Source organism: Eubalaena glacialis, chromosome 3 (assembly GCF_028564815.1).
Source record: "Eubalaena glacialis isolate mEubGla1 chromosome 3, mEubGla1.1.hap2.+ XY, whole genome shotgun sequence".
Lineage (NCBI taxonomy): Eukaryota > Metazoa > Chordata > Mammalia > Artiodactyla > Balaenidae > Eubalaena > Eubalaena glacialis.
The window spans coordinates 47406841-48560273 of NC_083718.1; the positions used below are offsets into that span (position 1 = coordinate 47406841).

Genomic DNA, 1153433 nt, shown 5'->3' on the forward strand with positions numbered 1-1153433 from the left:
AACAATGAACAAGTAGAATTTGAGATTAAAAAATACAATACCATTTACATTAGCATCCTCCCAAATATAATGCTTAAGTATGTCTAACGAAAATGTACAAGGTCTATATTAGGGAAACCAAAAAAACTCTCATGAATGAAATCAGAGAAGAACTAAATAAGTGGAGAAATATTCCAAAGTTATGGATAGGAAGACTCAATATTCAGTAGTGTCAAGATGTGAGTACTTCCCAAGTGTGCTTTAGATTCAGTGCAATCCAAATAAAAGTCTCAGCAAGATATTTTATACATATATTGACAAACTGATTGTACAGTTTATATGAAGAGACAAAAGACCCAGAATAGCCAACAATATTGAAGAAGAGCAAATTTGGAAGACTGATGCTGCTTGACTTCAAGACTTAGTTTAAAGCTACACTAGGAGGAGCTTCAAGATGGCGGAAGAGTAAGATGCGGAGATCACCTTCCTCCCCACAAATACATCAGAAATACATCTACATGTGGAACAACTCCTACAGAACACCTACTGAACGCTGGCAGAAGACCTCAGACCTCCCAAAAGGCAAGAAACTCCCCACTTACCTGGGTAGGGCAAAAGAAAAAAGGAAAAACAGAGACAAAAGAATAGGGACGGGACCTGCACCAGTGGGAGGGAGCTGTGAAGGAGGAAAGGTTTCCACACACTAGGAAGGCCCTTCGCGGGCAGAGACGAGACTGTGGGTAGCAGAGGGGGGAAGCTTCAGAGCCACGGAGGAGAGCGCAGCCACAGGGGTGCGGAGGGCAAAGCGGAGAGATTCCCGCACAGAGGCTCAGCGCCGAGCAGCACTCACCAGCCCGAGAGGCTTGTCTGCTCAGCCGCCGGGGCGGGCAGGGGCTGGGAGCTGAGGCTCGGGCTTCGGAGGTCAGATCCCAGGGAGAGGACTGGGGTTGGCTGCGTGAACACAGCCTGAAGGGGGCGAGAGCGCCACAGCTAGCTGGGAGGAAGTCTGGGAAAAAGTCTGGAGCTGCCAAAGAGGCAAGAGACTTTTTCTTGCCTGTTTCTTTCCTGGTGCGCGAGGAGAGGGGATTCAGAGCGCCACCTAAGTGAGCTCCAGAGACGGGCGCGAGCTGCGGCTATCAGCGCGGACCCCAGAGATAGGCATGAGACACTAAGGCTGCTGCTGCCGCCACCAAGAAGCCTGTGTGTGAGCACAGGTCACTATCCCCACCTCCCCTCCCAGGAGCCTGTGCAGCCCGCCACTGCCAGGGTCCCGTGATACAGGGACAACTTCCCCGGGAGAGCGCACGGCGCACCTCAGGCTGGTGCAACGTCACACCGGCCTCTGCCGCCGCAGACTCGCCCTCCATCCGTACCCCTCCCTCCCCCCCGCCTGAGTGAGCCAGAGCCCCCGAAGCAGCTGCTCCTTTAACCCCGTCCTGTCTGAGCGGGAACAGACGCCCTCAGGCGACCTACATGCAGAGGCGGGGCCAAATCCAAAGCTGAACCCCGGGAGCTGTGTGAACAAAGAAGAGAAAGGGAAATCTCTCTCAGCAGCCTCAGGGGCAGCGGATTAAAACTCCACAAACAACTTGATGTACCCTGCATCTGTGGAATACCTGAACAAATCATCCCAAATTGAGGAGGTGGACTTTGGGAGCAACGATATATTTTTTTTTTTCCCTTTTTCTCTTTTTGTGAGTGTGTATATGTATGCTTCTGTGTGTTATTTTGTCTGTATAGCTTTGCTTTTACCATTTGTCCTAGGGTTCTCTCTGTCCATTTTTATTATTTTTTTTATTACTTAAAATTTTTTTCTTAATAATTTTTAGTTTTTATTTTAATAACTTTATTTTATTTTATTTTACTTTATTTTATTTTATTTTATCTTCTTTCTTTCTTTCTTTCCTCCCATTTGTTCTGAGCCGTGTGGAGGACAGGCTCTTGGTGCTCCAGCCAGGCATCAGGGCTGTGCCTCTGAGGTGGGAGAGCCAAGTTCAGGACACTGGTCCACAAGAGACCTCCCAGCTCCACGTAATATCAAACGGCAAAAATCTACCAGAGATGTCCATCTCAACGCCAAGACCCAGCTCCACTCAATGACCAGCAAGCTATAGTGCTGGACACCCTATGCCAAACAACTAGCAAAACAGGAACACAACCCCATCCATTAGCACAGAGGCTGCCTAAAATCATAATAAGGCCACAGACACCCGAAAACACACCACCAGACGTGTACCTGCCCACCAGAAAGACAAGATCCAGCCTCATCCACCAGAACAGAGACAATAGTCCCCTCCACCAGGAAGCCTATTCAACCCACTGAACCAACCTTAGCCACTGGGGACAGACACCAAAAACAATGGGAACTACGAACCTGCAGCCTGCAAAAAGGAGACCCCAAACACAGTAAGTTAAGCAAAATGAGAAGACAGACAAACACACAGCAGATGAAGGAGCAAGGCAAAAACCCACCAGACCTAACAAATGAAGAGGAAGTAGACAGTCTACCTGAAAAAGAACTCAGAATAATGATAGTAAATATGATCCAAAATCTTGGAAATAAAATGGAGAAAATGCAAGAAAGTTTCAACAAGGACCTAGAAGAACTAAAGAGCAAACAATAATGAACAACACAATAAATGAAATTAAAAATTCTCTAGAAGGGATCAGTAGCAGAATAACTGAGGCAGAAGAACAGATAAGTGACCTGGAAGATAAAATAGTGGAAATAACTACTGAAGAGCACAATAAAGATAAAAGAATGAAAAGAATTGAGGACAGTCTCAGAGACCTCTGGGACAACATTAAACGCACCAACATTCGAATTATAGGGGTCCCAGAAGAAGAAGAGAAAAAGAAAGGGACTGAGAAAATATGTGAAGAGATTATAGTTGAAAACTTCCCTAAATGGGAAAGGAAATAGTTAATTGAGTCCAGGAAGAACAGAGAGTCCCATACAGAATAAATCCAAGGAGAAACACGCCAACACATATTAATCAAACTATCAAAAAATAAATACAAAGAACAAATATTAAAAGCAGCAAGGGAAAAACAACAAATAACACATAAGGGAATCCCCATAAGGTTAACAGCTGATCTTTCAGCAGAAACTCTGCAAGTCAGAAGGGAGTGGCAGGACATATTTAACGTAATGAAGGAGAAAAACCTACAACCAAGATTACTCTACACAGCAAGGATCTCATTCAGATATGATGGAGAAATTAAAGCCTTTACAGACAGGCAAAAACTAAGAGAATTCAGCACCACCAAACCAGCTTTACAACAAATGCTAAAGGAACTTCTCTAGGCAGGAAACACAAGAGAAGGAAAAGACCTACCATAATAAACCTAAAACAATTAAGAAAATGGTAATAGGAACATACATATCGATAATTACCTTAAATGTAAATAGATTAAATGTTCCAACCAAAAGACATAGACTGGCTGAATGGATACAAAAACAAGACCCATATATATGCTGTCTACAAGAGACCCACTTCAGACCTAGGGACACATACAGACTGAAAGTGAGGGGATGGAAAAAGATATTCCATGCAAATGGAAATCAAAAGAAAGCTGGAGTAGCAATTCTCATATCAGACAAAATAGACTTTAAAATAAAGACTATTACAAGAGACAAAGAAGGACACTATATAATGATCAAGGGATCGATCCAAGAGGAAGGTATAACAATTGTAAATATTTATGCACCCAACATAGGAGCACCTCAATACATAAGGCAAATACTAACAGCCATAAAAGGGGAAAAAGACAGTAACACATCCATAGTAGGGGACATTAACACCCCACTTTCACCAATGGACAGATCATCCAAAATGAAAATAAATAAGGAAACACAAGCTTTAAATGATACATTAAAAAGGTTGGACTTAATTGATATTTATAGGACATTCCATCCCAAAACAACAGAATACACATTCTTCTCAAGTGCTCATGGAACATTCTCCAGGATAGATCATATCTTTGATCACAAATCAAGCCTTGATAAATTTAAGAAAATTGAAATCGTATCAAGTATCTTTTCCGACAACAACGCTATGAGACTAGATATCAATTACAGGAAAAAATCTGTAAAAAATACAAACACATGGAGGCTAAACAATACACTGCTTAATAACCAAGAGATCACTGAAGAAATCAAAGAGGAAATCAAAAAATACCTAGAAACTAATGACAATGAAAACACGACTATGGGATGCAGCAAAAGCAGTTCTAAGAGGGAAGTTTATAGCAATACAATCCTACCTTAAGAAACAAGAAACATCTCAAATAAACAACCTAACCTTACACCTAAAGCAATTAGAGAAAGAAGAACAAAAAAAAAAACCCCCAAAATATGCAGAAAGAAAGAAATTATACAAATCAGATCAGAAATAAATGAAAAAGAAATGAAGGAAACGAGAGCAAAGATCAATAAAACAAAAGCTGATTCTTTGAGAAGATAAACAAAATTGATAAACCATTACCCAGACTTATCAAGAAAAAAAGGGAGAAGATTCAAATCAATAGAATTAGAAATGAAAAAGGAGAAGTAACAACTGACACTGAAGAAATACAAAGGATCATGAGAGATTACTACAAGCAACTATATGCCAATAAAATGGACAATCTGGAAGAAATGGACAAATTCTTAAAAATGCACAACCTTCTGAGACTGAACCAGGAAGAAATAGAAAATATGAACAGACCAATCACAAGCACTGAAATTGAAACTGTGATTAAAAATCTTCCAACAAACAAAAGCCCAGGACCAGATGGCTTCACAGGCAAATTCTATCAAACATTTAGAGAAGAGCTAACATCTATCCTTCTCAAACTCTTCCAAAATATAGCAGAGGGAGGAACACTCCCAAACTCATTCTACGAGGCCACCATCACTCTGATACCAAAACCAGATACAGATGTCACAAAGTAAGAAAACTACAGGCCAATATCATTGATGAACATAGATGCAAAAATCCTCAACAAAATACTAGCAAACAGAATCCAATAACACATTAAAGAGGATCATATACTATGATCAAGTGGGGTTTATCCCAGGAATGCAAGGATTCTTCAATATACGCAAATCAATCAACATGATACACCATATTAACAAATTGAAGAAGAAAAACCATATGATCCTGTCAATAGATGCAGAGAAAGCTTTTGACAAAATTCAACACCCATTTATGATAAAAACCTTCCAGAAAGTAAGCATAGAGGGAAATTTCCTCAACATAATAAAGGCCATATATGACAAACCCACAGCCAACATTGTCCTCAATGGTGAAAAACTGAAACCATTTCCACTAAGATCAGGAGCAAGACAAGGTTGCCCACTCTCACCACTATTATTCAACATAGTTTTGGAAGTTTTAGCCACAGCAATCAGAGAAGAAAAAGAAATAAAAGGAATCCAAATTGGAAAAGAAGAAGTAAAGCTGTCACTGTTTGCAGATGACATGATACTATATATAGAGAATCCTAAAGATGCTACCAGAAAACTACTAGAGCTAAGCAATGACTTTGGTAAAGTAGCAGGATACAAAATTAATGCACAGGAATCTCTTGCATTCCTATACACTAATGATGAAAAATCTGAAAGTGAAATTAAGAAAACACTCTCATTTACCATTGCAACAAAAAGAATAAAATATCTAGGAATAAACCTACCTAAGGAGACAAAAGACCTGTATGCAGAAAATTATAAGACACTGATGAAAGAAATTAAAGATGATACAAATAGATGGAGAGATATACCATATTCTTGTATTGGAAGAATCAACATTGTGAAAATGACTCTAGTACCCAAAGCAATCTACAGATTCAGTGCAATCCCTATCAAACTACCACTGGCTTTTTTCACAGAACTAGAACAAAAAATTTGTATGGAAACACAAAAGACCCCGAATAGCCAAAGCAATCTTGAGAACGAAAAATGGAGCTGGAGGAATCAGGCTCCCTGACTTCAGATTATACTACAAATCTATAGTAATCAAGACAGTATGGTACTGGCACAGAAACAGAAATATAGATCAGTGGAACAGGATAGAAAGCCCAGAGATAGACCCACGCACATATGGGCACCTTATCTTTGATAAAGGAGGCAAGAATATACAATGGAGAACAGACAGCCTCTTCAATAAGTGGTGCTGGGAAGACTGGACAGCTACATGTAAAAGAATGAAATTAGAACACTCCCTGACACCATACACAAAAATAAACTCAAAATGGATTAACGACCTAAATGTAAGGCCAGACACCATCAAACTCTTAGAGGAAAACATAGGCAGAACACTCTATGACATAAATCACAGCAAGATCCTTTTTGATCCACCTCCTAGAGAAATGGAAATAAAAACAAAAATAAACAAATGCGACCTAATGAACCTAAAAAGCTTTTGCACAGTGAAGGAAACCATAAACAAGATGAAAAGACAACCCTCAGAATGGGAGAAAATATTTGCAAATGAAGCAACTGACAAAGGATTAATCTCCGAAATTTCCAAGCAGCTCATGCAGCTCAATATTAAAAAAACAAACAACCCAATCCATAAATGGGCAGAAAACCTAAATAGACATTTCTCCAAAGAAGATACACAGATTGCCAACAGACACATGAAAGAATGCTCAACATCATTAATCATTAGAGAAATGCAAATTAAAACTACAATGAGATATCATCTCACACTGGTCAGAATGGCCATCATCAAAAAATCTACAAACAATAAATGCTGGAGAGGGTATGGAGAAAAGGGAACCCTCTTGCACTGTTGGTGGGAATGTAAATTGATACAGCCACTATGGAGAACAGTATGTCCTTCCTTAAAAAACTAATAATAGAACTACCATACTAGCCAGCAATCCCACTACTGGGCATATGCCCTGAGAAAACCATAATTCAAAAAGAGTCATGTACCAAAATGTTCATTGCAGCTCTATTTACAATAGCCAGGATATGGAAGCAATCGAAGTGTCCATCAACAGATGAATGGATAAAGATGTGGCACATATATACAATGGACTATTACTCAGCCATAAAAAGGAACAAAACTGAGTTATTTGTAGTGAGGTGGATGGACCTAGAGACTGTCATACAGAGTGAAGTAAGTCAGAAAGAGAAAAACAAATACCATATGCTAACACATATATATGGAATCTAAAAAAAGAAAAAAAATGGTCATGAAGAACCTAGGGGCAAGATGGGAATAAAGATGCAGACCTACTAGAGAATGGACTTCAGGATACAGGGAGGGGGAAGGGTAAATTGGGACAAAGTGAGAGAGTGGCATGGACATATATACACTACCAAACTTAAGATAGAAAGCTAGTGGGAAGCAGCTGCATAGCACAGGGAGATCAGCTCGTTGCTTTGTGACCATCTAGAGGGGTGGGATAGGGAGGTTGGGAGGGAGGGAGATGCAAGAGGGAAGAGCTATGGGGACATATGTATATGTATAACTGATTCACTTTGTTATAAAGCAGAAACTAACACACCATTATAAAGCAATCATTCTCCAATAAAGATGTTAACAACAACAACAAAAAGCTACAGTAATCAAGACAGTGTGATGTTGGCAAAAAAAAAAAAAAATAGACAAATATATCAGTAGAACAGACTAGAGAGCCCAGAATAGACCCACATAAATATAGTCAACTGATCTTTGACAAAGGAGCAAAGGCAACACAATGAAGCAAAGACAGTCTCTTCCACAAATGGTGCTGGAACAACTGGACATCCACATGCAAAAAAAAAAAAGAATCTAGACAGACATTATGCCCTTCCCAAAATTAACTCAAAATGAATCATATCTAAATGTAAAACACAAAACTATAAAACTCCTAGAAAATAACATAGGAGAAAACCTGAATGACCTTTGGTATTTTGTTGCCTTTTTAGATGCAATACCAAACACATGATCTGTTGCAGAAATAATTGATAAACTGGACTTCATTAAAATTAAAAACTCCTGTGCTTTGAAAGACAATATCAAGAAGACAAGCCACAGCCTGGGAGAAAATACTTGCAAAAGACACGTCTTATAAAGGACTGTTATCCAAAATATACGAAGAACATTTAAAACTCAAGAATAAGAAAACAAACAACCTGATTAAGGTTGTTTGAATGATTAAGTGTTCTCTAATATATAAAGAATTCAGAGATGGTGCAAAATGAATGCACCTGATTATGATCTGACACAATAATCTGTAGTTCTTATCTTTATGTCCAAAGCATGTTTGTATTTCTACCAAATCACTACTTGAATACATCATTTTGATAAATGTGAAAATTAATTATTGTAGGTGAAATATATAACTTATAAACATACATTCTGACTCTCTTTTCCCCTATTAGGTTGATGCAAACACAATGTTTGCCTTTGAACCTAGATGTAGATTAGAGATGTAGAAAATATTAATTTTCATATATATGTTTATTTAAAAGTTTATAAGACCTCAATTGAAAGTCTTAATTCCATGCACAAGGAAACAAATGAAAACCAAAAAATTATATATAATATTAATAATAAGGTCATCGCTGTACTTAAGAATGATAGTAATGTATGTTATGGTTCATTCCCCAGATATTCCAAGAAACAATATAATTTTGGCAATTGATCTAACCATGGATGGAGCTTCTTTCTGTAGAGCAGAGATTTTACATTGAAAAAATTAGGTCACAACCATAAAATAATTTCCCTGGAACCTGAAATGGAAGACTGTAATGGGCATTTTTATGGTTTGCTTTGTAGAAGACAAAATTCTTTAGAATTAGCTTGGGGGTAGATGTCTAGTCTAGATTTTTTTTACTGTCCTAGAAACCTATGAATATTTTGAATAGTTAACAGTGACAAAATATTAACTGATATAATAACTTCTCACTATTTTATTATGATTCTATATCCTGATTCATGTGAAGGCACTTTTCTCTATCTTTATATCCTGTCTAATAATAACCATCCTATCTATTAAATTCTTATAATATACCAAGAATGCATATATTATGTCAATCAATTACTTTCCCCCAAAATAATTCTGAGGTTGTACTATTATTTCTATTTTACAGATGAGAAAACTGAGTTTAGAGAAGTCAATAACTTTCCCAAAATCATAGAGCTTGCAAGAAACAACAACAAAAAAGAAAGGCAATCAGTATCTTGTCCATCAGATAGACTCATAAGCCAAAAGGGATCATATGAGTCCTTGTGTTCCACTAAAAGAGGAGTCTTACTTATCAGATATGTAGGTGACATAAAGCCGGAAGTGAAATCTAATAAAAGTTACAATGAACATAGCAAGCTAAAAAAGCAGATCCAAAGTCAGCAAGATGAAATTATTATAAAGATGGATGTAGTGGCTTAGATTTACCTCTAGAAAACATCCACAAAGAAGTGAAGAATGAATGATTGATTTGGGGTGAAGCCCCATCTTTTAATGCTCATTGGTTATGGGTAGCTTACCACTATCGCTTTGTCAAGTGTCTTAGGTCATTGGAGTCACATGGTGTATACAGCAATCCCCTCATCTGTCAACCTAGTAACCCTAGCAGAAATAAAATTTATTTGTTTAGTAAGACTTGTTCTTTTGGAACTCATGCTGGATTCTCACTGGAAATTACATTACTTAAGTTTTCCTAAGCTATCCATTTAATAATATATTCTAGAAAGTTTTCCTAAGGATTGATGTGAAGTTGACTAGCTAGAAATCTCCTAGCTCTATCATCTTCCTCTTAAAAAAATCAGAACTCTTCTTCTCTAGACTTTGGCTATTCCTACACAATATTTTAATGACAATCAATAGAGAGCTTTATGGTCACATCTCTAGTACTTTCAGACACCAGGATATTATTCAACTGGTCCTGTATGTTGAACAGAGGCTAAAGTTATTAGTTATTAGTTACTAGGTTAGGAAATGAAGGAGAAAATTTAAGCATCCAGTAAGTTTCACGTATTATTTCATTTGATCCTACCTTACTAATCCTCAAGTAGGTGTTATTTCCACCTTAAAAATGAAGAAAATGGGGCTTCCCTGGTGGCGCAGTGGTTGAGAGTCTGCCTGCCAATGCAGGGGACACGGGTTCGAGCCCTGGTCTGGGAAGATCCCACATGCCACAGAGCAGCTAGGCCCGTGAGCCACAATTACTGAGCCTGCGCATCTGGAGCCTGTGCTCCACAACAAGAGAGGCCGCGACAGTGAGAGGCCCGCGCACCGCGATGAAGAGTGGCCCCCACTGGCCACAACTAGAGAAAGCCCACGCACAGAAACGAAGACCCAACACAGCCATAAATTAAAAAAAAAAAAAAAAAAAAATATATATATATATATATATATATATCAGATCCTGCCACTGTTCTACTAAAACCCTTTGTAGCCTCCATAAGATTTAAAAAAAAAAGAAAATGAAGAAAATGAAACTTTAGATACCACTCAGCTTGAACAGATCAAATAGCTTGCCTAGTCATGTACCTAGTAAGGCATAAATTCAAACCCTACTTTAACACCAGACCCTATATTTTGCCATTATTATATACTGGCATTGTTCCTCTTAGTCCCTTTCCTCAAATTTCAATTTTCTCCTTATAATCACCAATTAACATATGTCAGCATGTCAGTTTAAATATCATTTTCTTAGAAGAAGATGAATGCAAAATAGTAATGGAGTGGCTGTGTTTTCTTTCTGTGATCTGTTAAATTTAGTTCCCATCCCGAAATAGTAGACCGATCTCTGTATTACTCTTCTTATCCTGAACAGAGAGAGAGAGAGAGAGAGAGAGAGAAGAGAAGGAAGGGAGAGAGGAGAGAAGGAGGGAGGGAGAGAAGAGAGGGAGGAAGGGAGAGAAGAGGAAAAAAACAGGGAGAGAGAGAGAGAAAGGGAGAGAGAAGAGAAAGAAAGAGAAGAAACATAAAGAAATTTTTATTTATCATCATTTTGCAGTTCTCCATTGACAAAGACATATTCCCCCAAGTTCCATGTTATTCATATACTTCTCAACCAGTTCTTCCTCATCATTATTAAGTCCAGAGAGGTTCTCTTATCAATTCCATGTAAGACATGTACTTACTTTTTCAAAAAAAAGTCAAGAATTTTTATAAACTACTTTAATCATAATGACATAAGATACCTGATTTAGTGGACATTGCCCATAAACACTATATCTTGTTTATATATAATAGTGTGTAGCAGTTAGAGTACCTCAATGCAGCGATTCTGTTTCAAAGTCATCTTAAAAATAGTCAGCTCACTCAAATACAGCTCACTCAAATACAGCTCACTCAAATTTACTTCCAATAACCCAGGCACAGAACCAAGAAACCAAGAAATTCTGGTGCTAATAGGAAAGTTAAACAGACCATTCACCAAGAAAACATTTGTGATTGGTTAGTTAGTACAAGTTTTCCCTCAAAATGTATGTTTTTGTTTACACTTGTAAGGAAGAATTTTCCCATCTTTGTCACAAGATTATTTTAAAACATCTGTTTTAGAGGCAACATTGATTTAACACATCATCTGGGAATGGCTAATATTTGATGTATGAATATGCTGGAATAGCTGGCCATTTAAAAATACAGTCACTGTTTAATAAATTCTGAAATATAATTTGAAGGCAGTGTTTGGGAAAAAAAAACAGTGATGTTTCTTCCTTTCCTGTGTATCCACTCTAATTTACTAGATTCTTTCCTGCCCCCAGCCACCTCTCACATTAGAACAAATACCTCTTCCTCACTCCATTCTTCCAACAACCAAGAAACAAGGAAAAAATGGTCTTTAGTTGGACTCCTACTTAACAGTATTTGTCCATTGCTGTCCAACATCTACACTGCCATATCTGATAACTTTCTTATTTTAATCCTCCACTGGATCCCTGTTGCCTTCAAAATAAACTGGTGTTGGAGTTCATAACTGGCTCCCAACAATATCTTGAGCCACATATGACCCCACCTCTACTCTCCTACCCCTGGATAAAAAGCAGATAAAATTCTCAGGAGCTGTGAATGCATCCTCCCCTGAATATGTCATGTTCTTTCACAGCCAGCTACTTTTTTTTTTTTAACATCTTTATTGGAGTATAATTGCTTTACAATGTTGTGTTAGTTTCTGCTGTATAACAAAGTGAATCAGCTATATGTATACATATATCCTCATATCCCCTCCCTCTTGCGCCTCCCTCCCACCTTCCCTATCCTACCCCCCTAGGTGGTCACAAAGCACTGAGCTGATCTCACTGTGCAGTGCGGCCACTTCCCACTAGCTATCTGTTCTACATTTGCTGGTGTATATATGTCAGTGCTACTCTCTTACTTCGTCCCAGCTTACCCTTCCCCGTACCCCCCGTGTCCTCAAGTTCATTCTCTACGTCTACATCTTTATTCCTGTCCTACCCCTAGGTTCATCAGAACCATTTTTTTTTAGATTCCATATATATAGGTTAGGTGGGAATGTAAATTGATACAGCCAGCTACTTTTAATTAATTTCACTCAGCCTAGAAATTTGTTCTTCTTCTCTTCTCTACTTATATCTTCTGATTCTTCAAGCCCACTATAAATGTCCCTTCCTATATGATTTGACTTTCTTCCTCAGTAAAATATAACCATACTCTCCTCTTAGCCCATAGCACTCTATGCATAGCACTCATATAATATTAATTTCAACAAATATTAATTTCAAAATGATGAGAAAATCACTCTGATAGAGATAGATAAATCATATAGACTGGCAAGGAGAAAGGAAAAATTAGCACTTGGTCTCCTGAGTCCTGTGAGCTACGATGAGTTCACTGAAGACAGCAACTTGGATTTATTCATTATCCATTCACTTGGATGCATTATTGACACATTGTGAGTGTTCAATATATTTTTCTTAAATAGTCTCCTTCCAAAAAAAGTTAATTATTAATCTTTACCATTGTTTTAACTTTGGATTCATGTACTTATATATTTTTTCAAACTGTTTAATGTGTACAAGCTTAGTCTACCCAATAGGAAGCCTGTAAGGTCCTAGAGGTGAGGCATCTAAAAGATTCATACTGAATTAAATAATAATATTAACAAACTACCTTTACCTCAAAATTAGCTTCCTGAATTATGGTTTCTATCATTTCTGTATAAAAATACCAAAATTTGATGTCATCTGTTATGTGGCCATTACTCAGTCTACTTGGAATATGATTTGAATATATTAATAATTTGGGGAATTTTTTCCACACAGATGATACATGAGGTGGATGAGTATCACGGAGTTGACACAACAAATCGGAATCGCATTTAAAGGTACAGTGGAACTACCTTTAGTTATTTGAATCTCATTAGTTATATGATAATCTAGAATAGAGCAGAAAAAGTAGCCAATAAACCTCACCATTTTAGAGTTTCCAATGTTACCATTATTTATACCAATTTTAAAACCTTAATAATATCCTAACACTCTGTGTATGCTTTTTGTTCATTTTTATAATATAAAACTAGGTAAATTCTATTCTTTTATGAAATTTATCTAAAGTTGACAGACTTTAATCTTTTTAAAAATCACTGGAAATAATTTTAAATGACTCCCAAGGTGGCTTGGGCAGTTTTCAGTTTCTTTGATGTAAATCTATGAGAAATTTTATTTCAATAATTTAGAATTTTTGATTATTTAACTTTGGCTGAAGAATAACTTAGTTTCCTTGACACCTAACACTCCTAATTAGAGTCATTTGTAATGTGAAGTATCTGATTATATAATTACATTGTCCAACATCTAAAAAATAAAGTCTGCGATCTATCCTAAGGAAACAATTCCAACTATAAAAAAATATGCAAAGTTGTTTATCACATCATGATGTGTACTAGAAAGTTAATACAACTTCAATTTCTAAAAATAATGTACATTTTATAAATATTAGACTGGATGTAATATTACAGAGTTTAAAAGGCTCTGTAGCAATGTGAAAAATGATTGTGTGAATTAAAAATTTTTTAAGCAGAATATAAAATTGTATGTTTATTATGATTAAAAATATGTAAAAATATTTACATATTTGTAATGAATGGTTGGGGAACCTTCAGGAAGAGACTTCAAAATGTCAGTGATGTTCATTGTATGATTTGAAGGAGATGATTTTTCTCCCTTTATTTCCCAGACTCTCTCTAAGGTAGTTTCATTATTTTTTAAAATTTATAATTTAAAATATTATTTGAAATATTATATTCTCAGTAAACAATTTTAGCAAGAAATGTATTTGGCACCTGAATTTACCAATTAGTTTATCACTTTTAGGTACTTAAAGTAACCTAAAATTGTGTTATCTGTATAATATTTATTAAGATACAGATACTGTCCACTCACACATGTCCTTATTTTATTTACAAAAAAGAGTACACCACCACCATGCCTATTTTGCTTGTTCTCACCCTTCCTATTCTACTTTTTCTCCAATTTCAGTGTATTTCCTTAGGTTCACCTTCAATTCACTGTGGACATGACTGGGTCAAGGCCTGACAAAGGGAGAGGATCCAGCCTACCTCAAGATTCTCTCTCAATGCATAGCTATACTGATTATTTTTAAAAGTTATGTTTTGGGGACCTTATATGTGTTCCAGACATAGTGCGAAACATTTAAATTCATTACGCTCCAAAATGAAATGAGTTTTTTTGCCCCTATTTTATATATGAGAAAGCTGAGTGTCACAACATGCAGTATGTAACATTGATGTAAACCTCTCACTTTCATTAGGCACTGGTGCCATCAGCTGTAGCTGTTGTCCACTAGCCCACAGGCCCTCATTCTACCCTCTCTATATAAGTCTCTACCCTCTGCCAAGGCTCAGCTGCAGAAAGTGAGAAAGGTATCTGACTACTTCTCTTTTTTTTTTAATTAATTTTTATTGGAGTATAGTTGATTTACAAATGTTGTGTTAGTTTCTGCTGTACAGCAAAGTGAATCAGTTATACATATACATATATTCACTCTTTTTTAGATTCTATTCTCATATAGGCCATTACAGAGTATTGAGTAGAGTTCCCTGTGCTATACAGAGGTTTTTTTTTTTTTTTTAATACAACAGGTTCTTATTAGTTATCTATTTTATACATATTAGTGTATATATGTCAATCCCAATCTCCCCTGACTACTTCTTAGCAGTGTCAACCAGTCTTCCTGTTTTCAGCTTCACCTTCACCCCCACTTTCACAGGTACCTGGTGCCAATAATTTCTGAGCCTTTGGGGATCTATAGTAAAAAAGAAAAAAAGGTTTCTTCTTGGATTTCCTCACTGCTAGTTTAGGATTCAGGTTTCTTGGGTCTATTAAGTGAGTTACAACTCATAATATGTTTCATTATTTCAACTTTTAAAATATTGCACTCCTGCCGCCACTTCCTTCTCCTTCTTCTTCTTCTTTCCCGCTCCCTTTCTGCATTCCCCCCACAATATCTTGTTGTGAAATATAATAAGCACGCCTAAAGTGAACATGTATCTGTGGTAGGCAAAATAATGACCCCAACACATCCATGACCTAGTCACCAAGACCTGCGAATATGTTACTTTATATGGAAAAAAGGACCTTATAGATATGATTAAGAATCTCGATATGGGGGGAATTCCCTGGCAGTCCAGTGGTTAGGACTCTGTGCTTTCACTGCCGAGGGCCTAGGTTCAATCCCAGGTTGAGGAACTAAGATCCTGCAAGCTGCGTCGTGTGGCCAAAAAAAAAACCAATTCTTGATATGGGGAGTTTATTCTGGATTATCTAATATTGGCCCAATTATAATCACAAGGGTGCTTAATGTGGAAGAGGGAGGAAGAAGAGGAGGTAGGAATGATGTTGTGTGAGAAGCTGTTGCTGGCACTGAAGATGGAGTAAGGGGACCAGAAGCCAAGGAATGCCAGTGGTCTATAGAAGCTGGAAAACGGAAGGAAATCCTCCCCAAGAGTCTCCAAAAAGTAACACAGCCCTGTTGATTCCTTGATTTTTGCTTAGTGAGGCCTATGTTGGACTTCTAATTCACAGAACTATAAGAAAATAAATTTGTGTTACTTTAAGTCACTGCATTTCTGGTAATTTGTTAAGGAAGTGTTAAGAAATGAGTACAGCACAATATAAAAATAATCAAAAGTTAATAACCATGCAACCATCATCCAAGCCAAAAAATAAAACATTGCCAGGCCCTTAGCAGCAACCTTCCTGCTATATATCCCTTCTCCAATATATCTTCTTTGTACTAGATGTAACCACTGTCTTGATATTTGTTATACTCTTCCTTGCTTTTCTTTATATTTTTACAACCCATGTATGCATGCAAAAAATATAGTTAAGTTTTGCCTGTATTTTTAGCCTAACAAAGGTAGGATCACACTATATGCATTCTTTTGTGTTTTACTCCTTTAGCTTAATATTTAATACTAAATACTAAAACATATATTCAGAATTAGTTTTAAACAATTTATAGTGGTTAAAGCTTTCAGACTTGCAATATTATGAAAATCTAAGGATTACTAAGAAAAGTAACATGGTCCAGTGACAAGAGCTATGACCTCTGACTCAGAAGCTGGATTACTAAGGGCTAAGTGACCACAAAAAGGTCACTTTAAGTCCACAGTATTATAATTTCTCATTCTATAAAATGGGGGTAATATAGAATATATATACCTAACATTAATATAAGTAGGATAATGTTGTAATCCACTTCAATTAGATTCACAGATATTTTTGAGCTGCCTTTTATATCCCAACCATTGTTCTAGATACAATAAAAAAGATGTGTATGGACTCTAACCTCACGGAATTCATACGAGTCTGATGGGCATGATGAGTCAAAAAAAAGTATGATGAATGCTATCAAAGGAATGGTAAGAGCTGTAGAGCAAGGGAATTTATTTATTTATTTTTAAGAAAGCACTATTTTTTTCTATTTTTCTATTTTTCTATTTTTATTTTTGGCTGCGTTGGGTCGTCATTGCTCTACGTGGGCTTTCTCTAGTTGTGGTGAGCGGGGGCTACTCTTCTTTGTGGTACGCGGGCTTCTCATTGCAGTGGCTTCTCTTGTTGCAGACCACAGGCTCTAGGCACGCGGGCTTCAGTAGTTCTGGCACGTGGGCTTCAGTAGTTGTGGCTCGTGGGCTCTAGAGTGCATGCTCAGTAGTTGTGGCACACGGGCTTAGTTGCTCTGAGGCATGTGGGATCTTCCCCGACCAGGGCTCGAACCTGTGTCCCCTGCATTGGCAGGTGGATTCTTAACCACTGTGCCACCAAGGAAGTCCTGAGCAAGGGAATTTAACTATGAAGGGAGTCTCCTGAAGAGATTAGAGGCTAGGGCCTAGGGAGAGGTGGGTAATGAAAAGAAGGACTAGAGTCTTTAAGAATGAACAATCTGGCTGCCTACAGGAATAATAATAGTAAGCAGAACTTGATTTATTGACTTTTGGAGTGCTTAAAAAAACTTGCTGCCAACATTTAAGAACTTGGAGATTACCAGAAAAAGAAATCAGATTTCTTGAAAAATGAGATCTAACACATGGCAACTTTCAGCTGAACCAAGGAGCAGCTGCTTCCATGAGAGTATGTGTGATCCAATTTGCCACAGATACCACCACTCTACACTTGACTTGTTTCACTTTACATTACTCTGCTTCTGTCTGTATTTGGGTTTTAAACATCTGATCTAGAAAGAAGACTGCACACTGAAGAACAGAAGTAAGTCCTTTGTGGCTGATGCACAGAGATAAAAAAAAAAATCAGATTGGAAGTCCAAGCTGGAGTGGTAAGTATGTGCCAGATTGGGGCAAACCTGGTAGGTTTTGGGTCAATGGAAGAGCCACTAAGGAGTCTTAAGCTGGAAAATTACATGCTCATATTTGAGTTTTAAAAATACTTTTCTGGATGCAAAGTGAAAAGGAGATTGCAAAATATATTTTAAAAGCTGAAGACTGGGGGACTTCCCTGGTGGTCCAGTGGCTAAGACTCTGCACTCCCAATGAAGGGAGGCTGGGTTCGATCCCTGGTCAGGGAACTAGATCCCGCATGCCGCAACTAAGACCTGATGCAACGAAGACCTGATACAGCCAAATAAATAAATATTTTTTTAAAAAAGCTGAAGACTATAAAGTATCAATCTGGCTTATCTTGTCAAGTTTCATATGGAAACCAAGAATGAATTTTAAGTTTTGTGCAGAATAAGTTCCATTCTGATAGAAGAAAACCATCGTGACTCTTTTAACTTTTCCTAAAGACAATAAAATAAAAGTTACTCATACCTTGAAAAAAAACATTGACCAAAATTATTCTAACATGAAGGGGGAAAAAAACTTGCATAAAAAGTGAAAAACCAGACGATAAAACCTGAGTGATAAAAGAAAACTTTCCCGTATGTTACAGAAAAGTCTTCCCCTTGCTCAATACAGTACATCCTACTATTCTACAAATAAACATAAACTCATACAGACACACTGAAAGAGTTATAACTCAGAATGACCCATGGGGCTTATTTCCTGTTAGATTCTGTCCCTGGTTCTGCTCTCTAATTCTCTTTGAATACATTTCAGCAATGATTCATTTTGTCAGTCTGCCAATAGTCTTTCCTACTGAGTGAGTAGCATGTACTTCACGTACGTTAGCAGAAACACAATTGAGAAGTTTGCTCGGATTGCCCACGATTACCCTATTTGCTATTCAAAAATGTCATGCTTTTTTTTTAATCAGTAATATGCCTAAGACTACATATCATATGACAAACAGTGAAAGTTAATTTAAAACACCAAGGGAACATTTATCTAGGAATGACTTTGACCTGCATTTGGGGGACCTGGCCTCCTTCAGTGAGGCCCACTGCCTGGGATCTGCATGGAGCCTGCCTCTGGTGCCCAGGGTGAGTCACTACTTTCCAAATCCAGCCTGCCCCACTGGGCACCATGGTGTGTCTGACAGCACACACACACTCCTGTTTTGGTGACTCTTGTGCCCTAATATATTTGTGAGATTTTAGTCAAGACCATTATTTCATTATTGTTTTCTCACCTACTCCTTGCCACCCCCATCTCCTCCTCAAGGCTCAAGTCTGAAGTCTGTGAAGAGCTGAGCTAAAGAAATAATAATATTAGCTAATATTTATTGACTCATTGTGTGTCAGAAACTGTTCAAAGTGCTTTGTATGGATTAATTCATTTAATCCTCACAACCACCTAATCAGACAAGTAGGAAAGTTATCCTTTTTATAAATAAGGAAACTGGACCATACAGTGGTGAAGCTGGAATATGAACTCTTGCTATTAACCATCTACAACTATAGCTCTACAACCCATATTTTTAACCTCTACGCTAGAAACATTTTACTGTACTCAAATTCACCTTTTTTTCTATAATATTTAAGACTGTATTAAATGTGCTCTTTTCTAGGAGGCTTCTAGGCTCCTGGTAGACACATCCTATCAGTCTACGAGTCCTACCAGACATAGCTGGGTAGAAGTGGCCCCAACTTAGGCTCAAGCTGGGATCCCGACTCTCCCCAACTCCTGGGTAACACCAACCCACAGATCTTTCTTTGTCATCCCTCCATCTCCATCAAGTCAGACTGACAGCTTGAATTTTTTGCTTCTACTTAATGCCCATGTTGGAGATAGCATTCCCTCTTCAATTGGGGATGAGCAAATAAAGAATCCTCTCTCTTTACTGAGTCAGAAACAAGAAACAGAAGGAAACCCTATTATCCATACCAGTGTCTTATGGAAGCTTAGTTGTCATCAAGGACCAACTGTTCCTAAGATCAAATTTTCCAGCAGCAACTATTTCCCTCTAGAGAGAGCTGATTAAGCCAAATCCAGAGTCATCTCTTGATCCACCCTTTTCCTAAACCTTCTCACTTCCTTACAAGCAGCACTATTAAATTGTTGAATTCATCCGTTTCCCTCAATACTCTCTCACTTAAATTGCTGAAAATACGTTACCTGGTTTCCCAGACTTCTCTATCCCTGACAGTCCCTTTCATTTCTCACACTCTAGCCAAAGAATCTTTGCAAATTGCAGACCTAGTCAAGTTACTTCCATGCATAAAATCCTTCAATGACTCTCCATTGCTCTTAGGATAAATTTAAAAGTTTCAACATTGCATTAAGTTACCTGGCCTTAGTTTATCTTTCCAGATTCATCTTTCATTATCTTTCCCAAAAGTGACGCTACATTCTCTTCCATCCCATCATTCATAATTTCTCTTCATTTCACTGAGGTGATATATTTCTTGCCTACTGGTGTTTACACACTTTTTCTCCAATTCCTCTCATTGTTCCTTCTCCTTTGTCAGGCTAACCTCTTCATGTTTTTTGTGCCTCCATATCTCCCTGTATTTCTTCATTGTTTTCATGGCTGGTTGAATTTTCATTGCTATTGCTTGTATAGTTTGTATCTCTAGCTAAACAGTAAGCTATGCAAGAACAGGAACCACTTTATTTTGATTATTATTGTGTCCCCAGCAACATTTTACAGTGCCTGGCAAATAATAGGCACTTGGTAATCATTTATTGAATAAATGAGCATATGAGTAACCTGCTACATTATGAGTTAAATAGGTTCCCATGTTCCCATCAGTCTATTTGAAACCTAAACTTTCAAATTAACTTCTGGAACAGTTTGTTAATAATTTGGGATTTAGCTCCATTTTGTCCATTTGTTTATTTAGAAAAGGAATGTATTTTACACAATCATCTCTCCCCTTCCTCTCTAATGATTGTTTCTAAATTCCATATATTTGTTATTCAATCAGACAGGAATATAGAGTAAAACGATGATCCGAGGTAGAGAAGTGAAATGGCAATAAGAGAACTAGAAAGATTGGAAAATAAAAAAATTAAATGTTATTTATAAAGTCGTGTCTAATTACATAGTGTTGATTGAGTGCCTAACAAGCACAGTGCCTGGCACTTAGTAGGCACCCCAAAAATATATGTTGACTTTCTTAATGAATGAAGCAACTTTTCAGAGTTTTATCCCAATGTCCTTGATAGAGGTACCAGCAATGCATATACCTACAGAATCAAGTCTAAGCATTGACTTTAAGAGTTTTATTTCTAGCACTCTTGTGAAATAAGTTCTTTTTTGTGGGATCTCCCCCTACAAAATTACAAGCTATGTGTAGGACAGAGTGAGGCATTGTGAGTCTTAACAAAGGTTTTGGAAATTCTCTTGTCATCTTTCTGGGAGGAGGAGTGGTTGTGGGAAGAGTTAGGTGTGGCCAGAGCTGGGAGCTAGAAGTAGTAGACAGCCAAGAGGGGTCGGGTTACCCTGAGAATATGAGGGCAGATGCTGGTAGTAGCACTGCTATTGGGACACTGAGCCCTAGGCCAGCACTGAAATATTGAGTTGAGCCTAAACTCTCAGTGATCCAGGATCGTTAAAGGTAACCATAGTTGTCCTTAGCTGTTGGAACTTCTTGGGTATCAGCAGAAGCACAGGTGAATCCTCTCCACTCAAACAGTTGTCTAATTTAGACTCACTGGAATGTCACATAGTTAAGATTAGGCAATGAATCACAATCAAAGGTTACAAAGAAAACAGCAGTTAATATTAGTCAGTAAAAACAATAAACAACAGATTTAGACTCCCAAGATTTTTGTATATATTTATAAGATAAAGAATTTTGAGCAAATATGTATGAAATATTTAGAGAAATAAAAGATTCCATTACAAAGATAACCAATTAAAAGTTATGAACCCATATATTTGAGGGGAGAGTGAAACATCTAAAAATGAAAATATAACTGTTGAAATAAAAAACTCAATCAATGGTTAAGCAGTAAACATATCTAAAGAGAGAATTAATGATGATATTTCTTGAGAAATTACACAGAATGCATCACAAACAGACAAGGATATGAGAAATATGAAAGAGATATGGAGGACAGAAAGAAAAGATTAACATAGACCTAGACAGAATTCCAGAATAAGAAAATAGAAAGGAGGAATAACAAAATTTAGAGACATCATGGCTGTAATTATTGAGATTTAATAAAAGCACAAATCTCTACTGATTCAGGAATCACAATATGTTCGAAGTAGGCTAAATTGTTTTTTAAATCCTGGAAACATGAGACAACATAGAAAGAAATGACAGTTGGAATGACAGCAACAGCATTAATAGAGAGAGTGGGATAATGTCTTTAAATTGTTGAGAGACAAGACTATCAACGTAGAATTATGTATCCAGCAGAACTATCTTTCAAGAATGTCTAAAATAAAGACATGCTTAGATTAACTCAAACTGACAAGCTTTATTATTAAGAAATCTACATTATAGGAATGTCTAAGAAGAAGGAAAATTAACCCAGAAGCATGGTCTGAAATGCAAGAAGAAATGATGAGTAAATAGAGTAGTAAATGTGCCTGTGTGTGTGTGTGTGTGTGCGTGTGTAAAACAAAGCATATATTGACTATATAATTTAGAAATAACAATGTTAAAAAAAAAGAAATAGCAATGTTGAATATATGGGGCTAAAGAAAGGACAGGATTAAAATCCTGGACAAAATTAGCATATAAGTGCAGGGAGGAATAAAGTGTTCTAAGGTTTTTATATTTTAGGGGTTAAGATATTGATTAAATCTGATTTCTGATAATGATATGCTAGGTTATTCATATAAAATCCTTGCTAAAAATAATGAAAAGTGTTCAATAAATTATAAATAAAACAACACATTTTAAGCATTGAATATCTTAGAGACAGTGGCTAATTTTGGGAAGAAAATCTCTAATTGGAGAGGTTTAAAAAACAACATTAGATCATGAAAGCTGTAAACGCCATAACCAGTATGTGGTAAAAAATATCCAAGTGGGCTAGACAAAAAACAAACAACAACAACAACAACCCAAGATACAGAGGCAAGAAAAGGGCATGAATTTGCTCAGTCAACAAATATTTACCACGCAGTTACCATCAGGAAGCACTCTTTTCGGTGTTAGGGACTGTTCTAGGAGTTGCAGAAACAAGACAACAACAGCAACAACAACAAAATAGACATGCAAAGCCTTCAGATGTTGGAACAATAAGTCAGTTTTTAAAACAATCGCACTTGGCATATTTAAGGAAATAACTCACAAAGTTACAAACACCTATGGGAATCAGGAAATCATGAAAAGTGACCTATCAGATGTGAGAAAAAACCAAACAGAATGTCTAACTGAAAAATAAAATAAGAGAAATTTTTAAAAGCAGTGGAGATGGCAAATCAGCATATGAAAAGCCACATCATACTCATCAGGGAAACATAAATTAAAACAACGAGATACTACTACATACCTATGAGAATGGCCAAAATCTGAAACACTGACAATACCAAATGCTGGTGAGGATGTGAACCAACAAGAACTCTCATACATTGCTAGTGGAAATGCAAAATTGTACAGCCACTTTCAAAGACAGTTTGGCAGTTTCTTATAAAACTAAACATACTTTCACAATATGATCCAGCAAAACGTGTTCCTTGGTACTTCCCCAAAGGAAATGAAAACTTATGCCCACATAAAAACCTGCACATGGATATTTATAGCAGCTTTTTTCATATTTGCCAGAACTTGGAAGCAAGCAAGATGTACTTCAGTAGATGAGTGGATAAATAAACTGTGGCCCATGCAGACAGTGGACTGTTATTCAGCATTAAAAAGAAATGAGCTGGGGCTTCCCTGGTGGCGCAGTGGTTGAGAATCCGCCTGCCAGTGCAGGGGACACAGGTTCGATCCCTGGTCCAGGAAGATCCCACATGCCGTGGAGCAACTGAGCCCGTGCGTCACAACTACTGAGCCTGCGCTCTAGAGCCCATGAGCCACAACTACTGAGCTCGCGCACCGCAACTACTGAAGCCCACGTGCCTAGAGCCCGTGCTCCGCAGTGAGAAGCCACCGCAATGAGAAGCCCGCGCACTGCAACAAAGAGTAGCCCCTGCTCGCCGCAACTAGAGAAAGCCCACGTGCAGCAACGAAGACCCAACACAGCCAAAAATAAATAAATAAAATAAATAAATTTATTTAAAAAAAAAAAGAAATGAGCTATTACACCATGAAAAGACAAGGAGGAAACTTAAAAATGCATACTACAAGGTGAAAGAAACCAATCTGACTACATACTGTATGAATCCAACTATATGACATTCTGGAAAATGCAAAATTATGGACACAGTAAAAAGATCAATGGTTGCCAGGGGTTGTGGCCAAGGAGATGAGGAGAGAGAGATGAATAGGCAGAGCACAGAGGATTTTTAGGGCAGTTGAAAATAATCTGCATAAAATTATAATGATGAATATATGCCATTACACATCTGCCCAAACCCACAGATTGTACAACACTAAGAGTGAACCCTAAGGTAAACTATAGACTTTGGGTGACTGTGATGTGTCAATGTAGGTTCATCCTTGGTAAAAAATGTATGATTCTGGTAGGTGATGCTGATAAAGGGGGAGGCAGTTTATGTGTGTGGGCAGGGATTATATGGGAAATTTCTGTATCATCCTCTCAATTTTATTGTAAACTTAAAACTGGTCTAAAAAATAAAGTCTTTATTAAATAAAAGTGACCCTATGTATCCATATGTATTTGCCTGGCACAGAAAAAGAGATGAAAAATACACACCAAACTCTTAATGTTGGTTCCCTGAGTGCGGTTTTAGAGAAAGGAGAGAGATGAAGAGAAACTAAACTTTTTCATTATATAGAAAAAAAAAGCATAGCTGGCAGTGATTGGATACAATAGAAGAAATAACAGTTGGTGAAGTAAAAGAGAAATTTGAAGAGATCAAGAACACAGGATGAAGAGACAAAGATAGAATAAAGCAAAAGTGAATAGGAGGTGTGAAGGAGACAATGAAAATGTCTATCATATGTTTGATTGGAGAACCACTAGAAGAGGAAAGCAAAAGTGCCGCAGATTCATGGTTTGAAAAGATAAAGGATGAGAATTTTACAGATCTAAAGAAAGATAATATACCACAAATTCAAGAAGCCCAGTAAATCCCAGAAGACAATTATTTTAAAATACACACTTAAAAGCATCATAACAAACTATCAAAACTCAAAAACCATAAAAAGTTTTCAAAACCAGTCCCGAAAAATAAACAGTTACCTTCAAGGAGCCACAGGTCCCCTGAAGCTGACTTATCATCAACAGTAATGAAAGGAAGAAGACAGTATCATTTATCTCCAAAATGATGGGGAAAAAATTATCAATCAGGACTTCTACAGGAAAAATAAAAGTGAGAGTGTTGTTGCCAGCAGGCTTGCACCACATGAAATTCTAAAAGATGAAATTCAGACACAAAGAAAGTGATCCCAGATGGAATGTCTGAGATGCAGGAAGTAATGAAGGGCAAAGAAATTGGTAAGTATATGAACAAATTTAAATGTACATCAATTGTATTTTAAAAAGTAATAATAATATCTTGTCACTTTTGAAAAAATATTAAAATACCAGACAGTAATGTATTAAGTGGAAGGTAGGGGTGCTAAATGGCATTAAAGTGTTAATTAAGGAGTTTGACTTCTATGTTAACCAGTTCTAAACTAGTGGAGATAAAAAAAATAAAAGTATAAAAACCAATTTGACAAATTAAAAAAATAAGAAAAAGAAATATAAACACTTGGGACAAATAAAAGGTAGAACATACAATGGCAAAAATGAATTCAATTATATCAATAATTATCTTCAGTGTACATAAACTAATATCTTAGTTAAAATGAAGTTTGACAATTGAATAACAAAAAAAATTATATGCTGTTTATAGAAAGATTAAAAGTTGCAGGATTGAACAAGATACACCATGCAAATTCTAATTAAAAGAAAGCTAGTTTAACCACATAAATATGAAAAAAAAACTAACTTTAAGTCAAAACATTAGTACAGAAAAAGAAAGTCAAAATGATAAGAAGGTTTAATTCATAAGGAAAATACAACAAGTCTAATTTTGTATGCTCAAATGCTATGGTCTCAAAATATATCATCTATGAATAATAGCACTTTTATTTTTCCTTCCGAATCCTTACTTCTTTTGTTTGTTTTCATGTCTATTTGCACTAACTAAACTATCTAGTAGAGGGTTTATAGAAATAGTGAAAACAAACATCCTTGTCTGATCCTGGGTCAAAAACAGGAAGTCTTTAAAAATGTCTTTATCAACTATGAGATTTACTGTATGTTTTCATAAATACCCTTTATTTAATTAGGAAAGTTTCCCTCTCCTCATAGTTTAATTGAATTTTAATCATGACTGGATGTCGAATTTTAACAAATACTTTTTATCTGCTTATATTGTGAAACTCATGTGATATTTTGCCTTTAATCTGTTAATGTGGTGAATTATAGCAACTCATTTTCCAATATAGCATTCCTGGAATATAACCAATTGACCATAATGTTTGATTCTTTCTGTATACTACTGAATATGGTTTGTTAAAATTTTTGGAATTCTTGTCTCTATGTATGTGAGTGTGATTAGCCCGTAATTTTCCTTTCCTTTCTATTACTGTTTCTGTCAGGTTTTAAAAACAATGTTACATTAACCTCTGACCAAGATGGTCTTAATGTTCCCCTCAGCTTGACAAAACTTCAGACAGGCTTCTTCCTAACTATAGACTTCTGACCTCTTTTTCCTTTTTTCGTTTTTGTTTTTCTTTTACTAATTTATTTTTTATTTTTAATACAATTTTTAAAGATCATACTCCATTTACAGTTATTATAAAATATTGGCTATATTCCCCATGTTGTACAATATATCCTTGTAGCCTATCTTATACCCAATAGTTTTTACCTCCCACTCCCTGACCCCTATATTGCCCCACCCACCTTCCCCTCTGGTAACTACTAATTTGTTCTCTATATCTGAAAGTCTGCTTCTTTTTTTGCGATATTCACTAGTTTGTTGTATTTTTTTATATTCCACATTAAGTTATATCATACAGTATTTGTCTTTCTCTGTCTGACTTATTTCATTAAGCATAATGCTCTCCATGTCCATCCACGTTGCTGCAAATGGAAAAATTTCATTCTTTTTTAATGTCTGAGTAGTACTCCATTGTATATATATACCACATCTTCTTTATCCACTCATCTGTTGATGGACACTTAGGCTGCTTCCCTATCTTGGCAATTGTAAATAATGCTGCTAGGAACATAGGGGTGAATATATCTTTTCGAATCAGTGTTTTTGTTTTTTTCAGCTATGTACCTAATTGCTGGATCTTATGGAGTTGCTGGATCATATGGTCGTTCTATTTTTAGTTTTTTGAGAAAGCTTCATATTGTTTTCCATGGTGGCTGCACCAACTTACATTCCCACCAATAGTGTACGAAGGTTCCCTTTTCTCCACATCCTCACCAGCAATTGTTATTTGTGGTCTTTTTGATGATAGCCATTCTGACAGGTGTGAAGTGATATCTCGTTGTTTTGACAGGTGTGAAGTGATATCTCACTGTGGTTTTGATTTGCATTTCCCTGATGATTAGCAATGTTGAGCATCTTTTCATGTGCCTATTGGCCATCTGCATTTCCTCTTTGGAAAAATGTCTATTCAGTTCTTCTGCACATTTTTTAATCTGGTTGTCTGTTTTTTTAATGTTGAGTTGTATATATATGTTTATATATGCTGTTTATATATGTTGGATATTAATCCCTTATCAGTCATATCATTTGCAAATATTTTCTCCCATTCAATAGGTTGGCTTTTTGTTTTGTCTATGGTTTCCCTTGCTGTGCAGAAGCTTTTAAGTTTAATTAGGTCCCATTTGTTTATTTTTGTTTTTATTTTCTTTACTGTAGGAGACAGATTCAAAAAAATTATTGCTGCGATTTATGTCAAAGAGTGTTCTGCCTATGTTTTCCTCTAGAAGTTTTATAGTATTTAGTCTTACAATTACACTATAATCCATTTTGAGTTTTATTTTTGAATATGGTGTTAGAGAATGTTCTTTTTTTTTTTTGTGGCTGTGTTTGGTATTCGTTTCTGTGCGAGGGCTCTCTCCAGCCACGGCGAGTGGGGGCCACTCTTCATCACAGTGTGCGGGCCTCTCACTGCTGCGGCCCCTCTTGTTGCGGAGCACAGGCTCCAGATGCGCAGGGTCAGTAGTTGTGACTCACGGGCCTAGCTGCTCCGCGGCATGTGAGATCTTCCCAGACCAGGGCTCGAACCCGTGTCCCCTGCATTGGCAGGCAGATTCTCAACCACTGCGCCACCAGGGAAGCCCCCAGACAATGTTCTAAGTTCATTCTTTTACATGTAGCTGTCCAGTTTTCCCAGGACCACTTATTTAAGAGGCTGTTTTTTCTCCATTGTATATTTTTGCCTCCTTTGTTGTAGATTAATTTACCATAAGTGTGTGGGTATATTTCTGGGCTCTCTATCCTGTTCCACTGATCTATGTGTCTGTTTTCTGACCTCTCTTTTCTTAAAGCATTTATTTTAGAAAACCTGCAATCATGAATGTTTTCTTTGCCACTTGGAGATGTAAATCTTCTACTACAACCCAGAAATGTCTTTGTCTAGAACCAGGGAGTTGTCCCTTTGAAATGTAATCATCAAGAAAGATGGGGCCATAGAAACTAACACACCATTGTAAAGCAATTATACTCCAATAAAGATGTTAAAAAAAAGACAAAAGAAGAAAGATGGGGCCCTTGTCTCCCAGTCTTTGTGAGAGGTTAGCAAAAACTGATAGCCTAATCACATTAATCTACCTCTCCACTAACATCCTCCAGTATTTTCCCATTAGCTCTCCCTAGCTATTAAAAATCCTCCCACCTGTCATTTTCAGTGGAGTTGAGTTCAGTCTCTCTCTTCTATTGCAGTAGTCTTGAATAAAGTCTTCCTTGCCTGTTTAACTGGTTTGGTGCAATTTTTCTGTTACATCTCCTTACATGAATTGGAAAATAGACCCACTTTTTGTATTTTCTGGAAGAGGTTGTGTAAGATTGGCATTATTTCTTCCTTGAATGTTTAGTAGAAGAACTCAGAAAAAAAGAAAAACCATATGGAACTAGAATTTTCTTTGTGCCAAGTGTTTTAACTAATGATACAATTTCTTCATAATATAATTTTATTATCTGTTGATACCTGAAACATTAATAGTGATGACCTCTTTCTCACTCTTGACAATTTCCTTTTTGTGCCTTTACCTTTTTTTTAAATTGGGGTATATTTGCTTTACAATGTTGTGTTAGTTTCTACTGTACAGCTAAGTGAATCAGCTATATGTATACATACATCCCCTCTTTTTTGGATTTCCTTCCCATTTAGGTCAGCACAGGGCATTGAATAGAGTTCCCTGTCCTATACACCAGGTTCTCATTAGTTATCTATTTTATACATAGTAGTGTATATATGTCAATACCAATTTTCCAGTTCATTCCACCCTCCCCTTTCCCCACTTGGTATCCATATGTTTGTTCTCTACATCTGTTTCTCTATTTCAGCTTTGCAAATTGGTTCATCTGTACCTTTTTCTAGATTCCACATATATGTGTTAATATATGATATTTGTTTTTCTCTTTCTGACTTGCTTCACTCTGTATGACAGTCTCTAGGTGCATCCATGTCTCTACAGATGACCAATTTTGTTCCTTTTAATGGCTGAATAATATTCCATTGTATATATGTACCACATCTTCTTTATCCATTCATCTGTCAATGGACATTTAGGTTGCTTCTATGTCCTGGCTATTGTAAATAGTGCTGCAATGAACATTGGGGTTCATGTATCTTTTTGAATTATGGTTTTCTCAGGGTATATGTCAATTCCAGGACTTCCCTGGAGATCCAGTGGCTAAGATTCCATGCTTCCACTGCAGGGGTCACGGGTTCAATCCCTGGTTGGGGAGCTAAGATCCCACATGCCACTTGGTGTGGCCTAAAAAATAAATAAATAAATAAATAAATAAAATCAATTCCGAGAGATGTTTTTGACAATTGTATTACTCTTTTCAAGAAATTATTGCTGTGATTAATTATAACTGTATATTTGTTTTCTATTTCATTTATTTTTTCTGACATTTATTTTTTCTTACTTTTACCAACTTAGAGTTTAATTAGCTATTCTTTTCCAAATTGTTAGCATTCTTGGTTCCATGACTGGTGAAAACAATATATAACAAATTTTAAAAGTTTAAAGGCTTATTCATGTAATCTTGAACAAGACAAAGATAACCATTACCACCACTTCTATTCAACATTGTACTGCAAGTCATAATCAGTGTAATAGACATGAAAAAGAAATGAAGTTATAAGGATTGGAAAGGAAAAAGTAAAACATTATTCACAGATATTATTGTTGCTTCTGTAGAAAATCTAAAAGAACTTATAGAAAAACCATTAGAAGTAATAAGAGAATCTAGCAAGGCAACTGGATACAAATCTATACACAAAATCAATTAAGCTTTTGTGTAACAGGAACCAACCATTACAAAATTATATTTTAAAAAGATACAACATTTTAATGCTTTTAATTAAGCATTAAAACACTTAATTATCAAAAGACTTAATAACAGAATATATAAAAACTGCTCCTACAAACCAATGAGAACAAGATAGACAACCTAATAGTAAAGTAGGGAAAAGAATAGAATATAAGTACTTACCTAAAGAGGAAATTTAAGAGGCCAGCAATTATTCCATTCTTAGACAGAAATTCAAGCATATGGTGCATCAGGATAGACATGTGATAATGGTCTTAGTCATATTAGCCAGAGTTTTCAGAAGCTGGAACTATCACAAATGTCCATCAATAGTTGAGTGGTTAAATAAATTGTGGTATAATCATACATGGAGTACTATACAGGAATGAAAATGAACCAACCAATCATGTAGTTCTGTATGTAGTCAAGATACATACAAAAATATGGATGAATTTTAGAAATAAATTTGAGGGAACGAAGCAAGCCATAAAAGAACAATAATGTTATATATGTTGTATATAAGAAAGAAGCTGAATGTAAAAGGATAGATAAAGATGTAGAAGGCAAATGCCAATCACAAGAAAACTGATATAACCACATTAATAAAAAACAAAATAGGCTGTAAAACAAGAAATGTTATCAGGGACAATCAGAGTAGCAATGAAACTTCATGCTGGGCCAAAAAGTTTCTTTCTTTGGCAAATCAATATAACAGGACCAATATCTTCAGACGCTCCCTCTTTTTCAGTTAAGATGACTACCCTAATGAAAAAGTATTGAGATTACATCTCCTCGCTTCCCACTTTGCTTGCTCACTCTTTTGATGAGCCTAGTATGATAGTTCTCAATCCTTCCTGAATTAGAGTCTCATGGAGAGCTTTCATAGAGTTTCAGGATTATTATTCAGTGGTTCCTGGGATAGGATGCAGTCATCAGTAGTTTCATAAAGGTCCCCAGGGAATTCTAACGTGCATACAAGATTGAAAACCACTGGTCTGGAGTAACTGAGGAGGAAGAACTGTAGTCTTCTGCTCCTCTGAGCCTCAAGCACTTTACTTCTTGAAGCCCTTCAAGTCATTGAGTTTTGCTGCCTCCCAGTTTCTCATGATCAATTTAAAATGTCACTCAGATTGGAGGAGATACGCTTTCTGAAAAAAAAAAAAAAAAGACACTTGAGAAATGCTTACAAGAAGTCAAATAATGTTGATTGTCTTAGATGTTCTGATCTGAGGCCAACCCATACTGAGGGCTCCTGTCCCTCTCCTACCCTGAGGATTCAAAGCCCTACACCCCACTATTAGCAATTGTTCTCATATTCCACCTAGATATATTCTCACTTTAATTCTGTAAATCCTTCCTCCTTGTGCCTTCCATGGCATTTTATATACTGCAAGTAAACCTTTGCTGATAACACTACCTGCTGTCCATTTCACATGGCAAACCTGGTCATTTGTCTAGAATGAAAAGTTTTGTCTTTATAAGCTTATATGTCAAGCTTGTCAAGCTGCCTTTGATTCATTCCACACTCATTCATAGCTCTTTTCAAAATAGCTCTCAGAAATTCATTCTTCTCATAAGTGAACAGGAGAATTCCAAGAAGTGAAGTGAAACACAGAGGAGAGAATCCAAGTGAAGCATGTTCACAAAACACTCAAACATCAGCAACAGACTATTATTCCCTCAGATACATATAATCATTGTCTCTTGAAAGTAAAACAAAACAAAAAATTCAGATTAACTTTTCTTGAAATAATGTCTTAGAAATCCTATCACTTTTTTCCCAGAAGTATTTCTATCATAGAGCCTGATAAAATTCCATGTTCTCTTTCATAGTAAATACAGTAAAAATAGCATCAGTATGCATTGAAACAAAAAAAATCTTTATTATGTCTCTTTTAATGTAAGCATAATGAATATTTTGTAAGAAAAACATTTCATAATTACCACAGGTGATAGGATATCATAAATAACTTTTTGAAATATAAAAGTAATAATTCAATTAAAAAAGCATTAAGACAAAAAATAGGTATAAAAGTAGATGTCTAATGAGCCAAAGCTATATTCTATGACTCAATAAACAATATTTTTAAAAACCCTGAATTAATAATGATACATCAGAAAAATACAAATAAGCTCAGTAGAGTCTCAAATATACCTAAAACAATAACTAAAATGGACAGTCAAGAATAGTGAAACATTAAGCTAAAGGCATTTATATGTACCCACATTGGTGATCTAACCTGATGTTTAGACTATAACCCCCAAGACATAGGAATTTCTGTTCTTGAAACTTCACATTTTAGTAATAAAATTTTGTAGCTGAAAAGAGACTAGATGCCAAGCTAAAACAATTCTGTGTCCTCAATCTCTATGTGAAAGTTCCATGCAACTGTGGGTCTACCAAAGAGTTCAAACCAGGATATTCAGCCTGTGCTTTTTTTTTTTTTAACATCTTTATTGGAGTATAATTGCTTTACAATGGTGTGTTAGTTTCTGCAGTGTAACAAAGTGAATCAGCTATACGTATACATATATCCCCATATCCCCTCCCTCTTGCGTCTCCCTCCCACCCTCCCTATCCCACCCCTCTAGGTGGTCACAAAGCACCGAGCTGATCTCCCTGTGATATGTGTCAGCCTGTGCTTTCAATGGACATTTCTATTTTGTAGAATAGACAAATGGTTCTAATTCTCCATTCATCAGGGAAATTTCAGGAATTAAAGTCACTATGAATTCCCAAATTAGAGAACATGTGCTTCCAATATAGGGAGGCTTCTGCCAATGTTCCCAGAAGAATTATATGCACATGTAATTGCTTATACTGTCTCACACTGTTTATAACCCATTCATTCCTTCCTTTCACTCACAGCTCTGTTCCAGCCATGAGCATTAGTAATAGTTCAGTAGCATTTTACACTTTTTTCCTAGGGCATTTTCTCCTGCTGTGGGCCTCAATCAAAGTTGGCAGCTTTTCGGGTTACCTGGTAAATGGCTAAATCAGGATACACTAAGTGGGTATTGGGCCAAGGTGTGCCAAGAATTGGGTGTCTTTCTTAATGGTACAGGGCCAAAAAGCACAGCAAGTTGTTTGTCCCTTTGGTGGGGCTATCTTGATATCTCCCAAATGCACTTTTAGTGTTACCACAGGATCTGACATCAAGGTTGTCTGGTCTTCCCTTCATTCAAGGGGATCTGATAGTGTAAACAATTAGGTTAAGGAACTGGCTAAAGGATTTGATCTTGAATTCTTCTTTTCATGGCTTAAGTCAGATCTCTGTTTACTTGACTTGGTGTTTTTGTTTGGTTTTATATTATGTGGTTGCTCCACTCCCAATTTTTTTCTAAGGAACTCATTCATAAACAAGGAGGCATAGCCAGATAGCTCTTGCAGATAGTTCAGTCTGAAGATCATACCAGTCTCACTGCCTATTATGGTCTTGCCTCATCTCGGCCACCCCCATGCCGCTGCTCATTTCCAATGCAGTATTTCATACCAGCATTTCTGGCCTAGAGAGAATAGCTATTTTAAGTAGATGTTTTAAAACTGATGCTGTTAAAGATACTGGTGATTCCTTCAATACATATTTCAGGTGTTTGTTGAAGAGACTATCATCTAAGACCCCCTAGATTTGTCTATTTTTATAATTTCTAAAATAAGATATTTCTAAAATTCTAGTATCCAACTTTCATTAACTACTGAATGCATTTTTAAGTGTGTGTTTGTGTACATGTGTTAACCAATTAAAAAAAAAAAACTGTTAGTTTTCTCAACCCAGCTAGTCTAGTTCATATAGAATCTCTGATACATGAACCACATTGACAAATTCAGGAAAACTAAAATCATGTTGTACTCTGCTTAGTCAAGTATCCACAAAATCATTTCCCACATGTACTTCCCACTTTAGGGTTAATATACACTGGCATGTTCCTGCCTGCTATTCTTTTGTTATGTAAAATTTTACTTTTCCAAGATTGATTTTAGATTGATCTGAGGCATGCCAGGGTATAATTCTGATTAATGGTCTATGGATGAAAAGATATGGGGCATGAGGAAGATTGCCGACTACTTTCTCAATGTGAATTGCCTCAGATGAAGGTATACAGGCATCTACAAGCATGACAGGAAATAGCTTTTCAGACAACAGGGAAGAGTTGCTCTTCTGTCAAGAAAAGTTCAGGGGGGATTTACAGGGGCTTGGAGGTTCAAATTACTCTGATGCCTCTAGTTCACATTTTCCTAATGGATGTCTGAACTTTTGTGTAAGAAATCTAGCAAAGTTTTGATAGTGATTATTAGTGCTGTCCACCAATTACTTCCAGTTCTCATACTGGGCAAAACTGTACCTCCTTGTCCCTTTGAAGTTATGAAAGGCCATATGACTTGCTTTGGCCAAATATATATGAGAAGTGATGTTTTTCATTTCCCTTCAGAAGCTTTAAGAGCTAGCTCGCAATTCATCACACTTTCTTTTTTTCCTTCTGCCACCATCACCAGCAATGGTCCAGATAGCAGAGGCTATATCAGCCTGAGTTGTGGAGTGAAGGTTATGCAGAGCAGAACTGCCAACCAACCTGCAATGAATATGTAGTATGAATGAGAAACACACCCTTATTGCTTTAAATCACTGAGATTATAGGGTTGTTTTGTTACCAAAGCATAACCCAGGTAGCCTGTCCTGACTGATACAACTCTGAATTCAACTAGTGGTTAAACACTGAGTTTGATTCTTGGCTATCTCAATCCAATATGTACAAGATATAGGAGATTCTTTCAATATATTCATATAAAGTCCCTGAATTTATATCCATTTTTTTTAAAACTGATACTTTAATATTTTGAGTCTATAATTCCTTTGTTACCATGCATCCAATGCCATCAGGAGCCTCCCTACCCTACCATCCTTGAATTCCTCACACTCTTTATATTGTTCCATGATAGAAACTATTCTAAGCCCCCACACTGTATTGTTTATTGAGAATTTGTTTTTCCAGATAACTTGCTTAGCTGCTTCATCAAAGGGCACAGTACTTGATATCTCCCCTTCCCTGAGGATCTGTATCTTGAGATTCATCATCACTTATGTTCCTTGGTTGAAAGTAGCAGACACTGACTCTGTCTGACTTTCAAAAGGGGATTTTATGGGAAGGATATTAGGGTCTTAAAGAGAAGACAGGAAGTTAGAGGACAAAACTTGGCAAGGGAAAGAAACTGGGGCAGCTCCAGAAAACAAAAACTGAAGAATCAGGAGGAAATAACTACCATAATGCTGGAATAGCTGTTGCTGCCGTAAAAGATCTCTGGCTGTTCTTTCTGACCTTGCACCACTCGCTCAGACTTCAAAATCTTCCAATTAGAAGGTCTTAGATCATAATCTCACCCACCAGCAGTTCTAGGGAGTGGGAGAGGAATGGTCTGGCCTTTCAAAGTTTCATTGTTAGAGGCATAAGCTTGAAATTCCCTCCCAACACGATTATACACAGTGGGAGAGAGGTAAATCCTCAAAGAAATCAGGTTCTACCAGGGAGAAGAATTGATGCCAGTCAACAACACCACCAAAAAAGATAGTCGTCTAATAGGGAAGTGAGAAAAGGAGAGAATAATATAGTACTTTTTTTTTTGGCCACGCCATGCAGCTTGCGGGATCTTAGTTCCCCAACCAGGGATCAAACTTGTGCTCCCTGTAATGGAAGCATAGAGTCCTAACCACTGCACAGCCAGGGAATTCCCTAACATGGTCCTTAATAAAAGAAAGGTTTATGGCTATGTTATCTTTTTAGGTTACTGTAGGAACTCAGGAAATATTCACTTATGAAATTCTTTTTTTTTTCTTGCAGTGTCATTAGTTGAAGGCACTTTGGAATGATAAAAATCCTAATTCAAACGAGGGTCTGTCATTTACTAGATATTTTGGGGCAAGTTCCTTAATTTCTTTGAATCTCCATTACCTCCTAGAGTTATCTGAGGATTCTGAGTTAATATCTAGAGAAGGCCTGACACACACCCTGCACTAAATAAACATTAGCTTCTATCTCCTGTGTATCAGAGTTCTCCAGAGAAAAGAACCAATAGGATGTGCTTATATGTAGAAGGAGACTTATTTTAAGGAATTGGTGATTATTCTAAGGATCACACAATTATGGAGGCTGGCAAATCCAAAATCTGCAGAGTGGGCCAGCATGTTGGAGACCCAGAGAAGAGACAATGCTGAAGTTCAAGTTTGAAGGCCATCAGGCTAAAGACTCAGGAAAAATCCAATGTGTTGCAGTTCAAGTGCAAAGGCTGCCTGCTACAGAATTTCTTCTTGCGCAGAGGATGTCATTCTCTTGTTCTATTCAGGCCTTCAGCTGATTGGATGAGGCCCACCCACATTATGGAGAACAATCTGCTCTACCCAAAGTTCACCAATTTAAATGTTAATGTCATCCAAAAACATTCCCACATAAACATCCAGAATAATGTATGACTACATATCTGGGCATTGTGGTCCAGCCAAGTTGACACATAAAATTAAAAGTGGTCAAATAATAGCAATTTCAGGGATGAGATCACACCCTGAGAGATGCTATTTTTCAGGAAAACAGTTTTCCTTCTTTCTCTGCATTCACTAAAGCACTTTATAAGGCTGTTAAAACCAGCTGGGGAAGGGCTGCCTGTGATTGGGCCTATGGGAATGATAGGGATAGCAGGTGTGAGACATGAAAATGTAGGTCCCAGAGGTTAGGTGCTCAAGCTTTAGAAGAGGCTCACCCCCAGGGAGTCCTCTGCTGTGGCAAGAAAAAGATATGGTTAGACCCCCAAAGAAAATAATAATGTTCATCAATACCAATTCCTATCAGCAAATCTTGAACCTGATCAAAAATGAGCTGATCATCTGCAAGCTTGTGACTATCTACTCTTAGAACAATGCAGAATAGCACTTTGGCGCACTGTAGGGCAGACACGTGGACACATATAAGCAAAATATTTGTGGCCAATATTCAAATCCTCATGATGACATAGGTGAGAAAGATAAGATTTCTGCAAGGACTTCTCAGAAGATAGATTAAATACAGAGACTAATGGCTATATGTAACATGGCACATACCTGGAGATGAATGAATGTTCAAAATTAAGATTCTCATGAAACACATGCCCAGGCTAAACACAGACAGGGTCCACAAGAGACTGTTGGATGACCATGCTGAGGCTACCTGTGCTATGAGGAGCAGCTACAGGCCAAGAATGAAAAGATCATCCAGACTGTCCAAGAAGGAAGAAACTAAGAAATAAATCTCCTCTTATCTGTACATAGTAGCCTCAACAATAGATGATCCAAAAAACTCAAGCCTTTACCTGGGGAATAAATGGTTAAAGGAAAGAGACAGAACATCTGAGGAATGTAATAAGTGATCAGAATAATATCACTAAATAAAAATTAATTTAATATTTAGGTTTAACCATATGAAATTGCTATTTTTTAATTTAATTTTTTTTGGCCATGCTGCATGCGGGATCTTAGTTCCCTGACCAGGGATCGAACCCGTACCCCTGCATTGGGAGTGCAAAGTCTTAACCACTGGACTGCCAGAGAAGTCCCTGAAATTGCTATTATTTGACCACTTTTAACCTACAACAATGGCTGTTTCTTATGGTTCTATTTAATATGTGTAAGAGTCATGCTGAAGTCAAGATACAATCAGCAAACAGGCAAACTCTGCCCTATAAGTTATTATATCCTCATTCTAAGTCTAAGGAGATATAGCTGCTAATTGTGAAAGGGAAGCAGAATTGAAAATTTTGGTTTTATTGGTTTTTTTTGTTTTTGGCCGCAACCGCGCGGCTTGCAGGATCTTAATTCCCTGACCGGGGATTGAACCCTCACCCTCAGCAGTGAAAGCATGGAGTCCTAACCACTGGAACGCCAGGGATTTTCTGAAAATTTAATACTGACAATTCAACATTATAAAATCAGGGCCTTGAGATCAGTAGAACAGCTATTAAAGACTATGTTGGTGCAAAGTGTAATATGTATCATACATAATTATACAATGAAAAGAACTCTCTTTTCTCTTGCACATAGGACAAGTGGTTTGGCTAAACAAAGATAAGATTCTTTGAGGGCAAGGGTTGGGGGTTGGGGGAGAAAAATACTTATGCATGTATATGTATATGTAGGTGTACGGGTGTTTGTGTGTATAAATATAGGAGTGTGTGTGTTTATGTGTGTAAGTGTATTATGCGTGTGCATACTTGTGTACATGGGTAGCTATGTATGTGTGTGTAAGTGTAGATGTAGGTATAGGTATATGTGAGGTAAAATTTTCCAGTCATGACATTTACAATATTACAAAGAAGAGAAAACTTAGTCCTCGTCATCTTATTACTGTAGGTCTAGGTGCTGTACTAACTAGGTGTATGTGAGGTAATCTTTTCCAGTCATGATATAAATGAGATGCCAAAGAGAAAGGTTATGCCTCATTACCTCATTACCGTTGGTCTAGGTGCTGTCCTAAGGTCTCCCCTGGACATCCAAGACATTGCAGAATTGAGAATGATGGGAAATAGACTGAAGACTGAAATAAGTCCATCTTCCTCCTTTCACCTTCCCCTTGCCATTTCTTCACTCTCTCTTTTCCTCCTCTCCTTTCCAGAAGTATGGGAGTAGGGAAAACCTTTCATATGGGAGATGCTGGCTGCCCTAAGGGAGAAGCTGCTCCTGCTCTAGTTAACTCACAATTTTTGCATCTTCTCCCTTGGCCTGTGACTTCTTCTGGAAACTGATGCACTAGCTCCTCCTGGTATATGAAACCTGATGAGATTTACCAGGATAACTGCTTTACCAGGTTTTGTGTGTGTGTGTGTGCTTTGTCACAAAGCTTTCAATTTTTCTCAGTTGTGTATATTCCTTTCAAATAGGGAGGCTTAATTTGTAAATTGTTAATTAACTAAGTTGAGAAAAGAATAATTAATTCTACAAAGCCTAAAGGCTTGAATCTAAGGTATTCTTCAGAACTGTATCATATGTTTCTCCGAAGCACTTATCATCTAAGCTTATTACTTCACAAAGATCTTTTAAGCTTTGCAAATATCATTCACAAACTGAAAGATTAGATTCAGGGAAGTAGAGAATGGCCAAAGTCCAAGAAAATATCCTTGATCTGGATAACTCTACAATGTTTTGGAAGCAGTACAAAGAAAAATGCATAATACTAGTGTTGGCCTACAATGCCCAGATTATGAGTCTGATTACTGCCTTAATCACCTCACTTTCTATTCATACTATTAGGGGGTATTTGACAGAAATGAATTTGAATTAATACAAGGTGTAACAAATTCAAAAGAGGCAAACTTCTCTTTAACTTAACAAGTATTTAGCATCTAATATACACCAAGTAATGCAGGAGAAATAAAATTAATATAAAAGAGTAAAGCTTTAAGGAGTTCAAAATGTTTTCTGGGAAGTGGAAATTCCAATTTTGGTAGCATCCCTATGAAGTCTTGGTTCAAAAAGTTCCACCAAAGCCAGACATTCCAACATACTTAACTCATGGCTTTTGAGACTGCTTTAAAAACACCTATGCCAGGAACATGAACACACCTACGAAAGAAACAAGGGAAGTAACCATCAAAGAAACCTTGTGGACCCCTGCTTGGGTTCTGCAAATATTGAAAAAACAACCACCTTGAGTTCAAGGAGGACAGAAATGAGTACTCTCTGAACCAGTCTGTCTCAACACGTAGGCGTTCCAACCCCAACCTGCTCTTGCAGCTCTCCTTCCTTCCATCATGATCCTGGATCCTAGATCACTCAGCCAACACTGCTTCCCTGGAAATCAGTCCTCTTTGGCATAATAGGCTGACAGGACTTGATTTTGCTATTACAGGTTTCCTTTCCCTTTTGATTCCACAGATTCCCATCACAGCATCTGATTCTACTTGAATGGGCATGCATTGTCGGAAATTTGACACTGGAGGCAAATAAATAGAGATGGCCTGGTGCCTGGTCAACAAAACTATATTGTTGTCCCTGAATAGATAGAGCAAAAGAAACTAAAGATTTGGCTTTCATCCTTGAGGAGCCTACATATAGAGGAGAAAAAATATGTGTACATGTATTATTTTACATTATATATAAATATGAAAGAACTCAAGTATAATTAAAGGAACAAGAAATAACACTGTATCAAATAAAAATTGCCATGGAAAAGGGGGTAAAAGAATGATCAAAATGATGTGAAATAAATATGAGGAGGCTTCCTGAAGGAAGAGAAGTACATTTAAGAAAAAGAAAATGGAATGGGCAAGAAGGCATGAAAACATAGTTCATTAAGTTTTAGGCAATCATAATTTTTATATTCTTAAAATGCATATAGCAGTTCTAGAATAAAACAAATTCTGGAGAAGGATGTTTATTTATTTATTTATTTATATTTCTCTTTGATTTGATGGAGAAGGAAAACAGGAATAATACAGATATAGAAGAGAATTTTAATTCTGAGTAGTAGTTTTGATTAGGAATCCTAGATTTTAAATGAAATCAATATTGGCATTATCTAAGTCTAAACTCATGAATGTTACTAAACCTGTAGCACTGGCACAACCTTAATTTGGGAAGAATGCTTAGAGTATTTTACTCCTCTCCCTTGTTTTTTAATAGTATCTTAAAAATCTAATAAATATTTATGTTGTACATTTTATAAAAATAGATGGTTATGTGAAGAGCACAAATTTCATCTCATTACATGGACGAACCTGTAATGCTTAGAACAGTCCAAAGTGAGGACTGCCACAGGATTGAATAAATTTCAATCCACAGGATTGAATAAATTTCTCAGCCACAGGATTGAATAAATTTCTCAGCCACAGGATTGAATAAATTCACAGCCACAGGATTGAATAAATCTCACAGCCACAGGATTGAATAAATTTCCATTAATGGAAATATTCAAAAATGACTATTAAAGTCTTTATTGAGTTTGTTACAATATTGCTTCTTTTTTTTTATGTTTTGGTTTTCTGGCTGCAAGGCATGTGGGATCTTAAGTCCCCGACCAGGGATCGAATCTGCACCCCCTGCACCGCAAGGCAAAGTCTTAACCACTGGACCGCCAGGGAAGTCCCATTAAGGGCACTTCTAACTTTGATCCTGTGATTTCATGGCTCTAGCTGAGAGATTTCCATATGAGCAATCATATTTATTCATGCAGAGTCTTCAACAGAGGTAAAAATTCCACTTTATTCTAGCAATGAGCTACATAACCGTCTATATCCTTCCCAAGACCACCACCAGGGATTCTCGGCATTGCCTAGCATTTCACAAAATTTGGCTCTGGAAGCATCTATGTCACAGTTGCTGGAATGATTACTAAACTTTTAGATTCCCAGGCCCCACCTCAGACCTACAAAAGAAGAATCTTTTTGGGTGAATCCCAGAAATCTACATGTTTAACAAGCTTTCCAAGTGACTGATGTAACACTATAATTTGTGAACCACTGCTCTAATCTTTGACATTCCTGCTGTAAAGGGAGACCAGTGAGGACTATTTGCAGTTATGATGGCAGTTGTAGAGTCATCCGTTCCTTAAGGAGTGAGTTAAGCTTGCAATTATCTCAAGCATTATTTAAGCATTCAACCACCTTTGGAGAGTAAACTTACAGCATATAAAATGTTCCATGATCTTTTCCTTACAAGAGACAATTTTCTATTTTCATGGACATTACAATTACTAACAGTAATCTTTCTCAAAATTCTTTTTCTCACCAAAGAACATTGAGTGAATAAGGCCTCAGTTATCAGCAGTGTCTGGTCAAGATTTGAATCTATAAATATTTTAGCCTTTTTCATTTCTATTTGATATCAGAAAAGAACACAGTATTCAGATCATATTTGCAACCTAAACCACAGAACATGAGTTAAGAAATCCAAGGAAATCGCCTCACTTATCTCTGTTTTACTGTAAAAATAATTAGCTATTCGGTTGTATTACCAAACCATAACTGCTTTATCATCCGTCCTATAGTTTATAATGGCATTAGCAAAATTGAAGATCCTGGACTCTCACCTACTATTTTTTCCATTACAGTTTTTTAAACTATATGGCAAAGATTTAGCTATTAGTAGTAAAAATATGGCTAAACTGGGCTAATTGAGAGAAAGCTAGTCCAAATTAATTTAAAAATTGATCATTAAGGCTTTTATAAAATATTATTTTCAATAATATATAAGATATCAAATTTCAAATATGAAATGCTAATAGTGAGCATAAATAATCTTTTTAGGCACATGAAAGTAAAGAAAAATAATTAATATTACTTAAGTTTTTGCAGATTTATTCTATAAATAGACCAGGTCCAAATCCTGTCTAAATTATCACAAATTCCAAATAAAAGGTTTTGAATTTGTACTATGTATCTGTCTTTTGGCTATATATATATATAAATTTATTTATTTATTTATTAATGGCTGTGTTGGGTCTTCATTTCTGTGCGAGGGCTTTCTCTAGTTGCGGCGAGTGGGGGCCACTCTTCATCGCGGTGCGCGGGCCTCTCATTGTCGCTGCCTCTCCTGTTGCGGAGCACAGGCTCCAGACACGCAGGCTCGGTAGTTGTGGCTCACGGGCCTAGTTGCTCCGCGGCATGTGGGATCTTCCCAGACCAGGGCTCGAACCCATGTCTCCTGCATTGGCAGGCAGATTCTCAACCACTGCGCCACCAGGGAAGCCCTGTCTTTTGGATATTAATCGTCAAATTATTGTATAGATTAGTTACCTTTCATGCCTACCTCAACTTATCATCTAAGGATATTTTTTATTAGACTAAGAGTTAAAAATACTCTTTAGACAGAAAATGTATTTTTATTCTTTAAGTAATTCCTATAATACCCCTTAGGTACAAATTAAACATAAAGAAAATGTTAACATTTAAAGGTTACAAAATTTTCCCACAGGAAATATTTGAAAAGATCACTTCAATTTATAAGAATACATTTTGCCAAAGTTAGAAACATCTTATAATTTACAAATTCTAAATTTTAATTGGCTGCTGAAACCTAAGCTTCACTTATTCTAGAAAAGGAGTAGTTTTGGTTTGGGAGGCTAAACAAGTTCAGAAAAGAAAATAATTATTCATAGGAAATACTCTATTAGAACCCCATTTTAGGGGACCAGCAAAGTAAAATATTCTGAAAAGAATATATGTTTTGTTAGAAGTGTGTTAAAATATGTCCTAAGTGAATAACTAGTGTTTCTTTGGTTATATAACTTGATTTAACCACTCAGATAATGACAGAACTAAAATGGAGCAGAGACTTAGTAAGGTAGTGGAGTATGATATTGGTGGACAAAATCATACAAATCTTGGAGGCAGAAAGCCCTTGTTTGGGCATGGACATATATACACTACCAAATGTAAAATAGATAGCTAGTGGGAAGCAGCCGCATAGCACAGGGAGATCAGCTCGGTGCTTTGTGACCACCTAGAGGGGTGGGATAGAGAGGGTGGGAGGGAGACGCAAGAGGGAGGAGATATGGGGACATATGTATATGTATAGCTGATTCACTTTGTTATACAGCAGAAACTAACACACCATTGTAAAGCAATTATACTCCAATAAAGATGTTAAAAAAAAAAAAAGAAAGCCCTTGTTTGTAACCCTACTCTGTCACATGGCAGCTCTATCACTTTGGACAATTTACATCATCTCTCTAAGCCTAGGTTTCCCCCTTTGTAAATAAGGATAAACAGTATCTACTTTCTAGGGTTTTTATGGAGACTAAATGAAGTAACAACCTCAATGCACTAAGACCAGAATTACTGTATGTGAAGCCTTCAATATATATTAACCATTATACACACACACACACACACACAAATATATATGCCTGTGCATGAAAACTCCAGAAAAAAATATAAAGGTATACACAATAAATTGTTACTAAGTTCTGAGAAATAAAAAATGGATTCTAAATAAATCCATGTAATAGAATATTATGGACATTACATGGTCATTAAAAATCATATTTTGAAAAAATAATAAGTAACATAGGGAAATGGTAATGTTATAATGTTAAGTTAAAAAGCAATACATAAAACCATAGACTCTGTGAAAAAACGTATACATAAGAAAAAGTATTGGAAGGAAATTCCTCAAAATGTCCAGGGATACTCTCTGTTTGGGGCATTACAGACAGTATTATACATGGTTGGATTTCCATCATCGCGGTCAATGTCCTTCTGACATACTCCTGTTCATTCAAGTCCTTTTAAAAGTATTGATTTTTGAAGCCCCTAATTGACCATAATAGTCCACATGTGTTTTAATACAGTAGGATGATTACTTACTGTGATCTCAATACTCTTTAGACAACCAAAAGCATATATATTTATTGTGCATTTATCAAGCACATACGCTGTGCCCAGCACTGGGGACACAAAGATGAGATACAGAGTCTGCCTTAAAAAACTTAGAGAGAAAAAGAAATATAAAGGTATACACAATAAATAGCATTATTCTAGTAAAGGACAGAGGAAAGGTGAACAAAAGAAAAAGTATGATGAATATTCTGATAAAGAGTATTCAAACTTTACTATAGTAGAGGCACAGACGAGAACTGTCAATTATTTTTCTTTGATTTGGGGTAATTCACCCAAGTTTTGACACATGAGTAAGAATGGCTTTGATTTCACACCTGCTAAGTTAAGAATGCATGTGACATATCCTTATGGAATGATCCAGTAATCAGTGGGATACATGAGAGTAGAAATCAAGAAAAAGTTCTGGAATGGAGGTGAGAATTTGAAAGCCACCAACACATGGGTTGAAGCCATGAGAATGCACGAAGTTGGTAAAAGCGAGTATGAAGAAAGAAGCAGGACTCTGATCCACAAACAGAAAAAGGACAAAGACCTCAAAAATATGCGTTAGGGATGTGAAAAGCAAGAGGGGCACACGAATAAAGGCTGAAAAGAAATGATTGAAGATGTAAAATAAAAACCAAAATAGAGCTGATGAAGAAGCCCTGCATGGAGTTTTTAAAGAAGGAAGGGGGTCGACGGTACGAGAAGTCTAGTAAGGTAAGACATGCAACGAATTCAAGGCAAGGATACAAGGACACAGCACACACTGCTGATAGGAATATGATATAATTCTCCATTTTTTTCCTATCAACCTGGAATAACTGATCTCCCCTTCCTTTACGGCCCCATTTTATAAAAACTATAACATTTAATTGCATTTTATACTCTTCATGTATAAACTCTCCCTCTATTTGGTGTACAAGGTTTCTGAGGATAGGGACCCAGTCTGACTAATCTCTATTCTCATTAGTCTCTAGCTTCCATCACAGGACCTGACTCATGGTAAGTACTTAACAGATGTTTGTTAAATGAATGCATAAGGACCAGACTTCCTGTTTCAATACATGTTATTCTAGCTAAAATTCACAAAATTCACCCCAAATTTGAATGTTATAATGCAAAGAAATTAAGCCAGAAGAAATTATTTCCTTTATGAAGTTCTGATAATGTCTGTGTAATCAGATATAAAGGTGGGTACATATGCTATGCATATCATGCATATCCACAAATATTTATGCTGTCCAGACGTTCCTTCTATTTTGTTATTATAATTCTCTCAGTGTATTTTCCTTTTTTCAAGTCTGTATTTATCACTTCATCATTCTTTGAATATAAATTTTAAAAAGCTATCCAAAGCTGCCTAGTCAGTTTAAGACAGTCACACCCTCTGCAGTTCAGCTGGACATATGACTAAAACTATGTCTAACAAGTTGATTGAAATTGATGAAAGTGGAAAAAGTATAAATTCAGTTGGTATTTGAAGAAGTGGGAAAGTAAAACATGAGTAGGCTTTAAAGTGTATTTTTAATGTGCTTCATATTTCCTAAACTGTAATTTTAATGAATCATCAGAAATTATTGTGTCTGTATGTACTATTCAGGGAATCTGGGGAAAAGTACAGTCATCACTGGGCAGTCAGGAAAACAGGTATAAGATTTTATGATACCTCTTCCATGAGAGCCAACGTACCCCCAGTGTCAGCATTATGTGGTGTTATTCTTCCAGGACTGAACACCACCTGAAGAGTGAACCAAGCCAGCTCCTTCAAAAAACTTGACAAGTTTCTTCAAATATGCAAAATTGCACCATTATTCTTTTGTTTGCTCCTGAAAATACTGAAATGAAGACCATTTCTCTTATTACGCATTACTACCCTTTATGTGCTAAATCAGTGGTACTCAACCAGGGCAATTTTGCCCCCCAGAGGACATTGGCAATATCTGGCGACATTTTTGATGATCACAACTCAGGGTGGTGAGGAGGGCTGCCACCAGCATCTAGTTGATAAGGGCCAGGGATGTTGCTAAACATCCTGTAACGCACAGGATGCCCCCACCCCAACAAAGAATTATCCAGTTCAAAATGTCAATAGTGCTAAGGTTAAAACACCCTGTGCTAAAAGATAGAATGTGTACAACTTTCTGAGAACTCTATCCATCTTTTGAGGCTCAATTAAGCTACCAGCCCTGTCATGAGGCTTTCTCAGATCAACTCACAATGACACCTTCACAGCTTAGACTTTCCATAATTTAGGTTTCATTTGATGATGATCCATCTCAAAGAGTTTTCTGAGAGATCAAATGTTCAGTATTCACTGCTGTTACATCTTACTCACCTTTTCGTAATTTGCCTGTGTTCTATGACAATAGTACTAGATAGTTTTATAAATCAAGAGACTCACTATTATGTTACTTTCTCTTTCCAAATTGTCTGTTTTGTTTGCTTGTTTTACTTTTCCAGGATCTTTACTGTAATACTGGTTTCAGAGATAATAAGTTTTGAAGTGGGAAAGAGTAACTAATTATCCCATTGTTTTTCCAGCTAAAATGTTTGGGTAATATTTCTAGTAACCCATATTGTTAATGTCTATTGTTTGGTGATTCTAATAAGAATAAAAACAAACAAAAAGGCTATGATTTTTGGCCTCTGATCAATCATGTAATTCTCCTCCAATTTAAAGTTTGAAGATTTGGTTTGTTATTTCAAATACCAGGAATTCACACCCCCATGGGCCAGTAGTGGTAGGAATGGGAGACATGAAAAAAAAAGTTCTGAATTAAAGTCAACAGTTAAATAGAATTCATTAGCAATACTCTTATGAAACATGTGATTTTCTTGAAAAAGAAAGGTATTTTAATAAGCCACTGCCATATTGGTCTTTTCTTCCCCCTGATTCTTGAAAGTCCTTTAATGTGTTGGTCATGTACAACCATAGAACCTATAAGTGCACATGGAAGTTTGTCAAGGATATAAATTGTTATGCAAGGTGATAGTAAGACTTACAATAATTATTCTCAATTGACTTACCCTTTTTTTTTTTTTTTTAAGCTAGCTAGATAGCCAGTTTACTTGGTTGTACATTTCTAAGAAAGGAAAGGCCAGGATGAAAAGATCTCAATTTTGCCTAAGACTGAAGGGGATGGTGGTAGAGTCACTACCAGAGGCCAGCTAGAAGATTTCAGTTTTCATACTGAACTGAAACCTGCTTTCCTGTTACTGCCATACTGCTCTCTTTCTGAAGCAACCCAAACCAAGTCCAATCTGTCGTCCACAGAAAATTCCTTCAGATACTTAAAGACAGCTGCCTTATTCTTCCCAAGTCTTCTCTTTGAACTCATTTTGATACATGAAATGTCTATTCTAACAAAAGACAGAACAAATTCAGAGAGCCAGTGCTCTGTGGTGCTGACATCTGAGTGTAACCCAAGAGTGAGCAGTCTATCTTTCAAGATTTAAATGCGATTTGACTTGAACTACAATCCCCATATGTTGGAGGGTGTCACCTACAGCTGTCTTCAGGGATTCTTAGATGGGGAGGGGAATTGAAGATTCACTTTTCTCCTGGTTACCCCTGGCTCAGAGTTTATGTTTTCAGTGAGTATTCAGTCTTACTTGATTATCACCTTCTGTGAATGTTCTCTTTCTCTTCTGTCTTTAGCACTAATTCTAAAATTAAATAGTAGACACCCTTGTTCTTAAAAGTCCTTTCACCCTCCTGTTTCATCCTCTGCCCTTTGAAATGCTCTCCCATAGATTTCACCCATTCTTTTAGCTCCAGCATCAACACATGACATTCGTAGCCTTGAACTCCAGCCTGTCTCATTACCTCCTATGAGACAGGGTCCGGTTTCAGCACATTTGCATTATCAACGGTACCACTATCACACTCGTCAACTTGGCTCAAAACCACTTTAGTGCATTCAGGTGTCCCTTTCTTTGCCATCAAGTATTGTCCGTTCTTACTTTAAATCATAACTTACATATAACCTGACTTCTTCATTTGCAAAAGCTGGTTCTCTTTCACCACATAGGTGGCTTCTGCTTTCAGTCTCTGTCTGATGGAAGCCCTCACACCAGTGCCGGATTCAGCTTCCAAAGACAGGGCATTCATGGTCCACCTCTGTTCCAAACCTCTGACCAGATCCTGCTGGTTTAACTCCCACCTTTTTCAGGACAGTATCATATCAGCTTGCTTCTCCAAGAAGCCAACTCAACATTTCCCAATACCAAACCACTATTTTCTTATTAGTCCTCCTCCAAGGAAACACATATTTCTGCTTCCACACTTGGTTCATAATTTCCCCCCCTGTGTTAGCTTGCTAGCACTACCACAACAAAGGACCATGAAATGGGTGACTTAAACAACAGAAATGTATTTTCTCATGATTCTGGAGGCTACAATTTCCTCTTCTTATAAGGATAGCAGTCATATTGAAGTAGGCCCCACCCTAATGACCTCATTTTAACATTATCTCATTAAAATCCCTATCTCCAAATGTAGTCACATTCTGAGGTTTTGGGGGTTAGGAGTTTAACATATGAATTGGAGGGGGATACAATTCAGTCCATAACAGCCACCTAAGTTTTCTTCTTCCTCCTTCTCCTTTCCAAATCCCAACCAATACTTAAGGCCACATTAAAATCCCACTTCCAGTTCTTTACCACTTAATCATTCTAACTCAACTTTCTTTTTCCTCTAAGTTCCAACCTCATTCACTCTGGAACTTGTGTAGCTTCACCTTCCTGAATCAGTTCTTCGATTTAAGGTCAAACCAGACAGCAGGCCTGTACGTATGTGATTATGCTGCCCTCAAGTGACAAACATTGTGAACTGCAAGCAGGGTGGACTGCTAGCTGAGACTATGAAGCTCAACGCAGAGGAGCTGAGAGTAGCTACCCCACAACTGTTCACTGACCACTTTCAAACCCACTTTTACCTGTGACCTCAAAAAACCAATGCAGTTTTCACATGTAGTTAACTTACTTCACAGGAGAAACAAAGTGGGAGACCATTCAATCAGTGCAGGTATTTACAGTACTGTGCATTTACAGGTTTCATATGCATTTTCAATTCAGTAGTAGGAAATATCAGAAATGCTCTCTCACAGTCCTGCAACCTGTGGAACAAAAACCACATTCACAGAAAGATAGACAAGATGAAAAGGCAGAGGGCTATGTACCAGATGAAGAAACAAGATAAAACCCCAGAAAAACAACTAAATGAAGTGGAGATAGGCAACCTTCCAGAAAAAGAATTTAGAATAATGAAAGGGAAGATGATCCAAGACCTCGGAAAAAGAATGGAGGCAAAGATCAAGAAGATGCAAGAAATGTTTAACAAAGACCAGAAGAATTAAAGAACAAACAAACAGAGATGAACAATACAATAACTGAAATGAAAACTACACTAGAAGGAATCAATAGCAGAATAACTGAGGCAGAAGAACGGATAAGTGACCTGGAAGACAGAATGGTGGAATTCACTGCTGCGGAACAGAATAAAGAAAAAGAATGAAAAGAAATGAAGACAGCCTAAGAGACCTCTGGGACAACATTAAACGCAACAACATTCGCATTATAGGAGTCCCAGAAGGAGAAGAGAGAGAGAAAGGACCAGAGAAAATATTTGAAGAGATTATAGTTGAAAACTTCCTTAACATGGGAAAGGAAATAGCCACGCAAGTCCAGGAAGCACAGAGAATCCCATACAGGATAAACCCAAGGAGAAACAAGCCAAGACACATAGTAATAAAATTGGCAAAAATTAAAGACAAAGAAAAATTATTGAAAGCAGCAAAGGAAAAACAACAAATAACATACAAGGCAACTCCCATAAGGTTAACAGCTGATTTCTCAGCAGAAACTCTACAAGCCAGAAGGGAATGGCATGATATACTTAAAGTGATGAAAGGGAAGAACCTACAACCAATATTACTCTACCCAGCAAGGATCTCATTCAGATTCGATGGAGAAATCAAAAGCTTTACAGACATGCAAAAGCTAAGAGAATTCAGCACCACCAAACCAGCTCTACAACAAATGCTAAAGGAACTTCTCTAAGTGGGAAACACAAGAGAAGAAGAGGACCTGCAAAAACAAACCCAAAACAATTAAGAAAATGGTCATAGGAGCATACATATCGATAATAACCTTAAACGTGAATGGATTAAATGCTCCAACCAAAAGACACAGGCTTGCTGAATGGATACAAAAACAAGACCCATATATATGCTGTCTACAAGACACCCACTTCAGACCTAGGGACACATACAGACTGAGTGTGAGGGGATGGAAAAAGATATTCCATGCAAATGGAAATCAGAAAAAAGCTGGAGTAGCAATACTCATATCAGATAAAATAGACTTTAAAATAAAGAATGTTACAAGAGACAAGGAAGGACACTACATAATGGTCAAGGGATCAGTCCAAGAAGAAGGTATGACAATTATAAATATATATGCACCCAACATAGGAGCACCTCAATACATAAGGCAACTGCTAACAGCTATAAAAGAGGAAATCAACAGTAACACAGTAATAGTGGGGGAATTTAACACCTCACTTACACCAATGGACAGATCATCCAAAATGAAAATAAATAAGGAAACAGACGCTTTAAATGACAAAATTGACCAGATAGATTTAATTGATATTTATAGGACATTCCATCCAAAAACTGCAGATTACACTTTCTTCTCAAGTGCGCACGGAACAGTCTCCAGGATAGATCACATCTTGGGTCACAAATCAAGCCTCAGTAAATTTAAGAAAATTGAAATCATACCCAGCATCTCTTCTGACCACAATGCTATGAGACTAGAAATCAATTACAGGGAAAAACATGTAAAAAACACAAACACATGGAGGCTAAACAATACGTTACTAAATAACCAAGAGATCACTGAAGAAATCAAAGAGAAAATCAAAAAATAGCTACAGACAAATGACAATGAAAACACGACGACCCAAAACCTATGGGATGCAACAAAAGCAGTTCTAAGGGGGAAGTTTATAGCTATACAAGCTTACCTCAAGAAACAAGAAAAATCTCACATAAACAATCTAACCTTACACTTAAAGGAACTAGAGAAAGAAGAATAAACAAAACCCAAAGTTAGCAGAAGGAAAGAAATCATAAAGATCAGAGCAGAAATAAATGAAATAGAAACAAAGAAAACAATAGCAAAGATCAATAAAACTAAAAGCTGGTTCTTTGAGAAGATAAACAAAATTGATAAACCATGAGCCAGATTCATCAAGAAAAAGAGGGAGAGGACTCAAATCAATAAAATTAGAAGTGAAAAAGGAGAAGTTACAACAGACACCACAGAAATACAAAGCATCCTAAGAGACTACTACAAGCAACTCTATGCCAATAAAATGGACAACCTGGAAGAAACGGACAAATTCTTAGAAAGGTATAACCTTCCAAGACTGAACCAGGAAGAAATAGAAAATATGAACAGCCCTATCACAAGTAATGAAATTGAAACTGTGATTAAAAATCTTCCAACAAACAAAAGTCCAGGACCAGATGGCTTCACAGGTGAATTCTATCAAACATTTAGAGAAGAGCTAACACCCATCCTTCTCAAACTCTTCCAAAAAATTGCAGAGGAAAGAACACTCCCAAACTCATTCTATGAGGCCACCATCACCCTGATACCAAAACCAGACAAAGATACTACAAAAAAAGAAAATTACAGACCAATATCACTGATGAATATAGATGCAAAAATCCTCAAGAAACTACTAGCAAACAGAATCCAACAACACATTAAAAGGATCATACACCATGATCAAGTGGGATTTATCCCAGGGATGCAAGGATTCTTCAATATATGCAAATCAATCAATGTGATACACCATATTAACAAATTGAAGAAGAAAAACCATATGATCATCTCAATAGATGCAGAAAAAGCTTTTGACAATATTCAACACCCATTTCTGATAAAAACTCTCCAGAAAGTGGGCATAGAGGGAACCTACCTCAACATAATAAAGGCCATATATGACAAACCCACAGCAAACATCATTCTCAATGGTGAAAAACTGAAAGCATTTCCTCTACGATCAGGAACAAGACAAGGATGTCTACTCTCACCACTATTATTCAACATAGTTTTGGAAGTCCTAGCCATGGCAATCAGAGAAGAAAAAGAAATAAAAGGAATACAAATTGGAAAAGAAGAGGTAAAAGTGTCACTGTTTGCAGATGACATGATACTATACATAGAGAATCCTAAAGATGCCACCAGGAAACTACTAGAGCTAATCAATGAATTTGGTAAAGTTGCAGGATAAAAATTAATGCACAGAAATCTCTTGCATTCCTATACACTAATGATGAAAAATCTGAAAGAGAAGTTAAGGAAATACTCCCATTTACCATTGCAACAAAAAGAATAAAATACCTAGGAATAAACCTACCTAGGGAGACAAAAACCTGTATGCAGAAAACTATAAGACACTGATGAAAGAAATTAAAGATGATACCAACAGATGGAGAGATATACCATGTTCTTACATTGGAAGAATCAATATTGTGAAAATGACAATACTACCCAAAGCAATCTACAGATTCAATGCAATCCCTATCAAATTACCAACGGCATTTTTTATGGAACTAGAACAAAAAATCTTAAAATTTGTATGGAGACACAAAAGACCCCGAATAGCCAAAGCAGTCTTGGGGGAAAAAAACGGAGCTGGAGGAATCAGACTCCCTGACTTCAGACTATACAACAAAGCTACAGTAATCAAGACAATATGGTACTGACACAAAAACAGAAATACAGATCAATGGAACAGGATAGAAAGCCCAGAGGTAAACCCACCTACCTATAGTCAACAAATCTATGGCAAAGGAGGCAAGGATATACAATGGAGAAAAGACAGTCTCTTCAATAAGTGATGCTGGGAAAACTGGACAGCTACATGTAAAAGAATGAAATTAGATCACTCCCTAACACCATACACAAAAATAAACTCAAAATGGATTAGAGACCTAAACGTAAGACTGGACACTATAAAACTCTTAGAGGAAAACATAGGAAGAACACTCTTTGACATAAATCACAGCAAGATCTTTTTTGACCCACTTCCTAGAGTATTGGAAATAAAAACAAAAATAAACAAATGGGACCTAATGAAACTTAAAAGCTTTTGCAGAGCAAAGGAAGCCAAAAACAAGATGAAAAGACAACCCTCAGAATGGGAGAAAATATTTGCAAATGAATCAACGGACAAAGAATTAATCTCCAAAATATATAAACAGCTCATGCAGCTCAATATTAAAAAAACAAACAATCCAATCCAAAAGTGGGCAGAAGACCTAAATAGGTCTTCTTCTTCTGCAAAGAAGACATACAGATGGCCGAGAAGCACATGAAAAGCTCCTCAACATCACTAAATATTAGAGAAATGCAAATCAAAACTACAATGAGGTATCACCTCACACCAGTTAGAATGGGCATCATCAGAAAATCTACAAACAACAAATGCTGGAGAGGGTGTGGAGAAAAGGGAACCCTCTTGCACTGTTGGTGGGAATGTAAATTGATATAGCCACTATGGAGAACAGTATGGGGGTTCCTTAAAAATCTAAAAATAGAATTACCATATGATCCAGCAGTCCCACTACTGGGCGTATGCCCAGAGAAAACCATAATTCAAAAAGACACATGCACCCCAATGTTCATTGCAGCACTATTTACAATAGCCAGGTCATGGAAGCAACCTAAATGCCCATCAACAGACGAATTGATAAGGAAGATGTGGTACATATATACAATGCAATATTACTCAGCCATAAAAAGCAATGAAATTGGGTCATTTGTTGAGACGTGGATGAATCTAGAGACTGTCATACTGAGTGAAGTAAGCCAGAAAGAGAAAAACAAATATCGTATATTAACGCATATATGTGGAGCCTAGAAAAATGGTACAGATGAACCGGTTTGCAGGGCAGAAATAGAGACACTGATGTAGAGAACAAACGTATGGACAACAAGGGGGGAAAGCCGCGGCAGGGTGGGAGTGGTGGTGTGATGAATTGGGCGATTGGGATTGACACGTATACACTGATGTGTATAAAATTGATGACTAATAAGAACCTGCTGTATAAAAAAAAAATTAAATTAAATTAAAAAATTTAAAAAAAAAGAAATGCTCTCCCTGTGAATGCAATATGTTAACAGAGAAAGTGGGTATATGAAATTGAAAATTATATTTTAAAATACTGGAAAATTTTTGAAATTTCTCCAGGGGTATATATAATTTACGTATTTGATTAGACATCCTGAAAAGGCTTGCCATTTTTCAATCTTTTTAATATTAATCTTAGAAACATGGAATTTAAAACATTAAACTTAAATCCTCTATTCATAATTATGAGTATAGAAACAGCCTATGTTGATTAAATAAAACAGCAGAAAAATAATAAAAAATAAAATAAAACAGCAGAGACTGTGCCCTACAACAAAACCCAAGACAGATCTGAAAAATGTCCTCTTTACCCTTTGATAAACTGCCTATTGGCTTGCAAAGGCAGTGGCTAAATTCCCCCTTGGTAATAATTTCACATGACAGTCTCACTGAGTGTGGAGTTAAAAACCAGACACAGAGCATCAAAATTCCACCTCAGATGATGTAGGGAGCTGCCTAGAAAATGTGAATCTGAGGCTAGCAAAAGGCCTCCAAATTCCCTCTCAAACTGGCCTGCACCCAAGCCTAGGATTCCTGCCACTAATACACTTTTTCCTACTTACATGATGTTTCTTGGAGTTTCTCTGGCAGTTGCATTTTGAAATATCACAACACAACATTATCTGGAGAAATAAGACATTATAAATCACAAATTCTTTAGAATAGATTAATCTATCAGAATACTTACTGTCAAAAGGGAAGCAGCAAATAATGAGGGAAGAGGTGAAGCTGCAGGGAGTGTTGAATGGCCAGGAGGCTGGAGGAATGGTACATACAGCATACAGCACTGCTAGAAGAACAGCCAGTGTGTGCTGTAGGAGTGGGAACAAGGCAAGATCAGCTAAGCAAGGAAGCCAAACATCGAAAGGGAAAGGGATCAGAGGTTAAACACAAAACTCGGACACCTTGGGAATTCTACGTGGGACTGGCCTCGTTGACCAAAACTAAAATATGGAAATTATCCAATAAGGAGGGAAATTTCATCAGAGTCTACAAATTAAATTAAGCAAATAAAGGGTAGAATGACCAAATTTGTTTTAAAGAATTTTAAAATTGACAACTTTACTACAAATAAATTCTCACAGAGATACTGAAATGCACACAGAGATACTGAAATGCACACAGAGCTACTGAAATGCACACAGAGATACTGAAATGCACACAGAGCTACTGAAATGCACACAGAGATACTGAAATGCACACAGAGCTACTGAAATGCACACAGAGCTACTGAAATGCACACAGAGATACTGAAATGCACACAGAGCTACTGAAATGCACACAGAGCTACTGAAATGCACACAGAGATACTGAAATGCACACAGAGATACTGAAATGCACACAGAGATACTGAAATGCTAACTCCTCCGCTCAGTATTGAACAGGTTGTTCCACCTCTTCTCAGCCAGGATTAGGAAAGGCCCTTATTGTGTTGCTAAAGATTCTATTCACTTTATATCTTGAAATGTTTCAAAAAAACTAAATAAATGTAAAAAAAGGGGTGGGGGAGGAAACGTAACTAAAATAACGTTCTGCCAAATAAGGAAAAGAGGTTGCTGACTCTTTTAAAAGCTAAATAGAATCCTCCCAAACTGTAAAAAATGAGCACTAGAAAGTTAGCCACGTTAAGTGATAATGTAATTAAGTTTGTTTTGTTTTGTTTCTGTACATCTGACAAAGAAATTGTTAGTTGGTCCTTTTCTGGTGATATCCTCTTCCAGGTTACACACTGATTTGCATCATAATAGTTCTTTCCAAGGAAATACTGATACAGTGATACTCATCACCCAGTGAAACTTATGTTTCTCTCAGTGATTATGATAGCTCTTTAACATACAAAGACAATATTTTGAGATCCCTTCTGCCTAACTCCTTCTCTTCCGTGACTAGGAAAGACCTCAAGAAACAGTGGGAATACAAACTTAAACAAGGGGAAAATAGCATCAGACTCCTTGAATGACTCTAGCATCTGAACCAGGGCAAAGAGAGCTGGCAGCACTGCTCCTTCCAATAAAGGGTAGTGCGGTGTCCTAAGCTGGGTTCTCTTTTATCTCTGCCCTTTTCCCCAGTTAAAAGACAATACACTTTAGGTAAAGGATCCATTTTTTATTTACAGTCCCTAAAGATGATATTCAAAATATTTTCTTTAAAAAAGGAAAGGCAGAACAGATTCTGGATATAAACAGGTATTTGGCTACCTTATTGTTTCCTATACATTTCGCTCAACCTCAATTCCATATTTCATTCTTATTAGTTTTCAATTTTCATAAAACGTAAATACCATGATTTAAATAACACCTATTTTGAAAATAAAGCCAAAATATGTGTTGCTTAAAATTACAGCCAAAATCTACTAGTAACTTAGTTAAGCTTAACATAGTCATGCAGCTACAGACAGACAGACAGAAAGAAAGAAAGAAAGAAAGAAAGAAAGAAAGAAAGAAAGAAAGAAAGAAAGAAAGAAAGAAAGAAAGAAAGAGAAAGAAAGAAGGAAGGAAGGAAGGAAGGAAGGAAGGAAGGAAAGAAAGAAAGAAAGAAAAAGAAAGAGAAAAGGAAAGAGAAAATCAAACAAGAATCAACAACCTTGACACTATCAATATGATGAGTTAACACACAGACTTTTTCCTAAGGTGTTGATCATATTTTAATAGCACATTTACCATATCAAAAGATATGTCAAGAATTTTGAAGGTGGAAAACAAGAATATATATAGTCTATTCATTTGAGACCATACAAGGAAGAATATTAAATATCAGATGTAGAAATATTACTAGAAAAAGTAGAGACGTGTAATAGGAATAAAAAAGCCCATCTGGAGCCAAGTTAATGTCAAAGCCCCGGTTCCACCTCTTATTGGCTCTGGGATCTTGAGCAAGTTACTCAACCTCTCTCAGTCTGTTTCTTCACCTGTTAAATGTAACAACTCTGCCTCCACTTGAGTTATTGTGAAGATCAAGGTGAAACCATGTCAGTGAAAGTGTTTTGTAAATTATTAAAATTTATTCAATGTAATAATAAGGTAATATCTTTGTATGGTGACACATGGTAACTACACTTATCACGGTGATCATTTTGAAATGTATAGAAATATCAACTCACTATGTTGGTAACAGGAACCAACTAGTGTCATAGGTTAATTATACTTCAAAAACAAGTAAACAAACTCATAAAAAAAAAGAGATCAGATCTGCGGTTACAGGTGGGGAGTGTGAGGTGGATTGGATGAAGGTGATCAAAAGATACAGACTTCCAGTTATAAGATAAATAAGCACTAGGAATGTAATGTGCAACATGATTAATATAACTAACATTACTGAATGTTCTATATGAAAGTTGTTAAAAGAGTAAATCCTAAGGGTTCTCATCACAAGGAAAAAATATTTCCTTCTTTTTCCTTCATTTTTATTTACCTGAAATGATAGACATTCACCAAACTTACTGTGATAATCACTTCATGATGTATGTAGGTCAAATCATTATGCTGCACACCTTAAACTTATACAGTGCTGTTATGTCAACGATATCTCAAAACTGGAAGAAAAAAAGTGGTTCAATGTTACCCAATTAAGCATTAGAATAATAACAATACTAATAATAAGCTAAATCCTAAAACAGGTTCATATTTCCTCCAAGAAAAGTTGTTTTCTTCACAAACTATGCCCTAAGATATTAGAAATGTGACAAGAATGTAAAAGCTTGACAAATGCGTTAGGAACTAACTCTGAATTTTAAAAGGTGGTAGGCTAGACAATCTCTCATCACCATAACTACACCTTTGTATCTCACACTTGAAAGTGAATGTTATTTATAGACAAAGCCATTCAGTTAATTCTCACAAGAGGATTACCAGATTGCCAATCAAGCAAAGGCCCCAGCAGGTGGGGTTTATGTGAGGTAATAAGAAAGGTTCTGTCAAAGCACTTGTGGAGTGTATTCCAGAATCATTGACCCTCCCGCACCCTATTCTTAATCCAAAAAATTATATCCTCTGGCCAAGAACAAAAAATAAGGGCCGGGTATTAAATAGATGTATTCCACCTAAAATACACTGTAGGTTATACAGAGATTGTGTGTGTTCCATACACCTAGATTTTAGAAACTGTACTAAGAATTCAAAAGGCCACCTGGTGTTTTCAAGGGTGTCTCAAAATAAATTATATTTCTCTGTCAACTATAAGAATCATATTCTACATCCAAACTTGGACTCTTTACTTAAGCTCCAGGCTCAAATTTCCATGTGTATTTAGGACAAATCTACTTGGACTACCAAATACTCTATATTCACACTAGACTGGACTATTTCATACTCATTATGTCCAGAAACATACTGCCCCCAAACCTCCTTCATGAGGGTTTGGTCTCAGTGAATAGTATCACTATTGTTCTAGCCACCTGGTGAAAACGTTACATCATATTTGACCCCTTCCTCAGCCCTACTCCCACCACAGCCATTAATAAATGAATGTCTCTGGCTGATATCTCCAAAATGTCTTTTGTATTTATTCAGTCCTATGTTCTATTCCTATTGTCACTACCCTTGTCTAAGTATTCATCGATTTCCACTAAATCATCTGGACAATGTCTTAACTGTTCTCACTGACTGCCTCACCTTTCCAAATATATTTTCCACATTCCTAATGGAGGAGTCTTCTAAACAGTAAGATTAAAAGTTCTTAGCGAGGCATTTAACAATCTAGGCTATACCTGTCTTTCAGACTTATTTCTAAATTGATGTCTCCACAAACTCCATTCTCCAATCATACCACACACCATAATAGTTACTATTCCATGGGTACTGTACTCTATAGTTCAGGGCATTTACTCATGCTATTTCCTGCATCAAGAAAGCTCTTTTCTCCCTTCTCCAAAAATTAACATATTATTTATATTTCCAAACCCAGTTCAGGTACTATTTTCTCCACCTCCTCTCATTTGAGCTATACCCCAACACTCAGAATTTATTTCTATCTCCTACAACCTTATAAAGCCCTGTTTGTATTTCTTAAAAAGTATTTCTTTCATACATGCATGTTGCTTTCTCATTAAATTATAAATCCAAATACTGTAAGCATACTATTTTTAGCTTAGCATTTCCTATGGTCTCTAGCTGTGTGTGTGTGTGTGTGTGTGTGTTTTATCCATCAGTAACTCGTTGCATGTTTGTCAAAAATAATGAACACCATTAAATGAGTGCTTATTATGTGCCAGGCTCTATCGCCAACATTTTACACTATATTAATTGAGTCACTTAATCCTTAAAATAAATCTATGAAGTAGTTAACATTAGCCCCGTTCAATATGTAAAGTAATAACTGTCCCCAAAAGTTAAGCAGTTTACCCAAGGTCAACACTAGTCTAGAGTCAGAATTGGAACCAAGATCTTTCATAATTCACAGCTTGTGCCCTCAACCAATTCACTACACAGCCTTTAATGCATAGCTCTGAACACTTAACCATTAAAAACCTATAGTAGATAAAAAGGCTACTATATGTATACTGACTAAAAACATTGAAAACATTGGTGCCTAAAAGGTAATATGATTAGAATCCATAAATTAAAACTCTCTCTTTAAAGAATAATATTTCCTACCTCATAAGACTATTTTGAAGATTAAATGAAATGAAGTATGTAACATGCTTAGAACAGTACTTGGAACACAGTAAGAGTTCAAACAAGTTTGTATTATTTTTTCATTTGTGAATAATATGGAAAGTACACTCAAACTTATTTCCTGAATCATAAAATACTAGGGCAAGGAGACATGCTTTAAATTCATAGTGGCCTGAATGTCAGATAAAAGGGAATGTTTCAAATTTAAACCTAAATTTATAAAACATTTCCCAGTGTATCTGCTATATATAGAAAATATAAATATATTAACAATTGTTTGGAAAAAGTTATGAAAAATGTTCTCACAGATGAGATCACAAAGAGATTTACTAAACTTTCAAGGCTGATGGCATCTTCCACATTTCTACATTCCTCTCCTCCTTTGCTGGGAATAGGGCACTGGAGTCTGTGAAATTTGGACCATGAAGTTCACCCAGCAACAATAATCATACCAATGACTATTAATTCAGCAATTATGCAGTTCATATGTATCGACATTTTACTTTTCGCAAAACACCGATGAAGCTGGTGCTGCTATTATTATTGCTGTTGTTGCTAGTATTATTATTCAGATGAGGAAACCAGGGATGGAAGAATCTAGGTAATTTGCCCAAAATTACACTACTGTAAGTGACATAGCCAGAATTTAAGTATGTGTCTGTCTGACTCTGAAGCCCAACCTCTTAATCACTCTATTTTCACTCAATCTCTAATCTACAATTGCTTTGGATTTTTTCTTTTATAAAGAGAAGTTTTTAGTGTGATTCATGACATTATAAATACTAGCTTTTAAAAAAAAAACAACTCATTCAAGCAAAACACTCAGTGTCTAGGCAATCCAACTTCTTTTAGTTTAACACAAAGAGTAGGCGTAAACAACTTATAATCTATGTAGTCTGAATTCAAATACCATAAAACCAGAAGGCATGATGTACATTTATCTGTCCACAGAATCTTTTCCTAGAATGGTCTAAAACCAGCAATGACATCACTGGGGGGTAGACTTACTTCATTACCATATGACTGTATGGTGATGCGTTCTGAGTATGTTTTTATCTTGCTTTTTTAAAATATCATATGGGTAATACATCAAATAAGGTATTTTTAAAACTTCAGCTTTTCCCAGCTGTTGTCCAGTCTTTATATCTATATATTTGCATTGCTGTTTTCATGGTGATTCTCTTTTTCTAATTTGATACCTACCACTGCTTTCTTTATGGCCTGGGCCCTCACTTTAAAAAATGCCCCTGTATATAATGGTTCACTTGAAAATTCCATCCCCTATATGAGAATTTAAGTTTTGAATATTTATATTGGACCTGCTCACTAAAATAAAAAAGGGAAGCACTCAGACTTTACCATAACTATTTCTGAACTCTCCTTTCTCCACCACATAAAGAAGCAGAAAGATAAACACAGAATTCAGAGGGTTTAATTTAACATGGTGCTGGTTGGGGGCCCCAGCATCTGATGACAGTAATTATAGACTTCTCTTGCAAAATTCAGTATTTTGAAGTTGAGACAAGCTTTCATTTAAACCTAACTTTCAACTATTCAAAAAGTTTAAGTTATTTTCATTGTTTTGTCAGACATCTCAAATGCTGTTTCTCAGTGATTATCCTGAAACTCCACAGATACCCACTAAAAGATTCTTTTTTCCTTAAATAATTTGAAGTGTTATGCTTTTGTGCCACTACCCTTTCATCATTTCCAGCTTCGTGTTTCTGATTCTTTGATCAGACCTAGAGTCATTAAGATCTAAAGCTATTCCAAAGGAAGTTAAGATTCTGGGAAAATTACATTGCATGCTCTTTTCATGCATTCTGTCCTAAAATACTTTATTTGGATGAAATATTTAAATTAAAGTTTAAATTGGAAAATTGCGAAATGGCAAGACAGTCCAGAAGGGCATACATGGAAGGAAAGAGGGGCAATACTCTTGCTGAAAATAGGACATGTGGAGATAAAATACTGCCCGCCATATCAGTAAACAAAGGATGTTGCAGCCATCAGTGATTTTAGCCACCCCCCCGTGGTGAGCCTTGAGAGAACTGAGGATGAAAGCAAGGAATGCCTGCCATCTAGCAGTCACCAGACTGCAGTCACCCCTGATGGTGCAGTCTGAGGAAACTCAGGATGAGAAAACACAGGATAACTGGTCCCAGACAGCTGAGGTGAATATCAAAGGAATGATTTCAGCGAGCCCAGAATCTTGCATCTTCCCAAACATAGAAGAGCACTAAATTCCTTAATTTGAGATATCTAGTTTTCTTTTGTTAACAGTAATCTTTTGTTTCAGCTACCTGGTGCTGTTGCAAAAACTCTTATATATTCTGGCTTCCCCCTCCTCCTCTTCGGAACAGTTTTCTCAGCGTTATCTGAGAGGCTGTCTCCTGGGCTTGAAGTCCTAAGAATGTCCGCCAAATAAAACATAACTCTCAAATTTTAGGTTGTGCATTTTTTTTTTCAGTCGATGTGTTATATTCTGGTTGTATGTATAGGAGCTCTCTACCATTTTTTTTTTAACCAGCTGGAGAAATACAAATTTCTCCTAACCAAACATCTATAAAAATCTGTGCATATCAGTTTATTTTGTTGTTGCTATTAGAATTGAGACTTTAGTTTAATTTAAACCACCATCTTGGTCAGTCAAAAAATGACAAGGTATTTCCTCCTGCTACCTATGTAGCACTTGCAAAGTTATTGTGCAAATTCTTGCACAATCCTTCAATAATATTTATTCTGTCCTGCAATGAAACCTAGTGCGATCAATTCATAAAAATTTCTCAAGGTACATTTAATAATCGGAAGAGGAAATGATACTTTTCTAAGCACATTGGTGGTAGACTGAATAATGGCCTCCAAAGATATCCAGGTTCTAATCCCTGGAACCTGTGAATGTTACCTTATGTGGTAAAAGGAATTTTGCAGATATGATTGAGAATTTTGAGATGGGGAGATTTTCCTGGATTATCCAGGTGGGTCCTAAATGCAATTGCAAGTATCCTTTTAAGAGAAAGGTAGAGGAAGACTTGACTACAGAAAGGAAGAAGACCATGTGATTACTGAAGCAGAGATTGGAGTGATGTGGCCAGAAACAAAGGAACACCAGCAGCCTCTAGAAACTGGAAGAGGCAAGGAATGTATTCTTCCCTGGAGCCCTCAGAAGAAACCAATCTTGCTGACACCTTGATTTTAGCCCCAAAAGACTCATTTCAGACTTTTGGTCTCCACATCTGTAAAAGAATACATTTCTGTTAGTTTAAGTCAGGAAGTTTGTGGTAATTTGTTACAGCAGCAATAGGAAACTAAAACAACATTCTACATACCTGACTGTATTTTATAAACAGGAAAATGGCTAAATATGTTCAAGTTAATTTACTGACCTTTCAAAACCAATATTCTCAAAGGTAAGAAATAAACCAAGGGAACTTCCAGTTTCTAGTCCAGCTTGTAAGATGCTTGGAAGTTGCCACTCTGTCCTAACAACAAGTAGAAATCTGAACAAACTGAAAAATCAACAGCTCTTCTTAGATCTGTCAGAGAAGTGAGATCACAGGCAAGCCATTGCCCCCCAAACTGGAGAGACAGGCAGATAGAATCACAACTTACCAGAGCAGAAGCCCACCAGCAGAAACCTCCAGAAATAGTAGCAGCATAGGAAAATTTGAACTGCAATAGACAAATTGCTGAAGGCTCAATGTAGACAAGTCTGAGAGTTAAAAACTCCAGGGCATTGGATCACTCAACCAGGAAACTATTCTCTTATCAAATAAATAGTCACTCATCAAGATCCTTTCAAAACCCTCATCACTCTCTGTCTACCAATTCTCAATTATCATATCATGAATTCTGAATTGCTGCACTGAAAAATCCACCCTAAAAAAAGAAAAAAATTTTGAGGCATTTTACCTCCTGGAGCTCAACCAAGTTCTCACAGTGAATATCAAAGAAAAATCTCCTTGGGCTTCCTACCGGGAAGGGAGAAAACTAACCATTTTGGAATATGCAGAGCATTCTGTTCTTTTAACAAGTCTGTGCTCAAGAGAAACTATTTTACCAGCACCTAACCTATTTGGGTTTTATTAAAGCCTAACTGACCCCCTCTAGCCTTCCATGAGGGGCAAGGAAAATATTCAACTCCACCCCCCTCCAGCCAGCTCTCCCACCTAAAGTGTGGGAGTAGGGGACTGAGAGGCACTTGTGAAGTTCACAGTTCAGACACAGGCTCACTAAAAGACTAAGACCTAATCATAGGCCCCTAGGACAGTGGTCCCCAATATTTTTGGCACCAGGGACCATTTTCGTGGAAGACAATTTTTCTATGGACCAGTGGTGGGGCGGTGGGATGGTTCAGGTGGTAATGCAAACGATGGGGAGCGGCAGATGAAGCTTTGCTTGCTTCCTGCTTGCCTCCTGCTGTGCAGCCCGGTTCCTAACAGGCTGCAGCCCAGTACCGGTCTGTGGCCCGGGGATTGGGGACCACTGCTCTAGAACATTTCTGCTCTCCCACACCTTACCAGCATATCAATAAAGGCCTATTTCTGGGAGTTCCTTTCACCCAGTACACCATGTCTAGCTTTTAGCAAAAAATTACAAGGCATACTAAAAGGCAAAAATCACAGTTTAAAGAGACAGAGCAAGCGTCAGAACCAGCTTCAGAATGTAAATTTAAAACAACTATGATTAATATGCTAAGGGCTCTAAAGAAAAAAGTAAACATGCAAGAATAAATGGATAGTGTAAGTAGAGAGACGGAAATTCTAAGAAAGAATCAAAAAATATGCTAGAGATCAAAAACACTGTAACAGAAATGAACAATGTCTTTGATGGGCTCATTAGTAGACTGGACATGGCTGAGGAAAGAATCTGAGAATATTCAATATGCTCTGGATATTGAGAATATGTCAAAAGAAACTTTCAAAACTGAAAAGCAGGGCTTCCCTGGTGGCGCAGTGGTTGAGAATCTGCCTGCTAATGCAGGGGACACGGGTTCGAGCCCTGGTCTGGGAAGATCCCACATGCCGCGGAGCAACTAAGCCCGTGAGCCACAACTACTGAGCCTGCGTGTCTGGAGCCTGTGCTCCGCAACGAGAGAGGCCGCGATAGTGAGAGGCCCGCGCACCGTGATGAAGAGTGACCCCCGCTTGCCTCAATTAGAGAAAGCCCTCGCACAGAAACGAAGACCCAACACAGCCAAAAATAAATAAATAAGTAAATAAATAAATTTAAAAAAAAAAAGAAAAAAGAAAACTTCTGATTGGAAGTTCTTTAAAAGAAAAAACAAAACTGAAAAGCAAAGAGAAAAGAGACTTGGCGGGGGGTGGGGGGGTGGGGGGGTGGGGGGGTGGGAAACAAAACAAAACAAAAAAACCAGAACAGAATATCTAAAACAGTGGGACAAATACAGGATAAGTGCCAAAAAAGCTATACCTAGTCATATCATATTTAAACTGTAGAAAACCAAAGATTAAAAAAAAATCCTGAACGAAGCCAGAGGGAAAAACACCTAATGTATAGAGGAGCAAAGATAAGATTTATATCTAATTTCTCAGAAACCATGAAGACAAGAAGAAAGTGGAGTGAAATATTTAAATTGTCAAGAGAAGAAATGAAGCCAAAACATTCAGTAAAATTAAAACAATACTTATTCTATATCAGACATAAAGGTAAATATATTTGTCAAACAAAACTATATGAATGAAATCAAATATAAACAAAATATGAGAAAAGAATACTTAAGAACCATGAACCATTTATATTTCAATCTTTAAGATCATTTCTTGAATTAGAAGCCACAAAATAACATTACAGTTGCTTAACTGGCAACTACGACTACAACTCAGCGGGTAATGAGAGATGCTCATTGTGGAAAAGAATCTACACCTACACAGAAAAACTGGTTCCCCTCAGTAACACAATGCATAAATGTAAGAGAAAATAGCAATACCTAAGGTTTATTGCCCACTTACCAAATGTAAATTTGGTTACATGTATTTACTCATTTAAGTGGATTAACACAACTATGCCCATTTTAGAGACACAGAAATGTTAAGAAACTTGACCAAGGCCACACAAGTGGTGAACCCAGACAGCCTGGCTCCAGAGTCTACACCCCTAAACACTAGACTGTCCTCAGTGAATTCTAAAAAGGAACTGCATTGTTTTCCTCCCTAGGACATGTAAACTCTATCCATGTAAGTTAGCTATTTTTTGAGGTACCAGTCTGAGGTATCAATTCAAAGAACTATCATTATTTAGGTTCACAAAAGATAAAATTATAATTTTAAACACCTTTAATCCAAATTTGTTATGATTTTTTCAAATAAAAGTAATTTTATTTGAAATTCTTCAAAAATTATTTTCAACTTCTAGCATCTCCTGAGGTTGAATCCCATAAAATTTCTAACTTCTGTGTGAAGATAATTTCTTGCATCAATTTGCTTAAATTTATTTCTTTGAAACTTAAGATGGTGTTTCTTATGTTGAATAAGTCCACATTCATAAGGCCCACAGCTTTTAAGATTTTATGAATTACAAGTATATCTATTCTAAGGCAATGTTTTCTCAATTCTTTTTTTTGTACAAATTTTTTTTAATTGATGTATAGTTAATTTACAATGTTGTGTTAGTTTCAAGAGTACAGCAAAGTGATATATATATATATATATATATATATATACTTTTTCAGATTCTTTTCCATTATAGGTTATTATAAGATATTGAGTATAGTTCCCTGTGCTATACAGTAGGTCCTTGTTGTTTTATCTATTTTGTATATAGTAGTGTATATTGATATATGTTAATCCCAAGCTCCTAATTTATCTCCCCTCCCCTCCCCACTATCCCCTTTGGTAACCTCAAGTCTGTTTTCTATGTCTGTGTGTCTATTTCTGTTTTGTAAATAAGTTCGTTCGTAACATTTTTTTAGATTCCACAAATAAGTGATAGCAATACTTTCCCAATTCCTAAGATTTGATTAAAAATATACTTTATATGAGTGCTTCCAATCATTTTGATATTAATTATCATTTTTCTGGAAGCTTTCCAGCTTTATTATTTCTTTTTTAAATGAATCCAATGTTTCCAATATGGGTATACTATGGTTTTATACAAGAGCAAAGTCATTGGCCAATAATTTATGTAATAGTCATCAATTCCAAGTTCTCCATTATTGTGAAATATAATTGAGATGACATTTTCTAAAATGTATTGATTTGCCAAATACATATGAAGATCCTGCTGTGTATTAGGCGCCACTGAAGTACAGAGTTGGCCATGGAGGACCTAATAATGTAGTGAAGAAACACCATGAATAAGTATAGCAAAGAGAATGTCAGATAAATCATTTCCAAGTAAATGCTTCCTTTATTCATTGAGTTTAGATATTTTAAAACAACATCAAATGTATTTGTTTCCCTAAGTTTTATCTTTCTTGATTGGGGTCAGAACTTAACCTCTATTTTCTTATCTAATATTTTCTTTATCAATTGCCCACTACCAATGACTGTCTCAATTAAACAACTGTTATATAATTTAGCTTAAAAGAAGGAAGGGGAGGAGAACGGAGGGGAGGAGGGAAAGGTATCATGAAGGACAAAAACCACTGAACAATTTGATCTAAAGGCTATTAATGGTTTTATTATTTTTAGCTCAATGAATAAATTACTGTGGTAAAAGTAGCTGAATTATAGACTCACAATTATATTTAATGTCTGCTCAGTTCCAGGAAGTTAAACCGCAAAGTACTTCCTACTTTATGAGTAATATTTTTACTAATACATAGAATTTACCTTTTCCAGGTGAAGTATTTCATGTAATACAATATCTGTAATAGCACAACTTTTCCCAGCAGCAATTCAAGGCTCAATTAATTGTAAATCTTGATAAGTCAACAATGTATTACAATGGTAATAACAAGTAAATATTCACCTAGTTCAAAAAAAAATAACTCTTCAATGTTATATTTATATTGGTCACATATTTAAGCCAGAATGAGAATAAACAAATAGCTAAAAGAAACATAATCCAACCCAATAAAACAAAGAGTATATTTCCTACTTATTTTTCAATATTTGACTTGTAACAATGTGCAGATCCTATTAATAAGTTTCAAACTCTAGACTCAAAATGTGAAGTTGATAAAACCGCCAAAGAGAAATAATATGAATACTTTCATTAGAAAGTTTTGTATTTCTAGTCCTCAAAGGCCAGATATATAGATGTCTGAGAGTGCTGAATTAGTTTCCTACCAAAAAAAATGAGTCTTAAACATCCTGGAGTAAAAGGAAAGGGTAAAGTTTTTAAAGTAAGCACTGAAATTATTTGAATTACATCAGGAGAAGAGAAAGGATACACAGAAATGAGAGCCATAGAAGAAAAATAATAATAATAGATTACTGTCTGCTCATTGTGTGTCAGTTTATGGTGTTAACTAATTAACAAACATTAGATTCTCACACTGATGCTCTAAGGTCAGTATTCCTATTTTACACGTTAGAAAACTGAAGTCAGAGAAGACTGTCGCAACAGTAAACAAAAGAGCTAGGAACTGAACATGGGCATCTCTTATTCTAAAAACAATGTTATTAACCACTACCTGATGCTACCTACCTAGCAAGTAAAAAGCAGTAGAAAGAAAGTACTCACTCTTTTAATTTTTTGTGGTTTTCTATTTTGAAATAATTTTAAGCATACCTAGGAGTTGCAAGAATAAGACATGAGAAACAATGCTTAAACAAATGTAAAACGTTAACAATTGGGGAATATGGAAGATGAATATACTAGAAGTCTTGTACTAATCTTGCAACTTTTAGGTATGTTTAAGATGATTTCAAATTTAAAAGTAAAAAATAAATTAAGAAAGTATGCATTTTTATACATTTTTCCCTTAATCAGAATTATTGGAGTAAATTTGCAGACATGATGCACAATTTCCTCAAAATACTTCTATGTGTATTTCCCAAGAACATTCTCTTTCATAACCACAGTATAGTTGTCAAAATCAGAGAATATTGATAGAATACTATTATCAAATCTATAGACCTTATTCAGACTTCACCAATTACCTTAATGATGTCCAAGTGTAGAACAAAGAAGTACTGCAATCTGGGACCCTGTAATCCAGGATCACATATTGCATTTAGCTGCAATATTTCTTTAATCTTCTAAAATCTGAAATGGTTCTTTATTCTTTATCTTTTACAACATTTTCATGGCAAGTCAGTTACTTTGTAGAATGTCCCTCAATTTTGTTTTTGTCTGATTTTTCCTCGTGATTAGATTCAGACTATGAATTTTTGATTAGAACTCCACAAGAGTGATGTTGTGTCTTTCTCAGCATCAAAAAGCACGTAATGTCAGTTTGTCTCATTGCTGGTGTTGACCTAAACAATAAAACAGCCAGTTATTTTGTCGGCAAAATGGGTTTATTCAAGAACAACAAAGAATTGCAATTTGGGACATGCAACCTATGGAAAATCACAGACAAGTCCAGAGAACAAAGGTGAGGAACATTCTTTTATAGAGAAGGGAGAGTTAGGAGGGGCTGTTATAAACAAAGGTTCCACGGGAGGAAACTGGGAGTTCAAAGTGTTGTGGGTTTTTTATTGGCTGAGTTGTGACAGTCTCTCATTGGCCGGGCTGTTGCTAGGCCAGGAGAAATTCTTCCCTCCTCCTGCTGGGTAGTAAAGTAGTAACTTCCTGTTGGAGATGCAAAGGCACATCTCTCTCTGTTGGATCTGCAATTGACATCCAGTGGTAGGGCATGAGAGCTTCTGACTCCATTGTAAATGAGATTTCTGTTTGTTAATTTTCACATTGATGATGGTAACTGATCACTTCATTAGGTAGTTTCTCTCAGGTTTCTCCATTGTAATTTGTTATTTTTTTCTCTTTGTAATTAATACATAATTTGTGGGGAGATAATGTGAGACTGTGTAGATATCTTGCTCCTTACCAAACTGTCACACAATCGTTTTAGCATTCACTGGTAACTCTACCTGAATGAAATATTACCCATGATGGTTCTGAAAACATACTAGTTTGATGCTATAAAAAAAATACAAGTATTTATTTATTTTTAACATCTTTATTGTAGTATAATTGCTTTACAATGGTGTGTTAGTTTCTGCTGTATAACAAAGTGAATCAGCTATACAGATACATACATCCCCATACCTCCTCCCTCTTGTGTCTCCCTCACACCCTCCCTATCCCACCTCTCTAGGTGGACACAAAACACCAAGCTGATCTCCCTGTGCTGTGCGGCTGCTTCCCACTAGCTATCTATTTTACATTTGGTAGTGTATATATGTCCATGCCACTCTCTCACTTCATCCCAGCTTACCTTTCCCCCTCCCCATGTCCTCAAGTCCATTCTCTATGTCTGCGTCTTTATTCCTGTCCTGCCCCTAGGTTCATCAGAACCTTTTTTTTTTTAGATTCCATATATATGTGTTAGCATATGGTATTTGTTTTTCTCTTTCTGACTTACTTCACTCTGTATGACAGTCTCTAGGTCCACCCACCTCGCTACAAATAACTCAGTTTCATTTCTTTTTATGGCTGAGTAATATTCCATTGTGTATATGTGCCACATCTTCTTTATCCATTCATCTGTCGATGGACACTTAGGTTGCTTCCACGTCCTGGCTATTGTAAATAGAGCTGCAATGAACACTGTGGTACATGATTCTTTTTGAATTATGGTTTTCTCAGGGTATACGCCCAGTAGTGGGGTTGCTGGGTCGTATGGTAGTTCTATTTTTAGTTTTTTAAGGAACCCCCATACGTTCTCCATAGTGGCTGTATCAATTTACATTCCCACCAACAGTGCAAGAGGGTTCCTTTTTCTCCACACCCTCTCCAGCATTTATTGTTTGTAGATTTTTTGATGAGGGCCATTCTGATCGGTGTGAAGTGATACCTCACTGTAGTTTTGATTTGCATTTCTCTAATGATTTGTGATGTTGAGCATCCTTTTATGTGTTTGTTGCAATCTGTATATCTTCTTTGGAGAAATGTCTATTTAGGTCTTCTGCCCATTTTTGGATTGGGTTGTTTGTTTTTTTGATATCGAGCTGCATGAGCTGCTTGTAAATTTTGGAGATCAATCCTTTGTCAGTTGTTTCATTTGCAAATATTTTCTCCCATTCTGAGGGTTGTCGTTTCATCTTGTTTATGGTTTCCTTTGCTGTGCAAAAGCTTTTAAGTTTCATTAGGTCCCATTTGTTTATTGTTGTTTTTATTTCCATTTCTCTAGGAGGTGGGTCAAAAAGGATCTTGCTGTGATTTATGTCATAGAGTGTTCTGCCTGTGTTTTCCTCTAAGAGTTTAATAGTGTCTGGCCTTATATTTAGGTCTTTAATCCATTTTGAGTTTATTTTTGTGTATGGTGTTAGGAAGTGTTCTAATTTCATTCTTTTACATGTAGCTCTCTAGTTTTCCCAGCACCACTTACTGAAGAGGCTGTCTTTTCTCCATTGTATATTCTTGCCTCCTTTATCAAAGATAAGGTGACCATATGTGCATGGGTTTATCTCTGGGCTTTCTATCCTGTTCCATTGATCTATATTTCTGTTTCTGTGCCAGTACCATACTGTCTTGATTACTGTAGCTTTGTAGTATAGTCTGAAGTCAGGGAGCCTGATTCCTCCAGCTCCATTTTTCTTTCTCAAGATTGCTTTGGCTATTCAGGGTCTTTTGTGTTTCCATACAAATTGTGCAATTTTTGTTCTAGTTCTGTGAAAAATGCCATTGGTGTTTTGATAGGGATTGCATTGAATCTGTAGATTGCTTTGGGTAGTAGAGTCATTTTCACAATGCTGATTCTTCCAATCCAAGAACATGGTATATCTCTCCATCTGTTTGTATCATCTTTAATTTCTTTCATCAGTGTCTTATAGTTTTCTGCATACAGGTCTTTTGTCTCCTTAGGTAGGTTTATTCCTAGGTATTTTATTCTTTTTGTTGCAATGGTAAATAGGAGTGTTTCCTTAATTTCTCTTTCAGATTTTTCATCATTTGTAATACAAGTATTTAGGTCCTGATATTTAGGTCCTGATTGGTTACTCATTAGAGATGTGTAATGATTGGTTTTGAAAATCACTTGAGGAAAAAATAGATAATGGAAAGAGCTTTATGTGTAATTATAGCTGTGCTTCCTGTCAGTAATACTGTTATAGTCAGAGGTCTGGAAGCTTTTCACTTTTAGTTCTTATAGAAATACAGACATTAAATACAGAATTTATTTTTAGAAAGGAACATTTACTAATATTAGGAAAACGCTTTATTCTCAAAGTTAGTATTTCCAGCATTAACACTTTCCAGCCAAAATCAGCCCTTCTAGAAGAACTGTTAAATAATAGAGAGAACATTGAACATCTGATCAGGACAGGTAAGTTCTTGGCCACTAGAATTTGTGAGACCTTAGACACCTAATGTAAACTCATGTGGCCTGAGTTTCCTTTTTTATAAAGTAAAAGGCTTGATTTAGGCCAATGGTTTCTTGACTCTGGGTGCATGAGTTACAACATAGCTTTTTACAAATGCTTATATCTGACGAGCCTCCAGAGATTCTGACCTAATTGGCCTGGATAAATCTCTCCAGGTGATGCTGATGCCAATTATGTTTAAGAGCCACTAGGTTAGGTGATCTCTGAGATGAGCCTAGCTCTGATTCTATGATTATGTGGTTCTATTTCTCCTTCCCATAGCAAACCAGAGAGGTGGTACACTTCTCTTTCTCCTCCAGTCTTAATGTAAGTTTCTGGCCCATGCTCAGGGTAGTGATTTTCAAACTTTAGTGGTTAGTAGTAAATAGCTAGTTAAAAATGCAGATTTCTAGGACCCACCCCACAAAATTCTGATGTAGTAGGCCTGAGACATTGTCCAGCAACCTGTATTTTTTACAAGCACCCAGGTTCTGAGGCTACTAGTTGAGAACCACACTTTTAGAAACACCTTCAAGCGTATAATATGTAATCTCAAGGATGGGGTTCTATCTGAGGAAGCTTCAGGAATCTGGTTCACTCTGGAATACAATTTTTGGCTAAATTATGAAGTTGATGCAGTAATTCCAGACCCTGAGTTTCATAGCTCTGAGCCTTCTTCTTCATTTGAACTCCAGTCATATAGCCAGGATCCTGGCTTTCATCAAAACCTGCTCTAAATAGGTCAGAGAAAGAGAATTAGAATCTAGAATAGACAAACAATTTCTACAAATAAATAGAAACATTACAAAGTTACAGTGGAAAAATGGGCAAAGGACATGAACAGGCAATTCACAAAAGAATGAATCCAATAGTAAATAAGCTTTAATAGTATCAGTGAAATAAAAATTAATAAAAGAGTGAGACACCATCTTTCATGAATCAAATTGGCACACATTTAAAAGTTTGATAGTATCAAGTGATTATTAGGGAAACTGGTACCATCGTGCATTCATAGGGAAATACAAACTAGATGAGCCAGTTGAGAGGGCATGTTGATAGTATCTATTGAATATGTTCATATCCTATGATGCTAAAAATGTAATTTCACTTCTCAGTATTAACCTTAGGAGTACTGGAACATAAACAAGAAAAAACATATTCAATAACGACTTTTAAAAAAGAAAAATGGAAACCACCTATATGTCCCTAAAGGAGCAAATGTCTAAATATGTGGTATAGTCTTGGTAGATATTATGCAACAATGAGAATAAATGGAAAGGATCTATATGAACTAACTTGGGTAGCTCTCCAAGACTGAGAGCTGAGTGAAAAATCTAGTTAAAGAAGGCTATTCACTGTGGTACCTTGTCTCCAAGGTAACGCCACCAATTCCTTCCTTTTGTACATACATGCCATTCCCCCATCAAGAAGCTAAGTCTGTTCTTGCCCTCTCCTTGAATCTGAGCTGATTTTAATGACTTTCTTGACCAATAGAATGTCACAGAAGTGATTTTGGACTTTTGAGGCTAAGCTGTAAGAAGCTTTGCAGCTTCCTTGGAACTTGTTATTACTTCTCGCTATGTAAAGAAGTCCGATGGTCCTGAGAACAGCATGTAGAGAGGAGATGTCAGCAAACCCTGGCTATTCTAGCCCAGGCAACATGTGACATGTGAGTGAAGCTACCATCTTGGGCATTATAGTCCTAGCAGATGCCATGTATTAGAAGATCCCAGACATAGGGTCCCAGTCAAGCCATTCCAGACATCCCCTTTTGAGCCACCTCAGCTGAGACTCCAGACTTGGTGGAGTAGGGGTGAACCATCCTTACTATGCTCTGCTTAAATTCCCAACTCATAGATTGGATGTTCGTTGTTTTACACCAGTAAAAAAAAAATATTACTATGATAGTTACCAAATAGTGATTTTTTAAAACTCCTTCATTCCTACTATATGTTGATTGGCATTTTATTCTAAAGAAGAAGATTTTCCTTCTCCTCTATTTATTTCTAATTCATTCATTTATGTATATCAGAACATAGTCATAGAACCTTATTTTATTCTATAGATTATAATCCATTATTATCTTTATTTATTTCGATGTTTAAATTGTCCCAAATTTGACCAGTGGGGCTCTTTCAAGTGAGTTCCAGTATCATTTGAACATTTCCCCAGATTTTTTTTTTTTAATTAATAGCTACTTTATTTATTTATTTATTTATTCATTTATTTTTGGCTGTGTTGGGTCTTCGTTTCTGTGCGAGGGCTTTCTCTAGTTGTGGCAAGCGGGGGCCACTCTTCATCGCGGTGAGCGGGCCTTTCACTATCGCGGCCCCTCCTGTTGCGGGGCACAGGCTCCAGACGCGCAGGCTCAGCAGCTGTGGCTCACGGGCCCAGTTGCTCCGCGGCATGGGGGATCTTCCCAGACCAGGGCTCGAACCCGTGTCCCCTGCATTAGCAGGCAGATTCTCAACCACTGCGCCACCAGGGAAGCCCCGAGATTTTTTTTTAATATTGATTTATTTGGCTGTGCTGGGTCTTGGTTGTGGAACACGGGATCTTCATTGCGGCATGCAATGGTTCCCTGGTTCCCTGACCAGGGATCGAACCCAGGCCCCCTGAATGGGGAGCACAGAGTCTTAACCACAGGACCACCAGGAATGTCCCTTCCCTGATTTTTGAACATTCATTAATATTTGGCATAAGATGATATCCCAGGCTCATTTTATGCAATAGTTTCTCTGATCCAGCTCTTATTTCTTTTTCAGGGAGCCCTGGCTCCTTTTAGTGAAGATGTTATTTAGAAACCAGGATTTGGGTAGTCCTCATTGATACAGGAGTGTTGTTTCTATGCCCTCAGTACACAGAGCTAGAAAATGTATGTATGTGTGTTTGTATATATACACTTGCACACTGCTAGGTAGGTGGGAAGATGATAGATAGTAGATGGATAGATAGATAGATAGATAGATAGATAGATAGATAGATAGATAGATAGATAATAGATAGATAGGTAGATAGATAGATAGATAGATAGATAGATAGATAGATAGATAGATAGATATGGAACAAACCATGAATTCATACCGATACCTCAAATCCCAATGCAAAATCACTGGCTTCATGCTAATCTTCCCCCAGTGCATAGTTGTATTCCTGTCAACCATGGTGATAAGTTAGACTTCTTTTACCCTCAATGTATATACCTGTTTGCATAAAGTAGTAATAGATTGCTTACCCACAACACTGCAAAAAACAGTCCTACTGACTAGAGTTCAATATTTGTGTACAGTCCTTTTGGCATTTATTCTAAGGTTAAGTTTTCAAAATACTGTATCCAAAATTTACCTGGCCTCATTGCCTCTCACCTTCAATGTTGTTCTACTTCTCATTTGAAACTGCTTAATTCCACTTTTTTCTGTTTGTATTCCATTTTAGATTCCCCTCATTCTTACTGGCCTTACTTTACTTTGTGGGTTTCGTTTGAGTATGTAAAATATTAGTGTGATTATGAAAGTCAAAACTGTATGAAATATTATACTTGGAGATAAGTCACTCTCTCATCCCCAAACCTTCATTCCTGCTCATTCCCAGTAGATAGCCAATCTTTTTAGTTTCTTAGCTTTTCCTTCTTGTGTTTATTTTTTGGAAAAATAAACAGATGCATGTATAGTTTCTTATATCTCCTTTCTTACACAAAAGATAGCATACAATGTACTACTTACATTTTTTTAAGGATTATTTTTATGATGAATTTATTGGCTTAGCATAGGTTTCTCTTTTTTTATTTAATTTATTTATTTTATTTTTGGCTGCGTTGGGTCTTCGTTGCTGCGTGCGGGCTTTCTGTGGGCTTTCTCTAGTTGCAGCGAGCGGGGACTACTCTTCATTGTGGTGTGCGGGCTTCTCATTGCGGTGGCTTCTCTTGTGGCGCACGGGCTTCAGTAGTTGTGGCACGCAGGCTGTAGAGCGCAAGCTCAGTAGTTGTGGTGCACGGGCTTAGTTGCTCTGCAGCATGTGGGATCTTCCAGACCTGCATTGGCAGGCAGATTCTTAACCACTGCGCCACCAGGGAAGCCCTACTTACAATTTTTACTCTTCTTCTCTCACTAAACAATAAATCCTGCAAATCACTCCATATCAACCTTAGAGAGCTTTCTCTTTTAAACTTCCAAAGTACTTCATGATATGAATGTACCATTGTTTATTTAAACAATCTCCTATAGATGAACATTTATATTGTTTCTAATATTGTGCAATTAATAGCAATGCCACAATGAATAATTTTCTGCATATTAATTTTCTTATAGTTGGAGATAATTTTCAGGATAAATGCCTAGAAATGGAATTTTTAAGTTGAAAGGTAAGAGCATATGAAGTTTTATTAGGTATTACCAAACATCCCTCCATAAATTTTGTACCAATTTGCATTCCTGCCAGTAATGTATAAAAGTGACTGTTATCCACAGGTGCCAAGCTTTAAAATTTTTGCTTATCAGATAAGTGAGAAATGGTATCTTAGTGTAATTTTAATTTTTCATGTTTCTTATTTCTCATATTATGCATAAAGTTGAACATATTTTCTTATGCTTAAGAGCCATTTATGTATGTAAATATTTTATACATAATATACATTATAAATATAAAATCTATGGTTTAGGATAATGGTTGCTCTTGGAGAAGGACAAGTGGAGACTGGTAGTAAAACATGGAAATTCATTGAGCTTTTGGTATGTGCACCTTTTGAGTAAATTTCAGAAAAAGATATTTTTTAAAATGAGTGTCTTATATATGCCTTCTAAATTAGAGGAAGAAATTAAAAGGTATTAAAGAATATAATCAACTCAAAGAAAGTTTGGATATGAGAGAGAAGGGCAAAAATAAAATCAAGAAAATATCATCAAAAAGCAGAACACATGGAGAGCACAAAATAAGATAAGCATTAAATATATGAGTAGTCACAATAACTGTACATGGACTAAGTGCTCTAATTAAAAAAGAGACATTAGTAAACTGGATAAAAGACAGTATATACCTATATGTTATTTAAAAGAGACATGCATGAAACATAAGGATAGTAAAAGTAAAAATATGAGAAAAGCCATCTCAGGCAAAAACTACCAATAGGCACTAAGACAGAAAAGAATTGTTATATATAGAGATGGTTAATACATATGATAAACAATAATTAAATAGGAAGCTTTAACAATTTTAAATTTATGTACACCTAAAAAATGGAGCCTCAAAATAATATTGACCAAAGTGTAAAGATCAGATGTTAAATTCATAACCATAGTTGTGATAATAACAGATCAAACTAATAAAAAGTAGTAAGTATATAAGAAATATGAACAACTAGCAAACAAGAAGCAAACTTGATCTCATGGTCGTATACAGAAGTAGAACTCAACAGTTACAGAAAATTGTTTTTTCAAGAATGGAAAAATATTTACTAGGTCATAAATGAAGCCTTGGTTTCAATAAATTTCAGATTTTGTCATACAAACCACATCCTCTGACTGAAAGCAACCCAAAGCAACACTTAAAAAAGAGATAACTTTTTAAAAATCCCCATGTTTGAACATGAAAATGATTGATTTACAGATATCATAAAACTGTAATTTCTCAGTACAAATTGAAACATGGCCCAAGGGGTTAAGCAGATAGCATCATTAAGAGAACTGAGATGCAGATTCAGATGATCAGACTGACAGTCTCATGTTCTGTCAAACTGATCAAATAAAGAAAAAACTCTGAAAGAGTTAGAACCTCTCTGGCAAGAGCTTTTTTTTTTGGAAATAAATTAATTTCAATACATTTTGGCTAAAATAATGTGGAAAATATACATCCCATATAGTCTGGGCAGGAATAAGGCAAGAGACTGTCATTGGCTTTCCGCATTAACATCTCTGTTGGCCAGTTCAACAAACTTTCTATTTTGCTATTACCTGAGGTGAAGGGATGCAAAAATAGCCTCTATCGGATATTAGAATGGTGGTTCTTAAATTTGGAAGTATATGAGAAACACCTAGGAAATTCTTTTAAAAATGTAGGACCTACCCAGGACTCATTGAATCATAATCACCAGGGGCCAGAAATGTGTATTTCCAAAGTCTCCAAGGACAATTCTGATGCACAACCAGGATTCAGAACCACCAAAAAGACATTTTACAATAATTTTACAGAAAATTATTGAGAATGTTATATAAGTTTAGATAAAAGAAACATTTTAAAGTTGTCATTAAAAATATTGTGACCTATTTCAGGAATGAGACCAAAAAGAAATGGCTCATTCCAAGTTGCTCTTTAAAAAAATTGGTTTTACTGGTACCATCTAAGAGAATTAATTTAAGATTTTGCTCCCAAACAAGCAAACAAACAAAATGAAGCCAGAACAACAGATGAGAAAGAATAGTAAAAAAAGTTTGTCATCAATTTTGCTCTCCTTTGTTCCTAGTTTTTATTTTTAGTACCTTGGAAGACCAACAGGTGACTTCCCTTAACATGACTGACTACAAAGCTTTAGGAGAAAAAAGAGTCCTCAGGTGATTATGTCTTGTCCTTTGATTTGCTGCCATTGTATTATTATTATTATTATTATTATTATTATTGTAAGAACATTTAACATGAGATCTATCCTCTTAACAAATTTTTAAGTGTACAATACAGTACTGTAAACTATAGACACAACGTTGTACAGCGGATTTCTAGAAGTTAATTATCTCGCATAACTGAAATTTTATACCATTTTAATAGCGACTCCCTATTTCCCCCTTCTCCCAGCCCCTGGCAGTCACCGTTCTAGTCTCTGCTTCTATGTGTTTGACTATTTTGATGCCTTATGTAAGTGGAATTATGAAGTATTTGTCCTTCTGTGACTAGATAATTTCACTTAGCATAATGTCCTCAAGGTTCATCCATGTTGTCACATATGACAGGATTTCCTTCTTTTTTGTAAGGCTGAATAATATTTTATTGTATGTGTATACCACATTTTCTTTATCCATTCATCCATTGATGGCCATTTAGGTTGTTTCCACATTTCAGCCATTGTGAATAATGCTGCAATGAACATGGGAGTACAAATAGTTCTTCAATATTCTGACTTCAATTCTTTTGGCTAAATACACAGAAGCAGGATTGCTGAATCATAGTATATTTCAATTTTTAATATTTTAAGGAACCTCCATACTGTCTTTCATAGTGGCTGCACCATTCAACATTCCCACCAACAGTGTGCAGGTGTTCCAATTTCTCTACATGTTCAATTACACTTGTTATCTTTTGTTTTTTTTGATAATAGCCATCCTAACAAGTGTGAGGTGATATCTCATTGTGATTTTTATTCGCATTTCCCTGATGATTGGTGATGTTGAGCAACTTTGCACATACCTATTGACCATTTGTATATCTTCTTTAGAAAAGTGTCTATTGACATCATGTCTTTTTCCTATTGAGTTGAAGGAATTCCTTGTATGTTTTAGATATTAACCCCTTATCAGATACATGGATTGCAAATATTTTTCTCCATTCTATAGGTTGTCTTTTAGTTCTGTTAATTGTTTCCTTTGCTGTGCAGAAATGTTTTAGTTTGATGTAGTCCCACTTGTCTATTTTTGCTTTTTTGCCTATGCTTTTGATGTTATAGCCCTGAAATCACTGCCAGGATCAATGTCATGAAGTTTTTCCCTTATGTTTTCTTATAGGAGTTCAACAGTTTCAGGCCTAACATTTAAGTCTTTAATCAATTTTGAGTTGATTTTTGTGTATGGTATAAGATAAGAGTCTAATATCATTCTTTTCCATGTGGATATTCAGTTTTTCCAGTAATGATTTGTTGAAGAGACTATCCTTCCCCTATTACGTATTCGTGGAACCCTTGTTGAAGATCACTTGAGAATATATGCATGGGTTTATTTCTAGGCCTTCTATTGCTTTTCCATTGGTCTATAGGTCTGTATTTTGCCAGCACCATACTGCTTTTTTAAAATTAATTAATTAATTAGTTTATTTATTTATTTATTTTTGGCTGTGTTGGGTCTTCATTGCTGCATGCAGGCTTTCTCTAGTTGCGGCAAGCGGGGACTACTCTTCATTGCAGTGCGAGGGCTTCTCATTGCAGTGGCTTCTCTTGTTGTGGAGCATGGGCTGTAGGCTGTAGGTTGTATTTCTTGAAAGCCATCAGGAATATAACCAAAAGAAGAGGAGTGGTAAAGATTCATAGGAATTCAAAGAAAATTCAAAATAATTGGAAACGAATTGTAAATAATGATAGCATATTTACATGGGACTTTAGAAATTGTGACACTATACTATTATATCATTTAATCCTCACAACAATATGTGAAAGCTACTATTCCCTCCATTTTACTGAGGATGCTGTTTTAGAGAGGTTTACTAGCTAATTAATGGTCACACAGCCAAGAAATGACAATTAGCATTCTAACTTAGATTCCAAGTCCACTATTTCTCCACTGTATCACACATAATCTATTTCTATACACTGATATATATGGACCATAAGTAATAAATTTAAAATTTCAATAAAAACAAGTAAACATGTCTTGGCATTTTCCACCAACATTTGGTGTAACAGAACTCAGGAAAAAAACCCAATAAAGCATGTTTAAAAACATAAGTTAATCTGAAGGTGAGGAAGATTATTCCATATGTCCCCCAGAAAGGAAACATTTGGAAATCTATGTGCCTGAGAAGGTAAATATCTTAAGGTATGAGGAAAAAAAGCAACAGAAATAAGATGATAGTGATGTTGACATGTACAGCACAGATAAAATGAGAGACTGGAATGTTCCCTATACAGATTATAAAACTAATGGAGAGTCCACTTTTTAGTTGCTTCCTTCAGTGCAAATGAAAATGTCTTGATTACTTTTGTTGACAATATTTTTCAGAAGATAGAGGATTGAAACTAAGTAAATTGCTACCCCAGAGTTAATTCTGACCAGCAAAGAAAAACCATCAAGTAACAAGGAAATGTTGGAAACCTTCAAAAGGAAATAACTAAGGGACTTCAGAACTTACCAGGGAAAAGAAAGGAAAGGCTGGGTACAGGAGAATACATAACTGCAGACTCATAGAAAAGAGTCAGATATAATTCTATGGCCCAAGACTCTAACAGGAAAAGTAATCTGGAGATGATAAACTAAAATTCTGACAATAACCATCTCCACTTATCCCTAGGAAAGGTGAAAGATAAAGTGGGTGATTGTGTAGCATCACAGGGAGTGTCCAAATGAACTCAGATTTGTTAAAGGGTATCTTTGGAAAGAGGGCATGCAATTAAGTATGATAAAATAATCTTAGAAACACTACAGTCCAAAATAGACTAGGTTTCATTAAAATGCTAAGAACAACAGGAGATTTAGAATTATGTCCAGAGCAAGACAATGAAGGAAGATGTCAGTCTCTTCTTTAGAAGAATAGTAAATTGCAAAGAGAAAGAGAACCATGAAATTCTTACTTTTCTTTCATTTCCTCAATCAAGGAGAATAAAAGTTAAATAAGAAAGAGATGAACACGTATTGGAAAGGGAAATAAAATACTAAACAAAAGAGATAACAGCACTATTTCATTCTGGTAAGTCACTTCAGCATTTTGGTCTAGTTTCCAAAATTTCCTCCCAGCTGTAAATTTTATTCTGCTATTTGAAGAGTGAGAGAGATGTTTTCGAGCTCAAAATAAGGAAGGATTTATTTTTAGTAAAAATGATGTCACTCACCTATGGTCTTTATAACCAAAAGTGCCCCAGCCCCTTCTGAAGAGGTAGCCCTATGTAGATCACATAACCTTGCCTTCTGGCTAAAGCTGATTAAACCAAGGGTGTGACCTTTGCCAAATTATGCCAATCCATTGGGTGAAGTGACTTGAAGCAAAATGGTTTGAGCTAAACCAATCAGATTATCTCATAATATTATTTTGGAACATGGAAATAACCAAGCAGTTATCATAGGTGTTAAAGCTTGAAGAATTCCCATAGATAGGAACTCAGAAATAGAATCAAGGCCATGAGGGGGTCATGAGAAACTGAACATATAAAGAAATATAAACTATGAGTAAGCAGAGACTGTAAAGTAGAGAAAAGATACACGAACCTGAAGAAACATGTAAGTGTCATTACTGACAGCAAGGATCAGCCATGGGGAGATGACCACAACCTTGGTGGTGGAGCCCTACTGGGAATATCAGTAGACCTCTGTTGCTGAGATGCTTAGAGAAGCATTGTATCCTCCAAGCTTCTGAACGACCATTCCATTCTCCTAGGGCCAGAGTGTGTACTGTCCTTGAGTTCCTAAGGAATCCATTCTTTTTCATCAATTCTACCTTACAATAAACCTTCTCATACTTGAAAAAATGGGGAAGGTAGACACGTGATAGCTCTGGAACCAGAAAACCTGCACTGTAGACTGTTTAAAGAAGATTCTATAATTTCATCTTTTTAAAGGATGTTTAATCTGCCGTAGGCAGGACAGATTACTGGTTAATAGAGTGGGCACTGGAATTAAATCAGACATGAATTCCAGACCTGTATTCTTCATAGACATAATGTCAATGTTTGAACACAAAACCTTTGTTTTGTCTGCTACCATATACCTTGTCCACAGAATAGTGCTTATCATGTAGCAGGCATTCCACAAACATTTGGGAATAAATGAATGAAATTGAATAAGTTACAAGACCTATTTAAACCTGTTTCCTTATCTGTAAAATTATACTTGACTTACATTAGAGGACTGTTATGAAGATTAAATGATGCAAACATATAGTACCTCACCTGGCATGGTGAGTACTCAGAAAGTGTGCTAATTATTAATACTTTTCTTGTTTTGTAAGACATTTTCAGGTAGTTTATAATGTTTTTGATTTGTAAAGTGACAGTATTCCAGTCTCCTTAAAATCAGATATAAAATCTCAACATATAATTCTACTACTCTTAAATATTTTTACATCAGTCAGGAATCATATAAGTGAAATAATGGACCTTGTGGGCTTTGACTCTTTTTGGTAAGTTTTTATGATTTACAAAAATTGTTCAATTCATGACTGCAGCAACTGGATCAAACGTACTCTTACATACTCCCAATTTTGTAGTAATTAAACACTTCATTGTGCACCTCATGACATAGGGAATAGGGTCTAATTTTCTTTGCATCCTCAGTGCCTAGGTAGTGCTTGCTTGACACAACATAGGTGCTCAATACATGTTTATGGGACTAATGAATACATATTCATTTTATTGTAATAAATAAATATTCATGTACTTGTTGTCTCTCGGCCATCTGGTGCATCTTGTAAACTATAAATAAGCTGACTACTCTTAGATCAAAGAATATACATTCTATGGGGTAGCCTTGAACCAATGAGCTCATTGCAAAAGTCTAATTTCCAAAGACTGCAATAACACTTTTGGTAAGCATCCCTTAGCAAAGAGGCAGTCAATAAATTGTTTTTGAATAAAAGTTCATTGTTTTGAATGGCACATGGAAGAACAGTGAAATGACTAACATGATGAAACAAACAAGAACTAGGAAAGATACAATAAAGCAGATGGAAGATATAAGGCAAAAGTCATTAACATTACTGAAAACTGTATTTGAACTTTTCCAGGATTTTTTTTTCCAAAACAAAAGAATAAAGATTACCAGAGATTTTAATACACAAGATATTTCAGGGCACTAAAAAGGGAGAAGAAAATAGTTGTTTGACCAATTTAAGAGGAAAAGATGGACCATGCCAGAAGAAGTTGTTGAGAAGGATAGTTATTACTGTTGGATCAAGACAAATTTCTTGATCAGAAAAACTAATTTTTTCTTTCAGAAGATGACAAGTGAATTTCTGAGAATTGTTATCAGTCTATGCTAAAAAGAGATAATATCAATTTTTTTCTCAAATAATGTAAAATTGGTGAGGCAAAGATTGTATTTACCACAGGACTTGAAGCTCTTTGGTTTTTTTCCATTTATTTTTTTTTGTTTTTGCCTTACTGTTAATAAATAGGCTTTGTTAATTCTCTTACCTCAATCCTATTACTTGTTCAGAGCTATTTCTGTAAAGGTCATCAATATTCAGGGATCTTAAATCTGAGCTTAAACCTGTTCCACTTCGAGAGGAGTTCAGCAGACAGTAATTCTTATCCACTGAACACAATCGAGGACACCAGGCACTAAACTGTGAGTCTACAGGTAGTCTTGATAATATAATTTTTAAAATTTTACCTTAGGGGAAAAATAATGATTTAACTGTTTATATATTATTGTGTGTTCTTTTAAAATATTGCAAAGTAACATTAAGTAATATTTATCTACTATGAAGATAATTAAATACTGTGTATCTTTCCATTTTAAAGTAATTTGCACCAGTCATCTTCACTAATGTAAGTTCAGAGTAAACACACAATCTTGAGTCTGATATTCTAGAAAGTTAAAACCATGAATAGAGTATTAATTTTGAAATTTACAATTCTTCAGTCCTTCCTTTGAGTGAAGGGAGAACTGAAAGAAAGAAGTGATGATCTCTTGAACTTTGTATTTGAAGAGTTGACTCCCAAGCTGTGAGAGGGAGTATTAACGTTCAGCACTAAAGCACTCTCAGACCTCTGAACCAAATATTTAACAAGTTGTGTGTTCTTGGGCTTTCTTCTTGATATTATATTTTTTGTTTTGTGTTTTGTTTTTTAATTTTTAAAGTGGGAAAATGATGTCTGTTTCAAGAAGTTTACTTCAAAAATTTAATGAGACAGAAATGATGATTTTAAAAGAAAACACATGGAGTTTGTTGATATTTGTTAAATTAGGTAAAATTTTTCTTTCAGTTTTTTTCTTTTGGCATTTTGCTCCTGTGGAGGTGATTATTATTACTAATAAACCTTACAGTTTGCATCATGAAAATGAATGAAGTAAGGTTTTCCCATTCTTTTGCCATGGAATATTTTTATTAACTGCAAAAATAGCTCTTAATTATAGCATCCATTTTAAATATATATATTTTTTGACGATTATGCATGTTACTTAGAATTACCTAATGTTAAAGCTAGAAAAAATTTTAGAGATCACTTAATTCTCCACAGCAATTTTTTGCCTAAATATTATGTTTGTAAACTGGATTTAATATTACATAAGTTATTGTCAAATATATATATAAACCATCTGTGATGTCTATAATGGAATTCAAATAGTATGTCCTGGTATAGTGTTTTTACAAGATACAGAGATTATTCAAAACCAGATATATATGCTCTGAATTTCCCACCAGATTCTGACATTTCTATTTTCTTCAGAACAAGTAAGAGAATATCTGTATGTAGTAAGAGCAAACCTGGATAAGTTAATGTCTTCTTCATTTGTTAGGAGCAATAATTCAGTTATAATTTGAAAGCTCCTATTTTCCCAGAATATTTTTTACTGATGATACTGGTTGACAAATATGATTGTTATTTGTTATACATTCCTGACATACAAATTGTTCAAAAGCCTCCCTACATCTCTCACTTGCCTGTCTCATTTGTTGACAAATCAAAACTATTTGAGAAAGGTAGAAGCTAAGAAAGCATTCTATCTGCTCTGCAGTGTCTTACATGAAAGTTTCTATCACAGTTCTTCTATCAATGTTATTATAAACTTTAGACACTAGGGAGGAAAAAAGTAAAAAATAAAGTAAGGGATGTTTTCAATAGCATCAATATGTGAGTTTTATATGTAAAGAAAAGAAAAGGAACATTTGCTTAGAGCCAACCATTTGCTCAGCATTATTTGTTACAGCCATTTTGAGGATGGTGTGTCCTATGTTCCATTCATGCTTCTGGGGATTTATTTCTAAAGAAAACTCTCCTTATGATATAAAAATGTAAGTTGACCTACCCCCAAATTAACAACTAGAGTGACTAAAGGTGGCAGCAGAAATCTTGAGTGTTGTTACTGTCTCTTTAAAGTCCTACTCTACTAGACAACTGAAATTCAGAAAATATATATGAATCACTATGACATAAATGCTGAAAGGAAATTCAAACAGAAAATCACTTACAAGCTGAAAAATCAGAGTTAGAGAGATAATTCATTGGAAAACAAATATGTCACATTCGAATTAATACCTCCCATTTTCCACATATGTACACATTTACAGAAAACCTTTTTACTATTGTTTTCAAGGCAATTTCATGTACATTTTATTAGCCTGTATTTCATGACTTCAAATTAATCTCCTTTTCAGGTTTCACATTCTTAAATGCCTTGTGGCAAACAGACCTTACTAGAAGTAAATCAAAGTATGATGGTAAAGGACCTTAGTCAGTAATGAGACAGGAGAATGTAAAACAGCTTTGAGATAAATGTACAGAATGAATGTGGATATGTACATACACACACACAACACACACACATACACACATATATTTGAGTGAGGGAGATAATTAGACATAAGCAGTGCATATACATATTGATTCCAAAATGAAATTTATATTAGTTTGACAATGTCTGTTATTAATTTTAAATATTTGGTTCTAGTATCTAAAATTTTAAATTATTTATTAATTATCATTCTACTCAATACTTATTAAGTTCCTACTATTAAATACTATATATTTTATATAATACATTTTATATCATTTAATCCTTACACAGTCATTTGAGGTAGACACTATTATCACCCCAATTTTACAGATAAGAAAACTAAAGTACAGAGAATTTTAGTGATTTGTTCAAGGTCACACAGCCAATAACTGGCAGAGCTAGATTTGAACCCAAGTGTTTATGTGTTGTTAATCGTTATGCTATACTGTCACTTGGAGACATTGCAATGCATGGTTCCTGCCCACAAGAAGCTAATTCCTCACTGGGTAGAAGACATATATAAATAAACCAATTTGAGAGTAATTCAAGAAATTAACTGATATATTATGAGGCATAAAATCCCCTCTATATTAATATTAAACCTAAGACCACATCACTCTTACTAAAAATCTCTAGTTCTCAAAGTCAGTAAATAAAATAGTGGGGTGGGGTAGAGAAAGAGGAAATTATGGCTTGGGTGAAATCATCAGAGTTACTTTTGTGATTTGAGAGATAATGCAGTCTTCACAAGCCCAGTAATAGCCCCCATGATCTGAGGTGGTGCTGTCAGACCTATCTGATGTGAAATTCCCACCACTGATGACTTTTTTTTTAATAAGAAAGAAAAAGCAGAACTGTTTTCTACAGGAGCCCAATATGACATTGGGGAAGACAGTCGTAGCAGGGCTTAAGGCATCTGACATTAATATATTAGCACTGGTGAGAACATTAACCCGGCTTAGTTGATCAGATTAGCTCACAGTCACCTTGAAAAACAAAGGAAGGCACAGATCTATAAAGATGTATGGTTAGAGGTGGAAAAGGGTAGAACATGAAGCCCTGCGTGGGTGAGCAGCACAGTGTATTACCCTTATGGAGCATAGACCAAGACACAGAATCTAGGTTTCTATCAAAAGTGAAGGTGAAGCAGAATTTCTATAGATTTTTCTCACCTAGCAGTTTTGCTTGGTTTCAGCCACCTAATAACACAGTATGTTCCAAGTATGCCTTAAAGATAGATAATTTGCTACATTCCACTTCAGTTAAGTTAAAGAATTATTTTAATCAAGCACTTCAGTACTTTACTCCCAGTTGGTTATTTACATCCCATGACTAATCATGTTCAGACAAAATAATGTCATTTTTAGTATAGCACCTTCTCTAAAACAGCTTTTTATTCCATGTTTCCAGAAGGGAACATATGCATTCATGTATAAGAGAGAGGGAAGGTTATTTGTTTTAAATTGCACGACAACAAAAAAATATTTTGAAAATTTCACATTGAAGATACTTTAATGCTCTGTTTTTTACATTTTTTATGTCCATGGAAAGATGTCATGTATGTCATAGGAAATTCATTTTAATCTTTGGTTGTTTAACCTCTTTACTTTGTACTTAAGGAAACCAGTATCAGAATACAGAATCTAAAACCTTAAACTACAATTAAAAAAAGAAAAAGAATGAAAACACATTTACCTGAACCTCAGCCCTACTAAATAAAATGGAATACTTCTATTGCGCCTTTTCTTCCCCCTGGCATTTATAGCTTTTATTTCTCAACAGAAAATAATAGTTATTGTAATGCTTAAAACAGTTTTTTTCCCTCTATATGGAAAATACTGATACACAGTGTATTCTTAGATCTACAACTAGTTATTTGATCTGACCTAGATCAAGGTGAATCCATACATTCTAACCAAAGTCTATGTATCACTCTTCTGATTTACTTTTACACAACACTCTAGATTGTATTGCAATTAGTATAGAACACCAATATTTTCCTAAGGACATCAGAACAACCCAGAGACTGGCCAAGAAAATAACTGGCATTTGTATTATTTGATATGTAGGGGTTTCCTGGCCTATATTTTTATAGGACCTTCTGTGGCATCCCAGGAATGCGGGTCCAGAAGCAAGGAAAGAACTAATAAGCAATCCAAAAATTGGACAACATAATCCTAGGTATGCCTCATTTCCCTACCTGCAATTCTTAAAGGATAGATGGGGAACCCTGAGACATACAGAGGCCCCAAAGCTTTAGAAATTAGGGAAAAGATGGGCTATTCAGGCCCAAAGCACAGAAATAGTGGCCACCATCTATTACATAATGTAGATAATTCTTTACAAAAGTAAGAACCAGGTGCTATGAACTGAACTGTGTCCCCCCAAATTCATATGTTGATGACCTAACCCCAGATGTGATGGTATCTTGAGATAGTAATTAATAAGGAAGTAATTAATGTTTAAATGAGGTTATGAGGGTAAGACCCTGATCCATAGGATTAGTGTCCTAACAAGAAGGGACACCAGAGCTCCTTCTCTCTCTGTCATATAAGACACAAGAAGGTAGCTGTCTGTAAGCCAGGAAGAGAGGCTTCACCAGAACCCAACCCTGTCAGACCTTGATCTGAGACTTATAGCCTACAGAACTGTAAGAAAATAAATTTCTGTTGTTTAAGGCTCAAAGTCTGTAATATTTTGTTATAGCAGCCCAAGAAGACTCAGTTACCAGGAAACTATGTTTACATGTGAGTTTTGACAAATAGAAAAGTGGCATAAAGTTTGAAAGACTAAAGTGTTAGTTTCCAAAGATATGCCACACATTGAGAAGATTTTTATATAAAAGTTGAGCTACATAAAAACAGGACTAAGAAACAGGCTTAATTTTAGAAATTGATCTTAAAGATTGCTGAAGCCATAGAATTGTTACTTCAATTACATTTAAAAATTCAAATGTCATTCTTTGGAGTACAGAATTAATTCTTTTAAAAAGGTTGAGGTGAGTCCTTGAGTGAAGTACCTCACTTAGTTGCACAAATCTCCACACAAAGCTCAGTGTAACATTTCCTTAATTTTGGTACACAAGCAAGAGTAGTTCTATAAAGAGAGTTTTGTAGTTTTATTTTGATACATAATTGTTGTATATTGCCTATTACACTTGCTTTTATGAGTGATCCAGAGACATAGGATTGATGATAAATTCTCAATCAGTATGTATGATTGTCAAGAACCAACAGCAGGCAAAGCCATTTTGTCTTCTGTATTAACTTTCCAGTCATTATCAGTCATTTAGAATTAATTCAGATAACTTGAAATAAATAGACTCTTCTATTACATTTAGTATAACTGAATGAGGTTTAATCCAAAACAGACATATATAATTCATATAAGTACTATCTCAAGAAAAACATAATTTAAGTAAATACTATCTCAAGAAATATATCATTAGAATAAACACTATCTCAAAGAACAAGGACATGGTGACTTATTGATCTGTTATTTTTCATATTCTCATCTTGGTTTTAATGCTTATACAAAAATTAGGTTGATTTGTTTCATTCATTCATTCATTAAGCATGCTATTAAATAGGTGATGGCATAGTGGAAAAAATAAGTATTTTAGAGATTTGAAAGTCAGAGAAACCTGGATTTGAAATTTAGCTCTATCTACTCCATACTACCTCTCTGAACTTTGGCAAGTCACTGAAACTCCCAGAGCCTGAGAATTCACATCTGAAAAATGAGGAAAATTGTTCTGTGAAAATTTAAAACAGTGTGTATAAAGTACCTAGCACTTAGATTCTTTCAAAATTGCTGCTGTCATTTATGGATTTTTTATAACATGTGAAACAGTTATAAGAAGTAAGGCAATGACAAGTGAAGACTAGTCTCTGTCCTGGAAGAACTTACAGTAGTAAAGCATGTAAAAATAAGTTCTATAAATTGCTGTGGATGCTAGGAGAAAAATCAGTTTAAGGTACAGTGATGAGATGAGCCCACTATTTGAAAACCTACCAGTAAATTACAACAGTTAGTATTGAAAGCAAAGCTCTTCTGCAACACTGAGAATCTACAGTAAATTCTAAACTAGATGTTCTGATTAGATTAGATCAACATATATGAAATGATAACCAAATGTCATCATCACGGTATCATGTGAACAAGAATAATGATGATAATGAAATATTTTAGGGGTGGATTTGGGGATTTTAGAGAGTTTTTTAAAACAAATACTTAAGAATTTTACTTACTTCCTTTCTATTCTAGATTATCACTATTATGTGCAAAACAGGAACTAAAAGAAAAATTGTTTTAAATTGTGTCATTTTATTTCTTAATAATTACTAAACCATGGATGGGAGGTGTTAGAGTTTTGAGGACAAAGTTCAAAAAATCTTATCCCACATAAGCTATTATTTTAAACTACTATTAAAATCCTAAACTAAGAGGAAAATAAACACTAACTTGGTAGAATTATGCTTTTAAACTATATTTCTCACCAATATTAACTTTACTTTTACTTTTGAAGAGTTTGGTATGTAAAATTTATGGCTAGTGGGAAGCTGCTGCATAGCACAGGGAGATCAGCTCAATGTTTTGTGACGACCTAGAGGAGTGGGATAGGGATGGTGGGAGGGAGGTGCAAGAGCGAGGGGATATGGGGATATATGTATACGTATAGCTGATTCACTTTGTTGTACAGCAGAAACTAACACAACATTGTAAAGCAATTATATATACTGCAATAAAGATATTTTTAAAAAAAAGAGTTTGGTAGTACCCATTTGAGTGAGTGACATTCTGTCAAAGGTCATCCAAACACAATTTTTACTTAACACAGATTTCATTAATTGAAACAGTATTATAACTGTCTAAAATCAAAAAGGAACAACATCACAGATTTTTATAATATATCATATGGAAAATACAGTAACTCTTGAACCACAGTAAATCTTGGGGAAGGTGGCAGATTATTTTGTCTTCTTGCCCTACTTTATCACTAATTTTCAATCACACAGCATGTGTTTACAATAACCCAAAGTCTTGTAATAATCCTATTGTTACTTTAAATCCTTTAACCTAAAGCAGACATGGAATTTTTTAGCCACTAATAATACCATTGCAAGCCAAATATTGATCATATTTTTTAAATGACTGTTACATTATATATAGAAACATAAAAGATAGAAATGTAAAAGATGTATTTTTATTTTATTTTACAGACTTATATAGCACTTACTATGTGTAAGCATCTGAGCACCTTCCAAATACTAACTGGATTAATTTTAGGATATTAAAGCAAATTTTGAAGAAGATAAATTATTTGAGATAATCAGAAAGCTCCATAGTAAGTTAATGACAGGGGATATTAACAGGTGGGCAGGTCAAATATATCAATAACTAATTACAATAGACTTGTGTCTTCCTCTACAGTGTCTTCAAGCAGTGCAAGCAAATATGCCTCATATTTTAATATTTTTCTTCAAATTTCTGTCTCTGTTGACTGGTTCCCTTAGTAGTAAATTTCACCAATCTTTGTACTCTTACTCAAATGGAGGTATTAGGTAAGGAACAGACTCTGTCTTTTACTACATAGGTAACCCAGCTGACTTCAGTCTTAGTATTTGTGAATGCCATACTAGAAGAGTTTTGTTCTTCATGTAATTCAGAGCCCAGGGGAATGCCTGGCCCATAGTCTATTCTTAACATATGCTAATCCAATCAATGAAACAGGTTTTCCCCCATGTAACTGGATTATCTCTTCAGTAAAGGGATTCCTTGAAATTGGTGAAAGTCTTTTTGAAAAGTGAAATTTCTTTTTTTCTCCACTAGATTGCCAACTAGGTTGGCAAGAAACAGGTCAAGAAATAAGCTATGCTTCTGTCTCTTCACCATTTGAAATAAAATTATTTTTAGGTTTTCTTAAACTTATTTATATTTATTGTGAATAGTAGCTACCACAAATTATTAATCTACTTTTGCAAAATAAAAGAGACTGTCTTGAGTCTCTACTTTTCTGGGGACTAAATAGCTATTGAAGTTATGAAATAGTTTCCATTACTTTGTTCTGTAGTGGTCTTTTGAAGCAAACTTATAATACTCATTTTTCTTAGATGTAAAAATTATTTTTAAATAATTGCATTAAGTAATTAAGTAGCCTCTTTTGTCCAACATTTATTTATTTCCATTTTCTCTTATTTTCATTTTCTTTTATTCTTTTTCACTACTAAATCCATTCAGATTTAAAATTCTCTATTACATTTATAGCTACATAAATACTGTGGAATGGACTGGCATTCCCTTGACAGCCTTCTCTTAAAAGTCTTTTCTTGTTCAAATTGGCAAATCAAATTGGCAAAGACCTTTGACCTCCAGTGATTCTGGGTAGGAACTGTAATGAGGGAAACAATAAAATTAAGATACCAGTCCAAATGTTGGGGGCAGAAGTCCCAGCCAAAAAGGAATCAAGACAAAGAGCTCTGTTTTACCATTCTGTGCCTTGGGAAATCACCAAACAGGCCAAGCTCAGTGTTTATCAACAAAAAACTAAGATGGGATCAAAGCATAAGCTGGGTGATATCATTGTTTAAAACTGACTTTGAGGACTTCCCTGGCGGCACAGTGGTTAAGAATCCACCTGCCAATGCAGGGGACAGGGGTTCGAGCCCTGGTCCGGGAAGATCCCACATGCCATGGAGCAACTAAGCCTGTGTGACACAACTACTGAGCCTGTGTGCCACAACTACTGACACCTGCACACCTAGAGCCCATGCTCCGCAACAACAGAAGCCACTGCAATGAGAAGCCTGAGCACCGCAGCGAAGAGTAGCCCCCGCTCGCCACAACTAGGGAGAGCCCATGAGCAGCAATGAAGACCCAACACAGCCAAAAATTAATTAATTAATTAATTAATTTAAAAATAACTGACTTTGAAAGAAAGAGGCAAAGGGGAAAGGGTAGAAGAAGGAGAAAGAGTAAAAAGATAGCATATCCCCTGTCAGTATACCCTCCTTGACTTGAAAATTTCAAGAAAGTCACAACTATATGGACCTTCTTGGGGAATGTGTTAGTATGTATAATAGAGTTTTCCAGATAAAGGAAAAATAAATAGGCAAATAAGTTGGATTTGAATGTGAACTAAGAATAAATAGGTTCTACATGAAGGCATCAGGGAGTTTCCTAAGAATAAAACTCCATGTGCTTTTGATAGATTTTGTGACAAATTTTAGCTTCTCAAAATTCTGTAGGCATAGTTACTGGCTGTTTTCATTTGCTTGGTGGGTAACGTCACCAAAATGTGCTTTATGGTATGGAGAGAAGTTATAGTGTTAGGCTTCGAATCACACTGTTCCTTAGATCATAGTTCTTTAATGCCAGTTCAGAAGCTGGATTTGTCAAATCACACTGAGAAAAAATGATACAGTATCTTAACTTCCATTAATAGTGTAATGCTTTAAGACAGCTCTAAAATCAAATGTAGATTCAAATCCTTGCTCCACCACTTACTATGTAATCTTAGGCAAGTAAAACTTAAACTCCCTGTCCTTCACCTTCCTCACTTGGCATTAACAATTGTCCCTGCTACACATGGTTGTGTGAGAATTAAGTGACTTTTGACACAATAAAATGATTGGTACAATGCCTGGCACATACAAGTGTTCATAGTAAGTATATAATTATTATTAATTAAAACATTATTTTTATATAAAATGATTAGAATGTAATTTTATGAAATTTAGTAACAAACAGTAATAATAAAGAAAATCAGTAATAAATAATGTTTACTAAGTACAAAGACCCAAGCTGAAGGCTTTTTAAGTAAAAAAAGACAAACTATAAATTATGTAAAATTCTTAGGTCCAAATATCTTTAAGGACACAAATATTAAATTAATGTGCTTTTACAAGGTAGATAGAAAACTAAACACTGCATCACTTAGTGATGACCCTTAACTTACATGGAACCTGGCAGCAGAATATATACATATATTTCTCCTAGAATTCATCTGTCGTCATTACTTCTTTGTTTATCCTATAGATTATATCAAATCTGAATCTCTAAAATGGAAGGGGCCAAAAGGCAAAGTTTGGAGGAAGACTCTGAAGGACAGGCCACACACACAGGTAAGCAAAGTTAAAAGAAAAAAATAATTATAAAATTAAGATTAGATCTGGAGATCTCTAATGTTCTTATTGCCACTATTCAGTATGAAATTTAAGTAGTACCTTTGAATGGGTTGATGGAATCATCTAAAAAATATTTGACTGGATAAATTAATGTGAAATCAAATACTTTTAGAACAGTTTTAATTAGATGTCAATTTGAGTTTGAATGAATTCATATGAGTACTAAACAAAAATGCATGAAAACTAATTTCATAGTGGCAGTGTTTAGAATACCTTCTAAGTATGACACAAAACCAAGAAACCATAAAGGAAGATTGATAAATTCAGCTATAGAAATGAGGAAAGGAAGGAAGAAAGGAAGGAAGGAAGGAAGGAAGAAAGGGAGGGAGGAAGGGAGGAAGGAAGGGGGGGAAGCAAATGTCTGCTGTCTGGTAAATGTCACCAGGAGCAAAATCCAAAAAAAATTTAACAAATTGAGGAAAAACATTTGCAACTAACTGACAAAGGGTGAATTTCCTAATATATACTAAAATTTCTACAAATCAATAAGAATAAAACCAACAACCAAACGGAGAAATGGGCAAAATATAGACTAGACTATTTAGAAAAAAAATTTTATAGGCACTTACAAAGTTAGAACTATACAGTGAAATACATTTTTTTCACATGGCTTGTAAAAGTAAAAAAGTTTAATATCACACTTTGGAAAGAGGCATACTCATACATTACTGCTGGCAGTGTAAATTGGTACAACCTCTTTAAAGGTAGTTTAGCAATATTAAAATTAGAAATATACATGCTTTTTGACCAAGCAATTTTACTACCATTACCTATATGTAGACCTGCACAGAGAGGAAAAAAGATGTATGTGCAGGATTCTTCACTCAGAATCATATGTCAGAGAAAAAATGTGGAGCAACCATTTACATCAATAAGAAACTAAGTAAATTAATATCTATGCAGTAGAATACCATGCCGCCATTTTTTAAAAAGGATGTTTATGTATATATGTGAAAAAAATCTCTAAGATATATTATGAAGTAAAAAAAGAAAAGTGAACAGAAGTGTGAATAATATACTACCATTTGTAAAAAAAGAGGAAAAAAAGGGATTCTCTTTTCTTCACACATAAACGCATGCTATACACATGCATATTTTGTATATGCAGAAGACACATCTGGAAAATGAAGACTACGCAAATAAGTAAAAAAACATCGATTGTCTGAACATAATTAATATAAATAAATTTATATTAAAATTGTATATTATTATTATATAAATAAAAATTATTAGAAATATGTGGGAGAGAGAATACATCTACATACATAATACAATATTAAAGTATGGATATGGCTAAGTTTTAGTGAAGGATATTTAAAACTCCATATTTTCAAGAATTTAGACCTTCTTCCAAACACTGTTATTATTTATCAGGGCAACTGAACATCAGAACTTCAGTTGGATCATCCTTGATTTAATTAATATTCTTAAATCTGAAAATTCCATCTTTTCTATATTTGTAAAAAGATTCTTAGGATCTTAGAAAGAATTGAATGGTTATATAATAAATTTCTTAAAGCCATTTTAGTTTTAATTGAAGTCAGGCTTCCCTCTTACTGGTTGTCTTTTAAGTGCTATTGTCATTATTGTTCTCTGGATCTTGATAACATTTCAATCTGTTTCCCCCCATATCCTAGTTTCCTTTGTTAATAGTGTGCTTCCAATTTTAGTTTATTGCTGAAGTTTCTTTCTTATTTAATGATAGTACTATTTTTCTAAAATTCTAGTTTCCTCTCTATACTCTAATTTTTTAACACCTTTACCCACAGTATTTTCCAAGAGCTCAAAGTGCATAATTTGTATTTTCATTAACACAGATGTTATAGAAAGATTCTTAGTCAAAACCCACTTAACAAGATTAATGTGGGAGAACATTTCTATGAGCAAGGCAGTCAGAAATTTCTAGCCCAAATAAGATAATTTTTCTGATATAGAAGATAGCAAGTCTATTCCCATGGCAATACTTATACAAATATCAATTGTGTAAATAGTCCTTTTGAAAGTAAAAAGGAAAACAATTTGTTTTAAATTTTACTCCAGGACCCAAAGGAGTAATAAATGATTGGAGAAAGTTTAAATTGGAGAGTGAAGATAGTAATTCATTCCCACCCAGCAAGAAGGAGATTCTCAGACAAATGTCTTCTCCTCAGAGTAGAGATGACAAAGACTCAAAAGAAAGATTCAGCAGAAAGGTAAGATAAGAAGAAATCAAAAATAAATAATCTACAGGGTGTTTTTATTCTAGTATTGTTTGTATTAGCAAAAAAAAAAAGGAAATGCAGTAAACGCCTATGCCTATAAAGTCATCCCATACTAAGAAATACATGGCAACTGTTAAAAGAATGAGTTACAAATACATGAGTTGACTTAGAGGTAGTTCCACAACATGAGAAAGCAAGATACAGAGAATTTAAAGTTATATGATCCCATTCTCTAGAGCAATGGAAAACAAACACTGTATATGTGTTTATGCTTCTATGATTATATGAGCATGTATGTAGAAAAGTATGGAAAGACACTCACCAAATTGACAATATTGGTTAACAGGAAGGGTGAGATTGGTTGACAGTTCTCAACCTCCTTTCCAAGGAGGAGGAAAAAGGTAAGCAGAATAAGCCACACTATGAAAAAAATATATCCATGATTTTTTTAAGAGCAGCATTTTAAAAAATTCTCACTTATTTCTTATTATATAATGTGTATGTCATACATACATTAAAAAGCAAAACATGAAAAGATGATCTCTAAAATCTTGATGGAGATTATCTTAGAGTATCAGAGTGGTAAAATTTCAGTATTTATTACTTCCTTCCTTTAGCTTTTAGTTCAGTTTTGAATCTTTATAATTAGCACATATTATTTACATAAAAACAACAGCAATACTAAAGAAATACTAAAAGAAACCATAAGGTGATTTTCATTGTGGGGAAAAATCACTTTAGTGGTTTATTTATCTCCAAACCAGCATATATGAGTTGTATATTGATTGTTGTATATTGATTGTCAACAGACAGTCTGTGCATCAGAAATATTCTTGGTTCTAGGCTTCTGGCCATTGTAAAAAATCTTCAAATCTAAGATCTCATTTTCAGGGACTTCCCTGGTGGTCCAGTGGGTAAGACTGTGCTCCCAATGCAGGGGGCCTGGGTTCAGGGAACTAGATCCCGCATGCATGCTGCAACTAAGAGTCTGCATGCTGCAACTAAGAAGTGCTCATGCTGCATCTAAAACCTGGAGCAGCCAAAAAAAAAAAAATTAATGCAATAAAATGTTTGTGAGGGAAGTGGAAAAAAAAAAAAGATCTCGTTTTCAGATTTTGGTTCCTTCACTGAGTCACTATGTGATGTGGATGAGACAATTAAATTTTCCTATCTGAGGAACTATAACAATACCTCCTCCACTTGTGTTAAAGGGATGTGAAGAGAAAATAAATGAGAACGTATTTTGAAACATGTAAAATGCTATACAAATGTGAGACATTATAATGATTAAAAATATTGTGTTAAGGTTAAGCTTTAGAAATGTATCTGAATGCCTAAATATCTATTTGCCTGAAGATGTGAATGGAACAAGTTCTCATAAGAATGCTCAAACGCATATGTAAATCAGTATTTTGTGGTTCAGCCTGTTAAATTAGCAGAACTATGGTAGCAACTTAAAAATTATATAAAACATTTAACAATGTTTAGGATTAAAACAAATTAAGTTGGAACGATAATTTTAAAGCAGAAAACAATAATAAGAATGAGGACATTAGAAAAACAAATATAGGAGGAAGAAACAAGAGAAGGAAATAATGAGAGCACCAAATACTTCTACTTAATCTCAGTATCTTCTGTAAAAAAACTAACTGATAGGTTTATTGTGAAGATTAAGAAAAATAATCTATGTAAATTGTCTAAGACATAGTAGATTTTCCATAAATTTGGGAGTCGTCCAACTTCCCTGGCTCTGGGCTGCTCCACATCTCTTAGTCACACTATGTCCCATCATCACTCCTTTATATCTTCTGTGTGTGTGTGTGTGTGTGTGTGTGTGTGTGTGTGTGTGTGTGTGAAGGGAAAGGGTGTTTAACATTCTATTGACTAAGTTAATAATGACATAGCTATTAAGAAACGCTCTGCAGGTAATTTTATATTCCAGCTTCAGTGAAAAGTAGCTGTCTTGGAAGATGGAAGTTAGGTCTTTTCTCATTTTAGCCTAAACCAGTGCATATGAATCACCTAGAGGGCTTGTTTAAACATGTCTCACTCAGCCTCACACTTACAGAGTCTGATTCAGTAGATCTGGGGTGGCGTCCCCAAATTTGCACTTCCCAGAACTTCTCAGGTAATGGTGATGCTGCTGGTCTTTTGGCTAATCTGGTGAGCTCCAAATAGTAGTAAAAGCTGTCTTTCTTAAATTCCATCCTACATGTTCCAAAAAAATTAGTAAGTGATAAGAAAAAATCTTTTTCACAACTTTTGTGGAGGAGACAATAATGTCCAAAGGCATTTGTTGGAAACACATTTAAGTGCGTGTACAGGCACTTGTGCATGCATGTGCATGTGTATACACTTTTATGAAAGTCACCCTAGAGTAGACCTTGCTGGATTTTTTTCACCCAAAGTGGCACATTTCATGACCATCTCATAGCTCAACTATATTTAGCAATACTTATGCATGTATTTAATCATGAAATAATTACTGAACCCCTATTATGTGCCAGACACTAAATTCTGCCCCAAAACGGCATAAAAGTTAGAAAAACTAATATTAAACAATGAAACAAATAAACATATACTATAATATCAAGTAATGTTTATTGCTACGAAGAAAAATAAACCAGCATAAAGAACAGAAACCATGGGGCAGGGACACTTTTAGGTAGAATAATCAAAGAAGGTGACATTTGAACAAATGAGGTGAAGGAGAAGGCCATCTCAGGAGGTAGGGGGGACAGCCAACGCAAACTCTTTAAGTTGAGAATGGGTTTGGTATTATAAGGAATATAAATTTCTGACTGAATGATCTCTATCATTTCTTTCATCTACTTCCAGATGAGCGTTCAAGAATATGAGCTAATCCACAGAGAAAAAGAAGATGAAAATTGCCTTCGTAAATACCGTAGGCAGTGTATGCAGGATATGCACCAGAAGCTGAGTTTTGGGCCTAGATATGGGTTTGTCTATGAGCTGGAATCTGGGGAGCAATTCCTGGAAACCATTGAAAAGGAGCAGAAAATAATCACAATCATTGTTCACATTTATGAAGATGGTATTAAGGGTTGTGATGCTCTAAACAGTAGCTTAATACGCCTTGCAGCCGAATACCCTACGGTCAAGTTTTGTAAAATAAAAGCTTCTAATACAGGCGCTGGGGACCGCTTTTCCTCAGATGTACTCCCCACACTGCTCGTCTACAAAGGTGGGGAACTCATAAGCAATTTCATTAGTGTTGCTGAACAGTTTGCCAAAGAATTTTTTACTGGGGATGTGGAATCTTTCCTGAATGAATATGGGTTATTACCTGAAACAGAAATGCATGTCCTGGAGCAGAGCAACATGGAAGAAGATATGGAATAAAGATTCACTATGTCAGTGTCTCATATTTCTCCTTTAAGCATTGAACATTGATTTTGGTAGTATTTATATTCCTTTAGAGAACACCAAGTGTAGCAATGGCTGTTCTAATTTGGGAAAAAAAAAAAACCCAGACTGACACTAAAATTATATGATTAGCATTTCTTAGTATTAGTTACTCAAATTGATATAATGCTTTACTTCAAAACATTGTAGTCTTCAGTAATATTTTAGTAGACAAAGAGGATATGGATAATATTGTGACAGTTTTCAAAAATCCCTTTCAAGTTATATGTTGGCTTTTTTACTCCATGTTTTTTCCTCATTGTTATTACTGGGTTTTTCAAATTATATTTTTAATGTAATTTTTTTGCTTGTGTAATAATAAAGTCTCATAAGAAAATACATTTCCTATTTAAAGTCTATTCTTTCTCAAATATTACATTATCAAGGCCCTAAAACATTATATAACTCAAAATACAAAAAATTATCATTCAGTAAGATATCTTATATTCCAACCAAACTAATATATTAGAAACTTAGAAACATTGTGGCACATTAAAATTGTTTAAAAAGTAATTGTTTAAAAATACAGTTTCAGAGTTTCAGAAGCTAACTTTATCTAGGAAAAAAAGCAGGGTAGAAGCAAGGTCTTTTTATTCTTTAGACAAAATAATATTTAGTGGTAATAATAATTACAACTATTATTTATTGATTGTCTTTTATGGGCCAATATTTTATACATATCATTTCTAATACTTAACCACAATTCTGCAAGTAGATATTACTCCCATTTCATAAATGATGAAACAAATTCAGAGAAGTAGAAGTTCTACTTCCATATCTCTTGAAAACATTTGGAAAACTCTCCTCCTACAAAAAACACATGGAAATGCAAAATAAAATATAATTTGAAAAATGTTTTTAAACGCACGAATGAGCTGAAGCGCAAGATAAAAGAAATTTCTAGGTGTCTGAATCAGAGTGGAAAATGACAGTGAGTGAGAGCCAAAGTGATATAGCTTATCTTTGAAGACATGGTGCTTGATAAGTAACCAAGTGTGGGTTCTCAGAGACAAGTGTGCTTAAAACAGGTTTGCACATTTTCCTCTGGTGAACCAATGTTGAAACCAGACATTTGTCACAAATTCTAGTCTCCATTCTCCTAAACGACTATTTTATGGCTTCTCTTCTTTCCTTAAAACATTTTTACCCCATGCCAAACACTTCACCTTGCCCATATTTCATTGAGAAAACAGAAATTATCAGATGAGCCCTACCTCACCTTTCCATTACCAATCTAAAATATGCACCTGCATGTAAACACTGTTTCCATTAATGTTAAAATGAAAGAAGCTCATGCAGCTCAGCCCGACTGATCAAACTGTGCTATGGATCCTATGCTCACCCACACAGTAATTTTATTCCTGAAATTATTTCACCTCTATCTGCATCATCTATTTCTCACTTTCTCTATGCTGTATTATTCATATTGGCTTACAAATGAGTTTTTAAATTGTCCACTATTTAAAATATGCCCCTTATAATTTAAAATTTCCAGCTATTCTTCACTTCTCTGCTTCCCTTTAAAATCACATCTCTTGGGGGACTTCCTGGTGGTCCAGTGGTAAAGAATCCGCCTCCCAATGCAGGGGACGAGGGTTCGATCCCTGGTTGGGGAACTAAGATCCCACATGCCACGGGGCAACTAAGCCCACGCGCCACAACTACTGAGCTCTCGCGCCTCAACGAGAGAGCCCACGTGCCACAAACTACAGAGCTCATGCACTCTGGAGTCCACGCCACAAGAGAAGGGAAAACCCGCACGCCACAACTAGACAGAAGCCCACGCACCACAACAAAGAGCCCACGCGCTGCAACGAAGATCCTGTGTGTCGCGACTAAGACCCAACACAGCCAAAAATAATAAATAAGTGAATAAAATAAATATTTTTTAAAAATTTTAAAATAAAGTCACGTCTCTTGATAAAAGTGTCTAAAGTCATCATCTTTATTCCTCATTTCTAATTTTTTTCATCCCACTCCAATCAGGTCTTTGTCCCAAGCACTCTAATTACAGTTGTAATCACCTTGTCAAACTTAAGTTTATTCCTTATAAGTCTTATTGTAACAGGGAAGGACAAATCTGACTCCATATTGGATCTATTTCTTTTACTTTAACCTTTGTATTATACTGTTTTTGTTGCAAGTTAATCACTAAAATAATGTTGCTTATAGCCTGAAATACACAGGATAGCCCATTCTCAAGGTGTTGACCTTTAAAGGTATAACACTTTTCCATTCATCTAGAGATATAAAGTTGCAGAATTGAGTATAACATTTGTCTTGTTGGAGGTTTATAGGAACACTGTGACCAGATTTACATGGACAGATGCAAGAACAAAGGATTATGGCACCAAGAAGTTTGCAACAATCTACCACATCTCTTCCCCTTTTAGTATAAAACAAACCTGAATTCTAACTCAGGTGAGATGGTTCTTTGGGACATTAGTCCACCATCTTGGTCTGCTGGCTTTCTGAATAAAGTTGCTATTCCTTGCCCCAACAACTCATCTCTCGATTTATTGGCCTGTTGTACAGTGAAGAGTATGAGTTTAGACTCAGCATTATTCCTTATTTTATTCTATCTCCTATAAGCATGTGTCAGAGCTGACCACCTCCCCTATTTTTAAGTCACTTTTTTGGCTTCTTTGAACACATCCTGCTTCTATCCTACTGACTATTCTTCTAAGTCTCCTTCTCTAACTTCTCTAAACATTCACCCTAGGTAACTCCCTCCTGTCTATAGTCTTAAATACCATTTATATTCAGACTGCTTTCAAACTCACATTTCCAGCTCTACCTCTCTCCTAGACCCCAAAATCCTATGTCTCAACTGGAGGAAGGGAAGAAAAAAGGAAAAGAAGAATGTGAAACAAAAAGAAGGTCTGCAATTATACTAGATATTGGTGATTCAAATATGGGTGAGATAGAATTCCTAACTGTGACCAGCTTACATTGACCAGTCCTTAACATGTAGTTACTGCTTATGAAATAGGTAGTTTCTGCTTATGAATCCAAAATTCCACCTTCTATTCCTCTTTATCAATTGGGAAAGGCATTTTAAATACCCTATGGCCTATTTCTAAATTGATGAATGCTAGGAGGGAGACTGAAGGGTAATTATATATAAAATGAGGCGATTTTAAAAAGAGTTCCACATGTTTTCTCCTATTGAGTAACTGCTAATGAATTTATTAATCCCTTACAGTGTTCTCTGTTAGGGAATTACTGGACTTAAAAACCATAGCAAAGAACAGGATCCTTATATGTGATATTTATCATTTAAAAACTCCTTAGTGGAACTGGTCTTTTAGGGTGATATTAATTCCACGGACTGGAAGTAAATACTTAAAAAGATGATCACAAGGCAGTGGGGAAGGATAGTCAAACATGTATCTCCAAAGAGAACAATATTTTAAGATTAAAGTATAAGTTCTTTTCAATCACCAGTCATTATTAACTGCAGTGTAGTGTAGCTTTGTAGGGCAGAGGGAGAAAAGCATCACTTAATGGTGAAAGAAGTCTCTCATCTATAGAAAAGAATAAAAATGAGTGCTTTGAAAGATTCCTGTTTAATGAAAGCTTTACTCTTGTAAGAAATGACCCACTGTGCATTAATTTAAAATAGAGAGCTAGCAAGCTTAAGCAGGACTAAACCCTGGAATGTATTTAACCCATAATTGCCAAAACAAAAGTAACTAGGTGGCACCTATGTAAAGGGAGTAGTGATGATAGCAACCATTCTCAAAATAAGCACTCAGTGACTAATAGATGCCAGAGTGAAGCTTTGATGGTAACACTCACCAGGAAGAGTCAGAAAAAGGCAGGATCTGACTAGAATATTTGAAGCCCGCTGCTGCAGAAATCCTGGACTACAAACTCCCCTCATGTAAACACTTAATCTGCTGTGATATTTGGCAGGAGGAGAGGAAGAGATAATTTTTGTCTCAGCAAAAGAATGAAGTTTTAGATGTAGAGATTTAAAATGTCATAACATGTCTCATAACAAACCACCCAAATAATAACTGGAATAGACTTGAAAGAAAAGCCAAGAGTGTTAGTTGAAAAGTAATATAAATATAATAGGAAAATCTGTAGGAAACAGCAAAATTATCTTGGAAAGTGAGAAGATTTTTCATTAGTTTACAATATTTATTGATAAGCTGCAATGTGCCATGCAATGTCCTTGACCTTAGGGAGCTCAAGGTAAAGAAAACAGACATTTAAGCAAGCAGATGATAAATGCATCTACATTTGTATCTAAATCTATGTCTATATTAGTAGTGGTAGTTAATATCCTGAGCACCAGTGCCAGACTTCCTAGGTTTGAATCTACTCACTAATTTTGTGATCTTAGGCAAGTTAGTTAACCTCTCTATACCTGTTTCTTCATCTGTAAAATAAGAATAATAATAGCACATTTTGGAAAAAATGAGTAAATCATGTAAACTACTTAGAACAGCACCTGTCACATAATAAACAATACCCAATGTTATTATTACTGTTATAATTACTAACAGTTATATATGAAGTAAAATGGTAATATAGTACATAAATATAAGATCTTAAAGATATGCTTACATAAATAGAGGCTCATTTATGAAGAAGTTTGAATGCGATTATCTATCCCAAACACATCACTCACATTTCTCTATATAAGGAACTTATTTTTAAAATCTATATATTTGAATTGAAAGAGAAAGATCCTTAAAAAAACCTGCCATTTCAAATTGACTGTAGATACCACAATAAATATAAATTAAATTAGTTCAGAAAACAGAAGTGCCAAACAACCATTAACATACAAATAAGAAAGAAATCTACAGAATTTTGAGGAGTTTTATACTGAATTTATTGCAGAATATAATTACGATCATATACCTAGCTGCTCAAATATATCTAGTAAGCTATTATCTTATAATGAAAATTTGATGTGTTTTTCTTTGTTCTTTTTTTCAAATACTCTACAAATATTTGAGTATCTAATACATGCATGGAATTATGTTAGATAATAGAGGGTGGTAATTAAAATGGGTAAGATATAGTCATATCGGGACTTGCAATTAGGAGCACACATTTCTGAAATTTAAAAAGATGGGGATTTATTTTTATTTTGTTTATTACTGTCTAAGGTCTTATATTCTGGAATCCAGCTGATATAGAATTTCAGTGAAGAAATTGTCATCCACTCATGCCTCTCTGATTAGCTAACACACTGTCATATCTATTCAGTTCCTCCCTTACTTTCACTACTCTTTTAAAAATCTTCAATTTCAATATACCATTCTCTGATGATAGGCATCTACCCCTCAAGCTCTCTCAGCCCTTTACTCCCAATGCACATTCTTTAAGAACTCCAATTTCTCAACCTTGTCTTTTTAACACTATCTCCATTTTCATGGTTTCTGTCCTTCCCATGTAGCTTAGACACTTGGCAGATGACATCAACCACCTTCCTGTTAGCACACTCCATATTTCATCCTCTTATTCTTCCAAAGCACTTCTCTTTTAAATCCCCAAATTTCTGGACATTTCAACTAGAGTCCATAGCTTATCCAGCAAACAATTCCCTCTTCCATTTCCCACAGCCACCATTTCATCCTTTATCATTCCCTGTCAGTCTTCCTCTCACAAATCCTTCCCCCTCTGAAAAAAATGACATTGCCTTCAACATCACAGAAGAAACTGAGCCTCCTCAGCAAGAAGTTCCCTAATTATTTACCCCACATATATTAATCCTCTATTCACCATTTCATTGTTCTCAAAGATGTCTCTCTGTACAAGGCTAATCCTGCCATCTGTGATTTTAATCAGATTATATCACATTCAAATTTCACAACTTTTTTGCTTATATTATACAATTTTTCTTCTCCTTCTATATTAACTTCTTATTCACAACCTAAAATTAAGTCTACATCTCTCATTAAAATTTTTTTCTCTAGTTCTTCAGAATTCTCACTAGCTATGATGCTCTCTAGCATTCTCCTTCCCTTCACTGCCACACTCTTGAAAAAAAAATTCATGTCCTTAATCTTTTTCTTTCTTTCTTTCCATTTACTTCACCTCTCTTCCTCAACCACTCCACTAAAAGTGATTCTAACAAAGATCAACAATGACCTCTGTGTCAGGCAGGTTTCTGGCAAGAAACAGCACAAACAGAAAAGGTATGATTGAAGGGAGTATAATGAAGAGACTGTGTATACAAGAATGTGGGCAGGAAACTAACAGGGGATGGTAAAGCACCACAGGGCTAGCAACAGGTGAAAGTGACTACTACCCCCAGGCCTTGAGGAAACCAGAGAGACATAGTTATAGGAAAGTGCTGCCCAACAGGAGCTTTAGTTGTTGGGAGAGAACACTGCCCCTGCCAATCTATGACCTAGGAGGGAGAGAGATATCAAAATAAATAACAGGAGTTATCTCTCTTTCTGTTCTCTTATCTCTCCTCAGTGCCTCCCATTGTCCAAACCCAACCAGAAGCCAGAGGGCAAAAGAACATTGTTGATGTGTATTAGGTCAACTTTCCCTGGGCACAAAGCAGGTTGGAGAAGGATAGAAAGTCGTTCTTAAGGGGCAAATGGGGGGTATAAAACACAGCCACCTAGCACCAAACACACTAGACTCTATAATCCTCATCTTGATTTTTGGCTTCATTGAATGCTGGTGACCACTCTCAAATTCAAATCCTTTCCTCTCAGGTTAACACCCCTCTTACAACAATGGACAAATCATCCAGCCAGAAAATCAATTAGAGAACACTGGCCTTAAATGACACATTAGACTAATGGACTTAATAGATATATATAGAACATGCCATTCAAAGCAGCAGAATACACATTCTCTTCAAGTACACATGGGATATTCTCCAGGATATATCACATGCTAGGCCACAAAACAAGTCATGGTAAATTTAAAAAACGTGAAATCATATCAAGTATCTTTTCTGACCATATATCTATGAGACTAGAAATCAACTACAAGAAAAAAACTTCAAAAACCACAAACACACGGAGGCTAAATAATATGCTACTAAACAATCAATAGATTGTTGAAGAAATCAAAGAAGAATTTTTAAAATACCTGGAGACAAATGAAAACGTAAATACAACAATCAAAAATCTATGGGACAAAGCAAAAGCAGTTCTAAGAGGGAAGTTTATGGTGACACCTGCTTACCTCAGGAAACAAGAAAAATCTCAAATAAACAACCTAACCTTACATCTAAAGGAACTAGCAAAAGAAAAACAAACAAAACCCTAAGTTGGTAGAAGGCAAGAAATAATAAAGAATCAGAACAGGAATAAATAAAATAGAGACTAAAAGAACAATAGAAAAGATCAGTGAAACTAAGACCTGGCTCTTATAATAAACAAAATTGATAAACCCCTAGCCAGACTCATCAAGGAAAAAACAGAGAGGACCAAAATCAGTAAAATCAGAAATGAAAAAGGAGAAGTTAGAATGGAAACCACAGAAATACAAAGGATCATAGGAGACTACTATGAGCAACTATATGCCAATAAAATGGACATCCTAGAAGAAATGGAAAAATTCCTAGAAATGTACAATCTCCCAAGACTGAACCAGGAAGAAATAGAAGATATGAACAGAACAATTACCAGTAATGAAATTGAATCAGTAACTTAAAAACTCCCAACAAACAAAAGTCTAGGACCATATGGCTTCACAGATGAATTCTACCAAACTGTTCTAAAAAATTGCAGGGGAAGGAACACTTCTGAACTCACCCTATGAAGCTATCACCCTAATACCAAAACCAAACAAAGATATCACAAAGAAAATTACAGGCCAATATCACTGATGAACATAGATGCAAAACTCCTCAACAAAATATTACAAACTGAATCCAATAAGACATTAAAAGGATCATAAAACTTGACGAAGTGGGATTTACTCCAATGATGAAAGGATGCTTCAGGGCTTCCCTGGCAGCACAGTGGTTAAGAATCTGCCTGTCAATGCAGGGGACACAGGTTCGAGCCCTGGTCTGGGAAGATCCCACATGCCGTGGAGCAACTAAGCCCGTGTGCCACAACTACTGAGCCTGCACTCTAGAGCCTGTGAGCCACAACTACTGAGCCCATGTGCCACAACTACTGAAGCCTGCGCACCTAGAGCCTGTGCTCTGCAATGAGAAGCTACTGCAATGAGAAGTCTGCACATCTCAACAAAGAGTAGCCCCCACCCGCCAAAACTAGAGAAAGCCTGCGTGCAACAATGAAGACCCAACACAGCCAAAAATAAATAACTAAAATAAATAAATTTTTAAAAAAATCTTTTTTAAAAAGAAAGGATGCTTCAATATCCACAAATTAATCAATGTGATACACCACAATAACAAATTGAAGAATAAAAACCATATAATCATTTGAATAAATGCAGAAAAAGCTTTTGGTAAAATTCAAGATCCATTTCCAGAAAGTGGGCATAGAGGGAACATACCTCAACATAATAAAAGCCATATATGATAAGCCCACAACTAACCTCATACTTAATGGTGAAAAGCTGACAGCATTTCCTCTAAGATCAGGAACAAGACAAGTGTGCTCATTCTAGTCAATTTTATTCAACATAGTATTGGAAGACCTAGCCACAACAATCAGACCAGAAAAAGAAATAAAATGAATCCAGATTGGAAAGGAAGAAGTAAAACTGTCACTGTTTGCAGATGACATGATACTGTACTTAGAAAATCCTAAAGACACCACCAAAAAACTACTAAAGCTCATCAATTGGTAAAGTTGCAGGACACAAAATTAATATACAGAAATCTGTTGCATTTCTATACACAAACAACAAAAAAAGAGAAACAACTAACAACTATCAAAAAGAGAAATTAAGGAAACAATCCCATTTGCGATCACATCAAAAGAAACAAAATACCTAGGAATAAACCTACCTAAGGATGTAAAAGACCAATACTAAAAAATTAAGACACTGATGAAAGAGATTGAAGATGACACAAACAGATGTCCCATTAAAGGGGTTACTATCCAAAATATATAAACAGTCCACACAACTCAATATCCAAAAACAGAGACAAACAACCTGATTAAAAAATGGGCAGAAGACCTGAATACATATTTTTCCAAAAGAGATATAAAGATGGCCAACAGGCACATGAAAAGATGCTCAGTATCACTAATCATCAGACAAATGCAAGTCAAAACCATAATGAGATGTTACCGCACACCTGGCAGAATGGTTATCATCAAAAAGACCACAAATAATAAATGTTGGCAATGACATGGAGAAAAGGGAACCTGCTACACTGTACACTGTTGATGGGAATGTAAATTGGTATAGTCACTGTGGAAAACAGTATGGAGGTTCCTCAAAAATAGAACTACCATATGATTCAATAATTCCACTCCTGGTGTATACAGCCAAAGAAAATGAAAACACTAATTTGAAAAGTTATGGGCACCCCAGTGTTCATAGAAGCATTATTTACAATTACCAAGATATGGAAGGAACCTAAGTACCCATCAACGTATGAATAGATAAAGAAGATTTAGATATATACAGTGAAATACTACTCAGCCATAAAAGAGAATGAAGTTTTGCCATTTGCAACAACATGGATGAACCTGCAGGATATTATGCTTAGTGAAATAAGTCAGACAGAGAAAGACAAATACTACATGATATCGCTTATATGTGGAATCTAAAAAATAAAACAAATGAATATAACAAAAAAGAAACAAACTCACAGATACAGAGAACAAATTAGTGGTTACCAGTGCGGAAAGGGAAGAGGGGAGGAGCAAGATAGGGATATGGGATTAAGAGATATAAACCATTATGTAAAAATAGATAAGGAACAAGAATATATTGTACAGCACTGGGAATTTTAGCCATTATTTTCTGATAACTTTTAATGGAGTATATTCTATAAAAAGTGTGAAACACTATGTTGTATACCTGAAACTAATGTAATATTTTAAATCAACTATACCTCAATTTAAAATTTTTTTTAATTAAAAAAATACTTAACAGCAATGATTTAGTCAACTTTCAAGCGTTTGATCCCTAACTGAATGTTTGAAGCCTAAAAAGATTATAAAGACTACTATGGTATTGACACAAATTTAGATAAAGACCTGCAGGTTTTATGACAAAAGTTATTATTTTTTACAGCAATTTTACTTGAAAAAATTTGGTATATATATGCTGTTTCAATAACCCTTGTGCCTTTAGCAAGAAAATTTGAGAGGTTATTTAAGAACAACTACATTTGTCATGGGAAGCTGTTTGTATATCTTGTTATGAAAGTAAAGCACCTCACAAACAAATTAAATATTAAATTACTGAAACAAATATAAAGGCAAAAACACCATGTAAGTTGTGATTACTAAAGAATTCATGTGAAGGCAATACTATCCATGCTATGCAATAGTAGCTTTGGAGATTCCAAATAACATAGCTAACATTTTTATAATGTGTTATAATATCTATAAGAATTTCACATACATTACCTCATTTGATTCTCACAATTCCTCTATGAGATAGGCAGAGCAATGTTTTTAATACATCCTGCTCAAGGACAGAGACAATTTTTTTCAGCTTATTTGGGGTATAATTGACAAAATTGTAAGACATCTAAAGTATACAACATGATGATTTGATATACATATACACTGTGAGAGGATCTCCCCCACCACCAATCAAGTTAACTAACACAGAGGATGGAGGAATTGAAGTGCGTGTTGTTAGTTCATTTGTCCAGGTTTATAAAGCTACTAAGATGTAGAGTTTGAACTTAATGCCTAGTGCCTACACTATTCACATTACATCATACTCCTCACAAAGCAGTCACCAGTACAAAGAATACAGGAACAACCAAAATTGGGATTCTGTAAGATTAGAAAATATGTTTTAATATATTCAAGTCCATATGGCAATTCTACAGAAAACAAAACAAAACAAAAGTTACCTGGAATCCAGACAAAGCTTCAGTAAGTCTCACAACTCCAACAAGAATGCAGTGGCCATGGCCCTGGGCAGAGAGAACAAGGTTAAGTATACACTAATCTCAGTTTTCAATTATAGGTTTTCCTTATTTGGGCAATAGCATTTAGAGAAAACATTGCATTTTATCTTTACTTGAGGTTCTCAGTTATAACGAGTGTCAAAGTCCTTATATCTTTCAGGGCTCTTTTATTTTGCCATAGTATGTAAGACAATGCTTCAAAAATTAGTTTTCACAAAACCAGGTGTTTCACCCTAGGCTATTTTATTTCTCAGAGTGTCCATCCCCACTCCCAATCCCTGAACACATACTAGTTTGATTTAATCATGGTATCTCAAAAATAATAATTCATTTTTAAACGTTGACATTTATTCATTGCTGACAACATATAATTAACTCCCCTACACTGTTCCTGTTCTAACAAATTAATGCACTTTCAACAGGCAATGATAATCACACATGAAATTCAACTGGCTAGGCAACTTGAATTACAGAGGCTTACATAATAAGCTACATAAGTCCCAAGAAGTTTAGAAGAATAAAACCATGGCTTTACACTATATTTATCTTTTATTAAAAATACAGATGCCATTTTTGCCCATCATTTTCCTACTTTGAGTGTTTAAGGAGAAGAGGGATTTATAAATAATTTTGTTGTAGCTTTTGTTTTGGTGGGGGAATGGGAAGGAATTTTAAACCTGATTTGACTTTTCCTGAGGTGAATAGTAGTGAATTGCTATCCATTTGAAACGAGCATTATCTTCTAAGTGGCAAAGTGAACATTTAAAGTAGAAAGAGTTCCGAACATAACAATAGTAACAAAAACATAAATGATTTAAACTCACTAGTTAAAAGGCACATATTCTCAAATTAGACTTTAAAAATCAAGGTACTTGCTGTTCAAAAGAAATACATTTAAAACATAATGACACAGAAGCAAGAAGAACTACAATCCTGCAGCCTGTGGAAAGAAAACCACATTCACAAAAAGATAGACAAAATGAAAGGCAGAGGACTCTGTACCAGGTGAAGGAACAAGATAAAACCCCAGAAAAACAACTAAATGAAGTGGAGATAGGCAACCTTCCAGAAAAAGAATTCAGAATAATTATAGTGACGATAATCCAGGACCTCAGAAAAAGAATGGAGGCAAAGATAGAGAAGAGGCAAGAAATGTTTAACAAAGACCTAGAAGAATTGAAGAACAAACACCTAGAAGAATTAAGGAACAAACAAACAGAGATGAACAATACAACAACTGAAATGAAAAATACACTAGAAGGAATCAATAGCAGAATAACGGAGGCAGAAGAATGGATAAGCGACCTGGAAGACAGAATGGTGGGATTCACTGCTGTGGAACAGAATAAAGAAAAAAGAATGAAAAGAAATGAAGACAGCCTAAGAGACCTCTGGGACAACATTAAATGCAACGACATTCGCATTATAGGGGTCCCAGAAGGAGAAGAGAGAGAGAAAGGACCCGAGAAAATATTTGAAGAGATTATAGTCGAAAACTTCTCTAACATGGGAAAGGAATAGCCACCCAAGTCCAGGAAGCACAGAGAGTCACAGGCAGGATAAACCCAAGGAGAAACAGGCAGAGACACATAGTAATCAAATAGGCAAAAATTAAAGACAAAGAAAAATTATTAAAGTCAACAAGGGAAAAACAACAAATAACATAGAAGGGAACTCCCATAAGGTTAACAGCTGATTTCTCAGCAGAAACTCTGCAAGCCAGAAGGGAGTGGCATGATATATTTAATCTTCCTGGGCAAGATTACTCTACCCAGCAAGGATCTCATTCAGATTTGATGGAGAAATCAAAAGCATTAGAGGCAAGCAAAAGCAAAGAGAATTCAGCACCACCAAACAAGCTCTACAACAAATGCTGAAGGAATTTCTCCAAGTGGGAAACATAAGAGAAGAAAAGGACCTACAAGAACAAACCCAAAACAATTAAATAAATGGTGATAGGAACATACATATTGATAATCACTGTAAATGTGAATGGATTAAATGCTCCAACCAAAAGACACAGGCTTGCTGAATGGATACAAAAACGAGACCCATATATATGCTGTCTATAAGAAAGTGAGGGGATGGAAAAAGATATTCCATGCAAATGGAAATCAAAAGAAAGCTGGAGTAGCAATACTCATATCAGATAAAATAGACATTAAAATAAAGAATGTTACAAGAGACAAGGAAGGACACTACATAATGATCAAGGGATCAATCCAAGAAGAACATATAACAATTATAAATATATATGCACCCAACGTAGGAGCACCTCAATACATAAGGCAACTGCTAACAGCTGTAAGAGAGGAAATCGACAGTAACACAATAATAGTGGGGGAATTTAACACCTCACTTACACCAATGGACAGATCATGTAAACAGAAAATTAATAACAAAACACAAGCTTTAAATGACACAATAGAACAGATAGATTTAATTGATATTTATAGGACAGTCCATCCAAAAACAGCAGATTACACTTTCTTCTCAAGTGTGCACGGAACATTCTCCAGGATAGATCACATCTTGGGTCACAAATCAAGCCTCAGTAAATTTAAGAAAATTGAAATCATACCCAGCATCTCTTCTGACCACAACGTTATGAGACTAGAAATCAATTACAGGGAAAAACATGTAAAAAACACAAACACATGGAGGCTAAACAATACGTTACTAAATAACCAAGAGATCACTGAAGAAATCAAAGAGAAAATCAAAAAATAGCTACAGACAAATGACAATGAAAACACGATGATCCAAAAGCTATGGGATGCAACAAAAGCAGTTCTAAGAGGGAAGTTTATAGCTATACAAGCTTACCTCCAGAAACAAGAAAAATCTCAAATAAACAATCTAACCTTACACCTAAAGGAACTAGAGAAAGAAGAACAAACAAAACCGAAAGTTAGCAGAAGGAAAGAAATCATAAAGATCAGAGCAGAAATAAATGAAATAGAAACAAAGAAAACAATAGCAAAGACCAATAAAACTAAAAGCTGGTTCTTTGAGAAGATAAACAAAATTGATAAACCATTAGCCAGACTCATCAAGAAAAAGAGGGAGAGGACTCAAATCAATAAAAGTAGAAATGAAAAAGGAGAAGTTACAATGGACACCACAGAAATACAAAGCATCCTAAGAGACTATTACAAGCAACTCTATGCCAATAAAATGGACAACCTGGAAGAAACGGACAAATTCTTTGAAAGGTATAACCTTCCAAGACTGAACCAGGAAGAAACAGAAAATATGAACAGACTAATCACAAGTAATGAAATTGAAACTGTGATTAAAAATCTTCCAACAAACAAAAGTCCAGGACCAGATGGCTTCACAGGGGAATTCTATCAAACATTTAGAGAAGAGCTAACACCCATCCTTCTCAAACTCTTCCAAAAAATTGCAGAGGAAGGAACTCTCCCAAACCCATTCTACAAGACCACCATCACCCCGATACCAAAAACAGACAAAGATATTACAAAACAAGAAATTTACAGACCAATATCACTCATGAATATACATGCAAAAATCCTCAACAAAATACTAGCAAACAGATTCCAACAGCAGATTAAAAGGATCATACACCATGATCAAGTGTAATTTATCCTAGGGATGCAAGGATTCTTCAATATACACAAATCAATCAATGTGATTCACCATATTAAAACACTGAAGAATAAAAACCATAAGATCATCTCAATAGATGCAGAAAAAGCTTTTGACAAAATTCAACACTGATTTATGATAAAATCTCTCCAGAAAGTGGGCATAGAGGGAACCTACCTCAACATAATAAAGGCTGTATATGACAAAACCCACAGCAAACATCATTCTCAATAGTGAAAAACTGAAAGCATTTCCTCTAAGATCAGGAACAAAACAAGGATGTCCACTCTCGCCACTCTTATTTCAACATAGTTTTGGAAGTCCTAGCCACGGCAATTAGAGAAGCAAAAGAAATAAAAGAAATACAAATTGGAAAAGAAGAAGTGAAAGTGTCACTCTTTACAGATGACATGGTACTATACATAGAGAATCCTAAAGATGCCACCAGAAAACTACTAGAGCAAATGAATGAATTTGGTAAAGTGGCAGAATACAAAATTAATGAACAGAAATCTCTTGCATTCCTATACATTAACAACTAAAGACCAGAAAGAGAGATTAAGGAAACAATCCCATTCACCACTGCAACAAAAAGAATAAAGTACCTAGGGATAAACCTACCTAAGGAGACAAAAGACCTGTACTCAGAAAACTATAAGACACTGATGAAAGAAATCAAAGATGACACAAACAGATGGAGAGATGTACCATGTTCTTGGATTGGAAGAATCAATATTGTGAAAATGACTATACTATCCAAAGCAATCTACAGATTCAATGCAATCTCTATCAAATTAGCAATGGCATTTTTTACAGAACTAAAACAAAAAATCTTAAAATTTGTATGGAGACACAAAAGACCCTGAATAGCCAAAGCAATATTGAGGGGGAAAAATGGAGCTGAAAGAATCAGATTCCCTAACTTCAGACTTACTACAAATCTACAGTAATCAAGACAGTATGGTACTGGCACAAAAACAGAAATATAGATAAATGGAAATCCCATTGGATTAGGATAGAGATCCCAGAGATAAACCCACGCACCTATGGTCAACTAATCTATGACAAAGGAGGCAAAGATATACAATGGAGAAAAGACAATCTCTTCAATAAGTGGTGCTGGGAAAACTAGACAGCTACATGTAAAGAATGAAATTAGAACACTCCCTAAACCATACACAAAAATAAACTCAAAATGGATTAAAGACCTAAATGTAAGACCGGACACTATAAAACTCTTAGAGGAAAACATAGGAAGAACACTCTTTGACATAAATCACAGCAAGATCCTTTTTGACCCACCTCCTAGAGTAATGGAAATAAAAACAAAAATAAACAAATGGGACCTAATGAGACTTAAAAGCTTTTGCACAGCAAAGGAAACTATAAACAAGAGGAAAAGACTACCCTCAGAATGGGAGAAAATATTTGCAAATGAATCAGTGAACAGAGGATTAATCTCCAAAATATATAAACAGCTCATGCAGCTCAATATTAAAAAAAACAAACAACCCAATCAAAAACTGGGCAGAAGACCTAAACAGACATTTCTCCAAAGAAGATATACAGATGGCCAAGAGGCACATGAAAAGCTGCTCAACATCACTAATTATTAGAGAAATGCAAATCAAAACTACAATGAGGGATCACCTCACACCAGTTAGAATGGGCATCATCAGAAAATTTACAAACAACAAATGCTGGAGAGGGTGTGGAGAAAAGGGAACCCTCTTGCACTGTTGGTGGGAATGTAAATTGATACAGCCACTATGGAGAACAGTATGGAGGTTCCTTAAAAAACTAATAATAGAATTACCATATGACCCAGCAATCCCACTACTGGGCATATACCCAGAGAAAACCGAAATTCAAAAAAACCCATGCACCCCAATGTTCATTGCAGCACTATTTACAATAGCCAGGTCATGGTAGCAACCTAAATGCCCATCAGCAGACGAATGGATAAAGATGTGGTACATATATACAATGGAATATTACTCAGCCATAAAAAGGAACAAAACTGGGTCTTTTATAGAGACGTGGATGGACCTAGACAGTGTCATACAGAGTGAAGTAAGTCAGAAAGGGAAAACAAATATCGAATATTAATGCATATATGAGGAATCTAGAAAAATGGTACCAATGAACCGGTTTGCAAGGCAGAAATGGATACATAGATGTAGAGAACAAACGTATGGACACCAAGGGGGATAGTGGGGCAGGGTGGGGTGGTGGTGGGATGAACTGGGAGATTGGGATTGACATATATACACTAATATGTATAAAATGGATAACTAATAAGAACCTGCTGTATAAAAAAATAAAATAAAATTCAACAAAATGGAAAAAAACATCAGGACCCAAAAGTTGGAAGTAAAATAATGGAAAAGTTATAACAAGAAAATAATTTTTTAAAGCATGAATCACTAAATTAATATCAGACAAAATAAGCTTAAAGAGAAAAAGCATTATTATAGAAATGGTCATCACATAATGATAATATGGTACATTTCACCAGGAAAATCTAACAATTTTAAACTTACACGTACCTAATAAAATGTCATAAAATATACACAGTACAAATTAATAAAATACAGGGAGAGGAACTTCCTTGATGGTCTAGTGGCTAAGACTCCATGCTTCCAGTGCAGCGGGTGTGGGTTCAATCCCTGGCTTGGGAACTAAGATGCCATATGGTGCAGCCAAAAAAAATTTTTTTAATTAAAAATTTTTAATAAAATAAAATGCAGGGAGAAAGTGACTAATCCACCATCAGAGATTTCAGTTCAGTTCTTTCAATCTTTAATAGATCAAATAACAAAAAATTATTATCGATGTAGATATTTACCACATAATTAACAAGCTTGATCTAAGGGACATATAAAACACTGCAACCAAGAATTAGTGAATTAACCATTTTTTCCCAGCTAGCACACAAAGAAGATTTTCAAAAGTTAATAAATTATGTCACTATTAGACAGATTACATTTTAGGAAACTGAGATTAAATCTGCCATGATTCTCAACCTTGCATTCAACACAGTCAACATCCAAAGTGAAAGCTCCCCAACCTCTTCCCATTCACTACTGCTTGCCCACTCCCAACTTGCTGTTTGCCATAATACTCTACTGTACCATTATCCCCATTCGCTTACACTTCCCCTCTAAAAGCAGCACACTTCTCTTTATTTTCAACCTTTTCTTTAAGCATTCCTTCTACATCTTTGCCATAAGTAAAACCTAGTTCTTAAAAGAAAGTACCTATTCCCTTTATTGCTTTCAAGTGGTGATTGTTTATTCTTTCAAAATCCAAACAGCATTTACACTGTAGATCATTGTTCCCACTTGCTTCTGTAAAAAATCTTATGTGCTTTTTAAAAGGCTCATGCTGTTTGTCTGTATCACTTTTCCTCCATCCTTGGAACTGTCAATTAGTGATATTCTAATCACTCTTCCTCATTTATCAAAATTTTGATACTCAATTCACACAGTCTTCTCTTATGCTTCAAGTTCTATTATCATGTTGGGTATTATCATTATTCTAACAGATCACCCTTCCATAATCTGGACTCTGTTCCTTGACCTCCTCATCTCTTGACCTCCAATAACCTACTTTACATCAGCCACTCACTTCGTTTGCTATCATCTATGTGTTTCTTCCCAAATCACTATTCCAAGCATTCTTGTTTATGATCACAATCATGTCTCCATATTTACCTGTCAACTACATGCGGGATCTTAGTTCCCCAACCAGGGATTGAACCTGTCTGTGCCCCCTGCAGTGGAAGTGTGGAGTCTTAACCACTGGACTGCCAGGGATGTCCCTCAACTATCAAAATTTTAAGTCTTTTATTTTTTCTCGATCTCCATGGCACTGATGCACTTACAATTCACCAGAACATTCTCTTTCTTTCTCTCTCACGGTGTTCTCTCCCCTTTCTCTCTCTTCAATTTTTTATTCAGTTTAGATTTCATAGTTCATCCTTTAAATAATATCCTTTAAATAACAGTATTGGCAATATCTTACATTTCTTAGCCTTTCTTCGCTTTCAGCTTATCTGTTGGACGAGACCCTCAAATGCTGCTATTTACTTTTTCTATTCTTAAATCTGAGAAGTCAAAGACTACTGGGGGCAAAATAATATAAGTTCATTCATTTATTATTACTAAACTCAAATGGGGCTTTACCACTGTCTGGTAATCCTGCTATGTTTGTTTGTTCGAATTGACCTCCCATTATTTGCAACAAGTCTTTGAAGTCTTCTTTATGCTCCTCTTTCTTCACTCACAGTAGATGACCTTGCCAACTTCATAGAGATCTGAAGCCATCAGATAAAATTATCTTTAACTTTCCACTACTGAACCTATAAGTCCATATACACATGCACTAATTTTCTTCTCTCTCTGAGCTATTATATTATAGATGTTCCTTCTCTCAAGGCCAATGCTTTAGAGACTATCCCCTTCCACCTTTTCAGGAATCTTACTTTCATGTTTTCTTCTGTATAGTCATCCCTCTTGCTTCTTCATATTCAATCCCTCCCTTTCATCAGTATCTTTCCCCTGAATATGTATATGCCCCACTACTATGTTTAGCAAATTACTTTCCTGAACCTCAATTTCTGAATTGTTAAAGTATGATAAAAATGAAAATACTTTGTAAACTGTAAAGCACTACATAATGAGAGTTAGTTTAATGTTAGAATTTGTTTCAACCTAAAGATTAAAGGAATTAAGTGATTTCCCTAGGTTTTGTTTCCTAATTGAAAGACCTAGGGATACAACTCAACTCTCCATTATCAACAGCTATTATTTCATTTATAATTAAAATCTAGAAAATTATTTTCAGTAGTACTAACTTGAAAGCACAGAAATATTTTTTAAATGACATAACTTTTGTTTAGATATAGATATTGCAGTCAGCATCTTAGTTTATTGACATTCAGAATTTTAATCATGGGGACAGGCATCAGGCGTATCTACAACTAAATTGGATTTGACTAAAATAGAATCTGAGCTGATTAAAGTACCTTCATCCCTATCATCAAGTTTCCCTTCACAATTCCGTAAACATAAGATCTCCTTAACAAACTGAACAAATGGATTGAAAAATCTTTTTCTAAAAAGAATATATATATATATACGGGTAGGAATAAGTTAGGAGTATGGGATTAACAGATATGCACCACTATATATGAAATAGATAAACAAAAAGGATTTACTGTATATAGCACAGGAAACTATATTCAATATCTTGTAATAACCTGGAAAATGTTCTGAAAAAGAACTATGTGTGTGTGTGTGTGTGTGTGTGTGTGTGTGCATGCACGTATAACTGAATCACTTTGCTGTATAGCTGAAACTAAAATGACATTGTAAATCAACTATACTTCAATAAGAATTTTTAAAAAACACAAATTCACATACACACACATATGCACACACAAAAGAAAAATCTTTTCCTAAAAGGTAAGCCTTTCTAATTAAAAATTTTTGTACAGGGTTATTTTGGGATCAGAATTTAAGTAGTTCCACAGTACAGTATAAACTCTACTTTTATTTGATGGGGCTAATTATGTAAAATATTTACAAAATATGTTTACAAAGATGAAAAAATAAGGAATAATCTGATTATTGAGATAGGTAATAGTTACCCAAATGTCTACTCTTCCTAACTATATGTCCTTGGATACAACATATAATAATCAATGTGTGGGGACCTTCAAGATGGCGGAGGAGTAAGAAATGGAGATCACCTTCCTCCCCACAAATACATCAAAAATACATCTACATGTGGAACAACTCCTACAGAACACCTACTGAATGCTGGCAGAAGACCTCAGACTTCCCAAAAGGCAAGAAACTCCCCACGTACCTGGGTAGGGCAAAAAAAAAAAAAAAAAAACCAGACAAAAGAATAGGGATGGGACCTGCACCTCTGGGAGGGAGCTGTGAAGGAGGAAAAGTTTCCACACACTAGGAAGCCCCTTCACTGGCAGAGACGGGGTGTGGGCAGGGGGGAAGCTTCAGAGCCATGGAGGAGAGCACAGCAACAGGGGTGCAGAGGGCAAAGCGGAGAGATTCCCGCAGAGAGGATCAGTGCTGACCAGCACTCACTGGCCTGAGAGGCTTGTCTGCTCACCCTCTGGGGCAGGTGGGGGCTGGGAGCTGAGGCTCGGGCTTCAGATGTTGGATCCCAGGGAGAGGACTGGGGTTGGCTGTGTGAACACAGCCTGAAGAGGGCTAGTGCGCCACAGCTAGCCAGGAGGGAGTCCGGGGAAAAGTCTGGACCTGCCTCAGAGGCAAGAGACCATTGTTTCAGGGTGTGTGAGGAGAGGGGATTCCTTTCCCGTCTGACCACAGAAGGCACAGCACCACCTAAACGAGCTCCAGAGACACGGCTTTCAGCTTGGACACCAGAGACAGGAATGAAACGCTAACGCTGCTGCTGCAGCCACCAAGAAGTCTGTGTGCAAGCACAGGTCACGATCCACATGCCCCACCCCTCCCCCCACCACAGGAGCCTGTGCAGCCCACCACTGCCAGGGTCCTGTGATCCATGGACAACTTCCCCGGGAGAACACACAGCATGACTCAGGCTGTTGTAACGTCATGCTGGCCTCTGCTGCTGCAGGCTCGCCCTGCATTCCAATTATAACTACTGTACCCCTCCCTCCCCCCAGCATGAGTGAGCCAGAGCCCCCTAATCAGCCGCTGCTTTACCCTGTCCTGTCTGGGCAGGAACAGAAGCCTGAGGACAACCTACATGAGGAGGTGGGGCCAAAACCAAAGCTGAACGCCAGGAGCTGTGAGAACAAAGAAGAAAATGGGAAATTTCTCCATGCAGCCTCAGGAGCAGCGGATTAAATCGCCACAATCAACCTGAGGTACCCTGCATCTGTGGAATACCTGAATAGACAACAAATCATCACAAAATTGAGGCGGTAGACTTTGGGAGCAACTGTAGACTTGGGATTTGCTGTCTGCGACTGACTTGTTTCTGATTTTTATGTTTATCTTAGTATAGTTTTTAGCGCTTGTTATCATAGGTGGATTTGTTTATTGGTTTGGTTGCTCTCTTTTTTTAAATTACTTTTTTGTTTTTTATTTTAATAAATTTTTTATTTTAATAAATTTTTTATTTTAATTATTTTATTTTATTCAAAAAAATTTTTTTCCTTTCTTTTTTTCTCACTTTTCTTCTGAGCTGTGTGGTTGACAGGGTCTTGGTGCTCCAGCCTGATGTCAGGCCTGAGCCTCTGAGGTGGGAGAGCTGAGTTCAGGACATTGGACCACCAAACACCTCCTAGCCCCACATAATATCAATCGGTGAGAGCTCTCCCAGAGATCTCTGTCTCAATGCTAAGACCCAGCTCCACTCAACAACCAGCAAGCTCCAGTGCTGGATGCCCCATGCCAAACAACTAGCAGGACAGGAACACAAACCCATCCATTAGCAGAGAGGCTGCCTAAAATAATACTAAGCTCACAGACACCCCAAAACACACCACTGGGCGCAGCCCTGCCCACCAGAAAGACAAGATCCAGCCTCATCCACCAGAACACAGGCACCAGTCCCCTCCACCAGGAAGCATACACAACCCACTGACCTAAACTTACCCACTGGGGGCAGACACCAAAAACAATGAAAACTACGAACTTTCAGCCTGCAAAAAGGAGACCCAAAACACAGTAAGTTAAGCAAAATGAGAAGACAGAGAAATATGCAGCAGATGAAGGAGCAAGGTAAAAACCCACCAAACCAAACAAATGAAGAGGAAAGAGGCAGTCTACCTGAAAAAGAATTCAGAGTAATGATAGTAAAGATGATCCAAAATCTTGGAAGGAGAATGGAGAAAACACAAGAAAGGTTTAACAAGGACCTAGAAGAACTAAAGAGCAAACGAACAATGATGAACAACACAACAAATGAAATTAAAAATTCTCTAGAAGGAATCAATAGCAGAATAACTGAGGCAGAATAATGGATAAAGTGACCTGGAAGATAAAATAGTGGAAATAACTACAGCAGAGCAGAATAAAGAAAAAAGAATGAAAAGAATTGAGGACAGTCTCAGAGACATCAGGGACAAGATTAAACACACCAGCATTCAAATTTTAAGGGTCCCAGAAGAAGAAGAGAAAAAGAAATGGTCTGAGAAAATATTTGAAGGGATTATAGTTGAAAACTGCCCTATTATGGGAAAGGAAATATTCAATCAAGTCCAGGAAGCGCAGAGTCCCATACAGGATCAATCCAAGGAGAAACATGCCAACACATACTAATCAAACTATCAAAAATTAAATACAAAGAAAAAATATTAAAAGCAGCAAGGGAAAAGCAACAAATAACATACAAGGGAATCCCGATAAGGTTAACAGCTGAGCATTCAGAAGAAATTCTGCAAGCCAGAAGGGAGTGGCAGGACATATTCAGAGTGATGAAAGGGAAAAACCTACAACCAAGATTACTCTACTCAACAAGGATCTCATTCAGATTCAATGGAGAAATTAAAACCGTTACAGACAAGCAAAAGTTAAGAGAATTTAGCACCACCAAACCCACTTTACAACAAATGCTAAAGGAACTTCTCTAGGCAGGAAACAAGAGAAGGAAAAGACCTACAAAAACAAACTCAAAACAATTTAGAAAATGGTAATAGGACCATACATGTCAGTAATTACCTTAAATGTAAATGGATTAAATACTCCAACCAAAAGACATAAACTGGCTGAATGGATAAAAAAAAAAAAGACCCGTACATATGCTGTCTACAAGATACCCAATTCAGACCTAGAGACACATACAGACTGAAAGTGAGGGGATGGAAAAAGATATTCTATGCAAATGGAAATCAAAAGAAAGCTGGAGTAGCAATTCTCATATCAGACAAAATAGACTTTAAAATAAAGACTATTACAAGAGACAAAGAGGGACACTACATAATGATCAAGGGATCAAACCAAGAAGAAGATATAACAATTGTAAATATTTATGCACCCAACATAGGAGCACCTCCATACATAAGGCAAATGCTAACAGCCATAAAAGGGGAAATCGACAGTAAGACAATCATAGTAGGGGATTTAACACCCCACTTTCACCAATGGACAGATCATCCAAAATGAAAATAAATAAGGAAACACAAGCTTTAAATGACATATTAAACAAGATGGACTTAATTGATATTTATAGGACATTCCATCCAAAAACAACAGAATACACTTTCTTCGCAAGTGCTCATGGAACATTCTCCAGGATAGATCATATCTTGGGTCACAAATCAAGTCTTGGTAAATTTAAGAAAACTGAAATCATATCAAGTATCTTTTTTGACCACAATGCTATGAGACTAGATATCAATTACAGGAAAAAAAACTGTAAAAAATACAAACACAAGGAGGCTAAACAATACACTACTAAATAGCCAAGAGATCACTGAATAAATCAAATAGGAAATCAAAATATACCTAGAAACAAATGACAATGAAAACACGACGAACCAAAACCTATGGGATGCAGCAAAAGCAGTTCTAACAGGGAAGTTTATAGCAATACAATCCTACCTCAAGAAACAAGAAAAACCTCAAATAAACAACCTAACTTTACACCTAAAGCAATTAGAGAAAGAAGAACAAAAACACCCTAAAGTTAGCAGAAGGAAAGAAATCATAAAGATCAGATCAGAAATAAAAGAAAAAGAAATGAAGGAATAAATAGCAAAGATCAATAAAAATAAAAATTGGTTCTTTGAGAAAATAAACAAAATTGATAAACCACTAGCCAGACTCATCAAGAAAAAAAGGGAGAAGACTCAAATCAACATAATTAGAAATTAAAAAGGAGAAGTAAAAACTGATCCTGCAGAAATACAAAGAATCATGAGGGATTACTACAAGCAACTATATGTCAATTAAATGGACAACCTAGAAGAAATGGACAAATTCTTAGAAAAGCACAACCTTCCGAGACTGAACCAGGAAGAAATAGAAAATATAAACAGACTAATCACAAGCACTGAAATTGAGACTGTGATTAAAAATTTTCCAACAAACAAAAGCTCAGGACCAGATGGCTTCACAGGCAAATTCTATCAAATATTTAGAGATGAGCTAACACCTATCCTTCTCAAACTCTTCCAAAATATAGCAGAGGGAGGAACACTCCCAAATTTATTCTACAAGGCCACCAACACCCTGCTACCAAAATCAAAGATGTCACAAAAAAAGAAAACTACAGACCAAAAACCATATGATAATCTCAATAGATGCAGGAAAACGTTTTGACAAAATTCAACACCCATCTATGATAAAAACTCTCCAGAAAGTAGGCATAGCGGGAACTTACCTCAACATAATAAAGGCCATACATGACAAACTCACAGCCAACATTGTTCTCAATGGTGAAAAACTGAAACCATTTCCTCTAAAATCAGCAACAAGACAAGGATGCCCACTCTCACCAGTATTATTCATCATAGTTTTGAAAGTTTTAGCCACAGCAATCAGAGAAGAAACAGAAAAGGAATCCAAAACGGAAAAGAAGAAGTAAAGCTATCACTGTTTGCAGATGACATGATACTATACATAGAGAATCCTAAAGATGCCACCAGAAAACTACTAGAGCTAGTCAATGAATTTGGTAAAGTAGCAGGATACAAAACTAATGCACAGAAATCTCTTGCATTCCTATACACTAATGATGAAAAATCTGAAAGAGATATTAAGGAAACACTCCTATTTACCATTGCAACAAAAATGATAAAATATCTAGGAATAAACCTACCTAAAGAGACAAAAGACCTGTATGCAGAAAACTATAAGACACTGATGAAAGTAATTAAAGATGATACAAACAGATGGAGAGATATACCATGTTCTTGGATTGGAAGAATCAACATTGTGAAAATGACTATACTACCCAAAGCAATCTACAGATTCAATGCAATCCCTATCAAAATACCAATGGCATTTTTCACAGAAGTAGAACAAAAAATTTCACAATTTGCATGAAATGTAAGACCCCAAATTGCTTTGCTTTCTCAAAGCAATCTTGAGAAAGAAAAACAGAGCTGGAGGAAACAGGCTCTGTGACTTCAGACCATACTACAAAGCTACAGTAATCAATACAGTATGGTAGTGGCACAAAAACAGAAATGTAGATCAATGGAACAGGATAGAAAGCCCAGCGCTAAACCCACACACATATGGTCATCTTATCTTTGATAATGGATGCAAGAATATACAATGGAGAAAATACAGCCTCTTCTGTAAGTGGTGCTGGGAAAACTAGACAGCTACATGTAAAAGAATGAAATTAGAACACTCCCTAACACCATACACAAAAATAAACTCAAAATGGATTAAAGACCTAAATGTAAGGCCAGACACTATAAAACTCTTAGAGGAAAACATAGGAAGAACACTCTTTGACATAAATCACAGCAAGATACTTTTTGACCCACCTCCTAGAGAAATGGAAATAAAAACAAAAATAAACAAATGGGACCTAATGAAACTTAAAAGCTTTTGCACAGCAAAGGAAACCATAAACAAGATGAAAAGACAACCCTCAAAATTGGAGAAAATATTTGCAAATGAAGAAATGGACAAAGGATTAATCTCCAAAATATACAAGCAGCTCATGCAGCTGAAAAATAATTTAAAAAAAGCCCAATCCAAAAATGGGCAGAAGATCTAAATAGACCTTTCTCCAAAGAAGATATACAGATTGCCAACAAACACATGAAAGAATGCTCAACATCACTAATCATTAGAGAGATGCAAATCAAAACTACAATGAGGTATCACCTCACACCAGTCAGAATGGCGATCATCAAAAAAATCTACAAAAAATAAATGCTGGGGAGGGTGTGGAGAAAAAGGAACCCTCTTGCACTGTTGGTGGGATGTAAACTGATACAGACACTATGGAGAACAGTATGGAGGTTCCTTAAAAAACTAAAAATAGAACTACCATATGACCCAGCAACCCCACTACTGGGCATATACCCTGAGAAAACCATAATTCAAAAATAGTCATGTACCACAATGTTCATTGCAGCACTATTTACAATAGCCAGGACATGGAAGCAACCTAGGTGTCCATCAACAGATGAATGGATAAAGAAGATGTGGCACATATATACAATGGAATATTACTCAGCCATAAACAGAAACAAAATTGAGTTATTTGTAGTGAGGTGGATGGACCTAGAGTCTGTCATACAGAGTGAAGTAAGTCAGAAAGACAAAAACAAATACAGTATGCTAACACATATATATGGAATCTGAAAAAAAAAAAAAAAAGGTTCTGATGAACCTAGGGGCAGGACAGGAATAAAGACGCAGACATAGAGAATGGACTTGAGGACACGGGGAGAGGGAAGGGTAAGCTGGGACGAAGTGAGAGAGTGGCATGGACATATATACACTACCAAATGTAAAATAGACAGCTAGTAGGAAGCAGCTGCATAGCACAGAGAGATCAGCTCGGTGCTTTGTGACCACCTAGAGGGGAATAGGGAGGGTGCGAGAGAGAGGCAAGAGGGAGGGCATATGGGGATATATGTATACATATAGCTTATTCACTTTGTTATACAGCAGCAACTAACACAACATTGTAAAGCAATTATACTCCAATAAAGGTGTTTAAAAAAAAAATCAATGTGTACTTCGATTGTATCCATCAAATTTGGATCCATTCAACAAATTCTTGCTCTGCTTACAACAGAAGAGTGTTGTAAAAAATCCAGTGAGATAATGTATGTGAAAACACTTTAGAAATGGCAAAAGCCAAGAAAAATAACTGTCATTTCTAACTCCAGTTTTTTCTCCTGTCTTTAATCAATAATCAAAACCCATTAAAATATTAAATTACCTTTTAAGAGGTTATGAATTATATGAGAACTCATTGACTACCTTTAGTGAATATTTAATACCATATTTGATATTCCCAATATAATTACTTATTAGGTTAAAATGAGAAATCAAGAAAAATTTACTAGATATTTTGGCTAATTTATATTTAGACAAATCCTTTAGATAATAGTCAACAAACATAACAAGCATTTTAATAGAGCTTGATGATCCCCAACAATTATGGTAATACGGTTTTGAACCAGTTGGCATTTGAGCATTATAGGAATAAGTAAAAGAGAAAGATATTTTATATTTTCACCGAAATGTCACAACAGAAAGAAGACAGAGGCATTTTAGTAAAAGGCAGACTATGGTAAATATAATATTTGGATTATGCTTTTAGGTAATAGTAATTATTTCTCTGGGAACTTCTTTAATAGTCTCCTGTTTCTCCTGCATTTTTGATCATTTTTATTATTTTATTTATTTATTTATTTATTTTTATATATTTATTTTTGGCTGAGTTGGGTCTTCGTTGCTGCGCGTGGGCCTTCTCTAGTTGTGGTGAGCGGGGTTTACTCTTTGTTGCGGTGAGCGGGCTTCTCATTGAGGTGGCTTTTCTTGTTGTGGAGCATGGGCTCTAGGCACGTGGGCTTCAGTAGTTGCGGCATGCAGGCTCTGTAGTTGTGGTGTATGGGTTTAGTTGCTCCATGGCATGTGGGATCTTCCCGGATCAGGGATCAAACCCGTGTCCCCTGCATTGGCAGGCGGATTCTCAACCACTGCACCACGAGCAAAGCCCCTTGATCATTTTTAAAGTTTGACATATACTAAAGTATATATATGTGTAGTTAGTCTTCAGTGATGAATGCCATCAACTCTTTCCCTCTCTGTATGCATGTGCTACTCCTCCCCTGAGAAATGTGCTTTTTCCCCTCCCATGGAAACTAGGCTGGTCCTGTTTGCTCTGACCAATAGAATACGGAGGAATGACATTCCAGGACTTTTGAACGCTGACCTTAAGAAGTTAACAATTTCTACCTACTTCCTCTTTGAACATTGATTTTTGGGGCTCTTTTTTTGGAATTCAACCACCATGCTGTGAGAAGCCTAAGACCTATGGAGAGGTCATGTGGAGGAGAAACAGATAAACTGCCAACCATGTGGATCAGGTATTTTGGATGTCACAGTTCTTAGGTAATTGAAGCCCTGGCCAACATCATGTGGAGCAGAAGAACCTTTCAGCTTAGCCAGTCTACTCACAAAAACATGGTAGTTTAATGCCAACAATTTTGAGGTTGTTATGAAGCCAGAGATAACCAATAGATGTTGATTGGTACCTAGAAATAGGATTCTATTGGGCCAAAACCAAAACATGTAGCTTTAACTTTGGAACTGAGAAGGAGATGGCTGTACAACCTTCAGGAAACAGTGGTGGTAGAATAACAATGAGGAAATTGTCATTAAAAGGCAACTGTTGGGCTTCCCTGGTGGCGCAGTGGTTGAGAATCTGCCTGCCAATGCAGGGGACATGGGTTCGAGCCCTGGTCTGGGAACATTCCACGTGCCGCAGAGCGGCTGGGCCCGTGAGCCACAATAGCTGAGCCTGCGCGTCTGGAGCCTGTGCTCCGCAACGGGAGAGGCCGCGATGGTGAGAGGCCCGCGCTCCGCGATGAAGAGTAGTCCCCGCTTGCTGCAACTGGAGAAAGCCCTCGCACAGAAACGAAGACCTAACACAGCCATAAATAAATAAATAAATAAATAAAAATTAAAAAAAAAAAGAAACTTGCTTTTAAAAAAAAAGGCAACTGTTGTTGTGAAAGGCAACACTTTCACCTACAGTAATGCGAAAGGTAGAATAAACTTGTGGAAATTGCTAAGGGGAAGAAGTAACCTAATAAACTTGTGGATCTGGCTGAGGAGACTTCCAGGCAGAATACTGAAAATGCCAACTGACTTCTTCTAGCTGGCTAAGATCAAATATGAGAAGAGAGAGATGAACTAAATCAGAAACAGTTGGGTTTTGGAGAAAAATTTATAAAAAATATAAAGGACCCAGAACACCTTTTCCAGACAGCAAAAGGTTCTCAAGAAGGAAATGCCCTATGGGCAGAGATCAAATCCAGGGAATTGCTAGTGAAACAGAGCATCAGGGTAAGTTAGGATCAAGGGTGCAGCTGTAATAATCTTTAAGACTTCAGAAATATTTAAGCCAGTGCCTCATAGATCTCTTAGCTACACAAAAAGACTTAGAATCTTATGAGCAAAGACTGTACTCCTCTTAGCTAGACAATGGGTATCTAAGATTTTTAAGGGTATTGTCCTTCAGCACCTTGACTCTCAAAGTAGAAAGAGAGAGGTCCGTCTTGAACATTTGTGGGTGTGCCTTTTGTCTAATGGAATGGATAATTTGATTCATAGTAAATACATGATATTTTAAAAGGAATTACATCAGTTTAGTCTAAAAGGGAGAGACAGCTCAAAATAAAAAGATGCTTCTGGGTCTTGAACCTTTCTCAACCTGCTTCAATAGAAAGCAGGTTGAGAAAGCTACTCAGCTTCAAATATAAGCCATTTCTCATGGAAAATGACTCAGAGTAGAGCCAAAATCTTGTATGGAAGAGCCAAGAGATGAGGACCACTCTCAAGAAGAATTAGGTTCTAATTGACATACATTCTCTGCTCGTAGAATCACGACGAATTAGACATGTGTCTCACTGGAGTTCAGAATTGCTATGGAGCATTCACTGCATTGTACCTCCAATTTTCCCTCTTTTTGAACAACAGTGGCTATTACCTGTCTTGCCATTGTATGCTGGATGAGTATGGGGAAGAAAACTTGGTTCTTTAGTTCATGCATCATTAGATTGAGAGCAACTGCAGTAAAGGTTGCCCATGTGTACCTGAAACCAATTTAGATGACAAAATTATGAGCCTTGAGCCTGAATCTGATGACACGAGATGAGACTTTAAGGTGTCTAGGGAGGTGGTGAATGCATTTTCCACATGTCAGGAACATGAACTGCTATAACTCGGGGTATATTATGGTAACTAATTTCCAAAGATGGCTTCCATCAAGCCCTTTTCTTCTTGCATACGCATAACCATTGAGAGGTAAAGGTTCTCCTTCCCTGTCCCCTTTGATCTAGGCTGGTCCTGTAGATTAGTTTGACCAATACAATGTAGTGAAAATGATGTTCTGAGACTTCCAAGCCAGGGCTTCAAGAGAACCCACAGCCTCTACTTTTCTCTTCTTGGAACTCTCACATTTGGGATGCTACTTCTTGGCTCCCAGCCATCATGACAGGAAGAAGTCCAGCCACCATGATAGAAGAACCACAAGACACATGGAGAGAACTGAGGTGTGATAGCTGAGTTCCCAAAAAACAGCCAGCATCAACTGCCAACCATGTGAATGAGCTGTCTTGGATGTTTCAAGCCCAATCAAGTTCCTAGAAAACTGTAGCTCTAGACAACACCATGTAGAGCAGAATCAGCCAACTGATTCCTGTCAACTCAGAATTATTAGAAAAATGAAATGGTTGTTGTTTCAATTAAGTTTGGGGGTAGCTTTTTAGTAACAGACAACCAAAATAACACATACATAAATGTCATGAAGTAAATAATATGATCAAGAAACTCATTTCAAAAAAGAAACAAATGGAACCTAATCAAACTTACAAGCTTTTGCACAGCAAAGGAAACCATTAAAATGAAAAGACAACCTACAGAATGGGAGAAGATATTTGCAAATGATGCAACCGACAAGGGCTTAATCTCCAAAATATACAAACAGCTCATACAACTCAACAAAAAAACAAACAACCCAATCAAAAAATGGGCAGCCCTTAATAGTCATTTCTCCAAAGAAGACATACAGATGGCCAGTAGGCACATGAAAAGATGCTCAACATCCCTATTAGAGAAATGCACATCAAAACTACAACGAGGTACTACCTCACACTGATTAGAAGGGCCATCATTAAAAATTCTACAAATAACAAATGCTGGAGAGACTGTGGAGAAAAGGGAACCCTCCAACACTGTTGGTGGGAATGTAAGTTGGTGCAGCCACTATGGAAAACAGTATGAAGTTCCTCAGAAAGCTAAAAATAGAGTTACCATATGATCCAGCAATCCCAATTCTGGGCATATACCTAGACAAAACAATAATTCAAAAAGATAGATGCACCCCTATGTTCAAAGCAGCACTAGTCACAATAGCCAAGACATGGAAACAACCTAAATGTCCATCGACAGATGAATGGATAAAGAAGATGTGGTACATATATACAATGGAATAATACTCAGCCATAAAAAGGAATGAAATAATGCCACTTGCAGCAACATGGATGCAACTAGAGATTATCATACTAAGTGCAGTCAGTCAGAAAGAGAAAGACAAATACCACATGATATCACTTATATATGGAGTCTAAAATATGGCACAAATAAACTTATCTACAAAACATAAGCAGATTCACAGATACAGAGAACAGATGTGGTTGCCAAGGGGCGGGGGAGAGAGAGGGATGGACTGGGAGTTTGGGATTAGCAGAGGCAAACTATTATATTTAGAATGGATAAACAACAAGGTCCTACTGTATAGCACAGGGAACTATATCCAATCTCCTGGGATAAACCATAATGGAAAAGAATATAAAAAAAGAATGTATATATGTGTATAACTGAGTCACTCTGCTTTACAGCAGAAATTAGCACAGCACTGCAAATCAACTATACATCAATTTTAAAAAAACTCATTTCAACTCAAGAACTAAAACATCACCAATACTGTTTCATTTGTTCATTTGTTCCTTCTTGCCTTCCTATCCTGCCATCACTCTCACTCTGAAATCGTAATCATGAATTTTTACATGATCCTTTACTTAAAAAAAAAAAGTTTACACAAATATATGTATTCCAACATAATATAGTTTAGATTTGCTTGTTTTTAAGCTTTATAAAACTGCAGGTAGGCTTCTAAGACTTGCTTTATTTAATCATCACTTTATTCTCAGGTCATTCTCACTGCCAAATAAAATTACAAAACCCACAATTTATTTTTTATTCTCTTGTCAGTGAACATTTGGGTGGTTACAAACAGGGCTGCCTTGAACATTCCCACACATGTACTCTTGTGCATGAATTTCTCTAAGGTATGTATGTAGAAGTAGAATGGTTAGGTTTTAGAGTACATGGATGCTTAACCTTACAAGATAATGCCAAATTGCTTTCCAAAGTTTATTAGTTTACAACTCCACCTTTAGATATCTTCTTGATGTACATCTTCTTCTTGGTATTGCCTATTTCTTAATTTTTCAATCTGTCAGATGAAATATTATTCATTGTGGTCTTAGTTGATCACTTGAAATTAAACACCTTTTCATGTGTTTCATGTGTTTAAGGGGGTGTTTAAGTCACACCCTCTTAAAATACCTGGTTTCTTTTGCTCATTTTTTTACAGGACAATGATGAATAGAAGTAGTGATAATAGGTATCCTTGTCATGTTCCTGATTTTTAATGTATGCAACTTCATCATGATACATTATCCTTTTTTACATAATGTTGAATTCAGTTTATCAATGCTTTTGACTTTCAGATCTGTGTTAATAAGTGCTATTAGTCTGTAATTTTCTTTTCTCCTACCAAATGTGTCTGGTTTTAGTATCAATAAAAGTTATACAGGCCTCATAAAATGAGCTGAAGAGTATTCCCTCATTATATATTCTTTGGAAAAGTTTGTATAATATGTTGAAATAGTATGGTCCTTGAAAGAGTAAAACATCTGTAAACATGAGCTAGATGTTCTTTATCAAAAATTTTAAAAGTATTTTCTATTCAATACTATTAAGTCCATGTAGCTTGTCCATTTCTTCTTCAGCCAATTTAAGGAAATGGCACTTTTCTAGACCTTGGTCTATTTTGTCTGTTTTCAACTACATTAAGATGCTCCTGGTAGTCTCATCATTTTCATCTCTGCTGTGGGTTAGGACCCCTTTTTCAATCTTTATATTGTTTACTTTAGCCCTGTTTTCTTCTTGTTCAAATATGCCAATTTGTTTTGTCATGAAAACAACTTTGACATTGTGATTCTATATGTTTTCTAATTCATTGATTTCTTCCCTTTCCTCTGCCTCCTTGCTTCTATACTGTGTTTATTCTGTTGTTCTTTTCCTAAGTTATACACTTAGCCTTTAATTTAAGCATTTAAAACCATTTCCCTCTAAGCGCTCTTTCTGCTGCATCACCCAATTTTTCCAAATGTAGTATTTATAATTAGGTTCTAAGTATGTTTTTTTTTAATCTATTTTTTTAAACTTGTAAAACCATGATTTAAAAAAATTAACCTAAGTTATTTCTGATTATTCATTTAATACTAATTTTTTGAAATTTATTGTAACTTACTTCATGCCTAATATATGGTCAATTTTTGCTAATACACAATGCTTAAGAATATTCTGTTGATTATTCTAAATATGTTCATCGAATCAACATTGTTAATTGCATTATTCAAAATTGTGTTTTCATTCATTTTTTGTCTGGTTGATTTATTAGTAATTGAGAGCTGTTAAAATCACCCACTGCTGTTCAATTTGTTGGTTCAGCCCTAGAGTTTATACATTTTGAGGCCATTTTATAAAGCATATACAAATCTAAAATTGTATATATTCCTAATAAATTGATCCTTTTACCATTTAGTGGCCTTCTCCATCTTTAATAATACTATCATAAAGTCTAATTTTGAGTTGATAGCACCAAAGCTACATAAGTTTTCTTTTGCTATTTGCCTAGTGCATTTTTTTCATCCTTTAAAAAATCCAGTATCAGCCTATAGCTGATTGTTTAAAAACTGAATCAATGTTAACTGGGTTTTAACTGGGTTTAGCCTATTCATAGTTATTTTAATTATTTGACTTGTTACTATTTATCTTACTAATTTTGTACTTCCCCCACCCTAATTTCTTTCCATTTTTTTGTATTGAGGTATTGTCTTATTCCATATTTTTAACTTTTTTCTTTGGAATGATTCATCTCATATCTATTATTTAGCAGTTACACTTGAAATTTTACTACACATATTTAACATAATTTCAAAGTTAAACAGTACCTTAACCCATTTTCTGAAAAATAAAATACTTCAGAACACTTTAATTCTAATCACCCCCCCCTTATAAACTACTGTCCAGTTTTTCAATTATATCCTATTTTAAAAGTCCACATTAATGTTGCATAAAATGTTTATTTAGTTTTATTTAGTTACAATCTTGCTTCTTATAAACACTTCTTTCATTACGATTGTTTTATACAAACAACACTTTTGATTTACATGTTTTTAATTTATTTGCTTACTAGTTCTTCAATTTCAGATCATCCTTTTGGAATCATTTTCCTTCTTGAAGATAATCCTTTTGCAATTTCTTTAAAGAAGTTCCACTGATGGTAAAATCTGTTTTTCACTTGAATATGTCTTTATTTCAGTTTTCCTTCATACAAATTCCAAGGTGATCATTTGTTTTTCTCAGAATTTTGAAGGCACTATTCTACCACCTTTGGAGTACATTGTTGCTATTGAGAAGCTTTCTGAAGTATCTGTCTTGCCTTCACTGATAATCTTTTTCCTCCTTTGATTGCTTTAAGAATCCTCTGTTTGGTATCTCACAGTTATACTACATTGGGTTTAGGCTTGGATTTTATCTATATATGCTTGGGATACATTGTGCTTCCTGAACTTATGAATACGTGTTTTTCCAACAAATGTGGAAAATTCTGTTATCTCTTCAAATATTGCCACTCCTCCATCCTCTCTATTCTCTTCTGCTGGTACTTCTAGTATTCATAATTCTTCCTTCTGTATCTCTTATCTTTTCCTTAATATTTATATTTTCTAGCACCTTGTTTCTCCTTGCTGCACAGTGGATAATTTCTTTATATCTAGCTTCCAGTTTATGTATTGTCTCTTCAGCTGAGTCTAATATGATATTCAACATGTCTAAGGGATTTTTTTTTTTAATTGCAAGTAACATATTTCTCATCAAGCAGTTCCACTTGTTTCTTTTTCAGATATGTCTGTGGTTCCATCCTTCATGTATGTTGATGATAAGACCTTGGAAAATTGAGTCCAAAGTTTATATCTACAGGTTCTTTCTTAAGCTAGATAGTTTCAACTTGCACCTGGTGATCTCCAGCCATGAATAATATTGCTCATCTTAATCTATGGGAATCTGGGGCCTATATCTTGTTTCTGCCAGGAACTATAGGGTATTACAAACTGAGGCCCACTTCAACTGTCCTGGATGGGACATCTCAGATTCAGATTTATCTCCTTGTTTCTGGTCTAAGGAAAATTGCATATGGCAGTGCTGCAATTGGTATTTGTCACCCAGGCAACCACTGTCAACCTTATGCTTAATATAGTTTTCACAATTTCCAGATCAAAATGTGTTCATTTTGTCAGGGAGAAAAAATAGAGGTGTAGTTCTTGGAGATTTCCCCTACTTTCTTTGAGCCTATTAATGTATTCAAAAGGAGATTTTATTCAGGATCTAGTTGTTTTGCAGTACCTAATATAGTACTAGAAGCAAAACTCTTATTTAATGTTAGGTTATGATATACTAACCAGAAAAAGCTCATGATTTATGACAATCCTTGCTGATTCAAGAGGTCTGGAGAGGTTTCCTACCCCTCAATTGGGACTCAATCAGTATTTTGGAACTGAGTATAGAGAGGTCCTAAACTATGAACTTATCCAGTAAGTTTTTGCCCCACTTTGTAGAAATTTCTCCTATTGTTCTATTACTAAGATATTCAGTCAACCCTGACTATTCAAATTTCCAATGTCCTGATCAATATGTGGTTCAGGTCAACAGGACTAAAATCTATGAAAATAAACCATCATTTTGAACATTTTAAAAAATAGATAATAACGATTTGTTACATGCAACTTCCATCTAGATTCATAACTTTATTCTTGGAAGCCTGAGCCACCTATAATATAAGCAGGGCTAAACAAGGCAGCTGGTGATTTCATTCTAGTCAGAAACACACCTAATAGGCATTATGGCAGCAGATCTGACTGCTACTGTCTTAGACGCAGATGGATTGTTTGCATCATTATTATTCATAATTGTTGGTCAGTGTTCTCTGGATGATCAGGAAGCTCTTTGTGCCTCACCCTAATCACTGAAGTAATGAAAGGAGATACCCGCAGCAAGGGCTGCAACTGCAAATGCTGCAATCACACCTAAAAGTAAAACAAACACAAAACAAATGGAAATGGAATGAGCAAAAGAAAGGCTTAAGTGATCCTAGGCTTTGAAATGCTGGTAACTGATGGGCCTAAACAACAATAACAACACACACACACAAATACATATACTTACACACACACATATACAGGCATGAAAAGCCAGCAAAGTCTTAGAGGAAAATATAGCAATAGGTTGAAAATTATATTTTACAAAGTTGGACTGGTAATCATATACTTCACCACCTTCGTAACACCTTAAAATAAAAACGTATCTTTCTTATACACATGAGTGCACTCACACACATCTAAGAGACAAACTAATACATACTTAAAAAGGCTTCTATAAATATTTATACTGACATTTCAGCTGTCTCATGCTACTTAGCTTAATCCAAAAAAACATCTCCAATGGGCAGGAGTCCTCAATAATTACCATGTGAAGTCATTTATATAGCTATTGAAAACTACAGAAACTAAAATCTAAGAATTATTAAGCTTGGGTTGGTAACATTTACCTTTTTTTCCTGAGTATTTTAAGTTAAAAACCAACAACAAAAACAAAACTGACCATAGTAGTCCAGACATACACACACACACACTTAGGTACAAAGAATTTAGGTAATTAACTTAACTTATGAGTAAGTGACATGAAAAATAACCAAAGTTTCTGGCTTCTCTCAGTCAGTCAAAAATCTTAATGCTTATAAAGCATTTCTCAAATTGGCATTCAACTAAACAACAGTCTACATGTTCTTTGATCAATAAGTCTGAAAAATGTTAAAGTGACTGTCACACTTCTTGGAGCCTTTAAAATACTAAAATGCATTAGAATTTCCAGACTTGAATTTGACTTTTTTCATAGAGCACCTATCAAAATCTTCCACAATAGCAATCCTGGGAACACCAGTTTGGAAAACACTGGCCCTACGATACTAATTGATTCCCAAAACTCAATATGTTTTTCTTCTAAAAACACCAAAACATTTAATAGGAAGTGTCATCTTTTAGGGCACTTGAGACAATGCTTTATTTGTAAATCTTTCTGTCTCTTAGGGTGTACCACTTTCCATAATACTGAATAAATACTAGCTTAATCTAGCTCTTTTAAGAAATGAAATGAAAATAATTTTAAAGTAAGAAGAAAACTCAAATCCAAAATACCATCTTTTCAATGTTATGGAAGAAATATAATACCTATGTTTTGCTGAATTTTCAACACTATTGTAGTTTTAATTGGCTGTTTTGGTGGTTCATCATCTGTGTTGTCCAATGAAGCTTCAGTATTCATAGAGGAACTTACACAGGCTGCAAGAGGATAATAAAAATAAATCCTAAATAAAATGAGAATAATTACCCCTTAAAAATGAGTTTTAAAGAACATTATAAAAAACATACAGTGAGCTCCATTTTCCTTCAACTTGACTTTTTTTTTTTTTTTTCAACTTGACTTTTTAAACTTGCTCTTTATCAAGTGCAGGCGAATTAAATTTCATGGACTATATATCAAACTGATGTACTTTTTAAAATACTTTATGGGGACTTCCCTGGTGGCACAGTGGTTAAGAATCCACCTGACAATGCAGAGGACACGGGTTCGAGCCCTGGGCCAGGAAGCTCCCACATGCCGCACAGCAACTAGCCCTGTGTGTCACAACTACTGAGCCTGCACTCTAGAGCCCGTGAGCCACAACTACTGAGCCCACGTGCCACAACTACTGAGGCAGCTAGAGCCCGTGCTCTGCATCAAGAGAAGCCACCGTAATGAGAAGCCTGCGCATCACAACGAAGAGTAGCCCCCACTCTCCACAACTAGAGAAAGCCTGCGCCCAGCAATGAAGACCCAACATAGCCAAAAATAAATAAAATTTTAAAAAAAGAAAAGAACGATTCAATTCAATGACCTCAGCTTCTATCTTAAAAAAAAATACTTTATGTACTTTTATAACTGATCAAAACCAAGGAGCCACAGAGCCAGTTCTGAATGACTCCCACAAATTATAATCTGATTACTATATGGTAGTAGAGATAAATGATACCAAAAATCAAACTAGATAGAACAGGGTAAATTTTGCTCTTAATTGGGATTAATTTATAATATTCTTATTGATGGTTTTGGCAATTAATAATTTTAAGTAATCAGTAATAATAAAAGTAGGGATCAGCAAACTGTAGCCATGGGCCAAAGTGCAGCCCATGGGCCAGACCTTACATGCCCTGCAAAGCCTAAAATATTTACTATTTAGCCCTATACAGAAAAAGTTTGCTGACTCTTGATCTAACCTGAATTACATAAGCAAATTGGGACCATAAGTTTGACCTTAAAACAATTCAATGTTAAGCAAAGTAAGTACATTATCTCATTTATAGTTGGAAAATAAAACCTGGGACATTAAGTGCATATTTGAGGGTCATAGGCAACAGAATGAGGATTCAAATATAAGTTCTCTTTCTACTTCATTATGGTGACAATAATTTGTGTAGGTTAGCCAAGCTGAATTTATTTAACACTGACTAAAAGTGTCTGAACTGAAAACATCTTGAGGGATCACATAGACCAATGGTTTTCTTTTTTTTAATTAGTGTTAGAAAATCTGACAGAAAATCCCAGTATGTAAAATAGATGAAAGCAGAATTACTCTGGTTGAAGCAGGGATGAAGGGCTCCTGGAGCCAGACTCCCTCCTTCCCCTAAGAGGTGACAGCAGAGTGCTGTTCTACAGAACTCGAGGGAACTATGTTTGAAAACAACTGCAGTTGATCCTTAAACAACATGGGTTTGAGCTGCGTGGATCCACTTACTTATACGCAAATTGTTTTTCACTAAATACATACTATATGATCCATGGTTAGCTGAATCCATGGATGGGGAACTGCCCATATGGAGAGCCAACTGAAGTTGTATGTGGATTTTCGACTGCGCGAGGGTCAGTGCCCCTAACCCCCATGTTGTTCAAGGGTCAACTGAACTTCACGTTGATCCCTTTATTTACAAAGAAGAGAAGAGAACCACAGAGTGACACAGTAAATACTACTGTTTAAATTCAAAGTCAAATAGCTTATTGCTTGGATTTAAAATATCTTTTATAGACATCTTTGTATCCCAACATACTGGCACATGCGGATGTGCTCACAAGGATGACACATAACTTACTGAAATAATTATCTGTGGTACCGAAATGGATGAAAAAAATTTGCCTGCTTCTCATCAACTTCCCCTGAAGAAAAGTTTGTCATTTTGAGAAATAATCCTTAGTAGCCACCTCATTGGAATCAAGGGCAAAACTGTTCTTTTTTTCCCTCTTTGAGCATATGACTAAAGTACTTTAAAAACAAACACAAAACGTTTTTCTCTTTTGTTCTACTCCCGTATCAAACTAGTCACAAAGGCCAACAAATTCTCATGAACTGTCTCCAGAATTATTCAGTCTTCCATATTTCTACAGCATCCAGTTTTCTCGGGGGCCGTAACACTTTACTTCTAGACTACATTAGCCCACCAGCTTAAAATTTCCCCTAACTTCATCCATATGTCTAAAAGTTGAATGGAGAGTACAATTTTATTCATTTTAAAAACATACACTCACACACACACAGAACTTTGGCTTTTTCTTTTAGCAAATATCACTGCTAAAAAGCTTTTTCTTTGGGCCACTAAAATCCTTATCTCAGATAAAAACAAAAATAATGGATGAAGCATGAATTATACCTATTTGCTACAGGAAATTTTTTACTTTTTTACTTGAGTACCTATAGATAAAGAGCACAAAAATGGTTTTATTTGTCATGACATATTACTCACACATTTAATACTGATTTGTTATTTGTGAAGAAGAGCATGCTCTAAGAGGTCAAGTCCTCTGTATAAACAGTTTACTTCTATTAAAAAAAGACATTCTATTGCTCTGCTATTTCCATTTTAAAATCTGTCATTCAAAATCATATTGACTTGATACAAAGCTGAGACAATTTTACTGAAGCAGAGCATTTTTCAAGGATGAATAAATCCTACCATAACAATTTGTTTGTGTCTGTTTTTGGTGGGGCCATGTAGAACTTAATTCAAATCTCAGATACTGTCATTTTTACCAATACCTTAACGTCATCTGAACTTTAAATGCAAATAACATGTGATTCAATAGGAAATTAGATCTTAACCATTCCTTAAAACCAGGTAATTTTAACTGCAGACAAATCTCAAATTATTCATGTAAGAAAGCAACCTTTCTTAAGCAACTGTCAACAAAGGAGAAGACAAGGGCCATGATGAATGCACGCTAAGTTGTATATATATTCAATTTCATTCCAAGCTGCTGATAGGTAGGACTATTTAGAAGCTTAAAATGAAATATTAGCACTTGAACTCCTTAGTTAGGTGTCATCTTCCAGATCCCTAAATCCTAAGTTAATGAGGTTTCACTAGACAGCGATTTAGCCATTAAAATACATCTTCAGCATTACTTTTTTTTCTTTATAATTAAATTATCAATGTTTAACCAAGCAATGAAAATTAATTTCACCTCTGATATCAAGACAGAATTGGCAAAGATGGGTTTCACCAGATTTTAAAGGTGTGTCTCCAAATTTGCTGATACTGTGGATAAAGTACATCTGAATTATTAAGTTAATATCTACCAGGAGATGACTAATACATTTAAGAAATTTTAAAGCCATAGTTATCCCTCACCTTAAGTGAGTCATTTTGACAAACAAATTGTTCTTCATCCCTTAAGTCACTTTGAAGTATGTTATTTTAAAATACTTACTTGGCAAAATACGTATTTTAAACATAGCAACTACTTGGCAACTACATTACAGAACAGAAATAATTAAATAATCAAGCAAATAATAACATCAAATACTTGGAAAATAAAGCTAGATACTTATAACAAGTTTAACAATCCTAAATGTACAGTAATTGATTTCAAGTTTGAATTTGAACATTTGAACTCCACTTTTCATGGTTTATTTTACCTGGAAACCCTAATTTCAAATAATTAGCAAAATCTATGCACACTACATAGCATTACTCTTATACTTTAAAGTTTTTCATTATAATTCAGAAGGTCCATTATTTAAAAGTTTTATAATAATCCTAGTAAATATCACCTTACATTTCTATATCTCTTTCTGTTTAGAAAGTATTTTCCCTAACATTTTTACTAAATTCTAGTACCAACACCAAAAGAATTTGGGGTTCAGAGAGGACTTGTTCAAGGTTACACAGCTGTAAGTGGAAGACCTGGACTCAGCTAAAACATCGTGGTAAAATTATGCATCTAATATTTTTGAATAAATTAATAAATGAAAGAATAAATGCAAAAGTGAACATAATTCTAAACCAACAGAATGTATATGTAAAAGCACTTAATTTTTCTATTAAAATGTTTATGTTTTTACCCTATCCCATAATTTGGAATGTGTTATTTTGCTACTAAATAACTATATCATTCCTTCTAATTCAACAAATACTTGATGAAGCAAAAATAATGTAATTCTAGACAAGTCTTATTCTTGGCCACAATAAATCTGATGCCAATGTTCAATTCCTAAACAGCTTAGAGTTACTTTTACTGTATTCATCCTTGAAAATGAACTCAAATGTTACCTGCTCTGAGAAGCTTTCTCTGAATCACCTACAGGGATAATGCCTGTGCTAAATGTTCTGATAATTCTCTGTTCATTCCCCTATTATGGAACTAACCTCTAGTTAAAGTGAAATATAATAGTAATAATAAAGAAAGAAAAAATGGAAAGAATTTACTAAAATTTGAAAATACTAATGTCAAACCTTTCTTACTATAGATTACAGGTTATTGCTAACCTACCATCAAAATATTTTTTCTGATTGAATTATTAGCCAAATCACTAGAGACCCTAAAATTATGATCATTAATCTTGATGTTCTTGAGTTCTTAGTTACTCTTTGGAACTTACTACATGCCCTGCAATAATTAATAATGCATACAATTCTATCTTCCAAGTCAGATTATAGGCTTCTTGAGGAAAGGAATCTGGCCATTGACTTGTCATCTATAACACTACCTTGAACAGAGCAAATGCTTAATAAACATCTAACAAATAGACATATTAAATGCTATAAACTGGAATATTTACGGGGCAACAATTAGTGTTACATGTTGTCATATGTTTTTAATGTTCTATATCCCTTAAAATGTTCTGAACCATTGAGCCATAGAGCTATGACCATTATATCCTTTTAAAATCTTCATCATGTTCAGTGTAGTGCACTACACAAACCTTAAAAACCTTATATCTCGCTAGGCATAAGCTTACAATTTTTCAAGCATAAAATAAGTGTTAAAAAAAGCTGTGCTAAAAAAAAAAAAAAAAAAAAGCTGTGCTATAGTTTCCTAAAAATGACCAATTCAGTATATGTCAAGTCAGTTAGGAACAAATATTTATGAATGCCTATCATGTTTTAGGCATGGAATTCAGACAGAGAAATAAATACTCTCGAGAAACTTGCAGTCTAATATGAAAGATTAATATTAAACATGCAACTGATGAGTTCAATAATTACAAGAATGGAAACTAATGCAAAAAAGCAGCAAAAAACTATGATTAAGTATAATGGAGGAACTCACCTAGTCTGAGCACATAAAAGTATCTACACAGGTTAAAAAAAAATTCTATTTAGCTCCTTGAAGACAGGATCAGTATCTTATTGAATTTTGGTCCCCAAACCCTAGGACTGACAAAATCAATAATTTGTTCAGTCAACAAATATTTACTGATTACCTACAATGTGTTAAGGCTAGGTTCTTAGGAAAGTGCTAGAAATGACAGCAGTGAGCAAGAAAGGAAAAGTCCCTTTCCTTGTGACTCTTATGGAAAAATCAATAAATGTTTGCTGAAATGCAATATAAAATTGTTTCATACGGGTTTTAATTTATTAGGTTTCAGTTTTATTTGGGGGAGGCTGTCAAGCAAGGCTGCCATAGTTGCCTCCTTAGGAATGTATTACAGTGGTGAAAGCTACTTGGATTTTTATTTTAACCTGTCTTAGCAATTTAAACAATGGATATTAATCTGTTATTAATTGAGATTAATAACTATAACTATTTTTAAAGTATAACTTATAAAGTATTGAATAAAATACAAACTAGTCTATAAATGCTTATGTTTAAAATAGGACATAAAATTAAACAAGATAAAAATATTTTAGACAGATGGTAGTCTTAAAAAAATCTAAATGAAATCTCTCTCTTCCTATTCTTCTATATCTGATTTTTAAAGTAAGTTGTGAATGGGCCAAGTTTTGCATACAGTGCTTCCCTTAGTCATACTTAATTCAGCAATGTAATATGCACTAAAAGTGTGACAAATAATTCAAAAGAATATGAAAACTATATATGATAACAGATCCAAGCTTCTAGCCAACAAGTGAGAAATTACACTGACATAAGATGAAATTAAATGAGGATGATGTAACATCATTTATTTAAGTTAAAAAAATTGTTTTAAATGATGGAATTAAGAGGGCTAGGCTAAAATAAGTACCTAGATCATGGAAAGTAATAACCCTATAGTCTGACCTGGTTAAGTGTCACAGAAAGGCAGTAAAACAAAACTGTCGGAAAAAAAGCACAGACTCTAAAACCAAACTGCCTATGTTTAAATTCCAGCTCCACCATTTATTAGCTATGTAACCCTGAAAAAATTACTTGACCTTTCTGAGCCTCAATTCTCTTATTGGGAAAACTGAGCTAACAATAGTATAATAATCATTATAGGGTTCTTATAAGGACTAAATGATTTAGCATCTGTAAGGCTCTTAAAACGGTGCCTGGCACATAGCAGGTTCGATAAAAACAATAGCTAATATTATTAGAGTATTAGGTTCAATTCAGGGTAACATATTTCAAGAAAGGCAAGCCAGACTATACTGATATTTTAAAAAGCAGTTTTTAATCCTTCTTAGGTCATCAACCCTTTGAAAGCTATAGATCTTTCCCCCAGAAAAAAATTATACAATTATGTTCAAGCGGTTTAGGGCTCTCCTGATAGCCAACTATGACCCCAAAATTTTGGACACCACAGGTTAAAAATTCCTAACCTAAAGGAAGGTAAACAAGGTGGTAAGGAAAAATGAGGTCTAGAAACTGTGATAATGAGAACAGTTAAAGGTATATGGGAGTATTTGGCTTTGAAATATTTAGAACATGACAACTGCCCTCAATTTAAACTTAAAGCAAGGCCTCAATAAAGGAGCAGTACAGTTGACACTTGAACAACATGGGTTTGAAATGCACAGGTCTACTTATACTTGGATTTTTTTCAATAAATACATACTACAGTACTACACAATCCACGGTTGGCTGAATTTGTGGATGTAGAACTGCGGATATGGAGGGCCAACTGCAAAATTATACATGAATTTTCGACATGGAAGTCAGTGCCCCTAGCTCCTGTACTGTTCAAGTGTCAACTGTACTCATGTTTAATTGCTCCAGATTACTGAAAAAGTAGAGGTTTCAGGAAGGCAGACTGGAATTCAGAATAAGGAAGAAAAAAGTCTAAATACCCATAGATTTCAGTATTATATGAAAGAGGATGAACCAGGTCAACTCTAATGATCCCACGTAAAACTAATTCAAGTTATCAACAATAGAGTTGGTCAAGAACTACTGTTAGGCACTAGTGACAGAAGTAAACAAAAGCAAACAAAAATCTCTGCCCTCATGACTCTAAGATTGGTTGGCAGAAATAGCATAGTCGCTAATCTGGAAAAACATATTTCACAAAGTAGCAAACATTTCTACCAGTCTACTCCAAAATCTATCACTTAGAGAATATGCTATAGCTATACCTTTAAAAATATTAGTTTTCAGAGGACTGAAACATAGTTGCAGCTTTAACATCTTTTACTGAGCAATTTTGAGGGTTTTTTTTTCCCCTTTAAAACAAACTTACTATTCCACATGATTAATATGAACTTGGAGTTGTTGGAAAAACAAGCCTGGTGATCTCCAACTAACCTGAGGCTTTACTGACAGATTTGAAATTCACCAACCAAATACTTACTTGATTCACCATAGAAACAACAGGACTCAATCACTCTACTCTTGTGGGGAATGGGAATTAGTTAAGCAACAGAAGAATAACTAAGAAATTAGAATTAGAAAAAGGACTTAAAAATGGTTATATTCAAATTTCATAAACATTTATATTCAGAAGTAACCTAAAGACTTTCTACTATGATATCAGAAATTTCAAGACTGATAAATGGCTAGATACTCAATATTTATGGATACTTGCAAATAACTACCTTTACCACATTATTTTTAAAATGTTTCAGGAAGACTGTCATACACATTTATAGACATGTTTTCATATCCCACTCTCACTGGAAACAAAAACAAAGCAAAGCAAAGCAAAACAAAAAAAACCTTTTAAAATGTAAGATGAAATATGAAAATAATGGTTAGGGGAAGAATATGTGTTACACAATTACATAGTATGGCAAATCTATGCTCTGTAAAAATAATCTTGATCTAATTTTTGGAACTGCCCATTTTAGCTTAGTATCCCACTTATAATGAAGGGGATAGGAAAATAACAGCAAATAGTATGGAGATGTTTAATAGAGTGTTTAAAAAAACTTCTGTAACTTGATGCTTAACCAAATAATTAAAATAACAGATTTTGAGAAAACTTCTCTTATAATAAAAGAAATCCCTTAAAGCTATATATTTCTACCTGTTTAAGACTGAACTTGTTTTATGAAGATCTACTTGCTAGGCTTGGAAAAATCTAAAGCATCTTAAATTTTGATACAATTTTCCAGGAAAACACTGCATGTTTATATACTGTGTAGAAAAAAAGACACACTTTTAAATGCCTCGAAAGTATCAAACAGAACTAGCTTTAAGGAAATCTAAAGACATGATACTTAAACTAGATGTCCCATAGGTAACCTCAGCTATAGTCTAATCTGGTTCTTAAATAACCTCATATAATTACCTGTGTTTATTTCCTCTGCAATTTCCAAATCTTCTATTTGAATCATCTGATCTAACATCTCTATAAAATGGTCTCTTATTTCTTCAGCTGACTCATCACCAAATTTATAATCACATAACATTACAGTGGATCCCGGAATGGGGACAAAAACTCGGTGAGGGAGGATGTGGAACTCTTTTTCAGAATCTAAAAGGAGAAGAAACAATATCAATATTTAGACAGGTCTGTCACTCGTATCAGTGATAAATACTGTATAAGTATATGAAAGCATATGCCAAAAGAAATAAAACCTTAAAAGGTCTTTTCATTTTCTAATTGATCTCGCACAAAATTGCTTACTGAATTCTTTAACTCAATACCTAAGGCCTCTGCAAGGGACATAAATGATACTCCCATGAAATATAAACTCACCACTGCCTTCAATGTGAAGACATTGTTGATTATACATTCTTATATTATCCACTGTCCTATGAAGGAATACCTAGGAGATAATTTTGTCCCTGGTCTCAGAAGTTGTTTTTCTTGTTTGTTTTAACCTTACAAGTACTGAATTTTCTGAACAATTTTTCCTTTTTTCATGCAAGTTTATAGAGCCAAATTAGTGGCTCACCTACATCAAGTGTATAGGTCATGATAGCATTCATTTCTGTACTGATCTCACCACTAACTTCATCTTACATGATGTAGCCCCCTAAATCAAGCATGTGTAGGACATTAAGATACACATTTTCTGTACTAATCTCACCACCAACTCCATCTTGCTTTCTTTTTCATTTTCCCTTTGCCTTGTTCTCATTATTAATACCTACTTTACCTTCTTAACTTGTAATGCCTTTTTGTAAATAGCCTTAAATCATTTTTAGAAAAAATAATCTGGACCTAAGTAAATAATGAATATTTCATTCTTCTTTCAACAAACACATTTCGCTCAATTTCTAACATAAACACATAATTATTGTTTGGCTCAAAACTGTGACTCTGATGCAAGTAACAAGATATGGGAGAATTTTACTCTTTGACCAGACTGCCTCCTAGCTGTAAAATTATATTACTGCAATTGGTCTTAGAGCATGTAAACTGTCCACACATTGATATTAGGAATACAGTATTTTATTTTGGGCCATAGTTTCTTAAAACAGGTTAAGTTCAAAACTTTCAAAGGTGGCCTAAGTGTAATTGGCATGCAAAATTTTAAAACAATTTCAAACTGCATTAATTCTAGGTTTGCCTGAAAAAGAGACAAATATGCTTGCTTATAAAATCAAATGTTAAAGAACTGGTTGCAATGAACTTATATTACTCATTAAAAAAAAGTGCTTACAATTTTCAAGTTAAAGTTAAATTAAACATTTATTTTCTAAATAAGACCAAGTTTTCTAGCTGCTCTGAGGTTTAAAATGGGAGAGGAAAGCTTTAAAAAAAACCATACATCTTAAAAAGTACTCAAAAAAACAATCCTTTAGGCGTATTCCCATAGCAGAGTATTTAGTTCAAAATTGTTTAAATAAGTTCAAAACAGAGAAAAAAATTTAAAGTTAAGGCAATATGATAAGAATTGAGATTTTGCTGGTTAAGTATAGAATCCTAACTCATACTGGAATATTATAGAAAATTTTGTAGAATAGGCAATATCTGAGCTGACTCTTGAAAGATAAACAGACATTTGCATGAAGGGATGAGAAGCGCGATCCAGACAGTGGAACCATGACTACAGGCAAAGAGGAATATAAATGTTCTGAGAGGACAGGCAGTATGGATGGATGTGGATGTAGGGATGGAAGAAGGTAAGAGATTTCATAGTTGATGACCTCAGTTTTCACAATGAGTATGTCATCTACTGAGAGTAAGTTGGGCAGGACTGAATGCAGGCTGATAGAGAATAATGAAGAAAGTCTGGAATACTTCTTAAGGGAAAGAAAAGGGGAAGACCAGAATAAGTAAAAGAACTGACTGGAGTTCTTATTTTATTTATTTAATTTTTTTACTGTCACCTGAAGTATTAAGTTCTTTCATCTGGATAGCCAGAATTAAAAAACTATGTTTACTTTAAAGATTAAGAATGTAATGTTAATATGCCCTTTGCAGACTTCCTTATGCATGCAAAAAATATTCTAGTTCAGGTTAATTTCATGGCATACATTCTAGATTTTACCATATTACAAACCTACAAGATTTTACCAGTGTATAAGAAGCATAAGCAAAACAAATATCGTATATTAACGCATATATGTGGAACCTAGAAAAATGGTACAGATGAACCGGTTTGCAGGGCAGAAATTGAGACACAGATGTAGAGAACAAACGTATGGACATCAAGGGGGGAAAGTGGCGGGGGACGGGTGGTGGTAGTGGGATGAATTGGGAGATTGGGATTGACATATACACATTAATATGTACAAAATAGATAACTAATAAGAACCTGCTGTATAAAAACATAAATAAAATAAAATTCAAAAATTCAAAAAAAATAATAATATTGTGTTAGCTATTCTAGGTCTTGTGCCCCTTCATACAAACTTTAGAATCATTTAGTTGATATCCATAAAGTAACTTGCTGAGATTTCGATAGGAATTTCATTGAATCTATAGATCAAGTAGGAAAGAACTGACATCTTAACTATATTGAGTCTCTCAATCCATGAACAAGAAATATCTATCCATTCATTTAGATCTTTGATTTCTTACATCAGAGTTTTATAGTTTTCCATATACAGTTTCTATGTATATTTATTAGATTTATACATAAGTGTTTCATTTTCGGGGTCCTATTGTATTGTATATGTTATTTTTTCATTGCAAATTCCAATTGTTCATTTCCATATATAGGAAAACACTGACTTTTATAAATTACCTTGTACGCTGTGAACTTGCCAGATCATTTATTAGTTAAAGAGTTTTTCGTATCCTTTTTGTGACTTTTCTAGATAGACAATCATATTATCTGAAAAGTTTTATTTTTTCCTTCCCTATCTGTATATATTTTGTTTCCTTATTGCACTACCAAGGACTTCCAATAAAATGATGAATAGGGAATAAAAAAAAAAAATGTCCTGCTGGGATTTTGACCTGCATTATGTTGAATCTATAGATCAATTTGGAAAAAGTTGACGTCTTAATAACATTGAGTCTTCCAATCCATGAGCATGGCATCTTTCTCCAATTATTAGGTCTTTTCTAATTTGTCTTGGCAGTGTTTTGTAGTTTTCAGTACATAGATCTTATATATATCTTGTTAGATTTATCTCTAAGTATTTTATGGTTATTTGAATGCTATTATAAATGGTATTTAATTTTTAAAAAATTTCCAGTTTTTTCTTACTATAGAGAAATATAATTGAGTTATGTATATTGACCTTATATTCTGGGACCTTGGTAAATTCACTTATTAGTTCTAGTAGTTTTACTTTTAAAGATTCTTTTGGATTTTGTGTGTACACAATCATGTCACCTGAGAATAAAGACAGTCATTTCTTCCTTTAAAAAAAAAAAAAAAAAAAAGAAAGATAAGCTAAGTAAAACGAGGACTAAATTTAAGATCTAACAATTGGGTGTATATATACTCAACTTCAAAATTTACATGTTCGTATTATTATACTTGCAATATATTTTTTTATCTTGATATCTTAAAATCTACTAACATGTTGCTGGAATAATTATCCTCTTACTACAGTTCAAAAAATGTATACTTATACTTGGTTCATTTTTGAAATATAAGGCTACATTGCACAAAACTTAAAGTTAAGAAAGTTTAAATACAACCATCATTAAATAATTCTCTTCCTTCAGTACCTCCAACTTAATAGTCACTACTACTTGATGAGGGCTTGGCCTACCAACCTGTATTAGGGACTTTAAAAACATCATCTTCTTTCATCTCACAGGCTCGAAAAATAGCTACTATAATCCCTGTTTTTCACATAAGACAGTGGATGCTTAGACAGGCTAAATTATTCGCCTGAAGTCACTCCAGTAGTGTTAGAGTAGACACAGAACCCAAGAACTTCAGTCTTTGCTCTTTCCACCAAACTACACTGCCTATTCTCTCTCCCCACAAGCTCAAAGGCCACTCAATTATCAGTGAAAATATTCTTTCATTTTGTAAAAATATAAGATTGGATGATAACATTACCTTCTAATATATCAAATTTAATGTATAAACAACTGCTATTAGAAGTAATTAATTTTACTGATTGGACATCAGCAAAAATTTCAAAATACTAACTCACTTAATAGAATACTAGGGCAGTCATTTGATACCCTTTTATGAAGCATTTGTAATGGAAAGGAATATTTAACTAATGTGTGTGATAAGGCAGATCTTTGGCATTATTGGTGGATACATCCCCATGTCCCAGAAAATCCCCAAATTCACAGTTCAGTTGTAACACATACTGTTACTCAGAAAGTGAAGTAGTGTTTAATACCATGAGTTATCACACACACAAAGTCAAGTAGCAAAAACAAAGCCACAGAGATGAGACTGCTAGACTAATTGGGTGGCTAAGTGACCAGGTTTTACATACTTCCCAAACCAAAACTCTCAACCCAATTGCTGCATGTAAAATTCAAATTCATGTCTCAGCAAAACTATACATTATTAGTGGATGGGTTATTCCACTAATAATACCTTCAGGGTTATTTGTGAAGTACATGAAGGACAGATGTTAAATCTGGAAATTCCAGGTATCTATCATACTAGGAATAGAAAAAAGATTATCATCAGTCCACCAAACCTGATATACTGGCTATTATAACTAAAAGAAGTTAGTTATACACAGGAGCTATGCTTTTCTCCTATAAAAATAAACATATTCCCTTAACAAGCTAATATGTATGTTTCAATTATGTACATATTCAACCGTGAATTGCAAATCCACCTGAATAGTAGAAAGGCAGATAAATGTGTAGCTTCAAAAAGCATACTCAGGGCTTCCCTGGTGGCGCAGTGGTTGACAGTCTGCCTGCCAATGCAGGGGACACGGGTTCGAGCCCTGGTCTGGGAAGATCCCACATGCCGTGGAGCAAATGGGCCCGTGAGCCACAACTGCTGAGCTTGCGCGTCTGGAGCCTGTGCTCCGCAACAAGAGAGGCCGCGATAGTGAGAGGCCCGCGCACCATGATGAAGAGTGGGCCCCACTTGCCACAACTAGAGAAAGCCCTCACACAGAAACGAAGACCCAACACAGCCAAAAAAAAAAAAAATAATAAATAAATATAAATAAATTTTAAAAAAAAGCATACTCAATATTATAATTTTCTTTTTGAGTAAAAAAAATTTTTTCTAATACAAATTACTGAAAAGGTATAAATTGTTCATGTTTCTCAAAAGATGGAATAGTTATAAAAGGTTAAGACACCATGACTCAGCCTTTTTTAAATCTAGTAAAGTCTGTTAGAAATAGATGAGAAGTATATAAACTAGTACACACACAAAAAAAAAATTGGAAAGAAAAAGAAAATCAATTGCATATACACCTATTAAAGACTCTATTATATATAATGGTCAACACTAATAAATTAATGGCTTTAAAATGGTAACACAGACAGTCTCTTCAATAAGTGGTGCTGGGAAAACTGGACAGCTACATGTAAAAGAATGAAATTAGAACACTCCCTAACACCATACACAAAAATAAACTCAAAATGGATTCGAGACCTAAATGTAAGACCGGACACTATAAAACTCTTAGAGGAAAACATAGGAAGAACACTCTTTGACATAAATCACAGCAAGATCTTTTTTGATCCACCTCCTAGAGTAATGGAAATAAAAACAAAAATAAACAAATGGGACCTAATGAAATTTAAAAGCTTTTGCACAGCAAAGGAAACCATAAACAAGATGAAAAGACAACCCTCAGAATGGGAAAAAATATTTGCAAACAAATCAATGGACAAAGGATTAATCTCCAAAATATATAAACAGCTCATGCAGCTCAATATTAAAGAAACAAACAACCCAATCCAAAAATGGGCAGAAGACCTAAACAGACATTTCTCCAAAGAAGACATACAGATGGCCAAGAAGCACATGAAAAGCTGCTCAACATCACTAAATATTAGAGAAATGCAAATCAAAACTACAATGAGGTATCACCTCACACCAGTTAGAATGGGCATCATCAGAAAATCTACAAACAACAAATGCTGGAGAGGGTGTGGAGAAAAGGGAACCCTCTTGCACTGTTGGTGGGAATGTAAATTGATACAGCCACTATGGAGAACAGTACGGAGGTTCCTTAAAAAACTAAAAATAGAATTACCATATGATCCAGCAATCCCACTACTGGGCATATACCCAGAGAAAACCATAATTCAAAAAGACACATGCACCCCAATGTTCACTGCAGCACTATTTACAATAGCCAGGTCATGGAAGCAACCTAAATGCCCATCGACAGACGAATGGATAAAGAAGTTGTGGTACATATATAAAATGGAATATTACTCAGCCATAAAAAGGAACGAAATTGAGTCATTTGTTGAGACGTGGATGGATCTAGAGACTGTCATACAGAGTGAAGTAAGTCAGAAAGAGAAAAACAAATATCGTATATTAACGCATGTATGTGGAACCTAGAAAAATGGTACAGATGAACCAGTTTGCAGGGCAGAAGTTGAGACACAGATGTAGAGAACAAACGTATGGACACCAAGGGGTGAAAACCGCGGTGGGGTGGGGATGGTGGTGTGCTGAATTGGGCAATTGAGATTGACATGTATACACTGATGTGTATAAAATTGATGACTAATAAGAACCTGCAGTATAAAAAACCAAACAAACAAACAAACAAAAAAACTAATACTAAACTTTCTTTGGGTTATTTGTATGGAAATATGTTAATATAAATGTTTCAGACGTTACATGAAATTTCTAAAAATCTTATATGTTCCGGTATAATGTTATAAGTCATAATTCTAGTTATTTCTTTAAAATGTATATCTCAGAAATAACTAAAAAAAAAAAAAAAAAAAAAAAGGTAACACAGGTTACCTATTCTGGCAAAAATTCACACAAAATTTTTCTTTTTAAATCCTCCCTGAAATTATTAAATGTTGATAGATTTACTATTACAAGGTGTTCAAAACCTTTTTTTTAGGTGGCAACTGAAAATTTTCATTCAATAAGAAAAGTAAATGATGACATATTGTTTTAAAAAAGATATATGCAGTTAAAAAGATGATATTATCTATTATATCTTGACATCCTAATATATCAATTAAACACATGCAAGAAAAGTACTAAATATTATACTCATAACTTTTTTTTCTGGAATTTCATTCAAAAGCAGATCCTCAAATAGTATTTCACAACGATCAGCAACTGTATTCAATATATCTCTTTTCATGGCCTATGGAAAACCAAAACAAACCACAATAAGAAATAAAATCCATTTCTTTAAATTTGCATTATTTTATTACCAAAACCCCCCACATAAATGACTTCCCTGTATAATCATGTCCACTAAAATAACTAGTACGTCATTCCATTTGTCCATTTATGTAACAGGCTTATCTATACATTAATAGTTTAACAGCAAATTTACCCAGACTTCATCTAAACAGTAAATTTAAACCAAATAAATGAACAAAATTTTGCATCTGAACAAATAATGCTAGTGGTCCAAATTAGAAAATGCATAACTATGACAAAAGTGCCAGTCATCATTTTTTAAATTTCTAAATTATATTGATTATAGAACAATACCTAATAATTTTTTGCAGGTGTACTTTTCCTGTTATTTAAAAAGTTCAATTTCCCTCAGAAGAAATGATTTCAAATATTCTAATATGTTACAACTGTGGAACACTTAATACACTTGTATAATCACTTCAAAAAGGTATAAAAATAGACATTCTACATATGAAAATCTTGGGACCAATTACCTGGTATATTTGGACTGCCCAACAGACTGGACTTTTATCAGTTAAAATCAAATGAATAATTATGAAATTTGCGATTGAAAAAAGGTAAAATTTTAAGATTTTTGAATAATTATGTTAACATGTTTCAGTTTTTCATATACCAGTTATTCCTTTTTTTTTTTTTTTACCTGTACAGCATCTTTAACCTTGGGTTTATTGCTATGAATATAAGCTCTGCATTTCACAGCACCCTTAAGGTTTACAGAGCCACTGCAGATCTGGACTGTGGCTGTGGATCTGTGGTCTGAATTCAGAAGCTGAAAGACAAAATCTGTTTAAATTCTAATAGCCAATGACTATTAATTATGTGAAACATTTAAACATTATATATGTGAGTCATTTCATGAAGCAAGAAGGAATTTTTAACTGAACCAGGTGTCTGAAAATATTCCCCATAAATTTTTAAAAGGCCTTCATATTTCTCCTTATAAGTTACATGTTATTTTCTGAGTATTTTGAACATACTCTGAAATTAAATACACTACATCTAATTTTTTTCTTACTAATATAACCATCTAAAATACCAATATTCATTCAATATGTTCATTAAACATACATTATTTGCAGATTACGCAGATAAGTACTATTAAGACGAAAAGATGTAAAAAGAAGATACGATCTAGTAAGAGAAGGTACGCTATGCAAGATTTGCACAAAAATAACTGGAATATAAAGCAGGATATGATAAATATGATAAAATTACAAGCAACATATAGACACTCATTTATTTATACATTTTTAACTCATAACTTTTATAGACTGAAAGTAATGTTATAGGCTTCACAGCAGAAAAAAAGGAAGTCAACTATGCCTGTCACCAGAAAATGATACCAGTGATTGTCATTTTCACCTCACAGACCCATTCTTATTTAATCTAAGTAGGGTTAGTTTATGCATGGTTTTGAGCTTTTTCACAGACATTTTTAACCTTATCATTTCAATAAGTGCCAAAACAAGGAGAGGATCGAAACTTTGAAAGTACTACTAGAGGCCCATAAAATCACACTGGAACCAAAAATTATGATTAAAAGAAAAATAGACATGGTAAAAATATATGCTCTAAGTGTACCTGAAATAAATATTCAACAATAGGGTCGATTCTGAAGAACAGAAACAAATCATACAACTCGTGACCAGTGCTAACTAACCATGTGCCTAGGCAGTAAGAAACAGTCAGGAAGTGACGAGGACAAAAGGTGAAGAAATCAAAAGACTTGAATATGTAGCCACTGAAAGAGCATGAATAGTCAACGTCTAATGTAATTCAGGCAAAGGCTAAATTTTTTTTTAAGAATTTAAACTTAAACACAGTCAAGGTCTTGGTAAAAAATTTGTCACAGACCAAATAAATAGTCCAGAAGATTCCAGGTCCATGCAAAAATGTCAATCATCAAACCAAGCAAAAGGGTGACGATGCTGATACTCTATTTGGAATAAGCTTCTTATGATACTTGTGGAGATCACTGATATATCAATAAGTGGAGTAGAGGAGGAGTAATGGGTTTCCCTCATCCACTCAACAGAACTTTACTATAGAAAAATAATGCTCTATTTTACATACTTAATATCTAATTTACAATACATATTATATAACACATTTATAGCATATATATTATATATGCATAAATTAGAACATTATTTTCCAAATGGACTAGACTATATATATAAAAGACTACACACACACACACACACACACACACACACACACACCAAGGAGAAGACCTTTTAAAGAATAAAAGGACTGCTTCACTCCTTTTCAGTGGAAATGTATCTGGGCTCTATACAGGTCAACTCGCCTTGGTTTCTTTGGACTTAGGAACAAACTAGCTACTTTGGGAATCTAACCTATTCATAAGTGGAGGAACTTCTGTGATGCTGACATGATATTTTGGAAAAGGAAAGACCCCTCTGGTTATGGCGACCAAATGAAACCTTACTGAAATGGTAACATTTGGGCTAGATCTTCATGTACAGAATAGGAGTTTGACAGTCTGGATGATAAGGGAAAAAAATGGCACTGGTAAGACAGACGGCTCGGGAAACACACAGAACTTTGAAGGCATAGAAAGCATACCTCTAGAATAGTAAGTTAGAAAATAACGGAAAGGCATGTTGAGGCCATGAAAAGCCTTGAATTAGACTTTTCTAACTAGTCAATATAGAGCAATTAAGGAATTTTAAGCAAGGAAAGTAACACAATCGGTGTCTAACCCTTATACACACTTAATAAATACTAACTGAAAAAAAAAACTAGTAAGTAAATGAACAGTGAATGAATGCAAACTGTGATTCAGAAAGGATAATCTGAGGTAATATACAGGATAGATCAGAAATACGGAAGATATTCCAAGAGATATACAAACAAAGGTATCAGGATTTTGGAGAATGAATCACTTTGGACAAGAATGAATAGACGGAGAGAAACTAGTTAAGAGTTACTTGTGATAAACTAGGTAAAATAATTATGTTGTAAGGCTAATGGCACTGGGACTATAAGGAAAATAAAAGAGGAGCTATGCTGCAAAGAAAAAATCAACAAGACTTGATGAAGGGTGACTGGGAGGAAAGTGGCATCAAATACTTATTGACTACTTATTATATATTGGTCATTTTAAAGTTTCCAGCTGGCTGACCAGTGGAATTATTGACAAAAATATATGATACCATATACTATTAATTATAATAAATTATCTCATGATATTATTTTCTACTCTTCTCTCTATATTCCCACCCTCTACACATCTTCTAACTGCAATTTTATAACTAAAATAATTTTAACTGAATTGTTTAATAAACCGAGAGGTCACATAAGCATAACTAGTAAAAAGCGTATAGGTAGAGGAATAGCCTTAAAATAAAGAACACTTCTAAAATCAAAAAGGAGGAGGAAAACTAAAGACTGAAAGTACTTTTAAGATACTGAGAAGAGAAACTGAGAAATGTTTAGTGGCGTTAAGTCCAACAACAATTTAGTAATGTTCTATTGCTAAACGCAGAAAAGGAAAAGAAGAAATTAAAGCATCCTCATATGACAAACTGCTTTTGAGTCTATTTTATTCAGTTAAAAAAATATATAAGTCCTGGTAGTATTTCCCTGTTTCAACATTTTCAGTATAATATTGAAATGAAAAGTTTTCTAAAAACATGGATGTACTTTATACCCTATCTGGCCTCTAGGATAATTTCCAGCAGGATTAAAATCAAAAGTATGCGTACTTTTAGGAATAATTATGCAACTTTAAATTCCTGAAAAGAGATGTGTAATTTAAAACAACCATATAAAAACATAAACCTTGCTAATACTGTGTGGGTTTTGTCAAATCAGAGGTATAAATCTGCTTCAAATTAGGTATATAACAACTCTTGGCACATCTGTGCACACGTTTTATTTTTAAGTTAAGAATTGCAACTTTGCTCATAAAACTTACAACACTAAATATCATACACATGTATATGTGTGTACATATACATGTGTATGTATGCATATATACATTTTTTCCTAATTGCTATCTACTTGATGTTAAAATTTTAATAGGCTTGAGACAATAGACCTAAATAGATTTTATTAAAATAATGTTTCTTGGGAATAACTTTCTTAGAACTGAACATTTTTTATAGTCCTTTACGTCTCTAAAATTCTTTGACTCTCTAACAATAACCATAAAAACAGAAACAATTTCATTAAGCTTATTCTAAGAAATACTGTATTTTAATTTTAGATAAGGAGTATGTTAAAATATTTACCAACTGTGTTAGCACTCTGACATCAAAAGAATGATTAGTTGCTTGAGTATTTCCTCTAGAAGATTTTTTCTGAAACAACACAAAAATTCAAAAAATTAGATTGTTGAGGTTGGAGTGGAACATAAAAGACAATTTAGGGACTATCCGACATACACTAAGTAACTCAGAGGGAAAAAAGGTCTTATTATTTGTTTTATTTTAGCTTTTTCTATAGATGTGTAACTTTGTGTAGTCTACATCAATTAATGTGCACTCTTAAAAACCATTAATCTCCTACTTTTATTCCCCTAAAGCAAGGATTGGCAAACCATGGCCTATGGGTCAAATCCAGACTGCCACCAGTCTTCGTAAATAAGGTTTTACTGGAACACAACCAAGATCAGTCATTTACATATTGTCTATGGCTGCTTTCATGCTACAACAGCAGAGCTGAATAGTTGTAAGAGAGAACACATGGCCTGCAAAGCCTAAAATATTTACTGTTTGGTTTTTTACATTAAGTTCACTGATCCCTGCTCTAAAGGGAGAGATCACCAATGTTCCTCTTCAAATCAAAGATATTTTAGAAGCCCATAGAGACCCCTCCTATAAAATGGCCAAACTTAGTTTTTAAACTGTTATCAGGGCAGAACATGACTTCAGTTTTAAGCAAGCAGTTTACACTGTAGAAATTAGATGTTATTTAGATGACACTCTCTCCTTTAGGTTTCAAAATTCCTATGATTTCAGAAATAATCTCGTATCATTTTCTGAGAAAAACATTTGCGCTTTAGTTTAAAAGACCTTAGAAATGAAAAGTAGATGAATTGTTTTCATGAAGGCAAGGCCTAAAGAACTAAAGATAAGTCATCTTTTATTTTTCCTTAAGCACAAATAATTTCATAAGTAAGATGATTTTCTCTTAACTCACCTGTCCTTCTAATAGGTCACAATCTTCATCCTTAACTTGTCCATTAATCAAATAAATACTATTTTCTATTTGCTTGGCCCAATGTATAAGTCCATTCTTAAAAGAAACACAACATGGATATCATTCAAATATAATGCCATCTTAAACTCCCTCAAGTCGACTTTTTTCTACCTAGTATACTGAAATATTAAAAATCCCTAAGTATCAGCAATGTGGCATTTAAATTCAATATCATAAACAACAAAAAAGTATATCCCCAATTTTTGGCACTTTACCCATATTTAATAATAGTTTTTCTAATCTTTTTCCCAAACTAACATTTATGTCACAGACCTAGGAGACTTAATAACCACAGTCAAATAAAATTCAATAATTCCTGTTATCTTAAAAAAAGTGAGAAAAGAGAAAGAGCCTCAAACAAATATATAAAGCAGTATTAAAGAGGAAAATATAAGCAAGCTCCATTTACCTCCTTCAATAGGAAAAAAGAAGAGAAATAAGTTATGAACAAAAGAATGGTATAGAAATACAAAAAAGAACTGGAAGATGGAAAGCAAAACTAAAGATGAAGATAGTTCCCTGTACTATACAGTAGGACCTTGTTGTTTATCCATTCTATATGTAACAGTTTGCATATGTTAATCCCAAACTCTCAATCTATATTCAATATCCTGTGATAACCCATAATCGAAAAGAATACGAAAAAGAATATATGAATCACTTTGCTGTACAGTAGAAATTAACACAACATGGTAAATCAACTATATTTCAATAAAATAAATTTTTTAAAAAACTAAAGATGAAGAGAAAGCAAAAAGACCAAAGAGTACATCTTCTTACATAATTATATTTTACGATGTACATAATTACATGTTAATTAACAAATATTTTTGGTGCACTTATTATGCTAAATACATTAGTATGATAACAATGTCCCACCTCTAATTTTTTAATCTGGGCAGAGTAACAAATTAGTTACCCATAACAATATTATTATAATTAGAATGCAATTTTTGAGGATTATAAAATGAATGGCATAGACAACCAGAATAAAGGCAGATCATCTATTCAGCAATCACTAAAGAAAATTCATTTTACCCTGATACCTTTGTATTTTTCTCCAGAGTATAGCTGACAGAAGTAGTAGACAGTGGGACATGAATATTAATATATACTGTACACTCTAAAGAAAGCCATGAAGCTGATAGTCCATTTTGATACTTCCAATCTGCTGGTTTTGCAGAACTCTTTAGCAAAGGGGGAAAAACATAAAATATGTGATTTACGTCAAACACACGGAGCAATAAAACATCATAAAATGTACAACCCAGTAACTTATACAAGCTGTTATCTAATATATTTGGCCAAATTCCTTCATCAAAGGGTAATAGGTTAGAACTAAATAAAAACAAAGCATGCATTAAAAGTTCAGTATTCTTCAGCACATCCCAGGCAATCTTGGTAACTCCCTCGCCCAGTGAAAGGCTTGCTTAAAATTCTGACAAGTCCTCTGGTCCTGTAGTTCCCATCTGTAGCTTCAACAGTGTCAATTCTGAAGCTTCTGATGGACAGTAAATAATCACTGAGCAAATACTAGGTGCCAGACATTTTCCTTTCTGTCCTATCCTTGCTAACAGAATACTGCATTACTTTTTCACACTGCTTCCTTTTTTTTTTTTTTTTTTTTTTTGGCCACACTGCATGGCCTGTGGGATCTTAGTTCCCCCACCAGGGATCGAACCCGTGCCCCCCTGCAGTAGAAGCATAGAGTCTTAACCACTGGACCACCAGGGAACTCCCTCACATTGCTTTTTAGACACCTTGGCAAAATGTCAGTCTGGATTCTGCTGAGTACAGACAGCTTGTTTACTGGGCACTGTGGCTCCCACAAGCCTAGACACTTTTACTGCTAGCCTCTCAAATATAATACCAGACACATAAACAAGGTAGGGACAGCTTAACAAAAATATTTTAACAATAAAAAAAAAAACATAAATTGTCCTTGTCTGTAGTGAAATTAATCATATTTCAAAATAAAAAACTACAGGTGGTTGTGGACATTAATAGTAAGAGATAGCACTGAAAATTATTAAAACTAAAAATTGAATTTTATTTAAAAATAGTTTGCAACACAGAAAAATCTTTAAGGAGCAGTTTTTCTTACCTTTGGATTGTGGATATCATAAGTTCGACAAAATATTCTTTATTAATTAAGGATAGAAATAACCAAAAAATAAAAAATAAGAAAGCAATTCTTGATAATCAAAAGAAAATAAACCGTCAAAAAATAAAAATAAAGTATATGCATCCAAGAGTTTTTACAAAATCATACCACTTCATGGCATGACACTTAAAGATATGTATACACATATATATGTATGTATATGTTTGTGTAAATACATATACTTATATATATATAAATTCCTCTGACTATAATACTTGTGGTACTTTAAACTATTTCCTACTGCTTATAAATCCTGCTAATCACAATGAACAGAATGATAGCTCTTACAAAACTGTCCTCAAATACAGACCCTTTTTAACAAATAGGAGTGCTGTTTTGAATGAAGTCAAGCCTGGGAATGTTTATTGGGTCAAAGGGTCTGTACATGAAACTTTCTAGTTAAATACCAAAGGAGTTAACAGCCCACCTTCTACAGGAATGATCCCTTTTTGAATTTTGTCTTTTTGCAGGTCCTAATTTATTGGGCCCTTGCATTGCTTCACTCCCTTGGTGAGGCTGCCTCATGCTTGGGAGGTACTTGCCCTGGTAATATGTAAAGGAAAGAAGCTAAGAAGGCCCTATAATTGGCTTTTAGTGTCACTTGATCTTGGCCAAAGATATAAGAATTGCCAGCTCGGTGCACCTGTGCTTTGCATTGAACATTTTATCTATAGGAACTGGAGGTAAACAAAATAAAAGCATTACTTTGCCTAAGCTGTGCCTTTCTGTAGGGGCCCTAGTGTATTTTAATGTACAGGGGTGGAGAGCTGGGAAAGAGTTCAGAATGCCCAGTCCTTGCCACCTCTCTCAAACTCTTTACAACCCTGACACATGATTAACAACCATTCTTGCCATTATTATTGGCAGTCCGAATTATGTGTTATTTACAGAAAAATGTACAAACTAAGCCTATTTTTTAAATGATGACTTAAATAAATGTTTGGGGAAAAAACCTGCAGGAACATTATTTTGGTATCATATACTTTAGAACATAAACACCTAAATAAAAGATACTTTTTTGTAGAAGAGCAAAAGTGAAGTGTCACTCGTTCCGAGACCTCCTCGTCTGTGAAATTCCACAGTCTCTTTTTACTCATAGATTTTTCCACGGCAAATACTAGCTGAAAGAGAGGAAAACACATCAACTGAATGCAAAATAAAATAAGAGAGTGCAGAAAAAGACAATTATAATATCCTTAAGCACCTATCTAGCTTTAAAATTCCACGATGCTATCGTTAAATTTCCTTTTTCTCAAAAGAAAGAGTGAAACTGATTATTAACCATTTAGATACCATTTTTAGGGATATACAAAAATTAGGTATTAAATAAAAAAATATAATTCACTGTCATTAACGATCAACTGAACATGATTTTGGGCAACTAACATTTAAGTGAAGTACAGAATAAAGACTTCAAGTAGAATGAGAAGTGACAAGTGATTTTTAACCTATAAAAATGGAGCGTGTCACCCATTTGGCATTTCTTATTTAAATGTCACAAAAGATGTAAGGTAATACATAAGGGCACATAAAATATAGTAATAACATAAATTCTAAGTGAAAAAAAATCAGAAATAGTGACAAAAATCTATGCCACATGTAAGAATTATAAAAATGCATACTTGATATGGGGAGAGGGTTCATAAATTTGGCTCTAAGCTTTCTAAAAATAATGTGCACAGAGAAACCCAATCAGTTCCCTAATTCGCACGGTCCAGAAGCTAAACAATTGATCAGAAGAGGCATAACTTTCTTAATAATTGTATCAAAAGAAATGTCTTCAAAGACAATATTATGTAATATAACAAACAAAGTTCTTAGCAATGACCTTATGGGAGACAGTGACAAGTTTTATAAGGTTACTTCATATATTGTCTCTCAATGCAGGTCAACGGAAACAAAGTTAGATCATTAAAACGCTACAATTTCTGAAATAGGGCATTTCTAAAATCTTACATGCTTCTTAGAAACAAAAGAGATACAAAAAGCAAGAGGAAGGAGGATCTACTGTATCTCTCTAGCGCTGAGCCCACATTTAACCCAACCACAAGAGGATGCACAGCCAATGCTATCAAATACGCATGGATATAGATTACATTTCAAAATGCCAAATAGGATGAACGATTGTGAAAGAGGTACATTTATTTAAAATGGTAAAAATGGCAGAAGGTTGAATAACTTGCCAGGGGAGGGATTATCACCATTTTCTTCCTTTACCTCCACATAAGTACAAATATCAAAGGTTTGAAGGTGGGATATTTGATGGGAGAGAATGTTACAAAACTGGAAGAATCTGTAGCACCTGGATTCTTAGCTGTACACTTTTTTACTAGAAAAAGGTTTGGGGGGATTCTGTGGGGTTTTGCACTTCTCAAGATAATGAGGTCTCCTTCTCTCTTGGGGTGGAAAATACCTTTTGAAGGCTTATTTGGATCTTGAGTACTAAAAGAGATGAAAACTGGCTGCACAGAGTTTGCTTTAGGGTTGGGCTTAAGGGGAAACAGCTTGTGGACCCTCACATTTACTTGTAAACCATGTTACCCAAATGACTGACATAGGAATTAAACAAAAAGCAGGGGATTCATAATAGATACTTGGTCCAGAAATAAAGAATAAGTATCCGACTGTTGTTATTTTATATTTTACTCTCAGGATCCTGAGAGAATTGAAGAGGTGAAGAATTGCAAAACCTATTAATTTCACATTACAGCAATCACTTGGAACCAAACGGAAGGTCTAGCAGAATACTGCTACTGCACAAGAAAAATCGTTAAACCATCATAACTTGTTTCACAATAGTAAAAAATTATCTTTAAAATAACGACTATTTTAAAAATATGTAGCTTTGGTTGAAAATATAAATACTGACATGTATTACACTCAAGATACCAAGCAATCGGGTGGAAAAAGCTGTTTCAACATAATCCCAGCATAGAGAATTAATCTAAATATGCCTAGGATCACTGTATACAAGTATAATCAATTAAGATATAACTTTAAGAATTTTTGATATTTCAGACTTACTCTATGTAGGATATTTTGAAATTCATTTCCCATTTCTAAAGTTGTAATAATAAATACTCCAAGAACTAAAAGTCCCCCTGGTAGCATTCTGGATACCTAAAAACAGAAATATAGTATTAGCTAACAAAAGCATTTGACATCATATGCAATCTTTTGTGTTTGAGAAGCTAAATATTAAATCAGCAAATGCCTACCTAGTACCAACTATATGCAAAGCATTGAGGTAGGGGCTTTGAAAAAACTGGTTAAAATATTAAGAAATGGGGACTTCCCCGGTGGCACAATGGTTAAGAATCCGCCTGCCAATTCAGGGGACACGGGTTCGAGCCCTGGTCTGGGAAGATCCCACATGCCACGGAGCTACTAAGCCTGTGCGCCACTACTACTGAGCCTGCGCTCTAGAGCCTACAAGCCACAACTACTGAGCCCGCGTGCCACAACTACTGAAGCCCGCGCGCCTAGAGCCCGTGCTCCGCAACAAGAGAAGCCACCGCAATGAGACGCCTGCGCACCACAACGAAGTGTAGCCCCCGCTCGCCGCAACTAGAGAAAGCCCGTGCACAGCAACAAAGACCCAATGCAGCCAAAATGGATGAAAACCAAGATGAATGGGGTGTTATTACGCACACAATCTTCCTAGAGTGTTCTTAACTTTTTACCTTAAAACGACTTTATAAATAAAACCATTTAATAATGACACTCTTTAGCTACATCAATAAGTAAACTCCTTTCTCCTAAGATCGAAAACTAAAATATCTCCTAAATTTTTCAATGGCTTCCACTATCAGCTAAATAAAATACAAATTTTTACCTTAGACTGGTATTGCAGACTCTCTAAAATCTGGCTGATCTGATATTCAGAGCCTCATTTGATACTACTGCCCATGAAATATTCAAGCATCAATCACAAACTTCTCACTGTTCTCCACATATATGGCTAGGCTTTCTAACTCTATACCTTTACTCAGGCTGCTCACTCAGCCTGAAAAGACTTTCTCTTACACGTCTACATGTCTGAACTCTACTGAATACCTCGAAGTCAGCTTGAGGAAGCTGCCTTCCCTGATCCTTTGATCTCCAAACTCCTGCAGGACCTCAGTGTAGTTTTCCCATGGAGCTTATCACGTGAACGTGTACTACTGTTATGTCTGAACCTTACTAGTTGATCTGGGAGCTCCTTAATGGAAGAAGTTAATTCTCAACCACCTTTGTATCCCTATAATATTCAGCAGAGTCTGGGATTTGGGCAGAGGGAGTCCACCTGGAGACTCCATTGTTTCCTATTGTTTAGATTTACCTCAATTTTTAAAGCCTTCTTATTGATATTGGGCATTTATATTATTTCCAACTTTTCTGTACCTTAACATAATATTGGTTAAAAATCCTAGCAAGTTTCTGTGTTCACAGGATTATTTGCTTATAATAAATCTCCTGAGGTGGATAACTAGGTTAAAGGGTCATACATATTTTTAAGGATTTTGACACATCCTACCAGTTTGTCCTGCATAATACCTGTGATTTTCCTTCCACATCATTGTGGCTAGTTCTTAGTGCCACATGTATTCCTTTCTACCATCTATACTCATAGTGCTCTGGTTACCTTTTATGTACTTAATGTATGAGCAAACTGATCACAAAGTTAAGTCTTCAGAAAATTAGATACCATGGTCTAACCCCTAATATATCAACATTATGTCTGGTGGTGGTTCCCTCTGATTTCATAAATTCTTATTACTACAGTGACACAAGCTTGACATACATAAATAAGGAATAAAGTTTTCATACTTAGCATGGGGAACTTGCACATCTTTTCAAAATCATCAACAAATAAAATTAACCATTTCTTTCTAGAGGCAACAAGATTATCTATTTTACTACATAAATTTTATGTTTGTGTGTATAGATGTATATAGACTAGACACAGATATAGATATAGGTATGTAATTTTACAGAAGGCCAAAAGCAAAATTAGAATAGAAAGTTATTTACAAACCATTGGAAATTTAAGTTTAAAATATTTAATATTTCATTAGAAGTTGGTATTAAATATTTATTGCATTTTTCAAAAATATAATTACATACTACCCCCCATCACAAATGCAGATAAACATGTGTGTGTGTTTGAAGGTTTAAATATAATTGGAGAAGGAAATAATTTTATTTTTACCTTACTTTAACATACTTTATTGGATGATATAATCCATTCAATAACTACTTTTAAGTGAATTTACTCATCATTCCCTCTGACTCACCCCAAATCTGTTTCCTCTTCGTGTAATGGCAACGCCATCTTCCTAGACCCAGGCTAAAAAAAAAATCTCAATAATCTTTAGCAACTCTCTCACAATCTCTTTTTACTGCCAATCTACTTGGTCACTGAATCATCTTAATACTAGCTCTTTCTCTGAAATGTTTTGGCAATGAAGTTTTAGCCCACTGCTTTAGTTTGCTTATTTATCCATTCACTTATCCAATATTTTGGAGTTCTCATCATAAACCATGGGAACACTATGCTTGGCACTAAGGATACGGCCATAAACAAAACAGCCGTGACTCTGTCCTCAGGAAGCTTAGAGTCTAGTCACTAGCTCACGTCACCTTTTTTTGAACTATTACTGTAACTGTATATTTTCTGCTCTCTCTCTCTCCAATCCCTCTACTCTCCATTTACACTGTACCAAGGCACTGCAATTACTTCCTCAATTATTGGCAGGATTATTTCTCAATCCTTCTCAAAATAGGGAGCTCTGAAAGTCTACCATAGAGCTACTGGCTCCAAAAGAACTCCTTCCTTCCTATAATGACACTTCAAAACCATCCATAAACTGGCCCCATACAGTCTTATGTCTAAAAGCATTCTTTTATATACACCATGCTTCAATTATACCCAATTGCGTGCTCTTCTAACATACCTTTAAATTTCATGCCTTTGGGTCATTTATCCACTGTCCTTTGTGCATTCAATGTGCTCCCTGACTTCTACTAGCAAAGTCCTATTCATCTTTCAAGTTCAGAGCCTTCTGTGAAGCTGTTTGAATCCAACTTTTGACAGATATTTAATCATTCCCCACTCTATATTCCTATAGTACTGTCCTATTTTTATTCACTTCCCTTACAATTTGTTTTGGTAATAATGTCTTTCACTTTGCTTAAAATATAAATTCTAAGGACATTAAAGAAAAATTTAACCATCATTTTATTTCCTCAGTACCTGGTTTAAGTCTTTAAAACAATCTGACCAGCAACAATGTTACCAATAACTAGTATTATTTTAAAATAAGGAAAAATTGGAAATAAGGTAAATGACCAATAACAGGATATAGGTTAAAAAACACAACAGATAAAAGTTAACAATGGAAAAGCATAGTGTACAAGATCAAAGGCTTTCAAGTCACACCGCCTGGGTTCAAATCCCAGTTTCACTACCTATTACACTAATCTTGGGTGGATTACTTAACTTCAAGTAAGAAAATGCTTTTTTAAAAACTAGATGCAAGTAATCAATAAATAAAAAATATAATCATGGATGAAACATAGCGGAAAATACTTCTATTTTTGATATACTACCCAAGTTTTGAAAACTTAAGAATGAGTACTCTGAAATCCTAGTCTAGTAACCTGAGGATAAGGTACTTTTATTTTGTTAGTCAATAAACACAAACTTAACTATATAAAGAAACAAACATGATGACCTGGTTGGCATGTTCTGTGGCCCATTCTTCATCCAAGTTATCCAACTTAGCTTTGGAATGTTTGGAGCTCTCATCTTGTTCCTCTTTGGGTGGCGTTCTAGTGGCAAGAATCACGTAATCCTTTTGTGAAGAACACTTAAAAACAAATTAGAAAAGCTTATTAGGGTGATAACTGACTGAGGAATGCAAAGCCCTTATGACATGCAAAAACTGAGCAATATTTATAGCAGCTTAAATTGTTAATACCTGTATTATACCAGAATCTACAGAGAAAACAATTTTCATGGATACCCTTACAACATTTTCCTCACATGTTATTTATCTTTTAATATATTTAATACCAGCTCCTTATTTATTTGGGCAACCTGAATGTGAATCATGCAGTGGTCCTTAAAAATGGCTTACTGGAACAGATTAGACAGTTCAACAAATATAAAAACCCAATAAAATAAAGCAACAAATGACCTTGTGCATCTTACTTTCATAAAAACAATGATAGTGGGGAACTTGTTCATGTGTGTCCACAGAAAAACAAAGGTGAAGTGATATTAGATTTATGTTCCTCAGTTTTAATAGCAATTAAATGCTAACCATAAGTGGGAAACCTAAAGATAAATTTAGGGAAAACTTAATAGCTCAGTCTCATTACAGTGAAAATTTCCTATAAAGAAAGAGTAAAAATACAAGTTAGCATGATGTTATCCTCACACATGACCTGAAATTCTAATTGTTAGTGTCATCCTGGAACAGAAAATAAAGGAAGAGAAATTATTTCAATAAAAGTTATTTCCAGAAAGTTACGTTGAAATGCACACAAGGAAAAGGTAGGTGCTGATTAAGAAAGCTCTTTCTTTTCATAAAATCTATGATTTTGAAAAGAAAAAGAAACTGACCCTGGGAGTAGGAGACAGGCAAGCCTGAAAGCTTGAGCGGAAGGAAAGAAAAGTGATGAATCCTGGAACAAAGAGAAAGAAGAAGCATGTAGAATACTGAAAGGAATGAAAAGGCAGCATGAAGAGAGATTGGAATTCTCCCTAAATTGTGGGAGACTTATACGTAAGATGGTGGTTTTGCTGAGCTCTAGAAACAGCCTATGTGCTGTAAGGCAAGTTTGGAAGAGGGTATTTCTCCCTGACCTTTCACCTTTACTGATCACTTCTGTTCCTAGCAAAAAGAACCCCATACTAGATGTTAAGTAACCTGAATCTAAAAGAAGTTCAGATTGTTGCCAGGAGAGGTCATCTGGCTGTCTAATGAGAAGCCTCAGAGGGTGGTATTACCTGGGTGAACAGTGCAGGGTCTGCCCTCTGTCTTACAAGTTAAGAAATTGGATTTGTGAAAACTCTGAGAATGTACCTGTCTCTCAGGGCTACGCTGACATTACCTAAGATCATTCAGAATGATGCTAAAACTAGAATACCATGAAGGGATGTGAACATGCAAGTCCTCTGCATGGTGCATTCTTTATAAGTAGGCAACATAGGGCATCAAATTATAAGAGAAAGTAGCTTGGGAATGTGGATAGAATCAGAACAAGTTAATTATCCAATTTGAAGGTTCTAAGGCATCATGTTAAAATATCCAGAAAGAAAACTGCCCCCAGTAGGGTTTTATTTGCTATTAGGCCTCAAAATTAATCTTTGGACCAGAGTATACTCTCCCCCAAATAGTGTTTAGATGTATGTAGCCAGTTTGTGTAACTCTCCTTTTTTCATTTCTGTGTACTGCTGACAAGTCCTCCCTGCTGATTAACACATTCTTTTTTTTTTTTTAATATATTTTTCTTAACCATATTTGCTTATTTATTTATTTTTATTTTATGGCTGTGTTGGGTCTTCGTTTCTGTGCGAGGGCTTTCTCCAGCTGTGGCAAGTGGGGGCCACTCTTCATCGCGGTGCGCGGGCCTCTCACTATCGTGGCCTCTCTTGTTGCGGAACACAGGCTCCAGGCGCGCAGGCTCAGTAGTTGTGGCTCACGGGCCTAGTTGCTCTGCGGCATGTGGGATCCTCCCAGACCAGGGCTCGATCCCGTGTCCCCTGCATTGGCAGGCAGATTCTCAAACACTGCGCCACCAGGGAAGCCCCTGATTAACACATTCTTCCTTCAATTATAATAAATCAGTGGGTGCTTATGCTTTTTAAAGTAACTCTCCAAATATCCGTTCCATTTTGGTTTGATTTTTGAGCCTTAACTCTAAGAGGGAAATAAAATTTGTGTAATTTCCAAATTTCTCCCAGTCCCTTTCCCTCAATCTCCACTGAATCAATATTAAAAAAAAAATCAATAAATGGGTATGATAATATACAATAAAATATATGACCTATATTTGCCACAAGTCTGAAATAAGACAAACTAGAAATAAAATTGTAAAAAGCTACCTTTGTAAAGAATTGGACAAACCGGAATTAAAGATTAAAGGGGTGCAAAAATCACTTTGGAAAGACAATAAAACGTGAATAATCTGGTCAGTAGAATTCTAATTTTGCAGTTTCTACCTTATAAGTTACTTTTACATTGTCAAAAGGGAATGTGTTCTGACTTGGGCAAACCTGGGCTACATTCTTCTTCTGCATTCCATCCCTCCATCCCCTAACTTGAATTTATTGTTAAATAGCATATTTTAACTTTAAATCAACAAATTTGCTTTATCAGTAAATGCATAGGAAAAGATACATACCTGTCCTATTAAAAGACCAGAGACAAAAGCTTTTCCTTGGAGACTGATGTTTGAAAGATACTGGCCGACAGTCTCTTCTACAATGTAGGTTCTTCCCATTATTAAGAACTAATTCAACCTCCTAAATTACAAGAAAAAATAGAGAGCATTTTTAGGCAAAAAATATAATTTGCAATGTTTTCCTCATGGGGGTAGTATAAAGAGAGAAGTTGTACTACCCTGATACTACCCCATACCTTACAGTGATTGCTTATTCAATAGGGTATTCTTTCTTGCAAAGTTTGAATGTAGCTTCAGAACTCTCAACAGAGTGTTACAGGAAATGACTACCAATCAACCAGAGTTGACATGAGCGATAAAACCTACTCCCATACCTCAGATAAAGAAGAGAACACGAAACTACCAGTAGCCAACACACCTGATTTCTCATTCAGATCTATTACTCCTTAGTTGTATCATCTTTGGTAATTTACTGCTGAGCCTCACTGTACTCATTTCTAAAACAGAAAAGATGATAATTTCTGAGTTGCTCAATGGGAGGTAAAGGGAATCAAATTCATGTATTCAGTAAGCACACTATAAAGAACCACTATGTACAAGAAATTGTGCCAAGTGGGATGGCACGAAGATGAATAATACTTGGCCTCTGCCCTTGAGGAACTCAGAGTACAACTGGAATGATGGAAGTAGACAAATAGCAATACAGTAATAACAAACATTTGTAGCGCTTCCATTTTGTGTAAGGCATTGTTCTAAGTACTTAACATATGGTAACATTTAATATTCAGAAAAACCCCCATGAGGTAGGGGATATATATACACCCTTGTTTTATAGATTTAGAAACTGAAACGAAAAAAGGTAACATAACTTGCCCAAGTGACAAAGCTGGTAAGTGGCAAAGGTAGGATTTAACTTCAGGCAGTCTGGCTCTAAAATCCATTTCTTAAATAGTATTCTTAAATACTGTGCTCATACTAAGGAGTCATACCCAGTCTCTCAATTAAACTTTCACTAAGGGGGACTCCTGTTCTGCCCTCTCGCCAGTTTGGGGATGAAAATCAGCATATTCCTCTTACTGGCTCATGCTCCTTTGATTTGAGTTTCTGTAGCTTAAAATCAAAGATGCTGAATAAAAGAGGTAGGAAATAATAAATGATGATCTCAAGGAGTTCACATTCAGTGTGGGAGAAACAAATGTAAAGACATGATTCCAAAAAGCTATAAAATAGCCACAGAGAGACTGAAGAAACACAGTTGCAGCATTCTGAATAGCAGTAATAGTCACTTAGGTCCTGCAAAAAAATTCCAATCTTATTCAGGACAACAAAGTCCAGGCAACTCTAGATGTGCTGGGGTGGCTTATCTGACATCAGTAAAATAAACTGCCAGTCACAATGATTTACATTACTCTAAAACTAAAGCCCAGAGAATTGCTTCCAGTTTGAAATGGCCTATTAGATGGTCTTTTTTCAAAGTTCCTGTTTGGTTTTGTCTCAAAATGCATTAAATTTCTTCTTAGCTCTCAGGTTTGCACTTTTTTTTTTTTGGTGAAGTCTAGGACTGCCTGTCTATATCATTAATGCCTCTATAAAGTTAAGGGCCTTCCACTTTTACCACCTTAAGGTATGCATTTCTGTGTATTAAACTTTCTTCTACTTCATCATGCTATTCTACTCCTTTTCCTTCTGCCCTAAATAATTCTTAATTCTTACAAGAAATAGCAGTTAACAGTGACTCCAAGGTTATGATATGTAACTTTCTAATCTTACTTTTTCCAAGGTGTCATCTACTAGTCACATTAATGTGTAAGAAACTGAATGCAATAGAAAGATGAAAATCTTTGGGTTATGAAATCTGGTTGACTGTCGTATATGTTTTTTCTTTAGTGCTCCTTCAAAAGTTTGAAATGTAGCTAACCATACTTTATAAAGGACACTAATAAAAATGTAGATCTTCTCTTACACAGTTCAATTTTTCCTGAAATGCTGTGTATCAGCAGAAGCTTTGCAAGTTGTCCAAACGCTGACTTGAGACCACTCAACTTCCCTGGACTTTGGTTTCCTAGTCTACAAAATAAAGAATTTGGATCATAGCAGGTCGGAAAACCTAATTTTAGGATTCTCGAAGTCCAAGTACAGAACATCTGCGTTTTCCAAATGGTAGATCAATAATGATAATATTGTGGCCCTAGGACATAATACAGTACTGCACATACAAGCAACCTTAATTAAAGTGCTTATATAAAATATTTTGGGGGAAAGAAACAACCTTAAGCTCCTTACTGCTAGTCTCAAAGGTCCGCTACTGTGGGAACTGTAGGGAGGATGACATTAGGAATGCTTTATTTTCAATAAAGAATTTAACAAATTCTTTTAGAAGAGTAATCAAACATGAAATAATCTACGGATTCAGCTTAGAAGTCACAGAACTACAATTTGGAAACAAGTAGTTCTGTTATGGCGGCAGGATGAGAAGTGGTTTTTAAGAAGGAACGTGTTAAACAACTTCTGTTCCAACAGTTTTTCAATTTTAACAATATAAACACAAGGCAACATTTTCTGTAACGTTACCTTAAAACATACAAATAAAAGCTACACTCAAACCCCTCTTGGTTTTTTAAAATCCTCTTCCTGGAAAATAAACCGAGCTCCTTAAATTCCTATCAAATCACTGTTACCAACTCCGCCACCAAAAAACCAAAAAATCTAAGTAAGATAAGTCTCACAACTGGACTTGAGTGTGTCGTACAGGAGTGACCGTCCATATGTTTCCTACTCTATCCCTTTCTGTCCTCCTTGAAAAGGCAGTTCTCTGTGCCCGAGTGCACACACATCACACACACACACACACACACACACACACACGGATTCCACCCTCAGGCTGACTCACCTGTACTCAGACTGTGCACGCGTGGCCGACAACTCTGTCGAACTGTCAGACCACCTGAGAAAGGTGTTTAGAGCGCAAGTACCAGCCTCCAGGGACCAGATTCCTCTCCGGTCCCAATTCCACAGTCAATGAATTCATCAGAAAGCGACGAACTTCCCGCACCTCACTTCCTACTCCACACTCGGGGTCTCTGAAGTCAGGTGGCTCAGATTGATGACGCACGCTGCCCCCTGCTTTCACCGCAGCGCCTCAGCCAAAGCGACTGCGGTCGCTACCCCGCCCCCTTCCGGGCGCCATTAAGAGCGTGGCGGTAGCCCGGCGTCTGCCGGCCGGCCCTGCCGGGACCGATGCCCTCTAGCGGCCCAGTGTCTAAAAGCCGCCAAAGAGGACGACCCATGGCATCCCGGAGCTATGACGGTAAGGTCGCCCTCCTCTTCAGGGAGGAACGTAGGTTAACGGGTATTATGTGGCGCCACCTCGCGGATAAGTGATCGCGCGACAGGCAAGGAGAGCCGGGGGCGGGGAGAAAGGAGGAAGCGGGTTTGGTGGTGCGGAATTGGGCTCACGGAAGGGATTGGGAAAAACTACGTTTCCCAGAAGCCTAGGCGGCTAGAAGCGGGTGGAAAAGGGGGCCGGAAAGCGGAGTGCACGACAGGGGTCAGAGGCTGCCTCTGAACTCGTATTCCCAGGGTGCACAGCTTCCGGTGGTTGCGCGCGCACTGCGGACGCGGGCGCTGCGGCGCGTCCGGTGCAGCGGTTAACGCGGGACTCGATTTCCCAGGGTCCCGCCGTGGGAGTCTCCGTCGGGCGGGCGCGCGCGAGCCACCGAGCGAGGTGGCGGAGGCAGCAGCCCAGGCTTCTGGGTCCTCTTGGTCTTCGCCTTTCTTCTCCGTTTCTGCTCCGTCGGCCGCTGCCGCCGCGGTCCCCGGCCCGATCGACATGGCGGCGGTGTTGCAGCAAGTCTTGGAGCGCACGGAATTGAACAAGCTGCCTAAGTCGGTCCAGAACAAACTTGAGAAGTTCCTTGCTGACCAGCAGTCCGAGATCGATGGCCTCAAGGGGCGGCACGAGAAATTTAAGGTGGAGAGCGGTAAGTGCGACGCTCTTCCCGCCCTTGTTTCTGGGCGCGACCCCAGCGATGGCTGGTCTCCTCCCCTTGCAAGCTCGCCCAGTCCACGGCTTCACTGCTAGCATCGCTTCTCCGGCTCCGTGGGCACCATAGGCCTTCTCGTAACTGCTTCCTTCACAGTTTGATACGAAGGAGCCTGTTTGTTTGTTTTTAAAATGTGAATCCACATTGAGTTCCTGTTTTCTTTGTAATTAGGGTGGTCTCATTTAGGGACGCCTAACGTCCGGCAAACAGAAATTGTGAAGATTTGGGTCTGTTTACACCGGGCTAGGGGTCTGCGACTCCTAACTCTTCTAAGCCTAGAGTACCCTGTCTGTATGTTGCACGTTAAATGATAGTAATTTCTGCTCTGTTTTCTAGTCATCTGCCTTCAAAGGCCTATGTCTTTAATGATAACTTCCTGCACTTGTTCTGAGTCTGTCTCGCTCTGGTGCGTTTTGTGTTCACAAAAACGAGTAGGTGCATAAGACAGCGCTGGAAACACAGTGCACGTGCAGTAAATGTTTAATGTATCCGACTTCTTTCTAAAAGTTGGAGTTTGATAGAAAATATATTAAGACCTTATAAATACCTGTAGTAGACCCTCAAATAAGAAAGTTCCTCACAGGGCTTCCCTAGTGGTGCAGTGGTTGAGAATCTGCCTGCCAATGCAGGGGACACGGGTTCGAGCCCTGGTCTGAGAAGATCCCACATGCCACGGAGCAACTAGACCCGTGCGCCACGGAGCAACTAGACCCGTGCGCCACGGCTGCTGAGCCTGCGCGTCTGGAGCCTGTGCTCCGCAACAATAGAGGCCGCGATAGTGAGAGGCCCGCGCACCGCGATTAAGAGTGGCCCCCGCTTGCCGCAACTAGAGAAAGCCCTCGCACAGAAACGAAGACCCAACACAGCCAAAAATAAATAATAAATAAATAAATAAATTTAAATTTAAAAAAAAAAAAAGAGAGTTCCTCACAATGGTGACTTGAATATCGTTGAAGAAAGATTAAGAGCATAGTAATTACCATTAGTAAAAAACAAACCGTCTGTTGTGTGTCTTGGTTTACCAGGTTGTGTGTCTTGGTTTACCAGGTTTTTTTGGTGGGGGGGGGCGGTGCGGGATTGGTAACTGGTTTTTGCTAAGTGGATTGAAAATTCTGAAGAAGTTTTCATTTTAAAAAAATAAATAAAATTACCAAGCAGAATTGATGTTGAAAATTAATTCTCTGAATCCCAACACTGAATATAGTGCACTGCATTCTATGTGTTAATTTACACAATAAATATTGAGCGTCTTCTATGTGCTTCTAATGTGCTGAACAGTACACTATCAGTCGCTTCCTTTGGAAAGTTAACATGTTTAGTTTTACATAAATTTAGTAATTTTATATGTTCAGGCATTATTTTGGCTATCTTAAGACAAACCTTTTTAAAGCAAAGTAGTTTTTAACCTAAATAATTTTTTCTCCGTTTAATAAATATATTTTTTTGGTCTGCTTTATGCTAAGAAGTCTACTGATGTGTGGGGAAAATACTATGATAAATGAGACATGTTGCCTGCCTTGAAGAATCTCATAATCTTGTGGAATAGGCAGAAAAATAATTCGTTAAAACCCTCTCAGGCCTTATTTTCTTTTGTCATTTTACATATGTCAGTTGGAAATGTTGGATTAAAGTCCTTTTCTGTACTCAATCTATTTATCTTTATTCAAATTCTCTCTTATTTGGAGTGTGGGTTCCAATACTATGTCTTAAATTTTAAAATCAAGGGTATCAAAAATAAGTAGCAGTATCGACAGTGTGTACATGTATGTTTGATTTTTTTTTTTTTTTTTTTCCTCTGATCATCTGTAGAACAACAGTACTTTGAGATAGAGAAGAGGCTGTCCCACAGTCAGGAGAGACTTGTGAATGAAACCCGAGAGTGCCAAAGCTTGCGGCTTGAGCTGGAGAAGCTCAGTAAGTATTTAATTATATCTTTCTAATATTGGAGTATTGAGATCTTCAGATACTCCTTTGTATGCTTTGGAAACATTTATTTACTATATATGAAAATACTGATTGTCCTTGTTTTCATTTCTGGTAATATTATGTTTTTTTCTTTCAGTGTGATTTTTTTTCATTCAGTGGTAAAGACTTTGAAAGAGTACAGGGCTTAATGGTCAGGAGGCATGGGTTCTAATTCTGACTGCTATTAAAAACTCTTATGTCGGGCTTCCCTGGTGGCGCAGTGGTTGAGAATCTGCCTGCCAATGCAGGGGACACGGGTTCGAGCCCGGGTCTGGGAAGATCCCACATGCCGCGGAGCAACTGGGCCCGTGAGCCACAATTACTGAGCCTGGGCGTCTGGAGCCTGTGCTCCGCAACAAGAGAGGCCGTGATAGTGAGAGGCCTGCGTGCCGCGATGAAGAGTGGTCCCCGCTTGCCACAACTAGAGAAAGCCCTAGCACAGAAACGAAGACCCAACACAGCCATAAATAAATAAATTAATAATTGGGGGGAAAAAAAAGTTAAAAAAAAAAACAAACTCTTATGTCATATGTAAATCATAACAGTGTTTGATTATTGTTTATAAAATGGCTAGAACCACTTGTCTATCTACTTAAACAGCTGTACAGGTCAAATGAGGTATATATGAAAGCATTTTGAAAAAGCTAAAGCATTATCCAACTGAAAAAGTAAAGAGAGTGACTTAATTATTTTTATGTTGTTGAAAAATTAAAGCTTATTAGTTCCATTATTATATTCATGTTTTAACTCTTGTTATGATATTTATAACTACTTATGAACCTCAGGATGTAATTTCCTCTTTAAGGCCTAATTCCGTTGAAAGATGAACAGCTATTTTTCTTCTTAATTAATTTTCTTACATCATTAAGTCCTAGAAAGTACACAAGATCTTAAAGGTCCTGACATTTCTTGGGAGGATAATGTGTTTTTATGTGCCTTGTTTACAGAGAAAAAAGCGAATGTCAGGAAGATCTTTATAGAGTAGGGACATAACATTTGTTATTAGGTATAGCTGGATTTTAATTTCATTGGGAATGCAAGAAGCTAATAATCAAGAGAATGGCTGAAACATTAGTCTTCTTTCTTAACCAAGTCCATGCCCATCGGCTGTATGTTTGAGTCAAAACCCTTTTCAACTAATTTTGGCACATCTCATTTTTAAAACATGTGACGTGTACATATGATGGTATGTATACATGTGTAATGAGGGTATGAATACTTGAGTAGCTACATCTGTTTTATCACCTGTACATAGTTTTGTCTTGGCATTAAAAAAAAAGGTTTGTACAGCAATAGTGCTAAAAAATTTCAAGAAAATGACTGTGATCCCAGCTTCTTTTATGAGATCTGGAAAAGGGAGAGGGAGGAGAAGATGGGGATAAACCTAGATGGACATGCCTTCCTGGGGTGTACAGTTTATATTTTTATATTTTTTTAGTTTGGAAGCAGTAAATAACATTAAAACGACATAGAAAATTTGGACAAATTTAGCAGGTTTTTTGTTTTTCTTTTAATAAACGAATTGTTTAACTTGGAAGTAATAATAATGTATTTGTTCATTAAATTACCAGCACATAACATAGACGTGTTTCAGTGGAAGAAAGTTTCAGAAAGTATACTCTTCCTAATTATTGGGATATGTTTAGAAGAGGAACTATAGGGGAGATAGCCCATTATGAGTGGAGATTGTGGGACTGAAAATTCCGTATCAAGCATAGCTCTTTTTAACGTGGTAAACCAGCTGAATTACAGTTATCCATTATTGTGATTTACTCTGCATACATTTCATGTAGTTTAAATGTTATTATTTATTCTCTTGATTTTGTCTTTTTTCACTTAATTTTTAAATTTGCAAATACAATTAATTCACTTTTTTATGATTGACTTAGAAGATGTCATTGAAAAATAAGGAAATTGGTAATTGCAAATACTTTTTCCTAAAAATGTTGGCTAAAATGATCACAAATATGATTTTGAAGACAGGATAGCATATTTAAAAATTTGTACTAGAAATACAGTAAATTTGGGTTGTACTCACGAATTTGGAACGCAGTGTTGGGCAGCTCAACCTTTCTGAAACTCAGTTTCTTAATTTCAAAATGTGTATGGGTGGCCGTTGAATACAAACTGTCATCGCAAATTTTAAGCTTATGTACGTGTGTTCATAAAATTCCTTTTATCCAGACAGTCAACTGAAGGCGCTAACTGAGAAAAACAAAGAACTTGAAGTGGCTCAGGATCGCAATATTGCCATTCAGGTAAAAGTTATTCCTGTGAATAAAGCTAATTGTAAACATGATACTTGAGGAAGTTTTCTGTTCTGATTGTGCTTATAGGTTATTTAGTCAGTGGGAAGATGAAATATGTTCAGTTAGGAGAAGCTACTAACAAAAATGTATATACATAAATTCCTTAATAGGATTTTATGTTTTAATGATTGATTGGATATTCCTTTTACTTATTAGAATATGTAAGTTCTTGATATAAAAAAACACTTGCTTTTAGCTGTGTAGCTCTTAAGTCATGATTAAAAAAAATTTTTTTTTGCATTATAAGTAAAGTGCCATAAATCTGTAAGTAGGGTAGATATTCATAGATCCATCTGTCTGTCTATCCACCCACTCACCCACTGACCTACCTATCTTCCTTCCATTCTTTTAGAAATTATCTATTTAATGCTTACTATTGCCTAGGCATTATTTCAAGTATTGTGGTACAGTTGGGGATATGTGTGAATCCACATTGGTAATCATTTCCTTAGTGTAGTGATTAAGAATAACAGATTGAATATGATTACAAGAATTGCGGGCCAGTTTGTTTAATAAAGTGGTCATACCCAGTGATTCTTTGATCAGATAGACCTTTAGACTCTTGCCATTGCTTTTTAAAAATTTGTGTTTGATTTGAGGTTAAAAGATATTTAATATATGGAAGACACTTACAGTGGGAAAGAGTGATAGACTTGATCCAATAGAAATTTAAAATTTTCTACATAAAAAGAATTAAAAAGCAAATAAATCATAGAAAGTATTTTCTCAATAAAAATATGACTATATATATTCTTAATACATGACTGCTTTTCAAATTATAAGAAAAATTATTCAAAGGGGGAAATGGGCAAAGGTTTTTAAAACCAGACAGGAAGCTGTACAAGTAGCCAATAGCAATATGAAATATTATTCTACATCACTTGTAATCAGAAAAATGCAGATAATGCAACAACGTAATTATTTTTCACCTCCCCATGTTAACACTGATTTTTTTTTTCTCCTTTTTTTTTTTTTTTTAAGCATAATCTTCACTTCTGGCATAAGTGGCTTGAGATTGGCAATTATGACTTAAAGAAAAGCCTATAAATTGCCGTTGTCTTGCTGCAAAGCAATTTGACAAAATATATTAAGAGTTTTAAATAATTCTGTTTCTGGGGATCTTTCTTGAGAAATAATTTGAACCAAGATGCAGTGATATTCATTAAAGTTTTATTTTATAACAGCAAAAATTAGAAGTAAGTTAAGTTTCTTATAAAGGCTTGTTGAAGTAATTATATAATTATATGACACTTCCAAGTGATTAAAAAGTGACATGGGAAATTTTTTTGTGAGTCTAGGAAGAATAATTTTTAAAAACCCAAAATATGAACAGAAGTGTTGAGATTATGGGTAGTTTTTAAACATTTTGATGTATAAGCCATAAGTAAGAAAACCAACCATTTTTAAACCACTGCTAATGTTAACTAAGGTGCCAATTCCATGTTCATTTCTATATATTTGATCAACTTGATTTTCTTATTTAAGTGTTTTATGCTTACCCCTTTATATGACAGAGCCAATTTACAAGGACAAAGGAAGAATTAGAAGCTGAGAAAAGAGACTTAATTAGAACCAATGAGAGACTATCTCAAGAACTTGAATATTTAACAGGTATGAACAAGGACCTTAGTCTCTAACTTCACTCTTTCCTTTCTCTTCTAACAGTGCTAAGATTTAATCCCCAGTCCATTTCTATTAGCTGGTGTTTGTCATAGCTCAGAATACAGTTCAGAGTAATATCCTGTTGTTTCTCCTACTCATTTATCTCTAGATCATTCTGAGCACTTAAAGAGGTGTCTATAGACAAGTACACAAATGAAAAACATCTGAAAGAATTTGGACCAAGGTTTATGTATTATTTATAGTATCAGATTGGAAACTGTTTAGATGTTCAGTTGTAGAGGCTTGAACTCCTTCGTTTTATACAGACACCTTTGCTGCTATAAGCTGTCCACAAGCACTCAATATAAGAACCTAAAAGGAGAGCCCATATTTAAAAGCACAGGCTGAAAGAATTAGGAAGCAAGAATATAAGATATTTAGACATAGAATATAATATGTAATACAGTTGATGTATTCAAGTGAATGTGACTCTTAAGCAGTTTAATGGTATCCAGTTCCCTTTGGTTCCTTTTTGTAAGATTTTTCAGAATTTTTATTTCTACTGAAGGAAGAATTTTCAAATACTTACGTTACTGTACAATAATAGTCAATTAGTAACTATTCTATTCTCAGAAAAATTAATTCAAAGTATTTGTTGATGATTTTGAGCAGCTAATGGGTAGGTAAAATTAAATTTTTTCATAAAAACCTTCATGTAAGGAATACAAAAAAAATTAAGCATGTATATTCCTGCTGTTTTGAATGTAAGGTTTTGATGTGTATCATTGCTTTTTAACTTAAGAAATGGCTAATTTGTGAAATTTTAATAGACCTTTGGTTAATATGAGGAAAATTAATGTTAATGTTGTATGTTTAGCTTTAGATACTGCATTTAAAATAAGATAGCCAGTATAATTTACATGTTTGGTTGGATGCATGAATTTGGCTTCATCATCTATTTGTTTAAATTTGTGATTAAGTGTGGTAGAAACAAGTTAAAGTAGAAGAGTTGAGAACTACTTATATAAATATTTGTATTCCTAGAGATGCATTTTTGATGTTTGGTTCCTCTGACCATTCATTAGTCATTTTCACATTCTCTTCTGACCCTTCTAGAGGATGTTAAACGTCTAAATGAAAAACTTAAAGAAAGCAATGCAACAAAGGGTGAGCTTCAGTTAAAATTGGATGAACTTCAAGCTTCTGAGGTTTCTGTTAAGGTGAGAAACAAACAATTTCTAATGCACAAAATACAACTTTTGATTAAGACTCACCTAAATTAAATTTTAAGTATAAGCAAGTTATCTATAAAGGAATTAAAAGCTACATTTTTTTAATATCAGGGAATTAAGTTTTAAGACAGTTTTAATTGAACTGTTTTGCTTGTATGATGTTTGTTTCATATTGTTCTTACCTGATTCTCTTTTCTGTTAAGAGTCCATGCAAATACTTATTTCTGTTGTAAAAGTTCTGCTTGTGTACCTTAGCTACACACAAAATCTTTTGAATAACCATATATTATATTTAACTGTAAACCTTTTTTTCTTGGATTTCCTTAGTATCGAGAAAAACGCTTGGAGCAAGAAAAAGAGTTGTTACATAATCAGAATACTTGGCTGAATACAGAGTTGAAGACCAAAACTGATGAACTTCTGGCTCTTGGCAGGGATAAAGGAAATGAAATTCTCGAGCTTAAATGTAATCTTGAAAACAAAAAAGAGGAGGTAACTTAGTAAAATTGTATCTTTATGTTACTTACAATTTACATTTGTGTGCCAGCTTATACAAATTTATTCAGTGGAGTACCAAATTAAATATATTGTAAGATTAGGGGTCAATGTGGAGGACATAACTCATGAACATTTGGCCTAGGAAATTAACCAATTACATTTCTTTAATCGGATTATAATTGATTTACCATGCTGTGTTAGTTTCTACTGTACAATGAAGTGAATCAGCTATATGTATACATATATCCCCTTCCTCTTGGACCTCCCTCCCACCCCCCATCCCACCCATCTAGATTATCACAGAGCACCAAGCTGAGCTCCCTGAGCTCTACAACAGGTTCCCACTAGCTGTCTTTTTTACACATGGTAGTGTATTTATGTCAAACCTAATCTCCCAGTTCATCCACCCTCCCCTTCCCCCACCCCCGCTGTGTCCACACATCCGTTCTCTACGTCTGCGTCTTTATTCCTGCCCTACAAATAGGTTCATCTGTACCATTTTTCTAGATTCCACATGTATGCATTAATATACGATATTTGTTTTCTCTTTCTGACTTGCATTTAAATAAAGAACTTACATATCCTTGGATGAATTTTCATACTATCTACTGTCTTATGATGTGTCTTTTCTAAGATACATGTTTAAGAAGTGGTGGTGAGTTTCTCTGAGCTAAATCTAAACATGTTGTTCTGTGAGCTATTATTTTTCATTTTCTTAAACATTCATATTTTATGTAAAATGCTTTTTTGGGTGTGGGGGATTATTTTGCTTTTACTTAGCAGCTAAACTTTATTTATTTATTTATTCTTAACATCTTTATTGGACTATAATTGCTTTATAATGGTGTGTTAGTTTCTGCTGTATAACAAAGTGAATCAGCTATACTTATACACATATCCCCATATCTCCTCCCTCTTGCGTCTCCCTCCCACCCTCCCTATCCCACCCCTCTAGGTGGTCACAAAGCACCGAGCTGATCTCCCTGTGTTATGCGCCTGCTTCCCACTAGCTATCTGTTTTACATTTGGTAGTGTATATATGTCCATGCCACTCTCTCACTTTGTCCCAGCTTACCCTTCCCCCTCCCCATGTCCTCAAGTCCATTCTCTACGTCTGCATCTTTATTCCTGTCCTGCCCCTAGGTTCTTCAGAACCATATTTTCTTTTTTTTTTTAGATTCCATATATATGTGTTAGCATACGGTATTTGTTTTTCTCTTTCTCACTTGCTTCACTCTGTATGACTGACTCTAGGTCCATCCACCTCACTACAAATAACTCAATTTCATTTCTTTATATGGCTGAGTAATAGTCCATTGTATATATGTGCCACATCTTCTTTATCCATTCATCTGTCAATGGACACTTAGGTTGCTTCCATGTCCTGGCTACTGTAAATAGAGCTGCAATGAACACTGTAGTACATGACTCTTTTTGAATTATGGTTTTCTCAAGGTATATGCCCAGTAGTGGGACTGCAGGGTCGTATGTTAGTTCTATTTTTAGTTTTTTCAGGAACCTCCATACTGTTCTCCATAGTGGCTGTATCAGTTTACATTCCCACCAACAGTGCAAGAGGGTTCCCTTTTCTCCACACCCTCTCCAGCATTTATTGTTTGTGGATTTTTTGATGATGGCCATTCTGACTGGTGTGAGGTGATAACTCATTGTAGTTTTGATTTGCATTTCTCTAATGATTAAAGATGTTGAGCATCCTTTCATGTGTTTGTTGGCAATCTGTATATCTTCTTTGGAGAAATGTCTATTTAGGTCTTCTGCCTATTTTTGGATTGGGTTGTTTGTTTTTTTAGTATTGAGCTGCATGAGCTGCTTGTGTATTTTGGAGATGAATCATTTGTCCATTTCTTCATTTGCAGATATTTTCTCCCATTTTGAGGGTTGTCTTTTCGTCTTGTTTATGGTTTCCTTTGCTGTGCAAAAGCTTTTAAGTTTCATTAGGTCCCATTTGTTTATTTTTGTTTTTATTTCCATTTCTCTAGGAGCTGGGTCAAAAAGGATCTTGCTGTGATTTATCTCATAGAGTGTTCTGCCTATGTTTTCCTCTAAGAGTTTAATAATGTCTGGCCTTACATTTAGGTCTTTAATCCATTTTGAGTTTATTTTTGTGTATGGTGTTAGGGAGTGTTCTAATTTCATTCCTTTACATGTAGCTGTCCAGTTTTCCCAGCACCACTTATTGAAGGGGCCGTCTTTTCTCCATTATATTCTTGCCTCCTTTATCAAAGATAAGGTGACCATACATGCATGGGTTTATCTCTGGGCTTTCTATCCTGTTCCGTTGATCTGTATTTCTCTTTTTGTGCCACTACCATACTGTCTTGATTACTGTAGCTTTGTAGTATAGTCTGAAGTCACAGAGCCTGATTCCTCTAGCTCCGTTTTTCTTTCACAAGATTGCTTTGGCTAGTCAGGGTCTTTTGTGTTTCCATACAAATTGTGAAATTTTTTGTTCTAGTCTGTGAAAAATGCCATTGGTAGTTTGATAGGGATTGCATTGAATCTGTAGATTGCTTTGGGTAGTATTGTCATTTTCACAATGTTGATTCTTCCAGTCCAAGAACATGGTATATCTCTCCATCTGTTTGTATCATCTTTAATTTCTTTCATCGGTGTCTTATAGTTTTCTGCATACAGGTCTTTTGTCTCCTTAGGTAGGTTTATTCCTAGGTATTTTATTGTTTTTGTTGCAGTGGTAAATGGGAATGTTTCCTGAATTTCTCTTTCAGATTTTTCATCATTAGTGTATAGGAATGCAAGAGATTTCTGTGCAGTAATTTTGTATTCTGCAACTTTACCAAATTCATTGATTAGCTCTAGTAGTTTTCTGGTGGCAGTTTTAGGATTCTCTATGTATAGTATCATGTCATCTGCAAACAATGACAGCTTTACTTCTTCTTTTCCGATTTGGATTCCTTTTATTTCTTTTTCTTCTCTGATTGCTGTGGCTAACACTTCCAAAACTATGTTGAATAATAGTGGTGAGAGTGGGCAACCTTGCTTGTTCCTGATCTTACTGGAAATGGTTTCAGTTTTTCACCATTGAGGATGATGTTGGCTGTGGGTTTGTCATATATGGCCTTTATTTTATTGAGGTAAGTTCCCTCTATGCCTGCTTTTTGGAGGGTTTTTATCATAAATGGGTGTTAATTTTGTTGAAAGCTTTTTCTGCATCTAGTGAGATGATCATATGTTTTTTCTCCTTCAGTTTGTTAATATGGTGTATCATATCGATTGATTTACTTATATTGAAGAATCCTTGCATTCCTGGGATAAACCCGACTTGATCATGGTGTATGATCCTTTTAATGTGCTGTTGCATTCTGTTTGCTAGTATTTTGTTGAGGATTTTTACATCTATGTTCATCAGTGATGTTGGCCTGTAATTTTCTTTTTTTGTGACATCTTTTGACATCAGGGCGATGACGGCCTCATAGAATAAGTTTGGTAGTGTTCCTCCCACTGCTATATTTTGGAAGAGTTTGAGAAGGATAGGTGTTAGCTCTTCTCTAAATGTTTGATAGAATTCACCTGTGAAGCCATCTGGTCCTGGGCTTTTGTTTGCTGGAAGATTTTTAATCACAGTTTCAATTCCAGTGCTTGTGATTGGTCTGTTTATATTTTCTATTTCTTCCTGGTTCAGGCTCAGAAGGTTGTGCTTTTCTAAGAATTTTTCCATTTCTTCCAGATTGTCCATTTTATTGGCATATAGTTGCTTGTAGTAATCTCTCATGATCCATTGTATTTCTGCAGTGTCAGTTGTTACTTCTCCTTTTTCATTTCTAATTCTATTGATTTGAGTTTTCTCGCTTTTTATCTTGATGAGTCTGGCTAATGGTTTGTCAATTTTCTTTATCTTCTCAAAGAACCAGCTTTTAGTTTTATTGATCTTTGCTATCGTTTTCTTCATTTCTTTTTCATTATTTCTAATCTGATCTTTATGATTTCTTTCCTTCTGCCAACTTTGGCATTATTTTGTTCTTCTTTCTCGAATTGCTTTAGTTGTAAGGTTAGGTTGTTTATTTGAGGTGTTTCTTGTTTCTTGAGGTAGGATTGTATTGCTATAAACTTCCCTCTTACAACTGCTTTTGCTGCATGCCATAGGTTTTGGGTTGCCATGTTTTCATTGTCATTTGTTTCTAGGTATTTTTTGATTTCCTCTTTCATTTCTTCAGTGATCTCTTGGTTATTTAGCAGTGTATTGTTTAGCCTCCATGTTTTTGTATTTTTAACAGATTTTTTTCTGTAATTGATACCTAGTCTCATAGCGTGTGGTCGGAAAAGATACTTGATATGATTTCAGTTTTCTTAAATTTACCAAGGCTTGATTTGTGACCCAATATATGATCTATCCTGGAGAATGTTCCATGAGGACTTGAGAAGAAAGTGTATTCTGTTGTTTTTGGATGGAATGTCCTATAAATATCAATTAAGTCCATCTTGTTTAATGTATCATTTAAAGCTTGTGTTTCCTTATTTATTTTCATCTTAGATGATCTGTCCATTGGTGAAAGTGGGGTGTTAACGTCCCCTACTATGATTGTGTTACTGTCAATTTCCCCTTTTATGGCTGTTAGTATTTGCCTTATGTATGTAGGTGTTCCTGTGTTGGGTGCATAAATATTTACAATTGTTATATCTTCTTCTTGGGTTGATCCCTTGATCATTATGTAGTGCCCTTCGATGTCTCTTATAATAGACTTTATTTTAAAGTTTATTTTGTCTGATATGAGAATTGTTACTCCAGCTTTCTTTTGATTTACATTTGCATGGAATATCTTTTTCCATCCCCTAACTTTCAGTCTGTATGTGTCCCTAGGTCTGAAGTGGGTCTCTTGTAGACAGCGTATATATGGGTCTTGTTTCTGTATTCATTCAGCCAGTCTATGTCTTTTGGTTGGAGCATTTAATCCATTTACATTTAAGGTAATTACCGATATGTATGTTCCTATTCCCATTTTCTTAAATGTTTTGGGTTTGTTATTGTAGGTCTTTTCCTTCCTTTGTGTTTCCTGCCCATAGAAGTTCCTTTAGCATTTGTTGTAAAGCTGGTTTGGTGGTGCTGAATTCTCTTAGCTTTTGCTTGTGTGTAAAGGTTTTAATTTCTCCGCTGAATCTGAATGAGATCCTTGCTGGGTAGGGTAATCTTGGTTGTAGGTTTTTCCCTTTCATCACTTAGATAGGTCCTGCCACACCCTTTGGTTTGCAGAGTTTCTGCTGAGAAATCAGCTGTTAACCTTATGGGGATTCCCTTGTATGTTATTTGTTGCTTTTCTCTTGCTGCTTTTAATATTTTTTCTTTGTATTTAGTTTTTGATAGTTTGATTAGTATGTGTCTTGGCGTGGTTCTCTTTGAATTTATCCTGTATGGGACTCTCTGTGCTTCCTGGAGTTTATTCAATATTTCCTTTCCCATGTTAAGGCAGTTTTCAATTACCATCTCTTTAAATATTTTCTCAGTCCCTTTCTTTATCTCTTCTTCTTCTGGGACCCCTATAATTTGAATGTTGGTGCATTTAATGTTGTCCCATACGTCTCTGAGACTGTCCTCAATTCTTTTCCTTCTTTTTTCTTTTTTCTGCTCTGTGGTAGTTATTTCCACTATTTTATCTTCCAGGTCACTTATCCGTTCTTTTGCCTCAGTTATTCTGCTATTGATTCCTTACAGAGAATTTTAAATTTCATTTATTGTGTTGTTCATCATTGTTTGCTCTTTAGTTCTTCTTGGTCCTTGTGAAACGTTTCTTGTATTTTCTCCATTCTATTTCCAAGATTTTGGATCATCTTTACTATCATTACTCTGAATTCGTTTTCAGGTAGACTGCCTATTTCCTCTTCATTTGTTTGGTCTGGTGGGTTTTTACCTTGCTCCTTCATCTACTCTGTGTTTCTCTGTGTTCTTGTTTTGCTTAACTTACTGTGTTTGTGGTATCCTTTTCGCAGGCTGCAGGTTTGTAATTCCTGTTGTTTTTGGTGTCTGCCCCTAGTGTGTAATGTTGGTTCTGTAGGTTGTGTGGGCTTCCTGGTGGAGTGGACTGGTGTCTGTGTTCTGGTGGATGAGGCTGGATCTTGTCTTTCTGGTGGGCAGGACCGCATCTGGTGGTATGTTTTGGGGTGTCTGTGAGCTTATTATGATTTTAGGCAGCCTCTCTGCTAACGGGTGGGGTTGTGTTCCTGCCTTACTAGTTGTTTGGCATGGGGTGTCCAGCACTGGAGCTTGCTGGCCATTGAGTGGAGCTGGGTCTTAGCATTGAGATGGAGATCTCTGGGAGAGCTTTCACCGTTTGATATTATGTGGGGCCGGGAGGTCTCTGGTGGACCAATGTCCTGAACTCGGTTCTCCCACCTCAGAGGCTCACGCCTGACACCTGGCCGGAGCGCCAAGACCCTGTCATCCACACGGTTCAGAACAAAAGGGAGAAAAAAAAAGAAAGGAAGAAAGAAAGAAAATTTAATTAATTAATTAAATTAAATAAAGTTATTAAAATAAATAATAAAAAATATATTAAAAATTAAAAAGTAAAGAAAGAAGAGAGCAACAAAACCAATAAGCAATTCCACCAATGATAACAAGTGCTAAAAACTATACAAAAAAAAAAGAAAGAAAATAGACAGAACCCTAGGATAACTGGCAAAAGCAAAGCTATACAGACAAAATCACAAAAGAAGCATACACACACACTCACAAAAAGAGAAAAAGGGAAAAAATACACATATATATAAAAAAAAAAGGGAGAGAGCAACCAAATCAGTAAACAAATCTACCAATGATAATAAGCTCTAAATACTAAACTAAGATAAACATAAAACCAGAAACAAATTAGATGCAGAAATCAAACCCCAAGTCTACAATTACTCCCAAAGTCCACTGCCTCAATTTTAGGATGATTCGTTGTCTATTCAGGTATTCCAGAGATGCAGGGTACATCAAGTTGACTGTGGAGATTTAATCTGCTGCTCCTGAGGCTCCTGGGAGAAATTTCCCTTTCTCTTCTTTGTTCGCACAGCTCCTGGGGTTCAGTTTTGGATTTGGACACGCCTCTGCGTGTAGGTCGCCTGAGGGCGTCTGTTCCCCACCCAGACAGGACAGGGTTAAGGTAGCAGCTGATTAGGGGGCTCTGGCTCACTCAGGCCTGGTACTTGGCAGCTAAACTTTATACCAAATTAATTTCAGTTAATACAACATCCTTCCCCCCACCCAACTCTACTTTTTTGTTTCTAGGTTTCTAGAATGGAAGAACAGATGAATGGCTTGAAAACATCAAATGAGAATCTTCAAAAGCATGTAGAGGATCTGTTGACCAAACTGAAAGAGGTGTAGTTGACCAGTTTAAAATGTCTCTTTTACAAAAATATTGTAACACTTAGGAAGCTATTGATTTATAAAATGATTTCATGTTTTGAACCATTCCTGGCACCACAAAATGGCCAGGGCACTTTCATATGATATAACTAGGCTAAAATTGCTAGAATCAGTTACATACTATATCCAAGGTACTGTCTAAAAATGAGTATGGTTAATTTTAATGACATTTAAATATTCTACTTTAAGATGAAAATATCATTAACATTTTATCCTTAAGATAATTTATCTCTATAATGACAACTGATTTTAATTTTAGTGCTTTAATCTTCATCTCTTTACTTTCAAAACTGAATTTTTTATCTTGGCATTTGATAAGCATTCTAAATTCAGTTCAAATCAGACTGTTGTAATTGGGTTTTTGGTGTTGGCTTTTTTTTTTCCCCCTCAGGCCAAGGAACAGCAGGCCAGTATGGAAGAGAAATTCCACAATGAATTAAATGCTCACATAAAACTCTCTAACCTTTACAAGGTAGGTACCATACCATATGTTGTAGTGTTCTAATGTTGCATTATTGGATGTTGGGTAACTATTTTAAGATTAAATTTTAGAGTGCTGCTGATGATTCAGAGGCAAAGAGCAATGAACTGACCCGAGCAGTGGATGAATTACACAAACTTTTGAAGGAAGCTGGAGAAGGTAAGACTTTCCAATTATGAGAAGATTATTTTGTATTTAGATAGAAGGTACTGTTTTCTTTACCCTTCTGTAGATTTTTGGATTTAGAGGTCAGATACCTTATTAGGGACAAAATTGGATGTAGAAGAAAGATCCTTAGGTCAAGAAATTTTAAATTCTATTTTCAGCAAATATTTGAAAATATAAGTAGCTAATATTTTTCTGTTTCTTTCATTTGATAACCTTATATATATTCTGATTTGTAATAGGAAATTTTTCTTCCATTTTTGAAACATTTCCTTTGATAAATACATATAGGTTTATAGTTTGGGTACTCTCTTAATCCATAAATAAGCCTTTTTAAGTTATAATGTATTTTAAAGTCTTTGATTTCATATATTCCTGCTTTTTTTTAATGTAAGTTATTTATGTATGATCTTTTCCAGGCATTTCCTATGTTCTAGACATCTAAGATCAGATAAAAACAAAAGAAACACTTAGGGCCACTTTTTTATAATTTGAGTTCCCCTATTTTCCCCTCTTATAAAAGGGACATCAAAAGGAGAAATAGATTCACTAGGCCAGGACACCTCAGGAATTATACGTACATCAAGAGCTTCCAGTGGGTAATAACTGTCAACCACAGCCTCTGTAGAATTTAATATTGTCTGCTGACTATTCTGTTACATTCTGTAACTCAAAGATTTTAATTATGTGCTTGATTATTCTGTCTCTAAAAATGTTTTTAGCCAATAAAGCAATACAAGATCATCTTCTAGAAGTAGAGGAATCTAAAGATCAAATGGAAAAAGAAATGCTTGAGAAAATAGGGAAATTAGAGAAGGAATTAGAGAATGCAAATGACCTGCTTTCTGCCACAAAACGTAAAGGTATGGATTAATAGATGCTTATTAAAGGTTTGAAATACTAGAACTTCCCTACATAGTCCTCACTTAACTTCACTAATAGTGTTTGTCATGTTGTGATGTAGGAAACTCATTAAGTTATAGCATTACAGTTTATTTATTTTTAGTTCAGCATTACTTTATCTGTATCTTTATTGTATTGTCAGGTGTAAGTACCATTTGATCACATAATTGTGTGTCAATTTCCAGAATAGTTTTAACTATAATTACTGCATGATTTTTAGAATTGTGTTACATGACTACTTGTCGTACTTTATAGTCTTCATAGGAACTTATATGTAATGTACAGTAGGTATCACTTTTACTTGTAAGAAATATTAGTGGCTTTACTTTGAAATTTTACAAAAATATACTCGATTCCTGTGTGTTGGCACAGGGGCCATCTTGTCTGAAGAAGAGCTTGCAGCCATGTCTCCTACTGCAGCAGCCGTAGCTAAGATAGTGAAACCTGGCATGAAGCTAACTGAGGTAAAAATGGTATTAAATCTTGTTATTTTCCTTCAGCAAAGGTGTTCACATCTCTCTGACACTTATGCCCCAGAGAAATTATTCTTAAAGTTGTCTAGATTAACGGATCATTTTAGGAAAGGCTTTCTTACTTTTTTTGTTTGTTTGTTTGTTTGTTTTTAGTTGTGCCTCGCAGGCTCCTTAGTTGTGGCATGCAAACTCTTGGTCCCCTGACCAGGGATCAGATCTGGGCCCCCTGTATTGAGAGTGTGGAGTCCTAACCACTGTGCCACCAGGGAAGTCCCCAGGAAAGGCTTTCTTGGTTCCTGGTTCTTTGTAGCATACAGTAAACATTTCCATCTTGTGTGATTGCTAATGAATGTTTATAAAGAAGCTAGACAGACTGTATATATCTGTTATGCTTAGATTTGAATTGACCCCTCTTCTTCTTTCAGCTGTATAATGCTTATGTGGAAACTCAGGATCAGCTGCTTTTGGAGAAACTAGAGAACAAAAGAATTAATAAGTATCTAGATGAAATAGTGAAAGAAGTTGAAGCCAAAGCACCAATTTTGAAACGCCAACGTGAGGAGTATGAACGTGCACAGAAAGCTGTGGCAAGTTTATCTGTTAAGCTTGAACAAGCTATGAAGGTTGGTTCCATTCCTAAACTTTAATTGTAGAAAAAATACATATGAGAAATCATTTACTAGATAGGGTAGTTCTTTCTTAGAATTAAAGAATTTAAGTTAAAAGGCTAACCGCTTTTTCAGTGATAGGGTAATTATATATTTTAAAACTTGTCATTACATTATTAAACATCTGTAATTGCAAAATGTTTTATCTTTATTCAGCTAACATTGAAAACCTTTAGCATTTTTTAAGACATTTGGGATGATTTCTGTAGGGTTCTCTAGTGGATGATAAATAGCCAGATCTCCCTGGGCTACTCTTCAGATTAAAATAACAATCTCTCTTTGTTAATAGAACCTTTCTAAATTTAGCAATAGTCATTTTTTGTCAGGCAATTCTGATATTCTGTCTAGAAATGCTATTGTTTGACTTACCATTGAAAAGAATTCCTTTTTTTAAATATCGTTTCACAGTTTGGCAAATCTTTATATACATTATTTTGTTACTGTTCCTTTGCATATTAGAAGTACCAAGGAAGCTTGTAAATATTCTTTACCTCTTAAGAGTCCTTTTTAATAGATAATGGTTTAAAAAGAGTATTTATATGCTGATAATGTTGTTTTTAGGATACAACTATTATTACTGAGAAATCTTCAAGATTTATTAAGCAAGTTTTATTGGGGAAAATCAGTTAAATCAACTTGTATCTAAACTGATAAATTTCTTTTTCCTTTTTTTTTTTTTTTGAGAGTATAAATATATTGTATAAATAAATTGTATCCTTAATTCAACTTAAACTTTTGTTGCTGTTGTTATTACAATTTAGATATCAGTTTAAATCAGGGTGTATTGTGTCTAATGGTCTCTTTCTCCTGAATCAAATGATGTCTAGCAGTCTTGCCTTGACAGGATATTGGGTTTTAGACACACCCCTGCCCCTTTGATGTGGTTTAAAAAGAGGTCCTTTGGATCTACTTGACTTTCTCACTGTTGAGAGTGAGCATTTTGCCTGGAGCTTATTGTCTGAATCAGGTAGTAAAGTAGAGAGGCTTAAAAATCAGATAATAGCAACTGTTCATTGTGGGAAAAACCTATTTGTTAATTCATCACTAATGTACAGGTACAGTAATAAATACAGACTTTTTTCATAACTGCCAAAGACTTTAAAGATAATTTCTGTATGTTTTTCATAGTTGAATCTTCTGTCCATAACATACATCATGTCCAGTCTAGATTCTGTGGTGCTTATTTGTTAGATTCTTAGAGTTTTATAACCAAATTACTTCCTTCCTTGGCATCTTAATTTATCCCAGTTTGAACTCAGTAGATTTGTGTCGTTACCATCTTTCATGAATATTTGCCTGCTTCATTTTGTCAACTGAAATGGGTTTATCCATGTTCCCTGTGGGCACTGTGCTCAGAGGTACTTTAAACACCAGGAAAAATATGAGCCCTCTTTCACTGGAATAGTGTGTAAAACATTATTATGTGAAAACAATACATTAAGAAGCAAAGTTTGTATGAATTTGAGATAAAACGTAAGATTTCAAAGATATTTTGTGCTTACATCAAGCTCCTTAAAACTGTGCCCCTAAATCCCTAATGATATTGTGATGCTAAACTTTACAGAGCACTGCAATATGCTGTAATTTCTTTCCTTTTTTTAACAGCCTTGTGACATTGGCTGCTGCTTCTTTAGAATTAATTCCTGATGCATTTTTAATAGAACCAAGTCTTTTGTGCATCTTACCCAACATTTTTTACTTTTAACATTTATTTCCAGATAGTATAATAATGATTATTGTTGTAATGCAGTCCTTTGTTTTTGTCTTAGTAACGAAGCTTTTTGAGAGTATTTCTCTGATATCATTTGATAATACACTATGAATTTGCTGTGGCTGTAACATTGTAGTTCACAGTTAACTTGGGAATTCCTCATCGTTATCATACAGTGATGAACGTTATAATGAGCAATATTTGAGATATTAATAAATACATGTATTCATATTTTTAAGAAATTTCTCTTTAGAGGCTAGTATATTATATAGAATATTTTTTATTTATAAGTTGATTACTGTGGTATTTGAGCACTGTATATTTTTGTTGTTTGTGTAACTGCTATTTATATAGATCTTAGAAGGAAATACAGAATTTTCATTTGACTTTTCATTTTAAAGGAGATTCAGCGATTGCAGGAGGACACAGATAAAGCCAATAAACATTCATCTGTGCTTGAAAGAGACAATCAAAGAATGGAAGTACAAATAAAAGATCTTTCACAACAGGTTAGAATTTTTTGTTTCTTTTCCTACATTTTTTCCCTGAACTGACTGCCTAGTAGTGTTTGAATCTGTTTGCAGGTATGTAAGATAGAACTAGCACATATGAAATTCTCATCAACTAAGAAAACCACTCTAGCAGAATTGCAGCCTAGTCATTGTTTTCCCGTAGCTGCTCCCCCTTTTCTTTTCTTTACGTGTTTGATAAATTTTCAAATTGAAGGTACTGGTTGTAATAAATGAAGTAACTCAAAGATAAATAAAAGTTTTCTTCCCCTGCCCAAGTCCCAGAGTTAACAGAATGGTGTTATTCTTTCACGCCTTCTTACACGTACAGATACACAGGAGCATATGTAAACATATGTAAACATTCTTTGTTTTTACTAAAATAAAATCATGCATTTTGTATATGCATCTATAAATGCTTTACCCTACCACTTTTTTTTTTTTAACTGAACAGGTTTGGAAATGTAGGTCTGTTTTGTTCATATATTTTACCCTAGTTTTTGTGTGTGGGTATACACACATACACACAAACATAGATAAAAATTTCACATGAATGAAATTAACATCTATTTTCCATGCTTCTCTTCTGCCGCACCACATAATACATACATAAGCATGCAAGTGCAAGCATACACACACACACACACACACACACACACACACACAATGGGTATATATTTCTGTGTGTTTTATTTGGTCGTTGTTTTAGAAAAATGGAACCATGCTATTGGAATCTGACTGTTTTTTTAAAATAGTGGTTTTCATTATGTACGTCCATAGAAATGAAAAACAAATTTTTTCAATTAAGGTTTTCTTTATTTAGGCCTTAATATCTAAAATGATAAGCTTGATGTTTTGTTTTTTCAAGATAATTTAATACTAAGTTGACAGTGTTGATAAAGTAACATTGTCATTTGAAAATTTTTACTTTTCTTCTAAACATTTCCGGAATCAAAGCCAATACTATTTGATAACATATTAAAACCCTTTTTTAGATTAGAGTGCTTCTGATGGAACTTGAAGAAGCGAGGGGTAACCATGTAATCCGTGATGAGGAAGTAAGCTCTGCTGATATAAGTAGTTCATCTGAAGTAATATCACAGCACCTAGTATCTTACAGAAACATTGAAGAGCTTCAACAGCAAAATCAACGTCTCTTAGTGGCCCTTCGGGAACTTGGGGAAACCAGAGAAAGAGAAGAACAAGAAGCAACTTCATCCAAGTAAGCAATAGACTACTTTCGTTTATTCAGCAAACATTTATTGAAACCTTTTATGTGCCCCTAACAGTGCTGGATATTGGGAATATAGTGATTTAGGAGAAAAAAAAAAACAACTGAGCAACAATACCAAAAAAAAAAAATTCTACTCTCAGGGACCTCAGTTTGTGGATGAGACTGATAATAGATAAGATAGATAATAAGATCAATAAATAGATAATTTTAGTTCAGTGTGATTAGTGCTGTAATAGATAAGCCTATCCATGGGAGCATAGGGTATGAGACCCAGCCTAGATTTTAGGGAACAGGCCAGTCTTCAGTAAAGAATTTTTTTTGAAAAAATGGTTTTGGTACTAGAGGAGGAAGAATGGCTATGAAAGCAAGAAGACTGGAGTTTGGACTCAGTGGAATTGGTTTAATTTTTGCAAACAAATTTTTCAGATGACGTTGGTGAGTGTCTGTGTCCTATATGGTGGGGGTTTTAAAAGTGATTCTTAAAATAGCAGCAGAAGAAAGAAAGGATAAGAGAGATGAAAATACTGTGCTTAACGATAGGCGATAAAATGCTTAGTCAATTTGCAATAGAAATTATAACTGCCTCTCAATCTCAGTCCTGTGAAATAGACTGATTTCTTTTCCTGCAGAATAACTGAGATTCACCTCAAACTTGAGAGCGCCCTCGCTGAAGTGGAACAACTCCGTGAATCACGGCGACATCAAATGCAGCTTGTCGATTCCATAGTTCGTCAGCGTGATATGTACCGTATTTTGTTGTCACAGACAACAGGAGTTACCATTCCTTTACAAGGTAGGTTTTTATACGTTATCTTAAAAGTTTCCAAGTATTTTTGGGAAATATTTCTGAAATGTATATTAGGGAATGGATTTTGCAATATAACTAGTATCTACTTTAATAGTGATAACTTCAAATTTGACTACCACGTATGAGTGATCATAACACGTCATCAATTCTAAAATACATTATTTTAGGTAAGAAAAATGCTGATCATTGTTGAAAAATATGCATCTGAGAGGCAATGAATTACAGTGTTTATTCTGGTTATGTTTTAACATTTAATCTGCAAAAATTACCTTTATTTAACTAGAAGTCATAAATAACTTTAATTAAAGTTGTTCAGTAGGTTCTTTGTTTCATAATTTCTATAATCTTATGATTTCATTTAAATGAGTCGGCTTGTTGATTTTTGGTAATGACGTATTTTGTGAAGAAATGTTACATCATTCTTTTTACGTTTCTGAAGCTTCAAGCTTAGATGATAGTTCTCTTGTGTCAACTCCAAAACGTTCAAGTACATCACAGGCTGTTTCCACTCCTACTCCAGTACCTGTAATTGAGTCAGCAGAGGCTATAGAAGCCAAGGCTGCCCTTAAACAGGTAAAGACCCCACCTTTACAGCTTTATCTTGGGTCAGGTTTCTTGAGAACATGGACTAACATCTTCTAATAATTTCTCCAATATGTAGTTGCAGGAAATTTTTGAGAACTACAGAAAAGAAAAGGCAGATAATGAAAAAATGCAGAGTGAGCAGCTTGAGAAGCTTCAGGAGCAAGTCACAGATTTGCGATCACAAAATACCAAAATTTCTACCCAGCTAGATTTTGCTTCTAAACGGTAAATTTTCTTTTCAAAACTTAAGTCTAAACAGTATACTTAGTTTTCAGTTGAATCAAATTCAAGTGTTAATTTGCGATAGTGTTACCTTTTTTGGTGGATTCTGATCCAGGATGAGATGTACAGGGGTTCATTTTTTATTTTTGGTTAATGATTATCCTGGATATTGCTAAGGAGTCCAGGTAGTTATTTAGTTAAGTTGAAGTTCATGTAAGGAATGTTGCTATTTTTCCTTCCTGAGATTAAAGAAGATACTGTTTCCATAGGACTTAATTACTTTAAGTAAGGAGGATAAGAGAACTGTGAGCAAATTTCATTCAGCCTTTTCTAGTCTAGGTAGAAGAGAAGCAGGCTCTAGAGAGTTAATTTGGGAAAATTCACTTTCTTGGTCACTTACAAAGGAATAATGGTAAATTTCATTCCATAGTTATTACCAGAGCCATTGAATACTTGTTAGTTTATCAAGTTAGGAAAAAACTTATTTCTTTGTATACTACATGGTCAAACTGTTTTTGTAAGTATGTGACAAGCAGTTGTCTCTGTACTTTCCAACAGTTTGATATCCCAATAAAAGCACCTTTTTTTTCCTATGTTGATAGCTCTAGCCAGCCATTTTCTAAGCTTTCAAGCACATAAGAAAATAACATGAAGAATTTTAGAGAGAAAAAAAAGGATTGGCAAAAATCCATCACTAACCATGAGTGAATATCTTAAATTGCATACTGTATTGTGGTGGGTGTCTCGTGTATCAACATTATATGGCATTATTTTGAATATGATTAAAATACATGTAAATGAGTAAGATTAAAAAATTAATTCAGCATGAAATACTGTGCTTAATTAGAATTTGAATTTGACTGCTAAATGTGGAATTTAGAAAAAAGAATGAAGATTTTTACATTATTACACAAGCCACTGTTTTCATATTATTAATCATGTAAAATTAAGTTCTCGTGAAAATCAAGGAACTAAGCTAGGATATAGTACTTCAGTTGCTTATGGAATTTTTTTTTTTTTCATATAAGTTATGAAATGCTACAAGATAATGTTGAGGGATATCGTCGAGAAATAACATCCCTGCATGAGAGAAATCAGAAACTCACTGCAGCAACTCAAAAGCAGGAACAGATCATCAACACAATGACACAAGATTTGAGAGGAGCTAATGAAAAGCTAGCTGTTGCAGAAGTGAGACCAATTTCCGGCATGTCACTTGCGTTATAAGTTGCATTTGACACTTGTTTTTTAATTATTACTTTGCTTTTATTGGTTGGTGTAATGTAGATATTTGAGGTTTGTGAATTACATGTCCTTATCAGATAGTTTCCAGGCATCCACTTGTCCATCAGATCAGTTGGGTGATTGTTTCCAATAAAACTGGAGAGGGAAAGAAGTTTGTTTGGACTAAGATTGTCTTACAGATTTTCCATTTCAAAATAAATTTGTAAGTCACTGTTGCTCTAGTTACAACAAAGGCAGTGGGTGAATATTTTATCCATTCTTATTTCTAATAAAGGACAGTATAAAAATTTCATTAGCATTGAATTATATTTCTGAATTTCAGTGAATGAAATATAATTGATGAAATGAATGATGAATATAAATGTCAATCAGAAATTGACAGTACTTTCAACTAAATTCTAAATTCTTTGAAGATAAGTTTTCATACAATGTTTTACTTTTTATAAAGTTGTCTCTCACAGCATTTTAATCATTACTTATGAACTAGGTACAGTTGTCCCCCATTTGGCCTATCGAGAAACAGACTCAGAAGCTAAGTAGTTTGCCTGTTTTGGGGCCATCATGAGAGATGGGTTGGTTGGGACTTAAAACCTAGCTTTTCTAATTCTGTTGGCTGTATTCTTTCATTTTTGTCTTGTACCCACTCCTTTGTGGAGACTAGACAGCAGCACTTTTTCAAACTGATGGAGTAAGCTTTATGATTGATAGTTTTTGACTCATCCTGAAAATATGAATATTTGAGGATATTGATTTTCAGCGAACCCTCCTATATCCCCTGAAACTCAGAGTGTACTCTTTATGGGGAAAAAAAGTTTAAATAGATCAGTCAGCACTTTCAAACAGATACTTAGAAACGAAGCTTAGATTCCAAAACTTGCATAATTTAATAGTATGCAGATATGACTATAGCACAATTTTTCAGTTTTGCCTCTTACGCTCTGGCATTTTAGATTTTTTTATTGTTTGTTTTAAAGTCTGATTTGTTAGAGCAAAGATAGTGTAAGTATTTGTGGTAATTGCAAGATTTTTTTCCTTTGATCCATTAGTATTTCCAATATTTGCTTCATATTTCAATACGTGAAACTAAGAGTTGTATTTCCTTATATAGTGAAGAGATGTAGTCTCTACTGTTAGTTTCTAACATTAAGAAATATGTAGTAATGAAGAATCATTTTAATTTTATAACTGTGTTATTACATTTGACACATTGTTTTTCAACATTTTTTCTTTAACTTGTATTTGCCTCAAGGTAAGAGCAGAAAATTTGAAAAAGGAAAAGGAAATGCTTAAACTGTCAGAAGTTCGTCTTTCTCAGCAAAGAGAATCTTTGTTGGCTGAACAAAGAGGGCAAAACTTGCTGCTAACTAATCTGCAAACAATTCAGGTAACCAAATAAAAAAGAACATGTAGAAAAATTAAGTTAAATTTGAACAATTTTGACATTGTATTTTCTCAGGTTTCTTAATGAGAAAATTCACGTCATTTTCGTCATGCATTATGATCATTGAATTTGAAGTTTATTAAGACATCAGTATTCTAAATAAAACGTTTAAAGAGAACTGACTGAAGCCATGCAATTGGCAGTTTTAATCCTCAGGTCTATATAGAGTCCTGTACAGTTTAATTGTTTACAAGATTAAATCTTTGGTTTATATTCTTTAAAACTTCAAGAAATCTGAATGGCCATTGGTAATATGGTTTTTATTTTCCCTATTAAATAGATGTTTTAGTATGGAAAATGTCGAAATACCTTCTTGGTAAATGTTTTAGATCTTAACCTCTTCATGTAGAAATGAGTTGTATTCCCATAATTTTCTATTGCCTTTGGGTTTTTTTTTTTTGGTGGGGGGGTTTACTTTTTTCTTAAGTATAACCAAAATCTTTTTTTACCTTAGGGAATATTGGAACGATCTGAAACAGAAACCAAACAAAGGCTTAGTAGCCAGATAGAAAAACTGGAACATGAGATATCCCATCTAAAGAAGAAGTTGGAAAATGAGGTGGAACTACGGCATACACTTACTAGAAATCTAGATGTGAGTCTGTGTTCTGAATTTCTATAGAATGTTTATGTTTAAAAATTAAGCTGGTGTGTAGATAAACTGTCATCTCATGTTGAAACATAGTTTTGAAGAGATCTCTTACAGACTCTTAAGTTTTTCTTGCCTTTTTGTATGCTTAGTAATTTTTGATTGGGTTTTATCCTATTGGGTGCTGGATATTTCTGTATTTCTATAAATCTTGAGCTTTGTTCTGGAATGCAGTTAAAGTTCATTGAAAATAGTTTGATTCTATTGAATATATTTTTTACGATTTATTAGGCAGGCCCAAAGCAGTGCTCAGTTTAGAACTAATTATTCACTGCTACCAAGGCAGTATCTTCCTGACTACTAGTCCCAGTGTCCAGTGAATTAAGAGCTTTTTCAGTCAGGCTGCTGGAAACAGGCATTATTTATTCCTAATAACTGTCTCTGAGCACCAGAGAGTCTTCATTCCAGTCTCTTTGGGTGATTCTTTACCCTGTCTAGGGTAATTTCATAGGCATGCACTGATCACAATTTTGCTGAATATTCAAGAGGGATCCTGTGCAAATCACAGTACTCTGTGCAGCTCTCTTCTCTCTGATAGTCTGTCTTATGAATTCAAACTAGCCGCCTTCTACTCTCAGTTCTATGTTCTCAATTCAGGAATCCTGTGGGCCTCATTTCCCTTTCCCTATGCCTTAGCCTGGACACTCTTAAATCAATAAGCTGGGAAATTGTAGGGTTCACCTCTTTTGTTTCCTGACTCAGGTATCACAGTTGTTTTAATGTGTTTTGTCTGGGGTTTTTTGGTTGGTGTTTGTTTTTTTGATTTTGGTTGTTTCAGATGGGGAGGTAAATCTCATCTCTGTTACCCTGTTTTAGCCAGAGTTTTAAAGTTCTGTAAAAAGATAACTTGAACCTCTAGTTACTTAAGAACTTAAAGGTAAGTGTTTGTAGGGTTAATGTATTTTTTCTTATAGGTTCAACTTTTAGATACAAAGAGACAGCTGGATACTGAGACTAATCTTCATCTTAACACAAAAGAACTGTTAAAAAATGCTCAAAAGGAAATTGCTACATTGAAACAGCACCTCAGCAATGTGGAAGTCCAGCTTGCTTCTCAGTCCTCACAGAGAACTGGTAAAGGTAAATAATTAAGCAGGCTGATAAGAAGTACCTCTTTAGGTTTATAACGTGTCCTGTAGATAAATAGCCTATTCTTTGTGGATACTAGCAAAAGATTTAAAAAACAAAAAACCTTTACTGTTCATATAGTAAAGCTCAGTTTTACACTTAAATTAATAAATTTGCAAACTTGGAAGATTCAGAATAGTTGTACATATGGCAGCTGACCAAGATATGCTCTTAGTTTTCCAATTATTGAAACCATTTTACTGATACTTTAAGAATGTTTCTCTTGTGGAGGGTTAATATTTGAATTTTTAACTCTCCCTTTCGAGATGAGGTTACTTGTTGAATTTGTAATGATATGGCTCACTTACAGAAATAATTGATTGGCTTGGTCTCTTTTAGAGCAATATTTCTAATCTTTGCTCATTGATAGCCGCAGGTAAAAGATTTGTCTCATTAGGTTTTGCTTCTCTTTGTCAATACATTATTTCAAATGCAAAGCCATTGTGTCCAGATAATCTTTCTACATGGTTTTGTTTCTTAATAGAAGAGAAATTTAAAACATAAGTATATATGTGTATATGTGATATATATAGTATATATATAATTATCCAATACTTCTTTCTTGTTATCATATGATATGAAAACATTCTTTCTAATCTGCAATTTCTTCCTTTTCCATGAATTTTAGAATGAAAATTGTGCTAAATGATTAAGGTGTAGTGTTTTGGAATAAACAACGTTTAAATAACTTAAGAATGGTAATTTCTGCAAGTAGGTGTCTCAGTTTAGTGGAAATATTTTGTATTCTCTTTTTAAGTATCTTTTTTAAAAAAAATATTTGTAACAGCAGAGTTCTTTTGAAGAAATAACATACTGACAGTAACCTGTTTTTATTTTGGTATTCAGTATGGGTTGAAATATACTTTCTAGATAGTTAATTACTTATTTCAGCCTTAATCCTAACTTCACAGTCAGGATTGATAACAGTCATCTCTAATATCTTTTAAAATGTTAATTTTAAGAAAGCTGTTAAATCTTTTAGGTCAGCCTAGCAACAAAGAAGATGTGGATGACCTTCTGAGTCAGCTAAGGCAGGCAGAAGAGCAGGTGAATGACTTGAAGGAAAGACTCAAAACAAGCACTAATAATGTGGAACAGTATCGTGCAATGGTTACTAGTTTGGAAGAGTCCCTCAACAAGGAAAAACAGGTATATACAATTTTGAAATCGGTTTGCATGCACTTATTAACTTTTTTTTTTAAGTTAGGTTGTTGCTATGTGTAAGGCACTGTGTAAAAGTATGGATTCGACTGACATCATTGCACTTAACCTCTTAAGAGTGCTTGAGTCTGATAAGCCAAATAAAACAAACAAAAACATCACACAAAATTTGTGAAACATGGAAAGTGTATTGCTGTAGAAAAGGTATAGATAAGATGTTGATGTGAGTGGGAGGTAGGTGAGATTATTTGTCTTTTGAGTATGCATAACTTCACAGGAGAGAAGGCATTTGTGTCCAGCCTTGAAAGAAAGCATCATTTGGATAGTTAAAGGTAGGAAGTTATTCCACGTAGAAGGCACCATCAGCCAAGATAAAAAAGCTAGTTAGTGTATTGCGTTTATGAAGTGAAATAGTGAGGAATATAATTATAAACGTAGTCAAGAGCCAAATGTGAAAGGTTTTCAAGTCATACTAAATTATATGTTGTAAGATTATTGAGACATTGATTTTTTCCCAACATGTCATAACCAGAATTTGCTTTAATTAGAAAGATTAACGTAATAGATTGGAGGGTACGAAGTTTGTTTTGGAGGCTATAGCAATAGACTAGGGCCACAGTTTTAAAAGATCCTTTCGTGGCTGGCATCATGGAAATCAAAATATGTGGGGAGGAAAACCCCTTTCAGTGGTAGAATGGACAGATTTGGCAAGTGGATATGAAGATTGAGGGGAAAATGAAAATTGGAAATTTCACTTCAAAAGAGAAAAATGACCAGTAAACAGGTAGAGAGGTAAATTATGCATAGTTTTAAGTGATGTTTTTGAACTCTTTAATCAGCATTTGATGGATTTTTTAAAAAAATACAAGGCAAACATTAATTTTAGTATTTTTAAAATTTAGTTTAGATTTGGGGAAAGTAACTGTATAATTTTAAATGTGTATATTCTTTGTATCCTACTGTTTGGTTGATGGCGAAGGTGACAGAAGAAGTACATAAGAATATTGAAGTTCGCTTAAAAGAGTCAGCTGAGTTTCAGACACAGCTGGAAAAGAAGTTAATGGAAGTAGAGAAGGAAAAACAGGAACTTCAGGATGACAAGAGAAAAGCCATAGAGAGCATGGAACAACAGGTAAATTAAGTTATTACCATATCAATCACTTTTTCTATGGTAAGAATTTAAATTCTTTTAACTAGCTCATTAGTTACTATTCAGTTCATCTCAACAGATATTGAATGAACACATACCCAACAATTTTAGTTTTATGTTTTACTCTGCTCTGTACATCTGTACATGTTTCCTTTCGGATATTTAAGACTACTTTATGGTACTAGGTATCAGTGCTGCTTTTTAGAAGCCTCTGCCTAAAAATTGACTTTTGCACATAGTAATATGGGGTCAACATAGACCTGCAAAATTTGTCCAGTAGATTATATCAGGTTATGACTATTTTAAATTTAGTAAGAAGTCTTTCGGCTACTTGTATTTTGAAAGATCTATCTTCAGTATTTTTAAAGTAAGTTTGCAATTAACTCTGGTTTTAATCTTGTTCTTCTGATTTAGTTATCTGAGTTAAAGAAAACACTCAGTAGTGTTCAGAGTGAAGTACAAGAAGCTCTTCAGAGAGCGAGCACAGCTTTGAGTAATGAACAGCAAGCCAGACGGGACTGTCAGGAACAAGTAAGTGTCACTCTTAGAGCCAGTTATTGAGAAGTGAGCTTTGATCTTAGGGAACAGTTCTTGGAGTATATTAATGCATTTTGGGGATTGGTGAATCTTAAAAAAATGCAGGTTATTTCCACTCTTGTGGAACTTGGAATAACATCAGTTGAAAAGTATAGATGAAGGCTAAAAGTAAACACAGGTTTCCCCTGCTGTCCAAAAGTAGAAAGTTCCTATGAAGCCGTGTGTAAACTGAAATGGCATAAAGTGAAGAAACAATTATCTTAGGACACATCTTGCTAGTGGAAGCACAAAATAAGTTGAGATAAAGCACAGATGCTCACAGACACAGTTCAAAGCTATGACAGCTTGATGTTGAGATGCTGAGTGTAGTTCTCAGGGAGGGAGCTTGGCGGTGCCTCTCTTGCTATTCCGGGTGCGCACAGCCTCTATCATGGCTCCTGCAAAACAAACGCTGAACACTGTTTTCACTTTTCTCCTTTTTTGTAAAAGCAAAAATGCTCTTTGGATTTCTTTTGGTTAGCAAAAACAGATGCTAATGTAGGTTTTTCATAAAAGCAAAGTGGCATAAAGCAAACTTTCAACAAGTAGGAGATACCTGTAGAGCAATATCCATTAACAAAACAATGCTGATAAATGGGAAAAATATAGAAAAATAGGAGTAGGAGATTAAATGTGTACTTCCTTTCACTTGAAAACATTCTTTCACTATTGTAGTCCTTCACTAATTCTGGTTGTAAAGCTGTACTACAGGCAAGATAGAGATACTTTTCTCAACAAAACAATTTTAATACCTTTTTAATGCATTACTGAGCTTACACAGATTTCTATACACCACTGTTTATAAGCTTTAAAAGTACAAAACCACATTATTTAAGTATACATACAACATGCACACACATATATGTGATACTGCTTTTTATAATTTTTTATGAACAAGAAATGGTAAAACAATTCAGGAAAATGGGGATTATTGAAATGGTAGAATGGGAAAGAAAGACATGTAAGGATATTGGAAACGTTCTCATTTTTATGTTTGGTGGTATATTAATAGCTATTCATTGGGTTACTATTGTTTATTGGTTACATAGTGCTTATATACATAACATGTATATATATCAGGATTACTTTAAAAATGGAATACAGGGGAAAGTGCTTCAAATTGAAGGTAAATTAGACAAAAATGAATTGTCTTTGGCTTATTGCCAAACAGCATAACATTGGAAATTAGAATCAAAGAATGTATCCATAATTCAGTATTCAAATAGATTATTTTCATTTCCCTTCATTCACTTTGTGTGTATATATGTATTTTATGTAACTCAGTTATATTTAGTCTTTTTTTCATAAAGACTGTTCCGAGTTACTATATCATCTTCTTAAGTTTCATTTTGAACAGATGTTTAACATTTCATTAAATAGATACAGTGTGATTTTTTTTTTTAATTTTTTAACATCTTTATTGGAGTATAATTGCTTTACAATGGTGTGTTAGTTTCTGCTTTATAACAAAGTGAATCAGTTATACATATACATATGTCCCCATATCTCTTCCCTCTTGCGTCTCCCTCCCTCCCACCCACCCTCCCTATCCCACCCCTCTAAGTGGTCACAAAGCACCGAGCTGATCTCCCTGTGCTGTGCTGCTGCTTCCCACTACAGTGTGATTTTTAATCATTCTCCTATTTTGGTACATTTAGAGATTGTCTTCACTTTTATTACTTTAAATAATACAATTGTGCGTCTTTTCAAAGACTAGCTTTATGGGTTTTTAATCATCTATGTCGATGGGGAAATAATTCCTTTCAGGCTAAAATAGCTGTGGAAGCTCAGAATAAGTATGAGAGAGAATTGATGCTACATGCTGCTGATGTTGAAGCTCTACAAGCTGCCAAGGAACAGGTTTCCAAAATGATGTCAGTGCGTCAGCACTTGGAAGAAACAGCCCAGAAAGCCGAATCACAGTTGTTGGAGTGTAAAGCATCTTGGGAGGAAAGAGAGAGAATGTTAAAGGTATTATTGTACATCATAATCGAATGTTTGGAGAATTGAAAGTTTTGTTTTTTTTTAATGTACATTGGAAAATCTATTATGATAGACTCTTGGCTTATAGGATGAAGTTTCCAAGAGTGTGTCTCGCTGTGAAGATCTAGAAAAACAAAACAGATTACTTCATGATCAGATTGAAAAATTAAGTGACAAAGTCATTGCCTCTATGAAGGAAGGTGTACAAGGTCCATTGAATGTATCTCTCAGTGAAGAAGGAAAATCTCAAGAACAAATTTTAGAAATTCTCAGGTAAATCCAATATATTCTTAATGCTTTACTTCTGTAGTTAACAACAATTATGAAGTGACACTATAAATGTATAAATTAGACAAGTGGGAGTTATATGATATTTAGGTATAAAGCTCATTTTGTCTCTTATTAGTCAACAAACCCACTATCACCCAATTAGTGATCACTTTTGACATTTAGACATATGCCAATTTAAATAAATTAGTTCAAGTTGAATCTAATAGTAAGAACTTGAGTGGGTTCTTTAGAAAATTAAATGCCTTTCGGATTATTTTAAAGATAGAAGCCACTGTCTGAAATAAAATATATCTCCCATTATTTTTTAATGAAAACATTGTATAAAAATAGTTTTTAAAGTGAATGATTTTTGTCATCTTAAAAATTATCCAAGTTTTGAAATGTCATGTTGTTGGCATTTTTCTATTCAAATAAAATCTTACATATTCTTGTAGATTTATACGACGAGAAAAAGAAATTGCTGAAACTAGGTTTGAAGTGGCTCAGGTTGAGAGTCTGCGCTATCGGCAAAGGGTTGAACTTTTAGAAAGAGAGCTGCAGGAACTGCAGGATAGTCTAAATGCTGAAAGGGAGAAAGTTCAGGTATGTATCCTAAGCTTTAAGAAAGCACTTGTTAAATCAAGAGATGAGCTCATTTCAGTTTCTAATAACATAAAATTTAGTTTGAAATAAGCATTCTTTTTAAATGCGTAAATTCATTAAACATTATTAAACACTGGCACAATACAGTGGTGAGAGACTAATGGTAACCAGACTGACTGGTTTCAAATTCTAGCTTCACACCATGAGATGTGTGCCTTGGCTACATTGTTTAACTTCCTTGCTCTTAAACTTCCTTGTCTGTAATATTGGGGTGATAATAATAGTGAGGATTGAGTTAGTGCACATGAAGCATTTAGAATCATGTCTGGTGCACAGTGAGTGCTTAATAAATTTCAGTTATCTTAATTTATTACTGTAGTTTTCATTATAGATTGATAGTCATTCTAGAAAAAAAGGTAGGTTGAAACTGCTACAGAATATTCCTTTCTCATCAGAGGTGCAAAATGTAGTCAAAACAATTGACCAAAGGAGAAGAAAAGATGCTTAGTGAATATGGGATCACAGCATAAGCTTATTAACTCCTTAGTCCACACTACCACCCAAAGGCTTACTATTGCATAACCTCATTCTGAGAATATGCAGTAGTATAACTCCACATCTGGAAGGAAGGAAATTAAGACCTTGAATCATTGATCTTCTTTTAACTGATAGTTGGAGTGGCTGCTAGAGAGAAACCATTGAAACAAGGGAAAGTGAATAATTGAACAATTAGATGTATGGGATTTACATTTTCAGACAGAAATTTAAAATTCCAGAGTTATATCCTATTGAGAAAACAACCCAAATTCAAACATATCTCATTATGGAAATAATAAACAGACCCTCTAATTCAATGGAGTTAACACTTGGAGGAAAAGAGCAGAATCGGGGTTTCTAACAAAGATTGTATATTCTCTCAGTCTCTTCTGCTTTCTTTGCTGTTCCTTTGGGCTGTAGAAAGGCAAATAATACTAGAAAATGCCCAGCTCAACCAACTCTTACATACAGTCAGAGGAGAGTCAAGAAGTAACATACATTATATCAAAAATAATAGAATGCCTACCAAAGATGAACAGTGTAGCATGGCAGTCATGAACCATAGATTTAAAAATGGTGAAGGAATAAAGTAACGTGTGCAAAAGATGGATAATTATACTCAATGAGAACAGAAGAAAAGTTCTTCACAAATGAACAAATATTCAGTAAAATTGCTCAGAACCAAAGTGATGAAACAACTGAGTGAAATGAAAAAGAGTTTCTGAAAAAGGGGGAAAAAACTGAGGATCAAAATAACATTGTTTTAGAACTATTTAATTCAGTGTAGCAAGAAAAAGAATAGATACAGAAAGAGATCTGGATTGATGTTCTTACCTAATGTAAAAACTATTTGTCAGCAGGATTTGTAGTATCTTTTTACTTTCATCTTTTAATTTCTAGTATTTGTTTAAACTCTGTAATTAGCATGAATCACAGAAAAACATGTAAGACTTCTAAGAATTTGTTTTAAAAGTTGACATTTAAATCCTTTTTACTTTTGTAGGAAAGATTAGAACTGGTAGGAAAAGGTAGGTCTTAATCTATTGTTATATGTTGCTGTATACATGTTTGAAATCTATAGGTAACTGCAAAAACAATGGCCCAGCATGAGGAACTGATGAAGAAAACCGAAACAATGAATGTAGTTATGGAGACCAATAAGATTCTGAGGGAAGAAAAGGAAAGGCTAGAACAGGATCTACAACAGATGCAAGCCAAGGTTTGTAACTTACTAATGAAGAGTAGAGGCACATTATTTTTAATAGTATTTTAAATAAATTCTCACATCAGGTATTAAAAAAAAATACTGGAACTATTTTCAGGTGAGGAAACTGGAGTTAGATATTTTACCCTTACAAGAAGCAAATGCTGAGCTGAGTGAGAAAAGCGGTATGTTGCAAGCAGAGAAGAAGTTATTAGAAGAAGATGTCAAACGTTGGAAAGCACGTAACCAGGTAAGTGCAGTTAAACCCATTCCAAAATATGGAAACATGTTGATTTAAAATAATAGGGTAAAATTTAAGGGGATAAAAATGTTTGATGAGCTAGTGGAAAGTATTATGTGTTTATCAGTAAAAGTCTAACGTGTAATCTGTACATATGTGACAGGCATTAAACTTATAACTCAGTTTTTAAAGTTTTGGTTACGTTTTGTATATTTTTAAAAACAGCTAATTTATTTACTTGGATTCCAAATTTCGGCTTTTGCTTTATCTCTAAAATGCTTTGGTACGTGAAAAATGGATTTATGTAGTTTACTGAATCACTTTAAGAAGACTTGTTCACTGACTGCTACCTTTTTAGGAGGGACAAAACTATATAGCATAGTATGGTTAGAAACGCCAGCTCTAATCAATGAATTTAGTAAAGTAGCAGGATGCAAAATTAATGCACAGAAATCTCTTGCATTCCTGTACACTAATGATGAAAAATCTGAAACAGAAATTAAGGAAACACTCCCATATACCACTGCAACAAAAAGACTAAAATACCTAGGAATAAACCTACCTAAGGAGATAAAAGATCTGTATGCAGAAAACTATAAGACACTGATGAAAGAAATTAAAGATGTTACAAACAGATAGAGAGATATACCATGTTCTTAGACTGGAAGAGTCAGCATTGTGAAAATGACTGTACTACTCAAAGCAATCTACAGATTCAATGCAATCCCTATCAAACTACCACTGGCATTTTTCACAGAAGTAGAACAAAAAATTTCACAATTTTTATGGAAACACAAAACGCCCGGAATAGCCAAAGAAATCTTGAGAGAGAAAAATGGAGCTGGAGGAATCAGGCTCCCGGACTTCAGACTATACTACAAAGCTACAGTAATCAAGACAGTATAGTACTGGCACAAAAACAGAAATATAGATCAATGGAACAGGATAGAAAGCCCAGAGATAAACCCACGCACATATGGTCACCTTATCTTTGATAAAGGAGGCAAGAATATACAATGGAGAAAAGACAGTCTCTTCGATAAGTGGTGCTGGGAAAACTGGACAGCTACATGTAAAAGAATGAAATTAGAACACTCCCTAACACCTTACACAAAAACTCAAAATGGATTAAAGACCATTGGATTATATTTAATTGGATTATATATAATTATATAATCCATTGGATAAAGACCGATGGTTTATATTTAATCCATTAAATTTAATGGATTAAATATAAGGCCAGACACTATAAAACTCTTAGAGGAAAATACAGGCAGAACACTCTATGACATAAATCACAGCAAGATCCTTTTTGACCCACCTCCTAGAGAAATGGAAATAAAAACAAAAATAAACAAATGGGACCTAATGAAACTTAAAAGCTTTTGCACAGCAAAGGAAACCATAAACAAGACAAAAAGACAACCCTCAAAATGGGAGAAAATATTTGCAAACGAAGCAACTGACAAAGGATTAATCTCCAAAATATACAAGCAGCTCACGCAGCTCAATTATCAAAAAATAACAACCTAATCCAAAAATGGGCAGAAGACCTAAATAGACATTTCTCCAAAGAAGATATACAGATTGCCAACAAACACATGAAAGGATGCTCAACATCTCTAATGATTAGAGAAATGCAAATCAAAACTACAGTGAGGTATCACCTCACACCAGTCAGAATGGCCCTCATCAAAAAGTCTACAAACAATAAATGCTGGAGAGGGTGTGGAGAAAAGGGAACCCTCTCGCACTGTTGGTGGGAATGTAAATTGATACAGCCACTATGGAAAACAGTATGGAGATTCCTTAAGAAACTAAAAATAGAACTACCATATGACCCAGCAATCCCACTACTGGGCATATACCCTGAGAAAACCATAATTCAAAAAGAGTCATGTACCACAATGTTCATTGCAGCTCTATTTACAATAGCCAGGACATGGAAGCAACCTAAGTGTCCATCAACAGATGAATGGATAAAGAAGATGTGGCACATATATACAATGGAATATTACTCAGCCATAAAAAGAAACGAAATTGAGTTATTTGTAGTGAGGTGGATGGACCTAGAGTCTGTAATACAGAGTGAAGTAAGTCAGAAAGAGAAAAACAAATACTGTATGCTAACACATATAAATGGTTCTGAAGAACCTAGGGGCAGGACAGAAATAAAGACGCAGACGTAGAGAATGGACTTGAGGAAACAAGGAGAGGGAAGGGTAAGCTGGGATGAAGTGAGAGAGTGGCATGGACATATATACACTACTAAATGTAAAATCAATAGCTAGTGGGAAGCAGCTGTATAGCACAGGGAGATCAGCTCGGTGCTTTGTGATCACCTAGAGGGGTGGGATAGGGAGGGTGGGAGGGAGATGCAAGAGGGAGGAGATATGCGGATGTATGTATATGTATAGCTGATTCACTTTGTTTTAAAGCAGAAACTAACACACTATTGTAAAGCAATTATACTTCAATAAAGATGTTAAAAAAAAAAAGAAAGAAATGCTAGCTCTATATTCAAACAAAAGGTTGGGAATTGGCCTTACCACATACTAGTTATGTGATTTGTGAAAATGAGGACATTAACCTTTCTGAGCCATTTTCCTTATTTGTGAAAATGAGGACATAATACCCCTCTTCATGTTACAAAAATTAAACAATAAATGAAGCAGTTCGCACAGCACCTAGCACCTGGAAAATGCTCTAGGGAACCACTCATATCTGAAGAGGACTATAGAATTTTAGAGCACATTTATTCTTTTTTTTTAATCAAACAAGCAATCTGAAAAACCAAGAAAGGAGGATAATCTTCCCAAATCTGGATACATTCCTGTTAAATTATGATGCCTTCTTTCCTAGTTAATGGAATCAATTACATTTAGGATTATTTTCATATTTTTGTTTAGATTGTAATGCATTATGACATTTTCTTCCCTTGTATATGTCACTTTAATGAAATTAGGTATTTAATATTAATATTAAAAGCTTGTAGATTCTTTGGATTCCTTTTTTGGCTCCATTGTAATGATTCTGAAATGTTCCTTTGCAGCTATGAAAAATAATAGTGAATGACATTTTATTTTCCCCTTCCATTTTGGCTAAACATCTTAGCTAAACAAAGGAACTAAAGCTTTGATCTTATTTTCTTGTAGTTTGGTGCTTGATCATTATGTATGCAAGTAGCAAATGTAAACACAATTAGATACTCTGATATTTTATTATAGCACATTAGTTTCATAAAACCTATAAAACCATATTATACATTTTTGCTGTTCTAGCATCTAGTGAGTCAACAGAAAGATCCAGATACAGAAGAATATCGAAAGCTCCTTTCTGAAAAGGAAGTTCATGCTAAGCGTATTCAACAATTGACTGAAGAAATTGGAAGGCTTAAAGCTGAAATTGCAAGGTATGTGGAAGAAACCTTAAGTTGTATACAATTCTTGAAATCTTAAAGAAGTTTGTTTCTATTCTTTATATGACCCCCTAGGTGCTTCCTGATTTTAGAAAGAATGGAAAGTGCTGGAGCCCTTACATGTGGCTTTCCTTTTATTACTTTATAGAGCCAAGCAAGCAGTAATTTAGTTTTATGCCTTCATATATGCATTATTTCTCAATATTTTATTACTTTTTAAAAAACTACATAGTTGGTATGAATCTAAAGCAAACTTTTTTAAATAGTCAAAATGACTTTTGCAAGTAGATTTTTCTTTTTTTTTTTTTGGTTAACATATATTCATGAATCTATTTTGAAAGTTTTTAATAAAGAAAGTTTTTAAATGAACTTATAGTGAAGTATTGCCTTTTAAAGATAAATGTAATATTAAAATTAATGTTTCTGGTTTACCTCTTTTAAGCTTCAGTGTCCTTTGTCCCTGTCATAGCCCCTATTTATGTGATACTTGATAGCTTACAAATTTTTGTCATATTTATTCTCTTATTTTTTTCATAACAGTAGTCTGGCATTTTAAGTAGGAGAGATATTACTTAATTTTAAAATGAGGAAGCTAAGATTCAGAAAGGTACCCAAGCTTACAAGGTTAGTAGCAGTTAAACCCATGTTCTGAATTCAGGTCATCTGATTTCAAGTTCGGTTCATGATAAAAGTACAGGGGTTGGCAGACTATAATCCACAGGTCTTTTTTTGTACAGCTGGAAGCTAAGAATGATTTTTACATTTTTTAAGTGTTGTAGAAAAGGAGGAAGAGGAACATGTAACAAACACTGTATGTGGCCTATAAAGCCTAATGTACTTACTCAGCACCCAGTAGAGTGGAAAGAGTGTAGATTTTGCTATCAGGCAGATGTGGATTAAACTCTGTGTACCAATGCAGAGTAAAAGTGTGCATGTTACTTGACCATTTGTAGCTCAGTTTTTCTCATCTCTAAAATGGGCACGTATGACATAATAAGTAAATCAGATCTTTCTAAAGGACCACAGGTTCATAAGTTAAGCAATTATCTTTTGAAGTGTGTGTATGGTTTTCTTAGAATTTTCTAAATAAAAAACAGACTAAAGCAACACAATAAAAATGTAACTTAAAGGATTTTAAAATTTGGAAAGTTCCAAATATTTAGTCTTTCTCCTTTACCCCATTTTTTTTGCTTAGATCAAATGCATCTTTGACTAACAACCAGAACTTAATCCAGAGTCTAAAGGAAGATTTAAATAAAGTAAGAACTGAAAAGGAAAGCATCCAGAAGGACTTAGATGCCAAAATAATTGATATTCAAGAAAAAGTTAAAACTATTACTCAAGTCAAGAAAATTGGGCGTAGGTACAAGACTCAATATGAAGAACTTAAAGCACAACAAGATAAGGTATTTTGAAGCAGTTTTCTTTTTATGTATTCTTCATATATATATTATCATTTTTTGATATACACAGTTTTGATCTACACAATTTACACAGTTTTATATATATATTTGGATATATGGGTGGATATATGGATATATATTTGGATATATATATAAATATTTGGATGACTTACAAAAACCTTATTCATATTTTTTAATTATCGGTTTTTAGATTCTAAACAAGGGTAAGCTTACATGTGATATCTTTATTTGGTTTAAGATTTGCTCTTTAGTATGTCCCAAAATGAACTATAAATTCATATAGAAATAGTAGTAAATGCTAGGTATTTTAATTCAGTTTCCCAGTTTCAAATATTGCTCCTTTTCAAAACTATGTTCTTGTAACTCATTGCTGATTGAAATTGTATATATCAAAAAATGCTAGTTCTTTATAATTGATCAGGTTGTGTTATAGTTTTAAATAAGTAGTCTGTGTTAACCACCTACCAAAAAGAATTTTTAAATCCTTGTTTTACTTTGGATCTGAATTTTGTTTTTAATTCCCAGTGGTAAAGAACTTGTATATTGACTTTATTGTGTATTTAGCACGTTAGATGAAAAAACATATAAAGAAAAAATTTCAAAATTCTTACCTCTCAGTTAACCATTGTTAGCACTTTAGTATGCTTTCGTTTACATATGAGTGATTTGTTTTTCCAAATAATTCTATGTCAAATAATGCATCATCATTTTGATTAGCTGGTTAATACCTGGTGGTATGGAAAGCCCTAACCTGTTTAACTAATAGCTTACTTTTGGACATTAAAGTTGTTCCATAGAAGATTTATTTATGAATACCCTTAAAAATTCTTTACATACTTATGATTACTTTCTTAGATGAATTTGCAGAATTATTGAATATAAATGTGCAAGTATATTATTACTCTTTGTCATCTTAGGTCATGGAGACCTCAGCTCAGTCTTCTGGAGACCATCAGGAACAGCATGTCTCAGTCCAGGAAATGCAGGAGCTCAAAGAAACCCTTAATCAAGCTGAAACAAAGTCAAAATCACTTGAGAGTCAGGTGGAGAATCTGCAGAAGGTATGAGCGGAAGAGTAGTGGAAGGTGTTGAAGGAATTGTTTTCTTGTTGAAAAGCTAAAGAAGTACAATGGAATTTTACTCAGTCATAAAAAGGGATTTTGAAAAGAGAAAAATGTGTTAAACACTGGTACTTTCTCTTATATGGAAAGGTATATATTTTATCCTTTTACTTTGAATGACTTATGTATGTAAATAATACCTAATCATCTTTAAGTATTCACTTGCTTGGTTTGACCACCATTTTATATTTATACTTCCATTTAATCTAAATAAGCAAATTAATAAGTTTTACATTTTAAGTCTGTAGGGCATACAGTTATATTGATTTTGTTGAATTACATAGTGAATACTTTGTCTTCCTTTAAAAGGCATTATCTGAAAAAGAGGTGGAAGCAAGAAATCTCCAGGAACAGGCTGTGCAGCTTCAATCTGAACTTTCACGACTTCGTCAGGACCTTCAAGATAGAACCACACAGGAGGAGCAGCTCCGACAGCAGATAACTGAAAAGGAAGAAAAAACAAGAAAGGCTATTGTAGCAGCAAAATCAAAAATTGCACATTTAGCTGGTAAGTTTCTGTATACTTTAAGATTTAAACTTGATGGTGAAAGTTGGTTACTTGATACAGGCTTAAAATTAAATAGGAAAGAAAAGTAAATACTATAAAGTGATTTCTGTGTATGTGCGTGTGTGCTTTAGATATTTAGGTTTATTTAATTAGACACAAATTACAGCAATTTTAATTTTCAAGTGATGAGGATGTCCTTAATTTATTTATGAAATCTTTCTTAATTGTTAACTGGTAGTAGATAGTAGATAGGGAGTACAGCCATCCTTCTGCTTTACTGTGTAACTGTTACTACCTTTTGATGGTGATCCTTTGGGTCCACAGTATACTGTCCAGAAGCCTTCTGTAAATTCCTAGACAACATTCGATCTTACCAGCCAAGTGAGTTTTCTGTGCCTCACTTCACGGAGGGCCCCTTTAGCCCTTCAGGGAGAATATCATGTCAAATTTATGAGGAGCTCAGTGCTACAACGCTCAGGGCCTTACTGCACCTTGCTTACCAGTCTGCTTGTAGGTAAATAAAATGCCAAATCAGTTGAGTTTTATTATATGCAGCTTTTTAAACGATCTCTAAGATAGTGCCCCTGGCAACTTATTTCATAAAAGAAGTTACTTAATTATTCTTGAGTATATGCTGTACGTTATATGAAATGAAAATTTTATAATTCCTAATATATTAAAATATTAAAGGCCATATAAAAGGGCTCCTGCTGACTAGTTTATGGTAGATCCTTTGTCTTTTTGAGATCTTAGGAAAAGTAAAATGTTTTATTTTGGAGTATACTTTATATTGGAGTAATAAAGCAAATACAGATAGGTTTAGAACTTTACTTATTGAGATGTATATCAGAATTATTGTGGATGTTAAAGTTCAGGAATAGAATCTGATACGACTTTTGAGTACTTATTACGCACATAAATGCATTTTATTTCCAGTGTTTGATTATGATATTAATAGAATCATGTGGTTACTTCTGTAGGTGTAAAAGATCAGCTAACTAAAGAAAATGAGGAGCTTAAACAAAGGAATGGAGCCTTAGATCAGCAGAAAGATGAACTGGATGTTCGTATGACTGCTCTTAAGTCCCAGTATGAAGGTCGAATTAGTCGCTTGGAAAGAGAACTCAGGGAGCATCAAGAGAGACACCTTGAGCAGAGAGATGAGCCTCAAGAACCTACTAATAAGGTAATTAGCTAATTTGGTTTAAGTGACAAATCATTTTTGCCCTGTGCATTTTACTTGAAGATGTCTGGTGATTTAGGAGCCTTTGTCAGACTGAATTTTGACTAAACCAGGTATATAGAGAGAATTAACAAGTAAAATATTTTGATGGCATTGTTTAGTGGACTCTTGTGGGATAGGTACAGTAATCCATAGTTTTCTTTTTATAGGTCCCAGAACAGCAGAGACAGATCACGTTGAAAACAGCTCCAACTTCTGGTGAAAGAGGAATGTGAGTTTTGTTCTTTGACAGTCTGTTTACAGTCTGTTCCCTGTTTTTCTTTTAAAATACAGGAAGGATCTAGTGATCTTTGGGGAGAAAAAAATCTGTATTATAAAAATATGTAACTAAAGAGCCATTTATCCTGTGCAAAACTGCATCATGTAGTTGCTGAGATTTTTTCTTCCAGAACTCTTGTTTTCAGTATACTTTCAGTCCTATCAGATAGGTAGAGCTTTGTGACAGAGAAAGTGTCTTTCATCTTTTAGTTTGTGATTGACTTCTAAGATAGGCTACTGATGTTCCCTGTGATGTTATATGATACAAGGATAAAAGGCTGAGCACAGTTGAATACTTTCTACATTGTCAGGATGCACCACTGCAGAACATTTCCTGCACAGTTTTTAATGCTTAAGTTCAAAACCTCTTCAATAAGAGTTTTGTAATATTTAGTGAACAAAAAATGTAGAACTATACTCAACTGTCTCTTTAATTTTTTTTCTAATCTGCCAAAAGTCTACCCAAAGCAGTGTTAGGAAAACAGAGTTAATAAGGTCTGAATGCATATTAAGGTCATAATTTTTAGACATTCACTTGAGGAAGCATATGTGCTTTGCTTTTGATAGAGTATATGTACTTTATAAGGAATATTTGTAGTAATCTTTTATGATTTATTATTCTTGCATTTTCCCCTCTGTAAGTGCCAGCACATCAGACCCACCAACAGCCAATATCAAGCCAACTCCTGTTGTGTCTACTCCAAGTAAAGTGACAGCTGCAGCTATGGCTGGGAATAAGTCAACACCCAGGGCTAGTATCCGCCCAATGGTTACACCTGCAACTGTTACAAATCCTACTACTACCCCAACAGCTACAGTGATGCCCACTACACAAGTGGAATCACAAGAAGGTAAGTAAAATAATAACAGGTCTGATTGAACTGTTTACTTAGATTTATTACAAGAAGATGACAGTAACTTCAAGGATAAATGAGGCTTCCACTAAAGCTAAAGTCAGACATCATGTAAAAGTGGGCATTTAATATTTTCAGGTGTATGCCTCCTGGGATACTTGTTAATGTAGCATATTTCCTCCCTCCCTTCCTTTTTGCTTTTTGTGTTTTGAAGCTAAAGAAGGAGGGAAATACACCCCTATAAGTATATGGCATGCTTTTCCAGGACCAAATTTTTTTACCTCTATTAGCTAAGAAAGATGATATGAAATCCACTTTAGAAAACCATATTAAATCACTGGTTCAACCCAAGCATCAACTTCTTCCCTGATAAACTGTCTGACCTTGTAATTGCTTCCTGCACTTTCTTCCCATGTCACTTTCTTACTCATTACAGCAATTACAACCACATTTTATTCAGTTGAATACATGTTTTTTTATTCCGCTAGATTGAGCTCCTCAAGGGTGGGAATTTGTTTCTCATTGTTTAATCCCTTTACCCAACCCCAAGATAGGTGTCAGTAAAAGTTACTAAATACAATTTTCTTAGATTCTTGTCTTAACAAATGTTAGAATTCAGTAAATTAAGTGTTTAGAAATATATAAAATACATATATGCTATGAAAGGACAGAATATTTTATTTGAACTACATTCAGTAAAATAATTATGAGATATATTACCAATTAAATTTAACAGTCATTTTATATTAGTTGAAAACAAAATGATACTTAATAAAAACTTATAATTTGACTTTGAGTTTCTTAATATCATTTTATTTGGTCATCATTTACATAGAATAATAGATGCAAAAACAGTTTATTTATTTAATTCAGCCAACAGTTTACTGCACACTCTATGTCTGTCACATAGGCAATACAAAAATGCATAATACATTACTTTTACCCTCAGTGTTTTTTGTCTAGTGAGTGGAAGAGGTATGTACATAAATAACTATGCAAAATGTCACCTGTAAGAGAATAGGGAAGGACAATTCCAGCTTTGGTAAGAATAGAAAACTTAATATATTAAATGTTTTAATTATTTTTCAGCCATGCAATCAGAAGGGCCTGTGGAACATGTTCCAGTTTTCGGAAGCACAAGTGGATCTGTTCGTTCTACTAGTCCTAACGTCCAGCCTTCTATCCCTCAACCCATTTTAACTGTTCAGCAACAAACACAGGCTACAGCTTTTGTGCAACCCACTCAACAGAGTCATCCTCAGATTGAGCCTACAAATCAAGAGCTTTCCCCAAACATAGTGGAGGTGGTTCAGAGTTCACCAGTTGAGCGACCTTCTACTTCCACAGCAGTGTTTGGCACTGGTACGATTGATTTTAAAATGAGGTTAGAGTAGACCTGTGCATTTATAGTTTCTTGAGTATAATACATATTTTGAATGTTCTTTGTACCTACTTGTTTTCTAGCAGGTATTAAAATGGATGACGATATTCCTAACATCTTATTTTATGTTTACTGCTGAATTCTATTTTAGGTCACTCGTTTTTGTCATTAAGATCTTTCTTCCTTTCCAGTTATTTTTTGACTAATTTTAAAGGTGATACAACCTGAAACTTATTTTAGGTACAGTTGACCCTTGAACAACACAGGTTTGAACTTCGTGGTCCACTTAAATGTGGATGTTTTTCAATAGTAAACACTACAGTACTATACATCCTCAGTTGGTTGAATCTGCAGACACGAAGGAATGGCTGATATGGAGGGCCAGCACCCCTAACCCCTGAGTTGTTCAAGGGTCAGCTGTAACTTAATACAAGTCCTGAGAACTAAGAGATATCTAAAAGAAGATCAAGTAAGAATTTTCAAGTCTAAACATATAAGGAAAATTTTTTTATCCAAGGAGTCCTGGGTTTTATAAATTATAAGATGGCCCTATATAAGCTTTGTGAGTAGCAATTCTATATCAGTACAGTCACAGTGAGTCAGATGTATTGTTGTAGAAGTTAATTGGCTTTATTCACCAAAGGTTAAGACCATTGATTCAGAGCGTAAATTGCTCTTTGTTTACGCATAGATTAGCAGGAACAAATTATGTTGTTCTGTCCAAATTTTTACGTGTTTTTTTTTAGTTAAATGACCAAGATATTTTTTAAATTAACTTTGTCTAAATTGAGTGATTATCACGCTCTGATTCGAGATTTAAATTATGTAATTTCAAAGTTTCAGCTACCCCAAGTTCTTCTTTGCCAAAGCGTACACGTGAAGAGGAAGAAGATAGCACCATAGAAGCATCAGACCAGATCTCTGACGATACAGTGGAAATGCCTCTTCCAAAGAAGTTGAAAAGTGTTACACCTGTAGGAACTGAGGTGTGTAAAGATCTTTCTGTTTACTTTTACTTCTACCAATAGAACCAAGATATTCTTTAAGTTACAGCATTATTAAGAGAATGGACCTTTTGGGGTCTAAATCCAGAAAACTCTCTTGTTGAACTTACTGTAAAATTTCCACTGAAAACCCAGGTATTGTTGCTGTTGCCAACACTGTTTTATATTCCTTGAGTATGTTGAATTGAATTAGTTCCCATTTCAATTTTAAGAACACAGTTACAAAAACGTAGGATGAATTCCATTTCAATTTTGTTTTTAATTTAAAGAATAAGGAAGTTATAGTCTCATGGGAATTTTAAACTGGTACCTGCCAGCTTTTTCCCTGATTGACCAAAATGGTGTTCCTTTATTTTCTTTTGTTGAAGATAAGTTGTAATGAATTGTTTTATTATCAAGCATTGAGACTACTAAATTAATTTCACTTGCATGTATTTAATTAATGTTCATAAACCTTATTTTGTATATACCAAAGAGGAATGTGATTGTTTATATTTTATAAGTAAATATAAGTGAACATTTCTGATGTACAGCTTCATAAAATTACAGCTTTGAGTTTTGTTTTATTGGGAGAACTCACTGAACAGGTGATGCTTCATCTAGTGAACTGATATGGTTACCACACTTGTATGTCATGATTCAGGAAGAAGTTATTGCAGAAGAAAGTACTGATGGAGAGGTAGAGACTCAAGTATACAACCAAGATTCTCAAGATTCCATTGGAGAAGTAAGTAAAACATACTTAAAGTAAACAAATTATTGCTTTTAGTGAATGAAATGAGCTTTGACAAATTGAAATATTTGGACTTCTGTTTTCAATTTGCTGCTTTTATATTTAATGAAATATTGTTAGAATTACCAGTGCAATTTCTGCTTTACTTCTAATTAGTATCCTGCCTTCTAAACTTTATTAAAGAAATGTTTTTGTTGATAGTTAGCACAGATTTTCCAAGCTAAGGTTGTCATGAGTAAAGATTACCCACTCTGTTTTATTTGGAAGGATGAGCTGGTTGAGGCTGGAGTTCATCCGGAAGTGCCCCACTTGGTATCCTTTGTTGCTCCCCTCTATTGCTTCCCTTACTGAATTAAAATAATCTGTGAAAGGAAACGCATTTGTATACCTCTTCATCTTTTGAACTCTCATTGAGGCTTCTCCAGAGGCAGCCTAACTAATGGGAATGCATAGACTCTGAAGTTACAAAGCTCTGGCTTCTGTCCTTAACTCCACCACTTAGAAGCTGTGTGACTGTAAGCAAGACATTAATTCTCTCTAAGCCTCAATTTTCTCATAAGATAACATAATTTTTAGTTTTGTAGAGTACCTAAAATAGTACCTGCCACATATTAGGCACTCAAATTATTACTTTTCTTCCATTCCTCCGCCCTACAAATTGAGAGTTCATAATTTATAGTAGTTCATATTTATAGTAATATTATAATATTAGTTAACACAACTCATTATTATATGCCAAGTGTGGTTCTAAAATATTTGCATTTATTAACTGACTTAATCCTCATAAGAAATCTTGCAACAACCCTGTTTTACAGGTGAAGAAACCAGTGCCCAGCTAAGTCATGCACCCAGGTTTTCATAGCATTGGAGCTAGGGTTTGAACTCAGGCTGTCTGGTTTCCATTTGTCTTGTTAAGCTTGAAACAGTACTTTCTGTCTGGATATATTTTTAGGATCATTTTATTCTAAAATTATTTTATCTATATAAAATAAAGGAATTGTTTCAGGCTAATCGTAAGTAACCATAGATTGCAAGTAAATTTTAGTTTCTTAGATGCATTAATTTTGTAAGTTAATTTTTTCAGTTTTCCTTGGCTAAGAACAGAAAACTAAACCTCCAAGATGAATATGTAATACTCTAAATGACATCGATTTTGTGTATATTTCAGAGCGGGTCATACCTGAAGAGCATAATAACAATTTTGAAATAAGATGTGAATTTCTGCGTTATTGCCAGACTTGGTTAAATTATACTGAAATCTTTTGTGCAAAGCTTTTTCTTGAGATTGGCAAAATTGTCTGTGACTCAAAAGTGCCATTGGGCTTTCCATTTTGTCTTCTAGCACTGTCTACTTAGTGTGTGAAAGTGTAACAGTTCATTTTTCTAAGTTTCTGACAATGAAGCAGATGTTCTAAGTGTTGCTTTTCTTGAAATAAGCGTGTTAGTTTGTTACGTTTTTAATTATACCATGACTTACTCATTTTTTCCATTACAGTAAACATCTTTATGAATGATTTAGTTCGTAAGACATTGTTTCTGGCTTGTATAAAAAAACAGATTTTGGAATTCCCTGGCAGTCCAGTGGTTAGGGCTCCTTGCTCCCACTGCAGGGGGCATAGGTTTGATCCCTGGTCACGGAACTAAGATCCCACATGCTGCGTGGCATGGCCAAAAAAAAAACAGATTTTGCTGAGTGCTGAACTAAAATAAAAAGTAAACATTTAACTTTTTATAGTAAATATCAAAAATAAAGTTAAATTGCAGTTTATTTCAGTAGCTTAAAAAAATGGAATTGTGAGGAAATAGATTAAGGGAAGAATTATTTTTACGTCTAGTATATCTTTAATGCAGTTTAAAGGCTTAAGATAGAGTTTTGAGAGGGGGAGAAGTATTTTTGTAAAAAGACAATTATAATAGTTTGTTTTAGTGTGTTTTACACAGTATTTCTGATTTGGGGAAAATTTTTTGTCTTTTTTAAAATTATATGTTGCAGTTCCATGGATAGTCTTTTTTCTGCCTTTGGTCCGCACTGTTAACTAACCACGTTGGCTGTTGAGTGCTTGAAATATGGCTAGTCCAAACTGACATGTTCTTAAGTGTGAAATATACATTGGATTTTGAAGACTTATTACAAATTTTAAAATGTAGGATTAGTAATTTTTATATAGGTTACATGTTGAAATAATTTTTGGCTATATTAAGATTATTGTTAAAATTGATCTCACCTGCTTTTTTTTTTTTTTTAATTATTATTTATTTATTTATTTATTTTTGGCTGTGTTGGGTCTTTGTTTCTGTGCGAGGGCTTTCTCCAGTTGCGGCAGGCGGGGGCCACTCTTCATTGCGGTGCGCGGGCCTCTCACTATCGCGGCCTCTCTCGTTGCGGAGCACAGGCTCCAGACGCGCAGGCTCAGTAGTTGTGGCTCACGGGCCCAGTTGCTCCGCGGCATGTGGGATCTTCCCAGACCAGGGCACGAACCCGTGTCCCCTGCATCGGCAGGCAGATTCTCAACCACTGCGCCACCAGGGAAGCCCTGCTTTTTTTTTTTTTTATGTGACAGCTAAAAAATTTTAAATTCCATATGGGAAATGTATTGTGGCTTACATTATACTTCTGATGGACAACACTCATCTATAGTACCACACTGGTAGATTTGACACATATATACCTGTGTGTCTATATAAAGTATTTTCTCTCTTTTTTATTGGAGTATTACCCAGTGGGATTTATAATAATTCTTCTATAGGAAGACTGTAAAGAAACCCAAAGCATTTATTTTAAATTAATTCTGCTTTCAAAACTGTATTTTTAAAAATAAAATTCTGGTAGTCCATAAGTATTCTTTAGCCTTTACTTATATCTACAGTATGTCACTGATAGTTTTAAGTATACTTGACTTTATTTATTTGTTTGTTTATTCATTTATCTTTTGCTTTTAAAGGGAGTCACCCAGGGAGATTATACACCAATGGAAGACAGTGAAGAAACCTCTCAGTCTCTACAAATAGACCTTGGACCTCTTCAATCAGATCAACAAACAACATCATCACAAGATGGTCAAGGCAAAGGAGATGATGTCATCGTAATTGACAGTGATGATGAAGAGGAGGATGATGATGAAAATGATGGGGAACATGAGGTAAATTTGGATTTGAAATCATTTATTGTTTTAAACTGCTGGATGAAATGCTGAAATCCTTGGGAATTCTAATGCATCAACCAGTAAATTCTGATTCCCTGTCACTTTAAATAGATTATTATGCTTTTCTTTTATCCTGATTAGTTATGAACTTAACATTTTGCATAGAACAAGTGATGGAAAATCTCATTTTTTTTTTAATGATTACTGAGTCCTTTAGGATTTGGTAAATTTGTTAGATTAACTAAACTTAAATCTCACTGATAAGTGACTATAGATTTAATTGTAAGCACTGTGGTTTCTTGTGGATCCCTTATAGTTCTTTTCAAAAGAAATTGAGGTGTCATGATAATTAAAACATACTCTAAGTGAAACTTTGCATTTTATTTTGGGAGTTAATCCTATATTGACAGCTTCTCATTTTTAATTCTTTTATTAATGTTTTTTAAAAGCTTATAGCATAGTATAATTTCACCATTTTCTTATTCAATGCCACATTTTAAATTTAGAATTAAAGTGGACCACTTGACATTCTGTGGACATCTGGGAGCTTTAATCTTTGAATTGATCTCATACGAATAGTTAGAATTCAGAGTTGATTATTACTGTACTAATTCCAGTAAGCTTCACAGTTTTGATACTTGTTGCCACTGAAGTAATCCCATACAACTCTCAGGACAACTCCTGTATCCTGGTCAATAATGAGTCACTTAAATTTCTAACCATGGTATCAAGATATGCAGAACATGTGTACCATGTCCTAGATCTTTATTTATACTTGGGGAGTTTTTAACTAGGATTATGAAGAAGATGAAGAAGAAGACGATGATGATGAAGATGACACAGGGATGGGAGACGAGGGTGAAGATAGTAATGAAGGCACTGGTAGTGCAGATGGCAACGATGGGTATGAAGCTGATGATGCTGAGGTAACTGGCTAGAATTTTGACCATCAGTTTTCTTTAAGAACTTGCTTAGTATTGTTTTTCAAGAATATAAAAAGGCTTGTATTCTCAGAATGCTACAGCTTTTCTTATCTTTGGGTTTTTGTCTGTTTCTACTGTGGTTTGGTTTGGTTAATTATTTTTTAAGATAACTACTTGATTTATTTGCATTTAGTATTCATATTTTGTTTTTAGGGTGGTGATGGGACTGATCCAGGTACAGAAACAGAAGAAAGTATGGGTGGAGGTGAAAGTAATCAGAGAGCAGCTGATTCTCAAAACAGTGGTGAGATTTGGTTTTGTTTTTCTTTCATTATGTTTTGTTTTGTTTTTTTAGTCTCTTTTTAATTGAACACTTTTAATATTTTGATTTAATTAATTTAATATTTTAACCTGACGTTTTCTAAACTAAGACTGCACTTAATTATCACATAGGTAATAAAACTTGGTTAGTAAACTGGCAAGCAAAAGATAGGCTCTTGTTCTTGCTTTGTCATTATTATTCTCATAAAGTCTACTATGTTTATATCTAAAATGTAGTCATTATACTATTTTTTCTACCTCATTGGTCTGCTGTAAGATTCAAAAATTTTTAATCTATAAAACATTATAAATGCCGTGTGTTGCTGCTGCTCTTAAGTGGAAAATTAAGTCAGGGACTTCTAATAGTAATGGCAGTTCACAACCAGAAGAGGTCAGTCTAATCAAGCTACATGTTTCAAGATTTGTGGGTGTAGGAGTTTTGCAGTGTTGTCCAGTTTTCCAATGAATAAAAGATTTTTTCATCAATATAGCATACCTTTTGTTAATTCTTGAAAGGATGAGTCCTGGAGGTCAGCTGAACTGTTGTAGGCAGTAAAGAATTATGGAATTCATAGAAAATAATTTTATTTTAGAATTGTTTTAAAATGTTTTTTAAAGAATTGGTGATCATCTGGTATACCATTCTGGTTTTAACAAATACTGAGCCAGAATCATTAATAGTAATATAATAAAAACTTTATATATGTAGACTAGTGGGAAAACAGTATATCTGAGTTTCTGTGTAGGCCTGTGTATTTAAAAGTGCAAATTTTATGCTCATTTGAATTAAAGCAAAGGCAGGCAATCTTTTCAACTTTTAATTGTTTAAGAGAAAAATAAACTAATGAATACTGAACCATATAATGAAGATAGTGTTGCTTTTTAAGGGAGATGAGCTAAGGAGAGAGATTAATTATAATAATTTACACTTTCTAAAACATTTTATGGATTTAAGAAACACCTTTTTTGTGTCACATAACTGGGTTATAGAGGGAAATTTTTTGCCTCTTTAGGTAATATCACTAAAAGCTAAGTCTTGTGAGGGTGGGTGTTCATAGCCATTTTTCCTAGATACAAAACATATAACAGATGTTCATTGAATACTTGTTGGAGACTTTCTTTTCTTTTTTACAATCAAGGAAAAATATGCCCAGTAGTCTAGATAATTTTAAGTTAGTGGATGGATTTGGTACATTGCTAGTAATTACAAAATAAGTGCTTTTTCTGAGCAACTATACTTGTACTGAATTATTTAATTCTTAAAATAAGCCTATCAGATTCAGGTACCAGTGAAGAATCTGAGAAGCAGAAGCAAAGTGATATAACCAAGATCACATAGCTATTAAGTGTTAGAGCTGGCTATTTACAATAGGCAGGACATGGAAGCAACCTAAGTGTCCATCGACAGATGAATGGATAAAGAAGATGTGGCACATATATACAATGGAACATTACTCAGCCATAAAAAGAAACGAAATTGAGTTATTTGTAGTGAAGTGGATGGACCTAGAGTCTGTCATACAGAGTGAAGCAAGTCAGAAAGAGAAAAACAAATACCATATGCTAACACATATATATGGAATTTAAAAAAAAAAAAAGGTCATGAAGAACCTAGGGGCAAGACTGGAATAGACTCAGACCTACTAGAGAATGGACTTGAGGACACGGGGAGGGGAAAGGGTAAGCTGGGACAAAGTGAGAGAGTGGTAGTGTATATATGGACATATATACACTACCAAATGTAAAATAGATAGCTAGTGGGAAGCAGTCGCATAGCACAGGGAGATCAGCTCGGTGCTTTGTGACCAGCTAGAAGGGTGGGATAGGGAGGGTGGGAGGGAGGGAGATGCAAGAGGGAAGAGATGTGGGGATATATGTATATGTATAACTGATTGACTTTGTTGTAAAGCAGAAACTAACACACCATTGTAAAGCAATTCTACTCCAAAAAAGATGTTTAAAAAAAAAAAGTGTTAGAGCTGGAATCTGATTCTAGACCTCAGACTTTTAAACTACTAAACTGATATCCTATTCAGCTTTTCACTTTAGTTGTTTTACTCTGTATGTAGAAGACCTAGACATCTGAAGGGCCATTGAAATTCAAAATTTAGGAAAACCAGAATATCAAAGTTATTGTAAGGCTTTTTACCAATCTCCTTCACCCTGTTTGAGTGTAATACTAATAACTGTAGTGGTCTGATCTTTAGGTAATTTGCCTATTTTAATAATATGAGCCAAAATTTATTAAATGTTTATTTTATCATGTGTTAAGCTAGGTGCTTTATGTCCATTATCTTCAGAAAAATGTTTCTTGTACATTACATTTTTGTTCCATTAACCAACCAAGTGAATAGAAGGGAGTTGCTAAGGCCATACCACTGTTAACTGCACACCCAATATCTCTGGGTCTACCACACCTCACTACTTTTTTTCTGAAAATATTAGGTGAACATTCCTAGTGGTAAGATTTATACTTCTAGGGATTGTCCAGGTTACTTTGTGGTAAACATAATAGTTCAAAATAAGCTTCTCTCTTCCTATAGGTGAAGGAAATACAGGTACTGCAGAGTCCTCTTTTTCCCAGGAGATTTCTAGAGAACCACAGCCATCATCAGCATCTGAAAGACAGACCCCTCGAGCACCTCAGTCACCAAGACGCCCACCACACCCACTTCCCCCAAGACTGACCATTCATGCTCCACCTCAAGAGCTAGGACCACCAGTTCAGGTATTAAAAATACTAGTCATTCTGAAAATTTTACTTGAAAAAAATGTTGGTTTTTTCTCCCTTTCTTTCCATTAGCAATTACTTTGTTTTTCCCCAGAAATTAAGTGAACTTTCTAATGTTTGGTATATTTTTGTAAAGTTTTTGAGCTGAAACTAATCTCTGAATTCTTTTCCCTGAAATATGGCAGTAATTTACTTCATAGAGGAAGTGAACTTTGGAAAGGCAAGGCTTATTAAAGTTGTGTATAAAGTGAGATGATTATATTCATAGAAAATAAAAGTCTCCTTGCTGTTTTTACAGGTTAAAGAAAATTTTCTTGGATTTTAATTAAAATAAAATGTATTTCAGCAGCTGACTACCATTTGTTTTGAAGGTTTCTTTCTCTAAGGTGCACTTTTTTTTTTTAAAAAAAAGGAAATTTCTGTTCTGCTTAACAGAACTTCTTTTCCTCTTATTTTTTTGTAATCACATATATTAATATCCACTTTTAAAGTTCATGAAAGTGTGCATAACCTTTTACATGTAACACTCTTTGTAGTAGGATTGGACATCTCTTATCAGAAGCTCTTGAAGAAATAGCAGGAAAAGTACAAAGGCTCTATTAATCATGTAGCTTGAGTCTTACTCTGTAGTGTACTAAACACTGTCAAGTGTAGATTCTACTAAAATACCACTGATGAAGATAACCTCATCTTCTGAAAATATAAAGTCTTACAGGATTGTTTATGGATCCTGCAAAATATACCGATTCTATCAATTTAGAATTGTCTAAATTGGGAAACAGTTTACAAGTAGTCAGTACTGCTCTTTGAACTCCAAAGGATAATTAAACTTTAAGATCAAAGGATACTTACTAACACTTAAATTAAGGAGATAGGAACTAAATTAGATAGGAACCTACAAATAAGATAGGATGAGAGTTTGGTTTTACATATTGGTTAATATTATCTACTGGCTAATAAAATATTTGTCTATTGGTTAATATTATGGTCTACGTAATTAAAAACATGTCGTTGTTTACAAAATGGATTTCTTTAGTACTGGTACAAGATTAGTAGCAGTTTTTCCTAAGAAAAATCCCGGTGATTACATTATCTGCTAACATTTCAGTTATTTTATTACCAGCGTATAATAAGCCGTATCTTTTAATATTTGGTGTTTCTTTCATTGCCTAGTTCCTTAAAACAAATGAAATTCCTTTCTTGACATAGAGAATCCAGATGACCCGGAGGCAGTCTGTAGGACGTGGGCTTCAGTTGACTCCAGGAATAGGTGGCATGGTTAGTACCTACCTGTCGTGTAAAAGTGATTCATTTGTTCAGCAGTTATTTGTATAGTCCATACGTATGCTCCTGTCAAGCCTGTTTAGTACTTGTTTTCTGTCTTTTTAGCAGCAGCATTTTTTTGATGATGAAGATAGAACAGTTCCAAGTACCCCAACTCTTGTTGTGCCACATCGTACTGATGGATTTGCTGAAGCAATTCAGTAAGTCAGTGAGAGGGAAACATACTTTGTGACTAATCAAATTCTTCCTGTTTCCCTGTTAACTTGATTACATTTGATTGATTCATTATTTGTTAAGTCCTATGCTATGTACTAAGCAGTTGAGGGTAGGAGGGTTGAGGGTGTAGTGTTGGGGAAAATCACATAGAGGTGAATGAAGTACAGTTGCTTCCATCAGGAATTTGAATTTTAAAGGCAGTATAACAATGGTTAAGAGCATGGACTTTAGAGTTAGAATGCCTGGGTTGGAACCTAGCTGTACTGCTTACTAGCTATGTCAAGTTACTGGGTTCTTTGTTCCTGAGTATCTTCATTTTATTAATGAGAATAATAATACAATAGTTCTTACCTCATAAGTTGTGAGAATTAAATGAATTTATGTTAACATGTTTACAATATCACCAGGCACATAATAAATGCTTTATAGATGTTGGTGAAGGTATTGGTAATTACAGTGATCATGATGGAAAATATTGTTGTGAAAGCTAAGCATATGCACAACTAACGATAACCTAAACAATCTAGGAGAATAGAGGCATAAGCAATAGGCTTTGTTCATATAAACGAAGGAGTGATTTATTCTAACACTTAGGGGAAGAGAATCTGAGAGGACTTAATGGGGACAACATTAAATTGAGTCTTGGAAAAAAATACCTAAAACTTACTGAGCATTCCCATGAATCAGTTTATTTAATCTTCGTAACTATGAGGATAGATACTATTATTTCATTTACAGATAAGGAAGCACAGAGATGCTAACAAATTTGCCAGAGGTCAGACAGCTAGGAAGTGACAGTTTTTTTTATTTCAAACCAGCCTGGCTCTAGAACCTATTTTAACGCTTGTGCTATACCACTCCTTTCAGAAAATAAAAAGGCTTTCCACATGGAAGTGCACATGTTTAATTGTGGCTGAAGTATCAGTTGCATGACAGGATGTACCTGAAGGATACAATAAAAATGTTTCTACAAATTTGGGGAATGATTGATTTTTCTGTAGTATGTGGTAACATATGGCCATCAGAACCAGTTTTAAACTTGCTCAGTTAACCACAACTCACCTCAGCTAACACAATTTTACAAGCCAACTGATCAGTGTCAGCCCCACCCTTCCAAAAGTCAGCCAGTCAGAAACAGACTCACTCCTAAAGAACTGCTGAGTGCCAGCCAATCAACAACATTCTCACATAGCTCAGAAGAATTTAAGGTCCTTCTAATAGAAGAATAACTTATGGAGACAGGTTTAAAAATTCACCTGAAAGAAACTGTCCTTAACTAAAGCAATAGTGTGAAACAGAAAAGAAAATAGATTCAAGAGTTACTACTGAGGTAGAATCCATAAACATCAGTAGCTGACTAACCAAGAAAGGTTAGGGTAAGGAGTGGGCAAAGAGTGAGATAATGCTATTTTATATCCTGGATTATGGGCAGAAAGACGGATGGTAGTGTTATTAGGGCAGCGAGAAAACAAATTTCTAGCCATCTAATACTAAAGTTTTTTTCTAGACCTTGGGAGCCACCTAGTGAATTCTTTCAGATAAGAAATGGGCTCGAGAGGTGACCTGATTTATCTATGACTAAGCATTGAAAACTGAGACAAAACTTTTTTCATGACTTTATTCTTTTTTTGTTACATTTCATGTTCAGTTTATGTTGCTTTCAATATATCTACATAGAGATTTCTAGCAGATTCAAGAAATGTGAGGTGTAGTTCAGGACAGCTGAAAGCTATTTGTGTATAAATCATGTATGTATAAATCATGTATATATAGATCACATAATACGAATCACATGATTTATATTATTGCTAAATTCTTGACAACTGATATTTTGAAAATATTTTCATAAGTGAGAATTCCTTTATCAACTTTATTTTCAAACTGTTTTCTTCCTTCTTTGTTTATGCTTATTCTTCCTTCTTCCTATAGTCTTTCCATCATTGCAGTTTAAACAAGGTAACTTTAAGTGTCATCTTAAATGAATTTTTGTCTGTTTAGTTCCCCACAGGTTGCTGGTGTTCCCAGATTCCGTTTTGGGCCGCCTGAAGATATGCCACAGACGAGCTCTAGTCACTCTGATCTTGGCCAGCTTGCTTCTCAAGGGGGTAAATGGCTAAATAAAAGCTTAGCTCTCCTGGATTTGCATGTATTTTGCTAATAAGCTGTTCTGACATGATTTTTTTTTTAAGTGAGCAAATATTAATATAAAAAAGTTTATCTCTAAATAATCCTAATTTATGGAAAAAGCTATAATATATGTACTACTTATTAAGCACTGCCTTACATATTAGTCTTTCCAACAAAATTTTCAGTTCTTTGGGCATAATGACTAGCTTTTACATTTGTATCTCTTTTGGCTTTTAGTATAGTATCAGGAATATCTGTTGTGCTAATAAATATACCTAGGTACTACCAGCCATTTTAAAGTTGTTGGAAGGAATACAGCATATTTTTTGTTTAGTTTGACATTTGACATTCCTAGTTAAGTGTATAAAACTAGTTAGATATTTTCCATTAACATTAAAAATAAGAAAAATAAAATGTTAAAAATACGTGGAATAAAATGACCCCTAACTTAAGTAATAGCAGTTGGTTATTTGGACATGAATTGTGCTATTTCTGGAATTAATTACCTTTTAATCATTAGTTGGCATTCATACAACCCGCTATATTTCTGGGAAGCTATTATGGCATTTTGTAAGTGAATAGGGAATGCATACGGTTTTAATAATAAGCCCAAAACAAAGATTAATCTGCAGCCCTCGTGTAAGTCATGCAATACATCTTAGTCCCTGGTGGTTTAGGATGTGAGGTCTAACACTGCTTCCCTCTACCAATATGAAATTGTGAGTTGACTTCAGAGGAATTCACAATTTTATGTGGCTTTATTATAGGACACTTGCAAGACTTGGAAGTCAGATCTAGGCTTAAATTGGAATGCTACCACTTTACTAGTAACTTTGGGAAAGTTAATTAACCTTTTTGAAATTCAGTTTTCTTTAGCGAAAAGGAGACTAATAATACCTTGCTGTTTTGGTGTAGAGTAGATTCAAACACAGTACCTAGTTCATAGTTGGGCACTCAGTAAAGTTAGCTTGCACGAAACTTATAAGAGCACTTTAGCTGTTTTTTATTTAGGGTTACTTAAATTAGTGTTAGGGAGCTTAAAGGATACATTTAAATTGTATTTACATTTTTGAGGGACTGATTTTTGCTTGATGGGCTAATTGTGGGCTTCAACAAAGTTGTGTGTCTCCAATGATTAGTTTTTTTCTTTTAGATGTCTGGGATATTGACAATATTTTGTTCTTTCAATCATTAATATTCAGAATTGTCTTTAGGTTTGGGAATGTATGAAACACCCCTCTTCCTAGCTCACGAAGAGGAGTCGGGTGGCCGAAGTGTTCCCACTACTCCTCTGCAAGTAGCAGCCCCAGGTAGGTATCAAAGGCAGATCAATAGATTATGTGTTATAATGGTAAAATGGAAACCTGTGATATATCTTCTAGCTAAAAATTAGAGAAACCACAAAGTTGTTAAAGTTTTCATTGCTTTTCTGGCCTTTCATTTTTTCAAGTGACTGTATTTACTGAGAGTACCACCTCTGATGCCTCAGAGCATGCTTCTCAGTCTGTTCCAATGGTGACAACATCCACTGGCACTTTATCCACAACGAATGAAACAGCAACAGGTGATGATGGAGATGAAGTATTTGTGGAGGCAGAATCTGAAGGGTAAATGTTTACCGTGTCATTTTTGCTTGCTTAAACTTGTCAGACTTTTACATTTTTTTTTTTTTAAGCCAGGAAGCAACAGTCCCTTGAGCCGTATTTTCAATAGCATCCTGTTACAGAAGTAAACCAAGCCATATATTTTGGAAAACTAATTTTTGCACAAAATAACATCTTTTAAGACTTGAGACATTGTTATTACAGAAGACAAATAATTTTTTAAAAGGTTATCTCCTTGAAAATTGCATGATGCATTCTAGAACAAAGTATTCTTTAGAATCACCCTTCCATTAATGTCGCTGCTTGAACTTTTCCCCAAGAAAGAAGGCTTTCTGTGAAAATTAGGAAATATTAGGAAATGACTCAATTTTCCATTTAGTAGTGGGCTCTCAAGCAAACCTCACCTATTTTTTATTTACGTGCATTTAGAACTTGGTCTGAAACACTAACTTGTTAAAAATCAGAAATCTTCAAGACCTGACTGTTTTTAGCACATCAGTTATAAACAAAGGTTAACAAAAGAAGTATTTCATAACAAATCATCTGGGCTTTTTTAAACCAAAGGAGGTGGAGTAATTTAATGGAAAGAACCATTGGCCAGTGGTCTTGGAGAAGTTTAACTTTCAAGGTGGAACCTGATTCTTCATAAAATAAAAAAAGTTGGACTGCTTCATAGTCAGAAGCATAGCTAGAAGTAGAACCCAGATTTCCTCGGTAGAGCTCAGAGGTTTTGTTTTATTTAGCAACATTTTCTTAGTGTAATTACAGGCCAACTCTAGTATATAAGAAAAAAGGCAGGTCTATTATTATGCCTCTAACACAGTGCTGCTTAATTTGGGGAAAGTTACAGATCCTGCTGAAAATACTAGCTGCCTTTAATTCCATACCATGTATGCAGGTCCCTTTATATATGTCATTTCTAAACCACACAGTATCTCTGCAAAAGTATTATCTCCATTTTACAAATGAGAAAGCTCAGACTCTGAACATGTTAAAATAACTTGCATAGGCTGCACTTCACCAGTTCTTCTCAACTTTAGCAGAGTCATGAGAGGTATCTTTCAGGTACATTGTTATTAATAAGTGCACTAAAGTTTGCATATGATAAAAACTGGAACTGATTCAAGTTATTCTTGTACTCTTATCTCCCTCACTTGCTTTTGGTGTACTTTCTTGAATGGGAGAGAGAGAGAGAGAGATGGAGTTATAGCTTGGAGCCAGGAATTCACCTACCCTAGCCTGTCTCATCTGGGCTAGAGCCCATGGTGAAATAGTGGTATATTATTAACAGTTGTAACTGTTGTGAATTATTTTAGTACTCTGCTTTCCTAGAAGGTTGTTTTGCGATATATCAAAATCTGGATAATATATCTCTTGTGAATATCAAGAATGTGAACATCTTTTGTCAAAAAGAAAAAACAACAACAGCAAAAAAGAGGAAAAAACAAAAATTCAAATTGGAACACGTCCTAGTGAGAAAAGGAGTGAGGAAAAAGGAGCTTGAGCTCTCTTTTTCCCTGCCTTTTAAAAAAATGTATGGTTACCAATATCAGAGACTGCAGTTTTGAGTTGGAGGGGAGCTCTGGGTTATTTAAATGGTAGACTATCGAAAAAAAAAAAGTTTGGGAAAAATTTAGGATACATTCTAGGATCAGTTTTGTATTTTCTAATCAATTTTTGTTTTCCTTTCTTAGTATTAGTTCAGAAGCAGGCCTCGAAATTGATAGCCAGCAGGAAGAAGAGCCGGTTCAGGCGTCTGATGAGTCAGATCTTCCTTCCACCAGCCAGGACCCTCCTTCCAGTTCTTCTGCAGGTAAGTTCCTGCTCTTGACTACAGTACAGCTTTTATACATCAAACTTGTTTGCAAAAGATCCTGCTCTGTTAGTTACAATTGATAATTCTTTTTTCCTTGACTTTTAAAATGCTTCATTTAAAAGGGAAATTTTATTTTATTAAAAGGAACTTGGTTTATATTAAAGGGAATTGGTTACATTAGAGGTGCTATAGGGGCTGTGAGGGATGGGTTATTAGGAGAGAAGCTAAGGAGTAGTAGTACTCCAGGCCTCCTGCCTGTGTTTAAACCAGAGCAGCTCCTTTTTTATTTCTTCTGCATATTAGGTTCTACGTGAGATTTGGTATGGAGGGTTGTTGAGGGTTGGGAGGCCTGTTGCTTCAACAACAACAACAACAAAAATTGAAATTTACTGATATAAATGGTTTTAAAGTTTGGTTTTTCACGTTTTTGAAGTTAACTTTGAAAAGGGCTATTTTATGTATCTTTCTTGCAATAAAAATCAATTCTGCAGGACTTTTTAAAAAATAATTAACATTCATTGAGCACTTACTGTATATCAGACAGTATTCTAAGCCCTTTACCTGTATTTACTTATTTAATTCTCACACCAACCCAATGTGGTAAGCACGCATACCCATTTCATAGTAATGGAAACTGAGTCACAAAAGGTTGAAAAATTCCTTCCAAGTCACATAGTGAGTAAATAATGGGCAAGCCAGGATGCAAACTCAAGAAGTTCAACTCCAGAGACTTCACTCTTAAACAGTATACTACACTAGCTTATCTATCTCAAAGTTTTTAGGTAGGGAATTACTTTTATTATTGAAGAAATATATACTCAGTCATCCTCTCTGATTGTTTTCATTTTAAATTGTTTATAGCAGTAATCCTCAAACTCTGTCATGGAACCTTCAGGTTTTACGGAAGACCTGCTTATTTACTACTTTTTTCAATCATGGAACTTTCCTATCTCAAGATCTCTTCTCCCTTTCAGCCGCTTTTCTGTGACACATCAACCTATAGCCAACATCCCCAGGTTCAGATCCTGTATCTGCCTTTTAACAGCTAGTAACTTTAAATCTCTGCTCATTTCATTGTGAAATACGGGCATTCATAACTCATCTTGCCATCAAGATTAAAAATAATGTATGTAAATTATATAACTCAATGCTTTACACACAGTAAGAAGGCCCCAAAAAATTGTAGCTGTCATAGTTACTAGTAAAACAGTCATATTATTAATAATACAATACAATAACTGAAGTTCTGTGCCCCCAGTTATATCCTGATATCCCATGAGAATTGTCTTTCCTCAACAGGAGAATTGGTAGTAGCTATATCTTACCAGAGCTTGCATAAGAAAATATGGTTCTTGTTCCCTTTTACAGTATAATATGAAATTAGGGTGTTTTTAAATTTATTTGATAACATAAAACACTAAACCTCCCCATCTAAGCAATTATCCATTTGGTCAGCAAATACTTAAGTGCCCACCGAGTGCCAGGCAATTTCACAAAAATGTTACTAAGAAAATGGTATTTAAGGAAAGACCTGAAAGAGGTGAGGGAGCGAGGCTGTGCAGCTCTTCAGGGGAAGGTGTTCCAGGATGAGAGAAATAGTAGATGCAAAGTCCATAAGGCAGCAGTGTGATGTGTTCAGGGTCAGCAAGGAGGCCTGTGTGGCTGGAGCACAGTAAGGACAGAGAGAGACTAGCAGGAGGTAACAGGGTGAGGGAGGAAAGATCTAGTAGACCATTGTAATTTCTTTGGCTTTCATGGATGTAGCAGGTTTTTGGAGGGCTTCAAACAGAGTGGTAACATGATCTGCTTTAAAGACTTAACAGTATCAGTTTTGCTGCTGTGTAGAGAAGAGACTGAAAGTGAGTAATGGACAGAAACAAAGAGAAAGTTTGGAGGATATTGCAATAATTCAAGGTAAAGATGATGATGTTTTAGACCGGATGGTAGAGTCAAGGTTGTGAGAAGTAGTCAGATTTGGGATATATATTTAAATTAGAGCTTGCTAGATTTGCTAATGATTGGATTGGGGGCATCTGGAAAAGAGAAGGGTCAGATATGACTCATGTTATATTGTAATGGACTGCTGTTTCCTGAGGGATGTGGTATTTTGTTTCCCATTGTATTCCCCAACCCCTAGCACAGTGTCTGATAAATGGATAGGCACCAAGTACATATTTATTATTAAATTAGTAGAGTGAATGAATGAAAAAAGTCAAAAAGAACATTTTTTTTTAACTTTTTACCTTTTCTGTTTGTTAAATGTCCCTTGTTAAAAAAACATTTAAATATTGAAAGCAGTGGACACCTCTGCATTTTATCCATGCATTCATTTAGTAATTAGTTTTTGTCACTATAACTGCTTTCTTGTTTATTAACTTGCTTTCTTGTATATTAATGCTTTTCTTAGATACCAGCAGTAGTCAGCCAAAGCCTTTCAGACGAGTAAGACTTCAGACAACATTGAGACAAGGTGTCCGTGGTCGTCAATTTAACAGACAGAGAGGTAAATTTCTAACATATTGATCACGTGATAGGATGTGGGATAGTAATAAATGGAATGAGTTTTCTAATCCTTAAGCCTCCAATGTGTATCTAGTTTTTTTAAGACGTTCCAAGGGTTGATTAAATAAGTACACATTGAGCATGTGATGTTTACTACTCTGTAAACATCTTGCAGACAAGTTTGTATGCCATAGGTATATCATGAATATGTGCTTACATTTTATTTTTATTCATTTCTTCCTTAAATTCATGGTGTAATCTGGAAAAGCTAAAATGTTATAGTGCTATGTAGATGTAACTACTTGTTACATCTCTGCCTATTGTTGTTTTACTTTTTATACAGCAGAATAAAGCTTTGTGACTTGTTTAGCTAGTAAAAAAAAATGTAAAATTTCAATATCTCTGTTTTCCAATGTAACTGTTAGTGATTGCATTCATGTAATAAAACATTAATCTGATTGTTGTAAGTTCCATTGAAGATGTGACATATCTAACAGTTTTTTGTCTACATGCCTACACACTTGATCTTGAAAATTTTTATAATGAACTAGGGTAAGTGAATACTCTAGTTTTGAGCTAACTTTTTAAAAGATGCATTCAGTTTAATTCTTTTTTTCTCTTATAGGTGTGAGCCATGCAATGGGAGGGAGAGGAGGAATAAATAGAGGAAATATTAATTAAATGTTCTATAAACTATAATAACTGTGAATAAGATAGTCAGATCTGTTTTAGTGTAATGATTGTTGAGTTGAAAAACATTTTTGTATTTAAATTGGTATGCTTATATCAACATTCTTTATTAATAAAATGTATTTCAGTGTCAAAATTTATCATTCTTTTCTTCATTTTAATTAGTCAATTCTTCCTTTGCCCATCAGTCTAAGGACAGTTGTACCAGACGTTAGATAAGGTCCGTCCAGAACGAGTAATAATGGCTCTTGCTGTTCTAGTTGGCACATCGATGTTATAGTATTGATCTAAACAGAAGAGAAGTCATTTTTTCAATTAAAAAGAAAACAAAACACTTGAACTTAAAAATAGTTTATATTTATTATTATACTCGAAGACAGCATTTATCATTTTAATATCAGAAATGTATTAATTAATTTGAACTTTCTGACAAAGAGAAAAACAATTGCCTTGACTGATCTTTCACCATCTTTCAATAAAATTAAGTTTAACTCTGCTTTTTCAAAGTAAGAATTTGAGAAAACCGAGTTAGTTTAAAAAATAATTCATTTGGGTTTTATTCTTTAAAAAAATACATTCTGATGTCATTTATATAGGCAGAATAACTTACATTTTTATGGATTTTTCAAGGAGAAAAATATCCCAGGTAATATAATTTCGTTAATAAAATTAGTTTCTCAGCAACTTCTTTCTGATCTTACACACTGTGTAATGAGGTAAATCAGTACAACTTCGTGGCAAACAAGACCTCTGTTAAATGCCACAGATAATAGAAGTAAAATATTGTTTTCAGTAGCAGTTTTACTCAATTAATTGGACGTTTCGTCGTAATAGGCTTTAATCTCATGAATGATAGGGCAGAAATGAATTGCAATCCATTCAATTTAATTGAAAGTAAAGCAAAAATCTAAACTTTCTCTTCTTCAGAATAATTAGAATAAGTGATATAATTTAATTTCTCACCTTTAGTCACCATTGAACACTTGTTTTTGCTTTGAATTTATTCATGTTTCAGAGATTAGATCCCATCTTCAGAAAGCTATTAAGACTTTACTTAATAACTTACCTTTAGAAAAGGCATAGTAATCGTAGCCATCAGGTTTTCTGATGTTGGGCAGTGATACAGCTGAAGTAACCACATTTGGAAGTCCTCTCCACAGTGTACTCACTTTAACTTCATTATGGAGGAAACCTGCAGATGACACTTTAAAGGTATCAGATTGAAAGGCAATGTACTGTATTGGAAAGAGCAGCTGTTCGAGTCAGACAGACCTGGGTTTTAATCCCAGTTTGGTCACTCAGTAGCTCTGTTACCTTGGGTGAGTTAACTTCAATGCCTCAGCTTTTGCCATCTCTGATGTGGTACAAATATCTACCTTTTAGGACTGTTTTGAGGGTTACAGATTTGGATTTAATGTTCTTGGTTAATGGTATTATAATTAACAAGCCTGAATAAATTGCCTTTCTTAGCCACAAAGAAAAAAGTATTGATCTTTGGTCATTCATTGAAACAAATTGATGTTTTGCATTAATAAGTATTAGGGTTATATGGTCAGTATTTATATTTAATAAGCCATACTCTATAAGAAACTATTACATCTACTTCATGTGTAAGAATTTTTAACACAGTAAAAAATATTACCTTTGTCTTGATAAGTGACTCTGATGGGTGAATAGTGAATTCTGATGGTGTGTGTTTGAGAAGGTTCTATAGCACGTTCAAATCGACGTCTCCTAACCTGTGTCGTTTCTCCATACACTGAATAATTTATCGCAAGCTTTCTTCTAGTACACTTTTGGGTGGGTTCCTGTTTATAAGTATACTGCTGAATGCTGCCACCTATGATGAATTAGAAAATCACATACAATATGAAAATTAATTTTAATTCCCAAAAGAGATGGAAAAGAGCTTTTACAAGGTAGAGGAAACAATGTTTTTCATAAAGTATGTCCAGACATTAATAATGGTTATTAGTCAAGGTATTATAAAAATAATTACTAAATCTCAAAGTACTTGTGAATAAAGCCAACAGATTGCAGTTATATATTTAACTTTGAAAATAAATGACATTCTATATATCAATGTCCTGAAAACTCATGAAATTGTGATTTGCATGTTAAGAGAGCTAAATACTTCTTACTGCCCTTAATTTTTATTTTTTAATTGAAAATACTTGATTCTAGCCATTAAAGATATCTTTTGACAGTAAACCCTATAATAAATGGAAATATTGAATAAAATTTTCCTGGCAGATCACTTCTTAAAAGTTTTTTAATTTTGTCAATTATGTAACACATACCTCTCTTGAAAAAATACACAGATTCAGGTCTGTTCTTGTATTTAGCTATTGAGAGAGCTGCCACTATTTTTCCATTTAGTCCTCCAAATCCTTTGGGAATCAGTTTGGGATACCCTGCATCTTTTATATCATTGGTGAAACGCCAGTACTGAGAATCCTGGTAATTAAAAAGAGGAAATGATGTGAACAGCTTTTTTAAAAGGTTAAAAAGGAAAAAATAAGGTTAGGAACTCATTCTTAGATTTAAGTATAGGGAGAAAGTTTTAACTTAGTTAAGTATTTGAATAAGTTGACAATGTTACCAAATTGAGTGTTAACTATTTATTAAATTTTAATGATAGTTTATTAAAATATGGAGACCCTTCTGAACTGGAGGTTAAATTGTCATAATAAAGAATAACTATTTGCTGATTCCTCTCACAAAGATATTTTTCTTACCTTAAAGAAGAAAGTTTTTCCTTCACAGTTGCATCTAGTAAAAACAGTATCAATGGGGGAGGGAATGCCCCAAACTTCAGTAATTCTGCGAGGTGGAGATGGTGGACTGAATGCATTTAGCATCCAGAAATAATGGCCTAAAATTGAAAGTGATGATCAGCCTACAAGCTGAATGAAGACTAAAACCTATCCCAGAAGAAATTAAAATGAAATCTTTTAAAAACAGTTTATCGTAAAGAAGCAGATTGAATGTGTTAACAAGCATTCTATGATGTTTAGTCAGAATTTTGAGTACTAATACAGAAGGTAGTATTTGAACATTTCTGAGAGTAGATATTTCTCAAGTCTGAAATTTAGCATAACTTAAAATATTTTAGTTTCCCAGCTTCTCTAGAAAGAGCCTTCTGACTTTGTGATTTACAGAAAATCACTTATCTCTCAATTTCTTTACCTGTTAGAATTAAGGAGTTATAATTAAATAACTTTATTTTGTTTGTTACTTTACTATGTCTAATTTTGTTAATCCAATATTTTGGTATTTACCCTCAGGTCCTTATAATATTGTGTGAGGTAAGTTCATCAATCAGATTTCCCTCCAGGAAGCTCAGCCCAAACTTGTACTCTCCTATGGCTCTCGCTTTCATAAACACCAAGAAAAAAACAAGGGGCAGAAAAACAAATGTGTGCAAAACTCACCTCGAAATGCAACTAGTGTCCCATTGCGCAAAGCAGTCAGTCCATCTACTGGCCTACCGTTGCATAAATTAGTCTCATCTAAAACAAATTAACACAAATTAAGCCAAGATAAAAATGAGAAAAGTGTTCCCGTTCTTTTCAAATCCTCCCACTGGGTTCTGTGTCCTCTGTTCGCCCTTTCCTAAGCTCTTGAAGAGTATAGTTTGAAGTACATGCATTTCAGAGGTGAAAAAGAAGTGACGTATTTCACAGTTGTTTTACTTAAAGGTGATGTTATTCAAAAAGTGTTATATAAAAAATTATGAACTGGAATGGGTCAGGGTACCTGATCTTCATGTAAATTAGACAAGTATTGGATATTCGATCTCAATGTGAAATTCTGTTTCTCAATTCTGATTGCCCTGTGGAATTGGTTTGGAAAAGAATATTGCAGATTTTTGCAATCCTAGGTTATTACTTGATTTTCCAAATAACGAAATAAACTTACTGTGATTACCCCTCTGCTTACCTGTAGAGACGATGTAAAACTTCACAAGTTCAGGGTTCTAAATAATATATATCAATAGAATAATACTAAATCAGGGCATCCTGGTTCAGAAAGATTTAAGTTAACATTGCCAATTTTAAACATGAAAGTAACTGATTCATATTACCTGAAAACATGGGGTTGATGCCAATGCCTTGACTGGGTCCTCTCCCTATGAAATCAGTGCCTGGAATAACTATAGGAGTTAACACAGGGGGCCTAGGAATCATGTGAGGTTTTTCTCCTTCAGTAGCATCTGCGTCTTCATTCTTTGTATTTACTTCGATTATTTCTGAGTTGGGAGTTTGGTTAGGGCTGGTGGTGGTTTGGAGCTTGGCTTCTGCTAAAGAGGTAGGGTTTGCTGATGTCATCTTTGGGGGAGTTGGTGTAGTCTTTGGTTTTCTCACTTTAGGTGTTTTTGGCTTTTTGGTACAAGTGAGCTTTTTGGGTGCTTTGGTTGGCTTTTGGGGTTTAGGAGTTGTCACTTGAGAGTTAGTAGCTGTACCTTTTGGTATAGCTGTTGTTGGTTCAGGTTTGCTTGTAGTCTCTTCAGTTGTCTTTTTTGTTGCTGTCATTACTTTGGGTGCAAGAGTTGTTGCTTTAAGAGTAATTTTGGATGATGCCATGGTATCAGTTGTGTCTTTTTCTGTGGCCTTGTCTTTAGCTGTTGTAGTCATTTCAGGTTTGGTCACTTCAGGAGCCTTGGTTGTAGGTACAGCAGGCTCCTTGGGACTGTTTTCAAGAGTCTTTGGTGTGGGTTCTACAGGAAACTCAGGAGGTGATTCAGCAGGGCCCTTGGGAGTAGTGGGAGGCTCCATGGCGGTAGTTGAAGTAGAGGCCTCTGAGGTGGTTGGAGCAGGTGTATTAGGAGAACTTGGGGTAGGTTCCTTGGGGGTGGCAGAAGCTGGCTCCTTGGGGGCGGTGGGAGCAGGCACCTTGGTGGTGGTGGGAGCTGGCTCTTTGGGGGTGGTGGGAGCTTGCTCCTTGGTGGTGGTGGGTGTAGATTCCTTGGTGGTGGGAGCTTGCTCCTTGGGGGTGGTGGGAGCTGGCTCTTTGGTGGTGATGGGTGTAGATTCCTTGGTGGTGGGAGCTGGCTCCTTGGTGGTGGTGGGAGCTGGCTCCTTGGTGGTGGTGGGAGCTGGCTCTTTGGTGGTGATGGGTGTAGATTCCTTGGTGGTGGGAGCTGGCTCCTTGGTGGTGGTGGGAGCTGGCTCTTTGGTGGTGATGGGTGTAGATTCCTTGGTGGTGGTGGGAGCTGGCTCCTTGGTGGTGGTGGGAGCTGGCTCTTTGGTGGTGGTGGGTGTAGATTCCTTGGTGGTGGGAGCTGGCTCCTTGGTGGTGATGGGTGTAGATTCCTTGGTGGTGGGAGCTGGCTCCTTGGTGGTGGTGGGAGCTGGCTCTTTGGTGGTGATGGGTGTAGATTCCTTGGTGGTGGGAGCTGGCTCCTTGGTGGTGGTGGGAGCTGGCTCCTTGGTGGTGGTGGGAGCTGGCTCCTTGGTGGTGGTGGGAGCTGGCTCCTTGGTGGTGGTGGGAGCTGGCTCTTTGGTGGTGGTGGGTGTAGATTCCTTGGTGGTGGGAGCTGGCTCCTTGGTGGTGGTGGGAGCTGGCTCTTTGGTGGTGGTGGGTGTAGATTCCTTGGTGGTGGGAGCTGGCTCCTTGGTGGTGGTGGGTGTAGATTCCTTGGTGGTGGGAGCTGGCTCCTTGGGAGAGGTGAGAGCAGGGGATTTGCTTATAGTTTCAGCTTTGAGTGTAGATGTAGCAGGAACTTCAGATGTGGGTGCAAAATCTTTAGTAGATGTTTTCTCTGCATTTTGTGTCTCTTTAGCTGAAGTAGTCTTCTCTTTTGCAGTAGTTGAAGTCTGTTTATTTGTTGTAGAAGTCTCTTTAGTTTCATCTATTGTCTCCTTATTGGCTGTCAAAGGCGTCTCTTTAGTTGTGTCAGAATTAGGTGGAATACTGGGTTTAGATAGTATCGGTTTTACTATTGTAATCTTGGGAGTTGTGGTAACTTTATTACGTTGAGTGGTGGGAATGTCAGGAGTTGGGGTGAGCTTGAAATCACCATTGTCTGGTCCATTTCCAGCTTCATCTATTACTGGTGGTTCTGGGGTAGGTTTCTTTTTAGGGGTTCTTTTCTTCTTCTTGTCTTTTACTAGTGAAAAAAAATATACATCTTTTATTTTTGTATAGTTTTTTTTTCTTTAATAGTGACATAAAGATGCCATCCTTATCATTGACTAGCTGTGTTGTCTCTAGGCAAATTGCTCATTTCTAACATGTCTATTAACTTACTGTAAAATGATAAATACTCAACCTATCTTATTGGGCTATTTTAGGGAATGAATGGGATAAGGGGTGAAAAACACAAGTAAAACTCAATAGAATTAATACATGGAAGCAAGTGGCAACTTTGAAATGATCAATATGATCAATAACACTAATTCTACTCTTTATGTCAATGTTCTTTGCCCATCACTTTCTCAACTCTTCTTATTCCTTATTGCTCAGTGCCACTTCCTTCCTACTGGAAACCTAGTTCCAACATCTTTTAGACTCACTGTGCCAGTTCCCTCAGAGGCCTCTATAACTACATCCAAGGAATCTGTTCCAATCACCCCCATGGTTCTTGCTTAGTCCTGCTTCTGTGCACATGGCTTTTAACTGCTTTCTTTCCTTTGCCTGTATAAACTCAGCAGTCTCGGGATACAGAGAGGAGATTAGGATGCCATGGCAGCAAAAGGACCCTGTTTAACAGGATTTCCCATAGCAGCTACCCCATAGGTGACATACAGAGCCCAAGAGTCACATCACTGAGATGAACTCCATTTAGCAAACACTTCTATTGTGTGCAAGACTCTCTGGATGACTCAAAGGTTAAATATCTGGCTATTCAGCTGGAAAGAAGGCTTTGGGGAAATAACCACTCAGGAAATGAGTTCTTCAAAACTCCAGTATCCAAAATCCAGTATTTCCTGGAGAATGAGAATGTATTTTAGAAATTCAGGAAATAATAAAAAAGCAGAACAAAGGGAATCTCTTTTCAGGAGGTAATAGCCAATTCTGTAGTTTCTCTACTACAGAAAAATCAGCCAGATATGATGGATAATTTATTAGGAAAATAATAAAGAGGATCTGTAAAATGTGGGTAATAATATTGCCTTTCTCAGAAATGTATGAGAATTTAATGGATTAACATTTTAAAACACTTAAGGAAGTATATAAAAGTTAAATAATAAAATAAATCTGGGGAAGGGGAAATGAAAACACAAGATAGAGGAAAGAGAAGAAAGAGAAATGATATCAGGTAGACAGGACTTGAAATAGAAAACTATTAATAGTCATCTCTGGTGCCATCCTGTGGTTCTACAGTTGCTTCTATAGTATCTTCTTCCTTTGCTTTATAGAGTGGTTTCCTAGCTGCTTGGCACTAATTTCCTATAGGAAATTTTCACTGGTATCTTATAAAGTAATTTTTATGAAGTTACATACCCCCCCAAATATTGAAATGTCCTCAAATCATTCTACCCACATGCCTTACTTTTAGGTCATTATTGTTAAGATGGCATTGATATAGTCACTGATCTTTATCAATGCTCAAACCTTTGGGTTTCTTCTTTAATTCTCTATTAAGCAGCTGAATTTTTGGAAAACTTGATTTTCTGAAAAGTTGAAGAGGAAGAGGAGGAGGAAGACTCTTGATTTTCAGAAACAGAATGTTCTATAAATCAAATAAAAAAGTTGATCACACCAACTGTGATTTAAAGCAAAAAAGAACTGCCAGTTCAAATACAACAAGAAATGCTGTTTATTGATCTACAAATGTCTGTGTTCTGCTTTTGTTTTATCAGTACTATGAGCAATGGCTCTTGTAAATGTCAGTTAAAAGCAAGGCACCTGAGCTTGTCACAGATAACTAGCAGTATAACTATATAACTTTCTCTCAGCTTCCCCATATCTTACAGAATCAAATTGTTCTGCAAAGAAAATCATGGCTTTTTTTTTTTTTTTTTAAACAGTAAGACTTGTTTCTTCTGATTATTTTAACCTAGTCCCATGGTGAGTTTGGTAAATAAGGAAAATAAATAACTGAGCATTTATACTTTGGCTTAAACTCTGCCCTAAAACAAGCAGTGTGATGAGCCTTTAATGACTCAGAAGATCACCCTGTACTATGAGGAGTCTCATAAAAGTCCACCTACAGATTATTTCATCTCAGAAACCTCCTTTTGTTACATCTGTCATCTTCCTACCTTCTGTTATTTCCTCTGATTCTATAACTTTCTTAGTCTTCTTGCTTGATGATTTGGGTGAAGGTTTGGTTGTTGATTTGATGGTCTGAGATGCTCCTGGAGGTGGAGGTGCAGACTTTGAAGGTGGTGGTGATGCAGGACTGTGCACTGAGACCAAGCAAGATGGGTCGGTTAACTTCTTGTTCATATTCATCAGCAACTCTGTGAAAGGCACTGATGCATCTGGCTTCAAGAGTAAATGCTGGTGAAAACCTGTATAGGCAGGCTCTTAGCCCAACACCAACTACTCCAAGCTATCTGAAGATGCATTGCTACAAAAAAAAAATTGGTTCTCAAATTGTAAATTATGATGGGGAGCAAAGGCTCAGGAGTCAGAAGACTTCCAATTCTAGACCTACAAGGGTCTATTGTTGTGACCTTGGGCAAATGGGCAAACCCTCTTGAACCCCTCTTGCCTGCAAACTGAGATGTTTCTTCTAGATGATTTCTGAAGGTATTTGCCTGCCTAAAAAATACTTTATGAGCTCTATACTTTGTGCCAGCCTTCTGTGATATCAAAATAATCACTGCATGTGGTTGACAGATGTTTGTGCTCTCGAGAAGCTAAATATAAAAATTACGTTTTCCTGTTTTCATATTCATTTAAATCAAATGATACCAATTTACCTTTCTTTTTTTCTTTTTTTTAATTACAAAAGTTCTACATAAATATTAACTCGTGGAAGAATTTCACACCTTCACGTTATGGTTTCCTCAAAATGTATTGCCCTTCTCCAAGATAGTGGCTTAGTGGTTTCATGTGTATCTTTTTAACCTACATGGAACATGTTTTGACCATTAGGAACCAGAAGAAAAGAAGAGGGACTTCTGAAAGATAAGAAAGCAGAGAACAGGGTGGGGGGAAGCACTCTGGGTAGAGGACAGTGGTGATAAATCCTCCTGCTCTTACCAAACTTCTCCTCAGAACTCTGTTTTTGCAATCTGCATGAACTGACCACCATACCTTTCCCTCTTTCTCCTCCCACCACACAAAAACACCAGGTACCTCAACTCAAGAAACAGTTTTACAACATTCTAGCTAGTGATCTTGAGCAAACTATTTAACTTCTTGGATTGTTTCCTCACCCACATTCAGAGGCGCTTGACTGCTTCAATTCTTGAAATGTTATGACTTTGAGATATATAGATGCCTACAAGAGGTATCTATAGCAATCTTAAAACAAGTAAGTGTTCCCTGGTGGCGCAGTGGTAAAGAATCCGCCTGCCAATGTAGGAGACACGGGTTCGAGCCCTGGTCCGGGAATATCCCACATGCTGTGGAGCAACTAAGCCCATGCGCCACAACTACTGAGCCCGTGTGCCACAACGACTGAAGCCCGCACACCTAGAGCCTGTGCTCTGCAACAAGAGAAGCCACTGCAATGAGAAGCCCATGCACTGCAACAAAGAGTAGCCCCTGCTCACCACAACTAGAGAAAGCCCGCATGCAGCAATGAAGACCCAACGCAGCCAAAAATTAATTAATTGATTAAAAAAAAAGACTAAGTGGTGAGTCGCAAGATAGTTTGATTGTTATTTTTTAAAAATGAAGTACTAAGAACTACAATCCTGCAGCCTGTGGAACAAAAACCACATTCACAAAAAGACAAGATGAAAAGTCAGAGGGCTATGTACCAGATGAAGGAACAAGATAAAACCCCAGAAAAACAACTAAATGAAGTGGAGATACGCAACCTTCCAGAAAAAGAATTCAGAATAATGACAGTGAAGATGATCCAGGACCTCGGAATAAGAATGGAGGCAAAGATCGAGAAGATGCAAGAAATGTTTAACAAAGACCTAGAAGAATTAAAGAACAAACAAACAGAGATGAACAATACAATAACTGAAATGAAAACTACACTAGAAGGAATCAATAGCAGAATAACTGAGGCAGAAGAACGGATAAGTGACCTGGAAGACAGAATGGTGGAATTCACTGCTGCGGAACAGACTGAAGAAAAAAGAATGAAATGAAGACAGCCTAAGAGACCTCTGGGACAACATTAAATGCAACAACATTCGCATTATAGGGGTCCCAGAAGGAGAAGAGAGAGAGAAAGGACCGGAGAAAATATTTGAAGAGATTATAGTCGAAAACTTCCCTAACATGGGAAAGGAAATAGCCACCCAAGTCCCGGAAGCGCAGTGAGTCCCATACAGGAGAAACACGCTGAAACACATCGTAATCAAACTGGCAAAAATTAAAGACAAAGAAAAAGTATTGAAAGCAGCAAGGGAAAAACAACAAATAACATACAAGGTAACTCCCATAAGGTTAACAGCTGATTTCTCAGCAGAAACTCTACAAGCCAGAAGGGAGTGGCATGATATACTTAAAGTGGTGAAAGGGAAGAACCTACAACCAAGATTACTGTACCCGACAAGGATCTCATTCAGATTCGATGGAGAAATCAAAAGCTTTACAGACATGCAAAAGCTAAGAGAATTCAGCACCACCAAACCAGCTCTACAACAAATGCTAAAGGAAATTCTCTAAGTGGGAAACACAAGAGAAGAAAAGGACCTACAAAAACAAACCCAAAACAATTAAGAAAATGGTCATAGGAGCGTACATATCGATAATTACCTTAAACGTGAATGGATTAAATGCTCCAACCAAAAGACACAGGCTTGCTGAATGGATACAAAAACAAGACCCATATATATGCTGTCTACAAGAGACCCACTTCAGACCTAGGGACACATACAGACTGAGTGTGAGGGGATGGAAAAAGATATTCCATGCAAATGGAAATCAAAAGAAAGCTGGAGTAGCAATTCTCATATCAGATAAAATAGACTTTAAAATGAATGTTACAAGAGACAAGGAAGGACACTACATAATGATCAAGGGATCAATCCAAGAAGAAGATATAACAATTATAAATATATATGCACCCAATATAGGAGCACCTCAATACATAAGGAAACTGCTAACAGCTATAAAAGAGGAAATCGACAGTAACACAATAACAGTGGGGGACTTTAACACCTCACTTACACCAATGGCCAGATCATCCAAAATGACAATGAATAAGGAAACATAAGCTTTAAATGACACAATAGACCAGATGGATTTAATTGATATTTATAGGACATTCCATCCAAAAACAGCAGATTACACTTTCTTCTCAAGTGTGCATGGAACATCCTCCAGGGTAGATCACATCTTGGGTCACAAAGCAAGCCTCAGTAAATTTAAGAAAATTGAAATCATATCAAGCATCTTTTCTGACCACAACGCTACGAGATTAGAAATCAATTACAGGGAAAAAAACGTAAAAAACACAAACACATGGAGGCTAAACAATACGTTACTAAATAACCGAGAGATCACTGAAGAAATCAAAGAGGATATCAAAAAATACCTAGAGACAAATGACAATGAAAACACGACGATCCAAAACCTATGGGATGCAGCAAAAGCAGTTCTAAGAGGGAAGATTGTAGCAATACAAGCCTACCTCAAGAAACAAGAAAAATCTCAAATAAACAATCTAACTTTACACCTAAAGGAACTAGAGAAAGAAGAACAAACAAAACCCAAAGTTAGCAGAAGGAAAGAAATCATAAAGATCAGAGCAGAAATAAATGAAATAGAAACAAAGAAAACAATAACAAAGATCAAAAAACTAAAAGCTGGTTCTTTGAAAAGATAAACAAAATTGATAAACCATTAGCCAGACTCATCAAGAAAAAGAGGGAGAGGACTCAAATCAATAAAATTAGAAGTGAAAAAGGAGAAGTTACAACAGACACCACAGAAATACAAAGCATCCTAAGAGACTACTACAAGCAACTCTATGCCAATAAAATGGACAACCTGGAAGAAACGGACAAATTCTTTGAAAGGTATAACCTTCCAAGACTGAACCAGGAAGAAATAGAAAATATGAACAGCCCTATCACAAGTAATGAAATTGAAACTGTGATTAAAAATCTTCCAACAAACAAAAGTCCAGGACCAGATTGCTTCACAGGTGAATTCTATCAAACATTCAGAGAAGAGCTAACATCCATCCTTCTCAAACTCTTCCAAAAACTTGCAGAGGAAGGAACAGTCCCAAACTCATTCTATGAGGCCACCATCACCCTGATACCAAAACTAGACAAAGATACTACAAAAGAAGAAAATTACAGACCAATATCACTCATGAATATACATGCAAAAATCCTCAACAAAATTCTAGCAAACAGAATCCAACAACACATTAAAAGGATCATACACCATGATCAAGTGGGATTTATCCCAGGGATGCAAGGATTCCTCAATATATGCAAATCAATCAATGTGATACACCATATTAAGAAATTGAAGAATAAAAAGCATATGATCATCTCCATAGATGCAGAAAAAGCTTTTGACAAAATTCAACACCGATTTATGATAAAAACTCTCCAGAAAGCGGGCATAGAGGGAACCTACCTCAACATAATAAAGGCCATGTACGACAAAGCCACAGCAAACATCATTCTCAATGGTGAAAAACTAAAAGCATTTCCTCTAAGGTCAGGAACATGACAAGGATGTCCACTCTCACCACTATTATTCAACATAGTTTTGGAAGTCCTAGCCACGGCAATCAGAGAAGAAAAAGAAATAAAAGGAATCCAAATTGGAAAAGAAGAAGTAAAACTGTCACTGTTTGCAGATGACATGATACTATACATAGAGAACCCTAAAAATGCCACCAGAAAACTATTAGAGCTAATCAAGAATAAGGTAAAGTTGCAGGATACAAAATTAATGCACAGAAATCTCTTGCTATCCTATACACTAATGATGAAAAATCTGAAAGAGAAATTAAGGAAACACTCCCATTTACCACTGCAACAAAAAGAATAAAATACCTGGGAATAAACCTACCTAGGGAGACAAAGGTCCTGTATGCAGAAAACTATAAGACACTGAGGTAAGAAATTAAAGATGATACCAACAGATGGAGAGATATACCATGTTCTTGGATTGGAAGAATCAATATTATGAAAATGACTATATTACCCAAAGCAATCTACAGATTCAATGCAATCCCTATCAAATTACCAATGGCATTTTTTACGGAACTAGAACAAAAAATCTTAAAATTTGTATGGAGACACAAAAGACCCTGAATAGCCAAAGCAGTCTTGAGGGAAAAAAACAGAGCTGGAAGAATCAGAATCCCTGACTTCAGACTATACTACAAAGCTACAGTAATCAAGACAATATGGTACTGGCACAAAAACAGAAACATAGATCAATGGAACAAGATAGAAAGCCCAGAGGTAAACCCATGTACCTATGGTCCACTAATCTATGACAAAGGAGGCAAGGATATACAATGGAGAAAAGACAGTCTCTTCAATAAGTGGTGCTGGGAAAACTGGACAGCTACATGTAAAAGAATGAAATTAGAACACTCCCTAACACCATACACAAAAATAAACTCAAAATGGATTCGAGACCTAAATGTAAGACCAGACACTATAAAACTCTTAGAGGAAAACATAGTAAGAACACCCTTTGACATAAATCACAGCAAGATCTTTTTTGATCCACCTCCTAGAGTAATGGAAATAAAAAAAAGATAAACACATGGGACCTAATGAAACTTCAAAGCTTTTGCACAGCAAAGGAAACCATAAACAAGACGAAAAGACAACCCTCAGAATGGGAGAAAATATTGGCAAACGAATCAATGGACAAAGGATTAATCTCCAAAATATATAAACAGCTCATGCAGCTCAATATTAAAAAAACAAACAACCCAATCCAAAAGTGGGCAGAAGACCTAAATAGACACTTCTCCAAAGAAGACATACAGATGTCCAAGAAGCACATGAAAAGCTGCTCAACATCACTAATAATTAGAGAAATGCAAATCAAAACTACAGTGAGGTATCACCTCACACCAGTTAGAATGGGCATCATCAGAAAATCTACAAAAAACAAATGCTGGAGAGAGTGTGGAGAAAAGGGAACCCTCTTGCACTGTTGGTGGGAATGTAAATTGATACAGCCACTATGGAGAACAGTATGGAGGTTCCTTAAAAAACTAAAAATAGAATTACCATATGATCCAGCAATCCCACTACTGGGCATATACCCAGAGAAAACCATAATTCAAAAAGACACATGCACCCCAATGTTCATTGCAGCACCTTTTACAATAGCCAGGTCATGGAAGCAACCTAAATGCCCATTGACAGATGAATGGATAACGAATTTACCGCACATATATACAATGGAATATTTCTCAGCCATAAAAAGGATCAAAATTGGGTCATTTGTAGAGACGTGGATGGATCTAGAGACTGTCATACAGAGTGAAGTAAGTCAGAAAGAGAAAAACAAATATCGTATATTAACACATATATGTGGAACCTAGAAAAATGGTACAAATAAACTGGTTTTCAGGGCAGTAATTGAGACACAGATGTAGAGAACAAATGTATGGACACCAAGGTGGGGAAGCTGTGGGGGGGGATGGTGGTGTGATGAATTGAGAGATTGGGATTGACATGTATACACTAATACGTATAAAATGGATGACTAATATGAACCTGCTATATAAAAAAATAAGTAAAAGAAAATTGAAAAGAAAATAAATAAAAATGAAGTACTGAAGATCTAGTTGATGCCTTCATTTTCAGTTGGACCCTGACTATCTCTGTGAATTCTGTAAATGATGCACTACCTTCATCAGTTTTTTATCCTTGAGTTTTACAAAAACCTCACGTAATCTGACCCACCACTTGGTAGCATAAACTATTGTCTTTATTAACATGTTCTCTCAATGCTTTGTCATTCTCTAACCATCTTCCCTCCCCATCCATCCTCTGCCCAAAATAGATTCTTAGTTTTTTGTCTCACAGCCAAAACAATTATCAGAGTGATGAGTAGATATGGAGCACTCATATGTCCTTCTGAAAGCTGCAGGAACTCTGAACTCTGCGATTTTGATTACAGGGGGCGTGTCTCCATTATTTTTGGAATGCTTTCCAATGAAAACATTGAAGAGTTAAGAAATATTCCTTAACTATGCTGATTAATAGTTTTCCACCTTATTTCTCCACTGTTTGAAAGAAGCAGAAGGCGCAGCCTTGTTTAAATAAAATAAGATTATGCAAGCAATGCTTATTTTCACTTTTACCCCATAGATATTCTTGTTTTAACAGAGTAGGATTTAAGAACAAACATTTGGTAAAAGAAAGGAATTCATTATTTAAGTACATTGTTTAAAGTCTTTTTTTTTTTTTTTTTTTGGTAAATCTGGAGGGTTTTATTATGCTCTCAGAGTACTCCTTCAGGACCTATAACCAGAGAAGAGGATTTTAAAATGGAACTACCTCTTTTTATTGACTCCTTCACACACAGGCATTTAGATAGAGACTATTGAGGGGACTGTAGAGATCAGAAGAGAAATACAACGGACAGTTAGCTTCTTGGTTTGCCTATCAACTTAGTGCTTTAAACTGACTCAAATTTACTAGTTCAGAGAAGCTGGATGTATTGATTCTATGCTCAAATATACACTCAAAAACATTGAGAGCAAAAGCACAGATAGCTCAAAGGACAGTTGACTTTGTGGGGTCAGCACCATAGGATTAGACAAGAAATCATCAAATGAGCTGCTTACTGTTGATTTAACCTGAAATTGAACCACACCTGGAGGAGAAAAGCATGTATGCCCAGCCCCTATCCTCTCCGTTACTCAACCTGCAATCACTTGCACTCCTGGAGCCTGGCTGAGCCAGGGAGTGCTTTACAAGAAACATTCCTTCTCTAATTCATCTTGGTGAAACAAAATTAATATGAAATAGCATAAATGTTAGTAAAATCAAGACCTGAGTTGGACCGCATGTTAAGACATTATCAGTGAAGCTAAGATAGGTGCACAGATCTGGCTGTACTGAGAGGCACTGATTGGTACTGGGATGCTTACCTTTTTCACAAAAACTGTCATAATCGGAGCAACACTTGCCGTACTTCTTACATTCTGAGTCACAGTCACACGCCCTCCCTCTTGTAAAGGACTCGAAGCAGCGGCCTTTACAGGAAAACTCTACCCAGAGCAAAACAAAACATTATGGATTATTGGTTACACAATCAGTCACGCCCATGTATTGATAGCCATTTCCCACCTTATAGCTGACTAGAGTTCCAAAAGTGCATAGCTTAGTCTTTTATTTGGAATTTGGAAGATAGATGGTTTCCCAAGTGGAGACAGCCCTGGTCAAGAAAGAAATATGGTGACTAAGGAAAACTTTCTTGCCCTTCAAGGCTCCAAGAGACACCCCAATGCTGTCTGAGTCATTTCATGTATGGACAGTGGAAAATTGGGAAATGTCTAAAGAGGTAAGTACACTTCATATGAATTCCCACTATTCTCTCCTTTTGATACTGCTACTTTTTAAGTAGATTTTTGTCAATTGAGCATGCATATTCTACAACAATATATTCTAAAGAGCTGGCTTAATATAACTAGGTCACTGTTTAGGCTCAAAAATCATTTATAATACAGAAACCTTTGTTATGACAAACTGGGCATGGTGTAGAGTTGAAAGATTTCAGCCTAATCCCATGATATGGACTATATAAGAAGCCTACTCATTTCCAAAAAAGCCTTGGTTAAAGCCACGATGATTTACCCAGGCCTGTCTGAAATAATTACCTTACACAACAAACAAATTGTACAACAATATATTTATCAACTTCACATGCAAATTCTGAAGCAAATATAACTTTGAGCCACTTTTAATTATAACTTTCATAAATTAAATATGAAATATTTGCACACTAACAAGAAAACGGTCCAAAGTATGTTTAAATGAAGTATCATAATTTAAAATTCATACCCTTTGGGATGTAACTGAAATTCATCATTATACACTCATTATTAAACACTTTTAAAGTGCCTTTTTCAGGTAATTTAGAAACATATTAATACCAAAAAGTTAAACAGTAAGCAAGATTATCTTATGTCCATGAATTTTTTGATGAAGCTATTGAAGGGCTCCATCCCTAAGCAATTACCTCTCTGGTTAATAGCAAAGAATTACTCATTACTATTTACTTAATGATTCCTGAGTCATAGTATTGTCTCTATTTAAAACAAGACATGATACTTGGCACTAGTCAATAACCTTGTGCAAGTGACAGACTTCCAGGCTCCCCTTAACCTCCCCCAGTGATCACAAGCTTTGACACCACCCTCAAGCACAGCACACTGCAGCATTTACACGAGGGAAGGGAAAGGCACTTCAGCACAGAGAAGTGAAATAGTGTGACAACAGCACTGCAAGGGGTACAAGGGGACTCTCACAGGACATGTGCTTGACAGAGGAGACACCAGCTCTCAGGACTTACCTACAGTGCAGACTTTCTTGAAGTCAGGGCAGCACTCCATGTAGTGTTGACAGTTATAGTCACAGTTGCAGGTGGCATCTCTAGAATACCCTTCCCCACATCTCCCTGCACAGCTTGATAAATCTAAAATTATACAATACTAGTGTAAACAGGGCCAAACCACTTTGTAAAAAGGAAGAAATCTAGGGAGGAGGACAAAGCTGCTTGGTGAGGCAGAATTTTATCAATTGGAAAGATTGGGAATGATGGTTAGCAATGGGTCCAGGTGACCTTTGCCTGGTCTCCTAGGTGACCTTGATCATGCCATTTTATTCGTTACTAGACTGAGAAGATAAATGCACTTTTGAAAATCAGGGTGAGTAATGGCTTTGCACAAAAGAGCGTGGTATTCCTGGAGGAGGGCTGGCAGCTACAGCTCTACTGATACTGCTACTAGGATGATGACTAGTTGCCATTTACTGAGCATCTCTGTGCTGGGCACTGAGTCATACATTATCTCCAATGCTTATGAAACGTTGCCAGGAGAGTATTAGTAGTCTCTTTTTTAGAGATAAGAAAGCTGAAACACAGAAATTTTAATAACTTGCTCAAGGGCACCCAGCTACTTAATAACTCCAGTATATATGTATTACAGGTCAATTAACACCTATTAATCATTCATAGTGGACTTCCCTGGTGGCGCAGTGGTTAAGAATCCTCCTGCCAATGCAGGGGACACGGGTTCGAGCCCTGGTCTGGGAAGATTCCACATGCCGTGGAGCAACTAAGCCCGTGCGCCACAACTACTGAAGCCTGCGTGCCTAGAGCCCGTGCTCCGCAACAAGAAAAGCCACTGCAATGAGAAGCCCGAGCACCGCAACCAAGAGTAGCCCCCGCTCACTGCAACTAGAGAAAGCCCGCGCGCAGCAACAAAGACCCAACACAGCCAAAAGTAAAATAAGAAAATTTTTAAAAAATCATTCATAGTGACCTCTTTCACTCTTAGAAGTGTCCTGAGTTGCATAGTAAATTATCTGGTCATCCTAAGTGAACAGCCCACCTAGAATTTGAACTCATATATCTGATTCTGATGCCCAAACTTTTCCTAATCACATTGCCTCTCATTCCTGATCATACGTTTACAGCAAACTAGTCATGCCAGCACAAATTTTCCTAGGCTCCTGCTTCTTTCACGGGTGGGGATAACTGGGTGCTATCAATGTTGGGGAAGTCAGATGCTTACGACCACCACTAAAGAGAGTACCAAATAGGTGACTCTTGAAAAGCATCTGGACTTGAATAAAGGTCATGAACAGAGTTATTTTGGGTAAAACAAAACAAAAACAAAAGCATAGTTATCCTTAAATATATTTTTTAAGTCATTTAGAAAACACCTTGAAAACCTCCCTGAGAGATAACCTCAGAAATGTAACAACTGAATCCATCTCTGGAATAGAAACTGGCAGGTGCAGTGTCCTAAATCCATAGAGGGACGCTGAAGCACACTGAAAAATTACTCAAAATAATGAGTCCAGGAAAGTTAAAGTCTTAATATGCAAATAAAACAGTAAACATTAGGACAACTTTCAGAACTTTTTACATACACATGTGCACAATACATACAAAAATGCATATCATATATAGTGTATGTATATAAATACATATATATAAAGAAAAAAGAATGGGAAGAGGCTGAGAAGGCAAGAAAAGCAGACAAGACAACATCAAAAGGTTATTCTTTTATAACTAGCAGATTTCTGAAATAGGAAGTCAATCATCGTTACAGGAAAATTTATTTCCATAGATTTAATGGCTGTCCTACTTTTATTGATGTTGATTTTAACAACTAATTTTAATTTCATTTATTTAAAGGAGAGTAAAACTGTTCTATTGAACAGCCAATTGTATCACAGAGGAGAGGTAGCTTAGGAAATGCACCCAGTGTTATGAACCTTGTAATATTATTCTGAGAGAGCAGAGGGTTTGGATACACCCTGGTATTCATCATTCCTGATTAAATATTTATATTTGCTTTCATACGTTTTTCCACCTTATCTAAGTGATTCTGAAACTATGTCCATGGCAGGCAGCTATCTCCCATGCTCAGGCTTATTTAAGTATTTTACTGGAAATGTAAACAATGCCATAACAATCATGCACCTTGATTTTTCTTCTCTCAGATTTCGCTTATCAAAGAAAAAAAAAAAAGAAAAGGACATTGTAAAGCAACCATACTCCAATAAAAATTAATTTAAAAAAAAAACAATAACTTGAACCAAAAAAAAAAAACGAAAAGGAAACAAAAATCCAAAGCTTGGTGTTATTGTTAAGTAATTTACCTTGTGATGCTAGAGACTTCTATTAAGGTGATTACACTGAATGTACCTTAACATTCTCTAAAAATGAATAACAAGAACTGTTCATCCAGGACTAACTCTGTTTTTGGAGGGCTGTGAATGGTTCAATATTATAATATAAAATGACATTCATACCTGTGTAAATTTATATCTGGATGAACAGTCCTTATAAGAAAGAAGGCACATTTTCAAGATTAATAAAATATCATTTGAAACATTGTAAATGTTCATTGTAATATAGCTGTATCGACATGATGCCATAATTCATTTGATGTAAAAGATTAAATTTCTTTGTAAACATGTAGGAAAAAAATTATATGCTATATACATATTGTTCATTTCAGTTAATCTGATATTGTATCATTTTAGCATAGTTTTATTGTGTAAGTGTCTATATTTTTTTAAACCTTTGGGAGAACTATAGGAATAATGAGTACAAAAATTATTCTATAGAAAAACTCAAAACTTCTTGAAAAACTTCATAATACAAAATGCTTATAAATATGCTATATATTCTATACATAATTTTAAGGTTTTATTATGTATTAAACTCAAACAAATATACATTTTTAGAAATCTATTTCTTTTGTTGTCATAAAAGTCAAAACTGAATGATTAGCAATAGCTGTTAAATAAAAGTATTTTTGATGGTTAAGGTACCTTGAGAAGAAACTTGCTGAATCAAGAAAACAGAAAGCAGCAACAACAAGTAAATGGGAAGTATTTTCCTCTCCATAGTTGTTTCGGGTACTGAGCCCTCGCTGAAAAGAAAAAAGCATCAGAAAACTGCTCCTGAATCTCACCACTAATTTATGCCTGTGTTACATACAGTGTTTCAGTAATTTTTAAAATGCAATTTAATGATAAAAACCATCTGATTCTTGAAACAAGACTTTTAAAAGTAACCAGCCTTAATTCATTGTAAATATTTGACCATTAGATTTCATCTTATACAGAAAAAAAAAATCAAATCACCATCTCAGTCATGTTACTGACCATTTTAATACTTTAGAATCTCCCCAAATAGAAAACAGACTTATCTTAAAACTCTATTCAAATTACAGCATGTACGTACAGTGCAGGGTTTAAATCCTATCTTGGGAAAAAAAAAAAATAACCAGCTTCAGTAAAATTTAATTTAACAAACAAGAGTTATCGTTCCAACTTTCCCTTAACTCTCAAAATAAATTTATAAGCTTCCAGCAGGTGTATTGCATAAATGTGACCCTTTTCAAAACTTTCCAACCACTATCCTTATAAATCTTTTCAAACACCTTTAATAAGGTATATCCCTATTGAACTGAAAACACATTTAGTTCCATGAAGCAAGTTAACTTTGACACTTACCCGTAAAAGGAGAGATGAATTTCTCCAATGTCCTGGAAGTCTTATATATCAGGGCAAATATATTGGGATGAACAAATTAGTCCAAAGGTTAGACAAAATCAACAGTGACAACCTATGAAATCAAACTTTCCTCATTTATTGGAAGAGATCCCAGACGACTAGACTTAGGCAACATCTGGAAAACACTTCCATTAAGAAAAATGACTACTACAAGTAAATTTAGATTTATTGGCCCAAACACACTTCTGATTTCTAAGTGAAGTGAACAAATTGTTCTGAGATGGTAAATTGCTCTGGCAGACTTTGACTAGTGCAGCAACTTTAAAATAGTCAAATGCTGGTATCATTTCTTTCTTTCTTTTTCTTTTCCCCCAGTTAATCCAGCGAAGAGTGATTTTGAAACTTATCTAGTGTCAGTTTGTGGCATAAATTTTCTGAACTTATACTATTAATTCTAATGTGCGTTTCTTGAGTATTTTCATTCTCACTGAGCGCAGAAAATATGCTTTTGATTCTACCTAGTGGTAGATGATGTACACTGTGGATTTTATAACTTCCTTTACTATGTAAAAACCTGCTTAAAAATTGCATTGATATCTCCCTTAGCCCCTTTATTTAAGCCCAGCATTGTTTGGAAAAGGTCTTTTTACTTACTAATTAACTTCCTTGCCACAGAGAAAATGTGAACTGTCAACCTTGCCGAGCTGGGTCAACTAGCTCAAGGTTTTACCCAGTTTGATACGCAGCGTTCTTGTTCAAGTCCTATCTACCTCCATGAGACCCAGTTTATGTCCTAGCACCCCCCAAAACCTTGTCAGATCAATCCAAAGCACATCCAGAATCATTATTGAATTAACTGTTCATCTGTCTCCTCTCCACCCCCCCCACCCCTCCTCCAACAGTCTGTGAATTTCCCAAGGACAACAAACACCTATGTTTAATTCTTTTGCCAGCATCTAGTCCAGTGCTTCACCAAGGATGTGTTTAATACAAGCTTGTTGAACCAAACTGTTTTAACCTGGATTCTGCTGTTTACTATGTGTTTGGTAGGTGTCGCACTTAATTATCACCAAAAAAATGCCTTTAAGTTAAATGTAATCATCCATATTTTACAGATAAGATGAAGAGCCACAAATCAAGAATCTGTGACCCATCTAAGGATACATAAAGGAGGTTTCATCATGTTTCCACTATATTCAGCTCCCTTTCGATCAAAGCCATCACTTCAGTACTTAAACACAGTACTAAATTTTACTCCTTCATGATTACATGTGGGCTTATGAGATTGTAACCTTTGTAAAGACAGGGATTATAATATAAACATCTCTTTTGTTCCCAAAATTCTTATTCCAGGCTAAATATATAATATATAAGGACAATTTAGAGACTGTCTGATCACCTCTAAATAATCTCCTTTCTCTGGGAACTACCTCCCTAACTTTAGGGATATTTCCCTTTTAGCTGCTTTCGTATATGCGATCTTGCCACATCAGCCTCAGCTGGCAGGGTTGGCAGTAGAAACCTGAAATAAACTGGGCTAATATGTTTCCCTGTCCTGGAAATTTGGAATTGCAATCCAGAGATTACCAGTTTGTCTATGGTCGAAAGAAGCAGAGAAAGTCCTTCAGAATAAAGACATGCAAATAAACGAAGCAGTCACGCAGAGAGAGGCAGAGAGTGTTCTGAGAGCTTTCTAGGTCTTGGTTACTCCTTGTTCCTGAGACCCAGATGACTTCTTGCTCTGTATCTTTATGGCAGACTCTCCGTTTGGGGGTGAAGCCAGCTAAAGAGTATGAGTTATCTTACTTAAAATCACTAATCAATACTTAGTAGATGTACAGAAGATCCTGTTGGATGGAATTGAATTCTCTTAATTCTTAGCTTTCCTGAGGTCCAGAAGGGGATGCTAGAAGCTTAGTAATTTGTTCAAGTCAGACACAGTGTTTTCTTATTATTTGTTTGAAATGCTGGGAATACCAAGAATATCAGATACAGATATACACACAGACACATATTCTTAAAACATAAATTGATTTCTGATTATTGTTTTTAGAGCTATCTGTAATGTCATTTTCCTTCTTTGGACAAATTCATTAGAATGACGGCAAGTGACATTTTTAAAGTGATTGAAAAATCTGCTCTAGTAACTCTTGTTAAGTTCACCTTCTAGGCTTGGAAAACTGACAAGTAAAACAACACCCACACACACAATTATGACCAATAATAATTTTAAACATATCCATTGAGACATTCTCATTGTCATCAAACGTGTTTTCTCTGCATACTAAAGTATGAAAAAAATGAGAAACTTTATTAAATATCAAGTTCATGAGGTTTAACCTGATTTGCATAATTCTATTGGGTAATGAGGCTACCTGGGTAAGTAAAGTTTGCCTTTAAAGCATGGCAGCATTTTAATTTTATCTACTAAATATATCTTTATGAATTGTACTAAATGCTTGATTCTGTGAATATTGGGCCATCTAACCTTCCTTGTTGACCACACAGAAATTGTTCCATTAGATTACAGGTTCCACCTTTGAGATTTCTTTTCTCATTAAATGTATTTTCTTAATGTTCACTTAAATCTCATTTAATTGGGATAGAAATTATCTCAGGATTGGTTTTTTGTGCAGGAGAGATAGGGAGGAGGATAAAGAGAGGTGGAGAAAATGTAAATAATATTGGATCCTATACCCATCTTCTAGGGGTGTTCTTCACCCAGTTCACCCTCATGAACATCAGTTTCTGTGCTTGGCAGCAGCACAGTGATGCTTTCAGAGAACATTCAAGTGTGTTTAGGGATACTTTCACTGTATTAAATTATCCCAGACCCACGTACCCTTCTGCTTGGCGTGCCCTGTCTCCATCCCCGCTGTGAGCTGTCACTTTGCCCTGTAGCCAGTGTGTCTGTACCGATTGGCTTCTCTCTGCCTTTCCACACCTTTGATATGTTTCATTTTCTTCCAACAGCAGCCTAGGGAAAACTGAAGGCTACCATGGGAAAACCACAGCTGCAAGCTTCCTCTCTATTGCCCTAATTTTGCTCACAATGTCAAATTAGTGTACTCTAGAAGTGCAACATCTCTCCTCTCCTATGGAATAGAGATGAGGATTTGGTTCTCACCTGCTCTGTATGCTCTGTTCATGGCATTTTCACAGAGCTGCAGCTTTTTTTCTGGATGTGGATCAAAAGTCTGACCATTAGATAAGAATTATTGCATTTGCTTTTGGAGATCGTGGCCATCTGATAATTGCTCCGGATCTTTTCTAACTTTTTCTAGCTATCCAACTAGAGATTCCATTGCCCAGCTCCCCCTTCAGTTGTGTGTGACCAAGTGACTACATTTTCTCCAGTGAAATGTCAGTAGATGGATATGTACAACTTCCACTCTGCTTTCCTAACAGGAAATTGCTTGACCTAAAAGTCCTCTTTTCCCCCTTCTTGCAGAAGGCTACGTGGCACATATGCATGGCTTAATTGAGCTTCCCAGTGATCTGATGAGATAATTATTATAATTAAACCCATTTTATCTTTGAGATAGTTGAGACACAGAAGATTAAGTAATCTGCTTAAGATCGAAAAACTAGAAAGCCAGTAAATGGTAAAGTTACTATTTTAACCCAGGCCTGTCTGGCTACAAAGCCCAAGATGTTAACGAATTCTATGACCCATATGCTGTCAAATCCAGGGTTAATAACTGCTTACTTGGCACTCTTATATAACTTTATTTGTAATCTATAAGGCATTTCATACTTGTCAATATCCATTTTCCCACTAAATCATAAGCTTCTGAAGGTTCCAGAGTGATTACATCTTGCTCATTTTGTAGCCTTTTTCGCAGCTAGCTAGATTCTTTTCGTACCTGATTGATACTCTATATCTGCTTGTTGAATTTAACTCAAGTTTATTGTCTTTCTTCTAATGGCTACTTTGCCATCATATCTCTGTTTTCTAACTGTTACCACTATAGCATTGTGATCACTCCACTCTACCGCACTTGGATTCCAGATGTCAAGGAAGCATATTATATGACAGCTCAGAAAAAATCATTACAAATTTATTTTCCAGGAGCCAACAACATGAGTAATTTCCACATAACTATTTAAGTGAGTGAAAGTGAATCAGGGTGCTTTAATAACTCAGTGTGACAAATACTTGAGATTGGGAAATTCAGAGACTGGGAGCAAAGTTTGGGTGTGGTTGAAGGACCACACATACGTGGGACAGGAGGTAAGTCTCCCAAGAGACACCGTGGAGGACATTTCATTGAGTCATTCCAAAGCAGGAACGCCAGGCTCTTCAAAGATATTGAGCATAATGCAGTTTTGGCTGATTGTACGACATTGCATAATAATCCTTGCAAAATCCCTTTGTCTGCCATGGTAGCTAGTTTCTGTCAAAAGAATTAAGAAGCAGGACATTTGCGATGAATTGCCCCAATGAGGCTTTTATTAAGCTTGATATGGAAAACACAATCAGAAGCTTAAAATAAAGCTCAGCATTTTTTCTCTCTTGACCCTTTTTGCTGATCCCTTATGAAACCCAGCACCAGAGGATCTTTACGTCTCTGGTGGCTCCATAGATGTTGGTTGAATGAATTTATGAATAAATGTTACAGCTAATATTAGCACCTGTCCTACCTCTCCCTTGGACTGGGAAGGAGAGTCTTGGCTTCTTTGTATGTGTCAACTAGTCTGCAAGAGTGAAGGGATGGAGAGGGAGAGGAGAAGAATGGTTATTTATTTATCCTTCTATTCGTACTCTGCTCTTTCCGCAAAGGAAACATTTATGGCAGGGATGTTGGTGGAGGCCAGATCTTTTTGTTCCCTCAAGCCCTCCTTGAAGTAGTATCAGGAGGAGCTGTGCCCTTTATGGAGGTGAACTCGAGGTCAATGTCCCCCAGAGTGCGGTCAGGCTTTGGCCAACACTCCCACCAACTCCCACCCACGTTTACTGAGTACCAAATAGATACCAGGCACTTATTCTTCTTAAAGCAAAACAAACATAAACAAAAACAAAACAAGACAAATAAAAAAGTCGGTTTTATTATTCTCTTTACAAGTAAGGAAATCGAGTACTAGCATTTCAGGAGCTTTTCCTGTGATTGGAAGTAGCAGGGTTCCAGCCTACATTTGTCTAAAAATTATAGAAGTAGATTTCTTTTAATATTACATTCCAAGTTCTAACACTGAACTACTGTAAGGACCCAAAGAAGCTTTGGGTCTTTAAAAAATTATTCCAGTTTCAAAGATAGATGTGGCTTCCTCCTTCCTAGGTGGGCTGTCATCATAGATGACATCATAGGTGATGAATTCAGTAGAAAATGACAACTAAGTCTCAGCTTTTGATTTACTTTTTTATTTAATTATAAAAATATTTTAATTAATAAAAGAAAAAACATTCACGTACAATTTTACCACCCGTAATACAACTATTTACATGCTTACATATGCTCTGCAAGAATTTGTCCCTATGCCATTAAAATTTTACAAATGTATTTAAAATCAATAATAATTTTTATTCTTATGTTCTAACTTATTGAATTGGCAAACACATTTATATTTTCTTCATAATTGTCATGTTAATTCTTCTATAACACTCCAGGTACTTGAGGTATCATAATTTAATTTTACTGAACTATTCCTCTGTTATAAGACTTTTAGGCTATTTTGTAATAAAAATGTATATTTAGCTTTTTTCTTCTATTAAAGACAACTTGGGGGCTCTATATAGAAAATATAGATAACTTGAATGTTTTTGTATTTTTGGAGGTTAGAAGAAGCAGTCATAGAAACAGCCTAAGCTTCAGCTGCGTAAACTTAAACTTTGGATCCCAAAGAAAAATTTTATATCATGCAGCCTATAGTTAACTGTTCCCCCAAAACTTTTTTGTAATATATTATGGAGTCTCCTCTCTCAGTGGCCAGTGTACAATTCTAGTCTGTTTAAAAGAGATAGCCTCTCCTTGTCCTAATTTCTATAAACTCCCTGACCCTATATATTGATACCATACTTCTTAGGGTGTATTTATCCTTAAATCTGTCTGATTAACTATAAAAATGAAATTGAGCATGCCTCCATAATGACATTGAACTTAGTAAATGTCAGTGGTATATCCTTATGGTTAATCTTCCTATTTCGTCTTCACAATTATTATTTTAAATGACAATATTTTATTTTAATCTTTACTTAACTATACTTTGTTACTGACCTCTATACAAGTTGTTTCCAGTTCCTTTGGTTATGATTCATGCTGCAATAAACTCCTTTTTTCATGTAGTTTATATTGAATCTTACCTTTAAAATAAATTGTTGGGAGTAGTAACATCTTTATGACTCTTGATAACTATTGTCAAATTATCTTGCCATCTATTGTAAATTCATCAAAGAAAGGAAATTGTCTCATACACATTTGTATCCCCAGCACCAGCAAAGGAGTTGCACATAAGATGTGTTTCATGAAATATCAAGTTGAGTTTCGTGAAACTGTAGAAGTATCATCAGTATAACAGGCATTTTAAAAATTCTTTTTTCCCATCCCAACAAGGCAAATGAGTTGGTACTTAGATACACTCCTGTTTATTCTTCCATATGACAGCAGGCATTTGTAGAAATGAGACAAATGATGGATGTGACCCAGTAAGGTAAGGAACAGTGCTGGGAAACAAGTGACTTCTGAAGGAAACTTCCATTGAATGACCCCAGAACTCAGAAAACTTAACAATCAGCCCTCCACAGCACTGAAAACAGAAACTGCTCTCTCCTTTGGTTCTTTTCCTTTCTTTCCTTTTTTTTCTCATCTTAAAGTATATGGCTAGACATGAAAGTTAGCTGATGAATGCTGAAGGTCAAAATTGAGGTGAGCAGCCAAAAACTAGTATCTTTCCCGTCACCTTTTATCTCTTCCATGCTTCCTGTAGAAAAGGAATGTGGGAGACTTAAGGAGAAAAGAAGTAAAGGGCCAAAAAAGATAAACTTAGACGTAAATAGTTGACGCAGTCTTGCACAGAACCATCTATCCTGATATAGTAGAAGGCAGGTAGGAATACCAGAAGGGGAAAAAAACAGAGCAATTTATCTGAATGCCAGTAAAACTAAAATTGGGATTGTTTAAACTTTTGAGAAACCAGTTGAACTATTTTGTGGCTCTGTTTTTGGATCTAAAAAATTAGTTTGACACGGGAAAGTCAAGAAACTACAGACTGTGTAATGCAATGATCTGGAAAATCACATTTTAAAGCAACAACTCAAATTGTACTCCGATGTTGCTTTCCTGAGAGAGACTGGTTGGTTGAAATAAGATTTTTTTAAAAATATTTATTTATTTAGGCTGCACCAGGTCTTAGCTGCGGCACATGGGATCTTCATTGCTCATGCAAGATCTTTAGTTGCAGCATGTGGGATCTAGTTCCCTGACCAGGGATTGAACCCAGGCCCCCTGCATTGGGAGAACATAGTCTTAGCCACTGGACTACCAGGGAAGTCCTGAAATAAGATTTTAAAAAACACTTAGCAAAGTAAAAGCTGGCCAGCACCCAGGAACTCTGCATAGTAAAGAAACGTAGAAGGAAGCAGAGGGAGTGAGTGCTGGGTTGGAGGGAAAAGGGAGAGAGAGGAAAGTATCTCCAATGGGAAATTTAAAAAAACAGCAACCGACTAATGAAGATTTATTGTCATGTGCTGTGTGGTGTGCAATGTCACTCCTCCTTTCCCTGTTCCTTATACAATCTTTAACAAATCCCACAATGTTCACAAAAACTTTTGATATCAGTGGATTTGTTGACCATAGTCATGGTTGGCACTGGGTAAAACCAGAAGCTACATGTGGACTACTCTCACACTTGACCTCTAAAAAAACTGAATAATGAGATGATGTCTAATACGTAAAATATTAGGAAAAGGCACCTCCTCATCAGAGTTGCTTTCAGAGGCTTCAGAGGCTGAGAGTCACGAGGAGGGGTATGGGTTGACAGCATGAATAGTTCCAATGAATTAAGGAATAGTTAGAGCTAATCAAAGTGTTTGAGAGAACATATCTGACCTGAAGACTGACATGGAGCACAGTGGGGCAGATCCCTGCCACTGGGGCCTCCTTGGGGCCCAGGGAGCCTGGGGCTCACTGAGGCTTCCCTGGGGCTCACTGGGGCCTTCCCTGGGGCCTCTGTCAGACACAGAGTCCTGGTGGGGCTAATTCTTGGTCTGTTTCATGTGGCAATTCCAGAGTCCTGGGCTGAGGTGTCTAGGACAGGAAAGATAACAGTGTGGTTTTTTTGTTCATATTTTATCATTGAACAATAGGGAATCATGATATAAAGAAAACATTTCAAAAACAAGTGAAAGTTTTCAAATATAGAACGGAAAAGATAAGAGTAGCTCTTTGCTCTTTATGGATTATGGCCAGTTCCTTCTTCCTTGATGGTAATTCTTATAAGTGATGCACTGTTATGAACCGGAATGAAGTCTGACAGCCAGAGTGACTCACTGACGGGATCATGGGAAATTAGTCAACAAACTACAGCAACTTTTGGGTAATGGGTCACATTATATCTTCTGGTTTGAGCTGCTATTTCTCTCCCTTTGCTCTTGGAATTTCACCTGATTATCCTTTTCTCTTTCATTGCATCAAGGAAACTTGGGTTCAACAATAATTTTGTAAAGCGTCTTACAGGAAGCAAACCTATGAATCAAAGACTCAATGGGAGTGACCTAATCGCTAGTCCAAGCGTCCTGCCATTGGCAACGCTCCCAACCATTCACTCCTTCAGAAGATTTCTCTTTAGAAGCTGCTAGTGCTAATTATTTTCAGCTGTTGCTGAGCTTTCTGTGACAACCAATGTGTTCACCCTAGGAGTCCGACAGACTGACCGGCATATGTGGGGTTATTGACTGAATCTCATGAAAACTAAAGGAAGGGGGAGTATAAAAGTTATATAGGAAAAATCTTAAAAGAATTCTTAGAAAAATCTCAGTAGAAAAGTATGTTTTCCCTAAAAGCAGTCAATTTCAGAACTGCTAGTGTTAGTGAAGATGTATCAACAGAGAATTGTAGAACATAATAAAAAGGAATGATCGGTGAGGGGGTTTAAAGAAGGAAAGAATGAGTCATTACTTGAGACTTGGATCTGGGAAGATAATTGCTCTCCAGGGGGGCAGGTTGGAGGTGGGTTGACAACCCAGCCCCTCTGAACATCCAGGAACAACAGCAGTCAGGGGATATTTTAGATGTGGTGGCAACCTGGGGATAAGCATGGGACAGAGCTGACCAGGAAAGGAGGTGAGGACACACTGAGGCCTGATGAGGTGGAGTGCCATTGGGTGGACACCCGACCAGACGCCCTGGAATACTTATCACTTACAGCCTTCCTCAACAGACAAAAGTGCTCTGTTTGGAGAACTGGGAAGTCAGGAGTGGTATCTTTTTTTTCTCCTCGATACTTTGTGAGGCTGGTGCCTCAAAATATCATGTTTTAATTAATACATTTTCCATTATTCATAATGGCAACGGCAATAGCGACAGAATTATTGCAGGTGCGGTGAATGCGCAGCCCCAGAAAAATCCAGATGTGCTGGAGTTGAGTGTTTGAACAAAGACACTTTGGTTTAACATTCAGGCAGAGGGGCAGGGTTCCCTGAGGCAGTACAAGAGGTGTGGTACCACTAAAAGTCATCTAATGAAAAACATATAAAGAAAGAAATTTTTATAACATTGATGAGTTATCTTATATTTTTAAAAATCTATGTATTTTCAAAAATGTACATTTTATAGTTCACGTCAAGATAGCCGAGGCAAGTCTATTCCATTTAGAGAGCAGATGTTTTAGAGTTAAATCATTCTTCCTAGTCAGTCCTTGTACGGTCTATAGGGAATTAGCAAATAATATCCTGAAATAACTGATGCACAGAGAAATTTACATTTTTTCCCCCAAAAGTTAAGTTGCGTTAAATAAGTAGCCTTCTATAAAATGGAGAGACAATATACTATCTCATCCTTGGCTTTTAGAGTTTAGAGTCAGAGAGCTGGAGGGCAACTGTTTTATACCACACATCAGTTTGCGTCCTGGGTCTCTCTTGGCTTTCTAATTATGTTACTGAGTCCAACCTCACCCTGCTCACCCCATGGCAGGCCAATGAATCGGAGACGAGGTGCTGAGGCAAGGAATATAACTTTATTGGGAAAGCCAGCAGACCGAGAAGATGGCAGACTAGTGTCTCCGAAAAACCATCTTATCGGGGTCTGGATGCCAGTTTCTTTTATAGAACAGAGAGGGGGAGGAGGTGAGGAAGTAAAGTAAAATGGCCATAAATTTTGCAAATATCCCCTGGAATGGCCAGCCTCGGGCAGGGGATGTGTAAATTTCTTCTTTCTTGCAGCCATCCACAGATGGACAGGGTCCGGATGTTTCCTTGAACAAAGGCATTCTGGTTTAACATTCAGGCAGAGGGGCAGGGTTCCCCGAGGCAGGCCATTACGTATATACAGTATCCTTTTAGTGAACAAAAGCAACGGGAAGCAAAAGTTAAAGAAATAGATCCAACATGTAGTCAGATTTGGCTCTTCCCTGTTATAATTATGCTAACTTTTGAATCTAATATTTTCTCCCATTAAGAGATGTCCCCCTCTCCTCCCCTCAGGCATCAATGTCCTGAGGCTATGGCTTCCTATCAAAGCCATCCTATCAAAAGCAAGCCTTTGGAAAGGAAATGAATAAATTCAACAATGAAGCTGATGAAGATTTAAGTGTTACCTCTCTCAGTTGAATTTGAATTTTTTAAAAAATCACAAAATCCCCTGAAAAATATCTGTAAAGAAATTTCTCAGATGAAATCATTATAAGGAGTCAAAATTTTATTGCAAGCCTGCGACAAGGGAAAAGTTCTCTGAGAAAACCAAGTGAATGATTTATCGCCTGGTAGAGACATTTAATAGTAAACTAGAGAGCTTAAACTCTTATACTTAGATAAGAAAATGAACGACTATAGTCTAAGATCATTTGACTCTTTGAGAGTTTCTCCCAGGGCTGAGAGACAAAGGGTGGGGTTCACAGAAGTGGCTTTTAAACTCATTAAAATCTACCAAGTAGAATTCTAATTTCTTCTCAGAAGGAGTAGCTAATTACATCAGATACGTCAATAAAATCTGCCCCAGCTCAGGACTGGGACTATTTTCTCTCTTATATGTGACCTGGATATTTTTTCATACTTTTCCTTGACTTGCTTTTTTAGACATTAACAAATGTTTAATTAAAGAAAACTGTATTTTTCTAAAAAGAATGGAAACTCAGAACTGCAATTACAGTGTCAAGCTTTATCAAAGCTGCTTTGAGTGATTTAATAAGCAAAGTTCATACCTTGATTTTTTTTTTTTTTTTTTTGGCCACACTGCGCAACCTGCAGGGTCTTAGTTCCCTGACCAGGGATTGAACCCTCAGAAGTGAAAGGGTGGAGTCCTAACCACTGAACTGCCAGGGAATTCCCTACACCTTGATTTTAAACTTTGGGAAAAGGAACTATGTCTAGCTTCTAACCAATTTATCATTAAGCAGAGAGCTAGGAGCCCACTTGAGTAGGTTTCTGATTATTAGGGCTGTTAACTTATATAATCATAAAACAAGGCACAGGAATATAAAGTTTGGAGGCAAATCCAGATATAATAGAAAACTTTATAAATTTAAATAAATGTAAGTATACTACGTGGTACCTAATATGTAAGCATATTTAGCAAAAATAGAATAAATAAAATGTTAACACAAGATGAGATACAATAGATAAGATATTTGTTTTGTTCCACATAAGCTTTCAAAAGGTATTCTGCTATACTGTGAACTAACAGGGAAGCATGAACTCATAATCTAATTGTTGAGCTTCAAAAACTTTTGAAAAGCTGTTGAAAACTGCCCCTGTTGATAGGACAATACTATATGAAAATTCCTATAAAAAATGTAACTCAAATCTAGGCTCTACCAATCACTAGTTGTGTAAACTTGAGTGCCAATGCTGCCTAATTTGGAGGGATGTTGTAATGCTCCACATGAGTTAATGCATGAGTTAATGCACTTAGAATAATACTAACTACATAGTGAACACTCAATGAAAGTTACCTTTCAATATCACTGCTGTTTTTATTTCATCAGTTTTAAGAATTACTTGATGTGATACCAAATTCCATGGTAAAAAAGGCTGTCTTCTGAGATTTAACAGATTATCCTATGAAAAAGTATGGGATTTTCCGATAGAAAGTGGGTTTACAGTAGAGAAGGAAAAATATATGTTGGAATCAGAAGAGTTCACGGGTACATTGTACAGTTTTGTCACAGAATCTCATCTAGACTCTCCCTATTCTTGAACCCCATCCAAACCCCCAACCCCCATCAACTGCCTGGGTCAAATATGAAGCTCTATTCCTTCAATGTTTTATTCACAAAAAATACAATCTATGCGTAGAGCATTTTTATAAATTTGTGAACTTCCATGACAATTTCACAGGAAGTCAAAAAGGGATTTGTGTTCAGTAACTCCTACCAACTCACTGGTTCTCTTCTCCATTCTGCCTACATTCCAAAGTATTTTATGAAATGATTATGATGATAAATTATTAGGATCCGTGTAAGATCAAATAACCCTTTACTATTCATACTGATAACTAGAAAGTTTAAGGCTAAATTTATGGTTTATTATAACAAGAGTCTCTTGAGTCACATAATTGTTTCTGTAAAGTAGCATGTAATTCCACTGCTTCAGTAAATTCTCTGCTACAAAATTTTTAAAAAGACATAGGAGATTATGTTAAAATAGGCTTTGTAAACACCACTCATTTTCTTGTCTGCCATATTAAATTAATATGAACAATAAACAATTTATGAGAAAGCAAATATATTCAGGTGTTTATGATATGTATCTAAAAGTCATGACGATATCCAGTTAATATCCAAATGACCGCCTACAACCAGAGCTGGGAAGGGAAAACTATGGCAACGACTGTCACAAAAAAAATACTGGAATAAATCAGAAATATAGAGCCAGTTAATTTTAGTCTTCACATGGAAATTAAGGAAGAGAAACTGGGCACAGAGCTGGATTGCATTTATCTGCATCATTTACAGTTAGGTGGAGCCACGTGGCTGTAATGGATCATGGGCAGAAGTGAAATATATCTTTCATTTGGCCCAACGCTGAAGACTCAAGGCTCTCGATGATGGTAAGCTACCACGTGGAAGAAGACTGGATCCTTGAATGACGACTGTGGATTGGAGGTCCCCCTCTCCTATTCCCTACCTTAGATTGTGCCATGAAGAAGAAATAAACTTAATTGTGTTACAGAGACTTGGGAGGTTGGGTTTTTGTTTTGTTTGTTGTATAACACTTAGCATAGACTGACTAATACAGAAATCTTAAAAAAACGGTAAAATGTAAACTGATTTTTCTTCCAGTGAAGTAGAACACACCCTTCAGATGAAACTGAAAGACCTTCCCATATCTGGTGAGTAATTTTATGAAGTGCCCCTGGCAACTGATAAAAAGAGACCAAATGGAAAAATCCCTTGTATCAAATTGTGAGGCGTGTCAGGCCTTTCCAGCTTGGCCCCTCACATCAATCCTGAACTTCTCCAGTTTGGAAACCTCAAAATATTGTGGTGAGCCATTTAAATTACACCATTCCTAACTTTTTTTTTTTTTTTAGATTCCATATATATGCGTTAGCATACGGTATTTATTTTTCTCTTTCTGACTTACTTCACTCTGTATGACAGTCTCTAGGTCCATCCACCTCACTACAAATAACTCAGTTTTGTTTCTTTTTATGGCTAATATTCCATTGTATATATGTGCCACATCTTCTTTGTCCATTCCTCTGTCGATGGACACTTAGGCTGATTCACTTTTTTATAAAGCAGAAACTAACACACCATTGTAAAGCAATTATACTCCAATAAAGATGTTGAAAAAAATAAAATAAAATAAAAAATAAATTACACCATTCCACAGTGCATTACATTTTTTTCCTCTTGACACTTTAAAACACTCTGCTATGTTGTTTGGATGGTTTCTGAGGAGGAGTCAGCTATAATTCTTATCTTTTTTCATCTATAGGTAAGGTTTCCCCACCCTCCCTGCTTCTTTCAGGATTAAAAAAAAAATACAATATGCCTAGGAGTAGTTAGCAGGGGTACTTATCCTGCTTGGCATTCTATGAGCTTTCTGAATCTTCAGTTTGGTGTCTGAAATTAAGTTGGGAAAATTCTTGAAACTGAGCAGAACCCTGTGGGGTCCTTCTAGACACAAAAGCCTTTCTGCATACCCTGCTGTTTGTAGGAAAACAGCTTCATCCTCCTAGACCTTTTCTGGGTTTCAAAGAACAGATTCAAACAAATACTAATTAGGGAAGTGATGGGATACAGAAAAGAAACAAAGGGAAGGCAGTCAAGAAACAGCAGGGCAGAGATGGGGCAGCACCCCGATTCCTCCTCGGGGGTGTGCACAGTCATCTGATATATATCTCAGAGCTCTTCTACAGGTGCTGGGGCCCCCACCCAGGTGGAGGATGGTAACTTCAGGCTGAGCATAAGCACATGGACTCCAGACTGGTCGGAACCAAAAGGCTGCTGACTGAGATTCCTGGGACACCACCCTGTTACCTCACCACCAATCAATCAGAAGAAAGCCACACACCCTGCAGCCCTACCCCCCAATTTGCCTTGAAAAATTCTTCCCTCAAACCCATCAGAGAGTTTGGGCTTGTTTTTGAGCATGAGCTGCTCGTGCTCCTTGCTTGGCCCTTGCAATAAACCTTTTTCTGCTCCAAACTCTGACATTTCGGTTTGTTTGGCCTCACTGTGCATCGGGCACACCAAGTTGGGTTCAACAACATTCTCAGTCACTATTGTTTCAAATTTTTCTTCTGTTCCTTTCTCTCTTTCTTCTCCTCCTGGTATTCCCACTATATATATGTTACATCTTTTGTAGTTATTTTACAGTCCTATTCTATTTTTCTCAGTCTTTATTCTTTTTCCTTTTCGGTTTTTTGAGGATTCCATTGATACATCCTTGAGCTCAGAGATTCTTTCTTTTTTTTTTTTTTTTTTAATAAATTTATTTATTTATTTTTGGCTGAGTTGGGTCTTTGCTGCTGTGCGCGGGCTTTCTCTAGTTGCCGTGAGCGGGGGCTACTTTTTGTTGTGGAGCACAGGCTCTAGGCACGCAGGCTTCAGTAGTTGTGGCACATGGGCTCAGTAGTTGTGGCTCACGGGCTGTAGAGCGCAGACTCAGTAGTTGTGGCGCACGGGCTTAGTTGCTCCGCGGTATGTGGGACCTTCCTGGACCAGGGCTAGAACCCGTGTCCCCTGCATTGGCAGGTGGATTCTTAACCACTGCGCCACCAGGGAAGTCCCAGAGATTCTTTCTTTAGCCATATCCAGGCTACTAATAAGCCCATCAAAGGCATTCTTCATGTTTGTTACAGTATTTTTAAATCTCTAACACTTCTTTTTGGTTCTTTCTTAGGATTTCCTTTTCTCTGCTTAAATTGCACAACTATTTTTGCCTGCTGCCTGCTTTATGTGCTTAGTATATTAATCATAGCTGTCTTAAATCCCTGGTCTGATATTCCAACCATATCTGGTTCTGCTTGCTCTGTATCTTCAAACTGTGTTTTTTGCTTTTTTACTATATCTTGCAATTTTTGCTTATACCCAGACATGATGTACTTGGTAAAAGAAACTGCTGTAAATAAACCTTTACTAATGTGATGGTGAGGTATGGGGGCAGGGGAAGCATTCTGTAGTCCTATGATTAGGTCTCAGTGTTTCAGTGAGCCTACACCTCTTGACTGTGAACTTCACAAGTGTTACTCTGATTCACCTCCTCTCCTGCACCCTCCATCACCTCCCCTCCCCCACACTTACGTGAAACCGGAAGGCTAGAGTGGGCTGGAGTTGGGTATTTCCCTTCCCCTGGCTCAATTAGCCTCTGATAAAACCCCAGCAGGTTAAGTATGGTTAATTAGTTTCTCCTAAGGGCAGACCTTGTTAAGAAGAATTAGAGTGCTCTAGTGTTTTTCAAAATGGTTCCTTTTCCCTTCCCACTGCTGGAAGCAAGAGGATATTTTTCTCCAGTACTCACTGTGAGAACCTGGTCAAGCTCCTGGAGGTGAAAGTCCCCAAACTGTGGTGGTGGCCCCCTATAATTGGATCCCCCTGGAGTTTTTCACTCTCAGACTTATCAAATCTGAGCCTCCAGCAATTTATCAATTACTGTTCTGGTTTTCCTAGCAGGGTATTTGTTCCCACGGAGGTTTCAGTTTGCAGGTTTCTGCTCTGGTAAGTTGTGATTCTCTGTGTTCCCCAAATTTAGGGGTAGCCTTTGCCCTGTGGCCTCACTTCCCTTATGGATCTAAGAAGAGTTGTTGATTTTTCAGTCTCTTTAGCTTTTTACTTGTTAGGGTGACTCCAAGCTCCTTACACACAGACCTCGAAACCAGAAATCCCATTACATTTTTTTAAAAAGTATTAATCACCATTATTTTTGTGAGGATATGGAGGATATTTACTTGCCATAAATCCCTGGATTCAGAGGCAAAGCCAGTTTCTAACAGGAAGGGAAAGAATCCTGGGGACAGAGTTGGATACTAGTGTTCTAAGCAGAAAAATCTTCCCAAAGACAATCTCCTTTGGTCTCCATCTTTGAATATATCATGTAACCAAAAGAGCTTTCCATAGGACCCAGCAAGTTGGGATGATCTCTGTTCTCTTTGGGACAGTATAGTCAGAAGGACCCTCTGACAGAGGTTCCAAAAACAGAACCATGCCTCTTTGTCCTCAGGATAATGTACAAAAACGCAGTATAGAATATGAGTCCTTCATGTGCTGGCTTTTGTTTACCTTCCAGCCTGACCTCTGTCGACTCCCCGCATCATTCTACATGGACCATACTGAACATTTTATAGTTTCTTCATTTACCCATGTTATTTCTCAATTCCATTTTTCTTTGTACATGTTGTTTTCCTTCTCAGAGCTGGTAAAAAAAAGATCTTTCTAACTTTCCCCATGACTGCTGAGTTGGACAGAGATTCAAGGAGGCAACTGGTTGTAATGAAAGAAGTGGCAATCTGAGGGGATTCAAAGAAATATGGTTAGAAATTCTAACCTTTTTAGTCTCCACTTAGATGTTCTTTCTATGTGGAAGATGTTAGGGAGGAAGAACCTCTAGGTTTCTCTGACTGGTCTAAGAATTAAATTGACATGAGATAAATTAACAGGAGAAAGTAAAACAAAAGTTTAATAACATGTGTACATGGGAGGGACCCAGGAGAACTGAGTAACTTGTCAAAAAATACTATCCCCAGCTAAAGATAAAAGAGGATGTTGACGTCTTTTTAAATTCCATATATATGCATTAGCATATGATATTTGTTTTTCTCTTTCTGACTTACTTCACTCTGTGTGACAGATTCTAGGTCCATCCACCACACTACAAATAACTCAATTTCGTTTCTTTTTATGGCTGAGTAATATTCCATTGTGTATATGTGCCACATCTTCTTTATCCATTCATCTGTCAATGGACACTTAGGTTGCTTCCATGTCCTGGCTATTGTAAATAGAGCTGCAATGAACATTGTGGTACATGACTCTGTTTGAATTATGGTTTTCTCTGGGTATATGCCCAGTAGTGGTGTTGCTGGGTTGTATGGTAGTTCTATTTTTAGTTTCTTTTTTTTTTTAATTATTTATTTATTTATTTATTTATTTATTTATGGCTGTGTTGGGTCTTCGTTTCTGTGTGAGGGCTTTCTCTAGCTGCAGCAAGTGGGGGCCACACTTCATCGCGGTGCGCGGGCCTCTCTTGTTGCGGAGCACAGGCTCCAGATGTGCAGGCTCAGTAATTGTGGCTCACGGGCCTAGTTGCTCCGCGGCATGTGGGATCTTCCCAGACCAGGGCTCGAACCCGTGTCCCCTGCATTGGCAGGCAGATTCTCAACCACTGCGCCACCAGAGAAGCCTCGATTTTTAGTTTCTTAAGGAACATCCATACTGTTCTCCATAGTGGCTGTATCAATTTACATTCCCACCAACAGTGCAGGAGGGTTCGCTTTACACCACACCCTCTCCAGCATTTACTGTTTCTAGATTTTTTGATGATGGCCATTCTGACTGGTGTGAGGTGATACCTCATTGTAGTTTTGATTTGCATTTCTCTAATAATTAGTGATGTTGAGCATCTTTTCATGTGCCTCTTGGCCATCTGTATATCTTCTTTGGTGAAATGTCTATTTAGGTCTTCCACCCATTTTCTAAGACGCAGACATAGAGAATGGACTTGAGGACACGGGGAGGGGGAAGGGTAAGCTGGGGCGAAGTGAGAGAGTGGCATGGACATATATACACTACCGAATGTCAAATAGCTAGCTAGTGGGAAGCAGCCGCATAGCACAGGGAGATCAGCTGGGTGTTTTGCAATGACTTAGAGGGGTGGAATAGGGAAGGTGGGAGGGAGGTTCAAGAGGGAGGGGATATGGGGATATATGTATGCATATGGCTGATTCACTTTGTTGTACAACAGAAACTAACATAGCATTGTGAAGCAATTATACTCCAATAAAGACGTATAAAAAAACAAGAAGTAGAGATTTAGGTATCCTGAAGGGTTCATCAGATTCCATCAATTGCCTTTTGAAAACTTCAACATGAATAAAGTTGCAAATTCTTGCCCTGATTTTGAAGGTCTTCTAATTTCTGACCACAAAGTAGTATCTAGAAGTTACCGTATCAAAACAGGGCCCACACCCAAAAAAAAAAAAAAAAAAAGGATGTTGGAGTTAGTGGTTTAGGACTTTAAAGCAGAGGAAAGCAATTCACATAGAGATGGAAAAGGAAATGTTTGGTAAGCAAATGTTTGCTGGGCAAGGCAGAGACAATGGGACACAGAGTGGACTCTGTCCTCTAGGCCCTGCTGAGTTTCCCCCACCACACCTAGCCCATGTTCTTTACAGATATTTCTGATGATAACTCTATTCCAGGAACAGGCTCTTTATCTAAATTCTTTTAGGCAGTTAAGGAGGAGGTCACAAGAAAATCTTCCTGAGTCTTCTGTTTCTTAAAAGTAATCAGCCTAAATTAATCCTCATGCTAAAGAGACTCATTTTAGGGTGGGAAATTTTGCCTCCCTACAGAGACATCTGGTAAGTTGCTTCCTCTATGGCCTGTAATAGACCTGTGTGTTCCAATGTTATTCAGTGACTGCACTTTACTCCTCAGTGTACCCTCTCCTGCAACACCCCAACACACACACACACACACACAGAGATACACACACACCCCCCACTGTGAGCTTCTTGAGAACAGTACTTATGTCTTCTTTATTCCTGTTCTCTTTCAGGCCTCAGTGCCTAGAAATTAGTTGAATGATTAAATGAATGCATCTACCACTATCATCAAAATAAATAGCTGAAATGGCCCCACCCTTCTATTTTTCCTGCTTCAGGCTACATGTTATTTTAATTTTCACTTATTTTCTCTTTGAGGCTGCCATTGATATTAACTTAAAATTTACAACTTCTGTATTATAATGCATAAGGAAAAGAAATATATGCTGTATTTTATCTGCAGAATTCTGTTCTGGCCTATGGACAGCTATACTTATTACTCATTGACTTTAACAATGGCATTTTTGGGGGCTTCCCTGGTGGTGCAGTGGTTAAGAATCTGCCTGCCAATGCAGGGGACACGGGTTTAAGCCCTGGTCCAGGAAGATCCCACATGTTGTGGAGCAACTAAACCCATGCGCCACAACTACTGAGCCTGCCCTCTAGAGCCCGTGTGTCACAACTACTGAGCCTGTGCTCCACAACAAGAGAAGCCACTGCAATGAGAAGCCCGCGCACCGCAACAAAGAGTAGCCCCCACTCACTGCAACTAGAGAAAGCCCGCGCGCAGCAATGAAGACCCAACACAGCCAAAAATAAATAAATAAAATAAATCTATAAAAAAAAAAAAGGTATGTTTTTTCTTTTCTTTGGTTCTCTTTTCATGAAGGCAACTCAGAAAAAAATTAAAATAGTTGTAACTTGCATCTTTGAATTGAAAATAAAAAGCTCTATTGAGGGAAAAATATATATTTACATAACAAAACATACTATTGAAAGAACTATCAATAAAAAGGGTACCACTTTAAAACTACTATTTTTAACTTTTCACTTTAAATAATTTCAGACACAAAAAAATTGCAAAATGACATAAAGATTTCTCATATATATTTCACCTAGATTTCCTTAATGTAAACATCTTACACCACCACAATTTCAAAATCAAGAAATATTATGACAATACTATATCTAATTTATACTTTACACACTTTATTTCATTGTTCCACTAATGTCCTTTCCTAGCCCAGGGTCCAATCCAACATCGTACATTGCATTTAGATATCATGTATCCTCATTCTCCCATATTTTGGAAGATTTCATCAATTTTTTTTTTTTAGTGATGTTACTGAGCATCACTTGGGTCTGCTTGCCCGCCGTGCAGCAAAGCCAATCTACTGCCACTGGGCTGTGGTGAAGGAAAGTTCAGCATTAATTTGTGGGGTGCCAAACAAGGAGAATGAGCAGCTCATGCTCAAAAGACCCAAACTCCCCAGTGGCTTTCAGGGAAGGGTTTTTAAAGGCAACATTTGGGATAAGAATTGCAGCTCACAGGTTTTCTTCTAATTGGTTGGTGGTGAGGTAATAGGATAATGTTTCAGGAATCTTACTCATCAATCTTCTGGTTCCACCCAGTCTGGGGTCTACTTACTTGTGGTCAGCAGTTAGTCACCATCCTCCACTTGGTCTTAGTTTCTGCAGAACAGCTCAAAAATATATGTCACATTTTTATACATATCTCTTGAGAAGGAACTTGGACTGTTTTATTGCTGAACTATTGTTCAAGTTATCTTGTTTAATTGCTCCCTTTGTTTCTGCATTCCATTACTTCCCTAATTAGTAACTGCTTGACTCTTCTCTCTGGAACTCAGGGAAGGCCTAGGAGACTAAAGCCTTTTTCTACAAATAAGAAACAGGGGACATGGAAGGGTCTTTGTACCCAGGAGGACCCCTCAGTGTTCTGCTCAGTTTCAATCCTCCATTTTCTTGATACTCCTCAATCTTGAACAAGTATGAAACAAAAAATGGAATAAAGTTTTGGATAGAGAGGTTAATCATAAACTTGGCAGGGGAATTTGATTTTAAGGGTACTAGGTTTCAGTGACATTGACAATTTTGAAGAGTACTGGCCTGTTATCGTGTCAAATTCCCCTAAATTTGGGTTAGTCTGATTTTTCTTCATGATTAAGTTCAGGTTATGCATTTTTATCAAGAATACTACAGAAGTGATGTTGTCTTCCCTATATATCTTATCAAGAGGCAGATTTTATCTATTTGGTAACTTGGCACAGGTGGTATCTACCAGATTTTCCACTGTAAAGTTACTTTTTTTTAACCTTTGTAATTAATAAATATCTTGTGAGGAGATAATTTAAGACTACATATTCTGTTTCTCATTATACTCTCATCCACTCATGTTAGCATCCCTTGGTGACTTCTGCCTAAAACAATTATTAAGGTGGTATTGGCAAACAATAATTTTCAATTTCTTCATTTCTTCTACATTTATTAGTTGGAATCCTACTAAAAGGAAGAGTTTTCCTATTTATTTATTCAGAATGGACTTATGGATTGTTATTTTATTGAATGGGTTATAATCTATTGCATCATTATTTATTTTATTGTTTAAAGTGTCCCAGATTTGGCCATCGGGAGTCTTACCAAGTCCCATGTCCATTAGACATATCCCCATCATTTCTTAGAGCGCTTCCTACTTTCTGGCACTACAAGATGTTTCCTGCAGCCCTGGAATCAGCCACTTCTCCAAGGAGCCTTAGTTCCTCCCCCCCACCCCCCCCAGCAGGTGGATGTTATTTAGAAATCAAATCTGAGCACTAGGTGTGCTCCTTGTTGCTGGGATATTCTTGCTTCTAGGTCCTCTCAGAGGACAGAGCCATAAAAAAGGAAATACACCCTCATACACTCTATATCTATTTTTATGTCTATCCATCTGCATGCATATTAAAACCTTGAGTTCATACTGTGATACCTCTAATTCCAGTCCAACAACACAGTATTCACCCTTTTTAAATTTGTAACAGCTTACTCCAACAGTGAGAAACCTGGCTCTCATTATCCACAATATATTTACTTATTTGCTTAGTCCTAGAATATGCATAAAGTAGTTTCATGTGCTAACAAATATCCCTATGAAAAACAAATCTACTGAGTAGTATATTTATGCATAGCTCTTCTTGTCTTTAACCTTGGAGTATATAGTGTAAATAGACTATTATCCAAAGTTACTTAGTATAGTTTGGTTTGTTCCCCATCCAGCTTCACTGGGATTATATTATTCATTATGTAATTTCCCTCAGCCTATTCCCTTTTCCCCATCATGTTTACCCTCATTCCTCTTAGGTAAACAATCTTATGAGTTTCTGATTTATCTCTCCTGTGTTTCTTGTTTGCTTATTTGTTTGTTTTGCACAATGTAGCAGATACATATATTTTCTTATGTCCCCCTCCTTCATAGCATAGATACTCATTTGCACTTTGATTTTTTATTTAACAGTTATTTTGGAAAATATTCCATATCAATTTATAGAGATCATACTTATTCTTTTCCTACAGTTGTGTAGTACTCCACTGTATAGATGTACCATTGTTTATTCAACTACTCTTCTCTGTATAAGCATTTAGGGAGCTTTAAGTATTTTATTTTATTTTATTTTTTATAAATTTATTTATTTCTTTTTGGCTGATTTGGGTCTTCATTGCTGTGCACAGGCTTTCTCTAGTTGCGGCGAGTGGGGGCTACTCTTCATTGCGGTGTGTGGGCTTCTCATTGCAGTGGATTCTCTTGCTGTGGAGCACAGGCTCTAGGCATGTGGGCTCCAGTAGTTGTGGCTCACAGGCTCTAGAGTGCAGGCTCAGTAGTTGTGGCTCACGGGTTTAGTTGCTCCACAGCACATGGGATCTTCCCAGACCAGGGCTCAAACCCGTGCCCCCTGCATTGGCAAGCAGATTCTTAACCACTTTGCCACCAGGGAAGTCCAGGGAGCTTTAAGTATTTTAAAATTATGGGTAACACTGCAATGAATAACCTTGTGTCTAATACTTTTGTATAATTGGAGGTACATCTTCAGGCTAAATTGCCAGAGTGGGATTACCAGGTCAAAAATTAAGTGCATATGTTGTTTTGTTAGAATTTGCCAAATTTCCCCTAAAACATTCCACCAGTGATGTATGAGAGTGTCTATTTCCCCACAGCCTACCACCAAAATGCATTGCCATACTTTTAATTTTTTTTTTTGCCAGTACATAGAAGACAAGTAGTATTTAAGCGTAGTTTTAATTTGCATTTCTCCCAATTACAAGTGAGGATGAACGTCATTCCCTATGTTTAAGAGCCATTATTACATCTTTGTGTGTATGTGTGTGTGAATTGTGTGTTCATATATTTTTAAAAAACCCTTCAACTGGATTTTTTACTCTTTTCTCCTGGATTTTTAAAGAGCTATTTATATATTATAGATATTGGGCCTTTATTTGGATGGCACTAATTTTGAGCCAGTAAAATAGTAAACTTAAACAAAGTACCCTGAATAGCCAAAGCAATCTTGAGAAAGAAAAACGGAGCTGGAGGACTCAGGCTCCCTGACTTCAGACTATACTACAAAGCTACAGTAATCAAGACAGTATGGTACTGGCACAAAAACAGAAATACAGATTGGAACAGGATAGAAAGCCCAGAGATAAACCCACACACATATGGTCACCTTATCTTTGATAAAGGAGGCAAGAATATACAATGGAGAAAAGACAGCCTCTTCAATAAGTGGTGCTGGGAAAACTGGACAGCTACATGTAAAAGAATGAAATTAGAACACTTCCTAACACAAAAATACATACACAAAAATAAACTCAAAATGGATTAAAGACCTAAATGTAAGGCCAGACACTATAAAACTCTTAGAGGAAAACATAGGAAGAACACTCTATGACATAAATCACAGCAAGATCCTTTTTGATCCACCTCCTAGAGAAATGGAAATAAAAACAAAAATAAACAAATGGGACCTAATGAAACTTCAAAGCTTTTGCACAGCAAAGGAAACCATAAACAAGATGAAAAGACAACCCTCAGAATGGGAGAAAATATTTGCAAATGAAGCAACTGATAAAGGATTAATCTCCAATATATAGAAGCAGCTCATGCAGCTCAATGTCAAAAAAACAAACAACCCAATCCAAAAATAGGCAGAAGACCTAAATAGACATTTCTCCAAAGAAGATATACAGATTGCCAACAAACGCATGAATGGATGCTCAACATCACTAATCATTAGAGAAATGCAAATCAAAACTATAATGAGGTACCATCTCACACCAGTCAGAATCGCCATCATTAAAATCTACAAACAATAAATGCTGGAGAGGGTGTGGAGAAAAGGGAGCCCTCTTGCACTATTGGTGGGAATGTAAATTGATACAGCCACTATGGAGAACAGTGTGGAGGTTCCTTAAAAAACTAAAAATAGAACTACCATATGACCCAGCATCCCACTGCTGGGCATATACCCTGAGAAAACCATAATTGAAAAAGAGACATGTACCACAGTGTTCATTGCAGCACTATTTATAATAGCCAGGACATGGAAGCAACCTAAGTGTCCATTGACAGATGAAAGGATAAAGAAGATGTGGCACATATACACAATGGAATATTACTCAGCCATAAAAAGAAACAAAACTGAGTTATTTGTAGTGAGGTGGATGGACCTAGAATCTGTCATACAGAGTGAAGTAAGTCAGAAAGGGAAAAACAAATACCGTATGCTAACACATATATATGGAATCTGAAAAAAAAATGATTCTGATGAACCTAGGGGCAGGACAGGAATAAAGACACAGACGTAGATAATGGACTTGAGGACACAGGGAGGGGGAAGAGTAAGCTGGGATGAAGTGAGAGAGTAGCATTGACATATGTACACTACCAAATGTAAAATAGGTAGGTAGTGAGAAGCCGCTGCATAGCACAGGGAGATCAGCTCGGTTCTTTGTTACCATCTAGAGGGGTGGGATAGGGAGAGTGGGAAGGAGACATAAGAGGGAGGGGATATGGGGATATATGTATACATATAGCTGATTCACTTTGTTATACAGCAGGAACTAACACAACATTGTAAAGCAATTATACTCCAATAAAGATGTTTAAAATAAATAAATAAAAGCAAGTAAAAGAAAATGATTGTTAATAGAAAAAAAACCAAAGTATCTCTCAATTTTTCATCTTATTTCCAATTTATATCGTAAATAGAGAAGAAAAAAATGTAGGCAGCTTTCTAAATTTGTCTATGCAATCTGGTTGCAAGTCATTTTGATAATGTTGTTCATCACATTCCTTTCTTCACTTCACCACTGTCTGGGACTGTTATTTGAACTGTTCCATAATTGCATGGTGTTTCTGCCTAATTGTTTTACTAGTACTTTGGGGATAAAAGGGATTTAATTTTGTATACCTATGGTTCCTGCCACAGGGCAGACACAGTGGATGCTCAAAAAATATTTGTTAAGGTGTAAAGAATGCTAAAGGAAAAAACAGAACTTGTTTATTCTTTACACATAAGAATGAAAGAGAGAATATAAATTCACTTTTATTTATAGATTACTTCTAGAAAAAGTAAAGCAGCTTGGTAAAAACACATGATAAAAAATATAATGTAAAGTAGAAGTAAGAGAGAAGGTTGATGCAAAGAAAAAACTAAGGTAGAGAAGAATAAGGCTAATGCACAAAATATATATCTTGGTGATCTATACTTTTGCTGAGAACAGAAAGTAGAATTTTTTGTTTAATAGAGCTCAAATGTAATGCCAATAATGAAAGCAGAATTGCTTATTTCTTCCAGATCATTTTGAGACTGAGGTTTCAAGCCTAGAGGTGAAAGAGTATGTGTTTTTTTTAAAAGGCAGTATGGCTATCATATTCTTCAATAGTAAATTGCTTTCTTAATTTTAAACAGATGTTTAAAGGCAAAGGGTGAATTTGATGTACAAAAATAAATAAATAAAAGAATATCATACAAAGAATGAGAGAGAATGTTCTACTCTTGACTTCCTTTGGCCTTTTTAGAGTATTGCTAAGAAATTCCCATCTGTGCCAGCGTCTGAGTCTTTGCAACTTGACTCGCATCCCTGCTTTTCTTTTATGGAAAAAACAGTCTAAAACCAAACCCTCCTACAGGGAGAGGTTGACAAGCCATGTGGGGTCCCTCTGGGAACCAGAGCAATTTACCATAGCCCATTACAGGCAGGCAGATGTGCTTACATAAAGACCAATAGCAGCTGAGCAAGGCAAAAAAAGAGCGCAAATAAAAATAAAAATAATTAAAAATAGTTTTTATTGCAGTGCTTAAAGGAAAAACGTATTTGGTCTCTGCACACTGAAGTTATACCTCCAGGAAAGCAACAAACTTCCCCCAAAGGCACTGTAATGCCCTGCATTAGTCCCCTGGGTTCCTGTGCTTTCATGTTTCCCTTACTATAGGCTACTCCAAGCCTTTAATATGCAGTTAATGTGCAGCATGACTTTCTAAAAGGGGAATGTTATATAAAGCACTTTCCAAAATATCTTGGAATATGTGGGGACATTCCATATTCCACATGGACATTTTGTAGTTCTCAAATTTCAGCATGTATCAGAATCACCTGGAAGGCTTGTGAATCCAAAATACTGCCCACCCTGACTGGAGTTCCTGATTCAGTCAGTCTGTGGTGGGGCCCAAGAATCTGTATATCTAACAAGTGTGCAGGTGATACTGATGCTGTAGTGCTCGTCCAGGGACCACTTCGGGGACCACTGGCCTAGGTATATGGTACTCGAACCATTTTGGTTTAAATATATTTTCAGGGGTCCTTTGTATCTTTCAACTCCCAGCAAGAGGCAAACTAAAAATTAGCTCTTACTTTGTTGGAATTTTTGTTGTTGTCATTAAACACAGTCAAGTATTTTCAAAAGTTTAGACCGAGAACTACTAATAATCCACCGAGGTTCTCCAGGGACACACAGGTTGTTTTATTGCAGCATTGACGTGTATAGTACTCACGATCTGTGCTTCTAACAGGAAAGAAACATTGACTTATGGTAATCCATTGATTCATGTTTCATCCCACGGGTGATTCACTAAGAGAAACCTTAGCCTTCTTACAGATGATGGTGGAGATCTTTGTATCAGAAAGTATACATTGTACAGGCGTGTGTTTATTTGGCTTTGTTGTTTATTTTTGTTTTGCTTTTAAGCTTTTGGTCCCATTAAAAAAGTGTTTAGGAAAAAGAAAAAAACACTTCTAAGCACTTCCTGGAGGTGCTAAAGTTTCTTTGTGGCTGTGATAGAAGATGGGAGATGGTAGATATATCAACAAAAACCTCTGAGAGCTGTGAATTAAGAACCGAACATAGTTTACAAACCAACTTCAGGTCAGAGGTATCTGCATAGATCATAGATAGTCCCTTTTTGTTCTAAGTGTCTAGGAATGCTTTCAGGCCAAGTAACCCCATAGTAGCCTTTTAATTAAACATGTATCTGTTCACTGTAGTCTTGGGCTACAAGAGGGAAACCAAAATTGAAGTTCAGTATTTGTCATTATGCAAGTGGTTATGAATAATAAACTAGGTTCATGGTTGTTATTCAAAAATCCCTGGAACCTGTCCTTAAGTATTCAGAATTGCTATCACTTTAGAATGGTAAAGAGCAAACACATTTCATAATATGTAACACCTGTAGCAGGGCCCAGGACAGCAGTTGATAAAGAAATGCAGTAATATTTCTGCAGGAAAATGTATGAATAGTTACACTAAGTGGCATAAAGACAATGAACAATTTTATAGTAGTTAGATTTTGCTATCAGATGAGTTTGTCATATTTTTACTTTTAAAAACAACTTTACTGAGATATAATTCACATACCATAAAATCCATCATTTTAAAGTGTACAGTTCAGAGGTTTCCAATATATTCATAGAGTTGTGCAACCATCATCACTCTCTAATTTTAGAATATATTCATCACTTCCCATTTCTCCCTCCTCTTTCCCCTGGCAACCACTAATCTACATTCTGTCCCTATGGATTTGCCTATTCTGGACACTTCATATAATCAGAATTATACAATATGTGGCCTTTTGTGTCTGCCTTCTTTAACTTAGCATAATGTTTTTAAGGTTTATCCATGTTATAGCATATATCAGTACTTCACTCCTTTTCATTGCTGCATAGTATTCCATTGTATGGATATATCACATTTTGTTTATCCATTCATCAGTTGATGGATATTTGGGTTCTTTACTTTTTGGTTATAATGAGTAATACTCTTATGAACAATCAGGCACAGGTTTTTTTGTGTGAAAATATGGTATATACCTATGAGTGGAACTGCTGGGTCATATGATAATTGTTTAAATTTTTGAGGAACTGAAAAACTTTTTTCCAAAATGGCTGCACCATTTTACATTCTCATCAGCAATGTATAATGATTCCAATTTCTCCTCAACCTTGCCTTGTCCGTCTTTTTGATTACTATCCCAGTGGCTGTGAAGTGGTTTTCATTGCAGTCTTGATTTTTATTTCCCTGATGGCTAATGATGTCAAACACTTTTTCATGTACTTATTGGTAATTTCTACAATCTTCTTTGGAGAGATATTTATTCAAATCTTTTGCCCATTTTAAATTGGGTTATTTGTCTTTTAAATATTGAGTTGTAACAGTTCTTCATAAATGCTCCTTGTATTATTATGAGTTTTGGCTATTTCTCAGAATTCTGAAAAAGTTGATTTGACACTTTTTGCCAATATTCTCATTGCCTTTATGGAGGAGCTGATTTTCAGAATTTCTTATTCTGCTATACCAAATATGCTTCTCAGGTCATATTTTATAGACTATATAAAACTTTAAATTTTTCAGAACTTTTTTGAATTGTAGAATTCTGAACAGGTTTTGTTTGAATATGAATCACGTTCTCTTTTATTTTTAGCTAGTTCACCTTTTCAGAGAACATATGACCTGAATAAAGGAGATAAAAAAGTCATATGATTGAAATTACAACTTTCTCAACATACAGTAAAAAACTACTGATGAGGAGGTAGTAGTTAAGCATGAGTACTAATTTTTTATGTTGATATTATGGAGTATCATTTTATAATGCTACCTCTGTGAGAAGAAAAAATAATATTACTGCTGATTTATACTTATTTTATATTAAGAAACACTTGTTAGTTTTTCATAAGAACAAGCCAAAGCCACATGTTTTAGTTTTTACTGGCAGAAAGTAAAACCAATATGAAATTTAATTAAAGTTGTAATTTTTTATAAATTTACATGTATTGGCTGACAACTAATTACTCTGTTTTATGATATTTTCTGCCCTTTAAAAATATGGTTTTTAGAAAATATGGCTTAATTTTAAAAATTCATTGGAAAGCCATCAGATTTTAATTACTGAACTGTTAAGAGCTTCAAACAGCCATGTTTTGCTTGTAGATTTTTAGATGTCAGAAGAGGATACCAGGAACAGGCCTGGCTAGCAAAGTAGAAGACTCAGGAACCCTAGAAACCAGTATTTATTGTGTGTGCTCTATAGCTCTGCTATATATCTCTCTTAATTGTTCATTTATCTCACAAACATGTGTTTGAACTGATCTAGGTAGACAGGAGTATTGAATAAAATGGACTTAAGTTCCTACCTTGGGAAAAAATATGCCACAATGTCAGATAGGTGCTAGGAAGAATAAAAGAAATCAGATGGCATGGCTAAAGAAATACGGTGTATGTGGCAGGGGGCAGTTTGCTAAATATGATAGGTGCTCAGGGAAGACATCTCTGAGTAAGTGACATTTTAGAGACATGTGTAAAGGGAGGGAGTGGGCCATATAGACATCTGAAAAAGGATTATTCCAGGAAAAGGTAACAACAAGAACAAAGGTTCTGAGGTTGAAATGTTTTTGTCACCTCACATGACCCCTCTTGCACTCCAAGACCAGGCAAAACAGGTTCACCTTCAAAAAAAATATGGGTGTGGGTTTGCTTGGCTTGAAAGCCCTCCTAGACACTTAGAGAACTGGGGAGACCCATGTAGATACCTTTTGATCTGAAGTTGGTTTGTAGCTTAGCTCACAGATTTGGTACCTAACTCACAGGATTTACATATCTCAGAGTTCTTTAGTGATATTTCCACCATCTCTACTCTTCAATCATGGTCACAAAATAACTTTAGTGCTTCCAAGGAAGTACCTAGAAATTTGTTTGTTTTTAATAAAAGCTTTTTTTAGTTGAACCAAAACTTTAAAAACAAAAACCATCTATAAGGTTTAAGACATAAAGAAAGATCTAAGATCAACAGAAAGTAATGTTTTGTCTGATTGTAAATTCCATCTTTTATATGCTTACAAGTCCATGTTTTTAAAAACAGTAGAGGCTTAAATAAATTTCAAACTCTTAGGGAATATTCTGATGGTTTGGTTGTGCAATCTATGGTGTCATCTAGTGGTAATTCCTTTAAATTTCTACCAAATGTCCCAGAGGGTCATGGTAAATCATTAGAAAACACGACTAAAGCAAAATTCCTCTAAATTAAAAGCTGTCAAATTATAGTCACCAGTTTTTAAAAATAATTATAGATCAGAGGAAGTTATAAAGACTATACAGGGAAGACCATGTACCCTATATCCAGTTTCCCCTATGGGTTATAATTTATGTAATTATAGTACAATAGTACTATTATAATAGTATTATATTATAAATACAACAATACCCAAACCAGGAAATTGATATTGGTACAATGAACATTCATGTCATTTTATCACATGTGTAGATTTGTGTAACCACCAACACGATCAAGATACAGAATAATTCTGTCACCCCAAATGTCTCTTTTGTGCTTCCCTTTCATTGTCACATCCCTCATTCCCCACTATCTCTAACCTCTGACAAATACTAATCTGTTTTCCATCTCTATAATTTTATATAATACATATAATATTTCAAGAATATTATATAAATGAAGTCATGTGGCATATGCCTCTTTAAGATGGACTTATTTTTCCCACTCAGCATAATTCCCTGGAGATTCATAGAAGTTGTGTATATCAATAGTCATTTCTTTTTCTTGCTGAAAAAAGGAATATGGAATATTCCATGGTATGATGTACTACAGTTTGATTATCCACCTGTTGCAGTGCATCTGGGTTGTTTCAGTTTTGGGATATTACAAATAAAGATTCAATTAACAATAGTGTGAAAGATTTTTGTGATCATTTTTCCATTTTTTTAGAGCAAATGTCCAGAAACATGATTGATGGGTCATATGGTGGGTGTATGTTTAGTTTTTTAAGGAACCACCAAACTATTTTCCAAAGTAGTTGTACCATTTAAATTCCCACCAGCAACGTATGAGTGATCCAGTTTTTCTTCATTTTCATCAGCATTTGGTATTGTCACTATTTAAAATCTTTTGCTATTATAATAAAATTATGTGTATATAATAATATCTCTCTGTAGTTATAATTTGTATTTCTCTAATATCTAATGATTTTGAGCAGCTTTTCATGTGCTTACTTGCCATATGTATATCCTCTTCAATGAAATATCTCTTCATGTCTTTGGCCCATTTTCTAATGGATTGTTTATTTTTTGCTGTTGGATTGTAAGAGTTCTTTATATATTCTAAATATGTCATTTGTAGTATAAATGGTTTGCAAATATTTTCTCCCAGTCTTTAGCTTGTCTTTTTATCCCCTTAACAGAAGTTTTTCACAGAGCAAATATTTAAAATTTTGGTAAAATCCAATATGTCAATAATGTCTTTTATGGATCATGTTTTTGGTGTCATGTCTAATAACTCTTTACCAAGCCCTATGTCCTGAAGATATTATACTATGTTGGGTTTTTTTGGGGTGGGGATTTATCTTGTCTGAGGTTCATTTAGTTTCTTGAAGCTGTATGTTTATGTCTTTTGTGGAATTTAAGAAATTTTCAGTTATTATTTTTTCAAATATCTTCAATCCTCTTCTTTCTCCTCTCCTTCTGGACTTTTATTACACAAATGTTAGATCTTTTGTTATAGTTTATTGTCCCACAGGTCCCTAAGGCTGTGTTCACTTTTTGTCAGTCTGTTTACTCTGTTGTTCAGATTGGGTAATTTCTATTGTTCTATCTTCAGGTTTTCTGATTCTTTCCTCTACCCCCTCCATTCTGTTGTTGAGCTTATTCATTTGGTTTTTTATTAAGGTTATTATATTTTTCAGTTCTAAAGTTTCCATTTGGTTCTTCATTTGGCTGTTTTAAAATCTTTGTCAGATGATACTAGCATCTATCCACATCATCTTGGTTTTGGTGTCTGTTGATTCAAGTTGAGATTTTCCTAGTTCTTAGTATGACAAGGGATTTTTGTTTGAACCTGGAATTTTTATATTCTGTCATGAGACTCGGAATCATACTTAAATGTTTTGCTTTAGTAGCCTTCTTCTTTTTATTGAGTTCTACTTGATGTATGATATTATATAAGTTGCAATTGTACAATATAGTGATTCATAATCTTTCAAGGTCATACTCCATTTATAGTTATTATAAAATATTGGCTATATTTCCTGTGTTGTACAATATATTCTTGTAGCTTATTTTATACATAATAGTTTGTACCTCTTAATCCCCTCTCTCCACTGGTAACCATTAGTTTGTTTAGCAGGTTTCTTTGACATCATTCTAGTGGGGGAAGTGGGATGCTGCTTTATTACTACTAAATGGAGGTGGAAGTTCAGTTTCCATTGACATGCAGGGTGGGGGAAGTGCTCCTCTTTACAGTTGGGTGAGAATGAGCATTCCAGCCACACTAAGCTTCCATTGATATCACCTTGGCTGAGAAGGGCAGAGGTGTCTCATTCCTGTTCCCCACATGGCCTCCATTGGCACTGCTTGGGGTGGCCTTGTTACTACCACATAGTAGTGAAAGCCCTGACTCTCCATTAGGCCTTCTCTGACACCACCTCAACAGGGAGGGGAGGGACCCCTCTTTACCTCTGGTTGGATGGGAATCTAGGCTCCCCACTCAGCCTTTGTTGATGGGGGTCAGTGTGGAAGCTGCATTTTTTTTCTGTGCTGTATCGCTAGTTTAGGGCAATTATTGTTGAAAAGCTTTTGTCTTGCCAGGCTGTTTCTTTCTTGGTCCTTGGGATGGAGAGAGAAGTCTTTTCTTTGGGCTTTTTCTTTTTTTTTCTTTTGGTCTGTACTACTGGGGTTTCCAAGTTTCTGGCTTCTCCATTACCCAGTTTAAGATATATCAAGCAAAAAGAAAACCCAAGGAATATATCACCATGTTGCTTCTCAGATCCCAAGGTCCCTAGACAGTGTGACTTTTTCTCTCTACGTTTCAGAGTCTCATCATGTTTGTTTTTTGTTTTTTTTTTTAATTGGAGTATAATTGCTTTACAATGTTGTGTTAGTTTCTGCTGTACAATGAAGTGAGTCAGCCAAATGTATACATATATCCCTTCCCTCTTGGACCTCCCTCCCACCCCCCACCCATCCCACCCATCTAGGTCATCACAGAGCACCGAGCTGAGCTTCCTGTGTTTTATAGCATGTTCCCATTAGCTATCTATTTTATGCATGGTAGTGTATATATGTCATTCCTAATTTGTTTTATATCTAATATCCATGGGAGGAATTTATTTAGTAGAAGGAATGGGGAAAGTGTGTCTACTCCATCTAGTCCGGAAATGGAAGTGGAAGTCTGTCACCACGTAAAAAAATTATTTATTGAGGTGAAGTTAACATAACATGCAATTAACCATCTCAAAGTGAAAAATTCAGCGACATTTAGTTCATTCAAAATGTACAACCATCACTTCTATCTAGTTCCAAAGAATTTCCATTAGTCTAAAGTAAAACCCTTTACCTACTAAGCAGTTCCTCCTTTCTCCCCCCTGTCCCCAGCCCCTGGCAACTACCAATCTTCATTCTCTCTATGGATTTATCTGTTCTGTGTATCTCATATAAATGAAATCACACAATATGTGATCTTTTACACAATATGTATATCAGGCTTCTTTCACATAGCATAATGTTTTTGAAGTTCATCCATGTTGTAGCATGTATCAGTACTTCATTCCTGAATAATATTCCATTGTATGTGTATATCTCAACTTGTTTTTCTGTTGATGGACCTTTGGGTTGTTTCTACTTTTTGGCTATTATGCATAGTGCTGCTATGAACATGTGTGTGCATGTACTTTTTTGAGTACCTGTTTTGAATACTTTTAGATATACAGCTAGGAATAGAATTTCAGGGTCAGGTAGAAATTATATGTTTAATTTTTTGAAGAATCAACCGTTTTCCAGAGGCTAAACAATTTTACATTCCTGGCAGCAATGTATGAGGGTTCCAATCTCTCCATATTCTCACCAACGAATCTAGCTTCTGGTGTTTGCTGGCAATCCTTGGTGCCCCTTGGTTTGTAGATACATCACTCCAATCTCTGTCTCTGTCTTCACACGTCATCTTCCCTGTGTAACTGTGTCCAAATTTCCATCTTATATGGACACTCTAATCCAGTATGAACACATCTTAAATTGATTACATTTACAAAGACTCTATTTACAAATAAGGTCACATTTACAGGTACTAAGGATTAAGACTTCAACATATCTTTTTGAGGGACACGATTCACACCGTAACAGTCCATTCCAGTTTCAAAGCACTCTAACTGTTAAAAATTTCTTACTTACGGACACTAGGTCAGCCTTCCTATAGCTATAAATAACATGACTAGCTTGAATCAGAAGCTCAGTATTGTATCTTCAACTCAGCAATAACTGCCCTGTGACTTTAAGTCAGGGTTTTCATCTCCCTGAGCTAACTGTTCTGGTCTGCAGAATGAAGAACTTGGACAAGGAGAATAACTCTTCTAGTTCTCAAATTCCAGGTTCCAATAACATATTCACAGGACCTTGTGATATGTCAAGGCAACTATTATCTTCCCTGTAGGTTTTCTTTTTGTGCACTACAGTTATAAGCTTATTCATGCACTATGGTTTCCAGATCCTTCACAATCCTTATTGTCCTTCCCTAGATATTCCTCAAATTATCCATGTGCTAAGATGTGGTAATCAGAAATGAACAAATAAATGTTCCAAGTGTAGCCTGGCTCCTTAAGAAAAATAACCTTAAAAGGTTGAAAAAAGAGAGACAGAGAGAGAGAGAGAGTAATGAGGGAGTGAGGAGAGAATACCAGGCAAATAACAGTCACAAGATGACAGGTTAAGGATTATAAACAAAACATTATTTAATGCAAAAAAAAAGGAACAAGGAGAGAGACTCTTAATGGGAAACAGAATAATCTACCAAGAAGGCCATGAATTGTTATACAGCAATATCACAGTATCACCTCAAAATATGTTAAGTAGTAACTAATAGAAATATAACAATGCATCATCAAGTCACAGAGGGAGCATTCATACACTTTTCACAGGAATCACAAATCAGGTAGATAAAGCATATGAAACATACTGTGATAGAAAATAGAGTCTATTTGCTAAATGGCTTTAAAGTTGAAATACAATCCAAAGTGTAAATTAAAAACACCTCAGGACTGAAAAACTCTTGTTCACTATAATCCATTATCCATACTTTATTTATTATGATGTATGTAAGTATGTATTTATTTATTTTGCTCTTTAAAAAATTTTTTTATTTTTATTTTTAATTAATTAATATATTTTTTATTGAAGTGTAGTTGATTTATAATGTATTAATTTCAGGTGTACAGCAAAATGATTCAGTTTATATATATATATTCTTTTTCAGAATATTTTCCCTTATAGGTTATTACAAAATATTGAGTATAGTTCCCTGTACTATAAGTAGGTTCTTGTTACCTATTTTATATACAGTAGTGTGTATATGTTAATCCCAAACTCCTAATTTATCCTTCCTCCCCACATTTCCCCTTTGGTAACCATATGTTTGTTTTCTTTGTCTGTGAGTATGTTTCTGTTTTGTAAACAAGTTCATTTGTGTTATTTTTTAGATTCCACATATAAGTGATATCATATGATACTTGTCTTTTGCTGTCTGACTTACTTCACTTTTATGATAATCTATAGGTCAACACATGTTGCTGCAAATGGCATTATTTCATTCTTTTTTATGGCTGAGTAGTATTCCATTATCTATATATACCACATCTTCTTTATCCATTTATCTGTCAATCGACATTTAGGTTGCTTCATGTCTTGGCTATTGTAAATAGTGCTGCAATGAACAATGGGGCGCATGTATTTTTTCGAATTATGGTTTTCTCTGGATATATGCCCAGGAGTGGGATTGCAGGATCATATGGTAGCTCTATTTTTAGTGGGGTTTTTTTTCAGTTTTAATATTTTTTTAATTGCAGTATAGTTGATTTACAATGCTGTGTTAATTTCTGCTGTAAAGCAAAGCAATTCAGTTATACATATACATACATTCTTTTTTTAATGTTCTTTCCATTATAGTTTACCATAGGATACTGAATATAGTTCTCTGTTCTATACAGTAGGACCTTGTTGTCTACGCATTCTATGTATAAAAGCTTACAGCTGCTAACACCAACCTTCCACTTAATCCCTCCCCCAACCCCCTTCCCCTTGGCAACCACCAGTCTGTATTCTATGTCCATGATTCTGTTTCTGTTTCATAGATAAGTTCATTTGTGTCATATCTTAGATTCCACATATAAGTGATATCATATGGTATTTGTCTTTCTCTTTCTGACTTATTTCACTTAGTATGGTAATCTCTAGTTGTATCCATGTTGCTGCAAATGGCATTATTTCATTCTTTTTTATGACTGAGTAGTATTCCATTGTATATAGGTACCACATCTTCTTTATCTATTCATATGTTGATGGACATTTAGGTTGTTTCCATGTCTTGGCTATTGTGAATAGTGCTGCTATGAACATAGGGATGCATGTATGTTTCTGATTTATAGTTTTGTCCAGATATATGCCCTGGAATGGGATTGCTGAATCATATGGCAACTCTATTTTTCATTTTCTGAGGAACCTCCATACTGTTTTCCATAGTGGCTGCACCAATTTACATTTCCACCAACAGTGTAGGAGGGCTCCCTTTTCTCCACACCCTCTCCAGCATTTGCTGTTTGTAGATTTTTGGATGATGTCTATTCTAACAGGTGTGAGGTGATACCTCATTGTAGTTTTGATTTGCATTTCTCTAATAATCAGTGATGTGGAGCATCTTTTCATGTGCCTTTTGGCCATCTGTATGTCTTCTTTGGAGAAATGTCTATTTAGATCTTCTGCCCAGTTTTAGCTTGGGTTGTTTGTTCAATGTTGAGCTGTATGAGATGTTTGTATATTTTGGAGATTAATCCCTTGTCAGTCATATTGTTTGGAAATATTTTCTCCCTTTCTGTGGGTTGTCTTTTCATTTTGTTTATGGTTTCCTTCGATGTGCAAAAGCTTTTGAATTTAATTATGTCCCATTTGTTTATTTTTGCTTTTATTTCCTTTACTTTAGGAGATGGATCCAAATAGATATTGCTGCAGTTTATGTCAAAGAGTGTCCTGCCTGTGTTTTCCTCTAGGAGTTTTATAGTATCCAGTCTTACATTTAGGTCTTTAATCCATTTTGAGTTTATTTTTGTGTATGGTGTTAGAGATTGTTCTAATTGCATGTGGCTGTTCGGTTTTCCCAGTACCACTTACTGAAGAGACTGTCTTTTCTACCAGGAAGATACTTTTAAAACTTGAGTCAGATCATGTCACTTCCTTGCTCAAAACTTTCCATTGGTTTCACAATTATAATAAAACCTAGAAATATTAACCATGGCCTTGCAGGTCCCATCTGGTTTCCTGTCCTTCAACTTTCCTCCTTACTCTCTGTGCTGTTTCCACACCCACTTCCTTCTTCTGCAGCAAGTTACTTACTGTTGTGCTTACTGTTTTTACTTACTGTTTATGCCTATTCTGATTTCCTTTTGGATACTTGTTTGGATTTTTTCTCATTCTTGTTCAACTTTACCTCGTGAGAGGGGCATTTTCTGTTCAATCCATCTAAAATAAGAGTTGAATGTAAGTTTCATGAGGGGAAGAACTATCTAGTTCATTCACTGTTGTATTTTTAGCAATTAGAACAGTTTTTGGAACTCTGTAAGTGCTCAGTAAGTATTCACTAAGTCAGTAAGTGAAAGAATGCACTATATAATAAGACCTGTAGAATGTGGCTAAAGTAGTATTTATAGGAGATATTTAGTGTAATGAAACCAAACTAACTGTTATTTGAAAACAGTGAAGCTCAAAATTAAACTAAGTAATCTTTCAATTCAAGAAACCAGATAAAGTAAAAAAAAAATAATCCAAAGAGAGAATAAACAAAGAAATGAAAAAGAAGAAATTGATGAAATAAGCAACAGAACTAAAGAAATAAGAAAAGTTCCTCCATAAAACCAAGCCTAATATTAACACTAAAAAGGTAGAAAAGAGTATCAAAATAACCAAGTAAGAAGGAGAATCCACAAATAAGCAACATCAAGGAAGAAAAATGAGACTGACCTCAGATACTGAAGAGATGCTTTAAAATTATGAGAATACTACCTACAACATTATGCCAACAGTTTATAAAATATAATTTAATTTATATTTTATTTAATGTTTAATTCCTAACATCAACTCATCAAATAGTAAAAAAGAAAAAAAACCCGAATAGACCAAGATTCATATAAGAAACTTATATAATAGTAAGATGTATCTCTAAAAGGCCCTAGATTCCTACAGAATTTGGGCAAGCTTTGCTTATCTTCAAGAAACAACTTTCATTTATACCAATGTCCCAGAATCTTGGTAAAGATAGGAAGCTATTCAGTTCATTTTATGAAGCTAGGATAAACACTGTACCAAAATTGGACAGAAACTGCAAAAGAAAACTTGAAGCCAATTTTGTTTATGAATACAAATGTAAGTGAAACAGTAATAAATTGAATACTGCAATGAGTTAAAAGAAAAATACTTTATGGCTTAGATTTTTATGTTAGATTTTTCTTAGAAATGTAAGGATGGTTCTACATTAGAAAATTATTATTATAATTTACTAAGTTAGATTAAATGGGGAAGACCATTTGATATCTTAATAGATGTTGAAAGTCGTTTGATAAAATCCAACACCTATTCACAAGTAAAGACACACACTCACACTTAACAAACAAGGAATAAAGGAAATTTTCCTTGGCTGGAAAAAGCATATGCAAGAAAGACTAAAACAAATATACATATTGGTGAAACTTTAGAAGCATCCCCATTAAAGTCAGGGAGAAGAAAAAATGGCACTCTCTTCTCGACTATTCAACATTGTATTGGAGGTTGTAAGAAATGCAATGAGTTATACAGATTGGAAAAAAAGGAAAATAAACTGCTAATTTTAGATGATAATGCTCATCAATCCAGCAAAACAAAGTGAATCGAGTGGCAGACTGTTAGCACTCAATGACATTTTTGACCCTACAGTGTAATGTGTCTCCTGCCTCATTTCTCCCTGACTCTCTGTGGTCCAGACACACTAAAAGTCATTCAGTTTCTTGACTGTTCTTCTCTTGATACTCAAAATGTGATCTGAGGACCAAAAGTATCACCTGGGAACTTGTTAGCAATGAAAATGCCAGGTTCAACTTTGGATCTATTGCTTTTTAATAAGACTCCCCCCCAAAATTCTTTTTCAATTCAACTTTAGAAACATTGCCCTACATCACTTCTCTTCTTAGAGACATTGCACATGCTTTTTCTTTTTTTCTGGGATATACTTGCCCTTCTTTTTAATTTCCCAACTCAAACATTTCAACTCAAACTCAAACTTCCCTAATATTTCAGACTGAGACGGGAGCCTCCCATGTGTTCTCTCGGAGCACTCTGTACTGTTTCTTCATAGCATAGCATTTGTCACAGATCATTCTTAAATACTTATTTATATGACTGTTTAGTTAATGTCTGGCTCTTTCTCTAGACCATAGGTCCTTGAGGGACCATGTCTCTTTGGTTCACTCTTGCTTCCAGTGCCTAAGGCTTGGCTTACAGTAGTCATTCAATAAATCTTTGTAGAATGAAAAAATATAGTGGAAAGTCTGAACTACATGGCACCTTCCTCTTGGTTATGAAAAGAACTTTTATTATCATTGCAACTTAAACCTTGTTTCAATTATTTAGTTAATTTACACAACAGTATAATTTAACCTGAAAAAATGTCCTTCGTTATCTTAAACAAGGTGTTCTTTTTATATTTGTTTTAAGATATAGAGGTGTAAACTTGTGATTCTCAATACTGGATGAACTTCAGATCACCTGGAGGTTAAAAATGTTCCAATACCTGGGTTCCGTCCCAGAGACTTTGATTTCATTGGCCCAGACACTGAGGAAAATGTTGTCTCTGACACTCAAGTGGATAAACGTTCAAAAGTAAAGTCAAAGAAAATCAAATAATATTACCTTTCAGTATTCATATAAGTAAATTATGAACTAGTTACCAAGGCAAAGCTTATCATAAACAAAAGCTGCTAAATTACAACTTTTAAAAAGTGAAGTAAAATAAAATTATATAAAACTTGAAGGATTATATCATCTGGTGTTAGGTGATCTAAACCATGTTGTCTATGTCATTTTTTTTGGTTCCTTCTAGGAACTGATTGGTATTACAGCTTTAAGAATCTTTGAATTATATTGTTATTAACTTCTTCAGATATGTGATTAGTAGGCACTAAATGTCTAAGGCTTTTCTCCATCATTTATTTATTTTTTTATTTTTTATTAATTTGTATTGGAGTATAGTTGCTTTACAATGTTGTGTTAGTTTCTGCTGTACAGCAAATGGAATCAGCTATACATATACATATATCCCTTAGTTTTTGGATTTTCTTCCCATTTAGGTCACCACAGAGCACTGAGTAGAGTTCCCTGTGCTATACAGTATGTTCTCTTTAGTTATCTATTTTATTCATAGTATCAATAGTGTATATATGTCAATCCCAATCTCCCAATTCATCCCACCCCCCCTCCCCTTGGTATCCATACGTTTGTTCTGTTTGTTCTCTATGTCTGTGTCTCTATTTCTGCTTTGCAAATAAAATCATCTATACCATTTTTCTAGATTCCACATATATGCGTTAATATACGATATTTGTTTTTCCCTTTCTGACTTACTTCACTCTATATGACAGTCTCTCGGTCCATCCACGTTTCTGTAAATGACCCAATTTCGTTCCTTTTTATGGCTGAGCAATATTGCATTATATATATGTACCACGTCTTCTTTATCCATCCCTCTGTTGATGGACATTCAGGTTGCTTCCATGTCCTGGCTATTGTAAATGGTGCTGCAATGAACATTGAGGTGCATGTATCTTTTTGAATTATGGTTTTCTCTGGGTTCCTCCATCATTTAGATGGCTCACACTACTCAAGAAAATTCATATTTCACACTCTTACTCTTAGGTTATTATGTCTACAATTGCTAGAACGTCATATCAGAGCTTTCCTATCCCTCACGGAGGGAAATGGTACTAAATCTTTGGCTGAATTGTGTCAAAGCCACCAGGCAAAGACTACAGGAAATATACTTGTAGTTAAAATTAGGGTTTTTATTCCTTTGGCTACAGCAAAGAGAATGCACTTGGAAGGAACCATGGGGTGTGTCAGAAAGGGGGAGTGGGGAAGAGCTTCCCATAAGGTCTGGGCTTGTGTTGAGTGGTTCTAAGGAGAGATTAGGGTAGAGGGAACACAGTCTGGATTGGCTAGTCTGGAAACAGAGATGCTTCAGCAACTTGATATTTCAGAATCCTTTCCCTTTCTCACCTGAATAAGCCAGAGAGCAAACTTCTTTTCTTTTTCAACAATTAGGAGTCCGTGTCTGTTAACTTCACTATCTGAAGCTTCCGCAGGTCTGGTTTTTCTTCTTCATGTTATGTGTTTTTATTTTTGTTATGTGTTTTTATTCATGTTATGTGTTTCCTTTATGTGCCTGGTTATTTTTGATTATGCCAGATTGAAATTGGAATCCTAGGAAGATGTAAACTTCCTCCAGGGTGGATTTAAATTTGCTTCTATTTGGGTCCTTCATATTATTCCAGCTCTAGGCATTGAGATAATTGAAGCTGAGATACATTTTCTTCATTTTCTGGGCCATCAACTTCTAGTTCACCCCTGCTCCTAGAGTGCAATTCTCTTTTCTTGAAATTAAAGAAAGAAGGCTCAACAGACACACTTTTGGTAGGTTCTGGACCTCATTTTCTGTTTCCTTGTGAGGCTGTTAAAGCACCATTCAACCTCAGCCTCTGACTCGGGGGTTGGTAAAGGAGTCCTCCAGGATTGGCAAACATCCCCAGGGGAAAAGTGACCCCAAACTCCAGACTTCCTTCCCAGGCCTATGTCCTCCACTGGCTTCTGGCTCAGTAATTCTTCCCCATTTTATTAGCTCTAACATTCCATCAAGTCATTAAAAAAGCTTTTTTTGTCTAGATTTTCTAGCTGTCTTCAATGGAAGCCTTGGTCTGCCATTCCCAGAAGCGCAAATCTATACCATATAATTATTGAAAATTAATTACATTTTATTATACTTAAAGTCCTTGCATAAAATTGTCAAGCTAGGTATGGCATAGTCATAATTCTTTCTTAGTGATAATAAGTTGTTATCCAGTGCCTCACTCTCCCAAACCATGATAGATAACCAAATTAATTTGACTCTCTAGAAGATCAGTTTGCATTTCTTCAAAGAAAGAGTCATATGAAATTTAACTTCTAGAGACTTGTTGTTACATCCCAAGGCTCCACAAATTAAGTCAGCTAGCTCTGCATTTCTCCTACTGGGTCCTCTTTAATTAATTTAGAATGCAGCTCTCAATTTATGAAACATTAAGGCCCTCATGAGTAGAAATACCTGTTATAATCCTCCACAAATTGAAGTAACACATTTATTCATTTAGCTGTTGCTTTTGCAAAACTTGCCACCAAAGAAGGTAGAATGTCAATGGTAATTTTAGAGACATTACTTCATTATAAATGGATCTCAGGCCATAATTGGTTTCTTTTTTCTCAACCATGTGTATCATGCACATGTGTTAAAAGAAGGGTTGTTTGCATCAATGCAGTTTTGCCATTACAAAGGGGCACAGCAACAGAGTCCCTTCCAAACTTACAGTTGAAACATAATATTTTTCTTTACCTACTTTCCTGATGAAGTTAATTTAAATTTAAACTAAGCTGAAGGAAGTTTATGGTTTGAAGGAAAATCCCCAGTTGGAGCCACAGGGTTGATGGAGCAGAGATGGAACCTTTCCAAACTGAAACTGTTTCATAGAATGATTTAATGGTGACAAAACAGGAGTTCCCAGAAAAATATAATTTCCATTTCCCTTGCTGCAAGTGTTCATCCAGTTTGAATTGTTAATATCCCTGAACCTAGATGAACATCAGAAAGAGTCCTGAAAATAAGTCACTTTCCAGTTATTTTCCCCAGATATGGTAGGCAAAAATGCAGCAGAATAGAAATGGGCACAATTATTTGTATTACATGTATCTTGAAGAAATTGATTGAGGCCAGAAGTATTGAAAGATTATAAAGTATACATTTAAGAGTATTAGAGATATGTGAGATAAATGGGAATATTAACGGCCATCTTCACGACTGGGCAAACTTGGACTAGATGCTTATTCTGAATAATATTAACTAAGAAAGACATTAACAATAGAAACTTAACAAATCAGTAAGTTAGAAAACATGAAAGGAACTGATGGTGGCATTGGTTATATTTTTGCCTCTCAGGATTGCAAACAAATGAACAAGAACAAAAACACCTTGAAATACAAATATCTTTAATCACTCTAAACTCAAGAGAGGGAAAATAAATGACCAAATAAAAATCACATCTGACCTCCAGCATAGAGACTACATGTAGTTGCTGATCGTTGCCTGCCTGGTCTTTCTATGTGGTTTCTGGAAAAATAGTCCATCATTCTTTCCCTCCTGTAAGCAAGCTTACCAAGAAAACAGAAGCAACCCTTTAAAGGTTTTGTAAGAAGCTGGTATTGGGTCTAGAGTATATCATTTTATTATATTGCCCCTATGAGCAGAGCTAATTAAGAGTGCATTATCATATAAGTCAGAAAGTTCCCTTAGAAATTGTGAAATAAATCAGTTTCAGTAAAGATGAATCAGCCTTGTTAAAAGTGTTGAGGAAAATGATCATGATTTAACCCTTAAATATTTGGCAAGAAGATCTACTCAGTCTTTTGTAAAGCCTCTGGTATTCAGCCTGTATTGCACTTTCCCAAAGAAAGATATTTGATTTTTTCTTTTGGCCACACAGTGAAGCTTTTGGGATCTTAGTTCCCTGACCAAGGACTGAACCTGTGTCCTCAGCAGTGAAAGCACTGAGTCTTAACCACTGGACCGCCAGGGAACTCCCAAAGATATTTGATTTTGAATCATGGACCTATTTGAAGATATATTCCTTAAAACTGTGTTGATTGTCAGTTTGCTATAAGTTCTTGATCTTCTGTGGTCAACAAAGTCCATACAGATGATTGATTTAATACTCTCTCATGTGGTCTGATGACATTAACACACTCTTGTTGGGCTGATCATGTAACATGGATGGTATATGAGTTTCCTATTGCTGTTTTAACAAGTTACCACAAACTTTGTGGATTAAAATAACACAAATTTATTATCTTACAGTTTTGAAGGTCAGAGGTCTTATAGTTTCAAAGGGGACTAAAATCAAGGTGTCAGCAGGATTGCATTCCTTCTGAAGGAAGAATCCTTTCCTTGCCTTTTCCAGTTTTTAGAGGCTGCCCACATTCCTTGGCTCTTGGCTGCATCAGTACCCCTGCTTCTGTTGTCACATCTCCTTCTCTCTCTCTGACGGTCCGGCCTCCTTCTTATAAGGACCCTTGTGATTTTATATTGGCTCACCGTCAAAGATAAATGCAGTCAGGCATTAGTTAAAGTGATAAAAACAGATTTTATTCAGCGACTACTGAGAATAGGGGAAAAAGCTGAGCTCAATTCTAATTTGTGCAGAGGTGATTGGGTATTTTAAAGGGAGAATGAGAGAGTAGGGAGTGGCAATGGCTTGAGCAGAGTCAGGAAAATGAAAAACTATAAAAAGCAGGAAGTGAGGATTGGTTCATGTAAAACCCACCTGGGTGTGCTAGCTGGTGTTCATCATAGTTAGGCTCTTACTTTCCCACAGAGATTGGGAGACAGGGGCCCTACCTTCAGAGGTCGGCTGGAACAAACAGTAAATTCTTTTGGCAGCCTTGAGTTTTCTCTGGCAGGCACTTTAAGGAGGGGCTAGTATCTTCCCTAGATGCACACTTGAGCTGTTAGAAACTATGTTAGTGTTTGTTCAAGTCTTCACAGGCCATGGTTGAGGCCTAGTCGAGGAGAGGGCTCAGAGGAGCCTGACCAGAGTTTGATCAAGGAGAGTCTCTTTCACCACCTGGATCATTTCTCCATCTCAAGATTCTTAACCCAATCACATCTGCAAAGTTCCTTTTGCCATATAAGGTAACATAGTCACAGGTTCTGAGGATTAGGACTTCTACATCTTTTGAAGGGCGCATTAGTCTGCCTACCGTAGATAGCAATGACAGAACTCCACCCCCAACAAAGTACATTTCTCTTATCATTTTTAAGTTTTGATAAACTTCCAATCTATGATCACTCAACTGAATCTCATAACAGTCTTTTGAGACAAAAGGACAAATATCTTTGACCCATTTGCACATGCGGGAGCTTAAACTAAGAGATACTAAGAACCTCCCCCAAAGGTGTGATGATGATGATTGCATTAAAACCTAAGTTTCTGATTTCTTAATTACAAGTTTTTTACACAATATGTCACTGAGTTTTTAAAAAATTTTTAATTTTATTTAATTTTATTTATTTTTGGTTGCATTGGGTCTTTGTTGTTGCGCACGGACTTTCTCTAGTTGCGTCGTGCGGGGGCTACTCTTTCGTTGTGGTGTGCGGGCTTCTCATTGTGGTGGCTTCTCTTGTTGTGGAGCATGAGCTCTAGGCGTGCGGGCTTCAGTATTTGTGGCACATGGGCTCCGTAGTTGTGGCTCGCAGACTCTAGAGTGCAGGCTCAGTAGTCGTGGCACACGGGCTTGGTTGCTCCGCGGCATGTGGGATCTTCCCGGACTAGGACTCTAACCCATGTCCCCTGCATTGGCAGGCGGATTCTTAACCACTGCGCCAGCAGGGAAGTCCCAATATGTCACTGATTTTAAAAGCATTGCACACATACAAAAATGTGAAAACAAAACAAAACAAAACAAAACATATTTATGGCCTGAAAAAAAGGACCGCTTCAGTGCTTTAAAAGCATTTTCAACTTTTATCAAAAGCTCATATCTTTATATTCTGACTGCTTTTCATTTCTCTTAATTAAAAGTGCTGTTTTAATTCCTTCAAGATTTTAGGTCAATGGACCCAAGGAAATGTTCTCAACTTTTGAAATCTACTTTATGCTCTGTTGACCTAATCACAGAGGATATTATAACCACCAAGGTTATTTTTTTATGGCTAACTCTGATAATACTGAGTCTATCTAGCTTCCAAATTAATTTATTTATTCATATGATTAAAAAATAGTGAGCATGAACTATAAAGTTTCTGTTTCTTCAAGGGATTTTCAGATAGGGATTATTTTCTTTACCTCCATATCCCTAGTCCTTAGCACAGTGTCTTGGACTTTGATAATCAATAATTGATGAAAATAAGTAAACAAATTCTATGCAGCTATGAGAGAGGTGAGCACAAGGAGATCTCCTATGGATATGGCAGCACTTAACACAGTCAGGGGGGAACAGGGGGTCAGTTAGACCCATTAGATGAAGGGATCTCCTAAAGTGTACTGTGGAAGAGGAGTAACAATAGAAAGAATAATAACAATAGTTCAGATGGGGATGGGGAAGGGCATTCTAGGAAAAGAAGGGAGAAGATTGTAGGGATGAAATTGTAGAGACCCTCTTATGACTTTTGTTGTCACATAATATGATATTGAAATTTTTCTCTATTTTAATTTAAGAAGTGAAGGTTATTTTCTCAGGTGTGTGAGTGTGTAAAATAATTTGACTATTTGATGCTTGATAAGCCACAATTACCTAAGTTGCCATATAGTAATATCATATGAATCTACTTGTAACTGTTAAAGTATGAGGTGTGTGTGACATTAAGACATTTGGAGATGACATCATTGTTCTTAAATTTTTTTTAATAAATTTATTTGTTTTATTATTTTATTTTATTTTTTTGGCTGCATTGGGTCTTCATTGCTGCATGCGGGCTTTTCTCTGGTTGCAGCGAGCGAGGGCTACTCTTTGTTGCAGTGCTCGGGCTTCTCATTGCGGTGGCTTCTCTTGTTGCAGAGCATGGGTTCTAGGCACTGGGCTTCAGTAGTTGTGGCACGCGGGCTCAGTAGTTGTGGCTCGCAGACTCTAGAGTGCAGGCTCAGTAGTCGTGGCACACGGGCTTAGTTGCTCCACGGCATGTGGGATCTTCCTGGACCAGGGCTCGAAGCCCTGTCCCCTGCCTTGGCAGGCAGATTCTTAACCACTGCACCACCAGGGAAACCCCCATAGTTCTTAAATTGAAGTGATCTTGTGAAAATCACTAGAAGTGAAAATCATAGAAGCAAAAAAGAGATTGATTAGTCTTCACCATTGAAGTATAGATAATGGTTATAATTAGAGAATGCTTGGACCCTCATAAAAATTTAGGCAAATAGTAAAAAATGTATCTGGTGACGGGATCTTATAAAATGCCTCTCAAAAGCTTCCACCCCGAATTCTCTTGGCATCTCAGGCAAATTAAGAAATTCAAACCTGAAGCTGCAAAGAGCTATAGAATCTGGAAATCCCTTAATTTTCTATTTTTTTTCCTCTGATAAAAAGTGCTTAACTCATTACACTGAAATTTTCATAATAAAAACAAAGTTTTTTTTATGACTTGGAGAGAAATGGGGAGTTAGCTTTCCAGTGTATTCAACCAAGTGTCAATCCCGCTGACACTTGTTCTTTATATGTGTATTTCACATGTATTTCTTGATCAGTAACCTCTCAATGCACTTGACAAACTTGGAACACTTTCTCCCTGTCTCAGTAAATGACACCATATTCTCAGCTGCTCAGACCATCTTAAGTCCGCTCTTCCTGTCTCACCCCACATCCAAAGCAGCAGGGCTTTTTTTTTCTTGTTTATTTTCTGTCTCCTCTCCTTGAATGTAAGGTCTGAGGGAGAAGGGATGGTGTCAGTCCTGTTCACAAACAAATCCTCACTGTCTAGACGAGCAGATATTAAATACATATTTATTGAATGAATTAAAAAAATATTAATGACGTCTTTTTGTATAAAATGTGCATTCTCGTGAGATTTTTGAAAGGCAAAGAAAAGTGTAGAGCATAAAAAAATGTGTAAGAAAACTCCCAGGAGCCCCTATAATTTTTGTTTCCAGAGATAATCACTATTAATATTCTAAAATATTCCCTCCAAAGATGAGTTAATATTTTCAGACACTTTGTAATAGATGCCTAAAAGATGAATTAAAGCATCAAAGAAAATTAACTTTAAGGCTTTTAAGACGTACCTGGATATTGTATAAGCTGTTTAGAATCTTGATTTTTCCTCTCATAACTTCATATAAGCATTTTCTCACATTATTAGAATTCAAAGATATATTTTTAATGTTTGCATATTTCACTTCATGAGTGTACTATAATTTATTTTTTTATATTTAATTAAGACATTAAGTTGTTTACATTTTTTGAATTTATAAGAGACATCATGATGAACATCAATACATAGTCTTTCTGGATATTTCTTTGAAAAGTAGATGAATTACACCAAATGATAAAAACATTTTTAAGGCTGTTGATGTATGCTGCCAAATTATTTCCTAGAAAAATAATGGTTAGTACCTAATAAACTGAACATGGGTACCTGATTTATTATCCCTTTGTTTTGTATGTAAAAATATGTATATTTAATTGTTTATTTGTGAATTCAATAGACAAACTTTTTTTTCATTGCTTTAATTTTCAGTGATTTGATCACTAGTGTGGCTGAATATTCATTCAAAGGTTTTTCCTCATTGATTTACATGTGCATCTAACTAAAATATTATTAAACATAATGCACCCAAAAAAATATATGTAATTTAAATGTGCACTCTTAAGAAAATCATAAATAGTAATAATAAACTAGACCCCTGTGTAGCCATAATTCAGTTTATGGAATAGAACTCCTAAGATTTTTAAGATTCCTGTATATCCCACCCCAACCTATCTACTTTCCTCCCTACAGAGATAACCACTATCTTGAATTTCTTTATTTTCTTTGTAGTGTTACCAAAATAAATTTTTCCCTAAAAATATTTTGCTTAATTTATCTTTTTAAGACTATTTAATAAAATTATGTTTTATGTATGCTCCTGTCACTTATTTTCATAATTTAACAATCTCTTTGGAGAGTCATCTGTGTTGCTATATGTAGCTACTATTTACTTATTTTTTTCAATTCTACATAACATTCCATCATAGCAATATCTCACAATTAATTTATTCATTATAATTTAGATGGAAAATTGAATTATTTCCATTATTTAGTTATTTTAATTGATGAAATTTTATATGTATTCTTATAATTATAATGTGTATGTGTATTCTTTTATAGGAGCAAGAGTGAGTATGTGTTTAGGATGAAAGAGCTGGGTGTAGGATTTATGCGTATTTAGCTTTATAGAGGAATCCCCAATTGTTTTCCAAAGTGATTGTACAATGTACATGTGGAACAGCATGAAAATTCTCATTGCTTCCCAACTTTGCCAGTACTTGGCATTGTCAAACTTTTTATTTTTTGCCGATCTGTGGGTAGGAAATGACAAATTATGGTAATTTTACTTTTCATTTCCCTGAGTACAAATGAAGTTGATTATCTTTTCATACTTTTCCTCTACTGCAAACATTTTTTTGGTCCATTTGACTATTGGTCTGTTTCTATTTTTCTTGTTGATATAAATGTATTCTGAATACTAATCCTATGTTTGTTCTGTCTACTGTGTATATCTTTTCTCTGTTTATGGATTAACTTTTCAGTCTATTTATGGTATCTCTGAATGAATAGAAGTTTCTAACTTTAGTGAATTAGAATATATAAATGTTTTCTTATTTTGGGTTGTGCTTTTGTGTGCATTTTAGAAATCTTTCCCTTTCTTAAGGTCTTAAAGGTATTAAGTTTTCTTCCAAATAAGTTAAAGTTTTGACTTTTCACATTGAAATCCTTAACGCATTTGGCATTTATTTTTGTGTGTGGTGTGAAGCATGGATTGAACTTTATTTTTTCCTGTATGAATAACAAGTTATCTCAGCACCAGTTATTGATCAATCTGTCTTTTTCTGTCTAACCTACAGAGCTAACTCTATCATACCTTGTTTCCATAATTTATGACTCTTTCCTATCTCTGTAGTAACACCATACCATCTTAATTACTATGAAGCTTTAACATAAAGTTTTGCTATTTGTCCTACTGCCTTCTTTTTCTTCATAAGTGTTTTGAAAATTATTCATAAATACTTTGTTCTTTTACTTACATTTTGATATCAGCTTGAAGAGTTTCATGAAAAACTACATTAATAACATATTTTAAAGTTTTACTTTAATAATATTCTAACTAGACTTTTAAATTTAGAATAATTTTAAGCTTATAGAAAAGTTAATATAAAAGGGAGTATGGAAAAGTTCCCACATATCCTACACCTAGTTTCCTTTATTATTAACATTTTGAATTACTACATCATAACTAATGAATCAATATTGATACATTGTTATTATTGTTAAGTAAACTTTATATTTTATTCAGATTTTATTAGTTTTTTTTCTAATGTCCTTTTTCTGGTCTAGAATTCCTTCTAGGATACCACATTACATTTAGTAATCATGTCTTATTTAATCAGCTCTGTGAGTTTAAATGTGACAGTTTCTCAGATCTTACTTGTTTTAATGACCTTGATAGTTTTGGAGAGCACTGTTCAGGTATTTTTGTAGAATGTCCTCAAATTAGTTTGGTTTGATGTTTTTCTCATGATTTAACTGAGAGGTTATTAGTTTTGGGAGGAAGATCATAGAGGTGAAGTGCCATTCTTCACACATCGTATCAAGAGTATATGGTATCAACATGACATGTCCTTAGAGTTAACCTTGACCACCTGGCTAAGGTAGTGTTTGCCAGGTTTCTCCTTTGTAAACTTACTTTCCCCCCATTTTTCACACTCTTTGGAAATAAGTCCCTAAGTAGAACCTGCCCTAAAGGAGTGAGAAGTTATACTTCACTTTCTTGAGGAGGGAATATCTACCTAAGTTATTTTGAAATATTCTGCATGGAAAATTTGTCTCTGTTCCCTCATTTATCTACAGTTGGCCTTTGAACATCACAGGGCTCAGAAGCACCAAACCCCACACAGTCAAAAATCCATGAATAACTTTTGACTTCCCCCAAACTTAACTACTGATAGCCTACTGTTGACTAGAAGTCTTACCAATAACATAAACAGTCAATTAACCCATATTTTGTATGCTATATGTATTATATACTATTTTCTTACAATAAAGCAAGCTAGAGAAAAGAAAATGTTAAGAAAATCATAAAGAAAATATATTTATAGCACTGTATTGTTTTTATCGATACCGTAAGTTTACATGATCTATTTACAAGATGAACTATCTCTCCCCCAGTACCTACATCAATATTGTCTTATGTGATACAAATACTATAGATGTTTTATGTGTTACTAATACTAGATATCGGAATTGAAAAGATAGTGTGAAAAAGAAATTCATATTTATTTACAGGTATAACCAATATACGCATTGATAACAAAGAAGCAGCAATACAATTGCTTTATTGTAGCCTAGTATAATTAATATGATTGCTTCCTGGTAGCCTAGCCTATATACTAGTGAAAGAATCATTGTAAAATTTTTATAAAACTGTAAAAAACTGTCCCTTACTGGCAAGGTACCTTCTGACTTCAAGTACAAAGCATCAATGCAACCAATCCAGAAAAAGTGTTCTCATTGTCCAAATCTTCTTGTACAATCAAAAAACTGGCAGCTGGTGTTTATCTTTTCCCTTCAAGGCTCAGGATTAACAGCTTTATAGGTGAGGGAAGTCCTAACCATAAACCTTGACTGCATTTGCACAAAACAGTAGAGTTAGCCTATCCCTTCCTGCCTTTAAATCCTGATGCTTGCTTCTCTTCTTTAGTGATAAAATATCCTTTGTGGCTTCCCCCCACTTCCCCAGAATACGGCAATTTCCTCTGATTAAAAACCTGTTCAGGCAGATAATCTTTCTCCTCCATGATTTTTTTAGTGACATCTGGGAACTCGTCTGCTGTCTCTTGGTTGGCAGAATCTGCTTCTCCTGATATCGTGACATTTTAAAGCCAAATCTCTCTCTAAAATTATCAAACCTTCCTTTGCTGGCATTAAATTCTCCAGCTTTAGACCTTTCACTTTCCTTTTGCTTTAAGTTATCATGTAATGACTTCGCTTTTTCTGAAATCACAGTAGAGTCTATAGATACGCCTTTCTTATAGCAATCCTGCACCTATATAAAAGCTGCATTTTCATCGATGATCTGGTAAAGAAATGCAAAGTGCTCTCAGATGAGCTGAAAACATTCCCAGGAAGGTAAGCGTGGCTAGCACTTTCCCAATATGATTGGCAGACTAGAAAAAAAGTCCCTTTCCTTGGAGACTGATGTCCTGTGTGCAATAGAGAAGGGATGGGGGGAGTGGGGAGAGAGGAATGAGGCCATGAGCTCAGCTGGCAATAATCACAGGAAGATCGTGGCAGGAAAAGAGCCAGCACTGACAAGCCCGTCCCCAGTGGTTTCTACGGCCTTCTGATTGTACTTTGCTAGGTACAGGTAACCGCTCTTCACTTTTCTTCTTTCTGCAGGAAGATTTGGCTATTCCTTGCAATATATTAGAAAAATACTCTTTTCCCGCTAATTAGAAGCCTCCTACATGGAAAGGCGACAGGTGGACCCAGCCTGCTGACCTAACCATCCGTGCACCCAAAGTAGCAAGTTTGGGTTTGGAGTTGCAGGAGAAAGACACTTAGGCATCGGAAGGGTTTTTACATATGGCTTTGTTTTTTTCCCCAAGTATAAACGAAGAATTTGGTGACGTGAAATTGAGTCCAAAATGAAAACAAAAACACAAACCCATGAACAAAATGCAACCCACCACTCTTCAAGTTGATGACATTTAAAAATTCCCCCAATTAATAAAAAATAATCACTGGGGGGAAAAAAGCTCCTGTAAGTTTTGTTTACTACAACCAGACTTCCCTGGTGGCGCAGTGGTTAAGAATCCTCCTGCCAATGCAGGGGACACGGGTTCGAGTCCTGGCCTGGGAAGATCCCACATGTTGCGGAGCAACTAAACCCGTGCACCACAACTACTGAGCCTGAGCTCTAGAGCCCGTGAGCCACAACTACTGAGCCCGCACCACAACTACTGAGCCCATGCGCCTAGAGCTCTGCTCCGCAAAAAGAGAAGCCACCGCAATGAGAAGCCCGCGCACCACAATGAAGAGTAGCCCCTGCTCGCTGCAACTAGAGAAAGCCCGGGGCACAGCAACAATGACCCAATACAGCCAAAAATAAATAAATAAATTTTTAAAGTTTTATTTACCACAACCTTATCGTTTCTCAACTGGACCGTGTTCGGGAGAACACTGGTTTGTTTTGAAGAGGCTATTTGGTTTGCAAAATAATGAGCAAAATTTCTTCATTAGCATTTTCTTCGGATATTGCTAAATTTTTACAAGTGGTGGTGACACAGTTTTAAGAAGTTCTACTTTAGGGGTAACTGGGGAGGCTCAGAGAAACCTGAAATCCCCTTTCTAGCCCTGGTCTGAGAGGATGTGATGCAGTTTAAAGAATTTTCCTGATTCTCACAAATTAATCTGAAGTTAAGGCTCAATTTTCAGTCATCCCCAAACCACCAAGCTATTTGCTCACATTAACAAATTAAAGTGCCTGAAGCATAATTCATTCTTTACCTGTATACTAAAAACCCCGTTGCATTGATTTTTTAATAAGCCTTTTAACCTCTGTGTAAAAAATATGTATATACAAGTGTATGATGTATATTTTAGTTCTTAACTTTTTTTTATGGTTTCTAATATGTATGACCAACGGAGCCATTGCTTTAAATGTGCCATGTAAATATAAACACGTCTTATCAGATAAAAAAAAAAAAGCTGCATTTTCAGTATGTGATAAAAAGGTATTTTGGAAAACGTGCAAGGTTTTCATGCCTGCTGGCATAGCTGCAGTAATGGTTTCACAAATTTCCTTTTCTTTTTTTACAGTCGTCCTTAGGCTGGATTCACTTACCTTGAAGTGGAGGGCAACCACAGCTGCAGACCTCAATTACGGTACATATCAAGCAGTTCAACTTCTTTTTTGTAATGTCATGACTTTTTTCTGCTTCTTAGAAGGAGCACTTCCAGCATCCCTAGTGGCATTTTGTATTAGTCCCATGGTGTTATTCAAGGTCTATGGTATTGCACTAAACACAATGAAAAAATACATACAAACCCTGAGAGATCACTTTTTATTGTGATATGCAATTTACTGGAGAGACGAACTGCTCACACAGAGATGAATAATGACACATGGCATTTTAAGCAGATACAACACTTAAGCTCACTGCAACAGCAACAGGAGGTGGCCATGAAATTATTACAGTAGCACAATATGTACAACAGTTAATTTTATGCAGTTATGATTTAGTACTGCATCTTTAAGTTTGTTAAGATTTCTCTGGACTTTGAATGGAGACATCTATGGTTTGTGCTTGTGTGCATAAGTTTTGATACATTTTAGCTTTTTGTAATAGTTTTGTGTACATTTTATGGTAGTAAATAATAGATTAGTATCTACATATATTTTATACATTTATGACATATGTAGCTTTTTCTTAATTTTTTAAAATTCACAATTCATCTGTGTGTTACTTCAAATTGTCACAAATTTCCAAAATATTTATTGAAAAAATCCATGTATAAATGGACCCATGCAGTTCAAACCCAAATTATTCAAGTATCATCTATCCTCATTTGATCATGTATTTATAGATAGTATGTATTTATGAATATTTATTTTATATACATTTGTGTGCCTATTTAAATGGCATTTATTTATTTTACTTAATTGTATCTAATATATTTATATACATTGATATTTTGCCTATAATTATATTAAATCCATAGATTATTTGGGGGGAAACTGATGAGATATTGAAACTGTCTATCCATGAGCATGGTATGTCTCTCTTCATTTACTTAAATTTTTATTTTTTGCTTTTATTTTATTGAAGTATAGTTGATTTACAATTTGTGTTAGTTTCAGATGTACAACACAGTGATTCAGTTATATATATTCTTATTCAGATTCTCTTCCCTTATAGATTATTACAAAATATTGAGTATAGTTCCCTGTGCTATACAGTGGGTACTCTATTTAAAAATTTAAAATTATCTTTGAATAAAATTTTTCTTTCTCTTCCAGAAAGATCTTAACACATTTTAAGATCTTAATTAATTACTGGATTTTATTTTATTTTTGTTGCAACCCATCAGGCATGATTCATGTAAAAGAAATCATACCTGTAATTTAATCAAAGAAAATTTAAAGAATTACTAACTAGAAGAAGGTGATTAGCTTCTAAAAAGAGAACTCTAAATAATACCAAAATAGCAAATGTAGGCAGTAGTTACTGCTTCTAGGACTGAAGGAAAATTTCTAAGGAAGAATACATTTGGAAAAGCTCTCCTCCTGTGGCTGAGATTCAGATCTCATTGAAGACAGAGTGTCTGTGGCTCACTGGATGCTGGAGAAGTTCAAAAAGAAGCTAAAGCCTGAACTGGTGAGCAGGCTATTAGGGTGCCAGTACTTGGCAACAGGAATCTATCTGCTGAGGTGTCAGATAAATTTGTTTGTGGGTGTGCAACACTGCGTCTCCCATACATCACTGAAAGAAAGTCACTCCCTGGGATATCAGCAAAATGTGGGCACTACTGAGTCTTTTGCACACCACTGACAGCCAGACTGTAGGGATAGAAAGAAGGTACACCAAAACCAGGAAGAGAAGCTCTTTCCTGTTACACCTTGCAGTGTCCCAGTAGTGTCCTCTACTGACAAATCCTAACATTGTGCCAGCAGGCAAAGGAGAAATGTTTACAGGATCCAGATGCAGCATTACAAAGCAAGATAAAGAAGGGTAGATCCCGCATGCTATCAAATATAGTATTTTTTAAAAAATAGTATATTCTCATTATTACTGTTATACGGAATTATCTTTAATTTTTATCTATTGATATTATATTTGCCAACTTTTATATAGAGTATTCTAATTATTATTAGTGCATAGAATTACCACGAATTTTTGCCTATTGATATTTGGAAACTTTGATAAACTCTCTTATTAACTCTAATTTATCTGTGTATTCTTCTGGTTTTATATGTTGACTATTATCTGTGAATAATGACTCCTTTGTTTCCTTCTTTATAATCCTTACACAGGTTTTTTCCCCTTTCTCTTGTCTTATTGAGCTAATAGGACTTACAGAACAATGTTAAAAATAATCGGTGATAGTGGCATTCTTAACTTGTTTCTGAGTTTTAAGGGAATGCTTTTAATATTTCACCACTGAATATAATATCTAATGTAGGGTTTCTTTTGGTAGATTATAGGTTTAAGAAAGTTCCTCTGTTTTCCAAAATTTAGGAAAGTCTCATCATTGGAGTGATTTTTCTTTAAAGGCATACTTTCAGGAAGACTTTTATTAAAATTACAGAAAGTTGGGAAACCTAAAATTAAATTTATTAGTTGATTAGAAGCAGAGTATAGTTAATAATATTAAGAACATTTCACATTTAGTATTTTATAGTTTATGAAAATCCTTCATATTTGCTGCTTATTTGAGCCACAAAACAACCATTTGATGTAGGAGGAGAAGGTGTAGCAGAAATTGCTACTTGCTTTCTAAAATCCCATCTCCCCATTTTCCTTTTTCTTAGCTGCAGCACATGGCCATTCAAAATAAATATGCATTTCTCTTTGCAGTGGGGGTGGCTATGTTATTTTGTTCTGGCCAGTGGGTTGTAAGTTGAAGTGTCCTGTAGCACTTTCACAGGAATCTTTTTAAAGAGATAGTTGATGTGCAATCTTTGCCTCTTTTCTTCACCCTTCTTACACCTTCCTGCTTGGAACATGGATAACACCATCCTGGGCTGTGAGCATGAAGACTGCCCCCTTATGACATCAGAGCAGAGAGCTAGCGTCCAGGAGCTGGATCCCTGAGGGTTCTGTGGAGCAGAGCGACTGTGCCAAGTCATTTATGTGCTTTTAAATGAGAGAGAGAAACCAACTTTGTATCTTAATATCTGTCTACCTATCTATCTATCTATCTACCTACCTACCTACCTACTTACCTATCTATCTATTTATTTATGGCTGCATGGGTCTTAGTTGCGGCACTCGGGATCTTGCATTGTGGTGCATGAACTTCTTTCTAGTTGTGGCGTGCAGGCTCGGTAGTTGTGGCGCACGGGCTTAGTTGCTCTGCGGCATGTGGGATCTTTGTTCCCTGACCGGCTATCAAACCCACGTCCCCTGCATTGTAAGGTGGATTCTTAATCACTGAACCACCAGGGAAGTCCCTGTATCTTATTTAAGCTACTTCTCCTTGCACTTTCTCATATTTGATCCATTTATTTAAGAAAGAGAAGAAATATGATTATATGTAAATATAGGTGCTAACGTTAAGTATATGATAGGGTAAACCATTAAATTTAAAAAATATATTTACCAATAGGGAGTTTGAGGGAATAGGGTAGATGGAACAGGAATACAATCTAGACTTATGTGACAATAAGGGAAGATTTGCCCTTGGATCATGTAAATATATCATATACTTATAAGCATAAATTAAAATATCAATCACTTAATATAAAAAATAAGTGAAAACAATTGAGTGTCGTGTATTGAGTTAGTGACATAACCAAACAGGGAAAGACTATTTCAAATGACTTTGTCACACAGTAATTTGTCCATGGATCCCTAGTATGATATACTTTAAGAACAAAAAAAATTGCAGAAATATCTTAAAACAATAATCATACTATTGTTGGTAGTGTTGATATTTCTATACATACAGTTGTGAGATAAATTTAATGGGTTATTTATGTTGGTGTTGTTTAGAATAAGGATATTTTTATGGGAGAAAGAAGATATAAATTAAAATTAATGATGTTAAATAAATATCCCATAGTCTAATTTAAACTGGAATTGAAAGTATGTATTCATGATGAATTTCATCTTAAAAATATGTGTTATCTAGTTCTGTTCACTGAAAAGTCCTGAAACAAAGGCCAACCCAGTAATACTGAACACCATTAGTGCTAAAAGGCTTCTAAATACCCCTTCCCTTTAATAGTCACCAGGACTTCTTGAAAAAAATGGCCGATTCTAGCTCTGGGGCAAAAAATGTACAAAATGAGACTGGAACTTTTTTTTTTTAACAAGTGTTTTTTACTATTGTTTTTGATAAACACTCTTAATTAAGGCTGAAGATTTAAGTATATTTTCATTCTTCTAATTTAATTTTTTTATTTTTGTGTTTATTTTTTATTGGAATATAGTTGATTTACAATGTTGTGTTAATTTCTGCTGGACAGCAAAGTGATTAATATATATTATGTTACATATACATTATATGTATTATATATATATACATTCTTTTTTATATTCTTTTCCATTATGGTTTATCACAGGATATTGAATATAGTTCTCTGTGCTATATGGTAGGACCTTGTTATTTATCTATTCTATATATAATAGTTTGCATCTGCTAACCCCAAACTCCCAATCCACCCCTCCCCCCCACCCTTGGCGACCGCAGATCTGTTCTCTATGTCTGTGGGTCTGTTTGTGTTTCATAGATAAGTTCATTTGTGTCATATTTTAGATTCCACATATAAGTGATATCATATGGTATTTGTCTTTCTCTTTCTGACTTACTTCAGTTAGTATGATAAACTCTAGGTTCATTCATGTTGCTGCAAGTGGCATTATTTCATTCTTTTTTAATGGCTGAGTAGTATTGAATTGTATATATATACCACATCTTCTTTATCCATTCATCTGTTGATGAACATTTAGGTTGTTTCCATGTCTTGGCTATTGTGAATAGTGCTGCTATGAACATTGGGGTGCATGTATCTATTTGAATTATAGTTTTGTCTGGATATATGACCAGGAGTGGGATTGCTGGATCATATGGCAACTCTATTTTTTGTTTTCTGAAGACCCTCCATACAGTTTTCCATAGTGGCTGCACCAATTTATATTTCCACCAACAGTGTAAGAGGGTTCCCTTTTCTCCACACCCTCTCCAGCATTTATTATTTGTAGACTTTTTAATGATGGCTATTCTGACCAGTGTGAAGTGGTACCTCATTGTAGTTTTGATTTGCATTTCTCTAATAATTAGCAATGTGGAGTAACTTTTCACGTGCCTTTGGCCATCTGTGTGTATTCTTTGGAGAAATGTCTGTTTATGTCTTCTGCCCATTTTTCAATTGGATTTTGTGTTGTTGAGCTGTGTGAGCTGTTTGTATATTTTGGAAATTAAGCCCTTGTCAGTCACATTGTTTGCAAATATTTTCTCCCAGTCTGTAGGTTGTCTTTTCATTTTGTTTATGGTTTCCTTTGTGCAAAAACTTATAAGTTTGATTAGGTTCCATTTGTTTCTTTTTGCTTTTATTTCTATTGCCTTGGGAGACTGACCTAAGAAAACATTGGCACGATTTATGTTAGAGAATGTTTTGCCTACATTCTCTTCTAGGAGTTTTATGGTGTCGTGTCTATTTAAGTCTTTAATCCATTTTAAGTTTATTTTTGTGTATGGTGTGAGGGTGTGTTCTAACTTCATTGATTTACATGTGGCTGTTAGACTGGAACATCTTATCATTCTGGAAAGCAAGACAGTACTACTATCAAATACCACTATGGTCATATCAAAAAGAAGCATGAACTAACCTAAAGATGGTATAATAAGGATACTAGTTGCAATTAATGCACATCAAATATGTTTACATCCACAAGTTAATAATGATGCCAAAAGATGAAATAAAACAAAAACTCTTAATTGTCACCTTTGGAAGTTGTTAGTAAAACAACTTTTTATTTGGAAAGAAGTAAATAAAGGGAAAGAAGCACTTTCTTCCTTCTCCTATATGAAATATTCCTCAAAGTAACTACACAATTGATAAGAAAAAAATTCTCTTTATAAGAGTATTCCAGCTAATGATCGCGGAAGGAATGGTAAAACTAGCATTTCCCATTTTGCAACCTGAGTGAATTAGTGGATCTAGGCAATGATTGTTAGTAGCCAGCATCACAAAAAGAGACATCCGAACACTATATATGCACCACTACTTATGAAGTATTCTTGCAAAGAATTGAAGCTGAAGCCAAATAAATTTATTTATCTAATTTCTGATAAATTGGAAACACAGGGGGCAGAGAAACACAGTAAAGAACATTACAGGGATATAATCAGCAAAATACAGACTATGGGAAACTTTACAGAAAACAAACTTTTTTCTTCAAAGAAAGATTTAAAAGAAAAGGAGAGAGGATGATGGAAGGAGCACCCGTAAATTAGGAGTGACTAAGAAACTATATCCTCTGAATGCAAGGTATAGATCTTTGGATTCTGTTTAAAACATTAGTGAAATAATAATCATTAGATAACACTGTCTGGATATCTGTCAATATGAAGGAATTAGGATTAATATTTTAAGGTGCAATAATGATATTGTGGTTTAGTTTTTAAAGAGTCCTTATTTTTTAGAGATACATATCAAAATATTTATAGATAAAATAACATGATGTATGGAATTTGCTTTACAATCACCTGGAGGTGGGGGGAAAAGCCATGATGAAGCAATACTGATAATTGATGAGTTGATAGTTGATGAAACAGAGTGATTCTTGGCTATTAAACTATACTTGTATATGCTTGAAATTTTTTTTAATGTAAAAAAATATTGATGCCTTGATTCCACCCCAGATTCCAATTTAAATAGATGATCTGGGTGGCAGTAAGTCCTTGAGACAATGAATTCTTATTTAATCTGAGTTAAACAAGAAACCAGGAGCTGAAACTGCAGTTTCAGGTAAACAGAGCAGATTGAAGAGTAGCTGTGTGATATAATAGAAAGAGCACTGGAGGGAGGTCGGGGGAATTTGATTGACTTGGTTTTACCTCTAGCCAGTCAAGTGGAACTAGACAAGTCAGTTTACCTCTTTGGGCCTAAGTTTCTTCATTTGTAAAAGGCAAGGTTAGGTTATTTAATTTCTAACTTTCTTTCCAGCTTTTGCTGTGCATGAGAGGAGTGAATGATCTTGAGTGTATTGAGGTGCCCAGTCTTACACCATTATTTTCTTAACTATTTTTTTTTCCAACCAAATGATCCCTTTGGCCTTTGGGATAAATGTGTTTGCTTCTCCTTGGAACCTAACTGAACTCTCTTATACTCTTAGGATTGTTCACATTTAGCTGCTCACCTCACTGTGGGGCTCAGCTAGCAATAGCTGCCTGGTCCCCACGTGCAGTCCTTTTCTTTCACTGTACATACATTTAACAAGTCCTATAGAGTTAAGGAAGGGTGTTAGAGACTGAGGCAAAAAAAAATTTTAAACCAAACAGACAGTAATAAACCATCATTTTTGTCCTTGTAGAATTTATGATTCTTGTGTGGAGAGTTATATAAACGTTAACACACAATGAGTTGAATGTGTAAAAAGTATAATACATGGACAGCTGGATCAGTGGGAAAGTATCAGAAGTTTGTCAACAGGGGAATGACAAGTGCATATTTGTATATTTGATATATCTTTGTGGCGATGGTGTAAAGCGATCTCCATTCAGCAAGGCAGCTCAGCTTGGTGGTTAAGAAAATGGATCTCTCAATGTGAGACTTGTTTGTGCTTGAAAACCGGCTCTGCTGCTTATTAGCTGGTGACTGGGGCAGGTTATTAACTTCTCTTTGTTTCATATCCCTCATCTGTACAGTGGAGATCATTATCCGTATGGTTTCCACTGAATGCATATCACTTTCACACTATCATAAAGTTGAAAAATCGTGAGTCAAACCATCGTAAGTCAGAGACCACTGTAGTATCTTTTTTCACGGGGCTGGTTTAAGGATTAAATGAATTAATAAATGTTAAGCACTTAGAATAATACCTATCTCAGAGTAAGTACTATATAACAATGTGCAATACGAATAAACATTATATTTTATATAATATAAAATAATACTTTGCTATTATTATTCATTTACTTTATGGCATAAAAAATACTTCTACTAGTACCAATTCTGAAGAGAGTCATCCCTGGAGAAGGTATTTGGTTGTCATAATTCTGCTACATATAACACAAAAGGGGGCATAAAATATACCTCCATCACTTATGAAGAAGTATAAAATAGAAGTATAAAGTAAAATAGTATAAAATAGAATGTGCAAAGCAAAGAAAATAATTCTGAGAAGAAATGAAACAAATGTAGACAGTTATAAAAATGTGTCTGGAGGGAATTCTCATTAGGTTGAAAATTATGGTGAGCAATTTATTTGACATATTTTAATCAAATGTCCTGAATTAGGAGTCACAGCTAAATATACCCATGATGAAATCTTGTCAGCTGGAAACACACAGACATATAATAGAGAAACACGCATTTTTCCTTATTTTCAAAAACAGATGTTCTGAGGTTTTGAAATGTGTATTTGTGCCCACATATCACTAGGGAATATTAAAATTACTCCCTCCTTACAAGACTGGAAATCTGTTTCACTAAAAGAATCATGGCTTCCTTGGCTTATGTTTGGGAGGGCATTCTCAAGTTGGTCAGTTCTTGAAAACATGAGCCACATCTTCTTTTAGGAGGTTAAATCTTGCCCTAATTAAATAGTAGTCACCACATACTTAGCCAATCATAACAAAAACATGTGGCGAAATATTTGAGCTGGAGAGAAAATGTATTCCTTGGGGGCCCAGTGGATCTGTTGAGGTGACAGAAGAGGCCATGTAGAGGAAAGCAAATATTCTTTGGCTCTTATGGGATAATTGAAGCCTTAACTATATTAAATAAATCAGTTGTTGGGTTGGTGATAGTGGTAAAAACTGTTAGTGTCTTTGGCCTTACACTTAGAGGATGCTTTTCAGGGCAACATCTCAGAGACATATACAAGTAACTTCTTAAAGGATGATGATAAAACACGTAGCCACATATTCATGGCGATGAAGTGAATGTAAACGAAAGGCCATTCCCTGGGTCCATATAAAGCCAAGATTGGAAAAAGGATTTCGATCAAGAAGGCTTCCTTTATTCATATACGGTTTCTTCGTTTAAAGACTTGAATTTTAGAGGCTCATTTTGTGAAAATTCAAGCTCCTTCCCTCCCTAATCTCTATTGTCATCTAGCAGATTTCAGCACATTGAGGAACATTTTTTACTTTAAGATGGATGAGGAAGATGATTTTAAAATTACACATGAGCTTGTACCCTGTGATGATTTTTGCCAAACAGCAAGACTTCTACAGGAGCCCACAGGATGCGGTGTGACTGAGGGGTCCTGGGGAAAGCTCCTGGGTCATGAAGGAGGTCATGAAGGAGGTTTATTCCTTTAACTATTTAAATACATACATTGCACAAGGAATGGTTAGAGTTATTGACTAGCCCTGTATTTGGGATCAGTCTACAACAAAGTAGTTCTTGTGAAAACAGGACCCTGGGAAGGGCTCTGGAGAGGACAGGTATTAGAAATCAAGGTATGAGGGCTTCAAAAATATAAGTGGAATGTCACAATGTAATCAAGAGCCTGACTGATTTTCTACGTGTATTTTTTCTACTTCTTGCCTGCCTCCTTTTCATCTTCTCCATGTGCATGGCAACTCACTCATTTTGTTCAGATCTATTACACACATTTACTCACCCTTGCCTTTCAATGGGAATGAGTATTGTGCTGTAGCTGCTAACTAAGTGTCCACATCTTCATTAGGCTGCGATTGTACCGTCCCATGCTAAGGATGCCTGAGTGTATGAGCTATCTTCCAGGTATTAATTTGTTCATGTTGTTTCCTCTTAAGCCATGTGGACTCCCTGACCTAGAAACCTGGGAAATAGATATCATTGCACATAGATGTCTAATCATGATGATGATGATGATGATGATGGTGATAATGATAGCTGATTAGGAACTATTATTATTCCCTTTTTACAGTTGAGGGAATTGAGACCCTTGGAGCTCAAGTATCCTATCCAGCTCCACACCAGAGGTAACCCAAGCTGTGTCTTTCTGGAGCTCATGCTTTTAATTCATTACCTGTACTCGACTTTTACTTCCAGATACTCAGCTCAAATAACTAAAGAATATTTATATCAAAATTTACAGATTGTTTTGTGCAACTTAGTTGAAAATAGTCTGTTTCTGCCTTTTCTTCTGTCTGCCCTTGGGGAAACCTCAAGGTCACTTGCAGATCACCAGGGCCCATTGCTTTCTGTTGGCAACAGCCACTCATGCTCTGCTGCTCCTGCGTGTACCTGTAACCTGAGGGGTCATTTCACTGAGGCCCTCTTGGGAGTTGCTTGCACATCTCCTCATTGGGAACGGCCCCCCCAACCCTAGGGTGAGAAGGTGTCAGGGATCAGACGTGTGATGCCTCTCCAGTGAGTCACACACCCCTCTCCTCCTGAGATCCTCTTGTCCTGCTTCTGCCTGGATATCACCAGCTCTGCTTCTCCACTTGAAATTACTCATCCCTGCTGTCCTTTCAGTCCTGCTCAAAAGTGTGTGGCTGTCTTGACCCGATGGAACAGTTTAACTGTCTTGAATTTTCTTTTCTTTAAAATGCTGAGGTACTTCAGGCAAACCAAGTACCTATGTAAACAACAAACAGTGCCCTTCCAAATAATCGCCATGGATAATCCATATACTTACCATACACTTTCAGCCCATACAGATCTTTGTACATGTTTTTATTTCTCTAAGTGTAGTGGCAGGCGGTAGGCACCAGAGAGGTCTTCACCACTAAACTAAGGCAAGACAGAAGTCACCTTGGAACAGCTAAGGATAGCCCTCTTAGTTCTAGGAAGAGAGTGAAATTAAACCTATTGTATTTTGAGAGTTTTTAAAAACTGAGATTCAACTCTGAGAGGAAGAAACTTTAGATCTAAGGCTGACTAATTCTCTTGGGGTGACTTGTTCAGTTTCAGGGAAGTGTCTGTGTAGGTGAACTAAGTGAACTTATTGACAGAGGATACATCAAGTGTTAGTATTCAGATGCAGTATGGACAGAGGGTCCATGGTGCTAGAGATTTTCTTTCGCCAAGGCATTGTTGGGAAAGAGCCCTATCTTGGCACCCATAGGAGCAGCTCTAGCAGAGGATTCTATCTTTACCCCTGGCTTTAGATCCAACATGTGTGAAAGGCCTTGTTGGTACAAAGAATATTTTTCTTCCCAGCATCTTCCATCCTAAGACTCATTCTGGATTGCCTTGTGTCTTCTGCCAAAGTGACTCCACTATTGTCATGTAGCTTGGTTCTATCACAGGCCAAATTTCTACAACTTCACACCTGCAGGAATACTGGAAACTAAAAGAACTTCCATCAATAGGACCCTGGGCATCTTGTCTAGGAGCTTTTCACTGAGCATAACACTGAGGTATGAATAGACTGCCATAAAGCAATTGGCTTCTGTGGGGAACTATGCTGCCCCACTGGCTGTGGCTTTTATTTAAGATTGGGGCTTTGCATTACTTTATGAACTTCAAGGCATGATTCACCAAGGCTAATTTCTCATCAGAATCAGTGACTGTCTACCATAATTGCATACATCAAGAGAGGTCTGAGATGGATTGGTCTCTCTCTCCAGACCCTTAAACATGAGGGGAATCTCTGGAGGTAGGAGTCTGGAGGATGATAGTTTTGATTTCTAGATAATCTGCTATTGCCACAAGTGTAGGCTCAAGCATTTGCATTTTGGAAATAGATAGGGAGAAGCCAGTGTGAACAGATACCCCAGATATCATATGTTTACAGCCGTATGTATGCATGCGGCTGTATATATATTTATGCATGTGAGGGGTGATGGGAAGGAAAAGTTTACTTTGAATAGTAACATATTATCACTGGGAAAACAGAGTAGATATCAGACTGAGGTTCAAAAGTATGGAGTTGATTCATTTTCTATAAATATAGAATGTCTATTCGTTCTTCCAATAAATTCAAACTACTAGTTACACCTATAAATCATGACTCACCCAGTACAGATACAACATCAGAACCACGATTTAATAAAAATCAAGTTAAAAAGTTGGGCAAAATTTCAGACATGCTAAGTAGTTATAAGGATTTTACATGTCTCTGTCCTTACTTTCTTCCAAATTACTAAATGTGAAACACCACCATGCATGTTGACATGTTGGTCTCAGTAACACTAGCTGCTGTAACAAATAAATTCCCACATTTCAGTGGATTATCACAATAAAAGCTTGTCTCTAGCTTAGGTAACATGCCAGTGAAGAGGGTCCTGGTTGGTAAAGTGACCAACTCTCCTGGTTTACCTATGATGGAGGGGAATCCAGAGATGAGAGATTGTCAGTGTTAAAACTGGGAATGTTCTGGGCAAACTAGAACAGTTGGTTACCCTACTGATCAAACAACTCTTCTAAAAGGGGTGATCAGGGTACACGGGTTTCTTCCACTTTATGGATTCAACATCTTTACCATTTGACCTCCAAGGTTGTCCTGAGGGCTATATTCATTCCCATCTAGCCATAAAAGGAAAAGAATATGGAAACTCTCATGGGAGTTACACGTAAAAAATGCAATATCTGTGAGGTGCAATAAAGCAAAGTGCAATAAAATGAGGTCTGCCCATATATCACTTCCACTTGGCTGGAATTTGGTTACATAGCTACATGTAATTTTAACAGAGTCTGGAGGAAAATAACCTATTTGTGCTCCCAGGAGGAAAAGGAGAATATCGTCAATCTCTACCATACCTAAGGAGGTTGGACCCCAGGAGTCAGGGTTTCAACCTTGATAAAGATCCTAGCCCATAAATAAGGCATTGGACCAGTGAAGTCACCCACCTTTGAGGGACCATGCTTTCATAGACAATTGTTTACTAGCAGTGACTTATGTGGACTAATAATCAGAGTCCCTAATGCTCTGTACCTTATGTAAGACCCCTGAGATCTTTGTGAAGGTGACATCAGTATTGACTCAATTTGACATTTTCTCCATTCAGGGAAAAGGAAGACGTTAATCTGATTCAGAGGATGTTTTAGCTATAGCTTCACAACAAACCACCACAAAATGTCAATGGCTTAACACACGAGCTTTTCTCTATTATGTGTTGGCGGCTGGGCTGACCTTATCTGACCTAGGCTAGGCTTGGCTCTATTCTGTGGGTTGGTTACAGGTCTGTTGCATGTGTCCGTCATCCTTCTTTGGGCCAGCAATATGTTCTCCTCATGGAGAAAGGCAGAAATGCACAAGGAGTGAACAGAAACATATGATTTTTCTTAAGGCCTAGATTCAAACCTGGCCCAGTTTCACTTCCCTCATATTTCATTGGTCAAAACAAGTCATATTACCAATCCCAACATCTATGGAGTAAGGAAGTGTACTCCTCTCATGGAGATGGGGAGAAGAGAGAGCAAACATATGCTTGTTAATAATTTAATCTACAACAGAAAAATGAAGTAAAGATTATATATTACCTGAAGTTAGAATTATGTTTACTTCTTAAAGATAGAAGACCAAATAAGGAAGACCGGAAACTCTCAGAAACAGCACAGACTTTTGGTGTGTCTCTCTGTGACAGGATGGAATATACAGCAGGACTCCTAAAGAACTGGAATGATGGTCCATCACCATTGAAGATAAAATGGCATGTCTACTGATCCAGCCATCTTCTGTTCCCCTGATGAGTGGAAGTCTATCATTCCCACTGCTTTTTCTGAATGCACTGAAGAAAGGGTCTCACTGAGTCATCAATACTTGTTCCCACCCAGTATTGGGCTATGTTTCCTTCTCTGTTACCTCATGGCTTATTGAACTTCCTTGGGTGTTAGCACCAATCATTAACCCTACCAGTTAGCAGAGCACAAGACCATCTGTATAAAAAATTGCCTCTCAATGATTTCCTCAAAGGGAAGTACTGGGTATAGCAGAGATTTAAATGTTATAGATTTCCTGAACATTGTCATTCATTCATTCATTTGTTCATTTTCAATATTCATCAAATACCTGAGGATATGAGGATAAAGACACAAAACATATAAATAGGAAAACATAGTTTAATGGGAAAGAAAGAAATACAAATAAAACTGTGTTCCTTGAGTCTATAACGTGTATCTCTTTTTACATTTTAATGTTTCTAAAATATAAAAGTATCTTATAATTGATATCAGTGAAACTTTCTAGGCATTAGGCAGCGAATAAGGTGTGATATAGTTCTGAGTGTACAAACAGCTTCTTATCAAATCTATCAGTTTACTGCATTGTAATCTTGCATAAATTGTTTATACTGGTAGCACAATCTCTGGTTTGAATTTTAATTTAAATCCTGATTTTTACTTGAACTTAAAACAAAAACTAACTTATGATGCAATATTAAAATGAGAAAGTATTGTATATCCAGAAGGTTGCCCACTGAAGCCAAAATATTTAATTACTGAAAGTGTGAACTGCTAAATATCCTAGAATAGATTATAGATTATGCAAAATTGGGAAGATTTGGTGTGATTGATTAATGTATAGTGAAGAAGTATTAATCAGGTGCTCATATTTGTCAAAACCTTCTGACTTTCAATAAGAGCTTTTAAATTCCATGATATTTAATTCATTAAAGAAGAGAAAATTATGAATTTAGTCCATAGGAAATGCAGAAGAAATTATGTTCTTTGATAAACCTCAAATTTATAATGTGATCCCTAAATACACTGTTGAAGTAGAGGTCATGAACACAAACTATGGAAGCAGTGTTACTGTGATGAGATGACTGACTACCAATTACCAAAGTTGATTTAAAAGATCTTAGATTTTTTTTTGAATTTATTTGATCCTTTATTTTATTTCATATGGAAAAGCTAATTTCTTCTTAAATTTACATTGCTTATGTTCTCACTAGCTACGTTCTACAATCCAAATACTGCCTTTTAGTGTAATATCACCTAAACAAATGAAGACAAATAGAACGTTCTCTATCAAGTTACAATTACGCTTGAAATATGAAAGAGCCTGATAAAGTTTTCTATTCAAAATGTGTTTCTTTCAACATTGTTTTGCTCAAAAACATAAGTGAAGGCCCAATCAACCACTTTTTTCCCCTTGAAACTTCAAGATAATTCTGTGTTAACTTTTCTAGATTTAGCTCCAGTTTAGAATTCACTGTTATAAAATCAATTATTGCAATTTTCTAAGAAAATAGTCCTTTCATTAACAACAACAACAAAACTATTCAAGTTTACAACAAATAAGCTAAATTCAATCCATAAATTCTTTTTTTAGAACTGAAGTTTAATATATCTTCATATAAAAACTAATTATTCTCAAAAAAACTTCCATTAAATATTATCTATCACTTTGACCAATTATCTATTCCCAATAGTCTTATTTATTTATTTATTTATTTATTCCCCCCAATAGTCTTTATTTATTTATTTATTTTTAACATCTTTATTGGAGTATAATTGCTTTACAATGGTGTGTTAGTTTCTGCTGTATCACAAAGTGAATCAGCTCTACGTATCCATACATCCCCATATACCCTCCGTCTTGCATCTCCCTCCCACCCTCCCTATCCCACCCCTCTAGGTGGTCACAAAGCACCAAACTGATCTCCCTGTGCTATGCGGCTGCTTCCCACTAGCTATCTATTTTACATTTGGTAGTATATATATGTCCATGCCACTCTCTCACTTCATCCCAACTTACGCTTCCCCCTCCCCGTGTCCTCAAGTCCATTCGCTACGTGTACGTCTTTATTCCTGTCCTGACCCTAGGTTCTTCAGAACCATTTTTTTCTTTTCCTTTTTTTTATATTCCACATATATATGTGTTAGCATATGGTATTTGTTTTTCTCTTTCTGACTTGCTTCACTCTGTATGACTGACTCTAAGTCCATCCACCTCAATACAAATAACTCAATTTTGTTTCTTTTTATGGCTGAGTAATATTCCATTGTATATATGTGTCACATCTTCTTTATCCATTCATCTGTCGATGGACACTTAGGTTGCTTCCATGTCATGGCTATTGTAAATAGTGCTGCAATGAACATTGTGGTACAGAACTCTTTATGAATTATGGTATTCTCAGGGCATATGCCCACTAGTGGGATTGCTGGGTCATATGGTAGTTCTATTTTTAGTTTTTTAAGGAACCTCCATACTGTTCTCCATAGTGGCTGTATCAATTTACATTCCCACCAACAGTACAAGAGGGTCCCCTTTTCTCCACACCCTCTCCAGCATTTACTGTTTGTAGACTTTTTGATGATGGCCATTTTGACCAGTGTGAGGTGATACCTCACTGTAGTTTTGATTTGCATTGCTCTAATGATTAGTGATGTTGAGCATCCTTTCATGTGTTTGTTGGCAATCTGTATATCTTCTTTGGAGAAATGTCTATTTAGATCTTCTGCCCATTTTTGGATTGAGTTGTTTGTTTTTTTGATATTGAACTGCATGAGCTGCTTGTATATTTTGGAGATTAATCCTTTGTCAGTTTCTTCGTTTGCCAATATTTTCTCCCATTCTGAGGGTTGTCTTTTCATCTTGTTTATGGTTTCCTTTGCTGTGCAAAAGCTTTTAAGTTTCATTAGGTCCCATGTGTTTACTTTTGTTTTTATTTCCATTACTCTAGGAGGTGGGTCAAAAAGGATCTTGCTGTGATTTATGTCATAGAGTGTTCCGCCTATGTTTTCCTCTAAGAGTTTTATAGTGTCAGACCTTACATTTAGGTCTTTAATCCGTTTTGAGTCTATTTTTGTGTATGGTGTTAGGAAGTGTTCTAATTTCATTCTTTTACATGTAGTTGTCCAGTTTTCCCAGCACCACTTATCGAAGAGGTTGTCTTTACTACATTGTATATTCTTGCCTCCTTTATCAAACACAAGATTACCATATGTGCGTGGGTTTATCTCTGGGCTTTCTATCTTGTTCCATTGACCTATGTTTCTGTTTTTCTGCCAGTGCCATACTGTCTTGATTACTGTAGCTTTGTAGTATAGTCTGAAGTCAGGGCGTCTGATTCCTCCAGCTCCGTTTTCTTTCTCAAGATTGCTTTGGCTATGCGGGGTCTTTTATGTTTCCATACAAATTGTGAAATTTTTTTTGTTCTAGTTCTGTGAAAAATGCCATTGGTAGTTTGATAGGGATTGCATTGAATCTGTAGGTTGCTTTGGATAGTATAGTCATTTACACAATGTTGATTCTTCCAATCCAAGAACATGGTATGTCTCTCCATCTGTTGGTATCATCTTTAATTTCTTTCATCAGTGTCTTATAGTTTTCTGCATACAGGTCTTTTTTTTCCTTAAGTACGTTTATTCCTAGGTATTTTATTCTTTTTGTTGCAGTGGTAAATGGGAGTGTTTCCTTAATATCTTTTTCAGATTTTTCATCATTAGTGTATAGGAATGCAAGAGATTTCTGTGCATTAATTTTGTATGCTGCTACTTTACCAAATTCATTGATTAGCTCTAGTAGTTTTCTGGTAGTGTCTCTAGGATTCTCTATGTATAGTGTCATGTCATCTGCAAACAGTGACAATTTTACTTCTTCTTTTCCTATTTGGATTCCTTTTATTTCTTTTTCTTCTCTGATTCCTGTGGCTAACACTTCCAAAACTATGTTGAATGATAGTGCTGAGAGTGGGCAACCTTGTCTTGTTCCTGATCTTGGTGGAAATGGTTTCAATTTTTCACCATTGAGAATGATGTTGGCTGTGGGTTTGTCATATATGGCCTTTATTATGTTGAGGTAAGTTCCCTCTATGCCTACTTTCTGGAGGGTTTTTATCATAAATGGGTGTTGAATTTTGTCAAAAGCTTTTCTGCATCTATTGAGATGATCATATGGATTTTCTCCAATTTGTTAATATGGTGTATCACATTGATTGATTTGCGTATATTGAAGAATCCTTGCATTCCTGCAATAAACCCCACTTGATCATGGTGTATGATCCTTTTAATGTGCTGTTGGATTCTGTTTGCTAGTATTTTGTTGAGTATTTTTGCATCAGTGTTCATCAGTGATATTGGCCTGTAGTTTTCTTTCTTTGTGACATCTTTGTCTGGTTTTGGTATCAGGGTGATGGTGACCTCATAGAATGAGTTTGGGAGTGTTCTTCCCTCTGTTATATTTTGGAAGAGTTTGAGAAGGATAGGTGTTAGCTCTTCTCTAAATGTTTGATAGAATTCCCCTGTGAAGCCATCTGGTCCTGGGTTTTTGTTTGTTAGAAGATTTGTAACCACAGTTTCAATTTCAGTTCTTGTGATTGGTTTGTTTATATTTTCTATTTCTTCCTGGTTCAGTCTCAAAAGGTTGTGCTTTTCTAAGAATTTGTCCATTTCTTCCAGGTTGTCCATTTTATTCGCATATAGTTGCTTGTAGTAATCTCTCATGTTCATTTGTATTTCTGCAGTGTCAGTTGTTACTTCTCCTTTTTCATTTCTAATTCTGTTGATTTGAGTGTTTCCCTTTTTTTCTTGATGAGTCTGGCTAATGATTTATCAATTTTGTTTATCTTCTCAAAGAACAAGCTTTTAGTTTTATTGATCTTTGCTATTGTTTCCTTCATTTCTTTTTCATTTATTTCTGATCTGATTTTTATGATTTCTTTCCTTCTGCTAACTTTGAGGGTTTTTTGTTCTTTCTCTAATTGCTTTAGGTGTAAGGTTAGGTTGTTTATTTGAGATTTTTCTTGTTTCTTGAGGTAGGATTGTATTGCTATAAACTTCCCACTTAGAACTGCTTTTGCTGAAACCTGTAGGTTTTGGGTCATCGTGTTTTCGTTGTCCTTTGTTTCTAGGTATTTTTTTATTTCCTCTTTGATTTCTTCAGTGATCTCTTGGTTATTTAGTAGTGTATTGTTTAGCCTCCATGTATTTGTATTTTTTACAGTTTTTTTCCTGTAATTGATATCTAGTCTTATAACGTTATGGTCAGAAAAGTTATTTGATATGATTTCAATTTTCTTAAATTTACCAAGGCTTGATTTGTGACCCAAGATATGATCCACCCTGGAGAATGTTTCATGAGCACTTGAGAAGAAAGTGTATTCTGTTGTTTTTGGATGGAATGTCCTATAAATATCAATTAAGTCCATCTTGTTTAATGTGTCATTTAAAGCTTGTGTTTCCTTATTTATTTTCATTTTTGATGATCTGTCCATTGGTGAAAGTGGGGTGTTAAGGTCCCCTACTATGATTGTGTTACTGTCGATTTCCCCTTTTATGGGTGTTAGCATTTGCCTATGTATTGAGGTGCTCCTATGTTGGGTGCATAAATATTTACAATTGTTATATCTTCTTTTTGGATTGATCCCTTGATCATTATGTAGTGTCCTTTTTTGTCTTTTGTAATTGTCTTTATTTTAAAGTCTATTCTGTCTGATATGAGAATTGCTACTCCAGCTTTCTTTTGATTTCCATTTGCATGGAATATCTTTTTCCATCCCCTCACTTTCAGTCTGTACGTGTCCCTTGGTCTGACGTGGGTCTCTTGTAGGCAGCATATATATGGGTCTTGTTTTTGTATCCATTCAACCAGTCTATGTCTTTTGGTTGGAGCAGTTAATGCATTTACATTTAAGGTAGTTATCAATATGTATGTTCCTATTACCATTTTCTTAATTGTTTTGGGTTTGTTATTGTAGGCCTTTTCCTTCTCTTGTGTTTTCTGCCTAGAGAAGTTCCTTTAGCGTTTGTTGTAAAGCTGGTTTGGTGGTGCTGAATTCTCTTAGCTTTTGCTTGTCTGTAAAGGTTTTAATTTCTCTGTCCAATCTGAATGAGATCCTTGCTGGGTAGAGTAATCTTGGTTGTAGGTTTTTCCCTTTCATCACTTTATATATGTCCTGCCACACCCTTCTGGCTTGCAGAGTTTCTGCTGAAAGATCAGCTGTAAACCATATGGGGATTCCCTTGTATGTGATTTGTTGCTTTTCCCTTGCTGCTTTTAATATTTTTTCTTTGCATTTGTTTTTGATAGTTTGATTAATATGTGTCTTGGTGTGTTTCTCCTTGGATTTATCCTGTATGGGACTGTCTGCACTTCCTAGACTTGATTGACTATTTCCTTTCCCATACTAGGGAAGTTTTCAAATATAATCTCTTCAAATATTTTCTCAGTCCCTTTCTTTTTCTCTTCTTCTTCTGGGACCGCTCTAATTCTAATGTTGGTGCGTTTAATGTTGTCTCAGACGTCTCTGAGACTGTCCTCAATTCTTTTCATTCTTTTTTCTTTATTCTGCTCTGCAGTAGTTATCTCCACTATTTTATCTTCCAGGTCACTTATCCGTTCTTCTGCCTCAGTTATTCTGCTATTGATCCCGTCTAGAGAATACTTAATTTCATTTATTATATTGTTCATCATTGTTTGTTTGCTCTTTAGTTCTTCTAGGTCCTTTTAAAACGTTTCTTGTATTTTCTCCATTCTATTTCCAAGATTTTGGATCATCTTTACTATCATTACTCTGAATTCTTTTTCAGGTAGACTGCCTATTTCCTCTTCATTTGTTTGGTCTGGTGGGTTTTTACCTTTCTTCTTCATCTGCTGTGTATTTCTTTGTCTTCTCATTTTGCTTAATTTACTGTGTTTGCGGTCTCCTTTTCACAGGCTGCAAGTTCATAGTTCCCATTTTTTATGGTGTCTGCCCCCAGTGGGTAAGGTCGGTTCAGTGGGTTTTGTAGGCTTCCTGGTGGAGGGAACTGATGCCTGTCTTCTGATGGATGAGGCTGGATCTTGTCTTTCTGGTGGGCAGGACCACATCCTGTGGTGTGTTTTGGGGTGTCTGTGAACTTATTATGATTTTAGTCAGCCTCTCTGCTAATGGGTGGGGTTGTGTTCCTGTCTTGCTATTTGTTTGGCATGGGGTGTCTAGCACTGGAGCTTGCTGGCTGTTGAGTGGAGCTGGGTCTTAATGTTAAGATGGAGATATCTGGGAGAGCTCTCGCTGATTGATATTACGAGGGGCTGGGAGGTGTCTGGTGGACCAATGTTCTGAAATCGGCTCTCCCACCTCAGAGGCTCAGGCCTGACACCTGGCCGGAGCACCAAGACCCTGTCATCCACACGGCTCAGAAGAAAAGGGAGAAAAGAAAAATATAAAATAAAGTTATTAAAATTAAAAATTAAAAAATTATTAAAATAAAATATTAAAAAATAATTAAAAGATAAAAAAGAAGGGAGCGACCAAACCAATAAACAAATCCACCAATGATAACAAGTGCTAAAAAGTATGCTAAAAAAAACCCGGACAGATGGGACCCTAGGACAAATGGTAAAAGCAAACCTATACAGACAGAATCACACAAAGACGCATACACATACACACTGCAAAAAAGAGAGAAGGAAAAAAAAGTGTGTATATATATATATATATATATATATATATATATATATATATATATATATATATATATATATAAAGGAAGAGAGCAACCAATTCAATAAACAAATCTACCAATGACAATAAACTCTAAATACTAAACTAAGATAAATATATAAATCAGAAACTAGTCAGTCACATACAGCAAACCCCAAGTCTACAGTTGCTCCCAAAGTCCACTGCCTCAATTTTGGGATGATTCATTGTCTATTCAGGTGTTCCACAGATGCAGGGTACATCAAGTTGACTGTGGAGATTTAATCCGCTGCTCCTGAGGGTGCTGGGAGAGATTTCCCTTTCTCTTCTTTGTTCGCACAGCTCCCAGGGTTCAGCTTTGGATTTGGACCCGCCTCTGCATGTAGGTCGCCTGAGGGCATCTGTTCTTCGCTCAGACAGGACGGGGTTAAAGGAGCAGCTGCTTTGGGGGCTCTGGCTCACTCAGGCTGGGGGGAGGGAGGGGTACGGATGCGGGGCGAGCCTGCGGCGGCAGAGGCTGGCATGACGTTGCAGCAGCCTGAGGCGCGCCGTGCGTTCTCCCGGGGAAGTTGTCCCTGGATCACGGGAGCCTGGCCGTGGCGGGCTGCACAGGCTCTCGGGAGGGGAGGTGTGGAGAGTGACCTGTGCTCGCATACAGGCTTCTTGGTGGCAGCAGCAGCAGCCTTAGCGTCCCATGCCTGTCTCTGGGGTCCGCGCTGATAGCCACGGCTCGCACCCGCCTCTGGAGCTCCTTTAAGCGGCGCTCTTAATCCCCTCTCCTCGCGCACCAGGAAACAAAGAGGCAAGAAAAAGTCTGTTGCCTCTACAGCAGCTCCAGACTTTTTCCCAGACTCCCTCCCGGCTAGCTGTGGCGCACTAGCCCCCTTCAGGCCGTGTTCACGCAGCCAACCCCAGTCTTCTCCCTGCGATCCGACCAAAGCCCGAGCCTCAGCTCCCAGCCCCCGCCCGCCCCGGCGGCTGAGCAGACAAGCCTCTCGGGCTGGTGAGTGCTGGTCGGCACCGATCCTCTGTGCGGGAATCTCTCTGCTTTGCCCTCCGCACCCCTGTGGCTGCGCTCTCCTCCGTGGCTCCGAAGCTTCCCCCCCCACCCCACCCCCGTCCCTGCCAGTGAAGGGGCTTCCTAGTGTGTGGAAACTTTTCCTCCTTCACAGCTCCCTCCCAGACGTGCAGGTCCTGTCCCTATTCTTTTGTCTCTTTTTTCCTTTTTTCTTTTGCCCTACCCAGGTACATGGGGAGTTTCTTGCCTTTTGGGAGGTCTGTGGTCTTCTGCCAGCGTTCAGTAGGTGTTCCGTAGGAGTTGTTCCACATGTATTTCTGATGTATTTGTGGGGAGGAAGGTGATCTCCACGTCTTAGTCCTCCACCATGTTGAAGATCCTCTTGATCTTAGATTTTTGAGTGAAGAAGATTTAAACTCAAATTTCAGAGGGGAATCAGGGAAGGCTACCGGGAAAGAGAAAAAACCTGAATTAAATTTTGAGTATGAATAGCAGTTAGCTAAATAAATAAGTGAAGCAAGGACATTTCTGCAGTGGTAATAGAATATGCAAAGGAATGGAGATGTGATGAAGGGAGTGGGGTTCAGTGAAGTATTTCTACTTAACCACAACCTGTGATACGAATGCAGTGGTGCAGAGAGACAAACAGAGAGAAACAGGACAAGAGTTGGGACAAGAAACATCTTTTGTCCCATAACTAGGGTTTGGAATGTATAATGAAGGCACTGGGGAGCCATTTCAAGCTTTACATCAGGCTAGTGAAATGATCAGATCTGTTTCAGAAAGGTCACTCAGGAAAGAGTGTGGATGTGGTTAATGGATCAGCCTAGATGTCTCACCCCAGAGGGAGACTGGAGGCAAAAAGCCCAGGTAGGAAATGATAAACACAAGTCTAACCCAGGGCAATGGTGGTGGGGATGGAATGGAAGGTATGTATTTGAGAAATATTAAGAATATAGTGTTACAAAGTGTGCTGGTGAGATAGTAAGACAGGTAAGGCTCCAGAATAACTTGGGTAAATGGGTGGATGGTGATGCCATTCCCTCAAAATAGGGAAAAAAGGAGGTAGATCTGGGAGAGGTGGGAAGCAGAGACAATGAGCTTAATTGTGCACTTGTTCGAGGTGTCTATGAGACATCTAAGGAGAGACATCACATGTACTAAAAACATAAGAGAGTGCATTATTCTTGTCTGTCATGAAACCACAGTTCACACTTAGCATATTTCAATTCTAGTTGCCCTCTTCCATAGGCACCTCACACTAAAAAAAAAAAAAATGTTTTTCTGATGAGGTCTAGATTCCAGGTGTTAGGCACCAAGAATTTTCCATGTGAATATAATTGGAATTTCTTTATAAAAATATGGAAAAAACATATAGCCCTAACCTGTAATATTTTAATGAAACTAGATGAGATAAATTTTAACTTAATCAAATCTAGGTGAACTGAGACCTCAAAACATGGAAGTAGGCTTAAGATGAAAACAGTAAAGTATTCTTACCCTAGAGGACAGTTAACTTATAGACCTAGGGTTACAAAGGTAAAATACAGGATGCTCAACTAAACAAATTTCAGATAAAAAAAAAAAAGAATGTTTTTAGTATGTCCCAAATATTGAATGGGACATATTTATACTAAAATATTACATGTTGTTTATCTGAAATTTAAATTTAACAGTGTAGGGGCTTCCCCAGTAGCATAGTGGTTAAGAATCTGCCTGCCAATGCAGGGGACATGGGTTCGAGCCCTGGTCCGGGAAGATCCCACATGCCGCGGAGCAACTAAGCCTGTGTGCCACAACTACTGAGCCTGCGCTCTAGAGCCCACAAGCCCCAACTACTGAAGCTCACGCACCTGGAGCCCGTGCTCTGCAACAAGAGAAGCCACCGCAATGAGAGGCCTGCGCACTGCAACAAAGTGTAGCCCCCGCTCGCTGCAACTAAAAAGAAAGCCCGCGCGCAGCAACGAAGACCCAACGCAGCCATAAATAAATAAATTAATTAATTAATTAAAAAAAAATTTAACGGTGTACTCTGTATTTTTATGTGCTAAATTTGACACCCCTATAGAGGCATTCATTTTATGCTGAAAATATGAAATCTAGTAGCTGTATTAGTTTCCTAGTGTTTCTATAACAAATTACTGTAAATTGAGTGGCTTAAAATAACACAAATTTATTATCTGACAGTTTTGGAGGTCAGAAATCTGAAGTGGATTTCACTAGGCTAAAATTCAGGCATTTTCAGGCCTGCATTCATTCTGGAGGCTCTAGGGGAAAAATCGTTCCCTTGCCTTTTCCAGCTTCTAGAAGCTTCCTACTTTCCTTGGCTCTTGGCCTCTTCTTCCATCTTCAAAGTCATCAGCATTGTATGTTTCTATCTCCAACTGTTTCTGCCTCCCTGTTTTAAAGATTTTGTGTTTATAGTGAGCCTACCTGGATAATCCAGGATAATCTCCCTATCTCATGATTCTTAATCACATCTGTAAAGTTTCTTACATAAGGTATATTCACAGGTAAGGTTAAATATTCACAAGTTCCAGGGGATTAAGACATGGGCATTTTGGGGGTCATTTTTCCACCTACCACAGCAGCTTTTCAAAAACATTAGACTCATGGATGTCAAGTCTATAATGGACTTTTTTATCCTGTGTGATATGTCACCTCCAGTTTTCTGCAATTTTTCATGAGTTTTGTCTGCCAGTCTTAGGACAGAATCCTGTAAAGTAGCCGGTTTACTAGCATGGCAGTAATATCTTTCAAATCCTCCTGAGCTGAGTGTGAGGAAATCCAACTATACTAGGGTACAAGACTATCTTGAGTTATAACAGAGCAATGGAGGGGATGGGCTGGGGGATGAGGCTGAGGGAGAGTACATTATTTTAAAGATGCCCTGAAGCTCCTCCTGGATGCTGCCAAAGCTATGGATATTAGAAGGCAGAGGGATGTGACTGGAAGGAATTGTAAAGAGTATTTCTCTTATTTTTACCTAAACTTTTTTTAAATTAAAAAAAAAAAAGCATCAAGGAAGAATGCAGACAAAGTAACTAAAAGGCTGGTGTCTTATTCCATTTGGGCTGCTATAACAAAATGCCACAGACTAGATAGTTGATAGACAACAGAAATTGATTTCTCACAGTTCTGGAGGCTGGAAGTCTGAGATCAGGGTGCCAGCATGATTGGATATGGATCGTCTGTCCAGTCTCAGACTTCTCATTGTATCCTCACATAGCAGAAGGGTCTTGAGAGCTCTGTGGGTCTCTTTTATAAGAGTACTCGTCCCTTTCATGAGGGCTCCACTCTCATGACCTAATCACCTTTCAAAGGCCCTACCTCTTAATACCAGCATATTGGGTATTAAGATTTCAACATATAAATTTGGGGTGGGGATGGACACAAACATTCAAACCATAACAGCTGGGTCAGAATAGCAAAGCAGGGCTTCCCTGGTGGCGCAGTGGTTGAGAATCTGCCTGCCAATGCAGGGGACACGGGTTCGAGACCTGGTCTGGGAAGATCCCACATGCTGCGGAGCGACTAGGCCCGTGAGCCACAATTGCTGAGCCTGTGCTGCGCAACAAGAGAGGCCGCGATAGTGAGAGGCCCGCGCACCGCGATGAAGAGTGGCCCCCACTTGCCGCAACTAGAGAAAGCCCTAGCACAGAAATGAAGACCCAACACAGTGATAAATAAATAAATAAATAAATAAATAAATAAATAAATAAATAAAAGAATAGCAAAGCAACTGATGAATTTGATCATTTCAATCAATTGGACAATTTCCCAAGTTCGTTGAAAATACATCAGACTTATCATTTGGTGTCAGATAGAAAAAAAATTGTTATTTGCTTTTACTTCATCATTGATTATGACCATATAAAAGTTCTATTAAATACCTATTCTGTTATAGGTACTGTGCCAGAACATTTTACTACATTGTTTTCTTTACTCCTCATAATAATCCTTCAAGCTAGGTATTATATTCACCATTTTACACCAGCAGAACCTGAGCATCAGAGAGATTAGCTTGCCTGTCCAAGGACAAACTTAATGTCAAAGTCAGATTTAGTTGCTGGTTTGTCTTTACCCCAAGTCACTTTTCTCCACCGTGTTATGTTTCTGGGATGTTGTCATATTTGTTTTAAGAGCTGCAAAAAGGAGTAATGAAACTGCAGTTAGGGACATTTTTAATTGTTCTTTGTTCCTCCCGAGGAGAAAGCCCTGTTGGTCACGTATAAATATCCTTCAGCTGCATGAGAGCAGCCATGTAGCATTTACTTTACAAGGATAACCATGTCCCTTTATAGAAGAGCACAGACCCTTGCTTTCCATTCTCTTTGTAGCCCATCCCTTCCTTCCCCCACGTAGCTCAGTATTTGCTTCATGAGATGATTAGACTGAGGTGATACATTCTGAATGTTGAGGCATATTTTGGTTTTCTCTGGATGAGACATGGATTTCTGGCTCTCCTTCACGTCCCTGTTTTGTTCTTTGTACAGTGAAGCTCCAGGGAGCTTTCTCTTTTTTTCCACCAGGATTTCACTGTCCTGAGACATTCAGGGATTGGAAACCCAACACACTAGTGAGCCAGTGAAAGGCGATGGCCCACAGTCAGACCCAACCCAATGACATAAACTGAGACAATCTCAGTCTGCTGCAAATGTGTTTTTCTGAACACACCCAAATCCCAAAGATTTTCATCTTCTCTTGGCTCCCCAACATCTGCTTTGTCAAATCACCGGCTATTAGAGAGAAGCAAAACCAGTCTAGATTCCCAGAGGCAATGGGTTTCAGAATCGTCTTTGAACATTTTATTGGTCAAAGATTTTCAAAATCATTTGTTTTGATTGAAGAATCCAGAGAAAGGGAACCAGGTACAAAGCTGTCTGAGTTTGGCAAATGCGAGGATCCTTTAGCAGCAAATGACTTAACAGAAGTACATGGAATGTTTTGAATTGAACTTGGTGATTTCTTTTCCATTCTTGACTTTCAGTTTTCTTTTATAAGTACCTGCATAATTTGCTGGCAGGGAGGAGCAAGTTGGTACTTAAGCATCTATCAACATGGAAAGCAGCACAGCATGGGCAAGTGAGGCAAACCTGGGCTTCAGTCCCAGCTCTGTCACTTACTGACAGTATCACCCTGGATAAATGTTTGAACTTTTCATATCTTTAGCTTTCTCAGTTGTGACTTAATAATGCTCTTCTTGGGATGCTAACATGAAGATCTATGTAAGTTGCTTGGTATACAAGATGTAACTCAATAAGCAGTAGCTAATATTCTTCCTTTTTTAAAAGTAAATTTATTTATTTTTGGCTGAGTTGGGTTTTCATTGCTGCACACGGGCTTTCTCTAGTTGCAGCGAGTGGGGCTACTCTTCGTTGTGGTGCGCGGGCTTCTCATTGCGGTGGCTTCTCTTGTTGCGGAGCACGGGCTCTAGGCGCGCGGGCTTCAGTAGGTGTGGCACGCGGGCTCTAGAGTGCAGGCTCAGTAGTTGTGGCACACGGCCTTAGTTGCTCCACGGCATGTGGGATCTTCCAGGACCAGGGCTCAAACCCATGTCCCCTGCATTGGCAGGCACATTCTTAACCATTGAGCCACCAGGGAAGCCCTATTCTTCCTTTTTTCGTCCTCAGCACCTGGAACATAGTTGGACTTTAATCCATTTTGGAGGAAAGGAAGGAAAGAGGACGATGCGTAAAGTCACAAAAGCTTCTCTTCTTCCAAATGCCATTTCCCTTTCCCAAGCAATCATTGAACTTCTCCCTTGCTGCTCCTTGCTTTGTTCATGCTGATCCTGTGTGCTATTGCCCTCCGTCAACATTTTTTTACCTCTTGATTACAATGATTCAACATTCCTTGAACTTCTATGAAATAATTACTCCGGCATCACTGAGAAAATAAAAATAAATAAGACAAAAATCCTTCCTTCAAAGCACTTACTGGTTATACTGTTCAACAAAAGGTATAAGACATAAAACTGTAATATAAAGGAGGGGAAAAGCATGTAATATAAGTCTACTAACGTGCTTTGGGATAAAGATGGGGAAGGCCTTCCTATAGGCAGCAGCATTTGTGCTGGACTTAAGCAGGATTTGGACTTGCAGAAAAGGAGCCAAATGACATCCCAAAAAGGAGCCAGCAAAAGCCAATGGATGCTGCAGAAAAAGGGTAACACAACTCATCATAATAACTACAAGGAACCAAGTACCTACAATGCATCAGGTGCTATTCTAAATGCTTTACATGTATGATTTCGTTTAATTATGAAAACAGACTATGAAGATAAATTATGATAGGCCCAAAATATCTGTTTCTGTCTTGATTAAAATTAATATGTACCCAGAGGGCCCAGGCTCCAACAGAAGGAACTTTAAGGGAGTTAGAACAGTTGAGCTATTAACACAGTGCTTTCAGAATATAGAACACTAAGTAACCTTAACTTCCTTTTTATACTAAATATAAGAAAGAAGATGAGACTATTCACCAGTCTGGTAGTTTGAATATATAAACACAGGGCCTGAAGGGGTGAAGAAACTTTCTTATCATATCTATACTTATCCTGTACCTTGTCATTATAAAATTGTGTGGTTTGTTTATAAGAAGATCCCTGTGGGAATCATCTACTCTAACTACAATAATCCTTAACTTAGAGTCTATGATACTTGTTTTAATTACGAAATTATATTCATTGTTTGAGAAGATTGCATTTACTTATGAATCCTATCATAATAATTGATTTTCTTATACTTGACCTTATAAAAGGCCATCATATTCTCTTGGAGTTAGAAAAAGTTTGTTTCTTTCCTTGCAAAATTATGTAAGGAAAAATTAAATAGTGATGTTAAAAATTAAATTAAAAATTAAATAGTAGAGTTATCTTTAACAGACAATGCAGATATCTTGACATTTCACTGCCATGTGATTTTGGTACCACCCCATTCGAAAGACGAGGAAGCTGATTCAGAGAAGTTCAGTGTGGAAGCCACAAGAATGCACCTTGTAGAACTCCAACTAACTCCAGCTTTGTTGTAAAAAAACTGCTTTTGCATTTGCTTCCACCAGAGCCCTGCTTCTCACTGGCCAGTGGCCAGTTCATCAGGGATACTGGCAGATCCATTCCTGAGAGACACAGGACTCCTCTGACAGCTGACTTTGACTTGAGGATGTCTGACGGCCTTGCTGAGCTCTCCTTAGACTGCCAATCACTTCCTTCCCTCCTTCTATCTGTCACTAAGGGTCAGGTTTGCACCGTGGTCTGACAGCTCTTCCAGCCTTCCCCATTCCCCCTGTTTTCTCTCACAGATGTTTCCCTGACACAATCCTTGCTCATTTAATCCTGTGTGGACATCTGCTTCTGGGGGTCCTGAACTAACATAACCAGTGACTGACCCAAGGTCACACGGTGATAAAGTGTCAAAGCTAGGTCTCATGCCCAGCTTTTGCACCAGAACAGGGGGGTGAGTGGTAGGAAATATGGCTGGAAGAGTGGTTGCTAAAAATAATAATAATAATAAACTTCTGTCTAAATCTCCTTGGTGAAGAGGTTGGTCAAATTACAGCCAATAATTCCCCAAGACCTTATTTTAGAGATAAGGTAGTCAAACACAATTTGGGTTTCTGTCTCAGTGAGTTCCCTTTTGGAAGGTAAATGACTGCTGGGTTGGTATTTCTTAAATCTTCTTATACAATTTAGCTAACACTTTAGTTGACACATAGGTGTGAGTAAACCTCTACTATAATTGACAAGAGGACTGACATGCTGGGTTTGGAAGTTGAGTACCCAGAGGGAAAGGATCAGGCTTGCTAGGGGTGGGAAGAACTTCTCAAAAAAAGGGGAGATATTCTTTATTTTACAACTGTGCCTCAAGCCAACCTGAGGAGCCTTTATAATAGCCAAACCGAATCTTGCAGAAGCCCTAAAGGATTATGAGTGAGAAGTTCTACTATAAACTATTAAGCCCTGCTCCTGAAAATTGGCCTAGAGTCTAAAAAAATGAGTTCAAGAGCCCAAGTCATAGTTAAATCACAATGCATGTTGATGACCCTGAGACTGATAGGACAGGGACCTTTAGGCAAGCTGTAGGCAGGAATGTGAAGTTGGCCAAGTGGACTCTACTTACCTTTTCGTGTTCCTTCTAATTGGCAATGATAGACTGACCAATCAGATTGCAGTTCTGCCCTTATTTGCTGTATGACTGTAGGAAATACACTGAACCTTTCAGAATCTCAGATTTTTCCACTACATGTAGAGTGAGTAATTGTGAGGATTAGAAGAAAAAAAGAAAGAAAGGCTCTTGATCTACTTCTACCTACCGCTCTTTCCCCATTTCCCTATCTTGCTCTGCTCCCCACACGTGTGTTCCTGCTTTTCATCAAATTGCTCAGCCCCTTGGTGCCTCAAGGCCCTTACACATGTCTATGACTTTTAATAGGGAAGACTCTTTGTATTCTATTACAAGTTAATCACTAAGGGGATGTTGCCTATGAGCTTAAATTATACATAATGGCCCATCTCTGGGAACCCTGCCACCCAGGTAATGAGCATTAAGTTAAAATACCTTTGTTTAGCTCACAGGAAACATCCTGACCAGGTCCACCTGTGCATGACTGCAGGAAGGCTGAAATGAACACATCCCCTCTGGAGGCTGACCGGAACCAGGAAATGTTTGGTTTTACTCCCTCCCCTTTTAGTATAAAAGAAGCCTGAATTCTCACTCAGGCAGGATGGTTTTTTCGGACACTAGTTCACCATCTTCTTGGTCTGCTGGCTTTCTGAATAAAGTCAATATTCTTTGCCCCAATAACTCTTCTCTTGATTTATTGACCTGTATTGCAGCAAGCAGTACAAGCTTGGACTTGGTAACAAATTTTGAGGAGCCAGCTAGGAGCCTTACTGCTCATGGCCAGCCAGCACCACTTGGGAATTTTTGGGCTAGGCCCTAGCAGCTGCTGGGACCACTTATTCTGAGGACCTGCCCTTCAAAATACCCTGAAGCAACACTTGTTGCCCCAGTGCTTGGCAGTTGGATCAAGGAATCGACATTCGGGAGCCAATGGGCTCCATATAGTAGGGTAAGTCACTCTGGTGTGTACAGCCAGAACTTTATTTCCTCTCCATTTGGGGCTTTTTCTCTGGAATAAGCCAATTTGTTTTGTATTTGAGTGGGGTACCCTGTTGGAGAGAGGAAAGAGTTGTTAGACTTTAGCCGATTTGTGAACTGGTTAGTTTGTTTCTTTGGATGCTAGCATTTGTGTGTTCCATTTGTGTTTTGTCTTGAATTTGTCTTTAAAAATGGGGAATATTTCAACTATCCCTAAAGAAAGTCCTCTGAGTTGCATTTTGGGTAAGTGATCTGATTATAGCCGTGAACCCATGAGTGAGAAGATGTTATTTTATTGTAAAAATGTGTGGTCCAGCACCTATCAGGATCTCCACAAGGGGTTTATGCAGGGTTATTTTGGGACCCTGTACACCATGTACTGCTACCCTTGCTGTGTCAGTTACGTTGTTTGCGGTCTCCTGTGTTGTTGGCATATGTAAAACCCTGATACCAAACTTGGGGGTTTATTTAGGATTTTGGTTGTCCCTTGGGTTTTTTGTTTCATTTTGTTGTGTACTGTTTCTCCATTTACAGCCAAATAAATTTTGTGATATTTAAAACATTTACTGATGTCAAATGAAGGAAAGGAATAGAAAAAAAAAAAAAAAAAAAAAAACCTGTCTGTGGGATATTTACAGGGAGAAGAGAAAGGTTCCACTCGAGTCCTAAAATCACCAAAAGCCCCAGCCCAGAATTCAGCCCAGTTGGTAGATGTCAAGGCAAAAAGGCATCCTTTTAATGGTTGGACGTGATCAATTGCTATCTATGGTTTTATGGTGGCTAGTCTGTGAAGAAGAGGGGAAGAATGATGGAATTCTTTATGTATAAGCATTTGTGCTATTACATCAGGGAAAATAAGAAAAGGGGGTGAGAGTGAGGATATGTTACTTCAAACTTTAACTCCTCCACCTGAACTAGCTGTTCCAGTCACTCCGATATATCCACCCCTTCCTCCACCTTTCATTCTTATCCATCCCCAGTCCCGACACTGAGGCTCAGGACTGCCCTTCCTTACAGGGACCACTTAGAAAACCTGTGTTAGTTCTTGGGCACAGGGTCTTGGTCTGATATCACCATCTAAGATCTGACAGGCACTCAGTTTGGGCCAGGAGTCACTCCCAGGGCAGGGAAATTTCCCTTATGCCCTTATCTCATAGGGGGCTTAAATGCAGATGACCAACCAGTTGGGTTTCTCAGACTTAATTGGAAAGATCGCAACCCTCCTTTACAGGGAGGATCCTCTACACTGGAAGCCTACTTAGCAGTACCCACAGCTGAACCAAATTGGGACCCCAATGAGGGAGGAACACACTTATTAGGGCACTGCTTTTTGGTGCATCTTGGCAGGGCTTTGAAAGGAGAACCAAAGCAATAGAGTTTGAACAAAATTCAAGAAATTCAGCAAAAAAAGCAAATGAAGACACTTCCAAATTTTTGGAAGAGATTTATCAGGCCTACAGACATTATACTAATGCAGATTCCAGGGCCCCTGAAAACATTAGAATGGTAAATTTGATCATTTTTGGGCAAAGTGCCTCAGGTATCGGGAGAAAATTGCAAAGATTAGATGATGCATTTGGAATGAACCCTTCTCAATGGGCAGATTTGCTTTTAAAGTGTTGAGCAGGGAACAACAACAGAAGAAAGAAGATGCAAAATGAAATGAAATGCCGCTTTTTTGGCAGTGACATTGGATTCCCAGTGACCTGAAGAGAGGGAAGCCACCACGGAAGAGGAACAATGCACTTACTGTAAGGAAGAAGAACATTGGAAAACAGATTGCCCTAGTCTAAATCATAGGAAGAAAAACAATAAAACATGAGAGCCTCTCATATGGTAGAAAGATAGAAACACTCTGAATGAAGAGGCCCAGGGGCTCCCTTGGACTTGAGGTGCCTATTCCCTACAGGAGCCCTGGGTGAAATTGAGTGAGGAATGAGCTGATGAACAGTTTGATGGACCTCACCCTGAAGTTTTTCACTAGAACAGCTTGACATCAGAGTCTCACCAGAACACACTTTAAGCCTACAGGTGATGCTCATGAAAACCCCAGGAAAAGAGACAGAGCTCTTTCCCCCAGAGGTCTAGGAAAAGGTAAGACCAGAGTATGTGCTAACTGCACCCCAGGGAAGGCCAAAAACACATGGCCAATAGGAATCCCATTAAAAGAGAATGCTGGGACACCTAATCTAAAACCATACGCTCTGAGGCAAGAGGATCACTTCTCCCACAGATTGATTTGTCTAAATACCAGCCAGTGTATTCAGAAAGGACAAAGAAGGCCAAGAGCTGATTTCACTTAGATCACACCTTGCCAGGCTGGGAATGTAGTGCACAGTTGGTTTGATCCCTGAGGTGATCTGGGACACTGTGCTGCAGCACATTCATAATAGTACCCATTATGGGAGAGATGCCACCTTACAGTGGACTCAAACATATCATGGGGCCTAACCTACAAAAGACTATCCAGCGAGTCACTCAGAATTGCATGATTTGTGCTAAAAATAATGCAAAGGCTGCTGTTGAACCTCCCCAGATGGGGACCCAATACAGAGAAACTTGCACCACTGAGGACTGGATGCAAATGTCTTGAGCTGTAGGAAATTTCAGATACCTGTTAATGATTGTGGACACTTTTTTCAGGATGTGTGGAAGCATATCCCACCGGGGCAGAAAGACTCTGAAGAGTATGCCTGGGTCTTGGACGAACTGAAAGCTGAACATGAGTATGGTTTCACCATTGACATCTCCCTGTGGAAATTGGAGACCAGCAAGTACTATGTGACCATCATTGATGCCCCAGGACACAGAGACTTGATCAAAAACATGATTATAGGTACATCTCAGGCTGACTGTGCTGTCCTGATTGTTGCTACTGGTGTTGATGAATTTGAAGTAGGTATCTCCAAGAATGGGCAAATCCATGAGCGTGCCCTTCTGGCTAACACTCTGGGTGTGAAACAACTAATTGATGGAGTTAACAACAAAATGGGTTCCACTGAGCCACTCTACAGCCGGAAGAGATATCAGGGAATTGTTAAGGAAGTCAGCACCTACATTAAGAAAATTGGTTACAACCCTGACACAGCATTTGTGCCAATTTCTGGCTGGAATGGTGACGACATGCTGGAGCCAAGTGCTAACATGCCTTATTCAAGGGATGGAAAGCCACCCATAAAGATGACAATGCCAGTGGAATTATGCTGCTTGAAGTTCTTTATTGCATCTTGCCACCAACTCGTCCAACTGACCAGCCCTTGCGTCTGCCCCTCCAGGGTGTCTACATAATTGGTGGTATTGGTACTATCCCTGTGGGTCTACTGGAGTCTGGTGTTCTCAAAACCTGGCATGGTGGTCACCTTTGTACCAGTCAACTTTACAACTGAAGTAAAGTCTGTTGAAATGCACCATGAAGCTTTGAGTAAAGCCCTTCCTGGGGACAATGTGGGCTTCAGTGTCAAGAAGGTGCCTGTCAAAATGTTCATCATGGCAACATGGCTGGTGACAGCAAAAATGACCCACCGTTGGAAGCAGCTGGCTTCACAGCTCAGGTGACTATCTTGAACCATCCAGGCCAAATCGGTGCTGGATATGTCCCTGTGCTGGATTGTCACACAGCTCACATTGCTTGCAAGTTTGCTGAGCTGAAGGAGAAGATTGATCGTCATCCTGGGATAAAGCTGAAAGATGACCCCAAATTCTTGAAATCTGGTGATGCTGCCATTGTTGGTATGGTTCCTGGAAAGCCCATGTATGTTGAGAGCTTCTGACTATTTTCTTCTGGGTCGTTTTTCTGTTCTTGACATGACTGACTGTTGCTGTGGGTGTCTTCAAAGCAGTAGACAAGAAGGCAGCTGGAGCTGGCAAAGTCACCAAGTTTGCCCAGAAAGCTCAGAAGGCTAAATGAATATTATCCCCAATACCTGCCACTCCAGTCTTAATCAGTTGTGGAGTAACGGTCTCAGAACTGTTTGTCTCAATTGGTCATTTAAGTTTAATAGTAAGACTGGTTAATGATAACAATGCATCGTAAAGCCTTCAGAAGGAAAGGAGAACGTTTTGTGGACCATTTGTTTTGTGTGTGCCAGTTTTAAGTTTTTAACATCAGTACCTTTTAATTGGTTAAAGCCCATCTTAAGGAAATTATCCCCTGATTTGGATTAAGGCATTGGAATTACATTCATCCTGGAGACCACAATCAACAGAAAAACTGAGAAAATAAATACTAATTTAACTTGGGATAAGGCCTTGTCAGTTGTTCTGTTACAGATCCATGGTTCCCAGAGCAGGCTTAAATTAAGCCCCTTTGAAATATTGTATGATAGGCCATTCCAGGTGTCTGCCCAGGCAAGAGAATCTATAAATTCTCTAAAAGACCTAGCAGTTGACAATTATGTTAAAACTTGGGGCACTATACTAACATATATACATACATATATATATTATAACATATATAACGTATATATACACATGAGTTTGCCTCCAACAGGTCTGCCTATCTGACTGAAGTAAATGGTGATTTCATTATAGCTGGAGAAGGGTCAGATCAACCTATTTCCTTAATTTTGTCCAAATACTAACATCCTGTGCCACTTATATGTATTGGGAACTGGAACTAAAACCCCAAGTTCAGTTACAAATTAGACAACAAAGTGCTAAGGGTTTTTATCAGGTTCAAATAGCTGTAGATAGAAAAGGAAAGCGGATTTTACTACTGACTAAAGTCTCTAAGGCAGCAGTCCTCAACCTTTTCGGTACCAGGGACTGGTTTCGTGGAAGACAATTTTTCCACAGACTGGGGAGGAGGATGGTTTCGGAATGATTCTAACACATTACATTTATTGTGCACTTTATTTCTATTGTTATTACATTGTAATATATAATGAAATAATTATACAACTCACCATAATGCAGAATCGGTGGGAGCCCCAAGCTTGTTTTCCTGCAACTAGATGGTCCCATCTGGGGGTGATGGGAGACTGACACCCGAAGTGTTTTGTTTGTCTAGTCTACTCTGTAATCTTTTGGTTGCTGTCACTTCAGAAGACGCTACTTCACAAAGATAGGATGTTGGAAATGGAAACAGGCTTTTCAGGGCTTTTGTGGCAATCTCAGGATATCCTGCCTTGACTTTAATCCAGAACGTATGGAGATTTGAAGTTATCTCAAATATACTTTTAAGGGCACCGTCATTTGCAATCTCAAGCAGTTGATCCTTTTCTAGCACGGACAAAGTCAATTCACCTGGCTTATTCGCAAATGGGTCGTGGATCCATTCCTTCCCAGTTTGGGGGTCTTACTTCTTGGGAAGTAGTGCTCAAACTCTTTTGAAAGCTGAAATAGGTGATCATGCATCAGCTGGGAGAAAGAAGGCCCTGGCTCAGTCTCTTTCAAAATCTCTGCTAATGTTTGAAACATGTCAAAAATCCCAATGTTCACCTGTCGTCCCCATAATTCTAGTTTGGCTTTGAATGCAGCCACTTTATCTGCCAACTTGAACACAGTTGTCGTTTTCCCCTGAAGTGACAGATAGAGCTCATTGAGCAGGTTGAATATGTCACACAAGTAAGCAAGTTTTGCAACCCATTCTGTGTCACTGAAATGTGCTGCCAGTGGTGACTCTTTCTAAAAGAAGTCTCTAGAGCAGCTCTCATAACTCAAAAACTCTGACCAGTGATCTACCTTTAGAAAGCCATCTCACTTCTGTGTGTAAGAGAAGACGTGTGTGCTCTATGTCCATCTCCTCACAGAGCTGTGCAAACAGATGTGAGTTAAGGGCAAGTACTTTAATGTGGTTGATAATTTTAATCACATCCTGCAAAATGCTGTTAAGTTCAGGTGACATTTTTCGGCTAGCCAGCATTTCTCTATGGATGACACAGTGCATAGACTCACATTCAGAAGCGACCTCTTTGACCCGAGTAGTGAAACCAGAAAGCTGTCCGCTCATGGCAGCTGCTCCGTCCATGCATATACTGACACAAAATGACCAATTCAGTTTTCCTGATATGTAATCATTCAAGGACTTGAATAGTTCTACAGCTGTGGTGTTGGTTGGCAACAAAAGTGCGCATAACATATCCTCATGCATATCGTCCTGAAAAATATATTGCACAAAAACAAGCATTGTTGCCTTGTTGTCAACATCGGTAGACTTGTCAACCTGGATTGTGTACCACAGTGACTCATTAATCCTCTCTAACAATTGTGCCTCAATATCCTCTGGTATTTCATCAATTCCTCTAGTTATGGTGCTAGCTGAAGGAGGAACACGTACTACCTTTTGAACTGCAGCCTCTCCTAAAAGTTCACGACAAATGTCCTTAGCAGCAGGCAGGATCAACTCTTCACCAATAGTAAACGGCTTCTTAGCTTTAGCAATGCAGTTAGCCACTAAGAATCATGCTCTCAGTGCAGTCACATTTGATGAAGTGGTAGCCTTTAATAATTGCTTCTGTTCTTCATGTTAACATTTTTTTCTTTTGAAAAATTCCAGAGGCTTGTCTTTTAATGCAGGGTGCTTGGTCTCCATGTGGCGAAGCAGTTTTGAAGGTTTCATGGCTTCATTGGATAGCCAGTTGCCACATATTATTCAAAGTGGGCTTGGAGAATGTGAATCACCTGTTGCAATGAACCCGTAATTTAGGTAGGACTCTTGGTATTTTCTTTTTCTTTTTTTAAAATATTTATTTATTTTCCTTATTTTTTCTGGCTGTGTCAGGTCTTAGTTGCGGCACACAGGATCTTTGTTGAGGCATGTGGGACCTTTTTTTTTCATCACGGCGTGCAGTCTGCTTGGTTTTCTCTCTAGTTGTGGTGCTTGGGCTTCTCTCTAGTTGCGGCGCATAGGCTTCTCCCTAGTTGTGGCATGCAGGTTTTCTCTCTCTAGTTGTGGCACGCAGGCTCCAGGGCACGTAGGCTCTGTAGCTGTGGTGTGGAGCTTCCAGAGCACGTGGGCTCTGTAGTTTGTGGCACACAGGCTCTCTAGTTGGTGTGCGTGAGCTCAGTAGTTGGGGTGCATGGAGTTTTTGCCCCATAGCATGTGGGATCTTAGTTCCCCAACCAGGATTGAACCCACATCCCTTGCATTGGAATGTAGATTCTTTATCACTGGACCAACAGGGAAGTCCCTTGGTATTTTCTTTCTTTTTATTGGGGGGGGGGGTTAAACTTTTTTTTTTAAGTTTTTATTTTTTTGGTATTTTCTTTAAATGCAGCTTTATTTTTGTTGGCAGTCTTAGAGTCTTCTGCTGTCTCATCATTGAGTCTTTCCCTGTTTTCAAAGAAGCTCTCCAGCACCTTTTGTTTTTTTACTCATTTTGGCTAGGATTAGCTTGTGGACTTACCAAAACTGTGACTGAGACAGTGCACAGGGCAGGAAAGAGGTGCAGACGGAAATGGTAAATAAAATAATGGGCAGGCCATGTGTGGACTAAAATAAGTGTCAGATTCTGACTTAAAGGCTGCCACCAGATGCAGCTGTACAATTGAAGTACATCAACTCACTCGCCACTATAAAGCCTGCCACCAGATGCAGCTTAATTGTCACTTGCCACTCACTGATAGGGTTTTGATATGAATCTGCAAGCAATTGATTTATTATGGTCTCTGTGCAGTCAAACCTCTCTGCTAATGACAATCTGTAATTGTAACTGCTCCCCTGTGCTAGCATCACTGCCTCGGCTCCACCTCAGATCATCAGGCATTACATTCTCATAAGGAGCGCGCAACCTAGATTCCTTGCATGTGCAGTTCACAGTAGGGTTCGCACTCCTATGAGAACCTAATGGCACCGCTGACCTGACAGGAAGCAGAGCTCAGGCAGTAATGCGAGCGATGGGGAGCAGCTGTAAATACAGATGAACTTTGCTTGCTTGCCTGCCACTCACATCCTGCTGTGTGGCCCGGTTCCTAACAGGCCACGGACTGGTACTGGTCTGTGACCTGGGGGTTGGGGACCCCTGCTCTAAGGAATAATTATCACCCCTGTTCAGTAGGAAGTAGCTAGAGCAGTCTTCATCCCTTTCCCCACAAGATTATGGAATGGACATTGACAGTGGGGATTTGTAATAGAGAAGAATCTTTGTACTCTATTACAAGTTAATCACTAAAGGGATGTTGCCTATAAGTTTAACTATACATAATGGCCCATCTCTGGGAACCCTGTCTCCCAGGTAATGAGCATTAAGCTAAAATACCATTCTTTAGCACACAGGAAACATCCTGACTAGGCCCACATGTGAATGACTGCAGGAAGAATGAAATTAAGACATTCCCTCTGGAAGGTGACCAGAACCAGGAAATGTTTGGCTTTACTCCCTCCCCTTTTATATAAAAGAAACTTGAATTCTAACTGAGACAAGATGGTTCTTTGAGACATGAGTCTACCATCTTCTTGGTCTGCTGGCTTTCTGAATAAAGTCGCTATTCCTTGCCCCAACAACTTGTTTCTCAATTTATTGGCCTCTCGTGTGGCAAGCAGTCTGAACTTGGTCTTGGCAACACTTTACTTGGATATTCTTCTACATATCTTTGCATGACTTCCTCTTTCCTACCATTCAGATTTTTGTTTAAAATTTCTCTTCTGAGTGGCCTTCTTAGACTTTTTAAAAAAATTAATTAATTTTATTTTATTTATTTTTGGCTGCATTGGGTCTCTGTTGCTGCACATGGGCTTTATCTAGTTGCAACGAGTGAGGGCTATTCTTCGCTGCGGTGTGCGGGCTTCTCATTGTGGTGACTTCTGTTGTGGAGCACAGGCTCTAGGCTTGTGGGCTTCAGTAGTTGTGGCACGTGGGCTCAGTAGTTGTGGCTCATGGGCTCTAGAGTGCAGGCTCAGTAGTTGTGGCGCACGAGCTTAGTTGCTCTGCGGCATGTGGGATCTTCCCGGACCAGGGCTCGAACCCGTGTCCCCTGCATTGGCAGGCAGATTCTTAACCACTGTACCACCAGGGAAGCCCCTTGGACTTTTCTATACAAAATAGGAATCATTCACCCATCATTGTCTATTTCTTTAGCATTATTTTATTGTCTTCATAACTCTCATCATGAAAAGAAATTATGTAATTCATGTATTTATACTTACTTGACTAGCTCTCCCACTAGCTGAAGGCTCCAAGGGAGCAGGGTGTTTTTTTCATTGTTGCATTGTTTTTCATGGCTGAATCCCTGTGGTGTAGGAAAGCACCTGGCATGTGGTAGAGGGTCATTAAATATTGTTGCATGAATGAACAAATAAATGAATAAAATGAATGTGCTCAGCTCCAAGTAGATCTTGTGAAAATCTTTGCTTCTTTCCCTTCTGGCAACCCATTAAAGACAATCAAGAGTTTTAAGTTCAATAGTTTTCCAAGAATATGTGCATTTAAAAAGGATTGTCTAAGAGGCAATGTCAAACCATAACCTAGTCGAATGACTGTCTAATGCGGGCATTCAGAGCCTGTGCCTAATTGATATTTTTTTTAATATAAAAGAATTTTTTTAATGTGGATCAAATTTGTCTATCTACTTCTATTTTTATGGTTTTCATATGTACAGACAACAACTAGATAGAAACTATTTTAAAAACCTTAAAGTTTCTTTAATAATAGCAAAAGACATAAAATATATACAGAAAACTTAACTAGAAATGTAGATAAACTATACCAAGAGAACTGTAAAACTCACTTGATAAACACACAGTGTAAACTTTTCTAATTGATAGTTTTGAGCAGAGGTATTAACCCTTGTCTTCACACACCAGCTAACTGCTAAGCTGTGTCAACACTAAGAGTCATAAAGGATGACAATGTTAAATTTTAACTGATCCTGGAAAACGGTGAAGGTTAAGAAATCCCCTCTACATTTGTCTTCTGGAAATTGGCTTACTGCAAAATATCACCTTTCTTCTTATGACTTAGATAAGACTCATGGATTCCCCGTTTGTTTACCTATGACAAGGCCAGACACAGTCCCTTCAAATTCCCATTCTTTGTCTCATAAGTATTTAGCTGAACTACTTGTCCCTATTGATCAATGGGAACAAAATACTTGTTAGCAAATGATTTTGCACTTCTCTCCTTCCCCTAAGTGCCTGCCTGAACCTTGCCCCTCACTCAAGTCGGCACACAGCCTCTTCTGAGAATGCACCAGGCTCAGGGTGAAACATTCTCTAATCTACTATCTGATCATGCCACCCTTTCACCCTGCCTCCGCACACTTGGTTCTTCCCAACCCTGTTTATGACTATCACTTTGCCTAACTCTTGAGACTTTTGCAGATCTTAGGGTCACAGTGCTCTCACTACAACAATCCCTCCCCCTCCCACCTTGCAATAATCTCTTTCATAATAAAGTCTCTCCTTAATAGGTCTGAATTTGTTGTTATCTAACAAAGACTAAGAATATTGCTTTTTGATGATGGGTTATGGAGGGAAGTGCTTTGGTCAAACACTCATAGCTGAGACAATATAGTGCTTTATTACAACACCACTCTTACACATTCTCTAGATTCTTTAGTTACTTTAATAGTATCTCTATATCAGGGTTGCTGTGAGGACTAAAGATCTAAACACACATACATAGAAAGAGTGTTGTTGTTGACACCTTCCTTCTCTGACGCCCACCATTCCATAATGATGTCTTTGGGTTTTACCTTTCAAATATGTTTGCTATTTCTCCATCTCCACTGCCATTGCTCTTTATAACTGCTTGCCATCTATCTACTCTTGTCAAGATTACTGCAGTGATCTGCTCACCGATCTCTTCATATTCCTTTTTATCCCACCCTAGTCTCTTCACCACAGCTAAAGCAATGGTACTAAAAAGCAAATCTGAGCAGGTCACTGAACTATGTTCAGCACTTTTGTAGGTGGCAGTATAAATTTTTGGAAGTATAATTTAGATTTATTTTTCCTCTTAGTTTTCTCCCTTTCCGTTTTTTTTTTCCCCCTGTTGAAAAGGGAGCTAATTCTGGGCTTTTTTTCTTCAGAGGAGGTTTGTGGCATGGCTCCCTGTATTTTTGTTTTTGTTTCCCCAAAAGTCCCATTGAAGAGACTCTAAGAGGAATTCTGGCAGCTTTGAGAAGAGAGGGAGTGTCTATGAGAGAAACTTGGTGAAGAATTCCTACTCCCCCCACACTCGCCCTCCTGCCCTGGACAAAATAAAATACAATAAAAGACCTGGGGAGGGGAGAGTTGACAGAGGTCTAGGGATTCCAAAATCTCTAGGGCAGTTGAGCTGGGCTCTATAGCAGAGAGCTGGTATCAAAGGGCTGAGGCCAAGGAAGTACCTGGGCAAAGCCAGTGCTGGTGGGCAGCGTGCGGCTGTTGTCAGAAGCAAAATGGTGTCCTGCATGTGGATCTGGAGTCGGAACAACTTGGATTCCCATCCAGCTTTTGCACTAACCAACTCTAAAAGTTATTTCACCTCTTTTGTTTTATAACCTTGAATTAATTTAATTTTTTAATTTTTTTAATGTTTAAATTTTTATATGATTTTTAAAGCTTACTTTCCATTCACAGTTATTACAGAATATTGGCTATATTCTCCATGGTTTTTTGTTCTTTTAAAAATAAATTTATTTATTTATTTATTTTTGGCTGCATTGGATCTTTGTTGCTGTGCACGGGCTTTCTCTAGTTGTGGCGAGCGGGGCTACTCTTTCGTTGCAGTGCACAGGCTTCTCATTACGGTGGCTTCTCGTTGCGGAGCATGGGCTCTAGGCGTGCGGGCTTCAGTAGCTGTGGCACATGGGCTCAGTAGTTGTGGCTCACGGGCTCTAGAGCGCAGGCTCAGTAGTTGTTGCACATGGGCTTAGTTGCTCCGCGGCATGTGGGATCTTCCCGGACCAGGGCTCGAACCCATGTCCCCTGCATTGGCAGGCGGATTCTTAACCACTGTGCCACCAGGGAAGCCCTTCATGGTTTTTTAATTTAATTTTTATTTTATATTGGAATACAGTTGAGTTACAGTATTGTATTAGTTTCAGGTGTACAGCAAAGTGATTCAGTTACACATATACATATATCTATTTTTTTTCAGATTCTTTTCCCATATAGGTTATTACAGAATATTGAGTAGGGTTCCTTGTGCTATACAGTAGGTCCTTGTTGATTATCTATTTTATATATAGTAGGGTATATATCTTAATCCCAAACTCCTAATTTATCCCTCCTACCCCAACCTTTCCACTTCGGTGACCATAAATTTGTTTTCGAAGTCTTTGAATCTGTTTCTGTTTTGTAAATAAGTTCATTTGTATCATTTTTTTAGATGCCACAGATAAGTGATATCATATGATATTTGCCTTTCTCTTTCTTACTTCACTTAGTATGATAATCTCTAGATCCATCCATATTGCTGCAAATGGCATTATTTCATTCTTTTTTACGGCTGAGTAATATTTCATTGTATATATGTACCACGTCTTCTTTATCCATTCCTCTGTCGATAGACATTTAGGTTGTTTCCATGGCTTGGCTATTGTGAATAGTGCTGCAGTGAACATTGGGGTGCATGTTCATTTCTTGAAAGAAATCTTTTTGAATTATGGTTTTCTCTGGATATATGCCCAGGAATGGGATTGCTGGACCATATGGTAGCTCTATTTTTAGTTTTTTAAGGAACCTCCATACTGTTCTGCATAGTGGCTGTACCAATTTACATTCCCACCAACAGTGTAGGAGGGTTCCCTTTTCTCCACACCCTGTCCAGCATTTATTGCTTGTAGATTTTTAATGATGGCCATTCTGACTGGTGTGAAGTGATACCTCATTGTAGTTTTGATTTGCATTTCTCTAGTAATTAGTGATGTTGAGCAGCTTTTCATGTGCTTTTTGGCCATCTGCATGTTTTCTTTGGAGAAATGTCTATTTAGATCTTCTGCACATTTTTTGATTGGGTTGTTTTTGTGATAATGAGCTGCATGAGCTCTTTGCAAATTTTGGAGATTAATCCCTTGTCGGTCGCATGGTTTGCAAATATTTTCTCCCATTCTGTGGGTTGTCTTTTTGTTTATGGTTTCCTTTGCTGTGCAAAAGCTTTTAAGTTTAATTAGGTCCCATTTGTTTCTTTTTGGTTTTATTTCCACTACTCCAGGAGGTGGATACAAAAAGATATTGCTGTGATTTATGTCAAAGTGTGTTCTACCTATGTTTTCCTCTAAGAGTTTTATTACCATCTGGTCTTACATTGAGGTCTTTAATTCATTTTGAGTTTTTGTATAAGGTGTTAGAGAATGTTCTAATTTCATTTTTTTAAAAAATAAATTTATTTATTTATTTATTTTTTCTGTGTTGGGTCTTCGTTTCTGTGCAAGGGCTTTCTCTAGTTGTGACGAGCGGGGGCCACTCTTCATCACGGTGCGCGGGCCTCTCACTATCGCGGCCTCTGTTGTTGTGGAGAACAGGCTCCAGACGCGCAGGCTCAGTAGTTGTGGCTCACGGGCCCAGTTGCTCCGCGGCATGTGGGATCTTCCCAGACCAGGGCTCGAACCCGTGTCCCCTGCATTGGCAGGCAGATTCTCAACCACTGCGCCACCAGGGAAGCTCTAATTTCATTTTTTACATGTGGTTTTCCAGTTTTCCCAGCACCACTTATTGAAGACTGCCTTTTCTCTCTTATATATTCTTGCCTCCTTTGTTGTAGATTAATTGACCCTAGTTGTATGGCTTTATTTCTTGGCTTTCTATCCTATTCCATTAATTTATATTTCTGTTTTTGTGCCAGTACCATACTGTGTTGATTATTGTAGCTTTGTAGTATAGTCTGAAGGCAGGGAGCCTGATTCCTCTGGCTCCATTTTTCTTTCTCAGGATTGTTTTGGCTATTCGGGTCTTTTGTGTTTCTATACAAATTTAAAGATTTCTTTGTTCTATTTCTGTGAAAAGTGCCATTGGTAGTTTCATAGGGATTGCATTGAATCTGTAGATTGTCTTGGGTAGTATGGTCATTCTGACAATATTGATTCTTCCAATCCAAGAACATGGTATATCTTTCTGTTTGTGTCTTCTTCAATTTCTTTCATCAGCATCTTATACTTTTCAGAGTGCAGGTCTTTTGCCTCTTTAGGTAGGATTATTCCTAGGTATTTTATTCTTTTTGATGTGATGGTACATGGGCTTGTTTCCTTAATTTCTCTTTCTGATCTTTCACTGCTAGTGTATAGGCATGCAAGAGATTTCTTTGTATTAATTTTGTATCCTTCAACTTTACCGAATTCATTGATGAGCTCTAGTAGTTTTCTGGTAGCATCTTTACTTTCCATTTACAGTTATTACAGAATATTTACTACATTCTGCACATTATACAATACACCCTTGAGCTTATCTTACACCCAATAGATTATACCTGTCACTCTCACCCTTCTATTCCCCACTTCCACTCCCCATTTGTAACCATGTGTTTGTTCTTTATATCTATGAGTCGGCTTCTTTTTTGTTTTATTCACTAGTCTGTTGTATTTTTTAGATTCCATGTATAAGTGATATCATACAGTATTTGTCTTTCTCTTTCTGACTAATTTCACTTAGCATAATGCCTTCCAAGTGCATCCATGTTGTTGCAAATGGCAAAATTTAGTTCTTTTTTATGGCTGAGTAGTATTCCATTATATATATATATATATATATATATATCACAACTTCTTCATCCATTCATCCATTTTTCTTGTGTGCTTTTTTTTCTGGAGTAATTTAAAGTTTTTATTTTCACAATCCACAAGTGCCATTTAGAAGTAACATGAGTATCTTAAATACACATCACACATATAAACATTTTAAGAAAGATCATTAATTTTTCTTCAGTAGCATTGTTTAATCAAAATAATAAAATAAATATACAATCAAATCTACATGAGTAATTATGCAAATATCACCCCACCTACACCAGTGAATACTTTTCCTTTCTTTTTTTTTTTCACAATTCACACACACACACTGTATTTTATTTTTACAAGAGATAAATAAACTGACATCAAGAATTGTAAATGGATGACCACAACAAAAGCAACAATGATTGCAATTACCAAACACAAAACACACTCATACTATGTCATAATATTGACATTCAGTCCAGTAATCCTCCACTGTAACAGCTCCTTTACTTTGCAGTGAAAACTGATTTGTATATTTTTTGCCTCTGAGTCCTTGTGGGATTTTTTTTTTTATTCAAACAGAAAGTCACAAAAATTATAATCATCCTCATCAGTTCACTCAGTCCCATGTAATTAATTTTTTTTTATCCTGATCTTTTGTTAGTACTTTTATGAATTCATCAGTTTTCCATTAGAGTTCTGAAAATGCTTATTCATTCAGTTCAGCAGTATAGTCAGTTACCAGAAACCTGTACTTGTCAGAGTCTTTTCCTTGAATTCCTTGAAGATGAAACACTTTTATAGGAAAATTTTTGCAAAAGCATCAGAATACACCTAGAACTGTCTGTAAATGAAAGAAGACTTTAAAATGACCATGGTTAAAGATTTGATGAAAGTTCATAATAATGTAATTGACAAGGAAATTTAGTTATGTCTGAGATATACATTTTAAAGTAATAGCTAGAATTATGACTTATAACATTATACCAGAACATATAAGATTTTTAGAAACTACATGTAATGCCTGAAACATTTATATTAACATATTTCCATACAAATCACCCAAAAAAAGTTTAGTATTACTTGTTTTCTTGGTTTGTTTGTTTGTTTGTTTATACTGCAGGTTCTTATTAATCATCAGTTTTATGCACAACAGTGTATACATGTCAATACCAATCGCCCAATTCAGCACACCACCATCCCCACCCCACCACGGTTTTCCCACCTTGGTGTCCATACGTTTGTTCTCTACATCTGTGTCTCAACTTCTGCCTTGGAAACCGGTTCATCTGTACCATTTTTCTAGGTTCCACATACATGCGTTAATATACGATATTTGTTTTTCTCTTTCTGACTTACTTCACTCTGTATGACAGTCTCTAGATCCATCCACATCTCAACAAATGACTCAATTTCGTTCCTTTTTATGGCTGAGTAATATTCCATTGTATACATGTACTACAACTTCTTTATCCATTCGTCTGTCGATGGGCATTTAGGTTGCTTCCATGACCTGGCTATTGTAAATAGTGCTGCAATGAACATTGGGGTGCATGTGTCTTTTTGAATTATGGTGTTCTCTGGGTATATGCCCAGTAGTGGGATTGCTGGATCATATGGTAATTCTATTTTTAGTTTTTTAAGGAACCTCCATACTGTTCTCCATAGTGGCTGTATCAATTTACATTCCCACTAACAGTGCAAGAGGGTTCCCTTTTCTCCACACCCTCTCCAGCATTTGTTGTTTGTAGATTTTCTGATGATGCCCATACTAACTGGTGTGAGGTGATCCCTCATTGTAGTTTTGATGTGCATTTCTCTGATAATGAGTGATGTTGAGCAGCTTTTCATCTGCTTCTAGGCCATCTGTATGTCTTCTTTGGAGAAATGTCTATTTAGGTCTTCTGCCCATTTTTGGATTGGGTTGTTTGTTTTTTTAATATTGAGCTGCATGAGCTGTTTATATATTTGGGAGATTAAACCTTTGTCTGTTGATTCATTTGTGAATATTTTCTCCCATTCTGAGGGTTGTCTTTTCATCTTGTTTATGGTTTCCTTTGCTGTGCAAAAGCTTTTAAGTTTCATTAGGTCCCATTTGTTTATTTTTGTTTTTATTTCCATTACTCTAGGAGGTGGATCAAAAAAGATCTTGCTGTGATTTATGTCAAAGAGTGTTCTTCCTATGTTTTCCTCTAAGAGTTTGATAGTGTCCGGTCTTACATTTAGGTCTCGAATCCATTTTGAGTTCATTTTTGTGTATGGTGTTAGGGAGTGTTCTAATTTCATTCTTTTACATGTAGCTGTCCAGTTTTCCCAGCACCACTTATTGAAGAGACTGTCTTTTCTCCATTGTATATCCTTGCCTCCTTTGTCATAGATTAGTTGACCATAGGTGCGTGGGTTTATCTCTGGGTTTTCTATCTTGTTCCATTGATCTATGTTTCTGTTTTTGTGCCACTACCATATTGTCTTGATTACTGTAGCTTTATAGTATAGTCTGAAGTCAGGGAGTCTGATTCCTCAAGCTCCATTTTTTCCCCTCAAGACTGCTTTGGCTACTCAGGGTCTTTTGTGTCTCCATACAAATTTTAAGGTGATTTGTTCTAGTTCTGTAAAATTACCATTGGTAATTTGATAGGGATTGCATTGAATCTGTAGATTGCTTTGGGTAGTATAGTCATTTTCACAATATTGATTCTTCCAATCCAAGAACATGGTACATCTCTCTATCTGTTGGTATCATCTTTAATTTCTTTCATCAATGTCTTATAGTTTTCTGCATACAGGTCTTTTGTTTCCCTAGGTAGGTTTATTCCTAGGTATTTTATTCTTTGTGTTGCAATGGTGAATGGGATTGTTTCCTTAATTTCTCTTTCTGATCTTTCATTGTTAGTGCATAAGAATGCAAGAGATTTCTGTGCATTAATTTTGTATCCTGCAACTCTACCAAATTCATTGGTTAGCTCTAGTAGTGTTCTGGTGGCATGTTTAGGATTCTCTATGTATAGTATCATGTCATCTGCAAACAGTGACAGTTTTACTTCTTCTTTTCCAATTTGTATTCCTTTTATTTCTTTTTCTTCTCTGATTGCTGTGGCTAGGACTTCCAAAACTATGTTGAATAATACTGGTGAGAGTGGACATCCTTGTCTCGTCCCTGATCTTAGAGGAAATGCTTTCAGTGTTTCACCATTGAGAATGATGTTTGCTGTGGGTTTGTCGTATATGGCCCTTATTATGTTGAGGTAGGTTCCCTCTATGCCCACTTTCTGGAGAGTTTTTATCATAAATGGGTGTTGAATTTTGTCAAAAGCTTTTTCTGCATCTATTGAGATTATCATATGGTTTTTCTTCTTCAATTTGTTAATATGGTGTATCACATTGATTGATTTGTGTATATTGCAGAATCCTTGCATCCCTGGGATTAACCCCACTTGATCATGGTGTATGATCCTTTTAATGTGTTGTTGGATTCTGTTTGCTAGTATTTTGTTGAGGATTTTTGCGTCTATATTCATCAGTGATATTGGTCTGTAATTTTCTTTTTTTGTAGTATCTTTGTCTGGTTTTGGTATCAGGGTGGTGGTGGCCTCATAGAATGAGTTTGGGAGTGTTCCTTCCTCTGCAATTTTTTGGAAGAGTTTGAGAAGGATGGGTGTAAGCTCTTCTCTAAATGTTTGATAGAATTCACCTGTGAAGCCATCTGGTCCTGGACTTTTGTTTGTTGGAAGATTTTTAATCACAGTTTCAATTTCATTACTTGTGATTGGTCTGTTCATATTTTCTGTTTCTTCCTGGTTCAGTCTTGGAAGGTTATACCTTTCTAAGAATTTGTCCATTTCTTCCAGGTTGTCCATTTTACTGGCATAGAGTTGGTTGTAGTGGTCTCCTATGATGCTTTGTATTTCTGTGCTGTCTGTTGTAACTTCTCTTTTTTCATTTCTAATTTTATTGTTTTGAGTCCTCTCCCTCTTTTTCTTGATGAGTCTGGCTAATGGTTTATCAATTTTGTTTATCTTCTCAAAGAACCAGCTTTTAGTTTTATTGATCTTTGCTATTGTTTCTTTGTTTCTATTTCATTTATTTCTGCTCTGATCTCTATGATTACTTTCCTTCTGCTAACTTTGGGTTTTGTTTGTTCTTCTTTCTCTAGTTCCTTTAGGTGTAAGGTTAGATTGTTTATTTGAGATTTTTCTTGTTTCTTGAGGTAGGCTTGTATAGCTATAAACTTCCCTCTTAGAACTGCTTTTGCTGCATCCCATAGGTTTTGGATCATCGTGTTTTCATTGTCATTTGTCTCTAGGTATTTTTTGATTTCCTCTTTGATTTCTAGAGTGATCTCATGGTTATTTAGTAATGTATTGTTTAGCCTCCATGTGTTTGTGTTTTTTACGTTTTTTTCCCTGTAATTGATTTCTAATCTCATAGCGTTGTGGTCAGAAAAGATGCTTGATATGATTTCAATTTTCTTAAATATACTGAGGCTTGATTTGTGACTCAAGATGTGATCTATCCTGGGGAATGTTCCATGCACACTTGAGAAGAAAGTGTAATCTGCTGTTTTTGGATGGAATGTCTTATAACTATCAATTAAATCTATCTGGTCTATTGTGTCATTTAAAGCTTCTGTTTCCTTATTTATTTTCATTTTGGATGATCTGTCCATTGGTGTAAGTGAGGTGTTAAAGTCCCCACTATTACTGTGTTACTGTCGATTTCCTCTTTTATAGTTGTTAGCAGTTGCCTTCTGTATTGAGGTGCTCCTATGTTGGGTGCATATATATTTATAATTGTTATATCTTCTTGTATTGATCCCTTGATCATTATGTAGTGTCCTTCCTTGTCTCTTGTAACATTCTTTATTTTAAAGTCTATTTTATCTGATATGAGAATTGCTACTCCAGCTTTCTTTTGATTTCCATTTGCATGGAGTATCTTTTTCCATTCCCTCACTTTCAGTCTGTATGTGTCCCTAGGTCTGAAGTGGTTCTCTTGTAGACAGCATATATATGGATCTTGTTTTTGTATCCATTCAGCAAGCCTGTGTCTTTTGGTTGGAGCATTTAATCCATTCACGATTAAGGTAATTATCGATATGTATGTTCCTATGACCATTTTCTTAATTGTTTTGGGTTTGTTTTTGTAGATCCTTTTCTTCGCTTTTGCTTCCCACTTAGAGAAGTTCCTTTAGCATTTATTGTAGAGCTGGTTTGGTGGAGCTGAATTCTCTTAGCTTTTGCTTGTCTGTAAATCTTTTGATTTCTGCATCAAATCTGAATTAGATCCTTGCCAGGTAGAGTAATCTTCATTGTAGGTTCTTCCCTTTCATCACTTTAAGTATATCAGACCACTCCCTTCTGGCTTGCAGAGTTTCTGCTGAGAAATCAGCTGTTAACCTTATGGGAGTTCCCTCGTATATTATTTGTCATTTTTCCCTTGCTGCTTTCAATAATTTTTCTTTGTCTTTATTTTTTGCCAATTTGATTACTATGTGTCTCGGCATGTTTCTCCTTGGGTTTATCCTGTATGGGACTCACTGCGCTTCCTGGACTTGGGTGGCTATTTCCTTTCCCATGTTAGGGAAGTTTTTGACTATAATCTCTTCAAATATTTTCTCTGGTCCTTTGTCTCTGTCTTCTCCTTCTGGGACCCCTATAATGTGAATGTTGTTGCATTTAATGTTGTCCCAGAGGTCTCTTAGGCTGTCTTCAATTCTTTTCATTCTTTTTTCTTTATTCTGTTCCGCAGCAGTGAATTCCACCATTCTGTCTTCCAGGTCACTTATCCGTTCTTCTGCCTCAGGTATTCTGCTATTGATTCCTTCTAGTATAGTTTTTATTTCAGTTATTGTGTTGTTCATCTCTGTTTGTTTGTTGTTTAATTCTTCTAGGTCTTTGTTAACCATTTCTTGTATCTTCTTGATCTTTGCCTCCATTGTTTTTCCGAGGTCCTGGATCATCTTCACTATCATTATTCTGAATTTTTTTTCTGGAAGGTTGCCTATCTCCACTGCATTTAGTTGTTTTTCTGGGGTTTTATCTTGTTCCTTCATCTGGTATATAGCCCTCTGACTTTCCATCTTGTCTGTCCTTTTGTGAATGTGGTTTTTGTTCCACAGGCTTCAGGATTGTAGTTCTTCTTGCTTCTGCTCTCTACCCTCTCCATTCATCTGTTGATGGACACTTAGGTTGCTGTTATTTCCCCTCTTTGAGCTTCAACTTCCTCACAGGTAAATAGAGATAATTATTATAAAAAAAGTAAATAACTTTTTTATAAGAAAGCTATGAGACAAATACATAACTTGGTGCTGGCATAGACTAAGCACTTCATAAATATGAGTTTCACTTCCTCTAGCAAAACTACAAAGTGTGGTTTAAATAAACATGAACACGGGGGCTTCCCTGGTGGTGCAGTGGTTAAGAATCCACCTGTCAATGCAGGGGACACGGGTTCAAGCCCTGGTCTGGGAAGATCCCACATGTGGCGGAGCAACTAAGCCCATGTGCCACAACTACTGAGCCTGAGCTCTAGAGCCCACAAACCACAACTACTGAAGCCTGCATGCCTAGAGCCTGTGCTCCACAACAAGAGAAGCCACCGCAATGAGAAGCCTGCACACCACAACGAAGAGTAGCCCCCACTTCTGCAACTAGAGAAAGCCTGCTCGCAGCAGCAAAGACCCAACTCAGCCAAAAATAAATAAATAAATAAATTTATAAAGTAAAAAACAAACATGAACACGGCTATGTCCCACTGAGCCGGTCAGAGGAAAGTCTTGTTCGTACAGCTCTTTCTCAGCAGAGATAAGCAGCAAGGCTCTACTTAGATCTGTGCTATTTGTGAAGAATTTTGTATTCACCTCCCAAGGGGAAACTAAGCCACCCACCATTAAACGAATCTACAAGGACACCTACAGCATACATGCTTTGACTCTTCTTCATATGGAATCTCCCATAATATTATTTTTCTGGGCTCCTCTCTTAGATTTTCCGATGTTTTGGATTGGGTGGTCATTTATTTTAGGGCTTTCTTATTCTGAGTCCCCATATTTTTAATGCCTTTTAGGCATGAAGGCATGAGTTTTGATCAATGCTGTAGCATTATTCATGCAATATGGTTTCTTTTTACTATAATTTCACTGGAAGACTGCTCTTTTTGTCTGTCACGAAAGCACAGACTTGCTGCGAAGAAATTTCTGTTGACCAAATACAGCAACACATTGTATTTTCATGATCAGCATTCTGGTATTTAATAATCCCTTCATACCAAACTGCTTATGCTAAATAATACTTTTATTTTTAAGAATTTATTTTCCCTGGTAATAGTTTTCAATATGGAATGTAAAATACTGATTTATTTAGTCTCATATATTGTGCATATACTGTATACTTGAATTCTAAAAATAACTCAATACTCTGATCAGATTCCAAAGCAATTATAATTAGCTCATAAGGGTCAAATATCCAGAGTGTCTCAACTTGGAGTATTCAAAAGGCAATTATTGCCATCAGCCTAATTAAATCATGATAATTCACAACCTATGGCAGGTTTCAATGTATCTTAATGAGATTTAACGGAGATTTTCCTTTGCTACTTTTAGGTCTCCTACTCACTTAAGCATACAGTACTTAAAAGTATGATATCTGGGGACTTCCCTGGTGGCCCAGGGTTAAGAATCCGCCTGCCAATGCAGGGGACATGGGTTCGAGCCCTAGTCCGGGAAGATCTCACATGCCACAGAGCAACTAAGCCCGTGTGCCACAACTACTGAGCCTGTGCTCTAGAGCCTGCGAGCCACAACTACTGAGCCTGCGTGCCACAACTACTGAAGCCCATGCCCCTAGAGCCCATGCTCCACAACAAGAGAAGCCACTGCAATGAGAAGCCCGTGCACCACAATGAAGACCCAACACAGCCAAAAATAAATTGAAAAAAACAAGTATGATATCTGGATCACTTATATGTGGAATATAAAATATGACACAAATGAACCTATCTACAAAACAGAAACAGACTCATAGGCATAGAGGACAGACTTGTGGTTACCAAGGGGTGGTGGGGGAGGGAAGGATTGGGAGTTTGGGGTTGGTAGATGCAAACTATTACATTTAGAATGGATAAACAACAAGGTCCCAATGTATAGCACAGGGAACTATATTCAATATCCTGTGATAAGCCATAATGGAAAAGAATATGAAAAAACATATATATGTGTATAACTCAGTCACTTTGCTGTACAGCAGAGATTGGCACAGTATTGAAAATCAGCTATACATCAATAAAAAAATATGATATCTGGTTACCTTAAATAGTCACCTATTTGCAAGCGGAGACTATTTTTTGATCTGTCATGTACTTTATTCTGAAAGCTGACATTATAAATCAAATATAATAAGAATTCAGTAAACTCACGATTTTAATTGTCTATTAGGAGAGAAGACTGTAGCTAGCATTTAATTCCATGCTAAACTGCATTAATCCATTGTGTGTGGATTAATGTTATCTTTATCAGAATTAAGCTGCTTTTGGTTAATCAATTAAGCATTGCTGTTGGATCCATCAAGTCTGGAGAGATTTTTGGAAATGGTCGAACGTGAGACTGCATTGTAAGGACCAGAGACACATTCCACTGCTGTTAGAGCCTGTCCTAAATGCAACCCTGTTGAGCAGCATCCCCTTGAAGAACTTCTGAAGCCTCCAGGATCATAAGCTTTGGTTGTTATTTCAGTAATGCCAAAGGGGCGTGGGTGGGAAGCTCTGCGGGCAGCCGTCATGTATACAGAATCACACTATGTGTAACTGGAGGGTGTAGTCTCAGATTCCAGCTGCATAAAGTCATGAGCAGACTGAATCTCATGTCGTCAATGGTTGTATTAAAAAGTCTAGGTCTCTGACTCCTACCGCTTTCACCAAAGTGATACTTGCTTCCTGGGGATGATGACATAGAAGGAATTCAAGTGGATATTGAGATTGTTTAAGAATGTTGGTTTTTCTCAGAATGCATATGGCTTTTTAAAATTTTATTGAAGTATAGTTGGTTTTCAATGTTGTGTTAATTTCTGCTGTATAGCAAAGTGATTCAGTTATACATACATATACATTATTTTTCATATTCTTTTCCATTATGGTTTATCACAGGATAACTGTGCTATACAGTAGGACTTTGTTGTTTATAGCTTTTATGTCCATTTTCCATTTTCTTGATTGCTACAAGCTACTTTCATTAGGTCAAACACAGTATTTATGCTGTTATTCCTCATGACTGGGAGCCTATTTTCTTGGTTATTATCTGGCCATCAGATTGGAATTGACATATAATTTAGTTAAGTAAGCCAAAGATCAGCCTTAGTAATGCTTTAGAGACAGAAATAACTCATATTTATGTACAACATTGTGCAAAATAATTGTGTATTGTGCTTTGCATTGTCTTGTGTCAACTTATCTAAGTTGGAACTAGGTTTCCCAGTATTTTCCATAGTTTTAGGCTAGTGTGGGTCATAAGAAACACCTTGCACATGATTTGCAAGGTGTAAATAAGCAGCAGCCATATTATTTTTACACTCAGACAGTTGGTGCAGCTTTGCACACATAGTTCTGGATCTGTTGGCTTGTCTTGTCGACATGGGACAACAGCTCAACACCTCCAGCTCCCATCACTCATCCTTCAGCTCCTACTCCTGGGAAAATGCATGTCTAGCTCCATTATGAAGAGTGCCAACTCCTTTTGTAGGTTACTCGCATCATTGAAGTTGGAGACTTGGAGCCAATAAGAGACCAACATGGTTTCCAGCTTGTCCTATGTGTTCCAATTTGTCATTGCTCTCCATCATTTCACAACCACCTTTCTTCCTTCCTGATTTCTTGCCCTGCTGCCCTCAGGCCCAGCAAGAGATATAGAAACAACAGCAGAAAGTAAACTACTTAACCAGCTCCCATCATTTTGTGAGATCAAATCTCTACAATATAATCTCCTATTACATGCATAACTTTCTAGTGATTTTGCTTCTCTGATCAAACCATGACTGATGCAACTGGGATTTGTTTTGGCACCCAAGAGTATATAAGCCAGAATTTCTTTCCCTAGAAAAATGTAGCTCACAAGGAGTTACAAACTAAGGACCCATATTGATGCAACTAGTCTGCTAATAGGTGAGCTGGAAGGAAATTTAACAAGAATCTGAACATAAAGAAGAAAATGGCTTACAAATTTTGATGACTTTCAAGATTTCTTTTCCTATATATTTATAATCTTACTATGTCTGATAATAGTTTTATGGAGGGATAATTTTATAGGAATAGAAATTCTCTACTGAATCTATGATAGATACATCCTTTTATAACATAAAATAAGAGACAGGCTAGAAAGCCTGGAATAAGCAGTATGCTTTGTCTTTGATTTATGAGCTAAGCTGATGGATTGCATTTGGTGGTAGTCAAAGCTTGGGTTTTGGAATCAAGCCAAACTGGATTCAGACTTTTATGGTTGTGCAACTGCAGGCAGGTCACTTAACCTCTCTGAGCCTTGGGTTTCCCATACATAAAATTCTGCTTATTCTAGAATTGTTGTGAGGGCTAAGTTAAAATAATATATCAAGACCAAACAAGGTCACAGATGAATGCATGACTTGCCATGTATTTCCATGTCCAGTTGTTATCTGTGCATCTTTTTTTTCCAATTTGAAGATGCCCTTGAGGATGTGGTTGCGTCTTTTTCATCATTGTTCCTAGCACTGTGTGACATTCAGTTACAGGCATGTAGTTCATGTTCAGTATTATATGTGAGACAAATGAATGAATGTCCAGAAGCACATCTTTGTTGTTGATGCAGCACATCTAGACCTGGTGGTTATTATATCTTCTCTTCTGAGATTCAAAGTAAGTAAAGCTGGTTGCTATGTTTGGAAACTTAGGAGAATTCCATGGATGGATGTCTGAGAAGCACCATGTCTGATATAATGTTTAAGTTAAGGATTTCCTGTTTGCAGATCTTCGAAGCCCTGGCACATGCAGTTATGATTATACACCAGTGGATGTCACTCTCAGAACACACATATGTGCTCAGACCCTCTTTGGGAAGGCAAGGCAGACACTCCACAGATGTTTGCTTATTTTCCCAGGGTCATGTGAGAAGTAATGTTGGTCTCCAGATGTCACTCATCATAACACAGCCCTCCACACTGTGTCTTCGTCCAAGGGTAAAAACAAAAATTGTGGAATGCTTTGCAAAGCATGCTTTTATCTATAGGAATGGTGTCCATTGATGGATGGAATTTGGGGAATGCCTCTTAGTTAATTAATAGCATTTAAAAATGTTGTTTGGCTGTAATCATAGTTGCCTCTGGGAAGGAAAGTAGGAGATTCAGGCATAGACATGGGAAGAAAACTTACTTTTCACTGTATCTGTTGTTTGTGGTTTTGTTTGTACTTTGTTAATAATGCTAACAAATCACTCATTCAAAAGTAAGGATTAAAGAATAATAATATTTGGCAAAATTTTCATAGTGTACTCTTTCTTCTTTTGAATTGTTTGTCCTATTACTTACTAAGGACATTTCTGTTGTGAAAAAAAAAACCACTGATAATGTTCTCTGCAATGTTTCTTATTTCTTCTCCTCAAACTGGTCTCTCATTCAGACGTTAATTCATATTCATTTATTTAAATTTTTATTATGCACGAAACTATGTGTTACCTGTTGGACAAATGCTAAGGTACACTGGCAAATAGAAAAAACCACAAGATCTTAAAAGAGAACTCTAATAAGAATTAGAGTTGAAGAAACACATCGGCTGTAAAATTATCCTTGTCTGGTTTATAGTTTATAGGTAGATTTACAAATAGGTAAGTTTACCATAAAATGTACAGCTTATAATTTTATAAGAGTAAAAATGTATTTCAAAGTTGACAAAATCAAATGTTTTCCACCTGGGAGTGTAAATTGATATAATGTTTTCTCAGAACAATTTGGAAATTTTCTCCGTAACCTCAGGTGTTATCATGATTTTTGACACAGCAATTCCACTTATAGAAATCATTCTTAGGTGACAAAGATATACTTTAAAAGTATGTAAAAGAAACAACTATTTATGATGAAGAAAAATCAGAAGTAAGAAGGAAGAAGTATTAGTAATCACACCTTAGCAGAAAAAAGCAGCAGGATGTAGCAGTTGACAAAGCATAAATGCAAAGTTGCCTCGAAAAATCCAACCATCCCTTCCCCACTGGGTTGCTTTGTGTCACTTGTGCCCTATGTAAAGTCCCAGATAGGAGGATGGCAAGAGGTGAGTCCTTTTTACTTTGACTTTTGGGGGAAGGACTGAATAAGGTACTGTGTATACCAGCAGTACTACACACAATGCAAAATACCCCACCAGATAGGCAGAGGTGTGTTTTCGGCAAAAAAATGACACAAGTCCACATGGTTAGCTTGGGGAAATGGAACTTCTCCAGATCTAATTGGTTTCGGTTCTGTCTATTGATAAGATTAAACTTCAGGTTGAAGAAGATAGAACAACGTCAGGATGACACTACAGTGTAAGCATGGGTTGAGATTCACCTGGCTGCCTTCAATGAGTTCCAGTCTCTAGAACTGGAAGATTAAATCCTAGGCTACTGACACAACTGGCAAATGAAATCATCAAGTTGGCTTCAGAGATCTCTGTCCCACTGTGAAGAAGTAGAGAGATGCTGAAAAGCTGAACATAAGCAAAGATTGTTTTGATTTTCCAAAGGGTAAATATACTGACCATGTTAGGCCTTTGAGCTGAGGGGTGAAGCCCCTTAATTCTACTTCACATCAGGGTACAGTTGGATGACGTCAGGTGCAGGCTTCTCCTCGTGTGCCCCGTATTAGTCTCCCAGGGCTGCTATAAGAAAGGACCACAAACTGGGTGACACAACAACAGGAATTCATTCTTTCACAGTTCTGGAGGCTTGCAGTCTCAAATCCAGGTGTCAAAGGGCTCTAAAACCTGTAGGGGAGGACATTTCCTTGCCTCTTCCTGGCTACTGTTGGTGGTTGTCAATCCTTTTTGTTCATTGACTTGCAGCTGTATCACTCCAATCTCTGCCTCTGTCATCCTTTGACATTCTCCCTGTGTGTCTGTCTCTTCACATGGCACTTTCCTCTTCTTATAAAAACACCAGTCACCAGATTAGAGCCCACCCTAATGACCTCATTTTAACTTGATTGCATCTGTAAAACCCCTATTTTCAAATAAGGTCACTTTCACAGGTACAAAGAGTTAGGACTTCAACATTATATTTTTGAGGGACAAAATTCAATCTGCAACAAGCACCCTATTTCTTCTTTATCTCTTTCTTACTTTATTCTGCTCCATATTTTATAGTCTATTTCTTATTCTATTCTATATTATATGTCCACACCCACAACTCCTACTACCTCCAAACTCTTTCCCATATTTATTTTTATTAGAATTATTTCCATTTTCCATACTCAGGTGACTAAGGCAAATTTTGATTTATAAGTGTAACCAAAAATGAAAAGGTTGGGAAATGCCCTATTGAGTGGCATCCAGCTTAAGGTAGGACCTAAACAACTTGACCTTACCCATAGCAGTCATCCTTTCTGCCCTCAGCTTTCTCACGTGTAAAATGACCTCTAAACTTGCCAGCTTGAAAAGTAATAGTATGTGTGAACAAACTGTGGTAGCCAACATTTCTGAAACAGAGGTCTTTGATTAGGGACAGAGATTAGGACAGCCTGAAACAAGCCCTACTCTTTGGCATACTGGGATCTGCAGATAAACTGCTTCCTTATTTGGTACATCCTCATTTCTCTATTGGAGCAGATGTATCAACAATCGTTCTCTTGTTGTTTTTGGCTCACACCTCAAGGTTTCCTCAAAACCAACATCTGAAGCAACCTGCAACAGAATGGAAGAACTGCGGAACCAGCAGTTTGAAAGAGCCTACCAGGCCAACAGTCAAGTTCAGTCTGTAGGTCTGGTCATTGTTTCTGTTGCATATCAAAGATGCCTATTTTTCATCTCCATACCATGTTGCCAAAGAGGTAATAATAACGAAGTGTGATGCTGTGAAGCAACAGCCCTATATCAAATGCGTGTCCTTCTTTGATCCAACTGAGCCAGATGATAGTGATTTTGCTGTCAAGAGAGCAATGACAAAAGGCCAGCCAGTGCTGCAACATTTTAGCTGAGTGTGTGTCAATTGAGGACAGATGCGTGTGCCTGTTCTAACTGGAGGCTAAGGAAGCTCAGCTTCATTTGCTCAGAAACCAGATGTAGCCATTGGTACTCAAAAGTCAGTGTATAGAAATGAAGCTCCTGAGGTGTGAGAAAGATTAAAGTGTCTCCATTTTTTTACCTTTTGTCTGTGGAATAATACCCTGAAGGCAGGAAGCTGAGTGGATCGATAGAAGCATTACTTCTTTTTCATTCTCATCTGTTTTGAATGATAGTTTTTGTGCTATGAGGCAATAAAGCATTCTCTCTGTCTCTCAATATATTCTCTCTCTCTCTCTCTCTCTCTCTCTCTCTCCTTCCCCCCGCTCCATGTATACTTCTACTTTTTTGGAGAACCATTTTCCTAGAGTGCAATCAGATATTTTGAGTTGTGGTTTATTTCACAATTAAAAACTGCAAACAGGATGGAACACTACTTAGCTTGATAATGTCAATTTAATAAATTGTATCCTTGCTTTTAATCTTACTTGATAACAAGTACTTAGGAATTTTGCCTGCCTATTGTAATGGCTTTCCAAATGCTGCCGTAGTGCTCTATTTCCTTCTATAATTTTCCACAGTTGTTGGTACCTTTGACCTCACACCAGGGATAAGAATTATCATGAAGACAAACACCCCATGTATCAGCTGCAGCAAGGACGCTGTTTACCTTTTAATGACCAGATTCAGGCTTTTCCAGGGAAGCAGTGGTTGGGCAACCTCAAAATTTTGAGGGAACCCCATTTCTAAGACAGAGAGTACTGGTCTTCTGGTGCCAGTAATTCCACCTTTGGCTTCCCGGCCTCCTTGCTACGTATCTGGTACATCTCATTTAAGAAAGACGAGACGAAAACTCGTTCGACTTCACCACCTAGAATAAGGGCATTCACTCTTGCTTTATGGAAAATAAATGAACTTTAGCAAAGGATGAAACAATGCATTCCTAAATTTCCTCTTGTTAACATGCCTCAGTTTGGGACAAGGACCAACTTCCCAGGGTGGGTTTCATTGAGTCTAGCCTTTCTGGGTCTCTCAAAACATTCTGTTTAACATTACTCTGGAAATAAAGTCAAAACTCCTTAAAAGGCTTTATGGGACCATTCATATTTTGGCATCTGCTTAATTCTCCAGCCTTTTAGCCACACTAAACTACTCACTCACCTCTGAGCCTCTACAAAACCGATGATCTCTTTAGAAAATGGCCTTTATCCACTGACTCACTATAATCTAGGAATAAATTACTGTCCCAACCTCAAGGGATTATTAAAGTATTCATTAACCAATTTAGGTAATATATGTAACTCATGTAGAACTGTGTCTGGCTTAATAAGGGTTAGCTAACGTTACTGTGATTCAGATTTTCGCCTAGCTGTTACATTCTTCGGGGACCACTTCATCCTGGTTTAATGACCCTGCATGTGCCCTAATTGTTTTCTGTGATTATCAATTTCATATCACTTATCATGCAGTATTTTAATGTGGGAAAGACATCTATGCTGAGATGAGGTAGCACAGTCCTATGTGTGGTATTTAATACTGTCACCACAGAGTAATTATACTTCATCTCTTTTTACTCTCTCCTGTATTCAATAGTCAAGTCACTTAAAGAATGCCCCTTAAATTCCCAAACCAGTAATCTTCAAAGATACCACATAAAAAGTTTTACTTTCAAAGGAGGACAAGATGAAAGCCATATCTGTGAAATATCCTGTTGCTTTCCTACTGGGTCCACAGAACTTCTTTCACATGCTCATTCTCTACAGTGAGTCCAGGAAGCTGTTTTATTTCCTTGGAACGTGACATACTCTCTTTTACCAAGCTTCTCTATCCCAAAAGGATAGGCTGCTTTGCGGAGTTCAACCTCTGTCATGGATCTATTTCCAGTCCTACATCACACTTGATGATACATATTCTGATGTATGTAGTACACAGGCAGGCACATATGTCTCATCACACATCTTTTACTACTGCTTCTAAGGCTATTGTCCATATCCTGGAAATGCCATAGGATATACACAAAACCTTGCCCTGTTGGCAGCTGTGATCATTTGGCATTAGGAAATCACTGTTTTTCCAGCCCTGTGCTTACTGGGAGTCTGAGCCTTGACTGTGCCTCATCACACAAGAGAAACCCAGGAGAAAGATGAAGCATTCATCCACCCTTCTGAATGCTTTCAGATATTGGGGAGTGAGGTTTTGTGTAGACCAAACATCTGGGAAAATGACTGATTTTTCATTTGCCATCCAGATGGTTCTATGTTCTGGCCAATTTCTTTCATCTCATTTGGTCTCCTTGACATCAAGACAACTGATCCATTTAGTAACCACTCTTCTCCACCTCTCACTAAATACTTCATTTGGTCTTACTCTGTACTCCCAAGCTCCTGCCTGTTCCACTTAATTGTTAACTCTTTAAACAGTTCTGATACTGTAATCTACATGGAAGTGAGTGTGAAGCATGAAGTGAATATAATATGGCATGGCAGAAAATTGGCAGCTTTAATCCCATTAGCCATAACTTCAGGGACCTTTGATTTTGGAGACAAAGATGCCATCCTAAAGAGTTTCTGAGCAACTTTCAAGGATCTTTAAGTTAATGCTTAAATAGTTTTTTTCCTTCCACCTAAAACCAGGCAAATCAGTAAACTTTCCTTACTGGGCTTCCCTGGTGCCGCAGTGGTTAAGAATCCACCTGCCAGTGCAGGGGACACGGGTTCGAGCCCTGGTCCAGGAAGATCCCACATGCTGCAGAGCAACGAAGCATGTGTGCCACAACTACTGAGCCCGCATGCCACAACTACTGAAGTCCGTGCACCTAGAGCCTGTGCTCCACAACAAGAGAAGCCACCACAGTGAGAAGCCCGTGCACTGCAACAAAGAGTAGCCCCTGCTCGCTGCATCTAGAGAAAACCTGCACACCCCAACAAAGACCCAATGCAGCCAAAAATAAACAAATAAAATTAAAAAAACAAAACAAAAACTTTCCTTACTGACCACAATGGGGTTAGGCATATGTACATTCACCCATACATTTATCAAAAGTTTATCAATCCTACTATATGCTGTGCTGAGTGCAGGAGATACATTTATTTAAAAATGCATTAGTATACACTTACAAGAATTGTGTAAACAGATAATTACCATATAGTATCATTATGGACTGAATTATGTCCCCTCATATTCATTTATCAAAGTCCTAACCCCCAATACCTCAGAGTGTGACTGTACTTGGAGAGAGGGCCTTTATTTTTTTATTTTATTTTATTTTATTTATTTATTTATTTTTGGCTGCATTGGGTGTTCATTGTTGCACGCTGGCTTTCTTTAGTTGTGGTGAGCCGGGGCTACTCTTCGTTGTGGTGCACAGGCTTCTAACTGCGGTGGCTTCTCTTGTTGTGGAACACGGGCTCAAGGCGCATGGGCTTCAGTAGTTGTGGCACGTGGGCTCAGTAGCTGTGGCGCACGGGCTTAGTTGCTCCATGGCATGTGGGATCTTCCTGGACCAGGGCTCGAATCCGTGTCCCCTGCATTGTCAGGTGGATTCTTAACCACTGTGCCACAAGGGAAGTCCTGAGAGGGCCTTTGAAAAGGTGATTGAGTTAAAATGAGGCCAGTAGAGCAGACCTTAATCCAATCTGACTGGTGTCCTTATAACATGCATTTTGAACACACAGAAACACCAGGGCATGTGTGCACAGAACAATAACCATGTGAAGAAGCCAAGATGTCAATGATTTTTTTCACATTTAAAAATGTATACTATAAGAAGTATAATGTATATAAATAATTAGGTAAACTCGTGGAGAAGCTGACCAAGATACATGAATTAAGAGATACAAGTGGCCATCCAAATTTTCTATATTTCTTTTTTTTTCTTTTACAGAATATTTGTTAAACTTGCTTCATGTACAATTTCTCATTTATCACTTTGGAAGTTCTTTATTGTAAAGACAATTCTTTTGTCTGATGACAAAAAACAGCCACCTTGTCAGTGATTATGCTGGACCTCTATGATGGAGTTAAGGAGTGACACATTTAATGGAAGGAACAGAAGGGTTAAAAGCTTGGGCTTCTATTTGGTGTGTTCTCTTTCTTTCTTTGAACTTTCTCCCTTGGAATTCACAGTCTCTCTTGAATTCTATAGTCTATCTCCCATGCATCTATGGGAGCTACCCCTTTCCTGGAAATGCCCAGGAAAAAGAAGCCCAAAATATCCCTTGGTCTGATTTTGGTGAGGTCCTTGGACCTACTGATAGTGTAAACAAATGTTCCAGTTCAAGAAGGGCCTATAGTGTCATCTTAACTTTGTATATCTCTCCATGTAAACTGACTGTAATTGGGTGGCAAATGGTTGAGAATCATGGTTGTTGGCTTAATACCAACTCTACATCACGAGCAAGTATTACTGCAGGTTCCAAGGTGGGAGACAAATCCTAGTAGAGGTGATTCTGCTACTGAGTGCAGACTGATGTGAAAGGAGGGAGAACCTACAAAGATGGAAGTAAGCTGATGCAACTAAGATGTCTCATGCCCAGCATGAGGCTTGAGGTGGTAGAAATGAGGAGGGAGGAGCTCATCCAGAAACTTCTGTGAAGAACTTCCAAATTCCCAGGCTGTTCCTCTGAGAATAGAGAATTTGAAACAGAATCTTGGCAGAGGACTGTGATTGGGAAACTACATTTGTTCTGACCAGTTACATGTTCTACTGCTGCCCCAGTTTGTCAGTGAGCTTTCTGACTCAGTGGAGAGGTGAATACACACTGAAAACTTGGCTTCAGCTTCTCCCCTTCAAGGACCCGTGGGACGCTGCAGTTAATCAGCAGACTGGTCATCAAGGGTCACTTGACATTTTGCAAATGTGTTTTACATACCTGGGCAAGTCTGTTGATACATTCTTTCAGTGTCCCTACAGAGTTGGAACAACCTGCAGCCAAAGGAGCATGTCAGGCATTGTCTCCACACATGGAACCGCTTTACTGGGTAGCCTGGGCCAGAGCACGATGAGCTCCATTCTGCTGTCTGTCTCGGAGGTGGAGGAAACTGGGAACATCAGGATAGTGTGGATTACAAGCTTGAAATCAGGCTGTCTGGGAGCTGAAAATGAATAGGATAGAACAAAGTGGCTCAGGGTGCAAGGGTAGCCTCCTAGCACCAGAAAAATCATGTAGACTTTGTCCCATTGGATCAAAGTCCATTATTATCATTGGGAACATTCTTAGAGTGGCAAAAACACAAGGCTTCTCCTTGGGCTTAAGCGAAATAACACCCCTCCTCTAACACACACACATCCACCTATGCGCACATTATTACTTTGTGAAATCGAGTAAGAATGGTCATTAGTCATGATGAGAAAAACAAGTCTCAACAGGAGAGGGAGATAAAACAAAATGCCTTCTTGACCAATTTTTCCTTGAGAATAGTGAGTAGGTAGTTTGTGTGTTAGTTGAATGAATGTAAAATCATGGGAAGTCTTTAACTTTTTAAAGGCAGCTGGTGGAGTCAATACTTCTTCCTTTTCACAGTCTTCCTACTATGCTTCATCCTCCTTGTTCCCCATCAACACCCATGCTACCTTATTATTCTCTACCCACTCAAAGCAACAAAAGCGGAGGATCCCAGGCAATCTCATTCTCTTGCAGAAAGACTTCTTCAACCTGTAACTCTTTATATATTTAGTTGCCTACATAGTTCCTGGCATAGAATAATAAATGCCAATATGATAATCATAGCTAACAAGAAACACTGTGCTATGGGCTTAATAGGAAATGTATCTTTTGATTCTGAAAAAGTAGAAGCAGGTATTATTATTATTTTTGAATTTTTAAATTTAATTTTATTTATTTTTCATATGGCAGGTTCTTATTAGGCATCAATTTTATACACATCAGTGTATACATGTCAATCCCAATTGTCCAATTCAGCACACCACCATCCCCACCCCCCTGTGGTTTTCCCCCCTTGGTGTCCATACGTTTATTCTCTACATCTGTGTCTCAACATCTGCCCTGGGAACCGGTTCATCTGTACCATTTTTCTAGGTTCCACATACATGCGATAATATACGATATATGTTTTTCTCTTTCTGACTTACTTCACTCTGTATGACGGTCTCTAGATCCATCCACGTCTCAAAAAATGACCCAATTTCGTTCCTTTTTATGGCTGAGTAACATTCCATTGTATATATGTACCACATCTTCTTTATCCATTCATCTGTCAATGGGTATTTAGGTTGCTTCCATGACCTGGCTATTGTAAATAGTGCTGCAATGAACACTGGGGTGCATGTGTCTTTTTGAATTATGGTTTTCTCTGGGTATATGCCCAGTGGTGGGATTGCTAGATCATATGGTAATTCTATTTTTAGTTTTTTAAGGAACCTCTATACTGTTCTCCATAGTGGTTGTATCAATTTACATTCCCACCAACAGTGCAAGAGGGTTCCCTTTTCTCCACACCCTCTCCAGCATTTGTTGTTTGTAGATTTTTCTGATGATGCCCATTCTAACTGGTGTGAGGTGATACCTCATTGTAGTTTTGATTTGCATTTCTCTAATAATGAGTGATGTTGAGCAGCTTTTCATCTGCTTCTAGGCCATCTGTATGTCTTCTTTGTAGAAATGTCTATTTAGGTCTTCTGCTCATTTTTGGATTGGGTTGTTTGTTTTTTTAATATTGAGCTGCATGAGCTGTTTATATATTTTGGAGATTAATCCTTTGTCTGTTGATTCATTTGCAAATATTTTCTCCCATTCTGAGGGTTGTCTTTTCGTCTTATTTATGGTTTCCTTTGCTGTGCAAAAGCTTTTAAGTTTCATTAGGTCCCATTTGTTTATTTTTGTTTTTATTTCCATTACTCTAGGAGGTGGATCAAAAAAGATCTTGCTGTGATTTATGTCAAAGAGTGCTCTTCCTATGTTTCCCTCTAAGAGTTTATAGTGTCTGGTCTTACATTTAGGTCTTTAATCCATTTTGAGTTTATTTTTGTGTATGGTGTTAGGGAGTGTTCTAATTTCATTCTTTTACATGTAGCTGTCCAGTTTTCCCAGCACCACTTATTGAAGAGACTGTCTTTTCTCCATTGTATATCCTTGCCTCCTTTGTCATAGATTAGTTGACCATAGGTGCGTGGGTTTATCTCTGGGCTTTCTATCTTGTTCCATTGATCTATGTTTCTGTTTTTGTGCCAGTACCATATTGTCTTGATTACTGTAGCTTTGTAGTATAGTCTGAAGTCAGGGAGTCTGATTCCTCCAGCTCCATTTTTTTCCCTCAAGACTGCTTTGGCTATTCGGGGTCTTTTGTGTCTCCATACAAATTTTAAGATTTTTTTGTTCTAGTTCCTTAAAAAATGCCATTGGAAATTTGATAAGTATTGCATTGAATCTGTAGATTGCTTTGGGTAGTATAGTCATTTTCACAATATTGATTCTTCCAGTCCAAGAACATAGTATATCTCTCCATCTGTTGGTATCATCTTTAATTTCTTATATCAGTGTCTTAAAGTTTTCTGCATACAGGTCTTTTTTCTCCCTAGGTAGGTTTATTCCTAGGTATTATATTCTTTTTGTTGCAATGGTAAATGAGAGTGTTTCTTTAATTTCTCTTTCAGATTTTTCATCATTAGTGTATAGGAGTGCAAGAGATTTCTGTGCATTAATTTTGTATCCTGCAATTTTACCAAATTCATTGATTAGCTCTAGTAGTTTTCTGGTGACATTTTTAGGATTCTCTCTATATAGTATCATGTCATCTGCAAACAGTGACAGTTTTACTTCTTCTTTTCCAATTTGGATTCCTTTTATTTCTTTTTCTTCTCTGATTGCCATGACTAGGACTTCCAAAACTATGTTGAATGATACTGGTGCGAGTGAATATCCTTGTCTTGTTCCTGATCTTTGAGGAAATGCTTTCAGTTTTTCACCATTGAGAATGATGTTTGCTGTGGCTTTGTCATATATGGCCTTTATTATCTTGAGGTAGGTTCCCTCTATGCCCACTTTCCGGAGAGTTTTTATCATAAATGGGTGTTGAATTTTGTCAAAAGCTTTTTCTACATCTATTGAGATGATCATATGGTTTTTATTCTTCGATTTGTTACTATTGTGTATCACATTGATTGATTTGCGTATATTGAAAAATTCTTGCATCCCTGGGATAAATCCCACTTGATCGTGGTGTATGATCCTTTTAATGTGTTGTTGGATTCTGTTTGCTAGTATTTTGTTGAGGATTTTTGCATCTATATTCGTAAGTGATAGTGGTCTGTGATTTTCTTTTTTTATAGTAAGTTTGTCTGGTTTTGGTGGCAGGGTGATGGTGGTCTCATAAAATGAGTTTGGGTGTGTTCCTTCCTCTGCAATTTTGTGGAAGTGTTTGAGAAGGATGAGTGTTAGCTCTTCTCTAAATGTTTGATAGAATTTGCCTGTGAAGCCATCTGGTCCTGGACTTTTGTTTGTTGGAAGATTTTTAATCACAGTTTCAATTTCATTACTTGTGATTGGGCTGTTCATATTTTCTATTTCTTCCTGGTTCAGTCTTGGAAGGTTATACCTTTCTAAGAATTTGTCCATTTCTTCCAGGTTGTCCATTTTATTGGCATAGAGTTGCTTGTAGTAGTCTCCTATGATGCTTTGTATTTCTACGGTGTCTGTTGTAACTTCTCCTTTTTCATTTCTAATTTTATTGATTTGAGTCCTCTCCCTCTTTTTCTTCATAAGTCTGGCTAATGGTTTATCAATTTTGTTTATCTTCTCAAAGAACCAGCTTTTAGTTTTATTGATCTTTGCTATTGTTTTCTTTGTTTCTATTTCATTTATTTCTGCTCTGATCTTTATGATTTCTTTCCTTCTGCTAACTTTGGGTTTTGTTTGTTCTTCTTTCTCTAGTTCCTTTAGGTGTAAGGTTAGATTGTTTACTTGAGGTTTTTCTTGTTTCTTGAGGTAGGCTTGTATAGCTATAAACTTCCCTCTTAGAACTGCTTTTGCTGCATCCCATAAGTTTTCGACCATCGTGTTTTCATTGTCATTTGTCTCTAGGTATTTTTTGATTTCCTCTTTGATTTCTAGAGTGATCTCATGGTTATTTAGTAACGTATTGTTTAGCCTCCATGTGTTTGTGTTTTTTACGTTTTTTTCCCTGTAATTGATTTCTAATCTCATAGTGTTGTGGTCAGAAAAGATGCTTGATATGATTTCAATTTTCTTAAATATACTGAGGCTTGATTTGTGACTCAAGATGTGATCTATCCTGGGGAATGTTCCATGCACACTTGAGAAGAAAGTGTAATCTGCTGTTTTTGGATGGAATGTCTTATAACTATCAATTAAATCTATCTGGTCTATTGTGTCATTTAAAGCTTCTGTTTCCTTATTTATTTTCATTTTGGATGATCTGTGCATTGGTGTAAGTGAGGTGTTAAAGTCTCCCACTGTTACTGTGTTACTCTCAATTTCCTCTTTCATAGCTCTTAGCAGTTGCCTTATGTATTGAGGTGCTCCTATGTTGGGTGCATATATATTTATAACTGTTATATCTTCTTCTAGGATTGATCCCTTGATCATTATGTAGTGTCCTTCCTTGTCTCTTGTAACATTCTTTATTTTAAAGTCTATTTTATCTGATGATATGAGTATAGCTACTCCAGCTTTCTTTTGATTTCCATTTGCATGGAATATCTTTTTCCATCCCCTCACTTTCAGTCTGTATGTGTCCCTAGGTCTGAAGTGGGTCTCTTGTAGACAACATATATATGGGTCTTGTTTTTGTATCCATTCAGCAAGCCTGTGTCTTTTGGTTGGAGCATTTAATCCATTCACGATTAAGGTAATTATCGATATGTATGTTCCTATGACCATTTTCTTAATTGTTTTAGGTTTGTTTTTGCAGGTCCTTTTCTTCGCTTTTGTTTCCCACTTAGAGAAGTTCCTTTAGCATTTGTTGTAGAGCTGGTTTGGTGGTGATGAATTCTCTTAGCTTTTGCTTGTCTGTAAAGCTTTTGATTTCTCCTTCAAATCTGAATGAGATCCTTGCTGGGTAGAGTAATCTTGGTTGTAGGTTCTTCTCTTTCATCACTTTAAGTATATCATGCCACTCCATTCTGGCTTGGAGAGTTTCTGCTGAGAAATCAGCTGTTAACCTTATGAGAGTTCCCTTGTATATTATTTGTCATTTTTCCCTTGCTGCTTTCAATAATTTTTCTTTGTCTTTAATTTTTGCCAATTTGATTACTATGTGTCTCAGAGTGTTTCTCCTTGGGTTTATCCTGTATGGGACTCTCTGCGCTTCCTGGACTTGGGTGGGTATTTCCTTTCCCATGTTAGGGAAGTTTTCAGTAATCTCTTCAAATATTTGCTCGGGTCCTTTCTCTCTCTCTTCTCCTTCTGGGACCCCTATAATGCAAATGTTGTTGCGTTTAATGTTGTCCCAGAGGTCTCTTAGGCTGTCTTCATTTCTTTTCATTCTTTTTTCTTTATTCTTTTCAGCAGCAGTGAATTCCACCATTCTGTCTTGCAGGTCACTTATCTGTTCTTCTGCCTCAGTTATTCTGCTATTGATTCCTTCTAGTGTAGTTTTCATTTCAGTTATTGTGTTGTTCATCACTCTTTGTTTGTTCTTTAATTCTTCTAGGTCTTTGTTAAACATTTCTTGCATCTTCTCGATCTTTGCCTCCATTCTTTTCCGAGGTCCTGGATCGTTTTCACTATCATTATTCTGAATTCTTTTTCTGGAAGGTTGCCTATCTCCACTTCATTTAGCTGTTTTTCTGGGGTTTTATCTTGTTCCTTCATCTGGTACCTAGCCCTCTGCCTTTTCATCTTGTCTATCTTTCTGTGAATGTGATTTTTGTTCCACAGGCTGCAGGATTGTCGTTCTTCTTGCTTCTGCTGTCTGCCCTCTGGTGGATGAGGCTATCTTGAAGCAAGTATTATTAATACCCCTATTTTAAAGATGAGGAAATTGAAGTTTAGAGACATAAACTTGTCCAAGATTATGCTGTGGGAAATAGAACTAGAGGTGAATTCAGGTCATCTGACTCCAATATCTATTTTGCAAGCATTTTTCTATGATACAGGAATAGTTTTAATCTCCCAAATTTATCTATAGCTTTAATATATTCTCTACCAAAATCTCACAGGCTCTTTTGAAGAAATTGACAAGCTGATCCTAAAATTTATGTGCAAATGCAAGGGACCCAATATAGCTAAAATATTCTTGAAAAGGAACAAAAAATTAGAGGACTTGCACTTCCTGTTTACAAAACTTACTATAAATTGACAGTAATCAATTTTTGGTCAATTAATTTTTGACAATAATACCAGGGCAATTCAATGGGAAAGAGTAGCTTATTCAAAAATGGTGCTGGGACAACTGGATAGCCTTAGACAACAAGATGAATTTAGATCTTTACCTCATAGCATACACAAAATTAAATCACTGTATCATAAACCTAAATGTAAGATCTAAAAACCTAAAGTTTCAGAGGAAAACATAGGAGAAAATTTTTGATACCTTAGTTTAGACAAAGATTTCTCAGCTACAGCACTAAATGCATGATCCATTAAGAAAAAAATTAATAAATTGAACTTCACAAAAAATAACATTTTTGCACTTCAAAAGACACTATTTAAAAAATGAAAAGATAAGCGACAGACTGGGAAAAATATTTCCAAATCCGATATCTAACATATATAAAGAACTCCTACAATACATTAATTAGACAACCCAATTTAAAATGGGCAAAATATTTGAATAGATATCTTGCCAAAGAAGATATCCAAGTAACAAATAAGCACATGAAAAAAAATGTTCATAATTCGTAGGGAAAGGCAAATTAAAATGAGATACTACAAAAGGATTTCTGGACCCATCTCCAAGGTATGTTCATGGAGGCATCCCTACACCAACAAGCAATACTTGGACTCCAGCAGGGTGTCTGAGAATTCAATTCAATTCTATATACCTGGGAGATTGATTCAAGATGGTGGAGTAGAAGGATGTGTGCTCACTCCCTCTTGTGAGAGCAACAGAATCACAACTAACTGCTGAACAATCATTGACAGGAAGACACTGAAACTCACCAAAAATAAACCCAATATCCAAAGACAAAGGAGAAGCCACATTGAAACTGTAGGAGAGGTGCAATCTCAATAAAATCAAATCCCATAACTGCTGAGTGGGTGACTCACAAACTGGAGAACACTTATACCACAGAAGTCCACCCAATGGAGTGAAGGTTCTGAGCCCCAAATCAGGCTTCCCAACCTGGGGGTCTGGCAACAGGAGGAAGAATTCCCAGAGAATCAAACTTTGAAGGCTAGTGGGATTTGATTGCAGGACTTCGACAGGACTGGTGGAAACAGAGACTCTGCTCCTGGAGGGCACACACAAAGTAGTGTGTGCACCAGGACCCCAGGGCAGGGAGCAGTGACCCCATAGGAAACTGCACAAGACCTACTTGCTAGTGGTGGAAGGTCTCCTGCAGAGGCAGGGGGAAGCTGTGGCTCACTGCGGGGACAAGGACACTGGCAGCAGAAGTTCTCAGAAGTACTCTTTGGCTTGAGCGCTCCTGGAGTCCACCATTAGCCCCACCAAAGAGTCTCTAGGCTCCAGTGCTGGGTTGCCTCAGACCAAACAACCAACAGGGTGGGAACTCAGTCCCACCCATCAGCAGATGAGCTATTAAAGTTTTACTGAGGTCTGCCCACCAGAGCAACACCCAGCTCTAGCCACCACCAGTCCCTCCCTTCAGGAAGCTTGCACAAACCTCTGAGATAGCCTCATCCACCAGAGGACAGACAGCAGAAGCAAAAAGAACTACAATCCTGCAGCCTGTGGAATGAAAATCACATTCACGGAAAGATAGACAAAATGAAAAGACACAGGACTATATACCAGATGAAGGAACAAGACAAAACCCCAGAAAAACAACTAAATGAAGTGGAGATAGGCAACCTTCCAGAAAAAGAATTCAGAATAATGATAGTAAAGATGAACCAGGACCTCAGAAAAAAAATTCAGAATAATGATAGTGAAGATGATCCAGGACGTCAGAAAAAGAATGGGGACAAAGACTGAGAAGATACAAGAAACGTTTAAAAAAGACCCAGAAGAATTAAAGAACAAACACCTAGAAGAATTATAGAACAAACAAACAAAGATGAACAATACAATAACTGAAATGAAAAATACACTAGAAGAAATCAATAGCAGGATAACTGAGGCAGAAGAACGGTAAGTGACCTGGAAGACAGAATGGTGGAAATCACTGGCATGGAACAGAATAAAGAAAAAAGAATGAAAAGAAGTGAAGACAGCCTAAGAGACCTCTGGGACAACATTAAATGCACCAACATTCGCATTAGAGTGGTCCCAGAAGGAGTAGAGAGAGAGAAATTACCCGAGAAAATATTTGAAGAGATTTTAGTTGAAAACTTCCCTAACATGGGAAAGGAAATAGTCACCCAAGTCCAGGAAGCGCAGAGAGTGCCATACAGGATAAACCCAAGGAGAAACACTCTGAGACACATAGTAATCAAATTGACAAGAATTAAAGACAAAGAAAAATTATTAAAAGCAACAAGGGAAAAACAACAAACAACATACAAGGGAACTCCCATAAGGTTAACAGCTTATTTCTCAGCAGAACTCTACAAGCCAGAAGGGAGTGGCACATTTTATTTAAAGTGATGAAAGGGAAGAAACTACAACCGAGATTGCTCTACCCAGCAATGATAATCACATTCGATGGAGAAATCAAAAGCTTTACAGACAAGCGGAAGCTAAGAGAATACAGCACCACCAAACCAGCTCTAGAACAAATGCTAAAGGAACTTCTCTAAGTGGGAAACACAAGAGAAGAAAAGGACCTACAAAAACAAACCTAAAACAATTAAGAAAATGGTCATAGGAACATACATATCAATAATCACCTTAAATGTGAATGGATTAAATGCTCCAACCAAAAGACACAGTCTCACTGAATGGATACAAAAACAAGACCCATATATATGCTGTCTACAAGAGACCCACTTCAGATCTAGGGACACATACAGACTGAAAGTGAGGATATGGAAAAAGATAGTCCATGCAAATGGAAATCAAAAGAAACCTGGAGTAACAATACTCATGTCAGATAAAATAGACTTTAAAATAAAGAATGTTACAAGAGACAAGGAAGGACACTATATAATGATCAAGGGATCAATCCAAGAAGAATATATAACAATTATAAATATATATGCACCCACCATAGGAGCACCTCAATACATAAGGTGAATGCTAATAGCGATGAAAGAGGAAATTGACAGTAACAAAATAAAAATGGGGGAGTTTAACAGCTCACTTACAACAATGGACAGATCATCCAAACAGAAAATTAATAAGGAAACAGAAGCTTTAAATGACACAATAGACCAGATAGATTTAATTGATATTTATAGGACATTCCATCCAAAAACAGCAGATTACACTTTCTCCTCAAGTGCGCATGGAACATTCTCCAGGATAGATCACATCTTGGGTCACAAATCAAGCCTCAGTAAATTTAAGAAAATTGAAATCATATCAAGCATCTTTTCTGACCACAATGCTATGAGATTAGAAATCAATTACAGGGAAAAAAATGTAAAAAACAAAAACACATGGAGGCTAAACAATATGTTACTAAATAACCAAGAGATCACTGAAGAAATCAAAGAGGAAATCAAAAAATACCTAGAGACAAATGACAATGAAAACACAATGATCCAAAACCTATGGGATGAAGAAAAAGCATTTCTAAGAGGGAAGGTTACAGCAATACAATCCTACCTCAAGAAACAAGAAAAATCTCGAATAAACAATCTAACCTTACACCTGAAGGAACTAGAGAAAGAAGAACAAAGAAAACCCAAAGTTAGCAGAAGGAAAGAAATCATAAAGATCAGAGCAGAAATAAATGAAATAGAAACAAAGAGAACAAAGCAAAGGTCAATAAATCTAAAAGCTGGTTCTTTGAGAAGATAAACAAAATTGATAAACCTTTAGCCAGACTCATCAAGAAAAAGAGTGAGAGGACTCAAATCAATAAAACCCTGATGGCACCGTGGTTAAGAATCTGCCTGCCAATGCCGGGGACATGGGTTTGATCCCTGGTCCAGGAAGATCCCACATGCCACAGAGCAACTAAGCCCGTGTGCCATAACTAATGAGCCTGTGCTCTATAGCCCATGAGCCACAACTATTGAGCCTGTGTGCCACAACTACCGAAGCCCACATGCCTAGAGCCCGTGCTCTGAAACAAGAGAAACCACCACAATGAGAAGCCCACGCACCACAACAAAGATTAGCCCTTGAATGCTGCAACTAGAGAAAGCCTGCACACAGCAATGAAGACCACTGCAGCCAAAAAAAAATTATTTTTAATTAAAAAAATAAAAAAATAAAAAGGAGAAGTTACAACGGACACCAAAGAAATACAAAGCATCATAAGAGACTACTACAAGCAACTCTATGCCAATAAAATGGACAATCTGGACGAAATGGACAAATTCTTAGATAGGTATAACCTTCCAAGACTGAACCAGGAAGAAACAGAAAATATGAACAGACCCATCACAAGTAATGAAATTGAAACTGTGATTTAAAATGTTGCAACAAACAAAAATCCAGGACCAGATGGCTTCACAAGCGAATTCTATCAAACATTTAGAGAAGAGCTAACACCCATCCTTCTCAAACTCTTCCAAAAAATTGCAGAGGAAGGAACACTTCCAAACTCATGCTACAAGGCCACCATCACCCTGATACCAAAACCAGACAAAGATACTACAAAAAAAGAAAATTATAGAGCAATATCTCTGATGAAGAAGATGCAAAAATCCTCAACAAAATACTAGCAAACAGAATCCAGCAGCACATTAAAAGGATCATACACCATGATCAAGTGGGATTTATCCCAGGAATGCAAGGATTCTTCAGTATACGCAAATCAATCAACGGGATACACCATATTAACAAACTGAAGAATAAAAACCATATGATCATCTCAATAGATGTAGAAAAACCTTTTGACAAAATTCAACACTCATTTATGATAAAAACTCTCCAGAAAGTGGGCATAGAGGGAACCTACCTCAACATAAAAAAGGCCATATATGACAAACCCACAGCAAACATCATTCTCAATGGTGAAAAACTGAAAGCATTTCCTCTGAGATCAGGAATAAGGCAAGTATGTCCACTCTCACCACTATTATTCAACATAGTTTTGGAAGTCCTAGCCACAGCAATCAGAGAAGAAAAAGAAATAAGAGGAATACAAATTGGAATAGAAGAAGTAAAACTGTCACTGTCTGCAGGTGACATGATACTATACATAGATAATCCTAAAGATGCCACCTGAAAACTAATAGAGCTAATCAATGAGTGTGGTAAAGTTGCAGGATACAAAATTAATGCACAGAAATCTCTTGCATTCCTATGCACTAACAATGAAAGATCAGAAAGAGAAATTAAGGAAACAATTCCATTCACCATTGCAACAAAAAGAATAAAATACCTAGGAATAAACCTACCTAAGGAGGTAAAAGTCTTGTACTCAGAAAAGTATAAGACACTGATGAAAGAAATCAAAGATGACACAAACAGATGGAGAGATATACCATGCTCTTGGATTGGAAGAATCAATATTGTGAAAATGACTATACTACCCAAAGCAATCTACATATTCAATGCAATCCCTATCAAATTACCAATGGCATTTTTTTACAGTACTGGAACAAAAAAATCTTAAAATTTGTATGGAGACACAAAAGACCCTGAATAGCCAAAGCAGTCTTGAGGGAAATAAACAGAGCTGGAGGAATCAGACTCCCTTACTTCAGACTATACTACAAAGCTACAGTAATTAAGACAATATGGTACTGGCACAAAAACAGAAATATAGATCAGTGGAACAAGATAGAAAGCCCAGAGATAAACCCACGCACCTATGGTCAACTAATCTATGACAAAGGAGGCAAGGATATACAATGGAGAGAAGACAGCCTCTTCAGTAAGTGGTGCTGGGAAAACTGGACAGCTACATGTAAAAGAATGAAATTAGAACACTCCCTGGCATCATACACAAAAATAAACTCAAAATGGATTAAAGACTTGAATGTAAGACCGGACACTATAAAACTCTTAGAGGAAAACATAGGAAGAACACTTTTTGACATAAATCACAGCAAGATCTTTTTTGACCCACTTCCTAGAGTAATGGAAATAATAACAAAAATAAACAAATGGGACCTAATGAAACTTCAAAGCTTTTGCACAGCAAAGGAAACTATAAACAAGATGAAAAGACAACCCTCAGAATGGGAGAAAATATTTGCCAATGAATCAACAGACAAAGGATTAATCTCCAAAATATATAAACAGCTCATGCAGCTCCATTTTAAAAAAACAAACAACCCAATCCAAAAATGGGCAGAAGACCTAAATAGACATTTCTACAAAGAAGACATACAGATGGCCAAGAAGCAGATGAAAAGCTGCTCAACATCACTCATTATTAGAGAAATGCAAATCAAAACTACAAAGAGGTATCACCTCACACCAGTTAGAATGGGCATCATCAGAAAATCTACAAACCAAAAATGCTGGAGAGGGTGTGGAGAAAAGGGAACCCTCTTGCCCTGTTTGGTGGGAATGTAAATTGATACAGCCACTATGGAGAACAGTATGGATTGTCCTTAAAAATCTAAAAACAGAATTACCATATGACCCAGCAACACCACTACTGGGCATATACCCAGAGAAAACCATAGTTCAAAAAGACACACGCACTCCAATGTTCATTGCAGCACTATTTACAATAACCAGGTCATGGAAGCAAGTTCAATGCCCAATGACAGATGAATGGATAAAGAAGATGTGATACATATATACAATGGAATATTTCTCAGCCATAAAAAGGAATGAAATTGGGTCATTTGTAGAGACGTGGATGGATCTAGAGACTGTCACACAGAGTGAAGTAAGTCAGAAAGAGAAAAACAAATATTGTATATTAATGCATATATGTGGAATCTAGAAAAATATTACAGATGAACCAGTGTGCAAGGCAGATACAGAGACACAGATGTAGAGAACAAACGTATGGACACCAAGTGAAGAAAGTGGGAGGGTGTGGTGGTGGGATGAATTGGGAGATTGGGATTGACATATATACACTAATATGTGTAAAATAGACAACTAAAAAAAGTTCTATATACCTGCAGATAGAATTAGATTCCACAGTTAAAGGGCTCAGTCCCACAAGACCACCCTCCACTTCAGATGCCAGTTGCAAGCCCAGGTTGTTACCCGTGCTTCTGAGAATTTGGATATCAGATGTTCCCACAACCCCATCCTTGGGTTCAATTAATTTGTTATAGTGTCTCACAGAACTCAGAAAAACTCATTTACTCACTAGATTATGAATTTATTATAAAAGAATAATAAAGAATGCAAAACAACAGCCAGATGAAGAGATACACAGAGCAAGGTTCTGAACAAAGGAGCTCTGTTCCTCATAGAATGTAGTGGCATGCGGAGGCTTTCTGGTTCCCCAACGTGAAAACTCTCCAAAAGAGGCCGAGAAGCTGTCTTTTGGGGGTTTTTATGGAGGCCTCATTTAGTCTTAGTTGAGCAAATCATTGACCAATGGTGATTAATTCAACCTCAAGCTTCTCTCCCCTCCCTGGAAATCAGGGAGTGGGACTGAAAGTTCCAACCTTCTAATCACAAGGTTAATGCTCCTGGCAAACAGCCTCCATCCTTAGGTGCTTCCAAAAGTCACCTCATTCACATAACAAAAGACACTTTTATGACTCTCAGCACTTAGGAAATTCCAAGGGTGTGGGAAGCTTTGAGCCAGGAACTGTGGACAAAGACCAAATATATATGAGAATGACCTGAATGATCAAATATATATTTCTTATAAATCACACTATTGGAGATACCACTCCATACCCACTAGAATAGATAATAACTAGTGTTGGTGTGGATGTGGAGAAACTAGAATCTTCATATATTACTGATCAGAATATAAGCGTTGCAGCCACTTTGAAAAACAGGTTGACAATTTCTTAGAAACTTAAACATAAATTTATGTGTAAGTCTTTGTGTAGACATCTCTTGCATAGATACCCAAGAGTAAAATTGTTAGGTTCTTGGGTATTCAAGGTATCTATGCAAGAGAAATGAAAATATATGTCTGCACAAAGACTTACGTGTGAATTTTCATGGCAGTATTATTCATAATAGCCAAAATCAGGAAACTGAGTCACAGATAAATAAAAGTGGCATATTCACACAATGGAATACTATTCAACAATAAAAAGGAATGAAATACTGACAGTATGGATGAACCTCAGGAATGCTGTGCTAAGTAGAATGAGCCAGGTGCCAAAAGACAACATACTGTATAATTCCATTCATATGAAATGTCTAGAAAAGGCAAATTTATAGAGACAGAAAATTAATTACTGGTTGTATAGTGTTAGAGGTAAAATTAGGGAATATCTGCAAATGGATATGAGGGATCTTTTTGGAGTGATGGAAACATTCTAAAATTAGATCGTCATGATAGTTGCACAACTTTGTAAATTTATTAAACATGATTAAATTTTACAGTTACAATGGGTAAAATTTATGGTTTATAAATTATACTTCCAATAAAGCTGTTGAAAAGAGAAATAGTTTTCAAATGAGCAAATTAATCTTCATGCCTTTAAATTTTCCTTGCTTTTTTGGTCTATTATTCATTTCTTGGTTCCACTTTTTTTTTCTCTCTGGCCTACAATCCATCATCCATTTCTTTAGACATCGCTCTCAGTAGCACCATCAACTCCATTGCCCCAACTTTCCAGTACTTTACCTGCTCAGAAAAGCTCGGATTGTGGACAAATTGAATCATCTACATTCTCCACTCCATTTCAGCTGCTGACACAGCGTTATCTGTACTGTTGTCCATAAATATTCAAGTTTTCTGATGATCTCTATTATGCTCTTAACAACATTTGCCAATTTTAGTGCAGGTCCCTGTGATTCTGATTCTTCTTGGCTGCTATTCCACTACTTGACTCTTCTTCTCAAACCCCCAATTCCACTGTTTTAACATCTATTTCACAGAAAAAGCAGAGGCTGTCTAGTATGAACTCTTAACTTCTTGTCTTCATAATGACAATGATGTATCCATTTGTAATGCCAATTATCACCCCACACATCAAACATTCGTTGAGTTTGACAATGTTTCTCCTCTCTTCAAAGCCCGTAAACCCTTAACTCTGCATCAAAATATCTGAGGAGGCTCAGAGTCTCTTGTAAGGGCTTTAGGAGAGACCATTACGGGCTATTTAGACAAAGAAGACTAATTTCCTCAGAGGAAGCACTGTCTCTATTGGTGGAAAAGCACATCAGATTTGGGGTTCGAGTTTTCTAGCTTCATCAAAATCTGCTCATATGCTTCCATCCCAAGTTTTAGGATCACACTTCTTTTTCAATCAGTGCTCTAACTTTAACATAAGAGATTGGGAGTTAAGTTTGTACTGTAATCTAAGCACTCTCAGAGCTAGACCTTTGTTTTGGTTTTTGGAGACATTGGCTCTGCAGTTATAGGAGATAAAGGTTTCTTTTTGGTCATCATTCAATTTTTTTTTTTAATAAAGTCTTTTTTAAATTTGTATTTGTTTTATTTTTGGCTGCGTTGGGTCTTCGTTGCTGTGCGCGGGCTTTCTCTAGTTGTGGCGAGTGGGAGCTACTCTTCGTTGTGGTGCGCGGGCTTCTCATTGTGGTGGCTATTCTTGTTGTGGAGCACAGGCTCTAGGCACGTGGACTTCAGCAGTTGTGGCACACGGGCTCAGTTGTTGTGGCTCATGGGCTTAGAGCGCAGGCTCAGTAGTTGTGGTGCACAGGCTTAGTTGCTCCGCGGCATGTGGGATCTTCCCGGACCAGGGCTCGAACCTGTGTTCCCTGCATTGGCAGGCAGATTCTCAACCACTGCACCACCAGGGAAGCCCTCATCATTCAATTTTATATCATTTTGCAGAACTTTAGTCGGGAATTTAAAGCCCTGAACTCATTATTTTCTTTCACCTCATTCTCCAGTGCACTGAGAAGCAAGCAAGCAACATACTTTCCGTTTTCACCAAAATGATCTGTGGGAGTAAATACTTGACTGTTCAAAGCCTTGCCTTCCATAAACACTTGTAGAAATGTCTATTGGAGACAATTTGAGTACCGTTTTGGCACTGCCTCCCATGAACTATCAGTGTCCACTGTACCACTTGAGGCAGCTTATTAATGCTAGTAAATCTGACTAGATCACACACCAATTCAAGTTAACTCAGAACCAATTCAGAGAATCCATTTAAAGTCTGTATCATCTTTATCCATTCATCTGTCGATGGACACTTAGGTTGCTTCCATGTCCTGGCTATTGTAAATAGTGCTGCAATGAATATTGTGGTACATGTCTCTTTTTGAATTATGGTTTTCTCAAGGTATATGCCCAGTAATGGGATTGCTGGGTCATATGGTAGTTCTATTTTTAGTTTTTTAAGGAACCTCCATACTGTTCTTCATAGTGGTTGTATCAATTTACATTCCCACCAACAGGGCAGGAAGGTTCGACAGATGAATGGATGAAGAAGATGTGGCACATATACACAATGGAATATTACTCAGCCATAAAAAGGAATGAAATCGAGTTATTTGTTATGAGGTGGATGGACCTCGAGTCTGTCATACAGAGTTAAGTAAATCAGAAAGAGAAAAACAAATTCCGTATGCTAATGCATACATATGGAATCTAAAAAAACAGTACTGATGAACCTAGTGGCAGGGCAGGAATAAAGATGCAGATGTAGAGAACAGACTTGAGGACATGGGGTGGGGAAGGGGAAGCTGGGACAAAGTGAGAATAGCACTGACGTATATACACTACCAAATGTAAAGTGGACGGCTAGTGGGAAGCAGCTGCATAGCACAGGAAGATCAGCTCAATGCTTTGTGATGACCTAGAGGGGTGGGATAGGGAGGGTGGGAGGGAGGCTCAAGAGGGAAGGGATATATGTATACATATAGCTGATTCACTTTGTTCTACAGCAGAAACTAACACAACATTGTAAAGTAATTATACTCCAATAAAGATATTAAGAAAAAAATTCTGTATCAGTCAGGTTCTATCACAGAGACTTAATCACTAGGAGATTGTGTGTGTGTGTGTGTGTGTGTGTGTGTGTGTGTGTGTGTGTGTGTGTTTGAGCTTTTGCAATTGGAGTGTGAATTAATATCACTATAAAGTCTCTATAAAACATTGCCTCTGGGGTGGGAGTTTGATGTCAGCAGAGCAGGGACTTGGGAAGATGGATGTGCAAGGGAGAGCAAGGCAAAACTGAAATCCATGAATATGAGTTGGAACCCATGAGGACAGACTGGAAGCGGTGTTAGTCTCTCATTTCCAATCTTCTGGCTTTGATGGTGTGGGTCTCTTGCAGGAAGAGATGGGGCTCTTTGACGCAGAGATAAATACTTATGTGACCCAGAGGTTGTAGAAGGAGATCCATTGAGAGGTAGAATAGCTGACCTGCACCAATGACTATCTCACATCAGCAAGGGAAGCCAGACTATAGTGACAATGTACATGAGTTGCCACAGTACCTGGGACCCCTGCACTGACCTTCAAAGTGTAAAAGCAGTTGACTGTATCTTCACTTCTGCCTCCCAAGTCTTGTGAGAAATGTCTCTTATGGACACACTCTGAACTGTGCAGAGAAAGGGTATGTAGGTCCATCTTACCTAAGCTGACACAGTAGGGAGGAACCAGATCATATAAGAGTTTTAGCCATGAAAGAAAAGAATGGAAAGTCATTGATGGAATGACACGGTCTGATGTTTTTAAAAGATCCGTCTGGTAGAAAATGGAGTATAGCAGAGAAGTGGAGAATGAACCAGTAAGGAGTGTATTGTGTGAGATGATGGTGGTCTTGCTTAGTGTCTTAGTCAGTTCTGGCTGCTTTAACAGAATATCATAACCTGGGTGGCTTATAAACAACAGAACTTTATTTCTCACAGTTCTAGAGTCTGGGAAGTCCGAGGTCAAGGCATTGGCAGATTAGGTGTCTGCTGAGGGCCTGCTTTCTGGCTTAGAGATGGCTGTGATTTTGCTGTGTCCTCACATGGTAGAAGGGGCTAGGGATCTCCCTGGGGTCTCTTTTATAAGGGCACAAATTCTATTCATGAGGTGGAGTTCTCAGAACCTAATCACCTCCCAAAGTCCCCACCTGCAAATACCATCACATTGGGGGTTAGGTTTCAACATATGAATTTGGGGGAGATACAAACATTCAGTCTATAGCACCTAGGGTAATAGCAGTAGAGGTGGAGAGTTATCATTTCATGAATTGAATTTGGGGAGTTTGGGTGAGTGAGACATTATGAGTGAATCCCAGGGTTTCAGCTGGAGTAACTGGTTGAATTGTAGTACCATTAACTTAGTTGGGAAAGACTAGGGAAGGATAAGATTTGGAGGGTCATGCCCTAGGCATGAATGTATAGACAATGCAACAAACAAGGGATTGAATAAGCAAGGGGTTTATTGCCCTCATACAACCAGAAGTTATTCCAGTGCTTATAGGGTGGTTCAACAATGTCACATAAGGTCTCAGCTCTTTCCTTCTTTCTCTGCCCTTAGTATGTAGGTCTTCATCCTCAGAGTTGTTGCCTCATTGTTGCAAATTGGCTGCTACATTTCTCTCCATGTTCTGAGCATGGAAAGATGGAAAACGGCAAAAAGCCAAACTAGCATGCCACCAAAATTTTCCTTTTATTTGTTTTGTTTTGGAGGAGTAGAGATGTCTCTTTTTAGGTGTGCCTGGCTTCTTTTGCTTCTTTTTTTCTTTTTAATTAATTAATTATTTAAATTGAAGTATGATTGATTTACAATGTTGTGTTAGTTTCAGGTACAGCAAAGTGATTCAGTTATATATATTTTTTCAGACTCTTTTCCCTTATAGATTATGACAAAATATTGAGTATAGTTCCCTGTGCTATACAGTAGGTCCTTGTTGGTTATCAATTTTATATATAGTAGTGTGTTTATGTTAACTCCTAATTTATCCTAAATTAGGAGTTTGTGATTAACAAGACCCTCCCTTTTAAAGCAATTTCCCCAAAATCCCACCAAGTGACTTCTGCTTACACTTTATTGGACAGAATGGAGTCACATGACCACTGTAGTAACTCGAATGTTGCTAGGGAACAGGGATTATGTGGACAGGGTTTGGGTTAACCATATGTTGGATTATAAGTTTGAGTTGATCATGAGACAATAGCAAGTAGTCAGTTTGACAAAGGGTCTTGGAAGGGAGTGTCATATCTCCTCCCTACCTTGCTCACCCAGACGGACTGAAATGTAAAATAAGTTCTGGCGAGTGTGCTGTTATCTAGCCCTGCAAAGCATGTTCCTCTGGGCATGGCTGTGTTTATGAAGGGAGTGTGAGGCTTGAACGTGATTGCTAACTTAACAGCTAAGTCCACGGGCTGGGATAATGTAAAGATTGAGAATGGGTTAGAGAGATGCGGTAGGATTGCACATGCGGACTCCTGTTACAAAACTTGATCAGAGCCATTGCCTAGTGTCTGTACTTTGAGCTTGGATTAGGCTGAATGATAAAAAGAATTATACTCATTGTGTAGAGCATAGGTTCAACTATGTCCCACAGGCCAAACCCAGCCTGATTTTGTAAATAAAGTGATAGTGGAACACATGTATACATACTATCTGTGGCTGCTTTTGTGACAAAACAGCAGAGTTGACTAGTAGCAAGAGAAACCATATGGCCTATAGAGCCTAAAATATTAACTACTTTTCCCTTTACAGAAGAAGTTTGCTGACCACTGGTGTAGATCATACTTCTTTCTATGTTAACATCAGATTACTTAATTATATCATAGGTAGACTTCCTATGACACATAAGGAATTGTAAATATGTGAGTCTACTATTACCTATTAGATTTCTCACTTGCCCCTTGGTTTCCTGCCCTTGGAGACCTTCCCTTTTATGCTATTATGACTGTAATAGCAACATACAAGATGTGGACTTGCTCCTTACAGCTTTGCTAGATGCCATGGAGGGCTTCAACACCCTGTCTTGTCATCCTAAGGAAATATTCAAGCTTGATAATTGATACCACTGTCAAACTCTGCTCAACCACTAGGGTTGTAAGAGGGAAGAAACTATGTACTCTATTACAAGTTAATCACTAAAGGGATGTTGCCTATAAGCTTAAATTATACATAATGGCCCATCTCTGAGGACCCTGCCTCCCAGGTAATGAGCATTAAGCTAAAATACCTTTGTTTAGCTCACAGGAAACATCCTGACCAGGCCCACCTGTGAATGACTGCAGGAAGGACAAAATCAGCACATCCCCTCCAGAGGCTGACCGGAAACAGAAAATGTTTGGCTTTACTCCCTCCCCTTTTAGTATAAAAGAAGCCTGAATTGTCACTCAGGCAAGATGGTTATATGGGACACTAGTCTACCACCTTCTTGGTCTGCTGGCTTTCTGAATAAAGTCGCTATTCCTTGTCCCAGAAACTCATCTTTCAACTTTTTGGCCTGTTGTGCATCAAGCAGTATGAGCTTGGACTTGGTAACAAATTGTGAGGAGCCAGCCAGGAACCTTGCTGCTCGTGGCCAGCCAGCCTGTTGGGGAATTTTCAGGTCAGGCCCCAGCAGTTGCCAGGACCACTTGTCCTGAGGACCTACCTGCCCTTCAAAATTCCCCAAAGGGGCACCAGCTGCCCCAGTGCTTGGAAATTGGATCAAGGAATCAATATTTGGGATCCAACGGGCTCCATACATTAGGGTAAGTCACTCGGGTGTGTACAGCCAGAAACTTTATTTCTTCTCTGTCTGGGGCTTTTTTTCCCCTGGAATAAGCCAATTTGTTTTGTATTTGAGTGGGGTATCCCGCTGGAGAGAGAAAAGAGTTGTTGGACTTTTACCTGATTTGTGACCTGGGTCATGTTTCTATGGATGCTACATTTGTGTGTGCCATATTTGTGTTTTGTTTGTCTTGAATTTCTGTCTATAAAAATGGGGAATGTCTCCACTATTGCTAAAGAAAGTTCTCTGAGGTGAATTTTGGATAAGTGATTTGATTCCAGCCATGAACTCATGAGTGAGAAGAAGATGCTCTTTTATTGTAACAATGTGCGGTCACAGTGCCTGTCAGGATCTCCACAAGGGGTTTAGGCAGGGTTATCTTGGGACCCTGTGCACCATGTAATGCTACCCTTGCTGTGTTAATTATATCCTTTGTGGTCTCCTGTGTCATTGGTATGTGTAAAACCCCAAGACCAAACTTGAGGGTTTATTTAGGATTTTCTGTTTGACCTTTGGGTTTTTCATTTCATTTTGTTGGGTACTCTTTCTCCATTTACAGCCAAATCAGTTTTCTGATATTTAAAACTTTTACAGGTGTCAAATAGAGGAAAGGAATTAAAAAAAAAAAAAAAAAAGACCTGTCTGTGGGATATTTACAGGGAGAAGAGAAAGGTTTCACTTGGTTCCTAAAATCACCAAAAGCCCCAGCCCAGAATTCAGCTCAGTTGGTTGATGTCAAGGCAAAAAGGCATCCTTTTAATGGCTGGATGTGATCAATTGCTATCTATGGTTTTATGGTGGCCCTTCTTGAAGAAGCAGAGAAGAATGATGGGATTCTTTAATATGCAAGCATTTGTGCTATTACATCAGGGAAAATAAGGAAGAGAATGAGAGTGAGAATAGATTGCTTCAAACCTTAACTCCTCCACCTGGGCTAGCTGTCTCAGCTGCTCCAATATATCCACCCCTCCCCCACCATCTGCTTCTATTCAACCCCAGTTCCCAACACTGGGGCTCAGGACTGCCCCTCCTTATAGGGACCACTTAGAAAATCCTGTGTTAGTTCCTGGGGCACAGAGACGTGGTCTGGTATTGCCATTCTAAGACCTGACAAGGCACCCATTTTGGGCCAGGAGTCACTCCCAGGGCAGGGCAATTTCCCTTATGCCCTTATCTCATAGTGGGGCTAAATGCAAATGACCAGCCAGCTGGGTTTCTCAGACTTGTTTAACTGGAAAGCTTGCAACCCTCCTTTATAAGGAGGATCCTCTACACATGAAGCCCACTAGGCAGTACCCACAGCTGAACCAAACTGGGACCCCAATGAGGGAGGAACACCCTTATTAGGGCACTGCTTATTGGTGCATCTTGGCAGGGCTTTCCCTGAAAAAGTTCCCCTGAAAAGGGGAACCAAAGCAAAGAGTTTGAGCAAAATTCAAGAAAATCAGCAAAAAGCCAAACGAAGACCCTTCCAAAAATTCGGAGAAAATTTTTGGAAAAGATTGATCAGGCCTACAGACATTATACTAATGCAGATCCCGAGGCCCCTGAAAATATTAGAATGGTAAGCTTGAACTTTTGGGGGGCAAAGTGCCTCAGATATCAGGAGAAAGTTGCAAAGATTAGATGATGCATTTGGAATGAACCCTTCTCAATGGGTAGATGTTGCTTTTAAAGTGTTCAACAGGGAACAACAACAGAAGAAGATGCAAAACGAAATGAAATGCCACTTTTTTGGCATTGGCATTGTCCCAAGAGAGGAAAGCCACTACCGGGAAAGGTACAATGTGCTACCGTAAGGAGGAAGAACATTGGAAAACATTGCCCTAGAGTAAAACATGAGAAAAAAAAACGAGATGAGAGCCTCTCATATGGTGGAAAGAGAGGGTCACTCTGATAAATGAAGTGGCCCAGGGGCTCCCTTGGACTTGAGGCACCTAATTCCCCACAGGAGCCCCAGGTGAAACTGACAGTGAGGAATGAGCTGATGAACAGTCTGATGGACCTCACCCTGAAGTTGTTCACCAGAAGAGCTTGACATCAGAGTCCCACCAGAACATGCTTTAAGCCTACAGATGGCGCTAATGAAAACCCCAGGAAAGGAGACAGAGCTCTTTCCCCCAGAGGTCTAGGAAAAGGTAAGACCAGAGTGTGTGCTCACTGCACCCCAGGGAAGGCCAAAAACACATGGCCAATAGGAATCCCATTAAAAAGGGATGCTGGGGCACCTAATCTAAAACTATATCCTCTGAGTCAAGACGAACACTTCTCCGACAGATTGACTTGTGAGAATACCAGCCAGTGTATTCAGCAAAGGCCAGAGAGAGGGCCAGAGTGGGGTCTGACTTGGATCACACCTCGCCGGGCTGGAAATGTAGTGCACTATTGTTTTGATTCCTAAGGCATTCTCAGACACCGTGCTGCAGCACATTCATAGTAATACCCATTACGGGAGAGATGCTGTTGCAGGAGAGGGAAATGTCACATCCTGGGACCTGCAGGAGTCCTTAGGACGGACCACCAAGTGAGGGTTCTTGGATCTGAGCAGGAAGGAATTCAAGAGCAAGCCAGAGTAAAGGGAAAGCAAGTTTATTTAGAGAGATACACATTTCATAGGCAGAATGCAGGCTGTCTCAAAGTGAGAGCGACCCCAGGGTATGGGGTCATAGGTGTTTATAGGCTAAGTAATTTCACAGTGGGAGGAATATTCTTGCTATTTTGGGGTAGGGTGGGGATTTCCCAGGAATTGGGCCACTGCCCACTTTTTGGCCTTTTTTGGTCTTCCTCGGAACTGTCATTGTGTAAGGGGTAGTGATTTTTATTATTACAATGAAGGTTATAATGAGCTAAATGTCAATGCCTGGACTATTCTCAAAGCCCCCTTGGTTTCAGCTGGTTCCAGCCAGTCTTTACTGCTTCCCAATGGCTGCACCCCTTCTTCAATACCTAGTGTTTGTGTCCTGCCCCTTTCCCTCCTAACTCATTCCTCCCTTGAAGATTTTACTCCTATTCTTATGGGAAGCAGAGAGGCAATGGTCCATCTTCAGTAGTTGCTTCAGGGCTGGGCAGTGGTGTTGACCCTGCCTATCAGGGAGTGAAAATCTCTGGATGCCTGGTCTGGGGTCCCAAGGGTAGGACAGTTTCTTGCTTTAAGTCAGGATTTTAGGGGTTGGAGTCCTCACATAGCCATCGTTTTGAGGTGGAACTGTTGTAAACTGGAAGACACGAACTTAACCAAGAGGTTAAAGACGAAGGGTCCAAAGAGGAGGAGGAGGAGTATGACCCTTATTGGGTCCAGGAGGGGCAGGAACCAAGTAAGCCTAGGGAGGGTGCTCTTAATCATGGACCACATGGCGTTAGGGCCTGACCCCTGGTTGTAGTGGTGTAACCATGACGCTTGTTCATAAATCTTTTTGATGTCGTCTCAATCTGGACCAAATTATTAACATGGGTACAGCAGGTTTTGTTTATGACCGCACAAACACCACCCTGCTCAGTCAGCAAGTAATCCAAGGCCAATCTATTCTCCTAACTACATTGGCCAGTGAGCTTAAAGAAGTTGAAAGTCTATTTAGGGCATTTTCAGTGGTCAGGGCTAGGATCTCCAAAGTGTTGGTTAGATTTCCTAGGGTTACCTCATAGTAGGCAAAGCCTCCCTGTGGAGCTGCCAATTCCCCTGCCATTCCTATTCCTGCCGATATTAATCTGATGGCCCCCCTAGGATGGTGTTGAGTATTACATATTGTGACTGTGAGTGGGACCAAATGTCCTAACGTACAAGCTTCCTTGTGCCACACATTATTATTATAAGGATAAGCAGTTACATAGGGGCTAAATATTCACTGGCGTGCCCTTGTCTTTGGGCCCTCATTCTAGGGAGTGCTACATAACCAGATATATCCTGAAGGTTAAGTAAGAGATATGGGAGTAGAAAAATTTAACAAGGAAGCAGCCGTTCAGATCCATGGAAGGGACAAGTTATGAACACAATGCGGAGACAAGGGCCCATTAGTATATTCAAAATCATGAAGTCTGGGAGTACTCCATGCCCTCGGCTTAGATGAGATGGTGAAGTAAGAGGATTTCAATTGTTGCCATAGAGCCTGACAATTTCTAGCCCAACTTTTAGTCCATTCCATCCCTATCCAGTAGGCACCTTGGGTCTGGTCTTCATTATAAGCACACAGAGTAGAGGCATTTGTGGGAATGCAGTTTCGGTCTGGGTTCCAAAACACTGGTGATATTAGCATCTGGTGGCCAGGGGTTGTTCCAGAGAGGCTCACCATACCCAAGAGAACCATTAGAGGTGTAGTGGCATTGGAAGCATGACTGGTTTTCTGAATAACAAAAGTAGCCATGATTAATGGAAAAGGTATGTAACCCTTTTAAAAGGAGTCAAACAAAGGCAAGGTATTGGACCTGACGGGGGTATTGCCCATTGTGCTCGAATTGGCGGAGGGGGGGATTTTCCCTTTGTTTGAATTGATAAAACTCGTTGTATGAACATATTTGTACCTGTAAAGCTTGTTGTAAGCCAGGAATTTTATGGCAGACCCGACAATTAACTAGTTTTTCTCCCTGGGGCACTATTTTAGATGTTTACTGAAGCATGATTTTCCATTCTTTCTGAACTGCAAGTATCACGAGTATCATGGCTTTTGACATCATATTACATATTTTTTTTCAGACCCAGCAGGGGCAAATGTTTATCAAGGGGAGGGGTTTCTGAAAAGCAACAGAATAAGTGCATGATAGTGAGGAACACAAGGAATACTAGGCCTGCCCACCACCACGGCCACATGGAGTCACTTAACTGTTTGTTTTGTTTTGTTTTTTGGGGCTCGCTGCACTATTTATTTGTTAATTGAAGTATAGTTGATTTACAATGCATTAGTTTCAGGTGTACGACAAAGTGGTTCAGTTACACATATACATATATCCATTCTTTTTCAGATTCTTTTCCCCTATAGGTTATTACAGAGTATTGAGTAGAGTTCCCTGTGCTCTACAGTTAGGTCCTTGTCAATTATCTATTTTATATATAGTGGTGTGTATATGTTAATCCCAACCTCCTAATTTATTCCTCCTCCCTTTCCCCTTTGGTAGCCATAAGTTTTTCTATGTCTGTGGGTCTATTTGTATATAAGTTCATTTGTATCATTTTTTTAGATGCCACATGTAAGCGATCTCATATGATATTTGACTTTCTCTCTCTGGCTTATTTAGTATGATAATCTCTAGGTTCATTCATGTTGCTGCAAATGGCATTATTTTATTCTATTTTAAGGCTGATTAATATTCCACTTTATATATATATATACACACACACACACACACACACACACACACACCACATCCTTTTTATCCATTCATCTGTTGATGGACATTTAGGTTGCTTCCATGTCTTGACTATGGGAAACAGTGCTGCAATGAACATTGGGGTGCATGAGTCTTTTAGAATTATGGTTTTCTCTGGATATATGTCCAGGAGTGGGATTGGTGAATCATATGGCAGCTCTATTTTTAGTTTTTTAAGGAACCTCCACACTGTTTTCCATAGTGGCTGCACCAATTTACATGCCCACCAACAGTGTAGGAGGGTTCCTTTTTCTCCACACCCTCTCCAGCTTCTATTATTTGTAGATTTGTTGAAGATGGCCATTCTGACTGGTGTGAGGTGATACGTCATTGGAGTTTTGGTTTGCGTTACTCTAATAATTAGTGATATTTAGCATCTTTTCATGTGCTTTTTGGCCATCTGTATGTCTTCTTTAGAGAAATGTATATTTAGATCTTCTGCCCATTTTTTGATTGGGTTTTTCCCATACTGAGCTGTATGAGCTGTCTGTATATTTTGGAGATTAATCCCTTGTTGGTCGCAGCATTTGCAAATATTTTCTCCCATTCTGTAAGTTGTCTTTTCATTTTGTTTGCTTTCTTTGCTGTGCAATAGCTTTTAAGTTTAGCTAGGTCCCTTTGTTTACTTTTGTTTTTATTTACATTACTCTAGGAGATGGATCCAAAACGATATTGCTGCGATTTATATCAAAGTGTGTTCTGCCTATGTTTTCCTCTAGGAGTTTTATATTATCCAGTTTCACATTTAGGTCTTTATTCCATTTTGAGTTTATTTTTGAGTATGGTGTTAGAGAATATTCTAATTTCATTCTTTTACATGTGGCTGTCCAGTATTTCCAGCACCACTTATTGAAGAGACTGTCTTTTCTCCACTGAATATTCTTGCCTCCTTTGTCATAGATTAACTATAGGTGCATGGGTTTATTTCTGGGCTTTCCATCCTGTTCCATGAATTTATATTTCTGTTTTTGTGCCAGTACCATACTGTTTGATGACTGTAGCTTTGTAGTATAGTCTAAAGTAAGGGACCCTGATTCCTCCAGCTGTTTATCTGTCTCAAGATTGCTTTGGCTATTTGGGGTCTTTTGTGTTTCCATACAAATTTTAGAATTATTTGTTCTAGTTCTGTGATAAATGCCATTGGTAATTTGATAGGGATTGCTTTGAATCTGTAGATTATTTTGGGTAGTATAGTCATCTTGACAGTAGTGATCCAATCTGAGAACACAGCATATCTTTTGATTTGTTTGTATCATCTTTGATTTCTTTCATCAACATCTTATAGTTTTTGGAGTATAGGTCTTTTGCCTCCTTAGGTAGGTTTATTCCTAGGTATTTTATTTTTTTTTGATGCGATGGTAAATGGGACTGTTTCCTTAATTTCTCTTTCTGATCTTTCATTGTTAGTGTATAGAAATGCAACAGATTTCTGTGTATTAATTTTGTATCCTGCAATTTTACCAAATTCATTGAAGAGCTCCAGTAGTTTTTTGGTAGCATCTTTAGGATTTTCTATGTATAGTATCATGTCATCTGCAAACAGTGACAGTTTTACTTCTTCTTTTCCAATTTGAATTCCTTTTATTTCTTTTTCTTCTCTGATTCCTGTGGCTAGGATTTCCAAAACTATGTTGAATAAAAGTGGTGAGAGTGGACATCCTTGTCTTGTTCCTGACCTTAGAGGAAATGTTTTCAGCTTTTCACCATTGCATATGATGTTAGCTGTGGGTTTGTCATATATGGTCTTTATGTTGAGGTAGGTTTCCTCTATGCTCACTTTCTGGAGAGTTTTTTTAATCATAAGTGGATGTTGAATTTTATCAAAAGCTTTTTCTGCATCATATGGCTTTTATTCTTCAATTTATTAATGTGGTATATCACACTGATTTACAGATATTAAAAAATCCTTGCATCCCTGGGATAAATCCCACTTGATCATGGTGTATGATTCTTTTAATGTATTGTTGGATTTGGCTTGCTAGTATCATGTTGAGGATTTTTGCATCTATGTTCATCAGTGATGTTGGCCTGTAATTTTCTTTTTTGTGGTATCTTTGTCTGGTTATCAGGGTGATGGTGGCCTCATAGAATGAATTTGGAGATGTTCTTTCCTCTGCAAGTTTTTGTAATAGTTTGAGAAGGTTGGGTGTCAACTCTCATCTAATTGTTTATAGAATTCACCTGTGAAGCCATCTGGTCCTGAACTTCTGTTTGTTGGAAGTTTTTATTTTATTTTTTAAATTATTTTTGTTTATTTATTTGGCTGCATTGGGTCTTTGTTGCTCTGCGCGGGCTTTCTCTAGTTGTGGCGAGCGGGGGCTACTATTCGTTGTGGTGCGCGGGCTTCTCATTTTGGTGGCTTCTCTTGTTGAGCACAGGCTCCAGGTGCACAGGCTCAGTAGTTGTGGCTTGCGGGCTCTAGAGTGCAGGCTCAGTAGTTGTGGTGCACGGGCTTAGTTGCTCCGCGGCATGTGGGATCTTCCTGGACCAGGGCTTGAACCCGTGTCCCCTGCATTGGCAGGCGGATTCTTAACGACTACGCCACTAGGGAAGCCCCAGTTGTTGGAAGTTTTTAAATCACAGTTTCAACTTCAGTACTTGTGATTGGTCTGTTCATATTTACTATTTCTTCCTAATTCAGTCTTGGGAGATTGTACCTTCCTAAGAATTTGTCCATTTCTTCTAGGTTGTCCATTTTATTGGCATATAGTTGCTTGCAGTAGTCTCTTATGGTCCTTTGTATTTCTGTGGTGTTGGTTCTAACTTCTCCTTTTTCAATTCTGATTTTACTGATTTAGACCGTCTCCTTTTTTTTGATGAGTCTGGCTAAAGGTTTATCAATTTTGTTTATCTTTTCAAAGAACCTGCTTTTAGTTTCATTGCTCTTTTCCATTGTTTTTTAGTCTCTATTTCACTTATTTCTGCTCTGATCTTTATGATTTCTTTCCTTCTACTAACTTTGGGTTTTGTTTGTTCTTCTTTCTCTAGTTGATTTAGGTGGAAGGTTAGGTTGTTTGAGATTTTTCTTGTTTCCTGGGGTAAGCTTGTGTCACTATAGACCTCCCTCTTAGAACCACTTTTGCTGTGTCCCATGGGATTTTGGATCCTTGTCTTTTTCATTTGTCTCTAGGTATCTTTTTTTTTTTTTTTAAACATCTTTATTGAAGTATAATTGCTTTACAATGGTGTGTTAGTTTCTGCTTTATAACAAAGTGAATCAGTTATACATATACATATGTTCCCATATCTCTTCCCTCTTGCATCTCCCTCCCTCCCACCCTCCCCATCCCAGCCCTCTAGGTGGTCACAAAGCACCGAGCTGATCTCCCTGTGCTATGCGGCTGCTTCCCACTAGCTATCTATTGTACATCTGGTAGTATATATATGTCCATGACACTCTCTCACCCTGTCACATCTCACCCTTCCCCCTCCCCATATCCTCAAGTCCATTCTCTAGTAGGTCTGTGTCTTTATTCCCGTCTTGCCACTAGGTTCTTCATGGCCTTTTTTTTTTTTTTTTTCCGTAGATTCCATATATATGTGTTAGCATACTGTATTTGTTTTTCTCTTTCTGACTTACTTCACTCTGTGTGACAGACTCTAACTCCATCCACCTCATTACAAATACCTCCATTTCATTTCTTTTTATGGCTGAGTAATATTCCATTGTATATATGTGCCACATCTTCTTTATCCATTCATCCAACGATGGACACTTAGGTTGCTTCCAGGTCCTGGCTATTGTAAATAGAGCTGCAATGAACATTTTGGTACATGACTCTTTTTGAACTATGGTTTTCTCAGGGTATATGCCCAGTAGTGGGATTGCTGGGTCGTATGGTAGTTCTATTTGTAGTTTTTTAAGGAACTTCCATACTGTTCTCCATAGTGGCTGTATCAATTTACATTGCCACCAACAGTGCAAGAGTGTTCCCTTTTCTCCACACCCTCTCCAGCATTTATTGTTTCTAGATTTTTTGATGATGGCCAATCTGACTGGTGTGAGATGATATCTCATTGTAGTTTTGATTTGCATTTCTCTAATGATTAATGATGTTGAGCATTCTTTCATGTGTCTGTTGGCAATCTGTATATCTTCTTTGGAGAAATGTCTATTTAGGTCTTCTGCCCATTTTTGGATTGGGTTGTTTGTTTTTTTGTTATTGAGCTGCATGAGCTGCCTGTAAATCTTGGAGATTAATCCTTTGTCAGTTGCTTCATTTGCAAATATTTTCTCCCATTCTGAGGGTTGTCTTTTGGTCTTGTTTATGGTTTCCTTTGCTGTGCAAAAGCTTTGAAGTTTCATTAGGTCCCATTTGTTTATTTTTGTTTTTATTTCCATTTCTCTAGGAGCTGGGTCAAAAAGAATCTTACTGTGATTTATGTCATAGAGTGTTCTGCCTATGTTTTCCTCTAAGAGTTTGATAGTGTCTGGCCTTACACTTAGGTCTTTAATCCATTTTGAGTTTATTTTTGTGTATGGTGTCAGGGAGTGTTCTAATTTCATACTTTTACATGTACCTGTCCAATTTTCCCAGCACCACTTATTGAAGAGGCTGTCTTTTCTCCATTGTATATCTTTGCCTCCTTTGTCATAGATTAGGTGACCGTAGGTGCGTGGGTTTATCTCTGGGCTTTCTATCCTGTTCCATTGATCTATGTTTCTGTTTTTGTGCCAGTACCAAACTGTCTTGATTACTGTAGCTTTGTAATATAGTCTGAAGTCAGGGAGCCTGATTCCTCCAGCTCCATTTTTCGTTCTCAAGATTGCTTTGGCTATTCGGGGTCTTTTGTGTTTCCATACAAATTGTGAAATTTTTTGTTCTAGTTCTGTGAAAAATGCCAGTGGTAGTTTGATAGGGATTGCATTGAATCTGTAGATTGCTTTGGGTAGTAGAGTCATTTTCACAATGTTGATTCTTCCAATCCAAGAACATGGTATATCTCTCCATCTATTTGTATCATCTTTAATTTCTTTCATCAGTGTCTTATAATTTTCTGCATACAGGTCTTTTGTCTCCTTAGGTAGGTGTATTCCTAGATATTTTATTCTTTTTGTTGCAATGGTAAATGGGAGTGTTTTCTTAATTTCACTTTCAGATTTTTCGTCATTAGTGTATAGAAATGCAAGAGATTTCTGTGCATTAATTTTGTATCCTGCTACTTTACCAAATTCATTGATTAGCTCTAGTAGTTTTCTGGTAGCATCTTTAGGATTCTCTATGTATAGTATCATGTCATCTGCAAACAGTGACAGCTTTACTTCTTCTTTTCCGATTTGGATTCCTTTTATTTCTTTTTCTTCTCTGATTGCTGTGGCTAACACTTCCAAAACTATGTTGAATAATATTGGTGAGAGTGGGCAACCTTGTCTTGTTCCTGATCTTAGTGGAAATGGTTCCAGTTTTTCACCATTGAGGACAATGTTGGCTGTGGGTTTGTCATATATGGCCTTTATTATGTTGAGGAAAGTTCCCTCTATGCCTACTTTCTGCAGGGCTTTTATCATAAATGGGTGTTGAATTTTGTCGAAAGCTTTCTCTGCATCTATTGAGATGATCATATGGTTTTTCTTTTTCAATTTGTTAATATGGTGTATCACATTGATTGATTTGCATATATTGAAGAATCCTTGCATTCCTGGAATAAACCCCACTTGATCATGGTGTATGATCCTTTTAATGTGCTGTTGGATTCTGTTTGCTAGTATTTTGTTGAGGATTTTTGCATCTATGTTCATCAGTGATATGGGCCTGTAGTTTTCTTTCTTTGTGACATCTTTGTCTGGTTTTGGTATCGGGGTGATGGTGGCCTCGTAGAATGAGTTTGGGAGTGTTCCACCCTCTGCAATATTTTGGAAGAGTTTGAGAAGGATAGGTGTTAGCTCTTCTGTAAATGTTTGATAGAATTCGCCTGTGAAGCCATCTGGTCCTGGGCTTTTGTGTGTTGGAAGATTTTTAATTACAGTTTCAATTTCAGTGCTTGTGATTGGTCTGTTCATATTTTCTATTTCTTCCTGGTTCAGTCTCGGCAGGTTGTGCATTTCTAAGAATCTGTCCATTTCTTCCAGGTTGTCCATTTTATTGGCATAGAGTTGCTTGTAGTAATCTCTCATGATCGTTTGTATTTCTGCGGTGTCAGTGGTTACTTCTCCTTTTTCATTTCTAATTCTATTGATTTGAGTCTTCTCCCTTTTTCTCTTGATGAGTCTGGCTAATGGTTTATCAATTTTGTTTATCTTCTCAAAGAACCAGCTTTTAGTTTCATTGATTTTTGCTATTGTTTCCTTCATTTCTTTTTCATTTATTTCTGACCTGATCTTTATGATTTCTTTCCTTCTGCTAGCTTTGGGGTTTTTTTGTTCTTCTTTCTCTAATTGCTTCAGGTGCAAGGTTAGGTTGTTTATTCGAGATGTTTCCTGTTTCTTGAGGTAGGCTTGTATTGCTATAAACTTCCCTCTTAGCACTGCTTTTGCTGCGTCCCATAGGTTTTGGGTCGTCGTGTCTCCATTGTCATTTGTTTCTGGGTATTTTTTGATTTCCCCTTTGATTTCTTCAGTGATCACTTCGTTATTAAGTAGTGTATTGTGTAACCTCCATGTGTTTGTATTTTTTACAGATTTTTTCCTGTAATTGATATCTAGTCTCATAGCGTTGTTGTCGGAAAAGATACTTGATACGATTTCAATTTTCCTAAATTTACCAAGGCTTGATTTGTGATCCAAGATATGATCTATCCTGGAGAATGTTCCATGAGCACTTGAGCAGAATGTGTATTCTGTTGTTTTGGGGTGGAATGTCCTATAAATATCAATTAAGTCCATCTTGTTTAATGTATCATTTAAAGCTTGTGTTTCCTTATTTATTTTCATTTTGGATGATCTGTCCATTGGTGAAAGTGGGGTGTTAAAGTCCCCTACCATGATTGTGTTGCTGTCAATTTCCCCTTTTATGGCTGTTAGTATTTGCCTTATGTATTGAGGTGCTCCTATGTTGGGTGCATAAATATTTACAATTGTTATACCTTCCTCTTGGATCGATCCCTTGATCATTATATAGTGTCCTTCTTTGTCTCTTGTAATAGTCTTTATTTTAAAGTCTATTTTGTCTGATATGAGAATTGCTACTCCAGCTTTCTTTTGATTTCCATTTGCATGGAATATCTTCTTCCATCCCCTCACTTTCAGTCTGTATGTGTCTCTAGGTCTGAAGTGGGTCTCTTGTAGACAGCATATATACGGGTCTTGTTTTTGTATCCATTCAGCCAGTCTGTGTCTTTTGGTGGGAGCATTTAATCCATTTACATTTAAGGTAATTATCGATATGTATGTTCCTATTCCCATTTTCTTAAATGTTTTGGGTTTGTTATTGTAGGTCTTTTCCTTCTCTTGTGTTTCTTGCCTAGAGAAGTTCCTTTAGCATTTGTTGTAAAGCTGGTTTGGTGGTGCTGAACTCTCTCAGCTTTTGCTTGTCTGTAAAGGTTTTAATTTCTCCATCAAATCTGAATGAGATCCTTGCTGGGTAGATTAATCTTGGTTGTAGGTTTTTCTCCTTCATCACTTTAAGTATATCCTGCCACTCCCTTCTGGCTTGCAGAGTTTCTGCTGAAAGATCAGCTGTTAACCTGATGGGGATTCCCTTGTGTGTTATTTGTTGTTTTTCCCTTGCTGCTTTTAATATGTTTTCTTTATATTTAATTTTTGACAGTTTGATTAATATGTGTCTTGTCGTGTTTCTCCTTGGATTTATCCTGTATGGGACTCTCTGTGCTTCCAGGACTTGATTAACTATTTCCTTTCCCATATTAGGGAAGTTTTCAACTATAATCTCTTCAAATATTTTCTCAGTCCCTTTCTTTTTCTCTTCTTCTTCTGGGACCCCTATAATTCGAATGTTGGTGCGTTTAATGTTGTCCCAGAGGTCTCTGAGACTGTCCTCAGTTCTTTTCATTCTTTTTTCTTTATCCTGCTCTGCAGTAGTTATTTCCAACATTTTATCTTCCAGGTCACTTATCCGTTCTTCTGCCTCAGTTATTCTGCTATTGATCCCATCTAGAGTATTTTTAATTTCATTTATTGTGTTTTTCATCATTGCTTGGTTCCTCTTTAGTTCTTCTACGTCCTTGTTAAATGATTCTTGCATTTTGTCTATTCTATTTCCAAGATTTTGGATCATCCTTACTATCATTATTCTGAATTCTTTTTCAGGTAGACTACCTATTTCCTCTTCATTTGTTAGGTCTGGTGTGTTTTGACCCTGCTCCTTCATCTGCTGTGTGTTTTTCTGTCTTCTCATTTTGCTTATCTTACTGTGTTTGGGGTCTCCTTTTCACAGGCTGCAGGTTCGTAGTTCCCGTTGTTTTTGGTATCTGTCTCCAGTGGCTAAGGTTGGTTCAGTGGGTTGTGTAGGCTTCCTGGTGGAGGGAACTAGTGCCTGTGTTCTGGTGGATGAGGCTGGATCTTGTCTTTCTGGTGGGCACGTCCACGTCTGGTGGTGTATTTTGGGGTGTCTGTGACCTTATTATGATTTTAGGCAGCCTCTCTGCTAATGGATGGGGCTGTTTTCCTGTTTTGCTAGTTGTTTGGCATAGGGTGTCCAGCACTGTAGCTTGCTGGTCGTTGAGTGAAGCTGGGTCTTGATGTTGAGATGGAGATCTCTGAGAGATTTTCGCCATTTGGTATTACGTGGAGCTGGGAGGTCTCTTGTGGACTAGTGTCCTGAAGTTGGCTCTCCCACCTCAGAGGCACAGCCCTGATGCCTGGCTGGAGCACCAAGAGTCTTTCATCCACACGGCTCAGAGTAAAAGGGAGAAAAAATAGAAAGAAAGAAAGAGGATAAAATATAGTGAAGTAAAATAAAGCTATTATAAAGCAAAGCTATACAGACAAAATCTCACCCAGAAGCATATACATATACACTCAAAAAAAAAGGAAAAGGGGAAAAATTAATATATCCTGCTCCCAAAGTCCACCTCCTGAATTTGGGATGATTCGTTGTCTATTCAGGTATTCAACAGATGCAGGCACATCAAGTTGTTTGTAAAGTTTTAATCCGCTGCTTCTGAGGTTACTGGGAGAGATTTCCCTTTCTCTTTTTTGTTCGCACAGCTCCCGGGGTTCAGCTTTCGATTTGGAGCCGCCTCTGCGTGTAGGTCGACTGAGGGCGTCTGTTCCCCGCCCAGACAGAACGGGGTTAAAGGAGCAGCTGCTTTGGGGGCTCTGGCTCACTCAGGCCGGGGGGAGGGAGGGATACGGATGCGGGGCGAGCCTGCGGCGGCAGAGGCCGGCGTGACGTTGCACCAGCCTGAGGCGCGCCGTGCGTTCTCCTGGGGAAGTTGTCCCCGGATCACGGGAGCCTGGCCGTGACGGGCTGCACCGGCTCCCGGGAGGGGCGGTGTGGAGAGTGACCTGTGCTCGCACACAGGCTTCTTGGTGGCGGCAGCAGCAGCCTTAGCGTCTCATGCCCGCCTCTGAGGTCCGCGCTGATAGCCGCGGCTCGCGCCTGTCTCTGGAACTTGTTTAGGCGGCGCTCTGAATACCCTCTCCTTGCGCGCCGCGAAACAAAGAGGCAAGAAAAAGTCTCTTGCCTCTTCGGCAGCTGCAGACTTTTTCCCGGACTCCCTCCCGGCTAGCTGTGGTGCGCTAACCCCTTCAGGCTGTGTTCACGCAGCCAACCTCAGTCCTCTCCCTGCGATCCGACCGAAGCCCGAGCCTCAGCTCCCAGCCCCCGCCCGCCCCGGCGGCTGAGCAGACAAGCCTCTCGGGCTGGTGAGTGCTGGTCGGCACCGATCCTCTGTGCGGGAATCTCTCCGCTTTGCCCTCCGCACGCCTGTGGCTGCGCTCTCCTCCGTGGCTCCGAAGCTTCCCCCCTCTGCCACCCGCAGTCTCCGCCCGCGAAGGGGCTTCCTAGTGTGTGGAAACCTTTCCTCCTTCACAGCTCCCTCCCACTGGTGCAGGTCTCGTCCCTATTCTTTTGTCTCTGTTATTTCTTTTTTCTTTTGCCCTACCCAAGTACGTGGGGATTTTCTTGCCTTTTGGGAGGTCTGACGTCTTCTGCCAGCGTTCAGTGGGTGTTCTGTAGGAGCAGTTCCACGTGTAGATGTATTTCTACTGTATCTGTGGGAAGGAAGGTGATCTCCGCGTCTTACTCTTCCGCCATCTTCTTCTCCCCCCTCTAGGTATCTTTTGATTTCCTTTTTGATTTATTCAGTGATCAATTGGTTGTTCAGTAGCACATTGTTTAGCCTCCATGTGTTTGTGTTTTTTGCAATTTTTTCTCTTGTACAGTAAGTCCCCTATATATGAACCTTCAAGTTGTGAACTTTCAAAGATGTGAACGTGCATTTGTATGTCCAATCATGTAAGTTAGTTCACATGTCTGGTGTACATTGTCATGTGTGTGCTTCCTCTACAAGTGGTTGTGTTTTTGTGTACTTTACTGTACAGTGCTGTATAGAGTACAGTAGTACAGTATCTTTATTTCAAGCTTGGGATGTCCAGAAGCAAGCGTAAAAGCAGCAGTGATGTAGCTGGTCCTGCTAAGAAGTGCCAGGAATTGGAGGCCCAGAGAAAGGATGAAGAGAGACAAGAGGAAGAAGTAACTGAAGAACCGAAGAGATTCACAATGCAGGAAATGGCAAGGGAATTTTCTTTATTTGAGGAGGCACTGTTAGTTTTTGAGGCACAGGACCCTAATGTAGAACAGTACATGAAGGTTGCAGCAGCCATCCAGAATGCAAACCAGGGCTACCATGTCATCTGTGATGAGAAAAAAAGAGCTACTACCCAGACATCACTGGATGGTTTTTTTCAAGAGGGTAGATAAATTGAATCCAGCAAGGAACCATAACCTGTACCATCGATGTCAGGTTTGAGTGAAATTGCCCTTGCTCTCTGTCTCCTATTGCTGATGATCCTTCAGCTCTACCATCTCCCACCTCCTCTCCTGCCTCCAGTCAGTAACTCTTCTTGCCTGTTCACTGGATGCTGGCCCCTGTATGCCATCTGTTGTACTGTATTACTGTACTTTCAAAGGTACTGTAAGATTAAAAGTGTTTTGTTTTTTGTTTTTTAATGTATTATTTGTAAGAAAAGTATTATAAACCTGTTACAGTACAGTACTATATAGCTGATTGTGTTAGTTGGGTACCTAGGCTAACTTTGTTGGACTTACAAACAAATTGGACTTATGGACGCGCTCTTGGAATGGAACTCATTTGCATGTAGGGGACTTACTGTAGTTGATGTCTAATAGCGTTGTGGTCGGAAAAGATGCTTGATAAGATATCAATTTTCTTAACTTTACCGAGGTTTGCTTTCTGGCCCAGTATGTGATCTATCCTGGAGAATGTTCCATGTGCACTTGAAAAAAATGTGTATTCTGCTTTTCCATGGAATGCTCTATAAATATCAAGTCTATCTGGTCTAACGTGTCATTTAAGGCCTGTGTTTCCTTATTGATTTTCTGTCTGGATGATCTCTCCATTGATGTAAGTGGGGTGTTAAAGTCAGCGTGGTTTAATTAAGAAGAAGCTCAATGGTCAAGGTCATGTGCTGGAATTGTTTACCAAAGTAGGCTGTAAAGTATCCTTTCTAAGGACTAAGGAGTTGAGCAGATATCTTGATTATATTAAACCAGCATTCTCCAAATGTTCAGTGATATATTACAATATATTGGGGGCAAATGTTTGTGATTAAATATTTTGGTAATTGTGGACTTGAACAATTTAAATTTGTTTACTACTGAATTTCTAAGATTATTTAAGTATCAGTACTCATAGTAAATATTTAATAGGAGGACATGATATATAGTGTTTCACAAACTTCTTGATATTGGAACTCAGTTGACTCAAAGTACCTTACCTGGGCTATTGTTCTGTAGAATATTCTTTGGCAAACATTGATTTAGATAATCACCCTCCTGACTGCCTGGCTGTGGACTAGATGATTTTTCCAGGTTTCTTTGAATAATGTGAGCTAGGTAAACATTCTTCAATCATAGGCCATGATCAGACCTTTGCTAGCTTATTACCTATCAATCACAGGTAGATGAAGTCACTTCATGTGATATAAAACTGTTTAGCTAGGTGAGAAAACTGTCATGAAATGGAGATACTGTTTAACTTGGAGTCATGGGAGGTAGAAGGTATGACATTTTTGTGACTAATTAGCTGTGTTGTCTTATGGAAGTTACATAAGTTATCTGAATCCTAGGATCCTGACATATAAAATGTGAATAATACTATCTCAAGAGTTGTGATGATTAAATTATGATATGTATGACATACACATATATGTATGTGTGTCTATAAACTTTAATACTTTAGCTATAAGGAAACAAATTTTAGGTTTTCAAAAAAGTTAAGAAAAAGGATGTGAAAATTTTATTTAGGCAGGTTTTACTGTAACAATGTTATTTTTTTATAAAATAACTTTATAAAAGAGTCCATCAAGATATTATATAGAAAATACACACTAAGGAAATATATGTACACTTCATAAAAATAGAATACATCCTGGCAATTGCTTCCAGAGTCTGTTACCACAATTTACAGTGTATTGACGTTTAACGTTTATGCTAATTTGAACATAAAAGATTTTCAAGAGAAACAAAACTGTCCCACTGGTATTTAAAAAAAATTGTTTCCAATTGACAGGAAAATTTAAAAAGTCTAGAACGTAAAAGTTATGGAGATGGGACTTCCCTGGCAGTCCAGTGGTTAGGACTTCGCCTTCCAATGCAGGGGGTGTGGGTTCAATCCCTGGTCGGGGAGCTAAGATCCCACATGTCTCATGGCCAAAAAACCAAGACATAAAACAGAAGCAGTATTGTAACAAATTCAATAAAGACTTAAAAAAAAAAAAAGTTATGGCGCTAACTGAATGGAAGGCCATGTCAAAAATGTTAGAGCAAAGATCCATGCCATAAATAATCATTGAGGACAAAAATACTTTTTTCCTATTATCCTAACTGGTTCAGCTGGTTCCAGAAAGTCACTGAAAATAATCTTCTTATTTTGGATGTTCAATCAAGGTGAGCATCATTTGGTATCAAAACTTTCTAGAAGCTGTACTATATTTCTACAATGAGTGGTATTTCTTTCTTTCCTAAGTGAACATAAGTATGTAAGTCCTATTATAAAGCATTAATACATAAAAAAGCATCTTCATAAGTTACTTGGTAAGCTTTGATCAAAACACATAGCAACCAGTTTTATTATTCTAAAAATGGTTAAATGCTCAAATCCACTTGGCTTTTTTTTTTTTCTTTTTTTACAGGAAATTATCTTAGCTACTATGTTACTATAAACACATCACTGATGGGTCCTGTTAGATGTTCAGAATAATCTTTGCGAAGTAATTGCTCCAGTGTAATAAATAAAGAAAATACTAAGGGACTTTTCTAGACCTTACCAAAAGATATGACCATGGTGGGATCATGAAAATACCTCAGCAGTACCAAGGAAGGCACACAAAAGAGCATAGCACCATTTTCAAGTTGCCAAGATTGCAACTGTTCAGGAGACAGTAATCTGGAAGAGAACTTGATTCCCATGATATATGCAGTTTAATTATGTGGATTAGGCTTTGGAGAGCTGCTTAGTATGGATAGGCAGACACAGCTATATAAACTATGAATGTGGTCTGATATTCAATGGTCCCGTTGGCACTGTAGGATAAGGCTTGAACCCTCATGCGGTAGGTCTCTGGTTCTCGTAGTGGTCGGGTTGTGTACACCACTCCTTTAAGGTTTTCATCCCTTAAGGCAAAAGGAACAGTCTGTTCCTCATCTATCATGAGGAAAGTTGTCCTGGGATGCATCACTCCATCCTGTGTGTATGCAACCAGCCGGATCAAATCCTGATTGGCGTCTATTCCAAATGGGAGCGAGACAAGTTTGTATTCCAAGGCATACGGGCTCAAGGCACATTCCAAATCATTGGGTGGACAGTTCTTGAGGCAGAACCTAAGGACAACAAACACATGAAATGTATACAGTTATCTTGTCTTGGAAGCAGGAGAAAGCATGATGCAGGTGATCGTGATGCATGACAACTTCTGGGTATTAAAGGCAGGAGACAGTCTGACTGCAAAGCACTAAGGCTCACCCCATGTTCTGTGTCATTAACGGAAACCAGATGCCAGATGGTGATGAGAATGTGCTGGTCTAGAGTCATATATCTCTCTCTCAGCTCTATTAAAATCAGAAGCTTTTGAACCACTGAAGAAAGTATGAGTACCACAAGATTGTCTTTAAAATGAAAAGTCAGTTTTGGAAAGAGAAGCATCTGCACATATATTGGAAACAAGGACTTCTTAAAGAGAGGAATGTAAATGATTTAAAAAATTTAACATCTACCCTAAGACTATTTGAAAGCAGAAATAGAATATATTGATATTTGATTTACTTTTCTAAAAATAATAAAAGGTCAATTAGGACTCCTGAAAAAAAACTTCCCTCTGTATTTGCCTTCCACATGATTTTAGATTAAAAATACTATATTTTCTTTTTCCAGGGCCCACAGTGGTTGTTTTTGAGTCGTCATGACTTTTAAACTGTCTGCCAGAAATCACTGGTAATAAAGAGTAAAACTAAAAAAAAAAAAAGTACAAAGGACTATGTTCTGAAGATAGGGATTCTTCAGTCATAGTATTTTTAAAAGTATCCTAAGTCTGCACTTTTAATTTTTTCCCTTTCCTTCCTATTACCCTCAGACAGATTACAAATAGGTTTTTGATGGATCCTGGCCAGTCCGCACTTGACCATGTTACAGTAACATGGTAGTCACCGCTGAGAGGAAAACAAAGTGTGAGATCCAACCAGCATTTGGTTTCAGAACCACCTTATTAGTGGATCCTATTCATGATGGCCATTATCTCATTTTCCAAGCACCCCACTAACTTGGTACCTAAACAGAATACAACATTTCTGTAAGGGGAGGGAGAAAATAGAAGAGTGGTTTATTCAGAACCCAGAAAAGACAGTGTTTCAGACAGCAGGATACGTAAGCAAGATGAGTTGTGAATGGACAGACCACTGACTCATCTTTGCTCTCCTCCACGCTCTCATGGAGTCATGTTGACTCATCACCATAACAGCCATGATACTTCTTGGAGCGCTCTAACGGCTGAGAGCCCTGAAAACCCTGCGGCAACAGCAACGGAAATGAGACAATTTCAAAGAAAAGCAGGCTCTATCACCCTATAAAATGCTTCCTGCTGAGGCGGAATTCTAGATGTTGCCTGGCGGATTACATGCTGGGGAGACTTGCTCCAAAAAACCCTGCAGCTCAAAGTGATGGTTTCAGCTGCAGTGGCTGCTGCCGGATGAGCTCATTTTTGGCCAGTTCACTGAAGAAGGAACACACCGTAACTCTCTGTCCCCTGGGGGGGCTATTGACTTCCTGTGAGTGAAACATGACTGCAGACAGGGATTGTTGGCCAAGGAGAGAGAGGAAGAAGGATTTTCAAAAGCATGTCCGGGAAGAGAAGGCAAGACATACCCTGACACAGGATCCCGTTGGTAGTTGGGCGGACAGGGCGTCTGGATGCACTGGTAACTTCCCCTCATATTGAAGCACATGCGGTTCGGCCCACAGTGCACATTCTCCTCCAGACACTCATCAACATCTACAACAGCACAAGGAACATGCAGCATCAGCAACTCGGGTCAGAACACACCATCAGGGCAGGCATTGTGGATACCGGACTGGAACGTTGAGGGCTAGCTTTCTCCTCGCCATGAATGAACTTGGTAGCTGCACTTAAGCTTCTTCACCCACCAAGTTGGGATCCTGATTCCTGGTGTGCTATTTCCCAGACTGCTCTAAGTTTTTTTTAGACATATGTGAAAAGACATTGAAAAATAAGAGCTATAAAAGTAGAAGGGAAGCTACTAAGAAACCTGTTCTTTATATTTAGGAAACAGAATGCATTTGAGTTTTGTAAAGCCAGTAATACTTTAAGTTCACTAAAAACAAGCTAAAAATTTAAAGGACACTTGTGAACCTTTCTGTAAAGTGAAGAATCTCTTTAAAACATGAGTGATCCTTGATCCTTCCCTAGTATTTTCTTTTGTAAGTTCAAATTGTTGAGTGGGAAGCAGGGTAGTGGAAATTAAAGAAGTTATAAATTTAGGGGAGACTGTACAGGTCATTCAGATCTTGTGGAGAGAGATGGAATAAAGAAAAAAAAAAAACAGGATCAAGACCATAATCCAAGTTTGATCAAATCTGAACTGTGTAGAAGCCAGCCTCAGTTGTTATAGGTGGGATGCTCTCCCTAAAGTATCTCTCCCTAGGATATTGGGGGGACATGCAAATGAAATGCTCTTTATTTTGTTGTTTTCTATACAAAGTTGTTAAATAAAAACACTCTTAAATCACCAAAATTAAGAAGCATCAAGATGAAGCTAAAAGAAACTTATTTTTGAGCTTTCTGAAAATCAGTGTTTTTAAGTCATGATTCTTAACTTGAGGTCCATATTTGAGCATCAGGAGATCTGTGAATGAAAATGTTTCTGTGCGCGAGTGTGTAGGTACACATGCGTGAGTAAGCAAGAGAGATAAAGCAAGGCTGAGATTGGACCCTCCTTCCAGAAAATTTATCAGTCATAGAGTTCAACACAATTTAAAGGATTGAGACCCCAAAGTTAAGAATCATATTTTAGAGCAATAGTTTCAAACTGTGCTATCTGTATTCCCCTGGTAGTGCATGAAAATTCCCAGCAGTATGAGAGCAGGCAAATATTTTGGGAATCAATTTCCATTCAGATTTAAAAAAAATTTTTTAGTAAAGTACAGTTGATTTACAATGTTGTGTTAGTTTCAGATGTACAGCAAAGTGATTCAGTTATACATACATATATATATATGTATATATAGTCTTTTTCAGATTCTTCTCCCTTATAGGTTATTACAAAATATTGAGTATAATTCCCTGTGCTATATAGTAGGTCCTTGTTGGTTATCTATTTTATATATAGTAGTGTGTATATGTTAATCCCAAACTCCTAATTTGGCCCTCCCCCCTTTTCCCCTTTGGTAACCATAAGTTTGTTTTCTATGTCTATTAGTCTATTTCTGTTTTGTATAGAAGTTCAATTTTTTTTTTTAGATTCCACATATAAGTGATATCATAGATATTTGTCATTCTCTGACTTCATTTAGTATGATAATCTCTAGGTCCATCTATGTTGCTGCAAATGGCATCATTTCATTCTTTTTATGGCTGAGTAACATTCCATTGTATATATATACCACATTGTCCTTATCCATTCCTCTGTCGATGGACATTTAGATTGCTTCCATGTCTTGGCTATTGTAAATAGTGCTGCAATGAACATTGGGGTGCATGTATATTTTCGAATTATGGTTTCCTCTGGATATATGCCCAGGAGTAAAGTAGCAGGATCATACGGTAGCTCTACTTTTAGCTTCTTAAGGTACCTCCGTGCTGTTCTCCATAGTGGCTGTATCAATTTACATTCCAACCAACAGTGTAGAAGGGTTCTGTTTTATCCACACCCTCTCCAGCATTTATTATTTCTAGACTTTTTGATGAGGTCCATTCTGATCAGTGTGAGATGATACCTCATTGTAGTTTTGATTTGCATTTCTCTAATCATTAGGCATGAGCATCTTTTCATGTGCCTTTTGGTCATCTGTATGTCTTCTTTGGAAAAATGTCTATTTAGAGCTTCTGCCCATTTTTTGATTGGGTTGTTTTTTTTGGTCATGAGCTGTTTGTATGTTTTGGAGATTAATCCCTGTCAGTAGCAGCATTCACCAATACTTTCTCCCATTTTGTAGGTTGTCTTTTCATTTTGTTTATGGTTTCCTTTGCTCTGCAAAAGCTTTTAAGTTTTTTTTTTTTAATCAGTCATCAATTTTATACACATCAGTGTATACATGTCAATCCCAATCGCCCAATTCAACACACCACCATCCCCACCCCACCGTGGTTTCCCCCCTTGGTGTCCATACGTTTGTTCTCTACATCTGTGTCTCAACTTCTGCCCTGCAAACTGGTTCATCTGTACCATTTTTCTAGGTTCCACATACATGCGTTAATATACGATATTTGTTTTTCTCTTTCTGACTTACTTCACTCTGTATGACAGTCTCTAGATCCATCCACGTCTCAACAAATGACTCAATTTCGTTCCTTTTTATGGCTGAGTAATATTCCATTGTATATATGTACTACAACTTCTTTATCCATTCGTCTGTCGATGGGCATTTAGGTTGCTTCCATGACCTGGCTATTATAAAGAGTGTTGCAATGAACATTGGGGTGCATGTGTCTTTTTGAATTATGGTTTTCTCTGGGTATATGCCCAGTAGTGGGATTGCTGGATCATATGGTAATTCTATTTTTAGTTTTTTAAGGAACCTCCATATTGTTCTCCATAGTGGCTGTATCAATTTACATTCCCACCAACAGTGCAAGAGGGTTCCCTTTTCTCCACACCCTCTCCAGCACTTGTTGTTTGTAGATTTTCTGATGATGCCCATTCTAACTGGTGTGAGGTGATACCTCATTGTAGTTTTGATGTGCATTTCTCTAATATTTAGTGATGTTGAGCATCTTTTCATGTGCTTCTTGGCCATCTGTATGTCTTCTTTGGAGAAATGTATATTTAGGTCTTCTGCCCATTTTTGGATTGGGTTGTTTGTTTCTTTAATATTGAGCTGAATGAGCTGTTTATATATTTTGGAGATTAATCCTTTGTCCGTTGATTCGTTTGCAAATATTTTCTCCCATTCTGATGGTTGTCTTTTCATCTTATTTATGGTTTCCTTTGCTGTGCAAAAGCTTTGAAGTTTCATTAGGTCCCATTTGTTTATTTTTGTTTTTATTTCCATTACTCTAGGAGGTGGATCAAAAAAGATCTTGCTGTGATTTATGTCAAAGAGTGTTCTTCCTATGTTTTCCTCTAAGAGTTTGATAGTGTCCGGTCTTACATTTAGGTCTTGAATCCATTTTGAGTTTATTTTTGTGTATGGTGTTAGGGAGTATTCTAATTTCATTCTTTTACATGTAGCTGTCATTTTCCCAGCACCACTTATCGAAGAGACTGTCTTTTCTCCATTGTATATCTTTGCCTCTTTTGTCATAGATTAGTTGACCATAGGTGCGTGGGTTTATCTCTGGGCTTTCTATCTTGTTCCATTGATCTATGTTTCTGTTTTTGTGCCAGTACCATATTGTCTTGATTACTGTAGCTTTGTAGTATAGTCTGAAGTCAGGGAGTCTGATTCCTCCAGCTCTGTTTTTTCCCCTCAAGACTGCTTTGGCTCTTCGGGGTCTTTTGTGTCTCCATACAAATTTTAAGATGATTTGTTCTAGTTCCGTAAAAAATGCCATTGGTAATTTGATAGGGATTGCATTGAATCTGTAGATTGCTTTGGGTAGTAGAGTCATTTTCACAATATTGATTCTTCCAATCCAAGAACATGGTATATCTCTCCATCTGTTGGTATCATCTCTAATTTCTTTCATCAGTGTGTTATAGTCTTCTGCATAGAGGTCTTTTGTCTCCCTAGGTAGGTTTATTCCTAGGTATTTTATTCTTTTTGTTGCAATGGTAAATGGGAGTGTTCCCTTAATTTCTCTTTCAGATTTTTCATCATTAGTGTATAGGAATGCAAGAGATTTCTGTGCATTAATTTTGTATCCTGCAATTTTACCAAATCCATTGATTAGCTCTAGTAGTTTTCTGGTGGCATTTTTAGGATTCTCTATGTATAGTATCATGTCATCTGCAAACAGTGACAGTTTTACTTCTTCTTTTCCAATTTGTATTCCTTTTATTTCTTTTTCTTCTCTGATTGCCGTGGCTAGGACTTCCCAAACTGTGTTGAATAATGGTGGTGAGAGTGGACATCCTTGTCTCGTTCCTGATCTTAGAGGAAATGCTTTCAGTGTTTCACCATTGAGAATGATGTTTGCTGTGGGTTTGTCGTATATGGCCTTTATTATGTTGAGGTAGGTTCCCTCTATGCCCACTTTCTGGAGAGTTTTTTATCATAAATGGGTGTTGAATTTTGTCAAAAGCTTTTTCTGCATCTATTGAGATGATCATATGGTTTTTCTCCTTCAATTTGTTAGTATGGTGTATCACATTGATTGATTTGCACATATTGAAGAATCCTTGCATTCCTGGGATAAACCCCACTTGATCATGGTGTATGATCCTTTTAATGTGTTGTTGGATTCTGTTTGCTAGTATTTTGTTGAGGATTTTTGCGTCTATATTCATCAGTGATATTGGTCTGTAATTTTCTTTTTTTGTAGTATCTTTGTCTGGTTTTGGTATCAGGGTGATGGTGGCCTCATAGAATGAGTTTGTGAGTGTTCCTTCCTCTGCAATTGTTTGGAAGAGTTTGAGAAGGATGGGTGTAAGCTCTTCTCTAAATGTTTGGTAGAATTCACCTGTGAAGCCATCTGGTCCTGGGCTTTTGTTTGTTGGAAGATTTTTTTTTTTTTTGGAAGATTTTTAATCACAGTTTCAATTTCATTACTTGTGATTGGTCTGTTCATATTTTCTGTTTCTTCCTGGTTCAGTCTTGGAAGGTTATACCTTTCTAAGAATTTGTCCATTTCTTCCAGGTTGTCCATTTTATTGGCATAGAGTTGCTTGTAGTAGTCTCTTAGGATGCTTTGTCTTTCTGCCGTGTCTGTTTTAACTTCTCCTTTTTCATTTCTAATTTTATTGATTTGAGTCCTCTCCCTCTTTTTCTTGATGAGTCTGGCTAATGGCTTATCAATTTTGTTTATCTTCTCAAAGAACCAGCTTTTAGTTTTATTGATCTTTGGTATTGTTTTCTTTGTTTCTATTTCATTTATTTCCACTCTGATCTTGATGATTTCTTTCTTTCTGCTAACTTTGGGTTTTGTTTGTTCTTCTTTCTCTAGTTCCTTTAGGTGTAAGGTTAGATTGTTTACTAGAGATTTTTCTTGTTTCTTTAGGTAGGCTTGTATAGCTATAAACTTCCCTCTTAGAACTGCTTTTGCTGCAACCCATAGGTTTTGGATCGTTGTGTTTTCATTGTCATTTGTCTCTAGGTATTTTTTGATTTCCTCTTTGATTTCTTCAGTGATCTCTTGGTTTTTTAGTAACGTATTGTTTAGCCTCCAAGTATTTGTGCTTTTCACTTTTTTTTCCCTGTAATTGATTTCTAATCTCATAGCGTTGTGGTCAGAAAAGATGCCTTGATATGAGGTCAGTTTTCTTAAATTTACTGAGGCTTGATTTGTGACCCAAGATGTGATCTATCCTGGAGAATGTTCCATGCACACTTGAGAGGAAAGTGTAATCTGCTGTTTTTGGATGGAATGTCCTATAAATATCAATTAAATCTATCTGGTCTATTGAGTCATTTAAAGCTTCTGTTTCCTTATTTATTTTCATTTTGGATGATCTGTCCATTGGTGTAAGTGAGGTGTTAAAGTCCCCCACTATTATTGTGTTACTGTCGATTTCCTCTTTTATAGCTGTTAGCAGTTGCCTTCTGTATTGAGGTGCTCCTATGTTGGGTGCCTATATATTTATAATTGTTATATCTTCTTGGATTGATCCCTTGAGCATTATGTAGTGTCCTTCCTTGTCTCTTGTAACATTCTTTATTTTAAAGTCTATTTTATCTGATATGAGTATAGCTACTCCAGCTTTCTTTTGATTTCCATTTGCATGGAATATCTTTTTCCATCCCCTCACTTTCAGTCTGTATGTGCCCCTAGGTCTGAAGTGGGTCTCTTGTAGACAGCATATATATGGCTCTTGTTTCTGTATCCATTCAGCAAGCCTGTGTCTTTTGGTTGGAGCATTTAATCCATTCACGATTAAGGTAATTATCGATATGTATGTTCCTATGACCATTTTCTTAATTGTTTTGGGTTTGTTTTTGTAGGTCCTTTTCTTCTCTTGTGTTTCCCACTTAGAGAAGTTCCTTTAGCATTTGTTGTAGAGCTGGTTTGGTGGTGCTGAATTCTCTTAGCTTTTGCTTGTCTGTAAAGCTTTTGATTTCTCCACCAAATGTAAATGAGATCCTTACCGGGTAGAGTAATCTTGGCTGTAGGTTCTTCCCTTTCATCACTTTAAGTATATCATGCCACTCCCTTCTGGCTTGTAGTGTTTCTGCTGAAAAATCAGCTGTTAACCTTATGGGAGTTACCTTGTATGTTATTTGTTGTTTTTCCCTTGCTGCTTTCACTAATTTTCCTTTGTCTTTAATTTTTGCCAATTTGATTACTATGTGTCTCGGAGTGTTTCTCCTTGGGTTTATCCTGTATGGGACTCTCTGTGCTTCCTGGACTTTGGTGGCTATTTCCATTCCCATGTTAGGGAAATTTTCGACTATAATCTCTTCAAATATTTTCTCTGGTCCTTTCTCTCTCTCTTCTCCTTCTGGGGCCACTATAATGCGAATGTTGTTGCATTTAATTTGTCCCAGAGGTCTCTTAGGCTGTCTTCACTTCTTTTCATTCTTTTCTCTTTAGTCTGTTCCGCAGCAGTGAATTCCACCATTCTGTCTTCCAGGTCACTTATCCATTCTTCTGCCTCAGTTTTTCTGCTATTGATTCCTTCTAGTGTAGTTTTCATTTCAGTTATTGTATTGTTCATCTCTGTTTGTTTGTTCTTTAATTCTTCTAGGTCTTTGTTAAACATTTCTTGCATCTTCTTGATCTTGTCCTCCATTCTTATTCTGAGGTCCTGGATCATCTTCACTATCATTATTCTGAATTGTTTTTCTGGAAGGTTGCCTATCTCCACTTCATTTAGTTGTTTTTCTGGGGTTTTATCTTGTTCCTTCATCTGGTATATAGCCCTCTGCCTTTTCATCTTGTCTATATTTCTGTGAATGTGGTTTTTGTTCCACAGGCTGCAGGACTGTAGTTTTTCTTACTTCTGCTCTCTGTCCTCTGGTGGTTGAAGTTATCTAAGAAGCTTGATGGGAGGCTCTGGTGGTGGGTAGAGCTGACTGTTTCTAAAAGCTTTTAAGTTTAATGAGGTCCCATTTGTTTCTACTTTATTTTATTTATTTTATTTTATTTTTATTTCCATTACTCAGGAGACAGATTCAAAAAGATATTGCTATGATGTATGTCAAAGAGTATCCTGCCTATGTTTTCCTTTAGGAGTCTTATAGTATCTGGGTTTATATTTAGGTCTTTAACCCATTCTGAGTTTATTTTTGTGCATGGTGTTAGAGAATGTTCTAATTTCATTCTCTTACACGTAGCTGTCCAGTTTTCCCAGCATCACTTATTGAACAGGCTGTCTTTTCTCTATTGTATAGTCTTGCCTCCTTTGTTGTAGATTACTTGACCATAGGTGTGTGGGTTTATTTCTTGGCTTTCTATCCTGTTCCATTGATCTATGTTTGTTTTTGTGCCAGTACCATACTGTTTTGATTACTGTAGCTTCGTAGTATAGTCTGAAGTAGGGGAGTCTGATTCCTCCAGCTGTTTTTCTGTCTCAAGATTGCTTTGGCTATTTGCGGTCTTCTGTGTTTCCATACAAATTTTAGAATTATTTGTTCTGGTTCTGTGAAAAATGCCATTGGTAATTTGATAGGGACTGCATTAAATCTGCAGTTTGCCTCGGGTAGTATAGTCATGTTGACAGTATTGATTGTTCCAATCCAAGAACATGGTATATCTTTCCATCTGTTTGTTATCTTTGATTTCTTTCATCAGCATCTTATAATTTTCAGAGTATAGGTCTTTTGTCTCCTTAGGTAAGTTTTTTTTTTTTTTTTTCCTTAGGTAGGTTTATTCCTAGGTATTTTATTCTTTTTGATGCAATGGTAAATGGGGTTGTTTCCTTAATTTCTCTTTCTGATCTTTCATTGTTAGTGTATAGAAATGCAAAAGATTTCAGTGTATTAATTTTGTATCCAGCAACTTTACTGAATTTATTAAGGTCTAGTAGTTTTTTCGTTGCATCTTTAGGATTTTCTATGTATAGTATCATGTCGTCTGCAAATAGTAACAGTTTTACTTCTTCTTTGTCAATCTGGCTTCCTTTTATTTCTTTTTCTTCTCTGAATGATATGGCTAGGACTTCCAAAATAATGTTGAATAAAAGTGGAGTGTGGATATCCTTGTCTTGTTCCTGATCTTAGAGGAAATGCTTTTAGCTTTTTGCCATTGAATATAATTTTAGTTGTGGGTTTGTCATATATGGCCTTTATGATGTTGAGTTAGGTTCCCTCTATGACCACTGTCTGGAGAGGTTTTTTTTTTTTTTTATCATAAATGGATGTTGAATTTTATCAAAAGCTTTTTCAGCATCTATTGAGATGATCATATGGTTTTTATTCTTCAATTTGTTACTGTGGTATATCACACTGATTGATTTGTGGATATTGAAAAATCCTTGCATCCCTGGGGTAAATCCCACTTGATCATGGTGTATGATACTTTTAATGTATTGTTGGATTTAGCTTGCTAGTATTTTGAGGAGTTTTGCACCTATGTTCATCAGTGATATTGGCCTGTGTTTTTTCTCTTTTTGTGGTATCTTTGTCTGGTTTTGGTATCAGAGTGATGGTGGCCTCATAGAATGAGTTTGGAAGTGTTCCTTCCTCTGCAATTTTTTGGAACAGCTTCAGAAGGATAGGTGTTAACTCTTTTCTAAATGTTTGATAGAACTTGCCTGTGAAGCCATCTGGTCCTGGACTTTTGTTTGTTTGAAATTTTTTAAGCAGTTTCAATTTCAGTACTTGTGATTATTCTGTTCATATTTCCTATTTCTTCCTGATTCAGTCTTGGGAAATTGTACCTTCCTAAGAATTTGTCCATTTTTTTCTAGGCTGTCCATGTTATTGGCATATAGTTGCTTTTAGTATGGTCCTTTGTATTTCTGTGGTTTCAGTTGTAACACCTCCTTTTTCTTTTCTGATTTTATTGATTTGGGCCCTCTCACTTTTTTTCTTGATGAGTCTAAAGGTTTATCAATTTTGTTTATCTTTTCAAAGAACCGGCTTTTATTTTTTATTTTCACTTTAATACTTTGACTTATTTTTATTTTATTTAAAAAATTTTATTGGAGTATAATTGATTTACAATGTTATGTTAGTTTCAGGTGTATAGCACAGAAATTCAGTTATACATATACATAGGTTCATTCTTTTTTAAAGAACCAGATTTTAGTTTTACTGATATTTTTACTGTTTTCTTCATCTCTATTTCATTTATTTCTACTCGATCTTTATGATTTCTTTACTTCTACTAACTTTGGGTTTTGTTTGTTCTTCTTTCTGTAATTGCTTAGGTGTAAGGTTAGGTTGTTTGAGACTTTTCTTATTTCCTGAGGTAAGCTTGTACAGCTATAAACTTCTCCCTTAGAACTGCTTTTTCTGTGTCCCATAGGTTTTGGATCATCATGTTTTTGTTTTCATTTGTATCTAGGTATTTTCTGATTTCCTCTTTGATTTCTTCAGTGGTCCATTTGTTTAGTAGCATACTGTTTAGCCTCCATGTGTTTGTGTTTTTTGCAGTTTTTTTCTTGTAGTTGATTCCTAATCTCATAGCATTGTGGTCAGAAAAGATGCTTGATTATGATTTCAATTTTCTTAAGTTTACTGAGGCTTGCTTTGTGGCCCAGAATGTGATCAGTCCTGGAGTATATTCCATGTGAACTTGAATGTGTATTCTGCTGCTTTTGGATGGAATGCTCTATAAACATCAATTAAGTCCATCTGGTCTAATGTGTCACTTTAGCGCTGTGCTTCCTTACTGATTTTCTGTCTGGATGATCTGTCCATTGATATAAATGGGGTGTTAAAGTCCCCCGCTATTACTATGCTACTGTCAATTTCTCCTTTTATGTCCGTTAATAATTGCCTCACATATTATGGTGCTCCTATGTTGGGTGCATATATTGGGTTGGCCAAAAAGTTCGTTCGGGTTTTTCTGTAACATCTTAAGGAAAAACCTGAAAGAACTTTTTGGCCAACCCAATATAGTTACAATTGTTATCTCTTCTTCTTAGATTGATCCCTTGATCATTATGTGGTGTTCTTCTTTGTCTCTTGTAGCAGTCTTTATTTTAAAGTCTCTTTTGTCTGATATGAGTATTGCTATTGCAGCTTTCTTTTGATTTCCATTTGCATGGAATACCTTTTTCCATTCTCTCACTTTCAGTCTGTATGTGTCCCTATATCTGAAGTGGTCTCTTGTAGACTCTATATATACCAGTCTTGTTTTTCTATCAATTCATCCATTTGTAAACATGTCTTTTGGTTAGAGCATTTAATCCATTTACATTTAAGGTAATTATTTATATGTATGTTCTGACTGCCATTTTGTTAATTCTTTTGGATTTGTTTTTGTAGGTGTTTTTTCTTCCCTTCCTCTTTTGTTCTCTTCTCTTGTGATTTGATGACTATCTTCAAAGTTGTGTTTGGATTCCATTTTTTTGTTTGTTTGTGTGTGTGTGTATCTATTATAGATTTTTGGTTTGCATTTGCCATTAGGTTTTCATATAGCTGTCTATATATATACATGATTGTTTTAAGTTGTTGATCTCTTAATTTCAAGTGCACTTCAAGTATCCTGCATTTTTACTCTCCTCTCACAGTTACTGGGTTAGATATCATATTTGAATATGGATGATTTCCCACCTTTACTGTAGGTGTGCCTTTACCAGTGAGCTTTCCCATTTTGTAATCTTCTTGTTTCTAATTGTGGCCTTTTCTTTTCCACCTAGAGACGTTCCCTAAGCATTTGTTGTAAAGCTGGTTTGGTGGTACTGAATTCTTTTGGCTTTTGCTTGTCTGTAAAGCTTTTGATTTCTCCATCAAAATCTGAATGAGAGCCTTGCTGGGTAGAGAATCTTAGGTTGTGGGTTTTTCCCTTTCATCACCTTATTTATATTGTACCACTCTATTCTGGCCAGATTTTCTGCTGAAAAATCAGCTGATAACATACAAGGGAACCCCCATGAGGTTATTTGTTGCTTTTCCCTTGTTGCTTTTAATATTTTCTCTTTGTCAGTTTGATTACTATGTGCCTTGGCATGTTCCTCCTTTGGTTGATCCTATATGGTACTCTCTCCACTTCCTGGACATGGGTTTCTGTTTCCTTTCCCATGTTAGGGAATTTTTGGCTATTATCTCTTTATATCTCCTGAGGCCCTTTCCCCCTCTCTCCTCCTTCTGGGACCTCTACAATGTGAATGTTGGTACGTTTGATGTTGTCCCAGAGGTCTCTTAAACTATCCTCATTTGTTTTCATTTTTTTCTTTATTCTGTTATGTGGCAGTGATTTCCACCACTCTGTCTTGCAGCTCACTTATCCATTCTCTGCCTCACTTATTCTGTTACTGATTCCTTCTAGTGTGTTTTTCACCTCAGTTATTGTATTCAAGTCTGTTTGGCTGTTCTTTATATTTTCTAGCTCTTAGTTAAAAACTTCTTGTAACTTCTTGCTCTGTGCATCCATTGTTTTCCTGAGTTCTTGGATCATCTTTATGATCATTACTCTGAACTCTTTCTCAGGTACATTGTCTATCTCCACGTCACTTAGTTGTTCTTCTGGGGTTTTGTCTTGTTCCTTGGTCTGGAACATGCTCCTCTCCCCCTCATTTTGTCTAGATTTCTATTTGTATTTTTATGTATGTGGAAGGTTAGTTATGTTTCTTGACCTTGGAGAAGTGGCTCCCTGTAGGGGTTGTCCTATGTGTCCCAGAAGTACATTCCCTTCTTGTCACCAAGGGCCAGAGACCAGCTAGTCCCGGGGTAGGTTCTTATCTGTGTTTGTGGACTCAGTTCTGCAGGCTGCCAGACTGTAGTTTTCTTGCTTCTGGTGGGTGGAGCTGGGTCTTGACCCTCTGGTGGGTAGGGCCATGTCAAAGGGCATGTCTAGAGGTGGCTGTGGGCTCAGGAAGTCCTTATGCAGCCTGCCTGCTGATGTGTGGGGCTGTGTTCCTGCCCTGTTGCTTGTTTGGCCCGAGGAGTCCAGCACTGGGGCCTACAGGCTGTTGGGTGGGGCCAGATCATGGTACCAAGATGGCAGCCTCTAGGGGAGCTCATGCTAATAAATAACCCCCGGTACCTCTGCCACTGGTGTCCTTGTCCCCACAGTGAGCCACAGCTGCTCCCCCACCTCCCCAGGAAATCCTCCAGGACCAGCAGGTAGGTCTGGCCCAGGCTCCTAATGAAGTCACTGCTTTTGCCCTGGGTCATGGTGTACACAAGACCTTGTATGCACCCTCCAAGAGTGGGTCTCTGTTTCCCCTACTCCTGTGGAGCTCCTGGACTCAAGCCCCGCTGGCCTTCAACATCAAGTGCTCTGGGGGCTCCTTCTCCCAATGCCAGACCCCCAGGCTGGGAGCCTGACATGGGGTTCAGAACTCACTCCTGTGGGAGAACTTCTGTGATATAACTGTTCTCCAGTTTGTCGGTTGCCCACCCGGGGGTCATGGGGTTTGATTATATTGCGAGTGAGCCCCTTGTACCGTCTCATTGGGGTTCTTCTTAATGTCTTTGGATGTAGACTATCTTTTTTGGTAGGTTCCAGTCTTTTTTTAAATCAATGGTTGTTGAGCAGTTAGTTGTGATTTTGTTGTGCTTGTGAGAGGATGTGAGCTCAAGATCCATCTACTCCACCATCTTGTCCTGCTTTCCATTCAGATTTTGATTTTCCCTAAGTAAGTTCTCCTTCCTAAAATCAATCTGCTTGAGAATTTCCTATGGCCTGGAGTTCTCCTTTCCCAAACTCTTCCCTCTTACATCTTTCTTCTGCTTTACAGAAAAATGTTTCCACTAATTGCAAATCTCTTTATGATACAGGGTATACAATGCTTCCAGGCACATAGGAAGCGTAAGAGAATTGGTGGCATATATTGATAGTGGCAGGCCTTATTTCATCATGGCTACAAACCAATGGTCTTAGCTCTCCATTTTAAATTAGATTTCAGAAGTGAGCTGGCTGTCATAGGAACACCTACTAACACTTTTACTTGAACAGAAAAATGACTTTAGACATTTTTCTGACAGTCTGGTTGCCTTTACAATGAGTACACACTTTTAAATTATATGGTGGTCATCCTCCAGTAACTGAGTTAAGTGTGCAGTTCCAAAGTTTTGATGAAAATACATTGAAAGCACGTAAACACCAAATAACAATGCCAGAACTCACATTCTCTGTAACTATTTAAACATGGTAAGAAATTTGGAGGTTGATTTTTACAAGTATGAGTGAAGTATAAGGTTTTCAAATTTCTTTTTGGAGTAGGTAAACAAAAAATATGAAGACTAATTTTAGAGAAAGTTTAAGTCAATGGGCTGCACAGAGCCACTTGTAACATTTTCTTCTTTAGTATTTGAATAAACATAGATTCTGATGTATAATTGGACCCAAATCAGTTTTTTGGACAGGTAGGTTCTAAAGGTCAAATGTACTGCAGTCATGGAATTGGTGCCACAACCAATGGGTATGTGTAACTATTATGTCATTTCATAGTAGTGACTTGGTATCTGCATGATGGTATTTATACTGATCTTGGGTTAAATTTGTGAAGTTCTTTCATGAACTTGTAAATAACTTGGAATATTACTATAGAAAAAAAGGCGAGAAGATATTCCAAGAGACAGTATATAAATCATGGAGAATAAATGTTAAATTTTTTAATTATTTGCCATTTGCATTTCTATGTCAAAAATGAGCATTTTTAGATTTGGTTCCAAATATATTCCATTTCTTAAGGAAATGACATACAATGTAATTAGTTACTTTAAACTTAACAATAGTCTGCACAATGTCAAAAGATATTAAGCTAGAATGATATGGAGTAAATCACTTACTTGACTTTTTAGTTACTTAGATGTGCTGATAATGACATAATGTGCTTTCTATTACTCATTTTATATTAGGACTAGTTTTCCTCCAGGAATGGAACAGAGTGAAACATGTTTTATTTCAGTTAAATCTCGCCTTTTGTCTCTGCAAACCAATTTCTAATTATGATTTTATCTGCCAGAAGTGCTCCATCTCCTTGACAAAATGAGATTGTCTCAGAATGAAGTAAAAAGCCCTTTAGGAAAATGTGAAAGAAATTCAATTAATCTTATCTTCTTTTCTCTCCATAAAAAAAAATTCCCTTCCCATCCATACTCCAAATTTCATTTTAGCTTTAATTTTTAGAGTGAACTCATGCAGAAACATGGAGGCCAGTGGGCTGCTAGGGTCCATGAAAATGGTGATTGGAGGTCAGAATCTGGACACACATCCAGGCATAAAAAACAGCTACTTTATCACAGATTTTCATTGGCTGCAAATAAATCTATCAGAGATATGAGAATCTAATATACAAAGTGTTTGTCTCTAGCTCCATAATAATGTACACTTCCTATAGAAGAGCTTTCATAAAGTATTTGAGCTTTGGGGAAGGTAGTAGCTCTCCTTTGTCTTCTGTCTACTGCTATCTCCTCAGGAGTAAGTATCCTGTAGGCATTCACTCTAGTCACTCTGTTCATTCACTTTACTCATTGGTCTTAAAAAAAGAAGCTAGAAAAGATGGAGAAATAAGACTGTCTTCTGTTAACTGACAGTGTGGTGATGTCTGGGTTTTATAAAATATTATGAGAAAATTATTATGATAAAAATTAAAGTATAGGGATTTCATAACATAAGTATTATTGCTACATGAAAAGAATACCAAGATGAGCTGGAAAACTTTCACAATAATAGCTTTAGAACATATGAATGCATTTAACCAAGTGCTCTGGATACATTAAAAAAGTAATTTAGGATAAGCATACTTGAAACATTTGTCTTATAGAGGGTGTAGAGTAATTCAGATTCTTGACAAACATTATGAATTGCTTCTTAAAAACTTGGATAGATTAGAACACTCATTTCGAATGCAATGCCAACATGTAGTGTTCTTACAGTTTTAGAATTAGATTAATGGTGCTTAAAATTAGCATATGGATTTTTCAGTTTCTCCTCTCTGCTTCTGGGGCAAATTATGATTGGCATGTTTTTTGTTTTTCATTTTGCAGTCTGGTGACTTCCACTTTAGACTAGTCTTTGTCCTCATTCAATGTCAAATTCACTTTAATATCCCTTTTATTACTGACGTTTCTATCACTAATATATAAAGCTTCAAAAATTTATCTGTGAATGAAAAGTAGCATTTTGTTCCTCATAAATGCCTCAAACACTTTCTAAAGCTATAAAGACTCCAAGTTATTCTTTAAAGACTTCTTTAAAGGTCATAATTGTTGTCTCTCATGTCTTTTCTTAGACAACTTTTAAAATAATTAATTAATTAATTAATTAATTTTTGGCTGCTTTGGGTCTTCGTTTCTCCACACAGGCTTTCTCTAGTTGTGTCGAGTGGGGGCTACTCTTTGTTGAGGTGCGCAGGCTTCTCATTGAGGTGGCTTCTCTTGTCACAGAGCACGGGCTCTAGGTGAGTGGGCTTCAGTAGTTGTGGCACGTGGGCTCAGCAGCTGTGGCTCTCGGGCTCTAGAGCGCAGGCTCTGGCAGGCGGATTCTTAACCACTGTGCCACCAGGGAAGTCCCTCATGTCTTTTTTTAAAACCACAAAAATATGTAACTCATTTAAATTGCAAACATTTTAAATGACACCTGTTTCTGATTTGTGCACATTATTTTCCAGTCTCTGGAGTACAACTGAAAGCTGAAAAATGTTTTGAACTGAATGAGTGACAAGGGCAACTAAAAAAAACAAACTGGAATAATTTAGAGAGGAAAAAATCCTCTAATGAGAATATGACATAATATAACCCTTAAAAATCTGGCTAAAGGGGCTTCCCTGGTGGCGCAGTGGTTAGGAATCCACCTGCCAATGCAGGGGACACGGGTTTGAGTCCCAGTCCGGGAAGATCCCACATGCCGTGGAGCATATAAGCCCGTGTGCCACAACTACTGAGCCTGTGTTCTAGAGCCTGCAAGCCACAACTACTGAGCCCGCATGCTACAACTACTGAAGCCCACGTGCCAAGAGCCCGTGCTCCGTAACAAGAGAAGCCACTGCAATGAGAAGCCCGTGCACCACAACGAAGAGTAGCCCCCACTCGCTGCAACTAGAGAAAGCCCGTGTGCAGCAACGAAGACCCATTGCAGCCAAAAATAAATAAAGTAAATAAATTTATAAAAAAAAAAATCTGGCTAAGGAGTTTGCAGTCTGGCTGGTTATTCCAAATGCTTCAGTATCTACCCCCTTCCTTCCTTGGTGCCTGGTGCACCTGTAGGGAGTGTAATGTTAGTGTTGTGCACTGCCACCTCTTCAGAAGGATTCTTGGATTGAAGAGCTGGAGAAGTTATAAAATATGGACAACGTAAGTGCTCTAACCTCTGTCTGCTCCCACAATACAATGACCCTGGTGTTCACAGCATCACAGGAGAGACAAAGGACCATTCCTGACATTGTGAGATCTGTGATCAAGTCCTACCCTTGCTCTTGATGGTTCTAGGACATTGAGACTCACATAATCACTCTGAGAATTAGTTTTATCATCTGTAGAATGGGTACACATTATTGTTCTTGACAAAACTATACTGCTGATTAAAATGAGGTAATAGTTGTTTTGGAAAAACATAAAACTATAATGTAAATATGTTCTTCCAGTATTTCAAAACTTAGTAAGATGTTCCTCACAGGGTAAGTTCTTCATAAATGTTTGAGTGATGGCTGGGAGTAAAGGTTATTATTGAGTTCATTTTCCTTCTTCAGCCCACATGATCAGTGGGGGCTCTCAGGGAGTGTGATGGGTGAATGGGCTGAGTAAGCGTGTGGAAGCTCATGGTAACTCAGGTGAAGCCATTGTGCATCCTGGTCTTGGTTTCTGGAACACATTTCCATGAGCTGCATCCTAGCAAGTTTTTTGTGAAGGGAAGTCTTTTATACATGACAGAAACTAATAAAATTCAGAGGCTTATTAATATTCTTAGATTTTGTCCATGGAATTGAGGTGGTTTCTTAGAAGATTTTAACGATTTATACAAGTTCATATTCTTTTGATCAAGGACATGTTACAACATACTACACCTCATCAATATACAATGCTCCTTTCACATTTTTGTGTAACAATTTTGCTACTGAAATTGATTTTCTTTCTACCATCACTACACATTATCTAAAACAGTTATAACACCTACAACCTTGTATGTTGATTATGCACTTATTTGCATGTCTGTCTCCACTAGACTCTGAGATCATAAAGGGAAGAGAGTGTACATTATTCATCTGTTTTAACCTCCTGTATCCTGCAACTCTGTCACATGATTGTTACTCATCATTTGACTCAAAGAATGAGTGGATTAATCAATTACCTACTGATCACTAAGACAAAGTATAAAATAATGCCTAATACTGAGGTACGTTTACTGAGAACTCTTCTCATTTCTCCTTTCTTCTTAGCTGAACTGTGAAAACATGTTTGAAGAGGTCTATTTCCATTTAGTTTTAAATATATATATATATGCTATGAAGTGGCTTAGGCATTCTTGCTCCTTCTAGTAAGACCATACCAAAAGTGTTTCTCAACTCTTCCTTTGCTTAATTGCTTTCTCCTGCTTGCAAAAGCAAGGATTATAGATAAGTCTGACCCATGGGAATGTGAGAGGAGAAGAAGCAACTAGAAGAAAAATTATTCAAAAAAAAGACATTTCTCACCCTATCCTATACTGGTTTTAGGTTAAGTTGTAGCAATAAATGTCCCAACGTTTTCTCACCTTGACATGTCTTTCCATTGAGCATGAGTTGGTAGCCAGGTGGGCAGATACACTGATAGCTCCCAAAGGTATTTTTACACTCATGCTGGCAGGTGTCTCTATTTTCACATTCATCAATATCTGTGCAGAAAAAAAAGCAGTGTGTGTAACCATGCAAAACAAAGGCAGAAACTGTGACAGAATCAACTATAAACAAGTTGTTGACATACAACAGAAAACTTGATTTTATACTTGTGCTTAAAAATGTTCAAAGCTGTTTCATATCAGTATGTTTTTAATGGAGTACAATATAAACTGTCCTGTATTATAAAATATGAACATCTCTTCTGTGTATAAGCATATATGAGCTGAAGCCCCAAACTGGCCAATTGCAATATTAGTTAAGTAATTAAGATTGGAATGACAGATGAAACAGACCTGTACAGGATCCTAAACCACCAAGGTACTAAACACTTGACAGAACACAGTAGAATTTACCTAAAAGATAAAGTTTCTATTGAGATTAATTGGGAAAAGAAATACTCGTTTCTATTTTATTTAAAGTTTAGCGGCCCCTCTCTCTCCAACAGCCATGCTTGTAGCTTTCCCATATGCAGATATCATTAAGTGGAGGCGGTTTTATCTTTGCGATAGGAATATTCATCCAACGTCATACAATTGTAAAGTACTAATGGCAACTAGATATACATATAGTTGCTGTGTTACTTTGGGCCAGCCACCTAACTTCTCAGGATCTCAGTTGATTCTTCTACCAACAGGAGTCACTGATACAATCTCCCTACTTCACAGGCTTGTTGGAAGGTTCGAACACGTAATATATGAAAAACATTTTATAAATTATAAAGAGCTAAGCTACCTGCTATTACTAAACAAAGTCAAGAAAACAGCAATAAAAGGAGTGGGAATAGATAGTAAAAAATTAATTGATATTTGCTTTCAGAATGAGAGATGGGATTTGAGAGGCCTCAGATTTCTTGTCTCAGTTGTGTTTTGCCTAATATTAAAATGTGCCAACCAGTGTTAGAAGGAAGAGAACGTGGTATGAAATGGGAGCAGGAGTGCTGAGGGCTGGAAGTAAAGGGAAGACAAAGTGAAATCCTGGAGATGACTCAGCAAAAGGACCTGTTCATTGTGCATATGCTCAGATGATAATTGCAATGACTCAAAATCTGTTAATGACAAACGCTCATCAAATATTTGTCACTGTTTTTGCCCCAGTTTGGTTAACCAAAGCACTCATTGCAGAACTTTTGATATATTTTTACTTTTTCCCTTTATAATCGGCTTTAACCTAAGATAACAACAGAAATGTAAATGACGTTGAACTCCAAGTAGTCGACATCACACTTTCCAGAGTATGAATTTTAAAGTGGCCCCAAGTGTGATTTTGGTGTTCAGAAGCAATGCAACATTCGTTTTCCCTATTAAGCTTTGGAATCAATTCCCTAAAAAGCTAAATCTTAGCCCAAGTCTAACAAAATTCCATGGTGTTAATCTGAATCTTTTGTAAGCTGTCTATCCTAGATGGTTAATTAAAGGCATTTGGTGTTTACTGCAGGTTGCTTGTTACATAATTCCAAAGCTGTCTGCAATCTTAGTGTAAATTTCTTTATTAGTACCAACGCCAGAAAATACTCACCATATTTTAAGAAATATTTCTAAATGTCTAAGCCTATTTATTGCCCCCAAATAAAACTTAAATATCCAGTCATAGACTAGTTATAGAAATTTACTTTAGAGTCTCCAAGATTAGTCCTCACTCTGAAATAGTAGCTGCCTCACATAGTAGATGGTTTCGGGAAGGTGATTCATATAAACATATTAGTGTAATATAAACACAAAGACACAGAAAACATTCATAAGACTCTACTGTGATGAAACTACAGGGCACAGATTGTGATAAAGAAATGGAGAACTGGTTATTAATCAGGGACTCTTTCTTCAAATGACTTGGACCTTCAGATGATCTAGAAGAAATTGACTAGATGGTATATGGTGTGGGAAATACCATTTCACTCATTTATCAGAGCATAAACAAGGATTTTTGGAGCAGGAGAGTAAAGGTAGAAGAGAAGAGTTGTCTAAGACGAAGGCAGAGAATGGAATGTTAATAGGATATGAAAACCCTTCAGTGGGAATGACTATTCAGAAGAAACATTGAAAGACAAAATGTCAGATGTTAATTCTGTCAATAAAATAGTGAAAAGTTTCACTAACAAAGAGGTAAAAATTGTGGGCATGAAAAATTACCAAAATTACCAATGGAAAAAAACCAATAAGAATGGTTTGGAGCAGGCTGAGAGCAATGTTTGACATACTCCCAAGGACAGTGGAGTCCACAGGTTTAGTAATTAAGTAGTGTTTGACCATATGGGGCAAAATGTTGAGAGTTGTTAATGAACCCATGAATGTTTCAAGTTCAAGGAGTAAAAGAAACTAGCACTGTCCACAGTTCTAGGAAGCTGATCACAGGGAGGAGATTCCATGTGCATCATATTATGCTTTAGGTACTTCAAGACAGCCAGACAGAAAAGTTCTGGGAACACCTGGGCCTAGAGAATAAAGGTTAAAGAGTAAGGATCCAGAGGGTTTGAAGGTCCAGCTGAGTGGAGATAATGTGAGAAGCTGAGTCTGCCTAAGAGTGACTAAGGAAGCATGTCTAAGAAGATAATGATGCAGGAACAGGGCTTGGAGAAGGGTAGAAAAAGAAATGACAAAAACTGAAGTCAGAAGATATTTCTTTTAAATATCTAAAAAATGTTTAACAGAGAGCATATCTGGGCGAGAATAAGCAACGTGTGGAATGCTTACGAAAAATTCAAGAACATGAGGTTAGCATAGGGGTCTTCAAATTTATACAGAATTTCTTTCTTCCCTCCCCTCTTGCCTCCCTCCTCCCTTTCTTCTTTGCTTTCTCATTTCTTCTGACAAACTGTGGGGCTAATTTGTGTTTGCTAATTCCCCTTGGTGCATAGCTCAGTGACATGCAAACTGTGGATACTCACAGAAAATTGAATTAAATGAATGACAGATGGAATTGTTTGCAACTTAACTGAAGACAAGGTCTCAATTTTTGAGTTGGAAATTACACTTCACTTTTGCAAACAAATTAAATTACAGACTTGAGTTTAGGTAAAGATACTGAAAGCACATATGTTAGAACAGTGGAAACAAGTTAGTTTTGTCCTGGCTTACATTATCTTTTCAGTGACTTACATATATACAAAATAATTGAACTGAGAGGTTCCATGGGGAGTGTGTAACAACAGTCACGGCAGTGCTGGTTGCAGACAGAACAAGCAGTCCACACAGTAGCTGAGAGTTTCACTTTTAACCCACTGCTTTGGCCCCCATCAGATAAAGCCATAATCTGATAGTATTATATTATGGTGGCAAGATGCATATTCTTTTTTTAAACACCATATTCTGGATGCCACTGAATTTTATTTCTATATAGCATTAAATTTAGTAACACTTTCAGGGGTGATCAAAAAAGAGAAACTGCCAATACAAAACAATACATTATCAGAATGTACACATGTAAATACATCATTTGATAAAACTGGTAATAGTTTTAGGTGCCAGAGTAAATGTCTTGAAACTTAGGTCATCCCAGATTTGAGATCAGCTGTAGTTCACTACACACAAACTCTCACAGGTGCTGTATATATGCTTAGACTCTGGTCCATGAAGTGAGCCCACAGAAAGGAAATGGAATATGGCTGACATTTACCTACACATGTGTCATGGCTCGCCTCAGAGCCTGCAGGGCAAGTTTTTCTAATAGTCCTTCTAGTCTTGGAGAGAGACGTTCTGCTGTTCCTATACTCTGAGTAGGAGCTGTAGAGATGTGAGTACTGTCTGTAATGCTGTTGAGGTTGATAGTTGTTTCTCACGGGGGAGAACCGTGCAAGGTTATAGCTATTGTACTGAGTGCCATAATTTGGCAGCCTCTCCAATCCAGCGCAAGATTTCCCGTCCCCTAATAAATGTTGTCCTGGTGGACACATACACTTGAAGCTGCCGGGGGTGTTGGAGCACTGATATGCACAAGGCTTAGGCACTTGTTCACATTCATTAATGTCTGCTCGTGTGCCATGATACATAAAAAAGAGAAAAAAAAACAAAACATACACACATATACACACAGAAAACACAGGAATAAAGAATCAGTCTGTGAAACAAACTGAAGACATTATGTTACCCTCCAAAGCAGGGAATACAGTAATTTCTCAGCTGTTGTGAACTTTTGAAAAAGCTTTCATCATTCAGCTATGAATATATAGATTCTATGACTCTCCCTGAAGATTGTTTTACATGTACAGTAGAATCATATAGGGTCATAATGGAAAATGTGGTCTTGAATCCAGAAAAACTAGAGTTCAAAGCTAACATATAGATCTTAATTTTGTTGGTGGAGTGAAGAATGCAGTCAGATCTCTAGTTTGCATTTAATTACAATATTGATCACTAGTGCTTCTAATCTTTCATATAATTACAAGTTTCAGATGCAAGAATGTACAATGTACACCTACAAATAGTTTTATTTTCCTTTGTTTCTTTTGCATCAATAATTATTAATGAATAATCATGTCAAGCACATTTTCTTAAAAAAATTAAAAAGAAGGAAATGAAGATACAGAATCATTCTTCCTAAGATAAACTCAAAGTTCAAAAATTAAAGTTATTTTTCTTTCTATTCCTAGGTCAACACAGAGTATGTACTCCTAACTCTTCTTGTAAATTGAAAAAGTGAATAAAGACCAGAGATCAAAAGCAAATTCTTTAATTCATTACCACAGTGGCATGAAAGAAAACAACATGAATAAGTAGAATAAAAGTAGTAAATTGTGCTTTAAAAATTATTTTAGTAGGCAAAAGTTAAAATTAACATTTTAAATCTCTTTAAGGCAATGGCCCTACCTTCTTCACTGACTTATCCCCCAGCCCAATTTCTGACATTCAGCTTCAAGTCAAATTAGTGAACAAATAAACACATTTCATTCTGCTAGGTCACTGTAATGACTGATCAAAATGTTAAATTATATACAAATTACAATATCTAAATAGAAGACTAAAATGATATTCCTGCTATTAAAAAGTATTTATTTTAAAAGCATTCATAATAATGATACTACATTAAACATTTTCTATGTGCAAAGTACTATGCTAGGGACTACATAAGGACAGAACTAAGTCTTTATGGAAGAATTTGCTATAAAGAATTAAATAGACAACCAAGGCATCCAATTTTAAAAGTATTGATATAATAGCATGCAAACCAAAGGCCAGTATTTAAAAGCTCACACAATTTTTTTTTCTGCATGTAAATGTAAATATTCTGAGGTGAAATATAATTTTATAGGTCAGTTTCTTGATTGTAAATGTATTAATTTAAAAAAAAGCATATGGTTACCTTCTTATAGACGTCTTCTACTATCGTTACCTGCCTTACTTTACATTCAACTATAACTAAGATGGAAACAAATAGGCAATTGGGAGAATTAAATGAGATTCTTAGCACAGGGAATGGCATATAGTATGCACAAAACATATGGTAGATAAAGTAATAATTATCAATTCACTTAAATTGTGTGTTGACATTTTAATCCTTCATAACTAAACATTCATAGTACATACAGATATACTTCATATTCAAATAAAATGTATCTATGCAAACATTTACATCACATGCATAGAGAGATAATCAATGAGCTAATCTTCATAATTAAGTCGTCATGGTAATTATACCACAGCCTCACTTTGATATGTATAGTGCATAGTAAGCACTCCGTAAGTAGTTATTATTATCACTTGAAAGTCAGTGTAAATTGAATTCAATATGAAGTCTCTAAGAAGTAATTCAACTTATGTAATGGACTACTTAAACCAACTTACAAATCTAATTGTAGCAAGAAAGTATTTGAGGATAGAGTGGTCCTAACCAAGCTGGTAAAATAGTTACCCAGCCTTTATTACTCAATAAGAGTTCCTGTTAACTTACCCATACAGGGTCTTCCAATTCCTTGAGACCGGTAACCTCTTGGACATACACAACGATAGCTGCCTCTCATATTCTCACATATCTGGTTATATCTGCACTGATGGGTCCCATCTCTACACTCATCAATATCTAGAGACATGGAGGGCAATAAAAAGCAATAACATTTCCTATTTCAAAACCTAAAGTCATTATATTTATTTATTTTTTAACATCTTTATTGGAGTATAATTGCTTTACAATGTTGTTAGTTTCTGCTTTATAACAAAGTGAATCAGCTATACATATACCTATATCCCCATATCCCCTCCCTCTTGCATCTTCCTCCCACCCTCCCTATCCCACCCCTCCAGGTGGTCACAAAGCACTGAGCTGATCTCCCTGTGCTATGCGGCAAGTCATTATATTTAAAATGAACATTTTAATTGCTTAGAACGTTGCATTTCTCACCACGTGGTTGAGACCTGGAGTCAGAAAACCTGGGTTCAAGTCCCAGCTCTGCCACTTGTTAACGGGTCCCTTTTCCTCTTCTTGCTCCCTACTACGGGAAGAGTTTTCTTCTCAGCTTTCCCCCCTTTACTATATCCCTCCTTTTATGGCCATCCTATTTATACTAGTGACTCTAGTGAGCTTGCTGATGTGGACTTAACAGCAACATTTCCACATTGCTACTTATCCACAGTCCCAAATTTCTAGCTGCTGGCTGCTCATCTCCATTGCCATGTTTTACTAGTACTTCAAACTCAGCATGTATCCAGTATCTTATCACTACTCCCTTATTTATAATAACAGTATTCTTTTATTCCCCAGTCAACCTGGCTGCAAACCTCAGAGTTATCTTTAAACCTATTCTCTGTTTCCAAGATTGGGTAATTCTACTTCCTTCAAACAAACCCATATATCCCCACTTTCCATTTCCTCATTTAGCTATATTTTTGCTGTAGTTTCTTAAACATCTTCTGATATTTCAGCTTCTCTCATTTCTAATTAATCTTATACATAATTACAGAATCAAGATTCTTAAAAATACTTAGTTACACATAACTGCATATGATGCTGTGAGTTGGCTACTATTCTTAGGAATTAAGAAAAATATTTACCTATATCCATATTGCTGAGGAGTCTTTGAAATCTGATAGTCCACCCCCCTTACTTTTTTTTTTAAGTATACTAAACTTCCATTTACCTCAACTAGTATCAACAAGTGGTCAATACTCCCTCATTTATATCTACACCCTCCCCTCACTCTTATATTATTTTGAAACAAATCCAAGATAGATTGTAACTTTATTAATAAATACTTCAGTATGAAATTCTTAAAATGTCCCATTTTTTAAAATGAGAAACTTAAACTCAAATTTCTGTGTCATCTTAAGACTTGTTTGAGGTCAAATAGCTGTCAAGAAAGGAGGATGGGTGGAGAAACCACTGTGTAACAATCTGGAATAGGGTATGTTGCAGGCAAAATAAAGACTCCCTGAAGATATCCATGTCCTAATCCTTGGAACATGTGAATATGTTCCCTTAAATGGCAAAATGGACTCTGCAGATGTGATTACATTGAGGTGGGAAGAGTATCCTAGTTCATAAATCCAATCTAATCACAGGGGCCCTTAAAAAAAGTAGAAGAGGGAGGCAGCAAAGTGGAAACCCAGACATACGGCAACACAAGAAGAATTCAGCCCAAAATTTCTGGCTTTGAAAATGTAGTAAGAGGACCACAAGCAAAGGAGAGTGGGTGGCCTTGAGAAGCTGGAGAAGGCAAGAGAACATTTTCTCTCCTAGTGAACCCAGAAGGAACACAGCCATGTCAACAGCATGATTTTATCGCAGTGAGACCCGTTTTGGACTTCTGACCTCAAGAATTGTAAGAATGTAAATTTGTGTTGCTTTAAACTGTCAGTATTGTGGTAATTTGTTATAGTAGCAATAGAAAACTGATAAAACAAGGTTAAAAAAAAAAAAAAAGAAAGGAGGATGAAGTTTAACATGTTTTCTCTAAGTCCAGCTCTTGCCCCCTCATACAGGGCTATTTTTCTTTCCTTTTTCTACCACCTCCATCTATTAACATTCCATTCAAGACTATATTTAAATGTGATCACTTCTATGACACTGCTGATAGTCACTCCTATTAGATATGATCATTCTTCCGAGTACACTGGTACAATTTTATTTGTACCTCTTTTATGATATTTCATCCCAACTTGCATAATAGTTTTTTTTTTTTTTTTTTCTTTTGGTGAGGGGAGTGGAGTTGGCCGATCTACCCCAGTTGATTGTAAGTACATGAGAGCAGGCATGCTATCAGTTTCAGTTTTGTACATTGTGCACCTCATAGTTCTGCTAACTATGGCAGACTGGTACAGAATAGGCACACAAAGAACAAACTTAGGGAGAAATATAATTTACTTTATTGCCTGGTTATTGATTTGACATTTAAAGAATATTTAGTTTTAAAATAATTATATTTTGAACTTTTAATAAATCTCTACAAACATAATTTTTTTCTTAACCCTTCCAATGAAATTCTTAATATATATGCTAAATTTCATATTAGAAATTATATGACATAATATTAATGTATGTGGATATTAAACTATATAAACCAATTGTGTAACTGATGGGAGCTCAAAATGGGCTATGTCTCCCTGGTGAGCTTTCATTTCCTGGTATAGCCATGACCCTGGGACCCCAGAGCTCAACAATACTAGAAGTTGGGAGTAAAAAACCTATAGAAAAAGATATTTCCTTGTTAGATTAAATTTATTCTAATCATTAGTTTTAAGAATGGATGCCTTATTTGGCTTGTTGATGGTAAACGAATCTCAGTCACTGAGATAGCCAGACACTCACCAATGCAGGTTCCGTTTTCTGCCTTGGTCATTCCGTTTGGACAAAGATCAATGCACTTATAGCCACCGCGGGTGTTCTTGCAGTGCTGATCTGGTCTGCATACATTCTGTCTACACTCATTTACATCTTGATAGAAGGACAAAGGTAATGCAGATTGAGAAAGTGATTTCTTCCGACTTTACATAAAAATTATACCTTCAGATTTTAAGGATATCATAAACTAATATAGATGATTATATAATCATGGTGTAAGGTTAAAGTGTTTAAATCAATCAAGTTATGTAACGTACTTTATTTTAAGACGTTATGATAAAAATAAAAAACAAAATATTACTTCACATAGCTGGTAGCCATACCAACCACTTCCTCCTCCTAGAAAAAGAAAAATTACATATTTATACATTATATATAAGTATATATATATACATATAAATTATGATTTTGTGAAAAAAATTCATAATATAATAGGGGAAATGTTAAAAAACATGGTTATGTAATTAGAAGATGAAACCTGTAATGTATAGCATTTGCTTCCATTTCATTTTTGCATGGATCACATACATGATGCATGGTATTACAATCCAGCCCAGGACACGGCACATGGATTAGATAAGGCACCATTAAGAAGTTACAAAGGGAGATTGGAAGCAAGATGGCAGAGTAGAAGGACGTGCTATCACTCCCTCTTGCGAGAACACCAGAATCACAACTAGCTGCTGGACAATCATCAAGAGGAAGACACTGGAACTCACCAAAAAAGATACCCCACATCCAAAGACAAAGGAGAAGCCACAATGAGTGGGTAGGAGGGGCGCAATCACAGTAAAATCAAATCCCATAACTGCTGGGTGGGTGACTCACAGACTGGAGAACACTTATACCACAGAAGTCCACCCACTGGAGTGAAGGTTCTGAGCCCCACGTCAGGATTCCCAACCTGGGGGTCTGGTAACGGGAGGAGGAATTCCTAGAGAATCAGACTTTGAAGGCTACTGGGATTTGATTGCAGGACTTTGACAGAACTGGGGGAAACACAGACTCCACACTTGGAGGGCACACATAAAGTAGTGTGTGCATCGGGACCCAGGGGAAGGAGCAGTGACCACAGGGGAGACTGAACCAGACCTACCTGTTAGTGTTGGGGGGTATTCTGCAGAGGCGGGGTGTGGCTGTGGCTCACCGTGGGGACAAGGACACTGGCAGCAGAAGTTCTGGGAAGTACTCCTTGGCGTGAGCCCTCCCAGAGGCTGCCATTAGCCCCACCAAAGAGCCCAGGTAGGCTCCAGTGTTGGGTTGCCTCAGGCCAAACAACCAACAGAGAGGGAACCCAGCCCCACCCATCAGCAGTCAAACGGATTAAAGTTTTACTGAGCTCTGCCCACCAGAGCAACAGTCAGCTCTACCCGCCACCAGTCCCTCCCATCAGGAAACTTGCATAAGCCTCTTAATAGCCTCATCCACCAGAAGCAAGAAGAACTACAATCCTGCAGCCTGTGGAACAAAAACCACATTCACAGAAAGAGAGACAAGATGAAAAGGCAGAGGGCTATGTACCAGATAAAGGAACAAGATAAAACCCAAGAAACACAACTAAATGAAGTGGAGATAGGCAACCTTCCAGAAAAAGAATTCAGAATACTGATAGTGAAGATGATCCAGGACCTCGGAATAAGAATGGAGGCAAAGATTGAGAAGATGCAAGAAATGTTTAACAAAGACCTAGAAGAATTAAAGAACAAACAAACAGAGATGAACAACACAATAACTGAAATGAAAACTACACTAGAAGGAATCAATAGCAGAATAACTGAGGCAGAAGAACGGATAAGTGACCTGGAAGACAGAATGGTGGAATTCACTGCTGTGGAACAGAATAAAGAAAAAAGAATGAAAAGAAACGAAGACAGCCTAAGAGACCTCTGTGACAACATTAAACGCAACAACATTCGCATTATAGGGGACCCAGAAGGAGAAGAGAGAGAGAAAGGACTTGAGAAAATATTTGAAGACGTTATAGACGAAAACTTCCCTAACATGGGAAAGGAAATAGCCACCCAAGTCCAGGAAGTGCAGCAAGTCCCATACAGGATAAACCCAAGGAGGAACGCTCCGAGACACATAGTAATCAAATTGGCAAAAATTAAAGACAAAGGAAAATTATTGAAAGCAGCAAGGGAAAAACGACAAATAACATACAAGGGAACTCCCATGAAGTTAACAGCTGATTTCTCAGCAGAAACTCTACAAGCCAGAAGGGAGTGGCATGATATACTTAAAGTGATGAAAGGGAAGAACCTACAACCAAGATTACTCTACCCGGCAAGGATCTCATTCAGATTCGATGGAGAAATCAAAAGCTTTACAGACAAGCAAAAGCTAAGAGAATTCAGCACCACCATACCAGCTCAACAACAAATGCTAAAGGAACTTCTCTAAGTGGGAAACACAAGCGAAGAAAAGGACCTACAAAAACAAACCCAAAACAATTAAGAAAATGGTCATAGGAACATACATATTGATAATTACCTTAAATGTGAATGGATTAAATGCTCCAACCAAAAGACACAGGCTAGCTGAATGGATGCAAAAACAAGATGCATATATATGCTGTCTACAAAAGACCCACTTCAGACTTAGGGACACAATTAGACTGAAAGTGAGGGGATGGAAAAAGATATTCCATGCAAATGGAAATCAAAAGAAAGCTGGAGTAGCAATACTCATATCAGATAAAATAGACTTTAAAATAAAGAATGTTACAAGAGACAAGGAAGGACACTACATAACGATCAAGGGATCAATCCAAGAAGAACATATAACAATTATAAATATATATACACCCAACATAGGAGCACCTCAATACATAAGGCAACTGCTAACAGCTATAAAAGAGGAAATCGACAGTAACACAATAATAGTGGGGGACTTTAACACCTCATTTACACGAATGGACAGATCATCCAAAATGAAAATAAATAAGGAAACAGAAGCTTTAAATGACACAATAGACCAAATAGATTTAATTGATATTTATAAGACATTCCATCCAAAAACAGCAGATTACACTTTCTTCTCAAGTGCACATGGAACATTCTCCAGGATAGATCACATCTTGGGTCATAAACCAAGCTTCAGTAAATTTAAGAAAATTGAAATCATATCAAGCATCTTTTCTGACCACAACGCTAGAAATCAATTACAAGGAAAAAAATGTAAAAAACACTAACACGTGGAGGCTAAACAATACGTTACTAAATAACCAAGAGATCACTGAAGAAATCAAAGAGGAAATCAGAAAATACCTAGAGACAAATGACAATGAAAACACGATGATCCAAAACCTATGGGATGCAGCAAAAGCAGTTCTAAGTGGGAAGTTTATAGCTACATAATCCTACCTCAAGAAACAAGAATAATCTCAAATAAACAATCTAACCTTACACCTAAAGGAACTAGAGAAAGAAGAACAAACAAAACCCATTGTTAGCAGAAGGAAAGAAATCATAAAGATCTGAGCAGAAATAAATGAAATAGAAACAAAGAAAACAATAACAAAGATCAAAAAACTAAAAGCTGGTTCTTTGAAAAGATAAACAAAATTGATGAACCATTAGCCAGACTCATCAAGAAAAAGACGGACAGGAATCAAACCAATAAAATTAGAAATGAAAAAGGAGAAGTTACGACAGACACTGCAGAAATACAAAGCATCCTAAGAGACTACTACAAGCAACTCTATGCCAATAAAAAGGACAACCTGGAAGAAATGGACAAATTCTTAGAAAGGTATAACCTTCCAAGGCTGAACCTGGAAGAAATAGAAAATATGAACAGAACAATAACAAGTAATGAAATTGAAACTGTGGTTAAAAATCTTCCAACAAACAAAAGTCCAGGACCAGATAGCTTCACAGGTGAATTCTATCAAACATTTAGAGAAGAGCTAACACCCAATCCTTCTCAAACTCTTCCAAAAATTTGCAGAGGAAGGAACACACCCAAACTCATTCTATGAGGCCACCATCACCCTGATACCAAAACCAGACAAAGATAATAAAAAAAAGAAAATTACAGACCAATATCACTGATGAATATAGACGCAAAAATCCTCAACAAAATACTAGCAAACAGAATCCAACAACACATGAAAAGGATCATACACCATGACCAAGTGGGATTTATCCCAGGGATGCAAGGATTCTTCAATATATGCAAATCAATCAATGTGATACACCATATTAACAAATTGAAGAAGACAAACCGTATGATCATCTCAATAGATGCAGAAAAAGCTTTTGACAAAATTCAACACCAATTTATGATAAAAACTCTCCAGAGTGGGCATAGAGAGAACCTACCTCAACATAATAAAGGTCATATATGACAAAGCCACAGCAAACATCATTCTCAATGGTGAAAAACTGAAAGCATTTCCTCTAAGATCAGGAATGAGACAAGGATGTCCACTCTCACCACTATTATTCAACATAGTTTTGGAAGTCCTAGCCATGGCAATGAGAGAAGAAAAAGAAATAAAAGGAATACATATTGGAAAAGAAGAAGTAAAACTGTCACTGTTTGCAGATGACATGATACTATACATAGAGAATCCTAAAGATGCCACCAGAAAACTACTAGAGCTAATCAATGAATTTGGTAAAGTTGCAGGATACTAAATTAATGCACAGAAATCTCTTGCATTCTTATACACTAATGATGAAAAATCTGAAAGAGGAATTAAGGAAACACTCCCATTTATCATTGCAACAAAAAGAATAAAATACCTAGGAATAAACCTACCTAGGGAGACAAAAGACCTGTATGCAGAAAACTATAAGACATTGATGAAAGAAATTAAAGATGATACCAACAGATGGAGAGATATACCATGTTCTTTGTTTGGAAGAATCAATATTGTGAAAATGACTATATTACCCAAAGCAATCTACAGATTCAGTGCAATCCCTATCAAATTACCAATGGCATTTTTTACAGAACTAGAACAAAATATGTTAAAATTTGTATGGAGACACAAAAGACCCCGAATAGCCAAAACAGTCTTGAGGGCAAAAAACGGAGCTTGAGGAATCAGACTCCATGACTTCAGACTATAGTATAAAGCTACAGTAATGAAGACAATATGGTAGTGGCACAAAAACAGAAACATAGATCAATGGAACAAGATAGAAAACCCAGAGATAAACCCACGCACCTATGGTCAACTAATCTATGAAAAGGAGGCAAGGATATACAATGGAGAAAAGACAGTCTCTTCAATAAGTGGTGCTGGGAAAACTGGACAGCTACATGTAAAAGAATGAAATTAGAACACTCCCTAACACCATACACAAAAATGAACTCAAAATGGATTCGAGACCTAAATGTAAGACCGGACACTATCAAACTCTTAGAGGAAAACATAGGAAGAACACTCTTTGACATAAATCACAGCAAGATCTTTTTTGATCCACCTCCTACAGTAATGGAAATAAAAACAAAAATAAACAAATGGGACCTAATGAAACTTAAAAGCTTTTGCACAGAAAAGGAAACCATAAACAAGATGAAAAGAGAACCTTCAGAATGGGAGAAAATATTTATAAACAAATCAACGGACAAAGGATTAATCTGTAAAATGTATAAACAGCTCATGCAAGTCAATATTAAAAAAAGAAACAACCCAATCCAAAAATGGGCAGAAGACCTAAACAGACATTTCTCCAAAGAAGACATACAGATGGCCAAGAAGCACATGAAAAGCTGCTCAACATCACTAATTATTAGAGAAATGCAAATCAAAACTACAGTGAGGTATTCCCTCACACCAGTTAGAATGGGCATCAGAAAATCTACAAACAACAAATGCTGGAGAGGGTGTGGAGAAAAAGGGACCCTCTTGCACTGTTGGTGGGAATGTAAATTGATACAGCCACTATGGAGGACAGTATGGAGGTTCCTTAAAAAACTAAAAATAGAATTACCATATGATTCAGCAATCGCACTACTGGGCATATACCCAGAGAAAAACATAGTTCAAAAAGACACATGCAGCCCAATGTTCATTGCAGCACTATTTACAATAGCCAGGTCATGGAAGCAACCTAAATGCCCATCAACAGACGAATGGATAAAGAAGTTGTGGTATATATATACAATGGAATATTACTCAGCCATAAAAAGGGATGAAATTGAGTCATTTGTTGAGACGTGGATGGATGTAGAGACTGTCATACAGAGTGAAGTAAGTCAGAAAGAGAAAAACAAATATCGTATATTAACGCATATGTGTGGAACCTAGAAACATGGTACAGGTGAACCAGTTTGCAGGGCAGAAATAGAGACGCAGATGTAGAGAACAAATGTATGGACAGCAAGTGGGGAAAGCAGTGGGGTGGTGGTGGTAGTGGTGTAATGAATTGGGAGATTGGAATTGACATGTATACACTGATGTGTATAAAACTGATGACTAATAAGAACCTGCTGTATAAAAAAATAAATAAAATAAAATTCAAAAATTAAAAAAAAAAAAAAAGAAGTTACAAAGTTGTCACTGCTTTGAATTCATAGTCCTCTCCTTACCCACGCATTTTCTGCCTTTGAGGTGATACCCAGGTTCACATCCACAGTGAAAACTTCCTATGGCATTGAAACAGCGGTGGTGACAGGGGCTGGATTCTTGACATTCATTAATATCTGGTAAGGAAAACAAAACTTGCTTTACATGCTGTTAGAAAACTTGGGTTAATTTACCCCAAATGTTAAATATTTTAGTGATCATTATGTTTAAGATCTTCCCTAAAAAGAATCCAATTGAAGTGCTCTCAAAGGATCTGCTAGATAATTGATAGAATTAACTGCTGGAGAGGGTTATTCTCTTCAACACTACTCCAAGGTAGAAGTTTGCTAATGATTCAGAACTATGTTGATGCAAAACTTCTCTATTTTAACTATTTTATTTACCATATGGCTCCCATTCCAGTTTCTAGGAACTTTTATCCCTGGAATGTTGCTGACAGACTGGAGTACTGAAGGTAGAAGAATAATAATAATAATAAAAAAGTTAAGTCTTCTGCAACAACTTTTGCAATTTGACCCTTCTTCTCAATTTTTGCTGCTATTAGTCTGATGTGGGTGTTTATCACCTTGCACTCAAATGACTGCAGCAACTTTAACTTTTCTCCTCATCTGTAGTCACTGCCAAATTAATCTTCCCGAACACCATCTGTGTCATAGTGCAATGGAAAAAAAAACTGCAGGCATGAATTCCCCAAACTTGTGTGCAGTTGCCTGTATTTTGTAACTTCTCCCCTTTCCTTTCTTTCATTCCAGAGAAAGGGAGACCATTCCTTCCATTTAAGAAGAGTTCCTCTATTTGAGTTTTTGATCTCTGCAGCCCATCTCCTCCTTCCTCATCACGATGACTGTGGTCCACTGATCATTCCCTCCTCTTCTGTATTTTTAACGCCCTTCTCCTTACTGTCATCTTTCCCACAACCCTGTAGACATAATCAAATCTTTCCTATCCCAACAAAATCCCTCTCTCAGGTCTCTACTCACCTCAAGCTCCTGCCACTTTTCTATTGTTCTATTACAAACCCTCAAAAGAACAATCTCACCATACTTTAGGCTCTTCATGTTCTAATCTTACATTCCCAAGTTCGAGATTTCCAATGTCTTATTTTGTTCTTGTTTTCTATTTCAGATCTTCTAATTTAATCTTTCAAAATCTGTACATGTCACATAAATGCACAAATGTGATAACATATTTTTTAAATTTAATTTTTATTTTATATTGGGCTACAGTTGATTTACAATGTTGTGTTAGTTTCAGGTGTACAGCCAAGTGGTTCAGTTGCACATATATATATATCCATTCTTTTTCAGATTCTTTTCCCATATAGGTTATTACAGAATATTGAGTAGAGTTCCCTGTGCTATACAGTAGGGCTTTGTCAATTACCTATTTTATATATATTAGTGTGTATATGTTAATCCCAAACTCCTAATATATCCCTCTCCCCCCACCTCTCCCCTTTGGTAACCATAAGTTTGTTTTCGAAGTCTGTGAGTCTGTTTGTTCTGCAAATAAGTTCATTTGTATCATGTTTTTAGATTTCACATATAAGTGATATCATATACTATTTATCTTTCTCTTTCTGACTTACTTCACTTAGTATGATAATCTCTAGGTCTATCCATGTTGCTGCAAATGGCATTATTACATTCTTTTTTATGGCTGAGTAATATTCCATTGTATATACGTGCCACATCTTCTTTATCCATTCCTCTGTCAATGGACATTTAGCCATTCCATATCTTGGCTATTGTAAATAGTGCTGCAATGAACATTGGGGTGCATGCATCTTTTTGAAGTACAGTTTTCTTTGGATATATGTATGGTTTTTCCATACATACTGTTTTCCATAGTGGTTGTACCAGTTTACATTCCTACCAACAGTGTAGGAGGGTTCCCTTTTCTCCACATCCTCTCTAGCATTTATTATTTGTAGACTTTTTAATGATGGCCATTCTGACTGGCGTGAGGTGATACCTCACTGGAGTTTTGGTTTGCATTACTCTAATAATTAGCGATATTTAGCATCTTTTCATGTGCTTTCTGGCCATCTGTATGTCTTCTTTAGAGAAATGTATATTTAGATCTTCTGCCCATTTTTTGATTAGGTTGTTTGTTTTTTCATATTGAGCTGCATGAGCTGTTTGTATATTTTGAGGTTTATCCCTTGTCGGTCACTTTGTTTGCAAATATTTTCTCCCATTCTGTGGGTTGTGTTTTCATTTTGTTTATGATTTCCTTTGCTGTGCAAAACTTTTAAGTTTAATTAGGTCCTATTTGTTTATTTTTGCTTTTATTTTCATTACTCTAGGAGGTGGATCCAAAGATGTTGCTGCGATCTATGTCAAAGAGTGTTCTTCCTATGTTTTCCTCTTAAGAGTTTTATAGTATCTGGTCCTACATTTAGGTCTTGAATCCATTTTGAGTTCATTTTTGTGTATGGTGTTAGAGAATGTTTTAATTTCATTCTTTTACATGTAGCTGTCCAGTTTTCCCAGCACCACTTATTGAAGAGACTGTCTTTTTTCCATTGCATAGTCTTGCCTCCTTTGTCATAGATTAATTGACCATAGGTTGTGTGGGTTTATTTCTGGGCTTTCTATCCTGTTCCATTGACCTATATTTCTGTTTTTGTGCCAGTACTATACTGTTTTGATTACTGTAGCTTTGTAGTATAGTTTGAAGTTAGGGAGCCTGATTCCTCCAGCTCTGTTTTTCTTTCTCAGGATTGCTTTGGCTATTCAGGGACTTTTGTGTTTCCATACAAATTAAAAAAATTTTTTGCTCTACTTCTGGGAAAAATGCCATTGGTAATTTGATAGGGATTGCATTGAGTCTGTAGATAGCTCTGAGTAGTATAGTCATTTTGACAGTATTGATTCTTCCAATCCAAGACCACAGTATATCTTTCCATCTGTTTGTGCCATCTTCAATTTCTTTCATCAGCATTTTATAGTTTTCAGAGTACAGGTGTTTTGCCTCCTTAGGTATGCTTATTCATAGGTATTTAATTCTTTTTGATGCGATGGTAAATGAGACTATTTCCTTAATTTCTTTTTCTGATCTTTCATTGTTAGTGTATAGAAATGCAACAGATTTCTGTGTATTAATTTTGTATCCTGCAACTTTACCAAATTCATTAAGCTCTAGTAGTTTTCTGGTAGCAAAATCTTTAGGATTTTCTATGTATAGTATCACGTTACCTGCAAACAGTAACAGTTTTACTTTTCCTTTTCCAATTTGGATTCCTTTTATTTCTTTTTCTTCTCTGATTGCCATGGCTAGGACTTCTAAAAGTATATTGGATAAAAGTGGCGAGAGTGGACATCCTTGTCTTGTTCCTGACCTTAGAGGAATGCTTTCAGTTCACCACTGAGTACGATGTTAGCTGTGGGTTTCTCATATATGGCCTTTTTATGTTGAGGTAGGTTCTCTCTATGTCCCCTTTCTGGAGCATTTTTATCATAAAGGGGTGTTGAATTTTCTCAAAAGTTTTTCTGCATCAATGGAGATGATCATATGGCTTTTATTCTTCAATTTGTTACTGTGGTGTATCATAGTGATTGATTTGTGCATATTGAAAAATCCTTGTATCCCTGGGATAAATCCCAGTTGATCGTGGTGTATGATCTTTTTAATGTATTGTTGAATTCAGTCTGCTAGTGTTTTGTTGAGGATTTTTGCATCTATGTACATCAGTGATATTGGCCTGTAATTTTCTTTTTTTGTAGTATCTTTATTTGGTTTTGGTATCACGGTGATGCTGGCCTTGTAGAATGAGTTTGGGAGTGTTCCTTCCTCTGCAATTTTTTGAAACAGTTTCCAAAGGATAGGTGTTAACTCTTCTCTAAATGTTTGATAGAATTTGCTTCTGAAGCCATCTGGTTCTGGACTTCTGTTTGTTGGAAGTTTTAAAATCACAGTTTCAACTTCAGTACTTGGGATTGGCCTGTTCATATTTCCTATTTCTTCCTGATTCAGTCTTGGGAGATGGTACCTTCCTACGAATTTGTCTGTTTCTTGTAGGTTGTCCATTTTATTGGCATATAGTTGCTTGTAGTAGTCTCTTAGGATCCTTTGTATTTCTGTGGTGCCCATTGTAACTTCTCCTTTTTCATTTCTAATCTTATTGATTTGGGCCCTTTCCCTTTGTTTTCTTGATGAGTCTGTCTAAAGGTTTATCAATTTTGTTCATCTTTTCAAAGAACCAGCTTTTAGTTTCTTTGATCTTTTCTATTGTTTTCTTCATCTCTATTTCATATATTTCTGCTCTGATCTTTATGATTTCTTTCCTTCTACTAACTTTGGCTTTTGTTTGTTCTTCTTTTTCTAGATGCTTTAGGTGTAAGGTTAGGTTGTTTATTTGAGATTTTTCTTGTTTCCTGAGGTAACATTGTATTGCTATAAACTTCCCTCGTAAACTGCTTTTGCTGCATCCCAAAGTTGTTGGATTGTTGTGTTTTTGTTTTCATTTGTCTCTAGGTATTTTTTGATTTCCTCTTTGATTTCTTCAGTGATCCATTGGTTGTTTAGTAACATATTATCTAGCCTCCAGGTGTTTCTGTGTTTTGCAGTTTTTTTTTCTTGTAGTTGATGTCTAATCTCATAGCGTTGTGGTTGTAAAAGATGCTTAATTTCAGTTTTCTTAAATTTACTGAGGTTTGCTTTCTGGCCCAGCATGTGATCTATTGTGGAGTATGTTCCATGTGAGCTTGAAAAGAATGTGTAATCTGCTGCTTTTGGATGGAGTGCTTAAATATTAATTAAGTCTATCTTGTCTAATGTGTCATTTAAGGGCTGTGTTTCCTTATTGATTTTCTGTCTGAATGATCTGTCCATTGAGGCAAGGGGGGTGTTAGAGTCCCCCACTATTATTGTGCTACTGTCAATTTCTCCATTTATAGCTGTTAGCATTTGTCTTATATATTGAGGTGCTCCTATGTTGGGTGCATATATATTTACAATTGTTATATCTTCTTGTATTGATCCCTTGATCATTATGTAGTGTCCTTCTTTGTCTCTTATAACAGTCTTTATTTTAAAGTCTATTTTGTCTGATATGAGTTTTGCTGCTCTAGTTTTCTTTTGATTTCTACTTTCCTGCAATACCTTTTTCCAACCTCTCACTTTCAGTCTGTACGTGTTCCTAGGTCTGAAGTGGGTCTCTTGTAGACAGCATATGTACAGGTCTTGCTTTTGTACCCATTAAGCCAATCTATGTGTTTTGGTTGGAGCATTTAATACATTTACATTTAAGGTAATTATCGATATTAATGTTCTTATTGCCATTTTGTTAATTGTTTTGGATTTGTTTTTGTACGTCTTTTTCCTTCATTTCTCTTTTGTTCTCTTCTGTTGTGATTTGATGACTATCTTAGAGTTGTGTTTGGATTGCTTTTTCTTTTTTGTGTGTGTATCTATTGTAGGTTTTTGGTTTGTGATTACCATGAGGTTTTGATATAGCAATCTATATATATACAAGATTATTTTAAGTTGCTGGTCTCTGAATTTCAAATGCATTTCTAATGTACTGCATTTGTACTCTCCTCACGATTGCTGGTTTTGATGTCATATTTGTGTGTAGATGATTTGCTACCTTTACAGAATGTTTGCCTTTACTGGTGAGCTTTCCCATTCATAATTTTTTTGTTTCTAGTTGTGGCCTTTTCTTTTCTGCCTAAAGAAGTTCCTTTAGCATTTGTTGTAAAGCTGGTTTGGTGGTGCTAAATTCTCTTAACTTTTGCTTGTCTGTAAAGTTTTTGATTTCTCCATTGAATCTGAACAAGAGCCTTGCTGGGTAGAGTATTCTTGGCTGTAGGTTTTTCCCTTTCATCACTTTAAATATATCATGCCACTCCCTTCTGGCTTGCAGAGTTTCTGCTAAAACATCAGCTGATAACTGTATGGGGATTCCCTTGTATGTTCTTTGTTGCTTTTAATATTTTCTCTTTGTCTTTAATTTTTGTCAAGTTGATTAATATGTGTCTTGGTGTGTTCCTCCTTGGGTTTATCTTGTATGGGACTCTGTGTTTCCTGGACTTGAGTGAGTGTTTCCTTTCCCATGTTAGGGAAGTTTTTGGCTATTATTTCTTCAAATATTTTCTCAGGCCCTTTCTCTCTCTTCTCCTTCTGGGACCCCTTTAATGCGAATGTTGGTGTGTTTAAGGTTGTCCCAGAGGTCTCTTAAACTGTCCTCATTTCTTTTCATTCTTTTTTCTTTATTCTGTTCTGCAGCAGTGATTTCCACTCATCTCTCTTCCAGCTCACTTATTCGTTCTTCTGCCTCATTTATTCTGCTATTGATTCCTTCCAGTGTATTTTTCATTTCAGTTATTGTATTGTTCAACTCTGTTCGTTTGTTCTTTAAATCTTCTAGCTCTTTGCTAAACATTTCTTTTATCTCAGTCTGTGCCTCCATTGTTCTTCTGAGATCTTGGATCATCTTTACTCTCATTACTCAGAAGTCTTTTTCAGGCAGATTGCCTATCTCCACTTCACTTAGTTGTCCTTCTGGGGTTTTATCTTGCTCCTTTGTCTGGAATATATTTCTCTTCCACCTCATTTTGTCTAACTTTCTGAGTTTGTGGTCTCCTTTTCTCAGGCTTCAGTACTGTAGTTCTTCTTGCTTCTGGTGTCTGCTCCTTGATGGGTGAGGTTGGTCCAGAGGCTTGTGCAGGCTTCCTAATGGGAGGGACTGGTGCCTGCCCACTGGTGGTGGAGCTGGGTCTTGTCCCTCTGGGCAGGGCCATGTCAAGGGGTGTGTTTAAAGGTGGCTGTGGATTCAGGATGACTTTAGGCAGCCTGTCTGCTGATGGGTGGGGCTGTGTTCCCGTCTTGCTGGTTGTTTGGCCTGAGGTGTCCCAGCACTGGAGCCTCCAGGCTGTTAGGTGGGGCCAGTTCTTGCTGCCAAGTCCTCTGGGAGAGCTCACATTGATGAATATTCCCTGTGGTCTTTGCCTCCAGTGTGGGACACCTTTGCCCCCACAGTGAGCCACAGCTGACCCCCACCTCCCTGGGAGATCCTCCAAGACCTGCAGGTAGGTCTGGCTCAGGGTCCTATGTAGTCACTGCTTTTCCCTGGGTCCCAGTGCATGTGAAAACTTATGTGCACCTTTCAAGAGTGGAATCTCTGTTTCCCTCAGTCCTGTGGAGCTCCTGCACTCAAGCCCCAAAGGCCTTCAAAGCCAAATGTTCTGGGGGCTACTCCTCCCAATGCCAGACCCCCAGGCTGGGGAGCCTGATGTGGAGCCCAGAACTCTCACTCCTGTGGGAGAACCTCTGTAATATAATTATTTTCCAGTTTGTGAGTCACCCACTCAGTGGGCATGGGGTTTGATTATATCACGGAAGCACCCCTTCTATCATCCTGTTGTGGCTTCTTCTTTGTCTTTGGATGCAGAATATCTTTTTTGGTAGGTTCTTTTGGTAGGTCATTTTTGTTGATGTTTCTTCAGCAGTTAGTCATGATTTTGGTGTTTTCATGAGAGGAGGTGAGCTCAAGTCCTTTCACTCCGCCATCTTGTCTCCTTCCTGATCTGTGATCATATACTTTTAAAAGATTTTCTTAGTGCAGTTTTTTCTTCTTCTTTCACTTGGCTTCCCTTGTCCTCCCCTTGTCCACCAAAGCTAACTTACATTAACAATCTAATATAAATAATAACATATCTCTTTTATGTAAACCTATATCTCTCCCTAAATATATAAATCCATTTCCTTTTTCTTTGGTTATTGTTTGTTTTCCAGTCACATAATCTTTTCTACACAAGTTGCATACACTCTTTTATATCTTTGTGTTCTCACTCAACAACGTCTCATGGAAATTCTAAGCCAAACAGTTGTTGGCTGTTTGTCTAAGCCAAACAGTTGAGCTTCATTCCATTCTTTATAATGGCAGCATAGTGGTTCATGGTATAGATGTACCATAATTCATTCATTCTACTATTGATAAGAATTTCATTTTGTATCCAGTGTTTCTTCCTCTGGAAAATCCTGATAGCAGCTTTATTCATAATTGCTAAAATTTGTAAGTGCCAAGATGTCCTTCAGTAGAATGGATATATAAACTGTGGTACATTCATACAATGGATTATTTTTCAGCACTAAAAAGAAATAAGCTATCAAGCCATGAAAAGACATAGAAGAATCTTAAATGTATATTACTAAGTGAAAGAAGCCAATCTGAAAAGGCTACATACTGCATCATTCCAACTACGTGACATTCTGGAAAAGGTAAAGCTAGAGAGACAATAAAAAGATAAGGGGCTTCCCTGGTGGCGCAGTTGTTAAGAATCCACCTGCCAGCGCAGGGGACACGGGTGCAAGCCCTGGTCCAGGAAGATCCCACATGCCGCGGAGCAACTAAGCCCGTGCGCCACAACTACTGAGCCTGCGTGCTACAACTACTGAAGCCTGCGTGCCTGGAGCCCAAGCTCTGAAACAAACAGAAGCCACCGCACTGCAACAAAGAGTAGCCTCCACTTGCCGCAACTAGAGAAAGCCTGGCGCAGCCAAAAAATAAATAAATTTATATATATATAAAAAAAAAGATGAGTGGTTTCTGGAGGTTGGGGGAGGAAAGGATGACTAGGTGGAACACAGAAGATTTTTAGGGCAAGGAAACTATTGTGTATGATACTATAATGGAGGATATATGATGTTATTCATTTGTCTAAACCCATAGAATATACAACACCAGGAATGAATCCTAATGTAAACAATGGACTTTGGGTGGTAATTATGTGTTAATGTAGGTTTATCCTTGGTTAAAAAAAAAAAAAAAAAATGTCTGGTGCAGGATGTTGGTAGCAGGGGAGGCTGTGCATGAGTTGGGGCAGGGAGAATATGGAAAATCTCTTTATGTTCTACTCAAATTTGCCGTGAATCTAAAACTGCTCTAAAATAATAAGTTCTATTAAAAAAGTCCTGCAATAAATATTCATAGTCTTATGAAATAGAGTTTTGTTAAATAGATTCTATTAAGATCATGCTGTATGATCTCTTCTCTCAAATATTATAGGCAAGTTTTATTCAAAACCACTTTGTTACAAATACTTAAAATAGCCAGGGCATATTACATTTAAACATTTTACTAAGAAGCTCAATCTATTAAAGAGAGTTTACTCTAAGCGATTCAACAGGCAGGGGTTTTAATTTGTAATACAATGAAGATAAAGCAAGGGCCTCCATTTGTATACCTTGACAACTCAGGCCATCACTGGTTCTTCGAAAGCCAATTCCACAGCGGACCACACAGTGATAGGATCCAATGGTATTGTCACAATCCTGACCAGCATGGCAAGTGTGTCCACTCAAAGCACACTCATCAATATCTGCAACAAAGTGAGTCATTCAACTAGGGGGAACTGAAGAAAACCAACCAAAGAACCTGTTGTGAAACGGGGATAAGAAAAGCAATGAATGACACTTGAAATATACAAAAGCAAAAATGGTGAATTTTGGGGGTGTGTCATTTCAGGTGGGTTGAGTAGCTGACAAGCTCATAGCAGGACAGTGTGATGTCTTCACAGACCAAGCCATCCAACAGACCACTTATAAATTAGGTGGCTGAAAAACGGTACTTCTCCTTTCTGACATCTCAGTTTTTTCATCTGTAAAATGAGGATAATAATATCCACCTCTCAGCATTGCTTTGAAAATTAAATAATGTTTATGAGGTGCCCAATCCATACTGGACATTCCATAAAAGTTACTTCTATGCCCTCCTATGCCCCTGCTCTCTCTCTCTTTTACATTTAGAAGGGGGTCTCCTTGGGCATAGAGGGATAAATCCTTTCTTCTTTTCATCATTTTTAATTTATTATACAGCTAGGCTCTTATACAAGTTCTAACTTTGAAGCATACCTAGAATCTGATAGAAAAGTGTGTTTTTCTTTAACGTTCCCAAAGTGCTACCTCGATTGTGCAATTTACTAAATTTCTTTATAACCTCTTCCTTCCTACTTTTATCCCTGTAAAAGGAGTATGGTAATAGTCCTGCCTGCCTCTTCTCATTGTGTTGTGGGGATTGAGTGAGTCACTACAGGCATTCCTGCCCACAGAGCACACCATGTGAAGGCAGTGTGTGAGCAGTATTCCCTCTTCCTTACTTTTTCAACTTAATGAAGGTGGGGGCAGAAAGAGTAGGAAAGAAGAGCACTGGTCTACCACGCTTTTCCTAGGTCAGAGACTGCCATGTCCACTGCTTAAATGTGTTGATTAGACTTAGCTTTGTGACTACCTTGACAAGTTCTTCCATCCACAGCTATAGTGAGGCCTTTTGGGCAGGAGCAATAATAAGTTCCCATGGCATTGTGACAGATATGGGAGCAGGGATTCCCTGCTGCACATTCATCTTCATCTGAAAGAAGAAACAAAAAGACCCAATTAGTATGAAGAAGGCCTACTTTCAAGGAGTTATTAAAGTTGGTGAAAAGAGTTGCTTACAGAGGCCAATGAATGAATCAAATGTAACAGGAAATGCTCTAAGTGCCACAGGATGGAAACACGAAATAAAAATTAATTTGGGGTCCTCAAATTATCTCTGAGAGTGAATAAATGGTTAGATTAATTCTAAAACAATAATGATGACAGCTAAGATATAATGACAATTTATTGTGATCTAAATGCTTTTTACCTACGTTAACTCACTCCTCAACATTCCTAGGAGATAAGTATTTTTATTCCTATCCTCATTTGCATGATAAAACTGAGGAACAAAGAGGTTAAGCAAATTGCTCAAGGTCACATAGGTCATTATTCGCAGAGCTGGGCTCTGAACCTGGGCAGTGTAGTTTCTAAAGACCACATTTTTACCACTATACTACACTACATTGCCTACCGGCAAAAAGAAAGGCACTGTGGGGCTTCCCTGGTGGCTCAGTGGTTAAGAATCCACCTGCCAATGCAGGGGACAGGGGTTTGAGCCCTGGTCCAGGAAGATCCCACATGCTGCGGAGCAACTAAGCCCGTGCGCCACAACTACTGAGCCTGCGCTCTAAAGCCCGCGCGCCACAACTACTGAAGCCCGCATGCCTAGAGCCCGTGCTCCGCAACAAGAGAAGCCACCGCAATGAGAAGCCCGCGCACCGCAACGAAGAGTAGCCCCCACTCGCTGCAACTAGAGAAAGCCCGCGTGCAGCAACAAAGACCCAACGCAGGCAAAAATAAAATAAATAAATAAATAAATTTATTAAAAAAAAAAAAAGAAAAGCAAGGCACTATGTACGCTAACTTGAGCTCCTCAAGTCATTTACTTAGCTATTTACTTATCTGTGACCCTCTTGCACTGGTACTTGGATGGCACAAGGCTGGTTTGGTCATTAGTCCTCCACCCACAATCCAGCCCTATCCTACGATTAAGCAATTCTCAGGTTAGGTGACTTAGAGTTGAATTACTGCTGTTCCACATTCATGGCAATCAGGTGGCCAGACGAAGTCCAGTGTTTTGTCCCTGTGTTCCCTCTACCCCTTTACTTGATCATGATCCTTGACACACTTGATTGTGGACTAATCGGAAGAGCACGGGCTTTGTATCTATCTTAAATTCAAATCTAGCTCTGCCACTAGATAGCTGAGTGATCTTAGGCAGTCAACTTCTTCACATCTCAATTTCTTCACCTGTAAAATGGGACATTTATAGGACTGTTGTGATTCTTAAATATCTAGCAAAATGACAGTAAATGTCCATTAAATGGTAGCATTAACAGCTTAATAAAAATAAAAATGAATAATTTATTCCCGTCCTTACCAGCACAAAAGGGTCCAACTGAATCTAAGGCAAACCCAGAGGGGCACTGATTACTGCGATCTCCTACCATAGAGAGAAAAGCAAAATTAACTGGCTTGTTAGAACATTAGGATCTTGTTTCTCCCTAGGACCATCTTCTCTGGGAACATATGCCAAGGAGGGAACACATGACACAGCAAATGCAATAGGTGAAAACAAGCAGAATGGAAAAGTTTTACTGTTTCTCAACCAAGAACTAAATGAATCATAATACAGAGATTGTTGGCAAGCAGCCACTGGAAGCAGATTTTCTGTTTAAGTTGTTTACATTAATCAAAAGAAAATTAATTACTCTTTGATAATGAAAAAGGATCCAAATCAATATGAATGCCAGGCATAGCCACAGGCAAAGTCCTATTCTTCCAGCCATTTACTTATTCTGTTTGTTCTAGAAGTAGGATTGCTATTTTGAAGCCACGTAAAATAACTTATGCCAGTGAAAAACAAACTCTAGTGAAGAAACCCTCTCCTTTTGCAGATCTCCTCCATTTGTACTGTGAAGAATCTGGGTCTAAGTCCTCCTAGGTGTAACCAAGTGTTTTCCTTCCTGGTAGTCAAAGCAAGAAGAAACAGGCATATCATTATAGCAATAGAATAGATTTAAGTTAGATGTCAGAAAAAAAAATATTAACAAGAATAAATAGGTTAGGGAATCTCCTTGGAAAGTAACTCTGTTTTGACTGGTGTAAGTAGTTTAGCAAATATTTTTCAAACATTATTGAGATGCAAAAACTTAAATGAAACATTTTTCAAGTTAACAAAGTAATCTCACACACACACACACATATACACACACCTTAAAAGACAATCATTGATATAACAGGTATAGTAGATTTCTCTCAAGGGAAATTTTATGTTCAGTTCATAGTCAATCTCTTAGAAATTATCTTAGATTTTCCTTCGATTCTAAATGCATGAAACTGTTTATTTTTATTATTGTTTTAGGTGCTCTTCATAGAGGGAGTCTGGGCATTCATTAATTTTTCAGATTCATTCTACTTTGGAGAGTCTCAATTACAATATTATTTAAGCCCTGCTGAGAACACGAAACTGTTCAAAACTCTTCTGTACATTTATATATTTGGAGGGTGGAAGAAACACACTCCAATGAAAATATTTCCTCGACTAGAAAGCTAGAGCCCTACTTGCTATTTCTAGGCAATCAAATTGCTTTAAACCATGAAGCGAAAGCAGAGAGGTTCATGATCCATTTCCACCCTGAGTGTAAAAATGACCCTGAGAGCATCCAAGCCTTCCTGCACCTTCAAGGGAATGGGGACAGCATGGATGGGATAGAAACGTCCAGAGCATGTTGCTAAATGATTGTTGAGTGTCATACAGTACTGTGAGCTTCATGTGCTGTATTTCATTTAAACCTCAGAACTGCCCTACTCCCATCATAACCAATTTTCAGATGAAGAATCTGAGACTGAGGACATGTAAACTGCTTAAAGTCAAAGTGCTAATATAATCTGGAGCAAGGATTTAGATGCAAGGCTGTGTGACTTTCAACCACTGAACTCAAGAATACAATTCAGGTGGTGATTATAATTCATGCTTCATTTTTATTTACTATTCAAACATTCCTTAATGCAGCCAGTATGTTGTGTACAGCACTGTGTTGGGGACATAGTTGTGGAAAAATGTGCAACATAAATGTAAATTATTATCTGATAGAAGCTTTAGATTTCTGGTTCTAAATGGGGAGATATCTTCCATGGGGTGGCATCTGGGAAGGTTTTTGGGAGAGACTTTGTTTGTCATGATGATGACATGATTTAATAGGGAAGCCTATTTAAATTTAGGGGTGGGGAAGACCCTGGGGAAGGTTTTAAATATTGCAATGTGTGGGATAACAATGCAAGATGAAGATGTGTCCCTTGCCCTGAAAGATTGTCGTGGAAGCGAGAAAGCTGTTTGTAATTATCTAAGGCTAGAACCCATCTTCCATATATTAAACGGTTTTTTTGTGTGATTAAAATATACAATGAACTTTCCAGAAATGCAACTGTCATATAAATGGATGGTTGATTGTACATTGTTTTATTCAGAACATTACCAAGAATTACTCAATGTTTTTTAAAAAAATCACACTGGGGCTCTAAATATTGGTTCAGCCATGTAAATACTTCTCTCTTAACTTCCAGTGTAGTAATGTCTAAAGATTTTCATATTGAAATACATAATATTTTGTTAACAACTATTTTCCTTTTATTTATTCTTTCTGTTGTAATTAAATCATGTTATTTTGAATTTTATTATGATTTAGTTTTTGACATAGTAGGGAGACAATACAAAATATTTGTTTGTGTTACAGTAATGTATAATTGTAGAAACTTTAAAAAGTATAAAATTCCCTGTAACCTTGTCACTTGGAACAAACTACTGCCAGGATTTTGGTGCTTTTCCTTGCAGTCACTTTTATCAGTATATACTTCAAAAAATTAAGTTAGTATCCTTTACAGACTAATAGTTGCCAAACTTTACTGATCGTAAAATCTCTTGGAGAGCTTATTAAAAATATAGATCCCTTTGGTCCTACCCCAGTCAGAATTGCCAAGGAAGAAGCCTGGGAATCTGTGTTTTTAACCAGTATAAAGGTTTCCTTACAATCACTGTGATGTGGGCAACCCAGGTTTGGATCATATTGTGTACTATTTTTCAATGATTGTTATGTCATGTACATTCTCCTTTGTCACTTGTTTATAGCTATATTGTCAATACCTAGAGCAGTATGTGGTATACAGTAGGTACTCAATAAATATTTTTAAATGAATAAATAAGCAATCATTAGAGTACTTTTGAAGGAATATTTAGTTTAAGAGTTTATCATACATCTGTGCCATCATTTACATATTTACCTCTTTCAGGACATTTATTCTTGGCCATTTCTGTGCTTTTCTTAGGGCAGACTCCTAGAATGAGATAACTAAAAAGATGTGAACATTTGAGAGGCTACTGATACATACTGTTTTCCAGAAATGTCAAATAAATCTACAATCTCTGCTGGCAGTGTAGGAGGGTATTTGTTTCCTATACCCCTCCAATACTGAGTGGTTATCCTATATTTTAATCTCTGACAATGATAACTGGAAAACGGAACGTCATTGTTTTAATTTACATTTCTTTGCTTATTAATGAGGTACAGTTTTTCACATTCATTTTGTCATTATTATTTCTTCCTTTGTGAATTTCCTGTTCACAGACTACATATTTTTCTATTGGGGTATTTGCCTTTTTCTTATTGATTTTTAAGGTTCTTATATATATTAAGGGTAATCATAGTTGTCCATAATATGTAATGCAAGTAAGTTTAAATATACACAAAGAAAAACTATATATTTTGTTTTTCTCCCATGAGGAAGCTTTAAAAATTTTATTTGTAGTTAAATTTCTTTTCCTTTATTGTTTCTGATATCTTCTTCTGATTAATTTGTAAAAATAATATAAATATGTTTTATAACTGTATTTTGAAAATCATTTAATTTTAAAGATATAAATTCATATAATTTTTTAAAATTTCTATATTTGTGAATTGTCTTGACTAGTAGTTTCCAAATGCCAGAGTAAAGACCGGTTACTATAGAATCATTTAGTGGCTGTGTTAAAAATACAGACTCCAAGGCCCTACCTTAGACTAGCTAAACTAAAATCTTTGTACCTAGAAATCTGAACTTTCATCAAGCTCTCTGCAATTCTAATTGCACTGTAACCATAGGTCTAGTTTAGACCCAACAAAGAGAAAGAACATGCTGGTCAAGCAACTAAGAATGCAAGCTTGCTCCCTGGTGGTCAAAGAAATTGCAGGTACAAAATTCTTGCAACTCACAGGAACAATACCAACAACCAGTGGACACCTACATCAGATGTAATTCATAGAATCATAGCATCCAAGGATAGTAAGGGGTTTTAAATGTCCTATAGTGTTTCCTTCTATTGTGGGACCCAAGTCCCCCAACACCCTTAAACCATAAAGACCTTCAAGCAGTTTCAGGTTTAGAGGACTTACATGACTGGGTAGAGAGTGTACATGACTTTTCAAAAATCACTTTAATGTCTCTGGTCCCAGATGATATAGATTCATTTTTAACTAAAGTCTTGTGCTAAGTTATCTTTTTAAAAATTATATGGAGTACTGGAAAAAGTAGAAACAGAGGTTAAATTTGAAAAGTAAGTATTATTGGGGAAAAGAAAACATAATTCTTCATTCCAGTGGCTCTTTTCTTTTGTCCAAGTTACCTTAACATGCATGACAACAGTAAAATGAGGTGGTGGTGACAACATGTGGATGGAGAAGGTGTAGGGCTACGGGCTCTACTGGCTATGAGGCTTCATGAATCTGTGATTAGCTCAAAAAAATGTGAATATACTCCTACATTACTATGACCTCAAATTTGATGAAGCAGTTCTGATTGATAGATGTTGAAGAAGAAAACAGTCACATGCACAACTGATGAAAGCAAGAGTAAACAGTGAAAATGAATTTTAAGTGTATGTGCTGAGCATGATAAGCAAAATGATGGTTAAAATCTACTTGCATCTATTTTAGGAAAGCCAGCACAAAGCAAAACACATACATTCACCAGGCCACTCTGAATCATTTGAAGTGTCTCATGGGAGCCTAAAGTTCAAAGCTAAAGTCATTCAAACAGTTAGTGCCTATAACATAACCACATGCAAGTATCTCCTAGCATCAAAACCCCGTGGGATGTGGAATGCTAATTGTCGTGTTGCCTCTTACAACTGAAAAGGAAATCTCAGCGTATAGACACATCAAAGCACCACACAGCATAGGGAGACTGCTGAGATCAAGGGAAAGCAGTTCAAAAGTTATAATTTCCAAGAACAATAAATGACAGCTGAAATGATTGCCTCCTGGTTTTTAAAAGCTGCTTTTAAAATATGGAAACTTTTTTGGCTAGTTTAGGTTAAGATACACCTTTACATCATGCTTCAGGAATTAAAAAAATTCTTGTCAAATATAAGATTCAGAACAAGAACAAATGGACTTTATTACCCAAAGAAAAATCGTTGACAGAGGATATATTTTTAAACCTCTCTGTGTACATAGGCTAGAACGGTACCAACTCCACTATGCCATATGAAGATGCCTATTAGTAAACTAAATGTACTAGAATGCCAGTGGGATTGGCCTTACCACAGGACTTTACCTACAAAACATGGGCAACACACATGCAAAACATGTTATCGTGTTAAGTCTATACCTTAATATCCTTATTGTGAATGGCATCAATGCGATTCCTTTACCCATTTAGAAAGGACTGCATAGCTTAAAGAGCTGTGCTTTCCCTGAACCAAATTACCTTTGGAAATTGAAGCATGGATTTTAAAACCCAATGTCTCTTCTAAGTGGTCGTAGTCAGATTCCACAGAGGATGCATGAAGTGTTTCTACCAAGAAAGGCATTCTTCCCTGTGCCTCATCATAGAAAACAGTGTGGTTCCATGTGTATGGGACGCTGATGCCATCAACGGTGAACAGCCGGGTTGAGTAGGCATACAGCTGCCCAGGACCTGTTTGAATGTAGTCCTCTGTGTAATCCTAAGAAGGACAGTATAGATTTGAGGATTAGCATGGCTCATCCTATTTTTTTTCTTGAGGGTACTATGAGATGTAGAATGAGATTTAAAAAAAAAAAAAAAGGCTTAGGGGATAAAAATATATAATTCTAAATAAAATTGTAATTGTACAGTAGTGTTCAGGAACTAAAATTTGAACCTTTTAATTGTAAATACCTTAGTTTCATAATTTTAGTGTCATAAGTTATAGTTTAATAAGGGACTCAGTTGTAGGTCAAAAAAAAGGAAAAATGTGAAAGGGTGATTGTTACCATTCTTTAATTTCTGGAATACTTCTAGGGATGGTCTACAAAAACTTTTATGCAAGAATTACTATTCTCTTTGTCTACAGAAAGTTAAACAAATGGCTTAAATCAACAAAGCTGTGATCTTGGTCCTGATAAGCAGGGTAATAAAACTACTAAGAGCTTATAAAGACTTGTCCCTAAAGATTTTTAAACAAAGACCAGATAGCCATTCCTAACTTCAGTGGTTTAGACATTTACTCCCCAAAGTGAACAAGGGAAACTACACAAGTTTTCTGCACTCTTGTTATGATCTTTAACTCCTACTCTTATTGTTACTCCAATAAACAGCGAAGGCAAGTTATCCTAGCATTTTACCTTCACAGTGACTTCAGCAGGTGATTGCAGCTGCAGGACATAGCCACTCACAACGATATCTACCAGCAAAGCTCCATCGGGATCCAAGCCCCGGGCAACGTGAGTCATCCGCAAGATTTCTCCTAGGAATTAGAATTCGTTCATTTCAATAGCAATATATATATATATATATATATATATGGTTTGTGTAAGCACAGAGCAGATTTACTTTATATACCAGTTCAGCTATGTTATTGTACTTCAAACTTGATTAAACACAGATCATAAGAGAATTAAATTAGCACTTAGTCCCCAAATTAAAGACTTAGGTTGATTGAATTAAGTTGATTCTAAAATCTCTTTTTATGTGGCAAAAATGTAGCCTATGATTAGGTGAAGGATTCCACACTTTTAACTCACAAGCAAGAGAAAGGCAGTTCTACAAAAATGGATCGCTTGCCTGTGAGAAGGGACAGAAAGCTTGACCAGGCAGACTGGCAATAGCCACAAGTCTGGCCCCAGGGCTTCGTTCTTTCGGATGCTTTAAGAAGTTGCAAAGGGGATCTTCATTGCCACGTGCGGGATATCCCATGTGCCACAACTAAGACCTGGCGCAGCCAAATAAATAAATATTTCAAAAATGCTTAAAGAAAAGTGGCAAAGGGGCATCTTCGTAAGTGGATTGCCATACAGAGACCCACATGTCTTCTGGGCTGATTAAAGCTATGCCCTCCCTCAGCCCTTCTTTCTTAAAGATCACTGCTGCTGAGCTGACCACCTTCAAAGATGCTAGAAATGGAGGTCTATAAAAAGCTGTAGACCCTTGGAAAGGGCCATGAATTGCTAATACGTATCCATTAAGACTAAGGATAAAGCGAAAAGTGTTTAGATTTGCTTGTTTTTATTTCCGTTTTTTTGATTAAAGAATCCCTATAAGATATCCTAATTGACTCTCAGGTTCATAGACAAAAGCCTTTAATTAATATTAGCAATGGCTCATCTTCCTGCTCTGTTTGGCCTTCAAAACCCTCTCTAAGGATTTAAAGAGAACAGATACAGGAAAGATGAGGAAAAAAAAGCTTTTAGACTATAAAAATCACTATACTATTTGAAAACACATGGCCTCTTATAGACCCACGTCAGTAAAAGTTTATAGGAAAATATAAACTTGCTTTTATATCATTTATGCTAAGATGGCAACAAAACTTTGAAATTATTCTCTGTGGGAACATATAATGTATTTTTCTTAACCATCAACATTTAAAGCAATCATATTCTTAAATAGTAATAGAATAGTAAGTTCAGCTGGTACTAACCAGTTGCAAATTCCACTTGGGTTTCTCTCTTGAAGACCGCATTGGTGAGGGTAAAGCCATTGACTGCTTCTCCTATTTCCTTTGCTGTTGTCCAATAAATGGGATTTAGAATGGAAATTATCTTTCTCATTGCTGGACCTAGAGAAAAAGGGATAAATGAGATATCAGAGCAAAATATTTACAGTCCATTATTATTATTCATAGCATGTTATTCAAAAGGATGAATCCTAAATAAACTTGAATAACAACAAAATAAATATCAGTATCTCATGTGTCTTTAAGTGTTTACCACTGGTAAAAAACTAAGGACTATTATACTGATCATGTAGTAGTAGCATCCTCTAGAAATTTTAATAATAGATGAAAAAGAAAAATATATGTTTTTAAAAAGAGGCTTATTAACAACTTTTGTAAGCAAAGAGACTTACCGAGACTGCGAGGTACATTGGTAATTCTGGCATGTATTATTCTGGTATCAGAGTTTGGGCTATCTGTTACCGTGGCGTTAAGGAAAGCAATTCCAAATTCGACATCATTAATACTTCCAATAACACTTCCTCTGGCTCGCTGGGGCCCACCTATTGCAGGAAGAAAAAACATTCTTGGATAAGGAAACAATTTCATCAACATTACATGGGAGAAAAGAAAGCCAGTATTCAAAGATGCTCCAAGTCTTCTCTCAAACATTTAAAAGATCATATGACATCTGAATTTAAGAGTGAAATAAATAAGCTTTCAAAACATTCTACTCTCATGTAACACTCATCAACCCATATAAATCTAGGATCCTTCCAATCTACGCACATCATAGTATTATTTCACAATCCAAAGAATTCATTCGGCACCCGGTCCCAAAGCCAAAATAAAGTATGTGTTTGGTGATGGTGATGAAATGATGATAATAATGAGAGTTTATTGAGCATGTCATGCGTGCTACAGTAAGCACTTAATACACATTAACTCTTTAAATTCCAGCAAACATCCTATAAGGTAGTTTTAAATAGCCACAGTTTGCAGACTAGGAAAATGAATTTCAGAGAAATCAAGTGACTCTTCCCACGATTACCCAGCTAAGAGGCAGTAGAGTGAGGATATGAACACAGATCTGCTTGTCATCAAAACACATATTCTTTCATCTATCGCTTCCTTCAAGAGAACACGGAGGGGAAAGGAGGGATCGCCAACAAAACAGCTCCAAAGTCTTGTGACAGGTCACTGTCAACATAAATGTGAAGTATCTAAGGGTTATTGTTCAGTCTTGAGTTTCAGATCAAGGGCTTACCAAGCTCTTCATATTACAAATATATTGGAAAATGTTTAACTTGAGAAAAATTTGAGAAGAATATTGTACTTTTAACATTGTTGCAAAATCCATACCAAGACAATTATGTTGAAAAACAATCATACAATCTTTTAAAAGTAACTCTACAGTAATTTTATGCCTTCTTTCCATTGTTCAACAAAATTATTAGTTACTAACACAGAACTGGTGGTTAAGGAGTACATGCTTTGACAAGAGAGGGAAACGTACTGGGAAGAGGCTAACAGTTAAATTTAAAAATATTCATTATTTAATGCCTTTTAATTGAATATATTTTAAAACAATCGCTAGGTGGTTCAGGTATTGTTATCATGTATTATATACTGGGGAGAAATACAATTGTATTCAGTCTGAGAAAAGTCAATAGGTAAAGTGTTTCACCATTTTAATTTGCATTATTTTACTAGTGAGAGGAAACATTTTTTTCACATTGATTCACCCTTCATGTTCTGCATTATATTCATTTGTTCATCAAGTACTGAGGATACAATGGTAAGAAAGAAAATAAAAAAGACATGAAGCCTGCCTTCATAGCACTTATGTCTGAATAGGGGAGATAAACATTAATTAGAATTCCACAAATAAATGTAAAAATGAAATGTATATCTTAATGAATAGGATATCTACTACTCAGGGAAGTCTGAGAAGGAGGTAAAAATAGATTGAAGATCTGAAGAAAGTTAAGGTCTTAGCTAAGTCAAGGAAGGCAGGAACAGGGCTTTCCGTGCAGAGGAAACAGCATGTGTCACCCTTTTGGGAGGTGGTGGCTTGTCACATCTGAGAAGCCAAGAGTAGCGAGCTTAGTGAGTGATGGGAACCATGCAGCAAGATGATGCAGGAAAGTACACAGGAAGGCCAGTCAGGACCTGGTCGGCTACATTTGTTCTTATCCTTAGTCCTAAGCAGGGCGAGAGAAGGGTAGAAGGATCACTAATTTACTTAGTTCTCTGGATCATCACTAAGGAGCATGGCCTCCCATTTTGACCTTGATTCTCTAGTCTCACAGAGGAACTTGAATCCCAGTGCTTGACAGACATCTCCTAGTTCTGTCTACCTAGTTGGGATCCTTCAAACTCTCTGCCAGACCCTGTAATCCAAATTGTCTGCCTATTTGGACTTCCTTCTGTCACCGGGGCCCTGATACCAAGAGAGGTTGAGCTACAAAATGTCTCAGCTGAAATGAGACCTATCACCATGCCTACACATTAGAGCCTCAACATCCTTGGTAATCAGTGACATGTTAAGAAGATATGGTGAACATCTGACTGATAGATATTTGCCCTTTCAGCATGCCTACATCCTATAAATCTTTTCATGTAACTCCTTTCTCTCACTCTGCCAAATGGGCCTTCTGGATTTTCAGGGATATTTTATTTCTAAGGCAACCTGAAACCTTTGGAAAGTCCAACGGTATCTCAATATTTCAACAATGTGAAAATATTCTTTTTGGTCTTATAGCACTTAGGAAGCCTGTCCTTTGAGATAAGTACCGTTAGTATTATCTACCATTTCTTGGGACTCCAGTAAACTCTTTTTAAGGTCCATGAGTTCTAGAATTCTGACTTTGTTCCTTCTGAATTTTTGCATCACTTACAATATCTAGCCATGTTGCATGACTCACTTGAATTATGGTAGTTGAACTCCCCCTAATCTTTTTCCTTGAGCTGAATTTGCCCTATTTTACTGTCTACACTCATGTTCTCCATATTTCCATCTGTGAAAGAACAGCCTCCAATTGTGTATTTCTATTAGATATTCAGTTTCTACCCCACCCTCATTTTTCCGCCTGGAATCTCAGCCTGGCTTTCCCACTCTTCCACGTCCTTTTACCTCTCAAGCCCAGGACTACTATACGGCTGTGCAGATTATTTCCTTTTACAAGGGAGCCTGGAAGAGGGCAATCAGAGACTAAAACCCAGCATGAGCTTTGGTGTAGAGCTGCACCAATGAGGGGGAAAAAAGTGCACTTTTCCTATTTCTTCCTCCCAGAGTTGGCACTGTTTTGTAATTTGAGGGCTCAGAGTGACACCTTTCTTTAATTTGTGGAAAGTCTGTAAATGTGGTCCTGCCAAAGTCTAACTTAGTTGCTTACCTGGGCATGCTTGTATATTGCATCTGGATACCTGAGTAGCATCTCCTAGGCAGGGGCGACCACTTTTGGATGGTACCGGATTGTTACACTGCCGTTTTCGAGTCTTTTCACCTCCTCCACAAGAGGCAGAACACCAGCTCCAACTATGCCAGTTTCCCCAACTTCCATCCACTGTGAACAAGAATGGAATGGTTGATATTAACAAATAGGTTTTAAAACCTACACTTAGGGTAACTCTGCCTATACAACTTCCATTTTAAGATCTGAAATGATGGGCTACTACAATGAGCACTAATGAAATGCTTTACTTGTTCTACTGCCAGGAGTCGGGAAGCTCACCAGGACATATGTCAGTGTTGCATCTCTGGATCTGGGAGTCTGGGCCCCCACAAGCTCTTCCTCCATTGGAGGGACGAGGGTTATCACATGTGCGGTACCGCCGCATCTGCCCCCCATTACACGTCCGGCTGCACATTCCCCAGCCACTCCAAGGACTCCAGTTACCATGAGCTACAACACAGAACCATTGGAGAAGTGCTAAAGAATGACATTCATCCAAAAAATATGGAAAGACTCTCTCCAGGAACTGAAAAGAAACACACAAATCTATAAATAAGCAAATTCCAAAGGCAGGTGGTTTGGTTGTTGGTTTGACTAGAAACAGAATACATTCCAGTGACTGTGCAATTCCATTTAACCTACATTTACTGAGCCTTAGAGTTTTCCAGGAGCTGGAGGATAGGAATGAGAAAAGATCTCTGAGGAGTCAAGCTATAACATTCAGGATACAGTGAATTCAAATACTGCTATGGTCTAAAATTCTAGCTTGGTGACTAAATTAAGGCAGAGAGCCACCTGCCTGCCTCCATAAAAGAATCAACATCATTACCAGTTAGCGTGGAAGGGTGACCTAGCCCCTGCCCATATAAATCAGCGGCATCTATGGTATTAGACAAAACAGAAACCATGCAACATTTGATATCCTAAACCAGAGGTAGACAAATCAAGTAACAGACTATATTATAACTTTACGGACTTTAGTCCATAATGAAACTTAAGAAAGTATAATGTTGACTCACTATTTCCAACACTCACTTGGACAAGAGTCACTATTGCAAAAATCACTCTGCACATCACTCCCTTCACATTTGTTGCCTCCATACTGGGGAACAGGATCAGAGCAGTCCCTTGTTCGTTGTCTGGCGCCTCCTCCACAGGACACAGTGCAGGTACTCCAACTGGTCCAAGTGGCCCACTTGCCATCAACTGGGTTAAAGAAAAACATATGTGCTCTGTTAATACTTAAAAATGATCAAGTTAAACTCTGGGCATTGATAGGTTGAGTGGTGTTCTTATTGACACTGATTCTTATTGAAATGTTCCCTAGAACAGAGATAGATGTTAATTTATTAAGGGTACAAACATTGTATTTATCTTACCTGGACAGTGTCTTTCATGGCAAACTTGCATCTGTGTTTCTGCTCCATCACAGTAGGATCCATCAAACGATGGTGGTGGGTTATTGCACAGTCTTGTTCTTGTTTGGGTACCCTTCCCACAACTTATGCTGCATGTACCCCAAGGCTGCCAAGTACTCCATGCTCCATGAACTGCAAACATCCCAAGAGACAGAGTTTCAAGTCACAGAACCATGTTTGTTAAAAACCAAAATTATACAAATAAATAACTCAGTAATGAGTTAAATTAGCCCAGAATCTAAAATAATTGAAATTGAACCAAAGGAAACATAACAAATGATGTTCTTCCTTTCCCATCCTGGTTAGATTTTCATGAGAATTAGTGTCTATCAGAAAATTCAGAAGGCTACCTAATGCCAAAATAAATACTTTAAATTATTCAAAGGGGTTATTTTATTAAAATTAAATTTAAGCAAACTACTATATGCAAATAAAATCTGAGCTTTTAACCCTAGCTAAGTATTTGTACTCTAAGCTCTGGGGAAAGTGGAAGGGACCAGAAGCGAAGAAGCAAAGCTGTATAACAAATCTAGATGCGGTTATGGGCAATACAAATGTCTCCATAATGATAACTTGGACCCCAGACTGCAAGGCCACATCTTTAAGCCTGATTCAGCTTCACACTTAAAAGGTACTTGGACCTTTCAACAACATGATGATTTACACAGTTGTAACTCTTTGAAAATTTTTCCCCATTACGTAATATTCATGAATTAAGAGTTCTAAATAACACACTCACCTGCTTCCTAAACAACAGTAAAAATTGACCAGTAGCTTCCAAGGAATGATATTAAGGCCTTCCTTTTAGTAACTAACATATTACACCATCTGACCACAAGACTGGAACAACATTATGTTTCCTGCCAGCTGCAGGGGCTGAGAATCAACATTATGGTTTCTCTTATGTATAAGTCAGTATCAGGTCATAGTTTTGTTGAGGGGTATTTTCTAGATGTAGGGCTCAAAAAGTTTGTTGTTGTGGTCACCCAGTTTAACCAAGATATGAACCATAGGGCCATAAGGTCTTGTCTAAATATGCTCTTAACACAATCTATAAGAATAAGTTGAAAAACAAGGAATGGAATTATCATTTGGTTGCTTTGTTTAGAAAATATTTTAAAACACATCTTGAATTTTCTTTTAATTAACTGTTTTCTAGTTGAATTGACTACATATTCTTATACTTTTTAGACACAGTCACACAAATTTATTTCAGCTGACAAGAATCTGTAATAAAAATTATTTGACTAAACATAAAAGGAAAGAAGAAAGCCTTTAATTAAATGGCAAGTATTACTCAAGACTACTTCTTTATTAATTCAGATTACTGATGCTCATGGTTCTTATATATGGACTATGGGATTTCAAAATTCTGCCATTCCAATTATTTTAATATGTTCTATTTTCAAGGCTGTTGGTTAACAAAAGTCTTTATCTCTTACAATATAAAGACTTATGATACATGCAATTTTTGGAGGACTACAATTAGGTGACATTTATTCATTTATTATCTGTGTAGTTTCTATTATATATGAATAGAGGTTTCCAGCTTAAGATCCTTTTAATTTTTTTAAATCAATACAGAAAACCCTAACCAAAATTAAATTTCATGGCATAAAATGTGGTAGAGTTGAAATGTTTCTTTTATGTGAGTGGAACGATAGCAAGAAAAAAGAGGAAAGACAATATAAACCAGAGAAGGCATAAAACATCATGGTATCTAAATAATATAATACAAAAGAAAACAGCTATGGAGGAATTAGTACATTGAAAAAAAAAGTAAAATATAATAGATGAGTTGGTTGTTATACTATGTTGCAGTTCTGATTCTGGAAAGGTAGGAGAGCACGGTGCTTATGAGCAGGGATTCTGGAGCAGATGCCCTGGGTCTGAATAACCACTCTGCCCTTACTAGCTGTACGATCCTTGACAAGTTACTTGGCTTCTGTGCGCCTAGTTTCACCATCTGCCATATGTGGATAAGCAAAGAACCTACCTTATTAGGATGGGCATGAGGAATAATGAGTTGATAGATGAAAAGTCCTTGAGCAGTGTAAGACACACAGTATTACATGAGTGTGAGCTCTGAGCTAGTACTGCTATTCTTCACTCAAAGTTCTCAACGATTTTCAGAATAACACTTAAAAAAAGCTCATTCTTTAAGTAATCTGTAACAATATATTTTTTATGATTGACTCAAATGGCAGCAGGATGGCCTACCCCAGAAGATACCCATCTTTTTTAGAGGGAGGATTGTCAGTTTAGAAATATCTTCTAACTGGGGGAGGACAAGATAGGCCTAAAATATCAAGTCATACCAGAAAGTCGAAGCGTTCATGAAATCATGGGGACATATCAAGAGGACACTGAAGCTAGGATTCCTCAAGGGATCTCCACTAACCAAATCTAGGACAATTTGTGCATCACAATAAATGAAGACAGTAGTGCATTATAAACCACTGAATGAAATGATATTTGAGTTCTTACTGATATAACTGAAAAAAAAGGAGAAAGAGAAAGAAAATTCTTTCTTACAATAGAAAGCCAGTAGGGGACTTCCCTGGCTTTCTAGTGGTTAAGATTCTGTGCTTCCAATGCAGAGGGTGTGGGTTGGATCCCTGATGGGGTACTATGATCCCACATGGCGCATGGCATGGCCAAAGAGCAAAAAAAAAAAAAAAAAAAAAAAAGGAATAAAAAAAAAAAAGAAAGCCAATAATAGATGTAGACGATATGATGGAGTTATAAATGTTTTGTAAGATCATAGCAATAACTGATTTAAAACAAAAATAAATCATAAGTAGATGCTAAAACTAGTAGATAAAAGATTGATAAGAAACAAGATGTTTATGAAGTCTTAAAGTTTCCCTACAAAATACTTATTAGTTACAAAGGTAAAAATAGTAACTACACAGTGGAAGACACCACCTTAAACAAGTGAAAAAAGTTAACATCATCAGCTTGGGACAAATTCTGACATCATGCGCTATCTCATATGATGCACTGAGAAGGACACAAAACCATTTCTGTGATGTTTCTGCCAAAATGCAAAACCTGAATCTAATCAAGAAGAAATATCAGACACATCTAAATGGAAACTCTTTTACAAAATGATTAACCTGTATACTTAAAAAATAGCAAGGCCATAAAAGGTAAAAAGTGACTAAGGAATTGTTCCAGTTGAAAGGGACTAAAGAGACTTGATGCATAAACGCAAGTGTGATCCTGGACTAGATCTTGCAGTGGGAAAAAGAGTTATGAGGCATATACGACTGGGACAACTAATAAAATTTGAATGTGAACGGTGGATTAGGTAATAAGACTTAATTAGTATTGTATGAATGTTAAATTTCTTGATTTTGATAACTGTTTATAAAAGAGAATGTTCTTGTTTTAGGAAATATACACAATAGGTGAATCTGGGTAGGGGTATACAGAAGTTCCTTGTACTATTCTTGCAACTTTTCTATAAGTTTGATTAAGCACAAATTTTTACTAAAAGAAAATCTCATTAAATGATGTGAGGCAAAAACTAACAGAACTGCAAAGAGAAATGGATGAATCCACCATAATAGACGGAGACTCCAATACTCCTCTATCAGAAATGGACAGATCCAGCAGGTAGGAAATCAGTAAGGAAATGATTGAACTCAAGAACAACATCAATCAACTGGATGTAGTTGACATCTATATACTATTTCATCCAACAACTGCAGAATAAACATTCTTCTCAGGCTCACATGGAACATTCGCCAAGGTAGAACACATTCTGAGCCATAAAATACACTTTAACAAATTTAAAAGAATAGAAATCATATAACGTCTGCTCTCAGATCACGATGGAATCAAGCTAGAAATCAATAACAGAAAGATAGCTGCAAAATCCCCAAATATGTGGAGACTAAACAACACTCCAAACTCCTAAATAATACCTAGGTCAAAGAAGAAATCTCAAGAGATATTAAAAATATTTTGAATTAAATGAAAATGAAAACACAAGTTATCAAAATTTGTGGGATGCAGCAAAAGTAATGTTTAGAGGGAAGTTCATAGCATTGAATGCATATATTAGAAAAGAAGATCAAAATAAATTATCTACATTTCTATGTTAGGAAACTAAAAAAGAAGAGCAAATTAAATCCAAAGTAAAAGAAATAGTAACAATTAGAGTAGAAATCAGTGAAAATGAAAATAGGAAATCAATAGATAAAAATCAATGAAACCCAAAGCCAGTTCTTTGAAAAGATCAATAAAATCAATAAGCCTCTAGCCAGGCTAACCAAGAAAAAAAGAGAGAGAGAATACAAATTATTAATATCAGAAATAAAAGAGGGGGCATCTATTAAAGAAATTGAACTAATAATTAATAACCTTCCAAAACAGAAAATACCAGTACCAGATGGGTTCACTGTTGAATTTTACCAAATGTTTGTGGAAAAAATTATACCAATTCTCTACCTTTCTTTCAGAGGATAGAAGCAGAGAGACTACTTCCTAACTCATTCTATGAGACCAGCGTTACCCTAATACCAAAACCAGACAAAGACATTATAAGAAAAGGAAATTACAGGCCAATATCTCTCATGAACGTAGATGTAAAAATTCTCAACAAAATATTAGCAAGTTGGATCCAACAATGTATAAAAAGAAAATCTCTTCAGTCCCTAAGATGCTGACATACCCCCCTGGATGAAAAAGACTATCTTTAGCTATTTGCCCATTTTGCAGTGGTATACTGATAAATGTTTAACAACCAGCTCTCTGGGAGTAGGGAGGGAAACTCTGATTTATAGCATCTGCAATATTTGTGGTGCGAAACACTCCCACTATGGTCAATATGTACCTACTAATATGATGTCACTAAACTCTCAGTGGGAAGAGATACATGCTCTCAGTGGCAAGATCCAGAACACCACTGACAATATACCAAAATTACAGCTAAATTCAATCAATATAGAGGCTGGGAGATAACCAAAGAAAGTCTGAAGAACAGTAAGCCAGTAGAAAAGTGAGCAAAACAGCAGTAAGCCAATAGTTACTCAACATGAAGAGAAAAAAATCCTGACTTTTGTTTTATGACATTTACTAATATCATTTAGCTTTTCATTATATAGACATTAGATATCATAGCTGACAAACTGTACAAAGATTGCTCTAATCCAGTATTTCTGGTTCTTTTTGCTTTGATATATTATTCTATTATAATTAGATTTCTAATTTTTCAAGATTAAAAAAACTTGGCTTTTGGTTTATTTTAAGATTTCATAACAGTTATTTAATTTTTGTAATGTAATAGAAGTTCTGAACTGCAAATCAAGATAGCCAGGATCTAAGCAAATTGGCTTGGGAATCAGACAGACCTGGGTTCAAATCCTTAATTCACTTTTTAGTAGGTATGTAATCTCAATGAATTAATTATCATATATTTTCTGAATCTTAGTTTCCTTTTCTGTACAATAGAATGCAATATCCAATGCAGAGGGTAACTATCTCATTTTTGTTTGTCAATATCCCTCTTTTAGACCATCTCAGCTAAGGTGGCTCTCCCAATTATGCTCTATCACTTCAACTCTTTGAGTTTGTCCTGTATGCTTATCAATATCTGAATGATATTCTAATTCCAGCAGTTAGAATGGTGCTCAATAAGTATCTGTTGGATGAATGAATGATTAAAAGAATGAATTAATGAATGATTAAAAGAATGAATTAATGAATGAACAGCCACTCTTCTATTCCATATGATTTCTTTCAGGCTGTCAAACAAGAAACCCTGCCCCTCTTGATACATGGTGGGCAAGTAGCCCAAGCTGGCTCTGAGCAGTATCCTTCTCCTGGACTCCCTGAGTTCAGAGGTGAGCCTGGGACCCAAACAAAATCAAACAGGGTTCTTTCTCAGAGGCTGATACAAATGAGAGAGAGAGAGGAACTTTTTTCCTCTGAGGCCTTAGATTATAAGGCCGCTGTGAGCCAGCTGCCGGAAGTCATATTTCCCACCACATGGAAAGAGTTTAATGGAGAATAAAGCCAAAGAAAAGAAAGCAGAGATGAGAGATGGAAAACATGTTAGTAAAAACATTAGCCAAATCCCTGGATTCCATCATACCTGAAAGTAGAATTTTCTATGTAAGCTTAGTATTTAAGTTTGATTTCTGTCACTTTAACCTGAAAGAGCCCTAATATACCACACCCAGTATATTCACTGTAAGAATATTTGCCCCAAACATTTTTGCCACCAACTAATTGGCTGTAAGGCAATTTTGCTGTGAAAGATAAAACAATGATCGACAGGTTTGACAGTTTGGTTTCAACTAGTTGACAGTGGTTTCATTTCTCCATTGACTCAGTGCTCCCATTTTTATATTATATACATCTTAGGCCTCGTAATGGTCACTACAGTGACGAGCAGATGTGAGGGTCTTAAAATAGTGGATGATAACAGCTATGTATAATGACTTGATAGAAAATACGGTGATAAGAAAACTTACTGGAAATGTGAAACAAGAGAGTGTAAAGCCAGATCGCATACTATACTAAAATGATAATATATCAGTTTGCAAATCCTTTGGTAAGCACAATCATCCCTCTCACCTGTCAAACGCAAAAGTTTACCAAGCTATGGCAAATATAAAAGTGGCGGCTAGTAATTCATAACGGTCTTCAAGAGCATTAATTATCGATTCTTTAGCTAATTCAGATACTACAGATTGCTCTCTAAGCTGTCTTTATCAAATCTATCCCACAATATTAGAAGTTGGAGGCAAAAGAATCAAGCTCCTCTTATCCCCGCAAAAGGAAACGGTTATATGCTTCCTGGTAAGTTTCCTGAAAATGGTGAAAATTTTTGCTATTTGATAGTGGAGAACATTATGTAGCCAGAATTTTGGTATCTGGGACAAAATCTGGCTTAGATGATTTGGTGAAATATAAGGACTGAGAATGTGATGGAACATTTAAATGTAGTCCAGATATGTATGACCAGTTATGTATGTTACATATATTGATAAGAAATAGCAGCGTCCCTTGTCTGTTCATTTTAAGTTCAGGGATATCTGAAAAGACTTACAGCAGATTTTTTGTATATCAAAAAGAATTTATGTCCAACATAAGATCCTGAATCCTTAATGATAAACTTTGAGAAAGGAAGTATCATCGTTTTCTAAGACATACCCCAATACAACTATAACATGAATTTACACACATTTTAAATGTATTCAAATATTTTCTGTATTTTCATTTTTCATGACAAAATGTTTTAAAAATTTTGTTTTTAATTTTTCATCTTAATTATATCCTTTTAAATGTCCCTCTTTTATTTTATCTTTATTATTTTATCTTTTACAGCAAAATTGTCTTATGGTCTGTTTAGTTGTGCAGCAAAACTGCCTGCAGCAAAGATTCTTAACAGTGAAGATACCTAGGACCCTAGAATACCTATGTTGTAGCGTTGTTTCACAAAGTCAAAAACAACATGTAGATAAAGTACTGAGCATGGTTCCTAGCACATGACAGGTATTTAGTGAATGGTAGCTAATATTATTTTACTCCTCACCAGCTGTGTGTTTCTGGGCAGGTCTTTAACCTCTCTAGGCTTCATTTATTTCATGTGAAAATGAATGACTGGATTAGCTGTTATCTAAGGTCCTCATAATCTCTAAAATTCCATTAATTTGATTAAATCTACATGATTAAAAATATACCACAGTTTAGAGCCTTTTATCATGTTCAGTTATATCAGGTATTTGATGTAACACTGATTAATGTCATACCTTCACAAGTTCATCCATGAGACAGGACTAAGAACACAGAAAATGAATATGTTCAAGGGTTGAGGCCATAACATCTCTTCACAATAAAGAAGAAAAGGTAATTATAACTCCTCTGTAGGAGTTAGAAAGATGCAAGTTTTGCTTATTGGTGGATTCTCACCTGGGCAAGGTCTAATGTTGCACATGATTATTTCCACAGCATTCCCTTCACATGGTTGCCCACCATGTTGAGCTGATGGATTATTGCAAGTTCTGGTCCTGGTTCGGTTGCCATGTCCGCAGCTCCTTGTGCATTCTTCCCAAGGGCTCCACTCTGACCAGTTACCATCCACTATCCAAAGGTGACACATTACACCATTAGATATATTTCAGTTGAAAGAACTAATAGTGAGACAAGCCATAGTTAGGGAACAGAAATGAGTATCTACTGAACACGTGCCTGTCCGGTGAATAAAGAGGTTTACCTGGACACAGCTTATGTTGACAGTTCCGCATTTCTGAATCCAATCCCTGGCAAGGCTTCCCACCATTGGCTGGAGAGGGGTTGTTGCACACACGACTCCTCTTTTGGATGCCTTTTCCACAGGTGACACTGCAGGATCTCCAGGTTGACCACTGGGAAAAGCCACCATGAACTGCAAGTAAAACATTGTACTTGGTCTCTGTTTTTGTAAGTAAAAAAATTGTAAGTCAGATTTCATTTAAGATATGCACTGCGTCTAGCGCTGAACCTATGAAGGCTGAGAGATTGTTTATGGAAGCTCTTCTTTACTGTAAAATTAAAACCTAAGCATGAGAGAAGAACTTCAAACTGTTAACTAGAGTTTCTTCCCAGCTCCAGTCCTGACTCATCTGGACATGGCTGTTGAAAGAGTCAGCGACCAAGAAATTTATATGCTATTTACCTTTTGGAAAGAAGTCATTCTTTAAAGCAAAAATATGCATTGAGTTTTGAGAATAAATTTAACCTAGTTTTGAATACAAAATTCAGTTCTGGATTTTGAATTATTAACTTGGTATTTTGCAACTCTCATCTGTATTGTTTCAGTCCTTTCAGTCTGTGATGTGATTTTTGTCCTAGCCCTATAATCTAGAAGTATCTTTTTTTTTAAAAAAAAGTTACTATTTTTAAAAAAAATTAATTAATTAATTAATTAATTAATTTTATTTATGGCTGTGTTGGGTCTTCGTTTCTGCACGAGGGCTTTCTCCAGTTGCGGCAAGCGGGGGCCACTCTTCATCGCGGTGCGCGGGCCTCTCACTATCGCGGCCTCTCTTGTTGCGGAGCACAGGCTCCAGACGCGCAGGCTCCGTAGTTGTGGCTCACGGGCCCAGTTGCTCGGCGGCATGTGGGATCTTCCCAGACCAGGGCTCGAACCCGTGTCCCCTGCATTGGCAGGCGGACTCTCAACCACTGCGCAACCAGGGAAGCCCTAGGAGTATCTTAAAGGTAGAGGAAACTTGGACTAAGATGCTTAATGATTTTTATGATTTGGATCACTCCAGGTGCTGTTTAACATGAATATCCCAGGGTGAACGAATCACACTCACCCTGGACGATGACAGGCACTCGGACAAGGACAGAACCCATCAAGTTTCGAGCAACACATTCATATTCGGATGTATCTTCTTTCCGAGCAGCGGTGATATATAATGAGTTGTTGGACAACACATTAATTCGCTCATCCCAGGGGATAGAGTGCCCTTGACGGGACCATGTAATGGTTGGATGAGGCTCTCCAGTTGCCTGACAATTCAAGACGACTTTGCCACCAGCATTAATAATAGTTTCTATTGGCTCAAGAGTGATAACAGGAGGACCTATGGAAAAAAGCACATAGTATTTCTTAGCTTTTGGGGAATTATATGAACATTTTAAGCCATATTATATAGTAACATTATTTTGAAAAAAAGTTAGGCTGATTTTTTAATACACTGTAGCTTCTCAACTATTAAGGTTGTAATGGCTATTGATAGAATGTTTTATTTAGTAAATGGCAAAAATTTAAAATCCCCAAGCAGTCTAGCCTAGAGCATGGGCCCTGCAGTCATGCTTTTCTGGATTCAAATTTTGTCTCTGCTCTTTACTACCTTTTTGAATCACTGTGTCCTTAAAAATGGTCCCTAGTTCACAGGATTTTGTTTGACTCGACTAAGATGATGTAAGCACAGCTCTTCAACAAAGTAAGCACACAATATTATTAGTACTATTGTTATTGTTAACAAGGTAAGCACACAATATTATTAGTACTGTTGTTGTTATTATCGTTGCTTTTGTCTGTGTTTTACATGGTGAACATTCAATTCTTTCCCTTACATTATTTTTGAGGTAGGGAGTCATTGTCAACTTATTCTTTCACCAGTGGTCATCATTCTTTAATAAACATATATTAAGAACCTACTTTTTGCCAGGCATTGTGCTAGATGCTGGGGGCACAGATATAATTTCTAGTCTCAAGGAGCTAACAGTCCACTTATAAGACAGACAAATAACCCATTATTGAGCTGTGCTATAATATACCTGTAGAATTTGTTAATAGAATAGGTAGAATAGAATTTAGTATACAATAGGTAAATGTGTGGTAATCTGGGAGCATAAACAATAGTGACTCAATAGATCATACAAAAGCATGTCACTGGAAATGAAGAGGAAAAGGAAAATATTCAAGAATTATTAAGAAGGTGGGAGTGATAGAACTTAGCCATTGAATGGTATGGCATAAAGGGAGGAATTGATGACTACAGGGTTTTGATTTGGGCAATATAGTATATCTTTGGGCAATCCAGTAGAACATAGGAGAAAGAACAGATTTGTTGGGAGGGAGTAAGGAATGATAATTTGCATCCATGTAGAACTGCTGAGCTTGAGATATCTGTAGGACATTCAAATGGAGATGTCTAGACCACAGTTGGATATTCATATCCAGAGCTCAGAACAGAGATATGGGCTAGAAATATAGATTTGTGAGTCTTTCATGAGTGGATAAGATTGCTTCAGAAGTGACTCTAAAATCAGAGGAAGAGATCCAAAGACATAAACTATTACAACATCATTATTTAAGAAATGGACAGAAAATGAGCCTGTAATTGAGTTTCTTCCTTGAAGAAACTCAGGAGAAAATGGTATCCTGGCAACCAAAGGGAGTTTCAAGAAGGAGGAAGAGGTTAACAGTATCTATACTGGATGATAGCTGTTCAAATAAAGTTGTTGGAAAGAATGTAAAAGGAACTGCAAAAAGCTGCTGACAGAATGTTTATCTTTATACTGGTCTACAGTGTCAGGATAGAATATGAAAGACTTCATGGAGAAGAAGCTTGGACTGGATTTTTAAAAATGAGTAAGATTACAGATAGCAGAAAGGAGGCTCCCTGGAGAGAAGGAAATAGCATAGAGATGGGTTTAGTTTTGAAAGGATGATTCACCCAGGAGAGCAGTAGCATGCAGGTTTTAAACATTTGGTTAAAATCTTATAAGAAAATCAGAAGGGTTTATGTTTGAATAGGTAAGCAAAGGGGAGTGTGTTTATTCTTGATATAGTATGTCGGGATGACAGTGGTGTTTTAGTGAGACTGAATTGAATGGTGGAATGATTTGCTCAGTGAGAGTTAATGCAATCATATAATTCAAGGCAGTGGCTGCACATTATAGACCAGGAAATGTATCTGGAATGATGGAACATAAAACAAACATAGAAGTAAAATGTGTTTTATTGTGATATTACTATGCTAGTATTTTATGTAAAGGTACCACTGACATGTTGTCTTTTACAAAAGTAATTATTTCATATGAGGTTTGAATCCCTCAGTGAGTGTTATTAATGTATTATTCATATATATGCCCACATCATCCTATACAATTGCCTTCTTACTTGATGTTTACATTAACATCACTCCAGGAACTTTCAGGGCTGGTGCTTTTCCTTCTCTCCCAGTGTTCAGATTACATTATGTATTCAATAAACTGTTGCTGAATAAAGTAAATGCCTCAGACTAATCACGCAACACTAAATAACAACATAATACTATGAACAGACAAGTTCATTTATTCATTATGGCCAAAGAAAGTGTTAAATAAAACTTAGAATCTTAATTTAGATTCCCCATTGGAACATTTCCAACTGCACATAAGGCTATAAATTAATTCAACAATAAGATCCCATATGAACATCTTTCAAAGTTGAATTAATTCTATCAGTCACATAATGATCAGTTAAATACGAGCATTTTATCTAAATGAAGACATTTCTTCTGGTGCTTTAATCTTAATTTTAAACAAATTATATTTTTGGCTTTTTTATATCCCTCATTTATTACAATGAATTTATTGTCAGTATGTAGATGAGCTAATCTAATCTAATGCAGCTTTTCTTAAACTGTCAGTCAGTGGAACACTCTTCTAGGAGAGATTAATCATGAGATGACCTACCTACACTCACCCAACAAAGGTTTCATGGAAATAACATTTTTTGGGGGAAATGTAGAATATTATATTTTCCTCTTGTTGAGTTATAACTAACTCACATCTGCATATTAACATTTCTGGAAATATCTGCAGTAAAGAAATTGGTGCACCTAAGCAGGGCTTGGCATATAGTAGGTGCTCTTTATATATTTAATAAATGAATAAACTTTGTTTAATCTATTTTTTTCTCAGACTTATTTGATCATGGCACTCTTTTTTCCTAATGACATCCCACAAAGTTATCATTTGGTAGATATGTATTTTAATAAAACATTGTCTTAGCAAGACATACAAACAACCTGAGTGTCTCTCAATGGATGAATGGATAAAGAAAATATGGTATATATATATATTACATATATGGTATATATAATATATTCTATTCTATTTTGTATACACACACAAACATACACACACACACACACACACACACACACACACACACACACACACACACACACACACACACGAATATTATTCAGCCATGAAAAGAAGGGAATCCTGCCGTTTGTGACAACATGGATGGACCTGGACAGCATTATGTTAAGTGAAATAAGCCAGACAAAAAAGAGACAATTCATGTGTGGTAAATCACTTACATGTAGAATCTTAAAAAAAAAAAAAAAAAAAAAAAAAAAGTCAAACTCAGAAACAGAGAATAGGGGCTGAAGGGTGGGGGATATGGGGAGATACTGGTCAAAACATACAAACTTTCGATTATAAGACGAATAAATTCTGAGGATCTAATATACAGCATGGTGACTACAGTTAGTAGTACCATACTGAAATACTTGAAATTTGCTAAGTGAATGGATCTTAAATATTCTCACCAAAAAACCCACAAAAAACAAACCAAAAACAATGACTGTGTGAGGTGACGAATGTGTTAATTAACTTGATTGTGGTAATCATCTTATAATGTACATGTATATCAAATCATCACTGTACACTTTAAATATACGTAGTGTTTTTTTTTAACATCTTTATTGGAGTATCATTGCTTTACAATGGTGTGTTAGTTTCTGCTTTAGAACAAAGTGAATCAGTTATACATATACATATGTTCCCATATCTCTTCCCTCTTGCGTCTCCCTCCCTCCCACCGTCCCTATCCCACCCCTCTAGGTGGTCACAAAGCACAGAGCTGATCTCCCTGTGCTATGCGGCTGCTTCCCACTAGCTATCTATTTTACGTTTGGTAGTATATATAAGAAGTCCATGCCACTCTCTCACTTCGTCCCAGCTTACCCTTCCCCCTCCCCGTGTCCTCAAGTCCATTCTCTACATCTGTGTCTTTTAAATATACGTAGTTTTATTTGTCAATTATACCTCAATAAAGCTGGTGGGGGGGGGGAACCACTGTCTTAAATATCTGTTAAATATCTATTCAGTGTTAAAGTTTTAGAGAATAGTAGTTTGGCAAACAGCTGTTAGTAAATGCTCGTCTACAGCATCTCTCAATAGTGAATAAAGAAAATGTAAATAAATTCATCCCATTCATTACTGAGGCTATTCGCAAAATAAGCTGATTTCCTTAAATTCTCAACCTAATGACATTGTTCTCGGGTCAGCCCCTGAAGTGGTTCTGGGGACTGTCCAGGGAGCCACTGGAGTTTTTCATGTTTTTCTAATTATGAAAACCTGTCTTCCAGTGGTTTATACTGAGGGCTTTCATCACGAGCATGATAATCCTGCCCAGAACACATAGTTATTTCACGGCAGATTGACAGCAATCGAGCCGGAGCACTCTTGAGTTCATTTAAATTAGTCTTTATTTTCAACACTTATTTTTCAAGTGCCAGAAAACGACATCTTTGTAAGTTCATTACAGCAGCTGTGAGGAGCTATACGAAGGGTACTCGATTGAATATATTGCAAACAACACAAAAAGCTCTGCTACCAAGCAACTGCAAGCGTGAGCTGCATGTGTTACATAAAATATATTGCAACATTGTATCAGTCTTATGCTTGGTAACAGCTGCTCCGTCAGCAGCAGAAAAGTAAGTTAGACAGACTCTGAAAGCTACCATTAATGTACTTGCTAGAAAGTTAAATGAACAATTAAATGGACATTTCTTAAAACAAGTGTTTAATTAGAGTTTGATTAAGCAGCTTACTCTGCAGAGTCAGACTCATGCTGCGCTCCACCACCCCAGCTTCATTGGTAGCTACACATGTATAGTCACCGGCATCTTCATTCTATGGAAATAAGCAGTGTTTTATAAAAATATGTGCCTATAGAACAGCGCAAATCACTTTTTATTACCATGATGCTTGTTTATATGCAATTTTGTTTTTGAGATGGTATTTCAATGGAAATAGAAAAACTTACATATATTTAACCACATAAATAGATTTTTTTTTTAAAGAAAAGAAGAGAAAGAAATTCCTAGCTTAAATTTTTTCTGAACAACCTATCATTGCTCTCAGGGGACGATAACTGGCAGGAAACCTAAGCAGAAAATCACATTTTTTACGATCATTTATCCAAAATTATCTTATTAAAGAAAAATGCCAACACTATTCTTATAGATATCTTAAAAAGCATTAAATAATCAGAACAAATCAACGAATATCTAGTTCTTTCTTACGGGGGTTATTAAAAAAAAAAACATTAAGCTTAGCCTCCATTTAGAAAGCTTGAAATGCAGGAAAGAAAGCGAGAAACTAATTTACTAATGATGACAAATCACAGAATGTAAGTCACAAATTTATACATATATGGTTGGTATAGAAAATAAGGACCACATGAGTTTAGATTTGATGATTAATTAGAGACACAGATTTTGCTAAGGTCTTGTGAACAGAAGAATTCTGGTCTTGTTAATAGAAAGAGTAAGTCAGTTAAGGGGAACTGAATTGAAGGAAGTGGAGGAGGGTGGGAGGAGAGAGACAGATGTTGATTTAGATGTTTAATCGGGGTATCAATGCATTATCCAAATAGAGATTTCTAGTAGGAAACTGTAAACGGAACTTGAGTTTCAAGTTGAAGGTATAGGGTTAGGAATCTGAAATTGTATGGTGGAAAATAATTAGTATTAGTATTAATATTGATATTAGGAGAAGTACCAAGGACTTCAGAAGTAGTAATGTTTGTGTAGAGGAAAAGGAGGGTAAAGCAGTAATGAAGAAGCCTGAGACTCATTAGTGTAGCTAGAGGTAGAAATCATCTCAAAATTGAAGGGACAATCAATAACATCTAAGGTTGAAATAAAGCCAAGGAGAAGAAAAGACTGAGAGTGGCCCATTGGAGCAGGTGATAGGATAGTATATACTAATTAATTAATTCAACAGTAGGTTAACAAATTACCCTCATTTAGTCTAGTTAAGAATTTTTCAGATAAAATATCTCATTCACTTGACCCCCAAATTAGAATAACTTAAAGTACTAATCACTGTCTGAATTACTGAAGCTTTTGGAAAGCCTAATATAGGTATCGACTTGGTGATGAAATCTAACATTTATTTGTAATTTACAATGTTGTAATTCTTCAATTTCTGCATTCTAAAACAGATTTGAGGAAGTTATCTACTGGTGTTGAACAGTAGGTCAATGATGGAGAACAAAGCAGCAAAATTATTTTATTGCTTGTACTTCTTTGAAGGGCTAAAAATCATCAATTTGAACCATTGTTTCAGTTTTTTAAAAGAACCCATTGATTCAGATTTTATGATTAAAATAGGAATGCATGAGAAACTTTTCCCATCCATGGCACCTGTAGAGAGGCATTGATTGTGACAGTTAAAGTGCATACTGACAATTCCAGTGTGACTTACTATAGTGCCATAAATGGCCAGGGAGCCGTTTCCAAGTTGCCGAATTCTGTGGCTAATTTCAATATCCATCCCCCTTCTGCTCCACTGGATAGTTGGGGCGGGATCACCTTTCACCTCACAATTCAGGATTGCATTACCACCAAGTGGTTCAATCCAGTTAGAAGGGTAATCACCTTTGAAGACTGGAGGTTCTGGGGAAATAACAAAAGATGAGTATAAGAAAAGGAAGCTCCAATAATTTCTTTGTGATTTTGATCTATTTAAAAGATAATTTAGTGAAGAGGGGAAAAGCCACTTTTGAGCCCCATGAATCTTCCAGAATTAATTGCTCATGCTAATCAATGAGATAATTTTGTCCATTTCAATAACCTAAGTGGATGATTCCATTTTGTGCCAAATGATCTCTTTACATACTGCTTACCTACTTTTGAGTTGAATGTTCATAATTTTTTTTACATCATGAATTTGCATATCTGTGAAATAAGACTAAATGGACTAATAAACTGAAGTTGTATTACTACACAATAAGGAGGCAAAACACAAACCATTCATCATAAATAAATTACAAATTAAAAATAGAACACTTTTATCTACCTTTCACATAAACAAATCCAATTGCCTTCACAAAACCAACGCTGTTCTCTGCAGTGCACACATAAGTACCCGAATCTTCTTTTGACATCCTTTCAATAACAAGTTCACTGTGTCCATTTACACTGTCAAAGTGGGCTGAAGGAAACAAGGTAGAAAGCAACATAAATGCCTCTCAGTAACCTAGGAAAATAATCACTACAGCTCAATATTTTGCAGGTTAGATTTATGAATTGGTCAGCAATTGAACCAAAGAGATCTCATTATGACATTGGAGGAGAGAGCCTTTTCCAGGGATTTCTTCCTGAGCTATTTGCTGTGTCTCTAGACACTTGTTTGAAGAATGAAAAACAGAAGGAACAGGAGAAGAGAATGAAAACAAACATCTTTTAAAATTAATTTTCAATTTGAAGTACACCTTTCATCTCAAAGGGTTGCCTAAAGCTGGCTCACAGTCTCTCTGGGTTTCAAAAAATCTTTCAGAAATATGACATTTTCCATTTCATTTCTCTCACACCACTTTTCCTCCAAAACAATTTACATCAAAATATAATTCAACTGACCTGGCAGCTCAGAGGGGAAATCATGAAAGTATACGCTAGTTAGGTAATAAATAATGACAACAAGATTAAATTTGTAATAATTTGAACTTCTCCATAAGTGATGATGATATATTTACAACGGTATTTACAATACTTGGAATAGAGTATAAGATAAACATGCTAATCCTAAAATAATCAATACTAAATAAGGTTTTGATTAGACCAGCCAATATCTAATTATGTTAAGTATGTTTACCTTGCATGTTCTCTCTCATTCAAATTATCTTTTAAAGTTTCAAAGTGCTGAATATTATGTGGAAAATTAAGCTTTAAAAATTTAAATAGGGGCTTCCCTGGTGGTGCAGTGGTTGAGAATCTGCCTGCCAGTGCAGGGGACACGGGTTCGAGCCCTGGTCTGGGAGGATCCCACATGCCGCGGAGCAGCTGGGCCCGTGGGCCACAATTGCTGAGCCTGCGCGTCTGGAGCCTGCGCTCCGCAACGAGAGAGGCCGCGATAGTGAGAGGCCCGCGCACCGCGATGAAGAGTGGCCCCCACTTGCCGCAACTGGAGAAAGCCCTCGCACAGAAACGAAGACCCAACACAGCCATAAATAAATAAATAAATAAATAAAATTAAAAAAAAAAAAAATTTAAATAGCTAAGTTAGTACTACACCTTCAGAAAAGAGTACTGATTAAGTTTTTTAGAGTTTATTTTTCCATAGTAAGGTATACTATTATTGTTAAGGTGATACAGTTGGTGAATTCTAGTGATTAACATAAATCTTTATAGCAGAGAAAACTCAAGCTTATTACTAATTTTCCAGCAAGGCATTTGTAAATGCAGTACTTCAGAACTCAATTTTGGGATGCAACAATTTCTCTTTACAGACAATATCTTTATGCTGGTCATAAAGTCTAACAAATAGAGACACTTGTCCTCCCAGGGGTGAGGGCTCCTGGGCTTTAAAACAAAAAAGGAGATTGGTTTTGAGTTCTCTATGGTTGTACTATTCACTTCTTAAGAATTAAATTACCAACCTGGGATAATATTGTTATTGAAGGTCCATGTTAACTTGGGCAAAGGAATACCAGTTGCTTTACAGTTTAATCGTAGCTGTTCTCCTTTATTTAATGACACATCTCCAGGAAGTTCAGTAAAAGTGGGGAGAACATGCACAGTCAGGCTGACGGTGTGTGTGTCTTCACCTGCAGCATTGTTAGCAATGCAGGTATAGGTGCCAGAATCCTCTGGCTTAAAGAAAGAAAAATCATAGGGCTTAAAATTACATAATCTTACATTATACTACATATAATACATAAAATTGCATACCTTGGTCCCCAAAGGAGCACTCTTCTTTAAAGACAGTTTAAATTTCCATTTTGTAGTCTGAACCATCTGGCTAGCTTTTAAATAACATAATTTAAAATGTATAAGAATTTAAACAAAAGCCCATACCTTATAGAACTATAGAATTTATAATAATAAGATCTCAGAAAACTTCAGATTATAAAGTTCATTAAACATCAACTGCTGTACTGCAATGTACAAATAAAGAGCAAATAGTCCCAAAGGCTGTTAGAATCTTGACAGCATAGTTGGCTCTCTGGGTAATGTGGCACCAAAGTCCACCAAAATTATCAAAGGAAATGGCAAGAGTAAGGGCAGTTACACCTGCAATTCCAAAATTTCACTTGCTAAATCCAGCTCTTGGCACTCACTTTATTAGATGTATTGGCAGCATTTGACACAATTTTGGCTTCCTTCTTTTTAAAACCATGTCTTCACTTGGCTTCCAGGGCACCCCATTCCTCTAGTTTCCTTCTTACTTCACTGGTTGCTCCTTTTCCATCTCCTTTTGCTGGCTTCCCCTCCACATTAATGTCTTTATGTTGGTATGTGAGAGGGCTCAGTCTTAGTCCTCTTTTCTTCTGTATCTGCACTCACCTCTTTGGTGATCTCATCCAGTCTTATGGCTTTAAATATCATCTATCTATTGATGAGTACCAGGATCTCCAGCCCAGATCTTTCTTCCAAATCCCAACTACATTGAATTTTTCATTCCAACTCTCTGCTTAGATGTCTAAAAGACATCTCAAACTCATGTCCAAAACTGAACTCCCCATTTCCCCTTCCTGTTCTATCTGCAGCCTTCACACCATCTGTTGATGGCTACTTTGTTCTTCCAGTTGTTCATGCCTTTGTTCTCAGACATTTGAGTTATCCTTTATTCTTTTCTTTTTCAGACTCTACTTGCAATCTAGCTAGGAAATCCTAGCTTCAAAGTATGTGCAAAATCCAATCACTTCTCACCCCTTCTCTGCTAATGTTCAGCTTTTTAAAATTAATTTTTATTGGAGTATGGTTGCTTTACAATTCTGTGTTAGCCTCAACTGCACAACAAAATGAATCTGCCATATGCATACAGATATCCCTTCCCTTTTGGACTTCCCTCCCATTTAGGTTACCACAGTGCACTAGGTGAGTTCCCTGTGCTGTACAGCATGTTCCCATCAGTTGTCCATTTTACACATAGTATCTGGATAAAGAAGGTGTGGTACATATATACAATGGAATATTACTCAGCCATAAAAAGGAATGAAATTGGGTCAGAGATGTGGATTGACCTAATGTTCAGCTTTGAGTCCTATAATCTCTACTCTGCCTCCAGACCATCTTCCCAACTGGTCTTTTCTGTTTCTATCCTTGCCTCCTTACCATGTATTCTCATGGACTAGGAGGAGGAGGAAGAGGAGGGGGGGGAAGGGGGAGGAGGAGCCAATGCAATATTGCAAAAACATAAGGCAGACAACATTGTTCCCCTGCTCAAAACCTGTAATGGATTCTGATTTTACTCAGAGTAAAATGCAAAATTGTTATGACCTACAAGACACTACATGTATCTGGCCTTCATTTTTCTCTGACTTCTTTCTCCCTCTTTTCATTCTTTTTCTTCTTTGCTTTCACTGGCCTCCTGTTTCTCAAATACATCAGACATGTTCCTACCTTACATTCTTGCATTCTTTGCACCCACCTTAATTTCTTTGCCCCCAAAATCTGGGGAAGGAGCATCCCCGTTTTCTCTGCCTGGGATGCTCCTCTTCCAGATATTTGCTTAGCTAACTCACTTCCTTCAAATTTTGCTCAAAATGTCTCCTTCCCAAAGGACATTTACTCTGACTATGCTATTTAAAAATGTAACCTGTACTCCTCCGAATTCTGATCCCCTTTACCCTGCTCTTCTTTTATTTTTCATACCAGTTGTTTTCTTTTGGCAACTGGTATGGAACAATACATTGTTTATTTTTATTTGTTATTGTCTATCTCCCTCCTCTAGAAATAAACTCCACGAGCGCAAGGATCTTTGATTCTTTTGTTCCCTGATGTATTTATTCCCAGTGCCTAAATCAGTGTTGATCACAGAGAAGGTACTCAATAAATATTTGTTGAATTAATGACTGAATGCTTCTGACTGTGTTAAGGTACAGACTTTTTCTTCTTTTTAAAAAGTTTAAGAATATATATATATATTTTTTGCATTGAAGCATCAAAAAACTGATTGGAAATGCAGCATGAAAATTGTAATTACTCATTATAGGTATAATCTAAATTTGGTTGGTTGTATACTAATTTTTATAAGGGCAAACAGGAATAAATCATATTCCATGGAAAGGTCTCCCCACTCTGACACCACTTAGCTATTCTTAAAATTCCCAGGTTATAACAACTTAAGTTTAAAATCAAGGATTTTATGGAAGTAAAGCTTTTGAAAATCTGGATTGTACATATTATTCACAAATAGACTTCTTATCATTTGTGTCCTTTATCTAGTTTTTATAAGCTACCTTATTGTTGATATATTTCTTAATGTATCTGAGTCACTGTCTCACTAAAAGTCTAAACTTTTCTTATTTAATTTCTTCAGGTCTAAGAGTGATTAAGGGGCCTAATTCAACATTCTTGAACCTGGGAGTAATCCCTACCGGAGATGTTTACCAGCTTAAACAAACAAACAAGCAAACAAATTTATCCTTATTTTATCAATTCTAAAATTCATAGTTTTAACTTTTAATATCTCTGAATTTGGGATACAACTTAAAAATTGATGATCTTCTCTAGTTTACTTGACTATATATTTTTTTCTTAGTGGCACATAAAATATTGGTGCATCTTACAATTGATGGAAACTTAGATTTGAATAAATACAATTTCTACTAGCACATGAGACAGAGTTAGCCTATCACTAGAGCTATTTATCTGGTAATTCCAGGAGTCTGGCTAAAGGCTGAAATTATACTGTGAAGTGAACGTGATCAATTTTATCATTTTAATTTGTTCAAATTTAATTCTATGAAGACTTTGTAATGAAATTTAGGCACTTTGAAGGGTAATGAAAAGGAATAAGATAGGCACAAAAGCTCTGAATATGATTGACATTTTAATCATGTTTAATATTTAGTACCAAGCACTGATACTCTCAAACTACATGATAATTTTTTAAAAAGTCATGTGGTATACATAGATACAGATTCCTCTTCAAGTGGGCTCATACTGAAAAACTAAGATGCTTCCCATAGCTACAATTTTGCAAACTGGCGAAGTACCACCTAACAATATTCAAAAACCCCAGCTTGCCCTGATCCCTAAGACTAAGAGTTATTTAAAAACCTGAAAAGAGCAAAAAGCCTGCTTTTTGTATTTGCTTAATAATACATCAGACATTCTTACATCTCTACTCTTCTAACCATCCTCATGCATTGTTACAAACATGGAATATAAGAGAGGCTTAGAATTTTTCCTGATAAACACAGATTTCCACAAAAATAAAATAATTTTAGAAGGAGGCCACTTATGAGTTCTCACGATCTGCTAAATACTGTTCTCGGGGACATAAAATGAAATATGTGTAAAATTAATTTTTTGACCTGAATTTATAAGAGTACCTTCTTTCCTTTCATTATTAAAAAATACATTTCTGAGCTAAGTCACTAAATGTAAAAAGGTGAATTAATAATCTGGCTTAATGTATCTATTCATGTCTATTAAACTTACCACAACATTTTCCAGAATGAGCTCCCCATAGGGTTCGACAGTGTGTTTTCCTAACAAGTTAGCCAAAAGAACATTGTCTTTTTTCCAGTTAATTGCTGGTGTGGGGATTCCATCAGCCACGCATGGAAGAACGGCTTGTGAATTCTCATTGACCGTGTAATGTACTTCTGTACTTTGAATTCTAGGTGGTACTATGAAGAGTTTAAAAATGATAGGTATTCAGGATGTTGAGTTCAATAATATCTTTATTCACACTGAAAATTAACACACAATAGACTTTCTTGAGGGTAACTTGCTAGAAATACTAACAAAATTTATCAAGCCATTTACTTGTTTGTTACTATGAAAGCAATCCATATTTTTGATGCTAGCAAGAATTCTAATGCATCTGGACTTGCTGAATATCAATTTCTGAAAAAATGACATAGAACTGGTGAGAAATATTTAGATTTTATTTGACTTCCTGACTTTTCCTTACTTGAGTTTCTTTTGCTTATTGCACTGAAGTAAAATAAACAAGAGCAACTAAAACCAAAAATGCTTCTATAGTTGTAGAATTGCTAGATTTGTATCACACAGATATTGTGAGGATAGACTAATAAAAGTCCCTAGTTAAAAACACTGTAAAATACTCACCCCATATTAAATATCACAAAGTGCTAAAGAAAAAAATATTTATTGCAGTATTTCACATGTGTTACAACAAATGCAAGTAAAACCAGTGAAGACATTTAATTTAGTTTTTATACTGTCACAGAGAAATTTTTACAGTGATTTCATAATTCTGTGCAAATACTACCATTGCCTCAAATTTTTTTGAAATGGAATTTAGGCAATATAGAAAGGTCAATTGACTATTTCAGGGTACTAAGAAATACTTTAGTGAACTTGGAACTAAGATATTCACTTCTAAAAGAAAGGCTTAAAAAATATTAAGAATACTTGGCTCAAAAAGTAAAAATAGAGATTGGTTCAAGATGGTGGAGTAGAAGGACATGCTCTCACTCCCTCTTGCAAGAACACCAGAATCACAACTAACTGCTGAACAATCATCGAAAGGAAGACACTGGAACTCACCAAAAAAGATACCCCACATCCAAAGACAAAGGAGAAGCCTCAATGAGATGGCAGGCAGGGTGCTATCACAATAAAATCAAATGCCATAACCACTGGGTGGGTGACTCACAAACTGGAGAACAACTTTACCACAGAAGTCCACCCACTAGAGTGAAGGTCCTGAGCCCCATGTCAGGCTTCCCAACCTGGGGGTCCGGCAACGGGAGGAGGAATTCCCAGAGAATCAGACTGTGAAGGCTAGCGAGATTTGATTGCAGGACTTCGACAGGACAGGGGGAAACAGAGACTCCACTCTTGGAGGGCACACACAAAGTAGTGTGTGCATCGGGATCCAGGGGAAGGAGCAGTGACCCCATAGGAGACTGAACCAGACCTACCTGCTAGTGTTGGAGGGTCTCCTGCAGAGGCGGGGGGCAGCTGTGGCTCACCAAGGGACAAGGACACTGGCAGCAGAAGTTCTGGGAAGTACTCCTTGGCGTGAGCCCTCCCAGAGTCCGCCATTAGCCCCACCAAAGAGCCCAGTAAGGCTCCAGTGGGTCATCACAGACCAAACAACCAACAGGGAGGGAACCCAGCCTCACCCATCAGCAGACAAACAGATTAAAGTTTTATTGAGCTCTACCCACCACCAGTCCCTCCCATCAGGAAACTTCCACAAGCCTCTTAGATAGCCTCATCCACCAGAGGGCAGACAGCAGAGGCAAGAAGAATTATAATCCTGCAGCCTGTGGAACAAAAACCACATTCACAGAAAGATAGACAAGATGAAAAGGCAGAGGGCTATGTACCAGATGAAGGAACAAGATAAAACCCCAGAAAAACAACTAAATGAAGTGGAGATAGGCAACCTTCCAGAAAAAGAATTCAGAATAATGATAGTGAAGATGATCCAGGACCTCGGAAAAACAATGGAGGCAAAGATCGAGAAGATGCAAGAAATGTTTAACAAAGACCTAGAAGAATTAAAGAACAAACAAACAGAGATGAACAACACAATAACTGAAATGAAAACTACACTAGAAGGAATGAATAGGAGAATAACTGAGGCAGAAGAACGGATAAGTGACCTGGAAGGCAGAATGGTGGACAGACTATAGAAAAAAGAATGAAAAGAAATGAAGACAGCCTAAGGAACCTCTGGGACAACATGAAATGCAAAACATTCGCATTATAAGGGTCCCAAAAGGAGAAGAGAGAGAGAAAGGACCCGAGAAAATATTTGAAGAGATTATAGTTGAAAACTTCCCTAACATGGGAAAGGAAATAGCCACCCAAGTCCAGGAAGTGCAGCAAGTCCCATACAGGATAAACCCAAGGAGAAACGTGCTGACACACATAGTAATCAAATTGGCAAAAATTAAAGACAAAGAAGAATTATTGAAAGCAGCAAGGGAAAAATGACAAATAACATACAAGGGAAATCCCATAAGGTTAACAGCTGATTTCTCAGGAGAAGCTCTACAAGCCAGAAGGGAGTGGCATGATATACTTAAAGTGATGAAAGGGAAGAACCTACAACCAAGATTACTCTACCCAGGAAGGATCTCATTCAGATTCGATGGAGAAATCAAAAGCTTTACAGACAAGCAAAAGCTAAGAGAATTCAGCACCACCAAACCAGCTCTACAACAAATGCTAAAGGAACTTCTCTAAGTGGGAAACACAAGAGAAGAAAAGGACCTACAAAACCAAATGGAAAACAATTAAGAAAATGGTAATAGGAATATACATATTGATAATTTCCTTAAATGTGAATGGATTAAATGCTCCAACCAAAAGACACAGGCTTGCTGAATGGATACAGAAACAAGACCCATATATATGCTGTCTACAAGAGACCCACTTCAGACCTAGGGACATATACAGACTGAAAGTGAGGGGATGGAAAAAGATATTCCATGCAACTGGAAATGAAAAGAAAGCTGGAGTAGCAATACTCATATCAGATAAAATAGACTTTAACCTAAAGAACGTTACAAGACACAAGGAAGGACACTATGTAAAGATCAAGGGATCAATCCAAGAAGAAGATATAACAATTATAAATATATATACACCCAACATAGGAGCACCTCAATACATAAGGCAACTGCAAACAGCTCTAAAAGAGGAAATCAACAGTAACACAATAATCGTGGGGGGCTTTAACACCTCATTTACACCAATGGACAGATCATCCAAACAGAAAATTAATAAGGAAACACAAGCTTTAAATGACACAATAGACCAGATAGATTTAATTGATATTCATAGGACTTTCCATCCAAAAACAGTAGATTACACTTTCTTCTCAAGTGCACATGGAATATTCTCCAGGATAGATCACATCTTGGGTCACAAATAAAGCCTCAGTAAATTTAAGAAAACTGAACTCATATCAAGCATCTTTTCTGACCACAACGCTATGAGATTAGAAATCACTTACAGGGAAAAAAACGTAAAAAACACAAACACATGGAGGCTAAACAATACGTTACTAAATAACCAAGAGATCACGGAAGAAATCAAAGAGGAAATCAAAAAATACCTAGAGACAAATGACAATGAAAGCACAATGATCCAAAACCTATGGGATGCAGCAAAAGCAGTTCTAAGAGGGAAGTTTATAGCTATACAAGCCTACCTCAAGAAACAAGAAACATCTCAAATAAATAATCTAACCTTACACCTAAAGGAACTAGAGAAAGAAGAACAAACAAAACCCAAAGTTAGCAGAAGGAAAGAAATCATAAAGATCAGAGCAGAAATAAATGAAATAGAAACAAAGAAAACAATAGCAAAGATCAATAAAACTAAAAGCTGGTTCTTTGAGAAGATAAACAAAATTGATAAACCATTAGCCAGACTCATCGAGAAAAAGAGGGAGAGGACTCAAATCAATAAAATTAGAAATGAAAAAGGAGAAGTTACAACAGACACCGCAGAAATACAAAGCATCCTAAGAGACTACTACAAGCAACTCTATGCCAATAAAATGGACAACCTGGAAGAAATGGACAAATTCTTAGAAAGGTATAACCTTCCAAGACTGAACCAGGAAGAAATAGAAAATATGAACAGAAAAATGACAAGTAAGAAATTGAAACTGTGATTAAAAATCTTCCAACACACAAAAGTCCAGGACCAGATGGCTTCACAGGTGAATTCTATCAAACATTTAGAGAAGAGCTAACACCCATCCTTCTCAAACTCTTCCAAAAAATTGCAGAGGAAGGAACACTCCCAAACTCATTCTATGAGGCCACATTCACCCTGATACCAAAACTAGACAAAGATACTACAAAAAAAGAATATTACAGACTAATATCACTGATGAATATAGATGCAAAAATCCTCAACAGAATACTAGCAAACAGAATCCAACAACACATTAAAAGGATCATACACCATGATCAAGTGAGATTATCCAAGAGATGCAGGGATTCTTCAATATATGCAAATCAATCAATGTGATACACCATATTAACAAATTGAAGAATAAAAACCATATGATCATCTCAATAGATGCAGAAAAAGCTTTTGATAAAATTCAACACCCATTTATGATAAAAACTCTCCAGAAAGTGGGCATAGAGGGAACCTACTTCAACATAATAAAGGCCATATACGACAAACCCAAAGCAAACATCATTCTCAATGGTGAAAAACTGAAAACATTTTATCTAAGATCAGGAACAAGACAAGGATGTCCACTCTCACCACTTTTATTCAACATAGTTTTGGATAGCCACAGCAATCAGAGAAGAAAAAGAAATAAAAGGAATACAAATTGGAAAAGAAGTAAAACTGTCACTGTTTGCAGATGACGTAATACTATACATAGAGAATCCTAAAGATGCCACCAGAAATCTACTAGAGCTAATCAATGAATTTGGTAAACTTGCAGGATACAAAATTAATGCACAGAAATCTATTGCATTCCTATTCACTAAGAGAAATTAAGGAAACACTCCCATTTACCATTGCAACAAAAAGAATAAAAGACCTAGGAATAAACCTACCTAGGGAGACATAAGACCTGTATGCAGAAAACGATAAGACACTGATGAAAAAAATTAAAGATGATACCAACAGATGGAGAGATATACCATGTTCTTGGATTGGAAGAATCAATATTGTGAAAATGACTTTATTACCCAAAGCAATCTACAGATTCAATGCAATCCCTATCAAATTACCAATGACATTTTTTACAGAACTAGAACAAAAAATCTTAAAATTTGTATGGAGACACAAAAGATCCCGAATAGCCAAAGCTGTCTTGAGGGAAAAAAATGGAGCTTGAGGAATTAGACTCCTTGACTTCAGACTATACTACAAAGCTACAGTAATCAAGGCAGTATGGTACTGGCACAAAAACAGAAATATAGATCAATGGAACAGGATAGAAAGCCCAGAAATAAACCCACGCACCTATGGTCAACTAACCTATCCCAAAGGAGGCAAGGAGATACAATGGAGAAGAGACAGTCCCTTTAATAAGTGATGCTGGGAAAACTGGACAGCTACATGTAAAAGAATGAAATTAGAACACTCCTTAACACCATACACAAAAATAAACTCAAAATGGATTAGAGACTTAATTGTAACACCGGACAGTATAAAACTCTTAGAGGAAAACATAGGAAGAACACTCTTTGACATAAATCACAGCAAGATCTTTTTTGATCCACCTCCTAGAGTAATGGAAATAAAAACAAAAATAAACAAATGGGACCTAATGAAACTTAAAAGCTTTTGCACAGCAACGGAACCCATAAACAAGACGAAAAGACAACCCTCAGAATGGGAAAAATATTTGTAAATGAATCTTCAGACAAAGGATTAATCTCCAAAATATATAAACAGCTTATGCAGCTCAATATTAAAAAAACAAACAACCCAATCCAAAAATGGGCAGACGACCTAAATAGACATTTCTCCGAAGACATACAGATGGCCAAGAAGCACATGAAAAGCTGCTCAACATCACTAATTATTAGAGAAATGCAAATTAAAACTACAATGAGGCCATGGCTTGGAGTTAAAGAGCAGAACTCCTGACTACCATTCTGTGACCGATCAAGAGACTAACAGTTAAAAACCTCAGCAGGCCTTGTTCACGACATGCAGAAAAAAAAGTGCTGCAGTTCAGATACCTCTGGAATTTTTCCACAGTGTCACAGGTTTGTAATACTTGAAGCCCTACATTTCTAAGAATATATTTCTTGCTCAGTTGTTTCAGGCAAGCCCAAGACTTTGTAATTTTTAAAGGGCCCAAGATTTTTTTTTTTCAATAACAGACCAGCTTCTTTTTCCTGCAGTTACAGATGTAATTTCCTTTTTGTTGTCAAACATAAGGTACCAAATATGATGCAATACATTGTTTTGAAAAAAAAAAAAAAAAAAACTACCATGAGGGATCACCTCACACCAGTTAGAATGGGCATCATCAGAAAATCTACAAACAACAAATGCTGGAGAGGGTGTGGAGAAAAGGGAACCCTCTTGCACTGTTGGTGGGAATGTAAATTGATACAGCCACTATGGAGAACAGTATGGAGGTTCCTTAAAGAACTAAAAATAGAATTACCGTATGACCCAGCAATCCCACTACTGGGCATATACCCAGAGAAAACCATAATTCAAAAAGACACATGCACCCCAATGTTCACTGCAGCACTATTTACAATAGCCAGGTCATGGAAGCAACCTAAGTGCCCATCGACAGATGAATGGATAAAGAAGATGTGGTATATATATACAATGGACTATTACTCAGCCATAAAAAGGAACAAAATTGGGTCATTTGTAGAGACATGGATGCATCTAGAGACTGTCATACAGAATGAAGTAAGAAAGAGAAAAACAAATATCGTATATTGACACATATATGTGGAACCTAGAAAATGGTACTGATGAACCAGTTTGCAGAGCAGAAACTGAGACACAGAAGTAGAGCAAAAACATATGGACACCAAGGGGGAAAGCCGCAGGGGTGTGGGGGTGGTGGTGTTATGAATTGGGAGATTGGGATTGACATGTATACACTGATGTGTATAAAATGGATGACTAATAAGAAAAAAAAAAAAGTAAAAATACACTCCCCTCCCAAAACAATAAATTTTGGAATTTTTCAAATACATTGCTGAGAAATGGATCAATCTTAATGACATTTTTTAGAACAAACGGTTTCAGCAAAAATTATTTTTTTATGATTATAAGAGTAAATATACAAAGACTATGTGAATGATTATATGCATAAACAATAGATAATATGGAAAAGCCAAAAATCTATTTTGCTGAATGGTATGTCATAAATATTCATTTTTCATTAATGTATGCTGTATTTTTATTATCTCCTTTATCCTGGTTTCCTTGGGGTTTATATTTCAACTTTTCTAATGGTTACAAAGTTGCAGCATTAGTACATTTACTTAAATTCATTCTTTTTCAAAACGAAAATTTTAAGGCTGTGACTTTATATTTGATTATAGTTTTGGCCACACACCATACATTTTGATATGTGGTGTCCTTATTTTTATTATTTTCTAAATAATCTGAAAATAAAACCATATTCTTTGACGTACTTGTTGACTAGAATGGTATTTTTTAATTTGGCTGGGGTTGGGATTTTGGCATTATAAGTTCATTACACATTTCTAGCTTTATTGTGTTGTGGGCAGGAACTGTGGCCTATACTTTTAAATTATTATTAACAATTTCTTTGTTGTTTAGTATATGGTCAATTTTCATAAATTTTCTACAAACACTTGAAAGAAGAAATATTATTTACTTGAAACTAAAGGACTAATGTGTATTAATTAGTTCAATTATATTAACTGAAAGCAGGTATAAAACTGTAGAAAATTCAAATACACCTGAAAGATAAAAAACAGCTTTCACAAATTTTTTAAAAAGGAAAAAGTAGAAACTCATCATTACAACAAGAGTTACCTCTGAAAATAGTAGTTGGAAACAGTTTAATTTACTTATTGTTTCTTACCACTGATATTAATAGGTATTCTACCTTTAGTCTTAAAAGTATACAATTAAAAACAATAACAAAGTAACAACTAAAATATTTCAATGCTGATCTTTAGATATTTTGTTAGTTGTCTGAATGCAAAGGAAAAATGGTATTTTTTTCTATTATTCAAATATACCCGTAAATATTTTGCTACATACTTTAAAATAATGAATCAAATAGATCTCCAATTCTCATTAGAGTCACATTACATTTATAATGTAGGTCACATGGTGATTAGTTTTGAGGCAAGATGACTTGCAACTTGAAAAGTAAAGCAGAAGAGTAACAAAACAAATGGACTCCTCATAAGCCAAATTAAAGATCCCAGTAATCACAATATGAGGGGATTGGCAACACATTAATTATCCTGGCTTTATTAATAAAATCTCTCTTTCTCACACACATATGTGCACACACAAATAAACATAGCTTACCAAAAACATATTTGAGGGGCAAGTGTACCTACATACCACATGCACACATACACTCCACTCTGGATTACTGTTTTACATTGTTTGGATTTTCATTGTATTTTTTTCCTGGTGGTTTTCTTTCTTTGCCATGGTAATGTAGCACACTGAAATGATTTATGCTAAACAACCTACCATGGACAGTGAGCTTGGTGCTCGTGCTGCTTGATCCGGCCACGTTAGCTGCTGTGCATGTGTACTGGCCAGCGTCACCAGGCTGAGCAAATGCTATTTGCAGAGCTCCAGAGCTGAGGATGCGCTGGCGGATTGATTCCATAATTACATGCCCATCTTTATGCCACGTAATGTCAGGTGGTGGGAGGCCATCTGCCTCACAGGGTAGCATGATGGGCTTATCCACAGCAATGATATATTCCTTAGGATGAGGGCTAATGACTGGAGGAACTAAAAGATACAAGGTTTGAACGTTATCTTAAAAGCAGGAATGTACCATTTACACACTACAGTATCACTCTAGCAAAGTGAAGTCACATTGACAAGAAACAAAGCCCTGACTTTACCATATCATCACCAAAGGATTGTTATAGCTTGTTTGCGTTGGAAAAGAAAATTCATTGAACCCACTGTAGAAAATTATTCTCTATCTAGTTAACAAATATAAATGATAATCAATTTTAAATAAGGATATAAGCATGTACTCATGAGGGATTTCATGTCTAGAAAACTTAGACTGTGTTGACAGAGGTATTTTCTTTAACATACATGTATTGTGATTCATCAGCTACTTAAAACTTCCAAAATAGACCTTTTCAAGGTTTGGAAATTGTTCACCTGCTCAAAGATCTTTTTATTCATGCATTTCCTACAGTGCTTATGATCTCATATACAGTGGCCATATTTAACAAGGTATTTTGTTAATGAATAAAGGAATAAAGAAGTAGAATATGGAAAAGAATTACAATTAACCCTTGAACAACGCAGGGGTTAGGGATGACGACCCTGTGTGCTACCGAAAATCTGAATATAACTTATAGTTGGCCCTCTGTATCCTTGTCTCCTCTGTATCTGTGGTTTTGCACCTGCAGATTCAACCAACCTTGGATTGTACAGTAATGTAGTATTTACTACTGAAAAAAAATCCACGTATAAGTGGACCTGCACGGTTCAAACCGTGTTGGTCAAGGGTTGACGGTATATAGATAGAACTCTTTCCACTTCTTCAGAAAATGGTGGAAGGACTTATGATTAGGATTTCTCTTCCTAGTGTTTACAATAGATTACACTAAGGATATTCTACTGAGCTTTTCTTACCCTTTCCTGCCTTGGGGCCATTGCACAGGCTGCCCTCTCTTCCTTGGACACTCTGCTACTTTTACATGGCTCATCCTAGCTCATCATTCAGGTCTCAGCTCCAGTGGTACCTGCCTCAGCTCCAATAGTATCCCCCCCCAAGTAGTTGTTAAAGCTTACTTTAACCACTAGTGTAAAGTGGTCCCCACATTTTCCCATTTTGGAATATTGAAATGCTGTTAGTTGTTCAAAGTGTTTCTTTTTCTTTTTTGAAAAAAAGTGTTTCTTTTTTTCATATCAATAGTTTTAATCAATTAGTGAAGGAAAAAACCCTCACTACTTCTTTTCTATGACCTCAGTGTTGCCAAAACCAGTGAATATTTCTTGGTCATCATCTTAACTGACCTCTCGCTTGCATTCAAAAAGCTGTCTACTCCCTTCTTGAAACACTGTCCTCTCCTAGCCTCCATCTAGTTTTCCTCTGTCATCTCTTTCCTCTCCTTTGTATTCTTTTCCAGTGTTCTCTCTTTTCTCAGACCTCTTAACAATGCAGAGTCCTGGGGCTTTGTCCTTAAGCGCTTTTCGGTCCAAATTCTCATCCAGTCTTGTAGACTGAAATACCCTGATTACTTCCAAATTTATATCTTAGACTATACTTCTCCCTTGAGTTCTGAATTCATAAATATTCAACGCTTTTTGACATCTCTGCTAGATTTCTAATAGTTTCCCACATCTAACATGATTAAACAGAAATCACGCTTTCCTTCCTCCCAAACCAGTTCCTCCCCTTGCATCCCTCACAGCACTATCTCCATCACTAGCTCAGGCCCAAAGCCCAGGAAACAGCGTTAACTCTTCCCTTTTCCTAACCTCCCAATCTGATTAATCAGCAATCCTGGCAATTACATCTCCAAAGAGTTCTTGAATCCACCACTTCTTTTTCATTTTCCCCTGCAACTCACACACCCACTCGCACTCCCAGCCAGACTGTATCACATGATGCTTAGAGCACTTTACTAGTTCTTCCAGCTCTAGACTTGTGCTTTCTCGAAATCATTATCTACATACCAGCAAAAGAGGTCTTCCTAAAACCAAACAACAGTCTTGGTTAAATCATTAAAAGGCTTCAACATTGCACACAGAAGGAAATCTTACCCCTCCTCTGGTCCTTCGGGCACTCCGTGCGCTGGTCCCACTTTCTCTTCTGACCTCCTTCACATTTTGCCAGCCTTCCCAGGTTCATTACTGTCAGCCACACTGGCACGCTTCTTTTCTTACCCTTTCCTGCCTTGGGGCCATTGCACATGCTGCCCGCTCTTCCTTGGACACCCTGCTACCTTTACATGGCTCATCCTAGCTCATCATTCAGGTCTCAGCTCCAATGGTAACCCCCCTCAGCTCCAATGGTACCCCCATCAGTAGGTTAAAGCCTACTTTAACCACTAGTGTAAAGTGGTCCCCACATTTTCCCATTATTCTCCATCTCAGCCTTTTGTTTTCCCTCTGCATAGCATATGTCAGAATTTATCATAATTTCATTTATTTGGTAGTTTCATTTTTTTCCTTCTCCAAACTATAAGGAAAGGATCATATCTATGATGGTCAATGTATTTCTACTCATTATCCCAATAAACACTTGTTAAAGAAGTGTTGAAAAATACAAATAAATTAGATTTACAATCTGCAGGTAAGTGAGCTTTACTACAGTTATTAATTCACCATAAGAAAATCACACTACAAGGAAATTCAAATCAGCAATGCAAACTGAGCAGCTCGGAACCCGTTTCTAGGTCATGTCTTGATCCACAAAAACAATGCATGTAAGATATGAACATTACATCAAGAAAATATAAGTTAAATGTGAAAAAAACCCCACTGTCTTCAGAATATTTTTTTCCATCAAGCTGGTTTAATTGCAATTATGATTTATTTTTTTGTTTCATGACTCTTATTGGTGATTCTTTAAAATTTAAAACATTTATGATTTGTTTTTTAAGTGGATATCACAATCCAGTATTTTGTAATGTATACAAAGTAGTATTACAGAGAGAATAGTTTTAAAAATCACCTTAAATATATGCTACAATGAAAGTACCAAATAGAGGTTCACAGAAATTCAAAGTATCATGAGATGCCTCAGTTTTCTTATACAAATAATGCCGCAAAACACCCAAGCACTAAATTTTTTCCTTCATAAGATTAATAGAAAAACATATAGGATAATATAAACTGTTAATTAAGAACTATGGCGGCATCATTACTTTAGATATATGAATTTTGATATACATTATTATAAGCATCTTTGCAATGAAGACATAGAGATTTATTATTTAGGTACCTTGGACATTTAGCTTGATTTTGCCCAAGGCTGTGCCAGCTGGATTCTGAGCCACACACATGTAAGTACCAGCATCCTCTCTGACAGCTCTGGAGATCTGCAAGCCACCACGAGGAAGAATTGCATGGCTTCTACCTACATCATAGTTACAAAAGCAGAGTGAGAAGAATTTTTATTTTCATTAAAAAATCATACCGACTTCTGAATTATAAAACTGAGTTGCCATTATTTTCTTGATTGAAACGGTACCTGAAGTGATGACATTGATACCTTCCTTTTGCCAAGTGATGAAAGGACTGGGAGTCCCTGTTGCTTCACATGGTAATAAAATGGGATTGTTTAGAATGACGGCTAGTTCACTTGGCTGAGGCTGAATGATTGGAGGCTCTATAAGAACCAATCAACAGAAATAAGCAAAGGCTCTAGTTAGTAGCATAAATGTCTACAGTAGCCATGAAGTTAAACATGCCTGAATTCAAAATTCCAAAATATTAGTGATTTCATTGTCCCAGGGAAAAGCAAATAGCGGCCATATCACATTTTTTGAGTCTTGTTACTATAGCCAGTTTCCATTAGAAGAACTCCATAGAAAAGACTAAAATCAGAAACAGATCATAAAAATTCAAGAAGACAAATAATTTAGGGGTTGTTTTATGTGGTTTGTCATCTGTATGTTTTCTTTAGTCTATTGAAGAACATCTATCAGGCTTTCATATCCCCAAAATATTACTGTGGTTTATGACTCTAGACGGTACAACCTGTCAAGAATAAACATGACTTAAAAAAGTACAACAGCAAAATTTTAATGAATAAATAACCTTTTATACCTTGGACATAAAGGCTCACATGTCGATGTGCAGAACCAGCTGCATTCCTGGCAACACAAGTATATCTTCCAGCATGGCTTAATTGAGCGGCAAATATTTCAATTGCTCCTAAAAAGGAAAAATTTTTCATGCACAGTGCATCCCTGTTTTTCTGGTTTGATAAACCACGTCTCTTTGATTTTGTGTGAGTCTGTCCCCCTAGCACAGTAGTGCGTGGCTTGTACCCATACTTGTACTCCCTGTGCTTACCTACCACAGTATTTTTTAAAAAATCACTATTAACAGCTGTATTTAGGCAAAACTTACAGACCATCAAATTCACTGATTTAAATGTACAATACAATGATTTTTAGTATATTTACAGAGTTGTGCAATTATCACAATTTAATTTTAGAAAATTTCCATTATGCCAAAAGAAATCTCACCCCACTTATAGTCCTGCCTCACTCTCAACCCCAGGTGTAAGCAATCAGTAATCTAATTTCTATATATATTGGCCTTTTCTGGAAATTTCATATAGATGGGATCATACAGAAGGCTTTTGTGTCTGACGTCTACTGTGAGCATAGTTTTTGAGTTTCATCTGTTGCAGCAGGTGTCAATATTTTTGTTCCATTTTATTGCTAAATAGAATTCCATCCTGTGAATTATCCACATTTTGTTTATCCATTCACCAGTTGATGGACATTTACATTGTTTCTATGTTTTTGGCTATTGTGAATGATGCTGTATGAACATTTGCATATAAGTCTTTGGGTGGACATATGCTTTCATTTCTCTGGGTAGAGACCTAGGAATGGAGTTGCTGGGTCATATGGTAACTGTTTAACATTTTGAGAAAAGTTCTAAACTGTTTTCTTAGCACAGTACTTTGTGCTGAAGAGTAGTTAATTTATATTTTATGATTTTACTTGCTACCCGTTTATGCAGATTTCTGAGATAGCCAAAATACTATGCTTTGAAAGCCAAGTTCCATCCTGAGAACAAATCTTTCATTATTTCCCTTCTACTGAAGAAATAAACAAATTCTCTTAGAATAATATGTCCCCACTCATAAAGCCTCAGGATGTTAGCTGCTACTTTAGCTTATCTCCAGTGTACCTCCCCAATGCAGGATGAATTTCCAGAAACACAAATGTGAATCACTTATACTTTCATTTAGGTGAATTTTTTTCTCTTTAATATTATAAAATTTTCAATACTTAAATTCTATAAATGATGGTTACTACCACCCTCAAAAATTATCCATATCATAGCACTTAACACCCAGCCCTACTTGCTAAATTATTGAAACCTTAAAAGCAAGAACCCTGTCTTAGTTTTATATCCTCAGAAACTCAGTGGAGTATTTAGCTTATTTTAGGTACTAAATGTTTGTTGAATGAACGGACATTCTATTTGGCCAATAAAAGAAGTGTGGTTCACTCAAAGGCAACCAGTAAATTTGTTAAACCTTAGGTTTAGTAAATATGCACATAAAATCCCAGTGGTCATGCTTAATATATTCATATCAGTCCTAGATATTATTTGTTATTTTGTTTTTAGACTTTTTTCCTATCCCTTTCCCAAGTTCCCCCTCCCCACTCTTAAGTGCATTTTTTCCCAGATGCCTAAGCCCAGGAATGCAGATGTACTTTATTCTTTTATTTTGGTGCAACAGAAGTCCAAGTAAGGCCATCCAGTAAAAACGAATCCAATCAATAGCTGTGTAATCACTGAGCTGGGTCTTACCTGAGGACAGAATTCTATAGCCCTCTCCTCTGGGAAGCAGTCTTATACCATTTTTTGCCCAGTGAATTGAGGGAAATGGAACTCCTGAAGCCGTGCAGGTGATCACGGTGGGGGCGTGTGTGGTTACTAGGAAGTCAGTAGGCTCATCAGCTATGGAAGGTGGAACTAAAACGAAAACAACAAAAAGAAAGAAAACTACATGTTCCCAACCCTTACAGATTTCCAAAGCCTCCTCATATATCTTTCTCTTTCTACACTGAAAGTGAATGCTTGGTCAGTGGAAAAGGAAGCTCTCTTGTGAAGTAGAGGAATGATGGAATGATATCATTGTAATAACTTTCAGTCCACATACTAAGCCAGTTCTACCTTGGACAGTGAGATCCACAGTTCTCTTATCCTCTCCGGCATCACTTGTCACAGTGCACTCATAGGTCGCAGTGTCATCCACAGAGGGGGAAATAATTACTAGTGAACCTGAAGAAAGGAGCCTAGAAGAGAGATTTCAAAGTAACGAGATGCTTTATATCAATTTTCATAAATGTTTCTAGTTGGTTCAACATGGTACTATCTTGTGAATTGAGGGAAATGGAACTCTTTCCTCATGTTAAAATGAGCATCATTTTATGCATCAGACTTTAAGTTTATATGGCAGTGGGTTAATAGGACCTCAACCTTGACTTCTGCAGGAAGCAGTGGTGTGGAATGATTGTGTGAAGAGGGAATCTTGAATTTTCTGAATGCTTATAACATAATCAACCATGTTCTCCCAGGTGAAATACACTGAAATGAGCACACTGATGATAGCCATTGTTTGTTGACCATTGAACACATTCCCGGCACCATCTCAAATGCTTCACATTAATCATCTCTAAATTTCACAATAACTTTGCAGATTGGTATTTGATTATTTCTACTGACAGATGGGTAACTACAAGTCTGTCTGTCTTGCACCTTTCCCTACTTCACACGTCTCCTTACATGTGGTGGATACCTTGGAGATGCATAGTACATAAATCAAAGAGTCTCTTCCTTAACTTTGAATCAACTTAAAACTAAAGCAATCTGAATCACTTCAAATGTTCAGAAGGTTGAGTAAATACACATACATTATTTAAAGTAATCTAATGAATCACTTTGCTGTACAGCTGAAACTAATGTAACATTGTTAATCAACTATGCTCCAATATAAAATAAAAATTAAAGAAAATATGTATCAAAATGAAAAATCAATAAATCTTTTAAATTTCCAGTGGTTGAACACACTAAAAAAATTAAAGTAATCTAAATAAGAATATCTGTATTCTTACTTCAAACTGTGCAATGATGAATGGAAATGATTTGATTCAACGGAAACATACTTGACCTGCTTTTTTACTCAAGGGCATTGTACATTTTCCCCATAGTATATGCTTTCAAGTCACTAAACTCCCAATGCCAAAAGATTAAAAGGGTGAGAAAGAGGGAGAAGCAACAGAATTTCAAGTGAAACACTCCTAGTTTCATATTTCCTGATGTATCGGAACTGATTTTTGTTAAGGTAGGTCTATGAGAACATTTGCTTTCAGTACTATGGCAAATCTTTTGCAAGATATCTATTAACTTGAGATACAAGAAATGATGCTTATCTAAAGCATCAGAAATTCCTAGTTTTTTTTTAAAGGTTAGTCTTTAAAAAATATGATGTCATATTAAGAGCAATGGTAGTCAAGAATACAAAAAAACTGGGAGAAAATGCTGTTCTTCCTCCCTCCACATGCTGCCAAATACCTATGCTGTATTTCAAGGTATAAAATTTGATTTTTATTCTGCAACTAAAACTTGTATTATTTCTACAGACTAGTTTTTCTTTTATACCAAATGATGTTTTATCTTTTGTCTTTATAAAATTCCAAAAGATACTAAAAAAAAAAGCAGAATGGAAATCTAATCTTTTAGAGCTCAGACAGTTATCCACAGGACTTATGGATAGAGAAGTTGCACCTATAATTCAGAAATAAGATTTTAGGTTGAAAAACTAATTCTATAGTAAGAAAAAATAATATGCTCTCTACGTACTAGCTAATTCTTCATACTTTATATATTTGCTGTCCCCATTGATAGAGTTTAAATGTTAATTCTTTTAAAAAATATGTTTCTAAATAACAGGTGGGATTTTCCAGTTAAATTATTCCTTACCGGTATGAATTCTGATTTTGATCCACATTAAGAAGATGCCCATTTTTTCTCCAGTTGACTGATGGTTTTGGTATCCCAGTAGCCTCACAAGCCAGAGTGGTTTGAACATTTACTGTTACAGTTATGTTGGTAGGACCCAGAGCAATAGACGGAGGAACTAAAACGAAGTCACCAAGTAAGAAACACGTTCAGCAAATAGTATGCCATTTGAAGTATCTCTGCCAAACTGAAATTAATCATTGCTAACTTGCTTTATAGTTATGAACACAATAAGGTTCTGTGAATTTACACAGTGTTGTAATGATACTCTTCATAATGGGTCTTCACTGCTCATAATACAGTGTAATACATTTAAATAGCACTAGATATGAAGGTCTTTATGTTATGACCTCACTGGTTTTAGGCTACCAAAGAACATCTGACCCAAAGATTGGATGTTGCTCATAAAAGTACATTTACCATGGACTTGTAAATCTATTCGCCTGCGATCTGTTCCAGCAGCATTGGTAGCCATACACAAATATCTCCCACTATCAGTCACATGTGCTGACTGGATGTGAAGGAATCCATTTTCCAAGATGGAGTATCTATAAGAAAGATCACAAGTGAGGTCCTCCGGATCAGCCTTTCTGATTATGCACATTTTGACTGAGAGCATTATAAAATACCCAGTTAAATCCATTTTTAGTCCTTTTCCTACTTCAGAAATTTATAATACCCTTGGTGGAAAAAAAAAAGGATATTCTGCAAAGGTGCACAGCAGATGGGCTTGTGATCTTGGATAGATTATAGTCATTACATTTTGAACATAAGCCTTAAGAATTATGCTTTTAAAATACTATATTTTGATCCTCATTTAAGATGAAGAGACTCATTTTAGAATGAAAAGACCCCAATAATGCATTGGATCAAAGATTTAAAAACTTATATTTCAGTTCTTACAGTATTTTTTATCCTTTTCCAGAATTGTTACCTTGCATGATTCTCAGATAGAACAGCTCCATCCTTTCTCCATGTTATCCTTGGGGTTGGCACACCTTCCGCAAAGCATTCCAATACAGTTGACTTATTTAAGTGAATGACAAGACTCTGGGGGCCACTCTTTATGCTTGGAGGAACTGCACAAGAGATGCATGTGGAAAACTTCCTTTATATCAATAACATAGCCTGAACTAAGAATCTTAAGAGGTAATACAAAGTGAGATTTGAGTCAAATGTATGGCTTTGCCTACAGCTAATTCAGGTTAGTATAAATAGAATTGGGGTTTAATTCCTAAAGTCTAATTCAAGATAAGATTTTATTTAAAAATTTACTTAAAAATGAAGAGTAAATGGGTGGGGAAGCTTTAAATCCCTGATATGGTATATGAAATCTGGCTTTCTAATGAAAGAGGCTTGAATAGAATAAAAGTCAGCTCTGGTATGATACAAATTAAAGATGATATTTCTTATTTCTCTTTGGCCAAATAATGGTCAGAGAATGTTAATACTGGAACAACTTCACTTTAAATAAAGGATAGAAAGTTGGCTGTTATAACAAAGCACATCTGTGATTAATCATGCAAGTCTCAGAGTGTGTATTTTATTAATCATTGAATTCATATGGGAATAGAAAACTTGAATTTTAATTTTAGTGTTAGAGATATTATCTGCCTGGGTCACTCAACTTGTAAAGTTTCGTATATTAAAAATCCAAACAGACGGTTTTGAAAAAGTCTGTATCATATTCTTGAAATTTGGCAGATTTTAGTGTTTAGATTTTATATTTGAGAAAATTACAGTCCCATGACAGTCTCTGTCTAGCACATATATAATCAAACATCAACATCAACAAAGGTGACTAAATAATTGGCTACTTGTCATCCAGAGATTTAGTGTATTAACTTCTCCAATGGCTCTGATCTGAATGACGCAAAACATCAGGATATGCTGATAACAATTGGACATATATTGTCCTCTAAGAGAAATGTATCTTTTTTTTTGAAATTGAGTTAGTTTGAATATAGTGATAGTACAAATATCACATGTTGTCTTTATGAAAAGAAATAAGATAAGCACAAGAATTTGTTTAGTATGCTCATAAAAAATAAAAATGTTATCATCTCTTTAAATGCCCTTATCTAAATTTTTAAATTGTGTAACAGTGATTAATTTTTCTTACCATTTACAGTGAGAATAAATTCTCTTGTAGTCTTTCCTGCAATGTTGCTGGCAACACAGGTATAATTGGCTGTATCACCTAGATCTGCATTATTAATTTGCAAGTATCTCCCTCCAGATAGGATTCTTACTCGAGGTGTTGCCTGGATTCAGCAAGTAAAGTTTACCATTAAAATGTCGGACAAATAAAATAAAATAAAATATTAATCATCAAAAGTAACTATAGTGAACTGTAGTGCACCTGTCTCCCAGTATCTCTGCTCCCCCCACTGCTATCCTGGTATCAAAAACTCTTGGGAAATATTTCTATGAGTGTAGTTAAGGCAAGAGCACAATCAATGTCTCCAGTTCTTCACAGTGATGGCCACAATGAACCTCTCAAGGATGAAAAGTTGTCTCGAGTTGGGCCCATTCGAGCTCCCCAGAAAGACACTGCTGGAAGTGTTGGAATAAGGCATATTTTTACTGGAATCACTGGTAGTGAGGATGACATAGCTTGGTGGCAGTCTTACCACCGTGTGGGGACATCTTGCTCTGAATCTAAGACATAAGCAGAGTTGGGATTCAGAGAAAGGACCGAGATGCTTGACTACATGGTTAGAGCCTCTGGATCTAGTAATGCCTAAAGCTTACGTTCACCAATTACTATAGCTAATAAATATCTTTTTTTTTTTCCACTTAAATTATTTTGAGTTTGAATTCTGTCACTTAAAGCTGAAAGTTTCCTGACTAATAAATTAACTTTGGTTAACTTACAGGAAATAATTATCCTTCAACATTTTTAACATAAGTAAATAAATGACTTTAGTCTACAAATATTTATTAAGCACTTATTTTGCATCCAGGCATGGGACCAAGAATTATGAAAATGCAGAGACCTATACTGAAATGAAATACTGAAATATAATGAAATCTAATCTCTGCTATAATGTCCAATTGGGGATTGTTCATAAACTTTAAAAAATGCCAGGTAACATCAAAGATTGATATTTTCTGATTGTGCCTAAGTGGAACTACTTCAGGAAGAGCCCAAATAAGATTTTTCTACCATATGGGTTCTGTCCCAGATAAACATATATTTCTAATGAAAAATGTTGTTCACACCAACATAGACAGTTCAGGTCAATTTATCTTGAAAGTCCACACATTTTCTCTAGGCCTTTCCTTGTTACAGGGGCTATTAATGGTAAACTTTTATTACTTCTGATGAGAATAAGTGATTTCTTAAACGTACATGGTAAGTTCTACAAAACATATTTTAATTTTGATATGGGTATAGCAGGATTTTAGGCTAATAAAAAAATTCTGAGTTGATTCTCATGTCTTTCTTCCATGAACATCAGTAAGTTCTGCTAACTTATTCAGTCTCACTACAATTTTCTCTGGTTCTCTTCTCATTTACAGCCAGTGATTCTTCCAAATTTGATTTCTTTCCTCAGATAGGACATCATTCTCAGCTGATGACCTTAATTCCTACTTCATTGAGAAAATCAAAGCCAGGTGTCCGCAATTTCTCCCTCTCATCTCTTGCATATGAATGCAACCTTCCTTCCTATTTTTCCATCTCTGTGGAAAAAGGTCAACGCTTCTGTCCAAGGCTAATCTCTTCACCTGTCACCACGGTTCCAACCCTTCCCCACTCGACACACTTAGTCCTGTATCTTCCATCTCTTTCAGTAAATAAGCATATACAAATCTCTTTTGTATTTAAGTAACAGTCCACAATCATTTCCACTTCCTCTTCTTTAACTCCCCCAGACAGCTGTAACCTGTCTTCTACTTTGATCACTCTATTGAAGAACCGTTGTTCAGATCTTTAATCAAGTCTATGTATTGCCAAAGCCAGTGAATACAACTTAATTTGTATCTTAACATGGACTCTGTTAACCGCTCCCTCTCTCTTCCTTGGCTTTCAGTACACCAATGTCTCCTATATTTAATCTTATTTCTCTGAGTCCTCATTCTCAGTCCCATTCTTCTCTTCTTCCTTTGCTCACCTTTTAATTGTCAATGTTGCCTTAGGCTTTAGTCTCATTTACAGGTCTTCTCACACTGTGTGCTTTCTGGTTGACCTCATACAAACCGATGGCTTCAGCAACAGGTTACACCATTGAGGACCACAAAATCAAAGATGTTTTTGATGAAATATGGACCCATATTTCTTAGTGCTTCTTAGAAGCTCCACTTGGATAATATGTAGGTAATTCAAACTCAAAATATCTAAAACTGGACTCATTTTTTCCCCCATAACTGTTGAAATCAGTCTGTCCCAGTACTGACATCACTTGGTCGTATCTGAGATTAGCCTGAATTTCTGTATCATCAACATTCACTCAGTCGCTATCTGAACACCTAATGGTCTAGAGTGAAATGCACACATGGGAGATAAGACTATGGAGGAACAGTCAGAGCATGAAGGGCTTTGTGAGCTAAGCTGGGGAGTTTAACCCGAATCCTGAAATCTATGGAGAATCATCAAAGGATTTTAATCAAGGTCTACTTCAACCATACCAAGCTACCTGCAGTTCCTGGGACAGCAGCATTCCTTTTCCTGTAATGTCTTTGCACATGCTATCACCTATGTTTGGAATCCCCTTCTTCTTTCTCACCCAACATCTACCCAACATTTAAACTGAACTCACCCTTTCCAAGAGGCTCCCCTGGGCTATTCCTTACCCTTCAGTCTGGATTACTTGCTTCTTCCCTCTGTTTCCATAAAATGCTGTATATCCCTCTAAGATATTGTTTATTGAATATCAGCAGTATCAATTTTCTACAATCTTTGATATATTTCTGTATATTTTCAGATAGTCTGTGAGCTCCTTGAGGATCAAGATTATTCTCAGGGGCAATCATAGTTCCTAGCATTACAATAGGCACACAATAAATAGAGAAACTGAGGCACAGGACTGTTAAGTGATATGCATGATGATTTAACAAGGAAGTAACTCTCAGAACCCAGTCTCTCTGTGTTTGGCACTTGTGTGATTTGATGATGGCGAAAGTCTTTCTGCCTTATGTATTAGGGACACAATTTCCTTTTATTTAGGCACAGTGTGCCACAATAGGTTATACTAACAGGATGAGGAAGAACAAAGGAGAAACAAAAGGATAAGTAAGTACTAGGATGAGGACAATCAGAGCATTCAAAGTCAAGGCTTTGAGCCAACTCTAGAAGTCTATTTAGGATCCTGGGCTGTGACACTATAGGGCAGCAGACAGGTATCACCTGAGCATGGGAACCTTTAAAGAGCCAGTAACTGTGTTTTCAAAGATTCCAGTCCATATTCCTGGTGTTGCACAGATCCTTGGGGTCACTCCTGAGGACCAAGTTTAGACTAGGGAAATTCAGTAATAGGTTCGCCCTAGGGAGTTGGCAGGACAGGTCAGGTCTTTTGAGACTCTGATGGTTTCTTCCCTCTCAAGTAAAGACACAAATGGTACAGATGAACCTATTTGCAGAGCAGGAATAGAAAGGCAGATGTAGAGAACGGACATGTGGACACAGTCGGGGAAGGGGAGGGTGGGATGAACTGGGAGATTAGGTTTGACATAAATACACTACCATGTGTAAAATAGATAGCTAGTGGGAACCTGCTGTATAGCACAGGGAGATCAGCTCAGTGCTCTGTGATGACCTAGATGGGTGGGATGTGGGGGGAGGGAGGTCCAAGAGGGAGGGGATATATGTATATATGGCTGATTCACTGTACAGCAGAAACTAACACAACATTGTAAAGCAATCATACTCCAATAAAAAAAAAAAGACATAGCTGAGTGTTTTAATTCAACTTTAATCTACGGTCTCCAGGAGATATATACTTGGGCCAATTTACAGAGTATATGAATCAAAATACCTGTCTTTTGCCTCATAACTAGCTACTAACTACTCCAAGAAGGCTGAGAAAAAGGTTGATTAAAGGACCCTGTGCCCACCCCTGTAATGTTGAATAACTAGTAATCTGACATTGGTTTTATCTCCCTAGCAAGGACTCTATTGCTGATTTTTTTTTCTCACAATGAATTTGTGGAATTTAGCAAGATTTACCTGTAACCGTTCTCCATTTTTAAGCCAAGTGATTACAGGTGGGGGCACTGCATCCGATTTGCATTCCAATGTCACTTGTCTGTTCCGTAACACAGTGAAATCCTGGGGCTCATCAGTTCCAGCAATATTAGGGGGGACTGGGCATGAGAACAAATACACCAAAGGCTTTTAATAAACAGGATATAAAATGATCTGGATTATCTGAGGTGTTCAATGAATGTTGCTTCTGCTGTATGAAATAAAAAGCATAAACTTAAAACATTACTCATTCAATTTATAGTACAATGATTACAAATAATGAAAAACTTTTTACCTTCCTCAGTACTTTCACATACATCAAGTAATGAAATTCTTCCAATGGCCACGTAAATGACAGGATAAGTAATATAATCACATTTTATCACCTTTTAACAGATAAAGAAACTAAGTACAAAGAAGGGATTCCTTGTCTAGCTCTACACTTGGTAATAATTTTCTCTGAACATCATATTTTAAAACTTCTAAATTAGGGTCTGCCCATTATAATATACAGAAATATATACATTTTTCTTAATATGCAGAAAGGGGGAGGGGCAAAATAGGGATAAGGAATTAAGAGGTACAAACTACTATGTATAAAATAAATAAGCTACAAGGATATATTGTAAAGGGAATACAGTCAATATTTTATAATAACTTTAAATGGACTATAATTTATACAAATTTTCAATCACTATGGTTTACACCTGAAGTTAATATAATATTGTAAATCAACTATATCACAATTTTAAAATGTACCTTTTTTATGTGACTTTTATATACACAATTTACGTGTCAGTTAGTGGCAGGTCTAATTTTTGTGTAGGACTGGCGGGGTGAGGGAAACACTCCTATATTACGCCAGCCCTACAGTTTCTGTTGCCTAGTCATTTAGGCTATGAGGAGATAAAGATCTTCCGTTAAGTTCTTTTAATGTTCCTCTCCATGAAGAGTAATTCGCATTTCTATGTCAAAATAGTATCGGCCACAGTCTAATTGGCCCAACTTCTCTAGAAGGTAATTTGGCCTTAAATGTGTGTGTGTGTGTGTGTACATGCATGCGCGTGTACTTGCATATAATCAAGTAAATATACCTACAGAAATTTATCAAAACAAAATAATTAAAGGAAGAGGCCAACACACATGTACCAAGATGTCTATAATAGTGTGGCTTATATTGGTAAAAATACAGAACAGTCTAAATATCCAAAAATAAGGAATGTATTAAATAAATAATGGCATATTCATAAAATGGGACATCATGGAATCACTAAAAAGTAATGTTATGAAAATACATTTTTTGACATGAAAACATGTTCACCATACCACTAAGTAAGATAAAAATAGTTAAATACTACATGCTGTATGATCACATTTCTGTGACAATATTTATATGTAAAAAGGTCTTATCTTTGTGTGATGAGATTATGATTGATTTATATTTTTATTTTTATAATTTATATTCTATGATTTAAAACCAATGAATATGAATTATTTGTGCAGGAACAAAACAAATAACTCAAAAAATCCATTAAACTATTCCCAACAATAGTTTAATGGACTACTGTGATCAAATATAAAAATCAGATTTGCAAAATACATTTTTCCTAATATATAAACATAGTTTTATGATATGTTAGATAGTTGCTCTATGTTCCGTAAATTATGCCTTTTAATTAGGTATTAATGTATGATGGACTGCAGGACATTTTGCCAACTTTACCATGCACTCTCACTAAATATTCTTTATCATCATCTCCTGCAGGACTGGATGCCAGACACGTATATCTTCCTGTATCTTCCACCTATAAAATTCGAATAAGTGAATGACACAATGTTAACATGCTGGTTTTGGTGATGAGAATAAATATCTATTAGAATGAATATAGAAGTCTCACACAAAGCAAGATATCATTAAGAGTACAGTAATAAAATTTAATAAATGGTTTTAACATTTGTGATTAAATGTAACTTATACATTTAATCAGTTAAGTGTATCAGTTACATTTGATACTGATACTGAGCATGGCTTGACATCTCTGTTACATGTAAATCTATGTATTTGACACAGATTTAACAGGGTTTTGGTATTTGATCTCAGAATGTTTGCATATTAGGTATATTTAATGATCTCAGAAAGGGCAGATACATATAAGGCCTACCACCATACATGACAGACTAGATACTACTCAGTATTTATTGAAGAAATAAGTATTTATGAATTTAAATTGCAGACTGAAAATTCTACCGGAGTCTTCCTGAAGAAAATAAAATACATTAACCAACCAATCAACTAACCAACCAAAAAAGTAAATAAAATATCAGGTTATTTTAATAAAGCACATTAATACCACATTTTTAATCTACCTTTGATATACATGGTGAAACAAAATAGCTATATTATGTAATTTGGCTGTAAATAGGTCAGGCTGACAGCAAAATCTACTATTTGCTGATGAAAACCAGAAACATTTCTTTAAAAATCTCCATACATAGTTTCCACTGGAAGTGTTAGTCTTCATTCATATTTGACATTGTGTAGAGGATGTCTTATGTATGTGTAAAGGATACACTGAAAAACAGATGATCTTACTACTGTGAAAAATATATTTTGGAAAAGTAGAAAATCCTGTTTTCATTTATTTTGTTACTTGAATACTCCTAGAACACTGGGAATTTTAAACTTCTTACATTCAAAACTGACTTTATAGATTATGGGAAAATGTTTTGGTAGGCTGCAAAAACGTCCACTGAAAAAATTTAAGACTAGTATGTTTGGAAAATTACTAAATATGACTTTAGAAGAATGACTGTCTCATCGTCCTTCACCTAAGAATTGGAAGTGATGCACTACTGCCTAGAGAATAATTTCTAAATTTCTCATCATATCTTTCAAACCTCTAAAAGTCAACTCTTACTTCACCAATTCAGTTTATTCCCAAATCATATTGCCCCCTCCACTTGCTGTGACTTAGCCAAACTTGCACCGTCATTCATGACTGTTTTGAGATCTTGCCTTCTCCAAGAAACATTTCCTGACAACTTATACCCGTCTGAATATTGACAGTTACTATTAGTAGCTACATTTCCCAAAGTGTGTTCTGTTAATAGGGTGTTTGAAAAATTATAGTTAGTCAGGTTTCTTTGGAGTAAGATTTTGCAGAGTTGTTGACATGCATTATGGCTCACAAAGGAGAGGAAGGTACAGTATATAAAGTTTTTCAGATCTACTTGGTCACAGACTTTTTCTCCCTTTGGAATAAATGACAGAATGAGGGTTTGATGGAAAATGTCTTAGCAAACTCTTGTCTTTACCACACAATTTGGAATTTGCAAAGCATCCATTAGGTAGCAGGCATAACTACATGCTATAGATACATACACCAAAAAGACACAGGTAACTAAGATATAATTTAGTAATAAGTGCTTTAACAGAGATATGTACCAAATGTTGTGAAAACACAGAGGACCAGAGGAATCAAGAGCAATCTTGGGACTTGACAATATTTAATTTTTCAATTCTATAATGTTTTTAATGGTTTTCTTATTGTTTTCCTAATTTTGGCATATGTAGTTTTATTTTTCTTAGAAAACTGGAAATTTCTTGAAGGCTGAGAAACATCTTATGTATTACATTTGTATTCTCCACAAAAGCTAGAATGTGTGGATCACCATTTAACACTCTATGGAAACTTTGTCTTGTTTTGTTATAACATAACTTTTCCTTCTTACGTTTAAGACCTAGTGTAATGCGGCCTTAATTTCCCTCTAAAGCTTTATTTACCATGATTCCTGTATACTTATGGTTCTAGTGCACACACTTCCCTGTCTCCATGGTATTCCCTATGTTACAAAATTCTTTTGCTTCCTTTTTGGTCTGTTGAAATTATAACATTCAAGAGTTTTGATTCAGTATGTGGTTTGACAGTTGGACCTGAGTTTTCTCTGGGTTACTGAAGTGCTTGATAGAGGGAAGAGGGGAATGGAAGGTGTGTTCTCCTTGATGTTAGAAACAAGAACTGGGCTGAGTTCCACTGGCTACGCTTTTTTTTTTTTTCATTCTCCAAAAATTTATTGAGCACCTGATATAAACCAGACAATGTGCTTGAAATATACTGTTAACAAGACGAAGAAGCTCCTTAACCCAAGGAACTCACAGTCTAGCCTAAAGGTAAATATTAATCAAATAATCCCACAAATAAATCATCATAGATCATGATAAATGCTGTTTATTGTAAAAAGTCATGACAAGTTGTGACAGGATATCACCCGAGGGCTTGATGTTCTCAGACAGTAGTAGGTGAGGTTTCTCCATGGAAGAGACATTTACGTTCTGAAGGATGAACAGGAGTCACCTAGGACAGGGGTAGGAGTATGGGGAAGACGGCATGGAGCTGTCCAAGCAGAGGAACAGCGTGTGCAAAGACCCCAGGGTGGGAGAGGGCACAGAGCACCTGAGGGCCTGACCTAGATCAGAGTGGCTGACAGCAGAGAGCAAACAGGAGAGTGGCCCGAGATGAGAAGGGAGCAGGGTAAGGACCTTGGCCTTTATCCCAAGAGAAATGGGGGCCACTGAGGTTTTTAAGCAGGGGACCTACATGATAAGATGTGTACTTCATGATCACTCAGCCACCCTGTGGAGAATGAACTGGAGAGGGCCAGAGGGGAAGTGCAGAGGCCAACATGGGAGATAAATAGAAGGAAAAGAGAAAATGAGAGGGTGTGAGCAACCCCATGTCAGTTGGGAGGCAAACCGGCAGAGATTAAGACCATGGGCTCGGAATCAAGCTGCCCAGTTTGTGTCCTGACTTTGTTACTTACTCTATGATCTTGAGCAAATTACCTAAGCTCATCTCTAAAACAGGGATAGTATCTGTCTATGTCCTAGATTGTATGAGGATTAAATGACAAATACACCTCAAGAACTCAGAATGGTAACTGGCACACAGGAACCTGCTGTGGCCCAAGGCCACACAGCTACTACTAGAAACAGAGAAATCCTGGACTGCTCTGATTAAAGTAGGGGGTGGGCGGGCCGGGCCCCGAGCCTCGTCCACTTGTTCACCCCTAACCACCACCTTGTCCTAGTCACACCCATGCAGCCCTAAATGCCTGGGACTTCACAGACTCCCTCTCTGCCAAAGAAGGTTGGCCTCAGAGTGGCCTGTTGGGAGCCTGTCTCCTGGGCACTGTGTGAAAAAATGGGGTGACAGCAGCTGACCCGTTTAAGAGTTCTGGCACTCAGGGCCACGCTCAACTTTATAACATAACTAGACTAGAACCTGAGAAGGCTTTTGCTTCCCATACTTCATCTACCAAAAGGAAAAAAAAGTCTAAATACTCTTCTGCTTGCTAATGTCTATATAAACTGTTTTATTTTTTAAATAACGATGAAGGGGAAAAAGGCCACAAAACAGACAAAAATAGCCTCGAAGGAACTCGAAGGAAATGTAGATCTCAGAAGGGTACGGTTAACAGAAATGCCTTTGAAGGAACTCCTGAGAAGTTTATGGTGGCCCTCACTGCCTGCCTGCTTTATTCATTCTGTCTCCCCTCTCTGCCCCTCCTAAGCCATGGTTCTGATTCGGTTTCGAGCAGAGACTTAGTCAACTCTGGGTTCTAACCTCCTAGAGATTTGCTTGGGGACAAGGAAGTCCATGTATCAACCACAGGCCCCACTGCAGGAATGGCCCCCTGAGACCTCACAGCCTGTGGCTGGTCAGGGTCACTGGGGGGATGAAGTCAGGGTCTATGAACCCACAACCCAGCCAGCTGTTCCAGAATTAGGTCACAATGAGAGGTACTTGGACTCCCTGTGTGCCCAACACCTGTCCTGAGCCATTCCCGACATTCCTGAGCAGACGCAGCCTCCTGATGATTCTGGTTTGCACAGATGGGACTATGGGATCATGATGGCAAAACAGCCTCACTTATCTGAAGACCAGGATAGTTGATAAACCCGGAACTACCCCAGGACAAATGAGAGCTCTCACCAGCCCAAAGAAAGCACCCAAAGGTCAGAAAAGCTGGGAAGACTTGGGCAGGGGAGGCCCTCTCCAGACAAGGTGGGCTGCTGGACAGCACAGATATACAGAGACAGAACGAGAAACTGACAGGAGCGCTAAAGATTGTACAGACAATACTTGTTCATTGGCTGGGGGGAGGGGGAGTTGGAGATAAGGGGAGGAAAACTGGCAATCAGCCAGTTGTCCCCAGCTGCCCCGGGGAAAGCACATAATTTCTGTTCCAGAGAGACCAGAGCTGGTGGAGCTGTTCTTCAGGGCAGCACAGCCTTCTCCGGCTCACCTCAGTCAGCCGGGGCCAAGTCTGTGGACTGCCGTCGCCCCGTCTCCTGGGATGCTCTGCTCCACTGCGCCACACTCGGCTGGGAACGCCTGAATCCTTTTCACCAAACCCTTCCTTTTCATTCTACTGTCTTTGCAATTTTCTGGCAGAATTAGTGTGTCAATCTCTCCCAAGATCTCCATAAACTGCTCGACTGTCGCTTTCACTCTCCTATCGAGTTTGCAGAGAGCTTCAGCTTGCAAATCCTTGGCTAGAAAACCCTGCAGGATTCCGGAAAGCTCTTTATTCCACTCTTCCAGTTGGTCAGCTATCGTCTCCACAGACTTCTCCAAATCTTTCAACTTCTTTAGTTCAACTTCTTCCTCTGGACTGTTCTTTTTCCCAAGTAACACGACCCGGCAACCATTTCGTATTCCAAGTGCTGACACCGGCCTCTCCATTTCCTTCAGAGATTTTCCCTTAAATATGGGTTTCTGAAAAGGCAGTGGGACCCCTGTGGCCTCTGCCAAAACCTGGGCCGGGTCTTGGACCACTGATTGGTTCACTACAGCCCTCTTGCGGGATAACTTGAAGATCGTGCTTCTCATTAATGTGGGTGATGGTCCCGCTGAGCTCGGCAGCCGCCATTTCCTCGCTCCGGGCTGAGCGAGGCCGCGCTTTCTTCTACACCCGCGACCTGCGAGCGCAGGCGGCGGCGTCCCTGGTGGATCCGGCATGCCCTCTGGTCGCACTCCGGATGGCTGATCGCTGGGAGGGAGGCGGACCGGCCTCGGCTGGGGGCACCGACTGGGGTGGCTCTCGGGGGGGGGTGGGGTCGCCTCGCGGTCTCCGCGCGCCGCCGCGCTCCGCCGCGCTCCGCCGGACCCGTGCTTTGGCTACGCTTTTGAACCAGACCCAGGATTGAGACCAGCTCCATCACCGAGCAGTGGCTAAGTACTTGGCAGGTGAATACTTAATCTTTCTGTGTCTGTTTCTGGAGTTGTAGAAAGGGGATAAAGACGCTGCCTCACAGAGTTGTCATGATGGTCACGGGTGTGATAGAGCCCATAGCTGAACATAAGACTGACACGATTTACAACCCTTAGCTCTCTTTTCCGGCTCCCTTTCTTTTCTGTTTCCTCAGTGAAAATGTACATGAAATATGATTAAATAATGTATTATTCTACTTTTAAAGAAATGATGATTATAATAACAATAAAATCAGCAACAACAGCAATCATTCTAACTCCGTTTTAGCATCACTTCATGCCCGTGGCACCAGTCTAAGCACATCAAGTTAGACTGTCTCTAAAACCCCAAGTATATACGTTCAGTATTATTACGTTTTCATGCCCAGTTTACAGATGAGGGCGTTAAGGAACACATGGATATTTGTAATATAAGGTTTGCCTTTGTTTGTAGAACAGTATATTGTTACAATAAGACATCCCAGACATACTTCTCTTTAATATATTTACATTTCAGATTAATTTCCTTAAACACAAACTAAAAGAACAATTTTATTGAATTGATCATTTTTTGAAAAATTGTGTCTCTTCAGATTTTCATGTCTGAGATTTCTTTCTAGAGATCAAAAGTGCTCTCTGAAGCCTCACATATACGTACGTTGGATTGCTTTTTGCCATTTCTGTAAAGGGCTACATGGCACAAATTAAGGGCTTTGGGAAATATGTTATCACTTATAGAACTGTGAAAACTTGCAAAATTAATGTGAAGGTAACTTGCTTTCTTCTGTGTTTAATATGATAATTTCACTTCTTCCTTCTAGGCATGTTACTTTGTAAGTGTCTACCCAATCATGCATGTCATAGAACCAATCTACCCTTGCTAAAGTTACAGAGATCTGTGATATATTCAGACTCCAAGACAACTTCTCCAACATTTCTCATAGATAAGCAAGTAAGAAGTTTAACCCGGAAAATAATTGTATGAACTCTGAACTTACCTGAGCACTAGATATTCGAAGAACCTCTCCTCCTCCAAGAGTTTGCATCTGATCCACCTGTGGAAGGGGCCGTCCGTCTTTCATCCAGGTAATTTTAGGAGCTGGGATTCCAGAAGCAGTGCAGGTAAGTTCAAGTGGATTATTAACAATTACTGACATCTCTACAGGTTCTTCAGATCCATTGATATGAGGTGGTTCTATTTAAAAGGAATGAAAAACAACAACAAAATAAACTTGCTGTTTGATAGCAGATTAGAAAAACTTTAAAATTCAACTCAAATTTATGTTCGTACAATGCAAATTGATTTGAACAAGGATACCAAAATAATTCCTAGATGTTATTATCATTTGTCACTGGAACTATTTTATTTTTTTTGCAATTTATTGAGGGACAATTTATTAAACGCCAGCACTATGTAAGTCTTTGTGCATTATCTTTTCACTGGCACTATTTTTTTTTTTTAATAGGTTTATTTATTTATTTTTGGCTGCCTTGGGTCATCGTTGCTGCGTGCGGGTTTTCTCTAGTTGTGGTGAGCAGAGGCTACTCTTCGTTGCGGTGCGCGGTCTTCTCATTGTGGTGGCTTCTCTTGTTGCGGAGCACGGGCTCTAGGCGCATGGGCTTCAGTAGTTGTGGCCCGTGGGCTCCGTAGTTGTGGCTCACAGGCTCAGTAGTTGTGGTACATGGGCTTAGTTGCTCCATGGCATGTGGGATCTTCCCAGACCAGGGCTCGAACCCGGGCTCCCTGCACTGGCAGGCGGATTCTTAACCACTGCGCCACCAGGGAAGTCCCTACTGGCACTATTTTAAAAGAGATGGATCATGCCTGTAATAGATCATGAAGTAAATGGCAAGCCATTAAAGGTAATTATAGCTCAGCAATTGGGATTCAGATAATTAGAGCAGTCTTACTTAACTGTAAAGATTTGAAAACTATAAAAACTAAACTAATCTTGTACTATTTTTAAAAGAGAGTTACTTAAATATAGTAGTGTATTTTTGCACCTTTTAAATATCTATTGGTTCTACAAAAGCAATGGGCAAATGCTATGGAATTTTGCAATCATTTTTTCCGTGCAGAACTTTAAGAGGAAACAATGACTAAGCAGAAGAAAAAACAGTTATATTTGGAGACCATTTCTGTATAAACCACATTTGTTATGTCTGGGCAGAAATAACTTCCTTTTTTGTTATTTATACTTCTAAATTACCTTTCTCAAGAGGATGTTAAGGAATCTAAACACTTGGAGGAAACAGTAAAGTTTCTTAGTCCAACTATTCCTAAGTTTAGGAATCACTTTAAAACAGATTTCCCTTACATAGATCATTCAAATTTTCTATTAACGTTTCCAGCTTACTATTTCACGAGGCAGCAAAAATAGCTGTTGGACAGCTCCAAGGATTAGCTGTGTGTGTGTGTGTGTGTGTGTGTGTGTGTGTGTGTGTGTGTGTGTGTGTTTAAAGTCAGGCGCATAGTTTAGAGCAGAGGTTCACAGCAGAGGATCTGGAATCAAATAGCCTGAATTTGGATCTTAGCTCCAACAATTATTAGGTTAGTAGATTTGGGCAAATCTCTAAAATAAGTATAGTACTATTATTTAACTAACAGAATTGTGAGGATTCAATGAAATAATCTATAAACTACATTTCTTTTGTGTTTCTGAATCTGTTTTATTTTATAATTAAAGGTTTTAAGAAAGTTATAACTACTACTAAGTCTACTACATCTGTTGGCGTTATTATTAAAAACTGCCTCCTAAAAATTTGTATCTTTGGTCCTCGTTCTCCTTTCTGGAAAGGAAAATTTAATACATTATAATTTATATTATATTTAATTTACATTATAATTAATTAATTTACATTATATTTATATTTAATTTACATTATAATTAAGAAGTCAGAGTTTCTTAACTATGGTCCCACATGACTACTCTTCTTCACTTTCATGCATCTTATTACATTTTGCTGTCAAAATACATTTTCTTAAGTGCATTTTAGATCAGTCCAAGATTTCTTGGTTAAAAGATGTCAGTGTCTCCATGTTGCTCATTGAATTAAATACAAACTCCTCATCATGGCTTCCAAGCCTTCCACAACATAGCCTCAATCTCTCTTTATAATATTATTTACTTTTAATACACTTTATGTAACCTAGACTTCAAACTAGACTACTTTTCTCCCTCAACAAGTTCAGTCCCTTCTTGCTCTGTGACTTTACTAATGCTATTCCTTCTACTGGAATATCTCCAATAGTCCCACCATCCCCTAACTGAGCATGTTCAAGTACTCTCAAGGTCACTTTAGTATCATTATGTTCATTTGTAAAAACCATAAGTCCTTTCTTGATTCTCTCAACAAACTATAAAATTTCTATCCCTTTTAATTTCCATAGCACGCTGGATGGAAAAGCACTTATCTGATGCTCCATTTGACTACAGTCAATTCTTTATTCCTCTCACTTATTGGTTATTTACTATGTGTCTGTCACTGTGGATACAAAGATTATTTAAGCACGGCCTTAATCTCAAAAGCTTACAGTACTAGATTTAAAATAACAACATGTTCCCAACTGGTTCAAATACCAGTCATCAGATCTCACATGTGTTAAGTGATTGCGAACCATTTTACTCTGTATCTTGTCCATATGTCTTGTACTTTGAGCAGAATAGGAGTTGTCCATACTCTGATGACTCCAAAACTTATATTTCTAGCCTAGATCTCTCTCCTGGGCTCTAGATCTATATATATAATTATCACATAAGCATCTTCAGTGGGTTGTTTGAAAACAACTTCAAACTCATCATATATTCAGACTGAACCTGTTACCTTTTCCCTCAAAACCTGGTCTTTTTCCAGCATTCCCTGCATTTACGTGATGAACCCACCAATTGTTCAGTCACATAAACCAGAAGCTGGGAGTCATCCTCGATATCTTCTTCCTTGTCATCACTGTCATATGGCCAAATCCACCACCAAGTCTTAATACTTCTACCTGCAACTAGTTCTAGAATACATCTTTTCCTCTCACCTGCATCACTAATCTGAGCTATAATACCGTTTACTTGGACTAATATCTCCTCCTTCCTGGCTGTAGCTGCCTACCCAATATCATTTACTTGTTTCTTTCTTATAAACAGACTTCAATTTTGTTAGGGCTGTCAATGTGCTAAAAACTACATTTCCTAGCCTCTTTAGTAGATAGTAGATGGAGTGGCATGTGAAGATTCTGACCAATGAGATATAAGTAGAGGTAGTTTTGTGGGGATTCTAAGAAAATCCTGAAAGGGGCAGTTCTTTGCCTTTCCTATTTTTTCTGCTCTATTCTTGCCTATAGTGATGCTGAGGGTGAGCAGCCAATGCATGATCACGGTCTGACTATGATATAAAGGTCAAAGGCCAGGAGAACTGTTAAGATCTGAACTGCAGAACCAATGCAACTACTGCCCACCTCCAGACACCTCATTCAGTGAGAAAAACAAAAGTTCTTTAAGTCACCATGTTTAGACTCTCTGTTAATCACAGCCAGACACAATTCCTAATAACACACTGTCTCTCAGAACCCACTCCAAGCCACTCTCCACTTTGCAATCAGAGTGGTCATTTCAAACTGCAACTCTACTCATGGCATTCCACTTGTTAGAACTTTTAATGGTTTCCCATTGTTCCAGGACAAAACACAAAATGCTTAATGTGGTCAACAATCCCTTCATAGCCTGAACCCTGTCAACTCCTGTACCCACCAGCTTTATTTTGCATGATCTTCTCCCTTGTTTTTAGTATTTTACCCATAGTGGACTTTCAGAACCCCTAATACACCATGACACCTCCCACCAGGTGGACAGAATTAAGTTGAGGTTAGTGGTTCACCAAATTAGGACACTTAAATTCACATTTCTATTGTAATGTAGATCAGAGTGAAGTTTTTCCGGTTTTAATGGAATTAGCTTTCAACAGATGCTGAAATGCTAAAACTGCTCTTTCTTCTGTTAAGCCAGTTTTCAAATCTGTTTTAAGAGAATATCCTTATAAACCCTGCAGGTGGGAAGGTTGTTCTTTGTACGTGACTCTAACAACATTGGTGTTATTTTTCTTTTTGTGTGTTCTACATCCAGAAAGGTACTGGGCCCTGATTCTGCTCCTGGGTTCTAGAATTCCTGCAGAAGTCTTCCTTCTCTTTGTCTCCACTGCCACATGCTACACCAGGCCCCTGTATTTTTAGGCCTGTGTGAGTTTAACAGACTCTCCGATTCATTCTTCACTCTGTCATCAGAGGGATTTTTTGGGAAGTGAAATCTGACTGTAGCATATTCCTGCTTGAGCTTCTTCTACTGCCGTCGTAATGAGGCCCAAATTCTCTAACTGAGGCTCTTCACAGTATGGCTTCTGTCCAGGTATATTTCCAGTCTTGTCTTCTACTCTTGCTGTTACACTCAGCTTCAGTAAGCACGGATAGACAACTCAAGGTTTATCATTTCTAGGTAAAAGATGTAGGCATCTCCTCACTCATCTCTATAGTCTTACTTTTTAAGGCTTAGATGTATCCTTGAAGAGACCTTCTTTGAACCTTCCCACAGAATTTAATTTTCGCCATGTCATCCTCATCACACTCATAAGTAATTACTTTTTCAATATCTGTATTCCCCGCCAATGCAGGAACTTGAGGGCTGAGACCACATCCTTCCTATTCAGTGATGCAGTCAAGTACTTGTCATACCATATGTCACATAGTAGGTGTCCAATAATTATTTGTTACATGTTGACTAGAAACATGACTGGCACATAATATATAGTCAATAATTAACAATTAATAGGTAATTAATGTACAAGATGTCATCTCTTGATATTCCTCATATTCTGTGAATTGCTATATGGGAATTTGTTATTCCATCCTTCCTTACAAACACATGCTTTCTTCTGCCTTTTGTCTCTAAATATTCTGGTGTACTGCCTCCACTCTACTACCTTTCATTCTATGGAATACTCATCTACACCACAGTATTTCTGTTTGTTTATTTAGATATTGTTCTGTCTCCTGCTACAGTTAAAACTCACTTTAATCCACCTGATAAGTACCTAGTTCCATTCAGTTCAAGCCAACAGATAAATATTATGTGTCAAATGCCATGCTAAGCCCTTTTTACAGTAAGTAAAAAGGGTACTGATCATCACAGAGTTTAACTAAGGATGAAACAGACTTTTAAAGTTACACAAATAATTAAAATTGTAATAGGTACTACGAGAAAGATTATAGGATGTCCTGAAAACATTTGGCTAGACTCTTGCCAAAATTCTTATTTTTCCTTGTGGGGTGCATTTTGTTAGAAAAAATGTAAAGAGCCTGAGGTTTTACCTCAATCATCGTGAAAAAAAAAAAAAACTCCAAAAAATTATTGATTATTGAAATAATTCATTTCATTCATTTTCATTTCTCTTCCAAAGTCAAATTTTTTTACTTCAAGGAAAAGAGATGTTTTCACTTTATACTATTTATTTGCATGTAGAACACTGGAATACCTATTTAAAATACTTACTTTAATGCACAAAAGAGTAAATAGAACTAGACTATTTGAAATGATCATTACAACTATAATCTACAGACTGGATCATTTAAAGATTGTTTGGAATAACATAATAGTATAAATATCATGCTTTTCCATTAAATTACTAGCATCAGAAGTGATTTCAGTTCTTCGAAAAAGTTAAAAAGCTACTTATCAATTGGTTGTATGACATTGTCAATGAATAATGTTTTACAAGTGGGAGTGTTCATCCTTTTACACAGATAAGAAACACAATAATTTAACATGCTTCAGATACTAAAAGTAAACCTAGGTGAATTACAGAACAGAAATATGAAGTACAATGAAGTTTTTACAAATTTTGTCCTATAGCCAATGATTCTAAGAATTATACTTACTTATTGTCTTTATTATCACTTATTTTCCAATTATTTTACTTACCTAGGACCTTCAGGATAAAGTGTTTACTGACTTCTCCTGCTTCATTTGAGGCAATGCAGGTGTACCTTCCTGAATCTTCAGTTTCTGCTTTGATGAGCTGAAGGACCATTTCTTGAGAGCTTATTGACAGATGGGCGTCAAGCCCCAGAGGCTGGCCATCTCTAAGCCAGGACATCCTGGGAGTTGGGGTTCCATCGGTAAAACATGTCATGGAGGTGGAACTACCCTTGACAATTGTGATTTCCTCTGTTCCCATCCCATTGTCCAGTTTTGGTGGTACTGTACAGAAAACAAAATAAAATTATATATCTATTACAATTTGAGATCAATTTAGATTAAAAAATTTAAATGGTTCAATTAGTTCCATAGTGTTTCTATGATCTATAAAAATATAGAATTTAAAATAGCATATAATTAGTTGATGACTTTACTATAAAAGCATGTGTTATGTAGGCTAATTTTTAACCTTCCAAAATATTAGCAATAAGACCTCAATACTGTTTCCTTGTAGAACATACAAACTAAATGTGTTTTAAAATTTGGCCATTTTTTAACATCTTAGTTTTTCCTTTTAAATTGTTATAATGTATATTATTACAGAAGTATACTTCCAGCTACTTTATGTGGAATAAATAAAATAATAATAAGTTCCAGAGTAAATTGTATATAATCCAACATAAATCATTTGTAGGCTATAGTAAATAGTTACTTAACTGTTCCGAGAAATTCTTGGGGATTGTGAACTCTGGTCTAGCAAATCTTAATAATTCAGAAATTGAATGTTTTGAGTTCTATCTCTACCTAACATACACACAGAGATATTTAGTATATATGCACACATCCCTTCATACTTTAAATACTCTCAGTGAGACACTAACCTTATTAGAAAACAGTCTTAACTTTCTCTTTGTATGAAAAGACTGGTCTTGTGTCTGGATTGAAATACTATTTTAAAAAATTTAGATTTCATTGAATGCAAAATTCCAGGTTAGAAAAGTATTTTGACAGACAGTATGCTCCAATATATATGGACCCCTTGGGAGAGCAGGCATTCTAGAAACCCTAGTTAAGATCCTATTTTACCACTCCTTCCTGATACGTCAATATTTAAATTAAGGCTGTTGTTTAATATTGGACACAGTATAGTACTAGGATTGTTTCTGGTGACATACCAAAAACTTGAAGACTGTAATGTTTATTATCCACCCCGGCTCTGTTGGAGGCCACACAAGTATACACAGCATCATGAGACACCTGAGCTCTCACAATCCTGAAAAACAGTTTGACCCAACACTTCGTAATTTGATCCCATTCAACATATACAAATAAAACATTTGTGATAATACAAAGATTAAAGAAGGTGATTTATTTTGGGAAATTTTAGTTATAAAGCTTATAACCATCCATCACAAAATATAGATGCCTCCAGTGCCACTTATTCGACAGAGCCACTGAAAATATAACACAATATGAGAGTTGAATATTTTTCAAATATATGTTAATAGAGAATGATGAAAATCATGAAAATCACATGATTGTAGTAAGCATCTTCCTATCATTTTGCCATATGAAGTTTTAGCTATAATAGTAGTTCTTGAAAAAAATACATGATACATATATGTCTATGAAAGACCTATTTTATACAAACTTACTAAAACATGAGCATTTAAATAAGAATAATAAACCATGCCAAACTTATATTTGCTATCCCCCCTCTTCCAAAAAAATACTGAAAGGGAAACAAAAGTAAAAGCTTAGGGAAAGACATTTTTAAAACATTATTTAGATGAAGTTAAAGTTTACAATCACAGTAACTTTGTCTAGCAAATCATACACAATGAAAGCTGACCTGACAACTTGTCCTCCAGACAGCAACCGGACATGGGAGGAGAGAGGCAGAGGAAGTCCATTCTTCAGCCAGTTTATCTGTGGTGGAGGCATCCCTGTGGCTCTGCATTCAATATTTATTGAAGTATCCACCAAAGCCATTAGTTTCTCTGCTTCTTCTTTATTACCCCTAATTGCAGGTGGAACTACGTCATGTAGAAAATGAGAGAGAAGGGGGTGGGGTGGGGTGTGTATTACCAGTTCCAATCATTTCAACTACATTTACCCATATTTCTGCCTTGTATCCCAAAAGGAAACAACAAGGACATCGCATTTTAGAACTAAATGCTTCAGACACCTACTGCTGGACCTTCATTTCTTCTGATCGATTCCTAAGGCAGCATAGTCAAAAGAGGGTGAAATTTCGTATTTACCATAGACGTTCAAGTTAAAAATTCGGTCTTCTTCTCCAGCAGGATTAGTAGCAACACACGTGTATTTCCCCATGTCAGATGGGAGGGCTTCATAAATGTTTAATGTGCTGCCATCTGCAGTCACCCTATAGAAAAGATTATATCAGAGGCACTGAGATGATATATATGGAGCTATTTCTGGAAAACTCATTCCAGATTATTATATTCTTTAAAAAAAGTCACCCTAAAATGCATCTTCATCTTGGATATAATGGTTCAAATCTTTTCCACTAAGTACATGGAAGCCTGTTAAAGTCAGAGCTAGTGAAACTGGTAGAGATTTCAGGCAACCAGCTAAACTGCCACAGTAATGGATCTCATATATCCACTGCCTCCTTATGAGAAAAAAGGAAGTGAACAAAATCAGGTTAGGAACTTTTCTACCCAAATCATGGGCAAAGACATGTTCTTCTCAGAGATAGAATGTTTTGCCCTTAGTTATCAATATAAGGCTGGAATTAAATGAAAATTATAAAAACTCTGGTATAAAAATTGAAGAATGTTACAGTAAAAAATTAAAGTGAAAAATCTAGGTATAAACAACTTACTAATACTCTTAATGAGAAGGAGCAGGATAGGATAATTTATTTAAACACTGACAACAACTTAGTATTTATGTATGGGTATAGTTTGCAAAAATTTTTCTACAAATTGCTAAAGCTTTTCCTTTGATTTACATAATAGTGAATACTAACTATACAACTAGGTTATAATGATATCTAAATTAAGATTATTGCATTATTGATTCTCTTCACACACCATTAATTATCAAATAAAACTTCCTGTGTTTTACAGAGAGATTAAATTGCTATCTACAGTCATTCTTACAATAGTGATTTTATTAGATTCTCCCACTGTCAAAAGTAAATACTCCATTTCTACTATATCATGTTATTAAATATAATTATTGAGAATTACAATTTTATTATCTGGGTCTATTTTATTTTTTCTTTTTCAGAATATGAATTTTAAAATTCCATGAGTTTAACCATATGAATAAACAAAAAGCAAGTTGCCATGACCAAAGGAAAGTAGTAAGTTGACTTTGGAAAAATTACTGTATTTGACTGACAAATTGGCCCATTTACAAACCTACACATATTGTGGAGCTGGGAACAAATAATAAAGTGGATATAAGAATAAGTATATTTGGGATCTTAATGTGAGAGGAGAAGTAATAGATCCTAAATTCCTCGGTACAAATATTATCTTATAGATCTTGAGGTCCCACTGACTATCTAGTACTTGGTTTAGAATAGGGTTGATATCAGCTGATTTAATAAATAACTAAATATTTAACTATTCAGAAATGTCCACACCAGAGAATTGAAACTCAAAATGTACCTCTAAACTAAAACATTGTTTGGCAATTTACCTAATCTTGTAAAGGGGACAAATGTGTAAATTTTAACGTGAAATGATTTCAAAGAAAATAACATTTATTTTTCTTTAAATTATGTATATTCAATTCATTGATTAGAAAATATACTGCAAACCCTTAAATTTAAAATACTGGTTCAAAATGATAAAGTTTGCAATACATTTAATTAATGCCTTCTGAGGTATATATAATTCTTCGAGTAATTATAATTATTCTGGTATGTGTATATTATGGGGCTTTGTGATGAAATAATACAGTAGAGTGTAGAATTCTGCAGTGTCCTTCAAAAGGCATTTGTTGTTGAAAGTAGCAGGAATCCCTTACCACATTATCATTCCATCTCTATGTGGTTTGTGGTGTGAAGTGTCAGCTGAAAACGGGATTTGGACAAATCACTATAGGAGATGAAGAGGTTATGATGATAGCATCTTTTCTCAAAATGAGCCAAGCACTATGGCATGTCTGGTGGTTTGGTGATTTCAGGACACAAAATCATATCTAAGAGATGACTGACGAATCTTTTGTAGGATGAAATTGGTTTGATGTTAGCAAGAAAGAACGAATTATTTTATGATGTGGACTTTGGTATACATGTTCTGAAATTAGAGGAATAAAATCTACAACAGTTAACTAACACTTGCAGGAATGAACATGTGAGGAGATTTTATAACACAGAGTTGATAAATAAGGAACACATACACACACAGACAAATACTTTTGAGTGATTCTCCAAGGAGAATATCTGTGTCCAACTCTCTAAAACTGTAGAACACATTACAATTAATGATGCAAAAATTCTTTTCACACATACCGAATTCTTTCTGTTTCACTGTTAGTTATGGGCTTTCCATCTCTAAGCCACTGAATAAGTGGGGTAGGAATGCCATTTGCATTGCAGACCAGCTCAACATTTTCCCCAAGAAGGACACTGACTTCACTTGGAATCTCAGCACCAGCAACATTTGGAGGAACTTTGGAGAAATAATTGACTTTCATTAACAAGGCACAAGAATATAAATTCTAATGAATGCAACAGAATCATAGAAAAATATGCCATTTTTATTTCATATTCTTTCTAGATTGTGGTTCAAGATCAAACTCTTGTTATTGCCATAAATTATTTTTAAATGAGGAATAGGTAGAGGAATCACTTCAATATTACTGTTATATTGTAAGTTGGTATAATTATTTGCTCATGGTGGTTGGTGACATATCTACCTCATGGGCACCCCTCCTGGCCAAACGGAATCGCTCTTAGATTAAATCCTCAATAGATAGCTCAGAATTAATACAGTTCACGAGAATCTGTTTTATAAAATTTTGGCATAAACATCTAAGGAAAGTATCTAAGTTGGTTAATTCTTTCTCTATTTAAATATTATTTATTCTGAACAATAGATAGGTTTATTATTGGTTTCAAGATTTAATCATTTCTATTCCCTTTTTCTAGCCATCTTTGTTTTTCACCTTAATGATACATTTAAGAAATAGTGTGTACTTAAAAGCTTTTGCACAGAAAAGGAAACCATAAACAAGATGAAAAGACAACCCTCAGAATAAGAGAAAATATTTGCAAACAAAGCAACTGACAAAGGATTAATCTCCAAAATACACAAACAGCTCAGGCAGCTCAATATCAAAAAAAACAAAATAAAACAATCCAATCAAAAAATGGGCAGAAGATCTAAATAGACATCTCTCCAAAGAAGACATACAGATGGCCAACAAACACATGAAAAGATGCTCAACATCACTAATTATTAGAGAAATGCAAATCAAAACTACAGTGACGTATTACCTCACACCAGTCAGAATGGCCATCGTTAAAAAATCTACAACTTTGTTATAGAGCAGAAAGTAGCACACCATTGTAAAGCAATTATACTCCAATAAAGATGTTTAAAAAAAAAATCTACAAACAATAAATGCTGAAAAGGGCATGGAGAAAAGGGAACCCCCTTGCACTGTTGGTAGAAATGTAAATTGGTGCAGCCACTATGGAGAACAGTATGGAGGTTCCTTAAAAAACTGAAAATAGAACTACCATATGACCCAGCAATCCCACTACTGGGCATATACCCAGAGAAAACCATAATTCAAAAAGACATGCAGGGCTTCCCTGGTGGTGCAGTGGTTGAGAATCCGCCTGCCAATGCAGGGGACACGGGTTCGAGCCCTGGTCTGGGAAGATCCCACATGCCGCGGAGCAACTGGGGCCATGAGCCACAACTACTGAGCCTGCGCGTCCGGAGCCTGTGCTCCACAACAAGAGAGGCCGCGATAGTGAGAGGCCCGTGCACCGCGATGAACAGTGGCCCCCGCTTGCTGCAACTAGAGAAAGCCCTCGCACAGAAACGAAGACCCAACACTGCCAAAAATAAATAAATAAATAAATAAATTTATTAAAAAAAAAAAAAAAAAAGACATGCACCCCAGTGTTCATTGTAGCACTCTTTACAATAGCCAGGACATGGAAGCAACTAAATGTCCATCAACAGAGGAATGGATAAAGAAGATGTGGCACATATATACAATGGAATACTACTCAGCCATGAAAAGGAATGAAATTGGGTCATTTATAGAGACGTGGATGGACCTAGAGACTATCATACAGAGTGAAGTAAGTCAGAAAGAGAAAAAACAAATATTGTATATTAACGCATATATGTGGAATCTAGAAAAATGGTATAGATTATCTTACTTGCAAAGCAGAAATAGAGACACAGACATAGAGAATGTATGGACACCAAGGGGGGCAAGAGGGGGGGTGGGATGAATTGGGAGATTGGGATTGACATATATACACTACTGATACTATGTATAAAATAGATAACTAATGAGAACCTACTGTATAGCTCAGGGAACTCTACTCAGTGCTCTGTGGTGACCTAAATGGGAAGGAAATCCAAAAAAGGGGATATTTGTATACGTATAGCTGATTTACTTTGCTGTACAGTAGAAACTAACACAGTACTGTAAAGCAACTATACTCCAATAAAAATTAATTAAAAAAAAAGAAATAACATGTATATACAACTCAACAGCAAAAAAACAAACAACCCAATTGAAAAATGGGCAGAAGACCTAAACAGACATTTCTCCAAAGAAGACATACAGATGGCCAACAGGCATATGAACCAGATATTCAACATCACTAATTATTAGAGAAATGCAAATCAAAACTACAATGAGGTATCACCTCACACCAGTCAGAATGGCCATCATCAAAAAATCTACAAACAATAAATGCTAGAGATGGTGTGGAGAAAAGGGAACCCTCCTGCACTGTTGGCGGGAATGTAAATTGGTGAAGCCACTATGGAGAACAGTATGGAGGTTCCTCAGAAAACTAAAAATAGAATTACCATATGATCCAGAAATCCCACTACTGGGCATATATCTAGACAAAACTATAATTCAGAAAGATACATGCAGGACTTCCCTGGTGGCGCAGTGGTTAAGAATCTGTCTGCCAATGCAGGGGACATGGGTTCGATTCCTGGTCTGGGAAGATCCCACATGCCACAGAGCACCTAAGCCCGTGTGCCACAACTACTGAGCCTGCGCTCTAGAGCCCGCAAGCCATGACTGTTGAGCTTGTGCGCCACAACCACTGAGCCTGCATGCTGCAACTACTGAAGCCCACGCGCCTAGAGCCCATGCTCTGCAACAAGAGAAGCCACTGCAATGAGAAGCCTGAGCACCACAACGAAGAGTGGCCCGTGCTCATCACAAGTTGAGAAAGCCCGCGTGCAGCAACGAAGACACAATGCAACCAAAAATTAAAAAAAAAAAATTATATTAAAAAAAAAAGATACATGCACCCCTATGTTCATAGCAGCACAATTCACAATAGCCAAGACATGGAAACAACCTAAAGAAGATGTGGTACATATATACAATGGAATACTACTCAGCCATAAAAAAGAATGAATTAATGCCATTTGCAGCAACATGGATGCAACCAGAGATTATCATACTAAGTGAAGTAAGTCAGAAAGACAAATACCATATGATATCACTTATATGTGGAATCTAAAATATGACACAAGTGAACCTATCTATGAAACAGAAACAGAATCACAGACATAGAGAAGAGACTGGTGGTTGCCAAGGAGGAGGGGGTTGGGGGAGGGATGGAGTGGCATGCTGGGGTTAGCAGATGTAAGCTTTTATATATATTATAGAATAGATAAACAACAAGGGCCTACTGTATAGCACAGAGAACTATATTCAATATCCTATGATAAACCATAATGGAAAAGAATATTTTAAAAAAATGAATGTATATAGATGTATACCTGAATCACTTTGCTGTAGAGCAGAAATTAACACAACATTGTAAATCAACTATACTTCAACAAAAAGAAATATTGATTTAAAAAAAGAAATAATGTGTAATAAAAATATTGACAGTAGTATAAGACAGAAACACATTTTAATTCTTTCTAAATAATTATAGTGGTGTGCTGGAGGCAGCTCACACCAGCTTGCAAGAGCCAATTTTGCACATCTTTCCTACTCCATGTTCGGTGCCATCATATTCGTACCTTGAAATGGGCCACTGTGGGAATACTTACACCATAGAAACTGACAAATGATTGGTTACAAATCAAGACCTTTTTGTCTGCAGAGTCAACTGTTAAACATTTACCAGCACATTGCTATATAATATCTCCAAATCTCATTTTAGTCGTCCAGAAGATGATAATAATTATATCAAATTTGTACAATTTAGAAGTTGAATCAAGAATGTAAATGAGACATCCTATAACAAGTATATAATATAGGAAAAGCACAGACTAGGCCCTATGTGTATACACAATTTCTAGTCCTAAGACATAATAGCATATATAAAAAGTCTGGCAAAATGTTTGGTCACACCACATACCCCATGATTGGCATCTATTATTATTAGTGCATTAAACATAATTAAACATGCAATTTCTGACACTGAATCTCTGAATAGCAGTTTTTCCCTTTTTACTTCTGAAATCTTAAAGCATCACTAATAGGAGAAACCACTGTTACTCATCAACATCTTAATTTTTCTTTAATTTCAGTTTTTAGGTGGTGGGTTTTAACTAATCTTATTGTGATCACTTTGCAATATATACATATATCAAATCATTATGTTGCACACCTTAAACTAATACAGTGTTATATGTCAATTACATCTCAATAAAACTTGAAAAAAAATTTCAATTTTCTGGAGTTAGCTTTAACAGAGCATGCAACAGGTAGATAATACATATTCACAATTGCATTTATAACTGACGAGAAATTCTTTTCAGTAACTATAATAAAATTGGAAAAAGCAAGCATTTCAACTTAGTTTCAAGTTAGACTTCCATTTCAATTTAAACATTAGGCCAAAAGTAATACCCCAAAGGTTTGCTGAAAATCAAAAGGATGCAAGTTCTCCCTGCAGTGCTCAATTCTATGCTGGAACATAGTAGATGTTAATTAAATATTTCTTGGATGAATCAATGCTCCTTATTCTCAAACCAAAATAGTATAAGATTCATGATTATTTAAGCTCATCTAATCCTTGGCCAGTAATTAGAACATATTTAATCTCTTCATGAGATAAATCTTACTTATCTATATAAATAGGAAGAGACCTATAGGCTTAGCATCAAAATAAGTTATTCCAGTTTTAAATAAACAAGTAATTCAATAGAATATATACTATAGGAAGGTAAACATTTCAGGAAACATGAAAAAAAATAGATTTTGAAATTTCTACTATTCTTTTCTCCACATTTATGTCTATTTTCATGAAAATACTATCTACTGGCAAATGTAGGACAGAAAATTGACAGTATTTTTTATCTAATGATGTTTTGTAAGTCAAATCATTATGCTGCGCACCCTAAAATTATATGGTTCTTTATATTACTTATATCTCAATAAATTGGAAAAGAAATAAAATATCCAAAACATGCAAAAAAGAGATATTTTGAATCCATTATAAATGATCTATTTAGATGTACACTTATTTTGTACTATAGATAGAATGTAATAAAGAAACTGAAGACAGATCAGAGTGTACCACACATACCTTGAATTGAAAGAATGTAATTTTTCTGTGCTTTTCCCTCCATATTTGATGCAATACATGTATAGTTTCCACTGTCTGAATGCTGAGACCGGGCAATTTGGAGTTTGCTACCTCCCGACAAAATATGAACTTCAAGTGAGTCAGAATTTTCTAGAGGTAGAAACAAAGCAAAACAAAACATAAAAAAGCTTTTATTTTAACATCTCTACAAGTCACTGTAAAAATGTCTTACTTTATGTGACAAATGTATTTTTTTAAGTTTTTCCCTTGTACTTTGATTTTAAAGGACAGCCTTTTTTTGAAAATGGAAAGGAGAAAAATCTCTGTAAAATGAAGAATCCTTTTGTAGGGCTTCCCTAGTGGTGCAGTGGTTAAGAATCTGCCTGCCAATGCAGGGGACACGGGTTCGAGCCCTGGTCCGGGAAGATCACACAGGCCGCGGAGCAACCAAGCCCGTGCTCCACAACTACTGAGCCTGCGCTCTAGAGCCCGCGAGCCACAACTACTGAAGCCCGCGAGCCTAGAGCCCGTGCTCCGCAACAAGAGAAGCCAGCACACTGAGAAGCCCGCGCACCGCAACAAAGAGTAGCCCCCGCTCACCGCAACTAGAGAAAAGCCCGCGTGCAGCAACAAAGACCCAACGCAGCCAAAAATAAAAATTAAAAAAAAAAAAGAATCCTTTTGTAAGTTTATATTACAGTACATTAGGCTTTATGAACTAAACACAGCTATGTGCATAATACTGAAAATGTGCTAGTTTATTAACCTAGTGAATCAAGAGCAAAAGAAAACAGTCATAAAAAAATGCACAGCTACATTACCTATGGGTTTGTGGTTCTTTAACCATGCTATCATGGGAGGTGGGATTCCAGTGGCATCACATGTTAAAGTCACAGGATTGCTGATTGTCTCCACAATGACTTCTTTTTCAGGCCCTTCAATACTGGGTGGCACTGTAAAAAGACAGAAGAAAATCATGTGTCCTCATTAAGTTAATTCAGGATACTTTCTTTCATTTGCATATCTGGGGGAAAAAGACTTATATTAGAGGCAGATGCTCACCATATACATTGAGGTGGAAATTTTTATCATCCCGTCCTGCTACATTTATAGCTCTACATACATACTGGCCTGTGTCAGATACCTAAAAGAAAAAGATACTATTGTATGTGCTCCATTAAGTTATAGATGACCAATCACACCATTCGAGTGTAGATTAAATCATCAGTCATCTTTATGCTTAAATGCCCCAGTCCTAATTGCCTTCTACAATCCTGCTTTTTTTTAAATGAAAAATGAGGATAATGGCATTGATGATGTTATTTTTTAAATGAAAATAATTTTTCACTGTAGTAAGGGGAATATGCAACTTCCAATTCTCCCTTCCATAATCCCACCAAGGAGTCATGGCACACAAACAAGAATAAAAGATGCACCTCAGCTTTCGTGATGTGCAGCATTTGTCCATCGGCCAAAATCTCCAGCTGAGTAGACTCTGTTAGCATCCGCCCATTCTTATACCAGGTGATGACTGGAGGTGGGACAGCATTCGATTCACACTCCAATGACACTGAGGTGCCCTCTCTTACATGAACTACAGAAAGAGATTCGCTGCCATGATCTTTAATGCTTGGGGGCACTGAAGGAAGAAAATAAGAACAGAGAATTTTTTTTTCATAGAATGCTCAGATAGAAAATATCTAATACCAGTTTAAAAATGAAAAAATCTTATGAAAAAAGTATAAGCAAACCATAAACAGTCAGGGAAACTTTTTTCTTGCTTTCACCAGCTTGGTTGATAGCTATACAAGTGTATTCACCACCATCAGATACCTTGGCCCGGATAATTTGTAAAGTTCGACCACCTGTGGGCAAATATAATGCAAACTGAAGTTTGGTACAGAGGTTGTTGTAATAACTACCTTATCAATAAGATAAATAGCAAAATATATCCTTACCCTTAGAGGAAAATCTAAGCATAGATAGAAACATATAGAAGCATTTCATATATAAAATGAAAGAATTTAATCAGTTTCCTTTGATCCTTTTATTACTATTTATTCTACTTCCTTATAAAAGAAGAAATTAATAAAATTTTCTCTCCAGTAACCAAACATGGATAATAGAACTGTTTCATATAGATTCTAGTGAGCAAACCATAATTGTACTATAGTCAGTATATGTCAACAAGTATTTCTGGGTTTAAATCCCCCACAGTGCAGAAGTGGCTGTCCGTCTGTTAGTCTATCTACTGATATTAATCTATCCTCAAGGAGCTTTAGGATCAATTGAAAACAACCAGTGATTTTATCCAATGAAAGTCTTTACTAGTCTATCACCCCCAAGTAATTGCTAAGCAGTTCTGTTCCTAAATTTCATAATTTCTTGAAGTAGACCTTGTTACTGTACATTCCCACTGAAATCATAAAGTCTTTACAGTCTTATCCTAATGGCCCCAAATGGCCAAAGAGAGGCATTTAATGTGAACAAATAAATGCAGCAAGACAAAAGTTTGGAAAGAAGACTAAGTTGAAATGCCATTTGTATTAAAAATAAAGAAAAATGAGAAAGTGTTGCCCACTTCATAAAGAGTTCTAAGTTCCTTACCGGGCACAATGAGAGCATTTGTGTTTAGCTTGATAGGCTGTTCATTCTTGAGCCAGCTGAGATCAGGAGGTGGAAAACCGGAGACCTCACAGGTCAAAGAGATGAAATTGTTCACCACAACAGTGAGATTTTCAGGGTTAGGACCAATGACACTTGGAGGAACTATAACAGTAAATATATTAAGAGTGAAATATATTGGTATTAATAGTAAACATATTAAAAGTGAAAAGTGATATTATCAGTAATACATATTCCAATTTATGAATACAAGCCCAACCACTGTACTCTGCTAAAGCACTGAGTTAATGATACTGTTAATTATTTACCTTTCTCCTTAGAATTCCCTAATGCCTTCATCAAACTCAGGTCCATCAGTTTTGTTTTTCCCAATTGAAACAGAATACTAGAATTTTCAGACAGAATTATTCTGCATTTTATTTGTAAAATGTAGTTGCCAGTTCCTAAGATGGTTTTGTCAATGTACACAGACCTAATACTGCTTTTTATTAAATACATTTGAATATTCTTGTTTTTAATATTATATCCTTAAAGTTTTTATTTTCTTGCTTATAGAAATAATAGAGTAGACCTGTTATTTTAGGGTATCTATCAATAAATTATACAAATTATTTCAACAGTGTAAATCACTGACTTTCAAGATAAGCAGAAAATTTAAGAAATAAGCAACACAATGGCTTATTGTTCAAAACCAGAAAAGAACTCCAAAAGCAAAAGCAGTACAGAGAAAAAGTGGAGTAAAAAAAGCATAAGATTAATAATGCAATGCCAATTATGCATGTCAAAACACATGCAGATGGAATAATAGATTTTTTACAAGAACACACGCACGTGGAAGGAATAACATTATACATATTTGAATGGTTTCTATGTGGGGGGTGGGAATAGGAGTGAGGAATGAGCATAAAAATGAATGAATACATTAATGAATGAATACATTAATGAATGAATACCTTAATAAATAAAGGCAGAGGTGGGTTTTGCTCAGGCCAATGAAGATAGTAAGACATGAAATAAAGAACACAACTAATGTAACACTCTATTATTATATTATACTCTATATTATACTCTCTATGCTATATTATACTCTTCTATATTAAGACTGAGGTCTTAAAATAGCATCAAAAACAAAAGCAAAAGATCAAAAGGCAAAACTGCTTTTTAAATTTTACTCTACATGGTTTTTTTATCCACCAATTTTCATATTCATTCATTCACTCATTTATCAAATATTTATTAAATACCTACTGTATTTCAGATGTGCTAAGTGCTGATACAGTATGAAAAATGTAATAGATAATATCTATAAAGAATTAATAATTTGGTGATAGTGACAGACATTGAACAAAAAATAACAGCTAACATTGTTTTGAGTGGTTATGCTGTGCCAGGCACTGAACTAAACACTTCATGTATACCATTTCATTGGAGGCTCAGAAACCTTATGTGTTAGATACAGTTCTTATCCTCTTATTTATTATAGATGAGCAAGCTGAGGCAGAGAGAGGTTAGCATCTTGCCTAAGGTTTCACAGTTAGATACTGGAAGAAACTGGAAGACTGCTGTCTGGCTCTAGAGTCCTGTTCTTAGCCACTGTCCGATACTGCCTAGTAATTACAAGTGTGATGAGTGTGAGTGTCAATCAGAAGAGTAGGGTGACAACAAGGAAATAACCTAGTTTGGGGGTCAGGAGGAAGAAGTGACATTAAAAAAGATGCTGAAGTATGACCAGGAATAAGATAAGCGGAAGACAGATAATGGATGTGTCTTTCAGAAAGAAGGCATGGCACATACAAATGCCCAAATGGGGAAAAGAACATGGCACCAGAAGGCTGACATGACCAGAGTCTGAAGAGCAAGGCTGCTGGGGAGTAAGGTGGAGAAGGCAAAGATTAAAGGACTAAATAGTATAAAATCCTGGAGGGTCTCCTGGGCATCATTAGAATGCTGAAATAACAGCCTAAGGAAAGGAAAGCAGAAGAGTGGTTTACTCAAAAATTAGCTTAAAAGGTATCAATCTGGCCACAGTGGAGGAAACTGGAGAGAAGGCTAGAAGGGACTCAGAAAGACCAGTTAGGAGACTATTGCTGTAATAAGTGCAAAAGATGATAGTGCTATGCCTAGGATGGTGTCAGAAAGGACAGGAAAGTGAGTGGATCCAGAATATTATGTAGGTAGAATATTTAGGACTCAATGCTTTGGGGGTGAGGTTTAAGGAGGAGGAGGAATCAAGGATGACATTCATTTTACTGGCTCAAACAATGCGAAGATGGTGATGCCGTTTACTGAGACAGAGATCCCTGGAGGAGGAACACATTTTTGGGAAAAGGTAATGAGCTCAGTTATATACACATGGTCTTAGAGTGACTATTAGGCATTTGTGTCAATAAGAAGTAGATATTTGAACAGAAGAGTCTAGAGTTCCTGAGGCGGCCCTGGCTGGAAATAAAAATTTGGAAACTATTTTGCACATAGATGGTATCTGAAATTTGGGAATTCATGAGATCACATAGGAAAAGAGTGGGAAGAATAAAGTCTAGAGCTTGGAAAACTAAAGTGTAATAGTCAAGGAGAGAAGGAGGAACTGGCAAAGACAACTGGGAATGCGAGACTGGAAAGGCAAGATTATCAGTAAGGGGTGTGGGCATCACAAAAGCCAAAGGAAGAGAATTTTTGAAAAAGATAGTCAAATGCTCAAGAACGTTGAATGCTCAGAAGTAAGAAAGATAAAGCCTGAAAATGCCTGTTGGACTTCTGATGTCATTTCATGAATTCAGTGAGCAGTTTCATTGGAGTTGGGGTGAAATCCGGTGAGCAGTGGTGGGAGGAGTGAGGTAAAGGAGACAGTAAATACATTCGGCTGTTAGAGAAGGTTGCTTTGAAATGGGGGAAAAAGAGGAGGCCGCTGAAGAGAAAGACTAGGTCTAAGGGAGAGTTGTTTTGGGTTTTTTTTGTTTGTGTTTTTGGTATTGTTTTAAGAGGCAAGAGACGAGTAAATTTAAGTGCTCTTGGGAAGGAGTCAGTAAAAGTGTGGATTTCAATACTGGAGAGGAAGAGAGGAGATTGTGAGATTTTTGAGGAGGCGGTCGCCAGGGATGTAGAGTCAAGTCAGTCTTTAGAAGTTAGAGGAACGCTCCCATCTTGTGTTGTAACGGAAGGAAGACATGGCAGCATCACATGCAGCTAATATTCTCATTTTGATGGTAGGAATTTGAAGTGGTTTCAGCCATATGCCTTCTCTTTTCCCTGTAAAACAGGAGGTAAGGGCACTGACTGAGTGAAAGTGAGAGGCGACTGTGATTGACTGAATGTTTGTGTCCCCCCAAAATTCATATACTAAAGCCCTCTCAGTGTGGCTGTATTTGAAGATGGGGCCTTTACGGAAGTAACGAAAGATAAATGAGGTCATAAAGATGGGGCCCTGATCCTACAGGATTATTGTCTTTATAAAAAGAGACACCTGAGAGCTTCCTTGCTTTCTCTGTCCAGGCGTGCTCAGTGGAAAGGCCTTGTGAGGACAAAGTGGCCGTCTGCAAGCGAGAAAGAGCCTTCACCAGAAATTGAACCCTGCTGGAACCTTGATCTTGGACTTTCCAGCCTCCAGAATGGTGAGAAAATAAACTCCTATTGTTTAAGCCCTGCAGTCTCTGGTATTTTGTTAATGGCTGCCTGAGCTAAGACAGGGGCCATCTGACATTCAAGAAGGTATGAGTCACTATGGAGTAGAGCCATGAAGAGGCAGTATAACGGGCTCATTTCAAGCGGTATCTATGAATTTATCATAACACCAATATTCCTGACACCAAGAGTTCCTCTAGCCGTAGTTAGCTACCTAGGTGCAGGTATGGAATTCAGTGAGAGGTAATACAGAAAAGCAGCTAAGTTTAAAGCCTCTGGAATCAGACTACCTGAGCTAAAATCCTGGTTCTGTATTTGCCAGCTGTGTAACTTTGGGCGTGTTACTGAATCTCACTGAGCCTCAGCTTTTTGATCTGTAAAAGAGGTATAAAATAGTACCAACCACCTGGGGTTACTGAGATAATTAAGTAAAATAACATATATAAAACACCTGGCACAGCACCTGGTCGGTATCAAGCAGTCAGTGTGTTGTGTTGTTATATGCAGAGTTGAGCCTTTATTGAACAAGAGTGCTGAGAAGGCATGGGCTAAGAGAAGTGATTGATATGCTGGTCCATGAAAGTTAAACTGGATGTGAAGGCAAGTAAAGACACAGAGGGTTGAAAAAAAACTGGGAGGTCAACAGACTGAAGGTCAGAGTCCAAAAGAAGCAAGCGATATTGTACAGGGAGATAACAAATGGTGTGGTTTTAAGTGAAAACAATTTAAATTGTTTCTTCCCCACATGAATTTTCCAATATTTAAGTATGGGTTCCTGGCTGCAGGCAGGAGCTCAAGACACTGTTAACTGGTAAAAGAGGAAACCCCCCCCCTCCTGAACTCCAATTCTCAATAGTAAACCCGAGTGGCTTCTGCCTCTCAAGTCACGCAAGGCTGCTACTTCAGGTGTTTTTCCTATGCATTACAAAGAGGAAATGAATATGAAGGAAATATAATAAAGGAACAACAAATATTTATTTAGCAACTACCATGACTCTAGGCTAGGTTTAGGAAGACCAAGGTCCGTATGAAATGACCATTTGCCTACAGCATTTATAATAAAGTTATGGGATAGAGGTGAAGATACAGACGTATAAAGATAACAAGGTAGCATATGTAACTGCTAAAACTGGGGTATTTACAAGATGCTTTTGATCACATAAAGGAGGAAAAATTAATTCTGCCTTGTGGAATCAGGAAAAATGATCAACATTTTTATTTTTCAACATTTATTCTACTGTACTTTACAGATTAGATTACAAATTAGATTACAGATTACTTTAGATTACTTAGATTAGTACAGTATACTTTCACAATGATTATATTTGTTTATTCTTCCAGGGAATTCATAACACATTTCTTCTATTTTGGTCAGATTTACTCAAAAAAAACTTGCTAAGCACTGGGAATAAAAAAAGATAAGAGTGCTTCAAATATCTGTTACACAAACACCAAACATTGCTAGACATCAATACTCCCTACATATCGCACCAAAAAAAGAATATCCATTATGCTAAATAAAAGTCTTTTGAAGGAAGAAATTTTTCACTAATGTCAAATTTCAGCTATTTCCAAAATGAGCTAGAATTTTGTATATGAATCACATGTTTAAAGAAAATCTTTTATAATAATTGTTCACCATTTCCAATTTAATATTCTGGAAGCAGCTGTGCATGATGAAAATAAAACTAATTATTTATGGCTGACATCTAACTGCTTTTTTAGCAAAAAGTTAGTATTTATGGAGTGTCTAGCATTTATTGAGAACTTAGAATCTAATAAATAAATTAGGTGTACTGATGGTTTTCAGGAATTATTTAACTCTATAAAGTTACTTTTTCTTCTTCAGGAAGTATATTATGTACTGGAGGGTGTAACTCAACATGAATTCTACAATTGAGGACAGAAAGTGGTTCCAAGCAGGCCCAGTGGGTAAATTTTTATGGGTAGAAGAGCTATATTTGGTTCTAACTTCATATAAACTTGTAATCTTTGGGATTTCAAATTGTGATTTTTTTTTTTTTTTTTACTTTCAAATATGTAGGAGTAACTATTTTTTCTTAAGGGACTGAAATAATATAAAAACAGACTCCCTAAAAGATTTGTACTTTATAAATCGCACAAGCTGTGGTAGAAAGAAAGAAGGGGAAAGGTTGAATGAATGCAGGCTCCACACATTGTTCAAGTTAAAAAATGCAAAATAAGCCTACATAATCTAAAATACAGTTTTCCTGCTTTTCCAAGCATACTCTAACAGATGTTTTTGGAACTGAGCTCTTACCATGAACATTGAGGTTAAAATATTTTTTGGCACTTCCAGCTGTGTTCTCAGCAATACACACATACCTGCCGATATCTGTTATTTGAGTGTTTAGAATCTAAGGAAAAAAATGAAGAAATTCCAACTGAAATTTTTTTATAAAGCAACTTGTCAATTTTTGAGAATAAACAATACATACTCTTTCTAGCTAATGCCAGATAAGCATAGGAAAAAAGTTTTGTACATAATAGTGCTGATGCTGGTTTTTATTAGGTCAATCAAATAAATATTTATAAAGATTCCTAATCAGAAAAGGCAAATTTATACATACTTGTATATTGGCTATGAAAAGTCCCAAATCATTCTCCCACTTTCCTATCTACATCCCTGGCAGTGTGACTGTGAAGCTTCTCCCATCAGGGAGTGGAGTAAAGATGTAGAATTTGTGTTGGCCTTGTGACTGGCTTTGACCAATAGAGCATGATGGATGTGACAGTCTTCCATTTCAAACTTAGACCATGTGCACCCTGCCACCACCACTGTGTGAGGAAACCAGGACTAACCTGCTGGAGGGTGAGAGGTTATGTCGGAAGAGTCAGCCTCGTTATTGCAGCTGAGGTCCCAGATACGTACAAGAGCCCAGCCAAGATCAGCAGAGCCACGGATTCAATCCACAGCATGCAGACACTTGAGTAAGCCTTGCCGAGACCAGAAGAATCACCCAGCCAACCAGAAAGCTTGTGAGCTAAATAAATGCTTACTGTTTTAAGTTGTTTGGAGTGGTTTGTTTTATGTAGCAAGAGTTAGTTAATATAGCAGTTATATTTTCTTTTTTTCATTATACAGAAATTTCTATCCATCTATATATCTTTTGGCCCTAGCCAACAGAAATATTTAAGTATTTAGATAGAGGTTGTATAAGCATCAAAAAGAAATAGTCATGGTGTTCAGAAGATACTTTGAGAATTAAAGGTTATTTACAAGCAGTGAAACTCATACTTTTTTTTTTTTTTTTTTTAATAAAGAACCCCATGGAATAGGTCCTGTGTTGGATACACTGATGCTTAGATTCTTGGGCCTATACAACATCATTCATGTTTGGGAAATAATTTCTTAAGCTGCATCCTAACAAAAGAGTGGGTGTTATTTCTACAAATGCCTATCTTCCTTTTAAGACCCTTGAAAAGAAAAATATAGACATGCCCATTAGTGAACAACAACTCAGGATATTTATGTGGTTTCCATTATTATTTATTATCAATTCTTTGCCAATAGAGGACAAATTATAATCTACAGGGAATCTTAAACCATCTAGAATTTAATCATCAGAAATCTGCAATGGAAAGAATTGTAATAATTTGGTTTTTATCACAGAGGCCATATTGTAGTAAATTTAGGGGGGAGTGTGTGTGTGGGTGTGTGTGTGTGTGTGTGTGTGTGGTGTGCTGAATGTACAGATAACCTCTGGAAGAATTCACACAAAACTGTTAACGGTGGTTACCTTTGATAGTGAGAAAAGAATGAGTAAGAAGAATTTTATTTTATATATCCTTTTTATGATTAGTTATTTTTGCCAATATTTATAAACCAAGACAAATTATTTTTAAAAGCAAAAAAGACAATTATTATAAAATACAAAGTCAAATAGCTATTTTTAAATTAGATTTTTTACTTTTACCTGCAGAATTCTTCCATTAGATAGAAATTTATGATGCTCATCTTCTAGCAAGAACTGCCCATCTTTTTGCCAGGAATTTCTCGGTGTGGGGCTGCCACTGGATAAACACTCCACCAGCATGCTCTTGTTCACCAGCACGGTGACCTCTTCAGGGAGATCACTGTCTGCTCCCTGGATAACTGGCGGCACTAATAAGTGATTGCAACAGAGAGATAACGACAGGAAACAGGGTCTTTTCTAAATTATTCTAGTTTTCTGACACTTTTAAAAAGTTTGGGATAATAGAGGAACAAAAGTTGAAGAGGAATTCATGATTCTGAAGTAACACTTTACACTAATAAATTAGGGGGGGTGATAAATCTATGTGAATTTGGGTTTATTCTCTTCCCTTTCTTTACCTATCCTGGGCTAACCCCTCCCATAGTTTCCTTCGCATTTAGGTTAATCCCAATTCTTCCCCAATATATCTTGTCTAGTTTCTCTCTCAGCCCCTTCCATGGTGCCCTCTGGGTTTGCAAGCACACATGCAAGTGGCATCTGCACAAATTAACAGTTAAGTCTACTTGGTCATCTAGACAAGCCAGGTAAATCTTTAAAGTGTATTTGAAATGTACAGGTTTGGTCTCATTTGCAAGGGAATTGTCTGGGCTACTCAAAGTGTGTTTCCCCAGCCTCGGTATCAGTGGTATCATGATAAGCATCACCTGGGAGCTTGGCTAGAAATGCAGATTTTGGGGTCTGACTGAGCCTTCTTTAGTTGGCATCCCTAGGAGAGCCAAAGAAGTTTGTGTTTTAACAAACTCTCCACGTGATTGTTATGCATGCTAGAGTTTGGGAAGCCATGCTCTAGATCTTTCTACATATATTCATTCTCATTTAAAACAATAATACAGAATCAATCCAGGTTCATGCCCACCTGATGTTAGACTAGTCAGTTATTAAAACACACATACTATCTGTAGAATTTTTAAAAAAATGGAAATGTTAAACCAGGAATGCATGTGTTGGCTGGTTTTGTAAATGTAGAAATTCATTTTCAAAACAAATAATCACTTTGTTTTGTTTTGAAAGCTTAGGTATTTTGTTTTACTCTCTTAAAATGTACCATATCTTTATCAATCAGTAAAGAATGTATGTTTAATGCAGATGCCTTCTTGTAGTATTTGGGTCTCTCCAAAACTAAATTGAAAGTCTATAAAGCAAATAATCAAGGCTACAAGGCCCCATAATAAATTTCAGTGTTATTTTGAATGTAAACTTTCACATTCAAAATTAGATGATTTTTGCTGTACTTTAGATAACATAGAATATATAGCTTGAACTGCAGATTAGTAAATAATAAACTTGAATTTCAGATTAAATGAGGCTATCAGTACCTCCACACCATGAAAACTGATCAAATGAAATGTTGGGACATAAAGATTCAATGTTTTCTTCAACTTTTACCTGGAGCTGAATCGTTAGGAGCTACCAGGAGATGCACTACAGGCCCAAGGTCTGACCTGTAGAGGCCTCCACCAAAGCTCTTTGCTCTGACCTGCCCTCCAGCTGGATTACACCTCTCAGAATTGTTCTTAGTGGCACTTAGGAGGTGAGCATCAAACATTGTGAAGTATTCCTAATTTAGACAGACTTTGTGGGCTGTTTTTCTTGCTTTGTTCGTACTTCTCTAAACTCATCTCCAACATGCTTTCCAACTTCCTCCTAATTAAAAATAACAGACTGAAGACATGAACATCTCCCTATGACAACCAATCCCTAAATTCCATTTCAATTTAACCAAATTCCAGTTCTTCCCAACCTATAATATCTTGCTACTTTATCAGATCCTTCCACTCAGTCCTAAACTAAATTCCTTCCAAACTTAGGTCAAATTAAGCCAGGTGGTCTAAGATATTCCTTCACTGCTCTTGATGATGTTAGCACTGATTTTAATTGTCTTCTTATCACTACCTGGTAGACTTTAAAATCTATGTTGATGACCCATCCCACCCTAGTTTCACCTCTACCCCACTTCAGCCAGCCACAGACTGTCATACCTTGGACCATTCAACATAAACACTTCTGCCCTTTGCAAGTTCATAAGCTCCCTGAAGAAGGTCTGATGTCTACGGTATTCACTGCTGTATCCTCAGTGCCTGGCACAGTGCCTGGCACACAGTGAGTGATCAATAGATATTTGTCAAATAAATGAATTTTGAATTCTTGTGTTTTCTCTATTTCACGTCTTTTCAGGCTTCCTTCATAAGCTGGTTTTTTGTTTGCGCTGAAAACTCTAGCCCTTCCACTCCTCCCCCTTACAATCAATCAGCCTTCCTGCAAGCTCATTTTTCCTCTTCTTCTGCCTAGGTCTCAGAGTGGGTCATTTCAGCGATGCTCTGTCTCACTGCACATGCTATGTCCCTTACCCTCCAGTGCTTCCACAAAGTGTACCTTTGTTACCTTGTAGCACTGCCTCCATGGCTCCCCTCTCCCCACCCTTAGGTCACATCATCTGTTTTTTCTACCTCTGATCCCGGGCTAATGAGGGTGGGTGCAGAAAGCTATGACTAAGCCAAATAGCTCCAACTTCAGTGTTTGACTGTCTATCACACCCCCCATAGTGGCAATCTCTAAGGTTCTCTGTTTTCCACAGGCCCAAATACCAGCCCTGCCCCTGTCTTTCTTCTTCTCATACTTAAGGACTAAATACATTTGATACACATTCCCACATATCCCTTCTTACCATTCCAAGGTATGGCAATTCACTACCATGAAAGGCTAGTTGACCCCTCTCGGTTTCTTGATTGCATTTTTCCCCTGTTCTAGAACTTGCTCCATCAATCCTTGCCCCCTCCTCCCATCAACACACATACTTGAAACTTTAACTTGTCTCTTTCTGTTGGATCATTTTCCTTGGTCTATAAGCAAGTTCAAATCTCTCTTAAATATGTTTTTTCAAACAAGCTCTTTTCTTAAAACTCTATTTCACCTCTTCCTGCCTCTTCAAAATGTCTTAAGAGTACTCTATATTTGTTTCCTTTTCTTTCTGATTATTTGCTCCTTATTTATCCTTTTGTTCTGTGGCTTTGTATCACACCATACTATACATAAATTGATCTTCGGAATTTCACTAATGATTTCTTAGTTTCAAATGGCCTTTTCCCCCAGTTTTTATTTTCTTAAACTTACTTTAGCATTCCATACTAAACCCACTTCTTGATAACCTTTTCTATGCCTTGAATAGGTGATATGGTAGTTTACTACTTTTCATTAACTCCTCAGATTGTTTCTCCTCTATTTTCTTTTTCCTGTCTCCTACTTGTAAATGATCCCACAATGATTTTTTTTTTTTATCTTCTCCTAAGCTATCTATGACCCTTTCTGTTGGAAATCTCATGCCTTTGAATATCACCTGTTCGTGGATAACTCTCAACTCTATATTCTTAGTTCAATTCTCTCTCCTGTGTTGTAGTTCCATATTTCCAATGTCTCATTCAACATCCTCCTAAGTATCTTGGTATCATGCCAAATTCAATACGTCCAAAACAAAATTGACTTCCTTCTTCCCAAGTTATGTTGTTTTCCCAAATCTTCTATTTTTATTGCTCTTGCTATAATTTTCTTAATCACCCAGGATAAAAATCTCAGTGTCATCTGATACTCTCAGATAAGTGCCTAATGCTTCATATCACTTAATCACTTTCTCTGTAAAATCTTTCATACCAACTGCTTCCTATACATTCCTACTGCTACTTCTCTAGCTCAACTGCTTCTCATGGAAGCATCTATTTGTTCCTGCTTCTAGTAGCATCACCTTTCTTTTCCCTTAAAGGTGCAATACTTCTTCTACTCTCAGTCCCTGCATTCATAACATGACTGTGATCCAAGGGTGGACATATGTATTACGCCTTATCAATTAGGCCTCTTGGCCTCTGTAATTGGTTCAGAAATGGATATGTGAGTCATGCTTGGCCAGTTAAAGCCATGGAAATCCAATTCTGGGACTTCAGTTGTAAATACTGGATAAGAAAAGCTTTCACTTTGGATGTGAAACTAAGAAGATGTAAGATTATAGAGTTTCCAGGGGCCCACTTGCTATCCAAAGGGATTCCCCACCTGAGAGTGATGCTAACAGAGAAAAACAAAGCCAAGAGAAAGAGAAAGGTAAAGTTTGGTGGACCTCTTTTGAGCCATAGAAGTCAGATATGACTATAGCCAGCTCTACTCTGGGACTTTTCAGGTTCATGAATCAGTGATTCTCTCTCTCTCTCTCTCTTTTTTTTTTAAGCTAGTTTGTTATTTGATACTTCAGGAGTCCTAACTAATGTGCTTTCAATTTGTATAAGGCAGCTCCCTGGGAAAGCTCTCAGTTTCTGATTATGTCTCTAAAATGCTTAGTGCAACATCATGCAAACATGAGTTCCTCAAAAAAACTTTTGAGGGAAAGAATGCATAATAAACAAAAAAACGAACAAAAAACTCACAGAGTACATGGACATCATACTGAAGGGAATCTTCTCCAGCCTCATTCACAGCCACACACATATATCTCCCAGCATCTTCTACTTTAGCCCGGGGAATCTGTAACACTCGCCCTCCTGAAAATATATCCCAATACATATTTTTACTTCCCTAAATCTTAGAGTGAAAGTGATCATAAACAGAGATATAATTTTTCAGGAATGCTGCTATGTGGTGACTTCTTGCTTTTACAGTTTTGAACACATGTAAAAGAAGTTTACACTGTTGGAGGCAAGTACTGATTTGAGAAAATAATAGCCAAGGATATAAAAGGTATAAAGTATACCTTTATATATATGATCTTGAAAGAATAACTGTGTACTTTTAAACTTTTCATGTTGATGTAATATCAAACTTAGAGAAAAGTCGCAATAATTATATTAAAAATTTTACCTGTGTTTATCAATAATTTGTATTTCAATCCAATTGTTTGATCTCTGTCATAAAAATGTACATATTAACTTTATTTATATATATAAATGAGTAATACTCTCAAATGATTCAGAAAAAGATTGAGAGTATATTGGAGACATGATGCCCCTTCATCCCTAAATATTCATAAATATGTATTTCATTAAAACAAGGTATAATGATCAAAATCAGACAATGTAAAATCTGTGAAAAAAGTACTATTGAACCATAGTCCATATTCAAATTTCACTATTATTACAATATTGTCTTTAATAGCTATTTTTCCCCAAGCCCAGATCCAATTTAGGATCACATGTAGTTGTCATTTCTATCTAGTCTCTTTTCTTTTTTTGCCAAGATATTTTTTTATTTAATTGAGATGAAATTTACATACATTGGAAGGCACTGGGCTTTAAGTGTACAATCTGATACATTTTGACAAGCCTATTTGAATGTTTGCTAAAAGTAAATAGAAGCCTTGAAAATATGGTTTTTCCACAATTTAAAGATCTCCTTTTCCATCAATAAACATGTAATAAATAAAATATTTGAAACTAAAATCTTTACTATTGATTTATGAGAAATGCATTTAATAAACTAAGTAATAACTATTTGCAAATATATTCTAGAATTTATCATTAATAATGTACAGAAACAAAACTGATTATTTCATCACACTAGTTAGAAAAATGGAGGCACAAGGGAGCCAAAGGACTGTCTTAAGTTGATAGAATGATCCCATAGTAGATATGAAAATTAACTAGGTATTCTATCCTATGTCAGATTCTCAGCCTAGACTCTCCTAGCTTGAAGCTACATAGATACCAGTGGCATTCAGTATCCTGTGTCAGTTAAATTACAAGGCCAGAAAGTCAATCAATTTGACTGGTCTAATAAATGAGAAGAAACACATTTGACAGAGATTCAGATTTTCACCCTGTTCCTAGCAATCTTTACCTGGTAAAATCAATACTCTATCACTTGAGGTCAGAGGGTGGCCATCTTTATACCATGTCAGTGTAGGAGGAGGAGCAGCGTTTGTCTCACAGTAAAGAGAGATGGGATTGTTGATGATCACATCCTTGGCTTCACCACTCCTGCCAGTATCCAGCATGTTTCCTATTTCCCAGAGCTTGTGAAAACTTGGAGGAACTATGGAGAAAAGACATGAAATTTTGGACTCATGTAAATGACAGTGTCAATCCATTAAAGAAAGATCTTGGCAGTATTTTCACAAGAGTGATTTGTACATGTAATAAATTAGACAATGTGAAAATATTTTCAAGTACTTATACACCTACCAACTTAGTCCTTGGCTAAAAAAAGTAGTAGACAGAAGTCAGAGCTGGTTCTCCAGTGGAAGAGCAAGAAGTATGGAGCTCAGAATGCTGTGCTCATGCTTTGCTCTCCATTCCTGTTCAAAGGCTCTAGCATTTAGAAGATAAAATGTCCTGCTCTCAGGAAGGACCTACTATAATAAACATGGCTAAAGAATATGATCATAGCAGGGAAAACTAATTTTGAGAAATCATTAAAAAATACTGGCTCAATAGAGCATTTCCCAATGATTTGTCTTATTCAGAAAACTAAAGAAGTTATGCAGCCAAGATTAATAAGTCTATTAAAAAATATAATGGGACATTCTCAAAGTTTTCTGGGTGACAAGTATGAACTTTCTAGAAGGTAATTTGCCTGTACATCAAAAGCACTGCAAAAGTGTATAACACTTGACCTAAAATTTCCATCATTAAGAACTTATGAAAAATAAAAAATGTGCAAAAGTTTTAGGTATAAAGATGTTCAATGAAGCATTATATATGAGTAGTAAAAGCTTGGACACACCCAGACATTCAACAATAGGAGTCTGGTTAAATAAATATTTGGATACTCAACTGATAAAACAGGTATAGTTATTAAAAATCATGTTGAGAGTAATAATATCAACAATAATAGCAAATATCATTTCTTAAGCATTTTGCTAAGAGTTTTATATACTTTATCTTATTTAGTACTCACCACAATTCTACAAGGCATTAATTCTAAAAGTGAGAAAATGGGGTTTAAAATATTTAGGTAACTTGCCCAAGTCACAAAGCTTGAAGGAGCCTAAATCATCATTCAATTCCAAGTGTGACTACTTTAAATTCTGATATAATGTTACATTAGCTTTCTGATAAACTTCATGATATAATGTTAGGGGAAAGCTAACGTAACAGAGAAGTATGTATTGTGTGATCCCAATTTATAAATGACCTATACATTTACAAAAATATATCAGAAGGAAACACATACAAATAACTGAGGTAATCCTGAATGATGGGATTATTTTCTTCTTTGTTAATTTCTTGAGTCCAAGTTTTCAATAATGAATTTATATTATTGTCAACAGAAAAAAAACACTATTTAAAATAAACCAAGTCAAATCTCTTTTTCATTGCTTTGCCAGATCATATAAATTAAATTACATACAATAAACATATTAGTATTACCTTGTATATTCACATCAAAATCCAGCTCATCTTCACCTGCGATATTAGACGCTATACACGTATATCGTCCAGTGTCTGATATTTGAGCCTCCCTGATTTGAAGTGTGTGTCCATTGGCAGCAATAGTAACATGATCATCTGCTTTAAGGGGCTGTGATTCAATTATAATAATGTTATCATTAAGTACTCCAGTAAATCCTCTAGGGCACCATGCAGTTGAGAGTTTTATTATTCTTTAATAAGTAAAAATAAAAATTTAGGTGAAATACTCAAGACAACAATAACAATTTACTTTGAATAAGCTGACTGTTTTTGAGTAATCATGTCTTTATTTATTGAAAATTGTAATTCTTATAGTTTACATGTGTGCCAGGTGTTTCTGGGTGGTGCATTTATAAATTATTTATGATGAAAAATGTTCTTAGATGCCATATCCATTTATCCATGTTGGAGAAAAAGAACTTCAGCTGATCCCACATTGTAGTAAAAAAGTGTATCTTTTCTTACTATTTTGTAGCAAATGCTAGAGTTTTATAATGAAAGACTGAAGGCATTAGCATAGTCTGATTTGATTTAAAAATCACTATTGCTCATTCAGAAACATCATTACTTCATAAATGAGAAAATTTAACCTAGATATATTTATATTATGATGTTTTCTTGAAAACATTACCGACATTTAATAGGACATTTCTCATCTTCTAAACACTTCCGAATATACTAAATTCCCTCTTATTCCTTGAAAATTTTAGTTCCTGGCTCACTGTTACTCCTTCCAATGATACTCTTCTCATAATTCTTGGTGATTTCATTACCCACATAGACAGTCATCCAATGCTTTGTGCTCTCAGCTCCTTGACCTCCTCTCTATTTTTTTTTGCCCCAACACTCTCTCAGCCACTCAATAGGAGAGTCATACCTAGAACTTATAATTACCAATAATCACATCTCTTCAGAATCTCAGTTTCAAGTTCTCACCTTCTGACCACCACCTCTTAACTTACTAACTCTTTTCCTCTAGAATCCCAACTCCCATAATTTTTTGATCCCATGGGAGGACCCAAAATTCACTGAACTTGCAATCTTTTCCCTATCACTCACTCTCCTCCTGACCCAGAGAAGGTCTATTATGGCAATCACTCCTTGTATAAACTACTATAAAAAAATCAACTCCTTTGCCCCCTCTCCCTTTATCTTATTCCCCTGGCAAAACTGGTTAATACCAGTTTCTGTCCATTCTGAACATCCCCTGATCTACTCAAGAACATTCCTCCAGCAACTGTGTCCTCTCTCATGTGAGTCATCATCAATTGCTTTCTTTCCACTGGATGATTTCTATGTGTATACAGCAGTATAATTTCCGCATTAAAAAAAATCTCATTAGACTGCAGCCTAACTCCACATTTTTCTATTCTGCTTTAGAGCCAGTGACTTTAAAAAGTTTTCTACTTTTGCTGTCTCCATTTCCTTCCATCTTTTCTTGAATCCTCCAATAAGACTTTCACCATCTCTACTTGACCAAAATGATGTTGTCAAGGTCACATGACAAGTGACATCCATGTTGCTAAATTTACTGGTCAATTCTCAGTCTTTATTTTACCTGATCAGTGGGATTTAACACAGTTTAACTGGTCTTTATTTTGAAAACTTTTTTTCCATATCTTTAAGGACACATCACTCTCTGCCCCACAACCTCTAAATGTAGGAGTACCCCAGGGCTTGATCCTTGGACCTCTTCTCTTTCTACCTAAACTCACTCTCCTAGTGGTCTCATGCAAAACCTTGGACTCATCTTTGACTCATCTCTTTCCCTCACATCCTGCTACCACCTTCATCCAAGCAATCACCATCTATCTCCTGGATCATGGCAATAAATTCATTTCTGGACTCCATTCTTCTTCAACTAGTAAAGAAGCCAATGTAATCTTTTTAAAGCCTTAAGTCAGATCACATCACTCCTGTGTTCAAAATTTTCCAGAAGCTTTCCATCAGAATAAGGGAATAAGGCCAACTGATGTACAAGCAGTATGATTTAACCCTATCTCTCACCTTTCTCTGTGTTCCCACTAATCACTGCACTCCAGCCAAATGCCTCAGGGCCTTTGCCCCTTGCTAGTCTCTCTAGAATATTTTTCTCTCAGATATCTTATGTCTGCTTCCTTCAGTTTCTGTAAGTTTCTGCTCAAATATCACCTTATCAGTGAGGCCTTCCCTAGTGTAAGAGATCACACCTCTCACACTCGCTATTCTTCCTGACTGAATTTTCTTCATAACATTTACCTTATCTGGCACTGTATGCTTTACTTGTTTGTTTAGTTTCCCCCTCCCCCCCAAACTCCATATGAGCAGAGATTTTTGTCTGTTTCCTTCACAGCTGTATCACCTGCACCTAAAATAGTGTTTGGCAAATACTATGTGCTCAGTAAATAATTTGGGATGCAATGTATCATTATTAACATTATATCACTTATATAAAAATAGTATAATTTAAACTTTCCATGTCAAAGAAAAACTTCAGAGCATGAATATACAAAACACATAGATTCTATCAAAATTTACTGTGGTTAATGCTGCCAATATTTTTGGTGGCTTTTCTCAAAAACACTGTTTCACTCAAGTAGTGTTGCTTATCTGAGAAATGAACTAGAACTCATTTCTCTTATCTGAGAAATGAGAAGAAAGGATATGGAAAATAAACAAAAACCAGTATTTTTTGTCACATTTTAGGGGACCAATCCCAAATCTTGAAAAATTCAGCAATTTAACTAAAGCATCATAATTGGATCAATTTCAGTCTGGATGTGAAACTAATTTAACTATTCATTATGAAACTTAAAAAAAAAACAGCCCTAATTCCTAGTACAAATCTAGACTTTATCCTATTTTTATGTGTGTATGTGCCTGTGTATATGTGTGCATGGGTATAAAATGCAAGGAAAGAAAAGGTTTTAGGTAAAATTAAAAATAAAATATTAAAATTTGAAAGGTGAAAGGAATTGTTTCCATGCAAACTCATATAGAGTTGATATTGTACCATGAAGTGTGCTTGTAGTCAGAAAAGAAACTGTAAACAGAACATGGTGGGAGTTCCATATTTTTCCTTTTGCAATGGCTTCCAGATGAAACTTGCTTATAAGAGATATTTTTTTTCCTGGCTGCCAGGATTGCAAAATCCATCTGTGATCTGAAATAATGAAGTTATATCTTTCTGCATCTTAAATCATGATTCTGACCTGAACATCTACAACTGGAATTTGACTGACCATTTGGTTGATTATGTGTAAAACAGGACAAACATCAGCTTAGCTATGTCACATCTGTATTAAGCAGAGTGTTAACAGCAGCTAAAAAAAAATCTATTTTGGTCTTAAAACACCAGCACATATGTTTTTAAAACATGCATGTTAGAAAATAAGTTGAATGAGAAATAAAGGCGTGTGGTCTGAAAGCCAGATTACATAATTGAAGGATGTGTCTTTTACTGAAAGTTCTTCATTGCCCCCAATTAATTGTATTGAGCACTTAATCATCACATTTAGCTTATTTTTTTCATCTTGGAACATTAAAAATGTTACCCTTTGTAAAAGAGTTAAAGGTGTTTAGAGAAAGTTCTGAATAAACTTAGCACCTGTGTTATGCCTATCATTCTAATCTGGCTCAGCACTGTCTTTGCATTTCTTCTCCACAAAGTTTACTTACTCTGAAAAACCACAGAGAACAAAAACCATTCCCCAGTGGGAAGGTGGCTGGATTTTCAAAGACAATTGCTAACGTGTATTAAAACAGTCCTTCAAACTTTAGAGTGATGAAATAATACTAAAATTGTTGAACATGGTTCAATTTTTTTGCAGTTTTATACTCTAGGAGCATGGGATTGTGCTAGTTTTAAGGTCACATTGATTCTCTGAGTTATCTGTGTCTGGGTGTTTTGTTTTTTAACTTAACTGACCATTTTAGTCTATAAAAAACCATCAGCAAATGAAAAAACTTGACTGGCCTGTCCATCCTTGTACCAGCTGAGAGAGGCAGAAGGAACTGCATAGACTTCACATTCCAAGGTCAGGGTGTTGTTTACTTTGATCTTCACTTCTCTGGGGGAAAGACCTGGCCCCAGGAGGTCGCTTTTACTGATTATGGGTGGAACTGCATAAACACGAATATTAAAGTATTAAACATTAGTTCTTTTAAATGGAATGACATGGAACACAGTGAGGATCACTTAATAAGAAAACAAGGAAATAACTTAGGCATTTTCTATGCTCTCCTATCATCAAGGACCCAAGTTAGCATCTTATGAAATGGCAATGTTCATATACAGAATGTGAAGAAAACTACCTTTCTCCCCTCATCATTATAATACTGCCAATGAGGTTAATGTCCTTCACAGAACAGTTAGTTTAGGTTGTTCCGGGTCCCCAGACACAGTCTGAGTATGACCCATAGAATGCATTTTATTAGTCACTAAGGGGAATGATTCAAAGAATAAAAGACAATCAAAAAGATGCTCTTCCTTTTTAAAAACAAAATTCTGAAATTTATTGCCTATCAGTGGTAGCATTAGTTTTTTTTTAATAGGTCAATGTACAGTGGATTAGCCCAAAGTCACTGACAAACTCATCGTAGGCTGTTGAATAGAGCATATATATTTAAGGAAGAGTTTTGTGCATGCAAGTACTTATACGCAGCAGAATTCAGAAGAGGGTAATTCACAAGAAAAAAATAGAGAAACTTAAGGAAGTGCCACTGACAAGTTCTCCAAAAAGTTGAAGAGAGCAGATTCAGTGGGCTTTCACATCTTTAAGCAATTGAAGTCATGGACACATTGCTTAATTCAACTTCCATCTTAATGGAGCAAGCTGGATAAACGATAAACTTTAATGATGAATATAAATAATTATGAACGCATAATGAAAAACAGAATTGAAAAAGTTAGAAAACCTGGAGAAAACTAGGAACATAGTGTTCTTTCGGAACTTACTGTAGACCTTCACTTCATACTGCTTTATCATCTCTCCTGCCTCATTAGTGGCTACACAAGAGTATCTCCCAGCACTGTCCTTCTGTGCATTTAGGATCTGCAGAGTCCTACCTCCTGAAAAACAATGGAATACCAAAGAATCTCTGAAGTCACAGTGGCAGCAGGGTTTGCACAAACCACCAGGTTTAGTTCTTACTATTAACACATTTCTTCTTCTCTATGCCAATTCTGTAAGAGACTTTTGACATAGACAAACTACAATACAGATGGGCATTACTCGGTGGATGGAGACATTCACTAAGTCCACGATGGTCCTCCGTGGTAATGACTCTCATGCTCATTCTGACCCTCCCCCACCTCTCTGCACACACTGTAGTTAAGGTTCTTATTTTACTCTCTTCACAAATAGGTCTTCTGCCTTTGTCATCTTCTTCCTCTCATCTACCTGGCCTATCAGTAGAGATTGATCTTGCTAAAACACAATTTTTATTATGGTATCTTTCTTCCTAAAAATCTTCAGTGGTTCTCAATTGACTAAAGTATAAAGTCAAAACTCTCAAATCCAGGTATTTAAAACATGACTCCAACATTCCTTCCTGATCTTATCTCCTACCTGCCCCCTTCCCTGCCATACAAACATGTACACACAATGTCTCCACTCAAGAAGGAGGCGAGGAATCTGTTTATTATTACTTGCACATAGATATGCTATTTTCCTTCGTACTTTCCCATACTAGACATCCTGAAGGATCTGAAATCTCTCCTAACTCATTTCCAACTAACAAAATTCTATAACTTTCTTTAAGGTTTGGTTCAAGTTCTGTCTATGACAAAGCATTTCCTGACTGCTTCAGCCCACGGTGGCCATTCCTTCTTTTGAATTCTTCTAAAACTGGTCACTATCCCATTTATCATAACCTATGACTATTCAGAACCCATGATTATTCATGGATTCCTGTTGTTAATTAACTTTCACATGTATTATCTCTATAAATTTCCTACAGCCAGTGATCATACTTTAAAATTCTTCCTGTTTTCATATATATTATCAGGTATTAAAGAGGAATAAATAAACTCTGTCAATCTAAATACTAACCTTCAAGGGTCAATTCAACAAAAAGTGAATTTCTACTCTTTTTGGCATTCTACATTATATTTGAGCAATTAATTACACTGTAGTATTTATTTACTTGCCTTTTATTTACTTTATTGGTCTTTCAAAAAGTTATTTTAGATAACTTAGATTACAACATACATACAAAATATTAAAAAATAAGATAGCAATAGTACAATACCACCAACAACATAAGTATTTTTATAAAAATAGTCAATGATTCTGTCCTTCTGTAAAAGTAGATGGCACAAATGCAACTTGGGCATCTGAAGTAAGCTAATTACCTGGAAGAATACGGATATTTCGGTTGGATTCTAAAGGAGTTCCATTCTTAAACCAGGTGATGGTGGCCGGGGGATATGAATAAGCTTCACAGACCAAAGATGTGGGGCTGTTAAGGATAACAGTGACATCTTCAGGGATGCCATCGCTATCAACACCAGCAATTGTAGGAGATACTGAAAAAGATTTAAAACTTGATCAAAGAAATATATTCAGAAATTTCTTTATTTGTACATTTCTAAGTTTCCATAGTACTTATTTGTGTAATTCCATTCCCTAACAATTACAGAAACAATTGATTTGTGTTCTCATTCTACACAAAAGCAGTGAGAACCTCAAAAAGCTCACAGGCTAATGGAGGAGATGACACATAAAAAGGAATCATAACACAATGTAGTATGGGCAATACTGGGAATTTTGGTGCAGGATATATGGAGGCATGGCATCCAGTCCCATCTGAGGTGTGGGGTGGTGTGTGGACTCTCATCAGGGAAGATCTCCTAACGGAGCAGATTTCAAACTGAGCCTCAAAGGACTGGTGGTGGTCAGAAGGTGAAAGAAGGGAGACTACTAGGAGGAGGGAGCATATTGGGAGCAGAGTAGTGTAAACAATGAGGGGCAAGCAGGAAATATATAGAGGATGGATTCAAGGGGGTCAATGTTGGAAGCAGGGGAAAGACAGACAAAGTACATTTGTTCCATAAAAGATAGTGAGGGCCTGAACTAGAGCATTGAAGAAAGGCATAAAGAGGAGGGAGCAACTAAAGAAAAATTTAGGAAATCAATTGGCAGGATTTGATGATAGAATTTAAGGGGTAAAGAAACCAACGTCAAAGATAACTTCCAATTTTATTGCTTGGGAATGAACCTAGGTAAACTTCAATGAAGCAAAATAAATAGAAAATATGGAAAGATTTGCTCACTTAGGAGGGGAAGATGATTTGTTCAGTCTGAATATCTTGAATTTTAAGTGCTTGTGAGAATTCCAGGTAGAAATGTCCAACAAGCAACTGTATAGAGAAATCTGAACCTTGGGAGAAGGATCAGGGTTGCAGGTATGGATTTTAAAAAGTCTCCAGTTGATAAGAGATGATTATTAAACCTCTGGGAATTAAGTTTTTGTTACTTGATGAGAATATCTAGAGTAAAATGAACACTGAAGTAAGGACAAAATGTGAGGGGACTTAACGTTTAAGAGACAGATTAAGTAAGAGTCCATAAAGGAGGGAGAAAGGGAGCAACCAAAGGGGTGCAAGGATAACTGGGGAAGAGCAGTGTCCAGGAGAAAGTGATACATAATATCCAAACATTAAGATAAGGACTGAACAATGTTTGTTGGATCTAACCACAGGGTAGTCTTCACCACAGCAGTGTCAAGAATGGTGTGGGCAGAAGCCCATATTTAGTGGGACAAGAAGTATAGACAGGGAGTGGTGACTATATGAAGTGATGGAGACAGTAGAAGGTAAAGCTGAAGGTAAGGCAGATGGTGGGCATGACTGGCAGACCAAAGAAGGGGGAAAGATACAGGATCAAGGGCATAAGCAGAAGCAGTAACTGTGAACACAAAGGATAACACTCCCTGGGAAAAGAAAGGGTAAAGACACTGAATTATGGCTGGGTAGATTGGAAATTGCCAGTGCACACACTTGAATAGCCTCAACTTTATATGAAGTTGGTGAAAAGAAGACTTGAATTCAGATCCCTCATCTTCAATGAATGAGGGAAAATGATAAGAAATAAGTAACTAGGAAGGGGGTAGGAGGCAGAGGAAGGAATATAGTCAGAGAGCATGACTTGAGATGCCTGGGGTAAAGAATAAGTGATCTCCACTGGAGAGAGTCCCCAGGGAGCTAATGTCTCTTGGGAAGTCAGATTTCAGTTACTGAAAGGAGCCAGAAAGAGTTTTAAATCAGGTTTCCAGATGACAGGGATAGGATGTGGACATGAGCCAGTATTGGGAGGTGAGTCAGTGGTAGGAGGAAGGAGGCATGAGGAACATAGAGCTCTAAGAGAATCAATGGGCTACAGGAGAGGAGAGGAAATCCAGGGCGGGACATTTGCCTTTCATACGCTGATGGGCATACAGGGAAGACAGGTGTGTTAGGAGACAACTGGCTCATGAACTCTCATTCTTACTTATCCATGCATCTGTTATTCACTGCTATGTTAGGTGCTGGGGCTATATCCTTTTCAAGATAAAAAGGGTTCTGTCCTAGGGAGTTTATAGTTTTATGTAATTATTACTTATATATACTATTTATTTGACACTTATTAATACATTATCCAGTATTCTGACTTAACATTTCTGGCCTATATATCTCTTCTACTCAATTAGACTGTAAGCTGCCTGAGGGCTGTGTCCTGTATGGGAGTTTCTATGTATGGGACTACATATTCCCCCAGTCTAGCCAATAACTATCAAAACATACAAACAAATAAAAAATTGCAAAAGTTTACATCCTCAATTATAGGTCAGTTTATTTAAGTAGAATGAAACGTGTTTTGATATTAGTAATCAAATACAATACATTTAGGTGGTGCATTTTAAATTTCTAACGTGAGCAGAAATTAGGAATCTATTTTAATATCATTTCCAAGACATAAGTATAATTTTAATGCTGCAGAAACTGAATGTGTAGTTATTTCATCATTCCTACTCTATATTTTTTCATGGTGTAGTTTTTATTGCTCTCAAAGGGCTTGATATTCAAATGTACAAGCTAATCTGTATTAAATCAGAAGGAAACCATGTGAGATTTAAAACCTACACTTGAGGTTGCAGTCTACATTTTAACCTAGGAATCTTCACAGCTTATCATTGACAAAATAGAATTTACACATTATATATTAATTTCAAGGGGAGGGGATTTATCTGGGAAAAAATAACTATTAATTAAATGTCAAAATATCTAAATTTGCAATGTCCAGGTAATTTACTGCACAGCAATACCTGTCAACTGTCTTCCTTTAAGATTTTTTAGGGATTAGTGAGTTAGCAAATGACACAGATAAACACACATAAAGACAGATGAGCAGCATATTACGTTAAGAAAAAGAAAATCTACGGTAGTTGCTCACCCCAGCGGGAGCAGATGTTCTGCTCACAATACTTCTATGTAAGTTGGCAAAGGGAAGGAGGGGAAATGTGTTTTAAGACAGAGGAAAGCACACTTCTAAAATAAAATCATTTTAATGATGTTTTGTTTTGTTTGAACCCTTCAGCCTCGCAAGGGACTGTGTTAATTCACTATCGCTCATGAGCAAGCATACAATTTTGGTGTGCTTGTGTGCATCTCCTCTCCTTCATCATAGTTACCAACAGAGATTTCAGTATGGGCAATTACCAGTAATGGCAGAGTCCCACAAAGAAATGATAAAACATCTCACAGTGATCCTCTTTCACTGATGACCTGCTTCTTTTTGACCAGTATTTATTTTTCCTTTACTATTGCTTATTTAATGTCTATCTTGTTTATAGTTGTACTTCGCACAAAACACAGTACCTGGAATATAGTAGGTATGCCAAACCTAATGAATGAATGTATGAATTAATAAAAGAAAACCAGCAAATGTACACAAGCACTGGTCCTTCTTAAATAATGAAATTCTATGGTAGAAATATTAAGTAAACAGAAAAAGAAGAGAATTTAGCCTATTGCCATGGCTGATTCTTCAAGATTTGCAGCAATGCTTATACCTACCCAACACATTAAGACTGAAACTTCTGCTCTTGTCACCAGCTGTATTAGAAGCCAAACATGTATATCTTCCAGTGTGTGACACTTGGGCATTGGTAATCTGAAGAAAACGGCCACCAGACATAAGATGATGGGTGTCATCTTCTTTGAGGAACTGCCCATCTTTCTGCCATGTAATTTCTGGCACTGGATTCCCTATAACAAAAAGCCATTTCTGAGAGTTGGCTAATAATCACATGTCTACAGTTGGTAACTAAAAGGATGCATTTTCATTCATTTCCCTTTAAAAATATTCTACTTCTGAAACAATGTAGTAGCCATTCATTTTAAAATGAATTTGCAAACATAACTGAATTTATAATAATAATCATGCTATGATTTAAAAAATCTATAAGTGAAATAGTTATGTTAGTCTCTGTGTTTAACTAAATTTATACCATACCTTAGGCTATTACAATAAAATATTTTCATAGTAAAATACACTTAAAAAATAATGGAGCATGCATGTTTACTAAAATTACTACTCATGAATACCTTTGCATTCATATTAAATTTTTAAAGAAGATTTTTATTTTTGAGGAAAAGCTGTAAAAAAGGAAAAAAAAAACTTTAATTAAACAATTCAACAAGCAGATATGTATACCAGGATTCTAGCACAGATATATAGATAGGTAGAAAGATAGAAATATATAGTAATTATTCCTTTAATATTTATAGCCTAGAGAAAAAAGATCTTTCACATTTTTCATGGGATTTTTGTTAAATATTAAGTTTTAAACTGCTCAAACATTTTTTTTTTTGAAAATTTAAAACTATAAAAACAAGCTCTGTTAGGAAAGAGGATTAGGATGATATCATATTAAGGCACAACTGTATTGGCCATGGAGCTTGTTCTATGGCCCTGCCTGGGCAGGAAAGCAAATTCACAGGCCCACCCAACTGCTGAGTATAGCACACAGTCTTATCCAACTAGGAAGTATGACCAGAGAATCCAGGTAACCACAGGCCTGTTCTACAGTTGCACTTGGGCAGGAAACCAAACCATCAGTCCTATTCAACTGTTCCCAGACAATGGAACCCCCTGCCCCAACCTCACATCTCAGGCAGAGGCAGTGGCCTCACCCAAATAGAGACCCTGAGAGAAAACCCCACCTGCCCAACGATGCTACCAGCTGACCCATCCAGAATCCCAAGTTGAGTTGAACGGTGAAGGACAATCTCTGCTGAAGCAAACCTGTAAAGTCTGGAATCAGAGACCCTTTACTCAAGTGTGCAGATACCAATATAAGGAATCAGGTAAACATGACACCTCACAGGAAACTAATATGGCTCCAATAACTCAATAACTGACCCTAAAAAATGGAGATCTATTAACTGTGAATTCAGAATAATACTCTTAATCAAGTTTAGTAAACAAAATGAAGAAAACAATGCATGAACAAAATGAGAAGTTCAACAAAGAAATAGAAATCATAAAAGAACCACAATCAAACAAATGAATCCTAGAGCTAAAGAATAGAATGACTGAACTAAAGAATTCAAAAGAGAGCTTCAACTTCAGACCTGACGAAACAAAAGAAAGAATCAGTAAACTAGAAGATAGTTTGTTTGAAATTATCCAGTCAGAGGATCAAAATGAAAAAAGAATGAAAAGTGAAGAAAGCCTACAGGAGTTATGAGACACCATTACAAAAACAATATACACATTATGGAAATCCCAGAAGGAGAGGAGAATGAGAAAGGAACAGAAAGTATATTTAAAGTGATAATGTCTGAAAACTCCCCAAACTCCAGACTCATGAGGCACAAAAGATCCCAAATAGATTGAACTAAAAAAGGGCTACACTGAAACACATTATACCTAAATTTTGAATGTAGTAAGAAGAAAGCAACACATCACATACAAGGGAACCCCCCATAAGAGTATAGGCAGATTTCTCATAAGAAACTTAGAAGGCTAGGAGAGAATGGCATAAAACATTCTAAATATTGAAAAAAAAGCCTGTCCACCAAGAATACTATAGCTGGCAAAATATGAATGACAAAGATTTTCCCAGACAAACAAAAGCTGAGGGAAACAAACAAAAACAAAAAAACACACCAGACCTGTCTTACAAGAGATTCAAAATGGCATTCTCAAGTAGAAATAAAAGGATGTTAATTATCATCGTAAAATCACATAAATATATGTGCAAAACTCACTGCTAATGGTAAATATGTAGTCAAAGTCATATTCTCTAACACTGTAATGGTGATACGTAACTCACTTTTAAAATTTAAAAAACAAACATTTAAAAAATAACTGTATCTACAATAATTTGTTATTAGATACACAAAATAACAAAACATATAAATTGTAACATTAATAACCTAAGATGTGAGAGGAAGAGAAGTAAAAGTAAAGTTTATGTATGCTATCAAAGTTAAGTTATTATTAGTTTAAAATAGGATGTTATATATATAAGATATTTTATGTAAGCCTCTGGTAACCACAAAGGAAAAAAATCTTTAATAGCTACACAAAAAGTTATGATAAAGCAATCAAAGCATATTGCTAAGAAAGTCATCAAATGACAAAAGAAGAGAAGGATAAGAAGCAAGGAAGAAAGGATCTACAAAACAATTAAAAAACCCCAACAAAATGGAGATAGTAAGTCCTTACCTATCAATAATTACTTTAGATGTAATGGATTAAATTCTCCAATCAAAAGACATAGAATAGCTAAATGAAGAAAAAAAAAAAGCAAGATCCAAAAGTATGTTGCCTACAAGAGACTCACTTTAGCTTTAGAGGTACATGTGAACTGAGACTAGAGGGATATAAAAAGATATTTCAAGAACATGGTAACCAAAAGAAAGCTGGGGCAGCTATACTTATATCAGCCTAGACTTTAAGCTAAAATTGGTCAAAAGAGGCAAGAGACAATGAAAAAGGGGTCAATCCATCAGAAAGACATAATAACTGTAAATATTTATGCACCCAATATTGGAGCACCTAAATATATAAAGCAAATACTAACAGAGCTAAAAGGAGAAATAAGCAGCAATAAAATAATAGTTGGGGACTTTAATACCCCACTCTCAACAATGGATAGCTCATCCAGTCAGAGAATCAATAACAAATCAGAGATTTGAAAATTACCGTAGACCCAATATACCTAACAGACGCATACAGAGCATTCTATCCAACAAAAGTAGAATACACATTCTTCTCAAGCACACATAGAACATTTTCTAGGATAGCTCATATGTTAGACCACAAAACAAATCTCAGTAAATCTAAAATGATTGAAATCATACCAAATGTCTTTTATGACCACAATGATATGAAACTAGAAATCAATAACAGGAAGAAAGCTGGAAAATACACAAATGAATGGAAATTAAATGACATACTCTTGAACAACCAATGTATGAAAGAAGATATCAAAAGGGAAAAAAAATTTCTTGAGACAAATGAAAATGGAAACACAACACACCAAAACTTAAGGGATAGAGCATAGGCAGTTTTAAGAGGGACATTTATACTGATAAATGCATACATCACAGAAGAAATAAGATCTCTAAAAAAAATCTAACAGTACACCTCAAGGAACTAGGAAAAAAACAGACTAAGTCCAAAATTAGCAGAAGGAAGAGAATAATAAAAATTAGAGCAGAAATAAATGAAATAGAGTACAAGGAAACAATAGAAAAGATTAATAAAACTAAGAATTTGTTCTTTGAAAAGATAAAATTGACAAAACATTAGTTAGACTAAGAAAAAAAAAAAGACAGGACCCAAATAAATAAGATTATAAATGAAAGAGGAGACATTACAACTGATACCACAGAAATACAAAGAATCATAAGAGACTACGCTCAACAACTATAGCCAACAAACTGGACAACCTAGGAGAAATGAGTAAATTCCTAGAAATATACAACCTGTCAAGACTAAATCATGAAGAAACAGAAAATCTGAACAGACCAATTACTAGTAAGGAGATTAAACCAGAAGTCAAAACCTCCCAACAAGGAAAATCTAGGACCAGATGGTTTCAGTGATAAATTTTACCAAATGTTTAAAAAAGAATTAATATCAAGTCTTCTCACTCTTTCAAAAAACTGACAAGGGAACATTCCCAAACTCATTTTACAAGGCCAGCATTACCCTGACACCCAAGTCAGGTAAGGACACCACAAGAAAAGAAAACTACAGGCCAACAACCCTGATGAATATAAATACAAAATTCTCAGAAAATACTAGAAAACTGAATTCAGCATCAAATTGAAAGGATCATACACCATGATCAAATGGTATTCATCTCTGGGATGCAAGGATGGTTCAAGATACACAAATCAATATAATACATTATATCAATAGAATGAAAGATAAAAATCATATGCTCATCTCAATAGATGCAGAGAAGCACTTGACCAAATTCAACATCTATTCATGATAAAAAAATCTCAACAAATTGTATATAGAAGGAACATTCCTCAACATAATAAAGGCCATATGACAAATCTGCAGCTAACATCATACTGAGTACTGAAAGATTGAAAGTTTTTTAAGATCAAGAACAAGATGAGGGTGCCCACTCTCATCATTCCTATTCAACACATTATTGGAAGTCCTAGCCAGACAATCAGGCAAGAAAAAGAAATAAAAGGCATCAGAATTGGAAAGGAAGAAGTAAAGTTCTCTCTATTTGTAGATGATATGATTATTTATATAGAAAGTCCTAAAGACTCCACCCAAAAACTGTTTGCTTTAATCAACAAATTCAATAAAGTTTCAGATACAAAATCAACATAAAAAAATCACTAAATTTTTATACACTATAACAACAAATGATCTGAAAAAGAAATTTAAAAAAAAATCTCATTAACGATAGCATCAAAAAAAAACATACTTAGGAATAAATCTAACCAAGGAGGTGAAAGATCTCTACATTGAAAACTATAAGACGTTGATGAAATAAATAAGACACAAATAAACGGAAAGATATCTTGTGTTCATGGATTGAAAGAATTAATATTGTTAAAATGTCCATATTACCCAAAGCTATTTATAGGTTCAGTGCAATCTCTATGAAGATTCCAATGGCATTTTTTACAGAAATGGAAAAAAAAATCTTAAAATTTGTTTGGAATCACAAAAGCCACTGAATAGCCAAGGCAATCCTGAGAAAGAAGAGCTGGAGGCATCACACGTCCTGACTTCAAACTACATTACAAAGCTACAGTAATCAAAACAGTAAGGTACTGCCATAAAAAAGACACATATACCAATGGAACAGAATCATAAGCATAGAAATAAACCCATGCATATATGATCAACTAATATTAGTCAAGAGGGTCAAGAATACTCAATGGAAAAAGACAGTCTCTTCAATAAATGGCAGTGGGAAAATTGGATATTCACATGCAAAAGAAGGAAACTAGACCCCTGTCTTACACCACTCACAGAAATTAACTTGAAATGTATCAAAGGCTTAAATGTAAGACCTGAAACCATAAAACTCCTGAAAGAAAACAGAGGGACAGGGACTTCCCTGGTGATGCAGTGGTTGAGCATCCGCCTGCCAATGGAGGGGACATGGGTTCGATCCCTGGTCTGTGAAGATCCCACATGCTGCGGAGCTGCTAAGCTTGTGAGCCACAACTACTGAGCCCGCGTGCTGCAACTAGTGAAGCCTGAGCACCTAGAGCCTGTGCTCCACAACAAGAGAAGACCCCACTCAACACAACTAGAGAAAGCCTGCGCGCAGAAACGAAGACCCAATGCAACTAAAAATAAAATAAATAAATAAAAATAAAAATGAATTAAAAATAAACATTAAAAAATAAATAAAATAATAAAAAATTTTTTAAAAGCAGCTGAAATTAAAAAAAAAAAAAGAAAACATAGGGACAAAGCTCCTTGACATTGGTCTTGGCAATGATTTCTGTGATATGACACCAAAAGCATAAGCAACAAAAGCAAAAACAAATGGGCCTACATCAACTAAAAAGCTCTATACAGCAAAAGAAAACATCAACAAAATTAAATGGCAACCTACAAAATGGGAAAAAATATTTGCAAACCACTATCTGATAAGGGGGTTAATATCCAAAATATGTAAGGGACTCATATAACTCAACAGCAAACACACACACACACACACACACACACACACAAAGGATTCAATTAAAAAAATGGCAAAGGACCTGAATAGACATTTTTCCAAAGAAGATATTCAAATGGCTGACAGGTACAAGACAAGCTGTTCAGCATCACTAATCATCCAGGAAATGCAAATCAAAACCACAATGAGATATCACCTCACACCTGTTAGAATAGCTATTATCAAAAATACAGGAGATGACAAGTGTTGATGAGGATGTGGAAAAAAGGGAACCTCTGTGCACCTTTGGAGGGAATGTAAATTGGTATAGCCCCTATGGAAAACAGTATCAAGGTTGCTCAAAAAACTAAAAATAGAACTACCATATGTGCAGCAATTCTACTTCTAGGCATATATCCGAAGAAAATGAAATCACTATCTCAAAGAGACATCTGCACTCCCATGTTCATTGTGGCATTATTCACAATAGCCAAGACATGGAAACAGCCTAAGTGTCCATAGATAGATGACTGGATAAAGAAAATGTGACATATATAAAACTATACATATAATTTAATATTATTATTAAATACTAAATATATACATATTTACTATATTTACTATATATATATAATTCAATATTATCTAGCCATGAAAAAAGAAGACAATCCTATCATTTGTGACAACACAGATAAACCTCGAGGATATTATACTAAGTGAAATAAGTCAGACAGAGAAAGACATACTGTATGTTCTCACTTATACATCAAATCTAATAAAACCAAACTCATAGAAACTGAGAACCCATTAGTGGTTATAGAGGTAGGAGGTTAGAGGTGGGGCAATGAGTGAAGGTGGTCGGAAGGCACAAAGTTCCAGTTATAAGATGATAATTGTGATTACAGTTAACAATACCATATTGTATAATTGAAAGCTGCTAAGAGAGAAGATTTTAAAATTTTTTTCTAATTACAAGAAAAAAAGTTGTGTAGCTATGTGCAGTGATGGATATTAGCTAAACATTGTGGTGATCATTTTGTGTGTGTGTGTGTGTGTATAATCACCTTAAACTTATGCAATATTATATGTCAATTATATCTCAATGAAACTGAAAGAAAGAATAAAAAAGAAATATCTTAAAAAACCAAATGTCAATGTTAAAAAAAAAACTGGAAGGCTCAAGATGGGATGCTACAAAATTTAGGCAGCTGTTCTCTATGCAATAGTTGTTACCACATCATTGCAAGAAAAAAAAGAAAACAGGTTAATTAATAGTATATGTGACACTTTTTATAACTGTCTTTCTTAAAATGAAAGTATTTCCTTGCTTACTTAAATGTATTGCTCATGCAAGGCATGTAAACAACGAAATAAGAAATTAATTGAATCTTCCTTAAAATGCTTGCTTTCTATAAAATGTATGGACTGTTCTAGTCGTTCCATTAAAACTGCAAGGCTGTGCCTTTACTAAAAAGACAATCTTGAACACATTCTCTTAGAGATTTGTTTATTTTTATTACATGCAACACAATGATTCACTGGTAAAGCCGGTGAAATTGGTTTTAGAATTTTCATTTTTATTTTTACTCTTCTCTATTTCCTTTGTAATATGCAAACATGTTTACAAAAGGTGACAATTTTGATCTTGGGTAATTCCCACTATCAGTGATGCTATACTTTCACCAAAATTCCTATTTCTTTGAAATAAAATTTAAGAAAACAGTAAAAAGGAAAGGAAGGTACAAACATAGGGAAGGAAAGAAAAAATAAGAGGAGGTGGGACAGGAAATCTTACCCACAAGTAGGAACAGGATTAAAAAAAAGAAAGAATAATTTACAGAGTTGAAAGAAAAGACTAATGTGTCTTTTTCTGTCTCTCTCTCTTCATTGCTTTCCTTCCTCCCCTACTCCCTCTCTCCTTCCTTCCTTCCTTTTTTCAGTGTAGGAATTTCCTTTTTATCTCCACAGAATCTGAAAGGTTTCCTTCTATACTTCTACCATCTATACTGGGCTAGAATTCAATGTCAAATGCTTGATTTTTCTCAACTAAGAGATAAGTGGAGGCAGTGAATAACCAGTGAGTTGAGCAGAAATGCAAGAGCTGAGCCCCTTACCTGTCACTTCACAAGTCAATGCAACACTCTGCTTCTCTTTTACCTTCACATCTTCAAATGTATTTTCACCCACAATGTGAGGTGGTACTAAAAAAAAAAAAAAAAAAAAGACAGAAAAAGTAACAGTTCTAACAGCAGAATGGTTATTTATAGGCATCTATTTTCATATTTTTTATTAGGTTGTACCCTTTAAAACAATCCCTCCAAATGTTGATTATTATTTGTTTACTAGAATAATGTTACCATATTGCTTGATCAATTCTAAGATATACTATAAAGTTATATGTCATAAATTCAATTATAATGAATTTTATTGTATGTAAATCATAAAATCTGGATAAATATGTCAACAAGTCAATGAGTAACAAAATCTATTAGACACTTATTTCTCCCTCTATAACTCTGATAAGCACTCACATTAAACAAGTTATCAGAGTCTTAGAACATTGTTGAACAATTGTGAACTGATAAGACATGGCATTTCAGCCATTTTAATCGAACTGATTACGTACAAACCATTCTAACATTGAATTCTTGCCAAGAGTGACAGTCCAGGGGCCAAAGAATACATAAATGTAAGTTCAAGCTGCAGATAAATTTTAACTCTGCTTCCAGAATGTATTTAAGACAATTTTATTTTGTCTAGATATTGTAAGTTATATAAATACCTAATACTGAAAGTCCAAAGGTTTTTCTTTCTTCACCAGCTGCATTCTTTACAACACAAGTATACTGGCCAGCATCTTCCATTCTGGTCTGCATCAACCGCAGAGTCCTTCCTCCTGGAGAAGCAAACCACCAGATGACGCAAAAAGAAATCTGTAACTTTACAAGTTTGCCGTGTAGTGCTGAATTTCAGGAAAATTTAATCAATTCACTTCAAAGGCCTTTAAAATGCATTTATGTCAAGCTTTTTACAAATATCACATGTTTTACGGCTATATGAAGCAGAATAGACAATTCAGAAGAAATTTCTGATTTAATGGATAAAAAAAGTTAATACAAACCTAGGTGACAGCAAGTAAGAAATGGAGTTTCACAGAGGTACTGTTTGAACATAATCTCGAAAGGTAAGTATTCTTTAACACAGAGAGGAGTTAAGAGACACCGCTGTAGGTAGAGTATGAATGAGGATCTAGAGGTAGAAAGCAGATGTGAGGTGTGGCACCTAAAACAGAACAGGCGGAGAAGACAGTGAGAGATGAGACTAGTTGGAGTATGACCAGATTCTGTGGGCCTTCGAATGCTACGCTAAGGAATTTAGACTTTATTGTGTTCACTAAAGGCTATGGAAGTACGTAAACAAAAAAGTCATGATCTGATTCGTGCTTTAGAAAAACAACTGTGACAGGATGTTTACGAAAAGATTCCCAGTTTGCCGTGGAACACATGAAATGGGAACGTTAGAAAGAGGACCACGCCAACTACCCAGATTGGGATGACGTCAATATACAAGGGATGAATGAAACCATGAAGACTGACTACCAGTTTTCAATTGAGTTTCATGGAATTCTAGAACTATTTATATCAAAGTTTATGACGGTCACTTTGTTCATTAGCATGACTCTGATTTTGTTCCTCTTTATATTTTGAACTTCTATGTAATGAAGAAAGATTCTGGTAGACTGGGAATGAAACTCTGATATGCTGAAGGATGTAATTTGGAGGAAAACTCCTCTTAAGGACCAAGGAAGAGGAGCCAGCAGATGAGACTGAAACAAACCTGGCAGAGAACAAAGAGACACACTGAGAGAGTAGAGTCCTTGAGGACACGGGGAGGGGGAAGGGTAAGCTGGGACGAAGTGAGAGAGTGGCATGGACATATATACACTACCAAACGTAAAATAGCTAGCTAGTGGGAAGCAACCGCATAGCACAGGGAGATCAGCTCAGTGCTTTGTGTCCACCTAGAGGGGTGGGATAGAGACGGTGGGAGGGAGACACAAGAGGGAGGAGATATGGGGATATATGTATATGTATAGCTGATTCACTTTGTTATACAGCAGAAACTAACACACCATTGTAAAGCAATTACACACCAATAAAGATGTTAAAAAAAAGTGTAAGTCATTTCTTAGGTTTTGTAATAATTTTCCACTCCGTATATTTTTGCTTAGTACCCTGAATTTGAACTAAAAAAATTGAAATGGTTAAACATAAAATTTTCATGTAAATTATTCACCTGGATCTGAATTTATCAGGAGTTTCCATTTGCTTTATGTTTTTATAAACACAAGCCCTCATTGAGCTTTACCTATAAGCAACCTACTCATCCTTAAACCAATAAAAGGTGAACTTAGTAGTATCTTATTTAGACAGACAAAACTGATTACCCAAATTCAGTCTTTTTCCCCAGTTGAATTTAAGTAAGCAAAGTTGAATACAGAAATTCCCTAAACATGTCAAAAAACTTATGTGAATTAGGAAAGGATTCAAAAGCACCCGCTGCTACTTCAGATTAGTGAGACCATAATATGATTCCAGTTGAGAGATATTAAAAAAATACAAAGTTTATGAGTCATTGCTGGCTCTGCAAACCTCAACCTCATAAATCTCATGATCTTTCCTTTCTCTTTGTTTCCTGGTCCTCTCCCTTATTTCAGTGAAAGACAAAAAAGGGTTGGACAGTAAATTATACTTAGATGGAGACATTTCTCGTACCTATTAAATTTTTATAGCAGCTATCTGTTCTTGGCAGATAACTTCATAACAATGATAGGGACTTCAACAAAGTACTTCCTTCAGAAAAGCTTGACTTAACGTCTCAGGAGGACTAATCTTAATGAAACAGAAATGTGCAGCCGATCAAGGAACAAGCGAGTCATACGCCATTCATCTGATTCTCAGTCATCGATTGCACAACACACATGTTCAGACTGTAAAACTGAATGACTCTTCTGGCAGCGCCACAAGGTGAAGTACATTTAATGTGTTCACTCAGGGATCTCCAGCTGCTAGTCAAGCAAAACAAAACTATGCAATAAAACCAAAACACTACTCCTGTGGATCTATAATAAGCCAGAGTACCTCATTTTATCTTGCCTTTTTCATTTCCAGGAGCCCTGATGTAGTTATTATATTTAAAAAGAGTTCCTACTTTTTCAGCAATTGAGAATTAAAAAAAAAAAAAAAATAATATGAGGATGATTATAAGAGAAGAAGATAATGTGTTCAGGTTTTTGGCAACCAAAGTGCAATGAAATCTTTGACATCAGTATGCATTCCTTAAGATCAACAGAGGCAGGCAGTCCTTCAAAAATGAGAGCATTATAGGACATAGGAAAGCCTCCTAGGAGAGGGAGACCCAAATCTTTTACCAGGTTGTCTATGGCAAATAACAACAAACATGTATTGGATGCTTAGGATATAAGCAGGCACTGTGTTAGCTGCTTTACACATATTAACTCATCTTTACAAAACCCCCTAAGAGGCAAATACCACTAGTATCCTCACTTTACAAGTGAAGAACTGAAGTTAGCAAAGTTAAGAAACTTGCCTGAGGTTATAAATCTAGTATTATAGGCAATAGATATAATAATTATAGCCATGTATATTCCTCATTAAGCCCCTATCATTTATAGACCAAGATCTTGAAGAAACAGAGGGACCTTAGGCTATTTAGACCTAATTCAAATACTAGCAAAGTATCTTTTCTGAAAAAGTCTTCAAAAGTGAGAATTTAAACTTTGAACAAATTTAGGGGCAGGGAGCTTGTTACCTCTTAAAATAGCTCATCTTGACTTTCAACAATACAAATATTTTTTAAAGTTGTTTGTATTCAGACCCAAATCTGTCCCTAGAATTTTCCATACACTGGTATTACTTTTAACCTCTTGAACTAGACGGAACCAACATAATCTTTTCTACACCATGGCTCTGCAAGTATTTAAATGTAATTTTCACTATGTTGTCATGAGTTACACAGGGTTTATTTTTTCAGGTTAAATAGAATCGGACGTATAGTTTACTTTGCAATCATTTGCCACCATGGTTATCCGCCTTCGAAAACACTGTCAATAAATCCTTCTTCTAGTCTTCCTAATGAGTAAGTTAAATCCACAATACAACTGGTGTTTTACTTGTTTTATTGGTGAAAATATATTTTATTCATGTGGCAAAACATTGCATCTGTTTTTATGATAAACACATTATACTGTTAATGCATACTCAATAACCAAACCAATTCAGAGATCTTTTCATATAAAGAATTCTGAAGCTATATCTCACCCTAATTTTCACCATTGGTTTCTGAATGTGAGTGCAGGAGTTTACTTAACTTTCATTTTGTTAGGTTTAATTCAAAAGTTCCAGAGTGAGGTGTGTTTGAATTCGGATGCCTTCATTCAACACATTAGGTATTCTTCTAAATATCCAAGCTTTATATTACCCATAAACTTGGCGAGATTATTTTCTTAGTCTGTACCCAAATTATTACTGAAAGGGGCCAAGTGCAGATTCCTGTGGCATGCCCCAAGACACCTCTCGCGACACTTACACTGATCCATAAAGAATAAGCTAATAGATTTTCCTACATAATTAGATAAGGAATAAGAGGAATATCTTTTTTACAATAATGATAAGATCTTAGCTCACTTGAAACTATTCCATCTTGGAAATATAAATCTCACTCAGATTACAGTTGTGAAAAAATTCAAACTTGTGGTTATAGAGATATGTTATATAACATTATTCACTCTAGGCTCTGGCTTCAAGTATTTCTTTTCATTCTTCACTTTTCACATTGGTTGGTACTCATTCCAGCATGAATGCTCTGACATCCCCATGATTTAAGTAATAAGCGAGTGCCAAGATTTCTTTGTCAAAAGGATATAGAGATATTTAGAGATTGTCCCCATTGTCATATAGCTTCTGATGTTCTAAAATTTTTTCTTAATATGATCAGTGGGTATTACAGTAAGCAGCTAGATCATAAAGAAAAAATTAAGACATGGAGTTATGAGAAATTAAGGAGAAACTGTGGCCACAGGAAGCTAATCAGATTACCAGGCTACAAGAATTTCTAATACCTGAGAGAATTCTCAGAGAACTGCTAAAGTTGACAGGCCACCCATCTTTAAGCCAGGCAATTGAAGGCAGGGGAATTCCTGAAGCTTCACAAGTTAGGGACACTGAGTTTTTTTCCACCACACTGATATTTTCAGGTGTCCTGTGGTTTCCTATGATGCTTGGAGGGGCTGTAAGACAAAACAAAACAAACAAGAAATGGAAAGGAGGGTGGCTAGTATGTAACAAACACCAAATTCTAAACAGCTTATTCTTAAAAATAAGGCCTCCATTTTCTAGTCAACAGTAAGCAAAATAAGCAATCACAACAATAAGATGATGATGATGACGACGACGACGACAACACTCCTGGAAGTAAAAATGTCGCTTCTTCCTCACTAATAGCAACATGTGACTTTAAAAAAAAAAAAAAAATTATTTATTTTATTTATTTTTTTTTGGCTGCGTTGGGTCTTAGTTGCAGCACTCGGGCTCTTCGTTGCAGCATGCGAGCTTCTCTCTAGTTGTGGCGTGTGGGATTTCTCTCTCTAGTTGTGGTGTGCGGGCTCCAGGGTATGTGGGCTCTGTAGTTGTGGTGCGCGGGCTTAGTTGCCCCACGGCATGTGGGATCTTAGTTCCCTGACCAGGGATCAAACCTGCATCTGCTGCATTGTAAGGTGGATTCTTTACCACTGGACCACCAGGGAAGTCCCCAAATGACTTTGATATTGTTATTCTAATAGTGGTGAATGATTTTCTGTGAGTCACTCATCTTTTCTGGTAATATGGATTCATGACTTTCTTATAGGCAGAATTTTCTAACAGATAATTCTAGTATTAAAAATTAAAAATAATCAAACAAATTAGAAGCTCAAAACCTCGTGAAACACACCAGCTTTCATGTTATCTATACTAACCATATTTTTGTTCCTTGGGCTAGTTGTTTCCTTGCTGGTTTTTTCCTTATTTTCACCCCAATCCAGCTCATGGAGACAAATGTGGTTTCAACTAGAATAGGAGCAGTAGAGATGATGGGACTTAGTGACACCGGATATGAGAAAAAGAGGAGTCAAGGATGATTCCTGGGTGTTTTCCTTGCTCAATCACATTAGGGGATGGGATTGGCACAATCACCCATGAGAGAGTGTGGATAGAGAAGCAGGTATTGCCCATTTCAGAGCCTTGGGGCATTCTAACACTACAGGCTGGAAGAGTAGGGGGAAACAATAAGAGAGGTTGAGAGGAAGGGGTTGCCTGAGAGTTAGAGACCAACCAAGAGGGGCAGGGGTGGGGCAGTTCCAGAAGCCTAGAAAAGACATGAGTGACCAGCTCCTCGGGGTCAAATATGCCTTGTGAATGCAAAAATGTGAGACATACAAAGTGGGTTGAGAAGACGGGTTTGGGCAATGAGCAGAGTAGAATCAGGATAGTCTGAGGATAGAGTGACAAGTCACATTGACCCAACAGGCCTGGACAAGTGCAAGGGCTGGGTCAGAGGAGAACCAGTGTTAAAACACAATTAAGCCAGCACTGGAACATAGATAAAACAAGGCTACACAGAGGCCTTGAGTGCCTCTATGTCCCTCCTTAGCTCCATGGAAAGTTACCCCTCCATCATGTTTTCCTTCTGCACAGAGAAGGGCCAGTGACACCCTCCACTTTCAATGGTCTTGCAGAATTGAAGTACATGGAAGATTGAGCCAACTGGAATTTAGCATAATCTGAGACCTTGATTTCTCAACATCAGTCTTGCCTAGGAAATTTAATGACAGAAATTCTTGTTAATACAACTGACCTAAATGTCCCTCCCTAGAGAATTGATCAAATAAAGTATGAAACATTCAAATAATGAAATAGTAAGCACCTGTTAAAAAGAATGAAAAAACCACAATCTAACAAAACGATACATAGGACTGATTCCTTTTCAGTCTTTAGCTTTGGTTTACACATTGGCTGCAAACTACAAGATATTAATACTGGACTTTGTGCATGTTCTAACTGGATTTAAGTTACAAGACCATGTCTATTAGATTTACCATTGTTTCTATAGATTTTAAAAATGCAATTCAAATTGTATGCATACAAATAGGTGTCCCTGAGTACATGTATGTTTGGTCCATTCCTATGGACATTTACTGCTCATTACTTAGAATTTTAAAGCTGACTTCAGTACAACTTATGCACATCTGATGTTCAGTCAGTAAGCTCTAAGGAACCTGGACTTACACTAGCCAAGTCAGCTAATGTGGAAAACATAGAATCATGGAATATTACTTGGGATAGCACTGGATCAAAAGTACTTGAAGAAGATAATTACCTACTTTACTATGTGCTTTCCTAAAAGAATATCCAATATATGCTTATTTCAGCAAGGTAAGATATGGAAGGTCAGGCATAGTAGGATGAGTGATGAGACTGATCTAAAGAAGTGGTGCAAATGTAGGAAATAATCGACTATAAATAAAAGACTCAACACTTGAGGCCTATATCTCCCATCCAGGAGGCTATAGATTATATCAGCCAGTGAATAGACCTATTGAGCCTGTTTATACTTACTGTGTACACTTAAGTCATATTTTCTGTCAGTCATTCCTGCTATATTCGCAGCAACACACACATAACGGCCTGTGTCAGACACATGGACATTCTTCAGCTGAAGGATATGACCTTCATCCGTTACTTCCATTCCCCTTCCCTTCGTCAAAGGGCGGCCCTCTTTCATCCAGGTCACTGTCGGTTGAGGAATACCCTCCACCTCACACTCTAAGGAAATGCTTTTCCCTCGAGTTACGATGATTTCAGTAGGGCGGCTGCCACTGTTGGCTATAGTTGGTCGAACTGGGAAAAAAAGGAAAAGAATAGGAAATGTTTGCCTTAAGTCTTATATAAGAATTTTCATCAGGCAAAGTTAAAGTCTTTTTTTGAAAGAAAATGCTTTATTGTTTCTTGTGGTCATACAAGCAGTACAAATTTACAGCAAAACAAAAATCACAAAATTCAGAAAAGTATAAAGCTCACTCACCATGCTATAATCGAATATACCCACTGAAAACATTTAGGTCTTCATGAAACCAACCATTACAAAATGAAATTAAAGAAAACCTACTAAGCACAATAACATAAAAACAAATATCTAGGAATAATATGACAAAACACACTAAATTCATTTTTGATGTCAAAAAATTAGCTACTAAAGAAAAGACCCAGGACTAATAGACATGGCATTGCTGTACTGAGAGGTAGAATTCTTCTCCAATGTACCTAAATGGGTTCATAACTAAAATAAAGCTATCAATATAGTAAGGAAAGAATACTGCATTAGCTACTTTCCCTGCTTTTCAGAAGTTATACAGCTATTTGAATTATCATTTGTAGCTCTAACCCAGGGAAGTCTTCTAGTACTAATTTTAAAGTAGATATGATAGCCTAGCTCATGACCTAACGTCTGTTACCAATTCCTTTCTTCCTTTCACTAGAGGAGTTGGAAAAGCTAAGACTTTCTCAGTCTTCTTTGGAAACTGAGGTGACCTCACGAATCACTGTAGACCTAAAAAGTCTAAATGGAGGTCTGCTGGCAGGGGTGAGGTGAGGGGGCGGGTTTGGGAAATTTTTTGCTCTCCTGCTAAAAGAGAAAGAGACCATTCCTTCCCCTTCCCACACTGCCTTCAATGTGGACTTGATACTACAAATGCAGCAACCATCTTGAGATAACAAAGGAAGGACCAGGAGGATCCTAGATCTCCTGTCCCGATAAGAGTAAGGTGCTGACCAACTCCAGTGACTGCCAGCCTCAGGCTTCTCATTATGTGAGAAAATAAACCTCTATTTGTTTAAGCCACTGATGGCCAGTGATTCTGTAAATTTATAGCTAAAGTCACCTAGTGGATACTGATTCCAAGAAAGATTAAACCAACTCAAATACACATGTGTGTGGGAAAGAAAATGGACCAGTGTTAGTAATCCTGTGTTCCAGGGCCAATCCTGTCACATACAAGCCGTGTGACCTCAGCTGGTCATGGAAACTTCTCTGGGCTTAAGTTTCCACATACATTTTTGAGGCAATATTTTTGTCTCATACCACAGCTATGTAAAGGTTAAATGAGGTAATGTAAATATTTTAAATACTTTAAAATCTTATATAAATTAAATATTCTTTACGATGAGATATTTTTACATATTGTAAATATACCCTATGGTACAATGCCATCTTCTCCATTCCGCACATACACTATCCTGCCCCCCAAAAATTACAGGCACATTGATATATGTGCCAGCAGCAAGCTGATGCAGATGTTCAGCTGTATTACTGAATAAATAACAGCTAGAAATAAGTAATTACTCTCTATTATGTCAGCACAATTAAAATTTATGGGTCTTATGAAAGGTATAGTTGTCCCTGGGTAGCCATAGGGGACTGGTTCCAGGACGCCCTCAGATACCAAAATGCTCAAGTACATTCTATATAAAATGGCATAGTATTTGCATATAACCTATGTACATCCTCCCTTATACTTTAAATCATCACTAGATTAGTTATAATACTTAATACAATGTAAATACTGTGTAAATAGTTGTAAAGACAATGTAAATGCTATGTAAACAGTTGTCTGGTGCGTGGAAATTCAATTTTTGCTTTTTGTAACTTTTTGGATTTTTTAAAAATATTTTTCAATCTGCAGTTGGTTGAATCCATGGATGCAGAATCTGTGGATATGGAGGGACAATTGCATACTATAACCATACTACTTTGAATGACTCTTAAAGATATGAAGAAAAAGTAAAAGGGAAGGATGGAGAGGTTTTTTTAAAAAAATTGTGCCAAAGCCTGGCTAACTAATAACTTACTGTAAACTTGCAGATTGTAGTCTTTCTTTGCTGTTCCAGCAACATTTGATGCCACACATGTATAGAGCCCTGCATCAGATTCTTCTGCAATTGAAATCTGCAACTGCCTGCCTCCAGATAAAGTTCTGACTCGCCCTGCAGAATCAGCCAGCACTGGGGAGCCTGCAAAGAAAACCAAGTGGCAGAATGTGAAGCATAAATGTAAGGCATTTTGTGTATATATACTAATGAGTATATATACATATTTATTTACTTCCTAGTTCACATACTTAAAAGGCAGAGGACACTGTATAATAATCTATGCAAAAAGGAGGAGGAGGAAGATGAAGAGAAGACTATCTTCTGCAAATTTTTCTTTCAATCAATATTGCATTTAAAAGAAAACATACTTAGTAAAACAAACAAAATAAAATCTTTAAGTAAAACAAAAATTATTTTTTAGATCAGCTAAAAATTTAGATGATCTGATACTTAATGGAAACAGATATTTGTTGATGAATAACTAAAAATCTGTTCAACTGCAGAATTCAATCTTAACGTACATTACAAAACTGTCACAAATACAGCAAAAATGTTTGCTTTAAAAAAAGAGAAAAATTTTATACCTATTTTAAAGAAGAAAGAAATAGTTCACTGAATGGTGGATTCTTGATCATTATAGCTGCCCTACAATACATCTGATTAAAAAAGAATTAATGGAGAAAATTAATTTCTTCTTGGGAGCAGTGAGTCTCAAAACTGACAATTTTCAGGTTGATACTGTAGAAGTATCGCATATGGCACATTTAACACAAAGCAATTCTGTTGTCTAGTATTTTCGTGTGCAAACCTTAAGAAAGTTTGTTGGCATGTTTCTCAAACAAAATATAAATTCACTTAATATTTATATTTAATTTTATAAATGTCAAAGGATGAAAACTGACCTTTCTTCTTCCAAATGAGATTTGGGGGTGGAATACCACTTGATTCACACAATAGACTAATAAGATGCCCTTCAATGACTGTAAGTTGAGCAAGTTCATCAGAACCATAAATATTCGGTGGTACTGAAAGATTAAAAAAAGGAAAAATACTATTTTACACTCAAATATAAAATTTCCCTAACACTTTGCATGTGAAAATAAAAAAGGTTCCCACTCAAATGGTACAAGTAAATAATTTAGCACTTGAGGTTGATATATCAACACCACATTAAAAGTCAACTGTAAGACCTAGAATAAATACCTAATAGCAGACTTCCCATTTTCACAGATAGAAACTTAATTATCAAAATACTCAGAGTGATATAAAAAGGAGATACAGTCTAGATATTTAGACATCTTGCACCAAAAGAAATGAAGACACTTACCAAATTTAAATTTAACCCAGTCATTTGTGCCTCTCCAGCTTTGATATCTCAGATGTTGAACAGAATAGAAAGACATCAGGCATATAACATATAGTAAAGAACAGAGGTAAGGAATTTGATCTGAGAAACAGACATGCTACCTATCCTAGACTGCACAGTCTGCATCCCCCCATTGATCTCCAGCTTCTCCTTGGAACCCTCAAAGTGAATTCTGACTACCCACACTTTACTCAAAGAGGCTGAGTCTGCATTTGCTGGTTGAACTCTCCCTTGGGACACTTTTCTGGCTGCAGTATTATCACGTGATAGATGCTTATTCTCCCAGGCTCCTGGGAGTTGAGGAGTGGGAGAATCCTCCCCACCTCCAATGCTGCTTCCAGCCACTGTTCAAGCACCCCCATGAAAGTCTCAATTCTTTTGAGGCTCATGTCACCCATTTACTTCTTTTTTTCTTATCACCATCTGTGAACCTGTCATTCTTTTTCCATTCACTGAACAATTTGGTACTTGTTTTTATCCTTTCTCTTTACATGAAGACCTGCCACATTCTGTATGAACTCAATATCCACACGTCTAAACACCTGGCTACTCAGTTCCTTGATATGCTCATCCTGTTCTCCATCAGAGGCCATACCCTTTTCACCATCTAGAACATTTCTCCTATTAATTTATAAATTTAGGCCACTTTCTGACAACTGCTCTATCCGTATAGCTCTTTCACTCAACTATTCCCAATTCTCAATTCAATGACCTAATTGAATCTCAAGTCCTTAAATCTCTCAGAAGCCTCCCAACCTAGCTGCTTACTCTTTTATTTGCCAACTTCACTATCCAACTTAGATTTCATGATCAGTAATTTCAGCTAGTCCTCTGCCAATATTTTCAACTGCCTGGCACCATTGCTCTTCCTATTTGGCAACACCCTTACTTGGGATGAATCCTATAGTTTACTCTGTCATCACCTATCCCACAGATGAAAATTCTACAGAAGAAAATGACAACTACACAAATTGCCACCACTATAAATTCAACCCAAACTCCACCTCCTCTACTCCCATGGCTTCCATTAATACAAATACTTGCAAATCTGTACCTGTAATGCAGATACTCTCTGGGATCTGGACTTTTATATCTGACTACTTAACATCTCATCTTGGATGCCTTAGAGGCACTGTCAAACTCAACTTGCCCCAAACTGAACTCAGTAAGCAGTGTCATTGTCTTTCTTCTTAAGCTCTCTATGCCTACATGTGGCATAGTACCTAGAACACAGCGTCACACTATAAATAATTTTTGAGGTCTCAACTTTCTCTCCCCTATCATTCATTCTTACATTGACTGCGACCTGCTTTCCTCTTTAAGAGGCATTGGTCTACTCAGTTGTAAAGTACACTTTGTATTTTATGTCTCATTTGGCTTCTCTGCAATGTGTGCCATTATTCATTCATTCATTCACTCATCTATCTAACCACGTCCAACTTATTTGTTGTCCATGTTCTTCTTCTGGGAACACCATTGTCCTTAGTTTCCATGACACAAGCTTTACCCAGTTTTCCTCCTCCCCCTTTGACTGTTCCTTCTCAGTTTCCCATTTGGGGGTCTCTTTTTCTGTCTCCCTTCTTATGTGATATGTGAGGGTCATTCTATACAGTACTCTTTTGTACACATTCTTCTTATTCTCGCTAAGGGATCTCAACTACTACGTATACACTCATGTCTCTAACCTCACATTTTTAACTGTTATCTCTTTCTCCTGAGCTATAGGCTCATAATTCTGATGGCATAGAGGACAGCTTCACATGGACAGTCTACAGGTATCGCTAATACAGTATTTTAAAAATGAATTCTTCACCTCACTTTTTAATTGATCATCACTCCAAATTTTTCTTTTTCTTTTCTTTTTGTTTTCAACCTTTACTTGATAAGACTCAGCTCAGTGTTGCCCATATTGTGAGTTATATGAATATTTTCCCCATTTGAAAGAAATGAGAAGAGAAGGGAAAGAAAGGAAATATGAAGGGAGAAAAAGGATGGAAGGAGGTAGGAACAGAAGTGAATGATACATAACAAATATGTAGTAAATATAAATGTACTGCATAGTAAATTTTGTTGTTTAAAAGTAAATCCTTTTACAGGTGAATGATAATACTTCTTACAATTTTCCTCAAGATTTTTTAAATGATAATAATGATTTATAATTAACAAGTCATTTTATACATAAAATATTTATTCTCTATTGGAATTAGATTACTTCCTCTACCTATTTTTATTTTAAAATGTGTTTTTGAATTAACTTTTATAATCAAAGGTAAATTTCAGGTTATTATCTCAAAAATTAAAAAGTTTAAACAAATACAATCAAAATTAAGAGAGCTTAATATGTTATAAATGGATTTAAAGAAGTACTTAAAATAAAGGTGAATATGTAGGAAATGGGAACACTTTTAAGCACAGTGTAACAGACAACTACAGTGATATAAAAGTTGTGACTATTCCTAAGAATTATCTTAATTAGTAACAGTAAAACGTCAAGCGAGAATAGCTTTGCACATTCGTCAGCGGAGTAATCCCATCTCCCACCCACAAGTGCATGTGTTCTCTTTCTCTCACACAAATATAATTCACACACACAATTTAGACTTTTGACTTATTTTCAATTGACCAACACACTCTCTGTTCATGGAGAACACTCAATCATTAGAGGATCTCAGTTGTAGAAGCTAAAAGGCATATTAATCAGGCAGGAGAGCAGAACTGTTCTACATCAAAGTTACAGTGACCAACATGTTTAGGTTCAGGAAATCTGTCTAGTTGCTCTTGAATTAATTATATAAGCTGATATTCAGGACAGTTCAGCATCATTTAAACATATTAATTAGTGTCCATGTCTGTATTATGATCAATTTTAGTTAGGTGGTTGGTTATTTTAAGAACTGACACAAAGAATCAAAGATTAAACCACAAGCTGTTTCATTTGCTTTACAGGGGCTGATCCCACTTACCCCAAATGTTGACATTATAGTTTTTCTCAGTTTTTCCAGCAACATTTGTTGCCTCACAAGTGTAACGACCACTGTCTTGAACCTGAGCGTCTTCAATCTGAAAACAAAATCATGCTTTGAAACCACAGTTTCTATTTCGTAAGTAATTGGGGCTTTTCTATTAATGTTATTTGTGATCTCTGATTTTTCATTTGTGTTCTGAAGGTTTTCAAACATATAAAAAATAGAGGGAACAGTAAAATGGATGGCTATATGCCCATCACCCACATTCAACGCTTATCAAGATTCAGCAATTCTCATTTATGTCATACCTTATTTGAATCTCATTAGTTTTACTGGTTGAAGGTCTAGAAAGGCCTTTTAAATATGATTCAGATAAAATAACAAAAAAATCACAACTAATTTCTGAATATGTTAGTCAGGGCTTTAAATATACAATCTTTCCATGCCCAGGTCCTTGTTCAGTAAAATAATACCCATACTATTAATTTATTATGTCTTCTCCCATATTGGGTTTGTAAGCTTCTTCAAGCCAGGTATTATACTCAATTAGTCTCAATCTCCTAATACCCAGTTTGGTGCTTGGTAGATAACTGAATACCAGTAAATACTTTCCATATATTTATCTGCAACATACATTAATACTCATTTATCATTTATTCATAGACCTTTCAGCAGTTATTGAGAATCTTGTACCAGGTACTATAGGTAGAAGATACAAAGAAGTATGGTGTAATATATTATTTCTGACTTGAGTTTTCAATCTAGTTGAGAATATAATGTATGTGAACATAAAAAAAGAGTTTAATAATAAACAAGGTATAAATAAGAATATAAGATAATCTAAGAGGTACAACAAACAGTATGGAATTGCTAAAAGCTTTGAAATCAATCGCTAAAACATTCAAAAGAGAATCATTGGAGTTGGAGTTATCATTAAAAGTATTTAGTACAGCAGGGGTACACTAGAAGTTTTCATTTCCATGAGGTCTTCTCCCTATGTTCCTTCCTATGGACCCAAACATTCCAGGGTGCTTGGCTAGCCTCAGTGGTGGAGACTCAGTGGATCCTAGGATTTCTTCACCATCACCTCTCTCCTGGCTTCCTAACTCTACTGGGATCTGTGCTCTGAAGAAATGAACTTCTCTACTCACTAAAATTTGCTAGGAGAGTTCTAATCATGTATAGCTCTCCCCTAGCAGTGCTGGGACCTGTGGTTTATACAATCGTCTCCCTATATCATTCAGTCAGAGCTGAGGTTTGAGAATTCTACCAGCTGCTTTCTTGAACTCTGGGGTCTGCCTCTGAGAAGGGGCAGTGCTTTTTGCTTTTTTGTTGCTTTTTTTCCCCCTATATAGCTCAATTGACTTATCCTACTTTCCTCCATCAGTGACTCCGGCCTTTCCTTCCTCACCAGCTCCATCGTTACAGGATCATAATTCCGAACGACTCCATCCTCTTGCCTCCAATATACACTTTCACCCTCCCTCTCACTCTCTCCTGTACTTCTATCCTCCTTGTGTAAGCGTCTTAGCTTCCTTTGTGTTGACAATCATTATCCATTTCCCAAGACTCTCCTTGTTTGACAGTAATAATATTCCTTTACCAGGAAACTATGTGGTGTAGTGGTTAGCAGCATGGATTCTGAAGCTGTACTCCTGTATTCAAATCCCATTTCTGCCGCTTAGTAACCGTGGGTAGATTATGTAGCCATTCTTTCAATTCTAAATACGGTTATTATGAGGATTTTATAAATATTCCAATCGCCTGTTGGCTTCCTGAATCCTAATTCCTTAAGTTGGCTTTCAATGTTAGCTCTTATTTCACTTAAGTCAACGTAGTCAACCTTATTTCCAAAATTCACTTTGTTAAATTGTTTCAGTCACACTTGCTTACTTGCTTCCCGTAATCAGGCCTTTTGTCCTATCTACCCATAAAAAGCCAAGTAGCTTTCCAAGACTATTCTGGACAACCACAGCCTCACTTTTTGCTATCTTTCCCAAATGTACTGTCTGTACCATCCACTTGGTAATTAACTTAGAGACTTAGAGCACTCATTGCATTTTTCATGAGCTGTTAAATTCTCATATATTTATGCAGAATTGGAAGACATTTTGCATAAATGTATCATACTTTTTTGCATTCCTATGCAGAGCACCTAGAATGGGTATTTGCTGATTGGCTGAATGACTGAAGATGATGCACTCCTTAGAATATTTCTATAATATTTTCCTAGAAGTATTGTTGAATGGCTTCTGGCTACAAACATGAATTGACAGTTAAGTATAATATTTAAACCTTACTAAGCATAAAACTGAAAAATATTACAAACCTCATTAATAAAAGGGTTCCTAGAATTTTATAAGATGAAATTAGTAGAATACTTGTAAAGTTTAATAGGGGTACTATTTTGATAGTGGTAATACCAAAGCCATGAGCTTAGGAATAATATAAGAAGCAATAAATGAATCTACAGGCTTACCTTTAACACACTTCCATTTTCAGTGACACTGAGGCCTGGTTTCTTCAGCAAGGGGTGGCCGTCTTTTAACCAGGTCAGAGTCGGTGGGGGAATAGCATCACTTTGACATAGTAACTCCACAGCTTGGCTAATGAGGACAGAGACGTTCTGTTCTTCTCCCATGATATTTGGTGCAACTAAGTGAAAGATGGGTTTTCCCTCAGGATGAAAGAGGCCAGCATACTGCTTATCTTTATTAATCATCAGGACATATATTGAATAACTTTATTAGTTCTTTTAAGATGTAGGATCACAGTGATTCTAACATACCCTCTGCACATCATTTGGTTCAGAATCAAGTGTTCATAAATCACTGATTAATGTGTTCCTGTTGAACAGAAATAGTTTTTTTACTAACTTTTCACGTAAAAAAGTTTTAGAACTGGAAGTTCTCACCAAGTGCCCACTTAAGAAACTTCTTGAACTAGATGTCACCACTTAAGATTTTCAAAGTATTAAACCACTCATGAAATATTTGGGAAATAACAATGAATTAAAAGCAAACACATTTTTGATGTTTATTTATATTTTTTGTAAAAGAAAATAAATTTCATAAACACAGAGGCAAAATAAAAAAATAGAGTTGAAAGAGATCATCCTGTCCCACCTCACAGTTTGCAAAACATAAGATGGGTGACAGATAAGAGCTTATTTGAAATAACGTGACTAATTGGTGGCAAAACTAGGAGTCTTCTGACTTGCAGTTTAGAGCTCAATTTGGTTTTCCACGGTGCCTTGTCAGCTTTCTATGGAATAAAGACCATGTGGGATAAATGATACATTAAAGACCAAACTAAAACAGTGACCAGCTGTACAGCATACAACTACATAAAAAGAAGAAATGAGTTGAAATTTTAATGAGATTAAAATTAGAATTCCCTGGCTATAAGGCTTGTCAGATCCTGAAATATGTTCTTGGAGAAGTTTAAGGAACTGCATTCTCTTGGGTGTATTAAAAAATAGAGTAAACAATCATTTGTCTCAGATGGTCGAGGTACAGCCCTGCCAAGAATTAGACGGTGGGCTCCATAAGCTCTCAAGGATTCTTTCAGGCTTATATTTATAATAATTCAAAATCATGAACTAATGATAAAATCAGGCCTGTTATAAAAGGGCCACTCCAAAAAAGCACAGAGGGGAATTTCCTCAGCCATTTCTCACTAAATCCCATAACGATTTAGGATTGTAGGAAACATACCATATTTGTAGTTTTTTTGGTTTTGTTTTTTTTTACAAGAAAGGTTAAGTTTCATTGAAATGAATCCTAAAGGATTTTCCAAATGCTTTGGTAGAAATAAGATTTTTGTGGTAAGGAACATTATGATAGTCCATTGGCCATTGTTTCCAGCTTGATACTGTTGCATGTGGCAAAATGACAATGAACGCAGGGGACTTAAGCTAGTCCCTGTAGCTTAAGGGACTTTAACCAGGAAGTTATATAACCGTGTTCTATAACCAGGAGGTTTCTCTGCTACCATGTCTTTTACACAGGGAAAGGCATTTGAACTAGAGGGTATTTCTTATGCTGTTTCTGGATGCAGGACTTGTGCTAAACCCAAAGGAAATGAGGCTAACAAAAGAAACTCCATGCACAATGGTTGGAACAGATCAGTGGAACTTTTGGGCAGAGATCTATGATGCCCGTCCTGCTAAATTTAATAGCACAACAGACATCTGGCTTTCCAAAAGCTTAAAGTAATCTACGGGTGACAGAAAAGAGTGGGATTGTTTTTAACGTGTGAGACAACAGATAAAAGATATACAACTAGTCTGTTTGAGATTAAAACTTCTATAATCTCAGCAAAATCAGCACAATGAATGCCATCTTCTAAGATATTATGAAAAAAAGATATATTCACCAGTCTTAGCATAGAGAGTCCTAAATAGAACTTCACAGGTTGGAAATAATTTCAGGTTAAGTCTGTCCTCCGTGGATAAAAATGTACCACAACTATATATAAATATGTTTATCTTAGATTATTTGTAGAATTTACAAAAGAGCATAGATTCTTTATGACTGCTTGTAGATGTAAAAGTCAGAAACAATTCAAGAAAGCAGGATGCTAATTTATTTCCAAATATTTTTCCTTCAATTACTTTTCTTTACAGCTAAATGAGTTGAATCGAGCTCAAATTTTCTCAGTTGAGAGGAAAAATACAAAAACAGTAGAGTATTTGTTTCTTAAAGAACATAAATTAAAGCAAATCTAATTACAGTCAAGGATATATATTACCGCAGCACAACTATTTTTTTCTGCCCTGTCTTTCATTTCCAACTTTTTGTTTAGTCTGAGAAGAGAACAAGCTTCTACCCTTTAGATCCTCAGCTTCCTTAGATGTTATCCCTATCCTGCTTTGCGGTCATGTTGCTTAGGAAGGGGTGTGTTGTGTCTGTTTCTCATCCTACGCATTATACTTGTGAAATGTAATTACACAAGCCAGAATTGCCACAGGGTTATGCTTGTTGAGACACTGGGGAGTGTGTGATCTCTAAGAAAGTTCTCAGAGCTTCAGTTTAAAGATAAGGTACTACAGGAATCCAAATCATTTAAAAACTCTATTCTCATGTTTCAGCACCTAAGAGTATGGTGATGCATACTCCGAATTTATACCAGGGAGAAACAGTTTTAATGAACTACTCTTGTAATTGTAGGGAAAGCTATTTTACACAGTGTCTGCTCCTCCTACACCACCACACTCTACAATGTAAATCTGATGGGGACTTACCTCTGAGGCTGCAGACTCATTATGCCCCAAATAGATCCAAGATTGCCAAGGTTACTACCACAAATTTAGGAATATAATAGAGGGATATAATACTAATAGTAGAGCATAGATTGGAAGCTAATTTCACATGAAAAACCTGTTTTAATCTGGCACTTCTTTAACATTTAAAATATATACATACAGCAAGCTACTAAACACATATGCACATTCTAAAACATACGTATGGGCTGGCTAGCCACTTGACTTTTATAACAGAGGGAAGATTCTGGTTTTCAGACTAAAAAGGTAGTATGCGAGTATCTTAACAAATGATAAAAAATAGTCATGCACATCTTCATAACCCCTGAAAAATATCAACTCTCTATCACCTTCCAGGTCCACTTTTGACACTAACCAGTGCAGAAATGGAAAGAGCCAATCCCAGATTTTCAGTGCTGACTAAAACCCAGTGAATACCGATGTCAGTCCTCTGCTTGCTTGCTCATGATTGAAGGAGCTATTGTGTCACATACTTAGATTGATGTATCATTCTCTAAGGATAGTTTAGATTGGAAACATTCCAGTTCTTCATAAAGCATAAAAGTGACCCATTAAGGGAAGGAGTTAGATTCCTTGCAGTTGGGCATTTTAGACCCTCTGTTATCTCAGACACAGAACACCAGCTGGAGGCTAGATACAGACCTATGCCAACTGCAGAAGCAACAAAAAAGAGGGATGCATAACGAGCCTTGGGTAATTTATTGATGCCAACTGGGATTTTTTAGCTTAATTAGAGATGCATGGCATCCATGTTGAAACAAGGGGCCTTTTTATTAAAAAATTAGGACTTATTATATAAGTTATTTGTGATGATTACATTTGTTTTGGCAAACTCAAAAACGGAAGTCAATCCGCATGTCCTGGAGGTAAAAAAAAAAAAAAAAAGTAATATATTTTGAACAGGAGTAAATTATTTGGAAGTGAGGTAGGACTTAGAAGAGAAGGCCTGCATTAAACAGATACTCTTTGAGGACTACAGAACAAATCTATTACTCCAGGAACCAAGAATATAATGCAAATAAAACCATGAAAAATTTCTAAACACAAAGGTATACTAAAATGTGGAATGACAAGTGTAATCTACGCATGGAGGCCATTGAGGCCCCAACTTTGTTCCAGGGGCCTCTTGGTGTGATGGAATCAGACCTTTCCTTTTGTACCTTACAGCTGCATCACAGGTAGGAAGAAAAAATAATTGAATTTTGCCTAAGTTTATGTTTAGTTTAACTTTTGCTTCTCAAATATCCTTTAATTCATAGACATAGTACTGACTATAAAATATGCTGATTGTACATATAATTAAAAAGTAAGAAAATCCAGGCTTCAAGTAGAACAGATCAAGAGAGCTACTTGAACAGAGCCTTGCTTTAGGGAGAAGAATATGTCTTCCAAATTGCAAAGATCTCTCCATAGTCACGTTCTTCAGAGGGCTCCATAAAACCAACACCCTACATGCTGGATGTATGCATTTTTAGTTCTCAGAACTTCAATAAAGGAAAACTAAAGTCAAATATAAGGCAGAAAGGGTGAATCTGATTTAACTAACCTTGCAATATTTTGATAATTTCTATTGTTCATAGCTCTTTATTGTCAAAAACTTTCTTAACTTCCTCAATGACATTAGACTTAAACACAGCTGTATCAGAGCAGAAATAATTATTAAAATGTCTTACCATATACTCTGAGGTCAATGTCCCTTTGTTTCTCCCCAGCAGCATTTACTGCCACGCAGGTATATCTCCCCGTATCACTGATTTGCGCGCTGGTCAAGGCTAGGATGCGGCCCCCAGACAGAACCTGTTGATGAATAGAAAGCTAAATAACCAATATATCTCCTGAGAACTGTAGGTGTAAACATACTTTTTCAATTATTTTCTGACATTGATCAATTGAACATTTGCCTCTAGAAGCATTTCTACTTGGATGTTTTAAAGAGGGCAAGCATCATTTAATCCCCTTCTCATCTTATCTGTGGAGGACGACAGAGGCTAGAACCAAACTTGGTAATAACCACTGAACACAACTCTCTACATACAGGATCAAGTGAAGATCCAACTTTATCAACACTTACTACAGAAAGAGAAAAAGCCACCAGGGGAGAAAGATAAGAAGTGGTAATAAGAGGAGCTAATCCTCCTCTTAATTTTTCTTTGAGAGAACAAGTAAGAAGGTAAAATTAACAGCACAGTAGCAGTCAAATAAATTAATTAGTCACATTCATTGTCCTTTTATCCCATTGATGTAGTTGTACCTTTAATATTGACACGGACTCTGGATAGTCTATGATCCCAAATTCTGCAAGCAATGGATTTTCAAGAAAATTTCAAGAAGTAGAATGGTGGAATAACTATGCTCTCTGCTAAGCAAAGCAAAATTGAAGTACACTTTCAATGAGATAATGTGTTTCTGTATTTTAAATTTTGAGTCAGTGCAATGTACTTAAATTTTTTTGTCAGACTCAAATTTCACTTCTCATAATGTTGCCTTTATAATTTTTCTTTATATGATGTTTTAGTAGAAATAAATATACTCTGTGTGGTTCTCTGATTATTTCCAGACATTTAAATATAACGTCTACCAAAAAATTCCTGTTTTTATTGTTGATGAACATTTCTTTGCATAGGGTATCTTTTATGGTGGTGGCAGAGAGTGGGGGGGGGAAGTAGAAAGTATCTAAAACAATGGTCAAAATACAGCACTACATATGAGATAAGGGAACTCTTGGATATACTGAGCTTTTAATGAATTGTTTAGCAATCACAATTGTGTGCCCATGGTATTTATGGATGTATATGTGTACATGTTTGGATAACATTTGTGAATCCTTGCTCTCCAAATCCCTTTAATAGTTTTACTTGTTTATACTTCCTGTATTGAATAATTAGATGGTAGATTTCACTTAAGGAATGACAGAGAGTACCTGTATCCCATTAGTGAAACTAGCGACAGGGCTCCCATCTTTCAACCAGGTCAGACTTGGGGCAGGGATACCTCTGGCTTCACATTCTAACCTCACCAGGTTATTAACTACCACTGACACCATGTTATTGCTGCCAGAAATTGATGGGGGCACTGAAAAGGAATAAAAAAAATAAATAAAATTAAGATATGTTAACATCATGGAATATTACATCTCAAAATAATAAAACTATATGTTGTGTCCACAGTAATATGTTTTACATTTTCATTTCTTGATTTCCAGGCTTTGTGTGTATCTGTGTGTTTCCTTACACTATATCTACTCTAGTATGTTAACTATGAACTACTCTTAAAAGCATTATTAGAGATAATAACTTGGAAACATTTCTTGAACTAAAACCTATGATTCTGACAGACAATATTTACAAACAGGGCCATTGTCATTAGCTGATAAGACTGTTGATGACTATTTGCAACAATTCATCTAAAGAAAACTTAAGTTCAATAGCATGTGAAAATAGAGCATTTAATGGGAATCAGAAAATATAAACGCTTATCAGTTTTAGAACACTGCATTCTTAAGTAAAGATGACAGTAATACATTCTGTTAAATATTTACACTAGAATTTTATAGATGCACTTAATCATTTTGAATGCTTCTTCACCCCAGGATGAATCTAGGAGAAGTAGCACTAACCATGGACCTGTAGACTATAAAATAACTCTGTAGCTCCAGCTGAGTTGATGGCCACACATTTATATATGCCAGCATCTGTGATCTGGGTGCTTTCGATATTGATGATCTGTCCTCTGTTCAAGAAAGTCATGCTACTGGAACCTAATAGTGGACGATTATCTTTGTACCATGTAATAGCTGCAAGGGGAAGAGGACAGAAACCCATCTTTTTAAAACTTTTCATTTAAAAGCTCAATACACACACTAAATCGAAGCTTAACTACAACAGTAACAATTGCTTTATTCTTATGCTTATCATCTTAGTTTAATCTGTTTAATTATCTCTTTAGGGTTGATTTTTAGGAGGAGGTAAACTTTAGAAAAACATGAATAGCCAATCCAATATAAGAGTCCTGAAGTGAACTTATAAAAATAATATTCTTTACATTATCTCTAATGTATTGGGTTGGCCAAAAAGTTCATTTGGGTTTTGCCATACAATCTTACAGAAAAACCTGAACGAACTTTTTGGCCAATCCGATATCAGTATTTGTTTGATAGCAAACTTTTAACCGATTCTATTTCTTTTGGTGTAGTATATATTCCTCTCATCTATAAAATTTTGTTTATGCATCTAATCAAAACCAAACACTATACATACTGTTAGCCTCAAAATTTTTATATTATTATTGATTCGTATGAATAACTTACTGGTGATGAAAATCAACAAAATAATAGTCTCATCAAATGAATGATTTATAAAGATAATCAATTGAGACTAGATAAAAATATATTTTTCAACAAAAATTTATATGCAATACCATTGTGGGTTTTGTGGCCATAGTAAGGACAATAAGATAATTATTCACATATTTCTACATTGTTTAAATGGGTAAATTATTTCACGTAGTTAAAAGCAATGAAAATTCAAAAATATCATCCACCTAATGATATCCTTATCAATGTTTTACCCTTGAAATATATTCTATAATATTTCCCTTATTAGTAATTACTATATTATGCTTATAAACAGATTTAGCAATTCGCAGAAATCTTAAAATGTTAATAAGTTACAGAGTCCACAAACAAACCTACCAGGAGAGGGATTTCCAGTTGCCTTACACTCCAGCTGTATGGGGTTGTTCACTACCACGGTCTCATTCAGCATCTTCCCTGCATCCTCCAGACTGGGTGGTTCTGTAAGAAGCCCAAACAGATAATTAGCAAACACAAATAGGATATTTAAACTGAAATTGTTTGCTCACTGGGAATTGTCATTTCTTTCTTTCTTTCTTTCACTTACATACAATGATATATTTGGAATAAAACTAAAGTATACTATTAAGTAGTACTGAAGAACAGGATGGAAAAAGATGTTAATAGGTTTTCGGATCATCCATTTCTCTATGCCTAGACAGGAAAAGCCTTAGAATTGTAGATTAGTAGAGCAGTAAAAGAAAGTTAAAGGAGTATTTTTTTTTAATTCCAATAAATCTGACTGGTCTGATGATGAATTGCCTTTACCAAGAAGTAATCTAACACATTTGAACTTTTTCAGGGAAGGACATGGGTATTCCTCAAAATATCTGACTTTACCTTAGTACAGTACTATCTTAAACCATTTCAGAGGGATTAAAATCATTTTTTGTTTGTTTATTAGGGTTTTTTCTTTTGATATGAAAGTTACAATTAAATTGTTAGTAAAATAAAACAGAAAACTACATTTTCAACTTTAAATAATGACAACTTCGAACAGCAATGCCCTACATCTTCTTCTATCTCAAGGAGTGTAGGAGGGATGCCAGGAGAAAAACAAAATTACAAGTAAACTAGAGATCTTATCTTACTTGGAAAAGATACTACAGATATGTTAGCTTTAAGGTTTATATAAAAATACATTTTAAAGATTTGCTAAATTTAACTTATCCAATGCATGAGAGCCCCTGACCTCTGCCTCATATACAATTAAACAACTGATCCATTAATCTAGCAAAAACAGAGAAAGGGGAAAGGAGAAAAGGGAACAAGAAAAATGATGAGAACTAAATAAGATGGCAGAAATAAAATCAAATATATAAATCAAGAGCATAAATGTGAATCAGTTCATTTTCTTGGTCAATAGAGAAAGACTTAACACTACTTGAGGGTTAACAGTATTTTTTAAAATTAAAAAGCAAAAGTAAAACAATTGCAAAAATGTTGACAATAAAGAGCTGGACAAAGGTATACCAGAACAAGTGTGATATCAATTTCTGACAAACTGCTATACAAGGCAAAAATAATGCTTTCTATTGACTGAACTGTTACAATTCAGAAAGAATCCACTATAATGATAATGCTTTATGCACTGAATAAAAAAGCAAAAATTGTTAAATAGCAGAGAAAATTTGAAAAACCGAAAAGTACTATATTTTAATACACCTTTCTTAGAAATTGACTATGCAGTGAAACAAAAAATAAAGTTACAAAGAATTTGAGAACTAAAATTACCCATCCATACTGTATGTGTGTATATATATTACATATAATATACACATACACATATGTATTAGTGTATTTATGGTTAACAAAGAATATGTATTATTTTCAAAGGCCAACAGAATATTTTCAAAACAGACTATATATTAGGCCATAAAAAATGTCAATAAAGCATTTATAACCACAATTTAATAAAACCATAATAAAAAGAAAAGAGAACTCAGTAATAAAATATAAAGTTCTCTACATGGAGAAAAAATTTATTAAAAAGGAAATCAAGACAAAAGTATAGAAGTAGAAAAAATAAATTAGAATGAGATTGATTAAAAACTAAAACCTACAGAATGTCACTAAACAGTACATTACTCAAGGAAAATCTTAAAGCCCTAATTAATATATTAAAAACTAAGAAATAATGAAAATAAATGTTCCAATCATTCAACTCAGATTCCATAAAAAGACCAATAAAATAAGCCAAAGAAGTCAGGAATAAAGAAATAATAAAAATAAAAGCAGAAGACTACACCAAAGAAAACAAACAAGCAAAAGAAATAACAAAAGAAGACAATAAAACTCAAAGCTGGTTTTTGACAAGTTTAAAATAAAGTCTGTCCTCAAAAGTAGATGTTCTTGTGAGTCATACTTGTTTTCTTGGAAGTTGTTCCTAAAGACAAAGCCTAGACTCCACTCCTCCTTCATACCTGTAGTTCCTTTGTATCCATCTAATGAAATGTATTAACCCCTCCTGCTTGAAATGCCTAAAATGTTTCTGTTTTCTGCACTAAATTCTGATTTATGATATGGTATTTAAGGACAAAAGACCTTTAAATATGGCTATCTGACTTTTCCAACTGGAAAGGAAAAATAATTAGTCCATGGCGCATTCTTTCAAAACAGTTATTTAAATACTAACTTGAAGCCTTCTGGACTAAAGTGATCACTGAAGGCTTTGACAGACTATGCAGCAACTGCAATAAAACAACATGGTAAGAATAAGAAATAAAAGAGCTGTGGAGTGGGCTGGCTATTTTTCATTCCACTAAAGGACTGAAAGAAAAAAAGATTAGATGTCAGCAAGAATGGCAGAGTAAAGACTGAAAATCCATGCCTCCATTAGAAAACAAAAAAGAACACTGGAAAAATTATCAAAACCAACTTTTTCACAACTCTGGAAATTAACCAAAGGCTTGCAATAATTAAAGAAGTGCTTATTCAAGAAAAACAGCAAAATCTAATTAAGAACAACAAGGTTTATGACATTTTATCTCACTCTATTCCCATCATTCTCTCCCTACCTCAGCAGTAAGCTTGAAAGCAAAGAGCTCTGCAACCACAGTTAAAAGAAGCAGCCAAGTAGAAACTGGATAGTAGAATGCGTTTGGTGCTACCTAAAAGGTTCCTGGAAGGACCTTCAAGAGGGCAGAGGAGTAGGATGATGGAGATCAACTTCCTCCCCACAAATACATCAAAAATACACCTACATGTGGACCAACTCCTACAGAACACCTACTGAACGGTGGCAGAAGACCTCAGACTTCCCAAAAGGCAAGAAACTCTCCACGTACATGGCCGTGTGGCTGACCGTCTTGGTGTTCCAGCTGGGTGTCAGGACTGAGCCTCTAAGGAGGGAGAGCTGAGTTCAGGACATTGGACCACCAGAGACCTCCCAGCCCCATGTAATATCAATCAGCGAGAGGTCTCCCAGAGATCTCTGTCTCAATGCTAAGACCCAGCTCCACTCAATGACCAGCAAGCTACAGTGCTGGACACCCTATGCCAAACAACTAGCAAGACAGGAACACAACCCCACCCATTAGCAGAGAGGCTGCCTAAAATCATAATAAGCTCACAGACACCCCAAAACACACCACCGGACACGGTCCTACCCACGAGAAAGACAAGATCCAGCCTCATCCACCAGAACACAGGAACCAGTCCCCTCCACCAGGAAGCCTACACAACCCGCCAAACCAACCTTATCCACTGGGGACAGACACCAAAAACAACGGGAACTACGACCGTGCAGCCTGCGAAAAGGAGACCCCAAACACAGGAAGTTAAGCAAAATGAGAAGACAGAGAAACACACAGCAGATGAAGGAGCAAGGTAAAAACCCACCAGTCCAAACAAATGAAGAGGGAATAGGCAGTCTACCTGAAAAATAATTCAGAGTAATGATAGTAAAGATGATGCAAAATCTTGGAAACAGAATGAAGAAAATACAAGAAACGTTTAACAAGGACCTAGAAGAACTAAAGAGCAAACAAACAATGATGAACAACACAATAAATGAAACTAAAAATTCTCTAGAAGGAATCAATAGCAGAACAAATGAGGCAGAAGAACGGATAAGTGACCCAGAAGATAAAATAGTGGAAATAACTACTGCAGAGCAGAATAAAGAAAAAACAATGAAAAGAATTGAGGACAGTCTCAGAGACCTCTGGGACAACATTAAACACACCAATGTTCAAATTATAGGGGTCCCAGAAGAAGAAGAGAAAAAGAAAAGGACTGAGAAAATATTTGAAGAGATTATAGTTGAAAAATCCCTTAATATGGGAAAGGAAATAGTTAATCAAGTCCAGGAAGCGCAGAGAGTCCCATACAGGATAAATCCAAGGAGAAACATGCCAAGACACATATTAATCAAACTAATAAAAATTAAATACAAAGAAAAAATATTGAAAGCAGCAAGGGAAAAGCAACAAATAACATATAAGGGAATCCCCATAAGGTTAACAGCTGATCTTTCAGCAGAAACGCTGAAAGCCAGAAGGGAGTGGCAGGACATATTTAAAGTGATGAAAGGGAAAAACTTACAACCAAGATTACTCTACCCAGGAAGGATCTCATTCAGATTTGATGGAGAAATTAAAACCTCTACAGACAAGCAAAAACTAAGAGAATTCAGCACCACCAAACCAGCTTTACAACAAATGCTAAAGGAACTTCTCTAGGCAGGAAACACAAGAGAAGGAAAAGACCTACAAAAACAAACCCAAAACAATTAAGAAAATGGTAATAGGAACATACTTATCAATAATTACCTTAAATGTAAATGGATTAAATGCTCCAACCAAAAGACATAGACTGGCTGAATGGATACAAAAACAAGACATGTATATATGCTGTCTACAAGAGACCCACTTCAGACCTAGGGACACATACAGACTGAAAGTGAGGCGATGCAAATGGAAATCAAAAGAAAGCTGGAGTAGCAATTCTCATACCAGACAAGAGAATTTAAAATAAAGACTATTACAAGAGACAAAGAAGGACACTACATAATGATCAAGGGATCAATCCAAGAAGAAGATATAACAATTGTAAATATTTATGCACCCAACATAGGAGCACCTCAGTACATAAGGCAAATGCTAACAGCCATAAAAGGGGAAATTGACAGTAACACAATCGTAGTAGGGGGCTTTAACACCACACTTTCACCAATGGACAGATCATCCAAAATGAAAATAAATAAGGAAACACAAGCTTTAAATGATACATTAAACAAGATGGACTTAATTGATATTTATAGGACATTCCATCCAAAAACAACAGAATACACTTTCTTCTCAAGTGTTCATGGAACATTCTCCAGGATAGATCATATCTTGGGTCACAAATCAAGCCTTGGTAAATTTAAGAAAATTGAAATAGTTTCAAGTATCTTTACTGACCAATATGCTATGAGAGTAGATATCAATTACAGGAAAAAACTGTATGAAACACAAACACAAGGAGGCTAAAGAATGCACTACTAAATAACCAAGAGATACTGAAGAAATCAAAGAAGAAATCAAAAACTACATAGAAACAAATGACAATGAAAACACGACAACCCAAAACCTATGGGATGCAGCAAAAGAAGTTCTAAGAGGGAACTTTATAGCAATACAATCCTACCTCAAGAAACAAGAAAAATCTCAAATAAACAACCTAACATTACACCTAAAGCAATTAAAGAAAGAAGAACAAAAAAACCCCAAAGTTAGCAGAAGGAAAGAAATCATAAAGATCAGATCAGAAATAAATGAAAAAGAAAAGAAGGAAATGATAGCAAAGATCAATAAAACTAAAGCTCGTTCTTTGAGAAGATAAACAAAATTGATAAACCATTAGCCAGACTCACCAAGAGGAAAAGGGAGAAGACTGAAATCAGCAGAATTAGAAATGAGAAAGAAGAAGTAACAACTGACACTGCAGAAATACAAAGGATCATGAGAGATTACTACAGCAACTATATGCCAATAAAATGGACAACCTGGAAGAAATGGACAAATTCTTAGAAAAGCACAACCTTCCAAGACTGAACCAGGAAGAAATAGAAAATATAAACAGACCAATCACAGCACAGAAATTGAGAGTGTGATTAACAATCTTCCAACAAACAAAAGTCCAGGACCAGATGGCTTCACAAGCAAATTCTGTCAAACATTTAGAGAAGAGCTAACACCCATCCTTCTCAAACTCTTCCAAAATATAGGAGAGGGAGGAACACTCCTAACCTCATTCTACAAGGCCACCATCACCCTGATACCAAAACCAAAGGTGTCACAAAAAAAGAAAACTACAGGCCAATATCACTGATGAAGATAGATGCAAAAATCCTCAACAAAATACTAGCAAACAGAATCCAACAGCACATTAAAAGGATCATATACCATGATCAAGTGGGGATTATCCCAAGAATGCAAGGATTCTTCAATATACTCATATCAATGTGATACACCATATTAACAAACTAAAGGATAAAAACCATATGATCATCTCAATAGGTGCAGAAAAAGCTTTCGACAAAATTCAACACCCATTTATGATAAAAACTCTCCAGAAAGTAGGCATAGAGGGAACTTACCTCAAAATAATAAAGGCCATATATGACAAACCCACAGCCAACATCGTTCTCGATGGTGAAAAACTGAAACCATTTCCTCTTAAATCAGGAACAAGACAAGAATGTCCACTCTCACCACTATTATTCGACATAGTTTTGGAAGTTTTAGCCACAGCAATCAGAGAAGAAAAAGAAATAAATGAATCCAAATCGGGAAAGAAGACGTAAAGCTGTCACTGTTTGCAGATGACATGATACTATACATAGAGAATCCTGAAGATGCTACCAGAAAACTACTAGAGCTAATCAATGAATTTGGTAAAGTAGCAGGATACAAAATTAATGAACAGAAATCTCTTGCATTCCTGAACACTAATGATGAAAAATCTGAAAGAGAAATTAAGAAAACACTCCCATTTACCATTGCAACAAAAAGAATAAAATACCTAGGTATAAACCTACCTAAGGAGCCAAAAGACCTGTATGCAGAAAACCATAAGACAGTGATGAAAGAAATTAAAGATGATACAAACAGATGGAGAGATATAACATGTTCTTGGATGGGAAGAATCAGCATTGTGAAAATGACTATACTACCCAAAGCAATCTACAGATTCAGTGCAATCCCTATCAAACTACCAATGGCATTTTTCATAGAATGAGAACAAAAAATTTCACAATTTGTATGGAAACACAAAAGACCCTAAATAGCCAAAGCAATCTTGAGAAAGAAAAATGGAGCTAGAGCAATCAGACTCCCTGACTTCAGACTATACTAAGCTACAGTAATCCAGACAATAAGGTACTGGCACAAAAACAGAAATATAGATCAATGGAACAGGATAGAAAGCCCAGAGATAAACCCACGCACCTATAGTCAATTAATGTATGACAAAGGAGAAAAGACAGCCTCTTCAATAAGTAGTGCTGGGAAAACTGCACAGCTACATGTAAAAGAATGAAATTAGAACACTCCCTAACACCATACAAAAAAATAAACTAAAAATGGATTAAAGACCTAAATGTAAGACCAGACACTATAAAACTCTCAGAGGAAAACATAGGAAAAACACACTTTGACATCAACCACAGCAAGACCTTTCTTGACCCACCTCCTAAAGTAACTGAAATAAAAGCAAAAATAAACAAATGGGACCTAATGAGTGTTAAAAGCTTTTGCACAGCAAAGGAAACTATAAACAAGATGAAAAGACAACCCTCAGAATGGGAGAAAACATTTGCAAATGAGTCAACGGACAAAGGATTAATCTTCAAAATATATAAACAGCTCATGCAGCTCCATATTAAAAAAACAAACAACCCAATCCAAAAATGGGCAGAAGACCTAAATAGACATTTCTCCAAAGGAGACATACAGATGGCCAAGAGGCACATGAAAAGCTGCTCAACATCACTAATTATTAGAGAAATGCAAATCAAAACTACAATGAGGGATCACCTCACACTGGTTAGAATGGGCATCATCAGAAAATCTACAAACAACAAATGTTGGACAGGTTGTGGAGAAAAGGAAACCCTCTTACACTGTTAGTGGGAATGTAAATTGATATAGCTACTATGGAGAACAGTATGGACTTTCCTTAAAAAACTGAAAATGGAATTACCATCTGACCCAGCAATCCCACTACTGGGCATATACCCAGAGAAAACTATAATTCAAAAAAAAGTCATGCAGCACAATGTTCATTGCAGCACTATTTACAATAGCCAGGTCATGGAAGCAACCTAAATGCCCATCGACAGACAAATGGATAAAGAAGATGTGGTACATATATACAATGGAATATTACTCGGCCATAAAAAGGAACGAAATTGGGTCATTTGTAGAGATGTGGATGGACCCAGAGAGTGTCATACAGAGTAAAGTAAGTCAGATAGGGAAAAACAAATATCATATATTAATGCATGTATGTGGAATCTAGAAAAAAGTTACAGATGAACCGGATTGCAAGGCAGAAATAGAGACACAGATGTAGGGAACAAACTTATGGACACCAAGGAGGGAAAGCAGAGGTGGGTGGTGGTGGGATAAATTGGGCAATTGGGTTTGACATATATACACTAATATGTATAAAATAGATAACTAATAAGAACCTGCTGTATAAAAAATAAAGAAATAAAATAAAACTCAAAAAAAAAAAAAAAGAGCATGGGTAGGGACTTCCCTGGTAGCACAGTGGTTAAGAATCTGCCTGCCAATGCAGGGGACACAGGTTTGAGCCCTGGTCCAGGAAGATCCCACATGCCGCAGAGCAACTAAGCCCGTGAGCCACAACTACTAAGCCTGTGCTCTGGAACCCATGAGCCACAACTACTGAGCCTGAGTGCCACAACTACTGAAGCCCGCACACCTAGAACCCATGCTCCGCGACAAGAGAAGCCACTGCAACGAGAAGCCTGTGCACCGCAATGAAGTGTAGCCCCCGTTCACCACACCTAGATAAAGCTCACGTGCAGCGACTAAGACCCAACACAGCCAAAATTAATTAATTAATTAATTAATTTTAAAAAAAGAGCACTGGTAGAGGTAACTAATAGTAAAGACAGTAAAACTATATATATTGCATATAACATTTTTTTCTCCTCTCTGAATTAAAATAGCATAAAGCAATTATAAATATGTACTGATAGGCACACGATGAGTAAAGGTGTAACTTGCATGACCATAATAGCACAAAGGAGGGGAAGGGAAGGGACCTATATAGTAGCAAAGTTTTTTATACTATTGAAATTAAATTAGTATTAATCCAAATTATAACATTATTAATTAAGGTGCTAATTGTAATACTCAGGGCAACCACTAAAAATGAACTCAAAAATATAGTAAAAAAAGAAAATATCTATTTAACACAAAAAAGGTAGTAATGGAGGAACATAAAAACAAAAATGACATAATACATATAAAAACACATATAAATGGTAGACATAAATCCTGTCATCTCAGTAATTACGTTAAATGTAAATGTATTAAACACTCAAAGCAAAAGGCAGAAGAGACTAGCAGAATGGATTTAAGAAGCAACACGACAATAAAAACACGACCTGACTATATGTTGTCTACAAGTGACAGACTTTAAATTCAAAGACACAAATAGGTTGAAAGTAAAAGGATGGAAAAGATATACCATGCAAACAGTAACCAAGTAAGAATGGAGACTCTATACCAATATCAAACAAAGTAGATTTTGAAAGAAAAACTGTCACTAGCAACAAAGTAGGACATTTTAAAATGATACAAAGTATCAATTTATCAAAAAACATATGAGAAAACAACAGAGTCTCATATATTCACAAAACAACAGAATCTCAAGATACATGGAACTAAACCATGCAGAATCAAAGGGAGAAAGACAATTCAACAATAAAGGCTGGAGATATCAATATTCCACTTGCAATAATGAATAGAACAATTAGACAAAAATCAACAAGAAAATACAAAATAGTATGAAGTTTCCTCAGAAAATTAAAAATAGAACTACCATATGATCCAGCAATCCCATTTCTGGTTGTATATCTGAAGGAAGTAAAATCAGTATCTCAAAGACATATCTGCACTCCTATGTTCATTGTAGCATTATTCACAATAGTTAAGACATGGAAACAACCTAGGTGTCCGTAGACAGATGAAAGGATAATGAGGATGTTATCTTTCTTTCTCTCTCTCTCTCCCCCTCTCCCCCTCTCTCATGTGTGTGTGTGTGTGTGTGTGTGTGTGTGTGTGTGTGTATTATATGTATTATCATACAACATATACATATGATGTATGTTGTATATATACATATATATGGTGTGTGTATACACACACACACACACATAATGGAATATTTTTCAGCCATGAGAAAGCAGGAAATTCTGCCGCTTAAAGCAACCTGAGAGAACCTATAAGACATTATGCTAAGTGAAATAAGCCAGACAGAGAAAGACAAATACTATATGATCTCTTATATGTGGAATTTAAAAAGAGTTGAACTCATAGAAACTGGTGGAATGATGATTACCAGGGGCTGGGGGGTGGGGGAAATGGGGAGTTGCTGGTCAAAGGATACAAGCCTTCATTTATAAGATGAATAAGTTCTGGGAAGCTAATGTACAGCATGGTGACTATTCTATTACTAATACTGTATTGCTAAGAGAGTAGATATTAAGTGTTCTCACTACACACTCACAAAAATGGTAACTATGTGAAGTGATGGATGTGTTAATTAACCTGATTGTAGTAATCATTCCACAAAGTATACATGTATCAAATCATCACATTGTACACTTTAAACATATACAATTTTGTTTATCAATTACATCTCAATAAAGCTGGGAGACAGAAAGGAATAAAAAATACAGAGTGGTACTGGCATAAGGATACACACTTAGGCAATGGAATAGAATTGAGATTAGAGAAACACACCCTTATATCTACAGTCAAATGATTTTCAAAATGACTGCCAAGCCATTCAATGGGGAAAGATTAGTCTTTTCAATAAATGATGCTGGTTCATTTTTAGGTTAAAAAGTAAATACAAATATAAATGCTATTATTCCCTTCTAGCATTAAAGAGATGGTCTTGGAAATCTGAATTTAGGTGAACGCTGTTCTAGAAGAAGAATTAGTAAGGTAATAATATCTTATGTTAACAGTAAGAAGATGTCTGCATACTCCAAGCAGAAGATTGAATTCCATTCAACTTAACTGGTTTTTTCCTTTCTTCTCAAAGTTCTAGGCGTATATCATGCCAAAACCAAAATACCTTCTTCTGGACGTATTGTGGGTCTAAATTTTGCCCATTATTTTAATCATTCAGAGGCATAAATTCATTTTTTCAAACTCTGGTTAAATTTGAATTAATACATAACTGATCTAAAAGTGATTTGGGTGAGATAATACACCTTAACCACCAAAATTATAATATAGTAAATAATAAATTCATCTATACCGAGAAAATAGTATAGTAGAGCCCAGAACTGAAGTTATCCTTTAAAAAAGAAAAAAAAATTCCCTATAATATTCTCAAGTCTCCTTTAAGCCACAAGTGAGCTATTAAGCAAAACACAGAAATGCTATAGAAACCTTTTTTTAAGTGGGTGTTAGCAGATGTTAGCCAAGCAAATACTTTAAAATAATAAAATTAAATTAAGGGTGCTCTATTAATGTTTTAACCAGACAGCTAATACAGACTCAAGATGGTTCCTGGCCAACAGTAAAGACAGCAGGACTTTAGACATATTTGTTAAGATGTTGGTACAGTGAGAAGTGCCAGAAGCCAAATATGTGTTTGGCTGAAACAGTCATTAAGCTACTACTTACAGATGATGACTAGGAACCAGACACCAGGCTAAATTTTTCATGTCTAGTCTTGCATTTATTCCTCAGAACAACTTCCCTGATTATGGTATTATCTTCATCCTTCCCATTTTACAGATGAGAAAACGGGGCTTTTAAAAAGTTAACATCTGGGCTTCCCTGGTGGCGCAGTGGTTGAGAATCTGCCTGCCAATGCAGGGGAAACGGGTTCGAGCCCTGGTCTGGGAAGATCCCACATGCCACGAAGCAACTGGGCCCGTGAGCCACAACTACTGAGCCTGCGCGTCTGGAGCCTGTGCTCCGCAACAAGAGAGGCCACGATAGTGAGAGGCCCGCGCACCGCGATGAAGAGTGGCCCCCACTTGCCGCAACTAGAGAAAGCCCTTGCACAGAAACGAAGACCCAACACAGCCATAAATAAAATAAATAAATAAATAAAAAACAACAACAAAAAAAACCTTTGTGTTGCTGGTAATATTTAAAAAAAAAAAAAAAAAAGTTAACACCTAAGCCCACTGTCCTCCAGATATTACTTGAGAGTATAGGAGCCTAAATTCAAAGCTTTTAACCACAACATTCTACTTCTGGGCGCTTCACTTTGTTGATTTTAGCTAGGAAATAATTAAGTGCAGATGAAATGAATGCTTGAGCCATTAGACCCCAAATAATCATTTGTTTGTGGAAACATCTGTCTCACTTGGCAAATATCTGAGGTTTAAATATAATTTCATAGTTTGGTCTAGAGAATTAGAACTTCCAGAATTATGAAACTTTGATCATCAAAAGGACCACCTACTGAGAGCCTCAGCCTTTTATGATTGACAGAACTGCCCCTGGAAAACCCAGGGGATCATGAGAATATTCCTCTTCTCATGATCATGACTTCATCTTCTAGCCCAGGAGACCATGCACCCTTACTCCACCTTTTGGAAACACTTTTTTCCATGCTTGAGAAGAATGGAAGCTTCTACAATCTTTTTTATAGGAAAGCAAAATACTAAACAATCTGAAAGCTGAGTTTCTTTGATTAAATAAATTGATAAATGAACTAAATTAAATAATAGTTGCTTCCTTATAGATTTTTCAATGTCCCTCAATATATAGCACCAGAATTAGATATAACACTTTGGAAGCATTCAGAGAGCAAGAATATAAGAGGGTTACTATAAGCTTCTATTACTGACTTCTAAGATTGATTAGCTTTATTATGAAATTGAATTATTAAATCTACAGTAACTGGAGAGAGCCATTAATACCTCAAGTATTTCAATGTGTGGTATCTTTAAGCCATTCTATCTCTATTCTTATGCAATTTTTGACATCAGGTTAACTTGTCATTTTAACCTCTGAGGTCTTTTTGAAATCTATCAACCCTTAGAAATTCCTACACCTTTTTTAACATCTCCAGTTCTCACCGAAATTATTAATACAAGTATTGAAGAGGACAGAATCAAGTTTGGAGCCATTTTCATCCAATGTGACACTGCCATCATGAGTGCCAAGATGATACACCAACTTTCTGTTCAGATTCCTGTCACATGCTCTTAGCCAACTACTTCCTCCAAGTTGACCATTATCAGTATTAGATTAGAAATTCACTTCATCATTTATTCTTCCTTCAGGTTGATGAAATGGTGTCCAGACAAGTCAAGATTGTATTAGATGAAACATTTTCATCTACTAATATATCTTACCTCTATCCTATTGCTGATTCGTATGAAGAAGATTGTTTTATATTCTTCACCTAATTTGGTAGTTTTTTTGGGGGGGGGTATAGTTGCTTTACAATGTTGTGTTAGTTTCTGTTGTACAGCAAAGCAAATCAGTTATATGTATACATATATCCCCTCTTTTCTGGACCCATAAATAAGACGAAAAGACAACCCTCAGAATGGGAGAAAATATTTGCAAATGAAGCAACTGACAAGGGATTAATCTCCAAAATGTACAAACAGCTCATGGAACTCAATATCAAAAAAACAAACAACCCAATCAAAAAATGGGTGGAAGACCTAAATAGACATTTCTCCAAGAAAGACATACAGATGGCCAAGAGGCACACGAAAAGATGCTCAACATCACTATTAGAGAAATGCAAATCAAAACTACAATGAGGTATCACCTCACACCGGTCAGAATGGCCATCATCAAAAAATCTACAAACAATAAATGCTGGAGAGGGTGTGGAGAAAAGGGAACCTTCCTACACTGTTGGTGGGAATGTAAATTGATGCAGCCACTATGGAGAAGAGTATGGAGGTTCCTCAAAAAACTAAAAATAGAACTACCATATGACCCAGCAATCCCACTACTGGTCATATACCCTCAGAAAACCATAATTTGGTAGTTTTTAATAAATCCTTACAATGACTAACCTTCTATTTCTCTTTCTTTTCACATTGACTCAGACATCTTCTAGCCTGCATCCCCTGTCTCTGATGATTTTCCATGTCAGTATGTACACTAATTGCATCTCCTGCTAACATACATTGTGTTACCATATTCAGACAGTACATTTATAGACTTGTGTTTTCTTAGGTAGTGAATCTGTTTATTCTTTTCTGTTGTTGCTAGGTAGTTGATGGGATACTTGATTTCTTTTATGGATTCTAGTTTTCAGTCATTCTTGACTACACTGGCAAGTCTCCAGGCCAGTCTTTACAGTCTGAGCCAACGTACCTCCAAGTAATGGCACAGACTACTTGCATCAGAGATGCTGTTTCAGGAGATGTGGGAATGGGCCCAGGAAGCTGTACTTTTAACAAGCAATACCTATGATTTTTATGAACACAAGTTTGAGAGCCTCAAACACTGAAGTTTGGTTCTTCCCAGTTCTGGAGACATATATTCTGTTCTTCATTACAGAGTCTTCATTTAAGTAATTTAAACCAGTCTAGAGAACAAAACCAAATCTTTCCTTTTGATAACTCCTGAAAGAGTAAAAGTGGGAAATATTTTACGTCGAATACCTCTAAACCTCAAAAGCACTCTGCAAGTCAGATACTCAGAGAGGTTAAATCGTTTGCTCAAGGTCACACAGATCACGTTTGGCATAGAATTTAAACTAAAGTCGGCATGACTCCAGTGCCTGAGATGACTACAACACATCATGCTGCTATCCCACTCAACTATTTCCTTTAGCCAACAATGGAGATCAGATAAGGATTGAAACTGTTGGAAGCGAGGGAACAAATAGCCTGTATAAGGAGGAGAGAAGGAGACTCAGAGCAGAAAAATGGGGAAGGAGAGCGAGCCCACCCTGAGCACACTCTTAGATGGAAGTGGAGGTCTGAGTATATGCTGGAGACAGCTGCCAAAGAACACTAGAAAGACATACAATGCCCTACGAGGAACAAGGTAAATTCAAGGCAACTTAAGGGAGAGCAAGGTCAGCCTGTCCCCCAACCCTCAATTATAGTGAGACCATTCCAAGATGGTTCCACTCAGATATTGGTCTTTAGGTTAATTATTCAATGAAAAAATAAAGGTCCTCTTAAGGAACATGGTTTGTGTGTATGACATCCGTAAGTTAGGTGTTCATATTGGAAGAACTGGGGAAAGAATAAGCTGGTTTATTGGAAACGTTTAGAGAACTGATGATTTAAATCTTTTAACTGGGTGATTTAAATAAAAGAAAATATGTAAAGAAACAGATTAGAATTCAACGTTCAAATTAAATTTTTTCATTCACTTACTATTTACTCTTTCATTTGTTAAATATTTATTGACTGCCTGCTATATACCTGGAATTAAACTAAGTGCTGGAGTGTTCTTCTAGGTTAAGATTGCTCAGAAAATGTAGAGTAAATATATGAATGCATGGATGGATGGAATGAATGAATGAATAAAAGTTTAACAAGCAATCACGTGAATTAGAGAAAATGAACAACACATACAATGAGAGCTTGGCTAGCTCTCTGCAAATATCCTTGGCTGAGTTAGGAAAGCTCAAGCCTACAATTCTTGGCCCTTTCTGATGAGCCTCTAGAGATGTGAAGTCTTACACTCAAGGTCAGGTAATCTTTCAAGTTTACTGTGAAGCTACAGTATTCATGAAGTGTTCCACAGCCAACCAGACTTTTTATTAAAGCACATGAGAGAAGATCCTGAGTCAAGAATAGCTTCTGCTCACAAAATCCATCTTACAGGCAGGCAGGATAATCACAGACAATGCTAAGGAAAAACCCTGCAACTTCTGGGTTTTTTTTTTTTTTTTTTTTTCAATAAAAGTTATCTGTACAAAGTTATCAGTTGACAGAATTCAACTAATTAAAACACAGGGTAGTGCATTCATTTATTTATGAGCTCCAGCACTTCCTATTTGACAACCTGAAAACTGAAGATCTTAATATGAGCAATTATAATGAAAATAATGTAAAAAAAACTATATACTTTTTTTATACAGATTACAATAAACACTTGCTTATTTTATACTACAATTCAATAAAAATGGGCCCGCTATGTTTTAAAAAAGCCACAGAAATACTCTTGTTAAGACGTGAAGATGCCATTACCATGCACATGCAGTTGAATGTGCTGTTGTGTTTCTCCAGCCGCATTGGTAGCCACACATGTGTATCTGCCAGCATCTTCCATGAGGGCTCTGGCAATTTGCAGAACTCGACCAGAAGACTGTATCTAATTGGGATCAGAAAGTATGGCAGCATTTTGTACTATATACTTGGACTTGAAAACATCTGCTGAATAGACAAACTCATTTAAATTTGTAATATCTAGTTATATTTTTATGCCAGTATCTTAATTATCTTTTGATAGATTAGAGCCAGATCACTTCATCATGCACAAGAAAATAGACTATTTTGATTGAAAAGCTTTTCTTAGTCATTGGAAAACGCAAAACAGTGTTACCTAAGGCAAGCCTGCTGGTACAGTCATAAAACTCCACTGAATAAAAGACTTTACCACTGCAACTATGAGGTATGTGATGAAAATTTAAGCTATTTGAAAAAAACATGGTTACATTTATGCAACACTTCATAAATAGTTTTAAAACAATCTTTTTTGATTAAATGGTCATGGGGGCCAGAAAAACAATAAAAATTATAAAATATGAGTAATGGAAATACAGATAAATTTCCTTGACTGGTTTTCCTTATTTCCCTCTTAAACACATTGCAGCTAGCCTCTACCATTTTGGAACTGGTGATTCAGTGGTTATTTTTTGAAAATGATTATTCAGAGGTTACCAGTTAACTTCTAATCACAGCATCCAGCAGCCTAGGCAGTGAGCTCATACTCTCCTTCACCATCTACAGCATTTGGCGTTGTTGACTTCCTGCTCCTTCAGTCACTCTGCCCTCTGGGAGCTGAAGGTACAGCATTCTCTCAGTTCTCATTCTCTGACTTTCTTAGTAGATTACTTTATGGAATCTGCTTCCCCTTCCTGTCCCATAAACAGGAAACTTAGCTTTCTGATAGTTTTCATCCAAACCCATGGCTGTGATGAAGAATCCCATGCAGACTCCTAAATTTACAGCATTGGCCTTAACTTTTCTCCTGAGCTTCCAGCTACCTGCTGGACAGGTTAGCACATGAAATTGAACAAACCAAAACAAAGCTGTTTTCCTGTATTTCTAAACCAAATTCTCATTGTGTGTTTCCAATCTTGCTTAATGGCACCAGTCATCTGGGTTTCAGAGCCCACTTTGACTCTCTTAGTAATTATACCACTCTGTGTTTCTCAGATCCTCTGTCTCCATTCTCACAGCCACTGTGGGATTATAATGGCTCCTTAATTTATATTCCAGTGTCTCCAACCTCCCGAACTGTTAATCTGCCTTGCATACTGTTGCCAGAATAATTTCTAAAATGCAAATTTAATCCTTTTACCAGTCCCCCTTCAAAGCTCATTCATGGCTCCCCACTTTGCCCAGAATGAAATCCGAACTCAGCAAAGCCTTCCAGGCTTACCGCATTCTGACCCCATATGATCTTCTCTCCATACACTCCCACATAAACTCCCACGTAACTTATTCTTCATGCATACTGTACTAAACACGTTAAGCAGCACATTCATATACTTATGTTCAGTTCTAGACTTTCACATACGGCCTTTAAGTGCAGTAATTTCTTAAGATTCTGAACTAGATCATTTTTTTCCTATTTCTTCGTACTCTTTATTCTGCCCTTGGATTAACTCATCTACGTCCATGTGTTTCAAATATGATCTGTGTGCCAATATCCCCAGCCAGAACTATCTTTTGAGCTCCAAAACCATATAGTCAATGGTCTACCTGGCAACTCCACTAGTTTATTTCAAGGTCAACTCAACACCCAGAAGTCTAAAACTCAAATCACAGTTATTCCCCCTCAAACTTATCTTCCTCCAAAGTCTCCTTTCTCACTGGATAGCATCACTATTTATGCACTTGTGTAGATTAGCTTCCTACTAATTTTTCTTGATATCCCCCACTCCCTCACCTTTCATCAACAATCTATAATCAAGCCCTAATGATTTAAGCAATAAATAACTCTCAAATATATCCATGTATCCTCATCTCTATGGCCAGCATGTGAGTCCAAATTTCTATCTTCTCTCTCCTAGACAAATGCAAATAAGTTCAATTGATTTCCACATATCCACTCTTGACTCCTTCAATTCATTCTCCAAACGGACCTAGGTAACTACTGAAAATATAAGCCTGATCATGTCACTCTTCTCTTAAAACTGTTCAAAAATTTCGCATTGTGAAATTCGCAAAGTGAAAATAAAATCATTAACATTACTTAAATGCCTCCTACCTGTTCTCTGGTCTCCTCTAATACCATTTCTCCCTTGCTCTTGGTTCCCTAATCCAATGGCTTGCTTTCACGTTCTCAAGAGGTGTCATGCTCCCCTTTACTTTAAGTTGTTTGCCCATGCACATCTTCTCTGAAAGATTCTACTCACCTCTCTTCTATTAATTTGCCCACTTAACTCCATATGTTCTTCAGATCTCTGCTTAAAGACTTTCTCCATAAATTACCCTCCCTCACGCTGTTGGAGGAGGTCACTGAGAGGATGTGACTGCAGGGATGACCCGTGAGCTGGACTCAGGCATTTGGAGGCTCCTCATCCTCTCCCCATTTTTGGAATGTGCATTCCATCTTCTTTCCCAGAGCTAGAAACTGCCCAAGGACGCAGCCTTGAGATAGTAGTGTGATGTTGAGACCATCTGGACAGGACATATGACTGAACCCAGTTAAGACCTCTATATAAACTTTTAAGATTTGGTGGGCACGTGAGGAGATCTACTCATCTTGCAGTCATCCAAGACAAGCCTGGTAAGTAAGTTCCCTTGCTTATTAAACCTGCCCCCTACCAATCTGGAGCGCTGTGTCTCTTTCTTAGATCTCTCTCTGCTCTCTCTGAATAGGGGGCCGATTTCAGATGACGCCTGGGAAGCTCCAGGGGTTGCAAACCAACACACGCTCAAAGGCTTTCCTCATTATCTGTTCTTATACCTCTCTATACTGTCTCCTAAAATTACTCATCACAGTTTGCAATTATACTTTTGTACAATTGTATGATAAATATCTGTCTCCCAGGTAAACAGTTGTGTACCTGTTCTGTGTTAGAAGGCTACATATTAGATCTTTTGTTAGCGCAAATGTGTGAGATTAGTTCCACCGAATTTGGAACAGGAATGATAAATGAACAGATATCCATCACTTCTGCCGGGAGAAGAACTTGGCACATCCCTTGTTACTGAAACCTACCTCAAGCAAAGCTCAAACCCACATTAGTCAATTAACTTGATCTTAGTAGCAAAATCTATTAATTATTTTAATTGTATCATGTAGATTACTGAGGTTTGCAATCTACCTATCTATTAATTCAACAAATATGTACTGAGATATAGTTATATGCCAGGTACTATACTCAATATGAAAGATACACAAGTGAACTTATTCATAGAGACTGAGTCTCTGCCATCATGATGTTTATAGACTAAACTATGTTTTTCAAGAAACCATTTCACTTAGGTTTATGTATCAATAGATATAACACTACCTTAATCCTGGTCAATGGTGAATATACTGAGGATACTCTGACTTACTTAGTACTGATGAACTATTCATCCATAAGATACCAGTTTTTAAATAATTAAAACAGGCATAAATTGAAATAATAAAAATATCAACCACTATGTTAAAATTAACATCATTGTTAAAGTTATTAGTCTTTAATTAATTCCATTTTTCAAATCAAAATATTAAGTTAAATTCTGAAAAACCCTAAGGAAATCACATATTGTTTTAGTACATTTCCTGCAAAATCTATCCAACAGGAAAATCTATAATTAAGAAAGGAGAATATGATAGCTCCATATATAGCTTTCTCATCTTGGGCAAAATAATATTCATACTTACTTTGAGGTTTCCTTGGGCAGTGTTGACAGGTTGGCCATCTTTTAACCATGTAATGGATGGCTTTGGAATGCCATTGGCTATGCACTGCAAGGTGATGGGCTTGTACCTTACTACAGCTCTCTCAGAAAGCCCTGAGGATTTGATTGTTGGAGGAACTAGATTTAAGAAAAAGAGAGGAGAAGAAAGGAAAGAAGGAAGAAAAAAGGAAGTGAGGGAGGGAACGAAAAGTATAATCAGTGGGATCAAACACTTAAAAGTCTGTATCCAAGAACTTGAAACTTCAAAATTTAGAAAAGGGCAGAGGCCTATTTTAACAAACAGAATAATTTCATTTCATGCATTTCACTTATAACTTTTAGCAATTTTAGAGATTACTGATCTCTTAACTATGGGTCTCTAATTCTCCAGAGAATAAGGGAAATGTATTTACAGCAACTGCAATCCACATGTATGTTTGGTTTACAACCTCTTGGTGTGTTTTCCCAATCTACTATGACCTGCCCTTTCTCTAGAACTGCCTCATTAAATCGGGGTGGGTTTCCAGTACCCATATTTATACCACATGACTCTGTCCCCAGCAAGGCTGATTAAATCCAGGAGAGTAACTTGATTTAAGCTGGGCCTGCCAGATTCCCTCCCTCAAGAATTGGAATTGAGACTGAGAAACAGGATTAGCTGTATGCCATCAAAATGCAGGAAAAAACCAGTCCGCCTGGGAAGAATGAAGTTGATGTTCATAGAAACCTCTGCTTGTGGCTTCCAAACACTCTCTAGTTTCTCATTGCAGTCCCTCCCTTCCCAAGGTCTGCTGGCAAGTGAGACACCTGATACCCTGGCAGAGGGTTGCTTCTGTCATTAGATGAATGGTCCTAACCCTATTGTGCCAGTTCCATGAGTGCACTTATGTGCCCTGGACCCTGCATAACACCCTCAGCCTCCATTTCTGGAAATGACTTTATTCACACTCCCTCCTGTTTTGGCTGAACCTTTGAACACTCGTATCCCCCCTTTATTTGAAATTTGCTGCCTGCCTCTTCTATCTTCTTTGATCTCATTCCTCAGACCCTCACATTCTATGCAGAATATACCTCCTACCATTTAAATTCTGTCTCAGTTCATTCACATGATACTTCTTGGTTAAATCTTCTGTGTTAGTAAAGTGCCTTAAAATTTTCCACTATCTGATTCAAATTTGCATCCAAATTCTCACTCAAATTAGCACTACTTCCCACAACTCAAGATTTATCCAGATTACTGAGCTAAGTTCTGAATTAGATACTGAAACAATGCATAAATGAATTTTCAGTGAAATGCTCCTGCCCCTTCTTCAGCATACCATGAACAGTCACTTCAAATTCCTTCTTGTGGTCTCCAGCAGTGTTTGTTGCTACACACCGATAAAGGCCTGTGTCTGACACTTGAGCCTGGGCAATAACCAGTTTGTATCCATTTAGCAAGATCTTGAATCCATCCCTTTCATCAATTAGCTGGCCATCCTTCAGCCACCTACAGAAATAAGGCAAAAAGAAGTCTGGAGACATATTTTAAATAACTATGTTCCTAACTATATCTTAAATAACTATGTTTCTAAAGCAATCTATCTATCTCGGAGCAACTACATTTATTCATATATTCGACTTATATACTTATATATATGTATGTATATGTGTATATATGTATATATGATACATTTATATATATGTATTCTCAATTATGTACTTCCCTAATTTCCCATCTGCTCACTCTAATAAAATAAACTGTAAATAGGGAAAAGAAAAAGGAAACCTAGTTTAATAAAGAAGCTGGTATATTATTGGAACCCAAGAACTATGTGTACAGTTCTTCATTCTTCTATTAATGCTGGGCTACAGAAAGAGGCAAATGCCCCTACATATCACTCACTTCAAATGTTTAAATAATATTAACCAACAAAACACACATAATCTTAAAACATCTGTAAAATAAAATCCTAAAATCATATAGCATTATAATTTTTAATTTATTATGAATTATCACTTTCCATTTAGTTTTATAATCATGTGTGAACATATTTTAGCCCAAACGTTAGTTGAGTATCTGTTCCTTTGCATACCCCATAGCACTTTGGAAATGAAAGATAAGTATTCAAGAAATACTTTGTGAATGAAGGAATGAGAAAAAAGTATTGGTAATCATATATTCATGTTAACTTCCTCTATTCCTTAATATGTCTGGCATACTGTTTTAAATTCCGTTGTTCATTTAACATTTCAGTGCTTCAAGAAGATCTGACAGATACTACTTAATAGTCTGTCTCTATGAACTGAAAATGTAATTTTTAAGAGCATATAATGAAGTCTTCTAATTGAGCAGATTTATGGGCCCTGTGAGTATCAAATAAAAGTTGCCTTGAATATAGAGTACGTCTTTTAAAAGAGGGATATAATTAGTATAATTTTATAAATCACTTTTGAATGACACAGAACCTCTTTCAAGATAGCTCTAAAACACTCAAATAAAGAAGTGGGAGATATTTAGAAGACATACCAAAACCCTTACATGATAGTTGGTGGAGGAGAGCCTGTCACTTGACAATCTAGCTCCAGTAAGTTATTAACCATCACAATGAAGTAAGACATTTCATCTCCTCCTTCTATAGCTGGTGGCACTAGAAAACAACAAGGATGTAACATACAAAGAAATGTTTACAAGAAAAAATATAGCATCACTTTAAGCAATACTAAGTTGCACTCAGAAGGCTGATAAGTATCATAGTCATTTGGTACAGGAAGGAGCCTTGAAATGTATTGTAAAATACCTTTTACAATACACATTTGCCACGATCAATAAATATACTTTTGACACACTGTGAATTTTTCTCAGTTAATCTAGCACTATGGGGCTGATGATGCCATCAAAACATACAGTTGATTCATATTTTATGTTGCTTATTTTCATAAGAATAAGATAAGGGAACCTCAAAAATTGGGCCTGCATTGAAAGCCTTCAATTTATAAAGAAATAGAGATGTAAGGTTACAAGATGACTTCCCAAGTCCCACAGACTAAGTTTCCTGTTGTTTAGCACAGTGCTCATGACAAGAGACCATGCTGTCACTCACTACAATCAGATATTGTCACAGATGTAAAAAGGCATCTACTTACTTACAAAGTGTATCTATCAGGGCAAGTGGAAGATTTATGTGTGTTTTTAGATCCTGAGACTCTGGTGATCAATTCACCACTCAGTAATGTGTAGTCCAGAGTTGAACAGATCACTAAACCTTCTCTAAGATTGTTTTATTATTCCATGAACACAAAAGCATTTAATAAACTAGTCAGGTTTTGCTATGAATATGAGAATACAGGTGGCAGCATCCTCATTTACCTAAGATGTCAACTTCGTATTTGATTTCCTTTTCTCCTGCCACACTGGTAGCCACACATATATACTGTCCCCTATCAACTTCTAGGGCACCCGTGATTTCTAGTTTCTTCCCACCAGCTTCTATGCGGATGTTGTCACTCGCTTTCACGGGTACACCGTCTTTCAACCAGGTGAGAACTGGAGGAGGGTTGCCAGCAGCTTTACATTCCAGTGTCAACGAATGAGCAATAACCACTTGCTTATTGAGAGGTGCAGCCAAGTCACCTTCAATCATTGGAGGAACTAGGTAGAAAAAAGTAATATTTCAGGCAATTCTTTAAAATCCTAATGAAATAAAGGGGATTCTTTTCATTTTTAACTCACGTAGTTTGAGTATAGAAACTACCTATATGTCCATCTCCCCCTAAGCTACTGAGGAAATAATTTCTTGGTTCAGCTTATCTGCAATTAGTCTAAATATCATAGGATACTCTAGACTGTGTCTGGCTTAAAAAGGACAAGTTGGAGAGAATGAGCTTAGTCCTAAGAACTACTTTACCTTCTCCGTAAAAATCAAATGGTCTAGATTCCCAAGTGCCACAGGCAGATGGTTGACTGAATGAATGGGCCCACTTCTTGCTAACCTTAGCTTTTTAAAATATTTTTCCAAATCATGAGACAAATTCTTCTAATTCCAATGTATGCATATCGAAGACAACCCAACCCAACAGGGATTTATTAGTGAACAAGTTGCATGTTGCCATATTAGAAAGCATAGGCAGAAAAGTACGTAACTAAAACATATATTTTTTTCCTTACCGTAGACATCCACATGGAATGATTTTTCAGCAGTCCCAGCAACATTGGTTACTTGACACTTATATGTTGCTGAATCAGAGACCTGTGCTCGAGGGATATGAAGAAATTGTCCTTTATCAATATAAAGTGCTTGTGAGCTGGATATGATTGGTTGGCCGTCTTTATACCAAGTAATAGCAGGCATTGGAAGTCCCCGTGTTTCACATTCCAGTTTAATTATGCTGTTGATCAGTGCTGATATCTCTGTGGTGACATTCCCTCCTTTAATACTAGGTGGAACTACAAAGGATTTCAGAACAGAAACAAGTCTTCTAAGTTTTAGCATCTGCATCAAAGTCTCAAATGCTATAGATATTTAAATAATGCATTAAAGTAAATATGAATTAAAGACAATTAGGAAGTCTGTGATTTACCTACTGATGATTAGTTGCCTGTTTTGTCAAAACAGTCTTCATCACTGTCCTTTTGGGTTTCAGATTTCAGTAAAAGCAGAAAGTCAGTTTTCATTTCAGGGGTTCATTTAAGCTCAATAGATCATATTACAGTAACTAAGAAAGTCGTGTTTAACAAACAAAGCAAAACAAAATAAATCCCACTTAAAGTAAATACAATAAGTTTGAAATGAGGCCAAGGGAGCAAAAATGTCAGAAGAGGTACAACTGCATGCCATTTCCCCAGGAAATACAAAAGGCCTAAGTGCTTTCAGATCCAGCTACTGGTAATAGCTGTGGAGTCTTAAACGTTTGCTTCTTCTTACTTTTTTTTTTTTTTTTTTTTTTGGAACCACCAGAGAGAGTTCATTCACTCAATTATACTCATCTAATTGGCTACATGTGTATCTTTCATAATTCAGTAACCACATGTCTGGCCTCTCACACCACATGAGGACTCCGCTGCTGGAAAAATACCACCACTGACTCAAGCCCTGCTACATACTCTGAACACGATCCTTCCAGGATTGTGCTATCACTGCAATGACTTAAAACAAATTAAATGGCATGTGCCTGAATTTGAGTGCCTTAATTTTTAAAAATAAACTTTTATTTTAGAAGAGAATGTTTTTCTTATGGTTGGACTAGGGTTATGGGTTTTGGAAGCACGATCACAGAGTGCCATTCTCATCAATCATATCAAGGGTACACACTATCAACACAGCTTATCACTGATGATGTTGACCTTGACCACCTGGTTGAGGTAGATTTTGCTAGGTTCCTCCACTGTAAAGTTACTCTCTTTTGCCCTTTTGAAAAGAATCACTCTTCCCAGCCCATATATATGAGGGGGAGAGCTATTCTACTTCCTTGAGAGGGGAATACCTACATAATTTATCTGGAATTCTTCTGTATGAGAGATTAGTCTATCTTTCCCAATTTATTTACTTATATCAATATGCACTCATGGAGATTCATTTTATACTTTGGGTATAATCCAATACTACGTTATTTATTTTATTGTTCAAATTGTTCCAGTATGGCCTTCGGGAGCTATTCCAACTGGCCCTACGTCCCTTTGATATACTCACATCATATTATTTTAGTATTTCCTTACTTTCTGGCCCTACTACATGCTCCAGGCGCATCTTTATACTCCCTGCCCCAGCCTTAGAATTAACTATTTCTCCTAGAAGCTCTGGTTCTATTTAGTGGAAAAGAATATTAGAAAACAGTATCTGGATCTGAGTGGAATTCCTTAATGTTTTCTGATAATTGTTCTTAGAACTAGTTCATAGTGACAAACATTAATATACATACTTTTTTCCTCACACATAAATGAAGGCAAGATCTACTATACAGGCATACTTCATTTTATTGTGCTTTGCCTTACTGTGCTTTGCACACATTGTATTTCTCACAAACTGAAGGTCTGTGGCAGGCCTGCACTGAGCAAGTCTATTGGCACTATTTTCCAACAGCATTGGCTCACTTCCTGTCTTTGTCACATTTTGGTATTTCTATCAATATTTCAAACTTTTTCATTATTATTATATTTGTTGTGGAGATCTATGATCAGAGATTTTATTTTATTTTATTTTTTTTAGTGATCATGATGGATTCTTTAATAAAAATATCATTATCTTTTTTTTTTAACATCTTTATTGGAGTATAATTGCTTTACAATAGTGTGTTAGTTTCCGCTTTATAACAAAGTAAATCAGCAATACATATACATATATCCCCATATCTCCTCCCTCTTGCGTCTCCCTCCCTCCCACCCTTCCTATCCCACCCCTCTAGGTGGTCACAAAGCACTGAGCTGATCTCCCTGTGCTATGTGCTGCTTCCCACTAGCTATCTATTTTACATTTGGTAGTGTATATATGTCCATGCCACTCTCTCACTTTGTCTCAGCTTACCCTTCCCCCCAACCCTGTGTCCTCAAGTCCATTCTCTGGTAGGTCTGCGTCTTTATTCCCATCTTGCCCCTAGGTTCTTCATCACCTTTTTTCTTTAGATTCCATATATATGTGTTAGCATACGGTATTTGTTTTTCTCTTTCTAACTTACTTCACTCTGTATGACAGACTCTAGGTCTATCCACCTCAGTACAAATAACTCAATTTCGTTTCTTTTTATGGCTGAGTAATATTCCATTGTATATATGTGCCACATCTTCTTTATCCATTCATCTGTTGATGGACACTTAGGTTGCTTCCATGTTCTGGCTATTGTAAATAGAGCTGCAATGAACATTGTGGTACATGACTCTTTTTGAATTATGGTTTTCTCAGGGTATATGCCCAGTAGTGGGATTGCTGGGTCGTATGGTAGTTCTATTTGTAGTTTTTTAAGGAACCCCCATACTGTTCTCCATAGTGGCTGTATCAATTTACATTCCCACCAACAGTGCAAGAGGGTTCCCTTTTCTCCACACCCTCTCCAGCACTTCTTGTTTGTAGATTTTTTGATGATGGCCATTCTGACTGGTGTGAGATGATATCTCATTGTAGTTTTGATCTGCATTTCTCTAATGATTAATGATGTTGAGCATTCTTTCATGTGTTTGTTGGCAATCTGTATATCTGATCAGAGATTTTAATGTTACTACTATGACTTGCTAAAGGCTCAGATGATGGTTAGTATTTTTTAGTGATAAGGTATTTTTAAATTAAGGTGTGTACTCTTTTTAGACACAATGCTTTTGTACATTTAATAGACTATAGTATAGTGTAAACATAACTTTTATTTGCACTGGGAACCCAAAAAAAATTTGTGTGACTTGCTTTATTGCAATATTTGCTTTATTGTGGTGGTCTGGAACAGAACCTGCAATATCTCAGAGGTATGCCTGTTCTGCGAGGTAAATTTGATGGTGGAATAATTTTTCTATAAGGTGGTTTACTATATAAATCAGGGCAGTCAATTATGGCCCACAGGCCAGGCATCAAGATGCTGAACCAAGCACAGTTTTTGCATTTTTAAACGACTGGAAAAAATCAAAATAATGATAATATTTTGTGACATGTAAAACTTATATGAAATTCAAACTTCAGCACCTATTAAGTTTTATTGGAATATGGTCATGCTCATTTGTTTATGTACTGTCTATGGCTACTTTCACTTCTACAATGGCAGAGTTAAATTGTTGTAATAAATACCAAATGTGGTGTTCTCATTGCTTCTCACTGTTGCTCAGCTCACCATAAATTTCAGTGACACAATTATAAGCCAACAGCATTTCAAGTGCCGTAAATATCACCATACCGTGATATTTTACTTTACTTTTATTACCAGTGCATACTCCCCAGGTCAAAACACACACACAAAAAGAAAAGTAAGCTTTTTACTTTTATTACCAGTGCATACTCCCCAGGTCAAAACACACACAAAAAAAGAAAAGTAAAATTATACTCCAAAACACACACAAAAAAAGTAAACACACACACAAAAAGAAAAGTAACGTAACATTTTTAAAGCACCGAACAGTGTAGATTATTTTGTTATTAAGTTCAATGGCAAAGCACTGAGTTTATTTTTTAATAACACTATAGCTGTTTTGAAAAAATACAGTGTACACTAACTCTATTAGCCTAAGCACTCATCACAATATATCCCATTCAAAGAAAAACAACCGATAAATTAATATAAAATGGAATGTCTCATTAGGCAGAATTTCTTCACAAAGATAAAAAGTCAAAATGAGGCTACCATCTAAGTTTCTGAGTGGCTCATTTGTTAGCCAAGGAAGGAGAGCCATTTACCAACAGTGATTTAATTAAATCAAGAATGATTGCATTAGCAAACAATTATGCCTAAACTAATCAATTTAAGATTATCAGCCTTTCCATAAGAAAAACTGCTTGAAGAGTTGAGAAAACTGACAATATCAATAGTCATTTTTTTTTTTTAAAGGCAACTTTTCTGAAAAGTATTCTTGGCTCTTGACAAATTGACAGATGTTACTGATAACTGCTTAGCTGTCTTTTATTTGAGGAGTCAATGCCACGTTGAAGAAACTGAAGAATTAGTCTCTAAGAATAGTCTGCATGGAACAACTACAGACAAAAATATTTTCAAAGAAGTTGAAAAAGCATTAATTTATTACAACCTGAAGTGGAATCTGCTAAGACGTGCTACAACTGATGGTGATAAAAATACGTGTGGGGCAGAAAAAGGTTTAGAGAAATTTACAAATTTTACATTTTAAATTTATTAAAATGTAAAATTCTAAAAGTCTATCATTATTCCTTGTACTATTCATCAGCACTTGTGTAAAATATTCATGTGTTATTGAAACAGAACTGTCTATGGGGTATTTTACTTGCTCTTATGGACTTAAATATCATCAGTTCCATGAATTTTTGTCAGAAATAGAAGGTGAATATAATGACTTGTTCTACCTTATAGCAGCTTAATGTCTTAATGGTGGTAAAGTTACATTTTAATTTTTGGAGCTTAGGACTGAGACTGAATTTGTTCTGAATGAGAATTGTCCTCAAACACTATTATTGAGTACTGAATGATTTTGGAATTTAGTTTTGCCATAAACTTGACAATGTTTCTTAATAAATTCAACCTAAACTTACCAGATAAAACCAGCACTTGAATGCAAAATCTATACTGTTAGTAGTCATTCTGTTGTTTGACTCACAAGTAATGTCAAGCTCCTCTACACATTTTCCATGCTGTCAAACAAAACTCAGATCTCGATTCCCCTACAACTTTGCAGTGAATATATTTTCCGAGCTCAACTTTCAGTTTCAACAATGTTTGTCAAACTTTGATGCAAATGCAAATGCAATTTCCACATTTTACATTCTTTTATCTCTGAAAATGAGGGCCTTCCATCTAACCTTCAATTGGAATTGATTAATTGGGAGTAGAATGGCAGGCCAAAAGTCAAATATCAAGAGAATATAACAGAATTCTGCAAATGCCTTTCAAGTAATGAATATGAACAATTAAAATCCTGTGTTTGTGAAATGATATTAGTATTTGACAGTATCTACGGTATCTGCATGAAAAGACATTTTCAAAAATGAAATACATAAAATCTCATTACAGATCAGTATTAACAGATGAACATATGCATTTAATTTTGGTGACAGGAATCATTAACTTTGAACTCTAATTAAGTAAAATGTTATCCCTCCAAAAGAAATCCATTCTCATTAGTAGACCTGTATTACAACAAATTTTACAATTTTAAAATTACCAGAAAAATAGAATATCATGAATAAACGACTGGTAGACATTTCTTTCTATTTTGTTATGTAAGTACCTACATAATGTCCTTGATTTTGCCTCACAGTATGCAAAGCCTAAAATATTTACCAACTTGCCCTTTATAAAAAAGGTTTGTCAAGTCCTGCTATAGATAATTAATATCAATTCAAGCCACCATTTTGAAATTTTAAGAAAGAACATTTTACTCAGACTTTAAATTTTAATTTTGATTTGAGCCTATTGATGTAATCTGGAAACATATATCAAATTTTTGGCTGAAATTGTCTAAATAAACTGGCTAGCCTAATTAGTTGGATGATACATTAATGAAGTCAAGAACAGATGGGAACTCTACCTAATGCACTGTGGTAACCTAAATGGGAGGGAAGTCCAGAAGGGAGGGGATATCTGTATATGTATAGCTGATTCAAATGCACTGCATTTGTGCAGTGGAGGCTAACACAACATTGTAAAGCAACCATACTCCAATAAAAACTAGTAAAAATAAACAAATTAAATTAAATTAAAAAAATGAAGTCAAGAACATAGGTTCAAACAGCCCCTTACCCTCCATGAATGCTTTACAAAGGAATATCACTTGTACTGAAAAGAGTTCATTTTAAAAGTCTGTATTTATGAAACTGCGAAAAAAATTACTCAAAGAACATTTCCAGCTGAAAGTAGAACAACAAACCATCTACTGTTTAAATCTGCCAGATAAATATTTCTTCCTGTTTCAATTTAATTCACATATACTTTTCTGAGACCTGTACTTCTGTTTGAGGAAGAGTGTTACAGGTAAATGTTATGAACCCACTGCACATTAAAATTTACCATGTATATACACTCAAAGACTTTTACACCATTTGGGGAAACTCTCAGACCTCTGAAACTTATACACGGACCGCAGGTTAAAAATCTTTGCCTCAGAACTACTAGCTATGAATTTGCACAGTCTCCCCATAGGTTATTGAAAGCTCTTTTATTTCCTTTTTTCTCACATTCATTCCCCCCCCTCATTTCCCCTCCATCTCTTTTATTTTTCATCATATTTTGTCTCCATTTCTTCCCTAATTCAGGCAAAATGTGCATTTCTGCCTTTCAGATGCATCAGACCCACCTGCTTTTTCCTCACGTTAGTATGTAAATAAAGAAAATGAATGAATCAACTGCAGTATGAACCACATTCTCAACCTGAAATCTGTATAAATATTTCTCACAGTTAGCCCAAGTATGGCATCTGTTTCATTTATTCTTAGGAATAAAAGCATTTTCACAAGTGAAATAAAATAAGCTTAAGATTACCCACTCAGAGGTGCAGACAAGCTTGCTAGAGAGGAAATGGCATTATTTCCTGAATTACTGAATACTTAAAACTTCACAATGTTACAGTGCCTTTCATCTCAGACAATCTTAGAAGGTTTAATCATTACAAAGCCCTCTCTTCTCGGTGCCTTAGGGCATCATACCAAATGAACAAGAAAATCTGAAATGAAAGAACTCAACTCCTATGGAAATAGGAGTCTTATTGAATCACCAAAATGTATTTATCACATTCTTTGGCGACAATACAACAATGTAGAGAAAACCATTCAACAGCTTAGGGGAAGTATTGCACCTATTGTTTAAAAGGTTGGTTCTGGTAGGAGGCCAATGGTAGCAATAACACTTTTGTTTAACTTGGATGCCCGTACAGCTAATCTTTCAGTAACATTACTGTTTTTTGAAGGACATGTCTGTTCACGACTGATTTCTTCCACAGGCTTCTATTTATAGAGAGAAATGATTTAAAAGCCTGCATTAAATAAAATTTCTTTGATTCAAGAAAGCTATTTGAACTTTATATAAAGACAACTAACATTAAAAAAGGGAAATTTGCAATTCAGTGAAGTTATATAGAAATCAAGCCAGATTCTATATATATTTCAAGTTGCAAGACAATACAATCACTAAGTAGATAATAATAAATGAATAATATTCATTGAACTTTTACTGTAAGCTGGGCAATATAAAGTATCTAGCAATTGATCCTTACAATAATATTATTAAGTAAGTACTATTATTATCCCCATTTTACAGATGAGAAAACCGAAGCTCAGAGGGGTCAGGCAATTTGTCCAAAGTTGCAAAGTTAGTAAGTGGCAGAAGTTGGGTCTGAACCCAAGTCCACTTACCTCAGGAGTCCAAGTTCCCTTTTTTTTTTTATTTTATTTTTATTGGGGTGTAGTTGATTTACAATGTTGTGTTAGTTTCAGGTGTACAGCAAAGTGAATCTGTTATGCATACACATATATCCACACTTTTTGTTTTTGTTTTTTTTTTTAGATTCTTTTCCCATATAGGCCATTACAGAGTACTGAGTAGAGTTCCCTGTGCTATACAGTAGGTTCTTATTTGTTATCTATTTTATACATAGTACCATGTATGTGTCAGTCCCAGTCTCCCAATTCATCCCCCCGCCACCTCCCCACCTAACCTCTGGTAACCATAAGTTTGTTTTCTACATCCGTGACTCAAACCATCACCATCCAACAGAATTATAATTAAGACCACATATATAATTTAAAATTTTCTAGTAGCCACATTAAAAAGCAGGAAAATAATACATTTTACTTAGTCCAATATATCTAAAATATCATCATTTCAGATGTAATCAATGTGAAATTATTACTTAGGTATCTTACATTATATTTTCATATTAAGTCTTTCATATCTGGTGTGTATTTTATACTAACAACTTGTCTAAATTTGGACTAGCCACATTTCCAATGCTCCACAGTCACGTGTGGCTGGTGCCTACCATACTGAACAGTGTATCACTAGACAATTCATTCATTGAGCAAGTATTTCTTGAGAGCTACTGTGTATCAGACATTAAAGTAGAGAACATGCAAAACAAGGCCCTGCTTTTATGAAGTTTAGCTTCCTTTGAGAGAAATAGCAAATAAGTAAATAAACCCATAAGTAAGCAATTAAACTATCAGGCAGTGATCTGTGCTATAAAGAAAACTAGGACAATGTAATAGAGAGTGATGACGTGATTGGTTTGGTTTGGGAAGATCCTACAAGGAAGTGACATTCCTGAGGTATCTAAACTTTTCTTGAGTGTCAAACGCTATACAAAGCAGAAGACAGTGCAGGAAGTAGAGCCACAATAAGCATGACTGGCCTAATGGGCCCTATTCCTTTCTATCATGTAATTCTTTGTACCTGCAACATAATGTTCAAGTGCCTTCCTATGGCTCCTGGCATGAAAAATAAATGACCTTGGCAGTCACCTTCCTCAGGGGATGTTGAGAACTTTAGTGAAATGAGGGCTACATACCTCTGATGGGGACTTAACTGAGAGAAAATAGCAGCACAGCCTAAAACATTTAAAATATTACCATGTGCTCTGAATAAAGGCCAAGATGGAATGAAAATAGAATAATTGAGTTGTTCTCATACCATCATCTTCATTCTATTTCATGCATCTCTACTCTTTATAGAGCTTTTTAAAAACCCCTTTAGGGATACAGACATTTGATTTATGTTACACTAACAAATCAGGGAATACTTGACCTCTTAAGTGAGGTCATATGAAAATCACTAGACCCCTTGAAGAAATCCATACTTAATGATAAAATACATTAAAATTGGATGCAATGTTATAGCCTAAAACACATGAAAATAGGCTTTTTCTTTTAAAGTAAGTAGCATTCCAAATTACTTAGTATTGAATCAAAGAGCAGTTAACAGTAGAGCAAACCCTGATTTTCAATGTATAATGAGAACTGATAATAACAGTAAAAAGCATAAGAACGTCACACTTACTATAGAGAGTCAGTTTTATATCCTTGGCTTGTTTGCCAGCTGCATTAAACACAGTACACTGGTAGCGTCCCTTGTCACTTCTTCGTGCATTCTTTAAATGTAAAATTTGTCCTTTGTCTAGAAGTTCAATATTAGGGTCTCCCAAAAATAAAGGCCTAGAAAAAGTAAAATTTTATTCCATGGGCCCATTTTTGTTTTCCTAAATGTTTTCTCTTTTATTAATCACAACAAAAATCATTAAGTCATATGAGTTTAAAAATATGAATCAAAGTTGAATTTTTTAGTATGAATCTTAAAAAAATACAATGATATGATTAAGTACTTCTGTTCAGAAGAACAGAATTATTAAACCACTTTACTAATGAAAGTAGATAATTATCACTTTCAGAAAAAACTTCACTTAAACTTAAATTGAATGAATAATATTAAATTATTAAATTGAACTTCATTTCAAACTTAAATTGTTGAATAATATTACTACAAAACTTTATTTCTTTCATTCATCCCCCCCTCCCCTTTTTTTTTTGGTTTACAAAGCCAAAATTTCTACCATCATTCAGAAAAGAAAAACTAAGTGTCCAGGAGCTTCAAGCCAAGCAATATTATTTGTAAACTAATATTATAACACCTGGAAAAATATTTACAATAGAATGAATGGTTATTACTTACTAAAGACAATGATCATGCCAATTTTCCTAAAAAGTAGATATTGTAATAAATATGAACGCTTTTATAATCATAAATACTGAAAGATATTTACCCCAAAGGCAGCTCATATATATTTGTCAAGGAAGTCTTCTTCTACTATACAGAATCATTTACTAACTACTATAAAATGCTTACTTTATGTTTGGCAGAAGCTTTATTTAATACTTAAAACATCATGGTAATTAAAGTCTATGATATCCTAAGAGTCATGCCTTTAAAATCCATTGATCTTTCAGGAAGACCCATAGCCAGTTTTTAAAAAGCTGCAGTGAATTAGCCCCATGATAAATAGATGCACTGCTATATTAATAAGCCACCAATCAGACTACAAGATTAAATGGAAACACATTTAATTTTCTGTGGTAGCATCCCATACTATTCCTTCTTTTAAGTTCTCTAAAGCTAAGAGAATAAAGTACCTTACTTTAATGCATTTTAACTGTTTAAAGATGTGGAATACTTGATAATGCTACTCAAATTGAAGTAACTTTAAAACTTTCACTGACTGTTAATTATGCAAGTAACACAAAAATTGAAACAAACAAAAAAACATTATAATAAGAAAAGGTCTCCTTGGTTTATTACCCCTAATGTGAGTCTTTTCTCTAGACTTCTTACGATTGTCAGTTTAGTTTGTGTTCTTCCACATGTTTTTCTAAACATTTTTCACCCATAAATGTATTGCTAGAGGAATCTAAAGTTGTTATACATAATGGTATTGTATTATTGTTCTACTTTTCACTTGACAATAGCTATGGAGATAGTTTTGGTACATATAGCTTGATCTTACTCTTTTTAATTGCTGTCCAGTGTTTCATAATAAGACAATGCCATACGTCATCTATCCTCTCTCCCAATGTCAAGCTTTAAGCAGTTTTCACTTTTCTGCTTTCACAGTGTTTCAGGGAGTATTCAGGGAGTCAAGCCTTCCTGCAGAATAGATGACTGGCTTCCCTGTCCTAGACACCAGAAATGTAATTGCTACATTATAGCATATGAGCATTTAAATTTTAATAGATATCAACAAATTGCCTTTCAGAGTACTAATTTACATTGTCCCATCAGAGTCCTATATCCTGATTTCCCATACTCTAAGCCAACACTTGATATTTTTCAAACCTCTACTTTTTCTTGCCAAACTAATCTATGAAAAACAAAATCATATTATTTTGCTTACCTTCTCCAAATTATTGAAGGTAAGCATCTTTTAATATATTTATTGCTTAACTATATAACTTTTTAATTGCCTGTTTATACCCTCCACACATTTTTCTATGTTGTTTGTCTTTCTCATTAACATATAAAAAGTTTTTACACAATCCTTTATTTTATACACTGCAAACCCTTACTCTTTGCTGTTTAGGTCTTAGCTGCTTTCAGAAATTATAATAATACACAAGGGCTAAGAGAAACATCTAATTGCTCTTTTGTGGTTGTTCCTTTTTGACCATATATTAAACTAGCTTAAGCATTCATCTTGCTGTCATAAGCAAGTTTTCCTTTTTAATAATTCAAACAATTCCATGTAAAGACAAGATTATTTCTGTACTTGGATCTTGCATTTTTCATTTTTCATTCTTAGCCCTTAGTGTATATTTAGTGTATAATAAATGTGAGTTCCTCTGTGTCTCTAAAATAAATTCCCAGCATTTCTAAAGTCTTACAATTCGTAAATTCATAAATTTGAGACCATTTTTGAACAATATTGTTTTTCCTTCATGTTCATTTAATAATACTCTATGTGGTAAGATAATTAAGAGGGGGAAAATCCACATCTATTTCCAAACAATTGGATCCTTGTAACAAATAGAGAAGAGGTACTCACTTGCCATCTTTGAACCAGTGAATAATGGGAAAGGGAGTGCCTTTGACTTGGCATTCAAGGGTGGTATCCTGGTTGAGGGCAACTGAGACTTCACTTGGGGAGCTGGTACCTATTATGGTGGGTGGGACTTGAACAAAGACATTTTATCATGAAAATCTATGACTTAGCAAAAAGAGTGGGGAGTGAGAGAAGATAATGACTTCTATAATATTTCAACAAGATCTTAATGTTAAAAGTAAAATATCATACAATAATCCCTTTCATATCACATCTGTGGACCCAAATGTCAAATTTAAACATAGGAACACGTTCATGAAAGATTTGATAGCAAGACAATTACTTGGAAGAATTACAGTAGTAAAGAACTCATTTTGAGGAGTATTAAATCAATGTACAAAAGGAGTTTAGAATACAAATGAGCAATGAGGCTCATATAATGAAATTTACTACTGCTATACGTTTTAGATAATGAATGACATGGTCAATGACAATCTTATAATGTTTAAATTCTACCATAGTGCTGTTTGAAATATATTATTACCCTTGTCTCTTTTAAAGGGCTCCTGTGCTAAAATTGTATATGAGATATAATGTGAAAAGATTGTACTAGTTTTTATTCTCGGAATTTTAAAGCATATTAAAGAGCTCCCATAAACTTCCCTGGTCTTTGAATCCTCCCCCTTTATATCACTTTACGGTGTTTGATCTTAATCTTCAGAGCAATGATCAGCCACTAAAGGGTTTCAATAAGGGAGGGTTGTGATCAAATTTGTTTTAAGACCACACTGGCTTCTGAATGAAGATCGGATTCCAGTGGCAAATAATGGATGAAGGGGAGTAGTTAGGAGGCTATTACATTAATTCAGCTTATAAATTATAATTAACATGGAATTAAGAAGCAGATTTAACAGGATGTAGACAGATTTACAGAGTCAGGGAGAGGGAGGTAGGAAGTATGAGTACCAGGTTGCGGCAGAAGCAAGTGGATGGATGGAAGTGCTGGTCACTATGATGCGGGTCACTGAAGGTGACCAGAACAGGCATTTACTGAGACCTTTCTGTTTTCTATGCCACTGAGATATTTAAGCCAAGATATTGTGGAGGAGATCAGATATATCACCTGAGAGCTCAGGGAAGAAGTCTGAGTTGGAGATAAAAATGTGGGAGTCATCAGTGCACAGATAGCAGTCAAAGTCATGAGAGTAAATAAGTGCCAAGAGAAATAATGCCAATGAGACTAATGATAGAAAAGATCACTTTGTTTTTATAACCTATACTAATAATGGTAATTTTAGCAGAGGAAATTCAAAGTACTTCAGGCTTTGAGAAGACTTGTGAGAGAGAGAACTTTCATGTTTTAGCAGTTTACGAATGGTAATTCTAATGCAGCATCATTCCCAGACCTCACTTCCACTCCAGACTTACAAATCATATGCCCTTTCGATGAGCAAAACAGTGAAAAGGAAGGAAGTCATTTTATCACAAAGTAAACTTTAATCAGCAAATATAATTTCACAAACTAAACTTATAAAAATTTTATCATTATGATTAAAACATTTTAAATGTTTTAAATCCCAATTTATTACAGCTGCTACCCATTCTCAGCATTCTCCCCACTTAATTAGAATCAGGGCTGAGGTTGTTTAGTTATAGGAATTAATTAGAATGCAGGGGAGGGTGAATTTACTACCTTCCTCAGTTCAAGTACAACCTAGCAGCGTTAGGAGATGTCAGCAACATGAATGAATTTTACTGTGCATCATCCTGCATAGTTACTTCCCAAAGAATTTCCTGACCACCTCATTAGAGAAACTAACAAGAGCAGTAATTTAGCATTTTCTGTACAAGACAGTACCAAGTACCCATAGACATCGCTATATGATAATAACAAATACCTATAAACTTTCTATATCACATGCTTCTGATTAACCAATATTAAAGACAAAAATAATAATAGAATAAAATGAACGATATTTCTTCTATCAATTTATTTTTCACCTCTTTACTCTTTAATACAGTTAATGCTGTCCTATATAAGAAATGCATCTGAATTGAAGTTTTTTAAAAGAACGTTTTCCTTACCTAGCACATCGATGTTAAAATACTTTTGAGAAGTGCCTGCAGTATTAATTGCTTTGCAGGAATATCTTCCTGCATCCTCTGGAGTGGCTTTGAAGAGCTTTAATATCTTCCCATTGCTCACAATCTGAATAGTGCTGCTTTCAGTCACCTTTTAAGGCCAAAAGGGTCAGTGTTATTGCCAATCCTAATAAAAATGCATAATTAAAATTTGAAGTAAAATTTTTATACTATTATTAATAAGAAAGTCACATTTGAATGATTTACTTCAGAGGGAGAGGCAAGGACCTATGCATATTTGGATGTCTCCATTTACCTGGACATCATCTTTATACCACATAATGATGGGAGATGGAGTACCTTCAACTTCACAAATGAGACTGGTCAGCTGGTTGACCAACACGGACACATTTGTTACTTGTTCTTTATCTTTAATTACTGGAGGAACTGCAAAAAGTGAGAAGTTGTAGTTAGAGAGTTTTAAATAAATATTATATACAAAGTTTCTTTACAAAGGACTTTAGAAAGCAAATTCTGAGATACCTGATAGCTAGAAAGGCTGGTCATACTTAAGACAGCTTTTATTATGAAATGAAGAGTCTTGACCACTATATTTATAAGTAACTCATTGAATTTTTACTTTAATTATTACTTCAGAGTTTTGAATTAAGGATAAATTTAAGGGAGATCCTATTTATTTCACATACCACTCAAAATGCAAACTGCTAGAGTCTCAAGTTATGTGAGACTACTTTGCTGATGAGAATGAATATTGCCCAGTGTTTCTGGAAGCCAATATCCATCAAATTTCAAAATGCACATATCCTTTGACGCATGCAAAGTGCCATATATACATGATTTCACTGAAGCATTACTTAGAATAGTAAACAAATGGTACCAAACCAAATGCTCATCATTAATAGAAGAAGGTTAAGTAAATCATGGTACGGTGGGATGCTAGGTAGGCATAAATAAGAGTTAGGAATATTGAATAATCTCCAAGTTAGAGTGTTTAATGAAATAGGCAAGGTGTGGAGTAATGTATATAATGGTCTACTATAAATGCTTTTTGTATCTAAAAAAATGAGGATGAAATATATATTCATATTTCTTTGTTTTTGCATAAAAATATCTCTGGGAAGATACATACACACACACATATACCTAACAACTTTCCTTGCCCATAGGGAGGATAAGTAGATGGCTTAGCTCAGGTCCGGGGGACTTTTGACTATGTATCTTTTTCTACCATTTGAACTTTCAGTGATATAAAATAAATCAATAAATGCAGTTAGACCACTACTTTTCTGGTTGATAACATGTCTATTCACATAAATATTAAATAACACTAGACTGAAAGAATAACATATATAAAAGAATCTGAAAGTGTCACATATTCAGTTATACGATTTTAGCATTTCTATCTGTATTTACCATGGACTTTGAGGTTATATTTTCTTTCTGTGGTTCCGGCTTCATTGACTGCCACACAAATGTACTCCCCATTGTCATACGGCGTAACAGAAGCAATAACCAACAATGTGCCATCTTCTAATATAGAAATACCAGGATCTCTGGCTGTCAGCTCTCTACCATTCCACAACCATTTGATGGTTGGTTTGGGGGTACCTAAATAAGAAATTAAAGCTTTGTGATATTTTACAACAAAATTAGAAGTCACTATTGAATATCAAATATCTTGAGGAGAAATAAAATTTGTTATGATTATAACATGTACCCTTAGGTACTATGCTTCTTTGAAGATATTGCTCCTGGCATGGGATTTTGACGAGATTACAGTATTTAATGCCTCTAATTCCTGATCAGTCTTAAAAGATGTATGGTCTGTAGTGTAGAATTTGATCAAAGTTGTTTTTATCAAGACATTCAGATGATAGTAAGCAAAGCAAAACATTTTCTTGAGTGAGTTCATGGTGCTAGTGGGGGAAAAAAGCTATATTAATTAAATGGACTAGAAATGGGGAGAGTTTTTGGATGAAAATAAAGGAAGAGCAAAAATAAGATACTATCAGAGGAATATACATGAAGATTGCTCAAACAGTGTACATAAATGATGTACAGAAATGATGCTTCATAATTCACATTTTAAACAGGCCTAATAGAGCAGAGATGAGGAACTTCTACTATCCACACATCTTCTGGGGATCCCATTCTGTTAAACAGAGGGCAATAGATTAATTCTTGACTTTTTATACTGAAAAGAAAGCTGAGAAAGCAGTGAGCAGAATTGCTTTCCTCAATTTATTTATGACCAAGAGAGTGAATGGAAGTTACATAACTCATGAATGAAAGTGATAAAAGCCATCTTAAAATGCGTAATGGAGCCAAAAGGACATACTTGAAATAGACAAACAGTAAACTCTATAATAAGAATGTATTTATTTAGCAAACAATGTGCCAGGCACTATTCTAAGTACTTTCACATTTTACTTAATCCCTATAAAAATAAAAAAAGCATATTCAATAAAATTAATATAATTGTATAAGACATGGCTAATAATCTTATATTAAAGCATAATAAAAATATTAAAGAATGGTCATATATCTAAGTACAAAAGAATGGTAGGAATACATAGAATGTGTCATTTAGGTTAAACTCAAATTGAGTTAAGGAATTATAAAAATGACTGTGATTGACTATGAATGACTATGAACTAATAAAATGACTATACTTATGGGAAAAAATAAAACAAAAATATTGGCCTATTTCATCATCCTCATAGTAAGATGCTGACTGATGAGGAAGAGAAGATAAAACTGATGGACTGCAGTTGTTCATGTTGTCAAGGAAAAAAGGGGGTTATAATCATTTCCTCACATCCTACTCATTCTTTTATGTGGTTCTCAAACTTCTCAATTAATATTTGTGAAGTTAATAAATGAAAAAGTAAATGAACAAGCAAAAGAAAGAAATTGTGTTCTATTTTATTTCTAAATGGTAGAACAACCATGGTCAAGATGAAATTCATGGCAAATAAAATGAAAAGGCATCTAGCTGTTTTAAATGAACTCAAGAATTCTATCCCAGGTGAAAATAGAGTACTAGGAAGAGGTGGTATTTCAAAATGGAAAAGGGAAGTCCAAGCCAGCTTTGGAGTCAGGGATTCAGTGGAGAGTACTGAGCAATAGTGCCACTGGCAGGGCTCCATCAGTAGTAAGCACCCACAGAACTCAGCTGAACTTAAACCTTTCTCAAGGATCCTTCTCCAGGCCTTGCCTCCCTCCCCAATGGCTCTGGGAATAGTTACTGACAATTCTTTAGATATCTGAAAATCTTGTTAAAGTTATCTTTCTTTTAATGCTGTTAAGAGATGCAAAATCTTGCTACAGTAACAGAGACAGCCTTAAGGACCTTCAACTGCCACTGTCTCCAGGGACAGGAGAGTTAAGAGTGACATGTGGGAGCACTAATGCTACCAGCGGCATGGAGCCCTCCAGGAGGTCACGGAAAGAATACTGCTTGGTCTTTGCCAGAACTGTTACAGACTCATTTGAGTCATTGCAGATGAACGCATATGCGAAAGAAAGGACGTTCTTAACCATCTATTGGGCATCCAGAGTAAGGTGATGGTGACAGTCCTTTTTCACATCCTCTAGAGGAGAGAGAATGACAATGTCCTGCCAGGAAACATGGTGGGATAGAAAACCCAGAAATTCAGGGAGAGAAGGAGTTCAGACAAGCATCAGAGAGCCAAGTTACAACCTGGATCCAGAATTACCAGTAGAGGATAAATCTAGAAAGAGGTTTTTAGAAAAGAAGTATCTAGAACAAACAAGGGGATTGCCCTAATTTATACCCCTGACTGAGATAAATATGCAAAAGTTTGAATAGCCCTATCTGTCACATTTTAAAGAGAATTCTTGTCAAAAATAGAATGAACTAAGAAGTAACAGAAAGGAGCATGAATGGCCTGGAAAACATGCTAGATGAGGCAAGTTTGAAAGAACAGAAGGTATTTCCAGTGGAGGAAATAAAACACCTGGGAGGGAAAAATACCTATTCAACCTAGTTGTTATTTGAAAGAGGGATTGGTTTCCGTTATGCCCAAATGTTATAACGAGGACTGACAAGTAGCATTTTTGATGTTTGGGGTTCAATATAGAATTCTGGAACAATACATTATGCCAATGTCCATGTGTCCGAGTATTACACACCTTTTGCAGGACATGGAAATGCAATGCGTTGATTGGCCACTCTTTCTTGGAATGGAGTGTTATATGGAGGCTCTAGAACTTCCAGCGTAGGTGGTTCTGTTAGAAAAATAAATGCATTATCACAGGCTTTCCTTGGGCAATATCGAACTATTCTGAGGCTAAGTATGACACCTGCTTCTCTATTCCTACCTTTGCAATGGTATTCTCTCTGACAGGAGTGCTTTTCCTCCTGATTGGACATGGCTGGTTCCTTCCAGTCAACAAGATTTCACTATAAATATTATCTCCTCAGAGAAGTCCTACATGACAATTCAATCTAAAGTAGCCAACTGCTGGGAGCATCACCCTATTTTAATTTTCTACACAGCATGTCTCACCATCTGTATTTCTTGTTTATTTGCTTGCTTGCTTTCTGCCTACTTACAGAACCGCTCACGAGAGCAGGTGTTTTACCTTTGTCACTATTTCCTCCTCACTGCCCAGATCATGACAGACACTTGGCAGGAACTTGATAAACACTTGTTGCTTGAAGGAATAAAGATTCATCTTTTTTTTTTTTTTTCTGGCCGTGACGCGTGGCCTGTGGGATCTTAGTTCCCTGACCAGAGATCGAACCCATGCCCCCCTACAGTGGAAGCTTGGAGCCTTAACCACTGGACCACCAGGGAAGTCCCCAAAGATTAATATTTAAACCCTCAAAATAAGGCCTACATCATTACAGGGAACAGTGGATCTCGACTTTCTAGGGATTAATATTGAGTGCAAATTACCACTATGAGGTAAATCCTACTCCAACCCACTCTGCCCACAATTTCTTCCAAACCAAAAATAGCGGGTGGGGCACTTATCTAGGATTGTTTCCACTGTCTACATCATCCAGGGCAACTCCATTTTCAAAGGTAAACAGTTTTGTAATGTATAGTTTCATTTCTTTCTGGAATCATTCTCCTTTCAAAGTTAACTAGAGAGTCATAAAAGTTATATAGAAATCTTCTAAAAGTGATCCAAGACCATCCAAGACTATATATTCTGTATAGACTCCAGGGTTTTTCCCCCACTGTACAAATATTTTCCTAGGCCAAAAATCACCTTGGACATGTAGTGTTATCTCCGTCTCATCACTGCCTGCTATGTTAGTAGCGACACATGTATATATGCCAGCATCGGAGAGCACAGCTTGGTCGATGCTGAATGTTCCATCTGGATGACTAATATGCTGCAGTCCATCAACCAACATGGCGCTTCCACCTGTAAACCAGGTGATTACAGGAAGAGGTGTCCCTTGAGCGCTGCATGGAATGTCCACTCTTTGACCAACTTGGACTTTCATAACTGTAGGGCCACGCTGTATCTTTGGAGGCACTGGAAACAACAACTGAGTATTAATAATCCAACTTTTAAAAAATTCCTCCTTTTCTCACTTTAAATGAGAGCTCCTCACCAAGAGGCAGCGTGAGAAAGTGGAATAATCTCAGGATTTGGACCCAGGCTCAGGCCACTTAACTAGTTGTGTGATCTAGGGCAATTCAGTAAATTTCCTGAGGCCTGTTTCCTTGATAATCCAGGCAAAATAACCTCTTCAATACCAATACACTGCAAGGATTATGGGAAATAATGAATATAAAACTCCTCATTCCAAACTCGAGGAAAAGTAAGCATTTAATGATGTCAGATTTCTTATAATATATAAATAAGGTTTAAAGCCCTCTTAAATGGCAATCCAGTTAATTTCTATCATCTAAGTGAGTAAAACAAAAAGCATTTTTCTCCATGTATTCTTAGTTTTTGTTCTCTTTGTGGAAGGTTTAGCCAGACAGTACAAAATATTTCTAATAAAAGCTTTTGTTAATTTCAGAGAAGAAAATCAAGATAAAGCCTCTATTATTTCCCTTTATCTACATTCCTTCAGAAATTTAAATGAGATAATTTATCAAACCCTGGCAAGTAGTATTGGGTTCCACATACAAGCATTATGAACTATAGAATTAAGTTGACTCCTAAGAATATGATTAGAATTTATGTACTTTACTTCCCTAATAAACCCCATTCCTCTGTCCTTTTGTTAAAACTTAATATTTAACCAGTATATTCTCAAGGTTTTCCCTTACAACAAACTTTTAAGTTTGATAGTACAGGCATACTTTATTTTATTTTATTGTGCTTTGCTTCATTGCACTTCACAGACATTGCAATTTTTACAAATTGAAGTTTTACGGCAACCCTGCATTGTCAAATGATGGTTAGCATTTTTTAGCTATAAAGTATTTTTAAATTAAGGTATGTACATTATTTTTAAAGACATAATGCTATTGCACACTTAATGGACTACAGTACAGTGTAAGCATAATTTTTATAGGCACTGGGAAATCAAAAAATTTGTGTGACTTACTTTATTGCCATATTTGCCTTATTGAGATGGTCTGGAACTAAAACCATAATATCTCCAAGATATGCCTGTATTATTATCATCATTTTATGAAAGAGAAAATTAAATATAAAAGAGGGTAGGTAATATGCCTGATGCTAGTAAATGACAGAACTCTCATTGGATTTCATATCCCACAGTCAAGAGGACACTACTGCAGTGACTGATCTGAGAGTGAAATCAGGTCAAAACTATTTGAGAAAATTTCTTCTGACATTTGAATGCGTGGCTTACAGTATGTGCTCACTAAGCTTGTGTTGAATGAATGAGTAATTATCAATAGATAGACTATGGCAAATTGAGAGAAGAAAGCAGACTACCTAGAGAGTTTTAAAGTAGTTAAAGAATCCCAGGAGCAGAATGTGTTCAGTGGCTGAGCTCTATAAACATTGAAAATGACCATTTATATGCTATTAAGTTCTTCCTTGAGCATTCACATTCACTTCTACAGAAAGCCACCGGTCTAAACACATTTTCTTTTTTTATGGTGTATCATCAATAGTCATAAGTGACTGTAGACATCTAGTAAAATTGAGATCCAAAATTTTAATACTGTGCATCTGAGGAAAAAGGGGAGAGTTGTTTACAGATGGCAGATAAAGATTTCAGAGTAAATGAAAGAAAATCACAAGTCTCAGATTTTAGAAAATTTTTCTATAATTACCCTCTATACAATTTGAGGTTAACTATCAAAGAAACTGGGACAATAGGTCTCCCTGTGGCCAGTATATGCCATAGCATATGCCTTCATTTCAAAACTCACCGTGGACATTTAATTTAACAGACTGAGTCACGTTCCCAGCAATATTTGTGGCAACGCAAAGATACATCCCACTATCTGAAACGCGGGTCTCAGTGATCTTCATTGAACCAGAAGGAAGGAATGTGTGTCTAAAAGAAAGAAACCATAGAGTAGACCATAAAGTATGAGGATTTAAATATCCCCTATGCAGCTACAATTCAATGTGAAATTACTACTCTGCAAGCTCTTTTTCAAACCATTCTCCCATCTATAATGTCATTTCTATACACCTTAAAAGTCAGGAATTTTCATAATTATCAAAATTGTCTTGTGTATTCTGTATGATGTTCTTACAAATACCAAATCAGTTTTCTTTTACATTTAAATCTAATGTATTTGACATCGTCAAATAATTGTACATCTCTCTGCTTTGCTAAGTTGCAGCTTTACAAAGCGAATGTACATTTTAATAAACTTTAAATATACTCTGAACACATTATTGCTTTTTTCTACAATGCTTCATTTAAAAATTTAGAATGCTAAAATAAAGGCAAAAGAAGGTACGTATGCAATTCTCAGATATATACTGAATATATTCCTCTTATGTAGTTAGGTAAACCAGATCTACATATAAAAATGTTATTATGTTAATTGTGCTAAAATAGCTTTAAGAGGGAGGGGGTCAAAATAGACCTACTTACTATCAAGATTTCTTATAAGCTAAGACGAATAAAGTGTGCTATTGGCCCAGAGACAGACAAATAGATAAACAGTTAAAGATGGAAACCCCCCCTTCAAAAAAAAGACTTAAGCATGTATGAGAACTCAACATGTAATATACAATATCAGAGGTGGTGTTACAAAAAGTCAGGAAAGGATTGACTATTCAAAAATGGTGTTGGGCAAGTGGCTCTCCACATGGGAAAAATAAATAAATAAAATTAGAGCACTACCTAATACTACACACAAAATAAAAATTCAGATGTATTAAAATCCAAAATGTGAAAACAAACTTTAAAATTGCAATAAAACATTGGAGTTCTGTTTATGATCTTCCTAAAGTACAAATCTAAAAAAATGATAGATTAACACCTTGAGCTACATAGAAATTTTAAAATTCTGTACAACCAGACACCACACATAAACCTGAAAGGCTAGGATTAGACTGAGAGAAGATATTTTCAACACATACAACAAACAAAGGATTGTTATTGAGAACAAAAATCAAATTTCTACATTCAATAAGAAAAAGAGAAACAAGTCACCAGAACATTGCAGCAGGTTTAAAGAGGCAATTCACAGATAACACAAATGGCCAACAAACAAGGGAAAACATTCCAGGCTCACTAGAATTCAGTCACGTGAAATGTAAGACAGTTGCAAGACACCATTTCACATCCATACGAACGGCAACAAATTTTAAGTCAGTCAACACCACGCAGTGATTATAATGTGGCAAAAGGTACACCTATATTCTGTTGGCGGAAGGTAAATCAGGATTGCCCCTTCAGAAGGCAGTTAAGCAGTGTCTACAAAGCTGAAAATAGTAATTCATTCTAACTAGAAATTGGGGTTCTAGGTACAAGTCGCAAAGAAACATGCATATGCATACAAAGAGAGATATAAAAAGATATTCCCTGAAAAGCCTTGTTTCTAAAGCCAAAAAAAAAAAAAAGAAGAAAATGTAGAAAGACAAAACAAACAAGAACATGAATGTCCATACACAGGGAAATGTATAAATAAAATGTAGAATATGTGTATGGTAGTTAAAATGAATAAACTGAATATATGTATAAAATGGATAAATGTTGACTCAATAAAGCAAGCAGTAGAATAATAATATAGAACATGTTACAATGGTAAATTGAAAACAAGTACACAAAACAAAATTAAAAATAGAGAAAACAACATTCTATACTATTTAAGGATGTATGCATAGGATATACACCAAGTCTGTGTCAGTGTTTGTGCCCCTGGGAAGGGAGAAAAGAGATTATGACTGAGGAGGGGAACAATGAAACTTCAACTTTATCTGAAATATGGTATTTCTTCTATTTAAAAATATTCGAGGCAAATATTTTTTCAAAGAAATAGTAAAGTAGTTCTTAATTGTTTACTTTTTTTCTCACCAGTGGTAGGGAAACTACTGTGGCATGAATTTATAGCTTCATAACTATACATCAACAAGTCTAACAGACAATAGCTAGAGACTATAATTCTTATTCCGACAGTAACTTCTGGCATGATGTTGAGTTAAAACAGTAATTGCTACCATTCTTTGAGAACCAGAGACGGGATATGGAATGTACATTATCTTATATCATCCTTTCACGTATTATCCCCATTTTATAAACAAGAAATCTGCGGTTCAAAGAGGCCCACTGAAAAAACTGCCAAAAGTTTCAGGTAAGCTTTAAGTGGTGGAGATAAATTAAAACTCACACCTGCATGGCAACAAAGGTTGTGCTCTTAAGGGCTGTGGCATAATTGCTTTCCATGTCACTTAGCCTATCAAATATATTGTTTCAGTGGGCCTTTATTTGTATAAGGGTTTAAGTTCAATCAAGAATATTTTTACAAAGTCATCTAATTAAAGTCAAATCCTAGATATTAGAGAATGTATTGTGTTTTATTGCTCCTCTGGGATTACTGGAATTTTATAACATGCACTTTGTGCTAACCAGAATCTACATACAAATCCACTCCATTTTCATAACTACCTTGTAGAATGCACCAGTGGGAAATTATGTCAAAGCTGGGTGTTAGCTTTTCTGCTATTAAAGAATGACTTAGAAGGTATATATGTTTTCTGTAGGTTCGAATGTACATGTAAATTATCTCAAATTTAAAAGGTTTTTTTTTTTTTTTTTGAGACATTTGAAAACCTGAACAAGTACAGTCACCTGTCCCAAGAGATTATGTTTCACATGTTTCGATTCATCCCAGGTCCCCTACCTTGGAGAGAATGGCGAGATGAGTTGGGTTTCTTTGGCCCAGGTAATGATGGGTGGGGGTAAGCTCTTCACTTCACATGGAAGTGTCACCTCTACCCCTGCAAGGACTGAGATCTCAACAGGCTTATCCTGGGACAGTCCTCGTTGATCTCCGAACACTCTGGGCCTTACTAAAATAAACACAAGTTTTGAAACGGAAACAGTACATTGAAAACAAAGCACACTTTAACTCACATTAAAATGTGGACTACTAATATTCTTCAGTAATTTGCAAAAAGATGCTGTTTGTTCCAAAGTTCCAGGACATATCTAAAGCTTTCCATTAACACATACTGTGAGAGCTTAAAGTAAAATGGCTAGAAAGTTTTCCTTTTTAGCTCCTTCTTTCAGAACACAATGCAGAGGTCAGCTGAAATGCCCTTTTAGAATCTAGCATCTGTAAAAGTAACCTCTCAAGGCAGAGCACTAACCAAGACATAGCTGAGGTTTGGCTTTGCTAGGAGTTTTAACCAAGTGGTGTTTCTAAAGAGGGTTGGGTACCATAAGCATACTCCTTGGGAAAACACCATAAAATTTTTCCGAAAGGCTATACAATTCCTCTCCCTTTAAATCAGAATCTAAGTAGAGGAGATGTTGGTTGGCAGGAAAGATGCATTTTTGTACAAAACTATAAACTTGGAAGAGTAGTTCACTTTAGGGGTACAGCTCTCTAGTAACATTATTTGGGAGAGAAATGTGAGTTTTGGCACAGACAGACAGTGTCAAAGAAAAACATTCCTCCCCGAGGGCTCTCACCATAGACGGTCAGCTGCACTTTCCTTTTGGCGTAGCCGGCTGCATTGGTGGCGGTGCAGACGTACTCCCCGCTCTCCTCACCTCCAGGGGACACCACATATAGACTTCCGTCAGCCCCTGCGGAAAACTTAGCACTGCTGGTGGAAATCCGCTCGCCTTTCTGCAAAACAACACAGAGCAAAAAGTGTTTTTTAAGATAATAAAGGAGGGACTTAACGTCTGGAAGAGGAAGAGAGGAAGAAAAAAATCTCTAAAGGGGAAAATACTAGATTGAAAGAATGCTAATTTGAAGAAAGCGCTTTGTAAGAAAAATTAAACAAACAATGCGAGGGTGACATTTCTTCATACCAAACTAGATCCCCTTCATTTCAAAGCTACGTGAAAGTGGAGGGCTTCCCTGGTGGCATAGTGGTTGAGAATCTGCCTGCCAATGCAGGGGACACGGGTTCGAGCCCTGGTCTGGGAAGATCCCACATGCCGCGGAGCAACTGGGCCCGTGAGCCACAATTACTGAGCCTGCGCGTCTGGAGCCTGTGCTCCGCAACAAGAGAGGCCGCGATAGTGAGAGGCCCGCGCACCGCGATGAAGAGTGGCCCCCGCTCGCCGCAACTAGAGAAAGCCCTCGCATGGAAACGAAGACCCAACACAGCCATAAATAAATAAATTAATTAAAAAAAAAAAAAAGTGGAGGGGATGAGGTAGCAGCAGATGGGATGATTGTTTATGCTAAGCCAGGTACCGTTTTGAGCACTTCACATGAATTAATTATGTTAATGCTCACAACAATCTTATGAGTAGGAACTACCACAAGCCCTGTTTTACAGATGAAAGCATTAAATCTGGGGGCTTGGTAGAGTAACTTGCCCAGGGCCAAAGAGTCAGTCAGTGGTAGAACTGGAATCCGAACCCAGGCAGGCAGGCTTGGGGGCCTAAACTCTTAACTTCTGTGCATGATCCCAGCTCAAAGGCCATCCTGTAAAGACGATTTCATTTTTATATTTCCCTAAAATGCATTAAACTTCTACTCAGTACCAGAGACTGTGCAGTTTGGGGGATCAGCTTCACCACCATATTTTTGTGCCCAGGATGCAGAAATCTTAACCTTTCAATTTAATTTACAGATGTCAAAACCAACTTCCCTATATTTCAGAGATTTTTAGAGGTATAAAATTAGATGTTATGACAAAATACTTTGGTTGTGACCCTAAATATACAAACGCTATATTTCATTATTATGCCATCATTTTATATTACTTTCTCTCTACCAGATTTAATCTACAGAAAATATGCCATCTTCATGGCTGCTGAAAGATGGAAAGGACTTCCTCAGGAAATGGAAGAAGGAAGTCCTTCTTTCCTCACTGCAAGAACATAAGGAAAAGCCAGAGAACTTCATGAGAGGGGGATAAATGAGTTCATATATGTGTCTTATTTTGGCTTCCAGAAGAGCAGAGTCCAAGATAAAGATTTGGAGTCAGGAAGTTTACTTGGAAAGTGATTCCCAGAGGCTTGAAGAGGACAGTTGGAGAGTGAGGCAAGAAGGAAGGAAAGCTAATAAAGGGTTTCACTGCCCTGGTTTCCTCCGTGGCTGGGCTTATAAGCTCAGTGTGCTTGGGGCCCTCTGAGAAACTATGTAGATGCACCCCAGAAGGATTTTTCTGATAGATGAGAAGTGGGACATTTATATGGGACACCTCCCTCTCCCAGGATTTAATGTTCTTGTACTTCCTGACCATCAGCAGGCTAAGTGGCCTTGTGGGGTTTTGGAGAAAGCCCTGAGTCCCCAAACTAGAGAGGTACATGCATGAAGAGTGACCCTGGCAGACAGCATGGAGCAGTCCACCAGAGCTGAGCTTAAGTCAAAAGGGTTTAGGGGATGTGGCAGGGAGTAAAAAAGGATCTGTTACAACATGTGAAGTGCTTAGAAAAGTCCCCGGCGCAAAGAATGTGCTATATTAGTGTTCACTGTTGTGTTAATACTATTTAAGCATCAAGTAGTTGAATGCACTAAGGACATTTTAAGGTCCCTTCTAAGAGGTATGACTGTATGGGTTTTCCTTTCTGTAAGGTTCTATGGTACAGTGACAAGTTCCATGTATGAAAATATTCAAATATTGTTGTAGCAACACATATTATTAACAAACATCACTAGATACGTCATTTACCTTGGACCAGATGATAGATGGTCTGGGGATTCCACTTGCCTTGCATGGTAAAGTTACTGGAATGCCTTCAATGGTACTGAGTACCTGCTGCCCATGTTGAATGGTTGGCAGAACTGGAAAAGGAAGCAATATGCAGAATCTGAGCACCCATCCTTCCATTTAGCCTCACAAGTTTAAAGTTGAACATTTTCAGGATATACGAATATTTCTAAAAACTAGCAAAGACAGCCTTTTCTGTTAGAAATGTATGGCAATTTGTAAGGGGGTGTAATAAAGTAAATAAAATAGTTGCAATCTGAAGAATTTAATAAAATCTTAAAATCAAGTTGTAAATTAAGTTGATTTTCCTAACAAAAATAAGAGAGGACTGAAGGAAATCGTATTTTCAGGAAATTCAAGCTAGAACTACATCCTAACAGTTACACACTTAACATATCTTTCACCATTGTCCATTACCCCATTAAGCTGCAGTGAGCTGACTTAACTTCACCTCCAGAGAAATGGACTGTTTAACCACTACAGATTAAATACCTGTCTATACACAAGAATCACTTAGCAAGCTACTAAATTTAACCTTGAAAATAGAATCTATTTTCGTAAAAGGAATTCAAAAGTAAAGCTTGAAAGGCCTCAGGAGTTTACATTTAAAAGTCTAAAATACAAGATTCTAAGTCAATATTTTTCACTAAGAATGCATACCTTTTGACTTTAGAAAGCAACTAAAGAATTGACATATGATTGGAAGCAAAAGGAAAGAGAAGACTTCATCATTCTATTCTGTATATATCTGTTCATCATAACCAACTTGCATACAAAAAATTATCAATACTCAATGTTCTCAAAATAAAGATTTGATTAAAGAAGCTCCCAGGGACTTCCCTGGTGGTCCAATGTTGAAGAATCTGCCTTCCAATGCAGGGGACACGGGTTCCATCCCTGATCAGGGAACTAAGATCCCACATGCCGCAGGGCAACTAAGCCCACGTGCCGCAACTACTGAGCCCAGGTGCCTCAACTAGAGAGAAGCCTGCGTGCCACAAACTACAGAGCCCATGCATTCTGGAACCCACGCGCCACAACTAGAGAAGAGAAAACCTGCACACCACAACTAGAGAGAAGCCCGCACTCCACAACAAAGAGCCTGTGCGCTGCAACAAAAGATCCCGCATGCCTCAACGAGGATCCTGCATGCCGCAACTAAGACCTGACGCAGCCAAAAATAAATTAATTAAATAAATAAATAAATAAATAATAAATCTTAAAAAAAAAAAAAAAAGCCCCCATACGTGAAAGTACCTAACACAGCGCAAGGAACATAATAAAAGCCCAATATATACCAGGAATTTCCTTTCCTTCCCGCAGAAAGATGAGACTGGAGCTGTTTCCTAGAGCTCAAGCACTCACTGTGGCTCTTGTTTTTAAGTCAGATTTCTCTAGAATTATCCCAGCTACCCTGGAGTAGAAGTTTGCCAGAACAAGAGAAACCAGAGACCTCAGTGCAAAAGCTTCCTTTTGAAAGGCTTAGATGAGCTTTGCTACATCCTTGTATTTTCCTAAGGCTGGGATTATTCTTTAGATCATATCTTCTTAAAGAATTGGCAGTAAATTCCCAGCCCTAGACAAGAATGTCAGGCTACTCTCTAAAGTGAGAAATTTAATTTCCAGAATCATCATGGAATAGTCAACTTTCAACTTTGCTGTCATTTTATGGCAACACAGAATAAGCCATTTTCTTAAATACATATTCAGTTTGACAGCTATAAAGGTAAGTGGCAAATTTAGGCAACAGTTTTTCAAATCTGATGACATTTGAGTATGGAAGAGTTTTTCTCTCCAGATTGTCAATCTATGTAAATCAACATGACAAATAGTTTGTCATTTTAATTTGCACTTATATGTGCATTCGTTAATTCAATTCTTCTAAGAATTCATTGAGAGCCTTTGATTTACAATGTTGTGTTAATTTCTACTGTACAGCAAAGTGACTCAGTTATAAACATATATATATATACATATATATATGTATATATATATACACATTCTTTTTTTATATTCTTTTCCATTATGGTTTATCTCAGGATATAATAAATACTCTTAAAAGTGGAGAGTCAGAGTGATGAAATTAACATAAATACAGAGGTATAGAGAAATTGTGATACTGCATCACATCCAACTCAAAGGCAAATCTGTCCTCTAAATAGCTGTTTGGTTTAGTTCATGTCAAACGCTGGGTTAATTTTTCTTAATCTTATTCACTAAATCAGTTACTCATTTTGGCCTAAGATGGATGAAACAATGTTGTGAAATGACATTTTAACTTTTAATTGTTAAAATTTTTTGCATCTTGATAAACCAAATCATTGGTTTGTATGTCTTCTCCATACTCCTCGGATTTGGCAGACATCACAACTAATCGTGTCACTCTTTCACCCAAGTGAAAATTTATATCAGAATTCTTCTCAACACAATATTCTAGGCAGTTGCTAGACGCCAAAGGGAGATGACATGAATGCATTTCTACCATAGATTCTCAAACTGGTCCATAAGCACTCTCCGCAAAATGTATGGACTGATCTTCTTTAAAAAATAGTTAAACACAACTATACCCAATTTGATATTACGTATTTACTCAACTAATTTAATGTTACTTGGTATTTCTTCAAGAATATCTCACATAATGTTGGTGGAGATTGGTACAAGATCGGTATAAGACTGAAAGAGGTGGAAGAGGCTATTTACAATGAGAAGCACACATTAAAAAGAAGATGGCCTGTATCCACTGAAAATTTCAACAGAACAAGCAAAATTTGGAAATTACTGGATTCTCCACTCCAGGCCCTAAAAAAGACTGAATCAACTACTAAAAATAAATGTTCTGTTCTACTTTCATCCCTGTACACAGAGCTAGTTTTTAATACAACACTTTAAAAAGCAAATGTTGCAAAGTCTTTAAAGGAAGTATACAAAAAAAGTTACCACAATTTCTTAAGCTATGAAGCTGTTATTTATTGAGATGTAAAAAGTTGGTAACGGTTACTCACGAATGGAAAAAAGATAGTTTCTGGATTTTTTATTTGTGAACTTTAAGTTATTTAACACACAAAAAGATTGTTTGGAGCACATGAAGTGGCCTTTAGAAAAGTTTAGGTCATTTCTAGCAAACACACAAAGGGGTCATTAGTAAGAAAATGCTTGTTGAACAATCAGAGAAGAAGAGGCAGTTTGGATGGTACAATAAGTTCAGCTTGCCTGAAATTAAAATGTACTTTTAAACATAACTCTTTGAGAGCTGAGTTCACTTTTATCAATTAAGAAACCACTTACAAAAGCCCTTGGAGAGACTCAGCGAGTGACTCCCAATAATGTCTTTTTGTATATACAGAAAAGGGAAATCTGGAAAAAAGCCTTAACAATGTAAATATTGTTCAAGAAATAAGGCTTTTTGTTAAGAATAACAATTAGAAAAGATATCTGCTTCTTAAAACTAGAAGAACGGAGTTATTTGATTTAAAGATATGAACCCAGCTTTGAACATGGTTTGGAAAGCATTATGATGGGTGCGCCTCTTACCATGCACGTCCACAGTGGTAGTTTTGCTAATGGTTCCAGCAACATTACTGGCCACACAAGTATACTCGCCCCCATCCTGCAGCCGAGCTCTTTCAACATGGAGACTCCCGTCACTGCGTACAGTGATGTAAGGATTTTGGACCAACTTGAAGGAAAAAAAAGTTATTTTATTTATTTATTTATTTTTTGAATTTAGTTTTTATTACCATTGTTACAGTAGCCACTTAGATTTAACTTTATGGTTTCAGTGTTCCTTGAAAGGCTTATTATTTATTTATACTTTTTATTGAAGTATAGCTTACTTACAATATTATATTAGTTGCAGGTGTACAACATAGTAATTTGATATTTTTATAGATTACACTCTGTACATAGTTATTATTAAACATTGACTATATTTCCTGTGCTGTATATTACCTTCTTGTAACTTATTTATTTTATACCTAGTAGGTTGTACCTCTTAATCCCCTTCACCTATTTTGCCCCTCCCCGCAGCCCACCACTCTCTGGTTACCACTAGTTTGTTTTCTGTATCGGAGTCTTTCTGTTTTGTTATATTCATTTGTTTGTTTTATTTTTTAGGTTCTACATATAAGTGAAAACATGCAGTATTTGTCTTTCTCTGACTTATTTCACTATGTTTAATACTCTCCAGGTCCAACCATGCTATGCAAATGACAAAATTTCATTCTTTTTTATAGCTGAGTAATATTCCATTGTCTCTATATACTATATCTTCTTTACCCATTCATCTGTTGATGGACACTTAGGCTGTCTTGGCTGTTGTAAATAAAGCTGCTATGAACATTGGGGTACATGCGTCTTTTTGAATTAGTTTTTTTGTTTTCCTTGGATAGATACCAGGAGTGGAATTGCTGGATCACAGCATGTGGAAAGCTTATTAAAAGTATAATTTCTGTATTGGGTTCTTAATTTTTAATTCATGTCTTAGTTAGCTGGAAAATAACTTGAAGTAATTAAAAAAAATAAAGACCTCTCAGTGGTTTATATTTTGTGACTGTGCACATATGAGAATGACTTTTAATTAAACAGGCAATATTGTGTAAGCCCAAACCAGATCTGCTTTCTTCTCCAACTGGGTTATTAAATGTGTTATAAAATAACAAAATATTTTAACACCTTTAAGTGAAAAAGGATGAGCATAAAATGCTACCAAGAGTAGCATCAATTGTATGTCACTGTGATATACCACCAAAAAGTCTACCCACTAACATCTGTCAGAATTATGCACATATTGGAAAGGGAAAGAAATAGAAACAACACTAATTCCCTGTTTCTGTAATTTTTGTTATCATGAAGGACCCAAATTTCACTTTTACTTTTGGCTTAATTTGTTCTTTTTCAAGAAGGCTTTACTACCACTTGCAAGCCATTTGACATTTTCATTCTGGCAAACAGGCATCATTCAAGCTGAGAGAATGTGACTTAATCTCAACATGCACCCTTTTCAGTGACAGATACAAATAATATTAGAGGGCAATGTATGATATAGGAACTGCATGAGAGAAGGCTGACAATGGTTTCTGTTAAGAATCATCCCCTCTAACTCTGTAACATTTATGCATTTTGTTCAATCATAGGGTACTTTAGTGCTCAAACAGTATCATCCTATGTTATAAGGGCATTTATTATTGAGTGAGGTGCACTCATTTTTCTCAGGTTTTTATGCAAATACGAACAATTTTACATCTTATCCCACGGAGTCAATTCACTTTTAATTGGTACTTCAATAAGGGAGTAAGTCTAAATACTCTGGAAATAAGGAAAAATGCTCTGGACTAGGTGAAAATTTATTGCCATAGATAGCATGTTTACAGAATAATTCCTTACAACTGTGAAAATTTTTCACATTCCTTCGTAATCAAAAGTTACGCATTGAAAAACAATGATACAAAATAGATCCACATTTTAAAATAGTTCACAATAAAAGAATGTTTGAAGATAATAATAAAGATTAATATATAAAATGAAAGAATGTTATGAGAGAGAATATTAACATTTTATTATGTCCTGCAAAGAAGGATATAAAATATTTAAATCCTATGGAAAAAAACTTCATACTTCCTTCAGTTATTACATATTCTGAAGAGAGTTTACTAGTTACAAAATTATAAAAATTACACCATTGACTATTTCTCCATCATATTAATTTCAAAATAATATGAACTGCATAAACATGTTAATACTGAAGAAAAGTTTTGGTACACTTTAAAAATATATGTTTGTATATTTATTACATTAAAATTTCAATGTTTGGAATACATTGCCTCTTACGCAAGAGGCAATATATGAATATGAATTCATATTACGCAAGAGGAATATGAATGCATGGATTTAAAATGTTCTTACCATGGCTGAATTCTTAATCCACCGACGTTCTGGAATGGGATTTCCAGCCAATAGAACACAAGGCAAAGTCAGCTGCTGTCCTTCAATTACACTGGTCACTGGAGGGCTGATTCCAATGAGTGGAGCGACTAAATCAGAGAGAGAACACAGGCACTGTCAATGCTATTTCATCCAAAGGAAGGCAAACTCTTTTATAGGCAAAGATGACTACTAATTATGCTATTAGAAATTGAGTTTTCAAGAACAAGATTTTTAAATGTACATGGGTATGAATTGGAAGATAGAGATAAAGGACCCTTCTAAGCAGAGGGAATGGCAAGAGGACAGGTAATAGCAAAGAAGTAGAGAAAGTAAAAAAGAATAAGTCTATGGCATGAAAGGGCAGAAAAGTCAAGCCAAGAAATTTGCAATGTATTCAAGTGGAGAGTGACTGAAAGCACTGATAAATAGAAGAGTAGAATCATCAGAACCATTTTCAGGAAATATCAATCTGAGAACTTACTGGACAAGGGAAAATTGGAAGGGATGAGATTAGTGAGGAGGTTGTTATAACAGCTCAGGCAAATAAAATGAGGTGGACTCTTAGATGGAAATCAGTGAAGTAATTCAACATAAATCAAAGCAAAATCTCTAAGAGAGTCTTCCTGGAAAATTTAAATATACGTGGATGAATTAAGGGAGATACATAAAGAAAATTTTATAGAAGTGTATTAATGAGATTTAAAAATCACAATAAATGATGTAATAATTTCAACAGTGTAGGACTAGTGCATAAATAGAATTCCAAGGAATAGACATAAGATTATAAATTTAGCATGTGACCAAATGGGTATTTTACTCAGTGGGAAGAGAACATGCAATAAAAATATTAAAACAAATGTCTTACTACTTGGAAATAACAGATATTATATTCTTACTTCATATCATACACAGAAATAATTCCATGTGGACTAAAATAATAAGCATAAAGAAAAGAACTAGAAAAGCACACCACCACCCTAACATGTGTGTGTGTGTTGTGTGTGTGTGTGTGTGTGTGTGTGTACTCAGACTTAAATGAATTTATTCAATTGACCTTCATTTCTTCAAATGGGAGATAAGGAGCTTGAAGAGGATGATCTCTATTTCCAGTTCTAACATCATGAAATATGAAATAGGGTGGGGAGAAGGCTAATGTAGTAGTCAGATGTTTACCTGTTTTTGTTTGTTTGTTTATTTGTTTTTAATGGTACAGGCAAGAGATGAGGTACTAAGAGGAGTCCGATGTTTTCAAAAAGTGTGGTGCCTAAGTACTTAATTGATCTTACCAAGTCCTGTCACTGTTACTGTTGCCTGGGACTGGATCTTTCCAAACTGGTTTTCCGCTTCACAAATATATATTCCTTTATCACTTGCCCATAAGTCTAAAAAGAAGAGAGAATTTACTCATTCAACATCATCTGTGGAGCATTAACTATGTGCCAGGCACCGTGCTTGTGATCCGGTAGTTCCCATTCTAGGGGAGGAGACATACCTTGAAAGCAACAATCATACCACAATGTGACGACTGCTCTAATTTGAGCTTCAGACAATGAGCTATGGGGGCACAGAGACAGAAGTGACTGATGGCACAAGGAGGAGTTCGGGAAGGATTCACATAGGAGGTAATACCTGAGCTGTACCTGAAACAGTAGGTAGAACAGAGGAAGGGCAGTCCAAACCTAATGGGTTGCAAAGGCAAGAGCATGACTTGAAAAATCATGGTCTGCTCAAAGAATGGAAAGCTGCAGTACCACCCTGGGGGCGTTTTGGAGGTTTGCAGGGGCGATTGTTTTCATTGGTCCAATGATCAGGGGAGTCTACTGGCAAAAACTAGGGAGACAATGCATGGGGGGGATTCACGAAAGGAACAATATCCCAAGTTCACCAAGACTTTTGAAGCCCCCACTGGAAATTCATGGATGTGATGACTTAGTTTATAATTATTTGAGCCTACAACCTAATTCTGTGTAAGTGGAAGAAAGAAAGAACTTTTGCAAGAATTGTCCGCCATTTCAGAAAATCACTTCACCAGCCTGGAGTTTCTGAGTCATCAATCCCATATTCGTGGATCAGTCTACATTTTAGCTTTCAAATTCATGGTGATGTACATAACGTGTATGCATATTGTATGAGCATTGCCAGAGTATTTATCTATTTGAATACATATTATTTTAATAAAAATTACTTTCCTTTGTTTTCCTTTGTACTACATTTTGCAGGTTAAAATAATTTTTATTATGTAGGTTGATCAAATACATAGACTTTTCAGAATAATAAAAAGGATATTTATAAAATATTTAAAATTAAAGAGTGTGTTAGGGGATTAGGATGAGGATCGCTGGGTTACGGGCTGTGTGGGCATAGTCAGGAGCCTGAAGATGAAGAGGTAGCCTGGTGCCTTACAAAACAGTAAAGTTTTATCTTATGAGCAACTGGGGAGTCAAGAGAAGATTTTAAATAGGGGATTGATCGTCACCTTTGCAACTATCTTAACTAAAATAGGCACAGTTTAATTTATTGATAAGACGTTGGCAGAGAAAAACACAGCTTTCCATTATGAATAGTTCCATACTATCCCAAATAAAGAACAGTGACCAAGTTTCTACTCTGTTAACCACATGCATATAACTGCAGAATTGCATCTGGTAAGCAGACAGTGTTCACTCTCAAAATTAGCAAACATTCATTTGCCAAGGAAAGCTCAGCAAATCACCTGGTTCATAAATTATACATTGTTTCTAACCAAGATAGTCTCCATATTATCAACTCGGGCTAATTTCTGTAGAAATACAAAATACCAGGGAGAGCTAAGTTTCTCATCACTAGTTTCCTTTTAGATGACTTAATTTGAACAACTGGGCAACCATCGGTGAATACACTGCCCTCCTTTATTCTTGCTTTTCTTTCATTTCCGCTAACTGATTTGTTTTCAGGTCTCATTTGTTTTCGTCTGCGTTGTTTCTCATCACCACCATCACCCTATCTATATGACCCTCCCCATTCTTCCCTCCCACTCCTGTCTCCTCATATCCTGCAGGGGAGCTGTTCTGAAACAGTACTTTCACATGCCTTTTCGTGCCTATGAAGCTTGGGGGTCTATTTTCTACCTCACCAACTACATTTCTTCACCTGCACGTTTCGGTTCCTGCACAATCTGACCCAATCTAAAGAGTGACTCTGGTAGGTACTTTTGTGACCATCCACTCAGACAGTAGATTGTAAAATGCCTGAGTGAGGAACCCCATATTTGACTTCTGTCTTCACCTAGCACAGAGCTGTAAGCACTTGTAATTAGACAGTTTAATTTGTATTGAAAGTTTAAGTGGTTAATGCACATTTAATTGTTAATAAACATGAAAATCACTTATTGGGGGCTTTCTACAAAATACCCTAAAAATGCAATTTTATTAAAAAAGTCAATTAATCATCTAAATGTTTTTACTTCTCTGGTGCCAGTATCCAAATATTCTTAACAATATTTGAAAAAGTACTAAGTGTTTACAAATATCTGAATGCTTAACAGCTTACAGGTAAAAGTTTGGGATGATGGCATATTTGACTTTTTAAAAAATGTTTTGCTCCAGATAGATATAGCTTTTAATTAAAAATTTTTGATAGTGTATAGTGTCCCTATGCATGTGGTTATGTATTCTTGGCCCAAAATAATTAACATTAACTAACTACTAGTAATATTTTACCTTTCTATACAACAGGTGGTACAAGAGTCAATAAAATGTGATTACTTATCCACCTACAGGCCCAGGAGACTCTATTTGCAATAAGAAACAGTGAGATATGAAGAAGTCATATTGCTTCATAAGTCTATATGATATAGTAATGACATAAAATTGAATAAAATGTTACTCATTTATGACAATTCCCAGATATGAGTTCAGCATTACTTTAAAATGAAACGCAACAAACACAAAATATGTTGGCACGATTAATTCACTATTTTAAACATAGCGACACCTATGTATAAAAAATGTATAATTTATATGTATATATTTGTATAAAATATATTTCCTTTAACCTACTTGAAATAAAGAGAGCTCCTGTTCTTAGTTGGCTGATGGAACTCACTGAAAAAGGTCTTGAGTAGATGGGCATGTTGTCTAACCTTCGCCATTTAACCTTTGGTTCTGGATAACCCTGGACATAGCAAGGTAATGTCACATTTGAGCCAATTTCCATAGACACATCAGCAGGTTCTTGTATAAAAACTGGAGGTGCTGGAAGATATTTAAAATGAAAAAAAGTGGTCATTGGTATAGTATACATGTGCATTAAATATAAATTAATTACTAAACTATCAACAGATTGAATTCAAGTCAAATCATGGTTCATATAATATTATAAACATATGCTTTAAGTATTCCTGTCTGATATTGAAATAGATTTTTTTAATAAATGAATAGAGGCACAAAGAAGTTCAACTATTTCCTTAAAGTGATAAGATGGAAAGAGTGGGAATTTAAATCAAGATTTCCTTAACTAAAGGGAATCTTTGATTTTTGGAATTTGTTTTCAATTTTAGTTTACGCCATACTCCTCAAAACTTAAAATTTTCCTACAAATAAGTCTGCCTTGTAATGAAATATTTTTGACACTTTCCAAAACTTACTTCTTTAGGCTGAATTTTTAAATAAACTAATTATATCAGAGTTCATTCTTCAATAGATCACCATATAACAAGGTAACAGTATTTAACCTTAAATTATATTCTTGGTGTATAGCACGTTCTTGCTTCTCAATATCTTTCACATTTTTTTTTTTTGCATTTTTGAGTTAAAGAAATTGAAGCTTGAGAATCAATAATTCACATTAAAGTAACAGAATAGCATTTGATAAATGGAGAATACGGAGTGCTTAATGTTAGAGCTAAGAAATGATTCAGAAATTATAAAATTATAGGTAAGAAGTCTACACTTATCTACATAATTTAGGTAACCACAGAAGCCAGGGGGAAAAAAATCAGAGGTAACAGGCATACCCTGGAAAACAGAGGAATGCAATATAGGGAGGATGCTGTCAGAAAGCCCAAATAGATGAGGCTCTCAGTATGTCCCACGGAAATTATGAGTAATAATGTTTGAGGTATCAGGCAAGGAGAAATACATAAGATATTATTAGAGGTAATAGATGAAACCTGCTCGTGTAGGACTCTAAGAGGAAGTACCCTAGGGATGTCTCCTTGATAACGTCAAGATTAAACAATGGTTAGGAACTACAACAACTATCACTTATAGAGCCAGAGACTCTGTTAAGTCCTCTTCATTAATTACCTGATTTGATCTTCAAAATATCCCTATGAGGTAGGTACTGTTATTACCCCAATTTTATAAAACTGAGACAGAGATAGTTAATTTGCTAAGTGTCACATGGAGTTGAACAGTGGAACTAGGATTGAAAACCAGGTTGATCCGACTCCAAAGTCACAATTCTTTATCATTTTATCAGCCTCCCCTTTTCCATGGGTTCTTATAACTGCCCATACTCAAGCTGGTTATCAGGCTAGTAAGAATGGGTGTGGAGATCACTTCTCTCCTTCTCAACAGGAATTCTGGGACTTGGATGTACAGCTGTCTCCCAAGTAGCATTAGTGCTTTATTAGCCTGGGCTAAACGACCTCCTTTAACTTTACAGCCACATTTTCGATTATTTCTGCACACAAATCTTATTCTCTGGACAATCAGAACTTACTCTTCTCCAGTCATGGACTGACCTTTCCGAAATCAGCACCTGTGTTACCACCACCCCTTTCAAATGTGATGTCTGCTGTTGATCTCTGGCTACTGAAATACTGACAATTCTTGAAGGCAGTTCAAAAAGCCCTTCCTCAATGCCATCTCTTACCATCCTAAATGGATATGATTTCTTCCCTCTCTGAGCTTTCACAGAACTCACTCTACACCACCCTCATGGCAATGGCTAAATTCAGCCTCTTACTAGACTATATGTTTGACTTTCCCCAGAGAATTTATATTTGTAACCACATTTTTACCTTTTATAGCAACTAACATGGTACTTTGTGCATTATACATGGCTGCTAGATATTTGTGAATGATTGAATCAATATTAAAACACTTCAACAATAACCTTGTGTGTGTGTGTGTGTGTGTGCATTAAGTGTATATGATGATAACAACATTGATCCAGTACATTTGAACTTGCATTTTTGAAGAAACATGGCAATTTCAGAAGTGCCATTGTTTGTTTTTTGAAACTACATAAAATAAAATTAAGTTAAATACTACAACTGAGCAATATGTTTTTATAAAGAAGTTATGTACCTGTGTTTAGATTTCTCTTACATATATATGGGAATTTGACTAATAAAAAATAATAGGTAAAATAAACGTATTTAAAAAATAGTTTAGAAAGCAGCTGATTGTGTGCTTATCTTATGTGTGTAAGGTCTAGTTACTTTTCTCTGGAGTGATACTAGTCATCTATTCCAGAGCCAGCTGCTTGAAACAGAGAGGTATAAAAATCCCAGAATATTAGGCTCAGAGTGTGAACAGGTGAATATGGAAATAAGACAGAAAATAAATTCCAGAAGAGCAAAAAGATATGCAGAAGCCTGGGATTGATCAAGTACTGGGGAGGAAACCAAGCTTAATGACATAAAGAACATAGACATCAGTGAAAATGGAGACAAAATGAGAATTTTCAGATGTAAGAAAGCCAAGAACAAACTAGATTTAAAAAGGATAGGGGGCAGAGTCAAGATGGCGTGTGGAAAGACACCGAGTTAGCATCTCCCCACAAGTAGGGTGCCTGCCGGCGGCTGGTGAGGGACCCTGACACCCAAGGAGATGGGAGGAACCCCCAAGTGAACCAGTAGTACATGCGGGGACTGAGGGGGGAGAAGAAGAGGCCAGACAGGATTGGCACCCTTGAGGCTGGGGAGATCAGGAGAGGCAGGTGGGAGGGGCCCTCCGGGAGGAGCAGGAGAGAAGCTAAGGGTGACTGCCCCGCCCACTCAGGCCTGGGGAGCCTGCTGAGCTCCCAGGCAGGTCCCCTGCCCCCCAAGGCCTCCACATCCCCCCGGCCACATTGGTCCTGGGGCCATAAGAGGGAGGCCGGGGAGATCAGGAGAGGCAGGCAGGAGGGGCCCTCCAGACTAGAGAAGCAGGAGAGGAGAGGAGGGCATTTGCCCCACCCACTTGAGCCCAGGAAGCCTGCTGGGCTCCCAGGTGAGGTCCCTCACCCTCTGAGACCGGGGTGGGGGGCACGCCTGGGCCACTTCTGTTCCTTGAGCCTAAGCCCCAGCCCCCCACAGCCCCCAGGGCCTATTCCAGCCCTGTGGGTCCTAAGCATAGGCGCTGCCCACCGCCCAAACCTCGCCCTTGTTTAGATCTCACCCTCCACAGCCAAGGCCTTTACCCCCCTTTTTTTTTCTTTTTTCTTTCTTTTTTTTTTCCTTTTCCCTCCTCTTTTTTACGACTGTGGTACTGATGTACCTTCCAGTTGTTGATTCATCTATATTTTTATTTTTATGTTCTTTCTAACATATCTGTTAGTTTCCTAGCCTAACTTTATTTTTCACTTTGTTATTGTTCTCTCTTTTTTTATTTCATTTTTTCTTTTTTTATTTTTTTTGCCACCCCATGCGGCTTGTGAGATCTTGGTTCACGAGCCAGGGGTCGGGCTGAAGCTCCTGCAGTGTGAACTCCGAGTCTGAACCACTGGACTAACAGAGAATACGGGTATTCCCTCAAACCCTAGGGAATATTCATCGGAGTGAGGTCTCACAGAGGTTCTCATCTTAGCACCAAGACCCAGCTCTACCCAACGGCCTATAAGTTCCAGTGTTGGAAGCCTCAGGCCAAACAACCAGTAAGACAGGAACACAATCCCACCCATTTAAAAAAAAACAAAAAAACACATGAGATGGCAAAAAAATATGTCACAGCTGAAGGAGCAAGGTAAAAACCTACAAGACCAAATAAATGAAGAGGAAATAGGCAATCTAACTGAAAAAGAATTCAGAGTAATGATAGTAAAGATGATCCAGAATCTCAGAAATAGAATGGAGGCACGGACTGAGAAAATACAAGAAATGTTTAACAAAGATCTAGAAGAACTAAAGAACAAACAAACAGAGATGAACAACACAATAACTGAAATGAAAAAAACACTGGAAGGAATCAATAACAGAATAACTGAGGCAGAAGAATGAATAAGTGAGCTGTAAGACAAAATGGTGGAAATAACTGCCAAGGAGTAGAATAAAGAAAAAAGAATGAAAAGAACTGAAGACAACCTTGGAGACCTCTGGGACGACACTAAACGCACCAACATTCGAATTATAGGGGTCCCAGAAGAAGAAGAGAAAAAGAAAGGGTGTGAGAAAATATTTGAAGAGATTATAGTTGAAAACTTCCCAAACATGGGAAAGGAAATAGTCACCCCAGTCCAGGAAGCACAGAGTCCCATACAGGATAAACCCTAGGAAAAACACACCAAGACACATATTAATCAAACTAACAAAAATTAAATTCAAAGAAAAAATATTAAAAACAGCAAGGGAAAAAAAAAATAGCATACAAAGGAATCCCCATAAGGTTATCAGCTGATTTTTCAGCAGAAACTCTGCAGGCCAGAGGGAGTGGAAGGATATACTTAAAGTGATGAAAGGGAAAAACCTACAACCAAGATTACTCTACCCAGCAAGGATCTCATTACGATTCAATGGAGAAATCAAAAGCTTTTCAGACAAGCGAAAGCTCAGAGAATTCAGCACCACCAAATCAGGTTTACAACAAATGCTAAAGAAACTCCTCTAGGTGGGACACACAAGAGAAGAAAAAGACCCACAAAAACAAACCCAAAACAATTAAGAAAATGGTAATAGGAATATACATATTTATAATAACCTTGAATGTAAATGGATTAAATGTCCCAACCAAAAGACACAGACTGGCGGAATGGATACAAAAAACAAGACCCACAGAGGAGGGGGGTCTGGGCAAGATGGCGGAAGAGTAAGACGCGAAGATCACCTTCCTTCCCACAGATACATTAGAAATACATCTACACGTGGAACTGCTCCTACAGAACACCCACTGAACGCTGGCAGAAAACGTCAGACCTCCCAAAAGGCAAGAAACTCCCCACGTACTTGGGTAGGGCAAAAGAAAAAAGAAATAACAGAGACAAAAGAATAGGGACGGGACCTGCACCAGTGGGAGGGAGCTGTAAAGGAGGAAAGGTTTCCACACACTAGGAAGCCCCTTCGCGGGCGGAGACTGCGGGTGGCAGAGGGGGGAAGCTTTGGAGCCACGGAGGAGAGCGCGGCAACAGGGGTGTGGAGGGCAAAGCGGAGAGATTCCCGCACAGAGGCTCGGCGCCGAGCAGCACTCACCAGCCCGAGAGGCTTGTCTGTTCACCCGCCTAGGCGGGCGGGGGCTGGAAGCTGAGGCTCGGGCTTCGGTCTGATTGCAGGGAGAGGACTGGGGTTGGCGGCGTGAACACAGCCTGAAGGGGTTAGCGCACCACAGCTAGCCGGGAGGGAGTCCGGGAAAAAGACTGCAGCTGCCGAAGAGGCAAGAGACTTTTTCTTGCCTCTTTGTTTCGCGGTGCGCAAGGAGAGGGGATTCAGAGCGCCGCTTAAACGAACTCCAGAGACGGGCGCGAGCCGTGGCTATCAGCGCGGACCCCAGAGACGGGCATGAGACGCTAAGGCTGCTGCTGCCGCCACCAAGAAGCCTGTATGCGACCAAAGGTCACTATCCACACCGCCCCTCCTGGGAGCCTGTGCAGCCCGCCACTGCCAGGCTCCCGTGATCCGGGGACAACTTCCCCGGGAGAACGCACGGCGCGCCTCAGGCTGCTGCAACATCACGCCGGCCTCTGCCGCCACAGGCTTGCCCCGCATCCGTACCCCTCCCTCCCCCCGGCCTGAGTGAGCCAGAGCCCCTGAAGCAGCTGCTCCTTTAACCCCGTTCTGTGTGAGCGAAGAACAGACGCCCTCAGGCGACCTACACGCAGAGGCCGGTCCAAATCCAAAGCTGAACCCCGGGAGCTGTACGAACAAAGAAGAGAAAGGGAAATCTCTCCCAGCAGCCTCAGAAGCAGCGGATTAAAGCTCCACAAACAATTTGATGTACCTGCATCTGTGGAATACCTGAATAGACAACGAATCATCCCAAATTTAGGAGGTGGACTTTGGGAGCAGGATATATTAATTTTTCCCCTTTTCCTTTTTTTGTGAGTGTACATGTGTATGCTTCTGGGTGAGATTTTGTCTGTATAGCTTTGCTTTCACCATTTGTCCTAGGGTTCGGTCCGTCCGTTTTTTTTTTTTTTGTACTTAAAAAATTTTTTTTCTTAATATATATTTTCTTAATAATTTTTTCCTTATTTTCTATTTTTAAAAAGTAAAAAAATTTTTTTCGTGACAAGTTCTTTCATATTTTTTATTTTAAAAAATTTTAAAAAAATTTTTCTTAATAAATTTGTTACTTAATAATTTTTTTCTTATTTTTTATTATAAAAAATTAATAAATTTATTTTAAAAAATTAAAAAAACTTTTTTTCTCAATAAATTTTTTCTTAATAATTTTTTTCTTATTTTTTATTATAATAGCTTTATTTTATTTTAGCCTCTTTCTTTCTTTCTATTTATTCTCCCTTTTATTCTGAGCCGTGTGGATGAAAGGCTCTTGGTGCTCCAGCCAGGCATCAGGGCTGTGCCTCTGAGGTGGGAGAGCCAACTTCAGGACACTGGTCCACAAGAGACCTCCCAGCTCCACGTAATACCAAACGGTGAAAATCTCTCAGAGCTCTCCATCTCAACATCAAGACCCAGCTTCACTCAACGACCAGCAAGCTACAGTGCTGGACACCCTATGCCAAACAACTAGCAAGAGAGGAACACAGCCCCATCGATTAACAGAGAGACTGCCTAAAATCATAATAAGGCCACAGACCCCAAAACACACCACCAGACGTGGACGTGCCCACCAGAAAGACAAGATCCAGCCTCATCCACCAGAACACAGGCACTAGTTCCCTCCACCAGGAAGCCTACACAACCCACTGAACCAACCTTAGCCACTGGGGACAGATACCAAAAACAACGGGAACTACGAACCTGCAGCCTGTGAAAAGGAGACTCCAAACACAGTAAGATAAGCAAAGTGAGAAGACAGAAAAACACACAGCAGATGAAGGAGCAGGGTCACAACACACCAGACCTAACAAATGAAGAGGAAATAGGCAGTCTACCTGAAAAAGAATTCAGAATAATGATAGTAAGGATGATCCAAAATCTTGGAAATAGAATTGACAAAATGCAAGAAACATTTAACAAGGACGTAGAAGAACTAAAGAGGAACCAAGCAACGATGAAAAGCACAATAAATGAAATTAAAAATACTCTAGACGGGATCGATAGCAGAATAACTGAGGCAGAAGAACGGATAAGTGACCTGGAAGATAAAATAGTGGAAATAACTACTGCAGAGCAGAATAAAGAAAAAAGAATGAAAAGAACTGAGGACAGTCTCAGAGACCTCTGGGACAACATTAAACGCACCAACATTCGAATTATAGGGGTCCCAGAAGAAGAAGAGAAAAAGAAGGGGACTGAGAAAATATTTGAAGAGATTATAGTGGAAAACTTTCCTAATATGGGAAAGGAAATAGTTAATCAAGTCCTGGAAGCACAGAGAGTCCCATACAGGATAAATCCAAGGAGAAACACACCAAGACACATATTAATCAAACTATCAAAAATTAAATATAAAGAAAACATATTAAAAGCAGCAAGGGAAAAACAACAAATAACACACAAGGGCATCCCCATAAGGTTAACAGCTGATCTTTCAGCAGAAACTCTGCAAGCCAGAAGGGAGTGGCAGGATATACTTAAAGTGATGAAGGAGAAAAAACTACAACCAAGATTACTCTACCCAGCAAGGATCTCATTCAGATTTGATGGAGAAATTAAAACCTTTACAGACGAGCAAAAGCTGAGAGAGTTCAGCACCACCAAACCAGCTCTACAACAAATGCTAAAGGAACTTCTCTAGGCAAGAAACACAAGAGAAGGAAAACACCTACAATAACAAACCCAAAACATTTAAGAAAATGGGAATAGGAACATACATATCGATAATTACCTTAAATGTAAATGGATTAAATGCTCCCACCAAAAGACACAGACTGGCTGAATGGATACAAAAACAAGACCCATATATATGCTGTCTACAAGAGACCCACTTCAGACCTAGAGACACATACAGACTGAAAGTGAGGGGATGGAAAAAGATATTCCATGCAAATGGAAATCAAAAGAAAGCTGGAGTAGCAATTCTCATATCAGACAAAATAGACTTTAAAATAAAGACAATTACAAGAGACAAAGAAGGACACTATATAATGATTAAGGGATCGATTCAAGAAGAAGGTATAACAATTGTAAATATTTATGCACCCAATATAGGAGCACCTCAATACATAAGGCAAATACTAACAGCCATAAAAGGGGAAATCGACAGTAACACAATCATAGTAGGGGACTTTAACACCCCACTTTCACCAATGGACAGATCATCCAAAATGAAAATAAATAAGGAAACACAAGTTTTAAATGATACATTAAACAAGATGGACTTAATTGATATTTATAGGACATTCCACCCAAAAACAACAGAATACACATTTTTCTCAAGTGCCCATGGAACATTCTCCAGGATAGATCATATCTTGGGTCACAAATCAAGCCTTGGTAAATTTAAGAAAACTGAAATCGTATCAAGTATCTTTTCCTACCACAATGCTTTGAGACTAGATATCAATTACAGGAAAAGATCTGTAAAAAATACAAACACATGGAGGCTACACAATACACTACTTAATAACGAAGTGATCACTGAAGGAATCAAAGGGGAAATCAAAAAATACCTAGAAACAAATGACAATGGAGACACGACGACCCAAAACCTATGGGATGCAGCAAAAGCAGTTCTAAGAGGGAAGTTTATAGCAATACAAGCCTACATCAAGAAACAGGAAACATCTCGAATAAACAACCTAACCTTGCACCTAAAGCAATTAGAGAAAGAAGAACAAAAAAACCCCAAAGCTAGCAGAAGGAAAGAAATCATAAAGATCAGATCAGAAATAAATGAAAAAGAAATGAAGAAAACAATAGCAAAGGTCAATAGAACTAAAAGCTGGTTCTTTGAGAAGATAAACAAAATTGATAAACCATTAGCCAGACTCATCAAGAGAAAAAGGGAGAAGACTCAAATCAATAGAATTAGAAATGAAAAAGAGGAAGTAACCACTGACACTGCAGAAATACAAAGGATCATGAGAGATTACTACAAGCAACTCTATGCCAATAAAATGGACAACCTGGAAGAAATGGACAGACTCTTAGAAATGCACAACCTGCCGAGACTGAACCAGGAAGAAATAGAAAATATGAACAGACCAACCACAAGCACTGAAATTGAAACTGTGATTAAAAATCTTCCAACACACAAAAGCCCAGGACCAGATGGCTTCACAGGCGAATTCTATCAAACATTTAGAGAAGAGCTAACATCTATCCTTCTCAAACTCTTCCACAATATTGCAGAGGGAGGAACACTCCCCAACTCATTCTACGAGGCCACCATCACCCTGATACCAAAACCAGACAAAGATGTCACATAGAAAGAAAACTACAGGCCAATATCACTAATGAACATAGATGCAAAAATCCTCAACAAAATACTAGCAAACAGAATCCAACAGCACATTAAAAGGATCATATACCATGATCAAGTGGGGTTTATTCCAGGAATGCAAGGATTCTTCAATATATGCCAATCAATCAACGTAATACATCATATTAACAAATTGAAGGAGAAAAACCATATGATCATCTCAATAGATGCAGAGAAAGCTTTCGACAAAATTCAACACCCATTTATGATAAAAGCCCTGCAGAAAGTAGGCATAGAGGGAACTTTCCTCAACATAATAAAGGCCATATATGACAAACCCACAGCCAACATTGTCCTCAATGGTGAAAAACTGAAACCATTTCCACTAAGATCAGGAACAAGACGAGGTTGCCCACTCTCACCACTATTATTCAACATAGTGTTGGAAGTGTTAGCCACAGCAATCAGAGAAGAAAAAGAAATAAAAGGAATCCAAATCGGAAAAGAAGAAGTAAAGCTGTCACTGTTTGCAGATGACATGATACTATACATAGAGAATCCTAAAGATGCTACCAGAAAATTACTAGAGCTAATCAATGAATTTGGTAAAGTAGCAGGATACAAAATTAATGCACAGAAATCTTTTGCATTCCTATACAGTAATGATGAAAAATCTGAAAGAGAAATTAAGGAAACACTCCCATTTACCATTGCAACAAAAAGAATAAAATACCTAGGAATAAACCTACCTAGGGAGACAAAAGACCTGTATGCAGAAAACTATAAGACACTGATGAAAGAAATTAAAGATGATACCAACAGATGGAGAGATATACCATGTTCTTGGATTGGAAGAATCAATATTGTGAAAATGACTCTGCTACCCAAAGCAATCTACAGATTCAGTGCAATCCCTATCAAACTGCCAATGGCATTCTTCACAGAATTAGAACAAAAATTTTACAATTTGTATGGAAACACAAAAGACCCTGAAGAGCCACAGCAATCTTGAGAAAGAAAACTGGAGTTGGAGGAATCAGGCTTCCTGACTTCAAACTATACCACAAAGCTACAGTAATCAAGACAGTATGGTACTGGCACAAAAACAGAAATATAGATCAATATCTTATACCTGATAGATCTATCAGGTACAAGATAGAATGCCCAGAGATAAACCCACGCACATATCGGCACCTAATTTACAACAAAGGAGGCAAGAACATACAATGGAGAAAAGACAGCCTCTTCAGTAAGGGGTGCTGGGAAAACTGGACAGCTACATGTAAAAGAATGAAATTAGAACACTTCCTAACACCATACACAAAAATAAACTCCAAATGGATCAAAGAGTTAAACGTAAGACCAGACACTATAAAACTCTTAGAGGAAAACACAGTAAAAATACTTTTTGACATAAACCACAGTAAGATCTTTTTTGACCCACCTCCTAGAGTAATGGAAATAAAAACAAACAAAAAAAAACAAATGGGACTTATTAAACTTAAAAGCTTTTGCACAGCAGAGGAAACCATAAACAAGAGAAAAAGACAACCCTTAGAACAGGAGAAAATATTTACAAATGAAACAACAGACAAACGATTAATCTCCAAAATTTACAAACAGCTCATGGAGCTCAGTAACAAAAAAACAAACCATCCAGTTAAAAAATGGGTGGAAGACCTAAGTAGACATTTCACCAAGGAAGACATACAGATGGCCAAGAGGCACATGAAAAGCTGCTCCACATCACTAATTATTAGAGAAACGCAAATGAAAACTACAATGAGGTATCACCTCACACCAGTTAGAATGGGCATCATCAGAAAATCTACAAACAACAAATGCTGGAGAAGGCGTGGAGAAAAGGGAACCCTCTTGCACTGTTGGTGGGAATGTAAATTGGTACAACCACTATAGAAAACAGTATGGAGGTTCCTTAAAAAACTAAAAATAGGACTACCATATGACCCAGCAATACCACTATTGGGCATATACCCTGAGAAAACCATAATTCAAAAAGAGACATGTACCACAACGTTCATCGCAGCTCTATTTACAATAGCCAGGACATGGAAGCAACCTAAGTGTCCATCAACAGATGAATGGATAAAGAAGATGTGGCACATATATACAACAGAATAGTACTCAGCCATAAAAAGAAACAAAATTGAGTTATTTGTAGTGAGGTGGTTGGACCTAGAGTCTGTCATACAGAGTGAAGTCAGAAAGAGAAATACAAATACCGTATGCTAACACATAGATCTATATATGGAATCTAAAAAAAAAAAAAAGGGTACTGATGAACCTAGTTGCAGGGCAGGAATAAAGATGTAGATATAGAGAATGGACTTGAGGACATGGGGTGGGAGGGGGAAGCTGGGGCGAAGTGAGAGTAGCATCGAGATATATACACTACCAAATGTAAAATAGTTAGCTAGTGGGAAGCAGCAGCATAGCACAGGGAGGGAGATCAGCTCGGTGCTTTGCAATGACCTAGAGGGGTGGGATAGGGAGGATGGGAGGGAGGCTAAAGAGGGGAAATGGGGACATATGTATGCATATGGCTGATTCACTTTGCTGTACAACAGAGACTAACACAGTATTGTGAAGTAATTATACTCCAGTAAAGATCTATTTTTTTAAAAAAAGGGTAGGTGAAGCTCAAGTTGTGCCCATAAAACTCAATTAAGATGAGAGAAGTCACCAGTGGTGAAGAAGCTTTGGGAAGAGTGTCAGGCACGAGACAAGCACAAGGCCAGGGAATAAATGTACTGGTACCAGAAAACAAGGCAAATGAGAGTACCAGGCACTAGGTAAGCAGCCAGGATAGCATCAATGACAAGCAAACATCAAAATGAAGCAGCTCCTACCTCAAGCCAAGAAGCCTTTTAAGTACTTCCTACTCCTGAGTGTGGCCAATTCGGACTCCAAGTGAATTACACTGGGTGGATGGTAAACAGATTAACAAAACCAGTGGGAAAGGAAGCAGAAGTGATTATAGTACAAAATATGGAACTTGTGCAGAGGAGCTGCTTAGAGAAGTAGCTTAGGGAAGCTACAGCCCACCAGGTGGTTTCAAATCGCAGCTCCACTATTTCTTAGTCTATAAACTTGGAAAATTATTTTACCTCCCCCAGTTTAAATTTCCCCATGAACAAAAGGGCGATAACATATCCTATCTCACGTTGTTAAAAGAGAGAATCATTATTAATCATTTAGCATGTAGTAATCACCCAACTATGAACTATCAATGATCATAAATATTGTAGAGTTAATTTATTAAATCATAGTTCTGGAGTTTAATGTATCTAATGTTAGTTTCAATTTTGGCTTCTGCATACAGTCTGTTGGATTTATTATGCTGGATCCTCTGTGATCCCCTAAATATTTGTGTGCAAGCAGTTTGAGGACTGCACAGGGTTAAAGCACGGTACAGCTCTGTTGTCACTTACAGGTGGATACGGCTGTGTGCACACATTATTTTGAAAATATGAAAGTTACAAACAGATTGACCATCTTGCTCTGACACCTATTCTATAAAATTATTCTAGTTCCTTTAGTGATAATTAAATCTATCCCCACTATGCAACTCTTGCATTAGATTAGTCAACCTGAGATTTTCTTTCCTAAAATGGCTGAACATACTGTTTTGGTTCTACCAAACCACAAAACATGAAACCACAGTCTAAGTCTAAAACATCACCCTCTGTGGTGTGGAATGCTGCAAATATAGTCACTGCCAGGCCAACTTTTTGTTTGAGATAGCCAATCTTCTTCTCTTCCAAATGACACCCTTTTAAAAAAGGATGAAAAGCATTGGTAACATTCCCTGAACATTGACCTGAAATGTCCATAACGGAGACTCACTACAAGAAGCAAGAACTCATGAATAACATTAAATGGCCTTTTTATGATTATTTTTGATCTAGTATTGTTTATGTGAAATAATAGGCCCACAAAAACAATCTGAAAGTCTAACTAGTTACATGATATGGATAAAAGCAAGTTTTTCTTCTTAAGTCATAATCTACTTAAATTTATGCCCAGTAGTTTTGGAACTCAAATGAATAATTTTATGCACCACTAATTAGTAGTACTTAAATTGTCTCAAGCCCTTTTTAAAAAAAAATCAAGTTGAAACAGTGACTATCGTATTAAAAGCACAATGCTTAATCTTAAACGCTATACCACTATTATATATGCATTTCTGTATTATTTTTCAAGACTCAAAGAATCAAAGTGACCATTCAGTTTGTAAAGTTAATATTCACCTATTTGATCCATGTTCATTAAGCAGCTTTGGAGGAAAAGCAGTAACCGCTGACATGCTGAATGCACATAGGCGATAATACCTCATTTCATCTTTACAACCAACCTATCAGGTAGGTACTGTTAAAAGTCAGGTAGAAAACCCAGTCCCTTTCTAGAGCTCATTCTCTTAAACACTATATAAATTCTAGGGAAAACTTGTTCTTTTGTTTGTTTGCTTTTAAACCTAATAGCAGTAATCACAACTATCACTGCAACTGTGATTTGCACGGTGCTTGGCAGTTACATCCTCTGTCTGCTAGGATATGTAACAATAGCTTTATGTGGACAGAAAAGGTCTAATCAAACTTTGTAAGCTACAATGATCAGAATTCTAATGGTGAATAAGGAAATAGTTAAGGCATAGCAGAAACATGAATGGCACTGATGTTAATATTAAGTTATTTGGCAACTTTTAACAGTGATCAAGGTTACAGTAAGCAAACAATAGAGTTTATGTAAGTAGTTCCATCAGGACAATTACTGGAATAAAAGTTAAGGAAGCCATTGTTTTAGAAAGGGTCATTGAGAGTGAAGACCTTGAATATGAGTGGAGATAAAACAAAATTCAGTTCAAGGAATAAGGGATAAATATAAAACTTTTGTTAGGATGTTTCCTATCTACTCCAAGTCACTTCAGCACAGACAGACCTAACCCTTATATGGTTTGTCACTAATCCGAAGAGAGAACCAGGAAAGTCCAGAAGCTAAAAAGATTTTCAAGAAGACAGTAAGTAAGCAAAGAAACATGTAAGATGTTTAGATTTTCTACAATCTTGGAGGGGTTGAGGGTGTCATTCCCTTTTTGCTGGGCTATTTCACTCTTCCTTCTAGAGCTAGACAACTCTACAAGAACATTGGGTGAATAGAAAATATCTGTGCAGGAAAGAGAGAGAAGCAAAACTAGAAAATGTTGAGAAGTGAAACTTTGTATATTTCTTGAAAACAAGAATTCTGTATCTAATCACCCTCTTCATTTGGGCCTTATATTTCTAAAAGCATTTCTTGTATTTTACACTCTGCTGGTAGATTCAGAGACCCTCCACCCAGAGATTCCAATCTTATTTCCAAGGCACTTCTCTTAATAACCACAGAGTTTAGTCATGGTTCAAACACATCTTGCTGTGCCCTAGACAGAGTCTACAGTGGTCTTTGTGGCCATTTTCAGCTTTGTTGATTCTACCCCAAGGGCGTAATCACCAAGAATGAAGAGTGTTCACCAGACAGCCTAGGGGCTTGGGGATCATAAAAGATCCCAGCAGGAAAAAAATTTTAGTTTATATGAAATAAAATACGAAGCTTAGAGGGTCATGATTTTCATTTAAAGAACAAAGATAGTAGAACTAAAATGTTTTGTGTTAACTTTTATTCTAAATAAAAAACGCATTTTCTTTATAGTTCTTAACTTTTGTTAAAAAAAAACAGCTTTGGCATGAAAATCATCACGCATAAATGAAAATACAATTTAATGAAATGTCATATTTTATAAATTTAAGTGATGCAAACATTTGACTTATCTGTTAAATTAAGCTGCCAGGTTCTTTTTCACATGCAACAAGCTCTGTTTTATTTCATGTGTTACCAAACTGTGTAATTTTATTTTTCAAGAAACATGAGATGACATGGAGAGATGAAGAAGGAGGGAGGGCCAAACTTCTTGAGTAATCCGACTAAAGTTGTCATGCACATGCTGTATCATTCACATTGTGATTGACATTTATTTGTAGTTTGTACTTTGTTTTATACATAGAGGAGGCATTGCTAGTGAATTTTAAAAAAAAAAGTAAGATAACAATCTGCTACCTTTGCTGTCATCAACATCTCCAAATTATGGTCTAGGGCCAAAGTCTAAGTTTTGGCCTCCAGATGTTAATAGTTAGGAATTTGGTGTCCAAATGGATGACTCCTGATAGGAAAATGTTTGGCAACAGATGATAGACCAGTGAAGCCTACAGTCTCTGAAATCAAACAACCTAGATTCAAATATCCAGGCTCTGTCCCTCCATAGCTCTTGACCCTGGTCAAGTTGCTTAGCCTTTTTAAGCTTCTGTTTCCTTACCCACATAACAGAGAAAATTATAGTATCTTCCTCTTAAGATTGTTATGAGGGTTTAATGATATAATGCATATACAAGTTCTTAGCGGAGTGCATGGTAAATAGGAAAAAACTTGGTATATGCTAACTACCATTATTATATTAATAATCTGAAATGCTCTCTAATTTTGCCATTCTGACAAATATTTCCACCAACTGCTTCAAAGTTATTAGTGTCAAAAAATACCAGGTCAATTTCAATACAAACTTGTCTATCAGAGACGGGATGCTTACAGCCAACATCCAGAGTTATCTTGCCAGTTGCTCTTCCGGCATCATTGACAGCAACACACGTATAATCACCAGCATCCAGATCTTGAGTTTCTTGAATCTTCAAAAGTCCCAAGAGAGGGTCAATAATGAGAAATGGTGAGGGCCTCAGCTCAAGATCCCCTAAGTCAAAACAAAGCGGAGAACTTTAAACAGTTAAATGTTTACATAGTTTGCTATTGATATGATTGCAAAACTTCTGAAGAAAACGATTGTAAAGTTTTTAAATACAAGTGTCTTGCACAATGCAGACACTTAAACAATGTTTATGCAATGAAAGAATGAAGTGTTTCTTGGTAATGAGCTGATTTATTAGTCTGTATAATTTCACAGGCTAATCTATAGTCAAAAATCAGGCCCTAAATGAATTATGTACAAATATTTCCTACTGTATATGTACCTAAATGAGAACAAACTCTCTGAAGCTATGTTGGGGGACTAGGAAAGAGTGGCAGCTGTCACCGTGGCTGTGTTAGGTAAGAAGGGAATGGGAAGACGAAGGTTGAAATGAGGTTTCTACCATCTTTGTGGCAGGATGAATTTCAATGACCCAGGAAATGCTTCGGAGACTATGGGTGTTCTTAGTGTGGCTAATGACCAGGTTTCTGGTTTGCTGAATGTTCTCAGTCAGATTTTGTCTTGTGAAAGGTATGAGCTGCCTGAGAGGATTCTAAGGATGGCTCGGGAAGTAGGAACCACAGCTGGCTAGAGAGGGTAGGGAAGAGCTTGCTGAGAGAAGAGAAAGAGTGGATGAGGAACTCTTGACAATGGCCAGAGAGACGTATCGTTATATAAATCTCCCAGGATACCTCTACTAAATCTGTATTAGGCATCAAAGTTCTTTAAGTTGGAGTTAGAGGAAGAGTTTTTTATTATGGAGTTTTTTGGAAGAAGCAGGCAGGGGATAAATGAGTGGAGGATGGAACCAGATATTGAGTCTGACCTTGGTATGAGGGTAGAATGACCCAAGAAAGATGACTTATGTCTGGGTTGCCTGTCCCTGCAGTGCTTCAGATCCCCTGAGAACCATTTCTATTTGAAGGCAGGCAATGCCTCAACAAATCTCTAAGTTGGGTTAGCCTTTCCTTAGGCTTCCCTTCCTCCAAGGTTTCGCCTCATCGAAGAATGAATTTCACCAGGATGACAAATATCATAAAAAATTACCTAGTACTGATGTTTAAGTGGCAGCCTAGTCTCCATATCTTTTTTGTTTGTTTTTGTAAAGGGTGATGTCAAACTCTTTGTGGGGATCCTAAAAAATTCCAGGAGGTTTAAGGGCCATTGCCTTAGGGTTTCACAGCATGCCCAGATGTCAAGTCTGAAGAGGTACTCTCCAAAATGCCATATACTAGCTTAGCCATGTGCCCTGGGACTAAGGACTGTGGAAGTAACTCCCTTAGCTTTTAACAGGCTAAAACCCCAGAGCTAGCAATTCTCTAGGACACTACATAAAGCAGCCACCAACAGACTCAGAGCAACAAACAATTTTCCTTTTGTTTTTATAATTTGGGGAAGAGAAGAGGTCAAAGGAGCCATAAATTTAAAAACAAAAAAATTACATTAGCAACTGTCAGTGCCAAAAATAAAGTATTTTTCAGCATTCCAACATTTAAAACCCCAATCATCCTTTTAAGCTTGCTACTGGATACCACGCGAGAATGAGAGAAGCAACTAAAGCCTTGTCTATGTGCCTCTGGGAAACTTTCATAAGTAAAAGCAGATGATGTTGACATAAACTTTCCTCCCTCTAGGGGAGGATGCAATGTGACCAAGCTGTTCATCAAGCATTAAAATGTTTGGACTAAAATGCATTTAGATTTTTGGATTTTACTTCTCCTTTATTTCTTCTGTATATGTCAGAGGATATAACAGGATGAAATAAAGACTAAAAAGCTACTTTTTGCTAGTAGCTTTTTTTTTTTTAAATAAAAGTGTTTAAGGAATAGCAGCAATGAAACAAAATATAAATTGGAAAACACTGGTTATATCAAGTTTGCATTTTGATCACATTTTGGTCATCTTTCTTGATTTCTACTGAACAATTAGTAATCAAATTACTGAGAAGCCACAGAGAAATACAGAACTTTGAGATGAAAATGATTGAGGGAGTATTTACTTTTAATATTAGATAAGATTAGAAGAATGTTTACACACATAGTAAAATATATAAACTTTGCTGACAATCTATTCTAGGATTGAACAATCATTACCATTAAGGAGGATTCTTTCTGCTTTAGTTTAAATTCAATTCTGGCCTCTGTGGATGCAAAGACTAACAGAGAGATCATTATCCATGACATAAGACCCTTTAAATTGTTGAAGGTTCTTTAGCGGTTCTCAAAAATATTTGTCTCAAGACCTTTTTATACTTTTAAAAATTATTGGGGACTTTAACGAATTTTTGTTTATGTGGATTATATTTATTTGTACTTCGCATTTTAGAAAGGAAACAAAAAATTTAAAACATATGTATTTAGTTTCTAATAACTCATGACTTTTTATCATAAATGTATTTTATAAAAAAAAAATTTCCCTGAACAAGAGAAACTTAGTGAGAAAAGTGGCATTGTTTCACATTTTTGCAAATCTCTAGAATGTCTAGCTTAATAGAAGAGAGCTGAGTGGTCATTTTTGCTTCTGCATTCACTTTATTGGATATCACATATCATGTAGCTGAGATGAGTGTGAAAAAGCCAAATAACATCTTAGTATCATCAGGAAAATAATTTTGATCTCACGGATTCCCTGAAAAGAATTGTGGGGAACCTCCAGGGATTCCCAACTACACTTTAGCAACAACAGATCTAAAGAAACAAATTCAATTTCTTTACTATTTTACCAGAAATATTCTTTATACAACATTTTAATAGTGTCCCTGATTCTTCTTTGAACCCACTTTATGTTGCTCATTTCTTTTTTTTTTTTTTAATTAATTAATTTATTTATTTATTTATTTTTGGCTGTGTCGGGTCTTCGTTTCTGTGCAAGGGCTTTCTCCAGTTGCGGCAAGTGGGGGCCACTCTTCATCGCGGTGCGCGGGCCTCTCACTATCACGGCCTCTCTTGTTGCGGAGCACAGGCTCCAGACGCGCAGGCTCAGTAGTTGCGGCTCACGGGCCTAGTTGCTCTGCGGCATGTGGGATCTTCCCAGACCAGGGCTCGATCCCGTGTCCCCTGCATTAGCAGGCAGATTCTCAACCACTGCGTCACCAGGGAAGCCCTATGTTGCTCATTTCTAAAATCTAAAATTTTGGGGGGCATTTGTATGTATGAAATTCCTTTTCTCAAATGGTCTGAATGAAATACAATTTATTAATGAATGATGGTTGCCAAGGGCTGCAGGGCAGGGGAAATGGGGAGCTGCTGTTCAACAGGCATAAAGTTTCAATCATACAAGATGAATAAGTTCTAGAGATTTGCTGTACAACAGTGCCTAGAGGTAACAATAGTGTACTGTATGCTTAAAAATTTGTTAAGAGGGTAGAGCTCATGTGTTCTTACCATAAATAAAAAATAAACAAATGACCACCTGCTTTATTCAATAAGAACTGCCTGAAAAAAAAGCTATGAAGAAAAAGTTATTCTTATGGTTAGGGAAAGAACTATTCTTTCCCCCTGTGGTTTCCATAAGGTAGGATCTTCCTAACCTTGCTGCTGTCTCATCCCCAGCAGAGGTGGCAAAGAAAGGTCCAGCTGACTCCTCGTCCCTTTCTTTTTGGAGCCAGTTTGCATGTAGAAGAGTTTGTCCCCTGGCTTTTCTCTTTATGATCCAGATTCTGCTTATGGAATAAATTGCCTGCCTGGGACCGGGAGAGGAAGTGATACTGGGGTTCAGGGCAGCTCTGCATATTGGTGATGAACATCAATCGAAGCAGGTCCTCCAACATGATGTGTCAGTGCTTAATGCCCACATGCTAGCTCTGATGGTGTGTAACTCGAACAGAGAAATGGGATATGATTTACTAGGCGCACTGAACTCCAATGTCTCTGGTTGAGAAAAGAAACTACTAGGCAGTCAATTCTAGAATCTTCCATGTGGTGGCTGCATAGCTCCCTAACTCCTCATTCACCTCCCAAGCCATTTGTGGGACCAAAGCTGACATACAGACTATTCAGGAGAGTAGCACCTACTTGGGAGAATAAAAGACTTTCTCTCTGTGACTCAGTTATTTACAGGCAGAGAAATCAGCAGATTCCATTACTTTAAAGATTTTTTTTTATTATTAACATAAACTACTGATTGATATTTTTCTGGATTTATTTAATTAAGATGTGAGTTTGAAACTTTTATCTACTTCATTTGTAAGTTAAAGATTTAAGTTTTTCTAATAAGGAAAATTAGTTTTTGTTGACTGAAACCTAATTAAGAAGCAAATCGAGAAATGCTTTCTTTTCAGAGAAAACACGAAGACTAAATCATTTAACATGGAAAACTATGAAAATGACATTATCTCCTAGTTTCCCTCCCTGTTTTTGATTTGTATTATTGAAAAGTATTTGTTTTCTACATAAAGCCTTTCCTTTTCACCTCATGTTCCCTAAGAGTTTGAACCCGAGGTGAATTCACAATTTTGTAATTATGACATCAACCTGTTGCTATGGGAATGTCTGTGATTTAACAAACAGAATCATAACAATAGTGCTTTGTACTATTTAGCATTTTTCATCTGAAGATTAAAGAGTATTTTGCAAACAGCATCTCAATAATCCTAGCAACCTCCCTCTTAGGGTGTTTGTGGGGATTTTTCTTTCTCATAGACTGGAAAAACTGAGAGAAAAACAGAAGCAGGACATTTTATACAGATATCCACTGTCAGCATTTGAGCCTAGACCAGGACCCAAGGGCATTCTCACCAAGGACAAGCAGCACATTACGGTTATTTTATTACAGAATCACAGAGGTAGAATCTTTATATCACAAATAGAGGCAGATAATTTCTATACTTGATATAAACAGCTGCCATGCAATGATGAAGCTGACCACAAAATACGTTTGTCTTTCAGTCAAATGTCATTCAACTGTAATTTTCGAGGTATGTCTTTATTTGAGCACTTTATAGAAAGCGTGCTAATTGTGAGAGCCTAAGCAAAGTCAACTGAAATAAGTGAAGCTATTTTAAACATTAACTGAGTATTCTTGGACAATTTTCTACAGGAAACAATCCTAAACTAATAAAGAGAATGTTCAGCTGGATTAGCAAAGGCGAAGTTTTCCTGCTTAGATTTTCACGGTCCTATAATCCACACCAGATGTCAAATGCTGAAATTCAGAGTGCAGAATTTTGAACTATCGTCTCTAGTGAGACCATAAACACATTTTATGGGGCTGCTAAGTCACACACCAAAACAAATTTTTAACAAATCATTTTTATCTAAAAGAGAAAACAATACTAAGTGAACCGGACATGAACATACTTAAGAAATGTACCTTTGAACCATTTAACCTGAGGTGGAGGAACACCAGACGTTTTACATTCCATAACTGTTGTATCCCCAAGGGCAACCAAGAGCTCACTCTGAATTACGATCAACTTCGGGGCTTCTGAAAACAACAAACATGCAAATAGTTAACGTCTAGCACAATGCCACTTACACCTTGTTTATGTTTACTAAATGAACCAATTAAAAAAAAAAACTATTATTATTTACGTGCTTGTGGCTATCTCAGTTTTTACAAACATAAACAAACTCTTATGATGTATATGCACACAGATGTGTGTGATGAAAAGATCATCTATAAGGCCAAAAGAATACTAGGAAAAAATAATTCTGATGAAACAGTGTCCAAAAATTTAGGAAATTAATTGATGCACATTTTCTAGGTGATGCACATTTCAATTAATCGATGCACATTTTCTACGTGACTTTAAGGATATTCATGTCTATCTACAGAGAGACAGTTGTAGTCTAAGGCTAAAATTTGCATCTATAAAAAGTAGAATCTCCCACTTTTAACTCTATTTTTCCCTTTGATGTTAAATACAGACATTCTCTAAGTTTCTTTCCTTAGCTCTGTTTGATTCACCCCTTTGCCTAATGCTTTAGTTCATGCACATATTTTTTTCTTAACTGAACATTTTAGGACTTCCTAACTTCAACTGAGGTAGTTTTAAACAAAGCCAAGAGTTAATTTCTCAAAGATCATGTTACTCCTTGGCTAGAAAACTTTGGTGATTGCATTTCATAATTCCCTAGTTTGGCTTTCAAAAATCATAAACTGGTGCATGGCTTTCTTTTGAACTTCACGCTCCATTACACTTCCTTACTTATCACAAGGTATGGAGCTACACTGGTAGTCCAAAACATGCACTATTCCCTCCCATCTTCCTGCTTTTGCTAAAGTTTTTTTCCTCTGCCTGAAATGCCCTTTGCCACAACTCTTCAAATCCCACTCATTCTTCCAGGCTGAGCTTAAATCCTATCTCCTTTAAGAAGTGTTTGCAAATTCCCCAGTCAGAATTAATCTTCCCCTCCACCAACCTTCCACTTTTGTACTTATTTGTCTGCCTTATTATATTTATTTACATATATCCACTCCCATTAATCAAACTCTTGAAAAGTAAGGACCTCATGACATACATTTTTTATTTTACATTCCACAGGCTCTAGCACAGCATTTTACATACTTTGGGTGATTACTAAGTTAAATAAATGGGTGGAATATTTTGGTTTCTTTGTGAATGAACCAAAATGCATTTCTGCAATGCAGAATCTGTTTCAACCCCCATTCCCAACTGTTTGTTCCCTCTCCACGTGGCTGTTCTATGAACGTTTTTAATTGTCATCTCTAAATCTGAGCCCATCTTCCCTTCTAAACTTATTCACCATGTGCCTTCCTCATTTCTATAAATGAGACTTCTTCCCAGGCTTTTAGGTCCAGTATTTGTGACATTTTTGTTACCTCCTTCATCTATACACACCATCTACAATTCTCAATCTTTATTGTGGCTCTTTTACACTCCTTCCTCTCCACTGCCAATTTTACTACCTTACTATGAATGATGAAGAAAAATGAGAGACAGGGTGGATTGTTAGTCATTAATTATTCACAGTTTACAAAATGACACTGAGCATATAATGCCCTTGTCCTTTATTTGTCTAAGAAAGACCAAAGTAAAAGAAATATTCTATTCTATATTACATATTATTAGAATATACGATTATGTATTATAATAGATTTGATTACATTATATATGTTAGAATGTATTATATTCTACTATATTATGGAATATTATATTATAAAATAGTTGTCATAAAGTATATCTTCAATAAATGTCTGAGTTTGGAGGGGAAAAACTGAAGATGAAAAGCAAAAAGTAATATCTAGATAAGTGGCAGAGATGTTATAAATATTTAATTATAACAGAAATATTATAAAGTTTCATATGTATAAATATATTTATACATATATATATATAAATTCATATATATATGAACATAAGTGGAAAATGTAAAATGAAAGTTGAGGTAAACTAGGAAGGATACAGAATTTATTAATTTGTAAGTAAAATATTACAAAGAACAGATGAATCATGGAAGGATAGAACTCTGTGGACATTCTGGAACTCTTCCATAATCTGGAAGCTTCCTTGATTTCTGTTGATTACCGAAGCTATTCACTCCCTGAACTTTTAACTTAAATTAGTTACAATATTTGCTTTAATCAATGTGTGAAACAAACAATAAATTATACAACTGGGTATAATTCATTCCTAATATTAATTTTCAAAAAAGTACTTTTACATTGCTTGATATGATATTCATACTATTTGTACTGCCTTTTAAACTGATTATACTTGCCAGTGTATCTGAGGGTAGAAGTCTGTTTATCCATCCCAGCTGAATTACTTGCCAGGCAACCATAGATCCCTGCATCTTTGGGAACTGCATTTTTGATAAATAAGGTACCTTCTGAGGTCATCCTATACCTACAGACAAAAAGAAAATAAAATTGAAAATACTCTAATAATAGTATCAAGGAACTATAGCACCTTCCTTTCAAATATTTTAGAGTTATGTTTGTGGTACTGATTGCAGAAATGATTAACATCATCATTTTATAAGCAGAAATGTTATAATGATAATAAGAATAGGTCCCACATATCTAGTACTTGCCATGTATCAGGGCTGCTCTAGTAGCTTTACATTTATCAATGTTTTAAATCTTCCTAACAACCCAATGAGTTAGATACTATTATCTCTGTTATACAGATGAGCAAAGAGGTTATACAACTTGCCCGGAGTCAGGGTTAGTAAAGGGAAGAAGTGGAATTTGCACCCAGGCAATCTTGCTCTGTGTGAACTTCTAAGCTAAACGGTTCTTCAAAATGAAAACCTGAGAGATGCAATGCCTCACATCTCAAGTGAGTCTTGTGAAGAGACCAGGAATAGAATCTGGCTCACACCTAAGCCCTTCTCCTCCTGCCAAACCCAGAGTAATGGAAGCCCGATGGCTGGAAACTTCATTGCTTATGCCCCTCGTGTTCAGTACTCTCTTTGAGCATGAGAGGATTCATTTTCTTTTAAAAGCATCCAGCAGAATGTACGATAGTATGGCAACGGTGAGCAGGAATTACGAAGAATGTCTGCATACACTTTCATTAGAGCTACTCTTCTGTCCTTTGTCTCTCCCTCTCTCTTCTGTTAAATCTCAGGACCAAACCTCTAGCAGACGGGTTAAAACTACACATTACTTTACCCACAGAGAGTTTATTATCCCCATTTCAATTATTCAAGGTAAACCAACTGTTACAGTGTTATGTTTGCAAAGCAAAGTATTAGGAAGCACTTAGTCCCAGCTATTGAATTCAAGACTCAAGAACCTCAAACTCTATACATTCATCATTTATTATTTTACTGATATTTCCTGGCCTATTGAGGAAATCTAAAGCTGTGGATTTGGGTCAAATCTCCCTTAACCTTAGGGATTTGGTCAGATTAGTATTGTCCAGAAATTTCACCAACTTCTCTCACTCAGTAAAAACAAAGAACATGATACAAACCCAGTACCTGTGTGAACCCACAATAAACATATCATTCATGGTCCAGGTGATCTTTGGTTTGGGATAACCTGTTGCAGAACACATGATGGAGACCTCAGATCCACCTGTAAAAGACTGATTCTTGGGCATCACAGTGACTTTGGGTGGTTCTGCAGATAAAAGGAAACACACAGAGTGAAATGTCAATGATGTTAGCAGATTTGCAGGCTTCTCACTGCCACACCTTTACTTCTAAAAATTTATTTGTTTGTTTGTTTATTTATTTATTTTGCACTTTCAGGAGTGTACAAAACTGGGGTCTGCTCTTTCCACTCCCCCAGAGCTCCTCCTCTCCCTGAAAGACCGATGCAGGCTGTGGCTGGGCCCCCAAAGCCTGACTCTGCACCCCACAGGCCCAGGCAGGACCACAGAGGGCCTCATCTCTGGCCATTCATCCCAAGGCCTTGCAGCCCAGCCCAGCCCTGTCAGCCGATCTGGAGCCCCAGGCCTGCTCCTACTCCTGGATCTTGGAGGCATGACAGTGGGCAAGGCTTTGCCTTCAGAGCTTGGTGAGAGTCTGGCATACTCTCCTTTGAGGGGACATCAGGGGCCTGGGTCTGAGGCCAATGACAGAAAGAGGCTTCCACTTGATGGGGCCTGAATGCAAGGGGGAGAGCAGCAGGGCTACTATGACATAGTATTATTTGGCGGCCAGGGCTGGGGTCCCTCTGTCCACTCTCTAGCCAGGTCCTGCCCTCAGCTCCTGACCCACCCATGGCCTTAGCTACTGGGCTGGCTGGGCACCAGGCCCTGCAGTGGCCCCGTTTTTCTGGGGTATCTTGGACATGCGGGAGAAGGTGGTCCTCAAGGTGGTCCTTGGGACTTGGATGTCCCCAAGCTCATGGCAGCTGGTGTCCATGAGCTTGGGGACATCCAGCCACAGGGTGGCTGCTGGTGGGGATGGCATCCAGCACCTTCATCTTGACCATTCCTGAGGTGAAGAGCTTCCTCTTGGGGTTGTAGAAGGAGAAGGTAGAGTATAACACAGAGGTGAGGGGCAACCAGACTTAGATCACCAGGTAGAAGGCTCCTCTCTTGAAAGGCAGCAGGTCCTATTGTCGTTCTGCATGCCCTCAGGGTAGAGTCACACTTCAAGGTTCTCTCTGACCATGCCCAAGCCCACGTGTGCCATCATAGTCCTGGTAGTTTGTTAGTTGATGATAGAAGAAATTTTCACAAATTAAGGTATGGGGAATTCATCCTAGTTTATACATGATTTGGCTTGAACTTTATGCTAATTAGAACAGCCTGTCTATGTACTGTCAAGCATGCATTGTACATGGGCTTTAACCATTAATGAATGTATTTAAAAAGTAAAAATGGAGTAACTGTGGTTCAACCATTCAAAATGGAGCCAGGTGGCCATTGTGGGTGTGGTTTCAGACACGCTCCTGCATCACTGAGAACTTGAATTTTCTGAACTGTATCAAACTCAAGGACACCACCAACTATTCTCAAAACAACATCTGCTAGCAGTTGCCTGCTGCAACCTTATGGTCTCAAGGTCTCCCCTGATAACTATGCAACCATTCAGTCCCCAAACAATCCTTGCTTAACAAGCACCCTTTCTTCTTGCCGGTTCTAATCCTAATTCTTGACAAACAACTTATGCAACTTTGTGGGTTTTGCCTATATAAGCCTCCCTCATTTTGTTTGTTCAGGCAGAACATAATTCAAGTGCTTCTTGAATCTGTGTCTCCAGGGCTACAGTCCTCAGTTTGGCTTGAATAAAACTCTTCCCTATTGCTATTATAGACTGCTTACTGATTATTTGCATTGGCAATGAAGATGCCCCAAGGTACACATGATCAGGCCCATGCATCCTATGAAGAACAGCTCCTGCTTGGCAATCTGCATTCGGGAAGGGCCTCCATGAGACCACTATGCCCAGGATGCTCTGGTGGTTACAGATGATGACACAGGGGTGGTCCACCTCCAGCTTCTGGCGGCCCTTAATCTCAAAGTGAATGCAGTATATGTACTTGAAGGACTGGATGAGCCCACTGACGATGCTCACATTCTCCACTATCTGGCCATGGTGACACAGCAGGCAGGTGACCATGGCCACGGTGACGACCATAAAGCAGAGCACGCAGTACAGGGTGACCCTGGCTTAGAACTTGGCCATGCAGCTCAGCGGCACAAGCAGCAACAGCTGCAGCAGTGTGCAGTCAGCCACGGCCAGAGTTCCACGGCCAAGGCCGCGCTGGGATCATGCATGTATGGTGGCCCCCTTGGAGCCTCGATGGCACTGGCCTCAGGCTCCCTCCTTGGGCTCTGGCTGGAGAGGAGCTCTTTGGATAACCCCTATCAGGGATCTGGTCCAATCCATGCAAGAGAGAAACCAAAAGTAATGAAAGCACGGGAGGTAAATTGCTTTTGAGAGTAGAATGAATCTGATCCCAATGTTGTGTTTTTGCATCTCCACTGGTTACTATGGGGCCCCTGGCTACTTTGCTTCCACTAGCTGACTACTGGTTCCCATCTGCTCATCTGGAACTTCAATATAAATGTGTTTTCAGGCAAAGTCTCTATACTGGGCCTTTTGCCTCTTTCTATCTAGTGAACATAGGTTTGGAGCCAATCTTGTCCTGACTGCTGCCTGTTTTGTTTGAGTTGCTCTTTCCCTTTTTATTTGTTTGATGATAAGTTTGTTGTGGTCGAGACCGTGTCTTTCTTATTATTCCATATTCCAATATATTCCACAGTACATAACATCTCTTTCATGTTATGCAGTGACTTGTAAATGAAAGACACTTAAAGCCATTGATGGAATACAGGTCATTCTTAAAAGGTAACTTGGCTCTGAGAATTTTTATGCCTGCCGGCCTCTGGAGATCCTGCTATACTATCATTTGCCTCATGCCCATGGATTCACAGGACCTCAACTTAGAAAATATCAAAGTGCCTATTGCATTCTACTTCTATGGCAGAAAAAAGACTTCTGAAAATGAAGTATTAAATCAGAAATTTATTGTCAAAAAGGATACAAGAATTCTCTGGGGTAGCTGGGATGTTGATATATCTGGTCTAATCAATTATATGTTTTACATCTATACTACTACAGAGTAAGAATTAATCATCAAAGAAGGTACCATCAAAGAAATATTTAATCATTTTCTTTCTCTTTAAAGCTTATTTTTTTATTTTATTGAAGTATAATTTACTCATAATATTATAATAACTTCAGGTGTATAACATAGTGATCAGTTATTTATATAGATTAGGCACCATACAAAATTGTTATAATATTGACTATATTCCCTGTGCTGTACATTATATACCTGTGACTTATTTATTTTATAACTGGTAGTTTAAATAATTTACTTAGTGTAAATATCCCCCACTCAATCAGCTAGAAATAAATTCATTTCCACAACTTTTGAAATAGATGTCATGAGTATTAACAAAAATAAATTAATTCAATAATGTGCTTTTTGCACAATTATTATGTTCCTGGCTCTGTGCTAACTTATAGGGATACACTGATGAGCCAAACAGACATGGTGTCAGCTTTCCATTCAACTGGGTTTTTACTATAAATGAAATTGAGAATTCAGTTAGTCAGTTAGATCTGGATATATTTATGATGTACCTTTATTATAAGTTAGTCTGCAAACTGTGGTTTGGTTTCACTAAGAGGAATCCCCAAACATTTGAAAGAGATACAAATGGTGCCGCTGAACTGGGCAGCTAAAGAAGGGAACAAACCTAATTAGTGCCAAATTGCTAGCAGCTTATAATCGCCCTTCTTTTTTCTCCTGTTTACATTGTGTTTTTCAAATAATGTTTGCCTTTGAAGTTAATGTTTAAAGGGTTTTTCCAGCCGGTGGACTTGGTTGATAGCCTCATTATTCCATGGTTTCTTCTTGGTGAACATAGGGCTAGAGAAATGTGTGAGGTCAAGGGCAGATTGGCCATGGCCAGTAAGTTCAAATTGTGATTGCATCTGGAGTCCATCAATTCTGAAATGCTGGAGTACTACACATGATGTGGGGATGCTGCAGACAACCTTCAGGGGAAGAGGTGGAAAAAAATGAACAGTTGTTTCTCTTTGGAATTTTTTGAATACCTACATTTATTCCCACCTTCCTAAAATAAAAGGTTTTTCATGTCTACCTCATTTTGACATAGGATTGCTGCAAAGATTCGGCAGCTCTTGGGATTTCTGTCTAAACATGATGCCTTCCAATGGCGTCTGCCAGAATTGGTTTGGCAAATGTCCCAGCGAGAATCCCACTGGTAGGCTCTGTAGTTCAGATATTACAGTGAAAATAAATGTCAGTTACCCAAGCCAGGATGTAGAGAGCTAGGAGGTCATTTCTCAAATAATGCCTGGGTATAGGGTGCTGCTCAGGGTCATGAAATAAGTCTGTGTGCAACATACAGACGGGATGACATCATCCCACAGAAGGTGAGAAATTTACCACTGCTCTGGAAAGAATATTTCTCCTGATGATAAGAAAATTAGAAAGGACATGAACAAACACAGGGAAGCATAATGGGATTTCAACCAAATAACAGTTGAATAAAGATGATCAGAATGATTCAGACTTTACTTGATTAGGTTAAATAAGGATATAATAGACCTCATTATAATTATTTCAACTGTTAGATTTCTTTTAATCCCTAGAAAAAAGCTCAACTTGTTTTTAAAAAGTAGTTGTAATGGAGCAAGAACAAGGTATTGAAGAACCATAGTTCAACTCCATCAAAGTCCAGAGTCCACTTTTAGGCTTTAAGGAAAAGTAATCCATTCTCAGTTGGTTTTCAGTCTCATTTCAGCATCACAATCATCACCATTATCATCACCACCACCACCACTAACCATCTGCACCACCATCGTAAATAACAACTTGCTGCTCATTAGCCAAAGCAATGGGGACATGGCACTCTATTAGGTATTAAGGCATTAATTCATTCTTTATATTTGAACCATAACGAAAGAAAAATATGTGAGTTTTTATAATTCGTCACCAATGATTTTAAAATGTTAAACATAAATTAGGATACTAAGAATAAAAAATACTACTTTAAGACTTAGGTGTCTTTACATAGTATTAATGCTAAGGTTGCAAAATGCATTTTAAGAGAGCATGAAAACAGCCATTGCTCTGACTACAAAGACCAAGGAAGATAAAATCTTACCTAACTCTTAAAAATCTCCAACATCACCTTCATACGCAAGAGGCATATTTCCTGTTAGTCAGGTCATTTGGGTCTGATTTGTTGCTGCTATGCCTCTGGTAGGAAACTCTCAAAGACAAGACCTAAGGCCTTTTTCTTCAAGGTGATTTAATTACCATCAACAAATTAATCAGACAACGGTAATGATTTGAATTACTTAAGTAATAATTTAAAATATTTTTCAGCACTGGTATATTTACAGTACTTGGGCAAACTTCTTTGGGTTTTCATTCTTTCACAAACAAACATTTATTGAGTACCTACTGTATTTGTGACACTTTATGACCTCAAAGATCTCACAGAATATTGTATACAAAGACATATGATGTACAATTAGGAACTAAATCTCTTTCTAGTAGTCAGTTCATTGAAATAGAAAGGTGGGCGGAAGTTACTGAGTATCTATGTGCCAAGAATCTAACTCTAGACCCATCATTTATTTTTCTCAATAACCCTATGAAGTATTACTGCCATTTTACAGATAAAAAAACCAAGGCTCAAAATGGTTAAATAATCCATGGTATCTGGTTTATACTTCAATGGAGATAATAATGGTATCTATACACTAATATGTATAAAACAGGTAACTATTAAGAACCTGCTGTATAAAAAAAAATTAAATGAAATTAAAAAAAAAAAATCAAGATGAGTGTTTTTACCTTTGTGTAAAAAAAAAAATAATAATGGTATCTAACTCATAGGGTCATTGTGGATTAGCTAAACTAATATACATAAAACACTTAAAAAATTCCTGGCACACAGTAGGCACTATGTAATTTTTGCCATTATATTCCATTATATGGTAAAGTATGACAAAGAATGATAAAATAAGTATACAGTATTTACAATATATGTGTACAAATGTATTATCTAGACGTTTACACATGAAACTTGATCACAATTCTCACACTTGCATATAGTATTTAGGTTACACATCCTAGTAATAAATAATACTTATTATATATTATTCGATTCTTCTGAAATTTGAGATGTTTCTAGACACTCAAAATGTATTAGAAATTTCAATAAAAATAGATAAATTTAGTTTTACTGATGGAAAAAAAACACACCAATACCTATGTCACCTGGCACATGTTAAAAAAGAGTTATGATAATGTAATGAACATATGGTTATGATAATATCAATTTCATTCTTAGTGAAGTAATTCTGGTCATTAGGGACTTACTTCATCAATCAGTTTGAAAACTATTTCCTTTTTTGTTGCAAAATTCTCTCTAGTGACCTAGACTAATTAGTGACAGACATCTACCCTTTCCTGACACCACAGAAGACAAATTAATACTTCTCATGTTCATACAGACATAGAAGGAGGAAAGGAGGCTTTGTCTGGCCCTTTGCGTTCCATGTGGCAGCATGTGATTATGGAAGAAATGTCAGCTCTACACTGAATATGCTCAAATTTAACCAGGATACCTGTGTTCATCTTCAGCTTCAAAAATCATCCTCATAAAGGAGCAGTCAATGGAATCAATTGAAGATAGTCTGTTTTAAACAAAACTTTAAGGTCACATCATATAAATAAATACCACTACAGTTATTCTGATTTTTACTCCTAAGCCTGACCAATACAAGCATTTGGAAATTTAGCGGCCACTGTGCCACCTTAAAAGTGATAAATTGTTTTAGCTGATTTCACAAAATTTTGCAAAACTCACCTGACAGAATTCTTAAATTAGGGTGAACTAGTTTAAACACTACTTCAAAAATAATATCTGTATAAATTTTTTCACCAGGTAATTATCAGATTTTGTTGTAAAATATGGTTTTAAATGTAAACAGTCATATGCTGGCATGTGCTATAACAGGAAAAGAAAGTACTTATATAATGAAATCTAAAATTGTTGATGTGATTCAAATAAGCCATTGAAGTTAACATGGAAACATGAAAGACAAGGTTGGTGACCCCAATTTTCCTTATAGTCTGCTATTGTTACTTTGAGGTCCATTCAGCAATTAAGGAGCACACATCCATTGGGTACAACTGTGTTTTTCTCTCTGTGCAAGGCATTATGATTTTTTTTAAAAAAAGGGCAATAAGTATCACACAGTGCATATAATATGATTGCGGAAAAACAACTAGACACATGAAATTGATCATGACTAAGTGAAGACTTGTGTGGCAAAAAAATAAATAAAAGTTCTACAGGATACCAGAAAAAAGAAACCAACAATTTTCAGAAAGGAGGTGGTTTATGAGAGGGGCTTAGCGTTATAGGTAGGATATAGGTAGGGAACATTAAAGTCAAACAACGCTATGAGCTAAGTGACAGAACTAGAATGAGAATGAAGTAGTTTGGAGGCAGTCAGAATGCCCCTGTGACTCAAGTATGAGAAGTGGAGTTGGGGTAAATTACGGAGGGATGGAAAATAACAGGGCAGGGGCTAGAGTTGAAGCACTAGGAAACAGAAATTCACTGAAGGTACAATGAACATGGAGCTTGACAGAAAACATTCAGTGGCCATCAAAAACTCAATTCTGGAGACTGAAGACAGGATAAGTGTAATACCTATCCATCTTTTTGAGAAATTTAATACAAAGAAAATTCAAACCTCGTATACGGACACCAAAGATTACTTGCCTGATACTACTCTGACATATAAAATTTAGCAGCATCAGTAATATTTTATGGACAAAAGAATTATCTACCAGTTTCTCTACTGTTAATCAATAATTAGAGGTGAAGCCTTAACAGCAAGTTCAAGTATTCAGTTATCCATATTAAGGAAACATGAATGATGGAAAAATATATGAATATCTAATTATTTTAAGGTAAACAGTTTTCATGTATTGAAAGGAAACATTTTTATTTCTTTTTGCTTATCCATACATGGTTTTATGTGGATAAAGGGTGAAGATCAAATGTTGAAAATATTATGAAAGAGTCAGCTCGTGGAGGACTGAGGGGTATAAATTTTATTCTGGGGTAATTAGGAAACCACAAAAAAGGGTTTGACTAGATAGATACAAAGCAATATTCAGGGAAATTTCACCTGATAGTACTACGGAGTAGAGTGGGGCAACAAAATCAGAAGAAAGGAAGTCCCTAAAAAGAGGATTTTTATGGATTTAGTTTAGGCATGTGAATCACGAGGGGGATGAGGGTGGTGCCAACGGAGATAACAAGAAAGGGAGTGATGTGAGAGGCAGTGAAGAACTGAACTAACCCATGCATAGAGAAAGCGAGAGGCGCCTCAGCCGAAAAATATTACAACTGGGATAATTCCATTTGAACTCTAAATTTCCCATTAGACCATTCACTCTGATCCCTATCAGCATAGCCAATCATCCGCTGATTCCAGCATCAGTGTCACATAGAAAATGTGTCCCATATAGGTGTCCATAAATAAAAAGGATGTGGGAAATTCAATTTTAAAAACTGATGCACTGTGTTTGTGTGGCCTGGGGAAAAGAACAGAGAGAGAGAGAGAAAGAGAGAGAGAGACAGAGAGAGACAGAGAGAGACAGAGAGAAAGAGAGAGAGAGAAACAAGGCATGATTCCTGAAAATAGATCTCAAGTACCCTACTTCCTGGTCTAGAGCTTTTGTTACCCCCAAAAGCAAATTAGATTAACAGAATCAACCATGAAAGGATTTTTATCTCAAAACCTTTTTGTGTTCAAAAGAAATAGGGTTACAAAGTTTTAGAACCTTTTATTTCCCAACTCCAAAAGGATTTGCGCCCAAAAGGAACCTAGTGGAACAACTGATTATCAATTGCTGTTGTTTAAATAGGCATTAAATTACATTCTGGAAAAAAAGTATTTCAAGGCTATCAATTGATCTCTGTGATGTAAGATTCCCAGGCTTCTAAATGTTCCTAATGATAAACTTTATGTCATGAGGAATTAAGACTCTGATGAGAAGAAAGATACTCCATTAACGAGTTTTTAGTATTAAGTTTCTTTTCTTACTTGAGTTCTCTCCATAAAAGCTAAGTAAAGATCCTCATTTTAGAGACTGTTTAAACGTACATTCAGCCCAACCACCTAATTGACTTATATTTCTGAAAACATATTAGAACTGTTTTACAACCGTTCCCCAAAATATTTTTCATTGTGGATAATATATTCCCTTAAAATGTTGCATGGCCTAACATCAAGCCATGCTACATGAGAAATTGGAAAATAATTAGTATTTAATTACTGAACCTAGGTTCCACTGAATCCTACAGCCTGAAAATGTATTTTACAGAATCTCTGACCCTTCTAAATATCTGTATTTACTATAGAAAAAGCTAACTTCAAAAGGTTACATAATGACTATCACTGAGCCTGCTGAGAATTGTAATTAGTAGTTGCTGTGTCCTGTTTTAACAGATGTGTACCTACTGATTTACCTCAATCAGCTTATTTAAAACGTATTGACATTGTTCTAAAATGCATTACTTCAGTTTCTGATTAGGAAGGTAACTCTAGCTAGTTCTGATGGTAACTAACTTTTAAGTGTGAAGCTTGCATAATGAGAGTAACAAAATTTCACTAAGAATGATTTATAATGGATAGATGTGCTTGCTCACTTAATTTTTCCTGAATCTTCAATCAGTAGAAATGGCAATGGAATATATTTTAATATTTTTAAGTTTTTCCAGGACTACTAGACAGTTTGCATAAGTGGCCAGGGAGTCTTTCAAACAGCAAAGGATGAAAACTTAAAACTAACCAATCAGCCAAATGATCAAAAACAATGAAAACAGGTATCAATGGCCTGGGAAAAGAGGCAAGGACCACTGAAATTCCAAAGATACGGAATCAAATGCAACATTTCCAAATGAAATCTCTTCAATAGAAATATGAAGACCTGGCTACAACTTTCCCAAAATGGTAGAATTATTCCTGAATGGCAATAATTCAAATGAATTACGATAGTGGTTAGTCTACAGGGCAGTAGCAATAAGTTTCCTAAGACTTCGGTTCTTGCTATTTCTGCCTTTCTTTTTTCTCCAGAAAAACTGGAGCTCTCTCCAATAGCTACATGCCTATTTAAATTCAAATTTAAAATTTCCAAAACTAAGTCAAATTTCAAAACAAGCTCCTTAGGTGCATTAGCCATATTTCAAGTGCTAAGTTGCCACATACAGCTAGTAGCTATTATGTGGGACAGCACAGATACACAACATTTCCATCATTATATAAAGTTTTACTGGATAGTGCTGGACTAGAGAGCAAGTCTATTAAATCTCAGAGAGAAGGTCGCTAATTCTTCGACTTACCAGTAAGTGGGTACAGTGGCAATAAAACACACAGGCAAAGACTAAATATTGACAGTTACGTGCTAGATTTGCAAAAAAATTCCACACCCAAATTCCAGTGTGGTTATGAAATTCAGTTAATAAGAGAAAGGCAATAATTTCAGAGACAAACAATGATAAATTTAGGCTACATTCTATTTTAATGACAAAATCTTAATGGCAAATATGCATCAAGATTTCTTTTCTTCAAAATTTACAACTTTTATTCTTCCAATATAAGATATAAGAATATGTAAATGTACCAAATGTTTGCTGCCTTTATACCCATTTTAAGTAATTCCTAATGTAAAATTATTTATACATTAACATTGCTTCTATTTAATGCTATGTTTTCTTTCCTTAACAATAACAACAAGAAGTCATGAATTCAGGAGCTTCTTTGGATGATTAGCTAAAACAGATTAAGACAATAAATATGGTTGATCAGAGGAAAGAATTTTTAAAGTTCAGTTTTTTCTTAGTTAGAAAATCTTGCAAATCAACTAACTCCAATAAAAATTTTTAAAAAAGAAAATCTTCAACTAAATGATGACTAACATTGCCTATTACATTGCCTTTTCTTTAGTGGATCCTCTTTATAACAATTTTCCAAAATCAGAGAATTTCCAAACTAAAGAGGAAGGCCAAAGCTTAGACTTACATTCTCATTTGACTTGGAAAAAAGTGGCAAATTACCATTATTACCTCTTGGCATATTAGAAGGATACTGTTAAAGCTTTACATATATCTACTTGCATCTCCTGATTCAGAATCAATTATAGCAAGAATATCTTTTGACTATAAAAAGCTGATCATGTTCATTCAGACAACAGAATATTATTCAGTGCTAAAAAGAAATGAGCTATCAAGCCATGAAAAGACATGGAGGAATTTTAGTGAAAGGAGCCAATCCGAAATGGCTAATTACTGAATGATTCCAAGGATATGACATTTTGGGAAAGGCAAAACTATGGAGATAGTAATAAGATAAGTGGTTTCCAGCGGTTGGGAATGTGGGAAAAACAAATGAACAGGCAGAGAAGAGAGGATTTTTAAGGCAGTGAAAATACTCTGTATGGTTACTATGATGATAGATACATGTTATTATACACTTGTCCAAACCCATAGACTGTACAACACCAAAAATGAATTCTAATGTAAACTATGGACTTTGGGTGATTATGATGTGTCAATGCAGGTTCATCATTTGTAACAAATGTACCACTCTGGTGGGAGATGTTGATAATGGGAGAGATTATGCATGTGTTGGGGCAGGGGGCATATGGGAAATCCCTGTACTTTTGTTTTAATTTTGCTGTGAATCTAAAACTGCTCTGAAAAAAAAAAAATAAGTCTCTTAAAAAATGTGGCCGCACATTTTACATAAAAGGGATTATTTTTACAAATTATCATGCAACAGGCATAGAATGAAAAGCATATGAAAGTGGACCTACTTAGCACTTCTTGAAGGAAAGATTTTAAGATCTGGTAATTAATTTATCTTGCTAGACAAATTCATCTGCTACCTTAGTTATCTTATCAGGGAAGCAACCCACAATGGGATTGGAAGAATATTTAGTCTTGGGAGTCCAGTTTGAGTCACAACCTCCCATTCTTCCAGCTGTCACTTCCTGACTCCCATACTTCCCTTCTCCAAGTTCATCATGGCCTCAACTCCTTTGAACCTTCTTTTTTACTCCAATCTATCAGACCATGCCTTTAACCCTCTCTTCTTTCTTTATCCAGCCTAAACTCCACGGAGCGTCACTACAAACACTTTTTATTCCCCAATTACCTTGTCTTTTGCTGAACCAACATCACAAAACCACAAACCTATATGATCCTTCTAGGTGTATTTTGAAAAGATTACTGAAGACAGCACAGGAAAAAGCAAATCACGCCTTCGTGAGGACAAAGCTTCCAATTCAGTCAGACCCTCTACTCTCAGCAAGCTCACATTTCTGTGCCCTCATTTTTCCATGGCTTTGCACGTGTAGAGTTCTCCATCTAGAAGGACTTTCCTGACTTCTATCTGGCAAATGCTGACTCATATTCCAGTGGATACCTCAGACACCATCTCCTGTGTGAAGCCCTTCTCAATCTCCACTCATTACTGAGACAGTATTCCAGGCTCCTATAGTACCTTCCTTGGTGAAGTTCCTATCCCATTGGGTAATAGATATTTATTTTTTAAATTTAGTTATGTCCTTTTTTATACTGTGGACTTACTGAGGGGAAGGATGTTGTTTTCTTCTCATTTATATCCTCAGCAAGGAGCAGAATGCCTGACATTTAAATTTTTGGTGAATACATGAGTGAATGAATAAATGTATAAACAAATGGACAAACAAGATACCACCTCTGACCTTTTGTAAAAATGTGTTTTAAGTCAAGGCACTTCATACATTTCAGTATTGGTTTCATTATTATGGAAAAAAAATATACCTGACATAGTATGATTTAGATAGTGCCGTGGGAAATAGCATAAATGAAGATCTCATCAATATAACAGCTATCTATCAGCTTTGCAGTCTCAATAACCAAATGCTCCTAACATATCCTACCCTTCTGCAGATGCAGCAATAAGTACTCCTATTTTGGGTATTAGCTCTAATTCAATTTTTATTCATAATCGTCAAATATCAAAACTCCTTCCTCATGTATAAAAATAGTAAGTCATTATGTTTTTCCTGTATTACAAATATCTAATCTTTAGAAACAGAATTTGCTTTTTAGCTGGGTCATTAATTTATAAAACAATAACTCAAAGAAACATTAATTAACGTTTCAAGGGAATCTGAATCAAGTCAATTTTTAGTACATGTTCTGACGTAGGATTTTTCAGACTTGGCAATAGTTCCTTTGCCTAGCTAAGCACTCTGCTTTTCATTCAGTCTTTCCACAGACATGCATGCACACAAAACCATGTGCTAAATATTATGTCAGGCACTAAAGACCCCAAACTGAAGAAAACTGGGTCCTGCCCTAATGTAGCTTACAGTCTAGTCATCTTAACATGGTCTCTGTGTTCATATTCCCAGTTCTCTCTTTCCTCTAGGCTGTTCCTTACCAGCTGCTCTATCAGAACTTAGGTCAAAGGATTCACCAAACTTTTTTTATATTTAGATTTAGATTTCCAGCTATTCTTTACCCATGTGACAGGAACTTGCAGACACTTTGTATCTTTTCTATTTAAAAAAAAAATTATTTCAGTACTCTCACTTTCCTATTCATACTCAAGGACCCTTTATTTATTTTCTCTTTTTATACTTTCTTCTACTCACCTGTACCTTAGACCTGCTAATAGCATGTGTAGGCATTTCTGTACACTATGCAGAATGATGGAAAGACCTAGTTCAGATCTGGGCTTTGCCACTTGCTGGCTTTGTAACCTAGGGCAAGCCACTAACCCCGCAGATACAAATACACACAATTTGTGAGGGTTAGATGGCATAATGTATGTCACGAATTCTCAAAAGTTTTTAAATGGGTAACAGTGGATTGAAGTGCTTCATTTGGATAACTTAGTGGATTGAAGTGCTTCATTTGGATAACTTAGTGGATTGAAGCGCTTCATTTGGATAACTTAGTGGATTGAAGCGCTTCATTTGGATAACTTAGTGGATTGAAGTGCTTGCTGATTCCTTGTCTGTTCTCTCTCTTCCCAGCAGTCCCTGCACTGTGAAAGTTATCACAGCCCATCATTTAACCTCTCCAACATCTGGACATCTTTCTAGCTCACTTAAATCCATCAGGCTTGGCTTAATACACATTTTCTAATGGTCCATTTTTGCTGGAAATTAAAATGTCCTTGGTATAAAGCTTCTTTATAACAATTTCTCATATACTTGAAGTATTTATTAGGCCATCGCATCCCTTTTTTTTTTTTTACAATGTAAATAACTCCAATTCTTTAACCTTCCTTATAACTTCGATTTAAAGACATTTTAATAATGTTTCTGTCTTCCAAGCTTTAGAGAAATAGGATTCTTTCTATCTACAAATAAAGTGGTCTAAGATCTATATACCACATAGATGCCTTGCATGAAAGACAAAAAAATGAAATGCATAATATTTATTTATACATTTTACTGCATGGAATTGAATCGTATTATAACAGAAGCTTGCCCCTAACCATGGAGTCAGCAGAGTACATTAGTCAGATAAAGTAAGTGAATATTAAACTTTTCTCTTCATAAAGTTTACAGTCAGCCTAGAAAGAAGTAGGAAGCAAATATTTCTGTAGGAAAACTACACATTCTGTGGATATCACTGCAGGATATACTTGATGTAAAATTTCACTAGAATATTTTCCTTCAAATCTAAAAGCCTCCAACTCACTCCTTATTAGATCCCTAGTATTCCATAGACAACAAAACCCAGTATTTTAACAGAGCATCTTATTCATTTGTGCTGATTCACACTGAGACATCAAAGAACCAAAGCAGTGAATAAAATTAACTTTTGACAACAAGTAATGATTTAGAAGTTTTAAGTATATGATTTCACCTCATCTAAATGAAATCCACAAAGATGGCACTAGTATTTGAAACAGACATACACATGTCTCAGGTCAACCTCCAAAAATAAAAAGCTTAACTAGCAAGACTTCAATGTATTAAAATGTCTAGGAAAATAGATGAGCTAATTAAATTCAATTTTTATTATTCAAACATAGATACAGACTTCTATAAGTGAAAATTTATTCCTGTGAAAATCTTGCAAAGGGGAAAGTTAAGGGGATTTTCATGATTCTCTTACTGGACTGTTAGTTATAAGAAAACCTAATTTAATTATCAATTAATATTCTGCATTTCTCCTTTTTCTCTTACCTCACTTGGGTTCAGAAATGATTTAAAACAGATTACTCTGTGATATAATCCTATAAAATTCCAGACCTTTAAGCTTTCAAATATGATTTTTTGTACTGTCAAAATTTCTCACTTGATACTTTTTGAGAGGCATTATTTCCTAATTTTTCTTAATTATTCCTTATTTTTAAATTATCTCCTATTTACTTTCTTAATTATATCTTAATTATTTTAAATATAAAAGTGATAAAGCAAATTTATAGAATATTTAGCAAAGAAGGAACACATATTACCCACATATAATTTGATCTCCCCAATAAAATGAATGTCAGCATTTTCAAAACTTTTAAAATCCTATTTACACAAAGGTTTAAGATAATTCATTTCTATTGAATACTTTTTTTCAAGTACAGAAAAGCATAAGTAAAAAGTCACTTATAGGTCCATTGCCACCAACAATCACATTTTTGTATATATCAATCTAGTTTTTTTTTTCCTCCTAGCAGAACTGTGTGTGGCTTTTATTTGATTGTTATTTTGTTTGCATAGCTGTACTTCTGAGTCTTGTGGTAAACCCTGCTTGAGGTAAGCAGAGTTTTCTGAAAAGTTTCCTGTGTCTAGTTATACCATGATCTCCACAGTGAGGAATTCTCATAATGAAATAAGCGTATCAACCCATTCACATTCTCTCATGCTCATTAGTGAGACTGATTGAACAGCCATAGTTTCTGCGATCAGCATTTCTTTTCAAGGCTCTTCTGATAAATTGATAATGAGTCTATTAGTCACTGAGGGAAATTAGAGTGATGGAAAAAGGCCACTGGGACATTTGTTTCTGCTGCTGCTGGACTCAAAATTCCATGATGCTTCCAAAATTGAAGTCTTTTAAATGTCCATGGTCTTAGTAAGAACTAAAATCCCACGGGGAACATCTGAGTGGCTGACTCTAGGTAATGTGACCTGCAAGGGTTTAGGGAAAGGTAATTATCTGATCTCATTTGTTTTCCACCTTCTTTTTTTTTTTATTGAAGTAGAGTTGATTTACAATGTTGTGTTACTTTCTGCTGTACAGCAAAGTGAATCAGTTACACAGATACATATAGCCACTCTTTTTTAGATTCTTTTCCCATATAGGTCACCACAGAGTATTGAGTAGAGTTCCCTGTGCTGTACAGTAGGTCTTTATTAGTTATCTATTTTATATTTAGTAGTGTGTATATGTCAAACCCAATCTCCCAATTTATTGCCCCCTCTTCCCCCCAGTAACCATAAGTTTGTTTTCCAAGATAGTAAAGAATTCCTCTCCAAATTACAGAACATGTTCAGACCCTAAGAGCCAAAATATGACAGATATCCACTTTAATTACTTTCCAGCCTTTAGCATATCTGAGAAGTTTGACACCAGTCTGATTTTATCCCTCTGTTTACAATGTATTGGTTTAGTCTGTATGCTGTGGAGTTTTTTCCCCTCATACTAGTAATTTGAAATTTCAGCCAGGATGTGTCTAGATGAAGTTCTCCCTTCATTGACCTTGCTTGATTTGCTCACTCAGGACAATTTTTTTTTCCTCCCTAGTGCACTTTTCTTCAATTATATCTTTGACTATTTCTTTAGTTTCAGTTGTCTTTGTTGTGTACCTATATATGTTATATACCTATAAACCTTAAAGTTCCATTCTTTGTTTTCATTTCTACTTAAAAAATCATATATTCGACTCTTAGTCCTTTGCCTCAATATTCTGAAAGAACTTCTCAAGTTTATGCAGCACATCCCTGATTTTATTTTATGTAGTACAAATTCTGTTCTTCAGTATCTCTGATTCAGACTGCATTATAATATTGCATTTTTAACATCAAATCCCTTTTTATTTCTTCCATCACACTTGCAATTGTCCTTTCATCTTAGCCAGTTCTTCCTTTATAAATATATACTCCCACTTAAAGGAGGACAGGTCTTTCTGAAAGACACTGGTGACACTAAACATTTTTTTTTCCAGTCTTTAGAATAAACTACTACTTTCAAAGCATCAAGTTCTTCTAAGTCTTTCCCCCCGCCTTGTTTTGTTCCCCAGTATTTTTTTCTTAGGTCCTATGCTTTATTTTTTCCTGTTCTGCTGCATCTGTTTTGACAATCTTCTGTTTATTAATCCTCAAATGATGTGGCATCTCTCCAGACTCAGTGTCAGTCAACAAAGTGTTTGAATGGACCTAACTTCATTCTCTGTCTACTTTTGTTCTAGTTGAACCCTCTTTGCAGCTCTGTAGCTAAGAGTCTGATGTGCATAGCTCCTTGCCTGATTCTCACCTATGATGCCCTTCTGGCTGAGATGGGATGCTCCCCTCTGCTACCATTTGTCTCTAAAATCCCTTCTGACATACCCATCAATGTTTCTCTTGCTTCCAAATATTTTCACTTGGTGAGAAACATATCTCAGGTTCCAATTTTTTACATGGTGCCAGGTTGCCTGTCCACTTCTAGTCCTACTGTTTTCCTAACTAGATGGTTATAGCTATTGATAGGTTTAAGGAGATAGTATGCTGGCTCCCTAAAGAGTAACATTTTCTTTCTGAAGCAAACTATGAAATGAAGGAACAGAGATACAGCCTCCCTGCTTTCATGTGAATATAAGAAAAGATGGACCACTGATTGAAATTTTCATTCCATTGAACTTAAAATATAAGTGAAGACTATATACTTATTTATACAAATAAGAATCTTTATATATAACCTATAAAATTCCTCCCCAAATTTTTGCCACTGTATATTGCAACTGGTTTTTAGTATTCTTCAGTTTTGTCTTTTTGAGGTCTTTACAGATATTTTACTGTTAATGAGAAGAGGTTGCAGTAGCTAGACATATACTATTTTTAACCAGAAAATCCTTGCTAACTACTACCAAAATTTGTAAAATTTGGATGTTTAACTTTTAAAAGTATTCCAGGACTTCCCTGTTGGCACAGTGGTTAAGAATCTGCCTGCCAATCCAGGGGACACGAGTTCAATTCCTGGTCCAGGAAGATCCCACATGCCCTAGAACAACTAAGCCCATGCGTCAGGACTACTGAGCCTGCGCTCTAGAGCCTGTGAGCCACAACTACTGAGCCCGTGTGCCATAGCTACTGAAGCCCTCGTGCCTAGAGCCCATGCTCCACAACAAGAGAAGCCACTGCAGTGAGAAGCCCGTGCACTGCAACGAAGAGCAGCCCCCACTCGCCGCAACTAGAGAAAGCCCGCGCACAGCAACGAAGACCCAACGCAGCCAAAAATAAATAAATAAAATAAATAAATTTTTTTTAAAAAGTATTCCAGATAGAAACAGTTTCCAAACAGATCTGTGGAGGCAGAGTAACATAAATGAGGTTATAAATTAAGCTACTGATTCCCCTGTAAGCAAGAAAAATATTCCTAAAGTGTGTATTCAATCCAAGTAACTATTATATCTTTTAAGCTTTCTTGAACTATTTTTTATTTTTGCTTTTTAAAACATTTAACTGCATAAAAATGAAATTAATTTACAATTTATGATTCAATGTCAATAGTTGGCAAACATATTTGCATGAATTATAACCCTAGGTACAGCAGTTTATTTCATCAAATATCCACTGCTTTTCAATAATGTATTCAACCATAAGATAATCAGATGGCTACAGTTAACTAGAATCTCTTATTTTTTATTAAACAGTGCCATCAATTCTAGAACATATTTTGTTAGATTTTTAAAACATATTTTTCATCAAAATTGTTCCCTCAAACTCAAGACCAACTAGACAGGCCATAAAATAATGCCTCTAAACAGATTTACACCACTAGAGATTATACAGGCTAGCCAGTAATCATGTAATGACATGTGTTTTTTGTATTTATATTTTGTACATTATGTAACATCTTACCTCAGAACTTAAATCATTAGATAATAATGAGTCTATTTTACCAGAAAGAAGAGAGTTTAGGGTTTCCTTTAAAAGCATGCATTTCTATATCATAGGATTCATACTTTGGAATAGATTCAAATGCTATTTTGGAAAATGTTGTCCCTGAAACCACCTGAGAGGTCTGTTATAAATGCAGATCCCCAGGCCCTATACCAGGCCTGTGAAATCAGAATCTCTGGGTGTGGGGTTAGAATTTCTGCTTTTTCAAAAGTTCCTTGGATAATTCTTTATTCATGAAAGTTTGAGAATCACTGCTCAAATTGACTAAACAATACTAAAGGATTAAAAGTTAATCTGGGGAAACAAGGAAGGCTCTGATTTTATTTTACAATCCCATTCTAAGGGACTCCAGGGAAAGAACCAAGGTCACATTTTAGAAATCCATGAGCATTTATCCTATCTGAAACAATCAGTTTGGTAAAAATACTTCCAAAACTCTAGTAACTCAAGTTACTACTTGTATTGACTCAAATGATCTAGGTAGTTTACCACGTAGAAATGCAGTGAATCATTTACAAAAGTAATGTTCCCCCAGAGGTTTCAGCAGATCAACTAACAAAAGACACACAGCCATACAGTCGGATTGCAGAATATATCTCAACTACCAGCGAGAAAACCAGAATCAGATGTCAACCATTTTATTAAGTCTCATGGCAGTTTCACTTTTTTGCCATTAATAACATTCCAAGAGCTAGCCTCCAAAACTCAGTGGTCACTCTCTTAGATAACCATGTTAAAAAAAACATCTGACAGTGTTACTTGAGGCATGTTATAAAGTTGTTGCTAGTACCACAACCAAGGAGCCAGACCCGATTCCGATGCAATCAGTCTCCCACATCAAGGATTTGAAATGAAATATTCTGCTAAGGCAGCAACCGAACCTTTCAGCTAAACTGTGTAAAACTGCCAAGAGTAAGTTGCTCATTACATTAAGACTCTAGAGACATTTAGAAGCCAATTATGATTCTACTGAAAGAGATACTTAGGAATAGTTTCTGATCTTCATTTGATGGTAGCGACTAGACCACATTGTTAATGCACTTGTTTTCAGCTATCTGAAACTATCATTTAGTCTATATAGACAATTCAAGTTTGGCTTACCATAAGCTTACTTTCAGTAAGTACCGTGTGTGTGTCTGTGTGTGTGTGTGTGCGTGTGTGTGTGTGTGTGTGTGTCTAACATAAATAAGGTAAAAACAGCTCTGCTAAAGTTTCAATAAAATTTCACCTAGATGAGAAACATCTTAAAACTTAATTAAACCATAAAAGTAAATTAAATATGCAAATAATGCACTCAAATTGGGAAAAAAAACTTTTTTTATCAATTATTAACAGTTAGTTTTTTTTTAAAGTTCACAGGATAAATGAGAGAATTTTAAATCATTAAATCATCCAGAGACAATTTCTATTTCTATTTGCTTAAAATAAAGGTCTTCATCTACTAGGATTAGCTGTGTTTGTTTTAAAGTCACCTACTTGTTAGTGATGTTTTACTTTCCAGTTTAGTCAGCTTCAGACCCTCAAGGTCCACAAGCATTCTATCTTTCAAAACTGTAATTGTTTGCGTAGATACCCTCAGACAGACAACTTAAGGGAATAGAGATCGAAGAAGGAAGGCAGAAAGATGCCATGATTCAGAAGTTACCATAAGCACAGTACCTTGCACTGTGAGGAAAACCGACGCAGACGATGATCCTCCTTCATTGGAAGCCACACAGTGATATTCTCCGGCATCGCTGAATTTCACACTCCTCAGCTCCAGGGAAAGGTTGGCCAAGATCCTCATTCCTGCTGGATCTGCCAGCCTGACATCTCTGTCATTCCTCTGCCAGGTTAGATTGTAATCCACTGCACTGATGACGAGACAGGTCAAAAGTGTTCTTTCTCCAGGAGTGACTGTAACATTATTAGGCACTTGGATGACTGGCGGGGGCTCTGTGTGAAATGAAAAGATTCAAATGGAAAGATCCGGAAGTCATTTTGCTCACTCATAGAGGTGGTTTAAAAATTTAATGAGCATGTGTTGAATATCTAGTAGGAAAGATGCAGTGCAATGGAACGTATTCATTAATACATATGTCTGTCACCCCAAGAAAATTATCATCTAGTTGAAAAATGCTTTCAGTAGGAGTGCATGTTTACATACCAAAGTACACTCAAGTCCAAATCTATAAATTATAGATATGAGGATCAAAGAGGCATGGCAAAATGATATGACTTGACTGATTCAGGATTGCAGAATGAGTCAAATTTTGATTTGAATTTTGAAGAAAGTAGCATTTATGGATTTTTAAAATTTAAAACCATTTACTTAGTGTTTCAAAGAAAATAGAGCATGAAGTATGGTAGATATGGAAAAGATACAATGGTATCAGCTTTAAGGGGATTATAATCTTATTAAGACACAGTACAACAGTAGAGTAAGATGAATTTCTCCCAGTGAAGATGAGGAATGTTTGATTTAAGCAAGTCAAGTTAACAGTAAGGCATAGACTTTTAAAAAAAATTATACACATAGGACCATGTACACAAAAGGCATTGAGTAATGCATGCGCATTTCAGATGTGGTCAAAAGGCACTTACTAATTAAATATTTAACTACATTTCTAGAGAAAATCACATATTGCTCTCGTTAGGTTTGAGAATACTGTAAATCTAAATGCCCCTGTAAAGCCCACTCTGCCCAAATGCTTTAAAATAACCTGCCATAGCAAGCCATTATTGAGCAATAATATAGCAATAAAAACTAGCTGGAAACCCATGTGTCTGTTTCAGTTTAAATGTGAAAGAGTATCAGATATTCAAGATCCAATTTTATACTTCGTTTTTCAAAACTATATATACGTGCAGATGAATAACATAAGCCTAAAATAAAACCTGGAAGTAATATGCCAAAACCACAGTGGTTATCTCTGAGAGAGAAAAATGTGTATATTTTTCATATTTTCCTTTATATTTATCTTTGTTTTCCAAACATTTTTAGAGGAGTATATGTTATTCTAAATCATTTAAAAAATCCTTAATTTTTACATTTCTGCTATGTTTTTAAAATCTCTTATGAAAATAGCTAATGAATCAATTGGAAAGAGTACATGAGAAAGTTAGGAAGTTCTGACTGAAGTCTGGTTAGGTTTGACAGATAAAATACAGGATGGTTTGCTAAATTTGAATTTTAGATAAACATCAAATAACATTTTAGTATAAGTATGACTCATGAAATATTTGAGACACATTTAACTGGGCATCTTATGTCTTTATTTGCTGAGTCTGGCAAACATAGGCTGCCTAGCTTTATCCCTAACTAGCTGCATGACCTTAGATAAGCCAATTTATTCACAATGTTTGTTTCCCTATTTGAAAAATGAGATGATTAAATTAGGTAATCTGAAAGACCCTTTCTAGCACTAAGGCTCTGTGATGCTAACATACAAGATGGTATGGACCATCAAAGACCCGGAGGCGAGTATTTGTGAACACGTGTTGACACCCTCTCAAAATCTTTTTGAAGACCACAAAACATTTTGTATGGTTTTCTTTTTTTGTTCTTTTTAAACAAACTTCTTCAACTAGACTAGGGATTTTTAGAAAATGTAAAATCCCATATTATGGGCATACAGGGGATGCTGGGTGCACACCTAGTTCCTTCTCAAGGACCTAGGCATTCATATCCCTAGCTGCTCTGCTTGTTAGCTACTGAGCTCATGGCCAAGGGAGCTAACATGCTCGGGTTAGGCCCCCTTTCCAGTGCAGCCCACTTCCAGGGACCACTTAATGAGGGAAAAAGACGCAGCTCTCTTGCCTCAATTCAGGGTCACCCCAGCTCCAGAACTCCCTGTAGGATCAGCTGAGGGCCCTGTTGTGATTACATCACAGTTTAACTTCTTCCACTCCCTTACAGGTGCTCTTCCCTAGAAAACTCAGCAATAACCCTCTTGCGTGCAAAATCTGCCTCAAGGCTCTATTTCCTCTTCAAATATAAATTCAAATACGTAAAATGCCAACTTTCTGCTAATATCCAGGAGGAGAGGAGATTTCAAATATGACATACAATACCATCACTGCATAAATATGTACAGATAATAAATAGTATACGCACTGAAATATTTATGCACACATCAATAAATTTGGTGGTGATGGAGGAGATGATGAAGGAGAATTACAGCAGTTTGCAAAAGAGGCCAAGATAACAAATTACCGGAAAGAGCCTGGTCCCGGGAGGATGAGGGGTAGTCATTCCTAAGTAAAAGAATGGCTGAGGCTAGGATCAGGGGACCAGAGATGAAACCTCAAAACTGAGAAAGAATGATAAGCATAGGCCTTGTGACATTAGGTAAAGATCGCTGGACTGAGAGTCAGGAGGCCAAGAATCTACTTCTCACTACCTATCCATCTGATCAGAAATGGGGCACCTGCCTGCTCTGGGCTTCAGTTTCTTTAGCTACAACATGATGAGGTGGTATAATATTATTTCCAAGTCTTACCCTGCTCTAAAAGAGTATCCTGAAATTAAAATTTAAGATTGCCTGTCACTGACATGCCCCTGACAAGTTTTCTCTTTTCAATTTTACTTAAAGCCAAAATTTTGGTATTGTGTGTATGTGTGCATTGGGGGTGGGGGACATTATGCGAAAAAAATAAATTCAGTAGAGAAAATTAATATAAAGTAAAGTACAAAATATCATTTGTAAAGAATTCTTTCCTGCTTCTGCAGTTCTGTTCATTGGTTTCTATATGTTTATATGCAATAAAAGAGGTATAATTCTTTTTACACCCATTTTGCACTTAAAACCAATACATCAATAACCAATATCTCCAATGAACCAAAAATCCTTAAAAATGTTGGCTAGAAGGAAATGCTGGAAAAAAAAAATGAAGTAACATATTGCTAGAACTTTAACTTTTCTTGAAACAGTTCTTGGGTGCTATTTGACTTTATAAATGTCCGTCCACAGTGATACAAAAACAACACCATTCCATCATGCCGTGTTTTCCCAACACTCCTGTCCAAAATATAAGATCTAATTATCCTGTGAATTCACATCTGATTCTGGTGTGCTGGTTAGTAGTGACAGTAGGGTGGCTGAGCCAGGACCTGGGTGGAGGTTTGAGGCTGGAAGATTAAACAAAAGTTAGCCCAGAAAGAAATGTCCACTCTTTCAAGTCCAAAGGGGCACTTGCTTGCTACTTCTCCTGTTACAGTCATTGCCATACAATCCATGCTTCTGCCTTTCTTTCATAATTAACCAGTGGGACACAATTCCTGAAAAGTGGCTTTGGTACAGTACAACTTCCTAGCGATACCATGGCTCGGCCGGCACAGATTAATACTAGAAGGGCACGTGTAGAGTGTATATTTGGAAGTTACTGACACCACAGGGCCAAATTCTTAGCAGTCAGTTCAGGAGTTCTTTCTGGCACTTTCCAGTTATTTATGCAAGATGTCTGAATCAACTCACTCAAACCTCTTTCCCTGTTGTCCTTCCCTTAATTAATATTGCTGGGGAAAAAACCCTCAAGCGCTCAAGTGTTTGTTTCTCCAGAAGCTGAGGAATGTTGACACGATTCCAATGCTTTTCATAATTACTGGAGATGAAAAAATGAATAGTTTATGATGCATGTCAACTTGCTAAATTGTTTCAGAAGACGAACTTAATTTTTCTAAGAATAAGAGAAAATGAATAATTTACTGCAAGAAGAACAGGCTTGCACGCCTCTGTTTTAAAGTTCAGCTTGGACTTAATGATAACAAACATAAATCCTAGGCTTCTAAACAGCCCTACAGTTATAAAGCTACTTTTGTCTTAAATTTTCCAAAGAAAATGCACATCAATACTAATTTGACAATTCAGACATTGTTATAAACTCAACAGGCACATTTAGGTCAGAAGAGGCTTACTATTAAACACACAGCAACCCTAGGCTACGAGGCAGGTAGAAAATAACTGAGTCAAAACAAAGTTTCCAATAAATTCTAGATATATGCTGAGTAAGTGGCTTAAGTCCTGATCAATGATGATATATGGTAGTCTGTTTGGTTTCTAATTGATAATGGTAGTCTTTTTGGTTTCTAATCTGGGAGATTAGAGGAAAAAATGAATTTTTTTCACTAAAATATATTCTACCTTATAAAATAATCTGAGCCTTGCCCATTTATTCATAGGAAACATACTATTTAAATGTAAATTAATTAGCATGACTTCTGCCCTTCTTAATACCAATATTGTAGCCACTGAGGTCCTATGTTTTTTGAATGTGATACTTTCCTTATTGTCCTCAACTTAGATGTCAGAATCCATTCACAAAAGCACTCCGCTCATTATAAATATGGGAGAGGGAAGGGGAAAGTTGAACATTGCTATAATCAGAATGGATCTCTCCCTTTTCTTATATTTTATTTTTTCAAAGGAAAATACTATATGGAGATTAAAAAATATTTATTAAGCCCCTATAATAATAATAATGATAATAACAACAACAACAATAAAAACAGCTAATGTCTATTAGGTGTTTCTATGTGCCAGACTCTCTTCTAAGTGCTTAACATACACTATCTTATTTAATCCTCACAGTTTCTCCATGAGATAGAGACTGTTACTCTTATTGTCATCATTTTATAGTTAGGGGATCCAAGGCACTGAGTTCTTAATTAATTGGCCCAAGGCAGGTCACACAGCTAATATGCAATGAAGCCTGGATTAACAAACATCCCATTTCCATAGCTGCATTAATACTTAGGCAACTGCAAAGCAATTAGGGATAATTACCTGACACGTCAAAGAACGTTTGTGCCCGTCCAGTCCCTACACTGCTGACGGCAATGCACTCATAGGAGCCTTCATCAGACAAAGTGACCTGTTCAATATCCCAGGTCACACTGGCCGATTCTCTGGGGTAAGAAAATAGAAGCATGTTTAGTTACTACAAGAACAAGACCAAATTGAAAACAGTGATTCCACTATTTGTTTTATGCATTCAAAAGAACGGCTTAAAAAAAGTTCTTTATAGCTTAAAATTATACAGAGTTCTTTTATTATCATAATTTTGTTGATAAAATTATGCAGAGTTCTTTACAGCTTAAAATTATACACCTTTTGTATTTTAATTAGAAAGTTAAGCTTTGCTACTCTGAGCAAAAAACATAACAGACAGTAAGTTCTGTTTTGTTTTGTTTTCTATTGATCTTCGTAGGCTCTAACAAAAGAATTCACTTCCACACAGGGAGATCAGCTCGGTGCTTTGTGACCACCTAGAGGGGTGGGATAGGGAGGGTGGGAGGGAGGGAGACACAAGAGGGAAGAGATATGGGAACATATGTATATGTATAACTGATTCACTTTGTTATAAAGCAGAAACTAACACACCATTGTAAAGCAATTATACTCCAATAAAGATGTTAAAAAAAAGAATTCACTTCCAAATGTGAGAAAAACTTGAAAGAGGCAGAGGATAGAAGACTGGAACTTTTTTACTGAGAAAATATCAGGGAGACATCTTTAATCTTCCCTCAAAACTCATTTAATTCAAACTAATGATCATTTTACCACTTTTTTTTTTTCCCCACATTTTCACATTCATATGTCTTTCTTTTTTTCTTTTTTGAACAGGCCTGTAACTTTGCTGTTGAGAACTATAGCCTGTGCCTGTGTCCAGTTAGGGTCACTAGAAATTTCTTTAGGAGACATTCTCTGGCTATGTCAAAACATAAGATACAAAACTGGCACAGAAACACTCTTTAAATCCTCTCTCCTTCCCCTCTCATTTCCAGGTTTTGGTCATGTTCAGTGGGGTTCTAGCCAAAGCAACTCAACCAGTAATTTACAAGTGTGAAGGTAGAAAACAGACTTTTTGGTTCCCAAAAGATAAATTCTCTTTAACTTTCTTATATATAAGCTCTACATAAGGCTATATACCATAACTGGTTCAATCTATGTATATAATGAGTAAAGAAAAAGATTATCAGTTTTATAGTCAAAGTTGTCATTTAGGTAAAATAAATCCCTTTGCTATATAACATATTCATTCATTTAATAAATATTTATACTTTGTCCTCTAACACTCTTCAAATTGTTTCTCATTTTTTGGAAATGTCTTAGTAATAGCTATTTAATCCTTATTTAAAACATTCCAATAATCTATAAAACAAGCATTATATTGTTTTAAAATCTAATTGCAATGTCATAAATATTTTCATAATTTTTTCTTATAATCATCCATAGCTATTTATAAACTTTTTAAACATTCAAGATACAGATGAGATGAAAAGCCCACTGCAGTCAAGACACCTTCCACTGAAGCTGAAAGTGGTACAAGATATGATACCTCACAGTAATAACTCCAGATCTCTCCCCATCCGAATGAACCACACCCATCACCAAACCACTATGAAGAATTCACTGAGCTCTTAGTGTACATTTACCACTAACCTAGAGTTTGTAAGAGAAAGTCAAGACACAGGTTCCTGTCATTAGGAAAGTGAGAAAATAAGCAAGGTGATCCTTCCATATATTTTAGTAACTGAGAATATTCACTTAATACTGTTTCCTTTCACTTGCGTCTGCATTCGGTGTCAGTGGTCCTTACTGTCACGTTCAGAAGAAAACGGAGTATGACTTATTCTATGCTGCATTGATCACCTAAGATGTATCTTGAATGCTTAAGCGCAGTAGGCTAAGCCCCAATTTACAAATGCCATTGTCTAGGAGGTACTGGTAAGTTCCAGGAAGGTAGGAGTTTGAAATACACACATCTTTCATGTCTTCTGCAGTGCCTACTTCAGAGCCAAGCATATTTTAGGATTCATCAAAAACTCAGACATGCAGAAATTTTAGAATAGAAAATGACAATTCTTCTAGTCTTAAGGCCCTTTATTTAAAAACAAGACAGTCGAGGAAGAAGGACAAGTAATTTATTCAAAGGCACAAACGACTGTATGGAGTGCTTAGAGAATATTCTTTACAGTTATACTTGTTCCTCTCTTATTTATGAAATATTACATGAAAACAATTCTCTTTTTCATGTACCCTTATCAGTTAGCATTAAGATTATATGGCCACGATAAAAAGTTTTGAAGGGATGACCTTTGGAACAGGGGAAGGAACATGTCAGATAGAAATGTGTCTTGTTACTGATGGAAACTAATTCTCTCTTACATCCCCTAGAGACCACAGTGACTCACGTAACAAAGATCCAGTCATGCAGCTGGAGTTATTAGGAAATCTAGGGCAGAGATGTGCAAGTGAATTGGGATTAGAGTATCAATCCATCATCACCCATGCCCAATTTTGTCTTTAGCCTCTTACATCCAAAGAACTTAACAAATGTCAGCAAGGCATGTCACATCTCTGGGCCACAGAGCTGGAAAAATGAAAGAAAGAATCCTTGTGGTTTACCTCATAGGAACTGTGTGGAATTAAAAAATTAATGCTTTTAAAGAATCTCGAGTGTCTTTGAAAAATGTTACTATTTAAACACGAAGCAGAATTGTTTGATTTCATCATTCAGTTATGTAACTTCATCATTTGATATCTTGGTCAGTTATGTTGCTGATTATTAAATATGCAGCTAAGGAAATCATCAAGATGTGTGTTAAGCAAGTAGCAGGAAATAATACAGTCCAGTCTTTAAACAATGGAAAATTTTCTCAAGTTATAATGAACATTCTTGCCATAGCTTCTGCTTAAAATGACCCCGTAAGGAGATTGTATAAGCTAAGACTGTCAAATATTTAACATGTTACACAAGTTATTTATGTGAATATTGAATTACCAGTGTAAAAGCTTTGTAAAATAATTCTTAGAGTTTTTCCCCCAAATGTAGTTTCATAGTAAGTTTAAAAAAAAAACGTTTTCCAGAAATCATCCTCTAGTTTTCAAGGCCTACTTAATTTTTATCATTAGATTCCTTAAACTTGTCTAGAAAATTCACCCATCTTCACAACGGACGTTGGTGCCCTCTAGCCCACTTCCCTTGACTGTTGGCTGCGGTAGTGACCACACACGCTTCTTCTCCATCTGGCCCACACCCCCAGCACACACCTCGTTTCTACCCTTCTCCTCCTGGCTCCCTGGGCTCCAGCTACACTGGCTTCCTTCCCATCTTTCTTTCCCACGTGCCTGGTGGACTCTGGCCTTAGTGCATTTGCATTGCCTGTTCCTGGTGTGTGAATGCTCTTCCCTGGATATCTGTGTGATCTGGATATCTCACCATGTTCAAGTCCTTGCTCAAATGCCCCTACTCTGAATTTTAAAATTGCAACTTGGCCAAAACCACATGTACTCCACCAACCAGTAGTACGTGCCCCAATTAACCTGCTCTACTTTTTGCCATAACACCTTAAATCAGATTCAGAGACATGTTTATGCTCAAGCCACTAAAGCTTAAGTTTCAGGGTCGTTCATTTGCAAGGACTCTTGCAAAGTTCAGTACCTAACTTTGTATTCATAATTTTGTGTTCTTTGTCTTATCCAGGGACCCTTAAACTGTGTAAAATTCAGATTCTATAAAACCTGAATCAACTCTTAAATGTAGTCTAGCATTTATTATATTATCATATTATATTTATTATCTGTTTCTGTCTTCCTCCTTTACAATATAAGCTCCGCAAAGGTTCAGAATTGTGTCTGTTTTGCTCACTGCTACATTCCAAGACTATGAAGCAAATAAATAAGAATGTCTAATGAAAAAAGTACATTAAAGTAAGTATCTATTTGTATTTAGATATTTAGTGCTATAAATTATTACTAATGGAAACATTTACACACTTTAAGTACTGGTCTACTCCAAGTGTAACTCCATTTCTGGCAAAGCTCAAGGTAAAGGGCAAAAGACTCTCAACAGAGCAGTGAATTTGGCCTGGCTGCAGGTAGTATCCCGGGGTTTTCTCAGGCATTGTAACTTTGGGAGCATCTGGGAAAAAAAGAACATGGGCAAGAAGGTCACAATGATATTTGGTACTGCCTGTTAATCCATTCAAAAGCTTCATACTTAAATTATTCCAGTAAATTCTCTGCATTCCAGTTAATCTAAATCATGAAAAATCACTTTATCTTTCTTTGTTCAAAGGTTATTAATTTCTGGATTATCTCCATGGACCCTTTACTAAGGTACTCATTGAATCTAAGACTCCACTGATCTTAAGGCATAACACTTTTTGTACCACCAAGATAGAAAACAAAGCTACCAGATAAGTTACCATACATCATCAATTGTAGAACACAGTTCAATTTCAAAAATGTAAAACTATGAAAAGAACACACATATCCTAGAATTGAATTCATAGGGTAACTGTTTCCAAAAAGGAATGAAAAAATTGATTTTTAAGAATCCAATAGCTTTTTTAAGCATTCAATTCAGGGGCTAACACAACTAACTTTGAATATTGCATATGAGGAAATACTGAGGTTGGTTCTATTATCTCCCTTCTACAGCTATTAACCAATAGCTATAGAGTGGTTCCTGAATTTCCCAAATCATAACCTTATGTATAAATGATAAACTGTTATCCCTCTACCCAAAAGTACAATATTAGAAACAATCCTTCTGTATCCTTGTCAGTCCATGGTTCAAGTTACATACAGTTCTAAAGTTTTGGTCAGAGTCCAGTCATCAGCCTTGAGAAATAATAGCAAATATATAAGTAACTAGCTTACTAATTAACTAACTAACCAAAAAAGGCAAAATCATCACCAGTTATTTGCAAGGAACTACTGTTCACAAAGTAGAAAGGTTTCTGACAATTGTATATAAACATTTAGCCAAATTAGATCGCTAATCACATATTAAACACATATGCCAGGGGGAGTAAGAGCACGAGAACTTCCCAGTTCAAATTCTCACACTGATTGAAGTAATCAAAATTCTCAGATCTACAATCAGTGAGACTTAACATGAAACTTTGAATGTGCTATTTTATGGTTAGGAAAACTTGTGTTACCTAAGTGTAAATGCTCTTCTACATGGTGACCCAGTAATAATGTGAGGATATTCTTTTTGACTTTAGAGTCCATTCTTCTTATTTTTCTTTTTTTTGGCCACACCGTGCAGCTTGAGGGATCTCAGTTCCTTGACCAGGGATCGAACCAGGGGCCCCCGGCAGTGAAAGCCCAGAATCCCAACCACTGGACTGCCAGGGAATTCCCTAGAGTCCATTCTTTACTCATAGGACCCCATCAGCCCCTTAAACTATCAATACTCCAGTGTTGAATAAAGTGATTTCTTACCTGGGACGATACTAGAGAAGGAAACACTTGATACTCTCTGGAAGAGATAATCATCCTTATCATAGCCTGTTACTTTGAGAAAGAAAGCTTCATTTGGTGGTGTAAAGTCAGAAATATTCCATATGCCATAAGGTTTTCTATCTGGATAATATTTAATAGGAATTGTCTTAAGAGAGCTGCCTGAGATACTCAGAAGTTCAAGACGATCTACTCTAGCTGGGATGGAAATTCCAGAAGTATTCAGCAGCACATAGGTAGGTATTCCTACAAGAGAAAGGATCTGTCATCATGTGCAAGTAACATGCACCTGAGGTTATCTATCAAATAAGTTTTGAATTATAATAACAGGTAACAAGGACATACGTATGAGTACTACAGACAGTGCCACAAATTGTGGCCCAGTTGTAGAATCTTCTCTACATAAAAGACAGTTTATTCATGACCAGAGAAACTTAGGAAACCCTAAGTAATTATTTTCATGGTATTTTATCATGTTTATATGTAGAAAGAATAGAATTATGAATATTGTGTTATATATTTGTTATATGAATACTTTTAAAGATTCACTATTCTGTATCCTTCCAGCAACTGCAGCAATAAAAATAAAAGAACTATCAGAAAAAAGAAATTTAAAGTCACAGTAGGATTGAGCCTTCTTTTTAACTATAAATCTTCTTGCATGAATAAAACAAGAGGAAGAAGCACCTTTCAAATCAACAATAATTTCACCTTGGAACATATAATGCTACATGGTATCTTTAATGTTTTAACTATACACACACACACACAGCATTTTCACCTTGACAACAGGCAAGTAAGACGCTAGTAAGGAAAAAGTCTCAAGATCTAGGTGATCAGTTTTCAAAGTTTAGTAAGTATAGGAATCAATGAGGTGCTTGTTAAAGAGCATATTCCTGGGCCCTACCTTCTGTGATTCTCATTCAGGAGATCTGGGGTGGGCCCCAGGAATCTTAATTTTTGATAAGCTCCCTGAGTGATTTCAATATCACTGGCCTCGGGACCACACTTTGAGAAACAGTTACTAGGTCAAGAGTGCAATCATATTTAGAATAAAGATGCTATGTTTCCCAATTTTATTGAATACCACAAAATTATAAAATCACAGACAGTCTGAGAACTATTTTGCACTTCAACATCTACTATGCCAACTGAAGTAATGCGAACATACAAACCTTGCACTGGTCTGCTGACTGTGTTTTTGAAGTCCAGGGTGGGCTTTCGGGAAAAACCAGCTCGAAAATCAATAGTACTGAGGCCGGTGATGCGAACAGAGTGCCTTCCACTGCTAGACGTCTGAAAAATGTTTAATGACAAACTCTATCAGCAGTTGATCCAGGATGCAGGTCACACTAGACACTAACCAGTATGGGAAACTGCAGAGTGTTTAACTAGGATTGATGTCCAATCACTGAGGTTTTGATCTGGGTGTTTTGAACTTAACTGTGATTCTGTAACTTCAATGCGAGTTTTGTAATACATATCCCAGGGGACTAAAGTACAGTGGAGTTTCATATTGCACGCTCAGTGGTAAAAGATAGAGGGGTGTAGTCGTAGTGAATGGACTTGGTTCACATGGTGAATGTTCAGGAAATATTTGTGAAATGAACGAATGACTAAATCTTCTCCCCTAAATACCATCCAGGTTCTATTATGGAAAATATTTCCCTTCTCTTTGCCTCTGGGAAGAGACAGCCAGGACAAGCACAAGAGCCGACCATTCTCCAGCTTTTAGCCAAACGGCATCCTCAGCTCAGCAGTGTCCAGCCAAGGCACTCAGTGCTCAAGATACAAATATGAGTAAAAAGAAGGTCCTGACCCTCGTCTATGGCCAGTGAGACAGTCAGATGGAGAAAGCGAAATCTTCAAGAGGATGCAGTAAATGCAGTGACAGAATTACAGAAAAGGCACATAGAAATATGTATATAAAAGCATAGACTAGCCTGTAGTTCAGTTAACACCTCCTAAAGGAGATGAACAAGATATTGAATAGCTAAGCACTGAAGTTACCCATATGTGCATAAATAATAAATATTGATAATTTGGATTAGGGTCACAGGATAAAACACTAATATTTATTGGGCACTTCCTCTGTGCCCAGACTCTTTGAATACATTGGCTTATTTAATCCTTATTACAACCCTATAAAGTAGATATCGTCATTATCCTCACTGCACAGATAAGGAGGTTGAGGCACCAAAGCTATTAAACAGCTTGCCCAAGTTCACAAGGTTTCCTAAATTTCCTATCTTGCAGAGGTGGGGTTTTAATCCAAAAGTCAGGCTCTGGGCTCTTCCCCACCATGCTACATTGTCTCCCAAGGGCAAGGTAAGTCAGAGTTAGCCTCTACATCAATATCTCTCCAAATATGATTTAAGGACCACCTATACCTACACCTACACAAAAGCACTTCAGTTGTTTGTAAAAATATGGACTCTGAGCTCCAGCCAAGATTTACTGAATCAGAATCTCTAGTCAGTGGAGTTTAGGAACATGCGTTTCAAAACCCATCTAAAGGCTTATGAACAAGAGTTCACCATTATTTTATTACATTGATCACTGAGATTCTGTCTCAAAATAAAATGATTACATGATACCAGCATTTAGGTAGAAGCAGAATATAGGAGTAAGAGAAAGCATTCCCAGGATAACACCAGGATGCCAACATGGCTCTCCATCTCAACACTGAGAAACACATATTTAGTTATCATAGCATGACAAAAGGTGCTAGAAAGATATATATATATATATATATATATATATATATATATGATTTGAATATGGTGAACAGCTAGATTAAGCCACGGCATGGTTAAAGATAAGCCAGCTCCAAGGCTCGGCAAACCACACAGTTTTCCCTAAATCACTGTGACTCATTATTTGGCAATGAGGACAGAAAGGATGAGGAGATATGTCCCTGCTGCTACCAATCATATTCCTCATTGAGCAGAACTTGCAGGAACTCAGAGGAAAGGAAAATGAAGGTGAGGGAAAAGAAAAAAAACACATCTTCATGAAAACAGTGTTGTATTCTTAGTATAAATGATGCTGCTTATCACTATGGCTCATTTTCATAGGGGTAACAAAGGATTGTAAGTGTAAGTGTAGGAGTCTCAGTACCACCACTTATTGCATTATTTCTAAAGGAAAATGTGTTCTGAATTTCACATAACAGACAAGAAAAAAAAAAAAAACTACAAAAAAAAAAAACAATTTTAAGTCGAGGATTTCCTACAAGGCTATACAAAACCTTGCTAAGTGTAATTTCAACTGCTTTAGATAATGTAGAGCTATACTGAAGACACTATTGTCTACTGGTTTCTTGTAAAAGAGAAATGAAATGGTCAATATTATGAGTTGATTTAGATTCTTTCACTGACATCATCTATTGCTGTTAGCTGTCTTGCTGCTCAGAAAGTCCCTTATGATAAAACAGCTCTTGAGGCTACCAAGGGTAAATATAACACGCAATCCGCCTAGTGACTGTTGTCAAGTGCTAATCATCTACCAAGTGTCTGTGCACAAATCAACTGATAACGAGTCCATTTAAAAAATGTTGCTTAATAGCTAAGTGAGAAACTTAAAAATTACCTAAGTGTCTGAAAATACGCTATCCTGTTGCTAAATAATACATTAAAAATAAAGCTGAGTTGATGAAGAGGGAGTCCTTTACAATCTCTATAAAATTATTGGAAAATAAATTAATTTTGATCCAAATAACATAGCAAAAAAGTAGGTGGAGATAAGGACATAGTTTTACTATTCTCTGAGAAATGCTAAGAATAGGAAGTGTAATTAGTTAAGAAAATCTTAATTTATTTATCTATTATACTGTAAACAGTAGGAATGCCTGCATAGAATTTAAAAGGGTTTGTAAGTAAAACATATTTCCAAGCGAGTCAGTTTTTATGCACAATGACATCCAACTCTGGGTTAATCAGAGTAATGGGAGCAAGGGACGTCGCAAATAAACCGAAATTATAGTTTAAAAATATAATGCAAAGAAAAATTTTAAGCTAACTTATTTTAAAATGACCTCTAATACTCTCATGTCTGCATTTATCATTCTTGAATCATTCTCTTAAAAGAATTACAACAATACTTGGACATTATTTTAGGAACACAATATATCACATTAAATTTCTTCATGAGAAAGTGCCAATAATTTATTATTTTAATCTGTTTTCTTAAAGTAAGCTATTATTTTAGTCTGTTTCTTAGCTGAGTTCCCTTTTTTCAAGTATTACTGACATAGGAACAAAAAGATTTTATGTATAATGATGGTTAAACAAACCAGTAAATGGAAAAAGGAGAAAAGTACCAACATATATAAAATGCATTCTGTACAGCAGGCAAATCTTTTATGTAAATTATCACGTTTAATCCTCACAAAAGTCTCTGTGAGATAATACTATTATTATCTTCATTTCACAGATCAGAAGGGTAAAGTGACTTGCTCAAAGTCACAGATAAACAGTGGGTAGCAGACCTGGGATGTAAACTCAGTGAGGCTCCAGAAACTGACCTCTACTGCTACCCCATGCATTTCTCATGATCATCTCAGTGAACTGGATTATGCTGGTTTCGGGCTAAAAGCTGAAATATACCCAACTGCTCTACATAATAGAAGAGTAATATGGAATTTCTGAGTCTATCCACAGAAGAAAAGCAGAAACAAAATGGGGAGAATGAAGGATGGGGGGCAAGGAGAGAGCAAAAGGACACAACTCACTTCAAGATATGTCCCCAAATCTATAGGCAAATCTACTAAACTCACAAAAGATTCTTGTTAGTGGATTTCCTGCGAAATTTTTGAAGGGCTGAGCTTTACCCTCCATCGAAGTACAAAAGATTAGAATCAACACACAAATAATCAGGAGGCAAGGACACCAAAAAAAAGTAAGTCTTCAGGAAACTCCAGAAGCATTGGGAGAAGGCTTTGGATTCTCACATGTTATGGACAGAGTGGGGTTGGAGGAGAAATAAATGATAAGAAGGTCTTGGAGGGGCGAAGAAAATTCAGCTAATTCCGTAACGAAGTTAAACAGAGGGGAAGTCCAGCTGTGTATTTCTTATTCCTCTCTTCCCTTCTGAATTATTTTAGCCATCTTAGCACCATTTTTCTATACACATAATTAAATTAGTAAGACAAAAATGACTGATTTAATGTTTTTCTATTTGCTCTTTATATCATGTAGATTTAAACTGTGGGTTATAATAAAATCAGAATTTGGCTCCAAAAAGCATCTCTCCACCACAGAATATCTAGAAGTATCACTCTGGCACAGAGCCATCCTCACCTCATGGTTTTTGTAGTTAAGAAGAGGGAAATCTTATGCTTGGAGCATAATGGCTCCAAACATAACAGGAAATTTTCTGGGCACTAGAAACTGAACTGGGTTTGTATTGGCTTGAAATTCTGAGAGTTGTATTTTAAAGAGTATATTTATTCATACAATTTGTAAAGGTTCATAATGAGCTACACTACTATCCTGAGTTAGAATGTCATGTTGATCAAGTTGCAGAAGAATCTGAATCAGGAATACAGAGGCTGCTGTAGTATGAACAGACCTGAGGCAAAGATGAGGTTAGACTAGATACCTACTGGCATTCTATTATTGTTAATAGGTAGCCATGATCTACAAAGCAGTAAGAGGAAAGAAGGAGCAGAGTGGACCGGAGTGAAGGCTTCTGAATTGGAGTGAGTCTATGAGGAATGAAAAAGCAGGACAGGCTGAAATACCATGAAGCAAGCACCATGGAGAGCTCCAGGGAAAATTAGTTGCTCCTCTGATACCTTCCTGGTCAGTTCTATTGCAGATGGATCTACTTTTAGTTTAAGGATAAAGGCTTATTAAATATTGAAAGCCCTCTCTACATTGAAAGCCCTTGAAGTCAATAATTATATTGTATATATCATCTATAAAGTCTTACTCAATAGGCACTTAAAACACGTAGGTTTAATAAATGATACTGAAGTCATCCAAATGCTTAACGTTGGCACTTTTCCTTAGACTCCCCTAGGACCAACTAATGCTAGAGTCATCAAGAATTCATTGAATTTTTCTAGACACATTATGCTAAGTGTGTTCACACATTATCTCATAAAATCCTGTTACATCCAAAAATGATTTTATAGCACCATAAAGAAACTGGGGCTCAAAGAAATGATTACTTGCCTAGGTTTAGACAGGAAGTTAAATGGCAGTTACTCCAAGCTCAATACTCTTTCTAAGTCTATACACAGCATTTTAGGATAACATAATCTCTGAGTTGATTTGGACACTATGGCATAGAAAACAATAATACCACGCAACTATTCATTTGCCATTCTAAATTTCTAAATACACTCTCATTTAGGAGGGGTCAGGTTAGTGGAGTGTTGGTAAAATTCTCTCTGAAAAGAGAAAGCCCTAATTTGGGGTATTTGCCAATTTCTGTGATGTAAATACTACCACAGTGGCTGACTTCAAGCTCTCAACAGGATGTCGCTGAACACAGAGCTGGGAAGAGAAAGTGCATAACTGACCCTACACGAGCCATTTATGAGCCAGCTCCCACAGACCATTAGGCCATGACAATAGTTCTGGCCAATGGGTTATAAAGGAAGTAAAGCGTGTCTGTCACTCACAAAAGATTCTCATCAGAGAAGTGACACAATCCCTTCCTTTTTTCTATTCAATGCACATTGTCCAGTCTTTTCCCCACTAAGAGAGGCCACATGTTCAAAATATGATGGTGTCTCCATCAGCTTGGGTTCCTGAGTGACCATGTGAAGTAGAACACCTGTCAGCCCTCACAGGACATGTGACATTAGTGAGGAATGAACTTTCTTGTATTAAGCCGGGAGAATTCCTCCTGGTACTAAATGTGAAGCGTGCCCTGTTATAAACTGAATTAAAGTGTGATTGATAGAGCTGGCTTTAACTTCTCTCTCCTAAGGAGTTTCAATGTTTTATAAAACAATAAATAAGCCAAGTAAAAAATAAAACCTTTATGTGTATCTGAATTGATAGAAAATATAGATACAATTTACACACATTCAGGAGAATAAGAATAACGGATTTAACTACTTTTACCATTCATGTGTCAGAAACCGTTTAAACATTTTACCAACATCTAAATTAATAATGACAATATTAAGTAGGTATTATTTTCCCCCATTTTTCTCAGACTTGGAGAGGTTTAGGTAATTTCTTCAAGGTCAAAAAGATACTAAGTAGTGTATCTTGAATTAAAATAGACATCCATCTCTTTTTAAAGTATTTACTCTTATATGACATACTGTTCTTTACAAATTAAAGAATATTATGGTTTTAATCAAATATTTATTGATAATCTACTGTGGGCTAGGCATTGTGTCAGCCATAAAGATATAATAAAGCCAGCTAGATTTAAATACTATCATTTTATTAGGTATTATATGTTTAAAGAAATGTGATACAAGGAGAGAAATGTACCCAAAACAAAGAGTAAATTCTGTATATGTTCACACACACACACACCTCTACACATTTATACAAAAACACAAGAGTACAGATATGTCTTTAAAGGAAACATTCCATTTGGTTGACAATCTGATATTGGCAGACAAAAATAACTGGGAAATATTCCAGGAAAAAAAATCTACTATACAGCATTCCATTGACCCTAAACATTGAATTAATGCCATATCTAATCCATTCAAATAACCCACCTGGTGTAGTCTGAAGGCTTATTCAAAAGAGGCACCAGGTGAGAATAATTGGAGGCCAGCATAATATTCTACTTGTGCAGTCCTTTGTAGACTTGAGGCTTATTTAATTATGATTCCTTAGCAAGTTTGTGTCACTTGAGTATGATTTCTAAAATATCCTTATCCTATAGAAAATGCATTAGTAGGCTCTGGCAACCAAAATAACTATCTACAAACAGAATATTTCTACTAGTCTCAGAATCTCAATATAATCATGTGGTTGGGTACATTCCCTTCTCTACTTAGGAGATTATATAAGGACAGTTTATCCAAATTTACTTAATGGAAACACCCCAGGGCATGTGCTAAATTACATGATCACACTGATAATCCTAGACTAATAGAAACAGTCTGTACCACCTAAACCTAATGGGTGCTGACAGTTATTTAATGTCTTTGCAGGAAGTTTCCCTTAAAGAGCAGAGCACACAGTTTGGCCTGAGAGTTTCCGTGGTTATGTTCAAATACTCTATGTACAGATACAGCTGCCCGAATGGAAAATTTAAATTTTTTCTCAGAAATTAGATTCAGGATTTGTAGCTCCCCTACAAATGAAAATTTAGGGCCATAAAACAACCTTCTCTTTTGTTTCTAATAATACTTGCAGTTCATTTCAATGACTTCTTTTTGGCATGCTTTCCCCTGCATCAGAGGCAACCTAAAACATCCGAGTCATTTATATGAACTGTACTGATGAGTTGACTCATTGCCTATGTTTAGTGAAAATGTCCTAATAAATCACAGAAAAGAAATTACCAGGGTTTCAGAGGAAAACCACAAAAGAAAAGAAATCGCCACTCTCATAGCATTTCAAATGATGGACATAATAAAGTGTTCTGTGTCAGTATATCAACTGTGGGTGAACTAAACCAGTGCTTCCGCCTGCTTCCCTGGGTATCATCAGAATAAGTGTATTAATTTTTATTCATGAATATTTATACAGTTCTTTCCCAGGCACTATGGCATATATTGGTGACAAAGTCTGGTCTAGAGCAAAATTGGAGGACAAAATCTGTACAGAAATAAATATGATATAAAGGGGAAAAATAATGTAAAAGCGAGGTGCAGACAAATTGCAATAGAAAGCCAGAGGGAAAAGAGAATGTTCTGGATGAAAAAAGTCAGAAAAATCTTGATGAAAGTGTTGCCATTTGAGCTGAGCATTAGTGGGGAGTTATCAATCAGACATAAAGTAAGAAGAGAAGAGCATTCTAGAAAGAAGCAACAGCTTGAGACAGAGCATGGACCATGAGAATGTGGTAAGAGAGAGGGTGAGAGACACTGCAAAAGCATATTAGATTAGAGTGGAAAGGCACGTGGTAGAAGATAACCAGAAAGATTGGTTGAGGCTCAATTAGGTGGTCCTTGAATACCAGGCTAAGGTCAATTAAGAGATAGGCTGTGCTCCACACTTGAGATTAAAACTGTTATGTGAAACATTCAAAAAGCCATTATTAATTCCATTGATAGAGCAGACACTTTCCAGATAGCAGAGTGCACAGGAGACGGCACCAGGGATGTGCTATCTTATCTCAGACATTTCTCCGCTTGAGAAAGCACACGTGTAAAACGTTATCATTCATTAGCCATCCAAAAGGGAGATCCAAAGTCAACAGCCATATTTATGTCAGTAGATTCAGCTCAATTTCCTTTGCACCAACCCAATACATTATTTTGGCATTTCATTTAGGAGCAAAATAAGTTTATTATCTTTACTTGCATTGTAATGCTTATCCTTTGTTTAGTTACCACGAATTGTACTCTAGAAATTGTGTAACATCAGGACCAGAAGCTTTTTTGGTGATGACTAGATATAAATTTAAGGTAATATGATAATAGATACTGTGTCCTTTTATTGTTTTCTTAATTATAGGAGACAGAGCTTAGCCACTTGTCTACAGTGTTCCCACCATCTTATCCTCTCTCTCCTCACTCACAGACTAATCCTCAGTGCTTCTCTGTTCTAATTATCAATTAAGATGTACTCAGTGCCCATTAAGTATCATGGAACATGGCCAAAAGCAGATGCTCAGTAAATGTTTATTGAATGGATGACTGAATGAATAGGTGTGTTAGGCACAAGGAAAAACATCAGACATGTAAAATATCCCTCTTCTAGGCAAGAGTTTTACTAGAGGAAATACCATGCTAGCAACCTAAATCACCTGCAAAATGGATTCAAATACTTCACAATAAGTTGCTAATAATACGGAAGAGTGGCATCACTTGTACATATTTCAAAATCAATGATAAACAACTTAATGTCACTCTTCAGAGAGCAAGAATGACTTACCTTAGTGAACTTGCTAGCTCAGGTCACTGCTGGCTTAGGTCATGCTTAAATTAAAGTGTTTGGGGGATAAAGAGACTCAGAACTTCTTATACTCCTTCTTACTGTGGTCACAGAAAGTCAGACTCAATCTAGTCATATTCTGGGCAAGTTGGTCAAAATAACCATAACATCAAATTTGGCCACATTTATTTAAAATATAACAGCAAAACACTTCATTGTTGACAATCTAATGCACTCAATAAATATTGAGCAACTACTATGTGCAAGGAACTGGGTGAATAAAACAGGCAGATGGGACCATTTCTGATCTATTCAATAAAAAATTACTAATTTTATTTCACATTGCCTTTTTACTTACACCCTTATCCCATATTATCCATGTTTAAAAATCCATATTACAGTTTCTATTTTCCTTATAAGGCTGAGAGTTCTGAGAATAAAAAATTGATATTCTAGGATTTAAATGGAGTTACAATGAAAACTTTCATTTTTTAAATTGGTAAAGTTAATATAAGTATTCCTTAAAAAAAAACTGGCATGCAAAAAATGGCACCTCGAATCTCTACAGTGTAACACCTCTGCATACTTTCACAGAAGCTAAATAATTTGAACTATGAGCCCATTGATCCCATTTTTTTATGCAGGGAAGCTGAGACAATGAAAGAGTAAATGATGTAAGGGGTATCTTCATTTGAATTGTCCCAGAAGGATTCTAGAGTAAGTTGTTCATTTGGGAGGTATGACGGCTGCTAATAAGCAAAGAGCAGGTAACACAGGAAAAAGAATGCAGCCCATAAAGGGTGTGCTTTTAAGCCTGCTCTCACTATAGACAACTGGAGCTTATTCCTGCAGGGGCTGAAAGCTGCTTTTGAGGGGCTTCATCCTCCGGAAGAACAGCCTTCTCCTGTTCAGGTTAAAAAAAAAAAAGCCTCTCAGACACAGAAACACGGGTACCTGAGTTGGAAATAGGCCAGAGCACACTGAAAATTTTGAGAAATATGGGCAAGCCACTCAGACCACGTACTAGAGTGGGTCCCACATATAATGTGCAACAGAACTAGATCTCAGGTTTATGGCATCCTGAATTTTGAGGGTATGTTCTTTCCTCCATACTGCCAAAATACAGTGCTTTCTTAGAGTGAATATATACTACTGAATGTAATTCTAGGATACAAATACCATTCTGTGTTAAAGTACACAATGAATGTACATCCACCAAATACCAATAACCAGCAGTGCTTGAGAGCTTATTTTGTAGCAGGAACTATGCGAAGTACTTCATTTGTACCATCTTAATTTAATTCTCAGCACAATTCTATGAAGGAAAGGACTATTATTGCCATCCTACATTACAGAGGTGGAAAGCAAGGCACAGAGAAGTTATAGTTCTGACGTAATGCAGCTTTTAAGTGGTGGTGTTGAGATTCAAACCCAGGGCAGTTCCATACTGGGGCCTATGCCCCAACCGTCATTCTCTACTGGCTCCATCTCTGATTGTTTTGGAAGCAGACAGTGGCTAACACAATCAATCTACAGATTTGATGATAGGAAAACTATCCAAGAATTTTAAGTCTATTTATAGTGGTATTGATGCCTTTCGTGGTCATCAAAACTTAACACTATCAATTCATGTGATCAAGACACCTCCTACAAATGCACTGTGTATATTGCTTTTTAGTAAAAGCGTTCTCTCTGATTGCTAGAGAAGATATAAATAAACTATTGTATACACTTTATAAAACATGCCAACACCAAAATAAAATAACAAATAGACTTTATAAAATACCTTCACTGTCCATATTCCAGCCTCTGGCTCTTTAACATTCACCACCTTGGCAGAGTTATGAATATTTAATAGCTCATTCAGGCCAAATCCCTTTTTTATCAGCTTCCCTGAAAGACAGACATAATGGTAACAATCATAATCTTTCTTTCAGCTATGTATATTAGCTGTATACATTTCCAGTACAAATTACCTGATGGACATTTGTGCCTCTAGCTCAAAACATTATATTATTTATATCTAAAATATACTCAACTTTAGCATTTCTGGACGTTGGAATTGAAGTAACAGATTCCTATTCACTATGCTGATTTGATCTTATAAAGAGAGTAACAAATGACAGGCTGTAATCATATTTCCAAAGCCAGCCTAGGTAACTATTATGGCTACCAAGAAGTTATGTGCAGTCCCAGAGACATTTACACTTAATAGATAGCAAAAACAGTAAAACAGAATAAATGTCTTTTTGAAGATCACTCAAGGTATTACTAACATAAGAGCCCTGGCCATATCTTTGCATAAAGTGTAAAACTTCAGTTTTCCACGAAGCACAGCTTGAAGGCTTTTATTTGTCACAGGAATAGTTAAAGGAGGCAGTGTAATGAAGTAACATGATAGGTGGAACTTAGGAAGAAAAGCAAATTTGGAATTAAGCCATAGTTTACTTATTCACTTCACTCTTGGCTCTCCTATGGATTACTTCTGCAGTTATATAAACAAATCAATTATAAGAATTCTATGTTTGCATCAAAAGCTTTACAATCACTATAAATGACTTTTAAAATATCAATATCATTGACTTTTTAAAGTAGTAAAAACTTAACGCAATGGTTACAGGTACTTTTAAGTATCCAGATAATGGAAAACACAAATCTTTCCTGGATAGGTAGCATGGATGGTATTAGAAGAATGCTACCTAAAAAGACAAATCCATTTCTAAAGACAAATCCATTTTTAAGACCAAACCTGTAGAAGTCTTGAAAAACAGATTTTGCTTGCTTGTAAATTTCAATTTAATTGTTAGTGTGGATGAAGCCTTTGAGGACAATTTCATATGCTATTTTCTTTAAGGTATTAGTTATTTTCTAAGACTCAAATAAGTAAGAAAGGTAGTTACTCCCTCCCCATTTATAAATATTCACAAATAGGTTAAAAAAAATGTAGCACATACTAAAGCTACAATGGGAATAAAAATATTTTGCAAACATCAATAGGTTTAAAAAAAATTTCTAAATGCAAATATTAGGAAAAATGAGGTTTCTGTTTTTATTAGATTACTATTCAACGTTAAGTCTTATTGTAATATTCAACCGGCAATGGAATCAAGCCAAAACTTAGGGTTATACTATACAATTATTGAGGAAGCAAAGTAAATTAAAACATCATTCTAATGAGAACATGAATTTGTCTTTTAATGACTGTCTCCTATAAAATTAAAATTTATCAAGAAAATGATATAGTAAAAAAATTAATCAGTAGTTTTAAAAGGAATTTCTTCATGTGATTCACTTAAAAATAACATAAAATACTGAATTTTATAGAATAAGTTATTGTGAAGTATTTCCCCACATAAAGATGAGGAAAATATGATTTCAGGTTCAATTAAAATATTCTTTCTTTTGGATACTTTACCTACAATTAAGTTAGTACATGTGATCTGTTTAAATTATTAGGAGTTTTAGCTTTTTGAATCTCATGTTAAGTCAACAATACTTAAGACTAAAAACATTCAGTTTTAATGTTTAAACATCTTCCCTAGTCACTTTTGAATTTATTGAATTTATTCATAAAGTTAGCATTAATTTGAACAAGTGTACAAAAAATCTTTTACCTTTCATGGTTTTTCTATTTTATTATATGAATGTCCCATATATCTCACCTAAAGGATTGCGAATTTCAATCATTGGAGAAGGGCCACTCAGAGACACAGTAACCTCTTTTAGACTGGGATCAAAAGGAATTTTCCAAGTGTTTACAGCCTGTTCCAAATGATCTGTTGATAAGAGGTGAACTTTGGAAGCCTGCACTGCTTCCTCTACCCATTTTAACACCTATAAGAGAAAAAGAGAAGCGTGAGTGATATCAAAACATTTACAGCTTTATACTACCTCGAATTCCTGGTGCAGTAGTTGACTTTGCTTAATTACATGACTCCGTCACTTTCTGTACTAGTGTGAGGTTTATTTCCATCACAGTTAAGACAAACTTTCCCAACCCTCAGAATGGGAGAAAATATTCACAAACGATAAGATCAACAAGGGATTATTCTCCAAAATTTACAAACAGCTCATGCAGCTCAATATCAAAAAAACAAACAACCCAATGGAGAAATGGGCAGAAGACCTAAATAGACATTTCTCCAAAGAAGACATACAGATGGCCAAGAGGCACATGAAAACATGCTCAACATTGGTAATTATTAAAGAAATGCAAATCAAAACTACAATAAGATATCACCTCACATCAGTCAGAATGGCCATCATCAAAAAATCTACAATTAATGCTGGAGAGGGTGTGGAGCAAGGGAACCCTCCTACACTGTTGGTGGGAATGTAAATTGGTAGAGCCACTATGGAGAACTGTATGGAGGTATATATACAATGGAATACTACTCAGATGTGGTATATATGCAATAGAATACTACTCAGCCATAAAAAAGAATGAAATAATGCCATTTGCAGCAACATGGATGGACATGGAGATTATCATACTAAGTGAAGGAAGTCACACAGAGAAAGACAAATATATGATATCGCTTATATGCGGAATCTAAAGAAATGATACAGGCAGATTATCAACTTTGAAGAAATAAATTTTAAGGAGGTATGGGGGAAGGAATACATTTTATAAAACGTTACAAGGAAGCTCATGACTGACCTTTGAATAGTAGGAGTTTTAAGTATGCTGTTAAAAATCTGTAAGCGACAGTTAAGAAAATTATCAGACTGTAAGAGAAATGTGTGAGCTTGCCAAACAAGGATTTCAGTGTAGATTTTGTCTTTATCAAATGAAGTTAAAGGAACAAGTTATAGTTAAAGTTTGAATGGAAGAGCCTGCCATTGTTGTTCCACATCTGGTTGTTGCTGTTTGCATTCCTTTATTGAGCCTACATCTTCATAAGCTTTTTGGCAGGGTATATGTTGAACACTTGTTTCATGCTCAAGACAGGATCAGAGAGCATGGATACTGACAACTGATTTCTTCTTTTTCCATGACTGTATCTACTGCCTCATCTTGATTTACAAGCAAAACCTAGAAAACCTACAAAAATAAGTGTTTTGTGGTTTATCTAGGAATAATACAGAAAATATTGCTGTTATTTTTGGTGAAGAAAATCAATTTTGTATAGTTTATTTCAACCTAAATAAAATGTGAATTTTGTTTAAAAAAATTTTTTTAAATGATACAAATTAACTTATTTACAAAACAGAAACAGACTCACAGACTTAGAAATGAACTTGTGGTTACCAGGGGGAAGGGGGTGGGGGAGGGTTAGACTGGGAGTTTGGGACTGACATGTACACACTGCTGTATTAAAAAAAAGAAAAAAAAGACAAACTTTCCCTACATCCACTTATTATAGTAGGTTCAGAATAAAATGCTAGTTTAACTCATGCACCAATTTCAATTTTTATATCTTGGAATAATATATTCAAAATGAGATTACAGTGTCCAAAAACCAGTTGTGCAGAGATACTACATGCAGAGGTATTACAGACAGTTCTATTTCTCAAGAGAAATGAAAAGAACCTATAAAAAACATGGTAATGGCAATACTGAGATTCTTTTTCCCTCCATTCTTTCTTTCTGGATTTCTTTCAAGGTCCAATTTATAAAAGATAATTAGCAAATTATCAAATCCAATTTTAATATATTGGGTATTGAATTATTATAATAGAGTATACTATAATTATATATTGTATATTATAATATATATTGTAGTATATTAATTATTGAAAAATAATTGCCATGCCAGCAAAATATTCATTTTTATGATAAAATAAATAAGTAAGAAATAATGGGAAAAGTAACAACTGTATTTCTTTTAAATGGAAAAATATTTCACCACCAATTTAAGTGGTGTGTCCTTGAAAACTAGGCTTTGGGAAAATATTAAGAAACTGGGTTATAATAGGGTATTAATGCCTCACTGTGAACAAGGAAACCTTTCAGTCCACAGAAATGTTCTGCAACAGCAAACACAATTCCTCATTAAACAAACAGGTCATGACTGGACAGGTACTGCTTAGTTAAACTTACTACAATTACTTCTAAATCATACTAAGCTTTAATCCATCTCAGATCTTTCTCTGGTTCATATATCCTTTAAGACTATATCCCGTCATAACAATTTCCCTTGTAATTATGCATAAAACACTGAACAGTGCTGGATATTAAGCTACAGCCAAGCTACTCAAAATAAACAAAAACATATTTGAAATTTCAATAGTAGTAGCCACGAGTCAAACAAGTATTGTGCAATAACTTAATTCTCTGTAAAAAGGATCCCCCTTTTTTTTTTTTTGTCCTCAAGGATAACGAAAATGGCTAAGACATATTATCATAAAATTAACAGTGTGAGGCAATTATGTTCATTCATTAAATAAATGTTTATTGTTCAAAGTACTCTTCCAGGTACTGAGTGTTGATGAACATATTTTTAGTCAATATTTAGTAATCGCACTTCTTCTCTGAGCTAGTCTCTTTTTGCATTATTTTGTAGTCTGCATTATTCGTTTTTAATAAATCTTCTTACCTTTCCTCCAAGGTCAAGAACCACAGCTTCTTTATCATTGTATACCCTGAACCAAGCGACTTGCTCTACACATAATAAAGGTGGGATATGGACTAATGTCCATGAAGTTGGTCATAATGATGATAATAATGATGTCTTCTTAAATAAAGGACTGTTATGGGAATTCATGAAACAGGGAGCCCTTGTTGAAATAATGTATGTAACGTGCCCATCACAGTACTTGCCACATAGTGGATATTCAGATGTTTTCCTCCATCTCCAACTAAATTCCCTTCTCTTCCCCTAATTTCATATTTCAATAATGACTTCATGGGCAAAGTGAAAAAACTTACCCATGAAAGTCAGATAAGATTTCTGTAAATGAAAAATAGACACAAAGTCATTCCAGGTAGAAGAGAAGTTCTGAAGAAACATAGAGAGACAGAAGTACTCATATATGTTAAGAACATGAGTGCATCCAACTGGCTACAGTTAAGTGCTCAGAAAAGGGAGAAGCAGAAGATGAGGTTGGAAGCTTGTGTCAGGGGCAGACTATGGATGGTCACAAAGTCAAGCTATGACAATCGGATTTTATCCTAAAGACCCAAATGAAAAATTCCTGAAGGACTTTATGCAGAGGAGTAATACATTGAATGTGGTATTTTACAAAGAAACACCTGTAGTGGTATCATCAACTAACTGAGCACAAAAAAAAAATCTATTACAGTTAATTACTCCACAAATCAAACGATATATTTCCTCAAAGTTTAACCTTATAAAGCACCTGGAATTTTATGTATGAAATAAAGCATGTATCAAGATAATTGTCTAAAGAAGCAGATGCCGTATTTTGAAAAATGGGTTCTGAGTGATCTATCATGCTTGAACAGAAAGATATGAATCATTCTGTTCATCAGATCTATCCATATGGCTATAGAAACCAGACTGATTATCACTAATATTTGACCTTAAATAGAACACATGTTTCAATAATCAGAGTGTTGACATTCTTATGTCTTAAACATAGAATATGGCTGCCTTACTCAAGGAAATGCAAAGAACTGACTTATTGTCTGAGAAAGCACTTGATAAATTTGACTGGGGACAAATAACTTTGAGGATAATGTCTGATTTAGAGACTAAAGAAGGCAAAGGACAAGAGAAATCAGATAAATAGAACATTTGTTTTAAGGACAAGACACAAAATGTGGCCATAAATAATTCTCAATGTAAGGGAAGAAAAGAATTAGAAAACAAGGATAGTATAGAATCTCAAGTTCAACAATGAAATGCAATAGTGTTAAGTAGAAAAAAAGTGAAATCAATTTTTTATACACCTTTACTTAAATGTATAGTGTATTCTGGGTGACTCCTCAAATATACCTCTCCTTCAAACCCAACGTAGAAAGGTTATGATATATCACTGGAAATCTATCCTGTTGTCTGTTAGTAATGGATGGAAAGCACTAAGTTCTAGGCATTCTTATGAAAATGGAAAACTATTTAGTTGCATGTTCATAAGGCAATTGTGTTTAAATAGTACGAAACATAAGCAGGCTTTTGGTTTATTCTTTTTTTTTTTAAATGAAAACTTCTTTATTTATTTATTTATTTATTTTTGGCTGTGTTGGGTCTTCGTTTCTGTGCGAGGGCTTTCTCCAGTTGCGGCGAGCGGGGGCCACTCTTCATCGCGGTGCGCGGGCCTCTCACTGTCGCGGCCTCTCTTGTTGCAGAGCACAAGCTCCAGATGCGCAGGCTCAGTAGTTGTGGCTCACGGGCTCAGTTGCTCCGCGGCATGTGGGATCCTCCCAGACCAGGGCTCGAACCCGTGTCCCCCGCATTGGCAGGCAGATTCTCAACCACTGCGCCACCAGGGAAGCCCCTGGTTTATTCTTAATACTGTTTCCAATTCATCAACATTTATGAGGCTTTCACAAAGGGATTACCACGTATCATGATACTACTTGTTGGGAAAGATACTCATGATACTTTTTTTATCCACTTACAGAAAAAAATCAAATTGAAAACAGATGCAACTCACTTTGTTAGAAAATACAGATATTACCTACATGTGAGTAAAAGTAGATCCCTGCAAGCCACAGAATCACCATAAGTGAGGTTTCTGGCCTCTCATGTTGCTACATATAAGAAAAAAAAAACAAAAACTTTGTCTAACCATGAGAAATATTCTCATGAGACTGGAAATGATCTTATACTGATATTGTAATGACAAAAAGAAGTGAACTAGAATAATGTGAGATCCTTTGAATCAGTACATTTTCACTAACATAAAAACTGTTTCAACCCACTAGGGAACCATTAATTGTACATTAAGTTGTAATGTAAAAATAGTCTCTCATGATTTGTAGCAGTTTAAACCTCAAAGGGCCTTTGAGAACATCTAACCCAGCTCTTTTATTTTATAAATGAGGGAAACTGATATTTGAAAGAGTTCTTGTACCTTTTAAACACCTAACCAGACTGATTCTGGCTCAGTAGTTATTTTTTACATAAGCCCCTTTGTTCCTGAATACACTCTCTTAGTTTAAATATTTTGCATCCCATGTAATAATCAGTACTTAAAAATAAGTTCATATTTCTATTCCACTCAGGAAGGAAATGCAAATATTATTGCAAAACACAAAACTGGCCTACATTATTATGTATTATGAAATATAATACATAGTATTACGTAGAAATGGAAGTGAAACCAATTTTGCATACATCTTCAAGAACAGAATTGGAAGAAAACTTTGTTTGGAAGGATATTTTTCTTTTTTCTTTTTTTAATCAATATATGGTTGATATGTAACATTACATTCATTTCAGGTGTACAATATAATGCTTCGATATCTGTACATATTGCAAAATGATCACCACGATAAATCTAAATAACACCCATCACCACACATAGTTACAATTTTTTTTCTCTTGTGATGAGAACTTTTAAGATTTACTAAGCATCCTTCAAATATACAACACAATATTATTAACTATAGCTACCAGGCTGTACATTACATCCCCAGGACTTACTTATTTTATAATTAGAAGTCTGTACCTTTTGAACCCTTTACCCATTTTGCCTACCCCACCAAACCCCTGCTTCTGGCAACCACCAATCTGTTCTCTGTATCTTATGAGTTCAGTCTTGTTTTTGTTTTAGATTCCACATATAAGTGAAATCATACGGTATTTGTCTTCTTTGGTCTGACATTTCACTTAGCATAATGCCCTCAAGGTCCATCCCTGCTGTCAAAAATGACAAGACTTCCTTCTTTTTATGGCTGAATAATATCCCAGTATGCGTATGTATATATGCCACATTTTCTTCATCCATTCATCTGTAGGTGGGCACTTAGGTTGCATCTATGTCTTGGCTATTGTAAACAGTGCTGCAATGAACATAGAATGAATATATTTTTTGAGTTAATGTTTTCATTTTATTCAGATAAATACCCAGAAGTGGAATTGCTTGATCATAAGATCATTTTTAATTTTGGGGGTAACCTTCATACTGTTTTTCATAGTGGCTGTACCAATTTACATTCCCACCAACAGTGCACAAGGGTTCCCTTTGCTCCACATCCTTGCCAACACTTGTCATTTCTTGTCTTTTTGATAATAGCCATTCTAACCAGTGTGAGGTGATATTTCATTGTGGTTTTGATTTGCAATTCCCTGATGATTAGTGATGTTGAACACCTTTTCATGTACTTGTTGGCCATTTGTATGTCTTCTTTGGAAAAATGGTTATTCAGATCTTTTGCCCACTTTTTAATTGATTGTTTGGGTTTTTTTGCTATTGAGTTGTATGAGTTCGTTAGGTTTTGAATATTAACCCCTTATCAAATATATGATTTGCAACTACTTTCTCCCATTCAATAGGCTGCCTTTTCATTTTGTTGATGGTTCCCGTTACTGTGCAGAAGCCTTTTAGTTTGTTGTAGTCCCACTTATTTTCGCTTTTGTTGCCTTTGCTTTTAGTGTCAAATCCAAAAAATCATCACCAAGACCTATGTCAAGAAGCTTATCACTCATGTTTTCTTCCAGGAGTTTTATAGTTTCAGGTCTCACATTCTAGTTTTTATTCCATTTTGAGTTAGTTTCTGTGAATGGTGTAATATAGTGGTCCAGTTTCACTGTTTTGCATGTAGCTCTCCAGTTTTCTCAACAGTATTTATTGAATAGACTTTCCCCATTGTATATTCTTGGCTCCTTTGTCATAAATTAACTGACCATATATGTGTGGGTTTATTTCTGGGCTCTATTCTGTTCCATTGATCTATGTGTCTATTTTCACGTCCATACCATAATTGTTTTGATTACTATAGCTTTGTAATATAGCTTGAAATCAGGCAGCATGATGCCTCCAGCTTTGTTCTTTCTCAAGACTGCTTTGGCTATTTGGGGTCTTTTGTGGTTCCATACAGACTTTATGATTGTTTGTTCTAGTTCTGTGGACAATGCCATTGGAATTTTGACAGGGATTGCATTGAATCTATAGATAGCTTTGGGTAGTATGGACATTTTAACAATATTAATTCTTCCAATCCATGAGTAGGGAATATCTTTCCATTTATTTGTAATTTATGTCATCAATATCTTATAGTCTTCAGTATACAGGTCTTTCACCTCCTTGGTTAAATATTTTTCTGAAGTATTTTAAGTATTAAGTATTTTATTTGTTTTGACACCATGTGGAAGGATGTTTTTAATGTAAAAAATTATATCCAAATGAATTTCCCCAGAACATCTTTTGTCCTTTTGGTGGGAAAATGGAAATATGGTAAAGTGTTAGATACAACTTGTAATTATGCATATATCTGTATCTTTGTTGTTGTTGCTGTTTATCATCTGTCATCTCTACTAAACTGTCCCATGAGACAGAACAGAAACTATGGATGACATGTTCACTACTATATCCCCTCAACCTAACACAATGCATGAGATATAGTAAATTCCTAATAAATATGTATGAGAAGGAGGGAAAAGAGGAAAGAGGGAGGAAAGAGAGAGAAACTGTATATCAGATCTTTACCCTCACAGTTAAGAGTATGTGAAAAGGTAACATTTGGGCCCTGTGTTCATTTGTGACAAGCCCTCTCTCAGCACTAAATTTTCAACACTGAGCTGAATAGGGTAAGAACTTGCAGGTGTGGTCTTAAATGTGAGCATTAGGCTCTGATTAGTTTTGATTTATTTGGTTCGCTAACTTGGGATTTAAAAATGCCATGGAGATATCTCTAGAATTAAGTCCATTTTTTAAAAATGCCAGTGTATGCTTTTCAGTAGCACTGGATGAAGATTTTTCAAGCTCAGTAGTGGTAGAAAGTTGTTCAGTAAATGAATGCAACAAAGCAAAAGTAGTTTAAAAGGCTGGGTTAGGCATAAATGCACCCACCTAATAATCAGAGCCTACCCAGAAAACCATCCATGTAATATTACTATTAATAATAGAAAGCACTTTTATAGTGTTTATTACATGCCAGACACTTTTAAGAGCTTTACAGTGATCTTCACAAGAGCTCTTCAACATAGGAATGGTTATCTCCATCTTACATATGGAAAAACTAAGGTACATTCTCAAAGTTCATAAGTCACACAACTAGTAAGAAGGCAGGGCTGGCCTTTTGATTTCAATAATCTTGTCTATTTTCTAAATTTATCATAAGGAAAAATCAGTTTTCAAGAGTGAATCAGAAGTAATATCTAGTGAAAAAAAATCAATGCAGGTGTTTTAAATGAGAAATGGCTTGCAAAACAGTGATTTGATTATCTGTATATTATTATCACTACTTGAACAGCAAATTGTCAAGAATTAACTTATAAAAAATATTAAAGCCTTTAAATCTATATTGAACTTGATGCGAGAAAGACTTACTACATTTCCGAGACAATCATTTTGTGGTAAACCCTACATGATAGCAGAGGCAGGCTTCACTCCACTCTGATCTGGCTAAGAGAGACACTCCTCTGGGTAACCAGGAGAGCCTTTCCCCCCAGGTTCAAGTTCATTTTTACCCTGCAGTATAGCATAGAACCCATAATTCAGAATCTGCATAGAAGTCACTAAGCATTTATTGAGCATCTACTGAATATAAAGGATAGTATATGATATTATAGAGAATACCAAAGAAATAGAAACACACTCCCTGCCTTATAAGACATGACAATCTAGTTGGAGAAATGAGACAAAGACAATAAAAACAAATTAACTAGCTCTTACCTTCAAGTAATAAGTTAAAAGGATGAGATTTATAGTCTCAATTTTATATTATAAATGATCAATTTATAGTCCTAAACTGTGATGCACTTTTCTACTCAAAAATTTTAATGATTCCCTGTTACATTCAGAATGAAGCCCAAGCCAGGAGTATACTGAGGGCTGGCAGTGCGAGTAGTCTACCCTGCATGCAGATAATAAAGGGGTGCACTGTCTGTGGAAAATTTAAAAACAATAAAAAAACGGACTAAAAGTTGCTCTGCTTTCTAATGTCATCATGTCCTAGTAATCCTAACCAATTCCCCCTTAAAAAAATTCTGTTTGTCTAAAGTCTAACCAACTGCTGTTATTACCGCTGAGTTTTAATAATACATGTAAGCTTCAAATTAGCACATTTTTATTACTTTCCCTTTAAGAAACATCATATTCTGCATAGACATTAATTCAGAGAACTCCCAGTTATATATCACGTACATGGTCATGCTAACTCTGTTACTCACTTTCATTTCAAGAGTATATGTAGTACTGTGGTCCTACATTTTCCTGTATTTAGACAGTAGATTCAAGCTATACCTTCATAGCTCAGGAGTTACATGATATGACATGTGTTAAAAGGATCACTCTAGACTCTGTGTTAAAATCAGACTGTAGGGGATGAAAGGTCAGAAGCAAGGAGATCAGATATAAAGCCACTGCATTAATCCAGGTGGAAGATGATAGTGACCCAGACCAGGGTTGTAATAGTGGGGCCAAAAGAAGTGGCCAGTTTTGGATGTTTATTGAAGCCAGAGTTGACAGGGTTTACTGAAGACCAGAAGTGGAGCCTGAGGATGATACCTCAGTTGCCATTAACTGAGACAGTGAAGACCGCAGGAAGTTGATTTAAAGGAGTGATGGACCGAGGAGGAGAATGTAGGCTCTCAGCTTGGGCATGCCAAATTGAGACATCTATTAGACACCAGGTGGAAGAAAGAAGCAGGCAATCAGATATATGGATCAGAAGTTCACTTGAGAGGTCCAGATTGGAGATATAATGGAATTTAAAATCATGAAGCTCTCCTCGCAACCCCTCCCCACCAAGAACTTACACAAAGGGGGAAGTACACCATCCTGTGAAAATAAACTTAGATGTTAATACACAATGGCCCAGAAGAAAGCCTTGGAACAAGTCTCCCCTTGTTCTGACTCCAGGCAACCTTCAGATGACAAGGTCCCCGCACATTGTATGTGAGTCTGTAGGGAGGGAATGCACTAGTCATGCCAATACAAGTGTTCTGGACTTATGGCAATGAGATTTCTCATCATAGATGAATGAGTAGCATTCTAATCTTATACAACACTGCTGTGAGTTTGGCTAATGAGTGTCTATTCCTGAGGAGGATGGGTCCACTTTTGGAGTGCTGACAAACCCAGGTCCATAGTTTGCAAATCTTAGCAAATCCACCACAGAAATGTCACACTTTGAGGTCTCTTAAGAAGGTCTTCTGCTGATAATATCCATTTTTATTACCCTCTGTGTACCTTATACCTACTTAATTTGGAAAATTCCACAGTGAGCTTTTCCAACAGTAAGTGCCCCAAAACAAGTGTGGTTGGTAACTCATGGAACAGACCATAAATTCTCATGCTTGAAGGTAGGCAAATTAAGAAATAATTTATGTGTTAACAGGTTTTTGCCAAGAAAAGGCTTTCTGGTGGAACTAAATTTTACTGAGTTCAATATAGAGAATATGGGTTGGGGGAGGGCTTAGAAATTGGAAGAGCAATAGAAAATTTGGGTTCAACGGAGACACTACAGAGGATTGATGACAAAAGGGACCATCAACTTCAACTCTATGAACACCTAAAACTTGTGTAAAACTACCACACCTTCAACATGATGAAACTTCTCTAATGCAAAGCAGCTGAAAAAATAAAAGCACGCTTCAGACATTTCTGAAGGGTGAAATCATTCCTGCTGTTATAAAGTGTCAAAGTATATTTCATTAATTTATCTTCATAAAATTCTTATGTGTCACAAGCTCAATGTGCTACAAATGACTGAGGAAATTTATCTTGCAGAAAATATGCATTATTTAAAATAATAAAAATATACAGTATTGACTTCTATACATTAGATCTTTGGACCTTATTCATCTTAGAGCTAAACGCTGGTATCCTTTTACCAATCTCTCCCTGTTTTCCTAACCACCCAGGCCCTGGCAAATTCTTTTCTACTCTGTGTTTCAATAAGCGTGACTTTTTTTCTATTTTTGTAGATTCCACATATAAATACCATGCTGATAACACTGTATTGCATAATTGAAATTTGCTAAGAGAATAGAACTTAAATGTTCTTACCAAAAAAAAAAAAAAAAGATAAATATGGGAGGTGATGGATGTGATAATTAACTAGATGGGGAGAATCCTTTCACAATGTATAATTATATCAATAGATATACACATCACAATATGCACTTTAAATATCTTACAATTTACCAGTTAACACTTCATATTATCAATTATAACTTATAAAACTGAAATGATAAACTATTGACTTTTTTTTTAACATCTTTATTGGAGTATAATTGCTTTACAATGGTGTGTTAGTTCCTGCTTTATAACAAAGTGAATCAGTTATACATATACATATGTTCCCATATCTCTTCCCTCTTGCGTCTCCCTCCCTCCCACCCTCCCTATCCCACCCCTCTAGGTGGTCACAAAGCAGCGAGTTGATCTCCCTATGCTATGCGGCTGCTTCCCACTAGCTATCTGTTTTACGTTTGATAGTGTATATATGTCCATGCCACCCTCTCACTTTCTCACAGCTTACCCTTCCCCCTCCCCATATCCTCAAGTCCATTCTCTAGTAGGTCTGTGTATTTATTCCCGTCTTGCCCCTAGGTTCCTCATGAATTTTTCTTTTTCTTAGATTCCATATATATGTGTTACCATACGGTATTTGTTTTTCTCTTTCTGACTTATTTCAGTCTGTACGACAGAGTCTAGGTCCATCCACCTCACTACAAATAACTCAATTTCGTTTCTTTTTATGGCTGAGTAATATTCCATTCTATATATGTGCCACATCTTCTTTATCCATTCATCTGTTGATGGACATTTAGGTTGGTTCCATGTCCTGGCTATTGTAAATAGTGCTACGATGAACACTGTGGTACATGTCTCTTTTTGAATTATGGTTTTCTCAGGGTATATGCCCAGTAGTGGGATGCTGGGTCGTATGGTAGTTCTATTTTTAGTTTTTAAAGGAACCTCCATCGTGGCTGTATCAATTTACATTCCCACCAACAGTGCAAGAGGGTTCTCTTTTCTCCACACCCTCTCCAGCATTAATTGTTTGTAGATTTTTTGATCATGGCCATTCTGACCGGTGTGAGATGATATCTCATTGTAGTTTTGATTTGCATTTCTCTAATGATTAATGATGTGAGCATCCTTTCATCAGTTTGCTGAAAATCTGTATATCTTCTTTGGAGAAATGTCTATTTAGGTCTTCTGCCCATTTTTGGATTGGGTTGTTTGTTTTTTTGTTATTGAGCTGCATGAGCTGCTTGTAAATTTTGGAGATTAACCCTTTGTCAGTTGCTTCATTTGCAAATATTTTCTCCCACTCTGAGGGTTGTCTTTTCGTCTTGTTTATGGTTTCCTTTGCTGTGCAAAAGCTTTTAAGTTTCATTAGGTCCCATTTGTTATTTTTGTTTTTATTTCCATTGCTCTAGAAAGTGGGTCAAAAAGGATCTTGCTGTGATTTATGTCATACAGTATTCTACCTACATTTTCCTCTAAGAGTTTAGATAGTGTCTGGCCTTACATTTAGGTCTTTAATCCATTTTGAGTTTATTTTTGTGTATGGTGTTAGGGAGTGTTCTAGTTTCATTCTTTTACATGTACCTGTCCAGTTTTCCCAGCACCACTTACTGAAGAGGCTGCCTTTTCTACACTGTATATTCTTGCCTCCTTTATCACAGATAAGGTGACCATATGTGCATGGGTTTATCTCTGGGCTATCTATCCTGTTCCACTGATCTATATTTCTGTTTTTGTGCCAGTACCATACTGTCTTGATTACTGTAGCTTTGTAGTATAGTCTGAAGTGAGGGAGCCTGATTCCTCCAGCTCCGTTTTTCTTTCTCAAGATTGCTGTGGCTACTCGGGGTCTTTTGTGTTTCCATACAAATTGTGAAACTTTTTGTTCTACCTCTGTGAAAAATGCCAGTGGTAGTTTGATAGGGATTGCATTGAATCTGTAGATTGCTTTGGGTAGTAGAGTCATTTTCACAATGTTGATTCTTCCAATCCAAGAATATGGTATATCTCTCCATCTATTTGCATCATCTTTAATTTCTTTCATCACTGTCTTATAATTTTCTGCATACAGGTATTTTGTCTCCTTAGGTAGGTTTATTCCTAGATATTTTATTCTTTTTGTTGCAATGGTAAATGCGAGTGTTTCCTTAATTTCACTTTCAGATTTTTCATCATTAGTGTATAGGAATGCTAGAGATTTCTGTGCATTAATTTTGTATCCTGCTACTTTACCAAATTCATTGATTAGCTCTAGTAGTTTTCTGGTAGCATCTTTAGGATTCTCTATGTATAGTATCATGTCATCTGCAAACAGTGACAGCTTTACTTCTTCTTTTCCAATTTGGATTCCATTTATTTCTTTTTCTTCTCTGATTGCTGTGGCTAAAACTTCCAAAACTATTTTGAGTAATAGTGGTGAGAGTGGGCAACCTTGTCTTGTTCCTGATCTTAGTGGAAGATGGTTTCAGTTTTTCACCATTGAGGACGATGTTGGCTGTGGGTTTGTCATATATGGCCTTTATTATGTTGAGGAAAGTTCCCTCTATGCCTACTTTCTGGAGGGTTTTTTATCATAAATGGGTGAATTTTGTCAAAAGCATTTCTGCATCTATTGAGATGATCATATGGTTTTTCTCCTTCAATTTGTTAATATGGTGTATCACATTGATTGATTTGCGTGTATTGAAGAATCCTTGCATTCCTGGGATAAACCCCACTTGATCATGGTGTATGATCTTTTTAATGTGCTCTTGGATTCTGTTTGCTAGTATTTTGTTGACGATTTTTGCATCTATGTTCATCAGTGATATTGGCCTGTAGTTTTCTTTCTTTGTGACATCTTTGGTTTTGGTATCAGGGTGATGGTGGCCTCGTAGAATGAGTTTGGGAGTGTTCCTCCCTCTGGTGTATTTTGGAAGAGTTTGAGAAGGATAGGTGTTAGCTCTTCTCTAAATGTTTGATAGAATTCGCCTGTGAAGCAATCTGGTCCTGGGCTTTTGTTTGTTGGAAGATTTTTAATCACAGTTTCAATTTCAGTGCTTGTGATTGGACTGTTCATATTTTCTATTTCTTCCTGGTTCAATCTCGGAAGGTTGTGCATTTCTAAGAATTCGTCCATTTCTTCCAGGTTGTCCATTTTAATGGCATAGAGTTGCTTGTAGTAATCTCTCATGATCCTTTGTATTTCTGCAAGGTCAGTTGTTACTTCTCCTTTTTCATTTCTAATTCTATTGATTTGAGTCTTCTCCCTTTTTTTCTTGATGAGTCTGGCTAATGGTTTATCAATTTTGTTTATCTTCTCAAAGAAGCAGCTTTTAGTTTTATTGATCTTTGCTCTCGTTTCCTTCATTTGTTTTTCATTTATTTCTGATCTGATCTTTATGATTTCTTTCCTTCTGCTAACTTTGGGGTTTTTTTGTTCTTCTTTCTCTAATTGCTTTAGGTGTAAGGTTAGGTTGTTTATTTGAGATGTTTCTTGTTTCATAAGGTAGGATTGTATTGCTATAAACTTCCCTCTTAGAACTGCTTTTGCTGCATCCCAAAGGTTTTGGTTCGTCGTGTTTTCATTGTCATTAGTTTCTAGGTATTTTTTGATTTCCTCTTTGATTTCCTTAGTGATCTCTTGATTATTAAGTAGTATACTGTTTAGCCCCCATGTGTTTTTATGTTTTACAGATTTTTTCCTGTAATTGTAATCTTGTCTCATAGCGTTGTGGTCAGAAAAGATACTTGATACAATTTCAATTTTCTTAAATTTACCAAGGCTTGATTTGTGACCCAAGATATGATCTATCCTGGAGAATGTTCCATGAGCACTTGAGAAGAATGTGTATTCTGTTGTTTTTGGATGGAATGTCCTATAAATATCAATTAAGTCCATCTTGTTTAATGTATCATTTAAAGCTTGTGTTTCCTTATTTATTTTCATTTTGGATGATCTGTCCATTGGTGAAAGTGGGGTGTTAAAGTCCCCTGCTATGATTGTGTTACTGTCGATTTCCCCTTTTATGGCTGTTAGTATTTGCCTTATGTATTGAGGTGCTCCTGTGCTGGGTGCATAAATATTTACAATTGTTATATCTTCTTCTTGGATTGATCCCTTGATCATTATGTAGTGTCCTTGTCTCTTGTAACAGTCTTTATTTTAAAGTCTATTTTGTCTGATATGAGAATTGCTACTCCAGCTTTCTTTTGATTTCCATTTGCATGGAATGTCTTTTTCCATCCCCTCACTTTATGTCTGTACGTGTCCCTAGGTCTGAAGTGGGTCTCTTGTAGACAGCATATATATGGGTCTTGTTTTTGTATCCACTCAGCCAGTCTATGTCTTTTGGTTGGAGCAGTTAATCCATTTACTTTTAAGGTAATTATCGATATGTATGTCCCTATTACCATTTTCTTAATTGTTTTGGGTTTGTTATTGTAGGTCTTTTCCTTCTCTTGTGTTTCCTGACTTGAGAAGTTCCTTTAGCATTTGTTGTAAAGCTGGTTTGGTGGTGCTAAATTCTCTTAGCTTTTGCTTGTCTGTAGAGGTTTTAATTTCTCCATCAAATCTGAATGAGATCCTTGCTGGGTAGAGTAATCTTGGTTGTAGGTTTTTCTCCTTCATCACTTTAAGTATATCCTGCCACTTCCTTCTGGCTTGCAGAGTTTCTGCTGAAAGATCAGCTGTTAACCTTATGGGGATGCCCTTGTGTGTTATTTGTTGTTTTTCCCTTGCTGCTTTTAATTTTTTTCTTTGTATTTAGTTTTTGATAGTTTGATTAATATGTGTCTTGGTGTGTTTCTCCTTGGATTTATCCTGTATGGGACTCTCTGTGCTTCCAGAACTTGATTAACTATTTCCTTTCCCATATTAGGGAAGTTTTCAACTATAATCTCTTCAAATATTTTCTCAGTCCCTTTCTTTTTCTCTTCTTCTTCTGGGTCCCCTATAATTCGAATGTTGGTGCGTTTAATGTTGTCCCAGAGATCTCTGAGACTGTCCTCAATTCTTTTCATTCTTTTTTCTTTATTCTGCTCTGCAGTAGTTATTTCCACTATTTTATCTTCCAGGTCACTTATCCGTTCTTCTGCCTCAGTTATTCTGCTATTGATCTCTTCTACAGAATTTTAAGTTTCATTTATTGTGTTGTTCATCACTAGTTGTTTGCTCTTTAGTTCTTCTAGGTACTTGTTAAACGTTTCTTGTATTTTCTCTATTCTATTTCCAAGATTTTGGATCATGTTTACTATCATTATTCTGAATTCTTTTTCAGGTAGACTGCCTATTTCCTCTTCATTTGTTAGGTCTGGTGGGTTTTTGCCTTGCTCCTTCATCTGTTGTGTGTTTTTCTGTCTTCTCATTTTGCTTAACTTACTGTGTTTGGGGTCTCCTTTTTGCAGGCTGCAGGTTCGTAGTTCCCGTTGTTTTTGGTATCTGTCCCCAGTGGCTAAGGTTGGTTCAGTGGGTTGTGTAGGCTTCCTGGTGGAGGGGACTAGTGCCTGTGTTCTGGTGGATGAGGTTGGATCTTGTCTTTCTGGTGGGCACGTCCACGTCTGGTGGTGTGTTTTAGGGTGTCTGTGGCCTTATTATGATTTTAGGCAGCCTCTCTGCTAATGGATGGGGTTTGTCCCTGTCTTGCTAGTTGTTTGGCATAGGGTGTCTAGCACTGTAGCTTGTTGATCGTTGAGTGAAGCTGGGTCTTGGTGTTGAGATGGAGATCTCTGGGAGATTTTCGCCATTTGATATTACGTGGAGCTGGGAGGTCTCTTGTGGACCAGTGTCCTGAACTTGGCTCTCCCACCTCAGAGGCACAGCCCTGGTGCCTGGCTGGAGCACCAAGAGCCTTTCATCCACACGGCTCAGAATAAAAGGGAGAAAAATAAGAAAGAAAGGAAGGAAGGAAGGAACGAACGAAGGAAGGAAGGAAGGAAGGAAGGAAGGAAGAAAGAAAGAAAGAAAGGAAAGAAAAAAGATAAAATAAAATAAAGTAAAATAAAATAAAGTTATTAAAATAAAAAATAATTATTAAGAAAAAAATTTTTTAAACTAATAAAAAAAAAACCAGACAGACAGAACCCTAGGACAAATCTTAAAAGTAAAGCTATAAAGAAAAAATCACACACAGAAGCATACATATACACACTCACAAAAAGAGAAAAAGGGAAAAAATATATATATATCTTTGCTCCCAAAGTCCACCTCCTCAATTTGGGATGATTCGTTGTCTATTCAGGTATTCCACAGATGCAGGGTACATCAAGTTGACGTGGAGATTTAATCCTCTGCTCCTGAGGCTGCTGGGAGAGATTTCCCTTTCTCTTCTTTGTTCGCACAGCTCCCAGGGTTCAGCTTGGGATTTGGACTCGCCTCTGCATGTAGGTCGCCTGAGGGCGTCTGTTCTTCACTCAGACAGGACGGGGTTAAAAGAGCAGCTGATTCGGGGGCTCTGGCTCACTCAGGCTGTGGGAAGGGAGGGGTACGGATGTGGGGCAAGCCTGCGGCGCAAACTATTAACTTTTTCATTCGTATCTCCCATTGAATCTTTTTTTGTTTGCTTGGGTTTTTTCGTTTGTTTGTTTCATTTTTTTTCCCCTCTACTAACTACCTTTCTATTTTAGAATAGAAAAATCTCAGTGAATTCAAGTGTCCAATTAAAATTCTTCCTAGTTATGAAAGGAAAAGAAATTATAAAAACACCTGAGTATATAAATACATACATTCATATACCTACATACATATACACATACATGCAAACATATGTAGACTCATTCAGGTCTTACTCCTGGCTACACTGAAAGCAGGAAAAAGTCCAAACTTTACTCAGGCTCTCTCTGAGTAACAAAATAACCCATAGTTAAGAAGTTACTTGAGTACTCTTAAAATTAGCTTTCTTACCAAAATTTACTTACAAAATTATATAATTATGTGGGCATAGTACATGGGAGGCAGATTCATAGTTTGGCCAGATTCTCAAAAGTATATAGGAGGGGGGTTTTGAAAAACAACTTTGCAGAGGTACCATCTCTTCTTTAGAACAATCATTTATATTACTAAACAAAATATTTCTTTAAAAGTATCTGAACATCTTACTTAAAACAGATAAGTTAGAGCATGAAATAATTCATACTGTGAAGGAATTCCTCACTTCATAACTGAACTACAGGCTCTTTTCAAGTGTTTATATATAGTCCTTAAATAATTAAAAGAAGTATCTATGAGCTCAAGTATTACAGAGTATGAAAACAAATTTTAATTTACAATGACTAAGAAAAGTAGGTATTTATGTGTCCTGATCTGCCCTCCACCCCTTTTCTACCAGAACAAAGCTAAAATACAAGATTGCCTGGTTTATACTTGACATGTAAAAATCCTATCAGTCCCTTACAGCATACATGTAATGAAAATTAGCAACATCTTTCCCCAAAAACCTCAAAACAGACTTCGTTCCCAAGAAGAATTTACTAAGGGGTAAGATCTGGCTCTTAAATATAGAATAATTTGGGGTGGAGAATTTATTCCTCTGGGGCAGACACATATACACTGAATCTCAAAAATTGATAATGTCAAGTCGTACACTTACAAGGAGGAGGAATCAGAACAATTATGGCCACAAGACTGCTCCACTGGCTTCAAGATGCAGACTTACTTATTCTGGATTCCAAATCATAACTGAATGGTTATTTTGATGGCTGCCATTTAAATAGCACTTACATGCTAAGCCCCATGTTAAGAACTTTACAAATTTTACCTCATATAATTTTTCCTATATCCTGAAAGTATTTAAATTTTATAGTAACACACTGCTAGTAAGTATAAGATATAAGATTCCAAAAAAAGCATAGGACTCCAAATCACATGCTCTCAACCACTGTAATGTAATATACGGTAAAGTTGTTTGGGTGCCCATTGCCCCTCATTCCTACCTTTGAAAGAAATCTCATATTCCAACGGGACCAGGACAAAAAAAAAAAAGAGAAATAGAGAGGGGGGTGAGGAGAAGGGAGAGAGAAAAAGGGAAGGAAGGGGATGGGGAGAGAGTGGCAGGGAGAAAGAGAGAAAAGGGAGGAAGGGAGGGAATGAGGGAGGAAAGGAGGGACAGGAGGAAGGTAAAGAAATAAATTAGATTTTGAGCTTCTAAGCCTAAGTCCTAGGAATTTAAAAGTGATTCAAAAGATTTCAGGCATAATTTTGATTATATACAAATTTCAAATTATGTCCTGGTCTAAGATGCACCCCTACACACACTTAATATGTAAATCCACTGTACTGTCATGTGCTTGCTGAGTTTGGGAATAAGACAGAGGAAGTGATTCAGATGCATTAAACACCAATAGCATTTGGTTGATTAAGTTAATCTCACAATAGATCTGCTCTTATCAATGAGATGGGAAAATCTCACAGTCCATAGACTACAACTCTTTCATCACTAATCGGAACCATATAGGACCAAATAGACCCTAACTCAGCTGATGGAGGCTCCCTCACTTTTAGACAGAATGTGGATGGGCACTGCAAACATTTATCTTAATGACTTAGCATGTTGATTTGTACCCATTCTTACTGACACATTATTGAGATATTTTAACACATTCGGTCAAGCTACAAGCAAGTTTCACTGACCCCCCGGCCATTCAGTCACGAAAAGGAGTCTTTTGTATATCTCTGCTCTGATTATGTGTTGGTTTTAAAGTGAAATTCTCAAGATCTCATCATACTTTCCATATTTGCAAATAGCCTCCTAAGAACTAGTAATGCACTCAAAAACAAGAAGCTTTAGGAAGTATATATTCAAATGTCATACAATATAGCTTTAAGTGCATTTAGTGAGGAGATAAATTGGAAGATTTAAAGATCCAGTTATTTCAGAGGTTCCACAAGGTACAAATGTTAGTAACAATGTGTGCCTCAGACAGTCAAGAAGAGGAGCCATCGGTGTGGACTAAAATTATTGGGAAACGCTTTATAGGAGTGGTAAAACTTCAATATTATACAGTTTTTTAAAATCTGGCACCATGCACAAAAATCTCAGTAACACTAACTCTTTCCAGATTCCCTGTAATCTTTAGTAAGGACCCTTAAATTTATATAACAGCCTGGGTTTTACTGGTAATGCTTGAAATAATATAGGTGAATATTCAGTACTTGCCAAGCATCTTCAGTCTCCCTTTTAAATTACAGTGAAACTTTATTAGCCCCACAACTAAATCATCACTCCAGAGATGGTAGTTGGAAACAACTGTACAAATCTTAGCAACTCCCAAGGGGGAAAGAGAAAAAGTAAAGCAAGAATCTAAATTTGGGAAGTAAATGAAAGCGATGGATTAAGAAAGAGAAAGTCTGACCCATCAGCATACCAAAAGGTAATCTAGATGTCTGAAAAAGAAGAGATTGGAAAGTAAAGGTGATACAGAGGCAGGAAGACATTTTCAACAATGGGTGGGGGTAGTGAAGGAGGAGGTAAAAAAGAAAAAGCATCCAACGAATAATCTAGTAAGGTCTTTAGAGTACATACTATTTATATAATACTTATTTTAAATCGAATTATCACATTTTATTAACAACCAAAGAAAAAATGACAGTGATTAACAGCCTGAAAAGAGATTTTATGCTAAGTTGATAAACATTTAAGTACAGTCATTTTATCAAATACTAGGATCTGCACTAAATCCATAAGGGAAAAGGTATGTTCCCTGCCTATAATAGTTTACAAAGCCAGATGTGAATAACTAAAGTACAGGCATTTGGCATTTGTTATCATAAACTAGGATAACATATCCTCTCTGTTTCACCCCTAGTAAATTCATGTTTTTTGAGCAGGGGGACAGTTCTGGGTCTCTGACTAAGAGCAGTGAGAGATGACTCAGCAAAAGATAATAGATCATAAATGTTTTCCCAAATACCTTCTATTCAAGGACAGACACAGGTTCTGTGGGCCTAAAGCTTATACAATTTGGGGGTCCTCTTTAAGAGAAATACAAATTCACAGCTATGAAAGTAGGTACAAAAACAGTCACCTGTAATAAGAAAATAGTTCACATGCATTTCAAATTATTAAAAGCTGACAAATACTGTAAATCCCACAAAATCTAGAAATTAATTTTAAAAAGTTACTATTGTTAACTGACAAGAGGTTATGATATTTTCCCCCTTGCATATTTGGCTGCATACTCTTTGAATGTCTATTCCCATGACAAAAAAAAAATGTAATATTTTATGTAGAGAAAATAGAAAGCCTTTAATACAATTTATCAAAAAAAAAATTTTTATTATCTGGGATGCTTTAAGAATTTTGACTTCATACATGACGTACTTTGTGTTTGAAGTACTGCTAGAGCTATGCATCCCCAAAAAACAGCCAAGATTACCCCAGTGTCACTGGACACAAGGGCACATGTGTCAGAGGGGAAGCTGAAGTTGAAGGAGACAGTGGTCTTAATCAATCATGGTTTAAATATCTTACCTTTGCAAACATCCCCCTTCAATTTTTAACTCTCTGAACATGTTTCAGTTCATTTCCCAGAGCCTTGGAAGGGATTCAAATAAAGAAAGTGCCTGAATTTAAATTTTGTTACTGTCACTGTAATCCTGCCTCCACTCCCATTTTTGGAGGATACATTAATTTCAACTTCCTTGCCCATTTACTACACCACTCAAATGGCAACCATCAATGTCAATTTTTTTTTTTTTTTTTTTTTTTAGCTGCCTGAAGACCAGTCAAGAGTGAGTTTCACTATCTCCTTGCTTGGTAAATATTGCTATACATTGCAATTATATCACAGTCTTGGACTGATTATTGAGTAAATGATCAGGGACCATTTTAAGTAATTGCCATTAGGTTCTACAAAATCTCTAAGATGAACTAAGCTAGACATGTAGCATTCTCCTGAGAGATCAGCAATGTGGCAGTTAAAATAAACCAGGCTAAAAATAATGAAGCACCAATGATACTGGGAAAAAAGAAGAAGAAATAGAAGTCAAAGATATCTTAGATTCAATGTAACCTCAGTGGTAATTTAATGTGGACATGAAAAAGAAGGAAAGTCTGGAATGACTCTCAGATTTCTGGCATGAGAAATAAGAAGAATGATGATCCTTTTTAACCATGACCAGAAATACAAAAGGAAATTTCAAAAGGTTCAAGAATCATTACATTAAAGGTCAAATGTTTCTACTACTAAGATGAAAAGGGAAACTATAACAACATGAAAACATATTTCAAATCAGCTACAAAGATAAAAGTTATACTAATTATAAAGAATGAGAAAAAAATTCAAGTTAATGTGCACCTATAAATTCAAAGAGTAGGTAAGCTCATTAGTTTTGGATCACTACACTACAACAGAATGACTACAAAACTATTCTGTTCATGACTATTAAACTGATTTACATGTTGGAATTAGAAGAATCCTGGTTTCTCTGTCAACTATATAACACCGAAATTCAGTTGGACCAAGAGTTTTGAGGGATCAATTCTAAGGATCCTGCTGTTTCTGTATCTGACATACATAAAAAGTTAATAAACAGAAACCTCAATTAAATAGAGTTGGGACACAAGAAGAGGGCTCTCACACCCTGTAAAGACAGCAGAGCCCAAGAGGAAGAAGAAAGACTCCTCCTCTTTACTGGCAAGATTTCAGCCAGTGAAAAGCCACACACTCTTTGTTTACTACAGCCCTCCCAACTTCCTTTTTGTCTCTATAAAAGCGTTCTCCTTCTGGGGACTGCCATGTGGCTTTGCCATGGCTGCAGACTCCGAATTGCAATTCTCTGCTGATCCCAAACTCATCTTCGTTGGAGAAATATGTGGCAGTCTATTTGTTTTAGGCAAACATATAAATTAGATAAACTAATATTACATTTTTATTTTCAAATTTTATATTAAACCTGTTTCTTGTAACAGTACTATATGCTATGTAAAAAAAAATGGAAAAGAGACAATCATATAAGGAGAATATAAATAATACCCACTAGATTTTGGTTCAAGACAGTGAAGTAGAAGGACGTGCGCTCACTCCCTCTTGCAAGAGCACCGGAATCACAACTGCTGAACCATCACTGACAGGAAGACACTGGAACTCACCAAAAAAGATACCCCACATCCAAAGACAAAGGAGAAGCCAAATGAGACGCTAGGAGGGATGCAATCACAATAAAATCAAATCCCATAACTGCTGGGTGGGTAACTCACAAACTGGAGAACACTTATACCACAGAAGTCCACCCACTGGAGTGAAGGTTCTGAGCCCCACGTCAGGCCTCTCAACCTGGGGGTCCGGCAACAGGAGGAGGAATTCATAGAGAATCAGACTTTGAAGGCTAGTGGGATTTCATTGTAGGACTCCAACAGGACTGGGGGAAACAGAGACTCCACTCTTGGAGGGCACACACAAAGTACTGTGCGCATTGGGACCCAGGGGAAGGAGCAGTGACCCCACAGGAGACTGAACCAAACCTACCTGCTAGTGTTGGAGGGGCTCCTGCAGAGGTGGGGGGTGGCTGTGGCTCACTGTGAGGACAACAACACTGGCAGCTGAAGTTCTGGGAAGAACTCTTTGGCTTGAGCCCTCCCAGAGTCCGCCATTAGCACCACCAAAGAGTTGGGTAGGCTCCAGTGTTGGGTCGCTTCAGGCCAAACAACCAACAGGGAGGGAACTGAGTCCCACCCAGCAGCAGTTAAGTGGATTAAGGTTTTACTGAGCTCTGCCCACCAGAGCAACAGCCAGCTGTACCCACCACCAGTCCCTCCCATAAGGAAACTTCCACAAGCCTCTGAGATAGCCTCATCCACCAGAGGGCAGACAGCAGAAGCAAGAAGAACTACAATCCTGCAGCCTGTGGAACAAAAACCACATTCACAGAAAGATAGACAAGATGAAAAGGCAGAGGGCTATGTACCAAATGAAGGAACAAGATAAAACCCCAGAAAAACAACTAAATGAAGTAGAGATAGGCAACCTTCCAGAAAAAGAATTCAGAATAATGATAGTGAGGAAGATCCAGGACCTTGGAAAAAGAATGGAGGCAAAGATTGAGAAGATGCAAGAAATGTTTAACAAACCCTAGAAGAATCAAAGAACAAACACCTAGAAGAATTAAAGAACAAACAAACAGAGATGAAGAATACAATAACTGAAATGAAAAATACACTAGAAGGAATCAATAGCAGAATAACTGAGGCAGAAGAATGGATAAGTGACCTGTTAGACAGAATGGTGGAATTAACTGCTGTGGAACAGAATACAGAAAAAAGAATAAAAAGAAATGAAGACAGCCTAAGAGACCTCTGGGACAACACTAAATGCAACAACATTCGCATTACAGGGGTCCCAGAAGGACAAGAGAGAGAGAAAGGACCTGAGTAAATATTTGAAGAGATTATAGTCGAAAACGTCCCTAACATGGGAAAGGAAATAGTCACCCAAATCCAGGAAGCGCAGAGTCCCAGGCAGGATACACCCAAGGAGAAAAACGCAAAGACACATAGTAATCAAATTGACAAGAATTAAAGACAAAGAAAAATTATTGAAAGCAACGAGGGAAAAACAACAAATGACATACAAGGGAACTCCCATAACATTAACAGCTGATTTCTCAGCACAAACTCTACAAGCCAGAATGGAATGGCATGATATATTTAAAGTGATGAAAGGGAAGAACCTACAACCAAGATTACTCTACCTGGCAAGGATTTCATTCAAATTTGATGGAGAAATCAAAAGCTTTGCAGACAAGCAAAAGCTAAGAGAATTCAGCACCACCAAACCAACTCTACAACAAATGTTAAAGGAACTTCTCTAAGTGGGAAACACAAGAGAAGAAAAGGACCTACAAAAACAAACCCATAACAATTAAGAATATGGTAATAGGAACATACATATTGATAATTACCTTAAACGTGAATGGATTAAATGCTCCAACCAAAAGACACAACTTGCGGAATGTATACAAAAATAACACCCATATATATGCTGTCTACAAGAGGCCCACTTCACACCTAGGGACAGTGAGGGGATGGAAAAAAGATATTAAATACAAATGGAAATCAAAAGAAAGTTGGAGTAGCAATACTCATATCAGATAAAATAGACTTTAAAATAAAGAATGTTACAAGAGACAAGGAAGGACACTACATAATGATCAATGGATCAATCCAAGAAGAAGATGATATAACAATTATAAATATATATGCACCCAACATAGGAGCACCTCAGTACATAAGGCAACTGCTAACAACTATAAAAGAGGAAATCGACAGTAACACAATAATAGTTGGGCACTCTAACACCTCACTTACACCAATGAACATTTCATCCAAACAGAAAATTAATAAGGAAACACAAGCTTTAAATGACACAATAGACCAGATAGATTTAATTGATATTTATAAGACATTCCATCCAAAAACAGCAGATTACACTTTCTTCTCAAGTGCACATGGAATATTCTCCAGGATAGATCACACCTTGGGTCAAAAATCAAGCCTCAGTAAATTTAAGAAAATTGAAATCATATCAAGCATCTTTTCTGACCACAACGCTATGAGATTAGAAATCAATTACAGGGAAAAAATGTAAAAAATACAAACACATGGAGGCTAAACAATACGTTACTAAATAACCAAGAGATCACTGAAGAAATCAAAGAGGAAATCAAAAAATACCTAGAGACAAATGACAATGAAAACACGACGATCCAAAACCTATGGGATGCAGCAACAGCAGTTCTAAGAGGCAAGTTTATAGCAATACAAGCCTACCTCAAGAAACAAGAAAAATGTCAAATAAATAATCTAACATTACCCCTAAAGGAACTAGAGAAAGAAGAACAAACAAAACCCAAAGTTAGTAGAAAGAAAGAAATCATAAAGATCAGAGGCGAAATAAATGAAATAGAAACAAAGAAAACAATAGCAAAGATCAATAAAACTAAAAGCTGGTTCTTTGAGAAGATAAACAAAACTGATAAACCTTTAGCCAGACTCATCAAGAAAAAGAGGGAGAGGACTCAAATCAATAAAATTAGAAATGAAAAAGGAGAAGTTACAACGGACACTGCAGAAATACAAAGCATCATAAGAGACTACTACAAGCAACACTATGCCAATAAAATGGACAGGCTGGAAGAAATGGACAAATTCTTAGAAAGGTACAACCTTCCAAGACTGAACCAGGAAGAAATAGAAAAAATGAACAGACCAATCACAAGTAATGGAATTGAAATTGTGATTAAAAATCTTCCAACAAACAAAAGTCCAGGACCAGATGGCTTCACGGGTGAATTCTATCAAACATTTAGAGAAGAGCTAACACCCATCATTCTCAAACTCTTCCAAAAAACTGCACAGGAAGGAACACTTCCAAACTCATTCTATGAGGCCACCATCACCCTGACACCAAGACCAGACAAAGATACTACAAAAAAAGAAAATTACAGAACAATATCACTGATGAATATAGATGCAAAAATCCTCAACAGAATACTAGCAAACAGAATCCAACAACACATTAAAAGGATCATAAACCATGATCAAGTGGGATTTATCCCAGGGATGCAAGGATTCTTCAATATATGCAAATCGAGCAATGTGATACACCATATTAACAAACTGAAGAATAAAAACCATATGATCATCTCAATAGATGCAGAAAAAGCTTTTGACAAAATTCAACACCCATTTATGATAAAAAGCCTCCAGAAACTGGGCATAGAGGGAACCTACCTCAACATAATAAAGGCCATATATGAAAAACCCACAACAAACATCATTCTCAAAGGTGAAAAACTGAAAGCATTTCCTCTAAGATCAGGAACAAGACAAGGATGTCCACTCTCGCCACTATTATCCAACATAGTTTTGGAAGTCCTAGCCACGGCAATCAGAGAAGAAAAAGAAATAAAAGGAATACAAATTGGAAAAGAAGAAGTAAAACTGTCACTGTTTGCAGATGACATGATACTGTACATAGAGAATCCTAAGGATGCCACCAGAAAACTACTAGAGCTAATCAATGGATTTGGTAAAGTTGCAGGATACAAAATTATTGCACAGAAATCTCTTGCATTCCTAAACACTAATGATGAAAAATCTGCAAGAGAAATTAACGAAACATGCCCATTTACCACTGCAACAAAAAGAATAAAATACCTAGGAATAAACCTACCTAGGGACACAAAAGACCTGTATGCAGAAAACTATAAGACATTGATGAAAGAAATTAAAGATGATACCAACAGATGGAGAGATATACCATGTTCTTGGATTGGAAGAATCAATATTGTGAAAATGACTATACTACCCAAAGCAATCTACAGATTCAATGCAATCCCTATTAAATTACCAATGGCATTTTTTACAGAACTGGAACAAAAAAATCTTAAAATTTGTATGGAGACACAAAAGACCCCGAATAGCCAAAGCAGTCTTGAGCGAAAAAACAGAGCTAAAGGAATCAGACTCCCTGACTTCAGACTACACTACAAAGCTACAGTAATCAAGACAATATGGTACTGGCACAAAAACAGAAATATAGATCAATGGAACAGGACAGAAAGCCCAGAGATAAACCCACGCACCTATGGTCAAATAATCTATGACAGAGGAGGCAAGGATATACAATGGAGAAAAGACAGTCTCTTCAATAAGTGGTGCTGGGATTCCCTAACACCATACACAAAAATAAACTCAAAATGGATTAGAGACCTAAAAGTAAGACTGGACACTATAAAACTCTTAGAGGAAAACATAGGCAGAACACTCTATGACATAAATCACAGCAAGATATTTTTTGATCCACCTCCTAGAGTAATGGAAATAAAAACAAAAATAAACAAATGGGACCTAATAAAACTTAAAAGCTTTTGCAAAGCAAAGGAAACTACAAACAAAACGATAAGACAACCCTCAGAATGGAAGAAAATATTTGCAAACAAATCAACAAACAAAGGATTAATCTCCAAAATATATGAACAGCTCATGAAGGTCAATATTAAGAAAACAAACAACCCAATGGAAAAATGGGCAGAAGACCTAAACAGACATTTCTCCAAAGAAGACATACAGATGGGCAAGAGGCACATGAAAAGCTGCTCAACATCACTAATTATTAGACAAATGCAAATCAAAACTACAATGAGGTATCCCCTCACACCAGTTAGAATGGGCATCATCAGAAAATCTACAAACAACAAATGCTGGAGAGGGTGTGGAGAAAAGGGAACCCTCTTGCACTCTTGGTGGGAATGTAAATTGATACAGCCACTATGGAGAACAGTATGGAGGTTCTTTAAAAAACTAAAAATAGAATTACCATATGATCCAGCAATCCCACTACTGGGCATATACCCAGAGAAAACCATAATTCAAAAAGACACATGCACCCCAATGTTCATTGCAGCACTATTTACAATACCCAGGTCATGGAAGCAACCTAAATGCCCATCGACAGATGATGCATAAAGAAGATGTGGTACATATATACAATGGAATATTACTAAGCCATATAAAGGAATGAAATTGGTTCATTTTTAGAGATGTGGATGGATCTAGAGACTGTCATACAGAGTGAAGTAAGTCAGAAAGTGAAAAACAAATACCGTATATTAACGCATATATGTGGAACCTAGAAAAATGGTACAGATGAACTGGTTTGCAGGGCAGAAATAGAGACACAGATGTAGAGAACAAACGTATGGACACCAAGGGGGGAAAGCAGTGGGGGGGTGGGGGTGGGGGTGGGATGAATTGGGAGAGTGGGATTGACATATATACACTGATGTGTATAAAATGGATAACTAATAAGAACCTGCTGTATAAAAAATAAATTTCTGGGCTTCCCTGGTGGCGCAGTGGTTGAGAATCTGCCTGCTAATGCAGGGGACACGGGTTCGAGCCCTGGTCTGGGAATATCCCACATGCCGTGGAGCGACTAGGCCCGTGAGCCACAATTGCTGAGCCTGCGCGTCTGGAGCCTGTGCTCCGCAACAAGAGAGGCCGCGATACTGAGACGCCCGCGCACCGCGATGAAGAGTGGCCCCCGCTTGCCACAACTAGAGAAAGCCCTCGCACAGAAACGAAGATCCAACATAGCAATCAATCAATCAATCAATAAAATAAATAAATCTTTAAAAAAAAAAGTTGTAAAAAATAAATTTCTAAAAATAAAAAAAAGGAACATTTTATGTTCATGAATTTGAAGAATTAATATTGTAAAACATCCATATTATTCAAAGTGATATACAGATTCAATGTAATCCCTATCAATAATATTCACTATTGTACTACCTATAAATAATCACTGTTCAATATTTTGATATTTCTTTCTGTATTTGTGCATTTGTGTGTGTGCTTATACACAGACTTATTTACATAATTAGGTTTATTACACATTTAGTTTTCTTTTTCTTTTTTTTTTTTTTAAATTTTTTTTTTTTTTTTTTTTTTATTTATTTATGGCTGTGTTGGGTCTTCGTTTCTGTGCGAGGGCTTTCTCTAGTTGTGGCAAGTGGGGGCCACTCTTCATCGCGGTGCGCGGGCCTCTCTTGTTGCGGAGCACAGGCTCCAGACGCGCAGGCTCAGTAGCTGTGGCTCACGGGCCTAGTTGCTCCACGGCATGTGGGATCTTCCCAGACCAGGGCTCGAACCCGTGTCCCCTGCATTAGCAGGCAGATTCTCAACCACTGCGCCACCAGGGAAGCCCCTCTTTTTCTTTTTTTTTTTGAATTTTATTTATTTTTTTATACAGCAGGTTCTTATTAGTCATCTATTGTATACACATCAGTGTATACATGTCAATCCCAATCTCCCAATTCATCCCACCACCACCATCCCCACCACTTTCCCCCCCTGGTGTCCATATGTTTGTTCTCTACATCACACATTTAGTTTTCTTATTTCAATACATATTTATAAACACTTATTCTGTACTCACCCATCAGGTAAACATTTGGGAATACAAAAGAAATTAGAGTTCATGGCCTGAAGCAGATTTTTAAGTTATTAAATTAGATTGTAATAAGAAACTTAAGGTTGGAGTCAGGAGACAAAAACTAAAGGCAGTAATTTGTAGGAGATGAATTAATCAGCGTCCAGCCTCCCAGTGGAAAAGGCAATCCTAAAACTAGATATTCTTCACCCCATGACAATGTAAGAAAGATCTTACATATGCTCATTCAGTAAGAGGCTCTTAACATGTAATCCATCACAGACTGGTTGAACTTAGCACTCTGAATTTCCAGACAACTAAAGAAATAGTTGGAAATTGACCATGGTTTCATAAAACTACTGCACTGATCTTTGGTTATTTTTTAAAGCCTTGTTTTGTAAATGGGACATTGTGATAGAGTGAGTACACCTTTCTCATTTCTGAGCCATAATTAATTTTTATGGTAATTAGTCACACAATCTGTACAAACCTCTGGGGTGAAATATACTGAAGTCAGCATCTTTGATTTCAAAACAATTAAAAAATATAGCTTTATCATTCAGTAAGAAACAAGATGTCTTGGCCGGAAAATGAATAGGAAAGAATATTGGCAAGAAAAATGACCACAGTGTTTCTCTCAGCAATCACAGGGTAGAGAAATGGAATTACAGGCTAATTATCTAGTACTTCAAGCACATAAAATATTTTGGAGCACATGAAAAATCAATGAGAAATATTAGTTCATTAGAGATTTAATGCACAGATTTGAAACCACGGCTTTCACTTGCAACATACAATCACAGTAGATAATAGTTATAGTATCAATGGGGCTCAGCATTTTATTACTAACTTTACCTACCCAGTAAACAATGCTGGTATTAATCAGAGATATTTATAAACCAAAAAAAAATAACAAATGATATTAATCTAAAGAGGTAATCAACAAAATGTTAATTAAGTTGTCCCCAGCTCCCAGGAATTAGCATAACTAATTCTAAACGCAAGAGTTAGGAGAGCCAAATAGGTAACTCTAGAGATATACGAAATGCTCAGTAAATTTTCACAAAGACAAAAATGATTACAGTTAAATGTCACCAGAAAGATATCACTAGAAACAGCCCCTAATACAGTGTTTATTAGTCACACAGGCATTGAACCATAGCCAAGCAAATATCCAAAGTGAGTAATGGTAACAGCTTTAGTAATTATTTTCATGTGAATCCTTAAACTCAACCCAAAGTGATTATATTCAATAACTGTCACATTTCTGAAGGAAAATCCAAAAATTTTGCTGGAAGCATTTTCTTATCTGTACAAAAAAATAATAATGATGATGATACCATACACATCCATCATAATGGCTAAATTGAAAAAGACAAACACCAAGTGTTGGTGAAAATGTGGAACAGTCAGGATTCTTACATACTACTGATGAGAATATAAATTGAACCAACTTTCAAAACAGGTGGCATCTACTGAATGTGAATTTATACTCTGTGACAGAACATTCTTTCTCCTATATATTTAACCATGAGAAATTAATGCATATGTACAACAAATGAACATCCTAGAATGTTCAGAGCAGTACTATTTGTACTAGATCAAAACTGGAAATTACCCAGATATATATCAACAATGGAATGGATAGATTGTGATATATTCATAAAACTGAACTCAACACATGAATGAGGATGAATGATTTACAACTATGGGTAACAATGTGGCTAAGTCTCACAAATAACAATGTTGAACAAAAGAATCCAGACATTAAAGTGTGCATCCTGTATGACTGCATTTATGTAAAGGACAGAATGTGCCAAACTAATCTATGTTTTTTGAGGCCAGGATATAAGGGTACCCCTTGTAACTGGAAGGTGGCCTGAAGAGGGTTTCTGGGGTCCTGGTAATGTATTGCCTCTCAATCTGGGTGTTGGTTACCTAGGATGTGTTGAGGTTGTGAAAATGTATTAAGCTGCAGGTTTATGTGTACTTTTCTGCATGTATATAATACTTCAGTGAAGAGTTTAAAATAAAAGAAAAATTAACAATGATTCACAAAAGCCCTTTTCTAACCAAGCACATGCTTTTATTTATTTAGTTTAATTTAACTGAAATAAAGTTTCACTAATTAATTTCAAGAAATTCAACTATACACATAAAACTAAAGGGTATTCACGGGAAGATTAAAAAAAAAAAAAAAAGATTTCCATGGTAAAAATTTACAATAACACTGGATAACACATCAGATACATGGGAAAACAATAAATAAAATATACACTGATTTTTCATCTCTTAAAATACCATAAATTATAAGATGCACCGCTATGTTATGTGTCAATTAGAAAGGTAAAACACTTGTAATCAATCTGTGACATGCCACTGATTATAAAATAAATTCCATTAAAAACATATTAAGTTTTTTTAAGTGTCACTTATAATGGATAAGAAGTGTACCATAAACAAATAGTAATAACTGTGGGTACTCAGACTAGGAAAGGCTCCACATGGCAGGTATCCTCTGGGAAGGGGTTATCTATTAAGTGGGACAAAAAAAAAATGGTCCTTGAAGGGTAGAAAGGAAAGAAGTTAAGAGCTGGAAGGTGAGGTTATTCTAGGTTAAGGAAGCTTTAGAAGAAGAAGTGCAGAGGCAGCAAAGTACCCAACAGTGTGTGGAGGTAGAGAAGAGATAGCCTAATTAGAGTAGGGAATGGAGTATTAGGAAATATCTGGAGATATATTTGGATGGCAAGGTGAGGCCAGATTATAGTAGGTTGGAATTCCAACAAAAACTATTTGGATACCATTCAATTGGCAGTCACTGTCGGTTTTTAGAGCAGGGACCAGATGTGATTAAAGTGATATTTGAGGAGGCTTATCTTACTGGATTGGATGGGGGAAACTAGAAGTAGAGAAAGAAGAAATTACTGCAGTAATACAGGTGTGAAGTGATGAACACTTGGACTAGAGTGCTGACTTTAGAAAATGCATTAAACACAAATTTCCACAGTGTATCTTTATGATGCATTCCATATGTAAAACTAAGTTTGATGTTGTAGTAAGTACAACTTCCTAAAAGTAAACTACATGCTTTTCTTTTTTATAAGACATTTGACTTATGATTAGAAATTTGAACATGAGTTTGATTTATATTTTGTGCAAGTAAAAGAGATGAATAAAAAAGAGTTATAATGAGAAATAAATATTCCCAACCTTTTCAAAGGAGATTCATTCAAGCTTCATCTTTTTAAGACCTGAAATTTCTAAACACCTAACTAAACAAACTCTTGGGTATTTACCTACTTAACTACATATGTTGGATGCTTACTGCATTTAGATCATGAATGACTATTAGCTATTTAATAAGTGCATAACTGGATTTCTCTTTCTCGCTCTCTCTCTTTCTCTCTGTCTATCTCGATCCCTTTTTCTCCTCTAGCTACTTTTCTTCCAACAGAACATGCACAGCACAGGCTCTCAAGTGTTTATAATCCTTATACTAATATTAAGACTTAGAATGTTTAGTAAAGTTCTTTGTTCAATGAAACAGGGCAAAATCTGTGTGGTCTTCTTCACTGAGTTATGCAAATAACGATTATCTGTCTTTAGACAGGATCTTAGGTACACAATAAGCATTTGGACACTTTTTTAACTTAAAAAGGTAGATTTCCAATTGGTGAATCATTATAGAATAACTACAAAACTGTCAAGAGACTACTTTTAGATTAAATTTGGTGTAATCATTCACTTCAGCCATAATCCTATGAAAAGCACAGTATTACCAACACAGCAAGAGAGACAAGTGGAATCAATTTTTCTCTTAGAAGTTTTATGGATTGCTCGGTAGAAGACTGGCTGTTGCCCCTCCTTTACTTAGAGTAGATATAATTAAAGGGGATAATGTGTCTGGAATTGGGAAGTAGAATTTCATATCTACTCATTCAAAATCTTCTGATTCATCTGGTTATAGGCATGTATTTGTGTTTATAAATCTTAATAACAGAGCAATAGGAGCAAAGCCTATACCTTAAGAGACCTAATTGAAAGGACTGAATATAGGAACACAGTCCTTTACTGTAGTGACATGTAGTATAATCATGTTGGCAATTTAGAAAAAAAGAAATACTTTGGTCACAACTTCAAAGTAAAAAGGTAGTTTTTAACATAGCTAATGATAAAAGACTTACTATTTACCTATGGAACATCATGATTTCAGAAAAGGATGGAATCAGATTATCCAGTTGTCTGCTTCAATTATGTCTCAAACTATCAAGGGAGATGGTGGTAAATGTTGCTTAATGATTTTTAAAAACTGTATAATCGTGGTCTTTATGTCTGCATGCATTTTTTAAAGTAAACTATGGTTATTCTCATTCTTCCCTGTATGAATTTGTTGAGATATTATCTATCCTTTTCTCTATATTCTCTATATATTTATGAAGTCACTTAGTAATGTAACTACATTCTTAAGAATAATGAATATTTTCTAATATACTGAATTTATAATTCCTTCAGTAACTTTTGCTTCTCTGGAATTCCTCAAGTTTTTCACAGTTCTTCTGATGAACAAGGATTACTATCAGATAAAATATAAAATATAGGCTTATTCAAGGATGGCATTTTTCCATTGATTATTATAAAACATTCCTTAAGATTTACTAGTGTATATTACTTAACCATTAATGCTGAACTTTACAACATTTTAAAATTTTAGGTTTTCTGTCATTTATAAATCGCCTATTTTACCACTTAATATGTAGTAGTTTGCATCTGCCTCAGCAAAATCAATATTGTTGAATCTTTTAAAACAACAAATGCCATTTTTTGCAAAATGACCATTATACAACATGATGAAGTAAAACAGCTTTATCTGATTCTGAGGTATCATGCCCTTTGCAGTTTCCTCCATTTGGTCCCCATGAGCCTTCTATAAAAAATTCTCTGCAAAGTAGTATGTGCTTTCCAAAGCTGATACAATGTTTTATTGATTGGCTTAGTAACCTGTTTCAGACACTTTCAAACCAATTTTGTTTCATCAGGGAATACCAAGCTAGAAATTACCCTCCCCAAAACAACTAAAACTACTAGATAATAGAGAGAATAACTTTTTAGAAAACATAATCCAACAATAGCAAAGGACTGTGATTCTTAAAAGATGACAAATGAGAGAAGCCTAGGATTACTAGCTGGAGGCAATTTCTGCCCTGGAAATGAAATTGAATTGAGGACACACAGATCTGAGTTTGGAGAGGCTGAAGCAACTAGAATTTTAAGAAAAGAATTCTACAGAAGAGAGAGTTTTGAAAACAAAAAGATCCAGATATTTGCATAGGAGGCCTCTTGAGTCTTGTTTGAGTAACAATCTGTGTATGCCTGGGTAAACCACATGGGGACAAGACAGAACCACTTCTCACAAAAGGAAATTTTCTTGGGATAAGTAAGATAAAAATTCCTAGAGATCACACAGGACCAGTAATTATATGAGTTCTTTTTTGCCAGAGCAGAGAGACCTTGTTGAATTCATGGTGAAATCAGTAGAGACAATAGAAGGGCCATCCCTTATATGTAGGACTAAATTACCCCTAGAATAATGGCATTTTTCATTCACTCTATTAGAGCTTAAATACAAGCCTCAAGGATCAACCTAATCCAGAAGCAACTCAACTCCCTGTCATATAAAGTCCAATAATCCTTAAATGAAAACAACAATATCCAACACTTAATGATATAAAATTAACAATGTCTAGTCTATAGTTCAAAATCACTAGACATACAAAGAAGCAGGAAAACATAAACCATAACTGGTCAACTGAAACAGACCCAGAAATGACAGAAATCATAAAACTAGCACACAATGATGTTAAAACAGAAGATACAAATATACTCCATATGCTGAAGGATACAAAGGAAAACATGAACATAATGAGAAGAGAAATGAAAAATATAAACAAAAACTAAATGAAACTTCTAAAAAATGAAAAATACAATATCTGAAATGAAAAATACACTACATGCGATTAACAAAGGATTAGACACTGTAGAAGTAAAGAGGACCTAAAGAAATAGCAGTAGAATCTATTCAAAATGAAACACAGAGAGAAAAACTATTAAATAATACAAACAAAACTTCAGTATTCTGTGGGTTAATATCAAATGGTCTAAAATATATGTAATTGAAGTCCCAAAAGGAGAACAAGAACAGAAAAATATATATAAAGATATAATGGGGCTTCCCTGGTGGCGCAGTGGTTGAGAGTCTGCCTGCCAATGCAGGGGACATGGGTTCGAGCCCTGGTCTGGGAAGATCCCACATGCCGCGGAGCAACTAGGCCCGTGAGCCACAACTACTGAGCCTGCGTGTCTGGAGCCTGTGCTCCGCAACAAGAGAGGCCACGATAGTGAGAGGTCCGCGCACCGCGATGAAGAGTGGCCCCCGCTTGCCGCAACTAGAGAAAGCCCTTGCACAGAAACGAAGACCCAACACAGCCAAAAATAAATTAATTAATTAATTAATTTTAAAAAAAAAGATATAATGGTCAAAACGTTTCCAAATTTGATAAAAAACTGTATATCCACAGATCCAAAAGCTTCAACAAAACACAAGCAAGATAAACACCAAAAGAACTACATAAACAAACTGATGAAAACAGGTGATAAAGAGAAAATATTAGCAACCACAGAAAGGGGAACATTACCTACAGAGAAAGAAGCTAAGCATGACTGCAGACTTCTCAGCAAAAACTAAGCAAGTCAGTGTTAGATGGAAAAAAGCAGTCAACTTAGAATTCCATATACAGTGAAAATAGCAAAGGCAAAAATAACACTTCTCTGGAGAAAAAGAGAAAGAAAGAAAAGAGAGAAAGAGAGAAAGAAAGAGAGAGAGAGAGAGAGGGAGAGAGAAAGAAAGAAAGAAAGAAAGAAAGAAAGAAAGAAAGAAAGAAAGAAAGGGAGGGAGGGAGGGAGGAAGGAAGGAAGGAAGGAAGGAAGGAAGGAAGGAAGGAAGGAAGGAAGGAAGGAAGAAAGAAAGGAAGAAAGGAAGAAAGAAAGAAAGGAAGGAAGAAAAGCTGAGATAATTTGTCACCAGCAAACCTGTAGCACAAGAAATATTAAGGGAAGTACTTTGGGCACTAGGAAAAAAAATACCTGGTTGAAACGTGGACCTACTCAAAGTAATAAAGAGAGCCAAAGATGGCATATCTAAAGGTAATTATAAAACACTATTTTTAAAACTTATTTAAAAGATAATTAGCAATTTAAAACATTGTACATTAGTAGCAATATATTATGGTTTTCATTAAATATGCAGAAAAAACTTAACGACAAAAATAGCTCAATAGATGAATGGAGAGAAATGAAAATATACTATTGTAAACATTATTTTTATAATATGTGAAGTAATATTACTGAAGGTATATTGTGATAAGTTAAAGTTGATATTAAACATTAAATCAACCACTAAAAATATAAAACATTGAGCTGTAGTCAATAAGTCAACAGTGGAAGTTAAAGGAGCAATAAAAATATGTTCAATTAACACAAAGGAAAACAGAAAAAAAGGTTTTAATGTAGCAAAGAACACATGGAACAAAAACAAAAACAGATAATGAGCTGATATATTTAAGCCCATGCATATTGATAATTATATTAAACATGTATGGTCCAAACACTCCAGTTTTTAAAAAAGGAGTATAACTCATGATACAAAAAACAAGATGCAATCATTTGCTGTCTACAAGAAACACACTTTAAATATGAAGACACCGGTAGATGAAGTGCAAAAGAATAACAAAAAAGATTTATCGTATAAACACTAAACATAAGAAAACTGAAATTGCTTTATTAAAATAAGAAAAACTAGATTTCAGAATAAAAAACATTTCCAGAAATAAAAGAGAGAGTTCAACATGATACAGGGTCAATTCATCAAGAACATGTAACAATTCTATATAAATATGCACCCAATAACAGAGCCTCAAAATACATGAAGCAAGACCTAACATAACTTAAAAGATGAATATACAATTAGATTTTAGCATTTCTCTTTTGACAACTGATAGAACAAGTGGACACAAAATCAGTAAGTATATAAATCTGAAAAACACTACCAAACAACTGAACATAATTGACATTTATAGAACACTCAACCTAACAACAGAAAAATACACAATCTCAAGTGCAAAGATCCATGTATGGATATTTGAAAATTAAACAAGATACTACCCAGGAAATCATGGATCAAAGAAGAAGGCACAAAAGAAATTAGAAAATGTCTTAAATAGTACAAATGAAAACACAATAGATTCTAATTCCTGGGGAGTCGCTAAAACAGTGCTTTCAGAAACATTATAGCATTAAATGCTTACCTTAAAACAATTTTAAAAAGGTCTCAAAGTAAAATAATGATCTAGGTTCCCAGACTGATCAGACAAAAGCTGCTTTAACCAAAATAAACACTGGAAGCACCCAACAGTCTGACAACAGAGAAATGGATAAATTGTGGTCTATTCATGAAATAGAATGCACTAAATAAAAAAGAATGAACTAATGTTACACACAAAAGCATAGATGAATCTAAAAAACATTAAATTAAGTGAAAAAACTAGGCACAAAAGTTTTCATCTACATGAAATTTTAGAGAAGACTAAGCCAATCAGGTGACAGAAAGCAAATCAGTGGTTGACAGGCTGAAAGGCAAAGAACAGAATTGACTGGGATGGGGCATAAGGGAAGTTTTAAGGGTGATGGAAATGTTCTATAACATGATTGTGGTGGTGGTTACACAAGTGTATAAATTTGCCAAAATTCAACAAAAGGTACCCTAAATATGGTTGCACTTTAGTTTATGCAAACTCTACCTCAGTAATATTGGCTAAAACATATTATGTGAATATACAGCATGTATAGAAATATGGTTAGTGTCATAAGAATGCAAAGATATATATATGTTATAAGCATGCTTTGTGTTCATATGGGGTAAAGTAGTAAATATATATGCATATATATGTATATAAGTGTATGTGTGTATACTGTGATTCATTCTCTCATTCACTGTTCAGAAAGCATGTGATTGAAGTTCACAGTAGGATAAGATGCTCAAAGTGTTTAAGACAAAACCCCTGCCCTCAGGGGCTCACCATCTGGCACCATAATAGAGATGAGAGAAACAGGAGAGTACGAGGAAAGGAAAGATTAATTCAAGTGGGCCCAAGGATTCAGAAGGCAGCTACGGAGAAAGAGAACTCAACTTTTTGTCATCTTTATAAATGGTCTCCCTCATCAACTATAAAACATACAGTTTTTTAGCCCTTGATTTTTGCCAAATATGAGCACAAATTTTCTTTTGATAACCACTGAAGAGTTGACATTATAAATAACTATTTCTTGTAGTTGTAGACTCAAGCTGATGCTAGCATTGACATAGACATCAGAGAAAAAAAAAATTCATAAAATAAACATCATTTGATATTTCAATCTCCAAAGCTAAATGTTATTTTTACCATTATTTATATTCTAATTTCTGAAATGGGAAGAAGTGGTTTCCAGACTTGTGGTTTTACATGAATGAATCCCAAATAATTTCAGTTTTAGTGGCAATTGACAACCGTATCAATGCTCCTCAAACTTTTTTTTTTTTTTTTTTTAAACAGCCTTATATGTCAAATCAAGCCTTATGCAGAAAAAACACAGAAAACAGGTACAGGCACAACTGTTCCAGTAGAAACTAGAGTACGGTCTACTGCAGAGCCCCCAAGATCTACCCCAAACAAGCTCCAAGAAGCAGAGTTTACTATATGGGAAAAGAATCTAAAAAACAGTGGATATATGTATATGTATAACTGATTCACTTTGCTGTACAGCAGAAAGTAACACAACATTGTAAATCAACTATACTCCAATAAAAATTTTAAAAAATAAGTTTTTAAAATATGATACAAGATTTAATTTTTTTCACAGATGGCCTTTATCAATTGTGAAAGTTTCTTCTATTTCTAATTTGCTGAGTTATCATGAATATATGTTGAATCTTATCAAACGCTTTTTTTAAATATTGAGATGATCATATGTTTTCTACTTTTTATTCTGTTAATATGATGAGCTACGTTGATTTTTTTTAATGTTAAGTCAATCTGGCATTTCTGGGATAAATCACACGTAATCATAATGTAGTACCCTTTCATATATTGCTGGATTCTTTTTGCTACAATTTGTTAAGATATTTTTGTCTATGTCACAGAAAATTTTTCTTTGTAATTCTCCTTTCTTGTAATGTTTTTGCCTTGTTTTGATATCACAGTAATTCTGATTTTATTAAATGAATTGGGATATCTCCCTTTTCTACTATTTTCTGCAAAGTAAAGAAGCACAGTTTAAAACTTCTTTGCTGCATAATCATAGAATAAAATTATAATGAAAAAACAACTCATTCATTTATTTGAGACAGGCACAAAAACATTAATTTGCTTATTATTCTTTCAGGTAGGGAATAATAAGCTGTGGATGCCCCATTAGAGTTTATTCAATGAAGGGAGGCTCACAGAGTCTCTCCACGTGGGAGTCAGCTTTGCTTCATTCCACAACTGCAAAAATCAATGTACACTTGAAAAATCTTCTATGGTCAATAGAGCTAGCCAAGCATGTTTATGTGTCCTTTAAAATAACACTTAAATACTTATAGTCTAAAGAAAAAATAAGTTTAAACCTCTCGAAGTTATTCAGTCTGACAAACCTTCAAATATGTAATGAGCGGTTTTCCATTAGGGTGCTAGTCTTTTCTACATCTGTTTAGGCTAGAAATTTCTAAAAGAACAGTTCTTTTGTGAAATTCTGAACTTCAACTTCCAGGCCCCAGCTAAAAGAGGAAGTATAAGGAGTGAGTGAAATGAACAAATACTATAAAACTTATCCAAATATTTTCGAGGCTGCAAAAGTATTCAGGGTAAGTTTGGAAAAATTACAAATTGGTTTTTATTTCATAAAAACTGTCTATTTCTATTGTGTTTACTTTGGAAACCTCTTCTGTAAATGAGCTTTTTTCTGTTTGATATTGCACCCTGAATTCATAAATGACATTTGTCTAAATCCACGTACTGAGTATTGTCTTATAATACATTTCTAATAAAAAATGAAGAACATTGTGGACAAAAAGCAAACACAAAACCCAAAAAATCCAGAAAGCCAGGATCAGAATACCTATTCTTGTGACAATTCTTCTACTACAAAATAATGGAAATTCAAGACAAGTTATTTATTTCCTAAAGAAGATACGAAAGTGAAATAAATTTATTAACAATCAAATTGGTCTTTTTGTCTGATATTTCCCTATCTGTAATTTTCTTAAATATACTGTGTAAGACAGTATTATGTCATTAAAAAGAGTAAAGTGGGGCTTCCCTGGTGGCACAGTGGTTGAGAATCTGCCTGCCAATGCAGGGGACACGGGTTCGAGCCCTGGTTTGGGAAGATCCCACATGCCACGGAGCAACTAGGCCCGTGAGCCACAACTACTGAGCCTGCGCGTCTGGAGCCTGTGCTCTGCAACAAGAGAGGCCGCGATAGTGAGAGGCCCGCGCACTGCGTTGAAGAGTGGCCCCCGCTCGCCACAACTACAGAAAGCCCTCGCACAGAAACGAAGACCCAACACAGCCATAAATAAATAAATAAATAAACAAACAAATAAATAAATAAATAAATAAATAATGTGCAATTGATTTAAAAAAAAAAAAAAGATTGGAAGGGACCTAAGAAAAAAAAAGAGTAAAGTGTTAGGTATTACCAATGACTTTCTCCACCACAACAGACTATGCTAATGTAGATATTGCTACAAAAAGTTCATCTTTGTCATATATCAATTACCTCATAGAAAGTAAATCCATGTAACAAATTTTAACAGCACTATGATATCTCTGCATATTTACTTTTTTAGCGCTATACTCTTTAGCGCTGGTTATCCTATCAGGAAAATAAAGAAGCCCAAAGCAGAGGGAAAAGTATATTCACCAGCAAGAACAATCTGAACAACTGAATCTGTGATGTACAAAGAAAACAACATCAGCTGATGGACAGGTTGATTCAGAAGAATTCAGGAAGGGTTCAGAAGGGCTTCTGAAGGGTGGCAGAATATGGCACCTCCACATATGCTTCTTTGGCACAGGATTATTTTGAGCTGATTATTTTGAGAAACAGCAGACACAGAAGAGGCTCTGAAAACAGAGTAGAGGCTACACTTTTATAAGGGACATTTACATTTATAAAGGAAATCTCCATTTGTAAGGGTGTCTCCCTCTCCATATCAGGAAGACAAGGATGCCTCTAAGTCACAAGAGAATCCTCTGACTTAAATCTGCATAACAAACCTTACCTTTGTTAACCTTGCTTTTCCTGGTCACCTGCCCAAAACTGCCTCCCCAGCCTTTCCTTCTTTTGACTTATCCTGAAAATAGTATTTAGGCCTGAGTTCTAAGCCATCTTGGAAAGCAACTAATTCTTCCCCTGGGTATCTCCCATGTGTACATAAGGTATACATGTTAATAAACTTGGGTTTGTTTTTCTCTTGTTAAATTGTCTTTTGTTACAAGGTTCAGCTGAGGCATAGAAGGGTAGAGGAAAATTTATTTTTTCCTCTCCTCACCTCCAAGATCCCACTGAAGTAAGTTCCAGGCTCTTGGCAGAAAGGAATAATAGAGAGAGCCCTGGACACTAAGTCAGAGTACCTGGGTTTGACATCATCCTCTGACTTAGAATCAGCATCCCTGCTTACAAGAGATGTAACTAAATTTAGATACAGGGTCTCCCTGTGTGTAGTGAAACTATTAGCCAAACAATTCCTTTCTTCTTCAATTTTCTATAGCATAGAGTAGAAGACCTGAGATTTTATGTAAATGTGGAAATCACTGGGGATTTCTTCTAGTCCAAATATCAATGTAATTCCACCATTTTAATTCTTCATTCATTCAGTCAACAGATATTTTAATATCTGTTGATATTAAGTTTCTGCTAGTTTACTATATGCTTGGCACTCTGGCAGGCAGCAGAAATATAAAAACAAAAGCAGTTCTTGCTCATGTGAAGCTTATAGCCTATTACAGTAGATACACTGTTATAATAATACAACATGATGATACAATAAGAGAGGGACAAAGGACAGGCACCTAGCCCAAATTTGGGGATTCAGGGAGGTCCACTGAGGGAAATCACTTCTAACATGAGATTGAAGGATGAATGGGAATTAGCCAGGTTAAGGGAGGATGAGGGATTGATGGTTATGGGTACAGAGTCTGGAAAGTTTTCTGGAAGGAAAGAACAGCCCATCCAAAGTCTCAGATGACAAAACAAAATGCATCAGAGAAACTAAAACAAGTATATTCTGTAATCAAAACAGTATGGTACTGGCACAAAAACAGACACATAGATCAATGAAAAAGAATAGAGAGCCCAGAAATAAACCCACACACTTGTGGTAAATTAATCTCAACGAAGGTGGCAAGAATATAAAATGGATAAAAGACAGTCTCTTCAATAAGTGGTGCTGGGAAAACTGGACAGCTACATGTAAAAGAATCAAATTAGAACATTCTCTAACACCATATACAAAAATAAACTCAAAATGGATTAAAGACCTAAATGTAAGACCGGAAACAATAAAACTCCTAGAGGAAAACATAGGCAGAACAATCTTTGACAAAAATCGTAGCAATATTTTTTGGATCTGTCTCCTAAAGAAAAGGAAATAAAAGCAAAAATAAACAAATGGGACCTAATTAAACTTAAAAGCTTTTGCACTGCAAAGGAAACCATCAACAAAACAAAAAGACAACCTACTGAATAGGAGAAAATATTGCAAATGATATGACCAAAAAGGAATTAGTATCCAACATATATAAACAGCTCACACAACTCAACATCAAAAAAACCGAAAAAAACCCAATTAAAAAATGGCCAGAAGATCTGAATGGACATTTTTCCAAAGAGGAAATGTAGATGGCCAACAGGCACGTGAAAAGATGCTCAACATTGCTAATCATCAGAGAAACGCAAATCAAAACCACAGTGAGATATCACCTCACACCTGTCAGAATGGCTATCATCAAAAAGAACACAAATAACAAATGTTGGCAAGGATGTGGAGAAAAAGGAACCCTCATACACTGTTGATGGGAATGTAAATTGGTGCAGCCACTGTGGAAATGAGATAGAGGTTTTTCAAAAAACTAAAAATAAAACTACCATATAACCCAGCAATTCCACTCATGGGTATATATCCGAAAAAAGCAAAAACACTAATTCAAAAAGATACATACACCCCAATGTTCAGAGCAGCATTATTTACAATTGCCAAGATATGGAAGCAACCTAAGTGTCCATCAATAGATGAAGGGATAAAGAAGATGTGGTGTGTATACACACACACACACACACACACAATGGAAAACTACTGAGCCATAAAAAAGAATGAAATCTTGCCATTTGCAGCAACATGTATGGACTTGGAGGATATTATGCTAAGTGACATAAGTCAGACAGAGAAAGACAAATATTGTATAGTATCACTTCTATATGGAATCTAAAAAAACAATAAACTAGTGAATATAACAAAAAAGAAGCAGAATCAGAGATGTAGAGAACAAACAGAGTGGTTACCAGTAGGGAGAGGGCACAGGGGAGGGGCAAGATAGGAGGAGGGGATTAAGGGGTACAAACTATTATGTATAAAATAAGCTACAAGAATACATTGTACAACATGGGGAATATAGTTGATGTTTTATAATAACTGTCAATGCAGTGTAACCTTTAAAAATTGTGAATCACTATACTGTACACCTGTATAATACTGTACATCAACTATACTTCAATTAAAAATAGGAAGAAGTACATTGTAACTGAACCCACATGGCTCACTCTACAGTAAACCTAGTCATCCTCTAGGATTGAAGTCCCTTCAATTATCAGTCTCTTTTTGTTCTGTCACCCTCATTCTGTTCTACGCTTTCTTCCCATTAACTTTTCACTCATCCTTCTAGCCCAAAGCTTCCACTGTGATTTCTAAAAACTCCATGTCACTTATGGACTCCCTTACTTCCAGTCTTCACCAAAAATTCAAAAATTCAAGGTACTTCCTAACCTCAAGGGAAATATGTCACTTAGGCTAGTTTCTTCTCCAATAACTTTCTTTAATGAAGGCTGTTCATTCTCCTGTAGCCCATACATTTTAGAGACCTGAGGCAGCTTTCTCTTTCCTCACTACTGATTTCCCTGCCCCGAATAAAGCCCTGCTCCTTTGAAACCTGTATCAGTCCATCTTTACTGCTCTGTTGCTGATGGTCCTCATTTATTGAAGACTTTGGCACCTGGCCTGCTGTCTTTCTCTCTATGCCAAGCCTTGTCACCACAGTGATTTCCACATTCACACAGATGACTTGTCCCCTGCTGACTCCTGGTCTCCTATAACCACATCACCACTTCATTTCAGCCACAAACCCCCAGAGACACATCATGGGACTGGCTATCAACTAGGGCACCTCCAGACATCTTACTTCCTCACCACAGTCTCTAAATCCTTCAGTCTTTATACTTAGTTGCTCTCTCTAAAACCATTTTGCACCATGAGAATGTGTACTACATCTATTTTCGCTTAAAGTTGAATCCTTAAAGCCTTACACATAGTAGGGTAGGCCTCAACGTTGTTTGTTGAATGAATAAATGAGTGAAGTGAATAAAGCAAAGAATGAAGATATAAAGAAATAAGAGAATGACAGAGAGACAACTAAAAATGACCCATGGCCACAGACTAAATGAGCCATGAGGTGAGGAAAGCATGCACTGACTGGGAAGGCTAGTATGAAAATACAATGGAAAGCATTTTAATAACTGACTGAATGTGAACAGCAAAGGAAGGGAAGGTGTCAAGGATGACTCAGGCCATCTGGGCTGGGATGACTGCAAGAAGGGTGGTAATATCAAGAGCAAAGGGGCGCTCTAAAAATGAGCATGCCTAGTGGTGAGATTCTAACTTAGAGCTGTGGGCAGCAGAGTCAGGTTAAGATGACCAAAGGGCAGTTGGAATACAGGACGAGAGCTGGGGAAGCAGTCAGGGCTGAAGATGTGGACTTAGCATCTGCACAGAGTAAAAGAAAAATCAGTGAGATTTGTTCATTCAAAGCATTCATTTAATAACTATTAATTGAGCACACACTATGAGTCAAAACTATTTTAGGCATAAACAAAGGTTATGTAATATAATTCTAGCAGAGAGAAATGCTATAAGAAATGAAGTAGAATAATGGGAACTAGAACAGAAAATGAGGAGTGTTATTTTAAATAATACTTTCAGGAGAAAGACACATTTAAGTAGAGATCTAAATGAACTAAGGAAAAGTGTGACACAGAAAAAGAAAGAAAAGACTGAATTAAAATATCAAGAGAAAGAGTATGTTCAGAGGCTAGGCAAGGTTGGAACACAAGACACTTAGAATAATAGGAGGAAGAAGTACCAGTAAAGGAGACAGAGAAGGAACAGAGATCCACTGGGAAAGAACATCAATCATATCATGGATGCTCAGGGCAAGAAGGTTGCAAAAAAGCAAAAACGATCAGCAGTGTCACCTTTTACAAAGAAGAATGAGGACAGAGGCTACAGTCTTGGATTAGATGAAAAGAACAGTTCTAACTGGGTACAGAGAGTGAAAATTAGATGCCAGAATAAATAGGTAGGAGGGGACAAAAGAAGTAACTATCCCTCAAGAAGTTTGGTGAAGAACGAAGAAGCAAAATTTAGAAGGTGAAGGTTGGGTCTTGATTTTGCTTTTGGATAAGCAAGACTTGATCTCTCTCCTCTTAGATTCCAGAATCTGGCATCTTTAGACACTAGGTCTATGTGTGATTCATCCTTGCATCCCCATAGCTCACAGCATAGAGCCTTGTTTATAAACCTGGTCTGTAAGTATATGGAGTGCATTTGAAATTTTCTTTTTTTAGTGAAAATGCCTTCACTGCTTTTATTTTTAAAATAATACATACTCATTATTTTAAAAATCAAGAAAGCACATAAAGCAAAAAAATATTAAAATTACCTGTCCCATAATTGCCATCAACATATTTGGGTATGACCTTTCCAATTTTTCTAGAAATATGCATATATATGTAAATGATTAATATATTTTTAAAACTGTAATCTAACAGATATAAAATTTTAATGAACATCATTTGAAGTAACAATAATTTAAATTACTTGTTTTTATTAATTTATTAAATTTTAAAATTCATTATCAAATTGAGTTAATATATTAATTTAATACATATTATTTGAACAATGGGCAAATGTTCACAAATGGGTTCACTAATGCCGAGGACTTTCTTCCTATTCCCAGAAGAAATTTTCAAATTTTAAATGGTTTAACCAGACTATGTGTTTTTTCCTAAGTTCACAATTGTTAAAGGTGATAAAATATCCCAACAATGATATTTTAAAAGTAAATTAGTTATTTGTACCTATTTAAAATTATAATCAAGGATTTTGAAAATTTTTTTCCTTTCTCTTCCTTCACACCAAAGCTGTTTAAATTGTACGGTAAATGACCTTAAAATATAGTTTTCTTCTGGGGCCTTTAGCAAGAAAGAAAAAAGCTATTTGTAATTTTTGCCACAAAGCCAGATCATGTCCAAGATGTTACAAGGGAGCTCTAAAAGTAGCTCATACCATCTCTCAAAGATTTTGCTTTTATAACCCTATTACAGTTGGTTCATTCCAGGAATGCATAAGGAAACCTGGAAAATATATGAAGCATGGACTCTGTTTCCATTTATTTACCCTAGATCATAAGGAAATTTCTTATATAAAACTTCCTCTACTTTGACTCTTAACTCTTTCATCTCCTCTTTGCTACGGCAGAATAGAAGCAAAAATTAGATTGCCCCTGATGAATTTTTCTAATTAATGCTGAAACAAGTGCAAATAAGGATAAATCATGATATATATTTGGCATTTACATAGCATTTGCAACCCAACATCTTCATGGAACTGCTTACCACTTCACTAAATAAGCCTACTGATTTCAAAGTTGTCTGTTGGTTTATTATTAAATAGAAATATTAGAAGTAAAATCATGAGTTTTCTTCATTCTTTGTACATGAAATCCTTTAAACTGCCTTTCAAAGAAACAAATTCAGGGACTTCCCTGCTGGCGCAGTGGTTAAGAATCTGCCTACCAATGCAGGGGACATGGGTTTGAGCGCTGGTCCGGAAAGATCCCACATGTCACAGAGCAACTAAGCCCGTGTGCCACAACTACTGAGCCTGCGCTCTAGAGCCCGCGAGCCACAACTACTGAGCCCATGCGCCACAACTACTGAAGCCTGTGCGCCTAGAGCCCATGCTCCACAACAAGAGAAGCCACCGCAGTAAGAAGCCCATGCACCACAACAAAGAGTAGACCCGGCTCGCCACAACTAGAGAAAGCCTGCGCACAGCAACGAAGACCCAATGCAGCCAAAAGTAAATAAATAAAATAAAAAAATTTATTAAAAAAAAAAGAAACAAACAAATTCATATGTTTCCTCCAGAGGTATTAAGCCACTTTTAATTGATACAATTATTTCTGCCAAAGGTACTAACCAAGTCTTTTCTTGCAACTGTAAAATAATATTTATCTAATGTGTTTAGTCCACAAGTTACGACTTTTTTCTTTCAGATCAATAGTAATTACATAACAGGACTTCTGGATAGGTAATTAAAAGAAGAAAATTAGAAGATTATACAAACTCTTCTATGTCTAGAGATTAGCAACAGTCAATTACCTTGGGCCAAATTATTTAATTATCATTATTAAAGGAAAATACTAGCAGTAGATATCTCTTGATCTGGACAAAATATGTAGTACCCAGACCTTTTTATTTCCCCCCTTCTACGATAAACAAAAGACTGACTTTTGGTATCCTGGACACACAGATTTCTTGGTCAGATGGAGCACTTGGCCTACACATTCTGAAGCCTTTTGGGAAAGAAAGGACTAAGATTCCAAAATTCTTCTTCCCAAGTTTCAAGATTAGGTCCTTTTCAAAATAATCTGGACACATGATTTCACTCAATTTTCACCAAAAAAAAAAAAAACTTGCTGCCTTTAATAATTCCTAGATTGGATGATTAAATGATAATTGCTTTCTTTTTTTTCCATTAATTTTTTTAATTGAACTATGGTTGATTCATAATGTGTTATTTCAGGTATACAACATAGCGATTCAGTTATATATATAAACATATATATAAATATAAACATATATATATATTCTTTTTCAGATTCTTTTCCATTATAAGTTATTAGAAGATATTGAATGTAGTTCCCTGTGCTATACAGTAAATCCTTGTTGTTTTGTAATTGCTTTCTTCACAATGATACAAAAACTTTACAATACACAAATACAATATTTTTGGAAACAACAGGTATATAACCTCTTAAATGTGTTATTTCTCTTGTTCTTTCTGAATTAATATAAGATCAGATATACTCTGGTGTGTGTTTGTAGAGAGAGAGAAATCATGCCTACTATTTTACCACAGACATATGCCTTCTCTAAACAAAAAACTTTAAAAGGAACCTTTAAAATTTAAATAGATAAAATATGAAAGGAAACACCCAAATTGTTGAGGCTCTCTGAAAATGCCTCAATAGAATTTTATTTGCTTCAACACTGCAGATTTTCTTCATGTTTTCTTGTGTTCCTTTGTGGTTCCCAGCAGGAACTCTTCAAGAGATCATGGTCAATGACTTCAAAGGCTAATTAGTTATTTCACTTTTAAATATCAAGCATTTGGGACATTTTTTTTCTCAACTCAAACCTTTAGTTTCCATCACAACTCCAGTAAAAATAAAGACCAAGCCTTCTAAATGGAGATAAAAGATCATTTCTTTCAAGTCAGTGCAGATCTGAATAAATTTTTCAAAGACTTTGAGTCTGGCACTGTAACTTGTTGATAGTTAAGACTCTTGCAAATCCAGAGTTAGCTATACAAGTAATTGATTGATTCAGTTAAAACTGACATCTCAGAGTCAAAATTAATATTTTATTTCAGCTTCTAATCAAAACAGAGTCAGCTAAGTAAACAGGTTTATTTCTTTTTCTATTTATTTTGGTCCTGTTGAATGCATGTAACCTATTGGCTAACATTTGCTCTTAAATAACATTTCTTTTTTTTTTCTTTAAGAAATATTTTTTCAGGGCTTCCCTGGTGGCGCAGTGGTTAAGAATCCGCCTGCCAATTCAAGGGACACAGGTTAGAGTCCTGGGCCGGGAAGATCCCACATGCCACGGAGCAACTAAGCCCGTGCACCACAACGACTGAGCCTGAGCTCTAGAGCCCTCAAGCCACAACTACTGAGCCCACATGCCACAACTACTGAAGCCTGCACACCTAGAGCCCGTGCTCCGCAGCAAGAGAAGCCACGACAATGAGAAGCCCGCACACCACAACGAAGAGTAGCCCCCGCTCGCCGCAACTAAAGAGAGCCCGTGCACAGCAACGAAGACCCACACAACCATAAATAAATAAATAAATTTATTAAAAAAAGAAAAAAGAGAAGATATATTTTTTCAGGCATTTATATAAGCTTCTTTTCTCCGTTCTCTTTGCTTTTTTGGTATTTTAGAAAGACGCTTTAGTGAGTGGTATCCATTCTGTTTTCTGAGTTTTGTAGACAAGTAATACCAGGGGTCAAATATCATGACTGTCTTTGGAACACTTTCATACTGAAACTCACATTTCATAGGCAGTGAGTTTTGTTTTGTGGATATGACTCCCACGGCCCTTATAGAATGTACTGCCACAGTTTGTAACTAGTACTTCAAATAGTTCCCAGAGCCACTATGTACATGAAACCATGAAATGAAAGATGGAATTCCCATTTTTTTATGGAGTGTATCCTTTTAAACACTCCCTATTCCCCACTATTCCACATTGCAGAAGGGCTCTATTTGACTCGGTATATTTTGCCTAAATAAGATTCTATTGAGAACAGTCATCTCTTTTCTTTTCCACTTGCAAGGAATATTATGTACTATGTATATTTTAAATGTCATTTTGAAAAACTGTTCACTTTCTCAGAGGTCTATGAGCAATAAATAGTTTTTTAAACCATAAATTATGTTATGTTTTGTTTTCTTCTAAACAAATGGAACCATAAAGTACACATGGCTTCATTTAACCATATTGGTGACCTATAAAGCACTCCCAGGTGCCCTGGAGTGATAACTACAGGAGCATTAGTTCCCAGCACACACTCATGACATGTCAATCTTAGCATAGTAATAGAGGAAGAAATCATTCCACTGGAACTAAGGTACGTATTCCTTTTTTGGTATTTTTGTGGATGTAGAGACATCTGTATTATTTTAAAGTATGTGGTCTGAGCTCTCCACTTCATTTGCAACATTTAATTAGGTGAATTCAAAGAAGGGATAAGTGGAAACACTTATGCCTTGTTTTCATACATTTCCTGAAGCTTTCTAGATGTTATAATTGTCTCTGATACATTTTCAAATTTCAGAGGAAACACCCATTTCTACTTATTGTCAAGGTCAGCAATGAGGTTATGTTTTTGAAATAATGTGTGGAGTGACACTTGAAATAGAGGAAAACAAAATGGCCGAAACCTCATTTCAGAGCACTGACTGTTCAAAACCCTGAGTTTCAGAGTCTCATCATTAAGCCCATATACAGAAAACTCTTGGTCTGAATTCTAGTCACAAGTAGCCTTTAGCCAAAATTGCAGGAAGCAGCTATGCTGAATTCATACTCCAGCAAAGCTTACAGTATTTCGGGTTTTTTTTCTTTTTTTTTTTGGCGGGGGGAGATGCACTGCATTTAATTTCCATGAAGCTGTGGGAATGGACAGAGTCACAGCTGCTTTTAAATTGGTACACGCTACTCTATTCTCACTGGTTTTAAGGTAATTAGTACTTGATTTTTAGAAATCGATCAATACAATTCTACAGATTTTATTTTTTATTGATATTGCTACGCTGACAATCAAAACCGACTTAGGCTTGCTTTTATTTCACAGAGTTGCCTACAAGTGAACAGGGTATGTATGCAGTGTTAACATCAGCCTCGATACAGTTTTTCTAATATCAGTACTGACCCCTATGAAAAGGAGCATGAAACTAGCAAGAGAAATACATCCAGTAATCTCTAATCAATGAGGCTTTTTGTTGCCAGGTTGTTGGTATTTTGCACCAATCAGTTGCAAGATTGTCATTTCATTTTCCTCAGTTTTAGTTACTTCCTCTGAAATATCTAGTGAGTTCAACTCTTCCCTTCCCATTGGAAATTCCTTAGTGGAAAAAATAAAGATGTTTTCTTTATCTTAGAGTCTCAATTCATGTTACAGACAGAAAGATGATCATCTGCTCTGTCTTCCTCTAGAAGAACTCCATGGACCTATTTCTCAGCTCCAGGATACTACTCCCAGCCAATCAGCCCTCATCTTACCATGCAGGACACCCAGGGACTCTGCCTACTTTCCTCTCCTCTCAGTAGCTGCAGCTACACATGCTGACTCCAGGGAGACTCCCAGGGGAGTGGGATTTATTCTCTTCGGGGCTTCTTGTAGAGTGCTTATCATGTTATTATTATTACTAGTGTTTTATAGGTCACTGATATGGGTAAATGAAGCCATGGGTACTTTGTTTCCATTTGTTTAGGGAAAAACAAACAAAAAATAACATAATTTATTGTTTAAAACGTTATCTATTGCCCATATGTCTGTGATGATTAAAGGAATGCACTCAGCATAGTGCCTGCAATAAAATAAGCACTCTATAAGGATGACCTATATTATTATGACTATAATCAATGTTATTATTATTCCCAAAATAAAGAGTTAAACTCGTTACCTTTAAATGGCTTTACTGCAACGTGAAAATAAGAAAACATGAAAAGTACAGGGAAATTGTAAATGTTTGAGAATCTTACAGTCCTTAGTAGTTCTGAGTCCATTCTCCCTTAGGTATTTATTTGTAAATGTGGGGCTCACTGAGCCCTCCACAGAATAAGGTCATCCAGGACCTACAATCAAAGCAAAACCATAGGTCCTCTCTGGCATCAGAGGACCTCCAGGCTCGCTGATTTCCATTTTCCTGAGACACTATTCAGCTTATTATACATATTCCTTATTTTATTTAAGCTTCAGAACAATCCTGTGAGTTAATTAGTATGCCATTTTTCACATGAAGAAACAGTCTCAGAGACGTTATATAAAGTTACATAAAGTTGTCCAACTATTTAAAGACAGAGAAGTCATTCCAACCCAGATCTCCCTGATTCTAAGGCCCCATCACAGCATGCTGCCTTTGGCCATCTCAACACAGATGGACAGTAAATATATATTTCTTTGTTTTAGGAAAAATTATACAAATGTTGGTGGAATGTTTTGACTAACATGTATCACTAAATAAAAACATTTAATATTTATTGGTATGTTCTAAATACAATAACCTTATGAGGTAGGTACTGTCATTCTCCCCATTTTCAGATGAGGAAACTGAGAGAGAAAAACTATGTAACTTATCTAATGTCACATGGCTAGGATATGAGCCATGGTCCCAGAGCCTGGAGTCTTTACTGCACAATACTGTTTGTGCTGGATACTTTCATTTTGCCCCTCCAGATCCATTCTCTGCCCTTCTCCATTAGGCTCTGTGTCCAGGGATGCTGATCTTTATGGACCGCCTCACTAGGGGCTCCTTGGTCTTAAGGCAGGAGATAGATGGGCCCCAGGCTGAGCAGCTTGTTCCCTGAGGACAGATACTCCAAGAGGAAGAGAAGGAGGAGCTGAGCCCTGCCCATAGAGACCACATATTTCTCATTCTCGAGGTCACGGAAACCTTCCCGACTATACATGTGCAGAGAGGCTCCTTGGAGGTCAAAAAAGGAGTGACGTCAACCTACTCATAGGCCTCTTCGCTAGAATCCACCTTGGCTAAGAGATGCGCGCACACACATGGGAGGACCCAGAGATTCACCAAATACGGACTCAGAACCAGACAAAGCAAGATGATTGGCCAAAGGAAACCTGGAAGAAATGCCCCATATAAGTGATTCAAACTACCAAGAGGGCGCGACTCTTTCTCTGAGTCCGCCTGTGCATCTATCCACAGGTATTCTTTTTCCTCCTAATAAACACTTTACTTGTTTCACTACTTTCTGTTTCTTTGTGGAAATTCATTTTCTGCAAAGCTGTACGGGCCAGGGCCTTGTCACTGGTCACTGGTCACTGGTCTAGGGGCTAGGATTCAGCTCTCCCACTGCCGCGGCCTGACTTCAATCTCCGGCCGGGAAGCGAAATCCTGCTTCAAATCGCTTCAGGCTGAGGTCACCCGAGATCAGTGGCCCAGCTTCCAGTTAGATTGGGTGAAATGAAAGGGATAAAGAAAGAGGAGTTGGGTGTTTATTCCCCTGGTTCCATCCTCCAGGGCTGCAGTTTGCCTATCAGAGGTCCTTAGCCTTGATCTCCCTGGGTGCTGGTCCAAGCTCTCTCCTCTATTGTTGCTGGACTCTTAGTGCTTCACCATTCCCTGTTGGCTGCCCTTAGGCCTACCCACACCTTGGTAATCTGCTATTCAGTAAACTCTCTTTTGCTCCTGTTGAGTGAGCCATCTGTTTTCTGCCCAGATGATTACTGATACCCTGCTTCTTTAATCATTCTTAGAGAAAAATTCTGGGATGATCTCCCCTCTCTCCTTGCTGTTGTAAGAAAATTGATGGTAAACTCCCAGAGCATGTCGACTTTAGCAGCGGTTGGAACAGTCTTGCCTAGGAGGGAGGAGAACTTAGAATGGAGATTCCTAATGTCCTGGACTTTTACCACCCTGTCACATATTCAAAGAAAAGTAGACAGCCTTTCAGTGCCTTTCCAGCCCCTTATAAGGTAGAGGGTAGTAAATTTAGATCAGATGCCCAAGTCTATTGTTAAGAGATAGAAAGGACAGGGGGAATGGGGTTTGCAGTTTTGCTACTTGAAAAAAAATACTAAAAAATAAACATAAAATGTTTTCAAAGGCTTATTATGTGCTGGGGTACTACTGAAATTTCCCTTTTTGCTTAATCTTATGTGGTTGGTATTATATGTATTCTATCTATCAGGGAAGAAATTGAAGCTCAGAGGAGGTAGATAACTAAGGGTCATGAATCTAGTAAGTGGTGGAGCTAAGATTCAAATCCAGAGAATCTGGCATTAGATGCCCCCTGTTCACTCCACTGGCCAAGGCAGCAGTTAGGACCCTGAGGAACAGAGTGTGTGCCCTGATCTTCAACAAGACCCATGGTCCTTCTTGAGTGAAGTCTCTGGCTGGTTAAGGAGTTGGGGTGGTCTCCATCAGCTATTATCACCCTGTAGTGTAATTACATCCCCTTTCCTCCTCTAGGCTCCTTGAAAATCAGGACAGCATCTTGTTGGTCTTTGCTTTCCCATTGTGTTTAGTGTGGTAACTAGCTTCAAGTAGATCAAACATCTGCTGAACAAATGAATGAGGATGGAATCTCTGATGTGTCACTTTATTGTTAAAACTGCATCCTCTGATGAAAACAAAAGACGAAATCAGAGGCAGGACTCACAGTGGTTAAGGGTGTAGTCTCAGGAGAAAGCATGCATACGTCCCCTATGTTCAGACACTTAGCAGCTAGCAGCAGTTTAACCCAGAGGTAGATGCTTTGCCTCCCTATGCTTCATTTCCCTCATCTGTGAAAAGAAGGTGATGATCACGGTGTCTTCCTTATAGGCTGTGGTAAGGATTAAGTGAAATGAAATGAAATGAAGTGAAATAAAATTCAACTCTTGTTGAACGGCCATAACAGACACACAATCATTCTGATCTGGTATTATTTTCTTAATCACAGGGCAATCACCAAAGAAAGGAAAGAGTCGTGGGAGTCTTTCACATCTAACAGAGAATGACAGTTGAGAGGAGTATGCCAGTGCCAAACAGAGTAGCACAGGGAACCACTCCAGAAGAAAGCACTGGGTGTTAAAAAGGAACGCTGGGGCTTCCCTGGTGGCGCAGTGGTTGAGAATCTGCCGGCCAATGCAGGGGACACGGGTTCAAGCCCTGGTCTGGGAAGATCCCACATGCCGCGGAGCAACTAGGCCCGTGAGCCACAACTACTGAGCCTGCGCATCTGGAGCCTGTGCTCCGCAACAAGAGAGGCCACGATAGTGAGAGGCCCGCGATGAAGAGTAGCCCCCGCTCACCGCAACTAGAGAAAGCCCTCGCACAGAAACGAAGACCCAAAAACAGCCAAAAATAAATAAATAAATAAATAAATAAATGTAAAATGTCAAACTATACAACTTAAAAAAAAAAAAAAAAAGGAACGCTGGAACTAAAACATCCTACACCAAAGACCTGCAAGTTATATGATAGGGTAGTCATTAAGATACATTCTCATGGGACTTCTAAATATCATCATTGACCGCCTTCAAAAAATATAAATTTCCTGACAATTATTTCTTTATTTGATAAAATTTCCTTCTGATATAACATAGCCAGCTAGCCAGCATTACTTAGAAGTGGGAAATAAAATCAATCCACAAGTCTGGGATGTCCAGGGAGAGGTTTTTTTGGGAGGGATTGGAAGGGGAGATGTTTGAAGACCTGAGTTGGGAGAGGTGGAGAGAAGGGATGGGGAAACTCAGAACAAGTGAATTATCCATTTGATAATGGATTTTTTTGTGTTAGGTTCTTGGACACAAGAATATAACATCTGTGGGTAACTTTGAGATTTCAAACTTGGACTTTGCTTAAACCTAGGAAGCATTAATTAGATCATTGACAATCACCCCGTTTACAAACAAATGAAAGAGTTAGACTGTTTAGTTCCTTTTTATCTTCAAAGGTGAAATGTTTAAGTACATCCTTTAGATGTGTCTTAACTTGTATTTCCAAACTGTAATACCATACAATGATTTATATGCCCCTGATGTTCAGCCAAATGATTTCTTTACTTTGGTTTCTCTTTTATGTTAAAAAAAGATGAAAGATACCTAGATCTTCTTTTAAAAAAGAACAGGAAGAAAGAAAAAAACTACAAGTTATCTCAAGAGAGAGTAGACAAAATATATCCCACTAGGTTAGGAAATTGATGAACTAGGTTAAGAGAGTAAAGCATAATACTCTACAGATTCCTTTAGAAACAGGAGATGAAAAATCGCTCTAGTAAAATAAAAGGACTCAGTATGGGCATGGCTTCACTGCAGTTCTTAAATCTATTAAATGTGCAGTTATCATTAAAGCATCTATATTCTCTAGAGTTTAAAATATTTATATAATAGGAGAATCTGGAACAATGAGAAAAGAAAAATGGCTAAATTATATGCTAAAAATTTTGCAAATCCAATTTTAACACTGTCACTCTGCTTTTTGTTTACAAAAGCTTTTACTTTGGTGGCTTTAAAGAACATATTGGCTCATACAATTCCAGTAACCCCTCACAGTATCTTTTTGCACACACATCAAAAAAGAACCATGTCTCCAGCCTTTTCCTGGACTCTCCCACTCAAATTTATTTCCCAGCAACCGACAACTAGCCACCTGGTTTCTAACAAACACAGTGGCACAATTTCCCCACTTTGAAAGCAAAATAACAACATTATGAGGATTATAACAATACTAGTTAACATTTATCGGGCACTTACCCTGTATCAGACCTGTGTAGAACATTTTACATGCATTATCTCATTTAACCTTATAACAACTTCCTGAAGTGTATAATTCTATTATCCTCATTTTACAAACAAGGAAACTGGGACTTACAGAGACCATGTCACAAAGAAATATAGAATTCTTATCAGTTAGAATACATTTATCTTTAGGTAACTTAATACTCAACTCTAACTGGCTTAAACAAAAAGATCACTTCCCTGATTCAGAGGCTTAGAGGTAGGATGGTCTGAGTGTTGACTTAAGCCAAAGGCTCTGGATTTTCTTAGCTCTTTACTCCCCCTCATACTTGTTTCATCCTCAGACTTGTATGAAGATGCCTGTACCAGATCTGGAATTCACATCCATGCAGGACAATATCTAGAAGACAACTTTTCTAAGACACCCTTAGCTAAATTTCCCTGCATCTCAGTGGCACAAAGTACATGAGATGACCTTTCCTGAACAACCTGGAAGGGGGATTGGAAATGCTATGGTTGACATACGAATTAAAGCCCATCCCTGTTGGCATCAAACTCCAGCTTATAAAAACGGACGATTTTAGCAATGCTTTTTGCTAGTCCTTTTCTGCCTAGCTAAAGTTAAAGATCAAAATATCAGTTGATGATCTGGGAGAAAAACACTATTAAGATTACAGTGGGTTAAATTTATGTTATATATCTATAAAATTTTCTGTAATTCACACCAAATTTTTTAAATTGTTCCTATAAATTATCTGGTAATTGTCAGAATTATTAGGACTACAAAAAATATGCATTACCCCATTTGTTTAATAAGTAAGCCTGTACCTCTGTAGGGCTCATATTCTCCATTTAAGACAACAGTATTTTCTTTTCTTTTTTTTTTTTTAAAGATTTTTTTTTTTTGATGTGGACCATTTTCTTTTTCAAGTCTTCATTGAATTTGTTACAATACTGCTTCTGTGTTTTTTTTTTAATTAATTTATTTTTATTATTTATTTTTTTTATTTTTGGCTGCATTGGGTCTTTGTTGCTGTGCGCGGGCTTTCTCTAGTTGCGGTGAGCAGGGGCTACTCTTCGTTGCAGTGCACGGGCTTCTCATTGCGGTGGCCTCTCTTGTTGCAAAGCACGGGCTCTAGGTGTGCGGGCTTCAGTAGGTGTGGCGCATGGGCTTAATTGCTCCGCAGCATGTGGGATCTTCCCGGACCAGGGCTCGAACCTGTGTACCCTGCATTGGCAGGCAGATTCTTAACCACTGGACCACCAGGGAAGACCCGACAACAGTATTTTCAATTTTGCATAAATCAATTTTCTCTGAGTATATGAATATAGAGTTACATTTATGGGACAGACGAGCTTATATTCTAGCTCTATGGCCCAACTCCTAAAAAAGTCCTACGGTTCTCCCTAAAAGTTTACCCAGTTTGTTTTGAGAACTTCCAAGTTACGCCTGACTGCTCACAGCAGGTTCAAGCAACTGTTCTTTCAAATGCTCTAGGTGCTGACCACGGCCATGTCTCTTCTCACCTCTTCTCTAGTACCTTCTTCTGAGAACCACTCTGCCCACTGGGCATGGTATCCTCTGCTGGCAGCAATGCCCCATCTGTCTACATTGAACACTACTGCCACTTCTCCCAAAAGCCTCACAACCCCCTAAGCGGATGGGATCCCCATTGATGCAAGAGAGAATGTTGCTTTTCCTCACTTATGCCCTACTTTGTGCTAATGATACTGGCTGTACCCCAGAGTCTTACATAATTCCAGGTTAAAAAGCAACTCCAAATAGTGGCCTTTCTTTCTTTTTTTTTTTTAATTGGAGTAAAATTGCTTTACAATGTTGTGTTAGTTTCTGCTGTACAATGAAGTGAATCAGCTATATGTATACCTATATCCCCTTCCTCTTGGACCTCCCTCCCCCCCATCCCACCCATCTAGGTCATCACAGAGCACGGAGCCGAGCTCCCTGTGCTATACAGCATGTTCCCACTAGCTATCTATTTTACACATGGTAGTGTATTTATGTCAAACCTAATCTTCCAATTCGTCCCACCCTCCCCTTCCCCCCCGTGTCCACATGTCCATTCTCTACATCTACGTCTCTATTCCTGCCCTACAAGTAGGTTCATCTGTACTATTTTTCTAGATTCCACATATATGCGTTAATGTATGATATTTGTTTTTCTCTTTCTGACTTACTTCACTCTGTATGACACTCTCTAGGTCCATCCACATCTCTACAAATGACCCAATTTTGTTCCTTTTTATGGCTGAGTAATATTCCATTGTATATATGTACCACATCTTCTTTATCCATTTATCTACTGTTGGACATTTAGGTTACTTCTATGTCCTGGCTATTGTAAATAGTGCTGCAATGAACATTGTGGTACATGACTCTTTTTGAATTATGGTTTTCTCAGGGTATATGCCCAGTAGTGGGGTTGCTGGGTCGTATGGTAGTTCTATTTTTAGTTTTTTAAGGAACCTCCATACTGTTCTCCATAGTGGCTGTATCAATTTACATCCCACCAACAGTGCCAGAGGGTTCCCTTTTCTCCACACCCTCTCCAGCATTTATTGTTTGTAGATTTTTTGATGATGTCCATTCTGGCCAGTGTGAGGTCATCATGGTCAAGCACAGTGTATGGGATGGGACAAGAAACCCAGTTCCTGAGACAGTCCTGCACTCTTCTCCAACTCTTCTCTTCCCAGGCTCCCAAATTCTCATGCAGATGTTTATTCAAATAACTGCTAAGGGCTCAGCAGTTGAGTAGTTGTCAGACCTGCCCAGGCATTTCTGGATCACTACAGTGGACACAATATGGACTCAAGCCATATATCGCTCTAAGGCTGTTTCTTGCAAGAAAAAAAAAGTTTGGACTAGAGTAACCTCCCAGGTTTGTATATCACATATTAATAAAAAATATTTTTGCTAAAATGTTTATTCTAGAAATTTGCCATGTCCTATTAGTTCCACCATGATGTAATAGGAACTCTTTAGTCATAAGAGGACTACTGAACCATTTCTTTCAAGACAAGGAAGTTCGTCATGAAATTCATAGAACCTGTATATTGACTATATTCCCTGTGCTGTCCGTTACATCCTTAAAACTGATTTATTTTATACTTAGTAGTTTGTACCTTTTAAACCCCTTCATCTATTTTGCCCCTCTCCCCCACCCATTCCCCTCTGGTAACCACTAATTTGTTCTCTGTATCTGTGAGTCTGTTTCTGTTTTGTTACATCTGTTTGTTTGTTTTATTTTTTTAGATTCCACATATAAGTGAAAATATACAGTATTTGTTTTTCTCTGTCTTATTTTACTAAGCATAATACTCTCCAGGTTTTATATATATGTATATATATATTTATACATATACATATAAAATCCTGTCCTACAAAGAGAAACCCATATTTTTAGCTCACATCAGAAACTTAAGTATTTACCACATATTAGATCACAAAGAAAGAGGAAAAAAAGAAAACATACACACACAAACATACACCTACATATATGTACATATATATGAGTATGTGTTAAGTATCTGTGAATATATATATATACAGTCAATCATGCTTGTTATCTTTCAATCAATAGTTGAAAAATTGTTCATTAAGAAAAATTTTAAATAATACTAATTGCAGTAATGACAAATAAACAAACAAACAAAGTATAGAATTTTTTTGATACACTGACCACATCAAATCAAATGTGAATTATACCCATGTAAAATCTTATCTTTGTTCTGGCATGTTCCTAGAAACTTAAGTGGGAGCCAAATAAATAAATAAATAAGTAAACAAAATTTTATCATCACAAATAAGGTCAAGGCAAGGTAACAAAAAGAAAGAAATAATCATGACAATTAAATATATCTCAAACACTTCTTTAGAAAGTACCAAGATTTTCTTAGCATATAAGTTATAGATTTTATTATCATAAAAATTTTTAGATAAGTATATAGTTACTGAGTTATAGTTTTTTACTTTTAATCTTAGAGATCAACCTTCATTAGAATTTGGCTTAATAACTCATTTTTATATTCTACTTCAGTAAACAAATGTAAAACAAGTCAAGTAGAAGTCAAATCAAGACTCATTTTACCAGTTATCCACAAGCTGTACATCAGAAATACAAACTGACCTTACTAAACAACAACTACAAAAATTTTCAAGTTCCACTAAATGAATTTTAAATAAATATATGCTTAAATCTAAATAATTTATCAGTATAGCATAATACAGTCTAGAGATTAATACCAGATAAATCTATGTTTCTCCACATTGTTTTAATGACTTTACTGACCTGTGGGGAATGGGGGAAAATTTTTTTTGTTTGAATTGTTTTTGAAATCAAAACTGACACAATTAGGTTTGCCTAACTGATGTTGGTAAGGTAGCTGGCAATAAAGTAGACCCACTTTATTAAACTGACCTCATTAACTTGTTTTTTGTCCAGATGGAACACTTGACCAGAACTTGTAGAGGCAATTTCTTCATAGACTCTATATCCAATATGGCCCCTGTCATCACAATCTCCAGTGAGCACAAATACCACCTATGATTTTTGAAAAAAGAAGATAGTTTAAAGGGTTCTCAGAAATCAATATATATTTATTGAGCACTTACTATGTATTAACATACTACCAGGCAAGTGGAAGATATATAGATATAGATATGCATTCTACTGGCTCTAAGCCTGCACTCAAGAGGCCTTGGGTATTTCCACTTGCTCTCTAGTGTTTCTGCCTTGGTCATGAGAAGAACATGCCTAAACTAGCTTCCTGGTCTCAGAAAGAGGCTGAGAAACCTGCAAGGCAGAGCCAAGTCACCCCAGAGATCACCTAGATAAGCCAAACCCAAACTATGCCCAGATACACAAGTGAGCAAGCATAGCCTAGCATAACTGAAACCTGCAAACATGTGAGAAATAAATGATTATTGTTTTAAGTCATTGAGAGAACAGCTTGTTATGCAGCAATAGCTAACTGATACAATGAGTACCCGACTCAGACAAGATTCCACACAGGAGGTGATATTTGAAATACAGGCCTTTTCTGTCAGGGCTATGTTTTTGTCAGTTATAAGGATAAGATGGTAACAAGCATCTTAATTAAACCCTAATCATTTCTTCTCCATATTATGAAACAAGGCATTCATATGCTATATACAAATATCACATACCCATTTAACATGTTTAGATTAAATGACGCATACATATTGGAGTCCATATATATGGATCAATAGTTGTAATTATTGGCATTTGTCACACATAGTATAGTCAGGGAGGGGAGGCAATCTCTTGTATTTCTTACAGCTGTGTTCAGATGGAAAATTCAGTGGTGGGGAGTTGATTCCTACTCACTTGTGACTGTTTCTGTTGGATAAGCTGCAGCACCTCATGAGTGAGCCGATAATCCTTGGACCGTGCATCAGTGAAAACATAGATGAAAGAACCAGGAAGAGAAATTTCCAAGGCAATTTTTATAGCTCCAATACTCATTTCTGGACAATCGCCACCACCCTGTTGAGGAGCAGCGAGAAAAAAGTCAATTATTTCATTAGCAGAAAAGAGATACCTTAGCTATTACAAGTTGCTGTAGGAGCTCTAGAACTGAGCGGTTGTCTTCACTTTTATTTTCTGTCAGTTTGCCACTGGATTAACCACTTTGGTTACAAGGAGATGGAAAAGATATAAAGTGATGCAGAGATAGAAAAACGTGTATTTATGGATAAATTAAAAATTCACCCATATGATCCTACAATCCCGTTCCTAGGCACATATCTGAAGAAAACCATAATTCAAAAAGATACATGCACCCCAATGTTCACTGCACCACTATTTACAATAGCCAAAACATGAAAGCAACCTAAATGTCCATCGACAGATGAATGGATAAAGAAGACGTGGTGTGTATGTATATACAATGGAATATTAACCGTAAAAAAGAATGAAATAATGCCATTTGCAGCGACATGCATCAAACTCGAGATTATCATACTAAGTGAATAAAGTCAGATAGAGAAAGACAAACATCATATGATATCACTTATATGTGGAATCTAAAAAAAATGATACAAATGAACTTACATACAAAACAGAACTAGACCCACAGACAGAAAACAAACTTACGGTTACCAAAGGGGAAAGGGGTGGGGGAGGGATAAATTAGGAGTTTGGGATTAACATATACACACTACTATATATAAAATAGATAACCAACAAGGATCTATTGTATAGCCCAGGGAACTACACTCAATATTTTGCAATAACCTATAAGGGAAAAGAATCTGAAAAAAATAGATGAATATGTATATATAACGGAATCACTTTGCTGTATACCTGAAACTAACACGACATTGTAAATCAATTGTATTTCAATAAAAATAAGTAAATAAATTAAACTTAAAAGAGTCAGGAAAAGAAAAAAATAATAAAAATTCACCAAAAATACAGAAAAAATAGAAATTGTTATATGCTTTTTAACTAATATTGATTGACTCCCACTCTCATACATGACTATTTTATACATTCCCTCTTTTCTTATCCCTTCTCACTCTTATTTGATGACTTTTCTTCTATTGTACTGAGAAGATAGAAGCAATCAGAAGAGAACTTTCGTAAACTCCCGCACCGATACCAATTAACCTCCAGCAACAGCAGGCACATGCCCTGCCTTCATGGTGAAGGAATCATTTACACTCACAGCTTAGGCTAACTTCTCACCTGGGCCTAATCAAGGACATGGCTCCTATGGCTGTCCCTTCTCCCCACTCCATTGTCAAACATTCCCTCTTTACTGGATCATTCCCACCAGCGAACAAACACAGTTTCATCTCCTATACCCAAGTTTCTGCCCAAATGTGACTTATCAGAGAAGCCTTCCATGACCACCTTATATAAAATACACCCCCTCTGTCACTCTTTTCACTCTGCTTCATTATTATTACTAACACATGATCTCTGTGTTTTATTTTCTACTCGATTAGGCTCAATATACCTTCCTAAACAAAAATAGCCCTCACCCTAAGAGGAATTCTTGTCATACTTATTTCCTTCCAACACATGTGAATTGATAGATAAACCTGTGAGCATGCTGTAATTACCATTTTATACATTATATTTTAAATTTAGAGCTATATCCTACTTATGTTATCATGTCATCAATGTTCTTCAAAATCACAGGTTTTAATGATTGTATGATATTCTGTCTACATTCCATAATTTAGTCAGGCATTTCTCTATTGTTAAATATTAAGTCTCTTTCAAATTTTCCTCTGTTATAAATAAATACAAATCTATTATAAATATGCTTATATTTATAATATATATAATATATTACAGTATTTTATATTTTTTTTCTCATGTCTGATTATTTCCTTAGATGTCAATAACTACAGGGCCAAGGAAATGGACTTTCAACCAATATGTTTTGAGCAATGAATAACTGCTAAACACCCTGCAAGGATTTAGGTACACAAAGATGAATAAGCCAAAGTATCTTGTCCTTAAGGAACTCATGCCTAGAAAAGACAATCAAATAAAAAAGCAGGGCAGCTTGGGATCCTGGGGGGCCTCGTGGTTCCACGGTCCACTAGAACTCAGTGAGTAAGAGCTCTTTCTCAAAAAGAAAATAATTACTTGATGAAAGGGATAAGGTTTTACCTCTAAACTCTGAAGATTCTACTTGATTCTCCTATTGGGGCTTTCCCTAGGCTCCAAATAATCTCTGATTCTGATACAGATACCCTGAGCACCACAGATCTAATCAGGGTCATAAGAACCAAGCACTAGAATTGTTTACACTTTAGCCTGGACCACCTGAAGAATCTTTTCGTGCACTGGATGCCACTCAGTACTTACAGCCTTTAAACATCATTTATTCAATAAGTTGGAACTGAGCACCAACTGTTACAAATTACTTCTAAAATTGAGACACCCATTAAATATTATGCCACTTTCTTAATAGTAGAGGGCTGGACACTGCAGTAACTTTCAAAAAGATAACAGTTATCGACTCCCAGAAATTTTATTGAGTTAGCAGTTCCTTCTATTTTTTCAGTAAATATCTCCTATCCTCTTTTACTTTTGTGCATTTTCACAGGATCTAGCTTAACAGATAATACTGTTCTCAAAAACTTGTATACTTGTATCCTCAGACTGTATTTATCTCCCAAATTCCAATTTTCTATTTACAAGTGCTTGTTAGACATCTACTCCTAGACGTTTTACAGGTGTCTACAATTCAGTGCATCTACTATGGAACTCACCGTATTTTCCCCAACCATATCTTCCCTATTTTTGTTAATGGTAGCATCTGCCTAGATGTTCAGTTCAAAACCTGAGTCATCTTTGACTCCTCCCTCTATCTTCACCTAATCAGTGGTCAAACCATTTTCCTTCTACACCCATCATGAATCTGTCCCCTCCCTTCCTCTTTACTTCCTACAATTCACTCTTCTTATCATTAATTTTATTATAAGTATAGCCTCCTATCTAATCTGCTCTTCCTACCACCAAACTTTATATTTCCTGAAGTAAAGAGCTGTCTATATCACGTTCCTAGTTAAAATCTTTCACTAACCACTGTGTTGGATCAAATTATCTTTCTGGCTTTCTATCTCCTGATGCTCCCTCTTCAAAAATTGCTTCCTTGGTAATTAGACTTACCTTGGTGATCATTGTGAAATGTATAGAAATACTGAATTAATATGTTGTGTTACAGGAACTGTGTTGTAGATCAATAATACTCAGAAAACAAACAAACAAACAAACTCACAGAAAAAGAAATCAGATTTTGGTTACCAGAGGCAGGGGGAGGGGGAATTAGATGAAGGCAGTCAAAAGGTACAAACTTCCAGTTAAAAGTAAGAGAAGTACTAGGGATGTAATGTACTACATGATAAATATAATGAACACTGCTGTGTGTTATATATGAAGGTGGTTAAGAGAGTAAACTTTAAGAATTCTCATCACAGGGAAAAATTCTTATTCTATTTCTTTGGTTTTATATCTATATCGGATGATGACTGCTTACTAAACTTATTGCGATAATCATTTCATGATGTATGTAAGTCAAATCATCACGCTGTACACCTTAAACTTAATACAGTGATGTATGTCAATTATATCTCAATAAAACTCGAAGAAAAAAATTGCTTCCTTTAATCTGAGGCTATTTCCTGTTCTTTAATTATGTCCCTTGCTTCACATCTTAATTCCTTTAGTACTTTCATTAAAGTAATCTTTCTACTGCTGCATCTCCACCATCAAACATTCCTTACCGATGTATGCATGTCTAAAATCTCCCATTTTCTATAAGCTATTTGATGGCAGGAACTGTGTGCTAAGTCCTTGAGAACTCAGTTCATAGCATTTGCTGACATACAGTAATTACTGAGTAAATATTTGTCAAATTGAATTATTTTCCTTCCAAGGTTGAGATAATATGCCTTCCCCTCTTTAAAATGTTCTCTTTTCTCCCATTCAGATGTACTTCCTCCCTCTTCAGATGTACTCTAATTTGCTTTATTCTTTAATAATGAAACATATTTTCCTTGGCATAACAGTTATTTGGAGGGATTACCGTGTGCAGCAAATGCCCCTGAGTGAGCATTTGTGGGCTAGGAAAGTGGGAAATAGCTACTGGGCACATTGGTAACTTTAGTATGTTGGATAGGAATAATTTTTACTTGTAGCCAACTCTACATATCTGTAATGAATATTCTGGACTGCTCAAAAATGTATTAGATTCCTACTGTATTTTCAGAAGCTTAAGCAAAAAACAATTTCTCACCTGCTCCTGACATTGTGCACCTGAGTGGAATCACAATATAAGTTATCCATTCCACAGCATTTGTTAAATGGCCAAGTACGCAATAATGTTCTGTGGTAAATAACTCTATGGAGCGATGAATTGTTTTTTGCTCATTGTCACCTAGTGTCAAGGGGCTAGGAGAAGTCATCTGTCTGTGGGCCAAAAATCAGAACAGCTAAGTCATCTTCAGAGATACTTGTTAGGAATGGCAAGAATGATAAATCTTGTCCAGTTACTGAGTGGAGAACAATCTTTGAGCCACTTGACTTGCATTCAAATTTACTCTAAGAGAACCTCGGGATGCTCATCCCTCAACATCACCCAGGAGTAGACTCTAAAGACCACTAGAATCCTTGGAAGTTTGCCTATCTCATTGTACAGGTAGGTTCTTGAAAAGAAAAATAAGCTTCTTTTTTCCAAAAGAAGTTAACATATAATGTTATAGCCTTATAAAAGGTCCCTCTCTGATACTTGAGTTTAATTTTCTAATCATTTTAAATCATAAGTAACCATTAAAATGATCTATAAAAGGAAGACTTCAGATATGTGCTATCTACTATAGTAGCCACTAACTAGCCTTATGTGGCTACTGAACACTTGAAATAAGATTAGTGAAACTGAGGAACTGAATGTTTTATTTTATTTTAAAATTTAAATTTGAAAACTGAAGTACTGATTTTTATCCTGATGACATGTTAAATTGATAATATTTTAGATATAATGGGTTAGATTATTTAAATTAATTTCAACTGTCTTTTAAGATTACATATGTGGCTCACATTCTACTTTTGTTGGACAGCACTGCTTTAGAATGATATGTTTGGTTTAGTTATGTAGGCTTCATTCTAGACTATTATTTGTAAAGCTGTTGATTTGATCTAAAAGTCTTCCATGAACTTTGCTTCCTGGAAGAAGTTATTAGAAACAAAAATTCAAGTTGTTTTAATTTACTAAGGTTTAGGAATCAAGCTAAAATCTACTCCAAAAATCTATAAATCACTTACTTTGTTTAAACATACACAGACATACACACACAAAGTTTATAAATAAAGTTTTTATGTATTTACATAAACATATAAAATATCTTAGAAACTTAACTCACAGGTTGGCTAATAGTGTTTCCCAAATCATTAACTGATCTTCTGATCATTAAATTTAGCTAAAAGGTACATTTATCAGAACAGGACTGAGAACCATTGTCAAAACGTCCATGCTTATAAATAAGCCTAACAAAGTCAGATACTTTAGGTTAATTTGGGTCAAATTCATGTACAGATTATAAAATTAGTGCAATGGGATTGTGACTGAAATTATAAAAACAAACTGTTTTAAGTTTTTAGTTCCAAACTTAAAAAAAAGGTAGTCCTTTAAAAGTCTTAACATTTTCTGTTTTGACTTGAATACCAAATGGAAAAGTAAAATAATATTCTACAAAACATCTATGATGAAGAAATTTGGAATAGATGAACGTGAATCTATGAAAAGTCTCATTTATTTAACTGATACTTTGTTGGTGATGACACTCTACTTGTATTAACTCAATGGATATCGATTGTGCACCAAGCACTGAGACGGTATTGTCACACATGCTCCGCTATTTATGCTTTACATCAATTGATGGGGGAGGTATCATTTTTAGCATATTTTATTGACAGAGCACTAAATCTTGAAAACCCCTTTCCCAGGATCACACAACCAGTACATGCAAGAGCAGGGATTAGGAACTCAATTCTGCCTGGTGACACGCAAACAGCAGTGTGGCATTTTATTTCCTCATCTACTTCTGTGGTTGCAAGCAGCTTGTCAGGGACACTGTAAAAGCAGCAGAAGAAAGATTCTCCTTCTTCTGGATGGCCACAGAATATTGTTCATTCTATTATAGCATTCGCTGACTTGTACGTATAACTTATCTGCTCCCTCCCACTAGATCATTGTTCCTTGGGGAACTTAGTAAGTGTTCCATTGTTGTTTGATGAATGAATGGATAAGTGAATGAATAGTGTGTAAATGGGTGAATGAGACTGTGCAAAGCAATCCTGACACAATCTAGACACACTTGCTGTATTCAGTCTGAGCTTTGCTCAAGCCTGGACCATCTCATTTCAAGTAGTAAAATTCCAGAGCTAAGTCTCCTGAAAATACAAGTGCCAAAAGTTGTACTTTAAGTAAGCAATACATATATGAATATATATGTGTGTGTGTGTGCGCATGTGCGTGTATATATATATATATTCTTGTGATATATAAAACTAACTCCGCCCACGTCTCCCCTCTCCCCCTCCTCCCTCTTCTTCCCTCTTATCTGTCTCTCTCTTTCTCCCTCCCCACCTCCCTCCCCCCACCCTGCATCATGAGGTCAATTTTTATATTTAACAGAAAACAAACACAGCAATGTATATTCATCCCCCGAAACCACATAAACCTGCACAGACACATGAAAATGAAAGTTGTGAGGGAGATAAAGTTGCATAATGTATTGAATTGCATAATTCCCTAAAGGTATATAAGAAGGGCCTGACTTTGTTAACTTAGAGTTTTTTATTTGAATTCTGAAATATAACTAAATTGTATCAGTAGTTTCATTCATCATTTTGTCTTTATAATTCTACTGATGGCAACAACTTACCAAGTTGCCAAAGACACTTCAGATAGAAAAAAATGTTTACTGAAAAAACAGAAGTATGTGCCCTTTCACAGGAAACACTGCTCTTGAAATTAAAGGGAAAAAAATGGCAACCTCAGAATTACAGTGATAACTATGTTCAGAAAATAAATTCCTGTCAACAAGATTAAATAAGAATGAATAGAAATGCTATCAGTCAAGGGAGTAATAAAACAGATTACCATGCTGTCTTTTCTAAATACAAGACAGTGTGGGAGTGGTACTGGAAGAAACTGAACCTTTAAACCCTGAGAGGAGTTGGAGAAAAATGAGGTCTCTGTCCAAAACCTAATGGGAAAACGCTCATCAAACAAGGGATCAGAGAAGGAAGAAGGCTAATCTCAAAGCAGGCCCTTGCCCATGCCTTATTATTTCTCTTCCAACCCATTTCAATTCTTCTATTCTCATCAGCCATTTTCAGTGAATTAGTGTTTATACCAGTTGTTTTCCAGTTACGCCTAACTATAAGCAATCAAAAAATGAAACATTTTTGGTAGGCTCATGCCTGAGTCCAAAAGAATGTCTATTGGCATTACAATATTTACCCTTATTCTAACATGACTACAACCTACTAAGCCTAGTTTCAGAGTCAAACTGTATTTTCCTTTCACATGGAACACCCATTGTTTTGGATGTCTTATTTGCATAATTTTCCCTTTACATATAAAATTTAGAAATGAAATTCAGTTGCAAGCTGAACAAAAGTTTACAACCCTCAGTTCTCTTTCTAAAAATACAGCTGTGCGATTCTATAACCCAGAAAACAGAATGTACATGTGGAAACCATTAAATTACATTGAATTTAATTAAAGTTGCTCCCAATCAAGTATAAAGTAAATCAAAATGACTGTAGAATCCTAATGCATCAGTGACATTTGGTATTCATCACTTGTAGAAAATACAGCAGGGATGTACTGAGGGACAGAATATCTCAGAGTCCAAACTTCAAATCTCCATAATCAAAAAACGAAAATGCTGCATCCCAGGCAGTCCACCATGCTGCCCGTTACTAGTCTGAAGAAGGTGGAATCCAAATCAAGGCATCAAAGAACTGCTGATCTCGATTCCAGGAACATTAAAGGTTAACAATGACAACCCTTTCCAGGCTTTCAGATAATCACCTGTCAGTAGTAGGAGTCTAACTCTTCAGAAATTGATCTTTCCATTTATTGGAACTTATTTCATGTTGAGCCTTAAGAGGATATTCAGTTCCATTTAAATAATCATAAAGAAGAGACTATGTACCAGACGCTCAATATCTTGATTAATAAATCAGAAAATAATGTGCCTTTATACCTTAAAATATTTCAAAAGCTTCATAATTTACATGAATTATAATAGACCATGGTCCTTTCAAGAGGGAAACAGCGTGGAAGCAACCAAGCATAACAAAAACACCACCAAATAGCTTCTCGTGATCAGGAGACATATAGAAGTGTGCAGGGTTTACTCTAGGCAAAAATGGGAAACTGCAAAATGATATCTTGGAATTCTCAGTATCCACTTCAGTAATTCTCCTCTTCTCTGCTACTTAGAGAATTCCCTCCTCCTTCAAGGATTCTGTACCTTTTTATTGGGACCTTTTCTTTTCCCATCAAATTAAGACACTGCCTTGGTCTCTGGTTGGAAAGGACTCCTGGTCTCCAAATGTCTCTTTGAGAGAGATTCAAATGTCTCCCTTGTTTGCTCAGTGAGAAGGAGCCAGAAGAGGGCAGGGGCATGGTCTAAGGAGGCCCTTGTAGCCAATCATCATTTCCTTATTCAAGGACTAGGCATTCACCCTGCTTGCACTTCCTCTGGGAAGGCTTTCTTTCTCCCTGTCTTCTCTCTGCTATGACCCTTCTCTACCTTTCCTCTGTACTACCTCAGACTCTACCTGCCCACTTTCTCTTCCTTTCTGTTCCAACATTCACATATGGATTTTACATGCTTTCCAGCACATTTGGCATTATCTTTGTTACTAATTGAAGAAGTTGTAATGTTGTGATTCTTTTTATTTAAAGTGATAAAAATATATTTATACTATGTAGGTTATAATAGGTCTTGATGGAAAAAATTAATAGAATGTATTTTTACTAATAAAATCATTATAATTTGTGAATGTTACCTTTATATAGAAGTTGGAGATAGATAAGTTTGTTTTTTTTTTTTAGAACAAGTAAGTAGTCATTAAACAAAATTGGTGAACTAAGATCTAGGTCATCTCAAAGCAGGAGACTAATATACAGAGAGAGTAGATAAATGAGGAGTTTTTAAAATCAACATGAATATAGAAGAATGGAGACCCGGTTTAAAGTTTGCATAAGGAAACCTGAGGGACTTAGCTGGTGACTGGACCAGTATTCAGTAATGGGATACTCCTGCCCAAGAAAGCCTGTATCAGCCTTGAACACCAACAGAGGCTCCCAGATATTGCTCCACAGGACCCCCAGGTATCATCTGCTGAGGAAGGCCAGTGCTATCAAATCTCTAACTGATGCTAGTTCATGCCTGGGGTACTGATAAGTTTCTGGAAGGGATCCGAACATCTGAAGGGATAACTGAACAAATAATACTCAAAGTCAATACCAAAACCAAGACTCTACTAGTCTTCTTGAGACTTTTTCAAGGCCTAAGAAGAAAAAAAGATGGCTTCTTGAGAACTGCTTCAGATCAATTTGGATTGAGAAGAAACTCTTTAATTTTCCTTAAAGAAACTCTTTAATTTTCCATTTTGTTGAAAGTGAGGTTTATAGGTTTTTTCTAGGAGTCATGGCTTTAGATCAAGAAACATTCTCCCAAGAAAAACATTTTGACCTCCATCCTTACCATCACCTAAAACCTGACAAAATCAGGTATAGTACTTATCGTGGGGAACAGAGCAATCCCTTGATTGACTTAATAGCATGAATGGAATAAATCCAGGCATCACAGGTCAAAGGAGTCCTCTTCCTAAATGTTATTCTGTCATATATATTTGCAATATTTACTCCACAATGACTATGTATGTACCCTTAGGAACATCCCCACACATCCACACTTTGAAAAGAAAATCAAGAAATGTCCCATCATAATCCACACCCACCCCATTCTAAGTGTGTGTGTATTCTGCTTTGAAAAAGCAATGCAACGGTCAGAATACCCTTCTATACTCTTTGTCCTTTGAAGTGCACACAAAAGATCATTAAGAAATCAGCCAACTCTTTGCTTCTGGATAGGGATACCAGGATGGACAGCTAGAAAGGAGCCAATCATTCCCACTTGGTGCCCTCCAGTCACTTATCTTAGTCCCCATCCCTCACTTCCTGGGAATATAGGATTGTTTGTCCCTCAGAGAATTTATTACTCTAGCAGAAAACTCCAGCAGCAAGCTAAAGTTTGAATAGATGCTTCATTCAGGCACCAAGAAGTTTCAACAATAAAAATAATCAAAACTGCCTACAAATACAACTGCAGGATAAACACTACCTTTCAGTCTCTTAAAATGCATCTTGTTCTCGTGTCTCTCCAAGGTGACTGTGAGGTTACACTTAAATAAGCTTACCACTCGAAGTAGCAAGAACACATGCTGAGCAAAGGGAGTAATTTTCAATTTACAGTTATCATTCTCATTAGCCGCTCAGTAACTTTAGGTGAGTCAATAACCCAAAGTGACTGGAGGTAGAAGAGGAAGTCAAAATCTTTAAGAAATAAACTTGTTTCGTTGAGGATGAGACCAGCCCTAGACCTACATCTGTCTTTAATTCTCTACTTTCCTACTTTGAAGTAAAATACAAAGAGAAATTATATAAATAAACGTTAATTTGATTAGCTTAATAAGGTTACTTAAACCAATCTTTAGAAGAAAAGTAGCAAAGTGAAAAAGGACACCGGCTTTGACATTAAATACCTCCACTTTTGAGACTAGCCTTGCCCCTTGCCAGTTTGGTGACCTGAGTAAGACATGTTACCTAAGATCTCAAAGCTTGAGTCTCCTCATTTGCAAAAAAGGAAGATTAATATTTGTGTAGGTTTGAAATGAGAGGATGACTTTAAAATACATGCAAAATCTTTCACAAGGCACATGTTCCATAGTTGTTGTTCATTTATGGTATAATTATTTGGTGATTATTTCTGTTAAAAGAACCTCGGAGTACTAGAGATAGTAGTAGTAATAGCAGTAACAATAGCTAACGTTTATCAAGTCCTTATTTTGGGCCAGATGCTGGTTCTACTATTCTTGTAGCTTTCACACGTATTATGAATTTTATGTATTGGACTCTATCTCACTTTCTTCCCTAAATTAAATACACGCCATTCCTCCTGTAAAAGTGTATATATATGCTGATATATATGCATTTGTAAGTCAAACGCATATTTGTAAGTCAAATGCATATTAAGAAAACTTAAATGGAAATGAAAACTGCTCTCTTCAGTTGAATCATGTCCAACACCAAACATGAAAATCACATCTTTTATAGCTCTACATTATATTTATCCTAACATATAATCCTTTCCCTTTTCTTGTTCTAGTCAATTTTTCTTTTTACTTTCTTAATTTTTTTGGTTATGTATCAGTTTTGTTTTTCAAATTCATATAGAAGACTTCTATAAATATAGAAATAAAAAGGACACTTTTGCACAGTAGCATGATTTAGAATACTTGAAATTAAATAAAATGTACACTGAATTGACATCATAAATCAGCATTATCCTCTGTTTTAACAGTCTTTGCCTATCTGGCCACAGTTTTTCATATTCTCTGTTGGCAGTTAATTCTAACATCAACTGTTCTTATACTACAGCAGAACATTTTTTCCCCTTAACCTCAGTTTGTCTATTTATTCTTCTGTTTCAGTTAAAGAATGACAATAATTGGACCTTACCCTAATCTTCACAACTCTATCTTGTTGCTATGTCATGATTCTGTTCTACATATTTTTACTCTTATTCTTGCTTTTATTAAGGTCAATTTTATCAAAACACTTCTCAAAGAAAAACTAAATTATGTGTGAAATTTTTCAGTTCTGGGGATCAACCATCTATATGAAAAAATTGTAATTCCATTACTGTAGAAATATCTTCCTTCTCTACACTTCAAATGTTTGACTAATATGCTTTTTGTTCTTTAAAATGTTTGGATAAAAGGCTTGAAAGCATACCATTGCCAATACCATTTTCTAAAAATCAACAAGCTTTATAGTTTCTTACAAAGAATGTGACCTGAGGCAGGACTTCGCGCTGCATATTTACAAGGATATTAATTCCCAAAGCTCTGTGTGATTTGAATACCATTGCTGTCATTTGTCTTCCCTTCTTTTCCCCAGAGAGAAAGCTCAGATACTTTTCAAGTTACTTCTCTGCATTCCAGATGAAAGAAGATGAAGGAAAATGAAATTAATGTTATAAATTTAATGATTTAAGTTTAGCGATTTTTGTTACGTTTTTCTTGGAAATTTTTAAATTGCTTTTCCTCAAGTTAATTCCATATCTCTACAGGAAAAATAGCTGAACCTAGTAAAAAGTTAATGGGTAATTATTTAATTTACTTCCAACTGAATTTACTTTTCTTGCTTTCAAAACGATTAAAGTGTGAAAGGAATATTTTTAAAGGTTTCTTTTTTAGAAAATCAAAGTTAATTTTAATAAGATAGCAATCCTTGTTGCTCTTTATATCAGTGATTTGGGGGGAGTTACTAAAAATGGTAGAAGGGGAACTGAAGAAGCATCTGGAAATTATACACACACACAATTTAGTATTATTCTAAAATTTTATGAAATTTGTAAATTTTAGTTTCTCAGAGTGATTTATGAAATAAAATATTCTCTAAGAAAACACTGAAGAGAAAACAAAATATATGCTTTAGGTTAGATGTTAAGCGATAATGTAGCCTAGTGTCTTGTCATATTTGACCCTTACTTGATGAAATTTTTTGCCATTGATTAAAAAAGGAATAATTCACTAGAAACTTTGAAAGTAAAAACACTTCTGTGGTATTCCCAATGCCTATAACAATGCACGATTTTGAATGAAGAGAAAAAGTAAATATTTGATTTTTTCCCTGGCTGGTTGTTCTAATTAAGCATCCCCTTGGATCCCAAGACAATTCAAAAATACATTCTATAAGATGCAGACAGTAAAGAGGAAATCTCCAGAGAAATGGATACCAGCTTTCATTCCAGGGGAGAAAGAAAGATTAGTTTCTTGAACAGAGATGTTATATGACCCTATAGAGTGTCTGTATCAAGTTCAATTCCAGAGGTTGGCTGGGGAGAGAATCAATGGAGTATGATTAAGAATCACAATCCTTCACCCTGGAGACAAATGGAGCAAGGAGGTTAAGGGCACTCCCTGAAGATCCATCAGAACAAAAGAAAGGGAGAGGCAGGAAATCAGGAAGTGCCAGTGCCAGGTCTCACTGAGAATGTAGGCATTTTCATTCGGGCCAGATTTCCAAGAATATATCCCAGCTGAATTCTTTTATGCAGAGAAAAAAAATGAATACAGTAAATCTCTTCCTAACATTCTATCAGCTAGAAATCTCCATTACTTGGCCCTTCTGAATCTTTATATAATGAAAACTGATGATTAGGTTTTTAAGTATTTTTGTACCATCAAAGTAAAGCTTGTATTATATTTGATATAGTTTAACTGTTAAATATACATTTTTAAAAGAAGCCACCCGTGTATGACATTCATTTATAGCTATTTAAGTCCACTCTACTGCCGACACTTGTTCATCCCACAGTGGACCAGAGGCTCAATGAGAGCTACAAGGCTCTTGCCCTCAGGAGCTCATGACAAAATACCAGAACATAAAAATTTTAAACAATTAGGGCAGTACAATTTCTAATTCCTATGATCCATGTACAGGATAGAAATTTTTCTGTAAAAGTTTTTTTCAAAGAATGTGGACATCCAAAGTGGCAAAGAAGTTGTTATATCAAGGGATAGAAACGTAAATTGTCAGTAAGTATCAAGATAATGACCGAAAAAGAATGACATGGTATAAGAGAAAGGAAAAGGAGGATTAATGAAAAAGATTATCAGAAGAAATTGAATAAAAGAGAAAAACAGTCAAGGGATAACTATATACACCTATTTAGATATTTGTGAAACATAATTCAATTTAGTATGCAATTTAAAAATAAAGACAGTCACAATAAAAGAATCACGATGGAATACATATTTGGAATGCCAAACTTTTGAGTCTTTTTCATCCTATGCCCCAATTATGCTCATACCGTATATAGTTCCAAATCAAGTCATGCACCCTACAGTGAACCAATAAAGTATTAAACTTCAAACTCTAATTTGGACTCTGTTAATTTGTACATAATGGTTTGTTCATTAGTTCGTTCATTCATTCTTGCACTCATCAAAAATTCAGCACGTTCTATATGCCAGGCATTTTACTAAGGGATTCACTGATGAGCTAAATCAGACATAGTTCTTCACTGTGAAATGCCAACTAGTTTGTGACAGAGAGAGGCAGTGAGATATGACCAAGCCTGGAGGATAGGGCAGGATTTTCTGAGGAAGTGGTATTCCAGATGAGATTCTGAATATAGGATTTTAAACTAGGTTAAAGGAGCATGGACGTGAGGGCAGGATGAAGAACAAGAACTTCCTATGCAAGGAGAACAGCATGTGCAAAGGCCCTGTGGTGAGACAGGTGGGGATACAGACAGGAGGAGGCTCTATGCAAGGCCCCTATGGCAGAGCTCAGGGTCCAAGGGAGAGAGCGGCTCTAGGTAGGGCTCTAGGTTGACAGGCCTCAGGTCACTCATAAACTTGGGAAGACTTTGATGAGATGGGGGTAGGAGGTGAGTGGACAGGGTATTAGGAGGAAATGTTCAGAGATGTATTTTGAGATTATTTTGTCTGCCTGTCAGAGTAGAGAAAGGCCTGGAAAAATAAAAAGAAGAGTAAATGAAGGAAAATCACTTAGAAGCTTTTTTGCATTAATTTAGCCTAAAGATACAGTAACTGGGACTAGGACAGTGCCAATAGAAAAGGAGAAAAGTCAATTGATATCAAAATTATTTAGAAAGTTAAAAACCAAGACTTGATTCATGGTTTGTATATTGGGGTTGGGAGGGGGGGATGGAGAGGCAGGGAATGGATATAGTAAGGATAACTTAGATCTTTGGTAGTATAACCAGAATATTGTAGGCATCATTCACAAAGATAACAAACACAGAACAAAGAGCAAGGATTTAGGACCAGATTTGGGGCAGTGGAAAGAGAACATTTGTGAGTTTCACTTTGGAGGGCCATTGTGACATCCAAGAGCCTGACACAAGGGTCTATTTCTCAGAGGAGAGGCTTAGGCTAGAAACATATTTATGTGGGTATAGATAATTTCTCCTAAAGAGAAGATATAAAAATGAGAGACAAAATAGGGCCACTTTCAAAACCTTCTAGGATCCTAAACACTTAATGGCCAATTGGACAGAAATGAGCTGCCTAGGAAGCTGAGGAAAAGTGGGGAAAAAAAATGAGAGCATACGTAAGGGAAGAGAATGTCTCAAGAAGAAGGGAGAGGCCAGTATTGCCGAGAATTACAAAGATGTTAATCTAATATGCTGACAAGTGAAATGTTACCACTGCATTTAGCAAAATACAAATCATGTATCACCAACTAGAGCTACTTTGACAGAGCAGGGGTGTGGCGACTAGATCGGAATAGACTGAGGAGTAGATGGGGAACGGATGTGAAGAAAAGATGGCAGTCAATACAGACAATATTCTTGACACTGAAGGAACTGAGAGAGATAAGTTATTTGTAAGAGGATTTGAGAAAAACAGAGATTTGTTGTTGTTTATTTTGTTTTGCTTATAATGGTTTGATTTGTTGGGATGCATTTGTTTTGGGGGGAGACTTAAACATATTTAAAAGTAAATGGGAACCCTTAAGCAGTTGAAACAAAAAGAAAAAAACAGTTTGATAGGTTAAGATCCTGAGAAAGCTAAGGAGTTGTGATTAAGTAGAGAATGAGGATAGGATGGATACCAGATGTAGGTGGATGACATGCTAGGTATGGGGAAGCAGAGGGCTTCCATTTATATATGCCTGTGTGTGAAACAGTAAGTGAGATAGCTTGCTCAGAGTAGATCATTAGCTGAAATAGCTAGTAGTAAAAGGGTAATGGGATAGAGGTTTAAGAAGAATAGAAAAGATTTGCAACTGTCATTGAGAGGAATGGGAGATTTAATTGACCAAAGAAACATAGTAGGATCATGGAAGTATTAAGAGTCCAGTGAAAATAGGTGGTTATGTATTTACAGTGGAAGCAACCTGCCATGTTGTGAGGTTTCAACAGCACTTGGCCATCGGTGGACATAATTGCAGTCATTCAGGAATGAGGTTTTGCCTTTTGAACAGAAAAGCAATGGACAAGAAAGAAAAAGGAGTGTTTTTGAAATGATAGGACTCTGAGCTAGATTGGAGGAAAGTGAAAAAGGAGAGATCTGATGGCCTGGGAGACAGGATAGGGGTCAATGGACTAGAGTACTTGATGAGGGTGAAGGAGTAGTTGTAGTGTAAGTAGCTGCAAAAACAAGCTTGGTGGAGCTGCTTGAATTAGTGATCTGAGAGATGGAACAGCTTGGGGTGATCATAAGATCCAGAGGGTGTGTGTGTGAGAATAGAAGACTGAGATGGAGTAATGAAAAGGTCATTGAAGACAAATAGCAGGTCAAAGAACTGAGAGGAGAAGGTTCTGACAGGTCATTCCCATCAATGCTGAAGTGCCCCGGAATGATGGCAGCCCGAAAGGGGAAAGGTAGCCAATGATTCGGGTATCAATAGCTTAAATGAATGATGAGTAGTGGCCAAAAGATCTGTAGGTGATTGCAGCAGAGACCATCCATGGAGGATAGGACAGTAAAACAGCCTCAAAGAAGCAATTCTTTTTTGATTAATGAATTTGGGAATAATGACCTCAAAGCAGCAATGAGGAGAAGGTGTATATCAACCCTATCTCCAAGTCCTGTTTTCAGAATAACATTTAAACCAATTATTCATCTTCTCTACTAACAAAATTATACTTACAGTCAAAAATTTTGTAAAGATGACTTACAGCAAAGAATATCAAAATTACCATAATTATACCATTACTATTACAGGGAAAGAATTAACTGCTCCTTATGATTCTCAGTGAAAGGAGTCATCTGGAGCAGGAGTCAGTAAACTTCTTCTCTAAAGCATCATACAGTAAACACTTTATAGGCTTTGTGGGCCAGTCTGTCACAACTATGGAATTCTGCCATTGTTGCATGGAAGCGGCCATAGACAATGCATAAATGAAGGTGATATTTTGAACCCAATCTGCCCCACTACCATATCTATCATTCAAATCAAGTCAGAAAAAGTGGTATTAGAATTTAAAAACCAATAATCACTGCTTTCAGACTTAAAACTAAAGAAAATCAGCCAAAGGTTCATGATTTTCCTTTCCCTTAAAAGAAATAAAATTGAATGCAAGAACTCACCTGAACATAGAGTTCTCTGAGTTCATACTGAAATTTCTTGGGATCTGTGGTAACTGTTACTGGGCCAATTTCTGTGGAGATAAAAATGACATAGGTCAAAAATAGTGATCAATAGCATTAAAGACTTTAATGTACTATGTCTGCAAGTGTCTTTTCACTATGCACTACGTGGTTATTTAACAATTAGAAATAGCAAAACAACAAAGACCACTTCTCAATTTATAGCAACCAAAGAATACCTTAAAATTTGCTGTAAATTATGCATACCTAAAAAAGTGGATTTTTAGCCTTAGAAAATGCAAAGAGGTAGTCAAAAATGTCACAGGACAAAGAGTCAGGAGACCCCAGTTTCGGTCTCTTTTTACTCTCACCAGTCAGTGATATTAATTGAGCACCTACTTTGTTGTTGAAGTCTAAATGAATCACTTATTCATCTTTTAATTCTGCTTTCTCAACTATAAATTGTAAATTTGTCTGCAAATAAAAAATTTAATACTAAATAAAAAGAAAACAAATGACCCTTCCCTGTCTATCCCACAGGGTTTTTAAGAACTTGTAGGAGCACAGATATGAGGATATTAAAAGTTCAGAAAACAGTCCCTATCACTTCCTTCACCATGGCTGGTGTTGCTGTCCATCACTATCACCATTCTCCTAAGCTGGCTTTGACCACCATAATTATCTTTGGGGTCACTGACACCCTCATAACTGCCTTAATGTACTGCAAAAACCATTGTTTCAAGTGGAAACGGGTGAGGGGACCACTGCATTCCTTGGAAAACCAAGATCTAAGTCAGGTGAAGAGAAAGAGCCCAGATACCAGTGTGGGTTAAATTGATTGATTGATTGATAGAACGATAGCGAGACAGATATAAATATACAGATATAGATATATACAGCAGGTTTATAATAAACATTTTAATGTGCCAAGACCATTTTCTAAAAACAGAAAATCAACCTTTAAAATAGACAAGCAGAAACTGGCCTTTACAGGTATCAATTACTTCCCCCAGGAAACATTCATATATTTAAGTAATAGTATTAAAATTCATCCGAGTATCACGTGTACAGACATATCACCTTAACTTCCTAGGGTGGATGAAAATTTTTCTATTTTATCTAATGAAGATAACAATACAAAATTATAAAAATACTTAACATTTAGTTTTTTTTTGGTTTTTTTTTTTGTTTGTTTTTTTTGCCATTGGCTTCTTTAATTGGTTAAGAGCACAAAACATAACAGGCAGAAAGTCTCTTTTAAACAAATTAAAAAGCTGTCGGGTTTTTTTCCCCAATTCTCCCCAAGTCAGATATATACACACCCACAAAAATGGTGTGTGAAGGAAAACTGTCATACACAAGAAGTTGTATCCTGAATTAAGGGAAACAGCTGTTGAAATGGGAATTAACACAATAAAGTCAGCAACAGGTTAACAATTTTAAAAACTGAGTCTTCAAATGCTGCATGGCACAAAGCTATACTATATAAAGTACTGCTAGGTATGAAGGAGGAAGTCTGTACGGTTTTTAGCAAAAATGCTTTTCCAGAAAAGCAAATCAAAACAATGCAATCAGCAGACCAAAGAGGCTACAGCTAGATATCAGAGCTACAACTTCTCGTATCTGAGCTAGAAAATTCTATTTATACAGAATGGACTAAAATTTCAAGACAAAACGGACATTTTTTACATTTCTTACTTTATCCATATTAAGTTCTCTGTTTCTTTCTCCCTCACCCCTCAATTCAGCATGATCCAGCCAAAAGATGGCTGCTTTTAGAAGTGGCTATTTTATTTTTCTTTCTGTGGCAAGACTGTCATGAAGCCTGGATATCTCAGGCTCATATGCATCCATGACCAGGGTCCCGCTGTGGTCAAAAAACTTAGCAATGGACTTGGTGAACTCGGCTTCCCGTTGCTGCTTTGTTCTTCCACTGATGAAGGTCAGCTTCAGAGTGTATTTGTCATCGAACCTTTTGAGACTGGACGACAGCTGCCAAATATCATCAGGATCCATCCCTGTGGGATCTTTCCTGTGGGCCACGAGAAAGATGCTCTTCTCCTTACATGAGGTATAAATGGTCAGGATCCCCATCATCACAAAATAGGATATAACGCACAAAGCCAAAACAGGTTTGGACTCTGGAAAAGGGTGCATATAATCCCAAATCAAAGCCCCTATGGCGAAGAAACAGGAGATGGTACATATGGTGAGGCGACCGTCAATTAGACCAAAATTCTCCACATACTTGTACTTTTCCAGAAGTACCTTTTTGGCAGAATCATCCAAAGAATTTTTCACAGCTGATCCATCCCATTTGTCAATTTTTCCAGGCTTATCATCAATCTTCCACTTGTCCAGCAAGCCGCTGCGGCTACTGCCTGTCCCACAGCTGGAACCACTGCCAGCCCCACTACTGCCTCCGCCACCACCGGTTCTCCCTCCCTGAGCAGCCGCCGCCATCTTGCTTGCTTCTGCGTCTCCCTCCAACATTTAGTTTTTATAAGACATTATCTAGCTTCAAATGCTTACTGCTCGAAAAGGACTTTACGACTTCAAAGGCTAATAATTAATCAGCCAGGCCTTCTATAATGTGCTAAATGTGATATAAAAACAGACTTTTAGAATTTTAGAAATAAATGAGGTAAATTGGAAAGGAAGCACGATATGCCTGTCATAAGCCATGTAATTTTTCTTAGAAATTACATGAAAAAAATGTCTCCATCCTTCACCATAGATTAGACACCTTGCAGTATGCAAAAGGAATGGAGAGGCGATTGAAGAAACTGTGTGTAAGTGCAAACATCTGCATTCTATACAGAGCAGAACAGTCACTGGCTGTGTAAAAGTCATGTCCTGAGTATATGGAAAATCGGAGAAGTCCACTCCCTCAAGATTAAACAAAGGCATACTTTGCAAAGGAATGCAAAACAGCAAAGAATATGCTAGGCAGTTACACCCTGACATATAAATTGTCAGCAGCACTGTCAAGCCAAGCTTCTATGTTCCTACATGGTATAATACTGAAGTAATTCTAGAATTCAAAACTCAAGAAGTAGAAAGAAATACAAAGAATACTAGAAAAAAAAATCAATTACATGAAAATAAAAAGTACAGACATGCCAGAACATTCTCTATAATAATAATTTTTAAAATAACCCTGACATATGTCTGTTCTTCAATAGTGGAGATTAAGGGATGCTATTAAAATAGGAGGACTGATTAGCCTTCATTTAGTATTGAGAGATTCAAATATCCACCTGTTTTCAACAAAGATAGGAAATATCTCCTGAAGCTCATTAATATACATTTTTGCAAATCACACTGGACAGCTGAGATAAATCTTCTATCAGTTATGAGCAATACTCAGGAGAGGTAAAGGCCCGCTGAGCTGCCACATCCCTCCAGTTGTAAGCATCTTTTCTAACTCTTTTGAATTGAATGATATAATCATTTGGCAAAATCAGCCCTCCTCCCTTTCAGGACTTGTGTCCATTCCAGTCTTTCTCTTCGTTTAACAGAGCCCTATGCCAGCTGTGTCATGAACAATTTCCTCTTCTCTTCCTTTTTTATCACGTTGGTTTCAACCCCTGCCAAGCCTTTGATGACATTCAACAGGTACAACTTTGTCTTCTCTTCCTGCCTGAACATGGTCCTCTATTGCTTATAAAATTAAATGGGAACTCTCCAAGGCATTTCAGGCCCTCTCTTCTATTTATCTAATCTTCCAACTTCGTCACACCCCTTAGCATGAAGCTACTGCTCTTCCTCATCACATCCATGGCCATCCCCATGTCTTTCATCTGCCCATACACCTCTTATTCTATAAACCCTGATTCAAGTCCTATCTTCTTGAATGTTTTGCCTTTTCTTCAATATGCTTTAATGTTGTTTGATAATGTCTGTATAATAAAGACCTGGGAAGAATGAAGGTGAATAACATTTAACAGAATGCAGGGATAATATCCTATTTTATTCAACCATCAATCTCCAAACAGAATCCTCAAGCTAGATGGGGCATTAATGATCATTTGGTTCAATTCTCTTATCTACAGACAAGAAAACTTGAGGTTCAGAGAAGATGACCTTGAAAGATTTTGGTAGTGAAGAAAGAGGTTAAGATACCTAAAAATACTTTCTACACTGAGCAACCTCCACACCTCACTAACATTTCCTCTTTTCCAAGATCTCCATTCTGTCAATGATTATATCACTATTAACTTTCTTCTTTCCTCTGGACCATGGGCAAGACAGGCCATGTTCGGAGTGCCTAATTCGATGCACACAATATCTAGAATTCTTTATTGTCACATGCCTGGATATTATCTTTAATAGAACAAAGAAAATTATCTAGTAGATATTATAATTAAAAACACAAAGAAACCTCACTAGAAAATTCCTTCTCTAATCTATTTAACAAACACACATTGATCATGTACTATATGGTTGCCACCGGTAACATAAGGATGACCAAACATGAACCCTGCCCTCAAAGTCCTGATGGATCTAGTGGAGAAAATAAAACTAATATGTAATTACAGTACAATACAATAAATGCATAAAGAGAAGTATGGAAAAGGTAGTGTGGGAGTACTAATTAACATAGAAAAAAATTTTTTTCAGAATGAACCATGGGGATTTCAAAAAGGAAATGAAAATTTAGGATTTCATATTAGAGAAAACAAAAACGTTCTTTACTAAAACTAATTTCTTTTTAAATTCTATATATCAAGTTTTCACGACAGCCCTGTATTTTATCAAATTACTGCTATTACCTATAACTATCGATATTTGCAAGTACAATTCACAATACTTTGTAACATATAGTGGCTTCCTTTGAGCCTCACAACAACCTCATGAAGAAGTTAGAATACATATAATTATACAAAAAACTGAAGGTTGGATGATAAGCCAAAGGCAACCAGTCCCTTTGAAGGCTACCACAATACTGTGTGCCTGCGACATGATGGCATCTACCATATAATACTGTGACTGCCATTGCTTTTTGGTCTCCCTCACTTGACTGTCAGCCCAAGGAGATGAATTGTCTCAGTGTACCTATAATAGATTCTCAGTAAATGTTTGAAGACGGGAAGAAGGGAGAGAAGGGAAAAAAAAGAATAAAGGTTAAGCCCAGGCCTTCAGACCCTTTATTTTGTGCTCTTTTCATTTTACCGTGGAGCCTCCACGCTATAGCTAAAGACCATGCTACATGATCAGCATGATGACACTGACTAGTCAACTGAGAAAGTCTTCAGTTTACTCTTTTAACCAAATGTTTTGCTCTTTAATCAAGTTCTTGACGCAGATAATCAACAGATAAAATTTTCCACATACAGGTTATCTTAAAAAGCAAAAGAACATTAAGGTAACGTGTTATTAAAAATATAAGGAGTATGTCACGCTTCAGAACACCACTTTTGATTTAAAAAAATAACTGTCCGAAACTCTAAAAAAGTCTTTCCTCTTCTCATTAATTGTGTTATTTCCCGTTTCCTAGGGATTTATCAGATGGGTTGGATTTATTTCCAACATCTCAGCCATTGTTCTCTTAACCTGAGTTGCTGGATTGAATTTGAGAAAATAGTGGAAAGAAGTTCACAGTGTAATATTTTCTTTCACTGCTTCACTTGGCAAGATCGATATCCAGTTCCTCACTTCCTTTTTCCTTTCCACTAACAGATTTCTGCTCCTTATAGTTTTTTTTTTACTCAAAGTGGCTCCTTGATAATAAAAGAAATATTTACTGCTGCTTGCTGGGGTCTCAGTACTGTCTGTGAATGATTTGATAACAATGTTCACAATTTCCTTGCTTTTCTGAAAAAAATTATGTAGTTCTTGGCTTTTAATTTATAGTTACACATAAATATGTGAAAAGTTAAAATGAAAACCCCTAAGCTGCATTATATATTAACCAATATTTGCAAAGCACTGTAAAAGAACAAAAGAAATATATAAATCACAGGGCTTGCCATAATGGAAATTTAAATATAGTTGAAAACTTAAAAAAACAGCAAGATATGAAAAATTAAAGTTTAATCTAGCATCAGAGAAGGGCAAGTGATATAGATGCAGAGGGAAAGCAAATTTCTTCAGTGTCCAGAGAAAGACCCCCGAGCTCTAGGGAAATACACAGTGAAGGTATCAGGGAGAAGATGTGGTATGGGACTTGAAGAGAACACTGGATTAACAGAGGGTGACATCAGAGCAAAGAAATTCCAGGCACTGTGATATGGCCTATTCAAAACGCCTTCCATGAGCTGAATCTCAACACATTCCACTTTGTAAACATTCCACTCTTAGTCAATAATTTTACACAAATCAATGATGTCTTCTATGTGCAAAGTTGCTAATATAAATATATACATATTCAAAATATTAAAATTGTTTACATGAAAATTAATAAATTATGTTTCTTGCCTTGGGATGGTACAGAAAATCAGATTAATAACTATATTTACTTTCACTGTTTTCAGTTTAATCTACAATACACTCTTTCCAGATTTCTCTCTCCTCATTTAATTATAATGTTGCTGTCCAGCACCATTTTTAAATGATTTGCATCTAAGCCACAAAAACAGAACTGTTTCCTGACTTTGAGCTGAGCCAATGCCAAGTATATTTCAGGCCTCATTTAATTGAGTACATGCCTACTCACATTAGAACAGGTAATTTTCAAGACCACTTAAAGGCCCTTAATGATTGTTTTGACATGAAGTGATGTACTTGGTATGTTTTATAAAATCTGAGTCAAAGATGAATTCATGCACAGCATGTTATCTAATATTGATTACATAGCATTCTGCTTTAATTTCCAAAAAGATTATTCATTTAACAGTGAGTTGCATAACCTTAAACGTATGCACTTAGCAACACTGCAGATAATATATGTATAATGAAAGGCTCATTTCACTTGGACTGAACAGGATATAGAAAAAGTCATGAACATGAATTCAGTAATGTTTCACAGCTGTTTAGAGGAGGAAGCAAAGAAGAATGCCTTAATAATTGACAGTCCTCACAGGACTGTGAGGTATACTGAGTAGGATGTTATTGCTTAGACTGGACTTTGGCCAGGGCTCCAGCAAGCATTCTTACAACAACAGCCGTGAGATTTTTAATGGCCAACAAAATTCAGACGCTCAGTTTCACCTGCAATCCTAAAAATGGCATTTTTTTTTTGAGCAAAGATTATTGTTGCTGATTATACAGATCTGAAAATGAAAACTCCAAGATAACAATTTTTTTTAATACATCTTTATTGGAGTATAATTGCTTCACCATACTGTGTTAGTTTCTGTTGCAAAACAAAGCGAATCAGCCATATGCATACACACATCCCCATATCCCTTCCCTCTTGAGCCTCCCTCCCATCCTCCCTATCCCACCCCTCTAGGTCACCGCAAAGCACCGAGCCGATCTCCCTGTGCTCTGCTGCTGCTTCCCACCAGCCAACTGTTTTACATTCGGTAGTGTATATACGTCGATGCTACTCTCACTTCGCCCCAGCTTCGCCCTCCCACTCCATGTCATGAAGTCCATTCTCTATGTCTACCTCTTTATTCCTGCCCTGCAACTAGGTTCATCAGTACCATGCTTTTCTTTTAGATTCCATATATAGGTATTAGCATACGGTATTTGTTTTTCTCTTTCTGACTTACTTCACTCTGTATGACAGTCTCTAGGTCCATCCACCTCACTACAAATAACTCAATTTCGTTTCTTTTTATGGCTGAGTAATATTGCATTGTATATATGTGCCACATCTTCTTTATCCATTCATCTGTCGATGGACATTTAGGTTGATTCCGTGTCCTGGCTATTGTAAACAGTGCTGCAGTGAACATTGTGGTGCATGTCTATTTTTGAATTATGGTTTTCTCAGGGTATATGCCCAGTAGTGGGATTGCTGGGTCATATGGTATTTCTATTTTTAGTTTTTTAAGGAACCTCCATACTGTTTTCCATAGTGGTTGTATCAATTTACATTCCCACCAACAGTGCAAGAGGGCTCCCTTTTCACCACACCCTTTCCAGCATTTATTGTTTCTAGCTTTTTTGATAATGGCCATTCTGACCGGCATGAGGTAATACCTCACTATAGTTTTGATTTGCATTTCTCTAATAATTAGTGATGTTGAGCAGCTTTTCACGTGTCTCTTGGCTATCTATATGTCTTCCTTGGTGAAATATCTATTTAGGTCTTCCGCCCATTTTTTAACTGGATTGTTCGTTTTTTTGATATTGAGCTCCATGAGCTGTTTGTATATTTTGGAGATTAATCCTTTGTCTGTTGTTTCATTTGCAAATATTTTCTCCCATTCTAAGGGTTGTCTTTTTGTCTTGTTTATGGTTTCCTCTGCTGTGCAAAAGCTTTTAAGTTTAATTAAGTCCCATTTGTTTATTTTTGTTTCTATTTCTGTTACTCTAGGAGATGGGTCAAAAAAGATCTTGCTGTGGTTTATGTCAAAGAGTGTTTTTCCTATGTTTTCCTCTAACAGTTTTACTGTGTCTGGTCTTACATTTAAGTCTTTAATCCATTTGGAGTTTAAGATAAACTCCAGAAAAAGCTATCACAAAAAAAGAAAATTATAGACCAGTATCACTGATGAACATAGATGCAAAAATCCTGAGCAAAACACTAGCAAATAGAATCCAACAGCACGTTAAAAGGATCATACACCATGATCAAGTGGGATTTATCCCAGGGATGCAAGGATTCTTCAGTATAAGCAAATCAATCAATGTGATACACCACATTAACAAATTGAAGAATAAAAACCATATGATCATTTCAATAGATGCAGAAAAACCTTTCAACAAAATTCAACATTTATGATAAAAACTCTCCAGAAAATGGGCATAAAGGGAACCTACCTCAACATAATAAAGGCCATAAATGACAAACCCACAGCAAGCATCATACTCAATGGTGAAAAACTGAAAGCATTTCCACTAGGATCAGGAACAAGACAAGGATGTCCACTCTCGCCACTCTTATTCAACATAGTTTTGGAAGTCCTACCCACAGCAATCAGAAAAGAAAAAGAAATAAACGGAATACAAATTGGAAAAGAAGTAAAACTGTCACTGTTTGCAGGTGACATGATACTATACATAGAAAATCCTGAAGATGCCACCAGAAAACTACTAGAACTAATCAATGAATCTGGTAAGGTTGCAGCATACAAAATTAATGTACAGAAATCTCTGACATTCCTATACACCAACAACGAAAAATCAGAAAGAGAAATTAAGGAAACACTCCCATTCACCATTGCAACAAAAAGAATAAAATACCTAGGAATAAACCTGCCTAAGGAGGCGAAAGACTTGTACTCAGAAAACTATAAAACACTGATGAAAGAAGTCAAAGATGACACAAACAGATGGAGAAATATACCATGTTCTTGGATTAGAAGAATCAATATTGTGAAAATGACTATACTGCCCAAAGCAATCTACAGATTCAATGCAATCCCTATCAAACTATCAATGGCATTCTTCACAGAATTAGAACAAAAAAATCTTACAATTCATATGGAAACACAAAAGACCCCAAATAGCCACAGCAATCTTGAGAAAGAAAAACGGAGTTGGAGGAATCAGACTCCCAGACTTCAAACTATACCACAAAGCTACAGTAATCAAGACAGTATGGTACTGGCACAAAAATAGAAATATAGATCAGTGGTACAGGATAGAATGCCCAGAGATAAAACCCTGCACATATGGGCACCTAATTTACGACAAAGGAGGCAAGAACATACAATGGAGAAAAGACAGCCTCTTCAATAAGTGGTGCTGGGAAAACTGGACAGCTACGTGTAAAAGAATGAAATTAGAACACTACCTAACACCATACTAAAATGGCATTTTAACATCAAAATATATCCAAGCATTGACAAGTTATACTCAGATAATAAAACATATAATATTTTAAGTCATGCTATTTAATAAAATTTAATTAACAAGCTTTCCAATGTGATCAAGATACTCTGAAAGCAAACAAGAAGAAAATTAATACTATTTTCCAGAACATTTTTAAATTTAGATGATATTCTTATAGGAAACTGTGTTTTAAACTTTAAAATGAAAAATATTAGAATTCATTTCAAAGTTTTAATTGTTCTCTTAGACAATTCTTTAGCATTAATAGTCTTCCAAATAAAAGTAGACATTGGTGGGGATAAAGAAAACAAAAACTATAAAAGGAGCAGTAAAATGTTTTTGAAAAAGAAAAAAATATGCTTGCAAATCCTTAGAAAAGAATCATTAATACTGCTGAAATTTCCACATGTTAGGAAAACACACTTAACTTCAGCCCTGATTGTTGCCACAACTAAACAAATACATGCAGTCCTTTGATCAAGTTTTCAGGGAAAATACAATTCAGTGGTCCAAAACCATATTTACGAAGTAAACACTTTATTTGCAAACAATGAGAATCAGAGGCATGGCAAAATATAGATGCTTTTCATGTGTCTGTATATATGTTATAATATGTGTATGCTTTTCCCTAAATACTTGCACTCATTCATTCATTCAACAAACAGGCACTCTATCCTTAAGGTTGGTTCAAATAGGCAGGAGAAAGCAAATACATTTAAAGAGTCGGGTCTTGAGTATAAGAGAGTCAGAAGTATCTGGGTGTATCTTATAAACAAAGAGGTGGCTGAATGGACTTGTGACTGGTACAGTTGTACAAGGCCCTACTCTCAAAAGAACCCCTGCCTTGGGGTTTAATGCTTTGCAGTCACTGTCTTGAAATAATTTTATGCCTGAATTTATGTTTCGTAAAGCAAATTTCAATGGGAAGATGTAACATGTACTCCAAGTTTGTAGCCTCATCTCATACATGGTCCTGCCCCCTATCACCTTCTGGGGACAGGTTCTCAGCCACCTGTTCACCCAGGCCCATATGCCCCTAGCCATACCCAGCACCCCAGTCCCTGCTTCTGCCATCTGCCCCAGTGAGGACCTGGATGTGAGGATGGGGAGGGTTAGGATGAGGGCATGCAAGTGCTGGCCAAGGTTAGAGGCCAAGTCTTAGCCTCTCAGCTGGGACAAGCCTTTTAATGAACTCCAGATCCATATGCCAGGCACTTCCCAGCACCAAGGTTTAAAGATCCCTGGGGGTCATCTGTCTGCCAAGAGTTGAGGCAATGGGGCCAGAGACAAAGGAGATACCTGGCTCAACTTCACCAGACCCTGTTTCCAGCTTGAGCACAGTGCTTGGGTCCCAATGGCAAGAGGGGGAATCCGACAGCCTGCATCCCTAGGTGGGACCTCAGGGACCACAGGGGCCAGTGTGGGTCTGCACTTGAACCACAGGTATCCTGCTACCCAGGGGCGCTCCCTTCGCAGGTGCCATGCCAGGAGGATCTTCTCTTCCTCCTTGCAACCCTCTGTAGCCTAGCTTAAACCATTAAGCGAATTTTACCATCCATCTTTACTTTGTGCAATGTCAATATTAGACGCAAATATCAGAGCATTTGACTATTATGTAGATTTACCCAAATTATACAATTTGTATTTCATGGCTGATACCAGATGGTGCCTCCAGCTTTCCAGAAGAGACACACAAGTCAGATTTGGGAAGGCTGAAGGAGGAACCATTCATTTATAATCCCAGCAACAGGATGAATGTTCCAGGTTTATCATGACATTGAATTAAATAGTACTTCTTATTTAAAAACATAAAGGATTTTTTAAGTGAAAAAAGACCACGGTTATATAAAAGAAAGCTAAATATTAAAATGTTATTCTGCCAAGTTAATTTATGGATTTAATACATTAAAAATCTCGAAAAGAATTTTTTTTGCTTATGTTTTAGAATACTTAGCAACAATATTCTTAAATTTATTCTGAACAGCACATGGGCAATCATATCAATGAAAACTGGCCAAAAAGACTATAAACAGGACATCATGAGCATGAATAACTTAGAGGATAGAAGTGTTGACATACAAATAAATATGTAATAAGTGGAAAAGAATTAATAATTATATACAAACTAGCATCTGAAGACAAGATGGATAAAGTAAGGTTATTTATTTTAAAAATATTTATCTCTAATTCATATTTTACAGTATCTAGTAAAAATAAGCTCCAAAGGGTTAAATGGTTCAATATAACCATTGTAATTATTTTAACTGAATCTAAATTAGAATATATATCAGATATATATAGAAAAATAACATTCTCCTTTTCAAAGTAATAGAAGAAATCACAAGGGGAAATACTGACAGATATGAATATATAAAAATCAAGTAAAAATTAAAATCTAAAAAAGATACAAAGCCAGATTTGCCAACATTTATGTCATCAATTAAAATAAATTAAAATCTATACTATCTAAAGAGATCAAATTTAAAAAAAAAAATAATAAAGTACCAATCACTAAATGAAAGGTAAATTCATTAAAAGAAGGTTAACAAAAAAAAAAAACACCAGAAACAAACGCTCGTATTTAGTTATAGCCAAAGAGAGTAAACTGCAGCAAATTTGAAGTATCTTGTAAGAAAGAAAATGATTTTGTTTAACATTATCACTCAAACCAGTATCATAATAAACCTGCAATACTGGTACTGTTGTTAAGATTATAAGTGGTTGTAACTTTTGTGAAATTCACTGTAGTTATGTGTATGATATGATTATAGGTATGATAAGTCTTAAAAGTACCTTGTGATAAAGTCATTTCCCACTTTGTTATAATCCGCTGAAAATAGATATTGATATTACTAGGATATCAATAAATAATGTCAAAATAGAGAAATGATTATAAACATGATTCTCTAAATAATATTAGGCAGCAATTAAACTACTGTTCCACGTAGAAACACAAGTGAATGTTTATCATATAACATTAAAAAGCAAAACATAGAATTATAGGTACCTTGATTGCAACTATCTACAAAGACACATACTCATAAAAACAAATTCTGAAAGGTCACACCACAGTAAAAATTGATTCTTGGAATAGGGGAGTGATGATTACTTTTTTCTTTCATCAAATTTTTCAAATTATTTGTACTTGTAATTTAAGGAGAAAGAGAAGAATTTCACTTGATCACAGACAAGTTTGAGGTTTTGCTCATAAATTCTGGCTGACTGTGGTTCTTAATTGGTTTAAATTGGTCACTGGAAAAAAGAGGCAAAAATATTTTTCAGCACTGGGCAACATAACAAGAAAAGCATTGATTTGAGACATTATCTGTTAATGTTGTCAGGCGAAATATTTTAACTATTTAGAATCTAACCAAAAGAGTCATTGTCTGGATATGGTATTCTTTTCTAATCTTCTCACTTCCAGCTTCCATCTTTCTTTCAAACGCCCAACTCTTGGCAATGTCATCTTCCTACTGTTAGTTAGTCTTTATTGAATATACAAAGAATTCCTTTTGATTGGATGAAATAAAACACTCTCCACACTTGTAACACGGAAGCTCAATCACAGTCACATTTTGTTTCTCTTCTGCTTATTACTGACTTTTTTCTCTACACACTCTTGCAATGACGTGTGTTTATTCATATACACATGTGTGTCTTCTGTTTTGCTTTTTTTCTCTTCATAGAAAAAATATGGGAAATAGGAAATACCCAGTATAATTGTAAATATTGAACATGAAACCAAATCATCACTGTGAATACGCATTTTAAATTGAAATACCTCTCCTACTGGGAAGAAGTTCAGAGTATCCACCTTAGTTGGTAACTAAAAGCATCCCAGATTTGGAAGTTACTATAGTCTAAGGTAATGAAGTTAATTTACTATGTGCCATTGTGAATAGACTCCAAAGGCATTTTCAACTCAAGACAAACCTGTGCATCGTGCCCATACCTGGTAAGAGTAAAGCATCCACATAGGAGCCATCTCACTTCTCCTCCCACATCACCAGTGCACCCACTACTGCATTAGCAAGGAGAGGGATGTCCCCATAGATACCAAGAGGCTGTGGCACATATCCAAATCAAGGACAAGAGACACTCCGTGGCATTTCTCTTGTATCACAGTGATCAGTCCTTTCTTACCATCGGTTTCAATACCTCTGCTCCAAGCTCCCATGCTTCTCTATTTTACTCTGAAGAACATTCCTATTAACCAATTATATCAAGCCTTCTCTTTAAAACTTGAACTGCAAAACGCAGGAGTTGTTTCCTTTTTGTACTACATTACTCAAACCAAAATAATTAATATGTTTTACAGATATCCATTAATAAAAATTAGCAGAGACACTGAGAGGGAGATTTGGCCAAGTGAAGTTCCCAACCAAACTGATTAATAATAGTGCTTAGATGGGTGCTGATGCAGACGCCACCAGAAAATCTACATAGTCTAGATGAAAAGTGACATTGGATTTGGGAAACTGTCCACTCACATGGCCCTCACTTACTAAATGTTTGACCTAAGAGTCAGTCGGTTGTCTTTCTTAAGACCTCAGGCACTGGAATCAAAACTACTTGGGTTAGAAGCAAGGCTCTGCCACATAATAGTTTTTTTGTTTTGTTTTTAATTTTTATCCAGTTCCTATATCTCAATGACTTTCAGTTTCCCCATCTATAAAGTGGGGAAAATAATCATAGCTACACCACTGGGTTGTCGTGAGAGTTTAATCAGGATAGCATGCATGATGCAATGCTTGGAATGGATTAAACACGCTAACTCTGCTATTGCTATTGCTGCTACTGCCAGTAACTTTCATGACAATGTAAAATACATTATGCTAGGTACTATGATTGGTTAAATAAAAATCTACTATAATATAAGGAACAAATTCAGTCTTGGAGTTTAGAAAAACATAATACTTTTCTTGTGCTTATCACTGCTTAAGATGATTTAATGAATTTGAATTTCCAACTCAAATCGCATTAGTTAAGTAAGGTGTGTTTTGTTTTGTTTTTTTAAGTAAGGTACATTCTTATCAAGCCATGCCTCCTAAAAAATCTTCATATTTTTACCTTGCATCAGATAAAAAATGTCAAACTTTTAGATAAATAAAACTCTTTCTGGCCTTTGGAGATAACAGAACAACATTTCTCATACTTGTCATTAAACCAGATCTCAGAATCTGAAGTTACGTGATCAAGCATTTCAAAAATATGTTTGGTCTTTAATTTCCACTTCTCTGATACTTAAAAATATTAATACCCAAACAGGATTGAGATAAGAACAGCATTTATCAAAAAGAGAAAACAGGTATCTGATTTAGGGTTGCTAATTAATATGTTACAAGAAAATACTACTGTCAAGTTATATTTTCTATTCACTCTTCCCAAAGTAATATAGAAAAATGTCCACCTCTACACCTTTGTACATATTTTTTCTATATAAGAGACTGTTCTCTCCCTTATCAAACTTTTCTTTAAGATTTAATTCAGGTCCCAACTTTTTTGGAACAAATTCCTGAGTGTTTCAATCCTTAGAGGTCACTCCTCTGAATTCTTTTAATGACATATCTCAACTGTTAAGTATTTACCCAATGTGGTAAATGTCCTCTAAAATGGCCTCCAATGACCCCCACCACCTGATACTCACACCCTTGTGTAATCTCCTCTCCTTAAGAATGGGCTGAACCTAATAACTTGCTTCTAATGAAGAGAACAGGGCAAAAGTGATGGGATGTCACCCACCACTGGGATTAGGTTGCAAAGAGACTATGGCTTCTGTCTTGCATGTACTCTCTTGCTCTCTGATGGAAATTACCCATATGAGCTACCCTATTATCCTACGGAGAGGTTCACGTGGCAAGGACAGAGGGCATCCTCTGGCCAACAGCCAGCAAGTAACTCAATCCTGACAACAGCCATGTGAGTAACAAAGTGGACCTTCTCCAGTCAAGCCATGCAATGACCACAGACTCAGTTAGTGCCTTAATTGTAGACTTGTGGGAGACCCTGAATCAGAGGATCCAGCTACGTTTTACTGGGATTCCTGACTCCCAAAAAGTATGATTTAATAATTGTTTGTTATGTTACAACACTAAGGTTTGGAATAATTTTTCATGCAGCAATAGATTCATTTAACTCCATATTCAGTCTCCATAGCTAGATTATAACTGCTCTGATGACAGCAACTGTGACATTTTGAATCTCCATCATTTCGACAGTGACCTTCACTGTGTGATGATGGTAAAGTTACAGAAATACTTAGACAACAATTTTGAACAGTATATACAAGTATTACTTTAAAATAGTCACTATAAATTGCAGTATCTTCAAAAATCTGTAATTTAATTTGCAAAACAGAGAAAATATAAACATATGTATGTATATATGCATGTGTTTATAATAAGTAAATGCCCACAATAGAAACAGATCATTAATGACCAAATTTAGAAGAGGCAAGGAAGTAATAATTAAGGAAATGAAAAGTGTGATATCTGGAAAATCAGAAAACAGAATGGCTATCTGAAAAATATTTAAGAAAAAAATACTAAGCATTACAAAATCTCTTAAAACAACTATGGCATTTAATCCTAAAAAATAGAGAAATAGTGAACATTAATAGAAATGATGTTATTCATACATTATCTCTAATGGTGCCTATGAATTTCATCATGATAATTAAAGCAATAAAGTTAGGTGGATGAATTAAGCAAAGAAAATTCAAAGAAATTGAAATTGAATTCAAGACTCTAAAGAAGTTATTAATAAAGCATACACTCTGCCAAAGAATAAATGGACAAAAATTTAAGCTCTCTTCTGGCAAACACTCTTCTTCTAACACTTTTTAATTCAATAAATCATCTTTCAGTCCCTACTAGGTAATCATACCCCATGCCTGAAGCTGACCACCGGAAGCCTGATAAAACGGTTCACATTGCAGCCCAATTGCTTTGTGAATTTGTGATGTTTTAATTCTGTAAATCTCAACTCACCTATCAAGTTTACTATAAAAAAGCTGAATATGTTTGGCACAGGTCATAAGGAAGAAAGTTTAGAAGGCATATTTCTGAGATGGAATACAACAGACTAGCATAGAACAGAATTGTGAAGTGCACTGTTCTTAGTGCAAGGGAACCAACTGTGGAGGACACAGACGTGATCTCCTTCCCCATGGATTTCACAGTATGAGAGAGAAAATGGACAATAAAACAAGTAAACGAGCAAAGAGAAACAAAAATAGCAACAGGTTGGAATAAGTGTTGTGATGGAAATAAGCAGGCTATGGGACAAATAATGGGCAGAGGGGCTGCTTAATAGTACAGCATCAAGGAAGACCTCTTTCATTTCCTTTGTGCAAAATGAATGTCCATAATCTTTGTCTATTTTTATACTGGGCTGTTGCTCTTTTTGTGTCAATCTGTAAAAGGTGTTTATATTAAGTAAATTAGGTTTTGTCTGTGACACGAGTTGCGAAAAGATTTTTCTACCTTGATGTCTCTTGTGGCAATTTTGGTCATGTAGAAATAGTTTTCTTTTATGTAGTAATAAAATTTATTACTCTTTTCCCTATGGTTCTTGGCTTTTATCATAGTTGGGAAAACTTTCTTCATGCTGAAGTTATATAGAGTTCTCCCATGATGTCTTCTAGTCCTTTTAAGGTTTATGTTTTAGATTTACATCTATGGTCCATTTGAAGTTTCTGCTGGTGTAAGCTATGAAGTATGGATCCACTTCTCTTCCAGATGGCTACCCTGTTGGTTCATCATTATTTATTGAAAAATCAATTTTTCCCTACTGATATTACATGCCACTACAATTCATGTATGTATTCTACATTTTTTTCCATTAATCTTTTGCTTCATGCCCAGAACCAAATTGTCTTACAAACTGAGGCTTAATATGTTTTAATCTCAGGTGGGGCTAATTTCCACATCATCACTTTCCTTTTGCTGAATTTTCCTAGCTATTGGTGTTTATATATTTTCTATAACAATTTAAGATCAGCCTATCTAGGTCCAAAAACATCCTGTAGGTATTTTTGTGTATGTCACATAAATTTATAGAATGAATTAGGAGAAACTGACAAGATGCTGAGATTTTCCATGGTGTATTATTCCAATTATTAAAGTATCCTTTCGGGAATATTAGAAGCTTTTTATAGGGTTTTTTCCACATAGAAGTTTGCATATTTCTTGTTAAGTTTATTGCTATTTCATGTATACTTTTTGATATCGAAAATCCATTATGTCTTCTAAATGTCTGTAACTTTGTATATCCAAAAGCTACTGATTTTGTATATTAATTCATCTTTTACCACTGTTTAGATTTTTTTTTACTCTTTGTAAGAATTTTCAGCTGATTCTTTTGATTTTCCAGGTATACAATCATATAAGCCGCAATGATTTTCTATTTTTATATCTCTAATTTCTTTCTCTAATTGAATTGGTTAGTACTCCAGAACTATGTTAAATAATAATTGTGATAATGAACATCATTGTCTGGTTCTAAAATTAGCAAGAATACTTCTAGTCTTTCCACATTAAGTATGATACTGGATTTGGGATTAAAATATATATATTTTATCATATTAAGAAAATATCATCTAGTCACAATTACACTAGAGATTTTTCTTTTTGGTGTTAATTATAAACACTAAATTTTGTTGCTTTTTCATGTATATGAATATAATCATGTGCTTTTCTCCTTAAATGTAATGTTAATAGATTTCCTTTTATTGAACCATTATTATATCCCTGAAATAAACCCCCTTAATCAGGATGTTTTATTCTTTTAATGTGTGCTAGATTCTGTTAACATTTTATTTAGGATTTTTGTGTAGTTATTTGCATGAATATGAATGATGTAAAGTTTTCTTTTAATTGTAACCTTTATTAAATTTTGATGTTAATATCATGCTCATATTATTTTAAAAATTGATAAATTTCCTTTTCCTGTTCCCTGAAATAGTTTAAATATCACTGACATTAGGTTTTAAAGGGTTTGGTAGAATTCCCTTGTGAAATCATCAGGATCTAGTGCTTTTGTTGATGGGGGTACTACATATTTCTCCACCCTCCTCGCCCCCCCCAACTTAATATGTCTGTCTTTATTTTCTACATATTTTGGAGTCTTTTAGTAAATTATCTCTCTTGAGATAATTTAACCACTTTAACCACTTTATGCAGTTTTTCAAATTCTCATCTAGAGTTTAGAAAACAAAATCTCTTAAGGCTTAAATTTTCTACATTTTGAGGTATTTTCCCTATTATCCTTTCTTACATTATGTACTTTTGCCCTCTACATTTTTTGTAATTTCATTAGCTAATATTTTAGTTTTCCCAAAGAAAAAGTTCATCTCTTATCTAATTCATTTATTTCTGCTTTTATGTTTTTTAATTATATCATTTTACTTTGCATAGATTGATTTTGTTGTTTTCTTCCAGCTTCCTAACTTACTACTCAAAGTAGCAAATGTATACTTTTTCTTCTGGGAGTTATTTATCTATATATCATAGATACTGATAGGCTGTATTTTTATTATATTTATTTTCTATATTTTAACAATTTTAGTTTGGATTTCCTTTTTGACATGACTTTGAGAGAAAGATTTTCTAATTTGATGAATTGTTTTAAATTTTATTCTCTTATTAATTTCTAGTTTTATTGTATTATTATTAGTGCAATTTTCCTTGTAATACTGCAAATGTTTCGTTTTTGTTAACATTCCATGCTCACTTGGAAAGAAGATATATTCTGTTTTAAGGAAACATAGTTTTATACATCAATTAGACCCATCTTATTAATTATATTAACTAGGTCTTATAGATCTACATAGTTTGGGCCACTTGGTCTGTCATGAACTATGGAAGAAAATCAAGGCTCCTCATTCTAAATTGCTTATATTTCTTCCCCTAACATTACTTTGTTTTATGAATGGTACATAGATATATTTCACTGTTATATCTTCACTATGAATGCTTCAACCCTTAATAAAGTATTATTTTATCTTGTTTAACATTATAGAGTGCTCTTTTTATTTCAGTTTAGGTTAATTTGACTTAGAGCAAAACTTGCCTTCTATCGTCTAGATCATGACCCTAGCTTGCTTTTAATTTGCATTTGAAATAAACATACTTATTTTACCTGCCATTCTCTTTCCCTCTACTGTCCCACTTTTGTAAGGTTTATTATTTCTACTGTCAGCACAACTAACATTATAGTCTATTTTGTTGCTCTAATCCCCATATTTGCTCTACTGTTAGAGTTACGTGGATCTAGTGCTCCTGGCTAGTACTTTTGCTGTAGTTTTTTCAGACATCTTCAAAATTCCTGAAGACATTTCATGGGAACAATATTCCCTGAGTTGCGCATGATCAAAATTGTTTACTATTGCTTTTGTACTTTAACAACATTTTTGCTGGCTATAAAATTCTTAAGTCACACTCTTTATCTGAAGATTCTGTAGATGTTGCTCCACTCTCTAGCACTGAACGTGTTATAGAACAGCTTAAGGTCACATTAATCTTTTCCTTCTACAAGTGACTTTTTTCTTGGCCACCCAAAGGATTCTTTCACTATCTTCAATGTTAAGCAATTTAATGTGGATGTTTTTACATGGATGCCTCTGGGGCAACTTCCATTGGGCTTGATGTGGTTTTTAACATGTAAATGCAAGTCTTTTTTAACTTATGGAAGTTCATTTAATTTATATCTTTTATTTTGTCACATAATTTCTGTTTTATTTATTAGCAACTCCAGTAATATGCATGATTGACTTCCTTTGCCTGTATTCTATAGCTATCATTTTATCTCTAATCTTTTTGAACTCTTTTTATGTTTGTTTCCTTTTGCTCACTTTTCTCACATCCATCCTCTAGATTTTTGCTATGTTTCAGCAGTGTTATTTCTTATTTTCCTGCCAACTTTACCTTTATGTCTGTGATGGTTTTATTTCACTCTCCTATTTCTTTCTTGAGCCTCCTCACTATTCACCTACCATCTCTTTTCTGAGTTCTTGTATTTTACAGTTGCACTAACCCTTCAGAGAGACATTTATTTCTTTAAGGTTTTGTTTTGCTTTATTTTTAAATTTATGGCACAATGTTCAAGAACAATTTTTGTCTCTTTCATGGCTACATTGTTTTGTTTTGTTTTGTTTTCTCATGATCTTTCCTTACCTAGCCTTTGGTTTTCCTCTTCACTTCCTCATATTTTCCTTGTGATTTTCTTTAAAAAGATCTTGGGCTGGTTCTTTTTTGTATCATAGTAGTAACACTGGTACTTTTTTTCTGTACCAGCTGTTTGCTGGAGATTCATGTGGGGACGGATCCAGGGACATGTTCTAGGATAACAGCACTTTTTCTCCTGATAAAGGATTTTGTTTGTATATTTATTTGCTCTTTACATTTCCTCAGCCAATGGACATGGCAGCTGTGGCAGTTTTCTTAACTCAGCATTCTTTTCTCCACTGCAACAGAAACTGCCTGTTTGCTGAACTATTCCCTGTATTTTCTTATGATTAACCCATCTTCACTGCTGAGAACCAAACCAAACCAAAGGGTCTGAGAAAGCCCTTGCTATCTGCTGGTGCACCCCATGTGTGCTGTTATAAAAACAGAGGTCAAGCATTGCACCTCAGTATGTGTCCCCCTTCTTCAAAAATGGTCCTCTTCTAGAGCATCGGCTGCATTCTGTCTCCATTCTGTTCCATTTCCACATCCTACTGTACAATGTCCATAGCTTTGGGTAGAAATTCATTTTGGAGGGTATCTGGGGTTTTAGTAGTCTCCTAGTTTCTCCAAAAATGGTTCTTTACATTTTTGTTTCTCTTTCACCTTCTTGTTTTGGATAATTTCTGGGAAGAGGATGCCATAATGTGATTGTAAACTACCACATTCAAATCACAGGTCCAATCCTAAATTCTTTAATTTTTAGTCTTAACAATTGAACATTCTCAGACTTCCCTGGTGGCGCAGTGGTTAAGAATCTGCCTGCCAATGCAGGTGACACGGGTTCGAGCCTTGGTCCGGGAAGATCCCACAGGCTGTGGAGCAGCTAAGCCTGTGCGCCACAACTACTGAGCCTGCACTCTAGAGCCCACGAGCCACAACTACTGAGTCCATGTGACACAACTACTGAAGCCCGTGCACCTAGAGCCTGTGCTCTGCAACAAGAGAAGCCACCGCAATGAGAAGCCCACACACCGCAACGAAGAGTAGCCCCTACTCGCCACAACTAGAGAAAGCCCACATGCAGCAACAAAGACCCAATGCAGCCAAAAATAAAATAAATAAATAAATAAAATTTTTTTTAAAAAAACAAACAATTGAACATTCTCAAAATCCACACATTTTATATGGTTAGGAATTGAGTTGGAAGTACTAAAAAATAATAATAGCCATCTGCTTTGTATCTGGCACTGGGCATACACATATATTTATTTTATTCTGTAGTCCTTAAAACAGCCCTGCAAATGAGGTATTATTATCTTCATTTTACAAATGAATAGCAGAGCCCAGATTTCAACCTGGATCTATCTGACTCTAAAGCCCACATTCTTTACTCCAAACCACACACAAATAAATTCTTTTTCTCTAAAGACAATTTTTAAATGTTTAATTGTTGTGGAAACAAAGGAATTCAGATTGATTAGATTATGGCATTATTTCCTTGTTCTGGAAATTAAATTTCTTTAGTCTCCTCCAAATACTTTTTTAAACCACTGGTTACATATAGGAGGAAAAATTTTAGAACAGAAATGGTTGCATGCTATCGAACAAGGATTGGACTTCCTAAACTGTAAAACCACAAAGCCCAACATAACACAACCAATATGCTGTTTGGTTTTGTCCCCTAAGCAACTGACCAAACACTACTATAAAAGTGCCTGCCAATGGATTTGACAAAGATTAAGAATGTTGATATACCCCTACCTAAAAAGTAAACTTTGAATAAACATAAATAATAAACAGGCGAGCATTCAGGTGACAATTTGAGAGTAAATTACAAATGCTTCATTTTGGACATAATTGATAAAATTACTTCATGAACGTTTTAAACTTGCTACATGTATGAAAACTACAGACACATTCACTATTTCAAACAGTTACAGATAGAAATTAGCAATTGCTACCATACTTTTCTTGCCATTCAAAACAAAGAAAGCACTGCACAAATCTTCCCTTCTTTCAAAATAAAGTTTTATTTAAAATTTTTCATAGATATCCTCTAAAGATAGTACTGAAGAAGACACAATAGAAGAGCACTGTGTTTCAAATTAAGACTTGAGTTTTTATACCAGTTCTACACTATTAATGGTGTGAATCTGGGCAAGTTACTTAACCTCTAAACTTCAGTGCCTGTGTGTATAAAATAAACTTGGAAATACCTCTCCTCAGTGTTCCTGTGTGGCTAATACCTGTGTAAACTGGCTAGCATAGTTTCTAACACATAGTAGATTGTCAGTAAGTATTTACTGAATCTGAGTAACATTATGAACAATTTCTTGTTTCTCCGTTCTGCTGCACTGATCTAATATAATAATAATTATATATCATAATATTATGATATTACGATGAATGATAACAAACTTAAGTTGCTATCAACTTAAAATAGACTGTTACAGACACAAGTTGACTCATCCATATGCTGCCTACAAGAGACACACTTTAGCTGTAAGGACCTACACAGGTAAAAAGTGAAGGGATAAAAAAGATATTCCATGCAAATGGAAACCAAAAGAAAGCTGGAATATCTATACTTTTATCAGACAAAATAAACCTTAAAACAAAGACTGTAATAAGAGACAAAAAAGGGTGTTACATAATGATAAAGGGGCCAATCCAAGAAGAAGCTGTAACATTTGTAAATACAATAACTGTAGAGAACTTTAATACCCTGTTTACATCAATGGGTAGATTTTTGAGACAAAAATCAATAAGGAAACATGAGCCTTGAATGACATGTTAGACCAGATGAAATTAACAGATATCTACAAAACATACCATCCAAAAGCAACAGAATACACATTCTCCTCAAGTGCACATAGAACATTTTCCAAAACAGATCACATGTTAGGTCACAAAACAAGCCTTAATAGATTTAAGAGGACTGAAATCATATCAATGGTATTAAACTAGAAATTAATTACTTGAAAAAAACTGGAAAATTCACAAATATGTGGAGATAAAACAACATGCTAATAAACAACCAATGGGTCAAAGAAGAAATCAAAAAAGAAATCAAAAAATGCCTTAAAAAGAATGAAAATGGAAATGTAACATACCAAAATTTATGGGTTACAGCAAAAGCAGCTCTAAGAGGGAAGTTCATAGCAATAAATGCCTACCTCAAGAAACAAGAAAAATTTCAAATAAACAACCTAACTTTACAACTCAAGGCACTACAAAAACAACAAAGCCCAAAGTTAGTAGAAGGAAGGAAATAACAAAGATTAGAGCAGAAATAAATGAAATAAAGACTTAAAAGAATATACAAAAGATCAATTAAACTAAGAGTTTGTTCTTTGGAAAAAAAAAATTGATAAATGTTTAGGTAGGCTCACTAAGGAAAAAGTGTGAGGACTCAAATAAATAAAATCAGAAATGAAAGAGGAGCTATTACAACTGGTATCATGCAACTACAAAGGATCATAAAAGACAATTACAAACAATTATATGCCAATGCATTGGACAACCTAGAAGAAATGGATAAATTCCTGGAAACATACAACCTATCAAGACTGAATCATGATGAAATAGAAAATCTTAACAGACTGATTACCAGCAAAGAGATTGAATCAGTCATCAAAAACCTCCCAACAAACAAAAGCCCAAGACCAGACAGCTTCACTGGTGAATTCTACCAAACATTCAAAGAAAAATAAATACCAATCCTTCTCAAATTCTTCCAAAAAAACAGAAGAGGGGGAAACTCTTCCAAACACATTTTACAAGGCCAGCATTACCCTGATTTCAAAACCAGACAAGAATGACACAAAAAAGAAAATTACAGGCCAGTATCTCCGTCAAACACAGATGAAAAAATCTCAACAAAATATTAGCAAAACAAATTAAACAATACATTAAAAGGATTATACACCATGATCAAGTGGTATTTATTTTAGAGATGCAAGGATGATTCAACACCTGCAAATCAGTCAATATGATATACCACATTAACAAAATGAAGAATAATAATCACATAGTCACATAATCACCACAACAGATACAGAAAAAGCATTTGACAAAATTCAACAGCTATTTATAACTAAAAGCTCTCAACAAAGCGGGTATAGAGGAACGTACCTCAACATAATAAAGGCCATTTATGACGAGTCCACAACTAACATCATACTCAATGGTGAGAAGCTGAAAGCTTTTCCTCTAAAATCAGAAAAAAGACAAGGATGCCCACTCCCACCACTTTTATTCAACATAGTAATGAAAGTTCCAGGCAGAGCAACTAGGCAAGAAAAGGAAATAAAAGGTATCCAAATTGGAAAGGAAGAAGTAAAGCTTTCATTATTTGCAGATGACATTATATTATATACAGAAAACCCTAAAGACTCCATCAAAAACCTGTTGGAACTCATAAACAAATCAGTGAAGTTGCAGGACACAAAATCAATTTGCAAAATATCTGTTGTGTTTCTTATTTATACTAATAACAAATTATCAGAAGAGAAATGTTTTTTAAATCTCATTTACAATTGCATCAAAGAGATAAAATACTTAGGAATAAATTTAACCAAGGAGATGAAAGACTTGTAGATTGAAAACTACAAGATAGTTATGAAAGAAATTGGAGAAGACAAAAATAAACAGAAAGATATTTTGTGCTCATGGATCAGAAATATTGATACTGTTAAAATGTCATTACTACCCAAAGTAATATACAGATTCAATGCAATCCCTAATAAAATTCCAGTGTCATTCACTGAAATAGAACAAACAATCCTATAATTTGTATGGATACACACAAAAAACATAAACAGCCAAAGCAATCTTGAGGAAGAAGAAGAAAGCTGGAGGCATCACACTCCTTGGCTTCAAGTCATATTACAAAGCTATAATAATTAAAACAGTATGGTGGGACTTCCCTGGCAGTCCAGTGGTTAAGACTTTGCCTTCCAATGCAGGAGGTGCAGGTTTGATCCCTGGTCAGGGAGCTAAGATCCCACATGCCTTGTGGCCAAAAAACCGAAACATAAAACAGAAGCAATATTGTAAAAAATTCAATAAAGACTTTAAAGAATGGTCCATGTCAAAAAAATCTTAAAAAAAAAAAAGATTTGCTTTAAAAATTTTTTTTAAAGAAATAAATAAAACAGTATGATAGTGGCATAAAAACAGACATATAAATCAAAGGAACAGAGAGCCCAGAAATAAACCTATGCTTATATGGTCAAATAATTTACAACAAAGGAGCCAAGAATATACAATGGAAAGGGGAGAGTCTCTTCAATAAATGACGTTGAGAAAATTGGACAACCACATACAAATAAAATGAAACTGGACCACTATCTTACACTGTATACAAAAACTAACTTAAAATAGATTAAACACTTGAACATAAGACCTGAAACCATAAAATTCCTAGAAGAAAGCAAAGATGATAAGCTCCTTGACATAATTCTTGACAATGATTTTTTGGATCTGATACCAAAAGCAAAAGCAAAAACAATAAATATCTGATACAGAGCTAATATTCAAAATATAGAAAGAACTCATACAACTCAATAGCAAAAAAAAAAAAAAGCAGTTATTAAAAACTGGGAAGAATATCTGAATAGACAGTTTCTGAAGAAGACATACAGATGGCCAACAGACACATGAAAAGACGCTCAAGATCACTAATCAACAGGGAAATGCAAATCAAAACACAATGAGATATCACCTCACACCTATTAGCATGGCTTATCAAAAAGCCATTCTATTGGAAGGCACTGTGTACCCTGCAGAGAGGGTAAATTTTATTGGGTTATACAATTTGAGTGTTCTCAGTTTTTTCAACCCCTGATCCTGAAAAGTCTACAATTTAGTAGGAAGAAAAAAATGAACCAAATAAGTGCAAATAAGACTGTGTAAGATAAGTTTAGTGCAAACAAAGCCACAGGAGTCTAGAGAAAGAGAGCATCTCTTTCACCTGGGTCAATAAGCCTAGCAGTTACACACGCGGAGTTTGAAGGAGAGACAGCCTGTGCTCTAATCCTGCTCAACCACTTACTAGCTGCATGACCTTGAGCAATTTACTTAAACTCCTTTAGCCTCAGATTCCTCATCTTTAGAATTGGGGTTGTTGAGAGGATAAAACACACCAAAGCATAAGGCCCAGCACCCAGGACCCATGAGTTAATGATAATATCACTGTCATCATCTAAGTCACACAGTTGAGGACAGAAAAGTTTTACATCTACTCCCATTTCTATCAAAGATATGCTGTCAGTTCCCCCATAGAATGTTGTTTATGGTGATTTAAACAAACAAACAAAAACCTACTTGCTGTTAGTTCTAGCTCACATATGTTTGGAATAAAAAAAATAGATGAAGATATTATAAAGCAATAAAAACACAATAACATACTTGACTGCACTATCAACGAGGTAATTTAATTACTTGTTTCTAGGAGTCTAGATTGCTTTAATTCTAAATTGAAAATGCTGCTTCTTGTTTAAATTTCAATTCTTAATTTAGAAATAAAAAGACTTAAGGAAACACACACAGGTCCTTTAGGTAGTTTATTTTTCTAGAATGGGATATTTTACTTCGCTTCTAATCTTCTGGCATTCAGTCCTGTGAACTGCTAGACAGACCTGAGTTGGATTTTGCCAAAACCACAAAGCCAAGAGGTGGCACCTGGGAAGTTCATGACTAACTTTAACCTTAAAAATAAGCATCTTTGCCAGAAATCTGTAGTAGAATGAGGCAACATCAAAGTTGTAGTCAACTGAGGCAACAACAACAACAAAAATACCTATCAATATTTAGAGCTATGAAATTATCATTAAACAACATTTACACTTTAAATTTCTAAGAGCATTTTTTTGTTGCCCACTCTTTCACACTTTCCATGTTTGCCTTAGATATGACAGGAAGCTTGTGAAAATGTCAATATAAAGATTTTTAATTTTGCTATTGACTATGGAATAAAAGAAAATGAACTACCTTTTCCCATAAAATGTCTCAACACAAGAACAGATTGTTTCCAAAAAATTTTTCTAATCACTCCTTTTTTAAGGGGAAAAAATCTTTTAATGTCCAACAGAAGATAATGAAATAAGTGATGATCCATATGTAATATTTTAAATAATGTTTTGGAGTAATGTTAATTCCTTCTGGAAATACTCATCATGTATGTGTGTGTGGGGGGGCGAAGTACAATACAAAATAAATATCCCATATATTCTCCAACTGAAACAAAAAGGAAAGAGAGAACAGTGAAGGGAGGGGAAAGAAAGACAGGAGACCAATGAAGTATGCCAAATTTTAACAGTGAGATTGTTAGAATTTTGCTGATTTTGTTGTTCTCTATACTTTTATAGTCTCCAAGTTTTCTACAAGGAACATATTTGTTTTCATAAGCAAACAAATGAAAAATCTTGAATCTGAAGTATTATCTGTTAAATGGGATAATTCCTGCCCACTACACAGACATTTTCCATCAAGAAAAACACTACCAATTCTTAAAATTATGAAATCATAAATGAGGAAGTCCATATCTTCAGTTAAAATGTTATTTATTTTAGATGTATTAACTCTTGCCGGGCAACCAATATGCCATTGAATCTTTGCCACTGAAACAGATTCGCCAACAGACTAATTTCTAACGCTAACCTAAGACAGATTTTTTTTTTTGAACCTAACCCTTTAGTTTAAAACACTTATTGGCTGCAGGAAAGCACTTCTAGATATTCTAATGGACTTAATCAAGTACATTAATGCAGTTGTGTAAGGAAGCGTTTGATTTAATTTACACTGAACACTATCAAGTCCTTCAGGTTAATAAGAAAACGCTGACCAAGCAAGCAGAATCTAGAATACTAGCTTTGATATGTTTGAAGCTCTAGTTTCCTGGCACATGGAGAAAAAAACATAAAGCTTAATATACAGCAAAGCAATCAACAGGTAATAATTTCATAGCCCAAGCCAGGACACACTATCTCTCATCCCCACAGAATCATCTCCGCCTGCTCAACTACTCCCCAGTTGCCTAGCCTCCTCCTTGGCTTTCCTGAGCCTTCCCCAATTTGGCCAAGCAGAAGGGGACCATGGGCAGGCCCTGCTGCTAAGCATCTTCCTAGGCTCAGAAAATAAGATACAATCAGACTGGCCTCACAGCTCTCAGAAAAGCTGAAAACGCTGAGCCACACCAGGGCTGAAACTTACTTGTCACACACACACACACACACACACACACATATACACAGAATATGATTGTCACCAGACTCTCACAAAACTGATAAATGAATTACATTCTAAAAAGTTGGTTTGGTTGCAAGAATTACAAATATCGACTCTGGGGAAACAAATTGCCCACCGCTGTCTGCAACTCAGTAGGGATTACAGTATGCTACCCTTAAGCTTGTTTATTACAACTATTAGTTTTTTACTAATACATGACAGAATATGAGTTTCCTACACCTTTCTATCCATAAGAAAATTCATTTCTCTTAGATCAAACATATGTCAAATACCTAATGACATAGTTACTATAAATTTAAAAAGAGAGAAAACGAAACTTGAAGCGAACCTCAGAATTCCTCTCAATGTATGTATCTTTAGTTAAATTATGCCAGAGAATGCAATCCTTTACATTGGTGGTCTCTACAGTGAGGTACACATATCCCAAAAGGGTGTATAAGAATATTTGTATGCAAGAAATCTCTGCTTATATTTGATTATCTCAAACAATTATATTTTCTGGAGTTTTTCAGTTAACATAATTTATAAGAACAATAGTACATGCATGTGGTTTATAAATTAATATGTATATTATTACAGTTATATACTCAATATTTTTATCAGTAAGGATGTTTGTTTTTAAAAGTTTGATATCTGATAATCAGAACTAGAAAAGGAAAATGTCTATATAAAAAAATCTATATATGAAAATCAGTGTGCTAATCTCTACCTGAGCAAGAATCTTTACCCAGCTCAAGGCAATAGACAATCCATTTCACTTATAGTTTATCACAAGCACTTCAATACCAGAAAATATTGCTATAAAGCACTGAAATATTATATATTCTATCAATACTTCCCACAAAGTGTCTCTGATGACTCAAATATATTTGGCTAATGGGCCGCAGCTTGTACCCTTTATCACACTTCATTGTGCATTTTTCCTTTCTGCTACTTCCTTTATCTACTTCCTGCTCCTTCTCTGAGTTTTTATTTTCTTGTCCTGTGCTTTACTACATATGTTTAACAGGCTATATGGCATGATACATTGTTAGTAAAAGGAAAATAAAACTACATTTCAGAATCTTGGTTGGGGTTCATAATATTGAATTGTTTTATTGAGTATTTCCATTGAGAAAACATCAGTGGTTCAATATACTTCCTTGATCTATTCTGGATTTCTCTTGTTTTTAAATATTTGGGGCAATTTCTTATAAGATTGCTTCTTTCTCCAATTCTTTTCAAACAACAAAAGAATATTTTTTAAAATAAAATATTTAAGAAGAATGATTATATGGAGGTATTTTTTTAAAGCCATTGTAATCAGAGAAGTACGTACAAAATCACTGAAAAGACAAGAAGAAAATAATCAATCAATTTAAATAAGATATTTTTCTCCAATTTCTGACTAAACTACATTTTAGTTTCTTAAAGACCATACACAAGGGTGCAAATTGATGTAATATCTCAGAATTCATGGACATAAGAAAATGTAACAGAAAATGACAAATCGGAAAAAATTTTTTTTTCAAAAGAGTGACAAATACTGAAAAGCATATATGGACTGGTAAATTTAATTTTAAATTCAAGAAAATGTCTAAAATGGTCATGAATATTTAGAAAAAGATGTAGCTCCATGTGAATAAAAAACAAAATATATCAAACTAGCAGCAGTTCCTTTTTAAAACATGGTTTCCATAGTGATAGATCAAGGAACTGCATAACATAGCTTGATTTCAGAGAAAAAAAAAAAAAGAAAAACTGGTAAAATTTCTTAAATTATTCATGTTCAATGAGATGGCAATTTTAGCCCAAGCGAAAGGTTTTGCTTTGGGTTTTTATTTTTTAAATTGAGATATAATTGACATAAAACATCATATTAGTTTCAGGTATATGGAAGGTTTTTAAAGATGGGATTTAGTTAGGATGAGTTTTACATTCTATCAATACATGTTTTCAAAAGTACAGAATGGTGTTAGCTGGTGCCATTCATTTATTCATCCAAAACCACAGTTATTGGGCACATACCATTTCAATTATTTTGAAAAATATATTTAGACTTTAGCCAATTGCAAGCTTTATATCATTCAATAATGTGAAATCACTAACAAAAAAGCTAAAAATCTTAGGGTTAATAAAGATGTTGTATAATATCAAGGAGGGTAAGAATTCACTACACTCAGTTCTACCCAATTCACCTTCGGAGAACTGTATGCCACTACATATTTTAAGACAGGAAAGTGACCAATTAAAGTATATCCAGAGAAGGGCTATAAGGTTATAAGACGTCTTAATCTGGAAACCATTTCATATGAATATTTAGTAACAGGAAAATCATCTTCAAACTCTTATAGCCATGTCATTTAGAATGAAAAGAATTTAAATCAACAGTAATAGAAACAGATAAACAGTGCAATGAGGAATTTTCTAGTATAGGCATACCTCAGTTTATTGCGCTTCACTTTATTGCACTTCACAGATACTGTGTTTTTTACAAATTGAAGGTCTGTGGCAACCTGCGTCCAGCAAGTCTATTGATGCCATTTATCCAACAGCACTTGCTCACTTTGTGTCTCTGTGTCATATTTTGGTAATTCTCACAATATTTCAAACTTTTTCATTATTATTATATTTGCCATGGTGATCTGTGATCAGTGATCTTTTTTTTTTTTATTCATTTTTCCTCACTACTTAGGCAATGCTCTTTTTTTTTTTTAAATAGACTGTTACTTTTTTTTTTTTTAAGTATTTGTTTATTTATTTATTTATGGCTGTGTTGGGTCTTCGTTTCTGTGCGAGGGCTTTCTCTAGTTGTGGCAAGCGGGGGCCACTCCTCATTCGCGGTGCGCGGGCCTCTCACTATCGCGGCCTCTCTTGTTGTGGAGCACAGGCTCCAGACGCGCAGGCTCAGTCATTGTGGCTCACGGGCCCAGCTGCTCCGCGGCACGTGGGATCTTCCCAAACCAGGGCTCGAACCCGTGTCCCCTGCATTGGCAGGCAGACTCTCAACCACTGCGCCACCAGGGAAGCCCCGATCAGTGATCTCTGATGTTACTACTGTAATTGCCTTGGGGTGCCGCAAACCAGGCTCAGTGATGTTGTGTGTCCTGACTGCTCCACTGACCGGCCGTTACCCTGTCTCTCTCCCTCTCCTCAGGCCTCCCTATTCCCTGAGACACAATATTTAAATTAGGCCAATTAATAACCTTACAACTGCCTCTAAGAGTTCAAGTGAAAGGAAGAGTCAATTGATGCAGCAAACTTTATTGTTGTCTTATTTTTTAAAATTGCCACAGCTACCCCCAACCTTCAGCATCCACCATCCTAATCAACACTGAGGCAAAACCCTCCACCAGCAAAAAGACTGACTCACTCAAGGCTCAACTCACGGTTAGCGTTTTTTAGCAATGACGTATTTTTTGATTAAGGTATGTACATTTTTAGTCATAATGCTACTGCACACTTAACAGACTACAGTACAGTGTAAACATAACTTTTATATGCACTGGGAAACCAAAAGATTCATGTCACTTGCTTTACTGCGGCGGTCTGGAACTGAACCCACAATATCAACAAGGTATGCCTGTAACTAAAACTGGTGTAAGATGATATTTCAATCAGTCATTCGAAATATTTAAGGGCAATTTAGATAATCAACCTCAGGGATCAAATCAACTTCAAGGATCAACTTCAAGGCTTGGAATGAGAGAATGATTAACTGATCCGTTCTTGAAATCAAAGATGATTATTGTGCAGTGAAAGAAATATGAGGAGAGGATATATTCAGGTGCAGATGTGGGTCCATTTGCCTCATAGATGTGGGTAAGCTGAAGGAAGGTTTCGGGAGAAGCACAGAAGAAATAACAAATGATCTGAGTTTTGATGAAAAAGTTGGGTTTAGCCACATGCAGGAGACGGGCCGGTGGTGGCAGGAGGACCAAAGAAAACAACCCAGGTAAAACCACTAATATTAGAGAAAAAAGAGTAGCTGCAAGGGACTAAAAGTATTTAAGCTTGGTTCCATTGTCTTCCAACTCCTGAGCTTTTACGAACCAAAAAAGCTTTTTGTGCTCCACACAGAGCGATGATTTTCAGGCTTTTCTCAATCTTCCTTCCCTAAGTTTCAAATCTGGATGTAGACTTACTTCTTGGGCCACTTTACAATAATTATATTAGATATAATGCCTAGGCTTTAGTGATTTTAAATCTGAAACAATCTAAACAATTTTCTGAAACTGTGTAATATGCCAAGAGGTATAAACTGTGGCTAGTGACCTTCAGGATTTGAGAACTGACCCTTACCCTTACATTCTCTAATTCTAAGTAAAATCTTCACTGCCTAAAGTGTGAACTTCTTTATCATAGCTTTCCCAGCCCTCCATCATCTGGCCCCGGCCTTCCCCTTCAGCTTTCTCTCCTACCTTGTCCTCTTACACACCCCACCCTGGGTCCAACCTCTCTGCTTATTGCTCTGCAATCATGCTCTGATGTTTCCACCCGTCTTTGCTCCAACTGTGCCACCAGCCTGGGTGCACCCTTTCCACTGCTGCCTCTTGCTGCCAACCCATCTCTGAGGACCAAGCAGAATGTCTCTTACTCCCGGGGAGCCCTGCAGTTCTACTCCTGAAGTTCCAGAGACTTCATTCACCACTGTGGACCCTCAGGGATATTCTGTGTTGTCTTATATGCATATGTCTTCCCTGCTAGGCTCTGGGCTGGCTGAGAAAAGCAGAGTTTTTCATTCATCTTTATTTCTCCTGTCACACCTACGAAATCACTTTGCACAGAGTCGTCTCTTGGCAAACTCTCTTATTCAATTTATTCACAAATATTTACTGATCTCCCACTATGTACCAGGCTCTGTTCTAGACACTGAAGATACATAGGTGGGAGGGGAAAAATAAACAATCAGCAACCCCTGCCCTCATGGAGCTTCCATTGGTGGGTAGAGGGAGGTCTAAGCAGTAGACTAGAAAGAGGTCCAGGCCACAGCATCAAGAACATCCTGCAATAAAGACATATTAAAAAAAAAAAAAAAAAAAGAACATCCTGCAGTCAGCCATCAAGCCATATGATAGTCAAAGATGAAGCCCTTGCCACCTTCTACTTCTGTCTGTCTCCTGGCTTCCCCTCAGCTAGACCCACGGATGTATCCGATTCCAGGCACTAACCCTAGCAACATCTGACATTCCTAAAATCTTAAGACAAGATGTACTTAAATGCCTCATCCCCGACACTGGGGCATTGGTACTGAGTCACTCTCGCTGCTAGAATGTTACCCAATACTGACCACGGGGTTTTCCATGTTATGTTCCAATGTGCCTTTATTGCTAATCAGATACAGCTGACATTATCATACAAACGTCATCCATTGTTATCTAAAACTTTCTCTGCTATCGGCATAGTAGAGATAAATTGTTTCAATCTCTCTTCCTACAACCAATAAATTGAATGTATATTGGGAAGTCACAGTGGGATGAGCACTGTTTAAGAGATTTAAAAGCTGCGATCAAGCTAAGGTTATAAGATTCTGGGAAACTCCTCTCCATTAAACATACTACAAGCATCCGTCAATATACAAGACTGCTTTTCAAACATTAAAGTGGTAGAAGGAGATATCACTGACCACTTTACAAGGTCAGCTTAGCACATGGATTGATGAATCTGAGTTAGTAACTGCCTATAATCTATTATTTTTTTGGGTCCCTTAACCTTCCAGTCTGACTAGATAGTGACACCATCCCATGACCATGCTAGATGCCCTTCCTTAAAAGGGAAACAAAATGGAATTTTTTTGGTTAAGGCAAAAGACTTTCCACTCTACCAGTCCCAATTTTTCCGCATGTCAAACTTAGTCCATGAATTCTTGCCTGGATTCTGACCCCTGAGTACATTCATTACATAGTCTCATGGGTAAAATATTCCTAAAAAAATAGCATTATCACCAAGAAATGGAGTATACAGCAGCATCTGAAATTATAATAAACAAACCAAAATGGTGTTCAGCAATATAACACAGTAAATATTTTAGCAAGGAATTCCAACCATCTGCAAGTCTTAGGTGGCCAAATGTGAGAAGTGACAATCTGTGAAAACAGCAATAGTCTCAAAACTCAAGGGTTGCTTTCATAGACAACCAGGTTGACAAAGCCTAATGGCACTACTATCAGTTATACTTACTTTCATGGATTAGTGTACATGCATTTTCAAAGTCAGAGGAAACAAATATTTGCATAACATTGTTACTAACTTGTTACCGAGCACATTAAACTGCTTGATTTGATGCTTTTAATACTATACCAAAATTACCTCCACAGCAAATAATCTAAATAACGAAAGTCAAGATTTGCAAATTCCTATTTAGAATAAACACATTCTTTCATTCACTTATCTTCCTGGAGTACCTTCAACGTGTAAGCACAGTTCTCGGAAGTATGGATGATAAAACATGGTACCCATTTATAAGAAACCTAGATGACTATAGGCACTTAAGAATAACTTATTCAGTTTGTAAACAACTGACACACCCACTTTTTATGTAGAAAATCTCAAGCTTAGGACTTGACAAATTTATCATCCTACTTAATTTCCTTACGGTCCATGTCGAACAATGTTTCAAAAGTTAATTAGATCATTCTTAGGATACTGTGCTTCAAATTATCTAGTTAGTATTTCTGAGTAATCCATCTATCATTATAAATGTAAAATTACTCAGATATAAAGCTTCTGCATTTGCCATTGGTTTTAAGCATGTTTTTCTTGTCAAACTAATGACACTGTTCACTTTTCTCTTTTTTACCAAGATCTTTTTCAAAAGATCCTGATTTTTTTACCCTCCACAACCCCTAAATTATGCTAATTATACAATAATATTCAAAAAATACTAAGTATAACAATATAATTAAAAGATAACCTCCTGAGAAACAGTGGGTAGGAGAGATAAAATAGATGCCTTCGTTGCTAAGTGAGTCCCTAGGAGCTAACTGATTAAATATCACCAAGCACCAAATTTGCCTTCTATTGAATAGATTGTTTAAATAAAAAAAGAAGCATGAAAACAGATTTTCATCTTCAACTATACCCAGGTAGGACTGGGAGTAATTTCTCAGAAACCAACTTTAACTGTCTATTAAAATTCACTGTATTGTGAAAACCAGTACACATTGGGAAATATTCCCTCATCCTTGTTTATAGCACTGATTTTCAATTTTATAGTATATAGATGTTCCAGAAAAACATCATGTATTTAAGGCAGAAGAATAAACGTTTAAGTCAGAGACTTATCAACAACTGCTTCAAAAAGACAGCTTATACAATTACTGGTTTAAGGGAAGAAAACAAGACTCAAATTTGAAGTAAGGCCTTTTCCATTTTCAAGTTGTCAGGTTCTATTTCTCTCCCAATTAGAGGTTAAACTTGACTGTTCCGTTTTACTTTTTAGAATTCCAGTTTGTCATTCGGAAAAAAAAATATGCAGTGCCTTAAGCAGTGAATAACAAGATGCCATAAATGTAGAGGTGATGTAAGCCAAACATGCTTACATGAACTAACATCTAAAGCTCCACTATAGCTTCTCTATCACTCATCTTTCTTCACTCTTTCTTCATGATGAGTCTATACTTGGCTTTGCAGTTACTTCTGGTATGTGTATTTTGTTAGTATACATTGAAGATAGATCAAATGTAATATAGCAAAATTATGACTGCTTTCATGATAGCAAACTCATGGTTCAAATCCAACAATGAAAAGGAGTAAAAAAATTTTTCTATTAAACTCCAAATTATCTTATATACAGAATTTAAGATGTGCACATCACACCATGATATACACAAATCCCTTATAAAATTATTGACCAGGATTTTGGTCCTACCACATGAGTCAGCCCTCTAGAAGGGTCTATTTGTTATTCAGCACTGGAATATAGAGCCACTTACAGGTACTTTTAGATCCAAGTTAAAAAACTATTGTAGACTAATCTACCTAAATTTATGTTTATTCAAAATTGACCTAAACCCTCCTATAGTAGTATATCTTACAAGAATAATTAGGATTTGATTCGCTTAAAATGTGTCCAAAAGTAAAATTAAATAGAAATTACTCTGCTCCTGTGCTAAGTTTCTGTTCTGGCTTATATTTTCACATTTTAACTAGGTGGTCAAATAACACCTCAGTAATTAAACTTTTACCCTGTTTCCATGTACCCAAGTTTCAATTTTAATAAATGAACAAAAGTTACATAATTAAGTATCCATTGATTCATTCATTCATTCACTCACAAATATTAATTGAGCATCTACATATAAAGAGCCAAGCCCCATGTCAGACTCTGGGAAGCAGAAAGAAACAAGGAAGACCTGGACTTTATAGTGTAGTTCAGGTTGTCGCTACCACTTCAATCAGATGCAGTGAGGAAATCATCACAAAATGCTCTCATGAGGAAAGCATGTCAGAAGTGTACCCATGCACACTGTGTAGAGAAAACTCATAATGGTTATCTCTGTGAAAGTACAGTATTGAAAATTTGGAAATCTTATCATTTTGTGCTATATATTTCCTCTTAGATTAAAAAAAAGTTAGGACTCATTCCCATCTCATTTAGCATGATGCACAATGAAGGCATGTGTGTGTATGTACATGAAAGTGTTCATACTGGGATAATTAAGAGCTAGGAAGCAATTTCGTGAATAACAAAATTGCCAAAAAACATTTTCAATACTTTCCCTCAATTATTCAATTATTCTTACTTTATGTACAAATATAAAAACTATTTCAAAAGCCTAATGTCTGCACTAAATATTTACCTTTAAAAATTCACAAAGTGGGCTCTGTGATGGGAAGCAGATCATAAGTATAATTTTCATTTCTTAGATTTCAATGTTATATGTTGTTAACAGCAATAGATAACCAGAGAATGTGAAAAAGCTAAAAGGCATTTCAAATAAGAAATCACTTTAATTTTTCTTGGAGCTGAATATGGCAACACACCTTTTTTTTTTTTGTCAAAATTAGGTTCATTTGTCCATGTCAGCTAGCTCTTATTATAATCCAATTTCTTCTATAAGTGTTTTCCATTGGTTTGAGTGTGTGAGTATATGTTTTTCAGTCAAATATAATACTAAAATCAATATTTCAGTGGAAAGATATTGACTGAGAAAAAATCAGCCAAATAATTTGAGAGGACACAGCTGCAATCAGCCGACCCACCAACCACTCCTTGTTATCATCGCTTATATCTTGCCCTAAAAATACCAACATACTATTAAGCAGATATAAATTTTTTAAAGTTGACTATCTGAAACAATTGTATACTACCTAGAGATTAGCTGATGGGTTACCAAAAGCTGAGTATTCTAGAGCTCTGACAGGATCTACCTTAAATTGAAAATAAATGACCTTTGTAAACGTTATTAAATGTGTCTCTAGTTTTCTCTCACATCACAATTCTTAAGGAAATGCCCTAGAAACTACTTCATCTCATTAACTGAGGCAATCTTAAAATATCGAGCAAGTATTTAAAAGAAAAGTATGGAAAAATAATGTCAAGAAGGAAGTTCTAATAGGTTAGTTTAGTATGTTCAGTATTTTCTTTCAATCTTTTAGTTAAAACAATTCAATGAAGGCATCTGCATACATGTTCATATATACATTTATTTTTTTCAGAGTGAGTGAGAGAGATCACATTGCCTTTCTTTCTTTTTAGTCTCCTAACTTAAAAAACAGATCCATGAGAAAAATGAGTTGTATCAACAGACACTCACACGTTTCTATCAAAATCCTATTTCTCTGTTTCAAGTAGCCTGATATGTGGAGAATGGTATATTCATGGCCCTCCGTAAATGTGTGGAATTCAGTTGATGAATCACCTTGGAGGGGGACATACATAGTTCTTTGTGGAGCCCATATAAGAGAATCTACCCTGTCCCTCAGACTAAGACCCCAAATGATTATTTTCTTTAAGCATTTTTTTCAAAATTCTATCTTAAGTCCTAAATGTAAGAATACATGGAAATGAAATAAACAAAAACTCAAATGAAATAAGCAAATAAACTAAAACTCATAGATGCACAAAAAACGTGAGACTGACTTTCATGCCACTTGAAAACATTGCGTGACAAACTTAACCTGTTTGAGAGATTGGGGGTGTGGGGTGTTTTTTAATAAGCAAACGCAGATGTTGAGGGAAAAACGTTTAGATTTTTGACACTGTTCTTTGCTAACAGAATTGCAAATGTTTTCCATAAGCAAACAATGTTGAAATGTCTGAATATTTTTTTCTTAAACCACCACCCAGCTAAACTTTGAAAAATGGAATTTATCAATTTACCATTATTGAGATTATACATTTGGTATTTTCTGATCAATATTTCTTTGTTCAACTTTAACTTATTCTCCATGCACTTTATAAATTGTAATCAATTATGAGAAGAATTCATGGTCTTCCCATGTTGTACACACAGACATACATATACATATACACACACACACATATACACATTAAGTATTTATTCAAGTGTCACTCTCTAGGAACATACTGAAAGTTGTTCGTAAATAGATTGTGGGATGAAATATTTCATTTTACTGCACACAGCACTTTGGGTTCACATTTATATAACATGCAAAACTACCTGTATTTAAGTACTCACTGCCAAATCAGAAAAGAATACTCAACAAGTAAAACACTGATGCAGGTTTTCTTACACTTGAGTTTTACTTTCAGTCATTAATGTGATGCCCCTGAATCTTTTTATCAGGTCAAATATTTTTTTTTCCTTTTAGACTTAAAATAGTCACTGATTATATTGAATAAGTTTCACTTGTCTATCTCTTCCCAAAATCTGTGTGCAAAATTGCCCCAACTATTAAGGAAAACTTTGTAAATTCAGTTATAATGCAGTTCCCCTATTGAGATCCTAAGAGCTTATTAATCAATGGAAAAAATGACAGATTAAAGCGGACTAAGTTGAATAATTTAACTGCAAAATATGTCTTCCCCTTCATTCCATTTGAGAGTGTGATGAAAACTCAAAGGAGTCTGACTCTCCTGTGCTTTGCAATGCTACAACCCAAGTAACAAAAGATTACTTTTCAATTACCAATAATCCCTAAAAAAGAGCTTCCATGATGAGCTTGCCTTGCCTCTTCAAGAATTTATTTCCTCACCTCCAATCTCCTCACTAGATAAGACTTACAATAAATAGGGCCAAAGGAATTCCAGAATACGAAATAAAAATTGATACCAAGGAGAAAAATAATACTATAAAGACAGGCTACATTCTGCAACAAACATTTTGAAGTTTCTAATGGGTAGTGGTAGGAGTTTGAATTGCTTTGGAAAGTATCTTAAGCCTTTCAAAGTGGTGATTGATTAATGACTGAAAGTAGTTTACTAAATCTGATAAGTATAGACAAGATCTAAATGCTTTTGGAGTACTTCATACCTGGCTGATCCCAACATCCATATATCAAGAAGTATGTCAAGATCCTACTTAATATTATTTCCAGAAATGTTAACTCTACCAGGGCAAGGATCATCTTTTCATCAACATTATCTTCCTATGTTCATCAACCAAGTACAAGATGCATAGTAGGCATTTCAGGAATACCTGACACTGTGTGTGTGTGTGTGTGTGTGTGTGTGTGTGTGTACACACTAGGAATTTCTAGTTATATATATATATATATATATATAAAATCACGTGTGTAAATATGTACATACATATGATTGTGTGTGTGTGTATATATACAATTGTTAATGGAGTAAAGAAGAGAACATATTTTATTAATCATGAGTATCTCAAATATTCTTATTAATAAAGCTTATTAAAAGAAAGTGTTTCAAAATTAAAATTCTTAGAGAAAACTGCCAAAGTCTGTGTTCCAGAAAATGGCCTTATGGTCCAGCCCTGTCTGTAAAATGGGGTTTTTACTATTGTGAAGGAATAAACCTGGCATCTATCTTATTTTTAGACATATGTTAGGAATGAAGGAGATGTTAATACAGTGCTTATATGTCCTTTGGGAGAAAAATTCTATACCAAGGGCTATCATAAGGTAAGTCAAAATGTAATTTGACAAAAAGGTAATTACCATTTGAAACCTTTGGCTCTGGATCAGAAAAGAGGAGGGTGGGTAAAGTAACCTTGAACAAGTGGTCTGGAATAAATTAATAGCTATCCATTCCAAAGAGCTAATCCATTACGTACTGCCTGTTGCTATTTCCCTTCTGAATACTTTTGACTCTTGTAAGAGTTGCCCAAAGATCCATGTTGGATGCCATCACATCATTAACAGTCAAAGACAGAAATATTGATCTGCCAAGAAAAATGGAACAGTTAACCTCTCATGTCATTCAGATGCCTGAGAAGTAGAGAAAGTAGAAGGTACTTTGAAGGATTCCATTATTTCACACAGTTGATCAAGTTGCAAAGATTGACATATAATATGAAATGCAGCTGTAGGCTTATTCCCACAAAAAGAAAATCTTATAGGAAGCATCACAACCCATTCAAAAATTTAATAAGTAGTCCATACCACATGCAATAACAAAGGCAAATTAGAGATAATTTGATTGGTTTTAAATAATTATTCAATTAATTATTTTTATAATTATTTGGAAATTTCAATATAAACCAGAACTGTCTCTCTACACCCAAAAATTAGATCAGAAAAGTCCATGTCTTAAATATTTCTAAAGGAGAAATTTTCTGTCACTTGTTTCTGAACATAATAACGTTTCAAGATGTTTACTTTTTAGAAAACTGGAAGAGTTGTACCACCTAATTTGTTATCTCTTATCTTTCAACTACAAGAGAAAAAAAGAAGTCTTCTTGTCATAAAAGAATCTTTGCGGAAAGAATCTAATGTAAAGAGATATAAAATTCATAAATATGAAGGAAGTGATACTAAACACCGGAATGCAAGGCTCATTCTCACAAATTATAAATAATGTTGGAAAGCTTATTTTAAAGGAGTTTTTGAATCCTTATACCAAAACACAGTCATCCAAGAACAGCCCTTTGGCCACAACTAGTCTTACTTTCAAATATGTGCGTATATAAGCATGAGTGCGTATGTGTGTATGTATCTATGAGCACATGTGTATATTCGTGAGTGTATATATGAGCATGCACAGGCATGTGTGTGTATGCACATGTATGCGTGTATTTGTATGTTAGTGTACATATGTATTTGAGTGTGCATGAGCATGTGTTTGAATCTGTGTATGAGTGTGTGAGTGTACATAAGCATGTGTGCATATGCATGAACATGTTTGTGCATGTTTGCATGTGAGTGCATGCTAATGTGCTAATTTGCTGTTCTCAACCGTATTTATTCTTCATGTTTTAAGAAGCAATCTATTTTCTTGTTTGTGAACTATGCAGAATGTATAAAAGCCATAATGTTGCATGCAACTATTGGGTAGAGGATTGGGAAGGTGGAAAAAAGTCTGAACATTGATTCTTCAGTACCAAAATGCCACTGTTTATTTTGCAAGGACTGTGTAATCTTCCACAGGAAACAATCACACTGAAGTATTAAAATTTTTCATATCATTCAAGGTTTTTGAATGTTCCTAGGTAGTTGGGACAAGGACTTTAACAGAAAACCTGTTTTATTTATTTTACAATCTTCAAGATATAAGTAGCTCAAACAAACATCCATCCTCTTACTAACTGCTGTTATAATCATAAATTCTAGTGAAATTAAAGTTATTTCAAAGTCAAATGCATAATTTTAAGTATTTTCATTCAGTGAGGAAAAACCCTAACTGTTTCATCAATGAAATGTTAGGAAAAAAATTTACAGGACAGGAAATAAGAAGGGAAGGCCTCTCATAACAAGACTAATTAATTCAACTTTCTCAACAGATTGCCTGCATTAAGCCATGTCAAATAGCGTAAACACAACCAAAACACAGCGATCATTTTACATATCTATTCATAATATTACATAAAAACAAACCTTCGTAGTGGATTATATTTAATTTTCAAACTCTGAAACTTTAAAAGACTCTAAGAAGCAAGACAGTTTGTATAGGTAAATGAGGCAAGAAGCAATGCCAATGTACATGAGGGATGCTTGGTAAATATTGCTGAATGAAACTTCTGTTAGGCCTCAGAAACACAGTATGTAAATCTGAGAAAAGCACTCCCAAGTTATCAGAGGTGGTAAAGCCAAATGGTTAAGAATGTGGACTCTAAAGTTAGACAGTGTTCAAAACTCATTTCTGTCTCTTCTTAGCTTTCCGAGCATTTAACCTCTTAGTGCCAGTTTCCTTACCTACCAAATAATAAAACTACTCTGTAGAATCATTGTACATTTAAATGAGTTAACAAATGAAAGCATTTAGAACAGTGATCAATATTATGAAGGAAAGAAATCATAAACATCAGAGTAGAAATAAAAGAAATAGAAACAAAGAAAACAATAGCAAAGATCAATAAAACTAAAAGCTGGTTCTTTGAGAAGATAAACAAAATTGATAAACCATTAGCCAGATTCATCAAGAAAAAGAGGGAGAGGACTCAAATTAATAAAATTAGAAATGAAAAAGGAGAAGTTACAACAGACACCGCAGAAATACAAAGCATCCTAAGAGACTACTACAAGCAACTGTATGCCAATAAAATGGACAACCTGGAAGAAATGGACAAATTCTTAGAAAGGTATAACTTTCCAAGACTGAACCAGGAAGAAATAGAAAATATGAACAGACAAATCACAAGTAATGAAATAGAAACTGGGATTAAAAATCTTCCAACAAACCAAAGTCCAGGATCAGATGGCTTCACAGGTGAATTCTATCAAACATTTAGAGAAGAGCTAACACTCATCCTTCTCAAACTCTTCCAAAACACTGCAGAGGAAGGAACACTCTCAAACTCATTCTACGAGGCCACCATCACCCTGACACCAAGACCAGACAAAGATACTACAAAAAAAGAAAATTACAGAACAATATCACTGATGAATATAGATGCAAAAATCCTCAACAGAATACTAGCAAACAGAATCCAACAACACATTAAAAGGATCATACACCACGATCAAGTGGGATTATCCCAGAGATGCAAGAATTCTTCAATATATGCAAATCAATCAATGTGATACACCATATTAACAAATTGAAGAATAAAAACCATATGATCATCTCAATAAATGCAGAAAAAGCCTTTGACAAAATTCAACACCCAGCTATGATAAAAACTCTCCAGAAAGTGGGCATAGAGGGAACGTACCTCAACATAACAAAGGTCGTATACAAACCCACAGTAAACATCATTCTCAATGGTGAAAAACTGAAAGCATTTCCCCTAAGATCAGGAAAAAGACAAGGATTTTCACTCTCGCCACTATTATTCAACATAGTTTTGGAAGTCCTAGCCACGGCAATCAGAGAAGAAAAAGAAATAAAAGGAATACAAATTGGAAAAGAAGAAGTAAAACTGTCACTGTTTGCAGATGACATGATACTATACATAGAGAATCCTAAAGATGTTACCAGAAAACTACTAGAGCTAATCAATGAATTTGGTAAAGTTGCAGGATACAAAATTAATGCACAGAAATCTCTTGCATTCCTATACATTAATGATGAAAAATCTGAAAGAGAAATTATGGAAACATGCCCATTTACCACTGCAACAAAAAGAATAAAATACCTAGGAATAAACCTACCTAGGGAGACAAAAGACCTGTATGCAGAAAACTATAAGACACTGTTGAAAGAACTTAAAGATGATACCAACAGATGGAGAGATATACCATGTTCTTGGATTGGAAGAATCAATATTGTGAAAATGACTCTACTACCCAAAGCAATCTACAGATTCAATGCAATCCCTATCAAATTACCAATGCCACTTTTTACAGAACTAGAACAAAAAATCTTAAAATTTGTATGGAGACACAAAAGACCCCAAATAGCCAAAGCAGTCTTGAGGGAAAAAAACGGAGCTCGAGGAATCAGACTTCCTGACTTCAGACTATACTACAAAGCTACAGTAATCAAGACAATATGGTACTGACACAAAAACAGAAATACAGATCAATGGAACAGGATAGAAAGCCCAGAGATAAACCCAGGCACCTATGGTCAACTAATCTATGACAAAGGAGGCAAGGATATACATATGGAGAGAAGGCAGTCTCTTCAGTAAGTGGTGCTGGGAAAACTGCACAGCTACATGTAAAAGAATGAAATTAGAACACTCCCTAACACCATACACAAAATTAAACTCAAAATGGATTCGAGACCTAAATGTAAGACCGGACACTATAAAACTCTTAGAGGAAAACATAGGAAGAACACTCTTTGACATAAATCACAGCAAGATCTTTTATGATCCACCTCCTAGAGTAATGGAAATACAAACAAAAATAAACAAATGGGACCTAATGAAACTTAAAAGCTTTTGCAAAGCAAAGGAAACTACAAACAAGACGAAAAGACAGCCCTCAGAATGGGAAAAAATATTTGCAAACAAATCAGTGGACAAAGGATTAATCTCCAAAATATATAAACAGCTCATACAGCTCAATATTAAGAAAACAAACAACCCAATCCAAAAATGGGCAGAAGACCTAAATAGACATTTCTCCAAAGAGGACATACAGATGGCCAAGAAGCACATGAAAAGCTGCTCAACACCACTAATTAATAGAGAAATGCAAATCAAAACTACAATGAGGTATCCCCTCACACCAGTTAGAATGGGCATCATCAGAAAATCTACAAGCAACAAATGCTGGAGAGGGGGTGGATAAAAGGGAACCCTCTTGCACTCTTGGTGGGAATGCAAATTGATACAGCCACTATGGAGAACAGTATGGAGGTTCCTTAAAAAACTAAAAATAGAATTACCATATGACCCAGCAATCCCACTACTGGGCATATACCCAGAGAAAACCATAATTTAAAAAGACACATGCAGCACTATTTACAATAGCCAGGTCATGGAAGCAACCTAAATGCCCCTCGACAGATGAATGGATAAAGAAGATGTGGTACATATATACAATGGAATATTACTCAGCTATAAAAAGGAACGAAATTGAGTCATTTGTAGAGACGTGGATGGATCTAGAGACTGTCATACAGCGTGAAGTAAGTCAGCAAGAGCAAAACAAATATTGCATATTAACGCATATATGTAGAACCTAGAAAAATGGTACAGATGAACCGGTTTGCAGGGCAGAAATTGAGACACAGATGTAGAGAACAAACGTATGGACACCAAGGGGGGAAAGTGGCAGGGGAGGGGTGGGGATGGTGGTGTGATGAATTGGGAGATTGGGATTGCCATGTATACACTGACGTGTATAAAATGGATGACTAATAAGAACCTGCTGTATAAAAAAATAAATAAAATAAAATTCAAAAATTCAAAAATAAATAAATAAAAATAAAAATACTTTGGATATATAAGACAAAATACTATAAATTCTAGTATAATTATAACTTTTGTGTTTACATATTTAGTGTCTTTGGAATGGAAGAAATGTGAATTTTTTTTCTCATACTTTTCTCATCCTCCCAGTCTAAGGCTAGGTAAGTAAACTTTGAATAAAAGTCTACCACAAATTTAAGGAAAAATCTACCATCATAATCATTTTTCTCCACTAAAAATCTAATTGCAATGATTCAGGATACAGTTTCCAATAGAATCTGTCAGATATGCTCTTCCTTCCAAATGCCAGTCTCATCTATTTTCTAACCAAACAATCAAAGCAGGTCAATAGGGAAATAGTATTAAAAAAAAAAAATCATTAGGGCAACAGACTACTTCAATAATATGCACATTTTTTTCCAAAAGCAGGAATCTGTAGTCTTGTCATAACATTCTAAGACCCCTCTGAAGTTTAGAGAGCAAGGATTTAGGAAGAGGAACTGCTACAGTCAGGACAGGAAACAATTAAGACATAAATAAGAATTTCCGCAGAATCAGGTCAAAGTGAGGACACATTTGACATGTCCCAGAGGTGAGAATAACAAATAATGAGGTAATGGGTAGAAGTGGGGGTAGGAGATCTGTTTGGTGGTAAAAGAACCCGTCTTCAAGTACATGAAAGCTTTGAGTTGAAAGTCATAAAAGTTTTTTTTTTTTTTTTAATGCACAAGTACAACAAAATTTCATAAGGACTTTGGGTTGTGGGGTTCCATGGCCAATCCTGAGATTTTGCAGGAGGTGAAGTTATACTATGAGTTTGAGGTAAACTGGGTTTTCTTTTTCTTTAATTACTCAGTGAAGCACTCTCGAGATATTGTATTTAGAAGAAAAAGATCTAATCATTTGAATTTAGGTAATATGCATTCCAGAAGACTGTCAAGCAAACAGACAACACTCAATAGACACCAAAATCATGAAGACTGCACTTAAAATGTGCAAAGTAGTCAATATTTCAGTAAGCAGATATTATACCAAAAAAGGGTTTGTTAGTGCTATTTTTGTGATGCTCTATGTATAATTATTGTTACTCACTTTTGAAATGATCACAATCATTCTTTGATTACCAAAAATTTATCTTGAAAGCATGGAGTATACGGTGTGCACTCTTTAGCCATTTCTCTCAATTTTCAAATGAACATAAAAAACACACTGACTTGTAAACACTCTGTAAACCAGCTGATCTAGGAAATGTGGTGAGCGATGGATAAAAATGCCCTCCCTTTTCTGTACCAATTCACACATCTGGAGCTTTAAGAGAGCTATTTCAGAAATAAACAATTTATTTTTGTTGACAGATAACTAAAGGATCCAAGAAGACTTATTCTGAGGGAAACAAGTGACAGCCAAAAAGCAGTGACTAAAGTTTACTGGATCCTGGAATCCTAGATCAGGAAGGAAACTTGGATGTCTTCTCTTCCAGTCCTTTTGTTTTAGAGATGACAAAATTGAAGGGACTTACCTAAGTTTACACAACTAGTTAGAGGACACTATAGGAGAAGATAAGAAGGTTTTAAAATAATGTTTTTTTAATTTGGCATCAAAAGCAATGTCTGAAGTATAAGGAAATTTTAAAACAACTAGAATTGTACTTAACTCTACTTCCTTCTGTCTAAGCAGGTACCAACTATCAAAAGTAACTTTTCCACCTCATTCTTTTTTGTCTTATTCTTTAAATGTTGGGAGAACATGTGCTGTTAGAGATTTGTTTTTCATCTCCTTCTGGAAGGTAAAACTGACTGAAAAAAAATGGCTATTGAAAAAAAAAATGGATCTTTCAGCTTAAATGACCAGATATTGCCTGAATTCCACAGATAAACATTCATCATTGCTTCTATCGACTTAAGTTACTATGGTGAGTGTTTATAATAAAACTACTTTATAATTATAAAAAAGTTAAAGTAGACATATTTAAAGGTTTTTATGAAGGTTAAAGTAAGTTTAGAGGAATTTATCTTTCATTTTCTTTCTTATCTCACCATTTTTACTCCTCAAAGTCATTTCCTCCTTGTTCTCTTGGTTCTGTTAATTTTAGTGGAGGCATTTAACAAAGAGGACAGCTTTTCTGGTGCAAATAAGCAATCAGATTCTGATTAATAAGCAAAGAGAAAAAACTAATTCTAAATATGCAGTACGATTCTTATTTTTTGGATTATTTGATTTTCTACTGTATATATCTAAGCCATCCCTCTTTCCCATTAGCTTTTGAACTTTCAAATTCTCCAATTTAAACCAAAAAAGCACCTCCTGTTCCCCTCATTCTCCTCCACTGCTGCCCTATATTCCTATTCCCTTCTGTAGGAAAATTTATCAAAGTATTTGGCTATGCTCACCATTTCCTCACCTCCCTCTGAAGCCTCAACTTTAGCCAAATTCAGCTTCTTCCTCCAGCACTTCACCAAAACAGCTCTGGGTGAAGTTACCAGTGGCTCTCCTCACAACCAAATAAGCACTTCTCAGTCCATATCTTGCAAGATCTCTCAACGGCATTTGGCAACGCTCCCTCTTTCTTGAAATACTCTCTATCCTTGGTGACCCTGACATCACATTGTCCTGATTTTCTCCCTCCTCTTTTATCATTGATTCTGGGTCTCTCAGCAGCATGTTCATTCTTCCTCACCTGGCCAATAACGATTTTGCAGTTCCTAAAGTCTCATTCATAGGCCATCTTATCGATACTTTTCCCTAGCCGATCTCATCCATGCCAGTGACTCCAGTTAAAACCTAGGCCAACAGTGACTCACAAATGTACATTTAACTAAAATGTCTTTAAGTTACATATAGTTCAATATATAAAAGAAAAACTTACCATTTTATCTCTACCCTCCCATCTGGTCCTCTTCCAGAAAAGTACCTACATTCATCCAGTTGCACAATACAAAACCTTCGGATTTATCATTACTCATCCCCCCAGCCTCACTCCTCCATTACCTAAACCATCACCAAACCCTAACCATTTTACCTACTAAATACCTCTTGAATCTTTCTACTTTTCCAAATCTCCTCAACCACAACCTGAGTCCTAGCTCTACCATCTTTTATCTCTTAGAGGACCTAGACTATAGAAAGAGCCCTGAACGGTTCTTTCATAATTCGCTATGAACTTCTCTCTAATCCATTCCACACAGGGAGCCATAGTGATTTTTCTGAGACATAAATCTAATTATATCATCTCCCAATTAAACCTTTCCAATGACCTCCTATGGCTCGTAGGATAAAGCTGAAATCCCTAAACGTGGACTTTGTTGTCCCGGCATGGACTGGCTTCCACCTATTCCTCCAACAATCCCTAATCCTCTCCACACCTTTTATTTTCTCTTACTCACCTGCTCACTCATTCCATAGGACCTTCCCTCTGTGTCCCTACCCTAGAGTGTTCTTCCCTCTACCCTTTTCTCTGGTTAACTCCTATTCCTCCTTGGCATTTATTTCTGGCTTCCTTACCTTGGGGAAGCCTTGCCTGAATCCCCCAACTACACCATACTAAGTTGCATTTTCAGCTGCTTAATTTGACTACTTAATCAATTTCTATCATTCCACAAGACTGTTAGCCAAAGGAGGAAAGGGCTGCATCTTGTTTTTTGTTTCTCAACCATCCCAGTGCCAAGTGAGTGCCTAAGACATTGTGGAAAGAATATTTGTTGAATAAAAGAATACGTGACCAAACTAGAACCTCAGAGCACTGAACCATCAGAACGACCTGCAGTTGTTGGAGATCTGCAAGAAATGGAAGACGAATGTATCCAGTCATTTTGGCTGTTACTTTTCCAGAACATTTCTTTTTCTTAGCACACAAGTGATTATATCTTAGCCAATTGACTTTTTTCTGTTTCAGCACTCATCACTAACACGAATCATTCTGAATTACTGACCAAACTCTAACCAGGCAAGATTTTCATAATTGCAGTATATGATTTTTGTTCAGGAAGGAGTTGTTGTTCTACTCAATTCAACTGAAAACAATGTTTCCTGTGTAACTGGTGTTACACCATGTGCTATGATACTGTGCTTGTTTGTTTTCATGTAGTTGTTGTTTTGTTTTATTTTTAAATGTGCTGAAACCAGCTCATCTTTTGCTTTGTGTAATGTAGTTTATTTTCTAAGCTGCCATATAAATCTTTTTTTTTGTTTTTAATTTTTGGCTGTGTTGGGTCTTCATTGCTGCATGTGGGCTTTCTCTAGTTGCGGCGAGCGGGGGCTACTCTTTGCTGTGGTGCCTGGGCTTCTCATTGAGGTGGCTTCTCTTGTTGCGGAGCACGGGCTCTAGGTGCGCAAGTTCAGTACTTGTGGCTCACGGGCTCTAGAGCGCAGGCTCAGTAGTTGTGGCGCACGGGCTAGTTGCTCCGTGGCATGTGGGATCTTCCCGGACCAGGGCTCAAACCCGTGTCCCCTGCATTGGCAGGCAGATTCTTAACCACTGTGCCACCAGGGAAGTCCTGCCATATAAATTTATATTTTTTTTAAATGCTTTATTTTCCACAAAAATAGAAGAGATGTTATCAGATATTCACGTCTCATACGTGGTCTAACATATTTTCAATAGTAGGCATTTATTTTCTCTTTAACATAAACAATTCATAAGTAGTATAACAATTCATCAATTAGATATGATTAATTCAATTATTGTGATGCATGGAAATTTTTACTGAAGATCTAATTCATCTGCAACACAATATAATCATGAAACAATTAAAGTTGCACTTATTCCATTTATAATTATTTATAATAATATTTCCTACCATTTAATAAGTATCTACTATGTATTAGGTGCTTATCACTAATCTTCAAAACAACCTGTAAAATTAATATAATATAACATAACATAATGTCATACTTAACAGAGAAGGAGCTTGAAAATGTTAAAGACCAAACAGATGATTGGATGATTTCTAACATGTAGTTAAAAATAAGCTGACATAACTATGGAAACACCACTAACATTATTCTCTTAGTCAATCAACAGATATCTAGCGAGTACTTATTGGGTGCGAGACCTCGGGATACGACAAGAAACAAGACACAGTCCTTCACCCTCACCGAAGCTAATAAGTGTATCTTTTAAAACCGGAAGAGGAAGAAATCAGTGCTGCAATTTAAAAGGGAAACTCCAAGACCTTGGTTCTTTAAGGAGCTGTTTTCTAGGATTAAAGAGGTGAGAAAATTCTTATTTTTCACATGCTGGACATGCTCCTCTTCATGACCTTATCAATGTAAACAGAGATCACATCTTTTTCTGAGAACTTTAAGCAGTGAGGCAAGATCCTCACACTCAATACATTCCTGCGAAGAACTGTAAAGTAGAATTTGGCACCCAAATGCTCATCATGGTTTTCACGAGCTGAGTCTTTGGCATGAGGGCACCAAATTTAGTATGTTACTACGAGGTTATTTCAACAGTCAGAAATTGATGATTTGTAATACAACCAACTCAACATGCAGCTCCTTAGGAGATAAAAGGGCTTCTCTTGGGAAAATATTTTGAAAGGATTCTGTAACTTATTATTTTAGAATTCAGTGATTATATGAAGTAACAAGATAAAAATGTACATTTCTTGGACAGCTAAGAGACTGAAATATTTGGGTTGGCAATCGAATGTTCTAAGTAAGTCAAAGGCCCTATAGCTTCTGTCAGCTAGTGGCCAATAACTATGGGAAAGAAATTTCACAAGTTCAACTATGACCCCTCCTACCTTTAAAACCCTACTATTTGACACTCAGCTGTGTGACTTTTTTTGTAAAGTCCAGTGTGTTGTATACTATTAAGGTATACTCACTTCTTTCTAATGCAACACACACATACATTGTTCCTTCAATAGTAAGCAAAGATTTCTAGTTGCTTCCAGAAATAGACAGTGAATCTTAATGGAGAATGGAAACAGTTTCCAAACTGATTAATATTCCAAAAGCTAAGGTTCTAATCTAACAATTCCTACTCTAAATATAGTGACATTACTTTCATTTTACTTACAAAAGTCATATCTTGGCATTGTTATTACAACTCTTTTTAAAAACTAACGCCCTGCATACATTCAGTAAGACATAGCTAAATACGTAATTTGGGCCTGAGATTGTGGCTGCATTTCAGACTGGTTAGAATACCCCTACTATTTTCAACAAGATTTTTTTAAAGTTTTCTCCTTTTAGAAAGAGAAACCAAAAATGGCAAGAGGATCTATCAAACAAAGACTAAACTCTGGATAATTAAGGCAATCATAACATTTCCCAGGGCTGTCTACTTATCAAGAAGTTTTACAGAAATCAAATAACAATGTTGGCGGTGGTAAATTAACACCATTAAAGTCAGAAATTATTAGCATTTGGAATACATGGATATTACTTACCTAAATACAGTTAATGGCTCAATCTTCTGAGAGTCCCTAAAAATTGAATTAACTGGTTCTGAACCATCTTTTAGGTCAGTATATGGTTCATCGGCACAACACACTCCAATTAGTAGTATCTCCCATTACACGTAGTGATTCTTAAGGGAGGGGAGGGTAAGGGAATGCAACCCTTAACCCCCATGTGGAGTAGTAAGAATCTTCTTAGAGGCACATATTATTTGAAAAATGCCCCCTCTAAAACTTAAATGATTCTTAAAATGCTTCCCCGTTCCGTTTTGAAAATTTCCAATTTCAATATTTGATATCAATCGTCTTCTGATATTAATCAGCATCTTAAATGTTAGTTAAAATAATTCGTAATGATTTAGACACTTTTATTTTAAGGCATCTGTGATAGAGAGAATAATGGTCCCCTAAAGATGTCCATATCCTAATCCTCAGAACCTGAAAATATGTTACCTTGCAATGGCAAAAGGGACTTTGCAGACGTGATTAAGGATCTAGAGATAGGGAGATTATCCTAGATTTTTCAGGTAGGCCCTATGTATTCCCCAGAGCTCTTACAAGAGGGAGGCAAGTAGGTCAGAGTCAAAGGAGGAGATATGACTACGGAAGGAAAGTTGGAGTGATGCAAGGGGCAAGGGGCCTCTAAAAGCTGGAAAAGGCAAGGAAATGGATTCTCCCATAGAACCTCCAGAATAAACACAGCCCTGCTGTTACTTTGATATTTGGACTTCTGTCCTCCAGAACTGTAACATAATAAGTATTGTTTTAAGCCACTAAGTTTGTGGTAATTTGTTACAGCAACAATAGGAAACTAATACAGTACCACTATGTCAAGAATTGTAAAATCTATCAGAACCATGCTAGAACTGACATAAATTGCTAACTTGTGACAACCTGAACTTATCTAGACAAAACCATTAAAAAAGGTGTTGAAATCACAGCCATCAGTAGGTTACTTTTTCAATGAAACGTTGGCTCCTTTTATATACTAGATGGTATATTCTTAATTCTAGACACTGAAAATATTGCTATAAAATGTATTATTAATAATAACTATAAAATTGCTTTAAAGTAATATACTATTGATCACCCATTTTTTAAAATCCATTCCTGTTAATAATCACAGTAAGTTTGCTGTAGTGTGAGGGGGTGATCGTGACCTACCAGAGGTTGGCTGGTGATGTCACTGCAGCCCCAACCATGAACTACTAATATGAGGTGCAGTCACAGGGAGGATTGTGACGTGATTGCAGACTAACGGGAAAATTCCCAGTGGAAACCATTCTCAGTTATGTCTGTCTTTTAGCAGGTAACAATCACTTTGAGAGATTTAATGATATCATAACAGCATTACTTAAACCATAATAATGGAAATAAAAACCAAGAAAATGCACAAAGAAAATGCTGAACTGAATGGGTCAAATTTATACACTGACATCGTGCCCTTTGGGAACCAAGACATTTAAATACTAAATCTATCATTAATTCAAACAGCTCCTTAGCACTGACATGCTGGAGAAATTATTTTCTACTCAAAACGATGACAGTACTTAGCCACCAACAATAACTAATAGGACACTTTGAACGGTTTTCCTTATAGTCATGAAGGACTTATGTCAGTCCATTAAAATTTTACTTCTATATCTCACTTACCACAAGACTGTGATTGGGAATACAGTTTGTGGTTATAGAATCGATGAATGTTAAATGGTCCATGCAAGTAAAAATAATTGCTCTTAGTAGCATAGTGATGGCCCCTTACCAAGAAAGCCAAGCAATTTTATCACCATACCACCTTCAGAGTTGTCCTTCTAAAATGACTTCTATACTTCCACTGCATGGCTTTTGAGTTTTTATTATAGCTATTTTTTCACGTCTCTGTACCCTCATTGCCTGTACCCTCATTGCCTGTAACACAGTAGGCATTTTATAAATGTTTATTCAATTAATCCACCTATCCATCAGTACCCTTCAACCACATTTTGGCCTACACCTGGGTGAAGCATCGCCCACAGCAAAGGACAGCAAAATCACCTGTGCAAGCTCAGGATTTACATGGGTTCACAGCTATTTAGGATTATCCTGAACCTTCATGACATGTTAAAAATTACATCATTCAATTGGAATATATGAACCAATTTACTATATGAACTAATTCAGTCCTTCTGAGTACTCTATTTTTCTTATACATAAGACAAATATACTCCTAGGCAGCTAATGGTTCAAAAATTACTGAATAAAATCAGCAAAAAAGTATTAAGAAAAAATGAATTCACCTGGTTTTAAGCATTAACTAAGTTTTTGTTTCCAAACAAGTGGTTATATATATTAACAGTTAACTGCAGTGCTCTAAGGCAAAGATCTTTTCTAGCTTTCTTTACTACCAGAATAAGAAAACTACATAAGATCCTTCGGCAATGATTTGGTTTATTAGCTATAGCACAGTTTTTATTGACAAAATTAGAACATTACTAGGAAACCAAATCAGCATCTTATCTCTTGAACCACATAAAATCTTAAATAGCACCAAAAAAATGAAGATTAAGGCCAGGTAAATACAAGAAGATGTACTTATGCCCATTGAGTAGCATCTAATATTTATCTGAGGGCTAAGGGAAAAAAGACTTCTACACAAAGCGGCTATGCCAACTATTAATAGCTGGAATAAAGTAACTGGACAGAGAACTGAAGACAGGCTCATAAGAGTAAATGGAATAGAATTTTGAGAACATAATCTGGCAACTAGAAAAAGCTAAGGTTTTTTTTTTTTTAATTGAAGTATAGTTGATTTACAATGTTGTGTTAGCTTCTGGTGTACAGCAAAGTGGTTTGCTTATACATATATATACACACTTTTTCATATTCTTTTCCATTACAGTTTATTACATGATATTGAATATGCTTCCTTGTCCTATACAGTAGGGCCTTGTTGTTTATCTATTTTATATATAGTAGTTTGTATCTGCTAATCCCAAACTCCTTATTTATTCCTCCCCCCAACCCTTTGGTAACCATAAATTTGTTTTCTATGTCTGTGACTCTGTTTCTGGTTTGTAAATAAGTTCATTTGTGTCATATTTTAGGTTCCGTATATAAGTGATATCATATGATATTTGTCTTTCTCTTTCTGACTTACTTTGCTTAGTATGATAATCTCTAGGGCCATCCATGTAGCTGCAAATGGCATCATTTCATTCTTTTTTATGGCTGAGTAGTATTCCATTGTATACATGTACCACATCTTCTTTATCCATTCACCTGTCAACGGACATTTAGGTTACTTCCATATCTTCGCTATTGTAAAAAGTGCTGAGAAAAAGCTAAGTTTTAAAATAAGGGTTTATTTTTTTTAATATCCTCAATGATAAAGATATGGGGTTCAGAAACTATGAAAAATAATTCTCAAAATCCATTTAAATCTCTGCATTAAAGAGGTACAGCTCATTGCTTTTTTTTAACTTACTCTTGTTATGAGGGACCCTAACTCTTCTTCCTTTCCCAACTCTGATCTTTTGAAATCTTTCTGAATAATCACAATCCTTCATGTTTCTGATTTCAACTTTATAGTTTTTTCAGTCTTGCACTGGGGTTTTTGAAAATTACTTGAATAAAAATAAGTTTACTATAAAGACATTCTTTTTAAGCTCAGATGGGAGCAGATGCTACTTCAAAGTCTGTTTATTCTTTGTTAACTCACTCTCATTGTCAGGATAAGAGCATTAAAATTTCCCTTCACATTCCAAGTTTTAACATAGCCCATCTCACTCTACAGTGTTCGTAACCAGTTAATATAAGCTCTTTCCACCTAAAAATTTTTCTGAATCTCATTATACTTTTCTTTTTGTTTTATTCACATAACAGTAAATATTTACTGAGGGTCTACAATATGCCAGACAGTATACTAGGCATGAACAAGATAAAGGCTCTGTCCTTGAGTGTATTGAGAGAGATGGACGTGAAAATAGGCTGCGGATTTCAGTACGACAAATGCTCTGCAGGTGGTAAAGGGCGCTCATAGGAGGCAGCTCCTGTATCTACAGGTCAAGGAGGTTAGGTCTTGGTATGAGTAGCATGATTCCAAAGTATGAGTAGGAGCTTCTCAAGCACAACAATTTCACGTTAATTAAGATAGAGGCTTGGAAGTGAAGAAAAAAATAAGTTTGGAAAAGTATGAATAGGATAATAGGTGCACATTTTGTGACAGAGGTAATAGAAATAAATGATGCTGGACCTTACATACCATGCTAGTCTCTCAAAGGAAATAAGTGAGTAAGGGCTCGTGTGCGATGTGAAGGACTCTCTGAGGAAAAAGCTAACCATAACCTCCCATTTCCCCTCAACCCAGGGCAGTATCACCTCTGCAGAAGACATTTGGAAAAGTGTGGGGCATTTTTTGGTTAGCACAATGGGGATCACACCAAGTCTGAGGTTCCCACCAAGTCTACGCGATCACAAAGCCCTGCTCCTTCCACGAGTCCGGATAACGCTGTGGTATGAAAGCCAAGCACAAAGGCAGTGTGTTAGAAAGGACTGACGGTCAGTAGCAACACAGTCTACAAAAAAGGGAAGGAGAACAAGACTGACCAAATCACTGTTTGCTTTGGCAGCAAGCATGTTGTTGGCGACCGCTGGAGAATAGTAGCTTTTTTTTTACAAGGAATACAGGAAGGGGTGATTAGAAAGTGGAAGTTTCAAGTAGATTTAAAATGTGCTCTCAATAAATGTGACAATGAAGGAATGCATGATATTAAAGTAGCAGTTTGAGAGAGCTGTTGCATTGTAGCCGCAAATTTTTGTTCTTATTGTTGTTTTGATCAGGAGACTAGGATATGGTGTGTGGGGGTGTGTGTGTGTGTGTGTGTGTGTTTCACAAATGATAGGAGAAACTGTTTGCAAGAGCCCATCAAAACTGACTGAAGGACAGTGTCTCAGAGGAATGGAAATAGAACAGATATTTTTCTAGGAAATATGGATCTGACAAATATTCAAGTATTGAAGATCTCTCAAACAGAAAGACTCAGGCAGACTCTATAGTTCTTAGCAGGTAGAGCCTAGAGATGGGACCAAAAAAAAAAAAGAAAAAGAAAGCATAGAATTAAAGACTACACCAGCAAGCTGTAAACTCAGAGATTATCTCTGACCCTGGAACAGAGACTCTTCCTGAGCCCACAGGAGCTAAGAGATAGCAAATAAAATTGCCTCTGCCAATAGCCAGGACAAAGTCATAGAAAATATTAAAAGAACATCACGAGGTACATCGAGTATAATCACAAGGCCACAATCACACAAATCGTCTCCACTCAGAAACATGGTAGAGAAAACAGCCAGGTCATATGTCATTCTTTAGATTGCCACCACAATTGGTGGCATAATTGAGTTAAAATTTACAATATTTCTGTGGTGTGTAACATTTACAATATTTCTGTTGCACAAAATCACAAAGTAATCAGCGTATATGACATACTTCCTAATTAATGTAATCAGGCATGCTTTATCATGTCATAGTGAGAGTACGGTGATTTCAAAACGCAACCTGACCTATGCTGAGGTCTGAATGCCATGTCCTGTTAAACCTCCCTGTAGCTATTGCCAGTGTCTCTGTGATTACTAGAGAGGGCACCACAAACCACCTCAAACTTAAGACCCAAAGAGCTAACTCTTTTCTCACACACCCTTGTTCATTCTCTTAACTAACAGAAAACCCATTCACCCAGCTGCTGAAGCTAAGAACATAAAATAAATGCCTTTCAAGTCACATTAATATCCAGTAAGGTACCAGTGTTTCTGATGGCTTTTTATTGCTTTATTCATATCAAATACTATACGTGAATTTTAATTTTATAAAAGTAACTCACAAGTCTTTGGGAATTTCTAATAAAAACAAGTGTAGTTAAAGGGTTTTATTTCTCTATCTCAAAATGCCTATAAAGCTTTATTTCATAATATTTCAGAAAACCTTAGGTTAACCAAATACTTTTAATTTGTTGCTTTATTATATAGGTATAAAAAGGCAAATAAAAAAAATCAAATCCCCATGATTTCTTCAAACTAAGTATGGAACATTTTTACTGACTATATTACTTGAACTATTTTTTTCTGAATATATTTTTTAATATCCATTAAAAAAAACTGCATCTGGGGGCAACATTTTTTCACAGAACGAAACAAAAGCTCTGTTCTTCTGAGAGGAGACTTGGGCATACCAATGTACAATTCAAGAGAGCTCAGGAAATGTTTTAGTGATATTCCATTATCCCTTGAGACACTTAACTTCAGCTCATGAAAATACCAGTGTCTAAGGGATGAAAATTACAATGGCTTCCTGCAAAAGCCCCCTCTAGGCTATGGGACTAATTTAAACAATATGCATAACTCCAACCAAACCACTAGCATAAGCTAAAACATCTATTATTTAAAAAGCTGATCTGTGCATTTATCTGTCAATACTAAATCTTTTCTTTTAGGTTTCACATGTTTTACATGTTCCACAAAAATAAAAAGAAACTATCATGTATTCTAATGTAATATTAATTTACATTTACACTGTCTCTCTCTTTTTTTCTTTTTCTTTTTCTTTTTTTTTTTTGGAGAAGGAGAAAGGGGAGGGGAAGGCTGGGCACAGTGCCTTACATATGTATGTACAGATGTGTTGAACTAGGTATTTTATCATGGCATTTGAATAAATGCATAGATGAAGCTATGTCCTCTTTCTGTCTGTTGGCATTAGAGAAATGCCAAAACTTTGCAATAGTCCATAAAGTCTATCAAGAACAAAAAAATCAAAATAAAAGGCAATATCATATATTTCAAACTTACCAAACCGTCAGCCTAAAATTAATTTAATGTAATTCACTGGGTTATGGCCTTTAGGAGAGAGCAAGCTAAGCTGATGTTTAATATGGACAGACTTGCTACTTTGGATATCAGTACTTGGGGGTGAGCAAGTGGGAGAAAGGTTTAGTATATATTAGTCCAAACATATACTCTGAATCCAAATACTTGGGCCTGAATTCTAGTTACCATTTACCTGCTATTTGGCCTTCAATAAGTCACCTGACTTCTCAGAGCTTTGCCGTATTACCTATAATTTGGTACAAAGAAACAAACAATCTCATAGAATTAAAAGAGAAAATGCACGTTAGCCCAAAGGATGTTAGTTTCCTTCCTTATCTCTTCTCCAGCATTTGTTCCTTCTGCCCTGAGATATGCAGATAAAATATATTCTACCATTTTGCTGAGGATTTCAGTCACAGAGAGAAAAGGACTTGCCAAGGAGAGCTGAAAAATGGCAATGGAAGTGTTCAGGATTTTTGAGGCTTTCTGTCCTCTGTCTTCCCACCCTGGTGATTCCCTCCCCAACACACTTTCCTATGAGCGCTCAGAAAACATGGCAGCTGATCTTACAATATTAGCATACCATGTGCTTTGGTCAAGCGGTGTCCCTGGGCCCTGGGTGTGCTTCTGCCAGTCTCTCCAGACTCTAATTCAGTGTGGCACGCACCTGCCTGCTGACTCCCACCCTCCCAGCCCAGAGTAAAACACCAAGCCATGTTGGAGTTTAAAGCAGCTTCTGAAAAGGGCATTCTCTTGCTACCTTCAAGCCTGGTCTTAACCTAATTCCTCTCATATCTGATAGAGGGGGTACCTCAGAAGGTACATCTTTTCTATCTGCCTCTTAGGCAAATTTTTCATCAAGAAAACTTACATATAACACCCAACCACACACACATGCACACATTCACCTCATAGGTTCAAATTTAAAGAAGTGTATTTTAACTTGTGAAATTACATTTAAAAAGAGGAAGAGAAAGAGAAAACATTGAAAAGCAAAGTCATCTCATATTGCCAGAGGCAAGTCAAAAAAGCATGTCCCTTCATTCCATGTTTAACTTATAACAAGCCAAGCCTGGAGGGAAAAGGGCTCCCTATGTATGTTGGCAAATGCAGCATTGGGGTGACACATAGTATAGGATACACTGATGCTAACCACAAATGGGAAATTAGGCCATCGCAATGACCCAAACCTAGAGACTGGGAAAAATTCAATAGTTTTAATTTGGTTCTGCCATATTTGATTTATATGAAAGCTTCATGTTGGCTTGGTATCTGGAAATGTGTCCTTCTTCAAATAGTTTTAGCATTAATAATTTGCAGATCAAAATCTGTGGCTGAATACATCTTTAAGAGGGTATTTACAGCTAGCAAAGATTTGCACAACGCTACATCACAACTGCTGGAATCAGACTGAGCGGTAGAACAGATTTCCAAGGAAGTCAAAGAAAGCCAAGATGCAAGAGAATCCCAGATGAGGCAAAGAGAGCCAAGACACCATTTTTAATACAAAGCCCAGCCTCCCTTTGCCTATGTGCATTTTCATCTTAAAACAAAATTAGGATTATTTCTTATTGGCCAAACAGTGAGTGCCCTACAAAGAAATAAATGACAGAAAAAAAAAAAAAGGATAATCAACATTAATAGGGAAAAAATCAGGCTAAATACAAAGTAACGGGCATGCAGAGAGAACATGGAAGAATACGTATCACATAAATTCAAGTTCCAAATACAGTTTTCTGCATTTCCATGGAAAACCTCATGTTAGGGAAAATGATTTCTGGGCCTTCAATTTGAAAACCAGAAGTGGCCTCCTTGGAGCCAGATAAATAACAACATTGTGACAAAGGCATTTTTCTTCAAAAATATCTCAAAATGTCTTACAGACATTTCTGTGTTTATTGGCATGGGACTCCCTGAGATACACACATAGCATTTTACTGATGGAGGATTTCAATCACAGAAAAAATTGTCACTTGCCAACAATAGCTGATAAGTGGAGACAGGACTAGGCACAAGGTCATCCAGTGTATAGAACAGACATCTATCCCAGAGGCAATGCTGTTTCAAAGGCAAGTACATTCACAATAGAATGACTTAAAATCCTGCAAGTGAAGAGAATTACCCATGTATTTTAAAACATCCCACTGAAGAAGATGAATCTTTCTCAGAATTGTCCTACGATTTGTCCATGTTGATCAAGTGTTTGATTTTTAAGGACAGAAAGTCTCCTATCAGCCACAAACTGAATCACATTACATTTGTTGTACTGAAAAACTATTTTCCCTATTTGGCCATCAAAACAGATTTACTGGACTTCTGAGGGAAGATGGCAGAATAAAGTCAAATTCAGTTTTAAAATATATATCTGCTTTGAGAAATATATATAATGCATGGAAAGGAGAACTCTGAATTAGTTGAGCAATTTTCAATATTTTATCTGCTATACATTGGACTTCTAAGGAAAACTAGCAGTTTGAAGCCAGATCACGGAATCATCCTGCCCACAAGCCCAACAAATGAAAGAAAAAAAATAGGTTAAAACTAACCAAGAAATTTATCACAGCAATCAAATAAAGTAGGAGGCACAATCTTAATGCCACTTTCTTTTTAAGAAGCATGTCCAGCCAATGTTTTCTTAGGTCAGTCTCCCAAGGTAATAGAAATAAAAGCAAAAATAAACAAATGGGACCTAATCAAACTTATAAGCTTTTGCACACCAAAAGAAACCATAAACAAAAGGAAAAGACAACCTATGGACTGAGAGAAAATATTTGCAAATGATGCGACTGACAAGGGCTTAATTTCCAAAGTATAAAAACAGCTCAAACAACTGAAAGACAAAAAAACAAACAGCCCAATCGAAAAATGGGCAGAAGACCTAAATAGACATTTCTCCAAAGAACACATACAGATGGCCAATAGACACATGAAAAGATATTCATCATCGCTAATTATTAGAGAAATGCAAACCAAAACAACGAGGTACCACCTCACACCAGTCAGAATGGCCATCATTAAAAAGTCTACAAATAACAAATGCTGGAGAGGGTGTGAAGAAAAGGGAACCCTCCTACACTGTTGATGAGAATGTAAATCGGTGCAGCCACTATGGAAAATAGTATGGAGGCTCCTCAAAAAACTAAAACTAGAGTTGCTATATGACCCAGCAATCCCACTCCTGGGCATATATCCAGACAAAACTATAATTCTACATTCATAGCAGCACTATTTACAATAGCCAAGACATGGAAACAACCTAAATGTCCATCAACAGATGAATGGATAAAGAAAATGTGGTACATATATACAATGGAATATTAGTCAGTCATAAAAAAGAATGAAATAATGCCATTTGCAGCTACATGGATGGACCTAGAGATTATCATACTAAGTGAACTAAGTCAGAAAGAGAAAGACAAATACCATATGAAATCACTTATATGTGGAATCTAAAATACAACACAAATGAACATATCTATGAAACAGAAACAGACTCACAGATATGGAGAACAGACTTGTGGTTGCCAAGGGGGAGGAGGGTGGGGAAGGGAAGGATTGGGAGTTTGGGATTAGCAGATGCAAACTATTATATATAGGATGGATAAACAACTAGGTCCTACTGTATAGCACAGGGAACTATATTCAATATCCTGTGATAAACCATAATGGAAAAGAATATGAAAAAGAATATATATATGTATAACTGAATCACTTTGCTGTACAGCAGAAACTAACACATTATAATTCAACTGTACTTCAATTTAAAAAACTTTTTAAAAAGGAAACATTGCCAGAGGAGAGAAAAAGTAAAGATTCTAGAAAGTAGCTTAGTCATCCTAAACCACATTCTACATACACCAGAGCAGTAAGTAGTGACAAATGCCCAAGTTTTCCACTAATATCTCCAATTATTTTTTTTAAAGAAGCAGCTTAAGCAATCCTAGACCAAACAATGCATTTCCAGATACTTATTCAAGAGAAATGAAAACATATGTCCACAAAAGGACTTATACAAAAATATTCATAATACTCAAAAACTAGAAGCAACCCAAATGTCCATCAAGATAAGAATGAATAAATTGTGGTATAATCATATAACTGAATATTACTTAGTCATGAAAAAGGAATTCATACATGCAAAAAGAAACTGAATCATGAAAAACACTAAATTGAGTGAAAGAAGTCAGTCACAAATGAATACATATTCTTTTGACTTCATTTATATGCAAAACTAATCCATGATGACAGTTATGAGAAAAATGGTTATCTATATGGTAGGATGATTGGCAGAGAAGGAGCATAAGGGAACATTCTGGGGAAATGGAAAAGTTCACTACCTCGATTGCCCTAAAGGTTACATGGTGTAAACATTTGTCAAACTCATCAAACCATAATCTTAAGATGTGTACGTTTTACTGTATGTAAATTATACTAAAATTATTTTTTTAATCCAAAATAAATGAATAAAAGCAGCTGCTGAGGGGATAGGTAGACAGCCCAGGAAAAAGATATAGAAAACCCCTCACATGAACAAGGCCTCCCTACCACCACAGGGTCTCACAGGTTCAGAAATTTCCACTGAGTTGTCCAATGAGAACTATTAAAACCAACCCACTAAATTTCCATCAGTAAAGAGGGATCGGAAGAAGGAAAAATAAAAGGGAAAATAAGATGATTTTCTGAGGGGATGGGAGATGCTTCAGACAGAAACACACAGAGGTCCCTATAGAAGTCCTGACACCTCTTTGAATTAACAGGCTATGGCCAAAACCCAGAGTTGTCGCTTCACGAACTGGAGAAAGGTCTGAAACCCCCCAAAATAAAAAAGTTCTCCCAAATAGGTGGAGGAAACTCTAGTCCATGTATTTTCATTGGCCTTTATGCAAACAGAGATTGGTCCACCCATCACCATAGCCAGCCAATCCCTTGCAAGTTCTACTATCCTCCATCCTCACGCTGTCAAAGAAAAGCATATTGAAGACTCAATATATCCAGTCCCAGAAGAGTAGTAAAGGGCATGACAAATAGGCCTCAAATAGGGTGAAGACAAAAGAGAATTGAACAAGGCCATATCACAATCAATTAGAGGCTGATGGAGCTGCCTGCATCTAACGTGAATAAGATGTAAAGGAACAGCATGTTGCACCAGAATTGTGTATACTGGAATCCCACTTTAACACTGTGTCAAACATCTGAATTTGAACAATCTTTTATAATAAAACTATAAGATTATGGAGAGTGAGTTATTGAACACAACCAATAAATGCCTACTTTGAGATATCAGAAGATGAATTGCTCTGAGTTGATGTCGTCGTAGAACAGAGGCAGGAGAGGAGACAGCAAGAAACCAACCTGTATACTCTTCTCTTCATCCCCACCTCTCTACGTCCTTATCTATCCAAAGGGAAAAAGTAGAAATGAGGGATGGGAAAAGGCACTGGAACTTAAAGCAATTCCTGAGTACTGAAAATTATGCAAAATAAGACTATAATAATAAATATTTTCCTGTACTGACTTACTGACGTCACATTTACACTTGAATGGTAAGTCAAAAGAGTAAAACAAGTAGTATGACTGCACTCTCTCTTGTACTTATTTTTTAACTGGCTATGCACAAACCATACTTTCAAAGGCAGTGCAGACCCTATTTTTGACAATAAACAGTAATACAACAAAGTGGGGTTCACCAAATGAAAACAGAAATTACTGAAATAAAATCTGTGAAGTCTTACAAAAAGTGAGTATTCCACCAGGAACAAGATAAAAGAAAAGCAAGCATCCTAAATAGGCAACCAGAAGACGTGCCATTCATATTAAGCATTCTGATGTAATCATACTGTCATCCTAGAATAAGTGAAGTATTTGTGGATGCTAAAAGCTTATGTATTTTTCCCACTCTCAAAATAATCTTATTTATTTTACCAAGCTTTCAAAACTATTTACCCCCAGCAGAGACCTAATGAAATGAGCTTCATCCTTAGTGAGATTTTTTTAATCAGAGAAAAAGGAAGCTATGAGAATGTAATTGTTTAAAAAGAGATTTGTATTTACTTGTATTTACTCCACATTATAGTATGGCTATGTTCATTGAGTGAGGAAGGAAGGAAGAAAGGAAGGAGTTGAGGCAAGGAGGGAAAAAGGGAGAGAGGGAGGGAGGGAGGGAGAAAGAGAGAGAAAAACATATACAATTATTACTGATACTGAAAGTTAATCACCTCCTCAAGGGCATGTTCCTCACTTGCCCAAATGTGGGAAAATTCAATGACAACAACGGACATTCCACCGAAAGAGTGAAGAAAGCATATGGCCCCTAAAAACAAACTATCTAATTAAAATGCAGAAAGACAGCTCAGCTCTCCAATTATTAAATACACAAAAGAGACCATTTAAAGGTTCATAAACAACTCTAAAAAGAAAACTAGAGTTTACAAAGAATTTAAATATGAAAATAAACTAGACCTAATAATAAATATAAACAGGAAATACCAATGGCTGATCACTTAGTAAACCATATGCTTTGAGCCATGATTTGGGTCACTTCAAAAAACAAACCCAAACTTTACAGTATTGCCATTTCAACATATAGAACAGTCAATAAAACCTGCAGGGAAAAACACACCTTCTCTCTCCATCCTGTTCCTACAAGCTTGTCAATTACTGTAGGGCACAGCAGAGGTTGAGGAACACAGCTGACCTCTTTCAACAATGTTAAGGCTTTCACCAGCCCAGCCTAATAAACACATGTTCCCAATAACTTCTCCAATGAATAAGCCCCTTTCAAAAGAGAAACAGGACTCACATGAACACTAACCTCTTGATTAGAAAGCACATACTTAGCCAGTGGACTGTGAAGGTCTCCCCCAATTCGCGTGCTTCAGGCTACATTCCTAATCAATTAGTTACATCAAATCCCCTTTTGTTTCCCTCCAGTGACTTTTTGCCACCCTGTTACTTGACTCCTAAGCAAATGCCTCTCACCTGGCTTTCATCCAGATTCCCTGCAAAGCTTGCCCTTCCCAGACCATGGGAGCCAGCCTCTAGAGATGTGACTAGCCTTCTAGAACTTCTACAGTATGGTAGAGAAATGTTTTCAAAACAATTCTGCAGAGCAACTGAGGCATTTGGAATATTTGTTCAACTGAAGAATCTGAAAGATACTGAAGAAAAGTATCTTTCTTTTATCTACTCCAGAACTGCTCCCGGAAGAGCATATTCAGCTGAAAACAAAGATATCCAGGTTATAATCTCAGTTTAGTCATTAAAAGCTACCTGACCTTGGGCATCTGCCCTTGGCATCTCTGAAGCTCATATTCTTTATCTACAAAGTGGGTGAATTTTGGTAAATCCATTTCTATTTTAAAACGTTATTAATTTGTGAAACAGGACATCCAAGACATGATCTGTTGCCTTCAATAACACTTTATCCTATTCTCATTTTAAATAAATGTTCAAGCCCTACCACCACCCCCCAAACCTCATCCCTGAGAGATCACTTGATGCCTAATGATGCATTCTAACCATTCATAATTCCCACTGTGTTCTTTAATACCCTAAGCATCAGAATTTATCTGAATGTGTTTCTACTGACAATGTGATTGATGCTCAATAATACCAGCAACTTTCCTACCAGCATTTACAATTATTACTTTGCCATTTTACCTTCTATTCTATCCCTCCTTCCAATCTCCAAGTTTGGATTAATACAACTGTTTCCTTTCAAGAGTCACTGAGCATTGCCAAGGGGAATCACATAAATATGCTAACTGATCCATCACAAATTTATTAGATTCAACTTCAGCTGCTCAACAATCCATTAATTTATTTCTCCTCTGCTCCGTTTTCCATTGCCTACAAGTAGTTATTCCAAATCTTTATCACTCACTTCAGAAACTAGACTCCCTGCTTCTGCCCTCCTCATTCCCAGTGGACAACTGTCAGAAAAAAAAAAAAAAAAATTGATGTCTTTAGCCAAGAACCCCCTCAATTGCTCTCCCTTTGATTTACATTGTATCCATTCTTCCCACCTTCCCTCCTGCAGTAGACCAACTACAGTTAGTGATGCTTCTTTTCCAAAGGTATACACTCCTTCTTGAAGTGAACTCACATGCAACTTTTCACATCTCTTCCAAAGCTATCAATCACATCTTCCATTTCTTTTACCAGTGTTTCTCTTCCACTCCATAGCCTTTTTTCTCACCTGCCTGGGATATGCACTCAAAACTCCCCCAAACTGTGAATAACAAATTCTCTCCCATTAGACTTTCTTGAGGTTAGAGGGGTCTGGGAAATGTAGTTTCTGGCTGAGCATCTGCATCCCAGTGATTCTTCCACAGTATGGAACAAAAAGCACAACTTTTCAGAAAATGGCAAGTTGTCTCTATCACACTGTATCTCTCATTAGGTTTGGCACTTAGCTTTCCTGACTCCTTTCAGCAACTCTTTTACTAAATCTTCCTCTTCTCAGACTCACAATTTAAGATTCTACCCTTATTGGCTTTCCTTCTTGCTCTCCAAGCCCTGCTTGGATTAGATCATCAGCTCCATGACTGTGCCTATCACCCTTATATGAAATCTTTCACAGCTCTAACTCCAGGCTTAACCTTTTCCCTAAGCTCTAATATCACATTTTAACACTACCATTCTGAATCATCCACAAGCAACTCAACATGGCAGTATCAGGATGCTTTAGCTTACAAGTAGTAGGAAACTTCTACTCATTCTATCTTAGACCATAAGCAAATTTACAGCCCCATGAGGTAGAGCAGGCTACAGGCACTGCTGAGGTATATATCAAGGCTCTGAATCCTTTTCTCTGCCCCCCCCCCTTTTTTTTTTGGCCCTGCCCTCCTCTCCATTGGCTTTATCCTCAAGCTGATGGCAAGATGAATGCAACAATTCTAGGTGTAATATTCAAACATAACATCATCCATAAATGAAGCGTTTCACTTCCCTAAAAGAAAAACATTACAGAAGTCCCATTGAAAGAAATCCATGTTTATTTCTAAACCAATCACTGGCAAATGGAATGAGAGTACCATACTTAGTTTAGACCAGGGTTTCTCAACCTTGGAACTACTGACATTTAGGGCCAGATAATTCTTTCTTGTAGGGGGCTATTCTATGCATTGTAGAATGTTTAGCAGCATCAGTGGCCTCTACCCACTACATGCCAATAGCATTTGCCACTCTTGACAACCAAAAATGTCTTCAGACATTGCCAAATATCCCCTGGAGGCAAAATCACCACTGTCTGAGAACTCCTGGCTTAGACTAACCATGATCTATCCTTAGAACACAAGTACTGTAAAGGTCATCTTTTAAGAAAGGAGATAGGAATTTAAAGTTGACTAGGCAACCAATAGGAGCCACTACAATGTCCAAAAACAAACTTGTTTTCTACTTCCCATGTCCAAAATATATTTCTCCTCCTGAATTTCTGATATTGATTAACATACCACTGTCTAGATACTCAGTGGCCCAAAATGAGAACAACGGCCCAAACTAAGAACTCTAGCATCATCCTTATACCTTCCTTATTTCCCATTTCCAGTGGTTAATAGTTCTTATCAATACTGATGATGAAGCTTCTTGTGGATCTGTTCTCATTTCTCCATTTCCACTGTCACCTAAATATCTCAGTGGTCACCTCCTTACTATGTTTCCTGCCTCCTAGGCTTTCCTACAGTTTTGATAGTTATCTTCTAAAGGATAAATCTGGTCAAATCAACCTTCAACTTAAAACCATTTGATGACTCTTCCTCATTACCCACAAAACCAAATTGAAAGTCTTTAGCCTATTATACAAGGCCCGCAATGATTTATCCATTGCCCAGTGCGCTGCAGCCTCAACTCCAGCCCCTCCACTTACCTTACTCTGTACCACTCCAGATTATTTATTGTTCCTCAAACCAGACATTTGATATATCAGTGATTTGTTTGTGTCAGTCCTTCTGTCTGGAATGACCTCTCCACTCTCACTTCCTAATCCGTCTTCAAGTCCTTCACACTTCTCATGCATTATTTCTTTTTTGGTAACTTCTACTCTCCTCATGAGAAAATTAATTACTCTCGCAGCTGTATCCCCATAGTACTTATTAAAAATATAATTCTGATTGAGCACTTAATGCATCATATTATAGCCTTATTCATCTGCCCAGCCAGATCAGGGCTACTAAAGGTGAGGTATTGTCTCTATTTATAACAACAATTTCTGGCACAGTGCCTAGAACATAACGAAACAGCTCTAAATGCAGAGCTTTTGAAATGAAGGAACTGAACTGAACTGACTTCAATGTATTTGCCCAGAATTATTATAAGTCTCAGGGACTAAGTCTAACCAGTCAGTTAAAATAATTTTTCTCTAATAGTAAGCCAAATAATCTGAAAAACATATATACCATATAAAATGCTAATAAATACCTGTTTAATAATTAAATAACAAGTCAAAAAGTGAAAATCAGTGTGACAAATAAAAATACAGCAAAATCACCTATAAACTCATTGAAGTGTTAAGAGGGATGATAATTTCCAATTCTTTGCATGATTCAGAGAGGCTTCTACACGTGTGCATTCCCACAGACTACCCAAATCCCTTCTCATACTTCACCCTCAATGATGAACAGGGTCTGAGTGGGGTCTCTGAGAACAGGGGCTCGAATACAAGTGTCCTTGGGCCCCAAGAGATGCTGAACTAAAGAAACTAAGCAAAAGCCACATTTCCAAAAGATAAAGGAAGGAAGGTTTTTTGTTTTTGAGTTTTGTTATTGTTGCTGTTGTTGTTTTTAATCCAAACCAAAGTAGAAACTGAGTACAAAGCAAAGGAGCCAGGGTAAACAGAGACTATCTGGGGAGAGTCACTAACAGAGGCATCATTGCTTTTGGTCTGTTGTTATGTTTCTTAGTACACAAGATGCCTGAGTAGAAAATAAATATCGAGAATAGAATTTATAAAGGTCTATAAACGGGAAAAGCAATGGGGCAATATGTGTCGAGTCATACAGATGTGACTTCTCTTTGTCACAGAGGTTCTGCTTTGGGAATCTTTGCCAGGCAAATAATCAAAAACCCAGAAGGAAGTCTGTAAGCACCTTTGCTTATAAAAAAGAAAAAACAGAAGTGACCTACAAATCCCCCGTAAAAGACTGATTACATCTTTTTACATTCTTTCAATGAAATTAGCTCTGAAGACTATGTAGCATCTACGTGAAAACATGAGGAAGTGCTTAAGACACCTGATACTTATGTCCCAGTCACAATGATATTAATAAAAAAATCATATGTGTAAAGGCTCTACCTAAATATATCAGAAAAGACAATGGCTATACCAGAATGTAGCAATTTCTAAACTTTATATTTTCATTATCTTCTAAACTTTCTATACTGTGGTTATGTTATTTTTCAAAAGTTTAATTTCAAGTTGGCAAGAGAACCACAGAGGCTGTGTCACAAATAAATTTCATCCATTTACACACGCCTTCAAGCACAAGCAGCACAAAACACCCATGTTCAGAAAGGCCAATGTTTGGGTGGAATGCCACTGAGAAAGATCTACATAGCCTGTTGGAGGCCCTGGCCAGTTTGATCTCACTTCTTGGAAAGTCCCAAGAGCTTGGAATTCAGCTCAAAACTGCAGTCATAAGCTTCATCAGCAGTGTCCCAAAGAATATGAATTAGTAGACAGAAGTTTATGAGGTTTCACTCAAAAAAATCTAAAATTAGCTGCTCTGGCACCCTGATGGAAGCCCCAGCCTGGACACCTACCCTGCCTGGTCAGGGTGAAGAAGCAACTGTGATTATCTGCCAAACCTTGCTGACTGCTTCTCTTCTCTGCAGAGAACCTTAACTGTGTTAGCCTGTGGACCATGGTGCCCAGGAGTCAGAATTCTCAAATACGGTAGTTCATCTTATATCCAAAGCGAGATTTGTATAATAATGCTATAATGTGGCCCTGTTCTCTCTGTCCCTTAAATTTCTATTTAACCCTGTTTGTCAGGAATAGCCCAGGATCCAGCTCTTGTCCCTAATAATATAAAACTGCCACAGGCACCAAGATAGAGGTAAGAGCTAATAAGATGGCCTGCGCTGGGCTGGGTGTGGCGTGATCCTATTGCCTTTAACTAACAGTCTGGTGACCATAAACACTGCCTTAATAAGGTCCCTGCCCTTAAATGTCCCTTGTGTTTTTGTTTCCTGCTTAATCAGCTGGAATAGAGTGAGAGTTACTGCTAAATGACTGCTCCATGGTGGAAGCAACTGCATATTAGTGATGGGCACATAGAGAGTATAAATTCTGAAAAAGGGTTTCCCCCACTGCCAGAACCAGAGGCAGTCTGTAGGGCTGAAGAGACACCACTTCTCCTCCCTCCACCCTCACTCATCCTGTTTACAAGGGTAAAAAGATCAGATTTCTCAGAAATTCCTGTTTGCATCTGGGTATCCTAAAATGGAACTTATTGCCTTATAAAACAAAAGTACCACATTTCTACAGGAAAAAAAAAATCATAGATAGCTATATGTCATATTTATATTTTTGGATAGGATCTGGATTTTTTTTTCTGTGTTCCCTTTCTCTTCTTTTTTAACACTGATACACTCCACCTGACTTTCTCTATATTGCAATTACTCAACCACTGACTTCAACATTTTATCTAACTTAAAGTTTAACACGAATAATTTCTTTTCTCTCTAAAGTTAATTTCTTTTATCTATAGACCACCTTAAACATATATTCTCTCTGAAAAAATTTAAATCCCCATTTGCACCTCTCTTCAGTGTTCTTCCCAAACAGAGTTCCCATCAAGTTCTACATCACCCTTCTAGGCCTTTCTAACCACCACTGTTGGGAAAATTGTTGGGTTTGGTGAAATCAGTCTCTTATACTTCCTTCTCAAGATCTTTTGTTCTCATCATAAAATCTACTAGAACTCACTTCCCTGCTGTAGCAGTTTGCAAAAATGGCCACAACTATCTACATGCATGCCCTCTGCAATGTGATTGTACCTCCCACCAGGAGGCAGCGTCTATTTCCCCCACCCCTAATCTAGACTGGCTTTGTTACTTGCTTTGGCCAATAGAATATGGTAGAAGTAATGGTGTGCCAGTTCAAACAGTAGACTTTAAGAGCCTTTGCACACTTCCCCTCAGTCTCCTGGAACCCCTCATTCCCTTGGATGAACCCTAAGCTAGCATCCTGGATGATGGAAGACCACAAGGAGCAGAGCAAACCATCCCAGCTGAAATCATCCTAGAGTAGCCAGGCCCTAGCTGACTAAGAGGCTTATCAAAAAGATACATCAATGAAGCCAGCCAAGACCAGAAGAACTACCCAGCTGAGTTCAGCCAAAATTGTCGGCCCATAGAACTGTGAACTTTAGTAAATGATTGTTGTTTAAAAATCACTAAGTTTGGGGATAATTTGTCACACAGCAAAAGCTAACTAATACAGCTGCTTGTACACATTCCTTAACAACCAAGCCTCCTCTTCTTTACCTTGCTACTTTTCTATTTATAGGATAGGGTAAAGGTTTCTCTTCAATTATGATATCCTTTCACCTAGCACATATTATAAATTCCTATAGTTCAATGCAAAAATTCTCCTCATTCCCAAAGTATTTGGACAGAGTGTTCTTAGCCATAACGATATCATAGGAAGTATTATGTAAAACTTTCCCTTAAGAATCAAACATGTAAGATTATCCTACTCTGTAACAACCTAAACGGGAAAGAATCAAAAAAGAATAGATACTTGGATCTGAAAAAAAAAAAAAAAAAAAAATTATCCTAGTTCATACAATTGTCATATAACATAGAAACAAATCCTTTTCTAATCCTTTCAGGATTATAACCAGCTATGTGCCAGATATTTTACAAATTATATCTCCTTTCATCTTTTCTATGAGAAAATAGGTTAATTCATGTCTTCATGTCCTTCTGATTCCAGAGCCTATGCTTTTTTCATTAAACCATACTGGCTATTTTCACCTTGAGAGTATATGATTAACATCCTAATTTCTTAAAAGACTTAGATATACTAAATTTTGCATCAACTTATAGAACTAAAACCAAAATCCTTTACTTTGTTTGTTTACTCATTCATTCAAGCGGCAGATGCAGCCTAAGAATGGTGCACTCTTGATCCCACCATTCTCAGCATTGACCTACCGACTTTCCTGCTTTTTCTCTTCTCAGAGGTCATGACAGTGGACTAAGCCACTTTCATCTACTCATTTCTACATGTGCTTTCCTGTCAAAAAAAAATCAGCCATCTCCTCTGAAAGGTCTTACTTTTTCGAGCCTCTCTCCTAATCTGTGACTGAGGTAGACAGAGGAGGAGAAAGATGGAATACAAATCAAAACATTCATTAAATGTAAGACGCCAACTTACTCTCACCTATGAGATTCATCCCTGGCTCTGGGTTATACATATTGTAAGCTTTCTGGACAAAGTCTACTTCTTCCTTTATATCTTGACATGACGGGTGTTCCGTAAATGAAAGTTGAGGAATAATAATACCAAAGTGGAAACTATGGCCCCCCTCCCCACTGGCTTCATGTTGCATTGAAAAGAATTATCTTTCATGGCATTTAACTTGAACTTTATGTTTTTTTCTTGCTAAGAGCTATTAACATTACTATTGCACCACAGAGGGGATTTTTGTTTTTCTTCTGATAGCCATCTTTCAACAAGTCTGGCTGCAAGTAAATGAGATCAGGATTTTACGAGCCAATTATTGTGTGGCTTATTGTTTGTACTTGCTAAACTTTATTTTCCCCATAGTTTGCCTCCCTTTCTATCACTGACTCTATCTTGCAATGAAAATTAATGCTCTGATTTAAATGAGTGATATAAAACATGATCTATTACGCCTGCTGGCACACAGTATGTTTCACCTCATTACCACATTATTAAAGAATAATTAGCATCTCTAGGGATGAATTGGATATTACACATCCAACATTTGTAGATACATTTACTCACAGTTAGAAAACGGTGGTTCTATCCTTTCCATACACTAAGCCTCAATTATATGTTTTACCAGTCCTGAAAATTGAAATTATTCTCTGGGGAACACAGATTGTGTTAACTGCTGAATCACTTGCATGCTAGTGGAACCTAGAAACTTTCCACTTGCATGCTTATATACTGACCCTATTGTCATATCTGCCTTTCTTCCAAAGTTATTTATACTCAAGTTGTTAAATAAAATGGAGACTGACACCATTTAACTTAAATATTTGGTCTCAAAATCCACAAGTGTTCATGATATATTCAGATAATTAACACCAACTTAGGCCATTGTTTAATTTATTGGAGAGGTCACTCATACATCTATATCATTATACTTCAGTTGAATGTAGAAACTGAAATACAGATTTAATGTAAGTTTAATGCACTTTGAATTCTCTTTATGTATTGACGAGTTAGAATTTAAACATTAAACATGTCACTTATTCATTAATTTCAAATAAATTTAAATCAAAGGTTAACCACATAAAATATAAGATCTCACAAAATCTACTCTTATCAAAAATATAGAAGGTTATTCAGAGTATAAAATAGTGTAGTTTAATCCTTTGTTATCAGTCCCTTGGTTTAATTTTCTTTTTACCATTCTTTTCTCTAAATTCTACTTTTTCCCCTCAAATCTGCTAGGATTGCAGTTTCCTATTTCCTTAAAATATTTTCAAGTTCATCTTATTGCTTTAAAGATAGGACTGTGTCTTATACTCTGACAATTCGAAAACCTTACATTCTTGTGTGTCTGTTTTGGCAGCTGCTTGTTCTTACCCTTGGTGCCTGGCTTCCATGAGTGCTCGATTAAATTTTACCGTGATTTTCCCATTTCACTCATGGAACTATTGGGTTGGCCAAAAGTTCGTTCGGGTTTTCCACAACATCTTACGGAAAAACCCAAAAGAACTTTTTGGCCAACCCAATGTTTCTGGGAATTCCTGGGAGCCTAGGAGCTTCATTTGCTTCTACTAGGTACACACAGGGCACAACCAGTTCAGGACCACCTTAAACCAAATCCACACCTAGCATTCTTGAAAATTCCTAGGTGAGGTGTATTTAAGCAGCACATCCTTGAGAACATAAGGGTTTGGCTGTAGCTTCTCAATGATTTATTTCATTTTGGTTTGGTTTTTGTGCCGTCTTCTACTCAGCACTAAAGGTGGGAGGGCAGGGAGTCTTGACCTCTGGCTCACCCTTATCCTGAGGGGTCAGCCTTGGGATCTCAGCTTTATGCAGACAGGTTTCCCCTTAGACTCCCTACCACAGGTGGGCCCTGGGCTCAAAGTGACCAGGTTTTGCAACCTAGAATAATCCCTGCCCATGTCCTCAAGCAGAAGTGGCTTCAGTGTTCCACTTACCTTTCTGGGTTCTCATTTTCCTCTAAGATTTTAGCCAGGTAATTCCTTACTATTTTTTATCTTTCTGATGCTTTTAAAATTATATATATATGTGTTCATCCCAGGTTTTTTAGCGGTTTTCAGTGGGAGCATTGGTCTGAGTATCCTAGCCCACTATGTTTCCAGAAATAGAACCCTCCCTAGATTTAATAAGCCTCATTAAAGCAAACACATTCTATGTGTCTGAAGTGGTTATTTTAATTATATCTTCTAATTACAAGTAACAAAAATAGCTCAAGCTATCTTATATAACGGGATATATATATATATCTTATATCCTAGTTATAAGGATACCGGTGCATAGGGTCCCAGGAGTAACTGAACAATCCAAACCACAGAAAGAGAAGGAGCTTTTTACGATGTGCCGAGATGGGAAGAACTGAAAACAGTAGGAGATTGTGAGCCTTCACTCCGCCTCAGAGGTTCTCAAACTTTAGAAAGACTCAGGATTGCCTGGAGGGCTGTTAAGCACACAGATCGCTGTGTCCCACCTGCAGGGTTTCTGAAGTAGGGCCTGAGAATTTGCATTTCTACTGAATTCCCAGCTGATGCTGACGTTCCTGGTCCAGAGACCACCCTTTCACCACCCTATTGCAGGAAAGCTCTGGAGTTTCACTGCTTAGATCCCAATCCTAGTTGCCCCTCTACTACGCCTGTGAATTTAGACATATTTTTCTCACCTTCTCCATGCTTGTTTCCCGTCTCGGTGACTAAGATGCCTCATCTGTAATAAGGAAACTGGTAGTACTTACCTCAAAGGGTTTGTTGAGAAGATTAAATGAAACGAAAGATGTAAAATGCTTAGAATAGTGCCAGTATTCAGCAAGCACTTGGTAATATCAGCTATTACTAATATCATTATCACTCACCTATTTTAATTACATCATATTTCAGTATTTATTCTCTTTTTTACCTACGTCCAATCTTATTTTCTTTTGTGAAGTCGCTTTTGCTCCCCTGACTCCCTCCCTCCTGCATATGCCTTTAAAAATATTCTAGCATAGTTTCCTTGCAACTTTAGTTTACATGACACTCACAGACTAGTCGTCACTATCCCCCTTCATGACTGTCTACTTTATGACTTCTCTATTGCCAATCTTTTGACTTTATTAATGACTACTGTATACTTAGTTCTTAATTATACTTCTTAATTACATACTTAATTCTGTCCATTTTTCCCAGTTTAAATTCCCAAGAGAGAATCTGACTAGTCAAATTATCATTTGCCGCCATGCCACATCACAATCCATGAATTCGCTGCCGTTGGACCAGGTCACCCTCTCTGGTCCAATCAGCTGTGGTGCAGCAAGATGAGAGGGTCAGTGGAATAAAATGAGGCTGCAGAGGGCTATCTTCAAGCAGTGACTATGAATGGGGAAGATGCACTAAGAAAGGCCTGGAAATGAAGCACACACCATGACTGACAAGTCTAAATACCATTATAGGCTTAAAAACATTTAATGTTGTTGCTCAATTTGTTCTCATTAAAATTAAATACTGTGATTAAATTCCCTTATATCCAATAACTTCTCTTTTTATACAGACCCTATTCAGATATATCTGAGCTCTCATGTCATGTGCTTCACACATGTTAAGAACATTGAAGGCTGTCAGCAATAAGTATAGCAGGACCTTCATGAATGGGAACAGGAAGAAACCGATCCCATCACAGGGGTGAAGTTCTACTAAGTGTATATTTACACTATCTGCTTTGATATTACTATCAGATCCATCAGTCAGGAAATATGATAAAAGGGATAATTTTTGGAGACTGCCTGAGAGAGTGATATTCAAAAGAAAATCCATAAGACAAACATGAAGAGCATAGCAAACATTAATAAGGATAAAAACAACATTGCAACTCTTTCTAGAAATGGCATCAGATAATAATTCTATACAAACTGTGGGAGTTCCTTTAAAAACACCATCTTGAAATACGAGCACAGCAAACATTAATAAGGATGAAAACAACATTCCACCTCTTTCTAGAAATGGCATCAGATAATAATTCTATACAAACTGTGGGAGTTCCTTTAAAAACACCATCTTGAAATATTAACCATAACAGCCCTAACTTCTTACAGAAATACTGGTTGTGGATCCATCATCTATGAGTTTATTATTAAAATCTTCACTGAACCTATTTGTAATGTTGAAACATTACATGTACACTTTTATTCTCCCTCATTCTCCACTTCACCATGCAAAGTAGAAAATGTAGGTTTCTCATCTCAAAATGTCCACTAACACATTATATGTACATATATATGGTATATATGTTCGTATATACTTATCTTTCTTGAATTCATTTTATGGGATTCCACCAGCTGTTTCAAGAAGTTAAGAGTTGTGAGCCATTCTTAATGATATACATTTGTTTTCCATTTAGGAAACTGGCTGGACCTTTTCTCATGGACCCCATCCAGGGTTAGCATCCAGCTCCTGGGTCCTAGAATACATTTTCTCTTCCTGATCTGAATAAATGACTTGCATAAACATTTTTGTTCAGGTATTCCTCAATTGTGTGAGACTGTCATATCATCTGAACTTTGAATTATAAAATTAAAAATGTTACAAACATTATAGCACATAAAACTTAGAGCATGACTAATTGTCCAACAGAGAGAACAGGTGACCAGGTGAATTAAGTAATCTCTCATAGCCTTACCCTTCTCATCTGTAAAATGTGTATACAAAGAACCTACATCAAGCCAAAAGTGTGAGAGTTCAATGAGACAATGCATGTGAGCACTTGGCAGAGTATTTATTTTTATGAAATGTAAGTTCCTTTCCTTTTCTTCTACAATATACAATAGAAGACAGAGCCTGCATTAAAGTGTGATGTTGCTCTTTATTTTTACTGAGCATTTAGGAAGAGATACTATAAAGTTCCTTGAAGAGCAACCACTAGCTTGTTCCAAAAGTTAATTAACATAAAGAGCCAGATTTCAGCCAGGGGAGGAGAGAGCAACAGTAAAGGATATCATTTTATACAAAATCTTTTCTGTGTCTCTACGTTCAGCTAGATTGTTCTGATCCTCCCTCAAATGGATCCTTTCAGCAACGAAGTCCTCATTTTGGGAATGTGCCTTTGTATCTCTGTAATTCCAGCCAACTCTTGACTCCACACTTCACCCTTGGAATTTTCCCTCAGGCCTAAGTTCATCTCTGTGGCTGTCGGCCTGTTTCTAGCTGCCCCAGTACTAGTTCTCAGGTTTCTGATACCATGTCTGGTATCAGCTCTCCCTCACATTTTGTTGCAGAAAATGGAATCGCTCCAGGCATGATCAATTTACCAGTGTCCCTGGGTTTGGGGGCCTAGGTACTCCCAGTCTCAATGCTACCCTTTTCTAGATAACCTCCCCAGAGGACAGATCTCCTCTGTTCTTCTCATGCCCCTTGCCCTGTTCCTTAACCTTTGGGGTATAACAGCTTGAAGCACAAATAAAGGGATAAATAAGTTAACCAAAGAAGAAACTTCCATCATTTGAGGAAGACAAGAAGGAAGTGGAGAGTAACAGGTGGAAAAACAACAACCACTGTAAAAGTCTTAAAAAGTTTTGCATAAACATCCCCAGTATTAAAATAACTGGGATCTTGTGGTCTTAACCAACATCTAAATCTCTTCTACACTAAAAGCTTTCAATTCAGGTTCTTGGGGTGTTTTTCCTTTAAGTTATTGTTGACACTTTTATTATCAGAACTAGTGTCAAAATGGATTCATTTCATTACCTATCTTATGCTATGGTCAATTCTGCTGAAATCCATCTGTCCTGTCCTGTTAGTCTCTCTGCCTGACTTCATCACTAGGAGGGGTAAAATTTGCTTCTCCTCTGATTAGTGAATGACAGACTGATACAACTTCTAGTTTTCCCAGTTTTCTTATTTACTAGGAACCATGACTATGGGAACTAAAGTTTCAGGATTAACCTAAAAAAAACAAGCACAAACTTCATTCACTTTGCTTTAATAACCACAGTGTCCAAGCTAAATATGAGCACCTTAACACAAGTTACAAGTACCCAGAAGATGTGCGCTCAAAAATGCCATGTGTGCTCAGCCATCTGTAAATGAAAGTCCTACATAACATCTGCAAATCTTTCCTGGTGAAACTAGAACTTCATTATTTAAAAAACCCCAATAATTTGTTTTAAAGTGCAGAGACATATAAAACTGCTCAAGGAAACCGCCTTCAAAAAAATAATGTCAGTTATTCCTTTCCAAACAGAATTGAAATGCAGGGTAGAGTGTTAAGTCTTCCCCTAGAAAAAGGAAATCATTCTTCTAAAATACTCTTCCCCTCTTTTTTCCTAGAGTACAAATCACACAGAGTATTCTACATGGAAGTTCTTCTGGTCCCCTAAAACTGGTAAAACTGAAACACCTATTATGAGCCTGTTTAAATAGGGTACCAGGCCAGGAAATTATCCTTTGTACACAGTCAATTGTAAAAGTGGATATTGTTTTAAGACATGCCTTCATATTTATCACTATTTTTTCTCTCATGCTAAAACTTAAATTTCACATTTTTAAGATTAATTATGTAAGACTTATGATCTTATTAATAGTCAAGTATCTCTCTCCTAAGACTTCACTTGACCATCTTACTCTCCTGGTCATGTTCTTCTTTAGTCTTTATGTGTCTACAGTCAAAAGTCTCTCCCCATGAACCTACTAACTTCATGTTGAAGCTCACACATCAGCCAACAAAAACAGCTCTACCACTCACCTTGACTGACTGACTGCTCTCCAATTTCACCATCTCCTTTTTGCCTTTGAGTCCTGAACATGCTTCCCCTCTGCCCTGTGCCATCAGCCTTCCTCCCCAGCTATATCTCCATCCCTTCAGCCAAGTCTAACTGCAATGCCCCAGATTGGGGGAACGTTTCCTGGTTCCTTGACCGAGTCCCACCACCTTCCACTGAAGACTGGAAAAATTCATAGGCCATGGGGGGGTGGGGGGGGGTAGGAGAGTATATGGACTAGGAGCTTGGATCCTGGAGATGAATCCTGGATTTCAAACCTCAGATCTACCATTTACTAGTTATGAGGCCCAGGGCAGGAAACATCACTTCTCTGGGCCTCTGTTTCCTCATACACAAAATATAAACAATATCGCTATTTTGTGAGGATTAAATCTGTTAACGCACGTAAAGCACTAAGAACAGTACCTGATGAACAGTAACTATTCAATAAGCATTAGCCATGAGTATTACTGCCACAAAATCTGGATTTCCCACATCCTATTATATGATGTTATAATGTAATTATATTATTATAACAAAATAATATAATTACAATATATTATTATATTGTAATTGTATATTGTATAATAATATATTGTAATATAATTACAATATATTATTATAATTATAATATAACGTTATTATATTATATGTAATCATATTATTATAATTCTTATTCTTATAGCATGATCTTCCAAACATTATAAGCTCTGTAAGAGAAAGGATCTTGTCTGACTCATTTATTGCATTCTAAGCACTAAGTATTGTATAAGGCATAGAATAGGCACTCAATAAACATTTAATGATTCAATGAATAAGTGAATTATTGTCAGACAATGACTCTACCTCCAAGCCATGAGTCCAATCTTCCATTTAGGGAACTGTCACTGTATCCCTACAAGCCCATGTCCCCCACTAACAAACTAGAGGGGTTCAACTGCTCTAGAATGACTTCTCAACTTCTCTCACACCAAGTTCCACTGTGCATTACCTTTGAGGCTTTTGGACTTGAGTCAGCTGTTGGAATACTCTAACTTGATGTTTTGGAATCTGGACTAAACTAGTTGATCCGTAGACTTGCTGAGTGTTTGGACTTGGTTTGTTTCCTGGACTATTTACAGGACTTGGTATCCTAGCTGTGCATAAGAAATACCCTGCTCTGGGTCACCACCTGAACGAGCATTTCCTCACATTTAGTCTATATCCTATCCCCACCAGGAACTGAGGAAACTGACAATATAACACCCCCAACTATAACTTTGTTCACTAACTAGGTGGCTTTAAAGAAAAGAAAAATTATCTGTTCTGAATATCAGTTGGAATTCTATTATTTGTTACTTTCTCATTATTATGGTACAATGACAATAGGTGTTAATAATGACTTGACTCAATACATTCAGTATCAGTTTACTCTTCTGTGTTTTATTAGTTGTAATGTTTAAGATCTTCCAAATTCATAACACCATCCTATTGTCCATGACATGTAACAGAAAATGTTTCATGCTAACAAAATCATGGGACAATACTACAAAGTTATATACAAGTCCATATCAAGGGCACTAAAACAATGGTATTTCATCTGTTCATTCAAAAACATGTATTGAATTCCTACTATACTGTTATGTATTAAAATAAAGGATAGAGATGTAAAGATGAACAAATCATATTCTATGCCTTTAAAAGTTCATAAATTAGTCAATTTAAATTTAGGTTAAAATAATACTGAAGCATTTGAAATTAAAGCAGTATCCAGTTTTGTTCTTCACCAAAAAAAATGGTGCCATCATGATCTTGAAGGATAGCTGCTAAAATCATCTCTTTTGAAGTGTATTATTTCTATTAAATCTTTCTAAATATATGTAGAACAGATCTAAAGGACTTTCTCTCCTTATGACCCTTCATTTTTTCGGTCAGTATAGAGTCTAATAGAATAACAAATGCATTATAACGCTCTGGTCTTAATATTCAAGGAACATCCCAGGAAAGGCAGAGAGGGAATCAAAGTTCAACAGCCATAGACCTGCTCCCTCCACAATTCTCCTCATCTGTACAGCACACTCACATTTCTGCTACGTTAAAACAGTGAAAATGTGTTCATATGGCAAGAAGGAAATAAGGGGAAAGGACAACACTCTCAAGTGTTTATAATCATAGACAGTACAAAAAACAGCCTCTGGTCAAGCTATGTTTAAATGTATGCATTTTTCTCCCAATAGAGCTGTAGCCTGTCAGGAATAGATGTAATTTGTGCTCTTAAACCTCCAACCATGGCCTTCACTAATGTTTCCGTTCTGTTTTGCCTATTAATACACTTTCAAGGAACACTTTTGGGTTAGTCTACAGTCCTGACTTTGGAAGTAGAAACACCTGGATTTGAATCCCTCCCCCACTACTTGCGGGCATCTTGAACAAGCTCTTTAACCTCCCTGATCTTCATGTACACAATGACAGAAATAACAGCTACTTCATAAATAACATACGAAGATGCCTAACAAATGTTGGTTCTCTAACTGTTGAGTCAAAAATTACTTTTTAAAAAAGGAGAAGGAGTAAGACGATGAAGGCAGGAGGGAAAAAAAAAAAGAATAAGTCAGGGGGAAGTAACAGGAAGAGGAGGAGAAAAAGAAAAAGGAGAAGGAGGAGGAACACAATGGAAAAGTTTTTAAAATCATGTCATCAAGTATGGAAACCATAACCCACTGGCTTCAAAAGCAGAACAGCTATAAAATTAAAAGAATAACAGGAAATAAAGCCATAAACTGGTGGTGTGCTTGAAATGCTGTGTATAAGTGAATAAATGAATGAATGAATTGTACCAACCTAATAGGGCTGAGAAAAGGCAGGGGCATGTGTAGAGCATTCCTAGACAATGTATATAGTTGACCCTTGAACGATGCTGGTTTGAACTGTGCAGGTCCATTTATCTGCTGATATTTTTCAATAGTAAATACTACAGTACTACACTGCCCATGGTTGGCTGAATCTGGGGATGAAGGGGAATTGCAGATAATGAAGGCCAGGGCTAACTGTAAATTATACGTGGATGAACCCCTGCAGTTATTCAAGGGTGAACTATAAATCTTCCAACAAGCCTAGTTACGGTCCAAATGCCACAACTGTCAAAGAATATTGAGAAGTGGTAGTGAGCCAGGCTATAGCCATTTTCAGGACTGCCTCTTCTATCAGTATTTTAAATAAGGATGATTTTATTGTTTGTAATTGATTTATCAATTCAACCAATATTTATTGAATGCTTGCCCTCCAGTTCTGCCCTCCAGCAGTCTATGGTCTAGTAGAGGATACAGGATAACACCCACAAATAACCAAAATACAGGATTTGTGATAAATATAGTGAGAAATGCAAATGAAATATAATAAAGACTCAAACGAACAAAGAATTACCTTTGGTGGGAGTAGTCTGAAAAGGCTTCATGAAGGAAATGATATTAATTCATTCATTTATGCATTAAGCAAATATATTGTGGCATTTTCCCATATACCTGATACTATTTTAAGGAGTCAAGAAACACATCCGTGATCAAGACAGATGAAACAAACTTTCAAAGAAGAAAATAATAAACATGCATATAGATTTATACATATATAAATAAGTTTAGGCAATGACAATTGTTTTTGAATAAATTGAAATAGGGTAGTCTGATGGAGAGCAATCTCAGGCAAGAGGAGGCAACTTCGGGTAATGTAGTCAATAAAAATCTCTCTGAAGTTTTAGCATTTGAGCTGAGAATTGAAAATATTCTTGGCAGGAACTTCCCTGGTGCCACAGTGGTTAAGAATCCGCCTGCCAATTCAAGGGACACAGGTTCAAGCCCTGGTCCGGGAAGATCCCACATACCACGGAGCAACTAAGCCCGTGCGCCACAACTACTGAGCCTGCGCTCTAGAGCCCGCGTGCCACAACTACTGAAGCCTGCACGCCTAGAGCCTGTGCTCTGCAACAAGAGAAGCCACTGCAAATGAAAAGCACGCACACCACAACAAAGAGTAGCCCCCGCTCGCCACAGCTAGAGAAAGCCCGCATGCAGCAACAAAGACCCAATGCAGCCAAAAATAAATAAATAAATTTATTAAAAAAAAAAAAAAGAAAGAAAGAAAATATTCTTGGCAGAAAGAATAGGAAGTGTAAAGGCCCTGAAACGAGAATGGGCTGAGCATGACAGAGCATTCGTAAGAAAGAAATTGAAAAAGAGTGCACAGAGAGGTACTCAGGTGGCAGATCACATAGAGCTTCCTAGGTGGAGAAATTTACCAGAAGGATTTACATTTTACTTAAAATCTGTAGGAAGCTGTTGAAATGTGATTTATTTCCATTGTTAAAAAGACTACCATGGCTTTTGTGTGGATGGAGGCAAGACTGACAGCACGGAGACCAGGTGGAAAGCTATTACAAAGTTAAGAGAGATGCTGGTAACAGTTGACAGTAGTGGCGACTGAGAGAAATGGACAGGTCCAGGCTGTATTTTGAAGTTAGAGCAAAACATGTTGAATACGTGTGTGTGTGTGTGTGTGTGTGTGTGTAAAATTGACTGACTTGACCATTTAGAATATTGGTAGAGAAAAAGGTAGAGAAAGATAGAAAAGTGGGAAGGAATTCATGTTTATTGGTCACCTGCTATGTCTAGGCACTTTACAATTACTTCATTTAATGCTCACAACAAATGCAGAGGTAGATATTATAACCCCTCCCTTTTTTTGCTGAGATAAAATTAAGGGAGAAATATGTTAGGTAAATTGTCCAAGGCCCCGTGACTAGGAGAGAACAGTTTCAAATCCAGGTCCATCTGACTCAAAACCTGTGTCCTTTTTTGACCTGGTATCTCTCTGGGGCTGTGAAAAGGCATCAGTAAAGACACAAGGTAAGTAAAGGTATGCACAGGAAACATCAAGGTTTCTCAGTGTGACTGGAGAATGTTCATAGGGGAATAGTAAGAAAATGAACTGGTTACAGCCTTTAACAACTCTCTCTTCTCCCAGAATTTCACCATGGATGTCCTGTAAAACTCTTGGCTTAAAGCATCTCTCCAGCTCCACCTCCCCAGCCATCCACACTTACTGACTTCCACTGCCAAAACTCCATTTGTGAGCATTTTCTGTCCATCCTCTGGATGTGATTTTCTAGAAGAGCCCATGTTTTCTGAGTGCTGCACAGGAGATAAGAAATTTGGTTCTCCTCTGCTCCACTCATGGGGAGCCCCTTTGCTCCTATTCCCATCTCTCTGGAACCTCACCAGCCCCAGAGAGAATAATGGGGCTCCCAGTCTCCTGTGATTCTCATCAGGCATGGCTGCCCTGGCCTGCCAGTCCTCAGCCCGTTCCTGAACCCCAGACATGGTTTACAGAGCAGCTGTGATCTCCTCAGCCAGCTGATGAGGTGACACTTGAGACTTTTCACTCTAGGTTTCCCAGCCTCATACAGGAATGTCCAAAGCAGCACATGATGGTCTCACAGTGGCCAAGGATGAGTTCTAGAGCCTTCTCCTAGCACTGCACCCTGAGGCTTAGCAGCACCCTCCACTGGAAAACCAGTGAAAGACAGCCTTCCAGGTTTTGGTCACTCCTGATGCTGTTTGGCCTAGACATCTCCAAACCACCCTGGACAACCTGTTGAGTTGGCCTTTGGCCAAGCTACCTGACCCACAGGATGTGGCTTTTTCTAATCTCCACAGAGGCAACTAGATCAGGTAGAGGTCCTGGATTAAGAAGGATACTACTATGTAATAACAAAATGGATAAATCCACCAGGTAAATAATTTTATATGCACACAACATTATAGCGTTACAACAAAGAGAGTAAAGACTGGCCAAAGTACAAGAAGAAAAGAACAGATGATAGTGTGTGATTTCCATATATCTCTATCACAAATGTATAGGGCAAGCAAATAAAAATAATTAGAAGTATAGATTTGAACAACAGGATATTCTGTAGCACTTAATATGTGCCAGGCACTATTATAAACACTTTACATATTAATTAATTTAACCCTGAAAATAATTCTATGAAAGGGTACTATTATTATGCCTATTTTACAGATGAAGAAACTGAACATAGAGAGGTTATGCCCAAGTTCACAGAGCTAGTAAGTAGCAGAGCCAGGCTTGAAACCCAGGCAGTCTACCCCAGAACCTATGTTCTTAACCACTATGTTATATTGCCTCTCTAAATAATATAATTAACAACCTTATCTAAATTATATATAAAGAATCACATATCCAATAAGCACAGAATACTGTTTTTCAAACACACTCAAAATATTTAGAAAATAATAATTGACCAAACTGGCTCATTCACAAACGTAGTCTTTACAATTTTTTAAATAGAAAAAAAGTATGAATTAAAGTTAAAAGCCTTAAATGTCTGTATTATGAATAAGATAGGTAAAAATAAACATAAATTTCAAAGTTAAAAAGGAACAACAGAACAAAACTAAGGAAAGTGGAAGCTAAGAAACAATAAAAATAGGGCCACAAATTAATAAAGTAGAAAACAAAAAAATAGAGATGATCAAAAAACCAGAGGCCATTTCCTTGAAACAGACAAACTGATCATGAAGAAAGAGAAGGCACAAAGAAATAACACTGGAAATAAAAACTGAGTCATTGGTATGGATACACTAGAGTTAAACTTCCTTTATAGCCATCTTTATCTTGGTTGCAATTTCAATGGGAAAAATTTTAGTTTAACCACCAAACATGATCATAACTTTAGTGTTTTTTGAAGAGGTTTTTTTTTCTTTTAGATTAAAGGAGTTATTGTATATTCCTAGTTTTCTAAGAGTTGTTTGTTTCCTTATTTAATAAATAGATATATAATTATATCGAATGCATCTATTGAGATGATCATATTATTTTTCTCCTTTTATTTACTAATATGAAAAATTACTATTTATTTGCTAGTGTTAAACTAATCTTCTTAGCCTTGGGATTAAAACAACCTGGTCATTACATATGTCCCTCCTTATATATTGCTGGATGGATTTGTTAATATTCATTTTTGCATCTAGATTTATGAGGGAAGTTGACCTATAATTTTTCTTTCTTGTATTAGCCTTATCAGATATTGGTACCAGGGTTATGCTAGCCTCAAGGAAAGTGTTCCCTTTTTTTTTTTCTTTCATGAAGTGATTTTATAGAATTGTGATTATTTTTCCTTGAATACCTGGTAAAGCTCTCCTGAGCAATCACCTGGGCCTAGAGTTTTCCTTGTAGGTAGATATTTTACTATAAATAAAACTTTTTTAATGGGAGAAATTTGGATACAGGAAAAGAATACAGAAGGAAAAGTATGAAGATATGAGAAGTGACCTTTCGGCAACATGGCAGACTGAGTTGACAAGGAAGACACTCGCCCTACAAAACAGAAATGCTGGATAAAACATAAAATTTCCTTTTTAATAAAAAGCCAAGCTCAAATAATAAAAATAAAGGGAAATCTCCCAAGTACCTAAAATAAAAAAGGAACTCAAACCAGAAGTAAACTTCAGTTGTCACCATGTCAGCAAAAGAGGGTGTCAGAACCTGATACAGGGCTTGGCTGCTAAGATTTTAATGCCCACTGAGTACAGTTTTCAGAGTACCCTGTTTAAAGCCAAGTCCTATCAGTGAAACAGTGATCAGGAAAAATTCCTCACACTAACCTAGAAAATTGGCAAGAAAGTTTACTATCTATTCAGGTCTATAATTGGGGGAATAAATCTCCTGAGGCTAAATTGAAACCCTAAGCAAGAAACATATAAGGGTTAGTAGGAATTGTACTAACTGCACAGTGCAGGAACCCAAAGCCAAAGCAAATTTGCCCACAAGCTAATTTTAGGACCTCAACAAAATGAAATGCAAAACCTCTCTGTAGAAACACTAGTAAGTACACAATCCAGGGTATACTAGACTCCCTGCTAAGGATGCACGCACAGTCAACAATCAGCAACCACACAAGGAAACAAACCACAATGAGGGAGAGTCAGCAGACCAAACAGTTGGAAGAATCTGCACCACTCTAAGAGGTAGAAATAATACAACAATATTAAAGAGACTGTAATATTGAAGAGCCTACAACACAAAACAAAATAGGCAGATTTGAAAAAGAACCAAATGAAACTTCTGGAAATAAAAAAACAAAAAAACCTATGGTTATTGAAATTGAAAACAATGGATGACTTAAAGAGTAGATTAGAAAGAGTTGAAGAGAACTTACGAAAGATTTGAGAAAATCATCCAGAATGTAGCAACGAGAGAAAAAAAAAGGAAACTATGAAAGAAAGAAAGATAAAAAGGCTTGGAGAATCAAATGAGGAGATCCAAAATGTACTTAATAATATTTTTTTGAAGGGGATATTACAGAATAAAGAGAGAAATATTTGAAAGATAAGAACTGTCCAGAAATGAATACAAACTAAAGTCCTCAGGTTGGGGCGGCAAACCAGGTTCCAAGCAGGAAAAATAATATCAAATCCAAGCTTAGACAATAAAGAACTGCAGAAACAGAAAGGCAAAAGAGATTAATCTTAAAATAACCAGAAAGAAAAGACAGCTTACCTAAAAAGGAATGACAAACTGAAAGAAGACTTCTCATCAACAAGTCAGAAAACAATAAAATATCTTCAATGGGCTAAGTTAGGTACAGAATTCTACCTACCTACTAATCAAAAATTAAGGTGCTATAAATAGACTCTCAAAAAAAAGAAAAAAGACCAAAAGGATTTCCTATTATTGGAGGCGGTCACTGAGAGGACGTGACCTTGAGCTGGAGGCTCCTCACAGCCTTTTCTCTCCTTAGAATGTACGTTTGTTCAGACCACTGTTCCCACATTAGGAGCTACTTCAGGGGCAAAGCCTTGAGAGACTAATGTGTTTTTGAGATCATTCTGTACTGTATACATGACTGAACCCCGTTAAGGCCTCCACATAAACTCCAGTTGGTGGATGTAGAAATCAACTCATCTTGTAGCTACCCAAGACAAGTCTCGTATGTAAGTTCCTTTTCTTATTAAAACTGCCACTTATGAATCCAGAGTGGTCTTCCTCTTTCTTTGGTCCCTCCTTGCCCTCTGCATATACCGGGGGGTTCAAATTTCTCCTGGGAACTCCTGAGGTTGTGAACCAACACCTACTTATATACAATTCCTGAAGAAAACTACTAAAGAGTGTAAATAATTTAAGAAAAAATGGAAAAAAATACCTTGATATCTGTTATAAGGTAGAAGGGGGAAAAAAAACGAGTGAAGTTATCAAAGGAACAAATTAAGTCCATATAAGGTACAATTGATAGGTGGCATATTGAATGACACTTTTCCAATACTCCAGAAAAATTCCTTGGAAGAGGTGAAATTTTGAAAAATCTTTTAATTACAGAAGAGAAAATGTCTGGCACACAGAGAGACACTCCAACATAGGGTGTGGCTTAGGAGAAAACTTGAAGGCACAAGCGTGATCACCTGACCCAAGGGCTAGTGAACAGGTTCACCTAAGAAAAGCAGGGAAGACCCTCTGGGGAATATGAAACAATAGAAATGAGGTTTTCTGTGTGCTCCAGCAAAGGTCTCTGAAGTGGAAATAATGAACTAAACAAAAAGCAAAACAGATTTCACTTTGAATCTAAAAAATTAATATTCCAAGTAGTACAGTATTTTTTTAGAATTTTGTTCTCTACTGCTTAATGAAATAATGTATTTTCTGGACCTTCTACTAGGTAAAAAAAAAAAAAAAAAAGAAAGAAAGAAAAGAAAAAGAAATATTAAATATTCATCTCATGTATCTATCTCTTCCCCATCAACAATCAGTCTCATTTAACCAGCCTCTCCCAGTCTGATCTAGGCCAGAACAGCTACTGAGTTGCCCTGAAGCATTTTCAATGGTAAACAGAGTGACTTCCAGCCTGGGAACTTCAAGGAATTCCTCCCACCTAAGAATAAAACAATGCTTAAAGGAAACCTCTCAGAGATTTAGTGCTAATGGAAAAATTGCTCCAATTCGTGTGTTTGAAGTTTCCTAGAAAAGAAATCCATAGGTATACAAACCCAAAATATTTTGGAACACACACATAATTCCCAGAATTCCTAGCTTCTGTATAATTTCCCCCATTTCAAAATAAAAGTAAATGTCTCAACATCTCCGAAGGGAAAAAAAAAATCTAATAAAGCTTTATTAAATGTTTTAAGAGTAAATGCTCTACAGTATTAAGTGATTTAAGAGTAAAATTCACAATTTTTTTAATTCAAATTATTTCAAGGACTTAAATAGCATCCCAAACATATTAATACCTCTCTCTGTAACTCCCACTGGGAACCCTGTTCCTATCCAAAAAGAGCTCAGAGCTTAGAGTCCATGATACTCCCTGATGCAAACATTTTTATTAGAAACTTATAGAATGAACTGAGTCTTTAGCAAAAGAGTTAAAGAGTTTTGTTTTATTCAGTGTTAATCACTGGATGGTCTTAATATGGGTTGAATTGTGTCCTCCCCAAAATTCATACATTAAAGTCCTATCTCCCAGCACCCTGGAATGTGACCTTTTTTTTTTAGAAATTAGGATGTTTCAGATATAGTTAGTTAAGATGAGGTCATACTGGAGTTGGGTGAGCCAATAATTCAATATGACTGGTATCCTTATCAAAAAGGAAAAACTGACACAGCACACAGGGAGACCACCCTGTGAACATGAAGACAGAGATCTGTGCATCTACAAGCCAAGGAACACCAATGATCATCAGCAAAGCACCAGGAGTTAGGAGAGAGGCATGAAACAGATTCTCCCCTACAGCCCTCAGAAGGAAACAACCCTGCCAACTTCTTGATTTCAGCTTTCTAGCCTCCAGAACTGTGAGACAATAAATTTCTGTTGTTTAAGCTACCCAGTTTGTGGGACTTTGTTATGGCAGCCCTCACAAACTAACACGGTGTTCCCTTTGCCATGCCTTCCTGGGCACATCTTCTCAATTTCACACATTTCTCAAAACAGAAGAAGGTGGCAAAAAATAACTTGTAGAAAGCTACTCTTCTTCAGGAAATTTTGTACATAATGTGAGAGTTCATATAAGCCTCAGTTGCCTCCTACATAAAATAAAGTTAACATCGACCAGTTAGATTTTTTGTGAGCCACACAATGTAACTAGTTCCGCGTCGGTCCATAGTAATGACTCAAAAAAATAAAATGGTAGCTGTTATTATTAGAAATAAAAATGATGCTACTAAGCCTGTGTCACTAAGATGTGTGAGCAGAAGTGTTCCCTCAGGAGTCCCTTCCAGCCATGCTGTCTGCAACAGATGACTTCATCAGGCTCCAACTCTCCCAGGGCCTGAACTGGTATCTTAAATTTATATCCAAGTCTCAGACTTTGCAACCAGCATATCCTGCCCTGCTTTACATCACCATCATCTGTGGTCACTGCCTCAAATGCAAACCATTCCTCTTCCCTTTTCCTCTCATCCTGTTTCCTCTCTCCTGACCCATTCATTCACATCCTATTTCCTCACAAATCCTGTGGCCTTCCAAACTATCTTCTCACAGGAACTCCCCATCTAATTCCCACTTTAGCTGAAACAAGGTTCTCCGTAGATGGCACCACCTCTCCTACAGCCCTCCCCAGTGGAGTCTGACCATTCTTCAACATGCCAGCTACATGAGGGTCAGGAGGTGGATCATCATTTTACCCACGTCCAGTCTGCCATTTCTCTACCTTCAGAGAAAACACCTTCCATTTTGAGGTGTGTGCCACCTATGACACCCTCTAACCTTCTTCATCATTGTCATCTCCCATCTGAAGTCTTCTCAATAAATCCTTATTAAATAAAAATTTGATGCCTGAATCACTGGCTTCCTCAGCATTTTAAGCTCTGTTATTATCCAGGTTACTTTAACACACATGTTCAACGCTGCAGACTCAAGTTCCTTGATTTCAATCCCACAATCTTCATTTCTACTCAAGCTGAATTCTATGATCACTCTGGCTATTCTTACCAATTAATCCCAAATTCCTTGTTATATTGTCCTTCACATGCAAAATCTCAACTCTTGTCAGTCCAGTACATCCAGATTTGACTCTATGATCTGTCACTTCAGTCTCTCTCTTATCAATATTCTTCTCAACCATATCTTATTTCTTTAGCCACACCTGCTCAACGAAATCCCAGTCCTAGGTCAAACAAGTGATTAAACTCAGCAATTATACCCAGGCTGCCGAGAGCTACTGGAGAAAATCACAAAGGTAGCATCACAAATCAAGCATCACAAATTCATCTTCTGAACCACAACTCATCCTGGGAAACTGTCTCTGTGTCCATAGGTACCTTCTACCTCCAAAACTCCACCATTTTTCTAAAATCCCTCACTTACCGTTCTGCCACTTCTCTCCTCTCAACAAATGACCCTCCTTTCTGTTTGAGAAAAAAAGAGTCCATCAGACAGGAAGTCACCCAACATCCTGCATCCTCACCTACCACCTTGTCCATGACTATACCTATCAACGGTCTGCTTCTCTCTTATCACACTCAACCAAAGGTCTTCCCCTGCCAACAGCCAATCCTTCTACTTTACATTCTATCTCCTCTTGCTTCCTCAAAGTCCTGGTTTTACAAAGTATCTGTTCTCCCTTTGGCATATTTTATCCCTTCTATTCTACTGACTTTCCTAGCAGTATTTAAATATTTCTCCTCTCTCCCACCTTAAAAAATGTCCTTTCTCAACTCTTAAATCCCAATAACTAATGATTATTGAGAATTTACTGTGTGAAAGGGATTGTGCTAAGTTTTGGACATCTAGTATTTCACTCCTCACATCAACCTTATAGAGTAGATAATACTATCCCCAATTACTGAAAGGGAAGCACAAAGAAGTTAAAATCACACAACAAGTAATTGGTGGAGCCAGTCTTCCAACCCAGGCATCAGACTCCAGAGCCTATGCTTTAAACCACAATGTTATGTTTCATGACAGAAACACACTGCATTCATTAGCTCCATTTTCTTACCTGTCATTTCAGTCTCCTGACTCCACAACTTCAATGAAACTGTCTATTTTATTTTAATCTTTTGGTTAAAAGCCTTTATTTTCAGTAACTTATAAATGGATAGAGTTGACAACTTCTCCTGCTTTAAACTAACAACTTTTTAGATTTCCAAACCCTGCTCCTTCCTGTTTCTCTTCCTATTTACCTGGAATCTCCTTTCCAGAATCCTTTATGAATGTCCCTTCTTTTAAATGCTTGTGTTCACCGTAGTTCTTGCCTGTCTTCCTTCTTTTCTCAGCCTACATCCTCTCTTTAGATGATCTCATTCACTCCGATGGCTTCAGCTATCACCTATATAAGTTTCAAGTGGAGAGGACAGTTACCTGGCACTATTGACACTAACAGTGACAGTTGGAAATGCTGAGGGGTGGAACCTGGAGATTGACAGGCCACCCAAACAGATCCACACAGGGAGACATTTACTTTCATAACTTTACCATCAACCAAGATCTGGCTCTCAGACTTGCAAACTCAGAAACTTTAACTTGACACTGTCAGAATACTTTAAACAATAGAGGCAGATGTATAAAACTGGTGTGCCAAAATATGAGTTACCAACGAGGAATATAACTGTCTGTGAATCTGAGGTATATGCCAGTCTGACCAGAGCATTCTCTCACCATAAGTAAAGTTCATGAGGTTAAATTATTTGGAGGCTGTTTGGTGAGCATGGAACCAAAACAAGGGGAGTTAATAGTATGATCCAAATATGTAATGACATCATTACCTATTTATAAAGATAAACAGTCTATCACCACAGGTGGAACATTGCTCATGATGGACTAGTTATTTAAGTGTAGAATGAACTAACACTCCAAACCGTAGATAGAACTTGGCAAAAAAATATATATCTGATTTAAAAATGGGCAGAGGATCTGAAGAGACATCTTTCCAAAGACATGCAGATGGTCAACAGGTAAATGAAAAGTACTCAACATCACTAATCACCAGGGGAATGCAAATCAAACCCACAATGAGATATCACTTCACACCTGTCAGAATATCTATTATCAAAAAGACAGGAAATAAGAAGCGTTGGTGAGGATGTGGAGAAAGGGAACCTTTGTGCACTGCTGGTGGGAATAAAAATTGGTGCAGTCACTGGAAAACAGTATGGAGGTTCCTCAAAAAATTAAAACTAGACCTACCATATATATGATCCAGCAATCCCACTTCTGGGTATTTATCAAAAGAAAACAAAAACACTAACACAGAAAGATATATGAACCCCCATGTTCACTGCAGCATTATTTACAATAGCCAAGATACGGAAGCAACCTAAGTGTCTGTTAATGGATGAATGGAAAAAGAAAATGTGGCATGCAAACACACACACACACAGAGGAATATTATTCAGTCATAAAAAAAAAAACGGAAATCTTGCCATTTGCGACAACATGGATGGACCTTGAGAGTTTTATGCTAAGTGAAATAAATCAGATAGAGAAAGACAAATACCATATGTTCTCACTTATATGTGGAGTCTAAAAAAATTTTTTTAAAAACTAATAGATACAGGGCTTCCCTGGTGGCACAATGGTTAATAATCCACCTGCCAATGCAGGGGACACGGGTTCGAGCCCTGGTCCGGGAAGATCCCACATGCCACAGAGCAACTAAGCCCATGCGCCACAACTACTGAGCCTGCGCTCTAGAGCCCGCAAGCCACAACTACTGAGCCCACATGCCACAACTACTGAGCCCATGCTATTGAGCCCGCATGCCACAGCTACTGAGCCCACCTGCAACAAGAGAAGCCACTGCAATGAGAAGCCCACGCCCAGCAACTAAGAGCAGCCTCTGCTCACCACAACTAGAGAAAGCCCACGCGCAGCAACAAAGCCCCAACACAGCCAAAAATAAATAAAATAAATTAAAACAAACAAAGAAAAAAAACTAATAGATACAGAGAACAGACTGGTGGTTGTCAGGGGCAAGGGGTGGGGCAGGCAAAATGAGAGAAGGGGGTCAAAAGGTACAAACTTCCAATTATAAAATAAGTAAGTCATGGGATTGTAATGTAGAGCATGGTGACTACAGTCAATACTGTATTGTATATCTGAAGGATGCTAAGAGAGTAAATCTTAAAAGTTCTCATCACAGAAAAAAACCGTTTGTAACATGTACGATCACAGATCTTGACTTATCGTGGTGACCATATCACAACACAGACAAATATCAAATCATTATGTTCTACACCTGAAACTAATATTATATGTCAATTATGCCACAATTTTTTTTAAAAGGAACTTGGTTGTACAATGTCTAAGTCTGTTTCTGTGACTCTTTTTTCATTGCTGACCTCCCATACTTTTGGTTGAGACGTTATTTTGGACAAGTTAATGTATAAGGAACTTATAACAAAGACTACCACCCTGAGAGTAACAGTGCATCTTAAAGCTAACTTTACATATCTTTTCTCTTTCATTGTATGCCAATTTCATATTTTAATCTACAGAAGGCAATCATATTTCCCTTTTTTCCATGTTCTAAGGGCCAAGTCCAGTCTTTTGGACTTTACTAATAACTCAGAAATCCATACCCTTCTTCCTATGCCCAAGTCCCCTCAATTTTCCTCCCTGAATGGCTATGATGGCCTCAGATTTCATCTCTCAGCTCTCAGGACTGCCTTGCTCCAATCCATCCAAGAAATGAAGATCTAAAATGAAAACCCAATCATGTCACTTTTCACTTAAAATCCTTTCAGCCTCCCAAAAGCTTTCAGGATGAAATCCAAACTCCTTAATATTTTTGATTAAACTGCTTTTACTCATGCACTTTCTCCAGGTAACACTTCTTCCAGAAAACCTTTGCTGACCATCACCCTCTTGAATTCGGGATCAGGGACATGCTCTCAGCTCACACAATTCCCCACGCTTTTTTCCCCACTATAAAATGCTTCACAGCATATAATACTGTTATTTCTCTTGCCTTTCTCCCCAAAGACTGTTAACTTCTTGTAAGCTATACCTCATTATCTTTGAATCAAAAGCACCTAGCACAGTCCTTGACAAACAGTGAGTTTATTACCTATAAATAGAGATAAGCAGTCATAAACATCCTTGAGAATGGTTACTGTTTGTCTGACAAGAGACAAGCTATAAGCAAAACCAAATTCTGATTTACTATCAATCAATTAAAAGGCTGTCCTCAACTTAATAAGGAAAAAAAAAAAACCTTCATCCTGTCGGAGTCATAGACGATTTTTCAAAATAGAAGCATCCCTAACGCACTTAACATATTTGATATATCAAAATTCGATTCCAAATGGTGGTGTTTATAGCTGGCGTGATGGCTTCAAGTTCACTCCGCAGAGCTGAAGCGCTGGCCGTGCAGGCCCTGACAGCCCGCGGTCCCAACGGAGTCTCCATGGTGCACTCTATGGCGTCTGGAGGTGATGTTCCTACTGATGATGAGCAGGCAACTGGGCTGGAGAGGGAGGTCATGCTGGCTGCACACAAGGGACTGGACCCGTACGATATGCTCGCCCCAAAGGCAGCCTCAGGTACCAAGGAAGACCCTAATTTAGTCCCTCCATCACCAATAAGCAGATAGTGGGCTGCATCTGTGAAGAACACAACAGTGCTGTCATCTGGTTCTGGCTGCACAAAGGCAAGGCCCAGTGGAACCCATTACAAGCTGGTGCCCCACCAGCTGGCCCACTCAGCCCCTGCACTAACTCACTCAAAATGTGATGTAAAGTTTCTTCTTTCCCATAAAAACTAGCCATTACATTGGATCTTCCTACCATTAAAAAAAAAAAATTCGATTCCTACACTTTCAAAGTTTTCATTGTACAGAGCAAAACGTCTCCATATCCTCAGAAAACAACCAGTGACATGGGATCTACACTCTCAGGTTAAAATAGTCTATCATCCTAGGAAACAAAGTTATCATTATCATTGTCTAACCAAAATCTTTCACTCTTAAATTTTAGTTCATTTCCTTTAGTTAGATTTCTCTTTGACTTAAAAGACCAGTCCATTTCCTCATGAAAACCCTTTTCCTGTAGGATATGCCAGAGGCAAAGGGAGACTAATAGCTTCTTGGCTCCTTTTTCTACATATACTGAAACTGAAAACATTCAACTTGAAGTTTAGTTCATGTAAATTTGTATAGGTTTTCAAGGTCTGAATGTGCAATACTTTCCTAGTAGAAATCTTTCTATTCTATTGCTCAGAAAAATATTCTAAGAGAATCTTTTCATAAAAGAAGTCCTAGAGTTTTTTTTAACACTGTGTAGGTCCTAGAGAAACATACAAAGTCACTGAGGGCTCAGTTTTATTACAATGAAACTCTTAAGCGCAGAGACATGTAATGCTGCTATTTCTCCCAGTGAATCAAGTCCTTGTCACTTTGAGTCTCTTTGCAGTCCCTTATCTTTCACTATATTATGATCATTAAAACCATGGACTTCAGTAATAATCTACCAATGCACTGATTTTATAGATAAAGAAACAGAAGTCTGGCAAGGTTAAACGATTTGCTTAAATGACAAGAATAAGGAAGAGAACACAAATCTGTTCCAAATTGGACGTTCTTTCTACTACATCACATGGGCATTTTGTAAAATACTGGCTGAATCATTTATCAAAACTAGTTTCTATTTTGTTCTATTTTGTTCTATTTTATATTTGTTCTATTAGCTTCATGAACAAAACAACCTTTCCAGTAGCTGGAAACAACAATATAATTCCAAAGATTTCCAATTCCTCTACTCCCATTCTCTTTTAAATTCTCTCCAAACAGGCTTTCACTCCCATCATTTCTTGTTGAGACATCAATGATTTCCACGTTGCTAAGTAGATTAGCCAATTCTCGGTCCTCTTTTTAACTAAACAATTAGTGCTTCTTCCTTGGAATGCTTTCCTCTCTTGATTTCTAGTTATACTCTTCTATCTTCAGTTTCTCAGGCTACTTTGTTCTTTTATCATCATCTCTGACTGCTAAACATTGGAGTATTCCAAGGCTTAGTCCTTAGACCTTTATTAATTCTTCATTTAATCATTCCTTTAGTGGTCCTACCTAGCCTCACTGCCCTGATTACCATCTTATATGTGCCTTTGGATCCCAAATTTATGTATCTGACTCAGACCTGTCCCCTTGAATTCTAATCTTATATATCCAACTGCCTTTGTAATATCTCCACTTGGGTAACAAAGGCATCTCAAACTCAAACATACCCCAAAATAATAGGCTCAGTCTCCCACTCTTTCTCAAACCTGCTTCATGCTTGTTCTCCATCTCAGTAAATCGCTATGCTATGCTTCTACTCACTCAAGACAAATCCTCAGAATCTGTCTTGTCTTCTGTTATATTTCTCTCACATCTAGTTCATCATTAAATCCTTTTGGTTTAATCTCCAAAATATACATAGAATCCAACTATTTCTCAAAACTTCCAACTACCAACTTTACCCAAGATATACCGTCCTCTTCTGCACCTGGCTCTGATGACCAGGGAAACTGTGCCACTGGGTCCCACAAGACACTTTCTATATAAGGCCACTCTTTCAAGACCAGGTGACACAGCTGATATACTTCATATATAGAAACAAACACAAAGAGTTAGGCAAAAGGAGAAGACAAAGGAATACCTTCCAAATAAAAGAACAAGATAAAAATCTCAGAAAAGAACTAAACAAAACAGAGATAGCAATTTACCAGATAAATAGTTTAAAGTAAGTAATAGTCATAAATAAGCTTAATGAACTTGGAAGAAGAATGGATGAATTCAGTGAGCTTCAACAAGGAGATAGAAAATGTTAAAAAGAACCAATTAGAACTGAAGAATAAATGAAATGAAAAATACACTAAAGGGAATCAACAGTAGAATGGAGGATGAAGAGAACAGATCAGTGATCTGGAAGACAGGGTAGTGGAAATCTCCCAATCACAACAGCAAAAAGAAAAAGAATAATAAAAATAAAAGGATAGTTTAGGATACCTCTGAGACAACATCAAGTGTAGTAATATTCACACTATAGGAGTCCTAGAAGAAGGAGGAGAAAGGACATGAAACCTATTTGAAGAAATGATGACTGAAAACTTCTCTAACATGGCAAAGGAAACAGACATCCAAGTCCAGAAAGCACAGAAAGTCTCAAACAAGATGAACCCAAACAGACCCACACAAAGACATATTATACTTAAAATGTCAGAGGTTAAAGAGAGAATCTTAAAAGCAGCAAGAGAAAAACACCTAGTTACATACAAGGGAACCCCCATAAGACCATCAGCTAATTTTCAGCAGAAACTGTATAGGCCAGAAGAAACTGGCACAATATATTAAAAGTGTTGAAAGAAAAAGCTTACAACCAAGAATACTCTACCTGGTAAGGTTATCACTCATAATTGAAGGAGAGATAAAGAGTTTCCCAAAAAAGCAAAAGCTAAAGGAGTTCATCACCACTAAACTGGCCTTACAAAAAAAAAGTATTAAAGGGACCTCTTTAAATGGAAAAGAAACGCCCATAACCAAACCAAACCAAACCAAACAAATTATGAAACAGAAAATCTCACTGGTAAAGGCAAACATACCAAAGGTAGTGGTTCAACCACCTATAAAACTAGCATGAAGGTTAAAAGACAAAAATAGTAAAATCATTGATATTTAAAATAATCAGTTAAGCAATACACAAATAAAAAGATTTAAATATGACATCAAAAGTATAAAACGTTGAGGGTGGGGAAGTAAAAATGTAGTGCTTTTAGAATGTACTTGAACTTAAATGACCATCAACTTAAAATAGCCTCCTATATACATAGGTTGTTATATATGAACCTCATGGTAATGACAAACACAAAACCTATACCAAATACACAAAAAATAAAGAGAAAGCAATACAAACACAGCACTAAAAATAAGTCATCAAATCACAAGGGAAGAGAACAAGAGTAAAAGCAAGGAACAGAGGACAACTACAAAAACAACCAGAAAACAATTCACAAAACTGCAATAATAATTATTATTACTATTCTATGAATTATAATTATTCCTATGAATAATTATTCTAAATGTAAATGGACTAAATGCTCCAATCAAAAGACATAGGGTGGCTGAATGGATTTTAAAAAAAAGACCTATATATACACTGCCTGCAAGAGACTCACTCACTTCAGGTCTAAAAACACACATACTAAAAGTGAAGGAATGAAAAAAGATATTCCACGCAAAAAGAAACAAAAAGAATTGTTGGAGTAGCAATACGCATATCAGACAAAATAGGCTTTAAAACAAAGACTGTAACAGGAAACAAAGAAGAGTATTACATAATGATAAAGGGATCAATCCAATAAGAGGATTATAATACTTGTAGTATGCACCCAACACAGGCATACCTAAATACATAAATATTAACATATATAAAGGGACAAATTGACAGTAATACAATAATATTAGGGGACTGAAACATACCACTTGCATCAATAAATAGATCATCCAGACAGAAAATCAATAAGAAAAAGTTAGCCTTAGACATAATAGACTATTATAGAACATTCTATCCCAAAATAGCAAAATACACATTCTTTTTAAGTACACACAGAACATTCTCCAGAGGTTAGGGGTGGGACCGAAAGTTCCAATGCTCTAATCACAGGGATGAGTCTCCTGGCAATGAGCCCCCATTCTTCAGTGGGGTCCAAAAGTCACCTCATTAACATAACATAAGATACCTTTACGGTTCTCCTCACTTAGGAAATTTCAAGGGTTTTAAGAGCTCCATGCCAGAAAAGGTGACAAAGACCAAATATTGATTTCGTATTACAAATCACAATATCACATATGTTCACACAGAAAAATGCACACAAATGTTTATATTAATAGAAGCATTATTCATACTAGCCAGAAAGTGGAAACAACCCAAATATACATCATAGATTAAAAGATAAACAAAATGTGGTATATCTATAAAATGGAATGTTATTTGGCCATAAAAATTAATAAAGTACTGATTCATGGATGAACCTTAAAAACATTATGCTAAAGTTAAAGAAGCCAGTCAAAAAAGACCACATATTATATGATTCATATGATTCCATTCATATGAAAGTCCAGAAGAGGAAAATCCACAGAGACAAGAGGTAAATTAGTAGTTGCTTAGGGCTGGGAGGAGGATGATATGTGGCAGCGGAGGGGAGGGCTAGAGAACTGATAACTAAAAGGCACAGGGCTTCTCTGTGCAGTGAGGAAAATGTTCCAAACTTGACTGAGGTGACGGTTGCATATATATCTCTGAATATACTATAAACCACAGAACTGTACATTTTAAATGAATGATTGTATGGTAAGGGAATTATATCTCAATAAAGCTGTTAAAAATTAATACATTAAATGTGATTCTGGAAATGAAAAACCCATCTTAAGCAGAGGTAGCATCAAAAAATTGACTTGACTTGCCATGACCCTGGTCCTCTCTGGTACTTCCTCCTACCATGGGTTATGCTGTTGCCCGTCTAACACTAGCTTCCTACATACACATTTTCTGAATGATTTTATCACCTCCTTGTCAACTTGTTAGACTTATTCCTCTTGTATGTCTGTATTTTCCATGTATTTTCATTTTTACCCCCACCTGAAAACACACACCTTGCACCAAACTGTAACGCAGAGGTCCAAAGCAATCATCTGTAAAGGCTTGAAGGTCTTTGTCGAATGCCTGAGACTATAGCCCAGATCTTATCCATTATTTCATCTAGCTAAATGCAAAAGCAGATGTCAAAGGATTTTGAAAAGCTATTAAGTAGTCGAGGTGATTAATATAATTATATTAAATTACACACGTCTTTTCTTTGCCTGTCAGTTGTGTCAGGGACTGTGAAAAACCACATGTAAAACAGTCGTAAAATGTTGCAGTTGGACATGACCTTAGAGATGTTCAGATCCAATTCTGCCATTTTATAGTTGAGATAACAGATACAAAAAGGTAGATAGACTTTTCTAATGTCACTCAGTAAGCCAGCAAACCTCCATTCAAGGCCCTTTCTGTCCACTGGTGAGTCCAAGCTGATAACCAACCAGAAGTACAAGGGAATCAGAAACTCTTGATGACTGTACACACACACAAACAGAAAATGACACACAAAGATAATACTACAATCCACTACAGTGAGTTAGTAAACTTAATTAAAGGTTATTAGTATGTTTTCATTTTTATTTCCCTCTTTATCTTCAAAAACACTTTGGTCTTAGCCTCTCTACTCTGAATCACAATGGAACTAGAATTAATCATTTTTGCTGAATTATACATACAGTTAATTTTATGGAACCAATTTAAGTTAATCATTTTCTCATATTATTTAACTCAAAATAGCTATAATTTCTTAGCCATTTGTTATTAGCATACCACCTTTCCCCTACTTTGAATCATGATTGCCAAAGTATAGGAAAGTCAACTACAACAAACTTCCCCATTTGGTTAACAACTGGAAGGCGGCACACTACAATACAATTTATTCCAATAATTTTTCATATCGTATCAAAATATCATGGTGATCTAGTTTCCATTTATGACTAGAGGCAATTTTTGTGTTCTGCTTACAGCAACATCATTTCATAACAGTTTTTTGGAGGAAAGCAAATTGTGGTGTTAGAGAAAACATTTTTTACTTTATTTTTTACCCGATTTCAGATTCATCCCTATAGAAGAAACATATTTAGCCTATTCCAAAATAACAAAAGTCTTGGACCACATCACAATTGGCATCTTGACATTTAATAAATTAAAACATTATAACACATGAGGTATCTCACGGAGGCAGCTAACACAGTAAATGATCATTCAATTCTTTATTCAAGTATAAAGAACATATCATGTTTGATCAACGTAGAAATTACTAAAATATATGTATATCCCAGAAGAGTAGGATAGGTTATGGTTTTCATCATTTAAAGAACAACAACAAACAAAAATCCCAGAGTTCTATTTCCCTCTAAATTCCTCCCCCTGCCAATTTTTTTAATAGCTGAAACCTGCCACATTTAATACCCAGCAATAATTTGAACTCATATATGCTTGTCAAATGCATGAGGAAAGAATTTGAGATTCTCAGTATCAAACTCTCATTGTGAAGAGGTTGTGTCAAGGTCTTCCAGTGAAGAGAGGAATTTCAATAGAAATGTGGGAGAACAGTGGGGGAGGACTTCTAAGAAACCACTGCTTTATTTCTTCAACTGGGCAGCCACTTGTGCTAATGAAATTCAGGTGGATGTTAGACAGCCAACCCCAGGGCTCCCCCGGCAGTGCTACCCTCAGCAATGACAATGAAGGCTCCTATGAGCCTCACAGAAAGGTGCCACTTTAAAGAGAAAAAAAGTAAAGAGGATCAAATTCCAGTGGAGCAGCTGAAACCCATGGCTTTAGGGCAAAAAATAAAGTGACTGTGCTTCAACTACCTTTAAAGAGCACCGCCATACCAAATTTCATGCATTTCTACTGGATGAGACATGGACATAACATTTATTACCATCTGTGAACCTAACTAAGGATGATCTGGTGCAAAGAATTTGAATAGACTCAATTAAGAAATGGATGGCTTCTTCTTATTTTCATCTCTTCAATTCTTTAGTAGTCATTGCTTACAAGCTTCCTTGGGTCTCACACAACAGGTTTTTCTCTCCCTTACTTGAGAGTTATCTTGAGTATGCTCTCAAGCTGGATGTTAGCTCTTAAAGTATTGCTGCTGAATACCCATGTCCCAATCTGCCTTAATTAAACATTCTTTAGTTCTAAAAATTTTAAGTTAATTTTAAGTTAATTAACTGCTTTTGATGTCGCTGCTCTGGTTCTGATTTTCATAATTCCACATTTCCAGGTTTGGGTACCACCGTACAATCACCCTAAACAAGCCGTCTCCATGGCTGAGACTTGAGTAGGTATCAGAGAGCAAACCCAGATACAGGCGAGCAATTCTTTGTTACAACTGTATTCAGCTACACATTTTTAAAAAATTGTTTTGAAACTCACACAAAATTTCACAGCATAAGAAACAATGTAATCATAAGGAATAACAAAGAATAAATATTTCCCTTACCTGGATCATGGAAAGGCACCAAAGCAAAGTTGAAAAGAGGTCTCTTAGGTCTTTTCAACGACGTCTCCAAAATTTTGGAAGCCCCCTCGATAACCTGAACTAAATCATCATACATGGAACCCGTCACATCAAACACAAAAGCCAACGTGGAGGCCCCCTCGGGAATTTCCTCAGCCCTGATCTCTGACTGGGGGCTTGCATCCTGAGCCTGGGAAGTATAAAGAAGAGTGAACAGGAATACTGTGCGGACAATGCCCCAGGAAATCATTTTGTCTTTCTTTCCTTTTTTTTTTTTTTTTTTTTTCCTGAGCGCCTAAGCACTGTGCTGAGTCCTCCTCAACAACAGGCAGCAGGTTTCTTCTCGGGGCAATTCATTCGACTCCCGAAACCTCTTTGAACTCGCAAAAAACTGGGGGCTGAGAATCAGATGGGGACAAGCACCAAACCCGAAACCCTGCAGGGGCCGGGCGGGCAGAGATGCAGCAGCTTTTGTCCGGACGCAGCCTCCTCCGGGACAGCCGAGTGCCCGCGGCCCGGGCGGCGTGTGGCTGAGTGCGGGCGGCGCGCCCGGCCCATGCCCCGGGGGCCGCTCCGAGCCAGCGGCGCCGCACCGAGTCCGCTGCCCTCGCCGCCGCCGCCGCCGCCGCCGCCGCCGCCGCCGTTGCCGCCGCCGCCGCGCCGCTCTCCGCCGCGCCAGCCGTCGCGGCTCCCAACTTTCCACTGCGCGCCTCCCGCCCGGGAGCTGGGAGGGGAGGGGAAGCCGGGCTCGGCCTCGCCTCCTGATTGGCCGGTGGACGCCCCCCTCCTTTGCTCTTGGGCGCCTCCCCTCCTGGAGGCCGACTTCTCTCCACTGATTCTCGGGTCAATTCAGTACCTGGGAAGCGCTCCCAGTATCCCCTCCGCACCCACCCGCGTTGCTTCTCACCTCCAAAACCCCAAGGTAAACAATGGCTTTCAAGAATGTGTGGCAAGGACCCGAACCGAGGGACACCACGCTAACCAGTACAAAGGGAACTGTATTTTTCTACGATGCACAACGCTGCTTCAGACACCTCTATCATAATTCCCCCCCTCAAGAAGCCAAGACCTACCCCCCGCGCCAGCCCAGCCTCCCGCTCTCAGCCCGCAACTCAGCCCAGCCGGGAGGGGGAGCCGGAAAGTTCTCCCGGCTGGGCTGCAGCCACGTTCTCACTCTTTGATCTCCTCAGGGACTGTGGAGCTTTGGGGAAGGGAGCGAGGACTGAGCTGGATGGGCCAGAAACGGGAGGAAGGGGAAAAGGGCTGTTGAGGGAAATGAGAGAGAGACAGCTGGAACTAGGTAGTCACTGATTGTAGTTAGGAAAGATGGTAGAAGGGAAAGCAGCTGGATGTGGAATACGGGGTGGAAGCTCAGTGCAAAGGATGAGGAGGGAGAGAGGGAAAGGAAGGGGGTGCGGGGGGGAGAGAGATCATACTGAAGAGAAAAGTTAATTTTTTTTTAATTTCACTATCAAGATTCATGTTTGCTGAGCAATATGAACCCTCGCCTCAGCATGGTGAGGCAGAATAATATCCTCATTTCACACTTCCTTCCATAGAACACCCATGTGCCAAGTCTCAGCCAAAGATCCATTGAAAAGGTGTTCCCTTCTATGGCATTTTCTTGCTGATAAGTAAGGAAACCTCGCCCTGTAAAACTACAAAGTTTTCCCGTGTTGTAATTATTATACACATTTGGGTACTAATAACAGAGATAAGAAGGGGGACAAAGAAAGTCAACCATAAGCTAAGGATTCCTTGCCTCTTTGTAATAAAAACATATTCACATCCTGCAAAAGGAGCTGTTGTCTGGATTCTGGCATTTAAAGAGGGGCCAGCAGGCATCTTGATCTGAGTTGGAATGTGTGTTAGACCACCCATCCAAGACGGAGGCAGCCTGAGGAAGAGCCAGCTCCCCTGAGCCTTTTATGGTCTGCAACTGTCTTCTCTTTCAGACCCAGGGGCTCTGGACCCTGAGTTTATGATACCTATAAGTCACGTCATTTAAAGGAAGCAGCCTGGCCATTTGGACTGAGTGGGAATATGAGAGGAAAGGGGGAAGGTTCTTCCTTTCTAAATAGTACTTAGAAAATGCTATTTGAGTAACCTACTCCTTTGTTTTATCTAAAAGGGATTGCATTCTAAATCCTGGAGATTTCACCGAGACCTGAGCTGTTCCAGGTATTCAAGGGAGGTGGTAGAGCCTGGTGATTAAGGCTTCTGGGTCAGATAATCTGGGTTCAACACCCAGCTGTGACACTTAATAACTGTGTATCTTCAGCAAGTTACCTATTTCTTTATGCCTTCGTTAATTCAGCTGTAAATGGAAATAATGACAGTACCTACCTAATAAGGATTCAATGATCTATCTTGGTAATTGTTCTGTGCATACTTGAAAAGAATGTTATTTGGTGGAATGCTCCATAAATGTCAATTAGGTCAAGTTTCATAGTGTTGCTCGAACATTCTGTATCGTTACTGATTTCTGCCTTCTTGTTCTATCAGTTATTGTGAGTGGAATTGAAATCTATGACTATAATTGTGGATTTGTCTGTTTCTTCTTGTAGTTCTATGAGGTTTTGCTTCATGCATTTTGAAGCCTGTAATTAGAGGCATAAACACTTAGGATTATTATGTCCTCTTGATCATTATGAAGTTACATTCATTATCCCTGGTAATATTATTTGCTGTGGAATATGCTTTGTCTGATATTAATATAGCACTCCAGCTTTCTTTTGATTAGCGTTAGCATGATACATCATTTTCCATCCTGTCACTTTTAAACTATTTGTGTGTTTATATTAAAGTGTGTTTCGTGTAGTCACCTTACAATTGGGTCTTGCTTTTTTCATGCAAACAATCTCAGCCTTTTATTGGGCTATTAGACTATTTACATTCAATGTGATTATGGATATGGTTGGGTTGAAATGTACCATCTAGCTATTTGTTTTCTTTATGTCCCATCTCTTCTTTGTTTCTTTTTTCCTGTTTTTCTGACTTCTTTTGGGTGTACTGAATATTTTTTATGATTCCATTTTATCTTTATTGCTAGCTTATTAGCTATAACCCTTATTTTATTTTAGTGGTTGCTATAGTGTTTATAGTATATATCTTTATCACAGTCTTCCTTCAAGTAATATTATACCACTTAACCTCAGAATAATATACTTCCATTACTTTCCTCCCAACCTTTTTGGTTAGTCATCCATTTTATTTTACATTACTGTATTTTAAACCCCACACTATATTAATGTAATTTTTAAAGTAGTCAATTATCTTTTTAAAAGATTTAATTAATTCTAAAATTAATATATTTACCCAGGTAGTTACCATTTCTGGTGCTGTTCATCTCTTTGTGTAAACCCAGGTTTTCATCTGATGTCATTTTCCTTCTCCCTGAAGGATTTGCTTTAATACTTCCTGTAGTGCAGTTCTGCTGGTGATGAGTTCTTTCACTTCTGTGTGTTCAAAAAATTCTTTATTTCACCTTTGTTTCTGAAAGTTTTTGGGTTTTGTTTTGTTTGGGCTTTGGGGTTGTTTGTTTGTTTTGTTGGATAGAGGATTCTAGGTTGGCAGGTTTTTATTTTCCTTTCAGTACCTTAAAGATGTCACTCCACTGTGTTCTTGCTTGCATTGCTTCCAGTTGAGAAATGTCTCTCATATTTATTTTTGTCCTTTTATATGAACCATATATTTTTGTCTCTTGATGCTTTTAATAGTTTTCTCATTATCACTGATTTTGAACCATTTGATTATGGTGTGCCTTGATATGGTTCCCCTCGTATTTCTTGTGCTTGCAGATTGTCAAGATTCTTGCATCTGTAAGTGTATGGTTTTCATCAAATCTGTACATTTTTGGCCATTATTTCTTCAAATATATTTACCTCCTTTCCGTTGCAGACCCCAATTCACACATATGAGGCCACTTCAAATTGTTGCATGGTAAACTGATGCTCTGTTCAGTTTTTTAAATTAGTATTTTCTTTTCTCATTGTGTTTCATTTTTTGATAGTTTTCATAGTTATTTCTTCAAGTTCACTAATCTTTTCTTCTCCACTGTTTATTCTGCCAATTGTCCCATCCAGTGTACTTTACATCTCAGACATTGCAGTTTTTATCTCTAGAATTTCTATTTGGATCTTTTTTTTTTTTATATCTCCCATGTCTCATTTTAAGTGTATGAATATCTAGAAAACAGTTATAATAACTTTTTATGTCCTTGACTGGTAATTCTGACATCTGTACCAGTTCTATTACACATCAGTTTCAATTAATCAGTGTTTCTCCTTATTATAGGTTATATTTTCTTGCTTCCTTTCAGGCTTCATATTCTTTGATTGGATGTCAGACATTATGAATTTTGCCTTTACAGGATGAATTTACACTAGATATTTTTGTACTTTTATAAATATTCTTGAGCTCTGTTCTGGGACAGAGTAAAGTTATTTGGAAAGAGTTTGATCCTTTTGAGACTCACTTTTAAAATTTATTAGGTCAGACCAAAACAGTATTCAGTCTGGAACGAATTCCCCATTGCTGGGAAAAAACCCTTCTGAGTACTCTACCCAATGCTCTTTGAATCATGAGGTTTTCCAATCCGGCAGGTGGGGTCTGACCTATCCCCATCCATGTGTGAGTGTGGGCACTGTCACCTTTATTCCTTCAAGTGGCTGTTTCCTCACATGCACATGCTGGTCAGTACTCAGCTGAATATACAAGGGGGACCCCCTCCACCTTGGTTCCACCTCCACACACCATGGCCTGTAAAATCTCTCTGAAGATGGTAAACTGGGACAGTTATAGGACTTGCTTCATTTGTTTCCCATCTCTGTGGAATCGTCCTTTTTTTGCCTGAGAGTAAAATGAAAAACATGCTTACAATGCACTTGGCACAATAAATACTCAGTAAAGTTTGGTATTATTATTACCATTATATTTATTTGAAGTTACAGCACTGAAAGTTTGAAGCTATGTGTATATGCATTGAGGACACAATGCTTTGGAAGGGACAGATAACTAGGGAGGCTTTTTTACTTGTTTATTTATAGAAGATCTTTTGTAGCTTCACTAACATCCTGAAATCTAAGTGGGTGGTAATACTTAAGAACTTAATGTTTAAGGTCCAGAAGGTACCATGACAGGGAAAGACGGGTGACAAAGAAAAGGAATATTTAATGTCTCAAAAGGCATTTCTACTTACGTATGTATATATGTAGAAATACACATTAACTTCCGTAATCCCAGTGCATCTCTCCACTTCAGTCTCATATAATTGATAACTGAATGATTTGGAACACATGAGAGACATACATGGGCTCTCCCACTCCTTTTCAATAAAATTTGATCTTTGTTGAAATGCAGATCTCTGGGGACAGAGTAGCCCTGTGGACAGAAATCTTATTTACACTTTAAAATAAATGAGTCCCTGAAAGTAGATTTTGGCAGGCAGTCAGCTGAGAACACCAAGAATGTAAAATGGGAGAAAGTAATTGGGCTAGGAAGAGGGCATGGCCCAGGACAGGGGTAGGAAGGGTTGGGCAAAAAAGACAGTGACGCTTAAGTCAAAGTACTGCCCAGAAATAACAATATATCCTAGGCTTTTTCCTGCTTGTGTTATTAAAAACAGTCTCTATGATGTTAGAAGGAACACTAGTTTATGAATCTAGTCTCTTCAGCCACTAATTGTTTCAGTTCTGTCACTCACAAGCAAGTCATACTAAACAATTTCTAAAATTTGTTCCAGCTGTAGCATTCTCTGATGGTCTTAGCTGAAGTTCCCCAGAAAGCAGAGCCTGAAATGAAGGGCTGGGGTGTGATTCCAGGGTGCAGGCATGAGGGATAGGGGGAATGAAGCAGCAGAGAAGGGGGAGCCAGTATAAAAGTGCATTATCAAGTTGGCCTCTTCGGTGAGCTACTAGTTCCTGGGTCCTGTGGAACTGACTGAAAACCCTTATGTTAGGTGCCTGAAGACTGTGAAGGAGAAAGAGTAGTGAATGAGGTAAAAGGGCAAAGTACCTACTATCAGCAAGCATCCTCATTGGTCAAAGGCTTACCCCATCAGGCTAAAAAACCCCAAACTTTTGGGTCCCACTTATATGGGTGCTGATCTGGTTTCCTTGGCATCCTGCTCCAAGGCGTCAATAGAAAAGCCCAGGACAGAGACAAGAGAGGCACACGAGACTCACCTGAGACAAGATGCTCAAGATGCTGTCAGGTTGCACCTGCATGAAGTTGTTTGGAACTTGATTATATCCTGAAGACATGAAAAGACACTGAAGGAATTTAAGCTGAAGAGCAAAAAGATTAATACTTTAGCAAAATCAGACAATGAGTGGAATAAGGGAAGTGAGTTGGGGAAAAAGACAAAAATAGGAGTAGGCTGCAGTAATGATATTAACAACATCCTTCATCTAGCAAAACTGAGACTTGGCAAGTTTATGCAGTTTGCCTAAGGTCATTATTAGTGAGCACCAGAATGACGATTTGGACCCAGGCAAGCTGAATCCCAAGCCCAGGCTCTTCACTGCTTTGCACTGCTGCCCTCAGGCTCCAAGTTCCAAACTAAAATAATAGCAATGGATAAGACAAGGAGAAACTGTTAATACGTTAGGAGTTTGGGATTAACATATACACACTACTATATATAAAATACATAATCAACAAGGACCTACTGTATAGCACAGGGAGCCCTACTCAATATTCTATAATAACTAAATGGAAAAAGAATCTGAAAAAGAATAGATATATGTATATGTATAACGGAACCACTTTGCTGTATACCTGAAACTAACACAACATTGTAAATCAACTATACTCCAATATAAAATAAACATTTTTTTAAATGTCATTGCTTTTTAATATATTGACTTTGTATACTACAATCTTGTTGAATTTGTTATTAGTTTAATAAGATGTGGTTGGGCTTCCCTGGTGGTGCAGTGGTTGGGAGTCTGCCTGCCAATGCGGGGGACGCGGGTTCGAGCCCTGGTCTGGGAAGATCCCACATGCTGCGGAGCAACTAGGCCCGTGAGCCACAACTACTGAGCCTGCGCGTCTGGAGCCTGTGCTCTGCAACAAGAGAGGCCACGATAGTGAGAGGCCCGCGCACCGCGATGAAGAGTGGCCCCCGCTTGCCGCAACTAGAGAAAGCCCTCGCAAAGAAACGAAGACCCAACACAGCCAAAAATAAATAAATTAATAAAACACTGACATTATCGGAATATTCTGAACATGAAATAAAATTAAAAAAAAAAAAAAGATGTGGTTTTTCAGGCAGATTCTTAGGACTTCCTATATATATGATTATGTTGTTTGCAAATAAAGACAGTTTTACTTTTCAAAAAAAATTATCAAAAGTATGTGGTAGGGACTTCCCTGGTGGCACAATGGTTAAGAATCCGCCTGCCAATGCAGGGGACAAGGGTTCGAGCCCTGGTCCAGGAAGATCCCACAGGCCGCGGAGCAATGAAACCCGTGCGCCACAACTACTGAGCCTGCGCTCTAGAGGCTGCGAGCCACAACTACTGAGCCTGCGAGCCACAACTACTGAGCCTGTGAGCCACAACTACTGAGCCCGCGTGCGACAACTACTGAAGCCCGTGCGCCTAGAGCCCATGCTCCTCAACAAGAGAAGCCACCACAATGAGAAGCCTGCGCACCGCAAATGAAGAGTAGCCCCCGCCCGCCGCAACTAGAGAAAGCCTGCATGCAGCAACGAAGACCCAACATAGCCAAAAATAAATTAATTAATTAAAAAAAAGAAAAAAAAAGCATGTGGTAATTTTCCATTGCTTTTTATAAAAGATCTGCATAGGTAATTCCAAACAAGCACAAGTCAGAAACACCCTTTAAAGTCTCTATGGACAGAGACAAGGATGAGAGGAAAGAGTAAGTTTAATGGTAGCTGATACCTATCCTTCCTTGGTCTACCCTAGACACTATCCTAGATAACCTCCAGGATGTCCTAGAAGATCCTAGGAGGTAGGGAATAGGAGTAGAGAAGGGAGTAGCTCCTCCTGGAAATTAATATACAATGCAGGCTTTGCAGTGACATGTAGTAGATTACAGAACAGCTCCAGTTTCATGCTAACAATCACCAAATTAGCTCTCAATAGCCTCGTTACATAGATTCTCATCTTTGTTATATTTTAGGGGGAGAATATGAAAAGGTAAAGTGTTTTAAAAAGTAGTCTAGCACATTTACAGCAACGTCAACACTAAAATCTTCTCTTCAATTCAGTTTTCTCCCTTGAAATTCTTTGACCTGCCCTCGAGAAGATCAGACACTGCTCACTGGTTAAGTATTTCAAGAGATCACCTAATTGGAAGCATTTATCACGCCAGGCCTGATAAAGCCTAGCTCAGAAAAACATTGCCTTAAAAGAGTGAGTTCTCAAGACGATCGCTATAAAGTAGTGTGTCCATACACTGCTTTATTGTAAACTGCCTCCTGCAAATCACTAGATGGTTTGACATTATCCTCAATGATCTTTCCTAAAATGTCTAGTTCTCTATGTAATGAGGCCCAGGATTATTTTATGTTTACTTAGCACATTTCTACAGGGTAAGTAACGTGCTATTACAACTAAATTAAAAGTAGAGTACTTCTACACCGACCATAATGGTTGTACTTGGCACTGCTATGAAACTTAAAAAAAAAAAAAAAGTTTGCTTATTTTTTCTTGTCTCCCTTAAGAAGGCAATAAAAGGACAGAAAGCCATCATGTTGTAACTGGAAAATTAATCACATCAAATATTCTCTTATACTAATCAAGTTATAAGTCAGGAATTGGCTTATATAAAACAGATGTTTATATTCTTATTCTCCTTTGGTACGAATGTCGAGAGAAGGAAGCACAGAATAACTCTGTCATGGTGTGCTTTGGAGAATGGAACACTCTAACTTTTTTAATGGAGCCACAAAGCCTGTGGTCAGCCAAGGGGACAGCCAGAAGAGGGAAAAGCACGGGGGCCAAGTCTTCTACTCCTTATATAGGCAAAACTCCTGTTGTCTGTAATGGAATGGGAAGTACACTGCCTGAGGAAGAGAGAACACGTGTCTTATCCAAAGGGAGCCCCACTTTTGGCTCAGCCGCTGCCCTAGTTCTCTAGGACTCATGATTCTGGTTTGCATTTGAACTGTGAGCTCTTCATAAGGACCACAGCTACCCACCCCCTCCTAAAATAAAGACCAAGAGACCTACAAGCTATCCTCAGACTACTTGGGGAGAAGTTTTGAAAGCTTAACTGAATGCTTAATGGAGAAGAGAGGCTTGAACAAAGAATGCCTCAGCTTCCCTTTCTGAAAAGAATGGAAGAAATTAACATTACTCCTCAATGACCTCTCTCCAGATGTCTTCTCAAACCTCCATCCTCTTTCACAGGTGGATGCTGTCCCCATAAAGTCAGGCAATATTCACACACCCAGTCTTTTCCGCTCCTTTATCCCAATTCAAATGCTGGAAAAGATTTTAGAGATCATTTTTCTACTCCAGGGCCTTCAGCTTACAGAGAGAAAACTGAGTCCCAGAGAGTGACTTGTCCAAGGTCTTACAAAATTTTGAAGTAAGGCTGGAAGTATATTTTGGACCTGTAATTATCACTTTTCTATCTCACCAAATGTACTAGCTAATATTTACTGAGGACTTACCAGGCACTATTTTAAGTACTTTTTATGTATGAGCACAGTTAATCATCTTCAATTCTCATTCCAAAACTATGAGGTAGCTAACATAATGATCCCCATTTCACAGAAGAGGAAATTGAAGATGAAATTCACACAAAGAGGTTAGGTCATCTGACCTGGTTCTCACAGCTCATCCTTCTTCTCTTCACTTTTATTCTCTTCCTTTTGCCTTCAGTCCACATTTTCCCTATTATTTTACAGTAAAATTGAAAATTTTAATAATCAAACTTCGAAGTATACAATTACTTTATAGTATATTTCAAAGTTTTATTAATAATATAATAAACATACTATATTGGCCTTTTCAGAGGTAAAAAAAGATACTACAGTCTTGATTTCTTTTGCTTTGTCAATTATCCATGAAGCAGTCTGGTTTTGAATGAGCTTTTCCTGCCCCTAAGCCTATTTTTGAGATTTCTCCCTCATGATTTATCAATTCAAACTAATTTTATATTTTTCCCATGATGCCATGAATTCCATGAGAATAAGGGCTGTATTTGAGTCAATTTTATAAACACATTGTGCCCAACACGCAGTAGGAATTCAATGTTTCTTTAATGAATTGCTAAATTCATAATGATTAATAATAATGACAGCAGTAATAATAACCACTGCCATTTAAGGGGTAATTTAACCATGTTCCTGGCACATAGGTAAAATGAATACATTCAATATTCACAATAATCTTGTAAGATAAATATTTCTATAACCGTTTCAGAGATGATCAAACTAAACTAAGAATGGCAAGCAATTTGCCCAAGATCACATTGGTAGTACATGGTACAGATAGGAGTTAAACCCAGGTCTTTTAGGACTCTTTCCAATACACTCCATTACCACCATGCAAAATAATTTTGTTATTAGCCTGAACCTGACATTTCTAGGAAAAATAAGTGTTCTACAGAGAAAGTTATTCATTTTAAGGCCAAAATATTTATTTAAATCATCTTGCTTATGTGAATCTATCTTTACTTAACGCCAGATACGTAATCAAAGAGTTGTAGAAGTGAGGACAATTTAGCAGGATGTAGCTTTGGAGGAAAAAAAAAGGAATAGTATGAAGCTGTGAATATTTTATTTAGCTACTCATCTGTTTATTAGAAACATCCATAAAACATCTATTTTTATGGAAAGGGAAAGATCAATGTTCTAATATGGATTTACCTGATACTGAAAGAATATGAAAAGGTATTAGAGTACAGTTCAGATGGTAGATATAACCCATTTTCTGTTTTCACTGTTAGTCTAACTATGATATATTTTTAGGGATGAAACATCCTTTCTTCTCTTCTTGCAGATCTCCCTTCCATGTCTTCAAAATAGGGATTTTCCTAGGCTAAGGCTTTGATTATGGATGTAAAGGAGTCCTAGAATTCAGGGAGGAAAAGAGCTATGAAAATCAGAAAACACCTACTGTTTTAGACAGCTGGGAATCTGTCCTAATTTCAAACAGAGGAAGAAATTCTAACTTCTTATCTTACATTCCAACATTCAGTAACTCTCTTTATCAGAATATTTCTCCTTACATTTCTTCTAATATAAGTTAAGCCTCTTTCTTCTTGTTCTGTTTTCAGAAGTACTACAGCTGGTCACAGCCTTCCAAATATTTTTTTTCTCTATAAAGTCATGAAAGGGTAAAGGTGTTGGCTTCAATAATAATTACCTAGATCCAGGTTTTCTGCCTTTACTTTTTTTTAATACCTTAGTCTTATTCAAATCATATTAATCAAAATATGATAAATAATTCCAGGTTCCTCTGAAGAAATAAGGAAATATATCATAAAAATCAATCTTCTTTCTTTCATTTTTATTTCCAGCCTACACTTAGTTTAAAATCAATATTTTTTTTGAAAAATTTTAATTAAAAACAAGGCTACACCAATAGGAATGATACACCAATAGCAATGAACACACTTAGTGCCTAAATCTTGGTTTCTAGTGGCAATTTCCAGTAAAAGGAACCAGAGCTCCTTGGAGAAATGGCTGATTCTAAGGCTGGAACAGGAAATATATAAGATGAGCTTAGAGCATCTTATTGGGCCACAAATGAAGGAAATGCAAGACAAAACAAAAAAGGTACACACACACACACACACACACAAATAGGATATGTCAGAGGGACACAGAAGCCAACTGAAAAAACTCCCAGTGTCTAAGCTGGAACAATTTGAACAACAAAACATAATATTAAATTATAACCCAAAGTATAAAATAAATATCCTTCAGTCTAGAAGGATACAAATAAATGATTGGATAAATAAATAAATAAGGGGTTCTTCTCCCATGCAGAAGAATTCCAAATAATATATGTAGAAACACCAGCCTCAAGGAGATGGAAGATAAATACCCACCCCTTAAATGTGGTAACTTGCTCCTCAAAAATAAAGTAAAGAAAGGGGGAAAACAATTTTACAGAGGAGAAATCTAGCCAACATTAACTCCACCAGGTGATCAAGGTTAATTAACATCAACAATGATAAATCGTGTTGACAGCATGTATTCTTGATATGACGTGATGAGAATAGCATCTGTCATTTTCCTTCCAAGAATCCCCCCAAGACTTCTTGTTATAGACTAGAGAAGTCTAATGTGCAATTTGGTATCCTGGATGGGATCCTGGAACAAACAAGGAGCATTAGGTAAAAAACCTAGCAAATATGAATACAGTATGGTGGAGTTTAATTAATATTTAGTTAATACTGATTCACTAGTTGCAGCAAATGTACCATACCCATGAAAGATATTAACAATAGGGGAAACTGGATATGGGGTTTATGGAAACTTTCTGTTCTATCTTCACAACTTTTCTATAAATCTAAAACTGTTGTAAAATAAAAGGTTATTTATAAAATAAAATAAATAAATAGCAAAAGTAGCCCCGAAACCATTTTTAATGAGGCATGAATATGATAGCATCAAAAAATACAAGTAATTTATATTAGTCGTTTGTCATCCATACAATGAAGTGAATTAAATAATTCATGGTAATTCATGAGTGTATTTTATCAAGCAGAATAATGTCTTGCACTTAAAAGACAGAACATCTGAAAGAAATTCTACTGGGCCTATTGGAAATTAGACGAAAGGCATTATATAGCATAAATAAGCATTGAAAAATGTACCCTAAAGCAAAAATACTGCTGTTGCTTATTGCCATATGGCAAATCACTGCCACTTAAGCAAGGCTATAGAGTTAGTTACTGAAACATTAAGGGTGGAAGACATTCATGATTATCTTTTTTCAAAAAAAAATCCTATCTATAATAAATTGCAACTGCTATTTCAATCAGAACAGCTTGCTAATGAACCCAAAGTCATTAGCATGTGTATCATTTAGTTTGACTATATTTGGTGACAAGCTCTAGCCCCATAAGAGCTTGTTGCCTTACAGTCATTAGTCAATGTGAGACAAGAGTGCGCGTAGATCAGCATAAACCTAAACCCTTCCCTGGAAATCTGCTTAAACGAATGCCTTATTGATGATAGATCAGGTATGTTACTATCTATGGAACCTGACCTGCATTAACCTGGGAAAGAGCCTGTGCAGAGGCAAAGCAAGTTCTACCATAAATGACTCTAGTGGGAGAACTTTGCTGAGATTTGACAGACAAATTTCAGCAAAATCCTTCCACTCACACTGCAGCTAATCCCGGATGTCTTGATAGAGGATTTTCTGTACTACATTTAAAACATCTCCACAAATTTCTTTTGCTGTGACTTACAGGCTGGCCAAGGAACTGAACATTAAGATTGCACAGACAAGGGTTTCTTCCCACTGGGCTTGTAGTTTACGGCTTAGGGTTGATTTTCTAAACACAAATGTACAATGAGTTATTAGAAGCATGAAAACTCATTCAGTCATCCCCAAAGAGCATTCTTTAATGCTAAATATTTAGCTATATGCCGAAACTGAGTATAAAATTAGAACCATATTTAAGAGATGTTGAAAAAAAAATGGTGTTACTCCAACTAATTCAAACTACCAACATTGCTGCTATCAACTTATATAAAGAACAAAATAATAATAATAAAATAACTGCACATCAAAATTGACAAAATAAGATACAAACATATCCAGCAAACATATGACTTACAATTTGTATCATATCTCTCAACTAAATTCATCCTAAAAAAGTCACAGTTTCACTCTTTCTGACTTTAGTTCTTATGAAGGGGCTCATTTAGTTCAACCAGAAATTGATCAACAATGGTTTAATTTTCCAAAGCTTGCTCTTCACAAATCCAATCTAGCCAAATATCTTTACCAATAAAATAAAACTCAGAACGCTTCCATGGAAAATTCAGCAACTGTGTTTGTCTTCTACTAACGCAGAGCTAGTTGATTTAAGGTTACCCTAAAATTTTCAAAATGGCCAGAAACTACTTTCCAAGGTGCTACCAGAAACATTTAGAGAAACCACGCACAAAAATGATTCCATTCTCAATGAGAAGGCAGTGTGGGAAGTTTTCACCCTACCCTCAGTCTCTACCCTAACCCACACATGGATATATTTGGTCAGCATTATCTATTCATAAGTCATTCAATGTATAGAGAAACTTCTATATGCTAGACACTAGAGAAATACCATAAAGAGATGGCAACCCTCCAGCCACATTATAATCAGCCAATATCTAGAGTTTTCATGGCAAGATAAATAAACTTAACTCTTACCAGAGATGTTAAGATTTTGATAATTAACAGTTGCCTGATCTTTGCTTCTAGTATGTTACTAGCCTTATTTGCCTAAGATTTCTACTAAATAGCTATTTTTTACCTAATGGTTTAGGATCAGTAGAGGTATTAGGAAAGTGTGAAAACTAATATTGCCCTCTGCTGGCAGATTCCTCAAGTAAAAAGAATTGCGTTCATTTTGCCATTTTACCTTATTCCTCAGTCTTTGGGGATACATTTTGACATTAAAAGATTAGAGTTTTCTTCTTATAAGTAATGCTCGGAATTCCTTCTGAAACAAAGTCCAAAATGTCTAGGCAATGATGATAAGCATAGTCAGCACCAACCGAAATAAATACTTTAAAAATTATAGTTCTATCCACATCATGTGAAGACATTGTCTCACAGCATAGCGGTTCAGGGATATCTTCATCTCATCTCATTGAACCTGAACCTAATGAGCCAAGGCTCTCCAGTTTCCTGAGAACTAGGTAGCTCTGACATTTGAGTAGGCTTTGTCAGTCCACGTGACAGACAATTATGCCTCTCTTTTCACCATCGAGGTGTATGAATTCGCTCCTGTTAAAACTTCAGATGCAGCATGAGATCTGGGGACGTAACTATCTCAAGATATTTGTATCAACTCTCAGTTTTAGATGATCCTATGTTAATAAATTGAGAGGCATTAGGACATAGAAGCTCCTTGTTAGTGAAAAAGATTTGAATCATACTTGGAAGTTGATTCCAACATTCTTCAATGAATTTCTCTTTTTTAGTGCGTATAGATGGATACAAGAAGCTTTGGTTGTGAGCAAGCACTCAATTTCATCTCTGTATTTCTAGTACTTAGCACAGTGTCCCATAATTAATACATATTTAAGGCAGGCTTGTTGAATAGATAAGTGAATTGGTCAATTACATTTATTATGTTTAATCAAATTAAGCCTTGTTTCTCAATAATATGCTTCGGGTAGAATCCGGTATGGTGTGTAGGAAGAACACATGCTTTGGAGTTGAACACGCTTGGATTTAAATCCTAGCTTTGATACTCAGCTGTGTGGTAGGAAATTCACCTAACTTCTCTGTGCTGCAGTTTTCTCATCTGTAAATGAGAAACATATTTCTTCTTGTGCTGCTTTAGAGGTTAGATGAGATAAAGTATGTAAAGTATCTGGCACATAATGAGCATTCAAAAATTTAGTTCTCTTCCTTTTCCTTTTAGATAAATTGTCATTTTTTTTCTTTTTAATCAGTATCACAGAACATTTAGCTCAGATACATCTTGAGAAGAGAAGAAAGAAAATGTGCTATAGTCACACTATTTATTTAATTTGCAAACCTTTCTTTTCCCCACCAGCAATAAGAAGATGTATACATAATCTCCCATGTTTTGCCTGCTTTAGGGCTTCTACCAACATCAAAAGAGCCTACCTACATTGGAAAAGGCACTAAGGAAATTTATTTTACTTACCGTCATTTTCCAATTAAGTAAAAGTGGAGAAAATTACAGATTCCAGAACACTTTAATCTATACTCTCTCACTTCAGTTTCACATTAGCCTCCGTTTTAAAGCTAAGGAAACTGGGAGGAGAAAAAAAGGGGGCTGCCAAATATGGGGAATAAAACCAGAAACCATGTGTTCTGACTTGTCCAGGGATCATTCCTGACCCACCTGGGATGCACTGCTTCATGTGTTCTCCCGAGCATTTGCCATTACATGCTCGCCAGCGCTCCCTGCCCTCCACTTTGGGCACTGCATCCTGGAACCCAGCCTTTTCCTGCTGCCAGTGGGATTGTGATCTCCTAGTCAAGGGAGACACCCGAATCATGAGTCCTGGAGCTCATTTTTTGTTTGTTTGTTTGTTTTTGTTTTCTTGGTAACTCACAGCAAGATATCTGGTGAGTTGTTTGGAATTAACTACTTTTCCAGCGTTTTACAAAGGCTAAATGCCTTTGGTGGTATTTTTAAACAATTCTGGGGAAGTTCTCAGCTTATTTTCAACATTAAATATGCTACAGCAAGTGTGAGCAGAATGGAAAAGTTGAAGCTCTTGTCTGTAGGGCTAGACTCAGAGTCTCCATTTGAAACAGCTGTGCCTTCAGTTTTCCTCTATGATGGATTTATTGACATTCTTGTGTTGCCAGTGCTAGCTGGTGGCCAGCTGTTCCCATAGTATTTTAATTAAAGACGTTCCCACACCATCAAGCAATATTCTGTGTAAAGATGTGTAACACCTTCCTGTCACTTTTCCTGTAACAAATCTATCTCCATGCCTAGACCTTAACAGTATAATTCATTCTTTTTTTTTTTTTTTTTTAAACATCTTTATTGAAGTATAATTGCTTTACAATGGTGTGCTAGCTTCTGCTTTACAACAAAGTGAATCAGTTACACATATACATATGTTGCCATATCTCTTCCCTCTTGCATCTCCCTCCCTCCCACCCTCCCTATCCCACCCCTCTAGGTGGTCACAAAGCACCGAGCTGATCTCCCTGTGCTATGCGGCTGCTTCCCACTAGTTATCTATTTTACATTTGGTAGTGTATATATGTCCATGACACTCTCTCACCCTGTCACATCTCACCCCTCCCCCTCCCCATATCCTCAAGTCCATTCTCTAGTAGGTCTGTGTCTTTATTCCCATCTTGCCACTAGGTTCTTCATGACCTCTTTTTTTTTTTTTTCCCTTAGATTCCATATATATGTGTTAGCATACTGTATTTGTTTTTCTCTTTCTGACTTACTTCACTCTGTATGACAGACTCTAACTCCATCCACCTCATTACAAACACCTCCATTTCATTTCTTTTTATGGCTGAGTAATATTCCATTGTATATATGTGCCACATCTTCTTTATCCATTCATCCGATGATGGACACCTAGGTTGCTTCCATGTCCTGGCTATTGTAAACAGAGCTGCAATGAATATTTTGGTACATGACTCTTTCTGAATTATGGTTTTCTCAGGGTATATGCCCAGTAGTGGGATTGCTGGGTCATATGGTAGTTCTATTTTTAGTTTTTTAAGGAACCTCCATACTGTTCTCCATAGTGGCTGTATCAATTTACATTCCCACCAACAGTGCAAGAGTGTTCCCTTTTCTCCACACCCTCTCCAGCATTTATTGTTTCTAGATTTTTTGATGATGGCCATTCTGACCGGTGTGAGATGATACCTCATTGTAGTTTTGATTTGCATTTCTCTAATGATTAATGATGTTGAGCATTCTTTCATGTGTCTGTTGGCAATCTGTATCTCTTCTTTGGAGAAATGTCTATTTAGGTCTTCTGCCCATTTTTGGATTGGGTTGTTTGTTTTTTTGTTATTGAGCTGCATGAGCTGCTTGTAAATCTTGGAGATTAATCCTTTGTCCGTTGCTTCATTTGCAAATATTTTCTCCCATTCTGAGGGTTGTCTTTTGGTCTTGTTTATGGTTTCCTTTGCTGTGCAAAAGCTTTTAAGTTTCATTAGGTCCCATTTGTTTATTTGTGTTTTTATTTCCATTTCTCTAGGACCTGGGTCAAAAAGGATCTTGCTGTGACTTATGTCATACAGTGTTCTGCCTATGTTTTCCTCTAAGAGTTTGATAGTGTCTGGCCTTACACTTAGGTCTTTAATCCATTTTGAGTTTATTTTTGTGTATGGTGTTAGGGAGTGTTCTAATTTCATACTTTTACATGTACCTGTCCAATTTTCCCAGCACCACTTATTGAAGAGGCTGTCTTTTCTCCACTGTATATGCTTGCCTCCTTTATCAAAGATAAGGTGACCATATGTGCGTGGGCTTATCTCTGGGCTTTCTATCCTGTTCCATTGATCTATATTTCTGTTTTTGTGCCAGTACCAAACTGTCTTGATTACTGTAGCTTTGTAATATAGTCTGAAGTCAGGGAGCCTGATTCCTCCAGCTCCATTTTTCGTTCTCAAGATTGCTTTGGCTATTCGGGGTCTTTTGTGTTTCCATACAAATTGTGAAATTTTTTGTTCTAGTTCTGTGAAAAATGCCAGTGGTAGTTTGATAGGGATTGCATTGAATCTGTAGATTGCTTTGGGTACTAGAGTCATTTTCACAATGTTGATTCTTCCAATCCAAGAACATGGTATATCTCTCCATCTATTTGTATCATCTTTAATTTCTTTCATCAGTGTCCTATAATTTTCTGCATACAGGTCTTTTGTCTCCTTAGGTAGGTTTATTCCTAGGTATTTTATTCTTTTTGTTGCAATGGTAAACGGGAGTGTTTTCTTAATTTCACTTTCAGATTTTTCATCATTAGTATACAGGAATGCAAGAGATTTCTGTGCATTAATTTTGTATCCTGCTACTTTACCAAATTCATTGATTAGCTCTAGTAGTTTTCTGGTAGCATCTTTTGGATTCTCTATGTATAGTATCATGTCATCTGCAAACAGTGACAGCTTTACTTCTTCTTTTCCGATTTGGATTCCTTTTATTTCTTTTTCGTCTCTGATTGCTGTGGCTAACACTTCCAAAACTATGTTGAATAATAGTGGTGAGAGTGGGCAACCTTGTCTTGTTCCTGATCTTAGTGGAAATGGTTTCAGTTTTTCACCATTGAGGACAATGTTGGCTGTGGGTTTGTCATATACGGCCTTTATTATGTTGAGGAAAGTTCCCTCTATGCCTACTTTCTGCAGGACTTTTATCATAAATGGGTGTTGAATTTTGTCGAAAGCTTTCTCTGCATCTATTGAGATGATCATATGGTTTTTCTCCTTCAATTTGTTAATATGATGTATCACGTTGATTGATTTGTGTATATTGAAGAATCCTTGCATTCCTGGAATAAACCCCACTTGATCATGGTGTATGATCCTTTTAATGTGCTGTTGGATTCTGTTTGCTAGTATTTTGTTGAGGATTTTTGCATCTATGTTCATCAGTGATATTGGCCTGTAGTTTTCTTTCTTTGTGACATCTTTGCCTGGTTTTGGTATCAGGGTGATGGTGGCCTCGTAGAATGAGTTGGGGAGTGTTCCTCCCTCTGCAATATTTTGGAAGAGTTTGAGAAGGATAGGTGTTAGCTCTTCTCTAAATGTTTGATAGAATTCGCCTGTGAAGCCATCTGGTCCTGGGCTTTTGTGTGTTGGAAGATTTTTAATCACAGTTTCAATTTCAGTGCTTGTGATTGGTCTGTTCATATTTTCTATTTCTTCCTGGTTCAGTCTCGGCAGGTTGTGCATTTCTAAGAATCTGTCCATTTCTTCCAGGTTGTCCATTTTATTAGCATAGAGTTGCTTGTAGTAATCTCTTATGATCGTTTGTATTTCTGCAGTGTCAGTGGTTACTTCTCCTTTTTCATTTCTAATTCTATTAATTTGAGTCTTCTCCTTTTTTCTCTTGATGAGTCTGGCTAATGGTTTATCAATTTTGTTTATCTTCTCAAAGAACCAGCTTTTAGTTTCATTGATTTTTGCTATTGTTTCCTTCATTTCTTTTTCATTTATTTCTGATCTGATCTTTATGATTTCTTTCCTTCTGCTAGCTTTGGGGTTTTTTTGTTCTTCTTTCTCTAATTGCTTTAGGTGCAAGGTTAGGTTGTTTATTCGAGATGTTTCCTGTTTCTTGATGTAGGCTTGTATTGCTATAAACTTCCCTCTTAGAACTGCTTTTGCTGCATCCCATAGGTTTTGGATCGTCGTGTCTCCATTGTCATTTGTTTCTAGGTATTTTTTGATTTCCCCTTTGATTTCTTCAGTGATCACTTGGTTATTAAGTAGTGTATTGTGTAGCCTCCATGTGTTTGTATTTTTTACAGATCTTTTCCTGTAATTGATATCTAGTCTCATAGCGTTGTGGTCGGAAAAGATACTTGATACGATTTCAATTTTCTTAAATTTACCAAGGCTTGATTTGTGACCCAAGATATGATCTATCCTGGAGAATGTTCCATGAGCACTTGAGAAAAATGTGTATTCTGTTGTTTTTGGGTGGAATGTCCTATAAATATCAATTAAGTCCATCTTGTTTAATGTATCATTTAAAGCTTGTGTTTCCTTATTTATTTTCATTTTGGATGATCTGTCCATTGGTGAAAGTGGGGTGTTAAAGTCCCCTACTATGATTGTGTTACTGTCGATTTCCCCTTTTATGGCTGTTAGTATTTGCCTTATGTATTGAGGTGCTCCTATGTTGGGTGCATAAATATTTACAATTGTTATACCTTCCTCTTGGATCGATCCCTTGATCATTATATAGTGTCCGTCTTTGTCTCTTGTAATTGTCTTTATTTTAAAGTCTATTTTGTCTGATATGAGAATTGCTACTCCAGCTTTCTTTTGATTTCCATTTGCATGGAATATCTTTTTCCATCCCCTCACTTTCAGTCTGTATGTGTCTCTAGGTCTGAAGTGGGTCTCTTGTAGACAGCATATATATGGGTCTTGTTTTTGTATCCATTCAGCCAGTCTGTGTCTTTTGGTGGGAGCATTTAATCCATTTACATTTAAGGTAATTATCGATATGTATGTTCCTATTCCCATTTTCTTAAATGTTTTGGGTTTGTTATTGTAGGTGTTTTCCTTCTCTTGTGTTTCTTGCCTAGAGAAGTTCCTTTAGCATTTGTTGTAAAGCTGGTTTGGTGGTGCTGAACTCTCTCAGCTTTTGCTTGTCTGTAAAGGTTTTAATTTCTCCATCAAATCTGAATGAGATCCTTGCTGGGTAGAGTAATCTTGGTTGTAGGTTTTTCTCCTTCATCACTTTAAGTATATCCTGCCACTCCCTTCTGGCTTGCAGCGTTTCTGCTGAAAGATCAGCTGTTAACCTTATGGGGATGCCCTTGTGTGTTATCTGTTGTTTTTCCCTTGCTGCTTTTAATATGTTTTCTTTATATTTAATTTTTGATAGTTTGATTAATATGTGTCTTGGTGTGTTTCTCCTTGGATTTATCCTGTATGGGACTCTCTGTGCTTCCAGGACTTGATTCACTATTTCCTTTCCCATATTAGGGAAGTTTTCAACTATAATCTCTTCAAATATTTTCTCAGTCCCTTTCTTTTTCTCTTCTTCTTCTGGGACCCCTATAATTCGAATGTTGGTGCGTTTAATGTTGTCCCAGAGGTCTCTGAGACTGTCCTCAGTTCTTTTCATTCTTTTTTCTTTATTCTGGTCTGCAGTAGTTATTTCCACCATTTTATCTTCCAGGTCACTTATCCGTTCTTCTGCCTCAGTTATTCTGCTATTGATCCCATCTAGAGTATTTTTAATTTCATTTATTGTGCTTGTCATCGTTTCTTGGTTCCTCTTTAGTTCTTCTACGTCCTTGTTAAATGTTTCTTGCATTTTGTCTATTCTATTTCCAAGACTTTGGATCATCCTTACTATCATTATTCTGAATTCTTTTTCAGGTAGACTACCTATTTCCTCTTCATTTGTTAGGTCTGGTGTGTTTTGACCCTGCTCCTTCATCTGCTGTGTGTTTTTCTGTCTTCTCATTTTGCTTATCTTACTGTGTTTGGGGTCTCCTTTTCACAGGCTGCAGGTTCGTAGTTCCCGTTGTTTTTGGTATCTGTCCCCAGTGGCTAAGGTTGGTTCAGTGGGTTGTGTAGGTTTCCTGGTGGAGGGAACTAGTGCCTGTGTTCTGGTGGATGAGGCTGGATCTTGTCTTTCTGGTGGGTTCGTCCACGTCTGGTGGTGTGTTTTGGGGTGTCTGTGGCCTTATTATGATTTTAGGCAGCCTCTCTGTTAATGGATGGGGCTGTGTTCCTCTCTTGCTAGTTGTTTGGCATAGGGTGTCCAGCACTGTAGCTTGCTGGTCGTTGAGTGAAGCTGGGTCTTGATGTTGAGATGGAGATCTGTGAGAGATTTTCGCCGTTTGGTATTACGTGGAGCTGGGAGGTCTCTTGTGGACCAGTGTCCTGAAGTTGGCTCTCCCACCTCAGAGGCACAGCCCTGATGCCTGGCTGGAGCACCAAGAGCCTTTCATCCACACGGCTCAGAATAAAAGGGAGAAAAAATGGAAAGAAAGAAAAAAAGAGGATAAAATAAAATAAAATAAAGCAATTATAATAAAAAATAAGAAAAAAATTATTAAGAGTAAATTTATTAAGAAAAAAAAATTTTTTTAATTTTTAAAAATAGATTTATTAATTTTTTATACTAAAAATAAAAAAAAATTATTTAGAAAAAATTTATTAAGAAAAAAAATTTTTTAATTTTTTAAAATAAAAAATATGAAAAAACTTATTAAAGATTTTTTTTAAAAATAGAAAATAAGGAAAAAATTATTAAGAAAACATTTATTAGGGGAAAAAAAAAATTTTTAAGCCAAAAAAAAAAAAAAAAAACGGACGGACCTAACCCTAGGACTAACGGTGAGAGCAAAGCTATACAGACAAAATCTCACCCAGAAGCATACACATCTACACTCACAAAAAAAAGGAAAAGGGGAAAAGTTAATATATCCTGCTCCCAAAGTCCATCTCCTAAATTTGGGATGATTCGTTGTCTATTCAGGTATTCAACAGATGCAGGCACATCAAGTTGTTTGTGGAGCTTTAATCCGCTGCTTCTGAGGCTGCTGGGAGAGATTTCCCTTTCTCTTCTTTGTTCGTACAGCTCCCGGTGTTCAGCTTTGGATTTGGACCCGCCTCTGCATGTAGGTCCCCTGAGGGAGTCTTTTGGGAGGTCTGACGTCTTCTGCCAGCGTTCAGTGGGTGTTCTGTAGGAGCAGTTCCACGTGTAGATGTATTTCTCATGTATCTGTGGGGAGGAAGGTGATCTCCGCGTCTTACTCTTCCGCCATCTTGCCCCTCCTCCCTATAATTCATTCTTACCCTTGCTGTCCTACATCCCAAATAAAGTATATTCAACTGGGATACCTGTACCTTTAAGGGAATTGGATCCCCCTGAAACTGTATACAAATTCGGATTTGCATATTTTGATGAAGAGAAAGCTCATACTTTCAACGGATTTTCAGATGGATCTGTTATTCAGAAAAGGAATAAAGAAGATTGACTGTAGACAGGTACCCCTTTATATTAATTTTCAGTGGAAATAAAATAATACTTATTTCTTGTCTTAAAACTTCAGTCAACAATGGGAGACTTCTGGGGGTAAGCTAAAGACTAAAGAAAGTAGGGACAAACATGGGAAAGGAAATTTAAGTACAAATAGTTATTTGTTAATAGGCAATAGATGATGAATTACTTGTAAAGTGTAGGTTATAAAATAGAAACTTTTCTACCATAATTTTACCTTAGTCAACATATTAACAATAAGTGTATGTAAAAACTTCTGGAAGAGGATTTCTGGAAGGCAAAGGTCATCTTTCAGGTTTACAAGCTCATGCTGCATCCAAAAAGAAAATACATAACCAATTTTAATAAATAATCATTTATAAATCAGCAGATTATAATTTGCCAATATTCACTGTTTTTCTCTGCTTACTTTCCCATTTGTCAAGTGAAGCAGCCAGTCCAAAGCCATTGTCCATCTTGCTTCTCTATCATAGAACAGAAAAGATCACAGAAGTTCTGAATTTGCCTAACTATGCCCAACACCAAAATATGATACGGTATTGGCCAAACTCATCAATGTATTCCCCCAGTTGCCTTCAAACTCGGAATTCAATAAGAAATCTCATTTAAGTTCCTACTGATATACGAGGCATCCCACCCACACCGTTATTCTTTCCCCCTCTTTCTTCAACATTCCTCCCTGGCCCTGCTTCTGCTGCCCACTTCCCCTCACCCTCTTTCCCCCAAAAAACAGGGAAAAAATGACATTAAGAGTAGACTTTCTCTGGGGGCAGAGGAGTCAGCCCAGGACTAACTGACATAATAATTGAAGAAATATCCTGGAATATGTGACAACAATTTCTACCGCCTTGCCATTTCCACCTTCTTTAAGTTACTTCTGTTGCCTTTCTCTTAAGAATCTCTCAATATTGATTGCTTTTAAGAAGCCCTAAAAAAACCCACTCTGTCACTAAAGCCATCTCAAGTCCAATGTTTCTCACCACCTTCAATCTGGCCAAAATTAGAGTCTTTGAGAAGAGAAAGAATAGCACTAAAAAAAGGGAACTGAGAAAATCTTTATTGTTTTTTCCCTCTTCCTCTCTGAAAAAAGAAACTGTTCGGTACAGGAAAAGGAATGGACAAGTAAGGAAACAGCAGCAAAATGCACACACATAAACACAGCATAATGGTCAAAATTTTCGTTGAAAAGAATAACTGAATGGTAAGATGAAGTCCATGTTAGCAATGAAGTGACAATTCTAGCACATAGTTTTGGGGGAAAGTTATACTTGGCTCACTTCTAGTAAAATCTCAAGTTCTTAACCCTATAGATTTTTTTTTTTCACACACACACACTGTATTTTATTTTTACAAGAGATAAATAGACTGACACCAAGCATTGTACATGGATGACCACAACAAAAGCAACAATGATTGCAATTACCAAACATGAAACACCCTCATACTATGTCATAATATTGACATTCAGTCCAGTAATCCTCCACTGTAACCCTATAGATTTATTAGCACAATAACGGAGTACAACCAGGCAGTAAAAAGTTACTACTTTGAAGAGAAAAAGTTGATTCTACATTAAATTGTAAACTTTGTTTCTTCGGTGCCCGAGGTACTGTTTCCAGAAGATTTTTAGCCTAGCCTGTATGTGCACATACAGAATATCAAAATAAAACTTTAAGTGGGAAACTTAATAATGTAATTTTTTTTTTTAAAGAAAACTAGTTTTAGTGTGAGATGCATCCTAGTCCTCACACTCTAAGATTTATTCCAACAGTAGTAAAAAATGTTCATATTTACAATCTGGTTCAGGACAAGTTAATAATTAGTCCTGAGTTCGACTATATTTCTATATTATGTCAATCTAACAAAATTAAGTCAATAGGCAAACAAAATTCATCAACTGTTTTAAGACTTCCTGAAATTCTACCTCCTCCACAAAGACTTGCCTGAGTAAGGTAGCAATTTCCTGCCCTCTTACCCTATCCTTGTTTTAATATAACGTTCATAAATCTGATCCCATGGTCAGCACTTTTAAAGAAATGATGGAGCTGTGCCAGAAGACCAAAGATAGGCAAATCTCTGATTTTCAAAGGAATGGGGAACAGGAAAAACAAACTTATAAGGTCTTTGAAGTGAAAGGCTACATCTTATTTACTTTTTTATTGTCAGCACCTAGTACAGCATCTGTAACATGAAAGAATACATGAATGAATGAACAAATGAATGAATGAATGGCAAACTCAAATAGATTCCGAAAACCACAGGCTGGCAAATATAACATCTACCTCCTCTTGAAGTGAGAAATATGTAGATGAATTGCGACCCCTTAGAAAGAGAGCCTGGATTCACTAAAAACAAATCATGCCAGGCTAAATCCACCAGGATCTTATTCTTTGCCATGTCCTGGTCAACTTGGATCAAAACATAATCAGCATACTAATCAAATTTGTGAACATTACAAAATTAATGAGGAAAGTTAATATACTAGATAACAGAATGGAGATTCTACTTTATCTCAAAGATCTGAAAAATGGACTGAAATCCATCTGTTTGAAATTTTAACAAAGAGAAATGTAAATGACTTTTTAGATTCATGAAAACAATTTTAAAATGTAAGATGAGAGAATCTGGACTCAATGGTAAGAAAAATATGGTATGGTAGTTATGGTATGAAAACGTAATAACAAAGGTTTCAAATGACCACGGGTCAGTATGAGCCAATGATGTGAGATGGCTACTAAAAAGTTAATGTAAAATTTAGTAATAATAGAAGTCTTCTATACAGATCATAAGAGCAAATAGTCCACTGTATCCTGCATTAGACAGAAGCCATGTTTGCCCTCTGGTGTGACACTTTAAGAGAAATGCCGACTAACTGGAGAGCATTGAGAAGAGAATGACCAAGATGGTGAGAAGCTCTAAAGACACATCAGATGAGAAAAATCTAAGAAAATTGGGGCATCCAAATGAGGTAGATAAATAGTAGCCTTCAGGTTTGTTTGTATTTGTTTTACTGGACTGCAGTGCACCAAAGTATGATAATCATAATACTTTATTTAAGACACATTCTCATCACTAGTCCATGAATGTTCTTAATGATTTATTTTTATGTTTCATTGTTTCCTTGCCTACTTTTAATAATGTAGCATGATCCCATGAATCACTACCCGGAAAGAAAATAAGAACCTTGGCAATAAGTTACTTCCACCTCTGACAGAGGCCACAAGGATATATCTCTGGCAGATGGCCACATAGATAGTCCCCATACCTTCCTCTTGAACCTGGGGGGACCACTGTAATGACCTTGACCAGTAAAGTCTGGCAAATGTGACACTATGCAACTAGCCTAAATCATAAAAATGTCACGCACTTCTGTTTTTCTCCCTTAGGATGCTTGCTCTGGGGATCCAGTCATCATGCTGTGAAGAAGCTCAATTAGTCCACACTGAGAATCCATGTGGAGTGACCACATATAGGTGGTCCAGCCATTAGCCAGCATCAACAGCTAGACATCACCAGATAATTCCAGTTCCCAACTGCCAAGAAAGTCAGTCCCATCCTTCAAGTCTTCTCAGTTGAGGCTCAGACATCATGGAGCAAACACAAGATATCCCCATTGTTTCTTATTCAAATCTCTGATCTATAGAATCTGTGAACATTATTAAATGGTAGCTTTGTGACACTAACTTTTGCGTTGTTTGTTACTCAGCAACAGTAACTGGATACCAGAATGTGGTCATCATCACTGCATTTCCCTGTCACACTCAAAGTAACCACCATCTGTACCCTGTGTTTATGCATCCCTTCCTTTCATTTTATATTAATAAGATCTCATCTGCAAGTAAGCTTAAAAGTATATTTTTAATTTTAATTGATTTTTACTTTATAAAAAAGGTATCATATTTAATATATTCTTTTAGAACTTTTTTCACTTAATATTACATTTGTAATATCCATCCTTATTGTTTTTGTTCAATAATTTCTACTGCTAAATAATATTCCATTGAATGAATATACAAAGTTGATCATCCACTTTCCTGTCAATGGGGCTGTTAGGCTGTCCCAGGTTTTTGCTATTGTGAATAGTGCTGCCGAGAACATTCTCATATGTCTCCTGGAGAATTTTTACAAAGGTTGATCTGGGGAATATAAGTGAGAATGGGATTACCTGAAAGTAGGAGATGTAAATGTTTGGTCAAATATTTAAAAGAGCATCGTAAGGAAGAGGACTACAATAATTAAGGCACAATATAACGAACTAGCCCTGGAGTCAGATGACTTTCAGGAGAGTCCAAGATTTGCACCTCAAAGGTTGTGTGACCATGGACAACTCATTTTGTTAATCTCTAAGAAATTCTTCTTGAGGTTTAATGTGATAATATAAAATCTCTTTGTAAATTACAGTGATATAAAAATATGACTTTTTAAAATAGACAACAGAAATGTGCAGTTCACAGTTTTGGAGGCTGGACGTCTGAGATCAGGGTGCCAGCATCGTCAGGTGATGGCCCTCTTCCAGGTTGCAGACTTCTCATTGTAAAACATGGCATTATTTTTTCAAATAGATATATTGTTTTGTGTGTTACTACAGAAAAAAGAAAAGAATTAGGACCAAATATAAAAAAGAATTCTTAACAATTTAACCTGTACAAAAATAGAACAAGCTTCCTGGAATGGCTGAGTTAAGACTGGTTCAGGGGTAAGTCTGATCTGTGAGGGTCTGGAATCTCCCTGAAGAGCCAGGTCAGGCAGGTAGGTGGTCACAAGGAAAGAATGATGGGCTAGGCTTCAGGACTGAATAGATGTGGAAGATTCTTAGCCAAGAAGCCAAGAACAGAAGCGCAAGTAATGGGACCTACCCAGGGTACTCATTTAGCTCTTTCAGATACACTATGGGTTATGGATTGAAGTATAACACCCTCCCCCCAACCCTACCCCCACCCCTGCCAAAAATACATTGAAGTCCTAAACCTATTTGGAAATAGGGTCTTTGCACATGTAACAAAATTAAGTTGAGGTCATGAGGGTGGGCCCTTAATCCAATATGACTGGTGTCCTTATAAGAGGGGAAGACAGCCATGTGAAGAGACAGATACAGACAGGCAGAGATTGGAGTTATGCTGCCACAATAAGAAACATCTGGAGCTACCAGAAGTGGGAAGAAACAAGGAAGGATCCTCCCCTAAAGGTTTTGGAGGGAACATGGCTTTGCCAATGCCTTGATTTCAGACTTGTAATCTCCAGAACTGTGAGAGAATAAATTTCTATTGTTTTAAGCCACCTAGCTTGTGGTAATTTGTTATGGCAGCCCTAGGAATCTAATACACGATGAATCACTGAGAGCCCAAGGAGGTATAGACAATTCCCTATTATTAGACAAGTATACGGCAAGGATGTTGTGAAACAGATATCTTCATTGAAAGAGAATTTGGACATGACGATCTCAAAAGATCTCTCCTGATTTTGAGATTCTCAACGTACCCATCCAGTAAAATTTTCGTGCCAATAAATATGTAAATTGCAGTTAAGGGGTTACAAAGTTCAGACAAACTATTTAACATGTGAATTCGTTTAAACGCCATAGATTTAAAATCAGATGTGCTCAGCTTCCCAAAATACCATAGGTGTCCACATATCTCTACCCATCAGTTCCAACATTCTCTTCTGATGAGGTATAAGAAGGGAATCGTAATAAGTTAACCCCATGAAAGCCATTTGGGGTTATTAGCTACAATAAAAGTAAAAAATAAAATATGGATATGACAAATTTGTGCTTCTCAAGCCCTGTGTCCTGCCAAGAAATCTCCTGCCTCGAGATTTTTTTGAAATAAAGAAATATAAAGAAAGAATTTCAGGATATATAACTCTACTTTCTGAATTGAGGACCAGGAGTAAGAAAGTCCAAATTATTGAACTAGTCTCTGTACCACCATAATAAAGCAAGCTCATGATTTTCCAAAAGGTAGAAGGTACCACTGACATACTTTTCTCTATGAAATGGTCACAGAGCTTTAGGAAAGCTACTAATGGCACATGATTTATATCTCTGTTTAATCCATGTTTCTGTTCAGTATTTGCACAGTTTTATAAATGTCAGTATTTTCTTACATTTACACAGTATCTCCTGGATTATACACTCTGAGAGGGAAAGAGACTCTATTTTACAGCTATGTTATGCCATAAGACAATTGGAGATTTTAAAACTAGAGCAAATGGTGATGTAATTAAATATCAGTTAAATAAAATATACAGTTTTGCCTTAAACTGTAAAGTAAGGGTACTTTTTAATTACCCTCATGGAGCTGTTGGGATAATTAGACAACCAGGGCAAAGCACTTGCACACTGGCTAGCAACCAGTAAATCTCCATTAAATATCAGTTCTAGGTTTCATACTGAGGAAAGGATTGAGAGTCCATATCTGTGCTTAAAATTAAATGTGTAAAATTTCAAGATCCTTACACCCATAATGATATGGTGAGAAATGGCAGAGTGTAGAGTAACCTCCCTAAAGCACAAGCTTTATTGGAGCCCAATAATTGAGGGTTTAGACGATGACTCATATTCACTAACTGTGTGACCTCAAGTAAGTTATCTAATATTATAAGAGAGTTATTTTTAGGGTCATTATCTGAGAATTAGACATAGTGCTAATAAAACACCTAATGTGATACCTGGTACACAGTAAGGATTTGATAGATAGTAGTAGTAAATCCAAGGGGGCCTACAGTCTATGCTGCCCCATCTCAAGGCTTCCTCTAAGTACTTTCCCACATAGTTATACACATATTTATATAATGTCTATATTACTAAAAATATACAATTAATTGTTTAAAATTAAATGTCTTGTTAAGGAAAAGTATTCAACACTGGAAAAAGGGAAAAAAAGTAGATGGTAAGTCTTGTCAGGATCATTTTTGTTGAAGACCCGCCCAGCGATATCTAGGGGATGTCATTGTTTAATTTACTATTTACTGATTAAAGGTCCTAGACTTAGTGATGTTCCCATGAAACTTACAGATTTGTGTCCGGTAGAGATGCAAATAATGTCTGTTTTGTGGAACAAATAATCCCAAAGGTCATGGTTATTGGCCCGTAGGATATTAACCAGTTTTTTGGGTATCCAGCAATCATATCCTAACATTCTTTTATTAAATTGCCTGTAAGAATCTAAGTCCTCAACAGCTCTTTGAATGAGTCTTAACATCTTCCCAATTCCCTCGTTAATAAATGAGTGAATTAAATCTTTGACATGCATTCATTTTATATTTTCATGTGAGTCATGGCTTTAATTTTCTAAAAATTATGTTAGCAGCCCCAAGAAAGCTTATTAGGAAAGTAATTACCATCATCTTTTACATAATGAGAGATTATTTGGCAATGTGAATGATCATTTTCTAGTTCATCTGTTAAATCAATTCAGAGTTTCTCTGCATATTTTCCTATAGCTGGGCATTCCTGTGTTCAGGCCATTGGCATGATCAAGCAGAGCAGCCACTTGCCGCAGCAAGATAAGTTGGCAGAAGTTGTAAGTCTCATACAACTGTATTTGCAATGAATTCAAAATCACTGTAGCAACTGCGATTGGCTTCCCTTTCTTGCTTATTCCGATCTTTAGTAATGGTCTGAGAGATAAGGCTCATGTTACCACATACTCACAATGTCTGGCCAGCTTCACACATACAAAATACAGTTTCATTCCAGTTTTCCTGCCAACAGAACTAACAACGCCAGACTCTGAAGGAGTGGGCTCGTTGGTTTAAGCTGTTTTGCACCTTGTTAATATGTAACGCTCATCAACACAGAAACCATTTGGCAAAACTTGGAGCCAACTTTCTCCTCAGTTTATGACTACTTTAAGCCATGTGAATTATCATAGGTTCACATACCCAAGGTTTAGAAGAAAGAAAGATGTGGACAATCCAGACTTGAATTTAAATTTGTATGAATAATTGAGTCTAATGATCCATGTTTCCATGGACAAAAGTTGAGGTATACAATGAATTCAATAAACTTAAAATAAGAAAAACAGAAAAGATACAAATGGGGAGAATTATTCTCTTCATAGAAGGATTCTCCACTGTACAAAACAATTCATAATAAGACCTTTTAGGAGCAAAACTCCCCGGGGCTCTAAACTTTTTTCTTCCTTCCTTTATTTTTTCTCTCTTTCTCAATACAAATGCTTGAAGCAGTGCTGTAGAATGAGCAATGCCTTGGTACTACTGGTGGTGTGTGACCTTAGAGGAACCTATTCATCTCACTTGGATAGGATTTCCTTATCCAAGAATGAATGAGTGGGCCTAATGGAATTTTAAGACTCCATCCAACTTCATTTCGTGACTTACAGACAACTTTCAAGAGGACACATTACATAAGACATTCCTAAAGTAATATGAGGAAAGTAATCGCCAGAAAACTTGCATAGCCTCAGCTCACTTGACTTAAGGGGAAAAGGACAGTGTCCTGTAATGGACCTACTCACGCTGCTATCTTGTTTTGTCTAAGGAAATGGAGTGGAAAAGAACACCAAAAGAAACAAGTTTTAAGGGTTCCAATCAGAGCTTTGCCAAGAACTAGTTGTCTGGCCTTGGGCATGTCACTTTGCCTCTGTAAAATGAGGACGCAGACCAGATCTTTCTTCCAGCACTACTTTTCATTATCTACCCAATTTACAGATATCTAGCTAGTTGCAAGGGTAGCTAGATCAAACCTACATTTTTCATTTATTGGCACTACAAAGAGGCTTTAGGGGCATGAATCCTAGCTTTGATGCTCACAAGTTGTGTAACTTTGGGTGAATCACTTAAACTTGCAAAGCCTCAGTTTCCTTATCTGTAAAATTGGGACACAGATACTACTTATAGCATATATTTTGAAGGCTAAATGGCTAAGTATATTTAAAATGCCTGATATAGTAACTACTATGCAGTTTTACTCAATGAGTAGCATTTATTTTTACAGTTGCAGCCATGATTTGGTAAGACTTCATAGCTGAAGGAAAAATTTTGCATAATTATTTTTAAAAATTTATCTTCAAAGCTGTGTATGCCCTTTTTGATTCAGAGTAACTCACTTGTAACACCAAGATATCCTGTCTAGAACTGAAATTAAATTTTGGATTTCACAATAATTCTCTCATGAGTGTGTAAAGATTAGTAATAATTGTAATATTTTATTACCCTGCAAATGGAAAATACTACATCTCTGTCCAAGGCTTTTTATTGTATTAAAAGAAGTAAAAATATCTGCATCAACAATGAGACAGAATGACAATTACAGAGGATTACGATTAAACTATAGTTGTTGAAAGAAGTTTCCTTAGCAAACTGTAAAGTCTCTTCATCTGAAATAGCCTCTAAAATGTTTTTACAATGTCAGTATTAATATTAATTCAAATGGTATGTTACTGTTCATAAGCCCTGAAAAATATGAACAGTATGGACTTTTAGAAGTCAATTTGAGCTTCAACTTTTAAATTTTAAGCATCATGCCTAAGATTTCAAAAAACATGAAATTCACTTTAACTGCCAAATTTTACAGATTCATTTATAAAAGTTTGTTGTGACCATCATCTAAAGCAGTAAATTATTCTAAGCTTAACACTGGTAACATTTCAGCTTTAGTTACTGTATACTAATTTCTATTTAATAACATACTTCCCTCCAATTTACCACTCTCCAACTAGTATAGAGCTTATTACTGTTTTGAAGGGGAAACACATCTCTCTTCAAGGCATTATGTCCAAAGGACACTTAGATTTTGAGGATAAAATAAGCCTTCAAAGTCATAAAAACAGGGTGAAAACAGTAATACTACAGTCCATTGAATATCTAGAATATCTACCTCTGATTGAGCATTCACTATGGGTCTGAGATTATTGAGTACATGAGCATTTAATTTAATATTTATATACATAATTTAACAACCACAAAAGTAAACATGATTCCCCTAATTTATCAGACAAGGAAACAAGGTCAAGGAAGTTCAGTGACTTGCCCACAGTTGCAGAGCCTTCAAATGACAGGGCTGCAAGTATTTTTTTTTTTTTTTAACATCTTTGTTGGAGTATAATTGCTTTACAATGGTGTGTTAGTTTCTGCTTTATAACAAAGTGAATCAGTTATACATATACATATGTTCCCATATCTCTTCCCTCTTGCATTTCCCTCCCTCCCACCCACCCTCCCTATCCCACCCCTCTAGGTGGTCACGAAGCACCGAGCTGATCTCCCTGTGCTATGCGGTTGCTTCCCACTAGCTATCTATTTTACGTTTGGTAGTGTATATATGTCCATGCCACTCTCTCACTTGGTCACATCTTACCCTTCCCCCTCCCCATATCCTCAAGGCCATTCTCTAGTAGGTCTGTGTCTTTATTCCTGTCTTGCCACTAGGTTCTTCATGACCTTTTTTTTTTTTTTCCCTTAGATTCCATATATATGTGTTAGCATACTGTATTTGTTTTTCTCTTTCTGACTTACTTCACTCTGTATGACAGACTCTAACTCCATCCACCTCACTACAAATAACTCAATTTCGTTTCTTTTTATGGCTGAGTAATATTCCATTGTATATATGTGCCACATCTTCTTTATCCATTCATCCGATGATGGACACTTAGGTTGCTTCCATGTCCTGGCTATTGTAAATAGAGCCGCAATAAACATTTTGGTACATGACTCTTTTTGAATTATGGTTTTCTCAGGGTATATGCCCAGCAGTGGGATTGCTGGGTCGTATGGTAGTTCTATTTTTAGTTTTTTAAGGAACCTCCATACTGTTCTCCATAGTGGCTGTAATAATTTACATTCCCACCAACAGTGCAAGAGTATTCCCTTTTCTCCACACCCTCTCCAGCATTTATTCTTTGTAGATTTTTTGATGATGGCCATTCTCACCGGTGTGAGATGATATCTCATTGTAGTTTTTGACGTAAAGTTTGTGCTTTCTCCACCACGTCACATTCCTCATTAACAGATTACCGTAAGGCTCTGGAGCCTCTCATCTTCATTTCTACCCTAGCTTCCTACCTATACAAGCTGTATCTACTGGCTCACCCCTGGGAAAGGAGGGGATATGGAAGGAGAGAGACTCGGGTTGTTTCAATTCATTCATTCAACTGAACTAGGATATGGAATGTGGTTTTTCCCCTCATCCCACAATAGAATTTAAGTCTCAAGTCCAGAGCTGAGGGTAAAAGGCACTTCACACTTCCACATTTCAAGTTCCTAGAACTGCCAGCATTTAGGGTCAGCCCTACCACCACCAAACTCCATTATAATTTTAAAAATTCATCTATATATTCAGTTTTCTCTTGTGCAGAGCCTTCTGTTGATGGAGTGTCGTGGAGGCCCCAAAGGGAGAGAGGGTGAACTAGGACGTGCACAGCCCTACAAGCAGGTTTAAAGTCTAGGCTTGATTTTAAATTTGCGTAAGGGGAAGGTTTAAGAATAGGACATAACTGGCCTTGACCTGTGCAGAATCTTGGGGATGAGACTGCAGATGGGGAGCCTGGCTGGAGAGAAACAGAAATGATGAATGTGGGATGACGGTGGTGGTAAAGATTTGAATTTGAGCCAGGGCAGGGGGTGGTCTTTGTCAGGTGAGACTGAGTTGGAGATAGAAGGGCAGAACTCACATCTCTGGTGTGGAGAAAGAAGAGGAAAAGCCCACTTTGTGAGAGGTGGGGGCGGGGGGGAGTGTTGCTTCATCCCTGGAGCAGGGACCAAGGAGGATGGACCATCCCTCCTACCTATCCCTGGCTCCTTGCTTGGGAAGGGCCCTCTATCATCTTCCCAAGGTTAAAATTTTGAGCCCAGGAGGAAGCCAGAGAGAAATAAGGAGAAAAAGGAAGGGCCCAAAATGGAGGCAAAGTCCATAGGATGGGGCCTTGCCAGGTCCTATAAGAAGAAGACTGAGAGAAGAGGTCATCGTCCATGGTTCTGAGGGTCAAGTGTCTGGGGGAAGGGGGCTATTCCCCCACTTTCTAGTGGGGAGGTAGAGGGAGGTTTTTCTTCCAGAAGGCAAGTGAGGAAAGCACTGAGAAAATCCCTAAAGGACAGCAGGTGCCTGCAGAAAGGGGCATCATTTCCTGGCTGGATCCACACTGGGCTGCAGAGCCCAGGGGTCCACATTCATCTCAGCACAGGAGCCAAGCTTGGTGAGACTATCCTCAGGATGGAGGCAACGCATTCTCAGAGAAGTGGCCCCTGTACCATGTTTGCCTTTACAGTCTCCTCCTCAATCTGGGGATGAAGGAAGGGTCGCTTAACATCTGTTCCCATGTTAGGAGATCCCAGAAGGAGACTACATCTGCAAAGTTTGATGGGACTGTTCTGTGACATGTCTAGGAGGAAGATGGGGTGACCCCTACTCAATCCCAGTTCCCCAGGGCCCTTAGAGGGTATGTACTATCACCCCTCTCATTCCTTGGCTCCATAAGAAGGTACCCAGAGATTAGCAAAGGGGTAGAAGCCCTGGGAGCTGCCTAGGCAACCCAATGTAGAAAAGAGTTTAGAACTTTTCCTCTTGACAGCAATGAAGGGGCCAAAAAGAAGCTAAACTGTGACCCCTAAAAGCCACCAATAGTCCCTATGCAGAGACCACCATATCAACAGAGGCTTCCAGCATGAGGCAGAAACAAGGTAAATTGGAATGAGCAGAGGACTCCTCTATGCCTTGCTACTTACATGTGACTTCTGATAGGCAGTCTGAGCATCACCTGGGAGTTATTAGCAATGCAGAGTCTCAGGCCCCACCCTCAACTTTCTGAATCAGGATGTGCTTTTTATCAAGACCAGTAGGAGTTGAATCTACACGTGAAAGTCTGAGTAACAATGCTGTAAACCATGAATCTGTCACCAGTCAGGGCAGCAAAGCTTCCGCTCCCTTCCTGCTAAGTCTCTGCAGTGGGCACCTGTGGGAGTCCAGGGTCTGATGAGAAGTGAGAAGGAAGTTCCAAAGGGAAGAGAAAGAAGAAAGTATGTAAGACAGTCCACATAGCTTGGTTTTCAGCAGGTAAACAGTGTCAGGGAAAGGGGAGGAGAAAAGCTTTAAAGTTTAAAAATGAAGTTTTCGAATGAACAGTTGTAGCTACTCAAAGACTGACCCAATAATTAGATTGACAAGAATAAAAGGAAATTGGCCAAGATGTTTTTTAAGGGGCAGTGCAACAGAGATCATCTGGAATCAGTAATAAGAAAAAATACAATCATTCCATGTTTATATGTTCAATAAGTTGAGAGCTCTCAGGAAGTTACCTCAACAGTCATTCATTTATCCACCAAACAGGTATTAAAAATCGAAGTGGGGCTTCCCTGGTGGCGCAGTGGTTGAGAATCCGCCTGCCAATGCAGGGGACACGGGTTCGAGCCCTGGTCTGGGAAGATCCCACATGCCACGGAGCAACTGGGCCCGTGACCCACAACTACTGAGCCTGCGCGTCTGGAGCCTGTGCTCCGCAGCAAGAGAGGCCACGACAGTGAGAGGCCCGCGCACCGCGATGAAGAGCGGGCGCCGCTTGCCACAACTGGAGAAAGCCCTCGCACAGAAACGAAGACCCAACACAGCCAAAAATAAATAAATAAATAAATTAATTAAAAAAAGAAAAGATGACTACTATCTTAAAAAAAAAAAAAAAATCGAAGTGCTGGGCACTGTGCTGGGTGCCAGGATGCAAACAGACAAGATGTGGACCCAAGGAACTAAAGACCAATGGGTGAGACAGCCATTCATTCGGGAAATACCTACTGTTACCCGCCCTGGATCCAGGAACTGTCGTGAGCGCCAGGAATACAAAAGCTGACAAACTAAGCAGAATCTCTACTCATGGTGCTTACACTCTAGTGGAGGAGATGGATAATACATGAGATAAATAAGTAAAATACATAATAAGACTAAGAAAGTAAAATAAACAGTGAAGTGGGATTGGGGATGTATGGGGAGTGTTGCAATTTTAAATAGGGTAGCCAGGAAAGAAACATGAATTTTAAGTAACGCTGAAGAGTGAGGGAGCACACCTCGTGGGTGTCTGGAGGGAGAGCACTCCAGGCAGACAGGGTAGTAATGCAAAGCCTTTTCTGTGCCCAGACCACCAAGGAGGCCACCGTGTAGCCGCAGCAGAAGGATGGCAGGTGACAGTCAGAGGACGTGAGGTTAGAGAGGTAACACCACCCAGGTAGTGTGAGTCCTGAAGGCCGCTGTGAGGACTTGGGCTTTTCCTCTGAGTGAAAGGGAGTCACGGAAGGATTCTAAGCAGAGGCGTGATGGGAATTTGACTTATGTTCTAATAGGATGTCTGGTTGCAATGAACAATGGAAGTAATGAAAGGTTATTAGATTCTGGATATGATTTTCAGGTAGAGTCACCATTTGCTATTAGATTCTGACAAAAAGATAGGAGTCAAGGATGATATGTAACCCAATAAGTATCGTAAAATATTGTGTTTTGTTAATCACATTCTGTAAATCAAATCTCATGTAAATCCAAAGAGCTCTAATCTTGATCCCAGCACGTCAGGTCTACCCTTAGCAGGACTTCATGCTGGAACTCCCTGGTCTGTAAGCTGCACAGAGCCATGCTGTACAGCAGGTGAATGTCATACAGCTTTTCTGTAATGGTAACGAAGAAACCTAGAAAATGAAATCACAGTATTCCTAGTTGTCACTTATCTGCTTTCTTGGACCATGTTAAACCACACGTTTGAGTATTTTGTACATTTTTCCCCAGAGTTCGGAGGTTGTAAACTCTGGAACCGTTATAATCTACCCATTGGAGTTTACTGAAGGCAAAGGAAGATAGTAATAATGAGGTGTCTCTTATGGGTTCCTTCTCTACCAGCTCTAACACAAAAACTGATCTCTGAATGTCTCTTCAATACTTAAGAAACTTAAAATTAATTTCTCAAGGTAGTTGAACCACAAGTGACAAATCTGTCCTTCAGAGGAAAAACTCATGCTGGAGTAAACTAAATCTGAATTATAAATTTCTCAATACCCAATCATAAGTCTCCGTTATTTTCAGACAATGTCATCTCATTTAACTTATCTTCAGACAACATCCTTTCTGACTTCCTTTTAAAAAGAATCTATAAGCCAAGATCATAAAATCCAAAGGAATTTACATTTTAAACATCTAACCACAAGGTGGAGATCTAAAGCAAAGATTAGCTTTCACACCAGGGTTCAGTTTAGAATCCAGAATTTCTCACCTAAGATTAGAGTGGTGCATGTTCTCAGATTCTGTCAGAAATTGACTTAAAATATTTTAAGCTAAAGGAAAACATTGCTTATATATCACTGTTGTTTTGTATAGATTGGAAATATACATGGCATGCAAGTATTTCAGGAAGTTCTAAGCAACACAATTTCAGGCGGCAAAGTGGAGACATTGTTTAGAAATGTCAAGTTTAGGTCTAAAGTAGGGAGAACACCATTGTTTTATCACTTGATCATGAGCACATATAACAAGGGGTTAATGTGATTATTTTAGTCCAGATATTTTATGGCTGGTATTGAATAACTAAATCCCTTTACCTTGACAGATAGCAGTGCTAGACTAATGATTCTGAAGATTCTAAGCCAAGAGTATGACTCAAAGACCCCTCTAGTTTTATTTCATTTTCATATGGTAGTAGGACCGACTTACCAAGTGAAGCCCTGGTGACAGCAGAAAACCCTCACCTTCTTTTTATTTTTTTAATAAGTTTATTTATTTTTGGCTGTGTTGGGTCTTTGTTACTGTGCACGGGCTTTCTCTAGTTGTGGTGAGCGGGGGCTACTCTTCGTTGAGGTGCATGGGCTTCTCATTGCAATGGCTTCTCTTTGTTGCAGAGCATGGGCTCTAGGGGTGCGGGCTTCAGTAGTTGTGGTTCACGGGCTCAGTAGTTGTGGCTCATGGGCTCTAGAGCACAGGCTCAGTAGTTGTGGTGCATGGACTTAGTTGCTCCATGGCATGTGGGATCTTCCCAGACTGGGGCTCGAACCCGTGTCCTCTGCATTGGCAGGTGGATTCTTAACCACTGCGCCGCCAGGGAAGCCCCTCACCTTCTTTTTAGATGAGTGGGTTTTATCAGTTTCCGAAATTACACACCAAATGTACTTGTTTGATTCACAGATTATCTTCCAAATTTACTCATCTAGAAGTCTCATTATTTTAAAAATAATCTGAATTTCCTTTGGTTTCTTGCAGTATGAACAATTATTCTTCGTATAAAAACAAACAAAAGACTAAAAGCAAAAATCTAAGCTAAATGATAAATAGAAAACATGGTATGATCTTTTTTACTCTGTTCCTTCTACTTCCATATGCCTTAACTTATTTTAGAGATTATATAACAGAAGTAAATTAACCAGTCTCAACAGCAGCTAAAATTCTTGGCAGAGTAGCTCCTTAAAGCTCTTCGGCCACTTTTTATCATAATGAAAGAACCAATTTGTGGAAATTGTTTTTCCTCCTAGTTTACTCAGGTTCTAAGACTTTTACTCTTCAATTTATTATAGGTTTTGATCACCTACACTTAGAAAATTAATAAGGAAGGCAACCACAAGCTCAAGGATTATTGCTTTCAGCTATTCGGTGGGAATTTCCCCCTCATTTCTTAGGGCTGATTTATCTCTTTATCTCAGTCACCTATGTTACAACTAGTAGCACAGAGTCCCAAGCTGTTTATTTAGATAAGCATCAAAGTTTGGGACGCTGATCTGTACTTAAAAGACCTTTGATCCTGTGCACCTTGATTTGGAAATCAAATTGGAACTCTAACAAGAAAGGTTTGTCTCTTCCGCTACTTTCTGGGCTCAGCCAGTCCGGAAATACCAAGAGCAGGCTTCATGGTAGTATTTAGAACTTCCGCTTCCTGTTCTGAAGGAAAGCAGAAATGGAGAAACATGAACATGTTAACCGAAAAGAACAATGACCTTTTGCAAGCCACCACAACATCCAAGTAAAATTTTGTTCCAATGTTGCCTGTTTACTTAACCCAGTGTAAGCTTATGTGACACCATTTCAAACCCAAACAAAATCTGTAGGTTTTCAGCTTTGGCTGCTTCCCTGGGGAACCTGAAAGAGTGAGAAACATTCTCCAGGAGTGGTGTCTGGGAAGGGAGTGTGATGTGTGGGCTATAATGTTTATGATCAGTTATAACCTTAGGGAGCTCTAAGGGCTGCTCAGTTGTTAATTCCTCCAGGCAGTGGTTCTCAACCTTCGTGTGCAACAGAATCGCATGGAGGGCTGGTTAGAATGCAAATGACTGGGCTCATCCCATCCCCATCCCAGTCACTGATTCAGTAGGTCTGGGATGGGGTCAGAGAATTTGCACGTCTAACCAGGTGACTCTGATTCTTCTGATCTGAGGATCCCGCTTGGAAAACCACTGCTCTGAGTGATTTTACCTGTGACTAATGGGGAAAACTTAAACCTTAGCAAATGTTGAGATCTCATTTTAAAGAGGAAGTGAGACAAAACAGGAGCACAGAGTTTAGAACCAGTCACACTTGGGATTTGAATCTGGAATCTGTCCAAAACTGTGAGTCCAGGCAAATGGCTTAACCTCCCTGACCCATACGTTCCTTATCTGTAAAATGAGGTTTAATAATCATATCTGCCTCTGAGAACCAAATGAGATACTGTATGTAAGGTGTCTGGCACATAGTACTCTATAAATGGTTATTTTTATTTTAAAAATTAGACACAATTAGTAAAAACAAACAAAAAAAACCAGTTCACTTGTAGGCAATAATCCCTGAGATCTAATACAGGGGAAACTTTGGTCAGGATACAATATGTGTTTGTTTTGGATTCAGATTAAATAAAAAGAGATTGATATAATCTGAAGAAAAACATTTCTCCTTTAAAATAAAATCTCTCATAAGATCCCTGGCTCGTTCTTGAAACCTATTTTTAATTCTCATTTCTTATTGTCATCTTAAAACTCATTCTAACATTTACTTTTTTATTCTGTCTCTTGCTGCTGTATTTCTCTATCCTGCTGTTTACACCTCCCCTCCCCCCAAAAGAATTTTTTTTCTAACATGGAAAACGTCTGGGAGCCCTAAACTCTTAAGTAGTGGAGTTAACCCTCTCCAGTTACCAAATTAGAGTTTGAACACAAGGGGATAATTAACAAATTGAAGAAAATGAAGGAAATTAACAACATATGTTAATAAACTACTCTAGTGACATTAGAATTAATTTGTACTGCCTAGTTTCCATCTTAATGAGGCATCTGTGCATTTCCACCAGAGTAATAGTCTATTAAATCCCAAAACAAAGGGAGAACTAGAGGAAAACGATCAGCAGTTCTCCATCTCTTCCAATGATTAAAAATGGGCTCAATCCAAAGCATGAGCTGGTTGGTAGACAAAAGAAACAGTTCATTCATCTATTAGGCATATATTCATTGTGAACTTACTATGGTCTCTCTCTGTGGGAATACACTGGGAATGTACTTATGAGTAAAAGAGACCCAAGTCCTCATCCCATGGAGCTTATAGTCTAGTTGGGAAAATGGACAATAATCAAATAAGCACACAATATATTAATAAAGAGAAACAGTGATAGCTGCAATGGACCAAAAATATGGGTTAAAATAACACAGTGACAGTGGGGCTGGGGAAGTACAGATGAAAGCCTACAGGAGCTATTACGGCCTGTGCAAGGAGATACTAAAGGAGACTAGAGAGGCTGGAGGTGAGAGTTAGGAAGAGAAACAGGCTAAGTCACGATTATGAAGGGCCTTGTAGGCCATGCAGGTCTTCATCCTAGCAACAGCGGGAAGCCACAGAACAGTTTTAAGCAGAGAATTGGCATGATCTAATTAGCATTTTTAAAAGGTCACTTGGGCTTCAGTGTACCAAACAGATTACCAGCTATGTGGGGATAGGGATGAGGAGGGGGAGAACGGATGGCAAAGGGGTAGCTGCTGCAAGAGTCAGTGATGTTTAGGGCAGTTACAGTCTAGTGAGAGAAGTGATGGTAGATTGGACTTCGTGGTGAGAAAGTTTTCACTATAACCTTCTTTAGTGGAAATTTGCACAAAGAAGAAAAAAATGTCATTTCTCATGGGGGTCAAAGTACAGATGTGCCTAAAAGCTTACAGAGGGACCACATGATCGTTCAAAATCCCTTCTAATACTCTGACATGATTTAGTGAAGTTCTAATTCACACTGTCACATAACCAGCCTTATGAGTGATATTCCATTGTATTTCAGGGCTATTCAATAGATTGCCCCAAAGGCCCATCACCTTGGTGCCTGACCTCACCATTTACATTTCACCTTTTGTGTGGTAAAGGCTTATCATTTTTCAGGAACTATTTGAATGCACAATTTTAATTTGTTTTCTGGTTAAGCGACCAATGAGGATTAGATAGCACCTAGCTGAGGATGAGCTTCTGGAAAAATAGGACCAAGGGTCTGCTTTAGTATACCTGAGATGGTGAAAGAGGAAGGGGTGCTGAAGTAGGTTGGGAAAGAGGGGATGGGACACTAAGGACAAACTTCACCTCTTCCTCAAGTTTGCCTGGGGCCAGCCTTGTAAATGAGAAGCTATGGGAGGTTACCACAGGTAGTAGGCTGCCATTTTAAACCGGTTTTACACAATATCTTCCCCCTATAGAATAATAGCCAAGAGTGAAGATGAATCCCAGTAACACATTTTCTAATCGGACCCTTTATTATTGGAAATGATCCCAGTAAAGGCAGAGGGATATGTCCATGAACATAGCCTTTCTGTCCACCACAGCTCAGGAAGTCACTACTTCTCCATTTCCATCCATTTGTTGTGCTGAAGGCATCCCCATAAATTTCTACATGGTTCCTCTCTGGTAAGGGTGATACGGAGGGCTCATAAACTGGCCACTCCCATGGGACCAGGCTGTTTATTTCTTCTTCCTTCAGATAAGTCTGCACCCTGACCCACTTGACTTACATATGAAAGTCAAGACTACTGCTTTCTCTTCCTCTAATATAGCCCTCAACCTCTACTAAGAACCTTTCCCATCCCCTACATGCTGTTATTATAGGGAGTTTTATTGCCAGTTGGTCTGTAAGATTCTTCCTGGAGTTGAAATCTTCAGCAGGAAGTATATATAAAAAGGGTAGAGAGAATGGATAAAGAAGATGTGGAATATATATATATATATATATATATATATATATATATATATATATATATATATGATGGAATACTACTCAGCCATAAAAAAGAATGAAATAATGCCATTTGCAGCAACACAGATGAACCTAGAGATTATCATATTAAGTGAAGTAAGCCAGAAAGACAAATACCACATGATATCAATTATACGTGGAGTCTAAAATATGATACAAATGAACTTATTTACAAAACAAACAGACTCACAGACATAGAAAACAAATTTATGATTAACAAAGGGGAAAGGGGGTGGGGGAGGGATAAATTAGGAGTTTGGGATTAACAGATATAAACTACTATATATAAAATAGATAAACAGCAAGGTCTTACTATATATTTCATATATATATATATATATATATAATATACATATATATGAATTACTTTGCTATACACCAGAAACTAATACAACATGGACTGTAAATCAACTATACTTCAATAAAAAATTAAAAATAGATAAAGAAAGAAAGAAACAAAAGAAAAGAAAGGGCGGAGAGGTAGCAACTTGAATCACATTTATATGGAGTGATTCTGTAAAATGCAGGTCCTGAACTCTGGCTCAAATGTACTAGATCAAAATCTACACTGTAATAAACACTCCAGGTGATTCCTAGCATGCTATAGTTTAGGAACCACTGCTCTATGGCAGCTATGTTACCACCCTATATGGATGCACTGCTGAGTCTCTAGCTAATGGGAGGGAAAGGAGTAGATTGCACATAACCCTCAGCCTTCCTCACCCATGCAGTGGCCTGAAGAGCTCCATTCATGAGGTCAGTCAAGTAGGTTGATCAGGAATTTCGCCTCTGACAAAAAGGTTGTTATCTTTCCTCTGGAATTCTTTTTAGAGTGAGGTTTGTGTACAGGGAGGATGGTTAATATCTCGTCTCCACATGGGATGGAACCATCCCTCTACCGGGCATTTGGGAATGTAGGTGGGAAGGCCACATTGTTGACCCATGGGTGCTATGGACATTTTGTGGTCTGGGGCCAGAGATGCTAAATCTCTTGCCTTTGGGGGCCTCCTACACAACAAAGAATTGTGCTGCCCAAATGCCAGTAATATCCCAGGTGAAGAATCCTTCAGTTTTGATGCCCCTATAATGAACATGGATCCAATGTTTAATATTTGCTATAGAATCTTCTCTTTGTCCTATGCATTGAATACAATATATGTGTTTCTATGTCACTGAAGAGCGTGTACATAAAATCCTCAGCACATTGCTGGTTTTATTCTAGGTAGCTCTAGGAGTTTCAGATTTACATGGATTTGATCAGTGCAAATGAGTGATTAAGGATTAATTAATAAGATTATCTTTCCCTAGGGCTTGCCAATTTGAACACAATCCAAAGTGGAAAAGATGGAAGAAGGTTGATATGACCTATTGTTAACTTATAAGGTCCGTGTGAAACCTCTTAATTACTCAGGAAAGTCCAGTATCTGACCACGATTCTCCATCATCTTCCCATCATCTTCAGTAACAACATTATTCAACAGATCATGTAGAATTTTACTGAAAGCTGGGAAGATAGAGTGCTTGCCATTGAAATACTGTGCATCAGTATTTGGCCTTAGCTTTTATTGCTGTTAATGGTAGTTTCCAAGACAAGTTGAGCTTTCTATAAAAATAAATCCCATTGTTAGGAATCATAATTTGTACGAGATTCAGGAAAAAAGATTCTTGTACACACACACACACAAGAGTGCAGTTGAAATGGTATTCTTGCCAGAAGCTATATACCATTCTGCGATTTATTTCCTTCTTGGTGGAAGAGAGAACTTCAAAGACATAAGTATACACATATGCTACAAGTATGTCTAAAATCTAAGTGTAGGAACCTCTGAACCAACTTCCACATGATATAATTAGCAAGCCTATCACTTATATTACTAAATAATATAAAAATATATTTACTACATAATATACAAATAAGGAGATGTAGTTATTGAGAGATGGCACAAATTATACAAGTGAAGAATAATTAGATTTGGAAGATAAAACTTTCTAAAATTCAGATGTGATCAGTAACTCCCCATCACCTTTAAGATACAACTTCCTTTAACATGTCCTAAAAGTCCCTTCATTATCTGACCCTTTCAAAACTAACAAATCAATATATATTTTAAGTACTTGTTTCAAAAACAAGGAAGAGCACGTGGAAACATAATATAAAAAAGAAAGAGAAAGCACTGCTCTGAGAGATGGAGGGCGTGATGTTCTAGCATCCATTTTGCCACTAACTTCATACAGGGTACTTTTCATCCTCTGTGAAACTGTGAGAGAAACTACACAACAGCTGCAATCAATAGTGAGGCTAACAATTTATTAACGCACTTGAATTTCTACTTCATTGTCAGAATTGCTTAGCATGTCAACAGGGCTTATGATTGGTCTATTTCACCTCTTATTCTTTCCTTATGAATTGTGTCATGGATTAACATAAATTTAAGAAGCAATCGCTAAGAATAGTTTGAGCACTGATATCTTTTTAAAGTGGAAAAAGGACTTTTTTGATAGTGGAAAGCAAGCAGTAAAACTCATGATCTCTTTTATTTTATTGGAACGTAAACGTTTTTAAAATTCTAAGTTTGGTACTTTACGCATCTGTTTCTTTGAATATTTGTTTGAGAAAAATCCATTAAATTTCAGTAAGTTTGCAAATAGTTTTTTTGATAATATATCCTATTGAAGCGATTCAAGTTTGTGCTGATTCAAAATGTAAGGAAACCTTCCTTGTAGCAGTTCATCAGAGGATATTTTTGGTGTCTTTCACAGTGACATTAAGAACTTTTAAATACGTGAGTTCTCCCAAAGGTTTTCAAAATAAGCATGTTTCAAAATAGACTTTTAAAAGAAATCCAATAAAAGCAAAGATGGCAGCAGATGCATAGAAAAGGAAAAATAAAACCTCATAATTGATCTATAAAAATTTCTTCTAAGAAGCCCATGTTGCTTAAATAAAACTCTAAAATAAGTATCAAGGTTTCATTCCTACTACACAAATTAGTAGACTATAAAATACGTACACAAATATAAAGTAACTGGCCCAGAATAGATAATCGCTATTTTGCCGCTAACAACTCTAAATTTTATCCAGAACAATCCAGTCCCCAGAAACAAGTTTGATACTAGGAGGATGCACTTTTACGCATTTCTAAAATCTGAATCCTCCCAGAAAACAGCTTCTTGGGAGTCTGCTCATAGCTTCCTGCCTGACGCCTCCCCAGCCTGCCACCCCTCCTGCTGAGCAGCTTCCTTCAAGAAAGAGCCCCAGGGTGCCTCTCACCCCATGGGGGGCATCCAGGCAAAATTCTGAGACTTGAACAGTGACATTCCAAGTAACTGTACACACCGTGAAGGCACTGATGTTGGAATTTTCTACTATGTGGCAGAGCTGTGTTCTGGTGAAACAGGAGAGAACAATTTTAAATATAATAATTAGGATTTTCAGTCTTTTGGGAAATAAGCATTAGTCAGAGTCTCATCGTCACCCAAATAGGTGTTGAAGAACCTAGAAAAGTTTGTGTCATGTAAGAATGACAGAGAAAAGACATTACTGTATAACCGCCTCTCTGCTCCCATCCGGCTGAGGATATGTCCATCTGGCCTGCTGGGCTCGAGGGGAACAGGAGAGGCCTGGCATCCACCTGGATTTATATTAGAGGACAGGAAAGCAAAATAGATGAGAAAAGGCTAAGAGATGAAAGATCGAAGACAGCCTGTGTGAACGCAGGGCATGAGAGAAATTTTAGCAGGAGAGAGACTTAGGAGAGAACATTTGAAGAGATTCCCTACGATGAATCTCCCCAGGAAATTTTCTTGGGACATTGCAATAAATATTAGGTTCCCTTTAAATAATTTTCATTGCTAGATTGGTGTGGTCTTGAATGTGACACCACCTGCAAGGATCTACTGATCTCTCAGGCAGAACTGGAAATCACAACCTTTCCAAAATGCAAATCTGATCATGCCCCTCCCCTCCTGAAAGTCCTCCAAAAGTTTCTAACCACTCTGCTTAGCACTGCATGATCTGGCCCCTACTTTGGTTCAGCCACATTGCCTATCGTTACCCCAATTCAAAGCTCCAGCCATACATAAAATGGGTAGATCCCCACACGCACTGTGATCTCACAGGGCTTCAGACCTTCACACTTGTTGCTGCTCCCTCAGCTTGAAATGCCTCCCTACCCATTCTTTCATTCGTCCACTTATACAATAAATATCTGTTGAAAACCTATTATGTGTAAGCACTGTTCTAGGCACGGAGTGACCAAAACGGTGAACAACTACAAGAACGATTACAAAACAGTGAACAAAACACACAGAAAAGTCCTGCATAAGTCACATATTATCTTGGCTACTTCTTTATGCCATTCAAACACACTCCGAACTCAACACAACACAGTGTGTGGATCCCATTTGAATCTTGTTTCAAGCATGCCATCTTTGTTCTGTTTTGTTTTTTATATAATGTATTTAAACTAAAAATAATAGTTCATCCATTTCTCCCACCCCTCACTCCCCGCCTCTGGCAACTACCAACCTGTTCTCTTTGTCTATGAGCTTGGTTTTTGTTTATTCATTTGCTGCTGCTGTTGTTGTTGTCATTGTTGTTTTTAGATGCCACATGGAAGAGAGATCCAATGGTATTTGTTTTTCTCTGACTTATTTCACTTAGAATAATATCCTCAATGTCCATTCAGGTTGCTGGAAATGGCAAGATTTCATTTTTTTAATGGCTGAATAATATTCCATTGTGTATATATATACCACATTTTCTTTATTTATTCGTCCGTTGATGGACACTTAGGTTGATTCCATATTTTGGCTATTGTAAACAATGCTGCAGTGAACACGGGCACATATATCTTTTCAAGTTATTGTTTTTGTTTTCTTCAGATACATACAGAGGAGTGGAATTGCTGGATCATATGGTAATTCTATTTTTAATTTTTTGAGGAACCTCTGTTTTCCATAGTAGCTGCTCCAATTTACATTCCCACCAAGAGTGCACAAGGGTTCCCTTTTCTCCACCGACACTTGTTATTGCTTGTCTTTTTGATAACAGCCATTCTGACAGGTGTGCAGTGATACCACACTGTGGTTTTGATTTGCATTTCCCTGATGATTAATGAAGTCGAGCATGTTTTATGTATCTGTGGCTATCTATATGTCTTCTTTGGAAAAATATCTATTCAGATCATTTTAAATCAGATTGTTTGTTTTTCAGCTATTGAGTTATATGAGTTCTTTCTGTATTTTGAATATTAGCCCCTTATCAGTGCCATAGTCCCACTTGTTTAATTTTGCTTTTGTTGCCTATGCTTTTGATGTCAGATCCATCATTGAGCATAATGTTAGCTGTGGGCTTGTCATCTATGGCCTTTCTTATGTTGCAGTACATTCCCTCTATACCTGTTTTGTTTGGAGTTTTTACCATAAGTGGATGTTGAATTTTGTCAAAAGGTTTTTCTGCATCTATTGAGATGGTTATATGATTTTTATTCTTCATTTTGTTATTGTGGTATATCACATAGACTGATTTGTGGATATTGAACTATCCTTGTATCCCTGGAATAAATCCCACGTGATCACAATGTATGATCCTTTTAATGTGTTGTTGAATTCAATTTGTTAATATTTTCCTGAGGATTTTTGCATCTAAGTTCATCAGGGATCTTGACCTGTAATTTTTTTTCTTGCAGTGTCCTTCTCTGGATTTGCTGGCCTCCTATAATGTGTTTGGAAGAGTCCCTCCCCCCATCTATTTTTTGAAAGAGTTTGAAAAGGATTGGTATTAATTCTTATTTAAATGTTTGGTATAATTCACCATTGAAGCCACCTGGTCCTGGACTTTTATTTGTTGGAAGTTTTTTCATTACTGATTCAATTTCCCTGCTAGTAATCAGTCTCTTAAGACTTTCTATTTCATTATGATTCAGTCTTGGTAAGTTGCATGCTTCTAGGAATTTATCAATTTCTTATAGGCTTTCCAATTTGTTGGCATATAATTGTCCATTGTAGTCTCTTATGATCCTTTGTATTTCTGTGGTATTGTTGTAACATCTTTTTCCTTTCTGATTTTATTTGAGCCCTTTCTCTTTCTTTTTCTTTTTCTTTTCTTTTCTTTTTTTTTTTTGGTGACTCTAGCTAAAGGTTTATCAATTTTGTTTATCTTTCAAAGAACCAGCTCTTAGTTTCATCAAGCATGCCATCTTAAAAAATCATGAGACAATAGAGGAAATTTGAAACTGACTGGACATTTGAAAATATAATTATTATTAATTTTTAGGTGAGATAATAACATTGTCATTTTGTTTTTTAATAAAACAAGAATCCTTATCTTTTTTTGTTTTGTTTTTCATTTATCATTTATTTAATAGTATTTTCCTGCATAATAAAGCAAATTAAATGTACACACTTATTTTCAGCAATAGATACACATATATCTTAAACTGTATAAAAACTTAGAAATATTAAATATCATTACAGAAAAATTTTAAATTATGACAAGATATATAACAAAAACCACTTACCGAAAAGAGCATACATGTGGTAGTTAGTTGGTAAATGCTGCCTCTGTATCAGTATACACACTTTGAATATCATCCTTCTGTGCTATTGATGTGTTTAATTTTTTTCTTATATCTGCAAATATAAATTTCACTAATATTTTCCCCTTGAAATAGAGAAAAATTCTGCACTGTTCCAGGGATCCCATATTGAGAAATGCCCTTTTGTATTTACCATCTCAAGTCCTTACAAGCTCTTTATGCTCTTATAGAAATCATATATACTGTTTCCAAGGTACACTCTAAATTTTTTTAAAATTTTTGTTTCATATTGGAGTATAGTTGATTAACGTTGTGTTACTTTCAGGTGTACAGCAAAGGGATTCAGTTATATATGTATCTATTCTTTTTCAAATTCTTTTCCCATTTAGGTTACTACAGAGTATTGAGCAGAGTTCCCTGTGCTATACAGTAGGTCCTTCTTGGTTATCTATTTTAAATATAGCAGTGTGTACATGTTAACCCCAAACTCCCAATCTATCCCCACCCCACCTGTAACCATAAGTTTGTTCTCTAAGACTGTGAGTCTGTTTCTGTTTTGTGAATAAGTTCATTTGTATCATTTTTTTAGATTCTGCATATAAGCAAAATCATGTGATATTTGCCTTTCTCTGTGTGACTTACTTCACTTAGTATGGATCTCCAGGTCCATCCATGTTGCTGCAAATGGCATTATTTCATTCTTTTTTTAAAAAAAATTAATTAATTAATTAATTTGGTTGCACCGGGTCTTAGTTGCGGCAGGTGGGCTCCTTAGTTGCGGCTTGCCGGCTTCTTAGTTGTGGCACTTGGGCTCCTTGGTTGCGGCATGAGGGGCTTCTTAGTTGTGGCATGCGAACTCTTAGTTGTGGCATGCACGTGGGATCTAGTTCCCTGACCAGGGATTGAACCCCGGCCCCCTGCATTGGGAGCGCAGAGTCTTAACCACTGTGCCACCAGGGAAGTCTCTATTTCATTCTTTTTAATGACTGAGTAATATTCCATTGTATATATGGACCACATCTTCTTTATTCATTCATCTATCAATGGACATTTAGGTTGCTTCCATGTTTTGGCTATTGTAAACAGTGCTGCAATGAACATTGAGGTGCATGTATCTTTCGAACCATGTTTTTCTCCAGATATATGCCCAGGAGTGGGATTGCTGGATCATATGGTAGCTCTATTTTTAGTTTCTTAAGGAATCTCCATACTGTTCTTCATAGTGGCTGCACCAATTTACATTCCTACCAAGAGTGTAGGAGGGTACACTTTTCTCCACACCCTCTCCAGCATTTATTGTTTATACATTTTTTTTTGATGATGGCCATTCTGACTGGTGTGTGGCAATACCTCATTGTAGTTTTGATTTGCATTTCTCTAATAATTAGTGATTTTTAGCATCTTTTCATGTGCTTTTTGGCCATCTGTGTGTCTTCTTTGGAGAAATGTCTATTTAGATCTTCCGCCCATTTTTTGATTGGATATTTTTTTTTTGATATCGAGCTGCACGAGCTGTTAGTAAATTTTGGAGATTAATCCCTTGTTCATTGCATTGTTTGCAAATATTTTCTCCCATTCTGTGGATTGTCTTTTTGTTTTGTTTATGGTTTCCTTTGCTGTGCAAAAGCTTTTCAGTCCCATTTGTTTATTTTTGTTTTTATTTCCATTACTCTAGGAGATGGATTGAAAAAGATATTGTTGCGGTTTATGACAAAGAGTGTTCTGCCTATGTTTTCCTCTAAGAGTTTTATAGTATCCAGTCTTACATTTAGGTCTTTAATCCATTCTGAGTTTATTTTTGTGTATGGTGTTAAAGAATGCTCTAATTTCATTTTTTTACAGGTAGCTGTCCAGTTTTCCCAGCACCATTTATTGAAGAAATTTTCTTTTCTCTATTGTATAGTCTTGCCTGCTTTGTCTTAGATTAATTGACCATAGATGTGTGGGTTTATTTCTGGGCTTTCTATCCTGTTCCATTGATCTATATTTCTATTTTTGTGCCAGTACCATACTGTTTTGATGACTGTAGCTTTGTAGTATAGTCCGAAGTCAGGGAACCTGATTCCTTCAGTTCCGTTTTTCTTTCTCAAGATTGTTTTGGCTATTCAGGGTCTTTTGTGTCTCCATACAAATTTTAAGATTTTTTTTGTGTGTGTGTTCTAGTTCTGTGAAAAATGCTGTTGGTAATTTGATAGGGATTGCATTGAATCTGTATACTGCTTTGGGTAGTATAGTCATTTTCACTATATTGAAGAATCCTTTTCTTTTAAAAATACGTGCTAAAATACTTACAAATAAAGCAATATGAGGTCTGAAATTGGATTCAAAGCAGTCCAGTGAGGGATTAGAGGGAGTGAAGAGAGTATGAATTTTAAAAAACTGGCCATTTGTAGATAACTGTTAAATTATCTCCCTACATTTGTATATGTTTGAAAATTTCCATTATACAAAGATTTTTTAAAAGGAAGAAAAAAAAAGTAAGGGTATATTGGACTTCCTGTCCTCCAACAAGCCTTCCCTGGAGTCCCAATCCCAGCTCCACTCCTGAAACCCAAGGACCCCTTTTGCTCTCCTAGCCCCTTAGTTCACCTCATCATTACACCATTTTATGACTATCTGCATCACCCCCATGAGACAGTCAGCTGCTTGAGGGCAAGGATTGTCTGTGTCTGTCTAATCATTCTTTCATCAGCTCCAATTACAGTGCCTGGCAGAAAAAATAGACACTAGACATCATCTCTGCAAATGAAAAACCAAAGAATAAAAATCAGATTTCAATGAACATGACACTGGTTTTAAGGAAACCAAAACTTGGTAGCTGTCTTCTGTCCTAAGTAAAATTATCTGGCAGATATGATTCCATTGACTCAACACATATTTATTGAGTCCCCTATTGTGTGTGAGACATGGTGCCGGGGACCATATACTCCCTATTATTGATTGTTTTCCTTTGGGGTCTCCATGAAAGACTGGGGGAAGATGCAGGGGTGTCCATGCATATGCGCACATGCATGCACACATACTTAGTTATTTTCTCATTGTTGGTCCTTTTGTCGGGGTCTAGTTGAAACAAAAAAAAACTTAGTATCTCTATAGCAATATTTAGCATTTCTGTTTGCTCATTTTATGTACCATATTGATAAACAATATAAGATTCTTTGTTATTTAAAATAGTTTCTAGTCCTCTTTAATAAAGATTAAGTTAGCTAAGGATAAAAACAGCTTTGGTCTTTCCTCCAGGGTTTATTTCCTTCTTAAAATAATTAAAAGACAAAATATATATGTATGTTATTTATTCTACTAATAATATGAAACTTGCTAAGTCCTGACAGATTTCAGTAAGGGGTAGGTGATATGAGTCTCTACTCAATCTCTCCCAATCCCAAATTAAGTATAAATAATAAAATCCACTTTATGATAAGGTAAGATGGATAAATCACTCTAGTTTTGAGATCATCCTCTCTCCTTGGGAGGTTACTTACCCTTCTTTGAGTAAAACCAAATCATCTGTCAAGAAAAATTCACATCACATAAAGCATAATTCTCAAGGAATATATACTTAACTCACTTCATTCTTTTACCTTAACTTTGTTAAGTGCTTGAAGTGTGTCAATATTTCAGAAACCTGTGAAAATCTTGCTCAGTGGTGGCTCAGTCTGACAGCTAGAAATATTCTTCCACACATTTAATTCCATCAATTTAAGATAAAATATATTTTGCAAGAGCTATTAATGAGCCATGGGGTATAACAAAACATAAGCCAGGACTGCTGTTGCAAAATTTCCAGTACACCTGTACTAAGTGGAGCCAATTTATTGCGATCTTCACTATCATAGGATCACACAGGGCGCACACCCCATGGAAGCTGAATGCATTCTTATTGAATGAGTAAGTGAATGAATCTCATCAGTTTGGACTAATGAAGCAGAGTCAAATAGTAAAAACCTATGTTATAGAAGAATATACATACATATGGTTATTATTCTAAGAACGTACCAAAGTTGTATCCAGATAAAAGACTTTAGAGAAACTTCTTTAATTATGATAGCCAAAAATATGTTTTGACTAATTATCCAATATAAATACCTTTATATATTCTAGTATGTGTTTAAAATATTTCAGTATAGTAATTACAGCATCAATTTCCATTATCTATGAAGAAATATTTTATTAAACCAAGAGAAATGCCCACCAATTAATTCTCCAATATGGAGGATGGCACGCAGGTGCTGATGCCAGAAACCTGGCTTGAACTCTATCTTGGACTCTCCCCTTCTCCTAGTCCCATCTGCCTGATTACCAAAGTGTATTGTGCCTATGATCTAACCATCATTTCCTCTTGTCTGTTTGGAAAACTCCTACTTTTCCTTCACAATTCATAATTCTGTGTAGCCTAAACTGACTCTCCCAGACAGACTTAGGCCTTCCTAATGTCTAATGTACCTTAGTCATATTTCTATTACAGCATATTCATATGTTATAATATTGTCATTATTTGAACTCCTCCTCTCAGGAATGGGGTGGATCAGAGCCAGTTCTGGCTAGATAAAACTGATGGGGCAAACCCAAGCCAACATCCACAAGAGGGAGCCATAAATCAGGAATCAGAGATCAGAAATGCCCTAGAATCAAGGGATCAGATTAAAATGGTACCTGGAGATGGAACTGATATATGGAAGATGGAGGAAATACAGAAATGAGTGTAGGTTAGAAAGTGGAAGAGGGTCCAGAATGATTGCCACAAATATTGGTGGTCAGAGGCTAACATTTACCTGATTCTGATACATGGGGAATATTAAGCTACTTAACAGAGCCAAGTGATGGCAATCAGTCAGGAATGTTCTGTTTATGCTATTGGGAGAGCAGAGGTCTGACCTCCTCTCTTAAGTAAGAGGAGACAGGGCCTTGGTTCAGCTAGAATTCCAGAGTTAGGAGGGTGTGGCAAATGAGTCTGGGAGTGAGCCGGTTGCTGCAGGGTGAGAGCAGAGGGCAATTGAATCTATGGCTCAGGACCCAGGAATAGTACTCATTAATTTATTCAACAAATATACATTAAGTGTCTAATGTGTGACAAGCACTGTGCCAGTGTCTTATTCAGCTTGGGCTGCCAAAACAAAATACCACAGATTGGGTGGCTTAAACAACAGGAATTTATTTCTCACAGATCTGGAGATGGAATTCCAAGATCAATGTTCCAGCAGGGCTGGTGTCTAGTGAGATCTCTCTCCTTGGGTTGTAGATGGCTACCCTCTTGCTGTGCCTTCACATGGTCTTTCCTCAGTGTATGCCAGTCAGGGCAGGGGGAGAAGAAGCTCTCTTGTTGCTTTTTATAAAGGCACTAATTCCATAATGAGGGCCCCACCCTCATGACCTCATCTAAACCTATTTACCCAAAGGTCTCCTCTTCAAATACTATCACATTGAGGGATTAGAGCTTCAACAGATGAATTTTGGGGAACAGAATTCAGTCCATAGCAGCCAGGGTGCTATTACATTCATGGTAGAGAAGATCCTTCATGAGTACAAGTGAGAGAATGTTACAGAAAGGAAAAACAGGGTTTTAAGAAGAATGTATTTCAGGGTTGTTAATCTAGTCATCAAGTTTAAGGAAATTGTGGAAGACAAGAATGGGACCCAAAACCAGAGTCAGGAGCAAAGAGTCAGTGAACTGAAAAGAAGAGCCAGTGGAGTTTAGGACACCAGCCTGGGAAGATGTACAGAGGCAGCAGGACATGGGGAGAGTGTGTGGCAGGGGCAGGGAGTCTTTCTGGTGGCTGAGCCCAAGGGGAGGCCAAGTGAGGTGTTAAACCTGTTCAGAAAAGAGGGAAAGTGTCTTGGACACAAGTTCCCCTCCAGGTTGTAGCAAACAAACAGCATTCAATACACATTTGCTGAGTAACGTAATAAATATGACTGTCTTGCTTTTAACACTGACTTAACTGGTCTGATCCATGAGGAGTACTTTTTTAAACCAGTAATTCTTATCAACTTCTGTCCTGGTTGGTCAGTTTACAGATAATCTAGCTCCTTTTCTTCTTTCTACTACCCTATTTCCCCTCCTGTTCCTCCTGACTCTCCCCGAACATAAAAATTTTTTTGAATCTTATAAACCAAAAAAGAAAGGGAATGAAGCTGAGCAATCAAGTTGGATACTTTTAGGGAAGTCATAGCAAAAGACCTGATTCAGAAACAATCAATTGCGATTTTCATCTGGCTGTGTAATAATTCTCTCTGTACCACAGGCCGAGTAAAAATTGACTAACCATCATTTCCTTTTGCCAGTGGAGAAATTGCTCCAGTGGTTTTACAGTTCACAGCTAAATAAATGCCGTTTGGTTCTTGTTGAAGCCTTGTTAGGATGTTATGTAATAGAGGAGGAAGCCTAGAGGGACGGCAAGGTCACTTGATGCTCAGCAGCACGTATGATCTTCCCACTCATCGCCTTGCCAACTTGGGTGTGTGCACGTGGTCCTTCCCGGAGCTGTTCCACTGGGCTCCTGGAGCTGCCGCTTCCGTCCTTGGCTGTGTTGCTGGGAATCTGTCAGCTAGATGCTCCTCACCCCTAGAGGGGAGACGCCTGAGGAAGTTCAATCAGGGTCAAGGAGGCTTGTTTTCTCTTCCCCGTCAATGGATTGACTCTATAAACTGATTTGTCCTGCTGAATAGAAGGAAATCCTCATTGTCTTTTCACACTTGGGCTTCCCTAACGCAAGCACTAACTCAGGAGTCATGATTAAGTCACAAAGCTATTTCACGTACATTTTGTTTTTTCTTTTCACGCTTGGGCTTCCCTAACGCAAGCACTAACTCAGGAGTCATGATTAAGTCACAAAGCTATTTCACGTACATTTTGTTTTTTCCTGGAATGATGATGAGATCAAGGCCTGTATCTATGAAAGAGTTTGTGAGAACCTCTGGAAATATAAGGTGTTTATTGGGATGGATGGTGGGGATTTGAAGTTACTTTATTCCTTTTCACTTCTGTTATTCTCTAAGGATTTTAGCCATGTTGCCTGAAACGTCATCACACAAATGCTTTAGTGATACAACTTTCCAAAGAGCAAAATGTTGGAAAGCTCCAGTTCATGATCTAGCCTGTGTCTAGTGATATTCAATTCCTCAAATTTCCAGGATTATTAAAAATGAGGCTTCCTAAAGTTGCAATAAACCTTTATGTTTCTTCAGACAATTGAAAGGATACCATATATTATTTTTAAGTGCAAAAATATTAGAGCTCCAAGGAGCTATGATCAGAAAAATAGTATCTAGAGAAAAACTAGCCAAAAAAAAAATTCCCATAGAATTTTTAAATAATAGGGTGAAAATGGTCTTAAAGATGAATGAAATAGTCAATACCGTCCTGTCACTTTACAAGTGAAGAAGCCAAGGCCACACAGTTGACATGATGTATACATAGTGACAAAATTCATGGAGGGAAAACCAGGACAAGAATACAGGTTTTCCATTCCTCAAAGTCCAAGTCTGTGCTCTAGAAAATTCTAGTCCACTGCACGTCCTCCCTTCCAAAACTGCATATTTAGAAATACATGTTTCACATTAAAATTCCAAACCAGTATGCAGATTGAAAGATATTTTTCCACATATTTTCTTAAACATTTCAAAACAGGCTTTTTGTTCTCAGTTTTGCATTTGGCCTTTATTCTTAACTTAAAAGCTTATCTTAAAAGCAAGTCTTTGGAATTTTTGAAAAGATGGAGATTTCCTTTGCTTCCGAGACCTTAGAGCTTCCTCAGACCTTATTTTGTCTTAGGTAGTTGGATTTTCCATTTTAAAACGTCTTTGTTTTCATTTAACTAAGTAAGTGTGTTCATCACTTACCTCTTTGCCACCTGAAATCATTGTCTTGTTCAGCCATAAGAGTCTAAATACAGTTTAACACCTAACAAGAAAAGAAGTATAATTGGAAAACTGTGACAATTTTGCTAAATTGAGCAGTACTTCTTAGAAAATCATAGGGAATCTGAATTCTCTGATTGTGAACTATACACCTTTTAGCACTGAATAATAGCTACCACCTTCTCTAAACTCTACCATTAAGGTATCCAATCCCGATGACATTTTACCAAGGAAAGGTATGGTCATTCTCTTGGAGATCTGAAGATAACAAATATATATTAATTAAATTAGAAAGATGAAAGATTATTAGAGTGAAGATTTTATTTCTCCAGGCTGACTGCAGTTCCAAAGAATAAATATTAAATGAAAATTATTAAAGAATTTTAATTCAAATCTATTTAAAATTCTTGAGAAGTTCATCAAAAATAACTGCTGACATGTCATCATCCAACAAGCTTAAAACACTTCCTACTTGGTATAAAAGAGACCTCATGTTCTGTATAATCATGCTGTCTAAAGAAGAGAAAAGACTTTAATTTTACAGAAAGTGTTTTTCATCCCCAGGAATTAAAAGGAGGGATAAAACCCAAGTTGTTAAGTGGAAATACAATTGCTACAGTACCAGTATTAAATTTGCCTACAAACAATATCAATATAATTTATATCCAAAGCAGTATCATTGGAATTGCTATCATGGATGAATAGCTATTTTTCAATATAACATGTATTTTACCAAAACACCTCCCTTATGTAACAGAAAAGTGAGCAAGTTTAAACACAGTGACTCATGACCACCTGCTACTTCTAAAAGTCCAGTGATACGCATACCTATTATTCAGAGGTTAGTAATGCCCTCTAGAGCTCTCTTTCTCTTCTCCACCTTTGTCAGCCAACTCACTTTATGACTATTAAGTCCATAAAGCTTCTGAATCCTCTACAGCTCATCTCATAACAAAAGTTGACCACCTGACATCCAGGCCTAGTTTTGTGAAAATACGTTAATCCCTCCCTAAGACCGTGATAACCTGAGTCAACAGTGAGCACATTAGTGAAATACAATTGTTGGTTTATGGAGTAATTCCAGTTAGCCACTGAGCATGAGGCATCCTCTAGTTCTTCCATTGTTTAGAGATTCATTCAGTTTGAATGAGTGGGCATAAGAGAGGAGGCAATGAAATCATGAGTTGATCTGTCCATCTAAAATAACCCCCATTATTTTAAAAAAACATTTAATATTAATTCAGAGACTAGACAGAGACTTTGAACTATAAGTAACAATCTTCAAACTATAAAAAAATTACTAAAGTGCTTTCTATCAAATATTTTTATTGACCTTTGGGATAGTCTAGAGTTCTTGAAAGAAAATTAAACACCAGGTAAGTTAACTGACTTAGAGGTAAGCACGGGTCAGTGGCTAATATGTGAATAAACTAGAGATAGACTAAAAATCACATGAATCTCTCTTCTCTGCTCTTTGTCTGTAGGACAGAGGTCACTGTCATCCTCCCACCTCCCCTTTTAGGACACCCCCTCATGTCCCCTTGTTCCAAGTGCCTAGGCTATGCCCTGTTCCTAAAAAGTCTGGATTTCCCAGTTAACTATTGTTTGGGAAAAAAATCTCTTAAGCCACTATGTGGTCTTAAACCAAAATGTGTTCCATGGCGTAGGAATAGATGTTGCCTTACAAAAGTGGTCTCTGATCAAATTAGGTTTGGAATTTCTAGGTTAAATAAATTTTTCCCAGCCTTTAATATCTCCAGATATTCATATCCCAACTTTAATACATCATTTTTGTTGTTTTCTAAAACAAAGTATATGTCACAGACACTATAATAAAATAAAACACAATTTGGGGGACTTCCTTGCTGGTGCAGTGGTTAAGAATCCATCTGCCAATGCAGGGGACATGAGTTTGATCCCTGGTCCAGGAGAATTCCACATGCCTTGGAGCAACTAAGCCCATGAGCCACAACTACTGAGCCTGCACTCTAGAGCCTGTGAGCCACAGTTACTGAGCCCACGAGCCACAACTACTGAAGCCCGTGAGCTTAGAGCCTGTGCTCCACAACAAGAGAAGCCACCACAGTGAGAAGCCTGCGCACCGCAACGAAGAGTAGCTCCCACTCGCCACAACTAGAGAAAAGCCCGTGTGCAGCAATGAAGACCCAATAGAGCCAAAAATAAATAAATAAATAAATTTATTTAAAAAAAAAATACAATTTGGGAAACACTGTGACAGAAGCTAATTCCTATGAGTTTACCTAAGATGTGTCCTTTCCAGAAAGATACTTTTTTTATAATTATGAATGTCATTTTGAAAATTTGCCAAATACATAGTAGAAAATTAAACTGACCTCTATTCCTACTAGCCAAAGATGATAAGATGTCTAGAATATTTGCATTTTAAATTTGGCTTTTGGAAGATTAAAAGGCTTTAAGATGTGAAGAAATTACAATTTAAGATGACATTTCATGTACTGTGAATAAGATGCTCAAATTACTTCACTTATGTATCTTCCTTGGAAAGCTGATCCTAATAATAGAGGTGCCATTTATTGAGCACTGCATGCCAGGCTGTGGTAAGCATTTTTCATTATTCACAACAGCCCTTTAAAGTAGACCCTTTTAAAATTCAAACCAAATTTGTCTAGTTTCTAGGCCTATGCTATTAACCTCACTATGACACACCTTCACCAGTCCATCCAATTACCAAAGTTCCAGTAATTCAAATATGAACTCTGCTTTTTCCTTCATACCACAGCTCCAGAAAGTGCCAGGATTTAAGCCAGGATTCTGTCGATATTTCAGAACCATTTCCCTCTCCTTGTATAGGAAATGTTGAACTTCTTTAGAGTAAGTACTTTGATTTCTGCTATGGATAACAATGTAATAAACTAGGCAGGTGCAAGGCATGCAACCGAATTGATTCCACCCTCAAAGGGGCTCACTGGTGACCCTGGTTAGTTCACTGTGGTTTCTTCTTTGAGCTGTGTTACTCGAAGTGTAGTCCTGCCACTCCCAAACTATGTGTTATGGGTCTGTGATAAGGGGCTTGTTCCAGAAAACAAATCAACTACCTCATTAAGCACATTCTTTAGTTCAGCTGACATTTGCTTTCAAGGCAAGAGTTTCTTGACGAAGGAAGCAGTGTGTAGATTTACATTCTGGTGCAAACTCCTTACCTCACTGCAGATGGGTACAAACAGTTCACAGACAGGCTATGAGCAACACTGCTCTAATTGACTTGGTTTGGCATTATTTTGTTTTGACCCTAAGGTCTAGGTGGTAGAATAAAAAGAGCATGGACTTTGGAATCATGCAATTTGGGTTCCCAGTGACAATTCTGTTGCTTACTTGCAATGTAATGTTGGGAAATTTATGTAAAGTCTTTGAGTCTCAGTTTTCTCATCTATAAAATGGAGAAATTCATTCTTTCCTCATAGGTTGGTTGCAAAGATTAAATCAGACAATGTTTTTAAAATTCCTAACCATATGTGGATAACGTATTTGTTAATATGTTAATAAACCTCACTCTCTTTCTGCTTCTGCCACATGGCTTCCAATACCATGTATTGGAATTTTGGTATTTTTGGAAATGGTATTTTTCATTGAGACAGGTTTTTCATTGCAATTTTGGACTATAGTAAAGCAGAAGGAAAAGGTAAGAAAGTATGGCGATGGTAGGAAAAAATAGACCCTTAAGAATGCACAATTATTAAAATTTATACAGAATAAAAAATCATTCATTTTACTTGTTTTGACAGATCTTCTAGGGAAAGAAGTTAAGGATTAGAAAGAAATGTTAGCCTGTCTTTGATGATTTCTGAAATCCAGGGAATACATATACGCTGGTCTCTATTATCCCAAAGAACTATTAGTCCTTATATTTTTGCTTCAGTTTATTGCCCAAGAGTATTGTATTAAATCTATTTAGAAAGATATGGGGACTATGACTTGTCAAAGTTAATCAGAATTCATAATACTTAAATTTTTTAAATAGGCTCTAAAAAAATTAAAAAAATGTTCAAGTACACTTGAATAGCAGAGTTCTTGCTGAATTCTACTGGTGGGCTCTTTCTGTAATTGGCTTATTATTGGTCCAGGCTTAATTCATACAACTGTTATTGTTAATAAACATGAGGAGAATCTTTGGAAGAGCATAGTAATCTTTCACATTTGAATAACTATGGTAGGATGTTGCTAAATAAATCTACCTGAAGAAGTTTTCTGATGACCTAGATTACAACTTTATGACATGGGCAATTAATATTTTGCTTTACTACAACAATTGCTTGTGAGAAATTTTGCTTAAGTTGCAGGATTTATATTAGGACAGCACTTCCAATATATTCTCAAAATGTATTACTCAATATATTTATTATAGAATATATTTTCTTACCACTGTAAACTTTGATAGAAGTATTAACACTACCACCAATACATAGTTCATTTTTAGGTACATAGTTTTAAATGAAAAGTGCAGTCTAAATAAAGAATAAAATAGAAGGTCAAATAGAGAATAAGAATTTTTATTTCACTCAATAAACGCCTATAATTTTAATTTTTTGAAAAAATCAATCTAATTCTAAATGCCTCTATTCAGCACAGTAAGGATAGACAAATACAATAAGAATAGACCTTTCTCAACGTACTTATACCAATTCCACCTGTCTCTAGAAATGTTTTCTCAATCAGTGGAGATGGGATATAATGAATTAATTTACTTTACATGGAAAAATCTTTTGCTTAACACTCCATATAGCCTGAGTGAGTTAATTGTTGTAGCACATTTTTCTCATTCATTAAAAGAGAGACAAAAGAAACTTCTTTTGTATGCTCTCCATTCCTTTGTTTTGAGATTTCTCTGCAGGGGATTTAAACTCTCCAGGTGCCTACATTACACATAAAGTCACAGTGGAGAACTAAGCAATCATCCAACTATGTCAGATTTTGCTGAATTTGCCTCAATAATCTGAAATTTCAGAAAAACAATATCTGTTCAGAATCACCTAAGTGGTTGCCTCAGTTTCTTCCACTAACTTTATAGTAGTCTATACATAGTTCCATAACCTTTAAAATGGGATACCTTGAACCCTGTTACACTGTTGGTAGGAATGTAAATTGGTGCAGCCACTGTGGAAAACAGTATAGAGTTTCCTTAAAAAAATAAAAATAGAATTACCATATGACCCAGTAATCCCACTCCTGGGCATACACCCAGACAAAACTATAATTCGAAAAGATACATGCACCCCTATGTTCACAGCAGCTCTATTTACAATAGCCAAGACATGGAAACAGCCAAAATGTCCATCAACAGATGAATGGATACAGAAGGTTTGGTACATATATACAGTGGAATATTACTCAGCCATAAAAAAGAATGAAATAATGCCATTTGCAGCAACATGGTTGTAACTAGAGATTATCATACTAAGTGAAGTAAGTCAGAAAGAGAAAGACAAATACCATATGATATCATTTATACGTGGAATCTAAAATACAACACAAATGAACATATCTACAAAACAAAAACAGACTCACAAATATAGAGAACAGACTTGTGGTTGCCAAGGGGGAGAGGGGTGGGGAGGGAAGGATTGGGAGTTTGGGATGAACTGTATTCAATATCCTGTGATAAACCATAATGGAAAAGAATATGAAAAAGTATATATATATGTATAACTGAATCACTTTGCTGTACAGCAGAAATTAAATACAACATTGTAAATCAACTATACTTCAATAAAATTTTTTTACAAAGTAGATGAGATTTTAAAAAAATATGAGATCCCTTGAAATTGCATTTTAAAAATAATCTTAAAAAAGACTCCTGCTGAATACTTCTTTCCAGTCTCTGATGAAGGAAAACAGTAACCTTCATCCCTGAAGAGTTGTGACAATGTAAACATAAAGTATTTATCTAGCATTTGGTCAGACAGACAAGCACAAAGAAGTCATTAGAATGTGCTACATCACAACCATGACTTAGAAATAATATAATTAGTATATTATAAATTACTATATTGTTATAAATGATAACAATAGAAACGTAAGGAAAAAACTTGTCATAAGCTTATGGTCATGTTTTCACAGGGGTAGAGGAGCGCAGAGAGGATGTATTTCTCTTCATTTATCTTGAGCAAATATTTGCTTTGGTCTATTTTTGCTTCCTCTCACACTTCCTACTAAACAAGTCACACCAGAATCAATCATGTCAATATTTAAGGGACTCATTTAGCAGCTGCATTGTTTCCACTTCCTGTAATCACTGAACACTAATGTGTAGCTATTTTCTACTTTCAAAATAAGTTTTAATCATAGTTATCCCCATCCTTATGCCCTCTTCCCACAATCAGCCTCCACATTTTCGAATTAAACAACTTCTAATAATTCATCAGTTCTAGAATTCTGCTTTGTCTGTGGTTCATACCTAGTGCTTCAAAGAAGCTGGAAGAAAGGTACAAAATTAATTCATTAATCCAACCTACTGACCTTCTGAATCAGAGCTTTCCAGCGATAAACCCTGGGCATCTGCATTTTCTCATACTTTTGATAATGTCCTTCTCTTATTTGGATCCCTTGTTAATCAGATATTGAATATTCTAGATTGACTCTGATCTTCTTATAATTCTTTTCCTATTGTCCCTTTCTATTTTTCTCTCTTTATTCTCCATTCCAGGATATGCCTCAATTTTATCTTCCAACCTTTCCACTGATTTTTTTATTTTGACATCCTTTTTAAAATTTTATGTTCTTTTAATTTTTCTTTTTTCACTGTGCTGTTTTTTTTTTTTTTTTTAATATATGCAGGAGCTAAACAAAACAGAAGTGCAAAGAGCTGAACATATTTAGGAGACTGTCATCCATTCTCTACAGAACAGCCAGAGTAGAGGTATAGACTAGTGAAGATAAAGATGGAGAATACAATGAAAGCTCCGATTCTCCCCTCTTCACCTCCCCCCACCCCGTATTCAAGCCTGTTACCAAATGACTTTGTAATTCCTCTCATTAAACAGATGGAATCTGTTTCCCGAACCCTGATCTGGACCAGTCTTATGACCTCCGTTGGTCAATAAAATTTAGCAGATATGAAAGCATACCGATTCTGAGCCTGGACCTCAAAAAACCTTGTTTGTTTCTGATTACGCTTTCTTTTGCACCTCTGTGGTCCCCATAAACCACGCCCAGGCTAGCCTGCTGGAGGATGAGGGACACATAGTCCCAGCCAAGCTGTCCCAGTTTTTCCAGCTAAGTCTATCCTAGACCAGCCAAGGCCAGCCAACCCCCAGACACAAGAGCAATTCCAGCCAAAATCAAGAGAGCCACCCAGCATACCAGCCCAGACAAGATAGCAATAGAAGTTTCCTAAGTATGTTTCTGAGATTTTGTGGTTGTTTGTTACATAGCATTGTTGTGGCAATAGACAACAGATACAGAAAGGTAGTCCTTAGCCAGATGTGGAGGATCATATATGTTACTCTGAGGAATTTAAGTTTATGCTTATGAAATGGAAACCCCTGAAGGGTGTTCAAAGGAGAGAAACATGACTTAGTTTGCGTTTTGGAAAAGTAACTCTAGCTACAATGCATAGGTTGAGTTGAAAGTGGAATCTCTTGCAATAGTTCAGGTAAGAGATGGCAAATGCCTAAATGACCAACATCAGTGGGAGTAGTAAGGAGAAGACAAATACCAGAGACATCAAAGAAGTAGATAATCTAGCAGAAGGTAGATGATTGGTTGAGGAAAGAGAGGGACAGGAGAGATTCTGGCATGTTTCCCAGGTTTTGGTGCCATGAAATGAACTCAAACTAGGTTCTGGGAGCAACTAGATTAAGTTCAGTTTTACTATACTAAATTACTATGTATATTAAATTTGAGTCCCTATGGGACATTCAGGTAGATGTTTGGCAGTCAGTATTATGTATAAGTCCGGAGGTCAGGGCTGAGTTCTGGAGTTTTGATAGCAATACTAATTTAGGAAACCGTAATGTGTGGGTAGTAAAGTAGAGTCATGAGGTTGGATGAAATTGCCCAGGGAGAAGGTGACTATATTAAGAAGAGAATCAAGGACAGGCAGGGCACTAAGGTGAACAATGTTTAAGGCACTTGCTAAAGATGAAGAGCCAGCAGAAAGAGAGGGGACAGAAATACAAGGGGAATCAGGAACATTACAAAAAGAGGAGTCATCATTATCTATTTGGTGTGAGTTGTCTCTCTCCCATTAACAATACATGTTTATCAAAATTTTAGAACCAGAAAGGGATTTAAAGATCAAGACTTCAACATTGCAGTGACATCTATAAAGTTATTTTTCAAACTAAATAAGTAATTTTATAGGAGTTGGGCCTACCAATCCAACAGCAAAATGAAAAGTTAAAATATTTCTGAAAATATTTAAAAGGTTCATTTTAATAACTGTAGAATCACTTTAAGTCCCATGAAATTTAAGAAAGAAAAGAAGCAGAATTATTCTTAACATCATAATAAGCTCTATTCTTTCTAATTTCAGGTGGCATTCCCTAGAGAACACTAGAACAGATGTTCAGGGAACACAAAGCTCACCTCTCTCTAGTGCAGGGCACTCTGTTTCTCTGATTATTTATAACTTGTCATTCATATCAGCTGATTTAAAAACAAGCCAGGAAGTATTTAGACCAAATGTTCAAGGACTACAAGAAGCCTGCATTGTTTTGGATCTTCTAATATAGTACCTCCATTTTAATCTTGACCTTCTAAAGGACAGAGACTAAACATAGATACATTAATCTACCATGTTAGGTTTTTTTTTTTAATTTAAAATATACTCCTGAAAAAACTTATTTCATGAGCCTCGCCTTGTAAAGGAGTGTGAAATTAACCCTTCCAGACTATAAGAAGCTCCATCCTAGTATTTAGAAGTCATTCAAAGTGGGATTTCTTCAATGATGCCATCTAAGTCGTACTGTTATCACTGCAGGCTAGTTTGTACAGTTTTTACCAACACAGTAAATATGAGGGGACAGTGGACTCTACAGGTAAGTCCTCTAAGGTTCATTTTAAGTCTCCTACCTGAAGGCAGCTTCTTGAAGAAGGAGAATACAGCAGCTTCTCTAACCACCGGAGGGGGCCATTTCATCAATTTCAAGCCTGACTATAATTAAGCAAAACTGTTTTTTGTACCAGAAGGCTTCCCACCTGGTGGTGAAAAGAACTTGCTTACCAGTTGCAAATGAGAAGAGTCAGGATGCTTTGTTGGTCGCAGCTTGGGTTGGGAGAGTGCCTCAAGCCTGTGATCCCCCCTGTGAGGACTGGGAGAATTCTGGCAGCAGTGCAGGGCACCCCCAAACAGCTCTCCAACACCCCACAGCTGTTCCTGTCCTATTACGGGCCTCATTCACAAGATAGTAAGCACTCTCATGGACTTGCTTTCCCGTGGACAATCTAACACTTTGCTAAGTTGCCATACTAAACATATTTTTCTTTAAAGGGAAGCTCCCAAAATATGGGGGCAGGTAGAGAGCGATTCTATTTTAAATTTACTCACGTTATTTCACCAGCACGCATCCTTGGAGATATTGGTGTTTAAGAACAGGAGATTTTTATTAAAAAAAAAATTGTAAGGTCTGTGCCTATTCCAGTGGCCAAGAACAAAAGCCCAACTCAAACTAGCTTAATAAGGACAAATAGGAATTTCTTGGGCCACGGAATAGAGAGGTCCAACAGAATACTCCCTTCAGGAATGGCAGGCTTCAGAATTTCATGTGTTGAGGATGCCGTTGCGCCCTCTTCACCTCTTGGGTCTGCTTTCATGTGTGTTGACCTCACGGTCAGGTAGGAGCTCCTCTCATTGTAGCAGGTGCTCCTGGTCAGTTCCAGGTTAAATGGCTCTTACACCTAATGACCCCACCAGAAGGAGAGTAGCTCTTCTCTAAAAACTCCAGCAAAAGCCTAGGTCCTGGCATGGCTCAGTCCACCTTGGGATACATGCCCACTTGTAACCAGTCACCGTGGGCTCAGCCAGGCCATGACCACTACCACCATAAAGCCTATGGGCAGTGGTGTGGATGCAAGAAGTTAGAATGAGGAAAGGTTGGTTTCCAAACAGAAAAAAAAAAATTATTTTTGGAAGAAGAGGGAAGGGATGCTAGACATTAAGAAATCCATTTTATCTTACAATTTGTAAATCACCACAGTGCTTGAAACATAAAAAGAACTTAAAGGATAGTAGATAAAAGAAAGAATAAGAGTAATAAAATGTTCATGATTTATAACATTTCTGAGACCCAAATAGGTGATGATGTAGATAAAGATAAGATCATTGTTATTTCAGTATATAACTTCATTGTTCTTTGTGCAACTTACTTGGTCTATTAAGCTGCAAACTTGGATATAAATGATGTCAGTGCTGTGTGATTGTTAATGAGAAATAATGAAAAGGTGAAGAAAGCATATTCAGTGATGCAAGAAAATTGATATTTGGGCATAATAAATAATTTTGTGTTCTAGGAAATGGATGGTTGGTTTGTGGTCCTGTTTCAGCCATCCCAGTGTATCATTGGGCAAATTTGCCTCTCCTTTACCTTTGAGAAGAAATCCCTATTCTCAGCAGGCCCATAAAGCACGACTACCAACCACTGGGCCTTTGTCCAGGCTGTATTCCCAGCCTGAAGTGTTACTACCCTCCTCTCTGGCTCTCTAAGTCAGCCCACAATTTAAGGCCATCTCTGCCATAGATACTGTTCCAACTCTCACCCATCTCTCATCTATCTCATAGCACTTTGATAGCCTGTAAAGGCCTTGGGAAGACCAGCGAACTCTTACTTTATAGAATTTTGTGACTATAGCACAATTTGACAGGTAATTATGCTATTTTGTATTATCCCCTGCATGTGAGGGACATAGGCTGAGCTACCTCTCGCTCACCCTACTCAGCTTTAAATGTTGTCTCCTCCAATGAGCCTTCCATGACCCTAAAAGTTAGGACGGGTATGCCCTATCATTTTCCAGAGCCTCTTCAGCCGTCCAGGCATGCATTTTCTTTGTGAATATTAACAATGCAAAATCTTCAACAAGCCTTTGATCCACTTAGCATTTCAAAAATAACTCACAGGAAAAAAAATTACAGAACAATTTAATCCAAAATGACATTGTACTTAAAGTACATGAGGAATTCAGCAAAAGGGAAAAATCAGAAAGGTTTCAGGGAATGGTGTGATTTATTCATCACAGTATACTTAGCCCTATGCTCAGCACCTAGAACAGATAGAACGTCAGTACCTAGACAAACAGAATAATTTGGAGGAATGCCTGTGGGATAAAGGGGGGCATAGATGGAGGGGGAGAGGGAGGAAGCATTGAACCAAGTGCTAAGCAGGAAGTGAATTTGAACACATGGGGCTGAGTAGATTATTATTGTGTGTAGTTTGAATCTCCTGTGAAACTGAATCACACAATCCTTGATTTAAGGCAGAGGTAAAGAAGCACCTTTAAAAAGAGGATAGAAAAAAAAACAAGAAGAAGAGACTAGAGGTTTGAAGCAGTGAGAAGGAGGGAAGCAAGAATGAATCACATCTACAGAGCTTTATAGTTTTATACTCATTTCTAGAATATCTAAAAACAAATTTATCACACCAAAGTCTGAGATTATCTTGCAATGGATTCTGTTTTAGAGAAGTATTGTTTTTAATTGAGTCAAATGCTTTAAACTTTGATCAGGAACTGAGAAATCATACAGCTTTTATCCCAAAAAACATCTCTCTGACAAATCTGGGATGTATTTCCTATGAAACAGAAAACAATCCGTTAGTGGCATGAACCTCAATAAGGAGTTTTGGGTGATCTATTATTTATCAAACCACTGGTCTGTGTACATGGGTCATAATGAAATCATCACTCCACAGGAACTTAATACACTCTGGGAAAGATCTCTGAGTGTTGTACCCAGGGAACCTAATAATGAAACTTGAAGCAACTGTGTAAGAGGAACAGGAAAACAACCCAAGCTGTTATCTCTTACTGAGACTATTTTCTCGTAGAGAATCCTGAGAAAACAAGACATCTTGTTTGAAGTGTTTTTGCCTTCTTCAAGTTTGAGGGGAAAAAAAAAAAATCCCTTTGAAGTACTTACAAATTAAACATTGCTGAAGACTATTTCTTCCTTCATATCTGAAATATTTACTAATTCTATATTTGGACAATTTTGCCTTTCAAAAAATTTATTTGTTTAGTTAGCATCTACTTGTGCCTGGAGCTAAACATTGCAGAAAATACAAGAGATATAAAATTGCATCAACATCACCTGGGAACTGACTGGGAATGCAGATTCTCAGGCTCCACCTCAGCCCTAATGAATCAGAATCTGTATTTTAGCCAGAGCCCCAGGTGCTTTGCATGTGCTTGAGAGTTTGAGAAGCAACATTATGGCTGTGCACTGGAATCACATGGACTTGTTTTTGTTTTTTGTTTTTACTGCTATTACTTAGATCTCAGTCCCAGAAATCTCTATTCAGTTTGTATGGGGTGCATCCTGGGCATAGGGATTTTTCTGAAGATTCCCAGATGATTCTAATGTGCAACCAAGTTTAAGAATCACTGCTCTGGAGTCAATGCTCTGGTGGTTTTGATCTTTGTTGCGGCCTGGGACACTTGCTAAAATGCAGATTCTGATTGTTTAGGTCAGGGGTGGACCCTGAGAATCTGCATCTCTAACCAGTTGCTATGTGATATTGAAACAATTTTTTTCTCTTGTATCTTCCTCCACAATACCTAGCTCCAGGCACAAGTAGATGCTAATGAAATATTTTTTCAAGTGCTTGCTTATTTTTTCCAATATAAAGATAATTGTATTTTATGGCTATTTTTCATTTTTTTTTTTTTTTAAGTAATGGCAGCACAAACTCAAACCCCTAAGAAATAATAAGAAGGAAAATTAATGTTAGCTTAAATGTTACAGCCTGGTACGGGCTGACTTGTGTCCCCCGCAAAAGACAGTGAAATCCTTACCTCCAGAACATCAGAACTTATTTGAAAACATATGTCATTGCAGATGCAATTAGTTAAGTTAAAATGAGGTCCTAGGGACTTCCCTGGTGGCGCAGTAGTTAAGAATCTGCCTGCCAATGCAGGGGACACAGGTTTGATCCCTGGTCTGGGAAGATCCCACATGCCGCGGAGCAACTAAGCCCGTGCACCACAACTACTGAGCCTGCACTCTAGAGCCCGCGAGCCACAACTACTGAAGCCCACACACCTAGAGCCCGTGCTCTGCAACAAGAGAAGCCACGGCAATGAGAAGCCTGTGCACCACAACGAAGAGTAGCGCCCGCTCACCGCAACTAGAGAAAGCCCGCGCACAGCAGCAAAGACCCAACACAGCCAAAAATAAATAAATAAATAAATTTATTAAAAAAATAAAAGAGGTCCTACTAGATTAGGGTGAGCCCTTAATCCAATGTGACTCATGTCCTTAGAAGGAGAAGAGACACAATGACAGATGCACACAAGGCTACGTGACAATGGAGGCAGAGGTTGCAGTGATGTATCTGCAAGCCAAGGAAGACCAAGGATTGCCTGCACCCACCAGAAGCTAGGAAGAGGCAAGGAAGGATTCTCCCCTAGAGCCCTCAGAGGGAGCATGGCCCTGGTGACATCTCGATTTCAAACCTCTAGCCTCCAGAATTCTGAGAGAATTAATATCTGTTGTTCTAAGCCACCCAGTTTGTAGTAATTTGTTATGGCAGCCCTAGGAAACCGACACACAGCCTACCTTCCTAGTACTTATTGCAAAGGCCAGGATTTTTTGCTGTTTTGGGGCTTTTTTTTGCATCCCAGACATGTGGGCCCCTGTGTATTTACAAAAACGAGATTGATCTGCCAATGGCTACTTCAAATTTGGCTCATCATTTACTATTACATATAACTAGGGAAGGAATTATAGACAAGAAGCAACTGAATAGAGTTCTACTGAAAAAAAATGAAACGGGATACTTAAAACTCAAGGAAAGAAAAAAGAATATACAGTCACTTGTAAAGTTTATTATGAATAACCTTGAATTTGAGGAAAAGCAAAACAGTTCTCAGAATATTACCCTTTAATGGAAATATATTGCTTTGTGATCATACTGATCTAGATTGAAAACCCAGCAACATCAGTGTGATTTTAAAGAAGTCATGTAACGTTCATGATTCTGTACAATGGGAACACCAATGATACTATTTTTCCATAGAGGTTGGTGTAAGAATTTTTAAAGGTTCGGCAGTCTGTCAAAAACATTCAGTAAGTGGTAAATATTATTATCAGAAGACAGAAGAAAGAATATTGAGCATAATTACTTTAAGAAGTGCCCCTCTACCACACTTTTCATTCATTACAAAATTAGTATGTTTAATCAGCTCAGCAAAATACCACCTTAAGCCCAATTCAGAACAGAAAATATGGAATCTGTTAAGTAAAAACAATGGTAGCAGCTTACCCTTCCCCCTCCCCGTGTCCTCAAGCCCATTCTCTATGTCTGCGTCTTTATTCCGGTCCTGCCCCTACGTTCATCAGAACCATTTTTCTTTTTTTTTAGATTCCATATATATGTGTTAGCATACGGTATTTGTTTTTCTCTTTCTGACTTACTTCACTCTGTATGACAGACTCTAGGTCCATCCACCTCACTACAAATAGTAGCATGGACATATATACACTACCAAATGTAAAGTTGATAGCTAGTGGGAAGCAGCTGCATAGCACAGGGAGATCAGCTCTGTGCTTTGTGACCACCTAGAGGGGTGGGATAGGGAGAGTGGGAGGGAGACGCAAGAGGGAGGAGATATGGGGATATATGTATATGTACAGCTGATTCACTTTGTTATACAGCAGAAACTAACATAACATTGTAAAGCAATTATACTCCAATAAAGATGTTAAAAAAAAAAAAAGGTAGCAACAGCAGCGACCTCTGTGTAGGAGAGAAACCCCTGGAACCGTGGTCAAGTTCAGGACACAGGGCACCGGGGAAAGGCACCGGTGGGAGAAAAAGGCTTTCCAAGGGCATGGGGATGGCGGGGGCAGGAGCAGTGACCCTGAAAACAAACTTCCCTTCACAATTTTCTCATGTGTCAGTCTTGAGTAAATAAAATATTTTTCCTTTCTGTGTATTAAAAACACGTCTGATCTTATTTCTAAACTGTTTCGAATAAGAGTGTCTGAGCAAAGACCACAACTGATAAAAACTTTATTATGCATACCTTTTTGTATAGAAAAACAAAAAAATAAAATTTGCTTTTGAGCTTTATTATTGAATTTCAAAACGAAAATAAAGTCAAGTTCATAATATTTTGAAACCAATTAAAATTCAGTACAAGCCAGTATTTTGATTTTTTAAATGTTCATTGGACAAGAAGAGATTAAAAAAAAAAAGGAGTGAAGTTTGTTCTGTGTAGAGAAAAAAATAAGAAATTTATTTCCAATAAGGATACAACATAATCTGTCTCTCTGAGGGCTTTTGGTCAGAAGAACTTCTAAACTACCACCAAGCAGACAAATATAATTATAGCAGATATATGTAATTTATTTTAACCTGCAAAATTATTTAGAATTACTTAATTTCTTGGATAAAAGGAAGAATATTGTCTATTTACTAGATTAGGGAGAAATTCTTTTCTTGAGACATTTTGCTCATACCTGTATGCTATAGACTGAAAGTTTGTGTCCCCTGCCAAATTCATATGTTAAATTCTAACCCCCAATATGATGATTTTAGGAGGTAGAGCCTTTGGGAGATACTGAGTGGAGCCTTCATGAATGGGATTATTGCCTTACAAAAGAGACTCCAGAATTCCTAGTCCCCTTCCGCCTTGTGAGGACACAGTGAGAAGATGCTGTCTATGAACATGGAAGCAGACCCTGCATCTTGATCTTGGATTTCCCAGCCTGAAGAACTGTGAAGAATAAATGTTTGTTGTACAAGCCACCCAGTTTAGGGTATTCTGTTATAGCAACTGGAACAGACCAAGACACTGCATTAATACATTCTTCCTACTACACTGTAATTTATGACTATACAGGTCTGATGACCTGTGAAACCCTGAGAGACAGAAATTGCCTAATTCATGGTTATAGGCTCAGGACACTCTAACTGTTCCATAAATTATACTGAATTAACTATTATAAGACTATGGAGTGGACCTTAATATGCTCTGGTGAACTGTAACACAAGACATCTTACATAGTGGACGTTGTCAGTTTTTTGGTCTCCAATCGTCTAAACCTCCCTCATATATTTAAAGCTTTATACGAGTCCCTTTGTATAAAGCTAGATACTCACTTCCCCAAGCCCCTGGTAAACACAATCCCCCAATCACATTTCAAACTGGGACATCCTGACCCTAACAAGCTGAGACCCTGGAGGTTCTACCATGTTGGTGGCAGATGAAGCCCCAACTGAAATCCCGTTTCCAAGGGGGGTAGTGCCACCAGCATCATATACCACACAGGGTCCAGAGGTCAGCCACAGCTGCAGCACAACCTTGCAGGACTGCTTGGGAAACGTGGTACTGTCCACTGCCCAGCATCCCCTGCTCCCAACCCCTTCTGATCCTGGTTCTCCAGCCTTCCTGGGGATGTTGTGAACCACCCAATATCTTCTAGATAAATTTCTTTTCTGCTTAAATCATTCAGAGTTCGTTTCAGTACCAGTAACTAAGGATCCTACTGAGTCCAACTGGGCTCAACCATTAATCAGCAGACTGACAGGCTCACCTCAACACTCTGGGATTAATTAGATGATCTATTTACGAACATGACCATTTTTGACTATATGTCTAAACTCCCTTCCAGTTCTAAAATTCTTTGATGCCATTAGGGCAGTTTCAGTGAGGGATGTAAACATAATATTAACATAATACCTGTGCGTCTCATTCACTCATCAACATGTATGTGTGCCTTCTAGATGGATAGACCAGACACCAGTTCTTCCAGAATTGCTTGGGTCTTTTAAGAACTCTAGTCAGTAGGGGAGTTCTGTACTTTTGGTGATTAAATTATATTAGGGCCAATACTGAGAATTCTACAAGCACCACTGCCCATCATACAACCGTATCTCATATACCACTGAATGTATCACTAAGCAGAGGAAGAAAAGATGTTCTCTGGCCCCAACTTAATCATGACCTGTAGAGCTATTTGATAAAGTGCTCTCATGGGAGTTAAGTATGCTTAGCGTGTTCCTTCATTATTCCTGACTGTCACATGAATCAGATGAAGTCATTCTCGTCCAAGATAAAAAGGCACTGGCAATTCAGTTGCAGTTGCTGGAGTGCTTTTTAAAGCAGTTATGTGAAAAGAAAATTCAAAGAAAGCCAAATTACACAGGGCCCGTTACCTGCCATCAAGCTGGTGATGGTTATCTTGTTTCCCTGGTCTTTATTGCTAACAAAGAGCTCATGTACTTTGACACTTATCAGAAAAAAAGGCACTAATTTTCTTTTCACTTACACTTAAGCTATCTCTTCCAGATGAGATCTGAATAGGAGATTAGCATGGAATCCTTGCCCTTTCTTCTATTTCTATGATCTAGAGACCATTCAGTGGATCTGATAAGAGCTAGTTCTTTGCAGTTTGACATTGAGAGGAGAATTTTGAAGGGTTATTATGAGGACCAAGCTGCATTTTTATTCTAAAAGAGTTAGGAAAAAGTATGTGAAATACAAAATGTCAATTTACTAAGATTCTTATCCCTAGATCCTAAAAAATTAAAAAATGCTTAAATTTACAAGACAATTAGAGACCATGTAGTTGACATTAAACAATATCATGTCCATTTTGTTTCAGCAAGTCCTTCTTATAGCCAAGCATAAATCTACAGCTATGGACTAGCTTTATGATATGAAGAATAACCTTTACAGTTAGGATTTAAAGTCTTTTTTTTTTTGGCCGTGCAGCTTGCAGTATCTTAGTTCCCTGACTGACTAGGGATCGAACCTGGGCCACGGCAGTGAAAGCACCAAGTCCTAACCATTGGACCACCAGGAAACTCCCAAGATTTAAAGTCTATTAATGTCTGGAGTTCAAGCCATAAATACTTCTGGGAAGAATAGCCTGGCAACTCCTGCAGCTCACCCCCTCCAGAGCCTCTGGGAGTGTAGAGGCAGAATGTTAGAGAAACAAAAGTTTGGGACAGAGGAGGGGTGGTGATAAGGTTGCCTGTCATTCCCTGTTCCCTCTGGTGGTCAGCACCCAAAAGCTTTTATTTATTTATGTATTTTTAGATAATCACCCTTACTACTTTATTCTTTCTCACCTTTGTCTAATATTTATGTATATATGTGTAAGGTATACATGCACATAGTTTTATTTTTTATTTTTTTATAAATTTATTTATTTATTTATTTAAATTTTGGCCGCACTGGTTCTTCATTGTGGCATGAGGGCTTCTCTAGTTGCGGTGGGCTCTAGGGCACATGAGCTCAGTAGTTGCGGCACATGGGCTTAGTTGCAGTACATGGGATCTTAGTTCCCCGACCAGGGATCGAACCCAGACCCCCTGCATTGGGAGCACGGAGTCTTAACCACTGGACCATCAGGGAAGTACCCCAAAATTGACCTTCTGTCTACCTGAGTGAATCTAATAAAGATTTTTTTTTTAAAGTAAGAAGGAATTATGCAAGAGTGAGTTTTCTTTATTAGTTATCTCCAAACTTGGGGTACAGAAAATGCACAATGAATAGTACTCAAAAATTGAACAGAAGAAAATGGAAATAAAAGAAATAATCTTCTAGGAGACATTCTCTAGTAGATTTATCTCCCACCAAGCAGGAACTTGCGGAAACATTAGCTACTTGAATACTTGGGTCAATAACTCTTTGACTAAATTACCATTTATCTAGATAGAAACCGCACCAACATTCCTATGATTCTACAGTAGTAATTAGATATGTCTTTCAGGCATGTCACAGCCCAGTGCTTTTAGGTTGCACTCTGCATTGCTGTGCATGATTTTCTACTATACTGATGATCTAATCAGACATTTCTTCAGAACAATTGTAGGCTATTGTTAAATGAATGGCCAAGATTAGTAGTTTAGTCTATGGGTGTGGAAAATACCTGGTTATTTTAGGGCACCGGTTTGTGATGTTAGAATCATTTCAGCAACAATCATTTGTTGAACATCATAAAGCTACAAAATGTGGTGGAAAGAATGTGGATTCAGAATCAGACAGACTTGGGTGTGAATCCCAGTCGCATCATTAATTAATTTATCTGTGTCTCTTTTCTTTCTTTCTGTACAATGGTATGGTAGGCAGTCTCTAAGATAGCTCCCAGTGATGGCTTCCTGGTATTCACACCCTTGTGTAGTCCCCTCCCTTTATGGGTTGGTTGAACCTAGTATATTGCATCTAATGACTAGAATATAGCATATGGCAAAAGCGATCAGATATCAGTTGCAAGATTAGGTGCTCCCATATTCATATTCCATCTTTCTCTCTCCTTTCTCCATCTGTTAGGATCAATAGCCAGTGAAGACCTGAGGCCTGTCAACAGCCATGTGAGGTAGAAGCACGATCTCCTGGAAGTGTGGGAGTACACCCTCCCCTGGCTGATCGTTGGATGACTACAACATCAGCCAACTCCTTGAGCGCAGCTTTGTGAGGGACCCTGAAGCAGAGGGCCGAGCTAAGCCTGCATTTCTGACCCACAGAAACTATGGATTAAATAAACATGCGTTGTTTTAATCTTCTATGGTTTTTTTGGGGGGGGGGGTGTTACACAGCAATAGATAACTAACACAAATGGAAATAATAGTACCTCCATTCCAAGGCTATTGTGAGGGTTAGAAATGGTGTGTGCCTCATCTTCTCCACAGCCTCTCTTCAGTAAATGTAGCTCTGACTACTACCGAGTGGCTTCTCCACATGGTGAGCTACTCTCTGCATCACTTATGTATCTAAATTATGTAATGCAACATGGGTAGAGGAAAAAAAGAGTTCCCTTCAACCTCAAAAGTAATTTGAAAAGAAGAAAGTTGAGTTGTGTGGATCCTGGTGGAAAGGCCAACTGGCAGGTCTTTGAAAAGTATAGACTTGACTGAGGCAATAAAAGAAGAAAACAGAAAGAGCTAAGGAGCTGATATGGAGAATAGAAATGTCCAATATGGAGTAGGATTTAATGCCTTAAGAATAAGAGCCTCAAATTCCTTTCACGGACTTAACCACCCCTCAGGGCACAGTCATTTTCAAACCTTTAATGCAACACTTGAAAAAATTAATGATACACAGACATAGAGAACAAATGTATGGATACCAAGGGGGAAGGGGGGGTGGGTGGGAGGAATTGGGAGATTGGGATTGACACATATACACTATTGATACTCTGTATAAAATAGACAACTAATGAGAACATACTGTATAGCACAGTGAACTCATGCACTGTGATGACCTAAAAGGGAAGGAAATCCAAAAAAAGGGGATAAATGTATAAGTATAGCTGATTCATTTTGCTGTACAGTAGAAACTAACACAACATTGTAAAGTAACTATACTCCAATAAAAATTAATTTTAAAAAATTAATAATAAAAGAGTTAATCATGTTTTACTTGGGTGATAAAAAAATTAATTTGTAGGAGTGAAACTGAAAAGGATATTGTAAAAATGTGAAGGGGGCTCCCTACAGAGGCAACGTAGCATCAGGGAAAAGTCCCTGATTCAGAATTAGAAGCGTTGGTTCTGGGATTTGCTTTGCTTTCATTCTGTCACAAAACATGTATTAAGTGCCTACTGTATGCCAAACCCTTTTCTGACTCTATAGTTGCTGGGATATAGCAAAACAGACATAATCATTGCCTTTGTGAGCTAGCGGGACATGAAAAACCATATTTATTACAATTATGATAAGTACCAGAAGGAAAAGAACAGGGTATAATTAGAAAATGCAGGAGGACTTACATACACTGAATTGGAGGGTTTAGGGAAAGCTTCTCTTGAGCAAGTGACATTTAAACTAAAGGATGTGCGTGAGTTAACCAGGCAACTGAGTAATAAAGAGCTGGGGGAAGGGTATCAGAGAAAACAGCATAGTGAACGCTCTAAAGCAGGACAAGTTTGGCATGTCTGAGCCACAGAGAGGTTCATGGGGCTAGAACATGGTTGGCAAGAAGCAGCATGGAGGTTGGAGAAGCAAACAGGTCCAGATTATACAGACTTGTGGACATGTTAGAAAGTAAGTTATTGTGGCATTGAAGGATTTTAAGTACAATCATGAAAGTTATTTTTAATGAATGATCACTCTGGATGGCATGTGGAAATAGGATTAAAGGCAAGAGGACCTGGTGTCAAACTAGAGTGGACACAGTAGAGATGGAAAGAAAAGGATAGATTGGAGATATGTTTTAAAGTTATAATCCAGAGGACTTGGTGATAGGTTGGATATGAGACATGAGAAAAAAGGAAGTGGGAGTCAGGAATGCTACCAGGCTTGGATTTACTGAATGATTAAAAACTGGAGCAGGAAGAAATTGAGGAAGGGAACAGAGTAAGATGAAAGTTTCAGTTCTGCACATTAAGTCTGTGTTGCCTGCAACACATTCAAGTAGAAACCAGTGGGCTCTTATGTACGTGATTCTAGATCTGTAAGCAGAAGTCAAGCCATTTATCAGTAATGAAACTTTGGACAAGTCACCTTGTAACTCTGAGCTCAGTCTCATTTTCTGAAAAATGAGACCTAATACCTGCCTGCCGCAATAGGATGGAGGGAAAGACAGATGAGGCAGCATCTATGAAGGTCCTCTCTAAACTATAATTCAGTATAGATGTGCAGAGTGATTGATTAGTGACAGGTAACTTCTCACGTTGGTAAGGAAAATGTGAAATAGGGCTTATACTAAGTTTCAGTGTTTCCATATGTTCCTATTGGCATATATACATACATTTATGGAGAAAGAGGAAGAGGGGAAAAGAAAGGAAGAGGAAGGAAGGAGGATGGAAGGACGAATGGAAGGAAAGAAGGAGGGAAGAAAGGAAGGAAGGAAGGAAGGGAGGGAGGGAGGAAGACAAAACATGCAAGCAAAAACAAAAACATTAGTGATTTTATGCTCACGTATTTGTTAAAGGATTAATTTTAACGGGTAAAATTATGACAATTAACGTAAACATAAATGTATCACAGACTTTATTTAGCCCACTGATGAGGGAACTAGTAAGGTGAAGTCAACAACAGCCAGTTCAATGGGGAATCCAAAGAACACACACACACACATAACACACACACGTTTCTTTAGCATATATGTGTGGGTGTGTCCAGGAAAGGATTGACTCAGCAGGTTTGGTTACTCGACCCTGCACATTCCAAAGAAGGGACTGGTTTTCTGCTGACACCTGGGAGATGACCTCTGAGTCCTTGGAATATCCTGTCTGCTAAGAATGGTTTTTCACGTCTGAGGCTTTGGGCCACACTGCATTAGTTTGAACTCTGGGGCATGGAGATTGCGTAGCTAATATCAGTCACTTGCATACTACATGCCTACATAACTGATCCTCAGTAAAAATCCTGGACTCTAAGGCTTGGCTGAGCTTCCCAGGTTGGCAGCCCTAGAAGCTTGTGCCTAGTTTGTCCTGGACTCTGCCCTATCCACTTTTTCCTTTTGCTGATTCTAATCTGTAGTCATTCACTATAACAAACCATAACCATGAATATAAGGGTTTTTTCTGCGTCCTGTAAGTCCTTCTAGTGAATCACCAAGCCTGAGAGTGGTTTTGGGGATGTCTGACACAATAGGTGATTAGGACTGCTGAAATACATTATAGATTTCAAACATGACTCTTTTACAGGGCAGATGGAAATTATTCACATTGCTATCAGCTTTCTTCCAATTACAGAGTTGTAAAAAAGTCAAAGACAATGAAAGACACAGACCCTTAAAGAATCAGATAACTCTGGAGCATACACTAGACAAAGAACAGCATTCTATTGAAAAAAATACCTAGTAATATTTTTGCCCACTTCAAAGCCTTTTATAATTTTTTTTGGCATATTCATTAAACCACTACTAAATCAGTACTCCTTAAGGAAGTCCCTGGTCCAAACAATGAAGAGTCTCTTGAGGCTTAAATTAAGAAATGGAAAATAATAATTTTTTTTAAAGGTGATTCTCATTTCAACTTGTGTTTGTTCAAATCAATGCCGTTTGACTCTCCAATTTATGAGCCATAAATTTCCTAATAGTAAAATGAAAATTTTGTCTTTTTTTCTCAAGAGGAATCCACGATTCCACGTTGTTTGAAAGAGAAACATGTTTCCAAAGGAGTAACCTAAGTCTATATATTCAAAACTAAAAAGGTTTAGAGACTTAAGCCTTTAAGTTTATTATCTAACAATTGTTGATTTTTAGGGAACAATTTTAAAAGCATAATCTGGAGAAAGTCTTGACTAGAACAAAAGCATCATCAAAGGAGCTACCACATGAGGGCATGTTAACAAGACTGAATTTGAAAAAGAAAGAAAACAGAATCAAAATTTTAAAAATGTGGTATATATATACATATACAATGGAATATTACTCAGCCATAAAAAGAACAAAATAATGCCATTTGCAACAACATGGATGGACCTAGAGATTGTCATACTGAGCGAAATAAGTCAGACAGGGTATAGATGAATATCATATGATATCATTTATATGTGGATTCTAAAAAATGGTATAAATGAATTTACTTACAAAACAGAAGTAGAGTCACAGATATAGAAAACAAACTTATGGTTACCAGGGGAAAGTAGGGGGGGGGATAAATTGGGAGATTGGGATTGACAAATACACACTACTATATATAAAATAGGTAACTAATGAGGACCTACTGTATAGCACAGGGACCTCTACTCAATACTCTGTAATGACCTACATGGGAAAAGAATCTAAAAAAGAGTGGATATAGGTATATGTATAACTGATAACAGTTTTCTGTACACCTGAAACTAACACAACATTGTAAATCAACTATACTCTAATAAAAATTAAAAAAAATTAAATTAAATTAAAAAGTTTGCTGGAATGAGGGCAAACATGCAAATCCCAAGATCATAGAATATGAGGGCAACCCTTGAAGGCTGCTCCCCAATGCTCCCAATGCCAATCCATTCATTATCCACACCACCAAAAGGGTAACGATCTTCAGAAACTAGCAAAATTATGGCTATTCTCTGCCTATAGTACCCTCAATCACTGCCCATTATCTGTAGGATAAATACAGATTTCCTAACCTGATGTACAAGTTTCTCTCAAATCTCATTTTGTGCCATTCTTTAACAAGTATCCTTCGCTCCAGCCACAAATGACTCCCAACTCGGAATCACTTTCGGAGCTCGGAAATATGTACTGCTTAGGCCTTCTCCTGGATGGATTAAATCTGCCCATACATCAATATCTTTTTAAAACTTTCCAGGTAACTCTAATGTGCAGCAAAGATTGAGAACTCTGAACTAATTTTTCAAGGCTCCAAGAAAACATATCTGTACTGATCTTTCTCTCTCTAAAAGAAATAGTGGGGTACAACTTAACTTAGATCAATTTTTTCCTTTTCTAACATTTATTATTTCCAAATTGTTTTAAAGGATTTATTCAGAGGATTAAAAATCACATTTCATAGATTAACCTCTCATTGAGGAACAAATTCTTTTCCAATCACGTCACATTCTTCCTCCATATCCGAATGAATTCAGTAAGGTAGAAATAACAACAGAGCTATGAGCATCTCTTGTTTACTTTGGTTCCTGTCAGCAAGTACAGAGTTATCAGGTATTGCTAAATTTAGGTTTAGGAAAATGACTATTATTCCCTTGCCAATGACTGGCTAGTCAATTAACATGGGAAATTGATACTAAGAAATGGCATTTAAAATAGTGTTCATGGACCCAACATTCTCTTTCTCACAGCCTTTATTCTCTTTTTTCCTTTCTTTTTTTTTTTTTTTGTTAGAGAAAGAAAGAGAGAGAGGAAGGAAGAAAGGAAGAGAAGGAAGGCAATGGAATAATCGAAGTGATAATCTTGGATTTCGTCATATTAAGTTTTGTGAAGAAATAGGCCTTGCACAGTCTTATAACAAAAGTTTTCTAGTTCTTTGGCTATCCCCACCTTGATACCTGGGCCTTACACCTATTTGCTTCCCCAAGTACCCTTCCTACATGGGGTTTTCCATATAATGTTTCATTAGACAGATAAACTGCAAAGCTCGTATTTTCTACTGGCATGAAGAAATATAGGGTGTATATTACTATATAGGTAACTAAACCAATTGACTATTTATTTTAGTTTGATTCAAGATAGATCTTTTGCAGTTTATTTCTACCCATTGTTTTACCCCTACACCAATTTAAGAGCCTTCTGTTAATTCTACTAATTGCTAAAGTATCAATAGTAAGTATCCACTTACACAGTCTCTCTAGAATTTACATTGATTATTAAGCCAGCAAAACCCCTTGTGGTCTCAAGAAGTTCTCATGAAGGTATTCTTTCAGCTGGTTTTTGCTCTTGCAGGACACACAGTTTTCGGTCACTTCCCTCTACTACCCCAAAGGAAGATTTTCTAAAATATCTATTTTCTGCTTTCCAGTCTTTCCTAACAAAATTGAGTCAAATGACTTCTGGCTTTTTCCATGGCACTCTCACCCTTGACCATAATGTCCTGCTTTCAGATTCCTGTTTTCACAAAGTTCCATTTATTCTTCCTCACTCAACTCCTATAGTTTATCCTCAGGGTCTCTCCTTGGCTTCAGGTCATCAGTTCTTTACAACACTAGCTTTCTCAAAACCCACACTTATATCCAAAGACGATTCTGCTTCCTTTGATAGAGTATGCTTTAGTTCTCACATACTATGGAGGCAGAAGTTCTTAGAGTCTTAAGACTGGTCGAGTTGTTTGAGTGACTTGAAGGACACGAAGAAAATAATCTAGTGTTGATTTTAAGATTTACTAAAAGAATGGGAAGTAAATAGGAAATTTTGATTAAATTAGATAGAAGAAAAAGTACAGCAATGAGGGTGGTATCCCTTTTAGAGTAGATAAACTCTCAATGAGGTAGAGATGCCCCAGAGTTACTATAAGCTTTTTTTTAAAGGCATTATACAGTATGCAATATATGAGATTCCAATAGAATAAAAGAGACAAATCGAATTTCTTTTGATTAAAAAATAAAGCTATTTTAGGGAGTAGCTTGAGACTACTTCAACTTCACCAATGAGGCCACGTAAGAAAGAATCACAAAAGCCCAGCTCAATTCTGCCATCTACTGCCAGGAGCAGAGACCATGGATGGTTGAGACCTGAGTCTGTTCCAGTCCCCAGGGTCATTGCTAGAGCACCAACACCCATTTAGAGAAAGATGAGTTAGAAGCCACTGAGATAATGCCCAGGAGATGCAACAAGGCTTGCATCAATAAATAACAGATACTGGGTTTAATTTAATCCTGCGAATAAACCAAGCCAGGGTTTCTAATGTATCTATATCAAATATATAACATGATATTCCACCCCTTTTTAAAGCTTCACCACTCTTGGAGTAAAAACTCAATCTATAGAACATCTTTGAATGCTCAGCAACATCGTGGAATGATAGCTGTACCTTTTTTAGTTTCCTCATGGATCTGAAAGTGACAAACTTTTTACTCACTCTTTAAGGGAAGATGGATCTTTAGATATTGCTACAGGGGATTGGAAAGAGCATCCCAGGTTTTCTGTGTGCTCCACTATTCTTGAGCAATGTTGTCTTTAAAGGGCAAAAAAAAAAATGGAGAACATAACTTTAAAACTTGTATGTTTTTGCCTCCCTGAAAAATTGACTCCCATGTTATATTCTTCCTTGAGTTGTATTTTGGCAACAAAAACTCATAGCATATGTTTGTAGTCAACAACAAGACCTTGTGTTCTTATCTGGAATAAAGGGCAAGGGATCACATTTTTTATTTCCATCTCTAGACTTCTAATTCAGATAATAAGAAGGAACACTGATAAACTTTAGCCTAGTAACTCTGAAATTATCATTTGTTGCTGATCTCTTGTCAGTTGCCTAGACTTTAAAGGGAGAAGCAAAAATTTTGCAAAGACTGATGGAGGAGTTGTCGTTAAGAGTCTAGGCTTGTAGTCAGGAAGGCATGGGTCTGACTTCTGGCTCTATTGCTCACAAATTCTTAACCTCACCAAAACCAGTTTCCTTCTCTTTGAAAACCTCCCTTATAGGATGGCTATAAGGATTAAATGAGATCACATAGGTAAAGAAACTAGAACAATGCTGGCACGAAACAAATCCTTAATAAATAATTGTTGTCATTACTGTATGATTATAATCAGTTGGACTTCTGCTTTTGATAGTATAAGCATAACCCCATATCTTTTGTGATACTTCATGGTTTCAAAAAAATTTGCTTCTATTAGATCATTTAATTTCATTTAATTTCATAAGGCTCTGGGAAAAGTAGGTATAATCATCTCCCTCCCCCCCACCCACGCTGCCATTTTATAGATAAAGCAATTGAGACTTAAAGAAGTCAAGTCGTTTGCCAAAGAGAGCATAGCTGGCTTGGCAGCTGCAATAAGACCCTGGAACTCACATCTGGGTCTTCTGATGCCCCTGCAGCTGCTCTGAAGAGAGAAGGTGAATCTTGTTCAAGCTGGTAGTAGTGAAATACATTGTAAGCCTGGTTAGTTTTATCCTGCTCTTCATATATCCCAAGGCAGAGTGTTTTAGTTACAAAGAATTTTCTCAATCTTTAAGGAATAAGATTGGTAATACTGTGGCAATAGTCCACATCCAAATGTACAAACCAGATGGGTATATGCTTTATAAGCATTTAACAAATGCTTAGATCCTTCACATGTAAAACCCCAAATGGCATCTGGACCTGATTATTGCTACTTTCTCTGAAGATTCCTGACTGTCTACAGAAGGACTTTGAAACTATATCATGTGTACACAGACACCCTTCACACAGGAGACCTCTTGCCTCAGCCTCTCTCCTCTCACCGTTACCCAGAAGTTCACACGGCACACCTCTGTCCACACTGCCCCTCTTCCTGAAGCACCCTCCCCTGCCCCTCCCTCCACCTTCTCCAATACACGCTTCAAGGCCAAGCTCGGATATCACCGTCTCTGCAAGACTCGCCTTCACCAATCTCCCTTTCAGGATGAACTGCTTTTTCATCAGTATTTCCATGGCAGTTGATCACATTCCTCTTTATTGCACTTATATTTTATCATTAATGCTTGTGTTTCGAGATTCTCCGCTGGACTGAAGACTCCTTAAGGGCAAAAATCATACGTCATTCAACTTTACAGCTCCAGTGCCTGGAATGCAAGTGTTTGATCTTTGAAATATACTGGGTTTAAAAGCTACAGGCGGCATGCTGAAGTTAACTAATATTATATCTCACACATCTAATAAAAATAGATCTTTGCAAATCTACATGTGTCTGTTTCAGAAGATTCTGCACGATTTGCAAGTGCTCATCAAAAGGCAGACTCAACACCAAGAAAGACAGAAATGGTACCACATTTCAGTTCTGATAGGGAACTGAAATATGAAGGAATTGATACTCTTATAAATTACATATCAAAACCACAAAATCTTTCCATTCAAGTTTTCAGCAAATAATAATGAATATTTAAATGATTCAGGGTGCATAATGTATTTAATATTCTGTCTTGTACATTCATTGCAAGACTCTGAGTAAACTGAAGGAATTAAAAATTTTTCTCTTTTTCTCAAACAATTGTTAGTGTCTCTGCTAAGCAGATTTTAGGGCTATAATATCAAATACTAGAGTCTTGTTTGTAGTGTCGTTCATGGCGGAATTTAGAAAGCATGGTATCCAGTGTTAAAGTATGCACCTTTCAGATAAGATAATAAAGCTTTTTAAGGGCCTTATCTTAGAGGAGCCTAGAACTCTTGCCTTCTTCCAACTGTGATAAATGAGTAACTCTTTTTGTCTTTTTAAATTTTGTTTAAATCTCTTAATTTCGGGTAGACTTTAAGTCTAGTATTCACCAACTCAAATTTCAAAGGATATATACACCTATCCTTGAAACCATAAGTTTTTTCTACATTGCTTTCTTAGTTTTTTTGAATTATCATTAATCTAGGTGCTCACAAATTCAGTTGGCATTTACCCCCACGTTCTCTTGAAGATTTAATTTTAAAAGTTGTGTAAACAAATTCTTTCTCCAAAATAACAACACACCCAGATGTGGTTATTGCATCAGTTACATTGCTGAAAGAAATATGTCATTTTATGGCCATTTCCTTGGTAAATTTCTGGTAATCACCATGAGATGAAAGATGGTAGAAGAGGTGGGGGAAGATTCGCAAATGTTGGGGAAAATAAACACAGGTTATCACATGTTTGCAAAGAATAATCCTCAAGATTCAAAACCTTCACAGCTCTTTTTGCCCTTGTGTTCCCTAGTGAAAACAGTCTAGGTGAAGCAGAAGCAAGTCCACTGTGCTCATGAATAACTTACATTCTTAAGCTGAGAGCAGCCAATTACCCTGGGACCAAATTCCTGTTTACTTTGTAGTGAATGTGGGAGACAAGCTGCCTGCCAGTAGCTGTTGAGGCAGTAAAAACACAGCCAGAGGCTGTCACAGGGAGGAATTCACAGAGCAAGTTAATTTGTGAACTTCAAGGACAGAGATTAAACACTGTGCAACGAAGCCCAAATGGTGGCCTTGTCTGAAAGGAGAAGAATCTGGGCTGAGAAGCCCCCTTAAGAGTTTGGTAAAATATTTGCGTAATGAGTGGTACATCATTGTTCCCCTACTGGCTCTTTAATCAATAGCCTTCAAAGGTTTCTTTCCAAACAGTTATTGATTCACTATTTGGCAGAAATGCGAGTTTGTTTCATTCTGATTCTCCTGTTCACCCTGACATTTATCTGGTCCAGAAAGAATTAAAGCCAAAAGGACAGTATTTGGGGTCAAATTCTGAGCATCCCACATAACATTTGGAAACCAGGATAGCTCATTATGCTATTATGCTATGCATATGATATTATGCTGGTTATGAAGCTGCCATGTGCAGTGTTTCAGGGACTTGAGACAGCTGATGCCTCTTATTTCCACTCAGAACCTGAGTAATTTTTGACCAAGGGAAAAAAGGCAGACTGCTAAATCCATTAGTTTGCCCATATCCACAAATCGTGTACTCTTATACTCCACAGAGGAAAAAGTTCACTTTTTAAATCTTAGGAATTACACAGTGACTCTTAGTTCACTGGGACCTCACTATCATATCCATAGGTCTCATGCCATGAGTTTTACAATTGTTTGGACATAAAGTTTATTTTTAAAAAAATCATTGGCTAGAGGATGGGATGGTATTAAACCAATCTCCAGTGCCATGGCTAGTCATATTATATTGTGGTTGCAATGTAGTGGAAAATTGAATGCATCTACCACATGTCCTATTTTGGAAGACTTTGGAGGTGTTTTTCAATGTTTTATCAGGAAACATGAAAAATAGCCTGCCAGGTCCCAAATCCAGAAGCTTTATCCATTAGCACTCTAAATCTAGTCAGATGGAATGTACACACTGGTGCTGGGAGGTCTATGTGTCTGGGAAAGATGGCATAGCTGTACACCAACAGAGGACACATATTCAACCAACTATGAAGCTTACGGCCTTAAAAGGAAGCAACCTTTTAAAGGTTATGTTGTTGGCATCGTTTTGCATTTAGATTTATCAGTGAAAATACATGCCTTTGTTCATCCTTTAGTTCAGATTTTCTTTCCCTTCCTTGAGGCAATAAAGACTCTAATAAAGAGATTACTCAAGTCTATGCATCATTCAGACAATAGTTAGGCCATCTTCCAATTTTTCTCAAAAGTGTTATTTTCTTTTTTGTATAATTTTCTCTCCAGAAGAAAGGACATGGTAATTTCAAAGTGTCCCCAGATCACAACTGGAAAAAAAAGTCAATTAAGTTTCCCAGTATGGAAGCCCAGCATGTTGAACTATATTTGAAACTCTTCATTTATTTCTTTCTCTCGTCCCTTTCCACACTACCCCATATTTTCTTGGTGACGGTGGTTCCAAAGGAACATGGAAGAACATGGTTGTTCTTGTCATCACTTTCAGAAGTTAGAGGTATCCTAGTTTCCATTTGGAGTCAATTGTAGCTATCAGACAAGAATTTATTTTAATCTTTTTGTTTTGGGTAGTTTGTTTATATTTTTAGCTTGTGACACCTCTAGAGATAATGAGTTCTACGTTCCGTATGAGAGAAAAATCATTTATCTTTTATAAATAGCATTAATAGGAACAAAAAGGAAAGATCCAGGTCCTGGTTTACTATCCTGGGGAGTCAGACCTGGATCTGACCTTGAAACAAGGGACTCTGGGCAGCTAAAGAATACTGTTCTGTAATTTTTGGTTCAGTTGCCTTCCCCCTGCAGGGAAGAATCTGTGTCTTTATATTCTCAGCACTCAAACAGTACCTGAAATATACTAGGCCCACGATAACTGTGTTTTGGAAAATAATGGATGGATGGATGGATGGATGGATGGATGGATGGATGGATACCTGTCTTGAGGAACTACAGGGAATGCAAGTGAGACAATATCACTACTTCATAATTTTGGCAAGAGTACAGTACAGGGCTTCCCTGGTGGTGCAGTGGTTGAGAATCTGCCTGCTAATGCAGGGGACACGGGTTCGAGCCCTGGTCTGGGAAGATCCCACATGCCGTGGAGCAATTAGGCCCGTTAGCCACAACTACTGAGCCTGCGCGTCTGGAGCCTGTGCTCCGCAACTAGAGAGGCCACGATAGTGAGAGGCCCGCACACCGCAATGAAGAGTGGCCCCCACTTGCCACAACTGGAGAAAGCCCTCGCACAGAAACGAAGACCCAACACAGCCAAAAATTAATTAATTAATTAATTAATTAATTTAAAAAAAAGAATACAGTACATTTCTCTACTAAATTCCCAACTCTTGAATTTCCCACATAGCTCTTAATTGATAAATACTGATTCCACTTCAGAAGTCACCTCTTCCTATTCCACTTTAAAATATGCTTTTTTATTTTGCATGTATTCTTTTGCTTTAATTAAAAACTGAAGTAGAAATATTAAACATGATGTCAAAAAATCATAAAGGTGAAGAACTGTGAATCCATTAGAAACCACTAAACTGGAGTTTTTCAGCTACATAGGCCAGGGGCTTTTGTGCCTTTTGATTTCTGTTATTATCTTGATAGTTTTAGTTTCTATTACTGTACGTGTCAGTGATTTAAATTGGGCTTTCACTTATGTGTCATTTAATTAAGAAATATTATTAAGAAGACCTATTCATTCTCAAATCCCTGGCAGAAACGATTAAGATTTCTGTAAGCAAAAAGTAATAATTACCAGCAATAGAAACATAAAGAACCATTGAAAGCAATTGGTAACAATTCCTCCTAAAACTGGAACAGATATAGTATCTAAATAGATCTTTTGTTTCTTTAGCTTGGCACTGAAATGCTCAATATTGCCCAGGCTGCTGCCTAGGATTCAGATGGTGAGAGGTCTGTATCCTATCTGAAAACAAGCAAAATGGAGAATACTAAACTTCAGTGCTTTTGAAAACTTACTGGCTCAAATATAGGTCCTCATCAAGTTCTCACTGACACTATACAGCCAGTTCTCATAAAATGCATTGGCATGGGTGCCAAGGAAGGGGAAACTAAAATAACAACACTGAAAGTCTGAGGAACAGAGGTTTGTTTCCTGTCCCTGGTGTGGGCGGAAGGAGGTCTTCAAGATATAAAGGTAGAAGTGAGATATTAGACTCCAAGGTATTTAAAATATTTCTACTAAAATTTGGCAATGGGAAAAGTGACATTTGTTGACCTGTCGCAGAAGGATCCATTTATCCAAGGTGTATTTAAAGGGCTGGTGTGGCCCCAAAACTGATTCACCTAAATCCAGAAATTTGATGAACCCGTGAGATTGTTGAAGGTGCATTTCTCACATATGTTATCAACAGCATGGAGAAAGCATTATTGTTCCTGTTGCAGAATTACCTTCTTCATCCCAGCAATCTGATTTAGGAAATTTCTCCAATAATGCATTTCAAGATTACCCAGTGCATGGAATTCATATTGGAGCCCTTATGCTTCTTAACTAAGTCAGATTTGTTCTTCTAGTAGCTCAATAAAATACCTCTTCAACTGAAACCGTGTCATACCATGGCTCCAAACTTATTAACTGCTTCCATACCCATAGAAAGTATAGGTTGGTAAACTCTAAGAAACATTCAATCCTTTCTATATGTTCTGTCCCTCTAGGATTTCTTTTGTTCCAACAGGTCATTGATAACCGTACAACATCCCAGTAACTGTTTGGGTTTGAATCCCAGCTTGCCTTTTACTTAGCTCTGGAACCTCAGTTTATTCAACCTTTCTGACGTTGGTTTCCTCACCTGTAAAATGAATTAATAAATGTGCAGTACTCTTTGACATATAATAATAGCTCAATATCAATGACTCCCCATATAGAAATTCTATCCGACACTTCTGTCCTGTTCAGCCAATTGCTCTGGCTCAGTTACAATGACACTTAAAGATTCTACAGGCATCTTAAGCTCCACGTGCCCCAAATCAAACATATCATATTCCTTCTGAAACCAGTTCTATTGTCTCCATTTTATTTTCTGAATTTGCTGTAATTCTCGTATCCAAGCAAAAATTGGAAGCTCAAGTTGCATCCCAAACCTTGGTTCGGTTACCACACAGTTTTCTAACTCCTTTTCAGGAGCAAGGAGATTAGAGAGTTAGATCACAAATCTAAAAGCCTGGCACATAATTCTCAGTCTGCAAAGAAAACTGCATGGCAAATTTATAATTTGGTTTTTGGAGAAAAAGTGCCTTGTCCTGAACCAGCTCCAGGAACTTCATTATTTTTTCTGTATCATTGTTTATTTCTTAGCAAATAATATTTACATTCATTTATATGCCCCCAAACACAAATAAGTATGGCTGCTAAGTAATATCACGCTATTAAACTTCTTGTTTAATGCTTCTTCATTATGGTTCTTGTTAGAAGTTAACAAACAGTTTATGCTTAGTCTCTTAGTGGCAATTAAAAAAAGAAATAAACACTAAATCCCCTGTGAGCCACAGAAATAAATCAGTATGTCCTAATCTCAGAATGAGAAACAAAGATACAACTTATTCCTCAGACCCAACAAAGAAGAGATTTTCACATTGTAGGAGAGCCATTGAAAAGACTGAATCCCCAAATATGGTGAGCTTAGTCTAGAATGCTAAAATTAAAAATCCAAGCGTTAATAAAAGATTAGAACCTTACATCTGAAAAAAAAAAGTATGAAATGTTTTTATTACTGTGCTGAGAACTTTTCACACATAATTCCATCCAGCCAACAGAAGCACAGATATTTTTCGTTGTTTTTAGAAGAATTTATACACTCTAGATGCCAGGCTAGAACTCAACAAAGATGGTCCTTTATTTTGAAAATAGAGTATTCAAACTTGGCTTCTGGCATCCTAGAGGCCACCCACACTGGCTCAGATGCTGCAGCTGTAGTATTTCCTGGCAGGGCTAAGGCTTCTTGGAAAATTGCTCCAGTCAGTTGTCGCCCGAGTGGTTAATGTGGCACTGATACATTCCAAGGCTCAGGACTGTAAGGCAGGATAAGACACCCCTGGCCGGGAATGAGACTAGTACCTAAATATGCCTCTGACAGACTTAATGCAGAGCAACAAGAACCCTAACGAACCAGTCAACAAATGGAAACCCTGCTCTCCCTTCCTCACTGCTTTTACCACTTCCTGCCAAATAACCAAATGAGTTGTTGACAGAATCTCCCCTTTGCCCCTTTTTCCTTTTGGAATAATCAACATTTTGTTGTTCTTTCTTACTATAAATAAATTTACTTGTTTCTGAGGCTCATCTGGAAAAGTCAAAATCCAGCCAAGTCATCAACATTTCATAGGAGTTGTTTTCTCAGTTTCCATGGCAGAAGGTCAAACAAGGAGAATTCTTATGAGCTGGAACTAATTACTCAGGTACAAGGTGAAAAAGAGGGAGGCTAGATTCATTTTTTCCTCTTTGTATCTCAAGTGCACAAAGATGGAGTAATCCTATTTCTCTGTTCATTGCATGCTACTATCACAGCTTCATGGAAGGTCTCATCCTTGTTTAATATTTTTTTTCTCTTCATCCCCTATTCACATCCCCATTTTCCTGCCTGTTATACAGATATCCACTCTACTTTGTTTAATATGTGTCAGTTATGTATGTATCTCTAAAACATCATTGCTATGTACCAAATTGTGTCACTGTCACTCCTACCACAGGTTCAGGGGCAAGACTGTTTCCACCATTTCAAAGAGTAGGACCATCTCTCCAGTTTCAGGGGGTCAACATGACCCCATTTATGCCTCAGAGGTGGGGGCCTTGCAAAGTATTGAATGAAAGAGGATTATTTTTGAGAATTAAGATCAAAGAGTATTTGCCTTGCTAGGTTTCGGACTTGCTTGAGATCTGTCATCACTTCCTTCCTTCTGATGTCTTCCTTTTGGAACAGGAATATCCATCCTATACCTGCCTACCATTGTATTTTAGAAGCACATAACATGTCTGGTTTTACAGTTCACAGCTGGAGGGAATTTTCCCTCAGGATGAATCATACTTCAAGTCTCAAACATACCTGACTTCAATGACATTTAGATAAAACTTTGGAGTTTAGAGTTGATGCTTGAATGAGTTAAGACTTTGGGGGCTATTAGGGTGGAATAACTATATTTTGCATGCATAAGGACATGAATTTAGGGGGGCTTATGGTGGAATGCTGTGGAATGAATTATGCCCCTCACCAAATTCATATGTTGAAGGCCTAATCTCCAATGTGGTTGTTTCTGGAGATACGGTCTTTAGGAAGTAATTAAGGATGAATGAAGTTACAAGTGTGGAGCCCTAATCCAATAGGACTGTAGCCTTATAAGAGGAAGATATCCTCTCTCTCTGTCCCTCTCTGTCTCTGTCTCTCTCTCTCCCCCTCCCTCCCCCCCTTCCTCACTCCCTCCAATGTGAGACAGCAGCCATCTGCAAGCCAGGAAGAGAGTTCTCACCGGAACCCAACCATGCTGGCACCCTGATCTTAGACTTGCAGCCTCTAAAACTGTGAGAAAATGTATTTCTATTATTTAAGCCATGCATTCTGTGGTATTTTGTTATGACAATCAGAGTTGGCTAATATAATCATAATATAATTTTGTGTCCCTATGTATTTTAATTTATATAAATGGTAACATGCCATAGCTTAAATTCTGTTTCTTCCTTTTTTTCACTTCACGTTGAGTTTCTAGATGTATCCATGTGGCTGTATGTATATCTAAGTCATTAATTCTGACTGCAGTGGAGTGCTCCAGTGTATGCTTCCAATGGATCCTTTATCTATGTTCTAGTAACAGACTATTGGCAGCCTGCTACCACAATCAAGGATGAGGTGAATATTCTAATATATAACTCCTAATAGGTTTCTATGGAGTAAATACATAGAAGTATAAATTTTGGCTCAAATAATATATATGAATCAAATCTCCCTCCATGCTGCCAGATTGCTTTTCCAATGGCCATGTCAGTCTGTACTTCCTTGGGGAGTTTTAAGAGTTTCTATTCTCACCAACATTTGGCATCATCTAACCTTCTACTTTTTGCCAATTTGATGTACATAAATTAGGAATTTTTAATTGTAATTCTCATTTATCTAATTACTACTGACATTGACATCTCTTATACATGTTAACCACTTGGGTTTCCTCTTCTGAGACTTGCTAATTCATATTTTTTCCCCCTTTTTTATTGTGTGTCTGTCTCTTCCTCTTTGGTTTACAGTTATTCCTTATAAACTCTAGATAATAATCCTTTATCATTCTCAGACTTTGCAATTGTCCCCAGTCAGTCACCTATCTCAATTTTGTGGAACAGAAATCCTAATTGTGCTATAGGCAAATTCATGTTTTTCCCTTTTTATCTGGTTGAGATAAGATATTTCAACCCTAAGTCACAAAGATATCTTCTATATTTTCTTTATAAACTTTATAACATTACCTCTCACTTTTTAGGTCTTCAGTCCATTCAAACTTTATTTTTATGTAGAGTATGAATTAGGGCTCCATATTTATTTTTCTCTACCCAGTGAAATAATTTTTCCCAATTCCATCTACTAATAATTCATCTCCTTTTCCATGTTTCGGAGAGACCACCTCTAGCATATGCCAATTTCTCAGTCATAAATGAGATGTTCTGAATTCCCTTTCTCTTTCATTGGCATAGTTAATGTTCCTGTGATAGATCTCACTTTTTATTATTGATTGCTCATATCTAATAAAGAAAGTATCTCCCTCTTTTCTCTTTTTTTTTTTTACAAATTTATCTTTTCACATACATTTATTTTTCCATATAATTTTAAATCAATTTGTCAAAGGGGCCAAAAAAATCCTATCAGAAAATTTATGAAAAATACATTGATTATATACCTAATTGATGGCAGTTGGCATCTTTAAAATCTTGTACCTCTCCATAAATGAACATGATCTATTCTATTTAGTAACATTTTCCTTTATATCTTTTAACAGAGTTTTTTTTTTTTTTAAAGGAAGTCTTTTTTTTTTTTAACTTTGGATTTTTAAAAAATTTATTTAATTAATTAATTTATTTATGGCTGTGTTGGGTCTTCGTTTCTGTGCGAGGGCTTTCTCTAGTTGTGGCAAGTGGGGGCCACTCTCCATCGCGATGCGCGGGCCTCTCATTATCGCGGCCTCTCTTGTTGCGGAGCACAGGCTCCAGACGCGCAGGCTCAGCAATTGTGGCTCACGGGCCTAGTTGCTCCGCGGCATGTGGGATCTTCCCAAACCAGGGCTCGAACCTGTGTCCCCTGCATTGGCAGGCAGATTCTCAACCACTGCGCCACCAGGGAAGCCCCTTAATAGAGTTTTAAAACATTCTCCATAAAGATCCTGTGCAATGACATATTACTCAGTCATAAAAAAGAATAAAATCTTGCAATTTGTTACAAGATGGATGGAACTAGAGGCTATTATACTAAGAGAAATAAGTTAGAGAAACACAAATACCATATGATTTCACTTGTATGTGAAATCTAAAAAACAAAACAAATGAGCAAACATAACAAAACAGAAACAGAGTCATAGATACAGAGAACAAACCGATGGTTGTCAGAAGGGATTAGAAGACTGAGTGAAATAGGTGAGGGAGATTAATAGGTACAAACTTCCAGTTACAAAATAAATGAATCATGGGAATGAAATGTACAGCATGAGGAATATAGTCAATAATATTATAATTACCTTGTATAGTGACAGATGGTTACTATACTTAGCATTATGATCATTTTGTAATGTATAGAAATATCGAATCACTGTGCTGTGCACTTGGAACTAACAGTGTTGTAGGTCAATTATACTTCAACTAAAAAATAAAGAAATAAAGAAGGAAAGAGGAAAGAAAGAAAGAATTGCTTTATGACCTAGTGTGTGGTCAATTTTCCTAAATATTTTTGTGTCCTTGAGAAGAATATATATTCTCTAATTCTGGGGTACACTTTTCTATGTTATTTGGTTGCACTTATTAATTTGTGTTGTTCAAATCTTATATGTGTATATATTCTGATCATTTAGTCTACTCAGTCTACATATTCCTACGAGATATGTTAGAATCTTTCACATGATGATCTATTTTGTTAATTTCTCTCTACAGTTCTGACAATTTTCACTTTATGTGTTTTGAGGCCATTTTATTAGGTGTATACAAGTTTCACAAGTGCTAAATTAAACCTTTTGTCTTTATGTAATTATCCTCTTTATCCTTAATGATGTTTCTTTCTTTAAAGTCTATTTTGACTTTTTTTAATCTGTGCTTTAATTTCTTTCACCAATATGAGATAATTCTCAGTCACGATCTCTTTAAATACCGTTTTTACCTAATTCTCTCTCCTCTTCTTCTGGGACTCCAATTACACGTAGATTATAAATTTTTAGACATTTTCACTGAGTCCCACTGAACCTGGAGGTCTGTATTGTTTATTCTGTCTGTGGTCATTAGTTTGAATATTTACTATTGATTTGTCTGCTACTGGTCTAGCTTCCTTTAAAACCCATGAAATTAGTTATTAATTTCAGATACTGTACTTTTCAATTTTATAATTTCCGCTTTACTTTTGATGGATTTCAATCATTTTGTGTTATTCTCTAACATTAAATCTATATTTTTATATATTGATAATAGCTATTTAAAGTACAGGTCAGCTAACTTTAACATCTGAATCGCATGTAGATATGTTTAGATTTTTTATTTTTCTCTTGAATTTTAGTCATGTGGTTTTGTCTTTTGATGTGTCTAGTATTTTTGGATTGAATACTGAACTTTTTATGTGAAAATTATGACTGTTCCAGATGATATCGTCTTCTTCCAGGAACATTTCATTTTCTCTCTACTAGGCTAATAGAGTGGTATTGATCATAATCCAACTAGAAACTATGCCAAATCAAAGCCATATTTAAGCTCATTCTACTATTACCCGCATCCTCTAGGTTTTTCACCTGGGTACCTGGTATATTCCTTATGGCTCCAAAATCTAATTGTTGTCACACAGAACTGCAAAAAAGCTTCACTCTGTCTTTCAGTGGCTTTCCAGAGAGAGAGAGAGAGAAGTCAAATAGACCCAGAGAGTTTTTTGAGTTGAGGAGCGAGAGACCTGAATCTGGGGAGACAAAAGTAGTTAAAATTTGTAGGGCAGATTATGAGAAAGGAGGGAGTTACATGGGAAAAGAACTCTGGTTAATTGCAGAGAGTATTTGGCTAAGGAATGATTTGTGAATATGCTAGAGCAGTGGTTCTCAACAGGCGACAATTTTGCCTCCCAGGGGAAATTTGGCAATGTCTAGAAACAATTTTGATTTTTATAACTGGGAGAATGATATTGGCACCTAGTAGATAGAGGCCAGGAATGCTGAAAAACTTCCTGCAATGTACAAGACATCCCCAACAACAAGAAATAATCATGTCTAAAATGTCAATAGTGCCACAGATAAGAAACTCTGCATTAGAGGAAAATACACAAGGCAAAGGGAATGACAGGCCAGTGACTGGAGAAGGTCATAGGATCAAGGGAGGTTTCTTTTCTTCCCCCCCCACCCCCAGATTTATTGAGGTATAAATGACAAATACAATTGCAAGATATTTAAAGTGCACAATGTGATGATTTGATATATGCATACATTGTGAAAGGATTTGCACCATTGAATTAATTAACACATTCATTATTTACTTTTTTTAAATGAGAACACTTAAGATCTACTCTCTTAGCAAATTTCAGTTGTGCAGTACAGATTATCAACTATAGTCACCATGTTATGCATTAGATCCTCAGACCTTATTCATCTTATTCATCTTATAACTGAAAGTTTGTACTCTTTTTACCAGCCTCTCCCTATTTCCCCCACCCTCCAACTTCTTGCAACCACTTTTTTACTCTGTTTCTATGAGTTTGACTTTTTTTTTTTTAACATTCTGCGCTAAGTGATACCATACAGTATTTTTTTCTCTGTCTGGCTTATTTTGCTTAGTATAATACCTCCCAGTTTCCTCCATGTTGTCACAAATGACATGATTTCCTTCTCTTTTAAAGCTAATAGTATTCATTATCTATTCTTTATCCATTCATCCATTAGTGACACTTAGTTTGTTTCCATACCATGGCTATTGTGAATAACGCTGCTCTGAACATGAGAGTACAGATATGTCTTTGAGATAAAAAATACCCATGTCTTAATCCCTGAAACCTATGAAAATGTTATTTTACAAGGCAAGGAGGAATTAAGACAGCATATAGAATTAAGGTTGCTAATCAGCTGACTAAAATGGAGAGATTACCATGGATTACCTAGGTGGGCTCAATGAAGTCACAGGGTCCTTATACAAGTGAGGCAGGAGGGTCAGAATCACAGAGAGATTTGAAGATGCTATACTGTTAGCTTTGAAAATGAAGGAAGGGGCAACAAGCCAAGGAATGTAGGTGGTCTCTAGAAGTTGGAAAAGGCAAAGAGGCATATTCTCCCCTAGAGCCTCCAGAAGGAATACAATCTTGTTGATACCTTGATTTTAACCCAGTAAGACTTATTTTTAGACTTCTGACCTCCAGAACTGCAAGATATTGCATTTGTGTTGTTTTAAGTCACTGAGTTTGTGGTAATTTGTTGTAGCAGCAATTAGAAACTGACATAAGGTGAGGGTTCAGTAGACAGTGGTGAAAGTTTGAAATACTGCTTATGGGAATCAGGTGAGGTAGCTGATCAAAACTGGAGGTTTTAGAAGGCATTAACTAGGTAAAGAAGGAAGAAAAAAATGTTCCAAGTAAAGAGAAGATCCTGAGCAAAATCAGGAAAACAGGAAAGCTTAGCACATAGAAGAGTCACAGCTTGAAACTTAAAATATTAAGATAAAAACTTGGTAAATGATGTGATATGTATGTGTCTGTATACATATGTTACATATATCATGATCAATGGCAGAATTGAAAATAGAACTTAGGGCATATGCCAATGAGTAGCTCTAAATTGTAACTCAACTTTGGAAGTATGACTAATCTAGACACTTGCTCCAAAACTAAACAGTATCTTTTGTTTGTTTGTTTAAACAATACTTTTTGAAAGATAAAATTATTAAAAGTTATTACAAGAGCAGCATGTTTTGGGTTTAATTTCAGCCCCACCATTTATAAGGTGTGTGAGCTTAAGCAAGTTCTCTCTCAGACCTTCAAAATCCTCATCTATAAAATGAGGATTATAATTATACTTGCTTCATAGGGTTTTTTTGAGGCTGAGAAAAGATGATGCATGCAAAGTAAATGTCATAATGTTAGCTACTTTTAAAGCTATTGTTATTTTTATTCTTGTGAAGAGTTTCTCATAGAATGTGTCTTAGATCTCAGGCAATGAGCTTGTTAAGAAAGCTGCTGCAGCATTTTTTTCTGCCTCTTACTCTGATTAGTGACTGATAATAAATAAATTAGTTTTCACTATACCTTGACTGAATCATTAGCACAAAAGGCTATGCAAGAAATTGTAATTTTCAAAAGCAACCGTGAACAGGGTGTGGCATCAGAACCAACTGATTAGCTGTGGGAATTATGTAATATTATTTTGAAGTATTTCTTATTTTGTGGGACAATAAAATTATTTAGTCTCAGAGACTGTGCCAAACAGAGCTACTATTTATAATTCCTGCAATGACACCGGATTTTCAGAGAAAAGTCAATAGGTAGTGAACTAAAGAAATGAGTTTTGAGAGAGCATCTATGACAAGGCATTACAGTTATACTCTGCATAAGTAAAGTTAGTAAAATGACTTCATTCTTCAATAACTCCTTCTACAACCTGGGCTGTATATTCAATCCCATACCTTTTGTGTAACTGAGTGAGAAAATATTTCTTGTTTTCTATTGTAAATAGGGGCTAAATTGTCTGGGCTTGATTTAGCCCTTGAGATAGCCCTGGTATCCTATGGTTGCATAAAGAACATACAAAGTATTGATAAACCGGAAGTCAGAGAGCTAGAGAAACAGAGGATTTGATACACTTATAATTATTGGCAGGATAATGTTTCAACATCATTCCAATACTGAATTTTTGTTGATTGATGTATAGAAATTAAAATATGTTGTGTACACATATATATGTATACACATTCACACTTAAAATAAAAATAAAGAAACAGTGTACAATTTAGATTTCTTTTCTTGAACCCTTTGGTTTTTAAGAATTTCTTTGCTTGTTTTTACTACAGACACCATTCACATCTTTACCTAATATGTCATGAAATAATGTTCACTAATTAATGAGCATAGCAAATTAAAAATTCTGTAGATTTGACATGAAACACTGTCTGACTCTTTTCACCAACACTTAAATTAGTAGACAGTATGCACCTGGACTTCAGGGATGATACCTTTTCGTGTTTGTATTTCCAGCACCTTGCTCAGTGTCTGGCAACTTGGAGATGAACAAACACATACTGGAACAAATGAGTGAATGACTACTGAAGAAAATGAGAAAGACAGGAGTAATTAAACAAGTTGTTAGCTTTCCGAAGCTCTCAAAGGTTTAAGGAGAACAATGGTTGCCGTGTATTTAATGAGGAACGTACCTAAGAGATGGGGCTGAGAAGCCCCACGCATCTGAACACCAAGAGCTGGAAGGCAGTGGCAGCTGGCTGATCAAGCAGGTTGACCTGCTGCTCATTCAAACTCTTTTATTGGACACATATCTCTAGATATGTCCTTAAATCAAAGAGAGTATAACATAGTATTTGGTTAGTCTGATCCTTTTAGTATATTCATTTGCTATTTTATTTCTTTCCATGTTTCTTGCTTGAGAAGAAAGAAGAATTACCATATCAAAGACTGTAGCTCTCCTGCATCATGACAAAAATTTGAACTTGGTGTTTGAAGAACATGAAAGAAGCAAGGAAGAAGAGACGAATAGTCATGGATCCTCTGGTCATTAACTGTATTATGCTGAGGTGGCCACTGAGGCCATCTGGCCCTTATTTTTCTAATGTGCAACTTGAGAATATAGAATTGGATATTTACTGAATTCCCTTCAAATTGAATAGTCAGTGACTCTTATTAAATATATGATATTGGGGTGGGGGTAAATATGAAAAGCATGGTAGTTAAGGGTCCATTTTACTTCCTCCTTCAGTAACTTTGCAGTAGCTTTTCTAAAACAGAGACTTGCCTTTTCCCCCCTTAATTTGCTAATTTATTAATGCCAGCTGTGCATATAATGGGACTGAGAATGATCAACACGTCCATAGCTCACCCCAGCCCTCTACCATAACTGAAGCAAAGACGAAAAGGGGTGCAGAGGACAAGAGCCGGATCACCTAATTTCTCCAAGAAAAATAGTAGTAACAGGACAAACTAAATTCCCACGGGGCTCTGTCTGATAAGGAATATCTTGTATTAAGGAAGATGGAGCTTAAAGAAGGGATATAAGCAGGAAAGTGACCAGGGAGACAGATGGAGATGAGGGATGAATATAGATTTGGGGAGAGAGTCCATCAGTGAGTTTCAGAGAGCTGGAGAAGTAGAGAAGATTGTGGTCAATTTCGCTGTGAATTATATGCTTAGATTTCTTCTTCAAGAAATAAATGATTTATTTCTAATGCCATTTGAATCATGGATGGACCTAGAGATTGTCATAGTGAGTGAAGTAAATCAGACAGACAAAGAAATATTGTATGATATCGCTTATATGTGGAATCTAAAAAGAAATGATACAAATGAACTTATTTACAAAACAGAAACAGACTCACAGACTTAGAGAATGAACTTATGGTTACCAGGGGGGAAGGGTGGGGGGGGAAGGGATAGTCAGGGAGTTTGGAATTGACATGTACACACTGCTGTATTTAAAATGGATAACCAACAAGGACCTACTGTATAGCACAGGGAACTCTGCTCATTATTATGTAACAACCTAAATGGGAAAAGAATTTGAAAAAGAATAGATACATGTATATGTATAACTGAATCATTTTGCTGTACACCTGAAACTAACACAACATTGTTAATCAACTATACTCCAATATAAAATAAAAAGTTAAAAAAAGAAATAAATAATTTATTTCTAGATTCCTTAAAAAAAAAAACTTTTTATGTTAGAATAGTTTTAGCTTTATAGAATAGTTACAAAAATAGTACAGAGAGTGTGCATGTAACCCACACCCCATTTCCCCTTTTAACATCTTAGATCGCTGTGATATATTCATCACAACTGATGAACCAATATGGATACATCATTATTAACTAAACCATGCTTTATTAAAATGTCACTAGTTTTTCTGTGATGACCTTCACCTGTTCCAGGATCCCATGCAGGATACATTGCATTTAGTTGTCATGTCTCCTTAGGCTCCTCTTGGCTGTGACAGTTTCTCAGACTTTCCTTGTTTTTGATGACCTTGACAGTTTTGAGTATTGCTCAGATATCTTGTAGAATATCTATCATCACTTTGGTTTTGTCTGATGTTTTTCTCAAGATTTCCTTGGGGTTACCGGTTTGGGAAGGAAGACCACAGAGGTAAAGTGTCATTCTTATCACATCACATCAAGGGTACAGGCTGTCGACATGACTCACCGCTGATGGTGTTCCTCACCTGGCGAAGGCAGTGTTTGCCAGGTTTCTCCACTGTAGCGTTATTTTCCCCTTTCCTTTCTGTACTCTTTGAGAGCAAGGCACTAAGCACAGCCCACACTTAAGGGGTGGAGAGTTCTACTTCACCTCCTTGAAGGGGTAGTATCTACATAAATTATTTGGAATTCTTGTTATGGGAGATTTGTCTCTTCCTCCCATTTATTTACTTTTTTATATGAGTATGGACCCATTTTATACTTTGGGTTATAATCCCAAAGTTATTCATTTTGTTGTCTACATTCTTTTTTGTGGTTGCATTAATTTTCTTGAACACAACCCCTGAGGAGCTCATAGTTCCTCAGGCTGCCTTTGAGGCCTTTTCTATTAGTTCAGAAGACTGACTTGGAAGAGGTTCCTTGTATGCTCTTGTTACTTTCTCCACTCAGGTACCTATTATATTTTGTTCATAATCCTGGGACCAGGAGGCTTCTGTTATGGTAGTGAACCATTGCTTAGACATTCCATCTAGAGAAATCACATGGAATGTCATGAGCCCCTGACATTTGGGATTTTAGGCCCTACCCTCTAAGGGTTTGGATAGCCCCAGGAGGGTGGTTGAGAAAAGGCTTGCTTGTGTTCTCGACAGGCTATAACATAATCAGGATAAGATCGTTGAGTGTATGCACGTAGTAACCTTTTGCTCCTCCATCTATTATTAGTCTGTTTTAAACATAAATTTAAGATGTGATGCCATTCCAATGATCCTGAAACTTACATTCTTGCTAAAAGATAGTAAATAAAGTATCTTGAAAAATGCATATTGTTAGGATGGCTGTGTTTTTAAAGTGTGTCAGCAATACCGAAAGTATAACTTAAAATGACATATCCCTATTTAAAATAATTTTTAAATTGTCTTATCAACCAAAGTGTGTTGAGTGCTATAATAAATAACCTCAATATCTCAGTAGGTTAACAAAATAAAGGCCTATTTCCCATTCAAGCAAAGTCTGATATAAATATTTCTGATCAGGAAGCTCTCTCGTATGACTCCTCCATCTGGTCACATGGATAGGTAAGAGAGAGATGCACACAGACCACCTGCAATGTCTTAGGGACCTGGCTTGGAAGTAGACTACGTCATTCCTTCCACCTCTACCTTCTTTTCATTGGCCAGTGTTCAGTCTCTTGGTCCCACTTGGATGCAGTGGCGGACTGGAAAATGTAGTCTTCCTGGAACCTAGGGTGTGGCGGGATGGGAACAGATTTTTGAACACAGAGCAGTGTGTCTGCCACAGCTGCTTAACCTATTTTCCTGAAATGCTAGTAAATTACAACAGAGTTTCTTTTTTTCCTTCCTAATTTTTCCGTCCTTTCTCACCACTCTTTCTCACTTTTTCTTTCAGGACTCTCTTCTGTTTCTTCATGATTCGGTGTTCTCTGTGACTCCATCCTTGATCAAGAATTCATCTCTTCTCGGCCTGTGTTCTCCCTCAGTGATCTTGTCCATTTTCCTAGCTTCAGCAGCTGGGGGTTTCCACTTCCATCTCTACCATCCATATTTCTGTCTTGATCTGCTGGTTTGTATTTTCAAATGCCTGCCAGGCATTTACATCTAGATGGCTCAGAGGCTCTCAAACTAAGAGGCTCCCAAGATAAATTTATCATCTTCCTCCAAATTTACTCCTGTTCATCTCTTCTGTCATTTCAGGAAATGGACCATCACACAGTGGTTTCTCAAGCTACAAATGGGGGGGAGGTCATTCTAGATTTTTTGACTTCCCCTTCACAATACATCTGATCCTATGTCTTTTTATCTGTATGCCCTGAATAGTCCTTTAAATTTCTTTTCTCTCCATGATCATTGCTAGTGCTTAAATTTAGGCTTTTATTATCTCTCATCCAGTCTGTTATAATCACCACCTAACCATTATTACTCTCTGAATACTGCCTCTTCAATTCCATCCTCCATATGGCCACCAAAGTCATATTTATCTTTCAATGTCCCCTCATCTTGATGAAAGCTATGAATCTTCTCTCAAAGGAAAAATTGAGACTTGTGACAAAATGGCCAACCTTCCCCATATTTCCAACTTCCTCCCTGCTTCCCAGATTGGCTATTCCTGCTTCATGAACAACCAGGATACCGAGGGGAAATTTTTAGTCAAGTCAACTCAGAATATGAATGGTAGAAAGTAAAAATAAGCTAAATATCATCTAGGGTAAATGAATAATTAAATGACATAAAAACCGATTATGGACATCTAATCCAAAGGTCCAGTGACAGTACCAAATCTGTAAAGACAATACTTAAGTCCAGTAAGAGCCAAAGTATGCCAGTAACAAGCAGAAAGCATCTGAAGCAATTAACTCAAGCAACTTTGGGGTATCCAATCCACATCTAGCCTTTACTGTTTGGTTACCAGGCTCATGGATGTTTGGGGCAAAAATTGCAAAAAAAAAAAGAAAAAGAAAAAAGTCGGGAGATCAAGATGGCGGAGGAGTCAGACGTGGAGCTCACCTTCTCCCCACAGATACATCAAAAATACATCTACATGTGGAACGACTCTCACAGAACATCTACTGAACTTTGGCAGAAGATCTCAGACTTGCAAAAGGGCAAGAAAATCTCCATGTAAGTAGGTAGGGCAAAAGAAAAAAGAAAAAAAGAGAGAGAAAGGAATCGGGAGGGGACCTGCACCTCAGGAAGGAGCTGTGAAGCAGGAAAGGTTTCTGCACACTAGGAAGCCCCCTCACTGGTGGGGACAGAGGGGGAGCGTCAGAGCCTCAGAGGAGAGCACAGCAACAGGTGTGCAGAGGGCAAAGTGGAGAGAGACCTGCACAGAGGGTCGGTGCCGACAGGCACACCCCAGTCTAAGACACTTGTCCCCTCACCCACTGGGGCAGGTTGGGGCTGGGTACTGAGGCTCGGGCTTTGGAGATCAGATGCTGGGGAGAGGACCAGGATTGGCTGCGTGAAGACAGCCTGAGGGAGATAGGGTGTAGTGCACCACAACTGAGGGAGTCCGGGAAGAAGACTGGGCCTGCCAAAGAGGTAAGGGACCATTGGTGGGAGGTGGGCAAGGAGAGGGGCGGGCCCACCATAGGAGCTTCTTTCTCTGTGTGCTCACAGGCAACAGGGCACCACCTACACGAGTTCCAGGGGCGGGCATGAGCCGCAACTACTATCTCAGACCCCAGAGGCGGGCGCAGACCATTACTGCTGCCACCTCTGCCACCGAGGGTCCCGTGAGCTAGCACAGGTCACTGCCCTCACCTTCCCAGGGGCCTGCGTGGCCTGCCACTGCCTAGGGTCCCGCAATCTGGGGCCAACGTCCCTGGGAGAGCGCACAGCGTGTTCCGTCTGTTGCAAATTCCTGCTGGTCTCTGCTGCTGCAGGCACTTTGCACATGTCCCAGCTATGGCCACCTTATCCCTCCCTGGTCTGAGTAAGTAAGGGTGCCCCAATCAGCTGCTGCTTTCACCCCCTCCCGCCTGGGTGGGGAACAGATGCCTGAGGGTGGCCCACATGCAGAGTTGGGACCAAAGCCAAAGCTGAGCCCTAGGGGCTGTGCGAATAAGGAAGAGAAACGGAAATCTCTTCATGAAGCTGCACAAACCTCAGTTTAAATCCCCATGATGGCTTGGTTAAACTCTGCATCTGTGGAATATCTGAATAGACAATGAGTGCTCTCACAACTGAGACTGGTCTAACTTTAGCATAATGGACTTTGGAGGCAAGTACATTCAGGAGTCGGGCCAGGTCAGAGTCTGAACTGCCCCCACAGTGCCCACAGCAGGTCCAGAGACCTACCTAGAGGTATTGGAGGGCCTCCTGGGGAGGCAGGTGTTGGCTGCGTCTCACTGTGTGGGCAAAGACACTGATAGCTGCGGCCCCAGGAAAAGATTATTATTACTATTATTTTTTTGTTTTGTTTTGTTCTGTTGTTTTTATTTTTTTAATTTTTAATTTATTTTTTCTTTTCTTTTTAAAATTTTTTAATATACTTTTCATTTTTCTATTTTTCTTTTTTCTTTTTAAATAATTAATTTATTTATTTATTTATTTTTGGCTGTGTTGGGTCTTCGTTTCTGTGCGAGGGCTTTCTCCAACTGTGGCGAGTGGGGGCCACTCTTCATCGCGGTGCGCAGGCCTGTCACTGTTGCGGCCTCTCCCGTTGCGGAGCACAGGCTCCAGACGCGCAGGCTCAGTAGTTGTGGCTCACGGGCTTTGCTGCTCTGCGGCATGTGGGATCTTCCCAGACCAGGGCTCAAACCCGTGTCCCCTGCATTGGCAGGCAGATTCTTAACCACTGCACCACCAGGGAAGCCCTAATTTTTCTATTTTTACTTTATTTTTTTGTTGTTTTTTTTCTTGCTTTTGTTTTTGTTCTTTGTTTTGTTTTGTTTTTATATACTTTTGATAGTTTTTGTGTGTTTGTTTTATGTTCTGTTTGCTTTTTCTTAGTTTGCTTTCTGTTTTGATTTGTTTTTATTGTTTGTTTTCATTTTGGGGTTCTTTTGGTTGTTTGGCTGTTCTCTTGTTTTTTGTTTTGTTTGTTTCTTTTTGTCTGTCACTTTGTTTTTGTTTGGTTTTGCTTTCACCATTTGTCTTGGGTTTTCTTTGTTTTCTTTTCTTCTTTTTGTTGTTGTTGCTGTTTGTTTCTGTTTTGCTATTTGTCTTGGGTTTTGTCTGTTTTCTTTTTTGGTTTTTTTTTTTTTTTGCCATGTCACCCAGTTGGCAGAGTCTTAGTTCCCAGCCTGGGGTCGGGCCTGAGCCTCCGAGGTGGGAACGCCAAGTCCAGGACTAGAATTCTCTGGACCGCCAGAGAAGTCCCAGCCCCAGGGAATATTTAGCAGCATGAACTCTCCCGGAGGTCTCCATCTCAACACCAGGACCTCTCTCCACTCAACTACCTACAGGCTCCAGTGCTGGATGCCTCCCGCCAAACAACCAGCAAGACAGGAACACAGCCCCACCTGTCAGAAGACAGGCTGCCTAAAGTCATACTAAGCTCACAGACACCCCAAAACACACCATGTGATGTGTCCCTGCCCATCAGAGGGACAAGACTCAGCTCCACCCACCAGAGTGCAGGCATCAGTCCCTCCCACCAGGAAGCCTACACAAGCTCCTGGACCAACCTAATCCACCAGGGGACAGACACCAGAACCAAGAGGAACTATGACCCTGCAGCCTGCAGAAAGTAGACCACAAACACAGTAAATTAGACAAAATAAGAAGACACAGAAATATGTTGCAGAAGGAGCAAGGTATAAAACCTACAAGACCAAATAAATGAAGAGGAAAAAGGCAATCTACCTGAAAAAGAATTCAGAGTAATGAGAGTAAAGATGATCCAAGATCTCGAAAATAGAATGGAGGCATGGATCGAGAAGATACAAGAAATGTTTAACAAGGACCTGGAAGAACTAAAGAACAAACAAACAGTGATGAACAACACAATAACTGAAATGAAAAATACACTAGAAAGAATCAATAGCAGAATAATTGAAGCAGAAGAATGGATAAGTGAGCTGGAAGATAGAATTGTGGAAATAACTGCCATGGAGCAGAATAGAGAAAAAAGAATGACAAGAAATTAGGATAGTCTCAGAGACTTCTTGGACAACATTAAACACACCAACATTCAAATTATAGGGGCCCCAGAAGAAGAAGACAAAAAGAAAGGGTCTGAGAAAATATTTGAAGAGATTATAGTCAAAAACTTCCCTAATATGGGAAAGGAAACAGTCACCCAAGTCCAGGAAGCACAGAGAGTCCCATACAGGGTAAACCCAAGGAGAAACATGCTGAGACACATATTAATCAAACTAACAAAAATTAAATACAAAGCAAAAATATTAAAAGTAGCAAGGGAAAAGCAACAAATAACATACAAGGGAATCCCCATTTGGTTATCAGAGGAATTTTCAGCAGAAACTCTGCAGGCCAGAAGGGAGTGGCAGGAGATATTTAAAGTGATGAAAGGGAAGAACCTACAACCAAGATTACTCTACCCAGCAAGGATCTCATTCAGATACAATGGAGAAATAAAAACCTTTACAGACAAGCAAAAGCTAAGAGAATTCAGCACCATCAAACCAGCTTTACAACAAATGCTAAAGGAACTTCTCGGGGGTGGAAAACACAAGAGAAGAAAAAGACCTACAAAAACAAATCCAAAACAATTAAGAAAATGGTAATAGGAACATACATATTGATAATTACCTTAAATGTAAATGGATTAAATGCTCCGACCAAAGACACAGACTGGCTGAATGGATACAAGAACAAGATCCGTACATATGCTGTCTACAAGAGACCCACTTCAGAGCTAGGGACACATACAGACTGAAAGTGAGGGGATGGAAAAAGATATTCCATGCAAATGGAAATCAAAAGAAAGCTGGAGTAGAAATACTCATATCAAACAAAATAGACTTTAAAATAAAGACTATTACAGGGACTTCCCTGGTGGCACAGTGGTTGGGAATCCGCCTGCCAATGCAGGGGACACAGGTTCAATCCCGGGTCTGGGAAGATCCCGCATGCCGTGGAGCAACTAAGCCCGTGCACTACAACTACTGAGCCTGCGCTCTAGAGCCCATGAGCCACAACTACTGAGTCTGTGTGCCACAACTACTGAAGCCCATGCGCCTAGAGCCCATGCTCCACAACAAGAGAAGGCACCGCTATGAGAAGCCTGCAGAAAGCAATGAAGAATGGCCCCTGTGCACCACAATGAAGAGTAGCCCCTGATTGCTGCGACTAGACAAAGCTCATGCACAGCAACAAAGAAGCAATGCAGCCAAAAATAAATAAATAAGAAATCAATAAATTTATTAAAAAATAGACAAATACAAGAGACAAAGAGTGACACTACATAAAGATCAAGGGATCAATCCAAGAAGAAGATATAACAATTATAAATATTTATGCACCCAACATAGGAGCACCTCAATATATAAGGCAAATGCTAACAGCCATAAAAGGGAAAATTGAAAGTAACACAATAATAGTGGGGGACATTAACACTCCACTTATACCAATTGACAGATTATCCGGACAGAAAACTAATGAGAAAACACAAGCCTTAAATGATACATTAGACCAGAGAGATTTAATTGATATTTATAGGACAGTCCACCCAAAAGCAGCAGAATACACTTTTTCTCAAGTGCACACAGAACATTCTTCAGGATAGATCACATCTTGGGTCACAAATCAAGCCTTGGTAAATTTAAGAAAATTGAAATCATATCAAGCATCTTTTCTGAACACAGCGCTATGAGAATAGAAATCAATTACAGGAAGAAAACTGTAAAAAACACAAACACATAGAGGCTAAACAATATGCAACTAAACAACCAATGCACCACTGAAGAAATCAAAGAGGAAGTAAAAAAATACCTAGAAACAATTGACAATGAAAACACGATGATGCAAAACCTATGGCATGCAGCAAAAGCAGTTCTAAGAGGGAAGTTTATAGAAATATAATCCTACCTCAAGAAACAAGAAAAATCTCAAATAAACAACCTAACTTTACAGCTAAAGCAATTAGAGAAAGAAGAACAAACAAAACCCAAAGTTAGTAGAAGGAAAGAAATCATAAATATCACAGCAGAAATAAATGAAATAGAAACTAGGAAAACAATAGCAAAGATCAATGAAACTACAAGCTGATTCTTTGAGAAGATAAACAAAATAGATAAAACTTTAGCCAGACTCATCAAGAAAAAAAAGGAGAGAGCTCACATCAATAAAATTAGAAATAAAGAAGGAGAAGCTTCAAAGGACACTGCAGAAATACAAAGCATCATAAGAGACTACTAAAAGCAACTCTATGCCAATAAAATAGACAACCTGAAAGAAACGGACAAATTCTTAGAAAAGTACAACTTCCAAGACTGAATCAGGAAGAAATAGAAAATATGAACATACCAATCACAAGTAATAAAATTGAAACAGTGATTAAATATATTCTGACAAACAAAAGTCCAGGACCAGACGGCTTCACAGGTGAATTCTATCAAACATTTAGAGACAAGTTAAACCTATCCTTCTCAAACTCTTCCCAAAAATTGCAGAGGGAGGAATACTCCCAGGCTCTTTCTATGAGGCCACCATCACCCTGATACCAAACCAGGCAAAGATATCACAAAAAAAGAAAATTACAGGACAATATCACTGATGAACATAGATGCAAAAACCCTCCACAAAATACTAGCAAACAGAATCCAAAAACACATTAAAAGGACCATACCCCATGATTAAGTGGGATTTATCACAGGGATGCAAGGATTCTTCAATATACACAAATCAATCAATGTGATACACCATATTAACAAATTGAGAATAAAAACCATATGATCAACTCAATAGATGCAGAAAAAGCTTTTGACAAAATTCAACACCCATTTATGATAAAAACTCTCCAGAAAGTGGGCATAGAGGGAACCTACTTCAACATAATACAGGCTATGTATGGCAAACCCACAGCAAACATCATTCTCAGTGGTGAAAACTGAAAGCATTTCCTCGAAGATGAGGAACAAGACAAGGATGTCCACTCTCGCCACTATTATTCAACATAGTTCTGGAAGTACTAGCCAAGGCAATCGGAGAAGAAAAAGAAATAAAAGGAATCCAAATTGGAAAAGAAGTAAAACTGTCACTGTTTGCAGATGACATGATACTATACATAGTGAATAATAAAGATGCCACCAGAAAACTGCTAGAGCTAATCAGTGAATTTGGTAAAGTTGCAGGATACAAAATTAATGCACAGAAATCTCTTGCATTCATATACACTAATGATGAAAAATCTGAAAGAGAAATTAAGGAAACACTCCCATTTACCACTGCAAGAAAAACAATAAAATACCTAGGAATAAACCTACCCAAGGAGACAAAAGACCTGTATGCAGAATACTATAAGACACTGATAAAGAAATTATAGATGATACAAACAGATGGAGAGATATACCATGTTTTGGATTGGAAGAATCAACATTGTGAAAATGATGATACTACCCAAAGCAATCTACAGATTCAATGCAATCCCTATCAAACTACCAATGGCATTTTTCACAGAACTAGAACAAAAAAAATTTCACAATTTGTATGGAAACACAAAAGACCCCGTATAGCAAAAGCAATCTTGAGAAGGAAGATTCCTTCCTTCCTTCCTTCTTGAGAAGGAGGAATAACGCTGCCTGACTTCAGACTATACTACAAAGCTACAGTAATAAAGACAGTATGGTAGTGGCACAAAAACAGAAATATAGATCAATGGAACAGAATAGAAAGCCCAGAGATAAACCCACGCACCTACAGTCACCTAATCTATGACAAAGGAGGCAAGAAAATATAATGGAGAAAAGACAGTCTCTTCAATAAGTGGTGCTGGGAAAACTAGACAGCTACATGTAAAAGAATGAAATTAGAACACCCGACACCATACACAAAAATAAACTCAAAATGGATTAAAAACCTAAATGTAAGGCCAGACACTATAAAACTCTTAGAGGAAAACATAGGCAGAATATTCTTTGACATAAATCACAGCAAGATCTTTTTTAACCCACCTCCTAGAGTAATGGAAATAAAACCAAAAATAAACAAATAGGACCTAATGAACCTTAAAAGCTTTTGCACAGCAAAGGAAACCATAAACAAGACAAGACAACCCTCAGAATAGGAGAAAATATTTGCAAACAAAACAACTGACAAAGGATTAATCTCCAAAATATACAAACAGCTCATGCAGCTCAATACCAAAAAAAACAAACAGCCCAATCCAAAAATGGGCAGAAGTCCTAAATAGACTTTTCTCCAAAGAAGACATACGATGGCTAACAAACACATAAAAAGTTGCTCAATATCATTAATTATTAGAGAAATGCAAATCAAATCTACAATGAAGTATCACTTCACACTGGTCAGAATGGCCATGATAAAAAAATCTACAAACAGTAAAGGCGGGAGAGGGTGTGGAGAAAAGGGAACCCTCTTTCACTGTTGGTGGGAATGTATATTGATAGAGCCACTATAGAGAACAGTATGGAGGTTCCTTAAAAACCTAAAAATAGAACTACCATATGACCCAGCAATCCCACTACTGGACATATACTCTGAGAAAACCATAATTCAAAAAGACACATGCACCACAATGTTCACTGTAGCTCTATTTACAATAGCCAGGACATGGAAGCAACCTAAGTGTCCATCAACAGAGAAATGGATAAAGAAGATGTGGCATATATATACAATGGAATATTACTCAGCCATAAAAAGGAACGATATTGGGTCATTTGTTGAGACGTGGATGGATCTAGAGACTGTCATACAGAGTGAAGTAAGTCAGAAAGGGAAAAAGAAATATCATATAATATCTCTTATATGTGGAATCTAGGAATATGACACAGATGAACTTATTTGCAAAGCAGAAATAGAGACACAGACGTAGAGAACAAACATATGGATACCAAGGTGGGGAAGAGGGTGGTGGGATGAACTGGGAGATTGGGTTTGATATATATACACTACTAAGTATAAAATAGATAACTAATGAGAACCTACTGTATAGTGCAGAGAACTCTACTCAGTGCTGTTTGGTGACCAAAATGGGAAGGAAATCCAAAAAAAGAGGGGATATATGTATATATATAGCTGATTCACTTTGCTGTACAGCAGAAACTATCACAACATTGTAAAGCAACTATACTCCAATAAAAATTAATTAAGAAAAAGAAGTAGAGGATACAACCATTTGTTATTTACACTTCCCCTCTACCTATGCACTAAGTAAATATGTCCTATTCTGCTTCAAAAAAAAAAAAAAAAAAAAGAATGGCCCCAAAGCAAGACTTTAGGCACAGTGAGTTTAAATTCAATTCTAAGTGAATCCAAGTGAAACCAATATTATATCTCCCTAAGACAGTGAAAACACAAAATCTAAATGAGCCAGAGAAACTCTTCAATCTGAAAGATGGTATGGGACAGATATAATTTGAAAGGAAACTTACTTTTGTTCAGAAGTGGTAAGTCAAATAATTACCAACTCTTTCATACCTGTTTCTATTTTCTTACAGTGTGGATGAAGAAACTTAAATAACAAGATTAGAAATTTAGCCAATACTACACATTAACTTTCTGTTCCATCTGCTAGAACAGTGTGTCCCACTCTAAAGGTTGAGTTCTTCAAGAGAGAATCCTAAATTACAAAATTAAGTATAATATCACTTTGAGAGCAAAATACGAGCATCAACATCCAAATCCCTAATAATCATGTATCAACTGGGATTACATTCCACTGCAAGAAATAGAACACCCAATAAAAACAGTGGCATCAACAAATTAAGAGATTATTTCTTCTTTATGTAAAAATCCAGAGATAGATAGTTCAGGGCTGGTTTGGAGCTCTACAATGTCAAGAACTAGGCTTTCATTCCCAGATTCACCTCCTTGTCCAAGAAGGCCCCAACCATTTTTAGAAATAGAAGGGAAGAAGGATGCGACCCCTCCTTTTATGTACACTTGCTGGAATTTTCACGTTTTCACTTACATACTATCATAGTCTACTTGGGCTGCTATAACAGAATACCATAGCCTGGGTAACTTTTAAATAACAGAAATTGATTACTCACAGTTCTGGTGGCCGGAAGTCTAAGATCAGGATGCCAGCAGATTCAGTGGCTAGCAGGAGCCCGCTTCATGGTTCATAGATGACCATTATGGAAGACAATCTACTTCAGTCAAATCCCACCAATTTAGATGTTAATCTCATCCAAAAACAGCCTCACAGAAACATCCAGAATAATGTTTGGCTAAATATCTGGGTACTATGGCCTGGCCAAGTTGCCACATAAAATTAATCATTACAAACAGGATATGGACTTTTTAAGAGAGTGGCATGGCATGTAAACTTTAAAAAATCAAATATTGAGAATAAATCTACTGCATATACTTAATACACATATAAATATATAAAGACACATAAAACTGACAAAAAAATTAAAGAATTGAGATAAAAAGACTTCCCCAAAACATATAACAACGAACTCCAAACATAAATCAGAATTTCTGGCTACACAGCTGAGAGCTAATTCTTCTTTTCACTTAGACTTATATCCTCAAATCATCTCTCTGTATATGAGAACATCATAACCATTATTTTAAACTTTAACTATAAAAAATTTATTTTCTTTTTTTTGAATTTTATTTCATTTTTTTTTTATACAGCAGGTTCTTATTAGTCATCAATTTTATACACATCAGTGTATACATGACAATCCCAATCGCCCAATTCATCACACCACCACCACCACCCACCTGCCGCTTTCCCCCCTTGGTGTCCATTCATTTGTTCTCTACGTCTGTGTCTCAATTTCTGCCCTGCAAACACGTTCATCTCTACCATTTTTCTAGGTTCCACATATATGCATTAATATATGATATTTGTTTTTTCTCTTTCTGACTTACTTCACTCTGTATGACAGTCTCTAGATCCATCCACGTCTCAACAAATGACCCAATTTCATTCCTTTTTATGGCTGAGTAATATTCCATTGTATATATGTATCACATCTTCTTTATCCATTCATATGTCTATGGGCATTTAGGTTGCTTCCATGACCTGCCTATTGTAAATAGTGCTACAGTGAACATTGTGGTGCATGTGTCTTTTCGAATTATGGTTTTCTCTGTGTATATGCCCAGTAGTGGGATTGCTGGATCATATGGTAATTCTCTTTTTAGTTTTTTAAGGAACCTCCATACTGTTCTCCATAGTGGCTGTATCAATTTAAATTCCCACCAACAGTGCAAGAGGGTTTCCTTTTCTCCACGCCCTCTCCAGCATTTGTTGTTTGTAGATTTTCTGATGATGCCCATTCTAACTGGTGTGAGGTGATACCTCATCGTAGTTTTGATTTGCATTTCTCTAATAATTAGTGATGTTGAGCAGCTTTTCATGTGCTTCTTGGCCATCTGTATGTCTTCTTTGGAGAAATGTCTATTTAGGTCTTCTGCCCATTTTTGGATTGGGTTGTTTGTGTTTTTAATATTGAGCTGCATGAGCTGTTTATATATTTTGGAGATTAATCCTTTGTCCGTTGATTCATTTGCAAATATTTTCTCCCATTCTGAGGGTTGTCTTTTCATCTTGTTTATGGTTTCCTTTGCTGTGCAAAAGCTTTGAAGTTTCATTAGGTCCCATTTGTTTATTTTTGTTTTTATTTCCATTACTCTAGGAGGTGGATCAAAAAAGATATTGCTGTGATTTATGTCAAAGAGTGTTCTTCCTATGTTTTCCTCTAAGAGTTTTATAGTGTCCGGTCTTACATTTAGGTCTCTAATCCATTTTGAGTTTATTTTTGTGTATGGTGTTAGGGAGTGTTCTAATTTCATTCTTTTACATGTAGCTGTCCAGTTTTCCCAGCACCACTTATTGAAGAGACTGTCTTTTCTCCATTGTATATCCTTGCCTCCTTTGTCATAGATTAGTTGACCATAGGTACATGGGATTATCTCTGGGCTTTCTATCTTGTTCCATTGATCTATGTTTCTGTTTTTGTGCAAGTACAATATTGTCTTGATTACTCTAGCTTTGTAGTATAGTCTGAAGTCAGGGAGTCTGATTTCTCCAGCTCCGTTTCTTTCCCTCAAGACTGCTTTGGTTATTCGGGTTCTTTTGTGTCTCCATACAAATTTTAAGATTTTTTGTTCTACTTCCATAAAAAATGTCATTGGTAATTTGATAGGGATTGCATTGAATCTGTAGATTGCTTTGGGTAGTATAAGTCATTTTCACAATACTCATTCTTCCAATCCAAGAACATGGTATATCTCTCCATCTGTTGGTATCATCTTTAATTTCTTTCATCAGTGTCTTATAGTTTTCTGCATAAAGGTCTTTTGTCTCCCTAGGTAGGTTTATTCCTAGGTATTTTATTCTTTTTCTTGCAGTGGTAAATGGGAGTGTTTCCTTAATTGCTCTTTCAGATTTTTCATCATTAGTGTATACGAATGCAAGAGATTTCTGTGCATTAATTTTGTATCCTGCAACTTTACCAAATTCACTGATTAGCTCTAGCAGTTTTCTGGTGGCAACTTTAGGATTCTCTATGTATAGTATCATGTCATCTGCAAACAGTGACAGTTTTACTTCTTCTTTTCCAATTTGTATTCCTTTTATTTCTTTTTCTTCTCTGATTGCCATGGCTAGGACTTCCAAAACTATGTTGAATAATAGTGGTGAGAGTGGACATCCTTGTCTTGTTCCTCATCTTCGAGGAAATGCTTTCAGTTTTTCACCATTGAGAATGATGTTTGCTGTGGGTTTGTCATATATAGCCTTTATTACGTTGAGGTAGGTTCCCTCTATGCCCACTTTCTGGAGAGTTTTTATCATAAATAGGTGTTGAATTTTGTCAAAAGCTTTTTCTGCATCTATTGAGATGATCATATGGTTTTTATTCTTCAATTTGTTAATGTGGTGTATCACATTGATTGATTTGCATATATTGAAGAATCCTTGCATCCCTGGGATAAATCCCACTTGATCATGGTGTATGATCTTTTTAATGTGTTGTTGGATTCTGTTTGCTAGTATTTTGTTGAGGATTTTTGCATCTATGTTCATCAGTGATATTGGTCTGTAATTTTCTTCTTTTGTAGTATCTTTGTCTGGTTTCGGTATCAGGGTGATGGTGGCCTCATAGAAAGAGCCTGGGAGTATTCCTTCCTCTGCAATTTTTTGGAAGAGTTTGAGAAGGATGGGTGTTAGCTCTTCTCTAAATGTTGGATAGAATTCACCTGTGAAGCCATGTGGTCCTGGACTTTTGTTTGTTGGAAGATTTTCAATCACAGTTTCAATTTCATTACTTGTGATTGGTCTGTTCATATTTTCTATTTCTTCCTGGTTCAGTCTTGGAAGGTTATACCTTTCTAAGAATTTGTCCATTTCTTCCAGGTTGTCCATTTTATTGGCATAGAGTTGCTTGTAGTAGTCTCTTAGGATGCTTTGTATTTCTGCGGTGTCTGTTGTAACTTCTCCTTTTTCATTTCTAATTTTATTGATTTGAGTCCTCTCCCTCTTTTTCTTGATGAGTCTGGCTAATGGCTTATCAATTTTGTTTATCTTCTCAAAGAACCAGCTTTTAGTTTTATTGACCTTTGCTATTGTTTTCTTTGTTTCTATTTCATTTATTTCTCCTCTGATCTTTATGATTTCTTTCCTTCTACTAACTTTGGGTTTTGTTTGTTCTTCTTTCTCTAGTTCCTTTAGGTGTAACATTAGATTGTTTATTTGAGATGTTTGTTGTTTCTTCAGGTAGGATTGTATTACTATAAACTTCCCTCTTAGAACTGCTTTTGCTGCATCCCATAGGTTTTGCATCGTCGTGTTTTCATTGTCATTTGCCTCTAGGTATTCTTTGATTTCCTCAGTGATCTCTTGGTTATTTAGTAATGTATTGTTTAGCCTCCATGTGTTTGTGTTTTTTACGTTTTTTTCCCTGTAATTCATTTCTAATCTCATAGCATTGTGCTCAGAAAAGATGTTTGATATGATTTCAATTTGCTTAAATTTACTGAGGCTTCATTTGTGACCCAAGATGTGATCTTGGGAGAATGTTCCGTACGCACTTGAGAAGAAAGTGTAATCTGCTGTTTTTTGGATGGAATGTCCTATAAATATCAATTAAATCTATCTGGTCTATTGTGTCATTTAAAGCGTCTGTTTCCTTATTTATTTTCATTTTGGATGATCTGTCCATTGGCGTAAGTGAGGTGTTAAAGTCCCCCACTATTATTGTGTTACTGTCGATTTCCCCTTTTATAGCTGTTAGCAGTTGCCTTATGTATTGTGCTGCTCTTATGTTGGGTGCATATATATTTATAATTGTTATATCTTCTTCTTGGATTGATCCCTTGATCATTATGTAGTGTCCTTCCTTTTCTCTTGTAACTTTCTTTATTTTAAAGTCTATTTTATTTGATATGATTATTGCTACTTCAGCTTTCTTTTGATTTCCATTTGCATGGAATATCTTTTTCCATCCCCTCACTTTCAGTCTGTATGTGTCCCTAGGTCTGAAGTGGGTCTCTTGTAGACAGCATATATATGGGTCTTGTTTTTGTATCCATTCAGCAAGCCTGTGTCTTTTGGCTGGAGCATTTAATCTATTCACATTTAAGGTAATTATCGATATGTATGTTCCTATGACCATTTTCTTAATTCTTTTGGGTTTGTTTTTGTAGGTCCTTTTCTTCTCTTGTGTTTCCCACTTAGAGAAGTTCCTTTAGCATTTGTTGTAGAGCTGGTTTGATGGTGCTGAATTCTCTTAACTTTTGCTTGTCTGTAAAGCTTTTGATTTCTCCATTGAATCTGAATGAGATCCTTGCCGGGTAGAGTAATCTTGGTTGTAGGTTATTCCCTTTCATCACTTTAAGTTTATCATGTCACTCCCTTCTGGCTTGTAGAGTTTCTGCTGAGAAATCAGCTGTTAACCTTATGGGAGTTCCCTTGTATGTTATTTGTCGTTTTTCCATTGCTGCTTTCACTAATTTTTCTTTGTCTTTAATTTTTGCCAATTTGATTACTATGTGTCTCGGCGTGTTTCTCCTTGGGTTTATCCTGTATGAGACTCTCTGAGCTTCCTGGACTTGGGTGGTTATTTCCTTTCCCATCTTAGGAAATTTTTCGACTATAATCTCTTGAAATATTTTGTCTGGTCCTTTCTGTCTCTCTTCTCCTTCTGCGACCCCTATAATGCGAACGTTGTTGTGTTTAATGTTGTACCAGAGATGTCTTAGGCTGTGTTCATTTCTTTTCATTCTTTTTTCTTTATTCTGTTCCGCAGCAGTGAATTCCACCATTCTGTCTTCCAGGTCACTTATCCGTTCTTCTGACTCAGTTATTCTGCTATTGATTCCTTCTAGTGTAGTTTTCATTTCAGTTATTGTATTGGTCATCTCTGTTTGTTTGTTCTTTAATTCTTCTAGGTCTTAGTTAAACATTTCTTGCATCTTCTCGATCTTTGCCTCCATTCTTTTTCCAAGGTCCTGGATCATCTTCCCTATCATTACTCTGGATTCTTTTTCTGGAAGGTTGCCTATCTCCACTTCATTTAGTTGTTTTTCTGGAGTTTTATTTTGTTCCTTCATCTGGTACATAGTCCTCTGCCTTTTCGTCTTGTCTATCTGTCTGTGAATGTGGTTTTTGTTCCACAGGCTGCAGGACTGTAGTTCTTCTTGCTTCTGCTGTCTGCCCTGTGGTGGATGAGGCTATCTAAGAGGTTTGTGCAAGTTTCCTGATGGGAGGGACTGGTGGTGGGTAGAGCTGACTGTTGCTCTGGTGGGCAGAGCTCAGTAAAACTTTAATCCTCTTGAGTGCTGATGGGTGGGGCTGGGTTCCCTACCTGTTGGTTGTTTGGCCTGAGGCAACCCAACACTGGAGCTTACCTGGGCTCTTTGGTGGGGCTAATGGCGGACTCTGGGAGGGCTCAAGGCAAGGAGTATTTCCCAGAACTTCTGCTGCCAGTATCCTTGTCCCCACTGAGAGCCACAGCCACCTCCCGCCTCTGCAGGAGACCCTCCAACACTAGCAGGTAGGTCTGGTTCAGTCTCCCCTGGGGTCACTGCTCCTTCCCCTGGGTCCCGATGCGCACACTACTTTGTGTGTGCCCTCCAAGAGTGGAGTCTCTGTTTCCCCCAGTCCTGTCGAAGTCCTGCAATCAAATCCCACTAGCCTTCAAAGTCTGATTCTCTAAGAATTCCTCCTCCCGTTGCCAGACCCCCAGGTTGGGAAGCCTGACGTGGGGCTCAGAACCTTCACTCCAGTGGGTGGACTTCTATGGTATAAGCGTTCTCAGGTCTGTGAGTCCCCCACCCAACAGTTATGGGATTTGATTTTACTGTGATTGAGCCCCTCCTACCGTCTCATTTTGGCTTCTCCTTTGTCTTTGGATGTGGGGTATCTTTTTTGGTAATTCCAGTGTCTTCTTGTCAATGATTGTCCAGCAGCTAGTTGTGATCTGGTGTTCTCGCAAGAGGGAGTGAGAGCAGGTCCTTCTACTCTGCTATCTTGGTTCAGGGCCACAAATTTATTTTCTTGAATAAAACAAATATTGCTCATAAAGATATGTGAATCTTTCAGTTTTTAAAATATTCTGGGTGTTCCAAATGTTTTTTCATTCTATAATTTAATATTGAGTTGGGTAATTTAGTACTATTTTGCATGAGGCGCTTTGCTGTACTCCATGGGAGGTGAAGCAGAGTTGAGATAAAGATAAATCAGGGCCATTAATAAACAAATTTTGAAGGGAGAGACAATACCTTTGCAAAAATATGTTTACTATAACAAATATGAAAAATGTCATAATGTAGGACAAATTCTTTTGAAGTTCAGAATAAATTTTGACTATCTTAACATTTTCAAATATACATTACTAATACGACCTTCTTTTCCAAGCTTGGAATGCAAAGGTAATTATATCTCCTTTGTAATACCAACTAATTATTTCATCAGCAAGAATCTCAATATTTCCCTTTAGGAACCACTACTTGTTCTGAACTATCCAAGTTTACTTACTCAGTTTACTTACTCAAGTTTACTTATTCAGCCCAAAGTGGCTATTCTTACTTCCAAATATCACATGGAGAGAACCAGGAGGTCTAACAAAACCACTAGTGTAATTGTTCAGTAGCAGCCCCATCACTTAACTACTGAGCACTGGATGTCCACAGGATGATTGTCCACTTGTAATGATTTCTTTGCTGGCTTTTGCTGCAGTTCTTTTAGTTCATAATCAAATTTTCAGTCATTGCATCCAAATATGACCCCCAGCATGTTTCTGGCTGGGCTAAGAGTAGCTTCTACCATATCCACATTTTGTACATTTTGTGGATATGCACCACCAACATGCAACCTTGGTGTTAAAATTGGGACACCACAATTTTTTGCACATTTCTTAGGAACGTTTGGAGTCCTTCCTGCTGGAAGAGTTCAGTTAGCATCAACTCTGTCTACTGAAGATATTCTAATAACATTGAAACTCAGAAGAGAGGGGGCCAGGTTCTTGATTCTTCGGTCCCATAAATTCCCTTAGCTCCTATGCAAATTTTCCTATCTCTTCCCCAAAGGTCAACTCTGCCTACCAACGACTATTGGGAGGAGCTGCCTTAATCTAGCCACCAAGACTACCATTACACATTGTTATATTTTCCCCGATATTTGAGTTTGTCTTAAAACCACTTTGTATCTTTTGTTGGCTCTCTGGAAGAGTTTCAAAGTGGTTTTAAAAGTTACACTCTGATATTACTTAGATAATTAACTTAGAATATATGGTCTCAGTAAGACCAGAAGGAAAACATATTAGATCTTGGGTATGAGGGTTGCTATGGGATTGATGTGATGTACATTTCATTTTACGGACGCTCAACTAAGCAATTTGTCAAGAAAGGAGAAAAGAAGTTCAGAGTCGTTTTCTTTAAGAAGAGGCAAATGTATATATGTCCATGCCACTCTCTCACTTTGTCCCAGGACATATATACACTACCAAACGTAAAACCGATAGCTAGTGGGAAGCAGCCGCATAGCACAGGGAGATCAGCTTGGTGCTTTGTGACCACCTAGAGGGGTGAGATAGGGAGGGTGGGAGGGAGGGAGACAGAAGAGGGAAGAGATATGGGGATATATGTATATGTATAGCTGATTCACTTTGTTATAAAGCAGAAACTAACACAATATTGTAAAGCAATTATACTCCAATAAAGATGTTAAAAAAAAGAAAAAGAATAGGTTGAGATATATCTGCTAGTAGTAGGTAAGCCTCTGTCTCCTCACCTATAAAATGGGGATAGCAATGATACCAACTGAAATGGATTACTGGAGAATTAAATAAGATGATTCATGTAAATATTTAATACACTAATAAGCATTTAATAAACGATAAAAAAAAAAGAGGCAAACGAAACTAGTAAGTCTTCATGTAGCTGAGGGGAGAAATGTGATTGTCAACTTGGGTGTGCTGCTGCCTGGGAAAGGCACATCATATCTGTAATTTCTCTCCATCAACAACAGCGTGAATCTGGAGGACAATTTTCTACCCCACTAAGGAGAAAGTAAGAGACTGATACATGGAACTTAGATAAAAAGAAAACTAAGTAGTGTTAAGTGAGGAAGCTAAAGACAAACGGAAGACTGCATCTGTAAGGAAGTTAAATCTTGTAGCAGAAATATAAGTGAAGCCAGTGAAGCTACTAAAAAGCTCAGTACAGTGAGAAAGCCCCAGAAAGGTCTTTGGCCAAGTTAAGGAGGAGCAGCTTCTTCCCAGACTAGAAACAGACTAGAGCTGAGGTTGGATGGACAACAGCTAAGGATCATCAACAAAGGTACAGAAATGTACCTAGGTTTTTATTAACATACTTTAAAGTTGTTTTCAATTTGGTACTTATTTTAAAAATAATAATGATGTTTCATAATTCAGGCCAGTGTTTATACTTCATTATGTTAATAAGTTACATTTTTACACACTAATATCAAAGTATGCAACTGTACAACATAAGGCACTAGCCAGCACTTTTTAGCCATATATTCTAACAGAAAGCAAAGCATCCAGAATAAATGAGGTAACTTTTGATGACTGGTCTTTCAAACCCATAATTGATCCTGTAAAGAGGCAGCAAATGTCATGCAGATTAAAGATGGAAAGAGGTCTAAACCCCATCAAAGATTTATGTTATGTTTGCACCATGGGTTTTTTTCCTGTTTCTCACATAAATATTGTTACCAGCAGAGAAACAAACACATAAATAATGCATAGCTTATTTAAAAAAATTGATATCTGGGTAATTTTTCAGGAACCTATAACAAGACCATATTTTTGAGAAATAAATATATTTATCTGTTTATTGTGTTTTGTGTTTCTGATAAAAGCTGCATTTTGTTTTACAGTTGAACACTGAATTCTCAGATCTTTGTGACTGCCAGTAATTCTGGTTTGTGTTGATTTAAGCAACAAAATCAAAGTATGTGGCATTACTGAGGGATTAATGGCCAGCTAAAACTGGCCATGGAATAATGATCTACAGGAATTATCTTTCACCAAGGTTATTATTGCTTTCTAATGCTGGAAATCAGAACAGGGAAAGTATGTGAAATAAAATAATAAGGTTTCAGTTATACAAACAACACCAAGGGATTATTTTCAGGAAATGAATATTTGAGACGGATGAGTCAATTTGAACGATAAATAACATTTCAATGCCCCTTTTAAGTGGAAAGTTCATTCTTTCCACACCAGTTTAAGTACTTATTTCACTAACTCTCTGGAGAAATATAGGGTTGAAATAAAGGAACTAAAGAACTGAATTCAATTATTGTCATTGACCAAGAGGAATTGATCAAAAGTCGCACTTTTGCATTAAATAGACCTTCCATGCAAACACATCTTTTAATATAGGACACATGAAAAAAATTAATTATATCTAAAACTGTGTATTTTAAGATACTTCAAAGTAGTATTGGGCAATCCAATCATTATTTTTAATAATCCAAAATATCCAATGAACATCACCTTTTAGTCTTTGTTAGAACTGCTTAGGATGACTAAAACATCCATTTGCTAAGTTGAATTCAGTCAACTTAGTATCAAAACGGTGGTTAACTTTTAAGAATATTGTTATTCACAAATATTGAGAAATTACTGATAACCTATTGTTCATGGTTTAGGTGACAAAATATTCCACACCATGGGGCTCAGGGCAGGGGGAGTAATAAAAAGGTCTCTAGGTGGTACCTGCTCAGCTTCATCAGCCTAATTGGCTTTAATTAAGCCTAGGTCAGAGACTGGGAGAAAAGGCACATGTGATTCTCCAAATCCCAGGGATTCTACAGTCAACCACCAAGGGAAAAGTGGGGAAGCAGAGATTTCCCCGGAGTATACAAGCAAGAGATCTGATAGATGGCAAGACCTTTTGGTATCTGAAACCAACCTGTGTAATCACCTTCAGTATTTTAATGAATGTGTGTGCTAGCTTCCAATAGCTTTAAGCCCCGGAATGAGATCTTGTTCTTTTTCAATAATTTAAAATATACACTTAAATATCATACACTTAAATATGAATGTGTGTGTATATGTATGTATTACATACATATGTATATGCATAGATATACATACGTATACATATATATGCATACATATACACATACATTTCCACTTCAGAGACTGGAGTGGCATAAACTTAAAAGACGTTTTCTCTATGTTTCTGCATTAGCAGAGGAATTCATCTTCATTACTTCCAAAGAAAGAGTTAATGGAATATTTTTGTCTGCAGTCTTTCAAAATAACTTGCTATATGCTAAAGGTCAGAAATTAGAGATTCAGATGCTATCCAAAGCAAAACCATGTCACCCTTGATGTCCGATTATCAATGCTCACCTCCTTTGTTCTTACCTAGATAAAAACTGACATCCACCCTTCTACACTACGCTATTTGATGCTGGGGCTAGGATTCTGCAAATCACATTTCTGCTTTGCCTGTTGATCCCCTATCATTGTCCACCAATAGTGGCCGCTAGAGGGAGCTTAGAAGGTAAGCTCCTTTCTGCTCTCTTCCTGTTCTATCACTGTTGTCTTAGCAGTGGCGCTCCACCCTGGGATGGGCATATGGCCTCAGTGTCCTGCTTTATCTCAGTAATCTTAGAACTAACGTGAACGATTCATTCTTAGAGGTATAGGTACCAGCACCGAGAAGTCTTCCTAGCTTTTCCAAGCTCCCGAGGTACCAGCACCTACTGGCAGCACCTAGAGAACCCCTCTGCCTCCACCCTCAACCCCTCACACACGTGGTTCTGAGTTCTAGCTCCTCTGGGCTATAAAGATAGGACTTTGTGAGAGACTGGATGTGGGAGAGAGAGGCAATAAAGATGAAGTTTAAGATTCTGGTCTGGAGATGCAGTGGCTTCTTATAGTCACCCCCTCTCTTACTCTGGTGTTCCCTCTTCCTACTCATTTCTCCAGTACCTGTGTAACCAACTCGTCTTTTAAATTCTCACTGCTGAAATGTCCAATGTGGTTTCTATTTTCCTGATTGGACCCTTACTCATGCACCACTTACCCAGAAAACCACTTTCATGTGATGCCTAAAAGAATCAGATGAACCAGCTTTACCCATGTAGACTATGCCATTAACAAGTATTAATTGAGCTCTTCAATATATAGGCACAAGATATCAGGAAAATGACAAGACATAAAACCCAGTTCCTCATTCGACCACTGTGTTCTGGCCGCGCTGGCCTTCTTTCAGTTCCTCACATACTCCATGCTTTCCTCCAGTTCAGGGTCCACACACATGCTGTTCCTTTTGCCTGGAATATTCTTCCTGACATTCACCTGGTTCACACTTATTCCTTTTCTACATCTAAATTCATTTATCACTTCCTCAGGGGAACTTTCTCAAACTCTCCAGGGTACTCAGAGCACCCTGTACTTATTAAAAGAGTAGTATTTAAATAAATAAATGAGTAATTAGTTACTAAGGTTTAGAATTTAAACTCTACTATGGCAGAAACCATTTCTGTAGAATATTGCCTGTTTCATAACTGTTTCTCCAGTTCTTTTAATCTCAGGAGTTAAATAACAATAACCATACAAATATAACAATTATTGAAGAGTAGCTATGTGCCAAGCACTATATAAACATGTTACATGTATAATTTCATTTAACTCTCCCAACAACATTAAAAGATAGATACCATTATCACATTGAACAATGAAGGCGCCTAAGGCATAGAGATGGTAAATGGTTTGAACAAGGTCATACAGCTAACCAGTGATGCAGCCAGGAGTCCAGGCACTCTTACTCCAGAGCCTGTACTTAGAATCAGAGAGGGAAAGACAAAGCTGATAGTCTAATTGGGAAGACAAAGCTTATACTTGACAGACAGGCAGCACACGTTAAGTTTGAAAAAACTAGTGTAGACATTGTGTGTTACCAGAACACAGAGAAAGGGCAGATCCCTAAGGCAGGGGTGGCGAGTCTTCATGGAGTGGCTGAGATTTCAACTGGACCTTGAAGTTAGAACTGCACTAGATGAGGAGAAAGGAGAAGAAACGGCACCTATGGCAGAGTAAACAGCCCAAGAAAATGTCCTTCAACTCCTTCACCTTCAGGTAACCTTTAAAAACAAAGAAAACCACTGAAAAAATTACAAGATGTATTTTTATTTTTTTTGGATTGAGGCTCTTATGACTCTTTTCCCAGTAGTCAAAAATAAGCAGAGTTACCAATTTCCTATAAGGTACTTCTAATCCAAAAAGGACAATCACAAAAACACTGGAACACAGGGATGTAAGCCAAGGTACAGTTGGGCAAGTGGCAGACTGCATCAGGGGGCACCAGAACACGATGCTTACCATTGGCCACTGCAGATACAGTGGAAGAAAGCCACAAAAAACAAAACAAAACAAAAAAAACTGGCACAGTAGCATTTGTCCTACAGAGCCAGGCAGGAAGTCTGTGTTCCAAAACTGACACTGAGCTGGGACTCAGCATACTCTCGATAAGGCACAGAATAAAAGGAAGCCTGTAGGATTCAGCTGACAAAATATTCAAAGCCAGAACTGAAAGAAGTCACTGATAGAAATGGGTCAGGAAGTGGAGCTGGTACTATTAGCAAACATAGATGGAGGCAGCTTCTTTTGAAGGATGGGCATATAGAAAATGGGAAAGTTTCAGGAAGGATCAAAAGACACCTGGATTCAGGCTGATTTTTTTCTTCACATAGGAACAGTAGAAAGTTCAGAACTAATATGGTCCTTGATGTACTCAGGCTCAAATAAACTGAGCCGGATTTCACTCCATATAAGCCATCTTGATTTTGATACTTATCCCTTCACAAATGATAAAATTTGTCCTACCTTATGAAATAAAATATTGTTATCTATGTTTGCACAGTTCTGTTTTCTTTATTCTCTTCATTTTACTATTTCATATTGTTAAATTTTGATAAACACAATTCCATTTTGTTATTCTGTTAAAAATATTTCCAGACATTGATATATGAAATAAATTAATTGAATGAGATAAATACATTGATGTATGTATATAGTTTTTCAAAAACAGAATTTTACATTATATGTTATTTTTTAAACCCTTATTCCACTCAGAAATATGTTCAGACATCTCTGACAAGGAATATATTTCTTCATCGTTTATCATCTATTTTTCAAAATGGGAAAACTGAAATCCAGAGGAATAAAACAACTAGTCAAAGTTTCAAAGGGAATGGTTTAGAAAAGGCATTCATTAAACTTCAGTTGTTATGTAACACAACACAAAAGAAGTTAAATCAATGTGGACCTTGAACAACAGGTACGTACTATATAAGATAAAGAAAACCCGCAGAAATTACAAAGCCTAAAAAAAATACTCCTAAAAATTTTTTTGAAGTAGTTCACAGTTTACAGAGGAGTTCTGCAGAAATCATTTGATTTTCAAAACAATCCAATGAATTGGCTAAATCAGGTATTTGGTTAATGATTAATGTTGATAAATGTCTCCGGGTCTATTGTATCAGTCCCGCCTGCATAAAATATTCTGCCTCATTCCTCTGATCTCGACTCACTACAAACCTATTAACTAATGATTCAGAACTCGCTATCTCCACTTCCTCATTCAACTATTGATTCTTCAACCCATTCCAATATGTCCGACCTTTTTACTCTATTGACCTCCATTTTGCTAAATCCAATAGACACTCTTCTGTCCTCATCTTTTCTAAACATTCCAGCAGTACTTCATGCATGTTACCACATCTTTCTTCTGAAAACTTTCTCTTCTCCTGGCTTCCAGGACACTACGTTCTCCTGGATTTCCTTCAGAATTACTAGCTGCTCTTTCTTAGTTTCTTTTGCCAAATTCTTCCCAATTTCTTAGTGTTTAAGTGTCTTGGGAATTTTCCCCCAGCCATCTTCTCTTCTCTAGCTATACTTTTGCCTTACTTACCTCATTCAGTCCAGTGACTTTAAAGGATACCCATGTGCTGACAACTACCAAAGTTGTATCTACAGCCTTAATCAACCCACTCCCAAACTCCAGACTCATATTCTCAAATGCCTACTAGACAACTCTATTTGAATGTCTAATAAAATTTCAAACTCAACAAATCTAAAATTCTAAACCCCTCCCAACAACAATGGAATCTACGTATTCCTCCAGTTTTCATTACATCAGTAAGTTTTATCACCATTTATCCATTGCTCAAGCCAAAAGTCCAGAATGCTCTTAGATTCTTCTCTTTCCATCACTCTCTCATACCTAATCTCTCCAAGTCTTGGAGAGACTCTAACTTCTTTTTTTTTTTTTATTTGGTTGCATTGGGTTTTCGTTGCTGCGCATGGGCTCAGTAGTTGTGGCTAGCCGGCTCTAGAGCGCAGGCTTAGTAGTTGGGGTGCATGGGCTTAGTTGCTCTGCGGCATGTGGGATCTTCCCGGACCAGGGCTTGAACCCATGTCCCCTGCATTGGCAGGTGGATTCTTAACCACAGAGCCACCAGGGAAGCCCTCTAACTTCTTAATAATTTTCAGATCTGTGCACCTATTTCTGTATCCACTGCTAGCACCCCACTTTAAGAAGTATTGGAAGGTCAGACTCTGGAGCTCCTCCACTTACTAGCTGTAAGGGCAAGTTACCTAACTTCTCTGTGCCTCAGATTCCTCACTACAAAATGGCCTATCTTATAGGATTGATAGGTTGTGAAAATTAATCAGTCAACATATGTAGACTGCTTACAAAAGAAACTGGAGTTTTTAGGTTAGGACCAGGTAGCTCTTGTTTTTATTTTACTTAAGTTGAAAAAAATCAACACTCTTCTGAAGAAATTAACAGAATCCAGAGTCTACACAAAATATTAACCACATGTCCAGGAGACAATCCAAAATTACTTTATATACAAAGAAACAGAAAAATACAAACCAAATTCAAAAGGAAAGGCAATCAATGGAGAATAACCCTAAAATGATGCAGATGTTCAAATTAGTAGACAAGGATTTTGAAGCAGCTATCACAATTATGCATAATATTACAAAGAAAAATACATAATGAATAAAAGAGCAGGAAAATTTGGCAGAGAAACATAAACTGTAACAAAATATCAAAAGAAGTTCTTGAACTGAAAAATAAAAAGCTAAAAAAATTTTAAAATCACTGAATGAGATTAATGGAAGATTGAAGATGACAAAGCAAAGTGCACTTGAAGATAGATCAATAGGTTATCCAACCTGAATAACAGAGACAAAAAAGATTGAAAAAAGTTTACAGAGCCTCAGGGACCTGTGGATAATATCAAAAGTCTCATAAAGTGTCACTGGGATGCCAAAAGAAAAGGTGAGAAAATAAGGCATACATTGCTATATGCGTTTGGCAAATGTGTCGAATAGTACATTTATATTTGCGCATTACAAATATGTATGTTTCATCACAAAAGAAAAAAAGAATCATAAAAAATTCAGATTCCTAGTTAAGTTTATTCATGCTGCAGTGTTTATGGGTTGTGTATTGATACCTGCACTTACTTTGAAATGCATCAAAAAAATAAGATGGCCTGATAGAGGGATGATTAGAGGAACAGACATGTGACAAAGGGAGAATAGTAAATGGTTATTTTAGAATCTTTGAGGTAGGTATGTACTGTAACACTCTGTAATTTTTTTCATGTTTTCTGTATTTTTATAATAAAGTGATGGAAATTTATAAATTAAGTAAAACATTTTCAGTGTTTTTTTTATCCAAAACTTACCCAAAATTATCTATGAAAAAAAATTTCTAAAAAGAGTGTAAGTGCTATAGACCCATTACTTATTATTATTTGAGCTACTTTTATCTTTCCTGGACAACTGTAATAGTCTCCTAGCTGATCTCTTTACTTTCTCCCTCTCCAACTCATCCTCCATTTAGCAGCCAGAATGACACTATAAAAATGTAAATCTGGACATGCTGATTGCCTTGCTTAAAATGCGCTAATGTTTTCTCTCGCTCTGAGAATAAAATGTAATCTCCTCTTAGCCTACAAGGCCTGCCTCCATGAGTGCCTGTTACTTGACCCACCAAGCTCTTTCCCATTGGCAGGCTTTGCACTTGCTGTCCCTTCTGCTGGTAATGCCTTTCCGCCAGCCCTTTAGTGACTGACCAATTCTCATTCTTTAGCTCTATCTCATGATCCTTTTTTATTTCCTTCATAGCACTTATCACAATTTGTAATTATCTAGTTTTCTATTTATTTGCTTATTGTCTGTCTCCTCAGCTAGAGCTCATAAAAGTAAAAGATTGCATTCTTGTTCACTGTTGTCTTCCTGGGGCCTGAAGTGGGCTCTGATTAGACATTAAGTATTTTGCCTGATATCTCAAATTTACTGAACTGCAAAACTGTGACTCAAACCCAGTTTTTCTGTGATTTCTTTCATGATACCAATTGGGTAAGGAGAAAGTACACTGCATGATTTCTATCCTCCTGGAGTTTCAAGTCCAAAAAAGAAAAGATCAAACACAGAATCCAAGTGACAATTGGTTCCAAGCTCCAGAAAATTCCTGCACTTCATGCTTCTCACATCTTTTCCCGTGAGAATCTGGGCTCAGCATCATGAGGATTTATCATGTCCCTGATCTCCCACATAGTGTCTGCCACTAAATCCTGTTATTTGCCTCCCTACATCTCTCCATTCCCTACTACAGCTACACTGTCCAGGCCACCTCTGTCCTTTGTCAAGACTATGATGATCAAGTGGTCCCCCTGCCTTCAGTCTTGCCTCTATTCCCTACACTGCAGCCAAGGTAATCCTTGTGAAACGGAAATCTAATTGTGTTGTTTCCCTACTCCAAACCCTACAACTGTCTTAGGATGAAGTCCAGTCTCATTAGCATTTCTTTCAAGGCTCCTCAGGAGAGGTAGGTAGACACCTCCTTATTTCTGCAGGTCCATTTCCTGTTACTCCTCTCCCTGAACTCCAACATTTCAGCTCCCCAACCACCCATGACTCTCTCTCCCTGTCGGCTAATTCTCCTGCCCAGAACAAGGCTCTGCCTGCTCTTGGGCTGACCTCTTCCCGCTCAGCCTCAAGTTTCAACTCAGACATCACTTCCCCTGTGAGAGCTTCTCACAGGTTACGTGTTTATGCTGTGTGTTCCCACGGTCTCATATTCTTCCTCTATCAGAACACTTCTTCTATTATTTATATTTGCTTTTTTAATTGTGTTCCTTTGCTGCTCCATTATAAGCTCCCTGAAGTCAGAAACCCTGTCTGTCCTGTCTTTCTCACCATTATATGCCCAGTGGCTTGAACATACTAAATGGTTAGTAAATATTTATTGGTTGGATGGATGGATCGATGGATGGATGAACGGAGAGACAGACCATAGCACTTGAAAATGTCTCCAAAATAATCATACAAACTCTCCTAAATAAAATAAGCTGGATTACTCCATTTATGGATAGGAAGTCGTAGTCAAAAGGCAGAGGCCTACTGGGGGCAGACATTGGTGGACAGAGAGAAGCTGTCCCATCTTGGTTACAATGTTCTATCCACATAATGGTTAACCAGCTTCTTCTAGTTAAGAGAGTTTATTTGATTACTTTGGAGAACCAATTCCTACAGAGAGCAGACAGACATTCTGGTAAGGTTTCAAGTGACACTAATAATTCAGGAGGATAAAGGGTTAGAGACCAGGAAGATAAAAAAAAAAAATGTATTTCAAATGCTTTCATAGAGCAACTATAGTATTTCACTACCAGGTATATTTGCATGCCATTATTTATAGAGGATTAATTTTATTTAGGGTTTCTTGAGTTACACAGCTTTTGCTGTGCTTTTCACAATCCCCAGTCAAAATTCTGACCTAGTTTGCCTCTTAACTGGTGCTCATCAAAGCAGGTAGTTTCCAGGATTGATGACAGCTTTGAGAAGATAGGCAGAGAACATTATGATCAACAATACGAGCATGATTTTTTTAAAAGCACAATACAAACTGTCATTCTTAGAAGAGATATTTCTGAGTCTTTCTTCCCTACTGCCAAAGAAAAAATATAATCATAATGCAGTTAAATTCAAAGGTTGGGACCTTAAGACACATATTAGTCTCTTGTCACGATTGTGGTCCCAGATGACAAAAATTTCTCTAGAAATACAAGCTATGGCAATTCACAGACTTTCATTAAATGTACAGTCAGCTCCCTGATGCTCTCTTTAAGGACCTGGTTAGTGAAAACAAGGTCCCTAACTGAAAACACAGTTTTAATATTTACTTTCCAGGGAGTTGTAAAGGTACCATAAACAAACTCTAATCCTCTCTAATGTTTGCATAACTATTAGTCTTCTGAAATTATTAGACTTGTTCAGTTTTAAAATTTCACAGGTGTAGCACCAAATTCTTAATGGCTGAAGATTATTTAATAGGTAGTAAATCTCAGTCCAGGTGTATAAGAAGTGCAGCTATTTTAAACTTACTTTTAGAGTTCAACCTGTACAAGAAAATCCAGGAAGAAATAGATCATTACTATTTTGAGTACTTTCCTGTCACATCTCTTTTATCTATAGCAGAGCATGCATAGTATGTGGCAGGAACGTTTGTCAAACAGAACATTTTTTCTGACTGCCTCATGTGATGTGACTCAGGGTCCAACTTGCTGCAGTGAGAAGCAAGGGACACAGAGCAATGATAGGCTGAGGAGGTCACAGACACATGGTTCCTGGAATGTGCGTGATCCTTGACTGGTGAGTGTATAAGAGGGAGGTGCTGGGTCAGGGAAGAGTTTTATCCAGACTGAGTGCACGTTGACTTGATACCAGCAGTAGAGAATGTCTAGTCCCCTGGTTGGATCTAATTCTATGTGTGTTTGATCTGGCACAGACCTTAGCTGGCTCTACCCAAAGAATTTCCCCTACTGGGCTTCTGGGGCTGTGGTATTTAGAGACAAGACTCTAAACCAGCAATGAGTATAGAGATAACTGATCAAAACTTCAGATGATTTATAACTGAACTCCAGGTGAATAGGGTACAGTAAAACAAACAAACAAACAACCAAACAAAAAACCCAAAAAAACCCCAAAATGAAACAAAAAACCCCTGCACTCATTTAACCCTTCTTCTCCTCATTCTTTTCAACATCCCTTGCTTTATGACTGACCTTTCACACCCTCTCTTCTTTTGTGCCTTCCCCTCCACTCCTCTACCCCTCACCCTCTACTGATTACTCCCCTACATTATTGCCTATGTAAATTTAGGCAAATTTCTCAGCATCTTGGAATCTCAGTTTCTTCATCTATAAAGTGGGGTTAATAATATGTCTCCATGAATTTCGCTGCTGCAGAGCGCTTCCACAGTGTTCAACTAAATGGCACGGATCTCAAATTCTCCCCTCTGCCAGTGCTTCTTCCTTGAAGACCATCCCCAGTCCTGGCTTATCCTTGGAGATTCCAGCTGAATGCATAAGGGCACACTCACTGAGCACCAGCCACAATTTGCATTGGAAGAAAGAGGAAAGCAATCCAAGAATAAAGGAGAAGGCGCTAACGCACTCTAAATGTGGGACTGCAGATCATGAGCTTGATTCGGCCTTTAAGACATTTCATTTCACAGGCTGAGATTACAATAACAAGCATGTACCCAGTTTCATGCTAAAACCTTATTCATGAACCTGCCGCTCATCCGTAATGATGGAAGGTTAGACTCATTCCAAATAGAGGAGTGAGCTACAGCCAACTTTTGATTAATGAAGGACAGCTGATCTGATTTGGAGCTCCTCTGGGGGTCCTGCAAGACCACATTTCTGTCACATGCACCATTTTATCATCAGTTTTCCTGCTCTGAGGCTGATCCTGGTAAGAAGCCGTTAATTACTTTCAGTCATGCACATGCCATCAGCCAGCTGGGGAGATGGGATGTCAATCTGCCTCTTTTTTGGGAGGAGGGGGAGGCTAGATGGAACCCAAAACATCCCAAGATGCTATTTCAGTTGACATCTTCTGCTTATCTCCTCCTTGCTCTTCCTGTCTTCTCCTGATGCTCCAGATTACAGCTGAGGCTCTGGTAGTGCTGGTAAAGACATCCAGGCTTGAATGCAATGGGGGCAGCAAGGCTGTAACTATAATTAAGAACTCAAGTTCTAGGTAGTCCCTGATTAATTCATTCATTCAATCCATCAGTCAATAAGCATTCATTGTCTCTCCACATACCCAGGAAGCACTACATTCAAGCCTGTTCTAGGAAACTTACTTTTGTTGGAATAATTCCCAACGGTGGCTGTGTCTAAATATCCTGGGGAATCTGGGGGTGGGAGGGTAGGGGAATGCATATTCCTGGGCCCAATTCTCCAAAAATCCTGATTCAGTATTTCTAGTGGGGTTCTCAGCATCTGTATGCAGATGTGCAGTACAATCCCTCCATTTCATTACCATGTGCCTGTCATGAATGTCTTCCTCTAGTCATACTCTCTTTGGTCACAAACACTATCTATTCACATTACTTAGCTAATCAGATAACCTTAGTCAGGACCTTTCCTCTCCTACAAGGAATATCCATCCATTGGACAAATATATACAAGCCCTGAGCCAGGAACTCAGTATATATCATATATCAATGATAAGCTCTGGTCCTCCCTCGGCTGTTTTCACAATAGTCTTCTGGAGACAATAGTCTTCTCATAGAATATACTAGAGGAGATTTTCAGACCAAGGGAAGGTGGTGCTTTCAGAGAGGTTTCCAAAAACAGGTAGTTTAGCTGCCACTTAATCTGACCCAAGGTAGAGCTAGCCTACACCAGGTTCTCACGATTCGGGGGACTGGGAGGGACCTTCTTCCTTACCCTCTTTAGAAGTAGCAGCCTGGAATTGGGCCTTTTGTTGAAGCATAGAAACCTGAATCCTCGAACAGACCATGACCTTAGGAGACCCCCCGAGAGAATCTGAAAAACAGATCAGCAACTTCAACATAATCAAGAGTTGGCAGAGAGCGCTGGATAAGCTTAGAAAGATGATTAGTTTGTGCCTGACTTAAATGTTCTGCTTAATTTTCATTATACAAGTTGACATATTTTAAATTTGAGATTATCTATGCCAAAATCTTTCTTCTTAATAATCTGGAGTTGGCCATATTACATTGTCTAAAGCATGTAATTCTTTACTATCCAACTCTGGAATGAACTACTGAGGAATAATCTATGTGATCTTAAGCCAGAGAGGTCTAAATAAGTTTTGGATTTAAGCCTTTCATGAACACAAGGTTTGAAGGTGGTATTTTCTCAAGGGCACATCCATTCCTGTGAATCCAGAAAGCACTAGAGATACTGAGGTTGATATGCAGAGGATGAACAATAAATGATAGCAGAATTTAATTGTTTAATTCTGATTGAAAGGGAAAGATGGAAGAGAAAAACCAAATTAGTATAGGCACTGGATAGAAGATTTTAAGAGTTGGAAAGTAAGAACCAAAACAAATGCCTGTTAGACTAATTGGAACTTTTAAATGAGCTGGAAAGAGTTGAACACATGTTATTTTGTGGTTTCTCATACCACCCCACCCTACCCTCAATCATTACGAGGCAGCAGTGGAATAACTTGATAAAGTAAGTTTTGCCTCACTGGCATATAACATTTTTGGTGAATGAGTAACTGGCTAGATCATAAAATCAGAATACAAACATTTCTTAAAAAGTCAAATGCTTTTGGAAAGTAACCTGAGGGTATCTTTCATGATTCCACTCACAGACTTTAGACTTCACCTGTTCCTCAGTTGACTGTGATGTGATGGCATCACATGGCTTAGGTGTGTCACAGGTCACCAGCTGCACACACGGCGTTGGTCACAGGCTACAGAGCTGGGAATCAGGGTTCATGAGACAAAGTTCATTTCAGATATCTGCCATTCCAAATGTCAGGACAAGTAAAGATTAAACGGAGGGAAATTGGAGACAAAAAGAAAGGAAGGGAAAACCTGAAGTCACAAATGAAGACCAAGTTTATTTCTCTATTTATTTGTTTTATTCTCTCTTCTGACATTTATCCCTTGACTTTTCTGTTCCACTTGTACATATACACACATATGTATGCATATTTATATACATAGATATGCACATATACACGGTTCCTATATTTCTCCTCTTCTGCTATTAAAATCATAATATCCATCCTATTTATGTGGGAGGAGCATGAAACAGATAAAATAACAAAATCACATTTTGTTGCAGGAGGACTACCGCCTGAGGACATTTAGAAGTTAGAGACCAGAATAAGTAGAGAGAGAAGGGTATCACAGTAATAAAGGAAAGTCTTCCAAGATACACTCAGCCAAGAATTTGTTTCCTTTTCCTTCTTAAATCCAGGGTGGTCTATAAAACCACTCTCATTAAAGCTTCAGAAAAAACTTTGACTAGCATTTTTGGTAGAGGGAAGGAGTAGGCATTTACAAGCATTTCCAATGAACTGGTTAACAGAATATATAACATTGGAGGAGCCTCCCATGTCTAACATTTCGTACATTTGCTTGGATTCGTAAAATTGGAAATAGGAAAATAAATGACGGGGGTACCATAACGGTGAAGCCAAGCAGAAAGCCTGAACTTTAAACAACTGCAGACTGAAAAATCAAAAGCTCTGTAACTATATGTGCACTCTAATTCTAAGAAGTGACCAGTTTGATGGTGAACCAATGTGGAACAGGGTTTGATGTGGAGCAGATGAGGCCCAAGAAGAAAACTAAAAACATGAGAATCTTTAGCCTAAGGGAAGATAGTCCCTAGCAAGAAGAGACTGGTAGTCAGAATCAAAACTATGGAACAATGGCTTGCCCTCCTAAACTTGCTTAGTTCACCCTCTCAAATACTGATGTCCTCTGTTACCTCTGGGAGGAGCTATCTTCAGCCCCATGAAACCCAAACCTGACCCTGGCTTCTCAAAAATCACCTGCCTAAGCTAGCTGTGGGGGTCCCTGCAAAGTGGTAGGAATCTGATATTCTGGAGATCCAATTAAGTTGATCGGGTATATATTTCTTTTCATAACATTGCCTGAGCAAAATCAAGTTTTGTTCACATACTTTCCTCCCAACTAGACCATGATCTTTTCAGGGAAAATTACTATGTCTTATCCATTCATATATCCCCAATGCACATAGTTGATGCTCAAAAATATTTACTGAATGAATAGACCAATGTGCCACTCAAAGCAAAAGTGGCTTCAAAGTAAACTATTGACAGTCATGTATTCATTCAGTATACATTTACTGAGCACCCAGCTCTTATACTAACTAACTAGGGATAAAAAAATAAAAGGCAACACATGCCCTCAAGGAGCTCACATCTCAAGGGGGAGACAAGATCTATGATGGAGGGAGAGTGGAATAGAAAGAAGAGGGCAGACTCAGAGACAGTGAGGACATCAAACCAATAGGACTGGATACCTGTTTCTCACTTAGATGGAATGAATGGATGGTAAGGAAATTAGGAGAAGAGCTTGGTAAAGGGAGAGACATAAGAAATTCTAGTCTAAGGGGAAAAGCCATTCGAGAGGAAGGAGATAGTTGATATAGTGAAAACCCTCAAGGGCCCCCCCCAACAAAATGAGACCCAAAGACAGGGTAGGTAATAAGTAAAGTATTCCTCCAATAATGGTAAGTCCTCTGCATATTAAAGCAGCCTAGACCATTTTTAGCAACTCTGAGAACTTAATGTCTACTTTGATATATCTTCTGCCCATTGATCCTAGTTCCACCTATGAAAGCCACAGAGAATAGGTTAAATTCTTCTTCTATGTGATAGCCCTTTAAATGCATGCTCTCCTTTCCTTTTAACTGAAGTTCATATAAGATTTTCACACATTTCACCATTTTTCCCCATCCTCATGCTTCTAGATTGACTAATTGGAAAATGGAAACTCTAAGAGAATATGAAAGATAAGGAATCTGAAAATTATGGTTGGCAGTGCTAGGAGGTATGGTAATAGAAGAGGAAATATTAATCACCTACATGTTAAGCACTAAGTTAGGACCTTTTTATACAAACTAAAATGCCACAGGGATCTGAAGCTAATTCCATGACACCTCATTCTCCTCCTCCAGTTCATTACCATTTACTTTCTTATAAGCATTCTCCTTTATTAGGTCAGTTATCATGTCCTTAAAATATATTCATTCTGTTTTCTTTTCCTATTCTTTTGTACGAAACTACTTATGAAAATAATGTGTTGGGAAGTGAGATAAGTATTTCACAGTCTTTTAGAAATAAAATGTACTTAAATGTGAGGCCACAAACAACGATGAGCCAGCCCTATCTTTGGACATCTTAAGTCATCCAAACATTTCCTTTGGGGCAAGTTGTAAAGAAAAAAGAGTGAGTGTTTTTACTGTATCATATGCTGCAGTTATTTTTATACATTGAAGGTAAAGGAGTGGAGAGGTATAAATTCATTTTTTAATTTACATACATAGTATAATTAGCTTATAAAATAAGGAAAGACATTGCTCAATCAAGAAAGAAACAATTTCTTCTAGACATCAGAATCTATTTGGAAATTGTCTCTTCCAATTGGACTTTCATCTGACTCTCAACATTTCAAGTCAGATATCTCTTAAATAATATACTCCTTTTCACAGGTTGAATAGCTTCAAATGAGGCTCAATTTACTCCTTGTCTCTGTAAAGTCATTCACTTTACAATTCACTGTTCTTATCATCTTGTCACACTTTATGCTGACAATTTATACATGCGAACCCAACATTTCAGAATCAAAGACTACAGTGTCCAAACCAGCACGATCTTCTTCTCTTTAGGGTCTTGTTCTACATGTATAGGCCTTGAGACAAGGCTTAAAAAATATACTTCATCCATTATCAACATTCTAGGATCTTTTTTTTTCCCTATAAGGAGTTTTAGCATCACCGCGTTCCACAACTCTCTCTTCCCCTTTGAAGCAAAACCCAGCATAAACTGGACAAACCCCCAAAATAGGCTCTCCATTTCCTGCAGCCCGTGTAGCCTCTAGCAGTCTAGTCTATCCCTGGGCAATGCATTCAAATCTCCAGCTAATTATGTAATCAAATCTGTTTAAAATTCCATCCCTTGAATTTGTGTTTGGCAAAGATGGGATCACCTGTTCGTTAAATGAAACGCTTCCCCTAAAAATGCACACCGTATATTTTGAGAACATAGTGGGACCTTGAACTTGTTTCAACGAGGATATTTTACTCCCACTCCCATTCTACCACACTTTCAACATATTATCCCTCTTGAGTTTCATATTTATATTATCAAACAAACAACATATCAATTAATATCTAACATTTTGCATCTAGTACATTCTCATCACTTCCAGTTGGCTTGTGGCTCATTTCATTGTACACTTACTTCTCCACACTACTAGACAAGTTTTGTTTTTATAGTATTAAAAACAAAACAAAACAAAACGAAACAAAACAGGGCTGCTGTCAAACATTATATAAGGAAATGGTTTCCTTGACAACCATAACCACAAGCAAGTTGTTTGAACCTCTTCCTCATTGCACAGTTTGTTTAGTTACTAAAATATTTCAGAACATTTTGATGCAGTCAGGTACTAAATACCTGAATGTTTAGAACCAGCTGGAAGCAGAGTAGGTGATAAACTATCCAAACAGCTGTAAAGTATTTAACGCTAACCGTTTTCAAGTATTAGAGTTCAGCCTCGTGACACAGTCTCTAAAAGGACAACTGTTGAAAGCTTGATATTTAAGATCCAGAATAAATGGATCTACCCCAAAGACATAATTAAAAAAAAAAAAAAGTAGCTAGAAATGCCAAAGAAGTGAAAGACATTGTTTGATATGGAAAATGACGTTTTGGCTGTATTAATTGCCAAATGTAAATTCTGTAACAGAAAAGAGGTCAGCTTCAAGGTTATCAGTAGAACTCCAGAAATTTGGTCAACAGTGCTCTTAAGAGTATGTCTCTTAACAAATTTAGACACAAAATAGGGAGTATCACTAAAACAGTTACTGAAAAATTGCAGTGTAAAGAAAATGTCTCATAGCTCATAAGATTAAAAAAATCTCTATCTCTGGAAAACTCCCAAACTAAAAATATTTCCCCATATATCAGTTTTTCACCAATAAAATGGAAATATACAGCTTGCAAGGATTATAAAAAACATTAGAAAAATCAATAGGAGATTGCATACAATGTGATTAGCATCCCGACATAACACTACGAACAAGAGCATATAACTCCTATACTGTCCAATTCTCCTTCTGAAACCTGTCAAAGACAGAATATAATAACACAGTTTACTTCACTCCCAAACCATTCTGAATTTGGGGATGTCTTCAGACTATCTAGAATCAGAGTAACTGGACTGAAGTAAATTATATAAACAGTTATGTTTGTGTTCATACGTGTTTATTAAGAAACAACTGTGTGAAAATATGGGTCAAAATTTAACTAAGGAGGACTTCCCTGGTGGTGCAGTGGTTAAGAATCCGCCTGCCAATGCAGGGGACACGGGTTCGAGCCCTGGTCTGGGAAGATCCCACATGCCATGGAGCAACTAAGCCCGTGCACCACAGCTACTGAAGCCCGCACGCCTAGAGCCCGTGCTCCACAACAAGAGAAGCCACTGCAATGAGAAGCCCACGCACCGCAACGAAGAGTAGCCCCCGCTCGCCACAGCTAGAGAAAGCCCGCGTGCAGCAACGAAGACCCAATGCAGCCAAAAATAAATAAATTAAATAAATAAATTTTAAAAAATTTAACTAAGGAAAGTAGTGGAAACTCTTTGAGAAATTGGAGCTGTGGGTCCCCTGACAGGCTGAGAAGCAGGTGGAGAAGACAAATAGAATTTTACTTTCAAGCTCTGAGAGAGTCTTTGAATTTAGATATGAATTAAGGAGCAGGGGTTGGGGAGGCAGGAAGGAAGAATGGATGGAGGGAAGGAGACAGGTAGGGAGATAAGAAAGGAGGGAGAAAAAAAAAAGAAAAGAAAAGAAAGAGAGTTCTGGAAAGCAGAGATTCCAGGTACCATTCTAAGGCAGTTTTGAGAACAGTGTCAAAATGAAGCCAAAGAGATTTATCTGAGGCCTAGCCATAAAAGGACCTCAGTTCTCCATGACTGAGAGCCTAAACGTTTTTACATACTTACATTCTTAACATACTGCTCTACAAATATAGAATGTTAGAGCCCTTCCCTTCAGCCATGTGTTGGAACAGAACCAGAATTGTAAGGAGAGCTTTGGCACTGTCACAACCCCTCCTTGGCCCCCTCCTTGGCCCATAAAAGGCCTCTACTCAGGTGGCATCCATATTTGAATTCTCAACATTTGCCTGAGGAATTCTGTCTGATGGGTTCTAGACATAACTGGCCACAGAGGAGTGTGCATTCCAGGAGGTATTTGTCAGGCAGAATCTCATCAAACTCATTGCTTTCAGTACCTCAAATGCTTGCTCGGGAAACATCATTATGGAGCCTTGCCTGAAGGATAGAAAATCCAGACATTCCTCTGCACACTCTAAAATCTATCTTTGGAGTGATCCAAGCCAGTAGAGATCTTCCTATCTAGATGGTCTCATTCAGTTCCTTCCCTCTTTTGATGAATTTTATTTATTTTAGTTTTAAAATGTGTATATATCTATAGTTCACTTTGTTCTGTAAAAAAATTTAAGATAGGAATTTTGTTAAATTGAACTGTGGAATGACACCATTAGCCTTTATTTGAAGAACATTATGGGAAACACGTCTATGAAACGCCTATCAAGATACTATTGAGAATGTTATTCATTATATTTCAAAGTGTGCTCCCTAAGAAGACCCCCTGGAAAAAAGTGCCCTCTTGCTTTGGTACAAAGAAGTGTTGTACTTCTCTTCTTTTCTTATGGACACTGACTCATATAATAGACCGTATTTCTCTCTGGGCACAGAGACTTGCGGCCTTTGTTTGTCCATCATACAGAACCTCGCAGCATACATTTTTGTGGATTCACTCCTGGACTCATCATTCTTTCCCTCCTCCTATTTTCTCTGCATTCAAATATTCCCACTTTAAAAATTTTTGAATTAGTTAATATTCAAAACAAGTACCACGGGTTAGGGCAACACATCTCCTCCCACAGATGGAGAGAGGCAAGCGCACTACATTGGGGTAGGGCAGGAATCCTACCCATGCAGATCCAGGAAGGAGTCGGAGCCTCTCTTCTCCCCATCGAGAAAGAGTACAGTAAAATCACGGGCCACCATCGTCAGCCAGACCATCTCATCCATGGGAGGGTAACTTTTAGGAAATGCATTTTGGAGTGTCATAAAGTACCACTCAGTTCTCCTGTACAATCATAAAATAAAATATTCAGCACTTTTTAAAAATGAAAATAAGAAACTAGAGTTCATGATTAGGATGAAATATTTACTTTATCCCTTGGATAGGATGGAGACAGCCTACTGCCCTAAAGGACAGTGCTGGCTTCCTCTGCTGGCTTTGTAAGTGTCTGGACACGCCCATCCCTGCAGCAGAAGGAATCAAATGAGAAGACCGTGATAGAAGCCAGCTCTTCTGTAATTCCTGGGGGGAGCAATCCTCATTAACCACCTAGAATGGGTGTAGCTTGTTCTAATTTCTTTTGGCTCTACACAAGGACGCCCCTCACTCCCTAAAACTTTGACTTGGCTGTTAACTTCAGCCTCTCTACTTAACTCTGCTCTGGTCCTTTCCTTAACCCACTATTTTTGTTCACTATCCCCAGGGTTCTATACCTCGCATTATACACCTGGCCTAGGTCACCGGGAGAACGCATCCATCCCCTATCCACAGTTACTCCCTTGAGCTAAAGTGAACGACATTTCCTGGTTTTAAAACTGAAAACCTCACATCCTTGGAAACCTCTCAGTCCCAGGCAAACAAGGATAGTTGGTCACTCCCAGTCTACACTGAGCACATAGGAAATTGATGGCAGAAATGGAATCTTGTTTCTTTTATTCCTTATCTAATATATGACTGGTAAAAAAGACAGCTCTGTGAGCAAAAATCACAGAACTAAGTTATCTAAGCATGTATGAGCAACATGGCAATAGCCATAAAACTTAAATCTCATTCTCCTCACCCTGCACGCTTCAGAAATGTCTCTGCTGCCTTTTACCACTGTATGCTTATGTAATATAATTTTTAAATTGGCCCAAGGAAAATGAGGTAAGACAGTATATCTTCTATCTAAAAATAAACAATGAATTCTTGGACTTCCCTGGTGGCACAGTGGTTAAGAATCCGCCTGCCAATGCAGGGGACACGGGTTCGATCCCTGGTCCAGGAAGATTCCCACATGTCATGGAGCAACTAAGCCCGTGCGCCACAACTACTGAGTCTGCGCACCTAGAACCCGTGCTCCACAACAAGAGAAGATACCGCAATGAGAAGCCCCCGCTCGCCGCAACTAGAGGAAGCCCACACGCAGCAATGAAGATCCAATGCAGCCAAATATAAATAAATAAAATAACTTTATAAAAAATAAAAATAAAAAAACAATGAATTCTAATTCCAAATAGAAATGATTTTCGGATAATTCAATTTTATCACATCTCCATCTCTCTCCTCTCCCTTTCATGTAAATACAAGAGCTGCCTATGAATCTATCTCAAAAGACAAAGGGAAAAAACAAAACTCTGTGCCCAGGGAAACCTGATTTTACAAACCAGGAGGTGATCAAATTTCCAAAACATAATTGCCATAATCCCTGATCAACAGAAAGGGGACTCTAGAAGTACAAATAGTCAATATACACAATAGGGCTCAAACCTTGCAAATTAGTCACTGATCCTTTATGCATTTCTTAACTCACCCAGTCTCAGAAAATGTGCACATAAAGACTCTTGTTTACATTACAGTCTCAATTGTGAATTTTTAAGCAACCAGCAGGGCAACCTATCCACATACGTTCATTGTGACCCTTTCTAACAAAGAATATTTCCTTAAACTGTTTCAACAAAAAGAAATTAATGCATAAGCATTTCAGAGTTCTGACTTTTTTAAGTTTGCATACTTATTGATATATTGGAGAAAAGATATACTTAGTGTACATTGGAATTGAGAGTCAGATTAATTCCATCCAACATACATATAGTCCTACATCTAATTCTGGAGGTAATATAATCATTCTGTCATGTCTGATGGATGCCTGAATAGATTTTAGGATTTTGAAAGTCTCGTTAAGCTTCTAGTTTATTCCTCTAAATCTCCAAGGCTTTAGATAAAAATGATCTCTTATATCTTCACTATAAGACTCCGGTATGAAACTCTCCAGCAGGAAAACATCCTTAAAACTAGATATATTTTATAATTGATTGTGTGTCCACATTACCTGAATATAGGACACCAATGCTGAAGCTGCTTTAAAATAACAATAGGAAAACTGGTTGCCAGTGAGGAAAGCCCCAGAGATAGGAACGTCAATTTACTGCAGACATTTGTGATAAAAGGGGAAATCTGGTCGTTTTTCTTAAAGGAAAACAAGTCAGACATGGCAAATCTGTTGGCACTAAAACCTAATACTATGCCTATTTTAAAAGAACAACACATTTTTAAAAATAGACTTTACTTTTTAGAGTAGTTTTAGGTTTTTAGAGGAAAAAAAGAGAGAGAGAGATTTCCGTATACCCCTTCCCCCTACACATACGCAACTGTCACCACCATCTAACAACAGAGTGATACATATGTTACCATTGATGGACCTGAACTGACACATCATCATCACCCAATGTCCATAGTTTACATACAGTTTGCTCTTGGTGGTATACATTCTATGGGTTTGGACAAATGTATAATGATATGTATGCACCATTGTAGTATCATACGGAATAGTTTCACTGCTCTAAAATCCCCTGTGCTTCACCTATTCATCTCTCCCAACCCCTGGCAACCACTGATCCTTTTACTGTCTTCACAGTTTTGCCTTCCCCCAAAATGTCATATAGCTGGAATCATATAGTATGTAGCCTTTGCAGATTGGCTTCTTTCACTTCGAAATATGCATTTAAGATTCCTCCATGTCTTTTCATGGCTTGATAGCTCATTTCTTTAGAATCACACTTTTTTTTTTTTTTTAAATTGAGCTTTCTTCCTTAACTTAGAACTGTGATGTCCATGGTTAGAGGTAGAGTTTGTGTTTTACAAATTGGTAAACATAACATATTGGAGTAGGTAAGCCCTGGATTTAGAGACAGCAGTCATGGGTTCAAGTTCCAGCTCTGCAATTTACTAGAATGAGACCTTGGAGAAGTCACTTAACCACTGAGGTGAGTGAAGATTGAACATAAATAGGCTTAATTATCCATGAGGAAACTTGGCTTAAGATTGTGCCCGAAAGGCGTGTCCTTGAAATGGTGGTGACACACTGATCTAGTCAAATCTTCTATTTTGCTAAGTGAAACAGTGAAATGAACACACATAAGAAATAGGGAGTTACTAAGTTTGAGGGAATAAAAAGAATAAAACTGCTCTGGAATTCTAAAATAAATTCAAGTTATACCCATACAGTAGAAAAAAATATAGCCAATAAAAATCATGATTTAGGGTATGGTAGATTTTACTAGTAAGGGATCACTCTCATAAGTAATTATGGGGGAAAAGAGATATAAAGATGCATATACAGAATTATACTAAACCGTTGCCCATACATAAGATCATAAATAAAGGTGGCTAAGGAAATATACCAAAATGCTTATCAGTGCTTATCTCTGGGTAATAATTATAATTGTACCACCCAGGGTTTCAGCAGAAAAGAGATGAAACTCTTTAAGTAATTTAAGGAAAGTTTATTAAGGGACTATTTGTAAGATATGGGTGCAGAATGGTACAGGTTCCCAGAGTAGACCCCATTACCAGCCTACACTGGTACAGGCTGGGATAGGAAGTGGTTTCCTGAACATGTAGAGAGAGAATTCTATTAAGGGGGCTGCTTGGTAGGAGCTGTGCCCTTCAATCAAGGCCCACAGCCAGCTGGCAGCAACCCCACAGGGAGGAAAAAAATAACCCAACCTCACTCACACTGGCAAAACCCAAGGGGAAGTCAGAAGGCTAGGGGGGCCTTTGGATGCAGGTCAGCCACCCAGGCACTCCACAGCATGGAGAAGGATAGATCTAGAGAAACAAACATGGTGGTTTAATTTTCCTTTTTTTTCTTATCTGAATTTTCTATATTTTCTCCAAGGAGTATGTAAAACATGTATTCCATAGCTTTATGTTTCTTTTTCTCCTGTGGCATTTCAAGTTTGTCATTCTTTGCAGACATGTGGGTCAAAAAAAAGATTGAAAATAAACAGGAGGGAAAATGAGAAATTATGGAAAGGCTAACCTGTGGAGTGATGCAGGGGATATAAAGGACGCACTTGGTGGCTAAAGAAAATAGGCGTCTGAGGGTCACTGCCCCAGCTCCACACTGTATGCTCATTAACGACTAATAGTAATAGAAATAATAGTAATTTTTTGGCATTTCATTTATTTTTTTAAAATATTTATTATTGAAATAATAGTAATTTTAAGGGAAATTTTAAGGGACTTTCCTGCATCTGCTTTGACATACACAGTCAGCCCTGAATGGAAACATCATTTCAGAGCTGCCAAGGCCCTTTTCAGCATCCAGAAACCACTTTGTCTTCTCTTGTCTCTCATCTAAACGCATCTGCTTTCAAACCCAAAATGGGAATTTTTGCAAGTGTACCAGATCGAGTACAATCCAAACCTAGCAGATCTTACAGATGCGACCAGTTTCAGTACAAGCAGGGGTCAAGCCGAGCAAATCACAGTCACTGGCTAATTGCACGCAGGTGAAATTGGGAATAAGTTGTGTGGTCTCCACCTCCTCAGAGCTCAGTTCTGTAAGGCTAACACTCTGTTCTTCAAAAGTGCTCTCTATGGGGCTTCCCTGGTGGCGCAGTGGTTGAGAATCTGCCTGCCAATGCAGGGGACACGGGTTCGAGCCCTGGTCTGGGAAGATCCCACATGCCGCGGAGCAACTGGGCCCATGAGCCACAACTACTGAGCCTGCACGTCTGGAGCCTGTGCTCCGCAACAAGAGAGGCCGAGATAGTGAGAGGTCCGCGCACCGCGATGAAGAGTGGCCCCCGCTCGCCGCAACTAGAGAAAGCCCTCGCACAGAAACGAAGACCCAACATAGCTAAAATTAAAAAAAAAAAAAAAAAAAAAGTCCTCGCTATGCATCTAGGACGCCTATGCTCATCCAGTAGAGGGGAACAGTAGATCTAGGAGAGCCTGGCCCTCTGCAAGGACTCCCCAGTGGAGGCACAGCTCCAAATGGCTTCATCTGTGTCAGGCAGGCAGGGTCCCCTGAGTTCATTTCTCCCATCACAGTCTGGTCTGCGGCTGCTCCCTTAGCAACCCTGCGGCTGCTGCCAGCAGTCATGGGAACAGGAATTATGACCTTCACCTCAAACTGCAACCCTGAAAACAAAAGCCACAGCACCACCAGCCTCAGCAACATCTAATTTATGGCTGAGTTGCCTGCCTGTATATTTCAGACCCAAGGCAGCCCCTGAGTGAGGTAGGCAGAGGGCTACTCCACTAAAGGGGCAGTGGGAGAGCCAGAAGTCCCAAAGCAGACGTCCAAACCTAATCAAGAAGAAATCTAAGGACAGAGAGAATCAATGCTGGTCTTTGGCAGGTTTGTGGCTCTTTAATTTAACAGATCCCTGACTTGACATTACAGTCAATGCAAGAGAGGTGAGGGTGGTTCTCAACAAGCAAAAGCCTGTTTCAATTGTAAAATTTCAAATAAATGGTGGCAACTATTAGCATGGATTATTAGCTGGTAGGTACCTCTGGAGATTTCAAGCCACTAGGATTTTCTAGAAATAGTTGATTTAAGACAAGTTGGGGAAGCACATTGTGTGAGAGTTTCTCTAGTGTAACTTAACTTTCCTATTAAGGAAAACAACTTTAGTAATTTGCATTGAACCATTTATATGCAATCAAGAGTTAGTCTTCCTTTCAATGGCATATAAAAATAGACAGCATAAATGTTAGAGCTGGAAGAGACTAGACAGCACTGTTTTTAATTTGTTAAGCAAAGGAACCCTTTTTAAAAAGATAAATCTTTCATACAACCTCAATATACCTAGAACAGATGAGAGAAATATTTTATTGACATAAATTTATAAGATCACATTTGTCTCCAACGCTATAAATTTAGTCACTAAGAGCAAGGAAGTTTTCTGGGTGAACGTGATCTGGATTTAGATATGACTTGCAGACATATCAGTTCTAGAATCTAATTTTTTTTTCGTATTTTCTTTGCAACTACTTTTGAGAGTGATGACAGTGACTCCCACAGATAAATTGCTGCTGATGGTGAAGATGTTTTGTAACACCTTTTTTTTTCTTTTTTTTTTGGCGACTTTAGGGCATTCTATCATTAAACAGAGCAAATGAAGTTTCCTCCCAAAGTCTTCACTAAAACAAGTTAACATTGGCAATGTTTTAAGAAGCTGTGGTCTCCAAAGTGTTAAAAGATTTTTATAAAATGATTGTGGTGTGTTCTTAGCAAAAGTCATCTCTTTTTCCTTCTCTTCCTGGGTATACAGCTCAACCACATTTGCCAGCCTTCTTTGGAGCCATTTGTGTGAGATCTACCTAGTGAAATGTGAGCAGAGCTGATCCACACCACTCCCAGACCCCGCACCTGCAAACTCGCCACAGGCAACCCTCCAACACTTTCCTCAGCAGCCTGCTGGCTAGAAAGGGCTCTGAGGATCCAGAGAAGAGGATGAGGCCCCAAAGTGGAAGGAGGCTGGGCTCCTTAAGGACCATGTAGAAGGCCACTTGCAGATCAGGAACATTTTACTAGATTTGGAATAGCAAGTAATAAACTTTAACTGTGTTAGGCAAGTAAGGTTTGGAACGTTGTTATGGCAGCTAGCGTTATTTACTCTTACTAATATAATGGTTAAGGTAAATATGGAAATAATATTTGAATCAAATGTTCACAGGACCCCTGAAGCACCTATCCAGAAGCCATGATTGGAGAACTAGAACTTTGATCCAAATTTCTACGGATAGGTATGTCTTCCTTGGTACAGGACGAAAAGAACCCTCACTCAAAGCCACCAAAGCATCAGGAGGGCTTTTAGTAACTGGTGAGAATACTAATATAATCAAGATAACATCCATTTTTATGCAGTACTGTGAGAGACTTAAGGCTCTGTTCCCTCCCACACTGAACCGTTATAACCCTGGCACACCTACCCTCCATAAATCTCAGAAGACTCATCTGCTATACCTGACATACTTGAAGGTATAAGATAGATCAGGACTTCCTTCTTCTAAAAAATTCCTATAACAGAGGGACACCTTCTCTGCCGTTTCACTCCTAGTGAATTAGCCACGATAAGAGGGGAAGCTGGGGATAGCAAAAAGACCAGCCAACACAGAGAAGGTCCAAATTCAAATCCCACGCCCACTTCTTTTTCCTTAACCATTTTATTGAGGTATGATTGACACACAAAAAGCTGTACATATTTAATGTATACAAGTTGGTGAGTTTAGAGATAAATACAAAACCATGAAACCATCACTACAATCTATGCCAGAAACCTATCCATCACCTCCAAAAGTTTCCTCCCAACATCTTATTTGTTATGTTTTATATGTGTGGATAAGAACAATTAATACAAAATTGACCCTCTTAGCAAATTTTTATGTGTACAATACAGTATTGTTAACTATAGACACTGTGCTGTACAGTAGATCTCTAGGACTTATTCATCTTGCCTAACTGAAACTTTGTACCCAAAGCCCCTCAGAGAGCAGGGAAGAGAGGAGTTCACTCTAATCTTTGTTTCTGAAATAACTCTAGCTAAGAAAAAAATTAGAACAACTCCCATATTTCCCATTTCCCAAGCCTCAGTGATAGGAAGGGATAGGAATCTAGATGTTTAATTTTGCTAGTGCTGTTTATTCTCCTATAAAATCAGAAAAAGCCTTTATCAAGAATTGCACAAAGGTAGCAGGATACAAGAAATCTGTTGCATTTCTTTATACTAACAATGAAATATCAGAAAGGGAAAGTAAAAAAAAAAAATCCCTTTTAAAATCACATCAAAATAAGAAAATACTTAGGAAGAAACCTGACCAAGGAGGTAAAAGGCTTATACACTGAGACCTACAAAACACTGATAAAGGAAATTGAAGATGATTTAAAGAAATGGAAAGATATCCCTTGCTCTGGGATTGGAAGAATTAATATAGTTAAAATGGCCATACTATCCAAAGCAATCTACAGATTTAATGCAATCCCTATTAATTTACCCATGACACTTTTCACAGAACTAGAACACCTAGTCCTAAAATTTATATGGAACCATGAAAGATGCATAATTGTCAAAGCAGTCCTAAGGAAAAAGAACAAAGCTGGAGGCATAACCCTCCCAGACCTCAGACAATATTGCAAAGCCACAGTACTGAAAACAGCTTGGCACAAAACAGACATATGGATCAATGAACAGAATATAGAACCCAGAAATAAACCACTCACCTACAGTCAATTAATCTTCAACAAAGAAGGCAAGACAAGACAATGGAGAAAAAACCATCTCTTCAGCACGTGGTGTTGGGAAAGGTGGACAGCTGTATGTAAATTGATGAAGTTAGAACACTCTCTCATACCAGACACAAAAATAAACTCAAAATGGCTTAAAGACTTACATATAATACATGACACCATAAAACTCCTAGATGAGAACATAGGCAAAAGATTCTCTGACATAAATCGTAACAATGTTTTCTTAGGTCAGTCTCCCAAGGTAATACAAATAAAAGCAAAAATAAACAAATGGGACCTAATCAAACTTATAAGGTTTTGCACAGCAAAGGAAACCATAAACAAAATGAAAAGACAACCTACAGACTGGGAGAAAATATTTGCAAATGATGTGACCGACAGGGCTTAATTTCCAAAATATACAAACAGCTGATACAACTCAATAATAAAAAACAAACAACCCATTCAAAAAATGGGAAGAAAACCTAAATAGACATTTATTCAAAGAAGACATACATACAGATGGACAATAGGCACATGAAAAGATGCCTGACATCACTAATTATTAGAGAAATGCAAATCAAAACTACAGTGAGGTATTACCTCACTCCTGTCAAAATGGCCATCATTAAAAAGTCTACAGATAAATGCTGGAGAGGGTGTGGAGAAAAGGGAACCTATCTACACTGTTGGTGGGAATGTAATGTAGGCTGGTGCAACCACTATGGAAAACAGTATGGGGGTTCCTCAAACTAAAAACAGAGCTGTCATATGATCCAGCAATCCCACTTCTGGGCATATATCCAGAGAAAACTATAAGTCGAAAATATATATGCACCCAGTGCTCATAGCAGCACTATTTACAGTAACACATGGGAGCAACCTAAATGTCCATCGACAGATGAATGGATAAAGAAGATATGATATATTTACACAATGGAATAGTAGTCAGCCATAAAAAATAGTGAAATAATGCCATTTGCAGCAACATGGATGGACCTAGAGATTATCACACTAGGTGAAGTAGCCAGAAAGAGAAAGACAAATACCATATGATATCACTTATATGTGGAATCTAAAATATGATACAAATGAACTTATTTACAAAACAGAAACAGAATTACAGACATAGAAAACAAACTTATGGTTACCAAAGGGGAAAAGGGGGGAGGGATAAATTAGGAGTTTGGGATTAGCAGATACTAACTACGATATATGAAATAGATAAAAAAACAAGGTCCTACAGTATAGCACAGGGAACTATATTCAATATCCTGTAATAAACCATAATGGAAAAGAATATGAAAAAGAATATCTATATATAAAACTGAATCACTTTCCTGTACACCAGAAATTAATACATTGTAAATCAATTATACTTCAATAAAAAAAAAAAAAGTATTGCACAGATACACCAATGGCCATCTCAGCAAGAGCATCTTCCAACTCAAGGCTCTCCCACAGACATTTCTCGGAATCATCCTCTGTTATCCCACCACAGGTTCTGCCTTGAAAAATTTTTTTGGTTCAAACATAAATACACTGTGAATGCACCTTCCTCCTCCGAATCCTCTCCCCATGTAAGGTTTATTTCCAACAGGTGGTTTCAGAGGAAAGGAAAGGGCAGAACAACGCAACCACACACACATGCGTTAACACGCCTCAACTATCCCCAACTCAAAAATAAAGCGCTGTTAATTGAGCTTGCTTCAGAACATCAAAATAGTTACTAAAAGGGAACAATTCTACAAATCAAGAGGGAGAAGAAATGCCTAGGAGAACAGATTCTGATGAGATTCGCTTCTGTGTGCACTGGCAAAAGCAACTTAACCAGACAAACATCAGCCTATAAATAATGGCAATCACTCCCAGGAAACCGGTGATTCTGTAGAGGAGTGGTTTTCTTTATTTGGCTATCATTATTTTCCAAGGATCTTGTTATTATATATAAAAAGAAACCAGAAGCTAGAATTCATCAGGGACTGTTTATGGAAATAGAGGCTCTGAACCCAGCCTTGAAGATAGGTCCACAGAGTCTGTCAACACCCCCCCCCCCCCCAGTTAAAACACTGCTTTCAGTACAAAAAAAAGTATGCAATTTTGTGCCACAAAAAAATATGCTGTTGTGACAGAAAATACTAATTAGATGTCTGGGGGGAAAGAAGTTCTGTTGTGGAATCATGAAGGAATGTTAAATACTCAATGCGTGAATATACTATAAATACAGAGGAGGTGAGAAGGTGAAACAAACACTAAATGCCACGAGAAAAAATAATTTGTAAATATTTCTTTTGCGATAAAGTTAATGCTTTAAAAAAAAAACAAAAAAAGTTGTTCCTTGATGGTATAAATAGCTAGAAATGCAAAACGAAGACATCCTCAGAGAAGAGACTTTAAATGCTAATTAAGGGAGCAATTTTCATATAATATGAAAATTAACATTGAGAAAAAAGAGAAAGGACAAATGAAGTAAACAGGAAATTTTTTCCTTGAAATATTGATGAGAAAATCTTTTAATGTAGTTTCTATACAATATAAATTACATGTAAACAATATTTCTGATAATTGATAAATTTTTATTTATTTTTAGGAAACATAGTCCAACATTTACAGCCAATTTGCTTTTTGGAAAGTCTTACTGGAAGGAAGAGTTATACCTACCCAAAGCCTCAAAACCTGTTTTACCCCTTTTAACCTTGAATATAACACTTTATAGACTGAAAACACTCCATCACTGGAAAGCTTAATGAAAAGATTTCCAAACTTTTCCCAGAAATCTAGGGAACCATGATTTCAAGTTAATATCTTCATAAATTTGGTGTTAAACTGTTACCAAAAAAAGTATGTATTGTATTTCAACTTCCCCTAAATACAGAGACGCAAAATAAAATTAAATCCATGATTCCTCACAGCCCTCTGAGATTATATTCACATCCCAGATTCACAGTAAACTATGGCACACAGGGTAACCATCCCCCAAAATGACAGACTCCAAGCTGCCATACAAAAAGCTCTAAAAGAAACTTTACTTGAAAAGCAGGTGTTTCCAGGATCCCAACACCAGGTCATTCAATTTAAGGCCTAAGGAAATTGAACTTTGGTCAGCAGGTTTTTGTTATACCTGTCTTATTGTCCACCAATCAATCATGGGTGGCACGTCATTCAACAAATATTCATTGAGCACTTACTACATGTAAAGTACTCTTTTAGGCACTGAGGTTAGGGCGATGAACAGGGTCCACATCTCTTCTTTCCCAGAGTTTACAACCTAAACTAGAGGTAGAGCTCGAGAGAGGAGAAGGAAATGTTTCCTAACTGGAGACACTATTGGCACTTGAGGCCAGACAATTATTTGTGTTGTGAGATTATCCTTTAGTGGTAAGGAGCATATTACCACTAAAAGTCAAGAACAGCTCCTAGTCAATGGTGATAACCAAAAACATCTCTCCACATTTCCAAGTCTCTCTGGGGGTAGGAGATGTCTTCAAAAGTGCTTGGATGAAGAAAAGAAGCTTTCTGTGCAAGATATGAACTCCCCCATCTGGGAAGGTGTCCCAAATTCAGGACAACCTAGGAATTCAGAAGCAGTCCTAATAGAGGTTGACCCTAAAAGAAAGGAAGGGTCTTAATGACAAAGTTATTTAGCATTTCCTAGCATTCCTTATTCATTCTGCCTTTGTGCTACATCTCAGGAATTGAGAGAAAGGGCAAAAAGATCAACCTCCAGGCTAGGAACTCCTGAAAAACAGTGGGATAGTAGATTACTGTAAATTCTGTTTGGGATTTGTATTTGCTTTTTTTGCTACATCTGTATATTTGTAGCGATTCTTACATGCTCTGTGGCAAAAGAGTGATGCTTTGCAATTGAAGAAAAAGTTTTGGGATCTAGACGGCTAAAATATCATATTGTAAGTCACTTTGATTCATTTAATTCTTTTTTTAATTTTATTTATTTATTTTTGGCTGCGTTGTGTCTTCATTGCTGTGCACGCGCTTTCTCTAGTTGCAGTGAGCAGGGGCCACTCTCCGTTGCGGTGCGCAGGCTTCTCATTGCGGTGGCTTCTCTTGTTGCAGAGCACGGGCTCTAGGTGCACGGGCTTCAGTAGTTGTGGCTCACGGGCTCTAGAGCACAGGCTTAGTAGTTGTGGCACACAGGCTTAGTTGCTCTGCGGTATGTGGGATCTTCCCGGGTCAGGGCTCGAACCTGTGTCCCCTGCATTGGCAGGAAGATTCTTAACCACTGTGCCACCAGGGAAGCCCAGATTCATTTAATTCTTAAAAGCTAACTATTTGTTATAAACACTGCTGAGTTAGAAGTTTTATCTTAGTGTCCTTTCCTCAGTTTTTTCAGAGTTGGTAAGCTAAAGTTTGCTCTTTGGATAAATGACCTTCAAATATAATATCCTGAAATTCGGACTCTCAGGCATGTATTCATTTTGAATATTTGTGAATAATTTATTTGTTAATGAAAGGAGACAGGTAAATTTTTTCTTAAATGCATTCTTCTAATGAATAACAAGGGCTATTTATATTTAGGAAGTTCATTTGGTTTTGCCTTGTTTTTGATGGTTTGTTTTGCTAAGAAAAACATCTAGAGTATTGTGATGGTTTTAAAATATGTCCACAAATTCTCTGATACTCCTCTCTTTAAGAAGTAAAGCTTAATTTCCATCCCCTTGAGTGTGGACTGGAGTTAATGACTCACAGCTAGTGTACAGCATATAGCAAAAGTGACAGTGTATATTTTCCTCAACTAGATCATAAAAGATGTTGTGGCTTCCTCCTTTTTCTTTGCCTTGGGTCACTCATTCTGGGAGAAGCCAGATGACATGTCATGAGGATACTCAAGCAGTTCTATGGAGAGGTCTACTTGGTGAGGAACTCCTGTCAACAGTCGTGTAAGCAAGCCATCCTGGAAGAAGATCCTCCAGTCCCAGTCATGCCTTCAGATGACTGCAGCTCCTGCTGACATCTTGAGTCAAACCTCATGAGATACCCTGAGCCAGAACCATCTAGCTAAGTCACTCTCCAATTCAGACCCACAGATACTATGGGTTAAAATGTTTGTTGTTTTAAGCTGCTAGATTTGGGGGCAATTTGTTTCTCGGCAATAGATAAGTAATTCAAGTTTGTACTTTGATCAACAGGTCTAAATAAAAACCTAAAGTTCCAAGGTTATTTTTAACTCTCCACATCACAAACAAGTGTAACTCAGATGTCAGCACCAGCATCTGTCTTTCAGATGTCTAGATCTAATTGACTCTGCTCAGAGCCCAGTCAGTTCCACAGCTGTGAACTCTGAACTCCACTCTGTGGCATCAACCTGGACACAAAGTACTGACCCTTGCCTTCCAGACCTCTTTTTTCCACCTAACCAGAGATTACCAAGACATTCTTTCCAAGTAAATACAGTGTTCTGTATTTATCTGGAAAGGAATTGAGGTAAGTACAAATTTCTCCATCTCATCATTCAATATTTTATTGGATTTTAATGCATGAACCTATAATCTCTGAATCAGACTAACATCAACATACCCTTAAATATCAGACCCATTTAGTGGAACAACACCCTCATGCCACAAATTTTTAATGTGTGTGATAGACAGCTTCTAAAATGGCTCCTAATGATCCCCACTTCCTGGTATTCATGTCCTGATATAATTCCCTCTCCTGAGTGTGGGCTGGACCTAGTGACGTGCTTCTAACAAACAAAATGTGACAAAAGTGATAGGATGTCACTTCTGAGATGAAGTTTCAAAAGGACTCCGGCTTCTATCTTGCACACCCTCTCTTGTTCTCTTACTCTCTCAGCTGATGAAAGCCAGCTACCATACTGTGAGTTGCCCTATGGAAAGGCACATGTGGCAACGGACAGAGGGAGACCTCCAGCTAACAGCCAGTCAGCAACAGAGGCCTTCAGTCCAGCAGCTCACAAAGAACTAAATCCTGCCAACAACCACGTGGGTGAGCTTGAAAGCAGATCCTCCCCTTGTCGAGCCTCAAGATGACTGCAGTTCCTGTCAGCACCTTGGCTGCAGCCTAGACCCCCACAATGTAAGGATAATAAGTGGTTGTTGTTTATGGTGCTAAATTTGGGGGTAATTTATTATGCAGCAATAGATAACTAATATAATATGGAAAAAGAATTACTTTTAAAACATACATTATGAAGTGCATGACAGTTATGTGTTTCCAGAGCATACCTAGCACAAAGCGCTAAATACTTATTGAACACGACTTAGTAACACCAAAGCCGAGATTACTGGATGCAAATTTATCCAGGTGTAACATGTGTTTTTTTCCTCTGTGGTGATTTTCCCCAGATTCGTCTCTGTTGTCCTCAAGAAATTGGAATGAGAATATAAACATGGTTACAGGGTCTTAAAATGTTTTTCTGAAAAATCGGTTAGCGGTGAGTGGCCAAGATGGTGGAGTAGAAAGACCCAGAGATCACCTCCTCCCATAGATACACCAAAATTACAACTATTTATAGAACAACTATTGATGAGAAAGATGAGAAGACTAGTAGAAAAGATCTCTTACAACTAAAGATATAAAGAAGGAACCACAGTAAGACAAGTGTAAGGGTGGAGAGGAGGTATAGTCAAGACACATACCCCCAGGTGGGCAACCAACATATGGGAGGATAATTACAACTGCAGAGGTTCTCCACAAGAAGTGAGAGGTCTGAGCCCCGCATCGGGCTCCCCAGCCAAGAAAGCCTGCATGGGGAAGATGAGCTCCCCAGAATGTTTGGCTCTGTTTGGCCAGCAGGGCTTACTTTTGGGAAAGCCAGAGGGATTTGGGAAATAGAGACTCCACTCTTAAAAGGTTCACACAAAATCTCACACACTCTAGGACCCAGGACAGAAGCAGTAATTTGAAAGGAGTCTGGGTCAGAATGATCTGCTGATCTTGGAGAGACTCTCAGAGAGGCAGGAGGCACCTGGCACTCACCCTGGGAACATACACACTGGTGGTAGCCATTTTGGGGGAGCTGGTTTTACCATGAGGACACTGGTGCTGGCAAGCACAATTTTGGAATCCTCCCTCTAGCCTATTAGCACTGAACCCAGTCCTATCCACCAGCCTATTGATACCAGGACTTGTATGCCTCAGGCCAAGCAACTAGCCAGTCAGGGACACAGCCCCACACACCAGCAGGCTAGCTGCCTTAGACTGCCTGAGCCCACTGCCACCCTGAGACACAACCCTGTTCCCCAGAGGGCCCAGGATCTGGCCCTGCACACCAGTGCACTGGCACTAGCCTTGGGGATCCCAGAGCCCTGCACCCAGAAACCATAAGACCCAGCTTAGCCCCCAGTGAGTTAGCACTACCCCAAGAGCAGCCTCAGCCACCTGTGGTGGGCATCAGCCTCAGAATCCCCTGGGCCTTGTAGCCTGTCATGCTAGGACTCAGCCCACCCACCAGTAAGCCAGTACCAGCTCTGGAACACCTTGAGCTCCTCAGTCAGCTGCCCTGGGATTTGATCCCAATCACCAGTGGGCAGACACCCTGGACCACACAGCCCGCCATGTCAGGAACTGGCTCCACTCACATGTAAGGTGACACTAGATCCAGGAATCCCAGTCCTGAAACCACCTACCCTGGAACCTGGCTCCACCCACCAGTGAGCCAGCACTATCTTTGGGACCCCCAGAGCTCTGCAGCCAACAGCCTAGTGACCTGGCCCTACCCACTGGTGGCCAAAAGACTCTGCACAAGACAGAGCCTGGCAACCAACCAGACCGGGAGCCAGTCACACCTACCAGACCACCCACAGTACTCAGTCCACCACAAAAGAAGGACTCACACTGCCCACATAGGGGGCATCCCTAGAGCACGTAGCTCTGCTGGCCAGAAAGTAGTGCACTGCTGGGATGCACAGGATATCTCCTACAAAAGGCCATTTCTCCAAGGCTGGGAAACATAACCAACCTACCAAATACATAGAAATAAAAATAGCAAATTAGGTGAAATGAGGTAACAGGAGAATATATTCCAAACAAAGGAACAAGATAAAATCCCAGAACTAAGTGAAGTGCAGATAAGTGATTTACCCAATAAAGAGTTCAAGGTAAAGATGCTCAGAGAACTCAGGAGAAGATTGAAAGAACAGAGTGAGAAGTTAGAAGTTTTTAACAAAGAGTTAGAAAATATAAAGAAGTAACAAACAGAGATGAAGAACGCAATAACGGAAATAGAATATACACTAGAAGGAATCAACAGGAGATAAGACAATACAGAAGAATGGATCCATGAGCTGGAAGAGTCCTAAACAGGATCAACTGAAAGAGGACCACATCAAGACACACTGTAATTAAAATGGAAAAAAATAAAGATAAGGAGAGACTCTTAAAAGCAGAAAGGGAAAAGCAACAAGTTACATACAAGGAACTCCTATAAAGCTATTAGTTGACGTTTCTGCAAAAACTTTGCAGGTCATAAGGGAGTGGTACTATATATTTAAAGAGATGAATGGGAAGAACCTACAACAAAGACTACCTGGCAAGTCTTTCATTCATACTTGATGGAAAGAACAAAAATTTCACAGACAAGCAAAAGCTATTGATAAAAGAGTTCAGGATCACTAAACCAGCTTTACAAGAAATGTTAAATGGACTTCCTAAGCAAAAAAGGAAAGGCCACAACTAGAAATATAAAAATTATGAAGGGAAAAACTCATTAGTAAAGGCAAATATACAGTAAAGGTAGTAAATCAACCACATATAAAGCTAGTAGAAAGGTTAAAAGACAAAAGTAGTAAAACTATATATAACCACAAGAAGTAGTTAAGGGATACACAAACAAAAAGATGTAAAATATGATGTTAAAAACAGGAAATGTGGGTTGGGGGGAATGCAGAGTTGTTAAAATGTGTTTGAACATAAGAGACCAGTAACTTAAAATAACTATACACACACACACACACACACACACATATACATATATGACTCTATAAGAGACTAACATCAGATCTAAAGATACAAACAAACTGAAAGTGAGGGGATGGAAAAAGTTATTCCATGTAAATGGAAATGAAAATAAAGCCAGGTTAGCAATACTTATATCAGACAAAATAGACTTTAAAACATAGATTGTAACAAAAGACAAAGAAGGACATTACATAATGATCAAAGGATCAATCCAAGAAGAAGTTACAACAATTGTAAATATATATGCACCCAACATAGAAGCACCTAAATACATAAAGCAAATATTAATAGACATAAAGGGGGAAATTGACAGTAACACTATAATAGTAGGGGACTTTAACAGCCCACTTAAATCAATGGATAGATCAACCAGACAGAAAATCAATAAGAAAACACTAACCTTAAATGACATATTAGACCAGATAAACTTAATATTTATATATATATATATATATATATATATATATAAAACATTCCTTCCAAAAGCAGCAGAATATACATTCTTTTTTTTTTTTTAAATTTTTTTTTATTTATTTATGGTTGTGTTGGGTCTTCGTTTCTGTGCGAGGGCTTTCTCCAGTTGTGGCAAGCGGGGGCCACTCTTCATCGTGGTGCACGGGCCTCTCACTATCACGGCCTCTCTTGCTGCAGAGCACAGGCTCCAGACGTGCAGGCTCAGTAATTGTGGCTCACGGGCCCAGTTGCTCCGCGGCACGTGGGATCTTCCCAGACCAGGGCTCGAACCCGTGTCCCCTGCATTGGCAGGCAGATTCTCAACCACTGCGCCACCAGGGAAGCCCAGAATATACATTCTTTTCAAGTGCATATGGAACATTCTCTAGGATGGATCACATGCTAGGCTACAAAACAAGCCTCAGAAAACTTAAGAAAATTGAAATCATATCAAGCATCTTTTCCTTCCACAACACTATGAGACAAGAAATCGACTACGAGAAAAAAATTGCAAAAAACACAAACACAAGGAAGCTAAATGATATGCACTAAACAACCAATGGATCCCTGAAGAAATTTAAAAATACCTGTAGACAAATGAAAACAGAAACACAATGATCCAAAGTCTTTGGGATGGGGCAAAAGCAGTTCTAAGAGGGACATTTATACTGATACAAACCTACCTCAGGAAACAAGAAAAATCTCAAATAAACAACCTAACCTTACACGTAAAGGAACTAGAAAACAAGAACAAACAAAACTCAAAGTTAGTATAAGGAAAGAAATCATAAAGATCAGAGCAGAAATAAATAGAGATTAAGAAGACAATAGAAAAATTGTTAAATTAAGAGCTGGTTCTTTGAAAAGTTAAACAAAATGGGTAAACTTTTAGCCAGACACATCTAGAAAAAAAGAAAGAGGGCTCAAATCAATAAAATCAGAAATGAAAAAGGAGAAGTTACAACCAACAGCACAGAAATACAAAGGATCATAAGAGATAACTATGTGCAATTATATGCCAATCAAATGGACAATCTGAAGGAAATGGACAAGTTCCTAGAAATGTACAGTATCCCAAGACTGAACCAGGAAGAAACAGAAAATATGAACAAATTACCAGTAGTGAAATTGAATCAGTAATTAAAAAAAAAAAAAAGAACCTCTCAACAACCAAAGTCCAGGACCAGATGGCTTCACAGGTGAATTCTACCAAACATTTAGAGAAGAGTTAATAACTATGCTTCTCAAACTATTCCAAAAAGTTCCACGGGAAGGTACACTTTCAAAGTCATCCTGGCAAGCCAGCATCATCCTCATAACAAAACTAGGCAAAGATACTGCAAAAAAACAGAAAATTACAGGTCAATTTCACTATGAACACAGATGTAAAATCCCTCAACAAAATATTAGCAAGCCGACTCTTGATCATACTTGATCAAGTGGAATTCATTCCAGGTATACAACAATGGTTCAATGTCTGCAAATCAATCAATGTGATATACCACATTAACAAATTACAGAATAAAAATCATATGATCATCTCAATGGTTGCAGAAAAAGCTTTGACAAAATTCACCATGCATTTATGACAAAAACTCTCCACAAGGTGGGTATAGAGAGAATATACTTCAACATAACAAAGGCCATATATGACAATCCCATGACTAACATCACACTCAAAGGTGAAAAGCTGAAGTGTTTCTTCTAAGATCAGAAACAAGACAAGGATGCCCACTCTTGCCATTTTTATTCAGTATAGTATTGGAAGTCCTAGCCATAGCAATCAGACAAGGAAAAGAAATAAAAGGAATCCAAATGGGAGAGGAAGGAGTAAAACTGTCACTATTTGCAGATGACATGATACTATACATAGAAAATCCTAAAGATGCCACCAAAAAAAACCCCACTAGAGCTCATTAATGAATTCTGTAAAGTTTCAGGATACAAAATTAACATACAGAAATCTTGGATTTCTATACACTAACAACAAATTATCAGAAAGAGAAATTAAGAAAACAATCCTATTTACCATCACATCGAAAAGAATAAAATACATAGAAATAAATATAACTAAGGAGGTAAATATCTGTATTCAGAAAACTCTTAGACACTGATGAAAGAAATTGAAAATGACACAAAGAGATGGAAAGATATACCATGTTCATGGATTGGAAGAATTAATATTGTTAAAATGACCATACTACCCAAGGCAATCTACAAATTCAAAGCAATCCCTACCAAAATACTAATGGCATTTTTCACAGAACTAGAACAAATAATTCTAAAATTTGTATGGAACCACAAAAAAACATGAATAGCCAAAACAATCTTGAGAAAGAAGAACAAAAATGGAGGTATCACATTCCCTGATTTCAAACTATGCTACAAAGGTACAGTATCAAAACAGCATGGTATTGGCACAAAAACAGATACATAGATCAACAGAACAGATTAGAGAGCCCAGAAATAAACCCAAACTTATATGGGCAATTAATCTTTGAAAAAGGAGACAAGAATATACAATGGGAAAAAGACAGCCTCTTCACTAAATGGTGTTGGGAAAACCAGACAACTACATGCAAAAGAATCAAATGGACTGTTCTCTCACACCATGCACAAAAATACATTTAAGTCTTTAATCCATTTTGAATTTAAGACCTGAAACCATAAAACTGCTAGAAGAAAACATAAGCAGTAAGGTCTTTGACATCAGTCTTAGTAATATTTTTTTGGATCTGTCTCTTCAGGCAAGGGAAACAAAAGCAAAAATAAACAAATGGGACTACGTCAAACTAAAAAGCTTTGCACAGCAAAGGAAACTCTCAAAGAAACAAAAAGGCTGTCTACTGAATGGGAGAAGATATTTGCAAACAATATGTTCAATAAGGGGTTAATATCCAAAATACAGAAAGAATTCATACAACTCAACATCAACAAAAAACAAAACAAAACAAACAAACAAAAAGAACAACAACAAAATACCAACCCAATTAAAAATGGGCAGAGGATGTGAATAGACATTTTTTCAAGGAAATCATATAGCTGGCCAACAGGCATATGAAAAGATGTTCAGCATCACTAATCATCAGGGAAATGAAAATCAAAACCACAATGAGATATCACCTCACACCTGTCAGAATGGCTATTAATAAAAAGACAGCAAATAGCAAGTGATGGCAAGGATGTGGTGAAAAGGGAATCCTTGTGCACTGTTGGTGTGAATGTAAATTGGTGCAGCATCTATGGAAAATAGTATAGATATGCCTCAAAAAGTTAAAATAGAACTACCATATGATCCAGCAATTCTACTTCTGGGTATTTATCTGAAAAAAGACAAAAACACTAATTGGAAAAGGTATATGCACCCCAATGTTCATTGCAGCATTATTTACAATAGCCAAGATGGAAGTAACCTAATTGCCCTCACTGATAGATGAATGGATAAAGAATATGTGGTATATCTATAGAATAGAATATTACTCAACCATAAAAAATAATGAAATCTTGCCATTTGTGACAACATGGCTAGACCCAGAGGGTATCTTATTAAATGAAATAAGTCAGACAGAGAAAGACAAATACTGTATGATTTCACTTATACGTGGAATCTAAAAAACAAGTGAATAAACAACACAACAGAAACAGCATTATAGCTACAGGAAAAAAACAAAACAAAACAAAAAAACAACAGATGGTTACCAGAGGAGAAGGGAGTGGAGGGAGGGAAGAAATAGGTGACAGAGATTGAGGTACAAACTTCCAGTTTTGAAATACATGACCCATAGGGATGAAATGTACAGCACGGGGAATATAGTCAATAATGAAAAAACATTGTATGGTGACAGATGGTAACTAGAATGATCACAGTGATCATTTTGTAATGTATAGAAATATTGAATCACTATGTTGTATAACAGGAACTAAGATAGCATTGTAGGTCAAGTATACTTCAAAACAAACAAGCAAACTCAGAGAAAAAGAGATCAGATTTGTGGTTACCAGAGGCAGGTGGTCAGGAGAGGGGGAACTGCTTGAAAGGTACAAACTCCCAGTTATAAGATAAATAAGTAATAGGGATGTGATGTACAACATAATAAATACAATGAACACTGCTGTATGTTATATTGAAAGTTGTTAAGACACTAAATCCTAAGAGTTCTCATCATAAGGAAAAATTTTTTTTCTATTTCTTTAATTTTGTATTTATATGAGATGATAGATGTTCACTAAACTTATTGTGATAATCATTTCATGATTTATGTAAGTCAAATCATTACGCTGTACACCTTAAACATATACAGGGCTGTATGTCAATTATATCTCAATAAAACTGAAAGAAAAGAAAGAAAGAGAGAGTGAGAAGAAAGGAAGGAAGGAAGGAAAGAAAGAAAGAGGGAAGGGAGGGAGGGAGGGAAGACGGAAGGAAGGGATGGAGGGAGGGAGGAAGGAAGTCACCAAAAAAAAAAAAAAAGTATTAAATAGAGACACATCTGGCATGTATAGATACATGGCTTCTGATCTCCTCACCTGGGTTTTATGAATTCACTACCTACCACATGGTTAAGTTTTTGTTACAACTAAATATGTATGAAAAGGTAAATTGGAGAAGCTATTTGTCAGCACAATTTGTCTTAAACGCATGAATTTTATTTATTTTTAAAATTAATGAATTAATTATTATTATTATTTTTTGGCTGCGTTGGGTCTTCTCTACTGCGCATGGGCTTTCTCTAGTTGCGGCGAGCGGGGGCTACTCTTTGTTATGGTGCTCAGGCTTCTCATTGTGGTGGCTTCTCTTGTTGCAAAGCACAGGCTCTAGGCACACGGGCTTCCATAGTTGTGGCACGTGGGCTCAGTAGTTGTGGCTCGCAGGCTCTAAAATGCAGGCTCAGTAGTTGTAACGCATGGGATTAGGTGCTCCACGGCATGTGAGATCTTCCTGGACCAGGGCTTGAACCGGTGTCCCCTGCACTGGCAGGTGGATTCTTAACCACTGCGCCACCAGGGAAGTCCCTTAAACTCTTAAATTTTAAAAAGGGAAAAGTAGCTGAGTTTTGAGTTTTCTATGAATCAGCATTTCTCTAGATGTGTTCCATGGAGGACTAATTATACAGACTATTTAAAGGTGGTATATTTTTAAAGGGTTCCATTAACAAATAAGTTTGAGAAAAGGGAGGTGGAATTAAGTAAAAACAGGATTCTTTTTTGCATACCTCTAAGCCTTTGCTATGTAAATGAATACTGTGAATCTCCAAGATGAGAGTAGGTTATGCAATATTTTTAAAGCTTATTTGGATGGAGCACTGAAGTTTCTTCTGGAGCATGCCCTGGATGCACAGTTCGGAAAACCCAGAAAATTAAGAGCTTAACTGATGACTGACATCAGAATGTTGTTCCCTGCTCTCCCCTGTTAGAAGATCCCACCCCTCAAACATGGTCAAAGTCCTCTCCAAACCTCTCTCATGGATTGTAAGCTGTATTAGGTCCACATTTAAATGAGTTTAATATCTCTGACTACTGGTGGGTTTAGCTTCAAGCACAGTTGATACAGGCAACATTACTAATAGCATTCTCACTCCTAAAATAGGGTTCATAGGTTATAATAGTAAACCCACACCAAATGTTAGCAATGTGCCATTCACTCTTTTGATGCAATATAATCTGTACCTACAGATGAAAGCATTGACACCCAGAGGGGTTAAAGGAACCGCTGTTTAAACACTGCCTCTAATATCTAGGTACCATATAGACATGGCATGAAATTCTATTGTAATATGGACATGACCAGCATCAGTTCAATTTGATACAAGTTCATGATAGGATGAGCACAAATTAATGTCACAATCTATTACAACTGATCTCAGATCAATGCTACATTTTCCCCTATTGATTATTATGTTGTAACAGAAGCATACTGGCAAAATATTCTCAATGAAAATTAATGTTAATGCAGCAGGAATGATATAATCAATGCCAAGATACAAAAAATTAATAATCCATTAGGTATCTCTTACAGTCTTTTGAACTAAATTGGTTATAAAATTCATAATGTTATTTTTAAGCTGTACAATATCAAAGTGAGATTTTTTTTCTGGCAACTTCTGTAAATCAAGTGAATATACATTAAAGTTGTATATGACACCAAGCGGTAAGAAGACTTACGATTTCCTTCGGCTTTTGTTAATGCCTGTAAGTCCACATGTGTTTTGCACAATGAACATTAATGTATAAAACTACATGTGTTTTTATAAATAAGCATTAAATTTAAGACTTTTAAAGTCTTTTTTTTAACATCTTTATTGAGTATAATTGCTTTACAATGGTGTATTAGTTTCTGCTGTATAACAAAGTGGATCAGCTATACATATACATACATCACCATATCTCCTCCCTCTTGCATCTCCCTCCCACCCTCCCTATCCCACTCCTCTAGATGGTCACAAAGCACCGAGCTGATCTCCCTGTGTTATGTGGCTGCTTCCCAGTAGCTATCTATTTTACATTTGGTAGTGTATATATGTCCATGCCACGCTCTCACTTCGTCCCAGTTTACCCTTCCCCCTCCCCTTATCCTCAAGTTCGTTCTCTATGTCTGTGTCTTTATTCCTGTCCTGCCCCTAGGTTCTTCAGAACCATTTTTTTTAGATTCGATATATATGTGTTAGCATACGGTATTTGTTTTTCTCTTTCTGACTTACTTCACTCTGTATGACAGTCTCTAGGTCCATCCACCTTGCTACAAATAACTCAATTTCATTTCTTTTCATGGCTGAATAATATTCCATTGTATATATGTACCACATCTTCTTTATCCATTCATCTGTCAGTGGACACTTATGTTGCTTCCATGTCCTGGCTATTGTAAATAGTGCTGCAATGAACATTGTGGTACATGACTCTTTCTGAATTACGGTTTTCTCAGGGTATATGCCCAGTAGTGGGATTGCTGAGTCGTATGGTAGTTCTATTTTTAGTTTTTTAAGGAACCTCCATACTGTTCTCTATAGTGGCTGTATCAATTTACATTCCCACCAACAGTGCAAGAGGGTTTCCTTTTCTCCACACCCTCTCCAGCACTTACTGTTTGTAGATTTTTTGATGATGGCCATTCTGACCGGTGTGAGGTGATACCTCATTGTAGTTTTGATTTGCATTTCTCTAATTATTAGTGATATTGAGCATCCTTTCATGTGTTTGTTGGCAATCTGTATATCTTCTTTGGAGAAATAAGTCTTTTAAAGTCTTAACTTTAAAAAATTATGCCACTCTGGTACTTTTTCTAACTATTAAAAATTTTAATTGAATATCATAGTGGAGTTTCCAATTGATAACAAAAACAGATCAGATACTCGTATAACCTAGAAGGAATCCAATTGTATTTCAAAGCTACTAGCCTAAGTTTAACACATGCCTTACCTCATGAGTAAGTTTAAGAAATAAGACAAAAACAAAATAAATGAAAAACAGTACTTGAAAGTAGAATTCTTCTGAAGAGGAGTAAAAAGATTGTATGCAACCCCCTTTGTCATTAAAGCACAGAGGTAGTGAAAAGAGCTTGGGTTTTTGAGTTAGATTTATGTTCTAATTCCACTTCTGGCTGTTTTACATCAGACTAGTCACTTAACCTCTCTGAGTTATCAATCTATGAATTGATGTTAGCAGCGGAGTGATAATACAAGGATTAGAAATAACGTTAAGTACCTAGCACATGGTAAGCATTCAGTAAAGTCCTGGAAATACTATCATTACTCAATAAAAGGACCAAATGTTGAAACTTATTTTTTAAAACACTCTGTGTATCTGTTTTAATAAAAAGAGAAGGAAGCCCCAGCTAGTGACTGGTCATATGTCTGGAATTTGCTTGGTATGACACAGTGAACCTTAGGAGATTTTTTTCTCCTAGCTTAGGGAAAATCATTAGCCATTAGTCATCTAATCCTTAGAGCAAGCTTTAGAAGGGAGGAGGATGGGGAGGGGAAGAGGAGGAGGAGGAGAGAACTTTAGCAGATTTGGAATGGGTCTGTACAGACAAGGTGGAGGTGAGGAAAAGAAACCCGAGAGATGATTTTTACAAATTTGGTTTACTGCATTCTTTGTCTGTGTCTGTCTCTCTTGTTGCTTGAGAGCAATGTGAGAAAATGGAACTATGTCTCCTTTATCTTGTGTTGGCCACAATGCCCAGCATGGACTTTTAAACATGGTGTGGTAAGTGCTGGGAGTGGGGGAGGAAAGAATGAAGAGGTGAGGGAAAGGAACTTCAGAGAAAGGAAGGAGAAAGAAGTGGATAGATGAGCAAAAAGAAGGAAGATGAGAAGAAAGAAGGAAGGAAGAGGAGGACAAGAAAGTGGTTACTCTCTCAAACAGATCAGAGTAAAACTGCTCCCAGCTGTGTATTCGTGACTTTTTTTTAACATTTCTTTTACTCAGTTGGTATCTATTCTTTGGTTCACCTGAACTAAGACTAAGAAAGCTTTGTGTAGTTGCGAGTAGAGTTATTAGTGATGGTGTCAGCAGCTACGCCATCTTCCAAGAGATTGGGGCTGGAGCTGTGAGATAAGGGCGCTGCACAGCAATCTGTCACTCACTCACACCCCTGTGATGGCTAATCCTTTCCTCTAACTCACACTGGCCAATCTAATTGCAGCCTGCTAACATCTAAGGCATAACCAAATCTTATCCATTTCTCTATGTAATCCCTCTGAAAGCCTTTCCTGAACTTCAACCTTTTCTGCTTTATCCCCTGGTTTCTGAGATCCTGAATTCTTTCCTTTCCACTCCATTTAATAAATAGCTGTGAAACCTTTTGCTGCCAGACTCCCTGCTTCATAACCTTCCTTAAGTCCTTTGTCCTGGCTTCATTACCTGTCACATAAACTTTGAGTCTATCAGTTTTGATCATAGTGCTAAAGAGGCTAAGGCCAAAGGTTAAATACCAGAAAAAGCTTATAAATTTGGGCACTCACAAACATTAAAGCATGAAAAGTACCTTAAACAATGACTTAGTACAACCCTCTTATTTTACTGATGAGATCATTAAGGTCCGGAAAGATCAAGTTTTCATAGGAAAAAAACCAACAACTAAACATGGCCACAGAATGACCTTTAATCTTAGGCAATCATCTTGAAAATTCTTGTTTTTTTTATTTCCAGAAGTCAGGAAAGAATGTGGATTACATCACATAATCATTACCCTCTTGCAGGAGGCCAGGAAACCACAAAGCCATTTTGGGTTCTCTTTCTCTAATTACCAGTACCTTTCTCACAGGAGAATTTGTCTTAATCCTCAACCCCAACTAGCATTTCTTTACTTTGTCAACTGAGGAGGAGAAAAACCATATAAAGGTCTCAGATAGGACATAAAGTGTACTGGTGAGATGCAAGGGCCCTAGAGACAGACAAGTTCAAGTCTCAGCTCTTAGTTATCTCCTGGCACTCTTACTTTGGGCAAATTTCTTAACCTCTCTAAGTTTTGTAATGAAAAACAGGAATAAACACCAGGTCCCGCCTTGTAGAGTTTTTCTGAGCGTTAGATGAGCAACACCAACCCAGTCTTCCCCATCACCATCTAGGACCTTATTTGAGACATGTGTCACAAGCCTAAACCCTCCCCTTCTTCACAGCGACTTCCTTCCTGGGTGGAAGAAACCTGGTCTCCTTTCCTGGTCAATGACTTCAACTGGAAACACCTCGGTCCATGAGGTCAGAGATGTTCTAACAATATTGAACTTCAAAAGGGAAGAGATGAGGATCTCAATCCCTTTGATTTCTAAAAGTTTCTTGGCACCCCGTGTAAATATGCCTTCCCTCTTCCCACCCCACATACACCAACCAGCAATCCCTATCTACCAAGAACATAGAGAGGGGTTACCATTGTCTGACCAAATAAAATCCTATTCCACCACTGTAATACATCTGCATTTCATATATTTGCTTCATCTTTATACTATATCTTTCCTATAACATGAATCATAAGTATTTGGTTCTACTGTATACTCAATTGTATATTCTTTTTGTTGATTATAATGTAAGCATTTTCATATTGCTACATAAACAGGTAAGCTTGTTACTAAATATCCGCAATTCTGAGAAAAGCCATTCAGTGGTTCTTTCCAGAAAAAGAAGGTCTGGTCCAAGCTGACCTGATATTTCCAAAACCAGAAACGCACTTTTTGGGGGACTACCAGATGCAAAGTATTATATATAGAATGGATAAACTATATTGTATAGCACAAGGAAGCATATTTAATATCCTATAATAAACCAAAATGGAAAAGAATATGAAAAAAGAAACACTTTTAAATAGCAGTTATTCTTGCTATAAAACATTCCAATGTTTCTTCTCATTGGGCAATCCCACCAAAATGATAATAATATCATTTATTTTGTTACTATTCTGTCCTAAGCATTTTTGCAAGTGTTACTTCATTTATTCCTCATAATCTTATTAGATCAGTATGGTTATGCCCACTTTTCAAATAAGAAAATTGAGGTGCAGTGGATAAAGTATTCTGCAAAATGTCACTCAGCTAGCAGATGAAAGGGCTGGGATTCAAAACAGGTCTATGTGATTCTGTAACTCATGCCTATATCATCTTAATTTACAGAATTCTGCACAAACAAAATGTAAGCCAAAGGGCTTAAAAGGCAACTGTGGCAGAAATTTTTAAACCTAAGACTGTTAAAGTCAGAGCTAGATGGTAGTTGTAGTGGTAAAACCATATTTTATTCAGAAACAGTTACAATGGAGGGAAAGAGATCTCAGTATAGAACTGGGCTCAATTCCAAAACAGCATGCACAAGTGGGGATTTCTAGTCAAGGGTGGAGGTCAGGGGGTGGAAAATTACGGAAAGGATTACTTACATTATCTACAAGGGTGAGGGGGATTTCTGCCTAAAGTAACTTGATAGAACTCTTGCTGAAGGCAAGCCAAGGTGATCATATATCACCTGGGGGATGCTGGGGAATGTGGAATTTTCTATATTGAGGATGACCAGATATCAAGGGTAGGGGGCTCTCTTTAAACCTACTTAGCAAGATTCTTGCTGTGACTGGGTGATGCTGGCCCAACAAGGACAGACACCAAGGTCAAGGCCTAAAGGGTTTAAAGGAGCCTAACTAAGGTTTGGTCAAGGAGAGCCTTTGTCAAGACTCAGCCAGTGACTCTGAAGCTCAATAACTTCTTAGTGGCAGAGAGGACTTAGAGCAGAAAGTCACATGTAATGGGCCACACTTGCCACTGTCTATGAGCTGTTTGGTTGCCTGGATTGTTAGACACCTTGCTTTGTGCTCCCACCAACAATTCAGTACAGTATTGGCTGAGACCACAGAATGGCAGAGCCTATGAAAACTTTCCATGAGACATGCCATGTTCTAGTCTATGTTAAATCCAGTGACAAGCTGAAAGACACGTATAGAGTACAAAAATTGTCAAGGTGACATTAATCCAGAGGCGCCATATTTTATAAGAAAATTTTAAGAGAAAAAGGTAGGCAAGTGGTTGAAGAAGATTCGAGATACATAGGCAGAAAATTCAGCCATGAGAAAGAAGGAGATCCTACCATTTGCAACAACATGAATGGAACCTGAGGACATTATGCTAAGTGAGAAAAGTCAGAGAAAGATAAAAACTGTACAATATCACTGATATGTGCATGTAGAAAAGCTGAACTTATAGAAAAAGAGAGTAGAATGGTGATTGCCAGGGGCTGGGGTGTGGCGGGAATAGAAGAGATGTTGATCAAAGGGACAAACTTGCAACTAGTAGATAAATAAGTCATGGAGATCTAATGCAGAGTACAGTGAATATAGACATTATTGTATTATAATCAGCAAACTCAATAAGAGACTAGATCTTAATTATTCCTACCACAAAAAAAATGATAATTATGTGACATGATAGAGGTGCTAACTATCTCTACAGTGGCAATCATATAAGAATATACAAATGTATCATATGAACATCTTGTACACCTTAAATTTGCACAAATGTTATCTGACAAATATATTTCAATAAAAAATAAAATACTTTTTCAAACCAAAAAAGAAGATAGGCAATATAACTGTATGTGTGTATACATATATATGTAGATATAGATATATAAATATATTTATACAAACAGTTTACCCTTGAACAGCATGGGTTTGAACCACACAGGTCCACTTATATTTTCAATAAATATGTACCACAGTACTACATGATCCCTGGTTGGTTGAATCTGCAGATGCTGACCGCAGATACAGAGGCTGACATTAAAGTTATACATGAAAGTGGCCCTGTTACCTTGGAGAGCTGAAGGGGTCTGGAGATCCTGTGACGGTGCTCTGGGCCGGAGATCTAAACAATCTAAACATTAAACAGTACAGCTGCCTCAAATCCCTGGGAATTTCAGAATGACTGACACTTCTGAAGCTGTTCCAAATTTTGAAGAGATGTTTGCCAGTAGATTCACAGAAGATGACAAAGAGTACCAGGAATACCTGAAACGCCCTCCTGAGTCCCCTCCAATTGTTGAGGAATGGAATAGCAGAGCTGGTGGGAACCAAAGAAATAGAGGCAATCGGTTGCAAGATAACAGACAGTTTAGAGGTAGGGATAGCAGACGGGGGTGGCCAAGTGACAATCGATCCAATCAGTGGCATGGACGATCCTGGGGTAACAATTACCCGCAGCACAGACAAGAACCTTACTACCCCCATCAATATGGACATTATGGTTACAACCAACGGCCTCCCTATGGCTACTACTGATAGAAATGTCCGCAGCTTTTAGTAAAACCATTTCCTCTGTTAACATGACAAAAGTTTATGTTGTGTTTTCTGTTGGTCATAGTTTTACATCTGATTGCAGAGAGTGGATTGATTTTTTGGAACTTGAGACTTTTTTTAAATTAGATCTTACTGGAGAGATATGATGGCTGCTGGAAATATCAATAAATACTCCCCTAAAAAGGTTGTGGATTATTATATCGCTTGACTTCTACCTCAGATTCTTCTTTATTTCATGACTTAATAGTGCTTTGAATGTTGTGAATTTTTTCCTTGTTTGACTTTCAGGAGTTCTTTGTTTTACACAGAAATAAAAATTTTCCATAGAAAATGCTTGCTTTTACTTTGTAAGGTAAGCAAGTATCCCTATACTCAGATGTGTTCATTCCTAATATTTTACAGAAGTAGTACAATCAGCTCCTAAATGCACAACTATGCTTACTTGTGATGTATTGTACATAGTAGTAGTTGAAAGGAAAACAGTTGTAGTATATTTCCTTTGGCTTTTGTTATTATGTGACTGTGGTACTTTGTAATTACTCTATAGGTATGAATCATCTTCACAATCGTTTTGGTCTCTTTTTAGAGGGATATCAAGAATAAAGCTGTAAAATCAGGAAGGAATCATTCTCAGTTTCAATGTCTTGATCTAGTGGTAGGTGGGATTAAGGCACACAGTAATTTTATACAAACTCTAAGGTTTTTTGCTAACTTAAACATACCAGGTCAAAATTCACGCATTATACAAAAGTTTAACTCTGCAATGTTCCCTTCCTTTTCAATCATATGTAAATAATGCTGCATTTTGTATTTACTTTTATGGTATTTAACGTGGGTTGATTTTACAATGTTATGTTCACCTCCAAATGTGCACCTTTTCTGCTTCCTCTTCTGTAAATCCAGTGATGCTGTAACTTCCTTTCAGAGTGATCATTGTATTTCACATCATTTTAATGGCCATTATAATGGTTTTACTCAAATAAAATACTTGTTACTAAAAAAAAAAAAAGTTATACATGAATTTTCAGCTGCATGGAGGGTTGGCACTCCTTATCACCACATTGTTTAAGGGTCAACTGTATACATATTGTAAATATCTAAATGAGGAATGAGATGTGTGTCTGTGCACATGTATCCTCCAGGATTAAAAATCATCTGTAAAGATTGGAGAATCTATCCCCGATAGTTTGAAATGACAAATGCTTTACCAATAGCATTAGAAGTATTTGAACTCTGTATTGCTTATCTGGGCAGTTATGGCAGAGATCCTGTTTTCTCAGTAAGCCATAGTTCTTGAGAGAAAGGGCTTCCCAGCAGTCAAATGATCTTTTGAGTCCAGACTACAGACACTGGAGCAGTGGTGGTATCTTAAGGAGGATGCTGGTTGGGACACCTTATCCAGAAACCTGCATGGCATTTGGTTATAAGCTGTCGAGTTCCTTCAGGGCACTCTGGACACTGAATTCTCTGTACCTGGAACGTGTGAGCCATAATAACAGGAAGCTGGAGTTGGAAAGAGTCTCCCCCAGAATTCCACCCTTTCCTTGCTCTTATTTACAACACCAGACTTCCTTCAGGCTTCAGCCCAGCTTCTTCTGTGGCTCCTGTTTCTTGCCTTTGCTTTCTTTGGTAAGGCTGAATGTTCAAGCCTATGTCCGCCCTTTGGTCCCATGAGCACTGACTCTTGCTTTGAGCCAGCTCCATCTCTGGATGGAACTCTACCCTGGCCTTGCCTTTGTTCCCAGCTCCTCCCTGTACTATTCCCAGTACACAATCCCCCACCAACCCCACATCCTACTTATTCCTTCCCTAGGCCTTGGGCTCATGCCTGCCTACATCTGATGTGAGCTCCAACTCTTGTCCAGCTATCTGTGCTGGCTCAGCTCCCCCCTTTGCTGTGACAGCCAGAGAGTCACCAAGTCCCAAGCTGAGGCCCCAGCAGAACTAAGGAACCATTCCCCTTTCAAGATATTTCTTTCAAAAATATGTAAGGAAGTCCCAACAGCCTTGCCAGAGCCAAAGAGAATTCATATCTCAATAGCAAGCTCTAAATCCTGTTCTCCATCCCACAGTGTAGACACACTCAGGGCACAATGAAAGGAAGTACTTTCCCTGGAAGCCAAGAGACTGACCTTGCATCCCCAATCTCAACCACTAATCCTAGGAGCCATAATGTCTTCAAATTTTTAATTGTACAGATTCACAATGAATGGAGAAGTTGTGACAGTTACACTTAAGTGTCAAATGTGTTGTATTTCCCTTACTAGAACTATTGAAGATTGAGCTAGAAATATCTGATTACAATTTAATAAACAAAGCTAGTTTCCAAAAACTTAGTTCTACTGGAACTAAAGCACAAGTTTGAAAAAAAAAAAAAGAGTGTATTATGTCTTGCAACAGCAAACAATGCCAGGAAAGTTTGGAGATTTTTTTCCCTTCATCATAAAATTAATAAAAAATTTGAAACAAAAGAACATTTTAAAACTATTCCACTGCAATACATCAGTATTTCATGTATTTTCTTCATCTTTATGCTATATCTTTCTTATAACATAAATCATAAGTATTTGATATATTGTATACCCAAATGTGTATTTGTTTATTATTGGCATGTTTTTATAATGCTACATAGCCTTTATAACCATTATTTTAATGGTTGCATAATATTCCACAGACAGACCAAACTGTTTAACCCAAACATTTAGGTAATAAATTGGATATATAGGTTGTTTCTATTTTTTCCTGTTTTTAAAATTACTGCTGCTAATGTAAAATAGAAAAAATACATATAATCGTCCCTGCCCCCAATTTTTGGCACAGAACTCCTAAAACCCTTGTAATTTCCTAAGTGACATGAGCACTAAAAGAATCTTGGTGTTCCAATATTTGGTCTTTGACCCTGATTCCTGACATGAAGCTCCTAAATTGCCTGGAATTTCCTGGGTGACGGGAGTGTCTTTTGTTCTAATGAGACGACTCTTGGTGGGTTCCTGGATGGCTTCAGAATGGGGACTGATCACCAGAAAGACCAAGCCATGATTAGAAGCTTGGAACTTTCAGCCCCACCCCCTCTCCAGATAATGGAGAGGGGCTGGCGATAGAGTTAATGATCTATCACGTTTAGGTGATGAAGCCTCCATAAAAATCCCCAAAGTGCGGAGTGCAGAGAACTTCTGGGTTGGTGAATACATCTACATGCTGGGAGGGTGGCACACCTCAACACCATGGGGACAGAGGCTCCTGGCCTCCGGACCCTTCCAAACCCTGTCTTATGTATCTCTTCATCTGGCTGCTCACTCATATCCTATATTATATCCTTTAAAATAAACCAGTAAACATGTTTCCCTGAGTTCTGTGAGCCATGCTAAGCAAATTATCAAACCCAAGAGAAGAGGGTCATGGAAACCCTGATTTATAGCTAATTGATGAAAAGTATGCATGACAACCTGGGACTTGCGATTGGCATCTGAAGTTGGGGGCAGTCTTGTGGGCCTGAGCCTTTAACTTGTGGGATCGGACACTAACTCCAGGCAGATAGTGTCAGAATTAAAGGGAATTTTAGGCAATCCAGTTGGTGTCATGGAGAATTACTTGATGTGTGGAAAACCCACACACCTGGTGTCAGAAGTGAAGTACTGTGCATATGGTAGCAGTGTGAGGGTAAAGGGAAAACACAGAAGTGTTTTTTCCAACTCCGCCAGTAATACCTTTGTGCCATTTTTCAACATTTAGAATACTGTCTTAGACTAAAGTCCCAGAAATGGATTAATAATAAAGGGTATAAAAGAGGGTATACATACTTTTATCGTTCTTGATCTATATTGCTAAATTTCTTTCAAAATAAATTTTAACCAAGTTGTAGGAAAAGTTTTGATTTTACTCAGCTCTTGCCAAAATTAAGCATTGCCATTTTAAAATTATTTTTTATTCAATTAACTTATTTTTTATTTTAACTTAGCTTTCTTTGATTTGTACAGAGAATTAAAAAATCCATATTTGCTTATTTTTCTACAAAGTACCTTGAGCTTCTTGGGTACAGAAACTATATCTTTTGGTTCTTCATAATCCTCATATAATAGAGTAGAAAGGGAGCAAGATTTGGAGCCTGAAGGCCTGGGTTCAAGTATCTATTTTGCTACTTGTTTTGTGACCTTGGACAACTTATCCTCTCAGAGTCTCAGTTCTCTACTGTAAAACCGGATAATCAGTTCTACTTCATGGGGATTCCACATAAAATGACTGCTATATTCCAGCAGTCTAATATATATTAGTTCTTCCTACGCATTATACATAAGGAGCTCTATACATTTTGTTGAATAAATAAGCTCATGCCTTTCTCACTTAATGGCTGAATTGTTAGTCTTGTCAATTTGAGTACATTTTACACTATTTACTGAATATATTTTACTTACTAACATTTTAAGGAGTGTCATTACTTTGATCTATAAACATCTGGGTTCTGTTTTATGAGGTCAAATCTCTTTTTGTGGTTTCTTATATTAGGGTGGATATTTGATGCAACAAATATGTGAGGCAAAGTCATCATAAGAAGCAAGCACACAAATGTATATGTCCAATTATGTGTTACCTGTACCTCCCAAGGACATTGCCATTGTTGGAAAGCTCTTCGAAAAGTCTTTATTGGAATTTCTGCCAAGTACTACCTTCAGTGAGTGTATATGTATATACAACCAAAAGCTATTTGGAATATGTTCCTAGGGGCTCAGATGGGTATCAACAGGAAGAATTCCAATTTGGATTTAAAAAAAGAAAAACTCTTGCCACCATTATAAAATGAGTTTCTTTTGTGTGATTCATAAAGTGGGGTCTGGAAGCAATTCTAAAAGAAGAAGTGAAGAACAGCAAAGAATTTCAGTTAACAACATGCTTTGTACGAATTAACAACGTGGCCACCAAGAAACCAGCTAAGGCCATATTAGCTCACTTTAATGGGAATATAATTCCTAGAAGCAAGAAACTGATAACCACTCTCCTCTAGCTTGTCCGACCTTGAACAGCAGGGTTCAGCTCTGTGCAGAGCTCATTAAAGAGAACTGTAAACAAATAAGATTGTGTTCAGCTGTGTTCAAGCAAGACAGTAAAGGGACTCAAAAGTCATGCCACTGGATAAGAGAGGAGCAGAGAGAGGCAAATGATAGTAATACTGAGATATTTTAAAGACTGTCACGTGGAAGGGAGATTTGATTTCTTCCCTGTGACTCCAGGAAGCTAAATCTGAGCGATGGGTAGAAGACATCAGATTTAGATTTCAGGCCAATGTAAGTGAGTTTTCCAAAGATGCTTTATAAGTTATGAGTGCCCCATCAATACCACCCATTAGAGGTATTCAAGTACATTCAATAGGCATTCAAATATTGAAATCGCTTCTACTAACAAGTGTCTCCTTCCGCCGGCTAACATAGGTTAAATCAGTGCTTCTCAAACCAGAGTAAGTAACAGAATCCTCTGGATGGCTTGTTAAAACACAGATTCTGGACCTGACCTCAGGGTTTGATTCAGTAGATCTACAAAGAGACTTGAGAATTTGCATTTTTAACAAGTTCGCACTTGATGCTGCTGGTCAGGGGAATCACATTGAGAACTATTGAAACATTTGGATGTCTTAGAAATTCTAGCCTGAAATGAGGGCTTGGACTAGGTGACTTTTCTTTCAGTCCTACAGCAATTATAAGACATTCAATATTAATTCATGTGATATAAATTATAAGAGCAGTAGTAAAGGAGAATAAATACATTGAAGAGGGAAGACTTAAGCCAAAGCTTGAAGGAAAAGTACAGCAGGAGAGGGATAAAGGAGGAGGAAGAATGTTCTAAGTAAGAACAACCTGAGCAAATGTAAAAGCGTTGAAGTTAGTATAGTGAGATAAATTTTTGTATATTAACTGATTATTTTTCCCCCAGTGTTTCATTCCTTCCACTCTTTTCACCTTTTCCCCATACAGTCAGCAGGGCTGCTCTATGTGCCTTGCCTTGGGAAAAGTATGTAGCAACAAAGAGAAAGGAGTTTCCTTCTGGTTTTATGACTTTCAAAAGTTCAGGCTCTTCTCTATTTACAATAACCAGGACATGGAAGCAACCTAAGTGTCCATTGACAGATGAATGGATAAAGAAGATGTGGTACATACATACAATGGAATATTACTCAGCCATAAAAAGAAACAAAATTGAGTTATTTGTAGTGAGATGGATGGACCTAGAGTCTGTCATACAGAGTGAAGTAAGTCAGAAAGAGAAAAACAAATACCATATGCTGACACATATATATGGAATCTAAAAAAAAAAAAAATGATTCTGAAGAACCTAGGGGCAGGGCAGGAATAAAGACGCAGATGTAGAGAATGGACTTGAGGACACGGGGAGTGGGAAGGGTAAGCTGGGACGAAGTGAGAGAGTGGCATGGACATATATACACTACCAAATGTAAAATAGATAGCTAGTGGGAAGCAGCGCATAGCACAGGGAGATCAGCTCAGTGCTTTGTGACCACCTAGAGGGGTGGGATAGAGACGGTGGGAGGGAGACACAAGAGGGAGGAGATATGGGGATATATATATATGTATAGCTGATTCACTTTGTTATACAGCAGAAACTAACACACCATTGTAGAGCAATTACACTCCAACAAAGATGTTTAAAAAAAAAAAAAAAGTCCAGGCTCTTAATAGAGAAGCCACTAGGCCACGGAGAAAAGACCTGGAATGAGTGAGAGCAAATTGTCTCCACCGTAGATCTAGAAAATTATTTTCTGGGCTCAGAGGAGGGAGGGAGATAAAGAAATACTGGTCCAAGGACTCCAAGGAAATATGGGCTCCCTACTTGATACCTTGGCTCACCTTAAGCCCCTGAGACTTTTATAGAGGAAAACTATGATTTTAATGAAAATGAGTTTTCATAGCCCTTCAGAAAAGTGGCTTGAAATGGAAGTCAAGCTGTTAGAAAAACAGTCACATTATTTGCATACCTCGTGCCCTGAGATAAACACCTGCCACAAGACGGTGTTTGGGATGAATAGGAGGCTAGCCTGCTTGGGGAGAATATGTTGGAAAGAGAATGAGAAATTAGGTTGGGTGAGCAAGGTGAGACCAGAATATAGTGGACTTTGAATGATGGAGAGGAGCTTCGATTTAAAGCAATGAGTTAAGCTCCTGTGCTTAAAGCCAAACTGTTTGGCCTCTAGGGTCACCGTGAAGCCTGCTCAGATTTCTAGTACCCCATCCTCAAACTTCTTTTCCACAACTTAAGGAGAAGCCGGCACTTTTAGCATTCCTCACTTGGACACTAACAAACCATCCTCAGAAAGACTCTTTGCTGAAATTACTGAGAGGTCTCATCTCTTTACCACTCAAGGACTAGTCTTTCATTTGACATCTGGTAATACTTACCTGATGTGTTTCAGAATTATTTCAGTCAACTATCACCTAGTCATATTCATAAAAGTTTGTTATAAATTAACCTATATATTTTTAAGTGGCTGATCTTGTTTTGGTTGATGATAGATGAATTTTATAGATGGGTGATCTCACTGGAAATAAATGAATCTTATCTTCGAACAGAAAACATGTATTATTTTTATATCTTCAAGGGAGTTCTCCCAATCATCAACTGGGTAATTCTCTAAACTACCCCAAGGATTTATCTGGCTATTGTGTGAAAAAAATTCAGTTCTTTGAACTTAATCTTCCACATGTACATACAAATGCAAATGCTTAAACTCAACAACAGAAAGTCAAGCAATCTGATTTAAAATGGCCAAGGACTTGAATAGAAAGAAGAGATTCAAATGCCCAATAAGTGCATGGGAAGATGCTCTACATCATTAATCATTAGGAAAATGCAAATTAAAACCACATTGAGATACCACCTTACACCCATTAAGACAGCTACTATCCAAAAAATAGAAAATAGCAAGTGTTGGCAAGGATGTAGAGAAACTGGAACTCACTGTGCTCTTAGTGAGAATGTAAAATGGTGCAGTCAGTATAGAAAACAGCACAGCAGTTCATCAAAAAATTGGAAGTAGAATTACCATATGATCCAACAATTCCACTTTTGAGTATATATTCAAAATAATTGAAATCAGTGACTTGAATAGGTTTTTGTGCACCCATGTTTATAGCAGTATTATTCACAATAGCCAAAGGGTGAAAGTAACTCAAGTGTTCATCAACAGATGAATGAATAAGCAAAAGGTAGTACCTACAATGGAATAGTATTCAGTCTTAAAAAGGAGGGAAATTCTGACACATACTACCACACAGATGAACCTTAAGACCATAATGCTAAGTAAAATATGCCTGTCACAAAAGGACAAATATGTATGATTTCACTCATATGAATTACCTAGAGTAGTCAAATTCATTGAGACAGAAAGTAGAATGGTGATTGCTGAGGAGAGGATGAAAACTTCTGGAGACGGATGATAGTGATGGTTGCACAATAACATGAAGGTATTTTATGCCACTAAACTGTACACCTAAAAATGGTTAAGGTGTTAAAACACACACCCACATTTTAATTGGCAATTGTGTTGTTAGTGAGGTTGCATATTCTTGCAATATGCATTTTGACTTTAGGGTGGTTAGTTCTTTTGCTCATTTTTTAATTGAAATTGCCATTTTGTTATGAATTTTCAAGATGCAATTATATAATAAAGATAAAACCCATTATCATGTAAAAAAAGTAAGTCCTTAATTTAGATGCTGTTGTAGGCAGAGAGATTACTAAAGGAACTGCAGACATTTATCAAAGGATTGCATCCTGAAATGTTAAATAGATTTTACCAAAAGTCTAAACTTAGAAGTTTTAAAATCAGAGATCCTCAGTTTAAAAATCAGAGATCATCTTTCTTGCCTTGATGTAATTTGGCACCATTTTATAAAGTGCTGGTTGATCTTGAAAGTGCTGCATTTTATATTTTTTCTAGCAATGATAAAACAACATTAATAGATTAGCTATACCACTGCTGCAGATGTATAACAGTGGCTTGTTTTATAGGATATTGGATGAGGTGACTTCCGTCTCACTACTCCGATCGTATAACTAGTATCCACTTCGTAAAATTGACTTTATCTTATCTTTTGCCTTCCCCTCTGTATATAAAACATTTATTTATTTGGTTTCCTAAAAGGAAATTAAAAACATTATTCTGAGAATTGGCACTTGCTACCCACTCACCTGGCAATTGTAAAGAGGGAGAGAAGCTGAGGGAGAGAGTGAGAGAGGGAGGGTCCGAGGGAGGCAACCTTAACAAGAGTTAAACAGGATAGATGAAAATCTGAGAAGATCCATTTCTCCAATTTTGGATTAAATTTTAAACTTTTTAAAGAATATAAAACATTTATATGGGAGCTAGAAATTAGGGTCTGTGCAGTAGGAGGGTAAAAAGGTTCACAGTTGGCAATGTAACATAAAGCCCAGAAAAACAGTGGCCTTTCCATGTTCCTGAAATAAATTGCAAGCCAAACCAGAATCTTGACTAGGTACATTGAGCCAAGCAAAGCATCGGAGCATACTCAGTGTCCTGTACCTCGTGTGTACCTCTGACAGGGCCAGGGCACAGTGCTTTCCCCAGAATGATCTTAGATTCATAGGAGGGACACATGCAACCTTCTGTCAACAAACAGAGCCATGAAAATAGCTTGGCCTCGGTCCACTGGCCCACGTCCTCGAAAAAGTCAACATGGAACTGAAAGCAAACAAGCAGTATGCCCCAAAAATTAAGCAACAGGCTTTTGACACACTTTATGACTTTCCATATTCTGCATGTTTATGAGAGGAATCTATGCTTGTTCATAAAGTGATAATTCATTGTTTTCCAACAATAAAAGATCATTTTTTAAACATGCTCATTTAATTGAATATTTACAATCTTTAAATATGTAATGATATGGAAAGATTTTTGATATACTGTCAAGTGAAAAAGAACTGTTACAAACAAATGGAAATTGTTAATTGTATCTTTTTGAAAAGGTGAAACCATGACTCTCATAAGATATAAAATATACACTTGTCAAAGATTTTTATTTAACTCATTATTATAAAATGAGGGAACTAGGCAAGTGTTTCAACTAATTCAAAGGAACAATTAGAGAACCACAAATTTATATAGGGTGAATGAACATTGAGATAAATTTACAAATGGACACAAAACTGGCTTTTTCCTAGTGATGAGTAGTGGGAATGGTCTCTCCACTGTACAAAACTCATTTGCAAGTTTATAGACAAGAATTATTTGCATTTGCAATAATTTGTCAGTTATCTAAAAAACTATAGACTTGAAAAATTATCCTAATCAAAGACAAAGATTCATATAACAATGTTGCTCAATACTTTTTTTTTGTATTGTTATCTTCCTAAGGAGACTTTTTAGACATTTTTACCTAACTCTCTCCTCCCCCAAATTAAATATTAAAAAATAAGATTTTGTTGGATAGAGTTGAACTTTGGAGAGCCACAAATATTGTAAGAGCTAAGGGGTTTTTTTCCACCCCTAAAGAACCAATATTTTCCCCCTTTGGGGCAATTAAATATCCATGCTCTATAGGACAGACAATCCCCAGAGGCTCCAAGATTTGAAAGGATATCTAGTAATCTCTTTATGATGTCATTTTTAAAAACCACCATATAGATACATATATATATGTTATATGTTACATATACATTATTATACATATTACATATATACAGGCTTAAAGGATAGTGTATACAGAGGTCAGCAAACTATAGCCTGCAGGCCAAATCCAACCAGCCTGTTTCTGCAAATAAAGTTTTATAGGAACACAGTCACAAACATTGTCTACGGGTTTTCTTGTCTTCTATTGCCTACAGCTGCTTTCACGCCAAAACAGCAGAGTTGAGTGGTTGGGACAGAGAATGCAAGGTCCAAATGTGCCTCAAGTATTTACTATTTGTTTATACAAAAAGTTTGCCACCCTTTGGTTCACACTAAACTGTTGATAGTAATTATCTCTGCTTAATGGGATAATAAATGATTTTTCTTTCAAAGAAATCTATATTTCCTACAGATGTTTTACTTACTGATATGACAAAACTTTTAAAGATTATTACATGTCAATTGTGTAAAAAGCACTTGAATAGAAGTATGAGCCATGGTTCCCACCTTTTACAAAGTTTCTAATCTAATGTTGTTGAAGTAAATTGGTGGGTTTGCTATAGGAGGGTTGTTGCATACTTCTACTGAAATAAGCTAAAAATAGAAGTAGGTAGGGACAGCTAGAGGGAAAAAAGGTAATATTAGTAAACATGAGCTGGGTCAATGTAAATTTTTAGGTTAAGTTTTGGCCTTCAGAGCCTTAATTATTAACGGCAAAGCAGATTTAATAGTCCACTGTGACTGGAGTATTTACTTCAAATTATTATAAAATAAACATAAAAGAATGTGCTTGCTATAAATATCTAGAGAATATCATCACTCCATTCAGATTTTGGAATCACTGAAGTCATGAAATGCAAAGTTATCTTAAAAGCCACTATGAGAAGATATGTAATATTTCAGGACTTAAGCTGCCCTGATTCACATACATCTCTAATCTTTTCCTATCCAAGTTTTTAGATGTAACTTATCAGAGCACCTCAAGGTAATATGTGCCATTCCATTCAGTTCATTCTTTGCAGGTTCCAGAAAAAGTGGTCTCTTTAATACCTGAATGATATCTTAGTTCCCTTAGAAACTGTTCTTTGTAATATAGGCCTCCCGAATACATAAAACCATTAAGACCCCCCAGAATGATTTTTTCTCACTGCTCAATTCTAAGAATTTGAGAACAGGGTTGCTCCAATCCAGTATGCTTCCAGAATAAGAATTTTACCTTTTGGTAAGATAAATAGGTAGATAAGTTAATGAGTCTTTTGGGGGGAAAATTTTTTTTGGTTTAAAATTCTCCAGGAAGTAACTTTAAGATCATTAATAGTAAATCCAAATCGATTCAACAATCACTTGAACACCTAACAAAGCAACCTTTCCCAATCAAGCTGTCATGATACACTGATGTGTTCCAATGAATTGTGAGGTGTGTTTCCAGTAATCTATCACTAGTAAAGGTTAAAGTACTGAAGTTTCCAAATTATTTACTTTTTTTTCCCAGAAATTAAAATGGATGCAAGGTGATCTTGATAACCACCACTCTCATTCACCTGCCTTCTAATGTGTGTTACTGATGAGCAAGAAAGAAGACATTGAGGCCAGTGACTCAGACACTCCCATCGGAAGTGTCTGGCATGTGAACGATGTCTGTCATTTGTACCACGGAGTAAAAATGGGACTTAAACTTGTAGCCCAAAAGAGAGCATCAATGGGGGAAAAGAAAAAAAGGGGGGAGGAGGAGGAGGAAGACCGAAGGCGGTGGAAAAGGAAAAGAGAAACAATTTGAAGAATAAGAAAGAAGGAGAAGAGCTCAGAAGAAACAAAGAATAATCAAAGAACAGGAGAGAGTGGCTTCATGGAAACCAAGAAGGCAAAGTCTTGAAAAGGGGGGTGTGGTGGGCAGTGTCAACTGCTGCTGAGAAATTAAGTTACCCTGGTGACGTGAGCCAATTAAATGTCCCTGAAAACCTCGGTAAAAGCAGAGGGCTGACATTAAACACTGAATTGAAGAAAGAGTTAAAGGAGAGGAAATAGAAGAACATCTAGACTCTACTTATTGATGTTTGGCCCTGCTGGAAAAGAGAAAGATAGGTTGGTAGTTAGAGAGGACCCTGGGTCAAGGCAGGCACTTCTAAGGACTGGAGAGACATGAACATGTGTATGGGCTCCAAACATAAAGAGGAAGAGGTTGAAAATGTGAGGAAATAATCAATAGAACAAGGTTCTATTCCCAGAAAGGACAGAGGGGGTAGGATCGTGAGTAAGGATTGGTCTTGAGCAGCGAGAGGCATTCTTTTCCTCATAAGCTGGAGGAGAGGATGTAAGCGTGAGTACAGGTGGAGGTCAGCTTGTTGCGGACAGAAAGCCAACGGGATTCACATCCAGCTTTCCCAGCCCTGCTTTCTCATTATAGGAGGGTCATGATCATCAGCTGAGAGGGAAGGGGTCAGGGTGCAACACGATGGCTGTTGTAGAAAGTGGGGGAGGAGGATGAACAGAAACAGGTAAAATCATTGCTCAGGGGGTCTGAGGCTGAGAGAGGAGAGCCTGAAAGAAAAAAGGGTCACAGGCACAACCTTAGGGAATGTACACATCTTGCAGAAGAAAGGAAAGAGGAACCAGCAAAGACATCAGAGAGGGCCTGGCCATAGAATTGGGAAGAAAATGGCATTGCCACAGAAGCCATGGTGAGGAACACTTAAAAGACTAGACAGAGAAAACATGGAGTTGATCAATAGAATCCAAAACTACAGAGAGCTTTGAATGATAAATACAGAGAAAAATCCACTGGATTTGGCACTAAGAAAGTCATTCACAACTAAAAGCTTTCTATAATGGTAAAGATTAAACAGACTTAATGGAGTAGTAGTAAGGAGTTGAAGACAGTCATGGGAACATTTTTTACCTTTTCAAGAATTTTAGAAATTAATCAACTGTGAGATGGGGGTTACAGTTTGAGGAGATGGTAGTGTTGGGGTATTTTTTATGTGAGAGAAAACCGAACATATATGTGTATGTCTGTGTGTATATATGTTTGTGTGTGTGTGTAAGTGTGTGTGTTGGGTGTCACTGTAGCTCAACAACTCAGCTATCTGATATATAGGGTTATTGCAGGAATGAAATGAAAGCACTGTTTGAACTGAAAAGTACCATATTAATATTTGGTATTATTTTCATCATCCACAAATTCTCATTTTTTGAATGTAAGAAAGATCATTCTTATATTTCCTGGTATTCAAAAGTCCACTAGTGTTTTATATGAATGCAGTAATAAATCAATAAACTTTATCTTCAGGGTCTCTCCTTGTAGCCACTAAAATTCTTGACAGCTCTGAAAGATGAAATCCCCAGACAAATTGAAAACAGCAGTTGGCATCTCAGAAGCTGAACAGAGAAAAATGGGAAAATTATGTTAAACTGATTTCTGTGGTCCTTATACACCTGCAGATTATAGGGACAAAATATTGACTTTGGGGATTAGCTTGACTCTCTGCCTTAAGATCCGTTGTTAATTTAGTGAAACACATATTTCTGCTGGACAAGACCAAGGTAAGGCTTAGGTCAAGTTATAAACCCAAGCCTTTTATCACACTCTGACAGCAGGAAAAATCACGTCTGGAAAATGTCATTATCAGGAAAAAACAGTGTGTTTTGCTTTGGGCTCTTTGACTTGAGGTTTTCTTCACATTTTAAAAACCGCTAAGGAGCTAAAAGGTTTGTAGCTAATAGCCAGTAAAGTAATTAAATTGTAGATAGGCCAAAAATTTTTAAATCCTTTAATTAGTAGGATTGCATTACACTCTATGATTTTGTCCCAGTATTTTTGTAAGAGCAGATTCTCAAACTCTTGATATGAAATCAGTGGGCCTTTGTAACAGGGCGATATTCCTGTTTTGCTGTCATTTTAAGTATTTGAGAGCAAGTCATTGAACTTATCTGAATCTCAGTTTCTTCATATACAAAATGTAAATAATAAGAATTATAAATCTGAACATGCACACCCTTTTTGGGCACAATAGGCAATGGACATTTCACCCTTATCTTCACAGAGCTTTGTATATTCAAAAAGCAATATTACTAAAATCGCATTTCCATCTCTTAAGCACTGAAAAACCTTGGCACTTTAGCTGTGGATCTGAAACAGAGAATCTGTGGGAAAGCTGTAATTACAACCCAGGCCATGGAAAGGTGAGACGGGATACACAAAGACTCTTTAATGTTGGTCACTTTAGGTGAAAGAGGGGACAAGGTAGCTAGCAGTTGGCAGATTTGAACATTATTTTAATGCATATGTCATCACCCTGAAATGTGTTATATTTTGTAAGTGTTGGAAGGGTTTTTCTAAATATTTTAAAATAAATTTAAATAGTCTATATCTCTTTACTCTTTTTAGTACAAGTTAATATATAGTTAGTTAAGTATACATTTTAGGAAGCATAAATGAAGATAACTTTATATAAACCCATATTAGTTTAAGTGAGGCAGCTTCAAATTGGAAAACTTTTATAAAACTATCAAATGTAATACTTGGCTATCACATATTTCTTCACATCTAGTGAATTTCCTGGGCTGTCACCAAGAAGTCTAGTATGAGTGAAAAGATGCTTAGTAAGGCACAAGAACAATCTTTCATGCCAGTCTTACATAAAAATCACATTGGCAGCAAATCTTCCGAGGCTTCCTTGTCATATGCTTCTATCTGGTAAAGACATGAAGAGTGCAGAGAACTGCTGCATGAGGAGTGAGTCACGGGCAAGACCTGCCACCCGCGTTATCCTCAAGGTAAGTGCATGTCATGAGACAAGGCCACAGAGGCCTAAAATAGTCTGAGCCTGTCACTTAGTACCCAAAATTATTACTCAAGAAATAGCTCTCTCTAAAGGGACAAATTACCCCATCAGCATAAAATGACACTGTCATGAGATTATCAGAAAATGCTTTTTTTTCCTTTAATTTCCTGGTGATCACCCTGACATGAAAATTATAAATTAAAATTACATCAGCTAATGGAAGCCAAGAATTGTTTTCTAAAATCTCTTCTCAGTTCTAGTCTAGGGTTGAAGTCACCCTCTCAGAAAGACCACAGCAGGAGCTGGTCAAGAGAATCCAGGGGAATCAACTGTCAGGTAAACTGAAAAACAAATACCTTAGAAAGACCAGACAGACTGCAGGTTCCCCATGGGGAGAGGCCAGGAGAAGCAGGCCCACGGTCCACTTGCATGCCTCGTGCACATGCCCGCTGGAGATGTGTCCAGTCACAGGGCACATGACAGGGATGACAGAATGCCAAACTTTAAACATTGGTCAGGATCAGCCAAAGCTGAAGTTTGTCAGGTGTATCCATTTCCTAGAGCTGTCATAACAAATTACAACAAACTGGGTGGCCTAAACAGCAGAAATGTATTGCCTCACTGCTCTGGGAGCTCGAAGTCTGAAATTAAGGTGTCAGTAGGGTTGGTACCTTCTGGAGGCTCTGAGAAAGGATCTGTTCTAGGCCTCTCTCTTAGCTTCTGGAGGTGACCAGCAACACTTGGGGCTCCTTGGATTGTAGCTGCCTCACTCCAATCCCTGTCCCACTGTCACATGATGTTCTCTCCCTGTCTGTGTCCAAGTCCAAGCTTCCCTCTTCTTACAAGGACACCAGGCATTGAATTAGCTTCCACCCCAACCCAGTATGACCTCATCTTAACTTGGCTACCTCTGAAAAAACTATTTCTAAATAAGATTACATTCACAGGTACTTGGGGACTTGAACATATATTCTGGGGGACACGACTCAACCCACAGCACCAGGTCTCTCAGAAGCACCCTGGCCATCTATTACCAGTACGATCTGGGACTTTGTGGCACAATGTGAGCAAAACATAAAATGTTAAAGCTCAAAGCAACCTCAGAAATCACCAGACTGGACCATCTGATTTTATAGATGATTAACAGATCTTTCTAAAGCAGCAATGTGCAACCAACCAACTGCGGTTTTGAGGCCCCGGGTACAATCAGTTGTGAATGAGGGTGCAGTAAACTTATTAATAAAAAGTACTAAACAGTGAAGATGATTCACTTTTTTTATATACACAAGGATTGATTAAAGGCTGTGTCCATAATCATCTCAAATTCACTTGAATTTCTTGTATAGGAGAGAAATTGGGGTGAATAAGGAAAGATACAGTGAGAGGCTCTAAGAGTTGTCCATAACATGCAACCCATCTCACCTCTGCCTCCAAGGAAGTATGTCAAGCACGAGAATGTCATTCAGGTGTTTACCTCAGCACAGAAAAGGCTGAAGATTTCCATTCTACAGAACTACTTTGCCAGGCAAAGACTGTGCGATATACCCGTGTACCTCCTAGATTCTAGACATATGCAGAATTGCGGTAGAGGGTTTCAAAGGACAATTTTATCCCACCCCTTTATCTGTCCTTATTTATTGTTTTTACCTTCTTAGATGTACTAATCCTTGAGCCTGCTCTAAAAAGTAGGGGAATGGTGAAGCAACAGAAAGGAGGATTTGAGAGAAATAAGCAAATGGCCCAGTAGAGCACAACCTCAAACCAGGAGGCTTGAGGCCAGGGCAGGCTGCAATGGAGCACAAAGAAAGTATGTAAGAGGCAGAATCAAAGGAAAATTTTCCCATGCTCTACTGAAGACCTATTCAGACACAAAATGACTGTCCTGAGTTCTCTCCCTTTCAGCAGGAGGAAAAGAAAGAGAAGTATAAGTTATAAAGAGAGGGAGAAAAGACAAGAGAGACAAGCATGTATTGGATGCTTACTGTAGACCAGGAAACATGCTAGACATGGAAGATACATCTCATTGCATCTTCACAGTCTAAAGCATTGGTGTTATCCTCACTTCACAGATGAGGAAATTAAGGATCAGTGTATCTGAGTATCTTGGCCATTGCTACACTGCTATTCCCTGACAGAACTACAATGAAACCTAGGACTCTCTGATCCAAGGCAGCTCTTTTCAAGAAGAAAAGCAGAAAGAAGGTTGAAGTTATCATTTCAGGTTGTTTCTTGGAAATAAAATTCACATGCTTTTGGATATAAAAATTTTCTTTAAAAATAGGATAGATGAAAAAATATGATTTGGGTGCTGCTTCTGACTGTCTTGAAACTCTGTATAAGATGACAAGAGCACAGAGAAATGAAGAAAACTATCTTTGGGTTAGTTTAATGGGAGGTGGGAGGCTGAAAAAGTCATGGGGCTTCACTGACATTCAAGACTAAACTATTTTAAAGTAACAGAACATAACCAGATAAAAGATGCATTCCTTATTTTCACCTTTTATTTTATTCATCTTAAGGTCAAGGCTATAGAACCCTGGTCCCAGCTGGGGATAGGGTCTGAGCTTTCAGCAGACCAGGACTCTGAGGTTGTTTTTTCCATACAGCACTGGTGCACAGTGAGTGCTTGTCCAGATTCATGTATTTTTCTACAGCATTATCCCCAAATAAGAGAAGATGGCTTGGAGGATGATGAAAGGTTCAACGTGCATAAGGCAGCTGCTATCTATGGACAAATATAAATAATACATTCCTATCCATTACACTTGTCTCAGTGTGGCTCACCTGATTGGAGATGGATAACAACTCACCCATAACAGATGACTAACACATTCCTGAGCCTGTACAACAATTATGTTGGCATTCTTCCTTGCCTCTTGCCTTCTCTGTCATGAAGTGTCTCTCTCACCTAAATTCATCCAAAGTGGCAAGTCATCTCCTTTGTCTTCTTTTCAGTTCATCAACTCAATGGCCACATTCATACCTAATCCTGGATTCCAGACTTATTTTATGCTGGATGGTCTCACAGGCATCTCACAGGCAGTATGGCAGGATGATAAGAAATGCACCAGATTGATCTGGATTCAAGTCCCAGCTCTATCTCTTGCTTGTAATAAGACTTCGGTTGCAGACTCTTCTCTAAGCTTCAGTTTCACATCTATAGGATGGGAAAAATCAGTACCTGGTTCATGGTAAGTGCTCAATAAATAAATATTATAAAATACAAAACTGAACTCACTATTTCCACCTGCAAGTCTCTATCTTTCACCTAGTCCCATCCCCCTAGACTCATTTTTTTCCATCTATATTACATCCAATGGGTCATTTAGTTCCACTTATAACTGGTTTTTTTTAAGACTTTCTGGAGCAATTTTAGATTTTCAGCAAAGTTGAGAGGAAGGTAGAGAGATTTCCCATACACTGCCTTTCCCCTCACATGCACAGCCTCTCCCATCATCAATATCTACCACTAGAGTGGTACATTTGTTACAACTGATGAACCTACATTGACACATCATAATCACCCAAAGTCCATAGTTTATATTACAGTTCTCTTTGTTGCTGCACATTCTATGTGTTTGGACAAATGTATGATGACATGTATCCATAATTACAGTATCATACAAAGTATTTTCACTGCCTTAAAAATCCTCTGTGCTTCACCTATTCATCCCTTCCCCTAGGAACCACTGATCTTTTTCCTGTGTCCATAGTTTTGTCTTTTCCAAAATGTCATATTGTTGGAATCATACAGTACGTAGCTTTTTCAGATCGCCTTCTTTCACTTAGTAATATGCATTTAAGTTTCCTCCTTGCCTTTTCATGGCTTGATAGCATATTTCTTTTTAGCACTGAATGATATTCTATTGTCTGGGTGTACCTCAGTTTATTTATCCATTCACCTACTGAAAGACATCTTGGTTACTTCCAAGTTTTAGCAATTATGAATAAAGGTGCTATAATGTGCAGGTTTTTGTGTGGACATAAGTTTTCAACTCCTTTGGATAAATACCAAGGAATGCAACTGGTGGGTTGTATGGTAAGAGTATATTTAGTTCTGTAAGAAAGTGTCAAATTGTCTTCCAAAGTGGCTGTGCCATTTTGCATTCTCACCAGCAATGAATGAGAGTTCCTATTGCTCCACATCCTCCTTAGTATTGCGTGCTTTCAGAGTTCTAGATTTTGGCCATTCTAATAGGTGTGCAGTGGTATCTTATTGTTGACTTAATTTGCATATCCCTGATTACATATGGTATGGAACATCTTTTCATATGAGGTTTTGGCCCATATTTTTATTGGGTTGTTTGTTTTCTTATTGTTGAGTTTTAAGATTTCTTTGTATATTTTAGATAACAGTTCTTTAACAGATGTGTCTTTTGCAAATATTTTCTCCTAGTCTGTGGCTTGTCTTCTCATTCTCTTGATTTTTTTTTTTAGCATATAGAAAGCGAATTATATGTAATTATAAATTTTTTCCCAAAATAAGTTCTGACAAACTGAATAGTGTAACAGGAAAGACCTATCTGTAAAAAAGAGGTGAAGTAGAAAACAAGATGTATTGTCTAAGGGTTTAATTGCTGTAATTTGAAGTCTCAAATACAACAAGGTCAAAAAATAAAGATTTTATTTTCATTACAAGAAAATTTATCATGATTTTTCTTAATACCTTGAGAAATATTCTCCCTAATGCCTTAGACGTGGCCAGTGCCAAGTTGTATAATGCGTCATATGGCCTTGGAAAAAGGTACCTGGATAAAGTGTTCCATGTAAATAGCAGCACTGGGGAAAAAAAAAAAAAAAAAACCAACTTCATGGGAAAAAGATAAAGAACAATCTGTACCTTTACCCTGCTTACCTAAGCAGCTCTAGAGTAACATGACTAAAAGTATCCATTCTAGGGCCAGTCCCAGCTCTTCCTCAAGGCTGTGTGACCTTGAGCAAGGTACTTTAACTCTGTGTCTTGGTTTCCTCACCTATAAAATGAGTACAATAGCAGTAACTAGGGCTGTTTTAAGGACAAAGTTAATAGATATAAAGCTCTTAGAAGAGTTCCTGACACATAGTAAGCAATCAGTAAATACTAGCTATTATTTTTATAGTGCTATTTGTGAGTATGAAACATTTGTAATCTTTAAAAGCTATACAATCTAACCTTACACCTAAAGGAACTAGAGAAAGAAGAACAAACAAAACCCAAAGTTAGCAGAAGGAAAGAAATCATAAAGATCAGAGCAGAAATAAATGAAATAGAAACAAAGAAAACAATAGCAAAGATCAATAAAACTAAAAGCTGATTCTTTGAGAAGATAAACAAAATTGATAAACCATTAACCAGACTCATCAAGAAAAAGAGGGAGAGGACTCAAACCAATAAAATTAGAAATGAAAAAGGAGAAGTTACAACAGACACCACAGAAATACAACACATCCTAAGAGACTACTACAAGCAACTCTATGCCAATAAAGTGGACAACCTGGAAGAAATGGACACATTCTTAGAAAGGTATAACCTTCCAAGACTGAACCAGGACTTGAGGATATGGGGAGGGGGAAGGGTAAGCTGGGACAAAGTGAAAGAGTGGCATGGACATATATACACTCCCAAACGTAAAATAGATAGCTGGTGGGAAGCAACTGCATAGCACAGGGAGATCAGCTCGGTGCTTTGTGACCACCTAGAGGGGTGGGATAGGGAGGGTGGGAGGGAGGGAGATGCAAGAGGGAAGAGCTATGGGAACATATGTATATGTATAACTGATTCACTTTGTTATAAAGCAGAAACTAACACACCATTGTAAAGCAATTATACTCCAATAAAGATGTAAAAACAAAAAAAAGACTGAACCAGGAAGAAACAGAAAATATGAACAGACCAATCACAAGTAATGAAATTGAAACTGTGATTAAAAATCTTCCAACAAACAAAAGTCCAGGACCAGATGGCTTCACAGGTGAATTCTATCAAACATTTAGAGAAGAGCTAAGACCTATCCTTCTCAAATTCTTCCAAAAAATTGCAGAGGAAGGAACACTCTCAAACTCATTCTATGAGGTCACCATCACCCTGATACCAAAACCAGAAAAAGATACTACAAAAAAAGAAAATTACAGACCAATATCACTGATCAATATAGACGCAAAAATCCTCAACAAAATACTAGCAAACAGAATCCAACAACACATTAAAAGGATCATACACCATGATCAAGTGGGATTTATCCCAGGGATGCAAGGATTCTTCAATATATGCAAATCAATCAATGTGATACACCATATTAACAAATTGAAGAATAAAAACCATATGATCATCTCAATAGATGCAGAAAAAGCTTTTGACAAAATTCAACACCCATTTATGATAAAAACTCTCCAGAAAGTGGGCATAGAGGGAACCTACCTCAACATAATAAAGGCCATATATGACAAACCCACAGCAAACATCATTCTCAATGGTGAAAAACTGAAAGTATTTCCTCTAAAATCAGGAACGAGACAAGGATGTCCACTCTCACCACTATTATTCAACATAGTTTTGGAAGTCCTAGCCATGGCAATCAGAGAAGAAAAAGAAATAAAAGGAATCCAAATTGGAAAAGAAGAAGTAAAACTGTCACTGTTTGCAGATGACATGATACTATACATAGAGAATCCTAAAAATGCCACCAGAAAACTACTAGAGCTAATCAATGAATTTGGTAAAGTTGCAGGATACAAAATTAATGCACAGAAATCTCTTGCATTCTTATACACTAATGATGAAAAATCTGAAAGAGAAACTATGGAAACACGCCCATTTACCATTGCAACAAAAAGAATAAAATACCTAGGAAGAAACCTACCTAGGGAGACAAAAGACCTGTATGCAGAAAACTTTAAGACACTGATGTAAGAAATTAAAGATGATACCAACAGATGGAGAGATATACCGTGTTCTTGGACTGGAAGAATCAATATTGTGAAAATGACTATACTACCCAAAGCAATCTACAGATTCAATGCAATCCCTATCAAATTACCAATGCCACTTTTTACAGAACTAGAACAAATCATCTTAAAATTTGTATGGAGACACAAAAGACCCCGAATAGCCAAAGCAGTCTTGAGGGAAAAAAATGGAGCTGGAGGAATCAGACTCCCTGACTTCAGACTATACTACAAAGCTACAGTAATCAAGACAATATGGTACTGGCACAAAAACAGAAACATAGATCAATGGAACAAGATAGAAAGCCCAGAGATAAACCCACACACCTATGGTCAACTAATCTATGACAAAGGAGTCAAAGATATACAATGAAGAAAAGATAGTCTCTTCAATAAGTGGTGCTGGGAAAACTGGACAGCTACATGTAAAAGAATGAAATTAGAACACTCCCTAACACCATACACAAAAGTAAACTCAGAATGGATTTGAGACCTAAATGTAAGACTGGACACTATAAAACTCTTAGAGGAAAACATAGGAAGAACACTCTTTGACATAAATCACAGCAATATCTTTTTTGATCCACCTCCTAGAGTAATGGAAATAAAAACAAAAATAAACAAATGGGACCTAATGAAACTTCAAAGCTTTTGCACAGTAAAGGAAACCATAAACAAGACGAAAAGACAACCCTCAGAATGGGAGAAAATATTTGCAAACGAATCAACGGACAAGGGATTAATCTCCAAAATATATAAACAGCTCATGTAGCTCAATGTTAAAGAAACAAACAACCCAATCCAAAAATGGTCAGAAGACCTAAATAGACATTTCTCCAAAGAAGACATACAGATAGCCAAGAAGCACATGAAAAGATGCTCAACATCACTAATTATTAGAGAAATGCAAATCAAAACTACAGTGAGGTACCATCTCACACCAGTTAGAATGGGCATCATCAGAAAATCTACAAACAACAAATGCTGGAGAGGGTGTGGAGAAAAGGGAACCCTCTTGCACTTTTTGTGGGAATGTAAAGTAAATTGATACAGCCACTATGGAGAACAGTATGGAGGTTCCTTCAAAAACTAAAAATAGAATTACCATAGGATCTAGCAATCCCACTACTGGGCATATACCCTGAGAATACCATAATTCAAAAAGACACATGCACCCCAATGTTCATTGCAGCACTATTTACAATAGCTAGGTCATGGAAGCAACCTAAATGCCCTTCGACAGACGAATGGATAAAGAAGATGTGGTACATATATACAACGAAATATTACTCAGCCATAAAAAGGAACGAAATTGAGTCATTTGTTGAGACGTGGAGGGATCTAGAGACTGTCATACAGAGTGAAGTAAGTCAGAAAGAGAAAAACAAATATCGTATATTAACGCATGTATGTGGAACCTAGAAAAATGGTACAGATGAGCCGGTTTGCAGGGCAGAAGTTGAGACACAGATGTAGAGAACAAACGTATGGACACCAAGGGGGGAAAACCGCAGTGGGGTGGGTGTGGTGCTGTGCTGAATTGGGCGATTGGGATTGACATGTATACACTGATGTGTATAAAATTGATGACTAATAATAGCCTGCAGTATAAAAAAACAAACAAACAAACAAAACAACTAATACTAAACTTTCTTTGGGTTATTTGTATGGAAATATGTTAATATAAATGTTTCAGACATTACATGAAATTTCTAAAAATCTTATATGTTCTGGTATAATGTTATAAGTCATAATTCTAGTTATTTAAAATGTATATCTCAGAAATAACTAAATTTCCCTGTCAATTGCATTATTATGAAATTTCATCAAATCTTTAAAAGTGGTCATTTTTAAGTCTTTTGTCATTTCTAGACAGTTCTGGGTTCACTCTGATGCTTTTGCAAAAATGTTCCTATAAAAGTGTTTCATCTTCAAGGAATTCATGGAAAAGACTCTGACAAGTACAGGTTTCTGGTAACTGACTACACTGCTGAACTGAATGAATAAACATTTTCAGAACTCTAATAGAAAACTGATGAACTCATAAAAGTGCTAACAAAAGATCAAGATGAAAAAAAAATTAATTACACGGGACTGAGTGAACTGATGAGGATGATTATAATTTTTGTGACTTTCTGTTTGAATTAAAAAAAAAAAATCCCACAAGGACTCAGAGGCAAAAAATATACAAATCAATTTTCACTGCAAAGTAAAGGAGCTGTTACAGTGGAGGATTACTGGACTGAATGTCAATATTATGACATAGTATGAGTGTGTTTCGTGTTTGGTAATTGCAATCATTGTTGCTTTTGTTGTGGTCATCCATTTACAATGCTTGGTGTCAGTTTATCTCTTGTAAAAATAAAATACAGTGTGTGTGTGTGTGTGTGTGTGTGTGAAAAGAAAAGCTATACAAATTGATATTATTATGCCAAAAATAAAGAGGAAAATGATATCTCCTTTAAATCAGATTATTTGGTACTTGACAAGGATTTATGGGGCTCTTCTGACATGATTGCTTAAATTTAAACTCAGCTATAGAAGATAAACACTGCTCTTTGAAATTCAGGTAACAGCTTTTTAAATATTTTAAATCATTTAACTCTTATTAGTCAAATTTTGTATAGACTCATTATTTTGGAATCTAGGAGTCTTTCTAAATATTCTCTAAATTCACCACATTTGAGTAAAAAACACATTAGACTGGTAACAGGAGTCTAGGGTTCAAATTCCAGCTCTGCTATGAACATGCTGAATGTTGAATGTTGTTTAGGTAAATCACTCAGCCTCTCAAAGTCCCAGTCTCCTCATACATAAAATTACCAGGTAGGAGCAGGTAATCTCTAAGGTCATATCCAATTACAAAATTCCATGAGTTTTAGATTATGATAAGCATCACTATCTTTGTTTTGGCAGGAAGAGGTGGGGATAGCTTTTAGAAGACTTGCCTTAAGTCAGACATTTGGAATTTCAAACAAAAAAATACCATCCTCCTGACTCCCAGGCTGGAATCCCAGACCAGTGAATCTTAAACTTTCCAAATCAAAATGCCATAGAATTCCTCTACTGTGTAAAAATATTGAAAATAAAGACAATTGAAGAAAAGTAAACTCTACAATTCTTAGCAAGCTGACACCACCTGAAAATACTTTTTCAGTTTTAATCTCTTTCAGGCAAAATAATACCTCTTCTAGCTTGGTGGAGACAAAGATCAAAAATGTTTCCAAATGTATATAAAGCCTGTCATCCTATTAATATAGGCTGAGACCAACAAACTACTTGCGCTTTTACCCTGTATTTGTCTCAATACTGCCCAATTTTAAGAAAATTGCAATAAACCCAATACCATCTGTAACTCCCCACCAATGTACTAATACTGCCTGGCAAAGGACAATAAGAGGGACAGTAAGTTGGCAGATGAGAGAAATGAACATAAAGCATTTTAAAGTCTATCATTTTCTTACTGGCCATATTAGTATCAGACAAAGTAGACTTCAAGACAAGGTATATTACCAGAGATAGAGAGGGACACTCCATAATGATAAAAGCATCAATTCATGAAGAACATATGGCAGTCTTACATGTGTAAACACCTATTAACAGAGCTTCGAAATACATGAAGCGAAAACAGAACTGAAGGGAAAAAAAGACAAATCTACAGACAGAGCTGGAGTATATATTCTTCTCTCAGTCATTATCTTAATATATCAAATAGAGAAGATCAATAAGGATATTGAAGATTTAACCAACACTATCAACCAACTAGGTCTACTTGATTTTTATAAAACACAACAACAACTGCACAAAATATTTTTTCAAATGCACATGGAACAAATGTCTAGAGGGCCTATATGATAAGACATAAATCAAATCTCAAAAATTTCAGAGAATTTAGTCAGTATTTCTCTGACTGCAACAGAATTAAATTAGAAATCAGTTATCAATAGAAAAACCACAGAATCTGGAAATTACCAAAACTATGTCTAAAAATAATCCATAAGTCAAAGATGCAATTTAAATGTAAATTAGAAAATATCTCAAGCAAAACATTTACGAAGTCAAAATTTGTGAGATGTAGCTATATTGTGCTTAGAGGGAAATTTCTAGCTTTGAATGCTTATATTAGAAAAGAAGAAACATTTAAAAATAATGATCTAAGCTTCTACTTAAAGAAGCTGGAAAAAACAAGGTAATTAAATTCAAAGTATTAAAAAGAAAATACAAAAGAACGTAAAACAATGAAATGATAAGCAATAGATAAAATTTTAAAGTCAAAAGCTAGATCTTCGAAAAGATTTTTTTTTAAAATGATAAATCCTGTGAAGACTGACCAGGAGATAAAACCCACAAAATACCATATCAGGAATGGAGTAAGAACATTGATACAGACTTTATAGACCTTAAGAGATTAATAAGGGAATATCATGAAAAACTTTATGCCAATAAATTTTCCAACTTAGATGACATGAAAAAAATTGACTGAAAACACAAATTATGAAAACTGATACCAATAGAAATAATTTGAAAAGTCCTGTAACTCTTCAAGACATTTAACTTTGTGCGTGGGAACATTTACACTTCCCCAAAAAGAAACCTCAAGGCTTAAATGGTTTCATTGGTGATTTCTACCAAACATTTAAGGAAGAACTAATACTAATTTTATACAAACTCAGAAAATAAAAGAGTAAGAAATATCCCAATGTGTTTTTTGAGGCCAGAATAAACCTGATACTAAAACCTGACAAGGATATTACAAGTACATACTAATAACTATTGAATATAAATGTAAAAATTCTTTTTTGGGGGTGGGGGAGGGGGTGCCATGCTGTGCAGCTTGAAAGATCTTAGTTCCCTGACCAGGGCCTGAACCCGGCCCCGGCAGTGAAAGCACTGAATCCTGACCACTGGACCTCCAGGGAATTCCCCAAAAATTCTTAGCACAATATTAGTAAATCAAATCTAGTAACATATAAAGAGTATAATGTATCATAACCAATAGGCTTTCTTGTGAATGCCAGATTAGTCATTCACTGTAGTTCACCATAATAGCATCTCATTAAAAGCATAAGCATATGACAAAATTCAAATTTATTAATTTGGAAAACTAGGAATAGAAAGGCAGTGTCCTAAATCTAATAAAGGGCATAGAAGTAAACTACTATTTTCTTTCCTCTGCTCTCACCAACACTCTGACACCAAATGTGTGGAGTTTTTCTCCCACACTGACCAATTCTCTGATACCAGTTAGGTGTCCTACAATTCAATTCTGATACTATCTACCTGGAGTTAATGTTCGATCCCACAAGTAAGGTCTCAGTCTCACAGACTGCACCCACTTCAAATGCCAAATGCAACTTCCAGAACTCCTGTACCTTTAATTCACCAGCTCTAAATTGGGGGTTCCCATGACCTCCTCCTCAGGATTGATTTTCTAGAATGGCTCACAAAACTCAGAGAAACACTCACTTACATTTACCAGTTCATATAATAAAGGATAAGATAAAGTATACAGATGAACAGGTAAATAGGGTGAGGTCTGGAAACTTCCTCAGAGTGATCTGTCCCTGTGGAGTTGGGATGTACCACTCTCCTGGCATGTGGAAGTTCTCCAAATGCTGCACTTTATTTTTGTAAAGGCTTCATCATGTAGGCATAATGGATTATTAATTCAATCTCTAACCCCTCTCCCCTTCTCAGAGGATTGGAGGGGAGGCCTAAAAGTTCCAAGCGTCTAATCATGGCTTGGTCTTTCTGGTGACCGATTCTGAAGTTATCTGGATAATTATCCAGATGATAATGAGCCCACCAAGAGTCACTTAATTAGAGCAAAAGAAGCTCCTATCATCCAGGAAATTCCAAGGGATTTAGGAACTCTGTGTCAGGAACTGGTGTCAAAGAGCAAATATTAGAACAAAAGATGTTCCCATCATCCCTATAACTCAGGAGATTACAAGGGTTTTAAGAGTTTTGTGTGTGGAATTGGTGGCAGATAATATAAGATAATATTATTTTGTAGGGCATCTATAAAAAACACAGCTAGTATTATACTTAGTGGTGAAAGACTAACATATTTGTCCTAAGATTAGAAACAATTTCTCCTAATAATGGCTCTTCTATTTAACTTTGAACTGGAAGTCTTAGTGCAATACGGCAAGAAAAAAATAAAAGGCATAAATATCAGAAAATTTTTAATTGTCTTTATTTGTAGATGATATTGTTTTGTACATAGAGAATCCTAAGAAATCTATAAAGAAGCTAATATAACCAATAAATGGTTTTGCAAGATTTCAGGTTACAAGGTCCATATAACAAAATCAGTTATTTCTATGTACTAGAAGCAAACAAAAATTTAAAAATTTTATTGCCATTTATAATATCATAAAAGAATTTAGGAGTAAATTTAATAAAGATGTGAAAGACTTCTATAGTGATAACTAAAATGTTGCTGAGAGAACTTAAAGACCTAAATAAAGAGAGATACGTAATGTTCATGCGTTTGTAAGACTCAAGTTTGTTAATATGGCATTTTTTCCCCAAATTTATCTCTGGATTTAAAGTAATAACATTCAATAAAGAAGATGTGGTACATATATACAATGGAATACTACTTAGCCATAAAAAGGAACAAAATAATGCCATTTGCAGCAACATGGATGCAACTAGAGATTATCACACTAAGTGAAGTAAGTCGGAAAGACAAATACCATATGATATCACTTATATGTGGAATCTAAAATATGACACAAATGAACCTATCTATGAAACAGAAACAAAATCATGGACATAGAGAACAGACTGGTGATTGCCAAGGGGAGGGGGTCGGGGGAGGGATGGAGTGGGAGGTTAGGGTTAGCAGATGTAAGCTTTTATATATAGAATGGATAACAACAAGGTCCTACTTTATAGCACAGAGAACTATATTGAATATCCTATGATAAACCATTATGGAAAAGAATATTAAAAACGAATGTATACACATATATATGTATATATATGTATAACTGAATCACTTTGCTGTACAGCAGAAATTAACACAACATTGTAAATCTACTATAACTCAATTAAAAAAAAGAAAAGAAATAAAAAGTAAATAAAGTAATCACATTAAAAACCCTACAAGGCTTTTTAAAAATAGAAATTAAAAGACTATTTCTAAAAGTTTATATGAAAATGAGAATGACTGAAAATAGTCAAAACAATCTTTAAAAAGAAAAAATTAAAGTACATACGTTACCCAATTTCAAGATTTACTATAAGCTACAGTAATTAAGATGGTATAATATTAATGTACAGATATTCAAATAGATCAGAGGAGTAGAATAGAGTCCAAAAATAGATCCATGCTAAATGGAAAACTGTCGACAAAAGGTGTCAGTGCAATTGAATGGGGAAAGAATGTCTTTTCAACAAATGGTGCCAGAAAAATATATACATCCTTGCACAAAAAGACATAGTCTGAACTTCCATTTCATGCCATACAAAAAATTAGAGATTGGTCATAAAACTTAAAACTATAAAGCTTCCAGAAGAAAATTTAAGAGACTATCTTTATGATCTTGGATGGAAAAAGAATTTGTAGATAAGATTTTTTAAAGTTCTATCCATAAAGAAAAAGTAATCAATTGGACTTCATCAAAATTAAAAACATATTATGCGTCATCAAAAGCATATTAAGAAAGTGAACAAAAAATCCAGAAACTGAGAAAATATTTGTGACCCATGTATCTGATAAAGAACTTATATCCAAAATACATAAAGAACTACCACAAATTAATAATAAAGATGATCCAATTTTTTTAAATAGGTAAAACTTGAAAATATACTTATAAAAAAGAGGAAACACAAGACATAAATGGCCAAGAATCACATGAAAAAGTATTCATCATTAGTCATCAGGGAAATTCGAATTAGAACCACAATGAGAACTACCACACAAACAGCTAAAAACTGACAATACAAATATTTGCAAGGATGTGAAACAATTGGAACTCTCACATTATTGGTGGAAGAGAAAAATGCAGCAACCACCTCAGAAAATCATTTTTTGGTTCTTTGTAAATTATACATATCCCTACTCTATGACCCAATAATTCCACTCCTAAGAATTTACCCAAGACAAATGAAAACGTTTCCACACAAAGACTTTTTAAGAATGTTCATAGCAGCTTTATTCATAATAGCTGAAAACTGGACACTAAAATGTCCATCAATAGAAGTATGGTTAAACAAATTGTGGCACGATCACTAAATGGAATGCTCCAGAGCAATAAAGAATGAACTACTAATACCCATAACAACATGAATAAATCTCAAAAACATTTTGAGCAAAAGAATCCAGATGCAGGAGAGTATTCCATTTATAGAAAGTTCAAGAGGAAGCTAAACTAAACTGAGGTAATAAAAATGAGAACAATGGTTGGGAGGGAGGAAGGGGATTGACTGCAAAGGCACATAAGGAAATTTTACAAGTTGTGGAAATGTTCTACATCTTTATTGGGATGTTCGTCACCTAGGTGCGTACATCTATCAAAACCCATCGAACTGTACTGTTAACATCCGTGTACTTTATACATTAGTAAATACAAATCTAGTATTTTCAAAACCTTATTTTAAATATGTGAAATATAAACCAGGTATGTCCTGCTTTTTTAAAAAGTTATAAAACAGCTAAACTAGGTTGTGATTAGAGCACAAGATGATTTTTGCTCTGGATACTTGCTTGGGAGTTCCTCTAAATAATAAGATTCCTTAGTGCACTGAAATTATTGACAAATACATAGTTTAAGGCAGCTTTTTAGGAACACATATGCTACATAGAATCAGCTCAAAAATTGGAAAATATCTCAGTCTTGGTTCCAAAAAACTTCTCAGGCATTTGACTTAGTCCCAGAAGCATAGGTAACTTGAGATCATTTTCCAAGGAAATAGTCCTCATAGTAGGCATGTCACAACTGGTGAGCTACCTATGTGAGTTTTCTTAGCACACAGGGAAAAAACACGTTTCAGAGGATTCAAGAGTTATAAGAAGCTTTTGCACTTACAAGCCAATCTGACTACATGTGACATTTTCCTGCATGGGCAAGCATCTTCAGTTTTATCTTGACATATCTATTCCTATCTTTCTAAAAGCTGCTTTTGCACATGAAAAATTGCCATTTCACATATAGCAAAACACTTTAAAATATACTTGACATGTACAAAAAGAGTCATATGATCTCTGGAAAATTGGTTATATTTTTATCATTACTGAGAACTGGTATAAAGTTATAGAAGTTTACTTTTATAGTAAACTTACCTATAGCTTTACCTATTATCTCATTAACAAGGTATGGTAAATATGATCTATACATGATACGTACAGTATAACCAAAATGTTTCCAATTACCTGCTTTCTCCATGAGCTTCTCATGATTTAAAGTCTAATCATACCATGTTTACATAAAAATAGAAAACAGAGGGTCAAAAAGACATAGTCGGGACTCTGCTACTTGCAACAGTGCCTTTTGCTCCTCAGTAACAGACATCAATTTTACCACAGGCTTCCCATTCCAAAAAATCAGTGAGCTAAGGGCCTTCTCCTTGGATTCAGTATAACTCATCACTGCCATTAACCCTCCTCTGCTGCCATGGTCAATGTCAGAGATCAGGGCCAGGGTTGGGTGAAAAGAAGAAGGAAACCAACAGGAGATCCATGAACCTGGCAATAGCGCTGGGCTGGGTTTGGTCAGACAGAAAGATCTGCAGTGCCACTCCCAACAACTTGATCATCCATCCCATACTTAGCTAATACTGAATGGGGTCAAAAGAAGCAATTTAACCTCATTGAACTGGGACACTATATTGAAAAATTATTATTTGTTAACTGGTGGATTTGGTATATACGTGATCCATCTTGGGCCATACCTAACTTACTGAAGAATCTGGGGGTGCTTTGTAGAAAATTTCACTGTTAAAATCAATGTCACTTATTTGGCCTAAACTCTAAAAAGGAAACTGTGGAACACTTAAAGCAAATCCTAGCCTATAATAGGCTATCAATCTATATTTGTTGAGTGAATGAATGAATGAATGGTATAGAGCTTTAGTATATTGCTAAGCAACTCCAATACTTAGGCATAAAGATAAGCATTATTTCCTGGCTTCATTTAAACAAGTATATTTACATAAAATAAGAACACCTTGTTATCAAGTATCTGCTGCATAGCTGGTAGAACAAGGATAATATTTTAAAAATATTAAACTGGTATATTGCCTTGTTGCTCCCTACCCAGTAAAATCAAGAGCATTTAACACTTTCACAGGAGAAATAAAGTTATTGTTCAGCTTCAACTTGCAAATTATACTTTTTTAGTTCCATTTTTAGTTTTGATCACTAGGTTCTGTTGAGAAGGAGTGGAATTTTGCAAACTCAAAAGGCTTTCCTTGAAATACTAAGAACCAGACCTGAAAGAAAAAGCAGGGAAACAAAGCCAGAAAGAACTCAGGATATGATACAACGCTCAGAAGAAGGAGAAAAAGAAATCTTTGTCCCTGGGGGAGCTGGAAATGACAGGAGAGAGTGAGAAAAAAAAAAATGAAGAAGTTCAGATTCAGGCATCCTGACTATCCTCTAAGAGTCAAAATCGTGGGGAGGAGATGCAAGTGGGAATAGAAACACCCAATTAATCCAAGTACAGAAGAACTTAATCCTCATTTCTCAAAAGAATAGCCTTAAAAAAAAAAAAGCAAACTCCTTAAAGAAGACTAGCATTTTACATGCTATTTTCAACAGGGTACAGGGTTAACAGCGTAGGAATGGTAGAGGGTGATAACTCATACCATAAAATTTAGAGATAAAACAGATGGAATTTCTGGACATTCCAGGAAAATTGAAGCCAAGCAGCCTAGAGTCAGGAGGAAGGGCCACAATGAGTAGGGACTTTGTATACGGAGGCTATGGCAGGACCCAAATTCTTCGGGGGAAGATAACAGTTTGATGTCAGAAACAAGGCAGGGCCAGCCATACTTCAATGACCACCAGCTCAAGATTCCAGGGACAAGATCTGACTAGCCACACCAGTCAGATGGGCATCTGAGAAGATACAGGAGACCGCCCAAGTGCCATGATGATCTACATTTTCTTCCTGCACCCAGTTCACATTAGGGAAGGAAAGGAGAGGGGGGTGAGAGCCCATGAGAGAAGGGAGACAGTTTCATAAGGAGTTTGAGTTTTAAACTTATTGCTTTTGTATCTAAAAGATGCTATTTAAATTACCTCTTAATAGCAATTTTCAGTTCCCCTCCACACCCACACCCCACCCCCATTAGCAGAAATAACAGTTTGAAAACTAGATTAGTTATATAAAAATAATTTTAAGTTCCTTTCTTTGTGTGTCTGAGTTGTACTAAAATAATAATAATAATTAATGATGGCAATTATTATGTACCAGGCACTATTCTAAGCTCATTTATTAACTCATGTATTAATCACAACTATTCTATGAAGTACTCTTCTTATACCCATTCTAAAAATGAGGACGTTGAAACACAAAAATCACCCAGTTAGTAGTGACAGAACCTGGACACACACCAGGCAACCTGGCACCAGAATCAGGACTCAATTGCTCTGGTAGAATGCAGGTACATTTGAGTAAATTGGACTTTGCAAACCAGCAAGCAGTATAGCTGGGATTTAACTCAAATGGGTCTAGCTACAGTCATAAGCTCTTTTTATCATGATGTTTTTTTCCTGTTTTCCTTTTGTCTGATAACTGAACCACTTTTCCTTTGGGTACCTACATCTTTCCATAAAGGGCTGTCAGTCAAGGATCCCCACCAAAACCAGCTTATCCATGAACCTCCTACTCATCTTAAACAATAATTTGTTACAGGGGTCAGCAAAGGACCCAAGCAAGGCCAAACAGACTCTTTCTCAGAGATTGAAACAGACCCTGGGAGACAAAATCTCTCCTCTTCTAGGATTGTAAATGCTGTGGCAGACATTAGTCATTCTTTTTGGTAACCAGCAGCTGAATCGCCTTCTTATGTGAGGAATCCACCACCTTGGAAGCAGAGCAGAAAAGTCAACTATGCCAGATATTCACTGTCTCAAAATCCCTTGCAGCTATGGTGTAAGCATAAAAGCCAAGCCAAGACAGTCATACATCTAGATTCCAGGTTTTGATTAGATGTTAATGACCCAAAGAAGTGGAGTCTGTACAAAATCTATATCCTCTAGAGAGGATGATGCTTAATGGCATCTACTGATACATTCAGTTTCCAGAGAGAGGCTGAAGTTCTAGCAACAGTGTTTGATACCTAGCGTCCAGCGTTTCTATCAGCAGGGCAAGCTCAGTGGCTATGCCCCTAAGGGCACTGCAACAGTTCAGTGAATCATGTCCTCGGGAAGACTGTGGTATGGCTTCGGACAGGGAGCCTCTGCGCCTTGTGCTCCAACCTTTCCCGGAGATTCTGAGAGCTATCTGATAAAACTCTTTCAATAAATCCCTTCTACTTAAAAGCCATTTAGTTTCTTGTGCTTGAAACTAAGAATCTGCTTTAGTTTTCTATTGCTACTACAATAAGTGACCACAAACTTTGTAGTTTAACACAAAATTATTCTCTTACAGTTCTGGAAGTCAGAAGTCCTAAAATCAAGGTATCAGCAGGGCTGCATTTCTTTCTGGAGGCTCCAGAGAAGAACCCATTTCTCTGCTTTTCCGAGCTTTCAGAGGCATCTTTCTTCCATTTTTAAAGCCAGCAACATTGCATCTCTCTGACTATTCTTCCCTTGACACATCTTCCTCTGACTCTCTCCCTTCTTCTACCACCCTCTTCCACTTTTAAGGACCCTCGGGATTACATTGGGTCCACCTGGATAATCCAGGCTAGTCTCCTTATTTTAAATTCAGCCGATTGTCAACATTAATTCCACCTGCACCCTTAATTCTTCTTTGCCATGTAACTTAACACATTCACAGGTTCCAGGGATTAGGACAGGGGCATCTTTGGAGGCATTGTTCTGCCTATCACAGAATTTAAATGAGCAGATATCTGTATCAGGTATGAGGTACAAGCAAAAGATGCCTAATGAAACAGGGGCAATCTGGAACCTATCATCTGACCTGATTGTAGCTAAAAAGAATAAAAACACAGTTGGTGTAAATGGATGAAACTCTGGTAGCCCACGGCAGCCAAGGGCAAATGGTGGTCAGCTGGAATGAAGAACTCATTGAAGCCAGGTTTGGGGAGACCCCATAGCATATAACTACTGTATAAAAGGACTGAAGAAATGCAAGGACATTTGATAGCTTAAAGAAAGAGAAGCTAAAGTTTTCAAAGCTAAAAATACAGACCAATAATCAGGGGATTTCTCCAATGGTCTTATATGAGTCTCCTACCTCTTGCTCCTGCAGGCCTGTAATAGCCCCCAAAACAAACTTAAAGATTGATCTTAGATGTTCCCAATTTGCAATGTTCGTTAAGTGTAATTTACAGCCTAGGCAAATATCTTAGGTGAAACTAAGGGCAGCAGTAATAAAAGACTAGAGCCCCAAGATTTGAAATAAGGACATATGGGAAGATTCAGATGACTGACTGCCTTGAGCTGAGTAGTCTATTACCAGTGGGAAAAGCCTCAAATCCTCCTTTTAATAAAACTGTCCTTGCCTTGCTTGAAGGTCTCATATGACCTCACCTAGTTATTGTCTATGAGCTAGAAATGCTGCATTGGAAATGGGCTCCACTGATTTCATTGAAAAATACCAGGATTCTGGGATCACAGAGGCTGAGTATTGGTATTTAATGATTAAATGCAAGGTACACAAATGCAAGATAACCTAATGGGCAGAACTGTCTGACATTCAATTATGACCCTTTTTGGTGGCTAATTAATTGTGGGTCCCCTCAGGTTGAAACAGTGGGTAGCCCACTAAGGTCTTACTTGATTTATATAACTAAAAACTTTAGGTCTCGCTAACAAAGGGCTGATCTGAGCTACTATAACAGCCACTCTCCTCATCCAGTTCTCTGACTGGAATCATTTCATAGACCTGGAAGGAAAGCAAGGCACTTTTGAGGAAGAAACCTGCAAGCACATGAAAGCAGGTATTATACATCCCCCTTCTAACTTTTCCTATGAAAACTGTGGGAAGCATGATCATTTGACAAGATAACTATGCATTGGAGAGGGAAATATCCGGTCCTTTGAATCTTTATTGACATTGGCTTCAAAATGTGCTAATTCCTGGGGACCCATCCTGTGGTACACCATTTATAGTTAGAGATCATCATACAGATAAACCCACCTATTCATAGGCCCAGGGTGGCCATAAACCTACTCTGTGATCATATCCCCAGTTCTGAGTGTGTAGCTTGAGTAGGTATACCCAGAATTGCGCAGAATCTACACATTAGTCTCTTGAACTGTGGAGTATTACGATAGAAATGGACAAGTAAAAACTCTTTGAACTCCCACTGCTATCACAAAGGCTAGTTCCACCATCAAAGACTTGAAGGATGCAGGGGTTGTGATTCTTATCACATCTCCATTTACCTTACCTTTTGATCAGTGTATCAGGAAGATGGGTCTTACAGAATAACCGTGGATTATCATGAGCTTAATCAAGTAGCATCTCTAACTGTACTTGCTGTTCTAGAGACATTGTCCCTGAGGGACAACGAAGAAAAGAAACCCCACTGTGAGTAGAAACTTGAGATCTCTTAGTCCAGTATGCCTATAAATACTGATGGCTTGAGGTTAAATCTATACAGATTTATTGGAATGCGCTAATGTCAGATGTCCAAATTTTTGGAAGGAATGACATTGCAGGATTGAAGGTGAGGTTTGGAGAAAGGTATGTAACTCTCTGAATGGACTCAGATTGTGAGAATATCTGTGGCTCATATGAATGGTCACCAAAAGACCCCACTGAGGAATTGGACCAGATGACAGGCCACACTGTCTTCCAACTGTCACTCCAGTGTTTGCTGATAAAGTTCATGAGCAATGTAGCAATGTTGGCAGAAATGAAAACTGTACATGGACTCAACAATATGAACTTATACCTATCAAGGCTATCTGGAAACTAAAGAATAAAGTCATCAAAAAGGAAAACAGCTAAAAGCTGTGGAGATAGAAGAAAAGCCTTGACACTTGAAAACCTAGATCCAGCTTCTTCAGTTATAAAAGCCAATAAATTCTCTTTTCAGATTTCACTGGTCGAATTGTTTTTCTAAAACACATTACAAAAAAGCATTCTTTAATACAGCCATGATGCAGGATTATCATACTCAACTAATTTGTGGAATAGATGTACTACAAAGATGCTTCTGTCTTTTACATTTCAGAAGGACACTATTTATATTTTCCTTTCTCCCAGGAGTCATTGGCCGGTGCCTGTTCTGACCATTGCCCAAACTCCTAGGTTTCTTGAAGTCAAACAAATGGCAATTTCTTTTTTTGTACATTAATAATACATGTTCTTGATTGGGAAAAAATTAACAATTGAAACTGAACATGAGTAAAAAGAAGAAAAAATAATTTACTTAAAAAAATTTTTCCTATTACACAGCAAACTGTAGGGCTAATATTTTGTTATATATCTCTTCAGCCTTTTTCTGCATTTTTTCAAAAACAAAATGTAATGTAAACTTATAAGCTTTTTTCTTAACCTTACTACCTCTTCCATCATCATTTCATGATTCTCCCCGTCATTTTTGGGAAGAGGACCATAATTTTTATAGAGGTAGATTTGCAGTAAAATTTACCAATTTTAAGTATAATTTAATGAGTATTGACATCGGAATAAAATTGTGTAACCACCACCACAATTATGATATAAAATATTTCCATCATCCAAAAAATTACCTCCTTTCCCTTTGTAAACAAATCAACTCCCCAAATTTTGCCCATTGTTTCCAGAAATTCTTTTTTCTGTTCTGTCCACCTCTTTTTTTAGGACCTATGTTTCTAGTAACACATGTGATAGACTGCATTATATTGGTTCACACATCACTGATGCTCTGTTCCTTTAAAAAATTGTTTATATCTTTGCTCCATTTTGGAATGCTTCTATTGCTATATCTTCAAATTGATCTCTTCTTTGGCAGTATCTAATCTGCTGTTAATCTCATGTACATGTTAATGTACTTGTTTCTGATATTTTATTTTTCACCTCTGAAAGTCCCATTTAGGTCTTTTTCTGTATCTTCGATTTCTATCATCACCATGTTTTCCTCTACCTTTTTGAACATGTCAAATACATTTATAATAGCTGTTTTGATGTCCTTTTTCTGCTACTTTCTACATCTCTGTCATTTTTGAATCTCTTTCTATTGACTGATTTTTCTCCTGACTATGGGTTGTATGTTCCTACTTCTTTGCACACCTGATCATTTTTGATTGATGGCCAGAAAGAGTGAATTTTACATCATCGGTTGTTGAACTCTGTAAACAGCAGTGGATTTTGTTCTGGTGTGCAGTGAAGTTATTAGCAATCAGCTGTATTTTTTGAGTCTTGCTTTTAAGCTTTATTAGGGCAGATCCAGAGTAACCTTTAGTCTAAGGCCAATTCATTTGCACTAATAAAGTGATTATTTTCTAAGAATTGTACTCTATAAAATCTTTGTACTCTGGCTATTGGAAACATGAATATTTCCTAACTTTGTGTGATCCAGATATTTTGTACCCATTCCTTCTAGCAGTTATTTCCTTAGGTCCAGATAACTTCCTTTCACATGTGTACCGATCAGCACTCAGTCAAAGACTCAAGGGGATCCCTCTAGAAATCTATGAAGCTCTCTCTTTATGGAGTTCTTCCTCCCGAGCACTCCACTCTGAAAATTCTAGCAGCCTTGACTTCCCTAAACTCTGATCTCTATCTCTTCAATTAAGCAAGGCTAGCAGAGACATCCACCTCCCCTAAACCTCCTCTAGGTAGTAATCTGGTGCAATCTTAGTATTCTTTTTTTAAAACTTCCTTTCTCTCAGAGACTATACTCCTACACTGTCTGTTGTCCAATGCCTGAATATCATTACTTTGTATAATTTCTCTCGTATTTTGTTGTTTAACACAGTATGGTAAATCTAACTGAGTAAAAAGAAGAAAAAATAATTTACTTAAAAAAATCTTCCTATTAAGGAAAAATATTTTCCTATTAAATTTTCCTATTAAGTTACTCCATCTTAACTGAAGCAAATGTCTACAGCATAATTTTTAAATGGGTGCCTAGCATTTCATTGAATGGATGTACCTACTGAGCTATAGGTATTTGATAAGAGAAACCATGCCTTGTTCACCACTGTACCCAAAGATTCTGAGAAATTATGGAATTTGGCATATAACAGGACTCAATAAATACATATTGACTGAATAAATTAATGTTGAGACTGTTTCTCTTTATTTCTTAGTATAAAAATTGCTGAACATTTTTTGTCGCTAATCTTTACCAGAATCCCACAGTAATAATTATTTCTTTAGGATATATTTCTGTAAGTATAAACACTGTCTCAAAGAGAAGGCATATTTTAAGGCATTAATATTTATTTCCGAATTGACCAAATGGAATCAGTCTACATCCTCACTGGCCTAGAAGCTTTTCACGAATGCTTATTCCTCTATATCCCGACAAAATTGGATGTTTCATTTTAAAAATCTTTGCTACTTTCATAGGTTTAAAAGGTTATCTAATTTTAGTAGTTATTTTAATTTATTTGATTACTATTTAGGTTCATCATTTTTATGTTTTTGTTTTATTTGTAATCATTGAGTGATTATTACTGAAAAGTTTTGTGCTTTGTTTATTAATCAAATAGACTGTAGGAACTTTTAACCCCAAAACATTCATCCTATATTCAGTGCAACATCCAAAGCTTAGAGAGATATTTGTTTTTAATCGTTGTTTTTTACCATCATGTTTAAGTCAGCATAAAACCAGAGAGCTCATTTGCTACTCCAAACAATAGACAGCATGTTCAAAGGATCCAGCAGTCTGGTAGAATCAAACAGCAAAAAGAGAGAGGAAAAAAAAAAAGTGTAATTAAAAACACTTTTCACAGGTCAAAGTGTAAGCTCATTAATGGTTTACTGAACAGATGGCATTAATGAGTAACCAAAGATGCATGTTCATTATTATTGTCCCCACTATTATTGTTTTGATATAAGTGCCTCAGTAGATGTGAGGCACTTACCCAGATAATGAGAATCAATAATTACCATGGTACCTGGTCTCTCTTCCTACAAAAACACTCAGTAGGGTCCATAAATGAAGACGCACACTATTAGGGAGAAAAAGAAACATTCTCACCTTATAAAGGAGATAATTTATCTCAACAGTATTTATAATTGCAAAAAATATTGGAAACTTCCAATATTATAGTAAATAGTTAAATTATGGGACCACACCTAACTAAAGAAATATGTTGCCATTAAAAACTAGATGTTTGGGACTTCCCTGGTGGCGCAGTGGTTAAGAATCTGCCTGCCAATGCAGGAGACACGGGTTCAGTCCCTGGTCCGGGAAGATCCCACGTGCCACGGAGCAACTAAGCCCGTGTGCCACAACTACTGAAGCCCGTGCGCCACAACTACTGAAGCCCGCGCGCCCGCACGCCTAGAGCCCATGCTCCGCAACAAGAGAAGCCACCGCAATGAGAAGCCCGTGCACCGCAACGAAGAGTAGCCCCCGCTCGCCACAACTAGAGAAAGCCCGTGCACGGCAATGAAGACCCAACACAGCCAAAAATAAATAAATAAATAAAATTAAAAAAAAAAAAAACTAGATATTTCCAAAAAATTATTAGCAATATGGGAAAATGTCCATTTTATAATGTTAAAACTTTTAAAAAATGGAGCAACTGTACATGCACTAAAATTACAATTATGTAAAATATGCATGACTATAAATATTTGCATACATAAAAAACTAGTAGGAAATACACTAAAATATTTATCTCTGTTTAGTGAGATAATGAGTTGTAGATTTTTTTCTTCTTTTTTTCTTATAATGACAACATACTACTTTTCAAACCAGATAAAACAACACTAGAGGCCACTTTTTAAAAGAGAGAGATACTTACAAACTAACAGTAGTCACCTCCATGAAGGGCGGTGAGACTGGGGTAAGTAAATGGGGACTTGCTTTGTCTGTACTGTCAGAATTCTTTAAAACAAGGATATACTCTTCTATTATTTGTATAAAGAAAATAATTTGTTGCCATTTGCAGCAACATGGATGGACCTAGACCTTGTCGTACTGAGTGAAGTTAAGTCAGACAGAGAAAGACAAATATCATATGATATCGCTTGTATGTGGAATCTAAAAAAAGGGTACAAATGAATCTATTTACAAAACAGAAATAGAGTCACAGATGTAGAAAACAAATTTATGGTTACCAAGGGGGAAAGAGGGGGAGGGATAAATTGGGAGATTGGGATTCACATATACATGCTACTATAAATAAAATAGATAACTAATGAGAAACTACTGTAGAGTGCAGGGAACTCTACTCAATACTCTGTAATGACCTATATGGGAATAGAATCTAAAAAAGAGTGGATATATGTATATGTATAACTGATTCACTTTGCTGTACAGCAGAAACTAACACAACATTGTAAATCAACTATATTCCAATAAAAATTAATTTAATACAAAGAAAATTTATTTTTTAACAAGAAAGAAATGGTGGAATATATTTTGAATATTTTCTTTATTTAGTTTCTTTGTATTTTATATTCAAGTATAAGCCTCCATTCTAACATTGCAATTTAATACTGTGAGAGGTAGTCAGTTTACTATTAGAGAAATACCTTGATTTCTGGCCTAGGTCTACCACTTACTAGCTAGTCAATTAACCTCTCTGTTTCCCCAAATCACAATATGTTAAATGTTAAATAGATACTTTCTTGACCATAAACATGATATAACTTATAAGAAAGTACTTGTGAGCCATAAAAATGCTCCTCCAATGCAAAGTGTCATTGGACAGTAACAAAAGTACATTGCCACCAAACAAAAAGGAAATTTTTCAAGAGTGGTTTAACTTTGCCTTCTGAACAAGGGGAATTTAAAGAGAGAGGGTGGGAGAATTTAATGAAGCAGAATGAGGGAAGCATAGGATTAAGAAGTAATAAATGCTTCTGACCAAAGAAAGAGAAAAAGAAAAGTGCTCTCTCCCTCCCTCCCTCTCTCTCTCTCTCTCTCTCTCTCTCTCCTTCAGATGAAGAAAATGAAGTTCAGAGAAATAACTTCACTTTGGGAAATTCCCATGGAACTGAGATAAAACCCTAGACTCCCAATGTCTCACACACTGAAAGCACCAAACTCATATTAATATACTACACTTTAGTGAGCCTTACTCAAAGGTCCACAGTGGACACACAACTCTCTCCTACAAAGCCACGGGGCAGACATTAGCTCACTTGGGGAATGACCAGGCTCACACTCAGAACAAACCAGGGACTTGACCTCTTTCCACATCAACCCCACATCTATCTGCTGCCATGTACTCTTATTACTAGACAAGCGAAGACCATCCCCTTCAATTTGCATACTAGCCCTATTTTCCACAAATTTCATTGCTTACTGCTATATTTTCCATTTTTCTTTCTACTTGATCCTTGTCCATCTTGGCAGAAAAAATGCTCTTCCTTTCCCTTTCCCTTCCAACTATCACTTCATTTCTCTTCTCGCTGTTAGAGAAAATCTTCTTAAAAGAGTTGTCTAGGTTTGTTGTCTCCAATTTCTTTCCTCCCTTCCTCTCTTAAACCCTTCCACTTCAGGCTTTTGACCCCACCCCTCCCCAATGACCTCCATGTTGCTAAATCCAATGATCAATTTTAAGTCCTCATCTGACTTGATCTATCAGCAGATGACTGCTCATATGAGCTGATAATTCCCTTCCCATTAACAAATATTCCTCTGGTTTCTCCCAAGACATGTTTGTTTGGTTTTCCTCCTACCACTCTGGCTGCTCCTTTTCTACATGCTTTGCTATTTCCTTCCTTCTCTTTTACCTTCTCTTTTAGTCAGAATGCACAGGGCTCAGACCTTGGACCTCTCCTCTTCTCTTGGACCATCACATACTTGCGTATGTCATCTGGTGACTTCCAAATGTATATCTCCAGCTCAAACTCTCTCCTAGGCTACAGACTTCAATATCCCACTCAACGCCTCTATTTGGATATTTAATTGACATCTCAAACTTAAAATTTCCAAAATTGAACTCCTGATCTTCCTCCAAAATCTATTCCACTCACAGTTTTCCCAACCTCATGAATAGTAATTTTATTCTTTCAGTTACTTAGGCCAAAAAACTTATATTCTTCCTTAACATCCCTCATTCTCTCAGCAAAAAATCTTGTAGGTTCTTTCTTCAAGTTATATCCAGAATCTAACCTCTTCTCACAACTTTCATTACTACCATTCCAGTCCAAACTAAAATCACCCTGACCTGGATTATTGCAACAGTTTTCTAACTGGTCTCTCTGATTTCATCCATGTATTCAGAACTAGTGTACGTATTGGAAGGATCACCCTGCATGCTGTGTTGAAAAGAACTGTAGAGGGACAAGGGTATTAAGTAAGTCCCCTACATAAGAACCTTCAAGTTGCAAACTTTCAAAGATGTGAACATGTGTTCGCAAGTCCAATCATATTAGTTCATGTGTCTGCGTACGTTATCAGGTGTGTGCATCCTCTACAAGTGGTTGTGCTTTTGTGTACTTTAGTGTACAATATTGTATAGAGTACAGTAGTTCAGTATCTTTATTTCAAGCCCAGAATGTCTGGAAACAAGCATAAAAGCAGCGGTGATGTAGCTGGTACTACTGTACTTTTCAAGGTACTGTACTGTAAGATTAAAAATGTTTTCTTTATTTTTTGTGTTTGTTTGTTTATGTGTTATTTGTGTGAAAAGTGTTATGAACCTATTACAGTACTATATAGCCGATTGTGTTAGTTGGGTACGTAGGCTAACTTCGTTGGACTTACAAACAGATTGGACTTAGGAACGAGCTCTTGGAACAGAACTCTTTCTTATGTAGGGGACTTACTGTATTTTAAATTTTACAGATGAGAAAACGAAGGTTTAGAGAGGTTGAGTGGTTATTCAGGGTTACTTAGTTAATAAAACATTAAAAATTGCTCTTTTTTACCTTATGCTTTTTTGTAATTATAATTCCTCAATACGTAGGCTGCCCATACTTACTGCTTTGCCTGGGGCAGTCCTGGTTTACACATGTTGTCCTGGCATGATTGAATTGTGCCTCCTTCCACCTTCAATATGCCCTGGTCTAGATCACAAAGGATATGAGATAGATACTTGGCATATAGCATATATATTTCATCCTATCAATAAGCAGGAGTAGGACTATGTGGGTACTAATATAGATTGCCCCATTTACTGTCATTAACATCAGGTACTGAGTGAGTTGAGTACTGGTTCAATAACTGTCAGCTCCCTTAAGCTTCCAAGGAATCATTTAAATCTAGGAGATCAATTAGAAATGCCCCAGTGGAAGGCATCAATGGCTCTTGGTCAATGTTTCACTTTAGAGTGCCCACTTCCCCCCCTCTCATTGACCAGTGCTCACATAGGTGATTCCTCAACACTACCATCACCTTACTCTTAGCCCAGTCCTTCACTCCTACTATCTGATGGACATTTTGAGTCAGATTTGTTGCTAACATTAAATATGACCTTACCTCCAAACCTGCTCTCCCTTCAGAACTTCTCAGTCATATGAATGAAGCCATCTGTCACCCAGACTCAGACTGCAAAGTCATCCTTCACCTCCTCCTTTGCTCTGCCCTACCCTATTCACCTCTTCCAACCACCCAGGCTTGTTCATCACAAATGGACTCTTTTGATCTATGTCACTGGGGAACAATAATAATCCCTGCCCCAGTCCCTGCAGAAGCTTTATTTGGGAAAGCTTTCACAAGTGCTGCTATAATTACAGCATTCTCTTTTTCAAAGCATGCATCCTTCAAAGTCCATTCCAACTCATAACTTCTCCCAGGAAGCCTTCCTCCTGCAGAAAGGCATTTCTCCCTCCTCTGCATATCCATCAAACCTCTTATCTGTACCACTTGCTCAACACGCTAACCACCTGGTACTGTTATCTCTTTAATTAGAGTATGGCAGCGCTGAGGGCCAGGATCCTATCTCAGACATTTTTTAAAAATCTCCCTGAAGTTTAATGTAGTTCTTGACACTAAATGTTTTCCCTGTTTGTTGGCAGGAAAGCTGAAGGACAGCCAAATTAGATAAAGTATACACTGACTAGGATTTGAGGAGACCTCTAAGAGTATTTTTCGAATCTTCCTTAGAAAAGCTATTGGAATATTTTCTAGATTAGTCGTTTGTCATACCATTTCATCAAACCCCTCTGGGAAGATTTTAATCAATATGTTGGAAAAAATAGTTTCAAAGATGAAACTATATGATTCACTTGCCCTAAGAAACGCTGCTGGACTTTCTGAGCTCCTTGAGTATATTTTTCACTTACATATATCTTCATTCTGGAAATATTTTCTGAATTTGTATTTCTTAAAAAACAAGGGGAGCAACAAGGATTTACTGTGTAGAACAGGGAATTATACACAATATCTTGTAATAACCTAAAATGGAATATAATCTACAAAAAAAAAACTGAATCACTGTGCTGTACACCTGAAACTAACAATATTGCAAACAACTATACTTCAATAACAATAATAAGACCCCCCCCCCCGCAAAAAAACCTACACAAATGGGGATATGTTAATCGAAAGAAAATAAATTTGTATTTTTGACTTTCAATACACATGCAAAGTACTGTGTCATTTATCTCTTCTATTTCTTTGAAACAGTCATTCAAGAAGAATTTTGGTAAAGCAGAAAGAGAACTAAATTGCGAAAGATCTGGCCACACAATGTGATGTATCCCAGTCTCTCTGTCTAAAATTTACCACCATCTACTCTGTTCTAGTGTTTGTGTTTTGCTTCTTCCAGGTCCCCTTCCAACTAAAATGTGATCTTCGAGAGAGCAGAAACATTGTCCATCTGCTTCTTTAACCACTACTTGGGTGGTAAAATTTAAGCAAATCATTTAGTTTCATTGGGTCTTAGTTTCCCCAAGGGTAAATTTTAAACACTGAACTAGATAACCTCTATTTGCTCTTTGATTCATTTTATTACAATATAGTGAGAAGCATAAAAGACAAGGCTAATTGGGGGTTGTAGTGGCCAAAAACTCTCCAATCAATTAAGGCATCTGCTCTAGCTAATTGAATATATTCCATGAAATCTTTACTTTCCTTGCTTAAATCACAAAGAAATATAACAAGCAACTGTAGCCCTATAATATAAATTGGTTATTTCTGTTATTGCTTCTATATTTCTCAAGGCTAGACCAGATTCTCACTTTAAAAGTTGACGATCTCTGTAATCTCACTGAGATCCAGTTAATAGATCAAGATAATTTCATTAAATGATCTACAGTGGTTTTAAGTTTTGAATTATCTTCTTTTCTAAAAAAATCTTTCCCACTATCCATCTTTTCTATCATTCTGCCCATTTGCAAAAGTAAAGCAGTACTTTAGTATATATGGGATTAGGAAAATCAGATAATTAGAAATTCAAGTTTAGAGATAAATTAATGAATGATTACTTACCTTGTGAAATACTTCTTAATTCCCATCCTCCAAGAAAAAAGTACTGATTATGTACTTGTCAACTAATGAGCTCTCTTAAAATCATTAAGGAAGGATGCAATTTATAAAAAAGAAAATCAACTTAAACATGGCAATTGAATGAAACAAGGAGACCATCATAAACCATACTTTTGTTTTAAGTAAGAAGTTGAAAATGCTGTCTTACATTTATGAAGTGGAAGATATATCATTAGGAAATCAACAGGATAATTTGTAAGCTCACAGAGAGGGAATAAATGATTAATAGGAGCCATTCTGGATTCACAAAGAATACCAACTTAAACTTACTTCATTTTTCAACAAGAATACCAACTAGACTGATAGATAAGAAGAATTCTATAGGCATAAGAGGATCTGAATTTCAAGACTTCTAGATAATTTTATTGAGAACATGGTGAAATGTTGGCTGATAATCATACAGTTAGGCTGATTTCATAATTGGTTGAAGGGCCTACCCAAGGATACCAGTCAAAACATTGATATCAACTTAGAGGGGTTTGATACCATATTCTGTACACATCCCTGTATTATGGGGACTTGGAGGATAAATGACATAACTAAAATGAGTAGACAACAAGAAGCTAGGTGGAATAGCGAATTTCTGGGATAATGAAATAGTGATCCAAAATGAATTCAAGAGAGCTGAATCATGCAATTAATTTTACGTGAAAATTATACAGATAACCAGTCGTCAGGGAAATGCAAAATAAAACAACAATTAGATAACACCATCCACCTCTTTAAAATGGATAAAATTAAAAGAACTTACGATAATTAGTGCAGGAAAAGATATGAAGAATTGAAACCGTATACATTACTAGTGAGAATATAAACTAGTACAACCATTTTGGAAATTGTTTGTCAGTGTATACCAAACAAAACTTAGCATATACTAAGCAAAACATATATATACCCCATGACTCATCAATTCTACACCTGAATATATAACCAACAGATGTACTTGTATCTTCCAAAAGACATGTACTAGAATTGTCATGGTAGCTTTATTCAAAAAAGACAAACAGTTGAATAGATACATAAATTGTATAAATAAATAAATTTATAACATAATTCATACTACAGAATGCAACATAGCAAGAAAAAAAGAGTAAACTTCAGCTTTACTCAACAATATGAATAAATCTCACAGACACCAGTGTGAGAACTGGAATCCCACAATTCCATTTATATGAAGTTCAAACAGGCAAAATTAATCTACAGTTACAGAGGTCAGAATAATGGTTACATTTGGGGAGCTGTTGACTGTGAGGGGGCATGAGAGAACCTTCTGAGGTGCTGGAGAATTTCTATATGTTGTTCTGGGTGGTGGTTAGATGGGCATTTATATATGCAAAAATTCAGATTAGTGCTTGTTACTGTCTCTAAATTATTCCTCATCAAAATATTTATATATTTTGATGAAGAACTGCACTTAGATTCAAGTAAGCAATTCTACAGAATAGAGGAGAACCCAAACAACCACATAAATGAAGATACTAATAGCTTTTAGTTGTATACACACAGAATATGGGTAAATGCATGAATAAAAGTTAATGAGGTCTTAATATTCATAAAAGTGTGGTGTCAAGAATGAACAATCCTACTAGGCCTTCTCTGCAATATTTAGACTACACACAGGGTATTGCAGTCATTTTCTCCTGCAGTGCTTTAAGGAGAACATCAACAAATTGGTATCCTTCCAGAGAAAAATAACCATATGTTGAACATCTGAGCAAAGTCTAAAGGAACTATTTTCAGCCTGGGGAGAAAAAAAAAAAGACTTAAAAGGAAACCGGATTTATTTTACATGTCTTTAGAAGACTGAAGAGGAATTAACAGGTAGAAGTTGCAAGTAGGTTGATTTTGTTTCAACATAAGGAAGAACTTCCTAAATAATGGAGCTTCCAACAAATTGTCCCAAGACGTAGTGAGTTGAAGCAATGAGCAGACATCTGCCCACATACTTAGAGGAGGTACTTGCCTCAGTTAGTGAGTTAAATAAGATGTCCTCTAAGATCCCTGTTAATTCTGCATTCTGTTACGTTACCAGTCAACATTAGTGTATATACTGGGAAAATTTGGCAGGAGTAAAGGAAATCCACAAGCAGGTTTTTCTGTGCAGAAAGTCACCAATTGTGTCCTTCCACTTAATCAAGAGAAGTTTCTCTCCTACAGCCCTGGGCTCAGTCACCACTCAAAGACTACAATACTTAGAAGAGCTCTCCTAAGTGGATGAAACACATTTCTGAAAATGATAAAAATAGAAGGAGAGTCTCTTGACAATGATTTTCCTGATTACCCATAATTTAAGCTATAACATTTTTTATATAAATGGCTTCCTTTTTATTATTATTATTTCCTTGACCTCTATCTCATAACATGGGTGATAACTGAGTGAAAGGGCACAAAATCAGTTTTATTGCTCTTCTGAAAATTGAACAAAATGTACTCCAGAATCACTGGAGCACTTGAAATGTCACTAGCAACGTACGACTGTATTCTTCCACTAGCACTGGATTATGCCATTGTTACTAATTTTTTGCTAATTTAATAACTAGTAGTAGAGCTCAGAGTTGTTTCAATTGATATTTTTAAAATTATAAATGAAGCCAGTTGCTTAAAAGAATTCAAAGGCTTTTTAAAGAAGAAAAGCACTAAGCAATCCCAGAGTAATCCCATGTTATTCAGTGTGTCATGCTGCAATCAGTCCGAGTCTGTTTGAGCTATAAACCATCTACTGCCCTGACAGGGACCTCTTCTGTCCTCACACAGGCAAGTGGTTCCACAGGGTGGCAAACATGCAATCAATGCCATCTTTCTTTGGCCCTGGTTGCACATGACACTGTAGTATTACCACTTTCTCATTATCCTGTTATACTTAGTCTCAGGAACAGTTTGTCTCTCCTGGTTCTAGTAATAGTAACTTTCATACATAGATCCACAGTAGACAGCACCCCCATGAAGAGTTCATAGAAACAGGTGTGCACCCCAATGCACCCCCAATGAGGACATTGTTATAAACCAAATTGGTCACCTCTGCATGGTAGAATTTGAGGTAACTCTTTTTTCCTTTTGCTATTCTGCATTTTCTAATTTTTCACAGTGAACATGGAATGCTCCTATAATTTGAAAAAATCATCTTGATGGAAACAGTGACAGACGGGAGGAATATTAATAGAGAGAAAAAAGGATTATACCTCTAAACTGTATTCCCTTTGTTCTCAGTTTTTTAAAAAGAAAAGACTCCCATAATAAGCTCCATTGATGCATAAATTGTAAAAAGCCATAGGTCAAGGTGAAGCAAAGAGTGCAGACGTAGAATTCCACAAAGACTCTAGGTTGGACCACTGTAAAGGCACCTGCTTTTCTAAGTCAGGGAAGACAGGAGGGAGATGTTCATATGAGCCCACTTTGAAGCCAATGAATATTGGATTTTATGCAAACACTTTTCTGTTTGAGTCCTAAAAGGTTATGAACACCTAGTTTATTGTCCATTACCAGGAAATAGTAATATGTAATCCAACAAAAGGCAGGTGGAGAATCCACAGGCACTTTGACCTCATTATAGGCTGCTTAACGACCCTGCTCTGTTTACATTTTCATATATAATTAAGCCACAAGAGAATTTATAACTGGAAAAACAAAAGATCCAAGAATGATCATTGAATTACCCTCACTAAGTTCTGAGAAGGCCTTATAGTTCCCAAAAGCTTGACCCAAACAATTTCCAAGGCAAATGTTGTTTCTTCCCCTACCAGCCCATTAAGTCTGCGTTCGTGGGACACTTAAGGAACAGACTCTACCTCACTACCTTAATCCTTCCTCATGTACTTGAAACCAGCCAGAATGCTGGGCAAAGAGGCAATTCCAATGAACCTTTGTTCTGTAACAGGAATATCAGTTTTTACTAATGTACAAAGGGATGTAATTATTAGAGTCGACTTCTTTAAATATTAGAGCTAAAATTACTTTTAAGTGTAATTACTAAAGTAAAAAGATCTGACACATTTCAATTTAAAGTTCAAAATGTACACTTAAGAATATTCTGAGTGCTTTTTATAAAAGCCATTTAATCTTAGATATATGTACATATATATATCACAATATTCATTAAGAAAAACAGTAGCTATTTAGAGAGATATATTAATAAATTTGAGGGGCCCAGATGCTTAGAAAATTGTATATAGAGGGTAAAATTTTTGAAATAAAAATGTAACAAAAAAACTTTAAAAGAAATCTGGTTAATAAGACTCCACGGAAACGACCTTTAAAATAACTGAGTTGAATTTTCAAAATATTAACGTTGTAAAATTTATTGCATAGAGGCCTGGGATATGACATGAAAACAGGTTTGTGCCACATGTATCAGGAGCCAGGGCTCAAGATGTGAAAAATGACGGGAAGAGGCACGCTAACCTGT

At 36.7% G+C, this 1153433-nt stretch overlaps 8 protein-coding genes and 3 pseudogenes across 18 annotated transcripts; 5 read left to right on the forward strand and 6 right to left on the reverse strand.

Annotated features, from left to right (window-relative positions):
- The first annotated feature begins 95363 nt into the window (after nucleotides 1-95363).
- Nucleotides 95364-101051, forward strand: PDC (phosducin). Its single transcript, XM_061185612.1, has 3 exons — nucleotides 95364-95424; nucleotides 97528-97679; nucleotides 100527-101051. The coding sequence occupies exons 1-3, from the start codon at nucleotides 95364-95366 to the stop codon at nucleotides 101049-101051; spliced, it is 738 nt and encodes a 245-aa protein (XP_061041595.1).
- A 34823-nt stretch (nucleotides 101052-135874) lies between these two features.
- On the reverse strand, nucleotides 135875-175172 carry ODR4 (odr-4 GPCR localization factor homolog). Its single transcript, XM_061185613.1, has 14 exons — nucleotides 174919-175172; nucleotides 172029-172149; nucleotides 169352-169486; nucleotides 165660-165755; nucleotides 163650-163756; nucleotides 162576-162612; nucleotides 161518-161658; nucleotides 160412-160507; nucleotides 159502-159570; nucleotides 155886-156014; nucleotides 155093-155183; nucleotides 147832-148017; nucleotides 139043-139153; nucleotides 135875-137842 (listed from the first exon to the last, which is right to left on the reverse strand). Exons 2-14 carry the CDS (start codon nucleotides 172125-172127, stop codon nucleotides 137775-137777), a joined length of 1365 nt encoding a protein of 454 aa, XP_061041596.1. The 5' UTR covers nucleotides 172128-172149; nucleotides 174919-175172; the 3' UTR covers nucleotides 135875-137774.
- A 56-nt stretch (nucleotides 175173-175228) lies between these two features.
- On the forward strand, nucleotides 175229-240433 carry TPR (translocated promoter region, nuclear basket protein). Of its 2 annotated transcripts, none has more exons than XM_061187520.1 (52): nucleotides 175229-175335; nucleotides 175700-176008; nucleotides 177881-177985; nucleotides 180221-180294; nucleotides 181860-181956; nucleotides 183064-183167; nucleotides 183507-183671; nucleotides 190918-191010; nucleotides 191450-191530; nucleotides 191611-191698; nucleotides 192427-192567; nucleotides 192980-193071; nucleotides 193506-193703; nucleotides 195861-195968; nucleotides 196964-197190; nucleotides 197832-197995; nucleotides 198450-198583; nucleotides 198672-198820; nucleotides 199846-200008; nucleotides 201312-201446; nucleotides 201958-202098; nucleotides 203067-203232; nucleotides 204263-204429; nucleotides 205421-205573; nucleotides 206006-206122; nucleotides 207935-208138; nucleotides 208239-208423; nucleotides 208876-209023; nucleotides 210642-210779; nucleotides 210883-211014; nucleotides 214287-214417; nucleotides 215619-215829; nucleotides 216765-216908; nucleotides 217278-217476; nucleotides 218457-218662; nucleotides 218869-218930; nucleotides 219620-219828; nucleotides 220921-221193; nucleotides 222050-222198; nucleotides 222860-222943; nucleotides 225892-226089; nucleotides 226887-227018; nucleotides 227229-227319; nucleotides 229880-230064; nucleotides 231277-231345; nucleotides 231457-231551; nucleotides 233566-233672; nucleotides 234909-235004; nucleotides 235145-235301; nucleotides 236993-237111; nucleotides 239522-239617; nucleotides 240242-240433. In XM_061187520.1, the coding sequence occupies exons 1-52, from the start codon at nucleotides 175266-175268 to the stop codon at nucleotides 240295-240297; spliced, it is 7317 nt and encodes a 2438-aa protein (XP_061043503.1). In that variant the 5' UTR covers nucleotides 175229-175265; the 3' UTR covers nucleotides 240298-240433. The 2 variants fall into 2 exon arrangements, with proteins under 2 accessions (XP_061043503.1, XP_061043504.1); XM_061187521.1 differs by having other exon boundaries at nucleotides 231460-231551.
- On the reverse strand, nucleotides 240397-260998 carry PRG4 (proteoglycan 4). 6 transcript variants are annotated; one of them, XM_061187526.1, is made up of 11 exons: nucleotides 260904-260998; nucleotides 257908-258030; nucleotides 256484-256603; nucleotides 248517-248663; nucleotides 244394-246418; nucleotides 243741-243818; nucleotides 243045-243181; nucleotides 242607-242763; nucleotides 241949-242146; nucleotides 241373-241498; nucleotides 240397-240593 (listed from the first exon to the last, which is right to left on the reverse strand). In XM_061187526.1, exons 1-11 carry the CDS (start codon nucleotides 260977-260979, stop codon nucleotides 240496-240498), a joined length of 3285 nt encoding a protein of 1094 aa, XP_061043509.1. In that variant the 5' UTR covers nucleotides 260980-260998; the 3' UTR covers nucleotides 240397-240495. The 6 variants fall into 6 exon arrangements, with proteins under 6 accessions (XP_061043509.1, XP_061043507.1, XP_061043506.1 ...); XM_061187524.1 differs by having other exon boundaries at nucleotides 241373-241510; XM_061187523.1 differs by having other exon boundaries at nucleotides 244394-246439.
- An 88237-nt stretch (nucleotides 260999-349235) lies between these two features.
- On the forward strand, nucleotides 349236-351547 carry LOC133087903 (elongation factor 1-alpha 1-like; annotated as a pseudogene).
- A 68521-nt stretch (nucleotides 351548-420068) lies between these two features.
- HMCN1 (hemicentin 1) lies at nucleotides 420069-928790 on the reverse strand. Of its 5 annotated transcripts, none has more exons than XM_061187529.1 (107): nucleotides 928171-928790; nucleotides 823045-823115; nucleotides 805474-805632; nucleotides 804544-804666; nucleotides 742154-742325; nucleotides 740278-740384; nucleotides 729639-729759; nucleotides 728446-728709; nucleotides 726988-727132; nucleotides 722992-723113; nucleotides 717887-718162; nucleotides 697015-697156; nucleotides 695806-695933; nucleotides 693434-693547; nucleotides 687971-688129; nucleotides 671704-671898; nucleotides 668953-669048; nucleotides 667646-667773; nucleotides 665276-665420; nucleotides 661706-661818; nucleotides 659541-659700; nucleotides 658747-658915; nucleotides 655813-655940; nucleotides 653714-653986; nucleotides 652625-652720; nucleotides 649883-650077; nucleotides 648765-648895; nucleotides 648452-648599; nucleotides 646370-646496; nucleotides 643837-643991; nucleotides 634361-634639; nucleotides 633563-633844; nucleotides 632735-632843; nucleotides 631533-631702; nucleotides 630197-630351; nucleotides 626338-626461; nucleotides 610284-610385; nucleotides 609210-609386; nucleotides 608514-608665; nucleotides 607267-607390; nucleotides 602789-602964; nucleotides 600307-600403; nucleotides 596880-597002; nucleotides 595957-596118; nucleotides 593668-593949; nucleotides 591135-591302; nucleotides 586776-586889; nucleotides 586108-586194; nucleotides 577905-578096; nucleotides 574203-574376; nucleotides 572805-572918; nucleotides 571824-571969; nucleotides 567827-567977; nucleotides 566295-566489; nucleotides 564890-565003; nucleotides 560424-560611; nucleotides 558767-558863; nucleotides 552850-553011; nucleotides 551994-552107; nucleotides 551679-551881; nucleotides 551305-551386; nucleotides 551064-551195; nucleotides 550243-550392; nucleotides 544990-545149; nucleotides 542759-542883; nucleotides 542347-542530; nucleotides 541670-541767; nucleotides 540498-540776; nucleotides 534537-534733; nucleotides 528009-528090; nucleotides 526268-526404; nucleotides 522221-522362; nucleotides 521033-521177; nucleotides 520519-520646; nucleotides 520060-520216; nucleotides 518251-518372; nucleotides 517885-518049; nucleotides 516154-516261; nucleotides 515576-515713; nucleotides 515327-515461; nucleotides 511873-512142; nucleotides 503182-503372; nucleotides 499170-499383; nucleotides 497591-497725; nucleotides 496997-497187; nucleotides 495337-495418; nucleotides 490309-490578; nucleotides 489222-489392; nucleotides 488918-489088; nucleotides 480953-481123; nucleotides 480609-480779; nucleotides 479853-480023; nucleotides 479514-479684; nucleotides 476529-476678; nucleotides 476101-476238; nucleotides 474806-474927; nucleotides 473928-474165; nucleotides 468565-468627; nucleotides 467056-467175; nucleotides 466013-466147; nucleotides 456824-456937; nucleotides 450245-450370; nucleotides 447395-447523; nucleotides 445124-445474; nucleotides 441391-441510; nucleotides 423177-423303; nucleotides 420069-421639 (listed from the first exon to the last, which is right to left on the reverse strand). In XM_061187529.1, the coding sequence occupies exons 1-107, from the start codon at nucleotides 928436-928438 to the stop codon at nucleotides 421273-421275; spliced, it is 16908 nt and encodes a 5635-aa protein (XP_061043512.1). In that variant the 5' UTR covers nucleotides 928439-928790; the 3' UTR covers nucleotides 420069-421272. The 5 variants fall into 5 exon arrangements, with proteins under 5 accessions (XP_061043512.1, XP_061043513.1, XP_061043515.1 ...); XM_061187530.1 differs by lacking the exon at nucleotides 928171-928790 and adding an exon at nucleotides 889583-889656; XM_061187532.1 differs by lacking the exon at nucleotides 445124-445474.
- On the reverse strand, nucleotides 532597-533178 carry LOC133087904 (BAG family molecular chaperone regulator 1-like). The gene has a single exon (XM_061185614.1). The coding sequence runs from the start codon at nucleotides 533176-533178 to the stop codon at nucleotides 532597-532599; it is 582 nt and encodes a 193-aa protein (XP_061041597.1).
- Nucleotides 697771-699266, reverse strand: LOC133088536 (1-acyl-sn-glycerol-3-phosphate acyltransferase beta-like; annotated as a pseudogene).
- LOC133088550 (signal peptidase complex subunit 2-like) lies at nucleotides 824714-825537 on the reverse strand. The gene has a single exon (XM_061186536.1). It carries the CDS (start codon nucleotides 825535-825537, stop codon nucleotides 824830-824832), a length of 708 nt encoding a protein of 235 aa, XP_061042519.1. The 3' UTR covers nucleotides 824714-824829.
- On the forward strand, nucleotides 920429-920863 carry LOC133088573 (cytochrome c oxidase subunit 5B, mitochondrial-like; annotated as a pseudogene).
- Nucleotides 928791-1101525: 172735 nt separating the features above from the next.
- Nucleotides 1101526-1101979, forward strand: LOC133087905 (RNA guanine-N7 methyltransferase-activating subunit-like protein). The gene has a single exon (XM_061185615.1). The coding sequence runs from the start codon at nucleotides 1101623-1101625 to the stop codon at nucleotides 1101977-1101979; it is 357 nt and encodes a 118-aa protein (XP_061041598.1). The 5' UTR covers nucleotides 1101526-1101622.
- The last annotated feature ends 51454 nt before the right edge of the window (nucleotides 1101980-1153433 follow it).

Coding starts and splice junctions, on each gene's coding strand:
- TPR (XM_061187520.1), top strand. CDS start 175,266: ATGCCCTCTAGCGGCCCAGTGTCTAAAAGCCGCCAAAGAGGACGACCC. Junction 195,969..196,963: donor TAAAAGATCTTTCACAACAG/GTTAGAATTTTT, acceptor ACCCTTTTTTAG/ATTAGAGTGCTTCTGATGGA. Junction 205,574..206,005: donor TAGAGAGCATGGAACAACAG/GTAAATTAAGTT, acceptor CTTCTGATTTAG/TTATCTGAGTTAAAGAAAAC.
- LOC133088550 (XM_061186536.1), bottom strand. CDS start 825,537: ATGTTGGAGGGAGACGCAGAAGCAAGCAAGATGGCGGCGGCTGCTCAG.
- ODR4 (XM_061185613.1), bottom strand. CDS start 172,127: ATGGGAAGAACCTACATTGTAGAAGAGACTGTCGGCCAGTATCTTTCA. Junction 169,487..172,028: donor CTGGTCTTTTAATAGGACAG/GTATGTATCTTT, acceptor TTTGTTTTTAAG/TGTTCTTCACAAAAGGATTA. Junction 137,843..139,042: donor GAAAATTCAGCAAAACATAG/GTATTATATTTC, acceptor TTTTACTTTTAG/GTGTGATTGCAGCATTTGCA.
- LOC133087905 (XM_061185615.1), top strand. CDS start 1,101,623: ATGACTGACACTTCTGAAGCTGTTCCAAATTTTGAAGAGATGTTTGCC.
- PDC (XM_061185612.1), top strand. CDS start 95,364: ATGGAAGGGGCCAAAAGGCAAAGTTTGGAGGAAGACTCTGAAGGACAG. Junction 95,425..97,527: donor AGGACAGGCCACACACACAG/GTAAGCAAAGTT, acceptor ATTTTACTCCAG/GACCCAAAGGAGTAATAAAT. Junction 97,680..100,526: donor AAGAAAGATTCAGCAGAAAG/GTAAGATAAGAA, acceptor ATCTACTTCCAG/ATGAGCGTTCAAGAATATGA.
- PRG4 (XM_061187522.1), bottom strand. CDS start 260,979: ATGGAGAGGAAAATACTTCCCATTTACTTGTTGTTGCTGCTTTCTGTT. Junction 248,664..256,483: donor TGACAGTTTTTGTGAAAAAG/GTAAGCATCCCA, acceptor GCTTGGTCTCAG/TGCACAGTCCTGCATCACCA. Junction 243,819..244,393: donor CATCAACCCCATGTTTTCAG/GTAATATGAATC, acceptor AATTTGTTTTAG/ATGAGACTAATTTATGCAAC.
- LOC133087904 (XM_061185614.1), bottom strand. CDS start 533,178: ATGAGAAGCACGATCTTCAAGTTATCCCGCAAGAGGGCTGTAGTGAAC.
- HMCN1 (XM_061187529.1), bottom strand. CDS start 928,438: ATGATTTCCTGGGGCATTGTCCGCACAGTATTCCTGTTCACTCTTCTT. Junction 648,600..648,764: donor GGTATAAAGATGATGTCCAG/GTAAATGGAGAC, acceptor TGGCCTTAAAAG/GTGACTGAAAGCAGCACTAT. Junction 503,373..511,872: donor CACCAAGCTCACTGTCCATG/GTAGGTTGTTTA, acceptor AACTCTTCATAG/TACCACCTAGAATTCAAAGT.